Source organism: Schistocerca serialis, chromosome 1, assembly GCF_023864345.2.
Source record: "Schistocerca serialis cubense isolate TAMUIC-IGC-003099 chromosome 1, iqSchSeri2.2, whole genome shotgun sequence".
NCBI classification, from domain to species: Eukaryota; Metazoa; Arthropoda; class Insecta; order Orthoptera; family Acrididae; genus Schistocerca; species Schistocerca serialis.
Window position 1 is genome coordinate 975,487,753 of NC_064638.1, and position 1,153,433 is coordinate 976,641,185.

A 1,153,433-nucleotide genomic window follows, 5' to 3' on the forward strand; every position below is an offset into this window, starting at 1 on the left:
ATAATGTTCTCGCTCACACCTCAAAGCTTTTTGTAATCTTTTGGCAAGAAAGAAAACATTATGTTGCCTCAGTAGCCGTATTCACTAGACATGCTCCTGTTCGACTTCTTTCTATTCCTGAGGCTGAAGAGAACCGTGGAACGACGTTGGTTTGTAACCCTTGGTGATTTAAAAACCCGAATCGTCAAAGGACATGAACAACATAACGAAAAGTGAGCTCCAGAAGTGCTTTGAAAATTGTAAAAAGCGTTTGGTACAAGTCTATCACATCTGAGGGGGATCACTTTGAAGGGGACATAGTTGATGTTTATGATTGAATAATGGTACTTTAAGAAAAACATAAATTCTCTTTTCTTTTTGATCACACCTTGTACAGGCATATTGTTGTCGTAATTCATGTTGTTGCCTAGCTTTGTGACGTGTACCATATGTCATAAGGTAACTTCATATTGTGCCAGTGTTTCTGTAATTTACGAAGTACTTTACGTTTTGTTCCTGTTTTTTAATATTATTTAATGATGAGTTTAGGCTCTAAAATGGTTATAAAGTAATAAAGAAATGTAATATTACAACTTGCGCCGTTCTCTGCTGTTGATAATATAATATGATAAACCATACAGTTTCCGGAATTCATGCTTTCTAGAATCCTGGAAATTAGTAAATATAATTGGGACGGTAGCTGATACAGTATTTGTTGCATAGAGTAAAGTAATATTTCTTATCTTTATTATGATAACCGTTTCACACTGTTGTATTTAATGTTGTTTGCTAAGTGCTGCTGATTTCGATTTCGGAGACTCATTGCTTCACCATCAGACGCACGTGAGGAGTGTGGCGTACTGTGCAGCCACAAAGCATAAGGGACCATCAGACAGACGCCGCTGCAGGGTATATGCAACGTAGCACGTTTCCGATGCGGGTAAGTATGCACCGACTTGTAGGCAAGACATTAGTGTGGCATTCTTGTCTTTCCGAGGTGCGTGCGGCAAATGCGGAAACGTAAACTACGGCGATGTTATTACCAAGTGCACCTAAATAAGACCAAAGTGAGACTATTGTTTTTAGGCTGCCGAAGGACAAACGCCGGTAGACATCCATCGGAGAATGAATATTATTAAGGGGCAGCATGTCTGTCGAAAACCAGTGTTGTGGATAATTGCGACAAGGGGTACTGCTGCTGCATGATAACACATTTCTCTATACCACAAATATCGTACCGTGAAAGGTACGGCAACTGAAGTGGGAACACTAGAGCACCCGGCCTGCAGTCCTCATTTCCCCCACTTTGCGATTATCAAGCATTCGGTCCCTGAAAAAAACACCTTGAGGCATCAAGATATCTGTCCGATGAGGATGTGCAGCAGGCAGTTAGGACTTCTTCATACTTCAATACACAGTGTTTTACTAAACAGCTATCTTCAGCCTAATGCTTCGGCGCCATGATAGCGTCCCTGCTCACGGTGGTTATACCTGATTGGAATACCCATTCCGGAATCTGTGGCCTTCGAAAGGAAAGTTTTTATCATCCCTTTTATATTATTTCACAATCTTCGGTCGTTATCGAATATGGCTCCCGCTTAACTGCCAACATCACTGTAAATTTTATCCGTTAACGTGCATTCATAATTGATAACAATGTTGATTACGAAGTTATATATTTTACAATGTCACTGTAGGTTGATGAAACCACGCCTCCACTGCCAACATCAATGTAAATGTTGTCCGTTAAAGCACAACCATAACTGACAATACTCCATGATTATGAAATTACATACCTTACTTTGTCGCAGTACGTTGATGAAACAACGTGTGCCTGATGATGAAGCACCGAGCGCTTCGAAACTGATAGCTATTAACAAAAAATCAAATACAACTGTGTGAAGCAGAAACCATAATAAATGGGAATGAATCGTTTTTCTTGCCGTACGAGACATCTCGTCTCCAAGAGGGTGATCCGCTAGGACATCGAGTAAAGGAGGAAATCAATCTGAGACGAACAGCTAGTGGATCACCTAGAGTGAGAACAGCGCTCTGCAATTACCGACTTGCCTGCAGCTCTTCAGCAGTTCACACATATTCGTCCAATGTTGGCTCGATTTCGGAGCCCTCCTTAGTTTGTGGAACTGTCTATATTTACAGCGTGACGTCGTTCGCTACGACCTGGAGTGTGGCATACAATATGTTGCATCGGCTTCCATTTTCAGAAAACAAAGAGCTTGAGATTGCGATGAATCAGCGTACCATGCACAAGAAATCCAACAGTGATGGATAAACTCTACCATAGTGACCGCAGTCTGGTCACCTGAATATGTGACTGACATAGCAGGCAAACGGAAGTGGATACCACTTAAGATATCTACTCTTTGGTACTACGGGCGCTCTGAAAAGCGAACACGAGAATAAGCAGGGTATACAGCCTGAGACTTACCCTTCCTTCCTACAGACAACTCGACATATCATCTTAACACCGTCTGACCATTACGAGTCAAAGCATAAGCAAGCTTTCTGTGAAGAACCTCAGCCACCACTGCTTTCCTGCCTTGAAAGTCGACATGATACCCATCGAACACGTAAGGGATATGGTTATTCGTTTTATGCTATCCGCGGATTTTCAACAACTCTCTTTAATACAGATACCGTGAAGAAAATTGCTCAGAATTGTATCCAGTCCGCATCTGATTCCATGCCATGGCTTTCAGAGAGTCTGATTCTACTATATATACTGTCGAGTGTGGACAGAATTCTCAATTTCAAGAGACACATATCGTATACAGTTATGTAATCCTAATTATTTTCTTTATTTTCATGTTCCTAATCCAAGACATCATTCACACTTCAGTTACATGTGTCCTTTTTGATGCTACAATTTTGACAAATGCTAGTACATTTCTATTCCTCCCGTTACAAGTTCTCTTACCTTAAAACATCTAAGACATATACCTTCACACATTAGGAAGTGCCTTCAAGAGACAACATCACGACTGTACCATACAGGTGTTAAGATACTGGCATAATCTGATAGCTGATGAGGATTTTTGCAGACGACGATTCTCTCTACAGAGAAATAGCGTTACGAAATGGAGGAAGACCTGCGGAGAATTGATATTTGGTGCAAGAACTGGCAACTGAATCCTGCACGTGAAGAAAGATAAAGGTTCATTAATATTGGCTAAGCCATTGGTGTAATTCAGTGGAAATAGTAACAACTATGTAATACCTAGGAGTAACCACCCAGATCGACTTAGCGTGGAATTACCATATAGAAGTAGTTGTAGGAAAATCAGTGACAGGCTGAGATTCATTAGAGTAATCTTAAGGAAGTGTAATTCAAGCGCTTTGCATTCAAGGTGTCCTCATCCCTGTGTGAAGTTGATGAATGAGATTTTTTTCTACATAAACTGCTCAATAAAATTAAAGAATCACTTTTACAGAATGCCGTAAATGTGTCTCATTGCGATATAGAAGTTTTAAATTAGGCTCGAAGGGGAGTAACACCGTATCTGTAATGATGCAAAAGGGAGGCTCCCTGCGGCATCACCCCCGAACTTGTCGACGCTTCAGACAGCAAAGTTGCGAAAAAATGGTCAGAGCTCAGAAGGTGATGTGAAATTAAGGTGGACGACACTGGCACTAAATTTCACCAAAATGCTGCCCAGCGTCAGCGTGGACGTGTCACATTATGTGAAAGTTGTCACAACCCTCTCATCCACATTTCCGCCCTTTTCTTGATACTTCTGCGATGGAGGTCAGAACCACGACGCCCAGCGTTGAGAACATGCGGATCTTTTATGCAAGGCAGAGGAAAGCATTTCAGACAACGTCGCCCAGAATCGACACTAAAAGGCCTTTCTTTCTGAGTCATCGGTGTTCTGACTGGTTTGACGCAGCCCGCCCAGAGTTCCAGTCCTGTTCCAACCTCATCTTCTCAGAGTAGCATTTGCAACTTACGTGCTCAAGTATTTGCTGGATGTGTTACAGTCTCAGTCTTCATCTACAGTTTTTGCTCTATACAGCTCCCTCTAGTGCCGTGGATGTTATTTTCTGATGTCTTAGCAGATGTCCTAATCCTTTCCCTTCTTCTAGGCAGCGTTTTCCATACATTTGTTTCCTCGCTGTTTCTTCAGAGAACCTCCTCGTTCCTTACCGTGTCAGTCCACCTAACTTTCAGTTACTGGCACCACCTCTCAGATGCTTCGATTCTCTCCTGTTCTGGTTTTACCACAGTCAGTGTTTCACTACCGTACAATGCTGTGTTCATAACGTACATTGTCAGAAATTTCTTCCTCTAAGCATATGTTTCATACTAGTAGATTTCCCTTGGCCAGGAATGCCTTTTTTGCCTATGTTAGTCTGCTTCTTATGTCCTGCTTGCTCCGTCTATCATGGATTATTTTGCTGTTCGGGCATCAAAATGGTTCAAATGGCTCGAAGGACTATGGGACTTAACATGGGAGGTCATCAGTCCCATAGACTTAGAACTACTTAAACCTAACTAACCTAAGGACATGACACACATCCATGCCCTAGGCAAGATTCGAACCTGCGACCGTAGCAGCAGCGCGGTTCCGCACTGAAGCGCCTAGAGCCGCTCGGCCACAGCGGCCGGCTGCTTGGATATCAAAGTTGCTTAACTTAGTCAACTTCGAGATTCAGAAGGATGTAGGCTGCAGTAGGTACTGGGAGATGAAGAAGCTTGCACAGGATAGGGTAGCATGGAGAGCTGCATCAAACCAATCTGACGACTGAAGACCACAACAACAACAGTCAACTTCGTAATCCGCAATTCAGATGATAAGTTTATCAGTATTCTCATTTCTTCTACCTCTCATTAGTTTCACTTTCTTCGATTTGCTGTCAGTTCATATTTTGTACTCATTAGACAGCACATTCTGATCAACAAATCCTGTAGTAATTCTTCACTTTCGCCGAGTATAGAAGTGCCATCAGCGAATCTTATCATTGATATCCTTTCACTTTGATTTTTAGTTTCGCTATCGAACCTTGATCTTCTTTCGGTCATAGCTTCTACGATGACTGGAGCGGAGCGAGAGGGCTGCTTCGGATCGCGTTCGTATTGTTTTGAACGATTCTAAGTGGTTCCACCATGTACACGAAAGTAAACACTACTGTTCCACAACATTCCAAAGATGTGTCCAATGGGCTTGCTGCCGCATGGTATCCTTCAAGGATGATTGAAGCGTTTTGGGTTTGTCAGCAGTGTGAAAGATTCTTGAGAAAGTCTTCTGTTGCTCACCACACTGCAAACTGTCGTTTTCGTCTGTGAAATATGTGGGAATCACTTATGGAAAGAGTTGGTCTCATTTACGCCTTTTATGCCATCCACTAAGGCCTTTTCGTGTAGATTGTGGGTGATGGTGTATCTGATATGATTTACTGGGTGTCGCAGTTCCGACCTCCCTCACGGAGGTGTCAAAAGAAGGAGTGACCATCTTCTAATAGTGTGATACGTCAACAATGGCGTTGGGTATAATTGTCGTGTCATATGGTGCCAATGTAACCCATCAAACAGGTCACATCAACGTCTGAGCAGTGGCGTTCTTATCGCAACTGTCGACAGCTTACTGTTTGAAGCGTCGGAAAAAGAGAATGAATGGTGTGTCAACATAGGAATCACACAGCAATCCGTTACAAATAACTGTTTGGCACCAGTAGTTTGACTGTGTGATTCCTATGCTGAAACTTCTATACGGCTGCTGAGAGACAGCCATGTTTAAAACTGAATGGTACGTGTTTGTCTTTTTCCAACGGAAGCTGTGGCAGAAAAGTCATCAGTAAGTGTCTTTTGGTTGTGCATGTCTGCAACTTAGCGTGTTATCTTTACGGTAAGTAGCAGTCTATCTTCACCGATATTATTGATATCCCTACCTGGAGTTGCCATTGTTTGATTGTATATACATCGAAATATATTGGCCTACATGCGCTTCTTCGCAGGTTGTATATTTTATTATTGCACCCTGATAGAATTTTTGTAGTGGATCTTGGATATTTTGCTTTAACTTTTAATTGGTTTTTGCAGGTCCTCCTTGTGTAACACGAGACAGCATGCTTTCGGTTACATATGTAACTGTTGATACATTCATCAAATGTAATTCATTGATGAAAGAATCGTTCTTAGAAAAAAAAAAAACCTCTCCTACGATGTATCCAACAAAAAGCGTTATGCTTCTTCACAGGATCGTTTAGTCGGCACGAGAAAGTGACGCAGAGGCTCAATGAACTACATTGGCAGTTGCTGCAAGAGAGGCGTTGTGTACCACTGAGAGCGTTGCTTTTGAAGTTCCGAGAGCATGTTTGAGGAAAAGTCGAGACACATATTACTTCCACTTACTGTGCATATGTATCGTGAAATTACTAGGGTCAGAAATTCAGGGACGATTTTATGCAATCTTTCTTCCCACGCACCATTCGTCGATGGAACGTAGAAGAGGGAAAAAGGTGTTGGTGTCAGAGGACCCCTTCGTCACACACCGTAAGGTGGCATGTATGTAGACTTAGAACTGAAACAGAGGGGAAATCTCGTAGTGAATCGTGCATTGACGGTTCAGTCGGTGAGGGTATTTTTGCCAAACGCGCTTGTCCATTTTCAAATTCTCCTGAAAAAAACAGTATTATCAGTAGCATTCGTCTGTATTGTTCATGTAAATTACTATTAATTACTTGAAACGTTTGCTTCCCACAACTAAGTGTGTAACATTAATATACAACGTATTATGGTTTTTAATAGAAAGTATTCTCAGATCTTTGTTATTAATTTAAGGGATTTCTGCTGTATTTCCATATATTCTCATTGTTTGTTTTGCAATTAATCTCTAAAAACTTTCGACAAGAGCACGAGCATACGCTCATATATATTAAGCTATATTTTTGTAGAGCAGTCACACGTTTAATGGAATGTGGTCTGTAATACGGGAGATTTGCTGTTTACTTACTACTACGAAAAATAATGTAAGCATCGAACCGAATTCGCAATATTAGAACAAAAATTTTTAAGTACACTTGGTAATGATACTTTACTTTTACGTGCACAGATATGAGAAACTGAAATTAAAAACAAAGGAAGCATTGGAAGATTATGTCAGTGTGCTGTCGTGGAGGTCTCTGTGGCATCGATGCGAAGGGTTTCTTCGTGTAGCCTGGTCAGCATGATTTCACACCTCTTATCGGTTGAAAAAATTGGGCAATGTATTGCCAGAAGACTGTCGCCTGCCAGAGTCAATGATTGATCAACTCTGACAGAGCGTTAAAGCAGTTTACAAATGACTTACGGCTATATGTTTTCGAAGCTCAGATGGATTCAGTGAGTAGCTGCCGTAGATCGGCATACTAATTTTCACACGCTCTAAACCCAGAAATTAACTACGAATTTAATCATGTATTTGTACACGTGAGCCCTATTTTGCACTAGATGAGACGATTATCAACTCACATAAGCGTAATGCTGTTGTAACAAGTCAGGTGTTTCATCCGTATACCCGATGGACAGTGCTGAGACTGTAATACTACACTACTGACCATTAAAATTGCTACACCACGAAGATGACGTGCTACAGATGCGAAATTTAACCGACAGAAAGAAGATGCTGTGATATCCAAATCATTAGCTTTTCAGAGCATTCACACAAGGATGGCGCCGGTAGCGACACCTACAACGTGCTGACATGAGGAAAGTTTCAAACCGATTTCTCATACACAAGCAGCAGTTGACCGGCGTTGCCTGGTGAAACGTTGTTGTGATGCCTCGTGTAAGGAGGAGAAATTCTTACCATCACGTTTCCGACTTTGATAAAGGTCGGATTGTAGCCTATCGCGATTGCGGTTTATCGTATCGCGACATTGCTGGTCGCGTTGGTCGAGATCCAATTACTGTTAGCAGAATATGGAATCGGTGGGTTCAGGAGGGTAACACGGAACGCCATGCTGGATCCCAACGGCCTCGTATCACTAGCAGTGGATATGACAGGCATCTTATCCGCATGGCTGTAACTGATCGTACAGCCACGTCTCGATCCCTGAGTCCACAGATGGGGACGTTTGTAACACAGCAACCATCTGCAGGAACAGTTCGACGAAGTTTGCAGCAGCATTGACTATCAGCTCAGAGACCATGGCTGCGGTTACCCTTGACGCTGCATCAGAGACAGGAGCGCCTGCGATTGTGTACTCATCGACGAACCTGGGTGCACGAATGGCAAAACGTTATTTTTTCGGATGAATCCAGGTTGTGTTTACAGCATCATGATGGTCGCATCCGTGTTTGGCGACATGGCGGTGAACGCACATTGGGAGCGTGTATTCGCCATCGCCATACTGGCGTATCACCCGGCGTGATGGTATGGGGTGCAATTGGTTACACGTCTTGGCCACCTCTTGTTCGCGTTGATGCAATTTGAACAGTGGACGTTACAGTTTAGATGTGTTACGACAGGTGGCTCTAACCTTCATTCGATCCTTGCGAAACCCTACAATGCAGCAGGATAATGCACGACCGCATGTTGCAGGTCCTGTACGGGCCTGTCTTGAAACAGAAAATGTTCGACTGCTGCCCTGGCCAGCACATTCTCCAGATCTCTCAGCAATAGAAAACGTCTGGTCAGTGGTGGCCGAGCAACTGGCTCGTCACAATACGCCAGTCATTACTCTTGATGAACTGTGGTATCGTGTAGAAGCTGCATGGGCAGCTGTACCTGTAAACGCCATCGAAGCACTGTTTGACTCAATGCCCAGGCGTATCAAGGCCATTATGACGGCCAGATGTGGTTGTTCTGGGTACTGATTTCTCAGGATCTATGAACCCAAATTGCGTGAAAATGTAATCACATGTCAGGTCTACTATAATACAGGGTGTTACAAAAAGGTACGGCCAAACTTTCAGGAAACATTCCTCACACACAAAGAAAGAAAATATGTTATGTGGACATGCGTCCGGAAACGCTTACTTTCCATGTTAGAGCTCATTTTATTACTTCTCTTCAAATCACATTAGTCATGGAATGGAAACACACAGCATCAGAACGTACCAGCGTGACTTCAAACACTTTGTTACAGGAAATGTTCAAAATGTCCTCCGTTAGCGAAGATACATGCATCCACCCTCCGTCGCATGGAATTCCTGATGTGCTGATGCAGCCCTGGCGAATGGCGTATTGCATTGCAGCCGTCCAGAATACGAGCACGAAGAGTCTCTACATTTAGTACCGGGGTTGCGTAGACAAGAAATTTCAAACGCCCCCATAAATGAAAGTCAAGAGGGTTGAAGTCAGGAGACCGTGGAGGCCATGGAATTGGTCCGCCTCTACCAATCCATCGGTCACCGAATCTGTTGACGAGAAGCGTACGAACACTTCGACTGAAATGTGCAGGAGCTCCATCGTGCATGAACCACATGTTGAGTCGTACTTGTAAAGGCACATGTTCTAGCAGCACAGGTAGAGTATCCCGTATGAAATCCTGATAACGTGCTCCATTGAGCGTAGGTGGAAGAACATGGGGCCCAATCAGGACATCACCAACAATGCCTGCCCAAACGTTCACAGAAAACCTGTGTTGATGACGTGATTGCACAATTGCGTGCGGATTCTCGTCAGTCCACACATGTTGATTGCGAAAATTTACAACTTGATCACGTCGGAATGAGGCCTCATCCGTAAAGAGAACATTTACACTGCAATGAGGATTGACACATTGTTGGACGAACCATTCGCAGAAGTGTCCCCTTGGAGGCCAATCAGCTGCCGACAGTGCCTGCACACGCTGTACATGGTACGGAAACAACTGGTTCTCCCGTAGCACTCTCCATACAGTGACGTGGTCAACGTTACCTTGTACAGCAGCAACTTCTCTGACGCTGACATTAGGTTTATCGTTAACTGCACGAAGAATTGCCTCGTCCATTGCAGGTGTCCTCGTCGTTCTAGGTCTTCCCCAGTCGCAAGTCATAGGCTGGAATGTTCCGCGCTCCCTAAGACGCCGATCAATTGCTTCGAACGACTTCCTGTCGGGACACCTTCGTTCTGGAAATCTGTCTCGATACAAACGTACCGCGCCACGGCTATTGCCCCGAGCTAATCCATACATCAAATAGGCATCTGCCAACTCCGCATTTGTAAACATTGCACTTACTGCAAAACCTCGTTCGTGATGAACACTAACCTGTTGATGCTACGCACTGATGCGCTGTAGAGCAATGAGTCGCATGTCAACACAACCACCGAAGTGAACATTACCTTCTTTCAATTGGGCCAACTGGCGGTGAATCGAGGACGTACAGTACATACTGACGAAACTAAAATGAGCTCTAGCATGGAAATTAATCGTTTCCGGACACGTGTCCACATAACATATTTTCTTTATTTGTGTGTGAGGAATGTTTCCTGAAAGTTTGGCCGTACCTTTCTTGTAACACCCTGTATATTTGTCCAATTAATACCAGTTTATCATCTGCATTTCTTCTTGGCGTAGCAATTCTATTGTGCAGTTGTGTATATGAATGTATGTATCAGAATTTGATAGAATTCTATTCAGGCGTACAGAGTTTCAGCTGAGTGATGCCACGCGCCACTGTCTCTAATCCGGTGCCCTCCGTGTGCTTTGGCAGCGTGGACGCGCGCAATCTGCCGCAGCAGCAGCAGGCGACGCACTGGACGGACGAGCGGTCGCTGGGCGGGCGCTCCTTCTTCCGCGCGGAGGGCAACTCCTCGCGGCTGTCGATGGAGCGCGTGCGCCAGCAGGACGCCGGCTCCTACCGCTGCCGCATTGACTTCAAGCGCGCCCCCACCAGGAACTCCGTCGTCAACCTCTTCGTCGTAGGTGAGTGTACGCAGCCCAGCAGCTCACATGGCAGGTTGTGCTATAATTAAGTAAAAAAAAAAAAAAAATGAAAAACTGATCCTGCAATACCGCTGATGTTCGGTGAGCCTGGTGTTGATTGATCGTCCAGTCATTCCAATATAGACTTTTCCGCATTTACTTGGTATTCGATATATCCCCGACTTTCCACGTGGGTCCCTATTCTGCTTTGCCGATCATCTTTGTCGGTTTATATTTAGTATTTACGCAGTGTTTCCCAGTATAAGGCCGATTCCGTCCGTCAGTCGGGAAATGTATGACAGGAAGGCCGTACGTGACATTTCTTTTTCTCATATATCACTTCGCCGAGTATTTGATTCTATGACACTTCTTATGTAACTGGAGGAGTACCCATAACTCCTTATAATGCTTTTCAGGTGTTGCATATCGCGTCTGAGAGGCTGCGGCTCACATACTCGTCTTGATCGCGTTACGAACGTGTTAATCACGTCCCTTTTCTGGCTCGGATGGAGCTTTGACAGTTTGTGTAGCTATCGGTCCGTGTGTGTCGGTTTTCGTACACGTTGTATCCCAGGTTTTCACCATCCCTCATGACCAGCACATGTACAAATGGTTGTCGTTGGTGGCCGGCCGGAGTGGCCGAGTGATTCTGGGCGCTACAGTCTGGAACCGCGCGACCGCTACGCTCGCAGGTTCGAATCCTACCTCGGGCATGGATGTGTGTGATGTCCTTAGATTCGTTCGGTTTAAGTAGTTCTAAGGTCTAGGGGACTGATGACCTCAGCAGTTAAGTCCCATAGTGCTCAGAGCCATTTGAACCAAGCCATTTGCTGTTGGTCAGAAAAATCATCAAACAAACGTCGGCCGAAGAAACGGAGACCGAAGCCAACAGACATTTTGTCAACAAGTGGCCACGAAAACCTTAATAGTTCAGTACATTAGAATTTACTCCACTCTCGAACCTGTTAGACTAGAAGTGTCATCGTCTCATTTGGGCGCAACACTGCACACGTTGCTACTTTGACTTACGAATTAATTCAGACAGCCTCATAGACGAAGCTTGCTTGCAGATTAAAACCGTGTGCTGGATCGAGACTCGAACTCGGGACCTTTTCTTTCCGCAAGCATTCTAGAAAACTCATAAATATTGACAAGTCTGCAGTTCTCAGCTCCAGTTCTTCAGCTGAGTGAATGGGGCTTCACATTTGACATAACGCCCAACAAACTAATTCTGATTATTTATATTGCATTCGCATTTGCGCCTCAGGAGGACTATCAGCTGTATAACGGAATGACAAGAATGAATCGACGCGCAAGTCGCCGAAGTGGTGTCAAATCGAAAGACTTGTACCAGGCGAGCGGTCTACCCGACGGGAGGCCCTTGTCACACGCCATTTTACAAGAATGAAAATTTGTGCCGCACTTGGACGCGAACCCGGATTTTCCACTTATGGCGAACGGCTATATTACCATTACGCTATCCGATCACGACTCCCAGCCGGCCCCCAAACTTCCATATGTCATCAAACATGTGTCTACCGCCTGCACTTGTACATTGATTATGCGTATTCCCGTAAAGTGTAGAAATTGTAATTGAAAGTCTCTTGCCTAGTGTCGTTTGATAAATAAGATATTGAAAGAAGACGGTTTCCGAGCGCGATTCATGGGCGCACCAAAACTATCATATGTCATCAACTGTGGGCGCATAACATGTACCCATACATTCATTTTGTATGTTCCTGTAGAGGAGAGACATTGAAATTGAAAATCGCTTCTCCGGTGTCGGCCGATGCATGCATGCTTTTCTGAAGGAACTTAGCAACGTATTTCGAAACAACGCAGTCAATGCAATATCGTATCGTAGTAGATTATTTAAATGTGATCTTCGAGGTCAAGCTACGCATCGTGTTCAGTTTATGGTTGGCTTGTTTTGGGGGTAGAGGCCAAACAGCGAGGTCATCGGTCTCATTGCATTAGGGAAGGACGGGGAAGGAAGTCGGCCGTGCCATTTCAAAGGAACCATCCCGGCATTTGCCTGTAGCGAACGAGGGAAATAACGGAAAACCTAAATCAGGATGGCCGGACGCGGGATTGAACAATCGTCCTCCAGAATGTGAGCCCAGTGTGCTAACCACTGCGCCACCTCGCTGGGTTTCAGTTTATGCACTTCGGATCGTGTTGGTGTTTTAAATGTCGCAACACATCAGCAGCAAATGTTGGCAGTGCCATGTCATGAATCGTCGCACTTTCCAACCATGAGCCATGGTCAGATTGGACTCACTTACATAGTGATTTACTATTGGCTCACTTATATGGCGATTTAATCGAAGAGTTTTTATTTCAAGTATATTTGTGACCACACATTCACAACTACCTTCCAGACGGATCGTTTGGGAATCCATGTTTACAGAATGTTTTTGCTTCTGTTAATGTATACTTTCACAGATGTCAGCGTTTGACATTAACCGTCGCAATACCAAGAAGGGTTGGGGGAGGGGGGGGGGGGGGGGGAGCGCACTTCATACCCATCTTTTGAAGATATTGCAACTTAGTCATGTAGATTATATTTTAAAAGTCTTACTAGTGAATGTGACTTTTCACAGAAAGTGTCATTTTCTTTTTTTTTAGGTTCAGCGCCATCTTACACATCTATCCGACAAACTATGTGGGCGGATTACTGACAGGAAATGGAGGGTAAAAGGTCCAATGAACTTGTGTCCAGAAATGCATCATTGCCACGATAGATAGTGCTGACGAAAGAAAGTTCCTCTGGATACATGCTACGTGTTCCGTGTGTGTTGCAGGTTGTGTGACTGACGCAGCGTCCTGTACGTACAAGCTCGGTCCGGTTTTCATGTGGAGGACGGACCAAGAAAGTGTTTGTGTACGGCCAAGTAGATGGAAGCGGTAGATAGGTAGCACTGCTATGCCGTAACCATTACCCTCCCAGACACCAACCATAACACACGACTTTTCCAGCCATTTTTGGGCGTTTGTGTGATCATAAGTCGTTTGAGACAGATGAAAATGCGTGGAGGCGACAGACTATGCGTACACCAGATTTGGAACCGTAGTAGAAGCTCCAGGCAAATGTCTCGTCAACAGCGTGTAAGCCAAAGTACGGTTATGTGTATCCTGCATTACAACCGCTTCTACTTGTGTCACCTGCAACGAGTGCAGGGATTTCCAGCAACGAAATTTCCTACACGGGAAGGATTTTTCCGATCGTTTTTGCACTAGACCATCACAATTATGGGATTTCTGTCATTACTCCTCTTTACTGACGAAGCAACGTTTACCAGATCTGGAATCATTAATCTGCATAATAGTCATCTGTGGGCTACAGATAGTCCTCGGGCAACGATTGAGGCGTTTTGTAATCATCGATTCAGCATCAGTGTGTGTGTGTGTGTGTGTGTGTGTGTGTGTGTGTGTGTGTGTGTGTTCAGACATTCTTGGCGAACACGTACTTGGACTGGTTGTTGTTCCACGAGACCTCAACGGAGGAACGTACCTGTACTTCCTGCGGAATACTCTGCCTGGGCTGCTTGAGTGTGTGCCTTTGGTCATACGACAGGTTATGTGGTTGTTGGCTGATGGAGCAGCACCATACTTGCGCATTACAGTTTGCCGACACATCAACATTACCTTCCCCGGACGTTGGACAGAATACGGAGGCACTGTAGCATGGCCTGCTAGATCACCAGACTTAAAACGCGTGTATTTTTACCTATGAAGCATCTGAAAAACGTTGTGTATGGTAAACCAGTTCCTGATGTCCAGACCCATCAACAGCGTATTCATAACGCCAGTGACGCTCTTCGGACAGAGGACGGAGTGTGTGAAAGAGTGCGGCAATCTATGATGCGCCGTGTGAACGCCTGCATTGTATTCCATGGAGGGCACTGTGGACGTCCGATCTGAGGTGGATGCGATACGGCTTTGTACTGTGTTCGGGGACGGTTTGTTGTCATTGCACGCACACATTCCATTTCCGGACACCTATTCAGAAGACGTTCGTTCCTCCAATTCCAAATAGGAATCCTTCCCAGCAGTTTGTCGGTTTTATATCTACTGTTGTCTAAAAGATACGTGTTCAAGAGCATTTCACTTTTCTGCACTCGATTACTAGTTCAAATGGCTCTGAGCTCTATGGGACTTAACTTCTGAGGTCATCAGTCCCCTAGAACTTAGAACTACTTAAACGTAACTAACCTAAGGACATCACACACGTCCATTCCCGAGGCAGGATTCGAACCTGCGACCGTTGCGGTCACGTGGTTCCGGACTGCAGCGCCGAGAACCCCTCGGCCACCCCGGCCGGCTCGATTACTAGTTTCTGAGTAATTACAATACACGGGGTGGTTATAATTATGATTTCGCCACTTTCCGTACTTGAAACGGAAAACTATTTACCGTGTGGGTATGAAACATTATAGGAATGATTTTCAGGCTGTCGCTGCAGGATATGCGATGTTAGTGGTGTTAGTGTTGCGACTTGCCATTAGCCATCGGTGCTGGTACGGCGACGTAGGATTGAAACACAAGCATTATCAGTGCGCATGACAATTGCCTTCGGTCAACATGCGTCTGGACGAGGTGAGCAGGGCTTTACTAGTAAAGCCGTTTTATCAAAACAGCAGCAATGGCGCTGCTCCTCTTCGCGAGTATAGACACGTTAAAGGAATACGGAGAGGTCCTCTTTCCGCACTGGGGTTGAAGAACACTTTTCGGCATTTCGAATTAACGTGCCTTGGCTGGACGCAACGTGGAACCTTCAAGCAGCGCACGAGTTGTGTCACGCCAATTGAACATTCCGTGGTCCACCATTCGAAAGATGTGGCAAACAGTTTGAAGATATCTCTAGTGGAGTTCTAACGTGTCTCGGATGCTGATATTCGTCACATTGAGCAACATTATTAGCCTGGAATGTAAAATGGTAAGCAATTCACAAATGTTACCCTCTAATGTGAAAATTAAAATGTGTTTCTTTCAATAATTCACTCATCTCTTTTATTACGAATGTCCTTACAAATGACTCCGATACGCGACAAGGCACTGAACGTCGCACGCCTCATCACAGAACTCAAATGATTCCACAGTGTTTCATTGTTCTACCACGACTCGGTTTTTGGCTCTGAGCACTATGGGACTTCACATCTTAGGTCATCGGTCCCCTAGAACTTAGAACTACTTAAACCTAACTAACCTAAGGACATCGCACACAACCATGCCCGAGGCAGGATTCGAACCCGCAACCGTAGCGGTCGCGCGGTTCTAAACTGAAGCGCCTAGAACCGCTCGACTACTCCGGCCGGCTTGACTCGTTTTTCTTTGAGCCCTCCTACATAGGTAAAGCTTAATTACAACCACGTTGTATATGACTTCTGTCTGTTTTGAAAACAAAAACTTTGCTATTTTATGCGGAATTTTGTGATTTTGTACGAAAATAAATACGTATGCATGTTCACCTATATCGATACACCGGAATCCTCCGTACGATGCGTGGCGGAGATTATCCCGTGCCACTATTACTCATTTCTGTTCCACTCACAAAAAGAACGAGGAAGGAACGACTTTCTATATGCCTCCTTGTGAGCAGTATTTACTCGTATCTTATCTTCATCGTCCTTACAAGCAGTGTATATTGGAGGCAGCAGACTCATTCTGCAGTCAGCTTCAAATGCGAATTCTCTAAATTTTCTCGACAGTGTTCCTCAAAAGAATGTCGTCTTCCTTCCAAGGATTCCGATTTGAGTTTCAAATGCGTCTCCATAACACCTGCTTGTTGTTCGAACCTAACAGTGACAAATCTGGCAGCCCGCCTCTGAATTGCCTCCATGTCTTCATTTAATGCAACGTGATAAAGATCTCAAATACTCGAGCAGTACTCACGAACAGGTCGCACTAGCGTCCTAAATGTGTTCTCCTTTATAGACGAACCACACTTTAACAACATTCTCCCAATGAAGTGAAGTCTACCTTTCGCCATTCCTACCACAATTCTCACATACTCATCCAATTTCATGTCGCTCTGCAACGTTACGACCAGATATTTAAATGACCTGACTATTTCAAGCAGGACACTACCAATGCCATTCATCACACCAACTACAATTTTTGTCCATATCATCTTGTATATTCCAACAGTCACTCAACAAAAACACCATACCATACACCACAGGATCATCAGCGAACAATCGCGGATTGCTGGCAGCCCTGTCCGCCAAAATATTTATGTACATAGAAAGTAATAGCGGCGTATTATATTACCCTGGGGCACTACAGACGATATCCATGTCTCTCATAAACAACCGCCGTTGACGACAACATTTTACGGGTTTGTTCTTTCCGCATCTTATGAACAGGAGTCACCTGATTTTTTTTTTCTTTTCTTTTTCAGTTGCTTGGGACTTTCTGCTGGGCTAGAGATTCGCGAGAAATGGTGACTAGGTGAGGGGCCAATGCCGTAGAGGCCACTTTGAAAAACCGAATTGGGATTCCATTCGGACCTAGTGAGTTACTGGTTTTCTATTCTTACAGTTGTTCCTCTACGCCAAGGATACTTATTACTATGTCGTCTATACGGAAGTCTGTTCGATGGTCAAACGAAACGACGATATGTTTGTACGATTCTCATACGTGAACTATTTCTTGAACGTGAAATTTAAAAGTTCAGCTTTCGTTTTGCTGTCTTCAACTGGCACACGAGACTGATCAATAAGTGACCGGATGGAAGCCTTGGATCCACTTAGCGATTTTACATAGGCTCAGAATTTGCTCGGGTTATGAAACAGATCTTTTGCTGAGGTATGACGGTGATACTAGTTGTTTGCTTCTCGCACACATCTTCCCACAGACGCAGCAATCTCTACTAATCCTTGCTTGTTGTCACTTGCGCGTTCTCTTTTGAACCGAGAGTGCCACAGATTCTGCTTCCTCAACGTTTTCTGAATCCCATTATTAAACCATGTTTTGTCTTTTCAGTCCTTAATACACTTACTAGGAACATGATTCTCCACATCACGATTTTCCATCTGCATAAACTTTGCCCATAATTCCTGTACGTCCGTCTTGCTGGAAATAAGTGATAACAGTTCATTGTGTAAGTGAGGTGCTGAAAAGTGCGTATCTGGTGCTCGTAGCAAAAACACTCTCCTAGCGTCCTAGCGTTCTTAACTGATTTAGTAACTTTAATAACCGTAGTTGCTGTAATGACATCATGATCGCTAATCCCCGTTGCTAAATTGACGTTGACTGTAAGGTCCGGCGTGTATGTAGCTACAAGGTCTAAGATACTTCCATTGCGTGTGGACCACCGAATTAGCTGCTCAAGGCAGTTCTCACAAAACGACGTTAAAACTACTTCGCAAGACTGTCTGTCTGCATCCCCTGCAATGAATCCATAGACATCCCAGTCTATATTCGGTAGGTTGAAGTCGTATACATTTCCAGACACATGTTCATAGGACCCTTTTTCGTCCATTTTCAGTTGGAAATCATTCCCAATAGTTTGTCGGTTTTATTAATTTGCATCCTGTAGACTACAAGAGTGGGCTGGTATATGATGGGCAACGTGATCGGTCGCCACCTGTCAAAACAACCATCACGGTGATCACTTTAAATGTCATAAGAAAATCAAGAAGAACGTAAAGTATGCATGGTTTCAAGGTGATTTCAACTTTGCCATCTCGCGCACTCAGTGTGATTAGCTTCAGGGCACCTGACACACACACACACACACACACACACACACACACACACACACACAAGCACACGCAGGCATTGCTCCAGACACGTCCTCGATGGACATGGAAGGCACATTTCCTGAAGACAGCGTAGCTGTCACACTCAGTCCAGACAACCGCCCGTGTGCAGTCGTGTGTGCTACCGTAGCCGCGCGCAGGCTGACAGCTGCGTTCCACCAACGCTTGTGGCGAGAGCGTGACGTCCGCTGTGACAGCTCCGACCCACGCCGGGAACGCGACGTCTGTCGCAAGCGATTTCAGCCTGGAGGCGACGTCCGCTGCATTCCACTTCTATTTTTCTCAAAGTGTACTGCTGCTTAGCGGTCCCACAACGTACTGCGCGTCTTGTTTGAAAAGCACGTCGAAGGCACTAATAACGTGGTGCCTCATAGTTCTGAAAACCAAGTTGACACACTTACGTAATCGTTCATCCGGTCATGCCGCAAGACCCCTCGGCCCCCAATACTTCCTTTTCAAGATTTTAATCCTAGCTGAGTACTCGGCATTGCCCGGGCATGTATTTATTCGAATCTTCTGTTAGTCCATCTCCTCCTTTCCCTTCTCTCTCTGTCCACCTCCCACCTTTTTGTCGATCTTCTCCTTCTCTCTCTCTCCATCTCCCACTCTCTCCCATCCCTCTCTTCAACTCCTCCCCTTTCCTTTCTATGTCCATCTCCTCCTATTCCCTTTCTCTGTCAATTTTCTAATCCCCTTCTGCCTGTTCATCTCCTCCACTAACATCTCTGCGTATCTCTTCCTCCCGATGTCTCTGTACATCTCTTCTCTTTTCTTTCTTTGTCAAAATGGTTCAAATGGCTCTGACCACTATGGGACTCAACTGCTGTGGTCATCAGTCCCCTAGAACTTAGAAGTACTTAAACCTAACTAACCTAAGGACATCACACACACGCATGCCCGAGGCAGGAATCGAACCTGCGACCGTAGCAGCAGCGCGGATCCGGACTGGAGCGCCTAGAACCGCACGGCCACCGCGATCGGCTTTCTTTGTCAATTCCTCCTCCTAACGTGACTCCTCCTTCCACAAAAGTGGAACGGTGGTTCTTACCCCTACAATATATCTTTCCAGCTCGTAGCTGATACGTGTACCAAATTTGATTGAAATCACTCTAAGGGTTTAAATGAGCTTTTTACCTGTGACTTATCCCGCATATTCGTATACCAAATGTATTTCACCCATGTTTGACAAATGTCATGCCTATTTATACACATATCTCATTTGTATGTCTAGCGAATTTTGCCCAGCAATTTCATTTTTATCAGCTCATATTTTATGACGTCCTACCTCCTGAACTGTGTTCTAGACTATATCATTTTGCAGGTTCGTCCAGTGGCATATGCGCCAACTGTCTGCAAAATGTCTTGTGAGTAGAGTTAATTGCAACGATTTAAAAAATTAAAACGTCATGTATGATGCAGAAGTTTCTCACGTATCTCAGTGCTTTTGACGACAAATCTCTTGACCAATGAGTCGTTCATTGACATATTTTTCTAGATACATTCAGCGGCATACGTGGATACCGCCTGCGAAATGTGTTGTTAATAGAGTTTGTAGCAAAGTAGTTATAAATTAAGACGTCATGCATGAAGCGGTAATTTCTTACGCGTGTCAGTGTGTACAGAACGTTCAGTGGTATATGTGAGTACAGCGTGCAAAATTTTTGACGAAAACGATTAGTAGTAGAGTACATCAAGAACAGAGAAAATGTTGAAAGCGGTAAAGTATTTTTTTTTCCATAGTTCTGTGGAGATCGTCAGCGAGAAAAAAACTCTTGAAGGTTCGAAATTAAGAGTAAACTTCATTGCAAGTAACTAAATGCTTTCATTCTCAAATACTGGATGACTACATGATGCGTAATCTCGCGTCGTGAGCTGCACTGCTCTTCCACCCTTCCCCCCCTCCACCCCTTTGATAGGTGGGTGGTTCTTACTTCACTGTGATACCTTCCAAACAGTAAATGTTGTTCGTACTAAATTTCGTTGAAATCGATCCAGTGGATTAGTAGAAGACGTGGAACATACGTACATAAATACATGAACATATACGTAAATACATCCACATGTAAACCCATTTTTATATTTGGTGTGGATTAAACACTTTCACTCATCATCATCATCATCTTCATCATCACCAACTTCACAAGCGCTCTCCGTGCTCTTTTCACTACGCGGTCTTTTTTGTAGTCATGCGTGAGAAGGAATACATGAGAGAAGTGGACTAATTATTGTTTATTGCGTGCCACTTGGTGAAGAGAGGAAGAAGCGAAACTCAGAATGTTAAATATTTTAGGGTGAACAACGTACACAGCAAAATACATGTCAGTGGAGAGTTTCATAGTCTATTACCGGAGTACATGAAATATGACGTTAATTGTTTCAGTATTATCGAATGACTTACAAGATATTTCCATCTTCCCTTCTTACGTTTCTCAGTGATTTAACTCGACTGAACGCGTCATAGAGAAAGTTACACACTTTTAATTTGACATAATAATTATATTTAACTTTATCGTGGGATAGCATATTTCAAGTTTCATTGATATCACAATAAATTAAAATAAGAGATGGCAATTATTTTTAATTTAAGTGAGAAGACGGCAGCTTTCCATTTTTCTGCTGCTATAGAAAGTACTTACTGTAATTACGGCAGCAGCAGAGTTACTGATATGTCAGATTGACAAAGGCAGTGTTGGCTTTTGTGGAATTTTAGATGATGTTGTATACTCCTTTACGAAGACCGGAAATCTCCTCTGTACCTGTACGCATCAACATGGATTCTGTTAAAAAAAAAAAAATGATCGTATGAAATCTAGCACACTCTCTTCGTTCACGACACAAACAATATAATAGAAAATTACTCCCTGCTTAATGCCAAGTTCCTTGACTTCCGGAAGGCGTACAGTAGACAATCGCGATGTCGTCTAGTGAAGAAAATACGAGAATATGGAATATCAGACCAATATCGTGTGTGAAATGAAGAGTTCCTAGAAAATGAAAAACACCATGTCATTCCTAGAGAAAACAAATCTTCAGACGTAAAACTAGCTTCAGTCTCACCTCCAGTTAGCCCCATAAGGCTTTTCATGTATGTGTTTCAGCATTAAACATTAACTCTTGGATCAGTGCAACTGAAGCGAATTCACTGGTTTCGAAAGGATCAATGATGTTTTTCGTAACGTCGATATTCTGGCAGCAATAAACACATGAACAAAATTTGGAATGTCATAGTGTTTACTACAATTACTTCTTATAGTACACCCTATGAAGTTTGTACATCATCTTGTTAACAAAATGAACATAATTACTTGCGGAAACAAGAAAGATTTTGGTTAGTTACAAAAAAAAAAAAAAAATCTACAAAACAAAGCTGGCTCTCTCACCTAACTGTACATCATGAAAACAAAAATAGTGAAAGTCTTTATCTCATGACGATGATTATCAATTCTTAGTTACGAGTATGTCATCCCCACACACGGATGAGTTCTTCCATTCCTCAAGGCATTCTCTGGATGAGACCATCAAGTTTATCTTGGGGTGTGAGGTCCCATTCCTCAATGGCAGCTTCAGTGAGGTCCTGAAGATTGTCAGTTGGATTCGTACGTTGTGCAATGGCCACCTTCAACAGGTCCCATGCATGCTCGATTGCATTTAGCTTCGGTGTTCAAATGCGTACGGTTGATGTTGCATCTTCGAAGATGCTGAAACCTCGCATTTTCATCGACCACGATGAAGCTGTCACCGACTTCACGTCTGTAGGGCCTTACAATCGTTTGTACGACCTCTTGGAGGTATCAAGGACCAGTCAAATTGCCGTATATGGGAATTAGATGGGTCCGCCGTCCCATCATTATTGTTGCCCAGAACATTACACTTCCGCCTGCAAACAGGTGGACTTCCAAATCCTAACACGTGTATTGTCCGGTCGCAAACGAATCCTGGTCTCGTCAGCAAACATGACAATACTCCATTCTGCAAAGATCCAACGTTGGTGTGAAAGAGCCCAGTACTTCTACTGTATCGGTTCCGTTGGCCAAGTGCAAAACTTTTCATTGACCTTCTGGGATGAAGATCATCCCAATACAATCTTTTACGCCCTGCTTGGTCTGAGATACGAATCCCTGTTGCCAGAAAGTAGTTATTTCCAATACTTATCGCTGTTAATATTGGGCATCTGCGAGCCGACAGTTGTAGTAAACGATCCTGCACTAGACAAGTCGTAGTGTAACGTTATTACCAAAAATCTTGAAGTTGTTGAGCGTTTGACTTCAGATTTTTGAACGATACTCTAATAAAGGCCATGATACACATAGGCTACATATTTTTCAATACAGATCGTAGTCTTACGCCGCGCGGTGTTTGCCGACCGGTCTCAGGCGATGCAGTCATAGACAGTGCGGCTGATCCCGGTGGAGGTTCGAGTCCTCCTTCGGGCATGAGTGTGTGTGTTTTTCCTTAGGATAATTTAGGTTAAGTAGTGTGTAAGCTTAGGGACTGATGACCTTAGCAGTTAAGTCCACACATTTGAACATTTTGATTGTTTTGTAGTCTTACGTCGTTACTAACATCTCGAATAGTTCTTGACAAATTTACTTCAGATTTTTACATAGTACGCTAATAAGTATTTGGACGGACATAGACTGCATATTTTAAAAGATGTATAGATACACCCATACGGCTATTTAAAAACAAGGCACTGATTAACATTTTCACATAACATCTCGAAAAGTTTCTGACCGATTTACTTCAAATTTCTTACATGCTACCGTACCAAAAGTTCGGACAGTCGGAAGCTACATATTTTATAAATATATATTTACATAAATATACGTGTAATATTTAAGAAGGAATAGTTGCTAGCAAAAATCTGCAAATGCTTTTTTTAATCTCTTTACTTCAAATTTGCATATAACATTCGAATAAGCATTCAGATCGGAGCCGTAAGTGTTTTCTGTCAATACCGACTGCGCGTAAAAAAAAATGCTGTGAAACGTGTTGTTTAGTTTTATTTCTCGCAGTCAGTTTTAACTGATATCAGGGCATTTAAACCATTAGACAAATTGTTTCGAAATCTGTGCATGCAACGATATGCTATTTCGTTTTATTCCTTTCACTCCGTTTTAACAGGAAAAAGCGAAATCGTCTGTATAGCTAGCTTATCGGCTTGCGATTGGAATACTACGACGGAATCTGAATCGTCCCAGACTTTGTAACCATATCCGTTCGCAGATTAAAACATTGCGAAATTCTGTCGTTGACCTACTATCCTCACAGATCCAGCAGCTGGAAAGGGCTCTTTCATATCACGTATGTCAATGATCAAAACCGATGTACCAATTCATTTTAAGCGACTGCAGATTCCAATCTAGGTTTCCTTTGGAACAACAATGAACAAGTAAGGAAGGTTCCATTCCGTGCTGAGCGCAAGGTACAGCAACCGATTATGAATTATTTCTGTTTCATTTCAACCAATGAACAAGGCTCAAAGACGGAAAGTGTGGCGAAGAGGAGGTGGACAGACACGGGTGAGGAAATAAACATAGAGAGGCCGATTTAATAGGTGGATCGGAGAGGAGAAAGACGGTAGAGAAAGGAAGGACTAGGTAATGAACAAGGAAAGGAGGGAGGGAAAAGAAATGCACAAAGAGAAGTGGAAGGAGGAGATGGACCGAGAGAGAGAGAGAGAGAGAAAGAGAGAGAGAAAGAGAGGGAAAGAGAGAGAGGGAGAGAGGGGGGAGAGAGGGGGGTGGACAGAAATTAGGATCAGACTCCCGTACATATCAGTTGCAAGGTATTGCCGAATTCACTAGGCATTTAATACATCATTCAAAATTCAGTGTAATAGATATAAGTCTAGAACATGTAAATGTCAGTACTAAAATCGTCCATTCTGATGAAAAGTTATTTATTCCTCTTGTTAATTCATTTAATGTGTTCTCGTTCTTCATTTCCATCTTTCCTTTATCTCCCTTTTTCTGTTCCTTGTTACATGCTAGACGGGAATATCAAGTATTTTGCAGCACAAAATTCAGTTCTTGTAGTACCACGAAGAATTAACTCACACATTACTGCCGCTATTGAAATTAATCTTCAGTATACTTATGAAATGAAGTGCAACCAACCGATCGGTCAACTCCTGCAATACAATATAGTAAGGCGTCCAGAACGAAATCTAATTAGAACTACGTCGAGAACAACTGTTGAGAACATGCGAGACGTAACGTGTTATATATGAGTCGTGTGTTTACTCGCTTTATCTCGCGAATACCTGCAGAAAGAATGGAGTGTTGCAGGGCACCGGAGTGACGCATGCTGTGATCGTATCACTGCGAAACGGCATTTCCTTATCAGATCACGTGCCGGCTCTCAGAGAGCGCTACGCTTACGAAATGCAAATGCGAGAAACCGCAGCTAACAGAAGAAACGTGAATATAGCTAGCAAATTACTGGGGTGAGTTCAAGTTCAATAGAATGGTGTCAGCGGTACACGAGCAACACGTACATACGCTTAGTTGCTATTTTTAAAAATAAAGCCCTTTATCGTCAACGGCCCAAGTACCCACCAATTTTATCGCATTGGGGGCCTTGTAACAACAGTATATCTACAAATGAATTGAGATAAGAGAGTATGTGAAGGAAATAAAAGAAATCAGCTTTGACCCTGTCGTGACGGTTGACGTCATTTGTTTACGAGATGAACCTCCAAATGATTCTGATATTAAACATAATGTTTCGCTTTGTAGTGCCGAGTGAAAACAGTGACAGCAATTAATTAGAACTTTGAATTTTCCTTTCGACTATAATAATTTTGCCCGATTTTCAGTTTGTGTGCTGCAGTGTTGTAAAATATTAATTCTTCGTTTTATTTCTTCGTTATATTATTTAATTTTATTCGTTCTTGATCTCACTCTGTAATGTTGGCAGAATGGAGCCATCATTAATATGTAACATCGTTGGTTGTGATGGAAAATGGAAGATCAGAAGTCAACTATTAAATTCTTATGGAAGCTATACGTTATCGGAGAATACGGCAGGTGCGGTGTATGTGGTATTAATATGCGTTCGACGAAGGTTTCAACTGAGCGATTATTCGAAAGCTACATGTGAAAATGATGGAATAATTTGTGGTGGCCAATCATGAGTGATCGAGACTGAGTTTCCCTCTTTTAGCGGACGTTAACGTATTATTTTTGCTATGAGTCATCTGTAAGATACTGGTGTTTCTGAACGAACAGCAATAATAATAAGTTGGTTTTCCTTTTGTTGCGAGGTATGTGGCGAATTTATTAAATATGGGGAGCCTACAGAGGGGCATGGGATGGCAGTAGGAATTGGCTAATCATGTTTTGCTAAGAAGCTCTGTGGGAGGTGACATGGTGTTGTGGGTCTTGGGTTTGGGGGGCTGTTATTTCAGCTGGCGATTCTTGTGGTGTTGAATGTCGGGTAACTGAAAAGCGTACTAAGCGTGTTTTGGATTCACTTACAGAAGGACGTCAGTCATATGAATTGCTGATGACATTCCTATCCTCATTGAAAGTGAAGAAGAATTACTGGATCTGCTGAATGGAATGGTGTAACGAGTACAGAATATTGACTGAGTGTAAATGGAAGAACGCCGAAAGCAATGAAAAAGTAGCAGAAATGAGAACAGCGAGATATTTAACATCAGGACTGGTGATCAATAAGTATGTGATGTTAAGAAATTCTGCTACCTAGGCAGCAAAATAAACCATGATGGACGGCGCAGGGAGAACATCAAAAGCACACTACCACTGGCAAAAACTTCATTTCTAAACAAAAGAAGTCTACTAGTATCAAACGTAGTCCCTAATGTGAGGAATAAATTTCTGATAATAAATGGTTGGCACTAAATTATTTCGTATTTACAGCAATCATTTGCTGAACAAACGAATACAGATTATACTACAGGTATTTCCCACTAGTTTGCAAGCACATTTGTCATCGTTCTGGCAGCTTAGGTATTTCCACAATAAATGATTCTTTGGGGTTATCCCGTAGACACTGGAGTACAACCACACGATGTTCATCATAGCTTGTGAACTTCTTACCCCACATGACTTCTTTCATTGGGTCGCTCAGGGAATAATCACAAGGATCCATATCCGGCGAATATGGATTACGTGGAAGCACAGTAAGCCATAGTTCATGCACGGGCATAATGGTCAGATGATTGGCATGTGTCCGCGCTTTGTCATGTGGGAACAGAACGCCACGGCTCTGTTTTCCATGGCGGCGTTGTTGAATGCATCGGCAGAGTTGGTGCAATGAACTGTAGTAACGATCACTGTTGAGGGTCGTATTGGAAGAGAGCCAATCCACCTGTCGTATCCTTTTCTGACCCGAGAACACAGTTGCCACTTGTTTCTGCACGAACAGTCCTTGCCGTGACTTCTCGGGACAGGGCCTCCCACTTTCTTCCATTCCATAGACTGGCGTTTCTTTACTGGACTCTCGTAGAAGAACCGTGATTCGTCGACGGTGACCAGAGGCGCAAAGAACTGTACTCTACCGTTGCACCAACTGTTGGTATATCTCCAAACCATTCTGATTCTGCGCAATCGTGAGCGGATGGGGCGTCATTATGCTCACACCTTCTTGAACTTCCAATCCTCATTGATGATTATGTGGAGGGTTGCCGGTGATAGAGCTGTTGCTTTGTCTAGTTTGTCATACGTGATTCGCCTGAGCTCCATTATCAAGTCATTAATATGCTGGGTAATGTTTGGTGTGGGTGCAGTTGCTGGATAACGAGTGCTTTTGAGTTTTTCCGCAGTGTCCCTGCCGTTATTGACCTCTGATACCCAGCGAAAAACGAATATGCGACTTGGTGCTATTTTTCCCCATGCGGTTACTATCATGTTGTGGATATCTGAAGCAGTCATTTGTTCCCTCCGTGGAAACCACATGGTCCACTGTTTCCCATGCTTAGCCGGTGGTGGTGGCCGAGCGGTTCTAGGTGCTTCAGTCCGGAACCGCGCGACTGCTACGGTCGGGAGTCGAATCCTGCCACGGGCATGGATGTGTTTGATGTCCTTAGTTAGGTTTAAGTAGTTCTAAGTCTAGGGGACTGATGACTTCAGATTTTAAGTCCCATAGTGCTCAGAGCCATTTGAACTATTTTTCCCATGATTATATCCTACTGTGTATTCTTATCGATGTCCAACACGGTATTCGCAAGACAGAACAAGTGCTGCTGCAGTGCGCCGCCTGTGGTAAGCTCAACACCGTCTTGCAGCGGTAAACAGTATAATAGTGTACCTTCATGCGTATATTGACACACATTTCACACTGCTACAATTCACGATTATAGGGGGAGTGCTAATCAGTATTGCACAAACTAAATATTAAGACCGCCTTTTCATTATTAGGTTTTATTTCTGTGCCTCGGTCTCTATTTAATAGCAAAATTTGTGTTTGCTAAAGTGATTTTTAACTCGTTTTTGTTGTGTGAACTACGATTTTAAAGTTTGGTATTTGGAGATGGTGCGGTTGCTTTTTATTTTGACTTTTCGTTTTATCTTTCTGTGTTGTTTAAGTCTTATGTTAAAATGCTGCCAACGTGATATGTATTTAGGTCAAGCAATGTTTTCCTTACCGCAGTTTGTTAACACGTTAGGCTGCCTGTAAACTCTTTTTGTACTGATTTTCAATTTTTTTACTACTGTCGGCTTTTGTCTTTTCGTATTGGTGTAAACAAAAATGGTTCAAATGGCTCTGAGAACTATGGGACTTAACTTCTGTGGTCATCAGTCCCCTAGAACTTAGAACTACTTAAACTGGACTAACCTAAGGACATCACACACACACGAGGCAGGATTCGAACCTGCGACAGTAGCAGTCGCGCGGTTCGGGACTGAGCGCCTAGAACCGCTCGGTCACCGCGGCCGGCTTGATGTAAACGTTTTTAGTTGTGTTGTGGGTCAACTAGTGTTTCCAATACCAACTCCCTTTTGTTTCGCGGTTTTTCGCCTAGCATTTTTGTTATGCCTTTCGGCTTTTTGTTTTGGTATCTGGTTTTGTCTTTCTTTCGCGGTTTTTCGCCTAGCATTTTTGTTATGCCTTTCGGCTTTTTGTTTTGGTATTTGGTTTTGTCTTTCAGTATTGCTAACGATCTTTTCAGTTGAGCTAGATCAACTGATGTGTTCGATGCCAGTTACAGTTCATTTCCACTGGACTGTGTTTTTTGCATGTTCGGAAGTAACTATTGAATCGTATTTGTCTGGATGTTTTGTTTTTGTATTTTACTACATCGAGATTTTGTGGTTGTTACTTTACATTTTAGTTTACCCTCATTCAAAACTCCCATTTTCTCGGGATTGTCCCATTAGCTTCAGTATTTATTATTAACAATTTATACAGTTTTATATTTGTAGTGCTAAAGGGATACAAGTTGTTCATCTATGGCTACATGTTCATACACATGCACACACACCATCTTACTGAGGTCCTTCGTGTTACACTGACTTTTTATACGATAGTGGAATATAGAGCAGGACCTGTAAAAGCTTATAATCCCAATTATGTGTAGTTGATAAAATTATTTGTGTGCAAGAATGATCACGAATCTCTCGACAGTAAAGCAGAGATGTGTTTCGCAGTATTAGCTTTCAATCTTTATTTACAGTATTGTTCGCTAAAGCTGCATGTAACTAAATGCATGATAATGGAACTCAAATTCTATCCCTTTGTTGAGTTTTGGGAATAACGCGGAAATCATTATTACTTACGTGGTTAACGTTTTGGCAAGCTACCACTCAGACCTTCTCAGGGTGAGAGGGAACCTAGACAATTTTAGCTGGCAATCTCGATTAAAGAAATAATTATGATCCAGCTAAACTTGGAAAAGGTTCCGGATATTCGTTGTATGGGAGACTGCTTGACAACGAGCTATCCCATAGCAGCTTACGTGTTTCCCTGGTCATTCAGTCTACAAACATCACATTCAAAATTTAAAGAACAAGGAAGTAACTGTCAACTTTAATGTCCTAACTATTTATTCTGAAGAAGTATGGAAATCCAAATGGTGAAAGAAGGTTGAAACTTCAACTCCTCCCCGCGCTGACGTTAACACGCCTCTGGAGGGTCCCAGACTTTTGTGGGACACAAAGGCAGTTACGCACAAGGTGATAGTAACCGACATGCATCAAAATTGCTTGTATTTCGTGCAGACAGTATTGTGGAGCCTACTTTAGAATAGGGAGGGAGGGGGAATGAATGTCCTTGCCTGGAGTGTCGATTGCAGTACAAATATAACATGCAGTTCGTCACATGAGCAACGACCCAGCAACTCTTACTTTGTAATAAAAATGAAAATGTATATGTGAACTAAGTTACATGGCCAGTTAGCACTGTAACAGATTTCATTTGGTCATATCTTGACCATTTTACAAAAGTACACGAACAGAGAGTCTTGTAAATAATTTTGTACGCTGGCTTTATGATGATGTTATATCACTTGAAGTTTTGTAAGGTATAAGGGATTTTTTCCCGCGTGTGGGCAAGCAATTTTTAAATGTTTTGTATACTGGCATTCATTTTCCGCAGTTGCTGTACTTACATTCGCCACAAATCTGTGTGATGCTCTTTAAACATGTATCGACACAGTTACATCACCTAGCGTGATGGGGCCTTCCTCCCAACACGCACGGTGGCGCTGGCCATCGTTTGCGTGGTACTCAAACAGTTTGGTCGACCCGTGCAGTTATGGTATTAGCTGTTTTCTGCATATTTGTAATAACAGCATTTGCCGTTTACATGAAAGTCTCATGTATTTGTATATAAAACTGTATTACTTCTGTATAAAAAGACATTTTATTTTTGATTATTGTTCGTTTAGAACTGAATCTTAGACGAGATTTACGTTTCCGTAAAATTTATAACATACGTAGCATCCCTTACTTTTCCCTGTTTATTACAGGTCATCAGATGATGGGATAAAACTGAAACGAGTAATGACAATTAATAAACAAATTCAGAGGAAACCAGCGACGGTTTCTAAGCAACCCCACAGACTTTTTAATATTCCAGTAATTATAAATTAATCACAGAATTAATCACAGAATAATTTAAAATTTGCAGAAAGTATCGTAGACAGGAACATAGACATCATCGTCCATGTCATGTTCCATGCCCTTGACACTTCTGAGGTACCTTGTTTCTTCCAAAATTAAGTTATTTTTTTTCAGTAGAAGTTACTAATAATTTACATTGTCACTACGGTCCTGAAATAATAATTCCTTAAATGTTCTATTACAATATTGTTGGACTACTAAACGAGGTATGTTTTGGAAAGATGTCGTTTTTGTGGTCTTCAGACCAAAGACTGGTTTGATGCAGCTCTCCACGCAACTGTATCCTGTGCAAGCCTCTTCATCTTCGAGTAATCACTGCAACTACATCCTTCTGAATGTGCCAACTGCATTCATCTCTTGGCATCCGTCTACGGTTGTTGCCCCCCACTCTTCCCTCCACTACTAAATTGGTGACCTCTTGCTACCTCAGAACATGTCCTACAAACCGATTCTTTCTTCTAGTCAGGCTGTGCCACAGTTTTCTCTTCTCCCCAATTCTATTCACTACGTCCTCATTAGTTACGTGATCTAGCCGTCTAATTTTCAGCATTATTCTATAGCACCCCAAGTCAAAGGCTTCTTTTTTCTTCTCGTCTAAAATGTTTATTGTCCATGTTTCATTTCCATATATGGCTACACTCCGTACAAATACTTTGAGGAAGGCTTCCAGACACTTAAATCTATACTCGAAATTAACAAATTTCTATTCTTCAAAAACGCTTTTCTCGCCGTTGCCGGTCTACATTTTATTTCCTCCCTACTTCGACTATCATCAGTTATTTTGCTTCCCAAATAGCAAAACATATTTACTACTTTAGGTGTCTCGTTTCCTAATTCGATTCCCTCAGCGTCACCTGATTTAATTCGACTACATTCCATCATCCTCGATTTGCTTTTGTCTTATATTCTCTTTACAAATCATTGTCCAATCCGTTGAACTGCTCTTCCAAATTCTTTCCTGTCTCTGACAAAATTACCATGTTAACGGCAAACCTCAACGTTTTTATTTCCTTCCCATGAATTTCAACGTCCACTCCAAATTTTTCTTTTGTTTCCTTTACTGCTTGCTCAATATACAGATTGAATAGCGTCGGGTATATGCTACAAACATGTCTCACTCTTTTCTCAACCACTGTTTCCTTTCCGCGCCCCTCCACTCTTATAACTCCCATCTGGTTTCTGATCAAATTGTAAATAGTCTTTCGCTCCCTGTATTTTAGCCATGCCACCTTTAGAAATCGAATAAGAGCAATTCAGTCAGCATTGTCAAAAGCTTTCTCTAAGTCTACAAATGCTATAAATGTAGCTTTCTATGAGAAGGCGTAGGGTCAGTATTGCCTCGCGTGTTCCTACATTTCTCCTAAATCCTAACTGAACTTCCGCGAGGTCAGCTTCTGTGAGTTTTTCCATTAGCACGAATAATTTACAGAAGAATGGAAAAACCGGTTTGGTATGATATTAAAAGAGTGTCACAGAGGTCATTATTCTGCATAGATATCTTGGTCTTAAATGACGCTTCGCAGTCTGTTTCTGTGTGACGGAAAAGTAACTGGATCCCACTTTACTCCAGCTATATGTCTCATTTTTATTTTTAATGTTTTATCGTTTAGGACTACTGTAATTTTATGTGTTGCAGTGAATTAATAACTTATACCGTCTCCTTTCGGATTCCGCGTGTGAGTAATGACATTTTTAGCAATTCTCGTGCTTTCACAATAGCTAGAGTTCGCGAGAATTACCTAGCTGCGACGCCGTGGGCAGTCGGGATAGTATGAAAATTTGAATTCAGACAGAACTATGCGAGATTGTGCTTCTCGTACATTCCGTTAACACATAAGGCATGTCACTCAGCGAATACTTTTGTCTGTGTAAATGTACTAATACCCTCAGAGATGCAACCAGTGCGAAGGCAAAAATACACTGATTGCCAGAAGATCATGATCACCTATGTATGTATGTATGTATGTATGTATGTCTAGCTTTGGCACGGATAACAGCGGCCACGTGTCGTGGCATGGAAGCAATGAAGCCTTGGTAGGTCGCTAGAGGGAATTGGCACCACATCTGCGCGCACAAGGCACCCAGTTGCCGTAAATTTCGGGAAGGTGGCCATGAGCTCTGTCGCCATTCCAGATGTATTCGATCTGGTACAGATTGGGGGGGGGGGGGGGGCAGCACATCAATTGAAACTCGCCACTATGTTCCACGAACCACTCCAACACACTACTGGTTTTCTGACATGGCGCAATATCTTGCTTAAAAATGTCTCTGCCGTCGGGCAACATGATCGTCATGAAGTGGTGTACGTGGTCTTCAACCATTGTACTATACTCCTTGGCCGTCATGGCGCCTTGCACGAGCTCCACTGGACCCATGAATGCTCACGCGAATGTTCCCCAGAGCATACTGGAGCGGCCGCCAGCTTGTCTCCGTCCTGCAATACAGGTGCCAAGAAGTTTTTCATCTGGAAGACGACGAATTCGAGCCCTGTCATCGGCATGATGAATAGGGCAGTGGGATTCATCAGATCATGCAACACTCTGCCGCCGCGCTAACGTCCAGTTCCGATGGTTATGTGCCCATTTCAGTCGTAGTTGCCGATGTAGTGGTGTTAACATTGGCACATTCAAGGGTTTTCGGCTACAGAGGACCATCGTTAGATGTACTCGGTGCACAGTGTGTTCACACACACTTGTATTCTGCCTGGAATTAAAGTCTGCTTTTAGTTCCGCCGCAGTTCGCTGGCCGTTCTGTTTTACCAGTCTGCCTAGCTTACGACGTCCGACACCTGTAATGAGGGGTGGTCACCCAACTCCACGACGTTTGGAAGCAATTTCACCTTCGTTTCGTCACAAGTTGAAAACACCGCAGCACTCCTAGAACACACGACAAGTCGTGCAGATTCCGAAATGTTCGCGCCAACCCTCCGGGTCATCACAATCTGCCCTCTGACGAACGCAACGTAAGTCGCGCACCTTCCCCATTCTACACGCACTCACTGATACTACATGCACCGTGCGTGTGTTTGTCTCGTATTCATTCCACACAAGATGACGCTGCTATCGCCTGGGCGGTTTTGTATCAGTAGTAGTTCTGTGGGCGTGACGTTTTGACTGATCAGTGTAGAATTCCTCAGAAACTTCGCCTCTGGAAGCAGATTTCACTCATACGATCAGGGTGCAAAGGCCAGCAAATAGCGCGGGAAGTTAAAAGTAAGTGCAAATACAAACATTTCTTACAGCACATTCATAGTGTCTTCAGAGTTTCGCTATATAATGTAAAACTCAATTCTTTAGCTATGCAGGTGACAGTAGTAAGTTCAAGAACACATAGAAGCCCGTAACGAGACGAACGTAATTTAACTAACTTGTCGCAAGTTCACCTTGAAATAGAATCGAAAGGTGCAAATTACGTCTGTCGCTGTACAATGAGACATGTAACTGCAGTTCGCGAGATATATTTCTATATCTTTTAACGTCTTCACAGTTGCTGTTACATTCCTGTGATCTGTCACTGATTATATCGGTTACTATGGCACATTACTATTAAAGGTCCTGCTCTGTCCAACTGATAGACACCTTCTGCGATAATTCAAAATCTGTTGAGGCAAATAGCGCCTCAAACATGTCAATGACGGTTCTCCCATACTGTGTCTTCACTCCTTCGTTAATGACGTAGACGTCAACTTTGTGTTCAACCATTCCTTCAAATTTCATAGCATGTGCTCTTTTCACATTAACCCTACTTAATCAAAATTACAGCTGCTTTAAATCTCGGGGTCGGAGTCAACGCCAAAGGCCCTTACTAGGTCCCATTGAATGTAGTGTACCTTTCCCCTTTCCCCGAGCTTTTAACTGGCTGACCCAACCAGTACCAGGAAAACACAATTTAACAAAGAATTATAATCTGACGTATTTTCTATTAACAAATCATACCCACGGGTAAAAGAACCGATAGTTGACAAAAAAACGGTAGGTTTGATAGATTGAACCATGAAACATTGGATTGTTAGTTTGTCGCTTCCCCGTTTAGCCTACGATCCATCATACCCAACAACTCCTCAGAGCAGTAATAAATAATTTATTTTAATGTTAGAATTCCTTGTTTGTATTTTTTTTATTTACATACATCATTGTACGAAGAAAATTCCTGTTAATGAGTGACCAAAAGGGCGTACCGACACTAGTAAACAATTGTTCGCATTGTAATCTTGTAGCAGTTCATTACCCATGTAATATGTGGTACTTTATAACCGTATTCTCAGTATCAAGCGGACACTGTGGGCATCTGCTACATAAATGATCCATCTGTCATTCTTAAAAATGAGAGATAATTCCTCTGGCTCCCATGAAGCATTAATCTCATTTGCCTGAATGTTTCTATAGTGCAAGTTTAAGAACCAGGGATTGTGCATATATTTTCTGTTGCATCGCAATGAAACAACTATAAAACATTTTAATGACTATTTACAACTTAGACTTGTTTCGAATACAGAACCTCCATGTTTCGATGCCAAGTTTCTGTTAATTGACCTTGATGTGAAACCACTTTCATCACACTCATAAACATCGTCCTTGAATCTGTGTAAACCAACAGAAAAATAAGTTCTGAAAATGAATATGTACGTAAAAAAGTTACTTAATAAGAATCAGTATTCAAAAAATCTTAATTTTATGTAAAAGGAAGTTTTATTTGACAGTAAATTTTGTTAAGTGGAGTAAACTTCCGCTTTGTAATTACCATTCAGGTTTCGTTAAACTTCATTTCCCACTCTCATCAAGGTAAACGATAGGGTGACTCTTATCTGGCATGGATGTTTGGATAGGATGATTATTGTGTTTCTACAGTGGTAGCGAAGCATTCACATGAAAGACACTTAGCGTACCATCGGACTTGTGAAATTTCAAAATAAAGTGGTTCATATTTTGCTATACAATTCTGCCACCTCATCGCGACGTAAAGTTTAAAATTAGAAGAAAAATAATCTTCTGATCTTCTTCAATAAAAGTAAAATATCTTGTCAGATTTGTCCGAGTGGTTTATTTTTCCACTTCTTCAGTGACTCGATATTTTATTACCTCCTGAGGGATTTCCTCAGAACTTTTCTACCGTTCACAACTGGCTGAACACTGTCAAAATTTAATGTAATGTTTACTTCTAAATGGGTATTCTCTCGCACGTTTAGGTCACCGTTGTTGATGACGTGTTGATAACAGACAATAAAAAGAGACAAGATGCTCCCAAACGTGTCAGGAGGAATAATACTTCTTTAAGGGGCTCCAGAAAGCCCTATCGTTCCAATGATAAAACAGCGCTTATAAATTACACTACCGAATCAGGCAGGCTATGTTTATGGGTATGCACTTCACCAGTTAGTAACCTCTTCATATCTGGAAGAGCCCAAACAGCCTTCTTCACTTCAGCGACACTGTGTGTGTTTTGCCTAATAACCATTCCGTATTAGTTCTCCATTTTGTCAATCACACTGACAGTTAACCTTCCCTTCCCATCCAACCCTTTACTATCACTGAGTTTTTGTCTTTTGTACGAAGCTTTCAGTCGCCGAACTCATGATCCCATTCATTTTGTACGTGTCCAGTTCACTCAAATTTCTGTGCCACAGAATCATCACCATGGGGCTTCAGTTCTTGAATATGTTTGAAACTTCTAGAATCACCGTCACGAAAATAATTCATATATCACACTTTATCACACGCAGCAGAACGTCGAAACATACTAGCAACACCAGCCACTTCCATTCCTCCACTACTGCCACTGTAATTAGCTGTGCACTTATTTTCATGTGTACCATTATCTTTTTGTGGACACCTACAATATTTAGATATTACTGCTACATCACAAACTCGAATGCCGTAGTCAAATCTCTATTACCATTGTTTTATGTTACTACCTCTTCCACAGCTTTCTTCGTAGATTCTACGAAGACATCTTCTACTTTAGAGGCTATAAATCTATTATAGTTCATAAATTTGGTTTGGGGATTTGGAAGATTACTCATTCCACAGAAAATTCCACCTACAGTACCACCCTTACCAATTGTATGCAAAGCATAAGCAAATCTAATTTTATGCCCATAGATTTTGCAACTATTTTATTCATTTTTAGTTACTGCAACACTGTTCATAAAAGTGATCATGTGTGAACACTTCCCACACTTCAGATGTATTTCTTTTGTGGCGGCGTTCGTAGCGACAAACAATTCGCTGTAGAAACGGCTTACGAAGTCAACGCCTCACTTTTAATAGCGGGCCGACCGGTCCGCTGGAACAGTGAACAGAAAGATGAAAACCCAAACACTCTGATTAAATAAAAGTCTGTACTTATCTTTATTAACGAAGATACAGAAACACAGTAGTGAACTCCGTGTCTACAGAAATCTGTCTAGTTCGAGTCGGAGCGGCTAGGTCAGCGTCGGCTGACGACAAACAACTACTCTGCTGCGATGAACACACAACTGACTAGCAAGTACACAATTCGGTGGCGAGTATACAACTGAGCGGCGAATACAGAACTGTCCTAGCGCTCGCGACTCCAGCGCTTAAGAAACCAGAAGCCAGCGGTGGCGCGCGCAGACTTGCGGCGATTTCCTGTCTCGCTGGCGTCCGGACTTTGATGCTGCCAACCTTTTGGCAGCGGGCTCGGGTGGCATTACTGGCTAGGATATAACAATTTCACTGGCAGGTCCTACGTGATTTCTTTTAGAGAATTTCCGACCTAGTTCACTTCACTGAGTACATCTTACACAGTTCGAAAAAATTCCGTTGAGAACTGACGTATCAAATAGTTCATTCACATCTGACTCTTCCACAAAACATTCGTGCTTTTCACTTACTGAGCCAGACTTCCTCTGCGAAGTACTTTCTTTCTCACTTTCATTGCAATGGACAGGTGTACCAGCAAGATTAGATTCACACACTTGGTTATTGTCTTTACTGCTTACAGTACAGTAATAACACCTGTCACTGGCTTTCCAACATTTCTCCTTTTCTTAAAAGCCTTCGGATGATTTCTAGTCGCTTTTCGTTTACCCATGATTATCCTTCAATAAAGCAGAGACTTAAATGAACAGAATTCACTACGAATAATTTCAGGATTACGAAACTGCAAATAAACATGAAACACAAAACAATCGAGCGAGCTATGTGTATATCGAACTACCATAGGTTAGCCACAACACTTATTTTGTAACACTTATTTTCTCTCACATCACTTAAAATTACATGATGAGCATCCAAGTATAAGATTACAACATTTTACAGCAGTTTAACAGCGCCAGAGTGGAACACACCCTTGCAGAACATATTTACAAAATATTTTAAAAGTATTTGTAGTCTTTTGAACTGAATTAATTCTGTATAAATTGAAAGGGGAAGTCTGTAGAACATTTCATGATTTTGGACCTTTCCGGAGCCCCTTAAACTTATGCCGTGGTGGTTTCCTAAGAGTTGTTTATATTCTTCATGCGCAGCAGCCTATCAGGTAATTTAGTGGTGGCTGGAGGCCAGGAGCGCGGAGCCTGTAGGCGTCATCTCGATTGAAACTCTGGATGAATCACTTTGTGGGAGAAAAGTAAGAAGTGCATAGTGTGGTTTATTGAGAAGAAAGTTTACGAGTATCTCTTGCCAGGGATGAACATTTGTGTAAAGCGGAAATTGTGTTCTGGACGTAAAAGCAAAGCTGTGTCTCTTCCTTTCGCGGTGAGTACCTTGCCAGTGGTGGGTAGGAATATTCTTCGCGAACAGACGCAGTCTTTACGTGTTACTGATGTCTCGTTCCTTCGGACATAACCCTGCGAGACTGCAATATTGTCTCTGTGCACCTTAAAAGTACCTGAGGGAAATAAGTATCATATTGAAACCACCAGGTCCACCACACTATTTCGTCACAATTGTGCAGTGCTACTTAAACTAATGATAACGATCTCCCTCGAAACTAACGTATAGTTCTATCGCAAGACCTCGAGTATTTATGTTTTGTAAAGGAATTAATAAACATTTGACGTTAATTAGTGGTGGCTAGAGCAGAAAGGAAAGGAAAGGGAAGGAAGTGGTGACTTAAGCTGCATCGGGACTTTATGCGGAACAGAATTCATAAACAACTGTAGCAACACAGGTGTAAATAGACCTATCGACCTAAGTGTACAAGATACATTGAGATATATTACTGTCGAAGGACTATTCATGTAAATCGATTGTTCTCAAGAGAATGGTGTTTTAGTAATTGGACGCTGTGTGCAGAACTTTTTTCTTTTGTGATTTGTAAGATTTAGGATACAGAAGTCGGAGATTGACGTCTTAGCTTACAGCCGTCTTGTAACCTGCAGATGCCGTACTTGGCGGTGCCTGTTATTACCCTTTCGCGTGACGAGGTGGTAAGCTGAGCTCCGACAAATTGCTTTGACGTCCTGCTGGTGTTAACTCATGTTAATGCCATCTTTACACGACACAGTATAGTCATCTTATACGTATGCCAGCTTCTCAAGACTTATGTCGGATACCAGCTTCCTAAGACTTACCTGTTTATCACCTCTCAGTCCGCCACCGACTTAAGCCTTAAATTACGCAGCAGTGAAGCAATGTGTATGTTACTCGCCACAGATTTACTGCATTTGTGACCAAATATTCACAAGTATTTTGTGTGAATTATGTAAGGTTCTTACTAGAGAATATTATTTGCCAGATTGCCATTTACTCATAGGATTTGCGACCAAATATTGACAAGTATTTTAGACGAGTAATGTAACGTTCTTATTAGAGAGAATTATTTGTCAGTTTGCCATTTTCACATCTGAAAAAGTGGTAGAAAAACTTTTTACAGTCTAATAATCATTATTCGTTATAAAGAAGAACTTCTAATACATGTCCTACAGAAAATCTACATACATAGACCGTAGGGACACTCTCTGCACTACACATGTTATTTACTGATGGAAATATTTGGAGACAAGTAAAAACGGCTGTGGAAAATCCAGCAACAAAAGCATAACAAGCCCCAGATGAACATACCTCGCCGAACACTTTCGAGTGTAATATTATCCATTATAAAATGAAACCATGATTGTGCCAAAATACACAAATGTTTTTCATTAAATGCATTTAGCATGTAGGATTCTGACTTCTGAGTCCATGTTGACAGCTGACGGCACATTACCGACCAGTAGCCGAACGAGCTGTAGTGGTGAATCAGCTGCTCCTACTGTTGTTTTATGGAACCCGAATAGTTTATAATCCACGCGCGAGATTTTCAGATAATCTCGCTCGCTACACACAAACTATTAATCCTGCAGAAAAATGAGCAGGACGTTCTTGTAAGAAATTAAATGCAGTTAAATATTTTACTGGCATACTTTCCCGCTGGAGGCTACGGTTTTCGAGTTATTAAAGATAACTTACAAAAGTGACCTTCAAACGCACCTCCACCCGAAATTCATCCCTCACCACTCAGGATTTCTAGTATGTTGATCCTGGAAATCCTTCCTACCACTGTACATGAATTGCCGACTGTACGAACTGTTACCGATGTTCGACCTTCTTTAGTCTCTATCGACTGGGCTGTTACGCCACCAGCATAGTCGCCTGCTTTGTAAAAGTTATTAACTTACAGGCGCCTGTAAGGGTAATTAACGAAAAATGACTTTTGTAAACGTTACGCTAAAACTAATTACGTCTACAATGCGATCCAAACTTAACTCTTACATGCACAGTAAGTTTATAGTCAGAAGGCCTGACGAATACGATGTAATCGTTTATTTCATGCTTTTAAGTTCACAAAATTCTAGGGTAAAATTTAAATAAACATCAGTTTTACGATTTTAAGTGCGCGACTAAGCTGGCCAGTCGATGAAACAAAGAAATAGATGGAATAAGAGAAATAATTCAGGCAGTCATAAATATTTTTGCAGTGGTGGAAGGGAGTGCCATGAACAGTTATAAATTCAGACCGGTTGGGGTCGAGTATACCAGTGGGGTAAATAAATGTCGTGTGACTAGGGCTTCCCGTCGGGTAGGCCGTTCGCCGGGTGCAAGTTTTTCGATTTGAGGCCACTTCGGCAACCTGCGCGTCGATGGGGACGACATGATGATGATTAGGACGACACAACACCCAGTCCCTGAGCGGAGAAAATCTCCGACCCAGCCGGGAATCGAACCCGGGCCCTCAGGATTGACATTCTGTTGCGCTGACCACTTTTTTTTTTCATTTTTGTTCGTAGTTGATCGCTGGCTTTGGTCGTTGCGGACGTCATATGACATCCGTTTAAGTTCGTTTGTTGATCCTGCCACTCAGTTTTTTATTACAGAGGCCAACCAGCTCTCTGACCGAACACGCTGAGCTACCGTGCCGGCTACCACTCAGCTACCGGGGGTGGACACCAGTGGGGTCCTTTTGAGGGCTAAGTGCTCGAGTGAGCGTGCTTGGAAAGTCACGTTTGTACGTTTTCCTTGAACATCTTACAAACTATGGCCTCTAGCGAAAATGTATCCCGGTAAAATATGCAACTACATTACGTTTCCTACAAAAAAGTCCTGTTAACTTTTTTCTGCTGTAGTGAGCGAGAGAATATTAAAATCTCGCACGTTGTTTATGAAGGCCAACTATAACCTTGCAGTTTGTATAAAAAGACGGCGGTAGAGGCAGCTGAATCAGCCTGTAGGGTGTTCAGGAGTACCACCAGCTGGCAGCAGTCTTACACATGATAACCTGGAAACATGAAAAAATAGATATTTTCTGTGTTTTTCTCATACATAAACAGATGCCGATAATGTACAATTAAAATTTTTATGGTTCTAAACAAGATGTATGTGGTTTCTTTATACCGAAAGATAGCAAACCACAAACTCTGGAACTTGAATCACACAACAGTGTAAGCGATGACGTGAAAGCACCAACCATCATAATGGAAGAGGTAAAGTCTGCCATAGCTGCAATGAAAAATGGCAAAGCGGTAGGTGCAGATACGATACCAGGAGAAATATTAAAATGCTTGAACCAAGATGGAATAAAAGAAATATTGAGATTAGGCAATAAAATATATGACAGTGGTGATTGGCCTGAGGACTTTCTGACAACAGTAATGATTCCATTACCGAAAAAACAAGGAACCAAGAAATGTAGTGAACACAGGACAATCTGCCTCATTTCACATGCAGCCAAAGTGATATTAAGAATAATTAATAAAAGACTTGAAAATGTAGTGGAGGAGAATCTTGGCGAGGAGCAGTTTGGGTTTAGATGGAATAAGAGCACCAGAGATGCAATAGGACTCCTACGAATCTTGGGAGAAAGGTTTGTTGAAAAAGGAAGAGACCTATATATGTGCTTCATCGATCTAGAAAAGGCATTTGACAATGTGGTTTGGGACAAGCTGGCGACTATAATGAGGGAAAAAAGAGTGGACTGGAAAACCAGAAGACTTGTAAACTCATTATATCTCAATAAAAAAGTTTCAATTAAAGTGGGAGAAGAAAGTAAAAACTGGATCGGACTATGAAAAGGAGTAAGACAAGGATGCTGTTTATCACCTACTCTTTTCAACCTCTACTTGGAAAACATGATTGACCAATGCTCATTAGATGACAAAGGCGTGGAAATTGGAGGAAGAAGAGTAGGGTGTTTGATGTTTGCTGATGACATGGTCCTTCTAGCCACAGGGGAAAAAGAATTACAGGATTTGGTGGACAAGCCGGCCGCGGTGGTCTCGCGGTTCCAGGCGCTCAGTCCGGAACCGCGCGACTGCTATGGTCGCAGGTTCGAATCCTGCCTCGGGCATGGATGTGTATGTCCTTCGGTTAGTTAGGTTTAAGTAGTTCTAAGTTCTAGGGGACTGATGACCACAGATGTTAAGTCCCATAGTGCTCAGAGCCATTTGAACCATTTGGTGGACACCATTGTAACTAACGGAAAGAAAATATGGAATGAAAAATAACACAAATAAAACAAAAGTATTGGCACTGGGAGGAAATAAGGAAACACAAATTATGCTGGAGAAATACTAGAAAAGGTGCAAAATTTTAAGTATCTTGGAAGCAGGATAGTCACCGACTGGAAGTGCACCACAGAAATGAAAACGAGGATAGCAATGGCAAAAAAAGCGTTTAATAAGAAAAGGAGAATTATCTGCAGTAGTCTGGACAGATAACTCAGGAAGAGACTCATAAAATGTCGTGTATGGAGTGTTCTTCTATATGGCGCTGAAACATGGAGTGTGACAAGAAAGGCAGAGAATGGGTAAAGGCTTTTGAGATCTGGACATGGTGGAGGATGGAGGGAATAAGTTGGATGGACAGAGTAAAAAATGAAGAGGTACTGAGAAGAGTGGGAGAGAAACGACAGTTACTAGATGTAATAAAGAGAAGAAAAACACATTGGATTGGGCTTATATTAAGAAAGAATGACGGACTGATTAAAAGAGTTTTAGAACGTTATGTAGAAGGGAAAAGGAAGCGAGGAAGGATGAGATTTCAGATACTAGATGACATGATGGACGGTACAACATACAGTAGCCTTAAGAAGGAAGCAATGGATCGCAGAAAATGGAGAGGCAAAGGACCTACTAATATAGCAGATAACTGATGATGATGCTAAAAGATAGCAAGTAGCAGTAACAATCAGCTACAACAGGCATACAGTTTGAAAGTGCTGCACAGGCAATAAAAGTTACTCAGAACATTGTCAAAATATCATACAAAAATGTCGCAAAATTCAATGCTTAAAATCGCAGGATAAAGGTGAGCTATACAGGTAGAAACAAGAACCATGTCAGGAGGTGGTTCTTCTCAACCATCGACAAAACATTACTGTAGATTTAAGTATAACATATGCAGACATTTAGTGTTTGTAAAATACGTCGAAAGTATAGTGGTAAATACAAGGGTTGTCCAGAAAGCAATGCAGTGCATTTTTTCTTCAACAATTCATTACTGGACATAATGAAAATTACACACACGAAAGAATGGTGTTTTATCTACACAACTATTTTTCCATGTAATGTGCATCCCGTTTTATGGCCTTCCTCCAGGGCGAAACAAGGTCCTATACACCCAGTCGGTTGTAATCCTTGTCCTGGTGACGGAGCTAGTGCTTCATTGTGTGAATCGGCTCCTCATAGTCCTCAAAATGTCTTCCACGAATGGCATCCTTTATTTCCCAAAAACTGGAAGTCCGAGGGGGCAAGGTTCGGGCTGTATGGTAGATGGGTCACATTATCCAAGCTTGTTTTGCGATGTGTTCAGCTGTCCTCAGACTTGTGTGGGGCCGAGCGTTATCGTGTTGCAGCAAAATATCTCCTGCGTTGATGTGGCGCCGAAGTCGCCGGAAGCGCGTCTTGAGTTTTGTTAATGTGTCGACATATGCTTCTGAATTCATGGTACCGCCTCTTAGAATCAATGATAATCGAACCTTTACAGTCCCAGAACACGATGGTCATGGCCTCACTAGCGGAAGCAATAGCTTTGAATTTTTTCTCCTGTGGGGAGTGGAAATGGCGTCGTTACATCGACAGTCGTTTTGTTTTGGGCTCAAAATGGTGAACCTAGGTTTCATCATCTGTCACAAACCGGGACAAGAGGCCTTCTTCCCCTCAGCTTCAAAACGTTGCAACAAATCAAGACAAATGTTGTTTTATTTTCTGTGCGATCTTGATCCAACGTTAGACACAGAGGGACCCATCTTGCACACTTTTGAATATTCAAGGGTGCGGATAATTGCATCCACACTTCCTTTACTGATTGACAGAAGCAGCGCCAACTGCCGAGTCGCAATGCGTTTGTCCTCGCGAATGACAACATCAGCTCGCTGCAACATGTCAGGTGTGAAAGCCGTGGATGGTCTCCTCGACCGCTGGAAATCGTGGAGCTCCGCCGAACCGCCTTCTGATGACCCACCTCTGTGGCCAGCAAATAACTGTACTTCTTTCGACAGCAGATGTTCCATAGATTTTGCAAAAGCGTTTGTGAATATTCCCCATTGATTCTTACTCTGTAGCGAGAAATTCAATGTCGGCACGTTGCTTGTAACGTACATCACCTAGACACACCATTTTGAGATTGTCCTGCAGCTACGCTCACTCGGGAGATTTCAGGTAATACATATGTAACGTGTCGTATTCTTAGCATTGTTTTTGGCTGAGGGGAAAAAAAAGAAACATCTGTGCATTACTTTCTGGGAAACCCTCATACAAATAAGGTTCACGATTACTAATATGTATTGAAGGTATAAATAGAGGTTACACCTAGACTACTTGACAGTCAGCTCTTTTAGTGAGGTCAGAGCTGTGTATAATTTTCGAAATGATACTACCACCATTTTACTGTTTACGAAATCGAATGTAACGGGACTATGTGAGAGGAACCACAATTATGCCACAAAGTGGTTCACCTCCAGCCATTTATAGCTTATGGTGACGTGCTATCTTCAAGAATGGTGAAGTATTATACAATGGTAAGTCAAAACATGATGACCACCGCCCACTGCGACTTTGGATTTCGCCTGGTCGCGTTGCTGAAACGTGACGCGGCAACAAAAGTATGTAAGTGGAGCAGACACAGACGGAGGATCACCCTAGCGAAGATACGGACTGCAAATGGGAAAATCCATTGAGATAAGAGACTTTGGCAAAGGGAAGATTATTATTACGCAGAGCCTGTGGGCGAGTATCCCGCAAACGGCGAAGCTAGTCGAAAGTTCATGTGCTGCTATCGTGAGCATCTACAGAAAGACGTACAAGGACAGAGAAACTACCTCTAGGCGCTAAATGGTTGGACGTCCACGACTCTTCCCAGAATGTGGAGTTTGGAGGCACGTCATCTCTGTAAAGTAGGATAGATAGTTATTTGTGACGTCTCCGCCGAAAGAACACAACGACGCTGTTGCACGCACAAGTGTCCCGAAGCACAACGTTCATCATAAAGTGTTGAACATGGAGCGCCGCAGCAAACCGCCCTTACTTGTTCATATGTTGAGCCAAAGACATCGTCAGTTAAGATTTCAGTTGGCGCTGGACCATCGGGATTCGATCACCGATCAGTGGAAACGCGTCAGCTCTTCGGGTGAATCACATGTTTGCTATACTAGGTCAATGGTCCAGAATCTCCTCAAACGCCATCATCTAAGTGAAAGGCGGATCGAAACGTGCAGCGCTCCACGGACACAGGCTGGTGGTAGCAATATTATGTTAATGGAGACATTCTCCTGCGCTTGCATGGGACCTTTGGTAATAATCGAAGACACGCTGGAAGCTATGAATCACCTGTATCCCTTCATGCTTGATGTCTTCCCCGGTGGCGATGTCATCTTTCAGCAGTACAGTTGTCCGCGTCTCGGAGCCAGAACCGTGCTACAGTGATCTGAGGAGCATTACAGTGAACTCGCGCTGATGTCTCGGCTACCAAATTAGCCTGATGTAAATTCTATGGAACCCATCTAGTTCGCTATCGGGTGTCATCACCGCTTACGTAAATTATCGGCCCGTTTTCTGCGAATTATATGACATGTGCTTAGACATCTAATGCCACATACGTCCAGAAACCTACCAACAAACTGTCGGATCCCCGATACCCATAATCAGTGATGATGTTTTTAGTTCCAAAGACCGACAAACACGCTGTTAAGCAGGTGGTCATGTTTCCGCTAGTCAGTGTACAAGCAGAACCATCGATAAAGCTGTATACAGAAGAGTATTAGTAATGTAATATTATTAATGCCATACGTAACACCTTTACATCCACTAATATATGTCAGATCGAACGTTTATAACGTCATAAATACGTTTTAAAGTACAATAATTATCGGTCTGAAATACTGTTTTATCATTTGCATCCCGTATGTTTGTTATATCGTGCTATATACAGGTAAAAGCGTTATGTGTTGGGGACTGAGTGATGTGGCAACACAAAACATCATCTGAGATACTCAGGTCCAGGTCTGGGTCATCCTGCGGACTGTATGTAAAGAACTACGTAATTATCATAATCTACATTGGTACTAAGCTTGGCATGATACCATCTGATACGTGATGTGGCTCTTAATTAGGGCTTCAATGTACCTCTACATGGTCGTCTTGTTCTTCACACATTGCTACTTTTACCAACCTTAGACATCACATGTTGCAGGACTCTCACTGGAATTGATTAACTGCCTCCCGAATTTGATCCTTTGGCTCCTGGATGATGTGTGTGGGTCACACCGAAAGATCTGAAATTTCAAATTATCCCACAAAAATAAAATCACACGCCGAATGGTCAGGGTATCTTGGAGTCCAATATACTTACATGCTATGACCACGAAAGATGTTCTGTAGCGCATTAATGGAACGTCGTAACGTATGGCATATAGCAATTATCAGCAAGCAAATCATTTTCAAGTGATGTGCATTTTCAATTGTAAAGATTGTAAATTTTGTTGTTTTCTTTTTTTTATCGTCTACGAACGGCAACAGTATCGATCGAGTTGTATTTAGGGAGAGTGTGTTTATCTGGATTGTTTTCCCGCAACATACTGCCTATCCAAAAAGTTATGAGGCTCATTTTATTCCTGGTATATAAGCAACGTCAGCGCTGCAATTACTGTGGCAGCTTAAACTAACAACTGAAAATAATAGGTGTAGATTTGGCCAGCCGGTTGTGAACAGTCATTGTTAAGTAGCGGACGTGACAGTGCAGTACGTCAAGGTTGTTCTGTCACAAATCGTAATGGAGCAACATCTCGAAATAAAGCGCTGAAGACATTCTCCAGAATGTTTTGAAGAAGTGGAATATGTGTGCCATATTTGTCCAGAACATTTGGATTCCCGAGCAAAAACGACAACGTGTGGATGCCTGCAACGGTTGGTTGAAGTGCAAAACGCGAACAATTCTTTCCTTTAAAAAGTCATTGTGGGTGACGAGAGTTGGTGTTATCAACAGGAGTCGACCAAAAAATGATGAAATGCAGAAAATCACATTAAAGGTCAATTCTTTGACGACATAACAGGTATTTAGTACACTGTGACTCGCGAGTTGAACAACATCTGACAGTATCATATGGTTGTACGGAAGCTGAGGGAGTCTACATAAAATACCTGAACCCTTAAAACCATCTTCCTAACGTTTCTCTACGTTTTATTAATCCACTCTTGGAACTTTTTGGATTGAGGAGGAGGAGGATATTAGTGTTTAACGTCCCGTCGACAACGAGGTCATTAGAGACGGAGCGCAAGCTCGGATGAGGGAAGGATGGGGAAGGAAATCGGCCGTGCCCTTTCAAAGGAACCATCCCGGCATTTGCCTGAAGCGATTTAGGGAAATCACGGAAAACCTAAATCAGGATGGCCGGAGACGGGATTGAACCGTCGTCCTCCCGAATGCGAGTCCAGTGTGCTAACCACTGCGCCACCTCGCTCGGTTGGATTGAGGGGGTAGGCTGGTGATGAGGGAAAAATTATCGTTTAATTCCAGTGAGTTATCGTTGTAATTGTGTGGGCTACTTGCATTTGCAAGAAGTTTGATGAAACAAGCCTGAATCTCCTCTCAGTTTTGTAGTTCGATGAAATAAAACACACAAATCACGACCAACAAGACCCTAATCTTTTCATATTTTTGGGCCACATTCATGTAATAATGTTTCAGTGATATTTCTGCCATTTTCCTGTACAAATTTCTTTAGCTTAAATTGCTATCAAGATCTGGGCCTGAAGCCATTATCGAGTGCATCATTCTACGGTACAGTTAGACCTTGTCAAGTGATGTCAACGTCACTATCTTTTGCCCTGGGTATTCCAGCGTGCACTTATCTACACGATGGAACACTTAATGCAATGAATACTGACGATGACTTTACTTGACAAAGTCTAATTATACCCAACACTGTTGTACTGGGTAGTGACCTAATACCGAAATCACGATAGAAATATAAAATAAATAAGTTTGTACAGTCAAATGGCGGAAATATCATTCAAACAACAAGAGTTTACTTTAAATAGATGTTTGACTCACCTTCGTAATCACCATTGAGATCAAGATTATGAAATATTTTACCTGCCAATGTAGGTCACGATCGTGAATCAAGTATGCGTTTTGTCGTCCTATTGTAGTTGACACCAAGACACTGCTAAAGTGGGGTAAAACATAGTTTGTCCCGTAGATTATTCTTCTAGGCGTGTTTCCATATTTTCGATGTCCCAAGGACTCCGTTCCTCGTTGAGCCCCTGATATTTGCTAGCAAAGTGTCTGCCGCTGGGCCCCTCGTTATTAAGTTCCCGTGAGGCACGATTATGACTTGATTGAGTCGTGCGCGGATGCTTTTTAAATCTCCTTCGCCGTACCTGGCTTAAAGTAGAAGATTCCTTTAAGAGACGTGTAGCTTCTATTCAGCGTTTCACAGTCTCTTTTCTAACGACTTGCTGCTCTTTCATACAATGACTATGATGAAAGTTTGTTCGGAACAGAGGATCGGAGATTAATAAAAATTTGACAGTATGTATTTTGAGTGAAAACTGAAGTAAAGTTGTCTCTTAGATCGAAATGGACCTCAAATTTTCTAACAGAAGAGGAAAAATTAAAATTTTATTTATGATGTGGGCGTGATACAGCCGGAAGTATATTCTTGTGTACCAATAAACCTTTGACAATTGAAAACGATTTCATATTACCGCGGAAATGCTTTACAGTTCTACAGAAAGATTTATTTAGGAAGGCAAGGGGCCGGGAACTGCATCTATATGGTCTTCTTATACAATTTATATTGTTTTTCACATATAATTCAACTATGAAATTTATCCTGCACATCGCTCATCGCTAAATAAGAACCCAAAGCTGTATTTTGTGGTGGCCTTTAGACTACGTCTTGTAATTTAATTTATATACAAGATAAAAAATGTGAAACGAATAAAGATGAGAATGGATGAAGTCAGACTGCTATTTAGATCTATATTTACTCGTTTACGATAGTCATTCGTTCGAAAGTGCAATGCTTTTGTGTTTAGTTTCGTCTGATGTTTCTTGATGGATAACGCTTCCAAAAATTCACAACAGTTCGCTAATACCTTTTCAGGTCACGCTGCTTAAAATATCTTTCCGTATGTTAGATGTAGCAGATTCTAATTACTGGTTGTCGGTCGTCATTGACTACTGTCATGAGGAGTATTCAATAATGTGGCACGATCGCTACATACATACATACATACATAGACTAAAAAGTCTCTTGATACGCCTAGCCATATTCACAGAAAACATTGTAATATCTGCTTTTTACTACTTTAGATGGACTGTGACAGAATTAGATAACCTCTGGGATTTTGTACGCAGTCAGTGAATATATACTATTATTACTTTGCATAAGCGTTAGGAATTAACATCACTTCCTTGTAAACGTTTTTATTTGTTTCAACATTGTCAGATTTGATGAGTGTCATAAAATAAATAAAATTTAAATTTTTCCTCTTCTGTTAGAAAATTTGAGGTCCATTTCGATCTAAGAGACAACTTTACTTCAGTTTTCACTACGTGCTGAAACCATGTTCTAAACATAAACATAAGCAATCCAGAAAAATTATATGTACAATGTGTCTAAACTACAAAAATTTTGTGGTTATTTCACGTATTCCTGCTAATATTTCACAGCTATGATCACGCTGCTGTTCCACATTGACGTTTCATGGCATTGAACTTTGAACTGTAGAATTTCTGAAACCCTAAATGATAGTAAACCTCTTCTTAAAAAGCAATGTCTAAATGTAATTTTCATTTCTTGTGAGTTGTTGTTATTTGTCGTACCAAAGTTATTTACGTTTATACAAAACACGTAACCACTTAAACAGAATTTAGGGCTTTAAAATCAGCCGATGCGTATTACAGGAACACAAGATACCGACGCCAATATTTTTAATTATTCTCTGAAATAGGGTCTCATGTAGTTGATACGTGTCTTACGCATTGAAACAGAGTGAAATCCAAACTCTCTCTACCTTTTCCAGCACCCATTGTGAATATGTCCTGTGAAACACATTCCATCGTCTTCTAATTCATTCTTTAGCCCTTTCCACTTTATATTCCTTTAATACTTGTGGCAAGATGATGATTCCTATTATCGTCAGATTTCACGAGACATGCCTGTCCCAATTCATTATCACTAGAAGGTTTTCAGAAAGTAACTCACGCTTCATTTTGATTGGCTGTTCTTAAAAATCTATATTTCGTGTATAATCTTCACTACTTTTACTCATTACATGTTAGTTACGATCGCAAATTGAGGACCACAGAGTATTTGCTAGGTAAGAAGATTACTCGATTTTACAATGGCGTCAAATATTGTAATGTTGCGTGAGTATACACACAACGTGCAAGCAGGGAAATTAGACAAAAATACTCCTGCAAATTCTGAACAACAGACGATAACAACCACGATCCTAAGACGTTAGTGGAGTTGTTTGCTGTATCAAAGAATCATGTAGAAAAATGGCCCAAAATGCAAGATTCCATCAAGAGTGTATTATGTTTTGTACCTCACGTTGCTCCGTAATTAACGTACGTTATGTAAAGAAAGATAAAATTTTGTTTTCTTGGTCCGTGTAGTTTTCATTGTTAAATTCATGTTTTAATTACTTCCACTATCTGCCACCAAAAATACATAAAAACAAGAAATTACGCGGTATTCAGTAACTATTTATGTATGTTATTATTGCTAATGGCTTTAGGGATAGGGAGTAGGAAAGGACGAATGAGAAACCAATAATGAATGTAACAAGCTGGAATACTACGTCTACAAATCACTCAGTACTTTCACATCTTCAAAACGACGGGCATATATTGGATTAGTGGACTCCCGGCACCACTTGTGGTCATGTTGAATGGTCCACAGTTACGATGTCGAGTCACGTCCCGGCTGTGACGTTAGCTGTCGTGTGGCCGAACGCCGCTCCCGTATCGGATAACTGAATTTGAAAAGCTGGAGTTGTGAGTTGCCGCCCAATTTGAAGCGACTCACGCGTGAGGCGACTTTAATTTCTGCACAAATGAAATGGCAAAGTAGCCTGTACGCCAACGTCCCAAATCACTGACGAATTATCGTTAGCGGTCGCTTCTCCTGCTTCACGCCTCCATGATGAAACGCGACTAGGTTTTCAAAATTTCCGTTACAGAAATCAGAGTAAAATTTATGCGTTCAAACGTTCAACAGTACTTCTGGAATACTAATGACAACTTCATACCTATTCCAGTGTATTTCATCATTTTCTACTCTCGTGTCAAATAAACAACCGTTACTTTCAATTTTCGCCAATGTTGCCTTTTTTTCGAAATGAGATCATCACCCATATTGACGTGGTTTAAGCTGTTTTTAAACGGTGTCTTGCGGGGACTTCTTGTCATGCTGAATCGCCAGTGCATACTTTCCTCTAGCGCTGCACTTGTTTGTGATTATTAGGATTGATTGAAACATGTAACAGATTTTAACACATAACATCTAAGTTGTAGATTTAATATTTTTTTTTTTGTTGTAGAGCTGTGAAACGGCATTGTGAGACTAACTGAATAGATAGTTGTTATAAAGTTGACTTAAGTTTTTTGGGTCTTACTATCATAGATATGCAAACAAAGATGTGCCAGACTGCTCATTCATCACTGTTAAGTGAACACTGTCAGTTATTACATACGCGATGCCTTGTATTACAGATCAGGGGAGCTGAAGCAATTAGTATAATCACTGACTAGCCTGCACTCATATTTTTATTTTGGAATATCAATCAGTAGTACTGGGATAATACATTACTACATTAATAACTTACAATGTGACAACGCTTTTTCGTTATGCATGCTATAAACAGGTAATAGATAGTTCTGTACCAAATTGTGTGAAATATCACTTAAAGTTCCTTCAATAAAAACTGTCACAGATGACCACAGTTCAGATCAAACACTGTGGTAACTATTACAAAAACCACTAAGGTAGTAACATATGAAAATCCCCTAGTTAGTATAGCAATCACTACGGACGTAAGGCACCACGCTGTGTGGATACTGACGAACAAGTACGAGTGACAGTTCCAAAGCACCTCTCGTCTGGGCTGCGATGATTTATACTATCCGCCTAACGGGCACTCTAAGTGAGAACCCCAGAAGTCGATGGGTCTAAGTAACATCATCATAGTTTTGAGAAAACTCAAATCAAAGTTAAACAGTTTTGGTAATAAGGAGAATTAGAATTTCACTATTTAGAACCAAGCGAGTCGGCGAAGTGGTTAGAACACTGGACTCTCTTTCGGGAATACGACGGCCCTGCTTCCCTGATTTCCCTAAATCGCTTTAGGCAAATGCAGGGATGGTTCCTTTGAAAGGGCACGGGCGACTTCCTTCCCCAACCCTCCCTAGTCCGATGGGACCTATGACCTCTCTGTTTGGTCCCCTCCCCCAAATCAATCAACCAACTATTTCCATCATATCAGACGTATATTTGGGTCCTAAGTTTTTTATTGCCAATGGTATTAAAACGCTGAACATTTAGTTCACGGCTGGTATGTATAAAAAATGAACTAGCCCCACGTCGATCCCATTACCTCCTACTTGAAATATAAAGCAAATTGCTAATGCTCAGAGTACTTAATCAAAATAAAAGGCTTTTATTGCTGTAGAAAAGGACAATATCGCATCAAAATTTCACTTATAGATCTACAAAAAAAAAAAAAAAAAAAAAAATAGAGGTTAACACTTTTAAAGTGTGTTAAAATTATCATCTGTGTTACAGTTGTTGCTACCCACTTGAGTAGCAACGTCGTCATCCATACGAGTACCAGGGCATAATGATTAACCGATCTTTTTTCGTGGGATAGAATTTGATAAACTTGTTGGTTTAGCGCTGGCACAAAGTGCAGAGGTTCCATCAGGTCCTCACGTATTTTTGGATTTTAGCCTTTTGATTTTCAGCGATGGGTTGAATGGTGGGAAGTTGTGCAGCCATTTTATGTGTTCGTTATTTTCTCATTGGCAGTTCCTGATGAGGCAGAATATTGTCAGATGATTCTTTCTTATAAAAAGAATATTGGAGTCTCCCTTTCCATAATGAAGTACCTGCATTCCTCGTATCCAGTAGCACCGGTGCAGTGGTTGAAGATCAACGAAGTCCTCATCCGACGTCTTAGTAACAAAGATTTTCAACTTGAAGCGGTTCCCATGTTCATCCAGTCTTCTGGTACATATAAGTCACGTTTGTTCTTTTTTTTTTCATTTTTTTTAAGTTCAGTGATCCAAAAGGCCTGACGACATTCATTGTATAAACGTCCAGAAAGCAGGAAAAGCTGATGAACAATTTAAATTTGGGTGTTCGTAAATATAACACCAAAGGCCCACAGAAGGTTGAGATGTGCTTTACGGCGTGAGGAAGGCCCTGGATATTTTTCAACAGAAAAGATGCTACCTATTGTAAACTCATACTTGCCACTCCTTTTCGTCGTAGATCAAAGCATGTCGCGATATGGTTGTCGTCCTTCAATTCTTTGCATTTCCTTATGGCCCCCCATGAACAATGGACCTTGCCGTTGGTGGGGAGGCTTGCGTGCCTCAGCGATACAGTTGGCCGTACCGTAGGTGCAACCACAACAGAGGGGTATCTGTTGAGAGGCCAGACAAACATGTGGTTCCTGAAGAGGGGCAGCAGCCTTTTCAGTAGTTGCAGGGGCAACAGTCTCGATGATTGACTGATCTGACCTTGTAACATTAACCAAAACAGCCTTGCTGTGCTGGTACTGCGAACGGCTGAAAGCAAGGGGAAACTACAGCCGTAATTTTTCCCGAGGACATGCAGCTTTGCTGTATGATTAAATGATGATGGGTAAAATATTCCCGAGGTAAAATAGTCCCCCATTCGGATCTCTGGGCGGGGACTATTCAAGAGGACGTCGTTATCAGGAGAAAGAAAACTGGCGTTCTACGGATCGGAGCGTGGAATGTCAGATCCCTTAATCGGGCAGGTAGGTTAGAAAATTTAAAAAGGGGAATGGATAGGTTAGAGTTAGATATAGTGGGAGTTAGTGAAGTTCGGTGGCAGGAGGAACAAGACTTTTGGTCAGGTGATTACAGGGTTATAAATACAAAATCAAATAGTGGTAATGCAGGAGTAGGTTTAATAATGAATAAAAAATAGGAGTGCGGGTTAGCTACTACAAACAGCATAGTGAACGCATTATTGTGGCCAAGATAGACACAAAGCCCATGCCTACTACAGTAGTAGAAGTTTATATGCCAACTAGCTCTGCAGATGATGAAGAAATAGATCAAATGTATGACGAGATAAAAGAAATTATTCAGGTAGTGAAGGGAGACGAAAATTTAATAGTCATGGGTGACTGGAATTGGTCAGTAGGAAAAGGGAGAGAAGAAAACATAGTAGGTGAATATGGATTGGGGGGAAGAAATGAAAGAGGAAGTCGCCTTGTAGAATATTGCACAGACCATAACTTAATCATAGCTAACACTTGGTTCAAGAATCATAAAAGAAGGTTGTATACCTGGAAGAATCCTGGAGATACTAAAAGGTATCAGATAGATTATATAGTGGTAAGACAGAGATTTAGGAACCAGGTTTTAAATTGTAAGACATTTCCAGGGGCAGATGTGGATTCTGACCACAATCTATTGGTTATGAACTGCAGATTGAAACTGAAGAAACTGCAAGAAGGTGGGAATTTAAGGAGATGGGACCTGGATAAACTGACAAAACCAGAGGTTTTAGAGAGTTTCAAGGAGAGCATAATGGAACAATTGACAGGAATGGGGGAAGGAAATACAGTAGAAGAAGAATGGGTAGCTTTGAGGGATGAAGTAGTGAAGGCAGCAGACGATCAAGTAGGTAAAAAGACGAGGGGTAATAGAAATCCTTGGGCAACAGAAGAGATATTGAATTTAATTGATGAAAGGAGAAAATATAAAAATGTAGTAAGTGAAGCAGGCAAAAAGGAATACAAACGTCTCAAAAATGAGTTCGACAGGAAGTGCATAATGGCTAAGCAGGGATGGCTACAGGACAAATGTAAGGATGTAGAGGCTTGTCTCACTAGGGGTAAGATAGATACTGCCTACAGGAAAATTAAAGAGACCTTTGGAGAGAAGAGAACCACTTGTATGAATATCAAGAGCTCAGATGGAAGCTCAGTTCTAAGCAAAGAAGGGAAGACAGGAAGGTGGAAGGAGTATATAGAGGGTTTATACAAGGGCGATGTACTTGAGGACAATATTATGGAAATGGAAGAGGATGTAGATGAAGATGAAATGGGAGATAAGATACTCCGTGAAGAGTTTGACAGAGCACTGAAAGACCTGAGTCGAAAAAAGGCCCCGGGAGTAGACAACATTCCATTAGAACTACTGACGCCTTGGGAGAGTCAGTCATGACAAAACTCTACCATCTGGTGAGCAAGATGTATGAGACAGGCGAAATACCCTCAGACTTCAAGAAGAATATAATAATTCCAATCCCAAAGAAACTATCAGTTTAATAAGTCACAACTGCAAAATACTAACGCGAATTCTTTACAGACGAATGGAAAAACTGGTAGAAGCAGACCTCGGGGCAGATCAGTTTGGATTCCGTAGAAATGTTGGAACACGTGAGGCAATACAAACCTTACGACTTATCTTAGAAGAAAGATTAAGAAGAGGCAAACCTACGTTTCTAGTATTTGTAGACTTAGAGAAAGCTTTTGACAATGTTAACTGGAATACTCTCTTTCAAATTCTGAAGGTGGCAGGGGTAAAATACAGGGAGCGAAAGGCTATTTACAATTTGAACAGAAACAAGATGGCAGTTATCGGAGTCGAGGGGCATGAAAGGGAAGCAATGGTTGGGAAAGGAGTGAGACGGGGTTGTAGCCTCTCCTCGATGTTATTCAATCTGTATATTGAGCAAGCAGTAAAGGAAACAAAAGAAAAATTAGGAGTAGGTATTAAAATTCATGGAGAAGAAGTAAAAACTTTGAGGTTCGCCGATGACATTGTAATTCTGTCAGAGACAGCAAAGGACTTGGAAGAGCAGTTGAACGGAATGGACAGTGTCTTGAAAGGAGGATATAAGATGAACACAAAAAAAAGCAAAACGAGGATAATGGAATGTAGTCGAATTAAGTCGGGTGATGCTGAGCGAATTAGATTAGGAAATGAGACAAAGTAGTAAAGGAGTTTTGCTATTTGGGGAGCAAAATAACTGATGATGGTCGAAGTAGAGAGGATATAAAATGTAGAATGGCAATGGCAAGGAAATCGTTTCTGAAGAAGAGAAATTTGTCAACATCGAGTATTGATTTAAGTGTCAGGAAGTCGTTTCTGAAAGTATTTGTATGGAGTGTAGCCATGTATAGAAGTGAAACATGGACGATTACTAGTTTGGACAAGAAGAGAATAGAAGCTTTCGAAATGTGGTGCTACAGAAGAATGCTGAAGATAAGGTGGGTAGATCACGTAACTAATGAGGAGATATTGAATAGGATTGGGGAGAAGAGAAGTTTGTGGCACAACTTGACTAGAAGAAGGGATCGGTTGGTAGGACATGTTTTGAGGCATCAAGGGATCACAAATTTAGCATTGGAGGGCAGCGTCGAGGGTAAAAATCGTAGAGGGAGACCAAGAGATGAATACACTAAGCAGATTCAGAAGGATGTAGGATGCAGTAAGTACTGGGAGATGAAGAAGCTTGCACAGGATAGAGTAGCATGGAGAGCTGCATCAAACCAGTCTCAGGACTGAAGACCACGACAACATATGGCTTCTTTTGCTACCTCTGACTTCCTTAGCTGATCTCCTCTTTCAAGTACAGCTGCGTTTTTTTTCGTAAGGGTTGCCATGAGTAATTTTAATTTGCAAACTGTCACAAGTTACTCATGAATCGGCATTATTTTTGAGAAAGCTCTCTGTAAGAACTTTCTCTTTCAGGTTTCTTTATTTTTCCTCTTGACACAGTGCTTAATAAATTTTGTGCATTAATAACACGCTTGAATTTGAATATTAGTACTTTCGGTTTAGAGCTTTTGCTTTTCTATAATGACTCGTGTAGATCGGGATTTTTCTTATATTCTTGTTTCATTTCTGCTTGTTTGCATTTTATTTAGAAGCTCCTTCTTTACAAGTTCATCACACAGTGAAACGTCAGATGGATTAGACTTTTAATGACAACATTTTAATGAAACTGGCATTGTCACATTTGGTGTCTTCAAGACTGTTTCCATTAATTTCCGCAGGTATAACGTCTGGAAATAATTACTTTTTAAAAAACAGATGAAGTAGTTCTTCACTTAGTGGACAGAAAAAAAGTCATCCCACAAGGTCAAGTAAACTACACTCATTTTAGGTATTTTCGAAGCCCTCGTTACGCACCTCCATGTCTCTCATACTTCGTCGATTCTACTTTTTGAAAGGAGAAATCGTACTTCGTTGTTGTACAGCCAAGCAGTTTCAAAACAAAAATACATTAAGGACAGCTGTGTCACGCAGGACACACAGACTTTGATAGATCGCCCTATGAGACATTGAAACCGTGAAGATTGGGTACATATACCTGCCCGTTACTTGAAAGAGAAGAATGTCAGATATAAGAAGGAGTCAGATGTGCGAGTGTACCTTCACCGTATTGAGAACTTCTAGGATATTTTCTGTGTACTCCCGACTGACTTCGTTAGGCCCTGGAGCAACGAGCACTGGTGGCAATCAAATAGTTACACCTATGTGATGTGGATTCTTCACGGATTTTCAGCTGAGTCAAGGCGTTGTTCTGCGGCAACGTTTGGGCAAGATTCCTATTCGTTATTTTAGCCTGAATATGACGAGTAGGAAACCTATCGAAACGTTGCCGCAAAATGACGCCTTGACCCAGCTGATAACCCGAGATGACTTAACCTTCCAAATTCGTCGAGAAAGTCTGTATCCCCACATAATTACACTCATTTGTTCGTATAATGTGGTATACGTGTATGGCTCAAAAGGAAGATGAAGAGCGAACACTGATTGCAACGTAGGTTAGGAAACTGTAAATGTGTACGCACTTTATGTGAGTGATGTAACCACAAAGTATTTTACCACCCGACAAAGAATGGCACAAGGTGGTGGAGGAATTTTATATCAATAAGACTCCTAAGGGAGGCGTTGGGTGTATTTATATGACATATTAATTGAATTTATTACTAAGATAAGAAGAAATTCGAACTGACGAGCTAGTTCAAATGTGAACTATACTGTCAGTCACGCTTAATTTAAAACGTTTTTACAATTATTGCTACAGATTCATGATGTGTTGTCTTCCTTACTGTTGGTTGAAATACGGGTGTTGTTCGGAAAGTTAGGAACGATCGGTCGTGAAATGGAAACCACAGTGAAAATCACAACTGTTTTCTTTGCACATTTAGCTACACCTTCCAGGTACTTCTCTATATTGTCACAGCTCCAACTTAGACATTTGTTTGAGCGTTATACCAAATTTCCAACACCATCGTCATAGAAGGCAGCCGCCCGTGCTTTCCGATAATTTTCTAAGCTGGTCTATAGCGGGTAGCCTGCGCTCAAGTGTTGTCTTCGTATCCAGCGTTTCATGTGAACAGAGATGATACTCAGGACGAGCCAATTAGGGCTGCGTTGTGAGTGATCGAACACTTCCCATCGAAAAGACTGGAGGAGCGCCTTCACTGCCCCTGCAGAGTGGAGGTGAGAATCGGCATGAAGAAGGAAGTTCGTGGCAGTTGTGTTAGGTGGGCTGCATTCTTTATGGCGAAGCCTCTCAGGGGGCCCTCCTACTTGGATGGAGACATTGTTGCTCTAGGCACCTTTACTCGCTCACAGTGCGCTCAAAACTGAAAAGAGCGCCTTGATGCGATCGACGGACATACTAGAGACACTGCCCAAAACGTCTGTGAAAAGTCTAGTCGGATTTTCACAATGGTTTCCATTTCGCGACGGATAGTTCCTCACTCTCCGAATAGCACTCGTATTTCAGAGATTTTCGAGAAGACAGATATATGGACATAACATCTAAATATCACAATTACTGAATCACACAAACAAGGAGCTCCCATCCTACAAGAAAACATCTATCTGGGAAAACAAAATTGTATACTGTCTGAAGAGGCAGAACATTATGACGAGGTAGTACGACTAATTAATTGTAAGGATTACAAGAGACAACCGACTCACTACGTTTTTCTTCCGTTAAGCACGTAACGCGTGCATCAGCTTGTGGACTGAATAGTGAAACACTCAGCAGCTTGTTGTTTGAACAGATGTTAACCAATTACGGTTTTTCTATGTCAATAACCAATGGAAAATATGAAAACGTAAGTTATATTACTTCTTTTGTCTGCCTTCGATAAGTCCAACAACAATATTTGTAAACAAAAACAGTTTCACTGTTATTACTTCACTGGTCTCGCGTATTCTTCTCTTTATCGGTCTCAACTGGTTATAACGCTAGTGTATTTTGAAGGGAAATTGTAATAGTTTGTGTTACTCATACGCCAGCGCACAGTTCTGTCGATGCATAAAGCAACTGTAATTTATATCAGAGCTCTGATACACTCAGTATATGTATCTTGCCATTTCAGTTCGGATTTTCGGTGCAGGCGCTAAACCACGTATGGATAAAACGAGATGTGTCCTTTCAAAAAGTCTCGTCCACATTCCTGCCCCATCCTTCTCCAGTCTAAGTTTTATAGTTCATCTCAAAGGATCTTATTGTCGATTGCACTTCGTATCTTGATATGCCTTCATCGCCAAGTCACACACACACCACCGGAGCGACATATTTAATTACTGCCTGAAAAATAACAAGCAGCACGGAGATTACAGCCTTTTCATTTCAAGCAAACGGAGAAATTTATTTCAAACGATTTTCTCTTTCGCTGTATACGATTATTTTCATCTCAAAGTTGTTAAATATTTGGCGATGAACTCTCCTGCACTGAAGCGCCAAGGAAACTGGTATATGAAAATATACAGAGATATGTAAATAGGCAGAATAAAGTGCTGTGGTCGACAACGCCTGTACAAAACAACAAGTGTCTGACGAAGTTCTTAGACCGGTTACTGCTGCTACTATGGCAGGTTAACAAGGTTTAAGTGAGACTGAACGTGGTGTTATAGTCAGTGCACTAGCTATGGGACACAGAAACTCCGAGGTACCTATGAAGTGGTGATTTTCTCGTAAGACCATTCCACGAGTGTACCGTGAATATCAGGAATCCGGTAAAACATCAAATCTCCGACATCGCTGCAAGAACGTGATCAGCGACGACGGAAGAGAATAGTCGAACGTGACAGAGGTGCAACCGTTCCCCAAATTGCTGCATTTTGCAAAGCTGGGCCATCAACACATGTCAGAGTGCGAACCATTCAATGAAACATCATCGACATGTGCTTTCGGAGCCGAAGGCTCACTCGTGTATCCTTGATGACACGAAGTTTTACTCCTCGCCTGGGCCCGTCAACACCAACATTGGACTCTTGATGACTGGAAACATGTTGCCTGGCCAGACGAGTCTCGTTTCAAATTGTAATGAGCGGATGGAGGTGTACGGGTGTAGAGACAACCTCATGAATCCATGGACACTGGATGTCATTAGGGGACTGTTCAACCTTGTGGAGGCTCTGTAATGGTGTGGGGCAAGCGCAGTTGAGGTGATACGAGACCCCTGATACCTCTAGATACGACTCTGGCAGGTGACAAGTGCGTAAACATCCTGTCTGATCACCTGCATCCATTCATGTCAATTGTGCATTCTGACGGACTTGAGCAATTCCAGCAAGACAGTGCGATACCCCAAACGTCCAGAATTGCTACAGAGTGGCTCCAGGAACACTCATCTGAGTTTAAATACTTCTACTGGCCACCAAACTCTCCACACATTTGCAGTATTCAACATATCTGGAATGCCTTGCAACGTTCTGTTCAGAAGAGATTACCATCCCCTTGTATTTTTACAGATTTATGCACAGCCCTGCAGGATTTATGGTGTCCATTCCCTGCATCACTGCTTCAGACATTGGTCGCGTCCATGCCACGTAGTTTTGCGGCACTTCTGCCTGATCGCGAGGCCCCTACACGATGTTAGGCAGGTGTACCAGTTTCTTTGGCCCTTCAGTGTATGTCAGATACGAGTATTTGCTTTGATTGAAAGTAATGCTACTGAATAAAGGTGGTCTAGATCACCCTAAGTCCGCTACTAACGCAGTTTAGAAAAGTAACTAAAGAGTCACTCTTTTTTAGAATACGATACAAGGCTGCGAAACGTTTCCACTTTTAAATATTTAGCTCTGCCCCTGCTTGAATATCTTAAAGATTTGTAGATCATTCCTTTACTTTGTTCCCTGTTGTCCACAGAAACTTGGAACATATACTGATGTGAGCATTAATTGTTAACGCCCGTCTCTGGTAGGCAACTGTGTTGTACATAAAGTCTAGATCACCTATCAAATATGATGTGTTTTTGTTGGTATATAAATCAAGTGACTGATTTCAGAATCACATGTAGGAATGCGCCCTAGAGACCGTAATAAGCAGTTCTCGCAATTTTCTACAGTTTTTGTTGTTGCTGGACCTTCTTGTTACATATTTAAATGAGGTGCAATATATTAGTGATATTCGAAGTACATTGTTAGTTTTTCAGTTACAGAAATTTATGGCCTGTAAAAGTCTACATTTTTTTAAAAACTATTTATGCAGTGTGTAAATGATTAAGTCATATTTCGTCGGTCGTGCACCATTTCGTACCTTGAAACAGAATAACGTCTTTTACCATCGAAAATAGGATATTTGCAAATTAACTGAATTTAGTTAACGTCTTAACAATTTTACCCCACTCTAAAATGATTTTTTTTACTTCCCCATAGCTCCAGTTCCAAAAGTATTTAATTTATAACAAATTTATTATAATGGTTTCGCTTCATTTTAGTTCACTTACTGATTATTGGGCTGCAGTACAGACTAATACCGTATATGTAACAAACTATATATCGTACTGACAAGACTTTCTCGACTGTAATGCTTTTAAGTTTCAGTAGAATATTTGTTCCTAGATAGGTGACCATGTTGTACCTTGGTACTTATTTGTACATTTGGGGACATGTTAATTAACCGGACTAAGAATTTCAGAAAAGACTGGGGCACATAAAAAATGAATCTTATTATTTAAAAATGATGTAAAAATTATGTTAAACTTCTATTGCAGGGATGGACATAGATGAAACATGTTCTGTGGTACAACAATCTCTACTGCGTCATTTCAATTTCATTCGCGTTCTACATGTACGGATTACCCACAGATCACGTTTCGCTTTCATATAAGAGCGCATTATTTCGGTCGTATATGGCTTAGAACTTCATTGGACAGTACAGGAGTCGGTGACATTTCTGAATTGTGACGTGACTCCTCAAAAGGCAGGGACACATAAAAGAACCTACGGATTTTGTAAAGGTATCGGCTGTTGATTATTCACGGGAGATGCCTATTTGGTAACTCACTAACTACCGTTCCAGGAACCTTACAAGCAACTTGGTGCGCTACGCAAGAACTACAATCAATATTCCCGTAACTGCTGTCACAGGTTTCTCAACTGTGTTGCCCGAGTGATAAATGGCTCCGTCGCTTACAACTTCAGACGTTTTTCTGACAAATTAATTATTAGCCCGGAGCCCTGAAAGTTAGTCTGGGGTAACTCCAATACTGGAACATCCGTTTATCAATAACGAACTGCGCTGGACTCTGTTAGAATACCTGGCCTTTCGTAGTGTGATTATGAAGCAAATAGTGTTCCGTATTTCCTTTAACAATCAAAATTATAGTCTCGTAATAACAAGAAGTGTCATTTTATCGATGTTCTGTCATACGGTGGCATATTTGCAAGAAAACACTTATTCAGTACCCTTTGCGTAAGGTACGTTCATAAAGGATGCTAGTGATTATAAACGGAAACGATTATTAATATGTTTGAAATACCCTAAAGAGTAAAGTCTACAGATACTGAAACCTGAAGATGACAGATGACCGCTATAGTGATGTGTGTTACTTTAACGTTTTCGATTTTTAAAGTCATTTTGCACATGTTTAATAAAGAATAAAAATCAAAACTATTTGATTTCATACTGAACGTTCACCAGCAAATATTTTCATTTGACCCATTTTCAACACCAGTGAGATAGGATACGTGATTACATTCTCCTAACTAGCCCTTTGTACAAGAAATGTATTTGAAAACTTGTTTATAACATAATATTGAAAGCCACGAATATTTAAGGAAAATTTTCAACATAAAATATGAAACTGGCTTCGACAAATCACATACCAATGTTTTTTTGCATTATAGAGATAACCTCTTTGACTGGTAATCAAAACTTCCTCAGCCCCGGGTTCGGAACCTGCCACCGCATTAATTTTAATTCATAATCAACACTGACAGCCGAAACCTTCCGGCGTAAGAAGTCACCCTAATTCTACCAACGGCTTTGTCAAAGAGGGTAGAGGAGCAGACAGAAGTTCAGGGCACTCTCTCGTTCTTGGTTCGAAAACTGCCACTAAAGGTGAAAGAATCAGTCATGACCAACGCCATGAAGATGAAGAAGGCAATGGAAATCACTGCATTAAAGATACATAACGTGTACCCAAAGGAATGTGGCCTCTAATTTAAAAAGTGTAACGATGATCTCTCCATTGTCAAAAGATTCTGGAATAGCCCCCATTCGGATCTGTAGGAGGGTACTGCCAAATGGGAGGTGGCGGTCAGAAAAAATTGAATAACCAACGGATGGATAATGTTCCACGAGTCGGGACATTGAATTTCAGAAGTTTGAATGTGGTTGAGAAGGTGCAAAATTTGGAAAAAAGAAATGCAAACCGTCAATCTAGATATAGTAGAGCTCAGTGAAATGAAATGGAAAGAAGACAAGGATTTCTGGTCAGATGAGTATGGGGTAATATCAACAGCAGCAGAAAATGGTATAACGGAAAAAGGATTCGTTATGAATAGGAAGGTAGTGGAGAGAGTCTGGTATTATGAACAGTTCATTGATAGAGCTGTTATTATCAGAATCTACAGCAAACCAACACCGACAACGATACTTCAGGTATACATGCCGACGTCACAAGTTGAGGAGATAGAGACAGTATATGAGGACATTGAAAGAATAATACAGTATGTAAAGAGTGATGAGAATTTAATATTCATGAGTGACTGTAATGCAATTGTAGGGGAAGGAGTAGAAGAGCAGGTTACAGGTGAAAATGGCCTTGGGACAAGGAAGGAGTGAGGAGGAACACTAATTGAGTTCTGTAACACACACATCGAAAAAAAGTTTTGCGCCACCTTGTTTCCGCCGGCCACTGTGGCCGAGCGGTTCTAGGCGCTTCAGTCCGGAACCGCACTGCTGCTACGGTCACAAGTTCGAATCCTGCCTGGGCATGAATGTGTGTGATGTCCTTAGGTTAGTTAGGTTTAAGTTGTTCAAAGTCTAGGGGACTGATGACCTCATATGTTAAGTCCCATAGTGCTTAGAGGCATTTTTGAACCTTGTCTCCGCGAGTTCCGGAACTTATACAGAAAACTGAGAGATCAACTTAAACATCATTTCCGCCCTTTTTAGTGCTCATCAAATCCGCACATTGCTTGTTGTACTACCATGCAGCGAGACCTTCACAGATGGTACTCCAGATTGCTGTATACGCCGGTACCTCTAGCACCCAGTATCATTTCCCCTTGCATTGATGCATGCCTGTATTCATCGTGGCATACTATCCATAAGTTCATCAAGGCACAATTCGTCCAGATTGCCCCACCCCTCAACGGCGATTCGGCGTAGATCTCTCAGAGTGGCTAGTGGTTCACGTCGTCGGTAAACGTTTTCTGTCTATCCCAGGGATGATCGATAGTATTTATGTCTGGGGGACATGGTGGCCACTCTAGTAGAGCGATTTAGTTATCCTGAAGGAACTCATTCACAAGATGTTCACGATGGGGGAGCGAATTATTGTCCATGAAGACGAATGCCTCGCCAATATGCTGCCGATATGGTTGCACTATCGGTCGGAGGATGGCATTCACGTATCCTACAGCCGTTACGGCGCCTACCATGACCACCAATGGCGGACGTAGGCGCCACATAATGCCACCCCAAAACAGCAGGGAATCTCCACCTTGCTGCACTCGCTGGACAGTGTGTCGAAGGCGTTCAGCCTAATCAGGTTGCCTCATAATGCTTGCCTGACGATTGTGTGGTTAAGGCACATGCGACATTCATCGGTGAAGAGATCGTGATGCCAATCCTGAGTGGTCCTTCGGGACTATCTGTACCGCGCTGCATAGTGTCTTGGTTGCGAAGATGGACCTCGCCATGGACTTCGTGGGCGAAGTGGCGCATCATGCAGCCTATTGCGCACAGTTTGCGTCGTAACACGATGTCCTGTGGCTGCACGAAAAACATTATTCAAAATGGTGGCGTTGCTGCCAGGGTTTCTCAGTGCCACAATCCGCAGGTAGCGGTAATTAACTGCAGTAGTAGCCCCTCGGCGGCCTGAGCGAGGCATTTCATCGATAGTTCCTGTCTCTCTGTATCTCCTACATATCCGAAAATCATCGCTTTGGTTCACTTCGAGACGCCTGGACACTTCCCTTGTTGAAAGCCCTTCCTGGCAGAAAGTAACAATGCGGATGAGATCGAATCGCGGTATTGACCGTGTAGGCATTGTTGAACTACCGAAAGCACGAGCAGTGTACCTTCCTCCTGGTGAAATGACTGGAACTGATCGGCTGTTTGACTCCCTCCGTCTTAAAGGCGCTGCTCATGCATGGTTCTCTACATCTTTGGACGGGTTTAGAGACATATCTGAACAGTCAAAAGGACTATGTCTGTGATACAATATCCACAGTCAATGTCTCTCTTCAGGAGATCTGGGAATCGGGGTGATCCAAACTTTTTTTATTTGTGTAAATTTCAGTAATAGAGAATACTCTGCCCAAGGTATAATTGGAAAAGACTGGGTGATACGGGAAGATTTCATTTATATTACGTCATGGTGTGACAGTGATTCCGAAATCACAAAGTGGATTGTAAGGCGTATCCAAAAGCAGACGTAGACTCAGATCACCATGTAGTAGTGATGAAGAGCACGCCTAAGTTTAAGTGATAAGTCAGGAAGAATCAAAACGCAAAGAAGTGGGATACCGAAGTACTAAAGAATGAAGGGATACTCTTCTCATTCTCTAAGGCTGTAGACACAGCAATAAGTAATCGCTCAGTAGGCAGTACAGTTGAAGAGGAATGGGCATCTGTAAGAAGGATAATTTCAGACGTTGAAAAGAAAATGTAGATACAAAGAAGATAACTGCGAATAAACCATGGGTAACAGATGAAATACTTCAGTTGGTCGATGAATAGAGGTGGTACAAAAATGTTCAGGGAAATTCAGGATTACGGAAATACAAGTCGCTGAGAAATGAAATAAATAGGAAGTGCATGGAGGCTAAGACGAAGTGGCTGCATGAAAAATGTGAAGAAATCTAAAAAGTAATGATTGTCGGAAGGACTGACTCAGCATATAGGAAAGTCAAAATAACCTTCGGTGAATTTAAAAGTAAGGATGGTAACATCAAGAGTGTAACGGAAATTCCATTGTTACATGCAGATGGGAGAGGGGATAGGTGGAAAAAGTGCCTTAAAGGCACTATAAGGGGGAAGAGTTGTCTGATGTGATACAAGAACAAGTAGGAGTCGATTTAGAACAGGTAGGAGGATCCAATACTAGAATCAGAGTTTAAGAAAGCTTTGGTGGACTTAAGATCCAATAAGGCAGGAGAGATGGATAACATCCCACCAGAATTTGTAAAACTTCATTTTGGTGTTTACAATCTAAGAGTCTGGCGATATACCATCTGACTTTCGGAGAGATATCATCCACACAATGCCGAAGACTGCAAGAGCTGACAAGTGCGAGAAGTATCGGACAATCAGCTTAACACGTCATGCATCTAAGTTGCTTACAAGAATAACATACAGAAGAACGGAAAGGAAAATTGAGAATGTGTTAAATGACGATTAGTTTGGCTTTACGTAAGGTAAAGGCACTTAGGGAGACAATTCTGACGTTGCGGTTGTTACTGGAAGCAAGACTAAAGAAAAATCGAGACATATTCATAGGATTTGTTGACAATGTAAAACGTACAAGATGTTCGAAATTTTCGTTAGAATTGGGGTAAGCTATAGGTAAAGGCCGGTAACATACAATATGTACAAGAGCCAAGACGGAATAATAAGAGTGGACGACGAAGACCGAAGTGTTCGGATTAAAAAGGTGTAAGCCATGAATGTAGTCTTTCGCGCCTGCTCTTCTATTTGTACATCGAGGAAGCAGTGATGGAAATAAAAGAAACGTTCAGAAATGGAATTAAAATTCAACGGCAAAGGATATCAATAATATGATTCGCTGATACATTGCTATCCTGGATGAAAGCGAAGGAGACTTACATGATCTGCTGAATGGAATGCAAAGTGTAATGAGTAAAGAATACGGATTGAGAGAAAATCGAAGAAAGACGAAAGTAATGAGAAGTAGCGGGAACGAGAACAGCGAGAAACTTAACATCATGATTGATGGTCACGAAATAGATGAAGATAAGGTATTTTACTATCTAGGCAGTAAAATAACCAGGTTCGAATCCTGCCTCGGGCATGGATGTGTGTGATGTCCTTAGGTTAGTTAGGTTTAAGTAGTTCTAAGTTCTAGCAGACTGATGACCTCAGAAGTCCCATAATGCTCAGAGCCATTAAAATAACCAATGACGGACGGAGCAAGGACAAAAAAAGCATGCCATCACTGGCAAAAAGGGCATTCATGGCTAATATAAGTCTACTAGTATCAAACGAAGTCATTAATTAGAGGAAAAAATTTCTGAGAATGTATGCCGGAGCGCAGCACTGTATGGCAGTGAAAAATGGACTGTGGGAAAACCGGAATACAAGAGAATGTAAGCTTTTGAGATGTGGTGCTACAGACGAATTGTTGAAAATTAGGTTGTCTGATAAGGTAAGGAATGAGGAGGTTGTGCAAAGAATAAGAGAGGAAAGAAATTTGTGGAAAACAGTGACAAGGAGAAAGGACAGATTGATAGGACATTTCTTAAGACATCAGCGAATGACTTCCAGGGTACTGGAGGGAGCTGTAGAAGGCAAAAAACTGTAGAGGAAGACAGAGATTGTAATATATACTGCATATGATTGAAGACGTAGATTGCAAGTACTTCTCTGAGATGAAGAGGTTGGCACAGGCGAGGAATTCATTGCGGGCTTCACCAGACCAGTCAGAAGACTGATAATTCAAAAAAAAAAAAAAAAAAAAAAAAAAAAAAAAAAAAAAAAAAAAAGTTACCAGACATAGTCATGTACATCCCACTAATTACAAATGATGTAGGTAAATACATAAGTATGAGAAACGCAATAATGTTTCAAACCAGTAGCAGTGATATAAAGGGAAACCATATTACACACCAATGACGTTCATGGATCGGAGGAGATGGTTGCTTGGTTTGATTATCGTGTAACAGACGTATTTAGCCGGGTATGATTGCGCTGTCTCACCTGTCCGCTCACAGCCCATGATTCCTAATACATTTTTCTCAAAATTCTGAAACGTTCTTGATAAATGACAGCACTAAAGTGAGTTGGGTCATCGATGTCCTGAAACGTGGCAATGTCTTATACGTGAATGACCACGTTCAGATAAACATTAGTTTTAAGAACTTCATTCGATACGTAAGGATATAAGGTGGCTTCAGAAAGAAACCCGGTTTTTGTACGGGTAATGAAACTAAAGTTCTAGCCTTTTTAATGAAGCGAGCGCCGATTAGAATGCAGCGCAATGGCAGGCAGGCGGGCGGCCAGAGCGGAGGTAGCTTGCCGCAGAGTGACGCTAAGAGCCGAGCCGGGTGTGGTAGGCCAGCACGGTGACTCGCATGAAGGTGAAAGCGGAAGGACACAGAAAAGCCAGGGGTAGCTTAAAAATACGAAGCAGCATCCACAGGCGGACACACCTTGGGGATGGAGAAGGTGGACTGTTCCTACCAGAGGCTGCCGAAGGGTAAAAAAATAGTTCGTTTGAAAAAAACTTTAAATTAGAACAGAGAGTCAGGGTAAAATTTGCAGAAGAGTGTAAATCAGAAGGGTATATGTGCAGAAAGCAACAGGGAAAGTATAAGGTAAAATGTATCTGTTTTAAGGGAAACCGTGGTGGCTGATGTCACAACAAGCGGTTTAGTGGTGGAGAAGGGCGCACAGCACGCATTAGTTGAGGACTAGCGGTTCGATCAGGGAGCAATACGGATGGCAGGCAGTTGCGCTCCCGCAAGATTACCAACTAAGATTTGCTGTTTGGCTAAATCTGAATAAGACCATGAAAAAGTAACGTTCGTGTAGGTGGTGAAATTATTTTGACTGTGAATGAATGTTTATCTTAATATGCGACGATTACTAAGACATGGACGCAAACAGTTAATCGAACAAAGCTTATTGCGTGCAACATCACGACAGTCATAGAAAACGGTGAGTCAGCTGCTGTGCGCACTCCTGCTATTGCTATTCTGTTTTAGTTTTCTGCCAATGATCATTATGACCAATTGGTTATGATCACGCTTATTTGTATGTGGAGTGTCAAGTGTAAGTAAAGACTGGTTTCCGTAGCATCAGGTAATACAAGATCCTGGCCTTGTGCATTGAAAGACCGACGTGGCAGCTGTTTGAATTATATTAATACGATCACGACTGGGATTAGCGAGATTGAAACAACATCCAAATGAAATCGGTACCCGACAGCGTCTTAAACCCACTTAGAGGGGCATATCCGTCGGACCGCTACCCGGCTGGATTCTGTCGTGCCAGCAACGATTTTGCAATTGGTTTGTAGTAAATTGTATCAAAGTATTTTGAGGCCATCGTGTCTCTAGAATATAAATACTTTTTTCAGAGCTGGGTTTCATTATTTAGTAGCACCGGAATTGCTCTTCAAAACTTCAGCTCTGCGTATTTTTTAAGTCCAGAATCCACAGGGTACCGAATAACGTGCAAGAAGCTGAACTGTAGGTAAGGCTGGTAAGATTACAGGTCGAGAAAGTGCGGAGGCTTACTGCGCTCCCAATGCGCAGGTAAGTCACAAAGAGGACCTGCCACGCACCCCTGTAAATCTACTGCTTACAGTATCAGACAGTCCAAGGGCTACAGTACGTTATAAGACAGGGTTGTCATTCAGCAGCAGGGATGTTACAAGGTGGTACACCAGCCTACGGAATGTTACAGTCCCATCGCTCTAAATGACGTGTACTTTAGTATGATGTATGTATCTCACTATCCTTGAAGAAGTAATTACCTCCTAAATATTGAACGAACTTTGATCACAATCACGCTGTTGTTACCTATGCATGTATGATATGGATCCCCGATGCCCTTAGTTATGTATGAATTTCTGAACAACTCTGAAAACTGCAAATTTATGAAATGGTACTTTTTGTATCTTTAGAGGTAAAATATTTCGTAAGAAATTCTCGTCTTTTCCGCTTATTCCGGCCTTTAGAAGATTGTACCTAAAACTATAATTCCAAACGATATTGCGACTTGAAAACTAGTCTTATCAATAAATATTCAATGAAGGAAATTTACGTCCACGACCGTATACCATTACTTTATACATATATCAGTATATTCTCAGCCACCAATACTTTACAGTCCAAATTTATCTCCAGTAACAGAGTTCGCCCATGTAAATTATATTTTATGAATATGTCTTCAATCCCCTCTTGCACCATTTGTCCTTTATACTTGATCATCGTTTCACGTACCATCCATTTACAATCTTTTAAGCACTCTTTTGTTTGGAAGCAAATTCTAAATGCTACATTCTTAAACTGCTGTGGAATGATATTTCACTTAGTGTTGTTTCAGCTGCCGAGAATTCTTCCGGGTTTTATGGCCGTGGTCCCTGGAACTCTTCTATCCCTGACGTTTCTTCCAAAGCTACGTTGGACATCTTCGGAGGTGCTCCTGGTTGTGCTGAGCCTTGCCGGCAAGACATGCAAGGAACACATTCCATAAAACAGCGTTTCTACTCGATGGAACAGTCTACACCACAGCACCGAGAGATGTAAAGAGAGTGCATGCACTAGGACTGCCGAACAGACAAAGCTTGCTGGCAAACATTCGTATAGTGTTGAGACAATGAACAAAGTTACAAAGCAACGTTGTAGCTGATAAAAGATGCCTACTCTGAGAGCTACGAATGCAGCGTGGAAATAGTGAACGACTGACTAATTAGATGGACTTGCCTCGTTGAAAAGAGGAATGAAGATCAGCCTTTAAAGTGGGTTTGACGTCCCGTCCACGAAAATGTCGTAACAAAAATGGTTCAAATGGCTCTGAGCGCTATGGGACTTAACTGCCGTCCTCATCAGTCCCTTAGAACATAGCACTACTTAAACCTAACCAACCCAAGGACATCACACACATCCATGCCCGAGGCAGGACTCGAACCTGCGACCACAGCGGTGGCGCGGTTACAGACTGTTGCGCCCAGAACCGCTCGGCCACTCCGGCCGGCAAATGTCATAACAGACTTAGTGCAACTTGGCCTTCTCCTTTGCAAAGGAACCATCCTATATAATTTGCCATAAGCAATTAAGGGAACACATGGAAAACCTAAATCTAAATATCTTGTAGCATCTAAATGGCTCCAGCACGTGATGTGGCCGATATCTGCAGCAGTCGATGGCGGATGCTGGACTAAATACGCTGTTCCCACATTTGCTGCTGTCCAAATCTCTATAATAGGCTTACGGTTGCTGTCGCTTCTTTTGTAATTTTCTTTTTCAATTCTTTTAGTCCTAGTGCCCTGCTTCATTGTCAACACCTCGTTAAATACATTAATTCCGCTACATCACCCTCATTTTCAGCGTGAAGGTCACCATCATTATTTGGTAACTACTGCATTTCTTACTACATTTTTCTTTGGTTTCATTCACTGTTCGTCAGCAAATAAGTCAGTAACAATCCTAATTAGTAGGTATTTTCCACGTTGTAAGCACTACTTAACTATAAAAAAATTGTTTATGACAGGACACTGAACTCATCCGAAATAAACCGCGATCTCGAAGGATACAAAAAGACAAAATGTGCAGCCCCTAAAAAAATTTTAACTTCTCCAAAATGTAGATTTGATTAAACTGTCAGTTGCTACGGCGTAAGCTTCCACACATCATAGCACCGAGTCAAGCTGATTCGATAGTTTCCCTAAGGGAAGACAGTCCTGATGTCATTCGGAGATCAACAGAATCATGTAGAATAGTATGTAGTATAAGCGCACCAGTTATGGTTAAAATCCTTTAAGCTGTCTCGCCACATTAACTTCAGTTTCTATTTGGAACGTTTCAATAATCTTCTTTCCATGACTAAGTTCACCGATCTCTCTCTATTGACATGCTATTGTGCGTTACTTATCAAAGTCTCTTGTAGGTCCGACGTCTCTCGCCCCTTCCATTTCATGCCGGTGGAGGCTGCAAACAAATGCTTGTAAGCATCTCGTAGCTGCTAGGTATGGTAGCCCCGTATGTTTGTAGCTAGGTCTGGGGCAGCAGTATGCTTCACAAGAAATTTTTTTTTTTTTTTTTTTTTTGCTCAGCGCACATGAGATTAAATCAACTCAGAACAGTTACATATAGCCGGCCGAAGTGGCCGCGCGGTTCTGGCGCTGCAGTCTGGAACCGCGAGACCGCTACGGTCGCAGGTTCGAATCCTGCCTCGGGCATGGATGTGTGTGATGTCCTTAGGTTAGTTAGGTTTAACTAGTTCTCAGTTCTAGGGGACTAATGACCTCAGCAGTTGAGTCCCATAGTGCTCAGAGCCATTTGAACCATTTTAGTTACATATAAGGCCAGGCTCAAAATATGACTATTCACTTTACTAAGGAAGTACATGGTGATTTTGTGATGGTATTACAGACAGGAATCATGCACAAGGGTAAATGATTCAGTTTGAAACAAGGGACTATAGTCCTGAAACGACCGACTCAAGAGTTGTAAGCGGAAATGGTTCTGAAACTTCAGAGCGTGGAATACCGGTATTGTTGATGCTATGATTGTAGGGTAGGCAACTTTCATAGGTAGTAGTATGGACCAAAACGATGGCATACCTTAAGAGCTGTGAGCACCACATAACCCTTACGGTATGCATTTTAGAGCCCGTGCTGACTGGACTTTTTATCTTGTTTCGGTTCATAGTGACATCTGAAAATAGCGTACCCTACAATCTTAGCAACAGGAGCGCCACTGGTACTTGTATTCAACAGTCAGAGGTATCAGAATGAGTTTTGCTTATACTTTTCGACTCAGGCTTCTCCGCGCCAGGAATCCTCATCTCATATTGATACATTTACCCTAGGTCCGCGTTCACCTTGACCTCAGCTCGCTCCCAAAAGAGGTCACCCCCGGTTCGGTCTACCACTCCCGTTTTTTGGAACTTCGTTCGAAGTTCATCGACATGACTTTCATTTATACAGATGGCTCTAAGACCAATGACGGGGTCGGGTGTTCCTTTATTGTCGAGGCACAAAGTTTCAAATACCGGCTCCATGGCCATTGTTCTGTCTTCACAGCTGAGCTCTTTGCCCTCTACCAGGCTGTTCTTTACATCTGCCGCCACCGACATTCTGCTTATGTCATCTGCTCAGATTCCCTGAGCGCCATCCCGAGCCTCAGTGATCCGTACCCGGTTCACCCTTTCGTACACCGGATCCAACGCTCTCTTCAGCAGCTGGTGGACGTCGGTTCTCCAGTTAGCTTTATGTGGGTTCCTGGCCATGTCGGTATCCCTGGGAACGAAGCTGCAGATGCCGCGGCCAAGGCTGCGGTCCTCCAGCCTCGGACAGCTTCTTGTTGCGTCCCTTCGTCCGATTTTAGCAGGGTGATTTGTCGGCGCATCTTATCTCTGTGGCATGCCGATTGGGCTGCACTTACCGACAACAAGCTTCGGGCCTTAAAACCTCTTCCCGTGGCTTGGACGTCCTCCTCACGCCCTTCTCGGCGGGAGGAGGTCGTTTTAGCCCGGTTAAGAATTGGACACTGCCGGTTCAGCCATCGCCATCTGCTGACGGCTGCGCCGGCGCCGTTCTGCCCATGTGGGCACTTGCTGACGGTTAGACACATTTTAATGTCCTGTCCTGATCTTAACACACTGCGCCTCGATCTTAACCTGCCAAATACTTTCGATGCCATTTTAGCGGATGACGCACGAGCAGCTGCTCGTGTTCTTCGTTTTATCAATTTGACAAACCTCGCTAAGGACATTTGATGATGCTGTTTTTTTTAATCCTATGCCTGTCAGTCTGTCTTTTATCGTGTTTTCCCTTTTAGTTGTTGTGGTCAACTTGTGCCTCGCGGTGCATTCTTAGAGTAGTCAGGGCGCTAATGACCATTGAAGTTGTGCGCCCTAAAACCACAAAAAAAAAAAAAAAAAAACAAACATTTACCCTAGTGCATCATCCCTACAATTTTGTAGCATAATCACAGAATCACCCTGTATTTGTATGTACGTGCTGGCACGCTACTGTTTTTGGATATAAAATTGTATCCTTAGCAAACGCGTATTCAATAAAATCCAAAGAAATCAGCTGCACAGAACGATAACTTTTGTACAGACCAGTTAAAGGAGAATGGCAAACACAAATGCTTTGAGCGAAGGAATAAAAGATTGTAGACGCATATGGATTCAAACAGTTCGCAATTTGAAGGCTGCCACAATCTTTTGAACATATTTCGTCTTCCTCTCGTGACATATATCTTACATGACGTCGTTCGGAGGAGCAAAAGGACACAGCTGTAGAAAACTGCTCGTCACATAGTAGTTCCTTCATCGATTTCGGTAAAACATGTCGCCGTGTATGGGCACAAACTGAGGCCGAAAAAGGGTTCGCACTAATGAGTGATAATAAACAGTTCCTTATTAATGCGAAAAGTGTTATTTCTTTTGTGTTGCACCTTATGAAGGGCATGTTTTATGTTCAAAATGGCTCTGAGTACTATGGGACTTAACTTCTGAGGTCATCAGTCCCCTAGAACTTAGAACTACTTAAACCTAACTAACCTAACGACGTGACACACATTCATGCCAGAGGCAGGATTCGAACCTGCGACCGTAGCGGTCCCACGGTTCCAGACTGTAGCGCCTATAACCGCTCGGCCACTCCGGCCCGCATTGTTTTATGTGTTTGGAGGAAATAAATACCTACGAATAAGAAAATTCTGGGTGTGACACACCCAAAATAGTTCATAAAAGCGCCGTTGTCCTTCCAGGCAAACACTTCGTTTATAACACATGCATACTTCCTCCAGCGTGGGTAGGAACACTTCACTGTGAGTGTCTCGTTGTTACATACGGAGCTGAAAGCCGTTCCCTGTCTACGTTAGACCGCCAGAATTAAATTTACACTGTTCCTTGGACTTACCCGTCAGCCTCGGCTACCTTGCTAATAGACGTGGATTTCTGATGTCAATGGATGATGGATGATGGATGATAGAGCTACGACGTGGCTGCAGCGGTTTGTATCGTGCCAAGAAGTACTTTCGGACACTGCTTATGTGTGTCGGCATCTGTTGGAATACAGTAGCTTAGATGCTGGAAGGATACAAATTATCCTCTTCCATTTTTGCGATCGAACGTTCATCGCACCGTATGATGTGTTGCAAGTGCATTAAGACCATGTAAATATCCGAGGTGAAGCTTCACCGTCCGCCACTGCCATATTGCTGACGTATTACTAATCACGTACTGCCTTGCCATTTTGTGACCTACTACTAAATTCCTTGAAGGATCGGTTTTCCTAAATTTCTCTTCCAAACATTCAGCTCTTTAGAAGAATTTGGCCTCAGGACGTCGGTAAATTCACGATGCTCCTACCTACAAAACAGAAGATCAGATTTGGAACGTTTTAAATGAATAAACACTGATATTTAGAAAAAAGTTTTATGTTGTAAGATAATTATTAAGAGTAGCATAATAAATAAAATGTGTTTTATTGTTCTCTAAAAGGCCAAATAAACTTCATTCGGTAAGTCTTATGGAATGTCACCCAGCAGGACAATTGCTATAGAAAACTGCATTCATTGTTATACATGTGAAAAAATATGTGACCATTACTGTAGACACTTACACGAGTTTAAATTGTAGTTACATTGGCTTGTAGCTAACCAGCTCACAGTGTATGTTTTCCTCTCATTCTAGTGCCTCCGCACAACATCACTGTCGTCGACGAACGGGGCATTGTTGTCCGTGACGTCATTGGGCCGTTCCCTGAGGGCGCGACACCTCAGCTGACATGCATTTCCACGGGAGGTAAGCTGCACTTGCACTGCACGTCGAATCAACATAGCATTGACACATTACAGAGTAACGAACTAAAAGTAACAGTTTTAAACATTATTGTAGAAAAATGTTCTGCCTGAGGTATTCGATTAACACGTCGTCAACGGCTGATCTATTGATTCTTGACATTCCGTACAGTAATAACAAAAAAATCCAATGTCGCCGTATTAAAACAATCCTGTTTACATCGCACTCTAGCTAATATTGAATTAATGGAAGGATTTCTCTTGTAAAAATGAAATTAAAGCTCATCTACATCATGAAGAAGAAGTATCCATCGTAATATTAGAGTAAGTACCACGTACGCTTCAATACTCTGCTGCCAGTTGAAATGAAAAATGTTGATACTTGATAGCGTGATGTCACACATTGTTTTAGCTAGATAATAGCTCTTGTTATATAAAGGGTATGAGTCAGAGATGGAAAAAATTGGAACGTAGCAGAATTGTAGCATACGTTTTAGAGTATATGGCATTTCTAATTGGTATACCATGTTACTTATGAAAATGCTGTCGATTCAGTTTTGTACTTGAAAACTGTAAAAATTAAATCAAATGCCAAGGAGAAAATTTGCAGGGTTCAGTCTGAGGTACAGTCCAAGGAAGTTTCTACTACTATCATTTAAAGTTCCAGTTTAAACTTTGATTACTAGAGACATACACGAAACATAGAAAGGAAAGACATCATCTTCAGACTTGCAACCGTATGACTCTGTATACACAGCGTTCCCATAAAATGGCTTAATAAAGTATTTGTGTTTGATGGATTTTACATTCGTTTGGTAGGGAGCCATTAGACACCCAACGCATGGCCTGATTGCCTTTGAGCTAACTTTCTGATGACTGAATAAACTGCAGGAAGAATACGTTTGGCCGAATAAAAATGGCCCTAAAACATCGTGGGTAATTTTTTATAAGCAAAAATGTTAATTCCACTCAAGCATAAATGATGGCAGTGGAATGAGAGATTGATTCGGAAAATCGTTCAAGATTTTGCTATGTTTTGAACACCACGCTGCAGTTCAGATTAAAGCCCGTAAATCTACTCTGCAGAATTTTTACAAGCCCCTACACCAGTCGTTTGAAAAATTTCAAACTACTTTTTTAATATCAACAGCTTCGCACATGTCTTTCCTCTACGAGAGATGTTCTCGAACTTTTCCTCCGACCAACCACTTTGACAATCCTGGCACTCAGTTGGAACGCCTTCCTTATTTAGAAGTTTAATAACATTTTTAATAAAGGAAAGAGATTTGCTTTGTTCAGTGATCACTTGAAAACTTAAGTTGTAACTACTAACACTGAAATCATAATAAAAGTTGAAAAAAATTAACACCATCAAACTGTCGAAAGAGAAACATAATTTTATTAATAGTTTTTCACGAAGCACTTATACACTTTCGTTGGAAAGCAGTTTGCAAAAACCCGCTCTATGAGTTCATATAACCAGCTAAACCTGGCCAATACGGCCGCTCGATTTAAATAGCGTCCATGTTTCGTTAGTTTCTTTCTCTTGTATCTAACTCTACACATTTTCGCAGATACAGGGCGATGCAAAGCCTTTTGCTCAAAAGTTAGTTCTGGTGTAGCCACTTACAGTGTGACATTGAACGAATAACTAATTGAGATAAAATTTCAGATTTAATTACCATTAGAAAAGCTAGCAAATGGTGTCACATATATGAGTAGACTAACGGTAAATTTCTGATCTAATGTGTTTTAAAAGGACATATATAAAAATTTCTTTTGTGCTAATAGACACCGTATGTTATTTTCACTCTTCGGTAAGTGGTTACTTAGCTCAGGAAAGTGTATCATGAGATATTAATGAGTGGAAAAATGCGAACTATATTGAGGTATTGAATTCTTTGTTTACGAAACTAACAGTGTTGCGAGGAAATAAAGCTTTGATCTTAGTTGTTTGAAGAGCTCAGTAGTGCGTTACTTCCAGTTAGAAACACTATTAATACCCAAGTTCATCTTAATTACTTCATTGCCAGTTTTAAATCTTCAGTTTGGTTCTGTCTCTCTCCTGCTGTTCTATGCATTCGCTGTCACGGCGTCTTGGAGTTCCTTTATAATACACGCCTCAAAGGGTAAGGGTTGCTTCGTTCTGAATATGGTATTGTGAGAGAAAGTCCAAAGTTTTCTTAATTAACTGACTAATTACGTCGTCGATGTAACTTAACTTCTTTGGTCCCCGATTTCTTTATGGGAAAGAAAAATTTGTGTCTTGTGCTGTCCACTTTTAAATGGGGTCCTCAAGGAGAGTAGACGCATTATTTATAAGCCTGAGAACTCAGACGTCTCTAGCTTTCATATATATCTGTAAAGTTTGCGTTACCGTATCCGATACTATCAACAGCACTGGACCCTTACAAATATTCGGTTTACCTCCGGTTGTTATTAATACAGTAACTTTTCGACCGATAGTCAAGAGTATCGCAGTGTAGTCGCGCTTCTTAGAAAATAGGGCAAACCAACCGCAAATCGCATATGTGCTGAATCTTAATCTCAGCTCATTGTCATATTTCTCCCAGACTAGTCTCATTAACGAATCCTAAGAACTTGCTGAGTATTGATGGGGTACATCCATAACGCTGCTTGACTCTTGTGCATCCGTCACAATATTACTCCTTCGTTGAGACATAGTTACGAAATGTAAGACCCTTATTAGTTTAGAGCAGTACATTTATCAACGCTATAGCTCCATTGTGCTTTGCCGGAGACATAATCGAAAGCCCCCGTAATCTGATGGGATGTTACCTACCACTGTTCTCAGACAGCCTATATTGCTCTGCGCCCATGCCCGGCTTTGTTGTGTTCCGTATAACACTGTCTGCTTAGTGGAACTGCCTCTGGGCGCGATGTGTCTCTGCAATGCCTTTGTGCTAATATCTTACTGAGAAGGCGCGTAATTTCGGTTTGGTTTGTGGTTGGGGTCTGGTTTTACGCGAGTTTCTAATTCTCTCTGTTTGATAAGAGATACAATTTGCCTTTCTTAAGGGCCGTAATTTTATTTCTTCGGAAGGAAGTTCAAGTCCAATTAACGTTAAGTCTGTTTCGCATTATTGCTAAATAGAATAACAATGCGTAAACATTCGAAGAAATTGCCAAATCTAAATGAAACATTTCAGACTTCTTAGTCTCCATAAAAGATATTATGATGGAGAAACTCCATTTGCTCCGAGTACAGTAAACTGTATGACTGTGTGACGGCTTGCAAACTATACCTTCAGAACTACATCCGCCTGATATGTAAGACAGCATGTAAGTGTTGTGTGGGATCCTGCTGAAAAGTATCCATGGAGATCCGAAATCAGGACTTGTGTGTCGCAATAAAGAACTTTCTGCATAGGAAAAACACCTTTTCGTTAATTCTACTACTAAAGAGGCCTAATTACTGCAATGAATTGCTATCACACCTTCTTCCTATCATAGATACTATTATTCAATGTAAACACAACACACACAAAAACAACGAATAAGTAGTGCAGTATCTATAATCGACAATTGAGGGTGACGAATCACTAGCTCTATTCCCGCCTCCTCCTATTATCGATAAAGATTCGTTATTTCTGGAGGACTGTGTGTCCTAGGTATTTAAGAAATATTAAAAGAGTCTAGAACATTGGCTTTATCTACAATGCTCAACAGAAAGGATCATTTTTTCGAAACCCCTTAATTGTCTCAAATTACGACCCCTCAGTTTGAAACTTGAAGGTTCCTACAACTCTCCAATGTAACTGTGTAAAAGCGTGGCGCCTTGCTACGTCACCCTTGCTCTCAAAGACGCTTCAAACAGCAAGGTGTCGACACGTACGGGAAAAGGGCCAGACCTCAGAAGTTCATGAGAGTGTAAAGTGGGTTAATGAGGTTCATTGGACACCACATTTCACCACAATTATGCCCAACGCCTCCGTGGAAGTGTCACACGATAGGAAGATTATCACACCCCGTCGTACAAACATTTTACCCCCCCCCCCCCCCCCTTCGTTTGACTCCTGTGCTATGCAGGTCAGAACTGTGATGCATACCGTTGAAATCAAGTGGTTTCCTTAAGACTGGCCAAGAAATACTTCAGACACACCGCCGCTCATAATCGACGCGAAAAGCCCTCAGGAGGTGGCATAAAGGTCGTCAGTGAGACAATCCCTTTCCTTGAGACGTTGATTCCCGCATATTTCGCGGTCGAAAAGGACAATCTGCGAGCTATGAGTAACAAGAAGACGTTCTTTACTGTCTTTAATGCTTCTAACATTTTTATGAAGCTTCAAACATTCTCTAAGAACATCATGGGCTAGCAACCACTTTGAATGTAATCTCACACCTTTGGAGTGCAGTGCGACTGCAGTTCTTGCTCCGGTGTACTAGGTGGAACAACTAACACCGTCCACAACCACTCGACGCAATTTGTACGTGATCCGAAACAGCAAAAGAGTCTTCCGCAGTTTCAGCGCTCCGAGTTCACGCCTCCTGTGGCGAAAGTGTCCCGCTAGGACTCCACAGTTCGGCATTAACCTCGGCAGCACCACACCCCGCTCCCCATTTATTGAGAATTTTAAAAATGTACCTTTTCAGAGAAAACCTTCGAAGTAGTGCTAGACAACTGTCGCTAAACATCCGTTGACACTAACCTTCCTGCAAGCGCCTCTCAAGCTCTTCTCAGTACAGAAAATACGGAGGTGTGGAGGGGGTGGGGGGCTGGTAGGAGCCGAATTATAATGAAGATATTGGTTATTGCTCAAATGAGGGCCGTTTTACTCATGCATGTGGCATTGATGCACAACATGTCGCAGCCCAAGATATCCTTAAAGAGGGGTTGAAGACTCAGGGAGACATCAGCATTATCAGGAACATGTACCTATTGCTCATCGCACTGCAGATTGTCGTTTCTGTCCACGAAAATTGTAGGAATCAACGTTCCGAAGAATGAGGGTGGTTTCATTGACGGCCTTTCTGCCACCGCCTGGGGCTTTTTAGTGTCTGTCGATTCGGAGCGGTGGTGTGTCTGAAATGTTTTCATCGGACACTTTTAAGAAAACCGCGTGATTTCAACGCAGGGCGTCGTGGTTCTGGCCTGCATAGCAGAGGCGACAAAAGAAAGTGTGAAATGTGGGTAAGACAGGGTGTGACGAACTTCCCATCGTATGACACGTCCCTGGCGGCGATCGGCAGAATTGTGGTGAAATTTGGTGACAGTTTTCGTGTTCCTTGTTCCCTGAACCATCGTCCAGTCCGAGGATGACGTCGCAGGTCCCCATGCTTTTTCACCATTACATAGGAATGCTGCAGGCACCTGAAGTGGGCAACATAATCGTCGCAGTGGGAGACAGTTACGGGGTTTCCAAAAAGTGATCCTTTAATTTTGTTGCACAGCATTCTCCTTTGAAGCTTGTAGTTCAGTTCTAACTGTACTTCGTATGTGTTTAATGTAACTGCTTCCTGAGTCATCAGCTTTGTGACAGGTATGCTGCGTTCGCCAGCAATTCCTCTTCTGTGCCAACCTTTTCATCTCGGAGCTTCATTTTCAACGTACGTTCACAATTATGTTGCAGTTATTACCCTCTACAGCTCCCTCTTGTACCATGGAAGTTATTAAGCAATGTCTTAACACATGACCTACCATTCCGTTCCTTCGTCTTGTCAGTGATCTCCATATAGTTTTTTCCTTCCCGATTCTCTGCAGAACCTCCTCATTCCTTACCTCATCAGTATTAGAGCCGCTGATAAAATATCGATATTCAATATTTTTCAACAAAATATCAATATATATTGGAGACATTCTTTTTCCCAATAAATCTGTTACTACATGCCAAAACAAGTGCGATATTTTTATTTTATACTAATTTTTTCACAGTTTTCGGTAAATATGAGAAATTGATCTTTCAAAATGGTAGATGGCTTAATTTTACACTCTGTGATAGAGTCTTACTACTTTTTGCGGTTTCATCATTTCCAGTCATTGTACAAAGTTGTTAAGGCTTTCGTGGCCACTTGTTGACAAACTGCTTATTGACTTCTGTCTCGGGTTCTTCGGCTGACGTTCATCTAATGACTTTTCTGACGTTTCGCCAGCACGAGTGGCTGGCATTGTCAAGGCTTCACCCTCCATTGCCGCTGGTGAACTGGAGTCGAGCTCGCGGCCGCAGACTATATGTACATGGCGCGCCAACGTCCGAGGGTTTCTCCGCAGTCATTTCCGGTGCGGTTCTCCTCTTGCTACCTGCGACGGTCGTTCGTTGCAATACGGGAAGCCAGGATCCGTTTACCTTAAGGCTTTCCTCTTTCTTGTTGAAACTGTTCGCGTGTTTTTGTATTTCCACAGCTTCTCTGAACAAGCGCGTGAGATACTGCATCTCTACAGCCAGAACTTCCGTGTCGGCGAATTTTATTACATGGTCGGTCTCATTCAGTGCGTGCTCTGCCACGGCCGATTTCTCCACCTGCCCCACCCTGCAATGTTGCTTATGCTCTTTGATCCTGGTGTTAATTAATCGTCCAGTCATTCCGACATAAACTTTTCCGCATGTGCATGGTATACGGTATATTCCCGACATTGCAAGTGGGTCTCTTTTCTCCTTCACCGATCTAAGACACACTTTGATCTTCCTTGTCGGTTTGAAAGCGTCTTTACGCCATGTTTGCGCAATATACGGCCGATTCTGTCCGTCACTCTGGGAACGTATGGCAGAAAGGCCGTACCCGACATTTCTTTTTCTGGTTCCTTACTTCCCCGAGTGTTACACTTCTAATATAATTTGTGGGGTACCTATTGCTCCTCAGAACAGTTTCCTGGTGTTACATTTCTCGTTTGAGGTGTTGCGGCTCACATATTTGTCCTGCTCTCGTTACGAGCGTATTAATCTTGCCTCTTTTCTGGCTCGGGTGGTGGTTTGACAGTTTGTACAGGTATCGGTCCGTGCGTGTCGGTTTTCGATACACGCTATGCCCCATATTTTCGCCGTTCCTTGTGAGCAGCACATCTAGAAATGGCAGTTTCTTGTCCTTTTCTACTTCCATGGTAAATGTTATGTTGGCATGGAGGCTGTTCAAGTGTCTTAGGAAGTCACCGAGCTGTTCCTCACCATGGCTCCACACCACAAAAGTATCATCGACGTACCTGTACCACACCTTAGGTTTGCAAGTCGCCGAGTCCAGTTCCTGTGCTTCGAATTGTTCCATGAAGAAGTTGGCCACCACTGGACTGAGAGGACTACCCATGGCGACGCCTTCCAGCTGTTCGTAGAAATCGCCATTCCACGTGAAATAGCTCGTGGTGAGACATGCATGGAAGAGCTTTTTGATGTCTTGCGGAAAAATGGAACCGATGTGCTCAAGAGCGTCACTGAGTGGCACTTTCGTAAATAACGAAACAACATCAAAGCCGACCAGGATGTCGTTTGGTACAAGTTTCAGTTTCTTCAGCTGCCCAATGAAATGTCCTGAGTCCTTAATGTATGTGTCGGTCTTCCCCACGTGTGGCTGGAGCAGAGAGGCCAAGTGTTTTGCCAGTTTATACGTCGGTGAGCCAGGAGCGCTAACAATCGGTCTCAGTGGAACGTTGTTTTTATGGACCTTGGGTAATCCATAGAGCCGAGATGGTAGGGCTTCTGTGTTGCGCAGGTTTCTCTGTATGTCCGCCGGCAGAGAAGACATCTTGATTAATCGATTCGTATTCCGTGTGATACGCTGCGTCGGATCTGCGCATAGTTTTAGGTACGTTGTCGGATCTAATAGGTCTCGGATCTTTTGCTCGTAATGTTCGGTCTTCATTACGACGGTCGCATTCCCCTTATCGGCAGGCAGTACCAATATACACTTGTCGGCGTTGAGATTCATAATGGCTTGTACCTCTTCTTTCTTCAGGTTGCAAGCTGGTGGTTTTGCTCGGAGCAGTATCCTGGCTGTTTCAGTGCGTATTTCCTCTGCCCTTTCACAAGGAAGGGTCCGAATGGCTGTTTCGGTGTTGGCAATGATGTCCTCCATAGGTATAGTTCTCAGGATGATAGCGAAATTCCCTCCTTTCTAAATAACAGACAGTTCCTTTTGGGTCAGTTGTCGTTCAGTGAGGTTGATCACTGTGTGTGACATGTCGGGAATCGCCTTGTCGGTCTGCTTCCGGAATCTTTCAAACTTTTTCTTGTGTCACTCGGTGCAGCGCTCGAGTTCGATCTGCATGCTCCTGTGAGTGATGCTGTCGATCTTATTCCAGTCGTATTGATGCACTCTGCTACTTAGTTGATAGAAAATGTCCAGAAGTTCCTGATCCGTTCTTGCAAAGTCTCTCCGTGTTGTAAGTATTCGCTCACGAAGAAAAGCTCGTTCCATTCTTTCGTAGATACGATGTGCTTGAGCGCGAGTGAATAGGCGCTTACATCTCAAGAACTTCGGTGTAGCACATTCATCTCGGCACCGTGGCAGAAAGGCGAGAGAGGACACCAGTCGCACTTTCTTCTTGCGTCGTTGGTTAAGGCGTCCATACAATCTGAAAATCTCCTTCCCGTAGAGGCGTAATACGAAATTGTTAAGGCTCTCGTGGCCACTTGTTGACAAACTGCCTATTGGCTTCTGTCTCGGGTTCTTCGGCCGACCTTCATCTAATGATTTTTCTGACGTTTCGCCAGCACGAGTGGGTGGCATTGTCAAAACTTCACCCTCCATTGCCGGTGGTGAACTGCAGCCGAGCTCGCGGCCGCAGACTATATGTACATGGTTCGCCAACGTCCGAGGGCTTCTTCGCGGTCATTTCTGGTGCGGTTCTCCTCTTGCTACCCGCGACGGCCGTTCGCTGCAGCACGGGAAGCCAGGATCCATTTACCTTAAGGCTTTCCTCTTTCTTGTTGAAACTGTTCGCGTGTTTTTGTATTTCTACAGCTTCTCTGAACAAGCGCTTGTGATAGTGCTTCTCTACAGCCAGAACTTCCTTGTCGGCGAATTTTATTACATGGTCGGCATCATTCAGTGCGTGCGCTGCCACGGCTAATTTCTCTACCTGCCCCAACCTGCAATGCCGTTTATGCTCTTAGATCCTGGTGTTAATTGATCGTCCAGTCATTCCGACATAAACTATTCCACATGTGCATGGTATACGGTATATTCCTGACATTGCAAGTGGGTCTCTTTTCTCCTTCGCCGATCTAGGACACTCTTTGATCTTGCTTGTCGGTTTGAAATCGTCTTCAGGCAATGTTTGCGCAATATACGGCCGATTCTGTCCGTCACTCTGGGAATGTATGGCAGAAAGGCCGTACCCGACATTGCTTTTTCTGGTTCCTTACTTCCCCGAGTATTTAGCTCTGTTACACTTCTAATATAATTTGTGGAGTTCTAATTGCTCCTCAGAACAGTTTCCAGGTGTTGCATTTCTCGCTCGAGGTGTTGCGGCTCACATATTCGTCCTGCTCTCGTTACGAGCGTACTAATCATGCCTCTTTTCTGGCTCGGGTGGTGGTTTGATAGTTTCTGCAGGTATTACTCCGTGGGTGTCGGTTTTCGATACACGTTGTGACCCAGGTTTTCGCCGTCCCTTGTGACCAGCACATCTAGAAATGGCAGTTTCTTGTCCTTTTCTACTTCCATGATAAATGTTATGTTGGCATGGAGGCTGTTCAAGTGTCTTAGGAAGTCACCGAGCTGTTCTTCACCATGGCTCCATATCAAGAAAGAGGAAAGTCTTAAGGTAAACGGATCCTGGCTTCCCGTACAGCAGCGAACGGCCGTCGCAGGTAGCAAGAGGAGAACCGCACCGAAAATGACCGTTGAGAAGCCCTCGGATGTTGGCGCGCCAGTCTGCGGCCGCGAGCTCGGCTGAAGTTCACCACCGGCAATGGAGGGTGAAGCTTTGACAATGCCAGCCACTCGTGCTGGCGAAACGTCAGAAAAATCATTAGATGAACGTCGGCCGAAGAACCTGAGACAGAAGCCAATAGGCAGTTTGTCCAGACATTGTCTTTCACTGTGTGAAGCAAGTATAGGTGGCACAAAGAGGAAGTCCGATTGCACTGGGGGTGGCAGTGTGAATGGGATAACAAGATTTCCGATGTGAGAACAGTTTTTAACGCCACTAGTGTGCTGTTTCTTCACATCGGCTTTCTTCAGAGACATTTACTGAATATGATTGACTCAAATATGAGTGACAAGATTGGACTATGCGGCAGGTAGAGGCATGTGAGGGGAAACGCTGTTGTAATCGTCGCTCGGCGATACCAGCAGAAACTGAAATGTTTAACTTCACCACGCAATTTTGACACTACAACTGCTAGGTCACTGCAGTTGGCAAAAATGAAAAAAAAAAACAAAAAAAACAGGAATGTCGAAATGAAATATTGCAGATAAATCCTATATGTGACGAAACCGATCGACTGACACAGAGGACACCTTTTATTGTGACACTTCCAACAGTTACCATTATTAGCAAAGCAGTTATCGCCAAGCGTGAACGTCAATCCTTTTCTTCCCAGTCCTTTCTCTAAGAGTGATAGGCAGGCTGCTAGCTTGTTGATATGCATAGCAGCTGATAACATATCGACACTTAAATATGCAGCTCTAAACTGGCAGCGTATTTACCATGTACTCCCAATATTTTTATAGTCCTGCACCCCGATGTTTGTTTTGTCGGTACATCGAAATATGGACATCTGTTCCGATATACAGACAGGATGTGTACAAGTCATTTTAAATATCGATATATTGGACTCCCGATTCTTTTAAAAATATTAACACTTCTAATCAGTAGATTTCTCCAATTTACTCGCAGTCCATGTTCTGTACTCGTTAGAGTGTTCAACACTTCCAATGAGGATAGCTGTTTCATCAGCGAATATTATCACTGATATTCTTTCACTTTGAAATTTGATTCTGCTCTTGAAACATTCTTTTATTGTCGTCATTGCTTCTTCGATCTGTAGATGGAAGAGCAGGGGCGAAAAGCTGTCTTACACCCTTTTTAATCCACGACCTTCGTTCTTGGACTTCCCTTCCCATTATTCCCTCTTGGTTCCTGTACATTTTCTATGTAACCCATCTTTCCCTATACCTTACCCCTATTTTTCTCAGAATTGAACATCTTGCGCCATTTTACATCGTCGAACGCTTTTTCCATATCGACAATTCCTGTGAACATCTCTTGGTTTTCTTCAGTCTTGCTACAGTTATCAACTGAAGAGTCAGAATTACTTCTTTCCTGAATTTACCTTTCCTAAAGCCATACTCATTTTCATCTAACCCATCCTCAATTTCCTTTCTTGTGTGTATTGTTCTTGTCAGCGACATTGATGCATGAGCTGTTAAGCAGATGGTACGTTGATTTTCGCAGTGGTCGAGTCATACAATGTTTGAAACTATGTGGATGAGGTTTTCCAGAAAATCAGACTCATACATTCAAAACACCAACGTGAAAAGCCGTCTTGCTGCCAATTCACCCAATGGTTTTAGAAATTCCAGTTGAATGTTATCTATCCTTCCTGCCTTATTTGACCTTAAATTTTCCAAAGCTCTTTTAAATTCAAATTCTAATACTAGATCCCTTATGTCTTCTATATCGACTCTTGTTTCTTTTTCTATGACATCAGTTAAGTCTTGCACCTCAGAGAGGCTTTCGGTGTACACTTTCCACTTACCCGCTCTTTCCTGTGCATTTTACAGTTTAATTCCCATTGAACAGTAATGTTACCATCCTTTTCTATATTGTAATTCATTTCTTCCGACAATAATTTCTTTTTCGATTTTTTCACATCTTTCACGCAGCCATTTTGTCTTAGCTTCCCTGTACTTCCTATGTATTCCATGCCCAATTAACATGTATTTCTGGATTCCTGAATTTCTCATAACGTTCTTGTACTCTCATCTTTCATCGATCAGCTGAAATATTTATTCTGTTATCCGTGGTTTCTTGGCAGCTACCTTCTATGTACCTCTGTTTTTCTTTCCTTCCTTAGTTATTGCCCTTTTCAGAGATGTGCGTTCCTCTTCAAGTCATCTGCGTGCTGAGCTATTCCTTATCGCAGTATCTATAGCTTCCTTAATACTTCCGTAACGCGATTTTTTGCGCTTTAACTCAACCTGACTAGTCTCTTAAATTTCAGCCTACTCTTCATCGCTACTAAATATCGATCTATCCATATTTGCTCTTGGTACTATCTAATTCCGGAAGCTCTGCCTGAACATGATGTAATATAACTGTAATCTTCAAGTACCTCCCGGCCTTTTCCAAATATACCTCCTCCTCTTGTTATCCTTGGACAAAGTATTCACTGTTATCATCTGAAATTTATTGCAGAACGCAATTAGACCTTCTCCTCTCTCATTCCTACTACAGAGCCCATGTTCTTCCGTAACCCTTACTTCCACTCCACCTACAACTGCATTCCAGTCTCCTATCAATATAATTTTTTCATCTCCATTTACATAGTGAGTTACACGTTCAGTATCCTCATTTACTTTCCCTCTCTTTTCATCTTCGGCTTGTGACGTCGGCACTTATATCTGAACTATAATTATCGGTGTTGGTTTGCTGACGATTTTGATGAGAATAACCATATCACTGAAGTATTCCCAGTAATTCTCTCTCCGCCCTACGTTCCTTTTCATAACGAATTCTATTCCCGTTAAACAATTTTCCGCTGCTGTTTATATTATACCTGACTTGAAACCCTTGTCTTCTTTCCATTTCAGTTCACTGACCTGCATTCAATCTAGTATGAGCCCTAGCATTTCCCTTTTCAAATTTTCTAGTTTCCCTACCACATTCCAAAATGTGACATTCGCGGCTCGGCTCGTAGAATGTTACCCCCTCATTGGTTATTCATTTTTTCTCATGGTCATCTCCCCTTCTGCAGTCCCCTCCCGGAGTCGAGAATCGGGAATTTTTCGAAAAACTTTTGGCCATGGAGAGATCATTATGAAAATATTTCAATTACAGGAACACGTCCTGTGGATACACATATGTGTCTTTAAGGCAGTGGTTTCCGCTGCTTTCTGCATCCTCAAGCCGTTGATCATTGCTTATTCTTCCGAGCCGAAGGGCAAGAGTGTGCCCAGAACCTCTATCCGCAAGTACTCCCTCGTTGACATGGCCTTTGGCTGAATAAGGGTAACTTCTTACGCTGGAACTCTTCAGCCGCCAATTCTGATGATTTTTGTTAAAAATTTAAGCGGTGGTGGGTTTCGAATCCTGGACAGAGGACGTTTTGATTACTAATCACAGATGCTATTCTTAGACCATAACACTTAAACATTACGTGTTTACAATATTCCAAAGCAATTAAAAACCCAGCATGCTGTACGTACAGAACACTGCTGATGCATTACAGCAGCGACTAAATGTGGAGACCATCAACGTTGTTACAAGCATTGTGCCTACGAAGCATGTTCTGGTACACATTCTGCAACCCATCTCCTGTCTCTCCAATTTCTAATGCAGCGGCCCGAACGCTTGCCAGCAGATCGCCCTCTGTGTCTAGTGGAGTCTCTTGCATGTGATCCCGCAACAAGTACTCCATAAAAGTTAAATCCAGCGATCGCAGTGACCACATGGTTGGACCACCTTGGCCTATTCATCATTCACCATATCGTCTATTGAGATGTCGCCGAATCGCACGTGAGAAGTGAGGTGGTGCACCATCATGCTGAAACCACATTCCTGACAAATATTTAGCTTCCAGAAAAAGAGTCAAATACGTATTTCAGGAAGATCAAGTATACAGGACCAGTTTACTTGAATGGAACGAGAAAAGGCGCATTCACATGACAGTCCAGAATACCTGCCCACACGTTAATATCAAACCGGTGGTAAATCCCTGAACATGCGTGGCACGAGAGTTTTCGTCTGTTCAGACATGGCTGTTTCGAAAATTCAAAACACAGTCCTTAGTGACATTACGTTCATCTGTGAACAGAACTCGACGTGGAATCAGGGGTATGTCGATGCAGCAGTGCTGAATATCTTCCAAATTCTGGCGTGTGGCGTCGCCGTGAACCACTACAGTCCTGCCTCCTCACGGTGAATGTACTTGTTTCTCCAAGCCGCTGCATAACGTGGGTAAAAAGTAGCGGAAACGCTATAGATACAGCCGACTAACAGCTCAGCATGTTCGGTTAGAGGGTTAGCTACTCCCTGTAATAAAAAAACTGAGTCAACAGATCAATCAAGAACCTCAACGTGTGTCATCGGACGTCCGCCCCGAACAAATTCCACGAACAATATAGAAGAAAATGAGATAAAAAAACTAACAGTCCTTGCGTTACCTTGAGCTTCGCCATGTAGAAGTAGCATGTTTGTGTATTCCAAAACCGTGGGCCGAACCATGTTTACTGTATCGGAGACGCACAGACATTGAATAGGTCTCGCAGCAAGGCAGACATTACGTGACAGAGTGTGGCCGTCTGACGTAATGCACGTCATCCTGTCTACACTATTGCATACTAAAACAAGCAACTCTGAGACTTCCAACAGACGTGGAAGCGTTACACATCTGGACACAAACAGTCGTAGAACGGAAACGGTACGTTTCCGAGCATGGGTTCCTATTCAAAATCTTATGTAGTCATCAGCCTCTACAAGTCTAGTAATTTGCAACTGGAATCTCCGACCACCCTGTATTTGGAGTGGCATGTGAAATGTATGAAACGTCCCCCCACCCCTCCCCAAGTTTGGTAGCAATGCAGGATCTAATCACTCATGAATTACTCGAAATTTCGTATCCGTGCAAACACGTAGCCTCTGTTCCTCGTCGAATCGACGCTGTTGACAATGTGAGAGGCGGTGTATCACGGCAGTAGTGTGATGTCTCCTGGGGCTTATTTGAGTATTCTAAGTCATTGGACGTTATTGAACTTTCACTGCTGATTTTTCCAGTACTTTCAGAAACTTTTAACTAGAGAAACTTGAAAAAATAGCACTAAAACATGTACGTACCTGGTCGTTGTAACTAAAATGCAGTTACTCGCAGATGTCCTGTGTAGGCTGTAATATATGGCAGCGAAACACGGTAAATATTCTAATGCGTTAATGCGGAACCGATTAACGGGAGAAAAAAAGTTAGTTCCACTTTTGACCACCAGGTGCAGATGTGGAACAGTGAAGGCAAGAAAGGCGTATAGAAATGGTTCCATATGTAATGGCTCAGGAATCGGACGCGCACAGAAACGGTATAACAAGTGAAAAAGTTGTGATTTTATTATTAATTGCTGCTTACACAGTTTGTTCAAGACGAGCACCGGAGACGTAGACGAGACGGTGTACAGCTTCAGATTTGCGCCTGGTGGCCAAAATTGGAACATTTTTTTCCAGCTTAAATCGGTTCCACACTAACACATTAGCAGTTCTACCAAGTTTCGCTGCCATACGGTAATTACAGCCGACACTTCTGTGAGTATCAGCACATTAATTATAATCTCCCGGTATTTCATGCTGGGGGCAGAGGTGTGTGTGTGTGTGGGGGGGGGGGGGGGGCGGGGAGGGACAAATTTTTTTCCGGTGTGCTTACATAAGCGAAAGCACTGACTCAGTCGCTGTGCATAGCTGGGTAACGTGTTCCAGGTTTTCAAGACACTACGGTATCACTGAATCAATGAAAACAGATGAGTATTATGTCAGCCTCAGCAGACTACGTGAAGCAGAGGCTCGAACGAAGAACTAGTATCAGTATTGGTAATCACTTTCCTACAGAAACACAGGCTAAACGAAATTGCATAGGTGCTTCCTGTGCGTGTTGGGCTCGAAGGAAGACCCAACCACCCTAATAAGGTATGTGGAACTATCTGGCTGCTTTCTTTGGTGGTGAAGGAGGTATTGTGTAAGACAGAAAAAACTGAACAGTTACCGCCCACAAAGTTAGGGAGCGTAATGGGGAGAATTAACCTGTTAGTAACCAAACCGGAAATTATTCCATAGTTGGTAGGGATGAGGCAAATTATATCGTATTGCTCGAAGGAACCGCAGAAAGGAAATATATAGAGTGACCCAAAAGTCAGTTAACATTTCAAAATTCAATGCTTCACGGAATAATGTAAGTAGAGAAGTAAAATTTGACACACATGCTTGAAATGACACGGGATTTTATTGAAACCGAGATAGTTCACCAAATTACCAGTAGATGGAGCTTCGCATGAAACAGAAGCAATAGTTAGCGTAACAATAGATTTTTAACAAAGGGGGTGTTCTTTATAACAAATGCGCAACATGTCAGCCGTCTTTCACAAACAGTATGTGTAGTGTCTTGTGAACAGTACTGTATAGCATATCAGTAGGTACAGAAAGAAACTGACGTCGGAAGGTGTCTTCTAGCATGCCTAATGAGGTCGGACGATCACGGTAGACTTGCAACTTCATCTAACCATACACCCAATAATCACACGGATTAGGGTCTGTGGACAAGCATGACGAAAATGGTGACTCGGCACGCGATCCTCACCAAATGTTGTGCGCAAGAGATCTTTCACACGTGGGATGAAGCGCCATCCTCCATAAAAGTTGTCCCAGAAGGTGTTTATAAGCCAGGCTCATTTTATACATTTTTCTCATGCGGCGTCACTGACGTGTTTCTGTCCAACGTCATCTGATGGCCAGCTGTTGTATTCGTTCTTCGTTTCAGTAAAACTCTAGGCACGTGTGTCAACTTTTACCACTCTAGCTACATTATTCCGTATATTACTGCTTTTACATATGTTAACGGACTTTCCGGTCACCCTGTAGTTCGGGACGGTAGAGATGAAGTGCACAAAACAGATTATGGAGAACGACTGGTGAAGTGATTATGTAGATTAACACCATGTAGAGTGAGATAGAGGACAGCGTCAAACCACTGATAAGACTGATGAATTAGAAAAGAAAGTGAGGTTATTAGGTTTTCAGTAGCACTTTCTCATGCGATCCAAGTTGTCAGCAATGTTGTAAGTCTACCAGTGATAGTTTGAAGGCCACTTTTTTAAACTTTTTATGTGTCATTTATATTTTTACACGTTATTTCGTTCGATCTTCAAGGAAATAGCGTGTATAAGCTTAATGTAACCTCACAAAATATGTCACACATTGGGTGTAAGAACTATTCAGGTAATAACCCCTTTAAACATGAAAAGTGACATACTGACAGAGTGAAACTGTGTGTAGGACCGGCACCGGGACTTTACCTTTCACAGGTAATCGCTCCACCGACTGAACATCCACGTCTGACTCATGAACCGCTCCTCTCCTCCTCCTCCCCTCCAAGGGTTTACTTCCGTCAGTACCTCATCTCCTACCATTCCAGACTTTGCAGTAACGCACCTGCGAACCTTGCAGAATATTGAAGGCCTATGGCACAAATTCCTGGCGGAAGTGAAACTGTGAGAACGGGTCGTGGGTCTTGGGTCTTCAGCAGTTGGAACTATTGCTTGTGAAAAGCAGAGGTCCCGAGTTCGTGACTCGATCCTGGACACAGTTTTAACTTACCAGGAATTTCATATCAGCGCACACTCCGCTCCAGAGTGCATACACATTCTGCATAAAATTGATGTAAACTAGCTTATTTAACTTGAATGAATACGAAAGACTTTAATTCGTTCTGCTCTAGTGGCAATCGGGCTCGAGGTCTTCTTTCGACAGCTCGACATTATTTGTACCGCATGCTACAATGTTTTGACACGTACCAAAAAATTAATGTTCTTACCACCGAACTCAATTCAGTTTAGTGAGTACCGCTGTCAAAATAATATGAGACAGTGACCCATAATAGTACGTTACAAGTAAAAGTATAATGAAAATGCGTTTCAAAACTCATAACAGGAAGCAGAGATCCAATAAAATCAAAAGAAGTAGCTTAGAAATTGTAGATTTTCTTTGTCATTGAAACTACGCTTTAAATGGAGCATTAATTATTTGCGACAAACTGAGAAGTATGTTATTCCACTAACTTGACTGTTTGAGACAGGTATTTTGAGGCGCAAAACTAATTAAGTAGTGTGAGAGAGGCTGTTCAGTAATTAAAACTGAAGGGATTTTTTACGTGAATAATTGTACCTTTGCAGTTCTTCGCTTATTTGTATGTCGTTTTAGAATTTAGAGACATGTGGCTCCGATGAAACTGTTTTTATTTGCTCACTCTAAACAGAGATTAAAGGCAACAAATGTGCAAAAATGCGGAACTTTATTTTCAATTTTTTTTCATTTTTGTTTGTTGAGTGCCGTATTTGCGATGGATGAGCGAAACACCTGTTCGCGCCAGGGGGGCAGTGAGGGATGGGTGGGGACACATTAGCAGCTGCCTCGAAGTTGTGTTCGCTGAACTGACGAAAGAGTTTCTGCGTACAACATAACGTAAAACATGCATTTTCAACTGCTGTAAATATGCGAAATGGTGGGTCGAATTTTTTAAAAAACTGTTCATAAGGGCAATAACTAATTTAACCATGCCGTAAAATTTCCCACTTTACTTTACCAGTAACTAAATGTTGCGCAAAGAGAATTAGCAGAAACAGTATTCAGAATGCACAAAAACGTTGACATAATAATGAAACGATCATTTTTAGTGATCCTTCGGACTATGCAAGAAAAAGCAATAAAACGGGAATGTGTGAGTGTCGAATGAGTAAATACTTTTATTAATGTTGCATGAGGTTGTAGTTTGAAAGCTAGCTTCTGCGCAATCCCTCAGTTGTACATTTTCGAGTCCTTTAACCTAATCGCCACATAGTATTTGAAGATTCCTGTGACGTAAAAACTCCGCCCATTTGACCTATTCATCTGTATCAGATAATGTGCTGACCTACCGACGAAATGCATCTTCGCAGCTTTGAAACCCCCCACCAATTCTCATGTCAGCAGTCTTTTTGATATACCTGACTGCGAGCAACATCTCTACTATATGATGAGTAGCAACCTTTCCTTTTCATAATATAACATTAATAGAAGGTGTTTTAAAAAGAACACATGTCTTTCGAACTCATATATTTATTACTCTGTAAGACATACAGTTATGAAACTTGGGACAGGCATTTACGAGTCCATTAAGTTTAGATTATAGATTATCACTATGTCTTCCACCAGCGACAGGAATAATATCACAACGATACTCGAATTCCTCCCATAGGCGGGTAGGCATGTCCATCGTCACTGATTTTGTGGCGGTAGTGGTCCGTTTCTTTAAATCTTCTAGGTTCTTTGGTAGTAATGGTGCATAAACGATGTCCTTAATGAAACCCCACAGGAAGAAGTGACAGTGTTGCCCAGCTTAGAAGGGCTAAGTCGCGTGCTGTTTGATGACCAGTCCAACGGCTCTGCAGTTCCACTCAAATATTTACACATTTGTCGACTCCGGTGAAAGGGTGCCACGCCTTGTTACAAAATGAATTTGTCCTCGTTCAGCCTCGGAAATAAGTAGTTTCGTAACACGGCATGATACTGCTGACCGTTAACCGTGTTTATATAAAGAAAGAGTGTACCCTAAACAGATGAGTCCGAATTCGCACGAAGCACATTGACTTTGGGTAAATCTCGTACGTGTTACACGTGTGCGTGTGGGTTTTGTAGGCCCCAAATTGGTTTTTCTTTTTTTTTTACTGAGATGGAATCTGGCTTCATCACTGAACATGATGCGTTGTGCTAGTTATCATTGTCTGTAACATTCTGAAGTTTGCTTTCGTCGCATAATGTAAAGCTTGTAAAAGCTGCAGCTTGTACGGCTTCATGACCAACAACTAAAACACACACCAAATTACTGCTGTAGAATGTCGTAACTCCCGTCTGGCATGACTGTTTCGTTTCGTAGGAGCACGTTAAAAAGCGGCTTGAAATCTTGCGACATCTTCGTCGGACACACGACGGCACCCTGGATTCTTCTCCTGTACGTACACGTGCTGTATCTGTAAACCATCGATACCATATGCGAATGTTCCATCCATTAGGAGGATCAGTTTGGCAACTCCATCTGAAGCGTCTTGGCTCTGCAATCACGAAATTACACGTGGCAAACTCGAGGACACAAAATGATTTCTGCTACGGAGTAGCCTTTTTGCAACATTTGACGGTAACCAAGCGAACAGAAAACGACCGGCATCTAGCGGCAAGTGATCATAAGTTATACAACATATTCGTTCCTCCAATTGCCGAGCCGTGGCGCAGCGATCGACAGTTTTGAATACATGGTACTTTGCAATACATGTATTATTTTCTAAACTTCCGGTACTAGGTTGAGTAAGGCAGCAAGAAAACTGATGAGCTGTTTCCCCACCGTGAATATACGAAGCTATCAGTAAAAAGGACTCGCTCAATGAATATTACAATGTTGATAGAGCCTGTGTGATGTTTGTTCACCTTCCCTTGGTTGCCGCTGTACATTTCAATCGTCGCTGAATTTCTCGCTAATTGGCCGTTACTAATCCGTAGACTGTGATTAACGCTGCGTGAGGCTATCTCGCAAGCAAGCATGTTGCTGGGATCTGGGTCGGGAAAACGAGACTTCCACGAATCCCTTGAGTTAATACGGGGTCTAACTCCACCGCGCTGCTAGTTAATAATCCGCGTATCCGTTACTGCACAGGGTAATTATACACAAATGTTATGATACGACGCGAGTGTTGCCACGATACTGGCCTCTGCAAAAATTTAACCAGGGGGCAATATTCTGATACTGCCGTTATTTGTATAATTGCTCCATTGAGTTCGAGAAGGAATTATACCATTGAGTTCGAGAAGGAATTATACCCCAAGAACTAAATTAGACAGGAAATACATAAAAATCGTTGTATCTCAAATATATTTTATAGTTATGCGTTCACTTTAATAGGTAAATTTCTTTCAACAAATAAAAATATTTGTGTGTTATCTGCCACGTACGACTTTCATACCAGTAATGCTAGTTGACCGAATCGACTTTGCCTGGATATTCATTCTAAAAATTTTCTATTCGTTACGAAAATAACAAGTGAACTGTAGTAAAGTATCGAAAAAATTTCATTCACATACACTCCTGGAAATTGAAATCAGAACACCGTGAATTCATTGTCCCAGGAAGGGGAAACTTTATTGACACATTCCTGGGGTCAGATACATCACATGATCACACTGACAGAACCACAGGCACATAGACACAGGCAACAGAGCATGCACAATGTCGGCACTAGTACAGTGTATATCCACCTTTCGCAGCAATGCAGGCTGCTATTCTCCCATGGAGTCGATCGTAGAGATGCTGGATGTAGTCCTGTTGAACGGTTTGCCATGCCATTTCCACCTGGCGCCTCAGTTGGACCAGCGTTCGTGCTGGACGTGCAGACCGCGCGAGACGACGCTTCATCCAGTCCCAAACATGCTCAATGGGGGACAGATCCGGAGATCTTGCTGGCCAGGGTAGTTGACTTACACCTTCTAGAGCACGTTGGGTGGCACAGGATACATGCAGACGTGCATTGTCCTGTTGGAACAGCAAGTTCCCTTGCCGGTCTAGGAATGGTAGAACGATGGGTTCGATGACGGTTTGGATGTACCGTGCACTATTCAGTGTCCCCTCGACGATCACCAGTGGTGTACGGCCAGTGTAGGAGAGCGCTCCCCACGCCATGATGCCGGGTGTTGGCCCTGTGTGCCTCGGTCGTATGCAGTCCTGATTGTGGCGCTCACCTGCACGGCGCCAAACACGCATACGACCATCATTGGCAGCAAGGCAGAAGCGACTCTCATCGCTGAAGACGACACGTCTCCATTCGTCCCTCCATTCACGCCTGTCGCGACACCACTGGAGGCGGGCTGCACGATGTTGGGGCGTGAGCGGAAGACGGCCTAATAGTGCGCGGGACCGTAGCCCAGCTTCATGGAGACGGTTGCGAATGGTCCTCGCCGATACCCCAGGAGCAACAGTGTCCCTAATTTGCTGGGAAGTGGCGGTGCGGTCCCCTACGGCACTGCGTAGGATCCTACGGTCTTGGCGTGCATCCGTGCGTCGCTGCGGTCCGGTCCCAGGTCGACGGGCACGTGCACCTTCCGCCGACCACTGGCGACAACATCGATGTACTGTGGAGACCTCACGCCCCACGTGTTGAGCAATTCGGCGGTACGTCCACCCGGCCTCCCGCATGCCCACTATACGCCCTCGCTCAAAGTCCGTCAACTGCACATACGGTTCACGTCCACGCTGTCGCGGCATGCTACCAGTGTTAAAGACTGCGGTGGAGCTCCGTATGCCACGGCAAACTGGCTGACACTGACGGCGGCGGTGCACAAATGCTGCGCAGCTAGCGCCATTCGACGGCCAACACCGCGGTTCCTGGTGTGTCCGCTGTGCCGTGCGTGTGATCATTGCTTGTACAGCCCTCTCGCAGTGTCCGGAGCAAGTATGGTGGGTCTGACACACCGGTGTCAATGTGTTCTTTTTTCCATTTCCAGGAGTGTATATTCGTAAACACCTTTGAAATTATGAAACAGTCGTACTAAGAAATATGCATAATGTGTAAATTTGTATGTACAGTGTTCAGATTAAGAAACATGATTCCATCAGTTTCGGTACACTCGACGCAGATACTTCGCGATGTTCAAACGTCCCTATGGCAACACCTTTTCGTAGCGCTATAGACGACTATGGTTTTCGCCTATAGCCGTTTGCGCTTCGCATTTGAAAGCTGTCACAAGTGCTAGCAGGTGTCAGAGATACCCTTAAGTTGACTCGACTGTAGGGGTGTCCTAATAATGAAGAGCAAATGTATTAAAAATTCATGCGCGATGCTTCATTTTTTCGTGTTTCACAGTATTTATGACGTCATAATTCTTGAACTCTGTGTCGTACAGTTACATATGTAACTACAGTCAGCGGCATATGTGGATACTGATGGCGACAAATGTTGTGAATAGAGGTAGTAACTAAGAAGAAATAAATTTGAATACCATCTACAATATGGCAGTTTTTCACGAATCTAAATGTTTATGAAGTCAGATATCGTGATCTATGTGTCATACAATGATATAACTTTATTGTTCATGCATATACGGATACTGTCTGCAAAATGTGTTTCGAACAGAGTTAATAGAAAAGAAGTAATAAATTTAACTGTCACGCACAGTACTGCAGTATTTCACTCTCTGTGTCAATGACGTCATATCTAATGACTTACGTGTTGTAGTGTAATACACTTTTTTAAGAGTATTTAGCGGCATATGTGGATACTGCTTGTTACATGTATTGTGAATACAGTTAGTAGCACAGAAGAAATAGATTTAAACATCTGGCATCATGCGGCTGTTTGTGACGTATCTTATTGTTTGTGACGTGAAATCTCCTGAACTACGATAGTTACGTGGTTCTGACCCCCACAAAGATTGTTGCCTGACAGTAAGGAATGTATCTACCAACTTTGGCTAAAATCGGCCCACAGGAGGAGATAGGAGGTGTGGAACCTAAACACACAAACACATGAACGCGCCCAAGCACATACACCCACACAGACACACACACACGCACACAGTTACACACACACACACACACACACACACACACACAGCCGGCCGAAGTGGCCGTGCGGTTAAAGGCGCTGCAGTCTGGAACCGCAAGACCGCTACGGTCGCAGGTTCGAATCCTGCCTCGGGCATGGATGTTTGTGATGTCCTTAGGTTAGTTAGGTTTAACTAGTTCTAAGTTCTAGGGGACTAACGACCTCAGCAGTTGAGTCCCATAATGCTCAGAGCCATTTGAACACACACACACACACACACACACACACACACACACACACACACACACGTACGGTCATACATACATACATACATTTTACGATGTTTATGGGTAATTGTGGTACCACCATTTTTAGCTAACTGCCTGTAATTACACCCGTAAATTATTAAATCTAATATTTGGACATAATTGGAAAATCAATATAGAAGATAATCGCAAAAATATTTATATATACGCCAGTGGTGTGAGACTGACACTGAAAATTAAAAACCTCAAATAGAAAAGAATAATATCGATATAGGAATTCTTGTTGGCTATTAAAAGAAATACCCACCGAAAGCGGTGAAACAGGAAATAAATTTTCGGAGATTTACTTTCATTGATAAAAACTTAGAGGCCCCATTAATATGCTCTTGTAGGATAATAAATTCAGCTATATCGTTGATGGTATTTAATTGGCTGATCAATTTCTAAATTATAGACTTGTATCTTCAAACTTACTTGTGGCAGCCCAACTCGACTAAAACACAGACGTACACAAACTAATCCAAACCGTAACCATATCGAAAATTAGTAATGTTACCAACTGTTAGGATAAAATACGCCAGTTCTTGTGTGCAGCCAGTACGTAGGCCACACATACAACAATCAAAGTTTAGTGCCCACCCAACGAACACAAGGCTAACTGGGTGCAGGCAAGAAACTGACAATCAATATCCTTGCAATACGTTACTTCTACGGTGCCTCGTCATCTGTAAGTGTCTTCATCATGGTATAACATACGTGAACCACATCTTCCTCGCAGATTTGAGACCACCCTCAACACCAGGGGTGGTATTAGTCGATATTTGCTTGATGTCTCCTGGGCTCACTAATGTTTCGTCCGGAATGCTTAGGTACTGAGTCATCCCTGACTGGAAAGTCGGACATATACTGTATTGTCACATTAATGTGGCCAACTGTTAAAAGCCTGAATGACCACCTTTTGCACCGCCGACCGGTGCGACACGTGCAGGAAGAGAGTCAGTGCGGTCCTGGAAGGCACTGACAGGGATGCGAGGCCATGTCAACTCAAGTGCCGTGACCAGAAGAGCTAGGTTTCTTGGTAGATGATCCATGGTGCGAACACCCCGATCGAGATGGCCCCAGAAATTCTCAATTGGATTTAAATCCGGGGAGTTTCGATGCCAAGGTTGTGCGGAAAACTAATTCCGGTGCTCTTCTAACCTAGCACGTACACTACGGGCTGTGTGAAGCTTTGAATTGTCTTGCTGGTGGATGCCATGAGTCCGAGGCGCGCCGAGGCAAAACAAATTGCATGTGATCCCCAAGGAGAGATGCATACATAGGTTTGTCCATTGTGCCCTCAAGAATGACGAGATCGTTTAGGGAACGCTATGACAACATTCCCTAGACGGCCTGGACCATGACGCTCCCTCCTCGTTTATTTCCAGACGTTTCACGTCTACAAGCCACCGGCCATCTGTTTCCCCATGGAGCATAGAACCAGATTCATCTGTAAAGGTCATCTATCGCAACTGAGAGGATGTCCATTTGCCGTACTGACGTGCAACTTCCAGCCTTCGTCGCCTATTAACAGCAGTCAGCGTGGATGCATGAGCATGTCTGCTACGGACGTCCATAGCAGCAACGGTCTTTGAGGAGGGGCTGTTGGTAACCCCTTTGTTGGGATATGGGCGGTCATTTGCTCAAATGTTATACGTCTATTATCCCATATACATCTCCGCAACTGCCCTTGACCCGTGTCATCTATGGCCAGTATGCACCTCAGTTGCTTCGACGCGGCTTTTGGATAGCGCCATGTTGTCATGTATGGCATACTTTCATCAGGGCGGCACAAAAACAGACTTAACCGTTTCGTAAATGTTTCCATCCTTGGCGCAAATGCCAGAGATCACTCCCTTCTGGACGTCGGATAAATCTGTCAGTTCCTGCATTGCGACAACGACTGCACTGTTTTCCGCGTCTCCCTAACACGCTTAATATGGCGTCCACTGCTAGTGACCACTTTCCGCTCGCGAGTGGTTATTGCACATTGAGTCCAACATAGGCAATGGTCAGACGGACAGTTTGGAAAGTGTTGAACATGACATATCCATCGTTAAATCCCTGATGTTCACGGCGCCGATTGGCATTTCATTGGTAAATTGTACTATATAATAAAGTAAGTTACTACGTTCGCAATAACAGACAAGTTACCGACCATTTAAGAGGCGATTAGAGAGATCAGATGTTTTAGGCGCTCGAGCATTGTGATTCATACTTATGAGCAGCTAGATAGTATATAAAAATTCTGCGATACATGCTCATTGCTGGTAAATGCTGTAGACACTATCATCATTACTTCCTATCCATCGCACCACAAATTACTCTCCGATTACCTACGTCCCCCCTTTAATCTGTTGGATTTAGTTCTGTACAGCTTAAAAAGGTGGGACCTGTTACCTTTGTACTAATTTCTGCCCAAGCACCTACGGTCCAACCGGTTACTATCAAACGGCCGAACCGATGATTGACTGTTTGTCACAGCAGTTACCCTTTGTGCGGCTTTTAGGCAGTTCTTCGCATCTGATTGGGTTAATATATTTATTGATTGCACACTCCCTCGCTGAATATACGATTTATTAACAGCTGAGGATAAACACGTCTTCAGAAGATTTTGTACGATTGGGAGCAGACAGCTTACACGACAATTGTCTTTTGGCGATTTTCTTTCATCGTAGTGATAAGCATGAGCCAATACGAGTTTCTCAGAAAGTCAGAAACTGGTGCCAGTTAGTGAGATGAAGTAGTATTACATTATGAATCATCCAACTTCTTGGTTGAAATCTTCTTACAGCCAGCTTTACCTGGCTTGGACAATTGTAGCACACTTCTCAGGGACAAAGTGCTGCTGAGTGCAGAGTCTCGAGGTCCGGCTGTGTGGGCTGTACATCATTGACTATAAAATTTCATAGAACAGTTAGCTCCATCCTAAACATTGGCAGAATAATCTTCATGTAGCGTGTGAAACGTTGCGAATTACATACTTTAAATACGCGAACCAGCAAATTCAGTAGTCGGAAAATATAAACTTAAAACTAGTAGGTCTACAACTTTGCTTCCGCCGTTTTGCAATAGACAGCAGTAGCGGCAAGTGGGACTCAGGTGGTTCATCATAGGTGTAATACAATAAGCTTAGGCATCTGTAAACATAATGCCACAAAGATATTAGTCAATTTGTGATTGCATCATAAGGTTATTCTCAATTAAGTACGTCAACTTACGTAGACATTTCTCGCCATTTGCGGGAAGTTTTAATTTTCTGCTTTAACATGAAGAAATCTGCAGCTGTGGCTCTTAAAATGCTGGGTAAGACCAATGGTGACGGAATTATTAGTGGAAGAACGTGCAAAGAATGTTTTAAACTGCTTAAGAACAGGGATTTTGATGTCGAAGACCGGCATGACGGTGGAAGGCAGAACGTTTACGTAGCTACTGAAACAGACGAAGACAGTCATAGGACACCATTAGCGAAAGCAATTGATGCGTTAGAGCCCAGCACTGAAACACGAATGGCCACAATACAGCGATAGATACGTAAAGGTAATTTTGCAGCAGGTCAGTGCTCGACCCCATGTCGCAAAACTCTTCAAAATATACGTGGCAACGTTGATATGAGAAGTCCAATCCGTCTCGCCGTATTCTCCATACGTTGCTCTCTCTGACTACCGCCGGCCGGTGTGGCCGAGTGGTACTAGGCGCTTCAGTTTGGAACCGCTCGACCGCTACGGTCGCAGGCTCGAATCCTGCTTCGGGCATGGATGTGTGTGATGTCCTTAGATTAGTTAGGTTTAAGTAGTTCTAAGTTGTAGGGGACTGATGCCCTCAGATGTTAAGTCCCATAGTCCTCAGAGCCATTTCTCTGACTACACCTTTTTCGATCAGTGGCATACAGTCTGGGTGACCAGCACTTGCGATCGTATGTACAAGTGCAAAATTGAATCGATTCATGGATCCCCTCAAACGACGCCCAGTTCTTCAAGCCACGGGATTCGTATACAGTTCGAAAGATGGGAGAATGAAGAGGGCAGCGATGGGCAATACTATGAATCATAATTTTGTTGTAAGTTTTTCACAATAAAGCCCCGAACTTACAGAAAAAACGGCGGAAGCAAAGTTGTTGACCTAGTACATATAGGAACGTAAAGACAATGAACACCATTTATAAAAACAGAGATAGCTGTACTTCACTGTTTGCAAAGAAATTAAAAAAAAAAAAAATAGATTGCCTAAGATACAATAGAGTAGGGAAATTTTTCATAAATGGTACGTGTTTTAACCTTAAAAACTAAACAGTTTCGTCGTTTAGCGGTAAAATATTTAGTTGGCTATTCACATACTTACTCCGTTCATACACTCCTGGAAATGGAAAATAGAACACATTGACACCGGTGTGTCAGACCCACCATACTTGCTCCGGACACTGCGAGAGGGCTGTACAAGCAATGATCACACGCACGTCACAGCGGACACACCAGGAACCGCGGTATTGGCCGTCGAATGGCGCTAGCTGCGCAGCATTTGTGCACCGCCGCCGTCAGTGTCAGCCAGTTTGCCGGAGCTCCATCGCAGTCTTTTAACACTGGTAGCATGCCGCGACAGCGTGGACGTGAACCGTATGTGCAGTTGACGGACTTTGAGCGAGGGCGTATAGTGGGCATGCGGGAGGCCGGGTGGACGTACCGCCGAATTGCTCAACACGTGGGGCGTGAGGTCTCCACAGTACATCGATGTTGTCGCCAGTGGTCGGCGGAAGGTGCACGTGCCCATCGACCTGGGACCGGACCGCAGCGACGCACGGATGCACGCCAAGACCGTAGGATCCTACGCAGTGCCGTAGGGGACCGCACCGCCACTTCCCAGCAAATTAGGGACACTGTTGCTCCTGGGGTATCGGCGAGGACCATTCGCAACCGTCTCCATGAAGCTGGGCTACGGTCCCGCACACCGTTAGGCCGTCTTCCGCTCACGCCCCAACATCGTGCAGCCCGCCTCCAGTGGTGTCGCGACAGGCGTGAATGGAGGGACGAATGGAGACGTGTCGTCTTCAGCGATGAGAGTCGCTTCTGCCTTGGTGCCAATGATGGTCGTATGCGTGTTTGGCGCCGTGCAGGTGAGCGCCACAATCAGGACTGCATACGACCGAGGCACACAGGGCCAACACCCGGCATCATGGTGTGGGGAGCGATCTCCTACACTGGCCGTACACCACTGGTGATCGTCGAGGGGACACTGAATAGTGCACAGTACATCCAAACCGTCATCGAACCCATCGTTCTACCATTCCTAGACCGGCAAGGGAACTTGCTGTTCCAATAGGACAATGCACGTCCGCATGTATCTCGTGCCACCCAACGTGCTCTAGAATGTGTAAGTCAACTACCCTGGCCAGCAAGATCTTCGGATCTGTCCGCCATTGAGCATGTTTGGGACTGGATGAAGCGTCGTTTCACGCGGTCTGCACGTCCAGCACGAACGCTGGTCCAACTGAGGCGCCAGGTGGAAATGGCATGGCAAGCCGTTCCACAGGACTACATCCAGCATCTCTACGATCGTCTCCATGGGAGAATAGCAGCCTGCACTGCTGCGAAAGGTGGATATACACTGTACTATTGCCGACATTGTGCATGCTCTGTTGCCTGTGTCTATGTGCCTGTGGTTCTGTCAGTGTGATCATGTGATGTATCTGACCCCAGGAATGTGTCAATAAAGTTTCCCCTTCCTGGGACAATGAATTCACGGTGTTCTTATTTCAATTTCCAGGAGTGTATATCAGGAAATATAAAACTTTGATGAACAACTGATATAATGTCAGTGGTACTGAAAGTAATCTACTATTAACAAATGTGTAGGGAGGTACTAAATGAACTGTGAGCTGTTCTAACGATTCTGCTAATAATTTAACACAAGGGCCACCAGTTGCTTGACAGTCAATGGTTAATACAAAAAGGGAGGAAAACATTGAGTGAGAAAAGCCACTGGGTACCACCTAATATCGTGTCGAACCTCCTGTGGTCCGACGCAGTGCAGCAACTCGACTTGGCATTGACTCGACATGTGTTTGGAAGTCCCCTGCGGAAGTATTGAGCCATGCTGCCTCTATAGCCGTCCACAATTGCGAAAGGATTGCCATGACAGGATTTAGTACACGAACTGACCTCTCGATAAACATTCTGTGGGTTCATTTCGGGGATCTGTGTGGCCAAATTATTCCCTCGAATTGTTCAGAATGTTCTTCAAACCATTCGCGAACAACTGTGGCCCAGTAACATGGCGTACTGTCATCTGTAAAAATTCACTGGTCGTTAGGTAACATTAAGTCCATGAAAGCTTGCAAATGGTCTCCAAGTAGCCGAACATAACGGAAGACCCAGTTAATTCCCTGTAAACATAGCCCACACCATTATTGAGCCATCGTCACCTTGCGCAGTGCCTTATTGACAACTAGGTTCCATGGCTTCTTGGGGTCTGAGTCACGCTCGAACACTGCCATCAGCTCTTACCAACTTAAACCCGAACTCATCTGACCAGCCTGACCAGACCAATATGTTGCAGTAGTCCGGGGTCCAACCGATATGGTCACGAGTCCAGGAGACGGACTGAAGCGATGTCGTGTAGTTAGCAAAGGCACCAGCGTCGTTCGTCTGCTGTCATAGCCCATGAACGCCCAATTCTCCACTCTGTCCTAACGGATAAGATCGTTGTTCGTCTCACACTGATTTCTGTGATTATTTCACGTAGTGTTGTTTGTCTGTTAGCACTGAAAACAGTACGGTGACGCCGCTGCTCTCGGTCGTTAAGTGAAGGCCGGTGCCCACTGCGTTGTCCGTGTTGGCAAGTCATGTGTGAAATATGGTGTTCTCGGTACATTCTTGACACTGTGGATCTCGAAATATTGAATTCTCTAACGATTTCCGAATAGAATGTCCCATGCGTATAGCTCAAATTACCATTCCGCATTTCCACGTTCCATGTCTGTTAATTCCTGTCGCGCGTTTATAATCATGTCGTATATCTCCTCACGTGACTCAACTGAGTACAAATGACAGCTCCGCCAATGCAGTGCCCTTTTATACCTCGTGTACGCAATGCTACCACCATCTTTATGTGATTTTTATCACCTCAGTGTATATCCTATGGCTGTTGTCTTATCGGAAGCTATCTGATTTAAAAGAAGATTTGTACCGCAGAATTGTCATGAGAAGTAGCATCTATCAGATGTAAGCATGGCTGATGGGCGCGGTTAATATATATTGAAATGCCATGGGGTTAATTAATTACTGACATTATGTCCAGCGCGCCTCGATTACCACACATTTGTTTTACTAAGATCTTCACGCATAAAAAAAAAGACTTCATTCAGGAATAGCGATAGATACATGAAGTATTAAACTGTCTCAGTTAGAGGTAATGCACGATCCATGAAGGTGGTTTCACAAGATACTGGGAAAAACGAAGTAAGAGAAGCGTTGCTTCCAGAGATCGGGACTGACTCGAGTTTAAATGAAGAGACAGAAATAGCTGCGTCACCCGTGGTGTAGGAAGGGTTAGAAATGCAGCAGAATTAATGCGTGCACCAGGCAAGTTAACGAGCAAGTCAAAGGTAGCTCAAGGTGCACTGTAACAAATGTCCCGAATAGTGGGAGAATGAAAACGAAAAATTATGAAATTTGTCTGAATGGATCGCAACCCAATTAAATCGTAGCGCTGCAGAGGGAATATTGACAAATCTAGGTGCTGCCCCAGATCTCGAACGAACACTAACTTCTCTCTGTCGATCTCAGGACCAGAAACTCATTGTGCTCCTCTGATCTATGAAACAGAGTCTTCTCTCTACTGCCCTCCGCAACAGAATGTAGTCTGCTTCGCTCTCCGAAACCAAAATCTCTCTGTCCTTATTCATTTCTTCAACTCTGTCGCCTCAACACAATAATCCCGCCAAAATTCTGCGTCAGCTTACGTGGGCTCGAGCATATTAGTTTCACTTATCGAAGGGCGGAAAATTTTCCACGCGACTTCCCTCCGTTTATCTTAAGAGTCTCAGAAAGACCTACGCCACGTATTAGCAGCCAATGAAGTCTCCATTCTTAGAGTTGGCGTATGAGTCACTAGCAAATATTCGTTTCCACCCTATCATCCTGCTTATTTTTCTAAAGTGTCTCAACTCTTCCCACGGTTTTAGTAAACACCTTTGGCCACAGTATGTCTGTGGAGTACGTAACTTTCTTCCTCATTCGACTACCGCCAATGTGTCACCTGGTGGCCTAAATGAGCAGCAGTTTTTGAGATGTCGTTTCTGGACTGGAACCATCGAGTCTGCAAAAGGCGTGGCTTCGCCGCTAATCAGCAAGGTGCTCATTTTAGAGCATACTGGTGAATGCGTACCACAACCAACCCATAGCGGGCCTGAAAAACAACCACCCTGGGCAGCGCCTCCTCAGAATGTGCTACGCGAAAGTGCTGCATTGTCTGAGGTACACAAAGAGGGCCGCTCAGCCCTATGAGGAACACGACTCGCGTGTGAAACTCAGCCATCCGAATATAAGCTCATACGAACGAAAAACTGTCATTTCAATGAGATTCGTCTTGCTTGCTCCTCGACCTGTGAAGGGGAGTATCAAATTTTCTGTCTGAATTCTAGTAAAAGGAGCTAATTACGAGAGTGGCTGCAGTTGTATCTGTTCTGTTCACACTAAAATTTCTGCTGGGAACCAATCGTGACTGAGTCTCAACTGCAGCTGGCCGATGCCTCGTTCAGAGTGCAAGTACGGAGACACACGCCAACGTCTTCTCATGTTCCTTTTATTAAACTAATTCTTTGTCATGCGTTGTCAGACTGGATTTTCACGTTACTTGGGTTAGGAAGGAAGTGAGGAGTGTGGACCAATATTATCAGTTAGTAGACATATAAACCTTAAGAAAACAACGCCACACCTCTTTTCGAGAACTTGCTGATAGTATAAAACATTTAGCAATAGCCATAAGTCAATAGACAGTTGAGAAAACGTAAAAGATATGAGGAGGAGGAGATTAGTGTTTAACGTCCCGTCGACAACGAGGTCATTAGAGACGGAGCGCAAGTTCGGGTGAGGGAAGGATGGTGAAGGAAATCGGCCGTGCCCTTTCAAAGGAACCGTCCCGGCATTTGCCTGAAGCGAGTTAGGGAAATCACGAAAAACCTAAATCAGGATGGGCGGAGACGGGATTGAACCGTCGTCCTCCCGAATGCGAGTCCAGTGTGCTAACTACTGCGCCACCTCGCTCGGTCGTAAAAGATATGAGCAGAATCTGACAAACGTCTCTCAGTACAACGCACAAAGTTGGATGTGTTAACCAAGCGTCGAAATTGACTTCATTAGTCAGAAGGAATATTACGGATTAACCAAAGACGAAGCCGAAACTCGGAGTAGGGAAGGAAATTTACCATGGCCTTTTCAGAGAAACTATTTCGGCTTTTGCTTTAAGGACTTCGGGAATGCAAGAGAAATCTTAAGTTGCAGGCTAGACTGCGATTTGAAGTACATCGAGGGCATTAGGTGTTGGACAAATCTCCGACAGAACTGTGATGGAGAAGGATGCCAACAGTGATTTTGGCGAATAAACCACCTCTGAACTATGGGATATCTCAGAAAATGCTGGACAGAAGACGGGCTGACGACGAATATCTAGTTGTAAGTCTTAGAATTCCCTAGAAAAGCGAGCACATAATCTAAGGTAGTGGTGGAGGGAAGGACGAGCTGTGTTGATGGAAAGGGGGAGGGGGCAGGGATGTGAGAGCCCTCTTTTGCCCTTCGCTGGGTACACCCGTGGTTCACTTAATTTCTATCAGGAACTTAATATTTTATCAAAAGGCAAACATCAAGTAATCAGCAAGGGCCAGAAAAGTTTCGAGATGTTACTGTATATACTAACGACTCAAGCTACGAATACATAGAAATAGGCATACAATATGTGCCATTTGAAATCCGTGTATTGAAGTTTAGCACAATGTAAAATCCTGTTACTTTGTAGGTCAGATACAAAATCTTACGGCCATCCTGATTTAGGTTTTCCGTGATTTCCCTAAATCACTCCAGGCAAATGCCGGGATGGTTCCTCTGGAAGGGCACGGCCGACTTCCTTCCCTAATCCGATGAGACCGATGACCACGCTGTCTGGTCTCCTTCCCCAAACCAACCAACCAACCAACAAAGTCTTATTTTTGGATTTGTGTATATGTGAAAAGTTCAACCCAGCAATTTTTCATATGAATATTGAAAACTTCGGCTTTCGGTCGCTCGATACAAAATTTGCACAGTACAATAAAAAATAAAACAGTAATTACCACATTATGCACATTTGATTCCATCTTATTTCGCCGATAGAGTTTTCAGGTTTTGTAAGAATTACAGATCTTTACAGAAATTTCAGAACTAAATTTCGGATTATGAATAATCATTGGAAGGCAGTTCCCATTAATTTGTGTGCGAAAAGGATTGCTGTTGTTGTATCCAAAACCAAAGGATGATGACTGATTAACAGTTATAATTAACACTTCTAAACCTTCAGGTTAACATTACAATGAAATGGAAACCTTAACTAGGCAAGTATTTTTTTATTATTACTTTGTTACCAGCTTTCCCTGTGTATGCAGCAGTTGTCATCTTCAGAGACGGGAGCGTCCACAGTGTCATCAGTAACATGTAGGAGAAAGCGCAGCCGCTGATCTTCCAGAATACTGAAATGACCGTTCTCGCTCTCATCTTCGTGTTAACCCGAACCAGCGAACCCGGTTCATGGCACCGGAAACAGTCATATAAGGGCATACAACCAACACCCTTCTTAACTAAATCGTCCACAAACAACGCATTAAGCAATTTATTAGGTCGGAAAGTGCTCTTGACGTGATGGGTCATTTGAACAGAAGCAGATTCGTCACTCTACACGCCTCCAGTCATCTACTGTCCATTCTTTTCTTTTTTTTGTTTTTTTTTGTTTCTTTTGGCCCATTAAAGACTTGTAGTTTTATATATCGTTATAAACAATGGCCTTTTGGGAACTATCCGACTCCATATGCTCACTGCATGCAGTACCGTTCGCAAGGTGCATAAAGCCTTTGTTAATGCTTACAAGGAAGTCCTTGACTGTGAGGATGCAGTTAAATCTTTAGTAAGACTCATTTCAAAGTGTTGTGTCAACAGTCATGACAGGAAAATTATTATCTGCTAATCATTCGTCATATGCATCAGGAGGTCGACGTAAAATGAGTGTCCGGGAGGCGAAAATCAACCTTATATGGAATGTACACTCCTGGAAATTGAAATAAGAACACCGTGAATTCATTGTCCCAGGAAGGGGAAACTTTATTGACACATTCCTGGGGTCAGATACATCACGTGATCGCACTGACAGAACCACAGGCACATAGACACAGGCAACAGAGCACGCACAATGTCGGCACTAGTACAGTGTATATCCACCTTTCGCAGCAGTGCAGGCTGCTATTCTCCCATGGAGACGATCGTAGAGGTGCTGGATGTAGTCCTGTGGAACGGCTTGCCATGCCATTTCCACCTGGCGCCTCAGTTGGACCAGCGTTCGTGCTGGACGTGCAGACCGCGTGAGACGACGCTTCATCCAGTCCCAAACATGCTCAATGGGGGACAGATCCGGAGATCTTGCTGGCCAGGGTAGTTGACTTACACCTTCTAGAGCACGTTGGGTGGCACGGGATACATGCGGACGTGCATTGTCCTGTTGGAACAGCAAGTTCCCTTGCCGGTCTAGGAATGGTAGAACGATGGGTTCGATGACGGTTTGGATGTACCGTGCACTATTCAGTGTCCCCTCGACGATCACCAGTGGTGTACGGCCAGTGTAGGAGATCGCTCCCCACACCATGATGCCGGGTGTTGGCCCTGTGTGCCTCGGTCGTATGCAGTCCTGATTGTGGCGCTCACCTGCACGGCGCCAAACACGCATACGACCATCATTGGCACCAAGGCAGAAGCGACTCTCATCGCTGAAGACGACACGTCTCCATTCGTCCCTCCATTCACGCCTGTCGCGACACCACTGGAGGCGGGCTGCACGATGTTGGGGCGTGAGCGGAAGACGGCCTAACGGTGTGCGGGACCGTAGCCCAGCTTCATGGAGACGGTTGCGAATGGTCCTCGCCGATACCCCAGGAGCAACAGTGTCCCTAATTTGCTGGGAAGTGGCGGTGCGGTCTCCTACGGCACTGCGTAGGATCCTACGGTCTTGGCGTGCATCCGTGCGTCGCTACGGTCCGGTCCCAGGTCGACGGGCACGTGTACCTTCCGCCGACCACTGGCGACAACATCGATGTACTGTGGAGACCTCACGCCCCACGTGTTGAGCAATTCGGTGGTACGTCCACCCGGCCTCCCGCATGCCCACTATACGCCCTCGCTCAAAGCCCGTCAACTGCACATACGGTTCACGTCCACGCTGTCGCGGCATGCTACCAGTGTTAAAGACTGCGATGGAGCTCCGTATGCCACGGCAAACTGGCTGACACTGACGGCGGCGGTGCACAAATGCTGCGCAGCTAGCGCCATTCGACGGCCAACACCGCGGTCCCTGGTGTGTCCGCTGTGCCGTGCGTGTGATCATTGCTTGTACAACCCTCTCTCAGTGTTCGGAGCAAGTATGGTGGGTCTGACACACCGGTGTCAATGTGTTCTTTTTTCCATTTCCAGGAGTGTATATATTACAATTCACTAAATGAATATCGTCGTGATTCAATGAAGGCTCAAAACAATCCAGTAACTTGCATCAGGAAATGGATAATGGAGCGTCACAGTGATCACAAAGGTTCTCACCGTCAATATTGAAGGCGAACTCTTTGGGAGTTTAGAAGCCACACAGGATGTTAAGATGCGAATCCACCCTTACTCTTAAAGAGTGATTATAAAACCATAATGGTGTAAAGGGTTGATTCGACCGAGTGCGGCGACTGACGTGGCGTGTATCGGTAAACTGGCATTCCTTTAATGCGTCGCTGCAGATAGTGCGATAATACGTTTTACAGGCACCGGAAAACAAACATTCCGAAGCTGAATTTGACTAGTGCTTCCAGGTGGTATGAACTACACTTTTCATGAGGGATAGTTTGCTCTAAGGGAGCATGAATTTTATATGTAGACCAGGCATCAAGCAAAAGCAAATTATTTTGACCAGCTGTTCTCTAATAGCAGCGCCCATACCATAGTTGTAGTTCTCTTACTCCAAATTTCCCACTCTTACTTGCTGTCACGGAAATATTCCATACTTCCCTTGCAAGATGACACACGAGAAAGAATAGTTGGGGCAGAGTACCTACAACTTCTGGCGGCACAATAAATAACTTTCCAGCAAATTTGCCATCCAGATTAACAGTCGGCATGATGTTCACTAATGCGTTAAGGCATTGATGTTAGCTGCTCTTGATACAGTTCTCTCCGTTCCTCTAGTTTCCAAGGCTCCTATCATATATATTGTCTCTTCAAATCCCGACTGGTTGGAGTTGAAAACAACTTGCTTACCAAACGATGGAATAAGTTTATCTCATTTGCAAATTTTTGGGCCCGTTCTGCAGTTTGCTGTGTATCGAAATTTCATTATAGTACTTCTTCCAATTGTGTAGCGCTGTTTGAACTTACGAAACAATTCATTACTTCCCTCGAAATCACTGTAATCTATATCGCAGGCCGATTGATGTGTATAACGTAGTAGCTTACTATCATGCGCGTCCTAGAAATTGTGTCGAGCATCCTTAAAACGGGCAATTACCAGTTATTGTAACAAGTGGGCGTTGTCCTGTCTTGAAAATCGGTATTTTTTCTTACGCACTACATGGCCATACTGCTGCTGACTTGCTCGAAACGTGTTCGTGAACTACATTTCTCAACATATGTTTCAGTATCACTTTCAGTTGTTGAGCATATATCTAGATCATTGCACTCCTCACGTACATTGTCCTCACAGTCGAGTGTACATGACACCACACATTCCCCTGAATCATCTTGCAGAAACGCTAATACTTCTGCTCCAAATTCTTCCACTTCTTCCCCACTCTGCGAAATTCCTTGGGTTCCTTTATGACGAAATGTCAGCTTCGGCAACTGTTGTAGATACACTGCAAACTTTGATTTGTTTATCGCTCCCATTTCTGTGTTTTGTACCAACGCCGCTATCACACTATCACTGTTGTGGGTTACTCGCCGACTAAGCAGTTCAACTACGCTCCGTAGACTCATGCTGTGCTCACAATTGGATAACTACAGTAGCGCCCCTTTGCCATTAGACCCAATATTGTGGCTGCTTGCTAGATAGATGTGGGGCATCGGATGCCGTAAACATCATTAGCCTTTTGCCACCTCGCACGCAATGGGTACCTTGTTAGTGTCTAAATACTGCTGTACAGATCCTATATTAAACCTCTAAGTTTGATTGATTTCTATTTAAGCAGGCAATCTGGTTTCACATGTCTGTCCTAAGAATCTCTGCTTTCCGTATTAAGTGTGAGTCTAGTGATGTTTTATTGCGAGTTATAAATCGCAGTTGATATTTGAGAACTTTTTATGTTCGGTGATAACAATGTGTAGTGACTAATTTGTAAGTATGTGGCGCGATTGCAACGACTCCACATTTCCCAAACACTTAGGCTTCTCTGTCGGCGAGGGCGGACTAGTCTTTTCCAAACGTTTAGGAGTTTTTCGTCACATGTTGGTGTAAACGGAGCTATTTTGAGAGGAGAAGGATGATTTCGGTTTAACATTCCGTCAACGGTGAGATCGTTAGAGATGAAGTAGGAGCTAGGCTACGATAAGGAACGTACTGGAAATCAGCCCCATTCCTTCCCGCGTTTACTTTATATTATTTTGGGACAAAGTAAATCGGGGTGATGATTAGAGGACTCAATCCCCACTTTCTCCAATGCGAATTCTTGACCTTAAACGCTGCTCACGACGTGCTATATACCGTTGTGTTATTCTCATAAGCCTGTGTATTCTCCGAATTTGACTGAAACATTTTATACTGCTCGTTACAGTGAAGGCTTTTACTGCCTTTACTGCCTCAGACTGTTTTCACTTCACAAACTATTTTAAATAACGGCCTGGAAAATTAGAACCTCAGTTACACACATCAGTTTTTACCCGCTTAATTTTCCACATTTATTCATAACAAGGAGTGTTTGTAGCATTTGCTTGTATGGCCATATGGATTCGTAACTTGCAAGCCACTTCCATAACTCTGTCCGTGTTCAGGCTCTTCTGCTTAGGCAAGTAAACTAATTTTACTTTCATGGAACTGCATCCACAGCTTCAGCAGTATCCCCTAAATGCCTGTGTTTGCTTTCTATTTAACTTAATAAACTAATACTGAACTTGCTATATAAAACCAGTCCTCGTCGCACTGCTTGATGGTAGATGAATTTTTCAAGTATTTATGATGACGTGTGTTAAATAGAGACCTCACCGTTGATTGAAAGTTGGGCTTAGGATACGAGATATTCTGGCTCTGCACGGGCTGTATCAGTATTTCACTATATTTGCAAAGGTAATTATTCTGAGTTCCACAAACTTATCTCGGATCCTGCAAAGGAAAACCAATAGATAGTTGCACAGCCATTTAATCTGACAGACTTGTTCATCTCGGTTTACACACCACGTTCTGTACGTACTTCAAACGCTTTCTACACTCCTGGAAATGGAAAAAAGAACACATTGACACCGGTGTGTCAGACCCACCATACTTGCTCCGGACACTGCGAGAGGGCTGTACAAGCAATGATCACACGCACGGCACAGCGGACACACCAGGAACCGCGGTGTTGGCCGTCGAATGGCGCTAGCTGCGCAGCATTTGTGCACCGCCGCCGTCAGTGTCAGCCAGTTTGCCGTGGCATACGGAGCTCCATCGCAGTCTTGAACACTGGTAGCATGCCGCGACAGCGTGGACGTGAACCGTATGTGCAGTTGACGGACTTTGAGCGAGGGCGTATAGTGGGCATGCGGGAGGCCGGGCGGACGTACCGCCGAATTGCTCAACACGTGGGGCGTGAGGTCTCCACAGTACATCGATGTTGTCGCCAGTGGTCGGCGGAAGGTGCACGTGACCGTCGACCTGGGACCGGACCGCAGCGACGCACGGATGCACGCCAAGACCGTAGGATCCTACGCAGTGCCGTAGGGGACCGCACCGCCACTTCCCAGCAAATTAGGGACACTGTTGCTCCTGGGGTATCGGCGAGGACCATTCGCAACCGTCTCCATGAAGCTGGGCTACGGTCCCGCACACCGTTAGGCCGTCTTCCGCTCACGCCCCAACATCGTGCAGCCCGCCTCCAGTGGTGTCGCGACAGGCGTGAATGGAGGGACGAATGGAGACGTGTCGTCTTCAGCGATGACAGTCGCTTCTGCCTTGGTGCCAATGATAGTCGTATGCGTGTTTGGCACCGTGCAGGTGAGCGCCACAATCAGGACTGCATACGACCGAGGCACACAGGGCCAACACCCGGCATCATGGTGTGGGGAGCGATCTCCTACACTGGCCGTACACCACTGGTGATCGTCGAGGGGACACTGAATAGTGCACGGTACATCCAAACCGTCATCGAACCCATCGTTCTACCATTCCTAGACCGGCAAGGGAACTTGCCGTTCCAACAGGACAATGCACGTCCGCATGTATCCTGTGCCACCCAACGTGCTCTAGAAGGTGTAAGTCAACTACCCTGGCCAGCAAGATCTCCGGATCTGTCCCCCATTGAGCATGTTTGGGACTGAATGAAGCGTCGTCTCACGCGGTCTGCACGTCCAGCACGAACGCTGGTCCAACTGAGGCGGCAGGTGGAAATGGCATGGCAAGCCGTTCCACAGGACTACATCCAGCATCTCTACGATCGTCTCCATGGGAGAATAGCAGCCTGCATTGCTGCGAAAGGTGGATATACACTGTACTATTGCCGACATTGTGCATGCTCTGTTGCCTGTGTCTATGTGCCTGTGGTTCTGTCAGTGTGCTCATGTGATGTATCTGACCCCAGGAATGTGTCAATAAAGTTTCCCCTTCCTGGGACAATGAATTCACGGTGTTCTTATTTCAATTTCCAGGAGTGTATATTTAACACGTGAAGGGTGATACTCTAGTGTCAAATAAACTCAGTCTCTTCCTTTCTTCAATATTTATTAAAGGTGATCTGTAGCTCATTAAAACTTACTGGAATTGACTGTTCGTCAGTTACCCACTTTTGCCCTTCCCTTGCCTTTTCGAGGTGAGGCTGAAGATAGTGAACATTATTGTCACAACATTGTGCCATTTATTACAAGGTTGTCTCGACTTGACTCTTTCATTGGAGCATTGCGCATTCCGGCCGAGTCCGGGGAGACCCTTGGTGCTTTCATTTGCTCTCGTGTCGAAGGGAGTAAATTAAACTGAAATAAGTCCCGACCCTCTGGGGAATTACCTGGGCAGCGGACGCGCCAGATCGCTCCCACAGCCTCCCTCCCCCTCTCACCCTTCAAATCCTTCCCCCCCCCCCCCCCCCCCCCCCGCTCTCTCCTGCTCTCCACGGTGGCAGATCCCGTCTGCCGCGGATTATTCGGCTAAGGTCGCACCGCGCCGCCAAAAGAGAAAACACGACGCCGTCCCCAGCGGCCAACTCTTTTTATGGCCCTCGGCCGGAAGAGATGAAATGAGTTCGAGCTTCATTCCTCCCAGGAGATACCAGTGGTGCTCGGAATAAAACAGAATCTGCATTTGAAAATGCCGCAACGCGAGGGACAACCTTCCGCTACCAGGTCGCGTTATTCCTTTTCACTATACTAAGCTGTTAAATAGTGGCACGACAACTGTTTACACGTTTTCGCCTTGAACTGTTACTGGCCTCAGGAGGGAGCGTTTTGTCGACGAAAGCTGTTGAGGCGGCGTTTACCCCCTGCTACCGTCTCTAGCTGGAAAGAATCTTACATTCACTGCAAGCTCCTTCTGCCTACAAAGTGTGTTTATTCCATCGGACTTCATTTACTGAGACTGCAAGACGTGGTTCCGCTGAGTAGGTCTTTCACTACAGTCTGTGATCAGCACCTAGTTCCTGAGGCTATAAAAGCCCTCGATACTTTGTGGCACACTAGCTGTAACACGAAGAGCCTGAATCCATTCTCACTCGGACGACCAGCCCTATTTCGAGCAGCGTCCAACGTACAACGCTGGAGAGGAGAGAGTTTGTTGTCTCAATTTAAGAAAAACATTAGCACAGAAGAATTTACGTTTTTTGTGTAAGTGTTCATCTGCGAAATAATTCTGTACGTATGCATTTCTGAATTATGAAGCTGTATGTATTATATGCAAATGGATACACAAGGTCCCATTATAAACTCGTAGTCTTCTTTTCGGGCGTTTTATAGCCATCGGAAATTTATCAATATTGGCGGCCAATCTAGTAAAGATAGTTCACGGGAAAGACTTCCTAGTACTTCATTAACCAATGGAAACGTCGAGGATGCGAAATCACTTAGGATGTTTTTCAAATAATACACTTATATAATAAATTTTACAGATATAAAATGAGAGAAATTTCAGCTCGCACTGAAAGGTATAGGTGTTCGTTTTTCCGAGTGCTTTTAGAGAGTGGAATAAAAGAGAATTATTGTGAAGGTGGTTTGATGAGCCCTCTGTCAGGCACTTAAGCGTGATTTGCGGAGAATCCATGTAGATGTAGACGTAAATGAAAAAATTGGCTTTGAGAACGAGTTCTGACACCTAAATGCCATACTTTTGAGTACTATCCAAAAGCATTTGGGAAAAATATCTTTTGATTGATTTAGAATGAATCAGTAGGGGTCCTACCGCAGTTTGTTACTATAACCACACATTACCGTACCGTAAGAACCGGAAACACAACAGCCCTCTAAGCTGTCTTAGACATAGATTCATACAGGATATCTCAAACCTTTTGGATCAGAGTGTACCAGTGTATGCTGATTTGTTGCATGTTGTGTTGTGTTTGTATGAATGTTTCATGACTGCATGTTGGCCATTTTTGTATGTTGTACTTTATTTTATCTACTCCCTTTGTATCATATCCCTTCCCCTGTGAAGTTTGCTTTAGTGCATTCAGTTCTTTTGTAATCACGGATGTTAATGGGTGTTTTATTCACTCTGTGTAGTACATGTCTGAAGCTGTCTTCTGTGTGAGTTATGATGTGACTTGATTGGTTATAATTAATGGTGCTGGTGAGTGTGGGTTTCCCGTAGATTTTGAACTCATGTTTGTTGTTTCTCTTGGGTTTGGTGAGATTCAGGACATTAAGTTCTCATCTGTTTTGCGTTTCATTGGTGAACTGTATTTGTGCCTGGTTGGCGTTTATGACGTCATGTAGTTATTTTATGCAAGGCTGTGATTCGTCTCTTAGGCGAATTATATCGTCTATATATCTGCACCAATATATTACTTTGTACTGTTTTGGTATTACTATTATGTGCAAAAATGTTCAAATGTGTGTGAATTCCTAAGGGACCAAACAGCTGAGGACATCGGTCCATAGACTTAAACTAACTTATGCCAAGGACAACAGACACACACACACACACACACACACACACACACACACACACACACCCATGTCCGAGGGAGGACTCGAACCTTCGGTGGGAAGGGCCGCGCAGTCCGTGAGATGGTGCCTCAAACCAAGCGTCTACTATTTTGTGAACGATCTACTTTTCTATGTGATTGAGGAAAATGTCAGCTAGGAGGGCACTGACTGGGGATCCCATAGGTAGTCCATCTCTTTGAGACTAAAATTTGTTGCTGAATGTGAAGTAGTTCTTCTCTGTAATTAGCCTGAGTATGCCTGATATTTTCTGTATGGTTGTTGTTGGAATATTTCTTGTAGTTGGACGTTTCTTTTCTGTTATGTTGATTTCTTCTGCTAGAATGTGTGTGTACATGGAAATTTTATAAAATTAAATTAATGTTACTCTGTTTGAAACGTTTTCGTTTCTTATTTTTTTCTATTACGTCACTGGAGATCTTTAGACTTCTGCTTTCAATGTATTTGTATATTATCTGTAGAAGTGCTCGTGTGTGTGTGTGTGTGTGTGTGTGTGTATGGCTAAGTAGTATGTTGGAGCTTTTGTAAAGTTCATCAACAGATGTATGGGAATTCCAGATTTGTGAACTTTAGGCAATGATTTTATACTAGGGGCTTTAGGAGTTTATCTGTGTCAATCTTTTAATCTGTTTATCGGTGAAAATTTTTTCCATGTTTTGTAGAGTTTTCTGTAAGTTTCTTTGGCATCGGTTTGTTGGATCACTTGTTAATTCTATGATGTTGTTGTTTTGGATGAATTGTAATATTTTGTCAATGTATTCCTGTTCTTTCAAGACTACATTCAAATTACTCTTGTATGATTTTGTGATGATCGCATTTTTCGGCATACATTTTTTCTGTAGTTTTGTGTAATTTTTTTAGTTATCACTGTGTTCTCTTTTGTTATGGTTTTGTTCTCTTTGGTTATGTTTCTTATTTCCTCAGCAACTAGTTGTCTTGTTATATTTGAATTGAAATCAGGTGTGTTTACCTTTTCTTGTTGCTTTATGATGTGTTCGGTTTCTGTTGTGTAATTCTTTATTCTCCTGTGGGACACCTTTGTGTCTGTGTTATGTTTGGAACCCTTTTTAAGCGGGCTGTTCCCTTATTATGTCTGTTAGATTAATCACTCTTTTGTGAACGTTGTGTTTGTTGTATTGGCGTTGTGATTGATAGTTGTTTATGTGGAATATCATTTTTAAGAGCTCCTTTTGTTGTATGTTTTCTGTCAATTATGATCTGTGTATGTTGCAAAAAAAATTGCTCTGAGCACTATGGGACTCAACGTCTGAGGTCATCAGTCCACTAGAACATAGAACTACTTAAACCTAACTAACCTAAGGACATCACACACATCCATGCCCGAGGCAGGATTCGAACCTGCGACCGTAGCGGTCTCGCGGTTCCAGACTGTAGCGCTTAGAACCGCTAGACCACTCCGGCCGACTGTGTATGTTCTAGCTCTGTGCATTAATCCATCAAAAAAATGGTGGATACTCTGTGTGATTTGCTAGTTTCATACGCAGTCTGTATAGTTCAATGTTCAATGCGTTCCTTTTTTTTTTTTTTTTTAGGGAATACAGAGACCGGAATTCTTGCTTTATCCACAGGATCTCAGCCTTAAATTTTGTCTGTTGTGCTGTAAATGACATGTGGTTTACAGTCGTAATTACATAGCTGGGTACTATCTTATAGACCAAACATAGTTTGTTGAATTTTATGTTGAGTATTGTTTTTTGAAGTTTGATGGTTTTGTTCTGGAATTTGTTGAAGAGCTGCGAAGAGACTACCTGGCTTGGAGTAGAAATAATCATCCTGTGGTGTTGCAGTACAAAAAATTCGGAATTCTTCATCCAGTTTTCTCAGCAAGCATGGAAATAAGGAGAACTACAACACCGCAAGATGATTATATCAGTGTTATTATTTTTTGTATGTCGACGAGAGTGCTCTTATTCATTCATTTCCAGAGTAATACTTGTTTTACCAATATGATTTGAACTTTTGCGTGATAGTCTCTTCGTTCGAAATTGCGTAACAGATACACCTGTGTGACCGTTTTCGTCCAGAGCGCTGGACGAGTTCATTTGTTTGCTCGGAAGGGGAGACTTCTGGTCGGTTGGCGAAGCGATGGAATGACAGAACCGAGGCGCACGTCATGCAATCTTTCTCAATGTACATTACCGAAACTATACGTGAAAAATTTCGTTTTTGCGCTAGTGATAGTTTTATGTGTCAGCTTCATGATGATGTGCACATCATTTCATTAGTGGTCGTAGCTGCGTGAAATTCTAAAAAGTTTGAGTTGAAAAATAGGGATCACTATGATTTTGGGGTTGGTGCATATTATATCATATGGTGCTGCATGCGAAATTTAGCTAAGATACTGATTTTGCCATTAGACTTGAGTGGAGGTCTGTCTGTCAATAATTTCGCAAAAATTGATCTGATGTTGCACACACATTTGCGATGGCACGCAACAACGATAAAGCCGGAATGAAATATCTACAACATTGATTGTATTTCATAAGCGGTTCGAGATATCGAAATGATACGGTAGTAAGGGGTAGCAACCAAAGAGTGAAGTATTATGCCATTATGTTTTTATGCAAAACTTAATTATCAGCCTTGTTTCCTCGCCAACTTCACATTTTTTTCGATGAAACCATGTAATTTTTTAAGATACATCGATAGCTTGTGAAACGAGAAATGCTGTGGGTTTTGGAACAATGTAAGTGATTACGGTACACTTTCATTTTTGTGCTGAACACGCCTTTTTCATTAGCTATTGACCTTATTTTCCCTCAGTTCGTCACATAACAAAAGTAATAAACAATGGTTTCACAATTATTTCCCAATTGCTTCACCACAACATGTAGACCAGATCACATTGTGTAAGTTCCAATGTGTTTTGGAGTAGAACGCGATTTTATCAAGATATGATAGGTTATACTCGAAGTTCGCCATTCATGACGTTTCTCTGAAAATCGCAAATGGATACAAAGCCAGGCGAAAATAAATCAGTCCTTTTGTTAAATTTTCAGCGGAATTCCTTCTAGATAGTAAAAACAGTAATGGTAGTAAATCTTTTTTGAATTGTCACCATGCATGTGTGGGCATGGATGGGCTCAACTCAGTATATGATGTATTCACTTTCTCCTCCAGCACTCGGAATATCCCCTATGCCTGCCCACAACCCCACCACTATTACTAACCCTGTGTGTGCCGTACCATTTGCCCATTTATCGGTCACGTTGTTCTATGGGGACCCTATCGAGAAACTTTCCCAATAATTGGCTATTCGAAGAGAACTGACGTCCAGATTCATATCATCAGTGTCTCAACAAGTAAATTTTTGATCCACCAGTATGAAACACACTACAGCTACCCACAATGAAAATAGGGAAAACAGGACAATGCAACTTTCAACAAATATTCTTATATAATTGAGAATCTGAAAGATGAAATACGAGTTGTGTTAACATTCACCCTGATTATCAAATCTGACACTCTCGGTTAACCATCCAGAAAAATTTAATTCTTAAATAAAATATTCCAGTGTCTCACCGAGCAATTTTACCAGCTTTTCATACTTATTTTCTAATTTCATTTATGAGCAGTGAGCAGAACATGTTTGTTTCCATACACCAGTATTGTGTATAGTGTCTTGAGTATAGTCCCTAAAATAATACGAATGAAATGAAGGGACGTATTCATTTGGTTGTCCCGAAATGTTTCTGCAGGACTTCTGTGGAATTTGAAAAGCTGGGAAAATCTAATGGACTCAAGTTTGAGTCGATATGTTACACGTCCTTTTATTTATTATTTCCTCAGAGCGTTGCACGTTAAATCAGCTGTTGGGGGCCGAGTACTGATTACAAGTTTTATATATTAGTAATTATTCTGCTACGTAGTGAAAGATTATTCTGGACGAAAAACAACAAAAGCACGGATAAAACAACGCATTACCATCGCTGCTCACCTAGAGACTGAATGCTACCTGATGGCGTTGAGGGCTCGTGGCGCACCAAGGTATGTATCTAGCCGAAGCAGAGACAAATAGGCATTTATTCGAGTGATGATAATGGCCGCAAATGGGTAAAACCAATTACATAAGCGATTTTGACAAAGGGCTGATTGTTATGGACCATTGCCTGAGAACGGTCATCTAGGTGTATGTTGGTTGACTATTTGCGTGTTGCTGTTCTGAGCATTAAGGTTTAAAGATTGATGAGTTGGGGAGAAGATGTTGGATGTCTACATATAGGTCGGAAGTTTGGCTGCCTTGTAAAGCAGGTTCGGAGGCGAGTTGTGGCAATTGTGACGACAGAGTACAATGCTGATGGAGATATACGTGCTTCCAAGAACACCATTCAGTGCTCATCCTTGAATACGTGGATTCTTGGAAGAAGCCGCCTGTGTGATCACTTTTCGACTGAACGACACTGGCAACTGCAGTCGGATATACTGGACAGTGGATCAGTGGACAATTATCACCTGTTTGGCTGAATCACTTGTTATACCACGTCAATGGTCACATTCGGATACGCTGTCATTCATGCGGAAACCTGCTGGAAACTGGCCTCGCGCTACAAATGCAGGCCGAGGAGGGCATTAAACTGAGGCGACAAAAGCCATGGGATAGGGATATGCACATATAAAGTTGGCGGTAGTATCGCATCTACATCTACATCCAAACTCCGCAAGTAGCTCTATCGGTTCACCCGTATTCCAGTCTGATACTGTTCGTGGAAACAAAGATTGTCGATATGCCTCCGTGTGGGCTCTAATATCTCTCATTTTATCCTCATGGTCTCTTCGCGAGATATATGTAGGAGGGAGCAATATACTGCTTGACTCCTCGGTGAAGGTATGTTCTCGAAACTTCAACAAAAGCCCGTACCGAGCTACTGAGCGTCTCTCTTGCAGAGTCTTCCACTGGAGTTTATCTATCATCTCCGTAACGCTTTCGCGATTACTAAATGATCCTGTAACGAAGAGCGCTGCTCTCCGTTGGATCTTCTCCATCTCTTCTATCAACATGTATGTGATATAAAAGGGCGGTGCGTTGGAGGAGCTGTCATTTGTACTGAGGTGAGTCGTCAGAAAATGTTTCCGACGTGATTACGACCGCACGACGGGAATTAACAGACGCGGAATGTTCGCTGGAGCTACATCTGTGAAACATTCCATTTCGGAAATCGTTATAGGATCCTATATTCCGAGATTCAAAGTGTCAAGGGTGCGCCGAGAACACCAAACTTCAGGCATTACCTCTCACCATGGACAACATAGTGGCCGACGACCTTCACTTAACGACAGAGAGCGGTGCCTTTTCCGTTAAGTAGTCATTGCTAACAGACAAGCAACACTACGTCAAATAACCGCAAAAACCAGTGTGGAGCGTGCGATGAACTTAGCCGTAGGACAGTGCAGCAAAATCTGGCGTTAACCATTCTTAACAGCACCACTTCGCCTGCAGCGCCTCTCCTGGACCCGTTACCATTTCGATTCTAACCTAGACGACTGGGAAATCGTAACCAGGTCAGATGAGTCCCAATTTCACTTGGTAAACGTTGCTTTTAGGGTTCCAGTGTAGCGTAGACACCAAAAAATCGTGGTCCGAAGTTGTCAAAAAGCCACTGCGCCATCGACATCACATTCTTCACTCAAACAGAGCCTCTAAACATTGTCGCAGCAAACTAGATAGCACCACGATTCGGAATCTGTTGTAACAATGGGGAGAAACAAGATGTCTCTGCACCAGTGGTACTCAGCCTGGGCCCCACCGTCAATTAACGGACGTCCCAGCTTTAATGGTGGGCAGTACGAGGTTGAGATTTTAAAAACATTTTCATAATTCGCACTAATATTATAAACGCAAGAGTAACGCTGTGCTTCCACCACTAAGCCGCTGAGCCGATTATAATGAAATTTGATATTGAAATAGGCTACTTTAGAAAGCGGTTAGTAAAGCTCATTCATTTATTGATTTGAAGAATATAACTCAAATGTGGAAATGATTTTATTGCATGATACGTTCTATACAATACAGTTCAACGTTGTGAATGCAATGCTTTTACCATGCTTTATGCGTTTAATCCGTACTTCCATACTACAGAGTGGTACAAATAAAAGGAGTCCGGAGAACAAAGTTCCAAGGTATAGAGAAACGCAGCAGAGGAACGGAAATACAGTACTAACCTGAGTATAGCACATGTTGAGAGTCACCACCGTTCATCTCTGGGCGCTTTTTGGCACTGGTCAGCCAGATGCTGAAGGCGGATCGAGGCTGAACTGCTCGAATTGCTACAGTCCATCCGAAATGTTTTGCTGCAGTTCTTGAAGACTCTGAGGCTTGTTGCGACACACCTTAGACTTGAGGGCTCTCCGTACAAAGTAATCGCACACTGACAGATCAGTGACCTGGGCGACCAGCTAGACCCGCGACAAGACTGACGTCTGCTAACGCCGCTGTCAGGCATGAAGACTGTGTAAATGTGCTCTAAGGAATGTAGTCTAAGGTTCGGCCCGGCAGTGTGGGCAGTTGCTCCATCCACTTGGAACTAAATGTGGGTCTTTCCCTCCTCCGTTAATGCTGCCACAAATTCACGTCCATTCGTATCCACTCGTCCAAGCCACTTTTGTTTGCCCCACCCTGTAATATCACTCATAATCCCGTTGCATTTTATCCGCTGAGCGTCATACGTCACTTATAGTTTCTACGATGCACGTTAATTTATTTTAGGTGGGCGTGGTTTGGTGGATAGCGACTTCGACCCTCCGCCAAGGGGGTTTGATTGCCGACCACCTTGAATTTTTTCCACTCGCGCCTCTCTCTCTCTCTCTCTCTCTCTCTCTCTCTCTCTCTCTCTGTGTGTGTGTGTGTGTGTGTGTGTGTGTGTGTGTGTGTGTGTGTGTGTGTGTGTGTGTGTGCGTGTTTCGCCCCAATCATAACTTTACTATCATCGAAGCTCAAGTCGCCGAAATGGCGTGAAATAAATGATCTGCATCGAGCTCCTGAACTTCCTGTGCGTATTCATATTTCATTTCATTTACTGATAAACGAACACAGCCGCAGATAACGGTTAGCGTTTTCCTCAAATTCATCGTGACAATGGAAATATCATAGTCTATTATCAGTAATGAGCACGATGTATTTAGTTCAAGCTACTTGAGTGACATGAAATGGCGCTATAGTGCAACCGCTAACAAAAGAGCCTCGTGCCAGAATAGCTCGCGCATCGCCCACACCACCCAGCATTGACAGACGTGCAGAACTGGGGTAGCCACGCCGCTCCCACCCCGAACCCAGCCTACGATGCAAGAGAGGCATCCCAGGGCTATTCATGACACAGGCTCGCTCTCTCTTCTTCATCTTCTTCTTTTTCTTCTTTTTTTTTCTTTGCGGTCGCACAAGTCAGTATGCAGATTTGCGAGGGTGAACACGTGGTTACAACTTCAAACAAAATATTTTGAGACGTTTTGAGACCATGTTTCAAAAGAAGAAACGTGGCTATTTGTCAACGTATCTGAAGATGGATTTCATAGAATTTGTCTTACAAAGAATTGTCCAATAAGACAGTTGAGCCAAGTTATTGCGAGGACATCTTCCTACAAAACAACCAAATGATAAGGCCAAGCCCATATCCAAAAAGTTCAAAATATTTCGTCAGTCGTTTTATGATTTAAGGATCAACGTGCGCTGATCGAAGGTGGATCAATTGACACATATTGCATTTCAAAATTAACTGCAAAAGTGACAAAAGCTATAATATAGTAGAAACAGTAAATAGACTCTATAAAAGAATTTACCTCAACAGTAATGGCAGTAATGCGTTTGGGATTTAACCGAATTTTTAGAAACGTTACCCGTAACGACCATCTTCAACAACGTTTGTCGTTTCGTCGGATCGCGAGAGTTGGAAACGTGCAATGCAGCCAGGATCATTGTCGAATATGCTCGGTATGATAGTCCAAGTGTTATTGTGTGGGGAAGAATAATGCTGCACGGAAATACTGACACATAGATCAATGAACTCGGTACGCACCTGCCAACATTAACTATGACACTGTACTCCTTCCCCATCTGCGTCTTTTCAGGGGTGCATTCGGCTCTGCCTACATTTTTACGGATGACGATGTGCAATCTCATTGAACTGCACTGGTAGAGGAGCTCTTGGAACGAGAGATATTCGGCAAACGTACTGACCTGCCCGTTCCCACCGGCATAAATCCCATCGTGTACGTTTGGGATGCGGGTAATCCTCTGAATCTGAAAGAAAGCACAATTTCTTTCTCTGTGCGACGTTTCTTCAGAAAATATGATTTACGTCACTGTGATCGGTATGGTTATAGTAGAGGTTGAGCGAAGAGGCACTGGGCGTTGAGGGGGGGGGGGGGGGGGGCAGCACAAAGAAGAAAAAGTTGGCTTAGCAACTGATGAGATAACCTTCCACTTTTCACTGTGTAGCTCCTTTTTCGCCACAGAAAATAAATAGATTTGTATGTCAGCGAGAGACACTTAAGCTGCTTGCGGAAGAGACTTCGTTATCCGCTTACAGAGCGACGGCTGCACTTTCCTTAGTCTGTTTCGTAACTTCTCTGCTCACCTCTTTCGAACCTAAACGCTTTTCTTCTCTCTTTTTGTCCTTCTCGAACGACACAATGACCTGTACTCATGTGACCGGAAGTCCTCTTCAACCTGCGACGTACTTCACTAGTAACTTCAATCTATACATTCCTATTTTTAAATCCTTCTACCTACCTATCCGGTTACGTGATCACATATTCCACACTCCGACCCGCAGAACGTCTGATTTTATTTGCCTGATAAAATGTCCTCTTCAGTAGTCCCGGCCCAAAGATCTGAATGGGTGACTAATTTACCTCTGGAATATTTTACGCAAGAGGATCATTAAACTATGCAATAGATTTGCGTGTCGTCGGGAAAGGGGTACTGTGTAATATCTGTATTTTCCCGTTGCTTTCAGCCATTCGCTGTACGAAGACAGCAGCGATATATTAAATGACGTCACAGACCAGATAAGTTAATCATTAAGACTGTTAACCCTACTATTACTCAAAAGGCTACTGCCCCTCTTTAGGAATCATATATTTGCCAGACTTTCGATGCGGCTGCACTTCCGTTTAGGCATTCTGTATCGTTGAGGGCCGCAAGCAACCCCACTGTGGCAAGGTCCATGTTTCAATAGTATACTTAGTTTCACCCTTGCAATTGGATTGACGAAGATGTGGAAATCAGTACTAATACTTTTCCAAAACATTGACTTTGATGAGTTCTCGTCACTGAATTCATTAAAACATAATGCATGAATACGTGAACATGTCTGTGTATAATTTATAGACTGAGAAAATAAGAACATACAATAAAAGCATAGATGTCTCTTAGAAAAGGAGCCCAAGCATTCAAGATTTTAACATAGAAGCCAGTTATTACTGTTTAAATTAATGAAACTCCATCGTTAATAATGTTAGTATATTCTCTTCACTTTGGTCGTTTCTGCCACAGAAATCGTCGTACCGTTACCATCTCTCTCTCTGCATCTGTCTCACTGTTCATGGGCTGGCTGTAATTTGTCTGTGTATGTGTGTGTGTGTGCGTGTGTGTTTGAGAGAGGGAGAGAAAGAGAGAGAGAGAGAGAGAGAGAGAGAGAGAGAGAGAGAGAGAGAGAGAGAGAGACGGGGGGAGGAGAGGGAGAGGGAGGCAGCGAGGGGCAAAATTACTACATTTTCGTGCGCCACAAGGCACCTGTGGCCATGTAACAGGCTACATTAGGAACGATTTCCTCTGTATGATCGTCATCTGGTTTGAAGGGAATAAAGTTGAAACTGAATGCTCACAGAGGTACGCGGTAACAAAGAAGACTAGTGCACTCGGTGCAGCTAACAGCTGGCGTACGTACACGGCAGTTTGTCTTGTGTGATAGTTTGAGCGCAGAGGACACCCGAGCTAGCATGGAACGCGACTCCTCCACTAATTACCTTTGCCTGTCGCAGCCAGCTAATTAAGTGGACAGTCCAGCAGACTCCCTGGTGACAGATGTTCTAAGCAGCCGTGTACGTTGTGGATTACGCACCAGGTGCCAGGATGAATCTAGTTACGCCTGACGAAATTGCGGATTTGCCTCCAATGTAGAGAGACGATTCCATCATCTATCTAACGAATAACTTCAAAGCACTGTTAAGCAATAATCACCCATTCGATAAAGAATTCAAGGAACATATACAAATACGTTAAATTCTGCTATTAATTGAAATACATTGTCAACGGAAAAGTGCTCCTCGCGGAGCACAAAAAAGGCGTCTGTGTTCCTAATTAAATACTTTGAAAGAAGTAGGGAACCAGCTGAGTCAATACTCATACCACCTTCTAACCTAAAAATGTAGGTGTTAGAACGTATTCGCGCTGTTTTAACGCAGTACATTCTAAATCCTTCCACCCAAACCCTATTTGTAGCCAAGCATCTGTGTCTTACTTCCACTGTCAACATATAGGTATCTCTCCCACTCCTCCTTTTTCTCTTATTTGCTCTTTCCCCTGTCTGCCTCTCCCAGTTTCACTGTCGCTATCTTCAACCCTTTCTACAGCTCTTTCTCTGCCTGTTTCACTGTCTCTCTGTCCCATCGCCATTGACTTTGGCCAATTCTTTTTGTGTCCCATCGTGACTGTCTCCTCTTTTGTCGTGTGCAGTCTGCTGTCTTTCTCTTCAACCTCCCTTCTCTCTCGTCACACATGTCCTCGGAGAGGATTTTCTCGTGGTTTTGACCCCCAGACTGGGAAACTTTAACGCGTGATTGCGGGAACCTTGCAATTTTGTAACACGTGGGTATTTGTCGATGGGGCAAAATTGACATAATTCGACCCTTCCCATCCGTAAACCGGCGAATGGCGGACTTGTCAGCTCCTCTCTTTCGATGCCTCTGTCCGCACTTTTTTCTCTCCCTGTCACTGATATGGTCTCCTCTCTTACTTACAGAGGCTCCTTCTGCCTTTCTCTCCCATGGCCAATGTCTCCTACCTCTCGTTTCCACAGCCTCCTGAATTTGCAATACATTTCTGTGCCACTGTCTGGTGTCTCACTTACACTAACTACTTTTGTCTTTGTTTCCTATTGACATTAGCATATCTGGGCAGTAGAAAAATTCTGGAAGGAGGGGGTCCAATATATTTTTCCTATACCCACGTCTTTAAAATTTCGTTCCAGAATGCGCCTTGGGGGGGCCAAGGGTGGGAGGGGAAGGGGGCATCCGTACACCCCCACCTCGCAAATTTGTGTGTGGTGTGCACTTACCTCTCTCTTTTTCATTTCCTGTGTTTCACTCTCTTTTGCTGCAACTGCTACTATCTCCATCCACTTCTCTTTCTCTTTTACTTACACTCTCTCTCACTGACCATCACTGCCTCCTCTGTCTTTCTCTCCCACTGAGACAGTCTCCTGTGTCTCCCAATGTCACTGTATCTCTGCCAATGTCTTTCAGCACAAAAAGCGCGACTGTGTTCGCACACCAAATTTTTTTTCTGAGGAAGATGGAATGAGGACAGAGGTATCCGGTTCCCCACTTTCCTGTCAGTCTTTTAAAGAGGAATATATTCATCTTTCTTGTGCTCACCCAGGAGCATTTTTGCCGGTTCGCTTCCTTCCAATGCTGCAGCAGGGCTGTTTCTTGATAAAACTGTGTTGCATCTGCAGGTACAGAGAGATTCGTGTGACAAGACAGGTTTCTTGTGAGGTGCTTACGTCGCCGGTGGTACCATCGAATAATTTCTAGGACAAGACAGCTTGTATAGGTGTGAAGAGCCAATTATACAGAGACAGAGGGTCGTTAGGTTTTATTGATGAAAAAATGTTTACTAAAAATGTAGTCTGATGACCTCATAACCCATTTCATGGCCCCAGAACTCTTGCCATATGTTCCCTACGTTAGTTAAAACTATATTTACGATTTAGATCGGTGAGTACGTGCATATTTTGCGTGCATAAGTACGATGACTTCGAACTTCTGGATCTCGGTAACGATTATGATGTAGAAAAAGTTTCAAGGTTCTGTAAGGACATAACCTTAAGAACTTACGGAACAAATTTCTCCATCACTTGCCAAGAATAAAAGTTGCAGAAATGGCCATCCCCTCTGTAGCACCGCTACTCGACTTAGGTAAAATTAGTAAGAAGCTGCCACGGTGCGTTGTGGTACCTACTGCAGGCTGGTAAGCACAATGCGCCAAAAAAAAAAAAAAAAATTGCTCTGAGCACTATGGGACTTAACATGTATGGTCATCAGTCCCCTAGAACTTAGAACTACTTAAACCTAACTAACCTAATGACATCACACAACACCCAGTCATCACGAGGCAGAGAAAATCCCTGACCCCGCCGGGAATCGAACCCGGGAGCCCGGGCGTGGTAAACGAGAACGCTACCGCACGACCACGAGATGCGGGGACAATGCGGAAACATGCGGCTTACGGCAGCATGTGCGCCAAAGGATTGCGAGACGGGCTAGCCGTGCTCTGCGAAACTAGCACTGGGCAGCTGTAATAGCCGGAGCGGGCAGAACGGTGACAGCACACCAAGGCTATAACCAGGTTATGAGCTACGTGACCGGGAGCTGGGCAATATAGCAAATACTACCCGGAGCGGTATAAATAACTGTGAATTCTTAAATAGAGGCATTAGGAGGCCAGCAGTACTACCACGCAGATTGTGCTATGGTAGACGGTGAGACTATTGGGCGCCGCCAGCTGCAGTCCTCGGTTCAAGACTGGGACGGGACTGTTCCTTCTCGCACTAAGTCCACCGGGGGGATTTGGTTTCACACCACAGCAGACCTAATGCATACATCTGCCGTCGCCACACAATTGCCAGCAGACAGAGGGTCGTGTCCTGCGCACGGCAGTCACCCTTCAACACCGCAGAAGTCGTTGGCTATGCTTGGATCACACCACTCCACAACAGGTATTTTAGGTACAAAAAAATCACAGTTTTTCGAGTGCATCTTCATAACAGATAAAGATTTTCTAAAAAGGAAAAGTGGTGGATCTAAATGAATGTCATAAGAACAAACGGTAAGATTTTGAGCCATTTGCTGTATTTAGGTACTTAGAAAACAGCGGCGCATGGTGCAAAACTCTGCTAAAAATCGGTTTTTGGGGTTTTCTCAGGAACCACCCACGAACAATAGGCCAGCCCTAAATCATACGTAATGTAGAAGAACCAACCTATTTGCCCAATTTGCCTGTGCTGGAGGAAGTGTGTAAATTTTGACCTGTACTTAAGGATAGTTACAGTATGCCCGTGTTTCCGAGACGTATAAGAATATTCGCTAGGCCAAGGGCTATCGAAGACACTGATACCTATCTCTGAGATCAATAAAACCTGAGATATGACCCCCTGAAAAATTATATATATGCGATCGGCTTTTTGGAATAATTGGTACCGTCCACTGTTGTGCACAGATTTGTAGTAGATAACGATGGACAAGTTACATGTAAACGCGAGCCCAAATGCAAAATGGAAGCGCCACAGGACGGGACGAAATTAATCCAGAGTTATTAAAACATGGTAGGCTACTGCTGGCGCTACATTTAGTGAAAGCAGTAACTACTTGCTAGAAAGCGAAGTTTCACCACGCCGTCAAATTGAAAACAGTCTTGGTTGCGAAAATTATTTAATGTCAATAACGCGTTTCACCCTTTTTGGGGCATCATCAGTGTAAAAGTTACTGGATATGAAACCCATTCCTCATGTAGCTATATAAAATGGAAAATAGACGCAACAGTAGCTGGATACGCAATCCATCCGTGATAAAAGCACATAAAATGCAAGTTGGTCCTTGCACACACCAGCTGACACCGCCACAGTACTACAAAGTGGGGTCAAACTAAACGTAGTATCTGGTACACGCAGCACAGTGCCCTATTGGCGTGCACTCAAATACAACTACAAACTCACAAGATATCTGTGTGCTTGTCAAAAGACATTGTAGTGCGTGCGGCTCATAAGACGATTGTTTTTGTAAGTCTGGTACTATTTTTTACTACTATAGTGGTGTCACCTGGTGTGCTCAAGATTCACCTTGCACTTTATGTGATTTTATGACGGATGGATTGCATATCCAGTTACTGTTGAGTCCATTTTATATGACTGTATGACGGATAGGTTCCATATACAGCTGTCTTTACACAATATGATGATGCTTCAAAAAGATGAAATGCGTCATTGACATTAAATAATTTTCGCAACCAAGACTGTATTCATCCTGAAATAATTGGACACTACTTGCTGTGACACCCTGCCACAAAGTAATGAAATAATTTTTCAAAACCATACTCTTGAGCAACAGTTACATATAACCACTTTATAAGACAGCAATCGATCCGGCAGTGCTTCGGATTTGTTAAACATGTATGGGAATTGGGGATAGTCCTAATCTGGGGTGTCCTTGAGGGGTGTGCCAGTACGCAAATTTCGGCTCCTGATGCAACTTCGCCAACTTTGAAGGTATGAAGCTCGAAATTACAATGAATGTAATAGAATATGAATGAAGAATATGCCTTTGTTATCTTTTTCCTTTTCGTTATTTAAGGTTTTCAAGATTTTTTAAATTTTCTGTACACAGTACGATTACAAAACTCCATAATACACAGTGTTTTTCGTTTCTTATGTTCTGTGTGCTAAGAATATGAACTGGTTTTCTGAACTACCAGTTCGAGAAAGGCAACATACAATTGCTTATGAGAATAACACTCTATTGGTAAACCAGTTCCAAAGTATTTAGGTATGTGACCTTGAGTCTTCCGTATTGTTGTTACCAACAAAACCTTGATACGCTTCTAATGATGGTGTAAATGGTTTGGGATGGTAAGTATAGCGGCTATGAGAGAGACCACTCCAACTGCTAGATCTGTGAAGATAGACGAAACAGCACATTGATATGTGTACAATTTCTGATTGGAAATGTATATATGGGGAACCAGTTTATATGAAAGAAAGATTTGTCTAATTGTTTAATTGGCCTGCTATCGAAGTTAAAACTGACTACGAGAAAGTAAATGAAGACACACTTTCAGAGGACAGCATTTTTTTTCTCAGTCGGTTTTAACTGACAACCTGCACACTGTCGTTCAGAAGAAAAACAATTACGTAGCCACCGTCCGAATATTTATTAGAGCGTCGTGTAAAAATTTTGAAGCAAATCGCTCAAGATCTCCTCTAGATTTTTGCTAATTGCGTATCACGTCACATATTAGTATAGATGTTACTGTAATAAGACAAATCATAAGAAAAAGGAAGGAGTCTGTTGTGGGGAGAAAGAAAATAGTGGTTTTGCGGACTGGGAGGAAACTTTCGAGAAGTACAGTCGACATATTTTATGGAATGTTTTGGGAAGAGGATGGTAGCCCAGGTAGTTGATACGATTTTTTGACAATCTAAATAAAAAAAATGATAAACCAATATAGGGAGAAGACGGGAACCACACAAGTAATACGGGTGTGGGACAAAACTGCAGCTTATAGCTTACACCTTCTAATATTTGTACTGACGCCACTGTTAGACAGTGAAAAACAAAACGTGAAATGTATGCGCAGTTGCTAACTCGGACAACTGTCAACTGCATAATGAAATGACGACAGTTAAAATTTTTGCCGGACCTCGACTCGGACCCGAATTCTCCATTTCACGTGAGCAATAGCCTTAACCACATTTGTTTTCCTTTCGTCATTGTTCTCGTCATTTAGTCTGAGAGGACATCGCATGAAACCCTTTCAAGTTCATCTTTCAATATTTCACGCACTTTTTTAACTACAGAGAGCTGCCAGCCCTGTGAACGAACACACTGGACTATAAGATATCGCAGTGCCGGTGTTGTTATGAAGTACGATGCGAAGTTCTTTCGGACATACCGGGTGATGAAAAAGTCAGTACAAATTTGAAAACTGAATAAATCACGGAATAATGTAGATAGAGAGGTACAAATTGACACACATGCTTGGAATGACAGGGGTTTTTATTAGAACCAAAGAAATACATCAGTTCAAAAAATGTCCGATAGATGGCGCTTCATCTGATTGGAATAGCAATGATTAGCATAACAAAGTAAGACAAAGCAAAGATGATGTTCTTTACAGGAAATGGTCAATATGTCCACCATCATTCCTCAATGATAGCTGTAGTCCAGGAATAATGTTGTGAACAGCACTGTAAAGCATGTCCTGAGCTATGGTGAGGCATTGGCGTCGGATGTTGTCTTTCAGCATCCCTAGAGATGTCGGTCAATCACGATACACTTCCGACTTCAGGTAATCACAAAGCCAGTAATCGCACGGACTGAGGTCTGAGGACCTGCGAGGCCATGCATGATGATAGTGGTGGCTGAGCACACGATCATCACCAAACGAAGCGCACAAGTCACTCGTCTAGCAATATGCGGTGGAGCACCATCCTACATAAACATCGTACGTTCCAACAGGTGTTTATCAGCCAGGCTGAGGATGATGCGATTCTGTAACATATCGGCGTACCTCTCACACGACACGGTAGCAGTTACAGAGCCAGAATCACGCATTTCCTCGAAGAAAAAAGGCCCGATAACGGTAGATGTGGTAAATCCAACCCATACCGTGACTTTCTCGTCGTGCAACGGAGTTTTCACGACAGTTCTAGGATTTTAGGTAGCCCAAATTCTGCAGTTTTGGGCGTTGACAGACCCTCTGAGCGTGAAATGAGCTTCGTCGGTCCACATCACGTTACTCAACCAATCGTCATCTTCCGCCATCTTTTGAAACGCCCACACGGCAAATGCCCTCCGCTTCACTAAATCGCCAGGCAACAGTTGATGATGCCACTGTATTTTGTACGGATAGCATCGGAGGGTACGCCTAAGTGTCAACTAAACAGTAGTGTATGGAATGCCGGTGCGACGTGCGACTGCACGAGCGCTGACTTCCCCGTGCATAGACGAACCCGCTACAGTCTCCATTTCATCCTGAACTGTCTCAGCAGCATTACGCCTTGTACTCGGTCGGCCACTATGGGGTGTATCGTCTAAACAACCCGTGGCTTCGAACTTCGAAATCATTCTCGCCACAGCTGCATTTGTCAACGGACCTTTACCCGTTCGAATCCCCTTCCTATGGCGATAGGATCGTAACGCTGAACTAGCACATTCCCCATTCTGATAATACAGCTTCACTAAAAGTGAATTTTGGGTAACGTCAACATGCTGCGACTGCTGGCGCATCTGATTCTCTCTCTCTTTACAGCTCCTTTTATACACGATTACCATGCGCAGTCACTGACGTTTTGCTGTCCAGCGCCATCTGTCGGACGGTGTGAACTTTTTGTTTGTTTTTGGTTCTAATAAAACCCCATCTCATTCCAAGCATGTGTGTCAGTTTTCACCTCCCTATCTACATTATTCCGTGGTTGATTAAGTTTTCAAATTTATACTGACTTTCTGATCACCCTGTACATGCACGTCTGAAGGAACAGGTACTGAGGCGACCACAGTCGTCATGAAATACTGGTCCTGACTCTGGAACGGATCGCGGAAGCGGCTAAGGCGACCTCTTGCGTAAAGCGGGAAAGCGGAGTTCGAGTCCCGGACTGACAAAAATTTTCACTACCGTCATGCCATTATGCAGAACATGGAGATTTGTATTCACAACTGCAAATACAATTCATGTACTTCATGATGGCTGTAGTCACTGCAAAGACTGTTCCTTCGTATACAGGGTGGTCCATTGATCGTGACCTGGCCAGATGTCTCACGAAATAAGCGTCAAACGAAAACACTGCAAAGAACGAAACTTGTCTGGCTTGAAGGGGGAAACCAGATAGCGCTATGGTTGGCCCTCTAGATGGCGCTGACATAGGTCAAACGGATATCAGCTGCGTTTTTTTTAAAAATAGGAACCCCCATTTTTTTACATATTCGTATAGTACGTAAAGAAATATGAATGTTTTAGTTGGACCACGTTTTTCGCTTTGTGATAGATGGCGCTGTAACAGTCACAAACACATGACTCACAATTTTAGACGAACAGTTGGTAACAGGTAGGTTTTTTAAATTAAAATACAGAACGTAGGTACGTTTGAGCATTTTATTTCGGTTGTTCCAATGTGATACATATACCTTTGTGAACTTACCATTTCTGAGAACGCATTTTGTTACAGCGTGATTACCTGTAAATACCACATTAATGCAATAAATGCTCAAAATGATGTCCGTCAGCCTCAATGCATTTGGCAATACGTGTAACGACATTCCTCTCTACAGCGAGTAGTTCGCCTTTCGTAATGTTCGCACATGCATTGACAATGCGCTGGCGCATGTTGTCAGGCGTTGTCGGTGCATCACGATAGCAAAATCCTCCAACTTGCCCCACAGACAGAAATCTGGGGAGGTCAGATCCGGTGAACGTGCGGGCTATGGTATGGTGCTTCGACGACCAATCCAGCTGTCATGAAATATGCCATTCAGTACTGCTTCAACCGCACGCGAGCTATATGCCGGACATCCATCATGCTGGAAGTACATCGTCATTTTGTCATGCAGTGAAACCTCTTGTAGTAACATCGGTAGAACATTACGTAGGAAATCAGCATACATTGCACCATTGAGATTGCCATCGATAAAATGGGGACCGATTATTTTTCCTCCCGTAATGCCGTACCATTCATTAACCCGCCAAGGTGCATATTACGCCTTATAGTGCATATTATGCCAGTTTACGTTATCGCTGTTGGTGAATGATGCTTCGTCGCTAAATAGAACGCGTGCAAAAAATCTCTCATCGTCCCGTAATTTCTCTTGTGCCCAGTGGCAGAACTATACACGACGCTCACAGTCGTCGCCATGCAATTCCTGGTGCATAGAAATATGGCACGTGTGCAATCGATGTTTATGTAGCATTCTCAACACCAACGTTTTTGAGATTACCGGTTCTTGCGCAGTTTGTCTGCTACTGATGTGCGGATTAGCCTCTACAGCAGCTAAAACACCTACTTGGGCAACATCATTTTTTGCAGGTCGTGGTTGACGTTTCACATGTGGCTGAACGCTTCCTGTTTAACGTAACTATCCGGCGAACGGTCCGGACACTTGGATGATGTCGTCCGGGATACCGAGCAGCATACATAGCACACGCCCGTTGAGCATTTTGATCACAATAGCCATACATCAACACGATATCAACCTTTTCCGTAACTGGAAAACGGTCCATTTTAACGTGAGTAATGCATCACGAAGCAAACACCGTCCGCAGTGGCAGAATGTTACGTGATACCACGTACTTATACGTTTGTGACTATTACTGCGCCATGTATCTCAAAGCCAAAAAAGTGGTCCAACTAAAATATTCGTATTTCTTTACGTACTACACGGATATGTAATAAAAAATGGGAGGTCCTATTTAAAGAAACGCAGTTGATATCCGTTTGACCTATGTCAGCGCCATCTAGCGGGCCAACCATAGTGCCATCTGGTTTCCCCATTCAAGCTAAACGAGTTTCATTCTTTGTAGTTTTTTCGTTTGATGCTTATTGCTTATTTCGTGAGGTATTTGGCCCGGTCACTATCACTGGGCCACCCTGTATACAAGTATATCCGAAGCGACATTAGATCATACTTCCTAACAAGAGCCCGCATCTCGTGGTCATGCGGTAGCGTTCTCGCTTACCACGCCCGGGTTCCCGGGTTCGATTCCCGGCGGGGTCAGGGATTTTCTCTGCCTCGTGATGGCTGGGTGCTGTGTGCTGTCCTTAGGTTAGTCAGGTTTAAGTAGTTCTAAGTTCTATGGGACTGATGACCGTAGATGTTAAGTCCCATAGTGCTCAGAGCCATTTGAACCATTTGAACCTAACAAGAGAGGCATTACAATGTGGTAGTCATCAAATCAAAAACAAGGAAAACGACAGCATTCAAATAGGAATAAACAATTGTATAAACACCATGATGTTCGTTGAAGACGAAATAATTTTACAAGAGAGTGAGTAAGATCTGCAAAAGCGAAATACAAGTGGCTCAAATGGCTCTGAGCACTATGGGACTCAACTGCTGATGTCATTAGTCCCCTAGAACTTATAACTAGTTAAATCTAACTAACCTAAGGACATCACAAACATCCATGCCCGAGGCAGGATTCCAACCTGCGACCGTAGCGGTCTTGCGGTTCCAGACTGCAGCGCCTTTAACCGAACGGCCACTTCGGCCGGCAGCGAAATACATTGTCTAGACACGTAAGACTAGGATTACCATTTTAACATCTCTCACAGAACGACTCTAGTTGTGGCCTCTGATGGGAAAGATCTTGTGCGTTCCTAAATAGTGTTAAATGATCATGTTTTGAAACAAGTTTCTCACTTTAGTTTCTTACGTTAGGGCATGAACTACCAACCTGATGACATATAGAATAAATTAAGTAAATATCAGTGATGTACAGTACATCACAAAGAACGCTAGTCAACAATGTTCGGAAAGAAACATAAAATAAAATTAAGACGCACAGCTCAGCGTACTGTGCTACAAGATAGCAAGAAGAAACGCGTTTATAGGCCACCAATATGAAATTTATGAGACGCGAGTAAGATGGTGCTTTGAGGGATAAGTAAGAAATGAAGACGTCAGAGGGTAGTGGGGAATTTATTCCGAGGAATGAAATGTCTACAACATATCGACAGGGTGCCAGAAAGAAGAGTAACAAGACAGGAATTGAACTACATACTACAGGGAAAATTAGAGCCCGGAAGACCACGGAAGAGGGGCCTACTCCATGAAGGGGAGACAATGTAGTGGGTATCTTAACTGTATCTCATAATGACTCTTTTTGCATATAATGCAACATGTTAATTGACTCTGTATCCACTATAATAAAACACGTAAATCAATATGAAACTTGGCCTATCAGCTAACGATTTAGCAATGCACGATAAATTTACTGAAGTGTCTTCGTCAAGCGAAAGCAGTTTCGTTACTGTCCAGAAACACATCAACGGTTCTCCAGTGCACTATTTCTCCATAATAATTTCTAAAGAAACGCGTTTATCCTGTGAGCTTTAGAGCTTACTGCTACAACTATCATTCGGCCCCAATTGACGTCATCATGTCGCTTTACACGTCGTTTTATTGATACCACCTTTACACACATTATCATTTGAGCTAGAGACACCTATCTCGAAGAGAGTAGAACAAATTTTCGCCATAGCACAGGGAGGATGTATTGCGTCGTGGACTTTACATGACCTTTGTATAGTTGAGGACTCATTCTGCTTCATGAGTGCTTGTATTTTCACGTTATTCGATGAGAGCATCAGTGAATATATTACTTTTCACTATAAAGTTCATTTTAGTCAATGCTCTCGTAAATTCCACAGTGGCTGTACAGTTTCTGCCTGTGTAGTCCTTATCAATAGCTCATAGTCCAAATATTTCTAGGCAGCCGGCTGCTCAGTCACTATAACAAAATCAGACTTGTGTGCAGTGGGTCAAAGGTGCATTTGTAACACTAGAAACCTGATGCTGGTGAAGTGTTTATACACATATATCTGTTACCACGCAGCTGGGGACCATTGGAAGATAATATTCTCTTCTTGAAGGAGTGGGTCGCTCTACCATGTACTGCAGACAAATGGTTCCCAACAGCTGGATAATTACCACACTAAGGGACATTGAAATTTTGTAAATGGTAAAAGCAAAAATGTTTTGATTATGGCTGAGTCATGACTGGATCACTCAAAAAATTATAATGTATATTAACACAATTTGATTAGACTTGTTTATTAATCAGATCATCCTCACAAACATCACTGGCTGATGGTCTCACCTTTGCATTATGTTCTTCAACAATGTTGGTGTCTGATGCCTCTCCCTATTTTCTAATTCCATCAGCGCACTTTCTTCTCAATCTTTTCCCTTATATTTAGGTGTGTGAAGAACTTCATCGGTTCAGCTACATCTGTTCGCTTGGGTACTTCTTCCAACTTCTTGGTGGTCTCTTTAAAGCCGTAATTACGGCCTCAATTCTCGTCTACCCATGATGGCTTTTCTTTCCTGGTAATCAACATAAACCTATCCATTGCTCGCTCACCACCTCTCAGTTTTTTAATTCTTTACGCATATAAAGTCCTTGTCCCACTATATACTGGTAATACACACTGACAGTAAACTTCCAATATGAAAAACATTAGAAGGTTATGGTAGGAAAAGTTAATGGTTTATCAAAATACTCGAGACAGTTTTTATTTATTTTGTTTATCTCCTTGTGGTAAACATCCGCACATGTCATCAGGAAAGCAAATATTTTCCCGATTTAGAAAATCGACAAGTACCGGGTGATCAAAAAGTCAGTATCAATTTGAAATCTTATTAAACCACCGAATAATGTAGATAGAGAGGTAAAAATTGAAACACATGCTTAGAATGACATGGAGTTTTATTAGAACCAAAAAAAAAAAACACCCCTTATTGCTAGACGCGTGAATGATCTCTTGCGCGCGTCGTTTGGTGATGATCGTGTGCTCAGCCGCCACTTTCGTCATGCTTGGCCCCCCAGGTCCGCAGACCTCAGTCCGTGCGATTATTGGCTTGGGGGTTACCTGAAGTCGCAAGTGTATCGTGATCGACCGACATCTCTAGGGATGCTGAAAGACAACATCCGACACCAATGCCTCACCATAGCTCAGGACATGCTTTACAGTGCTGTTCACAACATTATTCCTCGACTACAGCTATTGTTGGGGAATGATGGTGGACATATTGACCATTTCCTGTAAAGAACATCATCTTTGCTTTGTCTTACTTTGTTATGCTAATTATTTCTATCCTGATCAGATGAGCGCCATCTGCCGGATATTTTTTGAACGTGTGTATTTTTTTATTTTTTTTTTGTTCTAATAAAACCCCACTTCATTCCAAGCGTGTGTGTCAATTTGTACCTCTCTATCTACACTATTCCGTGATTTATTCAGTTTTCAAATTTATACTGACTTTTTGGTCACCCGGTATATTCCTGCCCCCTATGCCTTTTTTTCAGGTAGTGAAATTGTAGCCGAAGAGCAGTTTGTCGAACTACGGCGACAACACAGTGTTTGATCACATTTTTTGAATGGTTGATAGTTAATATCCATTAAATTCTGAGAAGATTTAGTAATACCTTTTTCTCTCGCCACAACTTTCTGTTGTGAAAGAACTCGTGAATTTCCCTGCATTACATCAATGAAAGCAAATGTGAATAAATTGGTAGCATGGTTAACAATGTGCATTTGCTTTCGCCAAACTGAATGTTTAAAAGGTGACCCTACCCTCGTTATTGTTTCATGATCTGCTATGGAATAAAAAAGGCCCAGCAATAGATGATTTTATATATTTTGCTCCTTAACGTTTAGTTGGCTGCTAAGCTTTTTGGGGTTATTAGTTGGTATCTGATCTCCATCAACGATAATGGTCTCAGAAGGCTTGGGAGACATTGCTATAAACAAATGAATGCACGTTATCCATGCCGAATTAGATGGTACATTGGTTAACGGAATGGACTAGCATTCGGATAGAGCACCGCTGAGATAACATCGCGGCTTACCGACTGAGATTTTCCGTGGTGTCCCTAAATCTGTTGTGTATCCCTAAATTTGTGGATAGCTCCTACGAACAGGACATGGGAGTTTTTTCTTCCCCATTCTTGACCATTCCTAGCGTAGCACTCCGTTTCTAATAACCTCGTTGTTGATGGGACCCTGTCCGATCTCCTTTCCTTCACGATATTGGACCGTGCCATCCGCTATCGAAATTTGTGAGAGATGATGACAGATATATCAAGGTCGAAGATCTTGTAAAAATCTGCCGCACAATTATACCTCTACCACCTGCGGGGATGGTACTGTTGGAACGTGTGATGCATCGTTGTAAATTCCTTACGTATCCTTCCATCGTCATTCTGCAACGTTTACAGCGACTCATCAGTCCAAGCGACATGTTTCCAGGTTATGGTCGTTAAAAGACTGTTTCTCCACGTTCATACCAATCTCAGCTCTCTGTGACTTGCAATGAGCAGTTGTTCTCCTGCAGAGGTGTTGGCTTAAGTACCAAATAGCTGGTTGAGGTTGGTATAGTTCCTGTGCTATCCTTGCCTACAACATGGAAACGATTCATTCACTGCGTTGTGGCCAGTCACTACGTCATTGTAATTCGTAGTATTATCTGCTACCCCTACGTTGTCCAAGGTAGCTGACTCTTGTTGCAGCTCGGTGTACACTGTGCAGTCTTGACACGGAGGCACGAGGAAAACCCTGTGTATGTGTCCAGCCTTAGAGATGGCTGACGCATGGGGTTCCCATTTGGAAGTGGAGAATAAGTGCTGTGTTCGACTGTAACACCGATGGCCGGTACAGGGACTGGCGACATCCCATTCGCATAAAAAGCTGCAGAATACCTTCCCGAATGAATTACCATTGTACACATTATCCACGACAGCGGTTATCAGCAAATCAGTCTCTCATCAGTGCATTCATAGCTGAGGCTTTCTGAGCTTTCATACGTTTGACGTCAAAATGGCTCTGAGCACTATGGGACTTAACATCTTAGGTCATCAGTCCCCTAGAACTTAGAACTACTTAAACCTAACTAACCTAAGGACATCACACACATCCGTGCCCGAGGCAGGATTTGAACCTGCGACCGTAGCGGTCACGCGGTTCCAGACTGTAACGCCTTTAACCGCTTGGCCACACCGGCCGGCCGTTTGACGTCAACAGGCGTAATACTCTTTGTCTTTTATTATCTCGTCTCGGATATGCTTAATAAGTAACCCAGTTTGCAAAACCTGTAGGGAACTGATGAACTATAGCAAATGTGGCTGAGTTGGCTTTAATGGAAGTGAGATGTCATTTACAAATATGTGCCGTACCCTCTGTGATTTCAGATCAGGATGAAATGCAACACCATAGACCTTACATTTGCAAAAATCAAAACAACTTCAGTCATTTTCTTTTTCAAGGTAACAGCAGAAACATCCACACTTTAAAAAAGAAACACTCTTCCAATAATATTAATTGGAAACATAGTTATTCCATTTCACTTTATGGTCTACCGTCTTGTAAAGAACAGTGGAAAAGCAAGTCATGTTGTTGTTGTTGTGGTCTTCAGTCTGAATACTAGTTTTCTGCAGCTCTCCACGCTTATCTGTTCTGAACAAGAGTCTTCACATCTGCCTAAATACAGCAACGCACCCATTTAGCCTGACTCAAGCTTTGGTTTCCCTTAACAATTTTTAACCCCCAGACTTCCTTCAGCCACCAAATCGAATGTGCAGTTATGCCTCAGGATGTGTCTGTCAACCGATCCCTTCTTTTACTCAAGTTATGTCACAAATTTCTTTTTTCCCCAGTTTGATTCAATACATCCTTATTAGTTATTCGATCTACCCATCTATCTCCAGCATTGCTCTGTAGCACCACATTTCAGATGCTCTTGCTGTTATCAGAGCTATCGTTCACATTTCAGTTCGGTACAAGCCTACATTCCAGACAGAAACGTACAGAAAAAGTTTCGTAACAAGAAAATTTATTTTATTTTCTGGTGGGTGGCCCCCACAGCCACAGTAAATTTGAAAATGAGATGATTCCACCAGGCTGTGTTTGGAATTACTTTACTTTCAGTACTAGTATCATACACTATGCATTTTCAGGGGCATCTAAATAACGTACAATACACCCTAACACAGAACAATAAACACAGTAATATCATGAACGTCATGAAATGACATTGGATGTAGCGTTCAAAGAGATAATAGCTGTTTATACTAACCGATGTGGACTCATAGTTTCAGTTCGTTAAAATATTGTCTGCCACGCACATCAGTGCACAACACAGCCGTGAACGGTCATCTTCCATAATGTAAGGTGCATGACATGCGAAGTGCTTTCGAGAATGATAACATTACCCCCTTATTAAAATATAGCATCTTGCCAGAAGCACCCGAGAAACGAACTATGCGAAGTTTACTACAAATCACGCTACATGCATGTGTTGAAATGACTGTTACAGGTGCATGAATACTTGGGAAAATTTTTACTGTTAGTCGGAGAATGAACAAAAAGATATTTTAATGAACCGACAACGATGTGTTCACGTTGGTTGCTACAGGTAACTATTACGGTACAACGCTACATCCAGTGTAATTATGTAAATTTCGTGTTTTTTATCTTTTTTTTACTTTTTATTATAATGTGTTGCATCTTTTGCAGATTCACTTGACAATGGAGAGTATCTCGAACTAGTACTGCAAATAAAATAATTTCCAACGCATACCGGGGGAATCATATCATTGTTAAAATTTAAATTCATATTTGATATTAACAGAGGTCTCTTTTTCTGAAACGCTTTTCTTTCCGTCGTCCTCTCGGCTTCAGCGTTCGTCAGTTACTTGCTGCGAAACTTATCTACTGTGTTTGTGTCTCATTTCTTAATACAAATGTGCCAGCATCACCGCGTCTAAAATGAATTGTAGAGTTAGTGAAATAACTTGTTCATATAGGATTCACGTACTGACATCCAGCGCAGGCTTTAAAAGCATTTAAACTCGAGTCTGTATGTACTAATCAATATATTTCGTGTTTAACAGCAAGGACTGTTTTGTACAAAAACGTTGTAAACTGTTTTATACAATTCAGTTATTAAAATAAACAGTGAATTACTACAAGGGAGCCAAGCAGAAGAATTCGGTGTTTCTTTCTGCTTTGCTGTAATACTCACAGGCGACGTCGTTCTGAACTCTGCTTCCAGAAGATACATTATTAATCTGTCGTCTGGGTGATAGGGTTATCCCTTGCAGGCTGTCTTGCTATCGTCTCCCTCGGGAGATGCACTCCCACCAGATGGCCGTCTGAAGCGTTTGGCGGTGGCCTGGTTCCGCTGCTCCAGCGAGAGACATAATTTGATTGTCTGACCCAATTTGGCAAAGGGGCCGTGCTCAAGAAACGATGGCGCAAGGTCTGGCGCTGCTGCTGCTGCTGCTGCTGCTGTATAGAACCACTCCACTGTCAGAGGTCTGCTGGAAACATTGCGAGTTCAGACTCCATCTGTTACTGATGTCTGCTGAAATCAAGGTTGTGTCAGCGGCAAAAAGAAATTTGTAGTGTTAGTGCTCTGTAGTTACAAACCACCATACCCAACCCCTTTCTTGAAAGGTTATACACAGCACTTCAGAACAACGTAAGACTGAGCAATGTTAAATTACGGAAAAGCTTTCTTCTGGCCGGAAGGTTGGGTGGAACACTGTATTTATTCACTAGTTGTGGCCCTGTGGGAAGTGGTGTGCCCTTATCATCCTTTGACCTATGAACTGACTTAAAGGGAAAGTTTAACGTTGACGCAGAAACAGGGTTTATCTGAACATTTTTGTTATTGACACTGGCAGTGGTGAACTATTTGAGATTAATTACAAAACAGTCGAAATTGCAAGACAAATTTATTGAAATGTGACCCGTTTCGATCATCACATGATGTTCTTCAGGTCTTAAGCCGTACTGACAGAGCAGGAGTGACTATTGGCATTCAGAGATTCCTGATCCATGCACAGCCTTTGCCCATCAATATGATTGAAGGTTTGAAGAAGATCATATGATGACCGAAACCGGCCACCTTTGCCTTGTGATCTGGACGGTTTTCTAATTAATTTCATATATTTCATTGTGATCACAGAATGCGTCCAACATTTTTTTCAAAAATGAATTAAGAGGTGAACTAGCTCAAATAAAATCGGGGGAACTATCGAGGATTAAAGTCCAGAGTATCAAGTACTCACTTAGCCGCTGTCCGCGTCCATAGCTTAGTGGTCAGCGCGGCAGACTGCCACGCGGGGTCCCTGGGCTCGATTTCCGGCCGGATCGGAGATTTCATTCGCTAGCGAGTGGGTGTTGTGTTGCCCTCTTCATCATCGGCGCGCAAGTCGCTAAAGTGGCGTCAAACGAAAAGACCAACACTACTAGGCCGCCGAACAACCCCAGACAGCGTATGTCGGCCGTTATTCCACATGATCATTTCGTTTTATTTTGCTTAGCTGCCAAGCGTCTAACAAGCAGTTAAAACGAACATATTCATTTTGGAAGATGACTGTGATATGATGTTTAGGTGAAGGATGGGGGTGGGCGGAAAGGTAATGCCTCCTTATTTTATAAGTGAAAACTCTCAATAGTTCTTAAATAAAACAAAATTTATTGACATTCCATCTCTTTATTCTCCATGCCTACATATTTATAATGATGATGATGATGATGATGATGATGATGATGATGATGATGATGATGATATTTGGTTTGTTGGGAGCTGAACTAAGCGGTTATCAGCGCCCGAAAAAATTCCCAATCTTTGTTCAGTCTAATATCATCAATTTCATGAATGATGATGAACAACACAGACAACAAGGCATCTCCCTACATATTTATTTATTTTAGTATCGTTACTGCAGAATGGTTGTTTTTTATGACAGAGTCACAACCTCGCCTTTGTGTGCACCACTTCATCACTATCAAAGTGAAGTCCTCGAAGGTGTTCTTTAAGTCTTGGAAACAGATGAAAAGCGGATGGGGTCAAGTCAACACTACATCTACATCTACATCTACATACATACTCCGCAATCCACCATACGTTACGTGGCTGAGGGTACCTCGTACCACAACTAGCATCTACTCCCCCTGTTCCACTCCCAAACAGAACGAGGGAAAAATGACTCCGTATATGCCTCTGTACGAGCCATAATCTCTCTTATCTTATCTTTGTGGTCTCTCCGCGATATGTAAGTTGGCGGCAGTAAAATTGTACTACAGTCAGCCTCAAATGCTGGTTCACTAAATTTCCTCAGTAGTAATTCACGAAAAGAACGCCTCCTTTCCTCCAGAGACTGCCACCCGAGTTCCTGAAGCATTTCCGTAACACTCGCGTGATGATCAAAACTACCAGTAACAAATCTAGCATCCCGACTCTGAATTGCTTCTATGTCCTCCCTCAATCCGACCTGATAGGGATTCCAAAGGCTCGAGCAGTACTCAAGAATAGGTCGTATTAGTGTTTTATAAGCGGTCTCCTCTAAAGATGAACCACATCTTCCCAAAATTCTACCAATGAACCGAAGACCACTTTCCGCCTTTCCCACAACTGCCATTACATGCTTGTCCCATTTCATATCGCTCTGCAATGTTACGCCCAAATATTTAATCGACGTGACTGTGTCAAGCGCTACACTACCAATGGAGTATTCAAACATTACGGGATTCTTTTTTCTATTCATCTGCATTAATTTTCATTTATCTATATTTAGAGTTAGCTGCCATTCTTTACACCAATCACAAATCCTGTCCAAGTCATCTTGTATCTTCCTACAGTCACTCAACGACGACACCTTCCCGTACACCATAGCATCATCATCAAACAGCCGCACATTGTTAACCACCCCATCCAAAAGATCATTTATGTAGATAGAAAACAACAGCGGACCTACCACACTTCCCTGGGGCACTCCAGATGATACCCTCACCTCCGATGAACACTCACCATCGAGGACGACGTACTGGGTTCTATTACTTAATAAGTCTTCGAGCCACTCACATACTTGGGAGCCAATCCCATATCCTCGTACCTTAGTTAGGAGTCTGCAGTGGGGCACCGAGTCAAACGCTTTCCGGAAGTCAAGGAATATGGCATCCGTCGGATACCCTTCATCCATGGTTCGCAAGATATCATGTGAAAAAAGGGTGAGTTGCATTTCGCAGGAGCGATGTTTTCTAAGGCCGTGCTGATGCATGGACAGAAACTTCTCTGCCTCAAGGAAATTCACTATATTCGAACCGAGAATATTTTCTACAACCCTGCAACAAACCGATGTTAAGGATATTGGTCTGTAATTTTGAGGATCCGTCCTTCTACCCTTCTTATATACAGGCGTCACCTGCGCTTTTTTCCAGCCGCTCGGGACTTTACGTTAGGCAAGAGATTCGCGATAAATGCAAGCTAAGTAAGGAGCCAATGCAGTAGAGTACTCTCTGTAAAACCGAATTGGAATCCCATCAGGACCAGTCATCTCCCTACAAGGTACGAAGAGTGATCGATGACAGTGCACCCAAGGCGTCGGTTTGTTGCAAATGTCGCAGCGCTCCTTCGAGGTCTGGCATTGTCGTGGTGAAGGAGACGGTGCGTCGTATGTGGACGATTTCGTGCTCCAGTTTTTCTGAGTGACTCGCAGTACGTTGCCGAGTTTGTGGTGCCATTAGGCATGCATTCCATATGCCGGTGCACCTTAGATATCCCAGAACACTGTAAGGATGACTTTGTCTACTGACGGCATGATCGCGATGAGTTTCGTCTGTTGCCTTTACAAGGTCGTCAACTCCGAGCTCTGTCGGACACCTTGAGATTAGCACGACCGTTTCCTTCATCACGGGCATGAACAGCCCAACGTCGCACATTACTGACGTCGATACAACCATCACCGTACACACCCTTCATTATTCTACGGATTTTGGCTGGAAGCTCGTTTTCTGCGGTTAAAAATTCGATTACAGAACGTTGCTTCTCGAGCACCGATTAGTTTCGGTATAGGCCGCCGTGTTACATACGACAGGTGGGAGGCCTCCAGCGGCAGAGGGTTGCAGCTTGCGTCAGCTAAGCAGAAAAGTCGACCGAGTAATATACATGTCATGTAATACCACAATCGGTATTAAGAACAGAAAGAAAAATATGAGGCACTGCTATTCAGCCAGCCCTCACGAATGAACGTTTTCGGTGTACAGGGTGAGCGTAAAATCTGTTGCCAATGTATTAATATTTGCCTTAAAGGAATGTTTTTGCAATAAGAAAATGTCGGTGCCTAGCTGGTGATCACAAACTAAGTCACACGGTTTGTCACCCCAATAGCCGGCATTTGTGACCGAGCGGTTCTAGGTGCTTCAGTCCGGAACAGCTCTGCTGCTACGGTCGCAGGTTCGAATCCTGCCTCCGGTATGGATGTGTGTGATGTCTTTAGGTTAGTTAGGTTTAAGTAGTTCTAAGTCTAGGGGACTGATGACCTCAGATGTTAAGGCCCATAGTGCTTAGAGCCATTTGAACCATCACCCCAATTACCAGTGCGACAGTATTGTACTGTGAGCACCTGTGTAGTTCCGGCAAGATTAGCAAACATCGTTGTCAACTGAAAATGGCGGCCATATGGACCAAGGAAATATTGTGTCTAAGATGAGACTGCATGATTCTCCTGAAGACCCGACAAGGATATCATTTCAAAGGTGTTCTATTTGGTTCAGTTCGGGACTCTGGCCAGCCCAGTCCATTTCAACAATGAATGTTATTGTCTATAAACCGTCTCGTAACAGTTGCTGCTTTTGATAGTGTGCATTGTCATGCTGACATCAATTCATCGTGTTCGCATTACGCAATGCTGTAGATTGTGTTCAGGTTTTTACCTATTTATCGTTTGCCTAAGCGGTGTGAGGGGACCGTATCCGAACCAGGAGAAACATCTCCACACCGTAACACTACCTTCTCTGTACTTCACATTACGCAGTACACATGCTAGCAGCTAATGTTGTCGCTAAAACAAAACCCTTTTATCAGACTGCCACAGGGTATGGTGTATTCATCACTCCAAATCATTCATTCCCAGTCATGCACTGTCAAGCAGCGTCGGTCTTTACTCTGCCATAAGCGTAAGCATCCCTTGCGCTGACTACAGAAATGGGAGGTGCATGGGGGCTTAATTAAATAGAATGCAAATACTTTCAATTTTCAGTCGCTGTCTGTCCGGTTACGCAGTCTCGTAACCGGTTGGCCCTGACCAGTATTAGTACGCAATCTGACTGCATAGAATAACAACAAAGAATGAAACAAAACTTCCGATAACACAATTAATTAATTAAGTCCCCAGCAACTATAAAAGCTACGAAACAACAAAGCACAAATGTAACTGTTCTGTGTGTGGAAGTGTGATTCAACGTACACATCTGGCACTGTTCTTCCTCAATACGACAAGATGCATTAAAGCACCATTTACACTGAAGTAATTAAAAAAAACAGTAATACTATAATTGCACATACGAACCAGAGCTACACTCTAATACATGAACACAAGCCAGATGCTTTGTTGACTGAACCTGTGACAAGAGACATTACCTTCATATATATTGACTAAAAATCCACTCTGATCATTACAACATCTCCAATCGAACAGCGTCAGCTGTCTAGCCCATCAGAACAACTGCATACAACATGCTCACAACTAGTCACGGCTACATCAGAACTCCTACTGCCCACTTCTCAATAAGCTCTCTCCACGACGACTTCTCGACAAGCACTGCCAGTGGAGGCGGCTGAATAATACTCTTTGGCGCAATACTTAAACAGTGTTATCATTAATAATTTTGCGAATCCTATATGGAGCGTTATAAAGCAGAAAAAATTTGCCACACAAGCCTTTTCCTTTGTGAGACAAACGGTGAGACTTAATTAACACCTTTGGACCAGGACGTTTAGCTGATTTCTCTCTTCTAGCAGCCGCAGATGCAATATTTTGCAGAGCCAGGTTCACAACTTCAGAATGCCGCAGTTGCCGTGTAGGTGGAAAAGGAACGATTTCAGAAATGCGATTTGTCGGTGCTTTATTTTTTAATATCAATATAGGCGGTAAAGAAGTTGAATCATTAGGAATATCATTCAGAATGTTTTGAAAAATATGAAGATACTGATCCCACGTTCTGTGATTCTGATGACAGTAAAGACGACACAATTTATTGATTTCCTTCATCCATCGCTCTGAAGCGTTAGATTGAGGGTGAAAAAGTGAAATGAAAATTGGTTTAATTTTACGACGCCGTAAAGTACGAAGCCAAGTTTTAGAACGAAACTGTGATCCATTATCTGATATAACCTTATCAACATGACCCACTTCTTTAAGAAAATGTTTGATGAGAGCGTTCGATACTGAACGAGCTATTGCTTTGCGTAAAGGTGTAAAACACACATATTTTGATGTCAATTCCACTGCTATCAAAATGTACGCAAAACCATTAGTAGAACAAACCACTGGACCGAACAAATCGACTGCAGCGATGTCCTTTAATTTCGCTGGAATGATAGGAAACAACGGTGCTCTGTGAGAAATAGTTGGCGGCTTAGCCTTTTGACATATTATGCGTTTGGCAAGAACAGATCGGCAATAGTTTTCTGCACTACAACGCCGTAATCTTCTATCTCTTGAAATAAATGTGCACCTAGGCCTTTGTATGATGAGTCCGTCGCCAAACAAAAATCTTTAGATAAATCCAGATGTGATAGAAGTGGAGCAGCAACTAAAGCATCACGAAGTTGTTCAAATTCTGATTGAGCTTCCTCATCCCAACACCAATTAGAATTCTTTCCAGATAGTTCACATAAACGAGGTGTGGCCAAATTGTCCAATCTAAGAAAGCGTCTAAGAAAATTACAGACACCAAGGAAACTACGAACGTCACGTTTTGTTGTAGGAACAGCATAATTACGAATAGCGTGTAGTTTTTCTGGATCTGGAAGAATACCTTCTGTAGAAATAATATGACCAAGAAATTTAACCTGAGAACGACCAAATTCAGATTTTTCCAAGTTCACTGTAATGCCAACTCTTGCAAAAATACGTAATAATGAATCCATAATTTCCAGTTTGTGACTTAGTAGCCAATTTGGTGGAAGTGCGCACATAAATTGATCTAACCATGAACATGGATGCATGTCGTTCTTAGAATTGCGAAAGATCTTAAATTTCCGAACAGTTAAGAAGTGTTTATAGTCAAAGTTTTCTCCTCGTGGCGACAAAGACCTACCGCGTCTGTCCCAGTCCGAATGTCGATTATTGTCAAGTTCGCGCGCCTGGCGCTCACTTTTTGCAACCCGTAAATGAAACAAGTTATTTTCTTCAAACCCCTCTGATATCTGTGATTCTAAATTTCTCCTACTGTCTTTTCCAACGATTTTACATTCAATTTGTTTGACTTGCTTTCGTAATGCCTCAAATTCCCTTTTAACGCGTTCATTAAATTTTCCCTGATTTTCAACATGCTTATTTATGTTCTGGTACTCTTCGGTTTCTGCAAATGGCAATGGACCTGTATCATCTGAATCTCTGTCCCCGTATAAATTAAGACTTGTCAATTTATCTGAAATCTCCTCAACTATTTCCGATAAGTCACCTATTTGTTCTTTCTGTTTATTTACGTCTTCCGTAAGTGTCGCAACTCGGATTTCAGCATTGACACATTTAGTAGTTAACTGTTCATACTGTTGTGTTAGGTTATTTATTCTGTCATTTGGTACGGATTCCTCGATTCTTTCAAATATTTCTTCCTTATCGTATGCACGTTGTAAAATTAACTCTGAAAATTTCTGTACTATCACGCGATCTCTTTCTTCCTGTTCTCTGTCCTGTTCCTCTTGTCTCATTTCTATTGAAATTAAACTATTATTGTGAGCATTCAAAATCGGTTGTACTTCTTCTCTAATTTCTTTCTTTGATTCATCTTTCATGTTTTTGAAACATGTCCTTATTCGTGAGCCTAACCATGTTGCCATTGCTTCCATCTCGGTTTTTAATTCAGATCCCAAATTTAATATCGCACTCATCAACTGCTCCATATTAACTGGTTCGAAATTCTTTTCACCCCTAACATTTCCCGCTAAACCAGCTTCCTTCGTCATAACTGTAAAGCTATCTGTGTTCGATACAATTCCAGAATCTTCTGTCGTTAATCTCGTAATCTGAAAATTTTTTGATTGTGAAAAGTTTTGAAATGGTTCCGGACTATTTTCCAGACTTATTAAATTGTTTTCCACTTAATTATTCATCATTCTGTTCTCCTGTGTTGGCGAGTTCGCCATGTTAACAATTTCGTCATTCTCATTATTCATCATTTTTGCCTTTTTCATCGACCGCGAAATCATTTACAAAACATATAAAACTCATCACTATACGAAAATTACACACAATATAACACTTTACCACCAACAATACCATTCACACGAAATGCTTCCAGACAAACACGCCTAACGAACAATTAAAACCATCACAATTGCACAAAATTGTCAGGCCTGTATACAAGACATCAAAAATTAAATTCTGCAAAAATACCATTAGAAGAATGACAAGACAACTACAAATGTTCAATTAGCAAATCTACACATGCAATATTCTATTACTACAAATTACTACTACAATACTACTGTCTGCTATTTTAACTATCAAAAGAATTCCAAGGGACGATCCGAAGTAGCGGTCGCCACGTGCATGGGGGCTTAATTAAATACTTTAATGCAAATACTTTTAATTTTCAGTCGCTGTCTGTCCGGTTACGCAGCCTCGTAACCGGTTGGCCCTGACCAGTATTAGTACGCAATCTGACTGCATAGAATAACAACAAAGAATGAAACAAAACTTCCGTTAACACAATTAATTAATTAAGTCCCCAGCAACTATAAAAGCTACGAAACAACAAAGCACAAATGTAGCTGTTCTGTGTGTGGAAGTGTGATTCAACGTACACATCTGGCACGGTTCTTCCTCAATACAAGAAGCTTTAAAGCACCATTTACACTGAAGTAATCAAAAAAAAAATCAGTAATACTATAATTGCACATACAAACCAGAATTACACTCTAATACATGAACACAAGCCAGATGCTTAGCTGACGGAACCTGTGACAAGAGACATTGTTAGTTAGGACATTTGAAATGAAAAAATAAAAAAATGTTTTTTTTTTACCTTCATATATATTGACTAAAAATCCACTCTGATCATTACAACATCTCCAATCGAACAGCATCAGCTGTCTAGCCCATCAGAACAACTGCATACAACATGCTCACAACTAGTCACGGCTACATCAGAACTCCTACTGCCCACTTCTCAATAAGCTCTCTCCACGACGACTTCTCGACAAGCAGTGCCAGTGGAGGCGGCTGAATGATACTCTTTGGCGCAATCTCTGGCGCTGTGACTCAGTGTAGCCACCTTTCAGTGGCTTTTGAGGTGCTGCTCGATCACTGAACCCGACTCTTTTAATTCCTTTACGCTAGATGAACTGCTGGTAGCACTTCGGAAATAACGAGTGACTCCCTTCCGCAGATTTCATCCGATTTTTTACGACCACGCTCTGGAATGCTAGACGGTTCCTGCCTGTCACTACATCAAGTCTGCTTCGTCTTGTTTTAGCTCCGATTGGTCATTCGCGTTTTCACTTTACAATCACATTAAGAAACAGCCGATTAGGGCAGCTTTAGAAGGCGTCAAATATCCCTAATGGATTTGTCGCTCAGATGACATGCAGTGACTAGTCTGAATTCTGCAGTCTTCAGCCTCCTGATAGACCCACTTTGACGTTACTATTTCTCTCCTGACCACACGATGCTTCACACCTCCTTATATTTCTGCGGTGCCTCGTCTCTTGATGTTTAATGGATGATTCCGCATTACGTACAGGTATCCGTATACATTTCAGTAGGAACAATCTTTAAATCCACCCATTACTTTCCTCCTTCATACTGTAATTGTGACACTTTCGTCCCTGTGTTGTGTTGATTCCCACAGTGTTAACTGTACGTAATCGGTATGGTTGCGTTCAGATGCAAGCTGGCCGGCACGCTCCCCGTCTAAAGGACAACTGTGTTATCTGACGTGATTACGGTAGTTGCTATTCTTAACTTTGCCTCTAAATAAACATTCCGTCCTGTTACTTATTGCATATACTGTAATGTATTACTGAAAGCATTTCTGTACAAAGGTACACAAACTGTGTAGGAATTACTATTACACAACTGTTGCTATGGTATCGGGCCAATGAATCTAACTGTATTATTCTCTAGCGGACCTTTGCAGACCAAGGGCTCCTTATATCAAACACACAACAAAAATCCGTTCAGAGACTGACACATAGATGAAGAATAAATCTCGAAGTTAAGACAAACACCAGGAACGTGTTTTGTTAATAACATGGTATAACACACACATACATTGAGTTGAACACGCTGTAACATTTGTTTTACTGCGACAGTGTTATTCCAGCAACATACCTTCAGACCCCTGCTTTGTCGATGGTCTCCCACATCTGCATTACGTACATCTACATCTAGACACATACTCCGCAACCAACCGTACGGTGAGTGGCGGAAGGTAAGCTGTACCACTACTAGTTACTTCCTTTCATGTACCACCCCCAAACAGAGCGAGGGAATAAACGACTGTACATTTGCCTCCGTAAGTGCTCTAATTTCTCGTATCTTATCTTGGTGGTCCTTACTCGAAACATTTGCTAGCAGCAGTAAAAGCGACGTGCAGTCAGCTTCAAATGCCAGTTCTGTAAATTTTCTCAATGGTGTTCCCCGAAAAGAACCTCACTTCCCCTCCAAGGATTTCCATTTGATTTCCGTAACATTTGCGTATGGTTCAAACCTATCGCTAACAAATCGAGCAGTCCACGTTTCAATTTTTTCGATGTCTTCCTTTAATCCGACCAGGTGCGGATCCCAAACACTCGAGCAGTACTCGAGAATTAGTCGTACTATCGTCTTATATGCAGTCTCCTTTAAAATGACACGACTGTGTCAAGCAAGACACTACCAATACTGTATATGAAAATCAAGAATTAGTTTACTCTACTCATCGCATTAACCTACATTTTTCTACATTTAGATCTAGACTGTTTTCTTCATGTTAACAGAAAAATGATTGAACTAGCTATTCCCTGTTAAACATGTACAATTGAGAAGCACTTATCACTGCCTTAGTTCGTTGTGATGCTAGTAAAAATAAATGTACACTACCATATACAGAGTGATTAAGTCCATGAAACATTCCAACAATCGGACCAGATAAATGGTCGAGAAGAACGTAATATATGATACAGCACCTGGGAAAACAGTCTTCAAAAGCCTTTGTTATAGTATTTTCAAGTATTTACTGTGTCCACACCTTAGCACAGGGCACACATCTAATAGGTACTCCCATTATCATATTAGGAATGACTTGAAAGACAGCTGCTGAGATGCGGTTCGCAAGCCTTGAAGGTTGTATGGTAGAGGTGAATCATAAGAACTGTCTTCCTGACAGATTTCAACTGTGGGACGTTTGCCTTTGGCGGGCAAGTGCTCTGCCGACTGAGCTACCCGAGCACGACTCACGACCCGTCCTCACAGCTTCAATTCTGCCAGTAACTCGTCTCCTACCTTCCAAACTTCACAGAAGCTCTCCTGCGAACCTTTCAGAACGATCACTCCTGGAAGAAAGGATATTGCGGAGACATGGCTTAGCCACAGCCTGGGGAATGTTTCCAGAATGAGATTTTCACTCTGCAACGGAGTGTGTGCTGATATGAAACTTCCTGGCAGATTAAAACTGTTTGCCGGGCCGAGACTCGAACTCGGGACCAATGCCTACGCGGGAAGTGCTCTACCAACTTTTTTTAATGATCAGCTAAACTTGATATTTATTGAAAATCAGAAAACCATAGTCTAATCATCATTTAATATCAGCTGCAAAAAGAAAATCAACAAATTAGTTCAAGCACAATCAATTATTAAATTCTGAATGGCAAGACCAACCCATTATCTCACCCCTTTTGTCAATTTTTTTGTATACATGTGGAAGAGAAAAAGTGACAAAACAAAGCTACAAGGAAGGGGCTTCAAGCTCAGGGATGAAACAGAGATCATAAGGGAGCTTAAACTACACCCTGGCGGTTAAACACAAGAGAAAGCATATTAGCAAAAAGCGTTCGGTATCGTGGCAACCGCTGCCATTTCCAATCCGCAGTTGTCAGATAATGGTGATAAACGCTGGGATCTGGGTCATTCCCGCCTTCAATGACATAGTGAGCGTAGGAACCCAAGAGCCAGACAATCGTGTTTGTTTCCGTCTGAGGAAAAATGGATATGTCCGGATGTAAGAGAATGTCGTATAGGAAAGCGATTTCAGGCCCTAGAGTAAGGAAAGCTAATTGACGGCGGACCCAGAGCTAAAGTTCCCGTCCGCAAGCAACAAGCCTGTGAAGTAAGGTGTCAGTTTGATGACATTCCTCAAACTGATGAGTCGGACGAAGGCCAATACGAAAAAGACGATCACCAGTAGGTATCAGACGGTGAATGACCTTATTCCACACTGAAGCAATCTCCATCGGCAATACAGGAAGACTAAGATGAGACCAGACCGTTTTCCAAGACGTTGACGGGCAAGCAAGTTCAACAGGAGAAAGGTCCTCCCCCCCCCCCCCCCCCAACGGGGTGATAGCATGTTGGTATTAATATGCGTCATAGAAAGTATATCAGCACCTAGGATATCGATAATTAGAAAGTATTCACGAATGTGCCGCAATTTAGGATTAATCCGTCCAATATCAACAGGAGGGGTCAGACAGACCGGCCGGAGGAGGGGAAAGAAAACGAGAGGTAACTGAATGCGGCGGGCAAATAAGATGGATGTCTTCACTTTGATATGGGAAAGACCCAATCCTCCAATGTTTCGAGGCCTGGCCACGACTTCATACCGGACACTAAAGATATGGCGGTGCCACAGGAATCGACTAGACAGCTGTTTTAGTCTGTGGGCCGTCATCGCGGGTAGCGGGAAGACCTGCGCAACATAATATACTTTACTGAAGACATAGGTTTCTCCAACCCGTAGCTTGTGAAGGAGGTTAAGGGAACTGAGTAAATGTTCAAGGATCGCTGCGTGAGCACGACTCGTAACCTCACGTTAATTTAGTGTCGCTGTTTTGATCGGATTGCGATCCACTAAGACCTTAGGTCTTATGGCGATTGACGACCGTCGCCCAAGGAATGACGACGTGGTCGGTAGGAACGTGCATTAACGATCATTAATCTGAGCACCAGCAAGACGACAAAATGAATTCAAGGTATCCTTAAGCCTTGGTATGTCGTCGATATTTCGAACTAAATCAATGACTTCATCGGCATATGCACGAAGCGAAAAAAGTTAACATAGTCCAGGCACGTAATTGCATGGCGAGGTGGCAAAGTAAGTGCTCTAAGAACAAGACAAAAAGGGACATGGGTAAGGGCTTCCCTGCGATAAATTCCGTCTGATCGATATCCGTGGGGTAGGGTAACCGTTCACAATCACCGAGACACTGATACCGGTAAAAAGGCGAGTTAAGTCCTGTCGAATATTATTATTAAAGCCGACAGCCGTGAGCACTCTCGTGAAAGCATTATGGCTGACACGATCAAACGCTTTTTGGAAATCGAGAAAAAGCAAAGCCCCTGGGATATTAGCGGCAGCCGCCACCGAAATTACATCGCGACATTCGAGAACTGAAGTCAGTATCGTGCGTCCAGCCACTCAGCTTTGGTGGGCAGCAGTAGTGGTATCGAGCAGCTTAGAGAGATGTTAAGGAGAGAAATAGGATGGAGGGAATCAATCGCAGGTCGACTTGTGGATTTCGGGAGGAAGACCAGTTTACGTTCCTGAAAAGGAGCAGGAAGTGAGACTCCCAGCATCATTTAATTTACCATTGACGTTAAGGTGTCACCAATGAGTGGCCATAATTGAACATCAAAATTTTTAGGAATACCGTCTAATCCAGGCGACTTGCGGGACTGATATCCTGTAACATCATATACATCATCCTTGTGAAAGGGACGCAGAAAGGCGTCATTTAACTGAGGACTGACGACGCGATGCAGCAAGGATGTAAAGTCGTCGAGAGAGTTTTCAGCCGGGTCATGGGTATCGTACAGATCAGTAAAATAGGTGTAAATAAAGTCACGGTGAGAGGTGCACATGCGGCCGTCAGCGGTTGTGAGGGAGGCAAGGCACACACGTTTCCGGCACACCCGTAAACGGACTAGATGGTAAAATGACGTCAATTCGTCTTGAAAAAGGGAACGTGGTTGAGACCTCGTCCGCAGTCGCTCCATTTCAATGCGTTTCAGCTCCATCAATTTGACTTTTATGCGCTGTATATCAGTAACCAGTAGGGGGGTATGCGTAGCACTATCGTACAGTTGACTTAAGACTGAGTAGTAAAATTCTTGCGTTCGTCGATCGTCTGCCACCTTCAAGCTCCAAAAGTCATGGGAGCCCCACAGATTTGTGATTTAACATACAGTTCCCACCGTGCCACAACAGACGACTTCCGGTCAATAGTACGAGCACAGCGAACCCATACGTCCTCCAGGACGACACCAAGAGAGGTATCTTGCAAAAATAGTTCAAATGGCTCTGAGCACTATGGGACTTAACATCTGAGTTCATCAGTCCCCTAGAACTTAGAACTACTTAAACGTCACTAACCTACTGACATCACACACATCCAAGCCCGAGCCATGATTGGAACCTGCGACCGTAGCGGTCACGCGGTTCCAGACTGAAGCGCCTAGAACCACTACGCCACAGCGGCCGGTGGTATCTTGCAAATAGGCTATATTGAGCATCCAGGGAGGACGAAATAATTTTACCGGTTGCCGCTCGTAATTAAACATGACGGCTTCCTCGTAATGATCAGTAAAACAGGCCAGTATCACATCAACATCCTCGAGTTGCCCACACAAGGAATCGGAAAGGAAAAAGCGATCGAGGCGGCTGATAGACGTGGAAGTAAAGTATGTATGTCGCAGAAATGTAGGACAGCGAGAAACTCACACGTCACGCAGGCGCAAGAAGCACACCAGGTCGTCGAGTTCTTTACTAAAATTAAAATTAGGAGACTGATCCACCGGCCGTAGAACACAATTGAAGTCCCCACGTAAGATTATCTTTGTCGGGGATTTACGAATCAGGTAAATGATTTCTTCTTTATAGAAACTTGAACTTGCGGTAGTACGACCTGTGCCAGAAGGGGCATAAAGAAGGAGTAAACTCAGATCACAAAACGTGCACCCGATTCCCCTTCCACTGTCGAGTACTTCGAAATCCATCAAAGGAATGCCTCCCCTGTAAAAGAAGGCAGTGCCTGTAGAAAGTTCGGAAGCTACATTAAAAAAGATTGAGAACGCAGAAACAGAAAACTGGTCGAATAAGACTTCCCGTAAAAAAAAAAAAAAAAACATGTGCCACAGATTGATATATAAACTGTTGCAAAGCGGCGAGCCGAAGCTCAACATATTCTGTTAATATTCGGAGTAAGAAATGTGTATGCTTGCATGGAACTTCAACCCAGAAAGAAGAACAAAGAACGGTAAAGATCCGTCAGGTGACGGAGCAAAATACAAGTAAACGTACCTGAATCAATCGCAGAGCCAGCGAGAGAGAGAGAGAGAAGAACTACGAAAAAGAACCCTCATATTCCCGTTGCTTCTTCTTCGGCCGTGACGCAGCTCTCTGTGGCTGTTTACGGATTCTTCTGCTGCTCCGCGGGGCCGACGCTGCTGCGTTCGGTCGCGTGGGGGCATCATGTAGGTATGCCGTTTCAGATTGCGAGGGAAAGGCTTGTACATCCCACTCGTCCGCAGACAAGGGTTCACGGTGGGACGGTTGGAGAATAACAACGGGATCCACTGGCTCTTGAGAATCAATCAGTTGTTTCATGGGAGAAGGCTATGACCGAGAGGGGGCGACAGAAATCGAAGGGGAGGGGTGGGGGTGGGAAACAGAGTCGACAGCAGGAGTGTCCGAACGAACCGGAGAAGACACGTGGGAACCGGAAGCAGGTTCCTTCACGGGTGTCTCCGAAGGGGCGGCCTCGACAACAGGAACAACGAACGCCAGCTAAGGTGTCAGGGATCTTCTGCAGAGTCGTGAAAGGACCTGTAGTATCCTCATCCACGATTTCAGACTGAGGAAAGGGGTCCTTTACTGGAGGCCCGTCGGAAGGGCAAGCCAATAAGGAAGGTTCATCTGCCGCATCATCCTGTGTTCGGCGACGCTTGTTGTGAGAAATCATGGCGGCCATATCGGAATTATTGGCATCAACATCCCGACGCAAGGATTGCGGGGGAAAATCACGGGCGTTGTCGGTCAACGGATCACTGCGTCCCTCGGTAACAGGAAACGATTCAGTCTGAGATCCCTGCGGGTGAAGATCAGCTAAGGTCAATTTTTTACGCTGTTCGTATGTACGTTTCTAATACCACCACACGCCGCGGACAATTACTACGGAAACGACCGGTTTCATTACAATAATAACATGTTGCTTCTTGACCACTGTACATAATATGGACCCTACAACCACATACCTGTAGACGAGAAGGAATATGTTTCTTACCACCATTTACACCGACCGAATACCACTATAGACCTGTAAGCGGTACTGAGCAGACCAGCGTTCCTTTCGAATATAACGTATTTCCCCATAAGGAAACAAAACGGGCCTCAGAAAACAGACGTCTACCTCGGGCGGCAGGTTAAACTCCCGAGCATTCGTATATATCCCTTCGGCATTTGCCGAGAGAACCATACTAGTGGAACCGTCACAATGCGTAAAGGTTACCTGACAACCGTGACGAGGAAGTACCCTATCAACCTGGAGCGGGTCAAGAAACTTAACAAAAACACATATACTTCACTGTCAAATATGCAGTATGCACCTGACAGTAGTAACTTTAATTTTATCGACTAACCAGTCATGCATCTCCAAAGAACCGGGGTGGACGTGACCCATGGATTTGTCGAAGGTAAAGCTGACGGTACGTGTACGCGGAATTTCCGTGGGGACCATGGTGGACGACGCCGCGTCAGGCGGATATAATAGCACAACATAGTCCCCCCACGCTTGAAGCGGGAATTCCAACTGAGCTACCCAAGCACGACTCACGACCCGTCCACACAGCTTCAGTTCCGCCAGTACCTCGTCTTCTACCTTCCAAACTTCACAGAAGTTCTTCTGCGAACCTTGCAGAACAGTGCGGAAAGAACAACATATAGTGGGATACCGAATAATCACGCAGGATATCTACAATAGACAATGGCACATCTGTCGCAAACGTGAAGTTCTTTATGTAGAATGGAAAAAAGCCAAGACTATGCATATTGAGAAACACTAACATCAAAGGGTTTATTCTTATAAGGGGCAATCAAATGACTACCGAACACTCACCACAACGGGACCATGGAATGATGCATTCAAAAGTACTCATCACCCGCTTTAGGACATTTATTCCACTGGTAGAAGAGACGATCAACTTCTGTTTTTTAGAAAGTGGTCGGCCGCTGGTGGATCCGCAATCAAGTGGTGTTTTCAATCTGCACTACCTTCTTTTTTCTTTTCAAATGGAAAAATTACAGTGTTATTCCAGTTTCAGGTCGCTTTCTTCATCTGCACACATTATTTAAATCATTTTGCAGGTGCCGGCCGGAGTGGCCGAGCGGTTCTAGGCACTACAGTCTGGAACCGTGCGACCGCTACGGTAGCAGGTTCCAATCCTGCCTCGGACATGGATGTGTGTGATGTGCTTATGCTAGTTAGGTTTAAGTTGTTCTAAGTTATAGGGGACTGTTGACCTTAGAAAGCTAGGTCCCATAGTGGTCAGAGCCATATGAACCATTTTACAAGTTTTTCTAGTGTTACATTGTAACGAATTTTAATCATTCCTTTTGAAGTAGCTGTCATAAACTTCAGACGCCTTACCTTTATGCATACCTACAGTGGATGTATAAATCATGAATTAATTCCGAGATTTACGGCAAAGTAACTGAACCAAATATATTTGGTTAATAAAATTGATCAGTTACGTACAACTGACGATGAATAACAAACCGTACGAATCCAAAATGTGTGAGACACATTCACGTGATATCACATTAATTAATTTCGGAAAGGGACTGAAAAACTTTCACCTGTAACTCTAGCCCAGTTCTCGATCTATACTACAGATGAATGTGTCAACATAAGTGTTATTTGGTGTTTACATTTGTTAGCTTAGACATCTGGTCAGATATATTACGCAACCCAACAAAAAATTCGGCCTATGCTGTAGATTAGCCTGGCACCGTGTCGTACCCCGTCAGACCCAGACGTTAATAGACGGGGGTCAATAAAAAGTAGGGAATTGTTGAGACGGTTCTTTTAATATAGTCAAGGTGAGACCTTGAACCCAACGGAGCTAAACACAACTGCATCGCAAGCCAGCACAACTGGAGCAGAATCGGAAAACATGGACAAATCACACACCTCAGACTGTAATCAAATCAAACGCAAAATAACTCTCTCTTACTCACTGACAGAGGAAGAAGACGACGTCTATTATTGCCCTTACGCCAGAGATTGTAGTGTTCATAACAATGATATTCTAAACCGTAATACCGACCATGAACAGGCCACAGCGCCGGCAGACACCACGAATGCCACACAAAAAGCCGCAGCAACAACCGCAACAAAAGTCTGAGGAGGGTCTGGCAACAGAGGCGACAGTGCGCATAACATACCAAAAGCTGTTATGTCTGTCACAGATAGCGTAGACGAGCAGTGAAGTGGGAACCAAATCACGTCAAATCAATGCAGAATGGAGGCACAAACAACCAACACATCTGATACACATCAAGACTGTCAAGTGGGAACCAAATCACGTCAAATCAATGCAGAATGGAGGCACAAACAACCAACACATCTGATACACATCAAAACTGCACAAACGAAACACACACAAAAAACAAACGAATTATCACAGCCTTTAGGAAACTAAAACCGCATAGAAAACCCAAACAGCCTAAGAGAGTCAAGAAAGTGAAAGCGTGTGACGACCAATCGCGGCAGTCGCAGGCTGCCTCAAAACCTAGTGATACGAAAGTGCATACCCCTGATGATATCAACACCTTCGCAGCCCCCCAACCAACAACCGCAATGCCGACGCCCAAGGAAACCCCCACAACAACCAACGAGGAAACCAATCCAGCGCCCCCCCCCCCCCCCCCAGAGGTGCACAGCAACGCCACTACACAATCACGACACGTCACTGCTGCAGAGACGACAACACACGCCGTGGACACCGATAGTTTTAGTTACGATAAGCTAGACATAAATGTAAAATTAAGTAGGCTAGAGAAAAGATACATCTTAGAGACGGCATAGCGGATGCTCATCCGCACCCTACACCCGTACGGCCAATCTGTCTGTTTCCGTACATCAGAGCAAACCGATAGACTGATTCTCAAAACGGAGAATATTCCAACAGATCCAGACAGCCTACTAGACCTGCTCATGCAGGTGTGCGCTCGCAGGGAGGAACCATTTGATATGGACAAACTTTACGAGGATCACGTAAGGGCTCATGGGAGAACATACTTCGATTACAGTCAAACTGGCACCAAGTGCTACGCCACCGTTAAACACCCAAACTGCTAATAGCACAGCTTAATGCTATGCGGAGTATACTAGTAAATTCGGAGCTCCCACGTGTCCTACGTGAACTAAAAAGTGACATTCTGTGCATACAGGAGCCCTACACTAGACAAGGGCATATCCCCAACTTTCCTCCAAGTGCGGTGACAGTTGCGGAGGGGACAGGCTGCATGGCATCTGTCATAATCCTAAACAAAGAAATACATCCAGACAAAATTACAGAACTCTGTTCCGAGCACCTAGTTACAGTTGAAGTCACATACAAGGAGGATACTTGGATCATCGCGTCGCTGTACGCCCAATTCTGTCACTGCATCAAACCATACGCAGACCTCATCAGAGATCTTGCGCAATACGCTGGCAACAAAAAACTTCTCATCTGTGCAGACATAAATACCAGATCAACCCTGCGGCATTCAGACAGAACTGACGACAGAGGTAGAATAATAAATGACATCATCCAAGAAAACAGACTACACGTACTCAACAAGGAAGGACATCACCCGACTCACATCGAACACAACGGTTATTCATCAAACATAGACGTCACCCTCGTTAATAATGCCGCCATCAACCACGTACGAGACTGGACCGTGCATGACCAGATCACTGCTAGCGACCACAACATAATCACACTAACCTTAAGTGGTACACCAAATGTCAACACAGAAACACTACCAAAAAGACTATTATTTGACAAAACAGACTGGGACAGGGTCAGACAAAAAATACTTGAGCACATACCGCAAAATATCACCGGCAGTGTTGATTTCAGAGCACACATGCTAACAGATATCATCACACACACACACACAGAACACCTGCATAACCACACAGAGAATGACAAAACACCTGAATATTCCCTGGACTACACATTTAACACGACTCAAACAAGACTCAAAACGTAAACGTAAGCTTTACCAACGAGCAATTTCAGATAGAGAAAGACAATTACGACTACACGACTGCCGGCTTGCCAAGGACAAATATAAACTTGAGCTGAATAAGACCAGGAAAGACCATTGGAACAGCCATGTAGCAGCACAAACACAACTAAACATTTGGGGGGAACCATACAAAATCGTGACAGAGAAAATTAAGAGCCCACTGGTTCTGGGAACGCTGCGACAGGAGGATGGTGAGATGACTAAGGGCTGGAGACGCACAGCGGAGTTCCTGCTGAGCAAACTCCTGCCCGACGATATCGCAGACACAGACACACCACATCATGCAGCACTGAGACGCGAAGTAGACACAGTATACACCACACCAACCGTCACCTGTCCATTTGCACAGGAAGAAGTGGCGACAGCGATCTCAGAACTCAAAAACAAAAAGGCGCCTGGACCGGATGGTATCCACTCTGAGCTACTGAAACAAATTGCACCGCAGATCACCCCGTTTCTCACAACGTTGTTAAACGATGCATTAAGGCTGGGCTGTGTGCCTGCAGTGTGGAAGACCTCCAAGGCGGTTATCATCAAAAAGGCTCCAGACAAAGACCCATCAGACCCCAAGTCATACAGACCAATTTGCCTTATCAATACACTCGGTAAATTACAAGAAAAACTACTCTGCAAAAGACTACAAGCGCACCGAACACTACGGGGACTGACACCACACCAATACGGCTTCAGGGAAGGGAAATCTATAGACGACGCAATTAACAGAGCACTCCAAATAGTACACGACACACCCTCCAAATACACACTTGCAATTATGGTAGACTTCTCAGGTGTCTTCGACAACCTTTGGTGGCCGGCTTTGTTCAAGAGGTTCAGTCACCTGCAGGTACCGGAGTCCCTGTATAATAGTTTCATGGACTACTGGAGAGACAGAACGGTCGTTTGGCAAATGGACAACCAGAAAGTGATTAAACGAATTACAAAAGGCTGTCCACAAGGGTCGATCTGTGGCCCCATCTTCTGGGACATAGTTATAGAACCGCTCCTACAGATACTAGAGGAGCACATCCTGACAGATGGAGTTTTCGCTTATGCTGATGATCTACTCGTCGTAGTTTCAGCAAACAACCGTGCCCAGCTAGAAGAAAGAGGCAATGGAACACTTAGGACAATAACCCAATGGTGCACAGATAATAAATTAAAGATAGCAGGAAACAAAACAACTTATACATTGCTAAAGGGTATCCTGCGCAGGAACCCAATAGTCAAACTCGGGGACACAAACATAAAAAGACTAGCAGTCACACGCTATCTAGGAGTATACATTGATGAACGATTGAACTTCCACGAACACATGCGAATATGCACAAACAAAGCAGAAAAGATACTACACAAACTGGCTAGGCTAAATTCGGAACAATTCAGACTACCCCTGTCAGTGACACGAACATACCATTGCGATCTCTTCGAGTCAGTACTATGCTTTGCCGCCAGTACGTGGGCCCACAGGTTAAATCTCTCAACCAACAGAGCCATTGTACGTCGAGGCCAAAGAAGTGTTCTACTTCGACTAACAGGGGCATTCAACACAACATCAAATGACGCACTATGTGTCGTCATGGGAATCTTCCCCATAGATATCACCATCAGGTACCGCGCAGCAATGTACTGGCTTAGGATGGGGAGAATAGACCAGGTTCGGCAGATCACTGGTGTACCGATTGAGACAACACGCCAACTCAGAGCATGGCGAGTGGATACCTGGCAGAGCGAGTGGGCCAACAGCGATAAGGGCCGCCGTCTATACAACTTCTTCCCTGATATCCGGGAAAGACTAAAACTAAAACATATTGATCCCAGCCGCGGTATGGTACATTTCATCACAGGACATGGCCCTTATCCCACGCACCTGTACCGCGTGAGTCTGCAGCAGACTAATAGATCCACATGCTGGGAAGAAGGTTCCCCTGAACATACTGTCTTCTTCTGCGGACAACGCACGAACATGAGACACACAGTACACATAAATCGCCTGAACACACAGAACGAACTATATGCCATAATACGCGACCCGGAAAGGTGGACTGAACTCAACAAACTAACGGACGAAATCTCGAAGATCCAACAAATAGAATACTTGCGCAACAGACCCTACCGAAGGCAAGTCGGTCCAAACAGACGTCACGATGCCCAGGGGGACACAGATATGATTAGCACCACGGCTGATGAAGAAGAAACAGATACAGACCAGGGCACAAACACAGATATTGAAGTGTCCAGTGCGGATGATCCATAGTGTCAACCAAGTCAAATTCAGAGAACAGAGTGGAACAACTGTGGGGCGGCGAGTGAGTTTGTAAAATAATCTATTACTGTATAAATGCTTGCAAGTTGAATCAGTTTCTGGCTTTTAGAATGTTGTTAATGCTGTCTTTCGCCGTTCTCAACACTGGCTCTCTATTTACTTTTTGGCACCCAGAAAGTGATTTAATAAAACATGGAACCAGTAATAGAGATCCTAGTGCCCACTTCATTTGAGAGACAATTATAGCTGCAACTTATAGCTCTGAGGAATTAGGAGATTGTCCGGGATTTCTAATCAAAAACGGTTTTCCAAAATAGTTGAGTATATTCTGAAATTCACTGATAAAAAACACAAGTATCCCTACAACCTAACTAACAGAGCAGTTCAGAGTCTAATGCGCTGATGCAACTATAAATGTCCGAATTAAATGTTAAAAAGAATGCTCGCCATAATTTGATGAAAATATTTCATCAAACGCCACGCTAAATATTTGGTAGAATGTCTGTCCCGCGACGGCACGTGAAAATACGACAATACGCAAACTGAAGCTAGATAATGAAAATCATCCCAGAATTAACACTTCACTTGAAATGTTTTCATGGTTCCGCGTATCTCTAGTAACTTAATACGGCACCCGAGGCTGTTTGTAGCAGTGACACTGATGGACGCGACTCCCGACACAGATGGCGTGTCATTCAGCGTCTGGAGAGAACTGGGGCCTTCCTTCCTCGCGCAGCGTCCTTATATATAAACCCGCGGTGCGGACGGCGAAGGGAACGCCTGATCTTTTCGGCTCTCTCGACTAGCCGCTGGGCTAGTAACGCACCACTTCAAGTTACATAATAATTTATAGCTTCTTTTGCTGATGGCCGAAGAAGCTCTTAATTTAAACGTGCATTCAGCACGCAGGTAAGTATTGATAATAAAATTTTGACGTGGCTAAGTTAAATATTCTGGGCGAGAGAATTAATTAAATTACACTGTACGCAGTAGATGAGCTCTGAACTGGCCCTTTTGAGATCCACTATCGCTATAATTTTATAGGTACTAAAAGGAAACTTTACACATCTTCATAGTCATAGCGGACCTCCAACCTATTTAAATCTAAACATCCTAGCCTTATTTATTAGCCTACTTAATCTATCTTGCTTCCTTCAGTTTTGAGACGAAAAACACAAAATCATGAATTTCCACTAAAATCTTAATTTGTGAAATCCAAAGTACTGTTTTTATTAAATCATTATGAAAGATGAATCTAAATATAAATTTTGAAGTCTCTAGCTCTTTTCTGTTGCGCCAATGATTTTTTTCAGAAAAACGTCCAAATTTCGAAAATGACTGAAGTTATCAAACTTATATTTAACACACATTAATTTAGTATTATTCCTGACATGCTAGAAAAGTTTTAGGTCATTTGCTTGATTTTTACAGTATTGCGCAACATTTATGACGTCAGAGCTAGTTACAGCAGACTGGCTGGCACACAATGGAAACTGATGTGAATTTACAACAGCGTGAGTAGGCTGCTTCCCTACACAACCGACAAGAGTTGCACAGGTCATACACAATCCTAAAAACAGATTGCACTTTATATGTAAATAGTTAACAGCATCTCCATGTCTAATAAGAGCTTATAGTTGGGTACCTCTTCAAGGGACCTACGCCTTCCGTTAAGAGGCAGCGCACAGTCCGGATGGAAGGATCTTAATTGTGGTCCCTCTCTTTTGAGCCCAACCCGACGGATACCTATGGTAGATCGGGGAAAGCCACCGTTCAGGCCGTGTTGCTGGCGGGGCCGGAAGGTGCTAACTGCCACACCACGTATCATTGTAAGTCTCATTGGCTCAGCGTGGACTGTTTGTACAACCAACCTACACGGCCTATACCTCAACCTCCACTACACTAATAACTTCTGATCTGAAGCTTAAAGTTAGGCACCTCTTCAAGGGACCTACGCTCCTTGGTAAGAGGCGGCGCACGTCCTGGATGGAAGGATCTTAATTGTGGTTCCTCTCTTTTGAGCCCAACCCGACGGATACCTATGGTGGATCGGGGAAAACCACCGTTCAGGTCGTGCTGTCGGCGGGGCCGGGAGGTGCTAGCGCCTGATGTACTATACTAGGAGCCTTGTAGGCTCAACACAAACCGTTAGCGTCATTACCTTATTACTTTCACCACAAGTACCCTATCATTAGCAACTTTGAGCCAAGCACAAAATCAGTTACCTCTCTATTGTATATCGTAAACAGTTTAGCGGGCTGGACATGGAGGTCTTACTCTTAGTTTCTAGCTCTAACGTACTCTAATCTCTTCTAGTTAAGTTAGGTTTTAGGATGGTAGATGTTAAAGGCATGGTGAGCGACGGCCAGCGTCTTGAGGGTCATTACAAGACCCGGGCCGCTGCCCACAACCAGGTGACGGGCAATTCTCTCCCTTCCTTCATTCTAAATATTTAATTTCGTTTTGTATATTAATATCTTACTTGATTTTGTATTAGTTATAAGTTTTTCTAATGCTGCACAAAAAAAAGTATCAAATGGATCTAAACAAATAGAGCCCGCCTCCACGTGGCGGGACACGGGCAACGGTGTGAGTGGGGACGGGGGCCGGGGTGGTGTTACTTTGTCACTCCAGGCCCCGGACCCAGTCACAGCGGCTAGGTGGCGACATACGACCCACCATAAGGAATTAGACGGTGGGTCATAAAATATAAGCAGCTAGTGAAAAAAAAAGAAAAAAAAGTGAAAAAAGGTCCAACCCTCCTCCCTGTAGCACAACGCACAGAACGTTTTTACAATCATGAGAATCTGTCAGGAATGTCTCTGGGATTTTATTCAACTCGCGCACCACGTTCGCCCCTTCTTAGGTCGTGGCGAACCTGCAGAGACCCATTACGCTCTTTGTCTTTTATGATAGGCTCATGTTGATGACACCATATGTCGTCACCTCTGATGACTTTTTTCCAGATGAGATTGTCAGTCAAGTGTCGGCTGGCATTGACGTGTTGCTGTTTTTCTTCGGTAGACAAGGCGTAGCCGGCCTCGGTGGCCGAGCGGTTCTAGGCGCTTCAGTCCCGAACCGCGTGACTGCTACTGTCGCTGGTTCGAATACTGCCTCGACCATGGACGTGTGTGATGTCCTTAGGTGAGTTAGGTTTAAGTATTTCTAAGTTCTAGGGGACTGATGACATAAGATATTAAGTCCCATAGTGCTCAGAGCCATTTGAAATTCAATGCGTATGGGACAAACTTTGCATACACTTTTCTCTTCTTCAAAAATTATTGGGGAAATGTGTTGTTGATTTAGTTATGTTCAGTTCGTTGCTCCATTGCGATTTGTCGCACAACAACGTTGGAGATTAGGACCACACGAGCATAGTTTAACATTGCCTGCTCACAACTGACAGATCGAATGCACATCTATTGCTTACAGTTATTAGTGGAAGACAGCATCGTAGTTACTCCGCTGACGCTGCTTGTATGCCAGAAATACAAAAAGTGTTGCAACTATTTTGACGTATTGTGTTGGTTCCAAAACTAGTATAAATGCAAAATAAATGTAACCGGGCAATGTTCTGCTGTATCTTTGTTTTCTTCAGTACATTTTCACGCTTCACAACGTCATTAGGAATCATAGCTGACGTCTAGTATCGGTTAGTTGAACCGAGCCACGAAAGTAAATAAAATTCCGTTACTTAGGGACTGCCTGTGTTTTCTTCTTTGCAATATTATCAATTAGTAGGTAATTACCCTTGATATGAAGCATTGTGATTTTAGGCTCGGGACTGCCACATCGATTTGGTATGGCACCTGGAAACCACCAAGCCTATAATGCAACTGCCTACATTAATTCTTTAGTTAATTTTCATGGTCGACTGATTCATTTTTCACCGTTACGGTTACCATGTCTTGAATAAACGTTGTGATTACAAGTCAGCCTTACACTTATGAGCTCGTAGTAGCTGACCGAGTTTCAGCCCTGGGTAAGGTACTGGACTTGCCTGCATGGGAAACGGAGCTGTAGTTGAGTCGGCTGAAGTTGATCTCTGACAGCTGCACTGGGCTGGACGCAGCAGCTTCGCGCGTCAGCCTCAACTAATGACGTCATGTGATCTTGTAAATCATCAGAGAGCGAGAGCGACAGTGATAGAGAGCAGTGTGGGGTGGAGGGGGTGGGGGGGGGGTGGCATCAGCCCTCCGGACAAATTAGAGCCTGCGAGGATATATAATAATGCTAGACTGTTTAAGATGACCTGTTATAAACTTCAGTCTCACTGTTACCGAATATAAACCTGAGCATCGAACACTGTTTCCTCTATCAAACCGTTAACTTTCAAGTTTTTTTTAATCGAGCTGAACTAGAGTATTTGCTTGGTTTTTGCCCGACACTGAAACACTAACACAAACGTACGGCCTGGATTTCTCAAGGGAGCATGTTTTACGCATTCCAAATCTTACTCATTGCTGGCAAACGTTTGTGCTGGAACAAAAACATGTGAGGCAGTGTAACATTCAGACTCTATGTTGAAACAGAGAGCTGTAAAACGCCGGGAACGTTGTTTCTAAAAACTCGTTGCCTTTGTGAATGGAGGGATATGATAGAACGGTAGCAGGGGAGCATCAACTTTCGGCGCAAAGCGTGCTCTGAAATCACCTTCAAATCAACCTCTCGTCGGCACATAAAAGCAAGCAAGCAAGCAAGCGTCTGCAACATCACAACGCGCTGCCCACCGCCGTGACTGTAGCTGTGCCTCGCTAAACAGCGAACCGGCGTCGTATTTGTTCAGTTACGCTGGAGTTTCGACCGCGCAAACATGAGCCCCGGCTTCTCCCGTCAGATGCGAGAACTGTGTTTGTTATTCTTTCTGTATACACAAAAAAGTACCGCCGTTGGCCGTCCTCGTTTTAACGCACTTACAGCGTCAGGGTGACGATAAAATCACTGATACCAGTTGTATGATTGGCGGTGGGGAAAAAAGTCAGCATTAACGCACTACTGTGCAAACACAGGACCATAATGAATATTTGTTAATCAATTGGACTACAAAAATCATTTCGTCTTACCATTTCGCGTCGACAGTATTTCTGGCAATGACATTTAGGTTATTTCATTACTTTATTTCTTCAGAAAGCCGAGCACCGTTCGTATATTTCTAATTGCCACATGTTTCACCAATTTCACCAAAGGTTGGAAGATAGATCCTGTTTACAGATTTTATCTTCCCGTGATAGGTCATTTCAAGTAATGATTCACTCGTAAGTATTTGTCAGCTGTGTGTTCTGTGCGTAACTCAATTACCCATTATGTTTCACCTGTTGTTTTTCGCCACGGCCTCTTCTTTGTAAAAACAGTCTATAATGTCAATCAGAGCAATCATAAGTCCTATTCTTACGTCAAGAATTTAAAACTTTTGTTGTCGACTGAGTATTTGTTATTATTGCATTTGTCTTATATATATCTGTATCTTTCATTTTTACAGCTTCGTGTGTTTAATGAACTTTCTTAATTCCACTTTCTAAGTAATCTTCTAATTTTGGGACGGGTTTTACAAAGTAGAAGGTCAATGAATCATTCTATACATTACTGTAGCAATTTTTATACTCTGAAACAACAAGATACCGTTTCGTGTTTAAATTCTGAATCTGTGGCTAAAACGTCAGATGCTTTTACTTAAGGAATTTTTGATCCTACTTCCAGTACACTGGTTTGAGTAGCGATACAATGTAATCTTTAAATTTTCCTTTCTTTCTTTGATTTTGCGTCTTGATAATATCTTTTCAGCTCATCTTATGAAGTTCTCTCTTAGTATTTGAATCCGGAAAATGTATACTTGTCGTTACATGAACCAGACCACCTTCCTTTTTTTCTTTTCTTTCAACTGTACATTTTTTATATACATCCACATGTACGTTCAAACACACATCAAAAGGAGTTTTGCATCGCCCCGTTCCCCAGAACTCCTGAAGATAGAAGTTGACTGTGGATATTGTATCGCAGACACAGTCCCTTTGAGTGTTCAGAGATGTCAATAAACGCGCCCAAATGTGTAAACAACCACGCATGAGCAGCACCTATTAGACGGATGAGGTCCGACAGCCGATTAGTACCAGTCATTCAATAAGGAAGGAGGTACACGGCTCGTGTTGTCTGCAGTTCAACCATGCCTAGACGGTCAATACCATGGTTGGATCGCGTCCGCATTGTTACTTTGTGCCAGGAAGGGCTCTCAACAAGGGAAGTGTCCAGGCGTCTCCGAGTGAACCAAAGCGATGTTGGTTGGACATGGAGGAGATACAGAGAGACAGAACTGTCGATGACATGACTCGCTCAGGCAGCCCAAGGTTCTACTATTGCCGTGGATTACCGCTACCTACGAATTATGGTTAGGAGGAACCCTGACAGCAAAGCCACCATGTTGGATAATGCTTTTCGTGCAGCCACAGGAAGTATTGTTACGATTCAAACTGTGCGCAATATACTGCATGATGCGCAACTTCATTCCCGCCGTCCACGGCAAGGTCCATTTTTGTAGCCTCGACACCATGCAGCGTAGTACAGATGGGCCCAACAACAAGCCAAATGGACCGCTTAGGATTGGCATCACGTTCTCCTCACCGATGAGTGTCGCATATGCCTTCAACCAGACAATCGTCAGAGACGTGTTTGGAGGCAACCCGTTTAGGTTGAACGCCTTCCCGGGTTCGATTCCCGGCGGGGTCAGGGATTTTCTCTGCCTCGTGATGGCTGGGTGTTGTGTGCTGTCCTTAGGTTAGTTAGGTTTAAGTAGTTCTAAGTTCTATGACCGTAGCAGTTAAGTCCCATAGTGCTCAGAGCCACAGAAACTGTTGAGAGACAGTACAGCTGTACGAAAACAAGTACCTTCGTAAACACCAAACACATCAGACAACAATTCAGGCCGTTTTTGGGCATTTGTGGGATTATGGGCCCGTTGAGACAGACGAATGTGCAGGGAGGCGGGGAGGCGGAGGACTGTGCGTATACTAGATTTGGAGTATCAGGTTCTACAGGATATTGAGATGAACCCTAGTACAAGCTCCAGACAAGTGGCCCGCCAACATGGTGTAACCCATTATCACAACAAATTTCCGAAAAGGACTTGAAAAGCTGTGTGATGTGGTTGGTGCCTGTGAAGGTACTTATTTTGGTATAGCCATGCTGCCTCTCGACCGTTTTCATCTGCTTGGCTGCACACAAACACCATTTCGGCTTGTTCCTGACATGAATCCCGGCCCGTGCTACTGCTTACAGTAAGCTGGGATCGATCACGCAACCTGTAACACACAAGGAACACATGGAACATTTTTTTTCTTTTCTTTTGCGACACATGTCCTTCATATTATATAGGACAAACAGGGCGAGCTTTTTCAGTCAGATATAAAGAGCATCTGTTGGGGAAAAAAGGCACTAACATTCATAGTTCTTCTTTCGCTGATCATTTGCTGATCACAGGCCACAAACCTAAGGAAATTAATGAAATTAATATTCTGCACACAGAGAAAAAAGGTCGTAGACTTGATGTTCTTGAGGAAATGGAAATATTCAAACACTTCTCTCTCAATGATAACCTTATTCTTAATGAACAGTTACAGTTATGTAATAACAATTTTTTTCGATGGCTTCGAACCTTTACTGAAGGATCCTTAAAAGGTATTTTTCATCTATGTCAATTTTTTCTCGTGTTTTTTCTGAAATGTTGTTTTCCTCCCCATACTCTTATGGCAGTGTAATAATTTACTGTATTTTACTGTAACAAATTATTGGAAAATTTCTTTCATAATATCTTACTGCTTTTAAATTATAATACGTCTTCATACTATAAAATGTTTAAAATTTGTAGACTTAACTGCTATACAAACAGCTGTAACCTTTCTATCATATAAAGCAGATGTTACCAATTTTCATCACTAGATGGCGTGACACCTCATGTCCACATCGTAGTATAGCGGACGCACGCGCCACTCAGTCTGATGCCACTTGTTTCAGTATACACAAGCAGCCCTTAGCGGCAATCTTTAATTTTTAACTAGAAATGACAGTAAAACTTTTACGTAGGATGTTTTATCATGTGACGTGGGCTTTTTGGTGTTAAGATTGTATGACGAGAGCTGCAATGCTCAACGTGTTATCTATGTAAGTACATCTTTATATACGAATATTAATTATTACTGTCCTGTAATTTCCTTATTAATGACTAACTTTGTATCCCTCTTATTCAGGTAATATAAATTTTGATGAAGACTACCTTAGTTTAGAAGTCGAAACCATGGTCAATTCGACTATAAAATCAATTGCAAAAAGTGGGCTGTCTTTACTGCAAAAATATTTTCACGGTTCCTGCACACAGCTATGTTTAAAGTTGTAACATAGTCAGAGGAACTTTCATTCGTCTGCGCCTTCTACAGTGGCAACCAACGATGCATTTCCGTACACATAATCATAGGCTCCTTTTTCTTCCGTTTCCCGTCAGAATTCCGTCCCTGGAGTTTGTCGGTATTATTTATTTCACCCTGTGTAGATAATTGAGAGTTTATAGTTACTATGTACGTGGTCTGAAACCATGATCATGGAGATGTATGGTTTTCACAAAAATGATGATAATATATATGTTAATTCAATATATTTCTTGAATTTAATATTTTACTGGTTTTGGCATTGAAAATGAACGAAAAATCTATCTAAAGAAGAGACCCTAGCGTGATTTGAATCAGTCATTCATTGATCGCCCAGTTACCGTCTTCCAACACTACCGAGCGAGTCACGCGGCCTGTGATGACACTAGCCTTAATTTTAGCAAATTAATGTCCTTCGGAAAACTTCAAAAGATATTTTTTCTAGAATTTTGGAGTTTTGTACCGAAATGATTTGGGTGATTTAAATTTAGGCCCTGTACTTCAGGTACCATAAATACGAAAAAATTTAAAAATTCAGTTGCCGGTTGATCTCTCTATAGGTTGTTTATATGGGTCGCCGGTAACCACTGCGTGTCGCTGGAGATGGGCATGTTGCCCGATACCAGTCGGGCGTAATAATATTTAAAATAAATCATACACAGCCCACGCCGACATGTTAGTCATAAAAATGACGTCTCTGGCATAAAAAAATAATAGTCGGCACATTATTCATTTTTGCTTTTGGCGGTAAACTCTATTGGAGTTGATTTACTGCCACGCTAATTAATCTACGATTACACGGGATGCCCGTTTCAGCTGACGCTGGTAATCCACTAGTTTACACGTGCACGCTGGCTGCCTCACTGGGCCATTACAAGATCTGCGGCGCGTTTCTGCCGGGCTAGTGGCAGTTATCTCTAGAGCCGTCGAGTGACGGAATGCGCGGCGGGTTCGCGCGGCCGTCCGGCCCCGTGGATTAGCCGGCGGGTTGCGGGCGCTGCAGGGGGGGGTTCGGCGCTCATTTGATGCACTCGCTGAAAGCGGCCCGCCGTGCGTAACGGCTCCCCGGGATAATGCCCTGAGCGCTGCGGCGAGCATGTGCGCCCGCCAACTCGAACGGCTGCGTGGCGGGTTGCGGCCCGTCGGCCGTTATGAGGCGATTACCGCGGCAGGCTGATGCGCGCGCGTCATCGAGGCAAAAAGCGAAACACTGCCACTACTGATAGCTACTTTCCGGGAAAACATTCCGCTCCACAATGAAACTGTTTCAATCGTGTGTTTCTGATAGAAAATAGCCCATTAACAGGCCTAGCTACAATTTAAAAGTCTTTCACAGAGAGGTAAAGGGGCACACCTTACTATTCTGGAAGGAACTGATTATACAGAGTCTAAAGCTGTATGGCCAACACACCCTTAACAGTCGGGTGGAGTTAAGACTTTACAGTACAGTCTCGAATTTTGACTGCCTTTCAAGGACATAATCTCACAGTTTTCCCATTGCTTGGTTGTTGACCCTGGGCTTGTTGTTATGTGCTTTTGCGTCTCTTCTGTTCGGTTTTTATGATTTTTACGCTGAAGTATTTTATAGTTATGAATGAAACACACGCAACATTGCTGTAATATTCTAAAATATTTGTTATGTGATAGACGAATAAGTTTTCATCATTCCTCTTGCCAGTTTTCATCATTCCTCAGTCAGAATATTTGTCCCTGAAGGATGTGCAGATGTGGTCTTGCAAGATCCAGGATGATGAGCTGAAATCGGTCTGCAAATTTGAATACTGGGGTCGTACGTACAGGGGGACGGAGGACGGGAAAGCGAGATACAACACTGAATAAATTGCCGTTGAAACGACTGGAGGAAAATGAGTGGAGTGTTGTGTGACAAAAAGGTGAGCATTGGGTTGAAAGGGAAAGTGTTCAAGTAGATGGTAAGGCCTGCTATGATATACGGTGCAGAGACATACCAAATCACAGTAGCCAGTAAAGGAAGTTGGAAGTGGCGGAAATGAGAATGCTGAGGTGGATGTGTGGGGTAACAAGGAAGAACAGGATTAGAAATGAATTTGTTAGAGGAGCCGTGAAAGTGGGACCAATGGGGGAAAAAGATACAAGAGAGCAGGATAAGGTGGTACGGACACTTTCAGAGAAAAGGGGCAGAGTATATTGGAAACAGAATGGAAGATATAAAGACTGAAGGAGCGAAAGGAGAGGAAGACCGAAGATGAGGTGGAAGGATAAGACATCCGGGGACCTAAGGGAGAAAGGATGGAAGAAGGAAGAGGCAATGGATAGAGTACTATGGAGGAGAAGGCTCCACAAGAGCAACGCCGACCCTATATGATTTGGGACAAGGCGACGATAAAGAAGTAAAGAAGACGTGAACAAGTTTTCGGCTACAAGGATATTTATGTGATGCAGTGAAATTTGGTGGATCAAAGATTTTAAACTAGTGCATCTCTAGGCTACCTACAGCGCCAGAGATGAAAAACGTTAATGTTGGAAATATGAATAAAACAACAAGGATTACTTCAGTGTAAATGCGATGTAAGACATTTAACTTAGATTAAATATGTAACACCTCAACAAGTGAACCGTCGACAAATTAAAAGAGCTGTTCACAGAAGAAAATTGTTGAATAATAAACTTTGGTTACATATTATAAAGGTGTGGTTGATCAAAACAATATTCTCTTGAATAGGTCCTGAGCTACGGACAAATAATATGTAATAATGATATTAAGCAGCTGTGATTATACAATGTTAAGCTTTTTAATACAAGGAGAGAAATTATAGTTACTGAAATGAATGACTGCAGTTCGTGTGAGTAAGAGATGTCATTTACAACATGGTCTGGATAGGATTGTGAGTAGTATCCCCTGTTAGAAGTGACGAATATGGGAATTCTGTCTAGTGTGAAAATGTGTGTGAAATCTTGTGGGACTTAACTGCTAAGGTCATCACTTCCTAAGCTTACATACCACGTAACCTAAATTATCCTAAGGACTAACACCCACACCCATGCCCGAGGGAGGACTCGAACCTCAGCCGGGACTGCAGCGCCCAAGACCGCTCGGCTAATCCCGCGCGGCATACTCTGTCTAGTATTTCAGTATTAAGCTTGTGCTGATGGACATATGTTCAGTAATTTCTATTATTTCAAGAGGGTTCATCTCACTCCCTTTATGGATGTAAGTAGTACTTCATGTCTCACTTTGTAAATATGATCTTCTTCAAGGAGGTAGTCTGCAAAAGTGGAGACCTCTATCCAAAGTTTCCAGATTCTGTGGTGTTGCTTCAGTTGGGAACATATTGCCCTGCCAGGATGACTTAAAAAGAATTAGCCACAATTACAAGTAATTTTACAGACTCCACTCTCTTCCAAAGTTGGAGTGCTGTCTTTACCATTGGGCAAAAAGTGCCCAAAAATGTTGTGCACATAAAATGACGTTGTTATGTTCCTGGATATATGCTTTCTGGCTGCATTCAGTGAGACTTTACCTAAATATTGATTTGCACACCATTTATTGTGTTCTTTATGTGGTGGTCCAAGAACTCGGTAAAGAAGAGAGTATACCAGTCGCTTCTGTTTTTTGTGCATTATGGAGTCCACCAAGGTAAGAGGATAGCCATTGTTTGATGCTATTTCTCTGATTGCATTCAATTTCATTTGGAAGATTTTTCAGTCATGAGGATAGATATTAGGCGATGTAACACTGAATGAAAGGCATCTATTTGTGGCTAACTGGATGTGGAGATATGGCCGGCTTTAACATATTTGTGGTGGCAGGTTTCCTATAAATTTTGGAAGTATGAATACCGGCAGTGATGTCTACGGTCAGATCTCAATAATTTGTGCATTTACGCTCAAACTCCATTGTGAATTTTGTATCGTTGTGATCAGAACCTAGTTGCTTGAGAAATGTTTGAAGTTCTCTGACAGTGCCTGTCCATAAGCACACCACATCGTGAACATAGCGAAGCCAGAATCCAACCTTGGAAAGATGTGGATTAAATTCCAAAAACTGTTTCAGAATTGAAAATTAGGAATTCAGCAAGTACTGGCCTTTGGCGGGGAATCCCATACCTAGACCACCCAACTTTTTGTAAGAAGTTTGTGTAGTTTTGTTGTATAATGGCGACATTAGTCATTCCCATGATATTCGGATACGCGTGAAAATGTTTGTAACTTTCCGCGCTATGTGCATAGTGGCGCTAGTGTCCTCCGGAGCACCATGAAATCATTGGCCAGCAAGGCGAGGTTGTTGGAAGGTTTCTGTTCGCCGCTTCCTGGTAAGAAGTGTGTTTTCTTAATCAAGTGCTTTCGGTGTTGCTAGCTGGGGCTTTTTACCTCCTCTTGATTACTTATTTAGTTCTTTTAATTGAGGGTAAGCGCGCTTTTAACATGTCAGTTTTTTCAACTGGTCAATTTGAACTATGACGCCCTGCTTCTTGCGGGTAACAATACTTTATTAGAGAAGACTTAGGCTCTCCGTCCCTTACCACGTCTCACCTTTCAATCAATAGAGAATTGATTATTAGGTTAGGTATCATTCAATTGTACATTTTCTATCTTGTAGATCTATACCTAAAGAAGTGAGTTGATGACATGATATCGGTCGTGTTCCTTTATAAGTTCATATGCAGGTGAAATCTGTTTATGTCAGAAACAAAGATTAGAAAACGTTTTGTTCTGTAAACCAACAACTTGTACCTCGCTGCTCATTGAATTAGTGCCACACTACAAATCCGTAAGTCCGACTTCTTTCTTCTTTCACTTACCGCTTCTTTCACATGTGATAGCAATTTGGTCAAAGTAAAATTGCCCAGTGGTTAGGAGTTCATATTGAATTATAGGTCAGGTGTGGTACAAGTAATTTCACTATCCCATCGAAACATAATTTGATCCGAATATCATGAAAAATTCCCTCGTATTCTTTTCTACGATATATCAAAACTGTATTAGAAAACCAAATACAGTGTGTCCGGGTTAGAGGTATACAAAAATTTTGTTTCTATTTCAGTGTCTATTAAGGGTTGTATAATTGTTTCTCCAACACTTTACACAGCAGCTCAAACATTTTTATGCATGTTTTAGTACAGTTCAACGTGGACACTGCTTGTCGACAGGTAACGAAACTGTACTCCTTTTCTCTCAGCATATTTATAAGGCTCTACCGCGGCGTAGATCCGTTGTCTCAAATCTATCATGTCTTGAATCTTTGTTCCGTAAACAATGTCTTTGATAAATCCGATGCACTGAAATCCATCGAAGACAGATCGGCAGACCGAGAGGACCAGCGGAAACTTCTCATGGATAAGTGTGACAATACGCCCATGATAGTGGGACGGCGCACCATCCTGCTGGAAAATGACAGTGGGAGGTACCTGTGGAACTGCGTAGTTCGCCAGCATTTCGATACAGGCATGCCCTCTCTCAGTAAATTCCATAAAAAAAACAGACCATTCACTCCATGTTTATATAGTCCCAACCACACATTAACTTTTGGTGCCTCTCTTTCTTTATGAATCATTTTTCTTTGAGTCTGACTTTTCTATTTTCGACATTTATGTCGATTAACTTTGCCGCAGACATGGAATGTAGACTCATCACTGAGCAGCACCGCAGTGAGGTAGTCGTTGCTTTTGTCTATACGATGCAACAATTCAGCAGCAATTTCATATCGTCTACAGCAATCCTCAGGCTTAATGAGATGAAAAATTGAGAGTCTTTAAGCAAGCAACTAGAGACTTTTGTGGACAATGTCGTGCCTCGCCTAACAGATTTACTTGGGGGTCTAGCGATTGCTTCGCACACACGTTCCACTGTCTATTAATTTACACATGTTTTAGGACGTTTCGCCGCATTTTAAATCAAACTTCCCACTTCTCGAAGAGAAATCCAAGGAGGACCCAGATTTCATTCTCTTCTTAAACGCCGCTGAACACATGTTGCAGATATTAGCTCTGCTAGCCATAGCACACACTGCACCCTTTTTCGTTGTGGCGTCGGCTTGCTGATGACAGAAGTGCGTCTACCCGCTGCACACTAAACACTTGTGGAATGTGCCATACGACTCTGCGCCGTTCATGAAATTGTGAGGATCGCTTCTTACAGAGTCTGCACATCGATTGCGCGCTTATCAAACAACATAAAAGTCGAGTTCTTTCGTTACAAGCGTTTTCTCGTGTTGATAGGTTCCCAGATGTGTGTGCCACGTGATTTGTTCGCATAGTTCATGCAGATTCCGTAAATTGCAGCCGGACCCTTTCTGGGTACTCGATAGCATTCCAAATGTGTTCCATCGGGTTCAGATCAGTTGAATTTGGTGGTCAAGTTATCAACGCGAGTTCACTATCGTGTTCTTCAAACTATTGTGAGATGATTATGGCTATGTGGCACCGACAGTTACCCTGTCGTCCAGGAGGGATACATATAGGATGGAGGGCTGTAGGTGGTCCGCAATAATTTTCACTTAGCCCACAGATGCCATAGTTCCTCCGACTACTACCGCATTTCCCAAGGAATCCCCAATTAACGCTACCCACGATAATACACCCAGTGGCCTGCGTCCATGACGCGGTGCTGTTAGAGCATCTATTATCCTGGATTTTTGCCTATCCGGAGGCAAGCATCGACCTCGTGTAAGAACAAACATGATTCATCCGACCAGGCTAAGTGTTTACATTGATCCACGTTTCATTAACCAAACATAAAGTAATAGGAGTTGACGTAATTGGTTCAGCGTGGGAACGCGTTATCAGTCGTCTGCTGCGGACGCTCATGTTTAACAAGTGCACAGAACGGTGTGCTCTAAGCTACTTTTGTCTGCGCCAGTGTTGTACTCTGTCGTCAGACCTGTCACAGATCGCCGTCTATTCTATTTTACAGAGCGGGCAAACACCGGACTATCACATTCTGTGATGAGGTGTAGACGTCCATCACTTGACGGTTTCACTGTTCTTCACTTACTTTCGATAGATCCCCACGATGGTAGCACGCGAACGAACGACCAGTTTCGATATGTTCGAAATGCTCGTTCCCGAGCACAGAACCATGAAAATCTGTCCCTTGTCAAAGTAGCTTACGTCTGTCGGTTTCTCCATCTGCGAGCTGTTTCGTCGCTAGAATCATTCAACATTCGTATCTGCTACGCCTACACTTTCCTCGCCGCGCCACGTGCTCTCAAAGCCAGCAGGCGGCATTCCGTCTCGCTGTCGTTAGTGTTTCCAATGTTATGACTGATCAGCACTTATTTTCACAAATTTGTAAAACCTATATACGCTGTAGCGGTGTAATCCAACACAGAAGGATTGGTGAAAATTAGCCTTGTGTGTATTACATCCGCATAATCCGTCTGCTTCTCGACTCCAGTGCTTTACACTAACTTGGGATGGTTGCTGCCAGGAGTAAGGTGATGCTGTAGCTACGTCTACTTCATCGGCTCTTTAGTGTTCATGCACCAAAATGCCTCCCATCGTAAATCAGGTAAGTGTCATCTCGTCATAATAACAATACGAAGTCTCACTTGGGGCGGTAGTAATCCTAACTGTGCCCATCCACAGAAGAAAATAGTTGCAAATTGTTTTTATGATGTTGCCTTTTTTATGATGTTGCCTGCCTCTGGAACAAGCTACCTTGTACTGTGTGCGCAAAGCTGGGAGGCCTTAATGTTGTCTACCTTGTAACTTCCCTCCAAAACATTTACACGTATGGTCAGTTTTCGCTCTACAAACAGTAAAGCAAATGCCACTATTCTCCCACTTTTTCTTCTTTCTCTTTTAGTTCCGCAGTCACACCACTGCGACTTCCGATGCCTTTATAATGTGTATGTCTGTCACGTTCCTCTGTCTCTCTGTCGCCTACCCCTTTTCTCACGTCCATTGCTGCCAGTGCCTTAAAAAAATGGTTCAAATGGATCTAAGCACTATGGGACTGAACATCTGGGGTCATCAGTCCCCTAGACTTAGAACTACTTAAACCTAATTAACCTAAGGACATTACACACATCCATGCCCGAGGCAAGATTCGAACCTGCGACCGTAGCAGCAGTGCGGTTCCTGACTGAAGCGCTTCGAATCGCTCTGCCACAGCGGCCGGCAGAATGTTCTTCAAACTAATTGTAAATAACTGTGGCCAATGTCACTATGGCCTGACTAGTCACATTAATAGGCCCACCTATCAAAAGATGGAAAAACCTCCTTTTGCAGGGAATACCGCTGAGGCAGGTCCAGGAAGAGAGTGAGTAAGGTTCTGGTAGGACGGGGATGTGGAGCCGACTCCAACGCAGTAGCTGGCTGCGCTAGGTTTCTTAGTTGAGGATCCATGGGGTGAATAGCGTGATCTAGATAGTCCCACATAGTGTCCACTGGGTTTAAATCCGGGGAGTTCCATGGACTGGGGAGTCCGGCATACTCTTCTCCCCGAGCCATGCATGTACAGTGTGATTTGTGTGAAACGTTGCGTTGTCCTGCTGGTTAAGACCATAGTGCTGAAGAAAAACAAGCTGTATGTATGGGTCGACGTGATCCCAAAGGATAGAAGCAGAATTATATTGATCCTTTGTGGTTTCTGGGATGACGCGATCACACACGGAATGTCACAAAAGAATTCCCCAAACCATGATGTTCCACCCACGTCCCTTCCGACCATGGTTGCAGGGTATTTGCTTTCAGACGCTTCACCCCGTAACGCCAACGGTCATCTGCTGATGGAGCATATCACATGACTCGTACATTAAAAACGATTGGTAACTTTCTTCTGTTTCCTGATATAGGTCGCAGTTTCTCTGTGCGCAGCAGTTAACACGTGCTTTCTGAGTGACGAAAAGTTTCCCTTTGCGGGTACTTTTTTCCTCCGTTTTTCACGAGCCGCAATTACCGACGACAGTTTAGAGCCCTGTTTATTGAATGAGTCTTGCACACGCAGCGTTTATACGCTCTGTGGGAACGCGCAGTGGCGTCACAACGCATGCGAACGCACTGGACAGTGGTCTGTTTCCGTTCGCCGGATTTGACACTGCGTTTCAGTTGCCACCCGTGCGACATATACGTAAAGGAATGGAGATTATATTTTTAGTTTTCTGTTGATAGTAATGGAACACAACCCCTTTGTAGAACAAGGAAACAATACTGGCGTTTGCGACTTAGAAAATTTATTGTAAACTTAGTTACAGTGTGAATGCCGGTCTTCCAGTGCCTTAACAAATGCGCTTCCTCGCTTTGTACAAGGGGCTGCGTTGCTTTCGCCGTAAATTCTGCTTGTTCTTGCAGTAGTGAAATGATTACACAATGAACTGATGATAATGGAACAATAGCGCTACCTGTTTCTCTGCAACACACACCATAAAAAATGTAGAAACCTAAATAAAATAGTAGTCCTGACTGGCATTTGCGGTCATCATCCTTGTAAGCAACTGAAATGGGGTGGAGGAAAAACAGAAATCATACGTTTTCCTGTATTGGCTTTGCATTGCACATAGGGAGCGATCCTGTTTCCCTTGTGCCGTCGCCGATGCCAATGCACAATTACTATACAACACGATGCAACGAACTCATTATTGTGTAATAAAATTCCACTTACAGCTGCCGCAAAATACACACGGAAATATTTCATATATAATTTATTCTTTTAATGGATACGGACAAGATATCACGGATGCAAACTAGTTAGATATCTTTGTATACATTACATCTGCGCTTCTTTATATTGGTAATTGAAGAAAACCCCATCAGCCAAAATCGTTAAAAACAGCATTTTATTGGACACCCGTTTCGGCAGAGCTATGTTGTCATCATCGGATCCTACGCTTTTGATTTTTCACAACCTATCGTCCAAAACTGTCATTCAAATTTCATATGTACTTCCCACTATATGTTACAAAAATTTAGAAGCATAATATCTGGCTTTTGAAGTTTTCATAAGTTACCACACAATGCATATTGCTCTCATACCGACCATGTCAGGAATATGTAACATTTTTATTCAGAAACCAACGTTTTATGTAGAGATTCACTAAAACTATCACCAACCGTATAAAATGCCTTGAAAAATAACAAAAAATAAAGAAGTTGACATAAAACATGGATAAAACAGAATGGACTACTTACAAGTAGATAGCAAACCGTAGAAATTGAGACAGCTTTTGATGTATTTGCCGTAAGCTGTACACCGGCAGCACCCCAGAAACAACGCGTTGGTTTAGTCTCTGTAAGTATTCTGAAGTAGTTATAGGTTAATGCTACAGATACCATTAAACGTCATCAGTATAGTTTAAACTTCAGTATTGAAAGATACTGAAGATAATGATGTATCAGTTAACCAAATATATCCTCGACAGGACGAATTTTTAGATCCCCACGTCAGATAAACGAAGAAGGGGAATATGGTAAAGTAATATACAGGGTGAGTCAGTAAATGTTGCCACCAAGAATAACTCCGAAAAGTTTCTGGGACAAAAGTTGCATGGGACAACGGAGGCCATAATATGACTTTCGTCTTTGTTGCTACCTGGGGTCGCTTCAGAAATATGATGGTCAAAGTTTTTTTTTGAAGGGGATGCTATAGTTTGGTATTTATTATCTGATAGCGGCTATCGAGACGAGTCCAATGATGTGTTACAGTAGGGTCTTTGAAGGTCAACGAAGGTCAAAAAGGTGTCATGAACGTCCATTTAAGAAGGTGTTCGAAGTGATGATCATTGGTATAATGCATATCTTCTTATCATGGATTGAGTGGTATTCCTTATCACATCAGCAAGAAACGAAGCACGTGCTCAGACAATTCTCTCTCGCATATCTTCAGGTTTAATTGGAACGTCTTTATAAACAATTTCTTTTACGAATGCCTACACCAAAAACTCCAGAGGCGACAAGTCTGGCGAACTAGCCAGCCTGCGCGTCCAATCCAACGATTTGGGAACTGTCTCTGCAACTCATTTCTAGCCAACAGCGAAAAATTTGCCAAAGTTCAGCACGAATAAGTATTCTTATTGATGTTCCTACTATTCCTGCTCACGCTCCAAATAAGAAGTATAAAGTACCAATAGCCTTATGGTTTGTTGAGAATAATCATTTTTGCGGTACCCATCGTGTTGATACCACATTCTGTTCCTTGTTCCTAAAGGTATTCCTTCCAATAACAGACCTAACGTTTTTTGCAGGAATGTGGTGTACATCGTACCATTAAGATTTCCTTCGATGAAATAGGAGCCTGCAATTCTGTCCTCCAGAATCCCACACCATACATTCAACGACCACGGTTTTCTGTGTGTAACTTGACGCAGTCAACGTGGATTTTCAGTTGTCCAATAATGCATGTTACGCAAATTAACATTTTCATGGTTCGTGAATGTAGCCACATCAGTAAATAAAATCAAACTAATAAACGTGTCGCCAGCCGCTGTGACAGAGCGGTTCTAGGTGCCTCAGTCCGGAACCACACTGCTGCTACGGTCGTTGGTTCGAATCCGGCCTCGGGCATGGATGTGTGTGATGTCCTTAGGTTAGTTAGGTTTAACTAGTTCTAAGTTCTAGGGGACTAATGACCTCAGCAGTTGAGCCCCATAGTGCTCAGAGCCATTTGAGCCAATCATTTGAATAAACATATAATTCCTCTGAATCTGAAGTTGGGCCCATCGGGAGATTTCAGTGAGACGCAAACAACCCGTACCAGTTAATTCCAGTTAATTCTTGGCGGAGGCTGATATGGTAAGGTTGATATTTATAGCGATGAGAAACACAAAAACACTACTCTGGGTCATGCCAGATTCCCTTTTGATTTGACGCGAACTAACACAAAGATACCGAACCAAAGTGGCAAGAGTACCAATTTCCGTTTCCTCGTTAGTAACTCTCCTTTGCCGGATATGTTTCCGATGCGTTAAAGATCCAGTTGTTCTCAGTTTATCATACACATATTTATATGTACGACGTGTAGGGTGAGCACGTTGAATATATTTTTACGCGTATAAGTCTCTAGCTCTCACTGAATTTCGTTGGAATTCTCCGTAAATAAGAAGAATATCGACTGTTATTCGAAGGAATACATGAGTCACATTCGCTTGATTCGACGATACTAGTCTTATCGCTCCTATTAGTGTCGTATTGCGAAACCGTCTAATGGTGTTTACATGTCAATGGCACGTTAGATGGATACGCCGTATTCGGCGAATATTAACTTTTTGTACGACATACGAGAGAGAATTGTCAGAGCATGTGCTTCGATAAGTCCGAAGTGATAAGGAACACCACTCAGTCCATGATAAGAAGAATCCAGCACTGCATTGATACCAATGGTCATCATTTCGAACACCTTATGTAAATGGACGTTCATGCCACATTTTTTACCTTCGTTGACCTTCACAGAGCTTACTGTTACACATCTTTCGATTTGTCTCGATAGTCGCGATCAGAAAATAAGTACCATCCCATTTAAAGAAACAAAGCTGACCTTCATATCTCTGAAGCGACCCAACTTAGAAACAAAAAACCTACGTCACATTATGGCCCCCTTTCTCCCATGCCACATTTGTCCGACGAACGTTTCAGCTCCTATCATACTTTCGGAGCTACTCTAGGTGGCAACAGTTAGTGACTTACCCTTGTATATACATATTTCTACATCTGGTGACGTTCTACTTTTCACCTCCAGTGCGTATGTGTAACGGTCAGTGGCAAATGAGAAAATCTCCTGTAATTGATTTGAAAGGCTAAAATTATTTCGATGGACACATCTATAATAGTATAGTACGAACTTATAGTGAATCCGTAAGATTTGGTTGTCGAATTTTTGTATTCAGTTAAGTTGAAAGAAACTACTCGACAACTGAGAACGTAAATAATCACGTGTGTGCTTTCATGCGCTTTTTTGAACAGGTAGATACTACAAAACTAAGATTACAGTGTCTCTGATAATGTAAATTTACTGTGGAGCTATGCTGCTTTCCTTGGTGGTTAGTTATGTATTGTTTCCACAGTGTGACATCCTTTATTACCTTAGCACCTCCATTTCATTGCACCATTGTCTCTCAGCTCGTAAATTTTTGCTCTTTAACTAACGTCCTTTGAAAGTATACTGGTAACTATGGAATATTCACTATTGCATAACTGGGTCGTCATTAGACTTTAATACCCATAAAAGGAAGAAGTGCGCTCTGCTGCTCTTCATGTCTACATTAGAGCAGGCGCGCAGTTTTGCTGTTTGTATACAAGGTGTTTCAGAACAGCGGTTACGAACTTCCACAAGAGATAGAGTACACCTGGACGATGCAATATCTGAAAGCATTGTATATTCAGAAACGTTTCTCAGCGCGGTTGTGACGACACAAAACACCAGAAAGGAAGGACACGAACAGAGAAACCATGTTTATTTTGCTTAGTATAGCAAAAACCATGATATAAGAACAAAAACAGGCAACAATCGTCATCAAATAAGGTGAAACTTCCTGGCAGATTAAAACTGTGTGCCCGACCGAGACTCGAACTCGGCCAGCGCGCAGTCCACTGCAGAGTGAAAATCTCATTCTGGAAACATCCCCCAGGCTGTGGCTAAGTCATGTCTCCGCAGTATCCTTTCTTTCAGGAGTGCTAGTTCTGCAAGGTTCGCAGGAGAGCTTCTGTAAAGTTTGCGAGGTAGGAGACAAGGTACTGGCAGAAGTAAAGCTGTGAGGACGGGGCGTGTGTCGTGCTTCGGTAGCTCAGTTGGTAGAGCACTTGCCCGCGAAAGGCAAAGGTCCCGAGTTCGAGTCTCGGTCGGGCACACAGTTTTAATCTGCCAGGAAGTTTCATATCAGTGCACACTCCTCTGCAGAGTGAAAATCTCATTCTGGGATTAAATAAGGTGTTCCAAATTACGGCACCAGACCGTGATGCGGTTCTCACGGCTCCGGCTCATGGAAGATCTGTGGTTCTAGAAAATATCAGGCGTGTCCGAGACTTATTCATCAGCTATCACGATGAGTCGAAAGAGTCCCTCAGCGCTGTTGTTTCGTACACCAGTGTCTTCACGTATCGCCAGAGGAAATAGGCAAGTCACCTCTGGATATCTCACTGGCCAGCGCACCGGATCATCGCGGCTGATCCAGTGTTCATACGTTGCTTTAATGCGGCGAAGCACTTCAAAAATGGCTCTAAGTACTATGGGACTTAACATCTGAGGTCATCAGTCCCCTAGAACTTAGAACTACTTAAACTTAACTAACCTAAGGACATCACACACATCCATACCCGAGGCAGGACTCGTACCTGCGACCGCAGCAGTCGCGAAGCACTTCATGGCTGTAATGAGAGAGGGCACCGTCATAATGAAACAGAAAGCATAATGACAGAAAGCATCGCAGAGGATACGACTGCATGTCCAGTAGTAGTGGCAATACTTGCTGAAGAAAGGTGAGATACGTTGTACTTTTCAAAAGTTTCGCCAACATTCTCGCGCTCTATGACTTCCAGTCAAAATAAAACATCGTGCGGCACTAGGTCTCGAACCAGGAGCCTTGCCTAATGCGGGCAATGCTGTAACCGACAAAGTTATCCAGGCACGCATCACAGTGCGCCCTCACAGTTTTACTTTCGCCAGTACCACTCTCCTATTAAAATTACTTTTATTTTCCGACGCCGTCACAACTACCTTCTCAAATTGTGTTTTTACCGTCGCAAATGGCCATTTTCAGATTCACTGGCTGTTTAGGACGATCATTCGTTGTCACTCTCTTCTATACTCCTAATTTTATACAATAATGTTTGCTTTCCTTGCGTCACTAGCACTCCTTGAGGGAAGTTTATAGCAGTTAAAAGACTTACTCACAAGTTTAGAGAAAAAGTTTCTTACTCTGCACAGAGTGTGCGGTGTATTTAAATTTCCTAGCAGGGTTTTAGTTTGTATCGCCGTCTCGCATACAGTTTAAATCTTCCAGTAAACTCGGTGATTAGTTATTTCCCATTTTATGAAACGCGGGTCCCTTGTAGCCACAGTCGGCAGTGACCAAAGAGAAGTATGTTCGATTTGTTGTTCCGTGTATATTTATATTTTAGCTCATTTTGGCTTGCGACTTTCGAGAAGAGTTGACGAGCGACCAACTCGACATTTACAGTACCTTCACAAGGACTGAATACCTTCTAAAAGCCATATTAAAACTCACAGCTATGACACGTAATTATTAGGAGCTCGTATTCATACTGGTTTAGAATATCACTCTGTTTCGTAGCGCCTTCAGTTAACAACAGTTCATTCTGTGATGTATCAGTTTACAATCCTTTGATGTGTTCGTCTTTCCCACCAATAACCAACAGTCACCACGGTGCCTCACTTTGTTCACACGTCGATGTATATAAGCCACGGTTACGTCCGGTACATCATAGAAAAGAATCAGTTTGATTTTCGAAGATGTATACTAGCTGGACAATCATGGACGGTGTGAATTGAGACAATACATATTCTCAGCTAAAATCCCCGCAAAAATTTCGTGTAACTGCATTGCCTAATACGAAGATTTATTAAGTTTAGTTTCTAAAATTATTGATAACGACCGAATCATCAAGCGCAGCTACACTGTGGTGCCAACAGTTACGGGATACGTCCTAATATCGTGTCGGACCTCCTAGCTGCCATGGTGCAGTAACTCGACGTAACAAGGGCTCAACAAGTCACTGGAAGTCCGCTGTAGAAAGACTGAAATGTCCCCTTAGAAAAATTAATGAATTACTATGCTGATAAACCTCTTACATTATTTGATTTTCAAACAGTTGAACAAAACTGAACGTACTCAGACATTACTCTCTTTACTTATTCTGATCAACACTAAACTGACACACAATATTTTTTTTAGCGCAAAAAAATCTGACTTTCAATATTCCCTACAAGAGAATGGCCCTGACTAAATTAACCTATACGTTTCACAAATCACTTACCTCACAAAAATCTTCGTTACTCGAACTACTGCAATACAGCGAGCGCCGCTACTGCCAGCGAAATAAAAGATTCAAACTACTGAAGGCACTAACTACTGATAGGCATAGTTAGTAAATGAAAGATTTTGGTAGAGAACAAATAATGTATTTACCTTAATATTGTTCAAAAGACATAATATATATAGAAGTTCATGACATCCATTCTTGAAAATGTACTGTTTCTGATGGACACACGTCCAAATCATCCGCTCTAAAAAATCCGCCGTCTCACTTCCCCATATCCACCACTACTGGCGGCTCACCTCCCACTGCGCAACGCTACGCGCTGTTAACAGCCAACTGCCCAACGCTACAATAGCAAATATTACAACAATGCTTCCCAGCCACAGACTGCACACAGCACAGCCAGTGATTTTCATACAAAGCACTATGCGGCGTTACCAATATAAAATCCTAAACCTAAGCAGCCTACTTACATAGCCCCCATGCTCCCCACAAAACATTTTACAGATTGTTTTGGGCAGTGGCCAATACAGATCTGAATAAATTTTTCATAGTTGCAATAACAAAGATATCAAATGCACACACTTATTGATTCAATGTTGGTCAAAAGCTAAAACTTTCTCACAGTCCAGAAAGACAGTCCTGATCATCCATCACAGTAAAATTGCAGTGTTTTTCTCAAAGTCTAAGCAGTAAAAGAAAATGGACACGGAAGTAATGGATTTCCATGCAGTCTTGAAGAAGTAACGTTGTCCTTCCAACGGAAAGGCAGTGCTGACTCTTGACATGCAGACAGGTAATGGGCCACAACAGAGCAAACGTACAGCAGAGTCAGTCGAAGTTATGAAGAGTAATGGTAGGTGGGCCATCACAGAGCAGACCCACTGAAATCCTAGTAGATATTATGGTATTGGTGGGCCACCAGAGGTGCAGACCCACTGCAGTCCTTGTAGAAATAATGGTATTGGTGGGCCATCGAAGGTGCAGACCCACTTCAGTCCTTGTAGAGACGGCCAGCAACTGTCTGTTGCGACTGTGCAGGTGCACAATCACCATCCAAGAGTCTTGTACTATATAGCAAGTCCATAAACCACCACTTGTGCACTCACAAAGTTTTTGGCATTGTCCTTAGAACCAGCAGTGCTGTTAACCAGCCACTTGCTGAATTATTAACACATGTGCAAACACTAACGGTCCCAACTTCTCACATATTGTGCATACATTATGACCAACAGAAATGTGTGCAGTGAAATGAATGCTTACAAGTTACTTAATTTGATGAACTGGTGTCAATTACAATTTTATAACATTAGAATACAATCACAAAGGTAGAGAAAACATAATAACATGGATAAAATTCTTTAAAAAAGAATAGAGATAAGCACATACATCAGTGTTACAGGATTTATGACATAAGAAAATACATAAAAGGTCAGACTAACTTTCGAAACATCAACTTCACAAGTGAGCATTAAAACAAAACAGAATAAATAACGTCTAAACATCTTTACAAAGTAAATAACATATTATAAATACAAATTACATTTGAGGATAGCAGTATTCCTCATCATAGTGAATGTAGCTTAGTACTAGAAAAATTCTACAACATAAATCGTATTAGCTAAACACATAAAGACATAAAGACAGGAAAAACACAAATTCACAAGAGTACACAAACACATAGCAGAATAACACGGGAGGAAAGGACAGGGTTTGTTTTCAGTGTAACATTTGGTACTGCAGTCCAACCCAAAACTTCACTTCATAGATCTTTCCTCTTATTTCAACATTTGTTTCCACCAAAAAAATCCTATCCAAGCATGCTTTCTGTATTTATATGTTCACATTTTTCTTACCTCATTATTTATTTTCCATTATCTTACCTCATCATTTATTTCCAAGAAAATCCTAGCTAAACCTGTTGTCTCTAAACCCTACTTTTTTGTTCATATCCTTTTTCAAAATCCTTTTTTGGCTAAACAATTTTCTTATAGCTTCTCAATGCATTTATTCCAATTCATCACAACTCGTTCTCTTATATAGCCTACCCCATCTTAAGCTAACTTAAATCTACTGAGCTCAAATGCATAAACTAAGGGACAAGGCAATGCATCAGCACAGAACAATTAACACAAACAGCAATGACAAAAAATTGAAATTGGCAAAACAAGCAGCAATATATATATATATATATATATATATATATATATATATATATATATATTGGCAGAGCAAATGCAACATTACAACTAATATAAGGCAATGTGCAGCAAATAAGAAAAATAAATCAGTAGTAAAACTGGCTTAACAGAGTAATACAAAGTGAAATTCAGTAGCACTATGCCTGACAAACAGCAGCAGCACTTGTAATAACTTATACCTAAATATGACATAGCTCAAGCAGAACAAATATTACACTAAAGACAACAATGCAGATAAGGGAAATGTATATTCACATCTTAATGTCTATGTAATTAAAGTGGTGCACCACAAGAAGTTATTCTACAAAAATAATTACCAAGTAGTTGAAAAGAAAATTATGTATGCAGTAACTCATATTAATCCCTTCTTATTGTTCTTTCCTTTACAAGTGCTCCTTTTTCGAAGAATGTGCATCACAAAATTATTATTTAATACATCTGTGGACAGAAAGTGTTCACATTAGCAAATGCATTTAATTTTATTTTATATAACCAATGCTGCAACACAGCTGGAAACCAGATATTAAATGAAATAAGCAACTATGTACAAAGTAAAGCATAAAAATGTCGTTCAATAGTCATGTGGTATTTCATAAGTTAGTAGAAATTCTCTCAACTCTCGTAGAAAGACGCTTGTCGTAATCAGGTGTGCAGATTTAAGTATCTTTCCAAGTAATGAGCATGTCGTATTTACGATGCTTTCTAGAAAGGAATGTCAATAGCGAGGTTAATAGCCTCTCCTTTGTTTTTCACCTGTGCCTCTGAAAGGCACACACTAATGGCTTTTTTCCAGGCGACTGTCGTGCAGCTGGGTGCTTACAGTGACCTACCTTCCTTACCGAAATATTTACATCAGTTTCCGCTAGAGTGACAGTTTGATACAAAAAAAATTTAACAGGTCGAAATATTTGCATTACATTTCTATAGAAACAAAATCCTATAAATATAACAGTGTCCAAAAATTTTCGTCGGCATTGTAATACATTCACTCATTTACACACATTTCATAACTCTTAAACTACGATTCTTCATTTCCAACATCCTTTTTCACAAACCAGAGTCCCTAACCACTGCTCATTATTCCTTACCTTATTACACATATACATATTCGTCAACACTTCTTCAATATTTCATCATAATAAATTCGTAGCATAATCAAATTCCTCATATAGCATCAGCTAATTGATCATAAACATACCTCAACAACATAATACAAATCGTCGTCGTAATAATAATATCATAACACCTCAGTCAAATATCAAAAACGTCGTAGCTTTCTGCAATAATTTCTAAACCTAAAAAAAAAAATTCTCTGCTAATTTCAATAGTGTTATCTACCTCAAACGTACTTCAAATATCATGATCCCTTATCAAATACATCATTCAAAGCTCTCATAGTATCACAATTCTTCCGAAAAATATGAACAGTTCAGAAAGTACATACAAAATACAATTTCATAAGTGTCAAGTTATCCAGCTGTGTAATTACATAAACATCTGTCGCTGATGTATTAAAATAAACGTTTGTCTCTCTCAGTTAAATGATCAGATAGCTGTGTAATTTATGTCTTAGAGAAATATGGTACCAATGTGTGAAGTTGTATAAGCAAATACCATATTAGCTAAGGCTCCTTGTGCTTGCCAAACACATGGTACACAAAGTAAGTGTGTACTCCCCTGAGGATTAATGTAATTATACCCTCAGGTGTTACAGATTACAGCAATGGAATGAAATATATCACGGAAAACTTTCTTTTTAATTCAAAAATCTTTGAAAAAACAGTTTTAAGTACAAAATTAATCACTCAAATGCGTGTCCTGTAGCGCTAAATGTGCGTCTTGCTGTAAGGTAATTCTGTGGAAGTGTCGTAGTTATCGTCCTCTGTAAGCAAATTTCTGCTGTAGTCAATGTACTCACCTCATCATAAACGAAAGTGAAATGCTTTGCGTATAGATATCGTAGTTATTAAGTACCCTACCGTGATCAAGATGGTTCAAATGGCTCTGAGCACTATGGGACTTAACATCTGTGGTCATCAATCCCCTAGAACTTAGAACTACTTAAGCCTAACTAACCTAAGGACATCACACACATCCATGCCCGAGGCAGGATTCGAACCGTGATCAAGAAAGTACTATAATGTAACATAGTGTTGTGCTACGAAAGAGGCTGTCTCGTTGTAGCTATACCACGAACGGTACTACTAAAACATATTTTACTTTCCAGAATAATACAGAAACACTGTGCAGATATAAAACAGATACACCGCAAAAGCAACAATGTAAATTGTGTCACATATTAGTAGCGTCGTGATATAATCGTGTAGCTATCAAAGAAATCAAATGCGAAGTCATCTTTAATCTCACTGAATGTACTTCAAATAAAGAGTATCTTTTCTAGTAAACCATTAAGTTGCATTAAAATCTCATTAGCAGTATATTTTCCAAGTATGATAGTCGTTACATAATCGTGCGACTAACAAGCAAGAACGTACAAATAACAACACTCTGTTGTCTGTTCACTATAACAATGCATTCGTAATTTCTGTTTAAATAAGTTCTCTTGGTTCTTGACTGGATATTTAACTTCAGACATTGTTGTATGTTAACAGTTTCTATGTCTGACAAAGAGTACTAGTAACGTGAAGTGAAAAATTTTATAGCAAAGACTAAGTTTAAAAAAGCAGATTATCTCTCAATAAACGGTTTTACATGTGGAATGTGGTGCAATCCTTTACTCTTCCTAGTACTCAGAGCTCCAACTTGAACACAACTATCATGTGGTATACGTCGGTAAGGAATGCTAAAATTTTTCTCGAAGTTAGCGTCTATGTTATTTTTCTCTCACCTATCCGGCGCATGTGGCTGCCTGCCGTGCGAGTCATTCTCTGTCTCTTTGTTGGCGCTCGTCGTTATTAGGATTAGGAGACCTAACTTCTGCAAATTCACCTTGTCGAAAGGGCCCAGCCCTGTTTGAATCCCGCCAGTTCTGATGCAATTCAGGTCTGTCGCTACGATCATATTGTCTGTCGTCATGTCGGTAGATTCCATTGTTTATTTCTTGTCGGTCACGTGGTGGAGAATTTCTCCCTGAATCGTAACTGCGCGCTGGACCGTTGTGTCTAAAGTTATTCTGTCTCCCTTGATAATAGTAGTTCTGGTTGCCATATTGTCTGTTTCTATGATTGTCTCTGTCATATTCATTACTACGGAAATGCGATCTTTCTCTGTAAGTATTACTCTGCCAGTGGTTGTCATAAGGGTGGTGTCTGTTTTGTTCACGATTTGCGTTGTAAGAATAGCCTTGTCGTGTCCAGTTATTATTTCTTTCATCGCAGAATTGTGATGGATGTGACTTGTAATTGTTGTGTTCCTGTTCTCGCGTCCTGCGATTGTCAGTGTCAATTTCCAATTCTTGTAAGAGTCCCTGAAAAGCTTCACTGTCGTCTTTGCAAAGTCCTGCCAAAATAATGTGTCGCAAATGTTCAGGCAATTTGATTAAGCAAATGCGGATGAGTTCTGAGGGGCTGTATGTGTTTGAAAGATACTGATTGTTATATAACATGTCTTCGAAATATTTGACAGGACTAGAAAATTCCGATTGTTAAAAGTGTTTCATCATTATGATGCTATGTTTTACTCGGTCTTGTGTAGCTTGAGACCAATATGCTGAGAGGAAGGCGTGGTAAAATTCTCCTTCACTGTGGCAATCGTGAATGACTGATCGCATTCTTACAGCTGGTTCATTCTCTAAGTAGCCACACATAAATTCTAATATGTGCTCTAATGACCAGTTGGGAGGAAAACAATGAGAGAATTGATGGAGCCACACTTGTGGATGAATGTCGTTGCCAGAATTCTTAAATGTTTTGAATGTACGTGTAGTAATGAACAGCTTATACTCAAAATCATCATGTCTGCGAGTCGCATGTCGGTCATTGTTACGTCGTTTCGGCGGTTCCATCTCAAAATTCGGTGTACCTCGCCAATTTCTTTCATAATTTCCGAAGTGCCCCGTGTTATTATTTTGTGGCTGTTCCGTATTTCTATGTCCCTCTTCCCGTATTGGAGCGCAAGTGTCCTCTGAAATACGTAATTCTTGCATTACCTCTGTCAGCTGATATTGTACTTCCCGGATTTCTCTTTGGTTTTGCGTATTAATTTGATTCTGATTTTGTTTGAATTTCCTAATTTGTTCGCACTCTTCTGTGTCATTATAGACTACCAGTTTTGTGTCATTCAGATTATCATCTACCTCCGTAGATAAATTATTTAGCTGATCCGAAAGTTCAACTACTTTCTCTGATAATGAACTAATTTTCTCCATGTGTCTTTCTGAACCAATTTTCAGAGTATCTACTGTGTCCTTTAAGTTTTCCTGAGTTTTTGCAAGTTGCGTAACCGAATCGGTAGATGCAACGGAGTCAAATTTAGCTTGCAAGGTCTCATGATTTTCATGAACAATAGTTTGCAGTTCTTTTATGGCTGCATCATGATTCTGTAATGCATTTTCATGCCGCGAAAAAATAGGTTGAAAATGCTCACAAATTTGTGTTTTTACGTCATTACAGACTTTTTTACATTTAGATTTAATGTTATGTAACTCAGTAGTTAAATCTTTACGTATTTGTTCAAGCGTGGTGTCTAACATCCGAAGATTTTGTTCCATTGCGTCTAACTTTTGAAGCTTTTGCTGTGTTTGTCTCTGATTTTGTTCCATTTGTTGCATTAATTGCAATAATAATGTGTTAGTGTCAGGAATCTGTTTCAAAATGGCTCTGAGCACAATGGGACTCAACTGCTGAGGTCATTAGTCTCCTAGAACTTAGAACTAGTTAAACCTAACTAACCTTAGGACATCACAAACATCCATGCCCGAGGCAGGGTTCGAACCTGCGACTGTAGCGGTCTTTTCACACGCCATTATTGTCATAATATTTCACACGATAACACAGAAAAGCACAATTTGAAGAGCAAAAATAAGAAAACACATGAACATAGCACTGAAAATAATGTCTATTTAACTGCAAACGCAGCTGCGAAATACTTGGCGCAAATCTACATGCATCCCACAACTGTTTTACTGTACAACAATGGAAGACTGCAACTACAAAGGCGATTCTCTCTACAATTATGCGCTAGCAATAAACTAAAGCTACACTAGTTATATAAACTACAAGAAAAAATCAGAAGATTCCAGTGAGGTATCCTCCGCTAAGGGTCGACATATGGAACGTACCCTTACAAAAATTAATGGATTACTGTGCTGATAAACCTCTTACACTATTTGATTTTCAAACAGCTGAGCAAAACTGAACGTACTCAGACATTACTCTCTCTACTTATTCTGATCAACACTAAACTGACACAATATTTTTTTAGCGCAAAAAAAATCTGACTTTCAATAATCCCTACAAGATAATGGCCCTGACTAAATAACCCTATACATTTCACAAATCACTTACCTCACAAAAATCTTCGTTACTCGAACTACTGCAATACAGCGAGCGCCGCTATTGCCAGTGAAATAAAAGATTCAATCTACTGAAGGCACCAACTACTGATAGGCATAGTTAGCAAATGAAAAATTTTGGTAGAGAACAAATAATGTATTTACCTTAATATTGTTCAAAAGACATAATATATATAGAAGTTCATGACATCCATTCTTACAAATGTACTGTTTCTGATGGACACACGTCCAGATCATCCGCTCTAAAAAATCCGCCATCTCACTTCCCCACATCCACCACTGCTGGCGGCTCACCTCCAACTGCGGAACGCTACCCGCTGTTAACAGCCAACTGCCAAACGCTACAATAGCAAATATTACAACAATGCCACCCAGCCACAGACTGCACACAGCACAGCCAGTGATTTTCATACAGAGCGCTATGTGGCGTTACCAATATAAAAACTTAAACCTAAACAGCCTGCTTACAAGACTGAGCCATGCTGCCTATATAGGCGTCCATAATTTCGAGGTGTTGCCTGTGCAGGATTTAGCGCACGAACTGAACTCACGATTATATCCCATACGTGTTCGATGGGATTCATGTCGGGTGCTCTCGATGACCAAACCATTCGTTCCAATTGTCCAGAATTTCTTCAAAACAATCGCTAACAACTGTGACCCGGTGACATGGTGCTTTGCCACCCATTAAAATTTCATTGTTGTTGGGGAACAAGACGTGTATGAATGTATCCAAGTAGCTGAACATCCAGAGGAATCAGTCCATTCCATATAAAACAGGCTTCGCCATTTTGCAGACACCAACAGCTTCCACAGTGCGTTACTGAAAAGTTGGATATCAATTTTCCAACGCCTCTCATCAATTAAATCACGACTCATCTGACCAGGCCACGGTTTTCCAGTCGTCTAAGGTCCAAAAGATATGGTCGAAAGCCCAGGAGAGACGCTGCGTTTAATAGAGGCAATGACGTCGGTCGTCTGCTGCCACAGCAAATTAACGCCAAATTTCGCCACACTGTGTTAACGGATACGTTCGTCGCACGTGCCACATTTCTTTCTGCGATTATTTGCCGCAGTATTGCTTGTCTATTAGCACTGACGCCTCTACGCAAACGCCGCTGTTCTCAGTCGTTAAGTGAAAGCCATCGGCCACTGCGTTGAACGTGATGAGAAGGTAATGACAGATATTTGGTATTCTCGTCTCCTTTTTCACACTGTGAATCGCGGAATATTGAAAACTCCATTGATTTCAGAAATGGAATGTCACATGCGTCCAGCTTCAACTATCATTACGCATTCAGAGTCTGTTAATTCCTATGGTGCGTCCATAATCGCGTCGGAAAACTTTTCACATGAATTACCTGAGTGTAAACGACCGCTCCGCCAATGCACTACCATTGTACGCGATACTCTCTGAATGTGTGCGTATCACTACCCAATGACTTGTCTCGCCTCAGTGTACTTGGAACAGAAATTAAATCAGAATACCCCCGTCCACCGGAAAAAAATTCTCATAAAAAACCAATGTCGTCGGCTGCACGCTTCCCCACTTCGTGTCCAGAAGTTGCTTTTGCTTTCTTTTTTTTTATTTTGCATGTGAGGAACTGCGGAACAACGCCGAGCTTCCAGCGTGGTGGAATGCGAGTCGGCCACAGCCGAGACAAGTCCAGTGGGGGAGGAGCCGTGAATCGCGAGCTGGCGGCAGGCAGGCAACGCGCTGCGGCGCCCGGACCCGGCCTCCCTATCCCACGTCGCGCAGCGTGAGAAAATCCCGCCTTGCCGCCTCTGCACTGCGGAGTTCCCGGCCCACCGTTTCTCTTTAACTTTTTTTTCATTTAGTTCTCCTCTTCCTCTCCGGTTTTCTCAGACGGAAGACGGACGGGGGAATTTCACCGCATGCAACAAACAGGGCCGCGTTCCTCCAGCCATAGGACATTCTTTCAGTGAAATGGGAATCCAGTCATCAAGTTCCGCGGGAGAAAAGGGTGGTTCTGGTGAGCTGTTACTCTTTCACGACAAGGGTTTTGAATTTCAGCGGAATAAACAAACAAATACAATAGAATTCGATGGAATATAAGAAAAATCTGCTGTGGATACACTTCGGAGAAATATTTTCTTGATAAAAACATTCTAAGGCCAAGATTGTACGAGTATTTCTTTATTTAATACAACCGGTTTCGATAGACTTTGCTTCCATATACAGTTTAAAAAAATTTTTTTTGTTATGTTCATTTTAAAGTGGACCTCAGTCCAAGTTGCCATGTGGATAAAAACCAGCACATTAAAAAGATTTGTCATAATAATGTGGCGTTTTTTTAGCCACATGATAACTTGGCGTGAGGTTTAACTTAAAATGGGAACGTTTCATAAAAAAATATTTTTTTTTAAACCTGAAGATAGGTAAAAGTCTGTCGTAATCCTTGCTTGAAATAAAGATCTTGGCTTTAGAATGCTTTCAGCAATGAAAACAGACCGCTCCTTCTTTCAGAAAATGAGAAATTCAATCAAATATTTTAGTCATTGACAGGTTTTTCCATCGTCAATGCTGCTCCTAGATGTGGTATAAGAAAACTCTGCAGTGGATGCATTTCTGAGAACTGTTTGAGAACGCAATGCAATATTTTAACAAACCACATAAGTATTCAGCACACTCGGATGTGAGGTGGAATGACTGACCCAAGGTGGTAACAAATAGAGCATTATTCACAGTTTTAAAAAATGCAACACTTAATTTAATGAAATATGCAGCAAAACTTGTCCAGTCGATAAACTACTGGAACTTAGTGAATCAGTGATGTGACAGTGACGAATTATTGCAAGATAATCTTAGTACAATTCTTTTCATTATTTCTCATAAATGGTAGAAGCTACTACTTGAAATTCAAAATTACTTACAGCTGTTAAGTTAATACGTATAACAAATGTAATAGCAAACAAAATTCAAAATCTAAAAATCTTTGGTTTAAATCACTTGTTAGCAGCATCAGCAAATGAGAAGTTTAACTCTTAAGAAACAACTGAATGAAGTGGCTTTGTAAAAATATATGTGATCATAGTTAACAACATTAAATAAGGTACATCAGTAACATAATGTTGAAGCAAATTGCTTCACTGGCCAAGGCTCTGTACGAAGCCACAGTGACGTTGCAGGAAAGTAGGAAACAGACGTCACTGCCCGGGTTACAACGGTCGGTTCCGCACAGCAAAGCAAATTAATAATCGGCCAGACCAGGCAGAGCACTTTCGAAGTCTTTCAAAAACTAAATCTATAATTACATTACTCAATTACAGCCCATTGAAAACCCAAGGAAATATGTCGTCAGAACGAGACCCACAGGGGACGTGACAGTAAAACTACCAGGCTCAACTAAAAAGGCCTAATTCTACAGAAGGACTCTTAAGATTTGTCAGTAGCCACAGTAAAGCTGACAAGTATTAATTTAGAAGAATTCTGGACATCATTTTATAACACACCAGATAGTCATGGGCTTAAATAACAGGCCTAAAGATCTCGCCAGCTAGCACCAATATTATAATTACAAAATTTTAGAGAGCATTCTATGATTGGAGTACAGCGATCGGTATAACTTGCTAAAAATCAATAGAAACAGTCTCTATCGCGTCTTAATTTTTTTTATTTGTTAGTAACTGGTTTAAGCCCTTACCTCAGACCATCTTCAGTGTTTTCATCGCCATTATGTTTGCTGGTGGCGGCAGACGGAGCGATAACCATTGAAGAACGGTTGTCACTGCAGTGACTGTCACTGCAACCGAAACCGGTTGTTAACGAACAAAAAATCTGAAAGGAGATCGAGACGGTTTTTATTGATTTTTAGCATTATAATTACAGTTTAGGCGAATTTTCAGGGAACTGTTACTACTAATAAGCAATCAGAATAATTCGGCCTGCAGCAAGTGCCGGTTGGGCAAGGGTAAACAAAAGAGTCCTAGAAGTTCAGCTTGACACCACACTCATATTCAGGTAGTAGTTCACTGACAACCATGAACCCAAGATACAACAAGCGGCTAGAAAAAAATTAATATGCGTACTTAAAGCTGATTATACAAATTACAAGGAAATATCTCCGAATTTCAATACTCTTAAAAATAACCCACATTGTGACGCCCGTTGTGGACTGTAACGCAGTAAAATTAAACAAGCAGAATAGTGATTTATACTCACGATTCCACTCGGAAGTAGCAGCAGCAGTAGTAGTAGTAGTAATAATAATAATAGGCACTGCTTTGCATCTATTCTGGCAGAACACCTTGCTTTCCAACACAAAATAATTGCACGCAATTTAACAACCGCAAGATTCATATAAAAGGTCAAAGTTTTAATTAAATGAGGCAGTGTTCAGACAACACCTCCACAATAACGCACCAACAGTCTAAACGTTGGCCACTAGCTATTGTTTTGAACCAATCACTCATATCTGGCAGAGGCTGGTCACATATCCGCGTCTGAGGTTGTTACTCATAAGCTTACTTCCCGAGACATTGCCCACCAGGCACAAACAGCGGACGCCACTCAGCCTCTGTTGTGTCGCGTCAAAAACACCTGTCTTCCCCAACAAGATCACGGCTTCTCCAACTAATAACATAGCGCTCCGTGGCCACCTGTGTAACGTCACGGCCCTTGCTTCGACCGCTTCCTGCTTGGAGCCCGCCTTTCAGCTACCAAGGCTCCGTTGTCGCACCGTGTAGATGGAATGGGGCAAAGATAGCCACACAATATATATTCTACGTCACTAATGTAATTTTATCGTGCAGCGTAACACGTTCAAGAACTCTCACTAGGGTTTACTGACTGTGGGTCTATCCAGCCAGGAAGACAGATCTGCCTTGGACGCATATTTCGCTCCTTGCGCTCACCACCTCCCAGACACATAGTTCTGGTCAAAAACAGATCCTGTTTCATTTGTCCTTTGGTTAGAAGCACAGCACATTGCTAAAAGAAGCTATTAACAAGTGTGGCAGGTACTTTGTCACAGATTGAAACTGGACTGCTGGAAAGCATGCAGCCTCCTCAAGGACTGTGCTCGCTAGCACCAGAATATAACATGTGCATAACGAGGTGTTGTAGTGTTGTGATTCATTTTCTAAGGTCATCGACGATCGTATGGCACTCAGAAGGCCTCTCTGATTACTCTCTGTTTTGACTTTGCAGTCAATAAACGTGTTGAGTTTACAGGTGAATAGTGGACAACATTAATTCTATGGAATAGCCATGCCCCACTAACGAGTGCCTACTCATGTTGAACAACCTCAGTAATTGGAAGAGCGTCACATTGTGGATCTGTGGGAAGCTGGATGGACACATCGATGGATTGTTGCAGATATTGGGCACTATACATCTGTGGCGTGTCGCTGCTTTGAGCTGTGGTCTGCGGAACATTCAAACGAGTGTAAACAACGTTCTGGACATCTGCATAGTACAGACGCACGTAGAGACACATTGTTCATGCAGCGGTGGCCGAATGGACATCGTCCAAGGAAGAAACCCGAGAGTATGTTACACCCACTGTGTCATCAAGGATCACTGAGAACCGTCTGTTTGTAGCAAGACTATCACGTGTACCTCTTTGCTGGCTACTACTGACACCCCAACACCGTCAAGTGTGGTATCGTAAAATGACAACTGTGCCACACCGCAATCGGTAACATTCTCGATACCACAGTGTGTGCAAGGTCTTGCTGCAATCCGCAGCAACGAATGGGATGTGCTCTTAACGACCACGCCTTTCTCTCAGCACTACAGCACCCTGACACGGTCAATATAGAGCTGAGCATGGAAACGCTCTGCACGGTTCGTGACGTCAGCTCAAGCAGTCAACATCATCGAGTAGGACTAAAGAGTTAATCAAGTCTCCGATGGAAATGTACTTCAAGAGAACAGTTAATTATTACATCAAGTGCTGCTTTAATAGTCACTGACCGATATAAATATTTAAGCACACTTTTGTCAAAGGATTCTGTCAACTTAAGTAAATCTTATTATTCATTCATGTTATAAAGTGAACTAGTATTTCATACGCCGTCGTTCCAATGAGCCATCTCCAATAACAATCAAAGAGCCCACACTTATGGCCAATGACATTCGTCTGGTCGTAACACCAAGCATGGCTATACTGGTGTCGTGAAAGTGTCGACAGGAGGGTGGAATGGCGCTTTGTTTTGTCAGTGATGAGAGTGGGTTCTGTCTGTATGTGAGTGATGGACGTACATGTATAGGTGTAGACTTGGTAAGTGGCCTATTCCTGAGTGGATCCCCTCACGACACACAGGTCCCACCCCAAGCTTCATTTTGTGTGTGTGTGTGTGTGTGTGTGTGTTTTTTTCTGTGTGTATTGAGGGGGAAGGGGCAGGCATCAGTGAAGCGATTGGGATTTCTCCAGGATAATCATTGCCCGCTAATTGCACAGGCGTTTGTCACCGTGCTACTGCCATTTCTTCGACATGAAGATGATGTAGTTTTACTGCGGGAAAGTTCAAGTACACATACGGATCCTTTGGTGCAACATGCTATTCATGGTGTACAGAAACTGCCCAGGCCAGTAATGTCAACAGATCTGTCTCCGATTGAACACTTACGGGACATGATAAAGTAAGTTCTTACGCGTTTCCCAGGGCTTGCAAGAACTTCTGCCGAATTTCCACCAGAGGTGCAAGATGTTTGAGACAATCTATTGCAAGATATCATTCGACACCTTTATGATTACATGCGAGAATACAAGCCTGGGTTACTGCCGACGGGGATGGCGACACTGTCTAGCCATGCGACTTCTGGGGACCGTTTACTGTGACGTTTGTGTTTCAGTTGGGTCTGAATCTGTTGTCATGTACTCCCACAGTGATGACCTGCCTGTTACCTCACTTGTCAATAAAACGACATTGTCCTTAAGGGTGTTTCATCTTTCTTCCGGCAGTGTATATTCCACAGCTGGACTCGACCCTGAGCCATTGTGTTCCGAGGACAACGCTTTGATCAATTAGGTTATCGACTTATGCTTGACAGGCTGCCACTCATGTTTAACCTGCTGACACCTCTCTTGCTAGCATGCAGATTTCTCGGAAGTTCTCCTGTGTACATAACAGGAGTAGGGGCTCTGTGGTAGAGGATATCGCAGAGAAATTGCTACGTCCTGACCTAAGGGTTGTCCACAGAGTGAATTCGCCAGTCGGTAGTTACGGAAATCCTCGTAAGTTATAAATGCGTATAGGACCGCGTCTGAAACGCGGATAACAAGATTTCCCGAATATGTACTCAGACTTAAAATTCCGGTTTCTCTTCCGTGACTAAGGCAGTTACCTAAGACGTTGACTGGCTGTAGCAGAGAGTGAATTGAACATTTTCAATTCAAAGTTATTCGGTAAAGCTAATGAAGGCCCTCCTAGCTCCCACGCGGCGGTGCGTGAAAAGTTTGTTCCCCTAACCACTGAGTAAATATGGCGACATAACCCAGTGCTGGAAATGAAGCGCAATTTTATTCGCGTCTCCAGCTTTAGCGAATAACTCCAGTGATCGGACACTAAATATGGGAAATTACATTATTTGTATACCTGGTGTTAGGCTTTCAGTGGCGTCCATAGTACAGGGGCGTTCTATATGTTATGCAACACATTTTCTCTCGGCCAATTTCGGGTGAAAAAATGTACAATTTCTTGTGGGATATCGTGGAATATTCCAGTTTCAGTCCCTATAGTTTCATGAAGTTCCGATAGGTGGCGGTGACATATGTAGCCCTCAAAATGGCGCCAGCAACGGAGGTGCGTTCCAAGCAGATAGCTGTCATTGAGTTTCTTTTAGCGGGAAACCAGAGCATAAAAAACCTTTATAGTATCTTACAGAATGCCTAAGGAGGACTGATTGTGAGGCAAAAGATCGGTGAGTCGTTTTGAGAGGTGTCTGCCACCATGACAACAAGATTGTGCGAACTTGCCCGACCTCCCGCGTGCTAGGTGGCCGCACACAGTTGTGAGTGGCCCTTGAACTGTTGGAACGTGTGGGCACTCATTCGAGGTGATCGATGGACCTCAATCAAACATCTCGCTACGTAACTGGATGTCTCTGTCGGTAGTGCTCACAGTCTCGTCCACCCGCCGGGGTACTGAAAAGTCAGTGCCTGCTGCGTTGCTCGCCACTTAACAGCAACGAAGTACCATCTGTGCGGGATTGTTTGGGCATTACGACGCTGACCGTGACAGTTTTTATAGACCGTTGTCAAAGGCGATGTAATATAAGTTCACCGCTTTGATCCTGAAAGAAAACGGCAATCCATGGAGAGGCGGTAAACCACCTCTCCTCCAATGAGAGAGTTCACAGTCGCACCCTCAGCCGGCAAAGCCATGGCGTCAGTTCTCTGGGATTCGGAATGGGGTTATTCTGTTTGATTCCCTCCGTCATGGTGCAACTGTCAACTCTAAAGTGCGTTGTGCTGGACTCTGCAACCTGAAGAAACTTTTCCTTCACCATGACAACACAAGGCTTCTCACGTGTCTGCGCACCCTAGAAGAGCTCAAAAAACTTCATTGGACTTTTCTTACTCATCGAACCTACAGCAGGATCTCGCACTTTCCGACTTCCTTCTCTTACAAGGGGAGGCCGCCAATTGTGAAATTCAGATTCGATTCATACTGCGCATAATAAAAGCTCATGGCCAGAGCTGTAATGTGGCAAAGCACCAAGATGCACTTCTCAGCCGTTGTCGAGAAAATCGACAGTTAAAAGTAACCGTTGCGGTGAAATACTCTCTACGATTGATGATCTTGTACAGCGTCGTGGCGCAGCGGTAAGCGCTCCGGTTCGTAATCCGAAGGTCGCCGGATCGAATCTCGCCCCATGCAATTTTTTTTTTATTATTAGTTTTTTGTAATTCAAACATTAATGTATTGCTTATGCATGTTGGTGAAGGCGGATCGCTCTCCAATTGCACCGCCTCCATTTTTCCGTTTGTTTAACAGGGTGTACCAAAGCTCTCACGTCCACACTGATTTTCGACGATGTTATAAGTTGCGCTAGGGACCGCATCTACCTCCTTTCGAAGTTAGCAGGCAACTACGCTGTTATGCGGCGGCTCGTTTCGGCCCATTCAACATCTGTCCTTCAAGTGTAACGAGCAAGTAACGGAGTTTATATTTCATACCTGCCACAGCAAATTTGTGTTCGTGGGGTCTCTATTCTAATTCGAACGTTTGACTTACGCTATACGTATTCGTTTGGGAATATCGTTTCTACGTCTTCGTTAACTATACGTGGTTAACATTATGAAGACAATTAATAACATTTGTGAAATGCAACTTTGTTTGCGGAAAACATAATGATGTTCGAAGTAGCCAGTTTTTCCACGACAAACGACTTTCAACAACTTATTATATGCACAATTGTTGCAACTGATTCCCGGGAATTTATATATATATATCAGTGCGGACGCGAGAGCTTTGGTACACCCTGTTAAACAAACGGAAAAATGGAGGCGGTACAATCCGCCTTCACCAAGATGCATAAGCAATTCATTAATAGTTTATATATATATATATATATATATATATATATATATATATATATATATATAGTGTGTGTGTGTGTGTGTGTGTGTGTGTGAATAACAAAAACTAATAATAAAAAAAAAATGCATGGCGCGAGATTCGATCCGGTGACCTTCGGCTTACAAACCCGAGCGCTTACCGCTGCGCCACGACGCTGTAGAAAGTTATTAATCGTAGAGAGTATTTCACCGCAACTGTTACTTTTAACTGTCGATTTTCTCGACAACGGCTGAGAAGTGCATCTTGGTGCTTTGCCACATTACACCTCTGGCCATGAGCTTGTATTATGCGCAGTATGAATCGAATCTGAATTTCACAATTGGCGGCCTCCCCTTGTTAGTACCAAGCCGTGGGAAGCAGTAGGTGGATCATGGGGAGGTTGCTGGTGCTGCAAGACGTAGGCCCCAACGTAGACCAGTAGAGCAGTACCATACGGATATACACGCCCTCCAGTAAGGTCACGTAAGAACGTCGCACTGAACGAAGATTGACTCGATAAACAGGGATAGCTGTATAGGAATCCTGATCACAACCAAGCTCTTTTCATAAGAAAAATATATGTTGAAATACTTATTGAGCACCCCACATATAAATTCAGTAGTTTAAACGTGGCAACCGTTTGGTAGTTCACCGTGAGGTGATAATTTTTCAAAGGGAAAATGTTTGTAAATTTTTGAGGTAATGAGTTTTGGAACCCTCATCCCTGGGATGAGTGTAGTGTCTTAATCACTGCTGCTGCTGTCACGAAACTGTGGGGGCTGTGGCTTCTGTTGAGATCAAAACCACAGGGGTCCAAAAAAATGCATCCACTGTTTAAAAGTCCATAACTTGCAAACTAATTGACGGAGTAGTCTCATTTTTGGTGAAAGTGTAGCTTAAAGTCCAACTTAAAGATATCACAGTAGGTGTTCGAAATGATCACCATCAACATCCACACACAAACGATGCCGCCGAACTGCAGCACGAACTACTGACTGCAACGTGTTCAGTTGGATATTCGCACATGAATGTACGATTGATTCTCGAAGTTCATCAAATGTGCGTCGCTTTTTTCGATAAACGACGTCCTTTAGTGTTCCCCCACAGGTAAAATTCCAGAGGAGTTAGGTCTGGGGAACGTGGTGGATACTCCACGGCACCTCTACTGCCTATCCATCTTCCTGGTATATTTTCGTCGAGATACGCCCTAACACGATTTTGGTAGTGGGCAGGGGCACCATCCTGTTGCAAGTAAACTCTTCCGTCTCCATAACAGTCTCGGATGGCAGGTAAAATGGATGCCGCGCCACATATTTACTCCTGGCAAATTCACGGCTTTGTCTACATGGACGTTCGGATTTTCGGCGTCCCAGTAGATGCGAATTGAGGCGATTTACTGTACCATTGAGTTTGAACGGTGCCTCATCAGACCACACAATCATCTCTGCGAACTCTTCATCGTTGCACGCCATGTTAGTAAACCACTCGCAGTACTCCATTCCACGATCTGGGTCATCCTCGTTCATTGCGTGTAGCAATCGTGGGATGTAGCACTTCCACTTAGCTGTCTTCAACATTCGCCAAACACTTGAGCGACTCACTCCAGTTTCACGGACACACTGTCCCACAGACTTCTGTGGTGAGCGAATGAATTGTTGTAACACACGACGGGAGTTAGCTGGATTTGTTACTGCCACAGGTCGTCCAGATCGTTGTTTGTGTACATCTTCGGCTTCAAAATTTGTCTCGAATGCGACGAATCGTTAAACGTGTCGGTGTCTCTGTTTGATACTCATTTCGCCATTGCCGTTGAGCCTCATTAATGTTTTCGTACTTAAAATACCTGTTCAAAACTGACTTCCTTTCATCGAATGTAAGCCTTGCGCCAGCCATGTTTACTCGAGTAACTAGGTGCAACTAAGAACTTAACACTGACTATCTGGCGACTGTCATCTGACAAAACAAAACAACGCAATACAACGCTTGTGTGGTGGTTGCCGGAACTATAAGCTATTACACTACCAAAGATGAGACAACTCCGTCAATTAGTTTGCCAGTTATGGACTTTTAAACAGTATATACAGTTTTTTGGACCTCTCTGTAGGCGTGCGACTTGCTGTAAAGTGATCCCTGAGTGTTTTCCAGTTTTTCTACTATCGTCTCGATTGTGATACGCCGGTCTTGAAATCCCAGGCCTTCCGCTTCCCTTGCCATTCCCGGTTCCATACTTCTTTAACGCATTGGAAGCATCTACGTGACCTTAACCCACTGTGTCATGTGGTGGTGTATTGTTGCCGTACATGTCCGTCAACTTGAATGTTTACCGTCAAGCCTCCTTGCTTAGGGACGTCAGATGAAATTTGATGTCGTCAAGCCCTGAATGAAAATTGTGCAACGGATAACTGGGGAGGGGAGATTGAGGGCGCTACCTAGAGAGCGTGCCGTTTCTGTATGATCTTAAATGAATTCGTTTAACTTGACATCTTTGTGACTTTTTAAGGTATGTTAAAGAATGATGACAATTGATTACCTATTTATTTTAAACATTATCACTCGATTTTACAGCGATTGCAGCAATTGTTCCAGTTTGCAGATATTACAATTTTACAACTTATAGCTCGGGTATATTATATACTAATCTGCATGCACATTTCTACGGGCAAGACGGAATTGCGTTAGCCAAATATACCACCAAATTCTCCCAACATTTTACATGGGACATCCACTATGTGAGGAGGATAACGAGCATACTGGGGACCAGATACTTTAACACAGGGGGTCACATTTACGAAATTAAACGAGAACATTCATTTCCTTACACAATCCGAAGCCGGAAATAAAAGAATTCATACAAATATTCAAATACCTCTCCTCCATGCGTGAACATGGAGACAGACGCACTGAGGGCACGTCGGCTCACTTTCCCGTCTTCTGTAACACTCCTTGAATATGCCGGGCACCCGGAGGTCTTCCTGGTCCCCGGTGGAGGGGATGGTCGAACCACTTGGCCGTGATCAACCTCTCCACCCCAAATCTTGTGACACTGGAATGTCTTTGACTTTTACTTGCCTGTGATGTCTCTCTGATCCCCTACCCAGGAGTGAGGTTGGCACTATTATACTACGGAACTGCTTCTCACCTAAGATTTGGCCACGCTTTACGGAAAGGTGTGAAGAGGATTAGGAACTGAAACTTCCTGGCAGATTAAAACTGTGTGCCCGACCGGGACTCGAACTCGGGACCTTTGCCTTTCGCGGGCAAGTGCTCTACCATCTGAGCTACCGAGGCACGACTCACGTCCGCTACTCACAGCTTTTCTTCTGACAGTATCTCGTCTCCTACCCGAGTTCGAGTCTCGGTCGGGCACACAGTTTTAATCTGCTAGGAAGTTTCATATCGGCGCACACTCCGCTGCAGAGTGAAAATTTCATTCTGGATTAGGAAAGTTCATGTGCAGATTCACATTCACGTACAGGAAATGCATAATACACGTCACATATAAATACGTATTATGAAGCCTGGCACATTTCTTTCCACCCGTCCACATGGGTTCTGTTGCACCCGCGGCCGTTCGCGTCGTGCAATAAAATTGGCGGCAGAGCCGCCTCTGTATTTCTCGGTGCGAGCGAGCAGCGAAATCTGCTGCTTATAGAGCGGATACTACTGTACCGTTTCAAACTCAGCATGGATTGTTTATAGCGTTTTTGCTCATCAAATGCCGAGTATGAACTACGGCTCCGTCCTCCGCTTTATCAATGACCTGCCCCATACTTCGGCTGTTCCAGCGCAATGATAGGGCCCCGCATTAATACCCGTCGTGTATTTGCATGAATCGAGGTCCTCGGCAATTTTTATTGCTTGTGCTGGTTCTCTTTTATCGTACGTATGTAACACGTATTTTTGTGGTATAAGAAGCGTCCTAGATAATTGGGATCTCTAGGCAGTATATTGAAAATGCAAGCAGCAGTAGCTAAACGTATGTCGCTGCGTAGGTACTTCACTCGCCTCTGAATTGTATTACTCCTGGAGAGTGTAGTGAATCCGTCCCGAAGAATGTTGTCCGTTCGAGTCGGAAATCTGTCTTTATCGTCTGCGACTTATTTTTCGGATATTCCAATATTACGATCTCAGCAAACACAACCGAGCACATTGTATGCAGAGGCTTGCGAGCGCAGCGGGAAGATTTACAATGTGCAGCGAAGCAATAACGCTGCCTCGCCTGCCGCAGTCAGTCGCAATATGGAGGTCGCCGGTCGGCTGTGGACGGCTTTTGTCAGGCGTCGGGCGGGCGCACGGCTCGCGGAGGCGACGCGCCGACACCGCAGCAGCGCGCGGCGCGGCGCGGGGCCCGCCCCGCGTTTCCTCTGCCCTGCTGCATAGCGAAAGAGGCAAACGCAGTCGATCAGAAGCGTTTCGAAAGTCCTTAAAAGATTCATTTTTGTGAAGTGCTGCTTCACTATTCAACGAGTGTTATATATTTACAAATCTCGTGTTTCAGTAAAATTGCTGACGTGCATGTTACTAAACTCGGTACCGTAAGAGCACCATTTCCGGGAATTGGACATTGAACTTAAATCTGTTAGATACTTCAAAGATAGGGCTGGGCTCTGCGTGTTGACGTTACCACTAGGAGTATTTTCGTTACACTCCGAAGGTTCCCCTGAAAATTTGTGTGTCATTAAGTGGAATTAACAGGAGCATTGTAATAAGTTTCACAACTCGTCCATCGTGTATCACTCAACTATGCACATTAAGCAAAACAGCAGTAGCTATTACATGAAGACTTCCACGCGTAATCACGATAAAAATACAGCTGTTTTGTCACAAACTGGTTATGGCGAGATCCTGGCTGTGTAATAAGTTCATTCTCACAATAAAGTGAAAACAGCAACCAGCCACACTTACAGTGTTGTTGATTAAGAAGAAGTAGGACAGATGCCAGTTTCTACCTAACAAATATCTGATCGGAAGGCTGTTCACGTTGAAAATTACGCGTAACTTTAGCTGTACATTTCATGTTGGCTGACATTCATTGTGTTCAAAGCTCCTTAGTGTGGTGATACATTTGAAAAACTTGTATCAGTTGATAGCGCTGTTGTACAATGTATATGAATTTATAGAAAAAAACCATGTGACATGAACGTGTCAATTCGAAATCGGTAATGCTCTGTCTCTTGGTATTAAATAAAATTATGAGCTGGTGATTATTCCTGTTTTTACTTCGTTGGGAGAATTAACTTGACGGATAAATAGTTTTAACTTACATTTACCGTAATATAAACAACTGAACATTCACATAAATTTCCACCAAGTAGTAAAACTGTACAGTAAACCATTATAGGAGATGAAACATATGACTAAAATTAAGATATTCAGTTTACTATTTGAGGATTATTTGATAGCTAATACTTTATATTTAAAGATTTTTGTATGAAATGGTCCAACGATTGGAGAAAGATTAGTTAAATTAGAAATGAAAGCAACTTTCTCATTATACAGTGTACTTTCATGTTACAGTACATTTCTGTATCTGCTTCCCATTCATTATGTGGGTGTGCTGACACTATTGTTAGAGTGACAAATAAGAATGCATGAAGGTCACAATCGAAAATAATCACTCCTTTGTGAAAATGTCAGCCAAATGTAGATGTGTGAGGTGTGAGAGGAACGGTGTGTTGCGTGTGAAGAGACCACTAATGACATATGAACGACTAGTACAACATTAGTTTACGTTATATAAACTCAACTGGTTGCAAGAGGGTACATATTACTAACATTGTACACAACATATATGCCCTTGCCAAATAGTGCCATATGAATTACATGTCTATCTGTATGATTCAGTTGAATTTAATTTATGCTTTCTGTATGTGTTAATCTCACTCTCACACTGTGAAAAAATAACTTGTGTCTGAGTAAGTTACTGCTGCTGCACTAACTAGACTACGAGGATAATATTAACCTGAAAAAAAATTTGATCTCTATCGCTTTACAAAATAAGATACAGTTTTCTCAACTTTCTATAGTATAACTTTGATAATAACAGTACAACATGGAGGAAAGGGGATACATAAAACAGAATGTTCAAGTAAACTGAAAACAAATTTTCTTGCAATCAGTAGTGTTCGTTCGTTTTAGTTATCAGAGTGTCAGAAAGTTATTTCATTTGGTATGTTATTATACATTAATGTACTGTGAAACAATGATCTTCAATATATATGAATATTAAGACATGTACTGTTCATTTAATATAAATTAGTGCAACAATGATTATATAAATTACATGTGATGTAAGGCTAAAGTCAGTTTTGTTGAAACAGGTATGTGTAGTAGCAAAGCTGGTGATCAGTAATTGAAATCACATTGGAGTCTGAAAATGATCGATTGAAAACAAAATAATTATTCAACTCAGGTGACGTACTGAAAGAAGACATATAACAAGGCTTCATATTTTGCTGGTTTACTCATAATCAATTTACAGTACAAATTTAAAGCTTTTGGACACCGCTCTTCACTATGACCATACAGTATTACATACCGTCACCTAAGGTAATAATGATAAAGTGTGGAAAATATATAAGGGAAATGGACAATCAGTTATTTTATAAGGGAAGTGGATGAAAATGTTGTGCTCTTTGAAATCTATAAATTTATACTTTAGAAAATATACTACAGACAAATGCGGGAAAAGAAAAAAACCCTGTATCTCCACAATAGATTTCAACTAGATGACACCGAAAAGGTAATAAAACGTTTTAGAAAACAATTTACACTGGGAAATGACTTTACAAGAAATATTTAAATGATTCAATGTGATTGGGTTACAGTATTTTAGACCAAATATTAACAATGAGAAGAACTGTGGTACAAATTTTAGTTGAGAGTGAAGAGTAGTTCGAAATAGCACCACACTGAGAAACACATACTATGCTAGCAAATGTGATATCGGAGCTTAATGAATTTTTGGGATTAATTCGTATTTTTCCTAGCCTGTAGCTGCGGAACGAAACGTGTTGTTTCAGTCAAAGAGGAATAAAACATAACACAAAATAAACTTTCTAATCTTGGAGAAACCAAAACACTGGGTAACTTAGAAATAGTACAATTTTATGAGTGATGGAAACAACTATGAAATATGGGTGATATGAAATCAGCTGTAAACATTGCTAAGACATAAGCTCAAGACCAGAAATCGTTGGTTGAATATATACATGGATAACGGAACAAAGTATAAAAAGTAAATTACTTTGACTCTAACAGATTACAACTTTCAGCAAACTTTGAGAAGAGATATGTACTAGTAGTGCAGGAGGCTTGCACCGGATAGAGTAGCATGGAGAGCTGCATCAAACCAGTCTCTGGACTCAGGACCACAACAACATGTAGTGCAGTACCGGGCGACCATCAGGCTTCTATCGGCGTGGCAAAAGTCGCAATGCAGGCTGCTGGCAGCCCTTCCGGGCAAGGCATGGAGTCGGCGATTGGTGGGGCAGGGGGGGAAGGGGGGTTCTTTGGCAGCGGCTCGAACTGGATGTCCGGCAGAGGCGAAGAAGCCAAATGTCTTCTCGAATTTCTCTCCCTGCGTGTGGCCACAAACCCGGTTGGCAAGCCCGTATTCTTTTTCTGGCCAATCATATTATTGTCAATCATCCGTGTGAGGTATTTTGTATTTCACACAATCCTTTCGGTAGGAAAGGAAGACCACACGCAGCTTTATTCTTGCTGGAATTCATTCACTGTCCAAACGTCATCCCTTATTATCTTCATTTTGACATTGCGTCTGAATCAACAGTCGTTCCAACATTTGTCAGAGCAGGAGACCATACGCAAAAATTAAAGGCGGCGTCCCCTCACCTGTCAAACTGGATGTCATGCTTTAAAACTGACATCCCAAGTCGTCTGGACGCATCCAGTTGTCACCGCCGTCTCTTTCAGTTGCTAACATCTTCTTTCCAACCGATGTTGTCTGGGTCGGTGATCACATTGTTACTTCTAATTGCAGAGGAGCGTATGCAGATGCTAGAAAATGCGTATATTGACAGCGTTCGTTCGCTTGGCAAACTGACTATTCTTTTCTCAGGCCGACAACGTGTTTGCATCCACTCGTCACCTCTCGTCAGCGGAGCACTACATGCAGGATAACAATAATTTTACTCTCCTGACATACGTTTGCGGGTGGTTGGAACGCCCCAGCGCTCATGTCCGGGCGCCAGGCTCGTATCTTTCACAAGGAGCAGCCTGGCCCCGTTCTCACGTTCTCATGTTACCACAAGCGGTTCCAATAGTTGACTGTTATTTTGCCACCTTGACTGTTTTCATTGGCTTGACATTGTAATAAAAGCTGCTTAAGCTAGTTCTAAACCGGCGAGCTAGATTTGTCTTTATAGTGAAAGGAAACAGATTCAAAGTACAATCATGATGCATCTCAACTACCTATGATGAGTCATCTTACATACCCTAGGAGGAGAATGGACTAAATACAGTCTTTTTAACCACTGCTTAAAATTACAACTTCATTTATGTACTTCCAGAAGCTATCTTTTCCTTGAAGAAGAGAAACATGTGCCAAGTATTTGATAAGAATTTAAAATTTTACGTACGAATCTTTCAAGGATTGAAACGTGTTCGAAATAACGACTCGTTTCCACTCGCCTTAACATATTGGCGGTCCCAGAAGAAAGCCAAGGTTTCACATGATGTAGCAGAGTATGTGTCCCTACACTCTTTGATACTGTATAAAACGATAAGAGAGATGCGTTTGGAGCGGGTATAATTTTATATAAGAGATTGCAGCCAATGGTCTCATGAAAGATTAAAATCAAATAGAAATATTATTTGAGTGTATGAACCAAGAGAAGGACAAAAATATGGAAAAGATCTGTCTCATGAACATCTGCCGGGAACTCTAAGGGATGGAGGGAAAATGACTGTCTGATAATATCTAATGATTTAAATGCAAGAATTGGTAATAGCACAGTACCTTGTATCACTGGACAACATGAAGAGCAAATTCAGAATTCGAAAGGACGCTAGGTTATTGATTTATCCATTTTAGTAACTTAAAATTTACTGCTTCTTATTATCCACATAAAGATATCGAAAGCTACCCTTGCTCATAACGGGGTTACAGGTCTATAATAGATTATACTGTATCAAATGAGGATGGTTGACAAGGTTTACAGGATACAAGAATAAATGGAGGGCCTGAAGCTGACACGAGTCATTTTTTACTGGGATTCGAGATTAAGTTCCCTAGCAGGCTTCTCAGAAAGTAACAAACAAGACGCCAATTTGTAAATACCATCTATTATAACAATCTGGGATTAGACATTTGTATCACATTAGAATGGTGAATTACGTCAGAGGGAGAACAGGGGATAAAGAGCTGGACTGAAATGTAATTGCGTAATATAACTGCGTAGGTTTACGTGGCCAGAGTCAGTTGACATAAAAGTTTTCTGAGTATCGTAGCGTTTCGTTATGACGCCGTGCAACACTCAGAATACTTTCATGTCAAGGACTGGAATGAATTATAATGTATTCGCCCTTAAGACTTTGCGTTGCCAAAATATAATGGACGTGAGAACGGGGCCCGGATGCTCCTTGTGAAAGATACGAGCCTGGTGCCCAGACATGAGCCCTGGGACGTTCCACTCACCCGCAAACGTATGCCAGGAGAGTAAAATTGTTGGCATCCTGCATGTAGTCCCCCGCTGACGAGAAGTATGAAGGGGAGTGGATTCAGACACGTTGTCGGCCTGAGAAAAGAAGACAGTCAGTTTGCCAAGCGAAGAAACGCTGTCAATAAACGCCTTTTCTAGCGTCTGCATACGGTCCTCTGCAATTAGAAGTATCAGAGTGATCACCGACCCAGACAACAACGAGTGAAAGGAAGATGTTTGATACAGACATAAAAATGAATTGTTTGTAGATAGTTCAGAAAACAGAGAAAGAAATAACAAGGTAGGAAGTATTATTTTATTCTCTATGGCCTCGATTTTTCCACTTTTTGTTTTCAGTTCTTCCAAAAATGGCACACATGTTGTTGTACATTGAACTGTATTCATGGAACCGCCGTTTGCACATTACATATTGTGACCAGTAAGCAATAAATCAAGTTGCAGAGTAATGTTCCAAACATTCTACACAGTTTTCAATATTGAATTCCTCTGTGTTATTACGGAGATTCCCACATTTCTCAAATCATCTTCACTCCAAGAAGTTCGATTCGTTATCCGATTACAGGTTTTCGGCATGACGTATTTAATCTGCAAGAACTACACAGTTGATTTAGACAAACTGTACTACACTATAAACAAGAAACTGCCGCACAATAAATCTATACCCGTTTGAGGTTTTCCTTTTGTCTCCTGCTTTCGTGCGTCAACTGTCCTAAAGCAGTAATAAAGAAGACGCACCTCGCATTTCCGGTTTAAGAATCTCTGACTAGCATTAAACGCTCCACACACCATTATCGTTAACCTATCTATCGCTTGTGTCTTTCGGTTTTTCGTTCATCCGTTCACATGTTTATCATATAGCAATGCTGCACCATGTTTGTGAAGTGTAAAACACTTAGCTCCGACAACTGGTGAGAAAATCCCCCTCTAAAACATGTGATTATGTCACAATTTCTACAGAATTTGCAGCACGCCTGTCCTCTACAACTACTAACTCATTACTAACAGACTGGTGCTCCCAGATGAATGAAATCAAAAACTGCGTGTTCTCGCCCATTCGCGTCAACTCTACTAGCTTTACCATACATAAGTGTTTCGTTGCTCAATTTCATTTGCTATATCCGGTAGTTTATCGTTTATGACCCCAATGTTCCCGATGGCAATTGTCATTGTTTGTTGTAGGTATGTCCTTTGCCCATGTTGTGATATGATTCAACCGTCCCGCTTTTCCCTTTGGTTTTGTGAGTGAGTTGCCTTTTCCGCTGTAACTGGACCCAGATCCTTGCTAAGGTATTCAGTATGATGGGGATGACAACTTAAGGTCTCCTGATCAGTCTGATTTTTCTGTAGGGGTTTTATCCCTTTCGCCGTCTCCCCTTTGCTACACTCCTAATGAGAGCGTGCGATACCCAGAAGCTAATCTGTTCTTACCATCGTGGACGCGCGTGTAGGATTTGCTGGCAGGGCTGCTAAACGATCCCAAAGGCCTTACCCGAAGTTTTAGAGCTACAAGCAATTCAGCGTTTACTGTGGCCTTCGAGGATATATCAGCCTTTTGCTACCGCAGTCGTTTACCTCTGACCCCCAATTTTCTATTTCAGAGAAACATTGCCACAGCTTAATGCAGCGTGCTAAGCACGTTGATGAGGCACCTTCCTCAGGTTGTATCAGATAAATCACATAACAATATAATAAGCAGCCATTTACACTTGAAATGTGCTCATCCTCCTTGATCTGCCGTACATGTGAAAGATTCTTAAAATGTGAAGAACTACGTCAACGGCTGTGAGACGAGCGTTGATCCACGGATTTGGGTTAACTTTCTTCACTCCAGTACTTGCGATGTTATAGTCACAAGGGACTTTGACCAGCGAAATTTACAACTTCTACTCCATTAATATGAGCTATGTAGTATTTTGATTGCTACTTAGAATACCCGACAGACCTGACATCTGAGTTGGACGATAGAACGCCGCGTTTAGAGTTGCTAAGTTGCCTACTAGTATCTGGAGAAAATCTTTTTGGCCAATAACAGGTGTGGGAGTCAAAGTATCACAGCGAATATACACTGCTTTCCTCGGAATCATGTCAATATTGTCTTGTTCTAGTCAGTTACTTTTGACCTCTTACATGTAATTATAAACATTAGAGTCTAAGACCTGTACGCGGTCGAAACTGTCCAACCATGAGACTAAACACAACCAGTTCTACCCAAAGGCCCTTTACTTTGTAACTACCAGTGAAATGAAATGCAGTCGCAAATTGAAAGCATATCTACGGTCTTCGATCATCAGTCGAGAGGGCCTACCATACCACAACTGTGTTCAAATATCACAGTTTTATCAGGAATGTATCGTGTGAACACCACGCCCCATATAGCACAAATCAATTGAAACTTCTACACTGCGGAAGCAAATTACTTTCAAAATGCGTACCATCTCTAAGCCAGAAAAACTTCAAATGCTCCTGACGAAACAAAAATTGCCTCCGACAAGTACATTCAACAAACGTATAGGCGACTCCACTGTTGAAGTGTTAATTTCACTTGACTCTCCTGAGTAATGCTTGAGAGGAATATTCATAAAACATTTGAACTCGCCTTAGCTATGCGAAGATATTTATAGCTTTATAGTGTTTAATGGGGTTTATGGATTTTTACATTTATCCAGAGCTACATTTTGGCTCTGTAATGGACACTCATCACTTGTGCATTTTATGTCAACATACTCAGTCATGTAACAAAACCATGGTGCTTGATACAGTGGACTGTTGGGTTCTGCCAGTAATTTTGATGTTAACGAACCGTCTTCCCGTATTATTTGGTAATATTTGTTGAACAGCTGATGATTTAAGATGTAAACTAGTCGAAAATAATAAACTTTTTAATATAATAGCTTTCGGCACTTTTCACTTCTGTAACGCTCGCGAGAGCTATCTCAGTGCACAAAGAAACTACCCTAATTAAGGACAAATTTTCATTAGTGGGGAATCTCAGAACCATCAGCTAAATTCTGGCGAGATATATTTTGCAAAATTCAGCAGTTACCCTACCACCTGCTCCCCTTGACGCCAATTGTACGAAAGGCCCACCATAAGTACAACAGTCTTGCACGCTCTTCCCACCTACCCTCGTACACGATACATTACGCACGTACGAGTTTTCGCAGTAACGTTATCGCACAGCTTGTTAAGGCCTCACACACCACCACGATGCTGTAGCTCTGCTGCGGAGGAATTGGCATTTGCAACAACATTGGCAGTGGAGTGGAAGTAACTTAGGGGCTTTTAGGCCTAATGGCGATTTAACAGTGATGCTATATATTAACAACACTACATTTTAAAGCTCCTAATGTATTACGTAAAATTCTCCTGAAACTATTATTTTAAAAGAGCAAAGTAATGTATGTTAAATCTTGCGGGTTCAATAATAATTATTCCCAAAACAGTATTACAAAAAATAATCGGCGAAATAAATAGCATTGTCAATAGAGGAACTATGTAATTGTGCACGTATTTTACATATATCATAATTCATAAGCAGTTCCAACTCAATAATACTCGAAACCCTCAGTCATAGAATTAACAATAAGTTAACACTAACACCCTAACCTAAGAGGGATAACGCAACAGTACTATTGATGACGATGAAGTCCCATACTCCTTGACAGGGCGTAGGGGACGATGTCGGAGATCTGCACCGCTGTACTAGGCAAGGTCCTAGCGGAGGTTGTTTGCCACTGCCTTCCTCCGACCGTAATGGTGATGAATGATGATACTAAAATCAGAATTTGAGAATATAAGTGCAGATCTGTATCAGTGTGATCATGAAGTTGTGACGCCTTTCCCCAAACAGTAATAATGAAACAGAACAAGGTAGGCAATTACACTACCCTAACGATATTACGTTTGCAATCACCTGTAATAGATGGGGAGAAATCTGCTTTAAAGTTACGAAATACACCAGCCACAGAACTAAACCCATCTACCGTGGTAAGCTGCGAAATTCCTAGCAAGTATCAAGGATTGTTAACTGCACACTGAAATGATTGAAAGCTTTCCTGAGCAGTACTGTGTACAGGGCACACAGCGCTAATCATAGCCACGTCCGTGAGCATCAGGCAAAGTTTGACCTGTAACCAGCACATCACTGTTCCATAAAAACACGGGAGAGCTGCCGGATATCAGTAACGTTCTGCCACGATATTTCGGCGCAGAGTCTTCTGGCCATCTTCAGGTGAATGCCACTGTAGTAGTACTGGCGAGTACCCGCTGAGCTCCGCTATTTAAAGCCTTCTGAGGTGACATTGCGCATGCGCTGCTCAGCGTGCGCGTTCATAACGGCTCCGTGCGCTGCGCCTCGCGCCCTCCACTGTGAAAGCCTGGCGTATCGGTACCAGGTCCTGGCGTATCGGTACCAGGTCGATTTCCATCTTTATGCAGATAACTACGTCGACTACGAAGTTTCTCTGTAACAGGATTCCAAGCAGAGTTTAGCTGATAACCGCTATCTCGATTGATGAGAGTCTCGTTGTCAGACAATCTTTTTTCCACAAATTCATTGATAATCGAGCTCCAAAAGTTTGATGTATGGGCCAAAATTTTTGTGTTGTCGTAATTCATGGAATGGTCAGTGGAAATACAATGTTCGCCGATTGCGGACTTGGTGGGTTGGAGAAGGCGAGTATGCCGTTGGTGTTCCACAATGCGTTCCTGCACAGTTCGTGTCGTTTGCCCTATATATGATTTGCCGCATTCACACGGAATTTTGTAAACACCTGGTTTACGCAGGCACAGGTCGTCTTTAACGGATCCCACCAGTGATGAAATTTTGGAAGGAGGACGAAAGATGACTCTCACTTTATACTTTCTCAATATTCTGCCTATCTGTGAAGAAATATTCCCAATAAATGGTATAAAAACAGTCGACCTGAAAGCCTCTTCCTCTTCCTTGTTCCGTCGTTTGTAGGTCTTCATCACTCTGTTCACTTGCCTAGGTGAAAAGTCATTCTTCAAAAACACTTTTTGCAGGTGTTCCAGTTCCGCTTGAAGTCTGTTGGCGTCAGAGATAGTATGGGCACGGTGGACCAAGGTTTTGAGAACGCCCGTTGTTTGTGCTGGATGGTGGCAACTAGTAGCTTGTAGATAAAGGTCTGTATGAGTGGGCTTTCTGTACACCGAGTGACGAAGTGTGCCATCACTCTTCTGTCGCACCAAGACGTCTAAAAATGGCAGACAACCATCTTTCTCTATCTCCATGGTAAATTTGTCACACAGAAGACGTCGTAACGCTGTCGCTTTCGCCGACCCGTCCACTCCCAGTGGCGCCTTGCCTGGATGTTCTAACTCTCCGTACGCCCTTTGCCGCGACGAGAACACACACCATTAGCCAGCTGCCGAGCGTGGTGGGACCTTTGACATTGCAACATAGCCACCACACAACTCATACTCCAATAATATAAGAAAATTTTACATTTGCTTGTGTGTCCTATAGACTAGTTTGTTGGGAGAGCCGATACAATAGAGCTCCCTGGAAGAGAAACTTCATAGCACCAGATCTTCCACACATTACATCCTATACTGACAAGTCACATTAATGTGTCCACATGTCAGAAGCCCGAATGACCACCTCATTCAGGACGAACCGCTGAGAGACGTGCAGAGGAAGATAACGACAAGGATATGGAGCCATTGTGACTCATTGCCCTGGTCAGCTGCGCTACATTTCTAGATTGAGGATGGAAGTGGTCACACGAATTCTTAATTGGGTCTAAATGCTGAGAGTTTCGCTTTCAGGGGAATACGGTCAAGTCATCTCAGCGCTCTTCAAACCACCCACGCGCACTGGGAGCTGTGTGACTTGTTGAACTGTCTTGCTGGTAGAAGCCACCGTGCTGAGGAAAAACAAACTGCCTGAAGGGAGCTGGAGTACCCCAAGGATAGATGTGTACTTGTGTTGATCTAAACACATCAAAAAAAGTTTTGCATCACCTCGGCTCCGAGAGTGCCGGACCCTATACAGAAAATTGGAATAGAGATCAACATAGACATTATTTCCGCCCTTTATATTGCTCATGAAAACCTCACATTGCATGTGGTACCACCATACAGAGAGACCTTCAGAGGTGGTAGTCCAGATTGCTACACACACCAGTACCTCTAATACCCAGTAACACGTCCTCTTGCATTGATGCATGCCTCCTGTTGCACATGGTGGCAGCCAGTCAAGAAATATTTTAGGGAATTGATTCAAAAAATTTATCTCAAAGGGCCAGTCAAATATTTATAAGTGTTCTCCCCGAGTAACTTACGCCGTGCTTACGTGACACAAGTCGATTTTCTTTGAAAACCGAGGCAGTTCTGTCCAATTAAAGCTGCTGACTGAAGGCGCCTTGAGCCCTCTGCTGAAATGACTAGCGAGTTCAAGCTATTGGTTTTAGCCAGTAACGTGCGCAGGATACCGATCACGTATGTGGACACTGGAGTGTTCTGCGGAGCCGAACACAGTAGCTTATCTCTCTTGTAATTCAGACCTCGAGCAGAACAGACGTCATTTCAGAAGGCAGAGCCTCTGGCTCTAATTTTCACGACCGGCCACCGACGTAAGTTAACATGAACCGCTTCCCCCTCCGTTGTCCATTTCAATTAATTGTTCGACCACCTAGACTGGCCTACACCTGCTAACTTCGACCCTAGGCGCGTCATTTGTATACCGTATCCGGAAATATATTCTCGTTATTGTACCTAATTTACTGTTTTGTCAATTAACGGCGGCCCTGGATGCCCACACTCTAATCCTGACCGCTCGAACACCTGCACCCTGTCGTCACGAGGCATATGTAACAACCGCCTCCCCCCCTTTCCCAAACCCTGTACACATTTACATTGTACTCGTAGTGGCATGCTATCCGCAAGTTCATCAAGGCACTGTTGATCCAGATTGTCCCACTCCTCAACGGATATTCGGCGTAGATCCCTCAGGATGGTTGGTTGGTCACGTCGTCTGTAAACAACCCCTTTCAATTTATCCCAGGCATGTTTAAGTAGGTTCATGTCCGGAGAACATGCCGGCCACTCTAGTCAGCGATGCCGTTATCCTGAAAGAATTCACAAGATGTGCACTATGAGGGCGCGAATTGTCGTCAGGAAAACTAATGCCTCGCTAATATGCTGCCGATATGGTTGCACTTTCGGTCGAAGGATGGCATTAACGTATCATGTAGCCGTTACAGCGCCTTCCATGACCACCAGCGGCTTACGTCGGCCCCACGAAATGCCAGCCCAAAACAGCAGGGAACCTCCATCTTGCTGCAGTCGCTGGACAGTGCGTCTAAGACGTTCAGCCTCACCGAGTAGCCTCGAAACACGTCTCCGACTACTGTCTAGTTGAAGGCATATGTTGGCCGGCCGGAGTGGCCGAGCGGTTCTAGGCACTACAGTCTGGAACCGCACGACCGCAACGGTCGCAGGTTCGAATCCTGTCTTGGGCATGGATGTGCGTGATGTCTTTAGGTTAGTTGATTTAAGTAGTTCTAAGTTCGAGGGGACTGATAACCGCAGAAGTTAAGTCCCATAGTGCTCAGAGCCGTTTGAACCATTTTTGAACGCATATGCGACGCTCATAGGTGAAGAGATCATGATGCCGAACTTCAGCGGTCCATTCGGCGTTTTGTTGCGCCCATCTGTACTGCGCTGCATGGTGTCGTAGTTGCAAAGATGGACTTCGCCATGGACGTCAGGAGTGAAGTTGTGCATCACGCAGACTATCGCGCAAAGTTTGAGTCATAACACGACGGCCTGTGGCTGCACGATAAGCATTATTCAACATGGTGGCGTTGAGTTCCTCCTAGCCATAAACCGTAGGTAGCGGTCATCCACTGCAGTAGTAGCCCTTGGGCGGCCTGAGCGAGGCATGTCATAGACAGTTTCTGTCAGTCTGTATCTTCTCATGTCGAAACAACATCGCTTTGGTTCACTCCGAGACGCCTGGACACTTCAGTTGTTGAGAGGCCTTCCCTGCGTGAAGTAAAAACGCAAACGCGACGGAACCGCGGTATTGACCATCTAGGCATGGTTGAACTACAGACAACACGAGCCGTGTAACTAATTCCAGGTGGAATGACTGGAACTGATCGGCTGTCGGACCCCCTCCGTCTAATAGGTGCTGCTCATGCATGGCTGTATACAGCTTTGGGTGAGTTTAGAGACAACTCTGAATAGTCAGAGGGACTGTGTCTGTGATACAATATCCACAGTCAATCTATCTTCAGGAGTTCTGGGAATCGGGGTGATGCAAAACTTTGTTTTGATGTGTGTATTAAGCCAGGCGGAATGACGATACAACGCAGGGAGTACCACCAAAACATTCTCCAGATCATAACGCTCCCTTCTTGTTACAGGGTGTTTCGTCTCTGGCGTTTCACGTCCTACACGCCAGATGTGGCATAAATCGTGATTCAGCTAAGAACCCCCCTATCGCTGGGTAACTGCCGTTCAACTTTCGCTGAATGGTCGTTTGGGAGACACTGTTGGCAGCTCATTAATTCATGTGGACGGTTAATTGCTCAACAGATGCACGTCTGTGCCCCGTACACATCTCCGCAGCAGCCGTTCACCCCTGTCGTGTATGACCCGTGGTGAACCACAACTACATTCGCGTCGGCGGTGTTTTTTGATAGCATCACTTTGAACGCACTGTGCCCGCATCTCGTGGTCGTGCGGTAGCGTTCTCGCTTCCCACGTCCGGGTTCCCGGGTTCGATTCCCGGCGGGGTCAGGGATTTCCTCTGCCTCGTGATGGCTGGGTGTTGTTTGCTGTCCTTAGGTTAGTTAGGTTTAAGTAGTTCTAAGTTCTAGGGGACTGATGACCATAGATGTTAAGTCCCATAGTGCTCAGAGCCATTTGAGCCATTTGAACGCACTGTACCGTAACAGCATCGCCAATCGAACAGTTTACGAACCTTGTTGTTTCGGAAATTTTTCCAACTATTGGCCCCAAAGCCAATGATCATGCCCTTCGGACATGAGAGCTCTGTTTCCCCTTTCCAATAACGACTGTACTATTTCTTCCACGTCCCGCTGACCCACTTTAAATACACTCCACTGTCAGTGCTGCCACCTGTCGTCTGTGAATAATTATTGCAAGTTGTCGTCAAAAATATGCGATGGTCACATTATTGCAATTGGATCGTGTATAACGCCCTGCGAACATTGGTATTCTACTGCTCGAACGACGGACGTGACAGGGTTTCTCTCTCCTAGGCCGGCCGCCGCCCGTGGTGTCGTGGTGGCTGGACGGTGTCGAAGTGAACCGGACGCCGCCGCAGCCGCCTGTGACGGCGGGCAGCGGGCAGCCGACTGCCGGCTACCCGGAGAGCGTGAGCCACGTGATCCGGCTGCCGCCGCTGGGCCGCCGCTATCTGCACAGCGAGCTCACCTGCAGGGCCTCCAACCACCCGGATGTCCTGCTCTCCACCAGCGTCGTCATCGACATGCTACGTGAGTACCCGCAGCGCCCGTTCGCATGTCTGTAAAACTCACTGGGGCATTCTCTCTGTCGTGAGTGACAAATCTCTGTCTGTTACTACATTCATAATCACTTAGTATGTGGGAGAACCGCAACTGTTGCAATCCATTTCAACTAATAAAACCCCAGAATCTGGCAGAAATTGATTAATAAATCACCCGGCCACAACTAGTTTCGTGACCGTAAAGTCACATGTTCAGGTGTAAAACAGGCGAACCTAAAGAAGGTACAAAGTTTACAATTAGAAGCAACTGTAGCTTGACTGCGTCAAACTGCTGCTGCGTCAATTACCAGGTGGGGCTGTCGACCTTCAATTGCGATTAGATCTCCATGAGGACAAATAATAGACGTCCCCTACATTCCTGTTTGAAACTGGCGTGTAAAATACATATCCGTCACTCATAAAATGGCAGCGGACATGAGGCAACACGAAGCCCTAAAAATAAAATGGTGACGAGAATCGAAACCGAAGAATTTGACATATGTTGCCCTATCTTCTTACGCTATCATTTAGTTAATTTCTCTGATCAGTTTGATTCCTAGGAGTTACTTACAGGTGTCTGGAGGCTCCAGTCTCCTAGATTGGTGCCGGCCGCAGTGGCCGAGCGGCTCTAGACACTTCAGTTTGGAACACCTCGACCGCTACTGTCGCAGGTTCGAATCCTGCCCCGGGCATGGATGTGTGTGACGTCCTTAGGTTAGTTAGGTTTGTTGTAGGGGAATGATGACCTCAGATGTTAAGTCCCGTAGTGCTCAGAGCCCATTCCTAGATTGGTCCTCCGGTTCAGCGCATACACGCCTGGGTGATCTCACATTGTCATGACCCGCGCACTCAGTGTGTTTTGCGCTGGTGTCTTAGCCGCTTTACCTATAGTATGTTCACTCCACTTACTGGTAACATGAATATATTGGGAGGATTCTGGTCTCGGGTTCGGTTTCCGTCTTCAAGTTATTTTCAGTGTTCCATCTTGCATCGTGTCCTCTTTCATTGGATGGATAATGGATGCGTTTCTCAAGTAGGAAGACAGGCGACGTCTTTTATTTACCCTCACGGAGATCTAATCACAATTTTAGATCTGAAGTCTTCACTTGGCAATTGACACTGCAGCACTGTGATACTGCCAATCTACGTTTGATTCTAAAAGTAAACTTCGTATCTTGTTTAGTTTCACCCGTTTTCCATCTGAAGAAATGACTTTATGGTCACGTAAGTAGTTGCGGCTATGTGATTAATATACCGATTTCTGGCAGCTGCTGAGGTTTTACAGCTGAACTGATGTATCATATTTCTTTCTGCAGAAAAAGAAGTCAGTAATAAATTCCAAACTAGACACCATCAATCGCCTAATTTTCCAGTTTTATTTTATTTTTGCTAGCAGTTTGTGTTACTCCACGCCATCTTCAGGCCCTCTGACCGACGTGTAGAAAGATTTCCACCTCTCGTAGGGTGAAAATAGTGGCCAGGAGGCAGTCAATGGTATCCGTAGACTTCTTTCCAACAAAGCGATCTCTTCGATAGTCAGCCTGCAGACTGTTGACCGTACAGGAGGCGGGATTCTTCCTACACTTCGGTCAGGGTGCCTGAAAATGATGTAGCGTAACGCTGAAACTTATAGCAAAAATAAAATATAACGCGAAATTTAAACGGCTGAAACTGTTCAGATTTGACATTTTATATTGAACAGCGGACGTCTCGCAAACATCCAGTATAAACATGAACTTAGAGAGACAAGAAGCCAATAATGCCGTCTCGGTACTAACCATCGGTACATAAACTAGATCTTATTTTCTTTATATGACCATTAATTTACTTAGACAGCGGCGTACTCCATGCACTTCAGGACATACATATATAACCCTTGCTGTACTTATGTCTATCCATGTCTGTGTCTATCCCTAATGAACTGCTGTACCCCACAAAGCTGAACTTTTGAAGGAACATACTCGGCTAAGGTGTTCAGTCAAAGATCTGTAGCCGTTTTGAGTCGTTTATGTCAGACATTTTCTGAATAGCTTTGTATTTGCCAGTTATCTATAATCTGCCTTTATTATCTGCAAACCCCCAGGTAAACGGCTTTTATGAGTGACCCGGTTAAGTATTCCTTCTGTATCAGCCTTTTTTTGTATTTGCAGCACTGTGAAAAGTATAGTGTGAAAAACGTGTCAATCAGTAAAGCCCTTGTGCAAGTATGTTGCCCAGGCGACTCTTCTCATTGATTACATAGAAGTATTTTTGTTTAATAGTGTTCTAGGAGTAGCATCATTGGTTCATAATCGAAACGCCTTCGGTCCACTGTTCAAATCCCGTCGCTGCTTACATTTTGATTAATAATCAGCATGGGCGGCCGAAGGCTTCCGACAAAAGTAGTCACCCCTCATTCTGCCAAACGCCTTGTCCAAGAAGGCGGAGGAGCGGAAAGAGGTTCAGGGCACAAGCTTGTCCTAAGAGTGGGAAACTGCCCCTAAAGGCGGAAAAATCAGCAATGATCAACGGCATGAGGATACAGAAGGCAATGTAAACCACTGAATTAAAGACAGGTAAAGTGTATCCACAGGACATGCGGCCTGTAATTGAAGAAGTGTCATGATGATCTCTCCATTGGCAAAATATTTCGGAGTAGTCCCCACTTCGGATCTCCGGGAAGGTACTGCCAAGGGGGAGGTTACGATGAGAAAAAGATTAAATAATCAACGGAAGAATAACGTCGGGGCTTGCAATGTCAGAAACTTGAACGTGGTAGGAAAACTAGAAAATGTGAAAAGGGAAATGCAAAGGTTCACTCTAAAATAGTAGGGGTCAGTGAAGTGAAGTGGTAAGAAAGACAAAGAGTTCTGGTCAGATCAGTATAGGGTAATATCAACAGCAGCAGAAAAAGGTATAACGGGAGGAGGATTCGTTATGAATAGGAAGGTAGGGCAGAGAGCGTGTTATTGTGAACAGTTCAGTGATAGGATTGTTCTTACCAGAATCGACAGCAAACCAACACCGACAACGATAGTTCAGGTATACATGCCGGCGTCGCAAGCTGAAGATTAAGAGATAGAGAAAGTGTATGAGGATATTGAAAGGGTAATACAGTATGTAAAGGAAGATGAAAATCTAATAGCCATGGGAGACGGAATGCAGTTGTAGGGGAAGTAGCAGAAGATAAGGTTACAGGAGAATTTGGGCTTGGGACAAGAAATGAGAGAGGTGAAAGAATAATTGAAATCTGTAACAAGTTTCAGCTAGTATTAGTTGTTCAAGAATCACAAGAGGAGGAGGTATACTTGGAAAAGGCCGGCTGATACTGGAAGATTTCAGTTAGATTACATCATGGTCAGATGGAGATTCCGAAATTAGATACTGGACTGTAAGGAGTACCCAGGAGCAGAGACAGACTCAGATCAACATATAGTAGTGATGAAGAGTAGGCTGCAGTTTAAGACATTAGTCAGGAAGAAACAATATGCAAAGAAGTGGGATACGAAAGTACTAACGCTGTTGATACAGCAATACGGAATAGCCCAGTAGGTGAATACATTTGAAGAGGAATGGACATCTCTACTAAGGGCCATCACAAAAGTTGGAAAGGAAAACATATGCACAAAGGAGGTAACTGCGAAGAAACCATGCGTAACAGAATAAATACTCCAATTGATCGATGTAAGGATGAAGTACAAAAATGTTCCGGGAAAATCAGAAATAGCGAATTACAAGTCGCTGAGGAATGAAATAAATAGGAAGTGCAGGGAAGCTAAGGCGAAATGGCTGCAGTAAAAATGTGTAGGCATCGAAAAAGAAATGATTGTCGGAAGGACAAACTCAGCATACAGGAAAGTCAAAACAACCTTTGGTGAATTAAAAGCACGGGCGATAGCATTAAGAGTGCAACGGTATTATCTCTGCTAAATGCAGAGGAGAGAGCGGTAGGCGGAAAGAATATATTGAATGCCTCTGTGAGGGGGAAGATTTGTCTGATGTGATAGAAGAAGGAACAGGAGTCGAATTAGAAGAGATAGTTTATCCAGTATTAGAATCAGATTTTACAGGAGCTTTGGAGGACTTAAGATCAAATAAGGCAGAAGGGATAGATGACACTCCATCAGAATTCTTAAATCATTTGGGGAAGTGCACCAAAACGACTATTCACGTTAGTGTGTAGAGTGTATGAGTCTGGCGACATACCATCTGACTTTCGGAAAAGCAGCATCCACACAATTCCGAAGACAACAAGAGTTGACAAGTGCGAGAATTACTGCACAATCAGCTTAACAGCTCATACAGCCAAGTTGCTTACAGGAATAATATAAAGAAGAATGGAAAATAAAATTGAGGATGCGCTAGATGACGATCAGTTAGCCTTTAGGAAAGGTAAATGCACGAGAGAGGCAACTCTGGCGTTGCAGTTCCCAATGGAAGTAGTCTAAAGAAAAATCAAGACACTTTCATAGGATTTGTCGACCTGGAAAAAGCGTTCGACAATGTAAAATGGTGCAAGATGTTCGAAATTCGGGGAAAGTATGGGTAAGCTATAGGGAGAGAGGGGTCATATACAATGTGTACAACAGCCAAGAGGAAACAATGAGAGTGGACGACCAAGAACGAAGTGCTCGTATTAAAAGTGTGTAAGACAAGGATGTAGCCTTTCGCCCCTACTGTTCAATCTGTACATCGAGGAAGCAACGATGGAAATAAGAGAAAGGTTCGGGAGTAGAATTAAAATTCAAGGTGAAAGGATAACAATGACACGTTTCGCTGTTGACATTGCTATCCCAAGTGAAAGTAAAGAAGAATTACATGATCTGCTGAACGCAATGGACAGTCTAATGAGTACAGCGTATTGATTGAGAGTAAATAGAAGAAAGACGAAGGTAATGAGAAGTAGTATAAATGAGAACAACGAGAAACTTAACATAAAAAAATGGCTCTGAGCACTATGGGACTTAACATCTAAGGTCATCAGTCCCCTAGAACTTAGAACTACTTAAACCTAACTAACCTAAGGACACCACCCACATCCATACCCAAGACAGGATTCGAACCTGCGACCGTAGCGGTCGCGCGGTTCCAGACAAGCGCATAAGATCGCTCGGCCACACTGGCCGGCAAACTTAACATCAGTTTTGATGGTTACGGAGTAGATGAAGTTAAGCAATTCTACTTCAAGACTGCTTGTGTCGCAGTCATATGTTATTCAACACTTTCTTTGAGTTGTCAAGGCTGTACGCCAGGTTGGTTACGAAGGAGTTGAAGTTTGTGATGTCTGAAAATGGGTGTAATCCCGAAACGCGTGACATGTTCTAATAAGTCAATTGAGCATCTCATGACTTTATTGCGATTGTACAGCATTGGTTGCCAATTATTAACATAAAAATGAGCGCAGACCTCAGACGGGATTTTATGTCCTATATATCAGTGACTATTGTAACGTAACGACGAACTGATGGCACACTGGTAGCACACTGCCTAACGCTCACTCACCTCACAGGCCTACAGAACGATCACAGCTAGTATAAAATCAGCTGGTACTCGATCACAGAAGATAGCATTGCAGCCTACATCGACACATTACTTTAGAACTTTGAGTGTCTACAGTAAACTTATAAGGATAAGTCCAAAACAAATGCATACCCGACCTTCAAATCCTTTCTTTTGCAAGATTCCAACTTTTGTTCTACAGCTTTTCAATTTACGGAGGTCATAAAAAATTCCGTCTTGCATATATTCAAATTTAACTCCACCTCTTTCCGCGAGCCGCGCCGCTGTAGCACTCCGTCAAGATGGCTTCTAGACTCGATGTTCGTCTGAAGCGAAGTGCAGTAATAAGTTCCTAGACTGACGATCTTTGACCAGTACAGGACCTGTCTATTCCTAATTTCTGAAGCGAAGATCCCTTTAACCGTATTTTGTGGAGCTAAGTGTCATTCAATTTTGACAGGGGAACTCTCTATTTCTGCCAGACTTTCCGTTGTATGTAGGCTCGTTTCTTATTTAAAGTCTATGTTACGTTTGGTAAACAGATCCGATTAAAACAATATTTTAAATTTTTAATACAAATCATGGTTTAAAATAACGAATAAATCTCTACCTTTAGAAGTACATTATATTTTCCTACCAATGTAACTTCTTGGGAGCCTGCCTTTGGCACACGTGTGTCTTTGGTTTTGAAAGCATGGTCGCGTCGGTATATATGTAACGAAGTGTGAGGAAGAAATTATATTATCTTACTTGTAACTTCGTATTATCGGCTGTCAAGTTGTTATTTGGTTTATACAGAAGAAAATTGTATTTTAGTGATAATGCGATGAAAATCTGTTTGTCAAAAGCACACGAAGAGAATTTTCTTGTATTACATAAATAGCCAAAAAGAAAGTTTGCGTTTTTATTTAAGCAACCGACCGAAACGCTAATCATTTTTACACCCGACTCAGCGAAAGATATCTTCCTCGAGGCAACTCAGCCGATTTGAAGTATCTGCAATCAATGTTTGAATGTGTAGTGTGATTATAATTAAACTTCGAAAACGGTGTAGAAATAACACCTCTGGTCAGAATGGCGTCAAATTGTAACTAACTGAATATTATCGGAGAAGGGGGGGGGGGGGGGGGGACGTATGGCAAAAGAGAAAAATAGTGAGAAAACTGATCAATAGATGGCTCTGTAGTGTCAGAATAAGTAAATGAAAACACCTTTCATGTGCACGACTCATTGAAGTCTGTATAAAAACGCGGGGTACACGGTTTTTCCTTCTATCGCGTCTGCGACGTTCGCCATGACTATCTCAGTGAAGGATCGCGTTGTGCTTGTAAGGCTGTATTACAAGGTTAGTGAGCGTACACACGTCGCTCTGCGGAAGTTCTGGACACTGAAAGTTTGAAAAAAGGCGTTTGTCTGATAACTGCCGTGGGTCTGGAGAAAATGATTCGGAAATTCGAAAAGACGGGTTCTTTTGGTGTGCAGCTTAGTGAGCGTACACACGTCACTCTAAAGAAGTTCTGGACACTGAAAGTTTGAAAAAAGGCGTTTGTCTGATAACTGCCGTGGGTCTGGAGAAAATGATTCGGAAATTCGAAAAGACGGGTTCTTTTGGTGTGCAGCCTTGTAGAAGGAAGAAACTAATTGATTCGACGTCGGTGGAAGCAGTGGCCACAGCAATGCAGGAGCAGACGAGTGGTGATGTGTAGTGCATGGAGAATTTCCCGAACATTGGACATATCCTTGAGCACGGTGCGTAAAATCCTAAGAAACATCCTTCTTTGCTATCCATTCAAAATTACCCATGTGCACGAGTTGCTTCCTGTTGACCTGCCAGCAAGAGACACTTCTGCTTTAGAATTTCTTGCTCACATGAAAGTGGGCAATGATTGGCCGTGGATGATTTTGTGGACAGACGATGCCCACTTCCATCGGACAGGATATGTCAATACACAGATTTGTCGAATATGGGCAACGGAAAATCCACACACAAATCTACCAGTACCACTTCATCCTCGAAAGGTCACTGTGTGGTGCGAGTTTACGGCATCATTTAACATAGGGTCATGTATTTTCGAAGAGACAGGTGCTTCCGGTCATGTTACCTGTATCGTCATTGGTATGGGTGTCTTTTGCTCCACCATGTCATTCCATTTCTCCAACAGCGTTGATGTGTGGATGGTACAAGGGGAAGTTGGAATATGCTTCCCCTGTCGACTGTGGGCAGAGTAGTGTGATTTGGGCAAAAGACGACACTGCAGGAGAACGCGCACGTGCAAGACACCGATACATCATTGGGTAGAGGTCGACCGCGATCAAGTAGATGGCGCTGTCGCAGTTCCTGCGCAAAGAGGAGGCCAGCCCCTCAGTCTTTTCCCGGAGCTATGGAGAGAAATGGCTCTGAGCACTATGGGACTTAACATCTATGGTCATCAGTCCCCTAGAACTTAGAACTACTTAAACCTAACTAACCTAAGGACAGCACACAACACCCAGCCATCACGAGGCAGAGAAAATCCCTGACCCCGCCGGGAATCGAACCCGGGAACCCGGGCGTGGGAAGCGAGAACGCTACCGCACGACCACGAGATGCGAGCGAGCTATGGAGAGATAGTGGCTTTTAGAATCGTGGTCAAAGGTGGAAGTGAGAGCTGTTATCCGCGATGAATGTGCACATCGAGTATCAGGCACAGAAATTCATAAGCGCCTTGTTAAGGTGTATGGTTGAGATGTGATGTCGAGGCAAATCGTGCGGAGATGGTGCCAGCAATTCAGTGATGGACGTCAGCAAGTGCAGGACATACTGAGACCTGGACGGACGACCACGGCCACTACAGATGCAAATGTCAGGAAGGTAGATGACATGATTAAAAAGAACAGGCGTGTCACCATCGATGGAGTAACGGCAGAACTTGGAATCGGACATGAGCGAGCTCACACGATCATCCTCGACATTCTTCGATACAGGAAGGTGTCAGCACGACAGGTGCCCCGTCACAAATGGAACAAGGCATCTCGTTCAGCCTTGAGCAGCCCGTGCGTTACCATTAATCTGGCAATGACCTTCTGTTTCGGATTGTGACGGGGGATGATACGTGGGTCCACCATTACACGCCCGAATCGAAGGCCGCATCCATGGAATGGAAACATGGACCACAGTCCACAGGGAAAATTATTTTCCAACTCCCCCACGTGTCATTTTTATGCAAGATGGCGCACCTCTGCACGTTGCATATCCAGCTAAGCAGCTGATGAAGTACCATTTCAGAAATGCTAGAATTAACAGCCGCCATTTCCATACAGCCTGGCTACCTGATCTTAATCCGAGTGACTTCTGGCTGTGGGGCTATCTGAAAGATGCTGTGTTCAGTGTTCCGACTGCAAACTTAGCTGCACTGAAGGCACGCATTCCGCAACACTTCGATCAGTTGTGGAACATGATGTTTGTAGATTTTAGCTCGTTCCCGAAACGGTGGACGGCATATTGAACATGTTTTGCCCCAGTGACACGGAAATTACATTACTGGCCATTAAAATTGCTGTACCAAGAAGAAATGCTGATGATAAGCGGGTATTCATTGGACAAATATATTATACAACTGACACGTGATTACATTTTAACAAAAATTGGGTGCATAGATTCTGAGAAATCAGTACCCAGAACAACCACCTCTGGTCGTAATAACGGCCTTGATACGCCTGGGCATTGAGTCAAACAGAGCTTGGATGGCGTGTACAGGTACAGCTGCCCATGCAGCTTCAACACGACACCATAGTTCAGCAAGAGTAGTGACTGGCGCATTGTGACGAGCCAGTTGCTCGGCCACCATTGAACCGACGTTTTCAGTTGGTGAGAGATCTGGAGAATGTGCTGCCCAGGACAGCAGTCGTACATTTTCTATATCCAGAAAGGACCGCATGGGACCTGCAACATGTGGTCGTGCATTATCTAGCTGAAATGTAGGGTTTCGCAGGGATTGAATGAAGGGCAGAGCCACGGGTCGTAACACATCTGAAATATAACGTCCACTGTTCAAAGTGCCGTCAATGCGAACAAGAGGTGACCGAGACGTGCAAAAAATGGCACCCCATACCATCACACCGGGTGATACGCCAATATGGCGATGACGAATACACGCTTCCAATGTACGTTCACAGCGATGTCGGCAAACACGGATGCGACCATCATAATGCTGTAAACAGAACCTGGATTCATAAAAAAAAATGACGTTTTGCTATTCGTGCACCCAGGATTGTCGTTGAGTACACCATCGCAAGCGCTCCTGTCTGTGATGCAGCGTCAAGGGTAACCGCAGCCATGATCTCCGAGCTGATAGTCCATGCTCCTGCAAACGTCGTCGAACTGTTCGTGCAGATGGTTGTTGTATTGCAATCGTCCCCAACTGTTGACTCAGGGATCGAGACGTGGCTGCCCGATCCGTTACAGCCATGCGGATAAGATGCCTGTCATCTCGGCTGCTAGTGATCCGAGGCTGTTGGGATCCAGCACGGCGTTCCATATTACCCTCCTGAACCCACCGATCCATATTCCACTAACAGTCATTGGATCTCGACCAACGCGAGCAGTAATGTCGTGATACAATAAACCGCAACCGCGATCGGCTGCAATCCGGCCTTTATCAAGGTGGGAAACGTGATGGTACGCATTTGGCCTCCTTACACGAGGCATCACAACAACGTTTCACCAGGCAAAGCCGGTCAACTGCTGTTTTCGTATGAGAAATCGGTTGGAATCTTTCCTCATGTCAGCACGTTGTAGGTGACGCCACCGACGCCAACCTTGTGTGAATGCTTTGAAAAGCTAATCATTTGCATATCACAGCATCTTCTTCCTGTCGGTTAAATTTCGCATCTGTAGCACGTCATCTTCGTGGTGTAGCAGTTTTAATGGCAAGTAGTGTAATAATCCGGTTTCATTTTGACTGATACATTTTATGCGTTGTTTGGCCTCAGGACCATTGTAAAAATTGGTGATTAATGCTTTTTATGCGGGTTTTGACATCAGGAATATTAAAAACCGTTTTTTCCCGTCCAATGTGATATGACCTTGCCGTGGTGGATGGGCTTACGTAACTAATAGTATCACAGCTTTACACCCATGCACAGTAGTATAGTTTGTTTAACGTCAAATGTACACCTTAGGCATTGTTGTATGATTCATTTGTCATTTTCAGTCTACCACTATTAAATTATGATGCTTACAGTGCCATCTATTGGTATATTTCGTAACTATTTATTTTTCTTCTGCCATACGTTTTCCCCTTCTCCGATAATATTCTGTTGCAATTTTACGTCATTCTGGCCAGTGGTGTTATTTCTACAGCGGTTTGAAAGTAGAACTTTGATTATAATCATCCTGAACTTCTCTCCAAAATTAATCCGAAGTGCAAAAGAAAAAGCAGCTTGATCTAAAATGCCTTCACTGTCTAACTGTCCTCAGCAATATCATTGTTGTGATTTTGTATATTTTTATCAGAAGTAGGTGTGGATAGGTAATGATATAAAATCACAATTAATAAGTAATTGTTTAACCATTTATCTACAAAATTTACAAAATATACGTGGAGTAAATCAAATGTACTCAATTACTATTGATAAAATATAAAAATATATAAAGCAAAGTAAAATAAAAATAGAGAATAAAATATAGTTACTAAGGCAATGTTTATGCAGGGCTTCAAATTCTTGAACACATGGAAAACTCCATAAATAACTGTACCTAAAATTGGTCATTTCCTAGCTTACTTCGTTTTTTATTTCTCGAAAGAAAAGGTGAACGAATTGAAATGAAGAAGGATAGCAGAAATGATATGTAGGTTCAGGATTATTTTTTCGTAGAATAAAATGAGCCTGAAACTTCAGATTATTTCTGCTAGCATATAAATGACATTTGTGTACACGCTCAACTTTTAAACCTATACATGTGTTTGCCGTGCCTTCCACGTCATACTGCAAGACGGGATGCAATATCCCAGGTAGCATCTTGACGGAAACGCTCACGAGCTCTTGGCCGTCCATCAGCAATGTCATTCCAAAACATGTCCACTTGTGAATTGAAAGTTCAGCCTGTTTTCGCAGCAACGCTTCTGGTGCCGTAAATCACCAGAACGCTACCTTATCAACATGATGCTGAGTGAATTCAGTGCTGATGCTATCTCGGCTCTTACTAACGGATTCAGTTTCACGCCATCGCCACGAATCATTCCCATATTCAAAATAATAAGTGGTGTGGAACAAGCAGTTCAGAAAACGGGTATAAAAGCTGCAGATTGAATTCGTCGAGAAATGAGACGCACTCTTTTATTACCCAAGCCATTTGCTAGTAACTTAATGAGCAACAAGACGTCCAGCCTCCGCATACTATGCAATAATCGTCTTATCATTGGACTGCCACAAAGTATTTCTATTTTCTTAATAAAAGTGCTGGGGAACAACCCGTTCGAAAGGTACCCACTGAAGCTGCAGATGGGATACCCCAGAACATGAGGCAGATTCTTTCAGTACCCAAGCCACTTGCTCAACATTTAACAAGCAGCAAGAGGAACGGCCTTCGCACACTCTGCAGCAATTTTCTTATCACAGGACTGTCAGCTGTTACGGGCAGTGGAGCCGAATCTTTGAATAAGCTGATAATGATCCTGGAAAACAACATGTATCGACTATTGCAGCAACCTCAAGAAAATAAGATAGTAGTAAGAGCTAATCCAACCGTTGTACCTAGAAGAGAATGTTATTAGGAATCTCCTCCCTCTGGCACATACATTTCTTACATTTCATGGCCTCCCGGAGATCCACAAGAAAGGTAAACCCTTATGGCCTATTGTTATCTTCATTACATCACCGACATACAGATTGGGAAACTATCATGTCAATCTGATTACTCTGAATATGGACTGCAGCACGCTTAACAAAATAAATTGAGAAAGCTTTGCCTTAATCCCATTATTCACGTGTGTTCCGTCAAAGATTCGATGTATCTACTCTACGCTTTCTTTAATAGCACGGGATGGATCTGTTAAAACACTTATTAACATTAGCTTATTGTTTGTTTGATTTGAATTATGTCAATCATACACGTGGTAATTTGCAATCATAGCTGAACTATCCTTAGAGAGCTTTGAGACATTCACTTAGATATGGCTCTTGCAAAACCGAGTGTTTTTCTTTTTCCTCTATATCGGTGATATATTTTTTGTATAGCCATATGGGTATCAAAAACCAAAAGAGTTGTTGCTACAACTAAATGGCTACCATGACCACATCATGTTTACGGTTGACGTCGAAAAATAAATATCTTATCCCTCCTTGGCGTCAGTCGTAAACTCAAAGTGTTCAAAAATGGTTCAAATGGCTCTGAGCACTATGGGACTTAGCATCTATGGCCATCAGTCCCCTAGAACTTAGAACTACTTAAACCTAACTAACCTAAGGACAACACACAACACCCAGCCATCACGAGGCAGAGAAAATTCCTGACCCCGCCGGGAATCGAACCCGGGAACCCGGGCGTGGGAAGCGAGAACGCTACCGCACGACCACGAGATGCGGGCAAACCCAAAGTGTGTCTAAGCCACTGTTTATACAGAAAAGCAATCGATACGTGTCAGTATTACGCGCTTTCTGGATCTTCCTCTCGACCCAGAAGTGCTCTATTTCAAGGATCTGGGTCTATCGAGCGGAAGCCGTCTCAGGTGCCACGAACTTTCCGCAAGAGCTAAATCACCTGCGGAAAGTCTTTTCTGTCATCTTCTGAGCTATCCACGAGGAGAATAAATCCGAAGAGAAGAGTAAAACGCTTGAATATCCTCCATTTTAAGGTTCGGTCCTGAAAATACAGTAAATAAGGTAAAATAAGTTTTAAAAATAAGCTATCGCATGAGGCCAGCGAAAGTTAATGCAGGCCTCAGAACTCTCTTAGTCTACAAATACACTATGTGATCAAAAGTATCCGGGCACCTGGCTGAAATTGAATTACAAGTTCGTGACGCCCTCCATCGGTAATGTTGGAATTCAATATGGTGTTGGACCACCCTTAGGTTTGATGACAGCTTCCACTCTCGCAGGCATAGTTAAGTCAGGTGCTGGAAGGTTTCTTGGAGGAGAGCAGAAAATTCTTCACGGAGTGCTGCTCTGAGGAGAGGTATCGATTACAGTCGGTGAGGACAGGCACGAAGTCGGAGTTCCAAAACATCCCAAAAGTGTTCTATAGGACTCAAATCAGGACCCTGTGCAGGCCAGAGTCATTACAGGGATGTTATTGTCGTGTAACCACTCCTCCACAGGCCGTGCATTATGAACAGGTGCTCGATCGTGTTGAAAGATGCAATCGCCATCCTCGAATTGCTCAACAGTGGGAAGCAGGAAGTTACTTAAACTACCATTGTAGCCCTGTGCAGTGATAGTGCCACGCAAAACAACAAGTGGTGTAAGCACCGTCCATGAAAAACACGACCACACCACAGCACCACCGCCTCTGAATTTTACTGTTGGCTCTACACACGCTGGCAGATGACATTCACCAGGCATTCGCCATACCCACACCGTGCCATCGTATCGCCACATTGTGTACTGTGATTCGGCAATTCACACCACCTTTTTTGCACTGTTCAATCGCCTAATGTTTACGCTCCTTGCACCAAGCAAGGCGTCGTTTGTCATTTACCGGCGTGATGTGTGGAATATGAGCAGCCGCTCGACCATGAAATCCAAATTTTTTCAACTCCCGCCTATCTGTCATAGTACCCGCAGCGGATTCTGATGCAGTTTGGAATTCCTGTGTGATGGTATGGACAGATGTCTGTTACACATTACGACCCTCTTCCATTGTCGGCGGTCTCTGTCAGTCAACAGACGAGGTCGGCCTGTATGCTTTTGTGTTGTACGTGTCCTTTCACGTTTCCACTTCACTATCACCTCGGAAACAGTGGACCTAGGGATATTTAGAAATCTGGAAATCTTGCATACAGATGTTTGACACAAGTGACACCCAATCACCTGACCACGTTCGAAGTCAGTGACTTTTTCCGCGGAAGGCCCCATTCTGCTCTCACGATGTCTAATAACTGCAGCCGTCGCTGATATGGAGTACCTGGCAGTAGGTGGCAGCAAATTGCCCCTAATATGAAAAACATATGTCTTTGGGGGTGCCCGTATACTTTTGATCACATAATGTACAGAACAAGTGTGAACCATTCAGTAGAACAACTCCAGAACGAACTTGAGAAGTAATTGCAACCTCGCTATCCGGAGAAATGGGCGGTTTATGAACATGCATGTGAAATTAGCATAAAATTGTGTTCAAATACATATTTAAGACCACATAAGTTAAGGGTTTGTGAGAAAGCAGGATTGGAGGATCAAAATATGGGATAATACCATCAATAAGGTTAAAATGTTTCAAATGGCTCTTTGCACTATGGGACTTAGCTTCTGAGGTCATCAGTCCCCTAGAACTTAGAACTACTTAAATCTAACTAATCTAAGGACATCACACACATCCATGCCCGAGGCAGGATTCGAATCTGCGACTGTAGCGGTCGCGCGCTGCCAGACTGTAGCACCTAGAACCGCTCGGTCATCTCGGCCGGCCATCAATAAGGATTTTGGTTTATATCTCAGTACGGCGCGGATTTCGAAGTTAAAGTGCTTGTCAAAGATTCGAATTGAAATATTGTATTTTACGGCAATGGAGTGAACTCGACGGATGTGACAGCCAGTATTACGGTTATGAATGACGGGGGCAGATACGGCGCTTGGCAATGGCCGAGGAGCATTCGACCGATCTCTTGCATGTACGAGGTGTGTCTGTAAAGTAAGAGGACTATTTCAGTACAAAATTTTGTCTCAAAAACGTACGTATTTAGTTACGTCACCATGAATAATGGTTCAAATGGCTCTGGGCACTATGGGACTCAACATCCACGGTCATCAGTCCCCTAGAACTTAGAACTACTTAAACCTAACTAACCTAAGCACATCACACAACAGCCAGTCATCACGAGGCAGAGAAAGTCACCATGAATATATTCCCTTAATTTGTCCCTACAACGCTCCATGAGAATTTTCCATTGTTGGAAACAGTGTGGAACTGTTCCTCTGTGAACTTCTTGATGACGCGTGCCGCTTTTTCTTTCACTACTTCGACGGACTGAAATCTTGTTGTTTTTTAATGCAGATTTGACCTTGACGAATAGATAAAAGTTGCATGGTGCTCGAGCAAGCGAATGAGGTGGATAGTCGAATTAAGGGTTCTGTGTATTGCTAGAAACGTCTTAACAAAGATTTCGGTGTAATTCGATGCGTTGTCTTGATGTAGAACTCATTCTCACAATTCGGGACATTTTTTCTTATTTTTCATTGAGTTGAGGAAGAACGTTGAAGTATTAATGCTGATTACTTTGGACTTTCAAGAACCCAGTGAAGATGCACAATCCCAGAAATATCTAAAAGTAAAAGCCGTCATTGTAAGTACTAAAATTCTCATGAGCTGCTTTTTGTTCGAGAGTTTTCAGTACAAGTTTCGCATACAATTTCCTCTTGCTAAAGTGGTTACATAAAATTTACCTTACACTTTCTTTCTCAATTCATGCAATTTCAGCAGTCGATCAAGTATTCAACCTACGGTCATATCCAACCGGGTTACCTACTTTTTCGGTAATTTCATCCGTATTTTATGTTGAAGCGTGCCCCGACGGAGTCACCTTCAACGTCTTTTCGTTCTTCATGGAAACGCTTGAATCCCTCGAAAACACGCTTATGTCTTCGCCGTACACTTCTTGTAGTAACAGGTAGCTTTCAGCACCAGCTTTTACAAGTTTTATGTGAAACTTAGAACAGTTCGTTGATCTATTATTAAACTTATCATTCTTCCGCTAAAACCTGATAGTAGCCCTTACAAAAACTAATGCCACGGCTGTGCTGATTTCTCTACGGACACCAGAGATGCCGCTGTCAACTGAGAAGGCTTCACGCTTCACAGCTACTTGTTCATCTTAGGCGCAAACATACTTACTCTGTATCAGCATCAGTCCCGTTATTTTATAGCAACAGCTCGTATAACTACTTCATGCAGATGGTCATATCACTGCCAAACTATCTACACATAAGCTAACACACTTCTTCTTTCTCAAATAGGTCTTCAGTTGCGTGTGTAGACGTCATAGGATTGCTTTTTACAGTAGTGGAAAGTCAGAAACGATTCTCCTTGCGATACATAACGCGTTTAAATATTCATATTCAATTCTTAGGCAGGTGTTCATAGCGTAACACAAACTTTAACTAGTTCACTTGATAAGACGTCATTAGTTGACAGCCTTTGTTTTAGAATTTCTAGTAAAGTTCGTTGGAGGCTGTTTCTGCTTCAGTGTTTGGTCACTCGTCTTTTTATTCCTGCATTAAATGAATTATTGTGGCTGACAGAACGTCCAACGTATTCGGATATGAAGTTGTACGATTGTATAGCTGTCGACGATCGAGATCCTGGTCATAAGGTGGGATGAGCTTAGCGATCGATGTGCGTGCTGACCAGCAAAAAACCTGGGGAGGCCCTGCGCTCCCGTCTCATTCTTATTCGTTCCGTAAATCACGCCACCCGGAGCCGACAAACCGCGGCGGAATCCTTTAATTAAGATGGAGCTCTTATCAGTCGGAGTAAATTAGTCCCTTGTGTGAATTCATTTGGAGCTCCGAGCTAGGTTCCTAGGCGTGAGTGGTATTTGCTGCTGGGAACTTCCAAACGTGTCTTTGGCTTCGCTTTGTAACTTCCTAACCTTAACACTAATTCTCAGCCTTAGGGGCAGTGTCGGCTGCTGCCTAAAATTATGGAAAGTTCTCTACTTTTACTACATTGTGCAATTCACGTTTCCAACTAATTTAATTTTGTAAATTACTTAAAATATTTCTCTAACTCTAAAATTACCTTATAGTGAGCCCGACGACGTTCATGAGGTTGAATCTGCAGTAGAGTTACGTATGCAGGGAAAGTCCATCCTCCTTTCTTTTTTGTGGAGATTCTGTCTGTGACAATCTCACTGAAATTTGGAAGCCTGTGAAACATTTCCTTTCCATAGATGGCAAGGCAAGAACAGACAGCCTATCCTCATCTGTGGTTCATCCAAGGAACGTTTTGATCAGCGACAAAAATCTGCTTCACAGTTGATGCTGGAATAGTATCTAATAATTTCAACAGTTTCATAACATCACGATAAGGTTCTCGCAGTTTGTTTTTGTAAACAACTTCACAATAGATAATATACTTTCCCAATCTTGAAAATCATTTCGAGAATAAATTATATTTAGATCTGTTTTTAAGTCAACTATATTTAAAAATGTGTAGTTCTACACAACAGCAGAAAGAATTTTTCAAGAATTTATTTTTCAGTGAAGGGAAGAAGTGCTGGTCAAGTAAATCAGAGAAAAGTATGTGGCTGGAGAACTGAAGCTCTGTTTGCTCTGCTCAATCGTTACGTCACATACTTCCTTTGCTTCTATATTCGTTGTTATATTATGAACGTTGCCTCCGATTTTAAATATTCCATATTCGAATGAAACTATTACTTACTTTACTGAAACAGATTAGCGATGCAATGGCTGTACAAGGTAGTCGCATGGGCCATTACCCCCGGTAGCTCAGTGGTCAGCGCGACAGAATGTCCATCCTAAGGGCCCGGGTTCGATTCCCTGCTGAGTCGGAGATTTTTCGCATCTCAGGGCCTGGCGTGTTGTCCTAATCATCATCATTTCATCCCCAATCGGCAAACGGTCTACCAGACGGGTGGCCCTAGTCACACGACATTTATTTACCAAAAGGAAAATTTTGGCTGTTGCAGTCCACAGATTGCTGATATCTTCAGTGTGTTGAAGAGATTCGAGCATGGCCTCTTAATGCTCATGAAGTGTGAGGACTATTCTCTCCTTGACGGTCTCTTCGTTCCACACTTTTGGCTATAACAGTCACTGCTTAAGGAGAATGGGAGAAGAGTATCGGTACCCCTGCAATAAGAACTGAAAAACGGTTTTTACTTTCCGATATTCACTTGTCACCGGGGCAAGAATTGAGTTCAACTGGTGTGCATAGCAATGCACATAATAAGCGAAATGAAACTCTTCTCATACAATTATTTCGATGCCTGCATTTTGGCCGTGCATGACGCAAGCATCATCATAACTTTAAGATGGTAGTTTTTCTTTTTGTTCTTGGAAAATTTTCTCGAAAACATTTTTAAGAAAACTGTTAAGAAGGAAGAATCGTCATCAGATTGATTTGAAGACGTTTAAATCTTTCAGCCGGTAGATAGTGGCTAACGAAATGCTACTACCAACTAAAATTTGCAAGATACATTAGAAGTTTCATCTGCTATCACAGACACAAAATCTACCTTAGCTATTCCTTCATTAATTTCCTCATTAAACACATACAATATACATTCTAGTGAACCATTTCGTATATCCTTCGATGTGCTCTTAAAGAATGTGGAATTGTGCATGTCCTGTTTTATAACCGCAGCTAAAGTTGAAGTGAAATTTACTATCCATCTGAATATTCCAAGATTGTTAATTTCACTGTCTCATCATGTCCACGTGGGTCAAGTTCAAACTCATAACAGAACTTAAAACAGTCTCATATTTTGGAAAGAACGTAATGGATTTCCTTCATGTATTCGTTCTGTCGTCCTGTAGCCCGGCTGGAAGCCAAGCTAAGCTGTTGAGTAATTACTATTTCCCCAGGGATTGGCAGGTCTAAATAAGCGGTCTTACGTGCAATAGATTTCTTGTGCCTCTTAACCACCTGTTTCAGATGACACATTTCTGATGCTCCAGTGCACGTCCAGCATGCATCTTTAGTCTTCGCAAACAGCAAGCGCGGGAAACAAAACAGAGTATGTATTGAAATGCAGCTGCAAATGCAAATATTTCTTTTTGAGGTATTTACATAAAAGGCTTTCAAAGTGTCTTACTTCGGCTTGTTAGCGCTTGTTTCAACTCGAGATGAGGCGCTGGCATCCCAAGTTTCTGTATTTAGCTTTAAGCTGAGAACTTTATTTCTAATATATATTGAATGCTGTTCCTTCTTCTTTGGAAACAAACTCGAAGTACAGATAAATGCGCATATGAATACTAAAGCGCTATAAATAACTGAATACACTGTTAAGCGATTGTAAGAAAATCACTCCATTACAATGAAGACACACGTGCTAGCTGGTTCCTTGCGGGCCGCAGCCTTACAGTTCACATCAGTTTGTGCGTTTTCGTCAGAGTCCCACTCGCATTTCGGCAGGTCCTTCCACCAACGCAAATGCACCTGTTAGTAGCATCATTTCCTTTTGGCCCTCCTTGCCGAGGAAACACCCATAAGCTTACTCATGAAGGTGCAGAAGAGAAATTGAACCTCGGCAGTGTCTGGACACACTATGGTCCATATGCGTGCTACCTGAACATCTTAATGGCTTTTGCATACGATAAAACACTTTGAAAATTTAGATAAAATTATCTGATACAAGGAACGAACAATGATTGTTTAAATATACACAATCATAATTTGCACAATGCACAATCAACTTTTTCCAGGGGGTCCACTCACCTATTATACACACAGGACGCACCACCACTGCTTAGGGGTGTGTTATTTTCTTCTTATGACCTTAATTATACCTTGACATAAATGCACATTTAATCTACGTTCTCTGTTTTATATAAACGTTGCAGTTGTCTTTATGAATATATTGAGTGGAGATTTTTGATATGACGATAAGACAATATAAATTGTTTCCGAGGTGCATCCTGTAAATAACTTTCAGATAGCCACGCAAGAAACATTAAATATGTTGCATTTCACGTGATTTGTGTGTTGTGAAAGACGGAAAGACTACTAAAATTAATGAGGATTGATTATCTACGTGAAACATTTTTCTGAAAGTGTGGCACAATTTCACTTCTTGGAAGTTAAAACTGCTCTATTTTTAATCACATAGCAATTTATGTGATGAAACGTTATAAATAATTACTATTAGTAGGCAAGGTGAACAGTGATAGCAACAACATATTCTCTACAGAGTGAGTAGTGACAACAACAACATAGTCTCTGCATAAAATAACGCAATGACTGTAAACAGTTTACAGAAAACCACCATAATGAAAAAATACCACAACAAATTTAAGCAAACAGTAGAATGTTCTGTGAGGACTAATATCCAGTTTTGTAAGTTGATATCATCTCTCTCAGCACTAGAGTAGAACTGTCTGTAAAGTGAAAATAGTGAACTATGCACGTCCCCAATATAGAACCGGAATAGTCATGTGACTGTGGTGTCCAAATCATTTTCGTTGTTTCCTGGACTCACAACTGGCTAATATGATAGAGGTACTGATTCCTATGACGTGCAGAATGATTATGCCCTATAAATCAGTAGTTTACTTTTGCTAAGAATGAAGGAAAGCTGAAAATAAGATACCAGAAAATAAAAGCGAATTTCGCCTCCAACAATGTATTGTTTTCATACGAAGAAATTTTCACCTACAGAAACACGTGTGCGTTCTCATGTTAAAGCTAGAAAAGGAAATGTGATCTTGCAACGTTAGTCACTGAAACATGTTACCAAACAAATGTATACGCGATGTTTCATTACTCTAATTATATTTGTATGTTGCGATTTTCTTTTCAGTCAGTATATAGTGACTGAATAATAAATTCAAACACCAAAAAATTAGGAGTGTACAGCAATGAAATTTCAGGAATATACTTGTTTCGTAACATATCTGAGTGATTAACAATGTAAGATCATAGCTTAACGTAAGTGCGAGATAAGCCATTGCAAATTTTGAATGCTGGTAGATTAATAACCGGTCTCACCGCTAGAATGTTGAATACAAACATGCCAAGGGGCATGCATTGCCTTCGACATGTGATGGATGTTAGTTTGTGGGATGGAGTTCCATGCCAGTTCCAGTTGGTCGCTCAATACAGAGATGGTTAATGCTGTTTGTGAAATACGCTGGAGTTATCGTCCAGTGATGTCCCATTTGTGCTTAGTTGGACACAGATGTGATGACCGAGCATGACGAGGCAACATATCGACACTCTGCAGGGAAGCGAAACGTGGATGAGAGCTATCTTGTTACAAAACACCCCCTGGAATGCTATCCATGAATGGCAGCACAACAGGTCGAATCACGAGATTGACGTCATAGAGCGCTCTTACACGAGTGGTGCAAAATTTGAATAGACATCATCTTTCACATGTAGAAACACGTCTACCTACTTTCGACTTTCGTTTATGTAGGAAAGCTTCTTCTTGCTGACGCGATTTTCTTTCCGTCGATGAGCAGCAGTTGGCGCCACAGTGGCACAACACACTGTTACAAATAGGTTACTTCAAGGACAGCGCCGAGCCAGATCCGCTGTAGCGTGCATTCCATTAATCCCAAACCACTGCAATTTGCGACTTCAGTAGCATCAAGAGAAAACTCATTGGAGGTCTGTTGTGTTTTCTGATGAAGATTTTTTCTTCCCTGGTAGCCACGCGTTGGTTAGAAGGAAGCCAGTTGATGGTCTGCAGTCAACCTATCTGCATTCAAGAGAAAGTGGACCTACATCTGGAGTTATGGTTTGGAGTGTGATTTCGTTTGACAGCAGGAGCACTCTCTTGGTTATCCCATGCACCCTGACTGAAAATTTGTAAGTCGGTCTGGTGACTCGACATGTTGTGTCACCATTCGTGAACAGCATACCAGGCTGTGTTTTCTAACATAATATCCCTCACCCACATACAGCTGATGTACCCTACTGAGTGTCTACATTTTGCCTTGGCCAGCTCTATCAGCGTATCTGTCTCCCGTTATGCACATATGGGGTGTCATTGGATGACATCTCCAGCACAGTCCACAAACAGCATTAACCACCCTTGTTTTGACAAGTACAGCAGGCTTCGAACTCCATCCCACAAACTGACATCCATTACCTCAACAAAACAATGTACGCACATTTTCATGCTTGCATTCGAAATTCTAGTGGCTGGACCGGTGATTAACGTACCAGCATTCCACATTTGCAGTGGTGTTTGTCGCACTTACATTAACCTCTGATCTTACAAAGTCAATGACTTAAATCTATTACCTGGAAAAATATTTCCCTTTTAGTGTGTTAAACAGAGCATCACCTTGCCCGGGAATGACCTTCAGAGGAAGAGTGAAGGGGTGTTGTTAGGTGCTTAGTAGAAAATGAGCCTATGTCCTGTAACAATGTGTTTACAAGTGAAGTCATTTTCATGTATTTGATAAGAATGTGAAGCTGTGATATACAGGAAATCAGCAATCTATGCTTGCCCATTATTTTTATCAATTCTTCCATATTCATTTTTGTCTTCATTACTGTTTAGTTTACATTAATATTTTATATTCTACCAAATTTATTTAGCGAATTTTGTGAGCAAGTGTCCCTAGATTACATAATATGTGTTAAGAGAAACAAATTGAAACGCTTGAATAAACGTACAGCAAAAGCTACTTATCCCTGGACAGATACAGACTGTTGAGAAAAAAAAACTATCCACTAATTCAGGTGTTGATAATATGCATCAAAACAAGACAAAAATGTCCAATGACCGAGGGCCCTACAAGGCATATATTCGGGGCATATGACACATGAACACATGTTAACAAGAGAAGCTCCTACGATGTCATCTGTCGCAATGTATTACTTGTCCTACTAAAGATGACTACCCAACAATTCACATTAATTTATGTTCATGTACATTTCTCCTAACTCTGAGTGTATAACATGTCGTTTTACTACTTACATGTTGCAGTTGAAGTACATGTTATTGCTATGTTTGTGGTGAGGTACATGTTTCCTTTCCTGCAGATATTCAGATGCGACATAGTAATGGGGACCTTTTATTCTATAAGGGAAATGTTAGACATGATCTACTGCTGTGCTGTAGCAGATGGAGGTAATCTGAGAGTCCGTGACCTGTACAATGAATGATTTCCAGCATGCTGGGTACCATCAGTTACGCAGTTCAGCCGATTGTTCCAGTGTTTTGGGGAAACAGGTTCTGTAGCACCCCAACAATGTAGTTGAAGGCATCGTTCAATTAGCATGCCTAAAATCTAAGAGTGTTCTAGGTGCAGTAGATGACAATCCTGGGACCAGGTTGCCAAAAACCGCACCAGCCAGTCATACTATGGTCTGGGCAGTACTCCATGACCTACTGTTGTATCCATACCATGGTCAGTGCTTCCAGGCCCATAGGACACAAGACCATCCTGATGGTGTGCAGCTAAGCCAATAGTTCTTGTGCCAAAGGGTGACCTTCAATTTGCCTCCAAGATTTTCTTTACTGATGAGGCAGGTTTTACTTGAGATGGCATTGTAAATTTCCTTAATCAGCATGTATGGGCCAATGAAAATCCCTGTGTGGTTCAAGAAACAAGGCGTCATGATCAATTTTTCATCAGTGTATGGGTAGGTCTTCATGGTGATAGATTGCTGGGGCCATATGTGCTACAACAGAGATTAACTGGGGCTCATTATCAGTGTTTTCTTAAGAACATACTGCCCATCTTGCTGGAGAATGTTCCATGTCAGGGGAGACTACATGTGTGATTCATGCGTGTTGGCACACCAGTACACTTTCTCTCCACTTTGTGTTAGCATATTGAGGACATTTGAAAACTGATAGAATGTTTGGTTGGCTGCATAGGTTCATTCCCCTGAACTAAATCCTGTATAATTCTGGTTGTAGGGACTCATAACAAGACTCATCTTCTTCCCATCAGCTACGAATTTCTCTGTAGTGGTATTTATTAATGACATTGCCTGCAGACGTTCACTTGCACTGAACTTCGCAATTCTGCGAATTCGTTTTTCGTGTAATTTGCTGAACCTGTTTAACCATGTTGAAGAAGCGTGGAAATCAGTCACGTTGATGCAAATTGCTATTCAGAGCGTCCAGTGTTGTAGATCTGGCTCGTTACCAGTACACTGACTCATGGTCAGTTCGCTGCCAGTTTCATTTTGGCGCATTTTTTCTACTTCCTGTAAACCATTCTTCATTTTATATTGTTCATATCAGACCATAGGAAACGAAAACGGCTTTGTACACGGCTTAACTTCAAGCCGTTTCTCCCTCCTTTATTTAACAAAACACTTTACAGCCTTTTCTTAGTCACTGAAAACTAGTACTGTACTTGTCTTTGGGCTGTAACGTTCTGTACTTTCGATCTGAAATTTAACTAGCCCACCTGTCGAATCACCATTCACTGAAACGTAAGAGATTTTCTATTTTTTCTAATGTTTCTACAATATCTAACAAAATGTCGATATCGTTCGAATGAATGACCAAGATATTAATTAATAAATAACACATGTCTATGTCTTTACGAAGCTAGGGAGTCTTCATATTTCATCTTGGCAAGGTTGAAAACGTTAACTGGATTTAACATTACTGTGCAACTCTGGAACCTGCAGAAAGGCATATGACATTAGCAAGCATGTTGTTGTTGTTGTTGTGGTCTTCAGTCCTGAGACTGGTTTGATGCAGCTCTCCATGCTACTCTATCCTGTGCAAGCTTCTTCACCTCCCAGTACCTACCGCAGCCTACATCCTTCTGAATCTGCTTAGTGTATTCATCTCTTGCCCTCCCTCTGCGATTTTTACCCTCCACGCTGCCCTCCAATTCTAAATTGGTGATCCCTTCATGCCTCAGAACATGTCCTACCAACCGAACCATTCTTCTAGTCAAGTTGTGCCACAAACTCCTCTTCTCCTCAACCTGTTCAGTACCTCCTCATTAGTTATGTGATCTACTCATCTATTCTACAGTATTCTTCTGTAGCACCACATTTCGAAAGCTTCTATTCTCTTCTTGTCTAAACTATTTATCGTCCATGTTTCACTTCCATACATGGCTACACTCCATACAAATACTTTCTGAAACTACTTCCTGACAATTAAGTCTATACTCGATGTTAACAAATTTCTCTTCTTCAGAAACGCTTTCCTTCCCATTGCCAGTCTACATTTTATGTCCTCTCTACTTCGACCATCATCAGTTATTTTGCTCCCATAATCTAATTCCCTCAGCGTCACCCGACTTAATTCGACTGCATTCCATTATCCTCGTTTTGCTTTTGTTGATGTTCATCTTATATCCTCCATTCCGTTCAACTGCTCTTCCAAGTCCTTTGCTGTCTCTGACAGAATTACAATGTCATCGGCAAACTTTAAGGTTTTTATTTCTTCTCCGTGGGTTTTAATACCTACTCCGAATTTTTCTTTTGTTTCCTTTACTGCTTGCTCAATGTACAGATTGAACAACATCGGGGAGAGGCTAAAACCCTGTCTCACTCCCTTCCCAACCACTGCTTCCCTTTCATGTCCCTCGACTCTTATAACTGCCATCTGGTTTCTATACAAATTGTAAATAGCCTTTCACTCCCTGTATTTTACCCCTGTCACCTTTCGAATTTGAAAGAGAGTATTCCAGTCAACATTGTCAAAAGCTTTCTCTAAGTCTATAAATGGTAGAAATGTAGATTTGCCTTTTCTTAATCTAGCTTCTAAAATAAGTCGCAGGGTTAGCATTGCCTCACGTGTTCCCATATTTCTACGGAATCCAAATTGATCTTCTCCGAGGTCAGCTTCTACTAGTTTTTCCATTCGTCTGTAAAGAATTCGCGTCAGTATTTTGCAGCTGTGACTTATTAAACTGATAGTTCGGTAATTTTCACATCTGTCAACACTTGCTTTCTTTGGGATTGGAATTATTATATTCTTCTTGAAGTCTGAGGTTATTTCGCCTGTCTCATACATTTTGCTCACCAGATGGTAGAGTTTTGTCAGGACTGGCTCTCCCAAGGCTGTCAGTAGTTCGAATCGAATGTTGTCTACTCCCGGGGCCTTGTTTCGACTTAGTTCTTTCAGTGCTCTATCAAACTCTTCACGCAGTATCATATCTCCCATTTCATCTTCATCTACACTCTCTTCCATTTCTATAACATTGCCCTCAAGTACATCGCTCTTGTATAGACCCTCTATATACTCCTTCCACCTTTCTGCTTTCCCCTCTTTGCTTAGAACCGGGTTTCCATCTCAGCTCTTGATATTCATACAAGTGGTTCTTTTTTCTCCAAAGGTCACTTCATGCCCACCCTGTGTTGGTGTTAACGGTAGGTAGTATTATAAAACCATATGAACACTGTCGTCATTATTGTTTTATACATTGTTTCTTAATTTCTGTGGAGCAAATTTTTTACTACATTTGACACCACGGTAACTAAATTGCCATGTAGGCTGGTGCAAATAATTTTCTATGAGTGCGAATTTTTTTTTACGACAGCTTTCGTGAGCGTGTACAACACATAGCGTTGCACTGATAGTTTTATATTAAATGTGTCTGCAGTGATCTTTCTGTTACTGCACAGCACACCTGACGATTATCAGTAACTTAGAATCACTTACAAAACATGAATTATTTTATAAGTAGCTCTTGGCAATTTGTAAAAATATACTCTGCTTAGCATGGTGCGGCATGGCATGAAGTGGCGTGGCGTGAAAATGATTAAAAGATCGGTTTGAAACTGACGTAAAGCTCATGACATTGTCCAACAATATAGTGGATCTTTGCATGCGGCAGTGATTTACCAACTGTTTAAAAATCTTTAAAGCAGATCTTATGATCGGTACTCTCCCATATTCTTCATATACGATTAATGACATCAAGATTCGGAGAAGGCCCATCAGTTTCTTAAAGCAGCACGACACACTTCACTAAAAACATACAAAAAAACTACTTTGAATAGTTTCTGAACACTGCCACAGTCAGCGTATAAAGCATTGGGAAGTTTTCTTCACTGTACACATTGTATAGAAATACAGTGAGACAGTAAAAGCATTTGTACCAGTGTCCTGCATGTGCAGTATTTCCTATAGTTGAAACCGCGAACTGTTTTACATAAAATATCATATACGAAAAGTTTTTGAAAAATAAATTCATAAGAAATTAGCAGCGTGTGTAAATAACGAGGTTACATGTTCCATTTTATATAGAAGCAACTCCTTATGAGACTGAATTACTAATATTAAATATTAAATCAGATTTCATTTCTCATTTCCAAACACATGGAAATGCCAGTACTCATAATAAATTAAAATGTTGAATGAAGTATGCAAACTGTCTGACTGTTGATTAAAAAATTAGATATATTTATTAGATTTCTATTTATTCATAATTTCTAGAAATCAACAAGCATTTTTTATTCGATACTTCGTTTTTGGTCTTAAGTCTTAATTTACTATAAAGACTCGCTTTTTCGGGTGATTGGTGATGCAAAAGATTTTATTTTAATCAAAAACTATGATTCAGTTTTGTCTATTAATTTTCTGTTTGATAATAATTACGAAATTCAAACGAAAGTTGAAAACGTTGCATCTAGTGAGAATAGAAAATTTGACCACGTGATTCTAAGATTAGAACGCTTTACATGTCGACATTGGCCTTTTTTAACTAATGTCTTTTATTGTTCGGAAATTTAATTTAATTGTAACATTTTATTAATGTTGATCAAAATCTTGATCAGTATCAAGCACCCTTCAAATTACGCCAATGTACATTTTGCATCAACAAAAATGTTGTCAGACGGTCCATAAGTGAAACTTATCAATATACCGTAGTATTACGCGCAACTGAGGAGGACAGGACCACAAAAATATAGTTCGCTGGCATTTTTCATAATAAAATTCAGTCGTCAATTGCAAATGTATGTATTCTTTATGCTTTACCGGTTTCGACAAATCTTCAGAAGTTTAGTATTGGTTTATCAGATGTGAATATCTTCTTCATAGAAGCGTAATCCCGTGGTATGTGCAGAAAATTACATATTGCTTGTGGTTATTGTAAACACAGCTTGACAGTTTACAGTAACTAAATTAGATGTACGTGCATGTCAAGCTGTTGTTGAAAGGAGTAAAGCATAATAAAAATATATTTGCAACTGACGACTGAATTTTCTTCTGAAAAATTTATACTACAGTTGCTGAAAATTGCACCCACGAATGAAATAATTTTCTGGCAACTGTGCTGGAGCAAGCTCGAAACCCTATATAGTTTGTACACGGAAACGTTGGGAAATTTTCAGAAATTTTTTGGGGCGTTTTTTGAAAATACTTCGTACTGGCCTAGGAAGTTGATATCCAAGCGCTGACCTTTAAGTAAGAAGAAATTCGGAGATGGCGATTTCGTAAGTTTCCGTAGTGCAGTAGAATAATGTAACAGAAATCTGCGGAACATACATACAGTGTCACTCGAGAACACCCGTGATTTCTGTGACGCGGTGGCTGCACAGTGCCATTTCTTCAGCTCCGTGATGGTCAAGAGTTTACCCAAGAGTGTTCCCCGCGGCCGTGGGAGTTTGTCCGCTGCGCATGACCGACCACGACTCCACTGGGGCCTGGAACCGGGCGGTTAGGCTGCCCGCGGCGCAGCGCGCGACGGGCTGAGCCGCTCCGTGCTGGGTACACACGCGGCTGGCGGCGGCTGGCGGCCGTGTTTGTAGCTACAGCCTCAGTGCAAGCAGACTCTGCCACCTGGCTTCCAGAAACTGCGTCGCCTACTCGGCAGCACACACGTGAATCGCCCGCACCCCTGTGTAAAGCGTGCCATCTGAGTACATTACCCAGTGTATGCTGTGGTGTTTCTGCACACATCCCATCATCAGGAGAGGGAACAGGAATTGACAAGCTTAACGTCAGTGGACATTTCACGATCATCTTTGAATACAGAAACTCATCGTACAACCTTCTTCTTTATTCAGTCACTGCCTTTTAGAGTTACGGAAATTACACTGGGGTGACAAAACGTCATTGGGTGCGATAAGCACACGTACAGAGGGCGGCAGTGTCGCGTGCACAAAGTACAAAAGGGTAGCGCAGAGGCGAAGCTGTCATTTGTACACATGCGATTCATGTGAAAAGGTTTTCGTCATGATTGTGGCCGCACGACGGGAATTAACAGACTTTGAACGAGGAATGGTTGTTGCAGCTAGGCGCATGGGACATTTCGTTTCGGAAATCGTTAGTGAATTCAATATTCCGCGGTCCACAGTATCGAGAGTGGCCAAGAGTACCAAATTTCAGCCCGCATCTCGTGGTCGTGCGGTAGCGTTCTCGCTTCCCACGCCCGGGTTCCCGAGTTCGATTCCCGGCGGGGTCAGGGATTTTCTCTGCCTCGTGATGGCTGGGTGTTGTGTGATGTCCTTAGGTTAGTTAAATTTAAGTAGTTCGAGGTTCTAGGGTACTGATGACCATAGATGTTAAGTCCCATAGTGCTCAGAGCCATTTGAACCAATTTTGAACCAAATTTCACGCATTACCTCTCACCACGGACAGCGCAGTGGTCGACGGCCTTCACCTAACGACTGGGAGGAGTGACACTGGCATAGAGTTGTCAGTGCTTACAGAAAGAAACACTGCGTGAAATAACTGCATAAATCAATGTGTGACGTGCAACGAACGTATCCGTTAGTGAAATGCGGTGAAATTTGTCGTTAGTGTGTCATGGCAGTAGACCTCTGAAACGAGGGCCTTTGCTAATAGCACGACATCGTCTGCAGTGCCTCTCCTTGACTCTTGACCATTTGAGTTGAGCTCTAGACGACTGGAAAACAGTGGCCTGGTCATATATTCTAGGTTTTAGTTGGTAAAAGCTGTTCGTTGGGTTCGAGTGAGGCGCAGACCCCACAAAGCAGCGGATCCAAGTTGTAAACAGGGCACTGTGCAGGCTGGAGGTGGATCCAAATTGGTGTGGGCTGTGTTTACGGGGTCTGGACTAGGTCCTCTGGACTTTCGGCTACTTGGAGACCATTTGCAGCTATTCATGGACGTCATGTTCCCAAATGACGATGGAATTTTTCATGCATAACATCACGCATGACATTGGCCACAGTTGTTTGAAATTAGTTTGAAGAAGATTCTGCCGGTCGCTGTGGCCGAGCGATTCAAGGCGCTGTAGGCCGGTACCACGCTGCTGCTACGGTCGCAGGTTCGAATCTTGCCTCGGGCATGGATGTGTGAAATGTCCTTAGGTTAGTTAGGTTTAAGTAGTTCTAAGTCTAGGGGACTGATGACCTCAGATGTTTGGTCCCATAGTGCTTAGAGTAATTTGAACCATTTGTAGAACATTTCCCCACTATAATAGTGGGGAAATTGATGATCTAACTTGGAGTGAAGTGGAAGAAGCCATAAAGAGGATGATAGGGGGCAAGGCACCAGGTTGGGATGAAGTAACAGTGGATATGATACGAGCAGCAGGAGAAGTAGGAACCCAGTGGCTATACAGAGTGCTGAGGGTGGTGTGGAAGGAGAACAGAATTCCTGAGGATTGGAAGAAAGGAATTATAGTCCCGATCTTCAAGAAAGGGGATAAAAGGAGATGTGAGAACTACAGAGGAATCACCCAGCTATGCCACTGTGGAAAAATCTATGAAAAGATCCTGGAGAGGAGAATAAGAAGCAGTATTGAAAGTAGACTGCAAGAGGAGCAGTACGGTTTCAGACCGGGAAGATCAACAACGGACCTCATATTTGCGGTAAGGCAACTGCAGGAAAGGCACTATGAGTACGGGAAGGACTTAATCATGGCCTTTTTGGATATTGAGAAGGCGTATGACAGTATCTGTAGGGACGAGCTCTGGGATGTGCTGAACGCAAAAGGGATAGATGAAGAGATAACACGAAAAGTCAGAAAAATGTATGAGGGAAGTGAGAGTTCAAGCTGGAAAATGGACTGCGACAGGGAAGTGCACTTTCGCCTTTATTGTTTATTATTGTTATGGATGAAATCCTACAGCAAGTATCAGATGCAATTGGATATCATAAAATGAAAGCAGTGCTTTTTGCCGATGACCTGATGTTATGGGGAAATTGCGAGAAGGAGGTGCAAGAGCAGTTAGATGCATGGGAGGCAATGGCAGCACAATATGGAATGCATTTCTCTGCAAAGAAAAGTGAAATAATCGTCACAACAAGGAAGAAGAATAGGCCAAATGTGGATATAACTTGTGGAGGGGAAAAACTACAAGTGGTAGAGAACTTCAAGTACCTGGGAACCGTGATTGAAAGTAAGGGGGGAAACGCAATGGAAATAAATGAAAAGTGCAGAAAAGCAGGGCAGTTCTACAAATGCATTAGGGGGCTTATTTGGAGCAAGGAGGTGCCACAGAAATCCAAGGGAATTATATACCGAACCTACTTTGTCCCCATATTGGCATACGGAAGTGAGACATGGGTAATGCACAAAAGCGACAAAAGTAGAATACAGGCTAGTGAAATGAAGTTCCAGAGGAGCAGGTTGGGTGTAACAAGACGAGACAGATTGCGAAATGTGTATGTGAGGGAAAGACTAAAGGAGGAACCAGTACAGGACAGGATAGAAAAATGAAGACTGCAATGGTATGGACACTTGAAGAGAATTGATGAGGGAAGAATTCCAAAGAGGATGTTTGATCTGCAACTGGAGGAGAAGAGGCCCAGAGGAAGACCAAGAGATAGATGGGTGAAGGGAGTGAAGGAATGTGTGTTGAGAAGAGGAGAGAACTGGACGAAGGTGGAAGAGGGGGAATGGTGGAAAGACAGAACACGATGGAGAGGCTTGTGTTCCCGACAGACCCAGCCAGTGGCTGGAAACTGTCCAAGATGATGATGATGATGTAGAACATTCTGGACAATTCGAGAGAGTGGTTTGGCCTCCCAGCACCCAGATCGCAGAGATGAATAACATTTAACATTTATGGAACATAATCGGGAGGTCAGTTCACGCAGAACACCCTGCACCACCAACACTTTCATGATTATGGACGGCAATAGACGCAGCGTTTCTCAATATTTTTGCAGAGCTTTCAATGACCAATCTGAGTCCATACCACGTCGACCTGCTGCACTATGGGGGACAACGGACCTCCGACACGATATTAAGAGGTACCCATGACTTTTGTATTAGTTGTTTTAAGCTGTTTTTATTAAACGACCATCACAACTACGACTAGAAAACGTCGCGATATGCCGTGTGTCTCTCCTAAGATTCGTCAGCCAAATTTTTTCCGATGTTTCAGCACGTATTAGCAATTCCGACTCTGCAATGTGCACCTGCAGTGAGTCCGAACAAATACTGCTCATCATGTCTTTCATGCGACGTCCAGTGTCACCGGAAAGTGTTGGTCTGTTCATCGTTGCAAATCAAAATGATTTTTGGTACAACGGAAACCAGACAAAGTTACAAATTTCACTTTTTTACTTACATGATGACTAGTGTCTAGCCGGGACCTGTTTTCAAAACATCCAGATAGCCAAAAACGTTGTCATAAATATATATCATGAAGTGAAAATGAACAGTTACAATAAATGTTAATGTGACTAGCGTTCAAGCTTCATAATCAGTGGATCCCGGGTATATTTTTTCAACACTAGTCATGTTATTTGATGTATATATATGATGAAAAGACACATTTACTGGCATGAAATATTCTTGAATTTCCAGTGTTATTTGGCTGTGTACTTATTTCGGAATAAATATTGCATTTATATCAACAAGGGGACGACCAAATTCATAAAGCTCTCCTGAAAATGTGTGCCCGTCGTTATTTCCCAAATCCCACATGTTTTCAGTCGGGTACGGCACTACGAACTGCTTTGCATCTTTACGCTTCCATCTACAGACACAGGTTTCAAGGACGAGAGACGTGGTTAGGAGCGCCAACTCAAACACTGATAAATAAACGCCTAATTAATTTTATAATACAACGAACTGCAAAATGCAAGATTAGGACAGTAATGTACAATTAATCATCGATTGTGCTTTTGACAGTAAAAGTTGCAGGATGATTTTTTTCGTGCAGACACGAAAAACATAAATTAAAACAGCAAATACTATATCTAATGAATGCTCTTTTCCCGAATTCATAAGGTATCTTCACAGCTTCTGAGAAAAAAAAACCATCTAGTAGTCTTTTGGAAAATATCTCTTTCTTCCGACTGTTGCAAACCATAAGTAACCCAGCATTTTCGTAAATGTTAATTGCCGATGTACAGACGAATGAATTTCTACAACATCTTCACGAGAAGTAATTTTTCGTTGGTTGTCAATCAAATATGAAGAAGTCTGAAGGCGCTCGATAAAGTTTACTTGTTGTAATCATAAAAGTTAGTACTCAACCAAATAACATTGTTAATTTAGCAAAAGTTCATCCAAAACCACGTTTCTTTTCATCATAGGCCGGCCGCAGTGGCCGAGCAGTTCTAGGCGCTTCAGTCTGGAACCGCGCGACCCCTACGGTCGCCGGTTCGGATCCTGCCTCGGGCATGGATGTGTATGATGTCCTAAGGTTGGTTAGGTTTACGTAGTTCTAAGTTCTAGGGGACTGATAACCTCAGATGTTAAGTCTCATAGTGCTCAGAGCCATATGAACCATTTTCTTCATCATATTCCTTTAAATGGTGATATTCGTAATAATATGATTAATGTTGACAAAAATATAAATGAAAAACAGAAAACGGAAAAAGGTGAGCAGGACTCGATCCAGCGATTCACCTATTTTGAAGCTTTCCTTTTTTATTTTTTTCCCGTCGTCGTATTCGTCATTTCGTCTGGGCGGGCGCCACATTCACCCATTAAAGTTCGTCGTTGAGTATTTCACTCTGTTTTTTTAAATTTTTTTTTATTACAGAAGGCCTCAGCCCTCCGAACGGACACGCTGGGCTGCGTGTCGGCGCTTGAACGTTAAGCACAAGACATCCACCAGCTCGGGCTCACTATCGCAACCGTCGGTAAAACTTCTGTTGTGATTTTCTCGAAGTCACCTCTCTACTATTTGCATATTATGTTGTACTAATAGACTGCTAAAAATGTACAAAGTTTGAAGTCAATCCGTTGTGTGACCGTCGTGACCTTCCTTTGTTAGTAAATTGCTGGCCATTGTCGATATTTTAGAGCGTGATCACCCTGAATCAACGATCTTTTCTTCTCCTATAGTATTCTAGAATGATATACGTTTAACCATTCGAACACCTGTTATACATTGCACCACAACGCTGTTGGCACACGTTACCACAGGCTTGAAAGCTAATGAACAAACACTGTGTGTGTGTGTGTGTGTGTGTGTGTGTATGTGTGTGTGTGTGTGTCATAGAGAGTGAGAGAGACAGGGAGGGAGTAGGAGAAGGTGGCTCTATATGGGTGACACCTTCGGACCTAGTTATTTGTCGTCCACGCCGAGCAGATTCATCGCGTTCTGTGGTCCGGAGAAAGAATGACACGAGGTGGAGAGTAGGTGACCGCTTTACGCTTAAATCTGACGGGCTCCACCCTACGTCTCTGTGTCGTATCATTCGCCGCGGCAGGCAGGTTGACCAACCTGTGGAGTCAAACGACATCAAAAGATTAAATTCAGCGCCCGCGGTACTAGCCGAGCCCCAAAAACCGGCGTGTGCGACAGATGTGTCGCCGCCGATGTCACGGCGCAAATTGTCGTTTATTACTGTCACACACTGACAGCAAACACACCCGGTTCCCCGGGCACCACGCCGCGTATCTCCAGTACACATCGACTGTCGAAATGCCGCAGCTGTGTGCGGATAATGTCACTGTTGTGTTCGTTAGTTCAGCAAACCGCCGCTCGTTAGACGCTTGTTTCGCATTCGGTGAGCCATTGAAAATCACGCACGGCTATCCTTTGTTTCGTTGCTCATTTTCTGTGGGAATCTGCATCGCAAACAGCACCATATGCGGCTTTGTTTATCAGTGACTGACTACAAACAAAGTGCTCGCTGTTTTCGGTGATAAACATCCATTCCTCTCTTGATCGGAGGCGACATAATCATTAATCTTTCATCATAAATTTTCGAATCACGGAATTTGACGTACCTTAGATATTTGTGGGATTTGTTTTAATCTCTCTTTTGGCTCTAGCACTATGCGACTTAACTTTTGAGGTCATCAGTCGCCTAGAATTTAGAACTAATTAATCCTAACTAAACTAAGGACATCACACACATTCATGCCCGAGGCAGGATTCGAACCTGTGACCGTAGTGATCGCTCGGCTCCACACTGCAGTGCCTAGAGCCGCACGGCCAATCCGGCCGGCAATCTCTCTTTCCTTCTCTGAAAAAACATCCTATGTTATTATCTGACAATGAATATTGATCACAGGAATGAATGAATATTGATCACAGGAATGTATTACGTACTTTAGGTTTGTTAAATTGTCTTGACATCATCCTATAATGTTTTGAGTAATACATTGTTGAGCGTTACAGGTTTTGACTTTTCTCATATAACCAATCTCTCTCCATGTCCCTCTCCTATCTCTAACACTCTCTCTCTCTGTCTCTCTCTCTCTCTCTCTCTCTCTCTCTCTCTCTCTGTGTGTGTGTGTGTGTGTGTGTGTGTGTGTGTGTGTGTGTGTGTGTTGTGGGCCTAAATTTATATAAACCAAGTTGTTGTTATCCGCGCTAAGGATTTAGGTAGCCTGATGATCTATTACTGTCATTACAATGCAGACGTCATAGACAGACTATCCGACGTGGTTTAGGTCACTGAATTCGTATTCAAAGGATGAGGTCCAGATCCCCGTCATGCCATCCCAGTCATCAAGTGGTGCCTCCTAGGTGATTTCCCTGTCCACTCGTGTTACTTTCTGACATACTTGACCACTCTGGTGCTAAGATAAGATAAAGTTCATTATGACCTGATGAAACTACAGTAGTCTGGTCATAATTGTTAGGTTGTAACGTTACACGTATTTAGGCGAACTAATTGTCCGTCCAGTAAGAGTAAGAGGTGAATTTGCTCGTACAGTTGAATCCTAGCGGACCCAGGTCTCAGGAGCCGCCGTGGTAGTTCCGGCTTCCGCCTAGATGACGGGTACGAGAGTCCAGGTACAAAGACTAGCAGCGTCGCCGGATATGGGGAAAATACTGAGGTGGGAATTTGGTCTGCTGTTATTCGCTTGGCTACTGTGCAGTAGACGCTCCAAGATACGGCTGATTGTCAGAGAATCTTAAAGACGGTTTCTTACTGCTCTTTGAGAGTCTACAATATTTCACATCAGGTACTAAGTTCAGATAAATGAAACGTAGCAAATGACACAACAGTATTTCAATACCTTTAAAACTACAGAGTTAATATTTCACAGTGAATAAACTTTTACAAAATGATAGCATTGCACTATAGCTATCATTCCTGTCTGTTTTATTTATTGATTTATATCTCTTTTATTACGTAAATGTTTGTCAGAATATCGTGTTCTGAACATCTTCATAGAAACTCAACACAACATGAATAGTTCATAATTCGTCATATTTCTATACCAATTTCACAGTTTACTATTCTGCCAGTAACTTTATTTAAATGTTAATTGCAACTGCTATTAAAATACTTTGCTAATTTAAAAGAGATCAATCGCTCGCATTACCGAACACAGCAGCTGAAAAGAGAACTAAAAGACGCTTCTTTCAAGAAGGTACAAATAATTCTTTAAACAATACTTAAGGACAATGTGTTGTCATCTAACGTGAGCACACTTGCGCAAGAATGCGGTTTATTTATTTATGAAACAACTATTAAATATCCAGAATGAGATTTTCACTCTGCAGCGGAGTGTGCGCTGATATGAAACTTCCTGGCAGATTAAAACTGTGTGCCCGACCGAGACTCGAACTCGGGACCTTTGCCTTTCGCGGGCAAGTGCTCTCTGAGCTGCTGAATCACGACTCACGCCCGGTACTCACAGCTTTGCTTCTGCCAGTATCTCGTCTCCTACCTTCCAAACTTTGCAGAAGCTCTCCTGCGAACCTTGCAGAAGTAGCACTTGCCCGCGAAAGGCAAAGGTCCCGAGTTCGAGTCTCGGTCGGGCACACAGTTTTAATCTGCCAGGAAGTTTCATATCAGCGCACACTCCGCTGCAGAGTGAAAATCTCATTCTGGAAACCTCCCCTAGGCTGTGGCTAAGCCATGTCTCCGCAGTATCCTTTCTTTCAGGAGTGCTAGTTGTGCAAGGTTCGCAGGAGAGCTTCTGCAAAGTATGGAAGTACTGCCAGAAGTAAAGCTGTGAGTACCGGTAGTGAGTCGTGCTTCGGTAGCTCAGGTGGTAGAGCACTTGCCCGCGAAAGGCAAAGGTCCCGAGTTCGAGTCTCGGTCGGGCACACAGTTTTAATCTGCCGGGAAGTAACTATTAATTATATTTAATGTGCATGATGTGAGTGTAACTGAATGTTTGTGACTTTTTTTTAATTTAAGAATTTTTGTAATATATCATTTTAGTCCAGGAAGTGGTCAACTTGAATCATATCATGCGTGTATAGTTTAAATACAACGTATGTTTGTTGGGGATGTCCTTCAGCTTATGGAAAAGCAGATAGTAGCGCAACACTATGGGAGTCAAGTGGAGACTAGGACTTGAGCGAAGAGCTCAAGGGAGCGATTCTAGACACTTTGTGACGAGTTCTGGAAGAAAGCAGACCTCTCTGGAGTAAAGTGTGCGATTCAGTCATATAGGTGATTGTTTCTGGGCAGTGAACGGCCGATATTTATTATTCTGACTTTTGAAGGGACTTTATACTTCGAGAGGTTTCAATTTGCTCCAGAACAGCACTCCTACTTTTGCTGCTTAATGTACGGAACCGAGAATAGACAGAGTATGAGTTACTCTTCTTTGTATCGCGTGTGTTAATTTGTGAACCATGACGCCGAAATGTGAGCTGTTTTGAGCAGGTGAATCTTTCGTGTATTGTGGTCACGAAAGGGACTTAATTCTCGCTAGTCTTTGATGGCTATTTAGTCTGGGGGATATTGCTACCATTCTAGTACCGCTTTCAACGTAACTTTACCCCATTTGATAAGGGTATTTTCTGCCTCCATTTTAACTGAATATCGTTGCATCATCTCCCGTTGCTTTAAGATGTCCTTTCTTGAATAAACATTATTCAAAATATATCCCTGTCATCTGCATCAATAACATACGTTAGAATAGAGCCCCTTTCTTTAAATTATTGGTTTATCTTTTATATTCTTTTTATTTTATTAACCCCAAACTCTAGCCAATGCATAGACTATTTAACTGCGTGATGACGATTACATGTTATTACTTGCAGCGAATTAGATGCAAGGCATGAAAGAGGAGTGCGTGGATCGACGTTGTGACTACATCTGGCTAATCATTTTAAACATAGCCCCATTACATAAAGTGCGAGCAACCGCCGTTAAAGTCGCGACTGGTTTGCTCATATGGACTGCTGCTTGGAAAAACAACTACACCCTGCAGTAACCCTTAGGTACCATCGCATATTCCTTGATAACTGTGAAAGATGGTTGATCAGTGCTACAACGTATGAAATACTAGTTCACTTTGTTACAGCAATGATAAAGTGTTTTGCCTAACACTGAAGGGACAAAAGTCATCGGATAGCCATAGTCATGGGATAGCAATAGGCTCATATGAAGCTGGCGGTAGTATAGCGTATACTAGATGTGAAAGGGTAGTGCTTTGGCGGAGCAGTACTCAGGTGCTTCATGTGAAAATGTCTCCGATGTGATTGTGACCATAGGACGGAATTAACAGACTTAGAATGCGGAAAGGTATTTGGAGCTAGATATATTGGGACAATCCATTTCAGAAGTCGTTGGGGAATTCAGTATTCCGTGATCCATAGTGTGAAGAGTGCGCCGAGAATACCAATGATCAGGCATTACCTCTCACCACGGACGACATAGTTGCCATCGGCATTCACGTAACGACTGAGAGCAGCGGCGTTTGCGTAGAGTTGTCAGTGTTAAAAGACAAGCAACACTGGGAGAAATAAACGCAGATGTCTATGTTGGACGTACGATGAACTTATCCGTTAGGACAATGCGACGCCGGCCGGAGTGGCCAAGCGGTTCTAGGCGTTACAGTCTGGAACCGCGCGATCACTACGGTCGCAGGTTCGAATGCTGCCTCGGGCATGGATGTTTGTAATGCCCTTAGGTTAGTTAGGTTTAAGTAGTTCTCAGTTGTAGGGGACTGATGACCTCAGATGTTAAGTCCCATGATATTCAGAGCCATTCGAACTACTTTTAGACAATGTGACGAAATGTGGCATTAGTTGGCTGCGGCTGCAGATGACCGACACCAGTGCCTTTTGGTGACAGTACGACATCGCTTACAGCGTCTCTCCTGGGCTCACGACCAATCGTTGAACTAGGCACTGTGCAAGCTGGTCGTGGCTCCATAACGGTGTCAGCTGTGTTTACATCGAATTCACTGGGTCCTCTGGTGCAACTGAGACGTTTATTGACTGGAAGTGGTTATGTTCCTCTACTTGGAGATCATCTGCAACCATTCATGGACTTCATGTTCCCAAAAAACGATGCAAATGTTATGAATGACAGTGCATCAAGTCACTAGGCTACAATTGTTCTCGTCTTGTTTGAAGAAGATTCGACAGAAAGATTTGCCCATCCAGATCGCCCAACATGAACCCCACAGAATATTTATGCACATAATCAAGAGATAGTTCATGCATAAAATCCTGCACCGGCAACATTTTCACAATAATTCATGTCTATATAGTCTTTTGGCTCAGTATTTCTGCGTGGAATTTCTGAAGACTTGTTGAGTCCATACCACGTCCAGTTGCTGCACTAGGCAAGGGGTAAGACACTAATTAGGAGTTATTCCATGAATTTCGTCAGCTCAGTGTAAACAATCCATAGCCACTGGAAGTTTACGAATATTTACATTTCTCTTTGAATATTAATGGGGAATTTAATGCACACGTTCACTAAACTTTTCTCTTGAAGAGCGAAGTTCTCAGTGTTCAAAAGAACAGTTCCGTCTGAGACATGAATAATACATGCGCACTAACTAGTCATTGTTGCGTTATTCATCGGTCAGGAACTGAGAAGAGCGTCTCTCTGCTCAATTGTATCTTGGCCTTCGTGCTGTGGCGCAGTGGAGTTGGGAGAAACGGTATGGATGCGCCAGTGCCTCCTATATGTCGTTGATGAAAATGGTTCAAATGGCTCTGAGCACTATGGGACTTAACATCTATGGTCATCACTCCCCTAGAACTTAGAACTACTTAAACCTAACTAACCTAAGGACATAACACAACACCCAGTCATCACGAGGCAGAGAAAATCCCTGACCCCGCCGGGAATCGAACCCGGGAACCGGGGCGTGGAAAGCGAGAACGCTACCGTACGACCACGAGCTGCGGACTGTCGTTGATGAATGCAGCGACATGTCGTGAACTCTTTTGGTATCCATGTGAGGTGCCGACTGTGTTAGGGCACCGCTCTCTTAGGACGATACCACAGTCTACCCCCATCCCCCTACTCCCCTCCCCAAAGACCAGAACCGTCGTCTTGTAGGGCGGTCGCACGTGACGGGAGGGGAATGGAGAGAGAAGTGAACGGAGACGCAGAGGTGGAGGCAGGGAGATTAACGACGGCCGATGGCGCGTCACTGCCTACAATCCAGGTATCCACAGCGATAGCGACCGGCAACACCGGTCGAAATACCAGTCACAGAGTGCATGCCCACACCTTGAGACGTTGACGTTCCGGTGGGATGAATGGATGGGGATCTTCTGCAGCAACGTGGTGACCTTGCGGGGGCGGCCTGTCTAGGGACATCGGTTGAGACTGCGTGGCAGGCGGCGACGTACTTGACATCAGCAGCGGCGGCTGCAGCAGCGTGTTGAGGTTCATGTCGACCACTGCGGACGCTGCTGGCCGTGACTGGCTGAACGACAGAAGCGACAACTCGCGACAAACACAGCGACATGCTGCGTCTGTGGACAAGAATTCTGCGACAGTATCACTGACACCGCAGATTGTTTTACTGGCGCCTCTGCAGCCCAGAAGAGCATTGGATGGTGTAGGAATAACATTCAATGGCTTGGGTGGTGACTCCGAGCTGCCAGTGGCGTTACTTTCCGAAAACTTTGTGGAAGATTTCATCTTGCCTCAGGAACTTTGTCTGACCAGGTGAAATGAATTGTTTCCTTTGTAGCCGCAGGAGATGCAACAAGTTACAGGGTCTACTGGCCGTGTGTGGGAGGAACGAAGTTCAGTAAGTGACTTTTGAACTTCCAAACGAAGCGTTTAGCTACACAGTTAGACCTCGGATTAGAAGGTGCAGTGGTCACGTGGACGGTACAAAACATTTGGAAATGGGCTGACTTTAGATATGATCCACTGTCTGAGGCAATGACCTCAGGAAGGCCTTCAGGACAAAAACTAGAAGACACAGCCGACAGCGCACTATCAGTTGTGGTGGATTACAGGGGACAACAGGAGGAAATTTACTGAAAACTTCTAATAGTAACAAGCATCGCGTGTTCCAGAATGGAACCGCAAAATCGGTATGAATGCGTTGCCACGGTGCAGATGGACGTGGCCACGCAAAAATCCGTTGCGGCGGATCTGACTGATGTTCCACACAAACTTGACAACGCGATGTCATTCACTCAAATCAAGAGTTCATTCCCTGCACAATACAATGACGTCTGGCCAATTGATTCGTTCGAATTACTCCTATTTTACCTTGGTGTAGTGAAGTCAAAACTCCCCGCTGTAGAGAGTGAGGAGTCACCATCCGTGCATCGTATTTCTCTGTATGCAACAGCAAAATACATGATCGCGTGGATAGCACGTGACGACGCCGAAAGTAGCGAGGCGCCACTGCGTGGTGAACATCTTCTAAATTTCCTGGTCACCAGTGTCAAGCGTATTGGAAATCAACCTGCAGAAATGCGTCGGAAACGGTTGCAATGGCAACACGCTTTAAGATTGAGAAAAGAATTTTTCAGAATCCTGTGTATAGGTTACGTGGTTCCTCAGGTGAATCAAATACTGTGTCTGCACCACCCGGTAACGGAGACAACAAATCCGAGGCAGTGTGCCTATGTGCAACTCGTATCGATAATTAAACAATATAAGAGACCAACATTGAATTTTTCCGCTTTCAGAGGCGGGACAGGCTTGGCAGGATTGCACAAGACCGTCTCAAATGCTGTTACCTACCAGCAAATAGAATTTCCGACTGTAAAAATACTGATGAAACTTCGTAACGCCAATAATGAGTGCCTCTTTTTTTCAAGCTGGCTCTAGTTACACTGCGCTCAGTTAAAAATTTTGAAGGCAAAATCAATAGGTTCATCAGAAGAACGCCATTTGTGGGAGATCACAGCTCTGATCCAGTAAGAAGCTACATCTGCAGCTGAGAGGTTTAGATGGGTCCAAATGAATCAGACAAGGACGACTTAATCATGTGTCCTTCAGTTGCTAAAATGCGTTCTGGCATTCTTTGGACCGCACAAGAAGAACGTTTTTCCGGCGTAGGTGGTTGAGCAGAACAGGAATTTGTGCTGCGTTACTAATAAATTTGATATAATAGATGAGCTTACCCATGCCCGATTGGAACTTTATAATGTTACAGGGTACTGGCAGATCTACAAGAGAAGCCATTTGCGATGTAGTAGGATGAATATCCTGTGCATTAATTACTTGACTTAAACAGTCCAATTCTTCTTGGAAGAAGGAGCTCTTTCCTTTCTTGCACTTTAGACCACCCGCAGATAGAACTTGAAACAAGCAGTCGAAATCTGCTAAATGTTCAGCATGGGTACAACCAGCGACTACAATATTGTCTAAATGGTTTGTACAGGAAGGCACGTTTGCTATTAACTAATCCAGGAGCCTTTGGAAAAGCACTTCGAAACAGTAGTCTTTGACGGTGTGTAACACTACGCTACTGCGTACGATACTTATTAAAGCCTGTACTGTAGTAAGTTGACGGGCTTCACCTTGTAGGAAAGGATTTTGGTATATATGTTGACCGCGTGTACCTGAATGGAGGCAAAATCAGATTTCCACCCACTCAGTAACAACAATGATACGTCAAGCAAGTCTGAAGTGCAACTACGTGTTAGGACGGACAATTAGGCATTAACTGAGTTTCTTCCCAGTACAAGTTGATGTACGTTCATACAAAACAACACGTAATAGCACTGCATAATATGGTAAATTTTAGAACCAGAAAATCTACTGAACTAATAATTTCACTTTCTGTACTAATATGGACAAGCCAAAAATACACAACAATATACTATAATGTTTACTACGAACTTCGTACTGTCTATTGATCTGATTAAAATCGGGCATAGGTTACCCTAGAAATAGCACTTTCGAAACACACATACAATGTCAATTTTGAAAAAGGTAAAACACTAATAAATTTTGGTTTTATATTGACTTTAAATTTGCTGGTCAAATCAGTTCAGTACACTTCAGAATTTAAATGAATAGAAAAGAAAATGGGGGGGGGGGGGGGGGGAAGGGAACCCTGAAACTGTTATGATCACTGTACTGAAATTTTTGATTATGGAATCGTTAAGCACTCAATATTTCCAATTTATGAGTTACAACTCTTTTTGTCTTATTTCTTGCTCATTTAACTACCATTAATTTGGTCTCAAATTAATTACAATTTATTGCTAAACCAATTTCAACATTATCTTCCAACTTTGTCAGACCTATATTATTTGCCTATACATTCATTAACAACAAAGTTTTTTAAACATCATTCTAACATAGATAGGTCTGCAGGTAATTATTATTAACATAAACTTTAAATCTTTATCTCGGGACACTCAGATTGCACAACATGTGGAAAGGACCCTGTCTAAGTTAGCGATTAGGATAATTAAATGATAGGACTGTTCTGGTAAAAGTTAAGTTGTTATTGAACAGTAAGGAACAAACGTAACACTGGTCCACACGAATACAGTACTAATAGTTTCAACCTGTTCGTATCGATGTGGCGGTTGGCGGGCGGCGAGATGGCAAGGCGCAGAGCACACATGCAATCACAGCTATGGCTCTTGATGTATCGGCACTTTACTTCTTCATAGCGTCGCAATATTTTTCCATTTAGTGCCTATGGAGTTTTGCCATGCTGTATAGTCGTCGGAAACGGCACATCCGAGGCTCAACGAAATCACGTTTTCCAGGAGAGCCTCCTCGATCCAGAACGTGTTGCCCAGATCAAAGCCCAACTCCGACTACTACTGCTGAGCCCGTTATGCCGTCCAGCGCCCGTGTGCATTTTCCCGCGCTCGCCTGCCATCCACCTTTTACCGCTCCCCTACAGACAGGGTATTCACCAAAGGTTTTGCATTCCACATATCCTAATACATTGCCTACGTATGGACCAGGCGCACAATTACAACTTTAACATCTTACAACAGTTTCAACATTTCCCACATTTCCATTTTGTTATAATATTGCTTGCAATTTGACATAAACATTAATATTCACATCGAAAATTGTTAAAGTTCCTTTAACATAATGGCATGAAACAAAAAAGAAATGAAACCAGAACATCGATTATACTAATTTATCGAAAAACAGAAGCAAAAATTATTATATGTACAATAGTATAACGTTGTTGTTGTTACAGGTGGAACAAATGTAGGCAAGTGTTTATCACAACGTATTGCTTGGACTGCACATCCAGTGTTAACTGTAAATTTGCATTACGCAAGTCAATCTTTGAAAAGCATCAGCCCTGTCCCTGTCTCTCCATCAGTTCCTCCAGATGTTTAAGAGGAATAGAATCCATGACAGTTTGTGGGTTTACTATTGCTTTAAACTGAAGGCTTCTTAGAATTGCCAAGGCTGATGCCGATTGATGCAGAAATGGATTGGATGACCTCATTGTCTTCCCATCTTTGCAGTTCCTGAGAAACTTGCTCACATACAGCATAGGGGACATGCCGTGCGCGTAACCAATCGCGGCTGCGCATTGCCTTTCATTGAAGCGCACACTTCAAAGCCTTTAGTCCTTCCTAAAACTGATGACCACAGATGTTAAGTCCCATAGTGCTCTGAGCCATTTGAACCATTTGAACCTTCCTAAAACTTGTTCAAACTGCCTCTTGTACTGATTACACAAGTCAGAAACATTAGTGCGAGGCACAGAAACACTGATTTGTAACAGACTGTCGTGTATGCGATGGATGAACAAATCAAATGAATCTAATCTAAAAATGTTGGCACTGCTCCTAGAATTGGGTACATGAAGCGAAAAACACTTTTTCACTCTACGAAACGTTGCTGGCAAACGCCACATACCCAGAACTAAAATTCTTGTCTGCTATAGACAGACAAAATAGATGTGGCTGCTGTATAGGTAGACTACCGACTCTGTCATATGTGCCTTCATTAATGAAGAACAGAAGCACCAGTGTGTAGCTGCAATTTGTCTTTTGTTCTTCTTGTAACTGAAATAAATTTATGTTCGCCTGGCTGCTTACAGCAGCGGAAGGCTTCTGCCATGCAGAAGTGCTTGGTTTGGCGTGTACCATTGTGACAGGCTTCGCCGAAACCGAATGCACCTGTTGGAAACTTAGCCGCGGACGTGCTTTCGCACTGCGGCGGCTGTTTGCTGTTCATGGGTTTCCACGTAAACATACGCATTGTGGCCTTCGCGTCCGTACATTACGACAAAGACGCTTTTTCCGATCATGTGTCTGACAGCGCTACAGACAAAATTTACTCACAAAGTTTTGTACCACCCGTCGTATAACACCATATTGAAGCTTTCACGTCGACTTACACTGTTCTTACTGTCTTTGTGAGCTATATTTTCAATTATAGTAATATTATTCTGCCCTTGAGACTGAATGTGCTGTGCACTGTGAACATCTCACGCACAAGGAGTCTCAAAATCAACCTAAGTTCTGCGCTCATAGGTAGCACACCGCGCCTAATTCATGTCCACCGCGGAGCTCGGGGGCCACAGCACAGCTACGACACCTGAAGATGGGCTTATAACAGCCCGAAACCGGTCGTGTGAAAATAAAAGAAATTTACAACTGAAGCGGTATTTTTAAACTCTGGTATAATGCTCAGTTGCTGGTGCTCTTCCACCAGGATTGTTTGTTTTCGAGATACCACACTACGAATAGACAGAAATGTTTTTAAACCATGGTCTCATAGTTTGAGACTTTCAGTGTCAGTGCGTGTATCTGGTATATTCTGTGTAATAGCATCACGAAAAATGATATAAAGATAGTTAATTTCACAAGAACGGTTTAATTCCCTGTGAGACTTCGGAGTTCTGCTATTCTGTTTTATTGTGTGAGCAGGCTGCAGCTTCAGACGAAAAAAATTTCTGTTTGCTGCTGCTGCATGAACATGATCATCAAAATGTTCGTCGTATGTGACATCATCGGGAACAGTATTGCACACAACTTGACACACAGACGGTAGATGTCGTGACCAGAGGTGGATAAAAACTAAGCATTGCGCTCCATAGGCTGCAAAGAGGCCTACCATTTGTGTCCTATAGTCCGACCATTCTTCTTCCTGGCTATTGTGTGAGAAAACTTTGGTGCAGCTACCGGCAGCTTAGGGGCTTGTTTATTCATTAATGACGTCAACAGAGCGACACGGAGTATCAGGCGTTCAATCTGCTGCGCCTGAAACTGTGCGAAGTCGTTAGAGACATTTCCTTTGGCGTCTCATTCATGGTGAAACATGGAATAGGACACATTAATTCTAAAGCACAAAATTAGAGCAACAGTAATAATAAAAAACACATGTGCAACTCGCGCACATTACCATCAGCAGGGGAACCAGCTTAAATGTCGATCGTTTTAGGTCTCATTTATCATCGCAATTTCTCAGAACCTCAAGAAACTACAATCGTCCGATCATAAGTGTGTATTCATTGATTGCACTGGGAGGTCGATGTTCAGTACTGTAACACGTGAAATAGCCAACGTATGAAATACTATTCACTTTAATTCAAGAATGGTAAAAAGATTTACTAAACTTTATAGAATCCATAGCCACAGGAATGTGCCGTATATTTACGTTCTTTACGTTCTTTGACTATTAAAACATCACTTGATGCACGCTTTATTACATTCTTCGCTAGAAGTAAAAAGGTCTCTAAGTTCAAAAGTACAGTTCCATATAATACACGAGTAACACCTGAGCCCTAGGCAGTCGATGTTGTCTTCTTGATCGAAGGTAACGAACTGGGTAGGAGATTTCTTTGCTCGTCTGTATCTCCGTCCAATGGTGCTGAGGGGCTGGGAGAAAGGGTGTGGTTTTGCCACCGCCTGCCATTGGTCGTTGCGGAGTGCATTGAGACATGGTTAAATACTGTGGTACCGATATGAGGTGCCTACTTTGCTACGGTACCGCGATGTTTGGACGATGCCACACACACAGTTACAATGTGAAAGATTTCGAAGCATCTGACTTCTACAGGAAAGACTTTCTCATACTGAAGAATTCCCTTGTCATGTAGTACCTCCACCACGGTGTTTGTCGATTAGCTCTGTCATCAATGCACAAAAATAAATTTAGAAACTTAGAACTGAAATAAAACGAGATCTGAAAGGGGTAAAAGCTAAGTGGGTACACTGTGTATCTTTCTTTTATGTTGTCAGAGCCATATTAAATAATACCCATCCTATGCACATATCGTCAAATGAAAAACAACATACAATATTTCATTATATCGCTCATAACAATGTATGGAAGCTGTGCAGCGTTCTAATGAGAAATAACACTCATATCTTGTCAATACTCGTACATGGGTTGGATAAAAAGTCGTGACGAAACTGCCGTAACATGAAGGATGTGCGCCACATGGCATGTACGGATCTATTTCCTCGTAGTAGAATGTCAGTTGAGGTAGTCCAGTGAGCGGTGACGGCTGTGTTTGAGTAATTTGCTGTATGTACTGTCTGAAAGTGCCAAAAGCCAAATTCGAGCGCACTAACGGTGTCTTTAGGAAACATGAAGAAAGCGCACGTATCAAGACTGAAGTGGCACGAGGTGAGAGAGCACAACAATGCTTCCTTCTGGCATTGCATACTGTGATTCTTCATGAAATACAAGGTGCCACATGGCGAACATCGTTCAGTTGCTCCTCCTTACGTGGGGATAGGACAATTGAAACATCCACGGTATTCACCCGATATGAGTCGGAGCGATTACGACCTGTTCGCTAAAATAGAGTATCTCTTCGTGGCACTCGCTGCAGCAGAAGAAAGCATGCCATCTGCGATCCTTTGAAGACATCGACAGATAGGGATGCACTGATGGTGCGTCTGTGTGCGGGAAGGGAATAGAGATGTGGGCGGTTACGTTAAGGGTATGTAATACGGAGAACGTCTTTCATCAACGTCTGGTATGAATAATAACCGCATTTCCCCTACTTTTTATCCAAACCATGGATATGCAAGAACTTATTCACAAATAGATTCGCAAGTGGAATAGGATGAGTCTTCAGCTGTATTTCATTCGCAGCAGAACGCCTTCTGTCAGATGATTGTGTTGCGTATCAATATAACAAAAAAATGGTTCAAATGGCTCTGAGCACTATGGGACTCAACTGCTGAGGTCATTAGTCCCCTAGAACGTAGAACTAGTTAAACCTAACTAACCTAAGGTCATCACAAACATCCATGCCCGAGGCAGGATTCGAACCTGCGACCGTAGCGGTCTTGCGGTTCCATACTGCAGAGCCTTTAACCGCACGGCCACTTCGGCCGGCTCAATATAACAAAAGGCCTATGTGTTAACCAGGCGTATTGACCCTGCGTATATAACTTTTATGTTCATTCGGTTCACCAGTTGTTGTTCGTAGTTTTTACCAATCTCTATACATCCACTGAAATAAGAAAGAATTAAACACTAGAAGCAATGCTTTGACATACTTGCAATTCTGTACACATGCATACCATGTGGATAACCAGAGGTCCTGTCACATTGTAACACAGAAAATGCACATAAAATACCTTCTGAACTACTCAAAATTTTTCGGCTTTTAGTAACCGTTGATACAGGGTGTTTCAAAAATGACCGGTATATTTGAAACGGCAATAAAAACTAAACGAGCAGCGATAGAAATACACCGTTTGTTGCAATATGCTTGGGACAACAGTACATTTTCAGGCAGACAAACCTCTCAACAACAGATGGCGCTGCGGTCTAGGAAACTCTATAGTACAATATTTTCCACATATCCACCATGCGTAGCAATAATATGGCGTAGTCTCTAAATGAAATTACCCCAAAACCTTTGACAACGTGTCTGGCGGAATGGCTTAACATGCAGATGAGATGTACTGCTTCAGCTGTTCAATTGTTTCTGGATTCTGGCGGTACACCTGGTCTTTCAAGTGTCCCCACAGAAAGAAGTCACAGGGGTTCATGTCTGGCGATAGGGAGGCCAATCCACGCCGCCTCCTGTATGTTTCGGATAGCCCAAAGCAATCACACGATCATCGAAATATTCATTCAGGAAATTAAAGACGTCGGCCGTGCGATGTGGCCGGGCACCATCTTGCATAAACCACGAGGTGTTCGCAGTGTCGTCTAAGGCAGTTTGTACCGCCACAAATTCACGAAGAATGTCCAGATAGCGTGATGCAGTAATCGTTTCGGATCTGAAAAATGGGCCAATGATTCCTTTGGAAGAAATGGCGGCCCAGACCAGTACTTTTTGAGGATGCAGGGACGATGGGACTGCAACATGGGGCTTTTCGGTTCCCCATATGCGCCAGTTCTGTTTATTGACGAAGCCGTCCAGGTAAAAATAAGCTTCGTCAGTAAACCAAATGCTGCCCACATGCATATCGCCGTCATCAATCCTGTGCACTATATCGTTAGCGAATGTCTCTCGTGCAGCAATGGTAGCGGCGCTGAGGGGTTGCCGCGTTTGAATTTTGTATGGATAGAGGTGTAATCTCTGGCGCATGAGACGATACGTGGACGTTGGCGTCATTTGGACCGCAGCTGCAACATGGCGAACGGAAACCCGAGGCCGCTGTTGGATCACCTGCTGCACTAGCTGCGCGTTGCCTTCTGTGGTTACCGTACGCAGTCGCCCTACCTTTCCAGCACGTTCATCCGTCACGTTCCCAGTACGTTGAAATTTTTCAAACAGATCCTTTATTGTATCGCTTTTCGGTCCTTTGGTTACATTAAACCTCCGTTGAAAACTTCGTCTTGTTGCAACAACACTGTGTTCTAGGCGGTGGAATTCCAACACCAGAAAAATCCTCTGTTCTAAGGAATAAACCATGTTGTCTACAGCATACTTGCACGTTGTGAACAGCACTCGCTTACAGCAGAAAGACGACGTACAGAATGGCGCACTCACAGACTGCGTTGTCTTTTATATCTTTCACATCACTTGCAGCGCCATCTGTTGTTGAAAATTGTAACTACTGTAATTTCGAAAGTTTGTCCCCTGAAAATGTACTGTTGTCCCATGCATATTGCAACAAACGGTGTATTTCTATCGCTGCTCGTTTATTTTTTATTGCCGTTTCAAATATACCGGTCATTCTTGAAACACCCTGTAGCTTGTAACGTACTTCTGATTCTGAATATGTATGCTTAGTTATAGAAACTATAGTTAATATGTAACGGATGTAATAGTGTATCTGTTTCTGACTGTATGTAATTGATTGTAATTATAATGTAGTTATTGTGTATTGCCAGGTAATAGCCAAGCGAACTTTATCTTACATAGCAACGACGAAATGGTACTAGCTTTACCGGTGTTTATCTTTGCGTATGTAGAGTCTCAGTCGCGCTGCGAGCAGAGCGGAAGGCGCTCGCTTGAGTAATGAGCAGAGCGCAAAGTGTTTACTGGGCGCTCCTGCGGACGGGTGTGCAGCTACGACCTCACCTATGTATGCGCACCTAATTCGTTAACCCGCGATGTTGAGAGCACGGTCAGGGTAGTAGTGAACAGGTGGAGGAAGCTGCAATTCTAACTGTTACCTATCCCATAATTATGCGCTGCTCTGGAGACGACTCGGGATTCTGAAGCAGCTGCAGCTGCAGAAACTCAGCATTGTCGTCGGCTACATTCTTTTTTCTCCGCACAGCTACAGCATCGTAAGACGGTTAAGTGAAGAAAATATAACTTTCTAGAGGCATTAATCAGTGGGATTTCTTTCACAAATTATGACTGAATTGAATAATAACCAGCAATAATTAAAACTTGTAAGGCACCAGTGTTGTCATCGACCTCAGACATTATTACCCAGCAGGTACCTTTCTTTACCATGAAATCACCGAGTGTCGTAAAAATTTGAAAATTGCTTGGCTATTTACTGCCAGTTTTGTTTTTTTCTAATGACCAGTATCCGTCTAAATTTTCTGTCTCAGTAACTGTTCATCCTCGCATTGCATAATGGAGGCTTAAATAATATGCAATTGTTGTTGTTACATTAATGGTAAAATCAGTTGATTATTTGCTTGAAGCAAATTCAGTTCAATCTTTCAATAATTAAAAGTAAATGGCTTGCCTTATTCCAAATTTTTCAATGTGATATGCTGAGTTTACTAAAAGTAATTATTTTTTCATAACAGAGTTTTAGGTAGATTTATTTGTCCAGTAATTTCATTCAACTCTACTTTCAAAATTTAGTATTTCAGAATAAGTAACTGCAAACTCAGTGCTTTCTCATTAATATTTTTTTTCTGGAGAACTGTTGTTTTGTGGAAAAGCTGGTCAACCTTTTGTTGCCACGCCAGTGATTATTTGCTTAAATCTCTTTATCATTACCTTTCTTAACATTCTGGAGATTCATTGCCCTCGTGGGCTGACAACCGCTTAATTATTCACTTTTTAGCTAATCAATATATTTTTGTATTATGAGTATTTTTCTTTTTTTGTATTAGGCCGGCCGGTGTGGCCGTGCGGTTAAAGGCGCTTCAGTCTGGAACCGCGTGACCGCTACGGTCACAGGTTCGAATCCTGCCACGGGCATGGATGTGTGTGTTGTCCTTAGGTTAGTTAGGTTTAATTAGTTCTAAGTTCTAGGCGACTGATGACCTCAGAAGTTAAGTCGCATAGTCCTCAGAGCCATTTGAACCATTTGTATTAAATATTTCGTGGTACGATTTTCCGCCTGTGTGGTTTGTATATTCCACCCATTTCCAAATTATCATCAGTACGTAGATTAGGTTTATAATAGATTCTTCCTTTAGTAGTTTCTGTTGACACTATCCTACTACTAACCGGTATTATATTCCTTGAATAACGAGAGGCTTACTCGCTGTAAAATTTACGTAGGTACACGCGGTCGTGATGAATTATATCGCCATCCAGTAGGCTAAGTAAGAAGGGAGAGGTTACATCCTATGACGACCAGAACGGTCACCAGAGCGCATTAGTGTTCTCAGCAGGTGGCAGTGATATCAGGAATAACAGATATACAATGAGCGTGCAAAGCATCACGTGGTTAGTGAGCACAGTGAAGGACAAGGAGAATGTTGCGTGCTCGTGGAAGTACCGGTTCTAGAACCGTACAGAGTTCGAGAGGGATATCATTGCACGTCTAAATGTTGCCGGTTGGTCGAACTGTACACTATCTACAAATGAGGGCTGTTTGATGATGACAGCGGAATAATGTTGTTCCGAATGGGAACTCATGAGATGTCAGGATTCTGGGCGACCAAGAGTGGGTTATTATACTGCACACCAAGCATGTCGTGACCTTTTCACACCTATCCCTTCCGCCAGACAGAAGAAATGGATTCGGAGCTAGCCTATTTGTCATCCCACAACTTTTCTGGAGGTTGGCTGCAGCTGGGCTGCTGAATTACCATTCAATGGGCCTTGCCGTTAACAGCGTAACTCTGACGACTGCTTGCTGAGTGTTACGGTACTAGGTGAGCACGGATTGCTGAAGCGTGGGGACCCACTATTTGTAACTATTAATGTCGGCTCCACACTGATCCAGATGACCATCGCCTGCAAATACGATGACGACATTGGGAGAAAACTCATTAAGGGGATGCTCTGGGACATGATTTCCGGTTATCCCTGTGCTGTGGTGAGACTCTGAAAGCACGTCTTGAATATCTTACTGTGTCAGGTGCTTCCCTTCAGATGCCAGTATTCTGATAGCTTTTTTCAAGAGGACAACGGTTGACCTGACGAGTTACCTAAGAGATACTGATGTGCTCCCTTTGCCTGCGAGATCTTCTCGGTCTGTCTGCAGATGTGAGACCAACTCGTTCGACAGATTCATCCTACTGCCAGTAACCTCGATATCGATTGCAATTTACAACAGTTGTGGGATAGTTTAGCTCATAAGAGTATCAGAGGATGCGATCGCTGTATGACATCCATCCCATCCAAATCGTAATACGCATTCAACTCTAAGAGGGTGCGTCTTGCTGAAGGTAGAGGCAGCACATAACACCAAATTAGTTGCCGTTTAACTTTAGTTTAAAATCGCTGAAATCAAAGCACATAACATCACAGCGGGCTAATTTTTATTTAACTTCTTAGTCTCTTCGTGCATATATATTTCTATATTTATACTGCTTAAGACAACTTGTGGTGTGTGGCGGAGGGTACTTTGTGTACCACTGTTCAGTCGCGAATAGTTCACGGGAAAAACAACTTCGAGGGACATACGTAGTTCGAAGAAGCAATATATTTGCACACTCTTCTAGGAATCTATGCTCCGGCACCTTTAAACAACGAAGAACACTGATATGCAGAATACCACTCTTGCACCATGTGCCACTGGGGCTGCTTGATCATCTCTCTGAAGCCTTCTGCTTACAGAATGAACCCGTAGCGCAACAAGCTACTTTTCTTTAGATGTTGTCTTTCTTGCAGTCCTATATGGTACAGATCCCATACAGACAAGGAATACTGGAGTATTGGTGGAATGAATGTTGAGAGAGCTACTATCTTTGCTATTGGACTACGTATCCTGAGGATTCTTCCAGCGAATCTCAGTTTGGCATTTGTCTGGCTCGCGATTTATTTTATGTGGTCATACCATTTCAGATTGCAGTGTACTTTCTAAGTGGATAATGTCTTTAGTCAGTGAGAGTTGATTTATAGCGTTTCATGTAACTTTACCTACTTTCCACTACAATCATCGGATAATAATTAGAGGCAACACATTTTTTGCAATTTATTTGTTTATCTGATCCACAGTATGTTTTTTAGAACTACCATCTCATCATATCGTTGCAGATGGACGAGTGTGGTATCTGGAACCAGTTACATCGACCACATTGATAGGTACTATAATTATGTGTCACCTGCACTCTGGATTCACTGTTCGCATCACCCGCTGTAGTGAGTGAATATTTATGCATTTATGGTCGTATGAGATGCTTGATAAATATTCGGAAACGCATCATTTGGAGATTTTTCGGAGCATTAATAGCATCTAAGCCCGAATATTTATGTCATACGAAGTTAATCTTCATTAATTACACATCAGAGCACAAGAGTTCTTTATATGTACGCATCTACTGGTCACTGTAGTGGGGATTACGCCATTAATTTGAGTTAGATCCACCGCATCGCCAAGTGTATGTTCTGATGTGGGACCAAGTCAGCGGGTGCAGGTAGGCGGCAGTGTGTTGTCCGTTGTGCGTGGCGCCCAGGCCCGGGCGTCGCGCTTTATTGACATGTAAAGCGGCCGAGTTAGTATTCATGAGTCGGCGCGGCCGGGTGTCTGTACACTGTTGCGCTGTTGTTGCAACTGGGACGGTCTCGCTTGTTCGAAGCCACGCCCCCGCGAGTTCCGCCGCCGTCGTCCAACCAGAGGCGGTGTCTCAAAAGAGCTGCTGGAAAGGTAGCCCTCATAAATTATCCATAGCCTCGAGGAAGTTGTAAGCTGACATGTCCGAAACGCCAAGCAGGCTGTCTAATTGCTTGCCCGAAGAACAACAACATAAGGGGTTCCAGAATGAGATTTTCACTCTGCAGCGGAGTGTACGCTGGTATGAAACTTCCTGGCAGATTAAAACTGTGTGTCTGACCGAGACTCGAACTCGGTCGGACACACAGTTTTAATCTGCCAGGAAGTTTCACATCAGCGCACACTCCGCTGCAGAGTGAAAATCTCATTCTGGAAACATCCCCCAGGCTGTGGCTAAGCCATGTCTCTGCAATATCCTTTCTTTCAGGAGTGCTAGTTCTGCAAGGTTCGCAGGAGAGCTTCTGTAAAGTTTGGAAGGCAGGAGACGAGGTACTGGCAGAAGTAAAGCTGTGAGTAGCGGGCGTGAGTCGTGCTTCGGTAGCTCTGTTGGTAGAGCACTTGCCCGCGAAAGGCAAAGGTCCCGAGTTCGAGTCTCGGTCGGACACACAGTTTTAATCTGCCAGGAAGTTTCAGTAACATAAGGGGTTTCTCCATAAAGGTTCCTGATGGAAACTCATCTACCAGCGTGTAGACGTCTTCAAATGCCTTGTAAGATAATGAAGACGACATGCAGTAAACGTCAAATTGATGTGAAAAGTACCACATGTTTGGGTGTACTAATGATCGCCTTTTCACGGGCATAGCACAAAACAGATAAGAGCATCGCCATCTAAATTCTCAACATAATGACAAATCATGCAACGGATTTCTCACTCAGACACAGATTAGAATGTTTTTGTTTTCATGAACAGTGTGTTATTCCTAGTTTAAGGTGCAGAAACGTTTACCAGCACGTGTTGGAATTCAAAATTGGCAGGACTGTAGACTATCAAGACTGCGACTTACCAGTCTGCGGTACTGCTGTTCGGATTGGTAGATATCTGACGACAGTCGCGTTAATATGGAATCGATGGTATCGGAAGGACCATACACAACGCTATGCAGGATGTCAGCGGGACCAAACAACTCGCGTCGAAGTGGACAGACGTCATATTCAGTCAGCTGTGAAGTATCGTACTGATCTGTCATGTACATCTAGTGAGTAAGTGGGGTTTTCACAACAAGACCAGTATGTGCAGAGACAGTAAAGCGACGTCTTTGTTACCACTGACTGCCAGCACGGCTACCCTTAAAGCATCAACAGAGAGAGGCACGTAGAGAGTGTGTCTCCCAGAAACAACAATGGACAATGGAGTGACACAAAGCCATATTTTCACTTGAGTCCCGGTTATGCGGACAGTGTTACATTTGTGGAGACCCCGCGGGTGACACTCGTTCCTTTATTGCATTCGTTTTCGCCTTACGGGCGCAGCACCTTGTGTGGTAGTATGTGATGCCATGGGTAAGATCTCCTCTGGTTAGCAAAGACGGTAATTTCGACAGCACGTGGTACATTTGTGACGTAATAAGAGCAGTGCTTGTACTCTATCTTCCCTTGAGTCAACCTTCATTAAGACAAGAGTCCGCAGCTCGTGGTCGTGCGGTAGCGTTCTCGCTTCCCACGCCCGGGTTCGATTCCCGGCGGGGTCAGGGATTTTCCCTGCCTCGTGATGACTGGGTGTTGTGTGATGTCCTTAGGTTAGTTAGGTTTAAGTAGTTCTAAGTTCTATGGGACTGATGACCATAGACCCATAGTGCTCAGAGCCATTTGAACCATTTGAACAACACAAGACTGCATCGTGCCCGTGCTGTTCTGACCTAGCTCGACACAGTGCATTGTCAGCTGTTAACTTGGATAGCACTTTCTGCAGATGTTTCATTACTGACAACATCTGGTCAAGGGGTCGCTGAGAAATTGGTACGCTATCATTCACCAGGTCCCTATCATGGAAGAATTGCGCAATAGAGTTGAAGCAGCATGACGTAACACAGCAGTGTCTGTTATCCTAACTTGGCTCTATACGCTGCCCAGTTTTAGAGCTGCCTCTTCTGGCACCACTCTATACTACATTCTGAAACATGTACAGCCACAAATAGTGAAAAAATCTGGGCAAAATCAGGGACATCATGGCTTAAGTAATTCGACTTCCCAATAGATCTATCTCCTTCCTTTTTCGACGATTAGGAAATTTCTTCAACATCTTAGTCGGTTCCTGGTCAATTCTTATGTCGTCCCCGGAAATTAAATGGCCCAGAAACGACACCTGTTAAAACGACTGACTATAAATGACAACATCATCAAGGTAATTAAAGAAACAGGAAAACTTTAAGTCTACCAGGGTATTGCGGCGGTGCGGTTCTTTCCGTCCCTTTTACGACGGACCTGCACCTACCTGTGAACATTGTCTCAGCAGATCATCAGTAGGAAAGCCGAGTGAAACCTACTGTACTTCGACTTGAAGCAGGCTGCTATTAAAATCACTAATCTACGTTTCGGGAGAAACACGAAATGAATGGTTGGAAATTTAGTCCCCAATTAATATATTCTGAAACTTGGGTGAACAAGTATCACTGCCAAGCCCGTGCTAGTCTTAACACAGTCACTCACAATACCTTTCACAAACGTTAGCAAGTTTATGGTCTTGCATTTCCCGGAAACGTAAGAGCTACAAAAATACTGATCATTTTTGATTGATAATGCTCGCCAAGTATTAAGTCTGTCGGTACCAAATGCAGTCACAGTTTTTAGCTACCGACCTGCTCAATACGCCATGCGGAATATATGTCTTTTCTCGTCACAAAATTCACTTAAAAATTCCGAAATTTCTACACGGCGGTCGGAATAATTATGCCGTCACTTTACTACACTTTTGATGATATGAAACACTGCTAGCTTCGCAACATCAGATTCCCATCGGAACTACTACTACACACGTCCGAACTGTTTCATGGCTAGGCTCCGACTCTTCTCTAGAATACTCTAAGTCTTCGCTACCAGCAGAGAAAGGCACGCGAAGAATATTGCTTTACCATTGGTCAGTTTACTCAGCAACCAATAGCAAAACAACACTCTCCCGCGGCAATCCGTTCTTTTCATCAATAACCAATCGCAAAATAGTAAACCTAACGACTGCATTTTTAACCTACGTAATTATCTATTATGCTGACGTTTTGTTTATGCATAAAGTTATTTACTATTGTTATTTATACCTGAATTAACTTTCCCTTTACCATAAACTTACTTTATAAATCTATTCTACACAAATCCCCTTTGTCCATATCCATACGTCTTCGAAATGTTTCCACGCTAAATGCTACAACATAACTCGTTAAACAATTATCTTCATATTAACCTTAATCCACACTCACGCATCATTCATACTGCTAAAACACATTGATAACATTTTACATACACAAAAAGACATAATAACCCTTTATGAAAATACTAGAACAGTTTACGAAAAACATTCTATTACTTTAGTGCACTCTAGTGGGCACAATCGAAACTAAAATCACAGTCCCCCTGTCCAATATTGTCCTCTATCGTCTGATACATAAACTACGTGCGCATCCAGTCTCTCGTCACCATCTGTTACTATTCAGCTCTGAGACATATCTCCCACTGAACCGCCTCCAAGGCAGGATCGTTATATGGCAAAGAAAATGGCTCTGAGCACTATGGGTCTTAACTGCTATGGTCGTCAGTCCCCTAGAACTTAGAACTACTTAAACCTAACTAACCTAAGGACATCACACACATCCATGCCCGAGGCAGGATTCGAACCTGCGACCGTAGCGGTCGCGCGGCCCTAGACTGTAGCGCCTAGAATCGCTCGGCCACTCCGTCCGGCCTTTATATGGCGCTACCCCTCACTATGTTCTAACAAACGAGACAAAACCACTACCCCAGTGGGTAAGCAGAACGGTAACCGGTTCAACACATAAAGGTTCTAATCAGTGCAAAAGGCACTGACATTTTTAGACTCCTCGGTAAGAAGAATGTGGCTATAAGCTTGGTCGAGATCAAGCACTGTGAACTATTTAAACTCCGAGAAACAGGTAAAGCAGTAGTGAAGATCCAGCAAGGGGACAGTTTCTAAGATAACCTTTTTAGTCTACAATCAACCACCAACTTGTAGTCCTGGCCCTGAGCTTTAGGAACGAGAAAAATTGGTGACGCGTAAGGATATACACCTGGCCTAATGACCCATTCCTTCAACATAATCGCTCAAGATTTTCATTTTGGATGGCGAGAGGTGAAGAGGAGACTCTCGCACAAGAATATCGTCAGCCAAGCGTAAGTGATACTGTATGACGTTAGTGATCTCCAACTTAAAGTAGTGAAAACCCCGAGAAACTCCCCTAACAAATTCAACAACTGCCCTGCCTGACCCGGTTCGAGATGGGCCACATCAAATTCACCGGAGTTTACAATTTGCCGAATTCCCCACACATGTGCAACGGCGAGCAAAAGGCTACCTTGTCAATAGGCGAAAACCAAAAGAGAATTTACATCTCTCCAAGTCGAGAAATAATCCAGTTTTCTGAATGAAAACACACCCGAGCAACAAATTTTGCGCTAGATCTTTAGCAAGCAAGAGCGTAACGGGCCATGAGGAATTAAAAATGAAGAAACTACCACGCACCTCGCTAACCAAGAGGCAACTCTTGCCCATTGGCCATACGACATCTCTGAGGGCAGGGGCGCATGGAAGATAATTTACACAAATGCCCAAACTCTAAATAGCAATAGTATTTCAACAAAGACACGGAGCTACCAGAATCCCACAGCTCCCTCATGGTTTCTTGTCCTAGACTGGCACAGATGGAACGGAGGGCAGATCCGGAGGGAGCTTGAATACACGCGCACCTTGGCGCACGGCTCCCACGGAAACAGCCCCCATCCCCCCCCCCCCCCCCTTACTCACGTGGCGTCATTTGCCCTGTCAAGGAGTTTGTGCTACTGGACACTCGCGCACCAAGTGATCGCGGGCGCTTCAACGAAATCACCGAAACTAACCTTTACCAGAAAATATGTTGGCTGCTTGAGGAGTCCTATTCATTCTCGAGGTGGGCGGAGGAGTTTCCAAGTGCTCCTCAAGCCTCCGCTATTCATCGGCAAATGACAAGGATTCAATGCAAGCAACCAGTGTTGGCAATACCCGGAAGCTAGTGGGACGGGAAGAAAAGGCCGAGCGCGACCTATCCTCCGGACGCATGTCCTCCAGAATATTTGATGCAATATAGAGTTCCGGAACCGACATTCCAAGAGCCAAGGTGGCTAGGCGCACTCGCTCGACATACTGGCTTACCGGTTCAAATGATGCCTGCACCCGCCACAAATAATTGTGTTCAAGCTCGTTGGGCATCAGCAGCGAGAGCTAGCTATCGACTATCAGTCCCTTAGTTGTCCTGTTAAGCCCTCCCGGTTCAGGACTTCAGATATAAAATCACTCCGAGTACCTTTCGCCTAGGGCAAAGTAATGCTAATATCACATGGTGATGCGTCCCCAAGGCATCCGCATCAAATTCAAATCGCAACAGCCACAAAAACTCCTGGACACGGCCCAAGGTATCGAGTAAAAGCTCTGAAATACCGCTGAGTAGGCACAAAATTGGGTTGAGTAGTCTAGCGAAATGATTAGCTGGAGGGCTACCTCAACTTGGTCCCCGGATGCCTGATCAATGAACTGATTCGTGGGGGTAGCTGCTGAACGTGGTGACGCTTCCTGACTTTCCAAGCTAAAGGACGCTGCATGGACCTGCAAATCCCTTGCTCGAACACTAGACTACCCCACCCTCATAACTTCGGGCTGGCTAAGTTGCAAGGAGGTAATGTCCGTCAAACGATTCCCCAAATGTGCTAGGCGATCCTGAATTCTGCCAGTTTGCATATCTGTAGGTTCACTTTATGCAAAAAGGACAGGTTCCGCTGCACCTCATCCAACGCCGCGGAAATATTATAGACAGAAACATCTACTTCCCTAATGGTGCTCGCCGAAACGCAAAGCTGAGTGCCCAACGCCGTGTGCAACCTGGCCGCCAGGTCTGGAACACTGCCCTCGGTGTTAAGCTCCCAAACTCTAAGTTCATACTACAAATACCCCTTATTTAGATGCCCGTTTCCTCGGGGCAACCCCTTGGATCCATAGCAGGCTAGATCCTTGCGAACAACGGAATAAATGCTCGACAGACAGTAACGAAACTCGCGCACTAAGGAAATGATCACAACAAATGACCGCAACAAATGACCAGAGATAGGGTAGACAACTCTGAATCCCCCATCTCTACCACCATAACGCAACTGCGCTCTCTGAATACCAGATGAAATTTATTTATGTTATTTTCTTACTATGTACTGAGGGCACAAAAGTCATGGGATACGAAAGCTACAGTTATGGATAAAGGGACGTATCAACATGTGTCATTTCCTGCTACTAACTTTTTGACGTGAATACCTCAGAAACAGGTAGGTCTTTGGCAGTCACAATTTCAGCTAATTACAACAACGATTGAGTAAGGTAGCAGATATCAATAATACAGCAATAAAAACAGATAATCCTTGATTAATTAGAGTTTCAGCTAACCGAAATTTTGAAATAATTCTTACTTTAATTAAAAGGGAACAGGCAGGCCTTCAATAATAACATCTCCAGTTAAGTAAAATTATCAAACAGAAATCATTTAGGCCTTCGATAATAACAGCTTCAGTTAAGCAAAATTACAAAACAGAAAACAGGCAGGCTTTCAACGATAACGGCTTCAGTTATGTAAAATTACCAAATAACAACAGGCAGGCCTTCAATAATAACAGCTTTAGTTAAGTCAAATTACGAAGTAGAAACAGGCAAGCCTTCTTTAATAACAGCTTCAGTTAACACCACAACAGGCACCGTGCTCCATCGAGCAAAGATATTAGTGGTCTCAAATCAGGGTGACAGCACGCGACAGATAGAGCTAGTGGCACCAGAACTTCAAAAGACGACGCCAGTTTCCCCGCAACGGCTCAGAATACCTTCTTATATAGTGTCAGACCTCCTTTTTTCTGGTGTATTTCAGCAACTCAACGCGGGATGAAATCGACAATTTGTTGGATGTCCGCTGCAGAAATACTGAGCCATGCTGCCTCTATAGCCGGCCACAATTACGAAAGCGTTGCTGGTGCAGCTATTCGTACATGTAATTCACATAGTGTCGTCTGGGTGGCCCAATAACCCTCTTGAATTGTCCAGAATGTTCTTAAAATTAATTGCAAACACCAGTGGCCCAGTGACATAGCGCATTGTCAGCCATAAAAATTCCGTCGTTGCTTGGAACCATGACGTTCATGAATGGCTGAATACGGTCTCAAAGTAGCCGTATATAAATATTTGCAATCAACGATCGGCTCAGATCTACCAGAGGACCCAGTCCGTTCCATGAAAACACAGCCCACACTCTTATGGAGCCACCAACAGCTAGCACAGTTCCTTATTGGCTTCGTGGGGTCTGCGTCACACTCGAACCCTACCATCTGCTCTTTCCACCTAAAATTGGTAATCATCAGATCAGGCTACATTCTTCCAGTCATGTAGGGTCAAACTGATACCGTCGCGAGCCCAGGAGACGCGCTGTAAGCGATGATACGCTGTGAGCAAAAGCTCTGGCTCGGTCCTCTGCTGCCGTAGCCCATTAACGCCAAATTTCAACGCACTGTCCTAACTGATTAATTCACCGTCCGTGCCACACTGAGGTCGGCAGTTATTTCATGCAGTGTTTCTTGTCTGTTAACATTGACGACTCTACACAGACTCCACTGCTCTCGCTAGTTAAGTGAAGAACGACGGCCACTGCGTTGTCCATAATGAGAGCCAATGTCTGAATTGGGATATCTACATCTACATCTACATCTATACTCCGCGAGCCACCTTACGGTGTGTGGCGGAGGGTACTTATTGTACCACTATCTGATCCCCCCTTCCCTGTTCCATTCACGAATTGTGCGTGGGAAGAACGACTGCTTGTAAGTCTCCGTATTTGCTCTAATTTCTCGGATCTTTTCGTTGTGATCATTACGCGAGATATATGTGGGTGGTAGTAATATGTTGCCCATCTCTTCCCGGAATGTGCTCTCTCGTGATTTCGATAATAAACCTCTCCGTATTGCGTAACGCCTTTCTTGAAGTGTCCGCCACTGGAGCTTGTTCAGCATCTCCGTAACGCTCTCGCGCTGACTAAATGTCCCCATGACGAATCGCGCTGATTTTCGCTGGATCATGTCTATCTCTTCTATTAATCCAACCTGGTAAGGGTCCCATACTGAAGAGCAATACTCAAGAATCGGACGAACAAGCGTTTTGTAAGCTACTTCTTTCGTCGATGAGTCACATTTTCTTAGAATTCTTCCTATGAATCTCAACCTGGCGCCTGCTTTTCCCACTATTTGTTTTATGTGATCATTCCACTTCAGATCGCTCCGGATAGTAACTCCTAAGTATTTTACGGTCGTTACCGCTTCCAATGCTTTACCACCTATGGCATAATCGTACTGGAACGGATTTCTGCCCCTATGTATGCGCATTATATTACATTTATCTACGTTTAGGGAAAGCTGCCAGCTGTCGCACCATGCATTAATCCTCTGCAGGTCCTCCTGGAGTACGTACGAGTCTTCTGATGTTGCTACTTTCTTGTAGACAACCGTGTCATCTGCAAATAGCCTCACGGAGCTACCGATGTTGTCAACTAAGTCATTTATGTATATTGTAAACAATAAAGGTCCTATCACGCTTCCCTGCGGTACTCCCGAAATTACCTCTACATCTGCAGATTTTGAACCGTTAAGAATGACATGTTGTGTTCTTTCTTCTAGGAAATCCTGAATCCAATCACAAACCTGGTCCGATATTCCGTAAGCTCGTATGTTTTTCACTAAACGTAAGTGCGGAACCGTATCAAATGCCTTCCTGAAGTCCAGGAATACGGCATCAATCTGCTCGCCAGTGTCTACGGCACTGTGAATTTCTTGGGCAAATAGGGCGAGCTGAGTTTCACATGATCTCTGTTTGCGGAATCCATGTTGGTTATGATGAAGGAGATTTGTATTATCAAAAATGGTTCAAATGGCTCTGAGCACTATGGGACTCAACTGCTGAGGTCATTAGTCCCCTAGAACTTAGAACTAGTTAAACCTAACTAACCTAAAGACATCACACACATCCATGCCCGAGGCAGGATTCGAACCTGCGACCGTAGCGGTCTTGCGGTTCCGGACTGCAGCGCCTTTAACCGCACGGCCACTTCGGCCGGCATTTGTATTATCTAAGAACGTCATAATACGAGAACACAAAACATGTTCCATTATTCTACAACAGATTGACGTGAGCGAAATAGGCCTATAATTATTCGCATCTGATTTATGACCCTTCTTGAAAATGGGAACAACCTGCGCTTTCTTCCAGTCGCTAGGTACTTTACGTTCTTCCAGCGATCTACGATAAATTGCTGATAGAAAGGGGGCAAGTTCTTTAGCATAATCACTGTAGAATCTTAAGGGTATCTCGTCTGGTCCGGATGCTTTTCCGCTACTAAGTGATAGCAGTTGTTTTTCAATTCCGATATCGTTTATTTCAATATTTTCCATTTTGGCGTCCGTGCGACGGCTGAAGTCAGGGACCGTGTTACGATTTTCCGCAGTGAAACAGTTTCGGAACTCTGAATTCAGTATTTCTGCCTTTCTTCGGTCGTCCTCTGTTTCGGTGCCATCGTGGTCAACGAGTGACTGAATAGGGGATTTAGATCCGCTTACCGATTTTACATATGACCAAAACTTTTTAGGGTTCTTGTTTAGATTGTTTGCCAATGTTTTATGTTCGAATTCGTTGAATGCTTCTCTCATTGCTCTCTTTACGCTCTTTTTCGCTTCGTTCAGCTTTTCCTTATCAGCTATGATTCGACTACTCTTAAACCTATGATGAAGCTTTCTTTGTTTCCGTAGTACCTTTCGTACATGATTGTTATACCACGGTGGATCTTTCCCCTCGCTTTGGACCTTAGTCGGTACGAACTTATCTAAGGCGTACTGGACGATGTTTCTGAATTTTTTCCATTTTTGTTCCACATCCTCTTCCTCAGAAATGAACGTTTGATGGTGGTCACTCAGATATTCTGCGATTTGTGCCCTATCACTCTTGTTAAGCAAATATATTTTCCTTCCTTTCTTGGCATTTCTTATTACACTTGTAGTCATTGATGCAACCACTGACTTATGATCACTGATATCCTCTTCTACATTCACGGAGTCGAAAAGTTCCGGTCTATTTGTTGCTATGAGGTCTAAAACGTTAGCTTCACGAGTTGGTTCTCTAACTATCTGCTCGAAGTAATTCTCGGACAAGGCAGTCAGGATAATGTCACAAGAGTCTCTGTCCCTGGCTCCAGTTCTGATTGTGTGACTATCCCATTCTATACCTGGTAGATTGAAGTCTCCCCCTATTACAATAGTATGATCACGAAACTTCTTCACGACGTTCTGCAGGTTCTCTCTGAGGCGCTCAACTACTACGGTTGCTGATGCAGGTGGTCTATAGAAGCATCCGACTATCATATCTGACCCACCTTTGATACTTAACCCAGATTATTTCACATTCGCATTCGCTAATAACTTCACTGGATATTATTGAATTCTTTACTGCTATAAATACTCCTCCACCATTGGCGTTTATCCTATCCTTGCGGTATATATTCCATTCTGTGTCTAGGATTCTGTTCACTTCCGGTTTTAACCAACTTTCCGTTCCTAATACTATATGCGCACTATTTCCTTCAATAAGAGATACTAATTCAGGAACCTTGCCCTGGATACTCCTGCAGTTTACCAATATTACGTTAACTTTTCCTGTTTTTGGTCTCTGAGGACGGACGTTCTTTATCAACGATGATAATGTCCTCTCTGGTAAGACGTCAGGTATTTTATCGTTTCGCCCGAGGGGGGGCCCTCTAACCTAAAAAACCCCCGTGTGCACGCCACACGTACTCTGCTACCCTAGTAGCTGCTTCCGGTGTGTAGTGCACGCCTGACCTGTCTAGGGGGGCCCTACAGTTCTCCACCCAATAACGGAGGTCGATGAATTTGCAACCATTATAGTCGCAGAGTCGTCTGAGCCTCTGGTTTAGACCCTCCACACGGCTCCAAACCAGGACCGCGATCGACTCTGGGCACTATGCTGCAGATATTAAGCTCAGCTTGCACTCCGCGTGCGATGCTGGTTGTCTTCACCAAATCAGCCAGCCGCCGGAAGGAACCAAGGATGGCCTCAGAACCCAAGCGGCAGGCGTCATTCGTTCCGACATGTGCTACTATCAGCAGCCGGTCACACCCAGTGCGTTCAATAGCTGCCGGAAGGGCCTCCTCCACATTACGGACGAGACCCCCCGGCAAGCACACCGAGTGCACACTGGCATTCTTCCCCGACCTACCCGCTATTTTCCTAAGGGGCTCCATAACCCGCCTAACGTTGGAGCTCCCTATAACTAATAGGCCCGCCCTCTGTGACTGTCGGGACCTTGCCGGAGAATCGGCCACTGGCCCAACAGGCGAGGCATCCTGTGGTGGCCCGGAAACGATGTCATCACCACTAGGAAGCACCCCGTACCTGTTGGAAAGGGGTAAGGCAGCTGCCACGAGGCCAGATCCCACCTTCGCCTTTCGGCCAGGCACGCGCGAGCCCACCACTGTCCGCCATTCACCCTGGAGTGATGGCTGACCGGTAAGATGCTCACTGCCAGAAGACGCAGCGACATCAGGGGTTCCATGTGATTCCAAGCCCACCGAAGTAGGCATAGGTCTCACCACAGTTGCCCCAACGCCACTACGAGCCGACGCCTGCGCCTCGAGCTCGATGAGCCTAACAGACAAAGCCTCCACCTGCCCCCGAAGAGTGGCCAATTCTCCTTGCGTCCGCTCACAACAACCACAGTCCCTACACTTGACTATGTTTACCCTACTCTATACGGTGACAAATTCCCAAGATAATCTTCTGATGAGCTACTCTGATAATCAAGAAACACTCACTGAAATACGAGACGCGAAAACTAAGCTAGGTTTTCCCAGAAAAACTATTTAAAAGCTAAGCGCAGCAAATAAGTACAAAAACGCTTTATACAAACAGTACTCGCTGCTGCTGGTGCTCTCGCTCTGGCTGTCACAAGACAACTGCTGATTCAAGTGACTAGTGGCTAACGGCCACGAAACAAACAAAAGACGGTTTTAGGGCGCTTTCTGTTCTAAACGATCAAGAAAACACTAAGAAATCTAACACGAAAACTACGTAAAGTTTTATCAAGAACTGTTAGTTACTATGCAGAGCAGATAAACACAAATAGAATCCCTTCCTTAGTGGAAGGTCGTAAACAAAATGCAAAATAAACGCTTTATACAAACAGTACTCGCTGCTGCTGGTGCTCTCGCTCTGGCTGTCACAAGACAACTGCTGATTCAAGTGACTAGTGGCTAACGGCCGCGGAACAAACAAAAGACGGTTTTAGGGCGCTTTCTGTTCTAAACGATCAAGAAAACACTAAGAAATCTAACACGAAAACTACGTAAAGTTTTATCAAGAACTGTTAGTTACTATGCAGAGCAGATAAACACAAATAGAATCCCTTCCTTAGTGGAAGGTCGTAAACAAAATGCAAAATAAACGCTTTATACAAACAGTACTCGCTGCTGCTGGTGCTCTCGCTCTGGCTGTCACAAGACAACTTGCGTCTAGCTCCAACTACCACTCAGTGTTGATGGTCTGCTAATTCCCGTCTTTCGCTCATACTCACATCGTAAACCTGATTCACAAGAATTACCTGAGTACAAATGACAGCTCTGTCAATGTACTGCCCTTTTATATCATTTTTACGACATCTGTATATTGCATATCGCTATCCATGACTTTCTCACCTCAGTGTACTGAAAACACACAGTAATGAAAATTGCACCATTGTTATTCTTCCTGGTGTTGCAGTTTTAATGGACAGCAGTATTTTGGCATATTCTACCCTTAGCTAAGTTCACTTGTGAAGGGAGAGTTACAAACCTCTGAATAAGTCAATAGTCAAAGAAGATTTTACTTGGTTGCCAGAAAAGATTATCTCATAACTGGCGACGATATGTGCTGCTGCCGCTTCATCTTCATGAGACACATCGGCCTGTGGTACCAATGGCAATATTCCCATCAAATGGTTGAAAATCACCCGTGTTTTAGACATCATATTACAAAGCCAAATTTCAGTACCTCGAAATTCGAAACATTACTGATTGTATTTTCACCTACATTGAGCAACTCTTCAAAATATTCCCTCCATCTGCCCAAGGCATCCACAGGATTCACCAGCAGTTTTCCTGACCTGTCCAAAATACTTGTCATTTCCTTCTTACCTCCCTTTCGAAGACTGCTAATTACACTACAGAATGGTTTTCCAGCAGCTTGACCCATAGTCTCCAACCTGTTTCCAAAGTCTTCCCAAGATTTCTTCTTGGATGCTGCAATTATCTGTTTGGCTTTGTTTCTTTCTTCAACACAACTTTCTCTGCCTACCTGAGTTCTAGTATGTAGCCATTTTTCATACGCCTTCTTTTGCCTTTTACAGGCTGCCCTGACTGTGTCATTCCACCAAGCTGTTTGCTTAATCCTGCTTTTACACACTACTGTTCCAAGACATTCTTTAGCCACTTCTAGTACTGCGTCCCTGTACCTTGTCCATTCCTTTTCCAATGACTGTAATTGACTACATTCAACTAACTGGTACCTTTCTGAGATCGCTGTTATGTACTTGTGCCTGATTTCCTTATCCTGAAGTTTCTCCACTCTTATCCTCCTACATATGGACCTGACCTCCTGCACTTTCGGCCTCACAATCCCAATTTCACTGCAGATTAAATAATGATCAGTGTCATCAAAGAATCCCCTGAATACACGTGTGTCCCTCACAGCCTTCCTGAATTCCTGATCTGTTATTATATAGTCAATGACATCTGGTTCCCCTGCCTTCCCAAGTATACCGGTGAATGTTCTTATGTTTAAAAAAGGAGTTTGTGATTACTAAGCCCATACTGGCACAGAAATCCAAGAGTTGTTTCCCGTTCCTGATGGCCTCCATATCCTCTCCAAATTTACCCATAACCTTTTCATACCCTTCTTTTCGATTTCCAATCCTGGTGTTAAAATCACCCATGAGCAGAACACTGTCCTTGTCCTTTACTCTAACAACTACATCACTGAGTGCCGCAAAAAAACTATCCATCTTATCTTTGTCTGTCCCTTCACAATACGAATATACTGACACAATCCTAATTTTCTAACTACACACTGTCAAATCTATCCACATCAGTCGTTCGTTTACATACCTTATTGCAACAACGCTGGGTTTCATGTCTTTCCTGATGATGTGCTTAGAACTAGTTAAACCTATCCAACCTAAGGACATCACTCACATCCATGCCCGAGGCAGGATTCGAACCTGCGACCGTTGCAGTCGCGCGGTTTCGGACTAAAGCGCCTAGAATCGCTCGCCCGACGCGGCCGGCAATTATGTTTATATTGAGATGGTAGATGATATATGTAATAACATACAATTTCACGTAATTTTCAAACACGGCAAATATAGTGTAAAATTGTTTTGGAGTAAGTTTAACTAGGTAACATATTTACGTGATTAACATTCCAAGATCACAGGTTAATGTTTAATGAAAAATTATTATACTTCATTTTTGACAATACTTGGTTGTAATAGCCAAGTAACTACCTACTACGTGAATGGGTGTATGGAAAGCAGATGTAAGTCTTAAGTCTGTAACTAGTGGACGTTTAATCCTAAATCTTGTGCATAATTTGGCTGTTCTTAACTGAGCTTCATTGAAATGAATAATTTGCTTTTATTTTTGACAATACTTTGTTGTAATAGCCAAGTAACTAGCTATTGTGTGAATGATGGATTTAATGAAAGCAGATGTCAGTATTAAACCTGTAAATATTAGAAGTTTAATTTTAATTCATGTACATAATTTTACTGCTTATTGACTGAGGATCATTAAAATTAATGAAACTCAAGTTTTTCTAATTACATTTTTGTAATGAGTTTATCTGACCTGTTCTACACCCAGGAGGACCCCTCTTTTGTGGGTCTATGGAATGAATAATTAATTTAATCTAAAATCTAATCTGAGCGTGACATAAGAACTCGTAATTGTGAAATGTTAGTGCATTAATAACCGCTGTAAACGGTAGACTGATGTGGGATGGAGTTCCACGCCTGTTGCCATTAGTCGGTCAGTACAGACATGGTTAATGCTATTTGTGGATGACGCTGAAGTTGTCGTCCGATAATGTCCCATATGTGCGCCATTGGAGACAGATCTGGTTATTGAGCAGGCCAAGGCAACATGCCCACATTCTGTAGACCATGTTGGGCTACAACAGCGACATGTGGCGAGCGTTATCACGCTGGAGAACTCCTCCCGGAATGCTGTTATGAATGGAAGCACCACAGGTGGAGTCACCAGACTGACGTACAGTTTTGTAGTCAGGATGTGTGGACTGAGTGCTCCAGCTGCCATACGAAATCGCACACCAGACCATACCTCCAGGTACAAGTCCACAGTGTCTAACACGCAGGTAGTTTGATTGCAGGCCCTCAACTGGTGTTCTTCTAACAAACACGCGGCCGTAACTGACACGAGGGTAATACCAGCATTTATCAGAAAACGCAAACTCTGACGCCATGGTAAATGGTGGTTGTCTGGGGTCGGTAGAATGCACGCTACAGGCCGTCTTGATCGGAGCAGTCCTTGAAATAACCGATTTGTAACAGTTCGTCATGTCACTGTACCCCCAGTTTCTGCACAGATTGGTAGTACAGATGCAGTACGATGCGACAGAGCCATACTCCGTACACAAAGGTCTTCGCTCTCGGTAGTGCCACTTGGCCGTCCAGAGCCCAGTCTTCTTGTGTCCGTACAGTCTTATGTCCACCGCTGTCAGCAAACATATACAGTGGCTGCATTCCTGCCTAGTCTTCTGCAGTATCGCAGAAGGAAGATCCAGCTTCTCGTAGCCCTATTACGCGTCATCGTTGAACTTCAGTGAGGTGTTGATAATGATTTAGCCGCCATAAAGGCGTATTTGACTAACATCAACTCATCAAGTCCAGTCTCAAAGGTAAATAAACTTCACGACAGTTGCAATGTTCATTTAAAGCAAAACTGATTTGGTACCTCATAGTGCCGTTACTAGCGCGACTCTTATGCTACTGGCGTCGAATTTGGATATTCGTCTTTCAGATGTAGGAACACGCCTATCAAGATTAGATTCTGTCACGCAAGTCATTCTTGGCGTTGCGGTTTTCTTTTCGTCAGTCTAATTTTAAAGCGTTATTATGGTTTTCCAAAGTTGTTGATAACTTGGGGAAAAACATAGTTCATTCACGACTGAGGAGAAGGTGTGAAAAGAGACAACAGAAAATAGCAGTCAAGTGATTTATGAGCAGTAAGTATAGTGCACACATTTTAGGTTGTTTGATTTTAAATGAGGTTGCAGTGTGCAGGTGAAGCAAGCCCCGCAATGCAGGGGTACTATGTTTTGTATCAAGTGTTCAAATGGTTCAGATGGCTCTGAGCACTATGAGACTTAATATCTGTTGTCATCAGTCCCCTAGAACTTAGAGCTACTTAAACCGAACCTTCGTAAGGACATTACACAGATCCATGCCCGGGACAGGATTCGAACCTGTGACCGTAGAGGACATTACCGCCGCGAGGGGTAGCCACGCGGTCTCAGGAGTCTTACCAAGGTTCGCGCGGCTCGTCCTGTCGGAGGTTAGAGTCCTCCCTCGGACATCGGTTTGTTGCCCTTAGTGTAAGTTAGTTTGGGTTACATTAAGTAGTCTGTAAGCCTAGGGACCGATGACCTTAGCAGTTTGATCCCATAAGACCTCACCAAAAATTTCCAAGAACTTGTTACTTATCTTGAAAGTCTTAATGGCTCTGTTTTATGTTCTTTGTAATGAAATAGTGATTCCCTTGTTAAAGTGACCTTAATTCACAATAATTACCTGGTGCTCAGTTTGAATTTGTAATAATAATAATAATAATAACAATAATAATAATCACATCGTGATGTAATAAATTTAAAAATGTTTTCAACGGACAATGCTCAATTTGACACCGTCCTACCCCCATGGTCCAGCCATTCTCATTATGATAAGCCAAGCATACGCAATGGTACCATAGTCCCATGCTCCTCCAATTATGTGTTAAGGATCTCAGTGTATTATTTATTGGCAGATCTGCAGAAATAGGACTGATCTTGGTCCACTCTTGACACACCGTAGTTGTCACAAGGTGAGGAATGATATTATAAAAATTTGGTAGCTATGGAAGGTGGGTGGATTTGAGTCTTCCAGATATTATCCTTATTGTGTCGTTAAGGTGTACATCTACCTTTTTAAGTTGGAGCTTCTACGCCATACAGGAGAGCAGTAATCACCAGCAGAATGGACCAGTGCTTGTGCTACAAAAAAATGGTTCGAATGGCTCTGAGCACTATGGGACTTAACATCTGAGGTCATCAGTCCCCTAGAACTTAGAGCTACTTAAACCAAACTAACGTAAGGACATCACACACATCCATGCCCGGGACAGGATTCGAATCTGTGACCGTAGCGGTCGCGCGGTTCCTGACTGAAGTGCCTAAAACCGCTCGGCCGCGCAGTTCGGCCATAACAAGTGTCTATCCTCACTCTGGATAGTTAGCTTCCTTATGTGCAGGTGGAGTTGTGAGTAGAATTTGCAATGCTCCACGAATTCCTTCTTCGTTCATTCTAAAATAAATAAACACACACACACACACACACACACACACAAACACACAAACAGAGAGACAAACAAAATATGATTCATCTTTTACCATTTTCGCCGGCCGCGGTGGTCTCGCGGTTCTAGGCGCGCAGTCCGGAACCGCGCGACTGCTACGGTCGCAGGTTCGAATCCTGCCTCGGGCATGGATGTGTGTGATGTCCTCAGGTTAGTTAGGTTTAAGTAGTTCTAAGTTCTAGGGGACTGATGACCACAGCTGTTAAGTCCCATAGTGCTCAGAGCCATTTGAACCATTTAATCATTTTCAAAATAAAAGTGTTATAAGAAAAGAATTTCGTTCTACAGTTTAATTAGGCGCTAAAGTTGGTGACGATGTGATAGGCGTGGAGGGGGGGGGGGAGTTGGGGGGGGGGCGGCGGGGAGGGATTGGAGCAACAGACGGTGATGGAGCACATAGTGGGGGTACTAGCTAATGTCTAATTGCGCTCAGGGCTAATGGTCTAACAAAGGTTAAGAACCACTGGTCTAAGCAGACCACAAAATTCCTGACATCGAAGCACCACAGACACACCCTCGAGTCAGTGCGAGTTATCGACCCTGTAGCACAGCGCAGTAGGCTTAATACTAGGAAATTGACCTGGAACCACCTTCCACCTAACGAAAGCTGAGCTCTTTAAGTAGAAAGCCGCTGAAAATCCTCTTTGCGACTGTGGGGCTCCAGAGAAAACAGTTAGCGACGAAATACGTATATAGGAAACTATAAAGGACGATCTGCTAGTAGCAACAACTGGAGAATTTTAGTGGCTGAATTCATTGGACATCGTCATGTAGCAGGCACTAACCGATAAATGAAGTGCTATATAGAGTAGACTTTAACTAATGTTTATATATTGTAATCACCACTAAAAATCAGTATCTTTTATAATTTATTTATACTACATGTCTTCTCTTCCCATCGCTGTGTAATTCTTAGTACGTAAAAGTTTTATATTTGAAAGTTAGAAATCGATTACCTCTGTAGACTCCATACAATAAATAACGTGGCTGCGTCAGATGATAATCTTGAATTACTGAAGACGGGATCGTGACTTACATTCACTGCTGCTAAGAATTACTTATTTATTCGACTAGAAATATGTGAAGAGATCAGTGACTACGCGAATCAGAACGGAGATACAATTACTGAACTATGTGAAATAAAATAGTCGTAACTTCTGAACGGTTTGCGTTAGGACGTTCCAACTACACGGCTGTCTGCAGGCCATGATGGGAATTGTATGGTTTGGCTTAGCGATGAAGCCCACTTTCATTTGGATGGGTCCGTCAATAAGCAAAATTGGGGCATTAGGGCCACTGAGAATCCACATTTAGCGATCAATAAGTCTCTTCACCCTTAATGGATGACTGTGTGGTGTGCAAAGTCCAGTGACGGAATAATCGGTTCGATATTCGTCGATGGGACGATGACTACTGATGGTACGTAAAGGTTTTGAAACATGATTTCATCCCCATTATCCAAATTGAGCATGATTTCGACAATATGTGGTTCATACAAGACAGAGCTCAACCCATAGAAGCAGGAGAGTGTTTGATGTCCTGGAGGAGCACTTTGGTGACCGCATTCTTGCTGTGAAGTACCCAGAGGTCACTGGCATGGGCCTCAATTGGCCGCCATATTCTCCGTATATGAACACATGCCACTCCTTTTTATGGGGCTATATTAAAGATAAGGTGTACAGCAATAACCCCAAAACTATTGCTGAGCTGAAAACTACCTTTCAGGAGGTCACGACGGCATCGATGTTCCGACACTTTTGCGGGTTATGCAGAATTTTTCTATTCGTCTGCGCCACATCATCGCCAGTGGTGGCAGGCATATCCGACATGTCATAATCTGTAGTGATTTTACATGCTGAATTAATTGTGTGCATGCCGTAGTTTGTAACTAATTTACGTTTCTTTACATTTATTTCAATGATAGTCGTCCTGTACTTTCAATATAGGGTACGTACTCAATAGTAGATACTATTTTCCGATATCTTTGTTTATACAGTACTTTCAGCACAAATATTGTTGAAGTGTAGTCAACAGCTTTCTCAGAAAAAATAAATTCCAGAACTGCATTGCGGCGCTTGCTTGACCTGCACACTACTACCTCATTTAAAATCAAACAAGTTAAAATGTGGGTTCTATACTTACTGTTCATAAATAACTTGATAGCTGCATTCCTTACTTCTGAACCGGCAGGAGCTGGATGACTTCAGTCTGTTAATGCTTTGTATCTGACCACAGTCAGTAATGGTTGTAATAATAAGAGGAATATAATAATAATAATAATAATAATAATAAAACAATAATAATAATATAACAACACCACATAATAAACCTGACATCATACTCATCAATAAAAAGAAAAAATTAACATAACTAATCGAAGTATCCATACCCAATACAACAAATATACAGAAGAAAACAGGAGAAAAAAATGAAAAATACATCCAACTGGCTGAGGCATCAGGATAAAGTTGACATTATACCAACTATACTATCAACTACAGGAGTCATACCACACAATAGCCGGCTGCGGTGGTCCCGCGGTTCTAGGCGCGCAGTCCGGAGCCGCGCGACTGCTACGGTCGCAGGTTCGAATCCTGCCTCGGGCATGGATGTGTGTGATGTCCTTAGGTTAGTTAGGTTTAAGTAGTTCTAAGTTCTAGGGGACTGATGACCACAGCTGTTAAGTCCCATAGTGCACAGAGCCATTTGAACCACACAATATTCACCAGTACATCAACGCAATACAGCTACATCCAAACTTATATATACAACTACAGAAATCTGTAGTTGTTGATACATGTTCTGTTACCCGAAAGTTCCTAAATGCAATGTAACATATACCGTACAGTTATAAGGAAGTCATGCTTGATCAAGGTCTGCGTCACTTTCTATTTTTAACCAGACCTAAGGTCTGAGAAAGGAAAGAAGATAATAATAATAATAACAATGATGTGTACAGCACTATAGTATAACTTTCGTAGTTACTGATGCGTCGTGCTGTCAATTAATTTACTCATCTGTTTCAATCGAAGCGAGTAATGAAGTAATTTTCCGGACTACTGGAGGGAGTATCTACAATTTGGAGAGGACACTTTCTTGAGATATTTAGTATGTGTCTCTTTTTTATCGTCACCGAAGTGCGGGACAGAGCACCGCATGTGTGTGTAGTGGGTGGAGCATCTGAAGAACATGTATCCTCTATCACATTAATGCTACTAACTGAGAAAAAGTAATTATTGATAACTGATATAATCAGTATTAGAGTCTTACAAAATTGTGATAACAGTAATGATCTTTGGAAAATAATTTAGTTTAGTGACTGAAACAGAATCGAATCGTTTGGTTTTTACTCCTCAGAAAATTTCATTGTATCGCTCAGGGGTTAATTATCCACAGGTTGGGAACCATTGTCTTGGACAAGTTACTGCATTGTGCAGGGAGAGATTTCTGGTGGTTGCCATTGAAAGAGGCCGCTGGTGGCCTGTTTTGGCTACGAGGCGTTCGGTACGGAAGGACTCTGTGTGTAGCTCGCTGGACGAGTAATGAGAAACAGTGTAAACATGCCAAGGAGGACGTTCCTACATCGCGGGCGCGCCGCAACCAGAAGACGTGCGGCCTCTGGCAACTTTTGTTTTTCAGATCTCGCTGTTGGTGATCGGTTTATCCGCAGGACGTAGCCTTGCTGCACTGGCTGAGCGCTGTATTATCCTCAGGCTTTGGTTATTCTCCTCAGATCCGGCCAGTGAAGTGTTTAGCACAGTTCTTGGAATATTATTTGGCATCCTGCCCGATTGTACTGTTCTGGAGCATCACTTTCCTTTTTATTTCGACAACTGTCCATATTGCTTACTAAAGCGCCTATGGCGTGTTGATGTTGATCTAGCAACGCAGCTTCCTTCCTGGATGTCATTGGTTTTCAATTTTGGAATCTATTGCCAAGCGTTTCCGTTTTATTGTGTCCACCTGTTGGTTGGGTTTTATATGTTATCGTCTCTGGGCTAGTGTACCTGCTATAAACTTTTTGGGGCTTGGTTGGCTATTCTATTGTCAAGCGTGTCCGTTCTATTGTGTCCACCTGTTGACTGGGCATTATATGTTAACGTGTTTGGGCTACTGTAGCTGCTACAAATTTTTTTGTAGCATTATTGGCTATTTGAGGACATTACCGCCGCGAGGGGTAGCCACGCGGTCTCAGGCGTCTTACCAAGGTTCGCGCGGCTCGTCCCGTCGGAGGTTAGAGTCCTCCCTCAGACATGGGTGTGTTGTCCTTAGTGTAAGTTAGTTTGGGTTACATTAAGTAGTCTGTAAGCCTAGGGACCGATGACCTTAGCAGTTTGATCCCATAAGACCTCACCAAAAATTTCCAAAAACTTGTTACTTATCTTGAAAGTCTTAATGGCTCTGTTTTATGTTCTTTGTAATGAAATAGTGATTCCCTTGTTAAAGTGACCTTAATTCACAATAAGTACCTGGTGCTCCGTTTGAATTTGTAATAATAATAATAATAATAACAATAATAATAATCACATCGTGATGTAATAAATTTAAAAATGTTTTCACCGTCCTACCCCCATGGTCCAGCCATTCTCATTATGATAAGCCAAGCATACGCAATGGTACCATAGTCCCATGCTCCTCCTATTATGTGTTAAGGATCTCAGTGTATTATTTATTGGCAGATCTGCAGAAATAGGACTGATCTTGGTCCACTCTTGACACACCGTAGTTGTCACAAGGTGAGGAATGATATTACAAAAATTTGGTAGCTATGGAAGGTGGGTGGATTTGAGTCTTCCAGATATTATCCTTATTGTGTCGTTAAGGTGTACATCTACCTTTTTAAGTTGGAGCTTCTACGCCATACAGGAGAGCAGTAATCACCAGCAGAATGGACCAGTGCTTGTGCTACCAAAAAATGGTTCGAATGGCTCTGAGCACTATGGGACTTAACATCTGAGGTCATCAGTCCCCTAGAACTTAGAACTGCTTAAACCTAACTAACCTAAGGACATCACACACATCCATGCTCGAGGCAGGATTCGAACCTGCGACCGTAGCAATCGCGCGGTTCCTGACTGAAGCGCCTAGAACCGCTAAGCCACCGCGGCCGGCGCTTGTGCTACCTTATTATTATTATTATTATTATTACTATTACTATCGTAATTACTATCACAACCACCACTATCACATTGTCATCATCATCATCATTATTATCATTATCATTGTTGTTAATAGTAATAATGTTTAAGGAACTGTCTTTAAAACATGACGTCCATTACGTATGAATATCGATAGTGATCTTACCAAACGAGTCACTACTGCTTTGACGTGACAAGACAGAGAACTTAAACCAGGACGGCTTGACGAGGACTGAACCCCTCTTCCAGGGACTGACAGTATCGTACGTAGGCACACTTTTAAACTTTCGCGGCCAGCCAGTAATCTAATGGACGTTTAATCTAATCTGTTATTGCATTTTCAAACGATGTCATCAGCTTTTTACGCGCTGCAGTTTTTTACAAAATTACGACTACTACTCTGGAAATCTTAAGGTTTCTCCAAATGTGAAAACAATTCTGAGATACAACATGATCAAACGGCTACGAAAAAATATGCAATTGAAACTTATATACATTGCAGTCGAGAAAATCTTGTTAATACTCCATTACATTACTGCTCTACTAGAGCTCAGTAATCTGTAAGTGAAAACCAATTTTCCAGTTATATTCTCAAATACCAGTCACATGTATATTTGGAAACGGAAGCTATTGGTAACTTAACATTCCATTTTCAAGACGGGTAACATTTTGAAGACACTAATGAAACTCAGTTTATTTGAAGGTATCACATAACCCGTAGTAAAAAACATTCTTTTGTTTCAAGATACAAGGTGATGCACCACCAACGAAGTATAATTTGATGGTCCACATGTTGTATACAGTTCTAAAGAAAATTACTTTTCCTGTTCATAAAATTCTGTACCTAAAGAATTGACAATACATTCCCAATCTGTTTTATGTCTTATCATCATCACTATCTACGTCATCATCGTCTGTATTTCCAGTACCAAGCTAAGTCTATTTGGAATATAATCCTCACCATCCGGTCATGTTTCTCCTCCATCTTTTTGTGTTCAGTCTGGTCCAGTCCTCGCATTGTTTTTCAACAAACTCCCCCAAGTCTTTCACCCATCTATCGCTTGGTCTTCCTATTGGTTGTTTCCTTCTCCGGAACCATCTTGTTTTCCATTCTTTTTTTATTGCCCATGTCATCTTTGCTTTGGTGTTTCCATCTTGATCTACAAAAGTTCCTCTTTTACTATTTCCCATACACTTTCATTCCTTATTCTACCTCTCATTGCTACTCCTATCTTAATTCAGAGGAAGTACAGAACATGTCACGGACCTGTAATCTGCGTACAGCTCATTTCCTCATTACCCCTGTTTCAGAAGGATAGATCGGCATTGGTATGTAGTAACTTTTATATATCTCTTCTTTCGGTTTTTTGTGGAACGTCTTTGTTCCAAACGAGGCTCTCAATACCTTACAGCATCACTTCTGCCTATCTACCACGTTCACTGATCTCTTTATCATTTCTGTCACCTTCCTCTTCCACACTACGCAAGTGCTTGACACTTACCACTTCTCCAATTGTTCGCCTCCAGTCCTGGATGCTTGGGAGGGAACTGTGAGACAGTAAGTATAGAAACTAAGTGTAACCAAATGTGAGATCTTGGTTATAACTCGTAAGACAGGTAGACCAACTAGCGGAATAAGGACTGAAGGTGAACTGTTGGAGAAAGTGGTACACATCAAGCACTTGCGTAGTGTGATAGAGGAAAATAGAAGAAATGAGGAAGACATCAGCGAAAGTGGTATATAGGCAGATGCAATCCTGTGAAATATTAGGAGCATGGTTTCTAATAAAGCCGTCCTCCCAGAGTTTACTTCTACCTCCTTTTGTGTAATATCCAAGTCTGTTCGGATTTAGCAAATGCTACTAGTAATCCTAAATTATCTTCACTGTAACTTCGTTGTTAACCTTGATTCCATTTATATATATATATATATATATATATATATATATATATATATATATATATATCATTCGTGCATCCTCCCCCTTCTGTTACTTTTGACCACTCCATATAATAGTGTTTTCCTGCTTTCTCTACATCTTCCTCCATCACCTTTGTCCATTCTTCTGCACACTTTCTTCTTTCTCGGCCACTGTCTCACTTGCCTCTTTCTGCTTTTTATATAATCCTCTATTGCTAATTCGTTTCTTTCTCGGAACCACTGCCTTCCAGTTACCCCCTTCTCTGTTTAATACCATCAAAATGTCTCCTTCCACCGTTTTATTATTATACAGAACTCAAATGTGTAGAACGCGAAACGTTATCAAAGGCTATGCGAAACACGACCTAATGTCTGACAACAACAAAAATAATACTAAATGATGGAAGCTGCCTATGGTGGTACCTAGTGCGCTTTCCGTCATGAGATTCTAAAATCAGTCACTAGACAGAAGTGGTGACCAAGGAACACCATGTGTTCGTAGTTACACTATCCACTAGGTACAACGTACTCCCCTACTAATAATTTGTCCTCCTCGACCGGTGGCCGGTGAAAGAGGCATTGAGGTAGTGTTTTTGATTAGCTGAGTGTTCAGTACTGTAATGAATTAATTCTGTTTAGGATGGCAGCGAAGGAGTAATTGTTGAAAAGTTTATTTACTCCAGTGTTTCATCAGAAACAACATATCATCAGTTTATGGCGCTAATAACCCCCGTTAGGTCTCTATACTAATTTTTGCTGGTCGGTTGGTTTGTGGGGGTTGAAAGGACTAGACTACAAAAGCCATCGGTCCCTTGTTCCGCTACCATGAAACACCCATAAGGAAAAAAAAAAATAAAAACAAGCAATGGACATGGCAAGGGACAACACAGAACAAGAAAGACAGACAAAGACCGGAAAAGAGGAATTAAAAACACACAGAGTGTTACAGTGATTGGACGACCATGGAAAAAAAAGAAAAAGAAAGGAGAAGCCAGCTACCAAGAGACACACTAAAAACCCCAGTCTAAAACCGTAGGCAAAAGGCCAGACTCAACACAAAAAAACCTCAGATCGAGCGACAAAGGCCCCTGGCGGGAATAAAACTCAAAACTAAGCCTGCCATGGCAGCGTCATCTGTTAAAACTACAGGGAGCGTATCAGGCAGCGCAAACTTGTGCCTGAGCGAAGTTAAAAGCGGACAGTCCAACAAAATGTTGGCCACTGTCAACGCTGAACCACAGCGACAGAGAGATAGGTCCTCGCAGCACAATAAATAACCGTGCGTCAGCCAGGTGTGGCCAATGCGTAGCCAGTAGAGTATGACGGAGTCCTTGTGAGAGGCCCACAAGGAGGAGCGCCACACACCCGTAGACTCCTTGCCGACCTGAAGTTAGTTGGGTGAAGGCAGGGTGCACCATGCAGCACCTGAGGTACCAAGGACCTTCCTCCTCAAAACTGACTGGAGATCCACTCTGAAAGGCCAATCTCCAGGGCCGGTGTACCGACAGCATGTTAGGTCTACCTGTCAACCCATTCATTACACAGGATGCTGACATGACCGGGATCCACACAAAAACCATGGAGTGGCCACAATGAACAAGAGTATGGAGGGACTCCTGGATAATTTTCACCAGACGAGGGCGAGAAAAACACTGGTTGATAGCTCATAAACTGCTCAGGGAGTCACTACAGATGACGAAGGGGTCTCCTGGGCAGGAGTGGTCATACTCAGGGGCGCGAGATATGGCTACCAGCTCTGCAGTGAAAACACTGCAGCCATCCAGCAACGAGCATTGTTCAGAGCTATCCCCAAGAGTAAAAGCAAAACCAACTTGACCAGCAACCATAGAACATTCAGCATAGATTATGTCGGAGACGACAAACTCAGCAAGGATGGAAAGAAAGTGGCAGCGGCGGGCCTCAGGAGTGACTTAGTCTTTCGAACTTTGTGCCAAATCCAGCTGAAGGCATGGGTGGGACACACACCACAGGGGTATATGGACATGGGCCCGGAAAGGAAGTCGGAGAGGGAAAACCTCAAGCCCAGAGAGAAGAGACTGGACGCAAGTCACAATTGGACATCCGGACTGAGGGTTCTGTCCCAGAAGATGGACGACTGAGTTACGAAACAGGAGACGGTAATAAGGATCCTTGGGGAACCTAGAAGCATGTACAGCATAAGCGGCCAGGAGTTGTTGGCACCGGATCCGCAATGAAGGAACGCAGGCCTCCACAAGTAGGCTGGCGACAGAGCTCGTACAGAAAGCTCCAGTGGCGAGTCGGATCCCGCAGTGAAGGATGGGGTCAAGCAACCACAACACAGCAGGTTCTGCCGAAATATAAGCCAGGCTCCCATAATCGAGATGAGACTGAATCAATGCCTGACACAGTAGTTGAATAGTAGACCGAAATTCACCCCAGCTGGTGTGACTCAAGCAATGAAGAGCATTAAGATGACGCCAGCACATTTGTTTAAGCTGGTAAATGTGAGAGAGCCAAGTCAACTCGCTATCCAAAAGCAGTCCCAAAAACCGATGCGTCTCAACCACAGCAAGAGGTTCGCCATCAAGGTAAAGCCATGGCTTAGCTTGAACAGTGCGATGCTGGCAGAAATGTATGACATAAGTCTTGGCGGCCGAAAACTGGAAGCCGCGTGTTGCGCACAAAGACTGCGCCTTGCAGAAAGCACCCTGCAGCTGCCATTCAGAAACTGCAAGTCCAGCGAAGCTGTGTTATAGGGAAATGTCATCAGTACGCAAATAAGCTGATACGGACATTCCCCCAGCTGCAGCTAGCCCATTGATAGCAACTAAAAAGAGGCTGACACTCATGACAGAGCTTTTCGGGACCCCATTCTCCTGGAATCGAGAGGAACTATGGGTGGGACCAACTTGAACATGGAAGGAACGAACCGACCGAAAATTTTGAACAAAATTCGCGAGCTGGCCCCTGAGACCCCACTCATGAAACGTGGTGAGGATGTGATGTCGCCATGTTCTGTCGTACACCTTCTGCATGTCAAAAAAGACAGCAACCAGATGCTGACGGCGGGCAAATGCCGTACGGATGTTGGACTCCAGGCAGACGAGATTATAGGTGGCAGAGTGGCCTTACAGAAGCCTCCGTGAGATGGAGCCAGAAGGCCCTGAGACCCAAGTAGCTAACTCAGCCTCTGGCTCACCATGCATTGGTGAAGCTAATGGGGCGGTGCCTATCCACCTCCAGTGGGTTCTCACCGAGTTTCAACACTGGTATGATGACGCTTTCTTGCCACTATGATGGGAACTGACAATCAACCCACATATGGTTGAAAAGGTCCAGGAGGTGTTGCTGGCCATACACTGAGAGGTGTTTGAGCAACTGATAGTGAATGTGATCTTGACTGGGGGCTGTTCATGGCAAACAACTAAGGCACTTTGGTATTCCCACTCACTGAATGGAGCATTGTACGATTCGGGGTGGCGCATATGGAAGGAAAGGCTCTGACGTTCCAACTGCTCTTTCAGGGAGTGGAAGGCCAGTGGATAATTTGTAGAAGCGGAACTCAGAGCATAATGCTCTGCTAAGAGTTCGGCAATCGTGTCTGAGTCAGTACCGGCTGCTCCATTCAGGGAAAGCCCAGGTACGCTGACAGGGCTCTGATATCTATACAGTCACCTAATCTTGGTCCAAACCTGTAATGGAGAGGTACGGATGCCAATCGTGGAGACATACCTTTCCCAGCACTCCTGCTTCCATTGGTGAATAAGAAGTCGGGCTCAGGCACAGAGCCACTTAAAAGCAATATAGTTTGCCAGTGATGGGTGCCCCTTATGACGTTTGAGGGCCCTTCCACCATCTCTAATCGCCCGAGCAATCTCTTGTGACCACCAAGACACAGTCCTCCTACAGGGGGACCCAGAAGAATAGGGAATTGCAGATTTCACTGCGGAAAGGATGCTGGTGGTTATCGTGTGAACCACCACATCAATGGCGTAATGAGAAACAGGCTCAATAGCGGCAATGGAGGTGAACGAATCCCAGCCAGCCTTATTGAAAGCCCAAGTGCAGAGGTGCCCAGCTGTGGCAGTGACAGAAAGATTGGAAAGTGTTCACTACTGCACAGATTGTCATGCACACTCCATTGGACAAACAGTAGAAGGCCAGGGCTGAAAACCCAAGGGTCAATTGCTGAATACGTGCCATGCGCCATGCTGAAATGTGTGGAGGCACTATTATTTAAGAGATAAAGGTTGGGCTGTGCCAACACTTGCTCAACGACTGTGCCTCGGCCTGTTGCCACCAATCCATCCCACCAAGGGTTATGGGCGTTAAAGTCGCCCAGTAACAGAAAGTGTGGCGGCAGTTGGGCGATCAGCGCAGCAAATACATGCTGCCGGACATCACCAGCGGGTGGAAGATAGATACTGCAGACAATAACAGCCCAAAGCGTCCACATCCTAAAACTGACAGCTTCTAAAGATGTTTGAAGAGGAACACACTCACTGTAAAGAGAGTGAAGAATGTAGATGGTGACTCAGCGAGATATTCTTTCATAAGCTGCCCAATTCTTATAATAACGCCAATAGCCATGAAGGGCAGGGGTTTGCATCGCCGGAAACCAAACCCTGGAGAGCAATGCAGAAGATGGGGTGAAGGCTGATAAGTGTCTGAGCTCAGCAAGGTGGTGGAAGATACCACCGTAATTCCACTGAAGGATAATATAATCGTGATGCTGGGAAGGCATGGAACATTGAATGACGCGGTTTACACCTCAGGGTCACCTGCTGCCACCTAGTGATTTCTTGAGGAGTTGATATCCATTGTGTCTGAGGGGCCGGCGAGATCCAGGTTCTAAGCAGACGCCATAATCTCCATCACATCCTCCGAAGCAGAGTTTGTAAGTAGTGGTGGGGTGGGTTCGACCACAAGTTCCTTGGTCTTAGTGGTCTTCTTCTTGGACTTTTCATGCTGATCATATGGTTCCTCTGGCTGGGAGGGTTTCAGTGATTCAAAATCATATGGCTCTGAGCACTGTGGGACTTAACTTCTGAGGTCATCAGTCCCCTAGAACTTAGTACTACTTATACCTAACTAAACTAAGGAAATCACACACATCCATGCCTGAGGCAGGATTCGAACCTGCGACCGTAGCGGTCGAGTGGTTCCAGACTGTAGCACCTTCAGTGATTCGGTCTCCAGGACTGTAAGGACAATCGTGAAGCCCTACGACCAGGTGCCTTTGGGCACTTCAGCCACTGGCAGGTGTCAACTTTCCCAATAGTGGAAACCTGGGAAGGGAAGGACACAAGGTACCCCTTCTGAGCGAGCGGAGCCAAAGAAGTTTGATGCTTCACCGCCTTAGAAGTGGGGACAGACGTCCCTGATCACTGGAGGTGTCGCTCCCAAAGTAGGTGGTGCCGGAGCAACAGGGAGGGAATTGCCCCCACCATCAAGGGGCAGGTATAGTCTTCCGGCTCTGAGAGGTGACTGGGGTAGGTGGAGCTGATGGGGTTAGAACAGTTGTAGCTTCGGGTAAGAGGAGGTCATATGAACAGGATGGAGCCGTTCAAACTTCCACTTAGCCTCAGTGTAGGTCAGTTGATCCAGGGTCTTATATTTCATGATTTTCTTCTCTTTCTGTAAAATCCTGCAGTCTGGGGGGGCAAGATGAATAATGCTCTCTGAGTCACAGATGTGAGGTGGGGAACATGGAGTATTGGGATATGATGAGCGTCCGCAATCTCGACATGTGAGGTTGGAAGAATTGCAGGAAGACATATGACCGAACTTCCAGCACTTAAAGCACCACATCAGGGGAGGGATACAGAGCTTGACGTGAAAGTGGTGGACCATCACCTTCACTTTCTCAGGCAATGTATCACCCTCATAGGCCAAGATGAATTCACTGGTGGCAACTTGATTATCCCTTCGAACCCGATTAACATGGCGGGCGGGCAGCTCGTCATCAGAGTGCAAAAGAAGGTCCCTGTGGAAATAATACCCTGGACCGTATTTAAGCTCCTATGGGGTGTGATTGTAACAGAAACATCCCCCAACCTGTCACAGATCAGTAGTGCCCACGACTGGGGAGAGGATGCTATATTTATCAGAACTATCCCAGAGTGCATTTTGGACAAGACCTCCACCTCCCTAACCTTAGCCTCTAAATTATCTACAAAGAACTGAGGTTTCCTCATGATGAAAGATTCCCCATCAGCTCTAGTAAACACTAGGTACTGGGGTGAATAAGCTTCGCTTCCTCCCATAGTGTGTCCAGGGAGGGGAACGTTTTGGGGTCGTACTTCTGCGCATTGAAGTGAGCCCTCAAACGCTTAGATACTGTTGATGGCTGGCCACCAGCAAGAGAAGATGTGCCACACTTCGTTGCGTGTCATACGCCCTGATGCCACCCATTCCGACCAAGGGCCCTCCACACGGGCGGCACCCAGCGGCAGCAAGGGCCACCTGGTAGGATGGCCATTGCCAGGATCAACACAGCGATCCCCGTGTTGTCAGGGGATACAACCAACAGGGTACATGGTGGTCCCACCACAACGGACTGGCTACCGTGCAGGAAATCAGGTGTAAAGAAGTCCAAGGTCGTCGTCGGCGCAAAAAGTGACACTGCATATTGCATGATGGAAACCGAACCCAGGCATGTATCCTCGCCCAAGAGATGGAGAATGAGCGGGACTGCAATGCGACGACGAGAAAGTGGGCTACAGATCTCAATGCACTATGGACACGATGCACCATTTATGGCGCCCTTCCCCATTTGGCTCGCTCTTCAGGACAATTTGGAGGTATGGAGGTCAAACCCTACAGGGATCATCACAGAAAGGCCGAAATCTGTGAGACTCCTTGTAGTCGTCTCTTACGACAGGCAGGAATACCACATGCCTATTCTTACCCCTGGACCCCCGGAGGGGGGGGGGGGGGGGGGGGAAATTTTATTAATATAAACGAAAGACAAAATGAAATTCAATAAAAATGTCTTCGTCATATGTAATACAATTAAGTCATGTGGCGCTGGTGATGCTTATCCTTTCTCGGATGCGCAAGTTAAGCTCAGTGTCTCATGATATTAGTCGAGAAGAGAATGGCATCTTTAGGCTGCTCTCTCACTGTCGGTTACAAGTATCATTGCGAAACTTCTCTCTACACTAACACGTCAGAGTCACCCACCGAGTGCACATTCTGCACCTGACACAAGCTTCGACAGTGAACCAGAAACTTTCGTCCCATGTCAGTATCAATACGACATGAGCCAAAGAATCTGCTGTGATGCATATCTTCACTACAGCCTAGTGCTAGCGCTCCTGTCGACTAGGTGAACAGACAAATTCGACGAGGCAGTTTAACACAAATGTGGTCAGGTTCGATAGTAATGATCTATGCAGTGCCACAAAATGTTGACAAAGAATTACAGTACACTCGATAAACAAAAAATAATTGACACAATGTAATATGTGTACTTAATTTTTAGTGGAGGTGTAATGCGTCTGATGGAAGTCAGTATGTGAAGTGTAAACTGGCGTATCCGACTGAAATTAAATCGCCGCCATCAGTGTCAAATACCGTAGCGAACAAATTGTGGACTGTAGGTTGTCTGTCGGCTAAGCCGATTGTCACAGTAGATGAACAGTAATTCGACGCTTTTTCAGATCAGCCCCGCAAAACATCATAATGAAAGCTTCCAGAGCATGGTGAAAGCCTCGCTGTGTCACCTTTCCATGTCTGCTGACCCACCAGGAACAGAAAATACCAGGAACTCTCAATTGAAGTTGGCGGTTGTTGGCACGACTTACCAGTACTCGTAAATGTCGGTGTTTGTAGACGGACGACGATTGAGTGCTGAAGTGATATTCTGCTTCCTAACAATACTTACGAATTGAAAAATTAAGCCTGCCTATCTGACCGAGCGGTTCTAGGTTCTTCAGTCTGGAAACGCGCTGCTGCTACGGTCACAGGTTCGAATCCTGCCTCTGGCATGGACGTGTGTGATGTCCTTAGGTTAGTTAGGTTTAAGTAGTTCTAATTCTAGGAAACTGATGATCTCTGATGTTAAGTCAAATAGTGCTTAGATCCATTTGAATTTGCAAAATTGATCTCTTGTACGTTACTGGAGGGTGATTAATGTCAGAGGAATGTGTAATAGATCCAACTGATTCGGTCTGTAATGAATGACGACGACGACTGCTGTTAGAGTCTTATAGGGGATCCGTTTAATAATCTGTTAAATAATCAGGTGCACTCGTTGATACACGCACATGGAGATGCTGAAGGAAATGCGGTCTTTATTAGCTCCGGATTAGTTTCAACAACGATTTGATAAATAATCGATCTACATAAAACGGTTGAATATCACCATTCCCAGATATTGTATTCTTCCCATGTGGCAAATTCTGAAGATGAATTTTCAGCAGCCTTCTATACTTTTGCTTACTTATTACCTTTTTATTCTGACCATATCGTGGAATTTATATTACCTCTTACATCAGATCAGACAGGTTACGTCAAATCAGGCTAAATTCTTTGCGTCCGCAGAAGAAAATGTAAATCTTAAATGTTACCTGCGGACCATTAATGTAGGAGTACTTTATAATGACTCGGATCCATTCGTAATGTAATGAATGAAAACTGCTGTTAGATCATCACTTATTATTTCACATTAATTTTCACAGGTCAAAATAAACATATTGGCCGGTCAGATTACTTGGCACATGACCAAGTGCGTAACACCCGACCGAACGAGAGTGCATTGACACACTGTTCTCACCGCGGAGAGTGTACAGTTGTGTGCCCTTCGGCGTGCGGCTTACTGACCATTGTCCCTGAGGTACAAATGCCTCCGCTTCTCCAGTAAATCAGTGAAACGTAGCAACGAACACTAATTCTGTGACTTATATCAAAGAGATTTTTAAAGTCGTCTACCGTCCGAAAACTCTTTCGATACAGATCCGTGCTCCAAGGACTCAGTAATACCTCCGCGGCTTAAAAATAAAATTTAGACAATCCATAAAAAGCTGTTCAAAATGGTTCAAATGGCTCTGAGCACTATGGGACTCAACTTCTGAGGTCATCAGTCCCGTAGAACTTAGAACTACTTAAACCTAACTAACCTAAGACATCACACACATCCATGCCCGAGGCAGGATTCGAACCTGCGACCGTAGCGGTCACGCGGTTCCAGACTGTAGCGCCTAGAACCGTAAAAAGCTGTACTCCGTGTTCAAAAAAGGACGCAGAAATATCGACAGGCAAAAGTTAGTAGGGAATCGCGAGTTTATGAAAAATTGTTGCGGGAAGTATACTACTTTCATCGTCTTGATTATGATAGCGAAAGATCTTACAAAGAATTCAAGAAAAATTTGATCCTGCCTAAAATTGTTTAGAAGACTTCTGTTCAGTCCCTCGTTGTTCAATCTGCTGTGGTAACAGAAAGCTGTAAAAGAAAAGATGAACTATTAAATTTTATGTCTAAAAAATCATTTAGGCGGCACAACTACAAACCACCACGACGGCCACACCAACTCCCTTAAAGTACATAGAAATAGGCATCCCAGTAGAAGTAGGTTTCCCAATCCAGTATTACAGTGAGTACTCGTTGCCCTTGCTTAGCCATCATTTAACACAAATGTCTCCACAGCGCAACATACTATAGGCATCAGTCCCCTGTCTCCTACAGCCGTCAGGAGAGAGCCAGACGGGATGTGGTGGGGAGGTCTTACACTACTGGCCATTAAAGTTGCTACACCAAGAGGAAATGCAGATGGTAAACGGGTATTCATTGGACTAATATATTATACTAGAACTGGCATGTGATTACATTTTCACGCAATTTGGGTGCATAGATCGTGAGAAACCAGTACCCAGAACAACCACCTGTGGCCGTAATAACGCCCTTCATACGCCTGGGCATTGAATCAAACAGAGCTTGGATGGAGTGTACAGCTACAGCCGCCCATGCAGCGTCAACACGATACCACAGTTCATCAAGAGTAGTGACTGGTGTATTGTGACGAGCCAGTTGCTCGGCCACCATTGACCAAATGTTTTCAATTGGTCAGAGATCTGGAGAATGTGCTGGCCAGGGCAGCAGTAGAACATTTTCTATATCCAGAAAGGCCCGCACAGGATCTGCAACACGGCGTCGTGCATTATCCTGCTCAAATGTAGGGTTTCGCAGGGATCGAATGAAGGGTAGAGCCGCGTGTAGTAACACATCTGAAATGTAACGTCTACTGTTCAAAGTGCCGTCAATGCGAACAAGAGGGGACCGAGACGTGTAACCAATGGTACTCCATACCATCACGCCGGGTGATACGCTAGTATGGCGATGACGAATACACGCTTCCAATGTGCGTTCACCGCAATGTCGCGAAACACGGATGCGACCATCATGATGCTGTAAACAGAACCTGGATTCAGCTGATAAAATGACGTTTTGCCATTCGTCCACCCAGGTTCGTCGTTGAGTACACCATCGCAGGCGCTGCTGTCTGTGATGCAGCGTCAAGGGTAACCGCAGCCATGGTCTCCGAGCTGATAGGCCATGCTGCTGCAAACGTCGTCGAAATGATCGTGCAGATGGTTGTTGTTTTGCAAATGTCCCCATCTGTCGACTCAGGGATCGAGACGTGGCTGCACGATCCGTTACAGACATGCGGATAAGATGCCTGTCATCTCGACTGCTAGGGATACGAGGCCGTTGGGATCCAGCACGGCGGTCCGTATTACCTTCCTGAACCCACCGAATCCTTATTCTACTAACTGCCATTGGATCTCGACCAACGCGATTAGCAATGTTGCCATACGATAAACCGCAATCGCGTTAGAGTACATACGACCTTTATCAAAGTCGGAAACGTGATGGTACGCATTTCTCCTCCTTACACGAGGCATTCTAACAAAGTTTCACCAGGTAACGCCGGTCAACTGCTGTTTGTGTATGAGAAATCGATCGGAAACTTTCCACACGTCTGCGCGTTGTAGGTGTCGCCACCGGTGCCAACCTTGTGTGAATGCTCTGAAAAGCTAATCATTTGCATATCACAGCATCTTCTTCCTGTCGGTTAGATTTCGCATCTGTAGCACGTCATCTTCGTGGTGTAGCAATTTTAATGGCCAGTAGTGTAATTACGATCTAGAGAACCAGGGAAACATCATTGCCAATAACACATTTTTTAAGCATAAATACAGTGTTGTTTTCCACAGATCTGTGCTACAACTGGGCCGCCGGAGTAATGCCTTTTACAGCGGCATGCGGGCGTTCGATCGACTCGCAGTACGGCCAGTACGATACAGCGAACTGTTGGGTGGCGGCTATTTTGTCACGGGCGGCCGTCGACCAAGGAATTCGGCAGCTTCTAGTTCTGCGTATAGATCTCCTGTCGGAGACGTCGAATATTTGTACTCAGGAATCTCGCACCAGGTCGATAGTAAATACTTGCTGGCTCGCAAGAGTCAGTTCTCAGGCCATATTTGGGAAACAGTAGCGTCGTTGTCTGCCATAGGAAAGTTGAATGACGGACAGCGTCCAGATCACACAGGTCGAGTCTACACCAGGTCTGCAGGGTGAAGATGGCTTCCGCGTCCCATCAGTGTGGTCTAGGAAGTTGGCAGTGCAGCTGGTACGTGGCTCCGTAGACGATCGAAGACAGCCTGGCGTGCTGACGGTCAACCTCCATAGTGTAACCCCGCACTGGATAGATGCAACTGACACAAGTGCGGGGACTACGCACTGGGCAGTCGGCAATCCGCACTCGGCAATCAGCAATGTCCCATTTGTTAAAATTGTGGGATATTTATGTTGCCTCTTCCCGAACGTTCCACGGTGATGGGAATGGCTATGACATAGAGTGTCTTGGTTTTTCCTTCGCTGTCAGCTCTCCTAGTGACTTCAGACTTCCACAACTTCACCTTTCAGAGGCGCTTTTCTATTGGCTTGACACTTGATTACTTATAGTTGACTTATAGTTGGTGCAGTGGTTAGCACACTGGACTCGCATTCTGGAGGACGACGGTTCATCCCTCGTCTGGCCATCCTGATTTAGGTTTTCCGTGATTTCCCTAAATCACTCCAGGCGAATGCCGGGATAGTTCCCTTGAAAGGGCACGGCCGACTTCGTTCTCCGTCCTTCCCTAATCCGATGAGACCGATGACCTCACTGTCTGGTCTCCTCCCCCAAAAACTACGCAACCCAACCTATAGTTGCATTGTACCTAACCTTTCTTACGAAACTCTGCTTTGTGACTAGTATGACGGTATCTCTCGGCTTCCATGACGTCATTATACTTTGGTCGCAGACCTGGACATTCGGTCATTTCAGCGTGCTAGGACGGCTTCCGTGTTTACTGCAACTCACTCAGCATTTCCCCCTAGCTGGCAGTCTAATGGTCATTTACACAGGCAATTCGGCTTCAGTGAGTTGCCAAGGTAGAACTTGGGCGAAATTTTAGTGTCCGCGGGGATATTATCCTGGGGAGTAACAATACCAAGCAACTATAGAAAAAAAAAAGAAACAAAGACCACAGACGACGAAACCATATTGCAGTGCCAGTGTTGTTAATAAGTACGATGCAATGTTGCTTCGAACATGATGCATGCATATCAGAAGGAACATTGCATCGTACATCACTTGTTAACAACATTGGCTCTTGGCTCTGCAGTATCGTATTTATCTGCCTACACCACACAGCGACATTTAGTTAAAATGTCCCTCCTGCTCTCCACCCCCCACCCCCCACCCCCCACCTTTCACCTGTAATGTTATAGCATGGAGTAGTGGTAAAAAAAGCAGAAAGAGAAGAATGTGGCAATGAATTAAAACGAATCTAAAACTTTATGTACAAACAAGAAAACTAAAGGTTGGTGTGTGCAAATTAATGCGATCATAAAAAGAACAACTACAGTTTCGTAAAAGTTTGTCGTCTCTTCACAAACAGCGCATTTCGCATTTTTTAAGTGAGGGAAAGGGAATGACGTCATGGTATCTCTCTGTATTGTCTAACTGAATAAATGATGTTCAAGGGAATGGTTGTCACTATAATTCCAAAAAAGAAAGACACCGTACGTACCACTTGATCTGTTTCATTTGGATATTCAAATGAAATACATCAACTGACCTAAATGGCATCTTTCTTCATTATTGTGAAGATAGTTCGTGAAATTACGAGAAATAGCCTTCGCGCTACTTGGCTGATGATCGGAAGTGAACTCTTTATTATCCAGATAACATTAGTAGATAATTGATTCCATGAAAGCAAGAGGGGAAGGCAACGCGATGTAGAAATGACATGTTGCGAGAATTACAATTACCTTTAACGTAATTGGACGTATTTTCTAACCAAGCGAAAAAACAAGCTGAAATATTCTGCAAATCCCACAGAGTGAGTTTGAGCTTCTACAGTCAGTAAAGTGGACATGCCACAAACTCCTTTGACCGACGGCAGCAGGCCAGATCAGATGTGGCACGTTCAGCGCCCTTCCAGAGGGAGGCCACATCGTTAGCGGAAGAGCCGTGCGTTATTGTATTGTAGCGGACCGTGACATATTGAGTAAAAGGTCGTCATTGCTGCAACTCTGTTATGGTAACCAGTTTAGAGCAAAGTGAGAGGCATGTCGGCGTGCAGATGTGCGCTGCGGAAGCAAAGAGGCGCACCATCCCAGCCCATCATATCAGGCGATGGAATTTCGTTATGTATGAGAGGCTGCCTCGTACAAGTTCGAGCGCAGTAACAGTGGTGGGTAATGCTTTTCATGATATAGTAAAATACAGTGCGCAATTAAATAACACAGAGTGACACACATGTGAAAAAATGTTCTCTTACGACATTAATGAGCTGAGACTCTTTGATATGTGCGGCCCGCAACGAAAGGATTGTCTTGTGACCATAACACTTGCAGCGAAATGGATGTTTCTGCGATTTTTGGAAATTCAAATAAATACTTTTCTTTCTGGCTGCGCATACAATTTTTTTGCGGAGCTATATTATGTGACATTTTCTTAGCACTGGTAGTAGCTAGAAAACAATGTAGTGTTGGGAGTAAAACTGCAACGAAGGCAACTTAATTGTTCTTAATTACTAAAATGTATCGTAAGGAAGTGGCCAATATATATATCACGTCTGATTAACGTGATGGAAACTGATACAATAGTATATATCGTTTGCGAGCATAGAACGTACTACAAGGCTTCAGAAGTTGTTCGGGTAAGCACATATTAACTAAAAATTCAGTTTTTATCCATTCCCAACATATGAAATATTGATTTTCTTAAAATATGAAGCAAGATATGTCAATGACCCTCAGATTGTGCTGCTCGTTAGCTCAGTGATGAAGGAAGAGATTAGTGTTTAATGCCCTGTCGACAACGAGGTCAGTGGAGGTGGTGCACAAGCATCGCAGCATTAGTCTTAAGAGATTTATCGAATCACGGGAAACCTAAATCAGGAATGGCCAGACATGGGTTTGAACTGTCGTCCTCCCGAATGCGAGTTCAGTGTGTTAACCACTGCGCTATCCCACTCCGTCTGAGAGATGGAGAAGACCTAAACAAACCCTATGCTCGAATCAGAATGTATCCATTCTTACAGGCGTAAGATAAGGAGCACTGTAGTCGGAACTACGTAGGGAGAGTTACCTTATTAGTGAGTTTTACATACTTTGGGTACGGGTGGTAAGCAGACTGAGGAAAATTACATAGCAGTTCTACATGACATATACTTTCTATTGAAGTCTGGGTTTGTTAGTCGATCGATTGAACATACGAACACTTAATTCCCACTTACAGTGACTGCTTGCAGTGCAACAAGATTGGGCATTGCTAATGACACTTGGATATTCTGCCGCCAACTGGACAACTTCATTGAATAATCACACTCGAGAAGCTCACACGGCGCATAAATGGGGGTAACAGTAAGCTGTGAAATTAATAGTAGAGGTAGAAATTGATTATAAACGGGGGTAATACCTTAGGAATACAAGAAAAATGCTTCTAGGAAACATGCACTCAGCAGCATACGTACTACAGCTACAGCTGATTTTACTAGCTGTTATGATAGCTTGAAGAAATTTAATCTCGAAGAATATCAAAAAAGTTTTATCATACAGCTCGTATGATAAGAGGGTAAACTGAAGACCAGACAAACGTTGAAAACTTCATCTGTGACTGGAGCAGGTAATTGCCTATCGCTTGAAACAAGAACTTTCAGGCAGATTAAAACTGTGTGCCGAACTGGAAGTCAGTCCTAGAACTTTGCCTTTAGTAGGCATCAGTCTTTGCGATTGAACCATCGCATCAGAACACAGTATCCACCCCCTTCCCCTTCAAATCGCCACGTTTAAATTTATGGAGGACCTGCACTCACAAGAACAACAGTTTGACGGAGCTCCATAATTGACGCCTTAACGCTAGCTACGTAGATCGCTTAGAATATAAGTTGTATAGGACAAAGATAACCAACTCAAGATTCCGTCATTGTATATTCTATAATCTAACACTGATAACGTATGTATTTTGGACGTGTCTTTTGGTCGGGTGTATCCAATTAGTAATCTGCTTTTTCGTCTGGTTAATATTGTAAGGTGTCAGGCAAATCCAACACCTCCCATGAAAACCCTGACATGATAAGCAAATCCAGTAGTATGTCACATAGCTCCGAATACATCGTGACATTAAATGAACCAAAGTAATACGAGTTACGAGTGAGCAAATGGAATACCACAGACTAACAAAAGAGAGCCTAAATACATGTCATACCTTCCCACCGAGGGACAGACGCAGTTACGATGGGAGAAACGAGAGCAGAAAACGAGAGAAGAACCGTGTTAAGCGAGAAGGCCCTATGATAAGGGACGGACTGGACACCCACGTCGCCAGCTAACCACTAGGACCACCCCAGCTGCAAGTTTTAGCGTGAGACTTTTTCGCGTCTCTGTTACATTGCAAACTTTAAAAACATTGCCCCACCACGAAAAGTATAACGTTTCTCATTGGATGGACAGAATTTATGTAGGCAGAGCTTAAGGTTAACATTGAGACCCTGATTGGTCAGATGAAAACACAGCCAGATAGTTTTTTTTTAAACCTACTTCGGTAAATTGTAGCAAGATGAAGTTAGGAGAGAGTTGCTTCCGAGACAGCGAGGTGAGTGGAGCTGTGCTGCCCGCCACCCCCTGACGAACCCCGACAAGGTAATGAATGCACGCGATGCCGCATAACAGCGCATAAAGCTTCACTCAGAACTGCAAATGTCTCATCTGTTACATCCCCTTTTTGCGTAATACTAGTGTCAATCGTCAATTAAAGCTCATGGTGTTCACATTTGCCACTTGAAGTAAAAGTCTCAAACGCGATGATTTTTCTGTTATATAGTTACCGACAAGCCACATCAGCCACTGTAATTTACAACAAGTTAAATAATTAAATAAAGATAATTGAGGGTCACTGTTGACCATTTTGATAGTTTTCTCTTTTGTCAAACTTAATTTAAACCTACATTATAGATGTGATATGGCATAGGTCATCCTTCGATCAGTTGTAGAACTTGGAAACCAACTCAGGGGATATTCGTTCACTTTTTTGTTGAACGCAGTTGGTTTTTACCATCCTGTATTAAAACATTTCATTTTACCAATAGTGCAATTTATAAACAATGTTTTGCGAGTAGAATAAAATTTCCAATGGTAAACTTAATTGCTTTTTCGACGTTATTTTACCAGCTAACTAAAAATAGGAAAGCCTTGAACCCCTTCCGCTAAATTTAGTTAGTATTAAGATTCTTTTACAGGGAGTGCAGTGGAGCTGACGCTGAAGTCATTAAGTATTTATTTTTTTATCATCGCTAGTCTCACTGAACTCTTCTGAATTCTACGTGTCATGTGTGGTCTGGCGTCTCCTTACCAGCAACAGGTCCCAGGATCAAACAAGTCAATTCCCTAAAAAACACGCTCAGAGTGTCGTTGCGCGAAAGTGGTAGGGAGACACGATATAGAACACACAGACACCACGCAGAATGTTAGAAAATGGCGACCCTGCCAGGATGGTAAAATACCATGATTGAAGGTCGACCACATGCCTAACTAGGTCAGAAAATTATCCTGTTGAAAAATTTTCGTAATAAAAAAAAAATTTTTTTAACGTTACAAATAGTCGAAAACTGTAGCGATAATAGTAAAAGTATTCAATAGAAACAGAGCCATTATGGCAGAGACAATAGCATAAGTAAGTTATGAATTTTAATATTGTTTGAATTAAGTTTTGTCTCCAGTGCAAGTGCACATGTGGCGGATACATCGTTGACAAGTTGGTTCTGACCCAACAAGTAAGTGAATGGTTTGTCAAGTCGTGTGAACAAAAAGTTTATGAAACGCGTGAGATCGTATGAGCGCATGTTGACTCGAAGTAGGGCGCGTGAATTGCTTTTAAAACAGAAAATAAGGAATTGGGAAAGATTAGCAATGGCAGATCGAGACCTTGACCGAATTGAGGTAGAGACCCTGCATGAAAATGGACAGAGAATAGAGGACAGTACAACAGACGATGCAGTCTCGCGAGAAATAGGACATATAACGAACCATAACGAGGATAATGTACGTCAAGGCATAGAAAACGTTAGTCAGCATACGACAGAGGAGCAGGAAAGTAGAGAGACAGTCGATGAGGATTCTAACTTGCGTCTTGAATACGTAGAACCCATAGTACAAGTAATCAGAGCTCGCTCACCTCAGAGTACAAGGAATCCGAGCAGAAACGTGTCACAGCACAGTTCAACGCAATCGGTTGCGAACCAACGCTTGGGCGAAAACACAGAGCGTAGGACGTCGAAAAAAAACGCAATAGGCCCCTCCAATCTGTCAGAACTATTACAACAAATTACGGAAACCATGACAAGGCAAAATAAAGACACACCGAACCAAATTCAAATGCAGAATGCAGAAACTACGAGAAAAATGCGTGAGTTTAAAGAACAAAAAAAAAAAAAAATATTCAGTTACAACTAAGTCGTATTGAAGACGAGGCAAAATAATCTCGAGAAGTGATAGGAAACTTAATAACAGGTCACAATCAATTGAGAACAGACATTGACAAGGTACAAGTGGACGTACAAACATAGCGTAATGACATTCATGACGATATCAAAACATTACGTAACAACACCCAGGGAGAAGCCAAGAAACTAGAGAAACAGATAAACGTTATTAGTAGACAAGCAGCAGGTACAGCGCGTGAAATTGTTGAAAACAGTGTGTTACACAAACGTATCACAAAAGCAGCGCAGAAAAGATATGATAACCGCATAGTCAAAATAGAAGCGCAAACGAAGCGACAATTTCAGAAATTTCGACCAGAGTTGTGGCAAACCATTGAAGAGCGTAGTGAACAGGATCGAACAAGTACAGAGTCTGCAACCACATCCGTATCTGTAACAGCACCGGAAAAACAAGCAATTAACGAAGATATTACGCATTTGCGATTCCAATCACAGGCGGAAAGTAACATACGTGAAATCAGACAGCCTGCACAGCAACAAACACGTTTCGAAATTCTTGATGAACAAACGTCATCACAAACACATGCGGAACCACAAATGTATGTTTCACGACAGTTTGGATCAAGCAATGAAGCAGCAAGGTTAGCCAGACAAGATACTGAACCAATACCTGACATGGAAATCAAGGTCGCGAAGAGTATAGTGCAATGCATGCAGTTACACGTTCACAACCAATGGAAGAAAATTATTGCGTACCACTCCAACGATACTACGCAAGGGTAGGCGAAAGTTACAGTGGATTATATCCAATGGATCTACCACAACCGGAAAGAACGAAGGGAGAAATGATCAGAAACAAAAGTGGCGAAGAATCGCGAATTTAATATTGAATTATGACGAAGTACGCCAACGATCATTTCCTCACAGTCAGAAAATTTCAACACTTTCGAGAAGGAAGCTCCTTACATCCACGAACTTTTATTGATCAATTCCGAGTAGGATTACCAGAACACTGGACGCTAGCACACAAATCAATGCTTAGATGTACCATACAGTGACGGAGAGTTGATTAAATTATGCGCGATGAAGCTACCATTGAAATACCAGCAATCATTAGTAGGTCGCGGAGGCAATGATGTCGAAGCATTTAAAGGTATTCTAAGGGAACTAGAGTTCATATTTTCGGAAGATGACGCAGGAAAAAGAAGCGCACGTGAAAACAAAAGAAAATAGCAGTGGAATCCACAAGACACAGTACGAAGAAACAATAATTACCAACCATGTGATAACTTCGCACCAAGAATCGACAATAGATTTCAACAAAGAACCGGTTATAGATTTAGAAGAGAATATGGCAATAACTATAATTCACCCAGGAATGGCAACAACTATTACAGAGGGAATAACGACAACCGGAACGGGTACTGGAGAACCAATAGACCGACAAATTATCAACAAAGAAACCACTACCAACAAGCTGAACAAGAAAAGAGAATACAGATAGAAGAGGTGGAGGTAAGACCACCAAACCCCGATAAACTTTCGAATTGACAGCTAAGCGCCCATGCCAAAAAGAATGACGCACCGACCCATAACAATTGCCGCACCTTGAACAGAGAAGTAAAAATCTTATCACGAGAAGAGAAGAAGGAAGAAACAAATCCGCAGGGACCAGATGAAAACGAAGACAAGAAAATAACAATATCTTGTTGGGACGAAATTGATTGGGAGAATCCTGACGAGGAAGATGAATTACCAGAGTCATGCACAACTAATGTAGGAGGAAAGGACGAAGTAATGAGTATTGCAGAGCTATTTGAGGTTTAAATCAGGGAAAGCGAATTCAATGAGGATTATGCGCAGTCGACAGAAGTTGAAAATAAGTTACAAGTGGGCACACGACCCAACGTATATAATGAAGGAAGTTATGAAGCGATAATTAGAGCATTTAGATGCGATTATGTGGAAGTAGCGACGAAGAAGGAGAAGATAGACGAGGATGAGGGAAAAGTAGAGGATGTTGAAGAAAGCGTAAATGAAGGAAGAAATAGAGAAGAGGAAATAAGAGAGAGAAGTAGCAGTCGAAGCTTATCCTACAGAAAGTTCGAATTCGCAAGGGAAATTCCAAGAAAGACTCATGTATGATTCAGTGGAGGATTCGTTGATGCAAGAAGAAGAAGAAGAAGAATAGAGCCAACCCTTTCAAATTCAACCAATTGTGAAGGCCATGGTAAAGCATATCCCAGTCAATATTGTACTTTCGGGAGTCAACTGACTGCGATATCAGAAAATTTATTCATGCAGTGTAATGACAATGAGGAATTACTAGATTAAAGTAAGAGGTCCTATTAGAAACAATGCTGCGGAAGTTACGAGACAAACAAGGTTAACTCTTTCGTGTCAAGGTCAAAAGATCGAAGCCAACTTCGTGATTATACCTAAACTAACTGTAGATTTGATTACAGGTGCAGATTTTTTTAAATGAGAGACGAGCAATAATTTATACATGGGGAAAGGTAGCGTAACGTTCGGAATGTCACACGTCTCTTTGAGCAAAAGCTAAAGTTAGAACAAATACCGGTTTTTAACAAACAATTAAGAATGACATGAGATAAAGAGAATGAAGAATTAGAATGGTATGCACAGAAGGGGTAATCGCCTCAACTCATGTTACAAGTCCATAAAGAAGTCGAAGAAAAATTGCAAGAAGTTCAAGGTATTTCGGAACACAGTAAAAGAGAATTAGAGGGTATTTTACGAGATGAAGCTGAGGTATTTTTACCTAAGACTGGCAGTATTAAACACTTTCAGTACAAGAAGTTTAATAATTAATTTTATTACTGGTAAATAATCCGCATAATATTTCAAGATTATGTTGCAGATAAGATCGTGAGGAGAAAGAAGAATGAAGAGAGAGGAAGCTGGGAAAAAGAAAGTAGTTTCAATAAAAACAAAAACAAAAGTAACACCAATAGTACCATAGATTAAGGTGAAGGGATAAAGCGTAGATAATGTAACAGCATGAAATACTAAAATGCTATACACCACGACACTACACAAAAATAAAAGAAAACGAATCTGAGGATTTTTGTAGAAGCTAAGACTCAAAATATCTTAGAATTGTAACATGGAAAGGGCGCCGAAATTTGTAAAGCTTTTAAGAAGGCATAAAACAATGTAGGTACTAGACATTAGATGATTATAAGTAAAACCTTTTGCAAGAACCATTGTAAAATCTCCAGCAAGGACAAAATGCAACGACCCACTAGTTGCAACAAGAGAAATATCAAGAAAAAAAGGACTTAATTAGTAAGACACGATTCCTACAAGGCAGAAACGTTGAGAGAAAGGAAAGGACAGCGAGACCAACAGAAGGCCATTGTATCAAAAGTGGGCAATAAATTTGTCCACTAGGCGGAACCCTGCTGGGACAGAACACGGAGCCACACAGTGGCAGAGCGCTAAAGAGACGCGACGGGACACCAACGCCGGAAGGGTCTCCGAGTGCCCCGAATGACCGGAGCGAGCAAAAAACGGTCCATTCAGAAGACGTCTTGGGCAAGCCACCACTGGCAAAAAATATGTGTAAAAGTCACACTACCGCTATTAAACAGCACGTTGATGCACAAAGCTGAAGAAAACATGCATGAAGTAGAAATGACATGCCCAAACCATTTATCAAACTGTTACTAAGAGGAGAACTTCAAAGCGACTAGTTATCAATAAATATTTCCATATCCTGCCCAGAGAAGAACCAAGAAGCAAGTAAGAAGCAGAGAAAAAGCAGGAAGAACAGAAGTTGAAGATTCGCAAGATTGAGACCAAGAAAGAAGATGGGTTGTGAATAGACGACATACCTTCCCAAATCCCTATCCTATTGTAAACTAGTCGTCTGCGAAGTATTACAAAGAAAAACGAACGCTTTCAGCGACACATAACGATGAGTTTCACGCATACAAAGCCAGTAAACCACCAGATTCTGCACTCACAGCTCCATTCCATTATGGGACCTCCACAACAGCAACACACACTTGCAAAGCCAACAAGGAATGACGAACGAAGCTGTACATCAAATACTTGCCCACATCTATCTCGCTCAAGTCCAACAGCTTCGTGCAAAAACAACCTCATACTTAAACATTCATAGGATTGTGTGAATGTGTGAAATCAAATTATGTGATGTAGAAATTGCCAAAAGAAATGTGTGAAAAACTAAATAAGTTAAGCACACCAGACAGCTAATGAACTACAAAATCACAGTCATTGACTATGGACTTAAGCAGAAAATAGACTATCGATAAAAATAAGTCATTATTTCTGAAATGGACAGCATATAAAGAACAAAAGTAAGGCATAATAAGCACTAAAACTATATGTCAATTATTTTCTCCTCATAAAAATAAAAGAATAACTCTATTTTACTTATTTTCTCCTTATAAAAACAAAGAATAAAAAATTATCTTGTTGGATGTTTTCTCTTTTTTTAACATTTTTACCATTTGTTAGGATAATATCTAAATACTTGTGTATGTATATTTCTTTGTCAAAGCAATTCTTGGAAATATTTCTGATTTGTTAGTGTAACAATTTTGAAAAGAGTGTCTAGGAACAAAAACATTTTACTTCTACATGATATTTAGAAAATGTGTCAGGAATACATTTTACTTAATTACTACGTTTATAAAAGCAATGTTTCTAAGAAAATCGATGTGTCCGACTCCTCACTTTCCATAACAAACTCCCTAAAAAACAAACTTCAAACTTAAATAAAGAAAGGAAATAATTAAAAATTAATAATAGCATAAAAATATTCTTCTCATGTCATTTTTAATTATAATGTGGAAGAATATAAAAATTTAAATTACTTATACAAACTAGCATAGAACAGAATAATGTAGCTGAACAGTAGGCAACATAATTTAGACAACGGAATAATTTTTGACTGACTTAGACAATGATTCAATCATTGCCTAACTTCAGTGCAAAAATTAAGTTCGAAGGGTGGTGATATGTAAGGTGTCAGGCAAATCCAACACCTTCCATGAAAACCCTGACATGATAAGCAAATCCAGTAGTATGTCACATAGCTCCAAATAAATCGTGACATTAAATTAACCAAAGTAGTATGAATAACGGGTGAGCTAATAGGATACCACAGACTAACACAAGAATGCCTAAATGCATGTCATACCTTCCCACCGTGAGACAGACACAGTTCCGAGGAGAGAAACGAGAACAGAAGCCGAGAGCAGAACTGTGTTAGTTAGAAGGCCCTGCGACAAGGGACGGACACCCACGTCGCCAGCTAACCGTTAGGACCACCCCCCAGCCTATGCTAAAAGCTAGAGCCCTCCAGAAGAACAGTGTAGATCTTACGATAACTCAAAAAAGGGCCACACCACCTGCAAGTTTTAGCGTGAGACTTTTTCGTGTCACTGTTACGTTAGGTCCACCCCCCAGCCCATGTTAGAGCCCTCCAGAAGAACAGTATAGATCTTACGATAACGCTAAAAGGACCACAGCAGCTGCAAGTTTTAGCGTGAGACTTTTTCGCGTCTCTGTTATGTTAAAAACATTGCCCCACCACGAAAAGTATAACTTTTCTCATTGGATGGACAGAATTTATGTAGGCAGCGCTTAAGATTAACATTGAGACCCTGATTGGTCAGATGAAAACACAGCCAGATAGTTTTTTTTAAACCAACTTCAGAAAATTGTAGTAAGGAGAAGTTAGGACAAGAGTGGCTTCCAAGATCGCGAGGTGAGCGGAGCAGGGCCGGCCGCCACCCCCTGACGAACACCCACAAGGTAATGAACGTACACGATGCCGCATTTTTGAGCGCATAAGGCTTCACTCAGAACTGCAGAAGTCTCACCTGTTACATCCCCTTTCTACGTAATACTAGTGTCGATCGTCAATTAAAGCTCATGGTGTTCACATTTGCCACTTGAAGTAAAAATCTGAAACTCAATGATTTTTCTGTTATATAGTTACTAAGAAGCCACATCAGCCACTGTAATTTACAACAAGTTTGATAAGTAATTAAAGATAATTGAGGGTCACTGTAGACCATTTTGATAGTTTTCTCTCTTGTCAAACGTAATTTAAACCTAGATTATAGATGTGATGTGGCATAGGTCACCTTTCGATCCATTGTAGAACTAGAAAACCCACTCAGGGAATATTCGTTCACATTTTTGTTGAACGCAGTTGGTTTTTACCATCTTGTAATAAAACATTTCCGTTTATCAATAGTGCAATTTATAAACAATGTTTTGTGAGTAGAATAAAATTTCCAATGGTAAACTTAACTGCTTTTTCGACGTTATTTTACCTGCTAACTAAAAATAGGAATGTGTTGAACCACTTCCACTTAATTTAGTTAGTATTAAGATTCTTTTTACAGGGAGTGCAGTGGAGCTGACGCTGAAATCATTAAGTATTTGGTTATATCATCGCTAGTCTCACTGAACTCTTCTGAATTCTACATGTCATGTGGGGTCTGGCGTCTCCTTACCAGCAACAGGTCCCAGGTTCAAACTAGTCAATTCTCTAAGAAACACACTCAGAGCGTTGTTGGGCCGAAAGTGGTAGTCTAAAAGACACACTCAGAGCGTTGTTGCGCGAAAGTGGTAGGGAGACACGGTAGAACAAACAGACACCACGCAGAATGATAGAGATTATCGCCATCTTTCGAACTTAATTTTTGTACTGAAGTTAGGCAATGATTCAATCGTTGTCTAAGCCAGTCAAAAATTATTCCGTTATCTAAATTTTGTTGCCTACTGTTCAGCCACATTATTCTGTTCTATGCTAGTTTGTATAACTAATTTACATTTTTTAATTTTTTTTCATTATTTAATTGTGAAGTTTATTTTTTAAGAAGTTTGTTATCAAAAGTGGGGAGTACTTCACATCGATTTTCTCAGAAATATAGTTTTTATAAATTTAGTAATTAAGTAAAATCTATTCCTAACACATTTTCTAAATATCATGTACAAGTAATATGTGTTTGTTTCTAGACACTCATTTCAACATTGTTACACTAACAAATCAGAAATATTTCCAAGAATTGCTTTGACAAAGAAATTTTCATACACAAGTATTTTGATATTATCCTAACAAATGGTACAAATGTTAAAAAAAAAGGGAAAACATCCAACAAGATAATTTTTTTTTTCTTTGTCTTTATAAGGAGAAAATAAGTAAAATAGAGTTAGTCTTTTATTTTTATGAGGAGAATATATGTGGCATATAGTTTTAGTGTTTATTATGCCTTACTTTTGTTCATTATATACTGTCCATGTCAGAACTAATGACTTATTTTTATCGATAGTCTATTTTTTACTTAAGTCCATAGTCAATGACTGTTATTTTGTAGTTTATTAGCTGTCTGGTGTGCTTAACTTATTTAGTTTCTCACACATTTCTTTTTCACAATTCCTACATCACATAATTTGATTTCACACATTCACACAATCCTATGAATGTTTAAGCATGAGGTTGGCGAATGTTTTTGCACGAAGCTTTTGGACTTGAGCGAGATGGATGTGGGCAAAAATTTGATGTACAGCTTCGTTCGTCGTTCCTTGTCGGCTTTGCAAGTGTGTGTTGCTGTTATAGAGGTCCCATAATGGAATGGAGCTTTGAGTGCAGAATCAGGTGGTTTACTGGCTTTGTATGCGTGAAAGTCATCGTTATGTGTCGCTGAAAACGGTCGTTTTTCGTCGTAATACTTCGCAGACGACTAGTTTACAATAGGATAGGGATTTGGGAAGGTATGTCGTCTACTCTTCACCCATCTTCTTTCTTGGTCTCAATGTTGCGAATCTTCAACTTCTGCTCTGCCCGCTTTTTCTTTGCTTCTTACATGCTTCTTGGTTCTTCTCTGGGCAGGATATGGAAATATTTATTGATAACTAATCGCTTTGATGTTCTCCTCTTAGTAACATTTTAATAAGTTGTTTGGGCATGTCATTTCTACTTTTGTGGACGTTTTCTTCAGCTTTGTGCATCAACGTGCTGTTTAATAGCGGTAGTATGACTTTTACACATATATTTTTCCGGTGGTGGCTTGCCTCACTCCGTTCATTCGGGGCTCCCAGAGACCCTCATGGCGTTCGGGGTCCCGTCGCGACTCTGCCACTGTGCAGCTCCACGTTCCACGTAACGGACTAATTTATTGCCCACTTTCGATACAATGGCCTTCTGTTGGTCTCGCTGTCCTTTCCTTTCTCTTGACGCTTCTGCGTTGTAGGGATCGTATCTTGCTAATTACGTCCTTTTCTATCTTCACACTGCTCGCATTGCAACTTTTGGGTTGTTGCATCTGGTCTTTGTTGGAGTTTTACAATGGTTCTTACAAAAAGTTTTACTTATAATCATCAAACATATGTCTAGTACCTACATTGTCTAACGCCTTTTTAAAAAGCTTTACAAATTTCGGCTCCCTTTCCATATTACAATTCTAAGATATTTTGAGTCTTAACTTCTACAAAGATACTCAAATTCGTTTTTTTTTTATTTTTGTGTAGTGTCGTGGTGTGTAGCATTTTAGTATTTCATGCTGTTAGATTATCTACGCTTTATCCCTTCACCTTAATCTATGGTACTATTGGTGTTATTTTTGTTTTTTTTTTTTTTTTTTTTTTTTTTTGAAACTACTTTCCTTTTCCCACCTTCCTCTCTCTTCATTCTTCTTTCTCCTCGCGATCTTATCTGCAACATAATCTTGAAATATTATGCGGATTATTTACCAGTAATAAAATTAATCATCAAACTTCTTGTACTGAAAGTGTTTAATACTGCCGGTCTTAGGTAAAAATACCTCAGCTTCATCTCGTAAAATACCCTCTAATTCTCTTTTACTGTGTTCCGAAATACCTTCAACTTCTTGCAATTATTCTTCAATTTTTTTATAGACTTCTAATATGAGTTGAGGCGATTACTCCTTTTGTGCATACCATTCTAATTCTTCATCCTCTTTATCTCGTATCATTCCTAATTGTTAGTTCATATCTGGTATTTCTTCTAATTTTAGCTTTTGCTCAAAGAGAAGTGTGACATTCCCGAATGTTACGCTACCTTTCCCCACATATATATTATTGCTCGTCTCTCATTTAAAAAATCGGCACCTATAATCAAATCTACAGTTAGTTTAGGTATAATCACGAAGTTGGCTTCGATCTTTTGACCTTGACACGAAAGAGTTAACCTTGTTTGTCTCGTAACTTCCGCAGCATTGTTTCTAATAGGACCTCTTACTTCAATCTAACGTGGTTTCAGAACTAGCAATTCGTCATTGTCATTACACTGCATGAATAAATTTTCTGATATCGCAGTCAGTTCACTTGCGCTATCAATTACAATATTGACTGGAATATGCTTTACCATGGCCTTCACAATTGGTTGAATTTGAAAGGGTTGGCTCTGTTCTTCTTCTTCTTCTTGCATCAACGAATCCTCCACTGAATCATACATGAGTCTTTTTTGGAATTTCCCTTGCGAATTCGAACTTTCTGTAGGATAAGCTTCGACTGCTACTTCTCTCTCTTTTATTTCCTCTTCTCTATTTCCTCCTTCATTTACGCTTTCTTCAACATCCTCTACTTTTCCCTCATGCCCGTCTATCTTCTCCTTCGTCGTCGCTACTTCCACATAATCGCATCTAAATGCTCTAATTATCGCTTCATAACTTCCTTCATTATATACGTTGGGTCGTGTGCCACTTGTAACTTATTTCCAACTTCTGTCGACTGCGCATAATCCTCATTGAATTCGCTTTCCCTGATTTAAACCTCAAATAGCTCTGCAATACTCATTACTTCGTCCTTTCCTCCTACATTCGTTGTGCATGACTCTGGTAATTCATCTTCCTCGTCAGTATTCTCCCAATTAATTTCGTCCCAACATGACATTGTTATTTTCTTGTCTTCGTTTTCATCTGGTCCCTGCGGATTTGTTTCTTCCTTCTTCTCTTCTCGTGATAAGATTTTTACTTCTCTGTTAAAGGTGCTGCAATTGTCCTGGGTCGGTGCGTCATTCTCTTTGGCATGGGCGCTTACCTGTCAATTCGAAAGTTTATCGGGGTTTGGTGGTCTTACCTCCACCTCTTCTATCTCTATTCTCTTTTTTTGTTCAGCTTGTTGGTAGTGGTTTCTTTGTTGATAATTTGTCGGTCTATTGGTTCTCCAGTACCCGTTCCGGTTGTCGTTATTCCCACTGTAATAGTTGTTGCCATTCCTGGGTGAATTATAGTTATTGCCATTTTCTCTTCTAAATCCATAACCGGTTCTTTGTTGAAATCTATTGACGGTTCTTGGTGCGACGTTATCACATAGTTCGTAATTATTGTTTCTTCGTACTGTGTCTTGTAGATTCCACTGCTTTTTGCTTTCCTTGTCACGTGCGCTTCGTCTTTTTCTTGCGTCATTTTTCGAAAATATAAACTCAGGTTCCCTTAGACTACCTTTAAATGCATCGACGTCATTGCCTCCGCGACCTACTAATGATTGATAGTATTTCAATGGTAGCTTCATCGCGCATAATTTAATCAGCTCTCCTTCACTGTATGGTATATCTAATCATTGATTTTTCTTTGCCATTAATTAGAAAAATTTCACGGGACTCTTCTCTCCTGAATTTTCAAAATATGGGTTCTGTAATAATTCGCACTTCACTCTGTTCTGGTCTTCGCTGGACCAATATCGTTAGAGAAACTTCTCTCTGAAATCTTCGTGCGATCGGCATGTCGCTGCAACATTCTGCATGATTTCTGCGACTGTTCCTGACATGTGTGCACATATAAAGTCTAATTTGTGTGCTAGCGTCCAGTGTTCTGGTCATCCTACTCGGAATTGATCAATAAAAGTTCGTGGATGTAATGAGTTTCCTTCTCGAAAGTGTTGAAATTTTCTGACTGTGAGGAAATGATCGTTGTCGTACTTCGTCATAGTTCCATATGAAATTCGCGATTCTTCGCCAATTTTGTTTCTGATCATTTCTCCCGTCGTTCTTTCCGGTTGTGATAGATCCATTGGATATAATCCACTGTAACTTTCGCCTACCCTTGCGTAATATCGTTGGAGTGGTACGCAATAATTTTCTTCCATCGGTTGTGAACGTGTAACTGCATGCATTGCACTGTACTCTTCGCGACCTTGATTTCCATGTCAAGTATTGGTTCGGTATCTTGTCTGGCTATCCTTGCTGCTTCATTGCACGATCCAAACTGTCTTGAAACGTACATTTGTGGTTCCGCATGTGTTTGTGATGACGTTTGTTCATCAAGAATTTCGAAACGTGTTTGTTGCTGTGCAGGCTGTCTGATTTCACGAATGTTACTTTCCGCCTGTGATAGGAATCGCAAATGCGTAATATCTTCGTTAATTGCCTGTTTTTCTGGTGCTGTTACAAATACGGATGTGGTTGTAGACTCAGTGCTTGTTCGATCCTATTCACTACGCTCTTCAATGGTTTGCAACAACTCTGTTCGCAATTTCTGAAATTGTCGCTTCGTTTGCGCTTCTATTTTGACTATGCGATTATCATATCTTTTCAGCGCTGCTTTTGTGATACGTTTGTGAAACACACTGTTTTCAACAATTTCACGCGCTGTACCTGCTGTTTATCTAGTAATAACGTTTATCTGTTTCTCTAGTTTCTTGGCTTCTCCCTGGGTGTTGTTACTTAATGTTTTGATATCGTCATGAATGTCATTACGCTATGTTTGTACGTCCACTTGTACCTTGTCAATGTCTGTTCTCAATTGATTGTGACCTGTTATTAAGTTTCCTATCACTTCTCGAGATTATTTTGCCTCGTCTTCAATACGACTTAGGTGTAACTGAACTTTTTTGTTTTGATCTTTAATCTCTTCGCATTTTTCTCGTGGTTTCTGCATTCTGCATTTGAATTTGGTTCGGTATGTCTTTATTTTGCCTTGTCATGGTTTCCGTAATTTGTTGTAATAATTCTGACAGATTGGTGGGTCCTATTGCGTTTTCTTCCGACGTCCTACGCTCTGTGTTTTCGCCCAAGCGTTGGTTCGCAACCGATTGCGTTGAACTGTGCTGTGACACGTCTCTGCTCGGATTCCTTGTACTCTGAGGTGAGCGAGCTCTGATTACTTGTACTATGGGTTCTACGTATTCAAGACGCAAGTTAGAATCCTCATCGACTGTCTCTCTACTTTCCTGCTCCTCTGTCGTATGCTGACTAACGTTTTCTATGCCTTGACGTACATTATCCTCGTTATGGTTCGTTATATGTCCTATTTCTCGCGAGACTGCATCGTCTGTTGTACTGTCCTCTATTCTCTGTCCATTTTCATGCAGGGTCTCTACCTCAATTCGGTCAAGGTCTCGATCTGCCATTGCTAATCTTTCCCAATCCCTCATTTTCTGTTTTAAAAGCAATTCACGCGCCCTACTTCGAGTCAACATGCGCTCATACGATCTCACGCGTTTCATAAACTTTTTGTTCACACGACTTGACAAACCATTCACTTACTTGTTGGGTCAGAACCAACTTGTCAACGATCTATCCGTCACCTGTGCGCTTGCATTGAGGAGAAAACTTAATTCAAACAATATTAAAATTCATAACTTAATTAAGCTATAGTCTCTGCCAGACTCACTCTTATTGAATACTTTCTTACTATCTATCGCTGCAGCTACTGTTTTCGACTATTTATAACCTTGGATTTTTTTTTTTTACGAAAATTTTTCAACAAGATATTTTTCTGACCTTATTAGGCGTGTGGTCGACCTTCAATCATGGTATTTCCCCATCTTGGCAGGGTCGCCATTTTCTAACGTTCTGCGTGGTGTCTGTTTGTTCTATATCGTGACTCCCTACTACTTTCGCGCAACGACACTATTAGCGTGTGCTTTAGGGAATTGACTTGTTTGAACCTGGGACCTTTTGCTGGTAAGGAGACGCCAGACCCCACATGACATGTAGAATTCAGAAGAGTTCAGTGAGACTAGCGATGATATAACCAAATACTTAATGATTTCAGCGTCAGCTCCACTGCACTCCCTGTAAAAGAATCTTAATACTAACTAAATTTAGCGGAAAGGGTTCAAGGCTTTCCTATTTTTAGTTAGCTGGAAAAATAACGTCGAAAAAGCAGTTAAGTTTACCATTGTAAATTTTATTCTATTCACAAAACGTTTATAAGTTGCACTATTGATAAAAGGAAATGTTTTAATACAGGATGTTAAAAATTGTGTTCAACAAATATGTGAACGAATATTCCCTGAATGGGTTTCCAAGTTCTACAATGGATCGAAGGGTGACCTATGCCATATCACATCTATAATCTAGGTTTAAATTAAGTTTGACAAAAGAGAAAACTATCAAAATGGTCTACAGTGACCCTCAATTATCTTTAATTAATTATATAACTTGTCGTAAATTACAGTGGCTGATGTGGCTTCTCAATAACTATATAACAGAAAATTCGTCGAGTTTCAGATTTTTACGTCAAGTGGCAAATATGAACACCATGAGCTTTAATTGACGATCGACACTAGTATTACGTAGAAAGGGGACTTAACAGATGAGACTTCTGCAGTTCTGAGTGAAGCCTTATACGCTCAGAAATGCGGCATCGCGTGTGTTCATTACCCGGTTGGTGTAGCCCTTTTTGTGTTATTGTAAGATCTATACTGTCCTTCCGGAGGGCTGTAGCTTTTAACATGGGTTGGTGGTGGTCCTGACGTAATAGAAACGCGAAAAAGTCTCACGCTATAACTTGCAGCTGGGGTGATCCTAGCGGTTAGCTGGCGACATGGGTGTTCAGTCCGTCCCTTATTGTAGGGCCTTCTCGCTCAACACGGTTCTGCTCTCGGCTTCTGTTCTCGTTTCTCCCCTCGGAACAGCGTCTGTCCCTCGATGGGAAGGTATGACATGAATTTAGGCATTCTTGTGTTAGTCTGTGGTATTTCATTTGCTCACTCGTTACTCGTATTACTTTGGTTAATTTAATGTCACGATCTATTCGGAGCTATGTGACATACTACCGCATTTGCATATCATGTCAGGGTTTTCATGGAAGTTGTTGGATTTGCCTGACACCTTACAATATCATCAGTTGATTAAAATCGTAAGAACTTTAAGTTTCACATTAAATTTCCCAGTGTTTCACCAAAGCGTGGTACCGCAATAAGTAGGAGTTGGAGTCCGATCCACTTCTGCCAGTTCACTTTCTGTTTTTCCGTAATTCCTGTAAATGGCTTAAGACGAGTACTGGAATGGTTCCGTTGCAAAGGATACGGCCAGTATCCTTCCCCGCCTAGACCTATTTTTTATCCTCTGTTCAAAGTTACTAAGTTACTTTTGTCAAAGGCACTTTAAATTCTTACCTGCTTGCTTTCCCTCCTGCCATTAATTGGATGCAGCAAATTACATGTTTAGTCTACCACCAGAAGGGTACATTCACAGAAATGCGAGAGAAATACGAACTCTGCAAAAAGAGAACTAGCAGTGCAAAGGGAACGTAATACACGTAACGTCCACATGTCATTTAGCACTTCAGTCCGGATGTAGGGAAGACTCAAAAACTTCTTGAGAGCAAAGTATAGCGTACTCAAAAAGAATATGTCTTAACGACAAACGAAACAAGGGCAGAGGTGCAGAAAGAGTTACAGAATTGAAAATAACGCCTTCTCAAGGACGAAATTTGAATACGATACAGTAGTGAACTGAGTGAAAGAATTCCCTTATCAGTAGAAAATGATGGCCTTAGCAAGAAAGGAGTCAGAAAATTTTCTTCAGTAAAAGTGTTTTGCTAGTATCAGAAAATGAAATGAAAATTAGGTTGTAGCTCCTGCAAAGAGCATAGCATCATGTGAAAGTGATACATAGAGCATAGGAAATCCGGAGCTGCAGAAAATGGCAACATATTAAAAGTGACGCTAACGAAACTGTAAAAAATTACATGGATAGAAAGGTAGGAAAAAATAGGGTACTGAATACATTATCAATGAAAGACATTGCCAGAAGGAGGTGCAGATTAGACACATCTGCTAAGTCGTCGAGGAGTAGTTAACACGACGAAGTAATGAGTATTGCAGAGCTATTTGAGATGGAAACCTGGGAAAGCGAATTAAGTGAGGATAATGCGCAGTCGACAGAAGTTGAAAATAAGTTACAAGTGGGCACACGACAAAACGTATATAATGAAGGAAGTTATGAAGCGATAATTAGAGCATTTAGATGCGATTATGTGGAAGTAGCGACGAAGAAGGAGAAGATAGACGAGGATGAGGGGAAATGTAGAGGATGTTGAAGAAAGCGTAAATGAAGGAAGAAACAGAGAAGAGGAAATAAAAGAGAGAGAAGTAGCAGTCGAAGCTTATCCTACAGAAAGTTCGAATTCGCAAGGGAAATTCCAAAAAAGACTCATGTATGATTCAGTGGAGGATTCGTTGATGCAAGAAGAAGAAGAAGAAGAAGAAGAACAGAGCCAACCCTTTCAAATTCAACCAATTGTGAAGGCCATGGTAAAGCATATCCCAGTCAATATTGTAATTGATAGCGGAAGTGAACTGACTGCGATCTCAGAAAATTTATTCATGCAGTGTAATGACAATGACGAATTGCTAGTTCTGAAACCACGTTAGATTAAAGTAAGAGGTCCTATTAGAAACAATGCTGCGGCAGTTACGAGACAAACAAGGTTAACTCTTTCGTGTCAAGGTCAAAAGATCGAAGCCAACTTCGTGATTATACCTAAACTAACTGTAGATTTGATTATAGGTGCCGATTTTTTAAATGAGAGACGAGCAATAATATATATGTGGGGAAAGGTAGCGTAACGTTCGGAATGTCACACGTCTCTTTGAGCAAAAGCTAAAGTTAGAACAAATACCGGTTTTTAACAAACAATTAAGAATGACATGAGATAAAGAGAATGAAGAATTAGAATGGTATGCACAGAAGGGGTAATCGCCTCAACTCATGTTACAAGTCCATAAAGAAGTCGAAGAAAAATTGCAAGAAGTTCAAGGTATTTCGGAACACAGTAAAAGAGAATTAGAGGGTATTTTACGAGATGAAGCTGAGGTATTTTTACCTAAGACTGGCAGTATTAAACACTTTCAGTACAAGAAGTTTAATAATTAATTTTATTACTGGTAAATAATCCGCATAATATTTCAAGATTATGTTGCAGATAAGATCGTGAGGAGAAAGAAGAATGAAGAGAGAGGAAGCTGGGAAAAAGAAAGTAGTTTCAATAAAAACAAAAACAAAAGTAACACCAATAGTACCATAGATTAAGGTGAAGGGATAAAGCGTAGATAATGTAACAGCATGAAATACTAAAATGCTATACAACACGACACTACACAAAAATAAAAGAAAACGAATTTGAGGATTTTTGTAGAAGCTAAGACTCAAAATATCTTAGAATTGTAACATGGAAAGGGCGCCGAAATTTGTAAAGCTTTTAAGAAGGCATAAAACAATGTAGGTACTAGACATTAGATGATTATAAGTAAAACCTTTTGCAAGAACCATTGTAAAATCTCCAGCAAGTCCGATCCACTTCTGCCAGTTCACTTTCTGTTTTTCCGTAATTCCTCTAAATGGCTTAAGACGAGTACTGGAATGGTTCCGTTGCAAAGGATACGGCCAGTATCCTTCCCCACCTAGACCTATTTTTTATCCTGTGTTCAAAGTTACTAAGTTACTTTTGTCAAAGGCACTTTAAATTCTTACCTGCTTGCTTTCCCTCCTGCCATTAATTGGATGCAGCAAATTACATGTTTAGTCTACCACCAGAAGGGTACATTCACAGAAATGCGAGAGAAATACGAACTCTGCAAAAAGAGAACTAGCAGTGCAAAGGGAACGTAATACACGTAAAGTCCACATGTCATTTAGCACTTCAGTCCGGATGTAGGGAAGACTCAAAAACTTCTTGAGAGCAAAGTATAGCATACTCAAAAAGAATATGTCTTAACGACAAACGAAACAAGGGCAGAGGTGCCGAAAGAGTTACAGAAATGAAAATAACGCCTTCTCAAGGACGAAATTTGAATACGATACAGTAGTGAACTGAGTGAAAGAATTCCCTTATCAGTAGAAAATGATGGCCTTAGCAAGAAAGGAGTCAGAAAATTTTCTTCAGTAAAAGTGTTTTGCTAGTATCAGAAAATGTAATGAAAATTAGGTTGTAGCTCCTGCGAAGAGCATAGCATCGTGTGAAAGTGATACATAGAGCATAGGAAATCCGGAGCTGCAGAAAATGGCAACATATTAAAAGTGACGCTAACAAAACTGTAAAAAATTACATGGATAGAAAGGTAGGAAAAAATAGGGTACTGAATACATTATCAATGAAAGACATTGCCAGAAGAAGGTGCAGATTAGACACGTCTGCTAAGTCGTCGAGGAGTAGTTAACACGACGGTAGCAGAAGCACTGGAGAGTTTGATAATAAAATATATACACAAAAAGACAGAGTCGCGATGGGATGTAGCAATGCTCAAACCCTAGCTGACATATTCCTTAAAAGCTTGAAGACAAATTTTTTGAAACAATAAATAAACACAATAATCAAAAAATCATATACTGTTACAGATATGTAGACGACACTTTAATGCTTGCAGAAGGTATCCTTACTGATACAGACGAAATACATAAAATAGCGAATCAATTATATTGCAAAATGAAATTTACCGTAGAACGCGTAACTAACAAAACAGTTAACTTTCTCGACCTAACTATTGAGAACACTAAAAACAAACATTGCTTCGAAATTTACAGAAAATCTACCACAACAGTTTGTATTATCAATGCACACTCATGTCATCCAAAAGCCGCAAACTCGGATTCTTCCACACAATGGTGAACAGATTAATAAAGTTACCACCAGAAGACGAAGCAATTCGGAGAGATTAAAAATTTTAGAATACATAGCCCAGAAAAGCGCTTAAGACCCCAAAGTCATAACCAGTTATGCCACATTGAAACGCAACCTGAAAGGCACAATATACGTAAAGAAATAACACTAAACACACACATAACGAAAAAGAAGAAAACAAAATACGTAACCACTACTTATCTAGGAAAAATCTCGAGCAAAATCAACAAATCGTTCAATAAAACCGACATCGCATTTGCATTTCAGAACGCACACAGCATCATACACAAACTTCACTGAGGTATCTCGGAAATTCCCATACACAACAGTCCTGGCGGTTACTAAATTTCGTGTAGCACATGCCCCACACTCTGCATAGGGCAAACCGGCAGAAACTTCAAAATTAGATATAGAAAGCACACCAGAGATAGCGAAAACAACACATTCACATTTTATCAGCATGTGCAAGCAGAAAAACACGACCTAAAACCTGTAAACCAAGCACTTGAAATCCTCCATACTACGCAGAAGGGAACATTCATGAGTATCTTTGAGGAAATAGAGATATATTTAAACGCATACAGTAACCCGACGAATTTACTGAACGAATAGACCGACCTAAAGCAAAAAAAAAGTAAATATAAAACTTTACTCACATTATAAATCAAGAAAACGAGTAAAATGATAAAATCACAGACGCTAAATAACACATTTACATGGTAACAGCGATAACAACTTGAGTTGTAAAAAACAGAGATATAACATCAACATAAATCGTAGACAACAACAATTATTACAAAAAAATTAAAAACATAAAATAAAAATCTCAAATAAAACTAAAACAAACTCTAGGCAAAAACGTATTTAGAAACAAACCTATAAAAATAATAAACAACAACTGAATTTCACACATCACTTATTTATCATGGTAACTACGTAAACATGTAATATCGCTGACCCACTGTCTTCCAAGCTGTCAGAAAAGTAGCATACATGGAAAACAAGCAACAGCCTATGTACATCTTCAGTGCACACCTGGGGGAAAGAAATCATTCTAAAACAGACAGGACATGACAGCAACGATGTTACATGTAAGGTAAAAGCACTGTTTTGATGTATTACACCTTTTCAGACCATAGTTAACAAGCCCATTATATTAATTACTTCTTTTCTATGTATGCTACTTACTTATGTATTTTTAGAGCTCCTGACGATAACAGTTTGCCGAAATAGCCTCATCGTATATAATATAAAATATAAACAATTTACGTAGCAGTGTGGCTGCCTATTATTCATAATAATCACGTCTTTAAAAGACATATTTTGCACTGCAGGCCACAAAGAACAAAAGTCAGGGGATATATGCTACCCCTAGCCGAAAACTGATGTCGAATTCAACCATACTGACCACTCTGCTCTCAAACAGCTCATGGGACAAAAATATCTGTATTAAACACACAAGACTTTACATCCTGGTACTCTTAAAGTAGCTCTGCACTCTGCTGCCAACTCATGGAAGGATGTTGCAGGAAATAATGCTGGCCTGCAGATGTGATACAAAGCTGTGTATAGTTGTTACGAACTTAACACGAGAAATTACTACGCACTTCAAAATTGTCAATGTGGCATACTCTTAATACCACAGAGGAGATCTATGTTATGCATCGGACCTCATTTGGTATCTTCCTGCAGGTTTAGGTTGGTGGATGTAATAAAACGTATAATATTATTACAGCTGCATCTGTACATAAAAAATAAAGTGAAATGGATGTCATGTGACCAGCAGTTGTCTGTATGGCAATTGTTGTACGCCAAACTGTGTTTAACTAAAGTGTAAACCTCATATCCGTCGTCTTTATGTGCAAGCTGAAACCAGAAGTAGAGAGCTCTGAGACATTTAGCGAGTCATGGAACGTTTATCGGAAGGACAGAATGGGTGCCATAGGAGGAGTAGTGTCCATTGCAGTTAATACAATAGTTGTCTCAATTGAGGTTGAAATTGAGTGTGACGATGAAGTTAGCTGGTCACCTACAACTCTTCTAGGTGAGACCTAGTTAATTGTCGGTTATTTGTACCGCCCACGTCTTTCCGTTTTGACAGTTCTAGAGTCATTGAAAGATAATCTTCGATCAGTAGAGTGAAAGTAAGCAGATCATGTAATTCTAGCTGGAGGCGACTTTAACCCACCGAGGCCGGCCGGTGTGGCCGTGCGGTTAAAGGCGCTTCGGTCTGGAACCGCGTGACCGCTACGGTCGCAGGTTCAAATCCTGCCTCGGGCATCGATGTGTGTGATGTCCTTAGGTTAGGTAAGTTTACGTAGTTCTAAGTTCTAGGGGACTGATGACCACAGATGTTAAGTCCCATAGTGCTCAGAGCCATTTAACCTACTGAGTGTAGAGCCGGATGTGTATGGATTTATTTTAGTGGATACAGACAGCAGTCTCCCGAAGTCCTTTCAACAAGTCCTATTGAAAACTGTCTTGCGCTGCTAGTTCAGCAGCCCACACGCACTGAATACCTTATATCATGTAGACATAAACTTGCCGAACCTTACATATAGTGTCACTATAGAGAAGGGAATTAAAGGTAGCAGTTTGCACTTGTCTAGTGCTCACGAATGTTGATGTGCTACAATGTATCTAACGTTTTTATATGACTTACATAGCGCTACCTTTGAAAATGAGGGAAAGACTAAACGCGTAAGGTTGATGAAGAATAAAAGTGTGGTCAAGAAATACGTAAAGGTATTAAAAGGACTTTTGCTGTAAAAGTTAATAAATCATTTAAGAAGGATAGGAGGGTATTTCTAGTAGAAAGATCAGATAAACAGTGGTGACCAGCTCGCAAGACAATGAATTACAATCAATTAGTTCAGTATGATGCACATACAGGAATTATGGACAAAATTTATACAGATTCTAAGTGTAATAAGGACGTAAAAGACCCACCGTAGATTAGGAACGAAATTCGGAAAATGCTGAGGAAGCAAAGGCGGCTCGTTCGTAAGAGAACGCGCAAATTTCTTCAGGGAAAGTTTAGTAGAGATTTCTGCTTCTGTGAAAATAACTGTGCGCGAAATACACAAAAACAAATACCGTCATTCCGTAGCAAAAGATCTGGCTGAGAACACGAGAAAATTCTGGTCCTGTCTGAAATAGCTACTAGGTCTAAGGCTTCCATCCTGTCATTCGTCGACTAGGCTAGGGTGGCAGCTGAATCTAGCAAAAAGAAACCTGTATTTTTAGAAATCGTTCAATCCTTTACATAGTAAAATTGCAGACCAATATCCTTCAAAATGGTTCAAATGGCTCTAAGCACTATGGGACGTAACATCTGACGTCATTAGTCCCCTAGACTTAGAACTACTTACACCTAACTAACCTAAGGACAGCACACACATCCATGCCCGAGGCAGGATTCGAACCTGCGACCGTAGCAGCAGCGCGGTTCCGGACTGAAGCACCTAGAGCCGCTCGGCAACAGCACCAATATTATTAAAATCGTTTTTGCCGCATAAATCAGGGATTTATTCTAAGTTCGAATAATAAATTTACTAAAGACTGTAAAACTTATGTCTACGAATCAGCACGTTTTATGAAGCATAGCTCGACCGACACTGATCTTACGTTTCCAAACATCATATACTGCGATTTATGGATGAAGGACATTAGGCAGATGTTATATTAGTAGACTTCCGGAAAGCGATTGCCATGGTACGCCATGGCAGACTGTTAATTAAGGTGCGACCATATAGAACATGTTCATAGATATATGAGTCGCTAAAACGTTTCTAAACTAATAGAACCCGAAATGTTGTGCTTGACTGCGAGTATTCATCAGAGACAAGGGTATCGTCAATAGTGCCGCGGGTATGCGTGATGGAACCGCTATTATTCTGTGAATACATACAAATGGTTCAGATGGTTCTGAGCACTATGGGACTTAACTGCTGTGGTCATCAGTCCCCCAGAACTTAGAACTACATAAACCTAACTAACCTAAGCACCTAAGGACATCACACACATCCATGCCCGAGGCAGGACTCGAACCTGCGACTGTAGCGGTCACGCGGTTCCGGACTGTAATGCCTAGAACCGCTCGGCCACTCCGGCCGGCTATACATAAATGATCTGGCAGGGATGATGAGCAGTAATCTGCTGTTGTTTACTGATGATGATGTGGTGTATCGGAAGGTGTCGAAGATGAGTGATTGCAGAGGAGAGTACAAGATGTCTTAGACAAAATTTCTAGTTGGTGCGATAAATGGAAATTTAGAAAAAAATGGCTACGAAAATGTTCTAATACAGCATTTGTAATCTGCTGCCTGACGCAGTCACGTCTATTAAATATCTGGACGTAGCGTTACAAAGCAACATGAAATGGAACGATCATGTGAGGGTTTTGGGAAAGACAGCGAATGGTCGACTTCGCTTCATTGGGAGGATTTTAGAAAAGAGTGGTTCACTAGTAAAAGCCATCGCACATACGACGCTGGTGCAACCCATTCTTGAGTACTGCTCAAGTGTTTGGGAACCGCCACTGGTCGGATTGAACGAAGACACTGAAGGAATTCAGACGTGGGCTGCTAGATTTGTTACTAGTAGGTTGGAACAACACCTAAGTGCTACGGACATACTTGGGGAAATCAAATTCGAATCCCTGGAGGGAAGCGATGTTCAATTCGAGAAACACTATTGAGAAGATTGAGAGAATCGGCATTTGATACCGAGTGCCGAACCATTCTACTTCCGCCAACATGCATTGCGCCTAAGAACCACGAAGATAAGATACCAGAAATTGGGACTCATACGGAGGCATGTAGGTAGTTGGTTATCCCTCGCTCTATCTGCAGAGTTGAACAGGAGAGGAAACGACTAAAGCACACTGTAACAAGATGATATGACTCGTAGAGTGGCGCAACAGTGTACACAGCACCGCACGCCACTGCCTGAAGTAAGAAAGATTCGGTTTACTGTCCCATGTCTCGTTGACTTCGAGGTCATTGGAGAGAGAGCACAAGCTCGGGTGGTGTCAAGGATGGGGAAGGAAATCGGCAGTACCCTTTCAGAGGAACTATTCCGCCAGTTGCTTGGAATGATTTAAGGAAATCATGGGAGACATAAATCTGGATGGCCTGACGCGGGTTTAAACTGTCGTCCTCGCGAGTGCAGTGTGCTAACCGCGACGCCACTTCGCTCGATTCGGCTGCCTGCGAACTGCCCAGCGCATCATAGCTCTCAGAGTGATGGCGCGATGGCTCGAAAACTCTACTTGTTCCTGAATTCTGCCGTCTACATGTACCAGTGTAGGACCTAATGAAACGCATCAAAAGTGAACTGAGCCCAAGCAGAAAGGTGAGTTTTCAGAAGAAACTTTCATCTGGAAACATATGAAATAGTATTGAACGTTTCATGCAGGATATCTACAAATGTAATTCACGTTTTACGTGTTTTGATTCAAGGAAGTATAGCGCAAAACTCTCGTTGGTAGCATTGGAATCCTGTCATAGTGATAGACTACCATTCCATTAGATAGAATGCTCTTCCTGACTGGTTATGTACACTGCTATCACAACAGGAAAGTACAAAATTGACAGCCACACACGATTTTATATCACAGCTCCATAAACCCAATGCCCAAATTCATGCCGATAGACAACCAAGAGTAAGACGGCGAAACGAACGCTGATACTTCGAGAAAGATGAATAACAATTAACAAAAACTAACGTAATTACAAAACTTGTTCGTTGTACAGTTGTTGTAGCTCGAAAGCACGTGCAACAAAGGGATTGTATATGACTTAGGTGTAACTGGTAACACTACGACAATAATAATAATAACTGCACAACAGTGTGAATATTCGTGTAACATACCCTGCACACTGATTCTTTTGCTATACAAGCAGTAATGATTGCATTTCGTAAAGAAAGAGGAGTTTTGAAAAACAAATCATCCGTTTACTGTTGTTGTATAGCTTCAAGACATAATGCAAAGGTGCAGTTGTAATCTGCACGGATATAGTATTCTACAACAAACCCTAGCTCAAGATTTCACTATCAAAACATAGGAGACTTACAGAATTGTCAGTTAGGTGATGACAAGTGTCAGCAGAACCGTCAACACAGCTCATGTGCTTGTAGGCGTTTAATACATGAGGACAGTCTTCCACAGGGTTAAAGCTTAGTGTTCATCAGCTGTCTTTTATCCATTGCAGAGTAACGTTGTAAAGACGCTTGAGGACTATAAATTTCAGTACCATTGTAGTCAAGTGCCTTGTGATATGAGATAGTCCAAACACATATGAGTCATAGCTCATATGTGTAGAGAAACGGTGCTACAGTATCCTGAATCTAAATAAAGTGTATATGAAACAGTGAACGTGTACACAAGAGTACACATTCCACTAACAACAGTAATAAGATGAGTAGAGAGAACGGGACATGAAGGAATTAGCTACAGTATTGCTATAAAATGATGAAGTATGATACGAAGAGCCACGTAGTCTCCAGTGTGCAGCAGTGTAACGTATCAGGTGATGACGAGTGCTTTGTTCTACAAGATAATTTTTTTACGCTATTATGTACGTCACTACGATTTATTGTCGAATTTGGTATCGGTTAAAGCTGAACGAGGACGAGATTTGACAAACGATACACACAAATTAGTCTTAGAGGTAATGTTATTTTACTTCGATACAAAAATCAAACTATTCTCATCGACATGTGCACTTTAAGCCGCAAGTTTTTTAACGTAATACAAGATATCTTTAGGAATTTTGCTAAATAATACACAAAGTTCTTGATTTCTTTAACACATGGTACAAATATCAAACTAGCTCTCTCTACAGGTGCTGCATAACCTGAAAGCTACATCATAAGTATCAATATCTGAGTTCATATGTTTTTGAATTCTGTAGAACAATTAACTTACAACTGTACTGCTAACTATCAATTGTATACTCAAACTATTATGTGTTTTGATCAGTGATACAGATAAATTTTATTACAAGAGGCAACCTACTTGTGTTTTATATGCATACTATTGCTCTTTATCCCAAAACATCTACGTAGTGGATATTTTTGATCGTGTGTTTACTTAAGTAAGCTTTAAAAAATAACAGAAAATTTTAAAAATACTCGATTTTTAACTATATGGACTAGGGGACTGTACAGATTTAGGAGGCACACCAAAAAGTGACATCTGGTTAAGTAACTAAAACTGCCATAATCTCGGTTATTTGGTGTATCTAAGACACCTAGACAGGCACAACTGATCTGAATATTGTGATATACATACGATACAGTAGAATAGGTACCATCTTTTCTAGGTAGAGATATTGTCAAACAAATGATGGTGGCCCGGGAGCGCCATTTTGACAAAGTACGTAAACACAAAGCAGTATTTAAGCTAGATATAGGCAATGCACTCATTTATGATGCAGTAAATAACACCGTAATGTGCTTCTACAAGGACATACAAGGGCTTGACCCGACAGCTGCAGTTGCATTGGCAGACTCTTTCCTGGGTAGACCTCTGAAAGCAGAGGTGCTCCTGTTTACGTTTTTTAGACATTTGTGTTTGGTGTGGAACCCAAATCACTGTTGGACGCTAAACAAACCAACCCACACCTGTGTGACTAACAAATAAGGAAGTAATGTTCTTGCACAAAACCTTCATTAATTTAGCACACAAACACATCACAGAAAAGATTTGCATCACCTCGGTTCCGAGACTCCCGGAACCTGCGCAGAAAACTGGAATAGAGATCAACATAAATATCATTTCTGCCCTTTTCATTGCTCATGAAAACCACATATTGCATGTTGTACTACCATACAGCGAGGCCTTCAGAGGTGGTGGTCCAGACTGCTGTACACACCGGCATCTCTAGTAACCAGTAGCACGTCCTTTTGCATTGATGTATGCCTTTATTCGTCGTGGCATACTATCCACAAGTTCGTCAAGGCACTGTTGCTCCAGATTGTCCCACTCCTCAACGGCGATTCGGCGTACATCCCTCAGAGTGGTTGGTGGGTCACGTCGAACATAAACAGCCCTTTTCAATGTATCCCAGGCATGTTCGATAAGGTTCATGTCTGGAGAACATGCTGGCAACTCTAGTCCAGCGATGGCGTTATCCTGAAGGAGATATTCACAAGCTGTGCACGATGAGGGCGCGAAATGTCTTCATGAAAACGAATGCCTCACCAATATGCTGCCGATATGATTGTACTGTTGGTCGGAGGATGGCATAAACGTATCGTATAGCCGTTATAGCGCCTTCCATGGCCACCAGCGGCGTACGTCGGCCCCACATAATGCCACCCCAAACGTGCAGGGAACCTCCACCTTGCTGCACTCGTTGGACAGTGTGTCTAAGGCATTCAGCCTGACCAGGTTGCCTCCAAACACGTCTCCTGCGATTGTGTGGTTGAAAGCATATGCGACACTCATTAGTGAAGAGAACGTGATGCCAATCTTGAGCGGTCCATTCGGCTTGTTGTTGGCTCCATGTGTACTGCGCTGCATGGTGTCGAGGATGCAAAGATGGACCTTGCCATGGTCGTCGGGAGTGAAGTTGCGCATCATGCAGTATTTTCCGCGCAGTTTGAGTCGTAACAATAGGTCCTGTAGCTGCACGAAAAGCATTATTCGACACGGTGGCGTTGCTGTCAGGGTTCCTCCGAGCCATAATTCGTACGTAGCGGTCATCCACTGAAATAGTAGGCCTTGGGCGGCCTGAACGAAGCATGTCATCGACAGTTCCTGTCTCTCTCTATCTCCTCCATGCCCGAATAACATCGCTTTGGTTCACTCCGAGACGCCTGGACACTTCCCTTGTTGAGCGCCCTTCCTGGCACAAAGTAACAATGCGGACGTGATCGAATCGCGGTGTTGACCGTCTATGCATGGTTAACTACAGACAGCGCGAGCCGTGTAAATCCTTCCCGGAGGAATGACTGGAACTGATCGGCTGTCGGACCCCCTCCGTCTAATAGGCGCTGCTCATGGATGGTTGTTTACATCTTTGGGCGGGGTTAGTAACATCTCTGAACAGTCAAAGGGACTATGCCTGTGATACAATATCCACAGTCAACGTCTATGTTCAGGAGTTCAGGGAACTGGGCTGATTCAAAACATTTTTGATGTGTGTACATTTTAGACATGGCGATGTGTGTACCAGTTTTACAACCATTCTTCTATGGCAGTCTGTTACAATGTTGCTGTTAGATAGTGGTGATATTTTGCCATAACTCAGCGATGTATGTGGAAAAGTTATTACAATTTCATGTAACAGTGCTGATACATGGTGTAATGTTTTACATGTTGCTGCAATTTGTCAGTGTATGGGGTAATTTCATACAAGATAATACGTCATTCTAACCCTTATGACGGTTTCTTCTTAACTATGCACACAGTCAAAAAACAAAACAGCTTGACTCAGCACGGTATACTGACCGCTGATGCCTACTCATAAACACATCCACACTCACCTCTGATAATATGAGGGTCATTCGATAAGTAATGCAACACTTTTTTACCGTCATTTGCGGTTGAAAAAAATACAGAATTTGTTGTGGGATATCGTGGAATATTCCCGCTTCAGCCCCTATAGTTTCATGAAAAACATATAGGTAACAATAGGGTCAATTGCCACTTTCCACATCACACAGATATCTTATTTAAATCATTTTTCAATTTATTTTGGTCATCTGATGACTTTACAAGACGGTAAATGACAGCATCATCTGCAAATAATCTAAGAGTGCTACTCAGATTGTCTGCTATGTCGTTAATATAAATCAGGAACAATAGAAGGCCTATAACACTTCCTTGGGGAACGCCGTGTATTATTTCTGTTTTACTCGATGACTTACCGTCTATTACTACGAACTGTGACCTTTCTGACAGGAAATCACGAATACAGTCGCACAACTGAGGCGATATTCCATAAGCCCACAGTCTGGTTATAAGACGCTTGTGAGGAACGGTGTCGAAAGCCTTCTGAAAATCTAAAAATATGGAGTTAATTTGACATCCCCAGTAGATATCACTCATTACCTCATGAGTATAAACAGCTAGTTCTGTTCCGCAAGAACGATACTTTCTGAATCCGTGCTGACTATGTGTCAGTAAATCGTTTCCTTCGGGGTACTTCATAATGTTCGAATACGGTATATGTCCCAAAAACCTACTTCAAATTGACGTTAGTGATATGGACCTGTAATTCAGCGGATTACTCCTTTGGGTATTGGTGTGACTAGAGCAATTTTCCACTCTGTAGGTACGGATCTTTCTGTGAGCGAGTGGTTGTATATAACTGCTAAATATGGAGCTATTCTATCAGTATACTCTGAGAGGAACCTGACTGGTATACACTCAAGACTGGAAACCTTGCTTTTATTAAGTGAATTAAGCTGCTTCGTTACACAGAGGATATCTACTTCAATGTTTCTGATCTTGGTAGTTGTTCTTGATTGGAATTCTGTAATATTTACTTCGTCTTGTTTGGTGAAGGAGTTTTGGAAAACCGTGTTTAATAACTCTGCTTTAGTGACACTGTCATCAGTGACTTCGCCGTTGTCATCGCGCAGTGAAGTTATTGATTGCGTCTTGCCACTGGTGTGCTTTATGTATGACCAGAATGTCTTTGGGTTTTCTGCCAGATTTTGAGACAGAATTTCGTTGTTGAAATTATTAAAAGCATCTCGCATTGAAGCACGCACTGTATTTCGGACTTCTGCAACACTTTGCCAATCTTCGGGGTTTTGCGTTCTTTTAAATTTGGCATGCATTTTTCGCAGCTTCTGCAACAGCGATCTTACCCGTTCTGTGTACCATGGGCGATCAGTACCATCACTTATTAATTTATGTGGTATATATCTCTCAATTGCCGTCGATACTATCTCTTTGAAATCTTTCCACGTCTTTTCTACGCTTACGTGATCATATCGGAAGAAGACTGTCTCTTAAAAAGCCTTCAGAGCATTTTTATCAGATTTTTTAAATAGATGTTCAAGAAAAACGTTGTGGTTGTTACGGTATTCAGCCTAGCAGCAAGTGCCTTGTGGTCACTAGTCCCTGTATTCGTCATGATATTCCCCATTTTTTCCAGGATTATTTGTTGCTAAGAGGTCAAATATGCTTTCACAGCCAGTTACGCTTCGAGTAGGCTCATGAACTAATTGTTTAAAATAATTTTCTGACAACGCACTCAGTACAATTTCCGATGACGTTTTGTGCCTACCGCCGCCTTTAAACATAATTTTTTTCCAGTATGTAGAGGGTAGATTGAAGTCGCCACTGACTATGATTGTATGAGTGGGGTACCCAATTGAAATGAGACTCAAGTTTTCATTGAAGTGATATCTTCTGAGTTGGGGGGTCAGTAAAACGATCCGATTAATTGTTTCGCGCGATTGTCATGTATAACCTCTACCTATACTATTTCTAAGGGAAGTTTCTACTTCAATTTCACTACAAGGCAAACTACTTCCGACAGCAATAAATACTCCTCTACCAACTCTATTTAATCTATCCTTTCTGAATACTGAAAAAAATTCAGCTGAACTTATTTCCGGCTTTAGCCAGCTTTCTATCCCTATAACTATTTGAGCTTCAGTGCTTCCTATTAGGGCTTGGCGCTCTGGTTCTTTCCCAACTCAGCTACGACGATTTACAACTACAATACCGATAGTTTCTACAACTACCTTACTGTGCTTTACCTGCCCCGTTTTAGAAGGACGCCCTTTCTGTGGGTTCCTGAGACACTCTAACCTAAAAGACCGCCCAGTACCTCCAACACAGCCCCAGCTGCCCGTGTAGCCGCTTCCTGTGTGTAGTGGCCTGCTGACCTATTAAGCGGAACCCGGAAACCCACCACCCGATGGCGCAAGTCAAAGAATCTGCAGCCTACACGGTCACAGAAGCGCCTGAGCTTCTGGTTCAGGACCAAAGTCGCTTCTGTCGACGATGCTGCAGATGGTGAGCTCAGCTTTAGTCTCGGAAGCAAGACTACCAGTCTTTACCATTTTCACAAGTCGCCCGAAACCAGAGAGAATATCCTCAGATCCAGAGCGACACACGTGATTGGTATTCACATGAGTACTAAACGAAATCCGCTAAATTTCGATTACGCGGTAAGTCACACAAATCTGAAGGCTCTAAATTCAACTAAGTGCTTCGGGATTACAATTAAAAATAACCTAAGCTACAACTATCACATAGACAACTTTGTGGGTAGAGCAAACCAAAGATTGCGATTCGTTGCCAGAACACTTACAAGGTGCAACAGATCTAGTAAAGAGACTGCTTGCTCTACTCTTTTCCCCCCGATTCTGGAGTTTTGCTGTGCGGTGTGGGATCCGTATCGGGTGGGACTGACGGATGATATTGAAAAAGTTCAAAGAAGGGCGGCTCGTTTAGTATTATCGCGAAGTAGGGGAGATAGTGCCACAGACATGACACGTGGAGTGGCAATCATTCAAAATAAGGCGTTTTTCTTTGCGACAGGATCTTTTCGTGGAATTTCAATCACCAGTTTTCTCCTCCGATTGCGAAAACATTCTGTTGGCACCCACCTACATATGGAGAAATAATCATCAAGATAAAATAAGAGAAATCTGGGCTCGCACAGGAAAATTTAAGTGCTCGTTTTCCCGCGTGCAGTTCGATAGTGCAATGGTAGAGAGACAGCTCGAAGGTGGTTCGTTGAACCCTCTGCCAAGCATTTAATTGTGAATAGCAGAGTAATCACATAGATGTAGATGTGGCAGTGCGATATGTAGTCTTCAAAATTTTGTCATTAATGGAGGTGTATTGCAAGCAGATAACTGTCACTGAGAGTCTTTTGGTGGAGAACCACATCATCACAGATATTCATAGGCGCGTGCATAATGTATATTATGGAGAGCTCGCAGTGAACGAAACTATGGTGAGTATGGACTGTCATCATTGCAACAAAGTCATGCAAACTTGTCCAATCTTCCGTGTGCCAGCCGGTTACACGTAGCTGTGACTCTTGCAATATTGGAATGTGTGGACACTGTCACTTGAGATGATCAACAGGTCACAATCAAACACCTCGCTGCTCAACTGGACATCTCTGTTGGTATTGCCGACACACTTGTTCACCAGTAGGGGTACTCAAAGGTATGCGCCCGGTGTGTTCCTCGCCGCCTTACAGAAGATGATAAAGAGCGACGATGGCCCATCTATGTGGAATTGCTTGAGCGTTAAGAGGCTGATCTAGACAATTTTTTGTCGGGTATCGTTACAGGAGATGAAACATGGGTTCATCTCTTCAAACTGGAAACAAAACGGCAATTCTTGGAGTGGCGCCACAAGCCCTACAAATATAAAGTTGTAAATCATATCCTCAGCAGATGAAGTCATGATGACGGTCTTGTGGGACTCTGAAGAGGATGTTCTGTTTGATATCCACCACTTGGTGCAACGATCCATTCTGAAGTGTATTCTGATATCCTCAGGATATTCAAAAACGACTTTAGCGTGATCGTCGCCACTAAAACGTAAATAAACATCCCCATGACATCGCAAGGGCTTACACAAGACTGTACATCCGAGAGGAGCTCACAAAATGTCACTGGACGGTTGTTCTTCATACAATCTATAGCCCAGATCTCACGACTTTCGTCTTCCATCTGTCTTGTACAGTGAATGACGTACTCTGTAGGAAAGAGTATGTGGGTTACGGGAAGGTTTTTGATACTGCAAGACGTTGGCTTCTAAATTGAGCAGTAGAATGGTACCATGTGGGCCCACGGTCTCTCCCGGTAAGGCTGTCGCACTGAACGGAGATTATGTTAAGAAATAAGGCTTTGTTGGCAAAGGACTGGGGAATAATATGGCTTATTGGAATCCCTAATAAAACTAACGTGCTTCCAGAGAAAAACGTGTTACTTATTGAACGCCTCTCATTCAAGAAAATAAAATGGAAACTACCTTCATTATATAGAGATCCTGTCAGAGCAGTTGTAAGACAGATTGCAAGATTTTCTGAGAATCAGTACGCTGCATTTAAGATACTGACGTCCTCACATTGGTAGATATTGAGCTAACAAGCATTGTAACATGTAACCAAAAGCTATCCGTATGATTTGTTTAAAATATTAATCATGCACTTCCACGGTTCAACGGTTATGTGGGAAAAGTCTAATGTGTTTAGAAAGTGACTCGCAATACAATGCAGTGCAACTGTTTCGTACAAAAAGTCTCTCACATATTTAGGTGGGCTATGTCCGCCATCTTGGTGATGCTGGTACAAAAAACCTTATTGTAATAACATCAATAATAATAATAATAATGATAATAATAATAATAAGTCCCGTGGAGGCCCGGGAAAAGAATAGGCCTTTGGTATGTTCTGCCAGTCGTAAAAGGCGACGAAAAGATCAAACCACTAATAGGGCTAACCCCCCATTTAGTGTGATTAGTTGGTTCAGGACAGAACTAATGAAGCCTCGGACAAGCGCTGTCATGGTCGGGGACCACGCTTGAACCCTATGCCCGCCCACAATGGTAACGACACTGCGAGCCACACGGCAAATGATTTAAATCCAAATAGATGTGTTTTGCAGGATATGCATCCTGCAACCACTCTAGAAGGAAAACAAAGGCAGAGGATGAGATGGTCAGATGAAGTTAACCGACACCTCATGTTCTGTTAGTACCAAGCAACAAACTTAGGAACTGAGACAACTGGATAAAGATCACAAGTACACAGAACATTTATTACCAGATACCCAGAATTAAAATTTTTAGCAAAACAACGACTAGCTGATCAGATCCGTCTAATAATCAAAAATAACAGGATACCCCAGTCAGAATTAGAAAACATCAAACAACAAAATAATGTGCAATCAGAAGAAGAAGAAAATACCGTACTGGACTCAAACATCCCAAAGCAAACAAACAAAGAACAACACTCATCAATTAAACAATCAGAGGAAAACGAAATCTTAAGACAGCCACCAGAACAAGCACAAAAAGAACACGAAGTGACACACATGTTAGATATAGAAGAAAAATTTCAGTTGACATATATAGATTACAAAGACACAAATACAGACAATAGACCATTCTTGCATAGACCATCAAATAACCGACAAGTTGAAACAACAATAACAACTATCAACACAATCATACACAACAAAATAAATGAAAATACAACTATGGAAGAGTTCAAACTACTGGTTTATGTAGGAGCACTCACTACACTAAATATACACACTAGGCAGAGATCAGAACCAACCAACACACAGAATAAACCCACAAAATCAGCATGGCAACACAGGCTACAGATCAGAATAGAAAAACTGCGAAAAGACATCAGACAGATAAGACAATTTATAAGAAATGAAATATCAGACAAAAAACGAGAAAGGTTAGGTAAAATCTCACAGCAAGAAGCGATAGAGCAATTGGATGAAAAGAAACAGAAATTACAAGCATTGGCCAAACGACTTAGAAGATACAAAAAAAAGTGAAAATGGAAGGAAACAAAACCAAACATCAACACAAACCAAAAGAAATTTTACCAGACAATAGATAACACACACATTAAAGTAGACAATACACCAAACATAACAGACATGGAGCACTGCTGGAGCAACATATGGTCAAACCCGGTACAACATAACAGACACGCACAGTGGAAACAAGCAGAAACAAACTCATACAAGTTGATACCACAAATGCCTGAAGTGATAATTTTGCAACATGAAGTCACCCAAGCAATTAATTCTTTGCACAATTGGAAAGCCCCTGGAAATGACAAAATATCAAATTTCTGGCTAAAGAAGTTCACCTCAACACATTCACATCTAACTAAATTATTTAACAATTACATTGCAGACCCATACACAGTCCCTGATACACTTACACAAGGAATAACTTATCTGAAACCGAAAGATCAAGCAGACACAGCAAACCCAGCAAAATATCGCCCCATAACAAGCCTACCAACAATATACAAAATGCTAACTTCAGTCATTACACAGAAAATAATGACACATACAACACAGAACTAAATTATAAATGAAGAACAAAAAGGCTGCTGCAAAGGAGCACGAGGATGTAAAGAGCATCTGATAATAGATACAGAGGTGACATATCAAGCTAAAACTAAACATAGGTCACTGCACTACGCATACATTGATTACCAAAAAGCTTTTGATAGTGTACCCCACTCATGGTTACTACAGATATTGGAAATATGCAACATAGATCCTAAATTAATACAGTTCCTAAACATAGTAATGAAAAATTGGAAAACCACACTTAATATCCAATCAAATTCAAATAATATCACATCACAGCCAAAACAAATTAAGTTTGGAATATACCAAGGAGACTCATTAAGTCCTTTCTGGTTCTGCCTTGCTCTGAACCCACTATCCAACATGCTAAATAATACAAATTATGGATATAATATTACTGGAACATACCCACACAAAATAACACATTTGCTATACATGGATGATCTAAAACTACTGGCTTCGGTAGCGCAGATGGTAGAGCACTTGCCCGCGAAAGGCAAAGGTCCCGAGTTCGAGTCTCGGTCGGGCACACAGTTTTAATCTGCCAAGAAATTTCACAAATATTAAAGATGAACTAAAAGAAAAATATAGACAAAGATTAACAAAAATACTGAAAACAGAATTGACAGCAAGAAACAAGGCAAAAGCTATAAATACTTATTCTATACCAATATTGACCTACTCATTTGGAGTAGTGAAATGGAGTAACACAGACCTAGAAGCACTCAATACACTTACATAATCACAATGCCACAAATATAGAATACATCACATACATTCAGCAACAGAAAGATTCACACTAAGCAGAAAGGAAGGAGGAAGGGAATTTATCGACATAAAAAAACCTACATTATGGACAGGTAGACAATTTAAGAAACTTCTTTATAGAACGAGCAGAAACTAGCAAAACACACAAAGCAATCACTCCTATAAATACATCAGCTACACCATTGCAATTTCATAACCACTTCTACAACCCTTTAGATCACATAACATCAACAGAACGAAGAAATTAAATTGGAAAAAGAAAACACTACACGGCAAACAGCCTTATCATCTAACACAGCCACACATCGATCAAGACGCATCCAACACTTGGCTAAGAAAAGGCAATATATATAGTGAAACAGAAGGATTCGTGATTGCAATACAGGATCAAACAATAAACTCCAGATATTAAAGCAAGCATATTATTAAAGATCCCAATACCACAACAGATAAATGCCGACTTTACAAACAACAAATAGAAACAGTAGATCATATCACAAGCGGGATGTACAATACTAGCAAATACAGAATACCCCAGAAGACATGACCATGTAGCAAAAAAATACATCATCAACTCGCCATCCAACACCTTCCCACATACAAGTATGCACCACAAAATGTACTGGAGAATGAAGAATACAAATTATACTGGAACATATCCATTATAATGGATAAAACAACACCACATAACAAACCTGACATCATACTCACCAATAAAAAGAAGAAATTAACACAACTAATCGAAATATCCAAACCCAATACAACAAATATACAGAAGAAAACAGGAGAAAAAAATTGAAAAATACATCCAACTGGCTGAGGAAGTCAAGGACATGTGGCATCAGGATAAAGTTGACATTATACCAATTATACTATCAACTACAGGAGTCATACCACACAATATCCACCAGTACATCAATGCAATACAGCTACATCCAAACATATATATACAACTACAGAAATCTGTAATTATTGATACATGTTCAATTACCCAAAACTTCCTAAATGCAATGTAACATATACCGTACAGTTAAAAGGAAGTCACGCTTGATCAAGGTCCGCATCACTTTCCATTTTTGACCAGACATAACGTCTGAGAAAAGAAACAATAATAATAATAGTAGTAGTAGTAGTATTTTGATAATAATGATACTAATAATAATAAGAAGGAGAACAAGAAGAAGATTACCTCGTGGATTCCCCACGAATATACTAAACATCCCCCTGCACAGTGCTGGCGAAATCTTGTATGACCTGCACTGTGTTTTTGCCATAGTACTGTTACACATGTCTGTGAGGGGATCTAAAACGTTTCTAAATGTTTAAAGAAATAGATCATGCATTGTTAAACTGTTAAGCAAGCTGTCTCACACGAATGAATCAGTGAAAGACAGTCAGCCGTCAGGGATACCTGAAGATCACAGGAAATTTGCTCACCATAATATCACATCTTCTGGTTGACACCACCAATGCGGAATACCGAAAAAATATTAAAATACTATCTCACTTGCTTTTTTAAATTTTCCGGCATTTTACACAGGTGTTTGTCCACTGTGTCATCATACAGGCTGGTGGAAAATCATTAGACCACCATGACTGATTGTGCTGCCACATATGCAGCCATCATGGATTACCATATTGGCTCATAAACTTTTCAAATTCGGTAAAAAAATTACGCATCATGAGGATAAGGCTGGCTGCAGCTTAATGAATTATGCTAATTAAGTCAACCACAAGTATGCGGGCTGTAAATATAAAGACAACCATATTGGTCCCCTCTTCTTCGTATTATTGGACTAACACAAGTCCCGAATAGAACCATACAAAATTCTTAAAATTCTTCGGAAAGGTCAGGTTGGGCAAGAATCGCTGCATTAACTAGTGCAGTTTTGAGAGACTGAAACGCTCGTTCTGCGTCGTTATCCCGGATCCAAGAGACATTCTTCCCCTTGAGCTGACATGGGGGGGGGGGGGGTTGCTGCTAAAGTGTCAATACTGAGGAGTATCTGCAGAAATTTATGATTCCATGATATTCAATAACCTGCTCCTTGGTAGAGGGTCCTGCAAATTGTGCAATGGCCTCAGAGTTTGGTGCTGTAGCTTCAGCGGAAATGATGGACCCAGAACTTGATTTCTCTATCTTAGACATCACATCACGTTCTCGAAATGTTCGCAAAACGTCTCTCAAGACTCTGTGGTATTCTTCCAAATTCTTTTCGACTATCAGCAGATCATCAACGTAACGGGTGAGTATTTGTTTCAGTGCTTCGCTTAGAATGCTATCCAAACCACGAATCATCGCAGATGAAGACACGTTTAACCCAAATGGCAAACGGTTAAACTGATAACAACAACTTCCGAATGCTAGACAGTCGGTGTATTGTCTGCACTCAGCGTCAAGTTTGATGTGACAGAAACCGGTTCATGAGTCTATCGATGAGAAAACTGACATTCTGCATTAACAAATTTTGCAACTATTTCTAAAATTTCTTGGGCCTGTCTGTCTCTGTGTCAATAATTGCATTGGTTTGACTAAAGGCCCTACGCCAGTCGAATGGAACCACCCTTCTTTCCTGCGACACGTAGAGGGCTGATGAATATCAAGCTTGCAACCTGTTACCTCATCTTCCAACATTCTCCGAATTTCTAAAGAAATTCGATGTCTGTATTCCAGTGGAACATTTTACGGAGGCACGAATAATCGACGGTGTTCACTCACTCTAAATGATGAACAGGTCATTAGAGTCTTTGTTGCGACCTCCGCAATGTTATTGGCGTGGTAAACTGCCCCATAGGTTTGAGCGACACAACCTCGTTATAATGCTGACTTCGTAAGTACAGGCACCATCGCCAGCACTGTTCACGTAACTGTGAGAAGATTCGTTCTATGGTAGCCAATGTGACCGGCTAGGTGGCAGTGTGGTCAACACACTAGACTCGCATTCGTATGGACGACGGTTCCAGTCTGCGACCGCCCATCCAGGTTAAGGTTTTCCGTGACGCCTCTAAATTGCTCCAGGTATGGTTCCTTTGTTTCTTCCCCCACAATTTAAACATTCCGAGGTTGTGTTCTGTCTCTGACGATGTTGATGTTTACGGCTTATCAAACCCTAATCTTGCTTCCTCCTTTCTCTGACGAATCTACCACGCACTGGCCTAAAATTACCAGTTTGTCGAATTGTTACTAAAATTCCCTCAATAAAAAAGAGCTGTACACTACGTCACGTTAATTCGCCGATAACCCTCAAGAGACTTGTCTGGCACACATCACCGATCTCTGGTGACTGCCACTCACTATGTTGCCCCCCCCCCCCCCGCCCTACACCAAAAACAAACCTCGTCTCACTAAGAAACGACACGCCATTGGCTATACCACTCGTCACCCCTTACTATGTTATGTGGCTGTATAATGCCATTCTTGACCGAAACAAACATAGCACATAAATCGCAATTAATTTAAATATTAAATTTGTTTAAAACTTAGAAATAATTTTAGCACATAATCGAAACGCATGTGTTAGAAGTAACACACCGATTAACATTGCATTTGCAAACTGACTGTATTGTGTTCAGTGGAGACCTGTCTGTACACAACTGAAGATCTCAGCAATCTGCCGAAACGCCTAATTTCAATGTATAAAGTAATTTCATAGGTGTGTGATGCAGAAAATGCCGTCTTTGTAACTGTTATATACAATCGAAGACGTCAACCAATATAATTTTAAACGTGGAAAACGTAAAGATTCATAACGCTCCACTACGGCCACAGCACGGCTGCTGGTCTATGACATGTTTGAATTTCTTTATTGAAGATAATCATAACACAAGATATACTGGCTGACAAAAAACGGGAAGCAGCCGGAAGGAGAGGAAAAATTGAAATGATACTTCTAGGATGATTGATAGTTATTATGCTCTTCAGACCCAAGACTGGTTTGATGCAACTTTCCATGCTACTCCATCCTGTGTAACCCTCTTCATCTCAGAATAACTACTGCAACCTAAATTCTTCTGAATATGTTGACTGTATTCATCCTTTGATCTCCCTCTGCAAATTTTACCTCCGGAAATTTGTGATCCCTTGATTATCCGAAAGCGTCCTACCAACCGATCCCTTCTACTAAGCAGGTTGTGGTACAAAATTCTTTTCGACCGAATTCTATTCAGGGCCTCCTCATTAGTTACGTGATCTACTATCTAATCTCCAGTATTCTTCTGTAGCACCACATTTCAAAGGTTCTATTCTCTTCTTGTCTATACTGTTTGTCGTACATGTTTCAGGCCCATAGATGGCTACACTCGATACAGATACTTTCAGAAACGACTTCCTGACGTTTAAATCTATACTAAATGTTATCAAAGGTCCCTTCTTGAGAAAAATTTTCACTTTTTTTGCCATTGTCGGTCTACATTTTATATCCTCTCTACGTCGACCATCATCAGTCATTTTGCAGTCCAAATAGCAAAACTGATCCACTACTTTAAACGTCTCAAATCCTAATCTACTTACCTCAGAATCATCTAATTTGAATCGAATACATTCCCTTATCCTCGTTTTTCTTTTGTTGATGTTAATTTTATATCCTCCTTTCAAGACACTGTCCATTCTGTTCAACTGCTCTTCAAGTCTTTTTCTGTCCCTGACAGGGGCATAAAGTCGTGTCACAGCAGCACGTGACATCTCCGCGTGCTTCACAGTGATCACTCAACATTTGACGCTGTTCACGCCCTTCGTGCATTCTACCAGTTCTGGTAAGAACACTAGACGTAAACAACCCTAACGCACGCTTGGGACCGTTGAACGGGTCATAGAAAATTTCCCACTGTTAATCTGTGCGTGTATAAAAAATACATTGACATCCGGCCAGGAAATCATCTTGGTGCTTCACTTTTTTGCCACGCAGTGTAAATACAACTTAAATAGGATAAGATATTTGTGGCCAGTGGGTATTTAAACTTCCTTTTCGAAAAGTAGTCTTAACGGTAGGAAATACAAAATTTACTGCAGATTGCGTAGATACAATAACGTTCAATTATGACACTGGTTATAGTTCGAAGGAGTGGGATTAAAACCACTTGTCTGCGAGACTCACAGAAATTTTTCGTAGTTTCAGTAAACCACTTTAGACACGAACTGGACTGTATCCTTCAGTGGAAATGAGATGGATTTGCTTCTCCATTTTGATTGAACTGAGCTACCCATGACTGCGCACCTACACCTACTGTAACTCAGTTTTTCACTCCGTTCTTGTCAAACTGACAAGCTCTTACCGACAAGCTATGGAGAACTTGATGGATTTTTGTGGCGCTGCTTCAAACTGCCTTTCACTTCACGAATTTTATGTTTATCAATAACCATCATTACTGGGGGCATTCATCACTTAATAAGAATTCTTGAAGTGTAACTGCACATTTGTCACACTTACTTCTAAACAAACCAACTCACAATGTCTTTCCTCTTTGGAACTTCATCTAATCTTCTCATTTCTCTACGCTTCCTAGAGTGTCTGACCCAGTCGACTCATCGATTTTAATTCCTATTTATTTTATGAACTGCTTGATAGTAAGATGTTTCACATTTCACATGTTTTCTCTGCAGCCTTACGCAATTCTTCACGTTCATGTAAACCTACAATTATGAAAAAAAGATGCTTTGTTTGAGGAGACGGTTTTTGGTTAACTGCAGGATGTTATTTTCTTATTTTGCACTCAGTCCCTTTTTTATAATACAGTCACAACAGGTTTCGGTCTCCCAAGGCCATCATCAGACGGTATGGGCGACATTTGATCAACATGTGTTCGTACGTTGTCAACTAAACATGGAATTGTTTATGCTTATGTTTAATTGAGAACAAATGAAATCTTCTTCATCAACAGCACCCACAGCATCTGAAGATGCCTTTGAAGTCCGAGACCGATTATGATTGTATCATAAAGAGGTGATTGAGTCAGAAATAAAAGAATAATAACCAACATTTAATTTCTTGTTTACAAATACAAGCAGTAGATAATTTTCAAAGCAACATTCGAAGGTAATAATCGGCGAAACGTTAGTAGTTATTGAGTTTGGAAGAACTTATTCCCTGATGGATATATTAGGCTCTGTGTCATCTGCTAGCCGTAGTTTCTAGCGACTGGAAAACATTCAGCATCGGCCAACGTATTTCGATTCCTTTCGATTCAACTACTCACATCAGCGAGCTAAGCGAGAGTCTTCTCAAAGCGCGAGAATAGGGGGACAAGAAAGGGGAGAAGTGTGACTTAAATAATTATAGACCAATCTCATTGCTGACTTCATTTTCTAAAATATTCGAAAAAGTTATCTAATCAAGAGTAGTCTCACATTTGAGTGAAATTATTTTACTCATCATGTCACAGTTCGGATTCCGGAAGGGTTACTCGACTGAGAATGCTATCTACACATTTATCCATCAAATAGTACAAGCCCTAAATAACGAATTATCGCCCGTTGGTATTTTTGTGATCTCTCCAAGGCATTTGACTGTGTCAATCATGTCAAACTCCTAGAAAAACTCAGGTTTTATGGAACTGAAGGCTATACACATGGCTGGTTTGAATCATACTTAATGAACAGAAAGCAAAAAATTGTGCTGAATAGCACAAATAATGTTGGGAGGGTGGTAAATTCTAGTGAATGGGGAGTCATCACAAAGGGAGGCCCACTGGCTTCAATTTTAGGTCCTCTGCTGTTCCTTATTCGTGTGAATGATCTCCCACTTAACGTTCAACAAGCGGAACTAGTAATTTTTGCAGATGACACGAGTGTTATAATTAATCCCATTCCAGAAAAAGCATCGAAAGATATTGTTAAGGATGTTTTTCAAAGAATTATTAAGGGGTTCTCAGAAAATGGACTCTCCCCCAATTTTGAAAATAATCACTACATTTAGTCCTGTACACCGAATAGAATCATACCGACAATTGATGTAGCATATTAACAGGGCTCAGTTATCATTGTACATATCTCCAAGTTTTAGGGTGTTCACATCGATGATAACTTCAACTGGAAGAAGCACATTTCTGAGCTTCCCAAACAACTAGGTTCAGCTTCTTTCACTCTTTTTATAATCGATAGTCTTGGTGATAAGCAGATCACCCTCCCAACGTACTTCGCATATTTCCACTCAATAATGTCTTATGGAATAGTTTTCTGGGCTAACTCACCACTTAGGAATAATGTACTGATTGCACAAAAGAGAGCAGTGAGAATAATTAATGGTGTTCACCCAAGGACGTCATTTAGGCACCTTTTCAAGGAGTTAGGTATTTTAACTGCAACATCAGAGTACATATATTCTCTTATGAAATTCGTTACAAATAATCCATCTCAATTCGCAAAGAACATTGATGTTCACACGTGCAACACTAGAGGAATAAATGACTTTCCCTATCGGTTATTGAAGCTGTTCAAAAATGGCTCTGAGCACTATGGGACTCAACTGCTGAGGTCATTAGTCCCCTAGAACTTAGAACTAGTTAAACCTAACTAACCTAAGGACATCACAAACATCCATGCCCAAGGCAGGATTCGAACCTGCGACCGTAGCGGTCTTGCGGTTCCAGACTGCAGCGCCTTTAACCGCACGGCCACTTCGGCCGGCTATTGAAGCTGTCAGTTGCTCAAAAAGGAGTACATTATTCAGCAAACAAAATCTTTGATCATTTGCCCAACAACATAAAGTGTCAAGCAGGTAGCAGATCAAGTTTTAAATCTAGCTTAAAGTCATTTCTTTTGGACGACTGCTTCTACTCCATGAACGAGTTTCTGTTTCAGATATGGTAAAAAGAAAAAGATTGTACCTCTAAATGTAGTTGCACGTGTAGAACTAAAAAATTTCAGTTATATTAAATTTAGCATTATTCATGTGTGTATATATATCTTGTAAATTGACCTGTTCCACATCATATCGATAAAATAATCGGGAAAATGATCTACGGAACATGACATAACTAAAACTAAAGTAAAACTAATAAAGTTCTTGACCTTGATGCTAATTTCTATGACACCGATTTTTGTTTGACGATAGCTATGTAATGTTCCCAAGATAAAAATATTTTGACAAACAAACCGCGGGTCTTTTTACTGATACATGTCAGCTGATGTAGTGACTGAAGAAGATGATGACTCAAGCTATGACTGTGGATTGTCGGTTTGATGAACGCAGCTAAAGTGAGACACACGGATCTGCAGCTGTCAGTCGCACAGTTCCAGAGCCTAGCAGGTCACGCCACGCCGTAGCCGTCGCCCTAATCTGATCTGCGACCTGGACATTTTACTGCGGGCCAGACAGAACATACATCCCGGTGACGTTTCCCACTTCCCGCTGCAGCGTGTTGACGCACAAAGCGGCCGCCTCGTTGGTATTCATGACGTGTCGCCGGCCGCCTGGCCGCTTGCCCCGACGCTAAGCCAGCCACCCGGAGCCACCGTACTTCCTTGCTGGAAAGCTACGCATGTCGGCAGGCACTTCAGACTGCCACCGCTAAGTCAGACCAAAGGGGAGCAGCAACTGCAAACCACACGGCCCACTGCTCCACTTGGAACAAAACTGTGGTGAAATAAATACATTAACTAAAATTCTAAGAAGAAGCGTTTCTCATTCGCCGATTACCAGTCAAGTCGGCTAAATACTTCAGGACTTTTTACGCCTTTGTCGTCTACCATGTTGACAATAATCGATAAAGATATTATGGCGATAATGGAGTTATGCAAGAGAAAACGTACAGGGTTAGGCATAGGATGAAATTTTCTCCGTTTTTAAGTTGTGTCAGTTTTCACCGCTTTGTCCTCAAGAGTTAAAACTTATGACTGCGTGGATAGGAAAAGTGCACTCTCTGTGTACGCCATGAAATATCATCGGGAACAATTTACGTGGGATCAAGTTACCACATTGGAAGCGACGACATCAGCAAGTGCGAGGGGCCAGCGCCATATTCTAAACTGCCCCTCCTGACCACCTACATTTGTCGAGGAGTTCCCTTTGTCTCCGTCCAGTGTTTAAAGGCCGCCCCCATGCTCTACTAAGATGAAGAATCAGAAGCTACGCCCCATAAAGGTGCCGCCGGCCTGTGCCACATGTTTGCGGCATTCCCTGAGCACCAGCTGTATTTACGTTGGACAACCCATCCGCACAGCCGGCAGAAGCTGTGCTGAACGCAACAACATTATAAAGCAAACAGAACTCGATACGGCGACTGTTGCAGGACATGGATTAAACAGTTGCCACAGAACTGTGTTTGGGAAGATGATTTTCTTGGGCAAGTCGGTTACTCATGTGTGGGTGTAAGGAGGAGAGAGTTTCGGGATGGATTTCGTGCAGACGGAGACTGTATTTTGGCAATAATTTATTTTATTTATTTAACAATCAGAGTATCAGTATACAAGAAAAAATCACTCCGGGAGAACCGTTTATTCTTCGTAGCCTGATTGATAACACAGAAAAACATTTTCAAAATAACAAACCGCAATGTAGAATAAATAAATTGGCGCTATAACGGGGAACTAAATTCATAATAAGAAGTAAAAGTATTCTACTCTCGGCCTCCTTAGTCGAATGACTGATAAGTCCTTCTGCTAGCAAATATTCACTTTTCTAGCATAGCAATTAAGTAAAATAGCCACTAACTACTGCTTGCTGTATTACTGCTGATTATACCGAATCACCAAGACATCAAGTAACTGATACTATATACCTACCCTACTAATATCAAAATGGCACCAGTAATCCAGTTACACGTATGACAAATCAGCCACATAAGAGCATATAACTATTTTTAGTACACTTAACTGGATGACTGGTATGACAAAATGAAGTACAGCACAGCACAGTTGAAAACCACTGTTTGCTGAACATAACGACTGTAGGAATAAAATCAACTTCAACACTCATTTAATCACAACAGTTGCTCATCCATCGCATACTGACTCCACAGACATGGACCGTGCATTCGAACGTTGAGCGTTGAGCGCGCCGAGTTTACGACGTCATACCGTGGAATAGCACGCTCGGGAGTCTTTCCGAACGTGCAGGGCAATATCTGGCATGTCAGATATTCTGAGCGTGCGTCTGAGCGTTGACCAGTGAGATGGCACAACGCCACCAACGTCACATGCACGCCATCTTCCTTCAGCACAGAATTGTGAGACGCCATATTGGCATTCATATACGTATATATGCCGTTTCTGAGCACCAGCAAATTGAGAATCACTCGAAAACCCGTTGTTAACAGTGTGATTCGTTGCAAAAAAATTATGAGAAACATCTTATTCGTGGCAAAAGTATTATTGTAACTTGTGTGTTATGAGAGTATGCCATTTGAAGGCAACAACACACTGAAGATCCATCAAAAACGCATTTTTCTTGGTACAATTTGTTATTATTAAATTTCAGTTAGTAACATAACTACGATTAAAGCTTTTACCAAGTGGTAATATATTAGGATTGGCTGTGCGTGCTTTGTTGTCAGTTTAGCGCAGGCGGCACGGTAGCTCAGCGTGTTCGGTCAGAGGGTTAGTTGCCCCTGTAATAAAAAAACTGAGTTAATGGGACAAAGATCAAGCCGAACAAGCGTTGTAGCACGTCCGCCCCGAACAAACAGAACGAAGTGAGATCAGTAAAAAAAGCGTAGGAAGTAGCGTTACCGATTTCCATCTATGCGCATGAAATGTTCATGGTTTACGTCTCACCAGGTCTAAATTTTTATTTTCTTAACATTCACGTAATAGGTTCTGACGCATTGTTATTAGTTTAATATAAGTATATACTATAGTATTTGATGTTATGTAAATATGAGTTCAAATTTTTCTGAGCAGTGGGTTTCTTCGATTGGCCTAATCTACAGGACGGCTTTCGCTACTTGTATAACGGCATTTTGCTCCTTTTTCTTTTACGTTTCGTAATTCACATGTTGCACAAATTCTGATAGTGGGTAGGAACAGTGATCAAGTAAGAATGACCTTAGGGTTGTACTAAAATCTGGGAATCGTGAAATAATGCTTATCTTACGTGGATAACTATTGCAAATATGTATCGCACTGTTTATAATAGAACTTTTATAAGCTTGTGTTCATACTTATTGGGCACGGTACTTTCCTTTTCGTCTTAAAACATGTACGTGGATAATGAAGTTTTTATGTATATTACTTATATAACAACGTGACTAGCCTATGTGCGTTTTGAAAGAGATAATGTGGGAATTTTATGCACACCCGTTTAGGAAACAGTGTGATTTACGAGCTAGAAACATCCCGCTACTGTCGCTGGAGTGCATTGTGATCGCGTATAGCACGTTGGGGCCCACGTACCGTATGCACAAGTCGCATCGTTCCCGAGCATTCAGCAGCATGATCAGCTCAGCACGCTCAACGTTGAAGTTCGGCAGCACGGTCCTTGTGCTGTCGGCTTTAATGTCATAACGCTGACTGTCGCAAGTCCAGCGTGCAATCCAGATACAAGCTGTTACAGAACGCTCATAAATTTCCACACTATAGTGAATTGCAGTTGGCAGCACTTAATCCACAATCACATATTGTACCATGTGGTTATAACTCAAGTGGACTACTCATGGACCTCTAGTTTGGGACGTAAGTATCGCATGCCAGCGAAACTTGGTAGATACACTATTTGCTATTTACAATGGAAAACAAAATTCCAGTTTTCTGGCGTTGCATCTCGTCGACGTCTGTGGTGCTCTTATTGAACCAATTGTAGAAACGATGCCTTTCTCACTTGTTTGACGTTTTCTGCCCACGCTCCGTTCCAGGTAAATTACATATGGACACATTTTTATACGTATTTCTTGGATTGACAGCGCCAGATGTGCACCTGGTGGCCAAAATTGGAAATAACTTTTTCCACCGTACATTGTTTCTGTATCAAAACGTTAGAATATCGATCAAGTTTCGCTGCCATATGATAAATGCAGCCCACACTGTACCTCTGCAAGTAGCTGCATTTTAATTATAACTATGCGACATATAACACTGTGCCTCGACCTGAACCCAAGGTTATCAGGATGCCAAAATTAACTCCAAGAGCATTCTAACTGTGCACTTCGTAATCTGCTGAAGCTGTTCTACGCGTTCCCTGCAGTGTTATGCACGTAACTGGAGAAGACAGCACCTCTGCCTCAGGTTGCTGTCCTTAAGACAGCCATCCGTGCAGACTGTTGTCCGTCGAGTATCGCTCCGCAAGGACTGTGAGACGCCCCGCGGATCTGGCTCCTCGCAAATTACCCTTTTTCGTACCGCTCCAGGAAGTAACCCATTTCCGCAGTGACTCTTTGGGCCAGCCACCGGTATGCCACAGAATGCCCCAGTGCCGGCCCACAACTTTCCAGCCATCAAGCTGGAGTTGTCGCTTCCCGTACGTACACCAGACTGCCTCTGAATCCAACACCTCAAAGCCTAGCCATGCTGTGAGACAACCTCTGCTGTAGCGCCAATGCCTGGCATTCGGCAACACGCCGCAGGATTGCTAGCTGCTTCCACAGAGGCGCCGACAGCGCCCTCCAAAACATGTCACTTTTGCATCGTAATACAGACTGATCATAGGCGACCGTACGCTCTCCTAGCTGCGCAACACCGCCGCTCACGGTGATCACATGGTCTGCAGCAGTATCGGAGCCACATACCCTGGACCACGATCACTGGCTCCGAGTAAAACACACATACCTTCCTACATGGAACACTACATACTGAGATTCTACTGTGAGAGAAGTAGACGAATTTGGATTACAACGTATTAAATGAACGGCACACTTAATACGGCGTAGTGATGGACTTTGTACACATCACGAAAACAGAGAGAAACACAGGACTATTACGGATTATAAACTAATAAGGAATCGGCCCATCACGTCTGTATATGTTATAGCATCAGTGGTGGACTCACGCTGTCGGACTTCTTAACTCGTCTTTCTGCGCGTGTCTTAATTTGGCCCGTGCCTGGAATGTTCTGGCTGGTGCTGCCTCATCTTATATCATTTGGTTACAATCAAAGTACAGCTACTCACAGTGGTGAAATGTGGGCTGCTATTATCGTATGGCAGCATAATTTGGTACATATTCTAATGCGTTAATGCAGAACTAATTTACATTGGGAAAAATTAGTTTCAAATTTAGCCACCAGGTGCAACCCTGGCGCTGTGAATGAAATAAAGAAGTGTGTGTAGGTGTTTCCCTATGTAATGGAGTATGAACGGGATGTAGGCAGAAATCGTCAAACAAGTGAGAGAGGCATAATGTTGATTTCATTACTAATCGCTGCTTTTACAATTTATTCAATAACAGTAGCGGAGACGTCGACGAGATGCGGCATCCGTAAAACGACATCAGCACTTCCTGGCAGAAATGCCAGTAGAATCTGATTAACATGTTTCTGTTCGTTGTCCTTCAGGTCTGGTAAATACCGTGCGTGTACCTCCTAAATCCATTTATTTTAGATATCTTCGGAGGCAGACATCGCATGCATTCAGATCAGGTGATTAGCAGGCCGTGCATCTATGGAGGTAATACGTTCGTGGAAGGTTGCATGAAGCAGATCTTTCTCTTGGCGATCAACATGATTTATTACTCCATCTTGCATGAAATCAATGGTTTCCACACACGTGCTCTCTTAACAAACCAGGAATCACATGAAGTACAAGAATGTCTCGATAACATGCAGATGTCAAGGTACGCGTCAGAATCCCTCTGGATGTATTCTCTTTAAAGAACAACGGACCGAGAATCTGCCTATTCACTCAAGTGCGGTTAATCCAATGAACTCTTGGAGCTCAACATGTTTTAATAGTATCCCATATTTGGCTGTTCTGTATATTCAGTGCAGCCTTTAGTGCAAAATGTGCCTCCATAGAAAATTGACCGGTCTCATGTAATCAGCAACTTCGATCTGTACCAGAATCCGAAGACCAAACACGCAATGTTCCTGCAAATCATGACGTTAAAGTCGCTGCACCATCTGGATCTTTCACGCGTACTACGGTTAAAAAGACCGCAAAACTTTCCGTACTGTTCAACACAGCATTGAAAATTCTCCTAACATTGCTCGAGCACTAGCACCATCCGTCTCAAATGCTGCATGGTCAGTTAGAGCAACTTGCACCGAGATAGGGCGCCTTCCTCTTCCAGGTGCAACACTCACGCTCATCCGTGTTTTCGAGTTCCGTTACCATCTTGTGTAAACCATTTAATGACATCACGCATCTTCTCGTAATTTTCAGCCAGCGAAGCGATGCTTTGTCAATGCAGCACTTTAAATGGTGCCGTTTACATAAAACTGTTTCACTATCGACGCACGGTAGCCACACTGTTCACCCACGTTATGGCTTATCAAATGACAGCATGTCATACAAACAGTGTACATGGCCAGATGTGCACGTGGTGACGTAATCGGAACTATTATTTTCCGGTACTGCAGTGGCAATTCTACGCAATAGAATATCGACCAAGTTTCGCTGCCGTACGGTAGCCAAAACCCAAGCTAGACCTTGGTCATTAGGATCACTTTAATTATAATCATCTAGTATAAACTGGACACCTTTTGTGCAGAATAGCACCTGTAGATGACGGCAGTAAATGCTGCCTAAATCTCGAGAATTTTATCTGAGTCGTAGCTTGAAAAGGGAGATAGTTTATCCATAGCTGTGGCACCACGAAAGATTCAAAGGACAGTATTATACGTTGTAGAATGACGTAATTAGAGAAAATATTGCATAGGTACAGTGATGCAGAAAAGCTCTGTTTGAATGGTATCGCCGGCTGGTGTGGCCGAGCGGTTCTAGGCGCTACAGTCTCCAACCTCTCGACCGCTACGGTCGCAGGTTCGAATCCTACCTCGGGCATGGATGTGTGTGATGTCCTTAGGTTAGTTAGGTTTAAGTAGTTCTAAGTTCTAGGGGACTGATGACCTCAGATGTTAAGTCCCATAGTGCTCAGAGCCATTTGAACCATTTGAATATTATCGTGACAGAAGAAGGGGACTGACACATAATTTCCTTGTTACACAAGCTCAGTAAGCGACGCCATCCGCTACGCTACATTAGTTACCGCTTTTTTTTCTATTTATGATATTTTCTTCTAGCAGTGATTTTCGATATATATATATATATATATATATATATATATATATATATATATATATATATATATATGTGTGTGTGTGTGTGTGTGTGTGTGTGTTTTTCGATCCTATGTGTATGCGACTCCTTTTTCGTTGCTGTAATGAGAAACTATTACCTCTGAAGGGCTATATTGGTCGAATTATTGGTTGTACCCACCTGACATACTAACGCAATCGTCCGCAGATTGGCAGCTGCAGATTGCAATTTATGCGAGACATCCGTTTGTGCACAGGTTTCAGCTGTCGAACTGCCACGCAGTGGTCGTTAACAACGGAGTTAAGTTATTTTGTGCACATTCTCAATGCGCGAACCCGGGAGAAATGAGACATCCGCATCGATGGGCTGTCACCACCGTGGATCTCTGTCGCTACTGCGTCATCTCTCTCTCTCTCTCTCTCTCTATATATATATATATATATATATATATATATATATATATATATGTTTCAGTTCTTCGTTTCTTGCCATTATGTCAGCCAATCTGCTTTCATAAATACAGTTTTGATATTCGGTGTTGAACCAGTTGAAAAAGTAGGACTCCTGTCGCAGGAAACTGGTGCATATGCAGTGAAGATAAAGTACTAGTAAAGAGTGCAATAATAAATGTTGATATATTTATTTGGTGATTTGTGGTATTGTTAGAGAATAGCAGAGGAAATAAACAAACAGCCCTTAAGTCCGTAACTTGAAGTATGTGAAAGGCCCCAATTTTCACATTGATCTTTACAAACGTTTCCTCTCATAACTTGCTGGGCGAACCCTTCGGTGACATTGTTACCCACAAAATGAAGGGTTTGAATGCCGATCCGTCACAGTGACTTAAACTGTGTATAAACGTGCTACATTTGGCTTCTAATTATAAGCTTCAATACTGAGGCCATATTTTTTCACGAATGACCATCACTTGTATATCTTTTAGTAACACTACTTCTTGTTGAAGGGTGTTACTCCCAATCGAGCCTCACCATGTAGTGAATTCGATTTTGCGTCGAAAATCACGGAGACGTGTGTCATACTGGTATGTTCCATGCCAAATGATGCTGTTCCGAAGGTCGTAAACAACTCTCCTGGCACCCACCTCCCAAGCGAAAGTCGCCAGTGACTCTCACTCGTTGGCGCTCGATTCGGTTGTTGCCAGTTATGATCTTGGTAACGAAGGAAATTCTCATAGTGAGTTACGCATGAAACGGGGACAAGAGACTATGGAGTTCACTTTATGATCAGCAGAATATACGACGCTGCTCGTGGTTAAATCCTAAATCTCTCCTCAGTGTCATATTAAGTGTAGGCCTGTGACTCTCCGGCTGAATGCCTTTCGTCTTTGAAAATAATTCGTTTTTCAAAGTGCTGAATGTCCGTAGAACATTATCTGATATCCAGTAATCGCATGATAAGAGCACTCATTGAGGGTAGTTACCATAGAAAAAAAACTACCTTAGAAACAACATCAGTATTAGTGTTGTGTGTGAGGTTGAGATGATATTTTTTTCCTTATAACATGAAATAGACTTTTTTCGGGGATATTTTCCGTTCTATTGGTTCAGCAAGGGCTCTATGAATACGAACGAGATAAGGTCTTCCAGGGATTTAGTTGTTTTCTTTGCAGGATCTTTTTAAATTATTCTGTTCGTACAAGACTCAAGAAAATTAACACTTATGATTATAGTAACGCTGTAAGTAGTATTATTATCGCAGGAGAGCTTCTGTAAAGTTTGGAAGGTAAGAGACGAGGTACTGTGAGAAGTAAAGCTGTGAGGACGGGCCGTGAGTCGTGCTTGGGTAGCTCAGTTGGTAGAGCGCTTGCCCGCGAAAGGCAAAGGTCGCGATTTCAGTCCCAATCCCGTATGCCTTCTGTTGATATGTACCTGCCGTAGGTCTTTCTTTATGTCTTTGTTGTCCACATACCGTCTCCCTTAATCCATTTACATTATATAACACTAGTCGCATTTTTGTCCATGCACCATCTCCCTTAGACTTTCTACGTAATGTAAAACTATACGCCTTGGTAGATGTGTGATGCTGGTAGAAACGTATTTTGCGAGTGCTACAAGAGGGGAGTGGTGAAGCGTTGTTATAGAAAATGTTAACTGTGCACGTCAAATAGGCGAATATATTCCTTTGGTCCTCATAAAGAATGTTTCTTTCTCATATGACTCTTGGCGGATACCGCAGAGTTCTTTCAGTAGAATATGTTGCACATAAATGAGTTTAGTTTCGCAAGACTACAACAGTTAAACATGGATTACAAAAAGTAACATTTTCTGCCTGCTTTTTTTTTTTTTTAGTACTTCATGAATCCTGGGCACAATCGCAGAGACACATCACCGTACTTAGAATCAGGCGAGCAGAAGTAGCTACCAACTATTAAACTCTGTCACAGACAAGTTCTTCACCAGAATAATATTACAGAGCCCCACTTACGATGCTGATGTTGAGAGTCCAAAAAAAGTCAGCTGAAGATTTTGGGCGAGGTGAAAAAGAAGAGGCTGCGCAGTAACCTAGAGCTCTGTCAGCTGTTGGTGGCGGCTTGGTATTTAAAGCGGTCTACTCAACTCACAGGTTGCCTCCTGCTGGGGTCGTCCGCGCAGGTATCACCGCCCCGTGAGTCGGTGGCCGAGTTTGTAGCGCCGCCTGGAGGCAGCAAGTTTCCACACATTCCGGCAGCCTGCCCAAGTTGCCGTTATGCCATCCCACAGGCAAAAGCAATTTCCTTCTCCGTTGAAACATGCACCAGTCTCCAGTCTTCAGTTTACCCGTAACTATACATTATCTGATCACCAGTATCCAGATACCTACAGGTATTAGTGCAATTAATAAGAGGAGTTATTCCATCACCTTTATGATACTTTGTATTCTGCTTATGATACTTTCGAGAAGGTACTTGAGTGCCTGTTGAGGAATGGGAGTCGATTCGTCAGAGAAGGAAGTGGTGTTTGATGCTGGGGTCGACGTTCTAACTCACCCAATGGTGGTTCATTGGGTTCCGGTAGGGATTCTGGGTAGGTGGACTACTACTACCATTTTGTAGCTCAAGAGTGATTTCTTCCACTGATTTCATGTAATGTTTTACAAACACCTCTGTCAGTATTTGAGGTATGTACGAGCTTGGTTAATAAAATCTTCCACGCTAGCTGTTAAAGTACATTTATTAAAAATCATTACCGGTTTCGCATCAACAGAAGTGCACCTTCAGGCGATAGGTTTGTTAAACAGTTCTGTCGCCACCAAGTGACTGCTTAGAACCAAGTCACGGGCTATCGCTTTTAACATGCTGTCGGTTTCTGTCTTAACGATGAACTATGAGATTTGGCTGTAAGCAATCTCTTTGACACGCAACATGAGCATGTAGAACTTTGGGTGTGCAGTTACCCAACTTTGAAAATAATATGCCTTGTCCTAGGTTAACTGTGGTAGTTTCCGCTTCCCAATGACATAACCATGAGTAGATTTGGCGCGCTTTAGAAGGGCTGAAATGTCCCTGATGGATCTGTTACTCAGATTACATCCAGTGCCTAGTCCAACGAGAGAATATTCCAATGTCACCTGGAAACCTGCCCTCAAATTCTTTTCAATGGGAAGAATACACTGAAAGAAAAAAGCTATCAAAATCTTACCTACTAAGACACACTTCAAGTATTTTTTTTAAATGTTGAAATTTGCTAAATTCGTAGCTCTTCAGGCAACAGGAGAAATGTGCACCGCTACCGTAGCTGTAGCAGAGAGCACATGGACAACACGGCAGGCAGATACTGTAGCCATGGCTGATTGCACATCGATAAACAGTTAACATGACAGCATGAGATCTTAATTTGTAAAGCGAACTGCAGTTTCCAGTGATTACATTTCGCACTGATCTGCAACTTATTTAATATCCATAATAATTAGCAGTTTCCTTTGGGGTATCCAAATGGTTCAAATAGCTCTAAGCACTATGGGACGTAACATTTGAGGTCATCAGTTCCGTAGAACTTAGAACTACTTAAACCCAACTAACCTAAGGACATCATACGCATCCATGCCCGAGGCAGGATTCTAACCTGCGATCGAAGCAGCAGCGCGACTCCGGACTGAAGCACCTAGAACCTCTCAGCCACAGCGGCCTGCACCTTTGGGGTATGGTTAAATGTTAACAATGAAGGTAATGTGAATTAATGTACTTTGTATTTCCTTGGAATGTGCTTGCTAATAGCATCTGTCTTTGTGAGGATTCCAGAACTTCAGAGTCATGAGGTATTCAGTTAATATTTTAAACCTCGCAAAGACAAACGAAGAAGAACGTGGTAAGGAATCGAAATCACTTACTTCTCATGAAGACCTAGTTATGTGTTAATTATTAGTTAATTTATAGGAAATCCACCCGAATGATGTCGATATTCTGTTACAAATTGGGGAAACTCTGGAGGAAAGATGAGGTAACTCGTGACGATTCAATGGCATACCTTCCTAGCAAAACAAAACATGGAGAGCTATAGTGTTCAGTGACAAAGAATGGCTGTAAATGTTTTTGGTAAATGAAGACGGGAGGAAACACCTGAAGTTAAGCTGTTTGCAAAGCCAGTTTCGTTTCGTAAAATCTGAACCTGATTTGTATAACTGGATGAAAGATTTACACGCAGTACAGAATATGCACCGAATTGAAACTCGCAAAAGCGTGAAAGAAAAACTGTTCAAAAGACTACAACTGCTCGCGAGAGTAAATTTACCTTTGCTGGGGAAATCTATGAGACAAGGCCCTGTGAAGTGCGAGAGAAATGAACATCACTGACACCCGTGGTTCATCAACCTGGTTAAACAGATTCCGATAAATGTACAGAAAAGGAAATCGATATATTAGGTAGTTTACTTCAAGTAAAGGTGTAACAGAGATGCCATTGTTAGGCAGTTCTGTGGACACTTCTTGTAACCACATACAATGCTGTGTATTAAGCCAATCAGTCAGGTTCCGTGCACGAATTGTGTGCAAACCGCACCTCATAATTTCAAGCGAAAATAAGACAGACTCACTTTTGCAGCAGATGAATGCTATTACACCTACTTATACAACTATGCTAGTGATATGCATCAGTGGATTAATGTTTCCCCAACTTTATATCTGCCTTCAAGAGTCTCAAGACAAATTGGGGGAAAAATTTATAAAAAAATGACAGTTCAATTTTAAAAAAATCTTGTAGTCTACGTAGCAAACTCTGTAAAACTGGGAGAGAATAGTTCTCAGTCTTCTTACCAGTTGCAGAAAATAATTCATTGTTTTTTTTGGAATGATTTCAAAGTGATAGTGTCGACAGCAATGGAGAGATATATACCACATAAACTAATAAGTGAAAGTACTGATCCCCCATGGTACAGAAAACGGGTCAGATCGCTGTTGCAGGAACAACGGAAGAAAGCATGATTAATTTAAAAAAGCGCAAAATCCCCGAGACTGGGAAAGTTTTACAGGAGTTCCAAATATAATGCATACTTCAATGCGAGATGCTTTCAATAATTTCCGCAACGAAACTCTGTCTCGAAGTCTGGCAGAAAAACCCAAAGAGATTCTGGTCATACATAAAGGACACCAGTGGTAAGACGCAATCAATACCTTCACTACGCGATAACAACGGTGAAGTCACTGATGACAGTGCCACTAAAGCAGAGTTATTAAACATAATTTTCAAAGCTCCTTCAAGGACGAAGTAAATATTCCTCAATTCCAATCAAGAATAACTGCCAAGGTTAAAAATATAGAAACAGATATTCTCGGTGTCTCAAAGCAGCTTAAATCACTGAATAAAAGCAAGGCTTCCGGTCCAGATTGTATACCAGTCAGGTTCCTCTCAGAGTATGCTGATACAATAGCTCCATATTTAGCAAGTATTTACAACCGCTCGCTCACAGAAGGATCCGTACCTATAGACTAGAAAATTGCTCAAGTGTCACCAATACCCAAAGAGGGAAGTGGAAGTAATCCGTTGAATTACAGGCCCATATCACTAATGCCGATTTGCAGTAGGGTTTTGGAACGTATACTGTATTCGAACATTACGACGTACCTCGAAAAAAACCATTTATTGACACGTAGTCAGCACGGATTCCGAAAATATCGTTCTTGCGAAACACAACGAGCTCTTTATGCTCAAGAAGTATTGGGTGCTACCGGCAGGGGATGTCAAATTGGTTCCACATTTTTAGATTTCCAGAAGGCTTTCGACACCGTTTCTCACAAGCGCCTTCTAACCAAACTGCGTGCCTATGGAATATCGCCTCAGTTGTGCGACTGTATTCACGGCGTCCTGTCAGAAAGGTCATAGTTCGTAGTAATAGACCGTAAATCATCGAGTAAAACAGAAATAATATCCGGAGTTTCCCAAAGAAGTGTTATAGGCCCTCTTTTGTTCCTGATCTATATTAACGATATAAGAGACCATCTGAGTAGCTGTCTTAGTTTGTTTGCAGATGATGCTGTTATTTACCGTCTTATAAAGTCATCAGATGACCAAATCGAATTACAAAATGATTTAGGTAAGATATATATATTGTGCCAAAGTGACAATTGACCCTGAATAGCCGGCCGAAGTGGCCGTGCGGTTAAAGGCGCTGCAGTCTGGAACCGCAAGACCGCTACGGTCGCAGGTTCGAATCCTGCCTCGCGCATGGATGTTTGTGATGTTCTTAGGTTAGTTAGGTTTAACTAGTTCTAAGTTCTAGGGGACTAATGACCTCAGAAGTTGAGTCCCATAGTGCTCAGAGCCATTTGAACCATTTTGACCCTGAATAAATGAAAGTGTAAAGTTATTCACATGAGTACTAAAAGAAATCCGCTAAATTTTGATAACGCGATAAGTCACACAAATCTAAAGGCTGTAAATTCAACTACATACTTAAGGATTACAGTTACAAATACCCTAAATTGGAACGGTCATATAGGTAACGTTGAAGGGTAGAGCCAACCGAAGACTGGGATTAATTGGCAGAACACTTAGAAGCTGCAACGGATCTACTAAAGTCACTACTTGCACCAAGCTTGTCCGCCCTCTTCTGGAGTATTGGTGTGCGGTGTGGGATCCGCATCAGATGGGACTGACGGATGAGATCGAAAAAGTAGAAGGAAGAGCAGCTCGTTTTGTACTATCAAGAAGTAGGGGAGATAGTGCCACCGACGTCATACGTGAATTGGAGTGGCAATCATTGAAACAAAGGCGTTTTTCGTTGCGACTGGATCTTCTCATGGAATTTCAATCACCAGTTTTCTCATCCGATTACGAAAAATTCTGTAGGCACCAACCTACATAAGAAGAACTGATCATCACGAGAAAATAAGAGAAATCCGGGCTCCCACAGAAAAATTTAAGTGTTCCTTTTTCCCGCGAGCCCTTCGAGAGTGGAACGGTAGAGAGACAGCTTGAAGATAGTTCATTAAACCTTCTGCCAGGCTCTTTATTGTGAATAGCAGAGTAATCACGTAGACGTACAAGTAGACTCTTGGACTGGACATAACGAAGCCACCGTCTTTAGGTGGAGACCGAAAAACTACTAATACAGCCCGGACTCCACCCGGAACTAATACCGTTATTTAGTGCCTGAATGAAGAAATCGTTTACAATGTAACTTCTCATACCTCTTCGTCATTTGAAACGTCCCCTTAGAAAAATTATAAATGGCTGTGCATAAACTGACACACAGTATTTTTAGCGCAACAATCTGACTTTCAAAAATCCCTACAAAAGAATGGCGCTGACTAACAGTAACCTATATCTTTCATGAATGACTTAACTCACAAAAATCTTCGTTACTCAAACTACTGCAATACAGCGTGCGCCAATACTGCCAGCTGAATAAAAGTTTCTAACTACTGCTAGTCATAGTTAGCAAATGAAAGATTTTGATTAAGAACAAACAATGGATTTACCTTAATAGTGTTCAAAAGTCATAATATATATATCAGTTCATGATATCCAGTATTACAAATTTTCTCTTTCTGCCGCACACACGTCCAGATCGCCCGCTCTTAAAATTCCGCCATCTCCCTCCCCACATCCACCACTGCTGGCGGCTCACCTCCAACTGCGCAACGCTATGCGCTGTTAACAGCCAACTGCCCAACACTACAATAGCAAATTCCAACAATGCAAACCAGCCACTGGCTGCACAAAGCACAGTCAATGATTTTTCATATAGGGCGCTACATGGCGTTACCAACATAATAACCTAAACAGCCTACTTACACATTTCATTTTAATCATCGTAACGCTAGTGTTAAACGTCAGCTACCTATGTCGTGTCAGTTTGAATCATCGAGTTTTATGAATTTGATCAATCATGCCTGGTATGCAGCACAAAATGCAGAACAATGGGCACGTCCATTTCTTACTCCATCCCAGTCCTGTCTTAATAAAACTATTAATTACTTTGAAGCGCCTGAATGCATTAATTTTTCCTTTATCAGATGTGCCTTGTGTGAGGAAATTGTTTTTCTTATTCGTCATCCAATACACACTTTGCATTTTTGTGACGACTACAGTGAGTGAATAATGAACTGTATCATTGTATGTAAAATATACGTGATTCAAAAATTAACATGAGAAGTGTACTACAGGAATTTTTATAAAATATTTGTTGTCAACCAACTTAAGATCTGATTGATGGTAGTCGTGTGTAATGTAACATCATATACTGCCTTTATTTTCTTTCCTCTGCCAATCAGTTGTGTTACAATTACATCTGCAACAGTTTAGTTGCCAATATGATCTACGAATTCTTAAAAGATTATCGATGTGAGACATATTTAGTGGTTTAAAATTCGCCTGTGTGCACTATAGAGCTCGTAATACGTGGTGCTGCAATGTCTAGTCATGCCGGTGTCTCCTTATCCGCCGGATCGCACGCTAGGCAGGAGGTGCTGTACAAACAACTGATATAAGCGGTTTTTCGTGTTGCAAAATTGAGTAACTTTAATTTTTCTAAATACTTGTAGTGTGCCTCAGTAACGAAAATTTTGACAGTGCCTTTTATTCGGTATACTCTTCCTGCGTGAAAAATTTCATATTTGGTTTCGACATATCGGATAGCAACGTTACCTTGAAAGTTCTGCGTTACTGAGCTCTCCTGAGTGCCCCTTTCTGCAGCTTCTCTGCTAACAAACCAGTACTCCCCACAGTACTCCCCATATTGGGAGGCTCGCTTCTTCTGACATCTAGTGGTCAGTTCCGCATTACATCGGGGTGTCGAGATACTTTTATCATACAGTGTAAAACGGAGCCCTGCAACTCCGTGGCCTACCCACGTGGCCCGTACACTCCTGCTGATGTGCAATTGATAGCGCTTGTCGAGCGTTGGCGGAAAATAACAAAGATGTCCGATGCTAATGACAGCCGCCTAGGCGCGTGTACACCGGCCACGCGGCTGGCAGAGCGGCGTGACGATTTGTCTACAGCCATGCGTATTTCAATTGCGCGCACTCACTTGCACACAGGTTGCGAATTTGCGGTGTGCACTGGAGCGATGCGCTCCGCTTAACACAAGGAATCCAAGCAAATGACGAATAACTAATACAGATATAAATGAGTATTCGTTATTCATGAATAACAAGTATTGTTCCAAACGTTATTCACTTACACATATAAAAACACTCATTCGTCATCTGTGAATAAAAAAAACGTTACGAATAATAGATAAATGTGAAATCTCCGTAGCATCTATTGCTCCAATACTTTGTCATGTGTTAAACGAATATACTTTTCGATTCATTTAAATTAGTTTTTGGGACAACTCTTTCTTGAAAGCGTTTCATAAAACTGTATTTGATTTACGAAGATTTACTGTTGTTACACTAAATAAAATATATTCTACACATCCAATGCACTCCTGAATTCGTCTGCAATTATGACTTCATTCAATGACTTTCAGCTCACAGTCTTCTTCAGCAAAAATCGAGAAATAATAAATGCCACTGCAGCTTTTGGCAAATAATTCATCGGATTCCACATTAACTTTACTGCTCATGTTACATTTCAAATAAAATATTCTTTGTACGTCATAATGTCTTTCAAAAGTCGTGATATGATTTCTTTGACACAACTTTCACTATTACGCGTCTGAATTTGGCTCTAAGCCTGCCTTGTCATGGACATTAATAGATGTCAACTACTTGTTTTTGAATCGTGGGTAAGACTTTGCTGCAATAATTGCACTTGGTATAAAAGGGCGAGAAACGTCTCTTCTACTCATTTCCTGATACTTCCACGACACTGAAGTTGCAGGTTTGCTGCAGTATTACGAACACTTTTATATACTCGAAACCAGTGTCTCTTCCGAAAATTTTCTGTCTCAAAGTTCTACATAATTTCATAGACGGATGTCAGATCCAAAAAGTATCCTATATTCTAGCGGAAAGCTTACTCAGAGTTAATCTTAAGACACTTTGGATGACTCTGGACATCCAGCAGCATTCTATTAACGTTTTAGGACACTTTAGCACTACAACCACGGTTTGCGTAATTGTATCAACAAGACACGCATATTCGCTAGTGTTAGCAATCCAAGGTATGTGTTGAAGACTGAGTGTTATTGTCGGCTGCATTTTCGGCGTTGGCTGCTTACGTAGAGTTCTTAGGCCGTGTTAGCAGTGCGAGGAGGAGACGTTTTGTCAAGTGCAGACACAGCAGAAGGGGGCTGAATCAGTAGTGTAAGGACTGTAAAGCGTCAGGCAAGCTGCCTGCGGCAGCCAATAAAAATAAATGACGTGCATTGTAGCCCATGCATCGGGGAAGCTCGGACTACGTGGCACCGCACTGCCAGTTGTGACCAGGCTGTCTCGTAGAGAACGCAGGCAGCTGCCTTCAGTCTCCGTGCGTCTGTCGAAGCAGCCAGACCTTGCCTGCATCCTGAAACAAATTCCATGATGGCTTTCTACAGTTTGTATTACCCGCGGGAATCTTTAGTTCTGGTGGGATGTATAATATGTCTTCAAATTTATAGCCATCTGTTTCTAGCACATTGTTTTGAAAAACACAACATGCATTTCTTATGGCAATCGCAAATTCTTCTATAACTTCCATTGTGTGATGAAAAGTTCTCAGTTTATTTACCAGAATGCATTCTATAAACCGCCTAGTCCGAGACAGTCGTTTTTTTACAGGTTCTTGTGTTGTTTAACTTCTTCTTCCATACCGGCATATTAAATTTTCAGATATACCAGATGCCTCATCTCAGACAATGACACAGGGCATCGCTACTCCCTTGCTTGAAATAGGGCTTTTTCTCTAACATTCGTAAATTTTTACTAACGAGATTTTCAAGCGAAATTGATTGCATAAAAATAGATGAGTCACTACATATTCCGTATGCTCCAACATCTATGTACGTGAACTTAAATACTGCAGAGAATGAAGCAAGTAAACTATGAAAAATAATTTTATGGTTGTAATAAAATACGTTTGTTATGAGAGAAATGGCATAACATATTCCAAGACTGTATCTCTCAGCTGATTGGTCGCGACTGACCGTCAGCTGTCTGACTGAATTGGGTGCTCAATATTCAGGCTGCTTAATGCATTATAGCCGAAATTGCTGAGGCCCTCAGCCTATAAGCACTTTAATGTCTCATTTGTTACGCTGTAAATCAAGTGAAGCTGTACCAAACTTGAAGGACTGTAAATTTGGATATCTGTGAGAAGTTCCTATGGGACCAAACCGTTGAGATCATCGGTCCCTAGGCACACACACACACACACACACACACACACACACACACACACACCATCATGCCCGAGGGAGGACTTGAATCTCCGAGGAGGGAAGCCGCGCGAATCGTGGCAAGGCGCCCTAGACCGCTCGGCTACCCCGTATGGTTTGAGAGATTGTTTCAACACTACAGTGCTTTACTAGGCGTAGTGATGTGCCCTTAGTATCCTCCCACCTCTGAAAAAACATATACAGTCAGTTAGAGTGGGATCTACATTTCATCACGTACTCCGAAAATACGGTTCAAACTGACTTGCCATATTGTCATTGTTATAGGTGAAAGAAATGATAAGAACAGACAAAATCGTAGGACCAGCCGGGAATCAAACAACAAGCATAAGTTCCGTAGCCTGGATAATAAGCCACTGAGCAACAAAGGCACGTTTCTAGAGAAACCATTAATAAGTTATTTATCAAACAGAAACTGCACTGAGCCAAGAGAACAAATACTAATTCCGATCTAGAAGTAAACAAAGATGATACGGTGGCATTGTATGTATTTCTTTATTTTATTTGCAGATAATTTGTTAGTAAATAAATTTCTGTGAATGGTCTATTTATTCGAATAATCATCCAGATATAAATCCATTCGCATTACTACCCATCTCTATTTCATCGCTCTAGTCGTAGTGATTCATTTAGTCGGTGTCCACCTGCTTAGTTGCGGGGTTACGTGTTTGCCAACCATGCAATGGGACCGGGTTCGATACCCCGCGAGGCTTGAGATTTTCTCCGCTCGTGGACTGGGTGTTGTGTTATCCTCGCGATCCTTTCATCACCAAAACCGCCACGCAAGTCGCCCAGTATGGCGACTCCTGAAACAATGCTTGCTAAACGCCGGCCGAACTTCCCCGAATGGGAACCTCCTGGCCAATAATGCCACACGATCATTTCAGTTGCTCCATTTACTCACGAAAGCCTACAGTGTATCTAGATCGAAGTTTTTTGTTAATTATAAACAAAGTTTGCGAGGTTCCGGGGCTAGCAGTTTCTTTAACACTAAATTCTTCTAGAATCTTCCTATGGAAATGATGCTTTAACACCCCCCCCCCTTTTCTAACACCGACTTTTGCTGTTGCACATGGATTAAGAAGAAACGCTAACTGACTGTAATTGACCCTGCAAGTGGAGTAGAAAAGAGTTTGGCACCTGCAATAATTTAATTTGATAGAAATTAATTTAATAAAGGAAAGTTTCATTAATGTAGTGAGAGATGAAAGGCTCGCTTTACCGATCCACAGAATGAAAGTTCTGTCCAAAATAACAATTTGATTTATTATGACTAAACTCAAAATAATAAACAAATCACCTGAGACATTTACAATACATGAAATTGGATACTCATATAAATGATGTGAAGGTGAAGTTGTCGATAAACTAGATTGTGACATTTATGACCAAGTGGTATGTGGAGCCAATTCCTTGCAACTCAGATTTTAAGACAAACACCCTGCCAACCCAACATTAATTGCTGCTACAGTAGTGAGAACTCAGACAATGAACACCCAAGACAGAACCACGTTAGAAAAGACGGGAACGGGCGCGCTCTGGTGAGCTCTGATTGTCACATGGAAAAATTCCCTGATTTGCCAGTGCTGCGGACATACATTACCAAGCTGTCTTATTAACTGCAAGGACACGATCTGGCATACCGGAGACGATGGCTGGTTGCTTCGACGTCCCGTTGTGGTGATGATAATGTCGTGAGTATAGCCTGAAACAAATTCTCCTGGTCCGGTTGTTCCAGACTAAAGACTTCCTAGCAACACAAATACACCTCTGAGGGAGACGAAGAAGGCTCACTGCACAATCACTGACGGTACAGTGAGTTACTTCAACAAGCGAAGTTACACAGTAACTCTGATACAGTCAACTTTAGCCAAAACTGCTCAAGACGTACAACATAGGCCGCTTGTAAGCAGAACGCTCAATTGCCAACTGTACTCAGAAAGTTACATTGAAGTCGAAACTTCAGCAACTTCGTCAAACAGTTACAATTAAATGAAAGTATATTAGACAGCCAACGGAAGGCAGGCTGTCCTGAGCAGCGAGAGCTCAGTCTTGTAACCTACTCCGACCGAAAGCCAAGAGCTGACCCTCTCAAGAGCACCCGTACAAGCCGAACACAGAACATTACCGCAGCCACGACAGTGACCACGGTTAAACGTTACAATCAGCATCTTGAAAACCGACAGAAAATTCCACTCTTATTGCCGATGAACTATTATTCCACCAATGAAGATAATCGGCGCCAATTTCTGCGCCGATTTTGCTACGTCACGGAGCTATCCCCTGAGCAAGCCAATCACAGTTATGATTTTGCAGAAAACGCGGGAATTTGCCCACCAAGACTGCCTGGCAACATAAATCATTCCCACGCCTCGCTGGTAGTCCGCCAGAAAGTGTTTTCACTAAATTTCTGCGAAGTAACGGAATCTGTAGCCCAGCCGCTCCGTCAGGCCCCTGTGGGCGTGTCGCCCCCGCTCTAATGACAATGTAGGCGTCTGGAAAACGTCTACTCGAGTCCCTTACACCCGTCGGCTTAACTCTTTCAAGATCAGCAGATACCACCTGTCGCCGGACCACCCGGGTGACGAGAGACGCTGCGTGGGAAGTCCGTGTGTAAAGGAATAGCGACTTTTCACCGCATGTAGTTCGAGAGGAAAATCGAATTACTCAGAGTAAGATAAAAATATGAGATGGGGCTCATGCCACACATCGCAAAGTAAGTTTTTTGATTTGTTCTGTTCAAAATATGTTTAAATGGCAGTGTGATTTTAGTGGCTGAGTGGAAGTGGGCATTAATTCATCAGCTATCATTTCACGGAAATATGCACTTCCACAACTGAAACAATGACCTTCAGTAATACTCAATATTCGGTTATCACTTCAATCGTTATATTGTGGTAACATTTGGTGAATCTCAGGAATACAACACTCATCTTCTAAATGGAATGGATGGAAAATCGACAGCTAAAAAGAAATTCTAAGCCTAAATCCATTATTGGAAGGCTTGCTGGGCCCATTAATGCCACTACGTTGTTTCGAAGCCGTATGGACAGAATCTATGTTCTCTCACCCATGTGGCAAGGGCACGTGAGCACATGGCCACTGCTCGTCACTCCGTGAGCGGACACCACACAATACCGAGTAAGTGAACTGCCAGCTGCGCGCTACCGCATGTGCTTCTATAGCGAACGCTGAGGACGAAAGCTACTAAAGCGTATTCGCCACGCAGATTCAGTGCCCTATTGTGTAATCAATCTCTTTGGTGCCCAATGGGAAATTAACTTCCTCTACAGCGATATAAAACGAATACCCATCCATTGAAGACCATTACAGTTTTGTCCTTTCAATCTCATGGCTAATTTAGAAGAATGGTTTCTACATCCACAGTGAAATTCGCAGACCGTTCCAACGAATCAAAATCGTGTTACTCTTATGATGAATGACGAAATATTTTTGAGATTTCGCGACTTTGGTCACAACTGCTAATAGTAATCGCCCACTACGTTTTTAGCTTATTTTCCCCTTTAGTCTGTTTAGGGCCACATGCGATTTCCGTTTGCTAGAAAACAAATTCTAGGAAATATCTGCCCTCATATGCGTCTCTCTGGATGCTCACTTGCACTAGTCCTCCTGTCTTGTCTTATAGATTTGAAAATTACGTTTGGTGTCAGATATTAGAGAAGGTGTTGCATTCATTTTGGGGTATTATTCTCGCCGTTCCAGGACATGCATATTGTACTGTAACTATCTAGAAACCGGAACCGGCTGTGATAATGTTATGTTATACGAACACTGATGAAGGTTTCTTGTTAAGTGATGATCTGGAAGTTCTGTGTTGCAGTTTGGTGCCGACGGAGGTAAAAGCGATAGAAGTATCACTGGCAGTAAACAATTGCAATTATCTATATTATCAATAGTGGTATCATTTTGCGCGATAGTCTGAATCAATGGCAACGTATGCCTACGAAAATGTAGACACTACAGTTTATAATGGTGTCCTCAGTGACGGTATACAGGAAGAGCATGATTTTATCCTGTAATTAATTTCGACGTATTATGGAGTAATTCCCAGAGTTCAGGAGTATTAGCTAATTAATTCCAGCGAACATCACGCATACTGACTTTTAGGCCAGGCATTTCACAAGCGCTGAGAGTTTCTGTGAACTCGTTTTGAAACTAAATTAATATGACTGATGTATCAGTGACCGTTTAGAAAATTGAAATTTATAATTCTTGTACAGTCAAGATCTTTTACTAAATTCAAAAAGTTGATTCCTCGATGTACCCAATATTGGCTGTTTCATTCAGTATTCTACGTTGTCAATCAGTCACCCAGACCTGCCCTAATATTTCTTCAGTGTTTTGTTTGCTTAAGAGAAAATATTGAATCTCCATAGAAGGAGATGACTGTAATGAACAAATTTACCGTCCTTGGACGTGTCGATTTATTTACCTTTTCATTCGTTTTCAATTCCGAAGACGAAGAAACATTAAATAAGCAATACGGTGCATGATATTTGCGTGTCGTTTAAAATGGATTGATATCTAAGAGTTGTAATTTACACTGACTCAGATGGGTGTCACTGCAGTAATCTTGAAAAACACTAATTACGCCTACAAAGACTGATTACGATTACATAGTCGTATTCCAAATACTTTACAGGTATTGTCTGTTTAATTTTTTCTGTAATGAAAATTATTTAGTAGTGACCTACCCGAAAGTGTAATATTCAGTATACGTTGCAGATGCTAAAAATAAAATTTTAAATAATATTACGGCAGAGGTCTCGAGAAATGAAAACACCACTGAATATCACATGAAGTATCTTTCAAAAAATTTTTGAGAATAGGTTGTACGAAAGGGAGAGATTACACAGACGGGAGGTCACTGAGTAAAGGCCGTAAGTAATACAAAGTAACTGTAAGATTCACGAATATAGGGAATAGGCTGGCTCTGAGCACTATGCGACATAACTTCTGAGGTCATCAGTCACCTAGAACTTAGAACTAGTTAAACCTAGCTAACCTAAGCACATCACACACATCCATGCCCGAGGCAGGATTCGAACCTGCGACCGTAGCGGTCGCTCGTCTCCAGACTGTAGCGCCTAGAACCGCACGGCCACTCCGGCCGGCTATAGGGAATAGCGGAGAATTTCGTATGTTATTTCCTCATAGTACAAGCTTTCGCGTAATTACAACATTCATAACATCTAAAACCTGTGTATCGAACTGCATGCATGAACATTGTACACCGAAAATTTTTCACACTAAACTAACAATTGTCTAAGTTGACTATAAGGGCGTAATAACATTGATATATCGATTTATTCGTTTACATCACTTATCCTAATCATTGCTGACATTTTCTACGATATGGACGTAAGTGTTACTGGATATCTTTAGGCGAATTACACAACGACCTGCATCAATAAACAGAAAATCAATGCACTAAGCTAATGTTTTGTGCCGAACAATTAACGTCAGAAATAACCCAAGTTATACACTATCGTTAGAATTAATGCATGGTACGTGTGATATTACTGACAGAAATACACTGTAAAATGGTTTTTATTATGAACGCACTAAACCTACTTCAGGCAGTGGAATGTTACTCGTAGCGGAGAGAAGGAAACAAATTTTAAATATCTAATAGTCTTTCGTTTCCCCACACAATGTTCCTAGTTATGAAATTCGAGTCTGTGTAAAGTACCGTATGAATGTTGAATTTCGTACCGAGATACGTAGATAACTTATTAATTTTTCTCAATTATGTCATTTACCCCTTGTACACAACCAGTAATGTGCATGCCACTCTTTCGTAACGTATTTACAGAAGGGACTGAAATCTGTTTTCCAGGCATTGTCACCAGCTGACAAACGATTAAGATTATTTTAATTATCTCTTCACCACTGCAAATGTTAATATTGTGACCGAACAGGAAAAAAGTAAGTTATCCTAGAAGACATGATCGGAGATCAATGTAACTTCGTACACATGCACATCATGGAAGGATATGTAAATGATTAGAGTTACAATTCTCTATGTCAGGTTGTATGGCCACCAGGGTGTATTATTGTTGTTTGTTTGTACTACTGACGCCATCACGTGGAAAACCAAGATGTCTGTTGTAACAATAAATAAACAAACACCACATGTATAACTCCTTATATTACCAAGTTCTGGTTTCAGACTTTGTTGTAGATCGTCTTCAGTTAGAACAAAAAAAAGAGGCATCGACAATAAAAATTACAGAAGTGTGATATTACAAATATTACCATCTGATTCTGCGCAATTAACAACCAAATATTATTCGAAATCAGACATACCTGGCACCGCAAAGTGCAGTTAGTCAACTAACGTAAAAAAAGGGTTGTGCGTGAGGTAAAATGTCACAGGGTAGTATATTAGAACAGCATCAAAGGGATTCCTCCACAACAAAGCGAAGTAAAGCAAATAATGAAATCAAGGAGTAAAAGACATGATCCTGAAACACATTTCCATGTGTATAATATGTCACACAATAAAAGATAAATAGAGTAGAAAAAACAACCTCACAGTACAGTGTGCATTGTACATATTCGTTGTTTGTGTTTAATGTCGATACCAGACCTGCTACAGTACATACGTGGCCTGAACAGCATCAGATGCCGAATGACCACTGTAAAGGGCACTGAGATGCCGCATAATCGTATGAGTTAGCTTTATCAGCATCTGGGCCTTCTTGCAGATCTCCATGTAGACAAGTGGACCATTCGCACAATATCTAGATTCTAGATTTTTGGGGCGTTCGGATGTAAAAATGGTGTAGTGTTGGACTGCATGGGAAAGTGAGGCCAGTTATATTTGTCATCAAGGTTCCAGTCGACGACATCTGACCACCACGAAGGAATATCGCCACACTGTGCATAAAGCCCCTTCATACCTGCTTCTATCGTCAGAGAACAAGTAATGGACTTGCTTCATATTTTTGTGTCATCCTGCACCAATAGCCGGAGACTTAAAGCAGTAAAGCTAGAGAACTGTTATCCCAAGCATAAGTTGCCATTATTTTGTGTCATCCTGCACCAATAGCCGGAGACATACAGCAATCACGTTAGGGAACTGTTATCCCAAGCGTAAGTTGTCGTTAACACCACTACACAAACAGCTGCGTTCAGTATAATTCCGTGACCGGGAAGCGTGGACTGCTGGTGAATGGCATCTCATTCTGTTCATAGATGAATCGCTATTCAGCACTACCTTACATTACCATCGTAGACGAATATGGCGGCAACGTGGGTGTTGCTCCCATCCTTCTAGTGTTATGAGAGGAACAGCGGTATTACTTACGGCATAATGGAGCGTGAAGCCATCCGATATGACTTCCGGTCAGGGCTGGTACGACTGAGGAAAGTTTGACGATAAAGTAGTACTTCAGAAACATCTTGTGTCCTCTTACGTTACCTCTACGGCACAGTTTTTCCATTCTTCTACGTGGCATTCAGGTACTCAAGTGGTCACCAAGATCGCAAGATGCCCCTTCCCCCCCAGCCCTCCAAAAAAAGCGCACATGTTTCGAACGATCTCTGATGTCAAATGCGTCTCACAGCCAATAGCCCTTTGTAATTACATTTGAAAACGAGACTCACAAGCGTATGCATTTCAGTAGGACTGACTCTGTTCCTCAAATAATCTACTGCTTGATGGATCATGGTACATTTTTACAACGCAACAAATTTCTCACAACCTGTCACTCATTCCTCTAATATTTTATGACTGTGTGCTTTTCTTGTATATCCGGTTTATGTCTGAAACGGTTACATAGTATTCCTTCTCCCTCTCTCTCTCTCTCTCTCTCTCTCTCTCTCTCTCTCCCCCTCTCGCCCTCTACCTGTTTACCTGTGCTGCTCTCTCCTCCCTCTCTCGTGTGCAAATCATCTTAATAACTTATTTCTGCTCTTCTTCACACTCATTCAAAATGTAAGTTTGCATTGAATGTTCGACAGTGTCCATTTAAATAGTATTGTTATATATAATAACGTAGTCAAAACTTTTACAGGAACAAGATTCACTAACGCCATGGTCAGACCCGCTTCGTTTCGCTCATTGAGATGAATACTCTAGCTCCTCATTCCGATTCGTTTCCGAGGTTCTTATAATCCATTCTTATGGTCCACTGGCTGGAATCTGAAGGTGTCCTCCAAGGGTAACGCTCCATAATCTAGTTGTTCATAATAACAAACAAAGAAAGGTCAATCTGGCAAGCAGAATGAACGTACAATAGTAACTTTACCGAAAAGTGTGAACACGGGGTGAGCTGCTTTGTTGGTCACGGTGGCGGCGTGCGTATATACCTCGCTGCACCAAGCAGTTGCGTGGTACGGGTGTTAGGGGGAAGTGGAGGCTATGCCACTCGTCTGTATGACTCGGTCTCTCATCGTTTTAACGTGGTTGACTCAATTTTTAGACCTAGATTTTCTGTAGGGAATAAGGACGAGATAATACAAATAATCTCACAGGAATATGCACTGATTCCCCTAAAATTTGCGGTAGTTATAACAAATAAGATGGAACACACCCTTATGGATCCCAACACATAAATTAAACTATTTTGCTGTAAAATAAGTGCATTAAATTGTAATAGCAATAAAAACAAGTGTAATGTAAAGTATTGTGTACTCAACTTCCAAGAAATATTTTGCACTCACATCAACCTTTTTCGTGATGTTCCAGACGATATTTCGATACACTTCATGTTAAAAAATTTCGAATAAACCTGTACGCAAGAGATGATCGCTCTCGAACGTGCATGTGTGTGTGTGTGTGTGTTTGTGTGTGTGTGTGTGTGTGTGTGTGTGTGTGTGTGTGCGCGCCCATGGGGGGTGGGGGGGTGGGAGGGGAGTGGGCGGAATAGACGCATACGTGAGACGAAGGTATCGCAAATATTATGAACACATTCAAGACAACTTACAAGGGGAGGCCGCCAATTGTGAAATTCAGATTCGATTCATACTGCGCATAATAAAAGCTCATGGCCAGAGGTGTAATGTGGCAAAGCACCAAGATGCACTTCTCAGCCGTTGTCGAGAAAATCGACAGTTAAAAGAAACCGTTGCGGTGATAAACTCTCGACGATTAATAATTTTCTACAGCGTCGTGGCGCAGCGGTAAGCGCTCGGGTTCGTAATCCGAAGGTAGCCGGATCGAATCTCGCGCCATGGAATTTTTTTTATTATTAGTTTCTTGTAATTCAAATATATATATATATATATATATATATATATATATATATATATATATATATAAAAGTATTAATGAATTGCTTATGCATGTTGGTGAAGGCGGATCGCTCTCCAATTGTACCGCCTCCTTTTTTCCGTTTTGTTTTAACAGGGTGTACCAAAGCTCTCCCGTCCACACTGATTTTCGACATTGTTATAAGTTGCGCTAGGGTCGCATCTACCTTCTTTCGAAGTTAGCAAGTAACTACGCTGTTATGCGGCGGCTAGTTTCGGCCCATTCAACATCTGTCATTCAAGTGTAAAGAGCGAGTAACGGAGTTTATATTTCATACCTGCCACAGCAAATTTGTGTTCGTGGGGTCTCTATTCTAATTCGTTTCGGAATATCGTTTCTACGTCTTCCGTTAACTATACGTGGTTACCATTATGAAGATAATTAATAACATTTGTGAAATACAACTTTGTTTGCGGAAAACATAATGATGTCGCCAGTTTTTCCACGACAAACGACTTTCAACAACTTATTATATGCAAATGATTGCCGAGAATTATATATATTTGAATTATAAAAAACAAATACTAAAAAAAATTGCATAGCGCGAGATTCGATCCGGCGACTTTCGGATTACGAACCCGAGCGCTTACCGCTGCGCCACGACGCTGTAGAAAACTGTTAATCGTCGAGAGTATTTCACCGCAACGGTTTCTTTTAACCGTCGATTTTCTCGACAACGGCTGAGAAGTGCATCTTGGTGCTTTGCCACATTACACCTCTGGCCATGAGCTTTTATTAAGCGCAGTATGAATCGAATCTGAATTTCACAATTGGCGGCCTCCCCTTGTAAGTTGTCTTGAATGTGTTCATAATATTTGCAATACCTTCGTCTCACGTATGCGTCTATTCCGCCCCCTCCCCTCCTACCCCCCACCCCCCCCCCCCCCTGGGCGCGCGCACACACTACACACACACACACACACACACACACACACACACACACACATGCACGTGCGAGAGCGATCATCTCTTGCGTACAGGTTTATTCGAAATTTTTTAACATGAAGTGTATCGAAATATCGTCTGGAACGTCACGAAAAAGGTTGATGTGAGTGCAAAATATTTCTTGGAAATTGAGTACACAATTCTTTACATTACACTTGTTTTTATTGCCATTACAATTTAATGCACTTATTTTACAGCAAAATAGTTTAATTTATGTGCTGGGATCCATAAGGGTGTGTTCCATCTTATTTGTTATAACTACCGCAAATTTTAGGGGAATCAGTGCATATTCCTGTGAGATTATTTGTATTATCTCGTCCTTATTCCCTACAGAAAATCTAGGTCTAAAAATTGAGTCAACCACGTTAAAACGATGAGAGACCGAGTCATACAGACGAGTGGCATAGCCTCCACTTCCCCTAACACCCGTACCACGTAACTCTTTGGTGCAGCGAGGTATATACGCACGCCGCCACCGTGACCAACAAAGCAGCTCACCCCGTGTTCACACTTTTCGGTAAAGTTACTATTGTACGTTCATTCTACTTGCCCGATTGACCTTTCTTTGTTCGTTATTATGGAGCGTTACCCTCGGAGGACACCTTCAGATTCCAGCCAGTGGACCATGAGAATGGATTATAAGAACCTCGGAAACGAATCGGAATGAGGAGCTAGAGTATTCATCTCAATGAGCGAAACGAAGCGGGTCTGACCATGGCGTTAGTGAATCTTGTTCCTGTAAAAGATTTGACTACGTTATTATATGTAACAATACTATTTAAATGGACACTGTCGAACATTCAATACAAACTTTCATTTTGAATGAGTGTGAAGAAGAGCAGAAATAAGTTATTAAGGTGATTTGCCTACGAGAGAGGGAGGAGAGTGGAGCACAGGTAAACTGATAGAGAGAGAGAGACAGAGAGAGAGAGAGAGAGAGAGAGAGAGAGAGAGAGAGAGAGAGAGAGGGGGGGGGGAGAAGGAATACTATGTAACCGTTTCAGACATAAACCGGATATACAAGAAAAGCACACAGTCATGAAATTGGTAATTTATTTAAAGAAAACGAGAATGTTGAAGATAAGATCGTTATTATAGGTCAGAGAATTGCTGCTGTTCATATTAGAGCATCATGTTTGTTATTTCGTAAGGAACTTCCAGTCTGTGCATGCCATTATACTGTTGCAGGAAAAAAACACTTACAATGTGTACAATGAGATGAACTCTCGAGATCGGAGTTCTCCTCTAGAAGGAATTACAATTCGGTTCGAGCCTCTAACTCTGACTTGAAAATCCCTAACTTATTGCAGATAGGCTGTGGGCTTTCACAGGGATTTCACTGGGAAGTTCAAGCTATGTTTGTAGTAAATATACTGAGGAAATTTCATGTCAATGTAAATATAATTAAGGTTCGAGTGGCTCTGAGCGCTATGGGACTTAACATCTGAGGTCATCAGTCCCTTAGAACTTAGAACTACTTAAACCTAACTAACCTAAGGACATTACACATATACATACCCGAGGCAGGATTCGAGCCTGCGACCGTAGCAGTCTCACGGTTCCGGACTGAAGCGCCTAGAACCGCACGGCCACCGCGGCCGGCTATAATTAAGGGAAACATTGTTCAGTACTGATATGTCATTTGGACACGGTCATACAAAAGTTCCTTTGTGTTTTGTGGGAAAAAAAATAATTTGTTTTTCGAAGAGTGAAACCGAAATATTCAGAACGCTTTGGAAACGGGCATATTTGTCTGGAAACTTTGTGGCTGTGCCGAGGGCAGCAGCGTGTAATTAATGCTTTCTTCATTGCGTTCATTGTCTGTTATATTTATTTACTTATGTACTTATTTATTGCTTATTTAGCCTGACTAGATTGGGGCGTTGTGGCCCTCACTTACACCTGACCTAGGAGCAACATATCGAAAGATATTACGAAATTTCGAAATGGTAATAATAACAGTGATAATAAGGGTAATATTTAATAATAATAATGACACTAAAAACAACAATAATAATAAAGGTATTTAGAATAATATTCATCATTTTAGCACATTTGAAGCCATATTTAGTATCACCGGAAGCACAATGGATAAAGGAAAAGTAGAAGATGAAATGACGATGACAGTGGCTCTTAGGAAAGAACAGAGTATAAATGAAGTATTCTGCCAACGATGGGTAGGGAACAGTTGTGGGGGAGCGGCACTGACGAGAATGAGCTGCACAGAATCTGGGAAAAAGGATTGTTGTGGTAAAAGATGGACAATTAACTGTCTTATGAAGTTTGGAAGAAATTTAATGTCTCTGATATTTCGAGGAAACCTGTTTCACAGACTGGTTTCTGATACAGAAAATGACTTAGAAAAGATGGATATTCTATGAGATGATACAGAGAGAATTTTACGTTGTTGAGAACGAATATTTTGCAACTGTATGGTACACAACCATACATCATCAGAAAAGCCTGTATGAGCGTTAGTACGAAAGTCCGCAGAGAATGGCATCACAATAGTCAAGTACGGGGGTATAGGGTCCCTACGAGCTCCTTTTTAAGCTTGAAAGGAAGTACGTTTTAATATTTCTGAAGTAAGTGAAGTTGCTGACATTTTCCTATAGGCTGCAGTAGAGTGTTCAGTCCAGTCTAAACGATGATCCAGAATTATTTTAAAGTTCTTTGCAGAAGAAGAAAACGTTACATCTGTGCCTTTTAGGATTAATGACGTAAGAGATTATTTGAACTGGGAGGGGAGGTAATAAATTCTTTATGGGCGACTTAGATTGCTTGGGATTTGGATGGGTTCAGATACAAACCTGTGCTATGCGCCGAAACTGATGTGGCAAGTAAATCGGCATTTGTATGCCGAATGGGTTTGCATAGGCTTGATGCACGTAGACTTACTTATAACAGAATCTCGTCAGCATATGAGTAATATATGCAGTGAGAGAGAAAAGATGACACTTCGATACATCATTAAACGTATAATGAGAATAGCAGTGGGCCCAAAACCAATCCTTGTCGGACCCTTAATACTACATCCCTCCATATTGAACTTTTCTAAGACACGAAGGAATTACTGAAATTGGCTGCTTGTGGATATTGATTCAAATTAATGATGGAATTTGAAAATTTCTCCCTGTCTGGGATTCGAACCCGAGTCTCCTGCTAATTAGGCAGATGCTCTGATTACTGAGCCAACCGAACACAGTGGGCATTCCAGCGGCAAAGACTACCCTAGGACGCCTGCCGTCAGATATTTTCAACTGTCTCCATTGATTTTAATCAATGCTCACTCTCAGAAAATATCTGTTCATTCCTTTTTTGTTTTAATTCATAATGGCTGCTGGATCAAAATGGTGTCTGTTCTTTTGGACATGTCCGAAACAACAGTCGCCACATATAAATGTTACCTTTTTTGTTCCATCACTACGCACTGCTGGCGAGATGATACGACTGAATGGAACCACTACACAGCAGTTGAAATAAACTTTCACTTGTGGGTTTAGCAAGTAGAATGTCGAATTCTACTGTCTCGAAAGCTTCCTAAAATCCGGAAAGGACGTAATAGTCGCCGATTGTTCATCCATAGCTTTTTTTTCAGTTCGTCAGCTTCTTTTGTAAGAAGTGCAGCGATTTGGATGGAAACCACACTGGTATCCATCTAAAAGGTTATTTGATGCTAAGTAATTAGTAAACTGTTCCTGAACTACGTATTCATCGCCTGTGAAAAAAAAAAATAGTTTGTACCAAACACTGATACTTTAAGGGAATCTATGGTTTGTACTCTTATGCATTGGTCAGGGAAAAGTGTCGTCGTGGTAAAATACTTTTTAGGATGCTCAGTAGGAACTAGAGGTTCAGCTGCAGATTTCGGTTTACATATTCCTACACCTCATAGATTTTTTCACAGGACGACAAATCTGTGAAAGTCCTTCATTGGCGACTGGGAGTACCTGAACTTTGAATCCCTCACAGGTTGACTAACTTGGTTGTGTAGTTGCTTTTAGGTGAGTTGATTATCAGAGATCGGGTGCCATGTCCTGTAAGCTTTATGTATAACACTCATAAGATGTTCGAGATGGTATGTAAGCCATCGTACGGGTTTTCTCCTTCCACTTAATGTTTTTAGAGGAGTGCGTTTCTCGTACAAATTATTTGGTCTCTTAGTGAGTTTGGATGCTTCCTTATTTATGTCGAAGCTACTTCTTGTCTTTGTTTGCCAAGAAAAATCATAGGCTTCAGTTGTAAGCCAGCTACGGTTTTTTCTTTCTGTACTGTAGTGTGTAAGTGATGAATATTATATGCCGAAGAGACAAACAAGCAGTAGAAATCTGTTCGGTGTGAATTACCCTATTTGGAGATTTGGTTGCGAATATTTCAATAAACGTGTGAGTATCTGCTGTATGATGAGTAGGCCCAAGTGGAATCAATGTAAAGTTTGTGCAGGAAATGGCGCGCGTGAATTTTAATCTGAGGACTGTAGTTTAGAAAATTTGTGTTGATATCTCCAGTTACACTTACGTGTTCATACAGTGATTCAAGATTTGAGAGTGGAGATGCGAAGCCAGAGAGCTGTCCAGCTTTAGGGTGACTGTACATAACACAGATGCGACATTTTCTGTTAAGTGGATTAATCTCAGTGAACAAGTCGTCTGTCTGTTTGTCCTCGTTTCTAGACGTGAGTACAACATTAGGGAAAAACTTGCGTAAACATGTGGTACGATGCCTCATCCTCGTATGTTACATCGTCATGTTTCAGATAAATGTAACCATCAGGGCTGACAATACTGGAAGGGATACTAGGCTTCAGCCATGTCTCTAACGTTAGTATAACACGAAAGCTGAGGTCCAGGAACTCAATCAGGTGGTCTGGTAAGGACTGAACATTTTCGTGAGCGAGCTGTAGAGTCGATCTTACACGATTCGTTTCCGTTTTAGCCGGCAGGTAGGATGGACAGCTCGAAAACTCTGTATTCTCGGAGCTGTCGGACAACTGTTTCAGAGTGATAGCCCAGCGCTTTGTAGAATGCGACGGGCAGTGGAGAAGAAGGCAGAGGGAGCTGTAAAAGGCCGTAGGAAGTGGGAGATACCGGCCAGAGAATGTGCGAGGCTGAAGATTAGGTTCACTTGTCCGATACAGGGCGTGTACATCTAGAGCTACATGGCTACTCTGGAAATTACATTTAAGTCTTGGCGGAAGGTGCATCAAATCACCTTCACAACAATTCTATATTATTCCACAATCGAACAGCGCGCGTAAAAAAACGAACATCATCCCATATGAGCTCTGATTTCTCTCACTTTATTATGATGATTGTTTCTCCCTATATTGACAGCGTGAACAAAACATTTTTGCATTCGGAGGAGAAAGTCGGTACTTGAAATTTCGTGACAAGATGCCCTCGCAAGCGAAATATCTTTCTTTTAATGATGTTTACCACAAATACTGTATCATGTCCGTCACAGTCACTACCCTGTTTCTCGATACTTCAAAACGAGCTGCCCTTCTTTGAACTTTCTCGAAGTGCTCCGTGAATCCTATCTGGTAAGGACCAACACCGAGCAGCAGTACTACAAAAGAGAACAGACAAGCGAAGTGTAGGCAGTATCTTTAGTAGATCTGTTGCATCTTCTATGTGTTCTTCCGATGGAACGCTGTGTTTGATTCGCCTAGATTCAAGTTGAGTGAGTTTTCTAGAGATCGATAAAACATGGGGGCATGATGAGTAGTCCTGAATGAATATGTCACTCTGCAGCGGAGTGTGTACTGATATGATACTAGCTGGCAGAGAAAACTCTGTGACGGACTGAAGTTCGAAGTACATATATTTGCCGGTCGCGAACAAGTGCTGTATTAACTGGGAGACCGAAGCACGACTGACCACCCACCGTCACAGCCTTACATCCGCCGGTACCCCGTATACTACCTTCTCAACTTCAAAGAAATTTCTGGAAACATCTCCTAGGCTGTGGCTAAACCATGCCTCTGTGAATCTTTTCTTCCAGGTGTGCTAGTCTCTCAAATTCCACCGGAGAACTTGTGTGAAGTTTGGAAAATAGGAGACGAGACACTGGCGGAAATAAAGCTGTGAGGACGTGTTGTGAGTCGAGCTTGGGTATCTCAGTTGGTAGAGCACTTTCTAAAAAAGAGGAAGTTCCCAAGTTCAAGTCTCGGTCTGAAACACAATTTTCATCTGACATGAAGTTTCAAGATGAGCGGTGAGTGATAGAATGAGACTATGGTAATAAAAGAGTGATTATTCAGAAAATAATAATAATAAGTGCACCGACCACACCTCCTTAGCACTGACTTCGTCCTGATGGCCCCTGACGACTTTCACTTTGAGTCTCTTTCAAAGTTCCTGCACAACTATGTGTATATATACAAAAAATCCATTTTAGTCATAAATGAATAAACTTTTTACGATGGTGTTATGTCTCTCTGTAAGAAAATAAATAGACCTCTTAAACACGAAATATTACTTTTTACCAGTTTGACACTATACCGCAGGATGTGGAGTTGGAGGAAAACACACAGAATTGAGAAGACAGAAAATTGAATGAGGAGAAAGGGGTACTAAATTGAGGCAATCTAGTTGACATATATTTGCCAGTTGTAGAATGTACAATGAAAGAACTATTTTCATGTTCACTTGTAGTATCTTTCATAAACACGCTTCTCACATTCTCTTAATTTCCAATATTTGTATCGCATAGGTCAGACATCTATTGGACCGTCGACATCGAGTGAAAAGGATCAGGGTATGTAGAAAAGTATTTTTTCACTTTATCTCTTGGCTAAAACATCTTAAATTCATCTCCAGCACACAAAAAAATGGTTCAAATGGCTCTGAGCACTATGGGACTTAACTTCTGAGGTCTTCAGTCCCCTAGAACTTAGAACTACTTAAACCTAACTAACCCAAGGACAACACACACATCCATGCCCGAGGCAGGATTTGAACCTGCGGCCGTAGCGGTCGCGCGGTTCCAGACTGTCCAGCACACAACCCCGTTTCCTTTTGCACCTTATCGGTCTACCTATACCTTAATGCTGGCCTCGTAGATCAAACGGAATGTTTACTTTCAAATTTGTGCCTGAAACTACCAGAAAACACCTTCACATAAACAACCAAAAATTTGCTCTAGCCATTATTTTCCGCGTTGCGGTGAGCTTTGTACATCATCATGCTCTTGCGGAGTAGACCTCTCAATAAAGTTTGCTTTAGTGTATCTTTGTGTGGCATGTACTAAGCTGTCGCTAGGTAACAGTTATGCCTAAATTTAAATTTGTTGTCAGTGTAACGGAAAATGATTGACGTTGCCAGCATTGCAGAACGTATGTAAGCTGGTCATAATGAATTTGCCAGCGGATATCGCAAATCTGAAACTTTCCGCAGAGAAGGAATTATATTAGGGATCTACAGGACTATTTGTGTGTAGGTACCCTAGAATTGAGTGAAATTCGATGCACCCTATTTCTACTGTGACATAACACGGAAATAAATATTCAGATTCAAAGTCTCCTCACAATAAGTTGGTAAAGAAGGAGTTCAAGCTTGATTAGGACCCAGATGAAAATCCACCTGGTGCTTTTCAAAGGAATGATCTCGGCATCAATAGTGATCAATTCAGGAGACTGCCAAGAAATTAAGTTACAATGGTAAGATTAGTGTTTGAAGATGGCTCTTCACAAGTACGACTGCAGTTCCATAAACGCTACGCCATTTAGCTCGATCCTTCAATGAGTATGGACGTTCCCCGAGAGGGAAAAGCGTTCGTGTTCTAATCAGTCGAGAAGTCCACTGCAAGCTAACCTCCATAGCAGTGTGGAACTGTTTTCTCGAAGACAGAGCCTAAGTCATATTCAACCATATCATTCAACCCAGGTTTACTAATACAGCAAGAAATACAGTGACACAACTGCGGTGTTCAGAAAATACGAGAAGCGTTCAATAAGCATAGCAATACATCTTTTATATGCAAGCAAGTTGGTTTTATTCAGGATTTCAATACGCTACGTTACTCCCCACTCTTTTGGCTGTAAAACCATGTTTATCAAAATAATGTCCGTTCCACGCAACGGGCACCCTATCTTGCTGGGAGAGCCTTTATCCCCGCACGGTACCACTCTACTGGTCGACCTCGGAACCAACGTCTTGCTGCATCAATAACCTCCCCGTCATACACGTATTGCTTCTCGCGGACTGCACTCTTCCTTAGGCCACATACATCAAAACTGGAAGGTCCGAGAACATGGCTGTAGGTTGGGCGAGGAAGAACAGTCCAACGACCTTTCGTGAGCTCCTCTACGATGGTAGACGTATGTAAGCCTTTGCATTTACATGGAGTAGGATTGGTTCGTTTTTCCTTTTGTGGAGCTGAAAGCGCTGAATTAGATTCTTGAGTTTCCTGTGGGACCAGCACAGTACACCTCATAGTTGATCGTTGCACCATGTGAGAGAACATCAAACATAATGCCCCTTCAGAATCCCAGAAAAGAGTTGCCATGACTTTGCTAGCAGAGAGTGCGGCTTTGAATGTTTTCTACGGAGGAGAGATGGTGTGGTGCCTCTCCATGGAATGACATTTCGTTTCCGCCTCGAAGTGATTAATTATGTTTCATCACCTGTGACGATGTTCAACAAAAAACAATCATGTCGATCAGCTCTGGACAGATGGTCCTTCGTTACTCTTTATGGCTATCTGTTAGGCGGCGAGGAACTCAACGGGCACGCACCTTTGAGTACTCCAAATGGTGGACGAGCGTGCCAGCACTACGTACTCAGACGTCCAGTTGTGCAGTAGGACCTTTAATTGTGATCAGTCGATCACTCGATGAGTGTGTCCGGACGTTCCTACACTGAATTTGTCACAGTTGTGTGAGGCCTGCCGGTACGCGGGAGATCGGTCAGGTCTGCGCGATCTTGTTCGGATGATGACAGACGCCCTGCCTAATGACTCATCGTGCCTTTGTTCACTGCCACGTCTCCGTAGACATGCTGTAAGCGCCTGCGAAAATCTGCGATTCTTTGGTTTATCGCCAAAAGAAACTCAATAACAGCTCTCTGCTTGAAACGCGCGTCCGTTAGAGACGCCATTTTTGAAGGCTACGTATAGCGCTGCCACCCAGTGAAACTTCATGAAACTATGTGAGCTGAAGCGGTAATATTGCACGATGTGCCACTATAACTTTTGCGTTTTTCAACTGAAAATGGCCTGGAGAAAATGTTTGCGTTACTTACTGAACACGCCCCATAGAAGAGCAGACGACTGTGCATTCCTGTTTCGGCATAGTCCGTGACATTCGCTCCTCAAAGTCGTTTGACAAGAGCATTGCGCCAATGGCGGATACGAGTACCAACCTAGCAGGTTTAATGTGGAAGTGTCATAAGTTTCACATTCACTCATTAACTTGTAATTAACCTTCAATGTACTGACAAAAACTGCATATAAACGAGTGTGTGAAAACTATAGCTCGTTAAAGCTGCTAGTTTTCGTTCACGACAAGCAAGAGTGGCTGTGAGTCCCGCAACACAGCTCTAGCAGGCGAACAGCAGCGTCTGTCGCACATTTGAGCGAGAGAGTAGGTACTCCACCCTGGTCGTCACAGCTGGTACACGGAATATAAAAACAGCTTGTTGGTGCGGCGTGGCGGTAGCTCTGCTTAACGCGCGCGCCTGAGCCCCCCCCCCCTTCCCCCCCCCCCCCCCCCGGTACACACACACACACACACACACACACACACACACACAGCGCACCAGGTTTTCGCAGCTAAACGCCTACCTGCGCAGATGCCGTTAACGCCGTGGTTTGGCTCCAGTGCTACGTCAATAAAAACCGCGCTGTAGTAACTTCAACTTTAGCGTATTGGCGCTGAACCACAGTCCCAGGGTAATTTCTTGTTTTTCAGTGATCCCTGCCGCATATACAAAGATTAAATGTGGGCTAGAAAAAGAAGAAATTGTTTTGCACTGTTCGAGCAGTTCTTGCTGTGTGAAATACTACGGTAGCTGCATTCTTTTCTCCCCGGCAGCTAAATTTTTTTTCCGTTTTATGGTTTTCACATAATGCAGTATATGTGAACAGCATGTTCGTTAGATATCGCGAAAGAAAATAAAGCTCGGGTGCTTTCTATTAAAAAAAAAAAAAAAAAAAAAAAACGCTTATACGTTACCTGGTTACACTTTGTATAGAAACTGTTCGACCCCAATGATATTTTTCTTCAAATTGTTCTTCGGGCACCAACATGTTCTGATTTCTGACCGTCTACAAAAGAGGAATTGTTAGGCTTGTTGTATTAACGTATTTTGCAGATTTTAACTGGGGAATTCCACGTTATAATTGCGCTAAATATACCATGCTCCACTGAAAAACATTTTTCTGATATGTTTAATTTTGTATTACGTTGTAAAGTCACTGACAAGTGAATTAAAAAAGATTGATAGAAATTTAACTCATTTCGAAGAGATATTTTCCTGTCACATTCAACGATAAAAAAATTAATATAAACGAACAAAAAATTGAAGTTCCTAGAGGTGTTTCGGTCACTCGTAAAATCCGATGATGCGTCTTCTAATATTCGTAAGGCGACAAATAAAATGAGTAAAAATAATTCCATCCACGTACACTTACTATACTGACAAGTCAGAGTTCATGGATACGAGGCAGTGGGTCCATTCATATCAGTTGGTATTAAGTTTATTAACTGATATCAACAGTAACAATAGAAAACTAGTATAATAAACAAGGGGAAGGGGGGGTCTCCGCAGAATTGACGTGGCAAATCTGTGTCCTGAATACTACTCGTAGGAGAATTAAAAGGATAACTTGACAAGGCAACGTCTGTGGCATTAGGGGAAATTGTATAGGGAAATTCCTAGGAGATGACAGGGACTGAAGTGCAATTTTTCGTTGGTTCTTAGGTCACACCACAGAAATCAGAATACACGACTTTCTAAACTGACATAATGGCAGTATATCTGTGAAGTTCTTCACTGATTTAATTGGTAAAACAATAGTGTCTGAAATGTACATGTATCTGGATTTAAAGACGCTGAAATCTGACGCGGACCGGACAGAAGATCGCTTTCAGTGACTCTGATACTGGAGGCAAATATTCGATGCACTTGCAGAGTAATAAAAGTTATTCGTCTTCTGTGTGAATAAATGTTTAATCATTTTTGTTGTCAACTTTAGGGAGACCCAAAATTTAAACGTTTTCGGAATAACCGAGATAATTATTTTGAACCTTCCTCTGGGCATTCTCTCTTTTGTTTTACGGTATATATTCCTACAAGTCCATGTGGTAACTCAAGGTGCAGTTTGACAATGATAGTACCACTTCACTTTTAAATACTTTACAAAACTATGCCAATTACTCACTCAGAAAAGACAAGAAATTAGAGTATACCTAAGAATTTCGTCCTTGAAGAAAGTCCTACATTTTCTAAGAGAAAAACTCTTTATTTGCATTGGAAAGAGAGTAGCTGAATGGTTTGTTGTTTACCTAATGCAGGTATAATGAACATCAGAACTGCGGGCCTAACGTGCTTCATCAAAATGCGGAAATGCCTGAAAATTCTTATATTATGGAAGTGTAACAGACGTATAACGCTTCCGTAACTCATAGTAAATAATCATTTTGCAACTGTCGTCGTTTTCAGATATGCCACAATTTAACCATTTGCCTATTTCATTAATTTTACATCTACGAGGGTTATTCCAAAAGTAAGGTCCGATCGGTCGCGAAATGGAAACGACTATGAAAATCCGATAAAGCTTTGCACAGATGTGTTGGGTAGTGTCTCTAGTATAACCCCAGTTAGCATCACGTCGCTCTTCTCATTTCTGAGCTCGCAGTGAGTGCGTAAAGATGTCTAGAAAATAGTGTCTGCCGCCAAGTACGAGGGCCTGGTGAGAAATTTCGCCTGAAGCTATGCAGCCAACATTACATAACTGTCGTGCTGTTTCGTCTTCACGACAATTCTCAGCCGCATTTGTCTCCCCCTGAGTTTCATCTCTGGTCACATGAACCGCTGTCTTTGAAGACAACATTTTGACACAGACAACGAGGTGTAGGCCAGCGTGGAGAATTGGCGGAAAGCACTGGCGGCTGCCTTCTATGATGAGGCTATTGAAAAGTTGGAACAACGCTATGACAAAAGTCTAAGTCAGAACGGCGACTACGTAGAGAAGTAGCTGAAAGGTGTAGCTAATTGTTACAAGTAAAACATTTCTGATGTTCACTGTGGTTTCAATTTGGCAATCAATCGGACCTTACTTTTGGAATAACCCTCGTAAAACACATCAAGCCCAGGCAAACACTACATAGCATTACGTTAGCTTTAATTATTTTTTTCAAATATTTTGTATTACATTGAATATCCCGTGGATTCATTGATGTGTAGAACAGTTGGCGTACAATGATTAATTCATGGGACAACTGGTAGAATTCATTTCATCACGAAAGAGTCGTACTGCTTAACAACAAAATGGTTCAAATGGCTCTGAGCACTATGGGACTTAAAATCAGAGGTCATCGGTCCCCTAGAACTGAGAACTACCTAAACCTAACCAACCTAAGGACATCACACACATCCATGCCCAAGGCAGGATTCGATCCTGCGACCGTAGCGGTCGCGCGGTTCCAGACTGAAGCGCCTAGAACCGCTCGGCCACAACGGCCGGAGCTTAACGACAGTGTGGCCTACGCAGAAGTGTTTCTGTTATTTATAACAATCGTAATACAAGTTATAACGTAAGTAATAGCGATAACTAGCACCATACTAGAATAAAAAACGTTCCAGTTGACATAGATCCATCAATGAACCGTCAGCAAAGTAAATGCGAATTTGTGGTTAAGAGCAGCTACTGTCTTCTCCAGCCGGCCGGAGTGGCCAAGCGGTTCTAGGCGCTTCAGTCTAGAACTGCGCGACTCCTTCGGTTGCAGGATCGAATCCTGCCTCGGGCATGGATGTGTGTGATGTCCTTAGGTTAGTTCGGTTTAAGTAGTTCTAACTTCTAGGTGTCTGATGACCTCAGCTGTTAAGTCCCATAGTGCTCAGAGCCATTTAAACCGTCTTTTGTCTTCCCTAACTATAAAGATCACTATAATTGATTCATTGTGCTCAATAAGCAGTCCACGATATGATGCTGCTTACAAGATTTAACATTGCCAAGTGGTGGCGTTGTATTAACATAGTACGTACAGGATGGACAGAACAGATGTGGAACCGTAAAGCGACGGCGGCTGGGAGAACGTTTAGTTCATTTATGGTTGGGCTGACGCGAATGCTTCGGATGCTACACGGTTGTACCGAAATAAATACTTTGATCGAAGACGCCGACAAAATCGTTCAATTGACAGATCTGTCAGACTCACGGACAAAAGGGGAGCTCTACCAGAGATAGAGAAGCAGTAATGAATGCACGCGTTGCAGTTGAAGCCGAGGATACGCTTTTGGATGAATTACAGGTTTACCCAGGGACACTGTCGATGGGAACAGCTGTCTGTTCTCACATCTAGGCCACACCTGTGCATGGGGGATTCTACATCGCAATTCGCTACACTCGTTCCAAACCCTTCATTGTCTCAGTGGAACAGACTTTGATGATAGTGTGATTTTTTTGACAATGGACGCAACAAAAAATTGTTGGCAACAATAATTTGAAAAGCAACGTTCCACTTGCAGATGAAAATAGTATTTTTTAATTTCATTATATATGTCAAGCAGAGTGACGTAAGCCCATATGCTGTTAATAGGACACCATATCAGCGACGTTTCTCATTGAATGTGTGGTTAGATTTTCTAGGTTTTCGTCTCATCCTGCCATACATTCTTCTAAGAATGTGGGCTGTAATTATCATATGACAGCGAACTTGTAGATGTGCTAATGCGTTAATGCGGAACAGATTTACGCTGGAAACAATTAGTTACAATTTTGGCCACCTGGTGAACATCTGGTGTTGTACAATGTTTATATGACGCTGTCATTTGACAAGTCACAACGTGAGTGAACAGTGTGGTATCGAGAAGGGTGACCGTGCACTGTAGTAAAACACTTTTATGTGATCGGCAGCAATTATATTGCTGCTCTGAGAGAGTCACGCGGACAGAAGTGTCTGAGGAGAGGCCCGACATAATTAAATGGTTTAAAGAAGATGATAATGTGATTCGAAAACATGAATAAGCTTGGTGTGGCACCTCGAGAAGGTGGGCGTCCTGTCCCGGTGGAAGTTACTGACGAGGCTTCTGTTGCTGTAACTGACCCCGCAGCACGTGCCCCGGGTAGTGCTAGTGCTTATGAAGTGTCACGAGACTCGTCCATCCCATGGACAGCACTATGGATAGTTTTGCAGTCTATTTTACACGCGTACAATATCGAGAGGGTGCAGCAACTGTAACCTCATGATCCACAACAACGTTGTGAATTTGCTCTTCGGTTTCTAGCACGGATCTAAGTCGATGATACGAGACTAGGCAATGTTCTATAGACTGACGAGGCACTTTTTACACTAAAGGGTGCAGTCAGTACACAGAACTGCCGAATTTAGGGTACTCATAAACTGCGTTCCGTGCCGAAGAGCCATTATTAGACTTTCCATATGTGAATGTATGGTTCAGATTCACAAGCACCTTTATTTTCGGACCGTTCTTCTTTCAAGAGATATACATATAGGGCCAATCATATATACTGGGATGTCTGTAAGTTATTGAAACCTCTCTTGTATGACATGTGATTCCTGCTCTGAAGGGACGTAACTATGTACTGAATACTCACAGTCTGGCACATACTTTGTCCAAATTTCCACACAGTCGCCTCTGGCATTAAGGCACTTGTCGTACAGTGCTAACATTTGGTGCATATCCTCTTCGTATCATGGGGCCTGCTGGCTACTACTCCATGTTACGACAGCATCCTTCAGACCTTCGTCATATGGGAAATGTTTTCCAGTAAGGTGCTCCTTCAGTTTACGAAGCAGGTAAAAACCCGACTGTGCCAGTTCCGGACTATAGGGAGAATGCTAGAAGGTGACCCATCGGAACCTCTCACGCAGTAACACTTGTGTCTACCGGACAGTATGCGGACGTGCATTGTCAAGCAACAAAACGGTTCCACTCGACGGGTTGCCTCTTCGGTGGTTCTGGATAATCGGTCGAAGACCTGCATGTGCAGCACAGTAAGCATCACCATTCATTGTTTTCGTTGTTGTGTCACGGGGCTTGATATCTACGAGTAGGGCCACTTCACCACCCCGGAACACAGAAGCCTTCAGTTTTCGACTTGATGCAGTTTCTTTGAACTTACTTGGTTTCCGTGCGACTGAGGATGACGCCATTTCATAGACTGTCGCTTCAATGTGGGGTGCTATGAGAACCTAATGTTTTACCTCCTGCAACAGTCCGGTAAATGAACGTGTTGTTGTCCATAATGCACACCCATTCTCCCAACTTTCGAGTAATAAATGAGGACGCATGGCACGCACCAAACACAGATTTTGTGGTATCCTTAGCGCAAAGTGAAAATTTCATGTGCAACTGAATGAGACAGTTCCTGAGATTGTTCATGCACGTCGCTAATCGTGAATCGATTCTTTCGAACGGTGCGCTCTACTCTTTGTTTCAGCGCATCTGTGACGACGGAGGGTCGTCCTGATCTCTCTTTGTCATAAACATCTGTTGTGCCAGTCTTATAAATATTAGCGACGATTTCTAACAATGGATGTATTCATTACACCTTCAGCATATATAGTAAAAAGTCCGAAATGAGTGTCATAGGCCAGCCGGGGTGGCCGAGCGGTTCTAGGCGCTACAGTCTCGAATCGTGCGACCGCCACGGTCGCAGGTTCGAATCCTGCCTCGGGCATGGATGTGTGTGATGTCCTTATCTTAGTTAGGTTTAAGTAGTTCTAAGTTGTAGGGGACTGATGACCTCGGAAGTTAAGTCCCATTGTGCTCAGAGCCATTCGAACCATTTTTGAATGTCACAGGGTCTAAAATTTTCCTCCTACACATGGTACCTCACAGTCGGCAGAATTGAAAATCAGCACAGTCTTGGATCACAGCTATATCTGTACTTAACCACGTGACATGGTCCGACTTACAACCGCATGTAGCAACTTTCTGCATCAAGACAGGTACGCGGATTGTACACAAAAACTTTCTTTACTTTTTGAAGGGCCCTCGTACATGCGGACTTCATTCTAAATTTACATTTCAAATGGTTATGCACCAACTGAAGCAATAATTCATAATGAATTCTGTGATGGCTCATAACTGCATGTTGACAAACGGTTCGTTTGGGAGTGACACGTCGTTACTTCTATTATCGTATTCCTTGCCGTTGTGTTTCCGGTATTACGAGGCGTGTTTCTTCTGAAACAAAAATAAAACAAGTAGGCTTTTCTCAGAAATTTTATTTTTGCATGAAAGTCACTAATTTAATATGCTTCTGTACACAATTCCCTCCGATATTAAGGCACTTATCGTACAGCCAGTCTTGGTATCACTCTCTTGGAAATCTGCCACCTGAGAACAACTTTCGATAACTTAAATTTTCTGTAACAATTTCAGAAGCACAATTCTTGACATTTATGAGCTATGGTGTGGTACGGAAAATGATGAGAGCTTTCAAATGTGGCGAAGAATCGGCATGAGGAGGAAAGAAGTGGGCAACCTTCAGCCAGAACTGATAATTTGGAGCAGAAAGTCGATGAAAAAGTGAGACAGAATAGACGGTTTACAATTTCGATGTTAAGTCTGAGCTTCCTCAAGTGTCAAATAGTGTGATTTATGCAGTTTTTACAGAAAGTTTGAATTATCGAAAGTATACTCAGGCAGCACATTTTTACAAAGATGATGATCAAAGATGGCTGTATTATACGACAGTTGCCTCAACATTGGTGGGAATCATGTAGGAAATCAAAGTATAGGCCTTTATGTAAAAATATAATGCTACGAAAAGTATTACTTCTGTTAGTGTTACTTGAAAACGGTGCTTATGAAACACGCCTCCTATGTATGATACACCCTGTATAATGGATACGGAAGGTAGGAGCGCAGCAAATGCGGTGAAGAAATGGTCCCAAGTTCGTGCTGTGAAACACGTGAAGACATAATTTCATATCTTGGAGATTATTGAGTGGGTTATGTGGAGAGTGTTGGGGAACGTATGACGTGCTCTCTCTGTATGTAGCTGGCGTGTAGATCGCATCAAATTAGTAGCATAACATATTGAAAGTTTCCCGTATCTTCACTAATTCTCAGTGTATACATACTGATGGGCACTAGCATAGCTCCTTGTGCTCTATGATCCTTTGTTAACATCACCGGCGGTGCGAATTAGTGTAATATAATGGGAATTAAGATCAGTACATTCTAGCAGAATGCCACATGGGTTATACTATCGGCTATACATAGTGTCCTACAATCTTGTCTTCTTCGGTGACTATTAATACTAGTGTCGTAAACGATGTAACAAATTCCTTCCCAAATTAACGGAGCTGCGGTGTTCAACTTCTAAATATCCGTTCAAGACATATTAATCTTCGCTCTACTGGAAGAGAAGCAACATAATATCGGTGTTAGTAAGAGAGCGGGATTACAGTTACAACGTATAAATCGACCACGTAACTGGTACAAAATAAGGCATTTAGATATTGAATATCGCTTGCACGATGAAAGTTAATCAGTTTAGCTTTGAAAGTAACTTTGAATGAAGGGATCATCATCTTTTCTTGACACATAGTTAGCAAAAAGCTCTTGCTGCGACCCGAGTTTCAAAGTGCCGTTTACGCAAGACGTATGGAATGTAAATATCAGTTTGAGGCTGTTGTTGTTGTGGTCTTCAGTCCTGAGACTGGTTTGATGCAGCTCTCCATACTACTCTATCCTGCGCAAGTTTATCTCCCAGTACCTACTGCAACCTACATCCCTCTGAATCTGCTTAGTGTATTCATCTCTTGGTCTCCCTCTACGATTTTTACCCTCCACGCTGCCCTCCAATACTAAATTGGTGATCATTTGATGCCTCGGAACATGTCTCACCAACCGATCCCTTCTTCTAGTCAAGTTGTGCCACAAAATTCTCTTCTCCCCAATCCCATCCAATACTTCTTCATTAGTTATGTGATCAACCCATCTAATCTTCAGCCTTCTTCTGTAGCACCACATTTCAAAGGCTTCTATTCTCTTCTTGTCAACTATTTATCGTCCATGTTTCACTTCCATACATGGCTACACTCCACACAAATACTTTCAGAAATGACTTCCTGACACTTAAATCTATACTCGATGTTGGCAAATTTCTCTTCTTCAGAAACGCTTTCCTTGCCATTGCCAGTCTATATTTTATATCCTCTCTACTTCGACCGTCATCAGTTATTTTGCTCCCAATGGCAAAAATGCTTTACTACTTTAAGTGTCTCATTTCCTAATCTAATTCCCTCAGCATCACCCGACTTAATTCGACTGCATTCCATTATCCTCGTTTTGCTTTTGTTGGTGGGTTGGTTGTTTTGGGGGAAGAGACCAAACTGCGAGGTCATCGGTCTCATCGGATTAGGGAAGGACGGGGAAAGAAGTCGGCCGTGCCCTTTCAAAGGAACCATCCCGGCATTTGCCTGGAGCGATTTAGGGAAATCACGGAAAACCTAAATCAGGATGGCCGGACGCGGGATTGAACCGTCGTCCTCCCGAATGCGAGTCCAGTGTGCTAACCACTGCGCCACTTCGCTCGGTTTGCTTTTGTTGATGTTCATCTTGTATCCTCCTTTCAAGACACTATCCATTCCGTTCAACTGCTCTTCCAAGTCCTTTGCTGTCTCTGACAGAATTACCATGTCATCGGCGAACCTCAAAGATTTTATTTCTTCACCATGGATTTTAATACCTACTCCGAATATTTCGTTTGTTTCCCTTACTGCTTGCTCAGTATACAGATTGAATAACATCGGGGAGAGGCTACAACCTAGTCTCACTTCTTTCCCAACCGCTGCTTCCCTTTCCTGCCCCTCGACTCTTATAACTGCCATCTGGTTTCTGTACTAATTGTAAATAACCTTTCGCTCCGTGTATTTTACACCTGCCACCTTTAGAATTTGAGAGTGTTCCAGTCAACATTGTCAAAAGCTTTCTCCATGTCTACAAATGCTAGAAACGTAGGTTTGACTTTTCTTAACCTTTCCTCTACGATAAGTCGTAAGGTCAGTATTGCCTCACGTGTTCCAACATTTCTACGGAATCAGAACTGATCTTCCCCGAGGTCGGCTTCTACCAGTTTTTCCATTCGTTTGTAAAGAATTCGCGTTAGTATTTTGCAGCTGTGATTATGAAGCTGATAGTTCGGTAATTTTCACATCTGTCAACATCTGCTTTCTTTGGGATTGGAATTATTATATTCTTCTTGAAGTCTGAGGGTATTTCGGCTGTTTCATACATCTTGCTCACCAGATGGTAGAGTTTTGTCAGGACTGGCTCTCCCAAGGCCGTCAGTAGTTCCAATTGAATGTTGTCTATTCCGGGGGCCTTGTTACGACTCAGGTCTTTCAGTGCTCTGTCAAACTCTTCATGCAGTATCATATCTCCCATTTCATCTTCATCTACATCCTCTTCCATTTCCATAATATTGTCCTCAAGTACATCGACATAGTGTAGACCCTCTATATACTCCTTCTACCTTTCTGCTTTCCTTTCTTTGCTTAGAACTGGGTTTCCATCTGAGCTCTTGATATTCATACAAGTGGTTCTCTTTTCTCCAAAGGTCTCTTTAATTTTCCTGTAGGCAGTATCTATCTGACCCCTAGTGAGGTAAGCCTCTTCATCCTTACATTTGTTCTCTAGCCATCCCTGCTTAGCCATTTTGCACTTCCTGTCGATCTCGTTTTTGAGACGTTTGTATTCCTTTTTGCCTGCTTCATTTACTTCATTTTTATATTATCTCCTTTCATCAATTAAATTCAATATTTCTTCTGTTACCCAAGGATTTCTACTAGCCCTCGTCTTTTTACCTACTTGATCCTCTGCTGCCTTCACTACTTCATCCCTCAAAGCTACCCATTCTACTTCTACTGTATTTCTTTCCCCCATTCCTGTCAGTTGTACCCTTATGCTCTCCCTGAAACTCTGTACAACCTCTGGTTTAGTCAGTTTACCCAGGTCCCATCTCCTTAAATTCCGTCCTTTTTGCTGTTTCTTCAGTTTTAATCTACAGGTCATAACCAATAGATTGTGGTCAGAGTCTACATCTGCCCCTGGAAATGTCTTACAATTTAAAACCTGGTTCCTAAATCTCTGTCTTACCAGTATATAATCTATCTCAACCATGTCAGTATCTACAGACTTCTTCCATGTATACAACCTTCCTTCATGATTTTTGAACAAAGTGTTAGCTATGATTAAGTTGTGCTCTGTGCAAAATTCTACCAGGCGGCTTCCTCTTTCATTTCTTAGCCCCAATCCATATTCACCTACTACGTTTCCTTCTCTCCCTTTTCCTACTACCGAATTCCAGTCAGCCATGACTATTAAATTTTCGTCTCCCTTCACTATCTGAATAATTTCTTTTACTTCATCACCCATTCTTCGCCATCTGCAGAGCTAGTTGGCATACAAAATTGTACTACTCTAGTAGGCGTGGGCTTCGTATTTATCTTGGCCACAATAATGCGTTCACTATGCTGTTTGTAGTAGCTTACCCGCGTCCCAATTTTCCTATTCATTATTAAACCTACTGCTGCATTACCCCTATTTGATTTTGTGTTTATAACCCTGTATTCGCCTGCCCAGAAGTCTTGTTCCTCCTGCCACCGAACTTCACTAATTCTCACTATATCTAACTTTAACCTGTCCATATCCCTTTTTAAATTTTCTAACCTACCTGCCCGATCAAGGGATCTGACATTCCACGCCCCGATCCGTAGAACGCCAGTTTTCTTTCTCCTGATAACGACATCTTCTTGAGTAGTCCCCACCCGGAGATCCGAATGGGGGAATATTTTACCTCCGGAATATTTTACCCAAGAGGACGTCATCATCATTTAATCATGCAATAAAGCTGCTTGCCCTCGGGAAAAAATTTACGGCTGTAGTTTCCTCTTGCTTTCAGCCGTTCACAGTACCAGCACAGCAAGGTCGTTCTGGTTGGTGTTACAAGGCCAGATCATTCAACGACCGAAAGACGACCACTGATAGACTCGCGTTTCGGTGCGAAGCAGGGATTCCCGGAGAAGATGAAGTGCCGGTCTTTCCCAAACCATTTCCGAAAGAACACTCCGCAGGGAATCACATCGTATCAACGTTTGAAGCGAAGCTACACGCAAGAGTGTCTTCGCTCCTTTCAATTTACAAAGTAACCAGCTTACAGGGGCTGAAGAGACACTAACAGTAGATGGTCAGAAACAGGAAACATTTTACAGCGAAAAATAATACAGTTTTTTTTGACTGCGTATGACCTATGCTTGGAGTTTTGTTCATCGAACAACCCACGAAGTACTATTTTGCTTCTTGGTCAGTGGGGACAGGACATAATTGCGGTCATCGATACCAAAAGAGCCAGATATGTGGAGTAGAGAAGAAATGTATTTTAAAAAGGATATTACAGACACTTTCAATAACATATTGATATCAACTCACCATTAACTGTTTACAAAGCCATTATCCGTAGCTACCTACCTAGACGACCTGAGTCATAGTTGAGCGGATGTGTTACTTGGCGCTACAGGCTGTTCCGGTGCATAAGTCTTCTTCTCAGTGTGCAATTATTCCACATAACTAATGATGACTATATTTTCTGTAAGTCAGTATTTCACTGCCTCACTGTTAACTATAGGTAAACGGACAGTTACGTCAAAAAAAATGGCTCTGAGCACTATGGGACTCAACTGCTGAGGTTATTAGTCCCCTAGAACCTAGAACTAGTTAAACCTAACTAACCTAAGGACATCACAAACATCTATGCCCGAGGCAGGATTCGAACCTGCGATCGTAGCGGTCTTGCGGTTCCAGACTGCAGCGCCTTTAACCGCACGGCCACTTCGGCCGGCACAGTTACGTCCCTTGTAAAGTCATAGACTGGTACACCATTAGGCGCAAGTTTCAATCTCGCCGCGGCACGTAAATAAATCTCTTGTTGTAGTGACAGGTCTTGATTCTGGTTCTATTTCTCAGTCGTCTAGCTATACCGTAGCGTCACATCACTTGGGTCATCATCGTTTAATGTGCCGGTACGTGTCCCTTCATTACTTAATTTTCTTTACGCGCGTCTGTTAGGAGGCGCTTTCAGAACTCAGTTCATTGACAGCTACGTATTTATTTCCATTTGTCTTAGTTCTACACAGTACCGTACACACTACCTTTGTATTTCATAGTGTTGCTTCAGGACAACACACCAAAACATATAGAGCTCTTTTAAGAATTCTTATCGATTATTTCCTGCCACAGACCATACTGCAGGGCATAGACGTGACCCGTACCGAAAATTCACTGGACGACCTGGAATAACCTTTAATCACTTTGACTTAGACGAGAACTATGTTGCTTCAGGAGTAATCTGATATTAGTGCCTCCTTCCGCCAGAATCGATTACAATTTTTTTCACAACGATTAGCAGTATTTTGTAAGGTGTCCCTCTGTGTTATATTCTCTTAGGACGACTTTGCTTTTCTGTTTTGTCTCGTGAGCTACAGCTTTTCTCTTTTCCTGTACTATGACACTTATTGTGACTTAACAAGCTTAATGATGACGTTTGTGTCCCATGGGGTAAGAAAAGTGACTTAGTGGGATTTATTTCGAGCTGAAAATCTGCGTATACGGAGTGGTCCATTAATAGCGACCGGGACAAATATCTCACGAAATAAGCATCGAACGAAAAAGCTACAAAGAACGAAACTCGTCTAGCTTGAAGGGGGAAACCAGATGGCGCTATGGTTGGCTCGCTAGATGGCGCTGCCACAGGTCAAACGAATATCAATTGCGTTTTTAAAAATATGAACCCCTATTTTTATTACATATTCGTGTAGTACGTGAAGAAATATGAATGTTTTAGTTGAACCACTTTTTTCGCTTTGTGATAGATGGCGCTGTAATTATCACAAACGTATAAGTACTTTGAATCACGTAACATTCCGCCAGTGCGGACGGTATTTGCTTCGTGATACATTACCCGTGTTAAAATGAACCGTTTACCAATTACAGGAAAGTCCTGTATCGTGTTGATGTATGGCTATTGTAATCAAAATGGCCAACGGCCGTGTGCTATACACTTCTCGGTGTCCTGGACTACATCATCCAAGTGTGCGGACCGTTCACCGGATAGTTACGTTATTTAAGGAAACAGGAAGTGTTCAGCCATGTGTGCAACGTCAACCACGACCTGCAACAAATGATGATGCCCAAGTAGGTGTTTTAGCTGCTGTCGCGGCTAATCCGCACATCAGTAGCAGACAAATTGCACGAGAATCGGGAATCTTAAAAACGTCGGTGCTGAGAATGCTACTGCAACATGGATTGCACCCGTACCATAGTTCTAAGCACCAGGAATTGCATGGCGACAATTTTGAACGTTGTGTACAATTCTGCCACTGGGCACAGGAGAAATTACGGTACGATGACAGATTTTTAGCACGCGTTATATTTAGCGATGAAGCTTCATTCACCAACAGCGGTAACGTAAACTGGCATAATATGCACTACTGGGCAACGGTAAATCCACGATGGCTGCGACAAGTGGAACATCAGCAACCTTGGTGGTTTAATGTATGGTGCGACATTATGGGAGGAAGAATAATTGGCTCCCACTTTATCGATGGTAATCTAAATGGTGCAATGTATGCTGATTTCCTACGTAATGTACTACCGATGTTACCACAAGATGTTCCACTGCGTGACAGAATGGAGATGTACTTCCAACATGATGGATGTCCGGCACATAGCTCACGTGTGGTTGAAGCGGTACTGAATAGCATGTTTCATGACAGGTGGACAGGTCGTTCAAAAAATGGTGCAAATGGATCTGAGCACTATGGGACTTAACTTCCGAGGTCATCAGTCCCCTAGAACTTACACCTACTTAAACCTAACTATCCTAAGAATATCCCACACATCCATGCCCGAGGTAGGATTCGAACCTGCAACCGTAGCGGTCACGCGGTTCCAAACTGAAGCGCCTAGAACCGCACGGCCACTCTGACCGGCGGACAGGTCGTCGAAGCACCATAGAATGGCCCGCAGTTCTCCGGATCTGCCGTCCCCAGATTTATTTCTGTGAGGAAAGTTGAAGGATATTTGCTATCGCGATCCACCGACAACGCCTGAAAATATGCATCAGCGCATTGTCAATGCATGTTCGAACATTATGGTAGGCGAGCTACTCGCTGTTGAGAGGAATGTCGTTACACGTACTGCCAAATGCGCTGTGGTTGACGGACATCATTTTGAGCATTTATTGCATTAATGTGGTATTCACAGGTAATCACGCTGTAACAGCATGCGTTCTCAGAAATGATAAGTTCACAAAGGTACAAGTACCACATTGGAACAACCGAAATAAAATGTTCAAACGTACCTACGTTCTGTATTTCAATTTAAAAAACCTACCTGTTGCCAACTGTTCGTCTAAAATTGTAAGCCGTATGTTTCTGACTATTACAGCGCCATCTATCACAAAGCGAAAACAGTGGTCCAACAAGAACATTCATATTTCTTCACGTTCTGCACGAATATGTAAAAAAAAATGGGAATTCCTATTTTAAAAAACGCAGTTGATATCCGTTTGACCTATGGCAGCGCCATCTAGAGGGCCAACCATATCGTCATCTGGCGTCCCCCTTCAAGCTAGACAAGTTTCTTTCTTTGTAGTATTTTCGTTTGACGCTTATTTCGTGAGATGTTTGGTCCGGTCACGATCAATGGACCACCCTGTATATGAAAGGCACGTAAATGCCAGCTGGTATGCTCTGTAATGTTTTACAAGACCAACAAAACAAGTGATCACTTCAGTGACTAGAGGAAGAGGATGGTTTCACATTTTAAAGTTAGTAAGGAAATAATTTAATGATGTTTGTATGGAGAGTGTTAACGTTTCTGACTAAATGATTATCAGCGTGATACATTAAGAGCCGGCCGCTGTGGTCGAGCGGTTCTAGGCGCTTAAGTCCGGAACCACGGGGCTGCTACGATCGCAGCTTCCAATCCTGCCTCGCACATGGATGTGTGTGATGTCCTTAGGTTAGTTATGTTTATGTAGTTCTAAGTTCTAGGGGACTGATGACCTCAGATGTTAAGTCCCATGGTGCTTAGAGCCATTTCAGCCATTTGATACATTAAACTTTGTAGGGCTCAAGGTCTGACCGCGTCATTTGAAGGCAAGTCAACAACTGAAACAGACTATCAAAAAGTCGCATATGTTTATCACAAAGGTGGAGATGTTTACGTTGATAAGTATGTGAAATGAAGGCCACATGTTTTAGATTTAATATCTGCAACATGCACAGTATGCATAATATACGAATTGGGTCATGAAATTGGCAAAAAGTAGAGTTGCTTTTCCTATTTTGGTTAATGCTTATGACTTCTACGTAACTTGTCAATGAGTATGGAAGTGTTCGTTTCCCACAAACTTGTAATACTAATGTGGTGCCCACACTAGAATACACTCTTAAAAATACGTTCATCCCATAGTGGAATTTGTTGTCAACAATCTATTACAGTATAAAAAAACAGTAGCTTTCGTGAATACAAAGGTGTGCTGAAAAGTAATGCCTACGATTTCTTTTATGTGAAGAGTCCTAAAGCTATTTAGATAAAACAAACATTATATGTGTACAGTATTTAACAATCATTTTCTGAGCATTCCTGGTGAGTTAAATAAAAACTTGGTTTCCACAGGGAATCATATAACTCTCTTTGAAATTTTTTTTCCGAGATTGATGTCTGAGACACTCCTCTGTGATAGTAACAAGGGGGAGACTGAGTTAGTAATCAAATCACTGAAGACTAAGGACTATCATGGGTGTGATGGAGTTCCTAGCACAATATTAAAGTACTGGACTGCACATGCAGCCCTGTACTTAGCCATATTTGTAATTTTTCAGTTACGAATGGTCAGTTTCCTGAACGATTAAAGTACTCAGTAGTAAAGCCGCTTTCTAAAAAGGGAGAAACGGATAAGGTAGACAATTTTTAGTCCTGTTTCTATGCCATAAGTGTTTGCTAAAGTTATTTAATGGGTGTGTATGTAAGGATAGTTGATCATTTTATACCAGACGATTTGCTATCAAATGTACAATTCGGCTTTAGAAGTCGTTTAAGAACTGGAAATGTTACATTCTCTTTTCTTAATGAGGTACTGAATGGAATAAACAAAAGGTTTCGCACGCTAGGTGTATTTTTTGATTTAACTAAGGCGTTTCATCACAGAATATTTCTCCAGAAGTTTGACCTTTACAGAATATGGGGAGTAGCTCACAATTGGTTCACTTCCTACTTTAACGACCGACAGCAAACGATCATTTTTCATAGTGTTGAGAATGGCTGTAATGTGGGGTCTGAGTGGGGTACGGTCGAATGGGGGTTGCCATAGGTGTCAGTGTTGGGGCCACTCCTGTTCCTTGATTCTATATGATTTAGTCTCTAGTATTATGGGTAATTCTAAAATATTTTTGTTTGCTGATGACACTGGCTTGGTCATAAAGGATGTTATGTGCAACATTGGTTCTGTTTCAAATAGTGCAGTTCACGATAAAACTTCATCAATTGTAGACAATAAACTAACGCTACATCACAGCAACACTCAGTTTCTACAAAACCTAACGTATTACTTTCACAGAATAGGCATATGAGTAGTGAAACTGAACAGTTCAAATACCCAGGTGTTCACATAAATAGTAAACTGTCGTTGATAGCCCACGTTCAGGATCCTGCTCAAAGACTTAATGCTGCCATTTTTCCTATTCGAACCGTATCTGAAGTAAGTATCGTTGGACGCGAAAATTAGTCTGCTTGGCTTATTTTCATTCGCTTATGTGGTATGGTATAATATTGTGGGGTAAGTCTTCCCATTCTAAAGGGATATTTGTGGCTCAGAGACAGGCAGTTCCGACAGAGAGTGGTGTAAGTTCTCGAACTTCTTGTCAATCCCTGTTCACTAGTCTGGGTATTATAACATTACCCTCTCAATATATACATATATATATATATATATATATATATATATATATATAAAATCTTTGCTGTCGTTTCTTGTTAACAACATCAGCTTACTTCCAAAAATAAGCATCTTTCACTCAGTTGATACACGGCAGAAATCCAGTCTACATTTGGATCGCACTTCCGTAACTCTTGCGCAGATAGGTGTGCAGTATACTGCTGCATCCATTTTCAATAAGCTACAACAATAATTCAAAAATCTTAGCAGTAATGCACGCGATTTCAAATCAGAAGTGAAGAGTTTCCTCATGGGTCACTCCTAATCTGTCGAGAAATTCGTTTAAAAATTAGGCTGATTCAGATGTTATATAGTTGATTGCGTTTACTTAAAGTTGTGGATTGACTTTTTTGGGTCCATAAACATTTTATTTGATCGGTTATTACTTTTAAGTTCTAATTTAATGAACTGACACGTTCCATGACCTTTGAGATTTGCTCCTCAATTTGGTCCTACGGAACTAGGTGTGTAACTAAAAAATATACATTTAAAATAAATAACTATGCACTTCCGTGAACACATAATACATCATATGTCAGAGGGAAGCGTACCACTCTGTCCTTTTCTCTTGCTTAGAGTGTCACTACGTAAATTTACGGCAAAAAATGGCTCTAAGCAGTATGGGACTTAACATCTGAGGTCATCAGTCCCCTCGATTTAGAACTACTTAAACCTAACTAACCTAAGGACATTACACACATCCATGCCCGAGACAGGATTCAAACCTGCGACCGTAGCAGCAGTGCGGTTCCGGACTGTAGCGCCTAGAACCGCTCGGCCACCGCGGCCGGCCTAAATTTACGGCACACGCTAATTATCGTACAGTAACAATGATGCAGGGAGCAAAGAATCCAATGTTAGGCCTGTACGCCCAGTCCATTAAGAATTCTATGTCGGCCAACAGTTGTTCATGGAGCTGCTACAGCAGCGCCTTATTCGTCCCGTTATAGCGAGTACCGCACCCCAGTACAAGTTTCCAAGCCTGTCGCGCACTCTCTAACCGAGTCTGAAAACTGTGCGGAAAAATTTTCCCGGGCGGCATCACGCTTTCAATCTTTGTTACATCTCCAGAGTTCTGCCCACCACTTTTTAAGTAACGGCCTCCACCGTCAGGCCCCGCGAGTAAAAGGTCTCATTAACAACTGCTGTTGCACCAAAGAAGTTCGGCGGTAGCGTTGAATGAAGATTTATGACTATCAAAAGAAAGAGTTCCTAACGCTGCTAAAAGTCTGAGAACATTCATTGGCAGATTTATTGCTCAAAAAGTATCGTCTAGGAGCTAAAATCTAAATTCCCAGAGTTACAGTCAGCGACAAGAACGATCACAACTCTGAATAATAACCATACGATTTTTACAGGATATTCTTGGAACATATGCGTCTGATATGGAAGTATTGTTTCTTATTTACCTTTAGACTTCCGATATTTGTGGACATTTAGAAGCAGCAGAGCCACATTTTTATCTAAAAGCGAAGACAATTGTACAGAATGGAGGTACAGGGGAAGGAGAATAGAATAAAAAGTGCAGTTCAAAATAATAACCCACACCACTGAGCAATACTGCGACGTCAGTGCACTTCCCCTGTTTTGCCTCTTCCCCTGGACCTTTGGGAACATGCAGTACGCATGCATAGTCTCAGCAGTAACCGTGAGTCGTAAAGTTTAAGTGGAGTTATTTAGCAGTTTTAATTATGCGTCAAGAGAACTTTCTCAGCGGGAAGTTTCCGAATAGGTCGGATTTGCACAAATTTATATTGCGTTAGAATCCATGCGTCTCTAAACGGTCCAGTGCACAAATGTTTTGGTATTTCTTAAAACAGTTAATAACAATGCAATTTTGTCATACGATGACAGGGTTGGAGACCATGTCTGTTATTTGAAAACGAATGTTGGTGGTGTTGAGACAGCAACCAGTCACACATTTATTTTAAGTTCATTTATTCAAAAGTACCATTACTGGTTTGGAATCATTAAAATTCATCGTCAGGCGGCTTTCATGCTTTCATTAGAACATGTGGTGCGTTTTTTATTGATAAGTTGTCCTAAAATATAAATAATACATTATTATAACCACGCCACACGGATGGCTGCGTTACAGATCTGAATTGGGATGTGACGTACGTGAAATGTCCGCCTGGAGCATTTGTTTTCATAGTTTTGGTTAAACAGATGATGTTCGTAGTTCTCGAAACATTCTTATCGTTGAACTGTAATGATTCGAAACCGGTAATGGTACGTTTTAAATAAAATAACTTAAAATAAATTTGTGGCTGGTTGTTGTCTCAGAACCATCAACATTTGTACACTACTGGCCATTAAAACTGGTACACCAAGAAGAAATGCAGATCATAAACGGGTATTCATTGGACAAATACATTATACTATAACTGATGTGTGATTACATTTTCACGCAATTTGGGTGCATATATCCTGAGAAATCAGTACCCAGAACAACCAGCTCTGGCCATAATAGCGGCCTTGATACGCCTGGGCATTGAGTCAAACAGAGCTTGGATGGCGTGTACAGCTACAGCTGCCCATGCAGCTTCAACACGATACCGCAGTTCATCAGGAGTATTGACTGGCGTATTGTGACGAGCCCGTTACTCGGCCACCATTGGCCAGAAGTTTTCAGTTGGTGGGAGATCTGGAGAACGTGCTGGCCAGGGCAGCAGTCGAACATTTACTGTATCCAGAAAGGCCCGTACAGGACCTGCAACATGCGGCCGTGCATTATCTTGCTGAAAAGTAGGGTTCCGCAGGGATCGGATAAAGGGTAGAGCCACGGGTCGTAACACATCTGACATGTAACGTCCACTGTTCAAAGTGCCATCAATGCGAACAAGAGGTGACCGAGACGTGCAACTAATGGCACCCCATACCATCACGCCGGATGATACGCCAGTATGGCGATGACGAATACACGATTCCAATGTACGTTCACTGCGATGTCGCCAAACACGGATGCGACCATCATGATGCTGTAAACAGAACCTGGATTCATCCCAAAAAATGACGTTTTGAACATTTGTGCACGCAGATTCGTCGTTGAGTACACCATCGCAGGCGCTCCTCCCTGTGATGCAGCGTCAAGGGTAACCGCAGCCATGGTCTCCGAGCTGATAGTCCATGCTGCTGCATCGCCGTCGAACTGTTCGTGCAGATGGTTGTCGTCTTGCAAACGTCCCCATCTGTTTACTCAGGGATCGACACGTGGCTCCACGTTCCGTTACACCATGCAGATAAGATGTCTGTCATCTTGATTGGTAGTGATACTAGGCCGTTGGGATACAGCGCGGCGTTCCGTATTTCCCTCCTGAAGCCACCGATTCAATATTCTGCTAACAGTCATTGGATCTCGATCAACGCGAGCAGCAATGTCGCGATACAATAAACCGCAATCGCGATAGGCTACAATCGGACCTTTATCAAAGTCGGAAACGTGATGGTACGCATTTCTCCTCCTTACAACAGGCATCACAACAGCGTTTCACCAGGCAATGCCGGTCAACTGCTGTTTGTGTATGAGAAATCGGTTGCAAACTTTCCTCATGTCAGCACGTTGTAGGTGTCGCCACCGGTGCCAACCTTGTGTGAATGCTCTGAAAAGCTGATCATTTGCACATCACAGCACCTTCTTCCTGTCGGTTAAATTTCGCGTCTGATGCACGTCATATTCGTGGTGTAGCTATTTTGATGGCCAGTAGTGTAGCTAATTAGTGTTGCAAGAATAATACGCTATCTGATCAAAAGTGTCCGGACTCACCTAGTTAATGAGGAAATGACAACTAGATGTCATGAAGAGTGGACTCTGCAGTATAGAAGAGCGCGGCGAGTACTGTGTTGTTTGTAGAGATGCCATAACAGCAGAGTCGGTCGGTTAGGAGAGCTTGAGGTGTCACCGCCAGACACCGCACTTGCTAGGTGGTAGCTTTAAATCGGCCGCGGTCCATTAGTACATGTCGGACCCGCGTGTCGCCACTGTCAGGGATCGCAGACCGAGCGCCACCACAAGGCACGTCTCGAGATACGGACTAGCACTCGTCCCAGTTGTACGGACGACGTAGCTAGCGACTATACTGACGAAGCCTCGCTCCTTTGCAGAGCAGATAGTTAGAATAGCCTTCAGCTAAGTCAATGGCTACGACCTAGCAAGGCGCCATTAGTAACATTGCATGTATCTCAAGAGTCTCACTTGTATCGCCACAATCTCCAGATGTACCAAAAGGATGGATTAAAGTTAAGTATTCCAGAAGCTACGTACTTTTCTTTATAGCATTCATTACGTATCCTGTTTCAGACCTCACGCCATCCTGCTTTAGCTTAGCGCGTGCCTTTCGGCTTCCTCTCATTGTGTCTAGGCTGTCTTGTCTAGACACAACAGAGCTCATTGATCTCAAACGTGTAGTAAAGCTACCCAACTCAAGTTTTACTCATGTGATTGCGAAATGGGAACGCGAAGGAACAGCCAAAGTTAATACATGACAAGGCAGACCTCGTGTACTAGTGAACGGGACCATCGAGCATCACGGGAGTGGTTGTAAAAAATCTGATGAAATCAGCGGTGATTTTCGAAGTGCTACCAGCAGTCCAGGTAGCACAATGATTGTGCATAGGGAGTACAATGGTGAAGCAGCCGCTCATGAAGCACACATTTCTCTAAAGAGTGCTAAGCGACGCTTGAGGGGATTGAAAGAGCATCTCCACGTAACAGTGGATGATTGTAAAAGAGTTTTTTGGAATAGTTAATCACGCTGTACCTTGATGCATTCCGGTGGATGGGTTTCGAGTTTGGAGAGTGCTTGGAGAATGTTACCTGCCGTCGTGTGTAGTGCAAGCAGTGAAACACGGACGAGATGTTACGCTAAGGAGGTGGTTTTCGTGAGTAGCGTGTTATCACCTTATTCACCTAAGAAAACGCTAAACGCTGGAGGATATGAATACATTCTACAGTACTTTGTGCTGCGTACAGTAGAGGAACAGCTAAGAGAGAATGATTGTTTGTACCAGCAGGACAGATCACATTGTCCTTAACCAGATGGTATGAGGCAGTGGTTTGTGGACAATAATGTTTCCGGGATAGACTGGACTGCTCAGAGTCCAGACCTAAACCCTATGTAACACCTTTGGGATGATTTAGAACGTCCATTTCACTCCAGACCTTAGCGTCCAAGATCAGTACTTTCTCTGACTTCGGCTATTGAGGAAGAATGGCCTTCCATTCGTCCACAGACGTTCAGATATCTGACTGCACGTGTTCCCTGATGATCTGAACCCTCATTAAAGACGAAGGATGTCTTCTACATCTACATCTACATACTCCGCAATCCACCATACGGTGCGTGGCGGAGGATACCTCGTACCACAACTAGCATCTTCTCTCCCTGTTCCATTCCCAAACAGAACGAGGCAAAAATGACTGCCTACATGCCTCTGTACGAGCCCTAATCTCTCTTATATTTGTGGTCTTTCCGCGAAATATAAGTTGGCGGCAGTAACCCTGTACTGCAGTCAGCCTCAGATGCTGGTTCTCTAAATTTCCTCAGTAGCGATTCACGAAAAGAACGCATCCTTTCCTCCAGATACTCCCACCCAGTTCCTGGAGAATTTCCGTAACACTCGCGTGATGATCAAAACTACCAGTAACAAATCTAGCATCCCGACTCTGAATTGCTTCTATGTCCTCCCTCAATCCGACCTGATAGGGATCCCAAACGCTCGTGCAGTACTCAAGAATAGGTCGTATTAATGTTTTATAAGCGGACTCCTTTACAGATGAACCACATCTTCCCAAAATTCTACCAATGAACCGAAGACGACTATCCGCCTTCCCCACAACTGCCATTACATGCTTGTCCCACTTCATATCGCTCTGCAATGTTACGCCCAAATATTTAATCGACGTGACTGTGACAAGCGCTACACTACTAATGGAGTATTCAAACATTACGGGATTCTTCTTCCCATTCATCTGCATTAATTTACATTTATCTATGTTTAGAGTTAGCTGCCATTCTTTACACCAATCACAAATCCTGTCCAAGTCATCTTGTATCCTCCTAACAGTCACTCAACGACGACACCTTCCCGTACATCACAGCATCATCAGCAAACAGCCGCCCGTTGCTGTCCACCCTATCCAGAAATCATTTATGTAGATAGAAAACAACAGCGGACCTACCACACTTCACTGGGGCACTCCAGATGATACCGTCACCTCCGATGAACACTCACCATCGAGGACAACGTACTGAGTTCTATTACTTAAGAAGTCTTCGAGCCACTCACATATTTGGGAACCATTCCCGTATGCTCGTACCTTAGGAGTCTGCAGTGGGCACCGAGTCAAACGCTTTCAGGAAGTCAAGGAATATAGCATCCGTCTGATACCCTTCATCCATGGTTCGCAAGATATCATGTGAAAAAAGGGCGGTGCTTTCTAAAGCCGTTCTGACGCATGGACAGCAAGTTCTCTGTCTCAAGGAAATTCATTATATTCGAACTGAAAATATGTTCGAGAATCCTGCAACAAACCGATGTTAAGGATATTGATCTGTAATTTTGAGGATCCGTCCTTCTACCCATCTTATATACAGGGGTCACCTGCGCTTTTTTCCAATCGCTCCGGACTTTACTAATAATGGTCCGGATACTTTCATCACAGACACTAATTGTTTAAATTTCTCCTAAGGCTAATCGAATTATCTACTAAAAATTTCGAAAACGGTATGTAATTATTTATCTTAAAAAGAAATATCCCAGTGATTTTTCAAATTGACTTTGACTTTGTGTTTAAAATTAACATCGAGAAATCAATGTAGTTAGTTCCTAACAATGTTTTCCCGTACAAACATGAGAACTGATAACACTTTTTCCTCTCTGGAGAAGAAAAGGGCTACATTAATTAGTTGCCGTTTCTGGGAGTCCCCAACTATTAGAGGAGGTTACATCGATTACATCGTTGGCCGGTGTTACGTATTTTGGTCTGAAGACACTAGGACATAGGTTCGGAAGATTACCATTTTATATGCGAAAAGAAAGGATCCTGATACGATCAGTTGCAAGAACAGTGCTTCATCCGGGGAACATCGCAAATGGGAAAGAAATATACTAACACATGGACATGCAACTTCAGTGTACAAAAGGAGTTCACATTAACAACATGTGTTTATTACGTCTGGATAAAGGCACAGAAAGAATCTACATTATCGGTTATTGAACAAGTTGACAAGTTAATACGTCCGAGAGCCCTCGGCTGGAGCATGTGAGAGACTAAATGACAGAAGACTTTCTAAGCAGGACAACAACAACTGTGACTAATCATCTGGGGTATTAAGAAGACGTTCCAGCTGTATCTGATCCTTTTATTACCGCATCATAACTGGTTTCGTGGCGCTGATAAGCACATCCTCAGGTGATATCTTGATAATAATTGTTCTTAATCTCCGAGATAAACGATAGAAAGCCGTGATGAAGACTGGAAGGCATCAAAGAAATACAAGCAAACGGTTCACCACCGTTATATAATCCAGGATTCCTCTAAGATTCCGGTTTAGTAATACAGTAGCATGACTTCAATTGCTGGCATCCGCAATTTCTATAACAGAAGTTTTTCGTGGTACTGATAACAGCGATTCAAGTGATCAGAGATGTGGAAATGTTTCCAAATTAATATTTATGTATAGGATACAAAGAAATGGAGCATCTATACATAAACAAAAATTTGAATACATTTTCTTGGCGAACATAGTAGCACGAGCATTGTAGCATGTAATAACACTACTAATAATGTTATTATTTATAATGTCTAATGATATTATATGGTTTGAGAAACTAGATCTGGGACGTCATACTTGTGGATATCCACAAAAATAAAAAATAAAAGTTTTGTTTGTGTAAAATGCATATTGACCATCAGCTGCTTTTTTATTTAAAACACATATCGACCGGTTTCAGCCACAGACCATCTTCACGGATTAGGATTAAAACAGTTAAGGCCGGAACAAGACATCTGTTATAACTTAAATTGTGGCCTCCTTTGATACACAAGAGAAAAGGATGACGAACTGGCGTCCGTTTCTGTGAGTATTCAACGACTCAAAGTAATTACGAAGTGTTCGTTTAAATGAATAATGCCAAAGTTACTAAAGTTTTCATATCAAGGAACTGCTACACAGATTCGCTAGGTGTAGGACTTTTCTTACCTAAAGAGACTGAATTAATAACGCATAACTCATTATGAGTGCTACAGATTATATATGCGACATCTGTTCGCACTTGTTGCTATGGTAAGACCTTTTTATTACAAAATAGACAAAATTCAATCGCAAATCCTCATGCTATCGCAGTTCTGCGAAAGGAAGATGCTGCTTTGCAGATGATAGCAGAATCCAAAGGCGGTGCTTTGAGTCAAAGGAGTCCATACCTCGGGGGTCAGGAACTGTAATTTCCGTTACAAGTCGTCTCCAGCTTTCTGCAGATGTTCCGAGCAAAGAACGTCTTGTCAAAAACAAGTGTCAATTGAGCTTCAAAGAACTGGAAAACTACCAGCAACAAGGGGTGCTACAAGTAACTGGGCTCCTGAGCGCTTCTTGAGTACTTATTTTGGCGCATGTAACGCAGGGAAAACATCCATAGGCATCCAGCCCGAGATTTCCCATCTCCTAAAAAGTGACAAACACACGACTATAAACATAACTTTTCCTTTTCAAATACCAGATCACACATGAGACACTAAATTTTGACACTTCATTTATTTCTCCTACATTAAACAGTAATGTCGACTCATACGATGCTAATGAGCTGGAACAACTGATCTCAAATTTAGATTAATTTTCTAGAAGTATTCCCGATAGTGAAATTTACGGAAAGAAACTGCATTGCACACAAATATTCAGCCAACGTACCGTTTTTGATAGGTGGAGGGTGATATTCACGTATTCCTTTAAATCCAGTAATACGGACTCATTCATGTATTAGCTTTACGTGACGTAGGTGAAAGCACGGAAAACGTTAACCTTCTATGTACATCTAAAACGCTACGTCGCAGTTCACACTTAGGTGCCTGGCAGAGGGTTCTACGAAGCACTTTCGTACTACTTCTCTATCGTTCCACTATCGAACAGTGCCCTGGAATAACGAATAATTAATTTTTTTCCGTACGAGCTCTGATTTCTCTGATGATATTACAATGATCATTTCTCCCTACATAGGTGGTCGTCAACAAAATATTTTCACACTCAGAGGAGAAAGGTGGACATCGAAATTTTGTGTAAAGATTTCGCCGCAACGAAAAATGTCATTTTTAATGAATGCCATTCCAACTTGCGTATCACGTCCGTGACCCTACTTCTAGATTTCTCTGAACTTTCTCAGTATTGTGCGTCAATGCTACCTGGTAGGGATCCCAAACCGCACAGTAATACTCGAGCAGAGGAGGGACAAGCTTAGTACTGGCAGTTCTTTAGTGGATTTGTTTCGTAGTCCAAGTGTTCTGCGAATAAAACCTGCCTCACAGCATTATCTATATCATCGTTCCAATTTAAGTTGCTCGTAATTTTTATCCGTACGTTTTCAGTTCAGTGAAGGAGTAATGAATAATCGTGTCTTGTTGACAATGATAATGTCTTGCGATCACAAAACGTGTTTGTTGACTTTGCGGCGCGTCTTGTTACACAGGTGAACCCGACCTTCGCTATATGCTGTTAACCCAGTATCCGCGCTCCAAATTTGGGAGTCTGTCCAGGAATATTTTTGAAAATTTTGCTACAAGAGATGCGTGGTCGCCGATGGCTCCTTATGGCGTAATTGATGTACAGTGTGGACGAAGTGGATTTCTCGCTATGGTAATTTTCCATGGCCAGCTCGGTCACTAGACATACCACCAGTGTACTTGTTCTATTGAAAGCAAGTGAAGATAACAGTTTACGAGACTTCGGTTGATACATGAACCTGGTTGCGAGGAGTGCTGTAGCCACTGAAGTGGTGCGCCCAGTTCTTGGGATTCTTGAGCGTGTAAGGTAGTCGATCATGTGTGTCACAACACACACACACACACACACACACACACACACACACACACACACACAAACACTGCCTTGATAATAGTGATCAATATACTGAATAATAGTTGCAAGGGAATATTTCTGCATTTATTATGTACTGTACTGCACATAGGTGCAACATATTTGATAATGCCGTGTTAAGAGTTTACTTATTTTGTCTGAGGATTTTTGCATTATTCTGCATTGGTTATGTACTTTTTGTGATTCTGTATTACATATTTTGTCATTGTTGTAAAGATATTTGGGTAGAAACTACGTTAAATGGAATAACAAACCGAATAAGTTATGCTTACATTGTTACTCTGTAATGAGCCAACAGAGTCCACAGATTCCTCATATCAACATAATTACAAAATGTCCCTGAACCCCCACAGAATTTTTGTAATTATATTTCGAGTTTACCGTTGTAGAAACGTGAGCAGGTACTCCGCATGTCTCTTTCTTGCTGAAGATTATTCTTTTTATAGCCACGAAATTTCAAATTAAGACTCACAGTATGTATTGTCTCACTGAAACGACATCCATCTTCCACGATTACAAAATATTAATGCAGAATTTGATCATTGTGGAGTAAGCGGAGCAGCTCTCAGTTGCTTTCTCTCGTATTTTAAGAATAGACAGCAAAAGGTCATTCTCGACAGTAATGAAAACGGCTGAGAGGTGGCGTCTGGTTATGGCATAGTTAACTGGAGCGTGCCTCTGGGGTCAGTGCTGGGGCCACTACTGTATTTAACGAGCAGTCAAATGAAAAAGAGATAAATGGAAAAAAGTAAATAAGCTGTTTATTATTTCAAAAGGAACCGCCATAGCTGTTCATCCATTTCTTCAGACAAGACAGTCCACGCCATCATGGAAAAATGTTTCAGATTGTTTACGGAACCTTGACTGTACTGAGGTGTGCTCCTCTTCAAAGCCACGCTCACGAATATGTTTCCTCAGGGCTCCAAAAAATACGGAAAACTTATGGGGAGTATTCGGGGTTTTAGGGAGGATGCGTAAGAGCTACCCAGTGAAACGTCTGCAGTGTTACTGAAACAGCCTGGACAACATGTGGGCGGGCCCAGTTTTCAAATAATAAAATGTTTGTCTATTTTTTCATTTGATTAACCTTTATCCATTATGTGCCATCTACTTTGACAAGTGAATCCAAAACATTTCTTTATGCTGATAGGAAGTGGTTGGTAGTGAACGATGTTTAGTGGATTAGTGCAGTTCTTGACGTAAGTTCATGTAGAAAATAAAATCATGCTAAATCGCAGTGTTTACAATCTCTACTACAGAATTCAGCTAAAACTGGCGTTTGGGTCACACAGAATGCGCACATGATTAGTGAGTTTGAACAGTCCAGTTTTCTGGGTATTCAGATATATAATAAGCTGTCACTGAAAGTCCATGTTTAGGATGGTGTTCAAACAGTGAACCTTTCTGTATTTACTGTTGTAACAGTATCTGCAATAAGTGATACTCAATCACAAAAATTAGTCTACTTTGCTTATCTCCATTGGTCTATGACATACGAAATTATATTCTGACGTAACTGATCCCATTCACAAACAGTACTTTTGGCTCAGTAACAAGGAGTTCGAGTGATTTGTGGTATACGTTCGCTAACCTTTGTCAAACGCTATTAATGGATCTCGGAATTCTGACATGATCTCTCAATTCATATTTTCTTAAGTCTTTTTTTTAACAAAATGTGCTTATTCAAAAAAATTAGCAGCTTTCACTCAGTTAATACGTGGTCGAGATACAATCTACACCTGTATCGCAGAACGGCGTAGTGTATTCTGGTGCACCCATTTTCAGTAGGCTACAGGTTGGCTGTAATCAAACTGTCGCTACTTGAATCAGTGTAGACGAAAAGCTACTTACCCTACGGGTTCACAACTTTAGGTGGAATGATATTCAAACTGTGCGCTGTAGGATTTGCTTTGTAGGTAGTATTAGGGCCATGACTTGCTGTCAGGTACTGCCACTGGTACGGACCAGCGCACGCTTTTGTGATCCGATTCGCTAGCATGAGAGACCTGCTCTATGGAACAGATGCGCTTCGGACTCAGCCGTTTTGATGCACAATGGAGCTACAACTCACATTGCTCCTGATATCGCTCGATTATCCCGTAACGCATCTGAAGAAAACAGAATCATCGTTAAATAGTTGTAAACTCGTTGGCCACCAATACCACCAGATTTTAACCCGTGTGATTTTTGACTGTGCCGTTACCTGAAGGAGAGCATTTATCCTGGGGGCACGTAACACGAGGTGGAGTTTGAAGATGGGCTTAGTGATAGAGAGAACCAGCATCCTAGTGAGATACTTCAGGCAGCTGTGAAGCCATCTCTGTTGCACTTCCAGGCTATTGTTCATACTGGTGAGCGTCAAATGGAGCAACGTTTGTAGCCTGGAAAGAAAGCGTGGTAAGCCATGAACAAATGTTTCAATGTCATGTTTTTCTTTCAATATTTCATTCGGTATTTTTCTTCGGCAGGACCTTGTAAATATTCCCATGACGTTTCACTGTTCTACGACTACTTGTTTTCTTTGGGATATTCTCTGTTAGCGAATGATTAATTATTACCACCCTGTTCTACAAGAATTATTAACCTTAGCAGTAATCTTCGCACTTTCATATTTAAATTGAAGATTTTTCTCGTGCCTCACTCCTTAATTCCGTCGGGGAGCTACTAGAACAAATGTAAGCAAGTTCATATGTTTTATTGTTGATTGTTCTAATATATACTCAGTAGCTTGTCGTCTGCATAGGATTTGAGTAAATTTAATTTATTGTTATAATTTCTGATGTAATTTCTTGTGCTGCCTCGTTACGTGACAGTAAAGATTGGCTCCTGAATTTGCTCTTACAGAGACACACGCATAAATAAAAATAAAAATAGTGGAACGGTTTCTGGATCATGACATGAAACTCACACCTTCTACAGAGACAGAAATTTGGTCATGAACGCTCACGTAAGCGACTCAGGAAGTAACGCCTCCGAGGGTTAATAAAGACAGTGTTATCCAAACTGTGTCCGGTGATTTATTTTCTACACTGGCAAACTCGATAACTCAAAAAAACTTATTAATAACTAGCCTAGCGCCCGCCTCTTCACTGGCGTGGACTGTATGGTCTGCACAGATATTTTTGTTTTTATATAATGGAAATTTTACGTTGTTTACGAACTGAAATATCATCTAAAATTTTCACGCTAGATCAGGCCACAGGTCTTCTCCGAATGTGCTTCTGACTAAAAAGCGATTCTGGTAGCTGGAATCGGAGGTTTTTGTTAATTCTGCCTTTTGAGTTTTTGTCGGTACGATACTTCCACAGAAATATGTACGTATTTCTTTTTAAGTCAAATACAATTTTTAGTGATTTCGCTTTAAAAATGTTTTAATATAACGCAATATTTCCATAAAAAATTTTCATCCCCTATTTCACTGCATTAGGGATTAAATTTACCGCATATTTATTTGTTACCAGCCGAGAAGCCAAATACAAATTTTCTTGGATTTAGCGTTAAAATGCTCTCATAATTAATTATTTAACAGAAATATCCACCTTTGCATCCCCTTAGAGGTTTAATTTCCAAAGACACCGAAATACACATTACTGCACAATTTATGGATGTTGGAGCGCAGCTGTTTTCAGATAGGTGATTAAGCCTGTTATGTCTCGTTCTGTGAGCCGCTATTGTTCTCCCATAAATATTTGTTTGGTTTCTTGCGAGTCTCTGCACTGATTGTGCAGAGTATAAGGGGAGGCCTAACCCTTGTACTCATAAGCGCGCTGCGTGTAGCAGTTTTGCGCACCCTGCAAGTAATCAGGGAGTTTCGTGGTCGTCCCACATCAAAGGCGCAGTTTCGGCCCGCACAGTCAGACGAGTCCGTTCCCGTAGCTGCGCCGCCTGACAGGAATTACTCAGCAGTTTGCTCGCGACTCTGGTGCGTACAGAGCAAATAATAAGGTAGCATCTTAACGTTACAGGACAAGCACGGATTGACAAGTAAGAGAAAGAGCGAGCAAAAACCGTCAATAAGCTACTCCTCCCTCTTGTCTTCTCTCCCCCCCCTCTCTCCTCACCCCTCTCTCTTTCTATCTCCTCCTCTTCCCTTTCTCTGCCCATTTCCACCTGCCTCACTGTCCTTCTTTTCCTTCTTCATCTCTTTCCCTGTTCATTCTTTCCATTGTCTCTGTCCATTTCCTCTTCTTTCCTTTCTCATTCCATGTCCTGGTCTCCTCTCTCTCTCTGTCTATTTCCCCCTCCCCTATCTCTGTTCATATCCATTTCTATCTGTATCTATCTCCTCCTCTCCCCTCACTGTCTGTCCATCTACTCGCCGTTCGTAATCTTTCCCCACATTATTACACACACCCAAATTGGTGGTTGGGGGTTCTACCACTACAGTATTTATTTCCGGACTGTAACTAATACGTGTACCAAATCTGATTCAAATCATTCTAAGCAGCACCCAGCATTATGCTAGTAGTAGATATGTAACTTCCGGAAAACCATTTGAAGATGTACCTGGAAAGATTCGAAAACTAGTTAATAGAATAATAAATAACTACTCAAAAATGTAACTGGTTACAATTTTATGTATTGACATATTATTCACATATATTTAACGAATTTCACGCGTATTTGTACACATATTTCACCTATACGTCTAGCAAATTTCACCTTGCAGTTTATTTTTCGCAGCTTAATAATTATTATGTGACTCCTGAACTATGTGCTGTACAGTTATCTAAGCGTGTAGCTACCTCCAGTGGTACATACGCCTATTGTCTGCCAAATGTGTTGTAAATAGAGTTGATAATAAAGAAGTATTAAATTAAAACATCATGGTCGCTGCATCAGTTTCTCACACATCACAGCGGCATATGTTGATACCTTCTGCGAAATGTGTTGCGAATAGAGTTAGTGAAAGAAAGTAATAAATTTAAACAATTTGCATGGTGCAGAAGTTTTTCACCCGTTCATTTTTTATGACATAGTATCTTCTGAAATAAGAATCGTACAATGATGCAATGTTTCTGACACATTCAGTGCCGTTTGTGAATACTGTCTGCAAAAAGTGTCACTAATACAGCGGGAAGAAACGAAGTAATAATTTAAAATGTCATACTTTCTTTGGCAGTTTTACTGCATGAACAGCGAAAGTGTTGTAAAAAAAAACCTTGTTTTCCTTTCATCATCCTGTCCCAAAGAAAGCAGGTGTTGACAGATGTGAAAATTACTGAACTATCAGTTTAATAAGTCACAGCTGCAAAATACTAACGCGAATTCTTTACAGACGAATGGAAAAACTGGTAGAAGCTGACCTCGGGGAAGATCAGTTTGGATTCCGTAGAACGTTGGAACACGTTAGGCAATACTGACCTTACGGCTTACCTTAGAATAAAGATTAAGGAAAGACAAACCTACGATTCTAGCACTTGACAATGTTGACTGGAATACTCTCTTTCAGATTTTGAAGGTGGCACGGGTAAAATACAGGGAGCGAAAGGCTAATTACAATTTGTACAGAAACCAGATGGCAGTTATAAGAGTAGAGGGACATGAAAGGGAAGCAGTGGTTGGGAAGGGAGTGAGACAGGTTTGTAGCCTCTCCCTGATGCTATTCAATCTGTATATTGAGCAAGCAGCAAAGAAAACAAAAGAAAAGTGCGGAGTAGGTATTAAAATCCATGGAGAAGAAATAAAAACATTGAGGTTTGCCGATGACATTGTAATTCTGTCAGAGACAGCAAATAACTTGGAAGAGCAATTGAACGGAATGGACAGTGTCTTCAAAGGTGGGTATAAGATGAACATCAACAAAAGCAAAACGAGGATAATGGAATGTAGTCGAATTAAATCGGGTGATGCTGAGGGAGTTAGATTAGGAAATGAGACACTAAAAGTTGTAAAGTACTTTTGCTATTTGGGGAGCAAAATAAGTGATGATGGTCGAAGTAGAGAGAGGGTATAAAATGTATACTGGCAATGGCAAGGAACGCGTTTCTGAAGAAGAGAAATTTGTTAACATCGAGTATTGATTTAAGTGTCAGGATGTCGTTTCTGAAGATATTTGTATGGAGTGTAGCCATGTAAGGAAGTGAAATATGGACGATAAATAGTTTGGACAAGAAGAGAATAGAAGCTTTCGAAATGTGGTGCTACAGAAGAATGCTGAAGATTAGATGGGTAGATCACATAACTAATGAGGAGGTATTGAATAGAATTGGGGAGAAGAGGAGTTTGTGGCACAACTTGACTAGAAGAAGGGATCGGTTGGTCTTACATGTTCTGAGGCATCAAGGGATCACCAATGTGGTACTGGAGGGCAGCGTCGAGGGTAAAAATCGTAGAGGGAGACCAAGAGATGAATACACAAACCAGATTCAGAAGGATGTAGGTTGCAGTAGGTACTGGGAGATAAGAAGCTTGCACAGGATAGAGTAGCATGGAGAGCTGCATCAAACCAGTCTCAGGACTGAAGACCACAACAACAACAACAACAACAACAACAACATTTTCTCGGGGTCATCAGTTAGAAAACGTGTCCTAAAAGTTTGAAATTATGTTTAAAATTCGTTGCAAGTCTGTAAGCACTGTCATTCTAAAATAGTGGACACCTAAGAGTATGCATATTGACGCGTCGTGGGCTACATTGCTTTTCACTTTCATCCCCACCCTCTTTGATAAGTGGGTGGTTCTTACCCCCACAGTGATTCTTTGCAGACAGTAAATTGTTTTTGTGGAATCAGTGCAGTGGTTTAATTAGAGATGTGGAACATGCACACACACATCCTCACTTACATTCACTATGTTATCAAAAGTACCCGGACATCCCCTACAACATACGTTATTCATATTACGTGCATTGTGCTGCCACTTACTGCCAGGTTCTCCATACCAGCGACCTCAGTAGTCATTAGATATCGCGAGAGAGCAGAATGGGGCGCTCCGAGAAACCCACGGACTTCGGACATCCTCAGGTGATTGAGTGTCACTTGTGTCGCACTCTGTAAGCGAGATTTGTCACATTCCTATACATCCGTAGGTCCACTGTTTCCGATGTGATAGTAAAGAGTTAATTTGAAGGTACGTACAGGCCGACCTCGTCTGTTGACTGACAGAGACCGCCGACAGTTGATGAGGGTCGTAATGTTCAATACGCAGACATCTATCCAGGCCATCACACAGGAATTCCAAACTGCATTAAGATCCACTTCAAGTACTATGACAGTTAGGTAGGAGGTGAGAAAACTTCTATATCATGGTCAGGCGGGTGCTCATAAGCCACACACCACGCTGGTAAATGCCCAACGACGCCTCGCTTGGTGAAAGGATCGTAAACATTGAACGATTGAACAGTGGAAAAATGTTGTGTGGAGTGACCAATCACGGTACACAATGTTCGATCAAATGACAAGGTGTGGGTGTGGCGAATGCCCGGTGAACACCATCTACCAGCGTGTGTGGTGCATACAGTAAAATTCGAAGGCTGTGGTGTTATAGTGTGGTCGTGTTTTTCCATGGAGGGGTATTGCACCCTTTGTTGTTTTGCTTGGTACTATCACAGCACAAGCCTACACTGGTGTTTTAAGCACTTTCTTGCTTCCCACTGTGGAAGAGCAATTTGGGAATAGCGATTGTATTTTTCAACACGATGGAGCACCTGTCCATAATGCACGGCCTGTGGAGGAGTGGTTACACGACAATAACATCCCTTTAATGGGTGTCCTGCACAGAGTCCTGACCTGAATCCTATAGAACACCTTTGGGATGTTTTGTAACACCGACTTTGTGCCAGGTCTTACCGACCGACATCGATACCTCTTCTCAGTGCAGCAGTCCATGAAAAATAGGCTGCCATTCCCCAAGAAACCTTCCAGCACCTGACTGAACGTGTGCCTTCGATGGTGGCAAATGTCATCAGGGCTGAGGGTGGGATAACACTACATTGAATTCCAGCATTACCGGTGGAGGGCGCCACGAACTTGTAATTCATTTTCAGCCAGGTTGGTTCAGATGGCTCTGAGCACTATGGGACTTAACTTCTGAGGTCATCAGTCCCCTAGAACTTATAACTACTTAAACCTAACTAACCTAAGGACATCACACACATCCATGGCCGAGGCAGGATTCGAACCTGCGATCGTAGCGGTCACGCCGTTCCAGACTGTAGCGCCTAGAACCGCTCGGCCACTTCAGCTAGGTGTCCGAATACTTTTGATCACATAGTGTATATACTTACGTACACCCATTTTTATAATCTGTATGGATTTGTTTTATGGGCATTAAGCCGTGGTAAAAGGCGCAGTTCTCTGCTTAACGTTTCGCCATTCTATGCAGCATATTTCATCAGTTCGTTTAAGGGCAGATGCAAGGAAAAACTGTGGAAAAATTCGAATTTTTTTTAATTGTGTAATTTATTAGATTCATTCTTTAAGAAAAAGTTTCGTAATCGGATTCTGTCTAGAGAAGTGTTTTAAAAAAGTGTGTTTGGGAGTCTGGGTAAGCCATACCCCCTCTTTCTATGCTGTGATCCACACCTTTCCTGCGCTAGAAAATTTTTGTACGTCGTTTTTTCATTCACATAATCAAAATGAACTGCATATGAGTCTAGAAGGCTGTGAGAAAGACTATCTGTGCTTGTTCATTATTTTACAACGTGTTTTTTTTAATAGTACGTGCTACAAACTTATTTCAGCTTATAGTTTTGCATATATCAACCAGTTTTGCTCGAAATGGGTCGTAAGAGTGAACGTGTATTCAGAAAGTGAGGGAATGTCGAATTTCACTTGTAAAAGGTACAGGAAATTTAAATAACAGTGGTACATATGCCTCTTCTAAGTGCGAGTCCTCAGCATTCCCTTTATGACATATCGTGGTGCAAACATCTTCAGGCAGATGCCAGTGGAAAGTCATATACTGACAGACATGTTTTGCAACTTGCTGTTTTCGATGTTACGAACCAAGTTTCAGGTACGTAGCAAGTCCTGAACAGTTGTAAACATGTGTACGTTGAAAAACATAGAATACAAATGAGAACTACAATCATCTTATATGGATGTGTTGTCCAGAAACAGTATTTGTGTCCTCAATTGTTGTGAAGATACCTGCATGTGATGCCTGTCTAGTGTTCAGTAGCGGAAATTTAGGTAAGATTAAGTGCCTGCAGAGACTAGGCCTCCATCCATGTGCATTCACGCTGAAGGTACGCAGAAGCATCGATGAAGCGCGACTAGACAAAGCTCACGAACAGAAGAAAAAATGCAAAGCTTGTCTCGGCAAAGGAGGAGAGGGAAAATATTATTCCAGGAAGACGAGGAAGAGAATAAAGAATATGGATATGAACAGCATTAGTCACTAGAGATACAGAAATATTGTCAAAAACTGAAATGAAAACTTTAAATGCGAATTATTGTAAAGTTACTTTTTTGGGCTGTAATGTAACTTTTCTCAGGAATCATAAAAGCTAACATCCTGAAATTTGGCATAATCGTTAAGAGTTACTTACTGAATAATCCTGTGCAACAATTTTCCGTTATCGTTCCTCTCAGAAAAGATCTCCTTTAAAATGTAGGAAAAATAGAGCAGTTCCATGTAACACAAAACTGAAAAATTAATTTCCAAGCAACTATGACCTTAAACTAGTATCTGTTTCACACGTTTTAATAGCCTGTTACGAAGATGTAAACTGTGGAATTGCAGTCTCATTGATACATTAGTTTATGGGAAAAGGTACTTTATATGAACAATGGTAATTAAAAATTTAAATGCTTATAAAATATATATCGATGCGCATTTTCAAACAAAAATTGCACAGAATATCAAGCATTATGCTGTGCATAATAGTCTCAAATTTTACTGTGTTAGATGTGATTTTTTGGAGATACATGTGTTTAAGTATAAGAACGCATTTTGCCTTAGGTCTGTCCTTAACGACTAAGAAGACAATTACATTCTCAAACATGTTTAGCGAGCAGAACTCTTTATCTGTATCCATGCAACTGTCGGTTCGTGACTTCATAAGATCGCTGCCTAAGATTGCGCAGTCGCACCGACATATGTTATGGTACTCGTGGTGGGGAAGATTAGGCGCTGTTTGTTTTATTTAGCACTAAGGCTCTCGACTTGGCTTAATTTCAGTCGTCCTCCTTTTCCATTAATATTGTTTTGTGCTTTCGAATTTCTGTGGCTTCTCTTACAGAAGTTAATCAAGTTGTGGACCGTAGTACTAAATAAAAGAAACAGCGCCTACTCTTTCCCACCAAAAGCTCCGTAACATATATCAGTGGTATTCCGTGATCTTAGACAACGGTATACACAATTCAGGTACTGAGGTTGTCTGAGACTGTAACTGCTTTCTGAGTCATTAAAGACTTCTATTAAGTCTCCCTCATTGGAAGGCGAAACGTTGGGTAGAGAATTATCCTCTTACCACAGCCTAATACCCATTAAACAAATATCAGCAATAACACAAATACGGGCGATGAAGACCTGTATTATATAATTAATCCATTTTCTTACCTTCCCTGTGCCATATTTTCTGATCAAGTGGCAATGTAAGGAAAACTGAAACAATAATTGCTGATTCACAAATGCAGTAGTAAGCCTTATCATAACACTTCTGTATTATGTATTAAACCGGGGGACCTAGATACGACGGAGAGGCTTCGTCCCGCCGTAGCGCTCATTGGTTCACAACAGGCCACAATAGTCCACCCACGCCACCGCCGCCCCACACCGAACCTAGGGTTATTTTGCGGTTCGGCTGCCTCCAGAGGACACCCTGTCCTCTCCCCCCCCCCCCCCCCCCTGCCGAACGCCTCATACAAGCCGGGTCTAACCAGAAATGTTTGCGTGGTAGAGTACGCGGAGACAGTATTTGCGCATCGATGGTTGACGTAGTGTAACTGAGGCGGAATAAAGGTAACCAGCCCGCATTCGCCGAAGTAGATGGAAAACCGCCTAAAAAACCATCCACAGGGTGGCCGGCACACCGGACGTCGACACTAATCCGCCGGGCCGATTCGTGCCGGGGACCGGCATGCCTTCCCACTAGGGAAGCAGTGCGTTAGACGGCGCGGATAGCCGGGCGGACTATCGTAACATTTACTTAAATTTTCAATAAATGGAAGAACTCTCCCGGCTTATCAACCCACTGTAATCAAAATTTTTATTTTTTGATTGACGTTGTATGTAATTCCTTTAATGATTCACGTTATGACTCGTCGTTCTTATTTGAGAACTTCATGTCCGGTTTACAGGGACTTCTGGTTCCTGAAACTTTCTTTGTAAGTCATTAAATGGTAAAAAATGAGCAATATGTCAGCAACTTATGATATAAATCTGTATTTTAGGTTCAGTATTAGGCGGGGTATAGAACTACGTGGGGCGTTCAACAAGTAATGAAACATTTTCTTTTCTCGGCAAGTTTAGGTTGCAGAAATGTGGAATTTGTTGTGAGACACCGTGGAAATTCCCGCCTCAGCCTCTATGGTTTCATGAAGTCCCGATAAGTGGTGGCAGCACAATAGGCAGCTTTCAAAATGTTGTCTGTAATACAAGCGCGTTCCAAGTGGAGAGTTGTCGCTGAGTTTCTTTCGGCGGAAAAGCAGACCGTCCAATTTACTCAGAGGCGCTCCGAGAATGTCTACGGTGATCTGAAAGCAAAATAACGCTTGGTGAGTCGTTGGTTGGTTGGTTTTGGGGTAAGGAGACCAGACAGCGAGGTCATCGGTCTCATCGGATTAGGGAAGGACGGGGAAGGAAGTCGGCCGTGCCCTTTGAAAGGAACCATCCCGGCATCTGCCTGGAGCGATTTAGGGAAATCACGGAAAACCTAAATCAGGATGGCCGGATGCGGGATTGAACCGTCGTCCTCCCGAATGCGAGTCCAGTGTCTAACCACTGCGCCACCTCGCTCGGTGGTGGTGAGTCGTTAGACGAGGCGTCTGTCATCATCGCAATAAAGTCGCGCAGACCTGTCCGATCTCCCGCGAGCCGGCCGGCCGCACACGGCTGTGACTCCTGCACAGTTGGGACGTGCAGATACTCTGATTCGAGGTGATCGATGGTTCACAATGAAACGTCTCGCTGCGCAACTGAGCCTGTCTGTTGGTGGTGCTGATGCACTTGTCCACCTGTTGGGATACTCTGAGGTACGTGGCCGCTGGGTTCCTTGCTGCCTAACAGAACACCATAAAGAGCGACGAAGGACCACTGCTAGGAGGGTGCTCTCCGCAGGAACCAAAACGTGGAGGAAGGGGAGGCCATTGATACAGCAAAACGATGACTCCGACGTCGACCAATAGAGTAGTACCATGCTGGCACACAGACCCTCACAGTAGGGTGGTTATGTTGAAAAATAGAATTCTGTAGACGGAAGAGTGGGGAATAATACTATGTAAGGGAATCCTGAATAAAACCAACCTGCTTTCAGAACAAAAAGTCTTGCGTTAGATACTGAACGCCCGTCGTAATTTCGTCGTTCATTTCACTCGACGTAAATTGCGAAAACAAGTGTTTCCACAAGCTCTTTCCGTTTGAGGTTGTAGTCTCCTCGAGAACATGAATATTAATAGTGTTGGTTTGTAGGTTGTTGATAGCGTTTGGTAAATTCTTTCTTCTGGTATTAATGAAGTTGATTTGTAGATTTCGTCCACAAATGTCATATTAGGCACAGTACCGTTCACAGAGTCTGATATTGAAACGGTTATCGCTGGTATTGATAGCATAATGTATAACTACATTGTAAGTCAAAATTTAAACACAGTCTGTTCCTTCCTTGTTCTGCAGAATAAAATTTTGTGTTCTGCATTACACCCAGGCGTTCTCGAATACCTTCCTATTTCCTGTGGATGATTCCTTCTTCACCCTATCATGTTATTGAGGTGCGATTTGTGGTCACATTTTTACTGCATTCTGTAATAATTAAGTAGAGTGTTTGTGCTCGGCGTACACGTCAGTGTCGCATCGATTCCGTAGCAGGCCTCTCGCAGTAATTAATTGTTAATTTATTTGCTTGTGTATTTACATTATCTGCATTGAAACTTGAACAAAAATGGACGTACCAATAAATGAGAATTCGTTATGCTCATGTTGTAACAACGAAACAAATATAAAATCAGGGGCAAGAGAACAGTAGGTGAAAAAAAGATGTAAAGAAGTAATTCGACACTGATGGAAATATGCCAGAAGGCTTCTGTGTGAGCTGTAATTGTCTCAAAAGGCAAGTCATTAACTCTCGTTCTTAAATGGATGAATAAGACCCATCTCGCTTATTGTAATTTGTTACTGATAATACTGGAGATGACACGAGAATATTCGAGGACATCACAAAGTGATACGAAAAGATCTTAAAGGCGGTAGTATTTTTTCAAAAATACTCCTGAGTTAAAAAATTATTCGTAAATTCACTTAAATGTTCAGTAATACCCTGAAGTGGTGGAATAAAGGTGGTTCTAAGCCACTCTGCATTGTTGCTGGATATATTCAATATGGCAGATAGCACCCACCCCTGCCCCCTAGTGTGGATGTGGCAATATCACACCGATGTCGTTTAGTATTTCCCAAAACCTTCCCCTCCGCTACCCCTTTCCACCCTAATCCTCCCCTACTCATTCCTTCCCTTGCTCACAAATGGAGGAAAAAATCGCTCACTTTGGACTGAGCTGTTGGTTTTCAAGGACATACTGCGCATTATCCTGTTGTAAAATGCTTTCTGAAATTTTTTCTTACACATCCACACACCTTCATGTGAGGAGACCTACTGACGTAGTTCACGTTACTGCCACCAGAGGTTGCTCGAATTTGGGAAGTCATGGGTGAAAAAATTTTTGGGAACCATTAGCAACGCTTATAAAGAGGGAAAATGCTGGTCAGCAGGTTCAGACATGTTAAGTATTATTGTCGCACACAATGCACCGTGAATTCATTGTCCCAGGAAGGGGTAACTTTATTGACACATTCCTGGGGTCAGATACATCACATGATCACACTGAGAGAACCACAGGCACATAGACACAGGCAACAGAGCATGCACAATGTCGGCACTAGTACAGTGTATATCCACCTTTCTCAGCAATGCAGGCTGCTATTCTCCCATGGAGACGATCGTAGAGATGCTGGACGTAGTCCTGTGGAACGGCTTGCCATGCCATTTCCACCTGACGCCTCAGTTGGACCAGCGTTCGTGCTGGACGTGCAGATCGCGTGAGACGACGCTTCATCCAGTCCCAAACATGCTCAATGGGGGACAGATCCGGAGATCTTGCTGGCCAGGGTAGTTGACGTACACCTTCTAGAGCACGTTGGGTGGCACGGGATACATGCGGACGTGCATTGTCCTGTTGGAACAGCAAGTTCCCTTGCCGGTCTACGAATGGTAGAACGATGGGTTCGATGACGGTTTGGATGTACCGTGCACTATTCAGTGTCCCCTCGACGATCACCAGTGGTGTACGGCCAGTGTAGGAGATCGCTCCCCACACCAAGATGCCGGGTGTTGGCCCTGTGTGCCTCGGTCGTATGCAGTCCTGATTGTGGCGCTCACCTGCACGGCGCCAAACACGCATACGACCATCATTGGCACCAAGGCAGAAGCGACTCTCATCGCTGAAGAGGACACGTCTCCATTCGTCCCTCCATTCACGCCTGTCGCGACACCACTGGAGGCGGGCTGCACGATGTTGGGGCGTGAGCAGAAGACGGCCCAACGGTGTGCGGGACCGTAGCCCAGCTTCATGGAGACGGTTGCGAATGGTACTCGCCGATACCCCAGGAGCAACAGTGTCCCTAATTTGCTGGGAAGTGGCGGTGCGGTCCCCTACGGCACTGCGTAGGATCCTACGGTCTTGGCGTGCATCCGTGCGTCGCTGCGGTCCGGTCCCAGGTCGACGGGCACGTGCACCTTCCGCCGACCACTGGCGACAACATCGATGTACTGTGCAGACCTCACGCCCCACGTGTTGAGCAATTCGGCGGTACGTCCACCCGGCCTCCCGCATGCCCACTATACGCCCTCGCTCAAAGTCCGTCAACTGCACATACGGTTCACATCCACGCTGTCGCGGCATGCTACCAGTGTTAAAGACTGCGATGGAGCTCCGTATGCCACGGCAAACTGGCTGACACTGACGGCGGCGGTGCACAAATGCTGCGCAGCTAGCGCCATTCGACGGCCAACACCGCGGTTCCTGGTGTGTCCGTTGTGCCGTGCGTGTGATCATTGCTTGTACAGCCCTCTCGCAGTGTCCGGAGCAAGTATGGTGGGTCTGACACACCGGTGTCAATGTGTTCTTTTTTCCATTTCCAGGAGTGTAGTATAATGTAATAGAACAGCAGAAGGTGTCTTCGGCTATTTTCGATTCAGTAGTTTCAGTTGTCTACATTCAGCTCCAACGGCCAAAAATCCTTAATTTTCTGCAAGTCGCTACAGCTTACTGCTGTCGCAAACCTGCTATACAGAGGAGTCTGCATCTAAATACGTAGTTCAGAAATCACTGCACGGTGTGGACCACGGTGTAGCATTATTATCGATTCCTCGTTCCTTTTCCGGTTGCATGCGTAGTGATCGAGTAAAATTGTATTTCTGGAGGCCTCTCTACATAGTCTAATCTCCTCTATGATGGCTACACCAGACATAGGTTTCTTAATGGGCAAGGGAGCCGTACTGCTGCACCTTTACTATACGAGGACTGCTCAACGAAAATCTGATGCATCTAAAAATCACCAGTAACAATGATTGTTTATAAGTATGCCCCTGTATGTGTCATAATCTACTTCATCGTATTCCAGTGATCATTATGCTATATATGCAACAACACAGTGATATCAGAGTCTTCTAATTAGTGTTTCCTGAGGAGTACACCACCAGTTTCCCAGTTGGAATATAGCTCACGAATACAATTCTAACAGTGTGACAGTGCTTCCAACAAGCACACGCACGCATGGTGCGCCATTCATCACCAAAGGCATCAACTACTTTCTGCCGCAATACCGACTGGAGATCACATTCCGAAAGGCCAATCTCCAGTGCCGAATCATTGATTGCCTGTTTGGCCAGCCTGTCGACACGTTCATTACCTGGGATGGCGACGGGGTCCACACAAAAACCACGGAGAGGACGCAGCGAGCAAGAGTATGGATGGACTCCTGGATAGCCGTCACCAGACGAGAGTGAGGAAAACACAGGTCGACAGCTTGTAAACCGCTCAGGGAGTCACTACAGATGATGGACTCACCTGAGCAGGAGCAGATATACTCTAGGGCGCGAGAGATGGCTACAAGCTCTCCAGTGAAAGCATTGCAACCGTCTATCAATGAGTGTTGCTCAGATAGATCCCAAAGAGTAAAAGCAAAACCAACTCAATCAACAACCATCGAACAGTCGGCATAAACTACGTTAGAGCCGTGAAACGCGGCATGGATGGAAAGAAACCATCATCGGAGGGACTCAGGAGGGACTGAGTCTTTTGGCTCTTGTGCCAGATCCAGCTGAAGGCATGGGTGGGGCACACACTGCAGTTGTATACGTTAATGGGCCCAGAAAGGAGGTGGGAGATGGAAAAACTCAAGCCTAGAAAGAAGAGACTAGACGTGAATCGCCATGACGCATCCCGACCAGGGCTGCCGTTCTGGAAGATGGACGACTGAGTTGGGGAACATGAGACGGTAATTGGGATGCCCAGGCAGGCATAAACGGCCAGCAGTCGTTGCCGCTGGATCCGCAATGGAGCGACACGAGCCTCAACAAGTACATCGGCGACAGGGCTCCTGTGGACAGCTCCAGTGGTGAGTCAGACCCCAAAGTGAAGGATGGGGTCAAGCAACCACAATGTGAAAGATGATGCCGGACTATAAGCCAGGGTTCCATAGTCAAGAATATGAGGGAGGCAAGTCAACCAGGTATCAAAAAGCAAGCCCAAAAACCGATGCATCTCCACCACAGCAAGAGGTTTGCGATCAAGATAAAGATGTGACTCAGGGAGAAGAGTGCGACGCCTGCAGAAACGCATTAAGCAAGTCTTGGCGGCCGAGAACTGGAAGCCATGCATGATGGCCCAAGACTGAGCCCTGCAGATTGCGCCCTGTAGGTAACACTCAGCAACCGTAATGCCAGTGGAGCTATAGTACAGGCAAAAGTCATCAGCATACAGAGAAGCTGATACGGACGTTCTCACAGCTGCAGCTAGCCTATTGATAGCAACTGAAAAGAGGCAGACACTGAAGACAGAGCCTTTCAGGACCCCATTCTCCTGGACTCGGGAGGGACTATGGGAGTGACCAACTTGCAACTGGAACGAGTGAAGTGAAAGAAAATTTTGAAGATAAATCAGGAGTAGGCCCTTAAGACCCCACCCATGAAGCGTGGGAAGGATGTGATGTCACCATGTTGTATCATATGACTTCCACATGTCAAAAAAGACGGCAACCAGATGCTGAAAGCGGGAAAATGCCATACAGATGGCAGACTCCAGGCAGGCCGGATTATTGGGGGCAGAGCAGCCCTTTCGGTAAGTACCCTGAGACGGAGCCAGAAGGCCCCGAGACTCAAGTAGCCAATTCAACCTCTGGCTGACCATGGGTTTTCTAGCAACTTGCACAGTATGTTGGTGAGGCTAATGGGGTGGTAGCAGGGGAATCTTGCCAGGCATCAACAATGGTACGATAATGCTTTCCCACCATTAAGACGGGAACTCACCCTCAACCCAGATATGCCTGAAAAGGACAAGAAGGAGTTGCTGCCAATCCACTGACAGGTGTTTGAGCATCTGATAGTAGATCCAATCTGGCCTGGGAGCCATATCAGGGCAAACAGCTAGGGGACTGTGGAATTCCCACTCACTGAATGGAGCATTGTACGAGTCACAGGGTGGCCCATATGGAAGGAAAAGCTCCAATGTTCCAATCACTCTTCCAGGGAGCAGAAGGCCAATTGGTAATTTGTAGAAGTAGAACTCTGAGCATAATGCTCTGCGAGGAGTTCAGCTATCGTGTCAGAGTCACTACAGATGACGCCTTTCAGGGGAAGCCCAGGGGCACTGAGGGGTGCCTGATATCCACAGAGTCACTTAATCTTGGTCCAAACCTGCAATGGAGAGGTAAGGATGCCAGTGGTGGAGGCCCCTACCTTTCCCAGCACTCCTGTTTCCATCGACAAATAAGGCGACAGGTTTTGGCACAGAGCCACTTAAAGGGAAGAAGGTGGTCAAGAGAAAGCTTCTTCTTATGACATTGGAGGGCCCACCTGTATTTCAAATTGCCTCAGTGATCTCCAATGACCACCAAGGCACAGTTCACTGCCGAGAGAACCTGGAAGGGCAGGGGATTGCAGATTACACTGCAGAAACGATGCTTGTGGTTATCGTGTGAACCACCATAACAACAGCGTTATGAGGAAGAGGTGTAATAGTGGCAGTGGAGTCAAACGAGTCCCAGTCAGCTTTATTCAAAGCCCAGAAGAGTGCCGCTGCAGAAGTGACAGAAACATTGGAATGTGGTCACTACCACAGAAGTTGCTGTGCATACTCCAATGGACGGATGGTAGAAGGCCAGAGCTGCAGACCAAAAGGTCGATGGCTGAGTATGTGCCATGCGCAACACTGAAATGTGTTGAGGCACCAAAATTTAAGAAAGAAAGATCGAGCTATGCTAACACCTGCTCAACGACAATGAATTGGCCTGTTGCCACCAATCCACCCCTCAAAAGGTTATGGGTGTTAAAGTCACTCAGTAACAGAAAAGGTTACAGCCGTTATGCCACCAGCGCAGCCAATACATGCTGCATGATATCACCATCTGGTGGAAAATAAAGGCTGCAGAATATAACACCTTCCAGCGTCCACACCCTAACAGCCTCTAAAGTTGTTTGAAGAGGGACACGCTCACTGTAGAGAGAGTGAAGAACATAAGCGCAGACTCAATCAGATACCCTCTCATAAGCTGCCCAATAGCCACAGAGGGTGGAGGGTTGCAACATGGGAAAACAAGTTTCCTGGAGAGCAATGCAGAAGAAAGGGTGGAGACTGAGAAGTTGTCAGAGCAGAGCAAGGTGGTGGAAAAAACTGTTGTAATTCCACTCGAGGATGACATTGTCCACGGCATGAAGGGAGTGAGGTGGCAGATTACGCTGCTAGGTCATCGACCGCCACTGAAGAACTGGCAGGAACAGGAGGCACAGAGGCTACCTGAACCTCGCCTACCTTACCCATCATATTCTTCTTCTTTGCCTTCTCCCACTGCTCCAGGAGAATCAGAAGGAGTGTCAAGGACAGATGAAGAGCGGGAAGCTCTTTGATTCGCCACTCATGGCTCCTTGAGCCCCTGACTGATGTCAGCTGCTGCACTGGAGGAGGCCTTAGAAGGTGGACTTCCAAGGGACCCTTTCTGTGTGTGAGAAGTTAGAGGAGGCTGGCGTACTTCCATTGGGAGGGAGGGGTCGGATGTGCCTGTCAGTTTGTGGGGTTGGTCTCCCAAAGGAGGTACATTGGGAGCACCAGAATGAACACTGTCCCCCATTACAGACATGGGGGAAGAGCCAGGGTGGCCCCAAGGGCCCACTGAAGGCTTAACAACTACAGGGACAGCAGTCGACATCAGGGGCAACGAAGTCGCAGTTGCAGCATACAATGTAGTCAACTGCACAGGATGAAGTCGTTCGTATTTCCTCTTCACATCCTTATAAGTGAGCCTGTCCAGCGTTTTTATTTCCATGATTCACCACTCCTTATGGAGAACAGGGCAGTCAGCCAATCAGGGGGCGTGGGTGTTTCCCTCAGTTGACACAAGTGGGAGGAGGCACACACAGAGCACCTGGGAGCAGAGGACGACCACAATCCCTGCATGTGGCGCTGTATGTACAGTGAGATGACATGGGGCCAAACCTCCAGCACTTGAAGCACCACATAGGAGGTTGGATGTATGTCTTCATGTCACAACGGTAAACTATCATCTTGACCTTTTCAGGCAACCCTAAAAGGCCAAGACGAAGGCAATAGTAGCAACCCCTTTGTCTTTGGGTCCGCTATGCACGTGCTGGACAAAGTGGACACCCTGTCACTCTAAGTTGGTGCGTAGCTCTTCAGCTGACTTCAAAAGGAGGTCACGATGGAAAATAAAACCCTGGACCAAGTTAAGACTTTTATGGGGAGTATTCGAGACGGTGATATCAGCCAACTTGTCACAGGCAAGCAACGCTCGTGACTGGGCTGGTGAGGCCACTTGGATCAAACTCGCCCTGCTGAGCATTTTAGACAACACTGCAACTTTACCAAACCTAACTGGGCCTTCGTTGCCTCAAAGGTCTCTGCATCAGTCCTGTGCTAAACTAGGTACCAAGGCTAATGGGGCTCATGATACCGAGTCATCAAATGGTCTTCCCAAGACATGGCCAGGAAGGGGAACAATTAGGAATCATAGGTCACAGCATCAAAACCATTTTGTACACGCTTGGAGACAGCTGGGGCCAAGCGACCACCAGCTTGAGTCGATTTAACACGTTTCATTGCGAGTCATCCGCCCCATGGGCACCACCCAGCTGCAGCAAGGGGCACCCGGCGGGACGGCCGTTGCTGGGAGTCCTCGTGCCCCGGAAAGGATGGGCACCTACTCATTGGCCTACATGTGGAGGTCGCAGCTCAGGCATCAGCAGTGCAGTCCCTGTGTTGTCAGGGGGCTATCACCAAGAGGGTACTTGACAACCCCACCACGATGGATTTTGGGTGCCAAAATGGTCAAGAATTGTCAGATGCGCATAGGATGGTATGGTGCAGGAGACGAGAAGTAGACAACCTACAAGACTGAGGGGGCGCCAATCCCGCCACACGACAATAAGCAGGATGCAAGATCTCAGTGCACAATGGCCAAACAAAAAACACCACTTGAGGTGTCCTTCCCCAAATGTAACGCACTATCAACAGAAATTTAGAAGAGGTGGAGGCCAAACCCGAGGGGGGACCATCACAGAAAAGCCAAAACGTAGGAGAAGCCTTTTAGTTGACAGGCAATAATACCTTGGTGCTATTCTAACCCCCAGACCTGCAGGGGAGAGCAGCAGAGTTATTGCATCATTACTCATTGCACTTGGTGTTGGTATGTTCAAATTAACACGTCAGGAGTCATTGCAGAGTGTATTCCTGAGGCATGAAACTGTCATGCATATACGTTGCTGCAGGAAGTGGTATGTGCTGCAGTGGAGCGAGAGTGGATCTGTGGTAATGTCGTTCTGAAAACAGCAAGAGCATTGAGATGATGTACTGTTGGTGATTTCTGTCACTTAGACATTCTAAGATCAACAGAAATTCAATGCATGGTGGTATACCTACCCCAACAGGTTGTGGATGCAATAAATGTAGAATTCGAGGCAAATAAAAACAATTATTTGCGAAATACTGTTACAGTCTTCAAATGTAAGTCAGTTCTATTTAAGTATAGTGATGCTGTGTGTTTTACTCTCTATCACGATTAACAAATGCTCCGTTAAAACTACATCCATACTTGCCATATACATCCATATAGAATCTCTGTTGATTTAGAAATGGAATTAGCTTGTAAAGAAAAAGTACCCAGTAATCCAGTGGTGCGTTGGAATGAGATATATCTAAATTAATCTTCAAACGTCTGTCAGCGCTATGTGAATGCAGTGATGCTGTATGTGGTATTCTGTATGTGGTATTCCCTCCCGTCATTAATATACGTTCAGTTAATGCTACAGTCTTACACGCCATGTGTGTCCCACACAGATCTTCGAATCGTTCTGCCCCGTCTGTAGCATTTACACAGGATCAAACTCAAGCAGTTTAGTAGTAAATCATAACTTAAAAATGAAATTCTTTTTGGTCGAAGAAACATGTAAACGTTTCTGCCAAACGTTATTTCCTCGCACATATACATTCAGGTAAAGAAACTGGCGTTTTATCCGAGTTCATAAGCCAGTAGTCATCTGTAGAAAGCCATTGCAATAGCAAAGTCTGATAGTTCATTTCAGGGTCAACCAGTTCTACTTCACATACGTTTCTTTTTATATATTCTTGCTTCATCCATACCAATTACTGCACTTGTACACCCTTCTCCTGACTATGGAAAATGATACGATGTTTCTTAAAGTGCACAGACTTCCTCCTATTAGAGTACTGATGATGACATCATTCTTTACGAAACACATACTGCATACAGTATAAAACCAAGGATCTTCAACTGTAGATTCCAATTACATGTGGATTAAATTGCTTTATACTAAAATGTCACGTGCCCGTAGGCAGCACTCAGATTTTCTATTTCTCCGAGCAGCACACCCCAATTCAGAATCCAGTCGCTACTATCTTAGAGGCGTGTACATGTCGTAAAGCATTTGTTACCGAGTCATATGGAGCCGTGTAGCCCAGATCTTAACAGCAGTACCGTATTCGGAGCGAAATGATGTTTGTTTAATCACATCGAAGATTGCACACATTGACTGAATGATCATATCGTATGTCAGTTCTATGCAACACTAAAAATCATGATTCATTAACGCAGATCACAGTGTAACCATGGCGTTCATATTAAGAGCTGACCTAAGTATGACCGATATAGGAAAAAACAAGAAAGAGCGTATTTTAACGATAGTTCCTTATTCTTCTCAATTTGTATAAAAATGACTGTAGTTACAACAGGTCTCGGACACACAGCGCATGAGGTCCAAATCTAACACAATCAGTAATCTCTTTGCATGGAAAGAGTAGAACTCCTATTTCTTCTTGGAAACAAATGTTACACAGATTGGCATTGTCGGAATCTCTCTGTCGCATGGTGTTCTGATGCCGCTCAGAGGATTTCCACATGAAGAATCAACAAGTAATGATACTCTGACGATGTGAAAACACTAGCATGATCCGAATTCTTCTGTATTTGACAATTAATTGCATTAGAGGGTGTAATCCACATTCAGCACGAGAAATCCGAGGTTTGTGGACCACAACAATCATATCTCGGATTGGATAAAGTTGATTTCATAAACTAGGGAGTCTGTATCATGGGTGGAATTGCACTTAGAACTCAACATCTAACCTTCACTTGCGTCTCTGTCAGAGTGTTAGGAGTTAACGACGCCGGTCCGTGGCCAGTGACAGGAGTGGCCACGAGGGCTAGGCCGACTGGAAGCTGCCACCTAGCCTGTCGAGACTGGGAAAGTACAAAGAAAGGCTTCGATTGATCGGCTCTTCAGATAAACAGTGATCTTGGTAGATAATGCTGGAGTAGACTACAGTAGACCTGCCAGTAATTTCGTCTTCAGATACCATATTCAAGTAAGATAATGAAAGCTACACTCATATCAAAATCGTACAATTTATTTCCTACAACTCTGTTAGCTAGGACTCGTAATCGAGAATAATTGTTTTTCATTCCCCGAACAGCAGTAATCCTGTTGACACATGCACTGGAAGCTTTCTTCCTTGTCAGTAGCGGTTTGCTGGAGTAGACCAGAGTAGACTGGCCAGTGATTTCGTCTTGAGACGCCATGTTCAAGTAAGATAATGAGAGCTACACTCATATCAAAATCGTACAATTTATTTCCTACACCTCTGTTGGCTAGGACCCGTAAATAGGAATGTTGGTGTTTCATTCCCCGAACAGTTGTAATCCTTTAGACACATGCACCGGAAGCTTTCTTCCTTTTCAGTACCTAACTACCTTGCATATCATTATGAGTATTTCCGAGAACTAAACGCTCGCTCGTCGGCTGCTACTTCAAACGCCTAGAAAGACGATGTCGTCCTGTGCACCGCTGCCATTATCATTTTATGAGGACTAGGATTTTTGTTCCCGCCCTGTAAGCCCACAGGCGAAAGCATATCTTTTGTCAGTTGTCTCACTTTGATGTGGTCTGTCGGCTTGTTGTGGTGTATCAAGGGCATTTCCCGGAACGAGTACTCTCTTAACAATACACTTCTTGTGTTCTGTCTGAAGGATGCACTTCCCTTGTGAGCTACCCTATCTCTCCCCAGTGTGTTTGACTCAGCGCATCTGTAGCGGCTGCTTCAAGGACATTCTCAGAAATACCAGCAAAGAATAATGTCTTTCCTAAAGCGCTTGCTTCAGAAGCATCTGGGAAAGCTGACTTTGGCTTTAATGTAGCCAACAACCGTTTTCCCAGATTGGCCTGGTGAACACCGACAAAGACATTTCTGGAATGTCTACCTTGTGAACAACACCTGTCTGAAAGAATTGTGCACCAGCGTTGATGTAACATACCAGATTTTCTGTGGGGGGCGGGGGGGGGGGGGGGGGGGGGGACTGTGAAGAGCAACAAAGACATTCCTGTTGGAGCAACAACTGGTTGCTGTTTCCCCAGCATTCTATGGGGTAACTAGTTCTAACGTGTCTGAACATACTTACCAAGGTTTCATCGCTGCATAAATATTCCTATTGGTTTCTGCCAATTTTTTGACCAACGGTGTCACAATTTCGAGAGCCCTCTTGTGGCGCTAATATGAACTACGTCAGTCGGTCTCCACACGTCAAGGTGAGCACATGCACAAGAAAAAATTTTATTAAGCTTTCTGCACCAGAATAAGACCCCAAAATAAAAGAAAACCCACTCTATGTCCTTCCATACCAACAGCTCAGCACAGACTGAGCCATCCTTCCCTCTGTTTTTTCATGTGAGGGAAGGATGTGTAGGGGAGGGGAGGAGGGGCAGAGGAAAGGGATGGTGGAGGGGGAGAAACCATGATGTAATCAGTGCGACATTGCCTCTCTACATCAGAGGCAGGGATCAGGGTGGAGAGGAGTGTCTACCATCTTGAATAAATTTGGAATGTTGTAGAACCACCCTTATGTCACTTCTCCCAAAACATCTCATTGTTCTGTTAAATATTCTCTCAATCTCTTCGGTTTGTTTTCTTGTGAAGGTAACGTGCTTGTCTCTCCTGATCTGTTTCCGTTTTTTACTTTACTTTCTATCTGGATCTTTTCAATCTCTTGAAGTATCTGTTTTCCCTAATTTACGTAATAATCTTCAAATCGAAAAGTATCTTGTGCTGCAAACTTTCTAAAGTAGTCTGTATCTTTATTCAGGGTTCAAGCTATTTCGATATCAGATTTAATGGAAATTCAGTATCACAGGGCTCTCCAACCAGTTTGGGATTTTAAACATCTAACGCGCCAATTGGACAACTTTCACACAGTATGTCTCAGCATTTTTTTTAATTTTATTATATTTTTATTCATTTATTTATTTATTTTGCACGGAGTGTATATCACTAGGGGTTACAGAACATCTTTTAAAGTAATCAGCAAAGACAAAGTCACGAACTGGTGGGAGAAAAATTACTAGAGAATTGAACATGCCGTTTAACGCGCAACTTGCAGTGCCTGCAAGGTTTCTGTGTACCTGTAGGGCACTTTGCGCGGAAATGAGTTCTGTTTTCTCAGTCAACCTTAAATGTCTCTCCCACTGGAAAGCTGATGAAAATTTTTGTTTTACTCGACACTAAACGTGGTAAGTTCAAAATGGCTCTGAGCACTATGGGACTTAACGTCTGAGGTCATCAGTCCCCTAGAACTTAGAACTAGTTAAACCTAACTAACCTAAGGACATCACAAACGTCAATGCCCCAGGCAGGATCTGAACCTGCGACCGTAGCGGTCGCACGGTTCGAGACTGTAGCGCCTAGAACCGCTCGGCGACCCCGGCCGGCAAACGTGTTAAGTATCGGCGCCAGTATGAACTCCGAAGATTTGTATAAATTGTAAGTATAGTGTACGACTTCAAATACTTTAACTTGGGACTGCTGTTACGGAGTTAATCATGACTGCTCCTACAATTTGTGATCCATTTATTTATACATAGTCAACTGTCGTCTATGTAAATGTGCAAACAATAATGAAAAATAAGGTGGATAAATCTCGATAAGTAATCTCATAGTATTGCAGCGTCGTGTTGACAGATTTAGTAAAGTTAACGAGGCACAACGTGACTTCGTGTTATTGGCCCGTACGCATAACCTATCGTCAGTGTGATTAGGATAGCAATGGTCTAACAATGATTCCAAAAATATAACTGAAGTGTTATTTAGAAATCTAATTGAAACTTGAAAAATTGCTGACTCTCATTTAAGTCCTCGGTTATCTGCTAACTCGCTGCGTAGTCTTTGGTATCAAGCCAGATGCTGGCCTGTCAGACGAGGAGTTGTTTACGGTTGAAATTCGGAATGGTTTGCGATTCTGCCGTGAGCAGTGTGTGTGTTGCGTACACTGGGTTGTGCCTCTGGAGTCGCAACTTCTCTGGTTCCGCTACGCCGAATTCGGAGATAGTCGTATGCTGGCGCTACCTGATCCTTGTACATCTCGTCACGCCCGCTTGTATTTTGTGTTGTTACTTCTCGGGGCTGTCGCGCTCTCGTACTTTGGTGTTTGTCGCTGGTCGTGATTCCAGACTCTCCGCTTGCCCATTAGGTGGAGACTTGTTGTTTGTTCAGGGACGTCACACGTCGTGGTACACTGCGTTTCACGAGACGCTACCGTCTCGCTTCGAGAGTCATAACATATTCCATGGTCCTTGGAGAGTGGGTACAAACATAGGTCTCTAAATAGAGCAGCACATACTTCTGTCATTTGTTTTACGTGACTTATTATTATTCCATGTGAAGAATAATGTGACAGTGGTTAATTGTGAGTTTTAGAGTGGGCTTAAGTGATGTTTGAAAGGAAGATCATCTTATTCGTGCAACTGCTGGCGGAAATGTTAACCTCTCCATTTACGTTTTAAAGGAATCTAACTTTCGTACGAGAAAAAATTGAGGGAGTTTTGGGATCGTGAAATCACATTCTTGATTGTAATGCACAGGGCCGTATGATTTTTACACAGTTAAATACAAGAGCAATTACATATAGTTCGTCATTAGAAATATATAAGTTAGCGGTCTTAGCTTTCCTAAAGAAGCCACTACCTGTATGCTAGGAATAAAGTTACAGCACCGAAATTTAAAGGTAACATACTGATTGGCAGGCATTGTCTTATCTGTAAATCTTTCAGGAGAGCCATCAATTGTGTAACTACATGTGGCGCATCGATGCGATTGGGAGGGTGGCACCTGGATCTATACTTTTTAGACTAAGGGTAGGTGGCAAATTGCCAATGTCGACATACGTTATAAGTCGGGGTTGTGTAGAGGGTGATTCAGATGCCCCTATCCATGGATTTTATGCAACCTACAACACCATAAAATACCATTTGTAAGATTTTCATATCCTCTCACCCGCTACATGCAAACTGTTAGTTTTAAATGTTCAAATGTGTGTGGATTCCTAAGGGACCAAACTGCTGAGGTCATCGGTCCCTAGACTTACACACAACTTAAACTAACTTCTGCTACGAACAACACATACGCAGACACACACACACACACACACACACACACACATATATATATATATATATATATATATATATATATATATATATATATATATATATGCCCGAGGGAGGACTCGAACCTCCGGCGGGAGGGGCCGTGCAATCGGTGACAGGGCGCCTCTAACCGCACGGCCACTCCGCGCGGCAGTTCTACAGAGAAAGTCAACAGGACCTTATTGTAAGAAAATTAATATATTTAAATTTTGCGCTGGGATACGTGTTCACAAGAAGTTATTGTTTTCGAATTATTGAAGAAATATATACAAAAGTAACCCTCAGACACATGTTTCATAAATAATTGGAAAACCGTGGACCGCAGCGAAAAAGTCTCCTCATAGCAAGAGAGACAATATGAAAATCTCGCACGTAGTTTTTGAAGGCGTTGTGTACTACACAAAACCCATATACAGGGTGGTCCATTGATAGTGACCGGGCCAAATATCTCACGAAATAAGCATCAAACGAAAAAACTACAAAGAACAAAACTCGTCTAGCTTCAAGAGGGAAACCAGATGGCACTATGGGTGGCGCGCTAGATGGCGCTGCCATAGGTCAAATGGATATCAACTGCGTTTTTTTAAAATAGGAACCCCCATTTTTATTACATATTCTCGTAGTACATAAAGAAATATGAATGTTTTAGTTGGACCACTTTTTTCGCTTTGTGATAGATGGCGCTGTAATAGTCACAAAAGTATAAGTACGTGATATCACGTAACATTCCACCAGCGCGGATGGTATTTCCTTCGTGATACATTACCCGTGTTAAAATGAACCGTTTACCAGTTACGGAAGAGATCGATATCGTGTTGATGTATGGCTATTGCGATCAAAGTGCCCAACGGGTGTGTGCTATGTATCCTGCTCGGTATCCTGGACGACATCAACCAAATGTCCGGACCGTTCGCCGGGTAGCTACGTTATTTAAGGAAACAGGAAGTGTTCAGCCACATGTGAATCGTCAGCTACGATCTCCAACAAATGATGATGCCCAAGCAGGTGTTTTAGCTGCTGTCGCGGCTAATCCTCACATCAGCAGCAGACAAATTGCGCGAGAATCGGGAATCTCAAAAGCGTCGGTGTTGAGAATGCTACATCAACATCGATTGCACCCGTACCATATTTCTATGCACCAGGAATTGCATGGCGACGACTTTGAACGTCGTGTACAGCTGTGTCACTGGGCACAAGAGTAATCTCGGGACGATGACAGATTTTTTGCACGCGATCTACTTAGCAAGGAAGCGTCATTCACCAACAGCGGTAACGTAAACCGGCATAATATGCACTACTGGGCAACGGTAAATCCCTGATGGCTGCGAAAAGTGGAACATCAGCGACCTTGGTGTTTTAGTGTATGGTGCGCATTATGCGAGGAAGGATAATTGGGCCCCATTTTATCGATGGCAATCTAAATGGTGCAATGTATGCTGATTTCCTACGTAATGTTCTACCGATGTTACTACAAGCCCGGGTTCCCGGGTTCGATTCCCGGCGTGATCAGGGATTTTCTCTGCCTCGTGATGACTGGGTGTTGTGTGATGTCCTTAGGTTGGTTAGGTTTAAGTAGTTCTAAGTTCTAGGGGACTGAAGATCATAGATGTTAAGTCCCATAGTGCTCAGAGCCATTTGAACCATTTGCTACTACAAGATGTTTCACTGCAAGACAGAATGGCGATGTGCTTCGAACATGATGGATGTCCGGCACATAGCTCGCGTGCGGTTGAAACGGTATTGAATAGCATATTTCATGACAGGTGGATTGGTCGTCGAAGAACCATACCATGGCCCTCACGTTCACTGGATCCGACGTCACCGGATTTCTTTCTGTCGGGAAAGTTGAAGGATATTTGCTATCGTGATCCACCGACAACGCCTGACAACATGCGTCAGCGCATTGTCAATGCCTGTGCAAACATTACGGAAGGCGAGCTACTCGCTGTTGAGAGGAATGTCGTTACACGTATTGCCAAATGCATCGAGGTTGACGGACATCATTTTGAGCATTTATTACATTAATGTGGTATTTACAGGTAATAGCGCTGTAACAGCATGCGCTCTCAGAAATGATAAGTTCACAAAGGTACATGTATCACATTGGAACAACCGAAATAAAATGTTCAAACGTACCTAAGTTCTGTATTTTAATTTAAAAAACCTACCTGTTACCAACTGTTCGTCTAAAATTGTGAGCCATATGTTTGTTACAGCACCATCTTACAAAGAGAAAAAAGTGGCCCAACTAGAACATTCATTTTTCTTTACGTTCTGCACGAATATGTAAAAATGGAAAATGGGGGTTCCTATTTTAAAAAAGGGAGTTGATATCCGTTTGACCTATGGCAGCGCCATTTAGCGGGCCAATCATAGCACCATCTGGTTTCCCCCTTCAAGCTATACAAGTTTCGTTCTTTGTAGTTTTTTCGTTTGACGCTTATTTCGCGCGATGTTTGGCCCGGTCACGATCAATGGACCACTGTATATAGGGGCAGCTGAAAGACCCGGTAAACGAGGCTTGTCCAGAAAGTAATGCACAGCATTTTTTTTCTCATTAGATATGAATTTTTTTCATTACATATGAATTATTTGAAGTCTCCTGAGTCAGCACACCAAGTTTCCGTAACTTTCGACAGAGAGCGCAGCTGCAGGACAGTTTCAAAATGGCGTCTGTAGGTGATATACGTTACAAGCAACGTGCCGTCGTTGAATTTCTCACTACAGAGAAAGAAACTATGGGGAATATTTACAAACGCTTGTGCAAAGTCTATGGAGCATCTGCTGTCGACAGAAGTACAGTTCGTCGCTGGATACTGAGGGTGAGGTCATCAGAAGGCGGTTCGGCGGAGCTCCACGATTTGCAACGGTCAGGGAGAACATCCACGACTGTCACACCTGACACATCTGACGACTTCCACTTGTTGGGCCATTAAACGATGCCATTCGTGGAAGACATTTTTAGGACGATGAGGAGGTGATTCACACAGTGAAGAACTGGTTCCGTCACCAGGACAAAGACTGGTACCGACAGAGCATACTCCCCCGTATTTCGTGCTGGTGGAAGGCCACACAATGGGTTGGAGATTACGTGGAAAAATAGGGTGCGTAGATAAAACACCATTGTTTCGTGTGTGTAATTCTCATTATGTTCATGAAAGAATTCTTGAAGAAAAAAATGCGGTGCATTACTTTCTGGACAACCCTCGTATGTAACAGTAATGACGGCACTTGTTGAGTTCAGTTGACGGTTATAGGAGAGCTTGCAATTCAGACGTGCTTTATTTTACAAACGTCTCTTAATCCATGTCTTTCAGATTGTTTGCACTCGACGTGTGCTTTGGGGTACATACGTAACAGCTGCCTTATCTGTCTTGTTTCTGTGTAGGCCAGCTCTCTGTAGCAGTAGCAGCCGACCAGAGGAGATCCAGAGCCTATTTCAGAGCTCTGGTATGTTATAGATATAGTATTTTCGAAGATGAATAGAAATTCAACGAAATGAGTGTGAAATGAATTCATACTGTTGACACCACTGTGTAACAGCGAACACTCAGTTCTTAAATAACTAAACGTTAGTAGAATACCGATATAACGCAGCAGTCTTCAGATCTGAAGATTTAAAAAGGTTTTCCGTATTCTCATCTGAAATTCAGTAATTCGGTAGGAAACTGGCACTGCACTTTATTAGATACCACTCATAAAAACACTCGTGAAGTTCACTGTCGTTTCCGGCGTTCGTCATTTTCTGTCCATTTTTCACATAGTTTTAAGCTGTGTTTACAAATTACCGAGTTTAATATATTCTTTCATCTATCACCTGTTCCTTCAGTTATAGCATACTCAAGTGATATACTTGCTTTTCTTTCAACATTCTTCACATTATCAATAATTTTTGGTTTTTGCGACGTAACAAGGGTCCAGAAATTTACTCTCTTAATAAATAATCCACGATGCGCTTTATGGTTTCGCTCATTTTGATTACTGCGGAACATTATTACGTAAACATTTTTTGATTACGTCAAAGTGAAGACCCTGAGCATGTGTTGAGGTTGCTGTCAAGCGACAGCCCTGATACAAAGATGATAAGACTTACTCAGGACTGGTTACCCCCAACCTTTTCGATTGTAGCTTACCGGACTTGATGGTAGCAGGGGTACATGATACCACATAAATGCTAAATGGAGATATTAAGAAATTTACACCGATTTGTATCTGGATCATCTGCACTTAGGGATTTTGTGTAACGTTGATATCGGAGAGTTGTGAATGAAATGTCTCTTCTGCGATGATTTCTTTCATAGGTGAAACGAATTCAGGTAGACCAACAATTACAAGGACACAACGTTTTTGTATTCACCCTGACAGCTTTGTAGCTTGAAGAGTGTGTCCTATGTCCTAGTTAATCGCGAAGCATACTAGCCATAAGAGATCAATCCTAATCAGATGTTTAGTTATTTAGTGCCCTACAGTCAGACCCCTCAGCAAGGCACAACATTAAATTGCAACATAAGTATAACGTATTTCGCAGTGGTCAGACAACGAAGTAAGAGTCTGGTTGTATAATTCCTTTTATGAATACAAGTTTGTTACGTAATACGGGAAATACGGCGCTCAGATCTGAACCTTGTATGACATCAATGGATATGCAAAAGATGATAATGTAAAGCTATGGTTAGCTTTGTTCAGATCGCCTTGAATGACCAAATATCATTCATGAAATACAAATGGTTTCCCTTCTTAATTATGAATATTTCAGGTAATTTTTCTGGACACTGTGATCTCTACACGTACTCTCCATACTTTGCTGACATTCCTCAGACAGATGTGGCTGATATCTTGTATACCAGCGATTACCTCCCCATTTGCATGTACTCTCCATAGTTTTCTGACACTACTCAAACAGAAGTGGTCGATGTCTTGTACACCAGCGATTACCTCCCCATCTTAACTCACCTTGAAATTGCAGAAAGCCGCCACGATTGGTGTCAGGAAGGTAATTTAGACCCTGCATATACTACTTGCTGTGTCTGAACATGGTAACCATATCGAGGAATGAGTACATCATATCATAAGACACACGACACTTGTGAAGCAACCGTACTGCAGACTGCATATCAGCTGTAGGATAGAGAGACGAATGATGCTCTGCAGTCAAGTCTATGTCAGCAGTGAAGGGTCACATGACCGCCGGGAACCAGTTACACACGATCTACAGCGCTCCAAAGTGACCACTTTGCTCCTTTTACAGCGTGCTAACATTTTAGCCAGTGTGCCTACGGAGGTGCTATCAATGTTAATGAGTCTTCCATTTCTCCTGTGTAGAATTACATCACTGTTCCATGTCTGCGTGTGTGTCGCAGTGTCGCCGCTGGTGACGCAGCTGCTTGGGGAGAACCGTCCGCTGAGCGCGGGCCGGCAGTACGAGGTGTCCTGCCAGACGGTGGGCTCGCGGCCGCCGGCCAATGTCTCCTGGTGGCGCGACACACTGCTGCTAGAGGGCGCCAGAGACACTGTGAGTACTCGCTGGGCTGCCAGGCTGCTGCTTGCTCCTTTCTCTCCCTCTCTCTTTGTCTCGTCAGGACAGCTGCTCATTAAGAGGCGTTTGTTCTTTGTAATTACCCACTCATGGCACACAAAACACTTCACAGAGCACCTCACAAGGAACCCACTGAGTGTGTGGCTGCAAGTTCAGTATTTAGTAAGCCACATTTGAAAGAGTTGTCCTAACAGTTATGAAAGGGAAAATGTCGGCTGATAATGACTCACTATGAGCTTATGGAGGGCGACAGGGAATGAGTGTCTGCGAAATGCAGAGGTCAGCCTCGTATGGGATGTACACTTATCAGCCAACACATTATGACCACCTACCTAATAGCCACTATGTCCATATTTGCCTTGCACAACAGAAGTAGCTCATCAAGGCATGGGAGCAATGAGGCCATGGTAGATTGCTGGCGAGAGTTGGCATCACATCTGTCTTTTTATTTCCCGCAAATTTCGGGGAAGGACACGATGGGCTCTGACTCCACGTTCAACCACATCCCAGATGTGGTCGATTGGTTTCAGATCTAGCGAGTTGGAGGGCTAGATCATCTATTGTAGCTCGCCACTCTGTTCATCGAACCACTCCATCGCACTCCTGGCCTTGTGACGTGTTGCATTATCTTGCTGAAAATTGCCACTGCCACTGGGAAACATGATCGCCATCAAGGCGTGTATGTGGTCTGCAACCAGAGTACGATACTCTCTGGCCGTCACAGTGCCTTACCTGTGCTCCACTGGGCGCATGGTTGACACTTGAATGTTCCATAGAGCATAATTGGCCCGCCGACAGCTTCTCTCCGTCCCACAACATAGGTGGCAAAGAAGTGGTCCCCTGGAAGACGCGGGATTCACGCCTTCCCATCGGCATTATGAAGAAGGTATCGGATTTTGTCACACCATGCAACGCTCTGCAACTGCGATAACGTCCATTGCTGATGGTCATGAGTCCATTTCAGTCGCACCTTCCGATGTGATGGCGTTAAAAGCTTTCAACGACCTAGATAGCATATAGTGTTTCTTTTTTTAGAACAGCTGGTTTCTTCAGATTTTGCTGTCGTAACCTGTTGTTTTAAATATCTTGACTGTTGAATGTTTCTTAGCAGGATGACAGTAAAGTCTTTCGAAACCAGTTGTCTTAAATAAAGACATACTTTTACCCTCAAAATGACAAAAATATATCATGGTGTTAAAATTGGCTAATGGATGGGTGATTGGCTGTGAAGACCCGTTGTTAGGAGTATTCTGTGGACTGTGTGTTCAGATACACTTGTGCTCTGCCTATCATTAAAGTCTGGCGTTAGTTTCACTACAGTTCGCCGCCTATTCTGGTGTACGACTGCCCAACCTACGACGTCAGACATCTGTAATGAAGGGTGGCCACCCTACCCCCCAAAGTCGGGACGTGGTTTCACATTGGCTTCGCCAAGTGTTGAAGAAGCAGTAATATCGCTGTTGTAATGCCATTAGTATATATATATATATATATATATATATATATATATATATATATATAATCATTTAGCATCTTTAATATCATACTGCAGTCGTTTGAACATCAGGTTCATTAATGCATTCACAGCATCATGTTATGCGAAATATGATTTTATTATCAATTGGTGATAAAACAAAGCATTATACGGAGTTGTCATATGTATTGATGTTGTATAATATGGTACCGTATGACAGTGTATAATAGGTGGTTTTACCACCTGCCAATAATGATTTTATATATCGCCTAACGTGATGCTGTGAATGCTTTTATGAATCTCATGATGATCAGACGACTGAAACTGGTTGTGTAAATGAGGTATTTTCCAAAGACATCTTCCAAATATATAAAGAGCTATGGGGAATCATCTTCCGAATATCATTACTACTATAATATAATTAATATAATTGTTTACGGAAACTCTGATGTAAAGGAGACCCTAATATGACAAGTTTAAGGAAATAAATAATAGAAAAAAAGCGAGTAGTAAGTACATAGAGGTAAAGAATGGGCGTAGGAATGAAGCGCGTACAAGAACATGGAAATTAACCAAAGCTAACGAGCATTTGATTTACATTCAGTTTGTCACACTGGTAGTTCAGCCTCTCTTAACGAGAGCAGTTTTTTATCTGCGAATTTAGCAATAGGTCTTCTGTGTTTGTTTGGACACAATTTAATAACAGATTTGCCATGAAAAGCAGGAAAAGTACAGTGAAATATATATTACAGGTATCCAGATTTGCTACATACATTAATGAGTAAATTCATCTTAGCCAATACGAATTCACTTATTCGGTGGCTTGAGAGCAGAAACAACTCACATCATCATGATACAGAAGAATCTTCCATTAGGACCAAAATAGCCTCTTAGCTAAGATTCCGCACGTAGTGGTTAGATACTCGTGAACTGTTGAGCCTGGAACGATTTCGAAGCCAACTACAATTGTCGCATTTCATAAATGAAGTTTATAGCAGTTTCTTGTTTATACGGCGTTTCACTGTTGTCACAATACCTCGTCCCTTATGAATCACGTATTTTCCATACTCTGAAGTGTCCCACGTTGCTGCAAACATTACGTATTAGTCCCGTCAGTGGAACGCAACAGGTGTGTCGACAGTGTATACATCATTCACGATTTCACGCCACACTTCATGTTTTAGAAATGTCATCGAATTATCTAGATAGCAATTAGAGCTGATACATGATGTGTGCGCTAATCAGGATAATCGGCGTAAACTTGATTTAGCGACTATTGAACATCTCACGTTGTATACTAGACATTAGTGATTATTACGTTAAACTACTCTTCTATTGAACTATCTGACTCCACTAAGAAATGTAATGGCTTCTAAGCATTAGTCAATGTGTTAAATAATATCTGCGATGAGTACACTTGACAAATTTTAAGATACATTAGTTTTTAGTTTCAGTAATTAAAGAAAAAGAAAGGGAATACGAGTATCCACGCAATCTCTTACTGACTAAGTAAGAGAAAATTACAAACTGAAGAGAAAGAAAGCAAAATCACTAATGAGAGAAGTTAATAGAGGCAGTTAGGATAAATTTTTAGCGTGTACGATATACACTGACGGAAGAAAATCCGAACACCAAAAAATAACTAATGGAAAGTAATGAAATTTCGGCAATGTGTTTGTCTAGATAACATATTTAAGTGATTAACATTGCAAGACAACAGGTTAATGTAAGTGTAAGTTTAGCCACTGACACTACGAAATGCTAGTACATTACTAATAGTTGTAGCCGCCATATAACTGAATGTGAGCATGGAATCAGCGGTATATGAGCGAGTGTCATCCTCTTGAAAAACACCCCCTGAAATGATGTTCACGAATGGCATTACAACAAGTCGAATCACCAGACTGACGTAAGTTTGCAGTCTGGGTCCGTGCGATAAACATGAGAGTGCTCTTGCTGTCATACGAAATGGCACCCCAGACCTTAGCTCCTGGTGTAGGTCCAGTGTGTCTAGCACAGAGACAGGTTGGTTGCAGGCCCTCCTCAGCTGGCCTGCTTCTAACGAACACACGGGTGTCAATGGCATCAAGCAGAACCAACTTTCATCAGAAAACGTAAAAGACCTCCACTGTGCCCTCGAGTTGTGGACACTTGTGACAAGAGACACTTGTGAGAAACTCGAATGTGGCGACACTTGTGAGAAATCCGGGATACTGAGGAACCGGCACAGGGTGTGTCGAAAATGCTGTGCCACTACCTGCTCGGCCACTACCTGCTGCCGCTTGGTGTGACTGAGCGCTCGGCGTGTGCTGGCCCGGGCAACTGCCGAGGGACATTCACACTCCTCCAGGGCAGCCAGGCTACATTGTTTCAGAATTGTTTTGGGCAAGGAAGAGTGGCCCTAGTCAGATTAGAAATCGGAGCTGATTTTGCCCCCACGATATCATGTCAACCATTAGTTGCAGCACAGTTATGCGTAAGACCTTTTTCATTGGAATTTTTGTTCTGATTAATCTTACATAGGGCATAATTTTCGCTCAACCTCATACTTAACGATGCATTTTACAGAAATATAGAAACGGAAAATGTTTTCCGTCACCCAAAATTTGGTATGATAGGAGTGGCAACCTTTTACCATATATTAAGAGGAGCCAACTAAAGAATTTGGTTCTCAGTAGAAACTTTTTTCTTTAATTATTTCGAAATAAACCTCAATATTCCCGTACCACGCAGGGAAGTGTACTGAGGTCTAATGTGAGTCCTGCTACCAATTAGCATTAAGGAATGCAATTTATGTATTGCAACAAGCTGTATTGATCGACCACTCAAAGAGCCATTGTTTCTAAAATTCTCTACACAAAAATGCTGATTGTGACTGTTAGAGAAGCTATGACTTTTCATACTTCATTAGTGAATCTTTTACAATTTGCAAAAGACATTTAGACGACTTTGTGTCGTGTCCAGGGAACAGCACGAAGAGGTAGTCTCTCTTCGTCCCCCATTATATTTATTTACAATATTTACTGGATTATTATTTATTTACAATTTTTACAATAGGGTGATCGGCGTGAACTGAATCCCTTTCCAGTATTTACAAGTAATGCCGTAGCATCAGCCATTTCCTTTTCATTGTAACTTCTGTGCACAGGCCACGCAAGTAAGAAATGATTTTACATTGCCGTCAACACGGAGTCTTGTAAGGACCTTAGAAACTGTCTCATCTGTCTTAATTGCGGACTTCTTTCTTCTTTTCCCAATTAGATTCAAAACTAGTCGGTCAAATTGGTGCACATGATAGTCTATTCTATTGGATGAGCAATTAATGTATTTATCCTCCGATTCCATCCTGAAACATTGTTGGTGTGGTGACGCCTTCCAGCGCAGTTCCATATATCCCTTGGCATGTCGTCATTATCCAGCCATTGTTCAACAAAATAGTCGTAAAAATCCTGCAGTTTTTCATTATCTGGCGTGCTCTCCTGAATCCATAGCCACCCATCATCTAACATGTCCAGTGGAATGTGAGCCAGAGCGGAACACAGTCTTATGTGAAAACGAGTTTCTTCGTTTTCCTTGTAGGCAGCAAGAAGGCCACAATTCTGCACTTGCCTCCACAAGCACTAATAGAAATGGTAGTTGCAGCCATTAATATTTGCATCAGGAAACATATGTATTACTGAATGGAAGACTGCAGCTTCAAAATCCATCATGATATCTGTATGATTCCATCCAGGAACGTTGCTTTTAACAGCTGTGAAAAAGCGATCGTACGTTTCGCGCTTTTTATTGGGTAGCAAGACGTACACAGTTGGAACTGTGTTTGTTTCCTCCTCAGAACTAGAAATATCGGCATGAACAATAAATAACTGTCCAGACTGCTTTCTGGAGCTTTTGAACGTTCCATCGATAAAGAACGAATTGCAGTCTGTTAAACAGGATATTCACCTTTCGCTGGCGAACACCAATATCCTATCATTTGGTACTCTGTTGTCATCTGCAAGTAAGAATTTGCTCCCATCATTCATTAGCAAATGGTGTTCTTGCAGAAATATACCTGCAGCATTGGTCGGATCTTGTGTAGATCCCATGTTTTTTTTTTATTTTTTTACCTGAAGCGTTGCAGCGATCGTTTTGCACTCCTGTGTGACGGCGGTGATGTGACGATGTATCCTTGATTGAACAGCGGCCCTCCTTCTTCGGCGTAAACAGAAGAAACTGAAGTGTCCGTTTCTTTTGCACGTCTTTTGGCGTTTGCCACGTGTTTTCGCACTTCATTAACCGCGACGTCCGGAATACATGTATGGCTGCCTTCACCTAAAACTAAGTTGTTTCTGGTAGTTAGTCTTTCTTTACACTTCTTGTTTACGTTTACGCACCGCCAATAACTTACACCTTCATTGTTGGTATATTCCACTAAATCCACAGCAGTTTCAGACATATTTAGGAAAGTACTTGCCATGATTTCATACATTCCACTACTATATTCTGCTCGAATTAAAGGAAACTATGCTCTAGAGGAAAATTTTTTAAATATCTGAACTCGTAACATGTGTTGCTTTTGGAAGTACGTTCTGACTTTGTTGTTACTGATAATGGTTTACGAATGTTCTTTTTTCTAGCAAGTTGAATGAAGTCTGTGTTTCGCGCACAGTTAATACTTCTCCGAAATATTTCTCAGAAAACTGGTGTGTTACTGTTATGCTTCGCCTTGAAGCGGAAGCAAAGCGAGCTGTAAGAATGAAGCGAGTTCGCACAAGAAGCTAATTAAAGTCACCTGGCAAGTAGAGTAAAAAGTTTTACTGGCTACCGTTTAAGCTGTGTATAATTAATCGCTACCTAAACTCACACTGATACGATCGTCTTTGGAGGATAAGTATACGAGTACATCGTTAACGGTATTCTTTGCTGAACTGAGCCTAAACATTCATCTGTCGAAACTAAATTGCTTTTCGAACGTACTGATCGTCTGAATTCCGAGATGCAGTCTTCATTGGTATTTTCCAGTGGCACGTAGATAGGGTGGGTAATTATTATATATACCGTATTTCTAAGTTTGTAGTTTTCACAATGAGGAGTAACCCATGATTGCGTGTGTGATAATTTGGAGGCTTTATTTGCCGAAAAACTCATCTTCTATAACGTCAGTTATCATTGTAAGTGAAAGTACCCTCAGTACAACCCACGGGGTGCTTGACAGGATGAATACTGTTCATACTGATGGGCATCTTCGGAATCATCATCATCATTATCAGGAATTTGACATTCATTCCTGCATAAGCTTTCCCACTCATCACCGTCATCCGCGTTGCTCCTGCATGTTTTCTAATGTCGCCTGCGTACATCTACATCTATGTGATTACTATGCTATTCACAATTAAATACCTGGCAGAGTTACAATGAGCCACCTTCAAGCTGTCTGTCTACCGTTCCAGTCTCGAACGGCGGCGGGAAAGACGAGCAATTAAATTTTTCTGTGCGAGCCCTGCTTTCTCTTATTTTATTGTGATGATCATTTCTCCCTACGTAGATGGGTGCCACCAGAATGTCTTCGCAATCCGAGGAGAAAACTGGTGATTTAAATTTCATGAGAAGCTCCCGTCACAACGAAAAACGCCTTTGTTTTAATGATTGCCACTCCAATTCACGTATCATGTTTGTGGCACTATCTCCCTATTTCACGATAATACAAAACAATCCGCCCTTCTTTGAACTTTTTCAATATCATCCGACAGTCCCACCTGATTTGGATCCCACACCACAAAACAATACTCCAGAATAGGACGGACCTTGTATTGGGACGTCGTTTCGATCTTTTCTTATCTCTCGAAACCGAGCAAAGAAATTCCTGTTCATACTCCCTCCAGTCACTTGACTGTATACTCCGCCCATCTTAATTTAATTTTGATTTCGGTCATAGTTACGTCTTCATTTCTGACTGTTTCCTGATGCATTCGTTTGTCCTCCTTCTGCATTCGCTAAGACCCTAATGCACCGCTCGAGTGCTTGCTGAACTTCTTTCGGTTTTTGAACGCTTTTCGTATTAAAAGTCCATGTCTCATTGCCGCAAGTAAAAACTGGCAATACGGACAGATACTACGCTTTCCTTGTCAGAAGTAGCAGAGGCTTGGCTTGAGAATCCTTTGTAGTTGACCAAAAAAATTTCCGACCGTTTCTATTCTTCTATTTTTTTTATTCTGGCGTTGATCTGGTCATTGCCTTCATGTTATTGTTTTCTGCTAGGTATCTTTGTTAAAGAATAGTTTTGCATTCTTGTCATTGATTTTCAAGTGAACTTACTGACTTACTTTAATAATTTATAATGTTCATAGTGGAAGTCTATCTGCTACGAAGATAAACAACAGAATCCTGCCGGAAACTGAAGGAGACTGAGATATGTGAGAATAACAAGCATTCATTCTTCGTTTCGTAAGTAAATTTCCTTTGGGACTGGTAGAGGTAGTTTTGAGCCCATAGTATTTCTTGGGCTTTCACCTCTTTCAAGTCTGAGTGTACCGCTATTCTGTTGAAGCAATAACGGAAACTGTCGCGCAAGCGTATTCAGTAACATAACTTGGAGCTACGGCTAGTTTCTCATTAAATAATTACTTTGAAATATCTGTACAGAAAAAGCCTTTGCTGCAGGAAGGCTTGAGAAGTTTCCAAAGCAGAGCACGCATTAGAGACCACAGTGGCCAGATGCTGTGTGTAAGCAGACTATGAAAATCAGATTAACTACCTCCACATCTACATGGATACCCTGCAGATCACACCTAAGTACCTGATAGAGGATTAATCGAACCACCTTCACGACAATTCTCTATTATTCCACTCTAGAACAGTGCGCGGAAAGAAACGAATGCCTATATCTTTCTGAGCGAGCTCTGATTTCACTTCTTTTATTATGATGAAAGTTTCTCCCTAAGTCGGTCGGAGTCAACGAAGTATTTTCACATTCGGAGGAGAAAGTTGGTGATTCAAATTTCGTGAGAAGTTACCACCACAACGATAAACGCCTTTGTTTTAATGATGTCCACTCCAAATCCTTTATCATGTCAGTGACACTCTCTCCCATATTTCTCGATAATGCATAATGTGCTGCTCTTCTTTGAACTTTTTCGATGTACTACTGTAATCCCATCTTGTAAGGATCCCACACAGCGCAGCCGTACTCCAAAAGAGGACAGACAAGGGTTGAGTAGGTATTCTCTTTAGTATATATGTTGCATCTTCTAAGTGTTCTGCCAAGAAATTGCAATCTCTGGTTCACCTTCCTCACAACATTTTCTTAGTGTTATTTCCAATTTAAGTTACTCTTAATTGTATCTCATAGGTATTTAGCTAAATTTACGGTCTTTAGATTTGATTGATTTATCGTGTATCCGAAGCGTAACGGATTCCCATTAGCACTCATTTGGATGGCCTCAGACTTTTCATCATTCAGGGTCAAATGCCTATTTTCACACCATACAGACGTCTTTTTCATATCGTTTTTGGATTTGTTTTGATCTTCTGATGACTTTACTAGACGACAAACAACAGCATCATCTGCAAACAACGTAAGACGGCGTTTCATATTGTCTCCTAAATCGTTTATATAGATAAGGAACAGCCGAGGGCGTATAACACCATCCTGGGGAAATCACTTCCATTTTATTCGATCACTGTCCGTCTATTACTATGAAGTGTGGCCTCTCTGACAGGAAATCGACAATCCAGTCGCATAACTGAGACATATTCCATAAGCACGAAATTTTATTACAAGCCACTTGTGGCGTACCGTGTCAAAAGCCGACTGGAAATCTAGAGATACGGAATCAAATTGAAATCTCTTGTCAATAGCACTCGACACTTCGCGTAAGAAAAGAACTTGCTGTGTTTCACAAGAACGACGGTTTTCAAACGCATGTTGACTGTGTGTCAGCAGACCGTTCCCTTCAAGGTAATTCGTAACATTCGAACACAACATATGTTCAAAAATTCTGCTGCATGTCGACGTCAATGATATTGCATCAGCACACTCTGGAAGAAAAAAAAAAAAAAAAAAAAAACGTAATTGGTAGAGTCTGGTCTGGGAGGTTTGTTTTTATTAAGTGATTAAAGTTGCTTCACTTCTCCGAGGAAACTATTTCTAAGTTACTCATGTCGGCAACTGTTCTTGATTCGAATTATGGAATATTTACTTCGCCTTCTTCCGTGAAGGAATTTCGAAAGGCTGTGTTCAGTAACTCGGCCATAGCAGCATTGTCATCAACAGTGTTTCCGTAGCTATCGCCCAGTACAGGCATTGATTATGTCTCGCCGCTAGAATACTTTGGGTACGACCAGAATCTCTACGGAGTTTCTGCCAGGTATCGAGACAAAGTGTCGTTGAGGAAACTAATATCAGCATCTGCACTGAAGTCCGCACTAAATTTATAGCTTCTGTAAACGATCGCCGTCCGTAGAGTTCATCTCTTTACTTAAGGCCCGTGAACTAAATAGAAATTAGACAATGTTACGTCACATACACAAGCTTTATTGGACAAGCCCACACAGTGAAACGCACTAAGATTGTTGATGTAGGTGATTTAACACTTGAAGCCTCAACGGTTAAAATCTCTAGAGTAACGCAGAAAAAAAAACCCTTCTAATACCCCAACTACGTAGGCGATGAATCATATTAGGTATATAATTAAACAGATTTCCACATTTATCTACTCAGAGGTCAAATAATGCTGTTCCTTCCTTAGAAAAAGTCTCGTTTGGAGACGCCGTGGCTTCATGTATGTCTGAGACTACACAGTACTTCGCAGAAGGTCAGCGTTCTAGGATGTTAAGCTGTTAAGCATATCCCAATTTCAAGCGAAGACCTTCTATGTGCTTAATGGTTTATGATGAATTGTTTCCCAGATGATCACTTGAAAAAAATTTAGTACCGTTTTGAAGTTCTGTTTGTAATTCTCTTATTATTTATGTCTCATGTTATAAGCACGTCACGGTAAATACGAGAGCCTGCTGAAATGTAATGCCTCTGAATTTTTAATGTAAATTTTCTTTCGTAGCAAAGCAAACGTTATTACAGTTCAACATCTTCTTTGTTCATGTTTACATATTTACAGTCCTCTATCACGAGGAGTCCGAATTATAGCGTATAACATGGCGATGTGTAACGTAACCAAGTCGATGCGTGAAAAAAGTGTGCTTTAATTGAGTCTCAAATTCAAAGAGTTCCCTTGCACGAGACAGGTTGATATTTCCAGATCACACACGAGCGACATCTGCAGCAATCCATTGTCTTGAGTTCACTCTCATCGATCAACGTCCCTACAGTCCCGCCTTAGTCCTATCCAATTTTCATCATTCTCCAAAACTTAAAAGAAAAAATCCAAAAAAACACCCTCGAGGATTTTGCTTTGATAGTGAGGAAGCGGTGCAAGCTAATGTGAGGTTGTGGCTCTGTCAACAGGGTCAAATCTTCTACAGTGACATTATCCACAAAATGGTCTCTCTTTGGGATGAACTTGTTCTTTGGATGGATGAGTATGTTCAAAAGTAAATATGTGAGCATGGAGAACAAAAATTTGGAATATTAATAACGTTTGTTTTATTTTAAAACTTTAATAGTTTGCATATAAAAATTCGGAGGCATTACACTTCAGCACGACCTCCTATATCATTTCTCAAACAACTTTAAACAGCGCATCGCTTTTTTTTTTTAAAAAAAAAAAAAAAAAAAAAAAGATATCGATGTGCTTTTAGTAGAGCGACTGTGTTGTTTGCCTTTGTGTCCTTCCACATCCCAGAGCGAGTTGTGTCGGTGTTTAATGCAAATAGTCGTACTAGGAAATAATCGGTTCAGACACTCGTCTGACCCTACAAAATACATTTCCCATGATCTTCCTAAAGTGCATATGACGATGGTTTATCTACAAAGGGCGCTGCCTATTTTCGTCCTGATTCCAAGCTTGTGTTCCGTCACATTTGAACTCGTCAGGCGTAAAATCCTAACCTTTCTCTTTTCGTTGCCACCGTCTAGTTCAGATACAGCTTCAGTGGAAGCACGTCGCTCCTGATATTTAACTAGTCGAAAAATGTAACTAGGCGAGTACAGACTCCAGCATGAAAATACTGTAACGTAACATAATGACATCGGAAACTGTGGTCTGAGAATCACGAAAGAAGGCTGTGAACGCTACTTGGAGATACCAGAAGTTTTCAGATAAAGTATATAGTGATTGAAAAGAAATTTAGAAACCAAATTTTGAACTGGAAATTGTCTATATTGGCAGATGTGCACTCTGACCATAATTTATTTGTTATGAACAGCAGATTAAATGGAAGAAATTACGGAAAAGTTTGATAAGAAGATGAGACCAGCTTAAATTGAACGACCTACAGGTCACTGGAAGTTTCAAAGAGAGTATTGGGTAACGATTGACGGAACAGGGGAAAGAAATACAACAGAAAACGTAAGGGCAACTTTGAAGTAGTATGCCAACGGAAGATCTTGCCGAAAGTTCAAGTGTCCTCCAGTAGTCGGCACTTCAGTTGCAAAATACAATATGGTTGCGTCGTGAAAGTAAAAATACAAGATGGCAAGGAATTTAAAAAAAGGTATCGATCTGGTGGGAAATTCAAAAATGCAAGGCAGCAGATCTGACAGACTTGTGGTAATGGGATATTACCAAAAGTTCAGGATAATTTTTGAAAAATTAGAAATATCCAAGACATGCTCACGTGTGTTAGCTTGTACGAGGGTTGACTGAAAAGTAATGCCTCCACTTTCGTAACTCAACAGTTGGCAGCATTGGTATGGGGCAGGTACTGGCTTGTTCCGTAGCCTCTTCTCTACAGCTCTAGTTGGCGGGAAGCCTTAGAACTGAACAGTTGTACATGTTACAGTGTAAAGTATGGAACCCTGCCACTGCTCAAACGGTCGGCCAATGCGATTTAAGCAACCTTGCCGTCATTGAATTCTTGACAGAGAAGGTGTCACCCCAAAGGAGGTTCATCACAGAATGAAAGCAGTTTATGGTGACTGTGTTGATGTGAGTACTGTGCGTCGTTGGGCGAGTAAGTTTAAAGATGTTGAGACGGGAACATTTGACCCGCGTGACAGACAAAGAGTTGGACGTCGTGTGACAGCACCCTACGAGTTTCAGAACCAAAATGTTGACAGATTGATTCAGGACGATCGTCGTACCACTCAGAGAGAAATTGCAAGCACAATCGGCATTTCACAAGAACGTGTGGCTCACATTATTGCTTTGCGGCTATCGGAAGATCTGTGCACGATGAGTACCTCGGATGCTGACTCCTGAAATGAAAGCGCACAGGCTTGAAATTTGACAGGAACTCAGGAACCCCTCTCGCGTTGGAAGAATGAAGACGCACAGTACTCACATCAACACAATCGTCTCAAATTGCTTTCATACTCTGATGAATCTCCTTTGGGGTGACATCTTCTACTGTCAAGAATTCAATGACTGCACGTTGCTTAAATTGCAAGACCGACCGCCTGGGCAGGGTTCCATACTTTACACTGTAACAACACAACCGTTCAATGCTAAGGCTTCCCGCCAACTGGAGCTGTAGAGAAGAGGCTACGGAACAAGCCAGTACCTGCCGCATACCAATGCTGCCAATAGCTGAAGAGTTACGAAGGTGGAGACATTACTTTTCAGTCAATCCTCGTAATACAAAGAATGGAATTAAATAATTTGGTTGTAGTTACATGTAGTAGTTGAATTATCCATTCGTGCTTTTGATTAAAACCAGTCTCTCAGAGCACTGAAAAGAAAACAGGCGACACATTCCAATGTACTTTTACTTATTGACAGGTTTCTTTCATTTCTTTCAAGTGAAACCAGCACCCAAATGAGAAGAGTCAATACAGACCGTTTTAGTTTTGCGTATTACCTGATAGTTTTAATTCTTTCTTTTCCAGTGAAACCAGCTTGTTGTCTTCCTATCGATATTGATGGCACTCTGAGTCGTTTCTTGCTGGTTTCCGTAAATTCCATTAGCTGAATCTTCGGATGATTAAGCATTACCAGAAAGTTAATGGATGATGAAAAAATCATTTTTGCGAGAAAGTAGTTATGATAAGTGGCAGTATATGCTCATAAAATAAGTGGCTCAGTCATCAACCAATGAAAAAATTTGTATCCTATATGCTTTCTGTTCACGTCGCCCTATCATGTACCACAAGAGAATTATTCCTAATGGGCGTATCCTACCAAAGTCGTGTATCAGAAGATGCTTACTACCCATGGTACGTGGCCAAGGGTGCTTCCTACCAATTCTACATGGCAAAGGGTGCATTGTAGAAGAAACTCTCTTACACGCACACACATTACACACATATATATGTCTGTACCATCCAGTTGATAATGAACAAACATCTATCTCTGTACCCCTGTTGACGCAGTGCATAATGGAGCCCAGAAGTTAAATAGAATGTGCTTTTGAGATAAGGCGATTTTAATGTTTGAACAAGTCCTTAATCACATAAAACGTTAAATTTTCATTGTACATAATTAATGTATGTTTTGCTTTTATTACAAGAAATATCATAAATATTTTAGTACTGGGACTATCCACCATTTATCATCCATCCTCCCTTGAGTTCCACTCTACCTTTATTGCGTTCTACCTTTTTAGCGTTCTACCATTCTAGTATCCCACCATTCTACTATTCCACCATCCTAGTGTTCCATCTTTCTACCGTTTTAACTTTCTTCCATTCTTTCCTCCGTTCTAGTGTTCCTCCTTTATAGCTGAAACGTCCCATTTGAACAATTATACATGACTGTGCTTAAACTGACACACAATATTTTTAGCGGAACCCAATCTGACTTTCAATAATCCCTACGAAAGAATGGCCCTGACTAACATTAACCTATACCTTTCACAAATCACTTACCTCACAAAAATCTTCGTTACTCGAACTACTGCAATACAGCGAGCGCCACTACTGCCAGCTAAATAAAAGATTCAAACTACTGAAGGCACTAACTACTGGTAGGCATAGTTAGCAAATGAAAGAGTTTGATAGAGAACAAACAATGTATTTACCTTAATAGTGTTCAAAGGTCATAATATATGTAGCAGTTCATGACATCCAGTCTTACAAATGTACTGTCTCTGATGGACACACGTCCAGATCATCCACTCTCAAAATTCCGCCATCTCTCTCCCCACATCCACCACTGCTGGCGACTCACCTCCAACTGCGTAACGCTACGCGCTGTTAACATCTAACTGCCCAACACTACAATAGCCAACAACAATGCAAACCAGCCACAGACTGCACGCAGCACAGCCAGTGATTTTCATACAGAGCGCTACGTGGCGTTACCAATATAAAAACCTACCCATCCTACTTACATAGAGTTCTGTCATTCCATCGTTATAGTGATGACTGTTCTAGTATTCTACTATTCTACAGTTATAACATTCTACCATTATAATTTTCTGCCATTCTAGTGTTCTACCTTGCTATCATTTTATCATGCTAGCTCTCAATTGCATACCTCTTAGCCATGAATTCAGATCTAGACGTCCTAGCTTCATTACTTGGTGAGAGTGTTATTTTATGATATCGCTGAGGAGAGCCTAATGTGATTCTATGAGGCAAGAATTTTCTATGATTTTAGGCACTGCAGTACTTGACATAAACAGAAAGAGAAAGAGAGAGAGAGAGAGACAGAGTGAGGGACAGACTGAGAGAGAGAGAGAGAGAGAGAGAGAGAGAGAGAGACGAAATATACTGATAAACTAGTACAGTTTCTCGGCATAAACTTTAGTGGAGTAAAAATATTCTGGCGAGTCAGATGTCAGATATAAGATGATATTTACGGGTAAGCGAGTACAGTATTTGACATAAAAATCAAGCTTGGAAACAAAGAATATTACCCAATGTGGGATGGAATTTATATTTTCTTTATCAGAAATAATACATGTGTTTGACCTCGGAATGTATGTGTGTGTCTTGTGATAGGCTGAAAAATCAAATACTTTGAATTTCCCGTCAATTTTCAAATGCATATTCGAAAAAGAGGCCTGGTTTGAAACGCATCGAAAGTTCAATAACCTGAGTCACGTTGTATGAACAAAGCGGTTAATTTTATGACTGAAAATGAGCGACCGCATCGAAAGCGCAGTCGGAGGAGCTGTTAGACTGAGGGGATATTCGGCAGAGGAGCGGCCTATCTGTCCCCCCGGACTTAAATGCCGTTGACTACGTGTAGGATGCGGTGGGGAGACGTGTAGCAGCACGTCCACGAGCACCAGTGGCTATCCAACAGTTGTCAACAGCGCTGGTGGAGAAGTGGAACGCCCTACCACAAGAACTCTTTACCAACCTTGTGGTCAGTATGGGAACACTACGCAGAGTATGCATTTGGATGCGTCTGCTTAGTATACCCTCTTAAGGAACATGGGCCGTCTTTTGCAATGATAAGAAGACCATCATGAATCGCTGTGACTTCAGTGTAATTTTTGTCCTGAAATAAAAGTTTCATTTCTGTTCGTCTGATTTCGTACTATCTTCATTTACCTTCTGTACGATACTGTAGCAGTTCGGCGCAGTGGCTAGCCGACTGGACTCGCATTCGGGAGGACGACGGTTCAATCCCGCGTCCGGTCATCCTGTAGCAGTTCTTTCTATACTCCTTTGTATGGGCCAAGTTTCGTCGAGGTATGTAACTCGGCAGTGTCGTATCATATGAAACTTACTCTCGTTATTTAGTTGTGCACACCTGTGTAGTTTTGTCCTTCACAACGTAAGAGAAAGGCACTTCCTCCTTCGCATGGTCGTTAGTTAGTTTTGTCGTTGGTCATAAAGAAGAAGACAGTGAGCCTCAAGTAAATGCAAAACTGGCATAAAATGTACACAAGTATCTCAATTTGAGCTAAGAGGAAATAAGGATTAGCAGCGACGGTATTAAATGAAACATTCAAGAAAATGTGGGTTAGCCGGATCTTCCAATGGTATTCACAAGTTCGTTTACATGTACTGTAATCAGTTACAGTTCTATAACACTCCATTGTGGTGTTGTTGGTGTCAGATTTACATATTTTGATTTATTTATGTACATGTGTATTGTCGGTTCTTTCGATCATGTCCGAGAATCAGCAGTCGCATATATAGAACGAAAGAGAAATTTGTGCCTGATCCGGACTCAAACCCGGATTCTCCGCTTCTCCAGAACAACTGCCTTAATCGATTCGTCCATCCGAACACGCTTCCTACCCACTTCAAATCCCCGCATGCCGCACACTAGAATTGGATCCTCCGTCCAATAACCCCTATTGCTCGCATCTATTCAGCTGAGTCCCAAAAGGGTTCGGACGAATAAGTACAACCGCACAGACCAAATTGCAGTGATACACGCTACAACTAATGCCTTGAGTTTACATTGTAATTCTGTGAGCAAACTTTCCAGGCTAAGGCCGCTATCATATTAGCTACTCTGACAAAGGTCTCAGTAAGTGACCACGACATAAAAACCTGAAAGATAAGCTTTTACGGAGATTTATCGGCAGTCTTTCTCCCCACGTACCGTTCGCGAATGGAGCGGCGTATGAGGGCAGGTATTATGGGGCCAGAGTGCCCTCTGCCACACACCGTACGTGGACTGAAGAGAGATGTAAATGTGCAGACATATGAACGATATCTACCTTTTTTCGAAACTATTAACGAAATGCACAGTATGCCGGGCAACCAATTCGGAAGCAGTCCACAGCATTCTTCATCATGCTCCAATTTAATCTGAAAGGTATTCGAAGCCTTCTTGGCTTGGACCAAGTCGAAAAAAAACATCCTCCGATTTCTGCCAGCACGGACATCAACTCCACCAAAGGAGAATGGAGACAAGTCTAAGTAACTTTGCCCATGAAAATATTCCGATTTTAATGTTTTATATCGGTTCGTGTAAGACCGTGAACGGTACCAATGTGCTCCAAAAAGTCGCTGTGGAGAGTGTGAATTTTAGGGGGTCATGTGTCGGATTCTGATATCAGTCGGAAGAACGGGCATGTATGCAGCTATCTACAGTACAGGATCAAAATTTAAACATTGTACACTTGCACCAGACCAGGAAAATTGTGAAAATTGTTTGATTCTTCTGCATACGGTCTGGTCTAGTGTGGAGCTTAGGTGGCTAATATGAGCACCATTTGTTCATGGGTGTTTCCTAAGAAAACCTCTAAAATCCATGATTTTTGGGTAGGAAAAGTACATATTGTGGGGGTAGCGAATTCTATAAGCATTGTTGATGGCAAATCGTCGAAATTTTTTCCATATGTTCTTAACACGATATTTTCGGGGCACTTAGAAATTTTTTTAGTATCGTTATCCGCTACTGAGACCCAAATGAAGAAAGTTACCGTACTTATGCACTTAATACAAGCACGTAATATCCGGCGCGAGGCGTAAATGTTGTTTAACTGACGCAATAAACACATGGTAAGACCTCTAGTGTCATCATAGCTTCTCTAAGATCACCAAACTACGTTTTTAGTTAAAATTTTTACACCAATATATGCTTATGATGCGTTGTCTCTTTATAATTGGCACTTCATACCCATAGAAATACATCAAATGTGATACTGCAGTGACAGAATACGGGCTAAAAAGTGCATTAATACACCTGAAAACTTCTTGTAATGACTTACAAAAATTATTAGAAACTGGAAAAACTGCAATTCAGTAAAATATTCCTGACAAAATTTCCTGTCTTTCAAGACAGATCATTAGCCGGGCATTCTTGATAATTGTGTTCGATGACCAAAGTATCCACAAAAAACGTAAAACAAAGTATTTTGTGGTAACGTTAGATCATGGGGAACTTATTTGCTGTTTTATGTATGTCAAAGTATTTAAATGCGTAGAAGTATATCAATAAATATCAAATTTTAACTAACCTATAGAATTCGTTTTATATTAAATTGTTATTAATGGGTAACTGATTATACGTTGAGTTTTTATGCAAACAGAACGGGTGAAAGTTAGCCAATGTGGAAGTCCGCAGTCGACTGTAAGTTTTGTGTGCCGCAAAATTTTTCTGGGTCGCCATCCAATTTAACCAAAGTTGGAAAAATTTAACATAGGAACTGAATTATTCAATCGAATAGTAAGCATAGCTAACGTGTTAATGTTAACAACAAGATCCAAGTGAATATATGGAATGAGCGTATGGGAAGAATTTAAGTACAAACGTTAAATCAAATAATTCAGACCAAACAGCCGGTTAAGCCTCAAAACGAATAACATGATTACACAAATGTCTACAAATGTAAGGCCTGCCAGTTGCGGTTCAGAAACTCTAGGTGGGAGGTATTAAACATAATCTCACTAAAGGGGACGGGTTTCTCTGAGAAACAATCACCACAGTTCAACATGGTTTATTAAAATTAAGTATCACATTACAAATACACAAAGTATTTCTTAACTATGATCTGCCTGTTATTTAAGTAATTAACTCATTCATATATTATTATATTGACTGCTGAGGTACGTTGCGGTGATAAATGACAAGGAAATCATAGGCGCGCACGGGAAAAGTTCACACAAACATACCGATTCACATATGCAAGAATAGGGAAGAAAAAGAACTTCGACCATCGCAATAAGTCATAGGCTCACAGGTTCATCCCTATCACTGTGATTCAATTGTTGTGAATAAGCATACTAAGGAACACTATCCGACAATGAAATTTATCTGCATGACGTTGCACATGAAATTAAGGTAGGCTGGCGTGAAACACCCGCAAATGCCGTCAATATGCATGACAAAGCAAAATTACTAAGTCTCTTGACAACATCAAGAACACAAATGTAACACGTTTAGGCACAAATAGCAATAAACTATCATCCGGAATTAAGAAAAAAACTTCTTCGAGGTGGTACTGAAATCAGACACGGTGAAATTACCACCACGTGGCATGAACGAAGCTACACGATCTCAAAACTGAAACGAAATGGTAAGTAGAAGAAATAAAACAAAGGTTCAGACGTACTTTCCAGTTACAAGAGAAGACAGGCAACTGAATTTTAAACCGGTGCTGAAGTAACTAACTTCCTACACCACGTGTTCTGGTTACATAAAGCAAGGCTAGGAAAATCTTGCTAAATCCAGAAAATCTACTCCTGGCTACACTCTGAAAAGTATAAGGATTCGACTATCAAAATTTAAAATTGACTAGCATATCAAACGTATATATCAGAATAGCTACATACCGTCACGCATTAACACACTCACTAATGCCAAGTCGCTCTTAAGACTACCATTTTCAGTCACCCAAGCTCCAGTCCAGAGCGCTACGAGCACGCTTTCCCTGCAGCTAACTTCTTCCATGTATCCAGAAGAGACCGGAGTGGTCCATTTCGCCACTGACTTAACTACTGTCGAATCACTACCGAAATGTTACAAATGTCTTTGTCTTGACTGAGAAAGCCGGGTTGGCTACGATGTTGCTACCACAGCAGACAGTCAAATGCTGTACTGCTATCATATATAAGACAAATTCAGCATACACACTCACTCGCTAATTCAAAAAGATGATAAAGAGAGAAAGGGAATTTGGGAGCATAAAATGTAGGTAATGTACATAGGATTAGATACTTACTGGAAAATTCATACTTTAATGTAATTGTGTACACTGAATGTGGACAAAACACGAAGTACAAACTAAATTACAGTGACAGCACGAAATACAAATTAAATAGTACGTAACGAATCTATCAGAGACGTTTGATAACCCCTATGTCCGGTGAAAACGACTGTGCAGAGGATGTACTTGCCATGCTAGGGCATTATCAAGCGGTCTTTTTTCTTTAAGAAAAAAAGGAGGAAACGAAGAAAGAAAAGAAAAACAAGGCACAAAATAACAGCTGAAAAATTAGATACATGCCGAATAAATTAGCGAAACAGGCAACAAACGTTAAAAACATAACCAGTAATCTAAAGCAAAGAACCAATAATCTAAAGCTAAAGTATATATGCGTAAATTGAATCCACTTTGTGACATTGCAGTGTACTGATTTAAACATGGACATCATTTGGTCACCAAGATTAATATAATGTTCAGTTGACAAGTTTAAAACAAGAAAAGAAGGCGGCTGTGGCTCTTAAGGAGCCCACCACGTCACACTCAGTCCAAGAGCCAGGTCAAACTAAAAGTATTTTATATGAACACCTTGGGAACCCAATGAATTAAAAGTGAACATAAATGTGTCATAGAAAGAACTAGACAGAACATGAATGGCAATTACAGTGCATCAAACAATGCAACACATCATAATCTATCAGAATAAAATTTTAGTTTAAGCAAAGACTAAACAAATCGGTTATGTAAGTACATACCGAAAAAATGGGTCAATAAGTTAAATAAATATAAGCAGTTCAAAGATTATCATGAGTGTTATAAAAATATGAATAAGAAAGAAATTTGTTCATGCCACCATTGTGCACAGTTCCATAATTCACATACCGGGTGATCAAAAAGTCAGTATAAGTTTGAAAACTTAATAAACCACTGGATAATGTAGATAGAGAGGTAAAAATTGACACACATACCTGGAATTACATAGGGTTTTCTTAGAACCAAAAATATAAAACAAAGTTCTCAAAATGTCCGACAGATGGCGCTGGACAGCAAAACGTCAGTGACTGCACATGACAATCGTATATAGAAGGAGCTGTAATCAGAAAGAGAATTAGATGCGCCATTAGTCGCAGCATGTTGACGTTACCTGAAAAGGCTCTTTTAGTGAATCTGTATTATTAGAATGGGGAATGCGCTAGTTCAGCGTTACGATCCTATCGCCATAGGAAGGGGATTCGAACGTGTAAAGGTCCGTTGACAAATGCAGCTGTGGCGAGAATGATTTAGAAGTTCGAAGTCACGGCTTGTTTAGACGATAGACCCCGTAGTGGCCGACCGAGCACAAGGCGTAATGCTGCTGAGACAGTTCAGGAAGAAAAGGAGACTGTAGCGGGTTTGTCTATGCACGGGGAAGTCAGCGCTCGTGCAGTCGCACTTCGCACCGGCATTCCATACACTACTGTTTGGTTAGCACTGAGGCGTATCCTCCGATGCTATCCGTACAAAATCTATGGGCATCATAGTGAAGCGGAGAGTATTAGCGGTGTGGGCGTTTCAAAAGATGGCAGAAGATGGCGATTGGTTGAGTAACGTGTTGTGGACGGACGAAGCTCATTTCACGCTCCGGGGGTCTGTCAACGCCCACAGCTGCAGAATTTTGGCTACCGAAAATCCTAGAACTGTCGTGGAAACTCCATTGCACGACGAGAAAGTCACGGTATGGGTTGAATTTACCACATCTACCGTTATCGGGCCTTTTTTCTTCGAGGAAATGCGTGATTCTGGTTTTGTAACTGCTGCCGTGACGGATGAGAGGTACACCGATATGTTACAGAATCGCATCATCCCCAGCCTGGCTGATAAACACCTGCCTGAACGAACGATGTTTATGCAGCATGGCGCTCAACCTCATATTGCTAGACGCGTGAAAGATCTCTTGCGTGCGTCGTTTGGTGATGATCGTGTGCTCAGCCGCCAATTTCGTCATGCTTGGCCTGCCAGGTCCACCGACCGTAGTCCATACGATTATTGGCTTTGGGGTTACCTGCAGTTGCAAGTGTATCGTGATCGACCGACATCTCTAGGGATGCTGAAAGACGACATTCGACGCCAATGCCTCACCATAACTCCGGACATGCTCTAAGTGCTGTTCACGACATTATTCCGCGACTACAGCTATTGTTGAGGAATCATGGTGGACATATTGAGCATTTCCTTTAAAGTTCGTCATCTTTACTTTGTCTTACTTTTTTATACTAATAATTGCTATTCTGATCAGATGAAGCGCCATCTGTAGGACATTTATTGAAATTTGTATTGTTTTGGTTCTCATAAAACCCCTTGTCATTCAAAGCATGTGTGTCAATTTGTACCTCTCTATCTACAGTATTCCATGATTTATTCAGTTTTCAAATTTATACTGACTTTTTGATCACCCAGTAGGTAACACATTATACATGAGAAGTGATAGTGTGAGAAAATAATCTGAGAAAACAATAGGTTTACATTAGAAATGCAATGTGTTATTCAATTGTTGTTCTGTGTCGCATTTTGTTGAAAATGTTTGTGTGACGTTTCTGACATGTCAGATAATATGCAGATTTTAAGGTATCTCTTGGGTGTACCCTAAGTGCCAGTAAATAGATAAATATGTAAAACAGGTAATGTTTTGATGATTCATTGAATTTAAAGTCTATGTTGAACTTTGGTACTACCCATTATTTAGATAATCGAGATTAAAGTCTCACCACAGTTATTTAATGGAAATAGGAATCCCAGGATTACTGGTGATGGACAAGCTTGTTGTTGTTTTACAATTTTAATTTGACTCAAAACAGACTTTATTATAAACATCAATTCGGACATTTGCGCTCTTACTAATGCAATATACAAATCTACATTTTGATTGAATTACATAAACACGAATAAGAATCATATTATTTTGCGTCCGTAACCTAAGTCATTCATAGTAGGAAAGGTGAATAATCAATTACAAACAATCCTTCTTGTCTAACCATGTCTCAATAGACTAATAACACTATACACTTTCAACCAGTGTTATAGAGCCACATAATGCCACAACTTCATAAAGATAAAGAGATCTTAATGCTTAATAAAACTGAACAGCCCACATGAAGGTCCACAGTGAAACATGCGTATACTAAAAATACAAAGTTGGCCAACCGAGGTCGCAAAACTTGCCCACAGGAATAATAACAAGTTGCACGTTCATTAAAGATACACAAATAATTAACATAAGAGATAAATAAGAAGGGTCGGTAATTGCTCAACCAATAAAATGACTTACAGAAACGCCAATGTTAACAATGTGGCGTCCCGTAACTAACTGACGTAATGATTCAGAATGATTCCCAAATTGCGCTTAACTCTAGAGAACAGCGTTAAGGCCCACAGCAATGTATGGAAGCAAAAACGCTATGCCGGCAGGCAGTACGAGCGTTCACTCCTCACGGCTTGTGCACAGGGTCACATAGCAGGGGGTACACATCTATATATAATGCGACCGGCCTCGCAGTGAGCGGTCCTGACAAGAATCCATAACCACGCCGACGCCAGGGAACGAGCAATCTTAATAAATGACCTGCAGCACAGATAGATTGCAATGAAAACGAGGTTAAATCACAACCACACTGGAATATATAATAAGTACGCCTCCAGATTTTTAAGGAGCAATACTCCAACATTACCCGTCTCCCAGTAAATTAGCAGCAATCTAAGAGAACTCTTCCAGTTGCCGTAAGCACTTTCAACATTAAATAAACGTACTAAATGCTGCCGTGACAAATGATTAAACCATTAACTCTACGGCTGCTGGACACGTACACAACCGCAACCAGTCCCAAAGCGGACAGTATGTCCTAAAACAAGTTAAAACCTGCATGAAAACCACTTAAAACAAACACTCCACGGATGATCAAAAACGGAATGAGGAACATCGGCCTCGTTAAAATAGCCACTGTGGAACCAAGTTCAGAACCATCTCCGGCAGCTACCCATGCCACAATAAGTTTCACCAATCTTCTTAGTTAAACACAGAATAAAAGTCATATGTAACTTGGAACTTGCAAATTACGACCTGGGAAGCAGTCCATCGTGAGACGACGAACCCACCACAATTTTCCACGTCCAGGCGCCCAATGATTGACACCGTACATCCGGCGCTCGCCGAAAGACAAGGGCGGCGAGCACGGATGAGGCCCATACACCATGGTTAGGAACGCAGACTTGTTTCCAACACACGTTGGCTCGTTGAACGCCGACCGGAGACTCCTTCGTCACACGCTTACCCGGAAAACCCGCCTGGGCAGCAATAAAAGATATCAGGACAGCCAAACATCGATTTCAGCGATGTTGTTGTTGTTGTTGTTCTTGTTCTGGTCTTCAGTCCTGAGACTGGTTTGGTGCAGCTCTCCAAGCTACTCTATCCTGTGCAAGCTTCTTCATCTCCCAGTACCTACTGCAACCTACATCCTTCTGAATCTGCTTAGTGTATTCATCTCTTGGTCTCCCTCTACGATTTTTACCCTCCACGCTGCCCTCCAATACTAAATTGGTGATCCCTTGATGCCTCAGAACATGTCCTACCAACCGATCCCTTCTTCTGGTCAAGTTGTGCCACAAACTTCTCTTCTCCCCAATCCTATTCAATACTTCCTCATTAGTTATGTGATCTACTCATCTAATCTTCAGCATTCTACTGTAGCACCACATTTCGAAAGCTTCTATTCTCTTCTTGACCAAGCTATTTATCGTCCATGTTTCACTTCCATACATGGCTACACTCCGTACAAATACTTTCAGGAATGACTTCCTGACACTTAAATCTATACTCGATGTTAACAAATTTCTCTTCTTCAGAAACGCTTTCCTTGCCATTGCCAGTCTACATTTTATATCCTCTCTACTTCGACCATCATCAGTCATTTCCTAATCTAATTCCCTCAGCACCACCTGACTTAATTCGACTACATTCCATTATCATCGTTTTGCTTTGGTTGATGTTCATCTTATATCCTCCTTTCAAGACGCTATCCATTCCATTCAACTGCTCTTCCAAGTACTTTGCTGTCTCAGACAGAATTACAATGTCATCGGCGAACCTCAAAGTTTTATTTCTTCTCCATGGATTTTAATACCTACTCAGAATTTTTCTTTTGTTTCCTTTACTGGTTGCTCAATATACAGATTGAATAACATCGGGGAGAGGCTACAACCCTGTCTTACTCCCTTCCCAACAACTGCTTCCCTTTCATGTCCCTCGACTCTTATAACTGCCATCTGGTTTCTGTACAAATTGTAAATAGCCTTTCGCTCCCTGTATTTTTCCCCTGCCACCTTTAGAATTTGAAAGAGAGTATTCCAGTCAACATTGTCAAAAGCTTTCTCTAAGTCTACAAATGCTAGAAACGTAGGTTTGCCTTTCCTTAATCTTTCTTCTAAGATAAGTCGTAGGGTCAGTATTGCCTCACGTGTTCCAGTGTTTCTACGGAATCCAAACTGATCTTCCCCGAGGTTGGCTTCTACTAGTTTTTCCATTCGTCTGTAAAGAATTCGTGTTAGTATTTTGCAGCTGTGACTTATTAAGCTGATAGTACGGTAATTTTCACATCTGTCAACACCTGCTTTCTTTGGGATTGGAATTATTATATTCTTCTTGAAGTCTGAGGGTATTTCGCCTGTTTCATACATCTTGCTCACCAGATGGTAGAGTTTTGTCAGGACTGGCTCTCCCAAGGCCGTCAGTAGTTCCAATGGATTGTTGTCTACTCCGGGAGCCTTGTTTCGACTCAGGTCTTTCAGTGCTCTGTCAAACTCTTCACGCAGTATCGTATCTCCCATTTCATCTTCATCTACATCATCTTCCATTTCCATAATATTGTCCTCAAGTACATCGCCGTTGTATAGACCCTCCATATACTCTTTCCACCATTCTGCTTTCCCTTCTTTGCTTAGAACTGGGTTTCCATCTTAGCTCTTGATATTTATCAAGTGGTTTTCTTTTCTCCAAAGGTCTCTTTAATTTTCCTGTAGGCAGTATCTATCTTACCCCTAGTAAGATAAGCCTCTACATCTTTACATTTGTCCTCTAGCCATCCCTGCTTAACCATTTTGCACTTCCTGTCGATATCATTTTTGAGACGTTTGTATTCCTTTTTGCCTGCTTCATTTACTAGATTTTTATATTTTCTCCTTTCATCAAATAAATTCAATATTTCTTCTGTTACCCAAGGATTTCTACTAGCCCTCATCTTTTCACCTACTTGATCCTCTGCTGCCTTCTCTACTTCATCCCTCAAAGCTACCCGTTCTTCTTGTACTGTATTTATTTCCCCCATTCCTGTCATTAGTTCCCTTATGCTCTCCCTGATACTCTGTACAACCTCTCGTTTAGTCAGTTTATCCAGGTCCCATCTCCTTAAGTTCCCACCTTTTTGCATTTTCTTCAGTTTTAATCTACAGGTCATAACCAATAGATTGTGGTCAGAGTCCACATCTGCCCCTGGAAATGTATTACAATTTAAAACCTGGTTCCTAAGTCTCTGTCTTACCATTATATAATCTATCTGATACCTTTTAGTATCTCCAGGCTTCTTCCATGTATACAACCTTCTTTCATGACTCTTAAACCATGTGTTAGCTATGATTAAATTGTGCTCTGTGCAAAATTCTACCAGGCGGCTTCCTCTTTCATTTCTTAGCCCCAATCCATATTCACCTACTACGTTTCCTTCTCTCCCTTTTCCTACTACCGAATTCCAGTCACCCGTGACTATTAAATTTTCGTCACCCTTCACTATCTGAATAATTTTTATTTCATCATACATTTCTTCAATTTCTTCGTCATCTGCAGAGCTAGTTGGCATATAAACTTGTACTACTGTAGTAGGTGTGGGCTTCGGATCTATCTTGGCCACAATAATGCGTTCACTATGATGTTTGTAGTAGCTTACCCGCATTCCTATTTTCCTATTCATTATTAAACATACTCCTGCATTACCCCTATTTGATTTTGTGTTTATAACCCTGTAGTCACCTGACCAGAAGTCTTGTTCCTCCTGCCACCGAACTTCAGTAATTCCCACTATATCTAACTTTAACCTATCCATTTCCCTCTGTAAATTTTCTAACCCACCTGCCCGATTAAATGATCTGACATTCTACGCTCCGATTCGTAGAACGCCAGTTTTCTTTCTCCTCATAACGACATCCTCTTGAGTAGTCCCCGCCCGGAGATCCGAATGGGGGACTATTTTACCTCCGGAATATTTTACCCAAGAGGACACCATCATCATTTAATCATACAGTAAAGCTGCATGCCCTCAGGAAAAATTATGGCCGTAGTTTCCCCTTGCTTTTAGTCGTTCGCTGTACCAGCACAGCAAGGCCGTTTTGGTTATTGTTACAATGCCAGATCAGTCAATCATCCAGACTGTTGCCCTTACAACTACTGAAAAGGCTGCTGCCCCTCTTCAGGAAACACACGTTTGTCAGGCCTCTCAACAGACACCCCTCCGTTGTGGTTGCACCTACAGTACGTCTATCTGTATTGCTGAGGCACGCAAGCCTCCCCACCAACGGCAAGGTCCATGGTTCATGGGGAGAATTTCAGACATGCAAGTCGAAAACCCTAGCGCCAGCCGCCACGGGTCATATGTCATAATCCCTTTTATTGTAATTTCGATCACAGGTTTTGCTTCCATCGTACAGAAATGAGCAATGCTTAAGCACTGCTTTCTCATACAGGCGTCACACTGTACTGAGGTTCCAAGCAAGAGGGTCGCTTCGCTTTGGCAGTTAATGATGTGTACACTCAGCTGCTGTGTGTGACCTCGCTGCTTCAGTCGCCCCTGTTATCAGTCATGCCACTCACGGTCACGTGGTGCGCCTCCTCCATGCGTCGTCAGTGATATCGAACTGTAATCCACCATCGGTCATCTAAGATATCTCTGCACAAGGGAGACACGAACTAGCCCTGCTATGTGTCGCCCTCGGCAGCTGAGACACCGATTGAAGTGCAGTCGCCTGTTCACCTAAGTTACCGTTGAGTGACATGCCCCCTTCGGCGCATAGCGCTCCGTGTTTGTGTGTGCGTGTCTGTCAGTTGACATACCCTCCTATGGACACGGGCACGGACACGGGACTCCGGTCGGTAGGGAGCCACGACCATTAAGTCCGCCGCCTTCGTTCGGTTCGGTACTGCGAAGGGATCGGGGCGGCGGTGGGGGGGGGGGCGGGGGGGCGGGGGGGGGGGGGGGGGGCGGGGTGGGAAGAAGGAGCGGGGGGGCGGCGGTGGTCCGAGCGGCCCCTTCTTGTGGGTCTGCTTTTGTCGCCACGGGACGGACCGTTCCTGCTATTAGTGCACCTGGAAAATCCGTCGTTAGCTGCAGATGCCATGCTCTTAACCGCAGAACCTCCGGCAGATGCTGCCAACCCACGAAGCTGATTTCTAACTGCGCTGAGAAACATCTCACGATAACACCATATTGGAGTTACAGAACTTTCAAAAGAAATTTCTATTACTGTCATAAAACTAATACATGGGAAACTGCCCCAAAACTTTCTTTGCAAGGTGGGTCGTCTTAATAAAATGAAGTGAAATTAAAGAAGTAAGGAAACTTACATAAATAAATTATCAAGCTTTCAAAAATATTTTAACATGATAAAGAAATGAATTTACTTCTTAAAACTTTACCTGTATAAGTAAACTGTTACTGGGATTCATATATAAGCTCTTTTAATATTACTGGATTCAGACTCAAAATTTAGACAATAAAGTGAATTCTTAAATAGCATAGGCAAAACAGATTTACGTTGAGAATTTGGCCAGCAAATGTCTTGTACAAGATTCAGCAAGGAAATGGACTGGATTCGATGTCGCTGCTACCTGCTACCTACAAACACAGAGCGTTTACTACTAACTACATCCCCATTCACACTGACCTACGGAATTTAGGTCAACTTGCTACAGACAGATGTAACACCCACATACAAACAAAGAGGAAAACCATTATTTTGTTACCTAGTACCAATGATAACATGGTTTCTTTGGCAGTTCCTAGGTGGTGCATACGTGTGCTGGTTTATGGAAAACTGTTGAAACATGCGTATTTAAACATCTCGCTAAAATTATGGTTATTTAGACGCAAAATAACATACAAGTCATCCGTGGAGTCATACTGAGATTATGTACCACACTGTCCGCATCCGTAGCGTAGCGGTAGCCGTATCACCTACCACGCAGGGGGCCCGGGTTCGATTCCTGGCAGGAGACTAGGTGTAGTGTGTCCATCATCATTTTCATCATTATTGACTCGCAGGTCACCGATGTGATGTCAACTAGAAAGGACTTGCAATACGGCGGCTGAACTCCCCCGAATGCGGCCTCCCGGCCGGTAATGCCGTACGATAATTTCATTTCATGTACCACACTGACATAAAGGAAAAAATAGAGATGAAAAGTACCTTAGTCTACAGATAGATTGTCTCTCTCTGTTTCTCTCTGTCTCTCTCTCGCTCTCACTACCTCTCCCTCTCTCTCTCTCTCTCTCTCTCTCTCTCTCTCTCTCTCTCTCTTTCTCACACACACACACACACACACACACACACACACACACACACATACACACACAATATATATACACTACTGGCCATTAAAATTACTACATCAAGAAGAACTGCAGACGATAAACGGGTATTCATTGGACAAATACACTCCTGGAAATTGAAATAAGAACACCGTGAATTCATTGTCCCAGGAAGGGGAAACTTTATTGACACATTCCTGGGGTCAGATACATCACATGATCACACTGACAGAACCACAGGCACATAGACACAGGCAACAGAGCATGCACAATGTCGGCACTAGTACAGTGTATATCCACCTTTCGCAGCAATGCAGGCTGCTATTCTCCCATGGAGACGATCGTAGAGATGCTGGATGTAGTCCTGTGGAACGGCTTGCCACGCCATTTCCACCTGGCGCCTCAGTTGGACCAGCGTTCGTGCTGGACGTGCAGACCGCGTGAGACGACGCTTCATCCAGTCCCAAACATGCTCAATGGGGGACAGATCCGGAGATCTTGCTGGCCAGGGTAGTTGACTTACACCTTCTAGAGCACGTTGGGTGGCACGGGATACATGCGGACGTGCATTGTCCTGTTGGAACAACAAGTTCCCTTGCCGGTCTAGGAACGGTAGAACGATGGGTTCGATGACGGTTTGGATGTACCGTGCACTATTCAGTGTCCCCTCGACGATCACCAGTGGTGTACGGCCAGTGTAGGAGATCGCTCCCCACACCATGACGCCGGGTGTTGGCCCTGTGTGCCTCGGTCGTATGCAGTCCTGATTGTGGTGCTCACCTGCACGGCGCCAAACACGCATACGACCATCATTGGCACCAAGGCAGAAGCGACTCTCATCGCTCAAGACGACACATCTCCATTCGTCCCTCCATTCACGACTGTCGCGACACCACTGGAGGCGGGCTGCACGATGTTGGGGCGTGAGCGGAAGACGGCCTAACGGTGTGCGGGACCGTAGCCCAGCTTCATGGAGACGGTTGCGAATGGTCCTCGCCGATACCCCAGGAGCAACTGTGTCCCTAATTTCCTGGGAAGTGGCGGTGCGGTCCCCTACGGCACTGCGTAGGATCCTACGGTCTTGGCGTGCATCCGTGCGTCGCTGCGGTCCGGTCCCAGGTCGACGGGCACGTGCACCTTCCGCCGACCACTGGCGACAACATCGATGTACTGTGGAGACCTCACGCCCCACGTGTTGAGCAATTCGGCGGTACGTCCACCCGGCCTCCCGCATGCCCACTATACGCCCTCGCTCAAAGTCCGTCAACTGCACATACGGTTCACGTCCACGCTGTCGCGGCATACTACCAGTGTTAAAGACTGCGATGGAGCTCCGTATGCCACGGCAAACTGGCTGACACTGACGGCGGCGGTGCACAAATGCTGAGCAGCTAGCGCCATTCGACGGCCAACACCGCGGTTCCAGGTGTGTCCGCTGTGCCGTGCGTGTGATCATTGCTTGTACAGCCCTCTCGCAGTGTCCGGAGCAAGTATGGTGGGTCTGACACACCGGTGTCAATGTGTTCTTTTTTCCATTTCCAGGAGTGTATATTATAATAGAACTGACATGTGATTACATTTTCACGCAATTTGGGTGCAATCATTGCCCAGAACAACCACCTCTGGCCGTAATAACGGCCTTGATACGCCTGGGCATTGAGTCAGACAGAGCTTGAATGGCGTGTACAGGTACAGCTGTCCATGCAGCTTCAACACGATACCACAGTACATCAAGAGTAGTGACTGGCGTATTGTGACGAGGCAGTTGCTCGGCCACCATTGACCAGACGTTTTCAGTAGGTGAGATATCTGGAGAATGTGCTGGCCAGGGCAGCAGTCGAATATTTTATGTATCCAGAAAGGCCCGTACAGGACCTGCAACATACAGTCGTGCAATATCCTGCTGAAATGTACGCTTTCGCAGGGATCGAATGAAGGGTAGAGCCACAGGTCGTAACACATCTGAAACGTAACGTCCACTGTTCAAAGTGCCGTCAATGCGAACAAGAGGTGACCGAGACATGTAACCAATGGCACCCCATACCATCACGCCGGGTGATACACCAGTACGGCGATGACGAATACACGCTTCCAATGTGCGTTCACCGGGATGTCGCCAAACACGGATGCGAGCATCATGATGCTGTAAACAGAACCTGGATTCATCCGAAAAAATGACGATTTGCCATTCGTGCACCCAGGTTCGTCGTTGAGTACACCATCGCAAGGGTGTACTCAACGACGCAGCGTCAAGGGTAACCGCAGCCATGGTCTCCGAACTGATAGTCCATGCTGCTGCAAATGTCGTCGAACTGTTCGTGCAGATGGTTGTTGTCTTGCAAATGTACCCATCTGATGACTCAGGGATCGAGACGTGGCTGCACGATCCGTTACAGCCTTACAAAATGGTTCAAATGGCTCTGAGCACTATGGGACTTGACAGCTGTGGTCATCAGTCCCCTAGAACTACTTAAGCCTAACTAACCTAAGGACATCACACACATCCATGCCCGAGGGAGGATTCGAACCTGCGACCGTAGCAGTCGCACGGTTCCGGACTGCGCGCCTAGAACCGCGAGACCACCGCGGCCGGCATACAGCCTTACAGCCATGCGGATAAGATGCCTGTCATGTCGACTTCTAGTGATAGGACGCCGTTGGGATCCAGCAAGGCGTTCCGTACTACCCTCCTGAACCCACCGATTCCATATTCTGCTAACAGTCATTGGATCTCGACAAACGCGAGCAGCAATGTCGCGATACGATAAACCGCAATCGCGATAGGCTACAATCCGTCCTTTATCAAAGTCGGAAACGTGATGGTACGCATTTCTCCTCCTTACACGAGGCAATACAATAACGTTTCACCAGGCAACGCCGGTCAGCTGCTGTTTCTTTATGAGAAATCCGTTGGAAACTTTCCTCATATCAGCACGTTGTAGGTGTCGTCACCGGCGCCAACCTTGTGTGAATGCTCTGAAAAGCTAATCATTTGGATATCACAGCATCTTCTTCCTGTCGGTTAAATTTCGAGTCAGTAGCACGTCATCTTCGTGGTGTAGCAATTTTAATGGCCAATGTGCGTTTGTGTGTGTGAGAGAGAGAGACTATAATGTGTGTGCGTGTGCATGCGCGCGCGCGCGCGCTTGTGTGTGTGTGTGTGTGTGTGTGTGAGAGAGAGAGAGAGAGAGAGAGAGAGAGAGAGAGAGAGAGGGAAAGAAAATTTATCTATAGAGTAAGGTGCTTTTCATGTCTATTTTTTCCTTTACTTTGCTTTATGTCAGTGCGGCACATGAAATGAAATGGTCGTATGGCATTGCTGGCCGGGAGGCCCGATTCGGGGGAGTTCGGCCGCCGTATTGCAAGTCCTTTTTAGTTGACACCACATCGGCGATTTGCGATATTATCTTAATTAATGGCGTAAACGCGTACAGTTGAAAGTACATGATACCAGAAGCAAAAATTTCTGAGTAAACATAGGGTATAAAATACATACCTTATGAGCTACAAGCAATTTTTTATTTTCGATATTGTGAAACAAATATCTTCTACTGCAAGTTCTTTGCTTTCCATATTTTGGGTTGTGGTAGTGTGGACTAAAATAACAAAAAAATGTGCAGGAAACATGTGGACTAAAACACATTCCTTAATAGTTACGAGCACTTGTTCATTAGAAGTGTTGTGTTACCAAGTTGCAAACATGAACAAGTGCTATTAGCTGTTAAGGAATGCATTTTAGAGCACATGTTTACTGGACTTTTTATCTTGTTTTGGCCCATACTACCACTTCCCAAAATATGGAAAGCAAAGAACTTGCAGTAGAAAAGATTTGTTTCACATTATCGAAGATGAAAAACTGCTAGTAGTTCTTAAGGTATGCATTTTCGTCCCTATGGTTATTGCGACTTTTTTGCTTCTAGTATCGTGTACTTTCAACTGTATGCGTTTACGCCATTAATTATTAAACAACCTGTATATATATCTCAAGAGCACTGTTATACACAAACGTCAAATTATTCGTCAATCAGCAAATTCTCTTCCATATTTACTGCACTGCGCACTTAATAAATTATTTAGTATTTGAACTACGATGGAAGGCTTTCGACTTCCGTGTCAGTGGCGTTTACACTTCCAGTGAAGTTTCATGTGGTATGCGCATCACGTAATATGGACCACTGTACATAATGAAGAATTCTTGCACAGGGCAAATCGCTTGTTGGACAGTTATGGCTCAAGGTACAAACCAATTGCCCAATATGAAACCGAATCTTTCTAATGTTCCTTTTGTGAGCTTTGATTCTTGTTTCTTCTGCACCTTTAATGTTTCGCATTGCAAAGGCGACAATTGCCGTACACATCAATCTCGATTCAGCAGACCAAGGAACCACGTCTTTTTCTTTACTTGGCGGCTCTTTGTTCTGGAGTACCAGAACAGTTATATACGACAAAGTTTCCCAATTTCCTTCATCCTGATTGCGCTAGGATTATAGAAAACGTGGTATAGTGAGATATACACTGGTTTAATTTTTCTCCTGGACAACATGCGCTTCCATAACTTCAACCGAAATTGTGGTCCATTATCAAAAACGACATTTTTCACTGAACCCACCTCTTGGAGGGAATGAATCGAGAATGCAGCTGCAGCTGCCTTCCCCGTGGCATTGCTTGGTGGGGTCAGGCACACAAATTTCGACGTGAGCTCCAATGCGACAGTAAAAACTGCTCTAGAGCGAGCTAGAGGACCGAAAATATCCACTGCAACTAGATCTCGGAGTTTACTGGGAATAAAGAGATTCAGTGAAGCAGCATACGACTCCGTGGGCGGTTTCGTTTGTTGACAGGGCTTGCATACTCTAATTACTTTCCGAAAGCGACGTAGCATATCGCTTTGAAGTAGCTGGTTTCCCGCAGCATTAGGAACACTTACATGCGCCGAAGTGTCCATTACCTAAATGCAAGTACCAAACCGATTAATTCACGAGTTCCTCCGGAAGTACTAGCAGCCACGCAGAGTCGTCTAGGGTTCGTCATTTAAACAAGATCCCGTTCCGAACTAAATAATGCAGATGAATTGCCGCATTATCTTTGTTATGCAATTTCTCTTTTATGTTTTTCAATATATTTCCCTTATCCTGCTCCTGTCTGAAGTTACTTAAGGAATTGGACACGAAGTTTTCGAAAGCAACATTCTTCATTTATAAAACACTGAAGTTCGTCCTCTTCTGCATGGTCTAATCCTATCGGTATGCGCGACAGCGCGTCTGAGATTACGATCTCCAGTACCCATGTTTCGTGCTCATAAAAAATTGCAGAGCGCGTGGTCCGTGAACACCGTAGTCTTTCGACCAAATAAAAAATAAAGAAATTTCTTGATTGCCCAGACGATTGCAAGTGCCTCGAGTTCCTTGACAGAGTAGTTTGTCTCCGAGCACGAGACCAGTCTACTGTCAAAGGAAATTATCTTCCAAGAAGATGGGTCATCCTCGCCATCATTTTGAAAGATAACTGTCCCTATGCCAGACAAGGAACTGTCCATCATGAGACAAAATTCCTTCGCCAAATTAGAGTGTTACAGAAGGGGTGCATCTGTTAGAGCATTGTTTATCTGGTTAAATTCCTGTTGTGCCTCCTGGTCACAATCCGACACTGTATTTTTGCCTATCAGGGCGCAAAGACGAGGAGTGGTAAGTACATTAATGCTTATAGAAGTTGCAGAGGTCTAAATATTCTTATTTGTCGGCATTGCGCACTCCACTATCGCTGCAATTTTCTCAGGGTCCGGTCGTATTCCATTGGCCGACACAATACGTCTTCAGAACTTCATTTCTTTCTGTCAAAATTGAGACTTTTCTAAATTTCACAGTGACACCTGCATTTTTGAAAACTTAGTCTGCGTAACGCTTCATTATGTTCTACTTACGATTTTTCTGCGATGAGAATATCATCGTCATAAAATATTACCTGTGCCCGTAAATCGTTCGGCAAAATGCAGTTTGGCTGTTTAACAAACGCGGCTGAAGATATGTTCAGCCTGAACGGAAGGCGCCGCAACTGGTAGTAGTTACCGAAACGGAGAAAGGCTGTGTGCTCCCTAAAACGATCAGCCAGAAGCTAGCACGGAGATCGATGGATGACATGACTTTCACACTATGGAAGCTCTGTAACGATTCGTTCAGGCTTTCCGGCCTATCCGTTTCCGGTATGACGCCAGTATTTAACTGTCTCGAACCCAAAACAAGACGAACATGCCATCACGTTTCGGTACGACTAAGAGTGGAGAGTTGTAGGAGCTTATGCCATGCTCTATTACACCATCGTCCAGGGGTTTCTTTAGTTTGCACTCAACCTGCTCCTAACGCGCTACGTGAATCGGGTATGGACGAACAAAGAACTTCTGATGTTCCTGTACCCTAAACTTGTAGACAAATCCTTTAATTGTACCTGGTGCCTCAGAGAAAACCTTCTCGTGTTTCCCAACATCCGAAACAATTCCTTTCGAGCGTCGACTGTGATACATCCGTAACATTCCAACTCAAATTACCAACGAGGATAGCATTTCTTTTGTGTTCGTTATTTGGACAACTCTATGCGTTAATGCAGCAAACTAGGACCTCTTGACTCGGTCCAGAGTCGTATTCAACACGAAAACTCAGGCAGCTGCCTTCAGATTCACGACGCAATACGCATACATTAAATACAACATCCACAAATTTTTCATCAGCCTTGACGACTTTAATTCCTCCACCCACGTCAATAACTGCGTGCTGGGTATACATAAAGTCTATTCCCACTATAACAGCAACATTTAATACGGGGACAATATAAAAATTAGACTCAAATTCTTTACCCTGGCGTATAAAAGTTAGTCGAGTCTGGCTGCATATTTCAATGCTCTGTCCGTGTATCGCTCCCTTCACTTTTGTTCCTCTTAGTCGAAAAATAGGCCAATCACTCTCCACCTCACATTTCCGAAATGCCGCCTCGCTGATAACTGAGAAGGAGCTACCGGTGTTGATAATGCACTCAAGTCGTTTTCCCCTAATTGCAATTGTAACTATTGGGCTGATTGCCATAATCTTTGCACTAGAGACTTCCTGCAAAAGTTCCTCCCCAATATAAAACTGTTAAGGCTTTCGTGACCACTTGTTGACAAACTGCCTATTGGCGTTTGTCTCGAGTTCTTCGGCCGACGTTCATCTAACGACTTTACTGACGTTTTGCCTGCGCGAGTGGCTGGCATTGTCATAGCTTCACCCTCCATTGCCGGTGGTAAATTGGAACTGAGCTCGCGGCCGCAGACTATATGTGCCTGGCGCGCCAGCGTCCGAGGGCTTCCCCGCGGTCATTTCCGTTGCGGTTCTCCTCTTGCTACCTGCGAAGGTCGTTCGCTGTAGTACAGAAAGCCAGGATCCGTTTACTTTAAGGCTTTCCTCTTTCTTGTTGAAACTGTTCGCGTGTTTTTGTATCTCTACAGCTTCTCTGAACAAGCGCGTGTGATGGTGCTTCTCTACAGCCAGAACTTCCGTGTCGGTGAATTTTATTACGTGGTCGGTCTCACTCAGTGCGTGCTCTGACACGGCTGATTTCTCCACCTGCCCCAACCTGCAATGTCGTTTATGCTCTTCGATCCTGGTGTTAATTGATCGTGCAGTCATTCCGACATAAACTTTACCGCGTTTGCATGGCATACGGTCTATTCCCGACATTGCAAGTGGGTCCCTTTCTTCCTCCGCCGATCTAGGACACACTTTGGTCTTCCTTGTCGGTTTGAAAATCGTCTTTACGCCATGTTTGCGCAATATGCGGCCGATTCTGTCCGTCACTCTGGGAATGTATGGCAGAAAGGCCGTACCCGACATTTCTTTTTCTGATTCCTTACTTCACCGAGTGTTTGGCTCTCTTACACTTCTAATATAATTTGTTGAGTACCCATTGCTCCTCAGAACACTTTCCAGGTGTTGCATTTCTCGTCTGAGGTACTGCGGCTCACATATTCGTCCTGCTCTCGTTACGAGCGTATTAATCATACCTCTTTTCTGTCTCGGGTGGTGGTTTGATAGTTTGTGCAGGTATCGGTCCGTGTGTGTCGATTTTCAATTCACGCTGTGTTCAAGGTTTTCGCCGTCCCTTGTGACCAGTACATCTAGATATGACAGTTTCTTGTCCTTTTCTACTTCCATGGTATACGTTATGTTGGCATGGAGGCTGTTCAAGTGTCTTAGGAAGCCACCGAGCTGTTCTTCACCATGGCTCCACATCACGAAAGTATCATCAACGTAGTTACGTACCCGCCACTTCAGCAAAACATTACTATTAAAAACCTACAGTCACAGATATCTAAAAAATAACAGACGTCTACTTTCCTTAACAAGCAGTAAGAAAATAAGATTCACTCTCAGTATAAATACAAGGATCACATACAACCAGACGCATGGAATCGACGTACGCAATATATACAAGGACACAATAAAACGAAAGAATTTCCAAGTTTACAAAATACATATATAGAAGATTCAGAATAATGCAACTCCGAGTCAAGAACAACGCTGTGAACTCATGAGAAGAAATCGTCTCGGAACAACGCGTAGGTTCTTCGAGTGCTAAACAAAAAATTGCAATTAATACATCCTATCTACTGACTGTTTCTCTACAGCCCCAGTTACGTTCGCATGCAGGGAGGCCATATAAATAATTATTACTGGGTGAGTGAATATATGGAGAGAGAGAGATTTGCAAACAGAAACTGGTAACTGTGAAACTCCGCAGACTACTGTAGGTTCCGTGTGCCACAAAATTTTTCTGGGTTGCCACCCAGTGTAATTAAAATTGGGAAAATTTGATATACGAATTAAATTAACCATTGAATTGGTAAACATTACTAACGTGGTATTATTAATAACATTATTCAAATGAATATCTGGAATGAGTGTATGGGAACAATTTAAGAGCAAACGGTAAATCAAATAATTCAGAGGAAACAGGAGGTCAGGCCTCAAAATGAATAAGATGATCACATGTCGACAAATATAAGGCCTTCAGACAAGCCAGGTGGGTGGTATTAAACATAATTTCACAAAATGAGATGGGTTTCTCTGAGAAGCGATCACCACAGTTTAACATAATGTATTAAAATAAAACATCACATTAAAAATACACGAGGTAATTCTAAACTATGATCTGGCGTTTATTTAATGAATGAAGTCACTCATATTATTATTATATTCAGTGCTGAGGTACATTGCGGTGATAAATGAAAAGGAAATCTTAAGCGTGCACGGGAAAAGTTAACACAAACATACACGATACACACATGTAATTATTGTGAATAAGAATACTATGGAACACTTCCCGACGAAGAAATTTATCTACATCACGTTGCACATGAAACTAGGGTACGCTGGCGTGAAACACCTGCAAATGCCGTGAATATTCATGACAAAGCAAAATTGCTAAGACTCGTGACAAAATCAGGAACGCAAATATAAAATGGTTAGACTCAAATAGCAATAAAATATCATCGGGGATTAAGAATAAAAGTTCTTCTAGATGGTACTGAAATTAGACACGGTGGAATTACCAGCATGTGGCATGAACAAAGCGACGCAATCTTAAAACTGAAACGAAATGAAAAGTAGAAGAAATAAAACATACTCACGAGAAAAGTTCGCACATACTTTCCATTTATAAGAGAAGGCAGGCAACTGAAGTTTAAACCGATGCTGGAGTAACGAACTTCTTACACCACGTGTTCTGGTTACACAAAGGAAGGCTCGAAGAAAATCGCTAAATACAGAGAATATCCTCGTGACTACACTCTGAAAAGTATAAGGGTTCGACTACCGAACTTTACAATTGACTAACAAGTGAAAAGTATACAGGGTGTTACAAAAAGGTACGGTCAAACTTTCAGGAAACATTCCTCACACACAAAGAAAGAAAATATGTTATGTGGACATGTGTCCGGAAACGCTTACTTTCCATGTTAGAGCTCATTTTATTACTTCTCTTCCAATCACATTAATCATGGAATGGAAACACACAGCAACAGAACGTACCAGCGTGACTTCAAACACTTTGTTACAGGAAATGTTCAAAATGTCCTCCATTAGCGAGGATACATGCATCCACCCTCCGACGCATGGAATCCCTGATGCGCTGATGCAGCCCTCGAGAATGGCGTATTGTATCACAGCCGTCCACAATACGAGCACGAAGAGTCTCTACATTTGCTACCGGGGGTGCGTAGACAAGAGCTTTTAAATGCCCCCATAAATGAAAGTCAAGAGGGTTGAGGTCAGGAGGGCGTGGTGGCCATGGAATTGGTCCGCCTCTACCAATCTATCGGTCACCGAATCTGTTGTTGAGAAGCGTACGAACACTTCGACTGAAATGTGCAGGAGCTCCATCGTGCATGAACCACATGCTGTGTCGTACTTGTAAAGACACATGTTCTAGCAGCACAGGTGGAGTATCCCATATGAAATCATGATAACGTGCTCCATTGAGCGTAAGTGGACGAAACTAAAATGAGCTCTAACATGGAAATCAAGCGTTTCCGGACACATGTCCACATTACATCTTTTCTTTATTTGTGTGTGAGGAATGTTTTATGAAAGTTTGGCCGTACCTTTTTGTAACACCCTGTATATCATAATAGCTACATACCGTCACGCATTAACACGCTCACTAATGTGAAGCCTCTCTTAAGCCTACCATCTTCAGTCACCCAAAGTCTAGTCCAGAGCGCTAGGAGCACGCTTTCGCTTCAACTAACTTCTTCCATGTAGCCGGAAGATACCAGAGGGATCCTTTCCGTCACCAACATAACTACTGTCGAATGACTACCGAAATGGCACAAATCTCTTTGCCTTGACTGAGAAGCTACCTTGGCTACAATGTTGCTACCACAGCAGACAGTCAAATGATGTGCTGCTATCATATATAAGAAAAATTCAACATAAACACTCACTCACTAATTCAAAAAGATGACAAAGAGAGAAAGGGAATTTAGGAGCACAAAATGTAAGTAATATACATAGGATTAAATGTTTACTGGAAAATTTGATACTTTAATGTAATTGTGTACCACTGAATGGGGACAAAAAGAATGCACATTACTAAATTACAAATAGCTGAGAGTGAAAGCACGAAATACAAGTTAAATAATATGGAACAAATATAACAGGGACTTTTCAATACAAGCAGTACACCTTGCTGTAGGATGAAAATTAAGGGAAGTAGCTGAAAAGTACTCCTGTCGAATGTGTAAAAAATACCAATATATTCCTCTTTAAAAGACTCTGGCTGAAAAGTGGGGTACCAGATATCTCAATACTCATTCCGCCTCCTTACCAAAAAGTTTGGTATGCGAAGATTATCCGCCTTTTTTGTGCTGAAAAAAAGTAGCAGAGAGATAGTGATGGTGAAGAGAGAGGACACAGTGCCATTTGAAGGGAGAGAGATAAAGTGAGTTACTGAGTGAGTGACAGAGGAGACAATTGTTGTGGGAGAGAGAAATAGGCAATGAAAGAGAAAAATAGATGGATTAAGGCAATTACAGTGTGCCAAAATAGAAGGATATGCTGGTCAGGGAGATAGGGTGGCAGTAAAAGAGAAAGAGAGGTGGCTGGAGAAAGAAGCAGCAGGAGGGAAAGAAAGGGTAGACAAAGGAAATGAAAATTACGGAAGGCTGGAGACCACCTGTAGGCTTCGAGGGGTTCTGGTTCCTCGAAAACCCGTGAATTTAATACCTTGGTATAGGGGAAGGCTCATTTTGGACCGGAATTTTAAACACATTGGTATAGGAGAAAAATAAGTTTGACCTTCCATAGTTATTGTGTGACAGTAGCAGTGGGAAAGAAAAACCAAAGGAATAAATGTAAGTAAGAGAGGTGACTGTGGTAGTGGGATATACTGTAAATAAATGATAGAAAAAGGAAACAGTGGGAGAGACAAAAATGTAGACAGCAGAAGTGAGAGTAAAATCATGAGTACGAAAGCTTAACTGCCAATAGAGACGGTATTAAAGTTTTTAGAATGTTATGTGGCAAAAAAGGGCGTATATGTGCGCATGACAAATCTTTTGGTGCGGAAGGCAGAATAACGATTAAGGTTTATGAATCCCCACTTTCCTGTCAGAATCTTTTAAAGGTGAACATAATCCCTTTTTTTTGTGCTCCGCAAGAGCATTTTTCCGTTCGTAGTGTAATACTGAAACTGAAGAAATCTGTTCGAAGTCTGGGAATGGCCACTTTGCTGAAGAATGAGCTGGAAAGCTGCTACTTTAAAATCATTGTGAAATACGTCACCAGTAAATCTTCAATATCAAGTTAGGGTGACCGCATGGATAACTGCTAGCCCCAATCTGTTCTATAAAGCTCCAATCTGTTCTATAAACAGCTGACTTCCCACATATAAACTGCAAAACATTCCGTCATGTGATAGTCAACAATCTAGGGACTATCAACTAGGCGTGCGATTATTGAGTTAGGATCTAGGTACCACAAAAAATATCACAAAGAGTGGAAGATATGCCCGCACCCTCAGAAAACTAAAGTACTCTGTTTCCGTCTGCCCAACACGACAGCAACTACATATATTCTTTAGCGGTAGAAAGATAAAACACAATCACTGCCAGAAATACATTCAAGTATACCTGGACCGCTTTCTCATCTCTAAAAAACAACCTAGAAACCGCGTAACACCACGCTAGTAACTCGAACACTCAAATCCTCAACCTCGTCATAGCTAACTGTTCTTTCCAACATTCTCACCCCTCACCTTAGGTGACAACAGCAGATGTTTCCATACTGTAACATCAGCCTATCTCGGACTCCGAAGAGCTGCCACCAAATAATACACTTAGCTCCTTACCCTATAGTAGGCTTAAATCAAGGGTTCCTGTCTGGAACTAGATTGGCGTCCAAAATTAAAGCAGCAAACGGAAATTCTGCAAGGTTACGTTTATTTTGTCACAAGATAGTATCGACAGGTGATAGTAGAGTAGAAACAATGGAAAGAATACGGAACATAATCAACTGCAACATGCACAACGGTAGACAAAAATGTTCTTCGTTTTTATTACCATCTTAACGGATTTGTAAACACATTCGAACAACTGATTAATGTGCTCAGTCTGGGGTCTAACCACCTGTGGCATCAACACAGGCCCGACAACGATGGAACATGCTGTGAATGATGGCGTCAATCTCATGCTGAGACAATAACGCCCATTCTCTCTGCAGGAGTGCTCACAAATCTTGGATAGTTGTTGGTAGATGCTGACGTGATGCAACCCGTCTCCCTAGAGCATACCAGACATGCTCTATGGGATTCACAATCAGGAGAGCGAGCAGGCCACACCATGCGTGTAATGTCTTCCGTTTCCAAAAAAATCATCACCCACCCATGCTTCATGAGGTCGAGTTTTATCGCCCATTAGTACGAGGTCTGGCCCCACAGCACCTCGCAACAACCGCGCATGAGATCCAAGATCTCCTCACGGTACCTGACGACGGTTAAATCTTGCCGATTAACAAATACAAGTTGATGAAGAGGTGTTCTATTGGTCAACATACTCCCTACTCTCACCATTAGGGATCCTCCTCGATATCGGTGTCTTTCCACAATGTTTGTTTCCCAAAATCGTGTTCCACATGCCGTCCAGATGCGAATCCATTGAGAACCACTCTCCAGGCCAAATCGGGGCTCATCTGTAAAAAGAACATTGGCCCACCGTTCGATCGTCCAGGTGTCAACTTCACGGCTCCACTCTAGAAGTTCCCTACTGTGAAGATACGTCATAGGTAAACAGATAGTAGGTCTTCAACAATAAAAGCCACTCTGCTGAAGCCTTTTGTACACAGTTTGCCTCGATAGAACACCTGCTGGAGATACTGCAGGCGGTCCACTCTTTCTGATCACATTCGTGGTCGCCACTACACTGGCCTCTGGGGTACAGGTTTGGTCTCTACAAATTGTCGCCTAATCTGAGAAACAACAGAACTATTCACATTAAGCCACTGGGCCACATCAGTCTGCGACTCTACTGTTTCCGTTCTTCCTAGGGCCTTCCACAGCAGAGAGTCTGTGGGTGTCTTCTCTGTGCCACACTGCCAGTGACTGTATACACAGCGATTGTGAATGTGGGATTACCCTGAAAACACTATCTAGTTTGACAGGTGACCTGGCGTCATTGCTGGAGTGGTCGTCCGCTGATCGGAATGCCGTCTTCCGTGTGGCACACGACCGTAACGACATCTGTCCACAGTTTGTATGATTATATCGTGAATTAGACACCGAACGGGGAAATAGCAGTTTGTTGCTTTAATTGTCGACACCAGTTTACATTCCACCCACCTATGACTTGAAGAGCTGTGAAGATTGGAATGGTATGCTTTCAGAACCACAACTACACGGGCTACATAGATCCAACCAAACCACTCCCAGGAATGCGTTTAGAAACGAAGTCATGGTCCAGCCTGAACGGAATCACGACAGGGCATACTAGTACGGAAGAAGTGGAAAATGACTGAAAATTCTCAATGTGACAGCAGTGATCCAGAACAAATAATACAATACATAGTGACTGCGTGTCCACACAGGAGATACTAAGCAATTGGCAGCAGCAACTGAAACAGTTGAGTGGCTTAAGTCGCTGGCCACCCCAGTGTAGCAGACACAGTCAAAAATGAAATGCTATATAAAAATTAGATTTTAATGAATGTCTGTATATAGTAATCACAATGAAAACATTCGGTACCATACATATAGTTTCTATAACACATTTTTTTTTATTAAAGCTGTATAATTCGTAGAGTATGAGTTTTATATTCGACTGTAAGAGATTGGTTACGTCTATAGATGCAGTAAGATAAGTAAAAAAGACTAAGTGAAGACTTTGGGCGCGACCTTTATATTGGTGTATCTAATAGTCCACGGTATAATGACCTGTCGTTCTCTTTTTCACCATTCTATTCATTATCTGTGTCCTTTTTTCCCTATATTTTGTTCTGTTTTTCCTTTCGAGCCCTTACCTGGTTCCCCAGTGAGGCCACTAAAGGTGCGATGCCCACACACAGTGGGCGCTCTGCAGCATTCTTTCATACGACCATCCATTGATTTTTACGTGCGGCGGACGTTACCGCGTTCGGACAGAGGCCGGAACGGCCAACTCAGCGCCAGCAGCGCTCCGTGGGCTGCTGAAAACGTGCTTAGCGCTGCCACAGAGTGTAGCTTCCATTACACTGGCTGGCGCCTGAGGGCGGGAGGGAGGCAGCCAGGCAGGCAGGGAGGCTGAGGCGAGCAGAGCTGCCGGTAGGAATGTGCTAATGAGTTGCGGCGCCGCTGGCGAGCGCTGTTCCGGCCCGGAAGCGTTGCGGCTGCAGCCAGGCCGGTATTGTATGCCGGCTGCAGGCTACCGGCAAACACCGCAATTGGCACCGGAGATGAATGTGCGTCTAGCGGTTCATCACTCCGCTGACGCTCCTCCAGCCCTAATTAAACAACTTCACTGCTGTGAGGCCTACCTGTCTGATACAAGTTTACAAGGATTGCCGTGCGATTGACAGTCTCGCAATACGTAATCCAAAGTTACGTCGGACAGAGGTTCCCTCGTATTTCTGGGGTAGATTTCATTGATTGTAATTACACTACTGGTCATTAAAATTGCTGCACCATTGAGATGACGTGCTACATACGCGAAATTTAACCGACAGGAAGAAGATGCAAATGATTATCTTTTCAGAACACTCACACAAGGTTGGCACCGGTGGCGACACCTCCAACGTGCTGACGTGAGGAAACTTTCCATCCAATTTCTCATCCACAAACAGCAGTTGACCGACGTTGCCTGGTGAAACGTTGTTGTGATGCCTCGTGTAAGGAGGAGAAATGCGTACCATCACGTTTCCGACTTTGATAAAGGTCAGATTGTAACCTATCGCGATTGCGGTTTATCGTATCGCGACATTGCTGCTCGCGTTGGTCGAGATCCAATGACTGTTAGCAGAATGGAATCGGTGGGTTCAGGTGTGTAATACGGAACGCCGTGCTGGATCCCAACGGCCTCGTATCACTACCAGACGAGATGACAGGCGTCTTATCCGCATGGCTGTAACGGATCGTGCACCCACGTCTCAATCCCTGAGTCAACTTATGGGGGCGTTTGGCAGACAACAACCGTCTGCACGAACAGTTCGACGACGTTTGCAGCAGCATGGACAATCAGCTCGGAGACCATGGCTGCGGTTACCCTTGACGCTGCATCACAGACAGGAGCGCCTGCGATTGTGTACTCAACGACGAACCTGGGTGCACGAATGGAAAACGTCGTTTTTTCGGATGAATCCCGGTTCTGTTTAGAGCATTATGGTGGTCGCATTCGTGTTTGGCGACATCGTGGTGAACGCACATTGGAAGCGTGTATTTGTCATCGCCATACTCGCGTATCACCCGACGTGATGGCATGGGGTGCCATTGGTTACACGTCTCGGCCACCTCTTGTTTGCATCGACGGCACTTTGAACAGTGGACGTTACATTTCAGATGTGTTACGACCTGTGGCTCTACCCTTCATTCGATCCTTGCGATACCCTACATTTCAGCAGGATAATGCACAGCCACATGTTTCAGGTCCTGTACGGGCCTTTCTGGATACAGAAAATGTTAGACTGCTGTCCTGGCCAGCACATTATGCAGATCTCTCACCAATTGAAAACGTCTGGTCAATGGTGGCCGAGCAACTGGCTCGTCACAATACGGCAGTCACTACTCTTGATGAACTGTGGAATCGTGTTGAAGCTGCATGGGCAGCTGTACCTGTACACGCCATCGAAGCTCTGTTTGACTCAATGCCGAGGCGTATCAAGGCTGTTATTACGGCCAGAGGTGGTTGTTCTGGGTGCTGATTTCTCAGGATCTATGCACCCAAATTGCGTGAAAATGTAATCACATGTCAGTTCTAGTATAATATATTTGTCCGATGTATACCCGTTTATCATCTGCATTTCTACTTGTCGAAGCAATTTTAATGGCCAGTAGTGTAGTTCTACGTGTAGTATGCAACCGTGTGAAAGGTGAAGCGAAGACTACTGATGTCAGCTAATGTCAACTGCTAACAATGAGGATAGGGCTATGGAAGTGACAACGCAGTGAAGGGAAGGAGGAACATTAGGATTTCAACGTCTCGTCGATGACGAACTCATTAGAGACGAAGCACAAGCTCGGCTAGTGGAAAGGTGGGAAGGGACATCGAGTGTGTCATTTTCAAAGCAACGACTCAGGCAGCTATCTCATTATACTTAGATGTTGAGTACGACTTCACACACAACACTAAGGAAAGTTGAGCTACAGAGGGGTGCAGCAACTGTCATCGTAGGAAAGCGGGAGGGGAGCAGAAATGGTTCGTGAACGAGATATCACAGCAAACAGAAGATTCATTTAACGTGTATATCTCCAAGGGTAGAAAGACTTGTTACAAATAGTGCAGTAATAAACAAGTGCAGCTATTAAAACAGCAAGAAAGATGGGGCTGTGTGAAATAAGCATAAACGATAGTGTTGTAGCGGAAAGTCTCCAAGTGCTAGTGGGGCTTCTGGCTGCCACTGGCCATCCTATATTGCGGTAGCAGAGGATATCGAGCCGCTGGAGGTTTGCACAGCCGGCGCACACCATTGATTCCACTATATCCCACGTTACCACTATCGGGTTCTGACGGAAACTTGTGATTCCATTTCTATGACGCCTGTGGGCTGGTATCGATATGTGATACCACATTACAGAAACTATATAAAACCGAAACTCGGATGGAGGATGAGAATTCTTAATCACCATTCTCCAGTATATGAGACCAGGGTGTAAGGCGTCTACTCCTTTCTCTTATGCTATGCTGTTATCCTGCCCAGTGATATCCCTTCGACACATGTTTTAGTATAGGGTACTCTTCAGTTTAAGTTCGAATTTGTTACTTACTTCCGTTATAGCTTCGACTTCGTACTGCCAGACACCATATATTGTTGCTCTTTCATAACTGAGACTTCTTTTTTTTCTTCAGGGCTATCAAATAGGAAAATGATCCGTAGAAAGTTGTGTTTGATAGTGTAGAAACACAATTAAGGTGAAAATAGCGATTATTTGTTTTTCCCGATAGATTACACTAAGTTCATTACATACAACAAATATGCTACGACCATTGTTCCAACTTTCACACTGAAATTTAATTTTTAATTACGGTAGTTGCACCATGACTTCGTAGGGGGCAGGCGAGGCTGGTGAACTGCTTCTGTAACGATCAGCTGAACGATGTCGTGGGGAGAGAAGTGCCTATCATTCTGATGACCAAGCACTGTGGAGAAATAGCGCGTGTGCAGGATTCAAGGACAATCATTCTGAATGCTGATGATGTGTAACACAAAAACTAGCACCTCTCAGAGCAGAAGCTGGGATATCCTTCGAAGGGCTTCTGAACAAACCGACAAGACAAAAATGGGAAAATGGAAAATATCGTTGCCCAACGGCAATACCCAGCCGCTCCAGCCTGCTGCGAGTTTTGGTATGGGAGTGCTGTCATTGGAAAAACGCTTGCCAACTGGCTCAAGTTATACGAAACAAATCAGATCCTCAATCTCAGACTGTGCTCAGAAGTATCCAGGTACGTCGAGTGGCATCGTCTATAGTAGCCGTTAATAACGAGGAGAGGTCCACTAACAGCCCAGTATTAAGCACCCAGCTACCATCGGCAGACTTTACTACCAATAGCTGCAGGCGTCTGCCTGAGCTGAAGTCTGTATTCAGTCAAATAGGCGCCACACCTACTGAGAGACTACGTTCCATTGACGGCCATCTCCCTTGTAAGCAATCGGTTCAAGCTTAGACCAGCTACCTGCCCAGCTTTACCATCACTATCTGCTGGCTTGTGCGGGACACGTTATTGCTGTCCAATGCACAGTTAGAGCGGACGCTATTGCCTTCAACATACATAGCGGGTGCGTACCATCGTCTTCAACTGTATCACATGTTAGCACCTCTTGAATTGGTGTGTCGCTTGCTGCTGCTAAGGGCTGCCTGGGCAGTTCTCTGTTACCTGTTGCCGACAATGCGTCATCTTGTGTCAGCTCTCTGGAGCTGCACTGACACCAGCACGCTCTATCATCAGCGTGGGTCACCTTGCTGGTGGACTACCTCTGTTGCCGGCACACTCCAGCACACTCCAGCGACCATGGCCGACTCCATCACAAAAGCCATCGACTTCCTCTCCATCTATGATCACGTCTTTGTAACTGTATTGACTACAGATGTTTTACTGATGATTCGCCGTTCAGATCCGCTCATCACCACCACTGTACCAAAGCCCTATTCAGCCGCCACTGTACATGTCGTTTCCTGACCTCCAGACAATAAATATTTGCATTTTCTTCCATTCTTTCAGTTTTTATACATTTCTGTCTTGAGCAGCCTCAGAAAATTGTTGAGTAGCACAAACACTGTGCAAACCACGGTATACGGAATACATTCGCTCTCTCTGAAATGCCCACTAACGACGACCTCCGCATACTGACTGCAGCTGGTCGCAACTTAAAACACTGCTACAACAAATCTAATCGCGCGCCAAAGAGGTTTCCTTATTCTTCCATTGACTCGGTGTTCGATACCGACTAGCTAAGTCGAGGAGTAATATGTAAACGAATGTACAGAAAGTAAATACACATAGATCAAATGGCATGTGAGGATACAGCCTCCTCACAAGTATCTAACCACTACACCATACCGCTGGAGGAAAATTGGAAATTTGTGGTAAGGTCTTATGGGACCAGACTGCTGGGGTCGTCGGTCCCTAAGCTTACACACTACTTAATCCAACTTAAACTAACTTCCGCTAAGGACGACAGGACGAGACACACACCCACGCCCGACGACCGAGAGAGGACTCTAACCTCTGACGGGGGGGGGGGGGGGGGGGTGTAGCCGAGCCGCGCGCGGACCGTGACAAGAAGCCACCACAGTCAGTCCGAGTGGCTACCTCGCGGGGCGCGCTGTGGAGGAAAACCTGGCCATGAGCGCAGATATTATATAAAATATCTCCTGTTTTCTTTTGGTTTTCTTTAACGATTCTGTCAAAATACCGCTGTCTCCTAATCCGATTCTTATCAAGTCGCTTGAGAGTGACACGGTACTGTCCTTCAGTATCAATTTTCAGTACTGCGTTGGAGATGACATCGTTAGCACAACATACGTTTCCGATTTCAAGTGCTTCTTCAAAAATGCCATTCCCTGCCATGCCCAATGTCTTTAGTTTCAATTTCATTTACCTACAATATCTCTGTTGTGTGAGAGGCCAAACGAAGCTTTTTATCATTTGCCACAACTTCGTTGTTGAAGTACTGGAGCTTGTTCTGTCACACTCTTCCATTTCCGTATTTGAGATTCTGTAACCGCACGTTTATTTGTAAAACAATGGTAGCTGACAAACTATTCTCTTTACTGAACACAAGTTTGCGCTATTCCAACCCACTTAGTTTTAGCGTTCGTTATACCGCACGAAGTCTGCTGCAGGTTGATGACGTCAATCCTGGAGAGTGGCACACATGTAAGTGCCCTACCTTGCTACAGACGGTTCGTTGAGGCTCTTACTTGATTCATAAGGACCAAAATTTGTCCTTCTTCATACTACAAACTTACCACCTGAAATTCTGCCAACTGTTGTTCTGGGGCTCTTTGGCATTTCTCTCACAGATATCTTAAATTGAGAGGTACTTCATCCACTCCCCGCTAACTAAGAATTAGGCAGAATAGAATCTATTTCTGCAGCACCCCTCCGAACTACTTCAGTAATGCATGAAATATGAGAAACGTAACCTGAAATAAAAACGTATTCAACGATCGAAATGCACCTGTTACAGTCCCAACGTTTCCATTTTGTAGCTGACAAATGTGTACAATAGGACAATAAGAGCAGCCATTGGATCTTTTTGGTCCAGTTTTCAGGGAAGGCCGTCACTACGTCAGGGAGTGGTCTAACAAATTTTAAAATTTATTATCCTCTACAATCTGTTAAAATAAGAAAATTATTTCACAAACGCCTGAGTAATGAAGAACCATACATTCCTCAACTGGAAACGGCCTTGCCGCAGTGGATACACCGGTTCCCGCGAGATCACCGAAGTTAAGCGGTGTTGGGCGTGGCCGGCACTTGGGTGGGTGACCATCCATAGCGCCATGCTCTGTTGCCATTTTTCGGGGTGCACTCAGCCTCGTGATGCCAACTGAGAAGCTACTCGACCGAATAGTAGCGGCTTTGGTCAAGAATGCCATCATAACGACCGGGAGAGCGGTGTGCTGACCCCATGTCCTCCTATCCGAATCCTGCTCTGAGGATGACACGGCGGTCGGATTGTCCCGGTAGGTCACCCGTGGCCTGAAGACGGAGTGCTTTCTTTTATACTCCACAATTAACGTTGAACCAACCATATGTCCAATCTTTAATGTCTCACAGCACCTGCATTTGAAAGTATACGATTGGTGACAGACCTTGTGATCTGCACCGTCTCACTACCAATTCGAGAGAGCAACTTAATTGCCACTTATCAAGAGGGGCATCTGCGCGCTGGTTTAAGAATAACATAGGAAAACTCTGTGGCTAGAAGCGACTGACGTTGTTTAACCTTATGTTAATATTTACACTGTGACAGTATTGGAACATACACAAATTAATTTACTCAAATAGAGAATTTGTGAGGGCTCATTTCTGGCGGTGTTCAGTATTTGGTTCCTAATACGTCCCTCGCACTCTCTCTGAGGGTAATTTTTCGGCATCACTTATTTAGAGGCGTACTTTTTTTCAATTTCCGTGGGTGTATTTCCTTTTCAAGCAAGAGACCTATCTCCAGCGAAGTAATAGTGTGCTAAGAAAGCTGGAGAGCGCATCTTTTACTCTTATTGTCAAAAAGGATTTTTAATTTTTGAGAAGTCAGCCACTAATGGTGCTGTAAATATGTCGTCGCTGTTGGCTTCCACAATGTACACGAAAATTTCATTCTCGAGAACCGTCTTCTGGAGCAGAATTTCCACGGACAGTCACTTCATAACTATTCTACTCTCTGCAATAGGCCAAAACATGTTGCTGACATCCATGGCGATATCTTTTACGTTCTAGCCTAGTTTAAAAAAAGTCAAAGTGCGTCACAGTATAAGAATCAACTGACTCCACGAATACACATTTTGATAGGTGTATGTAAAATTCATATTCTGGGTAAATGTTTGACACTGATCTCTAAGTCACACAGCACATTAAATACCAAACGCTTTAATATGGTATGTAGCGTAGTGGAGCTCCAGTGAAACTCAGATATCGAAAATAACACATTTATTCGCGCTAACATCTGCGAGATGTTGGCTCGGAATAACGACCACGTCCACCACATCACGAAGCGCCCCTTGTGGCCAGCAAGGCGGCAGGCAGCATCCAGCCGAATGGCTACAACACGACGGCAGTGCACAGTATGCGGCACGTGGCCCAGTTAGGTGACGTGAGACACAGGCAACCCGAGTCAGCGGTGCTAGGAGATGGTCAGGATTCAGTGGTGGCCAGCTATGTGGAAAATGGCTGTCGTCTGCGGCTAATGGCGTGTGATGCGTCGGCGCCGACCACGCAGTCGTAGAAGACGGCTGCCACATCCGTGATCCGACCTCCTGCCTCCTGGGCAGGAGAGCCGCTCGCTGATGGAGTGGGCCATTCCAGGCCCCTGTAGCGCCGTGGTACTGAATTTGGAAGGTCACTTACAAGAGGGCCGTACGAACTTCCTCTCACCGATTTGAAAGGGGTACGACTAGGGCCTCTACATATGTAAACAGGAAGACGCAACTTTCAAACATTTTCGATAACATCGAGTTTGAAAACTGTACGCGTGGTGTATGCTCTGTATGGTAGCTACTGTTCAAGGGGTCTTCAGCACCGCCTTGCGTGTCCAATGAGCGGGTTGCTCTTATTTGGGCCTGTACCGGAGCGCCGTGTGTGTCAAACTTGTGTGTACTCAGTCTTGTGTGTGCATCGGGCAGTGTCGCGTCGTTCTTGCCTTACAGAATTTGTTGTTGGTTTGTTCTCTTTCTTCGGCGTTCTCTGCTGCACCATGATATCTGTCGAGTCTCCCAAGAATACTCCACCTCGGCGTCTCTTTCACTTCAGTTTTGACAGGAGTACGCGCCATGTTCAACCAGGCCGTTTAGAAATTCACGACTGGTTGGTCGATACGATTCGAGTTACATCTAGGGTGATGTTTACAAATCGTGATGGTTCCGTTAGTACAGTCCGTCCCCCCGAAGTGGACAATTAAATTCTTAAGGTGGCGTTGCTTCCTTTTGGAGTCGTCCGGCACATCCGGTGGGAACGCTGGTCTGCACATCACCGATTTCGATGTTACAGTGGTATCTGAGCGGCAAAAATGTGTGTTCAAATGAATATCACTTCAAAGATGATCCTTTGTGGTTACCGTATTCATGTTACGTACGCAGAGCAAAACGGAACCTGCTTCCTTTGTAATGAACCTGGCCATCACAGGTCTAATTGTCGGCGTCGTGATTAAGGTTTGAAGTCGTCCTATGAAAAAGTCATCCGTTCACGTTAGCTTAATAGCGTCTTCGTAATCTGCTGTCAGTACTTCTCCAGCTATAGAGGCTATTTGGGAGACATCACCCTCTACTCCGTTCCACTTCCCGCCGTTACCGGCACTTTCACGTGCCGCCCCTGCTGCCCTATAGGCGCCAGCACCGGTCGCACAATTCAAACGCCAACGGACTCAGTATGGTTAAGATTTTGAAGTCATCCATCCCACTCCCTCCTATTTGCGGCTCTTGTATCTACAGGAATGACGAGGCTGGTTCTGTTGATTTCAAAATGAATATTGCAAAAAATGTTTCAAATGTCTCTGAACGCTATGGGACTGAACATCTGAGGTCATCAGTCCCCTAGAACGTAGAACTACTTAAACCTAACCTAAGGACATCACACACAGCCATGCCCGAGGCAGAACTCGAACCTGCGACCGTAGCAGTCCCGCGGTTCCGGGCTGAAGTGCCTAGAACCACACGGCCACCGCATCAGGCTGAATATTGCGTCTGCATCCTCTCCTCCACCCGTAGAAACGTCTATTCCGCTGGGTTTCGATAATGTAACGGTGATATCGTCTGTCTATCTGCCTTTACATTGTCCTTGTGCAATACCATCCCTGTCTTATTCTGATACAGAGGATTAACACGTTACTACGAATTCCTTTCCATGTAGTCAGACCATGCAGATTGCTTTGGGCGCTGTACTGCCTATCTCTTCTGTGTGAAACAACGTTTTTTAACCTGAGCGTGTAGCAAAGTATGGAATTTGCACCTTCCGCTGGGAGAGGATTCAAATCTTCTTCTCCACCATCTGTCAGTGTCGTGAGCATGGGACACGATGCGCAAATTCTTTCAAGCTCTCCTTTTATATCTTACATGTGTTTACTGTCGCAGGCGTATACGCTTCTTACTCTAAATATTGATAGGATAAGCTCTCCATTATGGTCTCCTGCGTTTCTACAGTATATTCACGATTCTGGAGCTGATTTCATGTGCTTGCAAGAAGTGATATTTGATGTGTTTTGTACCCGTTGGTGTCTGTGTTTTTCAATGTTGCGCTGGAAAGTTATGCTGCCATGGCCATGCTTTATAGGGACGGTATTCCGTTGACGGGCTTTGAAACGCTGGACTATGTTAGGCGTATAATTATACAATGAAGGCTTTCACGACCGGATGTTTCAGCTGCCTAGAATTCTTCCGGGTTGTATGGCCGTGGCCCATAGAGGTCTTCTATCTCTTTATCTTAGTAACAGCCGTGCAGATTCCCAGCTTCGGGATTTTCACCAATTCCGGCGATGCTGGTAGTCCTTGTACCTGGAATCGTTCGCCCTGTCACCTAGCCGGAAGCAGGAACTGTCACGCCACCCCCTGAGACCTGTACCGGCAAGCGTCCAGCCGTACAACTAATTCTAGGCGGCTGATTAGTTCGCCTACGTACATCCTACCAGCTTCTACTGGAGGGGCTAAGCTCGCAGGTCGGAGACAGACAAAAAGGCGAGCTGTAAGTGAGTGGGGGATGCGGAGAGACATTAAAATAGTGTGTCGAAGAAATAAACCATAAGCCTTGGCCCGAACATCAGGAAGACCCAAACCACCGATCTGCCGGCATCTCGTCATAACCTCATTGCGCGTACAGAAAATAGAGTTTCACAAGATAAAAGTGCACTATAATAGTCATTACTTTTGGGGCATCATCGCAGAAATAGGCTTTAGTCAACACATAATTATCTAAGGTTCGAACTTCATCAGGTAACGATAGGGAGCAACGCTCGTGTCCAAGGGTCACTCCTTGATCTTGTCCCTGACGGACTACCAATTTAACGCAGCCACCTTCATCGGACAACGATCAATAACAACACCCAACTACAGACAGCGATCGAACACCACAGCCTACGGAATCTCAACCGCGTCAAATCCTTGCAAACTGCGTATCGGATATTTCCGACCGTTAGAAACCGCTTCTAAGAAGACAAAATGCACCCAAAATGTCCTTGAACACCTTTATTTTGTCATGAGTAAGGAGAAATACCATAACATCGTCAGTATAAGCGCGGAGGATAAATCTCCCAATAGCGACCAGTCACACAATCGAGCAGTTATGGACCGTAAAAAGGGTTCCAGAAATAGCACGAATTATGACGTAGATAGACGACTCCTCTGCAGGACAGCGAGGTACACTTCCAAGGGAGGGGGGGAGGGGGGCGTGGGGGAGGGGGGAGTAAGACGAATCACGTCAGTCAATAGGCCCCTGAATTCCAGTAATCAATTATCGCTCCGCTACGATTGTACAGTGAAAAGTGAATAGCTTTATCGGTTCGACCCGATGCACGGACAGACCTTCCATCTTTCTGGGAATTATGACAATTTTTTCGACCTTAAAGGTGGGTGGTATGTGTACCCGTTGCACCAGTTCATTCACCATATATGTTATCGTATCTCTTATAAGAGTCTAAAACCGAACGTAAAATTATTTCCAAACCCGGCGACTGGCGGAAAGGAGAGTGGACCATAATGTTATGTACCCTATCAGGGTGAAGAGCTGACAAAAACTCCTCATGGGGAACTGACGTAACAACACTATCAAGGAGGCAAGTGAAATCAACATATAAGATACCGCCTGATTCCATGCCAGAGTAAAGATGGGGAAAAATACCGGCAAAGTTCATGCATTATACCAGGCTGGGATGACCACTCACGTCCATCTGCTCAACGTCCGTTGAGATGGCGTTCGATGGCAATTTAGACGCCGACTAATACTGCAGAATCGAACGTTGCTACGAACGCAAACGAAAACCATCTAACTGCAGCCTCTTGAGTTGCAGGAGTTTCGTCTTCACACAGTAAACAACAAAACTCTCACAGAGCCTTTCCGGGCACTATCATAAAGATCACGAACGACAGCCTAATAATTTTCTAGAGTTTTCATTTCAGCTGCTTTAGCAGTGCTAAAACTCATGAGTGCAGTGCGAATCCGCTGTTCGGCAATGACAACCTACCATTCTATAACTGAGGGATATCGCACTTGGGAACGGCTTTCCCGCCCCCACACGGCAGCGACGGTATCATTCAGAGAGCGGTCAGCCAGACGTAAGGCATTTGGCTTCCAAATATGGCCAGAAAGGTGTATCCTGCGGGAAGCTATTAAGAGGTATGGAAACAGCACAGGGGACAATGAACCTGTGGGAATAACATCAACTGACAAAAACTGACTACCTATTGAAGTAGATAAATGAATATGGTCCAGCCGAGTATTGGAAGTAGCTAAAAAATACATAAACTGCGCTGATGACGGATACCTGCAGATGCAAACATCCTGCAGACTCATCGACGCCACCATTTCATTAAGTTCATGACAACAGCTATAACGGGGAGTCTGATCCACACGTCGAAAGACGCTGTTAAAATATGCCCTTCCGCCTACTCCCCTAATCAAAGTTTTCCGCGGATTTTTACCAGATAAATAAATGTCATCTTCATTATAAAAACGAGAGCGATAATATGTGTGACCGGATCCAGACGGAACAAAACGAAAAATTAAGGCGATATCATAAAAATTATGCCCTATAGGCATAAAATTCTTCCAGGTTCTATGGCCGTGGTCCATGGAACTCTTCTATACCTAACGTTTCGTCCAATGTTACGTTGGACATCTTCGGAGGTGCTCCTGGTTCTGCTGAGACTCGTACACAGTAACAGACAATGTCAAGCGAAGTCGAAACTGGTGAGCTCGTGTGAGGCGCCGTTAGGCAGAGCAACTAGTCACCAGTAACCGTTTGGTACCGTCACAGGATCACTACATGTTTCGTGGCACTATAAGCCACATCTTCAGCTGAAAATACGACGAAGGCATTAGAGCGGAAAATATCGGTATCTTTCTATCCCACATTAGTCATCCGTCGAAACAAAACACTGCTAAAAGGTGGCATGTCATAGAATAAAAACAGCCTGATTACAATATATGGATGGTTCCTAAACAAATCGTACCATAGTGATGTAATGGTAAGGAGAAAATAAAACTATTAAGACCTAATTTTGGGCCAGAATGAAAAACCAAGAAGCGGTTGTCACACATCCAAATCACATTTCGTCTGTGGCGTCCCTGGCGCCAGAGACAGATTGGAAGATTGTTTGGTCCAATGTCAGCCTACTAATTTTTCCGATGGAAGTAGCGTCGTTCCCCGACAACGTTCGACTTTTTCACATTGGCCTTAGTGAGATAGACCGATGGAGTCGTTGCCATGTACCGGATGCATTACGTCATCGGTTGGTCACCTGTTGAAATAAACATGGGAGTAGTCTCCAAGGTCAATAGGTGATTCTTGCTAGGATGACAGAATAGGCAGTCTCCTATAAGATTCTCCTGCATCCTAGTTTATCCTTCTTTCACAGCACGAAGAATAAAACGGCCATGTGGCTTGTCGGCCCTTTGTGCCTTTTACCAGTATATGGTCGCAGATCATTGGACGTGACAAAGGATGCCGCGCTATCGTGCGCTTTTTGCAAATATGCTATATCTCGTATTTAATGGTCAAGGAGTTGGATGATGTGCAGAATCCCTTTTCTTTTCGGATGTTTCATTCCTGTTGTCCGGCTTTTGTTTAATAAAAAAAGGGTGAGTCAAGCGGTCATCTTGGTATTTTCTTCATGGTCCCTATTCAAGTCTACTGTTACACAGAGGCTTTGTTTGTCTTGTTGTTTTTAATTAATAATATACAGACAAGTAATTGTTGTAGGCAACGACTATAAAAGAGTGTTTTTCCTTTTCCAGTGGCAGGAGCCATGTAGGATTAACCCCGATTCTGTTTTTCTTTTTTGAATAGTGTGTCGGAAGATTTCATGGAAAAAAGTAAATAAATAAACAGAAATTAAAAATTTAAAAATGCCAATACCATGTAAGGCACCAGGACAGTGATAGGCGTGGGGAGGGGGCAGGAGAGGAGAAGGGAGGGCATCATTGTCAGTCCTCCGGATTCGGCCCCTGCCCATCTTGTCTCCTCCCGACCTAAAGCTGACTGTGTCTGTTCTTTCCCGCCGCTACAAGAAAAACATTCCAGCTAGGTTACTTTTCTCACTGTGCAGAAGAAAAAGAACAGGCGAATGGGTGAGGATGTAGTTTCACACGCGTGAGATTTCTGAGGCTAATGCCTTGATTTTTCTTCATTCCCATGTAATTCTAACAAGAGATCCGTATGGCACATCACGACATTGTGTGATAACCAGTAACCATTTTTGAACATAAATCGTACTTGCTAGCCGCGTGGGATTAGCCGAGCGGTGTAGGGCGCTGCAGTCGTGGACTGTGCGGCTACTCCCGGCGGAGGTTCGAGTCCTCCCTCGGGCAAGGGTGTGTGTGTTTGTCCTTAGGATAATTTAGGTTAAGCAGTGTGTCAGCTTAGGGACTGATGACTGTAGCAGTTAAGTTCCATAAGATTTCACACAATTTGAACATCATATTTGTTTTGCATTAGACACAGTGAAAGAATCATGCAAAAATTCGTTGTTCACTACATGGGCTTTATGTAGCAGTAAGTATTGTTTCCCATGTTTCTACGATCAGTTGGTTGATTCGAGGCACCGGGGCACCGGACCAAACAGAGAGGTTATCGGTTCCATCGCATTAGGGAAGGGTGTACGAGGAGGTCTGTCGTTCCTTTCAAAGGAACCATCCCGGCCTTTGCCTGAAGCGAAATCACGGAAAACCTAAATCAGCACGGCCGGCCGCGTGTTTGAACCGTCGTCCTCTCGAATGCGAGTCCTGTGTGCTAACCGCTGCGCCACCTCAATCGGTCAGATTATAGTTGTCACAAATATAGACACAATGATATATATAAAACCTGAATTGATTGTATCTTCTTTTGAATCGTCTTTTTATTCCCGTCTCCCCATCAATTTTTTTTTCATTTTTTCAGTTTACAGATTATGAATATAATAAATCTCTGTTTGGAATTACGTGTCAATGAAAAATAAAGAAGTATCGAATGTGAGTTTCGAACCATAAACCTTGTACTTTTGAAACCACCCACCTCGTCGCTCGGCTGCGGACTCCTCGAATGATACTGACCATACCAAGCAGATAAGCACGCCTAAGATATTGAAACACGATTTTCTCGAAAACGGTTTATAGCCGTATATTCCTGTTTACACATGTTGAAGTCCTAGTCGTGCTCTACACACCAGTCAGTATGAATCAAGTTGGTGAGAGAAAGTTAGTACGGTCCCCTTATTAGCGCAGGACGCAGGACCATGACGGAAACCCGAACTCGTGACTGCTGCTGGCGACTCCACGCCGCCCTCTCTCCTGTCGTAGCTCCCGCGTCCTTGTAGAAATGTTACGTTGCGAATGAGTGAGCTACCACTGTGACAACTATTTATACAGGATAACAGCGCCCTTGGTATGCCTGTGCTTTTTCAACAACACTACTGAAACCTATTGGTAGTGATATCCCCATGTCAATACTGCCGCTATGCCAGCAAGTTTCATAGATCCAAGACAGACCCGTCTCGTAATTAATCAATAGATACATTATTACAGTTAGAATTCCATTACCACGTTCTCGCCAGTGGCCAGTGAATGCTGCAAAACTTCAGCACCATAATCTCACAAATTTGCCCTTAATATACGAGGGAGAGTCAAATGAAAACCGTAAATATTTTTTAAATATTATTTATTGTGCAGAAATGGTTCAAATGGGTCTGAGCACTATGGGACTTAACTTCTGAGGTCATCAGTCCCCTAGAACTTAGAACTACTTAAACCTAACTAACGTAAGGACATCACACACATCCATGCCCGAGGCGGGATTCGAACCTGCGCCCGTAGTGGTCGCGCGGTTCCAGACTGTAGCGCCTAGAACCGCTCGGCCACTCTAGCCGGCTATTGTGCAGAAGTGGTACCAGGCTTTATGACTTTTCAACATAATCTCCCCCAGGCTCAATGCTTACAAAGTGCATAGATTCCTTTAAAATAAAGTTCTTTTGGTAGTCCTCGGAACCACTCAGGCACCGCGTGGCGTACCTCTTCATCAGAACGGAACTTCTTTCTTCCCATTGCGTCTTTGAGTGGTCCAAACATAGGGAAATCACTTGGGGCAAGGTCTGGTGAATATGGTGGATGAAGAACACATTCAAAATGCAGGTCTGTGATTGTTGCAACTGTTGTACGGGCAGTGTGGGTCCGTGCATTGTCATGTCGCAAAAGGACACCTGCTGACAGCAATCCACGTCGCTTTGATTTGATTGCAGGCCGCAGATGGTTTTATAGGAGATCTGTGTTTGCTGCACTGGTGACAGTGGTCCCTCTAGGCATGTAATGCTCCAAAATGACGCCTTTTTCGTCCCAAAAGAGAGTCAGCATAACCTTAGCTGCTGATGGTTCTGTTCGAAACTTCTCTGGTTTTGGTGATGAGGAATGACGCCATTCCCTGCTCACTCTCTTCGTTTCCGGTTGGTGGAAGTGAACCCAGGTTTCGTCCCCAGTAAAGATTCTTGCAAGGAAGCCATCACCTGCTCGTTCAAGGCGCCAAAGAAGTTCTTCACAAGCATGAACACGTCGTATTCTCATTTAGGAGTCAGCTGCCTTGGCACCCATCTTGACATTGTGTGAAACTGGAGCACATCATGCACAATGTGGTGTGCTGACCCATGACTAATCTGTAAACATGGTGCAATGTCATTCTGTGTCATTCGGCGGTTTTCCTTCACTATGGCTTCAACTGCTGCAATGTTCTGTGGAGACACAAGTCGTCGTGCTTGACCTGGATGAGGAGCATCTTCCACTGAAGTCACACCATTTGCGAACTTCCTACTCCATTCGTAGACTTGCTGCTGTGACAGTCATACATCACCGTACTGAACCTTCATTCGTCGATGAATTTCAATACGTTTCACACCTTCACTACGCAAAAACAGAATAACAGATTGCTTTTCTTCCCTGGTGCGGCCATCTTCGTACCGATACTGCTACGGTACGTGTGCACCTGCACTATGCTGCCACCTACATGCCACGCTGCACGCTGGTTGCAAAACGCTTACCCAACTTACAGGATAACGGCGACAAATTTCGATTTGTTATTACAAATTCAATGTTTTCATTTGACTCACCCTCGTAGTAGTTCCACCACACTATTCCCGTCCAAGGGAAGACCAGACCCCTTGACATCGACCTACATCAGAGATCCGAAAGTCCAGTGAGTCTCGTACCACTTTTTTACGACAAGACTCCACTACAAGCGTATCATAGCCCACGAAGTTCAGAGATCGTTCTTAACCTACAGCGCTTATTCATTAGACTTCCTCTTACACTGCGAAGTTGCCTGTCATTACTCCACTTAACAGTCCGTTAGTTCTCTTGGAACACAATTCACATCGTGCCTTTAAGCTTGTGCTTTTCCAGTGTGCCAGTCATGTTCCTTTCACAATGCTCTCTTCCTATACTCGTGGCTTGTTCTGTGGCCTCGTACCCTCTCTAAGACTAAGGCGCACGCATCTCACGTACAGTCACATTTGATTTGGAATACATATACTCATTTTCATAGTGTAGGCACCCAAGCTACCGAAATTTGCACTGCCGGTGGATCAGCTGGTGGGTGGCTCCCTGTTTAAAGTGTCTGAAGTTTGAGGCCCTAGGAATATTTGTAAAACTATGTTGCTAACCTCACAAGGAGATACACATGAAATAATGACAAAGGAGGGTATCCACCACTATCAGACGGAGAAGATTGCAATGCGACTGACCCGGGTTATTCAGACTACAGAAAACACAGTAGAATTAGTCACTACCACTATATATGTTATGACGCTCAGTGTCACGGTCGCTCGTCGTTGCCCATCCCTACACCACTGCACATGATGCATTAGCTGCTGCTCCGATAACTGTCTCCCTTGCGCGGATATTAGCTGATTCCGTGAATGAATTAGGTCAGTTTTAATGTATTATTGATGAAGGTTACATTCTGCATTCAGAGTACCTCCAGTGGTTAGTCTGGCCAGGGCAAGAGTGGCTGTGTTACATTCAACTTGGTAGTTCCCACGACTGCTTCTGGTAGTTGGAAGGCTGACTCTTTTACGTCTATGTTATCCCACTGATTAACAATCCACTATCCCTCAGCTCCACTCACCTTGCCTCCATGACCCTTTCCAGCTCATAGCAGCTTGTCACCGTTACCGTGTTGTCGTACCTGGCGTAAATACAACGTAACCCAGCTTGCGGCTTAGGTTCAACAATGTTCCTCGGACAGTTTCGACCATTTGTTCTGCAACGTGCATATGTTTCCTGTAATCTCAATAACGCTGGTCGGGCACATTGTAATCTTCTCCCTTTGACAATGGTGGAATTCCTCCTCTGTCATTACTTCATGTTTACCTCCTTCTGTGGTTAGTAACATATCGCCTCTCCATAACTTGTACAAATATTCGCCAGATAGGGTTGCTACCAGGAAGTGAAACAGTATGTGCAACTGTACCTGGTGACTCCTCACCTCTACTGACGCTATATCGTAATAGAAAGGTACACTCTGCCTGCTGGTCTCTGTAATGTTACCTCTCTGGCGACAGTTTCCCTCGCAGTTTCTGTAACCCCAAAAAGTATTACTCTGGTGTTAACATGATGGGACTCACCATTCTGTGCAATGCGTTATGAGTAGCTTCCTGTAATCTCGGTATCATCAGCTGTGCGTTCCATATGCTGTCTGATAGAGGCTGTAACAGCCTCGTCATGTGACTCTTTCATCCAATACATCCAACGGTGCTGCCATGATTTCCAAATCTCGATACACAGTGTCTTCTGATGCCTTTGCATATTCCATCACCTTGCTCATCAGCTTCCGTACTACATGCATGTTGTTCAATACTTTGCTTTCCAATTTTGTTATCTGCGTGGTATGCCACTCCGTTGCCGGCTTGCTATCCTGTGCCAACTTCTTCATCGCCTCCAGAGTAGCATTCAACTCTCTGATTTCTCTGGCATCTGCTGCTTCGAACACAACCGTCAAAATTCTTCTTACCCCTCCCACTCCAAGCATCTATCGGACCACTCTTCCACTGACATGGCGAACGCAGCAGCACTTCCACTGTTTGCTGCATTGTTCTCGTAGCTATTCATAAGACTTATGCAATTTCTCACATTCCCCAGTAACTTCCCCAAACTACATCAAAGATGTAGGACGTTAATAACGTTTGCATTATTTAAAAAGCCTTAAGAGTTTTATGTAAAGAATTTGGAGGCACTACTTTTTCAGCAAACCATCGTAGTTTTTAGATCCTCAGGGTCTGTCAGACTGGGTCGCTACAATAAAAAAGAAATATGTCTTGTGCTTTGCTCAAAACCAGATCCCTGATTTCGCCTGGTCACCCAAACCTACCTTCCTCTCTTTTATTTCTGTTTCAACTTCATTTCCTAATATGATGAGCTTCTTACTTAGTTTATTCTGGTTTAGCTCCCTATACTTAGATATATTCTCAAGGTCTATATTTCTGATTTCCTGCCTTTACGAAGCTATTTTGCTTCCTATAAAAAAATGGTTCAAATGGCTCTGAGCACTATGGGACTCAACTGCTGAGGTCATTAGTCCCCTAGAACTTAGAACTAGTTAAACCTAACTAACCTAAGGACATCAAAAACATCCATGCCCGAGGCAGGATTCGAACCTGCGACCGTAGCGGTCTTGCGGTGCCAGACTGCAGCGCCTTTAACCGCACAGCCACTTGCTTCCTATACCTGTAGCTAATTTTATTCTGTGTTAACTTTTCATAACTGGGATTAACAGTCATGTGAAATTTCTTGAAAAACATTATGTTTACGCCAGTGACTGTTAAACTTCGATATGAAATACACATTTATTGAACACTTGTACATATGACAATTATGTGATACGTGAAAAGCCGTAATCGTCATGTGTACAAGTGTTCAAAAAAATGTGTATTTCATATCGAAGTTTAACAGTCACAGGCGTAAACATGATGTCTTTCAAGAAATTTCACATGACTGTGAATCCCAGTTATGAAAAGTTAATTAATTGCATTGATATGTGAACAGCCATAATTGTCATATGTACAAGTGTTCAATAAATCTGTATTTCATATCGAAGTTTAACAGTCACTGGCGTAAACATGATGTCTTTCAAGAAATTTATTCTGTGTGTCATTATTTCATGATCACCTTAGTCGAATATGGTTTCAGCGCGTTACGCTCAGTGTTATTTCTTTAGTGTTAGAACAGACAATCAGTTTCATATTCAATTCTGTACAGCTCATTACAAATCAATTTTCATTTTCATTTGTATTTTTCAGTTACACTGTGTTATGGACAAACATGTTATTCTTATCATAAATTTAAATTACTTATGACGTTATATCCGATATTTCCCATTTATGTTATTTAGTTTTGTCGTATAAAAACATCGTTTTCTGGTGGGCCTCACGTCAGTTATGAGGACTTCTAGCTCATCGTTGGTATTTGATAAAGTTGCTTCACGGACGTAAATGATTTCCATGATATATTTTATTTTACTTTTAAAACTTTTACTTGAATTTTCCCTCTAGATAATTCCTTCACAGTCAAACATAGCCGTAAGTCGCTCGTTGCCTCTTGGCGACTTCGCTGCACTGTCAGTGGCGCTCCTGTACCTTATAGGATCACGTTTAACTCTTGTTCAGCTATACTAAATTGCCTTCTAATCCTATAGATCTCCAATATATTCTCTCTCAATAAAAGACAGTAGAAATAGTAGGGTATCTTAGACTAATGTTATTGTCTACAGCCGGAATATTGGCGTACCAGGAACTCACATGTTGTTGTGGAGCCTCTAGTAGAAGCATGTATTTGACAAAGGTATTTAGTCAAAAAGTGACAGAAGTAACAGGTTTGAAGAAAACAAGAGAAAAGAATATCTCAAATCGTTCAAGGGTACTATTAATATGAATGCTAGTGTTCCAACCAAAACAATTCCGAAATATCTTGCAAAGGATGTGGGATGAAGAGTGACTGTTAAAGAAAAGAAACCACCAAAAGCAGTAAGATTGCAAAAGAAAAAAGGCTACTTTGGATAGATATCGTCTTTCATTAATTAAAAGACCATCATTAAACAGTCAAGATTTTTTATGTGTTTGCGAAAAAATGGTTCAAATGGCTCTGAGCACTATGGGACTTAACATCTTTGGTCATCAGTCCCCTAGAACTTAGAACTACTTAAACCTAACTAACCTAAGAACATCACCCACATCCATGCCCGAGGCAGGATTCTAACCTGCGACCGTAGCAGTCCCGCGGTTCCGGACTGAGCGCCTAGAACCGCTAGACCACCGCGGCCGGCTATGTGTTAGCACAGTACAAAATTTGATTTAGGGATAGCAACGAAACTAACGGCAATTTGTATGTACTACCAGATGAGGCCCTTTCAAGTCACAAAGAACCTAAAGAAAGAAGTAGTTGCATAAAGGCAGAGCCATTATTAACAAACACCTTGTACGAACTGAAGGCCCAAAGCCTGGACGTCAATTTGCCCTCATCTTTGAACAGCACTTTTTGATAACATATGTCAGCATTGCAAAGGTATTGTGCAACCACGTGGTTCGGCCATTGACCATTTCCGTATTTTATTTAAAAAATGATTAACTAGAGCAGTGGTTCTCAAACTTTTTGAGTTTCGGGAACATTTAAAAGGCCGCAAATAATTGTGAACTGACTATTTACACGTTTCCGGGGAATATTTTACAACAGTAAATACAGGAAATAAGTACTGTGATAAAATAACAATTAAGTCATTTCATTTTGAGTTGCTTTTCAGACTACAGAAAATACAACATTTATTAATAAAAAATGTACATTATCACAATATGAACAAATAATTTTTCTATAAAAATTGTGAGAGATTAATGAAGCACGATTGTCACCAAAATGCGACGGACGAGCGCCGTGTTGCCTCCTACCCTGCCAAGATGAAAGGCAAGAGGAACTATTAAGTGAAACATATTGCAATGAAATAATGCAATTAAACTAACGATTAATTCAGATTTTAGAGAAAGGTAATACTGCAATACAAATGAAAGGTACCTGACGTCTACTGTCTCTAGTGTTTATGAGAAACATGACCCTGATGTGCTTAGATATATATTTGAAAGACAAACTCTCATTTCATCGTCAATACACTGAAGAGTTCCTCTCTTTTGACATTTAATTTTGGCTAGGATAGAAAATCCTATTTCACATAAATATTACGTCGAAAATTGAAGTAAAGTGTTCAAAGCCTTTTTAGATAGTGACACATATTCTTCTTTTATAGAAACCCAAAAGGCTTCAAAAGACAATTCCTTATGCTTAATTGTCAGTCAACGATCAGTAGTATAGCTGTCAGTTCTTCTTCTGTTAGCGTTAAGCCGAAACCAACTGAAGTTTCCATAAATGGATTTCGAATCCAGTAGTACTGTTCAGTGTTGAGGGATGGAAAATATGAACTCAGTTTCTCTTCTAAACTTATTAAATGATCTACTACTATTGTAAGTATTTCATTTATGCACTTCTTTCCAACAGGAACATTTCCAAGTTATCTTGAACAGCTTTTCTTTTCAGTATTTGTAGTTTTATGTGAAACACTTTAATTTTGTCGATAGATGTTAGGGTATTTTCTTCTTTCCCTTGCATTGAGAAATATATCGGCCAAATATTGCAATCTCGCTATCCAAAATTCACTCGGAAAGAGGCTGCAAAAATGTGCATGTTTCATTTCTTCGAAAAATACGAAAAGTTATTCTCGTAGCTCATGCACACGGGTAGGTACTTTCCCCCTCGACAACCACCTGACTTCTGTGTTTAAAGGTAACCGTTCTGTGCTCTGACTCCACGTCTATACTAAGTTATTCGAATAAACGGGTTTTGAGAGCCCTTGTTTTAACTTCTCTCAATTTTTCTCCCAATGTTTTTGCTGTTAGAGCCTCCCTATGAAGAAAGCAGTGAGCTACGATAACATCTTCATTTTGTATTTTTTACAAAAGAAATAACGCCCTTAACATAGCTTACCATTGAAGAGGCGCCATCGGTACAAATGCCTACACACGACTTCCATGTTAACTACCACTTATTTCATCATTTTAAATGTTGGAAACGTCCTCACCTTTAGTAGACACACTTAATTCTTTGCAAAAAAAAGAAACTGATTTGCTATCTGGTCTTGGCTAATGAAATGCACAAATGCTAAGAGCTGAATTAGTTGGTAATGTCTGTTGATTCGTCAACTTGCAATGCAAAGTTTGAGTGATTGAGTTTATCACTGCATACATTTTTCTCAATATCAGTCGACATTTCTATAATACGCCTGTGAACTGTATCATTCGACAAAGGAATCTTCCTTATTTTCATAGCTGCTTCATTTCCTAGCATCATCATGACCATATTTTTGCAAGCAGGCAAAATAAGTGATTCACCTATGGTATACGCTTTCATTGTCTTTGCTACCAGAGACTTGGTAGGAAGCGATCAGAGCTTTATCAGAAACAGACATTACTTATTTAATAAAAATTGCTGCCTTTGGTTGCTGTTCAGACATTCTCTTGAAATATCTTACAGGTTTATCTTGCAGATGTGAATGCATTGTTTTAAAATATTTACTCAGTTTACTGGGAAGCATAGATTCATTTGCCATTTTATACCCGCGTGCTAAGCATAGTGGGAAAGGATAATCTTCAGTCCCAATCCAAGCGAAACAATAGCTTAAGTAGCTTTCATTGTACTTACGTGTGGGCCGCTCTTTTGCGTTTTCACTTGCACTTAGCGTTTGTTTACTTCCAGAATCGGATTCTTCGACGGCATGCTTGTTTTTCAGAAATCTGTCCATTTTATTCGATTGTATTCTGCATATAAGATTCACTTCTAGCGCTTTGAAAATAAGCAGTACGCTGTACATAAAACACGAGCCCCACGTACGTTAACACCACCTCACTGACATACCACTTCAAAGCTCTGCGGTAACGTCAAACAATGGGAACGCGTTTTTCCTTCTGGGCTTGGATTCTTGTGCGTCCATGGTTTAACAGTGCGGCCAACGATCGTTTCAAGTTGCATTAACCTTGCTGGAAGCATCTGTCCTCCATAGACTGGATTACTAAACTGCAGTGGAAACGACGATCAAAAGCAGCAAGTCTTCATGAACAATGACAATCATGTTCACATGTGGTACTCATCAGTAGCAAAGAACATAAAATGAAATTCTTTTAGTCATGAAAGGCTCGAGGTCAATGAGTAGGCATCTATCATAGATAATTTCCTCTCGCAGCTCCTCTTTCCAATAATATTTTATTAACAACAGAAAGGTATGCATTTTCAATAGAATTTTATTAAAAAGTGACTGGTTGAGGATGTTATTTATAATTTTTTGGTACACTGCCGCCGGCCGGAGTGGCCGAGCGGCTCTAGGCGATACAGTCTGGAACCGCGCGACTGCTACGGTTGCAGGTTCGAATCCTGCCTCGGGCATGGATGCGTGTGATGTCCTTAGGTTAGTTAGGTTTAAGTAGTTCTAAGTTCTAGGGGACTAATGGCCACAGAAGTTAAGTCCCATAGTGGTCAGAGCCATTTGAACCATTTTTTTGGTACACTGCCGCGGTACCTAAATATGTCATAATGGTCAACAATAATAACATGCAATTCACTTCCTACGTGCTGTTGCAGTGCCAATCGGAGCTTCGTGGAATAGGTTCGCAAACATAGGGAACGACACGAAACCATCCGAATTCTATGGACAAGTTGTGGTCACATGTACAGCGCTCAAGGCTCAATTTGAGCATGGCTACCATGATAAAAGAAAAACGTCCATAGGCAAATCAACTGCGAAACATAAGCACGACGCGACCATATAATATCCGCAAGAGTTTTCGTCGGAACATTCGGTCAGTAGTCAAATATTTTTTCAGCGTTTTCTCCTGATTGTGGACGTTTGGATCTGACCAGAAATCCATTAACCCGTGACAACACTGTAAATTAACTCAATGTTTACTTACAAAATTTAAGAGCGAGACAAGTGTCGTACCGTTTGGTTACGGAAAGAAGGCACAGAAGGAGGCATGCGAAAATAATTTGCACGGCGCCAACAGGGCGAGATGGTTAGGAAATGGTTAGGAAAATTTCATATGCAGTGCTTGTCATCCATGGGTGCCGGGGCGCCTCTTACCGGCGAACGACATAGATAGTTATATTTTACACACAAAAGTAAAAATGGTTCGCTAAAAGCGCATTGTTCCTATCAAAAATTGTGAAATTAAGGTAAGGTTTTTGTAATGCAGTTCTAGTCCAAGGAGTTGAAGAAAATGGTTTTTGTGGCACTTATTAATTATGAATGACCGTGAATCATTATGTTGCAAGAAACTTGCAGTCCATCGTTGCAGTCTGGGACTGCCAGGTTTTTACAACATCTCAAAGAAGTTACTGTGTTGGTCACACCAAACTTTACCGTGGATGAAGTGTTATATTTATAAATACAGTTACATTCATTTTTAAATGAACTAATGACTCCCATCACTGCGTATTGTTCTGAATGTAGCACTGTGACAATTATATTACGGCTCTTTTTTTACAGATCGCAGCATTCTGCCATCCGAATAATTACTTTTTTCGCTCCACTGCGAATTACATTTTCGTTAGAATTCCTTCCACTTCTCAGTGGTGTAAGGGATGGCCTCGCTGGACCAGCAATGGCCGTCCAGCACAAATCCTGTATCATTTCTGAGACACTCTCTCCCAAATTTCATGATAAAACAAAACGTGCTGCCTTTCTTTGAACTTTTTTCGATGTACTCCGTCAGTCCTATCTGGTAAGGACCCCACACCGCGCAGCAGTATTCTAAAAGAGGACGGACAAGGGTAGTGTAGGCAGTCTACTTAGTACATCCGTTACATTTTCAAAGTGTCCTGCCAATAAAACGTAATCTTGGTTAGCCTTCCCCACAACATTTTCTGTGTTCCTTCCATTTTACGTTGTTCGTAATTGTAGGTATTTAGTTGAATTGACGGCTTTTAGATTAGACGGATTTATCGTGTAACCGACGCTCAACGAGTTCCCTTTAGCGTTCATGTGGATGACCTCACACTTTTCGTTATTTAGGGTCAACTGCCACTTTTTCAACATTCAGTTTTTTTTTCTAAATCGTTTTGCAGTTTGCTTTGATCTTCTGATGGCTTCATTAATCGGTAAACGACAGTGTCGTCTGCAGACAACCCAAGACAGCTGCTCAGATTGTCTCCCAAATCGTTTATATAGATACGGATCAGCAAAGGGCCTGTAACACTACCTTGGGGAACGCAGAAATCACTTTTGTTTTACTCGATGACTTTCCGTCAATAACTACGAACTGCGACCTCTCTGATAGCAAATCACAAATCCAATCACATAACTGAGACGATATTCCATAAGCACACAATTTCACAACGAGCCGCTTGTGTGGTACAGTGTGAAAAGCCTTCCGGAAATCCAGAAATACGGAACCTATTTAAAATCCCTTGTCAATAACACTCAACACTTCATGTGAATAAAGAGCTAGTTGTGTTTCACAGGAACGATGTTTTCTAAACCTACGTTGACTGTGTGTCAATAGACCGTTTTCTTCGAGGTAATTCGTAATGCCTGAACATATGTTCCAAAATCCTGCTGCATATCGACGTTAACGATAAGGGCATGTGATTTAGTGGATTACTCCTACTACCTTTCTCGAATACTGGTGTGACCTGTGCAACTTTCCAATCTATGGGTACGAATCTTTCGTCGAGCGAACGGTTGTAAATGATTGTTGAGTATGGAGCTAATGAATCAGCATAGTCCGAAAGGAACCTAATTGGTATACAGTCTGGATCAGAAGACTAGCTTTTATTACGTGATTTAAGTTGCTTCATTACTCCGAGGATATTTACTTCTACGTTACTCATGTTGGCAGCTGTTCTCGATTCGAACTCTGGAATATTTACTTCGACTTCTTTTGTGAAGGCATTTCAGAAGGCTGTGTTTAGTAACTGTGCTTTGGCAGCACTGTCTTCGATAGTATCTCTATTGCTATCGCGCAGAGAAGACATTGATTGTTTTTTGCCGCTAACATTCTTCACATGCGACCAGAATCTCTTTGGATTTTCTGCCAGGTTTCGAGACAATTTTAGTTGTGGAAACTGTTATAGCACCTCGCATTCACATCCGCGCTAAATTTCGAGCTTCTGTAAAAGACCTCTAATCTTGAGGATTTTGCGTCCGTTTAAATTTGGCATGCTTGTTTCGTTGTTTCTCCAACGGTGTTCTAACCCGTTTTGTGTACCAAGGAGTATCAGCTCCGTCGTTTGTTAATTTATTTGGTATACTTCTCTCAATTTCTGCCGATACTATTTCTTTGAATTTAAGCCACATCTGGTCTACACTTATACTACTAAAATTGAATGTATGGAGATTGTCTCTCAGGAAGGCGTCAAGTGTATTTTTCTCTGCTTTTTTGAATAGGTATATTTTTCGAGGATTTGGGGATTACAATACTCAATATCGCTACGACAGACCCTGTGTTTACTAATCCCTGAATCGGTTTTGATGCTCGTTATTAATGAACTAACTGCTCGAAATAATTTTCAGAGACTGCGTTTAGCACAATTTCGGATGACATTTTATGCGTACCTCCGGAATGGAACTTGTATTTCCGCCAACATATCGAGGGTAAATTAAAGTCATCACCAACTATTATCCCGTGTGTCTGGTACGTGTTTGAAATCAAACTCAAGTTTTTTTTGAACTTTTCAACAACTGTATCATCTGAATTCGGAGGTCGGTAAGTTATTATTATATTATTCCGGTTGGCAACAATGACCTCTGCCCATACTTACCCACAGGAAGTCTCTACTTCAATTTCGTGACAAGTTAAACTACTTCTAACAGCAACAAACACGCCACCGCCAACCATGTTTAGCCTATCCTTTCGGCACACCATTGCCCAGTTCCCAAATAGCCGCTACTGTTAGAGAGCTAAGATTAGCAGCAAATGGAGGAGAGAAACGTTGCGAACACTGTCGACACTACAAGGAGAATAAGTCACCGTATTTCCTTAACCAAACTGAACCATTCGATAAAAGTTAAAAACTCGTTCCGTACTATACCTTTCGTGAAATGGATAAAATTGAATAGCTATATATTCTTTCATGTTTGGCCATATATTTTTCTAACATATCACAGGGCGCACCCGTAAATGTTTTAGGGCGCACCACAACTAATAACTACATAAAAATACATAGAATGAGTAAAGGCATAGAAAAACAGTTTTCTGATATCTTCGAATCCAAAGTGTCTCTTCATGTGTACAATATATGTTACATACAATACTTTGTTTATGTCATTGCGCAGGTCTACCATTAATGACGACTTTTGATGCAGCATTGCCCAGAATTTTCGGTATTGCATACGTGAACTGGGTGACAAAGGCCCTATTTCCCGATATTTATGACTAACCCTATCGAAAGCATTTTGAATCCATTATTAAAATCGCTGCTTTCTATGTATGTTGTTTTTGCATAGGAAATACAATCTTTATGTGTCATGGGTTGATGCCGCTTTCCCTGTGTACATTTGTATACTGGATGATGATTTCGGTTTTCAGTTCTGAATTCATTCTCATCGATTGTTTTCTGGCCGTTAAGTCTCTTGTAAAACAGTTTCTGCCTGTCTTACGTTCCCTGTCTAAGTGGTATATTGAAATAGGTTCTTTCACATTGTCTTCTTACAGTTTTCTTTCGGATATCACATGAAAGTTTTGCTGACGAGATCTTGCGAACAACTCTGGCAAAACTATGAGGATGGTAGGAACCACTGGGCTTTCTCGGCACTATAGTTGATTAATAAATGTCTAACAACAGGCTTAGCTTGTGTGAACCACTAATCCAACGTGCTTTTGTCGTGGAACTCCTTTTTACGTAGCTGTTGTCACGCGACTAATAGATCTTGTATCAACATGTGATCTTCATAATGTCTAATGTTTAGCTTCCAAATGCTTTTCTTGTCTCTAACGCGAATTCAACCAGGCAGGTGTAGTTATAGTGATCGGAGAAATTACCGGTTTTGTTTAATTTCTGTTTGAGCTAGGATTGATTATGGCAAATTTCTGCTATCAAGTCTGGTATGTCCATTAGCGTAAAAATAAGTAGGCTCGATTCTGTCGGGTTTCAAAATCCGCCAAGTGACTTCAAGATGGTAAATATCAACCAGTGATTTAAGTTCATTACACTTGTTTGGATGCGATTTCTGATCATCTTCGCTAACTAAGCAGTTAAAATCGCCACCGACGACGTATTTATTATTATTTCTATTAAGTAACTGCCAAAGAGCTTGAAAAAGTAAAAAGGCTTGTATTAGCTTCGTTTTCACTACCGGATAGAGAATAAACGTTGACATGGGTTACATCATGAATGGATCAATGATTCCACGTCCACAGGGCCAAAAATATGCACTGTTTATTTCAATGTTGCGTTATGTTATAGTAGTGATGCCAGTTTTAGTCTTTTAGTAGTAATTACAGTGAACTCAACTATTTGATTAATTACATTACTTTTAATATCTTGTACAAAAGCTATATCGCTAACAAGTTGTTAAGGGAACTATCTTAGTAACAATGGATATCTTGTCTTAAAAGTGAGAATATTCCAGAAGCTGTGTCTGTCAGCCATTTATTGTTTGTGGCAATGCGGACACATCATCGTCCATGTCGTCTCCACAATTCATTGGTTTCACACTTCTGTCATCACTGGAACTGAATGACTGAATCATGTCGAGATTAAGTGCTTGTACATGTTTCTTAGCATATCGGCCTTCTCCCTTTTGTCCGATGGGGATCTCCATTCTTTCATTTGCCTGATAGAATTTGATTTGATTCCTTAGAAGGCTGTTCGTGGGTGACATCTTTAACAAGCTTCTGTAACAGGCTGGTCAGGGGTCTCATTTCGGAGAGCATACAGTTTGTGACTAAGCGTTTTGCCTTTTTCTAAGCGGCTTGTCCGTTGTATTTTCGATTGACGTACTCGTTTGGGACATGTCAGTTTCGGAGATAACGCTACCTTGCATCTGTGTTTCCGATTCATAAAAGTCTTACTTTGCCCAGTTTTCTCTTTTTTCTACTTTAGAATATGTTTGTGATTCATTGGACGAAATTCCTTGGCCTTGGAGTGAGCTTCTGTAACGCTTGCAACAACAGATGGCTCTTTACTGAGGGTCGTGTGGTTTGTTCACTTTCTGTTTATTGTTCTATATTACCGTTTCCATTTCGTGTGCAGGTTTAAATGCTCGTGCACCACAGCCACTGTCGTGGTAACTGGCGGCTGTGTATTGCGCTTCACTATCAAGTTCGCTACTTCCGCTTAACTACTGGGAATGTCACTTGTGACCACTAAATTATCGTACCCTCCTGTGGAGAGCTGCTGCGGTACCCTTTTAGTAAAATTAGTACGCACGTGGTCAGCAGAGTGATAAATGGAACATTATTGCTGTTGCCCACTGTGCGTTATAAACTCTCGATTTGCCGCAATTAACGGATGATACGGATTGTGCCTTTTAATTCCACTCGACCGTTTAGAACACCACTGTTATTTGATATCAGAAAGTGCCAGAGCATTTATCATTTTCTAAGCGCTCCCGTTCTTTTTAAGATACCACCACATTAACTCGTTTGAGCATTCAAAAGATACAATGTAAACTTTAATATTCCGGATTCCTTAAACTGCATGCACCACATCAAGATTACTAATAAATCGGTAAAGGTGCATGGGTTTCCTGATATTTCCACCTGCAATGACAGCTTTTTTACGATTTTCAGCATCTTTCAGTTTCACGAATACAGAATTCTGAATGATACGCAGTTGAAGACATAGTGTATGATATTCTACAACTCCGAGTTCCTCCAAGATTCACTCATGAATTTCAGAAAGAATTCCTTTAAAACCACAGCACGGTATTTACTTTGATGATCGATATCATACTATTCAAAGTTTTTCTTAAAATGTTTTAAAGACAACGAGTGTGCGAACGGCCGTCCGCGAGCACCAGCGCAGCCGTCGGTAACACTGTCCAACTAGCGTGCAGGCGCGCTGCGCAGTGACGTATTGACACCGCAGCCACACAGTTAAGTGTTGAACTGTTACTACATGATATTCGTATTTTTCCAGAAATATACAAAACTGAAAAATTGTTGACAAATTGTTGACGTTGCTATCCAGAGATTACCAGCATACAGAGCCGGCCGCTGTGGTGGAGATGCATTCTGATAACTATGTACCTTTTTACATAACGGCCGGCCGCGGTGGTCTCGCGGTTCTAGGCGCTTCAGTCTGAAACCGTGCGACCGCTGCGGCAGCAGGTTCGAATCCTGCCTCGGACATGGATGTGTGTGATGTCCTTAGGTTAGTTAGGTTTAAGTAGTTGTAAGTTCTAGGGGCTGATGACCTCAGATGTTAAGTCCCATAGTGCTCAGACTCATTTTTGAACCAGCATACAGTCGGACATGAACATTCTTCCTGCAACTGTACCCATCTGCTGAGTAACTTCTCAGTTGGCCTCACGCGGCTGTGTGCACCCCGTACTAGTCATCCTACCAAGGAAAGATCGACTCGTAGTACGGGGAATCGAACCCGGTTCTCTGCATGATACTCAGCCGTACTAACCATTCAGCTAAGAAAGTGGACTCTGTAGCCCGGGACATTTCTCAATATTTTTTTCTCTTCACACTTTCAGTTTAATCTCTTCTGGATAGTAATTATCATCAGCGGTATGGCTCTTTGTGCCAAAGGACATCATTAAATTGTTCACTTTAACAAGCCACCCCTACGCGTTCCCATTTGGACCCAAAGTTTTCGACCTGTCCAACCACAGAGATTCCGTCAACTGACACCAACTTTTATTACACTCTGTCGAGGCAACTGGCATTCAAACGTAAATAATGAAAAGAGCTGCAGGTAAAATATGGCACAACGCAAAGCCTGTAAACTACACTAACGGTAACACACAGGGTGGTTATAATTATATTTTTTACATATATTCTTACATCTATACTCCGCAAGCCACTATAAGGTGTGTGAGGCGAAGGGCGCTTGGTGTACTGTGTCACTTTCACGTTTTTCTGTTCCAGCAGCGCATGGGCTCGATTCTCCCTCATTTTATCTTAATACACTTTCCGCGAGATATCAGAAGAATAAAGCAGTACATTCGTCCACTCTTCTAGGAATGAACACTCTCGTGACGTGAACAGCAGACCATAACGTGATGCAGACTGCCTATCTTGCAGCGTATGCCACTGGAGCTGCCTGTGCATGTCTGTGACGATTTCGTCCATACCTTATGAACATGTAACGAACTGTGCTGATCTTCTTTGGATTCTATTTCCTCTAACAGTCCTGTATGGTACGGGTCCCAAACTGATTAGAAGTATTAAAGTATTGATCGAATGAGTGTTTCGTAAGCTACTTTCTTTTTTTGATGAACTACATTTGCTGAAGACTTTTTCAGTGGACCTCAGACTTGTGCCTGCCTGACTCACGATTAATTCTATGTTTTCGTTATACGTCAGATCGTTCTGTACGAATACTCGTAGATATCTTATGGAATTAACTGCTACCAGTGATTGTTCTGCAATTTTGTTATCATACAATAAAGTGTCTTACTCAATGTATTCGCAGTATGCTACATTCGTATGTGTTAATGGTGTGATATTCCTGGCTGTCGCCGCCAGTATTTTATCTTGCTAGAAGCTCGCCTTGATGCAGCTTGATATTCGTGAGGTATCATATGGTACAAAAGTGGAGTGAGGTATAAGCAGCAAATGCTACAGTATGTACCATTCCCGAGGGAGAGTCCGCCAATTGTACTGGACTTGCTTCTGATTGGTCGACACATTCGGGTGTTAGGCGCCAAAACGCCTAACTTCTCTTATTAATTATTTATATACTTTTCATTGTATTGAACCCAGTTTTCAATATGACAATCTCTCACGGTCACCTTGCGAGTCTACAGTTTTTGTTTATTAAATTTCACTAGCTTTGAGAAACAAAAGAGTAATGATATTACAACCGAAGTGCTTCGGACACCTTCGGGTCCCTTTGGCGCGCCTGGGACACGAAGTACTTCGGCTACGCTGGTCACACTGTTTCGGGTGTTCTTCAGAGCCGGGCGTGTATCTCTGTTTCGGACGGACATGTCGTACTCTGTATCGGAAGTTGGCAGAAAAGTTACCGTACTATTAAGAAAGGTATGTCGAGTGTTGTAGAGGACAGCGTAAAGAGTGATATTTTAAAATAAAATAAACAGGATACATTAATGAGAGGTGTCGCCTACAAAAAAAAAAAAAAAAAAAAAAAAAACCAAACAGAGTTCGAGATGAGAGCGTAGCAGCCTCCGTCGAAGAAGATCTCACGACCGACGAGCTGTCTTCTGGTCTTCTGCGCTGGGGACGCAACTTGAGAAGACGACAGATTGGTGGAAAGAATTGTTAGGAGCTCTCATGCAATCTCTACAGATATCTCCTACTTCCAAATCTGACTTCCAACACGATTACGTATAATTTATAATGATCAGCTGCCACATACGCTACTTGAGCCAGTGTAGACGTAAAACAATTTACAGGAATGATGTTCAGACTGTACGCTGTACGATTTGCGTAGTTAACAGTGATAGCGTCATCACTTGCCATTAGACGAAGTATTGGTGTGGCGACGTAGGGTTGAAACACAAGCATCAATGTTCGTTACAGAAGTGTGCATTGCGGATGTCAACATGGGTCTGGCCAACGTATGCAGGGCTTACTCTAAAGCTGTTTTATCAAAACGATAGCATTAGTGCTGCTGTTCTTAGCGAGTATCGACGCATTAAGAGAATACGGAAAGCTCCTCTTTCCGCACCGGAGTGGAAGAACATGATTCGGAAACGGATCCATGGATCGATTATTTCCAACCATGTGGCCTCCCAGATCACAAGACTTTTAATCGGGAAGGTGGGGTTACCTGAAGGGACACTAACATACATTGGACACTGAAGATGAGTGTACTGCGGGAATTCCCGGCGGGGTCAGGGATTTTCTCTGCCTCGTGATGGCTGGGTGTTGTGTGCTGTCCTTAGGTTAGTTAGGTTTAAGTAGTTCTAAGTTCTAGGGGACTGATGACCATAGATGTTAAGTCCCATGGTGCTCAGAGCCATTTGAACCATTTGTACTGCGGGAGGTAGCCAACACCCCGCATGAGATGCCTTGAGCAGCAGTAAAGCAATCCCTGGTGCGATTATAGGCTATCGTGGGTGCAGATGGCCGTCACTTTGAGCAACGTTTATAACCTGTAACGTAAGCGAGGTACGCAACTAACGGATGCGGAAATTAAAATGTGTTTCTTTCAATGAGTTATTCGTTCTTACTCTTCTCATGTCCTTACAAATGTTTCCACAAGGTTTCATTGTCCAACGATCACTCGTCTTTCGTGGGCCCTCTCTCTAGCAACGAACGTTTGGTCAAAACCATCCTCTTTGTTACTACTTGCCAGTCGCATATCTTCCGGTTCGTTCTGCTGTCAGTATCACATTAATGGTATTGTCCAATCTGACAGATGAATGATAGCGTGCAAGATTAATTATAAACGTGCCTGAATTGTTCATGAGCGGATTGTTGGTACGTATCAGTGCACTACTAAATGTTCATTTTAAAGTAGCAGTAGGAGGCAAAAAGAGACTTTCATATAATTGCGAGTGTTCTGAAGAGGCTGCTTACATTACAGTTGTTTGTGGTTATTTAAATATGCACGCAGAATGACTATATAATTCTGTAGTGTCAGTTTATTGTCAATATGGTAAACTGGGTTTCTTTTCAGCAGTTGCATCTGTGATAATTTTACGTTGACACGAGCCACTTTTATGAGAATTATACTTCAAAATTGAGTCCACACAACACTTTGAATGAAAGAAAGAAGAAGAAAAAAAAATTCAAAAGTAATTATAAACGTTAACAGAATTCCCCGTCGGTGGTTGGCAGAACATGATAAAGATATGAAATAAGGAATATAAACATTACTGAATTTCCTGTCGGTGGTTGGCAGAACATCTTAAAACTGTTAAATGAGGAACAATTCCTACGGTTCTTGACAATTATATTTATTTGGCCACGAACCAGCATGTGGCTTCTTGGGCCATCGTCAGCTGACAGTTGAATCTCGCAGTCACAAATAATATGACGTGCGAATTGCATAGAAATTACTTACCCAGAAGATACAAAAATACACAAATGGTGACATGTAGAGTATTTGCAAAGGAAAGTATTACAGTTTTTATGTCACGCATAGATAGTTATGTTAATTTAAAAAAGAAACAAAGTTTTTTTGTGGGGAGACACATTTAACAACTGATGAAAAATAAAGTTGAACTTATAATATTTAACTAGTATTATTAAAATGTATTAAAATAGTAAACTGAGTTCTGTTTTTCATTAGTTGTTAAATGCATCTACACACAAAAATCTTTGTGCTTCCTCTTTTAGTTAAAGTAACTACTTATGATCTGCATAAAAATGCGTTACATTCGTACGTAAACTTTTATAAGTAGCAGGCCATCTTTTCTCTTTTCTACATTCAGTTGCCACGTAACGATGTTGTAAGAAACCGAAAGCTGATTAGTGACCCATAAATTATAATTTTTCAGAACATTTGGAAGTGTTCCCTATTTAGTATTACTGATTATTAAATCACTCTTTGTCAGACACAAAATCGAAGATAACAGTCTTTCGCAGTCGTCCTTCTGAGAGATTTCACCAACTGACAGGGTAGTTAACTTAGGAGCCAACTGTTTATACACCCCCCTTATAACTGGTGCTTCAAGCGTCATTGTACACAGTAGGTGCTGTCCCCACAACAACTCGTAACGTGGGTACGGCACAAGGATGACTTGTCGCTTTTCGTCCGTGGGAAAGAGCATCAATGTTAAGAAGGCAATCCTGATGCACTGAGTAATCAGAAATCTGTGAATGCAATTACATCATTACAAAATATGGAGAGTAACACACCCTATCATCTACATAACACTCACAAGAATCGGTATGTACTACACCACGGCAATGTATTGTGTTGAAATTTATTACAAAGAATTTGGGCACGTTGCAGACAGAAGCGGCTTCTTACGCGCGGGATCAACGCGAACTTCAACCTTCACCTGCTGACTTTAAACAGCGACGTCGCTTTATATCTACAAACACAGTTACAGGGAGGTAAATATTATCCAAGTAAAACACGAGTTGCAAGAACATTAAGTAATCGTCTCTTCCGTGGTCAGAGGAACAACACAATTACAGGATACGGAAATTCTATAAAATGATAGTTCTTACCAATAAGAATTTTTACATTACCGATTACAAGAAATCTAATAATCGCTATAAAGTACATCTTCGCTACGATTTCAGTTACTGATCGAGAGAAGAGTCTTAAAGTACTGACCCTATCATTGATGTCATCATCTTATATACACTGACGGCTTCAAACGAACCTTAAACGAATGTGTGGATCATGGCTAATAACGAAAATAGAACTTAGTTTTTACATCGTAATCAGAAACTCTTCCTGAATTACTGATCTATCCTGTAGGTATAAAGGCAAACATAATTTTTGTACTCACTGGTTTTATGCCAATAACCAATGACAAAAAGCTTCCAAATACAGAGTGGCATAGCACAGCTGGAAAAGCTATGTAATGGAAGACACAAAAATATAAAAATAACATGGTTAAGCACTGTGTTGGCCTTTATCTACAAACACATTATAAAATACCCCAGCACATGTTATTTATACATTTAGCTCAAATCTATAATAAATGCTCATACAAATATGTAATAATTTATGCAACTACTTTTTACAACTTGGCGTGGTTTGTTTAGAATAATTATGTCAGTCATAATTGAGGAGGTCGATGGAGGAAATTGTTAACCCACAACAACGTATTTTACAATAATTCTTGTTTTATAGTTGGCTAAATTCAAAGACAAAACACACATACAATAAGACCGAGAAACTTATGTAGCAGATTGTATTTCCTGTCGGTACGTGTTGATCTTCTTGTTACCAGCATTTAGCGCGTTCGAAAACACAACGGGCAATTTCAGCTGATTAATCCGTAGTAAAATGAAGCCTAACACTCTCTTCCGCCTAGCATTACAGTTCTGTGCTTATATTATTACGTAATTCATTTAGTATTCGTTCAGTATCGAACTGTAATATGTTGTTTAACAATTAGAGTACAACTTCGAGACATACTAAATTTTTAGTACCGGATGACACAATTTACAGGTCTACTTTTACATCCGTGGAAGAGGACTGAAAATATGATCTGATGTTCTACAGTGGGTTTTTCGTTGTAAATACTTATTTGATAGTAAACACTAAGCGTTTTGTAAATGATAAACAGATGTACATCGCGATGCTAATCGTACCCTAGATGCATGCTAGGAAATTACTGGATGAGAAATGATAATGTCCCACTTTGATTGTAACTTCTTTCCTTCAAAACAGAAAAAACAAAAAAAAGGCTATGTGCTTCATACCAGAGGATGCCACTGTGTATGGCCCAAGCACACGTAAATCAACATCTGAATCGATACTAATGATTTTTTGCAGTATAATTTTCCCGGTGGACACTACCGTTTCATTCTAGAGGTGAGAGATAAAGAGTTGAGTGTTCAGGTTCTTTCTGTTAAAAGAAATCGGACACGTTAGCGTGCTTACTCCGCGAGGAACGCAGTTTCATTCTCTGGCAGACCCTCAAGCTTGCCACTGGCAGCTTACTTTCGAGATGTACCTGTATTATATTCAGTCCTTTGTGTCTGGTTCCAGACGAGTGGGGACGGCAACGTGACGACGAGTACCCTGTCACTGTCTCCTGTGGCTGACGACTCTGGACGGCAACTGTGCTGCAGGGCTGCCAACATCCTGCTTCCGCCGCCAGAGGTCAGCGAGCAGCTGCACGACTGCCGGACGCTGCACGTCCGCTGTGAGTGCGGCCGCTTCTCGTCTACACCACATTTTCCAACCCATGCTCAGTCTACCTCCTACGACTCACCTTTAAATTACATTTGTAGTATAATATAAAATGAAGATTAAGGAAACTACAAATACAAACTTTAAATGATGATCGCGAATAAGAAAAACAAAGAAACATTAACAAGCCACCATGAAACTTCGTGACGGTGATCCTTCTCTATATACTATGCGTGACAAGGAAAAGTGAAGCACCAGGAAATTAATGAGGAAACAAAATTAATCCTAATGGGTTGAAACGGTACGTAATTTTTCTGCAGTAATTACGAAATCCAATCAAATTTACGAAATATGGCAGTATGAAGCGACTTATCAGTATGAAGTTGCACCCTCTCTGATCCGGACTCCTGCACTGATTCGGTTGGGGAGGGTACCATCAATCCGTTGTATCCTCTCCTTTGGCAAGGTGGTCCACAACTGTTGTAACTGGTCATTGGTACCCGGATAATGTCACTGGGACGGAGCTGACATTCGACCTGGTCACACATACGCACTACCAGTGACAGATATGACGATGATGCAAGCCACGGGAGTACCTCGGCATACACCACTACTCTAACGAAGGCAGTTACTGACAGGCGTAAAAAGTACCAAGCTTTCAGTTTAATGAGTCATGGTTGCAAGATGTTAACACCAGTTCCTTACAGGAGAATGGAAAAACTGATAGAAGCGGACCTCGGGGAAGATCCGTTTGGATTCCGCAGAAATGTAGGAACGTGGGAGGCAGTATTGATCTTACCACTTCTCTTAGAAGATAGATTAAGGAAAGACAGACCTACGTTTATAGCATTTGTAGCTTCAGCGAAAGCTTTTGACAATGCTGACTGGAATACTTTCTCTGAAATTCTGAAGGTAGGAGAGCGAAAGGCTATTAGCAACTTCTGCAGAAAGCAGACAGCAGTTATAATGGTGGAGGCGCATGGAAAGGAACCTGTAGTTGAGAAAGGACTGGATTGTAGCTTATCCCCGGTATTATTCAGTCTGTACAATGAACAAGCGGTAACCGAAACCAAAGAAGAATTTGAAGTAGCAGTTAAACTTGAGGGAAAAGAAATAAAAGCTTTTAGGTGTGCCAATGACTTTGTAATTCTGTCAGACAGCAAACGACTTGGAAGATCAGTTGAACAGAATGGACATTGTCTTGAAAGAAGGATACAAGGTGAATATCAACAAAAATAAACAAAGATAATGGAATGAAGTCAAATTAAATCAGGTGATGCTAAAGCAATTGGATTAGAAAACGATACACTTAAAATAGTAGATGATTTTGGCTATTGGTACAGCAAAATAACTGATGATGATGGAAGCAGAGAGGATATAAAATGTAGACTGGCAGTGGCAAGAAAAGAATTTGTGAGTAAGAGAAATTTGTTGACATCGAATATAGATTTAAGAATTAGAAAGTCTTTTCTGAAAGAGTTTGTCTGGAGTGTACCCATCGATGCAAGCGAAACGTGGATAATGAACAAAAAGAAATTGCTCTGAACACTATGGGACTTAACATCTATGGTCATCAGTCCCCTGAGAACTTAGAACTACTTAAACCTAACTGACCTAAGGACATCACACAACACCCAGTCATCACGCAGCAGAGAAAATCCCTGACCCCGCCGGGAATCGAACACGGGAACCCAGGCGCGGGAAGCGAGAACGCTACCGCATGACCACGAGCTGCGAACGATGATGAACAGTTCAGACAAAAAAGAACGGGAACTTTCGAAAAGTGGTGCTACAGAAGAATATTGCAGGTTAGATGAGTGGATCACGTAACGATAATGGAGGTACTGAATAAAATTGGGGAGACAAGAAATTTGTGACGTAACTTGAACCAAAGAAGGGACAATTGATAGGACACATTCTGAGACATCAAGGGATCACCAACTTAGTGTGAAGGGAGGTGTGAGGGGGTAAAAATGGTAAAGGGAGACCAAGAGGCGAATACAGTAAGCAGATTCAGAAGGATGTACGCCAGAGTACTTATTCGGGGATGTAGAAGCTCGCTCAGCATGGAAAGTTGCATCAAACCAGTCTTCGGACTGAAGACCACAACAACAAATAACTCTATGCCAAGAAATTGTTCAGGAAAACGACATCAATAACTCATAACGAGACTGGCTGTCTTTCCCTGTTGTTACTGACAACTTCGCTACAGTGTCGGTGACTTATTATTGAAAGCTGACTCCCCATTTTTTCCTAATGACCTTCGGATTACTATTACCAGATGGGAGGTCATTGATCTATCAACGTTACATGTACGAGGGTGAGTTTACAGGAAATGTGAACATAACTTGTCGGGGGTGGTCCTGTGAGTTTCATGAACAAACCAAGAACTACACCAACTGTCCGTCTGATCCAACTTGGCCTGAGACTGGACGAGAAAAATGATCACAGCACATTTTCTGAAGTGATGGTTGTGGATAATATGGGGTGGTAATGTCGTGAGATATAACGCTATTGAAGCAGAATTGGCTCAAATGGCTCTGAGCACTATGGGACTTAACATCTGAGGTTATCAGTCCCCTAGAACTTAGAACTACTTAAACCTAACTAACCTAAGGATATCACACACATCCATGCCCCAGGCAGGATTCGAACCTGCGACCGTAGCAGTCGCGTGGTTCCAGACTGAAGCACCTGGAACCTCTCGGCCACCGCGGCTGACGAAGCACAATTCCCTCAATCCTCGAGGCATGAAGGCTGGTGCGCTATCGCTCACCAACACCTCAGGTGCTCCAAGCACCGTAAATATTCGTGCTAAATGCGTAATTGTAACTGCAGAGGTGGTGGCCTTAATTCAGAGTAGCCAGAGAAGATACCTAAAGGCGTCCGCCATCAACAACATTTACCGATTTCCGCGCTTGGTACGGGGTTGGGGACCCAGATAATCGATAACAATTTGTTTCATGGGGTGCTAAGCCCTAGAGGAATTCAACTCACCCGCCTGGGTGTCGGGAATCAGCTTAGCTATCTTACATTTTAACACTGCCTGGCTAACTTCCCTACATAGCCATTGAAAGTCGGTCAGGTTAAACGTTCCTTAATTTCTTGATTGTCTTATACACAAAGCTCTAGATTTTGCCCACATAACGCATTGTGGAAGTACTTGAAACAGGGTGACAGAGTTCTCTCGGAAGATATAACTTATGTCTCACATCACAGCGAGAGCGGTAGCAAAGCATGCCGTCACTGAGAGAATAACTTGGGACCTCCGTACCTTCATTACTTTTTTGTTGTTTAAAGTTCCTTAACCGGGCATCTGCATCTTGTCTCTCCGCCCACCCGTTCCGTCAGAATTCTGAACAGCTCTGAAATCTCCCCTATAACTGTAGGAAAACACCCCTGCTCTTCAGTGTCTTGTGGCGACTCGGCGACTATGAGCTCTTAGTGAATTATACGACTGAGGGTCTCAGTTCCTTGGTTGTCTACGTTTTGATGTTCCTCACTTTAAACCAGTAAGCCAAAACCTCACTGGCCATCTAGCTATCCATCTGATCTTATGAGGGCCAGCCAACACTCAAGTCAAGCCTGGTTATCAGTTTCCAGTCTAAATGGTCTATGCTCTAGGTAAAATGAGTTTCCTCTTAGTGGCGGACATGGACCTTGACGCATAGGCCATCAGTTTCCTTACTCCCATATACTCTTGGAGTAACATAGCTACTATTCCAGAATTAGACGCGTCGCTCCATAAGATAAACATTTGATAGAAATTCGTCACAGCCAACACCAGGACACTGCCTACAGCGAATTTCATTGAATCAAACGTTGCTTGCTGGGTGTAGATCGACTAGAACTTCGCCCCCTCTGCCGCAATGATTTAGGGATGCGGACAATAGCACAAAAACAAGAATAAATTTGCGAAAAAAGTGTCTTCCCTTTAATCTAGGCTATACCTATCTTGTCTTTAGGCAGAGGGAACTCGTGGATGGCTTTAGTGAGGTCCTCATCTACATTAATTTCCTTAGTAGGTGCTATGTAATCGAACAGCGAAATTTTTCGACAGTCCAGATTCACCTTCGACGGTTTTACATCAGCCCAACGTCACAGAGTCGCAGTAAGACTTTCCACAAATGCTCATCAAAGATTATACTGTCAAAGTGTCATCCAAGTAATTATTCACACACATAAACTTCAGGTCACCTAACATGAAATGTAACGACTGCGACAACACTGTCCCTGTAGCCAACCCCAATAGCGCATGGTTGTACTGCAACAGGTTACGATCCTAGCAAATCGCTATGAAAGGCTTAGGTGAGGCGTATCGAGAGAGCAATGACCTTATAACATCTTATGCGAAAAGTTGGCCAACCGTCTTTCGCATCTCCCTCATCCGAAGAGGCGACAACTGGTAAGGGGACTGGTAGGATAAGCTTCTGATCAGTAAGCTGGATTTTATATTCAGTCTTATCAGTGACCCCTAACGTAGCAGTAGGAACATGAGGAAACTCATCCAACACTCCCAACAACCACCTATTTTAACGTTACAAAATCTTTTAAGGTAGTTATGACTACAAAAATCATATTTCTTACCATCCTGATATATAAACATGAATTTCCTACTTATATAATGCAAAATACACTGTTTTTATTTGAAAAATCACATCCAAACAATTCCTTAATAATCAAACCCCTTACAATGATAAAATTCAGCAATCATGACAGCCTCCGGATTCCTAATTTAACAAAATCTTTTACCAAGAATCAAAAACTCTGCGTTACTGGCCCACCATTACGTGGGTACCTTTTGCAGAGGAGGTAGTTTATAAATCCGAAGCAGCCTGTTATACCACCAGTAAACATGTAGGGATATAGGAGACCGGAGTCAAGCAAGGTGCAAATGCTCTCATCATTCAAAGTAGCAAGATTAAAAGGTAAACTAGATTTCGAGACCGATTTCACTTTACTAGAAGTCTTCAGCAGCGCCCGCAAGTCTTATCATGCACTGCCACTCCGTGGCGTCAACTTCGCTTCACCCTCTCCCACAGTACTGGTCAGTCCGCACCAAATCGCCGGACTAGTTGCATCGAAACCTGTCTTACTATCAGATACCCTCAGTTACACTGCACTTTGCTGTGGTGTGTTCCATCATAGAAGTATGCCGACTACCATCACGCCTTACATCACTCAAGCCGATGTTTTCGACGATTGCCAACAGTCTGTCGAGTTTGGCGAACGTTTCAGTTTTATAAGGGAAAAGATTACTTGACTGGTTCTCCGGATGCACATGTGCCCAAACAAAAACATTGTTGACCAGCTATACTTCTGATATACAAAGGCAAATGGCCGACATAGTTATCCTAATGTCCTCCGTAAACCGCTCTAGTAGATCCCTGTGGTTTCGAACACTGTAAGAATATCGTCTGGCCAGACCATTCCGAATTGTACTAGTCGAGGTCCCCTCCAGCAAGAACCAAAATATAAATACCAGTTAACGCCAAAGTACCACAGAACAAGTCGAAAACCAAGTAATAATAACAGTGCACTGTAATTCCGTCAGTGCGAATGATCTTGCACTATTTTATATACAATGTGAATAAATATAATGTCCGATTGCTAGCCTATTGCATGTATACCGACAAGGCAACCGGCCGTAAAATGCCCGGGGGGCCGCACTACTTACAAGCGTAACAAGAAATAACACACTTGCCTGTGACAAGAACAGAACATAACCAGTGCGCCCACACAGGTCGGAACCACACAATATTGCAGTGCAGTATCGCACTAAGGAAGCCTATCACTGGAGCTCACTCGATCACACAATAAAGACGGACGGATATGGCGGGAGAAAAATGTCATGTGCTTTCAGGCAGAAGGCCCAACAAATCGAACTCGAATAGGAGAATAATGCAATGGCATACCTCCCATACACCGGCAAAATACGGAACAAAATGTGCAGACTCTTGGCTCGACGCAACTTTAAATGTGTTTTCCGTCCACCTCCAAAAACGGCGTGGATCATTAGGTTCCATGGAACTTGGGGCTCCGTAAACCATGTCTGGCGTATTCCGTATGCGGTAAGGCATAAATCGAACTGACTGTGTGGACAGTGGAAGAAAGGTGCCAGGAAGACAGTAGAGACACTCAACTGAAGCAAGGCACAAAATCTGTGCTTGGGAAACGCCGCATAGCAACAGGCTCACGGAGTCAATGAAATATGATCAAACGGAAGTGGTAAGGCAGAAGTCGTCATTTTGGGATTGCGTTGTAAAGGAGGGTTTTGACACAAAAAAAGAGTTGCCGTCAGCGTGATCAATAGAGACAGTGGTTTCACTCTCAGCGATTGGGGATGGGCCCCGGAGTGGGCCCCAGTGGTCGGGCAACGCAAATCACAACGCCCGCCGAGAGCGACTCTCGTGCCGGACTGAGGCGGCAGAAGCACTGAGGAACCGGGGTTTGCGCTCAGCATTTTTGGTTCGCGTCCCCTCACCACTCCGGGTAGTGAGGGAAGGGGTGGGAGCGACAAGACTGTAAAAAGGAGGCGCGGTGTAGCGGAGACCCTCATTCTATAAGTATCCACAAAAGACGACAGCAAGGTATGCTGTCGAAATGTCGTGTTAAGTGAACGATTACAGCGCGTTGTACACACAAGAGGAATTGAAAAGTTGTGACAGAGCAAGGTGGTGCTGTTGTTAGCACACTCGACTCGCGTTCGGGAGGACGACGGTTCAATCCCGTATCCGGCCTTCCTGATTTAGGTTTTCCGTGATTTTCATAAATCGCTCCAGACAAATGCCGGGATGGTTCCTCTGAAAGGGCACGGCCGATTTCCTTCCCCGTCCCTCCCTAATCCGATGACCTCGCTGTTTGGTCTCTTCCTCCAAACAAATCAACCCAACCCCAAACAGTTGTGAAAGTCAGTTTAAAGAGGCATTAGTTGTTGTTCAAATATACAGCTGAATACACTAATTCTGTGTTTAGTCAAATAGTAGTAGCTTCTTTGGTTGGACGACTGCCTGCGGTTTGTGTTCAGCGCTACAAAACGACGCTGCTTTTTATTTCAAATGTTGGTGACGTTAGTGGATTCAAATTGGCGGGATTTTCAAGGGGTGACGATACATTAAAGGTTAACAAGAGGGAATGATCAGTTTATATTCAATGTAAAGCAACATTATCATTAGTAAACAAACAACAGACGTAAAGGATTTGTTATTACACATGAAAATTAGAAATACGTTAGTTGTTTGAGAGTTACCTGTAAAGGTGCCCAATATATACATTAACAGATCCCTTCTGAGGGTATACGGTGAACATAGGTTCTTCCAAAATGCCAGTGGTATGTGCTCATGGAAAAAGCCTACTTGTGACACTCACTTTGACGTAGTTATTCCGGGAGGTGTGAAATTGCAACCATAATGACAGGTATTTTGTGGCTGGTTTTAAAGATGGAAATATCAATCGGCATTTCATAAACCTGCCAATATAAAATGTTGGACATTTTACGAGAGTGTAAAATTGCAGCAGACGACGTTCATTAAAGTATGATTTCCAGATGTGTATAGGATTTGTCACCGTAGCTGAAGCTTCCTTTTATGAAAAAGCTAACACAGCATTTTCATAAACTCGTGTGGAACTGCGATGTCAGTAAAATGCTCAACGTTTCATTACAATGAAAACTGTGTGGTGTCTCAGTTCCGTCTAGCGCCATAGGATTGCCATTTTGAATCGTGCCCAGGAAGAGAAGGAGAGAGAGATTATCACTCGATGTGACATTTTATACCATTAGAGTAATAGTAAGGTAACAGGGGCAAGAGCACAATTTAGATATGAAACGTATATGCAAATTAATTAAACTGATATTAATTACCACCTGATCACCCCCACCGCCACCCTCCAAATGACATCATGTGTTCTTCTCAGCCTGTACACGACTTCCTGCATGCTCCCCCACCTCAGCCTCCTCCTGAACCTCTGCACCTTCCGTGTTGGGGAGAATTTCTGAATTTGGCAGCCAACTTTTGTCCGAGGGCTGTTCTGACGTCCCATCCCATCCCTCACTAGGAAACTAGCAGGAAATTAAAAATGGCAGTGTCCTTTCCAGGACTCAAACCTTGGTTCTTCTGAACAAAAAGCCCAAGTGCGTCAGGCAACATACAGAAACCGCCCAGATTCAGCAGAGGAAGGTTAGGTTAGTTTATTTTGCTCATTTTGGTTGGGAAACTAAAGTAAAATTTGGTCCTAATTGCGTAATTAGTCATAAATATTTGGCCTAATTGCACAACTATATGCATAGCGCTACACAAGTACTGTCTAAAGTCGCAATGCAGCTCAAAACGTGATGACGCCATACAACTGGTGTTATCCTGTTGGGAAAAATTTTGCAATACCACTCAAAACTTGTGGCTACCCATCACCTACAAGCTGGTAGGAAAAAGAGTGGTGGGTAAGGTACTATCTTCATTTTTTTTGCCGGAATATATTCAACTGGCGCGATGCTGATGTTGGACAGAGAGAAGTTTAATAAGTATATTACTTGTGTGCATACAGCTGAGGACTGTATCTATCGCTGTTTGACTTCCGAGGTTGCTACAGACACCTCATAGACAATCACCCTGCAGCCAAGATAAATGAACCCAATACGCACTGCTACAATTGATGGCAAAATACGTCACTGTTCTAAGCACTCATCAAAATTGTCATGAAAACAGAAACCAACTGCTACCGCGGAGCACCTCACTTTTTTTCTGCGGTCTGCCGCCATTCCGCCAGCAGAGGAGAGACAGCTAGCCCGCCTTGAGGCGATGGTCCTTCGCCAACACAAAAGCACGTAAACCGAATTACTCCTGTAGGAGATATATGACGGCTATCCCACCCCATAGGTCGCACCCTGTCAGGACACTCCTGCCTAGTGCGACAACCCACACAGACACACACACACACACGCTGGACCATCCCCCACACCAACGCATGCAAGTAACTTTCCTTCTGAGGAGTGAAAACAAGTCCCGTAACTGTTTTTGAACGCATCTCTTATAATCGAGTATCTATTAAAAAGGAAACCACAATCGCGACAACAGTAAACGCCCTCTTTCCATGAAAATAGGAGTAATCCATTTTCTTTTACTTTTATGAGCAAAAAAATTACATATGACTAATATTCAGAAGTCCGAACACGTCCACCCTGTGTAAAACCGGGGGAAAAAAACTTTCCCAGTTTGCAGCGAAAAATAGCGTTCACTGCAGAATGTCCTCGTCATTTTGAAAACGTCATTGGAGAAAAGAAACCTTGAAAATTAAACTGCGAAGAAAAAAATCTATATTACGCAACATCTTTCAGCTTGATGGACAAATTACACTATCGGAGAGCGTCTAGCACGTTCGAATAAGTGTCTATAAATAAACTGTCATGTATGTGTGCATTACAAACATTTCAGACACATGAAGTAACATTAGAGAATACAATTTTTCAGCCCATTAGCTCACACGTCGGAAAATAAAATAATCATCTTACGTCAGACAACAACAAGCTGTAATACAAGAGGATGTAGCTGTTTTGTACACTATGGCAAGTCCAGTTTTACAAATGTGAAGCTATATCACACCTGTGTTCATGAAAAAAATCATGAGAGCCTATGTTGTGCCAGAAATTTCTATAAGATTCTACCACGTCTCTCCCTCTCCTACTACATCAAAACCAATTACCTTCTGCGTACTTACGTGTGACATTTTTGCTCCATAACTCCCCTCTACCGACGTGTTGTAAAGTTTCTATCATTCAGCAGATTCTTGTGTTCTGATTTTGTAAGCAACTTGGTCATCACACCTCGTTTCACACATCTACTCACATGTCGGGAAAAAATCACTATCATTTGTACGTTCCACAACGAGCTATAATTCAAATGGTATCCACTTTTATAGGTCATGAAATATGTAATAACACAGGACTTGCGGTAATACCTGTTTTTTAAACATGCAATCATAACGATAATTATAAAAACTGTCACGATTCCATGAGAGTACGTACAGCCGATTTCTGTTAGTTTTGTGAGTAAAATCGGTGTAGTTTTGAGAGAATTTTCTGCATCCAATATTTAACCAGCTATACCACTTCTTGTAAAGCAACCTCGTATAAGATTTCACTGCACTTTTCTCTTCTGATACATCGAAAAAACAAATACCATTTGCGTGTTGACATAGAGCATATTTCATACACACCTATCACTCCACTGGAGTACGTGGCCAGTGCTCAAGGTCGCTTTCACAGATCTGCATAGAGTTTTGTCGACTGTACTGGAGGAAGACCATATCCAAAAGAATATCGATCACAAGAGAGGCTTCCTGTATTGGTCCATCAAGTGCGTTGTTACATCAGACTGCAGACAAGCTCTCTGATGTGCCACAGCAGTACATGGATTTGTTAACAGACTACGAGTTTCCAGTGTGCACCACTCATTGAGTCTCAGCAAGGTACGAGGCGAGTGTTACTATACTTTTTATGATCTGCAGAGTAGTGGAAGGGTGATTCAGTGATGATGTAGAAAGTCGAAAGAATTCTACCGTGTCATTGGTTGGCATTGAAATTATAGAACAAACGGTCAAATTGCTAAAATTGATCATGCTATGAACTGTAGTGCATATTACAGTGCATCGTCCCACATCAACAGTGCCTTATCCATCCCATCCATCCACTGTTATGCTATTGATTACCTCATAATGATTGGCTGACAGCACTTCATAAAGATGGAGGGAGTCTCGGGGAACGTTAGATTTCTGCTACTTGTCACTGTGAAGCATGGGATTAAATGTAGAGGTCGTCATCTTCATACACTTGTTTGGAAGCATTCCACAATTCTTATCCTACACTCCTGGAAATTGAAATAAGAACACCGTGAATTCATTGTCCCAGGAAGGGGAAACTTTATTGACACATTCCTGGGGTCAGATACATCACATGATCACACTGACAGAACCACAGGCATATAGACACAGGCAACAGAGCATGCACAATGTCGGCACTAGTACAGTGTATATCCACCTTTCGCAGCAATGCAGGCTGCTATTCTCCCATGGAGACGATCGTAGAGATGCTGGATGTAGTCCTGTGGAACGGCTTGCCATGCCATTTCCACCTGGCGCCTCAGTTGGACCAGCGTTCGTGCTGGACGTGCAGACCGCGTGAGACGACGCTTCATCCAGTCCCAAACATGCTCAATGGGGGACAGATCCGGAGATCTTGCTGGCCAGGGTAGTTGACTTACACCTTCTAGAGCACGTTGGGTGGCACGGGATACATGCGGACGTGCATTGTCCTGTTGGAACAGCAAGTTCCCTTGCCGGTCTAGGAATGGTAGACGATGGGTTCGATGACGGTTTGGATGTACCGTGCACTATTCAGTGTCCCCTCGACGATCACCAGTGGTGTACGGCCAGTGTAGGAGATCGCTCCCCACACCATGATGCCGGGTGTTGGCCCTGTGTGCCTCGGTCGTATGCAGTCCTGATTGTGGCGCTCACCTGCACGGCGCCAAACACGCATACGACCATCATTGGCACCAAGGCAGAAGCGACTCTCATCGCTGAAGACGACACGTCTCCATTCGTCCCTCCATTCACGCCTGTCGCGACACCACTGGAGGCGGGCTGCACGATGTTGGGGCGTGAGCGGAAGACGGCCTAACGGTGTGCGGGACCGTAGCCCAGCTTCATGGAGACGGTTGCGAATGGTCCTCGCCGATACCCCAGGAGCAACAGTGTCCCTAATTTGCTGGGAAGTGGCGGTGCGGTCCCCTACGGCACTGCGTAGGATCCTACGGTCTTGGCGTGCATCCGTGCGTCGCTGCGGTCCGGTCCCAGGTCGACGGGCACGTGCACCTTCCGCCGACCACTGGTGACAACATCGATGTACTGTGGAGACCTCACGCCCCACGTGTTGAGCAATTCGGCGGTACGTCCACCTGGCCTCCCGCATGCCCACTATACGCCCTCGCTCAAAGTCCGTCAACTGCACATACGGTTCACGTCCACGCTGTCGCGGCATGCTACCAGTGTTAAAGACTGCGATGGAGCTCCGTATGCCACGGCAAACTGGCTGACACTGACGGCGGCGGTGCACAAATGCTGCGCAGCTAGCGCCATTCGACGGCCAACACCGCGGTTCCTGGTGTGTCCGCTGTGCCGTGCGTGTGATCACTGCTTGTACAGCCCTCTCGCAGTGTCCGGAGCAAGTATGGTGGGTCTGACACACCGGTGTCAATGTGTTCTTTTTTCCATTTCCAGGAGTGTATTTCCATAAGCTGTGATGCCCTCTACATGTTCTTATTTTTTAAAATTCTTTTTTCGCCAGTAAAGTAGCAGTACCTCGTTTTATTTCTACTACCTCGCAAATGCTGTGAACGGCATCTTCAGGCTATGGTCTACACCAGAATAGTAATCATGTAGATTACTACAAAATGAGGAAATAATGCAATTTGAAATGTAAAACCAAGATATCCACTACCCTATCACTGTGGATGATGAGATTAACTATATAGGTCATCATATTCACATAGCTGTTGGAAACATTCTACAATGCTGCAAACGTTTCCGTTTTCCATATATTGTGATGACTTCCACATTTAAATGAATGAGAAACATCACCTTTGTGTTTTAGTTCTACCAACTTGTGTGACGTGGGAGTTATGTAGTTTACAAAAAGTGATGTTCAGCTTTCTGTGCGATTCAAAGGATCGAAATGTGTCAACGTCGGTTTAGCAGCTGACACAGACCTTGAAGTCACGGCAGAAAAACAAAGTGGAGGGCAGTGTACAAAACTGTAGTCTCGCACTGCTTAGATGTGTTACAGCCCAAAAAACAATGTGTCAAACTGCTTATGAAGGACCAATAGAGGAACGCTCTCTTGTGATTGATAGTCAGTTGGATAGAGTCTTCCTCGAGTGCAATCGACAAAACTTCACACAGATCTGTGCAAGCAACTTCGAACACTGGCCACATCCTTCAGTGGAGTGATATGTCTGTATGTAATACGCTCAGTGGTCAACATGAAGATGGTATTTGGTTTTTCGATATATGCAGTAAAGTGTTATGGGAGGTTCTATTACAAGGATTGGTGTAACTGGTTAAAGAGTGAATGCAGATAGTTCTCTGGAAACTAAACCGATTTTTCTCATAAAACGAATGGAAATCGGCTGTATCCATTCTCGTGGAATCATGACTGTTATAACTGTTTTTACTGTTATTATCAAAATTGCATGTTTAAAAAAGGGGTGTTACCGCAATTCCTGTATTATTTCATACTTCACAACCTCTACTTATAAAGACGACACTACTTGAATTATAGCTCATTGTGGAACCGAGAAATTATAGTGCTTCTTTCCCGACATTTGAGTAATCGCCTGAAATTTGCTGTGATGATCAACTCGCTTACAAAACTAGAATGCAAGAATGTGCTGTACGATAGAAACTTTACAGACATGTCGGTAGAGGAACGCAATGGAGCAAAAATGCCAATCATAGGCACACAGACGTTACCTGCTTTCGATATAACAGAAGAGATTTGTAAATGCATGTGTAATTTAGCTTCGCATTGGTGAAACAGGACTTGCCATAGTGTACAAACCAGCAAAGTCCTCCTGAATTATAGCTTGTTGTTGTTGAACGTAAAGTGATTGTGCTTTATCTGGCATGCCAGCTAATGATGTGGCAGATTGTGTTCTCGAATGTTGTTTCCTGTGTCTTAATTGTCTGTGATACGCATGTGTACGACAGTGTAGAAGAGAGAGACACATAGTAAAATCTTATAGGAGATTCTATTACAAGACATGCTCTCATGATTTCTTTCGTAAATGCAGGTGTTTGTCGAGGAGGTGCCTGTAGCGAACTCTGACTTCAAACAGCAATAGATACAGTCCTCAGCTGCATGTTTACATGTAATACGGTTACTAAACTCCTCTCTGTCCAACACCAGCATCTCGACAGTTGAATATATTCCTGGCAAAGAAATAAAGATAGTACATTACAGACCAGCCATTTTCCCATCAGATTGTAGGTGACGGGTAAAACTTGAGTACGTCTGCATCTAGTTTTGGGTGGTACTGGGAAATTTTTTCTTAGCTTTGTAATACCAGTTGTATGGTGTTATCAATTTTAGAGCTGTATTGCGATTTTAGGCAGACATTGTGTAGCACTATGCATATAGTTGAGTAATTAGTCCTAATCTTTATTACTATTTTTTTATTTGAAACCTATTTTGAATTAAGTTTCCCAACCATAATTAATTAAGTACACCAACCTAGCCTTCCTCTCCTGCATTTGGGCAGTTTCCACGTGTTGGGGGATGCCCTTGGGCTCCACAAGGACCAGAGTTTGAGTGCCAATAACGGCACAGCATTTTTTAATTTCCCGCCAATTCCAAGCGGCTCTGGAGGTAAAATTGTAGACCTGTATTAGGGGTGGTGCACTTGGATTTTCCATCCAGGAGGACTAGGGTTCAAGTCCTGGAAGGCTTTCTGATTGGGGGGGGGGGGGGGGTGGACAACAACACAGCCCTTGGACAGTGAAATTCCCGCCAAACTTCGAAATTCCCCGCAAAATTCGAAATTCCCGCCGATAGGGTGGGTGTTGGAGGGGGAGGGGGAGTGTGGGGGAGGGTGCACGAAATCACATGCAGACTGAGAAAAACGCATGACGTAATTAATTGATTAATTTAATTAATTTACACATCAATTTGATATCAAAATTGTACTCGTGCCTTTCTCCCCTTACGCTACTACTGAGATTTCATTGTTAGTGATCCAAATGTGTTCATTTGTTAAGATCAGAAAAGGACTGTTTCACCATCATTGCCTGGTACTGTAAGCCGATATCCTTAAAGTTACGAGATCTGTATCACTAAACGTTTCCAGCAATGCACAAAACTGAACAATTCATTATTTCTTTTAATTAATGATGCTAGATATAGTAACGCGATATTCTGATTTAAAGCTCTTCTTTTGCTGTTAAAAGTGGTAAATCATATTCCAGTATTGTACGTAACTAAATAAAATTTAGTTAGAGCGACCAGAGAACGAAAAGTTGTAGCTGAGGCGTAGAGCTCCTATTCTACGAACATGTGTCTGCTATGTCTATGGATTTATACCGACATTCTGTTTTGCCATTTCACATTCAGATATAGCACTGTTAATGATGAAAGGACTTGCTCGTGTCTTCCCTATTACATTCGTCATATTATGAAATTCAATTCCACATTTATTTCATCATAGCTCTTACGGACCAACCAGAACAGTTTTCTGTAAGTCATGTGAAATATTTTCTCTCTGTGGGCTTTAGTAAATTGGTCTGACGCTATGCTTACGTTTAGTCTCTCTAGAGCAGTAATGCAATGGAGAATTTATAAGATGTCTGTAACATGTCTTTTATTATATTGAAATAAAAGGGTGATTGTATGTTTTTGCTTGGAGTTTATTAGCTTTCAAAATTTCAATGTGAATTCAAAACACGATGACATCAAGGCCAATAATTCTATATTTCAAGCGTAAAATTTTATTTCATCGAACCATTTGCAACCGTAGTTTAGGGTACATCGCCGTCACGGAATATATGTTCTGTACAGTAGTGGATTACTTCCATTTTGTTAAGAAGTAAAGGATCTTGAATACTCGTTTATTGCGTAGAAGCTTTACTACTCGTAACCCAGTCTTTCACCTCAGAACACTTCATGACGCCTCTGTATTCGTGAAGCATTCTGTGTCAGTTCCGCTATACTTGTTGCTGCCACTAGTTGCAGGTGTTCACTTTATTGTCTGTTGAAAGATTTTAACTGACGTTTCTCCTCTGCCAATAGTAGCAGTTCAGTACAATGGCAGATATATCGCCATGGATAAAACATAGTGCTGAAACGATATTGTTGTACAAGGTAACAAAAAACGAAAAAAACGAAAAAAATATTGCAGTTGCAATGTGCAATTGGCAGAACTGGTAAACACGTAGACAACGTTTCTGCTTGGTAAACATATTACACAAATGTTAAAAATTTTCACTAAGCGAGATTGTACGTATTTCGGTATTTATTTTCTCTCTCGTCATGGCTCTGTGGATTGGCTCCCCAGAACACATGATAAATATGTGCATTAGAAAGTTTGAAGAGAAGGGATCAACTTTTAAAAATAAACCTGTAAGCATGTAACTGTCATGCAGTTCTCCGTGCTAATTTAAACTTCCATTCGTGCTAGGTGCAACCTTTGGCACACCTCAAGGATTGTGACCAACAGTGGCAATTAGAATTCTGTCAAAAGATGAGGACAAGGATAAGGATAACTATTGAAAATAGCTTTTTTAGACAATCAGTGCTTGCCCGTTAATTATCATTTTCACTTTATTATTGGGCAGACAGCAACCCTCATGGAGTTCATGGAAGTCATTCATTTGGCGGCTGGGCAAACAATTCTATCTCAAATAGTCGTTGGGTTTCACATTTTAAAGAATGAAGAGCTGACTACAGTCGCTGCGCTACCGAGTGTTGAGATGCAGTAATCCTGGATTGCGTCTGTACTTAATAATTTTTTCACGATGTATACTACGACTGGTTTCCACAGTATAATGCGACTTCACGTATTGCAGATCTAAATAGTTAAAAAAACGAGATTTCATCACCTGCATATCTGCAAATGTGTGTGAGCTTAGAGTCTATGAGAGCATGAAATGAACGAATAGCCCTTATGAATCTGGTAGGTACACTCTGTGACTAACAAACAAGTAGCCTCTTCTAAAGTGCACAACATTGCACATGCACCAAAGCGAAATCAGGGGCAGTGAAACATTCAGTATCCTGTTGCTCCACCACGTACATTTTTCACATGCTCGATTATTCATAGCTTTGCTATCCACACGGTGGTCTAGATGTTAGTGCTCAAGCGTCTCCCTCTCTTCGATTGGCAGCACTCGGTCATCCAATTTGTTCGGAGGGTTCTCATGAGAACACACTGTACATTTACGTCAACAGACGCTGCAACCATTCCATTCAGCTGCCTCCTGTCAGGAATGTGAAGACGCGGTGCACTTGTGAATTATCATGTGTGTGTGTGTGTGTGTGTGTGTGTGTGTGTGTGTGTGTGTGTGTGTGTGTGTGTGTGAGTTGGTGCTTATGGGCACTCAACCGCGAGTTTATCAGCGCCCTTACACTCATTAAATGAAACGAATGTGAAAAAATTATTAAAATGTGTTCATACACGCTAAGACAAGGGGAAAGAATAAAATATGCTGTTCAGGAGACTAAAACACAAGTAACATCTCCCTAAAACCAAGGTAAAAACGTTGGACAATTCACAAAACGTTAAAACTATAAGCAAATTCGTTTGATCATTACCATTGCAGGTACGTCGGCAAATGAAACGCAGTACAATAAAATGTGACGCATTGTGATCTGTACGCCACAAGCACCACACATCGGAGGGTCCTCTAGCCAGAGCAAGAAGACATGTGTCATGGGGCTGTAGTCTATGTAAAGAGGTGTGAGTAGAACCTCGTCCCGTCGATGTGGCTGGAAGGAGGTACGCACAGCCGAGTTGTCGGCTTTACTACATGGAGCTTGTTGTCGATCACTTCCTGCCACTCATCCTCTCGCTGACGCAAGACAATGGAAGTCAACAGCGAGCTCATAGCCTGCGGGGGCAGGCACACTGAGATATCTGATGGTCAAGATACACCTCCGTGGATGATATATTTGCCCTTTTGTTCCCCATAATTCCCATGTGTCGTAGTACCCACCAGAAAGACACCTCCGTCCCTAATCGTTCTAGTTGAAGGAGGGCATCCTTGATAGTCTGGACTACTTCATCTGCTCGGTACAAATGTTTCACGGAGTGAAGGATACTCAATGAATCGGAAGAGACAAGAAATTTAGCACTGGAAGAACGTTACATCTGCTCCAGTGCCCATAAGATAGATATAATTATATGTCAAAGACAGTAGAGGCTTGAGGCAGTCGGAACTTGAGGACACGTTCCGGGAAAACGACAGAGCAACCAATGGAATCCCCCTGTGTGGACCGATCCGTAAAAACAGGTACATAATTGAGTGGTCAGATAAATTGTCAGAAAATATCGCATTAAAAACGGAAGCAAGGGTACAATCTCTCCTGTACCGCACCAAGTCTAAAATCACTCTAGGCCTGTGCAGTAACCAGGGCTCCAGACGGTTAAAACACTGGATTTGAGATCGTACTTATTCCACAACGAGTGATTCCAGTAAACATTACAATCGGATCTAGAACAGAATAGTGGCTCGTGGATGGTTGGAGGAAAGGCATTCAAGAGGTGGACGAGCAAGAGTAAGGTGTGTGGGTGATGCCATAGCTTTGAGGAGTTTACACGCCTGATGTACTATGAGGAGCTGCCGTTGGTTGTAAAATACCAGTTCCCTGCCTCAGCACAGAGACTGGATATGGGACTGGTCCTATATGCACCAGTGACCAGCCGAGTCCCCTTATGATGGACAGCGTCAGTTGCCTTTAGGTAAGAAGGCCTCACGAATCTGTACACCATGCACCCACATTCCAAATGTGAACCCACGAAACCCCTATAATACTGGAGGAGACACGCCCTATCCTCTCCACGAGACTTGTGGCTAAGGTACTTTAACTTATTCAGTGTCTTCAGGGTTCTGGGTTTCGGGTTTCTTAGGTGTGGCAAGCACAACAATTTAGAGTAAAAATTGAGGCCCAGAAACGCCAATGAGTCTGAAACGTAGGATGGCGTGCCTCATATGCAAGGCAGGCAAATTAAAAATACGACAAGAACGTTGAAATAAACACTGACTCTCTCTCTCTCTCTCTCTCTCTCTCTCTCTCTCTCTCTCACGCACACACACACACGCAGACACGCACACTCACACACTTACCTGCAGAAATCTGAAAAACTATCTTTGAAGCCGACTCCTCCAGTATCTGCACTGTAAGTTGCAACTGATGGCTGGCTGTTGCTACACTGGAGGAGCAACAAAAAACAGCAAAATCATAAAAAAATGAGTAGCACTGTACACAACTCCTTACCGTGGATGTGATACTGTTTGCGCCTATGGCAATGAGGGTAGCACTTATAACACTGCACTGAGAGACAGCATTCACCCTGCTCAAAATGCTCTTACAGCCACTCTCTAACTCAGGTAGCTAAAAACCACTGAGACAGGTTAGAGCACATGAATATGTGGAGGTGGCCACGAAAGTCCCATTGATTCAGTTGTGCGAGAATATAGTATCTCAGAACAGTATCGTATACCTTTCTGATATCAAAGAATATACCGATTCTGTGATGGTTACATAGGGAAGGCTGTTGTATAGCCGCCTCTTGTAGGGCCAGGTTGTCGACGGGGATTGTGGACCTAAATTCCGGAATCCACACTGAGTGTGTCTAAGGAGTTGCTTGGTCTCTAACAACTAGAGCACACGATGGTTAACCACTCACTAAAAGGTCTTTCTTACACAGCTTGTTAAGGCGATACTCCTCTAACTACTGGGAGATAAGGGGTGATTTCCTGGTTTTAGGAGAGGTATAAGAATTGTCTCACTCTACTAGTTGGGGAAGTTGCCTGTCTGCTAAATAATATTAAAACAGAAGAATTTCCTTTGATGCCTCTGGGAAACGTGGAAGCATGCAGTACCGGATTTAGTCGTTACCGGTGCAGAGTCACGAGTCTCAGACAGTGTCAATTCGAACTCCCACATGAAGGTAGGGGAGTTGTAGGCCTCAGAACTGTTGTATCTGAAGTCCAAGTTGCCATTCTCTAGAGTTGCATGGCAATGATGAAATGCCAGATCGTCGCTTGCATCGGCTGTAGTTTTTGCAAAATGATCAGCCAGAACCTGAGTAATCTCTCATGGCGTCGTTTGGTGACACCTATGTTTCAGCACTGGTGCTATCAGTTCACGACTGTATTTGCCTGAAGTCCTCCAGATGGTTTCAAATACTTCTGTAGTACAAGTGGGAAGGCTGATGGAGTACAGGAACGCTTGCCACGATATTTTTTTTTTTTTGCTCTTCTTAATGATGCGTCGAGCCTTGGCTCTTGCGACTCAAAGGGCAGTGTGGTTGTCTGATTTTTGGTGGCATTTAAACAGTCAAAGAGCCGCACGCCTGTCCCAGGTGGCTGAACGGCACCAATCTGTCCAACAAGGTACAGGTCGCCCCGTCGGATGACTTAGCCACTGCGGTATGGATACGTCACCGGCGTGATGTTGTCCACCCATTCCTGGACGCTGTCAAGGTGCTGAAACAAAGCCAACTGCCTGCAAAGCGCCCAGTTAGCCCTGTTGATCATCTATATTGTGTGGCTTGTGTTCCAGCAATACTCAATCCCATAGTTTGATACACAGTTGGAAGTTGTCACTGGAATGAAGGTCATCAGTTGCTTCCCACTGTGCTGAGTATGCAAGGGCTGGAGAGCAGTGATGAGGATGGCCGAGGATGACCCAGGAGCAGCTAGGAAATTCTTGTGGCAGCCCGTGTCGAGGACGCATAGCTCCTGAGACATCATGAGGTTCTCCAACACTCGACTCCTATTTCCAGTATAGTGTGAGCCTCATAAAACGTTAGGAGAGGGGGGGGGGGGGAGTTGTTCAAGTCTCTTGCATCCTGTGGAAGTACGTACAGGTCGTCGGACTCGCGTGAACTGCAGCAGCTGCTGCTTGTAGGTCAGTAACGAAGGGGACAAACACAGCAACAGCTCTCTTGGCTCATTCCTCAGTCAAGTCATCCTTGCAATGGAGAGTATATTCCCACAGCACAGGGGCAACAGTAGCTTTAAAATGCGTTTTTTGTAAACACAAGCACAGGGGTTGTGCCTGTGCCAAGAGTTTCAGTTGCACCACATGAGTCCTGAATCCATTCATGTTTCACTGCAGTATGGGAATCATTTATCATGGTGGTTTAACTTTCACCCTGTCTTTCTTGCAGGGGAGGGTAAGGGGCGGTGAGCCCACAAGCTTGGAGTTTCAGCTTAGGTGCAAGATGGTTTCCCCTTGCAGACTTCGCTGTCCATTGACTCTGAAGCAGAAGTAGCATAGATATAAAGTCGAATGTCATCGACATGGTCTGATGATCTACCACCAGTTTTCGCCTGTGACAGAAGCTTCCCATTTGCTTTCTTCGCATGGGAAGGTTTTGCAGGAACTACCACAGCAGCAGCTGAGAGAGCACTGGATTTTTTACGAGATTCAACCTGTGGAAGTACCGAGAGCTCCGCAGAGGTGGTAACTATGGATTTCTCTGATGTTCTTAGAGAGGCTATGGGCACTGAAACAACTGTAACTTGCAAGCGCGCTGACACTTGCAACCTATGTTTGTGTTGAAGCTTTGGCTGTTGAAATAGGCTTTTTAAGGGCGGAAGCAAAGGACGTAGTGAATGGGGGAGGCTGCATGACTTTATAGAGCTTCTTGACTTCTCCACATGGCATGCATTTCGAAGTCTTAATTTCCTGTACCTTCCGCTCTTTAAGGAAGACACTGCAATTCCTACTCCAGACAGGGTGATCACCAGAGCAATTTACACACTTTGGAGGGAAAGAGCAGCCAACGCCACCATGGACGGGCTTGTCAGAATTGCCGCAAGAGGCTACACCCTTTTGTCCTATGGTGGTGTTCAGAAAGCGCTGGCATTTAATACACTGCATTGGGTTAGGGAAAGTTGGCTGTAAGCTTAGATGAAGGAAACCTGCCTTGTTGTGAGAGTTTCATGCTGTTGAAAGTAAGGATGAAGGAGTCAGATTTCACCAGATCCCCATCCACTCATTTCAGTATACTGTGCACATCTGCGATCTCTTTTTGAGCCCATTCATCTTTCAAATCCTCCCTAGGAATGTCTGCCAGATCTCTGCATCACACGAACCCATCACTTTACTTCATGGTGTTGTGGATCTCTGATTCCATGGCATATTCTCCAAGGCATTTTCCAGAGGTTTGATGCTTGTTGGGAACTAGCTATTTCGACCAAGAGCGTACCATTGCGCAATCATTTGACGGATTTAAGTGAATGCGATGCCCACTAAAGCCGGCCGAAGTGGCCGCGCGGTTCTGGCGCTGCAGTCTGGAACCGCGAGACCGCTACGGTCGCAGGTTCGAATCCTGCCTCGGGCATGGATGTGTGTGATGTCCTTAGGTTAGTTGGGTTTAACTAGTTCTAAGTTCTAGGGGACTAATGACCTCAGCAGTTGAGTCCCATAGTGCTCAGAGCCATTTGATGCCCACTAAACCCTTTTGTCTGTAATAACGGGAAAGCATGTGTTCTCTTGCTATTCATCTACAAATTCTGAATAACTCCTGAATCTGGTTGACTGGAAGCAAGAGCCATCTTATTTGATTGGGTGTTGGTACCTAACAGCGGCCCACCCATTCCGCTGGGAGGTGAAAGAGAAAATTTCAAAGGATCTGTATCGGCTCCACGAACAGCTAGGGAAATAAAAGGCCACCTAGACAGAACCCAACTTGCTTAGGTAAGCCTTATACAACTGAGGTGCATCAGGTTTCTCAGAGATTTTCCGCTAACAACTGTTCCACCTGAACAGCCAAGCATCTCACCACTGTGCAACACATCTTGAGACTGTATTTTTTTTTTTAAGAGATGTTTATTCATTCCTCTCGATCTGTGCAGTCCAGCCAAGATTCCCGTACCCTGTGACACACAACGTTCTACCACTGTGGCGCACATTGGTCACTGAAGCATGACCAGAATTATGGTGACAGAGGACTGGCGGTGCTTACCAATTGCCAGCTGAGGAACCCTAGGTTCGCCAAGCCTGTACTCAGCAAATGTATGCTGAGCGCATGAAGGGTCGTCTTGAAGGACAAACCACCTCCGAAATGCTAATTACATCGTTCGAGAATAGATTGAAAGGTAATTCTCGATACCAGATGTCCATCAAATGGCCTCGATAGCTGTGGCATGTGTCCTACTCCCCGGGCAAGAACTGAGCTTGAAACATGATTAACCTACCTCCCTTCTGAATACGTGGGACTGCATGCCTGTGACATGCAATGACTTGTGGCAGTCTCCAAAATCTTCTACGACGACCATCAGGCCACAGATAAATGTTTATATCGAGGAAAAGAATCTGACACTACTGATCCATGTCCCGTTCCAGGTGTTTCCTCGCCCATCTTCTCCACAAGCCCCATTGCAAGGAGGAATGTAGTGTTGGGTATAATGGACACTGAAGGCCACACAAATCGATTAGAGATGCACTGTACTGATCGACAAGACTCCCACTCTAAAAAGGCACCCACAGTTCTGCTCGCATTCTCAACGAGGGACCTATGAGCCAGAACCTGTAGCAAGAGGTCAATAGGGGTTGTGTTACTGACAATGAGTGTACACTGTGAGGCTGATATCTATACTTTCTGACCCATCCGCCCTCCTCCCCACGTGGTTGTTGTCTCCTCCCGTCACAGAACCACTCCTTCTCGTAGGACAGAGGAAAAACTCTCTTCTCTAGAACAAGAATCCTGTTGTTTCGAGTTGGACATGGGACCCGCACTCTTGGGCCTAAAGTCTGCTCACTGTCTTTCAGATCCTGATATTGCTGTGACTTGCTCTCTTCCCAGTCGGCACACCTCCTTTGGCTCTCCAAAGGAGTAGGAAATGCATAAACCTGGGAACGAGATTCCCACTCTCAATTTCCCAGGTGGTGATGCATCCTCCCACTCAGCCAGGGTCCGATTTTATAGTCGTGGACGTCACTCCGATTTGGGCAACAGTAATCATTTTAAGATTGTCTTGTTTAAGTTTGTCTTGTCTTTTCTTTCGCGTGCCTCATCTGAACGCCCTTCCAAGTGGGCCTTCACAATTGCAGATTGGGATATCATCCCAACCACTCCACTACACAACAGAATTGATCACCCATACAGTTTGACCAACGCAATCATTTCAGCAGCTGCTTCAGTGATTTCCTCTGTTTTGGTATCTCCCCAGTGGAAGACTGTCCCTATGAAAAGTTCCGAAATTTCTGCGGCTACTGAAGAACACCACCGCGCCCTCCAAAGCTACAAACATCATCCATTTCTCGGTCAACTCAAGGCCGTTAGTGGCTTTGTGCATGGATCTGTTATCTAATTAAATTCCACAAAATTATTTATTGGAAACTATATGTCGCTGACATAGGGCGTATACTCTCACTTCGCAGGCATGAGCAAAGAGCAGGCGCATTTTTGGCCACCGTCCTACTATAGTTGTTCCGAGAGTTCTTTGAATGGTGTTATCCTCCCCAGCCCAGACTCTATCGCTGAGCATTTTGATAGGCATTTCTTCATGTCCTGATTGTCGCTCGACTATCCACCAGAGTAATGTCCTGTCAAACAGATTCTGGAAGGACTCCCTTTATCTTCTGTTCCCTATCGCCTGAAGCCTTATAACGCCCCATTTAACACGTAGGAATGCGCCAACACCCACGCCCTGTGCCTTAACATGGTTCCTGCACAGAACGGGGTGCACAATCAAATGCTCCAACATTTATCGCTGGTTAGACAAAGTCTTTGGAGCGAATGGGAACTTCCTTCCCAATGGTGACTAAGTGTCGTTATTCCAGCTTTGAAATTGGGTAAACCGCCTCTTCACATTGATAGCTAACGTCTGATGAGTTTAACCATTGCCTTTTGCAGGTTACTCGAATGTATGGTGAGCTGTCGGCTTTATTGGGTTCTTGAATCTCAGAACCTTTTGGCTTTGACCCAGGGTAGTTTTCGCTGAGGTGTAAATAATTTAGCCCACCTGGAGTATGCTGTCCGAACAGTGTTTGCCTAGCCACAACACCTTATTGCAGTCTTCTTTCATGTGCATGAAGGTAATGATACCACATGGTTGCACCATATTCTTGTCACCTGACATGAGTGGGGTCACTGTGACCCACTTCAAATTTTTATCCAGAATGTCCTAGCACGTCGCACGCAACTCCTGTAGCACTTCACATCTGCAGGATAATGGAGTTCACCAGGATTTTGTTTTGAGTGTCTCTCTCTTTTTAGTGCCTATCAATGGTCTGGTGGCCAGTCTGGGACCTATGGTGTCCCCTCACTGTATGCTGACGACTTTTATGTCTCTTCCATAAATTTTCGGGGATGCAGTCGCTTAAATTTCACTACTTGTTATAATATTTCGGCTGTGTAATGTCCAGGGATCTTCAGAGTGTGCTAGCTGACTGAGCATTTACTACGTCCATTTAAGGCCACAGACCACGTCACTGTACATGTGGCCACAGATACAGAGACGTTGATCGGCGGCAAAGAGTTTAAACATATGCATGAAATTAGACCTGTGGCTTCACGGTCGATCTACACAGTGATATCGATGATTCACCGCGAGCTGCACCGTTGCGATGTCTTTCTAAGTTTGTTACAGGACGTGCTAGATTTCACGATTTGTCCAAACCGAAGCCTCTATCTTTACTAACTAAATACGTCGCCCACACAACTTTTTTTTTTTTTCACTACTGAGTCCCAGAAAGATGAAGTCGAGGAAAAAAATTCGACGTTATCATACACAATAGAGCGTCCACTGTCAATAAAGTGCTCTGCCATCACCGATTTATTGGGTTTTAAGAGCTGCGTGTACCTACAGTGCTCTGTGTAGCTCTCATGGACTGTACATGCCGTCTGTCCGATTTATGAACGGCCACACTCACAGCAGATCTTGTTAGCACCAGGCTTCCGAGGCACCAGCTCAACTTTAACGGAACCAGGAGTGCTGCTGTCTTTGGTGGAAGGAGAAAAATCACTTTCATTTTGTGCTTGCTGAGGATCCGTCCTGTTCTTAACGCTAAGCTTTCCATGTGCGGCAAAAAAACCATGAATTGGAAACTTTTCGTATCTTCTCCTGCATTCCTTATGCCCGCTGTTGGTTTCATTAGTGGTGCCTTATATATCTCTTGTGGAGAATACCCGTTGGCTTCAAGAACTTTTCTCATGTGTAGAATTTCGCTCCAGACTGCTCTCGTGTGCACTGTATACCAGTGTTCTGAGAATACTCATAGTCTGCGAAGGATGGTGGCACCTACACTGTGACAATTAATGGATAATACGAAAAAAACGTAAATTAGCTACAACCTGAGGCGTGCAAACACTTCATTCAACATGTGAACGTCACTACAGATATACCGGTTTAGATTATGACATGTTCGATATGCCTGCCAGAAATGGCGATGATGTGGCGCAGACGAATAGCAAAGTTCAGCATGGTCTGAAGTGTCGGAACATCGATGCTGTCGATGGCCTCCTGAATGGCTGTTTTCAGTTCAGCAATGGCTTTGGATTTATTGCTGTTAGCCGGCCACGGTGGCCGTGCGGTTCTAGGCGCTCCAGTCCTTAGCCGCGCTGCTGCTACGGTCGCAGGTTCGAATCCTGCCTCGGGCATGGGTGTGTGTGATGTCCTTAGGTTAGTTAGGTTTAAGTAGTTATAAGTTCTAGGGGACTGATGACCACAGCAGTTGAGTCCCATAGTTCTCAGAGCCATTTTTATTGCTGTTCAGCTTGTTTTTACTATAGCCCCACAAAAAGGCGTCGCATGTGTTCAAATCCGGAAAATATAGCGGCCAATCGAGGCCTATGCCAGTGGCTTCTGAGTACCCCAGAGCCAGAATGTGGTTCCCAAAGTGGTCCTCCAGAACATCAAATACTCTCCTCCTTCGATGAGGTCGAGCTCCGTCTTACATGAACCATATCTTGTAGGAATCAAGTTCATTTTGAATAGTGGGGATGAAATCATCTTCCAAAACCTTCGTGTACCATTCAGTAGTCAGTGTACCATCAAGGAATATTACACCGATTGTTCTGTGACTGGACATTGCACACCACACAGTGACCCGTTTGAAGGTGGAGAGACTTCTCGATTCCGAAATGTGGGTTCTCAGTCCCACAGATGCGCAAATTTTGCTTATTTACGAGTACATCCAAATCAAAATGGGCTTCGTCGCTAAACTCATGATGTGCATTCTAATTCTCGTCATGCCCCACGGCCAACTACGCAGTTTGAACGTCCTAATGCAAACCGTTCAGAAGTTAAGGCGATATAGTTGAATAATTGTCACCCTGTACTTGCACGCAGATATAAATCCGTATGGGTTGGTTTATGCATGTCCCAAAGTGCCATCATCTTTGAGTTGTACAAAAACATCCAAAAATGAAATGCCTACGTCTTTGTCGATTTCAGTTGTGAACTGTATTAGTCTATGAATGACATTTAGATGACTTAAAAATTCTTTTAATTTATATTCGCAATGGGGCCACACTAAAAACGTGTCGTCAACATTCCTCCAGAACACTCTGTGCTTCGAGGTAGCAGACACCATCGCCTTTTCATCCATAAAGAAGTTGGCCGCCAATGGCGATAAAGACTACCCATGACGACACCGTCAATCTCTTCATAAATTTTGGTACTGAATAAGAAAAAGTGTCTAAACAAATCCGAAATCCCTTTATCAAAGGTTTTGCCAATGAGAAATTATAATTCTGAAACAGGAACCTTGGTGAACAACGAAACTGCATCGAAACTGACCAACATAACAGAACTGGTCAGTTGAGTGAATTTTAGTTTACCAATCAAGTCCTTAGAGTCATGTATGTGATGTGCGCATTTTCTCACAAGAAGCCTTAGCAACGACGCTCAGTGTTTGGCACTGTTAATAGGTTTGGAGAGCCAATGTTACTCAGTATTGGCACTGGGGAACATCTTTCTTATGGATCTTTGGAAGTCCATAAAGCCTCAGAGGAACCACACCACTTAGTTCCAATCTTCGCGCAACGTTTGGTGGAAAGGAGGAGGCATTCAGAAGCGAAGTAGTCTGTGTTACCACATGGTTGGTCGGCTCTTTACCGATCTTCCGGTATGTGCTATCACTCAATAAACTGTCCAGTTTATTATTATATTCGTCACGAGACATTAGAACACTGGCATTACCTTTATAAGCTGGGAGAACCACCATTTCTGTATACTGGCGAAGCTTACGTAGTGCAGCCTTCTCTGCCACAGGAATGGTGCTTCTTTGTCGGCGCGCCTCCATAACTGCTCGACTAATTACGCGTCTTATTTCTTCTGGAAAGGGGTCGAACAGCTCCATCAAAGGCACCGATGAACACAAGTCGTGGTAAAACTTTTGGTGTGGCTGCAATGTTCAGTCCATCATCGTAGCGTCGTACAAATCTTTATCCATCATATTAATTACGAAGCATCGAATAACAGTTTCTTGCTGCGAAATCGTCTCAAACCGGATAAACCTTGCGGTGTGTTTCGCCGTGGCCGCCTCAGAAACCCGTTCTGAAGTGGTCCACGTTGTACCATCTATCCAGGTCCATGATTTGTGGAGTAACTCCACAGACATCATCAGATGCAGGCGATTAAGCTGTTCAGAAACCAGGTCCGCCGTCCGGTGTGGCCGTGCGGTTCTAGGCGCTACAGTCTGGAGCCGCGTGACCACTACGGTCGCAGGTTCGAATCCTGTCTTGGTCATGGATGTGTGTGATGTCCCTAGGTTAGTTAGGTTTAAGTAGTTCTAGGGGACTGATGACCTTAGAAGTTAAGTCCCCTAGTGCTCAGTGCCATTTTGAGCCAAACTTCGTCCAGTTTTCGACGGTTAAAGTGGACCCTCTCCTTAACAACAGCAACACCAGCTTTCCTTAAAATCTTACTCAAGGCAGTCGATTTAAGAAATGTACTAACCTGGCAAATTTCGGACCTATGCCATGGTCACGGTACCTCATTAAAAAAATTAAAAAAAAATTAAACCCCCCGTAACTTCGCCATCAAGTGTCGTAACTTATCCAATCGTCGAACACTTAAAACCACGACCTCCCTGAGGAGTTACTTGATACGGATTTTCATTTTATAAAATGGAGTGCCATGAATACGAATTTAAGGGAAACCTGGGCTGTCATGAATAAGAATTTAAGGGGAGCTGGTGGTTCTATTGTTAAGGAGAGGGTCCGCTTTACTCGTAGAAAATGGGATCTTTTTACTGAACAACTTTATCGCCTGTATCTGAAGTTAATTGTTGGGTCAACTAAAGCATACATGTCGGTTGCACCTCGATGCTCATTGATCCCTTATCAATACCAAGTGGGCTGCCGACTGCTGTACCCTGCTATGACTCTGCAAAACACTGGTCCATTCCTCTCTATAATACAGGAATCTCACATATGGCTTAGTGTCTCCTTCAATGCTGTAGATGCTAGACACGATACAGCATTGTGCGATATGATTGGCAACTGCGCCAGTGAGCCCTTCATCTGTAGCGACTCCTTGAGCAGTTTACAAGCTCTTGACTAGTGTTACCCTCGCCAACCCTTGTTTCGGACTATTCAGGCATCCTTTCTCACCCTCAAACGATGTGGACGTTGAGTGGTCTTTGTCTGGACCCCTGGTCACCTTGGGATCCCAGGGAGTGAAATTTCCAAAATGCTGGTCAATCGCTGAACAAATTACGGCCAAAAAGGAGACCACAAATTAGTGGAAGTCCTTCATGTGGGCCTCTTGCAAGGAATCCATCATTCTTTGCTGGCTCCACATCGGCCGTACTTGGCTGAGTCATGGTCATCTCCTCCACCGCGAGGGTCTGCCCCACTGTTGTTGTGCAGCACATTTGACAGGTGGCCGTATTTACTGGACTATCCTAACCTAACTGCCCTGCAGCGGACTCCTAAACTTTCTGACTCGTTTCCCAGGGTCTTAACAGACGATTCTTCAGCCGATGACTAGGTTTTAAGGTTTATTCGTGAAGTGGTTTTTTCTCACACTCTCTAAGGTAGGGCACCTCAGCCTTGACAGCCAAGCTAGGGCTGTCGCAATGGCTGTGCAGGTTTAGTGGTCGGTCCGGGACCTCTCCCTACCCATTAGTTTGCTCTTCTTCCCCTTTCTCTCTCGATCCTTCAGACTTGGTGTTTCTTGTGCTTCTCTCGCTCCGTCCGTCTCGCTAGTCTGCTAGTCTTTACTGTGTCTTGTTGGGTGGAGTGCCTCTGCTAAGTGACAAAGATACGTTCCTCAACGCAGTTTCTGCCTCTGACAGCTTCTGACTGCTCCCTGGACCGTGCACCTCGCTCACCTTTATCCCTTTCTCCCTTTTCTTCTTTCTTGTTTCTTTCTCTAGGCTTTGTTGATCTTCGGTATTTCTTGTGGTTTTCTTTCTTTGTGTTTGACGCACTAGGTCCTTCTTTGGTTTGTAGTTATGTTGGCTTACCTGTTCCAGGTGAGACTGACTGATGACCTCGTAGTTCGATCCCTTTAATACTTAAAGCAACATCTATGCTTTGTGTCTTGCGATAGCGTCTGAATGTTGTAATGACGTCGGTCTGATATTCGGTGGACAAATTCCCAGACTGATAACCTTTCTTGTCGTAGAGTCATAATGCGCGCACGATCCAAGCTTTTAATGACCCTTGTAGACATGTTGAGACAGTGAACAGGACACAAGATCCGTGTATTCTAGAGACAGCGCGCTGCAGCTAACTGCGATGTGAATGTAGGGTTCTTTTATTTACATTAATTAGATGGCTGTACTTAGTGTTGAACAAGAGGTGTCCAATAGGTAAACCTCAGCGGATGAAAACTGCGCACAACATTTAAGATCACTTTAATACGACTTACGAAGTAAACTGCTTAGTGGAGTTACATCTCAAACCAATGGATACAATCGCACCACACTTCTCAATGTTGTCGAGACATAAAAGTTCTCGTTCCTATTGTTACAGCGAATTTTCACTCATGATTTCCATCGTGAAGCTTTGCCACGTTCTGCTTGATAAAACCTTCTAGCAGTACAAAAATGCTACTTCTTGCCAGAAGTCGAATACATGCACTGCATCCTCTAAATTAGTTGGTAGCGTCTCTTTTATGAACCTATATTACGGGGAGTAAAAGCTATTTTCTACGGTTTATTATAATAGTCTGAGCTGCAGTTAATAACATTTGATTACAAGCTTCGATCACATATAATATCTTCTTCACATATGATTAATCACGAGCTGAGAAAATTCACAATCCATTTAAAACTTGATAGGTCACTTATTAGTGAAGATCTATCTTTTTGTCAACACTTGTTGGAATTATCAACACGCCCGCGGCCAAAAACATTTTACATCTCGCGGTGTCATAGCCCTTAAACCTACCATTTGTTACAAGCTTCCAGCCGTACCTGTCACTGAGCGTGACAGCTTCGAAACGCCAATACTGCGAGCGGAATGACCTGCATCAATCCGTTGATCCCAGCAGAGGCTTTTGTGCTGCCTCTTTTTGCAAACATTGTTGCGCAGTGCCGCACTCTGTTCCACGTAACTCATTAGGACGAGCGTAACGGGAATTTACGTTCTGGCTTTGAAGTATCACTGCGGACAGGCCGTTTATGTGGATTTTGTAAGAGTTTTTCCTCTTATATTGCAATAACGATTTTATTCACAACACCGATGTAAATTTTAAGGTCAGTCTTCGGTATTATTTTCTGTCCCTAACGAACCTTTCGCGCATATAATGACATGTACGGACGAATAGGAATTAGATCGCTCGCAGGTATTTAGCCAAGTGTGCGGATATTAATACTTTGTACTCGACTGACACAAGCACACATTTGAAGACTATGACGTAGGCTCAGCCACTCAGAATGTGAATGCATTAATTTTAAGACATGTTGAGTGTACTGTCATAATCAAAACCATCTGAATTTCCTAAACTGCTTCCCGCTTGATTTAAATGCCGCCCATGTAACGTATCGTTTTCAAGGTCCTCTAATCTCTTTATGATACATTTGGTTTAACTATACAAAAAGGTTTCTGCAAGAGATCTTTATTGAACATTGCTCAATGTGGCTATCAGTCCACCAAGAGACCTTTAGTGAACATTGCTCAATGTGGCTATCAGTCCACACGCAGATTAATACCAAAATTATGCAGTATCAGGGAACACGGTATTAGAGATGTCATAGTCCTTAATGCTTATAAAATTAAAATTACTAGAAGGTATGACATTTCAAAAAGCAGTTCCTAACTTTAATGTCGATGACGAAAGATTTTAAACACGACAAGGCGGGTTATGGAGCCCCTTAGGAAAATAGCGGGTAGGTCGGGGAAGAATGCCAGTGTGCACTCGGTGTGCTTGCCGGGGGGCCTCGTCCGTAGTGTGGAGGAGGCCCTTCCGGCAGCTATTGAACGCATTGGGTGTGACCGGCTGCAGATAGTAGCACATGTCGGAACGAATGACGCCTGCCGCTTGGGTTCTGAGGCCATCCTTGGTTTCTTCCGGCGGCTGGCTGATTTGGTGAAGACAACCAGCATCGCACGCGGAGTGCAAGCTGAGCTTAATATCTGCAGCATAGTGCCCAGAGTCGATCGCGGTCCTCTGGTTTGGAGCCGTGTGGAGGGTCTAAACCAGAGGCTCAGACGACTCTGCGACTATAATGATTGCAAATTCATCGACCTACGTTATTGGGTGGAGAACTGTAGGGCCTCCCTAGACAGGTCAGGCGTGCACTACACACCGGAAGCAGCTACTAGGGTAGCAGAGTACGTGTGGCGTGCACACGGGGGTTTTTTAGGTTAGAGGGATCCCCCCTTGGGCGAAACGATAAAATACCTGACGGCTTACCAGAGAGGACATTATCATCGTTGATAAAGAACGTCCGTCCTCAGAGACCAAAAACAGGAAAAGTCAACGTAATATTGGTAAACTGCAGGAGTATCCAGGGCAAGGTTCCTGAATTAGTATCTCTTATTGAAGGAAATAGTGCGCATATAGTATTAGGAACGGAAAGTTGGTTAAAACCGGAAGTGAACAGTAACGAAATCCTAGACACAGAATGGAATATATACCGCAAGGATAGGATAAACGCCAATGGTGGAGGAGTATTTATAGCAGTAAAGAATTCAATAATATCCAGTGAAGTTATTAGCGAATGCGAATGTGAAATAATCTGGGTTAAGTTAAGTAACAAAGGTGGGTCAGATATGATAATCGGATGCTTCTATAGACCACCTGCATCAGCAACCGTAGTAGTTGAGCGCCTCAGAGAGAACCTGCAGAACGTCGTGAAGAAATTTCGTGATCATACTATTGTAATAGGGGGAGACTTCAATCTACCAGGTATAGAATGGGATAGTCACACAATCAGAACTGGAGCCAGGGACAGAGACTCTTGTGACATTATCCTGACTGCCTTGTCCGAGAATTACTTCGAGCAGATAGTTAGAGAACCAACTCGTGAAGCTAACGTTTTAGACCTCATAGCAACAAATAGACCGGAACTTTTCGACTCCGTGAATGTAGAAGAGGGTATCAGTGATCATAAGTCAGTGGTTGCATCAATGACTACAAGTGTAATAAGAAATGCCAAGAAAGGAAGGAAAATATATTTGCTTAACAAGAGTGATAGGGCACAAATCGCAGAATATCTGAGTGACCACCATCAAACGTTCATTTCTGAGGAAGAGGATGTGGAACAAAAATGGAAAAAATTCAGAAACATCGTCCAGTACGCCTTAGATAAGTTCGTACCGGCTAAGGTCCAAAGCGAGAGGAAAGATCCACCGTGGTATAACAATCATGTACGAAAGGTACTACGGAAACAAAGAAAGCTTCATCATAGGTTTAAGAGTAGTCGAATCATAGCTGATAAGGAAAAGCTGAACGAAGCGAAAAAGAGCGTAAAGAGAGCAATGAGAGAAGCATTCAACGAATTCGAACATAAAACATTGGCAAACAATCTAAACCAGAACCCTAAAAGGTTTTGGTCATATGTAAAATCGGTAAGCGGATCTAAATCCCCTATTCAGTCACTCGTTGACCACGATGGCACCGAAACAGAGGACGACCGAAGAAAGGCAGAAATACTGAATTCAGTGTTCCGAAACTGTTTCACTGCGGAAAATCGTAACACGGTCCCTGACTTCAGCCGTCGCACGGACGCCAAAATGGAAAATATTGAAATAAACGATATCGGAATTGAAAAACAACTGCTATCACTTAGTAGCGGAAAAGCATCCGGACCAGACGAGATACCCTTAAGATTCTACAGTGATTATGCTAAAGAACTTGCCCCTTTTCTATCAGCAATTTATCGTAGATCGCTGGAAGAACGTAAAGTACCTAGCGACTGGAAGAAAGCGCAGGTCGTTCCCATTTTCAAGAAGGGTCATAAATCAGATGCGAATAATTATAGGCCTATTTCGCTTACGTCAATCTGTTGTAGAATAATGGAACATGTTTTGTGTTCTCGTATTATGACGTTCTTAGATAATACAAATCTCCTTCATCATAACCAACATGGATTCCGCAAACAGAGATCATGTGAAACTCAGCTCGCCCTATTTGCCCAAGAAATTCACAGTGCCGTAGACACTGGCGAGCAGATTGATGCCGTACTCCTGGACTTCAGGAAGGCATTTGATACGGTTCCGCACTTACGTTTAGTGAAAAAAATACGAGCTTACGGAATATGGGACCAGGTTTGTGATTGGATTCAGGATTTCCTAGAAGAAAGAACACAACATGTCATTCTTAACGGTTCAAAATCTGCAGATGTAGAGGTAATTTCGGGAGTACCGCAGGGAAGCGTGATAGGACCTTTATTGTTTACAATATACATAAATGACTTAGTTGACAACATCGGTAGCTCCGTGAGGCTATTTGCAGATGACACGGTTGTCTACAAGAAAGTAGCAACATCAGAAGACTCGTACGTACTCCAGGAGGACCTGCAGAGGATTAATGCATGGTGCGACAGCTGGCAGCTTTCCCTAAACGTAGATAAATGTAATATAATGCGCATACATAGGGGCAGAAATCCATTCCAGTACGATTATGCCATAGGTGGTAAATCATTGGAAGCGGTAACGACCGTAAAATACTTAGGAGTTACTATCCGGAGCGATCTGAAGTGGAATGATCACATAAAACAAATAGTGGGAAAAGCAGGCGCCAGGTTGAGATTCATAGGAAGAATTCTAAGAAAATGTGACTCATCGACGAAAGAAGTAGCTTACAAAACGCTTGTTCGTCCGATTCTTGAGTATTGCTCATCAGTATGGGACCCTTACCAGGTTGGATTAATAGAAGAGATAGACATGATCCAGCGAAAAGCAGCGCGATTCGTCATGGGGACATTTAGTCAGCGCGAGAGCGTTACGGAGATGCTGAACAAGCTCCAGTGGCGGACACTTCAAGAAAGGCGTCACACAATACGGAGAGGTTTATTATCGAAATTACGAGAGAACACTTTCCGGGAAGAGATGGGCAACATATTACTACCGCCCACATATATCTCGCGTAATGATCACAACGAAAAGATCCGAGAAATTAGAGCAAATACGGAGACTTACAAGCAGTCGTTCTTCCCACGCACAATTCGTGAATGGAACAGGGAAGGGGGGATCAGATAGTGGTACAATAAGTACCCTCCGCCACACACCGTAAGGTGGCTCGCGGAGTATAGATGTAGATGTAGATGTAGACAAGGATCCTGGATTCTTATGCAGAAACTATTGTCCCTGTTTAACTGACCACGAAAATCTGAACCATGGTTTCAGTAGGCACCTAATCAGATAATCAACTAAGTACAATCAAACGCTCGCTATCCATTTTCTTAACAGAAGAAGTAAGGTTACTGAAACTGAAGAGATGAGGCGAAGAAGTTCTGCATTGCAAGTATGCGAAACTGTTTCCTAGCTTCGAATTTACAACATAAATATTTGTTCGCATCACTAGCAAAGAGAAGTGCTCTTGTCTGAACCGTAAACAATGTTTTGTGCATACTGGGAGTCCAATCCCGCAGTTAGCATGGTTGTTGACTACACACGAAAAGACCTTACCCATTGAATTCTTCACAAGTAGCCAGGAGTAGCACATTTTAACCTGAAATCTTACGATGAAAAGTTGTGTGTCCCACTTGAATTAAATATAGGTACCAACCGTTATCGTTGATCATGCACGAAAGGACATTAAAAATCACAATAAATTTTCACCTGTATTTTGGTGTGCGCATGTTCGGCATTGAATGAAAACTTTTATACCGGACCTGGATTCGAACCCAGACACTCGCCTTTCATGCGGTGCATGAGGAGTTTGGAACCTTTGAGGAACAACGAAATGATGGAACTTTGTCATTCCGAAGGGGTTAAATTCCACGATAGGGGAGATCTGAATTCGAATCTCAGTCAATCATCAATAAAGGCAACATGTCAACTTGAAGTAAAATAAGAAACGTGTTCCAATTGACGTTAAATAACGATTGGTTGATCAATAAAATAATGTTTCGCGTGTAAGGAAATTAACCAGTGGTCAAGTTTATGTTTTACACATTTTTCCCTCTATCATTGGCGCAACCTGCACGCACTCTACTCCAGCTAGGAACGAAGGGAAATCATGTGTAATGTTGGTTTGTAGCCACTGTTCAAATCGACGTTGTTGGATTGGCGTTACCAGAGAGGTAGAGGGTCTATTTGTGCCCGTTAAAATAAGTTTGCCTGAAGTGTGAATTGAACATAGACCTTAAGCGTATGAAACTAATAAGATTCCTTTGAAAATAGAAACATTTCTAAAAGACCACCGATCTTCAGGTATGATTGGTGTATGATTTTGTCGTAAAGAAGTATGCTCTAACTGGACGAGAATTCTGACGCCCTAGAGGTGAATTACAGACTGTTAAACCACTGAATCACATGTTCATCCGCATTGTCATTCTCTAGTTGCCTTGGCTACCCAGTAATTGATCACTGAAATAAAATCAAATAATGAAACACTGCATGGACTGGCAACGCGATGCAAGCAAATATTTCTAAGGAACTATTGCTCTCCAGCTACTGAGGGTCTTTATTCATTACTGGTCTGGTGACGAACGTAGCCCAGTGTAAGAACAAAGCCAAAATAGTTTTTATTTTATAAATTGTGGTTCGTATAATACAACAGCGTAGGCAACAATGTGTGACCGTTGGTCTTGCATCATACGACGGACAATACTGACTTATGTAATCTCTTATTGCAGCCAAAATTTGATGATTAAAATTGGATTGGTGCATAAACGTGTAGAGATTATGTTTGGCGTGTTGTCATGCAGGGTGCTGAAACTGTATTTATCAATCGTCATTTCTTATTTGAGCTTCTAGAATCAGTTCCTGTGGTGACTTAAAGAATGTTGCTCATTTGAAGGTTATGAGGATCGTTGTTTAAGAATTATAAAGTGCAGCAAGAAATGGAAAAATTAGTAAGAATTCTGATTTTTCGTATCTTTGGATTTCGTAGAGTGTTGCAGGCACTGGAGACAATTGGAACAATTTGTGCCGTGTATGGAATAAGCTCATAGAAGAAATCACGTCAGAAAATGATTTTCTCTTTTCGAGTGGCATCGTTTCGACGTGAATTATTCGCCGCAGTCAAAGACAACGGCGTTTGATAAATGTTGTTTTTACGATTTACCCCTATGGTATCATCGGTTATTGGCAAACGTGATGAACTGCGACCATTTGACTTTCGTCTGACGATTGCGTTTGGTGGGCAGTGTTGGGGAAGAAAGAAAGGAAGAATAGTATTAAATGCCCTGTCGGCTATGAAGTCATAAGGGACGAAGCCTAATGTACGACTGGGAGAGACAGGTAAGGAGATCAGCTGTGACATTTTTAACAGTGTGCTGCATGGCACTTGCCGCGAGCTTATCTCCCCCCTGTCGGCTCCGGTCGGCTAGAGGTTTAGTTTGAAAGAGCCCTTGTTTCGATCTGTTACGCGCAGGGTCAGCAGGCAGTGCCCTCTTGCGTAGGGGACGTGTGGAGCTCTGACGGCGGCACGAGGCAGAAGTTTGGCGAGTGCGCTTCGGTCGGTTGCTCTGTGGGCCGCCTCGAGGCCTTATGCTGGTTTTTCCGTTCCTTGAAGGGAATCCTTTGACGGTTGACTTGAGTGGCTTTAGATGTGTGTTCTTTGGTCAATGCTGTTTTAAGTGTTGCAAGGATCAACTGGGGAGTTACTGAAATGGATTTTTGCAGTTGTGACTAAATTTGTATATGACGTTAACTGCTGTAGAGATAATCTGGAACACTATTGTGTTCATTTACATTATAGCAGTTCATTGTTTAATGTTCCCAGTGCTTTTACGTGCAGCTCAGATTAGCTGGGTAGCTATTGTATTTGTATGAGCCGTTGCAGCTGTTAGTCGAATTTTCGTGGGTTCTAAGTGCTGCAAGATTACCCAAGCAGCTGTTGCCATGGTTGATGCTGATGTAGGTTTTGCTTGATACGTAGTAATATCGATTTAATTGGTGCACAGCTCAGGATAGCAAATTTTTGGTTTCTTAGCGAGGCTGCATGTTGACGTTGGTGGTTCTCTCGGCAGTTGTGAACTGAACATGGCTGTGCCGGTAATTAACATTTATTTTAAGAGCTCAGTTGTAGGCGCTGGAAACCACGAAGATTATAAAAATGGTTCAAATGGCTCTGAGCACTATGGGACTTAACTTCTAAGGTCATCAGTACCCTAGAACTTAGAACTACTTAAACCTAAATAACCTAAGGACATCACACACACCCATGCCCGAGGCAGGATTCGAACCTGCGACCGTAGCGGTCGCGCGGGTCCAGACTGAAGCGCCTAGAACCGCTCGGCCACTCTGGCCAGTAAGAAGATTATACTTAAGCGATTAGGAAATTGTCCGATATTAGTGGACTGAAACTCCTTTGCGTTGGAAGGTGTGAATGATACTAGTCTTAGGACGCTGTGAAACAAGTATATACTTGAGCCTTGCATATCTGCAACTGCTGTGTACCGTAACCCGCAAGTGTATTGTCCATTCTGGTCGCTCATTTGGTTGCTGAATTAAGTGGTTGTTAAGGTACTGTAATTGGGATAATTCATTAGCCTTCCACTCAAGAATTGCTCGTAGGATCGAGCTTAGGTTACAACAGTAAAGGTCCCAGCATTTTATTTAAGAAAATTACGGAAATCCTAAATCAGGATGACCAGACTCGGATAGGAACCACCCTGCATTAACGTCATAAATAGAAAATTTTGGTAGGACTTAACAAAAATATCTGAATGGAAGACCTGTGTGAGTACATAAAATGCAATTTTATTCAACTGGTAGCACAGAGAAAGTGTTTTGTGTTACAAGTAACATCCCAGGGGCGTGTCCACCGCAGTTGGCATCAGTAGCCAACAACTGAGAAATCTTGCGGTCGCCATAAAATAAAAACAGCATGAAAATGCATCAAGTGTCACTACTGTACGAGAGGGCCCATCTGCAATCTGCCGAGTTATGTTTTTCTATTATATTGAATAACCCCAGGAGAAATACTTACAACACTACTCTAATGCAGAAGCATTACATTTTACCACGATAATCTTACAATGAGTATCAGTAATACGATCCTGCCCAGAAATTCAATCATCTCTGTATGGTCTCTGTATGGCCTTTCTCCACGAAAGTATTTAAAACTGACAGTAACAGTAGACCCAAAAGGAAGCCCAGATAGTTTATTCATCGTCACACATCGACCAATAAAATTATATATTCACAAAAAAATCTAAATTACTTCGGTAACAAAATAAAAATATGTGTTTCAACAAGGATACAATGTCACAACTGCTCAAACTTTTCACATTTACTCGTATATCCAGGTGATACTAAATCGAAATTGGAAGAAGACTGAAGATGGAAAAACAAAGAATCTATTTATGATATTCGATTTGCCCACTCCCCCCCACCCATACACATTTTCAGTTGTACGTCTTCTAAGGCCCACTACGAATTCTTTCCCAACCTTTTCATCTCATAATAGCACTTGCAACCTACGTTCAGTTATTTTATGGAATTATTTCAATCTCTGTCTTCCTCCAAAGTTTTTACCCTCAGCGGCTCTCTCTGCTACCATGGGAGTTATGGTGAGACGTCTTAGCTGATGTCCTGTCATCCTGTCCCATATTCTTGTCAGTTTTACCCATGTATACCTTTCCTCATCTGTTGTTCGGAGAACTTCTTCATTTCTTACCTTATCAGTCCGCTCAATTATCAACATCGTTGTGTAGAACCACATGTTAGATTCTACGAATCCTTTCTGTTCCGGTCTTCCCACAGTCCATGTTTTCGCTACCATACAATGCTGTGCCCCACAAGTGCGTTCTCAGATATTTCCTCCTCAGATTGTGGCCTATATCTGATACTAGCAGACCTCTCTTGGCCAGGAAGGCATTTTTTTCCAGTGCCACTATACTTTTGATGTCCTCCTAGCTACGTCTATCAGGTATTATTTTGAAACTTCCTGACAGATTGAAACTGTGTGTCGGACCGAGACTCGAACTCGGGACCTTTGCGTTTCGTCAGCAAGTGCTTTACCATCTCAGCTACCCAAGCACGACTCATGGCCTACCCTCACAGCTTTACATCCGCCATTAACTCGTCTCCCACCTTCCAGATGGCATTCTAATCAACGGACAACCACGCCAGTAAGCACGTCCGCACACCTGTCAAGTGGGGTAGTGTTTACAGGGTAGTCCCACATCACAATCGGTGTGTACAGAGTCAAAGACAATCCAGTATGGCGCAGAGAAGACGCCTACAGCCTCTCTACTGTTGAGAGCCATAGGAATAATGGAAGCAGGAGAGTCGGAAACTGAAGATTTAATGTGAATAGTTTTGTTGTATTTCGGATGAGGCAACAGTTTATAGAGACCTAAACTATATCCCGGACATGATTGAATTTCTGGGCAGGATCGTATTACTGATACTCATTGTAAGATTACTTGGCTATAAGAGCACTGCACTGAAGCTCGCATTTGAGTTCATAGCATTCCTTGGACGTGTTGTATCGAGGCAAACGGTGTACAGAAGGCTGCATCAGAGTGGACTTTATTGTTGGGGACCTGATGTCTACTTACCTTCGGAGTATCTTCACAGAAGGGAAGGTCTGGAGTGGATCCGTCATCATGCCACCTGGACGGTCAAACGGTGAACCAATATTCTTCTCACAGGTAAGGCCCGATTTTGTCTGTGGAGTAATTATTGATGGATTCGCACCTGGAGGGCGCGTGGAACACAATTTCAGGGCCCAAACGTTGTGTAAAGAGACTGACATCGAGGAGGATCCCTAATGGTGTGGGCATGGATAACGTTGACCCCCCCGAGCACCTCTTCAAGAAATTGTAACGGTGAGTCAGCAAGATTAAATCTCTGTCAGGTACCGTGGGCATATCTTGGGATCTGATGTGCGGTTGTTGCGAGGTGCTGTGGGCCCTGATTTCGTATTGATGGACGATAATGCTCGACGTCATAGAGCACGGATAGTTGATTTTTTCTTTTTTTTGGAAAAAACGTTTTTGTCTGACGTTACACATGTTTCAATTGATTACCTTTGGTATTCTTTACATCGTTTCTACTTTATTATCACCTTTTTATACTGTTTTTAAGCAAAAACAGCAGTCTTGCAAAATTTCTGTTTGTTGCTTTAATTTTGGACACCAGTGTATTTCAAGATCGCGTAAACACAGCAGCCGCCGGTATCTGACGATCTTGTTCGCTACCTCAGCCCCCTCGTGTATTACGATGGGGGCCTACTATTTACAAGTCTATTTTGGATGTGGAGACTGAATATAATATGAACGTTAGTTTGTCTATTTTAAATGATGTTTTGAAATGTAAACGGTCTTTCGAGGTCATTTTGATTTTAATTTTTCTGTTACTGACAATCGTGTGGGGCAATATTGGTTGACTGTTGCTCTAATACGTTTTGATACTACCATGATAAGTCTTGCTACGTCATTGGAGCAGATACCTCCTCGTGATGTTCTTGGTTATCAGACTTTTATGATCACTTTGTCTCAAGTTCATAGTGTTGGAGAAACAACAACAAATTTTGTTATTGATAAACCATTGTCTGTTAGAACTCGTCGAACCTGTAAACTTGGCCACGATGATAATATGCGTGTCTTTGTGCATGGTAAGGGTGTTGATCTGAAATGTAAAATTGTTGGCGATCGTCCATAAATCTTGCTGGAAAGTGCATTCGAGTCCGGATCATGTTCTTCATTCAGACAGCGGTCTTTTTTTTTTTTTTTTTTTTTTTTTTTGGTGGATGTGGTTATGCTTGAGGATGAGGTTCGGACCGGTTCTGTTGTATACGTGTCGGCGGTACTTCAGAGGACACGTAAGCTAATTTCACTCTATCAGTTGAATCTGTGGGTAGCGTGCTATTCACTAGTGAAATCCGACCTTTCAAAGTGCGGTTTAACCAAAATCAAACACGTGAAAGGACTGGGCCATGGTTTAAAGTTAACAACATTCATCATTTGACAAACAGCGTTACCATTTTAAAAAAGGCAAACTATATACACTAGGAGAAACAATTTCTGAGATCGGCGATAGTTACATTAAGTAAAAATGGAAAATTATGATCAGTCGAATCACAAAGGGCAAAACAGTTTGCATACCAGCAACAGTTATACAATGATACAGGGCTTTTATCAAATTGTCTTTATAGACAAGCCCCTAAATCAGGAAACCTCTAGTATCAGGCTTCGACCAAACGTTATTATCATTTAAACCACAGACTGTATATATTTCAACTAACAGCTCGGGAGAACAGTAACTCGCGCGAATAAGTCATATACATTTCTTTCATAAACTTGGTCATGCACCGTGGAAACGTGGCCCACTAGGCGGTCTCAACATTTATACAACCACGAAGCTTAGGTGCAACGGCCTTATCTTTTCCCCTTTCTTACAATAAAAAAAGAAAATACGAGATGTACAGTATCAAGGAACTCTGCTGCGCGCCAGACCGGTAACAGTTAACAACAAGCGGTCAGAATGTTCGCCAGAGATAAATCCCTTAAGCAAAAGCTTTAAGCCACGCATGCTTTTCCTCTTATGAGATTTGACTGATAAAACAAAACAAAATAAACAGAACCCAACAGGAAGATGACGTATAAGGAATAACTAAATATTCGGCAGAGATAAATCCCTTAAACACAAGTTTTAAGCCACGCAATGCAGATTATATGCTTTTCCTCTTACAGTATTTATCTGGTAAAACCAAACACAATAAACAGAACGCAACAGGGCGATGACCTGACGTATATGAAGTAACTCAATAACTGCCGGCCGGAGTGGCCGAGCGGCTCTAGGCGCTTCAGTCTGGAACTGCGCGACCGCTACAGTCGCAGGTTCGAATCCTGCCTCGGGCATGGATGTGTGTGATGTCCTTAGGTTAGTTAGGTTTAAGTAGTTCTAAGTTCTACGGGACTGATGACCTCAGCAGTTAAGTCCCATAGTGCTCAGAGCCATTTGAACCATTGAACTAAATAACAATCTATGTGCATCTAGGCACCGCGCCTAGGAATACGGTCAACTGTGGTCAAAACAAGTGCAAGGTGTATTGGTGTTACAGCCCCCGACATTAAAAGAAGGCCGCCCGGAGTACGGTCTCAGGCGCCTTGCCACGGTTCGCGCTGCTTCCCCAGTCGGAAGTTCCAGTCCTCCCTCGGGCATGTGTGTCTGTGTGTGTGTGTGTGTGTGTGTGTGTGTGTGTGTATGTGTATGTGTGTGTGTGTGTATGTGTGTGTTTTGTCGTTAGCGGAAGATAGTTTAAGTTCAATTACGTGTAAGCCTAGGGATCGATGACCTCAGCAGTTTGGTCCCATTGGTACTTACCACAAATTTCCAATTAAAAGAAAGCAGGGTGTGGGGAATTGACACATTACATAAGTTACTCAACCAAAAGCATGAGCAGTTTACAATAGAAGTAGTTTCCCGTATTAATGTAAGACAATAGTATTAAAGTTTAAAAACATATTATATTGTTAAAACAAGGGCTACCAAACAGGCATAGAATAAAAGGCCGCTTAGGCCCTTAGAATGAGCAAAACAGCAGTTACACGAAACACTTAAGAGATTACAATTACATAACTGATCTCTTCCACCTTTTGAATGAGGAACTCAACAGTTACATGAAACAGTCAACAGATTACAATTGCGTAACTCAGCGAGCTGTGACCATCTCGGCGAAGACGGTGTAGGCAGGCGTGGCAAAGACAGTGCGGCCCAAGAAGTCCGTAAGGCGGCACACCACGCTGTCCGTGATGCTGCTATAGGCGCACCTTAAGTCCGAGCCACCCCTGCACTCGCACACTGCCACAGTTACACCGCTCAGCGAGACAGCTAAAGCTGACTAAGCGTTATATACTACACATGCACTGTAGGTATCACAAAACAAGGTGGTTTAATAGGAAAATAATTCCAGAAGTACTGTCGAGCATGGACTAAGAAACCTAACTAGCCAGAAATTTGTAACTCGGCTTCTCCCCAATATATAAAGGTACCGGGAATGAGACAGGCGGAGCAATGAGACCCTCATACGCCCGAAGCAATCATGCTCACTTGCGGAAGTTCGATCTATGCTTTTAGACAAACAGTGAGTTTGTCGGAGCCAAAATTCACACTAGATGGGGCCTTAATTCCGCGACCACGCATCAGCTACCATACGCAACTAGATTACCACACCGCAAAGTACTCAACTCAGGAAGACCTGCGTGAATTCTACACCAAGAAAGGGCGTGACTCCAGAAAGGCGTTGGATAGACACAAACTTCCCAACGCCCAAAGTCAGTATGCCTAGCCACAAAAAATGGCTCTGAGCACTATGGGACTTAACATCGGAGGTCATCAGTCCACTAGAACTTAGAACTACTTAAACCTAACTAACCTAAGGACATCACACACATCTATGCCCGAGGCAGGATTCGAACCCGTGACCGTAGCAGTCGTGCGGTTCCGAACTGTAGCGCCTAGAACCACTCGGCGACCACGGCCGGCATGCCTCGCCACAACTTCGAGCCACAGTGGCCCCCATCACACCGAGAGAGGAGGACGTCGCACCCCCAAGCGCCACCTCAGCACACTGTCCCTGCTACAACACCTCGCTTCCCCGTTCGCGACATCACCACCACCTCCTCTAGATAAACAGCGCACTCTACACCACGGTCGAGAACTCATGCAGACGAGGCGGGCAATTTGTAAATATAAAGGAAACCGACACGGATCAACTAAAATGTCCAGAGTTCGTGCTCCTCTTTCGAAGACATGATGTGGGCTGTGGAAGGCAGTTGTAGCGATGGTTTGACGTCGTCTGTGTGCATCATGCCATATGTACATGTTTGTAATCATAATGAACGTAACTTTGTCTCGTGCCGTGTCCAGATGCTTGATAATTGCGAATGCGAACACTATGTTATTTCAGACGACAAACATAGTCTGTTTGGTTGTTTTTAGGAAGAACTTGGATCGATTAATTCACCAGGGAGTTGTGTGGCGAAGCATTACGAATCCTGCTGATGAAGAATCTTGGTTTGGTTTATATGTATTGCGAAGATCAAGCAGGTCCATCGGTAAGGCTGATGCTTAGCTAATGTCATGAAACATCTGTGCAGCTTTCAGAAAACAGTGTCAACATTCAACCATGCCGTTGCTAGTGGAATGGCAGTTTGTTGTCTTGTGGTGGATAGCGCCGCAGAATTTGGTAAGTTGAGCAAACAATTTTGGTGTAAACTGCCACCCGCACTTTTTGATGATGTACAGCGGACAACCAAAGTGCGAAATCCAGTTCAACAAAAAGGCTGCTGAAATGATGTAGACTGGTATTGCTTCTGGCCAATCAATGAACCAATCGATTTTTGTTAAGAAATAGCCTTAACCATTTGATGGAGGTAGCGAAACTTCTACTTTGCTATGCACATGTGGCAAACCGTTTCATCCTATCTGGAAAATCTCCCACTGGTGCTTGCATGTAACGGGATATCTTTCTGTGCTGCACTGAATGCATGCACGACTCCACTCATGACAAGCCTATAGCATGCGAGGCAATTCGAAACGTTCTTCAACTAGATGAGTTGGTGAATGAACACCATTTTGGCACTGGTTGAGTGTCTGTCAAAGCACATCTGCGGAATGCCGGTGGCAGAAAAGAACGAGGCTTTTAACTAGAAATATCGCAGTATAGCTTCGCATCTGCATCAGGAAGGTTGACCAGTTGGAACTTACGCATCTTTCAGTGGTTTCTGGAATTCCTAGTTAGATTCCCGAGCCTTAGCAAGTTCTGCAAAATCAATAGTTGTTAACTCGATAAAGACTGACTGACTGCTACCACATTGTCAGCGCCTGAAGTGTAATGGATGTCAGTGCTGAACTGGATAAAGAACTCTAAATGATTATACTGACAAGGTTAACACTTGTTACTGTTCTGTCTAAAGGCAGAGAGAAGCAATTTGTGACTGGTAAAAATTGTGAACTCTTTACTTCCACGTGGGAGCAGTAGCACTTGATCGATTCATAAACAGCAAGCAGTTCATGATGGTGTGGAAAGAAGGCAAGTGGTTGTCAAGCATTTATAATGCTGCACCGACAGCAGTCTGACGCAAGAGTTGCATCCAGTGTGGGGTGCGCCAGGAGAGCAGCATTCTCTATGCTTTCCTTTGCTGCATCATATTCTTGGCTCATTCTGTATGTTCTTTGGATCGGAGACTTTCTTTAAGTTATATGTCTGGAAAGAGCTGCAATCAGCGGTCCTTGGAACTCGGCCGAGTGGGGCAGATGATCACAGTAAATATTTAGCATCCCTTGGAAACGACGTACTTCCTGACGGTTTCGGGACGTTAAATATGCATTACGGCTTCTACTTTTTCAGGAAATAGTAGTGATCCTCCTGACGAAATCAGATGGTCCAAGAATGTGATCTAGGGTTCGCGAAATACCCACTTAGCAGTACTCAGTACCACACTGTGTTACTCAAAGTTCTTAAAGACATCCACCAAATGTTGCTCGTGCTGATCTGCAGTGGCATAAAAAGACAAGGATGTCATCTAGGTAGGCAAAATAGAATATCAGTCCTCGCAGCACCGAGTCAATAAACCTTTGCCAAAACCATTTATCAGAAAAAGACTCTGAAACAAGCCGAATACCGAGATAATGGCTGTTTTTGGGATACTCTCGTCATCCACGGCAATTTGCATTATGTACTTTGCACAGTATAGCGCAACGAACATGATCGCACCTTGCAGCACGTAGTTATAATCTCTTAATAACGGTATTTGTTATCTATCTGGCACTGTACTTGCAATAATTCCACGATAATCAGCACATGGCCGCCATGCGTCTTCTTAAGGGGTGGAGAGGTGGTGGCCACGGACTGAGCAATGGCAAATAATACTTTCTTTGAGTTCAGAATTGAATTTTGCCTAAGTGATAGCCAGACGGTCAGGAACTAATTGCCCAGGTCTGTACGAAATCGGTAGGCCGTAGGTCATTTAGGTGTAGTGACCGGATTGTGATGTACCTGCCTCGGAGTACCTGGAGGTCGCGTTATAGCTCGAAAGTAGCTTGGGACAGTTACAACCCGCCACCTGGATGGGATAGGCGCTGTGTGTCGCTGTGTCACTTAGGACTCCGGCAGCTGTACGAGCTGGGATGCTGTCGAAGAGTCTTGCATTCGCCACATCCTGTAGCAATCGATATTGTGCCAGGAAATCTGCTCCGGGTAAGGGTTCCGTGAAGTCAGTGACGGTGAACTTCCAGGGGAACAACGGCGCAGTCCCAAGTCAATACGTCTGAGAGCATAAGTGGCTGTGGATAAATTGTTTTCTGCAGAATGCCAGTGCGAAGTCGGTGGTTGGTTTTGTACAGAAAAATACGTGGATAAATACCCAATTTCGAACCAGTGTTCACAAGAAATTTTTGTCTCGCCTTCCAGTCGCTGATAAACAAATGCTGAGAGTTCGACCAGTAATCTGATGCACCTACGTTCGACTGGCTCTGGCATTTGGCTAAGCACAACGTGGTGTACGCTTGCCAAATGATCTCAAAAGCTTTGTGTGATACCACAGAAAAGTAGGCGGCTGCTCAGCGGCACTCATAGACAAGAAGTTCGTAGAACAGTGTCTACGCGATCTCTTACGATAGCGTCCCTGTTGTTGCTAGAGCTGCGACTCGACAACAATTCACTAATCGGTTTAGTCGTAGCGTCGACTTTATCAACGAAGGAATCGTAAACTGCGCGGCTCACCGCTATTGAAAAAACACTGTTGCACGTTGCTCCCACTGCATTACTCGAAGTTGGCGTTATTGAGTCTTGTATCGGCGTTTAACGTTATTTCCGTCTGTGACGTTATAATAACTTTCACCCGGGCTCTAATACGGCTATTCCATAGTGTATATAGCAAGGTATCTGGTTCAGTGTCGGCGTCGACTTTACTCCGTAAGTGCCTGACACATGGTGGCGATTTTCTATAGCCGATATCTTTTTGCGTTAGGACTTGGCGCACCCACTCTTCTAGCAAAGCGGAAATTCTGGGCATTAATTCGGCCTTGAGTTCTCGTAGGGATCTCTCTCAGAAGGTGCAGTTACTATATCTTTGAATTCATCCGCGTAATGATGATTTAACTGACACACGACTAAGACAAATTTAGTAGAATCTGTAGTTCTTCCGGCGTAGCCGGCCGCGGTGGTCTAGCGGTTCTGGCGCTGCAGTCCGGAACCGCGGGACTGCTACGGTCGCAGGTTCGAATCCTGCCTCGGGCATGGGTGTGTGTGATGTCCTTAGGTTAGTTAGGTTTAAGTAGTTCTAAGATCTAGGGGACTTATGACCTGAGATGTTGAGTCCCATAGTGCTCAGAGCCATTTCATTTTTTCCGGCGTAATGGAAGCTTGCAACCATAATGCAGGATAATGAACCCAGAAAGCAAGCAGTCTCACAGTGAGCCACTATGTTAACGGCACATCGGCAGCCAGTGCGCTAGTACTTCGTGAAAATTCCTATCTAATTGCTTGAAATTTCTCAATGTATTGTGTGTTTCTGGCCTGCAGAGTGAGACGTGACTCAAGAATAGTTCCTAATATCCACAGGCATTTTACAACTACTCATTAATGTTGTGGTGTCGGACTCCTCTTAGGCAACGTCATAGGGTGTAGATCATTGTGTTTAACACACCTTAGAGCCAGATTAGTACACATCACATCGATGTTAATTTTTATTACTAAAATCATAATTGGTTGCCATTTGTTCAAATGTAGGGTAAAAGAGTAAATTGTTTAAATAATCCATTTTGGCATACGATGAAAATCTGAAGTTTCAAATTTACGACCTCTACAACTGTGTATTTTTCAACATCAGCATAATTGTAAAAGAATAGCCCCAAAACTGCAGATATCAAGGAAAACGATGATCGTACATTTCAGAAATGTCATTGGGCACAATACTCTGCTACAAATATTTTAAAAAAATGCACTACGGTAAATATAACACAAGTGACGAGTCCGTCCGATTGTTGGTAAGACCAGGGGAGTGGTGAGAAGTTTTTGGGCTGGTTGGAAAAGACATTGTTCTTGGGTAATAAATTATTATAACTGGATTATAAATAATAATGGTAAAAGTGACAGGTCATTAATGACGATGATAAAAGTGATATGTCATTAATTGTACTAACTGGAAGATGAACGATTACAGGTCAATAATAAAAGTAGCATGGTCAAGTGGCTGTCTTGAAGAGAAGATTGGTCCCCTTGTCTCAGAAAAGGACATTGACCTGTGACCTTGAAAATAAGAACAACTGCCTCAGGACATCGACCCTGATGGACGCTGACCCCAGAGATGGAAGTGACCTTGACTTTGGATGATCTTGATTGTTCCTGGAGTCTGTTTGGTCCCATATTTATCATTTTTAGTGTCCAAAATTCACATCCTTAACATCGGAAACGTTTGCCTTATCCTGTAGCCAGGACTACTTGTACTGTGGTGAGTGGAGCTACGTGTGAGAAATTTCTCGGGCACTTTTGTAGTCTGCAACATCAACCTCAAAGCTGAGACTTCGTTATTCGTAGTCACGAGTACAATAACTGCACTCTATATTTGTGCTATCAAATGTAATGTCTTTAATTCTTCGTAAACTAGTTATAGAAATATGTTCACCTAGAGACTCAGTATCAATATTTCCCAGCGGTGCTTGTAACAATGGATTCTTTTGAGTGTCTTTTTTTCCTTGATCATTGTCCTAGGTTTATCTCCTAACCATCTGCCAGCAAATGCCGTGTTGGAACGTAAAAGAATCCTACGTTTTAAAATAACACAACAGTGAAAGATATTCTTTCCCATATTGTTAACATACTTAAACTATTTTCCTCAGCACTTACTACATTATTTTACTACAATTCTTCTTCCCTCAAGATATTTTGTTGTTTTCTGCTACCTTATTACAACTGTGCCGTGGCCCTTTACCTGTAGGTGGCTATAGGATTAACATGGCCTAAGGTACGTACGGCGTAACATACTTTTTAAGTCACGTCGATACGACAATACACGGCAAGAGTGGCTGCTCCCGTTTTAAAAGTGATTGTGCTGCTTTTTGACCAAATGGCGCAACGTAAATCCATGTGTGAGCCTTTTTACAAATTTTGTCGTCATAACGGTATAAAAATTCCTCGCTTATTCAGATTTATCCACATTTCATTAGTCACTATTTCTGTAACGAATAAGGAGTCTTTAAGTAAAAATCTCGCCCTGGCTTGGTGCAAGTCTGCCAGTAATCAGAGAGCGATTTGCTCGTGATGGAGGCTGGTGAAGTGTGATCGGAAGCAGTGACCTGTTTTTTGTAGACAGTCCCATCGTGGACCTGGAGCTGGGCAGCAATATCAACGGCAGCGCCATCCGCGAGGGCGTCGACGTCTACTTCGAGTGCAACGTTCGCGCCAACCCGTGGATCCATAAAGTCGTCTGGAGGCACAATGTGAGTTTATTAACTGTTTCTGCCTTTATTTTCATTCCCGCTACATTTATTTGTGAACTCTTGTAAATTCTCTTTGTTAGGACAATATGGACATCTAATACCTCTGAAATATTTCATTTACATCCAAAATGCTTCGCAGCATAATCATTTCATTTCCTCCTTCTGCCAGTTGTAACAATGTTGTGCTTTGTGTGCTCTTTCGTGTACAATTTGAGTTTAAGATAAAATTATCCTTCTTTCCTTGAGGGGATTTCTTTGTCGTTTATATTGGTAACTTTTGTGATAAGAGAAAACAAAACTGGTCTCTGATTTAGTTAGTTGTTATTTGTTTCCGTTGTGCTTACACTTTTCGCGGCAATTCTGGTCTTATCATTCTGAATAAGTAATCTTAACTTATTATGTAGGTGTCGGTTAAACAGCTGAACACGTTACTTGGATATAACAGCTGAAGTCTACCACATCTGTTCACACCGTGTAACTCCTCTTTGTTGAAAATTCTATTCATATTAGAAAGATTTTGTTTGTTTGGTTGCCAAACGAACGTGTCACGAAATTTCTGACAAAGCCTCAATAGTACACAATAACGAATAAATCTTTGTGTCAGTTACATTCATAATTATCGTAGTATGTGTGCTACATGAGGTTAATCCGTGTGAAACAGGAACTTTTAGGGAGGCAGTGTGTCTCATCCCGTTATCTGCTAGTAGTGATCCTAAGACACGATTTTACTTGAAACAATATATGTTGTATGAATTATGTTTTATTTCTGCGGATTAACTAAACATGAAAACGTTACACATCAAGGAATTACCAAAAACTAATAAGAAAAATAGCAGTTTTTTCAATTATTACGAATATATGGAGCCTTTTCCCTTTTTAACGTGCTACATCAATTTTAAAGCAGTTTCATCTAAACCTTGGACTCATTAAGCTCGACTGGATTATCGAGAAACAAGGAAAAAAGTACCATGGATATAATACGCGAATTTAGGTGGCAGTGATTAAAACAATGCAGTTTCTCTTTCCGATTGTGCACCCTCGTGAAATTTCAATCACGAATTTTATCCTCGGATGGGAAAATACTTTTTTGGCTCCCACTACACAGAGAGAACTGAACATCATAATAAAATAAGAGAAATCAGAGCTCGCAGGGAAATGTTTAAGTCCTCGTTTTTCACGCGTGGTGTTCGAAGGGGCAGCTGAAGAGAAATAGCTTGAAGGTTGTTCATGAATCCTCTCCCAGACACGTAATTATGATTATCAGCGGAATCATATAGATGTAGATATCATTCGTGACTAGCTGCCGCTAGTGATAATGTATTCTGAGGTTTCTCACCAGTTTACTCTCTGAAACTCGCCGAAGGGATCGAGCAGGTAAGCATACGTTAGTTGCCTCGCATAATGGACACCCACACAGAGATTTCCCCAGTTTCCAAAATCGACCAAGAAAAGCAATAGAATGATTCTTTTGGAAATGATACTTCTGAAGGGTGGAAGGAGTATATAGAGGGCCTATACAAGGGCGATGTACTTGAGGACAATATTATGGAAATGGAAGAGGATGTAGATGAAGATGAAATGGGAGATATGATATTGCGTGAAGAGTTTGACAGAGCACTGAAAGACCTGAGTCGAAAGAAGGCCCCCGGAGTAGACAACATTCCATTAGAACTACTGACGGCCTTGGGAGAGCCAGTCCTGACAAAACCCTACCATCTGGTGAGCAAGATGTATGAGACAGGCGAAATACCCTCAGACTTCAAGAAGAATATAATAATCCCAATCCCAAAGAAAGCAGGTGTTGACAGATGTGAAAATTACCGAACTATCAGTTTAATAAGTCACAGCTGCAAAATACTAACGCGAATTCTTTACAGACGAATGGAAAAACTGATAGAAGCCGACCTCGGGGAAGATCAGTTTGGATTCCGTAGAAATACTGGAACACGTGAGGCAATACTGACCCTACGACTTATCTTAGAAGAAAGATTAAGGAAAGGCAAACCTACGTTTCTAACATTTGTAGACTTAGAGAAAGCTTTTGACAATGTTGATTGGAATACTCTCTTTCAAATTCTGAAGGTGGCAGGGGTAAAATACAGAGATCGAAAGGCTATTTACAATTTGTACAGAAACCAGATGGCAGCTATAAGAGTCGAGGGGTATGAAAGCGAAGCAGTGGTTGGGAAGGGAGTGAGACAGGGTTGTAGCCTATCTCCGATGTTATTCAATCTGTATATTGAGCAAGCAATAAAGGAAACAAAAGAAAAGTTCAGAATAGGTATTAAAATCCATGGAGAAGAAATGAAAACTTTGAGGTTCGCCGATGACATTGTAATTCTGTCAGAGACAGCAAAGGACTTGGAAGAGCAGTTGAATGGAATGGACAGTGTCTTGAAAGGAGGGTGTAAGATGAACATCAACAAAAGCAAAACGAGGATAACGGAATGTAGTCGAATTAAGTCAGGTGATGCTGAGGGAATTAGATTAGGAAATGAGACACTTAAAGTAGTAAAGGAGTTTTGCTATTTGGGGAGCAATATAACTGATGATTTTTCGAAGTAGAGAGGATATAAAATGTAGACTGACAATGGCAAGGAAAGCGTTTCTTAAGAAGAGAAATTTGTTAACATCGAGTATTGATTTAAGTGTCAGGAAGTCGTTTCTCAAAGTATTTGTATGGTGTGTAGCCATGTATGGAAGTGAAACGTGGACGATAAATAGCTTAGACAGGAAGAGAATGGAAGCTTTCGAAATGTGGTGCTACAGAAGAATGCTGAAGATTAGATGAGTTGATCACATAACTAATGAAGAGGTATTGAAAAGAATTAGGGAGAAGAGGAGCTTGTGGCACAACTTGACTAGAAGAAGGGATCGGTTGGTAGGACATGTTCTGAGACATCGAGGGATGATCAATTTAGTATTGGAGGGCAGCGTGGAGGGTAAAAATCGTAGAGGGAGACCAAGAGACGAATACACTAAGCAGATTCAGAAGGATGTAGGTTGCAGTAAGTACTGGGAGATGAAGACGCTTGCACAGCATAGAGTAGCATGGAGAGCTGCATCAAACCAGTCTCAGGACTGAGGACCACAACAACAACAACAACTTCTGATTTGTTTCCTTGAATCTGTCCTACTCGAGCTCTTGATGTGGGTAAGGAGCTCATTTTACCGCAATGTTTAACCATTATCTTCCTTATAATCGAAGAATCCCCGTGGACTAGCACGCTATTATCTTAAAACAATGGGCCCCACGCGGTATGTAAAAAATAGCGAACATCTTAACAAATAGTGAGGGCACTTCTCACCTAATTCAGCTAATATCCTCTTGACAATTTTTTCATTGATCGATGTTAAGATTGTTTAATAAGTACAATGAATATAAAATACCTTTCTCAACAATCGGACAAAGTGGCAAAAAGTTTAGAAGTCCACTTCTTAAAAATCTCTCGGTACAACAGAAAACACTTCAGTGTGGCACTCACACGACATGATGTTCAACATATCAGGACAGCGAGAATTGTTACTTCAATTTTCACTTTATGCTTCACAATTATGTGTAACGGACGTATGTAAAATGAGATCCCTGTTTCATACAGGAATGACAGTTTAAGAAAATGCAACGTACCTGTTTTACTATGTCACTTAATTTTCATTTATGTTGTATTAAACTGTTTGTCACATTTGACCTACGATACTGGCTAAAAGGCAAAAAAACTGCCCTACAACGTAACACGTAACAGTTTGACCTTCCAATTTCTCATACTTATATCCCTATATGTGTATAGCTGAGAATGTAAACACTGATATGCCTGTATTAACCACATGCTAAATAAAGGAATCTCGTTGTTAACTCAGGTGCACAGTGATTCCAGTTTTTGCTTGTTTTGGTAAACACACACTAGGTAAAACCATACAGATATCACTAATGATTAAAAAACACGACGTATAGTTAAATAAAGACGCTGCTGGCCAATGAAACTGCAGTATCAGGAAAAATAGCAAATCACAAAGTTTCACTTGCGTGCACAGAGTAAAAAGTAAGCGTACGCTGCTAAACTTACATTGATTTCAAGGTACAGAGAATCAGAAATTTAGTGACGAGAGCTGCCACTTTTGAGGGCAACAACGATTCTGTATCGGCAGGGCATCGGTTCGATATGAGCTTGGATGACATATTTGCTACGTCACTCCACGCTGCTTCAAAACAATGACCGAGTTAATCGATCGTAAGGGACGCAGTGCAGTTTCTCAGCAACTTAAGACGTAGTGGGTAAGAGATCTGACTGAAGTGCTGGTCAGTACAGCAGCCGAACAAGGTAGCTCAGGAGAGAACGGGCTACAGGCGGTCTTCTTGTTTTGTTGAATGGTGACTTACCGGGGGCGTCCAAGATAAAGCAGAACCATCAGCCATAATACCCCAGAAAAGAACAAATAACTGCCTACGTGTACCAGAGGTGATCGTGTTGTGCACCTTATGGCACTCCATCACACCAGCTGCTGCGTCTATATAACGATGGCAAATGCAGTCATTCTACCCTCGATCTCCTCAGAGTCTGCACAAAGGAATGCGTCGATCGTGATGCTGCATGCTGAACTAGGACTCGTGTGAAAACACAACGTTATGTCTCTCCCGTGTGGTCGTTGGGTGCGCCACTGTCGGCAAGCGTTAAGCGAAGCCGCAACAATGGTCACTGTGCTGAAAATCTGTGTTGCTCCATATGTGTTCCCAATATCGGCTTGGATACTCTCCTGCCGCAAAAAATTATCCATTTGTTGATTGAACTTGCGTTACTTGGCGGTTTGATCTCGCACTGGCAGTCGAACATTAAGTCTGTCTAATCGGGAGCTAGTCACCTGTGGCCATTGATATAAAGTGTGAAATTGATTATGGCCGTTCTGAATTCATCGATTCCATATCCGCAAGACAACAGTTGGATTCATAGTAACGCGAACACCAATATAACGGTACAATTTGCAGCACAATTTCCTACATACAGGACGACATTCACACATATACAACAATAAAATTCTATTCCTTAATGATCACCCCTCTACAAAATCATTCCGAATATTCACAGAATGTGGATGGCATTACAATTATGTTTGTTGTGCGACTGCGCTTCATATCGGTTTGACGATTTTTCGGTGCCATCTTTGTGGTGTTGCAATTTTAATGGCAAGCAGTTTATTTCGGTAATGATTTAGTTTTGTTGCCTTGGAATCTGCAGAAACGTTACGAACTTTCACGAGGAAATAGACCTGGAAACAACAAGTGTGTGGCAGCAGCAGCTGAGCTCAGTGTTTATGCCTGTTAGGGTCGCCAGCTGCACAGCAACCCGAGCGCCGGCACGCTGCTGAGCAACCAGACGCTGGTGCTGCAGGCGGTCAAGCGGCAGCGCTCGGGTCTCTACACGTGCGTTGCGAGCAACTCGGAGGGCGACACCGAGAGCAACGCCTTCAACCTCGATGTCAAGTGTGAGTATCAAGCCGTAACATCTTCTTCAAACAGCAATGATGGTAGTATTTAACAAATAAAACAGTTTTCTCTCCATGAAAATGTAGAGTGGACCCTACGTCTTTTGTGTTAGAAAGATTGAAATAAAGAATATAAATAAACAACAGAAAGTGACGATTCATTATAATGATTTTTTTTATTGCGAAATGTTTGGAGGCTTTCCTACATCAAGGGATCCACCACAGGAGGTGGCGAGATTTGCAACAGCCAAGGACACTGGCACAAAGTGTCGGGGGGGGGGGGGGGGAGGGGGGGGCAGGGGAGGGGGCAGGGGACGGGGGCAGATCCTACCTTGGTGTTCCAAACTTCTGCAGAAGGCTGTCCCTCGGCCCTCGACAGTGAACGCATACTGTTGACACAGCGTCGTGGCTAAATGGCTCTGAGCACTATGGGACTCAACTGCTGTGGTCATAAGTCCCCTAGAACTTAGAACTACTTAAACCTAACTAACCTATGGACAGCACACAACACCCAGCCATCACGAGGCAGAGAAAATCCCTGACCCCGCCGGGAATCGAACCCGGGAACCCGGGCGTGGGAAGCGAGAACGCTACCGCACGACCACGAGATGCGGGCCACAGCGTCGTCCCATGCATCATGAAGAAACGACTACTATCGGACAGATTTGTATCACTAACATGGCTCATGTGGCAACAGTCAATGAACCTTGCCGAAGTGGGTTCGCTTGCGTGTCTCACAGTATTTCTAGGGGCAACAGTCTGGATGATTGACTGATCTTACTTGTAATATCAGTGAGCTTAGACTTGATGCGCTGATACTGCGAACGGCTGAAAACAAGGTAAGACTACAACTGTTATTTTTCTCGAGGACATGAAACCCTACAATAAGGCTTAATGATGATGACATCCTGTAGGGTAAAATATACCGGAGCTAAAACATTCCCCCATCTGGATCTTCAGGCGGGGACTACTCAGGAGAATGTCGTCATCTGAAGCAGAAACTGTCAATCTGCAAGTCAGTTCGTGGAATTTTGTGACCTTTAATCGAATAGTTAGATTAGAAAATTAAAAAGGGAAATGGTGGGTTTAAATTAAATGTACAGGGAATTGCGGAAGGTCGGTGGTAGAAGGAATCGGACTTCTGGTCACATGAGAGAAAGGTTGTACATACAAAATCAGATCGGGGTAATGTAGGTGTAGGTCTAGTAATGAATCAGGAAGCAGGAATTCCGGTAAGCTGCTATGAACAGCATAGTGAACGTATTATCATATCCAAGATAGATACAAATTTCTCTTCTCTCCAATTCTATTCAATACCTCTTCATCAATTATGTGATCTACCCATCTAATCTTTAGCATTCTTCTGTAGCACCATATTTCGGAAGCGTCTATTCTCTTCTTGTCTAAACTATATATCGTAGACGTTTCACTTCCATATATGGCTACACTCCATACAAATACTTTCAGAAACGACTTCCTGCCACTTAAATCTAAACTCGATGTTAACAAATTTCTCTTTTTCAGAAACGCTTTCCTTGCGATTGCCAGTCTACATCTTATATCCTGTCCACTTCGACCATCATCAGTTATTTTGCTCCCCAAATAGCAAAACTCATTCACTACTTCAAGCGTCTCATTTCCTAATCTAATTCCCGCAGCATCACCCGATTTAATTCGACTACATTCCATTATCTTCGTTTTGCTTTTGTTGACGTTCATCTTATATCCTCATTACAAGACACTGTCAATTCCGTTCAGCTGCTCTTTCAGGTCCTTCGCTGTGTCTGACAGAATAACAATGCCATCGCGTACCTTAAAGTTTTTATTTCTTCTCCGTGGATTTTAATTCCTACTCCGAATTCTTCTTTTGTTTCCTTTATTGCTTGCTGAATATACATATTGTATAGCATCGGGGTTAGGCTACAAACCTCTCACTCACTTCCTAACCACTGCTTCTCCTGCATGCCCCTCGACTCTTTTAGCTGCCGTCTGGTTTCTGTACAGATTGTAAATAGCCTTTCGCTCCCTGTATTTTACCCCTGCCACCTTCAGAATTTGAAAGACAGTATTCCAGTCAACATTGTCAAAAGCTTTCTCTAAGTCTACAAATGATAGAAACGTAGCTTTGCATTTCGTTAATCTATTTTCTAAGCTAAGTCGTAGAGTCAGTGTTACCTCAAGTGTTCCAACATTTCTGCGGAATCCAAACTGATCTTCCACAAGGTCGGCTTCTACCAATTTTTCCATTCACCTGTAAGGAATTCGTGCTAGTATTTTGGCGCCGTGGCTTATTAAACTGATAGCTCGGTAATTTTCACAGCTGTCAACACCTGCTTTCTTTGGGATTGGAATTGTTATACTCTTCTTGAAGTCTGAGGGTATTACGCGTCTCTCATACATCTTGCTCACTAGATGGTAGAGTTTTGTTAGGCCTAGCTCTCCCAAGGCTGCCAGTAGTTCTAATGGAATGTTGTCAACTCCCAGGGCCTTATTTCGACTTAGATTTTTCAGTGATCGGTGAAACTTTCCACGCAGTATCATATCTCCTATTTCATCTTCATCTACATTCTCTTCCATTTCCACAATATTGTCCTCAAGAACATCGCCCCTGTACAGACCCTCTATATACTCCTTCCACCTTTCTGCTTTCACTTCTTTGCTTACAACTGGGTTTCCATCTGAGCTCTTGATATTCGTGCAAGTGGTTCTCTTTTCTCTAAACGACTCTTTAATTTTCCGAATATGATATGCGCCTCTACATCCTTGCATTTGTACTCTAGCCATCCCTGCTTAGCCATTTTGCACTTCCTGTTGATCTCATTTTTGAGACGTTTGTATTCCTTTTTCCCTGTTTCATTTACTGCATTTTTGTGTTTTCTCCTTTCATCAATTAAGTTCAATATCTCTTCTGTTACCCAAGGAGTACTACTAGCCCTCGCCTTTTTATCTACTTGATCCTCTGCTGCTTTCAATATTTCATCTCTCAAAGCTACCCATGCTTCTTCTACTGTTTTTCTTTCTCCCAATCTTGTCAGTCGTTCCCTAATGCTGCCTCTGAAGCTCTCTACAACCTCTACTTCTGTCAGTTTATTCAGGTCCCATCTCCTTAAATTCCCGACTTCCTGCAGTTTCTTCAGTTTTAATCTACAGTTCATAACCAATAAATTGTTGTCAGAGTCCACATCTGTCCCCCGGAAATGTCTTACAATTTAAAACCTGGTTCCTAAATCACTGTCTTACCATTATATAATCTATCTGAAACCTTCCAGTATCTCCAGGCCTGTTCCATGTATACTACCTTCTTTCATGATTCTTGAACCAAGTGTTAGCTATGATTAAGTTATGCTCTGTGCAAAATTCTACCAGGCAGCTTCCTCTTTCACTCCTTACCCCCATTCCATATTTTCCTACTATGTTTCCTTCTCTTCCTTTTCCTCCTATTGAATTCCAGTCACCCATGACTATTAACTTTTCGTCTCCCTTAACTATCTGAATAATTTCTTTTATCTCATCATACATTTCATCAATCTCTTCGTCATCTGTGGAGCTAGTTGTCATATAAACTTGTACTACTGTGGTAGGCGTGAGCTTCGTATCTATTTTGGCTACAATAATGCATTCACTACGCTCTTTGTAGTAGCTTACCTGCATTCCTATTTTCCTATTCATTATTAAACCTACTCTTGCACTACCCTCTATTTGTTTTTGTATTTATAACCCTGTATTCACCTGACCAGAAGTCTTGATCCTCCTGCCACCGAACTTCACTAATTCCCACAATATCTTACTTTAACCTATCCATCGCCCTTTCTAAGTTTTCTAACCTACCTGCCCGATTAAGGGTTCCGACATTCTACGCTCCGATCCGTAGAACGACAGTTTACTTTCTCCTGATAACAACGTCCTCCTGAGTAGTTCCCGACCGGAGATCCGAATGGGGGACTATTTTACTTCCGGAATATTTCACCCAAGAGCACGCCATCATGATTTAACCATACAGTAAAGCAGCATGCCCTCGGGAAGAATTATGGCTGTAGTTTCCCCTCGCTTTCAGTCGTTCGTAGTACCAGCACAGCAAGGCAGTTTTGGTTAGTGTTACAAGGCCAGATTAGTCAAGCTTCAAGATTGTTGCCCCTGCAACTACTGAAAAGCAGCTGCCCCTCTTGAGGAACCACACGTTTGCCTGGCCTCTCAACAGATACGCCTCCGTTGTGGTTGCACCAACGGTACGGCTATCTGTATCGTTGAGGCTCGCAAGCCTCTCCACCAACGGTAAGGTCCATTGTTCAGGGGGGGGGGGGGGGGCGGGAGGAAAGGTAAATTGGAAAATGCAATTAAATTTCAGTGAGAAGAAACAAAAACTTTGTAGTTTGTGTTGAATAAAGTCAGATGATGCGGAAAGGATTATATTAGGAGGTAACACAATAAAATTAATAGAGTCTGTAGCTAGTGGTCTGGGGCATAGCACTGCTGCCTCTGGATCACGGGGCTCCGTGTTCGATTCCCGGCCGAGTTGGGGATTCTCTCTGCCCAGGGACAGGGTGTTTGCGTAGTCCTCATCATTTCATCACCATCATCATTTATGAGAGTGACTAAATTGGGTTGTGAAAAGAAAATGGACTGTGTAAAAATTGGGACTTTGTACAGGCACTGATGTTGAGGGCCCCACAAACCAAACATGACCATCATCATCAAAATTGATAGTCATAACCTGTGGCATCAAGTAATACTCAGTTTGGTAATGGAAGGACTTGTTGTGGGTAAGCACTTCGAAATGGTTGTAGGTTGTAGTACTTACTCGAAGATGAAGAAGCTTGCACAAGATAAGTTAGCATTCAGACGTACACCAAGCCGGTGTTCGGATTGAAGATAACGACAATATGGCAGCGGTGAGCTGGGTTGACGCAGCTGACACGTACATAGCTCCGCCGTATGGAACAATCTATATCTTACAAGACATTACAGCAGCTAGCTAAATACAGGTAACTACCTTACTGAAGTCGACGATTCTGAAGTAACTCCCATTAGCGAAAACGAAGTGCGCAACAGTCCTAAAATCCAAGGCACGACTCAGTCGATGCCAGAATGCTGAATGCACTTCCACGTCAAGCAGTCATTAGTATCTGCATATTCATCAACGCTATACGAACACGGAAGGTTTGGAACAGTTGGAAGCGAAGTATCATAGCGAAACACAGATTTGACCTGAAGAGCTATAGACCGATTAGTCTGCTTCCACAGCTGGGTAAAATGTTTGAATTGCTATTACTTACAAGAGTACAACAGAAGACCGAAAAACTACACAGAGTACCTCGAAAGCAGTTTTAGAGTCAACCGCTCCACCATTCACCAGCTGCTGCGAGTGACAAAAGAAGCAGTATTAGCGTTCAACCAAAGCTAATATTGCGACATCATCCTCCTTGACGTCACTACAGCCTCTGATAGTATCTGGCATCACGGGCTTCTACACCAAGCACTTGCTTACCGAATACCAGGAACGTACGTCATACTGCTGACCAACTATCTATCACGAGGGACCTGTATGATGAGGATAGTGGACGCCGTATCGATTGAACGCGTGTGCAAGCTGCGGTGCCACAATAGTGTTTACAAGCTCACCGCGGACGAGATTTTATGCTGAAAATACAGAGCTCATCTCAAGAAACAGATGGCCTGAAATTCTTGATGTATGATTACAAGAAGCCTGCACTGGACTTAAGCAATGGTCAACAAAGAAAAGTATTTGCTTTAACGCCACTAAAACCCAGGCGTTACTATTAACTAAGTGATTCAAGCCTGACTTAGCTATTGCCAAGTTATTTGGGACAGCCAATGTCAGCCAAATACTTTGTGGTTACCTTGGACAGAGGATTAACATGGAGACTCCACAATGAAGGAACACGGCGCAAGATGTTACAACGGCTGGGACCACTGGACCCATTCATCAATGAAACTTCAACACTGACCATGGCCAGCCGGAGTGGCCGAGCGGCTCTAGTCGTTACAGTCTGGAACCGCGCGACCGCTACCGTAGCAGGTTCGAATCCTGCCTTGGGCATTGATGTGTGTGATGTCTTTAGGTTAGTTAGGTTTAAGTAGTTCTAAGTTCTAGGGGACTGATGACCTCAGAAGTTGAGGCCCATAGTGTTCAGAGCCATTTTAGCCACTGACATTGGAAAGCGACCTGCATGTCTACAGAACATCCATAGGATTAGTAATGGCCTATGCATGCGCAATTTGGGGCAACACTGTCAAAATCCTCGTAGAGGCTTCACAATTTGCAAAATATAGCGCTTAGAAATATTTTCCGGATTCTGAGATGCATATCTGTAAATTATCGACACGAAGGAACAGAAGAACAAACAGCCATCGACATATGGATGTGGATAAATCACATCTTTCCGCAAACCCATTAATCAACCACTTAAGGCAAAATTACGCAAATAGGGACAGCTACAAAGGGCCGGTGGCACACCTGAATCTACAACAGGAGACGTCACTTGAAGAAAGCTCAGCGTACCAAGAAAAGCCACCTGCGTAGACAAGCAAATCAGGGAAGCACTTGAAACCACAGCCATTAATTAATAGGCGAAACCCACAAGCCCGGATTAACAAAGCTCAGAGAAAAGGCACAAGCAGTGCAGATCTTGCTGTTACTGCACTATGATATTGTAGTATCGAAGAGTCTGCAGACGAATACTGAAACACATACCCTATTTCATCGAAGGCTTTTGATTTCTGCTGACAGAAGACTGGAGCTAGAGGCCCTCAGAATATTTCAAAGAATAATATATGAAATGGGAAACAAACCAACATATACCACATCACTTTATCCGACTCCAGTGTCGCCTCAAATGAAAGCTCTGCATCTTATCCTGATAAATGTGCAGCTGGTTTCGGTGCCAGATGTAGCAATATATCGATACAGCGGGGGTAGATAACAAAATAGCTCCATCCATGTTCCTGCTGAAAGAGATGCTGAAGAACATTGACGCGGCCTCCCATTTGTATATTTTGGAGATTTGCTTTTCAAAGTGTGGGTCAACAGATGGTTTTCCAAACTTTGAAATAACTCTGAGGATTTTAATCAAAAACAGACATAGCAAATTAAAAATGATAAAAAACTACTTAAGGTCGAGAATGGACGTAAGCAGATTATCAAATTAAGGTATATTGTCAATAGAATTCGACACAGCTGCTAAACGTGATTTCGGTGGTGAAGTCAATGCGTTTCCTTTGCTTGAAGCAGAGAAATGCGAAGTAAAATTACAACAAAAGCACAGTTCCTTGGAATCTTATGTTTTCTCCGCTCTTAATTATAGTGTTTTCTTTTATTTCGATTTTGTTATTTATCCATCATTAATCACTTATGACAAACAAATGAAACCTAGCTTTATTATGCATCATACTGAAACTAATGTATAGTAGTTGCTGTAAACATTAAGTATGAATTTTGTTTCGCATTCAGTTTTGCAATTTATGAAACCTGTAACTGATGTACTACCGTGATACACGTAATCTCTTATATCAGTACAGTCTTTTTCAGTAACATTTTTTTAAAATGTTTCTAGTTATGAAATTTACGAACGTACAAATGAAACTTGATAAACCTATGTGTAAAAATTTGCAGATAGCTTGTTTTACGTGCGCGGGTGGGTGGGGGGGGGGGGGTTGGTGGTGGGAGGGGGGGGGGGGGGGGAAGAGGGTCTGCGGCTTACACAACGAAGTAGCACAGGATCCAAATTGACCTATATCGACGTCGTTGGTTTCCCGGCAGCAAAGCACCTGGTCTTAACGCCTAATCTGCTCTCTGATCACAAAGCATACGCTTTGTAAAGAACAAAATTAAAAGATACGTGACTGGCTTTGTCCTTTTTTTTTATTTTAATGTGAAACAGAAGTCACGGAAACAGTCTAACAAGAACGTGTGTATCTAAATGTTCAAGTTAGCTTTACATAATTTATTTTACGGATATTCGATCGAAGAACAATCCTGACTGAACTACATTACTTAAAGACAGCGAAGTTTCACAGGTCACATTAACGCTTTAGAAAACAAATGGGAGTAATGTGCTGAATTATTGACCCATATCACTATCTTCGATTTGCAGTAGCATTTTGGGACTCTGCTGTGTTCGATCACTATGAATTACCTGGAAGAAAACGATTTATTTACACGCAGAACGGATTCAGAAAATAATATTCTTGTGAAACACAACTAGCTCTTTATTCACACGAAGTAATGAGTGCTATCTACAGTAGATTTCAAATTGATTCCGTATTTTTAGATTTCCAGAAAGCTTTTGACACTGTTGCTCGCAAGTGACTTTTAATATAATTGGATTCGTATAGAGTATTGTCTCAGTTGTGCGACTGGACTCGTTATTTTTGTCAGTAAGGTTACAGTTCATAGAAATCGGTGGGAAGTAGTCGAGTAAGACAGAAGTAATATCTGGCTATCACAAAGGATGTATTAAAGGCCCTCTGCTGTTCTTAAATATTCATCGACGATTTAGGATACATTCTGAGCATCCCTCTTAGACTGTTTGCGGATGATGCTTCACTTACCTTTTACTTAAGTCATCAGGAGTTCAAAACTAATGGCGAAAAGCTTGAGATACCATATAAGTATGGTGCGAAAACTGACTCTAATAATGAAAAGTGTGAAGTCATTAATGTGATTCCTAAAAGGAATCCACTGAATTTCGGTTATGCGACAAATCACATTAATCTAAAGGCCGCAGATTCCGCTAAATACTTGGGATTAGCAGTACGAATAACTTGTAAGGGTGCGGTCACGTATATAATGGAATGGGGTAAGAAAACCAAAGACAAAAAAAATGCAACATGTCTGTTAAAGGGACTGCTCACACTAAGCTTATTCGGCTTTTAGTTGTGCGGTGTGGGATCTGTATGAAATGTGATTGACAAAGGACTTCAAAAGAAGATCAAAAGATACAGCTTTCTTGTTTTATTGTGGTCCAGCGGAGTGAGTGTCACAGGCATGATACGCGTTGGGATTGGAATCGTTCTAACGAAGGCGCTTTTTGCTGTGGCATATATTTGCAAAAACTTTCAATCAGCATATTTTAATACCTCCATCCTAAATAATGAGAAACGATCATCGTAACAAAATAAGAGAAATTAGAACTTGCGCAGAAAGATTAAAGTGTTCGTTTTTACCGCGCTACTAGAGAGATAATGTGAAAGTGGTTCGACAAAACATTTCCTAGGCACCTAAGTGTGCACTCCTGACGTCATTATGTGAGTTCATGGTGGATTTTTAGTGAGGAATCACTATCGGCACAGCGGTACGTCACGGTTATGCTGCGTGCGTCCTCGTGTGTTACCTCTCACACGACATTATCATGCAGCCATTTGTCCTCAGGGGTACACTTGTCCCTGTGAATAATTTGCTTGGTATTTAGGTGCTCCTGTGATCTGTAGGATCCCGAGATCTGTAAACGATACAGTATCTGCGTTACCTTTCCGTACTTCATCTCCACCCAGTGCCATTATTGAGGATATCAAGGACCAGTAACAGCAGTTGTCGGCAAGTTTGCCTCAGGAGTGGGTAGGACGACTTCATGCAGCCATCCCAAGCGAATCACTGCCTGCATGAATGTCAGACGGAGAGCAAGGTCCTGTCGATATGTGAGCTACTGGCATGTTCTTTGTAAATTTGATTCGATATTCTAATGACTGAAGTAACATCACAGAAGTACTTAACCCATGGAGCTTCATTTGTTTTCTCCTTCTTTTCTGGGTGCTTCATTTCCTTGACACGCAGTGTACATAAGATGTGATGACTGTTGAGATTTGCAGATGTTGGCTGAAGTTAAAATGGCGGGAAGAAAGAGAGAGAGGCAACTGTGGTACACAAATTCGTCTCCGTTTCCCCTTGTGTATTATCATAATATAAGCACACTGCATATCTACAAAGAAACTGCAACTGATCACTGATGTCTTGGAAATTTTAGGTAAACTATCATATACCATCCGGAACAAACGCATTCAATATTCCTGTATTTCCGTAAAGAATTTGTCACGGTGCCACACTGCAACTGTTAACGAAAGTAAAAATATACGGAATAGATTCCCAGATACGTGAGTGGCTGGAAAACTTCTCAAGTAACAGAACCCTGTATGTGGTCGTCGACAACAAATGTTCATCAGCGACAAGTTCATCGTCAGGAGGCCAAAGACAAGTGTGATAGGATGGCTGCTATTTCCTATATACGTAAACTATCTGGTGTACAGGATAAGCATCAGCCTTCGGCTGTTTGCTGATGATGATGTCGTGTCCGCGAAAATGTCGTTAACTGACTGTAGGAGGATACAAGGTGACTCAGGCAGAATTTCTTCTATATGGTGTGATGAATGGAAGTGAGATGTACATGTATGAAAATGTAAGTTAATGTAGATGAGTGGGATAAATAAACCAATAATATTCGAGTACAACACTAGCAGTGTGTCGTTTGACACAGTCGCGTCTATTAAATACGTATGTGTAACGTTCAAGGCGGTATGAAATGAAGTGAGCATGTAAGGGTCATAGTAGGGAAGGTGAATGGTCGATTTAGGTTTATTGGAAGAATTTTAGAGAAGTGTGGTTCATCTATAAATGAGACCGTATGTTTGACGCTAGTGCGAAGAATTGTTGAACACTGTCCTTGTGTTTGGGATGCGCACCAGGTCGGATTAATCGGAAGACATCGACACAGGGCTGCTAGGTTTCTTACCGGTAGGTTCGAACAACACCCAAGTATTACGGAGATGCTTCGAGAACTCAAATGTGAATCACTGGAGGGAAGGCGACGCTCTTTACGAGGAGAGCTATCAAGAAAATTTAGAGAACCGACATTTGAGGCTGACTGAAGAACGATTCTACTGTCGCCAATGTACGTTTCACGTTAGTACCACGAATATAAGATTAGAGAGATCTGGGTTTATACAAATATATAAAGACAGTTGTTTTTCCATCGCTCTGTTTGCGAGTGGAACAGGAAAGAAATTAACTAGTAATAGTACAGGATGCTCACCTCCAAGAACCATTCGAAAGCTTGTGGTGCATGTATGTAGATGTAGTTGTGGAGCCCATCCACTGCGTAAGAATAAGCTACACATTAGTTTCCTACCAGCCAGTAATTCACGATACACAGCATTCATTACAAACCGACGACCCCAATGCAAATAAGAAGCCTTATTCCAAATCATACGAAAGTTGGTATTATTACTTGTATTTACTTAATTGCAATAATTAAGTTGTCCAGTTAGAACATGGAGTTTCCACATAATTTATAAGGGGATGTCGATAAACCGCTGAATTTCTCGAAAAGCAGCCTTTAAAGCGTTGATACGACACTGACGGGCAATGCATGACAGAATAGTTGGTGGGTGGGTTGGGGGGGGGGGGGGGGAGACTCGTAAGAGGTAGTACAGGGTACCTGGCGGATTAATCAGGATGAAGCGAGAATACGCTCTGAGGAGGAAAGTGGGTTACTCAGAGATGATTAGATCCTTAGCGCCGGCAGCATAGTTGCAGGGAGCGCTGCGTCGTAACGAGACGGCCAAGTGGCCCACCAAGTCGCGCCGCCGTCCCAGTTCTCTCGAGATTCTCCGTGCTGCGCAACTCCCATCTTCTAGCACTCCATTTCTGACGCGCACTGCGGCTCAAGGTACGGCTGTCTTTCTTGTAGCAGTGGGTGCTCGTTACTTAACACGTGGCCTGGCATAGTATTTTCCTTCAGTGTTTCCTTTTTCAGCTAGTGAACTGAAACTGTCGAAGATGAAGTCTCTGCGAAGAGATAATAGCTTTTGTAGCTCATAGCATATCAACGGAACTGAAACGAAAGTTCTTTTCATATGGCTTTCGATGTCGACAGCTCTGTTAGCAACTTCTCATTATTTTTCAGAGGATGGAACCAATGAAGTAGATGATAAGTGAAACAAATGGGTCTGAGCACTATGGGACTTAACATCTGAGATCATCAGTCCCCTAGAGCTTAGAACTACTTAAACCTAACTAACCTAAGGGCATCACCCACATCCATGCCCGAGGCAGGATTCGAACCTGCGACCGTAGCAGTCAGGCGGTTCCGGACTGAAGACCCTAGAACTGCTCGGCCACCACGGCCGGCGGTAAGTGAAACATAGCGCTACTAACCATTCCCACATTCTATTGTCTGTGACCTATCTTTCTGCATGGGTCAAATCCTCGAAGCGACGAACTGTAAACGGTTGGAGATAACGTCCATAACACATCCTGAGAGGAACAAGATGTAAAATGAAGGCACAGATAAACACTGTAGAATAATTGACTATGGTGTAGCTATAATGGTCTAAGCAACATTTTTTGACAAAGTGTGAGTTACAGTAATTTCTATTTTGAACTTAACAATGAATAATTTAGTCAAGGCTAGGCGGTCTTCGTGGTATTTGTCTCTGCAGGAGTCTATAATTTTAAGCATCACTTTAGAACTCCTGTACCTGTTTAGAATTTCAGACACATCTCAAAGACACTTAACATTAGTAGTCTGATATGGGGTACGATTACAACATTTATCTAATTACTAAATTAGTTATTTTCTATTTACAGCTGTCAACATTTCTTTATTGGGAAGAATCAAATTTCAAATGTTCTACATTGTTAAGGAAAACCAACAAATACAATTATGCGCATAGACCATTACTCCAAACATGAAGTGAGTACGAATGGTGAACATTTCAAAGGAAAAATAGCTGTACGAAATCTTTTAAAAATCACGACAGTAACATATATGTAAAAATTTTGTTGAAAAAGAAGTCAGACCAAATACTTCGACCTACATAAAAAGTAAACACATTCAGAAAACGTAAGCTAAATTTTTATTTTAATATATTTGCAAAATAAGTAAGAAGAAGCTTAAAAAATTTCAAACTAGGTCTCATTAGTGAAAAGTGACTAGAAGCACTTTTGCAAACCAACAGTTTACACCCCAATTATAGACAGTTCTTCTCTTGAACAGTTATCAACTGTTTGTCTGAAAGTCATTGGCGGTTTGTACGTCTGAATCGTTTAATTTAATCGCTATATTCTATTAGAAGGTGAAATATTTTGTTTTGGAAAGTGTGAGACGATGCCAAAAACAATAGTAGTGCCAGGAGATGTTTCCTTATCTTTCTGAGCCCCGCGGGGTAGCCAAGCGGTCTCAGGCGCCTTGTCACGGTCCGCGCGGTTCCCCCCGCCGGAGGTTCGAGTCCTCCCTCAGGCATGGGTGTGTGTGTTGTCCTTAGGGACCGATGACCTCAGCAGTTTGGTCCCGTAAGACCTTACCACAAATTTCGAAATTTTATCTTTCTGCACCTTCTGTGGTGAGTTCTTTGTTCTTTTCTTGTACTAGATCCTGGAAAACAAGAGAAGGAATGATTTATAAAATTTGAGACAATATGTCACTTTTGTTGAGAAAATATCGTTTTCTTGAAATTATTCAACTTCTATTGCTGATGGACAGCACTTACGCATCTCTTTGAAGTTGAGACATCAGGTATAGAATAGTAAAATATTACTGCTATATGAAGAGGTTATATTAACGTGTACCATTTCTTGCTTTCTTATTGTACAAAATAAATTTTTTCTACACTATGCTTGTACTACATAAATTAAAACATACAAAAATCGCTTTTTTATTTTTTATTTTGCGAATACAAATACACGGTTTACATATTTCATAAAAGTAAGACTTGCTTTATTTCGACAAACTATATTTATAACTTTCAATTTACTTTGTGTGTACTTCAATATTTGTTTAGTTGTCCTAATGTGAAGCTCACTTTCTGCATATTATGGTCTATTATGTATAGAATTATGTGTATGCAATGATATTTGCTCTTTGTACGAAACATCTGCTATCAAAGTCTTTAATTAAATATCGCTTGCAGGAATGGACAGCTCTTGAGAAGTAGTATTATTTTTCACCTCCATTCTGTGATAATGCTGGCTAATGGCTAATTAGTTCTTTCATTCCCTACAGGTAATTTATTTCCTCAGTGCAGTGTGGATTTTTTAGCTATAATGGTGTTCAGCGTAGTTAGACTTGTCAACCCTTTCTTTCTGTGAAATGTGAAATGGCATCATTTGTTATGATTCGATGTGCGACTTAACTTATCAGATCATATACGGCTGGAAAGCAATGTCTGTAGACACACACATCCAATTCTTTTTCACCAAAATACCAGTGAGTCAGTAGACATTTGGTACGCACGAAATATAACGTACTCAACTGCAAATTATGTAGATAGGGGCATCTCTCTATGTCCTCCAGTCCGATACTAAATACAGTACAACTAAGGCGATGTAATGTGGGTCAACTTATAGAGTTTAAGGGTAAAAATTCACATTGATTATTTATGGTTATTATAATACTGACAGTGATATTTTAATGAAGCATATACTACTTGCCTCGAATTACTTGGTTTTTGTCTCGTGTGTTGTAGATATTTATATTCCTTTCAGGCTGCTGTGGCGTGTTGGCGAAAAGTCAGGGTGGGAAAAGTCGACGCAGCTGTTCCCCACAGAACAAATGCCACAGTTCATAATGATGGACAACTAAGCAGAACGTCTATCCTTTAAAATCCTCTATTTTTCAGATCATAGAATCAAAAGATACTGGAGGAAAAACTGAGTAAAACTCTGTCTGCATTCTCTAGATGCAAGAGCGTATGCTTCTATGAAGGAACACTCTGGCAGGCGATATTATGATTTTTCTTATTTTTTATTTCACTGTGCTCATGATGAGAAGCCTTCATAAGAACTATCAGAATCATGTATTTTCATACTTACAGTGATGAACTAATTCAGCTTATACTAATTGACTCGAATTAGATTGTTTTTGCTACGTGTGTAGTGTATTTACTTTATGAAACTCGTAAGTGCGCAGCTGTTACCTGGAAAATATTTTTGATGCTTTGACGTTTCCTGATCTCGTATTTCCCATTTTTCTCAAGACACGATGACTCACTGTCTCTTACACAAATAATTTACCACAATTTGAAACTTTTTGTCACCTTGACAAATGTGTTACTTAGTCGCAGAAATGTAGCGACTTGTCTGCTGTGTTCTGCTACGTTTGTTTTTGTATTCAGGATCATATTCATCTGGATGAGAATCGATCAAAATGCTCTAACATCGTATTTTTCAGTGTTCTTAGAATACAGACTTCCCTTAGTATACTCAAATGTTAACCAGCCCTTCAGCTTTGTAAGTTGAATTTTCGCCAGAAACGACATAAATTGCCTGTGCTTCTGGGTAAACATTTGTGGGTAAACAAAGTGGATAGTCCTACAGGCATTCTGAAACTGTGGTCTAACGGTGGAGAAAACGTCTAATTACCCTGTTGTTAGAGTTTCTGAGTAAAGTTTCAGAATGAACCAGAAACGAGTATAATATTTTACATACATTAGGGTCATAGGTCGTCTCCAGTTCGTTCATCACCGCAGCACACAAACGTTTATCTGCTTGGGCGTTATAAAGGTTCTAAAATGACTAAACAACAAAATTTTTGTTTGCTATGGTGAATAGCTTTGGAAATATGCAGGGTGGGGCAAATAAAACGAGTGGATACAATTGGAAGTGAATGTATGCATATAACCACACCCGTAATGAACACACCACGCGTACGCCAAGCACGTGATCCATACCGAATCAGAACGTATTGTGGGGTTTGTAAGTGTGAGTGGAGCAGTGAAGGGGGACGATGGTACCCACAGTGCAGCAGCAGGTGTTCGTCATGGAAAGTTACGTGACAACACAGTCGCGGAAACGGCGTGGTCAGTTGTTTCCTGAGAAGTTAAATGGTGTCAAAGTGCCAGCAAAGAGTCCCATGCAAAAGCTTAGTCAGAAAATTTGAACAAATCAAAACAACATTCTGAAACGTGCCTGCACAATTGTCAAGAGATGAGTGGTGGTCACTTCCAACATCTTCTATAGTCAGGTTAGTACTCAGTTTCATTTCTTCAGCTGTGATTCCTTGTACCCATGAGCTCTGTTCTCTGGACCACTTCAATTTGTTGCACCATGTAGTTACTCTGTTCTAAGTACCTGTCCTTGCGCGGTGTCTACGAATCTGCTGCCACTTGCTACACAACATTCATATAGATACAGTGAACTCGGCTGAAACATGTAACTTACAAATGATATAGATGTTACATAAAGAATATACATATCAATCCCCAGATCCTTGTTTTTTCGCTAACATTTTCTGCTATGGCGCTGCGTCGTTCCAAACCGTATTCCTCGATCTCATTGTTCTCGCTCAGTCCGTTTCTCCCTACGTTTCGCCTAGTCAGCACCAACGGTTGTAGCAAATTCGCTGCACCCGCTGAACTCCCACGCCTCATTCAGCTCTACCTGCTGCCGACCGCTCTGTCGGCACAAGCCGTTGCCATGAATGCTCCTTTCAGTGCTCTGCTCGCCGCCGTAGAGGGCGTGGCTGGAGCCGCCACGCACCGCGTATATCAGTAACCGGCTACAGTCCAACTTGCTCGACAAGTGCCTGAGTTTAGTAGCCCAATATCAGTCAAGCTCATTCTCTACGAAGAAAGCAATAACCACGCTTCTACCAATCTCCGTGACGAACGCTCCTTTCAGTCCACAGTAGCGATTTCGGGAAAAGTCGGGATAGAAAAAGTCGACGCCGCGGTTAGTAACATATCACTTCAGTATGTCAGTGTCATTTTGCCATACAGCAGTAGCAGCAGCAGCTCGGCTACTTTCGACACTGAAAGAGCTTGGATGCACAGGCAGTCAGTGAACCCTCTGACTATTTTTGTAAGACGTGTCCTCCAGGGAAGGTCCCGATGAACGGTTGTAGAAATGAATACAGCAAACAAATAACGGAGTGTAATGGTCAGAAAGGTAGGCTGCCTGAGTGCGGACTGTGTTCTCCGTCGGGCGACAGAAGAGGCGGGTCCTCCATTCTCTGGCGCGGTCCGGATTTCCCTCTTAATATCCCGGCGTCGTAGCTGCTGACGTATATGTATGGCAGGCGGCGTGCACGGGCTGCTCGGGAGACAGAGCGCTGCGCTGGTACCTCCGACATGCGAGACGAGCTGAGACGACAAGATGCGGCCGAGCTGCGGCCACGGCCGGCCACCATGTCTTCTCTAAATGCGGAAGGCGTTGCCCGGAGTCGGTCTAGTCTGACGGTGAGGCGCAGGTGTTGCTTGTCCCGGCTAGGTAGACCAGTTGAGGACCCTTCTTCTCAATCCGGTGGTGGCAGAGCTCAAAGCGGGGATTCCCAGGCTCACTCACGACAGGCGCCGTGGGTGGCCCTGCTGTACCGAACGTGACACACGCACTCGGCTGGACCAGCGTTTAAATGTTGATTCCCGGAGCTGAATTCCCGAAATGGCTGCGTTTGTGGCTGCGAACCATCTGGAATAGGGAAATGACCGAAGCCTGGCGTAATCGTCGACGGCGCGGAAGTCAATCAGCGGCCTTTCGAAGGCTGGGGCCATGGCATTAATACCCGGGACGATGTCACGGAAGTCTAGCTGCTGCTGAGGGGTGCTATCAAGCAGGGGCGACGGTCGGCTTCGGTCGATGTCCTTGGCTTGTTGCTTGATTTCGGCGCACCTGGTCCGACTACACGGGAGCTGATCATGCAGTTCAGTGGCTAGCACCTGCCGTCTCGCTACAGTCTCGTTGCAGCTCTGGGCTGCGAATTCTGCTCCAACTTCTATATTTTTCTCCCGTTACGCCAGTGATAAGGAAAACTTTACCCAAGAATCTAAGTGGGAATAACTAAAGCATCGTTACGAAGGGATTCGGCTACGGTTTGAAAGTGGCTGAGGAAAGTGTGTCTACCATACACACACACACACACACACACACACACATGCAATCATAAAAAAAGTTCAAATGTGTGTGACATCTTATGCGACTTAACTGCTAAAGTCTTCAGTCTCTAAGCTTACACACTACTTAACCTAATTTATCCTAAGGACAAACACACACACCCATGCCCAAGGGAGGACTCGAACCTCCGCCGGGACCAACCGCACTGTCCATGACTGCAGCGCCTAAGACCGCTCGGCTAATCCCGCGCGGCACACACTCAATCCCACGCACGTACAGCTACTACGGTGACGTCGACCCTCCTCTGTGCGGCGAACTAAAATGCGTGCTTTGGATTATACGTACTTCACATCAGTTATTAGTTTTGTCATGTTATTGTTCATGCGCGCGTCCCACGAACAAAAATAAGACAAAACTAATAACTGACGTTAATCAGTATAATCCAAAGCTGATCTGCTATGATAGAGAGTAACAGCTTCTCTCAGAAACGTAGTAGTTGTTATGTTCCTTTCTACCTCGGTTCTGCGGTGAACTTAATCATTCATCTTATCAGTGCATCTAATTTTCAAACGCCTATAGCACCACATGCCTGAGGCTTCGATTATTTTCTGGTTTTCCCAGACCCCATGATTCACTGAAATCAATGTTGCGATCCAAACAAGCATTTTCAGAAATTTACGCTCATGTTCAGAGAAAAACGGAACACCGTATACAACTAGATAGGAGGTCATGTACATTAGTACTGTATGATCAGGATTTCAGTCACATCGGGCCAGCATGAGTCCTGTTGCCTGGTAGGAACAGGGTCCGCCATAGGCCCTAATAACTTGTTCCATGCGTGATGGCATTGACACGTATAAGCCCCAAATGCCGCCCTGTGGTAATAGCCATGCACGATCCTCTCACCAGGTTCCAAAGTTGATCTGTGGTAGTTGGCATTGGTTCACAGCTCTGCACCCGTCGCTTCAACGTGTCCCATACATTTTCGTTTGGCGACAAGGCTGACATCCTGTGTTGCCAAGAAGGCACGTGTTCATTCAACAACATGCGGTCGTGCATTGTTTTGCTAAAAAATCTTCTGGGGCGTTGTGCAGAATGGTTACGGCTACAGGTCGTAGACTGTCGTTCACGGTGGTCACAGTGGCCACAGTGCACTGGAGACGCACCAACTCTGATGTGTGGTTGTACCAAGTAGTACCCCGTAACATAAGGCCGTGAGTTGGCGTGTATGTCTTGTACGAATGCAGTCACGGTGATGCCGCTCCCCCTGTCTGCGGCGAACCAAAATGCGTGCATCATTTCCAAACAAAAACAACCTGGATCCGTAGGTAACCCTAACTTATGCCATTCCTGTCCCCAGAGACGTTTAGCATGTTTCCGCACATTCGACAAAGGTAGGCGGAGAATTGGCCAACGCTCACGTATGCCATACCGCAATAAGCGGCGACGAACTGTGATCTCTGATAATATACGATATGTTACGCTGTTCCCTTGTTGTGCCTCTCGGGGGTTGGTCCCTCTCGTCCTGTTGTACGGCCTTCCGTGAACCATCCTGCACACACCCGTTGCGCTGGCGAAGCACTTCGTCTCACACGGGAGCAATTTCCCGGGTGGATACATAACTTTCCCTCATGCAAATTATGCGATCTCTTTCAAACTCATTGATTTGCGGGTACGGTTCGCGCATACGTCTGCGAGGCATCCTGCACGTCTGTTGAACTCACGCTGGTCCATTACCTCCAGTTTACAGCGACAACGAGAGCCGTAGGCACGGTTTACTAATAGGTGGTCTTGCGCCGCGATATCGATGTAGACCATGAATCCTTTAATCGTTTCTGCATAACGTACTAATGTACATGTCCTGTGAATATCAAAGTCCTATCTCTAGTCATTCAAGATGTTCTGTTTTCTGAATATGAGTGTACGTCCCCAGATCACCTATATTTGGTACCTGCGAACTTCTCTTGGCCAGCATTGTTATATTTGCCTGTCCTAATCTGCTTTCTTTTTTTGTGCTCCTTATTTCGCCCATCATATGCTAGTCCGCAGCCAAGCTAGTAGATAATCCCCATTACCTTTGGCTTTCCTTGGTTTACTCTCAAACCATATTCTATACTCATCAGACTGTTCATTCCATTCCACATGTCTCATAATTCTCATTCAGTTTTACTGAGTACAGCAGTGTCATCGGCGAACCTTATTCTTGATATCTTTTCGCCTTGAATTTCATTCCCACTCTTGAAGCTTTCCTTTATTTCCGTAATTCCATCTTAGATGTGTAGATTGAACAACAGAGCCGAAAAGCTACAATCCCTGTCTTGCCCCCATTTTAATCCGATTGAGTTGTTCTGGTCTTCCATTACTATTGTTCCCTCTTCGTTCCTGTACATATTGTATACTGTCCTCTTTTCCCTATACCTTAGTATTATTTTTTCTCTGAATATTGGACCACTTTACATTGTCGAACGCTTTTCCCAGATCGTCAAATTCTGTGAAGGTTTCTTGATGGTCCTTAAGTCTTGCGTCCATTGTCAAGCGCACCGTCCAAAATACAACTCTGGTCGTTTTACCTCCCCGAAAGCCACATTGAACATCATGTAACATATAGTCAGTTTGCCTTTAAATTCATCTGTATACTATTCTTGTTAGCAACTTGGATATACGATGTGTTAAGCTGACTGTCCGATAACTGTCGCACTCGTCTACCCTTGCCGCCTTCGTGATTGTGTTGATGACATTTTTCCGAATGCCTCATAGTATATCTTCTTTCAGACAGACTGTACCCTCCAACGTGGATACTCATTTGATTTCTAGTTCCACCAAAGATTTTAGAACTTCAGAAGTGTATTAGCCATCCCTTCTGCTTTATTTCGCAGCAAATCTTCCAAAGTGCTGTGAAACTCAGAGTCTACAACTGATCACTAATCTCTTCCATATAGTCTCCCATTTCCTCTTGTAACATCATCGGACAGTTAGAAACCCTCGCAGAGGCCTTGAGTGCACGGTTTCTACCTATGTGATCTCTCCATCTCACTCTCCTTCTCTCTCCTGTGCATTTAAAAGTGGAATGGCCACGGTGATCTTAATTTTGACACCTTAGCTTTCAGTTTCACAGAAGTTTTCTTTGACTTTTCTGTATGTTGTATCAGACTTTATGATTACTATTTCGTTTTCGATTTCTTCACATTTTCCCTGCAACCGTTTCGTGTTCAGGATCGACATATGAGAATAGGACGCTGTCGTATCATTGGGGCACTCAATTAAGAAAATTATTCATGGAATCTAGATTTATTTGATGGCTCCTGGTGTACTGGGCCAACCGTTGTGGTACATTAGTTCACAGAGTGCATAACGTCGTGAGGATAGCACGAGTGAAGTGCAGACTGTGGTAGCTTAAAGCAAAATAAATAAGAACTGATTCAAGTACACCTGTTGTTTCGTTTTTGTTCCACATACTGCTTAATCAGCAGCTGTCCCGAGTCAAATATGGATCCGAGGAGATCTTTTTCGCATTGTCGGTATAGTGATAGTCACCACATTCCTGTCATGTTAGCGCCAGTGGCTTCTTCAGAGTCTCCTTGCCACTAACTTTGAACATAATAATACAAGACAGGGTGTTATCATGCTGACGAACCTAAATAAAGAGGAAGTTCGAGTGTTGCTGTAAGTAGCAAGCTCTCCAGATCCCTCACGCACTGGAAACATCCGGCCATGGCATGCCACCATTCTCCAGCTACTACGACTGATCAACGCTGGTACAGAGTTGAAGGTGCACAGAATGACATACCAGCGTGTTTCAACAGAGCTGAGTTCCTACATAACTTATGTACACTTATGTGTGTGAAATCTTATGGGACATAACTGCTAATGTCATCAGTCCCCAAGCTTACACACTACTTAACCTAAATTGTCCTACGGGCAAACACAGACACCAACGCTCGAGGGAGGACGAGAACCTACATAGCTGATCCTGAGTTTTTGTTACAGTATTGTGTACATATAAAATGTAAAATTTCGTCATTTTCTCTCCTTCTTATTGTCATCGTTCGGACTTTTTATCTACGCAGTGAGTGTTCTAATGTGTGCAAACTTAGCTAACCACTTAGCGTGCAAATGGACATAACATCTGAACTGTCTTCTCAAGTCCAGGGTGTGAAACAGTCATTCTAAATAAATATGAACCTGGCCCTGTAAGAGAGCTAATATTAGGTGCATTAGGTGCAGATGGTAGCAAAAATTATTATAAATGCTACTGTCACGTAACTAGAATGCATGAATTAACAAAAGTGAAAGTTTGGGATCCATTCTGGAAAGACTAAACAGCTCTTCCCTTTTTTATTCTACATATAATTTATCAACTGTGCTTTCAGGGGCCACGTAATACACAGCAATTATGTTCGATTACTTTTGACACTCAATAATAAAATATATAACTCTTGGACATATTGAACTGACAATTATTAAAATCGTTATCTCTACATATGAAAAATTTTTATCACAGCAAAGAAAGATTAAAAATTTTCTTCAGCTCATTTACATTTAGGTTGTCGTAGCTGGTCAACGCACTGTATTGCTGGAAAATAAATTTACTTTTTGAACCAATGAAAACATCTCTCAAGTACTCAATGTGAGGGTAGGTTAGTATTCAAGCTTTTGATATTCAAAGGTCAAAGCGTACAGAGGTTGGAGTGAGCAATTCTAGACTCAACATTTACTGTGGCCTAATGCGCGATGGTACTTTACCAAGCGGCGTCTGCAATGGCGTTGTCTCTGTGCTGGATCTGAAACGCTAATTCCCTATTCTTCCCTTGACTGAATTCACTAATTCTCAACTTTCCTGTGTTCAGTAGAGCGTTCATTTTTCCTTAGTCAAAATAATAGCTATAGCACACTCGCTAAGGTTTGGAGAGGCATGCACAATGTCTTTGCCCGCAAAAAAATTCCCGCTGGAGTTTTTTGCTATCTGTCGCCATGATACGTGTATCGTATCGTCTCACTTCAAAGAAAGCAAAGCTCTCAATGTCCTCGCTATTTTCCTCACTCTTGCGTGGTCGGGGAATATTTAACCACCACTTTGCTATCTGTCGCCATGATAAGTGAAGCGTATCGTCTCACTTGCCTGAAAGGAAAGCTCTCAATGCCCTCACTGTTTTCCTCACTTTGGTCCGCCGTGAGACGAGAGAGAGAGAGAGAGAGAGATCTAGCCTTTTTAGTTCTCAAAATGCTTTTATGCAAGGGGATTTCTCCACCTTGTCGCGTGTGGGTCGCCCAGCATGGTTTCAGCCAGATACCATCTTAGTATATACACTCCTGGAAATTGAAATAAGAACACCGTGAATTCATTGTCCCAGGAAGGGGAAACTTTATTGACACATTCCTGAGGTCAGATACATCACATGATCACACTGACAGAACCACAGGCACATAGACGCAGGCAACAGGGCATGCACAATGTCGGCACTAGTACAGTGTATATCCACCTTCCGCAGCAATGCAGGCTGTTATTCTCCCATGGAGACGATGGTAGAGATGCTGGATGTAGTCCTGTGGAACGGCTTGCCATGCCATTTCCACCTGGCGCCTCAGTTGGACCAGCGTTCGTGCTGGACGTGCAGACCGCGTGAGACGACGCTTCATCCAGTCCCAAACATGCTCAATGGGGGACAGATCCGGAGATCTTGCTGGCCAGGGTAGTTGACTTACACCTTCTAGAGCACGTTGGGTGGCACGGGATACATGCGGACGTGCATTGTCCTGTTGGAACAGCAAGTTCCCTTGCCGGTCTAGGAATGGCAGAACGATGGGTTCGATGGCGGTTTGGATGTGCCGTGCACTATTCAGTGTCCCCTCGACGATCACCAGCGCTGTACGGCCAGTGTGGGAGATCGCTCCCCACACCATGATGCCGGGTGTTGGCCCTGTGTGCCTCGGTCGTATGCAGTCCTGATTGTGGCGCCCACCTGCACGGCGCCAAACACGCATACGACCATCATTGGCACCAAGGCAGAAGCGACTCTCATCGCTGAAGACGACACGTCTCCATTCGTCCCTCCATTCACGCCTGTCGCGACATCACTGGAGGCGGGCTGCACGATGTTGGGGCGTGAGCGGAAGACCGTAGCCCAGCTTCATGGAGACGGTTGCGAATGGTCCTCGCTGATACCCCAGGAGCAACAGTGTCCCCAATTTGCTGGGAAGTGGCGGTGCGGTCCCCTACGGCACTGCGTAGGATCCTACGGCCTTGGCGTGCATCCGTGCGTCGCTGCGGTCCGGTCCCAGGTCGACGGGCACGTGCACCTTCCGCCGACCACTGGCGACAACATCGATGTACTGTGGAGACCTCACGCCCCACGTGTTGAGCAATTCGGCGGTACGTCCACCCGGCCTCCCGCATGCCCACTATACGCCCTCGCTGAAAGTCCGTCAACTGCACATACGGTTCACGTCCACGCTGTCGCGGCATGCTACCAGTGTTAAAGACTGCAATGGAGCTCCGTATGCCACGGCAAACTGGCTGACACTGACGGTGGCGGTGCACAAATGCTGCGCAGCTAGCGCCATTCGACGGCCAACACCGCGGTTCCTGGTGTGTCCGCTGTGCCGTGCGTGTGATCATTGCTTGTACAGCCCTCTCGCAGTGTCCGGAGCAAGTATGGTGGGTCTGACACACCGGTGTCAATGTGTTCTTTTTTCCACTTCCAGGAGTATATATATATATATATATATATATATATATATATATATATATATATATATATATATATATATATATATAGTTAAGGCTCACCAGCCACTTGACCATCTTCCTCTTCTGTGCGAATGCACAAACAGAGCCCGAACTCTTACGGGAATCGGCAACGCGCCGCGAGTAATGAGTATAACGGGCTGGGGCACTACGAATGTAGTGCGGGACAATACGTTGAGAATGTGGGTTTCGCAGGAGGGGTGCCAGAGAGGAATCCCTGCAGTCGCGCTATTCTCTGTGTCCTCGGTGGCTCAGATGCATAGAGCATCTGCCATGTAAGGATGACATCGCAGGTTCGTGCCCGGTCGGGGCACACATTTTCATCTGTCCCTGTTGACGTATGTCGGACGCCTGTAAGCAGCTAAGGGTGTTCATTTCATTGTAAATAATATATTGGTCTGGCCTTATCCCTTTCTGTGCTGAAGCTCACCGTTCTCTTATTAAAAGGGGATTTCCGATGCCATTAACGACCTGCTCGGTTCGTCTCCAAAATGCGTTTTACTTTAACTTATTTCTACATCTACATCTACATTTATACTCCGCAAGCCACCCAACGGTGTGTGGCGGAGGGCACTTTACGTGTCACTGTCATTACTTCCCTTTTCTGTTCCAGTCGCTTATGGTTCGCGGGAAGAACTACTGTCTGAAAGCCTCCGTGCGCGCTCGAAGCTCTCTAATTTTACATTCGTGATCTCCTCGGGAGGTATAAGCAGGGGGAAGCAATATATTCGATACCTCATCCAGAAACGCACCCTCTCGAAACCTGGCGAACAAGCTACATCGCGATGCAGAGCGCCTCTCTTGCAGAGTCTGCCACTTGAGTTTGCTAAACATCTCCGTAACGCTATCACGGTTACCAAACAATTTTGTGACGAAATCCACTGCTCTTCTTTGGATCTTCTCTATCTTCTCCGTCAACCCGATCTGGTACGGATCCCACACTGATGAGCAATACTCAAGTATAGGTTGAGCGAGTGTTTTGTAAGCAACCTCCTTTGTTGATGGACTACATTTTCTAAGGACTTTTCCAATGAATCTCAACATGGTACCCGCCTTACCAACCATTAATTTTATATGATCATTCCACTTCAAATCGTTCCGCACGCATACTCCCAGATATTTTACAGAAGTAACTGCTACCAGTGTTTGTTCCGCTATCATATAATCATACAATAAAGGATCCTTCTTTCTATGTATTCGCAATACATTACATTTGTCTATGTTAAGGGTGAGTTGCCACTCCCTGCACCAAGTGCCTATCCGCTGCAGATCTTCCTGCATTTCGCTACAATTTTCTAATGCTGCAACTTCTCTGCATACTACAGCATCATCCGCGAAAAGCCGCATGGAACTTCCGACACTATCTACTAGATCATTTATATATATTGTGAAAAGCAATGGTCCCATAACACTCCCCTGTGGCACGCCAGAGGTTACTTTAACGTCTGCAGACGTGTCTCCATTGATAACATGCTGTGTTCTGTTTGCTAAAAAATTTTCAATCCAGGCACACAGCTGGTCTGATATTCCGTAGGCTCTTACTTTGTTTATCAGGCGACAGTGCGGAACTGCATCGAACGCCTTCCGGAAGTCAAGGAAAATAGCATCTACCTGGGAACCTGTATCCAATATTTTCTGGGTCTCATGAACAAATAAAGCGAGTTGGGTCTCACACGATCGCTGTTTCCAGAATCCATGTTGATTCCTACAGAGTAGATTCTGGGTTTCCAAAAACGACATGATACTCGAGCAAAAAACATGTTCTAAAATTCTACAACTGATCGACGTCAGAGATATAGGTCTATAGTTTTGCACATCTGCTCGACGACCCTTCTTGAAGACTGGGACTACCTGTGCTCTATTCCAATCATTTGGAACCTTCCGTTCTTCTAGAGACTTGCGGTACACGGCTGTTAGAAGGGGGGCAAGTTCTTTCGCGTACTCTGTGTAGAATCGATTTGGTATCCCGTCAGGTACAGTAGACTTTCCTCTGTTGAGTGATTCCAGTTGCTTTTCTATTCCTTGGACACTTATTTCGATGTCAGCCATTTGTTCGTTTGTGCGAGGATTTGCCGGCTGGTGTGGCCGTGCGGTTAAAGGCGCTTCAGTCTGGAACCGCGTGACCGCTACGGTCGCAGGTTCGAATCCTGCCTCGGGCATGGATGAGTGTGATGTCCTTAGGTTAGTTAGGTTTAATTAGTTCTAAGTTATAGGCGACTGATGCCCTCAGCAGTTGAGTCGCATAGTGATCAGAGCCGTTTGAACCATTTTTTTTTGTGTGAGGATTTAGAGAAGGCACTGCAGTGCGGTCTTCCTCTGTGAAACAGCTTTGGAAAAAAGTGTTTAGTATATCAGCTTTACGCGTGTCGTCCTGTGTTTCAATGCCATCATCATCCTGGAGTGTCTGGATATGCTGTTTCGAGCCGCTTACTGATTTAACGTAAGACCAGAACTTCCTAGGATTTTCTGTCAAGTCGGTACATAGAATTTTACTTTCGAATTCACTGAACGCTTCACGCATAGCCCTCCTTTCGCTAACATTGACATCGTTTAGCTTCTGTTTGTCTGAGAGGTTTTGGATGCGTTTAAACTTGGAGTGAAGCTCTCTTTGCTTTCGCAGTAGTTTCCTAACTTTGTTGTTTTTCCTGTCTCTCTCAGTTTTACTCGTCACGTACCTGTCTAAAACGCATTTTACGATTGCCTTGAACTTTTTCCATAAACACTCAACATTGTCAGTGTCAGAACAGAAATTTTCGTTTTGATCTGTTAGGTAGTCTGAAATCTGCCTTCTATTGCTCTTGCTAAACAGGTAAATCTTCGTCCCTTTTTTTATATTCCTATCAACTTCCATATTCAGGGATGCTGAAACGGCCTTATGAACACTGATTCCCTGTTCTGCACTTACAGAGTCGAAAATTTCGGGTCTGTTTGTTATCAGTAGGTCCAAGATGTTATCTCAACGAGTCGGTTCTCTGTTTAATTGCTCGAGGTAATTTTCGGATAGTGCGCTCAGTATAATGTCCAAAAAATGGTCCAAATGGCTCTGAGCACCATGGGACTTAACATCATTGGTCATCAGTCCCCTACAACTGAGTACTACTTAAACCTAACTAACCTAAGGACATCACACAACACCCAGTCATCACGAGGCAGAGAAACTCCCTGACCCCGTCGGGAATCGAACCCGGGAACGCTACAGCACGACCACGAGCTGCGGACCAGTATAATGTCACTCGATGCTCTGTCCCTATCACCCGTCCTAAACATCTGCGTGTCCCAGTCTATATCTGGCAAATTGAAATCTCCACCTAAGACTATAACATGCTGAGAAAATTATGTGAAATGTATTCCAAATTTTCTCTCAGTTGTTCTGCCACTAATGCTGCTGAGTCGGGAGGTAGGTAAAAGGAGCCAATTATTAACCTAGCTAGGTTGTTGAGCGTAACCTCCACCAATAATAATTCACAGGAACTATCCACTTCTACTTCACTACAGGATAAACTACTACTAACAGCGACAAACACGCCACCACCGGTTGCATGCAATCTATCCTTTCCAAACACCGTCTGTGCCTTTGTAAAAATTTCGGCAGAATTTATCTCTGGCGTCGGCCAGCTTTCTGTACCTATAACGATTTCAACTTCGGTGCTTTCTATCAGCGCTTGAAGTTCCTGTACTTTACCAATGCAGCTTCGACAGTTTACAATTACAATACCGATTGCTGCTTGGTCCCCGCGTATCCTGACTTTGCCCCGCACCCTTTGAGGCTGTTGCCCTTTCTGTACTTGCCCGAGGCCATCTAACCTAAAAAACCGCCCAGTCCACGCCACACAACCCCTGCTACCCGTGTAGCCGCTTGCTGCGTGTAGTGGACTCCTGACCTATCCAGCGGAACCCGAAACCCCACCACCCTATTGCGCAAGTCGAGGAATCTGCAGCCCACACGGTCGCAGAACCGTCTCAGCCTCTGATACAGGCCCTCCACTCTGCTCTGTACTAAAGGTCAGCAGTCAGTCCTGTCGACGATGCTGCAGACGGTGAGCTCTGCTTTCATCCCGCTAGCGAGACTGGCAGTCTTCACCAAATCAGATAGCCGCCGGAAGCCAGAGAGGATTTCCTCCGATCCATAGCGACACACATCATTGGTGCCTAGCCCGCATCTCGTGGTCGTGCGGTAGCGTTCTCGCTTCCCACGCCCGGGTTCCCGGGTTCGATTCCCGGCGGGGTCAGGGATTTTCTCTGCCTCGTGATGGCTGGGTGTTGTGTGATGTCCTTAGGTTAGTTAGGTTTAAGTAGTTCGAAGTTCTAGGGGACTGATGACCATAGATGTTAAGTCCCATAGTGCTCAGAGCCAGAGCCAACCATTGGTGCCGACATGAGCGACCACCTGCAGATGGGGGCACCCTGTACCCTTCAGTTTATTCATACCCCTGTCCGTATATTGGCAGATATTGTTTTGTTAGTTTTCGGTACGTGAGATTAACTGCCATTGCCTTTTGTTGATGTAATAATTATTTTTTGAGGGTCTCATACTGTATCGTACTGTCGTTAAGCTCATGTAAGGTCCGTAAAATCCGGACGCCTTTCCTGTGAAAGACTGAAGTCGCTGTGCAGTAGCAGGTGGTGCAGAGCGGTCTCTCTTGCTGTCCGCCAGACGCCCCGGAGTGCGTGCACGGGCAGCAGCGCGTATGGGGGGCGGCGCGCCGCGAGACGGTGTCGGTGCCTTGCCAGGTGGAGGCGCGGCCGGCGGCCACGCTCTTCCGCTGGGCCTTCAACAGCAGCGCGGGCGGGCCCAGCTCGACGCCGGCCGCCGTCACCACGCAGCCGGGCCGCAGCGTCGCCACGCACACGCCGCTCAGCGAGCGCGACTACGGCACGCTGCTCTGCTGGGCGCGCAACGAACTCGGCACCCAGCTGCACCCCTGCGTCTTCCTCGTCGTGCCTGCAGGTTTGGGAATCGCACTGCGAGCTGCGCGCTGCCTGATGACGGCCCGGCGCCGGAAAGTTCAGTTTGCGAAGTCTTTTAAACTAATTCTCCGAAGCCTTTATCCCGTAATGTTATGAAACCACAACGCATAACTGTCGTACCATTGTATACTGTTCAGATCTACACAAGAGTTAGCTCATGCACCGTGTTCGGCGCAGGAAAAAGTATCACGGCTATAAGCCGTGATACTTTTAATAATAAAATCCTGGGTGACAATACTTTCACAATTATGGACGGCTGTAGAGGCAACATGGCACAATATTTCTGCAGCAGAATTCTAACGACTTGTTGAGTCCATACCATGTCGAGTTGCTGCATTACACGGGGAAAAAGATCGTCCGACGCAGTATTAGTACCCACATGACATAGCCATGTTTTCTTAGCCTTTGATTAGGTTTGCTTTAGAAGGATACAGACAGCTTCGTTTACTAATGAGAGAATGTGATCAATATAAGCTGATAAGGTAGACCTCTGGACTAGTGATAGCATCTTTGGCTCGTAATCAGAACCTCCTCGGTCACAGGCTCTAATCCTACCACTGTTAAAATTTTGAATGATATTCATCAGCAATTGTAGCTGAAGGCTTTTGGCATAAGAAGTTACCCACTTTCTGCGAAAGGCTTTGTCAAGGGGGACAGAGGAGCGGACACAGATTCAGAGCACCCTCTTGCCCTTGGGGTGGCAAACTTACCCTAAAAGGTAGAACAATCAGCAATAATCTACAGCGTGAAGACGCAGATGGCAATGGATACCTCAAAATTAACAACACATTGCGTGTATCTGCGGAAATGTTCAAAAATTGCAAAATGTTCACTCGCTTCACATTCCGTCGGGCGTTTTTGTAATAATTGAATTAATGACCTGTGAAAAACCTAGATGGCAAGAGTCGCAAACAGAAACTGAGTTAGATATTTCTTTGTCATCCAGTTATTCACAATTAATTAATCAGATTAATTACAAACTTCAATAAATATAGTCAGTATCAGTAAGTGGTAATAATAATAATAATAATAATAAATACCACTGTACCACAATGTTTTTTTTTTAAATTTGTGGTAAGTTGCTGAGGTCATCGGTCCCTAGACTTACACACTACTTAGTCTAACTTAAACTAACTTACGCTAAGGACAAAACACACACACACACACACACACACACACACACACACTCATGCCCAAGGGAGGACTCGAACCTCCGCCCGGGCGGAGCCGCGCAAACCGTGGCTAGGTGCCTGAGACCGGGCAGTTACCCTGCGCGGCTACAGTGGTTAACTGGACTGTCAAGGTAGTAAAGACTTACCAAACAACCTACTTTGTAACTCAACACAATCATTTCTGTGACTGCCTTAGGAAGCGGTCCGCAGCTCTTGGTCGTGCGGTAGCGTTCACGCTTTCCACGGCCGGGTTCCTGGGTTCGATTCCCGGCGGGGTCAGGGATTTTCTCTGCCTCGTGATGACTGGGTGTTGTGTGACGTCCTTAGGTTAGTTAGGTTTAAGTAGTTCTAAGTTCTAGGGGACTGATGACCATAGATGTTAAGTCCCATAGTGCTCAGAGCCATAGGAAGCGTATATAAAAGCTGAGTACAAGTTCTTGCACATAAAAAAATAACATATCAACAAAAACCTTTTTTGATTCAAAAAGAGACTCGATATAGTAAAAGTATATCTCATTTCATTTCATTAACCACCATCGCAATAAGTAATTCTCTCAGTGGATCAAAATGACAATTTGGAAAGTGGGCGTTGAGGAATAAATATTATTCGAATATTTCACAGTCATTTCTACGAAGTACTAATTGCTTCAACTTTTAACTCTCAGATAACTTCCAGCTATATTTGCTACAGTAATAGCGTCATTGTAAATATATGTTGATTGCCCAAAACTTGTTTATATTGGATACATGTTTCTCGCTTTCTCTCTTTCTTTCGCTATCATTATGCCCCACACTTCCCGAGTGAATAATTAATCTATGTAGATAGCTTCGATATCAGACACCACTCGACAGGTAAAATGAAAATTCTCTTTTTTTGGTGCGTGACAATAAAAGAATGCGAAATCTGAGTGCAAGGATTCAGTTTTTTTGCGCATTTAAGAGAGCCCTCACAATGAATATATAAAACAATACTGAGTCGTCTTTATCACACTATAAGCAGCTGGTGGATATCTAGTGCAGTATGAGATGTACAAGGCGTATACAGTTAAGCCCGTGGTGTTCGAGGCAACTTTGCTGTACGCGGTGGCTGAGATTGTCTTGATCGCACAATCATTATAAGACGATTTTTCTCCAATGACAAATTATTAATTCCTGACCACCAACATCACTTCGCGTTTATATTTTGTCTATCCACCAAAACCACTATGCCAGTAGAATGATTCTTCACGTCATTTATTCATAATTCGCACCACACAACACTAAGTATGCGCCAAAACTACCAAAGTATCTGTGTCCAGATGTTCGTGGTACCAATCATATCCAGTGAAAACAAATGATTAACCATTTGTTCCAAAATGTTATATAAACTGAACGTGTTTCATTTCATTCCCTTTCTGTTACAAAGCAAAATTTCTTAAACTTTCAGACTCACACAGTAATAATTAAAATGTATTCATACAATATAATGCGACTAAGAACAATCATACCCCTCAGCGACTATATTTCTCATTGAAGCGTTTGATACCCCATTACTTCATAACAGTATAACTTGAAAAACCCGTTGAGTACATTTTGTAAGAAAAATGAATTACTATGTGCTAAAACTGTAATTATGCACTTCACAAGGTATGAGGCAAAAAGCGAAGTTTACGGAAAAGACCCATCAGCAGAAAAAAAACTGTCGCAAACTAAGCAAGGTACGGATGAAGCAAAAGCGCACTGTCACTGTATTACCAAGCACTCAAGCCACAGAATGCAATTCCTGGAACAAGTCATCTGGCGATCTTTCAACAACTTTCATAACAGAATTCCAGGAATTCAGTTCACCATAGTTGCAGCTGTCTGCTACATTGATGAGGAACAAGTCAACAACACCAAACGTGACGCCATCTCGCGCATACATCATGCTTTTTACAAAATCGACGAGCACGCATTTTTTTACATCTTCCCAGAGACACTAAGCAAAGTTTGTTTCACTCTGCTTCTTAAAGGTTTTCTGGGCTTATGCAGCGCTACAGAAGACGAAACTATTTCACGCATTTCATGACGCAGACGAACGATTATCTCACACCAGGACAACAGGCTGGGCAGAGAACGTGAATGCCCAATGAACTATGAAACTAAAATTGCGAGAGTTAAACTTTTAACTCGATAATTACCAAAACATTTAGGACTTCCTATGCTTCGGCGTGCCTCATTGAGTTATTCACGCTGGAATCATCTTATTCTCTTATGGCTCAGACCCGCATCGGCACAGAGTCGGTGTTGTAGATGAGGGAAATGCCATAGTTAATTTAGGGGGTGGCCATATACCTCTGTGTACGCTGTCTGTGAGTGTAATTCATGTGATGGTAAGCGAAAGTTTTCTAAATGCTTGCTACTCGAGTAACTGCGGCGACACTTAGGACCAGTGCGGTATTCACCTCTCAGGATGTGGGAAACCGCCTAAAAACCACATCCAGGCTGCATGGCACACAGATTCTCGTCGTTAATCCGCCGGGTGAACTCAACTCGGGGCCGCCTTACTCTTGTCCCGGATGCTGAACTTTAACAAGCACAGCTATCCGAGTGGGTTCATTCAAACTAGAATAACACGAAATAAGTGAGACATAAATACGCCTAATTTCCGTTTGCGTCACAACATTTAGTGTACATGCACTCAGCCCGAAGGTAAGTCGTTCAACGTGAAAAGCAGGTTTTTTTTTACATTAGGTTTGAGCTTACAATAGACGAAGTATAGCAGATTTTAGTAGAACTACGACTGTAAAACTTTCATTGTATTCCGAATCTAATATTTGCCTCAGGCGTCAGTATAAGGCATAGAACGAAGTGACATAAGTTACGAACTTACAGGAAATATAGATAGAGAGTGCAGACAGAACTGACACAGCGTAATACCAGCTTCATACAACGTTACATTTATAGCAATGTGTATGTCACGGATACGCAATGGAATTCCTCCAGTCCCTACTGTACAATATCTTGTGAAGTGTATATGCAAATATGGGTGATGGGAATAGTACGTTCCAGGGATAGCTAATTGGATGCGTTTGGATTGCCTGAATGAGAAAATCCATAATCTGCGACTTGTCGACAAATTAATAGTTTTCTGATTAAAATGACATAAGAAAAAATATAGACAGTGCTCCAGTACAACTTAAAACACAATTATGAAGCATATCTCCTTTCAAAAAACTAATAGAGATAAATTATATAACCTGTTTACATTAAAAATATTTATTTTCATACAAAACTATAAAGACTCGAGAATAAAAGGTGTCTTCCAGTAAATAGTACAGGTCAGTCCTTACTCAATATTTATAGAGTAGCGTGTATATGTTGATCGGTAATTTAAAACTGTCAAAGTGAAGGATGTTTTAAAAGTGTTATGTGTTACTATGTATGAACACGAAGAGAATAATCGGACCATAATTCTTGTCGCGTGTTGGCAAAGTGAACTACAAATGTTTAAAATCAGCTGCAGGACGAGCAGAAAGTCAATATTCTCTGAAACAATGGAACAATATCTGTGGCGTGGCAACGGATCAACTCGATGTCAGATGTGTTCACCGAATAACAGATGCCTGGCCGCTTCGGCTTTATTCCACGAGTCACACTCTTTGTCAGCCATCTCGGCACGTTGCCGCATGGGCAAGCGCGTCACTGCGGCGGAGGTAGGGCAAACAGATTTTATCATCGTGCCACGCCCACTGTATATTGCAATCTTTCCTGCATCTTATCTATTTCCTTCTGGAAATGGAACTGTGTATTTGCATCAAAGTAGCATTAAAGAAATGAGAAGAAAGGAGATACACTATGTGATAAAAAGTATCCGGACACCTGGCTGAAAATGACTTACAAGTTCGTGGCGCCATCCATCAGTAATGCTGGAATTCAATTTGGTGTTGGCACACCCTTAGCCTTGATGACAGCTTCCACTCCCGCAAGGATGTTCATTCAGGTGCTGTAAGGTTTTTCGGGGAATGGCAGCCAGTGCTTCAGGGAGTGCTGCACTGAGGAGGGGTATCGACGTCGGGCGGTAAGGCCTGGCACAAAGTCGGCGTTCCAAAACAGGACTCTGTGCAAGCCAGCCCATTACAGGAATGTTATTGCCATGTAACCACTCCGCCACAGACCGTCCATTATGAACAGGTGTTCGATCGTGTAGAAAGATGCAGTCGCTATCCCCGAATTGCTCTTCGACAGTGGGTAGCAAGAAGGTGCTTAAAACGTCAATGTAAGCCTGTGCTGTGATAATTCAACGCTGAACAACAATAATACTTCACTCAACGACCGAGAGGAGTGACGTGTGCGAAGAGTTGTCAGTGCTAAGAGACAAGCAACACTGCCTGAAATAACGTAAAAATCAATGTGGTTCGTACGATGAACGTATCCTTTAGGACAGTGCCGCGACATTTAGCGTTAATAGGCTAACGCAGCAGAAGACAAGCGTGGATGCCTTTGCTAACTACACCACATTGCCTGCAACGCCTCTCCTGGGGTCGTGAACATCTCGGTTTTATGGTTGACAGTGCGCCATATCACCTGGCCATAATTCTTCGCGACTGGTTTGAAAAATATTCTGGACAATTTGAGCCGGTGATATGGCCACCCACATCACCCGACATAAATCCCATCGTTATGGGACATAATGGAGAGGTCAGCTAGTGCACAAAATCCTGGACTGGGAACATTTTCGCCATTATGCAGGATGGCTCAGTATTTCTGCACGGATCTTCCAACGGCTTGTTGGGTCCATACCTCGTCGATTGTTGCACTACACGAGAAAAAAGGAGGACAGACACGATATCAGTTGGTATGCCATGTCTTTTGTCACCTCAGTGTAAAGTTACCCGATGAACACGTCGTATCTTTCACTAGTTGCTCAATATACATTCTGAACTGCTTCATCGGTTTCGTTTCCTCCGACTCTTATAACTGCAATCTGATTTCCGTACAAGTTGTAAATAGCTTTTTGCTTTTTGTATTTAATCCCTTCTACTTTCAGAATTTAATATAGCATATTCCAGTCGCCTCCTCTAGATGTTTAACTACGATTGCTTTTTCTCAACTTGGCTTATCTGATAGTAAGGTATCAGAACCTTCCATTGTTGTAATTTGAATTACTACATTTTTTTTAAGTTTGAGGGGATTTCGCTTATCTCATATACATTATCTTGCATGTCTTGTGGAACAGTTTTGTCATAGTATGTTCATCCAAGCCGGCCGCGGTGGTCTAGTGGTTCTAGGCGCGCAGTCCGGAACCGCGGGGCTGCTACGGTCGCAGGTTCGAATCCTGCCTCGGGCATGGATGTGTGTGATGTCCTTAGGTTAGTTAGGTTTAATTAGTTCTAAGTTCTAGGGGACTTATGACCACAGCAGTTGAGTCCCATAGTGCTCAGAGCCATTTGAACCATTTTTTTGTTCTTCCAAGCATCTTAATAACTGTAAGGGAATACGTCAACTCCAGGTGCCTTGTTTCGGCTTCCGTTTATCAGTGTTATCACAATATCATGTGGCCCATCTCCGTTTGATCTGTTTCGTCTTCCTTATCTAAAGCAATTTCTACAAATTCGTTTGACATGTGTAGCTCTTCTATATGTTGCATTCTCCTTTTAACTTCCATCCTCGTCTTAGTTCTGACTTGCCACCTGAACTCCTTCACATAGCTGCTTCACTTCTCCAACGGCCCCTCTAATTTTCCTATAACCGGGAACTATCTTTCCCACAGTCATGACTCCATTTCGCCTCTGAAAATTCCTTTTTTGCAATTTTACTTTGTCGTATAATTTTTTTATATTTTTTTCCGTTTGTGTGCTTCTTTTGCAGCGTTTTTATATTTTGTTCTTTCGCCAATTAAATTCGTACTGCTAAAGTTACAGTGTGTTGCTGTACATAGTTCCTACAAACAGTTTTGTTGGAAACTATGCTTTAAAATGAAAGGAAAAGAATGAAGAAACAGTCTGGTTCCACCGACTCACAAACTCCCGTCATCAGTCGTGAGAAGTGCCCCGTTGTTAAGCGCATATAGAACGTTCAGATGTAAGGGCAAAGCGCAGCGAGGCGCCTCTTCTCTCTCTCTCTCTCTCTCTCTCTCTCTCTCTCTCTCTCTCTCTCTCACACACACACACACACACACACACACACACACACACACACACACACACACTCTCTTTCTGTTACACACACACACATATATATATATATATATATATATATATATATATATATATATATATATATATAGTCGGATTGTTATGGAATATCGAGATTTTATACACCCAAAAGTCAGGATTTGTGATGGCTAGAAAGCAATTTGTACATAAATATCTTGTACCTAAAATGAAATATTACATTTCATGATCACAAACGGATTAAAATAAAATTGTGTATGTAATTGGATTCGAACAAAGGCTGCTCGGCCGATATGTCCTTGTGAGATTCTTTCCGGTACTCCATTATGTGCGAGTCAAGGCTTCTACCAAACACTTCTACGTTCTGTAGGAAACCTCATACATATCTCACTGGACTGAAACTCTTAGGAGAATCGCCATAATAGGGAATGACCTGTTCAAAGAGTTGAGTTGGGGAAGTCCATGGAGAATACAATTACTTGTTAGTACGAAAGACGTATGAAGGTTGCTTGAGATATCTAAGACAAGGGACGAATTTTATGCTTCAAGGGCAGATCATTAGTGTAACAATACCGACGTTTACCTAACACTACTTTAAAGATCTATTAAAACCGAGTACGGATGACCGGATGGATACGCGAACCAACAGCCTCCCAGTACGAGTCTAGTGTGTCAGGCACTGCGCCAACACAGCCAGTCGCTTGCAACATGTCTAGCAAATGTACGTACTTATTGTGGCCTCTTGTAACCTATTACAGACTCATAGAAAATCATGTACACATTTAAATATGTTTTTAGAAATTTGCAAGAGTTCTCACTTCCAGTATTTTGTGTATTTACTCTTTAGTAGACATGAGCAACTTGTTTATTAGCCATTAAACTAAGTTCGTTTTATTGGAGCGTATACGAGACACTGTATTAACAAAGAAATGTAATATCCATGAAACTATATTTTCTACACTAGACCGTAAATATTAGAGGTCTCCTGACATACAAGGAAGCCTAATGCAGCAAAGGTCACTTTGTCTGTTTAGTATAATGAAACACAGTCCGTGTTTACAGGATTCCGGTGTTTCAGATCTAGGCGTTCCAGATCTAAGGCTCGCAGTATTTGCCGCAAAAGATACCTGGAGGCTTAGGACGGTCTTTTACCAAAGCGAAACACCAAGACTGTCCAGCAGCCAAGAAGCGGAGCAGAATACGTGAAAGTATCACGAGGAAAGTTGTATCCATCACCCGCGTGCCACACAATGTAGGTTCGATATGTACCTTTCCGAGTACTTTCTCTGTGGCCCCAGTGTCGTCGATAGTGTTACATTACTGTATGGAGAAACCAAACGTATGGAAAATGTAATGTAAGGTGAGCGTGAAATCATTTCGCGATTACAAAAAGTTGTTTCTGAGGAAGTGTTCTATATACAACTGTGCAGTTTGCTGCATATGGTAGCTTAAATAATTAGCTTTTTTTCTATACAGTTCCACATTTGCTCCGTCTGTTGTCCTTAGAACGACTTGGTGATAATCAATTTCTCTCCATGTCTTTCCCAACCTATCTACTGCCACCGCCTCTGCACCAGCTCGTATTCGCGTTGTAAGAGGTTGCACATCAGGGACTGGAGGCCTGAACAGTTTATCTTTGACGTAAACCTAGAAAAAGGAAGTCGATTTGTGTCTGGTGAACGTGGTGGTCACGATGGTGCACGGTCTCTACTGATCCATATATGCGGAAAGGTTTCCTCCTAGATCTGAGGAACAAATAACCCCCAGTGTGGTAGTGCATCAAATTGTTTAAAAGCTACCTTGGTTTGAAATTCCTGTAACTGAGATGCGTCATAAATTTCCAACATGCCCAACTAAACTACTACCATAACGGCAAGCTCAGTGAAAAAGAAGCGTCCAATACCTGTGTCGTGCGTTCAGCCGCTACACACATTCGCTCTTGGGCTGTCCCTCATCCGCTGTACCACGATATGTGTGTTCTATGACCTCCGGATCCGAGCATGATCCCTGTTAATGTTCCCAGAATATTGAACAGATCCGTAATGGGAAAAATATAATTTATTAAGGTACTGTCTGCATCGATTCTTTCCAGCAAGTTACCAGAAAACTCAGCAAATCTGCCCTATCACCTGGCTGCAAAGCTTGCCTCAGTTGCACATTATGTGCGGGGAAATGGAGAGGTTGTGTAAAATCTTCAGCACAGTGTTCTGACGTGTGCCTGTTTTTCTGCAAACACGATGCGTCGCTTTCTGCGGCTTGCATCGATATGGCGAACCCATGCTATTGCTGCACCGCAAAATTGTTTACTGGGCATTACTGAGTAAAATTGAGACACTTGCCACGTTTGATGCAAGAAGCAACAGAAACAAGTCAGACTAGAGCTGATAAGACACTGTTGTATCAGGGACCGTTCGCGCTGATACTACAAGAATTGCTACTATGACGCCGGGCAGTTACCACATAACCGGGCAGCCGAGGGACCGGAGTCGTAATATCAGCGGCACAGCATTGGTAGCCATATTGTCTTATATTGAAGCTATGGTTTGTTGTGGTTCATACAGCAGAAATTGACGCTGTTGCAAAACAAGAATGGGTATCGCACAGCTCGAGCACAAGGCTATGGGCAAATTATTTGCTGCCTGCCTCTGCTCATGCGAGCCGCCATCGCTACTGCTGTGGAACCATCTCACTTTCCTAAGGTCCATGGATTTTGCCCACCTCTGAGAGTGACGACCTGAGCTTCTGGGCAACGTCTAGTCTGCATTAGGACTCGCCACTCGGTGCTGCGGGCGGAGCCATTGTACAATCGACGCTGCCATCACCACCGACTGCTCGACACTGAAAACTGTCAAGCCAACTACTGAAGGTCACGCTTCCTCACAGGCCATACACAGCTTGTACGAATCACGATGCAATGTTCCTTCGAACATGCATGTGTGTCCGTAGGAACATTTAATCGTATTTATCCGCCGACACGGGGCAAGTGACTTTCAAGTAACTTGTCTCTCTGTACGGGAATATACACAGGTTGTAGATACATGGCTGACGACGTACGGAAGTTTGTGTCTCACTGTGAGTTGTGCTCGGATTGCCTTATAGTAAGGCGACCGCTCGTGATAAGAGGGAAATCCAGGTTCGATAATATAGAAAGCCCTCTTAATTCATAAGTAATATTAATATTACAAAGAGTCGTTTGTTACGCAGAATCAGCAAAATCTATGTAAGATCTGTTTACCATATCAAGTGGATCTTCCTTCGAATCTCTCAGAATTTCTTGCCGTAGAGAAAACTACCGTAGGGAAACAGTCTCCTGCATCTGTAAATGAGTAAGTATACAGAAATCAAATAACATGATATTGTAGTAGATATACCTTTATTAATGAGGGCAGTTCAACTCATTCACAAGAGACTTCATACATGTACTGCAATTGATGAAAGCATTTTGATAGGTCATTATAATGTGTTATTGTAAGAAAGAGGACTGAGAATTTTGCTATGTTTCAGATAAATCCTTTTTCAGTTGTAGAACACACACACACACACACACACACACACACACATAGAATTTTTTTTATTAGGTAATAGCTGAATCTCATGGGAGTTATGGACATTAGATCCATACACTATCACATTCGAGTCACAAGTCTCGAATCCCGAGGTCATGTTCGACTCCGGGACCGACACAAATTTTCGTTGTCGTCATTCCATTATGTGGGCTGATGGTAGTCCATTTTCGCAACTGGGAGTACATCTCATGTACACACATCTTACGTTCTGAGGATGTTGGCTTCACTGAGAATCATCAAGATTGCTGACTGCTGCGCCTCCTCGCAGACCATACACAGATTATACTATGGAAGCATTGACTTCTTCGACAGTTATCATGATTGCCGTAGTTGCGAACGAATCCTTTAACGTCGGCGACTCATCGCTCCACTGCATCCCCTTCCAGGAGGCAGTAATGCTGAGCGCTAGATGTGAACAGCAGTTATTCGTACACTTCGTTTCTTTATGCAAATAAATGATGTAATTCTTGGTCTTGGCATTACAGTACTTCCACTCATAGATAAAAAATTGCACAATGAAGGTGTCGGTGAAATTATTTCAAGCTTATGGGTAGTTCCATATCGGAAGACTTTCACTCGTTATATCATATGCAGGTTCAGTGGATACTGTCCATGGAGCATACACTAAAAGAAAAGACCAGGAAAGAGGGTCAATATCTGTTAGCCAACAGATTAGGAAGTCCACGAATTTTTCGTGCTAATTCATCCTTAAAGTAACTGGAATGCCGGTATTCGGTACCTTATGAACACTGGTTTTTATGAAGCTTATTATCGAGTTCTCATGGAGAAGAGTAAAGATGAAGTTTACATGGGATTCTATGTCAAGAAACGGCCCATATTACGAGGGAAACGAAATCGACTCACGTGTTTAACTCTTGCACTAACTTTGATTAGTTTACGGACTCTTCATTCGTATGAAGTATCCACATTGGTTGTTAACTCTGTAAAGACACTCCTGTGGAGAAGCACGGCGTTATCATTTATCCTGCTCTCCTAACGACTCTATGTGTAGGAATCATAATGTATAGTTACATTTAACACCATTGCCTGTCAAAATTTTCTACGAAATACTCAAGACAAATGTGATTCCTCCAGAGCTGTTGCCGCCTGGTGTTGTAATCAGGGCGGTACATCAACAAATAATTGAAAGATTTTGGAAAATGAAGATTTAGACTGCCATCGAGATCTGAACGGGATAAACTCACTTCAAACCCCAATACACTATCCTGAATTAAGAATTCTGTCCACAAAGATGGGCTACCATAATCAAGTGCTCGTGTCTGACGTCCTCTCTTGTGTTCAAGTTACGGCAGCTATCATCTTGGGGAAAAGTGCGTACCAGGAGCAGCTGTATGCCTTGAAGAACTTCCCAGTAGCGACACCAGAAATGCCGATTTGTCTTTCGGATGTCACACATCATATTGGTGTTTCAGATATGACCAGTGCACAATACGGAAAGAGGGGACATTGGCGGAGCAGCGTCCTCGTCAACCATTGTTTGACCACACGATTAACAGCGAATCGTAGCGTAGGGATGCCCAACACAACAACACGTATTGGTATTTTGAGAGCAGAATCGTTTCAACCTCAGGTATCATCTTGTGTGACCTACTACATTTTATGCGTCAGGCAGCCCGCAATGTTGGAGTGATCGTGTGGCCGGTCACCTAGTGATTTTTTACCTCAATTTCTGTAGCATTCGTCAAACAAAATAACACCTAACCTCACAGCTCTGCAATTTCATAAGCTAAAAAGTTTGCTTAAGCTCTTTGTGGCCCAAAGCTTGTGGGGAAAACCCAGTGCAATGAATGAATTTTCCATGAGACATCACTACCGTTCGATCGTGCGACGCTTAAAGTGTTCGCGAAATTGCTGTGCTAACATGCCCCCTATGGATAGCGATTTATCAATGATAGAATGATGTCTGTGTTCGTGTCTACACTGGCTCAGAATTTCACATCCATTTCTAATTCACTTTTGTAGATATAATAGTTGTTCGTTCATAATTGTACGCATAAAAATATGGGCCACGCGCTTTTCTTGTATTTTTGCCAGATTACGTAATGCTGGTTCTTCTCTGCCCACTTTTTTAATATCTAAAATATAAAAGTACGCCTCCTTAAATTAAATTATGTCACATCGGTTATCTCCCCTTATTAATATCATGACATGTACTTAACAACAGTGCATTCTAATTTTATTTGCTACTAGTACGTTTTTGGTCTTTGAGAAGTAAATCTTTTTACAATTATAAAAGTTCTGACGTTTACTATGCTGTTACACTGATGAACGAGAACATTATGGCCACCTACCTAATAGCCGCTATGTTTACCTTTGTCACGGGTAACAGCGGAGACACGTCGTGGAATGAAAACAATGAGCCCTTCGTAGGTCGCTGGAGGGGCTAGTACCACTTTTGCACACGCAAGTCACCTAATTACCGTAAATTTCGGGGCGGGGGGCGATGAGCACGATGCCACATTTAATCACATCTCAGATGTGCTCGGTCGGGTTCAGATCTGGCGAGCTCGGGGGCTAGCACATCAATTGGAACTCGAACCACTCCATCACACTCCTGACCTTGCGACATGGTGTATTATCTTGTTGAAAAATGCAACTGCCGTCTAGAAACATGATCGTCATGAAGGGGTCTACGTGATCTTCAACCACTGTACGATAGTTCTTGGCCGTCAAAGTGCCTTGCGTTGGTTCCATTTGACCCATGGATAACCACATGAGTGATCCACAGATCACATCAGAGCCGCGACCAGCTTGTCTCCGTCCAGCAGTACAGGTGTCAAGGAGCCGTTCCCCTGGGAGACGACGGATTCGTTCTTTCCCATCGGCAAGATGAAAAATGTATCGGAACTCTTCACACCATGCTATACTCTGCCACTGCACCATCGTCCAGTGCTGATGGTCAAGAGCCCATTTCAGTCGTAGTTATCGATGTGGTGATATTAACATTGGCACATGCATGCTTCGTCGGGTGTGGAGGCCCATCCTCAGGAGTGTTTGGTGCTCTGCGTGTTCAGACACACTTGTACATTGCCCACCATTAAAGAAAATCTGGTGTTAATTCTGTCACAGTTCGCCGTCTGTCCTGTATTACTAGTCTCCCCAGCCTACGACGTCCGACATCTGTAATGAGGGGTTTCCGCCTAACCCAACAACGTCTGGACGTGATTTCACCTTGGCCTCGCCACGTGCTGAAAACACTCACCCTAGCGCTCTTCGAACACCCGACAAGTGGTGTAGTTCCCGAACCGCTTGTGCGGAGCCTCTGGGCCGTCACAATCTGACCTCGGTCAGTCTTGGATAGATCGCGTGGCTTCCCCATTCTACAAACGCTCACTGTTACTACATGCACCGTGTGTGTGTCTGACTAACAGTCATTCCTCGCCAGGTGGCGCTCCTATCGCCTGGATGGATTTCCATCGACAGTAGGTCGCTGGTCATAATGTTCTGTGTGGTCAGTGTATTAGTATATGTTTTCATCACACAGCCTCTTAAAAACGATTTGTGCTATGGTTGGGGCTAAGAAATCTTCAGTTTATAAGAAACAGCCAACAGCAGGAAAGATTTTCTTCTACTCATTTAGCAATTACTGATTTCTTTTCCGTCTGTTATGGCAGTAACACGCTGCCGCTTAATAATATGCTGCTGTTTAAATTTTTGTGTTACATTATTCGTGTTAAGAATAAAGAATTTGACATAAGATACGTTAACGTCGTCTTGCATCGAAATCTCTCTGGGTGTACCAAACACACACTCAGACACACACACACAGGTTACTAAAAGTAAAGTTACAATTAAGGGCATACGAGGGGGAAGAAGAGACAGACAGGGAGGGAGAGGGAGTATGTGCTTTTCAAAGGGAGTGGTTTCACTCGTACACCTCAAAGCAAACATATCTCTGCCTTCACTTTACGATACGTAGCAGAGACAGGAGTGAACGAAGTGTATTGCGCTGCCTTTTTGCTTTCCATTACGAATGGCTCGCAGCCTCGACGTCGGAGATATGCATGTCTGTGTATACCAAGCTCTCTAAAAGCTCACGTACAAAATGAACCTTCACCAGCCTTACTGCTACAGACAAAGCTGTAGAACAAATACGAAACGTCGCATATGCAAATGAAACACATTTACCAGGAAGCCACTAGAGAAACTATAACCTGAGATGAAATAGCTTTAGGACAAAATGCTTAAAGTAAAAAGCCGAGTCGTTTTCCACTTGAGCTCCTAGCCTACATATTAAATCAGACTTTCTACATTTTAAAAACTACTTTTATGATTAATTCTTTTACGCCATGAAATAGTTTTTCTGGGAAGTAACTGAGCTTGAGGAAGACTCTCTCTCTCTCTCTCTCTCTCTCTCTCTCTCTCTCTATCTCTCTCTCTATCTCTCTTTCTGCGTCTGATGGTCTCAGGAAGTGTAATGGAAGTTAGAAAGGGTGCGTCGTTGTTGCAAAGAGCTTGAAGCACATTTAGCAAATGACAAAACTGAACTTTAAATAACGTTTGATGGCAACTGTAGAATAGCAGAATGGGACGTGATGATTGCTCATTGTTCTCAAAAACTAGAAGGCTGGCCAACAGAAATCACTGATACAAAGCTGTCGACTAATTTCAACGACGGACTATACTTTATAGCTGAAATGCAAGTCTTGTCAAATTAAATTTCATAATTGTTCGTGTCCGTTAACAGTGACTTTAGATTATGTGGTGTTGCGTAGTTGTGTTTCGATCACGAAACTAACTTACAATTAATAGATCACTACTTTTAAGCACTATTTCGTAACACTGTAATACTGATTATATAAGTTAGCAATAATTACTTTTTCATATACTAGCATAAACACGTGACAAAATGTGGTGGAATTTACAGCTTGTCAAACGAAGCTGCGAACAACTTCTTCCTCACGCAGTCCACTCACTACTCACGTACTTTGTACCTTGCATTTATGGCAGTAAAAGTGAGAAATAGACATCACATGTGCTTAAATATCTCATGAAAAAGCCTACTCTGAGTTGTACGTAATTCCTTAAATGAGGAGAAATTTCTTCATTATTCTGTTAGCAACAATATACGAACCAACTGACAGCACAAAACAACAGTAACTATCTAATGGCTACTACACTGCTGTGGGATCTACAAGGTGTTATTACTGTTATTATTATTAATAGCGTCAGTAGTAAGACAGAAACATAAAGCAGCGTGAATTCTTCCAGCTTCTGGCAATTCAGAAAAAACAACTCCAAGAATCAACTGACTTACAAGAAGTTGGCCTAACAACAAGTATCCTTTGTGGACGTGGGCAAGCAGCTGGCGAAATATTTGACAATGAAGGTGGCCAAACAGCCGTGCGATTTGTGAAAGTATTTTGCTTGTTGTCGGAACCAGTTTAGGCAATTCAGTATGCTATCCTCGTGTCACATATGCACCTCATGTATAGACGTTCAAACGTATCGATATTCACATACTGGAGGCATCACTATCTGGATGTCGTGAATTCGTATTTCAAGTGCTTCCTTCGAAGACTTGTCAGTCGATCGTGGTTTAATAAAACGCATCGTCACTTAAAAAAGTAAGTGTTCAAAGAAACTTTGTTTTCATTCTAAAATTTAGTTAGATGCTAATGTTGATGATGGTGGGCGAGGGAAAAAAGGGGGGGGGGGGGCGGTACGTGTGGTTATTAGCTAATATCTGATTCACGAAGCGGTAATGGTCTCAGAAACGTTGGAATCACTGGTCCATATCAAGCTTATACGTCAGTTAAATTCGCAGGTTGAATATTAATAAAACCGACAAACTGGAGGGACAGATCCCTGACTGGAGATGGAGCGAATAAAGGTCCTATGAACATGTGTCTGGAAACGCATCGTTTCCATGGCTGATGGCGCTGACGAATGAAACTGGCCACATGCCTTCTGTTTCTTGTGTATTGCAGGCTGTGTGATTGGTACCCATAGTACTGTAAGCAGCAGAATGGCTGCTATTCACGCAGGGAACAAGCCGAAATGGTGTTTGTGTGCTGCTAAGCATATGGAAACGATCGAGAGGAAGCACAAAGGTACCAACACAAGTACCCTCAGAGACACCAATGACATTACGCCAACATTTTAATCCCTTTTTGAGCATTTGTGTGATCACAGGTCCTTTGAGACAGACGAACCCGCAGGGAGACGACGGACTGTGTGTACACCAGATTTGGAAGACCGGGTACTATAGGATATTGAGACGAACCCCAGTAAAAACTCCAAATCTGGTGTACACACAGTGCAGCGCCTACCTGGACGTTCGTCGGTCTGAAAGGAGCCCATGATCATACAAACGCCGAAAAACAGCTTGACGTGTTGTGTGATGGAGTTGGTGTCCATGAGGGTACTTGTTTTATTATAGCCGTGTGGTCTCTCGACCGTTTCCATCTGCTTGATTGGACGCAGACACCATCTCTGCTTTTTCCCGACATGAATAGCGGACCATTCTGCTGCCTATAGTACGCTGGATCCGTCACAAAAGCCTGGAACACACGGCACTTGATTAGGGGAACTTTCATGCCTCAGCGCCATCTACCACGGCAACAGCCCATATCTGAAGACATGTTCATAGAACCCTTTTTCCTGCATTTCCAGGAAGGAATCCACCCTGCAGTTCGTTGGTTTTATTAACGTTCACACTGTATCTCCTCAAAAAAATGACAATTTAAATTGTTGTTTGAGGCAACATAAACTTCCACCGACTTTATACCCCTATGCATGTAACCAAATGAAATGTTCAGTAAAACTTATATTATTAACAGATCTGATCCTGGCATTTTTTTCGAAACATTGTAGACATTCATCACCAGCAGTACCCAATCATTAATTGTTAAGGGATTTTCGGTAACACGACCTTGGTTGACTATGAGGCCACTCGGAGCGCTGCCAATTTATCAAACCGTCATTTCGATTTCTTATTAGCTGATTTAAAGTCTTCCATATGTTTTTGGTTTCGTTTCAAACAGATTCTAATTGCATACAATTGTGTTCCTAATTACGACCAATGTATGTGCATTGTACTCTTTGACTGGCTTTCTCAGTATTTGCTTGTATTCTGCTAGATTTTTTCTCGCTTCCTTACTATTTGACGTAGTAAATGATTCCATATTTGCTTTAGTTTCATATAAAACCGAAGCTAGTTTTATCGCATGCTATTTTGTCAACTGACATATGTTTGTTACTGCTTACTAATCCGTGTGTGAACTGCTCGACTTAATTACATTGTAATATTGTTCGTAATTTTATTCATATCCGATTTTCGAACTTTCTTGCATTCGAGAAATCATTGTTAGCAGCTATTAATTTGTACTCAATTTCAATTATATGTTGTCACGGAATGAGTACGTAATTCTGCTTTGAAAACTGTTGCTATTTGCCACTGAGAATGTTTTGTAGTCCTTTTAGTGTTAGAATGCGCAGATATTGTATAAAGTAGGGTACTATTACACAGCAAAAATATTCTACGGTTACATCGAAGTGCATTTTTGTACATGAGGTTGTGTGATACTGTATAGTAAGTGTAAATGTACTCCCAACATATTGAATTATACTGAGTTTAATAAACATCAGTTACACAGAAAAATTTTCTTAACGCCTTTTGAAGAGAGAGTCTGCACTCGTTCCGATCTGACCATGTGAGCGTAGAAAAGTTGTGGAATTATTTCAAAGAGATAGAATCGACAGCAATTGAGAGATATACACCACATAATTTAAAAAGTGAAGGTACTGATCCTCCATGGTACAGAAAACGGGTCAGATGGCTGTTCCAGAAGCAACGAAAAAAGCATGCCAAATTTAAAAGGACGCAAAACCCCCAAGACTCGCAAAGATTTGCAGAAGTTAGAAATATAGCGCGTACCTCAGTGCGAGGTGCTTCCCGTAATTTCCACAACGAAACTCTGTATCAAAATCTGGCAGAAAACCCAAAGAGATTCTCGTCATACATAAAGCACACAATCAATACCTTCACTGCGCGACAACAACGCTGAAGTCATTGATGACAGTGTGACTAAAGCAGAGTTATTAAACACGACTTTCCGAAATTCCTTCACCAAAGACGACGAAGTAAATATTCATGAATTACAATCAAGAACAACTGAAAAGATGAGAAACATAGAAACAGATATCCTCGGTGTTGCAAAGCAGCTTAAATCACTTAATAAAAGCAAGGCTTCTGGTACAGATTGTATACCAGTCAGATTCCTCTCAGAGTAGGCTGATACAATAGCTCCATATTTAGCAATTATATACAACCACCCTCTCTCAGAAAGATCCGTACATAAAGACTGGAAAATTTCGTAAGTCACTCCAATACCCAAAAAGGGAAGTAGGAGTAATCCTTTGAATTACATGCCCATATCACTAACGTCGATTTGCAGTAGGGTATTCGAACATTATGAAGTACGTCGAAGAAAACGATTTATTCACACACTCAGCACGGATTCAGAAAAAAATCGTTCTTGCGAAACACAGCTACCTCCTTATACTCATGAAGTAATGAGTGCTATCGACAGGGGACGTCAAATTGATTCAATATTTTTGGATTTTCAGAAGGTTTCCACACCGTTCCTCACAAGCGTCTTCTAACCAAATTGCGTGCCTATGGAATATCGCCTCAGTTGTTCGACTGAATTCATGATTTCCTGTCAGAAAGTTCACAGTTCATAGTAATAGACGGAAAATCATCAAGTAAAACAGAAATAATATCCGGCGTTGCCAAGGAAGTGTTATAGGCCTTCTATTGTTCCTGATCTATATTAACGACATGGGAGACAATCTCAGTAGCCGTCGTAGATTGTTTGCAGATGATGCTGTCATTTACCGTCTTGTAAAGTCATCAGTTGACCAGAACGAATTGCGAAATGATTTAGATAAGATATCTGTATGGTGCGAAAAGCGGCAATTGACCCTGAATAAAGAAAAGTGTTAAGTCCTAAAACAAATCCGCTAAATTTCGATTATGCGATAAGTCACACAAATCTGAAGACTGTAAATTCAACTAAATACTTAGGGATTGCAATTACAAACACCCTAAATTGAAACGATCACATAGAAAATGTTGTGGGTAGAGCCAACCAAAGACTGCGATTCGTTGGCAGAACAATCAGAAGGTGCAACAAGTCTACTAAAGAGACTGCTTACACCACGTTTGTCCACCCTATTCTGGAGTATTGCTGTGCGGTGTGGGATCCGCATCAGTTGGGATTGACGGATGGCATCGAAAAAGAACAAAGAAGGGCGGCTCGTTATGTATTAACACATACTAGGGGAATAGTGCCACAGGCGTGATGCGTGTACTGGAGTGGCAATCATTAAGACTAAGGCGTTTTTCATTTCGACGGGATCTTCTCATGAAATTTCAATCACAAATTTTCTCCTCTGATTGCAACAACATTCTATTGTCACCAACCTACATAGAGGTAAATGATCATCACGATAAAGTAAAAGAAATCAGGGCTCGCAAGGGAAAATTTAAGTGCTCGTTTTTCCCGCGCGCCGTTCGAGAGTGGAACGGTAGAGAGACAGCTTGAATGGGCTCATTGAACCCTCTGGCAGTCATTTAACTGTGAATGGCAGAGTAATCACGTGGATGTAGATGCACATGTAGATGAATTCATTAGTACATCCCATGATGAAATGAAATCAAATGATCATGGTGCATTTTTGGCCACCTAATCTTTTGTCTGACGCCACTTTTTCGCGACTTGCGCTGCGGTGATGGTGAATTGATGATAAGAAGAATTGATGATAAGAACAACGCAAAGACCATTCTCCGAACGGATAAAAAATTCGACCTGGCCGTGAATCGAACCCAGGTCCACCAAATGACAGCTGCGCTATTCTCTCACACCCGAACTGCCAGATGTCAGACAGTCAACGGATAAAAAATTCGACCTGGCCGTGAATCGAACCCAGGTCCACCAAATGACAGCTGCGCTATTCTCTCACACCCGAACTGCCAGATGTCAGACAGTCAGATCGGTACCAAGCGTTGTGTGTCGATAGCGTATCAACCAAAACGCCGATTTAGTTCGTGCTGTGTGCTTTGGTGGACTAGAATATCGGCAACCGATATTTAAAATTAACACCAGTACTAAAGAGTACAGGAACAGCGTACCTGTGAGTTATTAAAACCAAGATTTATGACAGGTGAGTTGGTAGCATGAGTTCACCATTACTGCGAGGAAGTACGATAAACAAATGCGAATAAAAATAAAATACAACACCAGATATACACTTACATGCAGTTAAATGGACTAATTCGCATAAACGTTCGTAAGCAGCGAGAAATATACGTGAGTCCACAAAACACCGTGTGACAAAACCAGCTTGTTTTATGTGAAACAAATGCAAATATGGAATGATTTAGTCTAACAAATATTATGGATGTGATGAAAAATCTGGTAGAATGCGAGCGCTATACTTAGCACGCAATTGAAGGAGTGCAGTACAAACAAGTAGTAGTATCAGGGACACAATTAGGTGAAACCAGCTTCTGTGTCATATCACGTTGGACGATTCTTTGGTTTTGACATGATCTAAAGAGCAATTATATCCACTTGGTAACGACCACTAAATCTTAATTGCAATATTGGGCTTTAACAAATAAATAGTTTTACAGTCGAAAGGTGACCATGATGTTGTGTACGCAATATTTCATGATCATGAACCACATCTACAAAAAGTTAATCTTAGCTTGTGATTGAGATATCTCGACGAATATACGAGGGTTGACTGAAGAGTAAACCTCCACTGTGGTAACTCTTCAACAGTTGGCAGCACTGGTATGCGGCAGGTACTGGCTTGTTCCGAAGCCTCTTCCCTACAGCTCCAGTTTGCGGGAAACCTTGATACTGAACGGTTGTGTTGTTACAGTGCAAAGTATGGAATCCTGCGCAGACAGTCGGCCAATGTGATTTAAGCAACGTGCAGTCATTGAATTCTTGACAGCAGAAGGCGTCACCCCAAAGGAGGTTCATCAGGGATTGAAAACAATTTATGATGATTGTGTTGATGTCAGTACTGTGCGTCTTCATTCTCCTAACGCGAGAGGAGTTTCTGGCAAATTTCAAGTTCAAATAGTTTAAATGGCTCTAAGCAATATGGGACATAACATCGGAGGTCATCAGTTTCCTTGACTTAGAACTATTAATCCTAACTAACCTAAGGATATCACACACATCAATGACCGAGGCAGGATTCGAATCTGCGACCGTAGCAGCAGCGCGGTTCCGGACTGAAGCTCCTAGAACCGACCGGCAAATTTCAAGTCTGTGTGCTTTCATTTCAGGAGTCAGCATCCGGGGTACCCATCGCGCACAGATCTTCCCATAGCCGCAAAGCAATAATGTGACCCACACGTTCTTGTGAAATGCCGTTTGTGCTTGCACTTTCTCTCTGAGTGATACGACGATCATCCCGAATCAATCTGTCAACATTTGGCTTGCGAAACTCGGTGGTTGCTGTAACAAGACTTCCAACTCTGTTTGTCACGCAGGTCAGATGTTCTAGCCTCAACTTTTAAAACTTACTCGCCAAACGACGCGCAGTACTCACATCAACTCAATCATCATAAATTGCTTTCATTCTCTGATGAATCTCCTTTGGGGTGACACCTTCTGCTGTCAAAACTTCAACGACTGCACGTTGCTTTAATCTCATTGACCGCCCATCTGCGCAGCGTTCCATACTTTACACTATAACAACACAGCCGTTCAATACTAAGGCTTCCCGCCAATGTAGCTGTAGAGAAGAGGCTACAGACCAAGCCAGTACCTGCCGCATAACAATGCTGCCAACTGTTGAAGAGTTACGATGGTAGAAGAATTACTTTTCAGTCAACCCTTGTATTATTTTGTAGGCTCACAGAAATACTTACATTCTTTACTATTACACTACGAAGCCTACCCATGATGAATAAGTATAAATTTTGGCTCAGAACGCGTATTTTGAATTGAAAATACGGGTTTTCGCCTCATATTGCTGGTACTCAAAACTGACCGCCAGGCCACTTGCAGCACTGGTATCGTCCTCTATTCCTGTGTCGTTATCGAGCTCCTTGATCTGATATTATGGTGCCCCGTGGTTGTTAGCTCCAATGGCATCTGACCTTCACGAAGCGAAAGGTCTTGCCGGTCACATATCAAATCGTTTCCTGGCGCCCACAAGATTTCAAAAATGTGGGTAAGAGTGTTATTGAATTCCCAGTGAACAGTGGTGTATAACCTGAAAATATGTCTCTACATCTTCATACGTACTTCGCAAGCTACAGTACGGTGCGTGGCAGAGGGTGTTCTGTCTATTACTAGTAATGTCCTTTCCTGTTCCATTCGAAAATGGACGGAAACACTATTGCCTCCATGCCTCCGTACGAGCCCTAATCTCTCTGACCATCTCTCTGAGTGATTACGCGAAATGTACAACGTCGGCAGTAGAATCGTTCTGCAGTCAGCCTCAAATGCTGGTTCTCTAAATTTTCTCAGCAGCGCTTGTCGGAAAGAACGTCACCTTCCCTCAAATAATTCCCATTTGAGTTCCCGAATCGTCTCCGTAATACTTGCGTGTTGTTGGAACTTTCCGGTAACAAATCTAGCAGCCCGCTTCTGAACTGCTTCGATGTCGTTCTGCAATCTGATTATGACCCACGCTTCCCTAAAATTCTCCCATTAACACTAAGTCGACCATTCGCCTTCCCTGCTACAGTCCTTATATGTTCATCCCATATCATATTGCTTTGCAGCGACACGCCTCGTTATTTGATCGACGTGACTGTATCAAACAGCACACTACTAAAGTTGCATTCCAATTTATACATTTGCTTTTCCTAATCATCTACATTAACCTACAGTTTTCTACATTTAAAGCCAGCTGCCATTCATCACACCAAATAGAAATTTGGTCTAAGTCATGCTCTGCCAGAAAGTAAGCGTCCTAAGCCTGTGAGGGTGAATGATATGTAACGAAACTCAAATCACCACCGGTCAGTACATAGGCTAGATGTTGGGAAAATCCTGAGACAGTGTCTAAAATAAGTCTTCCATCGACTTCCGTCGGATGCTATGGCAGTTTTCTCTCGAGATAAATGTTTCAAGGCAACTCAAAACACTTTGTGGTAATAATGGCAAGGAGAAAACGATACTGTTTCTAAACATTTTCAAGTGCTTTTAATTGTTGATGGAGCATACACCGGTTGTGAGGAGAGAAAACCAGAGTTTCATGGATTCGATTACACAGAACTGAACGCCTTTATTCATTCAAAAGCATTATTGATACTTAATAAAAGTTAGATAATAAATTCAAATACACTCCTGGAAATGGAAAAAAGAACACATTGACACCGGTGTGTCAGACCCACCATACTTGCTCCGGACACTGCGAGAGGGCTGTACAAGCAATGATCACACGCACGGCACAGCGGACACACCAGGAACCGCGGTGTTGGCCGTCGAATGGCGCTAGCTGCGCAGCATTTGTGCACCGCCGCCGTCAGTGTCAGCCAGTTTGCCGTGGCATACGGAGCTCCATCGCAGTCTTTAACACTGGTAGCATGCCGCGACAGCGTGGACGTGAACCGTATGTGCAGTTGACGGACTTTGAGCGAGGGCGTATAGTGGGCATGCGGGAGGCCGGGTGGACGTACCGCCGAATTGCTCAACACGTGGGGCGTGAGGTCTCCACAGTACATCGATGTTGTCGCCAGTGGTCGGCGGAAGGTGCACGTGCCCGTCGACCTGGGACCGGACCGCAGCGACGCACGGATGCACGCCAAGACCGTAGGATCCTACGCAGTGCCGTAGGGGACCGCACCGCCACTTCCCAGCAAATTAGGGACACTGTTGCTCCTGGGGTATCGGCGAGGACCATTCGCAACCGTCTCCATGAAGCTGGGCTACGGTCCCGCACACCGTTAGGCCGTCTTCCGCTCACGCCCCAACATTGTGCAGCCCGCCTCCAGTGGTGTCGCGACAGGCGTGAATGGAGGGACGAATGGAGACGTGTCGTCTTCAGCGATGAGAGTCGCTTCTGCCTTGGTGCCAATGATGGTCGTATGCGTGTTTGGCGCCGTGCAGGTGAGCGCCACAATCAGGACTGCATACGACCGAGGCACACAGGGCCAACACCCGGCATCATGGTGTGGGGAGCGATCTCCTACACTGGCCGTACACCACTGGTGATCGTCGAGGGGACACTGAATAGTGCACGGTACATCCAAACCGTCATCGAACCCATCGTTCTACCATTCCTAGACCGGCAAGGGAACTTGCTGTTCCAACAGGACAATGCACGTCCGCATGTATCCCGTGCCACCCAACGTGCTCTAGAAGGTGTAAGTCAACTACCCTGGCCAGCAAGATCTCCGGATCTGTCCCCCATTGAGCATGTTTGGGACTGGATGAAGCGTCGTCTCACGCGATCTGCACGTCCAGCACGAACGCTGGTCCAACTGAGGCGCCAGGTGGAAATGGCATGGCAAGCCGTTCCACAGGACTACATCCAGCATCTCTACGATCGTCTCCATGGGAGAATAGCAACCTGCATTGCTGCGAAAGGTGGATATACACTGTACTAGGGCCGACATTGTGCATGCTCTGTTGCCTGTGTCTATGTGCCTGTGGTTCTGTCAGTGTGATCATGTGATGTATCTGACCCCAGGAATGTGTCAATAAAGTTTCCCCTTCCTGGGACAATGAATTCACGGTGTTCTTATTTCAATTTCCAGGAGTGTAGCATACATATTTTGTACAGGACTAAAGCGACTATGTCATGAGCAAACTTACTGTCTCGTTTCCAGAGAGACCATTTTACCAAGCAAACAAATATTTACGCGGAAAAAAGTGTGGAAACAGGTTCGAGAAAGGATAAAACCATTACTTGATAGTCTGGCCATGAAATCAACTCACAATTTTTTATTAAATATGTTTTTTTTAATTAATGTCGAAATGCAACGTGTATGATATCACATTTACAACGTTTACTGTAAAAGTATTCTCCTCTTGGATGATCTTTTTCAAACTGTGCGCTTCCTCGTTCTTCCTCAGTTTTGTTCAGCCACCCGGTCTCGAATTCAAGAGAGTTTTTCATAATATCGAATGTTTGGTTTCGTTACAAATACATGTAATCCGTATCTTTACAGTTCCATCACGTTAATTATTATTTTATGATATCACTAAAACCGTCCAAACGTACGTTCCTCAAAATGATTATTACTCAGACGCATTTTTCCTTTAACGTTGATTACACTCATTCCGTAACGTAACAACAAATACTCTCTACACAAAATAGTAATCGTCACTATCATTGGATGGACAACAGGTTTTATAGTCAAAAAATTATTTTACATTTTTGTATGTCAAAAAAACCAAACAAAATATTCCGCAAATAAAATACTATAAGAGGATAACTACCCAAGAAGGAAGTATGTGAGGAATTCTGGTGATGGTGCGACAGACTGCTCCGATCATAACATTGTACTCATATGTAAGCGAGATTCATAGGTTTGCAATGAGAACACTAGTTCCCTCACAAACTGTATAAAGACCGACCCATAATTCAGACGCCGATGAAACATTTCTAAATGTTTCCGTGAAATAAACCTTTCTGAATCCTCCAGTAGGTAAATTCGAGTTTTATAAATTTAATATTTACATGGTATCACCCTAAGGTGGACTATGTTTTGATAATTACAATAATATTTCATTGGGTTACTCTCAACTGCAGTTTCACAAATCTGAAGGGGATGGAATTTACATTCAACTATTGAACCAAATATGAATCTGTGGAAAGGATGCTTTATGCAAATGCGAAGAAAGTGGAAGTGGAAGGATAACTAGAAACGGATTTACGCAATGCGCCTTTTTATTTATTCGGAATCAATTTTATAGACATAAGAGACGACTTCTGAGCTTAAGTAAAACGACTATTCGGGAACCGCTGTGTGAATGGCCTCATCGCTGGAAAATCTCTTTCTCCTTCATATGTTCCTTCAGCTTTGTCAAAAAAATTGAAATCGCACGGTGCTAGATCTGAACTTTAAGGTGCCTCCTTTCTAACCTATGGTGCATGCTTTGTAACCACTCATTGAATATACTGAACTGTGTCGTGTGAGCCGTGTGGTATGCTGTATTGTTGTGCAGGAGAACAATGCCTTTGTTTAATTTTCCGCGACTCTTGTTCTTTGTGACCATGAGCCTTGCGCCTTTGTATGAAGGTGACAGTCATCGTGGAATAAAGCGGGAGCACAATTGCACAATTGTCGATATTGCAGACGTACTCTATCTACGGAATAATCACTGACTATTGAGATTTGCATCTGCTGAGCAGTGTCCGCGATGGTCTCACTGCGAATCATTTCCTCGATTGCCTGGACGTAGTCGCGTGTGGTCGATGTCGATGGCCTTCCTCCTCTGTCGGCATTACCCATGTCTGTGTGGCCTTGGTCAAAATGTTGGCACAATTTCGCAACAACCCGAGAAGTTAACGGTGAATCTGTGTACAATTTATTCTTACTGCCCTCAGGAACCGTACTGTGAACGGCACTTCAAAACTGGAGCGCGTTTCCTATTTCCGCGGCATTTCACTTCCGCACTATGATGCACCTGTTATCCGTACGGCCACAGAACTGTGTCTGCATGACATCCGGAACATGTACTCTCTTCTCACATTGTACCATTCTTGTTGCTTTTACTAGCCGCTAATTTGAGCAGGAATTCGAGTCGCTTATCCATGTCAGGACTCTTGAAATTCAGGACTACCTCGAATGCCCACAGAATTTTTATCCCTATTTGAAAGCCCTTATAATATCAGAAAGTAACAAATAAAAAAAAGTGCTTTCAGCAATGTGTGTGACAACTGGGCAGTCTAGAACAAGACTGAGGCAAATTACAAGCGGCAGAGGCGTGGCTTTCGCTGTGAGTCATGAAACCTCAAGTTACCGTCCGAAAGCGCATTGAGTGTATTTCAAAATAAATTAGTGAATAACAATCGTCGAATATCGTTATAGATAATAAAACATAATACGACTAAATACGTCTAATATATTGGGAAATATAGACTCGGAAGGCTACATTTAAAATACAGTGTGAGTGACATCTTCAACATTTTTGGTCCTGTCGGCAACAGAAACCAAAACATTGCATTGAAACAAGCGTTCAGTTTATAGTGCTGTGGTATGTGGGAAAACAAAACCGCAAACTGCCATTCATAAGAAGAAAAACAACACCAAAAACGCAACAGGAGCTTAATATGTAAGAAGTTATCCACGCAACCTGCCACTGATGATGCCTTGCAGAAAATAAAGGCGAAACGCGTATGGCACTAAAATTGTGTTTTATTCAGTTGCCGTCAGACGGTCCATAAGTAAAAATTATCAATATACAGTGTGAGTGAGTTGCTTTTAACGATGCTGTTTCATGCAACTATCAATATAATATCTGACCTTCATAAGACATGTGCAAGATTTTCATATTCTCTCGCTCACTACAGAAAATATGAATAGGTCCTGTCTGTAGGAAATTTAATGTAGTATGTAAATTTTGTACTGGGATAAGTTTTCGTTTGAGGGCACGGTTTTCGAAATCTTCAAGAGAAACGTACCAAAGTGACCTCCAAACGCACCTTCGCACCAGTACTGATCCCTCATCAGCGATGATTCCTCGTATGTTGTTCGTGACACTCCCTCTTACCGCTGTAACAAAAATTTCAGTCCACATGAACTGTTCCCGATATTCGATCTTTTTCGGTCTCTATTGATTGGCCTGTTACACCACCAGAATTGTCTTCTATTTCGATAGTTTCGAAAATTAAGACAACTGAGTTCTAGTTTTCAAGCACACTATAAGTACTTTGAATCCAGTCACCTTCTCTCGCATAATTTCAACTATAACATGGAGTTAGAGAGATATTACCGAAGACAAAAATTTACATTATCTCTGTCATTAGTAATGAAAGTTTCATTTTGTTGGAGGAAATGAATGTAGCCTCCAGCGTGTGTGTTTTGGTGCTTGTGAAGACCTAAGCAAAAATGTAGTACCGCTACTACCTCCACGCAGTTACAGTGGAACAGTTGTGTTGCTATCGATAAATTACGCAACAAGACCGCGTCCATTTCCCTGTACTGTGCAAACGAACGCGACTATCGCAGGGAACGTTGGAACTAAACAACAAGGAAAAGAACGGAGCGCTCGCATTAACAAAAAAATCTTGCAGACAGATGGTCGGTTTCGTCCATGCGTCAGCGTCATAGCAGCGTATTTTTCGTCTCGCCCGTTGCGTTTAGCCGCGAAAAAGGAAGAGAATGCAGAAAACAGAAGACAAATGTTTTCCAGTATGGAGTTTACAAATGACATAGTGCTTTTTTTGATGCAAGCAAAATATTTATAAATTCCCCGAAAAGGGTAGACGACACCAGAAGAAAAGAAGAGAATCTGAAACGCAATTAACGCGACAAAATGATATGAAGTAATATAATACGAACATAAAATCTTAATGTAGTATCTACTTAGTGTTCACTTTCTTTAAGGTATTCTATTCATACATAAGCTGGCATACGGTGTCAAATTGATGTGACGTTGTCATCACACGTGTTTTTAGTTGTTATTCCGAAAGTGGACAGCACTCTTTCACAACTGTCTTTCAGTTTCGACTCCTCCCATATTCTGTTAGTGACTTCTCGATACTGCTTCGTGTTTCTGATGGAAACTCAGATTTAGAATAAGCCTTAGACAACAACCCCATGCTTATAAGATCCGCTATTAGCATAGGCTAGTAAACCCCTCCATTTCCCGACAAGAGTTGAAGTGTAAATGTGTTTGCTAGCATGGCTACGGACGTCTTCGAGAGTACCAAGTACCTATGACAGTAGTTCAGATAACATCCTGTTCTAGAAATACGTGGATGCTCACAATACTTTATGAAGAGGTCGAATTAAGGATTTGTACAAGTTGTAATATGGAATGGACTAGCGTTTCTTAATATTTGCGAGTTTTAAGTCTCGAAACAATGAAAAATATATAAAAACTCTTATTATGCTTTTCACGACCAATACTCGAAATTTTGTCGTCGAAATAATTTACAAACAATATCATTTGACATATTGCTGTACTCCAGTTTCCACTACATCATACAGCAAAGAGATTCAGTTGCTTTATTTGAAAAATAATCAGTTAAATTCAGTACGTTTCTATATTTAAAGTTTATTTGAAGAATCAGGAGGAAAAAATCAACTAAGTCAATTTTTATGAAACTCGAGAAAAAGCGGTTTTAATGCTTGCACTGTGATTTCAGCAATATATAAGTACATACAATAATTTTTGTTTCATACATTAAACAACTTGAGTCCAACGAATGTGGAAATAGCATTATTGGCGTCCATATTGTCCCCAAAAGGAACTAGATTCCCGAAGTGCAGTCAGACGTCATTCTGTAAAGGGAAAGAAACAGATAAGACAAACGAAGCAGATGCAATAATTCCATAGTAATCACAACTGAACGACTCTCTGGTTGTGATATTACAGCGACAGTACTCACGTTGTGTGTTTACCTGTGGGTTAGCAATAAAAAACTCCACAGTACTTTAGGACAGCAAAGCATCAGGCTTCAGGCAGAGTTTGATAAAGAAGGAAACTGTTCGAGTTAGATTACAACGAACAGAAGAAAAGTGCAAAGCTATAGTGCACTATCCAAGTAAAGAATTCTGAAGTTAAACATACTACTAATAGCAGGTATTGACAGCTCAAGCAGCCCTTCGATTGGTCGTCATTGTCGTGTTGTTCTTATGATACCAATTTGCATTCCTCTGTGATAAGGCCTTTGATATTTGACCATACGACAGTGGCTACATTCTGCTGATATTATCTTAACAGGCTGCATTTTGCAGCGCACTTTTGAATCCAACAGTGTTTTCCAGTCTACACCACTTTTAATTAACATTGACCACAATGAATGTGGATGGCTAACATCTGGATGTGTTCAAATGTGTGTGAATTTCTAAGAGGCCAAACTGCTTAGGTCATCGATCCGTAAACTTACGAACTACTTAAACTAACTTACGCTAAGAGCAACACACATACCCATGCCTGAGGGAGGACAAGAACCTCCGGCGGGTTAACATCTGGATGATTCGACCATTTCCTCCACATTTTGTGGTATTTTCACCAGTGCCTTTGCGTTCCATAGTCTAACATTTTTATAGACTTGCGTGGTTCGTTCTCCTTATAGCAAAATTTCGACTAGCATAGTATTTTCAAGGTATTTTCTTGTAAATAATTGCTATGATCAACCTGCATTGAGCACTAACAGTAACTCAGTTTCGAAAAAAGTGGCTTACCTTTTTTTCCCCTGGCCTTTGATGTATTAGCTTGGCGCCAAAACACTAGTCTTTTCCATGCCATCATGTATCTATAATCCTTGCGCCGTTGTCTTGATCGGATATGAAATCTGATGTAAAGGATCTGATACATGGAAAAGAATGAAAATTTCAAAATATCAGGAAAAGTAAGTAATTGATAAAAATTTCTCACAGCCGTAGCTTGCAAAAGTACCTTACCCAACGTGTACCACTACAAATTCAAGTAGCACACACTTGTTTGTTTGATAGTAGCATGGAAGTTATTTATTTGGGAATAAAAAGAGACATCTGGGATAGCTAAGTTAGTGAAAGAGTGTTGGAGCATCGTTAAACGAACAAAATATTGATTTAGATAAAGGAGACGCGTTTATCTTAGAAATACACGTGAAGTCAATTGTTCACCATCCTGTTGTTCATAAACCATGACGTCATTTAATATACACATGCTCGACCTTGAAATGGCTGATTGAGGATGGCAAGCATGGATCATCGGTATTTGCTTTTGTACTGTCGATGGGAAGGAACCGCGACGCTTAAGTCCGCCATTGTTACGACCAGTGAAAGGTTTACATCATCCAGTGTAGTTCGCAAAAGTGTGCGTAATGGTACTAACAGGTACACTGAACCGCATATCAATGCGGTGTGAACAATACCGTGATCCTTATCGTATAGTAATCCTATGGTTGTGCTAACTATTGAAATCGGTGGTCGCATTAAAATACATTCCTTTATTGTGGATTGCAGTAAGAGTGTTCACTTTCCTTTGGCCCACATTACTCTTTTTTCCTTCATTCTAATTCTCTGTGGTATATGCGGAAATATGTAAATGAGCGCACTCTTTGGCTCCGCAAGAAATACAATGACGTGTTGACCCCGGCCACAAAACACGAACAATTCTTTTCCGTAAAAAATCATCATTTCTGACGACGAAGTACCAGAAACTCACCTGACGGATCAGTGCTTTCACGACGTAACCGACGTTAAGGCCAATGTGACGTGCTAGTTGAGGAAATTTCTGAGAGTTTGGTTGTATGAATTTTTCTGTGATATGTACTCAAGTGGAGGGAGACTATGCAGAACGCCTGAAGGATTACAACATTACAACCACCACAATAATATTTTCTTTTATTTTTTATTAATGCAATCTCAAACATTTTGGAGCCCTGCATTACACACACTACTCTAAAAAGAAACGTCAGTACTGCGTCAGTTTGTCACTATAAATCTGTTAGACATAATGAATTCTAAAACAGTGTACTAGCATTCCACGCTGAAGTGAAAAAGGATATACACTACTGGCCACGAAAATTGTTACAGATGCGAAATTTAACCGACAAGAAGAGGACGTTGTGATATGCAAATGATTAGCTTTTCAGAGCATTCACACAAGGTTGACGCCGGTGGCGACACCTACAACGTGCTGACATGAGGAAAGTTTCCTACCGATTTCTCATACACAAACTGCAGTTGACCGGCGTTGCCTGGTGAACGTTGTTGTGATGCCTCGTGTAAGGAGGAGAAATGCGTACCATCACGTTTCCGACTTTGATAAAGGTCGGATTGTAGCCTATCGCGATTTCGGTTTATGGTATCGTGACATTCGTGCTCGCGTTGGTCGAGATCCAATGACTGTTAGCAGAATATGGAATCGGTGGGTTCAGGAGGGTAATACGGAACGCCGTGCTGGATCCCAACGGCCTCGTATAACTAGCAGTCGAGATGACAGGCATCTTATCCGCATAACGCATCGTGCAGCCACATCTCGATTCCTGAGTCATCACATGGGCACGTTTGCAAGACAACAACCATCTGCACGAACAATTAGACGACGTTTTCAGCAGCATGGACTATCAGCTTGGAGACCATGGCTGCGGTTACCCTTGACGCTGCATCACAGACAGGAGCGCCTGCGAAGGTGTACTCAACGACGAATCTGGGTGCACGAATGGCAAAATGTCGTTTTCTCGGATGATTCCATGTTCTGTTTACACCATCATGATGCTCGCATCCGTGTTTGGCGACATCGCGGTGAATGCACATTGGAAGCGTGTGTTCGTTATCGCGAAACTGCCGTTACATTTCAGATGTGTTACGACCCGTGGCTCTACCCTTCTTTCGATCCCTGCGAAACCCCACATTTCAGCAGGATAATACACGGCCGCATGTAGCAGACCTGTACGGGCATTTCTGGATACAGAAAATGTTCGACTGCTGCCCTGGCCAGCACATTCTCCAGATCTCTCACCAACTGAAAACGTCTGGTCATTGGTGGCCGAGCAACTGGCTCGTCATAATACGCCAGTCACTATTCTTGATGGACTGTGGTATCATGTTGAAGGTGCATGGGCAGCTGTACCTGTACACGCCATCCAATCTCTGTTTGACTCAATGCCCAGGCGTATCAAGGCCGTTATTACGGCCAGAGGGTGGTTGTTCTGGGTACATATTTCTCAGAATGTGTGCACCCAAATTGCGTGAAAATGTAATCACATGTCGGTTCTAGTATAATATATTTGTCCAATGAAATCCCGTTTATCATCTCCATTTCATCTTGGGGTAGCAATTTTAATGGCCAGTAGTGTACATCATGAAGTTGAGTTCGAATGAGAGAGATTGATTATAGAATAGGTTTATCTAACATCGGCGTACAGCTAACACAAGATAGGCTGCTGTGTTAGATATGCGTATGGGAAACCTGTAGGTGGGACAGGGCAGTACACAGTGATGATCATGTACGGGATCACGCAGTGTGATCACAGGGCGGAATGATCGTGACCGTTTGGTGTAAGGCGCGTTCAAAAAGAAACGAGCCGGAGACATAATTCCGAAAGCCAGTACCTGTGTGTTAGAAGTATTGACACTTTGCTGTTGAGACACTTGTCCCACTGTGACACAAGGCGGTGAATGGCTGTCTCATAAAATTCCCTGGGCTGTTATGTTAACCAGTTCCGCACGTACAGCTGGGCGTCACTGTCCGAGGTGAATCGTTTACACCTCAGAGCCTTTTTAAGGGGCCGTAAATGGCCCCCTGCTGGTTCACTTCCTGCAGCATGCCACATCAGTGAATGCCCAGCGTTTCTCGCAAAACCTTAGCCACTCCTCGCCAAGCGATCAAATCAAAACGACCTGGCAGTCTCACCCGTGGGGTTATTCTGCTCGACGACAGTGCAAAGCCTCATACGGCCAACACAGCCGCGGCACTCCTGCAGAAATTCAAATGGGTGGTTCTCGGCCAGCCTCCATACAGTACAGACCTTTCTGCCTGTGATCACGCCGTATTTGGTCCCCTTAAAAAGGGGACCATGTTACCCCCATAAAATATGCATTAAGAAATTAATTTTACCACTTCATGAATATAGAAGCTGGTGTATATGAACATTGCCAAGACTTTTAAGTAATAATTGATTATATTTAGCCGGCCGGAGTGGCCGAGGGTTCTAGGCGCTTCAGTCTGGAGCCGCACGACCGCTACGGTCGCAGGTTCAAATCCTGCCTCGGGCATGGATGTTTGTGATGTCCTTAGGTTAGTTAGGTTTAAGTAGTTCTAAGTTCTAGGGGACTTATGACCTCAGAAGTTAAGTCCCATAGTCCTCAGAGCCATTTGAACCATTTCTACGTCAACTCAACCATAATAAATGGTCATTTATGTCACGTCCTTTGATAACTTGAAAGTATCGATATCAGGAACAAGCAAAAATCGTCAAAATTCTAGATTCGCGGGGCAACGGCCTTGTCCCAGTGGATACACCGGTTTCCGTCAGATCACCGATGTTAAGCACTTGGATGGGTGACCATCCTGGCCGCCATGCGCTGTTGCCATTTTTCGGGGTGCACTCAGCCTTGTGGTGCCAATTGAGGAGCTATTCGACCGAATAGTAGCGGCTCCGGTCAAAGAAAACCATCGTAACGATCGGGAAAGCGGTGTGCTAACCACACGCCCTCCTATCCGCATCCTCAGTGAGGATGACACGGCGATCGGATGGTCCCGATAGGCCACCTGTGGCCTGATGACAAAGTGCTAGATTCCCGGAATGGATGAACTATCTATATGCGTAATTAAATTTGTACGGATTATAGGGATTATTTTCGAATATGTCGCGATTTCTGATGTTACGTTACAGCTTAAATTTCAGCGTATAAAACGAGCAGAAAGTTCATTTATATTCTTCCTTGTCACTGGTATTTGGCTGTTATTTCCGAATAAATCGCTACTTGCATTGGCTACTTGTCCACAGTCTTGATGATGTCGTTGCAGTCCTGTGTAGAACGTTTCCCTGATGAAGCTAGGATGAAGCCCGCTCACGCACAGCGACCTGTTCCCGCAGGGAAGCCGGACCCGCCCCGCGACTGCCGCGTGTCCTCGCGGTCCACGACGTCGCTGCAGGTGTCCTGCACGCGGGGCTCGGACGGCGGGCTGCCGCCGCAGCACTTCACGCTGGAGCTGCTGGCCGGCCGCGGCGGCCGCCTGGTGGCCAACGTCACCAGCCGCGCCTCCCCGGAGTTCACCGTCGCTGGACTCGAACCCGGCACCACCTACCACCTCCGCGTCTACTCCAGCAACGGCAAAGGCCGCAGCGACGCCGCGGCTGAGCTCAACGTCACCACCCTCCGGGCTTCGCAGCAACACCGGAGGATCGATGCTGGTGAGGACGACAGTCAAACCCCCAGGAGAACATTCCTACATACCAATATTCATTAACATGTTACTCTTAGTCGTCTTATAGAGGTGGAACAACATCGTTATTTTTAATTTCTGAGACAGTAATATTTTAGCTACATTGGTGATAAATGAGTTACATTTAGCTGCCATGTTGCTGAGACATCCGAGTGTAATAGTTCGCCTCCTGCCTCTGTGTGACTCCCTTAACCCTCGTAATACCAAGGGGGAGTAGTACTTTATGGCCACCTTTTGGAAAAATTGAAATCTGGTTCTTTTATTATATTTTAAAATTTCGAAAAAATATTCGTTGCTTTTAATGAATTCTTCTACTAGATTCCAAAACTGTTTTAAATCTTTTAGTTAATCTAAACCGACAAGTTTCACTTTTTCCAGTGAATGGCATATTCAATATTTTCTTGTTCAGGATCTTACTTACATATCAATATGTCATTAAATAGTATGTTTAGAGTTAAAATTAACTATAAACCAAATTTTCATTTTACATTATTTGTGGTAGTCATAATACGGTTGGTAGTATGAATTATTTAAATACCTTGACATTACTAAGAGTGTGCTAAACAATATTTTCAGGTACTGGACCCTACTTACTGATCATTACATCTATATAATCTATGTTATTAATGTAAGTTAACAACTGTTAACGAATTTTTTGTTCATTTCTTTTGGTGGGAATAAAGTATCCTCAACCGCCGTCCCCCCGCGTGCGTTACAGAAAATGCGTTGCTATTGCTAGGATTAATTAACTACAGACAAGTGACAGAAGACATTGTAATGGAGGTCAATACAGTTTAATCATATAATGAAGGCTTCCACGATTGGATCTTTCAGCAACCGACAATTGTTCCTGGTTGTATGGCCGTGGTCTATGGAACTCTTCTATCCCTGAAGTTTCGTCCAAAGCTACGTTGGACATCTTCGGAGGTGCTCCTGGCTCCTGGTTGTGCTGAGTCTTGCCGACCGAAGAGTCGGACGTCGAAGAACGGCCTAAATACCGTGGAAAGTGGGCGTGGTCTCAATTTCACCTGAACGCATAGATCCTTCACAAGGTTTATCTCTGTTGTCACGTGAAATCCAGAGCACGCCCACTTTCCACGGTATTTAGGCCGTTCTTCGACGTCCGACTCTTCGGTCGGCAAGACTCAGCACAACCAGGAGCAAGGAGCACCTCCGAAGATGTCCAACGTAGCTTTGGAAGAAACTTCAGGGATAGAAGAGTTCCTTGGACCATGGCCATACAACCCGGAATAATTCTCGACAGCTCAATACAGTTTAACTGCATGCGGTTGGCACTGAACACACTGTCATGAATTTGTCTTAAACACCTCCAGTAATCCACTTCGCCGCAGTAAAATCACCATCTTCAGGGTACTTTACTGTGGACAACGTAGTGTGAACGACAGAAGGCTCTCTATCATAAGTTCGTCAAAAGGAGAAGAGCTATTCTCAGGAAGTTGTGGTCGATACGGTATGAATGTTAATCATTAGTCATTATTTTCAGAGCTACCGTGAGTTCTTTGCTCTCAGATAAACACAACCAGCTGTATCTACAACTGTAGTTCACAAAGTTTGGATGACAGTAACAAATAATGGTTGGTTTTGGTAACAGACTTGGATAGATAGGCAACAGTTCATTTTTAACGTCAACGACATGTGAGCAATCATTTTAACGATACAAATAGGAACAAACCACCTTTCCACATGAAAGCATCTGTGATACCCGAAAACTCGGCGCATATTTCCGGTGGCGCAGGAACATCGTACAAAGTTGCCTAGCTGTGAATCGCCTTCATAAGGCGCCAGCGCATATTCTTTCGGTCTCTCTAGACGAATGATAGAGGATTCTTCTGGCAGATCAAGAACACAACGCACAGCTTCGGACATTCAGGTTATAAAAGCCAGTTGTAATAAACATTTGCCGGGCGAAGTGGCCGTGCGGTTAAAGGCGCTGCAGTCTGGAACCGCAAGACCGCTACGGTCGCAGGTTCGAATCCTGCCTCGGGCATGGATGTTTGTGATGTCCTTAGGTTAGTTAGGTTTAACTAGTTCTAAGTTCTAGGGTACTAATGACCTCAGCAGTTGAGTCCCATAGTGCTCAGAGCCATTTGAACCATTTTGAACCCAATAAACATTTACTCCATAAGTACACGATAAGTATTCGATGATCGCCCAAGTTATCTAAAGGTGCGTTTCTAGATTATCAGAAAACTTGCAGTAGTAACTTCATTCGTCACTCACTTACAAACTTTGACCTTCTGAATTCTGCGAGAAAGGCTAATCGTGAAGCACAGCCTGTTACTTGTAACGTTTTCTGCTGGAGCTTTAGTATATGTGTGACACACACACACGCTGACCTATCGGACCTGCAAGAGGCACTCAGTCTCCTTTGAATGTCCTCTATTTCCTGCATTAAGGTCGTTTAGCAAGAGCCCCAGATTGACCAAGAAGTCAGAATTTAGTCGAAAGAGGGTTTTATAAGCGACTTCCTCGTGCGTGACATACAAACGCTTATAATTATTTCGATAAATCTCAGACTATCATTTCTGTTAAAATGGCTCTAAGCACTATGGTACTTAACGTATAAGGTCATCAGTCCCCTAGAACTTAGAACTAGTTAAACCTCTTCTGTAAGAGCTTCTGTAAAGTTTGGAAGGTAGGAGACGAGATACTGGCTGAAGTAAAGCTGTGAGTACCGGGCGTGAGTCGTGCTTCGGTAGCTCAGATGGTAGAGCACTTGCCAGCGAAAGGCAAAGGTCCCGAGTTCGAGTCTCGGTCGTGCAAACAGTTTTCATCTGCCAGGAAGTTTTAGATATTAGCTATCGCCCCCCAAACCCCAACATAATTAACGTTATTGCCTAACTAAACTTTAGACGAAAAATAATTTCCTTTGTATGTTTCTATTTTTTAAATAACGACAGATAAATGACATTTAATTGTTGTATGTGTTTTATTAAACCACTAGCTAATTATACAATTGATACAGGTCCTTTCCAACATTTTTTAATGATGAAGCAATTCTCTGTGAATCACAAGTGCTACCGACAACTCCTCAGAAATGAAAACTACCTATCTACGTTAATGGTAGCATTTGTCAACAAAACAGACGTCGTCTCCACAACACCTCTCCCTAGCATCACCCACACACTGCACACAAAGCGAAAATCAGCCAATTCAGTGTGCACAACACTTATTGTTTATAAATCACTCGACTATTACACCCTTCACTTCTGAGATGGCAGCAGTTTACAAGTCCTTTGTGTAAGATCACTGCCACTAATAACAATGATATTGATATGCAGGGCCTATAGCATTGCAGTAACCATTAGATAATTACTGTTTCCTTTTGCTGTCAATTTGTTCGTTTATTATTGTGAAGTGAATAATAAAGCAAGTTCTAGTTTATTGTGGGAACTACCTACATCTCGGAGAAAGCATTTTCACGCGATATTTAAGCATATGTGATATTCATGTCTTCATTTTGCTGTCATACTTGCTTGATACCAAGCATGCGTGCTGTGTGTGACCTATGAAAGGAAGACGTTTATGTATTTTTTTCACAAACTGTAACCACCACCACATTGTGTCACGCATTAATGCAAGTATTTGAACCAAAATTTACCTATTGGTAACACATGTAAACAGTATTACATTCTTACAACATAGTAATAAAAGTTATTATCTTTTAAAAATTAGTTAATTCAGTGAGAATCTCAAGTGGACCCTTTTACTTTTACCCCTCAGAAAATTACATTCTACCCCTCAGGAGTATTAACTCATATTGGGAACGACTTTTGTAATCGTTGGGAATGACTGTGATAAAGGATCCTAGTATCTCCAGGTTTCGGATTTGGGAGAATATAGGATTGAGGGAATATTATATTGGTGCATAAGTTCGTGGCGTTTTCTCATAAGATATATTTATTTATTTATTTATTTATTTAACCTGGCAAGATTAGGGCCATCAGGCCCTCTCTTACATCTAACCAGGCATTCTACTTATTTTACATTCATATGTTTCAGTAGGCATGTCAAACTACTTCTAGTACAAAAAGTGAAATAAACAATTACAGAAGCACACCTGGAAAAATACATACATATAAAGTTTATATTCGTAGGTCATAAGTACTGTTATAAATAGACATTATTGAAGAGACAGATTTTAGATAGGAGTGCTAGCAGCAGGGAGTATGAGGGAGACTGATGGTGAAGGGAGGAGAAGAATAGAGAGACATGATGACACATGATTAAGGAAAGATAATAGAAAAGAAGACTGCGTGGCTAATAGAGATAGATGAAGAGGAAGGCATCTCAGGAGCAAGATAGGAGACGCTAGCTTTGCTATTTGACAGATGAGGGGACTAGCTTTGTACATAAATTTTGTGGAGAACGTTATGAGGATGATAGTAGGAAATGCTTCAGCTTCTTCTTAAAAGCAGTAGGAGATTGAATTTTGCGCAAGGTAAGGGGCAGTTTGTTCCAGAGGCGGACAGCGGCAACTGAGAAGGAGTTTGTAAAAGTTTTTGTTTTGTGAGTGGGCACAGTTAGGATACCAAATGAGAGTGACCTCGTGTTTCGATTATGATGGCATGACTGGTTTTTAATCTCTGAAGCAAGGTACTGGGGTGCTTGCGCGACGAGGATTCGGTGAAGTGTCTACTAGAGTGTGGTAGTCACGCAATTTGTCCTGCCGCAGCCACCCTAGCTCGAAGTATGAAGCACTAACATGATCATATCGGCGAATGTTGCAGGTGTAACGCACACAGGCGTTCATGGTTAGTTCTAGCCGTCTTTTGTTTTCACTACTCATGCCTTGTTGAATTACGTCACAATAGTAGAGGTTCGGTAGAACGAGTGCTTGCACGAGCTGGCGTTTCAAGTCTTGTGGAAATATGTTCCGAAACTTTTTGAGAGCATGGAGACAAGCAGACGTCTTTCGGCACACTGCGACTGCATTCTCTGCCCAGTTGAGATGCTCATCCAAAGTTACACCCAAGTTCTTAACTGTTTTCTGATATGGTATTGGAGTACCGTCGAGCAGAATAGGAGGTAGCCGTTCGCGGAAATCTGAACTTATTCTGATGGGCTGTTAAGATTACTTGCGTCATTTTTGCATTTAGTTTAAGCCCCAGGTTTTCCGTCCATGTCACTACTGAAGACAGATCATCATTCATCTGAGCGATTGCAGTGTTTACATCTTCAGGTCTGGCGCTTAGGTAGAGCTGGAGATCGTCGGCATAGAAATGATATAAGGCACATGCATAATAGAAACCTCAATCATCAAACAATATATTCTCCGTCACTATTTACAAACGTCTGACAACGCTGGAATAACTTGTCGATTCCGTGACTGCAGAAATCACGAGGTTTTTATGCGAAGAATTCGTCGAATCATGTTCGGATCGAATTTTCAAAAAAATGGTTCAAATGGCTCTGAGCACTGTGGGACTTAACAGCTATGGTCATCAGTCCCCTAGAACTTAGAACTAATTAAACCTAACTAACCTAAGGACAGCACACAACACCCAGTCATCACGAGGCAGAGAAAATCCCTGACCCCGCCGGGAATCGAACCCGGGCGTGGGAAGCGAGAACGCTACCGCACGACCACGAGCTGCGGACATCGAATTTTCTTCCGGAAAGGAAGTACCTTGAAGGTTTTTCGATAGACAGCGGACAAGGTGAAAATTTGAAGGCGGAAGATCAGGAGAATAAGTTGGGTGCGGAATGACTTCCCAATCCAACTCCTGTGTAGTGTTTCTATCAGTCTAGCAGTATGCGGGCGGTCATTGCCGTGGAGTAGCATCACTTGTCGCAGTCTTCCTGGTCATTGTTCTCGGACTGCGTCTGTAAGACGTCTCAGTTGTTCACAGTAAATGTCGGCAGTGATGGTTACAGCCCGGGGAAGCCGTCGCTGTTCCACCAGACACAAAACATTATCCTACGTGGGTGCACGCAGGTCTTTGAACGGGGCGTGCTGCTTTGTTTGGGCTCAAAAATTCGTTTCTTTTCCTTATGTTAGCACAATGACAACTTTTATTGTCACCTTTGTCGATGCAGGATAGGAATGGTAAGTGTTGTTCATGAGCCAATTGACGACGAGCAAGCAGAGGTGTATATATAGCCACCCGCAGATTTTTATAATTATACTTTACAAGAGGACCCTACGAACTTGCCCTCACCGATTTCATTCATGTTGACAGGGTGTGTCGAGCATGCCTATGACTTCAACTCATGTAAAGAGAAAGGCGCAACTTCCAGTCGTTTTCGAGAAAATCGGGTTTGAAAGTTTTAGGCATGCTTGTATATTCGTTTGTGTGCCCACTCACAGGCGTGGGGTCCGTAGCCGAGTGATTGCATGGTACCTAGCAGTCAGTGGGAAGCAGTGATCGGTGATATGTGTCTGGTTGTAGGTGCGACAAATGCTGGCCCTAATTACCCGTACGACTCCTCATCAAATACCTGCTCATCTGCACCTATTTCCGGACTCCGGAAACTTCCAGCAAGCGAAGACGAACTCCGTAAACTGGATTTGTGTACACGCAGTTCACTATCTGTTTGCTGACGGCGAGAGAAGTATTCTTCATTTTAGGCGCTTCCTTGATGGACGCCATCGTGCAATTAGCCGCAATCCCAAATACAGACAAGTTTCCTCCGATTTTATTTATAACGTGTTTCTTAACCCATCCCCGGAATTGGGGTGTTACTGCGGTTATGAGTTGATCCACGCCTTCTCCACGTTTAGAACCGGTCATTCTATGATCTTTGGAACGTTCTTCTCCGAAAAACTACGCGTCGGTAGCCTAACCGAGTCTGGCGACTTTCCGCTCCCTAGTACCCGCCCCACCGGTTTCCTGGTATTCTCGGGGGCAGTCACAACAACAACAATAAAAATAGAAGAAAAAATGGAAGTAAATAAATAAATCATTGCTGTTCTTTGTACCTCTACTTCACGTTCCGTGCATTTTCCTTGGTTCCTGAGGGAAAGGAACACGACATGTAGCCAGGCATCGGGTTGCGGTCACTGCACTGCCCACTTAGACCCACCCCTCCCTTTGGGCGCCAAGAAGCTTCCTTTGAGAAAAGTCACAGGATCGAATTTCGCTGCTGCTGTTTCTTTTTATTCCCAAATAAATCTAACAACAGATTTTTTATGGTTGTCCAAATTAGCAGTATTTCATGATTCATCTATTATTTGCATCGTATTTATCCTGAAAAATAGTACAACAAAATACGTTTTAAGGACATTGGAAATAAAAACGGATATGCGACGTTTTGAATCTTTCCTTGACGATATTGTACCTGCATTTTTAACAAATGGCGCACTGCACGAATCAGGATGATACTGATCGTAGAAACACGGTAAACAAATATTATTGTTGCATACAGTACGTGTAATGAACGCCGAGTTTTTGCACGAGCATGGTTTTTTCAGTGTTTATACTACAAAACAAACTTGGTTTATGCTTATAAACGGTTCTCGTTAAAACACAAAATCGCGGCGTACCACGGGTATCTGATCGTATGACAGAATGTTGGTGCAGACAGCTGATATTTTACGATTGATTGAATTTTTATGCAGTCTTCTCTTGACGCTATCTCCCTATTGAGTTAGGTGATGTAGCAGCAATTGTATAATCGCTCCACAAAATTATTCACCTGCCTGTAGAAATAAACATCGCAGGGCTGCACCAACGGAACACATTTTGGAGGAATTTCTTTAATACGGCCACTGTTTACGAACATGCCAATAGATGAAACTATCCATATACTTAAGGAGCATGTCCTCAGAAGAATTTGGTCATCCGTTCTTTTGAAATCCGTGCGCAGCGCCTAAGTTATGCTCGAAACTAGTACCTTAGGTAAAAAGCTACACACAACGTTTCTAGCCAATGGTTACAACCATAAGTCAATCCACACAGCCCTGTCGACGAACACAAGCAAGAAATATAAGGAAGAAATAGAAAAACTGCTGCCAAAAGTGCGGTTACCGTATGTGAAAAATGTTACTGACCGAATACGCAAACACCTTCGCCGGGTTGGGGTGTAGCCTGTCATCTATAGTGGTTGAAGGACGTGCTCGGCTCCAGTAAGGACAAGGTGGATGCATTACACACTGTAGGCGTGTACAAGGTGGAATGCAAATGTAGAGAGGCATACATCGGCGAGACCGCCAGGCGAACAGCAACGCGTATTCGGGAACACGAGCGCTATATTCCTCTAGGGCAACGCAACAAATCTGCAGTGGCAGAACATCAGCAAGATGCAGAAAAGAAATAAAATTCAGTGAAGCCTCAGTGTTGGCCAAGCAGCCGGTTTTGACGAAACGCAAAATCAGAGTGGCCATCGAAATACTTAAACACTTCAATAACATGATTAGGGAGGATGGACTCGGGCTTGCCCCACCTTGGCTGCCAGCAATCAAAGCCCAACAGACCGCGCTGTCAACACGAGGCACTATCAATACCGGCGAGTAACTGCCGCCGCGCGGCCGACGTCCAACATTTGGTAAACAGCAGCCAACTTCTCATTCGACGGTGACCACCAATCATGGCACATAACACAAGAGCCAATAGACAACAGAGGTCACGTTCTTCCTCCACTGCAATAACCAATTAAAATAAAGTTACCTCTCCTTCTTCCACAAGTGACCAATGAAACGAACTATCTTTTTAAAATTATGACGTATTGGCATGTGCATTGAAAAGTAACAATGAAATATAAGGGTCACTGCACAGCCTGAACGCACCAGTAGACCCAAAAGGAGGCCGTTGCAACCGTGGCCGAAACGTTGGTTTTTTTTCAGCAGCAGTACTTTTATACATTATGACGCAGTATCACATCCAGAAAACATTTATGTCAATCGTTTTAGGTTGTTTATATGTTGTTCCACCTTGTTTAATATGTACAACCCGTCTTTCCTAACCTTTCATGTTTATTAGGCGTGAAGCTACTCATCTACGGAAAGGGGCCAAACTCCATTCTGGATGCTCTCTCGCTAGATTGAGTACCATAATCTCGTAATACTGCGGAACGTAGTGTCTGTCAATTTTCAACTGACTCTCATTGACCTCGTAATCGTCTAACGGAGATGAAGCGACTTCTCAGTTTCTTCAAGTACACCATCTTGGCAGGCAATTAGTTCGTTTTGAGCGACGAGTAGTTTCTCCCCTAGCATTTCCAAAATTCTGGAAATATTTTTTTTCCAGTTTCCAGGTGTTCTTGTGTTATTACTGTAGAGGGTTTCGAAATGATGAGATTGTTTTGGAGAAGCAGCTCTTCACTATAACAAGTGCCGTTTTTTAATTATAGTTTTGAAGCTTCACTGTGAAGCAACTCGGCTTCACAGTCGGGTTCACGTTCACTTGCTATGGAAGTACCAGGCACATGAGTACATTTTCTAATAAAATAAAACGTCTTGGAGCGTTGACATGTAATTATCTTGCGCGCTAACATTTGAATCATGTATTCTTCATGTTTGGAAACAGTACTCCCTTTCTCCCTCCACCAACTAAAAGTTGTTTGCACCTATTCACATGTTTCTGAAGGGCCAAAACCAACTGCAGGATTTTAAGGAGAATGGTTTCATACGGTGAACGGTACCGTACCTGTACCTACATCGTGAAAATGGGCTCATGGTGAGTTGAAACGTATCTGCAGGAATACGGTTATAAAGGTAAACTACTTCCGAAGTGCTAGAGAAAAACACGAATTTTCAAGGTGAAGATTATGTTAACAATAAACGTTTCCTTAGATACTGACAATTTGCACAGACATAGTAAACCTGTTATTAGAATTACATGAAAAAAGAAACAGTAGCGGGAGTGAGATATGATCCATGCTTGGTCGGCTATGGACTCCTTGGCTGACATCGACCACACATTAATACACAGATCAAAAAACGTTTTGCATCACACCGGTTCCCAGAACTCCTGAACATAGACGTTGACTGTGGATATTCTATCACAGACACAATCCCTCTGACTGTTCAGAGATGTCACCAAACCCGCCCAAAGATATAAACAAACCGTGCATGAGCAGCGCCTATTAGACGGAGGGGGTCTGATAGCCGCTCAGTTCCAGTCATTCCACCAGGATGGACGTACATGGCTCTTGTTGTCAGCGGTTCAACCACGCGTAGTCGGTCAATACCATGGTTCGATCGCGTCGGCATTGTTGCTTTATGCCAGAAAGGGCTGTCAACAAGGGAAGTGACCAGGCGTCTCGAAGTGAACCAGAGCAATGTTGTTCGGACATGGAGGATATATAGAGAGATAGGAACTGTCGATGACATGCCTCGCTCAGGCCGCCCAAGGCTGCAGTGGATGACCACTACCTACGGATTATGGCTCGGAGGAACCCTGACAGCAACGCCACCATGTTGAATAATGCTTTTCGTGCAGCACGTCGTGTTACGATCCAAACTGTGTGCAGTAGTCTGTAAGATGCGCAACTTCACTCCCGACTTCCAAGGCGAGGTCCATCTTTGCAACTACGCAGCGCGATACAGATGGAGTCGAAAACATGCCGAACGGACCACTCAGGAGTGGCATCACGTTCTCTTTACCGATTAATGTCACGCATAACTTTAACGAGACAATCGTCGGAGACGTGTTTGGAGCAGCCCGGTCAGGGTGAACGGCTTAGTCACACTGTCCAGCAAGTGCAGCAAGGTGCAGGTTTCCTGCTGTTTTGGGATGGCATTACGTGCGGCCGACGTACGCCGCTAGTGGTCATGGAAGGCTCCGTAACGACTCTAAGATACGTGAATGACATCCTCCGATCGATAGCGCAACCATATCGGCAGCATATTGGTGAGACATTCGTCTTCATGGACGACAATTCGCGCCCCCATCATGCACATCTTGTGAATGACTTCCTTCGGGATAACGACATCGCTAGACTAGAATGGCCACTATGTTCTCAAGACATGAACTCTACTGAACATATCTGGGTTAGATTGAAAAGGGCTGTTTATGGACGAAGTGACCCGCCAACCACTATAGGGATCTTCGCCGAATCGCCGTTGAGGAGAGGGACAATCTGCACCAACAGTGCCTTGATGAACTTTTGGATAGTATGCCACGACGAATGCAGGTATGCATCAGTGCAAGAGGACTTGCTACTTGGTATTAGAGGTAGCGGTGTCTACGGCAAACTTGCCACCACCGCTGAAGGTCTCGCTTTGTGGTGGTACAACGTGCAATGTGTGGTTTTCATAAGAAATATGAAAGGCGCAAATGATGTTTATGTTGAGCTCTATTCCAATTTTCTGTACAGGTTCCGGAACTTTCGGAACCAAGGTATGCCAAACTTTTTTTTATGTGTCTAAAACTTTCAAACTCGATTTCGTCGAAAACGGTTGAGAGGTGCGGATTGCTATTTACATATGTTGCAGCCCTAGCCATGATCCGCACTCCCTGCCAACAAGAATCAAAAGTACGTACTGTTCCCCTGTTAGAACGTGCGGTACCAAAACATCCCACTTTTGAACCTTCACCATTGCATGCAAACGTCTCACGATGGTGGAATGGTCACATTTCATCACGTTAGCCAGTTCTCGAGCACGCTGGCGTCGATCATTGTCGACTGATACGTTTAAACGATATGTAACAAACACTGAATATCTTCCTAATCGTGGAAAGTCGCTAGTATCAAAACGATCCTCCTTAAAATGAGAAAATCATTTTCTTGTCGCACTTCGTCAAATGGCATTATTCCCATACACGGCGCAAAGATTTCTGCGCGCCCCCGCTGCTGTCACCTCCATACTGAAGCAGAAGATGTGTCGCAAGTATTCCGATTACTGCACTTGGCACTCCATATTCTAGTGTCCACAGTTCCATTCACTATTTCCAAATGACTATATGTAAACTCAAATGGCATCAGTGATCTGCAGGAACAATGATAATCGATAAATAATCCCATAGGAACCGGAATACCAACATTAGAAACAAAAACGCTACGAACTGAAGCACCTACCTAATACAATGATTTACGATTTCGAATCTGAGAGGATCAATCAGACAATTTCGTACTGCATAAGGATCTGATAAATGAGACATAGGTGTTGCCAGGTAAAACTCAAACGTAGAACGGATTACATGTGATAAGGTAGGTAGATTTCAGGGATCATTTCGCTACCTCGGCAGGGGAGGATGTTTAAAGTACGTAACTTGATTGTGGAATGTTTGGACAGGGTCAAATAAGATAATATGCTGAAATAGTGCAGTAGCATGGCACCTTTTTACATGAGGAGTGACAAAATGTAGTCTTCGAATTGAAGTTTGTAAGAGCTGCGACGGAGTAGAAGGTCTTCCCTATAATACTTACTATCTGTGGATCTGTGGAAACATACGAAACACCAATAAAAGCCATTTTCTTCTCACTAATACCGTTCCGTAAGGTTACAGCATTATCACATTTATCGCCGTCATCGTTATTTCGATCGGTAAGATATTGATGCCCCCGCCATTGCTGTAGTAATGAGTCTCTACACTGCAGTTGATGCGCTATACAAAGGTGCTTCAGTTTAGTATGCTCGACGCCATACTTCCGTAGCTCTCCATTCACATGAACATACGTAAAGTTTTAGGGCACGTTGCCATTTTGATACTGGTCCAGTTACCAAACGTTATCTTAGACTCACCTTGTATTTATACTTGACAGAACCAGCTGACTGAGTAGACGTTCAGATCTGCAGCCAACCTTCTACAGTCGGCAAAACATTTTCTGCTCCCATAACGAGGACTTGACTATTATTAGGTACAAAAATGATGACGCGTTTAATGTTCATGCTGCTCCTGTGGAAAACCTGTAAGGGAGGAAGATTAGGGCTTAAATTCCCATCGAGAACTAGGTAACCTGAGACTCAGAAAACTTGATGATTGTCATGATTTATGCCTTGTGCGTCGTATATTGTTAATTTTCAGCAATGTGATTTTGTAATAATGTAAAGAACTAGCACCTAAAAGTAGGTTATAAAAACCCAAAAGTTACAAATTCAATGCCACTACTTGCTCACTGGGTATGTGTGACAGAGTGGTCACCCACATAATTGAAATCACTTTATTTGGAACAAAGTTTCATTGCATTTACCAAAGAGCAGAATATTTTTGGTACATTCCGTTATATTTGTAGAAGGGTAATAAGTAATACTGTTCTCGACAAGCGTTGTGAGACGGTCCGAAATCGACGTCTTGGCGTAGGAAGCCATCTTATGGAGAATTTGAAGTCCGATCTCCAAGTCTCTACAGACGTCCTTTCGTCAGACATCAGAAACTTAAGAAAGGATTTTTCGTGTAGGATAAAAGTACAAATTTCAAGAAAACTCATGTAGAAAACTTATATACCACTGAAAGCCATGCTCTTTCAATTTCACATTACCCAAAAGAAGCTGCAGGTTAAATTTCACAGTTAAGCTACTGGTACAGGACCAAAAACACTTCTGACTTCGTATTCAGAATCTAGAACTCATCCTATTTTGCATCTTCGTTTGCATGTTAGGTGATAATGTTACTATGAGTTCCTCGCGCTAGCTGATTGGCATATCTCTTTAGTTCGAATCAGCCAGCTAGACTGTGAAAAGAGGAATTTCACCGAGACCACACAGTTTTTCCCACCATCGATAGACAGTCTGGGTAAAGCATAATCCCGTCTGATTTCCGGAAGGGCTGAACAAAACTGTAACAAAAGTATCTAATAAATTTGCTATTGAAATGCTGAATACAAGTTGAAGTATTGTTAAGATTATCAGTTCATACTTTCATGCAAATGCCGAGAAAATGGAGTGTAAAATACGGCCATGGAACACATGCATCAGACACAGGACGCAGCCCGACAGCAGTGATTGCGGATTCAAATTTATGTACTCCTCCTTGTTACAAAGTGGAACCGTTCTTCCAGATGGAAATCCTGAAGTTGGTAAATTACGTGGCTCACAGATTCCTGATTTTCTTCACAGCTAACTGTCCAGCTTCTCTTTTGAGAGCTCTTCTTTTCTCCCTCTACATAGTGAATAAATTTCTGCGTTTAGCTGATTCTATTACTCAAGAAATAATTGATACTGGACAAGACTCTACACGTATATACCGTCTACCCTTAATATAATTCATAACCTATGCATTTACAAAATATTCTTTTACGTTTTTTGTTGTAGGAGTATCTGTTAATTGAATATAGCGAAAAAGTAAAAGTCAGAACTTCACACCAAGCGTGGACCTCTTCTTTCCCAATATATTGGTTTTGACGATATCACTCTGCTCGAGAGAACGAAGCGTATACAGGATGTAATGACAGTGACTGAAAGTAACGAAAAAGTCGTAATTTCGTACAAGAATACGTAAGACGACATTTTAGCAATATCTTCTACTTTTGCGAGAGATAAAACCATTTCAAAAATATGTTTCCAATAGTTGGGAGTGATTTCGGGATTCATTCATAGTATTGAAAATATCATAATCATCCTGAGAGTGGAGATGCATTCTAATAACTATGTACCTTTTTACATAACCCACCGAGAAGACAATCTGTGTTGTTTCATACTGTGGGCATCTGCCTTTTAAAGTAAATACCTTTCTCTGCTGGTGAAAGTTACAGGTAGAGGTGTTGTTCTCTTCGTATCGCACAGATAGGTTCACTATAAGATCCCCGTTGGCCTTTGTTCCAACTCATGTAGTAACGTATATTCTATTTTTAAAGCACAGAGTTAATAATACGACGTGTAGTTGCTTACTATATTTTCAGTACATGCGATGAGTGCAGATGTGACATTTCCGATATATTACATACATCAAATTTCATGAACTTATTCTAACGATCCTGTGGAAATACTCTTTTGGAAAGTCAAACATGAAAGTTTTATTTAAATGCAATATAGTGGCACGCCTTGTAATATTAGTATTATTCTAACGTAGTGTCTTAGGCTTACGAATTCAAGTGAAAATACTCTTCAATCAAATTGTAGGAAGTGCGAAATGGAAAATTACCAAGTGTATTTTTGAAAACTCAAATGCAGCCCGTATAATAGTTCTAATATACCAGTTTAGAGTGGATCAAAATTTATTAACAACACAAAATATTTTGCACGTTTTCAAAATCAAAAGATTGAAATTGAAGCAACGTCTCGCGACAGACTAATACGATTATCATTTATTATTTAAAGTGGTATGTTCCAGTTTGAACGAGGTTCGTTTTACCGTCTTTTTCCCTTGCTGTTTTATTCCTGGGATCTAAAAAAAAAAGGAAATAGAAATATGGTATCTCGTCTGACTAGTACCATCTGCACTTGTTAATAGTACTGGTATATGCAAGCCTAACCACATACCCTCTGTCTCTTTCTATTACGAAACCCGTAAATTTTAAACTATTATTAATAAGAAGGTTCCAGAATGAGATTTTCACTCGGCAGCGGAGCGTGCAATGATATGAAACTTCCTGGCAGATCAAAACTGTGTGCCCGACCGAGACTAGAACTCGGTCGGGCACACAGTTTTAATCTGCCAGGAAGTTTAATAAGGAGGTTTTTCAATAAGTAATACAACTTTTTTTTCTGAAAGCAAGTTGGTATAATTCAGGATTCCGATATACCGTACTATTTCCCACTCTTTCGGTTAAATTGGTTCAAGTGGCTCTGAGCACTATGGGACTAAACATCTGAAGTCATCAGCCCCCTAGAACCTAGAACTACTTAAACTTAACTAACCTAAGGACATCACACACATCCATGCCCGAGGCAGGATGCGAACCTGCGATCGTAGCGGTCGCGCGGCTCCAGAGTTTAGAACCGCTCGGCCACTTCGGCCGGCACTCTTTCGGTTACTAAATCCTATTTTTTTCAATAGTCTCCGCTCAATGCGATGGCCTTATCCTATGTTACTGTGAAGGCCTGTATGCCCGTGTGGTACCACTCTCCTTGTCCACGTCGGAACCAATCCCTTGATTCATCAATAAACACCCCATAATCCGCGCCTCCCGCTGAGTGCATGCCCCATCGGGCCAAATTGTTGGAAGCGGGAAGGTGAGGGATCTTTGATGTAGGGTAGTTTGGAAACAGCTGTCCTATCAAGTTTGGTGAGCGCCTCTCGGTTGCGTAAACTTATGTGCGGCCTTGCGTTGTCATGGAGAAGGCAAAACATTGTGGCGATGAAAACGCTGAAGTAGTTTCTTCAGTTTCCTGAAGGTAGTTCAGTGCAGAGAGGACATAAAAGATGGTTGAAATGGCTCTGAGCACTATGGGACTCAACTGCTGTGGTCATAAGTCCCCTAGAACTTACAACTACTTAAACCTAACTAACCTAAGGACATCACACACTACCATGCCCAAGGCAGGATTCGAATCTGCGACCGTAGAGGTCGTGCGGTTCCAGACTGTAGTGCCTTTAACCGCTCGGCCACTTCAGCCGGAGACATAAAAGAGAATAACCCTTTTAGAGTCCCAGAAAACCATCGCCATGACTTTACTTGCCGCTTTGTTTCCGAGTGGAAGTCATGAACCCATGTTTCGTTGCCTTTGTCGTGTTTGACGTAAAATTGTCATGCTCAGCCTTGTAACTCGCAAGAAATTCCGCACAGAATGTCCTTCACTGCTCTTTATGGTCTTTTGTTAGGCGGCGAGAAACTCAGCGGTCACACAAATCTGTTTACCCCAAGTGGTGGGTAAATGTGTTAGCGTTATCAACAGATATGTTCAGCTGTGCAGCGAGGTGTTTGATTGTGATCCGTCGATGATATCGAATGAGACTGTCCGCCCAATGACTCACCGTGCTTTTGTTCACAGCCAGGTCTCTGTAGACATTCTGCAAGCTCCTGTTAATATCTGCGATGCTCTGATTTTCCACTAAAAGAAACTCTGTGACAGCTCTCTGTTTGGAACGCACCTCCGTTGCAGGTACCATTTGAAGGCTACGTATAGTGCAGCCACCTATGGCAATTTCATGAAACTACACAGGGCTGAAGCCCCTACAACAAATTTCGCGTGTTTTTTTCCAAAAATAGCCGAGAAACAAATATGTGGCATTACTTACTGAACGCCCCTCGTAATTTGCGATCCACATTGAACTTTTGCGTAAGTGGTACCGTAATTTGAGACGTCTACTAAAAATCCGTTGACATGTAACAGGCTCTTCATAATTGCTTAATACATATGTGCCCACTCATATGACTCCTTTTGTATTTGTATTGATTTTAAGTCCTTGAAATATCGGTAGAGATTATTCTGGCTCCTTGTATTCATCCACACCGAATACTAATTTTTGAGAAAAGATAAATAATGACAGTTAATAACAGTTGATAAACTGCCATGCGGCGGTGTATACTTGTACTAATTAGGTGGCGCTATGGTAAACATGCGATTCTAGAGTCGTATTCTTAAAGATAGGTATATTTCCGTCCTACAGTCAGTATTTAAGTTTCCCGTAGTTTCCCTAAATCGCCCATGACAGATGCCTCCATTGTTTCTTTGAAAGTGGCTACAGCTGGTTTCATTGCACATCACCCTTATTCCGAATTTGTGCTTCGTCTCCAATGATCTCGTTATCGACCAGACGTTGAATCCTTATCTTTCTTCCTCCTTTCGTTTATTTGTGTAATACATGTTGTACGGAATAGCAGAAAAGAAGAACCATTGTCATATCAAAGTGCAACAAAAAATTTGATGTAGCTTTCCTTGAGTAATCAGATGAGTAAACGTGAATCGAGAAATTGTCTCCTTCATTGAGAAGGTCAGTATTACGTAGAATGTAATCTTTCATGGCCGGAAATGTTATAATTATTGTTATTGCCTGACATACATTGCTATCGAAGCTGGTACTTTTTTTTATAAATAGAACGTTTTGTTTGGCCTGGTACTGACATTTTGAGATGGGTGTTGTGGTACTGAGTTACTGGTGACAATGGAACCAATAGCAGTGTAACATCTGAAGATAGTACTGGCGTTTGTCAAGAGAATTCGTTCTACCCAACAAATATTAATACCTGAACAAATAGATACGTCGAACATAACGTCTTCATTCGATGTAAGAATATCAACAGTCCTACGCTCTTTTCCCTACTTGCGAAGCGGGAAGATGATTATGAATCTTACTCATATTTAGGAGATGTGGGTTTCAAACGCTAATCCCACCGTATAAATCTAAACTTCTGTACACTATTCCCTCTTCACCGAATCAATATACCATGAAGGATAGCTTGAAAAGTCATGGGCTATTTTATGTCGCGGTCTTTATCTATTTGTGTCTCTTTCTCTTAACATCTAGGCAACAATAAACCTTAATAAGTAGAACCATAGGATCCCACCTCTACTTTCCTTGCTGGTTACATCATTGTAGAGCAAATTCTTCCTTCAGCAGGCTTCGAATTTTATAATACACTCATTTTCAGAAAAAAAAACAGAACACTTTGAACGACTAGCGAACGTTCGTATTCACAGGAATTATACATTGTTCTGCAAGAATGACTAGCATCTGGACCATGCCTCTCCGCGGGTTCAAGTTCAACACTGATATCGTGGCGCATCGCTACTTACCGGTAAAATGCGCCTGCGGCTCTCGTTGTCACTACAAGCAGAAGGTAATGGATCGGTGTGACTTGATCAGACGTCCAGGATGCCTCTTAGACGAGTGCACGAACCGTACCGTAAATCATTGAATTTGAAAGAAGGCGGATTATTAGTATCAGAAAATGTGGTGATTAATCCGGGAAATGGCTGCTCGTGTGGGGGGTGTGCAGAATGGTACACGGAAGGCCGTAGAACACGACGAGATGGGTCAGGTCGCACCGTTCAGACCAACCCCCGAGATAAGCGTCACCTCATCCGAAAGGACAGATCCGTGTCCTTCTCGGCTCTGGCACAACAGTAGAACAGTCGAACACATAATACACTGTCAGGGGTATCGGTTCCGTACCCGTCGTCCACTTCTCTGCCTGCCCTTGGCGATTGTGCAGACGCATGCTAAACGCCAGTGGTGTATGGAACGATGTGACTGGGGTCAGGATTCAGGTTCTGTTTGTTTGAGAATGATGGCCGCATCTTGGTTCGCCTCAGACAGGGGGAGCGGCATCACAGTGACTCCGTTCACATACGACTCATAGCACCAAATGAAGGCCTTATGGTTTGGGGTATGACAGTTGGTGCTTGTGCAGAATACTGTGAGAAGTGTGTCCTACGTGAATGACATCCTGCGACCTATAGTCATACCTTTTCTGCACAGCACCAAAGATCCTACTTTTAAGCAAGACAATGCACGACCGCATGTCACTGCACGAACGTGTGCCTTCTTGGTGTCACAGGATGTCAGCCTTTTTCCTGTCCCGCCAGAGACTCGTCGCCAGTCGAAAATGTGTGGGATACGGTGAAACGGATGCAGCGCTGTGACCCAATGCCAACAACTATTGATTAACTATGGAACTAGGTGAAAGCAGGAAGGATGGATATAACACAGGAACCCATATGGGCCTTATGGGCATCAGTGCCATCACGCATGAAACAAGTTGTCATGGTTCATGACGGACTCTGTGCCTACTATGCAGCAGATACTACTGTACATATCCTGTGAATTTGGAAGCCCTATCTCTAGTAGTTAAAGGTCTTTTGGTTTTTCTGAACATGAGTGTGTATCACTGCATACCCCAAAGGTGTGTTACCTCAGGTGGAATGAAGACCTAATTTAGATGTGACAGGAGATACGTATAACGTTGCAACATGATGTCATCTCTGGAATGATTTCAGGTAAGCTTATTAAAATAAACTGACATAAGTTACAAGCGAATTGGTATGTTTTACACACTCCAGGGGGGGGGGGAAAAAACAGTACGCCCTTTTAAAGGTTTCCCATCAGCTCAAGATTTATTGATGCAAGGGTACATATGGAGTACATGAAATGATTACATTTACAGATTAATAGCATAAATACCAGGTATCGACCTGTATTAGTACGTGGTGTAGACTCCACTGGTGGTAACGCAAGCACTGATTCTGGGTTCCAGTCGATCATACCGATGGCGAATTTTGTCCTGAGATACGTTATGCCACATCTGCTCGACCTGTTCACATAATTCTGTATGGGTTGTTGGCTGACGAATCGCATGAGTCACTTCGCGTCCCATCATAGCTCAAGCTTCCTCGATTGGATACAAGTAGGAGATGATACTGACCAGGGAAGTTGCTGCACATCTTGCAGAGCACATTGAGTGGCATTAACCTGCTGGAAGAACACGTCACCTTCCTTTTGCAAGAACGGTAAAAGAACGGGACTAACAACAATCTGCACGTACCGAGCTCTGATTAGCGTTCCCTCCAGACACACCAAAAGTGAACGAGATTGTAGCTTGTTGCACCCCGGACCATAAGGTGTGAGGTGGAGCTAGTGTGTCTGGGACGAATGCATTCTACGAGACAGCGCTCACCAGATCTACATCGTATGCGCTAACGACCAGTACTTCCACGCAGGCAGAATCTGCTTTTATCGCTGAAGACCATGGCACACTATTTCATCTTCCAAGTGATCCTCTGATGGCAACAGTCGAGCCATGCCCGTCGATGCTGTTGCGTGAGTGGAAGAGGGCTAGAGGTGTGCGTGCACGTAGACCTACTCCTAATAACCGGTTCGTAACAGTTCGTTTTGACACGTCTGCGCTCTCAAGTCCTCTTATATGAAAAGTGATAGCTGTGGCTCCCCCCGCAACACAATGATTATGGCGGACATATGTCCTGTGTGGACGTTCGGGGCCTCGTCTATGGTTGTGAGACTGTCCAACTGACTACAGATACCAGCGTCGTTGCACAAGTGACGCAGTACGTCCAACCTGTCTGGTAATGCTTTGAAATGACCAACCCACCATTCGGTAGACCACAATTGGACCATTTTAAAACTCGCCCAGTTGGCTGTTGGAAGCACGAGTGCGTCTCCGTAGCATGGTTGCATGCTTGCTTCACACGTTTACACCACACTGAGCCTTCTGGCTGTGAGCACTCCCTATTAAAGGGTAGACTCAGATGGCGCTCTGGTAGCTATGCCACTAAGCTGTCTGATGGCGGACAACGTTGAAACTATTATCAGTGCGTCAACTGTCCCCGAGGTGGCATAAGCCGTCCGTCAACGGATCCAAATCTACGTCGTATTTTCAGGTGCCCTAAATTTTTCCGCAATGTATTAATGATAATAAAGACTTACCGGTACTACAGATGATTATTATAATTGTCCATGAGTCTGTGTTTAATTGAACTTGCTGAAGGACGTTAGCAGGAATATTTTACTTTGAGGGCGATTTGCGTGTACTGGTCGATATCAGACGCTTCGGTAATCTAGATTGAACCAGAATATTTCAGTATAAATATTCAGCACCACTGATATTTCTGAACCTTACTTTAAATTAAACCGGCGGTTGCCGTTATTGTTTTAATAACAGACTCGTCACATTTCACTCTCTTCTGGCGCTCTTCATATCCTGATGTTTGGAGTATAAGCTTTATCATGCCTAACCCAAATGCAGTATTATACAGGTTAGGTCACCTGCGTTAATGGAAATGTCTGTCAAATGTAATAACCCTCAGTTATCTTCCATCCCTTCAGTGCCGTCCATAAACAGTAGCACATACGAGTTATCTTCTACGATTTCAGAGAGATATTTCACATAACTCTTACCAGATGACGTAAGTCTTGCGGTAGCCTTTTTATCCCTTCATATCAAGGCTCTATAGTCGACATCATTGCATTTCTTAATATATCATTATTCTGCTACTTGTAACCAGTAATTGCTGGACTCTTCTGACTGATTGAAATTCAACTCCTCCTTCGGCCATTAAGATTTTATGATTGCCCTAAGTCGGTTAAGGCGAATTCTGTTTTTTGTGGAAACGACACTCTTATGTCTTCGTCATTGTCGTCCTGTCGGAGCTTGTGGTCCGTTTCTAATGACCTCTTAGTTGACGGGATGACGAACATTGTTCTCGTTTCCTTTTTATGATGGTATGTGAAACGAAAGAGAGCATAGCAACATATGGCAGAGGAACTTTTACAGTCGCTAAGTTCTTAAGTTGTACCATACAACACCAGAACAACCAGTGAATGTACGATTCAAAGATGATTCCGAAAACCCTGTAAAATAGCAGAAGCTGTCGTACTAAAACAGAGACAAGATAAAAATGCAAGCTTCCTCACACCGTAACGGCCTATCTGCGGAATTACGAATGGGGTGTGATACTGGAAGTATTACTCACAAGTTCATTAAAAGGAGGTGGAGTACTGACAGAACGAAATAGCGCCTTGTTTCATTCCAGAAAAGGGGAATTTTACAGAGATCGAAATTAAACACCCGATGAAACATATTGTGTGATACGATCGCAAACTTTGTGGTGGTTGCAATATAAGACGCTTTTGGGAAATAAAGCAGACGAGAAATTCAGTTATTCCCTTTCTCCTGAAACGTGTGTGGGTGTCCTCTGGTGGAGGTTAGTGTGTCGGGGTGCGTCAAAAGCAGCGCGTTGCCAGTAGAAGCCTTTATTTATTACCCCAAGAATGTATACTGGTTTGTTCTGTTTACGTCAGGCGGGCACTCGGTGGTAGACATGCTGATGCTGATGCTGCTGATGATAATGATGGTGGTAGGTATGCGTAGGCGCACGACATCGCGGACTTTATTGATCATACTAAACTTTTATGAGGCGAGTATGCGAAATGTTGCAGAATTATTAAAACCTGAACTGCAAATAGAAACAAAAAGAATGCCCTAAACACACACACACACACACACACACACACACACACACACACACACACACACAGATATAATATATGAGGCAACAACTCCGCAACGCATTATAATCTGCAGCCTAAATCCTGAGGCCAGAGTCCAACACAGTCCACAAAATCTTAAAAGTTTGTTCACATTCGTCTCGTCAACAGATAAAATACAGGACAGCTTGTGCCCTCACAATACAAAAAGCCCTCAGTTTAAACGTGGAGTGCAATGATTTGCATGTGTGAGGAGGAAGGCATGCGTTAGAGTACGATGCTCAGTTTGTAGGCGGGTGAGGGCCACTTCATACTGCATGAGTGACAGGCATGGTGAACGCCTCAGCCGGATAATTGGCTCCACCAGCAACAACTTATTGTCCCTCAGTGACAGCTACTCCTCTTCCACAACTGCATAGGTCTCAGACGTAACAGAGAAACGAAACCCTACAGGGCAATGGCACATTTTGTCTCGGTATGGTCCCTGCAGGCGGCTTGACCTGCTTGTTTATTCCCCAAAATTCCCACATCTCCCGGTACTCATCAGGACGATACCTGCTTCAGCCCTCTGGTGAAAGAAGTGCAGTTAGAAATTTGTTCGCCGGAGAATTTTCCCTGCAGAGTACATATTCTGCGATGCTTGCAGGCCGTTAAGGGAGTTGGAGCAGATGAAGAACTGTTTGCCCTGCAGACTCGTTATCTATTCCACTGCCTAATGAATCGTACGGAACTCACTGATGAATGCAGTACATTCACAGGGAAGGCGAATTCTGAAGGCATAGTTGGTGAAGACTACTGAAGAGCCAGTGGAGACCCCTTATTTTCATCTGTCAGTGCACACAACTTCAGAACTGTGATGCCTGTCTAAAACTTTTAACTCAAAGACTGAAACCTTAACTCTCGAGCGCAATCCTTTTCATAATTCATCAAGTATAAAATAGTTTCGGGGCCTCTGTAAGAGCCGAGATGGAGATTGTTTCAACTTTGGTTCAAACCTTTAAAATCAGTCACACCGATCTCTATAAGGCAATCCATTGTGCGAATCTCATAGGGTATCTTCACTCGTATCTTCACTCGTTTTCAATTACGACTAAGCCATAGGCCTCAGTAGACAGAAAATTCCTTCGTTGTGCACCACGTCCAACATTTTTAAGTAAGAGGGCCTTGCAGGACCACACCGTGGACCAATAATCAAGTTAAGATCGCATCAACGACTTCTGAAACAGGAACAGGCACGTTCGGTCTGCTCCCCATGGATTGTGGCTAAGACATTTTAAAACACCACGTGCCTTAGGGGCTGTCTTTTCCTGTCCTTAAGGTGGTAATCATCACACAAAATTAGCTGAAACATCGTGTACTAACAGCACGAGAAAAACCACCAACACCCTACCTCTTTTTAAAATTGACGGATATCCCTTCAGCATACTGAAATACGAGGGCAGTTCAATAAGTAATGCAACACATTTTTTTCTGAAACAGGGGTTGTTTTATTCAGCATTGAAATACACCAGGTTATTCCCCAATCTTTTAGCTACACAACACTATTTTTCAACGTAATCTCCATTCAGTGCTACGGCCTTACGCCACCTTGAAATGAGGGCCTGTATGCCTGCACGGCACCATTCCGCTGGTCGATGTTGGAGCCAACGTCGTACTGCATCAATAACTCCTTCATCATCCGCGTAGTGCCTCCCACGGATTGCGTCCTTCATTGGGCCAAACATGGAAATCCGACGGTGCGAGATCGGGGCTGCAAGGTGCATGAGGAAGAACAGTCCACTGAAGTTTTGTGAGCTCCTCTCGGGTGCAAAGACTTGTGTGAGGTCTTGCGTTGTCATGAAGAAGGAGAAATTCGTTCAGATTTTTGTGCCTACGAACACGCTGAAGTCGTTTCTTCAATTTCTGAAGAGTACCACAATGCACTTCAGAGTTGATCGTTTGACCATGGGGAAGGACATCGAACAGAATAACCCCTTCAGCGTCCCAGAAGACTGTAACCATGACTTTACCGGCTGAGGGTATGGCTTTAAACTTTTTCTTGGTAGGGGAGTGGGTGTGGCGCCACTCCATTGATTGCCGTTTTGTTTCAGGTTCGAAGTGATGAACCCATGTTTCATCGCCTGTAACAATCTTTGACAAGAAATTGTCACCCTCAGCCACATGACGAGCAAGCAATTCCGCACAGATGGTTCTCCATTGCTCTTTATGGTGTTCGGTTAGACAACGAGGGACCCAGCGGGAACAAACCTTTGAATATCCCAACTGGTGAACAATTGTGACAGCACTACCAACAGAGATGTCAAGTTGAGCACTGAGTTGTTTGATGGTGATCCGTCGATCATCTCGAACGAGTGTGTTCGCACGCTCCGCCATTGCAGGAGTCACAGCTGCGGACAGCCGGCCCGCACGCGGGAGATCAGACAGTCTTGCTTGACCTTTTGGCGATGATGACACACGCTTTGCCCAACGACTCACCGTGCTTTTGTTCACTGCCAGATCGCCGTAGACATTCTGCAAGCGCCTATGAATATCTGAGATGCCCTGGTTTTCCGCCAAAAGAAACTCGATCTCTGCCTGTTGTTTGCAACGCACATCCGTTACAGACGCCATTTTAACAGCTCCGTACAGCGCTGCCACCTGTCGGAAGTCAATGAAACTATACGAGACGAAGCGGGAATGTTTGAAAATATTCCACAAGAAATTTCCGGTTTTTTCAACCATAATTGGCCGAGAAAAAAAATGTGTTGCATTACTTATTGAACTGCCCTCGTACCAGTTTCTGAATATGTCTATAACCTTTAAAATAACTCTGCTTATACCACATCGAAATACGTCATTCCACATTCGTCTGTTCAGGCGTTACATATGACATACTTTCACTGAGGTGGTAAAACTCATGGGATACCTCTTTAAACTGTGTCGGACCTCCTGTTGCCCGACGTAATGCAGCAGCGCGACGTGTGACGGACTCAACAAATCGCTGGAAATTCTCTGCAGAACTACTGAGCCTTGCTGCCTCCTTAGCCGACCGTAGCTCTGAAAGTGCTGCCCATACGTGATTTTGGCACGAAGGTGCCGCTTGGTTATGACCCATAAATATTCTATGGGATTCTTTTTGACGACTTCCTTTGTCAAATAATTTGCTCCATTTGTTCAGAATGTTCTTCAAACAAGTCGCAAACAATTGTGACTTTCCATCTTTGTTTGGACACACGAACTCTATTAATGGCCGAAAAGTGTCTCCAAGTAACTGAACACACCTTTTTCAGTCAGTGATCATTTCAGATGGACCGGAGGACCCATTCCATTCCATGTAGACAGAGTCAACGCCGTTGTGGAGCCACCGCCAGATTGCACAATGCTTTGTTGACAACTTGGGTCCGTGGCTCCACTGGGTCTGCACCACACTCGAACCCTACAATCAGTTCTCACCTACTGAAACTGGGACTCATCTGATGAGGCCACGGTTTCCCAGTTGCGTCGAGTCCAACATATATGGTGACGAACCCAGGAGAGGCGCTGCAGGCGATTTGCTGTTAGGAAAGGCAATTGCGTCGGTGTTTGCTGCCTTAACCCTTTAACGGCTGATATCGCGGCACTGTCCTACCGGATACATTTGTTGCACCTCTCACATTGATTTCTGCGGTTATTTCACGCAGTGTTGTTTGTCTTTTAGCACTGACAACAATACGCAAAGGCCGCTGCTCTCGGTCGTTAAGTGAAAGTCGCCGCGTTGTCCGTGGCGAGGCGTAATGTCTGAAATTTAGTATTCCCGACGCGTTATTGGTACTGGGGATCTCGGAATGTTGAATTACCTAACTTTTACGAATTAGGATGTCCCATGTTGCTAGCTTTAAAAGCCATTCATCGTTCAAAGACTGTTAATTCTCATGAAGTCGGAAATTTTTTCACATGAATCACCAAAGTACAAATGACAGCTGCACCAATGCTTTGCTCTTTTATACTTTGTGTACACGATACTACCGCCATCTGTATATGTGATCGTCACTATCCCATGCTTTTGTCATCTCAGTGTATATTCAGTACGGTTGCGGTGAAGTGAGAAACGACTCTGTCTAACATGCGAATATACAGTTGCTCCTAATAGAGACAATTGTGCGATGTAGTCGCAACCGTTAGTAGCAAAATGCTTGCAGAATACTGATGTGTCGGCACTAGTAACTGCAAAAGGATGTAGTTACAAGGAATGTAGGCATGCGCTATACAGCAGAATACAGGGCAGAACGCACGATTAGACGTACCACCTCACAAATGTGTCACTCCTAGGTACAGTATGTACGTGCACTTTTGAATGTCTACAAAGAATGGTGAGCCATTCGCAGTCATGTGATCACGGTGTGAGAAAATTGCTTGTATCGAGATTCTCTCTCACTGCGACCGGACAGGAGTTTTACATTTTGTCAGGGACAATCCTTTTCATATCCGACTGAGTCTGTTACTGTATGAGAATACAGTCGCATCTCACCCAAGCGAACACTACGAGAATGAAGTGCATTCAGTGGACTTCATATAGTTAGAGAGGTGGGGGATAGATAGGAGGGACGGGGGAGGGGAGGGGGCGTATTACGTCGCAAAAAGCCTTTGCTCTCAACAGCACATAAAGCTGTAGGTCTTCAACGGACCGAACAACGCAGAAGCCGGGCAGTGGCTGAATGGAAGCGTGTAGAGTTGTCGCTGTTTTGCTTCTTTTCAGATGATGAAAGGCGACGGGCACACTGGCAGCCGTGTGAGGCATTTAACCCGCAGAGTGGGGATGATGCAGCTCAGGTGGGAGATGGTTCTGTTGCTTTGGGCACGTATTTCGCACCATGACTTAAGCTCTCTCATTCATTTTGCTATTAACACGAACCTGGATATTTATTTCAACATTCTTGGTGATCACATGTTGCCATTTCCTCTTAATCTTCATGACGAATAAGCCGTAGACACTGCAAAAAATAGTTCAAATGACTCTGAGCACTATGGGACTTAACAGCTATGGTCATCAGTCCCATAGAACTTAGAACTACTTAAACCTAACTAACCTAAGGACATCACACAACACCCAGTCATCACGAGGCAGAGAAAATCCCTGACCCCGCCGGTAATTGAACCCGGGGAAGCTGGGCGCGGGAAGCGAGAACGCTACCGCACGACCACGAGCTGCGGACGTAGACACTGCAAAGAATACAGTTTTGTTCACAGGGGTCCGCTAATACGTTCTTATTGGTTATCATGCAGGCAACTTACGCACCTCGACTGCTGAACGAAATCAACTTACCTTAACTCCATAGAATATGTCTGGGACTGTTTTGAACAGTGAGTGGAACCTAGCATCAGAGCAATTTGATCATTCTGTAGAATGAAATCAGCTTTACGGGCTTCAGCTGGATGTGGCATACCCGGACAAATTTGTGGATTCTCTTCCTTGCCGAATTAAAGCACTTATCACGGCTATAAGAAGTGTTTATACGGTACTAGCGCGATATCTTCTGGCGGTGATTTTGCCTAGTATGATTACATGTGCAATGGACTGATGTTACTAACTCTTTGAATTCTCACGCTATCCGTGTGCGAGCCGCTTTTATGATTTAGTAATATCTTATTTTCTAGTGTTTTTCACGGTTTCAGTTGTTGCGAGACGTATCCTACGTCGTGAAATTTGACATAAATTTTTTCTAAAATGGAAACGTAGTCATATAAAAGGACTTTCTTTCGCACAGTATGCCAAAGGTATTCGAAGTCGGAAGAATGCAGAGTCTGGCCTCGCTTTATATGGGGCACAGAGCGCATGGTTTGGCCTTCTTATAATGCGACCAAACCATATGAGTGCCTGGTGATACGAGTAGAACTGTACGGAGTGTAATGGGGCGAAGATATTCGGCTAATCAGAAACCGGTAACGAAGACATAACAACAAGCTGTGACTATCGGTATTACGTGAAGCATTAAAATTTATGCCGTTTGTCAACACTGAACTGCATAAATTGTTAATAAGAGCTACAAAAAGTTATATACACAGTAATACAGAAAGAATCGTTTCATATTTGTAGCTTCTCTTGTTGTTCTGATGTGTTAACAGAGTCCTGTTCGGCACAACTCACTGCATTCGCTGTTCGGCAATGTTTAGTTTAACTGTAGTGTGGTAACATAAATTTCTGGAACACGCCGCGTGGGGTTGAACGAGAGATATATCTTAGTTTGTTCTGCAGTTATCTTACAAACTATTTTCCTGATGTGGTCATTACCCAAAGTAATTTCAGACACCTCGTTCTTGCTGTGGTGTACTATTTATTTATGTCACATGCTTGTCCCGACTTTTATACGAGTACTGAGGGCATACTGAGTGGATTTTTCAATAGTCATATAGTTTTGTTTTTAATTATGCTTCTCGATTCGAAACAATACACACTATAGTTTTTACATGAACAAAATTTTACTTACAATTACTTCTGCGTCCTACCAAAATCAGCGGTTCCTTCTGTTTCGTTGAAGATTAAGTATTGACTTCCACTGCACTTACGAAATACCGGCACGCATTCACATTGGTACTTTTTGAATCTGTAGTTTTCATACTTCGTCTTTCGTTCGTATTGTGAAACTGTTCACTAGAGTTTACTATTTGGGCGTAACAGCATTGGTTAGCAACATTAATTGGGACAGTCTGAGTTAAAGTGACAAAACTCCATGTTTGGCAGCTGCTCAACAGAAATTACAACCGTATTGTAAAAACTTGTTAAGTGTCGTTACACAGTTCAAGAGAGTTGTTAGTTACGTTTTCGTCCTCCATCCCTCACATGTACACTACATTTGTTTCCAGAGCTACAGTGGGTAAAGTCAACATTAGGTTTGTTTTATGAAGCATTCATTCATAATGTGTCATTTTATTTTAAATGTTTTCTAAATCAGGATCGAAACTTGTGTCTGAGGTTTAATAATTTGGTTAATGGCAGAATTCTAAAAAAGATGTAGAATGGAATCCGTACACTTGTAATTTCGTTAAAGGTATTTTAAGAAGGCAATCTTTTACGAGTACTTAGTCACATGTTAATCGGTAGAATTTAAAGACTACCAGCTTGCGTTAATGATCGAAGAACACTGTACTCGATAATGATGTGAAAACCGAAATCTAGACTGTACACAGGAAATATAGGGTTACAACCCAATGGCGATGTATTCTTTCAAAATGTGCTGTATGAGTGTTGCTCAGCACCATCGAAAAATTGCTTTATACCGTACAAATAAATTTACAAAAAATGTTGCTAGTGTTCCAAGACTGATATTAAAAAGCTGGTATAAAAATTTGTTTATCTGACGGATAAGAATAACCTGACATATTTTGAAAATGATAGGTAAAGTAACCTTTGAGAAAATGTTGTTCATGTGATAGTTAAGTACTCTAGAAGTAACCCGCAAGGTCGTGATTAAGTTATTTGTAAAACAGGTTGAAAAATACATGTTATGACCAATAACATAATGACAACACACAGAAAATTTGGTTCATTTATTTCTGAAGCAGTAAAAGTTACCTTATCTTATATGTACCTGAATATTTTCTCACAGTCCGCCTTAATATAAAAGTTGAAACGCTCCTGGAACGTAACTAAATGTGGTGTGCGTACTGTAAGACCTTCGGTACACGCACCATCAGATTATTTGACTTGTCGCTCTAACGAAGTAGGCGAGTGTCAGCAATATGTCTCGTGGTCCTATCGTGGCGTGTTTATCTTCTGCCGTTAGGTGAGACGATAGAAATGCCACTTGCACGCTTAGAGTAGCAGACTGACGGTGACCAACTTTAAACAGAACTTGATTAATTTTCACACACATTTATTAAAATAATAAAAAGCATAGAGATTACGTAACTTGGTTCTGGATGCTGTTTACAATTGACAATCTGAGGTTCCTTTGGTCTTGGTACGTTAATCTTATTCTCACATGTCTTCATGGCTAAGTACAGGAATATGATAATCTTATTAGGCGCAGACTGAAACTTGACTGCAGACTAATGCAGACTGACTAATCGGAGGTCTGTACACTCGTTATAATACCTCGCGCGTTCAGGTATCACTGCGCGAGTGTGATCCGCGAAGAGAAAGGGTTCTACATTAGCAGCAATCTCATTGGCTGCGAGAGATATTAATACGCGGATCGGCGGAAGCAGAATTTGGTCCGTCTTTATGGCAGCGCCATCTCGTAGAGCGGAGACGGACGAGCGCTGCGCCTGCGCTGTTGTGCTTAGCGGGGCGCGCTCTAGTGTGAAAGTTGTGTACGCGCTGACTACGCGGAACTATGTACACAATACCAAGTATATCAAAATGCAGCAGGAAAAAGGCGTTAGCGGGAATGAGGCTTTAGGAGCTGCTGGTGTGTAGCGGCTGCCCTCTGTTGGTCAGTGTCGACGGCGCCGTCGCCGCCCGCGCCGCTGCTGCCACCCCCGGCGTGGTTGGTGGTGGTGGTGGTGGCGGCCGTGCTGCTGCTGTGCGCTGCCGCCGGCGTCGCCGTGGCCAGAGCCCGCGGCTGCCGGCTGCGGGGGCGGCGCCGCGGCGCCCAGGGCGACAGCACCGGCAGCAGCTCCCCAAGCGGCAAGACGCCGCCCCCCATCCAGGAGGACAACCCCGACGTCGTGCCGCCCCGCAAAGACGGTGAGTCCAGGGCAGGTCTAGGCCAACTCCTCCTTTTGGTACGCTGCACTCCAATGCTTTCTTTTTCACAGTATGCATGGACACTACGAAACTAGTCAAGGCCAAACATCCTTATTAGTCCAGATAGTAACTACGAAGGTGTTTCACTCTCAGGACATTTCTAATCTCTCTACCAGAAGATTTTCATTAGCATCCAAAAATTATACGTAAACAAGAGAGAAGTACTGTTTTCGGAAAAAGAGGCAAATTTCAGTCACAAGAAATGTGACGTACGCGTATGGTTGGTTGCCTGGTTTGAGGGAGAAAGGGACCAAACTACAGGGTAATCGGTTCCTTGTTCCAGACGCAAGCAAGGCTCAGGATAAAACAACGTTTGGGGAAGTAAAAGGAGGAAAAGGAATGCAGAACCACACCTAGAACGAAAACGAATGGTACGAACAAAAAACGGGGAAAACATATATCATAAGGAAAAATCGAAGATTGTATTGAAACCATATAGCAGATGGTCTGGGCTTGCTGATCACAAGAATAGCTCTGCAACACATTAAAATGTGTACCCCAAAAAGACAAGGCGAGATGAACACATGAATGGGAAAGACAGACACCAAGACAAACAAATCCAAAGAAGGTGTGACAGAGTGTTAAAATGGAGGGAGGGTAGAGCCCTCAGAGAGAAGGCCAAACACCCACCCCAAAATGGTACCCCCTCACGAATAATCTGCCGTTGAGGCATTGTCACCCAACACCGAAGGCAGGGTGCTGGGAAGGTTAAAGTTCGCCGCAGAGAGGCTAAAATTTGGCAGCCAAGCATGATGAACACGACAGTTAGAAGGGAGCCACAGCGACATTGAGGTGGGTCTTTGCGATGGGTAAGGTAACCATGTGTTAGCCACGTATGGCCAATGCGGAGCTGGCAGGCGACAACAGATTCCCTACGAGTGGCTCGCATGGATGATCGCCACACATTCGTCGTCTCCTTAATAGCACGGAGTTTATTAGGTGTACTCACAGTGCGCCATTCAGTATCCCAGATAGCGAAAACTTTGCGGCGGAAGACTGCTTGGAAATTGGTCTCTAGTAGGCCAACCTCCAGAGATGGTTACCTGGTGGCCTGTTGAGCCAGACGGTCAGCAAGTTCATTGCCCGGCATCCCAACATGGCCTGGGTTTCAAATGAAGGTCACTAAGCGTCTACTGATGCAAAGGGCATAAAGAGACTTCTGAATTAACAGTACCAAATGATGCCTAGGAAAGCACTGGTCGATAACTTGTAGGCTGCTTAAGGAGTCACTGCAAATGACGAAGGACTCACCAGAGTCGGAGTGGATGTGATCAAGGGCGCGATAGTTGGCAACCAACTCTGTAGTGAAAATGCTGCAGCCATCCAGCAAGGAGCGTTGTTCAGTATAGCCAACGTGAGCGTAAACGTAGTCAACAAGACTGTCGACCAGTAATTCATCTGCATAGATTATTTCTGAGCTCTCAAACTGGTCAAAAAGAGAGATGAAATGCTGATCGAGGGCCTCACGTGGAAGTGGGCATTTGGGGCCTTGCAATAGGTCCAGTCGAAGCTGTGGCTGAGGTATGGACCATGGAGGTGTACAGAAGTGTGCCTAAAGGAAAGCTTGTGTGGGGGAAGTGCCGAGTTCATGAAGAAGTTCCCAGATATAGATGGTGAATGGAAGCCCAGTCCGAGCCCACTACTGCGGGAGATGGACCACAGTGTTGGGGAAAAGGACAGATCCCTGCAGGACCCCATTCTCTTGAGTATGGGAAGCAACGATGAGAACTCTGAAAGTGCGGCGTCACAAAAAGTGTTGTATAAAAATCGTGAGTGGACCCCAAAGACCCCACTCATGCGGAGTAGCAAGGAAGTGGTATAGTATGCCTTCGTGAGATCGAAAGAGTCGGCAATAAGGTTTGTTGCCGAGAAAAGGCGGATCGAATGACAGACTCCAGGTACACCAAGCAGTCGATGGTGGAGCGTCCTTGGCGAAAACCACCCTGAGACAAGCCAGAAGGTCCTGAGACTCAATACGCCAACACAACCGCCAGCTCACCATACGTTCAAGCAGCTTGCACAGAACGTGTGAGGCTGATGGGACGATAGCTTTAGGACTGGAAAGATTACACTTTCCTGCCATTGCGATGGGAATTCGCCATTGCTCCAAATGCAGTAGAAGACATTAGGGAGGTGGTTGGGAATCTGCTGACAGATGTCTTAGCATTTGCGAATGGATGAGATCTGGTCGAGAGGATGTGTCCAGTCGACAAGGGCACTGAGAAATTCCCACTCACTGAAGGGAGCATTATAAGGCTCAGGGTGGCGTTGAACAAAAGAGAGGTGTTGTCGCTCCACCCTCTATTTGACGAGACGAAAGGTGGGGTGGTAATTCTCCGACACAGAGATGCGAGCGTAATGCTCAACGAGATGCTCGGCAATTACGTCGGGATCGGCAGATACAGCTCCATTTTTGGAAATTCCAGGTACACATGCTGGGGTCTGATAGTCGTAAAGTTGGCAGAGCTTGGTTCAAACCTAGGAGAAGGTTCGTGTGCCAACGATAGAGACATAGCGTTCCCAATACTCCTGCTTCTTTCGTTTGATGATGAGGCGAACCTGCGCTTGGAGCCGTTTGATGGCAATAAGGTTCTCCAGGGAGGGTGGCGCTTACGACATTGGAGGACCTACCTACAATCTCTAATGGCCGCATCGATTTATGGCGACCACCAAGGCATTGGCATCCGCCAGTGGCAACCAGAGGAACGAGGGATTACTGATTCGGCTGTGGTAACAATGGAATTAGTGCCATCATGTGTCACTTCATCGATGCATGAAATGGATACTCTGTGTTAGTAGCGGATGTGAAAGTGTTCCAGTCAGCCTTGGGAAGGACCCACCTGGGCAAGTGTCGAGACAAGGGACGCTGCAGTATGGACAGGAAGAGTGGAAAGTGGTCACTACAAGTCGTCATGTGCTCTCCATTGGATAGATGGTAGAAGACCAGGACTGCAACCGAGCGAGGTGGCGCAGTGGTTAGAACACTGGTCTCGCATTCGGGAGGACGACGGTTCAATCCCGTCCCCAGCTATCCTGATTTAGGTTTTCTGTGATTTCCCTAAATCGTTTCAGGGAAATTCCAGGATGGTTCCTTTAAAAGGGCACGGCCAATTTCCTTCCCCATCCTTCCCTCACCCAAGCTTGTGCTCCGTCTCTAATGACCACTTTGTCGATGGGACGTTAAAAAAACACTAACCTAACCTAACCAGGACTGCAAACCTAGAGATCAATGGCCGAGGCTTTCCCCTCTCGCCACTCCTTAGGACTTTGGTCCGAGGGCTTCTCAGAAGTAGCTTCAGGGACAGAGGAAGACCGTGAAGCCCTTTGACCAGCAGCCAGGGGCTCTTTCAACCACTGGCTGATGTCCACTGTGGGGACCATGGGAGGTGGAGTCCCAGGGACCCCTTGAACATAAGAGGAGCTGGAGAATGCCATAACTTCTTTGGCTGGGGGGAGGGGACCGATGTCCCCGGCATTTGTGGGGGGGGGGGGGGGCGTGAGGTGATAGTCCCAAAGTAGAAGCCTTGGGAGAAACAGAAGAAGACATGCCCCCAGCTAACTGGACGGGGGAGGCAGATGGGTGGCCCTGAGGGCCGACTGGAGCAACCTTAGGGGATGGGTGTAACGGCGTCATCGATGGAGACGCCATCGTGGCGGCAGCATAAGAAGGTAGCATGGAAACAGGGTTTAGTCTTTCATATTTGAGTTTAGCCACGCGATAAGATAGCCTATCCAGGGCTTGTATTCCATAATTTTGCGCTCCATTTGGAGTACTGGGCAGTCTGGTCAGCAGAGGGAGTGAAGCTGTCCACAGTTCACACAGGTGGAAGGCACTGCACATGGAGTACTTGGATGCAGCAATCGTCCACAGTCTCTACATTTTGCCCCTGAAGGTCACTGGAAGGACATATTCCCGAATTTCCAGCACTTGAAGCACCACATAGGATTTTACGTCACATCAGTACACCATCACTTTGACCTTTTAGGTAATGAATCACCCTCAAAGGCCTAGATGAAGGCGGTGGTGGCAACCCAATTGCCTTTGGAGCCCCTGTAAACGCGCCGGAAGAAAGGGACACCCCACCGTCCTAAATTGACACGAAGCTCGTCATTGGACTGTAACAGGAGGTCGCGATGAAAAATAATTCCTTGGACGGTATTGACGCTTTTGTGGGGAGCGACTGAAACAGGACTATCACCCAGCTTTTCACAGGCGACAAACGTCTGGGACTGGGTTTGGGATGCCGCCTGAATCAAAATCGACCCATTGCGCATTTTGGACAGCGCTTCACGTCACCAAAATTATCTTCTAGGTGCTCAGCAAAAAACAGAGGCTTTGTTTGCAGGAAGGAGTACCGATCAGTTCTGCTGCAAACTAAGTAATGTGGTGAACAGGGATCCTGTCGCTGTGAAGCCCTACGTTCCTCCCAAGGTGTTGCTATGGAGGGGAACAACTTAGGGTCATACCTGTCAGCGTTGTAATGAACCACCAAATGGGTACATGACAGCCCCACCACAACGAACTGGCTACCGTGCTCGATATGGGGGGCAGAGGAATCCAACAGCGTCATTGGGGGCGAAAGAGGACAGGAGACAACGGAAGCAAATGAAATACCCCGGAAAATGTCCTCACCCAAATAGTTGAATTGCAGGTGGAGAGGCAAAACCATGACAAGAGATTCAGGAGATCGAACTTAAGGGCACTATAGATAACTTGTGCATCACGTAAGACGTCCTTCCCCATATGGTACGCACTTCTGTGGCATTTCGAAAGCGGCAGGTCAAACCATAGAATAGTACCTGAACATACACGGCCGACATATATGAGACTCCTTTTAGTCGCTTCTTACGACAGGCAGGAATACCTCGGGCGTATTCTAAGCCCCGAACCCTTAGGGGGGAGGTGGGCATAGGTATTTACAACATATGTAATTAAAGATGTTGAGAAACTGAAACGGCACATTATAAAATAATACCATAAAAATAGCTTCAACGGCGAGCAATAGAGGATATGAAATGAAGTCGCTGTCGCTAATGGAGGACACCACTCATGCAGATACCTAAATAGTTCGCAGTATTTGCATATGGATTGCATTTTACTCTGTTTACACAGATAACCGGTTTTGGCTTTGTAGCCATCTTCACATTGACAAGAGGAAAATAATAATAAAGGTAGTTCGCATTTTGTTAAACGTGTACGTCAAGGTATTACGTTCTAATAGAAAAGTAATGGAGTGACAAAGATGAGATCTTATCGTTGACCGATTTAACTAACGATGCACGCCATACATAAATTACGGTACACAAGTACAAATCTTGGCGGTTGTGGAGGGGATAATGTCGTTTTAAAAGCAAATATCTTCTGAAAGTAATTAACGTGATAAAGTTTAGTCAAAGCGAGGTTCATACAGCGTTAAATCAAGTTAGTAAAGAGACGTAAAAATGTTGTGCAGTTGTTAGCTTATGAACGAAAAGGGCCGTGACATAACTGCATATAAAAATAAACTAATATCTCACAGCTAGCGCCAGTAAAATGAGCCTGAAAGTATAAAGAATAAGAACTAAAATTAATGCAGACGAAACGCATGTATTATGAGTAAGTGCTTCGTGAAAGAGAAGTCAGCAGTTGTCGGATTGTTCAAGAAGTCCACCATCACACTGTAGGGCAGTTGTGCAGGCCGCCATCAGTTTTCTGTGTGCTCCGAACCATCGGATCGCTGGGCTCTGTGCATTCCTTCGTCACTGGCAAAGTCTTTACAGAATGATGTCGGATGCTTGTGATGGGAACTGTCACCAGGTATCATCAGTGTGTACACTCTTATAGCAAATCATCCCAACAATTGAAGTGTCGACAGTATAACGAAATTCACGTTGTTGGTTAAGTATACCCTGGACATTAGCTTTCAGATTACCACAGATCTCCATTTCTTCCACTGCATTAAGTAGGGCCCCTCTATATTCATAATGTAACATATTGGAAATAGACTGGATACTGTTCATACCTTCACCATATGTGATGATGTGTTCACCAAGGGCAATTTGCTTACTATGTTCGTACAAATGTTCTTGTATCTCGTGACACAATTTCTGCCTGTTTGACTGAAACATACTTTGCCACAGCTACCACACATCCGTTTATACACACCTGATCATGAGTATTTATCATTTTAAGGGCAGTTATTTCAATGCATGTTTATGATTTAAAACCCTATATGACTGTATTCACGAAGACACTGGGATACCTTCTTCAACACCAAGTCTCTTGTATATTACTGCAACTTGTCTTCTCTTTGTTGTTATTCCTATTGGAATCATGTTGTTGTACTTGTGTGGCTCAAATCCGAGCCTGTCCACCCAGGAACTTTGTTTCCCAAGCAGTGGTCCGCGGACCACCAGTCGTCAGCAAGCCCTAAACTATGGTACGCGAAATAGTTAGTGATAGTATACAGTTATTGATGATTACGGAAAAATGAGTTATACTGCTTTCGTGAGATTGATAACATCCATTAATAAAATACATGACAGGTTTAGGGCAAATATACAAGAAAACATCGAGAGTCACCTGCAGTTATTGTCTGATAAATTAAATCATTATTTCCCAGAATGTAACAAAACAGAAGCTGCAGTTGATCAGAAACTAATTCGCAAATCTTTTAGTATTAATGTTGGAGAAGTTCCAAAAGAAATCAAGGACGAGCTCATTGAATTCCCACATCGCAGATTCTGACACTATTGAGCTGTTTTAGAGTAAAAACTTAATTACATACACTGAAATTCGACAAATCGCCTTTTACGATTTGCTCTAAAACTTTCGTATGCGTGCAGGGTGTTTTCTGCTTTGCTGGTAGCTAGAAGCAAGTCCATGAATCTCTTGAAAATAGATGATGATATGCGTGTATGTTTTAGCAATAATATTGGAACCAGGATTACCGAAATTGTACGGAAGATATAGACTCAAAAATCACATTGATGCAAACCGAGTGTCTACTAAAACTTTTATGCAGCACCTATTCAACGTAACGCGACTCCGACCCGGGTATATAAGCAACGGGATATAGGCAAGGCGTTAGTGTGGCAGTCTTTTCGTTCCGAGGTTAGCGCGGTAAATTTAGAAATATGAGGTATGGTAACGCTATTACCAATTGCTTCGAAACAGGTCCTACGTGCTGTTATCGTTTTCTCTGCTGCCCAAGGACAAACGCCGGAGACCGAAGAATGTGTGTGGAACAGCATGTCTGTCGAAAGCCACCGCCGTGGACACGGAGTGCTGCTGCTTCATGATAACTACGGACGTCCCCACATCGCGAGTGTCGTCACGCAGAAATTACGCCAGCTCAAGTATGAGATATTCGAGCACGCGCCCAACAATCCTGATCTCTTCCCATGCGATTATAGCGCCTCCTGTCGCTTAAAACGGCCTTGAAGGATCGACGATTCCTCTCGGACGACGATGTGTGGTAGGCAGTAATGGACTTCTTCACACTGCAGGGCACGATGTTTTTCGAAACGGGTATGATCAACCTGGGGCCCCGCTGAGATGACTGCCTTAGTGCTCACAGCGATTTTACCCGATTGGCGTACTGCTTCTGTACTGTACGGCCTCCGAACGGAAACTGTTTGAACGCCCCTTACAGTTTCTAGTTCAACGAATATGTTAGTTGTTGTTATTGATGTTTATATTTAGACCGAAGCAGCTCATTTTCCTAGAACCTAGCTGTCCCGGCTAAAGGCCAGGTAACAAAAGTCGTCACTGATCAGACAAAATTGGGAACCACTGAACTTGCCTAAGGTTTTACGTGGTTTCCCGAAATCGTTTAATTTTAAAGCTGGGAATGTTCCTTTGAAAAGGAGCGGGTAATTTCCTTCCACAATTCGAGCTCGTTCTCCCTCTCTGATCTCTTCACCGACAGCGTGGTAAGCCCTAAACGTCTTTCTTGTTTCTACCTGTAGCTACCCTTAGTTGTATATAATGAAAATGATGATGTCGAGTGACTGTAATACGTTCAGGTGTTTGCAGCTTTTAGTAGCGGTGGCAGCATAATGAGCGAAGCTTTCCAAGATTATAACGGACTAAGGAGAGCGTTAACTGGCGATGGCCGCTCACGAGGGTGACACCGGATAGCTGGGCGATTTTCACAGCGGCAGCCGTGAGAACGAATGGCCGGCATCTATCAGCCCCGCGAGGCAACCGCGACCGTATTTCAGGAGGTCCGGCGGGCGCTTCCAGCAGACACTGACAAACTCACCAGCTTACTGCTCAGCCGTCTTCATTAACAGAGCAACCCGTGCCCGACTCTTCTCGAGCACACACTGGTCCCACTGCAGGCCGAACACATGAGGTGTCTTCACATGTCTGGCAAATGCCGCAGACACTTTGGAGTACTGACTCCAGAGGACAAACGATGGCGGAACATTTGTTCAAACGACCTGGCATTCCACACTAGAAAACACTGTACATTATATACGATTCCTTTGTGAACTGAAGTTCCTTTTGCTGCTTGTGCCTGATGGCCAGCGTGTCAGTCAGTAACTGATTGCCAGTATCGATTTCTCGTTAAGTGTATACTGTCGTAGGACTTCGTCACATTCGTGCGTTTATTTCGACCAAGTGACGTGCCCACGTAGCGACGAGAACAGCAGAATGACGCATTTTATTACAGAGGAAATAAAATAGATAACTAATTATACACTTCTTCAGTGTGCAATATTGTCCTCTCAGGAATGAATACAAAAGAATACTTCCTTGGCAGCTACATAAATCATGCTTATTTACGCAATATGTAAGGAATTGTTATCTCTCGGCAAATTGACATGAAAATGAAAACACGTTGCTTGAAGTGAAATGAACGACTGGAAGTACGTTTAAAGCCTAGGACATCGTAGACCTTAGTTGTTTTTATTTCTTATTTTCCTTGTTTTTACGTACTGCATAAGTACAAAATTGGTCAACTATGTACCAGTTGGCTATAATTAAAGTGCAGCTACTCTCAGAAGTCCAGTGTTGGCTGTAATTATAATAAACCAACGAAATCTGGTAGATATGCTAATGCGTTATTGCGTACTCATTTAAGTTGGAGAAAACATTAGTTCCATTTGCGGCCACAAAGTACAAATCTGTCGCTGTATGTAGTTTGTATGATTGTATGACATCCACGCTGTAGGTGGACAAGCCATAACACGAGTGAAAAGTATGCTATCGAGGTGAGGGACTGAGCGCTATTAGTGAAAATGTTATGTGCGAACAGCAACAACTACTCGTAGATTGCTGCATTGAGAGAGGATCGCCGACTGAGAAGAGGCTCAGTACCATCAGATAGTTGAAGGAAGATGGCAATGAAATTTTAAAACACCGGTAAGCTTGGTGTGGCACCTAGAAGAGGAAGGTGACCTCCTGCGGTGGAAGCTATCGACGATGTTCCTGTTGTTGTAACTGAACATGCGGCAGGTGCCCCGAGAGGTGGTGGGGCTCGTCCAGTGTCACGATAATTGTCCATCCCATGGTTAACAGTACAGAACGTTTTGTGATCTATTTCTCACTGGTACCGGTACACGATACAGACGGTGACACTACTGAAATCTCATGATCCAAAGCAACGTTCTGAATTTGCTCTTTAGTTTCTGGCACGAATCTTCGTTGGTAACATGTGGCCGCACTATACTCTTTGGAGTAACGAGGGGCGTTTTACGCTGCAGGGTGCAGTGAATACACAGAACTTACGAAGTTGAGGTACTGTTAAACGGCGTGTTGTGCACGAAGGGGCGCTGCTCTCGACCTACGTGACTGTGTGATGTGGATTCACAACCACTGTTATTCTCGGTCGGTTCTTCTTTGAAGATAATATGGCCAGAGAGCCTGTCAGGTTTACCGTTATGCCTGCACATTGACGAAACCTTGTGCAGCGTATGATTCCTGCTTTTTAAGTGCGCAATCTGTCTGTATATCACTGTTTCAAGCAAGTTGGAACAACACCTGATCTCGCTCGCCCAGTGAGAGATCTGCGGAATTCAACCATGTACGAACATGTTATCTCCAGGAGATTTCCAGATGCATGGGCTGCAAGATTACCTGATCACAAGGATGTGACTTTTGGCTATGTGGATATATAAAAGAACATGTTTATCATGGACACGTTGTGTCTTTACATGACCTGAAGGCCAGTATACAGGAACACATTGCTGCGAGCAACTGTTGATCACTTCGTTTTACCTTTCCACTCAGTATTGTTGTTCAAGTTGAGGAGGTTATAATCTCTCGGGCTTTATTCTCCAGCATCCATTAATAGATAAACCATGAAATTTATCCGTCGAGGTAAAAAATCACCCTGCTTTATTATTTAAGTAATTTTTTTTTACAGAATAGATGATACTTCCTTTTGCAGTCACAGAAAATATTTTTTGAGAAAATATTAAAAACTCCAGAGGAAATAATAAGAGAAGAGGCTGAAAACGTATATTAGAGCGAGTCAGACGAAGATGTGAGTGAACCTGAAGACGGTCATATTACAGACAACAAGGAGTATGACGAATTCGATGCAACGCCATTTGAGGTTCATTCCTCAGATGAAGGTGATCGCCATGTAAGGAAAATTTTATATGGCAGAAATGGGTATTGTTGCAACACAGATATTCCCCTCGAGAATGCAAGTAAAGAATGCGAGTACCTGGTGCTCTGGGCGAGGCACCAAACGAAACGACTCCCCTGCAATTATTTGAACTATTGTTTACTAAATACATGGTTCGAATAATAGTTGTATACACAAACCAAAAAATTGCTAATTCAAGGGCAGAATTCACATAGCAGCATTGGTATATTGGAGATACAAACCAAAACGAAATAAAAGCATTATTTGGTATTCTTTTTATGAGTGGAGCTCTAAAAAAGCGCATGTCAGTTATATTGATCCGTGGTCAATAGTATACGAGTCCCCAATTGTCCGAGGAGTTATGCCGAAAAACCGATTCGACTTTTTGATCAATAATCTAAGATTTGATGACCAACATACTACACTGCAAAGAAGAACGGCAGACAAGTTCATTTCATTCCGTGATTTAGGGTGTATGTTTGTACAGCACAGTCGAGATGTGTACGCTCCCTCTGCTCTCCTAACTATTGACGAGTAACTCCTTAGCTTCCGAGGCAGTTGCCTATTCAAAATGTATCTGTCAAGCAAGTCGGACAAATATGGGCTAAAGATAATGTCGTTATTTGACGCGAAGACGTATTACTTTTATGAAGGCATCCCATATTTGGGAAAAGAAACTAGGGATAAATGAATTTCAATTCCTGCATTGTATGTGATGAAATTATGTGAACCTATATATGGAACCAACCAGAACATTACGATGTACAACAGGTTTATATCTTGTGAAGTATTCTACAAACAGATCGACAAAAAGTTGACAGTGCTGGGGACCTTACGGAATAACAAACCAGAAATTCCAGAATCCCTGCTTTAGACCAAGAATAGGCCAGTTTCTTAATCAGTATTCATTTACAGGAGAGAAAAAATGTTGCAGTCGTACGTTTCCAAGAAAAAGAAAAACCTTATTCTTTGGTCAACGATGCATGAGATAGGTGAAATAGATGAGAAGGAAAGAAATAGAACATAGTAATTTTCTACAATGATAACAAAGAGAGTCGTATTTGATTTACTACGCTATAACAATACCACGGCACGAAAAGCCAAGCGTTAGCCAATGCGATTTATGTACAGGCTTTTAGATCCGTCAGGAACAAACGTCTATGTCTTGTGTAAGGGGTATGGCGGCACAAACAGCCAAAGCAATTTTCTCAAGTCATTGGCTTTTGTGCTGGTTGAAGCAGAAATAAAAGACAGAAAAAAAACTACCCAAAGAGCTTCCCGTAAAGATGGAACTAATTTTGACACATTTTAGGAGTGATATTCCAAGATAAGCAGCACACCAAAACGTCTATATATATGTAAACGTTTCCATAACAGTTTTATTTGAAAATGAATGATATATTCAAAACGTCACCAAATTTTGAAATTAATTTACAAAATTTTTATTTCCTTTTACACGAGGAACTATTTTTTCGTAGTAGTTAGCTTTATATTTTTTACCAATTTACATATTACTTGTGATATTACGCCAAAGAATTCCTTCAGTGACTCTTATGTTTCACTGTGTTTTGCAATGTTATAACGAAAAAGTTAATTGAATACAATAGATAAGAACAATCTCATATTTCGATATATGACAACCCTGATACAATAAAGTTTTTGACATTTTTGACGTTTCTAGTCGGCAGTCACAGCTTTTACAAATAATATGGTTGTTGTCTCTTGCGATTGTTTTAAAGCCGGCCGGTGTGGCCGTGCGGTTAAAGGCGCTTCAGTCTGGAACCGCTTGACCGCTACGGTCGCAGGTTCGAATCCTGCCTCGGGCATGGATGTGTGTGATGTCCTTAGGTTAGTTAGGTGTAATTAGTTCTAAGTTATAGGTGACTGATGACCTCAGAAGTTAAGTCGCATAGTGCTCAGAGCCAGCCATTGTTTTAAATATAATTTAAAGCAAACACGTTTCGCTGTATTTAACATCATCTGCAGTGTTTAGGTTTTTTGGTTCCTAACGTTATTCCCATGTTATCTCTCATACACAGGCGTCCGTCCTCCAACACACTGCCCAGTATTAGCTACACTATTTTCTCGTTTACATGTTTTGGTACATTATTTTTAAAGAAAACATGTCAAGAGCCTAAGAGGCTTAGCTCGTTCCCAACCTATAATGCATAAAAAACGTATTGGTACCTGTTGGCAACCCAGGGAACGGGGCACGTATCATTAGTGTGTACTGGGCTGCACCGAGTAGTTCTGAAACCCATTCTTATGTTTTCGTTGCTGTGGATGAGTACTGGAATGAAGGGAAGGGTGAAGTTGAAACCCACCCCATTCTCATGGCCTACTCCTCTTGTTAACGCCAAGAGCACCGGAGAGGTTATCGCCCCCACGTACGAATCACAACCACAGGGAAGTATCACATGCTCTTATTCTATGAATTGTAATAGCGAAATTGACGATTTAATAGAGAATATTCTCCATTTATGAGGACCTTATCATTAGCCTCTCCACCTCTCCCTGTGAAATACATTGTACCACGGTATGATGTCCATTATAAAGATCGCACGTTGATGTATGTTCCCTAAAGCAGACAGCTAATCTAAGAAACAGTCTCAGGAGTCACTCAGTCGGTGAACAGTACCACACGTCGCCAGTTAGGTGAATAGCACCAAAATATCGAGAAGCTATAGGAAATGCATTTCGCTCTTTCTCTGCGTCTCTGACGTTCCTCGTGGGACTGATGATGGCTCGCTACTGTGCTCTGATGCTGGGCAATCGAGCACTGCAGATAGGGTATTCATAAAGAAATATAATCTGATGTCTTAAAACAAGCTTCAAATTTCTGAGATCTACGGTACGGATCTAACAGTCCAATACGAAACCTTTTCGATTGATGTCATAGACAAAGAAAATTAAACACAACTGTGGCACCAGGAAATGTGGTTGGCGAGTGGAGAACTTGGTTGTTTATAACTGAGGGTGGTTGGAGTAAGACAAATCACTTTTTAAATTTTTCCCAATCCAAACTTCAATAACAAGTCTTGCTATCTGACACTAATTAGTAACATTTCATGTTACGCCAGCTGAGAGATTCTGGCCATCTCGACAAGTGCAGTGTCAGCAGCAACAATGGCGGATGCCTGTCAGCTGCTCAAATTACAGGACCTACGGAAAGCATTAACTCTGAAACAGATCTGTATAATTAAGGTGATCTCACTTCAAATAACACCTCTGGCTGAGAGCTCTTAGAATTTACCAAGTAAATGCATCTTATCGAGCAACATTCTAGACTTGAACATAATGCACTGAATAGTCATTTAATAAACCATATTCGGGACAAAATAGTTACACACGTAACCGACACCCACAAAAAATAATTACGCACATAACCCATACTTATACGTACCCGGTCGGTACAAAAATTCACTTTACACTGGTATACGGTAGCGGGCGCTCTCTAAGCTAAAGCTACTTAAACTAGAGAACTCACTGTTAACTATGAACTTCACTCTAAGAACTAGGATCGGCCTTAGGCATTTGCAAAACAGTGCAACCGCACAGGGCCCCGCACTCCTAGGTGCTCCGTGCAGAAAGTCAGAATGTACTTTGGAAACTGTCACCCGTAATTTTGTTATTACAGGAAAACTGAAGAAATAAAGTAAGGTGTTTCTGAAATCACTTTTAATGTAATGTAATTCAATTATATGCCCGCTGTGACACGACTGTGGCCACTGGAGCACTTCTCGGAAAATTATGCCTGCTTCGGAGTCGAGGGAGCCAGGGACTATTATACTGATGCGCTATAGTAATATCAATTTCAACACATGACTGTTGCTCATGCGTAAATTAAGACGTACGTGATGTATTGTTTCTCAGCGGTTCTCCGCGCCCTTTCTACTCACTGTTACGACTAACAGTCAAGCACTACATTCTTCCGTCAGCAGGCGTTTCTCACAAAATGATTCATTGTCTGTCTAAACCTACGGTATTTTTTCAGTTCACGCCGTTTCACGTGTTGTGTGTCTACTCTGTGAGAAGATGGTATTCTTGCCTGTCCAGTGAAGTTTAAAGCGCCAACGGGGAAGTGTCTCCTGATAGGGACGGGTTTAGGAAATACGATTCAGGTGCTCAAGAGATCAAGGAAAAGCAACATGAACAGTTCTTGAACTCATGAAAAGGCACTTTCGAAATGTTTCTTCGACCAACAGCTTCAGACATTGAGACTAAAGTGTGCATAAAGAACGACGACATTAACTGTAGCATCTCATCATGTGGTGCTTTAGATGCAACTGGACATGAAACAATGGAATGCAGACTTCCCAAATTCGGACCCAGGCACTTGACCTAATACGTGAACATCCTTTATTATAAACGAAAATGTACAGAAAGGCCCTACTGATATTGTAAATTTTGAGTATCCGTTAAATAAAAAAAAAAGAAGAAAATTTTCAACTCATTTTTACGTAAGAACCTTACCAAACGGAGAAAAAGAGTTTTTTTGTTTTATTATAAACGTTGATTGGCTCTGTGATTGTGTTCATTTAGGAAATCGGCTTCAAGAGCGTGAGCAATCATTCAACCACACAAACTGTGCAAAAACGGTTATAATGTGAGATGTTTGAAACAAAATATGGTATTAACCAAATAGACCTTTAACTATTGAAAAAAGAAGGAACGTTGGCGTCAGGTTCTAAAAAGAATTATCGTCACTATCAGCTACCTAGCTCAACATAATATGACCTTAAGCGGAACCAGCGCCAAGCGCTATAAAGCAAATAATGGTAATTTTCTTGGTTTGATCGACATGATAGCAAATTTTTTGCCTGTTTTGCAGGAACCTTTGAGACAGGTGGAAACTCAGGAAATTCAAAACCATTATCTTGAGAAAAACATTTATAATGAACTCATAAACTTGCTTGCCAATATTGTAAAAGAAAGTAAATATTTTGGCCATATTCGATTGTACTCCTGATGCCAGCCACAATCAATAAATGACATCGATTGATAGGTTTGTAAATTTATCGGTAGACGCAGTGACTGTAGAAGAATATTTCCTCGACTTTCTGAATGTCACTTCAACACCAAGAGATAGTTTAACTCAAACACGTTTGTCGAAATTAGATCAACTAGGACTCGATATTCATGACTGCAGATGCCAGAGTTACGATAAGGGCGCAAATGTGAAAGATTATGGAAGTTTTATTCAAACCAGAATCCTAAAGTCCAATCCAAGAGCATTTTATATGCCATGTGCCTGGTACAGTCTTAATCAGATGCTGGAAAAATTTACAGAAAAAGCACAGTTTTGGTATAATTCAAAGAATATTCATTGTTTTCAGTGCATCAAATCAAAGATGAGAAATCTAATTGAACAGGGTATCAACTTTAAATGGGAAAGGAAGGTGGAGAGTGTCAAAGATATCAGGTACCAGAAAACGTCGGAGATTCATCCTTGATGTGACCAACAGCACTGTTGAATCGAAAACAAAGAGCGAAGTAAACTCGCTTGCTGTGAACTAATTGGAAAGCTTCGAGTTTATTATATGCGTTGTCATATGGTATGACCTCCTTTTTGCCATTAACGCAGCCAGTAAGGCACTTCAAGCAGAAAACGTGGAAGTGAAAGTAGCAACTACATCCCTCGAATGACTGTCTGGTGAACATTATTGAGAACGTCCACGATGAAGGTTAGGTTAATGCACAGATAACAGCGAAAGAGGTAGCTGAAAGTCTACAGACTGAAACAAAGTTTCGAGGAAAGAGAATTGGTAAGAAGGGGAAGCAATTTGATTATGAAGATGACGACATGCTTTGCATAGCGCAATCTTCTGATGGGAAATACATCGATTTTTTCTATCCTGTCGTTGACGCAGTGTTAAAAAGTTTTAAAGAAAGGTTTGGGCAAATATTTCGAAATATTCACCTTTTTTTTCTCCAGGAAGTTTAAAATATATACAGGACGAAGAACTGAAAAGATCTATGTAAAACATTGAGAGAGAACTAAGTGTAAACATAAATGGTAAATGTTTGAAAAACATTGTTGCATCAGACCTTTTGACAGTAATTAAAGTGTTCGGAGAAATTGTGCCCGAGGATGTGAATACTCTTATGTCGATATCGAAATACTTTAATAACACTGGAAACCCATTTCCCAACATTTATATTGCATTCAGAATTTTGCTAACCGTGAGAATGATTGTCACCTCCCATTAAAGGAACTTTTCAAGTTTACGGTTTATCAACAATTATTTCAGAAGCAGCCTCTCGCAAGAACGCCTGTCTTCTCTTGCCATGCTGTCAATGGAACATGACGTGGTTTGAAAGTTTATTTTTGAAGCTGTTATGGACGAATTTGCTCGTCAAAAAGCAAGAGAAAGATGTTTTACGTGAAGTGTGTAGAAGTAGAAAAACCTTTAGTGCTTTTAACCTACAACTCATTTAATTTCTTGTAAATATAGACCACAGCAAGTGAGGAAAACATTTAAGTGCATATACCGAATTTCATTAAACTGGAAAATTGCCATAGGGAAGTTATTTGTTATTATTAGCATTTTAGTAATTGCCATACCCATTAAGATTCCTTCTCCGACTAATTATATTCGTATCACAACTTTAGGCCTGCTTAGTAAGACTTTTGATACCTTGGTAGTATATGAGTGACGAAATTTAGAATTCTTATGAACGTGACGAAGGTGTATAACCAGTGTTGGAGGAATGGTGGGAGGGGGGAGGGGAGAATGCAGAAGAGCCCCACGCTACTTTTGCAAATGGCCTCGCGCCAGCTACGCCAGCTCTACTTAGAACCATGTAAGTAGAAATTTATCATAACATTCTCAACTATCTTTTGGTAACTCTGTTACGGTTATCGGCATGAACCGGTTCTTAGCCCCTTTATAACTAAATAGAGACTAACCTCATTAAAACTAACAGCGTGTCGCAAGCGTAAGGCGGTATTCTTCGTACTCTCTAAGCTAATTTACCACTAAAAGGACTGCTGTGAGAGCTCTAGATAGCCACTGAGGACCGCGGGAAATCTCGACAACGCACAAACGTCCGTTCCCCTTACACCTAACGCAAGAGAATATGTCAGAAAACGCGCTCATGCATACAATAAACAGAACGAACCGGAGTACGAAAGATTCACCTACACAAACAACATGGACGACGTCTCTTTGAACCAGCCAACACACCAAGACAAAATGGAAGTCAGACTGATCAACGCACGGCGAAGGCTTAAATATATAGCCGTGTGTCCCTCACACAGTTAATAGTAATCGCCACGAAAATACTGAAGAAAAACACAGGCAAGCGCAAGGAGGCAACGTAACTAAATGAACACGAGTTCGTCGAATAACAGGCAATCAACAAGATAGTTTAATATAACACAGCCAGCCAAATTGATTCCTGACACGGCTTTCGGTATTCACCTGTGCGATACCATGCCATGTGACAGCTGAGGGAACATTTCAATAACCCTTCCTCTCCTACGACTGGAGAATACTGCATTTTATGTAGCTCCGTGTATATTACGGTACACATTTTTAACTCAGTCACAGCAAGATTTAAATCAGATTCCCGAAATTAAATCTCAAAATACGGCTGACAATACCAAGCGCTTTAGAAGGGTCATTTGTCAGTGCATTTTATCGCTGTGGCATGCCGATTGGTCTACACTTACTGAAAACAAGCTTCGGGCCTTGAAACCTCTCCCCATGGCTTGGACGACCTCTTCACGCCCTTCTCGGCTGGAGGAGGTTGTTTTGGTCCGGTTACGGATTGGACACTGCCGGTTCAGCCACCGCCATCTGCTCACGGCTGCACCGGCGCCGTTCTGCCCATGTGGGCCATTGCTGACGATACGCCACATTTTAACATCCTGTCCGAATTTTAATACACTGCGCATTGATCTTGGCCTGCCATGTACTCTGGACGAAATTTTAGCGGATGGCCCAGGAGCAGCTGCTCGCGTTCTTCGTTTTATCCACTTGACAAACCTGTCTAAGGACATTTGATTATGTTGTTTTCTTTTCATCCATTGCCTGGTAATGTGCCTTTTATATTGTTGTCCTTTTTAGTTGCTGTTTTAACATTGTGCCTTGCAGTGCGTTCATAATTTAGTCTGGGCGCTAATGACCACTGTAGTTGTGCGCCCTAAAAGCACAAAAAAAGTACCAAGCGCCGCCAAATAAGCTGTCGAGGGCTAAACTTGCAGAAGTACGCACGCATGGCGAAAGTAAATATCCCCTTATACACCGCATATCACTGCGGAAATCTCACAAAGAGATCCGTAACCTATTTCCCTACACTTTATGCGTAAACCTAGCCAGAACAGGCACGCTCACTAGTGCATACCAAACCGACAAATATTTATGGTTAATCCAGCACAGGTTTCACACTAACCAAGAGTTATTGCGGAAACACGCACGATAGACGATAAATCTATTTCCAGATGCGTTATAAATGATTGACTAGCGGCACAAAGACACACTAAACTCATGGCAAAGCCGTACAAGCGTCAGCATGTCAATACCTACAGCAAGAAACAGCTTACTACAGTTGGTAGGCTATAACACTCTAGTCGATGCTCAATCGATCCTTCATATACTAAACAAACGATCGAACAACTGAGGAAACTCCTCCTAGCAATTCCGTTACTGTATTCGAGTGCTGATGACAGCGTCATGGAACCTGTAGCAACAATCTCTACATAAATTATGTGACTGTATGCCTCAGCCATACAATGAGAACGACCGACAGAGCTCACAATGCCCGCTGTCACGAGACTGAAACCCAAGATTCTGCCCGCTGCACGATTGAAATCGCGATAACAGCCGTCCGAGAGCGTCACTTTGGAAACAGCGTCATACACGGGAGGTGGCGGGATTTTAAAATCATCGGAGGACAGGACCGCACGGGAGAACAACGCATGACCACTACAATCGTGCTACATACTTAGAATTTGCATATATTTCTGTCTAAGGAATTCGCACCATATCTCACGCTGCAACAGCCATAGACCATACAGTTCTAGGATTTAATATGTCACAATGACGATCATAGTGTCCATGCTGTTGCTGTCTCAGGAACTTCCAGACATCCATGTTCATGGTAATAAAGACAAGTTGGGGCTAACATTAGTATCGAAACAGGGGCAGCCACATATAATGTAATTATACATAACTAATTGACCATTCATACAGAATATCACAGGTGTTGAAATACCAGTTAGTAGAACTTTGAAAATATAAAACTGAGTTAAAATACGGATAGTCTGCAAAAGCTGTATCTATTGAAGTCGATTAAAGACTCACAAAATCGGTTTTGCCAATTTTAAGTTCCATCTTCTGGTGTGTGTAATGTTATGTGATAGGGCATGCGGAACTGTTACAGAATGCTGCAGAGTAACAGTTGGCGTAACTAGGCAAAGTTCTCAGACGTTTTCAACTGGTAAAAACATTCATCAGCGTTGGATGTCCAATATGTGTTAAAATCACAGTGAACTCTCATCGCTTTGCAGATTAGAATATATTCCACCGGACCTATACAAAGCAACGGACGGTCCCCTCTTAGAAAACATTTACGAGGGGTATCGTGCATTGCTTGACATGCCACTGGAACGTATTTTAATTGTTCAAGTGAGGAAAATTCATCGTGATTCTAATGCAGACTGGACATTCATCACTGGTAATGGTTTTTTCTACTGGAAGAAGTTTGAGAATTTTGCTCTGAAGTATTCTGTAATAGCTCCTTACGATACAGCGTTATGTTCACAGGAAGACGCATCTTAAAAGCTACGATATCGGTTGTGCAAGTCTCTAATCGACTTAAATAAATACAGTTATTGTGGTCTATTTAACATATCACTCAATCTTATATTTTAAAAGGTTTAACACCCATATGTAGCCACCTGTGACATATTGTACGAGTGGTCAATGGGTTGTTGCTAGTATTACAAGGCCAGACCACTTAGGCATCCAGACTATTGCTCCTGCAGCTACCGAAAAGGCTTCTGTCCGTCTTCTGAAACGACAGGTTAGTCTTTCCTCTCTAGGGCGTTCCGTCAGGTGCAGTTGCATCTGCGATACGGTTGTCAGTATCGTTGACGTAGGTAAGACCCATTCTCCATAGGAAGTCAAGTTAATGACTCAAACATGTTATATGTTTAATGGCTTTTGCAACATGAACAGTTGGGATGGGAAGTACTGGACATTATTTGCACCCTCTGCAGCCAGTAATTTTGGTGGTAGACAGAGTGGGGGAGATGTCCGTGGTATCCATAGTGGCTCTTACGATAAGGGGGGAGGGGGGAAAATTCAACATTTCCTGTAGTACTAGAAACTTCACTTTGCAACAGTGTACCATGTGTGTAAAGTTGAATGTAAGTGGTATTTGATGTGAATACAGGTGGTAGAGTTTGAACTGTTCCCGGACCAAATTGATAAAGATATATTTCCTCATTTCTGTGATGAAATCAGTTACTGGGGATCAACGTTGGTCTTGTGATGTTTGCAGCTACAATAGATTTAAAAGTAGGTTCCGGCTTCTCTATGGAACTTCAAAGAATATCAGTTCGCAATCTCTTGAAACCAAAAATTCTGCAATATTTGCTTATTGAGAAATACGTTTGTTCTCTCTATGATATCCATTTCCTGAGCTATTATCAACTCTTAAAATGTTTTTAACCCAGTTACCACTGAATGCCTTTTTCATGTTAAGATGAGATCTTTACTCAAATTTCTGCACGTACGTAACCGTGTGGATTTGTGCACTGTGTGCTTCTCACAACTGTGACGATCTCTTTATTCCGCGCTACTTGAAGTTCTGAAAGGATTCATGAGGAATCATCATAGTTTTCTCGGCTGTGCTTGGCACGGAATAAAAATATCCTCGAAGCAAAGCAGTTAATGGATATCACAAACAAGTACGGTAACAAAAGTTACAGCAAAAATCACATAGTTCTAATCTTTCATTCAGAGTGTTGACTGATGTATAGATAAAACCAATCATCTGAGGAAGGGTTGTTTCAACTCAGTATTGTAGAACTGAAATATATTCCATTCTCATCGCGATAACCTTGTTATAATTGTCAAGCCCAAATTTAAATAAAGATCTCTATTTTCAATGTGGGATGAGCCGGCAGATGTTATTACGTGTGAAAGGGCTGCAGAAGAAAGTGCTAACTCACAAGAACGCATTTTGAGCTCTGCGTGCTACATTGTATGGCATACAATTGTTTTTCGGGGTATATATAGCATGAACTGTTAACAGTATATGGGGCGACATGGTGCATTCACAACAGATGATGGGTTCATACAAATCTTTACTGCATTTAGTGTTAGCACTTTCTTCCACCGATCCCTTAATTTAAGAGTATTGCTCATCTTTATATAATTCGCGAAGCGGATCATACACGTAAGTTTTGGTTCTAATCATGCTTATACGTCGGGAGCTGCTGACTAGGGAGGCACTGCAATATTTGAGGAAAGTTTTAAGTAAACTTCGATGCTAGTGAACGCTTGTATAAACACGCAGTACAACTGACGCGAGAACTACGGAAGTGGCGTTTGATTTCAGAGGCATAGCTACGGACTCGTATCCCACAGCTTCATTTACGGAATATTTCCTGCCTTATCTAGGACCCATCGGTCTTTGTTTTGACAGCAACTATAGGCATGAATGCCCAGGTATGTCTGCAGTGAAAATACACAAACAAATGACACATGTTTGTGCACTGTATTAGAATAGTGCATAAGATCGTCAAGTTATTGTTTTGCAAGTTGCTATTCCGGGTGCTATGGGTTTATTTATCGATTGTAAATTTTAATTTATATTTCACTTGCTATCTGTGTTAACATATTGTCAGTTTGTCATTTGGAGATAGTGTGTAGAGTGCGGCCGCCATAAAATGGAGTGTCAAGTGTAGGAATCGGAACATATGCAAATATTCTTCTGTCTGACTTCAATAGAGAAGGAACAGCAGCGCAGTTAGCCAGAAACATTAGCGCTTTGCATGACGATAATGCCACTGGACAGAGCACGGCAAGCAAATGGCTCAAATGGTTCAAATGGCTCTGAGCACTATGGGACTCAACTGCTGTGGTCATAAGTCCCCTAGAACTTAAAACTACTTAAACCTAACTAACCTAAGGACACCACACACATCCACGCCCGAGGCAGGATTCGAACCTGCGACCGTAGCGGTCGTGCGGTTCCAGACTGTAGCGCCTTTAACCGCTCGGCCACTCCTGCCGGCGGCAAGCAAATGGTTTTCTCCATTTACGGAAGATCGTTTTGACATTAGTGACTCTCCACGTTCAGAAAGACCTTCTACATCTACAACTACATCTACATGGATACTCTGCAAATCGCATTTAAGTGCCTGGCAGAGGGTTCATCGAACCACCTTCACAATTCTCTATTATTCCAACCTCGTATAGCGCGCGGAAAGAATGAACACCTATATCTTTCCGTACCAGCTCTGATTTCCCTTATTTTATCGTGGTGGCGTTCCTCCCTATGTAGGTCGGTGTCAATAAAATATTTTCGCATTCGGAGGAGAAAGTTGGTGACTGAAATTTCGTGAGAAGATTCAGTCGTAACGAAAAACGCCTTTCTTTTAATGATTTACAGCCCAAATCATGTATCATTTCTGTGACACACTCTCCCATATTTCGCGATAGTACAAAACGTGCTGTCTTTCTTAGGACTTTTTCGATGTGCTCCGTCAGTCCTATCTAGTAAGGATCCCACACTGCGCAGCAGTATTCTAAAAGAGTACGGAAAAGCGTAGTGTAGGCAGTCTCCTTAGTAGGTCTGTTACATTTTCTAAGTGTCCTGCCAATAAAACGTAGCCTTTGGTTAGCTTTCCCCACAATATTTTCTATGTTTTCTTTCCAATTTAAGTTGTTCGTAATTGTAATACCTAGGTATTTAGTTGAATTTGCGGCTTTTAGATTAGACTGATTTATCGTGTAACCGAAGTCTAACGAGTTTTAGCACTCATGTGGATGACCGCACAATTTTCATTATTTAGGGTCAACTGCCAATATCCGCACCATTCAGATATTTTTTTCTAAATCGTTTTGCAGTTTATTTTGACCTTCTGCTCAGATTGTCTCCCAAATCGTTTATATAGATAAGGAAGAGCAAAGGGCCTATAACACCTCTTTCGTAAACGCCAGAAGTCACTTCTGTTTCACTCGATGACCTTCCGTCAATTACTACGAACTGTGACCTCTCTGACAGGAAATCGCAAGTCCAGTCACATAACTGAGACGATATTCAATAAGCACGCAATTCCACTACTAGCCGCTTGTGTGGTACAGTGTCAAAAGCCTTCCGGAAATCCAGAAATACGGAATCGATCTGAAATTCGTTGTCAATAGCACTCAGCACTTCATGTGAATAAAGAGCTAATCGTGTTTCACAGGAACGATGTTTTCTAAACCCATGTTGACTGTGTGTCAATAGACCGTTTCCTTCGAGGTAATTCATAACGTTCGAACAGAATATATGTTCTAAAATCCTGCTGCATATCGACGTTAACGATATGGGCCTGTAATTTAGTGCATTACTCTCACTAGTTTTCTTGAATATTGGTGTGACCTGGGTAACTTTCCAGTCTTTGGGTACGGATCTTTCGTCGAGCGAACGGTTGTATATGATTGTTAAGTATTGAGCTAATGCATCAGCATACTCCGAAAGGAACCTAGTTGGTATACAGTCTGGACCAGAAGACTTGCTTTTACTAAGGGATTTGTATGCTTCACTACTCCGAGGATATTTACGTCTACGTTACTCATGTTGGAAACTGTTCTCGATTAGAATTCTGGAATATTTACTTCATCTTCTTTTGTGAAGGCATTTCGGAAGGCTGTGTTTAGTAACTCTGCTTTGGCAACACTGTCTTCCATTGCTATCGCGCAGAGAAGGCACTGAGTGTTTCTTGCCGCTAACATATTTCACATACGACCAGAATTTCTTTGGATTTCCTGCCAGGTTTCGAGACAAAGTTTCGTTGTGGAAATTGTTATAGGCGTCTCGCATTGAACTCCGCTCTAAATTTCGAGCTTCTGTAAGGGATCGCAAATCTTGGGGATTTTGCGTCTGTTTAAATTTGGCATGTTTGTTTCGTTGTTTCTGCAACAGTGTACCAAGGAGGATCAGCCCCCTCGTTTCTTAATTTATTTGGTATAAATATCTCAATTGCTGCCGATACTATTTCTTTTAATTTGAGCCACATCTGGTCTACACTTATATTATTCATTTGGAATGAGTGGAGATTGTCTCTCATGAAGGCCTCAAGTGAATTTTTATCTGCTTTTTTGAGTAGGTATACTTTCCGCTTATTTCGCTATAACCTTCGTGGTTTTATGAGGACAGTTTAAACGTATTAATCTACAATGATCCACGTCAGCGTACTCTAGAACAAGCAAATGTGCTGAACTGCGATCATTCCACCAGCGCGTGACGTTTTCATGCATTGGGAAACGTTCAGAAGTAAGCGTACCTCATGCTCTAAGTCAAAATTACAAAATTCAGCAAGTAGACATTGTGCATCTTTGTTTGCTCGTCATCAGTCGGATAATGAACAACACCGACCTTTCCTATCCTGCAGCGTTGTCGGTGACGACAAATGGTGGCTTTATGCTAACACAAGGAAAAGAAAGGAATGGCTCAGCCCAAATAAAGCACCAACTCCTCTTACAAGATCTATGAGGATCAACAAAAGATGGAGTCATGCATATTGTAAAACAGCGACGGTGTGGTGTACTAAGAATTGCTTCCCCGTGATGTAACCATCACTGCTGACACCATAATCAATAACTGAGTCCCCGGCCCTAGTGGCCGTGCGGTTCTAGGCGCTACAGTCTGGAGCCGAGCGACATCTACGGTCGCAGGTTCGAATCCTGCCTCGGGCATGGATGTGTGTAATGTCCTTAGGTTAGTTAGGTTTAATTAGTTGTAAGTTGTAGCCGACTGATGACCTCAGAAGTTGAGTCGCATAGTGCTCAGAGCCAGCCAATAACTGAGTCGTCATAAATACGCAGTCCAAGAACAACGACCAGGAAGACTGCGTGAACTGATGCTTCTCCACGATACCGCCCGCCCACTTTCTGCTAGACTGACAAAAAATGCTATACAGGAGACGGGTCTGGAAGTCACCCAAATTATCCACTTGATTTTGCCCCCTAAAATTTTCACCTTCAAGGAACTTCCTTTCTGGATGAAAATGCGCTCCGAACATGACTGGACGATTTCTTCGTCTAAAAACAACGTGATTTGCACAGTTACGAAATCGAAAAATTACCCCGGCGTTGGCAGATTGTTGTAAATAACGGAGAGGAATATGTTATTGGTGACTGAAGTCTCAGTTATGTGCATCTGTTGTGATTATTATACTTATGGAAAAAAGCTACGAACTTATGCACCAACCCAATTTTTCTAGCAATGGAACAACGTGGCAACATTTACCGGCTAATGAACTTTTAGAAGGTTTCCTATTCTTCTAGTTCTGATTTAGTTATTATGTGGGTTAATCAATTAAAAATGCTTAGATGGTTCCACTGAGAAGGGTTCGACCGATTTGTTTCCTTTTACACCACGTCCAGCACTCTGACTCTATGGGCGGTCCTGCCGAAGAGACTTTTATGAAAAACGCTCCTTCATTTATTTTTTTCATGCGCAGCTAAAACCAAGATGTTGGTGATGTATGTGTTTCGAAATTTTGCTTACTATAGTACTTAGCTTGCTATATAATATATAATATTTGTGATAATCACGATCGGCAACTTCTTTAAATTATAACTTCTGTAACTCTAATAATCACACTGTAGCAGTTATTGCTAGGCATCTACCAACTGAAGATGCAGAACGAACACTGAGCTTGATCACCCATACAAGGAGCTAGCATTGTAAGAGTAATAAAATGTAATAGAATAGCCTGGCTGGGACGTGTTGTTATGGTGTATACGGGAAGAGCTTCTAAACAGATTTTTGAATACAGGTCAACTGGAAGAAGATACTGAGGAAGGCCACGGAAGTACTTAACAGACGGTGTAGAAAAAAATATATATAATCTCTCGGTCAGAGAATAGCGAAGAATAGTGGTTGAGAGGGCAGAGCGGAGGAAACTTCTGAATAGGCGAAGACGCATGGAGGTTGTAACGCCATTACAGAATATTGACACGAAGGTACGAATCATACTCTGTCGTACTATCAGGACAGAGTTCCAAAGTTTACTCTCATAACTAAAACCATTTTCGTTAATTATTAATTTAGAAAGGCAAAATTAATGAACCTCGCCCTGTTTGCAATATGTAAAGAGAAAATTTCAGCGGTTTTAAGTGGAAACACTAATAACGCTTTAGGGTTATCGAATATTGAAATCTCGACGTAATATCCTGAAGGGCATATCATTCGCTGCGAAACAACACATAGATTTCACTTCACGTCGGACGAAAAGCAAAACAAATACAGCGTGTGGATGCTAATTAAAAGTAAACATTCTCTCAAAACAATGGTAACGTTGAACAGGATTTAAATGTGCCTCACTTGGCTGTTATGGTTATGTGCGTATTGAAACACACTCGAAAATGATCAATTTTATTCATTGATTCTCTAATCACTGTTAATATCAAAAACTCGTTGTATGTTTCGAAGTAACACATTTCAGGAAGTCATGTATCGCTGTGGCTATTAATGGTCTTAAAAATTTTGAACAGATTTGAGAAGGAACATTGTATTCTCCAGAGACTTAACACCTAACCTCATTTTCCTCATCACATGACGTTACTTCCTTAAATACTCGTATAAATAGCTGGAAACGCTTCTGTTTATGATCAGTTATGGAAATCAAAAATTTGTTATAAATTCAACGTCAGTCAATGTGAGGTTAGCAGACCCTCAAATTCAAAATTATAATAATGAAGTAAGGATAGCAAAACTCTTAAGACGACCACATTTGCTCACTTCGTAAATTTTAATCGTAATAGGATAGAGCATTACATTCAGTGCTGTACTGTACTGTGTACTAAAGAAAAACCACTATCTGTTTTTATACGATTACTTGCTAATAAATGTCAACAGCCTCCTTAGTAACACTAACTCAGTAGCTGAAAGTGCATGCCATAATTTCCATGTTTTTGTATTGCATAGGCTGATCGATCCCAAGAGCAGCAGTGAAATATTTTCTTGACTGTTGTCAGCGAGTGTGCCTCTTATCCTCAGTACAACTGTCCTCCACCGTCCTGAGAGTTTCACCAATATATGACATGCCACAACAGCGAGGAATATGGCAGACACCTGCCTTACGCAAACCAAGATCACCCTTTACAGAACTTAAAAGGTTCCTGATTTTAGACGGTGGGCAAAAAACACAGTTCATATCATATACTCCCTGAGTAGGACAAAAAGGCCGTAGACTTCAGTGCCAGTTCGGTATTACCATCACTCACTTGGGGCGCAGTTGATCGGTTGCACAACAAACTTCAATATTTGTCATTCACTGTAGACAGTCTGACGAAAGGTGACCTCTAGGTGGGCTAACTCAGCTGACACAGTCTCACGCTCCGAGATGATAAGTGGTCCTTTGAACCAAGTTACGTGGTACCCTTTCACGTTGAGCCTGATGGCAGCCTGCAGATAGAAGTCAGTGTGAGTAGGCTTCCTATAAAGAGCATGTCCCAACGTACCATCAACATTCCTCCTGACCAGACGTCAAGGAAGGGAAGACAGCCATGCTTTTCCACCTCCGTCGTGGAACAAATACTCGGGGCATTGAAATCACGTGCTATCAAACTGCGTTCAAAGTCTCACTGCCATGAAGCTAAACGTCATAATTATTGTCTAAAATACGCAGGTGTCAAGGGCACCTACTCCAAGGGACGTTTTTCGAAGTCTTCCATAAACAAAATGGCAATAATACGTGGCGACCGGCTTCTCAACGCAACTCCATCTGTCTGTTCGTAGTACTGGTCACTGAGTAAAAGTAAGTGGAACTAAGCTTATGTCCAAATAGGTTCGTTAATCAAACACCAAACATAACCTCTATCAACCGTAGCGAGTCGGATAGAGGAACACAAACGAAGAGAGAGACCGCATCAAGAGTTACTAGAACATCAAAGTCATTCAAACGCATTCCTTCTAATCGACTTTTGAAATCCGTCGAGCTCTTAATGTGATGCTCACACAGCCGTACTATACAACTCAACAGAGTAGCAAAGTGTTCTGCTACACAATATGTCGGAGCACCAATGTTACTCACAACTGGGCGTAGAGGAACCCTTCCTTGCGGATGTTAGGAAAGCCTTATAACCTAGGCAGAACAGCAGAATAAAACTTAAGGCTCTTGATAGTCTCCTAAGACTATGAATTTTTCTTCAAAATGCTATTAAATCTTTCTCTCAATGATTGTTGTGCGGTCTGGACTGATCTTGCGATGCGGTGAAATAGACAGCAAAAATTGCATCTTTTGAATGTCATTCTGCTTGTCCAAAACAACGGTAGAATTGGCCATGTGCACAAGTAAAGTAACAATATTCTGATCGACTTTGAGTGAACGGAAGGCTGCCCTCTCAGCTGCTGTGATATTAGGCTGACGTGCACCAGTGAACACCCGATATGCCTTCCTCCTAGCCTCCTCTGCAACATTAGGAGGTGGTTTAAAAACAGTGTGATCAACAGGACCAATAATATCATCCACTGGCAAATGCTAGGGCATCGGTGCAAAATTTAAACATTTCCCTAGCACGGATAAAACTGCGTCGTCGAAAGCTTTTTCCGTGACACTTATCACAGAAGGTCGTTAATTAGACTCCGAGCCACGGAAACGTTCAGTTTTTCCAAATGCCGGGCAGCTGCAGAAAAATTCCCAGTCATATTGTGACAATGGAGCACCGTCTAGCCTACCCCAAGTCAAAGAGCAAATTTCTGAAGCAAACATTAAATGAGGCGGAAAGAATTCCTGTGAAACAAAATCCAACTATCGACGGTGTAATGGTTCCTTCACGGACGAGAGCTAGGCCAGCGCTTTGCTTGAGAGTGATTGGCGTCAGAAGAATTAATATGATGCACCAGTAAGTTTACAAAGAGAAATTGTGGTTTTTTCTTAAATTCTGTGTGGAATAATGCTCACTGCCTTGTCAACAAACGGTGGGATAGAATTAATGCTACATCATCCATTGATTACTAAATAGACTATCGATAATTTCTGACGTCGGTCATCTTTGGTTTGTGATGGGACTAATGTTTACGCTGTGTGTGTGTGTGTGTGTGTGTGTGTGTGTGTGTGTGTGTGTGTGTGTGTGTGCGTGCGTGCGTGTGTGTGCGTGTGCGTGTGCAACACCTCGCTGCATTCCCGTAAGTTATTTGTAGTTCAGGTTTACAAAATGTTTGTGTGCATCTTCCGAATAAACTTCGTGCCGGCAACGATTAAATACAAACATCCAACAAGAGTTAAACCGATTGAATTTTGCATAACAGGTGTGGCAGACTTTGGAAATGGAAGTCTCGAAACTTATCTTGTTGACATGTCTCTCATAAATGTCTGCTAAAATAGTGCTGTGGGACAGCTCTTTATGTAAGAAAAAAATGTTATTTGTTGGATTAGTAAGTCGTTTCAATCCTGAGATCTCCAATACATTTCTAGAATACTGTCCGCACCCCAAAACATATTTTCTACTCTTAACTTTGTCGGCAAAATGTATTTTGGTTATAAACCAATGCAGCATACAATGTATTTGGGAGTAGTACCAGTCTTCTCTATCGATTACTCCACCTTAGCATGGCAAAGAAAATAGTGGTGTACGGGGGGCATACAAAACGTAATACTTTTTTTCCTCCGCAAATTTCGGTAGACGAAAATGCGGAGTCAACTGTGGAATGTTCACGCTTGTGCCCCTACATTTTTATGAAGTTCCGATTGGTGACGCTATATGTAGCCTTCAAAATGGCATCTTTCGCAGAGGTGCGTTCCAAAACAGAGAAAAACCAGAGCACAGCGTAAAGACAATTTTCAAACCGACAAGGAAGATCAAAGAGTGTCTTAGATCGGCAAAGGAGAAAACGGACCCACTTGCAATGTCGGGAATATACCGTATACCTTGCACATGCGGAAAAGTTCAAAATGGCTCTGAGCACTATGGGACTTAACTTCTAAGGTCATCAGTCCCCTAGAACTGAGAACTACTTAAACCTAACTAACCTAAGGACATCACACACATCCATGCCCGAGGCAGGATTCGAACCTGCGACCGTAGCGGTCGCACAGTTCCAGACTGTAGCGCCTTTAACCGCTTGGCCACCACGGCCGGCGCGGAAAAGTTCACTTCGGAATGACTGGACCATCAATCAACACCAGGATCAAAGAACATAAGCGACATTGCAGGTTGGGGCAGGTGGATAAATCGGCCGTGGCAGAGCATGCACTGAGGGAGACCGACCACGTAATAAAATTCGCCGACATGGAAGTTCTGGCTGTAGAGAAGCACTATCACGCGCGCTTGTTCAGACAAGCTGTAGAAATACAAAAACACGGAAACAGCTTCAACAAGGAAGAGGAAAGCCTTAAAGTAAACGGATGCTGGCTTCCCGTACTGCAGCGAACGACCGTTGCAGGTAGTAAGAGGAGAACCGCACCGGAAATGACCCCAGAGAAGTCCTCGAATGTTGGCGCGCCAGGTACATATGGTCTGCGGCCGCGAGCTCGGCTCCAAACAAAGACACGAAACAAGACGAGTGGCCCCCCAGGCGATCAAAACAGACCTGACTGCCCAGGGGTACGTCATCAAGGCGGTCCAACAGATGGGCAACGTAGGGAGCAAATGGCCCCTGTATCAGGTCACGCTGCCAGATGTCCCACAAAACAAAAGGGAAATTACGATGATCCTGGCTGTCCCTGTGACCACTGAACCACTGCGCCGCAAAAACAAGACGGTGCAGTGCTTCAGGTGTCAAGGCCTTAACCATATTGCAGCACACTGCTCCATGGCAGTAAGGTATAGAAAATGCGCTGAGGCCCATGACACAAGAACATGCACAATGAAACACACAGACCCGCAAATAAGGTGCGCGCTGTGTGGCAAAAACCGCACAGCGGGTTACCAAGGTTCTGAGGTCCACAAATGACACACACAGCAGGCAAAGGGCGCAAGGTCCGCCCCCCACACTCGCAAACAAAACACCACGATCCCATCCATCCACACAAGAAAACAAAACACGACAACACACACAGACAAGGCCTGGTTAAAACCAAGGCCGGACACACCAAGGGCGACTTACGCAGAAGTGGTTTCTCCTTACAGAAGCCATGGAAACGTAGCCCCATCACCACAACATCAGACACCATCACAAGAACAACACCGGGAAACTCACAGCAACAACGACTGGTTCCACCATGACAGTGAAAGCTCTAGGGAACCCCACACACAGCTCACACCCTCGGATCAGGTGTTAGGCATTATGGTGCAGACCATGAACCTCATCACGGAAATGATGAAGGAATTCACGAAGCCCAGAGGCAGAACACAAAGATTCTCGTTGCCCTTCAGCCACCAGTCCAGCAGTCGCTCCCCTCTGCGAATTCCTCAGTAGTTTCAAAACCGCATCAGGAATAGACGACCAAACATAGACGGCCTTACAATGTGCGTCTTTATCGCAGATGGCATTGTTAATCAGGAGGTCGAGTTCAGAGAACTCATGGAGGAGTTCTCCATCGACATTTGCATGATGAGGGAAACCCACCTAAAACCGGGAATAAAAGCGACACTACCCTACTATGTTAGCTATCACAAAGACAGGCCAACCCAAGGCGGAGGAGTGGGATCCCCAACCACCAGGTATTCTTACGAGCTACCAATAAAATCGAAGCAGTGGCGGTGGAAGTAACCACTGCCACCGGACCCCTAACAATTGTTGCAGTCTAGCGACCCCCACATGACCAGATAGATGAGGGAGACATAGCTGCTCTAGGGCAAATTGAAGGCAAACTCGTAATGGGGGGAGATTTCTATGCCAAACACCCTGATTGGAATTCTAGAGTAACCTCTAGAGCAGGCGCCAAACTGCAACAACTAGCGCGCACCCACCACTTCGAAACATGGGGTCTAGTCGAGCCCACACATTTTCCGAAAAACGGAAGCAGGCCCGATGTGTTAGACATAGCTCTCACTAGGAGGATCGCTCTCACTAGGAGGATCAACAGAATGTCCTCCGAGCACAACCCAGTGATTCTAGATGTCGATGTGGGAGAATGGGTAGCACTCCTACGGTACCAGACGTCTTACAAACGTACAGACTGGGAGCGATACCAAGAAACTGTCGCCTCTGATATCGCTCGCGCTCCGCCACCTACTGCCGAAACAGTAGAACAAGCACTACAAGACTTAACAGGCACCATCTTGCAGGCAGCGGAAGAAGCCACCCCTCCACAAAGGGATGGCCCTCCACCGCAAATACAGCTCCCGGAACACTTGCTAGTTCAAATCCGACATAAGAACAGAGTGGCAAATGAGTGGAAGATCACCAGAAATCAGGCCACCTGGAGGCTGCTCAATCGTCTGCAGAGAGAACTGAAGGTAGCTCTCAATGAGCACAGAAACCAACAATGGCAAAACCGCCTCACAGATCTCAAAGTAGACGATCATACACTATGGCAAGCAACCAAACAGTTCACAAAAAGACGCGCTAGGATGCCGCCACTGCACGGCGAGCGGGGACTGGTCTACAGCCATGCTGGGAAGGCCAACTCCCTCGCTGACTCCTTCGAGAAGCAGTTTCAGGCGGCGGAACCCCAGGATGAAGAGCATGAAGAGGTAGTCAGTCGCCAACTGGCTGTCTTCCTCAATGCTGAGGAGGACCCAGAGGACGAACCCATACTTTTTGCCCCCGAGGACGTGGCAAGAGTAATCAGGTCCCTCCCTACAAAAAAGGCGCCAGGGCACGATAGTGTCACAAACCAGTTAGTCAGAAAACTCCCACCCACAGCGATCACACACCTCGCGAACGTCCTCAACGAGATTACGCGTTCCCGCGAGTTCCCAGCTTGCTGGAAACACGCGGAAGTGGTCGCGATACACCAAGCCAGGGAAAGACCCTCTATTTCCGCAGCACTACGGGCCGATTAGCCTCTTGCCAACTCTCAGCAACAACTATGAGCGCCTCCTGCTAAGACCCATACAAGAACATATTACCAGAGAGCAAATTCTGCCGGATTTCCAATTCGGTTTCCGGCAGAACCACTCTGCCCCACAACAGGTCATGAGAATGGTTGAAGCAGCCACAGAGGGCTTCAACCACAGAGGCTACTGCGGGACAGTGCTACTAGACGTAGCCAAAGCCTTTGATTCAGTATGGCATAGAGGGCTACTCTACAAGTTGTACACACAAGGGTTTCCCGGGAGCATAGTTCAGCTGATCGAAAGCTATCTCACGAATAGGACTTTCTCCGTCAAAGTAGAAACTGCCACCGCCACCAAAAGGCGTATTCGTGCTGGGGTGCCACAGGGATAGGTCCTGGGGCGCGTTTTGTACAGTTTGTACACTGCGGACACTCCAACGGCCCCCCTGGTGCACACTGCGCTGTACGCGGACGACACAGCCTTCTACACGAGAAATGCGGACAAGGACCTAGTAATTCGTAGGCTACAAAGGGTTTTAGACGACGCAGAAACCTGGGCCCGTTTCTGGCGCACCACCATCAACTCTGAAAAGACGCAGGCAATGCTGATTACCCGCAGGCTCGGAAGGCGCGAACCTCCTCAACATCCCCCCCTCCACCTTCACCTAAATGGAACCCAGCTCCCCTGGCCCAGAACCGCCAAGTACCTTGACGTAACCTTGGACTCTCGTCTTACGTGGAAACCCCACATAGACAAGGTCCACAGGAAGGTCTACGCCAGAATGTCCACCCTATACCCTGTCCTGAACTCAACCAGCTCCCTTCCCTGCCCAGTACCAGTAAACCTATATCAGGCCCTGATCAGGCCAGTAATGGAATATGCGTGCCCTGTCTGGGGATACTCGGCAAAGCAGCACCTGAACAAACTCCAGAGGCTGCAGAACCGCGCCCCCAGGAGGGCACTGCATTTACCTCTTGGATTCCCCACGGACGATCTGCACGCCGCAGCCGAAATCCCACTCCCGAGAGAGCGTTTCCAAGATCTGGCAAGGGCGTTCTGTGAGGGTTCTTCCAGATCGGGAAACGCCCTCACCCACTCCCTAGGCCGGCATGACATGTCCAGCGACAAGCACAAGCGCCCTATGACGATCTTCGACGATTAAGTCGAAGAGAAAATCCCAATACCAAATCCCAAACCCTGCTCCTTGCCCATATAACACCAAAAATCTCGCCAACCCCAGGCAAATACCCGACACACACACAGGTCATCACATATCACAGACACGAAAAAAAGTCCAGAAAAATCATACACATACGTACACAGGGGAGTAAAAGCCGAAAGGCTACAAACTCCCCCTCACACTTCCCTAAAGAGGGGAAAGTAAAAGATGAGAGCAGCAGCAGCTCGGCTCCAGTTCACCACCAGCAATGGAGGGTGAAGCCTTGACAATGCCAGCCATTCATGCTGGCAAAACGTCAGTAAAATCATCAGATGAACGTGGGCCGAAGAACCCGAGACAGAAGCAAATAGGCAATCCATGGACTGTCCCCACCCCACCGCTCCTCCGATGAAAACATCCAAAGCCGTACCCGCAGCAGGTATAATCATGGTTACAGTCTTCTGGGAATCTGAAGGGGCTATTCTGTTTAACGTTCTCCCTCATGGCGCAACGATCAATTCGGAAGAGAATAGTGCTACCCTCAGGAAATTGAAGAAACTAAGTCAGCGTATTCGTTGCCACAATACGAGAGCGAACTTCTCCATGACAGCGCAAGGCCTAAAAGAAGTCATTTGTGACGGAAAATAATCACCCTAGTTATTTTGCGTTGTGACAAACCTGCAGTATTTTAGTCAGTTAGAACATATCAATGGCATTTCCAGTTTCCTCGAACGGACGTATAGCATCAGATTGACTGTGCACTACTTTTACGCTCTCGCTTCCCTTGATGGAAACGTCGTGTGGCTAGGGCCTCCCGTCGGGTAGACCGTTCGCCTGGTGCAGGTCTTTCGATTTGACGCCACTTCGGCGACCTGCGCGTCGATGGGGATGAAATGTTGATGATTAGGACAACACAACACCCAGTCCCTGAGCGGAGAAAATCTCCGACCCAGCCGGGAATCGAACCCGGGCCCTTAGGATTCACAGTCTGTCACGCTGACCACTCAGCTACCGGGGCGGACGCTTCCCTTGATGGAGCGCGGGCTCCCTCCGTCGGAGGTTCGAGTCCTCCCTCGGGAATGGGTGCGTGTCTTGTCCGTAGCATAAGTTAGTTTAAGTTAAGTAAAGTAGTGCGTAAGCCTAGGGACCGATGAGCTCAGCAGTTTGGTCCCATAGTCCTTAACACAAATTTCCCGTTTTCCTTGATGGATGCTTGTCAAGTGTACATGACGTTGAGCCTAATATCAACACATAAAGCTGCTGGTTATGCAGACAACACTTGAGTCTGTGACCATGCACAGTCGCGTCAAAGGCAGATCATCGGAGTTGCGGTGCAATTCTTTATTTTCAATTAATTACTTTACTTTTAACACTAATTATAACTTTTTACTTAGTCTTTAACATCAGATAGGGGTTTTACGTATATGGGCCTTTTCACATCACAGTATGTTTAAATAATGAAAATAACTGGAATATTGTATATCGTAATAACAACTTTGTGCTAGAATTCGTGGTAAAAAACGACGCTTTCGATGACTGCCTCCATCAGTGATTTCAGGGGTATGTTTGACTCATCTAACTGGCAGAGATTCGCTTTTATGTCCAAAGGATGCGATCTGATTGGCTGAATAATGTCATGATGACATCACGAAAATGGCGAGTATTGAGTTGGCGCCCTCTATGCCACATAATTGGTTTTCAGCTCTCTGTCCAGCATCTCTTGTTATGTCATCACTCGTATCCGGCGATAAATTACGCGAATCTCCTCCTGTGCACTTCCTTGATCAAGTACAAGAGTTCATGCATTAATAAAACCAGCATCTCTATTCATGTTTTTATCACATATTAATTTTAATTTTAATAATCAACAGCCGTTTACCTAGAATTTACCTAGGTTTCAGTCGGCATAACCCAACCTTCTTCAGACGATAATTTATGGATTTGTAGTTTTTACTTGACGATTTCCACTATGGACAAACGGTAGTTACTGTTATTCTGAAGAAGGTTGTGTTATGCCGACTGAAACCTAGGTAAATTCTAGGTAAACGGTGCAACTTAGGCTGTTGATTATTAAAATTAAAATTTACGCAGTTGGTGACAGGGCCGTGAAATTTTGAAGATGTTTTATCACATAGTCTAATTTCCACTGCTCTCCTAATCACAGAGACCCAGTAATTCAAAGCGTGGGCTAGGATTTTCACAAGTTGAAACATAATATGAGTTTATTTAAGAGGCTGTACTGAGCCACCGTTGCATGGAATTCATCAGTTCCTTACCTTAAGCGCTCAGGTGTAATTATCTGCCTCTACTGCAGTGGATGAATGTCAGGTGGACGCTTATCATCCAGTAATGCGCTTTCACTATAATCGGAGCTACTACACAGGGAACAACTTGCCTGCTGCACGTACTTGAATGGAAAGTAAACAACAGAACATTTCTGACCTCTAAACGGCACTTGATAAGCAATTTGCGGTATAACTGCAAAACATGCTGGACAGCATACTACAATATTGAGCGCGGTGCTTCACTTTACCTCGTGATAAATTAAGTGGTCAGTACACATGGAGTGTAGTTTAGCTTGCGACCAGCTATAATGAAGAGCTGTTTACTGTTGCGCTCTGCTCGTGCTGTTTCATTGAGTGCCGGCTGTCTGTTATCTTTCGTTTCTGTATGTATTCGTTTGTGCAGTACGTGAGTTATCATTCCTTATTCTGCTGTTCAAAGCTATTTCCGTTTTTTAAAACGGAATTTAATTGCTGCATATTATAATGTTCAGCAACGTCTACAAAAACACACTGGTTTTCTATTTTGAAAAGGAAACCCGTCGCGTCCAGCCCATATCTCTGAAAATATACAAGTGATTAGCTAGGGTAACTGGTCTCAGCTCTAGCTCAGTTCATACGATATAATTAGATAATGAAAAATACTGCTTGATGATGAATAAACTATTTGGAAAGTGGCATAGCGAGTTCGAGTACATACACAGAAATGCGTCGAAGAGGAAGGTTACCATTTGGAGGGCTGATATTGTCTATACAAACATTCGTTTTTTGAATCTACCAATTAAAACTGAAAATGATTTAATTTAGGAAGCTCTTTGCAAGTATGCAGACGTTAAGTCTATTACAACGGAACCACGGTGTCGTCACTGTAATCTGCAATGGTTTAATTAGGTCTGTTCTGCTGGAATGGAAATCAAAACGAATATTCCGTTGCACATACCTGTAAATGAATATAAGACGCAAGTAGTTTATTTTTGTCAAGAATCTACTTGTCACATCTTAATGAATCTAGCCTTTTTCGACAGGACTGTCTACATCGGGTTTCTCTGTTGAAAAGTGATTTAACCCCACTCCAGAAATTGACTGTTAATTTTTGACAAGGAATAAAACTACCCTTACCGTTTGCCGATGCAATCGCACAAAGCCGCTCTGATTCGCCTGTTGTTGAAGGTTGTCAATTGCTACCCTTAGAAACGTTGACAAATTTTGATTCTCCTTCCCATGTTAGCCACTTTCAAAACAGAAAAAAATATCCCATGAGCCCACAGACAATTCTTCAGATGACGAGTCGTCCTATAAACCACATTCAATTCGCGATAGAGAACAATGCGAGGACGTGCTTTTGGGAAAAGAAGATGATATTTAGATTTAAATAGATACAAAAGCAGAGAAAAACTAGTCGAAAAACAGTTCTATAGAGGGATCTTCAAAGTAGCAGGCATGAAGCAACAATAGCGGTAACGGTTAGAAAAGAAAAAACGGTTGCTACTTGACGGTTAACAGATTCAGAAATGTTTTCAACAAGTACCCTCTGCTTCGGCCATTTGTTCTCAGGTGATAAATGTAAACAACAAAGAACCAGTACATACGAGGGACTGTTTCAAACGAGGATGGTTCAAAAGTAATGTCGATACCGTACTCTCTCCCCATGACCATTTGCTGGGAACCAACGGAAATCTAAAGTCCGGGAAGATCGACACAAAAATAGAAAATGTTCAATATGGCATTGTTTGGTGAGAATCGCTAGAGGACTTATCTGATGTCGTAACTAAATGCAACCCTGTAATGGTAAATTAGAAAAATCTCAAAATCAATCAGTAAAAGTATAGTGCCTAGTGAATTCTTAAAGGGAATGTTATGTTCTTTTACGTATTTTGTGAAAATTTCAGTGCTTATGTACCTGTCAGGAGGACGTACAAGTAACAAAATTATTCACTTTGAAAACAGTTACAAAACTAACGGTTTTATGACGCAGATTTATTTAGATACTCAGATAAAAAGATAAGGTTAGAAGCAGAAATTACGGCACTCAAATAATTCTTTAATAAGGCTGGGGCGGATATCACCCAGCTGCAAGAAGTGGTGATGCCGGATTTAATTATCCCTGTAAATATTGATCACATACATGTGTCACACGAAATAAATGTAAGGAACAATATTTTAGTAAGGGAAGGGGTTCCAGTATCTGAAAGAGAAAGATTGTGATCCGAAAGGGGAATAAGTCTTAAGTTTTTCAATCTGACTCATAGCATCGTGTATGCCCTTCAGAGAGGTCTCACAGATCCGACAGGGTAAATTTTTTTAAATAGCTTGTATATAGTTATTACGGAAAAACCCAAAGCGGTTCATAATCGGTGGTGATTTTAATCGTTTTTCCAATCGGAAAGAACAAGAGCCCAATTTTAATATTTCTGTTGGAAGAAAACACTTGGTTAAAAACTTCAGCTTAAAGGATGCACGGGAAGCAGACACCCGGCATATGGCCAGCATACATACATATGCAACTCCCATCGCCTGTAACAGAACTGGCGAACCTTTATTCCGAGAAACCTTGAGTCCTCCTTATTAAAAATCGAGACAATTCCTGTACATTTTTCTGACCATACCAGTGTGTTGGTTTGCATTAAATATAATAGCACATCCGACCCGTCGAGCTAGGAATCAGTGGAAACTAATTGACTTCTTATCGCAAGAAATTAAGTTAGAAGACTTGTTAAAAGAAATACCAGCAATACGCCATGTGCTTGCGAAGACGCGCCACTATGTTACGGTGGTGGGTAACGGTGGCGAAGCCGAAGTTGTGGAACGTCATTGTGTAATACAGCTCACAAAGAGCTAGAGAGGTCAAACATACTAAACTGTTTTACTATACATTGTAGAGAAATTCACATGACCAGAAAATTGGGTCCACAATTTGTCTGTACGACATGAAGGTCTAAGCCAGATTACTTAATATCATCAAGAAACAAATGGAAGTGCTCAAAATAAAATATAAAGCTGAAACTACACAGGAGGATGAAACAACCTCCCCATATCACTTACTGAAGAATGATAGAAATAGGAGTAGGATCATTTTTGAGAAAATACGAAAGAAAGATGGCATGTTACTCAGGTTGCAGAAGGATTTACTGAATGGTAGCTAATTATCACTATTATGAAGAACTTTACCCTGAAAATCCTGTTCTTTAAGAAACTATCGTATTTATCGAAAATTAAACGCCACAGCTTTCGGTAGATGACAATCAAGAAGTCTTTCCCGAAGTCAGCGACGCGGGAGTACATGAGACTTCGTGCAACTCACAACCAAGAGAATCCCCAGCATTTGATAGTTTGCCTATAAAGCTTTATGAACGCTGCTGGACACGACTAGGTAACGAGTTAAGAAAATGTCTGATATAGCAAACGACATTGTTCAAGGCAAAACGAAACCCACTGAATTTAAAGAAGCAAATTTGTGCTTGTCATAAAGAATTATAGGAACAAAGATTAAAATGGTGTCTATCCTTTCTCGCTGCGCAACTCTTATTTCAGAATAGCTGGAAGAAATCATAAACCAACATCAAAACCGCGCTGCAGGAAGAAAAGTATTTCAAAACTCAGCCGAATACCAAGATACCATTTCAATAAACTCTGTGACTAATGTAGGATATGCTTTGCTGTTCTTAAATTTTCTGAAGTCCTTCGACTTAGTGAATCATACATATCTTCAATAGACGGTGCACAGACTAAGCGATGTTAGACACGATTAAAAACGTCGCATTAGGGATAAACGCAAAAATGCCTTAACGGAGAAACAACGAAGCAGTTACTAAAAAGAAGAGGTGTTCTGCAGGGAAGTCCTCTTTCCATGCTTTTACTGGTATTCGTCATTTTGTTAGACCACATTCTTCGGTGTAACCATATCCGTTTGACGGGTGTAACAGTAGCAGGCCATAAAACAATCATAAGAGACTATTTTGATGACGTAGCAGTCATCATAAGAAATAGCGACGAAGATGACATGCTAGGAACAATAAATCAAATGTACTACCGCGCTTCGGGAGCTAACACAAATGAAATCAAAAGAAAAATCTTAAATCTGAAGGACTTCGACCATGTTAGCGTAGACTGGGTGAAATTAGTCTGTCAACTCTAGACACTTCGGAGAACCTTAACAGCACGTCGATGAAAACGACCACTATCGTTTGGAAAGAAGCGTGAAGTAAGATACAAAGAGCCATAAAACAAAAGCTAGCACGTATCATGAACTACACTGAGAAGGTAAAATATATTAACTATAGTATTATTTATACAGCTTATTAAACTGCACAATTTTGTCCATACCAAACATGATCACTAGAAATAATAAAAAATTTCAAAATTTACAATGTAATTGTGAAAAGTAGACGTGTTTCGAGTAAGCGACAAAGTATACACTGAAGGTCTCAAATGGGGAATATTCGAACTGAGAAACATAGCAAGCAAGGTATCTACGTTCTTCGCTAAAAGAGAATCGCGGCATAAACTTTTTCAAATTGTTAAATCGCAAACTCTACAGCCCCCTACTGACGTGCAAGAAATTAACGTTCGACTGCAACAGCTCAGGATGTTCAGTATTGAAGGTAGTTACATAAGTAATGAATTTATAAGGTCGCAACAGCTGGCATCCGAAGCTATTATGCGCGAAAGAAATACGCCTGAAGCAATAAATACAGCAGAAAAATTCATAAATGTAGATGTGGCTACTATTTAACACAACATTGGTCTCAATGGCCTCTCTTCCGATGTAGTAATGCCTTGGTACAATATCTGTTGATAACGTAGCAAATGTCATCGAACGACTATATCGGATCGAATCACAAGAAGGAATTCTAACGCCCAAGAAATCTGAAGAACAATTTCCACATCTTTTCATTATAGAGGAAATTTTAATTTTAAAGTAGTGTTTGTAAGAAGGTGTATATTCATTTTTCCTGCATTTTCAGGAAGGACAATATTGTGTTAAGTTCCTAAATGACTTATAATTCCCTGTATTAACAAGAAACATGTGAATTAATGCGAAGGAGATATATTTTCAGCTTCATAACAAAGGAGAATACTTTTAACTACAGTTATCCATTCGTATGCAAGGGTATGAAAATGTTTTCAGGTATTTTTACAAAATAAAGAAAATGCAAGTCAACACAGACTAACAAAGCTACCAGACGGCAACAAGCTTTAATTCTTCAGTTGTAAATATATTATGGCAATGAAACTAGCCAAAGATGACCAGACTGGCAAGCGGTAAAAACTTGTGTAGGAATAGCGTCTTTCATCAGTAATAGAAACGTTCCTGCCACCTGGGTTCAAATTCAGCCGTTGCTTAAATCCTGAATAAAAACAATCAGGGATGACTTCTAAAGACTCCCGGTGTAAGGAGTCACCCTCTTTCTGCCCACAGCCTTGTCAAGGAGGGTGGAAGGGAAGAAAGACTTTCAGGAGAACATCTTGCACTTCTGATGGGAAACGGGTCCTAAAAGACGTAAGAGTCAGCAGTAATCACAGCATGCATAAGACAGTAAAAACCACTGAATTAAAGATACACTCTGTGTACGTAGAGGACACGTGTCCTGTAATTGAAAAAGTGTCATAATACACTCCCCATTGGCAGACGAGCCTCGATTAGTCCCTATTCGAATCTCTGGGACTAGACTGCCAAGGGCTAGGCAACCACAAGGAGAAAGATTAAATTATCAACGAAAGGATAACGTTCTACCCGTGGAACGTCAGAAATTTGAAGTGGTAGAGAGCCTAGGAAATCGGAACGAGTGATCGAACATTCAAAACAATCTTCAATGAAATTGTATGCTAGGATATCAACATTAACATTGCAATGTGAACACTGCTAAGCGCAGAGGGGAGTTAGAGAGAGAGATAGGTAGTCACAGGCAGACAGAGAGAGAGAGAGAGAGAGAGAGAGAGAGAGATAGAAAGAGAAAAAAATCTACTAGGCGGTACTTGTCGGACGACGTGATAGAAGGAGAAACTATCTGTAAAGAAGACATAGAAGTTCCAGTATTAAAGTAAGAGTTTAAGACGGCTTTGGTGACTTGTAATCAAGTAAGTAGAAGGTATCGATAACATACCTTCGGAATTGTTGAAATCACTGGAGGAAGTAGCACCAAGGGCCTGTTCAGATTTGTGTATAGAATCTACACGTCTGCAGATGCAACATCAGACTGCGTACAAGTATCATCCACATAACCCGGATGATAATAAGTGCATATAACGGCGAAAACTACCACACATTCAGCTTAACAACTCATTTATTCAAATTGATGAAAGGGTAATAAATAGTGAAATGGAAAAAGTTGAGGATTTGTTGGATGACGATCAGATACTCTTTCAGAGAAGTTAGGCCACCAGCGGAGCAGCTCTGACATTTCGATTAAAACGGGAAATGACTGAAGAGAAATCAAGTCAATTTTGCAGTATTTATCCATCTGGCAATAGCGTTAGACAATATAAAATGATGCAAGACGTTCTATATTGTGAGTAAATAGGAGTAAACTATAGAGAATGACGGATAACGTACATTACTCCTAAGAACCAGGAGTGAACAGTAAGGGGGTACGACAGGACGTAGTATTTCGATGCTGTTGTTCGTTCTATATATCGATGGTTCAAGAGGGCTATTAAAATTCCGGATGAAACGGTATCAATGACATGATTCGCTGGAGATAGTAGTATCGCCAGTGAAAGTGAAAACTTGTTGCAGAACCTGCTGAATGCAAGGAATAGCCTAATGGAGTGTGAAGTGTAGATTGAAACTAAACCGAGGAAAGGCAAACATAATTAGGAGTAGCGGGAATAAGGTCAACGATAAGCTTAACAACAAAATTTTGCACTATGAAATAGAGAAAATTAGGAAATTCTGGTATCATGGGTCATAAATAAAATGACCGACGAGTCAAGGGGGGCAACAAGGCAGATATGAACAGTCAACGAGGGCGTTCCTGTCCAAGAGAAGTCTGGTCAAACATCAGCCCTAATGTGATGAAGAAATTTTTGAGAATGTACGTTTGGAGTATATTATTGTATGGTAGCGAACTATGGGCTGTAAGAAAATCGGAAAAGAAGAGAGACTCAGCATTTGACATATGGTGCTGTGCAAAGATGTTGAGAATTAGGTAGACTGATAAGGAACTACGTTCTTCGCAGAATGGGCCAAGAATGAAGCACACGGAAAACACTATCAAGAAATACGGATAGGCTGATACGGTATTTAGTAAGACATCATGGATTAATTTCCATTCTACTAGAGGGAGCTGTAGAGGGTGAAAAAAGTAGAGAAAGATAAATGCAGGAATACATAACACAACAATATTCCATTACAGTCCACAGAATTCACAGCCCCCGGTCTATTTTCCCAGGTGTTCAGTATATACATAACACACTGTCATCTGTTAGACTGGGTGATAAACTTCGAGGCTATTATGGACATCATCAAGTATTCAAAACAATTGAATCTGGAAGCCAATGTTCCCTCGGTGCATCTTCTTCGTGGTGTAAGACTATTTTTCGGTCCTGCTTCATCCTTAGTTGCTGTCGGGGGTCTGTCGAGTAACCTCTTTCACGTATTCTGTATGCTTGCGTTAAACTTACGTCTTTCTTTAGTGAATCGGTCTAATTTTTATTAATCTACGCACTGTGTTACCCCGTTGAAACGTTACTTATCTTGTAAACCTATTCTCTGTAGACACATTGGCTAGCGTATTATGACTGTTTACAAAATAATGTGTTGGAAAACAGTGGCAAACAAGCCAGCATAAGGAAGTCATGGAATTATAAGGGTCTCTCTGCTTATATGAATCTGTCCGAACAGCAGGTGGTGGGGAGGGATCCACGTTAGTTTCACGACATATGGCCGTGGGTACGCCTGCTTCTAGTACACATCTGTTGTATATTCAGACCGTAATACTGAAGTGGTATGTCTGTCTGCTCTGCAGGATAGGATGCTGGTTCGGTTTGTGAATATTTCTTCTGTTTTATTAGAAAATTTAATCATGAAATCCATACCCAAAGAAGACTCAATGTGAAATTATCTGGGAGATTAAATCTGTACGCGGGACGGTCTCGAACCTGGGATCTGTGCGTACCTTTCCTCCAGGAGTTCTAGTCCTGCAAGTTATTCAGCGTAACGTCTGCTGGGGAAGTCAAGCTATGAAAATGTGTCGTGAGTCGCACATGGACAAACCAGTCGAGGAGCACTTGTCCGCGATAGGCAAAGGTCCCAGGTTCGAGTACCGGTCCAGCACACAGATTTAATCTGCTAGGAAGTTTCGCATCAGTGCACACTCCGCTGCAGAGTAAATATTCATTATGAAGACACACAATGAACTGAAAGTAATATATGATGATTCCACATTCACTAATGTCTAACTGTAACATAGCACAGAATTTCTATACTTCAGAGACATTCTAGTTCAATGCGACAACGTTTCAGTGAGATTAACCAGTAGCAGCACACATATAATAATGTTTACGCTTCCATCTAACAGTGAATTACATGCATGTTGTCAGGGCAAATTTTGATCATTCATTACTTATCTCTAAATTCTGAATATTTTAGATTCAACCCAGAAATACTGACTGCAAATGCCGGAGGCGTAAAGTTAGTGAAAGCTTTCCTACACCAGAGAGACCGTTACATGACTCGCTAGCGATTCATGATAGCGTGGCCATTACCACAGCAGGAGACAGTACTTTTGACCAAACACACTTCTCTAATATACTGTCACACAATTCTTCATAATCTTTGATTAAGAAAGCAACTATGTTGTAATATAAGCAGAAGTGTTGTGACGTTCCACATAAGGCGTTTCACTTATCTGTCCTGCACTGTCTCGCTACAGACCCAATTATCTTGTAAGGTGTCAGGCAAATCCAACACCTTCCATGAAAACCCTGACATGATAAGCAAATCCAGTAGTATGTCACATAGCTCCGAACAAATCGTGGCATTAAATTAACCAAAGTAATACGAGTAACGAGTGAGAAAATGGAATACCACAGACTAACACAAGAATGCCTAAATGCATGTCATACCTTCCCACCGTCAGACAGACGCAGTTCCGAGGGGAGAAACGAGAACAGAAACCGAGAGCAGAACCGTGTTAAGCGAGAAGGCCCTACTATAAGGGACGGACGGACACCCACGTCACCAGCTAACTGCTAGGACCACACCACCCGCAAGTTTTTTAGCGTGAGACTTTTTCGCGTCTCTGTTACGTCAAGACCACCCCCCAGCCCATGTTAAAAGCTAGAGCCCGCCAGAAGACCAGTATAGATCTTACGATAACGCTAAAAGGACCACACCAGCTGCAAGTTTTAGCGTGAGACTTTTTCACGTCTCTGTTACGTTGCAAACTTTAAAAACATTGCCCCACCACGAAAAGTATAACGTTTCTCATTGGATAGACAGAATTTTTGTAGGCGGAGCTTAAGGTTAACATGATTGGTCAGATGATAACACAGCCAGATAGTTATTTTTAAACCAACTTCGGTAAATTGTAGTAAGGAGAAGTTAGGAGAGAGTTGCTTCGGAGACGGCGAGGTGAGCGGAGCTGTGCTGCCCGCTGCCCCCTGACGAACACCGACAGGGTAATCAACGCACGCGATGCCGAATTTTTGAGCGCATAACTGCAGAAGTCTCATCTGTTACACGCCCTTTTTGCGTAATACTAGTGTCGATCGTCAATTAAAGCTCATGGTGTTCACATCTGCCACTTGAAGTAAAAATCCGAAACGCGATGATTTTTCTGTTATATAGTTATTGAGAAGCCACATCAGCCACTGTAATTTACGACAAGTTAGATAAGTAATTAAAGATAATTGGGGGACACTGTAGACCATTTTGATAGTTTTCTCTCTTGTGAAACTTAATTTAAACCTAGATTATAGATGTGATATGGCATAGGTCATCCTTCGATCCATTGTAGAACTTGGAAACCCATTCAGGGAATATTCGTTCACATTTTTGTTGAACACAGTTGGTTTTTACCATCCTGCGTTAAAACATTTCCTTTTATCAATAGTGCAATTTATAAACATTGTTTTGTGAGTAGAATAAAATTTCCAATGGTAAACTTAACTGCTTTTTCGATGTTATTTTACCAGCTAACTAAAAATAGGAAAGCCTTGAACCCTCTCTACTAAATTTAGTTAGTATTAAGATTTTTTTACAGGGAATGCAGTGGAGCTGACGCTGAAATCATTAAGTATTAGGTTATATCATCGCTAGCCTCACTGAACTCTTCTGAATTCTACATGTCATATGTGGTCTGGCGTCTCCTTACCAGCAACAGGTCCCAGGTTCAAACTAGTCAATTCCCTAAAAACACGCTCAGAGCGTCGTTGCGCGAAATTAGTAGGGAGACACGATATAGAACAAACAGACACCACGCAGAATGTTTAGAATCTGGCGCCTGTTCGTCATGGCTACAAACACCTCTTCCGGAGACTATACGTCAATGCAAATTCCTAGCGCCGGTATGCTTCACTGGATGATCGGTTGCTCAAAATGGTTCAAATGGCTCTGAGCACTACGGGACTCAACTGCTGTGGTCATAAGTCCCCTAGAACTTAGAACTACTTAAACCTAACTAACCTAAGGACATCACACACATCCATGCCCGAGGCAGGATTTGAACCTGCGACCGTAGCGGTCGTGCGGTTCCAGACTGTAGCGCCTTTAACCGCTCGGCCACTCTGGCCGTCGGCTGCTCAGCAAGATTTGATTACAGAACGCTGGCAGCACAGAAACCAATATTGCTTGGTACGCGGTCGGAGGTATCTCTGTCTAAAGTAGGTTACGAGGAGGCGATATTGCTAGATCTGAATTGCTACTACATGATGACCTCGATATATTTTAGACTTGTAACCAGTAAATTCTGCACTCTGGAGAACACTTTTCGTCATTTCTCGGTAGAATAATGCTGTCCTTGAGAGGCAACATTAACACTGCTGGAAAACATTTCGTGAAGTAAAACATTTTTCCGTCTAATTGCACAGTGAGACAGTCTGTTTACAAATGTAATCAGTTTGCATCAAAAGTTGGTATTTAAAACTGACCACATTTGATTTCACTGATAAACGTATAAATCACAATATCTGGTACGCTTGACGACACTGACTACTTACCCAGATCTGTAGCTCGCAGCTAGAACCTATCATTCGAACGTCGGAAAGCTCGGTTTTTACCAGCCTCCACATACCGATTAAGATTTCACTATAGTCGACGTAATCACCGTGTGAGATTCATCAACTGCCTAAATACTTAAGATAATTATCATTAATTCATCTGTCTGTGTTGCGCATTTTTAATTAGACTACACGTTTCCATCACTTTGGATCACGTACAGATCTAAGTTGTTTCAGATCTATTCACAAACGTTAGAGAGAGAAAACAGTCAATGCACATCAATTGCGCTCTACGTAATTATCATAAAGATTAGCCATTTCATGCTAAAACCTTTCCCAGACCGCTCACAGCATATTTCCTACCAACTTAATAATTTTCCTGTGCTCACAGTAAATCAGCTTATCACTGCTTAACTAACATGGAATACATCGAAACCTTTCACAGCTTACTGCATAATCACAGCTTGCAATATGCCGTTAAGGACAATGATTGTTCAGACCCTTATACAGTTTTAATAGTACACATACATAATGGTAGCATTTCACAGTTTACGCCCCCCCCCCCCCCCCCCACTGAAGCTAATGAAATCAATAAACCTCCAATTTTTCGTTAATGCAACTCCCAGATATAAAACAAGTTCAAACGCCTGACTACTTTACGAATGAGTTAATGTGTTAAATATTTATCTTTGATCATGGAAGAGACAAAAAGTGGCGCTAAGTCCGCTAATTATGAGGCACTGGACGGTTATGGCAAAGTAATTTTCCCTCCATTTTAAGAAAAAGCAAACTTTTAATTCATCGTCATGTTTATGACGTCAGATCTGCTAAACTATGTGTTGTAAAATCATATAATTTTGCAGGTACATTCCATGATACATGAAGATACTGTCTGCATTGTGCATTGCGAATAGAGTTATTAGTTAAAGCACTCCGTCTTCAATCCACGAGTGGCCTACCTGGACCATCCGACCGCCGTGTCATCCTCATGGAGGATGCGGATAGGTGGGGGCGTGGGGTCAGCACACCGCTCTCCCGGCCGTTATGATGGTATTCTTGATCGAAGCAGCTACTAATTGGTCGAGTAGCTCCTCAATTGATATCACGAGGCTGAGTGCACCCCGAAAAATGGCAACAGCGCATGGCGGCCTGGGTGGTCACTCATTTAAGTGCCGACCACGCCCGACAGCGCTTAACTTCGGTGATCTCACGGGAACCGGTGTATCCACTGCGGCAAGGCAGAGTTACTAGTAAAGAAGGAATAAATTAAACCCTCATGACTGATGCTGAAGTATTATTCCATAAGAAGCGAAATGGTAGTAAGCTGTAAATTTCTCTCTTTTCATCATTTTTTTTCGGGAGGGGGTGAGGGGAGGAGAGCGAGAAAAAGCTTTGCGATGGTGTGTAATGTTATATATAATGTTTGGTGGAAGTCGCTTAGTGCTCTAATTCTCAAGTACTGTGTGAATAAAATATGGGTATTTGCGCACCGTCAGTTAGGTTGCCTCAAGACAACACAAAGGTTCAAAGAGCAATACTTGTCTTATTTTGTTCCACTTTTAACATAAGATTATACCTTTAAATTATTAGACTGTGACAGCATTGACTGAAGTCATGGGATACCTCCTAATATCGTCTCAGATCTCCTTTTTCCCGGCGTACTGCAGCAGTTCAACGTGGCGTGAATTCAACAGGTCCTTGGAAGTCCCCTGGAGAAAATAATATTGAACAATACTGCCTCTATAGCTGCCCATAATTGCCAAACGTTGCTGCTGCATTATTTTCTGCACAAGCTGCCCTCTAGATTATGTCCTATAAATGTTCGTTGGGAATCATGTAGGGTGATCTGGGTGACCACGTCATTCGCTCGTACTGTCCAGAATGTTCTTCAGGCAAGTCGCAAACAATTGTGGCCCGGTGACATGGTGCATTATCACCCATAATAATTCCTTCGTTGTTTTCGAAGTCCATTAACGACTGCAAATGGTCTCCAAGTAGCCGAACATAACGATTTCCTGTCAACGCTCGGTTCAGTTGGACCACAAGACCGTTTCCATTCCACATTAACACGGCCCACACCACTGTGGAGCCACCATCAGCTTGCACAGTGCTTTGTTGACAACTTCGGTCCATATCTTGTGGGGTCTGCACTACACTCGAAAACTATCATCAGCTCTTACCAACTGAAATTGAGACTCATCTGACAAGTTCATGGTTTTCCAGTCGTCTAGCATCCAGCCGATATGGGCACGAGCCCAGGAGAGGCGCGGCAGGCGACGTCATGTTGTTAGCAGACACACTCGCGTCGGTCGCCTGCGAAATTTCGATGCACTGCCCTATTGCATACTTTTGTCGTAAGTCCAACATTAATTTTTGCGGTTATTTCACGCAGTGTTGCGGTACTATCACCATCGGCATATGTGCATATCGCTATCCCATGACATAAGTCAGCTAAGTGATTAATCCCTTTGATTAGCGCAATGGAAATGAACCATAAAAGGCTTCCACGAATGACTGCTGGATATGGAGGAATTTCAGTAGCAATGGAATGATGAACTAATGTTTCAGAACAACAAACTTCGACCATTCTCACAACGTCGTACCATCTTAAAGGCAGCGCAACCATTTACAGCTTAAATAAAATTTGAGTTTAAACATTGGTGAGATTTGCTACGTTGACTGTCAGGTGCAATGCGCCCATGGAAAGCTGCGATCGGCTGCGAGAACTCCATGCAATCGTTTGATATTCCCGTAAATGGTGGAATCGGAATTTCTGTAACCTGATGTACGGCTTGTGAAATGTAGGACCACATTTGCGTTTCGGAACTCACAAACGTGCAACGAAAATAAGTGGACAAATAAGGTATCATATCTCCCACCTCATGTTCATCTACTTCCTCTTCCATTTGCGTAACATTGCCGTAATTTTTCCAGAGTGCACGCAGCGTTACTGTATGGTTAAATGGTGACGGCGTCCGCTTGGGTAAAATATGCCGGAGCTAAAGTAGTCCCCATTTCGGATCTCCAAGCGGGGACTAATCAGGAGGACGTCGTTAACTATAGAAACAAAACTGGCGTTCTACGGACCGGAGCGAGGAATGTCAGATCTCTTAATCGTGCAGGTAGCTTAGAAAACGTAAAAGAAGAATGCAGAGGTTAATGTTAAATTAGTGGGAATTAGTGAAGTTCACTGGCGGGAGGAATAGGGCTTCTGCTCTGCCAAATATACTGTTATAAATACAAAATCAAATAGGGGTAATTCAGGAGTAGGTTTAATAATGAATTGAAAACAAAGGAACACGGATAAGCTACTACCAACAGCATGGTGAACGCATTATTGAGGCCAAGATAAACACGAAGCCGACGCCTACCGTAGTAGTACATGTTTATATGCACACTAGCTCCGCAGATGCGCAGATGATGAAGAGATTGAAGAAATGTACGATGAGATGAAAAAAATTATACAGATGGTTAACGGAGATGAAAATTTAATTGACATGATAGACTGGATTTCGATGGTAGGAAAAGGAAGAGAAGCAGAAGTAGAAGGTGGATGTGGACTGCGGGTAAGAAATGAAAGAGAAAGCCGCCAGCTAGAGTTTTGCATAGAGCATAACTTAATCATAGCAAAGAATAATACATTTAAATTGGTTTAAGAATCATGAAAGAAAGCTGTACACGTGGAAGAGACCTGGAATCTCCGGACGGTTTCACGTTAATTATATTATGATGAGAAAGAGATTTAAGAACCAGGTTTTAAATTGTAAGACATTTCTAGGGGCAGATGTTGACGCTCGTCACAATTTATTGGTAATGAAATGTATATTAAAACCGAAGAAACCTCAAAAAGATGGAATTTAAAGGGATGTTACTTGAATAGACGGAAAGAACCAGAGGTTGTAGAAAGTTTCATAGGGTGCGGTAGGAAACGATTGACAAGAACAGGGGAAACGAACAGAGTAGAAGAAGAAGGGGTAGTTCTCAGAGATGTAATAGTGAAGGCAGCGGAGAATCATGTAGGTAAAAAGACTGTGGCTATTGGAAATCCTTGGGTAACACAAGAGATATTGAAATTAATTGATTAAAGGAAAAATATAAAAATGCAGCAAACGAAGCAGGAAAAAAGTGCTACAAACGTGTCAAAAATGAGACCGACAGGAATTACAAAATGTCTAAGCAGGAATGGCTAGAGGACAAATGTAAGAATGGAGAAGCATAAATCAGTAGGGGTAAGGTCGATTTCGCCTACAGTGAAAATAAAGAGACCTTGGAGAAAAGAGAAGCATCTGTATGAATATCGAGAGCTCATAGGGAAGAGAGAAGGAGGAGCACAAAAGTGGAAGAAGTATATACATGATCTATACAAGGGCGATGTACTTGAGGGCAATATGAAACGTTCCCTTAGAAAACTTAATAAATCACTGTGCTGATAAACCTCTTACATCATTTGATTTTCAAACAGCTGAGCAGAACTGAACGTACTCAGACATTTCGCTCTTTACCTATTCTGATCAACACTAAACTGAAACACAATATTTTTAGCGCAACGCAGTCTGACTTTCAACAATCCCTTCAAAAGAATGGCCCTGACAAACATTAACCTATACCTTTCACAAATCACTTACCTCACAAAAATCTTCGTTACTCGAACTACTGCAATACAGTGAGCGCCACTAATGCCCGCTAAATAAAAGATTCAAACTACTGAGGGCACTAACTACTGATAGGCATAGTTAGGAAATGAAAGATTTTGATAGAGAACAAACAATGTATTTACCTTAATAGTGTTCAAAAGTCATAATATATATAGCAGTTCATGACATCCAGTATTACAAATTTACTGTCTTGACGGACACACGTCCAGATCATCCGCTCTCAAAACTCCGCCATTTCTCTCCCCACATCCACCACTGCTGGCGGCTCACCTCCAACTGCGCAACGCTACGCGCTGTTAACAGCCAACTGCCCAACACTACAATAGCGAATATTATCCCAACAATGCAAACCAACCACAGCCTTCACACAGCACAGTCGGTGATTTTCATATAGAGCGCTACGTGGCGTTACCAACATAAAAACCTAAACAGCCTACTTGCAAATATTATGAAAATGGAAGAGGAGGTAGGTGAAGATGAAATGAGGGATGTGACACTGCATGAAGAATTTGACTGAGCACTGAAAGACGTAAGTCGAAACACAGGGCCCCGGGAGTAGACAACATTCCGTTAGAACTGCTGATAGCCTTGGGGGAGCCATCTATGACAAAACTCTTCCATCAGGTGAGCAAGATGTACGAGACCATCAGACTTCAAGAAGAAAATAATAATTCCAATTTCAAAGAACGCAGCTGATGACAGGTGTGAGAATTACCTAACTATCAGTTTAATAAAACACGGTTACAAAATACTAACTTGAATTCTTTACAAACTGGTAGAAGCCGACGTTGGGGAATATCGGTTTGTTTTCCGTAGAAATGTAGGAACACGTGAGGCATAACTGACCCTACGACTTACCTTAGAAGAGAGTTTAAGGAAAGACAAACGTACATTTATAGCATTTGTAGACTTACAGAAAGCGTTTGACGATGTTTAATGGAATACTCTCTTTCAAATTATGAAGGTGGAAGTGGTAAAATACAAGGAGCGAAAGGCTATTTATAAATTGTACAGAAAGCAGATGGTAGTTGTAACAGTCGGACACAAAAGGGAAGTAATAGGTGGGAAGTTAGTGATGTAAGGTTGTAGCCTATCCCCAATGTTAATCGATCTATATATTGAGCAACCAGCAAAGGAAAGCAAAGAAAACTTTAGAGTAGAAATTAAAATCCAGGGAGAAGAAATAAAAACCTTGAGGTTTGACGATGACGTTATAATTCTGTTAAAGACAGCAAAGGACTTGTAACAGCATTTAAACGGAATAGACAGTGTCTAGAAAGTAGGATATAAGATGAACATTAACAAAATCTAAACGAAGTTTACGGAATGTAGTCGAATTAAATCAGTTGATGCTGAGGGAATTAGATTAGGAAATGAGACATTTGAAGTGGTAGATGAGTTTTGTTATTTGGGCGGGAAAAGAACTGATGATGGTCGAAGTATAGAGGATATAAATTGTAGATTGGCTATGGCAAGAAAAGCATTCCTGAAGAAGAGAAATTTGTTAATATCGAGTATGTATTTAAGTATGAGGAAGTCTTTTCTGAAAGTGTTTGTCTGAAAGTGAACTTTGCGCGATGTACAGTTTAGACAAATAAGGAATAGAACTCTTCCAAATGCGGTGCTACAGAAGAATGTAGAAGTTTAGGTGGGTGGCTAACGTAACTAAAGTGGAGGTACTGCATAGAATTGGGGACAAGAGGAATTTGTGGAACAACCTGAATAGAAGAAGGGATCAGTTGATAGAACACGTTCTGAGGCATCATGGGATGACCAATTTAGTATTGGAGGGAAGCGTGGAGGGTAAAAATCGTTGAGGGAGACCAAAACATGAATACACCTAGGAGCTCCAGAAAGATGTATTTTGGAGTAGTTGCTCGGAGATGAAGGAGCTTGCGCAGGGTAGAGTAGCATGGCGAGCTGCATCAAACCAGTCCTTGCATTAAGGACCACAAGAACAACACAGTTCCCAGAGTGAAATTTTTACTCTTCAGTGGAGTTTGCACTGATATCAAACTTTCTGGCAGACCAAAACTTTGTCATGGATCGAGACTCGAACTCGGATTTTTGCCTTTCGCATGCAATTGCTCCACCAACTGAACAACCGTCGCACGAGGGACACCCTGTCATCACAGCTTTACCGCCGCCAATACCTTGTCTCCAACCTTCCAAATTTCTCAGAAATTCTTCTGCGAAGCTTGCGGGACTAGCACTGTTGGAAGAAGAGAAGCTGTGAGGACGGGATCACAGACGTGCATGGGTAGTTCAGTCGGTGTACCACTTGCACGTGAAAGGCAGAAGTCCCGACTTCGAGTCTTGGTCCGGCAAACAGTTCCGATCTGCTAGGAAGTTTCTTATATGTTTAGCGGTTGTAGTATATCATGTGACATTGAGACATGTTTTCGTAAAGTCAATGGACAATTTTTCATAGTGTTAACTCAAATTTGAGAACAAAAATGACGTTATAAATTTTTAACAGGAATGGTTGATCTTCAAATCAAATACTTATGAAAATCTAAAGTTTTTATTATTTTTGTGGAGACAGACGGAAACAGGAAGGAGGGAGAGAGAGGATAAAAATATTATGCTGGCATAAATATTTTATCCTGTCTGAGGACGTGGAATAGTGTACGCCCCACCTCACAGACACAGTTTTCTTTCACGCATATAACCCATTCAAATTAAGATACCCTTTTTAGCTGTATTTGCATGGAAACCTCTTCTCATGATGCTGGAGTTGAGAAACTTTATCGCTTAACTCGCGTTAATAATACTGTAATAATTACGGACCGACGCTCGCACAAAAGGGAAGGTGTATCAGTAAGTGTCATTATGAGAAGTTCGAGAGGATGAGGCGGAATAATTCAGTCCTCCGGTATTGGCACGTCGCCGACAATATTCGAGATCCTGGCAGACCGTTTAATGAAGGGAGAGCTGAGAGAGAGAGACAGGAGACGGCGTCGAAAGGAGGTGGAGGGAGAGAGAGAATTCGGCAGCTCTGGGGTGACAAAGAAGGCCGCCTCAAACAGAATCGGACAGCCGGCACCGCTCCGCAGGGCCGCCGGCTAATAGCGCTCGCTGCTGCATAATTAACGACCGTGACGAGCGCGATTACAATCAGCTGTCGCGGCGCCTAGTCTTCCGCCCTACATTCTCGTCGACGTGTCGGCTGCTCTCGTGGCGCTCAGTCCCGTCAGCTCGGCTCCGCAGGTGTGCCGAGCGCTCCGGTTCCGTAGATCTGTGCTCATCCTCCCTATTGTGATCTGCGCGGAGAAAGCCAGGCACTTGTCTCTCTCGTGGAACGTGGAGGTCAACGTGGGCGTGGAAGGCATCGAGTTTTGTGACGTCAAAAAGTAGAATTTCACGACACGGACCCTTCTAGGGTGTGAACAACTGATGTCGGATGTTCGGAATATGTTACGTAACGGAAAGCAATCCAACAAAATATCGCTTTTGCGGCACCAGACGAGCAAGGCAGACGCCACTTATAAAGTGAAACTTACGCATTCAGTGCTTTCTGTATCACATATAGCGTGCTGTGGAGCTTACTACCTTATTTGTGGTATTCAGAGAGAGCGATGTGAGTTCTCATTCTATTCGAACTACTTGAATAATGAAAATTGAAACCCATCTCTGTTTTGTAATACAAACGTCCTTTATTCAAACATGCTACAAATTTCAACGTGACAAAGAGTCATCGTCAGGCCCCTGTATATAGAAACATACATAGCGTGAGAGTAAAGAATAATGAGAGTGCAGTCTGCAACAGCGAGACCGCTACGGTCGCAGGTTCGAATCCTGCCTCGTGCATGGATGTGTGTGATGTCCTTAGGTTAGTTAGGTTTAACTAGTTCTAAGTTCTAGGGGACTAATGACCTCAGAAGTTGAGTCCCATAGTGCTCAGAGCCATTTGAACCATTTTGAACCAATAATGAGAGTTCTGACAGTAAAAATCACATTAAGTGACTAAAACGGAGATAAATCACATCATAAAATTACACAATAAAAATATACTCTCGGTATCCACACGAAAAGAGTTCGGCGTCTAATTCATATTCCCTAAATTTTTTATACAATAACTAAATACTCTAGTAATGTAACGTATCTGATGGGAGCCCACTCCCTACAAATACGGGATAAACCAGTAACAAAACGAAACACCCAAATAAGAACAGACAGCAGAATCACAACCGAACAATGCACAAGCACACACGAAGTAGTGAGAGGGCTGAAGTAACGTCAAGGCTAACGACTTGCTCACACACCTTAAAAACAGGATGTGGTCGTTAAATCGCCGTAGAACATTTGTTCATTAGGTTTTGTCGCATCCGTTTACTCTGACCTTCTGGTTTTAAGTTATTAGGTTGTTACTTTTATTAATGGTACATCTCGTTTCGTACGTTTTCCGGTTAGGGATATACATGACTTCGATTTCTTTGCTGGTGCAATTCGTTGTGCATGTGAGCTCCATTTGCGTACATTACATAATAGGAGTATGTAATCATTGTATAAAAGAATTAGGCATTATAAATTAGATTCTGAATCTTGTTTTGTATGTGTACCGATAACATATTTTTAGTACGTAATTTTATGATATTATTTACCCCTTTTCTGTCACGCATTTTACTTTCTATTTTCAGAAATCCCATTTCAGCTCACTATCATGCTACGCATGTTTCCATATACAGGGGCCTGAAGACGACGCTTTTTCACATCGGAACTCGTCGTATGTTTTGAATAAACGACGTTTGAATTACAAAATAGTTCTTAGTTTCAGTTTTTATAGTTAAATTACTTTGTGTGCGACTGCTGTCCCACCGTCCTCGATGGATTAGCAGAGACTTTTTATTCGATGCGACACATTCATACATGTACACTGGATAATTCCGAAAATAAATCTTCAGTAGTCGTTATGTTATGTCACAGAAGTTCTGAGTTCAAGCAGTGCGATCTTTGATTCTCAGTAGGCGTCGAAGCATTGTGCCAGAAGTGAGTGAGTGAGTCGCATGTTTGTCACACTCATAGTTGCGTTCTATCAAAATTATGGTTCGGTAACTTTGGTAGAGTACTTAAATGACGTACAAAATGGTAGGATTACCGTTAGTATTGGTGGTACTTGTCGGCAAAGGCAGATAAATGAATGTGTGCGAGAGAAACTGGGAGCCGACGACTTTCCGTTTGTTTGTTTTCCACACGGCTAGAACCGCACATCGTTCAGAGTTACTCCATTGTGTGTTTCGGATCCTTACAAAAAGTAAAATGCATTCTATAAGTTAAAGTAATTAACTGACTACGAAAATTTTGCACACTTACGTAACTAATGCAATTAATTTTGATGCAACTACAGTTTATGTTCAGAAACATAAAAAAATGTATACAATTATTGTTGTTATTTTATACTCAATAGAACGTTCATCGTGATCAATGGGTACAGTGGCCTTTTATAACTGTTAAGTGCGAAAGTTGTTTGGCAATAACAGAAAATAGTTTTATATAAGGTCAGCGAAGTACTGAAGTGATATTTTATACATTTGAGAAAATTGCGTTTGCTAGCGCTGTATGATAAATCGGCATTTCTTTTTAATTTTTAATACGGCTTCCCTCTGTTACAAATCAACAATTTTTGAATAAAATCGCAATTAAACGTTGGTAAGTTAAATTTTGGAATAAAGCCGGCCGCGGTGGTCTAGTGGTTCTAGGCGCGCAGTCCGGAACCGCGGGGCTGCTACGGTCGCAGGTTCGAATCCTGCTTCGGGCATGGATGTGTCTGATGTCCTTAGGTTAGTTAGGTTTAATTAGTTTTAAGTTCTAGGGGACTTATGACCACAGCAGTTGAGTCCCATAGTGCTCAGAGCCATTTGAACCATTTTTTTTGGGATAAACACTGTTCATTTTTTAACTAACAGACCTGAGGATAACTATGTAGAACCAGAATGTTCCGTAGGTTAGGTGGTCCTTTACATATCATCACACTGTTTTAAGTCGGGTTCATCGCTCCCGATTTTTGGAGGAATTCAGTCAGACCGCACATGCGAACAAACAAATCGAAATGAGATGGCGCCTAATAGCTATGCAACACACCTAACGTGCAGGTAACGCCTTTACGATCTTAACTGACCAAAGCTTCCAGGAAAACTACTGCAGTCTGCGCATGCTTACGGTACTCTACGACGGCTTACGGTAGTTCTGCAGTTCTGGTTACGGCACTGAGCAGCCTGGAAATAATTAACAGAACAATGATATAATAAACGCAGAGGATGTTCCTTTTTGGAAATATGATTTTGCAAAAATTGATTTGAAAAATATAAAGACATTTCGGCAAGGTTTTCACTGCATTGCTTGCTCGCACGTGATTTATCATGAGTTTGAGAAAGCCAGACATACAGCACGAGATTTTCTTTATTGGTTCCGGTTGGTTAGTTTGACTGTCGACACTTGATGAAACGAAGTTATTTGCTGATATGACTCGGACTTAGACTACTCCTTTACCATGCCAGTGACATATTATATGCCAGAATAATATTTTTTATAAGGAGTAATTATGTGAAGGTGGTTGTAATTGTTAAGGAATCAGACATTTACAATGCGGTTTACAAATGCTATTCACTTTTCAGTTATTCAGTAAGTTTAGTTTCTTCCACTATCTCCACACAAAAACTTTGTTTTGCAATTGCGTGTCATCGCATTGCACTGAGCGGAACACAGTCACTCAAACTAAAGCATGGTATGTACAGCATATTTGCTTCTTGCTCTTGGCAAGGCTTTTCTTTTCGCTCGTTTGTTGTGGCACTGTATTTTAATATTTACCCCTTTAGAGCAGTACTGCGTTTCTGTTGCCACAAGGAAAGTCATGAAAATGTGTTACGGCCAGGAAATCGCTGCATTTCAAAATTATCTTCAGGGTCAGTTCAGGTAAAGTTCAGTTCACTTCTCATTCTTATGTGTCCATTGCTACTGTTACAGTACAGTGTTACATTCGCGTATATATGATTTAATGTTGAGGATTTTAATTAGTCAGTTTGCGTAAATAAATTTGTAGGATATATTCAGAAAAGCATTCTGTAGAGTTATTCTTTCAAAGTTCGGCTTGCAATTTTCTCCAGTTTATTTATTCTCTTAGTTTTGTGTTCTGGAACTTTGAGATAATCACTTTGACGTCACGCAATGTTGAACTGTCCACTGAACTGTGGAATACCGAAATTCACAGGACACCTTATTTAGTATACAGTTCTACGGTTGCTAATTATTTTTTGTAAACTATAGTTACAATACAGTTATACAATTTCAGATGGATTTGAGGAATCCTTTGTATCAGATAGTGTTTGCTAAGCACGCCGCTGGTAATATCCAGGTCCGCATTATAACACAGACACACACGAAAGTAAAGAATAACAAATCAGTTGACATACACAACCGCAACAAACTATAATAAAACTGTTGTAAAGTATGCTTGCTCAAGGCACTGGCGCATATTATTGCAGAGTAGGATGAAAAACAATTCCGTAATGTTCAAATACAGCATTAGTATTGTGGTGCCTGACACAGTCTCGTCGATCAAATACGTGGACCTAAGGTTGCAAAGCGATATGAAATGATATGAGCAAATGAGAACGGAAGTAAGGAAAGTGAATTGGCGACTTAGGTTGGTCGGGAGAATTCTAAGAAACTACAGCTCACTTGTAAAGGAGACTGCGTGTAGAACACTGATGCGACTCATTCTTGTGTACGTTACTGCTACAGTGTTTGGGAACTCCACCAGGTCAGATTAAAGGAAGGCATCAAAGTAATTTAATAATCTGGGTTAAGTTAAGTATCAAAGGTGGGTCAGATATGATAGTCGGATGCTTCTATAGACCACCTGCATCAGCAACCGTAGTAGTTGAGCGCCTCAGAGAGAACCTGCAGAACGTCGTGAAGAAGTTTCGTGATCATACTATTGTAATAGGGGGAGACTTCAATTTACCAGGTATAGAATGGGATAGTCACACAATCAGAACTGGAGCCAGGGACAGAGACTCTTGTGACATTGTCCTGACTGCCTTGTCCGAGAATTACTTCGAGCAGATAGTTAGAGAACCAACTCGTGAAGCTAACGTTTTAGACCTCATAGCAACAAATAGACCGGAACTTTTCGACTCCGTGAATGTAGAAGAGGGTATCAGTGATCATAAGTCAGTGGTTGCATCAATGACTACAAGTGTAATAAGAAATGCCAAGAAAGGAAGGAAAATATATTTGCTTAACAAGAGTGATAGGGCACAAATCGCAGAATATCTGAGTGACCACCATCAAACGTTCATTTCTGAGGAAGAGGATGTGGAACAAAAATGGAAAAAATTCAGAAACATCGTCCAGTACACCTTAGATAAGTTCGTACCGACTAAGGTCCAAAGCGAGGGGAACGATCCACCGTGGTATAACAATCATGTACGAAAGGTACTACGGAAACAAAGAAAGCTTCATCATAGGTTTAAGAGTAGTCGAATCATAGCTGATAAGGAAAAGCTGAACGAAGCGAAAAAGAGCGTAAAGAGAGCAATGAGAGCAGCATTCAACGAATTCGAACATAAAACATTGGCAAACAATCTAAACAAGAACCCTAAAAAGTTTTGGTCATATGTAAAATCGGTAAGCGGATCTAAATCCCCTATTCAGTCACTCGTTGACCACGATGGCACCGAAACAGAGGACGACCGAAGAAAGACAGAAATACTGAATTCAGTGTTCCGAAACTGTTTCACTGCGGAAAATAGTAACACGGTCCCTGACTTCAGCCGTCGCACGGACGCCAAAATGGAAAATATTGAAATAAACGATATCGGAATTGAAAAACAACTGCTATCACTTAGTAGCGGAAAAGCATCCGGACCAGACGAGATACCCTTAAGATTCTACAGTGATTATGCTAAAGAACTTGCCCCCTTTCTATCAGCAATTTATCGTAGATCGCTGGAAGAACGTAAAGTACCTAGCGACTGGAAGAAAGCGCAGGTCGTTCCCATTTTCAAGAAGGGTCATAAATCAGATGCGAATAATTATAGGCCTATTTCGCTTACGTCAATCTGTTGTAGAATAATGGAACATGTTTTGTGTTCTCGTATTATGACGTTCTTAGATAATACAAATCTCCTTCATCATAACCAACATGGATTCCGCAAACAGAGATCATGTGAAACTCAGCTCGTCCTATTTGCCCAAGAAATTCACAGTGCCGTAGACACTGGCGAGCAGATTGATGCCGTATTCCTGGACTTCAGAAAGGCATTTGATACGGTTCCGCACTTACGTTATAGTGGAAAAAGATACGAGCTTACGGAATATCGGACCAGGTTTGTGATTGGATTCAGGATTTCCTAGAAGAAAGAACACAACATGTCATTCTTAACGGTTCAAAATCTGCAGATGTAGAGGTAATTTCGGGAGTACCGCAGGGAAGCGTGATAGGACCTTTATTGTTTACAATATACATGAATGACTTAGATGACAACATCGGTAGCTCCGTGAGGCTATTTGCAGATGACACGGTTGTCTACAAGAAAGTAGCAACATCAGAAGACTTGTACGTACTCCAGGAGGACCTGCAGAGGATTAATGCATGGTGCGACAGCTGGCAGCTTTCCCTAAACGTAGATAAATGTAATATAATGCGCATACATAGGGGCAGAAATCCATTCCAGTACGATTATGCCATAGGTGGTAAATCATTGGAAGCGGTAACGACCGTAAAATACTTAGGAGTTACTATCCGGAGCGATCTGAAATGGAATGATCACATAAAACAAATAGTGGGAAAAGCAGGCGCCAGGTTGAGATTCATAGGAAGAATTCTAAGAAAATGTGACTCATCGACGAAAGAAGTAGCTTACAAAACGCTTGTTCGTCCGATTCTTGAGTATTGCTCATCAGTATGGGACCCTTACCAGGTTGGATTAATAGAAGAGATAGACATGATCCAGCGAAAAGCAGCGCGATTCGTCATGGGGACATTTAGTCAGCGCGAGAGCGTTACGGAGATGCTGAACAAGCTCCAGTGGCGGACACTTCAAGAAAGGCGTTACGCAATACGGAGAGGTTTATTATCGAAATTACGAGAGAGCACATTCCGGGAAGAGATGGGCAACATATTACTACCGCCCACATATATCTCGCGTAATGATCACAACGAAAAGATCCGAGAAATTAGAGCAAATACGGAGACTTACAAGCAGTCGTTCTTCCCACGCACAATTCGTGAATGGAACAGGGAAGGGGGGATCAGATAGTGGTACAATAAGTACCCTCCGCCACACACCGTAAGGTGGCTCGCGGAGTATAGATGTAGATGTAGAATTTAGAGGCTAGAAGGTACATTTGTTACCGGTAGGTGCGATCAAGACGCGACGTGGGTGTCCTTGGAGAAAAGATGACGATCTTTTCGCGGAACACTACTGATAAGATTTAGAGACTTGCAACTGACTGCAAAAGGATTCTACTGCTGCCAACATACATTTCGGGTAAGGACCAGGAAGACAGGATAAGAGAAATTAGGTCTCGTACGGAGGTCCAGATATTCCTTTTTTCTTAGCTCTGTTTGAGAGTGGAACAGAAAAGGTAGTGACTAGCAGTGGTACCAGGTACCCTCCACCAAGCATCATACAGTGGCTTGCTAAGTATTTATGTACGTGCAGCTCTAGATTTTTTTTTCTTTTTTGTGTCGTCAGTCGTCTTACTGGTCTGATGCAGCCCTCCAGGAATTCCTCTCCTGTGCCAACCTCTTCATCTCAGAGCAGCACTTGCAGCCTGCTTCCTAAACTTCATCTGTTACGTGACCATCAAGCCTAACGGTAAATTTTTTCGCTGTTCTCTTTTCTGCTCCTTTTCATTACTTTCGTCTTTCTTCGACTTACTGTCAGTCCATATGCTGTACTGATTAGACTGTTCATTCAATACTGGAGATCCTGTAATTCTTCCTCTCTTTCACTGGGAATACCAATGCAATCAGCAAATCTTATCATTGATGTCCTGTAACCTCGAAGCTCTCATTTACTGCCGTCATTGCGTCTTTGATGTATGGATAGAACAGTCGGGGTGAAAGACTACATCCATGTCTTACACCGTCTTTAATGCACCACTTGGTTCCTTGTCTCCCACTCTTATTATTACCCTTGGCTAAATGTTGTCCACTACCGGTCTCTCTCTATGGCTTACCCCTATTTTCCTCGAAGGCCGTTGTGACCGAGCGGTTCTAGGCGCTTCAGTATGAAACCGCGCTACTGCTACGGTCGCAAGTTCGAATAATGCCTCGGGCATGGATGTATGTGCTGTTCTTTGGTTAGTTTGGTTTAAGTAATTCTAAGTCTAGTGGACTGCCGACCTTAGATGACATGTCCCATAGTGCGTAGAGCCATTTGAACAATTTTTTTCCCTCATAATTTTGGACATCTAGCACCATTTGACACTGTCAAACAATTTTTCCAGCTCTACAAATCCTTTGAACGTGTCTTGATTTTTCTTCAGCCTTGCTTCTATTATCAACCGCAACGTCACAACTTCCTGTATAGTGCGTTTACCTTTTCTAAGGCCAAACTGATCTTCATCTAACACATCCACAATTGTCTTTTCCACTCTTCCTTAGACTATTCATGTCAGTAACTTAAATGCATGAGCTGTTAAGTTGAAGGTGCGATAATTCTCGCACTTGGTCAGCTCTTGCAATATTCGGAATTGTGTGGATGATATTTTTCCGAAAGTCAGATGGTTTATCGCCAGACTTGTACAATCTAGATGTGGTCGTTTTGTTACCAGTTCCCCTCATGATTTTAGAAATTCTGGTGGAGTGTTATCGATCCCTTCTGCCTTATTTGATCTTAAGTATTCCAAATCTCTTTTAAATTATGATTCCAATACTGGATCTCCTACCTCTTCTATACGGACCCCTGTTTGGTCTTCTATCACATCAGACGAGTCTTGTCCTCGTAGAGGCTTTCAGTTTACTCTTTTCACTCATCCGCTCTCTCCTTTGTACTTAATACTGCATTCGTTATGTTACCTCCCTTTCTTTTTATTCCACCAAAGGTTATTTTGACTTTTCTATATGGTGAGTCAATCCTTCCATCAACCATTTCTTTTTGGATTTATTGACATTTTTCATCTGGACATTTCGTCTTAGCCTCCCGCCACTTCCTATTCATTTCATTCTTCAGCGAAATGTAGTTCTTTATTCCTGAATTCCCGATAACCGTTTTCACTTCCTTGTTTCATTGATCAACTGAAGTGTTTCACCTGATACCCACGGTTTCTTCGCAGTTACTTTCTTTGTACCTACGTTTTCCTTTCCGACGTCTGTGATTGCCCTTTTAGGGATGTCCATTTGTCTTCAATTGAACAATCTACTGAGCTATCCCTTACTGCAGTATGTACAACCTTAAATAACTTCAAGTGTACCCCTTCATTCCTTAGTCTTCTGCATCCTATTTCTTTGCATATTGCCTCTTCCCGAATAATCTCTTAAACTTCAGCCTATTCTTCATCACTAATAAGTTGTGATCTGAGTCTATATCTGCTTCTGGGTACGCCTTACACTCAAGTTTCTGATTTCGGAATCTCTCCTGACTATGATACAATTTAAGTGAAATGTTCAGGTACCTCACGGCCTTTTCGAAGTGTAGCTACTTCTCTTGTGATTCTTAGGCAGATTATTCGCAATTACTAGCTGAAATTTATTGCAGAACTCCATTAGTCTTACTCCTCTCTCATTCCTAATATCAAGCCCGTATTCTCCTGTAACCTTTTCTTCTACTACTTTCCCTACAATTGCATTCCAGTCCCCCATGACTATTAGGTTTTCATTTCCCATTAAGTATTGAATAACCAATTCAGTATCGTCATATACTTTCTCTATCTCTTCAACTTCAGCTTTCGACATCGGCATATCTGCCTGAACTGTAGACCCTTAATGATCATTTGTATTCGAAAATTAAGAGGTGGCGAGTTTCGAACACTGGGCCGAGGATGTTTTTTATACTAAGACCACAGATGCAATCCTGAAGATTCACTGCGATAAAACGTTGTTACGTCTATGATATAACGAAAGAAGCAATATTGAGTTTAACGTCCCGTGACATCGAGGTCATTAGAGACGGAGACGCAGGGATATCGGCCGTGCCCTTTCATAAAAACCACCCCGGCGTTTGCCTGGAGCGATTTTGGAGAAGTCACGGAAAATCTACATCTGAACGGCCGGACGCGGGTTTGAACCGTCCTCCTGCAGAATGCGAGTTTAGTTTGCATGCGAGTCCAGTGTGCTAACTACTGCGCCATCATGCAAGATAACGTACCGGTAATCACGACGTAAAAACCACTACACAAGGTTACAAACATCTGCAGACGGTTTATTCAACTAACGCCGACATGTATCTCCACTGATAAAGAGTAAGTGAAAACTCTACTATAGACTAAATCGGAAAATATGGAGACAAACACGTTAGAATAACTAAATTTTGTAATATTTAAGACCCGCACTTAAACAACGTATTTGAAAGAGCACTGTTTTCGAAATTTGGACTTTTCATTCGATTCCCGGTCGGACACTTAGTTTTAACTTCTCACTTATGTTCGAAACTTTGTTTGGTTATTTAAATATGTTAGTAATCATATTTTGTCTAGGGGGCAATGAAATATTTTTAAAGCTCTCCTTTCAACCTGACAAGTATCATTTAATTCCATGGTGCCACTACACTTTCTTCTGGATGTCCTTCGGTCACCTTAGTCAACGTATAAAGAAGAACCCACCCACTTCAGGGGTGTCAGTTTTAGGAAGTAAAATCTGCCCGAGACATCAGTTCACGCGGGTACGTATGAGATTTCAGTATGATATCTGGCTGTATACCAGTTAATTGATTTCATATCATTTACGCCGTGAAAAACCGAAGTGCCACATGGATCTGTATCTCTAAAGCGTCACTGTCAGTGCTCAGGATTGGTGGAGCTACAAGAAGGTTAGTCTTTCAATTCAACTTCGGGTGAAGACTATTAGGCGAGATTACCGTCACATCCTCTTGTAAGCATACAGTTTGTTTTGATGAATGACAGGACGGTCTTTTTATAGTATTGTTCATTAGATCTTATTCTTCCTTTTTCATTAATGTCAATAATTTCAAGCCTTGAACTGTCAGTCATCATCATAGCTTTCTTCTCCCAACATTATTTTATTTAACAGCCTTTTCGCTTGTAGTGCTGTTCTTTGTCAAACAGTATTCCTTGTATAACAGGACCACGATATTATTGCACTTGACCTCCCCAGGCCGTTGTCGAAAACATGCGGTGATGCAGCAAATAAGTACTACTTGTACAAAGTGTACAAAATGATGAGTAACGAAAACTCATCGCTCTCTGAATGCCTTCAGAAATGTTGTGCTTTTACCATCAAGTGGTTCACCGTGTCCTTGTAAAATATCGGGATAATAGCCCTTGGTAAGCCGACAGCAGCGCCCTCCCTCCCAAGTGCAGTAATACTATGGTCGACTAATAGTCTATGAAAATTATATATGCCGGCCGGGGTGGCCGAGCGTTTCTAGGCGCTACAGTCTGGAACCGCGCGACGGCTATGGTCGCAGGTTCGAATCCTGCTTTGGGCATGGATGTGTGTGATGTCCTTAGGTTAGTTAGGTTTAAGTAGTTCTAAGTTCTAGGGGACTGATGACTTCAGGAGTTAAGTCCCATAGTGCTCAGAGCCATTTGAACCATTTGAAATTATATATATTTTCGCTAAAATTGCACTTAATTCACTGCTCGAATAGCTTCTGCAATATGTCAGTAGGTCAACTTCGTGATAGGCAAATAACACTAACGGTGCTGAGAGGTAAGAACAAAACACGGATGTATATTTATGTTTGTGGGTACATTTCCTCGTTTATCGCCATCATACGGTCTTGCTTTCACGTATACATGTTCTTCCATTACTTTTCCCGAATTGAAAACAACGCCGAGAGAGATCATTTGTGTCTCGTGACGACGTGTCAAATCGACTGACGGGATGCAGCGGTAAAATAGTTACCCAAGCTACTCGCAGTACTTACATCCGCCATCGCAGTTCCTATCGATCCAATTACTCACTATCCATACTCACCGGTGTACACCGGATGATGCCAAAGCACGTCTGACGTAAAAACGGGTTCTGGCTAGGAGGATGACTGAAGACCGTTGCGACCTTTATTTCCCTTAACGCAAGTTGATTGTATAATCTCACCATTCTGGTAGTACGGTGATCTTGTGAATTTTTCACTCGAAGTGTCGGAACTCAGTTATTTAGTTCTAACGGAGGGAATGTCCAACCTACGCGGTGCATAATAGCATACATGAGATCGTGACATTTACAGAAACGTGGCTAATACGGAAATCAAAGGGTACATAAAATTTGTTGCGGGAACATCGTGTTACTCAGAAGAATAGGGTACTAGTTCATAAAGGTTCGGTAATCTAATACCAGTAAAGATGTTGGGTCAACTGCGACTTGCGTATAAAATGAGTAGTCGCAGCAAGAACTGTTACATTAATTGATACATTGCTTTAATATATTTAATATTGTTAACGACCGCATCTTAATACTGAAGATACTGCTCGGCTCTGCGTAACAAAAGATAGACCCACGAGAAACATCTTACAGCAATTGGAAATAGAAATATTCTTGGGTTAAATATTTGCCTCGCATTGTGGTCCCTTCACCATAACGCACACATAAATCCATCAGCTTTTTTTTCATTTTATTATTCTATAAACAGCTTGAAAGTCATCACAGGCACTCATAATTCTCCAAACTTTAATCACTATAACGGTAAACTGCGGTCACTGACAGCTGGTACTGTAGTTTGGCAAATGAATTCTGTCGCAGATACTATGGAATTAATAAACAGAAAATGCACTTCCTTGGTGCGGCGGATCTCATTTAATATAGTTCCTGAATGATCTTTGGAGCGCAGGCTGTTAGGATTATTAAAAATAAACTAACCAGATGCTATAAAATGAAAATCGCTAATGGGATCTTAATCCTATTGCGTACGGATGAAGGTGTATTCCATATAAGAGCATCGAGGACCCAAACTCGGCGCTAGAGGGAATTGTGAGATACTCACGTGACTAAAATGCTTCGATAGTCTACTGCCTTCAACAGTTCTGAAAAAAAGAGAGAGGGAGGCTTCAAAATAGAGAAGAAGGGTTTAATGCGTTTCCTTTCAGCGAATGGAGTTCGCGGAACTGAAGTTCATCGACAAATGTATTAAGTTTACGGACAGCACTGAATATCCGTTGCAGTACCAACGCTCAATCCGACTTCTGGGACCACGGTTTCCACCGTAACGTCTTCAGTAATGAGGACATCCACCTACTGGACAATGTGATCGGTAATACGGTGTGCCGTTCCCGACCGTGCGTTATCAGCCGACGACATTCAGACTTCCTTGAATCGCCTTGACCCTTGCAACCGACATGCAGTGCTCTTCGTGCACTTATGCCATTCTCTGATGAAATTCCGTACCCTGCAGTCCTTCCATTGTCACGAAACGCACTATACCCCTTTGCTCTTCTTTTGAAGCCTCCATTTCCTGTTTACAGCAAGACTGAGTCCAGTGGGCTGTAGATCCATGCAGCTGCTCGCTCTTTAATCACATGGGTCTGGGCTCACGTGTCTCTAGCGACAACTACGAGGCCTCATCGCTCTCATATGCACCACATTTTCTTCCGCAAGCAACGGCATTACGAACCCGACAGCAGTTTTCACTTTACAGTATCTGGCTCTTTCCTAATGTCGCTCAATACTCCTCGAAATCATGTATAACCAACGAGCAGCCAGTACGTGGTATGTGTCAGAATGTCCTTTAAGCGTTGCACTAAGATGCTTGTGTGATTGTCGTAGGCGAATCTTCTAGATTTCCAAGTCGAGATGTAGGTACAGGCTGAGATTGTGGGTGAACTCGCCCCAGTATCTGTAGACCCAGAGGAAAGTCGAAGTTATCAACCACAGCTGCATTCCATTTATCTGAGAAAAATCATGCCTCACTGCCTCAGTCCTGTCATAAAAAAGGAGGCTCAGACGCTCAAAGAAAGTTAATGAGTGCGCATAGTGCTCATATTTACACATTACTAAGCGTATTGAACAATTACGTATTTTGCAACACCATAATTTTTTGTTTCCTGTATTTCGATACATTTTCATTAATCTAAATTAATAATTGTTGTGAAGATATATTATTAATGTTTACTCTCTTTTAAAGAAATGGCAGTAAACAAATGCTAGATGGCTCTGAGCACTATGGGACTCAACTGCTGAGGTCATTAGTCCCCTAGAACTTAGAACTAGTTAAACCTAACTAACCTAAGGACATCACAAAATCCATGCCCGAGGCAGGATTCGAACCTGCGACCGTAGCAGTCCTGCGGTTCCAGACTGCAGCGCCTTTAACCGCACGGCCACTTCGGCCGGCAAATGCTAGATAGTTTTCCATTCATGGAGAACGAAGTCTCGCACGGGTTCATTCAAGTGAAATCTACTTTGCCTTATAAAGAAATTCATTAAAGTGGTAAAAAGAACACGTCGTCCACGAATATATTGGTTTTCCTGGAACTTCGAAATGAAGCGTTGAAAAAATGACGTTGGTGATGTGGGATACTTTATTTGAGCAAACTGTGAGGAAATTATTTTCGGCAAGTAAGCCGCCCTGCTATTGTTGGTCTCTGTTGTGTGCTATTTTCTTTTAGAGAAAATAGAAAGATGTTTCCATGGATGAGCCTTCGTTTTTAGAACACTAATGAGTTCAGTTCACAGAATGTGTTTTAAAAATCATCATTTGGCTCGATGTGCTTTCGAAAAAATGTCATGGACTGTTTTTCCTACCTGCCTTCATTCGTCTTTCAGTAACATTGTGATGAAATGATAATTTATAAATTGTAGCACTAATTTGTACACCTGTCAGAAAAGAATACGGCCATAATGGTTCGATAGTGGCTGTTTGATACTGACATTCCTTGACTGCATACATTTTAGAAGACTGTCACCGAATTGTGGATAGCAGCACGTCAAACAGCACCATACTTCAGTTAATATGTTGAATATTACATCAACTCTGAAATAATAAAGGCGTCACTCACTTTCAACGAGCTGTACTCTGTCGCAACTTATGTTTCCTAGTATACTTTTCCCACATCGGAATACGCCATTCGATCAACAGTACACCTGTGACAGTAATAAAATTCTTTTTGAGTGTGCTATCTCATATGAAGATATATTATTTTGTAAAATTAGTAACCAAAGAGATATGGGAGTAACAATACAAGCGAAGTAAACAACAGTATTTCATTAAAGGAAGCTCAACGAGGAACAAAGCAAAATAAGGTGTTATTGGAAGTAGTTGGCACCTAATTATGGTAATGTCCCACAGTTGCAGTTTCTAATGGTAACTATTAAAACACCATGAATTTTAAAAATTTTCCGGCAATTTGAATGTTAAAACAAACTTCGGGCGTGCAGCTGGCCGTCGATTAATGAGCTACCAGTCATCTTCAGTCTTCGATGGCTCATCTGAAAATGACTGGCAGATGCTCAGTCGAAATATCGTGCAATGAATTAATCGACTACCGGCAGCGGCTCGAAAGTTTTTGAATATTAAAGCACTGCTCAGTGAGACTGAGTGAAATCTATTATTAAATATTGTGGTTCAACACTAAAACAAGAACTTTCGGCTTGTTGGTTATGTGTAATTATTTTTCTTTTATTATCTCATAACACAGATGCTTGGTGTCCTCAGACATTTAATCATAAGTGTGTCATTCAATATTCGACGAAATATTTGACATGTCCATTTCAGGTAGTAAGAATATACTGAATGGTCAGAAACAGTGTGAAAAGCTTGCAAGGTTGCTGAAGAGGAGCTTTTGCTGAGAAATAATTGTTGCACGGCTTCCAAGTTCTTTGGCACTGATGTTAGCAAATCAGGCGGTTGCAATTACAAATTCAAGCACCTGCACGCACTTGTAAGATCGGGTAATGCACAGACATTTGTGTGTCCGTGAGCTACCAATCGTTCAAATGCTCATTACCAGTTGAAATGTGCCTTTTTGTGAAGTGATAAATTGAAGCTATGTGAGCAGAAGCTACATCTGTTCGGTTTGAGGAAACCAAACTAAGAACAGGTTTGCCTTCACTGTCTCTGGCAGGCTGCTTGAATTTGCGTGAGCGACGACCTGATCGACTAACTTCAATGCTAAATAACTCGAAAACGGCACAACATATCGAATTATTTTCTTAACAATTATTTCTCAGTGCGGCTTGCCCAGCTACTCTGATACAAGCTTTTCAGACTGTTTCTGACTGCCGTGAATATATAGCAATACCAGTCGGCTCCTTATACAATCCAAATGCTTAGAATATATAGGTTATCCCATATTTGGAGAAATCTTAGTACGGACCAAACAAGGGAAAAATGTTCGGTAACCACATTCTCTAAAATGCATGCCTTAAGACCAATGAGCACTTGTTCATTAGATACAATGAAGCTACTTATTGGGGCAAATTCCTACAGTATGTGAGCAGTAGAAGAGATGTGTTTCGCTCTAGCGAAGATGAGCAAGTGCTCATAGCTCTTACGACTCTGTTTCTTACTTCATTACCCGTAAGCGCAATTAGACATTAGCTAGTACACTCCTCCTCTCCACCCCCCTCTCCCCCGCCCCACCCTCTGCTGCTGCCTCGCCACTTCTCTCTCACACAGTCACCAACTTTAACACCTAACTAGACTGTAGAATGAAAGACTTTACTTGGAACACTTCCGTTTTTACAGTGATAAAAGATGAATCATATTTAGTTTGTATGTGTGTGTGTGTGTGTGTGTGTGTGTGTGTGTGTGTGTGTGTGTGTTTTGTATATGTATTAGAATGAATGACGCAGGAATTCGTGGTGCATCGCAAGTACAGCTCACAACTTCTTCTCAGGTAATAAAGCTAACTATCCACATTGAGGGTAGACACTTGTCAAAAAACGTACTTCCCCTGCATTACCTATCCCATTGCGGCGCTTGCTTGACCTGCACACTGCAACCCCATTTGAAATCAAACAAGTTAAAATGTTTGCACTATACTGACTGTTCATAAATCAGTTGATTGCTGCACCCCCTACCTCTGAAATCGCAGAAATTGGATGACTTGAGGCTATTAATGCTTTGTGTGTGCCACAGCCACTAATACTAATAATAGTAGTAGTAATAATAATAATAGTACAGCACAACAGTAACCACTAATTAGTTACTGCTGTGTCGTGGAGTCAATTAATTCATTTATCTGTTTCTAAGCGAGTAATGAAGCAATTTCTGGACTACTGCAGGTACTACACACAATTTGGAGTAGACATTTTCATGAGATATTTAGCATTTGTTATTGTATGCCTCACTTTTATCATCAGCGATGTACGGGAAAAAGCACAGCAGATGTGTACATTGGGTAGACTATGTGAGAAATCTGTAACGCCATTTGCATTAATACTACTACTTGAGAAAAAGTAATTACTTATATAATTAATATTAGAGTCTTACAAAATTATGATAATAATAACGATCTTCTGAAAACAATTTAATTTCAGGTCTGAAACAAAATCGAATCATTTAGTTCTTACCCCTCGAAAAATTTAATTTTAGCCCTTACTGGTAATTACCTGAAGGTTGGGAACCAGTGTCTTAAAGATATGTATTTTGGAGCCCATGATTATTGGACATTAAATACCTTGTATATGTAATGATACGTATAATTTTTTCTTTTTAAATGGTCATTTCTCTTTCTCACTTACTGCGGGAGCAGACCACAGAAAGCAATTTAACTGCGTCGAGTCACACAAGCAGTACCATGAAACAGAATGCCATCCTACACTGCCCGGGGACGTTTTCGTGAAGGCACCCTGTGTGCACATAGGGCATTCGTAGGTTGTTCTGGAGGGAAGACTGTGCTCGTTCCTACACAGTCCCATAGATGGGAGAGGAAGGCATCTCTTGAATGCCGTGGCCGGCGTGCCCTCTTGAATTCTATCGAACATATGTGGGATTCGCTCGGAAGACGTATTGCATGCTGCCCGACCGGCACGTCTGTCGACTGTTCCAGCGCTGGAGATTGCTCTACTTGAGAAATGGCTCAGCGCTCATCAATAACGACGCTGGAGCCGTTCTACGAGGTAGCCGTCGGTGCGGCTGTATCTCCTGGTACTCAGATATTTCACTAGTGTGAAAGTAGCTTTCCCAAACATTAACAGCAATTAACAGCTAAAGTCAATGTATTATATTTGAAAGCGTATCTACCTTTGTGTGATTCTACACCGTCTAATTTGTCCGACTATTATGATTGTTTATTATCTCAAGAGTTTTCCACACTTGCCTGGAGGAACAGTTCGCCGCACATTGTTGAACATAGAGCTATGCTGCAAACAACCCATACATCTTTACATGTTGACCAATGATATCATCAATTACTGTTGCAGTTCGAACGGGTTCATCGAAATTTAACCGTGGATCAATGGAAACGTTGTCTGGCCTGATGAATCACGCTTCCTCTTACAGTAGGTTGATGATCGTGCCAGCCTACCCCATCACCCAGGCGAACGGTTACTCGAAACATACACTCCGCCACGGATGTAGGTTGTTTGGGCAGTATTATGCTATGGGCAACATTCGCTTGGACTTACACGGGACCTGTGGTAGAAATCTAATGCACCATGACAGCTGGGGTCTAAGTGAACAATTCTGCGGGGTGCCTATATCCCTGTACCCTTGATACTTCACAGAGTAGTAATTCCTAACCTTTCTTAGATTATTACTCCTAAACGCAATTAGTCCGCTCCCGGTAGCAGAATGTCAATCCTAAGGGCCTAGGTTCGATTGCCGGCTGGGTCGGAGATTTTTCTCCGCTCAGGGACTGGGTGTTGTGTTGTCCTAATCATCGTCATTTCATCCCCATCGACGTGCAAGTCGCCGAAGTGGCGTCAAGTCGAACCACTTGCACAGGGCGAACGGCCTACCCGACGGGAGGCCCTCGTCACATGACATTCACATTCACAGCGCAATTAGACGTTAGCTAGTACACCGCTCTACCCCCCCAGCCCCCTCGTTCCGCATGACCACCCACTGTCTCCTGCCCCTCCCTCCCACGTTGTCACCATCCATATCACCAAAATAAACTGTAGAATGAAAGACTTTTCTTGGAATGCTTTTATTTATACAATCATGAAAGATGAATGCATTTAGTATGTGTGTGTGTGTGTGTGTGTGTGTGTGTGTGTGTGTGTTAGACTGAGTGACGAAACAATTCGTGGTGCCTCGAATGTGCTGCTCACAACTCCTGCTCAGATAAGAAAGCTAACTATCCACAGTGATGGTAGACACTTCTTACAAAAAATACTGCCCCTGCATTACTCTTCTCCATTGCTGCGCTTCCTTAACCTGAACACTGCCACCCCATTTAGACTCTAACAAGTTAAAATGTGTGTACCATACTTACTGCTTGTAAATCACTTGATAGCTGCACACCCTACTTCTGAAGTGGCTGAAATGGGATGACTTTAGGCTGTTAATTCTTTGTGTCTGAGTAGCAATAGTAGTAGTAATAATATTAATAATAATAATGCGTACAGCCCTGTAGTAACTCTTACGTATTTACTGCTGCGTCGTGCTAACAATTATTTCATTCATCTGCTTCGAAGCGAATAATGACGCAATTTCAGGACTGCTGCAGTTACTACCCACTATTTCGATAAGACATTTCCTTTAAATGTTTAGCATTTGTTATGTATATGTCCTCCCCCCATGAACCATGGACCTTGCCGTTGGTGGGGAGACTTGCGTGCCTCAACGATACAGATAGCCGTACCGTAGGTGCAACCACAACGGAGGTGTATCTGTTGAGAGGCCAGACAAACGTGTGGTTCCTGAAGAGGGGCAGCAGCCTTTCCAGTAGTTGCAGGGGCAACAGTCTGAATGATTGACTGATCTGGCCTTATAACATTAACCAGAACGGCCTTGCTGTTGTGGTACTGCGAACGGCTGAAAGCAAGGGGAAACTACAGCCGTAATTTTTCCCGAGGGCATGCAGCTTTACTGTATGGTTAAATGATGATGGCGTCCTCTTGGGTAAAATATTCCGGAGATAAAATAGTCCCCCATTCGAATCTCCGGGCGGGGACTACTCAGGAGGGCGTCGTTATCAGGAGAAAGAAAACTGGCATTCTACGGATCGGAGCGTGGAATGTCAGATCCCTTAATCGGGCAGGTAGGTTAGAAAATTTAAAAAGGGAAATGGATAGGTTAAAGTTAGATGTAGTGGGAATTAGTGAAGTTCGGTGGCAGGAGGAACAAGACTTCTGGTCAGGTGAACACGGGATTATAAATACAAAATCAAATAGGGTAATGCAGGAGTAGGTTTAATAATGAATAAAAAAATAGGAGTGTGGGTAAGCTACTACAAACAGCATAGTGAACGTATTATAGTGGCCAAGATAGACACGAAGCCCATGCCTACTTCAGTAGTACAAGTTTATATGCCAACTAGGTCTGCAGATGACGAAGAAATTGATGAAATGTATGGTGAGATAAATGAAATTATTCAGGTAGTGAAGGGAAACGAAGATTTAATAGTCATGGGTGACTGGAATTCGACAGTAGGAAAAGGGAGAGAAGGAAACATAGTAGGTGAATATGGATTGGGGCTAAGAAATGAAAGAGGAAGCCGTCTGGTAGAATTTTGCACAGTGCGTAACTCAATCGTAGCTAACACTTGGTTCAAGAATCATAAAAGAAGGTTGTATACATGGAAGAATCTTGCAGATACAAAAAGGTATCAGACAGATTATATAATGGTAAGATAGAGATTTAGGAAGCAGGTTATAAATTGTAGGACATTTCCAAGGGCAGATATGGACTCTGACCACCATCTATTGGTTATGAACTGTAGATTAAAACTGAAGAAATTGCAAAAAGGTGAGAGTTAAGGAGATGGGACCTGGATAAACTGACTAAACCAGAGGTTGTACAGAGTCTCAGGGACAGCATAAGGGAACAATTGACAGGAATTAGGGAAAGAAATACGGTAGAAGACGAATGGGTAACTCTGAGGGATGAAGTAGTGACGGCAGCAGAGGATCAAGTAGGTAAAGAGACGTGGGCAAGTAGAAATCCTTGGGTAACAGAAGAAATATTGAATTTAATTGATGAAAGGAGAAAATATAAAAATGCAGTAAATGAAGCAGGCAAAAAGGAATACAATCGTCTCAAAAATGAGACCGACAGGAAGTGCAAAATGGCTAAGCAGGCATGGCTAGAGGACAAATGTAAGGATGTAGAGGCTTATCTCACTAGGGGTAAGATAGATACAGCCTACAGGAAAATTAAAGAGACCTTTGGAGAAAAGAGAGCTACTTGTATGAATATCAAGAGCTCAGATGTAAACCCAGTTCTAAGCAAAGAGGAGAATGCAGAAAGGTGGAAGGAGTATATAGAGGGGTCTGTACAAGGGCGATGTACTTGAGGACAATATTATGGAAATGGAAGAGGATGTAGATGAAGATGAAATGGGAGATACGATACTGCGTGAAGAGTTTGACATAGCACTGAAAGACCTGAGTCGAAACAAGGCCCCGGGAATAGACAACATTCCATTAGAACTACTGGCGGCATTGGGAGAGCCAGTCCTGACAAAACTCTACCTTCTGGTGAGCAAGATGTAGGAGACAGGCGAAATACCCTCAGACTTCAACAAGAATATAATAATTCCAATCCCAAAGAAAGCAAATGTTGACAGATGTCAAAATTACCGAACTATCAGTTTAATAAGTCACAGCTGCAAAATACTAACGCGAATTCTTTGCAGACAAATGGAAGGACTGGTAGAAGCCGACCTCGGGGAGGATCAGTTTGGATTCCGTAGAAATGTTGGAACATGTGAGTCATTACAGACCTTACGACTTATCTTAAAAGAAAGATTAAGAAAAGGCAAACCTACGTTTCTAGCATTTGTAGAGTTAGAGAAAGCTTTTGACAATGTTGACTGGAATACTCTCTTTCAAATTCTGAAGGTGGCAGGGGTAAAATATAGGGAGCGAAAGGCTATTTACAATTTGTACAGAAAGCAGATGGCAGTTATAAGAGTCGAGGGACATGAAAGGGAAGCAGTGGTTGGGAAGGGAGTGAGACAGGGTTGTAGCCTCTCCCCGATGTTATTCAATCTGTATACTGAGCAAGCAGTAAAGGAAACAAAAGGAAAATGTGGAGTAGGTATTAAAATCCAGGGAGAAGAAATAAAAACTTTATGGTTCGCCGATGACATTGTAATTCTGTCAGAGACAGCAAAGGACTTAGAAGAGCAGTTGAACGGAATGGTCAGTGTCTTGAAAGGAGGATATAAGATGAACATCAACAAACGCAAAACGAGGATAATGCAATGTAGTCGAGTTAAGTCAGGTGATCCCGAGGGAATTAGATTAGGAAACGAGACACTTAAAGTAGTAAAGGAGTTTTGCTATTTGGGGAGCAAAATAACTGATGATGGTCGATGTAGAGGGGATATAAAATGTAGACTGGCAATGGCAAGGAAAGCGTTTCTGAGGAAGGAAAATTTGTTAACATCGAGTATAGATTTAAGTGTCAGGAAATCGTTTCTGAAAGTATTTGTATGGAGTGTAGACATGTATGGAAGTGAAACATGGACAATAAATAGTTTGGACAAGAAGAGAATAGAAGCTTTCGAAATGTGGTGCTACAGAAGAATGTTGAAGATTAGGTGGATAGATCATGTAACTAATGAGGAGGTGTTGAATAGGATTGGGGAGAAGAGAAGTTTGTGGCACAACTTGACTAGAAGATGGGATCGATTGGTAGGACATGTCCTGAGGCATTAAGGGATCACCAATTTAGTATTGGAGGGCAGCGTGGAGGGTAAAAATCGTAGAGGGAGACCAAGAGATAAATACACTAAGCAAATTCAGAAGGATGTAGGCTGCAGTAGGTACTGGGAGATGAAGGAGCTTGCACAGGATAGATTAGCATGGAGAGCTGCATCAAACCAGTGTTAGGACTGAAGGCCACAACAACAACAACAACATGTATATGTCACAGTTTTATCATCAACGATGTAGGGGCAAAGCGCGGCATATGTGTGTATTGGGTGCATTATATGAGGAACCCCTGTAACCTCCCTAGCATTAATGCAACCAATTGAGAAAAAGTAATTACTGATAACTTATATGATCAATATTAGAGACTTTCAAAACTGTCATGAGAGTAAAGATCTTTACAAAACAATTTAGTTTTATGACTGAAACTAATAATTTTTCCCATCAGTGATCTTCATTTTATCCCTCAGGTGTAGTCACTCCACTGTCCTATATGCTGAAGGTAGCAGAATGACATTTTCACTCTGCAACGTAGTGTGCGCTGATATGAAACTTCCTGACAGATTAAAGCTATGTGCCGGACCGAGACTTGGAACTCTGTACCTTTGCCGTTCGCGGGCAAGTGCTCTACCATCTGATCTACCCAAGCACGACTCACGACCCGGCCTCAAGGTTCAATTCTGCCAGTACCTCGCCTCCTACCTTCCAAACTTCACAGGAACTCGTGGTGTGATGTTTGGCCGGTAGGAGACGAGGTACTGGGAGATTTGAAGCTGTGAGGGCGGATCGTGAGTCGTGCTTGGGTAGATACGATGGTAGAGCACTTGCCCACGAAAGGCACCGTTCCCGAGTTCGAATCTCGGTGAGGCACACAGTTTTAACCTGCCAGGAAGTTTCACGCCGAAGGTATCTCGCTACAAGATAATTGCCCATGTCACAAGGGGAGAGTCATGCTACGTGCTTCGAAAGCATGATGTTGAACTGAAACTTCCTGATATGACCCAGACTGAATACATGAGGATCACTATCAGCTGCCAGATCTGCGCTCACAAACCGGCGGCCCGTAATTTACGGGAATTCCTTGCGTAGACACCTAGTGCAACAGATATCCCGGCACCCTCCAAGGCTGAATTGCTGCTGTATTACGTACCGTAGGGCTGGCAAACCGCCATGTTGGAAACTCCTACTGTTTTGTCAGGATGCAGACCGAGGACCTATGCAGCGCCGTTGGGCGCAACAAAACAGTATTCAAGAGTATTCCATTTACTATACAGAATAAAAGTCATGTCGCGTCCTCTATGACGGCTCGTGTCCTTGTGATCCGAAGAAAATCCGCTGAATTCAATAGTCGACTCACGGCTGCCGAGGACGCCGCATCAACTCAAAGCGAAGTTGATGACTTCAGGGAGCTACGGTTTACCGACCGCAGGTGAATTAGGCCCGGACCCAGTGGTAGACCTGCTTGGCGATGACAGTGACCGCGACGTGTGTGTTTGACTCACACGCCGTTTCGGGGAGTACTCAATCCCTCCAAGACCAATGCGCGGTGATGCTGGATGCCGCGACGTGCTGAAGTCTGACATGGCCTGCTGGTACGGGCGAATAGGCCGAAGCAGGAGTCTTAGGGCAGCTCTTGCCCTGGACCGGAGCAGTGCTCGTAGACCAGTGGACTACCCATCCCTGCCAGGAAGTTTCACGCTTCATTACTTGATGCTGGACTTCGTTATCCACAGCTAACACAGGATGTTACCGTGCCATAACCAGAGAATCTATTGAAAACGACATGAACGCCATCGATCCTATTGATCGAGTGCTTTAAGCTGTTGGGGTTGGAGTATTTGTGTCGTTGAGGAGAGGCTCCGCTCTATTACTTCATTCGTAATCACTGAATCGATTCTGCTCTTCTGAGTTGTCAGCGGTCTTGAACTACGCTACATTCGCTTAACGAATTTCTCACAGTATTTTTATTGCTTAGTCAAATTTCTGCTAGGTGAAGTTGTTTCCTGTCTAATGTCTCTTACATAATGTTACAAGAGTAATGAAGGCAGTTACGTTTGTACTCTTCTACCCATTTTCTGCTGAGCCTGCTCGCAGTCACACACAAAAATGTCGAGCTTGCTGTCTTCCTGACCGAGTAACGGTAACAAAACGTTTACACTTCCCGGCTGGCGACTGGACTGAGAAACGCCGGCTGTTTTAAATCAGAAAATTCTACTCTCCCATTTCCTTCTAATTTGTTGTGTAACATTACCAAAAATTGACCAACACGCTGTCAACCAGATGTTCGTAATGTTTTGACTCGTCTGCGTAATTTGCAAGTACTCAAGTACGAAGCCTCAACGTATGCTTTTTTGTGATGTCTCTTAATTCGACTTTTTTTTAGAGAGCAGTGGCATGCCTTTTGCGCTGGATTGCTTCTAATTTCCAGGGAAATAGGACACGTTCTCCTTTCACATGACATCGTGATTACTGACTTTCGTTTCTCAGAGATATTATTTTCTGTCCATATCTAGGCCAGTTACTCAAAATAACGTCTTTTAAAGCAAGGGCGAATACTTCTATGAGTTCATGGTGGTTATAGTTAAAGAGCAGCTACTCACAGAGGTCCATTGTTGGCTGTAATTATCATATGTAGAGAAACTCGGTAGATATTCAAATACATTAAGGTGGAAGCTACTCACACTAGAAAAAAGTAGTTCCAGTTTGGACCAACAGGTGCAAACCTGCCGTTGCGGATGGAAGAAAGACGTTTAGAAAAGTTTCTGTATGTAAAAGGCTAGGAACGCTACAGAGGCAGGAAAGGTCAAACAAGTGAGAAAGACATAACGCTGATTTGATTATTTAACGCTACTTAGAAAATTTGTGCAATATGAGCACCAAAGACGTCGACCATATGCTGTACACCGCCCAATTTGTGTCTGGTGACCAAAATTAGAACTAGTTTTTTTTCAGCGTAAATCGGTTCTGCATTAATTCATTAACATATCTTCCAAGTTTTGCTGCCATACAACAATTACAGTCCACACTGGACCTCCGTGAGTAGCTGCACTTTAATGACACCCACCCAGTATAAGACTAACCAGCTTATAGAAATATGAATCTACATTATTTTTTCGTATATTATTGAATATTAGGTATTTCAGTATAGAAACATTGCCATCTGATTGCGTCTGAGATGGAGATGAAATTTATTGCTCCTACCGGAAAGGATTCAATCTATATTGATTTTAAATATTTCATGTAATCATTGAAAAAATTTTAAAAGAAGCTTTAAGCTAGTCTTTAAGTGGTATAATAGTATGTTACGGATTAACACAGTGAGACAAGTATCAGATTAAGAAATTGTGCGTATGTCTTGCTGCAGTGTAACTCACGGCGCTAAAAGTATTCAAATTATGTTCATCCAGTATTTGATAATTACAGCACTTAACGACTTCCAACAAACTTAACACCCTTTTCAAACATTTTCTTGCTGGCAACACCCACAAAATAACAAAAGGATGAAAGTGTTTTACTACATTTCCCTTATTCATGCAGTAAAAGTTCAACGTCATGCAAGACAAAGTCGTAATTGCTAAATATGTGTAAGAATTGGATATATGTTCTAATCTCCTTTCCCCCTCTTTGTCCATCGCCTCGTCCTCCCCATCCCTCTGTCCATCACTTCCTCCCCCCCCCCCCTCGTTCCATCCCAATGTCCTATTCTCCCTATCTCTCTCCACCTTCTCCTCTCTCTTCTCTCCGTCCGTCTCCTCTTTCCCCCTCTTTATGTCTATCAACGCCCCCTCCCCCTCTATCGCCTCGCACTGTTTCTGAACGTTGTTGACTGCTATTACCAAAGAAACCGTCCGCCCCCCGGTATCTGAGTGGCGTAGCTCAGCGTGTTCGGTTAGAGAGTTTAGCTACCCTTTGTAATAAACAAAAAAAACTGAGTGAACTGGTCAATGAGCAGCCTGAACGAGTGTCATCGGACGTCCGCCAAGAAACAAATTCAACGAACAATACAGGACAAAATGAGATAAAAAAAAAGTGATCAGCGCGACAGACTGTCAATCCTAAGTGCCCGGGTTCGATTCCCGACTGGGCCGGAGATTTTCCCCGCTCAGGGGAAGTGGCGCCAAATTGAAAGACTTGCACTCGGTGAACGGTCTACTCGACGAAAGGCCCTAGCCACACGATATTTACATTTTTTACCAAAGAAACCTTCACGGGAATTGTAGTCGTTAATAATGAATGTATAAACTGGTGGGGATCGTCTGCATACGGGGTATGAGAGGCATCTCCTGTTGCTCGATCAGTGACGATAGTAGCTTTAATGACAGAATTAGCATAATTTTGATCTGCAAACGGTTAGGATTAGAAGGTTTCACGCTATTCAGATTCGTAGTAGTCTTCTAATCATAGCCGTAAATATATCTTTCTGTTCTGATAAAACACACTACGAGGAAGAAAATAAAACACCACATAGTTGTGTACCAGTAAAAACTTTTTTAATCATAAAAAGGAAGAATTTCTATGAGAAATAATTTAACTAATGGTTTAACTGCCTTGATATCATTGTAAAAAAGTTACTGCGAAAAAAAACAACTAAATTATGCGTTTTCACTGTACACCATAGCATCCCGTTTTCTTTCTCGTAGTCGGTTGTAATAAAAACCTGTACATTGTTTGAAACAATATGCCCTATGCACGTCTAAATGATTAGTAGAGTATCGCGTAAAAATTTTAGATACGTCGGTGAAGAACTTTTCGATATTTTTAGTACAACGTTTGCCCATTATACAGTGTGTATACATACGTCTATGTCCCACCGAGCTTTTATAAGCATATCGTGTAAAAACGTGAAGGAAATACGTCAAGAACTTTTCGAGACTTTGTTAACAACTTTAAACACCGACTTGTCTTTTTCCAATAGTATGGATTAATTCTTTACTACTAAATTTATTCGCTACGCTTTCTTCAGGCAGTATACACATATAACAAGGGACGAACGTGCAAAATTATATTGTTGTACAATTCTTAGTTCAGGAGGTATGACGTCATAAATATTGAGATGCGTGAATATTCCCTTAAAATGGAGCTATAATTACCAAACTAGTTTCATCCAGTCTTTGATAATAAGAGAAGTTTCGACTTAAAATACTATTTTGAACCTTTCCTGATGTTTTCTTCTCGTGTATATGTCTTAACCTCAAGTATTTAGCACGTTAACTCATTTGTAAATTAACCAGACGCTTCAAGCTCTTTCATGCATGAGAGTTCGATTTGTTGAAGAATATGAGGTTTCCAGTTTGTTCAGAAACCATCGCTGACCGATATTTCTTTTTCCAGATTTTGAAAAGAGTTCGACTTTCGTCTGTAATGCTGGATAACGCGTGTTAGATGTTACCTAGTGGTGAATATACGTAAATCTGCACTGTGAGGTGCAAAATTAAAATGTCGAATTTTAATTTATTGTAGCACAACTGGATGTGATAAGTAATCTCAATTCCTTCATATTTAAAGGTATCTGAACGCTAAATGGTTCAAATTGCTCTAAGCACTACGGGACTTAACATCTGAGGCCATCAGTCTCCTGGTCTAACGCTAATTTTTTGGTTATTGGAGTACTGAATGTCAACAGAAGCACTTCTAGGCTCATTTCGCAAAAAAGTCACACTGGAATTGATTTCAATGATATAAAGTATCAAGGGTATTGCATCATTATAAACTCCGCTTTAAGTTTGGCAACGGTTCAGCCACCTGAACGATTATGGGAAGGATTTTAAACCTAGATCACGGTGACCGCACAGGGATTTAAACCAAATTTTTCTGTAATACGAGTCGAGTGTCCTAACATCACTACCTCCTATCACGTCTACTGCGTTGACGGTGAGAGCCAAAGCGTGTTAATTTACAGGTTAAAATACATTCGAATCGCTTTCAGTACATGGTACTGACAGCGGAGACTAATTTTAGTAAGGTATACATTCACCACAGTCTAATGTTACACGTATGTAACCGAGATAATCGGCCGCCTGAAACTGGTTCACGGTCAGATGAATTTGTTGCGTAGTTTAACACTTGCAGGCCCAAGTACTGAGGGCACAAAGCAGCAGGTTCAGCTAGGCGGCCAGTCTCGGCGAGTCATGGTGCAAGGAGTGCGGGACCGGAAATGGAAAAATCCCAGGAGGGATCTTTTGATGCCTGAGAGCACAGACGGTACTCTAAGAATGGCGGAGTGTCAGACAAACTGAAAGACGACTAAGCTCCCTCAGATTTGAAAGAAACTCAAATCAAATATTAATACAACCTGAAGACATTTGCGATCTCAGAAAAAGTAAGGCACATCCATTGGCACAACGGTATCTGAGTATCTTTAAAACTACAGACGTTAATATCTCACAACAAATAAACATTTTCACGAGGACCCTCTGAATTAACAACTTTTAATCACTTCATGCAGTTTCAATAAACTTTATCTCTGATGATAGCATCCTACTATATGTATCATTCCTGATAGCTACATATCTTATCTATTTTATTGTATTTATTTACGACATCTTCTATATCTGTTTCATTGTGAAAATGATTTTCAGAACGTCACAACGGCCACAACACAGCAAATGAATACAGCATGGAGACCTCATATTCTGTCATGCTGATGTATTAATTTAATGAACAATTTTGCTGTTTTTCCAGCAAATTTATTGAAATGTTGACCGCAGGTGCTCTTAGAAAAGTTTGCTTAATTAAAAGTGGTCAGCAGCGTGTGTTTGTGGACACAAAAGTAGAATGAGAAACAAGTGACACTCTGTCAAGAAGGTATAAATAACTGTCTGAATAACATTTAAAGACAATCTGTCATTTATCGTGAGCACACTTGCGCAAGAATGCTGGTTTATTTATTTTTCCTCCAACTATTACTTATGTTTAAAGTAAATGAACTGAGTGAAAACGAATACTTATCACATTTCTACATTTAAATACTTGTGTAACATATTAATTTAGTCTGGAAGGTGGTTAAGATGAATCAAATGATTTCTGTAGAAAGTAAGAAGATTCACATACTATCGGACGGCAAGGTCACAGCTACAGTGTGGTATTTCCTGCGAATTAGCTGTGGGCTCAACCGTACGACTGCATCGAGATATTCTTTATAAACAGAGCCATGCATAGCTCAAGAACCTGTAGTATGTGTAACAACAGGAAAAGCCTTAACTGTTTTGCTCATATGGGATGCTGTTAGGAAGAGCTACTACATTAGCATTAAACCGTTCAGTACTTTGTGAGATAAATATCAGTATTAATTTGGTTGGCTGTATTTTGTTAGATCTTCATCTTAATATGCCGTTGAGGAACATCCTGATACGCCTTTCTTGTTTTTATTTAAATTTAAGGCATATGTTTTCTAATTTCAGGAGAAGGTACAGTTATTACTACACAAAATACCTGTTTTATGGCAGAAAATATATGTACGTGTCTCATTAATCCTTTCAGATAGCGGTAAACAACCGTCCCTTCAGTTTAACCTTGTTTCCCCTAAAGACTTTGAGCTTTATAATTAATCACCATACCTGGATACTTAATTCAATAAGGTGTACTTTGCACAGATTATTTTTCAGATCCCTTTCGTATCTTGTGTGTGGTTTTGCATATGGCCTAATTGTTTCTCATAAAGCTTGGCTCTACAAATGCCTATGCTTGAATTTTGTTGTTATCTTACATGTAAAATATGTTTCGTCTCTAAACACTGCAAATTCCACTGGATGTAGCCATATTCACATTTACATAACTTGCTTTCTGCGGCTTTGTTGACGTAATCGAGCCAATATCTTATTATAATGGAAACCCAATTTAGGCACAGCAAACACACTCCCTGTTATGAACCGTTTTCGGTACCAGGAGGTACTAACATTTTGTCAGGGCTCATTACAGCTGGTATTTTATTTTCGAGCTAAAATAGTTTCCTTCGTCTGCACTGTTTATAAGTGTAAGACATAATGACGAACTAGTATTCACTTTAGATACGTTGGACGATGTAAAAGGGAAAAAGGATAACGCATAAATAAACGTCACTAGTAGGGTACAACAGACGAGTATTTAAAAATGGTCTTACTAAGCAGACAAGTGGAGACTCAGCAGGTCAAAAACAGAAAAGCAGCACATCTCACAGCCGACAGCTTACGAGTAGTGCTTTTACCATTTAAACCAAGCTGAAATAAATATCGTAGGAATCAATGTATCTGCTAACATTCAGTCTTGATCAGTAGGGCTCTGCTCCCGATTTCTGAACAGTATTGGAACCATGTCTCCATCACACCTAGATGTGGTATCCTACCAGGTCCATATATCTCGGGAAGGAAGTCTGGAGAGACAGGACAATAAGCTAATCATTACCGGCTTCACCTAATACTTGTTTAAGAAAACAAAATACGAAATCGAATCATAGTTTCTAAAGTCTCTGTCCTCTTCTTCAAATGATTCGTTGAAAAGGAAAAACATAAAATCCCTTCAATCTAAAAACGTTTTCCAATTTTCTTACTTTAATCAGTACGTGATGGGTTCACGAGCATATGTTTGTAGTATGTAAAGAACGAATTACAGAATACAATTGTTGCTTATTGTATATCATTTTAAATTCCAATCCAGAAGTCACTCCAAAGTAATCTAAAGATCATCTCTGAATTCGTTCAGATAGGCTAAAGCGCTATAGATAAGTAGCTATTTTATACACATTTTATGAGAGGGCTCCTCTTACTCAACATATTCAAATAGAGTTAAAAAAATACAACCACACCTTAAGCTCTATAGTTTATTCCGTAGCTGTTTGATACACTTGGCATTATAGCTGCGACAGCGCGAAGTTATTGCTTTCTTTAAATCAACGTTTTTCCACTTTTGTGGTCCCACCAGTCCTCCACAGCAGAATCGACACGTTCACTGGATCATCCCTGCGCAGCAAACACACCCACACCCCTTCATTTCAGTTCAGATATTTCCCATGACCGCTGACTGCCTTAACTGGGACAGCCATGTCTCGCGCATTACTGCTCTCCTCAGTTCAGCCGAACCCGGGCATTAATTTGGCGCTCAGCCCTCCTTCCACTTCTGGGCTTTGCTCTCACCCCCGTAACCGCAGCTTCTAATTAACGCCAACTGCCTCTTCCTTCCCGGCGAAAGCACTGCACCCGCATCTGCAAATGACTCCCGAAAACAGATCACAGTTCCAACTTTTCCTCCCCACCGAAAACTTCGCCTCCTGCCACAACCGCTAGAAATCAACGATTCTCTAAGCCGCGGCGAATTCTCAGCTCCCTGTCCCCTCCTTTCTTCAAGGAAATGCTCCACAACCATTTCACACATCCGGCGTATTAGGATCGATTGTGATAATGTCTTCCACTCCACTCTTGTGGTCGTTTTCTCTGCTGTTTCGACAGACCAGCTTTCCCTTCAGTGGCTCTTCAAGAAGCGCGTACGAAATCCCATTGGAGGGGCTAAACCGCACCAAGATCTTTCATAGACCGTTTATTGATTAATGCAAGCGGAGACACCCTCATTAAGGGTTGCGAATGCTGCGGGAAGATTTTCAATGTTTGTCTTCTCGTGAGATTACCCGGTTCCAGGCATCGCGTTGCAAACGCAGCTGTTCATTAAGCGCCCCACGAAACAGAGGCAAGACTTTCGATGTTTGTCTTTTCTTGAGATTAAAGGACAGCGCCTAGAGATTTACTGCGTAATGCTTGGAGCACCAGACGCAGGCACTGCTCTGAATTCTCAAGTTGCCGTGCCTTATCGAAGAATTTAATTTTACCGCCGCATGGATATAACTCGAAATATTAGCGATCTTATCTTAAAGAAGCCACTTGTTAAATGACGACATATAACTTAAAAGAGATTTACAAAGTTTGTAGTACCGGATGACACCAAATTAAAGCGTTATACAGTTGAAACGTCGAGTAAAAATATGTCTGACTACATTTCATCAGCATGAGTTCTTGAAAGATTATGAATGTGAACGTACCACAGTTCACATTCTCTCACGGATGAAACATGCTAAAAGCAATCGATAACAATCTTTGCCAGTCGGTGGCCAACGACGATACAGTTAGTATACCTTCGCACCTACAAGCATTCAAAGATAGATAGCAAGCACTAGATTGGTATATGATTGAATCTAACTAAAGGCTCTTCGGTTCTCTAACCTAAAAGATGGTTCTCATATAATGTTACACACAGTTTCAATACTGAATAAGATTACTTGAAGTCTCGTATTTAATTTCAAACCATTCATTTTAAAGATATTACAGTTAATTTTTCCGTCGATACTTGGCAGAACATGATAATAATACCAAAAAGGAAAGCACTTACAAATGTTCTAAGAAACTATATTTATTGGATCATGAACCGGCTTTCGGTTTCTTAGTCCACTTCAGGTGACAACTAAATGACACAAACAACAGATAAACATGATGTTCGACTTACACAGACATTATTTGTACATAGGACACAAAAATGACAAAGTGTCTACATGGAAAAACATTACAATAAATACATTGACTGAAGAAGGGAATAAACAAAGCACTTATGTGAACATAAATTAAAAGAAAAATATAAGAAATAAAATGAATTTACAGTTTGAATCTAGTATTTGTAACGAAAACAGGTCTGTAGTGGCGAGTTTTTTTTGCGAAATTGTATAAAATATTGCAAATATATGGAATTTTGCAACAGACTTTGTAACTACTGAGTGGTTGCTGTTGGCTGGCGTACAGACGTGGTGTAATTTTATTCATTTTTTCGTACAATATCATCTATCTGGACAGAGTTATAGATATTGCTGGAAGCGATCTGTTTGACGGTTTATAATTCTATTTGAAAGGCTGATTTGAATAATGGAATAGGTAGGAGGCAATGCGCCATTTAATTGGAAACTGAAATTTGTGACTTTGTGGATGCTTGGAGCTTTCTGGTATTATCAGCAGCTATGCTTTTCCTGTAAATCATAAATACATGTTTTCTTGTACTAATATATATAAAAGTCTTATAAATTTATAGTACAGTCTCCCAGCTCCATTGTAAACTGAATTTTCTGATTTTGTGAGGTTAAATGCTGTAGTAATGTATGTAATTGCCTAGTGATTCCGGTTCACAACGGCAGCACATCAGCGAAATATCTGAACCAGTACTTAATTTTACAATTCAGTGATTCCTTCTATAAGAAAATTTGTTTGAAAACGTCCATGAAAATACTTGCTTTGTAACTGGCGTAATTCGATTTTACACACGTTTGAGCAGCATCGATTATGTAATGTAATTCTGCTTGTTTTTATGAAAACACTGTGTCGTCTTAGTACCTTCGGTACAAACGATGTCTATGTAAATCGAACATCGCAATTATCTGTGTATGCGACATTCCCTTGTACCTGGTGATGCCGAAAGCCGGTTAGTGGCCAAATAAATATAATTTTGCAGAACATTAGGAAGTGTTTCCCTTTTGAATAGTACAGATTTATTCCGTGAATTGTCATCATATGATTTAACGTTTCACTTTATGTTTCCCGTTTACAAACGGTGCATACCGTTGCTAAACTTTGTTGGTAGTCAGAACCATTTATTATTCGTGGTAAGGTATTGTAGGGAAATCACTGAAACCCGATTTAGAAGCAATATACCACTTCGTGATAAACAGTTTTAAGGAAAAGATCTGAGATTCTTTCAGATTGTGGTGGGATGCTCCGATTCCACAACTGCTATTTCCTTGGTATAATGGAAGAAATTCATCATTCAAGAATGAAATAATTTTAATTCCATAAAGCTTTCTGAGAATTACATCTCCATTTTCAAAGCAATTAGAAACGAGGCAAAGGAACTGTGTAAATCGTTACGTCTAAAAGTAAGATAGTTAAATGAGAACATACAATGGCTGATTTTTTACCTGCAGGAAGAACTATCAACTTCATTCATTTTGGAGTGTACAAGTAGTGTAGTAACGTAGAGCTTTGTTATGTCAGTTAAAAGCGACAACTTCTTGAAGTGACTAACCTATATCAAACGAAACAGATACAGAAGGATTTAGATTGTGACGCCTGGATTTCAATACAGAATGATACTTTTGTTAATATCAGTTACTTAAAATATCAGCTTAATAAAATCATGGATTACTTTCCATGCACGCTGTGTATATAAATCTACAGATTCGTATCTCTAGGTGGAAGGAAGGAAGATCAGAATTTAGCGTCCGATCGACAACGCGCTCTTTACAGACGGAGCACAAGCTCGGATTACGAAAGGATGGGGGAGGAAATCAGCCTTGCCCTTATCAAAGCAACCATCGCGCCGTTTAATGGAGCCATTTACGGAACGTAACCTGGATGGCTGGACGAGAATTTGAACTGTCGTTCTCCCGAATGTGACGCCATTGTACGTACCATTGCGCCACCTTCTTCGGTTCCAAATAGCATTTGCTACCATTGGATATGCATGACGGGAGAAATCCAGTCAGGTTTTGTTTTGGTAATATTATGTTAATTTTTTACGTTTTTCATGCTGTCATCCTCATGTAAACTCGATGTAACCAATTTCTAGTTACATGTTGTCCGTATATATGCAACAAGCACTCGTGTGGAGGGGGCTCCGTTTTTTCAGCCCAAAATATTTATATAACGGCAGAAAACCTCTGAGCATCTTGACGAGACGACCAGGCAAACGTACTATTTATTGTCCAGGGATTTTGAAAAATTTGGTAAACAATAATATGTTACGTAGATGGGAAGCACACAACAAACTTCCTAAATAAACACTTGCGTTAAAATCGCAAATTGAAAAAGCCACTAGTCCGGTTCAGCTATAAGCGTTGCAATATCTACAGCTAAGATGAAGAATAGCTAAAGGTACAAGTGGACTTAAACTAAAAAAGATACAATGGTACTACAAGCGTTTCGACCAAGCTGTACATAATATTCTTTAGTGCTAGCATGGTCACGTAATTAACGCGTCTGGCTGCGTTCGCTAGGCGTACAGATATTTCCTGGCTCGTATAACTGTCATCCCAGAACTCACATTGTCCCAGTTAACAGGCTTTAACGTAGCGATGAAAACATTTTGCTGTCAAAGCTCACACAAACGTAAGCCATAGAATACGTCTGCCTTAGCTAGACATAGTGGAAGAGAAAATAGTGATAGACACCAGGATTTAGCAGAGTAAATGGAAAGAAAAAGCATTAAATGTTCTTTTGCTTGTATCCGTACGGAAAGGTGAAATACGAAGCTTACCTCCGTTATATTATAGAAAACTTTAATCTGTATTTTTGGATGAGTTATAGTTATTTCCTGTATGAAATGTGAAAACTGCTGTATCTGATGAGACCTTTCCTTGTCACTCTCTGTGAGAATGTTACCTGAAGCACGACTATAAACTCACAAAGGGAGAGGAAATAAGTTTTGTAGCAAACTAAATCATGTAAGTAAATTATGCTTACACGTTTGAGGTCATGCATTTTCTTCCAGTACCGTCCCAAATATGTAAGTAATAGCCTTACTAGATGACATAGTTTAGCCCGTCACTTTGGTTTTCTAAGGCGGGGCGTTACGCTGAAGCATCATTGTCTACTGTGTTGTCTCGCTGTTGATTCGATAAACACGTCTTTTCACATATGACGTTTCTGTCACGTAGCCCTGCTCATTCCACATCGCAAGGAAAAAGTTAGACCCTAGAATCAGGCATCTGTTGAGTTTTTTAGTTTTCAGGAAGGATGTCTGGTAACCAACGATAACCTAAGGTGTAATAAAATTTTAGTTATAGTCTCATGCGAAACGCTCCGATATATCTAATGAAAATTGTCTAACTGTGGAGACATCGTGAAGCGCCGGTGTTCACGAATGTTTTTGCCATTTTTCTACATCCGTTCGATGGTGACTACGATCAAACAACCACATCATAACACTAGGTAATCGATTCTTATACAAACGGCATCACTGTGGCTCCATATTTTCACTCATCGCTTATGATCCACATGCAGCCCAAATTTCGAGATGAATGCCGACATTAGAGATCTTTTGCCATTATAATAAAGAAAAGATTTCATATATGTCACGATTTACAGTTGCAACATACATTATAAAGTGCTACTCTAAGCGATCGAGTAGTAATGCGTGAAATATTACGTAATACAAAAAGCTTCTTAACTTCCTTGGTAATGTTAACCATCGAGAGGAAACGAAAATATGAAATAAGAGTAAGGCATTCGAGCAGTATATATTGTTTTTTCATTAACTAGTGCGAGAACGTCTATATGCAAAGATAACATGTTATGTGAAACTGCATCTATTGTAAAAGTACTTCAGATAATAGAGTTAAATTGTAGTTTGACTGTACGAGAGAATGAATCGTAACACAGAGGAACTGAACAAGATTTAATAACATTACTTCCTGTTGTTCGTCTACAGAAACATTCTTAGTAATTTATACCAACAGCATACTATACAATATTGTCAGGAAGGTTATCGATAATTAGGTGGACAAAAAGACTTGCGCAAGGCGACAGAGAACTCTCACACTAGTGAGTGTCACCGACAACACGAAGGGGCAGACGGTAAGGCCCGATATGATTGCTGCTGATACATCACAAGAGCTCATTTCTACTTCTGTAATTCTCTTACCCTGTCGGTCATTGAGAACAGACGTCGTGAGGTTGTATGCAAGGCTAAAACACCCTAAAAGGAGTGAGCAAAGCGTCACGCTCGAATTTGAGTTCTCCCAGGGTTACGGAAGTCGATCCATATTAGAAGTAAATGTGCTCTTCATGTTTTAGAAACACCTAGTATGTGTGTAGCAGAGCACCGCATATTTGCATCTGACGCCTATGTGTAAAGTGGTGACTATGCCGCGGCAGCTCAGTAGCTTTTTGGGTATATTTCTGCCTTGGGCGTCGTGATACCGATCCTAGCCGCAATGCAATCCTCAGGCAGGTTCATTGTGTAATAACAACGAGAAGTACTATGAAGGGGACGCGACCTGTTTCTAAAGGTTTCATAAGGGTATGACAAGCAATCATTCGGAACTCACGGGGCTCTACAGGAATTAAGATTACGCTTAAGACGTGTATCAGGGGCATAATTTTGCGACAGGATTTATATTCTCATCCATACACGTTGCATTTTGTTTAACAATTTTCACCAACAGTTGACGAGCAAATAGGGGATTAACCATTTGAATGAAAGTGCTTCAATGAATTTCTAGAAGTTACCGAGATGTTTTATTGAAGTGAAGAAGTCAATAAACCAAATTTACGTTACTGAAGCATTGAGAAAGGTCATAAAGCTTACAAGAAACGTCAGCATTAAGAGCATGTAACTGAACGGTTTTTCAACTGATTTTCTTGTCATCATAGCAGGTGAAACGGGCATCAAGTGTTACTTTATGCTTGAATGCCAAGAGCCTCTTGCGTCCGCATACGAGAAGATATCGTCAGCTCACTAGTTAAAATGTGTATATCCAACGCAGTTCACAATCGTCAGTGGACGAGTACCCAAAAAACACAGTTTCATGTTATCGCGATATCCTTCCGCAAGTTAAATCCCGCGATGTGTCCATTTGCGATGGTATATGCGTTATAAGGAAACCTAAAATCACATATCTCTACTTACAATACCCGCATCTTAGCCGAGCAAGAGGTGGCAGTTAATTAGGGGGTGTCAGAAACTGGTCGTGTGATGTTGGATCAAACATTTGTTGACTTACAGAAAAATGCTTGAAAAACTGTCTTCAACAAGAAGGATACGACCGGTTTAATTTTAGCCTGAAATATCTATAAGAATCAAAATGACATTTATATAGGAAAGATTTTGTGTACTAAAATTACGTTTTCATTAAGTTTGTCTTCGGTCACACTACGCATTGTATTTTGTTCCGTAAAGCGTCAGTTTGTGTAGAAAAAACCGAATAATAGAACGGACGCGAAAAAAAGAAATTGCATTTCCGTCCGGGTCAGAGATTTTCCCTGCTCGAGGACCGAGTGCTGTGTTATCCTTACGTTCGTGTCGTCAGAAGTGGCGTTTCACTATTTAGATGGTTGAATTGGTGAGTCCCGAACGCTAATAACTTAAACATACATACATAGGCCTACACTGACGAAAAGCTTTGCAACACCAAGAAAAATTTCATGTAGATAATGAAACGTCGAGAACACATTTGCTATCGGCCATATTACGCAATCTCGTTCAAACTCAGTGAGTTGCTGATAATGGTGTATTTGTCGTCTTATAGGCATTTTTGACTAACATCATTTCACCACATCCACTCTCAAAGGCAACGAACTAACAATCACGACCATTAATGCGTGTGTTTAAAGCAAATCTTAGTTGAATCCTCATAGTGGTGGTACTCTTATGCGGCTGTTCGAAATTTTGATACGTAGATATCATGTTTCAGATGTAGAAACACTTCTGCCAACTCATTCTTTGTGTTGCGATATTTTTGCCGTCTTGTACTTACGGAATACTACAGAGGAGGGAGAATGTAGAAATCACGTTCATCTGCAGACCGGGTAGGAGGGAGTACTGATCCACAACGGCTAATATCTTTGACACCCAACTACAGTTCGTAAATGGAAAGATGCATTGTAAAGCAACAATCTCTGTGTTTTAGTTGCTTTATGTTGTTGGAATGAAATCTCCTGTCAATGCCACCCTCCTATTGTCTACACACATTTTAGTTAATCATTTATTTGTAATGTTATCTGAATTTGCCATGTTGTCTGAGTTTATCATGCTCTCTGAATAACTGTCTGAATTTCAAAACAGGTAAATAACTGCCAACTATAGTGCCAACATGTGTCGCACTTCCCCAAACCAAGATACTGCCTGTACTCACATCTACACGCATCAGCTGTCTGTGAAGTGAGGTGAATAGTATGTAGTACTCCCGTTAGTGCCATGTGTTAGGGTTTCCTTCGCTTCCACTGGCGTGTGGAGCACGGGATGAACGACTGCCTAAATGCCACTGTGCGCCCTGTCGTTAGTCTAATGTTGCCTTCACGGCGACTGTAGGAACAATAATTTGGGGCTGTAGTATATTCCTTAATTCCTCAGTCGGAAGAGGTTCTAGATACCTTTTACACAGGCTTTCGCCGGAACGTTGACATCTACCTTCAAATGTCTGCCAGTTCAGGTTATTTAAAATTTGCATAACTCTCTCCTGTGTGTCAAACAAACTTGACACATCGTTCCGCCCCTGTGTTCAGTATCCTTTGTCACTTTATTTGGTAAGGATTCTATACACTTGAGCAGAATGCTGGGATGTCTCGACCAAGAGTTTTGTAAGAACTGTCCTACTAAAGTCTGTCATTTGTTTTTCATATGACTGAGTCTATGTGATTATTCCACTGCATTTCGCCGCGAATCTTTAATTCCAACTGTTAATATGAACTGAATGATTTGAATTTTCACTTATTGACACTTTAACCATAGGATATTAAGCTTCTGTGCTTTGATACGATTTCTGAATGCTTAAATAAATTAAGTGAGCGCAGGCATTTGCCAACAGGGGAAGAGTCAAGTGAGTGAAACATGTGAAATAAAGAAAAAGTTTCGTACGACATTTCACCGGTCTGCAGTATTAATGAAATTAATTTAACCAGTCCCTATAACACTTTGAACCTATGAAAATCGGCTCTACTCTGGGGTGTAGTGGTGTATAATTGTGCAGTTTTCTCAGACGATACTTTATGTTAGATAGGTGCATAATTCGCAGAAAGTCTGATGTTAATATTGTAGAACAGGTCATTGATGTAGGAAGGGCGTTCAATAAGTCATGCAACACATTTTTCCTTGCCCAATTTTGGTTGAAATAAATGCAAAATTGGTTGTGGTACATCATGGAATATTTCTGCTTCACCCCCTATAGTTTCATGAAGTTGCAGGTGGCGGGGCTGAAAGTAGTCTTCAAAATAGCGCCAGCAACGGAGGTGCGTTCGAACCAAACAGCTGTCTGTAAGTTGCTTTTGGCGGAACACCAAAGCATCATACATACTCATCGGCCCATGTAGAACGCCTACGGAGATTTGGCACTGATCAAAAGCACGGTAGCTCGTTGGGCGAGGCGTCTGTCATCATCAGAAAAAGGCTGTACAGCATGTTCAATCTCCCAAGTGCCAGCTGGCCGCAAGCAGCTGTTAAAATTGAGTAAACGACTTCGCACGTTCGTTGCTACTGAAATGCAAACGAACTTCTGCTAGCCCATTACAATGCAAGGCCTCACACAAGTCAACGCATCCGAGGGGAGCTCACAATACTTTACTAGACTGTTAAACTTTATACACCCAACAGGATCTTGTATCTTTCGACTTCCATGCGTTTGGTCCAATGAAGGATGCTCTCCGCGGGAAGTTGTACTTGGATGATGGGGATATTATTGATGCAGCAAGACGTTGGATCCGAGGTCGCCAATACAGTGATACTGTGCGGGCACACACGTCCTCCTGACAACTTGACGTGAGGCCGTCGTATTGAACGGAGATTACATGAAAAAATAGGTTCTTGTAGTTGCAAGAGTTGCGAAATAAATGGTATATTGCAATTCTGAGTAGAGCCAACCTACTTTCATCAAAAAAAGTTTTGGACTGCTTACTGAACGCCCCTCATATAACATGAACTACAGTGTTCCTAACACTTTTCCCTGGAGCATGCCCGAACTTACATCTACATCTGTCCCTGACTCTCCATTCAAGATAATTTCGTTTTATGTCTGATATAATCAATCATACCAGAATAAGCGTTGGTGTGATAATGAGTCAAATAATTTTCTGATGCGAAGGTATTTTGCAACAAACTGATGGGTGTATGAATACTTTCTTGATCATTGCATACTGAAATGACCCAATTGCCGGTCTCATGGATAAGATGTGGCAGTGAGCCGGATGACAAAACAGTTACCTTCGTTTTCAAATCTGTAGTCGAAATGAGTACTCAGGTATCAGTCAGTAAATGTTGGGGAATTATGGACCACCTGTCATAGTAACGACATGAGTTCACCATTCTGTTTAAATTCTGGTGCTGTACAAACTCCAGGATAGTAGCTTTAATCTGCCTTCATATGTGAGAATAGCCAAGGTGACTGACTTCAAAGAAAGCTGCTGTGCCTTCTTTCATTTGACTAAAATCCACGAACCGAAACCTTTGCTGGTAATAAGCTGCTGGAGATGGGAAAGCATCTTACCAAAAATCTGTCAGCACACCAAATTAGCTTATTTTCAGTACCCGTTTCATATCTTCTTAAATACAGCCGTGGCGTCAAACATGATAGACGATTTTAAGTAACGGATGGACATGAATTATTAGTGCAATTTATGAGAGATATCGGTCACACTCCGCTTGCATGTACACAGATGCCTCTAAGAAGCGGGAGTAGGATACGCTTTGTTTCGGTCCCTCTAACGGCGTTTATCAGATGACTGCATTACCATCTAAAATCTCTGTCTACTGGTAGTATAGGAGGCCATGTGTTATAGAATATATGCACTTAATCTCATATTAACACTAATGGACTCGCTAAGCGTTTTGTTGATGTAAAAACCCAAAAATCGACAAGCAGACTAACATATATACTCTGCGTTTGTTAAAGATTATCAAAGAACTAAGAAAAAAATGAAGTAGGTGTGCATACGTTATGGATAAAATGGTGTCAGAGAATTTTCTATTTCAAAATAAATATACTATTTTGTGGAAGTTGTGATCAGGATCGGAACAATAAATTACAGGTATACACAAGGAACGATATGAAGTGTGTACAGCACATTGGTTGCAAGTGGTTTTCTCTTAACAATAAGTGTTACCTCATTACTCTGTGGATTCGCTTTAAATAAGTATAGTTCGGATACGAAAAACTTAAAATATTCTGACACACAGTTCAAAACTTTGTTCTATAAGTCTTTCTTGTTTAAGTAATCTTATGCTGACAGTCCAATCTTGGGAACAATGGGTCGTATCTTTACACACTTTAAAAAATAACAAATTATATTTGTAAATGAATACTCAAACTATTGTAGCCTTTAAATGATTTCGTGACGCCTTAAACTGACGTTCTCTTCATTTTATCTACGATTGTGCAATTTCGGAAGCATTATACACAGGATGCATTAGTATCACTTACAAGTTTAACATAGGAACAAGTCTTATTTCATTATATTCTAGCTGTTTAAAACTTACTTTATGGACTATTCGTGATATATGATGCCATCCTTGCACCTGTGAGTGAATGTAACTGTCATTAGTAAATTAGAAATAGTTTTTCGCTATTTTAGGAGTACAATACATTTGAGTCGTGATTGCAAAGCTCTTCTATACAAGGTCGAAGTTTTTAACGTACTTGCACTAGGAAGATCGCAATTATTTTACAGAATGTCGCTGTTTTAGCTACGTATGCCTCAGTTCTCAGTTATATTTAATTATGGTTTATCATTGATGTGAATATATCTGTCTGTTTTTTCCTTAAAACAACTCGAAAATATTTGTTATACTATTGTTGTGGGAGCACGTCATTTTTGAATAACTGTTACAAAGGCCTTGTATAAGACCACAGTACTCTGATGAAACAGTACTGAAAACCATTAAAATCATGTGTTACCTTCCATGACCTGCTTTCTTCTTGGGTGATCTTTTGCTTGACAGTCATATTCATAAATGCGTATAGTGATAAACATACTTTCTATCGTTCTTTAGGTTTCGTCGTAGAACTGTTAAATAGTTGTCCAGGAACTTTCAGTTTCTGGCATCTCTTTTTATTGAAAAATCTGTCTCATTAGTCTTTAAGATGGATGTAAATTTTAATTTCTTCCATCACACCCTTGATTTTGCCTTACTGTAACTTCTGTAATATTTGTAGCGATTCGTCAATATTAGGTATTTTGTGATTGGTGTCTTTTAAGTGTGCACAAAAGGTGGGTGGGTTATGGTCACTTATTGTCATGTGTTCTCTACCTCATCTGCTAACTTTCCTTCCTTTTTGTCCAATTTAAAACTTTGAGTATTTCAGTTTTCTTGTGTGTCTAAATAAAGTTACTTCATCCACCACACTGGCGTGTGCTTGACTGGTTTTTTTAAATGAATAATGTACCCTTTAAAATTATTTATAGCCACGTTTCGGAGACTTTTCCAATGTTTTATATTTTTTCAGTGCTCAGTCGATCAGTCTGTGCATCACTGATCTTCTATGCTCTCGGTTGGCATGATTGATTGTGCCGGTGGTTTACGAAAAATATCAAATGTGTGTCAGATATATCGCTTGAAATTTTTAAATCCAAAATGTTCATGCTCTTATTTGTTTCTCTTTCCTTAGTGAATTTATGTTTCTGATGTTAAGCTCGTAAATGATACTGATGCATACAATGTGCAACGCTCTCTTTATAGTTACTCGGAAATAGCCTAAGGCCGAAACTGTGCAGTCCTACATTGAGTAAAGGAATTGTCAGATGAAGCCATCACGAAACCATTCAAAAACTTCATCCCAGCTGCGGACTCTATCACATTGAAGATTATGTTGCACCTTTGCATACTTTTTAAAGTTCAGAATTTAAATTTGGATACGAAAACTCAAACTATATTGAATAAGACGCTCCATATGAAATACCTACATCTACGGTTACAGCATTCTCCGAAAGGTAACTAATGATATGTGGCGGAGGTTACTTCTGTTGCCACTAACTGATCTCCCCCTTACTCTGTTCCATTGGCGAATGGCGCGTGGGAAGAATGGAGGTCGGTAACCCTCTGCATGTCCTTATGGGGGTGTACCATACCCAATCCTAATCTTCTTCTGCCAACTTAATTCAGCTCAGTGTTTGAGTCTGTTCAACTATGACAGTGCTGGCTACATAGACGATGTTTCCTAAGACTGAAATAAGTGAGTGTTGAAAAATTGTTTGGTGAAATGCGATTTCCGCTGTCATATGGAACTCACGCCATTTAAGAGAGACATTTTGCCTTGTGCAGACATCTACAACCCTATAGAACTCGTCTATGCCGTGTTGGGCACGTCCTCACGTGGCGAGGCCGTTATGTTGCAGAGACGGAGCTGCCGGGGCAGGCGTACAAGGCGCTGCAGCAGTACAACATCGTGGTGGAGGCGCGCCCTGTCAACGTGGACTCCTCGGCGCAAACCGTCCTCTACAGCGCCGTCAACACCTTCCCCATGACGGTGAGCACCCAGCTAGGCGTTCACAGAGCTGCCTGGTTCGGTTGCAAAGCCTGTACACTACTTAACTGAAGTAGCACAGATTTCTCTCATTAGCAAGACCGGGAGGCATAGGCCCTTCATCCATAAAACTTTCTTAAGGCCACATATTGAAGTTATGTGAACTATGGATCCAGTGAATTTTGTTTCAAGACGACTTCTCACCTGAATATATCCTTATGCACAACAAAGAATAACAAATGCAACGAAATAATACAACAAACCCTTTTTTCCCACGGAACAAGGTAAAGAACAATGCACAAAAATAAAGATGGTAAATACAATAGAGAAAATTGCTGTATGCCGCTTTTTCTAATACTGATACTGGAGTACTTGTAACAAAAGGCTCGATGAAAATTATTCTTAAATTGGTTTAATGATGACTTTATCACAGTAACGACGTCACAAACAGGAAGTTTCAGCAGTTTGTGATGCTTTAAACGGTAGCGCCGATCTACGGAAATGTGAGTGTGGTAACTGGCAAATTATTTGACTTTGAGAGCTGCCTTATATCCTTGGACTAGAAAGCACTGTTTGAGGTGTGGAGGATGTGATGCGATTAATATATGTAGTAGTCGTCCTAAAAGGGCATGGAAAGTGAAGGATGAAGCAAAACTTGCCGTTGTACAGAAGATTCTCACGAAATGACCGGCTTCGCTTCCGTAAGTTCTGGTTCGAATGAATGATATTTGTTATCCTCTAGAAAATCTATTGCCGGCCGGTGAGGCCGTGCGGTTCTAGGCGCTTCAGTCTGGAACCACGAGACCGCTACAGTCGCAGGTTGAATTCCTGCCTCGGGCATGGATGTGTGTGATATCCTTAGGTTAGTTACTTTTAAGTAGTTCTAAGTTCTAAGGAACTGATGACATCATATGTTAAGTCCCATAGTGCTCAAAGCCAGTTTGAAAATCTATTTCTCAGCCGTCTGTGAAGAGAAAGGTCATTTTAAAGATGCATGTTGGTTCTGACGTAGACCATACTTACGATTGCTCATTCATTATTATATTCACACAATAGGACAATGCTGTGTATCTATTTCACAGAATTTTATGGGTCAAGTTGCCTCCACTAGTCCATCTCTGACTCGACAAACGCTTGTCCGCGCAACCGTTCCCAACGACATATTTTCCGGATTTACTTGCCGCATGCATACTTCGTACATGGTGCGGGTTACAAACAGCAGGACAGAGATGAGGCACAGATAATGTCATATGCTGATCCCTTTTCCTTGCTTAAAGCCTAGTTAGTTTGTGTAAATAGCACAGTTTCTGTTCGAAAGGTTGTAAGGGGAAAATATAGGGTTTAACGTCTACAGGACGACCAAGTCATTAGTGGTGGCCAAGCATTGGATAGTTTACGGATAGGATGGGTAATCGACCGTCACCAGTGAAAGTGAACCATGCCAGCATTTTACTCTATGTAGGGGAATCACAGGTTTCGTAAACCCTCGTCGCCAGTTTTCAAAAGGTCTCGTCGCTACCGCTGCGGAGGACGAGTTGCCACTGCTGTTATGGTAGGCCGAGTTTGTGAGCCCGTGAAATGGCTTCTGGTGCAGTACACCGCTAAGACAGTTTCTCCCAGTCACTTATTACACAGCTAAGCCTCAGGGTCAGGTAACAGAAAGGAAAGTTCTACAACACTCCAACAAATCAGTAACAAAATCACGCAAATGAGTTAAAAAGGTTTCCTTATGTTCGTGACTTGTCAAATGATGAAGTCTACAACACTGCATGTACGAGATAACACAACAGAAGGGCCTGAATGGCTAAGAACACATAATCGAAGGTAAACTTCGCAGTACCTAGCAAATGCAATTTACAACAACTCTCTGTTCACTAAACGACGTTCCCTGTCTAAGTCGGCCCTGGGCGATGATTTACAACAAAGTGGGCAAGACCTGCTCTTCTCTCTTCCGAGTAGGCTTCTGTCCGTTGTCGTCCGGTCATTGGCGGATAGTATTCGGCCGGCAATTGACCGAGGCGAAGTCGTTGTCTTAGTCCTCAGCGCCGCCCGTGGCGCTCGTGGAACTCGCGCAAGTGGTGAGTCGCAATGGCATTGGCACCAGCTCGCATCTTCCCGCATGTGGTGGTTTTGCACTGGCTGTGTCTTGTTCGGACGACAGAGCAACAGGAAGCTTCAGGAAGAGTTCAAAAATGGTTCAAATGGCTCTGAGCACTATGGGACTTAACTTCTGAGGTCATCAGTCCCCTAGAACTTAGAACTACTTAAACCTAACTAACCTAAGGACATCACACACATCCATGCCCGAGGCAGGATTCGAACCTGCGACCGTAGCGGTCGCGCGGTTCCAGACTGTAGCGCAAGGTCACAGCATACATTTCGTGAAATTGTCCTGGGAGCTTGACGTTTCTCTAATATGCCTCAGTGAAATGCATCACCGGCTGATTGTTCCCATTTGTTACTTTACACCACTGCAGTGTGCTGTGATTAAGTCGTAACAGCTAGAAACTACGTTTGAAGAGATAAGAACCGACCCCAGCAATTATTCCGAATCACTTCTATTGTAGAGCTTCAGTCTACAAATAGGTTCGATGTTAACCTCTCTTTTGTGCTCACCTCTCGTAGAGACACTCAAGGTCCTCTGTTCTTAATGGGATACATTCCAGTGTCTGTTCTCCCCTCCAATGTCCATTGCCCCTGATGTCTAAAGTCATGTTCTGTCATGTTGCCCCTTCCTCTAGCCAATTTTTTCCACGTATTTCTTTCCTCGATGATTCTGCACAGGACTTTCTCATCTCACATCTCACCAATAAATTTTCAGCATCCTTTTGTAACATATCTCTTTTCATTTTTACCATAGCCTGACATTCGTTATCACACGAACGCCGCTGGCGTACATTCTCGGAGACTACCCCTCAAGTTATGGCCTATGGTTGATACAATACTTCGATTAAACTATGTGACTGACATGTCAGCAAGTAAATTGGAATGCGAGAACCACCACCCAGTCGTGGTTCTTTCTTGAGCGCCACGTTCTTGTTGCGTTGCATGTTTAAGAGATACATGTATACGCTCCATATTGAGCAGACACGGCGTAAAGACTATTTACAAACCGGCAAAGAAGGTCAAATAGTGTCTCAGATCGGAAAGGAGGAAAGGTATCCACTGGCAACGTCTGAAATACACCGAACACCATGTACACGTGGAAAAGTCTATGTTGAAATGACTGGACGATCTATGAACCCCAGGATCACCAAACAAAAGTGGGACTACAGGTTGGGGCAGCTAGAGAAATCGGCCGTGGCGGAGCACGCACTGTGTGAGACCGACCAAATAATATAATTCGCCGACACGGAAGTTCTTGCTGTAGAGAAGAGATATTACAGACGTTTGTTCAGGGAAGCTACAAAAATACACAAACAGGACAATAGCTTCAACAAGAAAGAAGAAAGCCTTAAGGTGAACGGATGGATTCGCGTGCTGTAGAGAATGGCGAATTGCAGATAGCAAGGGAGGAACCACAGCGGTTATGAGCATGGAAAAGCCCTCGGACGTTGGGGCGAAAGGGAGCATGACTATAGTTCACCACCAGCCACGGAGGATGAAGTTTTGACATTACCAATCACTCGTGATGGTGAAACGTCAGGAAAATTATTAAATAACCGTCGGCTGAGGAATGCGAGACAAGCCAATACGAGGGTTGTTAACAAGTGGCCACGAAAGCCTTCTCAGTCTCATACATGCGTAACCTTGTCGAGCATGGCTGTCTGCACAAGAAAACTGCCCCCTGCCACTGCAACCTGTCGATCACAAAGTTATTTTTTTCGAGATAGAGTAGACTTCCGTTGGCGGAGATTGCTCTCTATATGTGTGAAACTCAGCCTTTTAATGTCATCATATCTTCGTCCATCATGCGTTGTTTTACTTGCAAGGAAGCAGAATTCATGGAATTTATTATTTTCAGTAACATCAGCTTCGTACACTCGTACACTGACACGTTGATTACTTCATTGCGGTTATGTCTCACTCCTTGAAGCGAAAGTCCTTCGCTTGGTCCGCTTCGTAGTCCCAAGTTTTGATGTTACGACCGTACCCGTCTACCTCGGGGGCCAGTCGAGATGAGCGTAGTACCGGTTCGCAGGAGGCGGTTGTGCTGGCGCCGTGCTGGCCGTCCCCCGGCTCCTCTGACGCGTCGGCGCCGCTGCTGGCGCCCGCGACAGCCACAGCCGCCCCCGGCGGGCCGCCCCCCGGCGCCGCCCCCCTGGGCTCTGCGGCGGCATCCCCGCGGCTGCAGGACGCCGAGACCCAGACGGCGGCGACCCTGCTGCCGCTGCCGCTGCCGCTGCCCCTGCCGCTGGCGACGGCTGCAGCCGCCCCCGCGCCTGCCCCTGGCACCGCCGCCGCTGTTGCCGCCGCCGCCTTGGGCCAGCAGCACAAGGAGAGCACCGTGTAGCGGAACCAGGCGCACCGCATGCGCTGCCAAACACTCCGTCCTACAATGACACTGGTAGGCCACGGGCACCGCTATTAGTTGCAGTTATTTTGAGTCATCAGTCTACTGGCTTGATACGGCCCAGAACGAATTCCTCGAATTCCTTTCCTTTGCCAACCTCTCCATCTCAGAGTTACACTTGCATAGTACGTGCCCAATTCTTTGCTACATATGTTCCAGTCTCTTTCTGTACAGTTTTTCGCTCTACAGCCGGCCGGTGTGGCCGATCGGTTCTAGGCGCTTCAGTCTGGAACCTCACGACCGCTGTGTGATGTCCTTAGGTTTGTTAGGTTTAAGTAGTTCTAAGTTCTACGGGACTGATGACCTCCGATGTTAAGTCCCATAGTGCTCAGAGCCATTTGAACTCTCTACAGCTACTTCTAGTATCATGGACTCCCTACTATTCTGTCCCTTCTTCATCTCAGTTTTTTCCTTATATTTCTTTCCTCACCGATTCTGCGGAGAACCTCCTCATTGCAAACCTTATCAGCTCAACTAATTTTCATCATTATTCTGTAGCAGCACATCTCAAATGTTTCGAATCTCTTCCGTTCCGCTTTTTCTAGAGCCCATGTTTCACTATCACACCACGCTGTGCTCGAAACGAACATTCTCAGCTATTTTTCCCTAAAATTAAGGCTATGTTTGATAATAGTATACATCTTTCGGGCAGAAATACCCTCTATTCCAGTGCTAGTCTGCTTATTTCCTCCTTTCACCGTCCGTCATGAACTATTTTGCTGTCTAGATAACAGAATCCCTTAAGTTCATCTATTTTTTGATAATGTATCGTGATGTTGAGTGTCTCGATATTCTCATTTCTGCTACTTCTCAGTACGTTCGTCTTTCTTCGATTTACTCTCAATCCACACTCTATACTCGTCAGACTGTTCATTCCTTTCAACAGTTTCTGTAATTCTTCTTCGCTTTTACTGAGGATATCAATGTCAGCAGCGAATCTTGTCACTGAATTCATTTCGGTAGAAACTAGTTACCTAGCTGCAAGCTTTCAGCTACGATTAGTTCACATGTGCACAAAAATACTTACCGAACATCCCACATACCGTGAAATTATCATGAGGTCCTTCATTCAATCTTCAGATATACGTATTTCATACGAACGTGTGCTGCAAATAATGCCTCCGAATTTTTTATCATTCATCTCTACATGTTTTCAGCCTCCTGCTGCTATAGTGCTCTGAATTGCAGCATCTAGCATTGCGGTGTGGAACGTAACTTTGAGAGCTTCGAATTCGAAATCTGTCCATTCATAGAGCACCCTTTCCTTCAGCGTGACAATGCCAGACCACACACGAGTACTGCGACATCAACAATAACCCGACCGACGCCTTGGGTTCGCTGCCCTTGGTCATCCACCATAATGTTCAGACTTGGATCCGACTTTCATCTGTATCCAGAACTTAAAGAACATCTTCGATGTCTTCCCTTTGATTGTGATGAAACGGTACAAGCAGAGGCGAGGTTGTGGCTCCGTCAAGAAAGTGACGGTGTCAACAACCTGGTTTCTCGTTGGTGGAAATGACTTCGTTGCCAGGGTCACTACGTAGAGAAATATATTATGCACACCCAAGAATAAAAATATAGATGGTAATAACGTTTGTTTTGTTTAAAAATCTTTAAGAGTTTTCACGTAAGAAATTCGGGGGCATCACTTTTCAACACTCCCTTGTACACTACACAAATTGGTCAAGCAGAGTAATTGGAATTTCGGTTAAATCATTATATTTTCTACAGGAGGTAGCACTTTTAATACCTCTCAGTGATGAGGTGGTGATGAGATATTGAAGAATAATGTGTCCTGATGAAAATTGTTGCCTGTCATCTGTGAATTGTTTATGTGAAACACTTAGTCAACAGCTCGCAAAGCGAAGCATCTGAATGTATTGAACTATGTCGACGTATATCAGTCGAATCTCTTGTTTGCTGTCTACCAAACCATACAAACCTTTCAGATCTCTGTTTATCTCATCCTCGTAGTACACATTTGTGAAAAACCAGAAAAAGAACGTTGTGGTAGATATACAGAGTGTTTCACTGAATGTGTTTGCCCCTGTAAGTTACGAAATAATAGGCGACGGAAATATTTATTGCGGTTGGTCACCATAAGAAACTTTACACAGTCTTCGGAGCTATGAACATAGTTTATTGTGTTATTATCCAAAGAGTTACAGCAAGAAGATACCATTTCTTAAATGGAACAATAATTGTTTCTATCATGAACTGGAATCAGTAGCACCAGCTGTGTATACATCAATTAAAATTAAATTCCTATCACTTTTAGTTTGGGAGCTACAACCCTTCAAAGTTTCAGGGGCAGATACCACACACGCTACCAATAACGCAATGCGCCTTCTAAATGTGGTGCGGCCGAGTTGCAGGTGTCACGGAGCGAGAAGCTTCCTCGATGTGTTTTTAGACTGCCGAGTGTCGCCGCACTCGGCCGTATACCTGACGTTTGAGCCACACAAACAAAAGGGGCTCAATATACCACAGTTACCGACATCGGATGAAGATGGCACACACGAACAACGAGTACGTTGACATATTGCTGATGCTCGGCGAGTGAAGACACGATGCCACTGAAGCAGTCATGGCATACGCCGTGAGATATCCTAGGCGAAGAGCTCCGGCAGCAATTACGTTCTTACGTGCCGAACAACGATTTCGGGAAATAGGCAACTTGGTAATGCGCCGTAGTAACAGACGAAGAACTGCAAGATGTGAGGAGACGGAGGTGTTTGTTTTAGCTGCAGTACACCACGATCCTCATGTCAGCTTACGAGCCGTTGCTGCAGTCGTTGGTGTCAGTCTCTCATCTGTGTGGCATATAGTATCCGGCCATAGGTTTCACCCTTACCGCCTGTCACTGACCCAGGAGCTGCATGTGAACGATTTCCGTGCAAGAGTTACATTCTGTGAACGGGCCGTGCGTAATTTCACGCTGGAGTCTTTGCATGGTGTTATATTCTCTGATGAGTCCACGTTCACAGACTATGGTGCAGTGAATTGCCATAACGTGCCCTACTGGGCCGCAGACAATCCTCATTGTGTACGACCTGTCGACCGTCAACGTAGGTGGTCTATTACTGTATGATGTGGAATCCTTGAGGATGAAATCATCGGTCCACACTACTTCTCAGGTGAGTTATATCGCGTGATAATAGTCGACAGTTTGGGTGGTTTCCTTGAACATGTGTGTCTACACACAAGATTCCATATGTGGATACAGCACGATGGTCACCCAGCCCATTCTGCGCGTGCTGTTGTGGAAGAACTAAACAACAGCTTTGCAGGAAGGTGCTTGGGGCGCCATGGTCCTCATTCATGGCCCACAAGAACTCCCGATTTAACACCATTAGATTTATTTTTATGGGGATATCTAAAGGATCATGTTTAGATCACTGAGACCACATCCCCAGATGATCTAAAACGGCCCATCGAGGACGCATGTTGCTCCGTGACACCGGCGATGTTACATCTCGTCCGCAGATCCTTTAGAAGGCGCATAGCATTGTGCAGTCAGGAACACATATTTGAACATCTCACTTAAATCATTTCCCACCGCCAGAACATCCATCACCCACCACACAGTCATGTATTATGCACAGCATGTGGTATCTTCCCCTAAAACTTTGAAGGGCTGTAGTGCCCAAACTAAAAGTGATGGGAATGTAACTTAAATTGATTTATACACAGCTGGTGTTACAGATTCCAGTACATGATACAACTGTTGTTCCATTTAAAAAATTGCATCTTTTTGCTGTAACTCTTTGGATAACAACACAATAAACTATGTTCATAACTCCGCAGACAGTGTAACGTTTCTTATGGTGACCTAGCGCAATAAATATTTTCGTCGACTATTAGTTCGTGACTTACAGAGACAAACACATTTAGTGAAACACAGTGTATGTCAGATATACTCAAAATAATATTTAAATAATGGCTTATTAGAAAAAGTAAAATATTTCAGATACTTTGGATGTGAAATTGTTAATTTTCAAGAAGTTCGGTATGCTAAATGATGAGATTATACCTGTGTCGACAATGTGTAACAGAAAGGCAGATTTTGTTTATAATATTTGAGACATATATCTACATCCATGTGATTACTCAGCAATTCCATGTTAAAGTGCTTGGCAGAAATTGTATAGAACCACTTTCGTGCTATTTCTCACCTCTCGAACAGCACATGGGAAAAAATTTATATCTTAAGCTTTGCGTGCGACGTTAATTTCTTCGTATGTAGGTGACAGCTAAAAAATTTTGGCACTCGGAATAGATAGTGTGTGACTGAAATTTCATGAAAATACCTCGCCGCAACTAAAAACGCCTCAGTTTTAACGAGTGCCACCCCAGATATCTGATAATGTCAGAGAGATGCTCTCTCGTATTTCATGATGATACAAAATACCGCCCTCCCTTGATCTTTTTCGATGTTCTTCGTCAGTCGCATCTGGTAAGAAGCCCGTAGCGCACAGGAATTCCCCATTCGAGGAAGGACAAATGCAAGGTCGGCAACATCTTTAGAAGATATGTTGCATCTCCTAAATGCTTCGCAAGCACAAGGTAGGCGCTGGCTCACCTTCCCCGCACCGTAACCAATTTTTTGTACGGTATCGAAACTTAGATACATCATCGACGATAACGGAGTCCGCTCGCCAGATTTCAAGACTTCGAGTATGATGTGAACGAGGTCAGCTCCTGTAATTCACTTCGTATCTAGCACAGAAACTTAACCACTACGTGTGCACGCAAATATGAGGCAGTATCTCTAAAAGGTCAGTATGAGTGCAGCCCCTGGCTAGAACTACTACATCCTGCCGAGGTTCTTTTCAACGTCAAAAGAGTGATGTCAAAGTGCAGTAAAGTTTTAGAGCATGCATTGTGCCCTACGAAACAGTAATAAAATGACCGGCGCCATTCCAGGTTTGGAAGAGTAACAATTGTCGACAGCCCTTTCACACTTTCAACGTTTAAATGTACTAAATCGAAGTCACTCTTAAAATCGGGTTTACTGTTCGCACAGCAGAGTCATCGCACCTGGCGAAACCGGCATTGAGCCTATGAATATACTATGAATAAATACGTCCAGAGTCACCACATCATATGAAAAATTATTTACCAACGTCTGACATATGGAGTATGGTGTCATATAACTGTGTTTCACATCAGATGTGTACCAGCAATGGTAAGAAAGAGAGGCATATTCTACTCTTTATGTTATGTATCTAAATCAGTGGTGAAATGTAACATATTTTCATATCTTCTGATAAAATTGTTGTTTTGTATTTTATGAAAATGACGGTATGTTGAAACGCTTAAGTTGATTTTGCAAATAATAAAAAGTGTGGTCAAACCATCACAAAGTTAATTAAATGTAGAATATAGTTTAGTTGTTCTATGTCTATAAGGTAATGTCCAAAAAAGTGGTCTTTGTATTTTGTTAGAGCTATACTGAAAAGTTTATCTTATCATGAATATAATCTACACTACTGGCTACTAAAATTGCTACACCAAGAAGAAATGCAGATGATAAACAGGTATTCATTGGACAGATAAATTATCCTAGAACTGACACGTGATTACATTTTCACGCAATTTGGGTGCATTGATCCTGAGAAACCACTACCCAGAACAATCACCTCTGGCCGTAATGATGGCCTTGATACGCCTGGGCATTGAGTCAAACAGAGCTTGGATGACGTGTACAAGTACAGCTGCCCATGCATCATCATCACGATACCACAGTTCATCAAGAGTAGTGACTGGCGTAATGTGACGAGCCAGTTGTTCGGCCACCATTGACCAGACGTTTTCAGTTGGTGAGAGATCTGGAGAATTTGCTGACCAAGGCAGCAGTCGAACATTTTCTCTATCCAGAAAGGCCCGTACAGGAACTGCAACACGTGGTCGTGCATTTTCCTGCTGAAATGTAGGGTTTCGCAGGGATCGAATGAAGGGTAGAGCCACGGGTCGTACCACATCTGAAATGTAACGTCCACTGTTCAAAGTGCCGTCAATGCGAACAAGAGGGGACCGAGACGTGTAACCAATGGCACCCCATACCATCCCGCCGGGTGATATGCCAGTATGGCGATGACGAATACACGCCTCCAATGTGCGTTCTCCGCGATGTCGCCAAACACGGATGCGACCATCATGATGGTATGAACAGAACCGTGATTCATCCGAAAAAAATGACGTTTTGCCATTCGTGCACCCAGGTTCGTCGTTGAGCACACCATCGCAGGCGCTCCTGTCTGTGATGCAGCGTCAAAGGTAACCGCAGCATGGTCTCGAAGCTGATAGTCCATGCTGCTGCAAACGTCGTCGAACTGTTCGTGCAGATGGTTGTTGTCTTGCAAACGTCCCCATCTGTTGACTCAGGGATCGAGACGTGGCTGCACGATCCGTTACAGCCATGCGGATAAGATGCCTGCCATCTCGACTGCGAGTGATACGAGGCCGTTGGGATGCAGTACGGCGTTCTGTATTACCTTCCTGAAGCCACCCGATTCCATATTGTGCTAACAGTCATTGGATCTCGACCAACGCGAGCACCAATGTCGCGATACGATAAACCGCATTCGCGATAGGCTACAATCCGACCTGTATAAAAGTCGGAAGCGTGATGGTACGCATTTCTCCTCCTTACACGATGCATCACAAACACGTTTCACCAGGAAACGCCGGTCAACTGCTGTTTGTGTATGAGAAATTGGTTGGAAACTTTCCTCATGTCAGCACGTTTTAGGTGTCGCCACCGGCACCAACCTTGAGTGAGTGCTCTGAAAAGCTAATCATTTGCATATCACAGCATCTTCTTCCTGTAGGTTAAATTTCGCTTCTGTAGCACGTCATCTTCGTGGTGTAGCAATTTTAATGGCCAGCAGTGTATGTGTGCACCTAATGGGTCAATTTTTTTGCTTGATTCAGCTATCGGCTTATTATTTCTTCACTGGTTGCTCGTTCGGGTAGTTCCTTGCAACAGAAGAAATTACTTGCCATTCCAGCCCATCAAAATATGTAGAAATGAAGTTGTACATGACGGCAAATGTCGATAGACTCACCGATCTGAAGTGAGAAGTTGCGGCTGCTGTTCTATTTTCCGTTTCAAAATGTCTTCGATGTCACAGGACGTATCACTAACTCAGCGGCTGATTGTATCAGCAGAGAGAGTAATTTCAGTATCACCTTTTGAACCGAGGACAATTTCTACTATATCTTTACTAACGGGCATTAATAACATTCCTGCTTTTGTCTGTGGTTTTATGTCGTTTACGATAAGTTCGACAGATCTACCGACGTAGTTATGAACTTCACTTGTGTTTTTCTTTATTTTGTTCCACCAAGCGCCGAAAATATTTCACATCTTCACTTAACAGACGGGAATATTTTGTTGATAAATATCGATTGGGCAGCAGCACGTTTAAGTACCCATAGATCAAAGCGTGTTAAGCTAATAAGTGCCCTTAGCAGGTACCAGCTGATGAATTTATGACGTCAGGTATACCCGATGATAAAAAAGTCAGTATAAATTTGAAGACTTAGAGAGGTAAAAATTGAGACATAGGCTTGGAATGACATGGGGTTTCATTGTAACCAAAAAACTAAAAAAATACAAAAATAAACAAGTATTGCTAGACGCGTGAAACATCTCTTGCGCGCGTAGTTTGGTGATGATCGTGTGCTCAGCCGCCACTTTCGTCATGCTTGGCCTCCCATGTCCCCAGACCTCAGTCCGTGCGATTATTGGCTTTGGGGTCACCTGAAGTCGCAAGTGTATCGTGGTCGACCGACATCTCTAGGGATGCTGAAAGACAACATCCGACGCCAATGCCTCACCATAACTCCGGACACGCTTTACAGCGCTGTTCACAACATTATTCCGCGACTACAGCTATTGTTGAGGAATGACGGTGGACATATTGAGCATTTCCTGTAGAGAACATCATCTTTCGTTTGCCTTACTTTGTTATGGTAATTGCTATTCTGATCAGATAAAGCGCCATGTGTCGGACATTTTTTGAACGTTTGCATTTTTTTGGTTCTAATAAAACCCCATGTCATTCCAAGTATGTGTATCAATTTTTACCTCTCTCTCTCTACATTATCCCGTGATTTATTCAGTTTCCAAATTTATACTGACTTTTTGATCACCCAGTATAACAAAAAACATATACTGACCTTCATGAAAGCGTAATGCAACGAATACGAGTTTTAAAAATTCACTCGCCATGCAAATGTTATCTATTGGTGTTACATCGTCTGTTAAAGTGTACGAAATCAGAAACTCACTCTACAATATTGCAGTATCCTTGTACAAAGGATAAAAATGGTACATACAACTCCTTTCCCGAAACGAAACTGCGTACATAGTTTAGAAATGTTAGCAGATCGTTTTATTTGTTGCTCAAGCTGACCGTACAGGTACAAGTTGGCCTAATCCAAAATGCCGTCGTTGAAACTTTTACTCATGCCACCATTCGTAGCAGAACTTTTCTGTTGTCTTTCATAACACATATGCGGTATCGTTTTGTGTTGGCGATAGATAATCAGGGAATGAGTGTGACACCTTGTTGTTGAGCCTGCGTTTTGTTTCAGCACCGGAAGAGCGCCCCAGAAGCGACTCCCGGTGCGGGGCCGCGGCCATGGCCGGCGGATCGCCGCTGCTTCAATCGCAGGTGAGCTGCAGCCGCCCCGCGCGAGTTTGGCAGGCCGCTCACCCCTCACATGACAGCAACACCCGTGCTTCGTCAAGTGCCCTTGCAGAGTTCTGCCCCTTTAGATAGAACGAAAAGTTTTCTCTGTCCGCAGCACACAGAGAAAGATCACTTCCTTATCGGTAAGTTACGGCGTTATCTTCTGTACGAGCTAGTCCCACGACAGAAATCAACAGACGGTGCTGAAGTTACCACCCCTGCTCCATCATAGTTCATGGTAATGTGTACGTGATGAGCGCTGGCATGTCTGGGATCTGTATGTACCCAAAGATGAAATGATGAAACATCTTGTGTCCAATGTGTTTGCTAAAGGGTGATTTTATTTGGGTTTTGATTGAACGGTTTACAGTGTTAAATTTTAGTTACATGATTTATGAGCCTAGTTAATCGGAATCGTGTTTATTAGCAATAAAAGAGCTGCAGTTGGAGTGTACCATTAGCAGTTGGGTGCAGCATTAGCAGTTAAAGTATTAAATATGCAAGATGTATAAATATAAACGAAGTTCATTACCATTGCTTTTATTTCACGATATATTCTATTTTGTACTGCAAACATATACATTTCAGATCCCCTTCACAAAACATATTCTGTCTGTATTTATGTTTATCTAACACGGACAGAAAATTTAAAAAATCTGTTATAAGAATAACGCTCTAAATTAAAAGTCGTTCACCAGAAGTATGTTCACAAGTTGTTTATTTATTAGTTAACAATAATTGTCACTAAGTTGTATAATGTTTGTGAATCATGATTTTGTAACAGCTTGCAACAACAGTGAAAATATCTCATGCTAAGTCCTAATGGATGCTAAAAGCACGAAATACCGTAAGCCGAAAATAATAACTTAACTACTGTAATGCAATCCCTGAGGGATCTTACCGTATGTAAGTAGCAGCTCATAATCTTCATTTGGGGCAGATACTTGTTCGGTAATTTCTAGAATTTTTATGATCGTTTGTACGTTTGGCCACTTCGGAGTAATAACTTCGCCGGTTTCCATCCACTTACGAGGTATATGACTTTATGTTATCAAATTGCACAAGAGAGGAAATCAGTTTTACGGAACAACACTCTAACCATGTTCTCAGAAGTTCCTCAGTATAATTAAATTACAGTTGCCTAAGTGTGTGGTAAAGAAGTAGCATCTAGTACATAGTGCAAACCTTCACAAAAATAAAATACAGAATGAAAATGTTTCTTTTTTTCAGAAGTAACCCACAACCATCCATTTCATAATTCACATAATATACAGGGTGATTCACCTGGCTCTGCCGATGGGTTTTATGCAACCCACAACGCCTTCAAATGCCACTTGCAAAATTTTCATATTCTCTCGCTTGCTACTCGCGAACTATTACTATTACAGAAGAAATGAAGACGACCTTTTTGTAGGAAATTTAATGTAGTTAAATTTTGTTGTGGGATATGTTTGCGTCAGAGGGCATAGTTTCAAATTACTAAAGAAAAATGTACTAAAGTGATCATCAAATGAGTTTTTTTTATTTTTTTGTTGCGTAATTCGAAAATAGTGGCCTCCAGTGAAAACGTTTCCCAGTACAAACTACAGGGTTATTACAAATGATTGAAGTGATTTCACAGCTCTACAATAACTTTATTATTTGAGATATTTTCACAATGCTTTGCACACACATACAAAAACTCAAAAAGTTTTTTTAGGCATTCACAAATGTTCGATATGTGCCCCATTAGTGATTCGGCAGACATTAAGCCGATAATCAAGTTCCTTCCACACTCGGCGCGGCATGTCTCCATCAATGAGTTCGAAAGCATCGTTGATGCGAGCTCGCAGTTCTGGCACGTTTTTTGTTAGAGGAGGTTTAAACACTGAATCTTTCACATAACCCCACAGAAAGAAATCGCATGGGGTTAAGTCGCGAGAGCGTGGAGGCCATGACATGAATTGTTGATCATAATCTCCACCACGACCGATCCATCGGTTTTCCAATCTCCTGTTTAAGAAATGCTTCTGCTTTAGCCTTTTCCGCAAGATTTTCCAAACCGTCGGCTGTGGTACGTTTAGCTCCCTGCTTGCTTTATTCGTCGGCTTCCGCGGGCTACGCATGAAACTTGCCCGCACGCCTTCAACCGTTTCTTCGCTCACTGCAGGCCGACCCGTTGATTTCCCCTTATAGAGGCATCCAGAAGCTTTAAACTGCGCATACCACCGCTGAATGGAGTTAGCAGTTGGTGGATCTTTGTTGAACTTCGTCCTGAAGTGTCGTTGCACTGCTATGACTGACTGATGTGAGTGCATTTCAAGCACGACATACGCTTTCTCGGCTCCTGTCGCCATTTTGTCTCACTGCGCTCTCGAGCGCTCTGGCGGCAGAAACCTGAAGTGCGGCTTCAGCCGAACAAAACTTTATGAGTTTTTCTACGTATCTGTTGTGTGTCGTGACCATATGTCAATGAATGGAGCTACAGTGAATTTATGAAATCGCTTCAATCATTTGTAATAGCGCTGTATAACTACATAAAATTTCCTACAAAAAGGTGCTGCTCATTTGTTCTGTAAATCTACTAGCTTGCACATAACGAGAGAGAAAATATGAAAATCTCGTGCGGGCTTTCTGAAGGCTTTGTAGGTTAAATAAAATCCATCGGTACGGGAAGATGAAATAACCCTGTGTAACTACCTACAGCAGCTACAGATGATGCTTTACACAGAATCCATTTCATCGTCTTTTCTCTTGTCTGATGTGGTCCACCACGAACAAACGTCTTAATCTGAGTGTAGAACTTGCACCCAAACCTGTCATTTACCTGTCGAATGTATTCCAATCCTCTGGAACTCCCTCACGTACCACGGATTTTATTCTTTGATGTCTTAACACATGTACTATGACCCTGGCCTTCTTATTGACAATGTTTTCTTCGGCGCTGCAGTCATGGACTGTGCGGCTGGTCCCAGCGGAGGTTCGAATCATCTCTCGGGCATGGGTTTGTGTTTGTCCTTAGGAGAATTTAGGTTAAGTAGTGTGTAACGTTAGGGACTGATTACCTTAGCAGTTAAGTCCCATAAGATTTCACACATATTTGACTTTTTTGTTCCTCTCTTCATCAATTTTGCAGAGGACCTCTTCTTTCCTTATCAGTCTAACTTCTTCTGTAGCACCACATTTTCAGACGCTTTAATTTTTTTCCTATTGTTCAATATTCCATGATTCGCTATCGTACAACGCTGTGTTCCAAACGTACGTTCTCAGAAATTTTTTCCTCACATTAGGGCCAACGTTTCATGCTCTGGAATTGTTTTGGCCGGGAGTACTATCTTTGCCTGTGTTAGTTTACTTTTTTGTTCTCCTTGATTCGTTCTTCATTTGTTATTTTGCTTTGAAGGAAGCAGAATCCCATCATTTCACCTACTCCGCGATACTCCAATTTTGATGTTAAATATATTGCGAATCTCATTGGTGGTACTCAGTACTTTAGTCTTTGTGGGAGTTAATCCAGATCCTTAATCTGCGCTCATTACACTGTTCATTTCACTCAATAAGCCCTGCAGTCCTTTCTCACTTTCACTGAGGATTCTACAGTCTGGTTTGAATTGTCGTTTGGTTGCTGCTTTACCCACTGATTCATAGGAATTCTGAATGAACGTACGTATGCCCTCAGCCTTATCGAAATACTAGTCTTCCAAAGCACTGTCTTTCGCGGGAACAGCATCTTTTTCAGTCATGTCTTCAGGTAGTCCTACCCCGCCCGCATAGACCTTCAGCATTCTGTCTTCACCTATCCGCTGTCTCTTTTACTTGTAAAGGCAGAATTCCTCTGTCAAACGTAATGTTGATGTCTTTGCATTTCATGTCACCGAAGGTTGTTCCGACTTTTATGTACAGTGGTTCAGTCCTTCGTTTTTCAATTTCTTTATAGTGTTTTTCTTCGCTTCCGTGCATTTACCATTTATTTCATTCCTCAGTTACTTACATTGATGTATTCCTGTCTTCTCAGCATTTCTGCTCTTCCCTCTTTCCTCATCAGGTGAAATACTTTTGCTGTCTCCGAAGGTTTCTACACAATTCCGTTCCCTGTACCTACATTTGTCCAAATTATGTGATTGCTTTTTTTTACATATGTCCATTCTGCTTCAATTGGTCTGTATACACCATCACCCTTTATACAGTCTTAGAGAACTCCAAATGCATCTTATCATTCTTGACCACATCAGTATCATAGTTCTTTGTACATGGAGTCCTCCGAACAATTTCCTTAAACCTCAGTACATCATTGCTAAAATTGTGGTCTGAGTCTATATCTGCACAAAGGTACGCCCTAAGATCCATTACGTATGAAAGGAAATCATGACAGTAACAAGAGACCAATTGAGGCTGGATGTGGTATCCTGAGCCCATGAGTTCTCGACGTAAACAACGGTGATCTTCGTTGGGTACCTATGGTATTTACACTTACAAGCTGGAGATCTATCTTGTAGGTCATGAAATGATGATAGTGGTAACGAAAAGAGTAACAGAACAGATGCATAAAGGCCAATGTAGTTATCTCCTGTCTGTTTGTGGAATGAGGAGCATATATCAGGTTCTAACAAGGTCTTATACTCTGTTCCAAATTGTCGTCCGATGGCCAGGATACGATCGTGTCTTATACACTGACAGATTTGTGACTCACTTGAATACTTTTGCTGAGTACACAAGTAGGAACTAGTGCGTTATACTGCACCATGGGTGGTCAACAGAAAAGACACACCGGTTGTGTCCCTGCGTCAACAACACTCTCAGATTGTTATCTGACGATCTGTACGACTGTAAAAAAATTCAGGACAATTTATATATAATTTAGCCTCTCCCTAGTCAATGATATCCCTTTTTAAATGTGAACAAATGAAAGTAAAATCGTTAACAAAGAGAGATATAACGATTCTGCTATTAGTATCAAAAGCCCATAGCCTCATTTAAATATTTAGAGTTGATAATAAAAATGTATATGAAATTGGACACTAACGTAAAATCAGTATTAGAGAGAACAGGCAGCTTTGAGAAGGTTTTGGGAAAGCGCCGTGTAAGTTGACACCACGTGCAATACGCTATATTAGAGGAATTTTAAAGCTTTGAGAAGGTTTCGGGAATGCGCCGTGCCGATTACTTTGACACGCGTGCAAGACGCTAGTACGACTGTCTCTGCGTACTGGTTCAGGAGCCGTAGCCCTTATCACATAACTTTGCCAACAGACAATGCATTAACTCAATAATGGGTTGTTAGGATCGGAGAACGCAAATCCTCGGAGTATGTAAGCAGCAGACGGCGAAGAAAGACGACGCTGCAGGTGAGAAAAGCTCTCGAGTATATTCTAGGAAGACAGTAAGACATTTCCGCTGCCGCTGCCCCACAGGTCGAGAACAAGTCCAGGGAATAAGCCAAGGATTCGTAGAGGAGTACTGGAGCCGTGTAGTGCAGTTGAACATTGTCTTGTAGGGACAAAGCTCATAATTTAGCTATAAAGTCAATGAGGAATCTGGAGTAGAAGGACAGAGATAACACTAGCGCAGAAGCTGTTCACAAGACATGGTTTGATATCGTAGTTTCTAGAGAGGTCAGCAGGCCACGCGAATTTAATCTGTCTGCCAGGATATTTCCTGTCCTGTAAGCGTATAAATGAGCCTCTTGTTTAGCTGCAGTGGCGATTTCAGAGGAGCTAATATAACGTGATTGTTAGTTATTGCACATGTACGACGTTGCTTTAGTGCACAAGTGACTTCTTTGCCGAGTAATGGAACTTCTATGTTTGTTCGCAGGTACCGCAGATTCGTCTCGCACTCGCAGCGAGGCCGTGGAGTGACTGCCCCAGCGATTCGTAACCTCATGGCCTGCGTCACAGAAAGGCGATCTTTTTTAAATCGTCTGTGTCTTTATTGTTGACTGTTTGTACTCTTTTAATAAAAGCGGATTTTTTGATCGGCATTCTGCTATTGTATTTCTTAACAATAACAGTTACGTTTGATTCAGCTACCCTCAATTCTAAGGTAATATATTCGAAAACTGCACCTGGGAATCATACAAGCTACTTGAAACGCTAAATGTTACATTCTAAGAAAGACGAAAAAAAGTAAATAACGGCGCAAGGAGTTACGCAAATTGGTCACAACTGAATATACATACAGCTGTCGACAGAAAATACAAAATTTTAAACTTTGTCGGCCGATAGATGAATGTGTGACGTGGCAGCGTAAATACCAGGACGTAAGGTCTTTGCGTATTTCATTCCGTGTACCCAGTTGGACAGTAACTATGCCTCGCAGACAGGCGCGTGACTGTATCCAGAGACGTCAACATTTGGAAGAGGACGTATACTTGGGATCAAGGAAGACATTTGGAGTAACCGGCGAATCGGTCGACATTTGAATAGCAACGATGCCAATCTTCGGCGATGTTGGCGGGAATGCGTGGACCATGGCCAAACACAGCGTCAAAAACGAAGAGGTCTACCTAGGAAGAAGACAGAACGCGAGAACCCAGCAATAGTCAGAGAAGCGTTCACAGCCCTGGGTTCATCGTTATCATCGATCCGACGCGCAGCTGGTACTCCAGTGGACACAGGAACATTAATAGGCGGCTGACAGGAAGAGGGCTGAGGTCACAGCGTTGCTTGCGCTGACTACCATTGGTTTCCGTGCAGCAACAAACATATTTGTAGTGGTAACGGGCAATGTCGTTTACCGGAGTAGAACTGTCTTCAGTGATGACTCCTGCTTCGAACTGAGCCCCGGCGACCAGTGAAGACGGGTCTAGATACGCTCCGGACCGCTGTAGAATGACAACCTGACTGTCAACCGCCTTACAGCCCGACAATCACGAGTGATGGCCTGGGGTGCCATTTCTTTTCACAGCAAGACTCCTTTGGTGGTCATCCGCGGCACCCTTACAGCACAATGGTAAGTCGGTATTCTAGGCTCCTGCTTGTTGCCCTCCGTGGGAAGCCATCCTCGGCTTACATTTCAGCAAGATAATGTCCTCCCGCACAGGGCGAGAGTTTCTCCTGCTTATCTTTGTGCTCGCCAAGCCCTGTCTTTGCCCGTAAGCTTCCCGGATCTCTCCCCAGCTGAGAATTTTTGGAGCATTGTGACTGGGGCCTCCAGTCGGCTTGGGATTTTGACTAACACGCCAATTGGTCAGAATTTGGCACGATATCCCTCACCGGCGCATCCAACAACTTTGTCAACCAGTGCTAAGCTGAATAATTTCTTCTACAAGGGCATTAGCCGGACCAATGTTTTATTGACCAGCTTAATTCATGAAACTGTCTCTCTTGATTAAACCATCCAATTTTTCTAAAACTGTAATCATTTCTTTGCTCGTATATGTACATCGTATCTACCGGATTCCATCCCATTCTGATACTTCCTCAGTGGTGCTTCCTTTAATCATAGAGTTTATTTCTGCATCCTTCACTGCTCAGACAGAGACTACTAGGTTGCTACACCACTATCATAGATACCTGTCGAACTACTGCGCTGCTTCCAGGGGAAGCATCTAGAATTTCAATACTATTCCGTTGGATAACGTTTCTCTACCACACGTTGGATCCGAGATTTGTGATCTAACTTTCGAGATTTGAGGATGCACCGCAAGGAGAATACCAGGGCAGGCTTGTGGTACAAAATAATACAAAGTTTTCAGATTCGAGGTACGTTTCTGTGGAAGGTTCTATAATGGCTACATACACTGTCCAGGCAAATTAATGTGACCACCTGTCAAATGCTTGCATAACCACCTTTTGTAGCGCAGACAACTGCTAGACGTGCAGGAAGAGTATCAGTTAGGTCCTGGGAGGAACTAACAGGGATGTGGAGCCACGCTGAATCCAATACCGTGGCAACCTTCGCTAGGTTTCTCGCTTGAGTATCCGCGTCGTGAACAGTGTGATAGAAGCGGTCCTACTGGTTCTATATTGGGTTTAAATCGGGGTAGTTGGTGGTCAGGGGAGTTCGGTGATCCTGATGCTCTTCGAACCACGTACGTACACTAAGAGCTGCGTGACATTTTGCATTGTCCTGCTGATAAAAGCCACTCTCTCGAGGAAAAATAACCTGCATATAGGGGTCGAAATGGTCACCTCGGAAGGGTCATAGTTGTGATTATCTGTTGTGCCTTCTTGAATGACGATATCAACCAAGGAATGACACGAAAACATGCAACAGACCATAATGCATGCAGGATGTTTGCTTTCAGACCCTTCACGCCGTATAGGCCAACGGCATACTGTGGAGCATAAAACGTGATTCATCTGGAAGGGTCACCTGTGGTCCTGTTACGATATTAGAGTGCAAATTCCAGCCATCGTCAACGATGAACAGCAGTCAGCATGAATGAACGAAACAGGCGCCTGCTGTGGGGACCCATACGCAACAACCTTCGCTGAACGGTCTTTGACGACACACCGTTGGTAGCCCCTTGGATCATCTGGGCGGTCTACTGTTGCACGTCTGTTCGCCCGCATACATCTCTGCAGACGTCGTCCACCCCTGTCTTCTATGGCCCGTGGTGCACTACAGTTGCGTCTTGCCACTTTTGAATAGTGCCATTTCACCATGCACGGTATACTTCTGCCACTGCAGAACGCGGCTGTTTACAAACAAGCATTTCGGGAATGCTTCCACCCGTTTCCCGTAAGCAAATTATCGTGCCAGTTTGGACGTCATAAAAATCGTTCCGATTCCGCATTACAACAAAGACTCCACTATTATTCGCCCCTCACCGCCTCTCTCCCCCGACAACCTCCACTGCTAGTGCTGCCACCTGGTGTCTGTGAGTGGTTAATGCACGTCGACGTCGTATTAAGACGATGGTCACATTAATGTGACTTGACTGTGTATTGATGCGAAAAACCAGATATATATATATATAGTAAATTGAGAGCAGTTTCTAGCACTTTCTTTTGATGATCGTCACAAAGTTCAGTATGAGATGGAGGATCTGGACCAATACACAGAAAATCTGGTTAGCGTAAATGTTTTTCAGATTGGCGTGTAACCACTTATCGACAAACATGCAGTAAAAATGAATGTTTTCCACGTCTGAGAACAGTGTACATAAGATATTAAGCCATAAGATGTTAAGCCATAAGACATTTTATCTGAGAAAACAGCTGCAGCAGTTGAAACTAATTTAATGAGAAGCTTGCAGCCCTTTTTAATTTTTGTAGTCAGACGAAGAGATAGTTTAGTAGTAAAGTCATCGATATCCAAAACGTAGCCCTTTGCGACAAGTACTTTGGGGCTTAATGAAGTAAATCACACACGTCGTCCCTCGTTAAGACCATTGCCTACAAAGGGTGGTACATTATCGGGAATGAGTACATTTTTCTTATTTCCTGCAGACACAAAAATAGCACTCAGGTTCATTACGAAATAGTGGCAGTATATAGACCAAATGGAATGCTGCGTCGAGCCGTAATGAAATGGTCCCAACAATTTGACCAAGACAGCAGAGGTGTGGGGAATGCTGACTGGGTAGGAAGGCAATTGACATCCGTCACAGACAGCATCAGGGCATCCAAGGAAAGAGATTTTCTAACGATGAGGACGTTTATACAGAGGTTCTCTAATGGCTCCTTGACCAAATAGTAGGTTTCTCCTGTCGAGGAATTGATCAGTCGATCGAATGTTCGACTATTGTTTATGGATACTTCGTGACTATGTTGAAAACCAGTGTCCTGTTGTCTGTGTCACTCTGAAGCGTAGTCCAGCAGTTAATAAACGTTAATAGTGTTGTAACTTAACTTTACCACTTATCATGGCATAAAATCGGTCACATCTTACAGTTTCAGGGATTTTTAGCAGGTACCCTGAAACGGAGGTTTGTCTGCGTACCCATTTCAAATGATAAACTATACGATATTGTTAAAAAATTACAAGAGACTCAATCTGTATTACACAATGAACTTCATACATAGTTAATGCGTGTGAACCGCATCGAGTCTCACATTTATCGACGATAATGAAGTAAGTTGAAGAAATGAATTAAAATTTCTACCAGCACTGGGATTCAAGCCTGGGTCTCCTGCTTATTACGGAGATTCGCTAACTGTTGCGTCGCAGTGGCACTGTAATTAGCACGTCTGCACAGCTTAAGGTTGTACATCTCCCTCGGCGACACAAATTCCAACTCATGCCTCATGCCATTGCTATCCCCACTTCTAAACTCACTCCAGTATTGCCAAGGCTCTCCAGTATAGGAATAACAGTTTAGCAGTGAGTGAAATGGGGTTAATCTGCCTGTATATCAGGCACATGTGATATATTAATCATATAGGTCTTACGTATGGAGGCGCCTTTACCTACAACAATTACCTGTGCCAAGGCAATGCATTAAAATTTGTGCCAGCACTAGGATTCGAATGCGGTTCTGCTGCTTACTGCACATATGAGCTAGCTGTTACGCCACATTGGCACTGAGGCTACCACAGCTGCTGGTATTAATTTTAATACTTTGCTTCGACTTATGTCATTATTATTGTGTACATAGTTCCGCGTAGTCAGCGCGTACACAACTTTCCCAACAGAGCGCGCCCCGCTAAGCACAACAGCGCAGGTTCAGCGCTCGTCTGTCTCTGCACTACGAGATGGCGCTGTCTTAGAGACGGACCAAATTCTGCTTCCGCCGATCCGCGTATTAATATGTAACGCAGCCAATGAGATTGCTGCTAACGTAGAACGTTTTCTCCTCGCAGACCACTCTCGCACAGTGATACCTGAACGCTCGAGGTGTTACAACAAGTGTACAGACCGACGATTAGTCAGTCTGCCTTTGTCTGCACCAGTCTGTACCAATCTGCATTAGTCTGCATCAGTCTGGATCAGTCTGCACCAGTCTATAGTCAAGTTTCAGTCTGCGCCTAATAAGATTATCATATTCCTGTACCTAGCCATGAAGAGAAATGTATAGACACTTTGTCAAGTATCAAGACCAAAGGAACTTCAGATTGTCAGTTGTAAACAGCATCCAGAATCAAGTTACGTAGTATCTGTGATATTTATTATTTGAATAAATGTGTGTGAAAATTAATCAAGTTCTGTTTAAAGTTGGTCACCGTCAATCTGTTACTCTAAGCATGCAAGTGGCATTTCTATCGTCTGACCTAACGGCAGAAGATAAACATGCCACGATAAGACCACAAGATATATTGCTGACACTCGCCTACTTCGTTAGAGCGACAAGTCAAATAATCTGATGATGTGTGTACTGAAGGTCTATCAGTACGCACACCACAATTATAGTACACAAAGACCTTCAACAGTGAAGTAATTGGTACCTTGGAAATTAGTCAAAGAAAATAGTTGTCTTGTTTAACAGATATTTTAAAGGACTGTGGATGGAGGCAAACTGAAACCTTGTACAGAATCGGTAGAGCATCGATTAACCATTACAGATTCAACGTCAGTACCGCAACTGATTACAGTATCTGTGCATTATCGGTACGTCGGTCCACACCTCTCCTTTTATTTTAGTGAAGTCTTTTATTCTGGTGAAGCATGGCTGCATTTATCGTGGTACTTGAACTCGGAGAACAAAAAACCTCAGCAAATTGTGAAAACAAGAGTACAATGTACAATTAGTACACCGCCATTTATGGACTTATCTCTTTCCACGGAACCACAAGGTACAGTAAGTAAACAATATGCTGCAAAAGTTTTCGTAGAATTAACAGCTAGTGCAGGACAATACCACAGCTCAGATCGTCAGTGTGTCTATGACACTATTATAAAGTATTTTTGATGATAGGAGACTTGACTGGTGTCTTGCAGGGGTTTGAATCTCTGTGACTTCAATGTCTTTAGTGTGTACAAGATAAGCCGTACGCAAATAATCTACTCAAAGAGTTGGAACGTTTTTGAGTTTTGATTTCAAAGATTTCGGCAGCCTAAATTCTACGAGTACTTTGTAAAGTGCTTAGAAAGTGTCCTGCCAAAAACGGATGTCATTACGAGCATCTGATGTGAATGAAGGTAAGTTTAATCTAATCGCATTGTGGCAGAATTTATAGTCAAGAAAGATGTAAGAAATATGTGGCCCCCGAACGGTTATTCCATTTAAAATTTTGTTTAAACCATTGGGGGAATACAAATGGCAATATATAGTGAACTTCTAGAAATTTTTTCATTATCACAAAGGCGATAATTGAAGGAGAAAAAAATGAGAAGAGTGAGAACGCTCAATTTAAAAGATTAACCTACACCTACATTTACATGACCACTCTGCAGTTCACACTTAAGCACCTGGAGGATGGTTCTTCAAACCAGCTTTAGGCTATTTCTCTACCATTCTACTCTGTAACAGCGCGTTGGGAAAGGAATCTCTTAAATATTTTTATATGAACTATGACTTCTCTTATATTATTGCGATGATCATTTCTCCCTATGTAGGTTAGCGACTGTAAAATGTTTGCACATTCATAGTAGAAAGTTGGTGATTGAAATTTCGTGGGAAGATCTCACCAGGACGTAAAACGCCTTTGTTTTAGTGATTGACATCCCAACTCGCTTATCACATGTTCTGGCGTAACCATAAGCGCAGGAACGAAGATGAGGAACGCAAGAGAAGAGAAGGCGGTGAAACGAAGTCAGCCAATGGTGCACTGATTAGGACCGCACCACGACAGGAGCGGCCTCCACAAGAGGAGAATATAAGCGCCGCTCCCGCCAGCCCCGGCCGCTGAGTATCGGGACAGTATACGGACAGGACTAGCAGAGAACGTTACAATAGCAGTTATTAATGATCCACAAATTGTGTGTCGAACTGGCATGAACATTGTATATAGCAAAGGACTCGGATTTATGTTGCATGTCGCCCATTGCATCCGACACCATTGTATATTCCAAGTTAAGTATTGTCAATCTACTTTACTGAACTAAAACTACTAATGATATTTGCTTGAATGTTGTACAGCATTCCGAGAACGCAGCATCCCTGAGGCACCCTCCACGCAACGAGTGGGGACGACCCCACATCATATCCGTGAAACTCTCTCTTCTATTGCGCTTTAGTACAAAACGAACTAGCCTTATTTGAACTTGCTTCGATGTTCCCAGTCAATCCAATCCGGTAAGGGTCCCATACAGCACTCACTGCATTACTCTAGCACAGAACGAACAAGGACAGTGTAGCCAATCTCTTTATCAGAGCTATTGCATCTTCTGAGTATTCTGTCCATAAAAAGTAGTATTTAGTTAGCCTTCCCCCACAAAGTTATTTGTGGGAGTGTTCCATTTTCAGTTGCTGCTCTACGTAATTCATAGTACTTAGTCGAAGTGATAGTATTTAGATTCGTGTCCTCTTTCGTGTAACCGAAATTTAACGGATTTCATTTTGTACTGATGTGAATGACCTCACGCTTTTCCTTATTGAGAGACAATTGCCACTTTTCACACCATTCAGATGCCGTGTCTAAGTCATTTTTCAAATGGTTTTGATCTTCTGATGACGTTACTAGACGGTAAATAACAGCATCAACTGATATTGTAGAAGAAATATTCTGTGAGAGACTGATAGCCTCTCAATCAGTCGAAGATTACTAAAGTGTTATAATAAATGCAAAAAACTTCGAAATTAGGTGTCAGATCCCAAGGATACCCAATATATTGTTAAAACACTTCAATAATAAAACTAAACTGTAGCTGCCCACCCAGACAAGTACAATCAGGATAAATTTTAAAATGCATAACATTCTGAAAAAAAACTCATACAAGCTTGCCCAACGGTGAGAACCTTTACATGAGAACTTACTGTAAATAACGGTGCACATAAACTGGCAAATAATACATTCACAATCGATCGGAAATATTACCACTTATAAAAAATATCGAGAAAATTCGAAGTTACAGCACAGTGACAAAATGTTCTTAAAAACTACTCAAAGTAGCTTAGACCTTGTGTTCAAAGCGAATTTATGGCAACGGCAGTAACAAGGAAAAGTGAGACTTTTACAAAACCACTGCAAAAGGGAACCAGAGCGGTAATCTAGAGCTCTAGACGAAAATATAGCAATGGTTTGTTTCATTTACAGGGTGTCTCAAACCTTTGCGTGTAGTTGAAATACATTATAGCGGGTCCACAACTGATTACATTGAGATCGGAACCAATGGTCGGAAATGTACGTTTATTGTGTAATAGATATAAACAGTGTAATCCGCATAACAATAACGTAGCTCATAGTAATTGTTCAAAGTGATGACCGCCAGTCTCAGTGAATGCATGGCAACGGCGAGTGCAGTTCTGCCGCACTATCGCATAGATTGCGGTTGTATGTTGTTCATTGAACAACAATAAGACCCGTCAAATTGCCCGTGAAACGACCACTTCGAAGGATACACTGTGGCGTGTATTGGTGAAACAGGTATTAAACCGATATTATAATGAACGTTTACAAGCGTTGGAACCTACAAATTTTGAGACCCGTGTTCACTTCTGTCAATGGGTTGTCCACAGCGATGCAGTAGACCCGGACTTCGTACAGTTAGTATTGTTCACAGCTGAGGCATCATCCACACCTGGTGGTGTTTTGAACATCCGCAAGAGCCATTTCTGGACTGAGGACAATCCCTACGCCACCCACATCGGTGCCCACCAGGAACAATTCGCTTTAAACGGGTCGGCGGGTAATGTTGAAAAACAGCTAACAGTACCTTATTTCCTGCCTCCCGGTTTGACTGGTACCTGTTACCTGGTGCTCCTGTGAGATGTGCTGCCACAATTCTTTGAGACTCTACCACTTGCCCGCTAAAGGACATGGTTTCAACACGTCGGAGCACCAGCCGACTTCGATGTTAATGTCCGAGAGCATCTGAACAACACGTACCATCATCATTTGATTGGAAGTAGTGGTCCTGTCCCACGGTCAGGGCAATCGCCGGATCTAACACCTCTTGACTTTTTCCTCTGGGGTACGTCAAGGCAATAGTGTATGAAATCCCCTTAGAAACTGATGAAGACCTGCATGTTCGGGTCCAAGCCACCTGTTTCCTGGTACAATAGGCACCAGGGATCTTTGAGAAAAGGATAGTAACTGAATGCTCCGTTGCCGTGCATGCATTGATATTGGCTGTCGTCACTTTGAACAATTGTTATGAGCTATGTTGTTGTTATGTGGTGTATCATGTGTATGACCATAACACAACTAACTCGCATGTCCGACTGTTGTTTCCCTAACTCAGTATAATCGGTTGTGGACCCAATATCACCTGTTTCAATTCGACATAAAACGTTTGAGACACCCTGTATACACGTTCACATCACCTGGCAACAAGTAGAATAATGTATCTCGCTTTACTGAGCACTTCAACACAGCTCCTTTGAGTCATTAACATGTCACAGTCGGTAACAGCAGTGATTTTATAACGAATTTAACATGCACGCAGTAATCTGTAATCGCCCTAACACTGGCCAGAAGCATATGTACACATTACACAAAAATAAGTCTGCTCTCTACCATGAGCACACTATTGGTCGTATTGGAGAGATACTTAACAACAACTTGCACCAAGTGTTTAGGGAAGCACTGTATGACAAGGAACTCAAACAGCTCAAGACACTACCCCGAGCTGCGCGTTCTAGGAACCGACAACGGCTACCCATCCCGCTCCCTTGCTCGATGGTAATTTCTGGTTCCCTCGAAGTCGCAGTTTTCTGCACAGCTCAGCGTTCTGCCTTCCAGCACACCACGGCCTCTCTCCTTAATTCCGGAATAGGAATTGGAGAACCCGAACGTTTAAAACCAATGCCCGTATTTTAGTTTTGAATAAAAGGGAATTTTCGATATTTATTAGTTCCCGGTTATAACAAGTGTTTTTTAGTTTTTACTATTAAACGACTAAAAACAAGAAATATCAATTAGCCATAGCAGTAGTCTGTAGAGTAGTTTCTCGCTGTCGTTGCAGGAAATCCGCCATTTTGCAGAATGACCCCAAATGCTAATGCAGAACTATTTTTACGGAGTGACGTAACAGTGAAGTAAAATGCTCAATTTTCTGTGATAGAGAAATGATTTGTCTGTCATTCCTATGAAATAGTAAAAGAGAAAGGAAATAATGGAAACAGTAATAAATTAAAGCAATAATAATTTATTCAAAGTATACAATAAAATTTGAAAGTAGCTGATCTGCTGCCTACATGTGCATAACAGGCCTTATTCTGCTTGTAGTCCTTGAAAACAGACAATTCATACAAAAAAGAATGTTTTTCAACATCAGTTTTCTCCCTTTAGCAGTGACTATTCGGAAAGCCCACATAGTGATTGAGCCACTATTGCAGAATTATTTTTGAGCAGGTTTAATATTTGATTCAGTAGGAGAATACGGTTCATTTTTTGTAGTATCCAGCCACTTACCAGTTTTCGCTAAAACCAGTGAATAGTGAACGGACAGTTTTATTTTATTTGGCTATTGAGTTAAATATTTTGATTCTATGTATCTTGAAAGTGAGAGAGTGTCAAAATTAGTCAATTTTTGTTGGATTTATACGTTTATTACAGAAAATAACACACACAAAAAACCGAAAATTGGTGATTTCAAAAAAACCTTATTTTGAACGGTGTTAATAGTCCGTTTAACCTGGCGTGCAAAGAAGACCAATATAGCCAAAAACTGAGCGTTTCAGCGATAGCTGCCATTCCTCCTCCTGAGGGCGTTGCTGCAGTGTCGCGCGTAACATTGCAGCGCTGTCGACTCAGGTCGAGTCGTACAGCTTCTGAACATACTACGGACAGTGAGGTCTAGTGACGGCACCGTCTCCAACTCATTCGTTGCAGTTTTCCTTGTTTTCTTGCTTTGTTTCATACTCACTCACGTATCAGTCTTTAACTACTTCATTCGGACAGTTAAAATATTGAAGGCGACCGTGACAGGCGAGGTCACCCTAGACTCAGCTGAGACATGTCCGCCAGGAAGGTCGATGTGAATCGGTAGTACTTAGCGAAGGGAGGTTTATATGGCACTGAGCACTATGGGACTTAACATCTGTGGTCATCAGTCCCCTAGGACTTAGAACTACTTAAACCTAACTAACCTAAGGACATCACACACATCCATGACCGAGACAGGATTCGAACTTGCGACCCTAGCGGCCGCGTGGTACCAGACTCTAGCGCCTAGAACCGCTCGGCCACCCCGGCCGGCTGGTAAAAAGTGGGGTTTGCGCTGTCTTAATTGGAAACAGCTTCTATTCATTCACCCACGGTACCCACTTTAGTCTTCCACCTCAAGCCTGTTTTCAGAACTACTCGATTCGGTCTCGGGTTTGTTTTTCAGGTCAACAACGGTTCACAGCATTATGGATAGGTTTACTGATGAAGAGTTGGTCTATATGCATCTTGTAATGGGTTCACTCAATGAATGCCAGAGCGGCACAATGTCATTAAGCTGAGTTTTTCCCGCAGCAGAGGCAATCGCATTACAGTCTGAGGGTTGTTGCATTACTCTCCGTTTTGTGTTCTACGTTTTGATGACTGCGTATTAAAGGTTCGATCACTGCTGTGAAGGTATTTTCAGACAAACGAAAGGAAATAGTGGTAATAAAACGTTACGTTACGTTGCATTATGGTACGTTATGTGACGAGTGACCGGAGATCACAGGGCCTTACTACTATATAACTTTGATAATATAGCTAAAATGCCTGGAAAGATTCGGAGATGAAGTTCGGATTCACCCAGCACGAAAGCATGATCTCGTCAGCGGTTCTCTCTGGCCTTCAAAGCATCTTCCATGGTGGCAGTATCTTCCTTAAAATATTGGATCGATCGCCATGTATTACGGCTGGAATTCGAACAATAGCTCTGGGTGAAACTCCACAACCTCAAAAGTGCACATCACCTTGTTGGCAATAGCCTAGACTTACGCCGGTTGTCGCAATAAAAGTTCAGCTTCTCACGGAGATACATGACGTACACAATTCGTCCAACAATTGTTGAAAACGTTACAAAAAGAGCTCCTCGGCCAGACCGTGAAGGCCCAAGGGTGTCTACCGGCCGCCGCGCCAACCCGTGCCTTGCTGCATCGTGCGCTGCGGTATGAAGGAGCTTCCGGTCAGGACACAGATCTCCAGCCGTTTTGCAGACTTTCCAGACCGCGGTGCCGCTACTACTCGGTCAAGTAGTTCCTCAATTGGCATCACGAGGCTGAGTGCACCCCGTACCAGTCCTCCCACCATAGGAAAGTCCTTGGCAGTATCGGCAATCGATCCCGCGTCCTCGGCATGCACGTCATCTACGCCGACCACTCAGCAGCAGAGTCGGAACAGAAAACGTTGTTGACTTCCTGAAAATACATGTTTGATATTCATTTTTCGCTGTAATAAATGAAGACGGATAGAGAAGGACCGTGTTGTTTCTGTTAGCGATTTGGTGGCTTCCCCAGGGGCAGTTTTGGTATTCATTTCAAACAAACGATCAATGTGCTGAAATGTATTCACCTAAAGACAGAAAAAAAGGTATTATTCTTTGCGGGATATTCCAACGGGAAATAATCGCTTTTTTGTAGTTGTATGTATCTTCTAGACAAAAAAAAAAAATTACGAATTACACAAATGCATACTTTCACGCCGTGATGAGTGGTTTAGAATTCACGATCTTTCGGCCGAGTACTCCGCTCGCGGCCGTTGATAATGCTCGAAAGAATTTTGTAAGTCAGAATGCGTGCATGTAAACAGTGGTAAGTGCCAGAAACATGGTTGCCCATAGTAATAACGTGTGTAGTGTTAGTGCCAGGAAAGTTCTTTTCAAGTCGAGCTGTACAATTATGAGGATGATATGGATAACTGTTGTTGTTGTTGTTGTTGTGGTCTTCAGTCCTGAGACTGGTTTGATGCAGCTCTCCACGCTACTCTATCCTGTGCAAGCTTCTTCATCTCCCAGTACCTACTGCAACCTACATCCTTCTGAATCTGCTTAGTGTATTCATCTCTTTGTCTCCCTCTACGATTTTTACCCTCCACGGTGCCCTCCAATGCTAAATTTGTGATCCCTTGATGCCTCAGAACATGTCCTACCAACCGATCCCTTCTTCTTGCCAAGTTGTGCCACAAACTCCTCTTCTCCCCAATCCTATTCAATACCTCCTCATTAGTTATGTGATCTACCCACCTTATCTTCAGCATTCTTCTGTAGCACCACATTTCGAAAGCTTCTATTCTCTACTTGTCCAAACTAGTTATCGTCCATGTTTCACTTCCATACATGGCTACACTCCATACAAATACTTTCAAAAACGACTTCCTGACACTTAAATCTATACTCGATGTTAACAAATTTCTCTTGTTGAGAAACGCTTTCCTTGCCATTGCCAGTCTACATTTTATATCCTCTCTACTTCGACCATCATCAGTTATTTTACTCCCTAAATAGCAAAACTCCTTTACTACTTTAAGTGTCTCATTTCCTAATCTAATTCCCTCAGCATCACCCGACTTAATTGGACTACATTCCATTATCCTCGTTTTGCTTTTGTTGATGTTCATCTTATATCCTCCTTTCAAGACACTGTACATTCCGTTCAACTGCTCTTCCAAGTCCTTTGCTGTCTCTGACAGAATTACAATGTCATCGGCGAACCTCAAAGTTTTTACTTCTTCTCCATGAATTTTAATACCTACTCCGAATTTTTCTTTTGTTTCCTTTACTGCTTGCTCAATATGCAGATTGAATAACATCGGGGAGAGGCTACAACCCTGTCTCACTCCTTTCGCAACCACTGCTTCCCTTTCATGCCCCTCGACGGATGAGTCAGATAAAGACCCTAAGCTGTTCCTGAACACAAATGAGCCTCGAAAGTTATTGCTGTTAGGTAGATGTGTATAATTATTCATGCGGGTAAACTATATCTCTACTATAGTTACGTGAATTTACGTGATGATGCGATTGCAGACATGGTACGAGGCGTCCTCAAAATTGTATACGTTCTGTAGTAGAGAGACAGTAAAACTTGTATTGTACTGGATCATAGACAAATTTTTGAGGGTGTTGTATTGTATTACGGCAAAAACCGCAATGCATCTCTTAGTATGTCAGGTAAGCAATGCGGTTGTTATAATTTCGTATTTTTACGAACATTCAAAGCAATATTTCGTTAACTCGGCCAGCAAGTAAACAAGGTAAGTCGATGCTAAGCCATGCTAAGTGCAGTCGGTTTCCAAGTAAACAATGTTAAGTACCAATTGACGTATCTTTAAGAACAAAATTTGGACAGAAATTACGATTTTAAAAATATGCTCTTATTCTAGAAATAAAAGAGCGACGTATCTCAATAAATAAATCACGATGGGCGTACCTGAGATATCTTATTTACGAGCTTTGGCCAAAACTTAACTGCACCATTTCTCAGAACAATCAACATGATCCATACCACTGTTTACAGGTGAGGACAAGTAAACGCAAAAGTGGAAGTCATTGTTCACAAGTGACGCATTTATTCGTATGTTTCAAAACAAATATTAAAAAAAAAAATAAAAGTCCAAGTGACTGCTCTAAAAACCACATCTCTATGCTAGCCACTCCAACGGCCTTTCATACTGTTCCATGAGCGTTTATGATGGTTACATTAAGGAATACTTGAACAACTACAAAGCAGCTCTATTTCGTTGAATATCTGTGAAGCAAAATCTAATGGACTCAGAGAATCGGTCTAAATTTTGGTGAATCTCTGATCACTTTTCCTGTTTGTTGGCAACATTATACAGCGGCCGCTAAACATGAAAGGAATTCAGCGCTTGAAAACTCTCGAGTTAATTGTTCTACATTTTAATACTCACCTCAAAAATATGACAGAGATCCAGAAACAAATTAAAAATCGTCGAACAGGCAACTGCAGACTGTGATGGTTTTCGGAACACAGGATGTAACGTACTGGGCAAATAAAATGGAATTTTGTACCAGGTTTTCATTGCATCGCTTTCTTGTCTGTCTGTCTGTCTGTTCGGTACAAATCATGTAACTGGTTTTAAAATAACTACCCGATGAGCCAGAGAGTTGAAAGTTTCAACATACGTCACAACAAGATGTCAATACGATATTAACTCATTCTCTTGTCAGACTGTTTGGTAACGCTTGACATCTACGCCGTGAAAGACCGGTGTGTTGTATGGATACGTACAAAGGGATGTACGCAAGTATGTGGGTGGACACAGCAGAGCAGATAAGGAGGAGAGAAAGACTGTTTAGTAACGCTTGACATCTACGCCGTGAAAGACCGGTGTGTTGTATGGATACGTACAAAGGGATGTACGCGAGTATATGGGTGGACACAGCAGAGCAGAGAAGGAGGAGAGAAGAGGAGATGAGTAGCGAGAGGAAGGAGGAGGAGAGGCAGGGGGAGGGGACGAAATGGACATAGAGGTCGGAGGATGAAACGGACATAGAGAATGTGGAGCAGAGGAAGGAGGAAGAGGTGACCAGATGGGGAAGAAAGAGGAGGAAATGGATATAGATAGAGGGAAGGGGAGAGAAATGGGAGAGCGTGCAGGAGGAGAGGGACAGTGTCGTTGGAAGAGATGGGTAGAGAGAGGCTGAGGAGCAGATAGCCAGAAAGAGAGAGCGAGCGAGAGAGAGAGACAATACAGAGAGAGGAACAAATAGACAGAGAGATATATAATAGGTAGTGGACGGTCAGAGGGGAGAAAAGGTGAAGGACCAAGTCGGGGGAGAGGGGATAGAGAGTGAGTGAGCAGGAGATGGGCAGAGGAGAGGGCAAGATGAGACCATATAATATATTTCACATAAAAGGGCAAAGCTGTGGATATAAGGATAGTACTGAAATAGGAATCTTATAAGAACTTGTAGAAAATTTAATCAAATTTTGTCAATCTTAACGACATAGGTAGAGGTTGTTAAGGTAAACGTTATAAATATTTTAGCATATAACCAATAACATTAGGACCATAATACACAGCAACATGTTTCCGGAGTCAAGCTTCCATCATTGTCTGTCTAGTTAACTCCATAGAAAATCACTCGAGCTCAAAATATGGAAACAAATAAAGTTACTCCGATATGAAGTCCTCGTCTTATTGTAAAAAAGGGAACATCAGATTCCACGGTGTGCTTGTCCATATTACCTCACAACCTCTAAGGTGTTGTTTCTGAAGGCGGTAAACAGCGATCACATCAACTGCCTTTCCATGCACCGGTAATTCGGAGACACATGCACGCACCTGACAGATTGTACTGACAAGAGAACTTTCCCTAGTGTCAATCAGCAGTCTTGACGTAACTTTACGTGTGAGTGGAGGGGGGAACTAACGCGATACGTATTTTCTTGTTTGTGCCGAATTTCACTTTTAAGGGGTAAAACATACCCCAAAAGATATAGTCAATATGTCTGAATCGATGGAATCTACATAACTTTTTCGCATAAAAGTTCATACGTAATTAACGTTCTTGAAAATCGTATGATCGAATTTTGTAATATTCGAAATGTAGTAAGTAATCAGTTCAATTTGACATGGCTTACCCTACGAGCACTGACTAACTTCGATAAAGGAAAACTTTTGTTATAGTGTAAATTAATGAAGCTTTCAAGCTACACACAACCGTGTGTAATAATGCTGGTTTCTGAAACACATTTTTAGAAAATAAACTGTACACAATGTGCTGACGGGGTATTCTCAATGCACCTAATTGAAATATCTAAACATTCCTTATTAGTCTAATTACTTATTTTACTTATACTTGTTTTGTGTTTTTAATTGTTAATTTACGTTTTACATTCATTTTTTTGTTTATGTTCTTTTTAGTTTAGATTTCAACATGTGTATTTTGTTAATTTAATATGATAAGTATCTCCTTTTTATGATACAAAATCATTACCATAAGGATAATCTGAAAATAAATTCTTGAAACGTATAGCTTTTTTTACGCCATGCACACAAAAGGAGCGAAATTTCTTGTCATAATATACACGACAGAGAACACAATATAAACCAAAATTCAGCAGGATTTAAAATTGTCATGGCTGATCCTCTAAATATCCTGAGTTGTATCAGTCATATTTCGGTACATTGGTAAGTTGTGGGGAAAATAATTGATTATATACCTATGACTGCAGCTTAATTATATTGTTTCTCAAGTGTAGGTTGACCTCAAAATCATTCAACAAACTAAATCTGCAAATCTTCTCACAATATTCTTCAAACATCGAAAACATGTATCACGACCGTGCCTGTGCCGTCGTTTCCTCTGGTATCATGAGATGAACAAGTTTCTTGTCTTCGCGTATAATCGTCAAAACGGTTTTTTTCGCACTGACCACCCACATTTTCATAGTTTTGAAAGAAACTAATGGAGAATTCGACCAAGAATTCGCAAACCTCTTTTTGAAGTCCCAAATGTCATAATGATAGAATCAAAATCTGATGGCCGGCCGCGGTGGTCTAGCGGTTCTAGGCACGCAGTCCGAAACCGCGAGACTGGTACGGTCGCAGGTTCGAATCCTGCCTCGGGCATGGATGTGTGTGATGTCCTTAGGTTAGTTAGGTTTAAGTAGTTCTAAGTTCTAGGGGACTGATGACCACAGATGTTAAGTCCCATAGTGCTCAGAGCCATTTGACCCAACCAAAATCTGATGAACAAACGTCGGACCATGCAAAAGTAATTTGAAAGTTCTTTTTATCTCATTGAGAGAGAAAAACTTGTATCACTGTTACATTCTAAGGTCTCTCAATGTGAAAGAACCTTATGGAGCGTCGTACCTGAGGTCAAGAAACTTGTTCTTCTGGTCATACATAAGGGGTTGACTACAATGGTACAGTCGCGAGATGTAAACCGCTTTCGATACTGGAAGAACTTCACGAGAAGTCTTTTATGTCTAGTTCTGTTGAATGATTTCGGTGTCCATCTGTATTTGAGAAGCAACATAATTAATGCTTAGTCAGTAGTACATAATGATATTTTTTCGCTACAGCTTTCGAATGTACTGAATTAGGATAAAAATGATGATGTTTAAACGACCAGCCGCGGTAGTTTTATATCCTGCTGAATTTTGTTTTACATTACGTTGTCTGTAATGTATATCATGTGAAGAAATTTTGTTTAATTTATGTGCCTGATGTAAGAAAACATGTTTCAGGCATTTATTTACAGATATCAAATGGCTCTGAGCACTATGGGACTTAACTTCTGAGGTCTTCAGTCCCCTAGAACTTAGAACAACTTAAACCTAGCTAACCTAAAGACATCACACCCATCCATTCCCGAGGCAGGATTCGAACCTGCGACTGTACCGGTCGCGTGGTTCCAGACTGTAGCGCCTAGAACCGCTCGGCCACTCCGGCCGGTTTACAGATATCATTACTGTAATGATACTGTATCGTAATAATGAGTTACTTATTATTTTCAATTAACAAGATACACATTAATCTAACACCTATCGCCGATCCGCACACCAGGCGATGTTGTCCGTGTCTAGATCATCACAGGTAACACACAGCGGGGCAGCTGCGAGGTGAATCCCGAGAAGGCGTGATCGCCATTCTTGCTTCCCTTGACTAGTAGATACCGTGCAAAGTGGACGTCAGTGGCAAGATAAGGAGCTCGTACCAGTCACCAGAAAGCATGTTAGTCAACATGGGGATGCTTCTTCTCAGCCACAATTGGTGACTGTTTCTGCTGCAGAAATCCGTAGGTCGCCTTCGTGGACATCAAGCGTATCGGCAATATCGCAGGTCGGTCGTAGCTTATTTCCAGGAAAAAAGGCAGAACTGAGAGAAGAACGGCGATACAACAACATGTGAGAGCTGACGTCAAGGACTATCGCTCTGTCAGGGACATGATACAGGTCTAAACTCGTACAACCCCTGCACCGCGGAAGGAGGAGGGTCTCGTACATCTCGAACAGAAAGTCGTGTTAAACTTATGGACTCAGTGCCGCTACCTTTCGGCGGGCCATGGGTAATGGAATAAGGAGTGTCCGTTCCACGTGGGGGTTACGTCAAGTCAAATATTAACATATTTTGTTCATTACTGGAAATCGAGGGCTCGTAAACGATTATCCATGAGCCCATCTCGTAACTGGGACAGGCAACTGAAACTGGCAATCCCACTGGTACCCCACTTTCTGGTAAACAGCACGTATTATTAAACTAAAAGTAGTTCTGTTCTTTTATCAGATCCAGCAATTTGTGTATTTATGTGATGAAATCATATGATAGTTGGCTTTAATCATGCAGGTTTTATTCTGTGATATTCACTGCTTCTGATACGCTACACTACACATTTTCTATGTCAAAAGACAGAAGGGTACATTTGTCAGGAATTTTTATACCTTTTCTGAGTTGTATTAACTGTGATGTGTTTTTTATAGTTCTGCCGTCTTGTATTTCATAGTTCTCAATTTTAATAGGTGTTCTGAAAGCTTGCAAGTTGGAGGTTTTTTGAAGCGCACAGTCGCACGTACAGCGAGTGTAAGGTGACTTGGCCAACATTTTTATCAACCACGTAGAAGAACTCATTTACAAACAACATTACGACGAAGAATTAGAAGACACTTTATTTGAATCATAATTTCGAAGACACCTTTGTGTAACTGGTGAACCTGCAACAAAAACTGATCGGTTAAATGCAGATATAAACACAATACACAAAAAGATAAGATGCACGCTAAAAAAAGAACATGACAATCAAAGAAATTTCTTAGATATGACCATCAAAAAAGAAAACAGTTAGCGTATCTTTGAAATTTACCGTAATCCTACAACAATGGACTATCACACATCAGACTTCAAATCACACACACTCACAGAAGCCATCATCACTCAGATACGTGCTTTGTAGACTCAAAACAATAGCCCTCAGCACAGAAAACTACCAGAATGCACTGGACATCATCACACAAATAGCAATAGTCAATGAATGTAATGGTAATGTAGCTACAAAGTTAAACAGAAAAATTGAACAGCCAATACAGTCAGTAAATCCGACACACATGCAGTCAAAAACAAAACACCACACAAACCAGCACACACAGCAACTGAACAATAATGACACAGAAAATTCATGAAAACAAGAAAGAAGATTGATGATGGTACACAATGACCTAAAGGCACAAACTCATACATAAAGTAACAAACATTTTCAAAAGACAAGGTCCAAACACAGCATTCGAAAGACATTTCATTCCAAAAGTACATTTCAAAATCAACAAAAGACAGACATCTACTAGAAAACAGTAATGTACCAACTACAATGCAATACGTGTAATGGATGATATGCAGGACAAATCAGCAGAACATTCAGCACTTAGTAAAGGGAAAGTACGAGAACGTGGAAATAATTAGATCTACATCTATACTCTGGAAACCACATTGAGGTGCAAGGCGCGTCATATTGTACCAGTTTCTTCCTGACCCATTCACATATGGAGCACGGGAAGAATAATTGCCTGAATGCCTCTGCACGTGCTGTAATTATTCTAACCTCACCCTCACAATCCGTATGTGAGCGATGTGTAAGGAGTCGTTGTATGTTCCTAGAATCATAATTGAAAGCTGGCTCTCGAAACTTTGTTAGCAGATTTCCTCGGGATACGTTACGTCTATCTTGAAGAGTCTGTCAGTTCAGTTTCTTCATTATCTCTGTAACACTTACCCACGGATCAGACAAATTCGTGATCATTCGTGCTGCCCTCCTCTGTATACTTTCAACATCCTCTGTTAGTCCTATTTGGTACTGGTCCCACACGTTGGGCAATATTCTAGAACCAGTCGCACGAGTGATTCGTAAGCAGTGTCCCTTCTGGACCTACTGTACTTCCCCAGTACTCTAGCAACTAACCGAAGGCTACCACCCACTTTACCCACGACTGAGCCTATGTCATCATTCCATTTCATATACCTTAAAAGTGTTACACGCAGATATTTTTATGAGTTGGCCGATTCTAGCAGTGAATCATTGATAATATGGTCTAAGGATAATACTATTTTTTCGTTTTGTGAAATACATAGTTCTACGATTTGAACAGTTAAAGTAAGTTGCTAGAGTTTAAACCACTTTCAAATCATGTTAAGATGTAACCAAATCCTTATGCAGCTTCTTTCAGAGAGTACTTCATTATAGATAACTGCTTCATCTTCCTAATCTCTTAGGTTACTATGAATATTGTCTGCAAGCTCATTAATATACAACATGAACAGCAAGGGTCCCAACACACACTGGGGCACACACTAAGTTATTTTTACATCTGATGACGACACTCCATCCAAGATAACTTGTTGCGTCGTCCCTACCAAAAGATCTTCAAACCAGTCATAAATTTGCACTTGATACAGCATATGTTAGTATTCTTGACAACAAGCGTAGGTGTGCCACTGAGTTAAATGCTTTTAGGTAGCCAGGAAATATTTCATATACCTGAGTGCCTGGAACGAAAGATTTCAGTATGACAAGTGAGTAAAGTGCGAGTTGGGTTTCACTTAATCGATGTTTTCGGAATCCATGCTGGTAGGCATCAAAGAAGTCATTGTGTTCAATATACCACATTATGTTTGAGCTCAGAATGTGTTCTATGAATTGACAACAATCGATGTCAAGGTTACTGGACGGTAGTTTTGTGGATCACTTCTAATTCCCTACTAGTGGCTGGGCGTGTCCTGCGCTATTTTCCAAGAACTTCGCAAGGTCTTTTTCTCGACGGATCAACGATAGACTGCAGTTAAAAGAGTAGCTAACTCAGCCGAAAATTCAGTATAGATTCTGGCAGAGACTCCACGGGACCCTAGAGCATTGTTCAATTTTAACAATTCCAGGTGGTTCTCAATACCATTGACACTAATACTTATTTCATTCATCTCTTCAGTAGTATGAGCATTGAACTGGAAAACACTGGGGGTTTTCTTTGTAAAGGAACATTTGAAAATGTAGGTAAACATGTCAGATTTTGCTTAATTACCCTCCATTTCAGTTCCTTTCTCGTTAGATAGGGCCTGGTCACTAACTTTGACGTCACTAGCAGCCTTTACATACGACCAGAATTTCTTTGGATTTTGTGAGAAATCATTTTACAGTATTTTGCTTGCAAGTATGGAAGTGAAACATGGACGATAACCAGTTTAGACAAAAATAGAATATAAGCTTTTGAAACAAGGTACTACAGAAGACTTCTGAACATTATATGGGTAGATCACGGAACTAATGAGGGGGCACTGAACAGAATTGACGAGAAGAGGAATTTGTGGCACACCTTGGCTATAAGATGGTATTGATTGGTAGGACACGTTCCGAGGCATCAAGGGATCACAAATTTAGTATTGGAGCGATGTGTGGAGGGTAATAATCGTAGTAGAAACCGAGAGATGAACGCAGTAAGCAGATTCGGAAGGATGTAGGTTGAGGCTTGCACAGGATAGAGTAGCATGGACAGCTGCATCAAACCGGTCTTTGGACTGAGCACCACAACAACAACAACAGTCATTGAAGGAATCACACATTACTATTCTTACAGCCAAATTCGTTTATTCAGGATCTCCCTGTCTATACATATATGCTTTGTCTTACACAAATTATGCTGTAATCTTTGTTTCTTTAGAAGTTTATTTACAACAGGTGTATACCATGGATTTTCCCACCCATTGTGAACTGTTCTACTGGGTACACATCTATCCAGTCCATGGTCAACTTTTGAATTTGAGCCAGAGTTCCTCTACATGCTCCTGGCCTGTGCTGGAAGTTTCAAATTCCTCATTGAGATATGACACTACTAACATTTTATCTAGTTTACTGAGCATTATATCTTTCTGCTTGTTTGAGTTCCTTCGCACTTTGGTAATCATTGTTGTCACAGTCACACCATTGTCACTAACAACAGATTCGATATAGACATCCGCAAAGAGGTTAAGTATATTTGTTGCCGTTAGATCCAATATATTTCCGTCATGAGTGGTGTTCCTAGCTATCTGTTCTAGGTAGTTTTCAGAAAAGGCGTTTAGTAATGTTTCAGAGTAAGTCTTATCATGCCCACCACTAACACAACTGTAATTCTCCCAATTAATAGTTTGGCGATTAAAGTCTCCACCATTGGTTACAATTTGATAGGGGAATTCACGTACAAGTGAACTGAGGTTTTCTCTGAAGTTTTCGGTTACATCAGGAGATGAATCAGGTGGGAGACAGAAGGCTCAAATTATCATTTTATGCCTATCCCTGGTGCATGGCCTTGCCCAACACAATCTCACTTCTAGCTTTAATTTCTGTCATGGTGGACTTAAGTGGCTTGTCCATTGCGACAAATAGACCACTTCCATTTCCCATTACCTTATCTGTCAATATACACATAAATTTTCTCCAAAAATCTCATAGCTATCAGTTTCAGGTTTGTACCAGCTTTCTGTGCCTTGTATTATGTAACCTTCTCTGCTATTCATAGATCACTTTCATTTTCCATTAGTTACCCTGTCAGTATACACCAAAATTTTCTCCAAAAATTTCACTGCTATCAATTTCAGGTTTCTACCAGCTTCCTGTGCCTAGTATTATGTGGGCTTCTCTGCTATTCAGGAGCACTTCGAACTTTCGCAATTCGTTGGGAATGCTTCAGCAGTAAACAACTGGGATTTAAATACCCTACTGACCATTAAAATTGCTACACCAAGCAGAAATGTAGACGATAAACGGGTATTCGTTGGACAAACATATTATACTAAAACTGACATGTGATTACATTTTCACACAATTTGGGAGCATAGATCCTGAGAAATCAGTACCCAGAACAACCAACTCTGGTCGTAATAACGGCCATGACACGCGTGTGTATTGAGACAAACAGTGCTTGGATGGCGTGTACAGGTACAGCTGCCCATGCAGCTTCAACACGATACCACAGTTCATCAAGAGTAGTGACTGGCATATTGTGACGAGCCAGTTGCTGGGCCACCATTGACCAGACTTTTTCAATTGGTGAGAGATCAGGAGAATGTGCTGGCCAGGGCAGCAGTCGAACATTTTCTGTATCCAGAAAGGCCTGTACAGGACCTGCAACAGGCGGTCGTGCGTTATCCTGCTGAAATGTAGCGTTTTGCAGGGATCGAATGAAGGGTAGAGCCACAGGTCGTAACATATCTGAAATGTAACGTCCACTGTTAAAAATGGCACCCCATACCATCACGCCGGGTGATACACCAGTATGGCGATGACGAATACAGGCTTCCAATGTGCGTTCAAAATGGTTCAAATGGCTCTGAGCGCTATGGGACTTAACAGCTAAGGTCATCAGTCCCCTAGAACTTAGAACTACTTAAACCTAACTAACCTAAGGACATCAGACACATCCATGCCCGAGGCAGGATTCGAACCCACGACTGCTGCGGTTGCGCGGTTCCAGACATTAGCGCCTAGAACCGCTCGTCCACCCCGGCCGGCAATGTGCGTTCACCGCGATGCCGCCAAACACGGATGCGACCATCATGATGCTGTAAACAGACCCTGGGTTCATCCGAAAAAATGAGGTTTTGCCATTCGTGCACCCAGTTTCATCGTTGAGTGCACTATCGCAAGCGCTCCTGTCTGTGATACAGCATCAAGGGTAACTACAGCCATGGTCTCCGAGTTGATAGTCCATGCTGCTGCAAACGTCGTCGAACTGTTCGTGCAGATGGTTGTTGTCTTGCAAACGTCCCCATCTGTTGACTCAGGGATCGAGACGTGGCTGCACGATCAGTTACAGCTATGCGGATAAGATGCCTGTCATCTCGACTGCTAGTGATACGAGGCCGTTGGGATCCAGCACGGCGTTCTGTATTACCCACCTGAACCCACCCATTTCATATTCTACTCACAGTCATTGGATCTCGACCAACGCGAGGAGCAATGTCGCGATACGATTAACCGCAATCGCCATAGGCTACAATCCGACCTTTATCAAAGTCGGAAACATGATGGTACGCATTTCTCCTCCTTACACGAGGCATCACAACAGCCGGTCAACTGCTGTTTGTGTATGAGAAACCGGTAGGAAACTTTCCTCATGTCAGCACGTTGTAGGTGTCTCCACGGGCGCCAACTTTATGTGAATGGTCGGAAGGGCTAATCATTTGCATATCACAGCATCAAATGCAAATGCATATAACACCATCCCCCCCCCCCTCCTCCCCATGAACCATAGAACTTGCCGTTGGTGGGGAGGCTTGCGTGCCTCGGCGATACAGATAGCCGTACGGTAGGTGCAACCACAACGGAGGAGTATCTGTTGAGCGGCCAGACAAACGTGTGGTTCCAGAAGAGGGGCAGCGGACTTTTCAGTAGTTTCAGGGGCAACAGTCCGGATGATTGACTGATCTGACCTTGTAACACTAACCAAAACAGCCTTGCTGTGCTGGTCCTGCGAACGGCTGAAAACAAGGGGAAACTACACCCGTAATTTTTCCCGAGGGCATGCAGCGTTACTGTATGGTTAAATGATGATGGCGTCCTCTTGCGTAAAATATTCCGGAGGTAAAATAGTCCCCCATTTGGATCTCAGGGCGGGGACTACTCAAGAGGACGTCGTTATCAGGAGAAAGAAAACTGGCGTTCTACGGATCGGAGCGTGGAATGTCAGATCCCTTAATCGGGCAGGTAGGTTAGAAAATTTCACAAAGGAAATGGATAGGTTAAAGTTAGATATAGTGAGAATTAGTGAAGTTCGGTGGCAGGAGGAACAAGACTTCTGGTGAGGTGACTACAGGGTTATAAACACAAAGTCAAATAGGGGTAATGCAGGAGTAGGTTTAATAATGAATAGGAAAATAGGAATGCGGGTAAGCTACTACAAACAGTATAGTGAAAGCATTATTGTGGCCAAGATAGATACGAAGCCCACGCCTGCTACAGTAGTACAAGTGTATATGCCAACTAGCTCTGCAGATGACGAAGAAATTGAAGAAATGTATGATGAGATAAAAGAAATTATTCAGATAGTGAAAGGAGACGAAAATTTAATAGTCATGGGTGACTGGAATTCGACAGTAGGAAAAGGAAACGTAGTAGGTGAATATGGATTGGGGGTAAGAAATGAAAGAGGAAGCCGCCTGGCAAAATTTTGCACAGAGCATAACTTAATTGTAGCTAAACTTGGTTCAAGAATCATGAAAGAAGGTTGTATACATGGAAGAAGCCTGAAGATACTGACAGGTTTCAGATAGATTACATAATGGTAAGACAGAGATTTAGGAACCAGGTTTTAAATTGTTAGACATTTCCAGGGGCAGATGTGAACTCTGGCCACAACCCATTGGTTATGAACTGTAGTTTAAAACTAAAGAAACTGCAAAAAGGTGGGAATTTAAGGAGATGGGACCTGGATGACCTGAAAGAACCAGAGGTTGTAAAGAGTTTCAGGGAGAGTAAAAGGGAACAACTGACAAGAATGGGGGAAAGAAATACAGTAGAAGAAGAATGGGTAGCTTTGTGGGATGAAGTAGTGAAGGCAGCAGAGGATCAAGTAGGTAAAAAGACGAGGGCTAGTGAAAAATCCGTGGGTGACAGAAGACATATTGAATTTAATTGATGGAAGGAGAAAATATAAAAATGCAGTAAATGAAGCAGGCAAATAGGAATACAAACGTCTCAAAAATGAGATCAACAGGAAGTGCAAAATGGCTAAGCAGGCATGGCTAGAGGACAAATATAAGAATGTAGAGGCTTATCTCACTAGGGGTAAGATAGATATTGCCTACAGGAAAGTTAAAGAGACCTTTGGAGAAAAGGGATCGACTTGTATGAATATCAAGAGCGCTGACGGAAATCCAGTTCTAAGCACAGAAGGAAAGCACAAAGGAGGAAGGAGTATTTAGAGGCTCTATACAAGGGAAAAGCACTTGAGGACAATATTATGGTAATGGAAGAGGATGTAGATGAAGATGAAATGGGAGATATGATACTGCGTGAAGTGTTTGACACAGCATTGAAAGACCTGAGTCGAAACAAGGCCTCGGGAGTACACAACATTCCATTAGAACTACTGACAGCCATGGGGGAGCCAGTCATGACAAAACTCTACCATCTGCTGAGCAAAATGTATGAGACAGGCGAAATACCCTCAGACTTCAAGAAGAATATAATAATTCCAATCCCAAAGAAAGCAGGTGTTGACAGATGTGAAAATTAGCGAACTATCAGTTTAATAAGTCACGACTGCAAAATACTAACACGAATTCTTTACAGACGGATGGAAAAACTGGTAGAAGCCGACCTCGGGGAAGATCAGTTTGGATTCCGTAGAAATATTGGAACACCTGAGGCAATACTGAACCTTCGATTTATCTTAGAAGCTAGATGAAGAAAAGGCAAACCTACGTTTCTAGCATTTGTAGACTTAGATGAAGCTTTTGACAATGTTGACTGGAATACACTCTTTCAAATTATGAAGGTGACAGGGGTAAAATACAGGGTGCGAACGGCTATTCACAATTTGTACAGAAACCAGATGGCAGTTTTAAGAGTCAAGGGACATGAAAGTGAAGCAGTGGTTGGGAAGGGGGTGAGACATGGTTGTAGCCTCTCCCTGATTTTATTCAATCTGTATATTGAGCAAGCAATAAAGGAAAAAAAAAGAAAATTTCGGAGTGGGTATTAAAATCCTTGGAGAAGAAATAAAAACCATTGAGGTTTGCCGATGACATTGTAATTCTGTCAGAGACAGCAAAGGACTTGGAAGAGCAGTTGAACAGAATGGAAAGTGTCTTGAAAGGAGGATATAAGATGAACATCAACAAAAGCTCCGGTGATGCTGAAGGAATTAGATTAGGGAATGAGGCACTTAAAGTTGTAAAGGAGTTTTGCAATATTGGGAGCAAAATAACTGATGATGGTGGAAGTAGAGAGAATATAGAATGTAGACTGACAATGGTAAGGAAAGCGTTTGCGAAGAAAAGAAATTTGTTAACATCGAGCATACATTTAAGTGTCAGGAAGTCATTTATGAAGGTATTTGTATGGAGTGTCTCCATGTATGGAAGTGAAACGTTGACGGTAAATAGTTTAGACAAGAAGAGAATAGAAGCTTTCGAAATGTGGTGGTACAGAAGAACGCTGAAGATTAGATTGGTAGATCACACAACTAATGAGGAGGTTTGAATAGAATTGGGGAGAAGAGGAGCTCGTTGCAATTTAATATTGGGGGGTAGCGTGGAGGGTAAAAATCGTAGAGGGAGACCAAGAGACGAATACATTAAGCACATTCAGAAGGATGTGGGTTGCAATGGGTACTGGGAGATGAAGAAACTTGCATAGGATACAGTAGCATGTGGGGCTGCATGAAGCCAGTCTCAGGACTTAGGACCACACCAACAACAATCACAGCATCTTCAACCTGCTGAATCAGGCATGCATCGGTAGCACATCATCCTCGTACTGCAGAATTTTAATGGCCGGTAGTGTACTTTCACCTGCGGGATGCATTTCTTTATGTAATTCATTGATACTCTTGGGTTTCCTACAGCTGTCGTCATCTGGATTGGACAGAGAGTCGCCTAATCTTGCACCTCAGACACAGTCACCTACTTCAGTAGCAGAATCTGATGTATAGTGCAAACCTGCAATTAGTGGAACCCTAGATCCTCAACCTTATGGCGCAAGTACTGTGAGAAACAGTATATTGGCCAAACTGGCCATAACTTTTTAACACGTTTCAAAGAACATACTACTGGTACTGCACTTATCAAATCAATATTTGGTCAACATCTTGATGGATACAATCATTCTGAGGGTTGCATTTCTAGCAATTTGAAAATATTACATACAGTGCCAAAGGGACCACTGCTAAATACCTTAGAAGAAATTGAAATTGTTTCATTTCACAAAAGTAATCCATTACCTGTTTTAAACGAACAACTTCCGTTCAAAGACAAACATTTCTTTGAGCTTTTCGATGATCTGCTTTAGAATATTTACTCTTCTGTCCTTTGTTTTAAAAGGTTAAAAAAAGAAATTATACACATATATATTTTTAATTATAAAGTCTTTTAGCGAATATTTTATCTTTACATTGTAATTGTTTTTACCAAACATTATTTTATGATTGACTATCTGTTTTAAAATTTTTGCTTTTATTCTTTTAGACTGCATATTGCTAATTCACATCGTTTTATTTTTGACATTGGCTCATAATTTTATAATTTTAAATTCTTTCATTTTTATTTGCTTTAATGACTGGCATATAACTTGAGGAATAGCAATGCCTTAAATGAAAAAAGGCTCATGTAATCTACATATCAACTTCATAGATAATATTTCATATATACGGACAACTACTTCATATCGTATTTGGGCAGCATGTAGTATACATGTCAGCTACAGATTATTGTAGCTTACTCTTTTCGTTTCAATAAAGACAAGTTGCTGCTCAATAATACATCGTCTGACGCCACAGTCTTTGCCATTCTACTTCGCAACAACTTCGTTGGAAAGAAGCCTGCTGCCACATCTTTGCACTGGCGTTTGTCCTCACCATGGCAACCACTAGTTCGAGTATCGACTTTACAACAACTTCAGTGAAAAAAGCCTGCTGCTTCATCTTTGCAACGGCGTCTAACTTCACCATAGCAACCAGTGGTTCCAAATGGTTCGCTGACAGGCCTTGAGAGGGCAACCCATGTACTGCCAAACCGAAGTTCATTTTCCTACATATTTAAATATTTTAACGCTTCTTAATTGACAATAGCTGTTTAATAAGCTATGTTTAGTGTGTATTTATTTCTAATTCTTGACAATGTTCTTTTAACTAAGAAATTTTAAATTGTAATTCGACTTATTACTCATTGGTTAATAATGACATCATGCAGTCAGAAGTGGGTGGAGCCTCCATTATATATAGTAAGACGTGCACTGGTTTCTCCAGTAGTGATTCTCCAACAGAAAGAGGTTCCTACTCAAAGGCAATTCAACGTTTTACAGCTTTTTAACTTTATGTATTTTGTTTAATGTATGTAGCCCTCTAATTAGAGCTTTGTATACAACTTATAGGTCTGAAGATGACCACAGTAGTGGTCGAAACCGGTCACTTTGTTGAATAAATCGTGATCAAGACTGTTTTTAATAGTAATTATTTATAAGACATTGATCACTGCTATTCCCGTAATGCATTCAAAAGTAATAGCAGCGTAACTTGTCATAGAAGCTTCGAAGTTTCTGGTTCAGTCCTTCCACATGACTCAGAACCATAGAGTGACGATCATTTCTGGTGACAATGCTGCAAACTGTGAGCGTCGTTGGAACTCCATGCACAAATCTGGTATTCTCAACCTTCTCTGCCAGTCGCCAGAATGACTCCAGTATGACCTCGGAGCCCAGATGAGAGGCATAATTTGTTCCAATGTGCGCCATAATCTGCAAATATGGGACAACCCACTCAACTTTTGCAGAACTTTTAAGAGAACATAATCACAAACCTTCCACAAGATAGAAAGTTATGAAAATATTTAGACTTAATAATAACAGATATTTCCTAAAATTACAAGAAAATACCACCTGCACAAAACAAAGGCTCGAAGGAGGACACTACTAAATGACCAAATGAATATGGCTAACTACTCACTGTTGACACTAACTGACCATATAATAGACAGTAACCCCAAAAAGTGATCATAAATCCCATTTCTCTCCTATGCATGTAGACACACGTGAAAAAAATTGGTATGCAGTACCTACGTCAGGCTGTAGGGGGACAGGGCTAAAGACTTTTTCTTTATTTTAATAGAACTCCCTAAGTTACATCTGTTAAACAACTATTGGAGAAACACCCCAGTAGCATTGACTACTAAGAAACAGACTAATTTACAATCATAAAACTGTATCACGTTGATTAATAGCAAAGAGATTTAATAGAATAATAAAAGATCTAGCAGTACAATAGAAGAGGAAAAAATTCTGTCTCGGAAGATATTTTAAGATTTACAGTCCAAAATAGAAGTATGCTCCGCAAAAAAAAAAAAAAAAAAAAAAAAAAAAAAAAAAAAAAAAAAAAAAAAAAAAAAAACCACCACGTGAGAAAGCTACAGTACCGCAGGATAGTGCGCAAGCAAGTTCCGCGTCAAATATTGCATCCTGCATGGTACAAATAGTCAGTGAGAACGTTCACGAAATTAACAAATCTTAAATCTCCTAGTATTTGGCCATTTCAAACACCAACAGTGCAAACAGGGAGTAAGATTGATAACCATTTAGTTGATCGAGCCACACCTGCATAAATACATTTAAGTAAATAAATCTACTAACACTTCAACAATTTAGATGAGGTAGACCTAAAAAAATTAAAAGCAGAGCTTCCAACGGTACTTTCGCGTTCTCGTCAGTTCGGTACAAGAACGTTGAAGTTCTACCACTGTAAAGACGGAAGATCAGCGATTCGGAATGTCAGAACTGTGTAGTAAGTAGCGGCAGGAACACCACCACAAAATTACGCAGCACTAACATTCCGAATCGCGATCTTCCGTCTTTACAGTGGTAGAACATAAGCGTTCTGGTACCGTATTGACGAGAACGCGAAAGTACCGTTGCACGTGTCTCCGCGTGAAAGGACTTATGAAGCGGTGAAAGTCGAGAACAAAGGTCCAGAGCCAAGAATCTGTAGCGGTTTGGGAGGTGCGAGTCAATTACGGGACCATTTAAAAGTAAACTGTTAGGTATATTTAATAAAATCATGGATAACGTAGTAGGCACGAGTACCCCAGTAACAACAACACGGCCGGCCGGGGTGGCCGAGCGGTTCTAGGCGCTACAGTCTGGAGCCGCGCGACCGCTACGGATGTGTGTGATGTCTTTAGGTTAGTTAGGTTTAAGTAGTTCTAAGTTCTAGGGGAATGATGACCTCAGAGCCATCAACAAGTAGTTGAGCAGGCCGATATGGACAGTCAGACGGACAAACATACAAAGCAAAAACAAAACATAGCAGGAGACAAAGAAAGGGATGATGACTTCTGTGATATGTGGAGTCCATCACCCATTAAGAAAGAAAGAGTAGACGAGGAAACTGTAGAAGAATCGGCTATGTAAGTGAGAAAACCAAAACTGAAAGTAGTAATGTATTGGACATTCACGACATAGTGAGAACATTAATTCAACAAAATAGTAGCCTAGAAAAGTAAATGAAAGCACAAATTAAAGAACAGGGTAAAAATCGGTACACAAATTAGAGCACAACATCAACAAATTAGTAAACAGGGGGAATACATCACTAAGAGAATTGATGATATGGGAAATGAAAACCAGAATGCAAGGGGTCGAGGATAGAGTAACAACTGTAGAAAGTCAGGTCAAGGGAATTAATGAAAGATTCGAATCCGAAATTGAACAGATTCAAGAGAAAGTCAAACCCCTCATTAATGAGACTATAATCGAGCGGTATGAAGAAATTAAATCTGAAGTACATATAGAATGCCAAACAAAAGTCTCAAATTTGAGAGGATGTGTTTGGAAGTCTGAATAGCTGTTTGCAGAGAAAGTAGACAATTGTAAACAGAAGTGTAATAGCGACACTTCCAATATTCTTGCTCACATTAATGAGCCGGAAAAGAAAATACAGGTGACACCTAGTCATGCGGTAACCAAAGTAGAGTATCATAAGTTACTGGAAGTGGAGGAAGCATTCGATCCTTCCAAGAAACGCCGGCCGCGGTGGCAGAGCGGTTCTAGGCGTTTCATTCCGGAACCGCGCGACTGTTACGGTCGCAGGTTCGAATCCTGCCTCGGACATGGATGTGTGTGATATCCTTAGGTTAGTTAAGTTTAAGTAGTTCTAAGTTCTAGCGGACTAATGACCTCAGATGTTAAGTCCCATAGTGCTCAGAGCCATTTGAGCCTCGGAAATCTGAGTGACCAGGAGAAAATAAATTTGGTAATTTGTGCTATGACAGGAGACGCCAAAAGGTGGAGTCTCAATCTAGAAACTGAACGTATGTCTTTTGATGAATTCAAGCAGCAATTCATCAACGAATACTATTCCACACAGAAGCAGGTTTGCTTGTGGCGTGAGTTTATATAGTGGTTAAAACGTATCACAACAGGGGCAGAATGTCTGTGGGTCGTGGTACAAGAAACTGATACATTTAAGGGGTCGCAGATCCGACTCCGAAATTACGAGTATCTGGGGGCTTTGGAAGAAGTTTCCAGGAGACTCGAAAAGATATGTAAGAAGCTACCACCGCAATTTTACGGTCTTCCTAGCGCGCATTGAAGATGAAGACCATTGGAGAAATAACAGTGACAATCGACCGCATAATTCTAATAGGAATTATTGAAATGTAGACGATGATACGGCCGGCACCGCGTCAACGTCATAGTGCGGGGGCGTGGGAGAGGTCGGGGTCCGGGTGGACAAAGTGATCGCGGGAGAAATTATGGCCCGCGAACACAAGAATTCAATGAACAGGAAATCTAAGGCCCGCGTGGGTGGAGAGTCGTCGCCTCGCGGAAAGACAATATAGACCCGACAGAGAAAAGTTTCAGCGCTGGGTAGGCTGCTTACGCAAAGTAATGGAGAGCGGAGCCAGGCGAGCAGAGCGATGCAATGTAACGCTCACAACACGCCATATGGCGCCGGCAGTGGAACTCGGCCGGCAAGCTGACACTTGTCAACAGGGACCGGGAGAGAAACAGTACAGAGATACGTCACAGAGGCGGAGCAGTTAACAGCTGTGCGTGACGCCACAGGAGAGTTCGGTGAACTCGTAACCAGCAGGGATGATCCAGTACGCGTGAAAACAAATCAAAATTGCAGTCAAGTAAATCGTGCACAGCAAGTAAATCAGCACAGCAAATAAATATGAAACAAAAGAAACGCAAATAGTTTCCAAGATCAGCAGGTACGGGAATGGCGTGAAGAAATGAGTAACTTAGTCACAGGTTTAAAGCAATATGGATGGGAGGAGGTAACGAAGGAAGAGTTAATGTAGGTTGAAGAGAAGGAAGACGAAAAGCAGTTCGTCCAAAAGGGGACGATACTTGCTAATGTTATAAATTTGGAAATAATAGACGCCGCTCAAAGATCGCGAGCAGGCGACATAAATGATAGGAAAAGGTAGATAAGATATTTGAGTATGTTTTTGATGAAGATGACAATTTGCTATGCGTGACTAAACTCGATATGGAAGCCATCCAATATCCTTACGATCGGAAAGTAAATGAAATTCATGCGTATAATGTAACAGGAGAAAAAGAGAACATACAGATCATCGAAATAGGGGTAGATTATACAAAGTTTGAAGTGAAAGCGGAGGTTCATAGGTCGTGTAATTCAGAGGATGACGAAAGAGAAACAGTTTTGAAAGAAACTAGCCTGGCTGAAACAAGAAAATCAGATACTATTTTGTCAGCCAAAGATGTTGAAAATGAAACAGGCTTCGAAACAGAAGAATTGGAGAACAGTTTCAACCATGATAGATTAGGTGATGAACAGGTCGCAGAGGAATTTGCGATCAGTAAAAGCAAGGAACCACCTGAAATAGTACATGTGCAGGGGCAAGTCGCAAAAATCATTGCGTATCCCACAGAGAAGAAACCACCCAATATTGACCAAAAACGAATTAGCAACATTTCTTGGGAAGACCTAATGGTTGAACAGGATCTCTTGTGCGAGGAACAGGAAGGCTCCGATAAGAAGAGTATTAAACAAACTGTTATACCTGTCGATATTTACAACTGTAAAGTACAGGTTTTGCTAGACACTGGTTCTCAAATAAGTGCCATATCGAAATCATTTTTCGAATACATCAAACCGGGGCTAGTCATTATGTCTGTGGTAGGGGTAAAAATCAGAGGTGCTGCTGGAAAACCAAGCATGCCTATCAAACATCAGGTACTTGCTGAATTTAGCATTAAAGGACAGACTTTCGAACACGATTTCCTAATAGTACCGGATCTAAGTAGTGAAATGATTTTCGGGATGGATTGGTTGATTAAACAGCGAGTAACTATTGAATATGTGAATGAAATCGTGAAGATTATTACAGGCAAAGGCTTGTTAGAAGTTGTTTTAGAAGAATCATCCGGTGATGCAAATAACACCTATCAATCTTTGAAGGTAGAAATCAATTCAGAAAATAATAGTTTCTCTAATGTGCATGACTGTTACCACGTTAAGCAAATACGTGATGAAGATGAACTAAAAGACAATTTGAAAGACATGATATTGGAAATAGCAGGTATAAATGAGGAGCAGAAAAGGGGATTAATTAAGACCTTAGAGGAGAACCAAAGAGTGTTTTCTGATCGACCAGGACTAGTGAAAGGCTTTACCTACCAGATTGAGACTTTGCCACATGAACCATTTTTCGAACACCCATATTCAATACCGATTGCTAAGAAATCAGCTGTTCAAGACGAAATAGAGAAAATAATGGATGGGGCATCATTGAAGGCAGCAATAGTGAATATAATAACCCGCTCCTCATTGTGAATAACGCGATGGCGGCGTCAGAGTGGTGATTGATGGACGAACTCTGAATAATGTAGTAAAAGGGAAGTGGATAGACCAGAAGCTTTGGATGAAGTGCTTCAAAAATTTCATAACGTGCAGTACTTAAGTAGCCTCTACTTGACTGCCGGATATTGGAAAATTTCCCTCGCCCAAGAATCTAGGAAGAATACAGCTTTCCTTTTTGGTGGAAAGTGTTACCAGTATAAGGAAGTCCCATTTGGACTGAACACGTCAGTATCTGTTTTTATTAGTAACCTAAATTTTGTACTAGGTAGGAATTTAACCAACAGGTTGACTATCTATGTTGATGATTTATTAATAGCCACACAGGAATGGCAAGAACATATTGATCTACTAAAAGATGTCTTTGTAGCACTAATTAAAGGAGGAATGAATCTGAAGCTAAAGTAATGTGAATTCGTGGAGAAGCAAAAAAAATTTTTAGGAAACATCGTTAGCACTTCAGGAATTTGCAAAGATCCTGAAAAACTAACAGCAATAGAAAATTGTCCTCCACCTAAAAACAGGATGCAGCTCAAAGCTTGCTTAGGCCCGTTCGGATTTTATAGAAAATTTGCAAAAGGACAACTGTTCAACAGTCCACATTTGAATAAGTCACTGAGAAAAAACCGGGCTTTCATTTGGATGCTGGAATGTCAAAGAGACTTTGACAGGTTAAAAGCTGAATTAATAAGAGGTAATGTACTGCATCATCCGGAGATATCTCAACCGTTCCATATGCGAACATATAGCAGTTTTTATGGCATCGGTGACGAAATATTTCAGGAAAGAGAAGAAAAGAGGGGAAGGATGTTATGGTCAGAGTGAGGGGGAGGAAGAGGTTGTCAGAGAGAGTAGATGGAGGAAAAGGACTAAGAGAGGAGGAGGAGGAGAGACAGAGAGAATGGGGAGGAGGAGATAGACGTGGGAGGATGATGTGGGCGGACAGAGGGAGGAAAAGTTGGACACAGTGGGAAGGGGGGGGGGGGGGGAAGAGGTGCGTTCACTATATATGTCGAACGCCTACTTGGGCGAGGCTGTGGGGGAAAGGCTATTTAATAAATGAAGACCAAAATTCAAATTTTAACTAGTAGGGGAACTTGAATATATACCCAGAAAAAGTTTTACATAACACTATTGCTTTCGCTAACAGAACTCTGACGCAATATGAAAAGAACTACACCATCTCAGAAAAGGAAGCAATAGCAATTATATGGGGGTGTTAAAAAGTTCAGGCATTATCTATGGGGACACATAGTATTCATTCATTCAGATCACAGGACATTAACTTTTCTGAAAGATTGCAGACTTTTGAATGGGAGATTGAGACGTTGGACGCTGTGTTTACAACAGTACGATTATGACATTCATTACGTAAGAGGAGAAGAAAACATAGTTGCAGAAGCTTTGTCTAGGTTACCAGAGGATGCGGATTCTGTCCCCAGAGAAAACTAAGAAGACGGGAAGTTTCGGATATTCTATCTTAAGGAAGTACCTGGTAGGAAAAAGATTGAATCCATTTGTAAAAGTATGAGGCATTACCAGAATGACGATGAAAATTGAAAATCAGTAAAAGTCAAATTTGATTCCGCCCAACATCCGCAGATAGCCAAATTCTATAAAATACACAAGGCCATCCTTTACCAAAGGAAAAATCTGACAATTGAAGAGAGGGGAGTGTGTTGACCACCTGTCACGGTCGCCATGTGCAACGGTACTTTCGCGTTCTCGACAATACGCAACCAGAACCTTTAGGTTCTACCACTGTAAAGACGGAAGATCCGCGATTCGGAATGTCAAAACTGTGTAGTAAGTAGCGGCAGGAACACCACCACAAAATTACGCAGCACTAACACCCTAAACCATCGACTCTCGGAGAGAGATGTTAACCGTGTTCAACCTAATGCTAAAGTTTCGAACTATATTTCTACGAATCATACAGTTTGTGGGAAAAGCAGTGAGAGTAATTACTTTTGGAAATCTTTTATCAGACAAAGCCTGTTATAACAATGAAGTGTTTCGCTTAATAAAACGGCCGCCAGCCCAAATCGGGCACAGTGTCTACACAAAAAGACGAAGTCAATTTTCGATACTGAATAAATAACTACTTTCACTTACTACGTAATTTAAACACAACCACTTAATTTCCATTTACTTCGGTCACTTGGCAGTAAGTACTATTGATTCCACTTTCTGTTACGTATGGAATTTATCACTATACTTCAGAAATTATTTAAAGAAGACTCAAATATGTTTCAACAAGGATAGAAAAAAATATTAAACTTATAGGTATCATTCATATGACCAAAACTGTTATTTAATACGTCTAAATTTCGTGTCTTTAGGACTGTTATTTATTAACGTTTCACTAACACCAATATTTGTCTGGCCTTCTTTGACATGGAGAAATAACACGAACAGTTACTGTTAAGATTGTTGCAGTTAAACAATTATGTTACTTTACTTTCAGAAATGCTATTGAAAACTTATCCTCATGGTCATGCAAAGCGGTGGCCCTTAATCTGATAAGCGCAAACTTTAATATTTAATAATGATTTCAGAATTTACTACCAAATCAATACTATTGCCAGTAAATTACTATTATTCGAGCTTCAATAAACATCAGGATACTTGGAATAAACTCGTTTAGTTAAGGACCTTAGTTATGTAAATGAAATAGGAAAATTATGGTTACAAACCAAGGAACATTTAACACATATATTCCACTGATTGAAGAAGGATGGTTCATACTGTGATACACTTCTAAATAAAATACTTTGCCTGTTACTGATGTCGAAGGTGGCTTGAGGCGGTGCAGCGTAGTAACATTGCGCAGGTACGGCTCTTGATGTACACAGCTCTGTCTTCCTCTTGGTGGCGACGATAAAATTGCAAATTTCTGAGCTATTTATTTATTGCCGTACTGCGCCAATCATGTAGAACACGTCCAAGGCCAAAACCCAGTCTTGTAGGTAAATTCTGGGCCTCTAGTGCTTTGACCAACGTAATGCGTGTTCACCACTTGCAGGGCTGCTACCGACTGTGTGAGCCACCTGCGCGCCAAATCTCACTCGCGCACCCCACCACCTTTCCCATTTCACCAAAGAACGGAATTCCGTTCTACCTATGATCCCTACACCTTTTCAATTTACACTTCTGCTTACAAAAACCCTATGTATAAACCATCTATAATTGCATGACAGCATATACATACAAAATTGACATAATTAATTACAGTTGTACTTGAAATATTACATAATTATTTACAAATTATGTTATGATACATTTATTCCACCTACGTCAAAGTGGTTATTTTAAACAGATAAGCTACACTTAACAAAAGCTTACTCTCGTTATAGTATTTGCTTAATTTTTCAAAATTATTATGGAACAAAAAATAATTAAAATTTACAGATTCATGGCAGTGTTATATTTACAATAGCATTACAAGCTGCGGTAGGCACGCAATTATTAAGGCACAAATAAATACATTGACGTGCCATACAGCCCCGTCTTCGGATGGCGTAGTGAGCATGCACCCTGTTGGCCGTTCGGTCGGTCGCTGAACCCTGTGAAACAAACGACGACGACAAATATATAACGATATACCTCTTGAGTGTGGGGAAGGGGACCGACAAATTCGATGAAGGGAAGCTCTAAGGGCGCCTGTACGCAGACGGATGGGAACAACCTCTATCACCCTTCAGACCTGGGCTTGGCCATCTGACAGTCTCGTCACTGTTTCACCATCGTCTCGACACCACAATACAAGGTGGGCCAGGTGAGAGACTCACATATTTTATGGATGGTCATGTAGACTCCTAAGTCCCCCCCCCCCCCCCTCCCCCCGCACCAGCCATTAAGCTGTGAAAATATTTAGAGCCGGGACAACAAACGTTGGTAGGCAGATCCTAACCTTCACATCCCTCGGGCCCTACCGCACAATACGTCCTTGCCCAATTCATAACCGGGAACAGCTTGCCCACACGTCAACTGATCCCTAAAGGGGATAGTTCGCTATCACCATGCTGTTGCCGCACGAGATTACCAAACAGCACGAGTATGTTTACAGAATCCTCTACCAGATTGTCCTCACTTAAGAAAGGAACTTCCTCCTGAGCCTCGAACTTACGGATCAAGGTATCGGTAACAACGTTATCACACACACTGAGATGGCGTACGTTGAACTGAAAGGCGGAAATACGCATAGCCCATCACGCTATACCATCTGTTGCACAGGGATGGGCTGATTGACCGTTTCCAAAATGAACTTCCGGTGTTCCAAGTGAAACTAGAATTTCTCTGACGCAAAGAGAACAGCTAATGGCCGAGGAAGCACAGCAGCAACCCCAGAGTTGGAGGCATCAGTCTGAGCTGTACGCGAATGATTCAAGTCGCAGACCGCCATGATCGGGGCATTAGTCAACTTTATTTTCAGAGAATCAGTGGCAGCTTATAGACTGTCAGACCAGACGAAGGGTTCACCTTTCATTCGCAAAAGATTCAAGGCAGACAGATCCATGACGATGATGATGATGTTTGCTTTGTGGGGCGCTCAACTGCTCACTCATCAGTGCCCAAACAAAGACCCAACTTTTAAACAGTCTAATTTATCACGCAATCCGATCAAGCCACTGTTTCGAATGATGATGATGATGATAAAATGATGAGGACAACATAAAAACCCAGTCCCTGGGCAGAGAAAATTCCCAATCCGGCCGGGAATCGAACCCAGGGACCCATGATGCAGAGGCAGCAACGAACCAGTTCCGCGAACCTGGGGACCAATTTCGGAAAAAAATTGCTCATCCTAAAAATGGTGCCGTGCCCTGTTTGGTTTTGGGAGGACAGTAACTATAAATGGCCTCGGTTCTTGGCTGGTCAATCGTAAACCCTTCTGTGGAAACCAAATGTCCAAATATATCTACTAATTAGTCATTTGGCAAATTACTCGGTTAATACTTCAACTATTAAGATGAGATAGAAACCAAAAGAAATTGAAAAGCAGAGCTGCAGTAGGGACGAAATGATTAAAACACAAATAAATACATCGACCTCCTACACTACCCCGTCTTGGCAAGGTGTAGTTGGCCTGCACGTGGCTGGCCGTTCAGGTCGGCCGGTGTGGCCAAGCGGTTCTAGGCGTTTCAGTCTGGAATCGCGAGACCGCTACGGTCGCAGGTTAGAATCCTGCCTAGGGCATGGATATGTGTGATGTCCTTAGGTTAGTTAGGTTTCAGTAGTTCTGAGTTCTAGGGGACTGATGACCTCAGATGTTAAGTCCCATAGTGCTCAGAACCATTTGAACCATTTTTTTGACCGTTCAGTCGAGCGCCGACTTGACTCCGCTTTCGGATGCTGCGCTTACTCTATAAACAAAGCAGATTTCACCCATGTCCCACCAAAAGAGACTCTAATGGTAGCCTAGTTAACAGCGAAATACAGAGTTTAGTACAGGAATTGGGCCAGGCCTCTACTACAGACCGAACGCCCCCGCATGACAGTCAAAATTACAGCAACAAGGAAAACAAGTAAATAATTTTTCAATGAGTTAAAGGAGTCAGATCAACGAAACTTGTAAGGCGGCCAAAATATAAATACGGTTCCCACGCAGTAAGTTCAACTGCGGCCATAAATTGTACCCAACTCTCGCCACGTGAGTGAGGCGTAAACAAGTAATCGCCACACGTAGCGGAACACTAAACCCTAAGCTAACGCGTTCGTTTGGATAACGAACCCCAGAGTAACAGCAGACAGTACTGTCACGTGGAAGATAGTAGTAACAAACGCAAAATAAAGTCCTCGCTGAGGTAGATATAAGATTAAGAGGCTCCACTGTTACAAACAGGGAAAAGATGCACAGTATGAATATCCAGTAAGACAATAGATGAAATAGTGTGCTCCAGTAATAGTACATGCAGGACATGGCACGTGAAATGAACCCAGTAACAATATAAAAGCGCGCCTTACAGCAAATACACTCAGATTGGAGCATTACACAAAAAAAATCCAGTGGTCTTTTTAGGAAAGCACACACGACTTTCCTGCCTAGAGACAGAAATGGGATCTACAAGCAGAAGTCTAATATGGAACCGAACGTGAACCTCCAACAGACGACCAGAAAACTACCGAACGAAATAATCACAGTGCTGGTACAGGAAATGGCAATTATAATTGTGGCTGCTGCCAATGCTCGGTTCACTCACATCTGATAAATCAAATCGGAAGCTCACCAGACGTAACCGTACAACGATCTAGCAAGCACAGCTTGGAGCCGACACGCAACACAACGGCGGTCCGCCGTCCAGGACCGGTAGTTGGTGCAAACACCCAACACTCCTGGCTCAAATGCCTCTGAGCACTAAGGACTTAACTTCTAAGGTCATCAGTCCCCTAGAACTTAGAACTACTTTAACCTAACTAAGCTAAGGACATCACACACATCCATGCCCAAGGCAGGATTCAAACATGCGACTGTAGCGGTCGCGCGGTGCCAGACTGATGCGCCTGCAACCGCTCGGCCACACCGGCCGGCCACACAACTCTCTTCTCCCATCGGTTGTGCTCCCACATGTCCGAAGGTTTGCAGTCGGCGGCAACAAGAGTAATAACGTTCCGCAATACAGGAACCCACCTCAGTGTCTCTTCTTAGTACCGCTGCTACACTCAGAGCCTGTGACTGTTAACTGCCGAAGTTTACCGGCCGTCAACTGCCTGCACACTACTCGCCTCGCTGTCAGGTTCTAACTCGGTCCCCTCTGCCTGAGCGAAGTGCTTCGTCTTCCCCATCTCACTGTCACAGTCCTCGCGTCTTCCATCTCCGCGCGAAACACTCCCTGCTAAGACAAGGATGTCCTACTAGAGACCGTTGTGCGACTCATCTGTCGCGCAACCGTTCATAAATAAATAAAATGATGAAAAAATATATAAGTACCCCCCGCCTCACACACACACACACACACACACACACACACACACACAGGATTTGACAGACTTATTCCTTTTATTTTCACCCTTCTTTTAGCAAGAAAAATTTCGACTCTGTCAGAGAGCAACCTATGGCTGGTTCTCTTGCCAGGTGTAATTTCAGGGAACTGCTGATGTAACTCTGTGCCCAAGTGTGGAACCTGTCGTTCGTTTAGAAAAGGGCACCTTGTTTTGTATTATCGCCAAATAGAGGAGACAGTGTCACAGACATGATACGTGAATTGGAGTGGCAATCACTAAAAGAAAGGCTTTTTTCGTTGCGACGGGATCTTCTCATGAAATTTCAATCACCGGTTTTCTCCTCCGATTGCGAAAACATTCTGTTGGCACGCACCTAAATAGGAAGAAATGAACATCACGATAAGAGATATCAGGGCTCGCACAGAAAAATTTAAGTGCTCGTTTTTCCCGCGTGCCGTTCGAGAGTGGAACGGTAGGGAGACAGCATGAAGGTGGTTCTTGAACACTCTGCCAGGGACTTTATTGTGAATAGCAGAGTAATTATGTAGATGTAGATGTAGATAAAAGGCATTGAAGAGGAGATACACTATGCTCGCTTACAGCGATATGGAGATATAGTAGCTTATTTCAGTGCATCTTTGGAATACCATTTCAAAATATATGAACCTGGTATTAACGATGTAATACGTTTTGCTGTTCGTGAAATGTCGAAACGAAAAAGAAAATAGTGGAGGAAAGAGATTTCGAAAAAAATGCCTTTCTCGAGTAATCTGGGTGTACTGTTGTAACGTATATTAAAAACGATTAAATTTCTATACGATATTTTTTTTTCTTTTACATGTCAGAGGTATTCATTCAGAAATATTAAACTTTTTTTTATTTCAGGAGGCTGTTTCACCGCCTTAATGGCCGTATGGACAAGTTTAGAAAAATACCTCTCTTATTTTGCGCTGTACTAAAACATATTCCAGTCCCACCGAAGTCGAAGCGTATCCTTTAGGTATATTTATTTGTAAGTCCCATTACCTGTAACGATTTTTTTTTTTTTTGTGAAAAGTCTTATCTGCTATCTTCATATTGCCTTTCAATCAAGTAGCGCCAGGTGTCTAATGGTTCAAATGGCTCTGAGCACTATGGGACTTAACATCTTAGGTCATCAGTCCCCTAGAACTTAGAACTACTTAAACCTAACTAACCTAAGGACATCACACAACACCCAGCCATCACGAGGCAGAGAAAATCCCTGACCCCGCCGGGAAGCGAGAACGCTACCGCACGACCACGAGATGCGGGCCAGGTGTCTAAGCGTCGTTGTTTTTGTTCGACAGTCAAATTGAGGGAAAACTTTTCACACAGTTTTCTCTTCTTCAAAACATTTTTCAGAGGGTTTTGAACACTAATTTTATTTATCTTTTGATCTTGTGTTGTTTTTTTGTTTACTTTTTAGGCTTGACGTAATTTTTTGTCAATTTGTAACTTTCAGATGTAATTATGTTATGTTTGAAATTGTTTGTACTCTATTTTTGTCGCATTATCGTAAATCTATACAATAATGAGGGACTGCAGAATCGTACGTTTAAAAAAATATTCAGTCAACTCTGGTTTTGTTCAACAACCACTGGGGATTTCGATAACATTGAGTATTTTAAAAAATCTGGTTGCACCGTGAAAGGTGGCTACACTGAGTCACAGCGCCAGAGACTGCGCCAAAGAGTTTTATTCCGCCGCCTCCACTGGCAGTGCTTGTTCAGAAGTTCTGGTGGTTAGTGCTTTGCTGTGAGGATGTCGATAGCTGTACTAGTTGAGGCCATGTCGTGTGCAGTTGTTTTGATGGGCTAGACAGCAGACGTTGTTCGAATGGAGATACTGTAATGATCGATTGTATTTTTAGTCAATATATATGAAGGTAGAAAACATTTTTTTATTTTTTTTTAAATTTCCTAACTGACAATGCCTCTTGGTCACAGGTTCAGTCAACAAAGCATCTGGCTTGTGTTCATGTATTAGACTGTAATTCGGGTTTCTATGTGCAATTATAGTATTTCAGTTTTATTTAATTAATTCAGTGTAAATGGTATTTAAAATATCTTGTCTTATTGGGGAAGAACCGTGCTAGATGTGTACGTTGAATCACACTTCCACACACAGAACAGTTACACTTGTGCTTTGTTGTTCCGTAGTTTTTGTTTCGTAGCTTTTATAGTTGCTGGGGACTTAATTAATTAATTGTGTTAACGGAAATTTCCTTTCATTCTTTGCTGTTATTCTATGCAGTCAGATTGCGTACTAATACTAGTCAGGGCCAACCGTTTACGAGACTTCGTAATCGGACAAACAGCGACTAAAATTAAAAATATTTGTATTATATAAATAATTAAGCCCCCATGCACGTGGCGACCGCTGCTTCGGATCGTCCCTTGGAATTCTTTTGATAGTAAAAATAGCAGACAGTAGTATTGTTGTAGTAATTTGTAGTTTAGTAATTGTAGTCTCAACTGGAATCACTCAATAGAGGAAAGTCCACTGGACCTGACGGGATACCAATTCGATTCTACACAGAGTACGCGAAAGAACTTGCCCCCCTTCTAACAGCCGTGTACCGCAAGTCTCTAGAGGAACGGAGGGTTTCAAATGATTGGTAAAGAGCACAGATAGTCCCAGTCTTCAAGAAGGGTCGTCGAGCAGATGCGCAAAACTATAAACCTATATCTCTTACGTCGATCTCTTGTAGAATTTTAGAACATGTTTTTTGCTCGCGTATCATGTCATTTCTGGAAACCCAGAATCTACTATGTAGGAATCAACATGGATTCCGGAAACAGCGATCGTGTGAGACCCAACTCGCCTTATTTGTTCATGAGACCCAGAAAATATTAGATACAGGCTCCCAGGTAGATGCTATTTTTCTTGACTTCCGGAAGGCGTTCGATACAGTTCCGCACTGTCGCCTGATAAACAAAGTAAGACCCTACGGAATATCAGACCAGCTGTGTGGCTGGATTGAACAGTTTTTAGCAAACAGAACACAGCATGTTGTTATCAATGGAGAGACGTCTACAGACGTTAAAGTAACCTCTGGCGTGCCACAGGGGAGTGTTATGGGACCATTGCTTTTCACAATATATATAAATGACTTAGTAGATAGTGTCGGAAGTTCCATGCGGCTTTTCGCGGATGATGCTGTAGTATACAGACAAGTTGCTGCATTAGAAAATTGTAGCGAAATACAGGAAGATCTGCAGCGGATAGGCACTTGGTGCAGGGAGTGGCAACTGGCCCTTAACATAGACAAATGTAATGTATTGCGAATACATAGAAAGATGGATCCTTTATTGTATGATTATATGATAGCGGAACGAACACTGGTAGCAGTTACTTCTGTAAAATATCTGGGAGTATGCGTGCGGAACGATTTGAAGTGGAATGATCATATAAAATTAATTGTTGGTAAGGCGGGTACCAGGTTGAGATTCATTGGGAGAGTGCTTAGAAAATGTAGTCCATCAACAAAGGAGGTGGCTTACAAAACACTCGTTCGACCTATACTTGAGTATTGCTCATCAGTGTGGGATCCGTACCAGATCGGTCTGACGGAGGAGATAGAGAAGATCCAAAGAAAAGCGGCGGGTTTCGTCACAGGGTTATTTGGTAACCGTGATAGCGTTACGGAGATGTTTAATAAACTCAAGTGGCAGACTCTGCAAGAGAGGCGCTCTGCATCGCGGTGTAGCTTGCTCGCCAGGTTTCGAGAGGGTGCGTTTCTGGATGAGGTATTGAATATATTGCTTCCGCCTACTTATACCTGCCGAGGAGATCACGAATGTAAAATTAGAGAGATTAGAGCGCGCACGGAGGCTTTCAGACAGTCGTTCTTCCCGCGAACCATACGCGACTGGAACAGGAAAGGGAGGTAATGACAGTGGCACGTAAAGCGCCCTCCGCCTCACACCGTTGGGTGGCTTGCGGAGTATCAATGTAGATGTAGATGTAGATGTAGATGTCTTCCTTCTAATGGTATTTTTGCAGAATTTAATTTTTGATGTCTTGTATATGCGTTTGACAATTTTGTGCAATTATGAAGATTTCAATTGTTCGTTAATCGTGTTTGAGGGAAGCATTTCGTGTGAATGGTATTGTTAGCGATAAAGCGGCATATTGTGTGTAATCTTCGTATAGTGACGAGTTTTGTATGTTTTGTAAATGATTACGCGATCGATGAAAAGGGCATAAATGATGGATAGTGAGAATGACGAAATTGTTAACATGGCGAACTCGCCAACACAGGAGAGCAGTATGATGAATAATGAAGTAGAAAACAATTTCATAAGTCGGGAAAATAGTCCGGAAACAGTCCAAAATTTTTCACAATCAAAAAATTTTCAGAATACGAGATTAACGACAGAAGATTCTGGAACAGTATCGAACACAGATAGCTTTACTGCTATGACGAAAGAAGTTCGTTTTGCGGGAAATGTTAGCGGTGAAAAGAATTTCTAACCAGTTAATATGGAGCAGTTGATGAGTGCAATATTAAATTTGGGATCTGAATTAAAAACAGTGGGATCACAAATAGGAACAATTAGAACTGAGATGGGAACAATGGAAACACGGATAGACTCACGAATTGGGACATGTTTCAAAAACATGAAAGATGAATTGAAGAAAGAAATTAGAGAAGAAGTACAACCGATTTTGAATTCTCAGAATAATAGATTAATTGCAATAGAAATTAGACAAAAGGAACAGGATAGAGAGCAGGAAGAAAGAGATCGCGTGATAGTACAAAAATTTTCAGAGTTAAATTTACAACGTGCACACGATAAGGAAGAAATATTTGAGAGAATCGAGGAATCCGTACCATATGACAGAATAAATAACCTAACACAACAATATGACCAGTTAACTACTAAATGTGTCAGTACTGAAACCCAAGTCGCGACACTTACCGAATACGTAAATAAACAGAAAGAAACAATAGGTGACTTTTCGGAAAGAGTTGAGGCGATTTCAGGTAAATTGACAAATCTTAGTTTACATGGGGACAGAGATTTAGATGATACAGCTCCATTGCCATTTGCAGAAAGAGAAGAGTACCAGAACAAAAATAAACATGTTGAAAATCTGGGAAAATTTAATGAACGCGTTAAAAGGGAATTTGAGGCATCACGAAAGCAAGTCAAACAAATTGAAGGCGAAATCGTAGGAAAAGACAGCAGAAGAAATTTAAAATCACAGATAGCAGAGGGCTTTGAAGAAAATAATTTATTTAATTTACGAGATGCAAGAAGAGAGGGCCAGGCGCCCGAACTAGACAATAATCGACATTCGGACTGGGACAGACGCGGTAGGTCTTTGTCGCCACGAGGCGAAAGCTTTGACTATAAACACTTTTAACTGTTCGGAAATTTAAGATCTTTCGCAATTGTAAGAATGACATACATCCATGTTCATGGTTAGATCAATTTATGTACGCACTTCCACCAAATTGGCCACTAAGACACAAACTGGAATTTATGTGTGGCTATTTATGTCCTCAGGGGATTCACTACACTAAGTGAATATGTGCCGTAGCGTGCACAGGGCCCTGAGCTGTAGTGGTGCTATTTCCCTTTTAGTTTCCTGCACCGCTGCCTACTCTTCTACTATTCTTTGTATCTGTCAAAACAACTCTTCAACTATCAATCTATCTAGACAGTCGGTAAAGAATAACCGGATATGACTATTTTACCCAAAAGCAATTTCGGAAATTACCGTTTGGACTTACTGTATCTTCAGCAGCACTCATTCGTAGTTTAAACGAAATTTTACCTGTTCATCTTCGTGACAATATTACTTCATATGTTGACGATATTCTTATTACTAAACGTTCTTGGAGTGAGCACAACAAAATTTAGGATTCATTATTACGTATTTTTGCAAGATTTGGCATTACAGTGAACTTGCAAAAATCTGAATTTGGTCGTTCTCAGGTGAAATTTCTTGGTCATATTATTTCTACAGAAGGTATTCCTCCTGATCCAGAGAAACTGACGCTATTCGTAACTATGCTGTTCCTACTACAAAACGTGATGTTCCTAGTTTCCTTGGCGTCTGTAATTTTCTTAGACGCTTTGTTACATTGGACAATTTGGCCACACCTCGTTTATGTGAACTATCTGGAAAGAATTCTAATTGGTGTTGGGATGAGGAAGCTCAATCAGAATTTGAACAACTTCGTGATGCTTTAGTTGCTGCTCCACTTCTTTCACATCCGGATTTATCTAAAAATTGTTGTTTGGCGACGGATTCATCATACAAAGGCCTAGGTGCACATTTATTTCAAGAGATAGAAGAAAACGGCGTTGTAGTACAGAAAACTACTGCATTTACAAGTCGTGTTCTCTCTAAATCAGAAAAGAATTATTCGATTACGGAACTTGAAGCCTTGGCTGTTGTTTGGTCTTTCACAAAATTTCGGACGTTTTTGTATGGCAGACATACTAAGGTTTACACCGATCATCGAGCTCTGGAATTTCTTATGTCAACAAAATTAACTCATGGAAGATTGTCACGATGGGCGCTGTATCTACAGGAATTTGATTTTAGAATTGTTTACATAAGGGGTTCCTCAAATATTATTGCTGATGCTTTATCATGTGCACCTAAGGATTCGAAACGAAGTGCTGAGGAGGACTGCAAAGAAAACAATTATTGTTTGATGTATATTCAAGGTGTTGCGTTTGAAAATTTTATTTCGTCTTCGCTCCAGGACATCGCTAAGGAGCAAAACAAGGATCCAATTTGGAAGGATATTAAGGAGAAGTGGAGGAGAAAGGAAAGTGTAGCGATTAGACAGTATTATTCAGTTTGCAATGATATTCTTTTTAAAAGAAAATCGGTCGACAACTCTGTTTGGTTAGTTTGTATTCCTGGTGAGTGGGTTAATAAATTGATTTGGTATACACATTTCAGCTATGCACACATTGGTCCCAGAAAATGCTTTCATAAATTATGAGAAAATTGCTACTTCAGTAACATGTAAAAACGTATTCGATCTCTTCTTGCCAAATGCAAATTATGTTAAAAGGCTAAGCCGCCAACTATTTCTCACAGAGCACCGTTGTTTCCTATCATTCCAGCGAAATTAAAGGAGATGGCTGCAGTCGATTTGTTTGGTCCAGTGGTTCGTTCTACTAATGGTTTTGCGTACATTTTGGTAGCAATGGAACTGACATCAAAATATGTGTGTTTTACACCTTTACGTAAAGCAACAGCTCGTTCAGTATCTAACGCTTTCATCAAACATTTTCTGAAAGAAGTGGGTCATGTTGATAAGGTTATATCAGATAATGGATCACAGTTTCGCTTTAAAATATGGCTTCGTACTCTACGGCGTCGTAAGATTAAACCAATTTTCATTTCACTTTTTCACCCTCAATCTAACGCTTCAGAGAGATGGATGAAGGAAATCAATAAATTGTGTCGTCTTTATTGTCATCAGAATCACAGAACTTGGGATCAGTATCTTCATATTTTTCAAAACATTCTGAATGAACTCCCCAATGATTCAACTTCTTTACCGCCTATACTGATATTAAAAAATAAAGCACTGAAAAATCGCATTTCTGAAATCGTTCCTTTTCCGCCTACACGGAAACTGCGGCATTCTGAAGTTGTGAACCTGGCTCTGCAAAATATTGCATCTGCGGCTGCTAGAAGAGAGAAATCAGCTAAGCGTCCTGGTCGTTGGAAAACCTTGTCAGTTGGTCAAAAGGTGTTAATTAAGTCTCACCGTTCGTCTCACAAAGGAAAAGGCTTGTGTCGCAAATTTTTTCTGCTTTGTAACGGTCCATATAGGGTTCACAAAATCATTCATGATAACACTGTCGAAGTAGAAACTCTTAAATCTCGGTGCTCTAAGGGAATACATCATATATCGAACGTTAAAATTTTTGTGGAATGACATACGTTTGAGAAACTAACAGTTATACATAAACACACTGAGAGTACAAGGATACCGCGCCATGTTCTGGCGGCGGCACATACTCAAAGCAACAGTCAAGTCTGCGCGCCGCACAAGGCAGTCGTTGACCGCAAACAATTACTTCCTACGTCACGCGTACCTACAGCTGATCGTGCACTCAGTGCGAATGCACTGACAGCCATAAACAAATACACAGTCTAATTTCTCCGATTAAATTCAGTATAAAGCTATAGTGACTTGATAAATTATGTTATTAACGTTCAGTATTTTTCAGGATACGGTTGTATAAAACATTTAAGAACTTCAGGTATATTCTGTGTGTGTCCGACGTTAAGAGGACTTGCTATCGAGAAAATTTCAGGAAGAATGTAATTTCGAAGAAGAAAGTAATAAACTAAAAAGGTAACTATTAATTGAGTTTATTTTTCAGGTAACATATTTCCACTTGGTACGTACTTTAGACGTAATCTGCTGCTCGCAATTACGTGATTCATACTTCGTGTTAACTGGTATTGACAATGATTGATTAATGTACAGGGTAGTTACCTGTGTATTTTATGCATCGCTTGGCTGCACTGCTTTTTCACTGATGTCATATTTTTTTTATTATGTGCCTGCTGTGCTTATTTATTTAAATTATAATTGTCACCTGATTAATTGTGCTGATGTGGTTATGTATGTAGGTTACACTTTGTGATTTATCTGCTTGCGCCTTCATGTTTACTTATTAAGATTACATATGAACATTTATTTGCGTATGATGATATGATGCTAATGACCTGTTTATTATGTAAGATATATATTTGCTGCTTTGCATATGGATTGCATATTTACACATTTATGTTTTGTTGTCATAACTACTCTTTAATTTGGTATATAGAAATGCTGATATACTGTGTACGAACATAGAGTTTAGGTTACTCTGTGGTATTAATTATAGATTTTTTGCATGGCAGAACCTCGTTGTAGGGATTGTGCTGCATCCACTTGTTGACATTCTGTTCTCTACTGGTATATTTACTCGCTATATCATGTTTTGCTTACGCTCAGTGCCTTATATTTTAAGAGAAGAAAGTGAACTGCTATAATTCTACGAACGACATTGGTACAAGAAATTTCATTGAAGTGACATGAGCCGGAGGTTTTATGGAAGCTGTATAAATTAATGCTAATAGGAAGGAAGCTAACGACATGACATACCAACACTAGGTTTAGACCATTGACAGTTATTACGCTGCATTCTTCCTGAGCAATTGAAATAGCTAGTGACACTTGACACAAGAAATACTCCACATGTTTGCTTCTGTTTTGCCATGATTCTTGTAGTGGTGTACACACTGTGAAATATTACGATCTTTCACACTCCGTACTCGTACTTACTTACTGAGAGTTATTCAAACTAAAGGCTGTTAGAGGTCATGTATGCATTTCTTTTATTTAGTGATGGACAAGGTAACTAAAAGGTATTTTAAAAGTCATAATGAGTAGAAGTTTTGGGTCAGATGGATTACACAGAGATTGTGTGTGGACATTGTGTCTTCGGATTGCATGGGATGATGAATTGAGGTTTGCACTAGGATTTTATCTCTACTTGTTCGAGGAGACTGACTAGAGGAAAGAGTTGTTATAGAAGTGAAATGATATTGGCGATAAGGTTTATATGTGTCGACGTATTGAAGAGGTATTATTGAGGTATTGAGATTGTGTGAAGTTGATGATTATTGGAGTTTTGGTGGACAAGAGGTAAGGTAAATGATATTGATGATAAGGTTTATATGTATCAACGTAAGAGGTATTATTGAAGTATTAAGATTATGTGATGCTGATGATTATTGGAGTTTTGGTGGATAAGAGGTAAAGTAAGTGAGGAGCATAATTTTTTTTGTTGGTTTATATGGAACAAGGAAGATGAAGATGGCAGACTAGAGCACTCAAGTGGAAGGAAGATTGTCTATACACACACTTTGTTAAATCACTAACCAGTATATACTTTTCTTTTGGAGAGAGGAAGCATTTGCATATCTTGGCACACTGACAGTTGTTCAGAAACTGTACATTTTGATTTGGCTTTGCAAACATTGGTCTTGACATGATGGCTATGACGTTGACTAACTGTTATTGACTGTTATACACTGCTGCCACTACTACTTGATACACATGTCGAACATCAAATCTTTGACAGAATTGCATTTACACAGTTAACACTATTCAATTACACAGTAGTACTTAATGTGGATGAAAGGTGAGTGAGTGTGTTTTGTGTGTTTTCCTTTCCTAATCCCAAATAATTGGTACCGACCTATCTTCTAAATATTATTTTACTTGTTTGTTGTGGCTTGCACTGACACCCATAAATATTATAGGTTTACTGATATTTGTGTATTTGTAGTATTTAATATGACAATTATATGATATCATTTGTGTATTTATTATTATTTTTATGTTTAGCGTAAGAGCATTGATGATAATTTTGTAAAAGCAATTGTGTGTGTGTTCAAACTGTTGTTCGAGCTTACACGTATTAACATTGGTGGGTGCCATTTGGAAATGTTTAATTTCTGCTGATAAACACTGATGAACTGTCTGATTAGTGATAGTGAATATCATGGACTGTTACTTGCACTTGTTCAACATGATGGGTGCCATTTGGAAATGTTTAATTTCTACTGATAATCTCTGATGAACTGTCTGATTAGTGATAGTGAATATTATGGACTGTTATCTGGACTTGTTCAACATGATGGGTGCCATTTGGAAATGTTTAATTTCTGCTAATAAACTCTGATGAGCTGTTTAATTAGTGATAGTGAATATTATGGACTGTTACCTGCACTTGTTCAACATCGATGGGTGCCACATGGAAATGTTTAATTTCTGCTGATAAACTCTGATGAACTGTCTGATTAGTGATAGTGAATATTATGGACTGTTACCTGCACTTGTTCAACATGATGGGTGCTATTTGGAAATGTTTAATTTCTGCTAATAAACTCTGATGAACTGTTTAATTAGTGATAGTGAATATTATGGACTGTTACCTGCACTAGTTCAACATCGATGGGTGCCACTTGGAGATGTTTAATTTCTGCTGATAAACTCTGATGAACTGTCTAATTAGTCATAGTGAATATTATGGACTGTTACCTGCACCTGTTCAACATTGCTGGGTGCCACTGATGGAACTGCTTCTACTGAAATGATGTCACTTGTTGGTGTCTGCACCTGTTCAACAATGCTGGGTGCCACTGATGGAACTGCTTCTACTGAAATGATGTCACTTGTTGGTGTCTGCACCTGCTCAACATTGCTGGGTGCCATTGATGGATCTGCTTCCACTGAAATGATGTCACTTGTTGGTGTCTGCACCTGCTCAACATTGCTGGGTGCCACTGATGGAACTGCTTCTACTGAAATAAGGTCACTTGTTGGTGTCTGCAACTGCTCGCCATTTCTGGGTGCCACTGTTGGAGCTGTTTAAATACTGCTGATGAAATGTTATGAGACTGCTATTTGCAACTGTTGACCATTGCTGGGTGCTACTGTTCGAACTGTCAACTACTCTGAGGAGTGCTACTTGTTTATTGTACTATTGACAAGATTTTATGTGAATATTTGTATAAACTGATTTTTTGTGTATTTACTGTTTATGAAATGTTATGAGACTCTTACCTGCACCTATTCGTCATTGCTGACGCTATTGATTGAATTGTTTAACCACATGATACTTGTGTAAACTATTATGTAAAATCACATGTATGCAAGCATTTGTATTCCTTATTGTATTTTATACACTCCTGGAAATTGAAATAAGAACACCGTGAATTCATTGTCCCAGGAAGGGGAAACTTTATTGACACATTCCTGGGGTCAGATACATCACATGATCACACTGACAGAACCACAGGCACATAGACACAGGCAACAGAGCATGCACAGTGTCGGCACTAGTACAGTGTATATCCAACTTTCGCAGCAATGCAGGCTGCCATTCTCCCATGGAGACGATCATAGAGATGCTGGATGTAGTCCTGTGGAACGGCTTGCCATGCCATTTCCACCTGGCGCATCAGTTGGACCAGCGTTCGTGCTGGACGTGCAGACCGCGTGAGACCGCGTGAGACGACGCTTCATCCAGTCCCAAACATGCTCAATGGGGGACAGATCCGGAGATCTTGCTGGCCAGGGTAGTTGACTTACACCTTCTAGAGCACGTTGGGTGGCACGGGATACATGTGGACGTGCATTGTCCTGTTGGAACAGCAAGTTCCCTTGCCGGTCTAGGAATGGTAGAACGATGGGTTCGATGACGGTTTGGATGTACCGTGCACTATTCAGTGTCCCCTCGACGATCACCAGTGGTGTACGGCCAGTGTAGGAGATCGCTCCCCACACCATGATGCCGGGTGTTGGCCCTGTGTGCCTCGGTCGTATGCAGTCCTGATTGTGGCGCTCACCTGCACGGCGCCAAACACGCATACGACCATCATTGGCACCAAGGCAGAAGCGACTCTCATCGCTGAAGACGACACGTCTCCATTCGTCCCTCCATTCACGCCTGTCGCGACACCACTGGAGGCGGGCTGCACGATGTTGGGGCGTGAGCGGAAGACGGCCTAACGGTATGCGGGACCGTAGCCCAGCTTCATGGAGACGGTTGCGAATGGTCCTCGCCGATACCCCAGGAGCAACAGTGTCCCTAATTTGCTGGGAAGTGGCGGTGCGGTCCCCTACGGCACTGCGTAGGATCCCACGGTCTTGGCGTGCATCCGTGCGTCACTGCGGTCCGGTCCCAGGTCGACGGGCACGTGCACCTTCCGCCGACCACTGGCGACAACATCGATGTACTGTGGAGACCTCACGCCCCACGTGTTGAGCAATTCGGCGGTACGTCCACCCGGCCTCCCGCATGCCCACTATACGCCCTCGCTCAAAGTCCGTCAACTGCACATACGGTTCACGTCCACGCTGTCGCGGCATGCTACCAGTGTTAAAGACTGCGATGGAGCTCCGTATGCCACGGCAAACTGGCTGACACTGACGGCGGCGGTGCACAAATGCTGCGCAGCTTGCGCCATTCGACGGCCAACACCGCGGTTCCTGGTGTGTCCGCTGTGCCGTGCGTGTGATCATTGCTTGTACAGCCCTCTCGCAGTGTCCGGAGCAAGTATGGTGGGTCTGACACATCGGTGTCAATGTGTTCTTTTTTCCATTTCCAGGAGTGTATATTAGGTTATTGAAGGTTCAGTGCAAAGCCAAAATTTGTTTAGTTATGTGATATTTACTTATTATATTATCTTTTATTTTTGTCTGAAGTTTTTTTGACGAATTTGGTGGTATTTTCACCACCAATTCTGGCAAAAATTCCATCAAATTCTAGCCCGTGGAGGAGGGCATATGAAAGGTGGCTACACCGAGTCACAGCGCCAGAGATTGCGCCAAAGAGTTTTATTCCGCCGCCTCCACTGGCAGTGCTTGTTCAGAAGTTCTGGTGGTTAGTGCTTTGCTGAGAGGATGTCGATAGCTGTACTAGTTGAACCCATGTCGTGTGCAGTTGTTTTGATGGGCTAGACAGCAGATGTTGTTCGAATGGAGATATTGTAATGATCGAGTGTATTTTTAGTGAATATATATGGAGGTAGAAAACATTTTTTTAAATTTTTTTTTAAATTTCCTAGCTAACAATGCCTCTTGGTCACAGGTTCAGTCAACAAGGCATCTGGCTTGTGTTCATGTATTAGACTGTAATTCGGGTTTCTATGTGCAATTATGGTATTTCAGTTTTATTTAATTAATTCAGTGTAAATGGTATTTAAAATATCTTGTCTTATTGAGGAAGAATCGTGCCAGATGTGTATGTTGAATCACACTTCCACACACAGAACAGTTACACCTGTGCTTTATTGTTCTGTAGTTTTTGTTTCGTAGCTTTCATAGTTGCTGGGGACTTAATTAATTAATTGTGTTAACGGAAATTTCCTTTCATTCTTTGTTGTTATTCTATGCAGTCAGATTGCGTACTAATACTAGTCAGGGCCAACCGTTTACGAGACTTCATAATCGGACAAACAGCGACTAAAATTAAAAATATTTGCATTATATATGTAATTAAGCTCCCATGCAACCGTTGTGAGGTACATTCAAAACGATAGAACTTTTATTTGAAGCTATTTTTGCGTCTGTTATCATTTCAAGGGTATTGATGCAGAAGTATTAAACTCAATTTTTTTCAGGAGGGGAGGTGTTTGATCCCGTTAATTGCCGTATGAGTAAGTATATAAAGTTTGGGAATTGTATTCGGCAGTACAACATATTCATAATCAAAGTGGGTAGCTTTACTTGTTAGTGTTATGATTATGATTACCTATCACCACGAAATGCAGGAACTGAATTGTAGGGTCAACGACGAAATAGTCAACGCGGAGAACGAATTGAAGCGCATCCCAAAAAAATACTTTACTAATAGTTTCACATGATTGTACGACAATTCCTTGCGTTGGGGTTAAACAATGTGGAAAACCTGAAGCATTAACTAAGTATTCACTATTTTTTTGGTAATAAAGTCTCGAAACTTCTTGGATTGTAGTTCTGAAGAACGGAGCCCAGCGCTGAGGATAACGTATACAAATAGTACTTACCATTAAAATAAGACGAGACACTGGGACAGATAAAGCTGTGAGGAGGGTCGGGATTCGGTCTCGCACACGGTCTTAATCTGCCAAGAAGTTCCGTATCAGCTCCCAATACGCTGTAGAGTGCGTACGGTGGTCACGTAGGTTGACAGGAAAGTAATACATTGCTTATAATAACTAGCAGTGAAAAGATATTTTTGCTGGAATATTGGGTGGTTTCAACAATCTTTGTAAATTGAGCAGTGTCTGTTCCCTGAGTACTTCATCTAAAAAGAAAGAAAAGAAAAAAAGACAAATTACATTTCTCAATACAAGAAATAATTTCATCTGTCGTTGACTTGCCTGTATTGACTTTTTTGTATGAAAGTCCAGAATTTTATGTGAAACTTCCTGGGAGATTAAAACTGTGTGCCTGGCGACACCCGAACTCGGGACCTTGCCTTTCCGGGACAAGTGCTCTACCAACTGAGCTACCCAAGCACGACTCACGACACGTCCTCACAGCTTCAGTTTCGTGTTTCGTCCGGCACACGGTTCTAATCTGCCAAGAAATCTCATATCAGTGCACCCTCCGCTGCAGTGTGAAAATCTCATCCTCAAATTTTATGTGACTCTGCTGAAGAAACCATTGTGCGTGTGTGGCAGATAGATCATTGCCTAACAAAACTTATGTAAGTGGAATATGACTTTGCTTTGGATTATATATGGCAATTAACGATTGCAGTAATGCAAATTAATATGTGTTTTAGGCAGTTGTTACTAGATTTTAATATTCTACTTAATATAGCCCTCCGAGGGCTATGAACGTCTTATTTAGTGAAACTATCAATTTTTGTTTTCCATTATATTCTACTCGCGTCTATTAAGCTTAGTGGCGGCGCCCTCTGCCCGTTGTTAACAAGTGCTACATCTTTTCGAAAAGCTTCTGTCAGGAATGTGTTGTGCCAAGAGTGGTATCATATTTATTTAACTAAATTGGCACAACTCTGAATCGATGAGTTCCTAGATAGATATCGAGCGTGCTTTCTGTGGCGAAAAGGCGATATCTCTCCGATTCGGGCTGTGGCGGGGACTTCCTTGTGATCTGAGACTCTGGGTTGTTGACTACGGCGACGGCAGCGGAACCGACGCCGTGGCTTATTGGACAGGGGTCATGCCTCGCCTTTTGAAGTGTGTGGCTTGATGGTGTTGAGTGTGCGTTTGTGGCTGTTATTTCTGGCATTTTGGACACTGGCTGTTATGGCGTGACCTGCAAGTAAATGTGTTAGCATCAAACAACAACGATAGTGCTTTCATCAGGTATTGTCAGCTGATGTTGCGCTAATTCGGCCCTATTTACCCTCACCGATTGTGAAAGGTGGGTACTGTTCTTTTGTTTGCTAATTTAACTGCGCAGTATCCGCAGCGTTGGCGGCTGCGTATAGCAGGGGAAATTCAGTTTTGCTTAGCTCTCAAAGCACGATCTCACCTGCCGACTCTCGCTTCGGCAGCTACTGTACCGTTCACTACTCGTGCAGTGGTTGTTGTTACTTCTGACTGATTAGTGAGAGACTTAAGGCCCTACGCTTCTCGCTTGTATCTTACAGACAAAAGGAAAAAATGTATGCAATGATATCGCTATGAGAAAGTACAACAATACAGAAATGATTTCACCCAGTATGGTTTCTCTTTAAAGTAACACCAAAAGCGACCTCATACTCTACGACGTAGAGGAAGTAGAGGAATATGGAAAGAACTAACATGAATATTTTTGTTGAATTTCCTAATCATTTATTACGAAAATGCAATTAATAGAAATTCAACATAATGATATCCATATTAAAACTCAGTTACCTGCAATAGTCCATTAAGCATTAGCAGGGATTTATCTTTTGGCTGTCAGAATTCAGAGCAGGATGGTGTAATTTCATCTGGAGCTTTGTTTAAAAAACGGTTTAAATGGCTCTAAGCACTATGGGACTTAACATCGGAGGTCATCAGTCCCCTAGACTTAGATCTAATTAACCCTGACTAGCCTAAGGACATCACACACATCCATGCCCGAGGCAGGATTCGAACCTGCGACCATAGCGCTAGCGCGGTTCCAGACTGTAGCGCTTAGAACCGCACGGCCACTCCGACGGGCAAGAAGACTTAAAATACCTTAATTTGAAACAAAGGAAACTGCGGAATCGGCCTGACAGTTTGTCGTTCAAACCGGACGAATCGGGATTTTTAAAAGACATTCATATGAAAGGAACCCTGTAAATTTTAGATACCAAGAGATTTGTATCAAGATCAACTAACATCAATGCTTTAATGCATCCGTGTACAATGATGCCGATTTTTAATCTGTATAATAAATTTGGCTGCTAAGTTATTTATTGTGCTATGAGAAATTGGAGATGCTCTGCCCCATACGATTTTGATCGTGATCGTGCGAGTCAGCAGGGAATATTTATGTCATAGCAAGGAAGAATTGGAAAATCGGCTTCAGAGAGCTACAACTATGGTATGAGCAGTGCTTCTGGCCAATAGCTGGTCATAATAAAACTTGCTGTTGTTTAATTCCTGGTCTGCACATAAAATTCTTAATGCTTACAGTAAGTATCCCTCCTGCAAAACGTGTGACATTTCAGTTCATACGACTGGAAGATGTAAGTAACTAACTGTCTGGACAAATTCAGCCTCTGGATGTTTGTCTTTTCAGTGCCCGCAGTCTGCATCTACCCCTTAAGGCATGGCCAGATTCAAGATAAAATCCACGGCAGACTGTTTCGCATTCGGTTGTATACACACATTCCATCAACTCTCATCATGCCGTTACACAAGTATGATCCTACATGCATTGTGTAAGTACCTAGCGAAGCGTCCTGAACGGTTTGTAACTCCCTAGGAGTTCGCCTTCGATCTTTGTGATCACTGAGGCACGCCATTTGTCAGTCAGTGTTCATAGCGCGTGTTAACTGTTTGTTCTGAACATTTATTGAATTTTGACTACATCCATTTTTTAAAATGTGACACATGCATCCCATAGCAGGTTGATCTCTGTACCCCCCGGACACTAATTTCCTGTCGCCCTCCTGATGCATACGGCTGCTATATGTCTTTCATAATTGTTGACACAACGCTTTGAAATAAACCTTTTGAAAGATTAAACATGCGTCCTCTCACAGAAGTGGTTCATTGTCAGACTCGACCTAAAGACATCACGTTAGTGTTTCCACGCAAGTGCCATGTTAGGAATTGGGATATGGAAGGGAACCAGGCCGCTTATCTTAGCAGTCAGTGAGGAAAATAATTAAAATAAACTCTCCATTACAAATACTTCCCCAGCAATAGATATCTGTCAGAACAATGTGCATTCTATACAGATTAAAAATTAGCCGGTAACAGCCCAAAAACTTGGTCATGAAAGATATGCGCAAGTAATATCTGCGTTAGGAAAAATACACACAAGTAACAGCCATGTTTTATATTCAGCTCTCTTAGATCGCTGGAAACTGTTGTAAATGGAGGTTTAGATGAAACTGGCTGCAGTGAATTATCGTTTATATTGGTATAACTTGATACTGATAACATGTTGTAGAGTCCACCAGTGCCTAACACAGACTGTTTCAAATAAATCTACAAATAATGGAAAAAATTAATGTAGACATTACATGTGGTTCATTATGGATCGTTTTGCACCCAGTCCGCATGTGTAATGAAAACAGCTGGGTGTTTTATAGCCAGCGTTGAGCAAGACCGTCTGGGATCCGAACCCGGAGTCACCAATGTTCTTCCCAGAAGTGAAAATACTTTTCTTAAGGTTTACAACTGTATTAAATAATCGTTCTTTTTATTATTCTGAAGATCTGTTTGCAACATCGCTCGTACAAAATGGCATTGAGAGCTTTGTTTTATGTTAGTTGACGTTTTCATCCTTTTTATATTACGAGACATTGTTTTTAGGGTTGCATACCCCATTTGGTAAAAACGGGATCCTTGTAGGATATCTTTGTTGTTCATCTGTCTGTCCAACGGGTCAAAACCCTTTTTCGCAAGAACAGATGGACTATAAAGTTGAAATTCGTGTCACACATCAAGGTATGCAGTCCATCGGCAATATAAAAAAGTGAAGCTTCTAAGTCAAAGAAATCAAATTATAGCATCGCATATGCGACATGGTTTGATACAAACTCACTCATCAAAACCTACAGGTACAATAAACGTTAGCTTCAGAGTCATGGAAATCAAGAGATTAGGCCATTTATGTCACATATTTTGAATGAAATAACGAGTTTGCTGTCACCAGTCACTGTATATTTGTTATCCGCCTTTGAATTTAAACATTCCGGGAAGCTTTAGAATACCTGTAACCGATATCTTGCCAGTATCAATATTCAATAACAGGCAAAAATCGTCTAAATCCTCCAGTTTCGAAACGGATGAACTGTTTACAAACGTAATTAGGTTTTGAAGAAACCCTCAGCGTCCGAAGCGAATCCCGTTCGCACTTGGCCAATATTTTTGAAATGACTGTGGTGTTGAAATCTGTTTGCTTCCACGAGCTCTGGAATCGAAGATATTTTATTGAGATACTGTAAGGAGTGATCTGCTAAACTTCGTTTTCTTATTTAAATAAATATAAAAATATTTGTTACTGGTAAGTCAGCTGTATCAGCTGAGCCCATCCTTTCATCCTAACAGCCAGTGCTGCCACACGTACAGCTGCCTTCCGGTATTTCCGCTGAAAACGTTTGGCGCTCCATTCTTTTTCAGCTTCTCTCTGTGAAAGCCCACACTCACCACACACCGCGCTGGCTTTCCACCACCGCAACTGCATCCAACGGGCGATAGCCACTGTACGGTGTGCAGTCACGAGTTATTAAAATATATGTCCTCGCATGTAGCACGTTGCGGACTGACACATTCTTTCGAAATGCTTCTTGGAAGCGTGCGACCGCGATGCCGGTTTGTCTGAGCGCGTTGCTGCCACACTTACTCTGAAATAAAAATTTAATTTAAATGTATCGTTTTTAATAACGAAAATGAAGCGCGCGCGACATAAAATAGACCCTGAAAAGTAATGTAGATGAAGTGAGATTAAAAATGGAACAGTTGTAAATGAATTGAGAAACTTCGATTTAGTTTCATAGAAACGTCTACGTCATTTACATGTGCATGATTAACCCGTGAATCACAGTAAAGAGCCTGGTAGAGGATTCATCGAGCCACCTTCACACTCATTTGCTGTTATTCAGCGCTCAAACATCGGTCGGACGACACCTGTATCTTACTGTGCGAAGTATGTTTTCCCTTACTTTACGTTATAATCATTTCTCTCTATGTAGGTTGGCGTCAAAAAAATATTTTCTCATTCCTAGGAGAAATTTGGTGATTGAAACATCGCAAGAAGATCCCGCCGCAATGAGAAACGCCTTTGTTTTAATGATGTTCATCCAAAATCCTGTATCATGTCCGTGACAGTTTCTAACTTGTTTCTCGATAATACCAAATGTGGAGTCCTTCTTTGAATTTTCTCGATTTACTCCGTTAATCCTGTCTGGTAAGGATCCCACATCACACAGCAGCACTCCAAAAGATGACGGACAACCGTAGTGTAGGCAATATCTTTAGTAGGTCTGTTGTGTTTCTGTTCTGCCAATAAACGTACTCTTCGTTTCGCCTTCCCCACGACATTTTCTATGAGTTCTTCGCAATTTTAGTTGTTTGTAATTGTAATTCCTAGATATTTAGTTGAATTACGGCCTTATGCGGATTGGACAATGTAACGACTAATAAAGCTTTTAGAGTTTTAAAGATCCGTTTTCTGTAACTTTATCGTGTCACAATGATTTTTGTACGAATGTTAACGGTTTACAGGTGAACCGTCATCAGATAGGTCTACGAACGAACAAAATTACACAAGGTAAGTATTTTGTTTTAATAGATGTCTTACAAATTAACGAATTGTATCTTTAATACAAGGTGCCTAACTCTTTAAGTTTATAAGATAAGTAGCCTCTATATTAGGGACGCTCCAACTGCAAATGATTTACCCCCTACCCCACAGTTTGTGCTATTCAATGCAAAAAAAGACCTGGGTGAAACGTGGGCTCATTATGATTGGGGAAACAGGTTCTCCTGCACCTACAGAATCGGACAACTCTTAAAAGTAAAACCATAAACTTCACAAAATATTACCTCTGCGTGAGAAATTCATCCATTCATCTTATGTACCTCATTATACTTCTTCTCACAGATGACATTGACTGATGAGCGTTGTGACGGATAAGCGCCTGCAAGCCAGGTAAGTGTGTACGGCGTGCTGAGTTCTTCCTTTTTCGACCCATCCTGGACCACCCCAGTTGTTTCACGTGCTAGGGAAATTAGCAGGTTTGACGAGTACAAATGACGACGTCTCCAGTTTATTCAAGTGAGAAAATATATTTTTCGAATGTTAATCTCAAAAACAAATGAAGCAAACTGTTATCTGTGAAGCAAACCTCAAATGTTTTCAATCACATTGTGGGTGTAAATTAACTATTCTGCAAACTGCCACTTCAGTTGTGCGAGAAGCGATGATTTACTGGAAGAAATCACGAATTATGGCAGGAGCTGAGAAACTTCATAGCAAAATGAGAAGCATGCTGTCAGTAACAGTGACAAATATGAAAATATGGTTGAAGGTCACCTGACGTTTAAGAGAAAGTATCCTGATTTTGGAAAAAAAATGATGAAATTTTTGACATAAGATATCATTACTACTGTAGAAACATTTTCATCAACCAGCTGTTGGAAGAGCAGCCAGTGTTCATGGATGGAATCGATCATCAGTTGCTTGAGAGAGGGAAAAGGATATCTGAGAGAGCAGTGCTAGCTCCGTGGAGGATACAGGAAAGTGAATACAAAATTCAGCAATTCGGTGAGTTACTTATTTATAAATTTGTAACATAAATTTTATACATAGGAAAATAAAGTAAAACAAAAGTCCACTATTTATTCGGTGGCAATAATTTTACTCATATTTCTGTCGTTTAACTTCCTGTCGTTCAGATTTTTCTTATCTTTTTTCCTCAAACCAATGTGCCAGTTGGCATCATCAGGTTCAAGCAATCTTTATGGAGAGGATTTCAAGGAAGCGTCACTAACGTCGACACTGACTCAAAAATTTCTTTGTCACATACAAAATACAATAATAGCTCCAATGCTCGTTGCTGCCTTTTGATAAACGTAGAGTCAGTAACAAGCAAGCAATTTACAAACCAAAGCACTAACGTAAGTCAAGGTACCTAACAGATCTCGGTCAAAAGTTACTGTATTCGCAAGTTCCGGGAGACTACGACCGTCTGTTTGGATAGTAGATTAGTCCCAACAACAGCAGGCAACGATACGACAGAAAAATATACTGTAAACATTTAGAATTGTCTTACTGAGCAGCTTTGGAGAGTCTTCGTTACACTCTGTAATTGGAAAAGAGCGGACTATATCTGTGTATTCAATACGTGTTCAGTGGTATCTTGAGCGGTTGGTTACACTATTAGTAGTTGACACACTTGCACTGTGCCGTATTAAGCATTTCGTTGTATGTCGGGAGCAACCGAACTACAGGGCTATTACAAATGATTGAAGCGATTTCATAAATTCACTGTAGCTCCATTCATTGACATATGGTCACGACACACTACAGATACGCAGAAAAACTCATAAAGTCTTGTTCGGCTGAAGCCGCACTTCAGGTTTCTGCCGCGAGAGCGCTCGAGAGCGCAGTGAGACAAAATGGCGACAGGAGCCGAGAAAGCGTATGTCGTGCTTGAAATGCACTCACATCAGTCAGTCATAGCAGTGCAACGACACTTCAGGCCGAAGTTCAAAAAAGATCCACCAACTGCTAACTCCATTCAGCGGTGGTATGCGCAGTTTAAAGCTTCTGGATGCCTCTATAAGGGGAAATCAACGGGTCGGCCTGCAGTGAGCGAAGAAACGGTTGAACGCGTGCGGGCAAGTTTCATGCGTAGCCCGCGGAAGTCGACGAATAAAGCAAGCGGGGAGCTAAACGTACCACAGCCGACGGTTTGGAAAATCTTGCGGAAAAGGCTAAAGCAGAAGCATTTTTTAAACAGGAGATTGGAAAACCGATGGATCGGTCGTGGTGGAGATCATGATCAACAATTCACGTCATGGCCTCCACGCTCTCCCGACTTAACCCCATGCGATTTCTTTCTGTGGGGTTATGTGAAAGATTCAGTGTTTAAACCTCCTCTAACAAAAAACGTGCCAGAACTGCGAGCTCGCATCAACGATGCTTTCGAACTCATTGATGGGGACATGCCGCGCCGAGTGTGGGAGGAACTTTATTATCGGCTTAATGTCTGCCGAATCACTAATGGGGCACATATCGAACATTTGTGAATGCCTAAAAAAACTTTTCGAGTTTTTGTATGTGTGTGCAAAGCTTTGTGAAAATATCTCAAATAATGAAGTTATTGTAGAGCTGTGAAATCGCTTCAATCATTTGTAATAAGCCTGTACAGTAGGTTGGCGAAGTTTCATTGTCTCGGTGTAGCGGAACAGCTCCTTCAGATTGGTTCGCCTGGGCGAACGATTGAGCTCAGGTGGAAGAAGGAAGTGGGCGGCAGAGCATGCAACAAGAGTTCTGCCGACGGACATTGGAGGACGTTAGCAGACGCCGGTTGTCGTAAGCGAGACGCAGGTTTGGAGCGCCGCTGTTCGTTTACTGGGGGCCACGTTGAACATTGCGGTTAGCTGCTCGCACAGTGTGTACGGCAGACACAGTGGCTCGGAGCTTTTGGCCTGCACATAACGCGTCTCTGGTGGACAGATGCGTGAAGCGAAATGGAGCGGTAGTGTTGATGGAATGCTTGCTACACGTAGTGTCGCTCGGCTATATTACTGTCTACAGTATTAGATGGTGCATCCATTTCTTACTACTGATCTTGATAATTAAAACTGTACAGCCTTATCTCAGAGACTAGATATGTGCTCACAAAACATTTGCTAAATGGTATTGTGCATTGGAGATGGCACGATACAAGATACTAGTTCAGGTCCATTTGTTGAGATTCTCATAAATAGGCTGGTATTAGGCCACGGCAGTTGTTAATATTTAAAGTTGAAACAAAAACGTTACTAGTGGGTTCAAGGAGGTTATTTATGCAAATGTATAGTACTCAGCTGTTTCAGGTGTAAAAGCGGATATTGCATTGTATTCTGTGGACTGATGCAAACTATCGCTGGATTCTAGTGGACCTGTGAGTGAAGAAGCAGTGTCCTGGACACGACCAGCCGTTTATTAAAGACCGAGGCCATGATCCGTCTCAGACTATGCACTACCGCAGCATTAGCGTCTAGTGTTACAGATTCTTTTCTAAAGTGTGAAACTGTTAAATGGTTACTGACTCGTATTGGTGCCATTTGCTACGTTTACGTGGGCCTCGTACGTCATTGAGAGAGAGGCAGTTCTTTATTATTTGCGCAAAGTAAACAAAACTGGTTTACTTTAAGATAAAGTTTTGGTTACTTCATTGAATTGTAAGTTTATTGATTCAAGTGAAAGATTGATGGTTCCTTTCTACCATCTGTCTCAGAACTGAAGTATTGTTTTTCAATATTGGCTTCTGAAAGTAATTGCTGTTTTAGTGTTTATTACTTTTACAGTAATTGAGGACAATCTGAAGAGAAATTTTTATGCAGTCATCAGTGTCCAAAGTTTTCTGCAAATTTGGTATTCAATTAATGTTTTAAGAAATGGAAACGTAATCCAGACTCAATTAATCGCTCCACCCTACCCACTATGGCCCAGCTATCCGTAACAACGCCAATACTAGAACTTTTGGAAGTATGTGTGTTTCAATTCAGTTTTTGTAGAAAAAGACCTCGTGCATTTATGTTGCACTGAAGACATATCAGAAAGCATTTCTTAAGTGTTTTTGAGGAAAGCATGGGCTCTACAAGTACAGGTATGGTTATAAGATTCTTTAAACTATTTCGAAATGTCTGCTCTCGAATCGAGGTTAATAAATTCCAAAATGGAATTCAGTACACTTTAGTGTATTGGTTGGGTTGAGCTGATGTCATCCAATGGAGATTTAATTTTGTTCTGCTTTTGTTCTTCTTTTATTTGATCATTGCCTAGCAAGTGGTGGTAAAAGACTTCATCTCCTCAATGATCTCTTCTTGCTAGAAGGAACTGTAACGCTACAATTTTACATTTCGTGAATAATTATATGGGCATCTTCGTCCATATATTCAATATGCTGTCCACAGTGATGTACAATATCCTTCATATAACTTCAAACGTGCAATCAGACGATGGAACTCGAAACCGCTACATACTAGTTTTGCACAGTGCGAATGGTTCAGAGTGACTGCTCAATAAAAAGCTCATTTTTTCGAATCTGAGCACATCCATTGTCCACATTGCAAGTATTTTCTACGAGGACGTCGTGCTTCTCCAACGTAAGCAGGCGATGAAAGCAGCTCAGATATTTGTGCCCGTGTAAACTACTTTTTCTCGCAAAGTTACTGCTATTACCGTTTCATACTGAAGACACGTGTCATCCCTGGGCATGGTTCTCTACATGCCAACACAACAATAAACCCTCACAAGAGTTTTGCTCTCGTATATAATAACTTGTTTCAGAGTTTTTATTTCGCGGCTATCTCTCGTCAGTAAGGATAAGAAAGGATACATATGACTCCTCCGGAAACTTCAAGGAACACATGGATCAAATCGATGTGCCTCTAGTACTCGACCTTTTTTTTTGGAGATACTTTGATAGAGCCGCAAGCTAGAGACAATTATAGGGAAATTTCCGAAGTAACTGCGACCTCTCTTGACGAAGAACCTTTTTGTGGAGTTTCTTTCCACGCACCAGGTCCTACTTTTCCTGCAAGTTGGATGGTGATAACCACTTACTGCCTGGAGCCACGTATTTGCGTTTCGTGATTAATCTGAATTGGCACCACAAGAAGAGAATGCAGTTCGTGTTATTTGTGTTTTCTTTGTTATTATCTACGTCACAGCGCAGTTCTCTGCCCATTCAGCAGCCAGAGCACTGAATATGGATTACAGCATTCTTTCAAAAGTTCATAGATATCGGGTTGTCGCTCGTGAGATCTTTCCTTCGGCTTACAAATACTGACAGTGTATGGTTTCTTCATCATAATTTGTCTTGTGATATGAAAATGAAAATGGGCAATGAATTAGACCCTGAGGTGGAAGCAACATACAAAAATATTGAAAGGGTGGGAGTAGGAATCTATGAAATTGCAGAAGTCATCAATAGAAGGATTAAACAGATTGTTTCTAATAAAACCAGACTACGTTTTAGCAGAATTGACTTGAGACACGAGTACCTTCAGACACATCCTCCACAGTGGCGTGAAAATGAAGATTTCACCAACGCACTGCGTCTAGTCGACAAATTGTAATTTTGAAATGACCTGGCTGAAAAGGCGTCAAGTTCACGGAGTAATACAATACACTGTTTATAAAAAAAGAAAAACAGGAGCAGTGCGTTCATCAGGTTGCGCTCGAAACTCGCAGTAAGTTTTTATGTCACCAAAATGGATTTTGATAGTGGATAAGTATTTGTACAAAAACGACTTTCTCATCACACTTCCTTCACAAACATTGTCGATACATTTTAATGTTTTGGAATAATTTATTACAACTAATACAATTAATTCAGTAAATAACCTGAAGGTAATTATTTAATCATTCCATTGTAATTTTTTTGAAGTAAGAAGTGGATGATATTCTATTTCATTTTTAGTTCCTTCACATGTAGGGCGTGAGACACACACATCCCCTTTCCATATGGAGTCCAACTTCCATACGCCTAATTCTTTTGTGAAATGGAATCAAATTAATCGTAGCAGAAAGATAAAATGAAACTTGAAAAGTAAGAGCCACCTTACTGTACATGCTTATCAGGCATTTTATCGGAGATTACTTATTAATAAGCTTGAAAGTAGTGCTTTAATCAAGCAACATAAATTGAGGAAAATTACAATTTACTAGCGGATGTATGCAGACGATGGCTTTCGCTGAGGTTTATAAAAAATGGATTCAAATGTACCTAGTACAACAGTTCGTGATGTGAGAAAACATCTATGATATTCAGTCTCTGTAAAGAAACTTGCAAAGAAACACCAACTACTACAAGTTAGGTGCAAAAAGAGCACAGAAGTACAGGAGCATGCGAAATAAAATGTGTTTGACCGTTAATACTATAATGCGTTGAAGGCCTCAACGACTACCGTATGACAATCTTTTCGAAAGACCTCTCACAAACCCAAATACTTTCTTATCGTTGAAGGCTGTCAGTGGTATTCATGTTGCTGACAGGTCATTCGTTCAAATGGTACAAATGACTCTGAGCACTATGGGACTTAACATCTGAGGTCATCAGTCCCCTAGAACATAGAACTACTTAAACCTACTAACCTACATCACACACACCCATGCCCTAGGCATGATTCTAACCTGCGATCGTAGCGGTCGCGCGGTTCCAGACTGAAGCGCCTAGAGCCGCTCGGCCACCAGCGGCCAGCCAGGTCGTTTGTGAATGACACAGTAACTTAAACTGAGTATAGCCGAGCAAAACAAAAAGTACTCTCAGTTTTAAAATTTCCTTTACAAAGAAACAATCCAGGAGTATTGCCTCAGGTCAATACCTGCCACACTGCAAAGTGTCACTGGCGTTGAGAAACTGCTGAAATTGTTAAAACTGAACTAACAACCAAGACGGGCAGATTCAATATTGAGTTAGCAAATGAGGTAGGCCCTTCTTAATCACAGTATACCGTAGATCTTTCTAACCAAAAACAGTGCCCTGTACTTGGAAGAGAGCACAGAAACTACGGTCGACAACCATTTGAGGGTAGCAAATGAAATTTGTGATTGTACTGAAGAACTGTAGTTAGGCAGAACGCATCAAGTAACGTGAGGCGTGCTCCAGGAAGATTATTGGGACGCTTGCTTTTCTCGTTGTATATTGATCATCCTACAGGCAACTTCAGACCTTTCGTGGAGGATACGATTCTCAGTAACGAAGTACTGTGTTAAAAAAGCTGTAAAAATATTCGGAGATCTTGATAAGATTTCTAAGTGTTGCGAAAATTGGCAACAAGCTTTAAATATTGAGAAATGTAAAACGGTGAAATTAAAAAAAACAAACGAAAATAGTAATATCCTGTGACTATGAAATCAACGAATCACTATTGGAGTGAGTCAACTCCTGTGACTATGAAATCAACGAATCACTATTGGAGTCAGTCAACTCGTATAAAGGCTTGGGTGAAATAATTAGTGGGGATATACAGTTTAATAACTGCAGAGGCTGAGTCGCAGGTACGTGAAACAAAGTGACAGACTTCGGTTCGTTGATAGAATAGTGGGAAAATTCAGTAAGTGAACAAATTAGATTGCTTTAATTCAATAAGTGAACTAATTGATTGCTTACAAAATTCGCTTACTCGGTATTGCTCAGGAGTGTGGGATCCAAACTAAATGTAACTAATGGAGGATACAGAAGATATACAATGTTGGAGACTGTGGATGTTCGCAGGTTTCATAACTGGTAGCACAGAATCATGGCCGGCAAGGGTGACCGAGCGGTTCTAGGCGCTACAGGTCTGGAACCGCGCGAACGCAACGGTCGCAGGTTCGAATCCTGCCTTGGGCATGGATGTGTGTGATGTCCTTAGGTTAGTTAGGTTCAAGTAGTTCTAAGTTCTGGGGGACTGATGACCTTAGAACTTAAGTCCCATAGTGCTCAGAGCCATGTGAACCATTTTTGAACAGAATCATGGAAACCTGAAATGGCAAACGCTTCGAAAGTGTTGTTGAGTATTACATGAAAGCCTCTTCACAAAGTTTTAAGAACTACCCTGAAGTGAAGAATATAGGAACAATACAGTACTACAAATCATTACGTTTCACAGCCGTACGGACTGCGAAGACGGGATCGGACTAATTACAGCACATACAGAGGCATTTAAACCACCACTCCTCCCACGCTTCAGATGTGAACTGAACGCGGAAATGCACTGATTAACAGTACAGTGGAGGGCAGCGTCTGTCACACACGACGTAGTGGTTTGCAGACTACAGATGTGAAAGCACATATTAATAATGTGTTTTTATCTGAATGTAGTGAATCCTAAATTCACGATGTGACCGAAGAATCGAAGGAACAGTTTCATAAATCCCAATTTACCGTTTAACATGTACTTGAGTCTTCTTGAAGAGGACTGGTTCGTAAACACAAGAGGAAGTCTTGAAACATTTGTCAGTTGTCTAAATAGTGTAGATCAAGAGTAAGAGTTGCAAGCCCATGTAATCTTCTAACAGATATTTTGGGAATATTTTGATTTTGATCCAGAGTTTTGGGTCTTACCCTTTGTTCTGAATTGTATTTTGTGCTGCAAGTGTAACAAATGATGTTAATTTTCTGTGTGCAACGTAGGTACACATATCTCGAAATAATGACAAGTAAAAGCTTTATTTTTATTCTGCAAGTTATTTGGACTAGCAAAATTTTAAAAAAGTTTCTGTCATAGTATATGTGGTTCATACATTTTTTAATAATGACTCTCAAAAACTTCAATAAGTAACTCATAGTTTCTGTTTAAAAAAGTCTGTAATCATCAAATTTCAGTCACAAAAATAGTCTACTGTTAGTTAAGTATGTTCTAAGATAGTATACAAAATTCCAGCTCGATGTCTTTAATAGCGTAAAAGCAGTGGGTACCAGAACATCAAAAAAGTGATCTTCCAGGTAGTCCAAGTTAAAGTTTAAACTTGTTTTTCTAACTATGCTGCATAACACTAATGCGTCCAAGGTCCATATTCATCTTGCTTCTGGTGTCGTTCTCCCTCCATTTTCTTTTTCAGACTTATTCTTCTTGTTGTTACTTGTTTGGTGGCTTCCAATACTGATTTCTCTCCTGCAGTTTAAGGAATTTAAAGTTATTTGCATATTTAGTCGACTAGGCACTCTCATAAATCCGATAAGCTTAAAACGTGACACCGCACCATCACTGAAATTTAGCAGAGCAGCCAGCACACTTATTTTTGAAATGTCTGGTACTATGAAAACAGTTTTTGGGATACGTTTCCAAACACAATTGTTGATATTCTCATTTGGGTTCAGAGTTCTTTCCTAATAACCTTGTGTCACGAAGACGTTACAGATTAAAGAGTCATAAAAAAATGAACAAGTGAGAACAAAATTCTGTTTTTAACAGTGCTATTTGCGTGTCATGGGGTCGTCGGCATGTGTGTAGACTTAAATTCCTCTGAATCTGGGGCTTTCTTCAGTGTAAATTCCTCGACGTAAGCTTTCTTTGTTGAGAGAATTTGTAAGAGAAAAATTTAAGGTAGAGGATGCTTTGACACGTATTCAAGTACTATTATCCTTAAGCTTTCTATTTCTTAAAATCACTAGAGTTCAAGGTAGGCACAGATCTACAATTTTTATAAAATCTATTCTGTGGGATAGGTACTCATGCCATCCCCCACGACTTAAGCGTACGTATATCAGTACAAAGACTGACAGATTACTAAAAATCGATGCACTAGAGCAACTTTGAGAATAGTTCTTGGTATATGATATATCTCTCACTGTTTCGGTTACATAAAAAAAACAACAATTGTAGAACCTTGTCGCCCTAACGCATTACGCATATGAAGTTGGGTGCTGCGAAATTACGCATGTTGGTACGCTTTTAATGATTCTCGCCTACGTTGTGAGCGTATGAATGCCCAGAGTGCTAACTACAATGTTGTAAATGTACAAATTATTTCACTTTGTAAAATTTGACGTGTGTATAATTCACGGAAAATGAAATCGCAGTGCCTGGCATTCTCTCTCTCTCTCTCTCTCTCTCTCTCTCTCTCTCTCTCTCTCTCTCTCTCTCTCTCTCACACACACACACACACACACACACACACACACACACACACAAACACACACACACACACACACACACACACACACACACACACACACACACGCATACGCACACACACGCCTACAGCACTTAAGTACATTGTAATTGCTTCATGTGTGTCCCAGTTATCTAGTGGTAAGCTTAAGAGTTTTGTAATTCCACAACTACGGTCTTTGAGTGTGCTGATCACTACAAGTTTAGCAAGAGAAGATTTCTTATTTCTGTTCCGTCAGTGTGCATTTATAAGGAAGTCGGAGGAGCCTATGGGGCTGAAGGATATGCATTCGCGTTTAAGGAGGAAAACAGCTTAGTAAAATGAATTATCGTGAAGTACTGGACATTCATATGGAAAATTTGAAACCGGGAGGCGGGGGAAATGACTTAGACTCATTATTGAGCAAATTCAGATGTCTAGTTGTTTCAGTGTGCGCCACATAATTCGAACCTCAAGATTGAGCTGGGCAGTAGGAGGTATAAGTGGAAAGGTACTACGGATCAAACATTGGAATATCGGAGAGGTGGATGTTAATAGGAAACTGTAGGATCCTACAGATTATCTTAGCACACATTTATTCAGGTTATCCCGGAGACATGTTGACACGATGAATAATCATGTCTTCTGCGGGTTGTTCACGTAGGTCTTGGACGATATTTCAGCTTTGTGGCTGTCTGTCTTTTCCTGATGCTCCCTCAGAGAGCACCTAAAGAAGACCGTGAGTTACGCTATCGAAATATCATCCGAGAACGACAAAAAAACCGACAGAAGACCCGATTATTCCACATCACATATCTAAATACGGTTTGTAGAAGTGAAACGGTAAATGGAGAATGACTTCGATCGGGCAAGTGCATATTAATAACAGCAGGATGTATCTAAAACGAAGTTCACCGCAACGAATAGGGAAATGAACAACACCGTGAGCTGTTGTCGTAGATAATAAATAATGAAACTCAGAAATGTGTAATACGTTAAAAATATTATAATCGCCGCAGGAAGGGAAGAAGAGAAAACCCAATTAGGAGATTGTGGGATATGAGGAAAAAAAAAACAGGAACGAGGTACACTACTAAAATAATGTGTGAAATTTCAAGATGCTGTTTGAAAACAGTCTTCAGGATTTATATGAGCACGTATTGTACTCGGATAACCTTAACAGACACAAGAAATCCTCAACCTATACGAAAGTTTAGAAAGAGCCTGCTGGGAAGACGAGGACACCTGTGTATAATGACATAGCTTTGCACTCATGAACAACATACGTAAATTTCAAAGGGACAGTGGGAAGAGGGACTATATGAGGGTGAAGGATACCGACAATTCAAAAATTTATGCCCTGAAATGTTGAGTAACAGAACTTCTAGCAGAACAGACTTACCTCTCATTGTTAAAAAGTAAGATTTTATTAATTTATGAATATTTAAGAACATTTAATGACGCTCATATAGAGAGATATGAATTCAAAACGTTGTGAAACTACGATTTTATGTTGTGTATTTATTTTTTGCGGTAACAGTAAGTATATAAATGAATTTTGAACCCATCTTAAGGGCATTATAAAGTAATACAAAGTGCACTGTATTCTGCAAAAGAAGTTATTAGATCAACGTGCGTGCGAGCTATCATCCCAAAGATGTTCGGCCTCACATGCGGTTCCTCTTCGTCGAAATGTCTTGGCTCAAACTCGTCTAAGGATTGAACCGCACGTGTCGCATTATATGCCCCAAATTAGACGCCTGTGACCTTTTGGTTAAATTGTCTGGCTGATGGCAAGTTTGCGATATCGTATGAACCAAACAATGTTAATATAGCATATAAGAACAGTAATAATAATATCGGGAGATAAATTGACGACCCATAAATGATGTAGGCCACACAGTTGCGAATTGGTTAGAATAATGTTTATTCGGAAAGCAAACTGATAGCGAAAGTGGTCGTATTTAGAATTACTATTAGACTCGAGCGCATATCCATTTGACACAGTTCGATCATTCACAATCTCATCGCGAATTACAAGTTCGATACTCCACGTCGATAACTAAGCGAAAAGTTAAGAGTTCACACTAGGCGCGTGGCTGCCCAACGCTCAGAGACTAAGTCCCGCGATATCACACAATGCGACTTTTTCTAAGTCGTTTCACTTCCTAGATGCCTAAAGACCACCTGTCAGCTCTCGCGTCTCAGTCCGAACTGAACCCCTTGATGTCTCCAGCCGAACTGTCCGTTTTCGCGTCTTCATCCGAACTGTCCCCTTTGGTGTCTCGACCAGAACTGTCCCTCTGCCGGTCTCCGACCGTGTTTCCAGCGCCCAAACATCTTCGCTCAACAGACTAGAGCAGTTCCCTTTCTTGAAGCCGTCCATCTGATTGGTTACAGCTTATTCTACATTACTTTACATTTTAACACATTTATATAATCAAAGCTTGACCACTTCCACGTTCTAAATAAAGTAACAATATTATTCATTGCATAATAAACGTTAAATTCTTTTACATAAAACCTATACAATTTCCTTCATAACTTAGGATGTCACGGCCAGTAGCCTTGCACTAGTGTGCATTATGATAAACAAATAAAGAACAAAAGTAACTATTATGCACTAAATTTTACAACAAATGTTCTATTACCTAATGATTCGGTACAGTGTCATACTGTCATCGTTCAATGTGATTTATATGGGGGAAATGATGATCTGATGCTTAACTGTAAATAATGATAATTTAAATGTACTATATCTTTTAAACAAATAAAGTTACAGTGTGATATTTACAATGTTTATCATTTTAATGACGTGCTTCTGTATGAAATGTCGATCGTTAAGATTGACCAAAGCGTTCATATTTTAGCATTCAGCTCGTTGTGACAAAATGTGCCAATTTCACTTTAAGAGTAAATCCTAAACTATTATAGATATGATCAATATTCAAGTTTTATTGTGATCACCGTGATAATTTATGGAGGATAGCAAATTAAAATTACTGTGGCTCGATTCCCTGAACTACATATTTTAGCATTTAGCTCGTTGTGACAAAATGCGCTAATTTCACTTTAAGAGTAAATCCTAAACTATTACAGATATGATCAATATTCAAGTTCTATTGTAATCACCATGATAATTTATGGAGGATGGCTAATTAAAATTACTGTGGCTCGATTCCCTGAACTACTACAGAATTAAATAGTTTTCATAAATGTTTCACTTTATGGCCGGTCTTAGGTCCGCCATGATAATTTATGGAGGATGGCAAATTAAAATTACTGTGGCTTGATTCCCTGAACTACTACAGAATTAAATAGTTTTCATAAATGTTTCCCTTTGTGGCCGGTTTTAGGTCCGCCATATTTAACACTGCTACTTCTCCTTGGCCACAAAAGGCTTTTACTGCGTTTCCCTATGACGTAGGTTCTTGTCTGTCTCACTCGCACACTGCAGCGCTTAGGACTCAACAGGCAATAGACGCCTGTCAGTTTCTTGTGAGTTTCTCCATCCCGTCGTGTATCTGCGCCATTTGTGGCCGGTCCTATTTCACTTTGCTTAAAACATACCTTGAAGTTACTTCTTGTTGGAAAGTTGCACCATGGAAATCAATGGAGCTGTTGTATACTAACATAGGATAAGGAGTATAAGAAATTAATTGGGTCACATTGTTTCAGTCTTCGCTGACTTTCATTAGCTTACGCTCCTTCACTCAGAGTTCCAGTTTAAAGTAACTGATGCCTAATGACAGAGCTAACTTCACTTTGTTTACAAGTTTCTTAAAGTAATACTGGAATACGAAGTGAATGCATAACTGTCTGTTTCATTCTGCTGTAACAAACATTAAACACAGTCATGAAATAATGACTTCAGTAACTGTTCTAAATGAAACGGACAATCCGACCTTTCCAAAATTCGTCCCTTCAGGAATTGGCGAGAGTTTGTACTAAGTAGTAATTTTTTTAGGACGATTGTCCACAAGGTGAGTCAGTATTGATTCTGGCCTTTGATGTGACTCTACATATAAATTATTAATCTGTGTATTTTATTATTTTATTTAATTTAATATATATTTTATTTTTAATTTTAATTTGATTTTGGTTTCACTGCAAAGATATGCAAGGCACGGATCGCTCTTAGATTTTACTGAACCAAAAATGTGGCGTGGGATCTTTTATAATTATTGAAATTACTTAGACGCATCCATGCTCAAAAACAGTAAATCATTGTAGGCTACACACACACACACATACAAAAAAAGTATTTCACAATTTTCAATACGACCTACGTGTCAATAGGACCTACGTGTGATTCAATTACGTCTTAGTGCAGGCCAAATCTGTGTGCTATTGCACCTAACATAAATCGTCTGAATATATAATTAAGTACTTTGAAAATGTCAGTTTCCTACAGATCGCGGATGAAAGAAATTATATCGCCGATCTCGAGCGTCGCCTGTGGAAAGAACGGGATAATAATTGCGATAATTTGAAATTGCCGCTTAATGGCGGCCAGTTGTCACCCTCCAGTGATGTTCAGCTTGCTGCGGCCAGGCATCTGAAACTCTTTTTGAATATAATGGAACAAGCAAACGGGATTTGAGGTGCAGTACCCCGGCTCCTACCTTCCAGACTGGCGGACTAAAAGCTGTGAGGACGGAACGTAAGTCGTGCTTGGGTAACTCAGTTGATAGAGCACTTGCCCGCGAAAGGCAAAGGTCCTGAGTTCGAGTCACGGTCCGGCACACAGTTTTAATCCGCCAGGAAGTTTCATATCAGCGCACACTCCGCTGTAGAGTGAAAATTTCATTTATGAATTTATAGTTTGCCTAATCTGGGCCATGGGACGTCATAACGCCCCCTGGAGTACCATGATCACATGTTCTAATGTCCGGGCATGGCATTCCACATTACGTCACTTATACTTTCACTAAAGTTTCCACTTCGCATCGCAATATTTAACATAATTCCAGTCATAGATTTCTACGACTTTCTGACACCTTGAGTTCACATCTATACACTTTACATCGTTCAACAAGGTTACAAAGTTTCGACACCATTGGTACATATATTTAAGCACAATATTTTTTTTCCGCCAGAGATAGTCTGTTATTAACTGAAGCTGCGGACATTTACTTATTATCGCTCACCATTCGGACCAGGGCCCTGAGGGAAACCGCAGAAACCTGGGCAGAGTGAAACAGACTATCCTTCATCTCTATCTGTTATATAATCTGACTGTTGTATGACGATGCCGTTGATCGACGGTGCCGCCAGCCGGTACGCTCCGTCGTCGGCCGTCGGATGTTGGTGGGACGTTGCAGGTACGGCGTCGCGGGACGTTGCAGGTACGGCGTCGCGTGGTCAATGCTGCGTCATCATTAACATGTCCGGCGAGATCGTACGTAGATTGCCTCTCCCCTCCCCCCCCCCCCTCCGCATTGACGTTTAACAACGTTAGCGTCCGCCAAGGCTGCATCGGCATCGCCTCCTGCGTGGTCGCCTCCCCAACCCCAAATACACTGGAGTGATCATGAAACAGGTTCGACTGCGCAATATTATCTGTTTAAAACATAAATGTGCATTCGTTATGGGAAAAAATTCACACATTATTAGTCACTTCTATTGTATAGTTCAGGGGCATCTCTTTAACTCTTTATTACACCCCACGTACGTAATTCCAGTAATCACATAGTAGTCCTAATTCGTCCGCGCAATATAAGCGCCCTTAAGTCGTCACAGGCTCTACACTTCACCGTGTCTTAGAACGATGACTATTCACTGTTTATAACCTGTTCTAAAAACATCACACGAAGCGTGGCACGTCACTCGCCGACCAAGCGTCCGCTTCGCGTTGAAATGTTGATTGTTATCACGCGTGGAACGCTGTCTATTCCAAATACATCGTTCGCACCGGTTACACGAGATGATTATTCTACAGTTTTTCTACACTCATCCCACTGTGTGAATTTAACAACATCTGTTCATTAAGGTCGTCTAGCAAAGTCTGTACAAAGTACGGCGATCGTTCACTTTCCCATGCTACAGAATGCGAATTACACAGTTCCATATAGTTCTAGTTACTGTTTTTACTGTCACTGTGACTACACAAATTTTCTTCACGGAACAAGTTAACCACAGATTCTGTCACTTACATTATCTGTCTTTTGGTTTAGTGGTAGTTGTTACAATTTATGATTTACACAATTCATTGCACACGTTCCTGTACCCCATGTCACGTTTGTCTGATCAATAGATCATCAGGACTTGTACTCCAACTCTGGCCTGACTTCACAATAATAATGTCTTTACCATAGTATACTCAACAAATTGCCTATATTTTTATATTTTCTCAGGACTGCCGTGCTTGCTCCTATGTTACACGGTGTCTAATTCGCGTTTGAGTTTAGCCCTGGATCAAAAAAATTTATAAAAAGTCATGCGGTAAGATTTTATGCATGTCCCTGCTCGATTGATTGTAAAATACACTCCTGGAAATTGAAATAAGAACACCGTGAATTCATTGTCCCAGGAAGGGGAAACTTTATTGACACATTCCTGGGGTCAGATACATCACATGATCACACTGACAGAACCACAGGCACATAGACACAGGCAACAGAGCATGCACAATGTCGGCACTAGTACAGTGTATATCCACCTTTCGCAGCAATGCAGGCTGCTATTCTCCCATGGAGACGATCGTAGAGATGCTGGATGTAGTCCTGTGGAACGGCTTGCCATGCCATTTCCACCTGGCGCCTCAGTTGGACCAGCGTTCGTGCTGGACGTGCAGACCGCGTGAGACGACGCTTCATCCAGTCCCAAACATGCTCAATGGGGGACAGATCCGGAGATCTTGCTGGCCAGGGTAGTTTCCTTACACCTTCTAGAGCACGTTGGGTGGCACAGGATACATGCGGACTTGCATTGTCCTGTTGGAACAGCAAGTTCCCTTGCCGGTCTAGGAATGGTAGAACGATGGGTTCGATGACGGTTTGGATGTACCGTGCACTATTCAGTGTCCCCTCGACGATCACCAGTGGTGTACGGCCAGTGTAGGAGATCGCTCCCCACACCATGATGCCGGGTGTTGGCCCTGTGTGCCTCGGTCGTATGCAGTCCTGATTGTGGCGCTCACCTGCACGGCGCCAAACACGCATACGACCATCATTGGCACCAAGGCAGAAGCGACTCTCATCGCTGAAGACGACACGTCTCCATTCGTCCCTCCATTCACGCCTGTCGCGACACCACTGGAGGCGGGCTGCACGATGTTGGGGCGTGAGCGGAAGACGGCCTAACGGTGTGCGGGACCGTAGCCCAGCTTCATGGAGACGGTTGCGAATGGTCCTCGCCGATACCCCAGGAGCAACAGTGTCCCTAATTTGCTGGGAAGTGGCGGTGCGATCACCTACGGCACTGCGTAGGATCCTACGGTCTTGGCGTGCATCCGTGCGTCGCTGCGGTCCGGTCCCAGGTCGACGGGGACGTGCACCTTCCGCCGACCACTGGCGACAACATCGATGTACTGTGGAGACCTCAGGCCCCACGTGTTGAGCAATTCGGCGGTACGTCCACCCGGCCTCCCGCATGCCCACTATACGCCCTCGCTCAAAGTCCGTCAACTGTACATACGGTTCACGTCCACGCTGTCGCGGCATGCTACCAGTGTTAAAGACTGCGATGGAGCTCCGTATGCCACGGCAAACTGGCTGACACTGACGGCGGCGGTGCGCAAATGCTGCGCAGCTAGCGCCATTCGACGGCCAACACCGCGGTTCCTGGTGTGTCCGCTGTGCCGTGCGTGTGATCATTGCTTGTACAGCCCTCTCGCAGTGTCCGGAGCAAGTATGGCGGGTCTGACACACCGGTGTCAATGTGTTCTTTTTTCCATTTCCAGGAGTGTAGTTTCATCGAAATCTGCTTTGCTGATGGCCCATGACGTTTCCCTTTAACATAGGTTTTACTGGTGGTCATCTTTCTTCTTACTCTAGTAGTTGAAATATTACTAAATAAATGGGTATTATATATTTAAGAAAATTAAACTTATATCTCTACCAAATCTTTCACAAGCTGAATCTTCCAATGAAATAATAGTCCTAACTTGACATTACAGTACGGCATGAAATCAAATTTTCTCATTAAAAATAGATATTACTTTATATTCACTATTTTACTTCAGTTTCACGAACATGTGTTCCTTCGTTACACGGCTCAGTAACTAATGTCTTTTCTATGCATCTTCGAAAAGCAAGTAATACTCTTCATTTTTCAGGTACACTCTGATGGATGCCACTGTCTGTGTCCTAAATACAGAAAAATATACCATGAAAAACATTTCTGTACTACTATACATATAAAAAATACATTCAAAAGTGAAAGAAAATCTTATATCTTCATTGTCGTTATGAATCATTTTATATACAGTTTGACGTCCTTACAAGGATATAGACCTTTAATCTTGTCTTCGTCTATGTTAGACAAGAGAAATCTACAATTATGTGGTGTGTCAATGATTTTGGATGACCCAATATATAACATCCGCCATTTCTTGTTTGTTCAAAATGGTTCAAATGGCTGTGAGCACTATGGGACTCAACTGCTGTGGTCATCAGTCCCCTAGAACTTAGGACTACTTAAACCTAACTAACCTAAGGACATCACACACATCCACGCCCGAGGCAGGATTCGAACCTGCGACCGTAGCAGTCGCACGTTTCCGGACTGCGCGCCTAGAACCGCGAGACCACCGCGGCCGGCATCTTGTTTGTACTTTTCGATAGCATAATGGGGGATTTTTCACTAAAATCAAGTCTCAAACTTGCATGATCTTTTTTTCTAATTTGGTTATATTTTTTCTTTCTTCCTTCTACACATTTTGTAAGATTGTTGACTACCGCACCAATTATTACTTACGGAGGCTTAAATGCCCTTGGAAACCTGGGTAAAGTATTTATCCATTCATTGTTTTCTATTTTATCAAACATTATTTCATTTGATGTACAACCAGTAGCCGAATGTGACAGGTTATTATAAATATTTTCGAATAGATGTACGAATCCCACCAACTTGGTGTGTAGTTTTGATTCATATGTTCTTATAAATCTATTGAGTTCGCGTAAAGCCCGCTCCACAGGACTTTCTTCCGGTTGGTATACGGCTACCATAATGTGCTTTATACCATGCTCAGCTAAAAAAGCTTTCCATGTATGCCCTGTGAAGTACAGGGTGGCGCACGAAATTTGTTACCATTTTGTTTTTGAATATAAACTTTATTGTCAATACAATCTGAAAGGAACATGTACTACAATGAAGAGCCGTCCATGGAGATTTGTTCCAACTCAGCACATGCTCTATATGTCCACCATTTCGTTTCTGAACTTCCTTCAAACGATCACTGATGTTAGTGATTTCCCTACGGCACATGTGTTCCGTAATTTCACTGCAAGCTTGAACAATAAGTCTTCTGAGCTCCATTAAATCACATGGACGTTTCGGGAAAATTTTTTCCTTTAGGTACCCCCATAGAAAAAAGTCGCATGGATTGAGGTCTGTACTATTGGGGGGGCCAATTTTGTCTGTCACTGAAGCGACCTGGAAATCTGAGTGAAATGATCCGCATGTCGAAATGCTCGTGTAAACACTCGAACACAGTGTTTGCAGTATGTGGTCTTGCTCCATCTTGCATACTCAAATAACGCTCGCTGTTCACAGTTTCTTCTAAGAAAAAGAGTCCAAGAAGTCAGTGACTGGAAATTACTGCCCATGCTGTAATCCTCGGAGCATAATGTTGTCGTTCATGAAGCACTTGTGGGTTTTCAGTGGCCCAAAAAGTACATTATGTTCGTTCATCACACCATCTAAATGAAAATGCGCCTCGTCTGAAAACCAAACGTTGTTGAGAGTTTCTTCTCTATCCTCCGCCCACTGAGCAAACAGTAGTCTCTGCTGCTTGTGTTCTTCAGGGAGCTTCTGTGCACAGGTCATCTTGTATGGGTACATACGGAGGTCACTTTTAAGAATGCGTTGCACGGAGCGTCTGGATATTCCAAGTTGCACTGCTGCCTTTCTACACGATTTCGCGGGACTTCTCTGTACAGAAACTCGTACCGCTTCAATATTCTCCGGCGAACAAACATGCTTAGGCCGAGGTCGCTTCGCTTCCAGTACTGTTCCTTCCTGCAAAAATTTATCGTACAACCTATGGATGGTCTTCTTGCAAGGGAACCATCGTGTGTTAAACTGTTGTCGAAAACGCCTCTGAGTCACAAGGCTTTTCGTTTCCTGAAAAAGTAACACAATTGCCGATCGTTTCTGTGTCGTCAGTCTTCCATTGTCAGCCATTGCTGCTTACTAGTCTCCTTGCGGCAGTATCGTGAATTGCACGTCATTTCGTAACTCATTTTTTTTTCCAAGCTCTGCGGGTACTGCTGTACAGATCCCAGCGTAAATTGTGAAAGAAGCAATTGGTAACACATTACGTGCGCCACCCTGTATTTAGCATTCTTAGACACAATTGCTTGAGGCTTGCCTACATTGGGAATGTAATCATTCAAGATTTTCTGGATCATGGGTTTCGCTGTGGATGTCTTTAATGAATATAATTTCAAATATTTGGAGAATGTATGATAAACTGCAAATAGATATTTGACCCCAAAACGTGCTGTGGGTTAGGGTCCTGCTATATTCACAGACACCAAATGATGTGGACCCATGGATAAAATAGTGTGAAGCACATTTTTAGTGGATCTGTTGGCATGTTTTGCCTTATGACAAATAGTACAAATTCTGAAGACCTTCTGTAGTGTACGTTTCATGCCTGGGGAAAAACAATATTAATCAATAGTATCTTTGCAATTTTCTGTGTTTGTGTGGCCCCATAAAAGATGAGCTTGCCACACAAGGCTTTTTACATATTTTGCAGGTATACCAACACACCAACTGTCGGAATTACTACCCTTCTTATGGAATAGAATGTCATTTTCTAACTTATACTTTCGAATTAGCTCAGGGCCAGAATTTTGATGCAAGTATTGTTTGATTCTTCCACACAATAGGTCTGAGACTTGGATCTGTGCCATGCTTCACACATTCTCAGGAATTGATTTCTATGTACTGTATCTTTGACCAATAACACCTTAAGCTCGGATGCTTGTTCTATCAGCTCCGTAACTTCAGGCAAACCCTGGGGTAGCCTGGATTATGCACCTACCACTACATTGTCCTTTCCATTGATATACATTATTTAAAATGTATATTCTTGTAATGCTAGTGCCCACCTCACTAGTCGAGCATGTAGTAGCTTACACGTGAACAGGAAGCTTAAGGCTTGGTGATCACAAAATACCTTTACTTGTTTCCCGTAAATGTAGTAGTGGAATTTCTGCATAGCCCATACTACCGCTAATGCTTCCTGTTCCGTGACTGAATAAGAGCTTTCGCAGATACGCTGTGGGATTTCCGCAAAGTGTTGCTAAGTAAATGTTTAAGTAAATGTATAAGTCTCCGCAAAGGTAGGGATAAGGTGAACACACATGTGTATCCAGTACAAGGTGATCATGAACATTTGCCTTACCATGTTGTAGGGTGCGCCTTGGTATGTTAGCATTTGATGTGGAAATCTCTTAGGAACAGGCAGCGTCAAACATCCTACACGGAATGAGGCCAGAAGATAGGTCGAGGATATTGTTTAGCGAGAAACTGCGCAGTTTGCTGATTTAGATAAGCTTTTGGTTAATATTGAGAATATTCGCAATGGCGACAGCAAATGGCGAGAGCTGGGTTCGTGTTCTCACCAAGAGAAGATATCTCGTGGAGACGAGGGCGGTGCTAGTCTGTCAAACACTGTTATTAGCAGTGTGCGTTATCGACGCGGGAAACCTGAACGTTTCGTTAGGCGGTGCCCAACGCCTTAAGGAAGGCGAATGAATAGCTGACGCCAGAAGCAGTGGGGGAGGTCAGTGTTGCGTAGAAGGCTGCTGCCAGGTTGTCTTGGCACGTGTTCTGTGATAGGTGAGCGGCTGCCTTTCGTTTGCGCAAAGCTAGGCGCCGAGCCCACATGTGCGCTGTTAGATACCGGGAGCGACGTCTCCCTGTTGGATTGTACCTGGTGTAAGCGTTATAAGCAGTTAGTCCACTTTCCGAAATTGAAGATAACTAATCAAGCGTGCTGTTCTGCTCATGGGCAAGCCTTCAAGATTGCTGGCCACGCTCGGTTCGACCTTAGTACACGGGGTTCTTCTTGGCCAATTGTGTGTACAGTGGTTAAAGATTTAGCCGTAATTTGTATTCTGGGCTGTGATTTTATGCAGTTGACCAAGTGCTTATTGGGTTATGCTGGTGGTCGCTTTAGTTTTAAATTTTGACCAGAGGAAAGCTTTCGATTCTGAGCCCATGTTACTGGGACTAAAGTCTGCAGGGAGAGTGCTACAAGTGCCGATGTTAGTCACCTGTTGACAGGTGAAGCTAAGCTGATAAACGAGGTGGTAGGTGAGATTCCTGAAGTATTAACTGACAAGTTGGGGGTAACAGATAAAATCAAATGTCATAACCAGCTCACTGATCAGCAGGCGGTGCGTCACAACCCCTACCGATTATCTCCACCTAAAATGCAAGAACTGCGTAAAATAATTGAGAAATTACTTGTTGATGGTGTGATTCGTCCTTCTGTCCCGCCGTATGCAGCGCGCATTTTTCTGGTACCTCAGCCTCAAGATCAAGGAATTAGGTCCGTAGTAAACTACCGGCGTTAAATGAAATGGGTGTGGCTGAGTCAGTCCCACTCATTGGTGCTCGGGATTTTACGGTGCTGGACTTGAACCAGGCTTATTATCAAATTCCCTTGGCCGAGCATTCAAGGCGGGTGGCAGCGTTCTGTACAGTTTTTGAATTTAATAGAGTACTGCATGGGGGCTTAATTATAAGGGAAAAGGATTAATATTAATGAATAAATGCAATAATTTTAAAATAGCTGTGAGTAGCAAGCACTCTGACTGCATAAAATAAAAACAAAGAATGACAAGGAATTTCCATTAACAGAGTTGATTAATTAAGTCCCCCTGCAACTACAGAAGCTACAAAACAACAAAGCACAAGTGTAATTGTTCTGTGTGTGATAGTGTGACTCAACGTACATGTATCTGGCTCGGTTCTTTCTCAATACGACAAAATATTTTAATCACCATTTACAATGAACTAATTAAAAAACGAGAAATACTATAATTGCACCTAGAAACCATAATTACAAATCTAATAAATGAACACGAGCCAAATGCTTTGTTGACTGTACCTGTGAGCAAGAGGGTTTGTCATTAAAGAAAACTGTAATACCTTTTTACCTCATTATATATTGACGAAAATTTTGCATTGCACAAGCATCATAAATCAAAAGCCCGTCTCCTTTCTCAAATACACTCTGACAAATGCAACTTCTTCCATCTATACATTACACCAACCGAACAGCATCTACACTCTCGCCCAACAGAACAACAACTGCACTCGACATCCTCTGAACTACAACTGCCTCGACATCCTCTGAACTACTACTGCCCAGTGGAAGCGGCGGAATTATAATCTTTGGCGCAATCTCTGGCGCTGTGACTCAGTGTAGCCACCTTTCAGTACTTCTTGCGCTAGCTACTGGCGTAGATGTTTTGTCACGTCTGTTGGATTCAGTCCTGAGGGATTTTAAGTTCAAGTTTGTCTATAATTATATGCTGTACTCATATACAGTGTCAGGGTTGAGGAGATCCTTGATCATCTCCGTCAGGTATTTGGTCGTCTGAGATAATGTAAAACCCTCTGAATTTCCTTTTAGGGCATAATGTATCTCGTAAAGACATAGCCATCAGCAACAGTCTGACCCACACCATTCATTCATTTCCAGACACGAGAAAGCCATTGCTCGTTTTACTGGAATGGCGAAATTTGTTCCTGAATTCATTCCGAATTTTGCCCAGATAGCTGCTTCCATGAACCAGCTACATAGACGGGGTTCAAATTTATGCAGCAAGCCGCTTTTGATACTGTGCAACTGGCTATAAGTACGGCTCCGGTATTAGCAATTCCAGATTTTCGTGCACCATTCATTGTTCAAACCGACGCTTCCAGTGTGGCGTGGCTGCGGCTCTGTTACAAGAACAGGATGGCGAGAGAAGGCCCCTCGTGTTGACACCAGCCGAGAGTAAGTACGCGGTGTATGAAGCATTGACCATCAAGTTCGACAAAGAAAATTATAACTTTATCCTGGAGCATCGTCGGTTTCGTCTCGAAACATAAAATCGGGCCTTTAGCTGGGTGCTGGCTCGACCTCGCAAAACAAGGCGTATAGTACAGTCGACAGTAACGATTTCTGCGTTCAATTTGATCTTTGTTATATCAAAGGGGGACAACTTCAGATAGTTCAAGCGTTGAGTCGAGTGTTTCCGGCTGATGACGTGGTTGAAGAGCCAGAGACCGACGCTCGGCTGGTACGTCACATAAGTGTTTTGACAGAAATTCCCTCCTTGTTCGCCAACTTGAAAACAGAGCATCGGCAAGACTCTGAATTGCGGCCCATATTTGATAAACTGAATAAAGGCGAAGTAGTTCCCGGGTACTGATTCGAGATGGGTTTCTTCTGTTTCACCCTAATTGGAGCCAAGGGACCAAGTTATGCATCCCGTGGGGCTTAATTCCTGGCGTCTTTAAATACTTTCATAAATCCTCATGTGGAGGTCCCTGGGGTATCATAAGACGCGATTTAACGTCAAACGGAAGGTGACTTGGCAAGAGCTGCACCAGGACGTTGGAAAGCTGGTCGCAATTGTGATCGATGTAAAGCAGGTAAGCTGATACGGATACGAGAAAAATGTTTCTCGAATCGACTGGCGAATCTCAACCGATGGACCGACTTTTATTGATTATCTAGGAGGCAATGAGGAAAAAATTGGACAAACAACGAAAGGATAACGTTCTACGAGACGGGCGTGCAATGTCAGAAGCTTGAACGTGGTAGGGAAGCCGGAAAATCTGAAAAGGGAAATGCAAAGGCTCAATCTAAATATGGTAGGTCCAGTGATGTGAAACGTAAAGAAGACAACGATTTCTGGTCGTATGAGTATAGGGTAATATCAACAGCAGAAGAAAATTATGTAACTGCATTAGGATTCTTTATGAATACAATGTTAGGGCAGAGAGAGTGTTATTGTGAACAGTTCAGTGGTAGGGTTCTCCTTACAAGAATCTGCAGCAAACCAACCCCGACGACGTTAGTTCAGGTACATGTGTCGACGACGAAAGCTGAAGATGAAGAAATAGAGAAGATATATGAATATATTTAACGGGTAATATAGTACGTAAAGGGAGATGAGAATCTAATAGTCATAAGGGACTGGAATGTAGTTGTAGGGGAGGGAACAGAAGCAGTATATGGGCTTGGGATAAGGAATAAGAGAGGAGAAAGGCTCATTGTTCTGTAATAAATTTCTGCTAGTAATAGCGAATATTCTGTTCAAGAACCACAAGAGGAGGAGGTATACTTGGAAAAGGCCTGGTGACGAAGGAAGATTACGACATGGTCAGACAGAGATTCCGAAATCACGTACTGGATTGTAAGACGTACCCAAGAGCAGATATAGATTCAGATCACAATGTAGTAGCCACGAATAGTACACTGAGATTAGTCAAGCAGAATCAATATGCAAAGAAGTGTGATCAGAGGTACTAAGGAGTGACGAGATACGCTTTAAGTTCAGCAATGAGGAATAGCTCAGCAGGCAGTACAGTTGAAGGGAACTAGACATCTCTAGAAACGGCAACCACAGAAATTGAAAAGAAAAACATAGACACATAGAGGTTAACTCCAAAGAAACCGTGGGTAACAGAAGAAACACTTCAGTTGTTCGATGAAAGAAGGAAGTGACAAAAATGTTCAGCGATATTCAGGAATACAGAAGTACAAGGTGTGAAATAAATAGAAAGTGCAGGGAAGCTAAGACGAATTGGCTGCATGAAAAATGTGAAGAGATTAATCTGGTGGCATACCATCTGACTTTCGGAAAAAATATCATCCACCCACTTCCGAAGACTGCAAGAGCTGACAAATGCGAGAATTATGACGCGATTAGCTTAACAGCTCATGAATCCAAGTTGCTGACAAGAATAATATACAGAAGTTTGGCTTTAGGAAAGATAAAGGCTCAGAGAGGCAAGTCTGATGTTGCGGTTGATAATGGAAGCAAACCTGAAGAAAATTCAAGACATGTTCATAGTATTTGTCGACCTGGAAAATGCGTTCGATATTGTAACATGGTGGAAGATGTCAGAAATTGTGAGAAAAATAGGGTAAGCTATAGAGAGAGACGGATTATATGCTATATGTACAAGAGCTTAGAGGAAATAATTAGAGTGGAGGACCAAGAACGAGGTGCTAGGACTAAAAAGGGTGTAAGACGGGTATGTAGTCTTTCGCCCCCACTGTTCAATCAGCAAATTCAAGAGTGGTATTGAAATTCCGGATGGAAGAATATCAGTGGTACGATTCGTTGATGACATTGATATCCTGAGTGAAAATGAGGAAGAACTGGAGGAGCTGCTTAATGGAATGAACTATCTAATGAATACAGAATATGGATTGAGAATAAATCGAAGTAGAACTAAAAAATGAGAAGTAGTAGAAATGACTGATGACTACAAAGTAGATGACGTTAAGGAATTCTGCTACCTACACAACAAAATAACCAATGATGGACGGAGCAAGGAGGACATCAATAGGAGACTAGCACTGGCAAAAAGGGCCTTCCTGGGGAAGAGAACTCTACTAGTATCAAACATAGATGTTAATGTGAGGAAGAGCCGGCCGGGGTGGCCGAGCGGTTCTAGGCGCTCCAGTCTGGAACCGCGCGACCCCTACGGTCCCAGGTTCGAATCCTGCCTCGGGCATGGGTGTGTGTGATGTCCTTAGCTTAGCTAGGTTTAAGTAGTTCTAAGTTCTAGGGGACTGATGACCTCAGAAGTTAAGTCCCATAGTTTCCAGAAAGAGATTTTCACTCTGCAGCGGAGAGTGCGCTGATATGAAACTTCCTGGCAGATTAAAACTGTGTGCCCGACCGAGACTCGAACTCGGGACCCTTTGCCTTTCGCGGGCAACTGCTCTACCAACTGAGGTACCGAAGCACGACTCACGCCCGGTACTCGCAGCTTTACTTCTGCCAGTACCTCGTCTCCTACCTTCCAACTTTACAGAAGCTCTCCTGCGAACCTTGCAGAACTACCACTCCTGAAAGAAAGGATATTGCGGGACATGGCTTAGCCACAGCCGGGGGGATGTTTCCAGAATGAGATTTTCAGTCTGCAGCAGAGTGTGCGCTGGTATGAAACTTCCTGGCAGATCAAAACTGTGTGCCCGACCGAGACTCGAACTCGGGACCTATTGCGTTTCGCGGGCAAGTGCTCTACCAACTGAGCTACCGAAGCACGACTCACGCCCGGTACTCACAGCTTTACTTCTGCCAGTACCTCGTCTCCTACCTTCCAAAATTTACAGAAGCTCTCCTGCGAACCTTGCAGAACTACCACTCCTGAAAGAAAGGATATTGCGGATACATGGCTTAGCCACAGCCTGGGGGATGTTTCCAGAATGAGATTTTCACTCTGCAGCGGAGTGTGCGCTGATATGAAACTTCCTGGCAGATTAAAACTGTGTGCCCGACCGAGACTCGAACTCGGGACCTATTGCGTTTCGCGGGCAAGTGCTCTACCAACTGAGCTACCGAAGCACGACTCACGCCCGGTACTCACAGCTTTACTTCTGCCAGTACCTCGTCTCCTACCTTCCAAACTTTACAGAAGCTCTCCTGCGAACCTTGCAGAACTACCACTCCTGAAAGAAAGGATATTGCGGGACACGGCTTAGCCACAGCCGGGAGGATGTTTCCAGAATGAGATTTTCACTCTGCAGCGGAGTGTGCGCTGGTATGAAACTTCCTGGCAGATAAAAACTGTGTGCCCTACCGAGACTCGAACTCGGGAAGTTTCTCCCATAGTGCTCAGAGCCATTTGAACCAATACGGGGAAGAAATTTATGAGAATGTATATTTGGAGCACAGCATTGTATGATAGCGAAATATGAACTTTGGTAAAACCGGAACAGAAGAGAATCGAAGAATTTGAGATGTGCTGCTACAGACGAATGTTAAAAATTATGTAATGATTGATAAGGTAAGAAATGAGGAGGTCCTACGCAGAATCGAAGCGGGAAGGAATATGTGGAAAACACTGACAAGTAGAAGGGACAGGATAATAGAATATCGGGGAAAGACTAGGTACTAGAGTGAGCTGTAGAGGAAGACAAGGATTGGAATATAATCAGCAAATAAATGAGGACGTAGGTTGCAAGTGCAACTCGAGATAAAGAGGGTGCCACAGGAGAGGGATTCGTGGCTGGGTGCATCAAACCAGTCAGGAAACTGATGAGAGAAAAAACAAAGAAACAAAAAAAGTGTACTGCCCCGGACCAAGAGCGGAAATCGCTTTGACTTCGTTGTTGTTGATGTTTTCACCTGGGTTGTCTGGTTGATTTCTAGCAGTGTCATTACGTCTGCCATAAGTACTCAGCATCTTGAGAAGGTATTCGCCAGTTTCGAGCCATTAAAAACATTGTGAGCGATAACGAGCCTACATTTAAGACCAAAGGGTTTAGGCAGTTCTTCTTCGATTGCAGGATGATGCATATTACTAGAACAACATATTATCGGCGATCATCTTTCGCGGAAAGTACAAACCGGAACCTGAAGTTCGCCCTCATCACCTACCATTTAGTCTCACAGAAGCGGTGGGATATGTCCCTGAATTGGTTGTACTTTGCCTTTAATAGCACCCACCATGAAGTACATAAGACCACTCCCGCTAAATTAATACTCTCTTCTCACTGAACTCTCCGTTGGCCAATTTAGGCTGCGAAATGATTTGTTGCCGCAGCCAGCAGATGCGAAGGAGATAAAGAGAAAGTGGGAGGCAGCTAGGAACAACGTCAAGCTGGTGCGTCGTTGGGAGAAAGCCCAATATAAGGGTAGGCGGGCAGCATTGAAGTCTTCTTCAGGAACTCTCGGGCACAAGGCCAGAGCAGTCAAAGAATCAGGGAAAAATTGTTACCATGTTTTGTAGGATCTTAGGTGGTGGTTAAGAGGCTTTTTCCAGTGAACTTCCTGTTGAAGGACAAGAAGACAGGGCGAAGAAAAAATTATAAATTTGCGACCAAACTGCTTATGTCATCGGTCCCGAAGCTTACACACTACTTAATCTTACTTAAAGTAACATACGCTATGGAAGTTGAGCAGGTACGCCGTGACCCTAGGGTGTTATGCAAAGAAGATTCTCGATCACACACCAAGTTTCGCTTCGCTTTAAGGGGTTACACGGACGGTACATCTGCTCAACTATGTAGACAAACAGCTCAAATTATGCAATACGATTTTAGTTGTAATTATAAAGGTGTAATTTTATCTTAACCCTCTAATGAACTGCGCTTTTATTGCATTGCGCACTGTTAGAGCATTTCAATAAACGTCCTAGTTAAATCATTTTATGGTTAAAGTTGCAATGAAAATGTCTTACGCGCTTTAAAGTATTGAAATTTTCTTTAAGAAATACGGGCTTACTGGCAGTTTAATATCTAATTTAACAAATGGTTCAAATGGCTCTAAGCACTATGGGACTTAACTTCTGAGGTCATCACTCCCCTAGAACTTCGAACTACTTAAACCTAACTAACCTAAGGACATCACACACATCCATGGCCGAGGCAGGATTCGAACCTGCAACCGTAGCTGTCGCGTGGTTCCAGACTGTAGCGCCCAGAACAGCTTTTTTTTTTGTTTTTTTTTTAATCGACCATATGAATTGTATGTAATCGACTCCTGGTCACAAGTTTACGGTTTATAAGAATATACCACATCGATCTCGCTGCTGTTGACAGTAATGGAGTATGCACTGCAAACCAAATGTGGTTCCACGTTCTCGACGGGTATTTGAATTCCATTATGTTGCGGCCATGGTGATCCATCAAGCATCTATAGATCTCCCGAGTCGTGGGTATTCTCGTTGAAGGTACTTTCAGACGAACATAACTGTAATCAACAAGAAATGAGGCAATGTGTGCAAGAGAAGGCGAAATATTGCCCACCGCAATAGGGGCTTCGTACGAAGGCGGAACAAGTGCTTCTATCAGAGCTGACGTTATGGTATGCTTTCTTTGTTGCCAATTTCGTATCATTGCTCGCATGTAAAGCGCCAGAGCTTTGTTTCGCACGTTTGTGAGGTTGAGGCCACCATTCCGGAACCGTAGCGTTAACGTATCATATTTGATCTTAAATAACATCCCAGTACTAACATAGTAACCAAAGGCAGCCATGAGGCGGTCGGCGATACCCTTCGGTATTGGTAGGATCTGCGCTAAATGGGGCATTCGTGACGCTATGTGAACGTTGGTGTATGCCACACGTTGGATCATGTCAAAGGCTCTCAGTGAGTTGTTGCGTATCGTCAGACGAACATTCTGCAGAAGCCGCCGAGAACTCGCCGCCGCTGACCGCCGTAGTGAACGGGTAAATGTAATCCCCAGACATCTCAGCGATTCCACCGTCTGGAACGGTCCCGGTACGTCTACCAGACCCCGTCCAATGTGCATAATTTTGGATTTCGTCATGTTAACGACACTGCCTGCCGCCGTCCCGTAAGAGTCTAGATGTTCAACAGCCTGACGAACTTCATGTCCTGATCTGACAAGAAGGATCAGGTCGTCCGCATATGCGCGACAAATGAAAGAGTTCTCATTAAGCGCTATCCCAGTAAGTGAGCGCCTCATAACACACATCAGCGGCTCAAGCGCTATCGCAAACAGCATCATGGAGAGTGGGCACCCTTGTCGGACTGAGCTGTTAATAGGAATCGAGCCCGCTTCCCGACCGTTTACAATCACCTTCGATGTATCCCCTCGTGTTAGCCTCATAACGATGGAGATGAAAACCGGAGGAATCGCCATTCGACTCATGACTGACACCAAGAAGTCATGGTTTATCCTGTCGAACGCACGATCGAAGTCCACAGATATCATCGCTGCTCGCATTTTACACGTTTCCACAAGGGCGATAACGTCACGGTATTCACTTAACGCCGAGGAGATGTTGCTTCGCACCCCTAGGCAAGCCTGATCAGGGGATATTGTCCTGGAAATCGCCAGCTTGAGACGAGACGCTAGTAGTCGTGCAAAGATTTTGTAGTCGGTGTTTAGCATAGTGAGAGGCCGATATTGATTAACACTACGACTCCCCGCCATCTTCGGGATAGGAAGAAGAAAGCCCGTCATAAAATCCGACGGTAGGCGCATGTCCGGACGCATCGCCTCATTGTACATCGACACCAACTGTGGCATCATCATGTCCACGAATTCTCGATAAAACTCTAGAGTAATCCCATCTGGTCCTGGTGATTTATGGGCCGCTCCTTTTGTGAATGCCACCTTTATATCGTCTTCTGTGAGTGGCTCCATAAGCGCTGCCTTATCCGTCTCTGTCATTGTCGTTTGCAGATGTTGCAGTATCTCTTCCCCCACCAGACGGTCCGTCGGTGTACCGGCATAGAGGTGGCGGAAATGCTCTAAAAATTCATTTGCAATGTCCTGTTGTGTTGTCAGTTGACGGCCATCGAAACCGTGGAGCACTGTTACCAATGCCCGGCGGTAACGTTTATGTTCCCGCGACACATGGTGCATCGAGGTACGTTCCCCAGTGATGGTATCGAGACATCTTGCCCGTATTGGGATGCCACCCAGTCGTCGTCGCGTGATCGATAGGATTTGTGCCTTGACACGATGAACTTCCGCATGATGTTCTGCAGGCGGCACCTGGAAGGACAGCTCACGAAGCATGGTGTAATAATAATCAAGAATGTCTCGTTGCCATCTCGTCTTATCCCGACCATACTGTATGAGAGCTCTTCTTAATGCCGGCTTAGTACACTCTAGCCACCATTGAAGCACGGAGGTATATGTTGGTAGACGGCGTTGACATGTGACCCATACCTCCTCGACTCTCCGACGACATTCGGGGTCCGCCAAAAGTAACGAATTGAGCTTCCATGTCCCGCGGCTTCTCCACACACTTTGCCTAGGGAGTGATACGGTACAAATGTAAGGCAGATGATCAGTAAATGCCGCAGGCCATCGTTCCGCGTCGACCACCTTATCCTGTAGGTAGACTCCAGAGCACAGACAAAACAACACAAAGAATGAGATTTAAACTAAAACTAAAGTTAGATAACTGAAAAAACAACGGAGAGGGAATGCTGAACCATGAGAAGTAGGTTTAGGCAACGAAACTGGAGACGCAGACCTCATTGAATCTTACCCCATGGCTGGCGCCGCTGCCCTGTCATTTTATCGCAAAATACTCGCGACTGCCAAACATCCGAAACGGAGATCGAATTACTAAAGCGAGTGACATCACTAAGTTATGCGAGAAGTAATCGATAGTTAAACTTTACAGATGCATGGCAGTGGATGACTATAGCAAAAGCGATTGCGGCCGAGACGGCTACTGCTGGTATTTCCAAGCGGAATTTGTGGAAATAACCGGATTAGCGGCGGACAGGGCTTTGCGGTTATGGCTTTTTGTTACGAGGATAGTTCTCCCTTGTTGGGCAATAGAAAATGTCCACCAGATTTCTCTGTAGAGGTTCGTCACCCTCGTGCCCTTAAAGCCCTCAGTTTCTTTTTTTTTTTTTTTTTTTGTCATCATTCTGCTGAATGGTTTGATGCGGCCCGCCACGAATTCCTTTCCTGTGCTAACCTCTTCATCTCAGAGTAGCACTTGCAACCTACGTCCTCAATTATTTGCTTGACGTATTCCAATCTCTGTCTTCCTCTACAGTTTTTGCCCTCTACAGCTCCCTCTAGTACCATGGAAGTCATTCCCTCATGTCTTAGCAGATGTCCTATCATCCTGTCCCTTCTCCTTATCGGTGTATTCCACATATTCCTTTCCTCTCCGATTCTGCATAGAACGTCCTCATTCCTTACCTTATCAGTCCACCTAATTTTCAACATTCGTCTATAGCACCACATCTCAAATGCTTCGATTCTCTTCTGTTCCGGTTTTCCCACAGTCCATGTTTCACTACCATACAATGCTGTACTCCAGACGTACATCCTCAGAAATTTCTTCCTCAAATTAAGGCCGGTATTTGATATTAGTAGACTTCTCTTGGCTAGAAATGCATTTTTGGCCATAGCGAATCTCCTTTTGATGTCCTCCTTGCTCCGTCCGTCATTGGTTATTTTACTGGCTAGGTAGCAGAATTTCTTAACTTCATTGACTTCGTGACCATCAATCCTGATGTTTTCTCGCTGTTCTCATTTCTACTACTTCTCATTACCTTCGTTTTTCTCCGATTTACTCTCAAATCATACTGTGTACTCATTAGACTTTTCATTCCGTTCAGCAGATCATTTAATTCTTCTTCATTTTCACTCAGGATAGCAATGTCGTCAGCGAATCGTATCATTGATATCCTTTCACCTTGTATTTTAATTCCACTCCTGAACCTTTCTTTAATTTCCATCATTGCTTCCTCGATATACAGATTGAAGAGTAGGGGCGAAAGGCTACAGCCGTGTCTTACACCCTTCGTAATACGAGCACTTCGTTCTTGATCGTCCACTCTTATTATTCCCTCTTGGTTGTTGTACATATTGTATATGACCCGTCTCTCCCTATAGCTTACCCCTACTTTTTTCTGAATCTCGAACAGCTTGCACCACTTTATATTGTCGAACGCTTTTTTCAGGTCGACAAATCCTATGAAAGTGTCTTGATTTTTCTTCAGCCTTGCTTCCATTATTAGCCGTAACGTCAGAATTGCCTCTCTCGTCCCTTTACTTTTCCTAAAGCCAAACTGATAGTCACCTAGCGCATTCTCAATTTTCTTTTCCATCCTTCTGTATATTATTCTTGTAAGCAGCTTCGATGCATGAGCAGTTAAGCTGATTGTGCGATAATTCTCGCACTTGTCAGCTCTTGCCGTCTTCGGAATTGTGTGGATGATGCTTTTCCGAAAGACAGATGGTATATCGCCAGACTCATATATTCTATACACCAACGTGAATAGTCGTTTTGTTGCCACTTCCCCCAATGATTTTAGAAATTCTGATGGAATGTTATCTATCCCTTCTGCCTTATTTCACCGTAAGTCCTCCAAAGCTCTTTTAAATTCCGATTCTAATATTGGATCCCCTATCTATTCTAAATCGACTCCTGTTTCTTCTTCTTTCACATCAGACAAATCTTCACCCTCATACAGGCTTGCAATATATTCTTTCCACCTATCTGCTCTCTCCTCTGCAGTTAACAGTGGAATTCCCGTTGCACTCTTAATGTTACCACCGTTGCTTTTAATGTCACCAAAGGTTGCTTTGACTTTCCTGTATGTTGAGTCTGTGCTTCCGACAATCATATCTTTTTCGATGTCTTCACATTTTTCCTGCAGCCATTTCGTCTTAGCTTCCCTGCACTTCCTATTTTATTTCATTCCTCAGCGACTTGTATTTCTGTATTCCTGATTTTCCCGGAACGTGTTTGTACTTCCTCCTTTCATCAATCAACTGAAGTATTTGTTCTGTTAGCCATGGTTTCTTCGCAGCTACCTTCTTTGTACCTATGTTTTCCTTCCCAACTTCTGTGATGGCCCTTTTTAGAGATGTCCATTCCTCTTCAACTGTACTGCCTACTGCGCTATTCCTTATTGCTGTATCTATAGCGTTAGAGAACTTCAAACGTATCTCGTCATTCCTTAGTACTTCCGTATCCCACTTCTTTGCGTATTGTTTCTTCCTGACTATTGTCTTCAACTTCAGCCTACTCTTCATAACTACTATATTGTGATCTGAGTCTATATCTGCTCCTGGGTACGCCTTACAATCCAGTATCTGATTTCGGAATCTCTGTCTGACCATGATGTAAGCTAATTGAAATCTTCCTGTACCTCCCAGCCTTTTCCAAGTATACCTCCTCCTCTTGTGATTCTTGAACAGGGTATTCGATATTACTAGCTGAAACTTGTTACAGAACTCAATAAGTCTTTCTCCTCTTTCATTACTTGTCCCAAGCCCATATTCTCCTGTAACCTTTTCTTCTACTCCTTCCCCTACAACTGCATTCCAGTCGCCCATGACTATTAGATTTTCGTCCCCCTTTACATACTGTATTACCCATTCAATATCCTCATACACTTTCTCTATCTGTTCATCTTTAGCTTGCGACGTCGGCATGTATACCTGAACTATCGTTGTCGGTGTTGGTCTGCTGTCGATTCTGATTAGATCAACTTGGTCACTGAACTGTTCACAGTAACACACCCTCTCCCTACCCTCCTATTCATAACGAATCCTACACCTGTTATTCCATTTTCTGCTGCTGTTGATATTACCCGATACTCATCTGACCAGAAATCCTTGTCTTCCTTCCGCTTCACTTCACTGACCCCTACTATATCTAGATTGAGCCTTGGCATTTCCCTTTTCAGATTTTCTAGTTTCCCTACCACGTTCAAGCTTCTAACATTCCACGCCCCGACTCGTAGAACGTTATCCTTTCGTTGATTATTCAATCATTTTCTCATGGTAACCTCCCCCTTGGCAGTCGCCTCCCGGAAATCCGAATGGGGGACTATTCCGGAATCTTTTGCCAATGGAGAGATCATCATTACACTTCTTCAAATACAGGCCACATGTCCTGTGGATACACGTTACGTGTCTTTAATGCAGTGGTTTCCATTGCCTTCTGCATCCTCATGTCGTTGATCATTGCCGATTCTTCCGCCTTAAGGGCAATTTCCCACCCCTAGGACAAGAGAGTGCCCTGAACTTCCATCCGCTCCTCCGCCCTCTTTCACAAGGCCGTTGGCAGAATGAGGCTGACTTCTTATGCCGGAAGTCTAGGGCCGCCAATGCTGATTATTTGTCAAAATTTAGGCAGTGGCGGGGATCGAACCCGGAACCGAAGACGTTTTGATTATGAATCAAAGACGCTACCCCTTTTTTTTTTCGCGGGCAAATGCTCTACCAACTTTTTCTTTTTTTATGCTACCCCCTTTTTTTATTTTTTTGTTTGTTTTAGACGCTACCCCCTTTTTGGACCACTTTTTTCCCTTAAAAAGCCCCTTAGGAAAATTGAACTAAAAAAATAAATAAATAAAAAGTAAAAAAATAAAAAAACCTAAGTGCCACCGCCACTTGTCATCCTATAACAAAAAAAATCTGATCCACTTCAGGCGTTGGCTTCTGAGTAAACCCACCCCAGAGAGCTGCCTATAGACCAGGGGAAGTATGGGAATCAAGGTTAGGGCTATTCGATGCCACTTTTTCTTATTTTTTTATATGATTACATTTAGGGAGCGTGTACAAATGAGAATTCTAGTAACTAAGTGTTACAAGTAAGTGTTACAACAACAAAGATGGCATAAAAGAGTAATCAAAAAAATAAAAATATAAACCACTGATGTAAATCGAACTAAAAGGTTCTTCAATAATGTAACTGGTTCCACTTGGAGCCTTGCCATCGTTATCTGAAATCTCCAATAGCGCCTTTGAAGGGCATCTGCAACGGAGGCATTCTGCTTCGCTAGTGCCTCAAGGAAAACAGTATCCTTGCAGCAGCTTGTCTCTGCCTTTGGTCATGGCTGACAAGGCAGAACGTTGATCCGTTAGTGTGATGCGGCACAGCACATTAACCACAGCCTGGCACTCCCCAGCTGAGTGGGGGGTTAACGAAAACGCTGCGTAAATAATTTGCGAAGAGCGTACGGTATTTCGGTGTGCGTTCGAGGGCATTGTGAGCATTTTGTAGGAACCACCAGTAATCAAGCTGCTCTTTCTCTCCGTCGCTAAAGATGTAGGCGACGGTAAGTCCCTTGAACCATGTAAGCGCATGATATTTTGCAGCCGGAAAGTAAGTTTCATCGGGACAGAGTAGGGTCTGCGGGTCAATCATATCAGGTGTGACCCGGAGGTAACAAGCCAGTATCTTCTGTGTTAGTCGCCAAACTCCGGACGATGATGCGCAAGTAAAACGATGTTCATCGGTATCCAAAAGGTGACAATCTGGGCAATAAGGGGAGTCTGCCAGTCCAATAGTGTGAAGTCGCTGGCGTGTGGTATATTCTTTGTTGGCGATCTGATACCACTTCGAACGCACCGTGGATGACAGAAAGTGGTGGTGTATCGTTTTCCACACTCTTTGCCAGTGAACCGTAGGGTACTTGTTTTCCACCACGTTATGGTGAACAGCCCGCAGAAGGTTGGTATAAAAATCTTTCGCCTTCGGTGGACGTGTGGCGGAGAGGTTCAAGCTGACATAGCTGTAATCAAGAATGAAGGTCGACACATGGGAGAGCTGTGGTGCGACGTGCGCAACCGACACCGGCGGGACGTTAGAGGCTGGCATCAGAACCTGCAGTAAACGACCTGTGAGAGAGGTATATTGACTTTTCCATCGTTTCCTCATGTTCCTCATGTAAAGGGCAGCTGCTCTCGCCCTGACGTTGACCAATCCCAGCCCTCCTTTGTGCACTGGGAGGGTAAGAGTGTCGTATCGTACTTCAAAGATATGACCTGCGGAAACGTAGTAACTGAAGGCCGCCTGAAGCCGGCGACCTATCTGCAGCGGTAGTGGGAGGACCTGTCCCACGTGGTTGAGTTTGGATGCTACGTGGAGGTTCAAGTATTCAACACATTGTAACTGATTCAAGTCCCGGAGCAGGTTCTGTCGCACCATTTCGCGTATGACCTGTAATAACCGTCGGTAGTTTGCTGCAGCTGTTTTACGTACATCTTTCTTGAACGTGATGCCCAAATATCGCAGATCAGAAACTGGTGGGAGGGGAGCGAGGGCTTCCAGTCCGAGACCACGCCCAATGTCCAACGCCGCCGACTTGTTGATGTTCAGAAGACTGCCTGCGGCCTGTCCGTATCGCTCAATCCAGGTTAGTACGCTTTGAACTTCGTCATTGGAACGAACCAGCAGTAGCAGGTCGTCAGCGTATGTCCTATAGCGAAAGGTGACGTCCCGCAGCGTGATACCAGATAGGCGGTGGTTAAGGCCCCCTAGGAGTGGCTCGAGTGTGATTGCATAAAGGTAGGTAGAAAGGGGACAACCCTGTCGTAGAGACCTCTTATGGGTACTGGTCCTACCGTCCTTCCATTGACCTGGACGTGTGAGCTGGCTGCGATCCAAAGACGTCGTAGGGTGTCGATGAGGCCCAGGGGGAATCCCATACAGTCCATCACTCGTAGGAGGAAGTTTTGGTGCACTCTATCAAAGGCGCGGTTGAAATCGACGGAGACGATCGCCGCTCTCAGACGGCACGCAGAAGCGATCGCTATTAAGTCCCTGCAGTCACCGGTGGCCATGTGTATGTTGGCTTCTCCCCCCTGCGACGTCTGTTCTGGAGCGAGGATCATCGGCAAAGTCGTCTTAATACGGCTCGCCATAATCCTGGTGAAAATCTTGTAATCGGCTTTCAACATTGTAAGCGGCCGATAGTCGTTAATTGATAGCCCTCCACCTGGCTTGTGTACTGGTATGAGGAGACCTTCTACAAACGCTGGCGGCACAACACAGTCTGGAGACATAAGTTCGCGGAACATTATAACCCAGCGAGGCATCATGATGTCACGGAAAGTCCGGTAGAATTCGATGGGCAATCCATCAGGTCCAGGAGATTTATAGGCCGCACCTTTGTCCATGGCGTCTTCGACTTCTTCGAGTGAGATTTCCTCTGTTAGTGCATTCACGGTAGCCTCGTCGATAGTACTTGTTATCTGCTGTAACACTTCAGTAGTGGCCTCGTCAATGACGGTTCTTTCCTTGTAAAGATGACGAAAATGATCCTCCACCGCCTTTACTATGGTTGCTTGGGTCGTACATAAGCGACCGTCGTGTGTCCTGAGTTGTGTGATTAAATGTTGACGTGGTGCATAGTGGGTTCCTCTGCAACCGTTCGGTCGTGCCGTCGCGAGCGGACTACTGCACCTTCTAGTCGACGCTTCGTCAATGATAGTATGTGAGCCTTGATTCTGATTTGGTCATGTTGTCTCTCCGGGGAAGGGGGTAAGGCATCGAGGTCCCTGAGTGCCGCGTAGTAAAAATCGAGTGTCTGTCGATGCCACGCAGTCACGTCCTTGCCATATCGCATAAGTGTCCTACGGATTGCTGGTTTGGCACAGAGGAGACACCACTCCAGGGTCGAGGTGTATCGTGGGTGGCGGCGTTCACAGTCAGTCCACGTTGCTGCAACTTGCCGACGGCAATCCAGGTCCTGGAGATGAGTTATGTTGAGCTTCCAAAAGCCATTGCTGCACCAGACTTGTTGGGGGCGTAGGTGTATAGTGCAGATATAGGCACTGTGATCGGAATAGGCTTGAGGCCATAATTCGGCGTCCACCACACCTTGTGTGAGATCTTGTGACACATATATGCGGTCAAGTCGGCTGGCCGAATGACTGGTAAGATGAGTGTGGCCAGAGCGGTTACCGTGGACTTTTTCCCACGTGTCGCACAAGTGAAGTTCTTGGATCATCGCACGCAGTTCCGGACAAGGCATGTAATGTGGGATTTGGTCCTTGGGGTGAAGTACGCAATTAAAATCGCCGGCGAAGACGCTGTGGTCGTATCGTCCAAGGAAAAGGGGAGCGACATCTGTGGAGTAGAATCTGGCGCGGTCGTGACGTCTTGTGGTACCCGACGGCGCGTAAACATTAATGAATCGGGTGTTGAGTGCCGTAAATGCTATTCCTCGCGCGGAGGGAAGAAACGTGACGTCGGTAACTTCAATACCTTAACGCACTAATATCGCCACTCCGGTGTCTGCAGGGCTACCGGGCGTCACATGTGTGGCGTAACCGTAAAAGTGCGGGAGTGCAGTCGTTTTCACTTCATGTAGGAAAGCAAAGTCAACTCCCATGGCTCGTATGGTTTCTTTCAAAAGTTGGATCTTGACAGGAGAACTGATCACGTTGATATTCATTGTCGCCAGGCGGTAAGCCTGGCAACGCGTTGTTTGGGCGAGGTTATCCATGTTGAAGTTGGAGAGAAGCGAACATCGGAAGTAATGTCACCCCCCGCCAAATGCGATCCTCCCTGTGCTGCTTATGCTGCATGATCCGGCGGCGCCTCAGCTGGCCGCGGGTCGGGATCTTGTGTCTCGACGTCCTCGGCCCACGAAGCAGGCGCGGATGTCTGTTCATGTTCCATAGCCTCGGAATGTTTGGTAGTAAGGGACCGGACGACTTCGCTGCCTGCACTGGTACCTTCCCGCTGCTCACTGTTTCTGTCAATGGGCTGATGTTCGAAAGCTGCATGTTTTTCTGTCTGCTCTGCAAGGTTGGAGTCAGTGGAAACAGCCCCAGCTTCGCGGCTGGCTTCTTGAGGTGTCAGTTGTTCTTCCCCGGCCGAATGCGAACCGCTGTGTTCCGACACGGTCCGACGACGGCGCTTTCGGCGTTTCGGTGATCGCTGTTTCCGTACATGGCCTTCATTGTCAGAAGACGGCACTGACTCACGCTCCGCCGGAACAAACGCTTCGGTCGGTACAATAAGGGAATCAATTGCCATCTTGCCGGTGTCAATGTCTGTCGCGTTCGGTAGCTCCAGAGTCGTAGTACTATTTTGCACCACTGGCCAGGTCGGCGGATCTTCCAGGTTTTTGTCCGTGGAAAGTGATTCTTGTACCGCTGAAGCGGTCAGCCGTGTCTGTTGTGTGGAGAACGTCGTGAGCGCCGCCGCGTAAGTCACGGGTAGAACAGTCTTCGCCGCTGGTGGTGCAACGTCCTTCGGTGGGAGTTGTGTGATCCGACGCTGGAGGCACTCGGAACGAAGGTGTCCTTCTTTTCCGCATCCGGAACACGTCTTCGGCTGGCCGTCATAAGTAACTATGGCCCGGCATCCTCCTATCTGTAGATAGGATGGCACGTGTCGTTGGAGATCTATGCGCACTTGGCGTACTCCATTGAGTACGGGATACGTCTTAAACTGGGTCCATTTTTCAGGCACGTGTTCGTGTACCGTGCCGTAGGGGCGGAGCGCCGCTACAACTTCTGCCGCCGGGAGTTCAAATGGAAGTTCGAATATGCGGATAGTCCGCAGTCCCATTGCGGCATGGCCAACCTCGACGTAGCCAACATTGCCATCTGCGTGGCAGAAGCGGAGTTCTTGTTTCATCTCACGAAGCACCTTGTCGCATGTAGTTTCGTTTATTAGCTTTACATAGACCGTGCTACTGACGATCGAAAAGTGAATGCCGACAATGTCGGCAGCCGGGATCTTGGCTTCCTGTTTTAAAAAGCGTTCGACTTCGAGCGCCTTTGGTCGGGAAAAGTCGTTCCGAAATGTGAATTTCAAGGTTGATCTTCTTTATTGGTTTGCCATGGTCTTGTAGCGCTACGGCGTCACGTTAGTGTCGGCCGCAGAAAGTAAACAAGGCGCGCGGCTCTCTCTGACAGCGGAGAGCACACACCGCACGTCTGCTTCGCTCGGCTGCGAGAGCCGCACTGCCCCTAGACCACGGGTCTACCCTCAGTAACGCTACGCTTCTCACTATCAAGAAGAGTCACTGTTCAGAACTGAATCCATCCAGTGGTCGCCGCCATGTTGAACATATTATTAATTCTTCTAAACGTAGCAACATCCGAAATCTGTTTACAGGTTTAGTTTCTTCTGTATGTCGAGAATTATTATTATGTAGTGTATTCCTTTCTGAAACTACTTCAGTGCTTTAATTTGCAATTATTGTTTTAGTTACGTCGGAATAAAATTGATATGCAAATAACGAATACTGTAGCTGTTTGTTGATCATAAAACGGTCCCGATTCTGATTTAATAGTCATAGATTCCTTCTCGACTCACCCTTTCGTTTTCGCGTTGCGCAGACCCATGTGCTCGTAAGAGGATGTGGTATTCCTGGGAAGGTTCGTAATATTGTGTCACAAATGATGTCTTCTACTGACTAATTCTCGTGCTACTACCTCGCAACTGTCATCGCAATTCTTCCCTCCACGTATTGTACTTGCGGGTTCTCCTCTGGTAGCATTTAGTGCTCATTCCCGTCTTAAATAGGCGTGCCTTGATACTTCTGGTCAGATAACCTTCACTCATGAGCAGCTGAATTGGAGATACCTAACTAGCACCGTGTAAAACTACATTTTACCGTGATGAGGACTGTGAAGTGAATCAGTGAAAATCTTAGGAAGCCATTCTGATCAGTGCCAGTGCCTGGAACCCTACCGTCCACAGTTCACGTAGGGTGTTCATTTCGCTCGATGGCGCTCCAAGTGAGCACTCGTATTGTGGAAGCATGTTGACATAGTCATAAGTAATTTATTGGTAGCTTTTCAGTTACAGATGCAATTTAACAGAGGAAATCGCAATCGAAAGAGCTAAGTACCGGCAATCAATGGTATTAATTAATGTTTCATTATCTGATGGCGATTAATTTTATTTGGATTTGGTTTTACTCTTCCTTCGGGTTTTACATAAATTACGAGACACTTTGGTAAAAGCGGTCGCTTAACACCTCATTGAAAGTATTGAGTCAAGAGATGGACAAAATATTAAAGGCTGGTATTCCGATCGGTGCTAGGATGATGCATGGCTGAAATCACACCTTTTGTATGCCAATACGCGTGATTTTTCGCTTAAGTAGTGTTATAGTTTTAGATATTTACGCATACATTTTTTTCTTTCTTTCCAGAAGGGTTGGAAGTGCACGAATGTGATGCGTTCGCGCCAGACATATCACAGTTCGGCCCGTCGATGATGCTGTATCTGCGGCTGGACTATCACAGAGGGCACTTTGACGTTGACGTTGAAACCGCTGTCAGAGGTGTCGCAGCCTGGGCTGTCTACGACAACGCACCCAGCAATACCGCAGTCCCATCCGCTCTTTCGCCGCGGTCTGCGCCATATTTTGCGTGACCTGGTCCATCAAGAGAACGTCGTCATCGGTCAACGCTGCGTCATTATGCTGGACCCAACAACAACAGCACTCCCGTCCAGTCTGATATTGATCATTAAATATCTCCTGCACCCGAGGTGGACTACTTTGTGTTTGCTGACAGACTCATATTAACACAACTAAAGTGGAGTACAGAGATCCTGGAATTTTTGTCGATGCCCGCAAAGGAGTTTTGTAAAGAACACTCCCCAAAGTCGCTACGACTTGTGGTATCCCACTATTAAGTGCAAAGCAGTAGTGTCCTGTCTGCTGACGCACCCTCCTAAAAGAGGGTTGTGACGCTAGCAAGAAGAAGATTATAAGCCAAATCTAGGGCAGAACTGTTATGATAATGCCTTCAGGAATAATAGAATTTTTCTGTCAGTGTTATTACAGTCAATATCAAGACTAGAGCTAATCGCTGTAACCTTATACTGTACACCTGTGCCTACACGCTGCAAAACACTGTGAAGTGAATGCCAGAGGGTATGTTATGTGTTGACAAATGTGCCAACACCTTGTAGATAGAGGAGGCCGAAATGCACGCTATCTAACGCAGACGGGCGTGAATTCTGGAACAGGATAAGTAGTGAATGGTAGCAAGAAAAGTACGTTGCTTTGGGAATACTTAACTTTTATATAGTCCTTTGGTTTACAACGTTCTTGATGAGACATTTCATACGATAACTATCAAACTAAGTAAGGCTAATGGCGCCTTGCTAGGTCGTAGCCATGGACTTAGCTGAAGGCTATTCTAACTGCCTCTCGGCCAATGAGAGAAAGGCTTAGTCAGTGTAGTCGCTAGCGAAGTCGTCGTACAACTGGGGCGAGTGCTAGTCCGTATCTCGAGACCTGCCTTGTGGTGGCGCTCGGTCTGCGATCACACAGTGGCGACACGCGGGTCCGACATGTACTAATGGACCGCGGCCGATTTAAGCTACCACCTAGCAAGTGTGGTGTCTGGCGGTGACACCACAGTATGTATCGTACTTCTCCATGCATGATCTTCCAGCGTGCAAGGTGAGTGGGGAAGCTGACGCAGCTGGCAGAGTCGCAGCCTTCATTCTGTGGAAAGTGTAATTGTCTGATGTATTTGTGACCTATCGTAACACACTGGGGCTGTACACCCGCTGCACGGCACGGGGCTATGTGCCTTGTTACTTTACACGTTTTCATGAAACGTGAGATGTTGTTACGACTAGTCAGGACCACGTAAATTCATCTTTAGCTATGCCCATTGTAAATCACTGTGCAAAGCCAGCATTCCCTGAAGAGGTCATATTCTACAAATATTGCAGTCGCATCACGTTACTAGCTTCACGCGTGGACCTAAACATTTAATATGATGGAATTTGTCTTTAATTCTGGGAGTATGGGAACTTACTTCATGGTTAATCCATTTTTCGAAATCTGTCAGAAACACTTACAAATACCCCTAAGGGATTTTAGTGAAATATCACGCTTGGCAGACTGGCAACTCCAACGGGTTAAGAAATTAAGAAAATAAAAACCTGAGGACTTTTATGATCTCAGAGATATGTGCTGGTTCGTAATATCACGTTACATACCCATGACCCATCCTTGTCTTTTGTGTGTGGGCCTTTCAGTCTGCCTGCTCGCATGATGTATAGATTATGACAAAAAAGTGATTGTAGATGCATCTGCGAGGAATTTCAGCATTGAAGTACGATTCGCATATTGAAAAATAGTTGAACATATTTAAAAGTAGATAAGAAAAAATAATAAATTACTGTAAGCATCATGGGTATATTCAGGGATCTGGTGGCAGAATAACCGAGCGGCCGAGGCCAGTTACAGTAAGAAATTCATAAGGGAACATTTCATAGCATGCAGAATTAATAAGAAGTGGACTTTGAGAAAAGCTCTGCAATTTTCCTACCTTATCGCCGTCTAGGGCTGTAAGAAAATTAGTAACTTGCACTGTGTTCCACCTAGAAATGGAAACTAATAAAAAGAGTATACATTTCATTGCTTTTGTTAGGCTTGAAATGTAAAAGACTTCTGTCGTACGAAATACGTGTTACTTGCAAATTTCCATCGACTTTGTTCCCCAGTTGTTCTTCGTCGCCACCTTTGTCCTTACTTTCCGAGAAACTTCTGTTACGCGCCACTCGCCAGTTCATCTCCCCCGAAGATAGCGCGGGAACAAACGACGGCAATTCGGAACTGTGACAGACTCTGATGGCCCGACGGCACAGCTGGAGAGAACACAGTCCAGTGTCCGCTCTGCTGACCCCAGAGGAGTATTGCGGCAGTTAACAACGTTCCAGCAAACGGCTGCAACTGTCTCTTGCTTCAATTCTTGACTAACCGATTTCGCAACTGTAAAGGGCGTTGGTACCAGTGCATTATCGGGAACTGACGGTATAGTGGCGAGGTCAAGTACGATATTGTATCTTAAATTAATATCCAGAGTAACGCCAATACATTAAATCCTTATCCAATAAATAGGAATTTCTCTTCATCGTCTTGCGCAACCAACACTACCCTTCCGCTACCCCATTGTACGTGTGCTGCTCCGAAGCTAGAAAATTCGGTAACAGGCACAAATAAATGTATTTTCATTATGCATATTATCAGACTTTACAAGAGACAGAGAGTATATTTAAACGAACAGTCCACTCTGGGCTCAATAACGCGTTCATGAAACAGGTAACGCTCACGATTTTTCTAAAATCCTTATCGTAGTATTCTTTGAGCTCAAAATATTGTGGACTTTTTTTGGGGTGAGTCTTTGTGTCGATATTCCATAGACTGACGTTTCGTCTCCAGGTCGTAATGGTGTACTCACGTTTCGTCTCCTGTCACAAATGAATGGAGAAAGGCATCACCTTCATTCTCGTAACGCGAGAGGAGTTCTTGGCAAATTTCAAGTTGAAACACGTATGTAACGTAGCAGCGATGGTGAGGCACGTTAAAATCTTTGACCAGAGAGCCTTTTATCGTGGTTAGTATGCGCTTGACCGCGCGAGTGTTGCGAGCAGTACTCTGTCAGTAGCAGTAGCTCAGTTCAGTTGCGTCCAGTAGTCGGTCGGTAGTAGTCGTGCAGTACAGTTGCGAGCAGTCTGTCAGTGGGCAGTCTGTGAGCAGTGCAGTATGTCGGTAGTAGCAGCCCAGTGCAGTTGTGTGATGTAGTCTGTCGGTAGTAGCAGTCTGTTAGCAGTAATGGTCGAGTACAGTTGCGAGAGAGTCGCGAGTGAGACGCAGTCCGCGGGCGTCGACATGGGTCTCTGGTCAAGATGCGGAATGAGGTATATTGATAATTAAGGTAACCATCAGATAATGTAAAGTTTATTTATTGTAATTAATTTTCAACAAGTCCCCGAATAATAATTTTGATTTCAAAGCAATATTTTTAACAAAAGAACTATTTAATTGAACGAACGATTTCCTTCCATTTCCTTTAAAGAAAAGTTTCAGTTAAATTTAAAAAAAAAAAAAGTATTACTTGCGATGCAGTTCCTCCAAGCCGTGGCCAACAATAAGAGCAGAAATTTGACATGCAGTTTCAATGAGGTAAGAAATTAATTATGATTTTTTGCACAGGGCAAAAGACCGATATTTCGGTTTAATTGAGTTTACATTGTCACTGAAGCCTCATTAGCATTGAATTGTTTTTCATTATTTTCGTGACAGCTTACACCATGAGTCAGATTGCGATTCTCATTTTTATTGTCATTAAATTTAATTGCTAGGGAGGTTACGCTAGGCACTCATTTCTATTAAATATTGTCTTTTAAATTTTTGTGGGGAGGTTACACTTGGCGACACCCAGTCCAGGATCGAATTTCGTTGACAATTTTTTGAAAACCAGTCAGAGTTCCGCTCTTATTTGCTTAGATATAATTAGGACTTGGCGCAACGCTTTTACTAATCTTGTGACTTTATTTCTACAGGTTAACGGCAATTCGTTGCTCTGTTGTATTTGTGTGTTGTTTTTGCATTGTGCTTATTTATTTTGTGAATAATTGTGACTTTAGCAAAAATGCCGCGAAAGACTATGAATAGTGTATCGCGAGGTATTATGAACGAAATTACCGAATTAAACAACGTGACCGGTAGTAATTGTGACAATCCTGCGTTCACTGACAATCAGTGCGTTCCAACCATTAATAATGATGTAGACCTTAATGATGAACAAACGAACTCGATTGTGTCTTCTGTTGATTTGACGACAATCGATGATGCGGGGCGCCCTATTGTAATGAGCGCTGCCCAGCATAGCACACGCGATTTGGAAAATTCAAGTAACGCACAGACAAATTTGTCTAATGAAAATGAACGGGATACACAAAGTACGACGGATTTATTTAATTCCGAAATAGTGAGTGACAGTGTAGGTCCGACTGATAATCTTTTTTGTAAATTGCAGAATGACCAAATGGTCACACAAAGCGCGACAATTCCAGGTACAGAATCAAACAGCACAGATAATGGAGTAGGTAATGTTACTTTGGAACAATTTATGGCAATAATGCTACAGTTTAGGAACGAACAGAACGAAAAACAAGACAAACTTAGTGAACAGGTCAAACAACAGAATGAAAAACAAAGTGAAGATTTTAGACAACTTAGGGAAGATAACAAACACTTAAATGAAAAACTTGACAATAATGACGAAAATCTCAAACAACTTAGTGAACAGGTCAGACAACAGAATGAAAAATTAGACAACAATTCCAGACAGTTTAGTGAACAAATTAGAGCCGTTGCCGCGCAGTGTCATGACACTAAGGAACAATTGCGCGTGGAAATTGAGGCTTGTTCAAAAAAAAGTAGCGAAGAAATTAGGTCTGTTGCTCAGGAATTAAGGGAAATGCAAACAGCTGCAACAGAAACACTCAGAGACGAAATTAACGGAGTCGCTAAACAATGCTCAGAAAAAGCTACACAATTACGCGACGAGTTTAAAGCAATGACAGCAGAACTTTCGCGCACAATGTATGAAAAGATTGACGCGAAATTTGAACAACAGAACACTCAGATTGACGAACGCTTTAATCACCATATACAAAACAGTGTTACGCGTTTCCGTAAATTTATTCAGGATCAAAACAAAGTAAAACGACAAGTAATGGAAACAATCACTGCTCAGAGACAAGAAGACAAACGTAAAATGTTTGCGAAGGCAAAAACGTATGTAGACAATAATATTGCGACAGTGTCCGACGAAATTAATACCATCAAACAGTCCAACACAGAATTACGTGACGAAATTTCGGATCTTAAATCGAAAACAGACACATACATAACCGATTTTCAAACAGTGACCGACAGACTCGAACAATTAGCACTAACACAGGATTCCGATGTCGTCAAAGCTGACGTTAAAAAACTGAACGAAACTACACGTAAGTTGCAAAAACAGATTAATGCGTCTGATTCTAAAACCGATGATCAGGTTAAAATACTGACTGAAAAATGTGATGAATTGGCCAGTCGTATTGATGTTATCGAAAATACTAATGACAATAAATCAGACGATACTGCACCGGTTTCATTTAACCAAACACCTGAATTTCAAAATTTACAGCAGACAATTAATGAGATCGATTCATCTAACAACACTTACGTAGGAAGTTGTCAAATTTACAACAAGAAGTAACAGAAATGAAAAGCATTTCAGTTAATAACACATCACAGCAGACGCCACTTTGCGAACATTTGTCAGACTCGCGCAACGCGTATAATGTGAGCAATTTACAGAGACTACGAGACGTAAAATCCAAAAAGCTACGCGACTTAAAATATGAAAAGCTACGCAACTTGAAGTACGAAATGACACAGACAAACAGATTCACATACAAACCCGAACGTGTTTACAAATTCAATGACGAGAACGTAGATTACGAGCAATTTTTATCCGCAAGAAAATGTAAAGAATTTAATAATGACAGAACACAGGTACACGCTTTGAGCTGTATACGACAATTTGTTTTTATGCTTTCACCGCTATTGCCTGTAATGCAGAAGCTAGCTTTGAACCAGATGCGACAATTTATTTTTGTATTTACAACAGCATTGCCTATAATGCAGAAATTTGAATTAGCACGGATACAACGATTTGCTTTTGGAATTTTACCGCTATTGCTTGCAACGCAAAAGCTAAAATTTATTTGCAGTGCGTAATTGACCTCAGGGGATTCATTACGCTTTAATGAATATGTGCCGTAGCGAGCATAGGGCCCCGAGCTGTAGTAGTGCTGTTTCATCTTTAGTTTTCTGCACTGCTGCCTTTTCTGCTACTATCCTTTATATCTATCAAAACAGCTCTATAACTTTTGCTCTACCTAGAATTAAGAACATGTAATGAAAACCCGATGTGACAAACTTTTACCGAATGTGACAATTTTCAGTAGGCACTCCAGAACTACCGCCGTAATTTTAATTACAGATAAAATCGTAATCATCAGTATGTACAAAATTTTGAGCAGTCGCAACCACATTTTTATAACAATAGATGTTTTTCACCACAATAACATGAAAGTCAGCCGCTTAGCATACCTAACCAACAATGCAGTCTACAAGGTCAACCAGGCTTTAATGTTTCGCCGCGTGAACGTATAGTCCCAGATCCAACAAATAGTAACGCACAGCAGCAAGGAAATAACTACGTATAGAAACACACTATTTCAATTCCTATCGCAAATGCGCCGTATAGAAATGACCATCATGACAAACGTAAAATTAACGAGCACAATTTTCAGCGTACATTTAATAACAGTCGATCTTTTGAGCAGCAATAACATCAGCAACAACAAAAATAATCATGAATGAACCAGGCAATAGGTGTCATCTATAGCGTAACAGGTCAGTAAGAAATAACAGAACAGTTCATATAGTGGATATGCCACAGCATCCTCCCGTAAATAATAGCACGTACGACAGAATTTGACCAGACACAGTACAGGTTGCATATTCCAGTAACGTAAGCAATAATTTTCACACGCAGAATTTTGTTCACGAGAATGTTATTTGAAACATGCTTTGTTGAATGCTCCACTTTTGTCGCACCCAGATCTTACTAGAAATTTTTCCATTGCCACTGACAGTTCCAATACCGCTTTAGGCGTACACATTTTCCAGGAAATTGAAAAAGATGGCTCAACGGTAATTAAAAACATCGCATTTGCAAGCCGCATTTTGTCACCTGCTGAACGAAATTATTCCGTTACAGAATTGGAAACATTATGTGTTGTATGGGCTTTCACGAGATTTAGGCACTTTCTTTATGGCAGACATACCACCGTTTACACAGACCACAGAGCAATACAATTTTTACTTTCGGCTAAATTCACTCACGACAGATTAAGCAGATGGAAACTTTATTTACAAGAATTTAATTTTACAATAGTTCACATTCCCGGCACACAAAATGTTATAGCAGACGCACTATCGCGTTCCCTGGGCAACAATCAGCAAGACGTAGCAACCAACTTCTGCAAAGCAAATTTCAGTGTCATGTACATTCAGCAAGTTGCATTTGAAAACTTTATTTCATCGTGATTACAGGACATAGCACAAGAACAAAATAAAGACAACGTGTGGAAAGAAATTAAACACCTTTGGCAAGATAAGAATAATGTTACGATTAGAAACCATTACACTGTACGCAATGACATTCTGTTTCGCCGCTCTCATCCTGACAGCAACAACTGGTTATTATGCATTCCTGACGAACTGGTTAACAAATTAATCTGGTACACTCATTTAAGTTACGCACATTACGGAGCAAGAAAATGTTTTCTTATACTGAGACAGAACTGTTATTTTACCAACATGGAAAAACGTATACGACGAGTTTTAGCGTCTTGTAAAATTTGCCAGAAAGCTAAATCAGACACCACTTCACATATGCCTCCTTTATATCCCATTGTACCTGTTAAATTAAGACATATGGCCGCAGTAGACATTTTTGGTCCGATTCCGAGAACTAATAGAGGTTTTTGCTACATCTTTGTCGCTGTTGAACTCGCTTCAAAACTTGTTACTTTCACTCCGTTACGCAAAGCTACAGCTAAAACTGTTTCGAAAGCATTTGTAAAACATTTTCTATTTCATGTAGGGCATGTGTTGAAAGTAATTTCCGATAATGGATCACAATTTCGTTCTGCTACATGGACACGTATGTTACGAGCTAGAAACATTTCTCCGATTTATATATCCAAGTACCATGCTTCTTCGAACCCCTGTGAAAGATTAATGAAAGAAATTGGTAAGCTGTGTAGAATATACTGCCACAAAAGACGTATTGATTGGGACACACACATATTCTCATTCCAAGATGTAATTAATTCGATTCCAAATGAATCCACTTTGCTATCTCCGTCTGTTATACCGAAAAATGTTGAACCACCTAACAAAATCACAGAATTAGTAAACTTCCCTAAATGTCGTCGCCTACGACACCATGAAATAATTGACATTGCGCTGAACAACATCAAACGTGCCGCAAAGCGCCGGAGAAGACAGCAAAAACAGGTTTGTACACGCCGCGACTTTCACGTTGGACAGAAGATATTAGTGCGTACACACTATTTATCCAGCAAATTAAAAGGTAAGTGCAGTAAATTTGAACTTTTATACGCAGGTCCATATCGAATTCGCAGCATCCCTCACCCCAATGTTGTACACGTCGAAACTTTGAGAACCAGAAATTCGAAAGGCAACCACCATTGGTCAAATATTAAACCCTTTATTGAATGAAGACACTTTATGATTCGACACACTATGATGCCATTTACAAATTTTTATGACCACTTATGCAATTATATTCACATGACTAATTACTGATGATTATCGTATTTTTTCTTGGCAAGTGCCCGGCAAGGTAAGGTTAGCAGGTCGCTTTTCTTGTCGTTACACATCAGACCGTGCACATTTTCCATTTCTTTTTGTGTATATGATTGTACTCCAGTTTTGTTTGTATGTACTGTGAAATAGTTAAGATATAACACACACCAGTTGACTTTGACATTTTTTTTTTGCCCTATGATATCTCAACATCGTGACTGTTTTACATGTTGCTGCTGCATTGTGTTATTCTCTGTACATTTTGGCTTTGAACACTGTCAATGTCTTTGACATATTACGTTTTCTGTCATGTTATGCTGTATGGTTAATTATGTCACCATTAACCAGTCATTATTGAGTGGGTATATTATTTAAATGCAAGACATTAATCTTTGTTCATCAATTTCAGAAAGAAATGATGCGTGTAAGAAATAAATTCAACAGAAATGGGAATTTCACCTACGGAATAAACGAAAGAAGATGCAATAACTTTATGAGGAAGAGTAAATGGATCAGGATTAACAAGCATTAACAAGAATATACTATACTCATCGTAGAATAGCAGTCTTAACTAATTTTTTCTTTCAGAATACAAGGTGATTGATGCAGGCTGTCAGACAGAACTACACATCTTAGTTTTAGTGATGAAATATGCTAGAGATAAGGAATAGTTGTGTAATGAGTAATGAAGTGATTTTTTGCAGATGATAATCAATACTGATGAATAATGATGAAGAATATGCTGTTATGAATAATGAAGTTTTTTCTTTACAGGTGATGATAATAATGAAGTTATGATAATATGGATAATGAAGTGATTGATAATGAAGTTTTTTTTTTTTTTTTTTTTTTTTTTTTACAGATGAGGATAATGTTGAAGTTATGTATTTATGCTATGAAGTTATTTAAGTATTTGTTGCAGTTTGTTTTGACAGCAGGTGTTATATTGCATAGTAGGATGACGGAAAGTTTTGGAAAGGACAGCTATGGAACACATTTTTATACACATTTCACTACCTGTTAATTCGAAGTTCACTACTTTTCAGCATAGTGTGCGTTTCTTCTTTCAGGTCAATAATCCATTTTTTATTTTTTCCAGGAGAAGCTTTTCATGATACTTACTAAACCTGTTACTTATTATACCTGTCCTAGTACTTGAATTTTTAATTTTTACCCATTTGTGTTTATCATTTATAAATGTGATCACATATACTGCCTTGTTACATAACCTTGCTACAGCTGACTCATGACGAATGACGTTACCTATTCTCATTTGCAGCAATAGGTCATAAGCAAATATTGTTATGCCTCAGCAATTAATTATCGATCCCAACGCAATGCATTGCTAACAAAAAAAAAAATAAAATGTATTACCAGTCCCACATAATGTCACTAGTTTATGATAATTCTGAATAATACTGATTAGCTCTGAATAGGATGTCACTTGAGTAATGACTTCTTAATGAGACAAAAAAAGTATATATATAAAATAATGCTTTGTCACTAGCTAATAACTGCCACTGTTTATGGTAATGAGACTACTTATAATGCCCATGATTATTAATGCTATGACTGTAATTAACTGATTTTTAATAATGACTTCTTAATGATCTGAATAATACTGAATGAGGAACAATGTTTTATTCTATTCAATACTTGCTGGCCTCTGAGTGCCAATAATTAATGTCACTAAATGAATTATGTTATTAGTTATGTCATTAATTAGCTCTTGTTTTCAATGTTGACTTTTCATATTTTGGTAAATGGCCAATGAGTGCCAATAATTTGTATCACTCAATGTATTATGTTAATGCCAGGCCAATAATTGACTCTCCTTTTCAATTAAGACGTCTGATGAACATTATTCTGTCATACTAAATATGCTTTGTAACTGGCCAAGGACTGCCACTGTTTATTGTAATACGATTACCCATAATGCCAATAATTTAATTTTATGAACATTATTCTGTAATACTAAAGACATGGTACAGAAATGTTCAATAACTAGGCTATGAATGCCGCAAACTACTACTGTAATTCTCAATATTATGTGACTTAATGTCCTTCACCTTATGAGCTAACTACCCTGAATTACTGCAATGTCGATTTGTCCTGTCCATCCTCATGATCATGGAGCACTATATTTGGTTTTTGCACTAATTCTACGTTGGTGTGCCTTGTAAGAGCATGGTGTTGACACAACATGCTGTCCACCACCGTGAGCGATGAAGACGTTATTATGGTCGCACTGTTTGGTGTACCTAGTGTACTGCCAAAATTAAAACATGGAACACTACTACGACAGTTCAGTGTCTTGGGTACGCTGATAAATTCTGATGGGAAAAGAACTTCAAATTGTGTCACTTGGTGTTGTACTTCTGTGGAAAGATATGGACTTTCAGAACAGCTGTGTGCAATCTAAAGTGCTACAACCATGATGCAATCCTTCCCTTTCCTATTGTAATTCTTGTCACATAGTGAAGATCATTTTTTGCTAACATCATTTATATTCATGGGTTATACATTTTTTTTTTTTTTTTTTGATTCGCTGAACTCCAGTGCGAGTACACTTATGGCACTTGTCGACATGATTTTTTGCCATTATGTTTATTTGTTGTGGAAATGCTAAAGACATTTTTTCGATTTGTTCTGAAGTACAGTATATGTGCACTCTTGTCTTTTATATTGTATATACATTTTTATTTTGATGATATGTTCTGAACTACAGTGCATGTGCACTTATATTATGTGTTAATATGTTTTCTACTGAACTTCAGTGCCTGTGCACTTTTCTCATTTTTCAATATGATTTGTACTCATTCTGTATACCTTTTATGATTTCCTGATATGTTCATTATGCACTTATGTCATTCGTTACTCATTGTATATACATTTCGTCATTTGCTGATATGTTCTCAACTGCAGTGCATGTGCACTCATGTCACTTGTCAACATGATTTTTTGTCATTCTATTTATTTGTTCTGAAAATGCTAAAGAATTTTTTAGTGCGTGTGCACGTTATTATCCATCAAACAATTTGTATATACATTTGTATATACAGTTTTCTGATTTGCTACTATGTTTTGTACTCACATCTTGTCTTTGTCTGAAATGTTTTTTACTCGGTGCATATGCCCAACATTTAATTCATGTATCTAAATATTCTGTAAATTGTACAAGTTGACTAATTAAAGAAAAATTTTGCCGCGCTTGGCAAGTCCAAATGACTCACCATCGCTGCCAAATTTTTGCCCCCCCAGTGGAGGGTTATGAAACACGTATGTAACGTAGCAGCGATGGTGAGGCACGTTAAAATCTTTGACCAGCGAGCCTTTTATCGTGGTTAGTATGCGCTTGACCGCGCGAGTGTTGCGAGCAGTACTCTGTCAGTAGTCGTTGCGAGCAGTACTCTGTCGGTAGCAGTAGCTCAGTTCAGTTGCGTCCAGTAGTCGGTCGGTAGTAGTCGTGCAGTACAGTTGCGAGCAGTCTGTCAGTGGGCAGTCTGTGAGCAGTGCAGTATGTCGGTAGTAGCAGCCCAGTGCAGTTGTGTGATGTAGTCTGTCGGTAGTAGCAGTCTGTTAGCAGTAATGGTCGAGTACAGTTGCGAGAGAGCCGCGAGTGAGACGCAGTCCGCGGGCGTCGACATGGGTCTCTGGTCAAGATGCTGAATGAGGTATATTGATAATGAAGGTAACCATCAGATAATGTAAAGTTTATTTATTGTAATTAATTTTCAACAAGTCCCCGAATAATAATTTTGATTTCAAAGCAATATTTTTAACAAAAGAACTATTTAATTGAACGAACGATTTCCTTCCATTTCCTTTAAAGAAAAGTTTCAGTTAAATTAAAAAAAAAAAAATATTACTTGCGATGCAGTTCCTCCAAGCCGTGGCCAACAATAAGAGCAGAAATTTGACATGCAGTTTCAATGGGGTAAGAAATTAATTATGATTTTTTGCACAGGGCCAAAGACCGATATTTCGGTTTAATTGAGTTTACATTGTCACTGAAGTCTCATTAGCATTGAATTGTTTTTCATTATTTTCGTGACAGCTTACACCATGAGTCAGATTGCGATTCTCATTTTTATTGCCATTAAATTTAATTGCTAGGGAGGTTACGCTAGGCTCTCATTTCTATTAAATATTGTCTTTTAAATTTTTGTGGGGAGGTTACAAAGTGTGTGCCCTTTCATTTCATTCTACCGAGTCTCGAGCGTCAATTTGAACACCAGCGGCTTGAAAACAACATTACAGTCGCTCCAGGCGAGCACAGACTTCGGACGAAACGCATGACTCGGCACGCCACGGAGACAGAACTAGCACATTCGAAGCACGTAATCCAGTTCAGATTTTTCTGTCAACGTTCTGTTGATTGCCTTATTAACGGTATACAGTATAATAACCTTACCAAAAATTTTCACTACGACAAAAATACGACGGTTGACTGAAAAGAAATGCCTCGTCGTTCGTAACTTCAACAGTTGGTTGCATTACTATGCGGCAGGTACTGGCTTGTTCCGTAGCCTCTTCTCTACAGCTCCAGTCGGCGGGAAGCCTTTGCATTGTACGGTTGTGTTGTTACAGTGTAAAGTATGGAACCCTGCGCAGACGGTCGGTCAATGCGATTTAAGCAAAGTGCAGTTAATGAATTCTTGACAGCAGAAGGTGTCACCCCAAAGGAGATTCATCACAGGATGAAAGCGTTTATGCTGATTGTGTTGATGTGAGTTCTGTGCTTCGTCGGGCGAGTAAGTTTAAAGACGTTGAGGCGGGAACATCAGACCTGCGTGACAAAGAGTTGGACGTCCTGTGACAACAACCTCCTAGTTTCACAAGCAAAACGTTGACAGATTGATCAGGACAATCGTCGTATCACACAAAGAGAAATTGCAAGCACAATCGGCATTTCACAAGAACGTGTGGGTCACATCATTGCTTTGTTTGACTATCGGCAGATCTGTGTACGATGCGTACCCCGGTTGCTCAATCCTTAAATGAAAGCGCACAGACTTGAAATTTGCCAGGAACTCCTCTTGCGTTACGAGAATGAAGGTGACGCCTTTCTCCATTCAGTTGTGACAGGAGACGAAACGTGGGTACTCCATTACGACCCGGAGACGAAACGTAAGTCTGTGGAATATCGACTCAAAGACTCACCCCAGAAAAAGAAATTCAAGACGCAGCCCTCAGCTAGAATAATTATGATCACAGTGTTCTGGGACGCAGATGGTGCCATGCAAGTTGATTTCCTTGATCGTGGAACAACAATAAATTCAGAGCATTACCTCACAACGCTGCGAACTCTGAAACGACGACTAACAGGGGTCCGAAAGGAAAAGGGAAATGTTTTCCTACAACATGACAATGCCAAACCACACACTTCCCTTGCCACCACAGCAGAACTTCAGAGACTGGATCTCATCACTGTACGGCATTCTCCATATAGCCCACATTTAGCACCGCCTGCGTTCCATCTGTTCCCGATAATGAAAGCTGATCTGCGGGGATATCATTATGCTTCTGATGAAGGCGTTGAGAGTAGACTGTGGTTTCGGACACAGAGTGTCGACTTCTTCCGTGACGGCTTCAGAAAACTTGTTCATAGTTGGCAGAAATGTATCCAATTTGCTGGTGATTATGTAGAAAAGGGAATATTGTTAAGTATAGATCACATTCTAAGATTTATATCTGCGTTTGCTTTATTCAATTACTCCCATCCAAATCCAGTTAACGAAGGTGGAGTCATTACTTTTCATTCAACCCTGGTATGTATACAGATGCCCCTCAGCTGTGAACCAAATAAGTCAACTGCCACTGATCTGCTGAACTTTTCTAGCACAACACTCTGTATGTATTCTTAACTAACTGTTGTGCGTACATTTTCTCTCTGTTATGTATCACAGCCTTGAATCTGTTTCCTAAGTCTTCTGGACATACTGTTGAAGTGTACATTATCTTACAAGATCGTAGCGCACTTCCGTGAATGTAATGGCCATTGATTTGGTAGGTACACTTAACTAACTGTTCCACGTAATCTTCAGGGAACACAACTTGCATTCGTCTCAATGTTCACGCTTCCATTTGAAAAAAATTCCTCCACAACCCTCTACAGAACTTGTGATTTTTGTTAAGTTTCTCATGCCACTGGCTACCGAATTGTCTTTTTTTACTAAACAGACAGTGTCGTCACAATTCTGTGATTAGCTCATATCCATGCACTTTTTTACTATCTTTTCATTGACCACTGGTTTGAAGTACAGCATCCTAATTCCCTCTCTTCCCATTCATCATCACCTACCACTTTCTCATCAACTAGTACTGCAGAGAAGGCACAGGCCACCTTGTTTCAGTCCCCTTGGTACAACCGACGCTGTAATCAAACAGCAACAAGAACACGGCCGAATCTAGAATTTAGCACTTCACAGTCCTGAACATAGCTGAATGGTTTATATTTTGCAAATACCGATGTCTTGTGTCCTACAAGCTAGCTTCTCAACTTGGTAAATCCCCACACTGCAGGAAGGAACTCCTTTTCTCACGTTCCACGAGACTTTTCATGTTTTACAGCGTCCTATTAATCGCTCAAATTGCTCTTTACCTTCTCCATGATTTGTGATAGATCTATTCGAATTCCATTACTTTTTGTGACGGTTTACATACAGAAGGATAATAAAGACTGAGTAGTGTAACACCTTCTTATTATAAGGATTTTCTATGATTTTTCAAAAGTTCTCCTTCAGTCATAAGTCAGAGTCGTAGTATTTCTCTTCAGCAGTATACTCAGATGTGTGGAATTAAAGCATCGGTTCACAAAAAATTTGTGGTTCAACCAATTTATTCCTAAAGAGGAGTTGAACTAATCCCTGCTTTTTCGACTGTACACTCAGCTGCAGGCTCTATTCTGTACTATTTGGGTAAAATACTCGATACAATTATCACGTGGCATAGAAACTTGACTTCCTGCCAAACAAACACATACTTACTGAGCTGGAGTTTCATACCTCCTACCTTTAGTGCAGTACACAGCTCTTCAAGGAGAAGACGGCTCAAATTATTGAACTGACTCGGTTGAGCAGAACTTCCTTTGTTCAAATTTGAGAACAACAGTAGAATGTACTTCGGAGTTTCTGGCACACCTTCTTCCTAGCTGCTAGGGTTTAACTGCACTGTATGAACAGTCTAATGAACAGTCTAATGAGTACACAGTATGGTTTGAGAGTAAATCGGAGAAAGACGAAGGTAATCAGAAGTAGTAGAAATGAGAACAACGAGAAACTTAACATCAGAACTGATGGTCACGAAGTCAATGAAGTTAAGGAATTCTGCTACCTAGGCAGTAAAATAACCAATGACGGAAGGAGCAAGGAGGACATCAAAAGCAGACTCGCTATGGCAAAAAAGGCATATCTGGCCAAGAGAAGTCTACTAATATCAAATACCGGCCTTAATTTGAGGAAGAAATTTCTGAGGATGTACGTCTGGAGTACAGCATTGTATGGTAGTGAAACATGGACTGTAGGAAAACCGGTAGAGAAGAGAATTGAAGCATTTGAGATGTGGTGCTATAGACGAATGTTGAAAATTAGGTGGACTGATAAGGTAAGGAATGAGGACGTTCTATGCAGAATCGGATAGGAAAGGAATATGTGGAAAACACTGATAAGGAGAAGGGACAGGATGATAGGACATCTGCTAAGACATGAGGGATTGACTTCCATGGTACTAGAGGGAGCTGTAGAGGGCAAAAACTGTAGAGGAAGACAGAGATTGGAATACGTCAAGCAAATAATTGAGGACGTAGGTTGCAAGTGCTACTCTGAGATGAAGAGGTTAGCACAGGAAAGGAATTCGTGGCGGGCCGCATCAAACCAGTCAGTAGACTGATGACCAAAAAAAAAAAAAAAAAAAAAAAAAAAAAAAAAAAAAAAAAAAAAAAAATGAAGCGAGCTGCAATGGACTCTCGTGACAGACACCAGCAATGTATTCTGATACAGAGATCTGTATAAGTCGCAGGATCTTAAGGGTCAGCGCCAACAACAGTTTATTTTCTGTCACCTGCCGTAGGAGACAGGAGGCTGGCTAAAATCATTTACCACAGATGCTGTGACTTACCAACTCTCGTTTATTTTGTGACAAGTTTCTTTTCAGCGCACTATAATACTTCAGAATTCTGAAGTGACTGAGATATTTAAACCTGAATTTTTGAACGAGGAAAAAAAGCTGATTACTTGAAAATTAACTTCAGATCTAAAAAAATTTTAGATAATTTAGAAAGGGACTCTAGGGGACGAAAGATACGAGATCTCCAGACCATTTTAATGACATTATATCTCCTGGTGCTCGAAACTGTCAAGCTAACCGAAGTATATATATATATATATAGGATTTGGTGTGGGGTGGTGGTGGAGTGAGTGGACTGCTGTAGCCTGTTGTGGGGTTGTGTACCACTGAGGGCTACGACTGGGACGAAGCCTCTCCGTCCTTCTTAAGTCCCCAGTTCCATACAGTACAATACAATACGTTATATAGAGGTGGTTTCTTGTATGTGTCTTTGTAGCTGACGCTGATCAGTAATCAATACTGGGGGCGTTCAGTAACTACTGAAACTTTTTTTTTCTCGGCCATTTTCGAGTGGAAAACTGCGGAATTTGTTGTGGGCATCGTGGAATATTCCAACTTTAGCCCGTACAGTCTCATGAAGTCCTCATTGGTGACGGTGCTATACGTAGTCTTCAAATTAGCGCTTTGAAACGGAGGTGCATTCCAAGCAGAGAGGTCATTGATTTTCCTCTCATGGAAAACCAGAGCATCGAAGATGTTATGTACGTCTGATGGATTGTGTGGCCTATGTCACTGAAATTGCCGCCCGATGTGGCCGTGCGGTTCTAGGCGCTTCAGTCTGGATCCGCGTGACCGCTACGGTCGCAGGTTCGAATCTTGCCTCGGGCATGGATGTGTGTGATGTCCTTAGGTTAGTTAGGTTTAAGTAGTTCTACGTTCTAGGGGACTGATGACCATAGATGTTAAGTCCCATAGTGCTCAAAGCCATTTGAACCAATTTTTGTCACTGAAATTAAGATATCTTCTGCGTCGTTAGGCCGTATTATATTTCTTCACTCAATCGACGGTTCCACCCTTCTGCTGGGATCTTCTTCGGAATCCTGTGCTGTCCACTGTAGATTGAATAACTGTAGATTTTTAAACCTACAGTGAAGAAAACAAGATCCCGAAGAAGATCCCAGCAGAGGTGTTAGAATATGTGTTGTTTGACGAAATATGACGCTGCATAACAACCGAAAGGATTTTAATCCCTCTGAAAATACTAATAGGCACTTGCAGAATGTTTACGAAGACCTGGCAGCAGGCCCGGTACAAGATGCTTCACTGGGGCCCTTCTACAATTACAGAACCCAAATCTATTTATATTTTAAAGAAGATTTGACATGATTCGGGGAATACTGGACATACACAAAAAAATTTGGATGGAAGACGAATAAATAGAATTTCTTATTAAACACTAAACATCTTCACAAATGTAGTCCGTCCCCGCACGGCAACAATCTATTCCAAAACGCATCGCCAGAAAATGGTGTTTTTCAGGGGGCATATCTCAGGTTTTAGTGTTCACAGAGATGAGGAGTCAATTGTTTTGGATGGCCCTTAGCCAAGCGACTATTTATATACCCGTCAGAAGAATTAGCATTCTGTAACTGTCCTACAGAACAAGGCCAAAGTTTAAACAATACATACTTTCTCCACCCCAAACAAACTGAGCAGATCGGTTAGGAGTGGTGTAGGGTCGATCTTATTAGGCTTGTAATGGCGACATTTATTCATGGGCGATATCTGAGGAAATACCGAGAGGCCACAATTTCTTGGGCACGAGAAGTACCAATTGTGGTGCTGGCCACTTCGGTCATTTCTGTGGATGGCATATCATCAATTTGTACAGCTTGTTTTTAAAATGATGCCATCTTGGAGCATCGAAACGTTTTTCGATATCGTTATCCGTTACCAAGATCCAGGGTTCAAAGTTGTCGTACTTACACAGTAAAATATGCGTCTAATATCCAGTCTGTGGCGTAAACGTAGTTTTAACTGAGGTTCTAACATGTGGCCAGGGTTCTATTGTCATCGCAATGTTTCTGAATTCACAAAATTTGTCCGGCAGAAATACTTAATGGAGCACTCTCTATATATAACGTGCACTTCACACCTATGTAAATATGCCCAGAATGGTACTGCAGTAACAGAAAAATGTGTAAAAGTGATCTTAACATGCCTGAAACGAAACTTAAAATGATGGGAAAAAAGGAATGACTGCAAATTCAGAAAAATATTTCTAATAATATTTTTACTTTTGTATGATACATTTTATGATACGTTTTCGATGAGTTGCGATCGATGAGCGAAGCATTGAGAAAAAGGCTAAAGCAAGCGATTTTTGTTAACCTTATATTATGCGTATTTCTTTGTTTTTTATATGTGTCAGAGAGTATAAATATGTCGATGTGTACAAACTTTGAAACTTTGTTGACCTATCGGAATGGTTTTGTATAAGCTGCATACGCTGCTGTCTTAGGGAAAAGAAGAGAATCAACTTAAAAGTGAACAAATAAGGCGAATACGTGCCTCTTTAAACGATACTGAGAGATAATGAGGGACCCAGCTGCCTCAATTCTCATTCCACCATCTTAGCCAAAAATTGTGGCATTCGAATATGTTCGCGTTTTTTTGTGCTGAAAGAGAATGGTAGAGAGAACACGTACAGTGGAAGAGAAAGAGACACTACCAGTGGGAGAGTAGGAGAGACAGTGTTGGAGGGAGAGAGAAAGTGGCAGTGACAGAGAGAGAGAGAGAGGGAGAGAGAGAGAGAGAGAGAGAGACCTGGATGTAGGCAGTAACAGGATATATTGATGGACAATCAAAGACAGTGAGTGTAAAGGATATACATAGAAGCAGTGGGAGGAAAACAGAGAGGAGACAATCTAAATGAAAACGAGAGATGAGAGGACGCTTTTAGGTACAGGGAAGGCTGCATTGCAGACGTTTCAGACCTAAATCTTAAGCACGTAGGTACAAGGGAAAAATTTTGTTGGACATCAGCCCCCTGATTTTTGAGGGGCCGAGCTAAGGTGCAGACAGTGGTAGTGGCAAAGACAATAAAAAAGACAGTGTAACTTAACTTTGAGACAGTGGCAGAGATATATACGGTAAATCAATGGTAGAAATACTAGAAAATAGGACAGAGGCATAGACAGTGGCAGTGAGAGCGAGACTACTGCGTATGAAGGCTTCACTAGAAAGAGAGAGACTGGATAAAATGATTTATAATGCTCTGGGTCATAAGAGCACAAATATGTTGACAGGCTTACATTTTTGATGAGGGAGTTGCTGGTTCCCCACTTTCCAATCAATCTTTTAAAGAGGGACCTACTCGCCTTTTTCGTGCTCCGACTGGAACATTTTTCCTCTTTTTTATGCTACGGTGCTCTACGTTGCACAATATATTGCCGGCGGAATTAAGGCAGACAGGCCACTTGCACAACTTGTGGAGAGAGGCAATTCAGATACATTTCCTCAAACAAAGAAAGGACTGAAGATGTCCCAGTAGTTACCGGGGCATCAACTTAACGAGCTGTGTAGGAAAGACTCTGGAGCGAATGTTTAACCGTCGTGTGGATATTAGAAACCAGGCAACGCTCTAAGTGTGGATCTGAATTCACTGTCGACAAATGGTCCCTGCTACAAGCGGCTGTACAGCAGGTTTTCCCACGTAACCATCATTGTATCAATGTATTCCTTTACAGCAGTAATGCGTACGACATTACTTGCAGACGCAGCATTCTAGAGCATCTTCATCATTGGGTTCGGTGGGTTCAGGAGGGTAATACGGAACGCCGTGCTGGATCCCAACGGCCTCGTATCACTAGCAGTCAAGATGACAGTCATCTTATCCGCATGGCTGTAACGGATCGTGCAACCATGTCTCGATCCCTGAGTCAAGAGATGGGACGTTTGCAAGACAACAACCATCTGCACGAACAATTCGACGAATTTTGCAGCAGCATGGACTATCAGCTCGGAGACCAAGTCTGCGGTTACCCTTGACGCTGAATCACAGACAGGAGCGCCTGCGATGGTGTACTGGGTGCACGAATGGCAAAACGTCATTTTTTCGGATGAATCCAGCTTCTGTTTACAGCATGATGATGGTCGCATCCGCGTTTGGCGACATCGCGGCGAACGCACGTTGGAAGCGTGTATTCGTCATCGCCACACTGGCGTATCACCCGGCGTGATGGTATGGGGTGCCATTGGTTACACGTCTCGGTCACTCTTGTTCGCATTGACGGCACTTTCAACAGTGGACGTTACATTTCAGATGTGTTACGACCCGTGGCTCTACCCTTCATTCGATCCCTGCGAAACCCTACAATTCAGCAGGATAATGCACTACCGCATGTTGCAGGTCCTGTACCGGCCTTTCTGGATACAGAAAATGTTCGACTGCTGCCCTGGCCAGCACATTCTCCAGATCTCTCACCAACTGAAAACGTCTGGTCAATGGTGGCCGAGCAACTGGCTCGTCACAATACGCCAGTCACTATTGATGAACTGTGGTATCGTGCTGTAGCTGCATGGGCAGCTGTACCTGTACACGCCATCCAAGCTCTGTTTGACTCAATGCCCTGGCGTATCAAGGCCTTTATTACGGCCAGAGGTAGTTGTTCTGGGTACTGATTTCTCAGGATCTATGCACCTAAACTGCGTAAAATGTAATCACATGTCAGTTCTAGTATAACATATTTGTCCAATAAATACCCGTTTATCATCTGCATTTCCTCTTGGTGTAGCAATTTTAATGGCCAGTAGTGTAGTTGTATAAGGAGAGATCCTGGAACGAATCATTAAATGACATCTAGTCTGGATGTTAGAGGCCAGGCAACTCCTTAGTTGCTCTCAGTATGGATTTAGGAGATTTAGATCTACTGTTGTCAAACTGACAGTGCTAGAGGCGGCTGTCTAGCAGGATTTCCTTTGTAAACAATACTGTCTCGGAATATTCTTTATGTGAGCAGTGCGTACGACACTACTTGGAGACACTGTGTTCTAGAGCAGCTCCACCAATTGGGCTTTCGTGGCCACCTCCCGATTTTCATACGGTCCTTCTTATGTAACTGCTTTTTTAGGACCCTAGTTGGTACCGACTGCTGTGGGATCATCTTTTGAGCAGGTGAATGGTGTTCCTCAGGACGGTATTTTAAGTGACACCCTCTTTGCCACAGCCATAAATATTATCACATCCACATTAAGGAGTGCTCCTATTAGTGGACGGTTTCACAGAGTTCTGTGCCTCCTCTAGTGTTCAAAAGCGACTCTTCAGTGGCAGCTTACAGTGCAGAGATGAGAGGAGTGGGATACAAAGATGGGTTTTCCGTCTTCTCCATGTAAGTGTGTATGTGTTCATTTTAATCTTTCTCTTCGTATTTTTAATTTCCATGATTTACATGTGTGGGACAACATTCTGTATAGATTGCATTCCTGAATATGATTTAATAAACTATTTTATTTCATTTTAATTGATTATAACTCTTTAGTTGTATTTACTGATGGGTCTAAACAGGAGGACTCCGTTGGTCACCCTGTTGTTTCCACTGATCGTATTCTCAAAAATGCACCATGACTTCACTGTCTTCGAGGCAGAATTATACTCGATCTTGGGGGGCACTGGAGCAGATGAGATGAGACGTGTTTCCAGATCTATATTGTTAATCTGTTCCGATTGATCGTCACTCTCTACAACGAATGTATCCAGCGGATAAAGTAGTCTAGAATATGCAGGACTCCGTCCTCCAACTGCAAAGGCTTGAGAAGGAGGTGCCTTTCTGCTGGGTGCTAGGAAACGTAGGTACTTTAGGGAACGAAATGGCGGATGTATCGGCCGAGGATGTGTGTCCTAATCCTAAGTTAGTTTAACTGTCCCCCGCCAAGGCTTGGTGCTTGTGGCGTACAGATCACTGTGCGCCACATTTTATTAAGACTGTGTTTTATTTTCTGGCAGAGCGAGACCTCGTTTGCAGAGAGATTTATCCTCCATTTTAGCTGTCGATCAAACGAATGTGGTACAACTTTCAGTATTTTGTCGACTGTCCTATTCGATCACAAAAATTGTAGGGCGACGTTTTTAATGTGTTGTCAGGATGGCTGCTTCTTCCGTGTTCTGGTGGGTAATCAGTCAGCCACATATTTCTGTGGCTCTATTTTAGTTTTCCTCTTGTCCTCCTTAGTTTTACTAAACATTTTTAGAACATCTGATCACTTTTAACACTCTCTTCCATGATCTGAGCTAGTAGAACAGTGCAGATGATCGTGGGTAAAACTGAATGAGAGTGAGCGTGATTTTATCTCAGACCAATTTTTATTTCTTTCCTCGCATCTCATTTTTGCTAATCTTATAATGGTGCTAATAATCTAGTTGTTGAGCGCCCCTTACTAACACACACATACACAGACGCACGCAGACATAAACACCCACCTACCCCCCTCCCCCCCCCCCCACAAACACACAAACACACACACACACACACACACACACACACACACACACACCATTCTCTGTCTAAAATACACCATAAAGTATTTCGTTTCATCTTGAATTTGTCTTATTATAGTAACTGTGAGACTATAAGACACTTTTCTCCTCCAATAGCGGTGAGCTGCCTGTACTTTTACTGATGCTGGGTAATTGTTTAACGAGTCCAAACAGCTAAGGTTATCAGTCTCCTAGTCATCATACCCCCTCCCCATCCCACGCCATACACACACGCCGGCCGTAGCGGCTGAGCGGTTCTAGGCGCTACAGTCTGGAACCGCGCGACCGCTACGGTCGCAGGTTCGAATCCTGCCTCGGGCATGGATGTGTGTGATGTCCTTAGGTTAGTTTGGTTTAAGCAGTTCTAAGTTCTAGAGGACTGATGCCCTCAGAAGTTAAGTCCCATAGTGCTCAGACCCATTTAAACCACACAAACACACACACATACACACACACACACACACACACACACACACACACACACACACACAGAGAGAGAGAGAGAGAGATACTACGACAAAAGCAGTGTAGTTAATCTGCCTCTGTGTAGAATAAATGTTTTATGCAAATCTGAGAAAGCGTTATAATGTCTGCGTAGCGTAACTTGGGAACCAGCGCGGTACTCACCTATGGGGATGCGGAAAACCACCTAAGACCCACATCTAGGCTGGCCAGCACACTGACCCCTCGTCGTTAATGTCGATACGGAGCCGGCATATCACCCTGTCGCGGAAGGTGTCATGTTAACAATCGTGGCTACCCGTGGAAGGCAGTGTTATTTTTTTTTTAAGCTGTTGTTGATTATACGTGTCTATTGCTGTTAACAGTTATTAAGGAGTCTTAGTCCAGGCTAGATTCAACATTACGATATCCTTTTTATAAAGCTGTTGCCCAGGAGTACGGTATTATTGTTTTCATCATGGCAGCAACACCAGTAACCGTTACGAAATTGTTTCGAATGATAACAGCCCACACTTGCACTAATTATGTTTATAGTAAATCTTGACGAATGGTTTCAACTATAATAATATAGCCTTCTTAAGAAGTCGTAAACTTTTAAAAATGAAAAACGCCTTAGCCCAGCGGCTGCGTCACGATCAATACTGGTCTATATGTAACTTTGATCATTTTTTAGGACTTCTGAAAAAGGCTATATTATTATAGTTGAAACCATGGTCAAGATTTAGTACAAACATAATTACTGCAACTGTGGGCTGTTTTTCTGTCGAAACAAGTGCGGTTTTACTTTCACTTTTCTGCAATAAATGTAGACCCAACAGTGACCCTCTATAATTCAGGAACTCAAAGTTAAGTAATTTATGGCTATCACATATAAAATCGTTGTAGTTATTAAACCTTTAAAGCATTAACTTATCTTATTTCATCGGGATGAATTTTATGAGGAGTTTTAATCAGAATAAGTGAGAGATTATCGTGTTCAGACACTGACGAAGTATTTGCGTTTCTAAAACGTTATCTTAGCTGGAGAGTGCTCTTGTGCGTAAGTCATTCAGCCTGCCATTATCGTTTTCGTTGTTGTGACCTTCAGTCTGAAGACTGGTTTGACGAAGCTCACTGCGCTAGCTTACCCTGGGGAAGCATCTTCCGCGTAAGTACTGCAGCCTGCATTTTTCTGAATCTGTTTGTGTAGTGAATTCAAAGTCTCCACCCGCAAAGTTTACTCCAGCCCTTCGCACTTCCCTCATTTATTAAACTGACATTTGCATAAACCTCCGGATGTGTCCTGTCAACTGATCTTTCCTTTTACTCAAGTTGTGCCATAAATGCTCCTCCTCCTCTTTTCCCCCATGCTCATAGTTCGATTCAGTAGCTTCTTATTAGTTTTCCGATCTGTCCGTCTAATCTGCAGAATTCTCCCCTAGCGCCACATTTCAAAAGCTTCCATTCTCTTCTTCTCAGAGCTCTTTACTGTAAACGTTTCACTTCCACACAAGTTAACACTCCAGAAAAAGATTTTCAGAAGACACTTCCTAACACTTAAATTTATATTCGAAGGTACCAAATCTCTGTTTCCAGGAGTAAATTTCTGCTGTTGCCATTCTGCCTTTTATATCCTCTCTACTTCGGCCGTCGTCAGTTCTTTTGGTGCCCAAACAACAAATCTCATTTTGTACTAGTGTCCCTATTCCTAATCTTATTATGTTCCCAGCATTACCTTTGTCTTACGTTTTTATATTATCGTCTAACCTCTTTCCAAGACAGTGTCCATTCAAGTTCTTTGTCGGTACTCACAGTATTGCTATACCACTGGCAAACCTCAATGTATTTATTTCTTCCCCCGAAAATTAATTTTCCTTCCATATCGTTCTCATTAATCAGAATGCAATGTCTGTTACACAGTAGATAATATTATAGCCCATACAGCTATAATTACGCCATGATTTTAACGGCTCTTAAATCAATACTATGTCCTGATTACATTGGCAACACTTTCATTAAACTCCAATGCTGTAGCCTCATTGACGATAGCTTTGAAGTTCACGCAATAAACCACAGTTCCATTATCGCAATTGTACACGAAATAATATGTTGCATGCCGATTAATCAGAAATCACAGTTCTTGTGTCATAAAACGTTATTTCGGTATTCTATTTGCCCTAAGATTTTGCATTCAGAAATGTCGTACTACTGCAGTAAGAGCCTTGTATTCATCTACTCAGCTTTGCTTTAAGAGTACATCCAATAAATGCACTGCACACCTGAAAAATAGAAATGAACAGAATTGAAGTGAAGATAAAGTCTTTTGCACCAAGGAATTAATCAGTTACTCTCGCAAATAAATCAACTTTTAAACCATATTTTAGAAATAGTTAAAAAAAAACTTTTTCACCACCTGCCTATCTAAGAATGTGTCAAGGTTTAGAATGAAGGGGTTCAGGGACAGAAAGAGTTGGTGGTGTAATAAAACCTAAACAATAATCAAAGCTAAGGCAGGTAGTTAAAATGTTCATATCGTTGCACAAATGTGAAATCAAAACTTGCTGCTGGATAACATTCTGTACTATGTCAACATTCTGTAACATGTCGTTTATTCCCATTAATTATAACGTGCTCTCGTCATATTTGGCATTCTGTTCATAAGTTGGTCGAGATGTTGTCCCTCAAGCCTACCTCATACATTTGTGCTGGGAATCCGGAGATCATTCATTGTATGAAGACTTCCTGAAATGATGCACTCCATTTCGTGGACCTTTCTGGAGGAAATGGTTTCCGAGATGGAGAGGCTGGACACGAGTCGTATCGCCTTGGATGACGAACCTGTCGCCGAAACGTTAACCGTAGGGCGTCTTCTGCTGGTTTGATGCGGCCTTCCACGTATTTCTATCCTGTGCCAAACTCTTCATTTCAGAGCAGCACTTGCAGTCGACGTCCTCAGTTATCTGCTGGATGTATTCCAATCTCTGTCTTCCTTTACCCTTTTTGCGCTGTACAGCTCCCTCTAGTACCCTGGAAGTTAGTCCCTGATGCCTTAACAGTTGCCCTATCATCCTGCCCCTTCTCCTTATCAGTGTTTTCCAAATATTCCTTTCCTTTCCGATTCTGGGAAGAACCTTCTAATTCATTAGCTTATCAGTCTTATTAATTTTAAGGATATCGGATATTTTTTCTGCTCAATATCATGTAAAAACCAACGCCTTTTTTCTTTCACGCACTATTTATAATTTATATGTTTTACAGATTTTTTTGTTGGCATCAGGTAATGCAGCAAACTTTCTAAACAAATTAGAAGTATTTTCAATATTTTTGAACCTGCTTAGGGTTATTACAAAATTACAAAAGAATTGAGCCAATTACTTTTAGCCAAAATGCTTCCTCAAATTGAGGTATCATTTAATCCAATGTCATACATTTGAAGGAGACCAAATTTTTACCAGATATGGATGACATAGTGGCTAAGGTATTAGACCTATTTAATTCCACCTATTGTGTATATTACAAGGATAAAAATATCATATCTTACATTTTACTTCTTATATTTTTTTCCTAATAAAAATGTTATTTTTTATGTAATTTAGTTGATTCTGCCATAAGGATTAGGTGTGCTACATAAGTATGGACTATTGCAAGTTACAGAAAAAAAATTACAGCAATGCTTTATAAACCTTAGGAAATATTTGTACCTGAATTTAGAAAAATACAACTTGCAGGAAGCTACGAATGAAGATATGAGTCCAATTAAACTTTGCCTCTGAACATTCCTGAAGCATAGTCTTTATACTGGAGCATTTCTTTATCTTCAAGCTTCCTCTTGGAGTTCCTTTTAGCACATCTTCCTTCTTTGGTAACTTGATGAGCGAATCTTTCAGTTTCATGCACCCGTTGTCTGTCACACGCAAGTAATTGATCTTCCGTATTAGAACCTCATATTATGCCTAAATTTCTCAGGACATCCAGCCTTCCTATCACTCAATCATTGAAAGATATCACTGCATCTAGTACACCAACGTTTAACATTCTTGGGTAATCTTTCCATTCTGCAATGGTTGAAACTTTCATTTGTACTGTGAGTGCCCCGATGAAGACATTTACTAAGCACAACAGGATCACTCACGTCTCTAAAATTTGGTTTTATTTCATTCATAACAGGGTCAGGAAGAGAACGCTTATGATGGCACATTTGACCACTTTCTTTTGCTCTTTGGTAACCACACAAGAATCTGCTCCTTTAGTGCAAAGTCCGTGAACAGGTTGGTCATCGCTAACAACATTGCTATCCTCATTGAAAGTGAAGAATAATTACTGGATCTGTTGAATGGAATGCATTTAGATTAAACTGGAAAACGCCGGAAGTAATGAGAAGCAGCATAAATGAATGTAACAAGAACCTTAACGTCATAATTGGCGCCACGAAGTAAAGGATTTCTGTTACCCTGTAAGCAAAGTAACAAAAGACGAAGGAGCAAGGAGGACATAAAGAGCAGACTAGCTCTGGCAAAAAGGGCATGCCTGGCCAAAGGATATCTACTAGTATCAAACATAGGGCTTGATTTAAGAAGAAATTTGTGAGAGTGTACGTTTGCAGCACAGAATTGTATGGTAGTGAAACATGGACTGTGGCAAAAATGGATCAGAAGAGAATCAAAGCACGTGAGATGTTGTGCTACAGAAGAACGTAGAAACTTAGGTGGACCGATAAGCTGAGGCATAAGGTGATTCTCCGCAAAGTCGTTGAGGAAACGAACACATGGGGAACGCTGACAATAACGAGGGAGCAGACGACAGGAACTGTTAAGACTCTACGGAAAACCTTCCATGGCTCTACAGGGAGCTGTACAAGGTAGAAACTGTAGAAAAAGTCAGAGATTGCAGTATATCCGGCAAATAAATGAGGACGTAGGCTGCAGCTGTCACTCTGAGGTGAGTGGTAGAGAATACTGGAACAATGAGAGCAGGAGCTTAACAGACCACAAAATGCAAGACTTCTGGCGAATTGTGACAGACGTGCTTGATATCCACACTGTGGGAGCCGGTAAAGTGACCCGTGTTCGTGTTATAGAGTATACATTCGAAGCTGGCAGAGGATTAAAGAGCACGAAAGGAATACACGTTTAAAGCAATGAGCGAAATATTTGTTATGACTGTAGCTGTGGTATAGGTATCAATAACGTACGAGTGATACCCAAAGAAAGTAACGAAGAGTTACTGGCTGAGATCTCTGCACAATGACAAATGTAGACTTCCAGTGTCGTGACTTCCCGCCAACGAGGAAGAAACTACCTAGACACGGTGACTGAGGAATAAAAAAAAATTCTCAGGCGGCCACTTCTGCATCACAACAACGCTCACATTTTTCTTAACATTCCTCCGTTGGTTGACTACCACCAATCACCACTATAGAATGAAGAATGTCAGCCGTTAATATTCTTTAAGAATTTTACCCAATAAATCCACTCTTTGGGACAATCAAAGGGAACTCTTGTGTTGTTATAAACCCTCTCGGCATTGGGCTACGACAGGTTCAGTGAACCAGGAAAAATAGAAGCAGTAGACGGATAGAAATGTCGACTATTGAAGGAGATATTTGAAAATATAATGCAGCCTAATCATTAGGAATACTTCCCCTCAAAAACCAAGATAGTTAAGAGCACCAAAGATACTTCCATTAATTTAAGTCTTGACGGGATTGTGCAGCGATGATCTGCATAGTCCCTGGAGGAAAAATAAGCAACACAAAACCGTCAAAGCACAAGTGTGTGAGAGTTGGCTACGGACGTACAAGAAACTTCAAAGAGAAATGTTAATTAATAATGGAACAAGGGAACCATGTACGAGTAGGAAAGTTTGCCAGAAAAAGTTGCAACAATGATGTTAGGTAAAAAAGATAAACATTTGAAAAAAGATGAGATATGCATCGGTCATGTCCACTACGAGGGAAGGAGACGGCACAGTAACATGGACGCGGAAGGACTCAGTATAACTTTTAATGGGAGCGTTGCTCTCAGAGATCCTAATGAGAAATGAAACAAAACGTCAGAGGTAGATCACAAGAGAGATCAAATATCCTGCTGCACGGCAGCAGTAACTGCATTTTCCGAGCAAGATGAAGTACAATTCAAGCAAGTTAAAAATAGCGCGCGGAATTCGAAGCATGGCGGAGCAGTAGCAAATCATGTGAAAATTATATCTGTCTCCGAAGACAGGGCAGTGACTATGAATTAGTGAGTAGCCTAAAAACTTTACTAATCGCTCCGTGTTTCTCAAAGTTGTTTAAATTTACTGCTGGATGACCTAGGAACAAATTCCGAAACAAGAGCCTACGTTTTTAACCTTGTGCTGGTTGTAGATGGAGATTGAATATTCAAACTGGAAAAAAACAAATCGCACCCTAGGGACGCAGCAAGAATGTATATGCAGTATAATCGTGGGTATCGTACACACAAATAATTCACATAACTCTCAAGAGATAAATATCCTTAAATGATAATCGCTTGCAACTAAAGTGTTAAGATAGCATAAAGTATTTAGCAATGCTAATAAACGACACTAATTACTATTTCCCTTATATATTACGTGACATTTTCATTGCTAACAAATTAGTGAATATGTGATAGAAGTGGAACGGAATCACGTTACACACAGCAACTTCCATAAACAAGGAAAAATTCAAAAATTGCGCTACGTAGGGATACTACAGTTGTGTATGCTGATACTGCCAACTGAAAGGAAGCCGCACTGCAAACCACTTGCTTCTTCCGCATTTAGGGTGATTATTATTAACGTTTGAAAACCTTAGAAGTGACGGAGGTGACTTACTGACAAGTAATTTAATACAACAAACATGGAGCCGCTAATGTAAGGAAATACCCAAAAAGTGAATGACAAAAGTTCAACATATATCACCAGATGACGTACCTCGTCGCACTTGTAGTTTTTGAGCTTATCGGTCGGTCGCACCTGATTATCTCAAATCACGTCAAGTATTCACGTCGGTGTGTCTTCGGGCGTCCGGCATTGTGGGGTCCTGGGTTCGAGTCTTGCGTCTATCAGACAGTGTTTTTTTTCATTGCGTTCCCCAATTATGTGTTTATATTGAGGTAAGATTTATTATTTTACTACTCGGTCTCATTGTCTCCGCTGGTTTGTAGCAAAGTACAGCACAACAAATACTAAACGTATTGCGTCGGAAGTAACTGAGTATACTGGTAAGCTTCCAAATTACGTCATTATCAGTAAATTACCCTTGTTTTCTTTACTAAATAAAGTCTGTAAACAAAAAATGACGTGACCAAAGAACGCAACACAGAAATGAAGAACTTACGCTTGGTTTCAGCGTGGACAATAATTCCGAAAGCTTCTATATTTACAACAGATAATATTTACAGAAGGTGTTCGAAATTGCGACCGTTTGCTTCAACGCAAGTCTTGCACCACTCAGTCACACCTTCAATCACGCACGTGCAGGAGAGGTGAGGTTCCCAGTACGGTGACGCCACAATTTGAGCATTTGTCATCCACGTATGGGGTATTTTCCGACATTTCCGCCCCTATGTATTTTATATTAAATCACTTGCCTCAACGTCATCTACGTCGCTCAGGGTTTTTTTAAACGTTAATATGAATCTCTGTGTATACCACAGATACTATCTGTTTGAGTGCAGAACGGTGTTAAGAGCTGTCAAAGCGGCAGAAGGACGTAGGGCCCGACGTAATAGCATCTCTGACTTGATGAAGAGCCAGCAAGGATATATGCAGACTGGAGGCATGGAAAACGCTGTTATGTGCGGCCATGTAGTTATACTTTCGACTTTCTAGTGCCCACGGATTGTGACAACAGGCGCCAGCATTCTGAAGGTTCGACAGGAATGGCAATGTCTCTCAGGACACCAATGGTCGTTGTATAGTGTCACGAATTGTATACAATATGAACAATCTAAGGAACAGAATAAGACGCTGTATTAACTTCCTTGCGCAACTTTTTCTGCGTGAGGCATAGGGTCTTCATAAAGACAAACTGAGTGGCCATCGCACCAGGAGAAGAACTTAACCAATAATTTCTTTTAATGCAGTAATGGCATCACGTCTTCTTACCGGTACAGATGTTCGATATGTAGAATAAAGTTCTGTTAGTCGTATAACAGCGTAAGCCGTACTCCAGTAATAATTGGTCCCACCTTTATAAAATGCGACATCAAATGGTTTAAAACAGAACTAAATATTCGTACGTGTAAGCAAAAACAAGCAAGCGGATCGCTGGCTGTGGTGATAGAAAAATAATTATCAAGTAAATTTGATTGATTGCTTTTATTATATTCTCTCGCCCATCTGTAAACAATTTCAGAGAAGAATATCATGATAAAGTAACTCTTTCATATCACGTCTTTTTCGTGGTCATTTAAGTATGATAAAGCAGTAGAAAACTTTTCAGTTATCCCTGTATTTCCGGTTTGAAACGTTAAAAGTCGCATATGTGGAGAATTCGATGATCGTATCTGTCAACGGTTGATGTACATTACATACCAACAAAAACTAGTTGTGTCTGATGGCCACTGTGATGAAGAGAGCGCACAGTAAGTGAAAGCAGGACAATACGGGCGAAGCTATACTGAAATATGGGAATGGTGAAATTGGATTCAATGAAGCATACAGCAGTGAAATTAATCAAAGCTCTGCGACAAAACGAAGCAGTTATCCATCTCAAGAAAGACTCTTTAAATTTTTTCTTCTAAGCAAGTTGCGAACTTGTCAACGGCTCTTCTGGCGGAAAGTGCAGTCCAGTGTCGCAGACTCACCAATCTAAATGAAAAGGAATCCTGCAGGAAAGCGGCAGCAAGTTAGTACTCCAGATTTCCTAACCGCAAAGGCACCAAGTTGACTCACCAAAAACTGTAATCTGGAGCTGGCGGGCAACAGAACCACGGCTGCGTCGAAGTGCGGCGTGAGCACCGCGAAACGAATCTGCAAGATGCCAGAGGCTGAATCTTCAGAGTCGAAAGTTTCACTATGGCGGACACTGTCTAAATAATACTATCGGAACGGCGGGTGCCGTTCAAAACTACAACCTCAACCTAAGGTAATCGCTGCCTGAATCGAAACTATGTTGTTCGTCGTCCGTAAATCCCGCTTAGAAAGCAGTGCACTCTCTCAGGCCGTGACACTTCTGTGTTCACAACTGTCCAATGCTCACAAAGCGCGTTAAAGAGGCACCAATTGCAAAATCTCGCCTCAAGACACAAATTTCTACCAAAACGCCTGAAACACATTGGAGCCAATAGCACCACTGTCCTCTCCAGCGGCGGGAAAAACTAGCCCTGTGCCTCACCTGACAAAAGTCAAGTAAAAAGTTTGAGGCTAGGCGTCGGCACTCGGCGCCACAAAGTCGTGGGCCGGTCAACATTTAAAGCTTTTAGCACCGCTGTTCGCACGGAATGGCCCGTGACCAGAGCGCCCCTTTGAAAGCAGCCGGCGTCTGTGGCTTCAGCTTGGCGCCAGCGCTGGCGTGTCCCTGCTATTGTTCACAGTTTCCCTGTAGTCCAGAACTCTTCGAAAGCCGTCTACGCTTCCTCTCCCTCCAGGTTTTACAACAGGAGCGCAGCCCGCAAACATCTACAGTGCGACGGCCGTCCGCCGCCTCCTACCGCGGCCGCCGAAACGACTTCTACACTGAGAATGAATCCTCCTCTACCAAACCCATCGAATGTTTCCAAATGATCTTACCCTTGTAATGCCATTGTTGACTCAAATCACAGTAATGACCGACTTGGAATTACCAATGCCAAGGTATAAAATATCGGTCTCTTAACAAAATTAACGTGAGTGAGAGGACTGTTAAATAAAACATACCCCTTTCACAACCCTGCTTTTCGGTTTAGAATGATGGTTAGGGAATGTCTTACGTACCCGTCACACAGTAACACAGGCTTAAGGAGAAATTTTAAACCTTGAACACCATCGGGCTTGAAAGGGCCTTTGTGGTTTTTAACTATCTTCTCCGTGAAAACTACACATTTAATTTTAATAAAGTTTTAGGACTTTTCCTTGTTAGTGTTGTTGGTCGCAGTTTTGAAAAATAATTGCAAAAATTTACTTAAGTATTTGTGTCAAAGTGTTGGTTCACGTTTCTTCCCATACCGGTCTCGCAAACCCAAGCGGTTGGAAGCTATTTTTAATCCACCACATATCTGTCTGCGCAGAGCCTATTTCGTCATTTGCTGTTGTTCACTCGATTTGTTATTCCTTGTGACAAGCACAGTTTATTTTGATTCATTACTTTTTAATAGTAGCCTGTTTTACAAACCGAAAATATTACGGGGAAGAGGACTATCAAGTGAGAAGCGAATTGTTGGAGCAGTCTTCTCACTCTGATACTCCACCTACTGAATTTGAATTTTACTGAACACTCAGAACAACATAAATGAGCTGACGATCATGAAAGACCCCTTTACGAAGAACAGGAAGAACAATATAGTGCAAATCCTGTTCAGTATAACTGATTATTTTCTCGTAATTAGCATGAAATATGGGCTACAGCTCCTTAGGTTGGAATTTCTGGCAGGCTGATTAAACTGGACGTATTGAAAGATCAGGGTCCTATAAGATTTTCGATTAGGAAACTGTGATAATGGAGAGTCTTGTTTTATGTTGTTCTTTCGTGTACTCCTCACTGAGGAAGTGCGTATGTTATCTAACAAAGAAGGTCGAATCGTTTACAGAAAATGGATGGATATAGATTAGCATGAAATGAGAAAGTTTCCTGATGGTCTGATCATGACTGTGGTCTTCAAGTCAAGAAATGAGGATTTCCGTCAGCTCTGGAGTCCAGCGAATGACGGACCACTCCTGAATGAAATTATGTCGTGCACCTTGTTCCATGCTCTTCTGAATGTAATGTGCTTTGGTAAAGGCAGCAACCAACATGAAAATAAGTCAAGGGAATGACTGGAACCAAACAGCGAACTTTTCGAGACGTGGGAAACTACCCTGAGTGATGCCCACATTCCAGAATCTTGCACGACAGTAGTTGGTCACATTTCGTGGTCGCTGTCCATTATATAATATGTGCCATCAAAAATTTGCAGAGACAGAGTAAAGTTGTGGACAGTTCGTGACAGTGAGAGAAGCTACTTCAGGAAGATGATTGTGTACATGGGGAGGAAGGACGAAACCAGAGCCATGCGACTTAGAGAGAATGTTGTGAAAAGCCTGATGATTGAACCTGAAAAGTCTGGACGTAATATCATGTGCATTATTTTTTTTACAGGGTGACGATTATTGAACTATATGAAAAAAACGTAAATTAGTTACAAACTACACTTTGTTTAACGTGTAAAAATCACTACAGATATTAGGATTTAGCTTATGACATGCTATCATTGGCGATGATGTGATACAGATGAATTAAAAAACTCTGCATGACCCGCTGAAGTGTAGGAACATCGATGCTGTCGATGATCTCCTGAATGGCTGTTTTCAGTTCAGCAGTGGTTTTGGGATTATTCTTGTAGACCTTTTCTTTAAAATAGTCCCACAAGAAGGAGTCCCATATGTTCAGATCCCGAGAATATGGCGGCCAATGGAGGCCCATGGCAGTGGCCCCTAGGTACCACAGAGACAGAATGCGGTCTCCAAAGTGCTCCTACTGGACATTAAACACTCTCCTGCTTCAAAGGAGTCTAGCATGAACCACATTTTGTCGAAATTACGGCCACTTTGCATAATGGGGATAAAATCATCTTCCAAAATTTTCGCGTACCGTTCGGTAATGACCGTGTCATCAAGGAATATCGCACAGATTATTTCGTGACTGGACACTGCATACCTCACAGTCACCCGATGATCTCGATCGCGAAATGCGGATTATTAGTTCCACAAATGCACCAATTTTGCTTATTTGCGAATCCATCCAAATGAAAGTGGGCTTCGTGACTAAACCAAACCACACAGCGCATTCTGATGCCCCGCGATCAACCGTCTAGTTTGAACGCCCTGATGCCAACCGTTCAGAAGTTACAACAATTATATTTCATATAGTTCAATAATTGTCACCCAATACAGCCTTCTCCATTCATCTCATTCTTTGCTGTAAAAAGATCTTATACTAGTCGGTGCTATCCCTAAAACAAAGGTAAGTTGCCTGCTAATTTTATTATACCTAAAGGATATACTCTATAGTACTTGGTTTTCAACGTGGTGTGATGGTGGCCTCTTATGTTCCTAAGAAGAAAAAAGTTGTTACCGTCCATAGCTCTCCTCATGACCAATAATAGCATGACCATCAGAAGTAAAGAAGGGTCACATTTTTATTGATATACATTGCAACAAAAGGTGGCGTTCGCATCTTGAACCAGAAGAAGCGGTGCTACCGTACAAAGAGAAAAACGAGACGCTGGCCACTAAAAGTTTTCTTCAACATGATCTACATAATCGTAATGAATGTACACAACTTGTGTGATGCTGGCTACTAATAAAACATGAAACGTTGGACTTCCATAATCAGTTTCAATTACTTAAATTACTTCAAAAACATGTATTCCTCAAAGGTGCTTCACGCCATCAGTAGTCATTAAAGTGTCAATTTAAACCACATTGGCCTGAGAGACCCGATTGGTAGGTAACATTGAACACATTATCTGGTAAGCAGAGATTTAATGCAAAATCCCTGAATATATTAAATGAAAATTTAGGAATAAAAAGAATACTGTCCAACTAAACGGAAGCTTATCGCTAAATCACACTCAACACTCACGTATACTGCCGTAGAAATACATTCACTGTCAGTCACACCGTGAGTGACAGTGGATATAAATATAGGAGAGGGCTGCCCATAGCTCTTCATGTATGGACATTTGATCCATGCGAACAAGACAGTCTTCCAGAAACAGTAATCATGAATTTTTAGCAGCCCTCTAGCAATTCACTCATTGCATCTTACGATAGAACTTGTTTACGTTTTGCAAGCGGCCTAGATCTCCGTTTCCTCTAACTTTATGACACTTCTGAATCTACACAGACATCCCTTAGAATTTGATAATGAAAAAGTTAATAAATCACACTCGAACCAAACAACTTTCTAACATAATAAGCACAAAAGTGTGAGTTTTGGTGTAGCTGTAGTAAATGCTGCAAAAATGGATTACCGAAACGAGGGTCATATAATGGTACATGAACAAAATCCACATATAAACAGAAATTGTGTAGAAGTATGTGAACAAAATAGATCGATAACATGGGACCATGACAAACAGCAAGGAAATGTGTAAAATATATGGTATACTGGACCAATATATGTTTGTCCTTGTAATCAAATTAATAGTTTAGGCATATCTGTGATTGTTTACTACGTATCATATATATATTAGTGTGTAGCAAATAAATGGTGTGAAGTACTGGTTTGTGTTAGATAACATGACCATTTAGGAAAAAGTGTGATACAAAAATGTTAACTGTAAACAAAAATGAATTTAAGTGATTAAATCAATTAATATGCCCAAAAAGGCACAAAAGGCATTAAACATGGTCCTATCCTGAGTTAATCTGGTGAGAAATGTAAGCTACTTGTATTAAACGTCCTTCGACAAACACACACATCAAAAAAAAGTTTTGCATCACTCTGCTTCCCAGAACTCCTGGAGATAGACGTTGACTGTGGGTATTGTATCACAGACACAGTTCCTTTGACTGTTCAGAGTTGTCACTAAACCCGCCCAAAGATGTAAACAACCATTCATGAGCAGCACCTATTAACGGCGGGGGTCCGACAGCCAATCAGTTCCAGGCATTCCACCAGGAAGGAGGAACACAGATCGTGTCGTCTGCAGTTCAACAGTGTGTAGATGTTCAATACCGCGGTTTGATCGAGTCCGCATTGTTACTTTGTAACAGAAAGGACTCTCGACAAGGAAAGTGTCCAGGCGTCTCGTAGTGAACCAAGGCGATGTTGATTGGACTTGGAAGAGATACTGATAGACAGGAACTGTTGATGACATGCCTCGCTCTGGCCGCCCAAAGGCTACTACTGTAGTGAATGACCGCTACCTACCGAGTATGGTTCAGATGAATCCTGATAGCGACGCCATCATGTTGAATAATGCTTTCCATGAAGGCATAGGGCTTCCTTCAGGATAACGACATGGCTCGACTAGAGTGGCCAGAATGTTCTCCAGACGTGAGCTGTATCGAACATGCCTAGGATACATTGAAAAGGACTGTTTATGGACGATGTGACACCACAGGATTGTTTACATACAGCCTGCACTGAAGGTATAGTCATGTACAGTACTCAAATGGCCTGGTAGAGAATCTGCCGAAACAATTCTTAAAGGACCGTGATGTGAGGGAGCCTATCCTACTAAGTCAATTAACTCAGGCGTACTGTGAAGAAAGGTAGACCCTTCGGTATCATGTTCGATACATGATAATCCTGGTATCGATTAGAATATAGATACATGTCAGGCCCAGAAGTGCTCTCTGATGCCTTTAATATCAGTCCTCTGACATCTCTGGCGTTTCATGTGCAGGTGGACTCACCGGCAAGTGGCACGTCTCCCTCTCCACTGTGTGGTTCGCTCCCAGGGGAGGGTTTCCCTTCCAATTTCATTGTCTGCACCCTTGCTGCGTTAGTTCTCTTACCGTTCGGCGCCACAGTGTCTGGCATTAGGTTGCGTACCCCCACTGTTGGGCGACGAGGCTCCCTCTAAAAGCTGTCTGAGTTACTTTTCTGATTTACTGGGCCAACCAGCGTCATGCCACACCTTGCTCCATGCGTTCCCTGCTGTGTCCCATTTGCTGCTGGCTGTGCTCGCACAGTGAAGGCTGTAGTTGCGCTGCCATCCTGTATGGAGTGATATGGCCAGTCACCTCCATGAGATACTCACACACTGTCTTTGTCTTCACACACTTTTCTGTACAAGTTAGCTGCAGGTCTCACAAAAGTGATATTACATCAAGATACATGATGCAATCGATAGATAATTAAAAAATTACTTTAATTTTTATTTTTAAAATATGAATAAACCGTGAATAAATATGACTCATTCTACACTGTTTAAGATTAAAGTAATAAAAATTTCTGGATCACGATACTTCTGTATAATGGTTTTGTAACTCAAATGATGAAGAATATTCTTAACAAAATAAAAATTGCACTTAAGTATCTGATGAAGGGGTTGAAAAGAGCAGGATAAACTGTAACAGCAGCGAACATCAATTAACAATTTACAAGTTTGTTGTTTGTGAGGAATGAGAGAATAAATCACCAAGTTTTTACTGCGAAGTCAATACATTTTAACATGTGCCCCGTTTTTTGTTCGAAGAACGTCTAATCGGAATTCGATTTCACGCAATACATTTGGTAATATTCCTAGTGTAACACCAGCAACAAGATCGGTTATCCTTCTGCCTTATGTATGCTGACCAGGTACTTGTCTAGCGTAAACATTGTCCTTTGCGTAGACACATGAAAAGAAATCGGAGGGGGTTAAATCTGATGCTGGGGTTATATCTGGTGCCCTTGCTGGCTGTAAAGAAAGTGGTTCTCTACTTCTAAAAAAAACCTTTCAAATAATGAAACATGACCTATACAAGGAATCTGATTGCCCCTGTTAGTCATGGACGAAAAAAAATGGCATAATCTTTGTCAGAACGTGCAGAATCTTATGTGAGGCCATTAAGACATCAATTTTAATCTAAATGTGGTATGCCAATGTTTACCTAATAAAAAAAGTAAATTAGGTAATTGAGTACAATTATTATATAGATGCGATAAATCACTTTAACTGGGACCAAATAAACAATTAAAGTCAATATATTCCCAGTAAACCTGCAAAAGAAAAAACTAATTACTGTAGAGGTCTACAGAGGCATCGCGCATCTGCTAGATGCCCACGAAATACGTAAATGAAGCTGACAGACAATGAGAAAATAGGGGCAGTTTTCAAGCAGTAATGGCGGACAGCATCAGCAGGTAATACAGGTAATTTTATGGCAGCTAGTTTTACTACACAAAAATTGAAATATGTACTCCCTCCAAAAGAAGTTACAAACAAACATTATAATAAAATTATAATGAGCAGCAAAATGTCTGAGAAGAATTCTGAAAGGTAATTATTAATTGAACTTTAATTTGGCGGGTTTTCAACACTGTCAACAAGACGAAATAATGGAAAGAATATTTATTGGAACTAAACAAAATTGAGATATTGTGTCAGTATTTTTAAAATAGTTAATTTAACTGCAGTTGTCTTTAATTTTGAAATGAAAGAGTGCGGAATATTTTTCTTTTATTGTCTTAACTTTGCTGCACGCAGTGCGATGACGTCAGCGGTCGTCCGCGTGGACGATGTGTGAAGTGAATCCTGGTTCGTGTCGTGAAGATAATGATGGATCCTCCTGTTTCATTAATATTCCAGTTACGGCGGTGGTCCACGTCTCCGTTGTAGTCGAATCAGCTGGCAGCACTGGCACGATAATAATACACTCCTGGAAATGGAAAAAAGAACACATTGACACCGGTGTGTCAGACCCGCCATACTTGCTCCGGACACTGCGAGAGGGCTGTACAAGCAATGATCACACGCACGGCACAGCGGACACACCAGGAACCGCGGTGTTGGCCGTCGAATGGCGCTAGCTGCGCAGCATTTGTGCACCGCCGCCGTCAGTGTCAGCCAGTTTGCCGTGGCATACGGAGCTCCATCGCAGTCTTTAACACTGGTAGCATGCCGCGACAGCGTGGACGTGAACCGTATGTGCAGTTGACGGACTTTGAGCGAGGGCGTATAGTGGGCATGCGGGAGGCCGGGTGGACGTACCGCCGAATTGCTCAACACGTGGGGCGTGAGGTCTCCACAGTACATCGATGTTGTCGCCAGTGGTCGGCGGAAGGTGCACGTGCCCGTCGACCTGGGACCGGACTGCAGCGACGCACTGATGCACGCCAAGACCGTAGGATCCGACGCAGTGCCGTAGGGGACCGCACCGCCACTTCCCAGCAAATTAGGGACACTGTTGCTCCTGGGGTATCGGCGAGGACCATTCGCAACCGTCTCCATGAAGCTGGGCTACGGTCCCGCACACCGTTAGGCCGTCTTCCGCTCACGCCCCAACATCGTGCAGCCCGCCTCCAGTGGTGTCGCGACAGGCGTGAATGGAGGGACGAATGGAGACGTGTCGTCTTCAGCGATGAGAGTCGCTTCTGGCTTGGTGCCAATGATGGTCGTATGCGTGTTTGGCGCCGTGCAGGTGAGCGCCACAATCAGGACTGCATACGACCGAGGCACACAGGGCCAACATCCGGCATCATGGTGTGGGGAGCGATCTCCTACACTGCCCGTACATCACTGGTGATCGTCGAGGGGACACTGAATAGTGCACGGTACATCCAAACCGTCATCGAACCCATCGTTCTACCATTCCTAGACCGGCAAGGGAACTTGCTGTTCCAACAGGACAATGCACGTCCGCATGTATCCCGTGCCACCCAACGTGCTCTAGAAGGTGTAAGTCAACTACCCTGGCCAGCAAGATCTCCGGATCTGTCCCCCATTGAGCATGTTTGGGACTGGATGAAGCGTCGTCTCACGCGGTCTGCACGTCCAGCACGAACGCTAGTCCAACTGAGGCGCCAGGTGGATATGGCATGGCAAGCCGTTCCACAGGACTACATCCAGCATCTCTACGATCGTCTCCATGGGAGAATAGCAGCCTGCATTGCTGTGAAAGGTGGATATACACTGTACTAGTGCCGACATTGTGCATGCTCTGTTGCCTGTGTATATGTGCCTGTGGTTTTGTCAGTGTGATCATGTGATGTATCTGACCCCAGGAATGTGTCAATAAAGTTTCCCCTTCCTGGGACAATGAATTCACGGTGTTCTTATTTCAATTTGCAGGAGTGTAGTTCCAGTGTGTGCGTTGTCGTTACGCTCGCGACGTTTTATTATTAAAAGTTTATTAATCACACGATGCGGGTAGGTTGGAATTATGCAACGTCTTTAGTATTTACGATATATATCCGGTTAATGCCAATACTTCGCACAGTTCTTTCACCGTGTTGCACAGGAAAACAGTCACTATAACAGTCCGTTAAACATCAGTTCAATTAACGTCGTCGTCTTTAAGACAGTTTGGATGATATAATAAATGTTTCTTGATCAAATCACAGCACTGTTCTTTTAGTTAACATTTTGGTTTGTTCCACTTTCACGCAATTCCAACAGTTAGTGTCTCCACACGACAATGGTGTCTTGTTCATGGCTAATTGTCCCAAGTTCACACAGTTTGTAAAATCGTCACCGCAAACACTCGAAATACTTTTCAGGTTGTACTGTTCACTTAATAATGCACGATCTCCTATTAACACAGCGGACGCACTGTAATTAATTGTTCCTCCGCGTATCACCGTCTTTCACGCCGAAATTTGCTACGTTTTTCCACCCGCGAACCGGCCTCGTACCACAACAACTCGCACGCGCGAGAAAAAAATACTATCAACTTTCGGGGAAAGCAATGTCTTTACAAGGCCAGACACTACAACCAGTCCACCTGCCAGAAAATGTTTCATTAAGAAAATTTAGAACGTGCTATCAATAATTCAGTGGTGCAAAGTCTTGCTGGTAAACGACATCACGCGGCTAGTCTCTGAGATGCAGATTCGCAAACTGTTCTAGCATTTCCAGATTGCCGTCACTGATTTTTCGACAGTAGACAAAGGGCCAATGACTTCTTTGTGCATTAACTTCACCATACAATTTTTAGGGGAATCCCGAACTTGATCTGAGGTAAGGTGTGCTTGTCAACTTTATCTGATATGTGGTAAGTTGCTTCATCTGAAAAACAAATTCGTTGAAAATATTCATTGCTTGTGTTGATTAGTGCAAGTATCTCATTCGCTGAAGCTGATCGTCAAGTTACATCATCCGTTTGTAGCGCGTGTGTTTGGATCTTATACACATGCAGTTGCAATCCGTTGTGTAGAATTCTTCCCACTGTGGTCTTGGAATCGCCGATTTAAGAGATGTGTGTCGAGTAGATTCGAAACGACCTTTTTAGAAAGCCTGTTGTACATTTTTTTACTGATTAAAGCCCATCCGATCTGCGGAATGTCCAACAAACGCTCAGTCTACTTGAACTTCATGAACCGTTTCAATGAAGTGGAGGTTCAGTGTCAACTAGGTGTTGCTCCAAACGTTCACTTCCAGAAGTAGTGGGCTGCCAAATTTCAGAAATTTCTCTGTTATCTGCGCACCCTAGGTGCGCTGTGCGACTGTCCAATCACATTAATATGACGGCTTGCAAGATCACGAAACTTTTTCGGCTCAGACGGCTGCGAGACGTGCAGTAAGAGAGTCAGTGAGGTTTTGAAACGTACCGTAGGAGCGTGGAGCCAAGCTGACTCCAGTCCCGTTGCCGGCAGGGATGGATTTCTCAGTTGTTAGGGCGCGAATGGCCAAATCGAAATGGATCATGTATTTACAACTGAGTCGATATCCTGAGAGTTTGGTGGCCAGGGGAGTAAGGTAAACTCATCCTGGTAGTCTTCCAACGACGCACGTACACTGAGAGCTGTGTGACACGTTGCATTGTCCTACTGGTAGACGCCATCGTGTCGATGAAAATCCAACTGTGTATACAGGTGGACATGGTGCCAAAAGATAGATGCATACTTATGTTGATCCAGTGTGTCATGTGTACTGCCGAACAGTTAAACACCGTTGAACGATAGGGGGCTGTCTTACGCACTTAGGGTGTGATCCTTTTTTTGTGCTTAAAAAACACTGAATGTGGAGGTCATATTTTGCAGCACTGATCATTGCGTGCGGTAGAGGAACATTTCGGAGACTGTTGCTTTCGGCGACACAATGCACCCCCTCGTAAAGTATAATCCATGAGCACTGATTTGTGCACAAAAACGTTCGTGGAATGGACTGGCCTGTCCAGAGTCTCCACGTCAAGCCTGTGAAACATGTTTGGGATGAGTTACAACGTAGACTCGCTCCAGACCCCAGCGTCCGGCATCACTACCTTCTCCGGTTTCGGCTATAGACGAAGAATCGGCTGCCATTCCTCCACATATGTTCAGACACCTCATTGAAAGTGGCCCAGCAGAGTTAAAGCCATCATAAAGGCGGAGGTAGACACATGCCATATTAATGTCAACTAATAGCCGTCCGGATACTTTTGGTCAATCCGAAAGCAAGGCCTTCAATGAAGCACACCACTCAGTAATAAAAACACGTTTATTACTAACTCTAGCGTACAGTCTGAACGGAACCAATGTCTTGGACGGAGGGTGCAGTTGTTTATATGAACATGCTGGTATTTGTATAAACATCAAGTAATCCAGAATATATAAAAATTACAAACGGAAGATATTCAAAAACCTTCCAGAACTGTTAGCGATCAAATAACAAATAATTGCTGGTGACTGTGTTTTGAATTGTCATCCCACAGCAGGGCACAGTGTGACGCTAACCTCTACACCATACGGCACGTTCCACTGCTCGCGGCGGTATCTTATTACAAAAGTGCTACCAATATAGAGTAGAATGGGCTGGGTGTCTTAGGCGCATGACAGCAAGGCCTTTAGCGCCTGGACGAAAACAGTAAGTGACAAGTAGCAGCAAAATACATAAAGCAACAGTATAATACGATAACAGGAATTAAAAGTAACAAAATTGCGGAAAACCATGTGTGCACCCACAGCGAAACACAAGAAGATCGTGTCAAGATTAATACTTATAACAGGAGTAAGTGGCAGGAGTTAACACAACACAGCAGGTGGCTGTGGTTGGCCGATCGGAGAAAGAAAAAGAATGAGCCATTCACTGCGCAACACGCTAAAATGTCCTGCCCGAAAGCAGAAGCCAGAGGTCGTACACATCATAAACATTAAAAACTTTGATCGCACTCGCCTCGCTATAAGCTAAAATAGAGGGCACACTCCGCTGAAATTAACTTGCGCCTTCTCATCACGATAAATATCGCATTCAGTTAAAATATGGCGTGCAGTGACTTGGACACAGCAGGCATCACAAAATTAGAGGGTTGGGTCATCTCGCTAGACCAAGAAGCTATTTGTAATGGAAAGTGTCTAATTCTGAGACGTGTAAGGATCAGTTCATCTCAGCTGAGCGACAGGCAGGAAGAAAGCCACGGCCGGATATTAATTGACTTCACCAGACGCAGCTTACTGTTCGTCACTATCAACCACAGCTGCATCGACTTTATCGATTTATAGTTCTTTGTTATTTGATGTTGTCTGACTGGTTGGAATATAAGGCATTAGACATTCATAAGTACTCTATTTCGCTGGGAAAACTTACTTCTAAGGTACATGCGCCTATAGCTTAAGTCCTGACCGTGAGCCTACAGTACATGCCCTGTCTGTTCTTCGACGCTGTTGTATAATTCATTCCCTCCCGAACCATACTAATAATAATGAAGGAGTTGTAATATGTGAATACTTTGGTACAACGCAGTTAATTTATTAAACTCTGATTTGAAGTATCATGTCCCTATTTGTTCTGATTGCAATCACACTATAATTACGATCACTCATCTATGATGAGCTTATACGAGTCTAGCATTGCCAGTTCTTCACTGTAAGATCGTCAAATAACGTTTAACTACTCTCTAAAAAATGGTTCAAATGGCTCTGAGCACTATGAGACTTAACTTCTGAGGTCATCAGTCCCCTAGAACTTAGAACAACCTAAACCTAACTAACATAAGGACATCACATACATCCATGCCCGAGGCAGGATTCGAACCTGCAACCGTAGCGGACGCGCGGTTCCAGACTGCAGCCCCTAGAACCACTTGGTCACCCCGGCCGGCAACTATTCTCCAAATACGGAATTAATCCTGAAGCTCAACATTATCACTTTGCTCACACACATACGCATCATGCTCGCTTGACGGCTCTGGCACGACTCTGTATAGTCTTTTCACAAAATATTTCATTTTCAAGCGCTATTGCGGGAAACGCGGGCACTCTGGATCTCCCCTGCAGACATGTTACTGCTCTATTGACTCACTCTTCTACGCCAAACGGTCTCCAGTTGTAGCAAATAAGCGTGAGGGTACTTTCGGTCTTTCAAGTATAGGATCGATATCTCTGTCTTTACGTCCCCCAACATTTTTTTTCCCAAAATGTGTTCCAAATAAGGATTCTTGAAAAAAAATTACTGAGAAGAAAGTGTTTGACAAATTGTGCAAGTCAATAACGCACTGGTGCACCTATGGCCTTTATACAAATAGTTATTCAGCTTGACACTAATTGACAGAGTTTTTGTAAGTCTGTCTGAGGACTGTCGTACCAAATTATGTCCAACTTAACGCGTTAGATCGTGAAAACCCCGAACTAGCTGGGGTAATTCCCGGGAAGTCATGAGGTCAAACAGAATTTGTATCTGTGGTTCACCAATGAAGTGTTGTAGGCCCTCTGCTGTTGTTAATGTATGTACACGATTTGGCGTCGTTTATCATCTAGTAATATCATTTGAAAATCCGAAAGAGCTACAAAATGATTAAGACATTGTATTTATATGGTGTGAAAATTGTCATTTGACTGTGAACAATAAAATGTACGAAGCCCTACTCGTTAGTGCCAAAAAGATTCCCTACAGTTTGTTTACACACAAATTTTAAGGTTGTTGACTGAACTAAATTTCTAGGGATTGCAATTACGAATAATTTCAACTGGAACCAGCATACGGAAAATATTGTAGGCAGATCACCCATAGACGGCATTTTATTGGCGGAACAGTTAGATGGTGTAACGTACCTAATAAACAGACCCTACGGCTGTGCCTACTTATCTCAAGTATTACTGCACGATATGCGATCCTTACTAAATAGAATTGACAGAGTACATCGAAAATTTGTGCTTTCGTAAAATATGGCAGTGTGTGTCATGGATATCATAAGCGAGCGGGGGTGACAGTCATTAAAACAAAGCCTTGCAGCGAGGCTTTCTCACGAAATTTAAATCACTGAAATACTTTGTAGATTCCCACCCGTATAGGGAGACATGACCATTGTGGTAAAACAAATGAGAATATGCATGGAAAGATTTTGACATTCATTTTTTCCCTCGTGATATTCGGTAGTGTAATGCTAGATAAATAATCTGAAATTGGTTCTATGCACCCTCTGGCTAACATTTAACTATGATACTACTCGTGAAGAGTCAACTTTGCCAGGATTTACGCTGTCATCATCGGATCTTGTAATATTATCATATGTATAGTCGTACAGTGGTACTGCGTCAAACTGTAATAGAAAGTGGCAGAGAACATCAGCATTTCATCAATAAAATACCACGCATTAAAAACATATAGCATGCAGTGCTGATGTCCCAGCATACACTAATCGCTTGACACCACAATGGCGACATCTTAGTTCTTCACGAATAACTTAAGTTTCAGATCGCCCCTCAACGTTAGACGCAATGTCAAACAGATATAAAATTTAACTGTGAACTACATAGTAATTATGTAAAAATCTATCCCTCTTAGCATGAAGCTTTCTGCTATTTTAGAAAAATTTTAAGTTTTAATTTTTGATGAATCTCTTACATCCAATTTCCCTATGAAATTCCATATAGTTTTCTGTTTTCCCTTTTTTATAGGGATAATTTTTCTAGCAAATTCCAAGCTTCTTCTATTTACTTTTTCAGGTAATCATGAAACAAATTTTAACTTTGAAAAGAGCTTCTAATAGTTTATTTTGAAATTAATGTATCAAATCTGCAAGTAATGGTTAAGAGGTTATTTGTGATTTTTAATATTTTCCGTCCATGACGCTTGTTTCTCAATAGTCCACTAAAGCGCCAGAACTGAGTGAGGTGTGCAGAACTGAGAACAATTATGGCTTAGAACAGATGTCGTCGAGACGACACTGTCAAGGAACGGTAGAGAGCAGTCAGAAACAACGCACTCTCCGATAATGGGCGACGCAGGGCGCGGAAGTGGATGTGACATGGCTTCGCATGCGGTGTCGCCGGGTCGCTGCTCGCCGCCCGCCGCACTTGCCGTGGCCGCCGCCGCCGCCTCCGCCGCCGCCGCTGTCGAACGCAGCAGTCGATACGCGCCGCCTGGCCGCGGGCTGGCGCGGCGCCCTGTCAGCCCAGGCGAGCCCCGTAGGCCGAACAGGAATCGATCTCTCCGTGACGTTATCCGACCCTGCTGCGACGCGTTGATCGCTTGTTCCCCGTGTCCGTGGTTACTAAGCTGCCGCTAGCAAAACACGGTGGCCAGTTTAGCGGGCAGACGCAGAGGCAGACCTATTTCACGTCAGGGTTCTGCCGTGATCTGCGTGTAATGGAAATGAACACTGGGGCATTTCTTACGGTAGTGTGCTTTTACCAGCGAAATAATACGAAAATGTTCCTGTTTACTCAAAATAATCAGACTGTCAAATGGGGTCCCAGCTGCCTCATTTAAAGTTCCTCAGCACCTACACAACTTGTCCCAAAATTTTGACATGCGAAGATACTTGCCCTTTTTGTAATATGCAACTCACCTCAAACTCGTACAAGCTCCCCTAACAATAACTCACACCTGATAGTCCATCGCTGTAAGTCGCTCTCACCCACCCACTCCCTGTTGCCCTTCCTCACTCATTCATTCCTTCCTATTGTTGCTCTCTCTTCTCACTGTCGCTATCTACCTCTTCCTCGTTGTCATCGCCATATACGATGTTCCTCTTGTCATTGGCCCTCACTTACGTTTCTCTTTATTTCGTACCCCTCTCGCCCTCTCCCCCCCATCCCTCACCCCGGCACTGTCTCCTTCTCTCCTTTGCTAGCACTGTTCTGTCACTGTCAACTATGTTCCACTGCTACTGTGTTCCTCTTTTCTCTCAACTGTCGTTGTCTCCTTCGCTCTTTCTATAACACAACCACTGTGTACTATCGTCCAGTACTTATTACTTTTCTGCCTCTTTGCGACTGCCACCGTCTTCTTCTGCTCTCGCAGCATAATATAGCGGGAATACATGCGCCTGCTAAATTTTTGGGAAAAATTTTAATGGTGTTGAGGACGGCAGAGGCAGCTTTCAGTTAAAATCGTTTAAATGAACGGGAACGTATTCTAATTTCTTGTGCTCAAATAGGAGGATTTTTTCGCTTGTTCCCTACTTTTCCCTATCGCAACAGGACGTGGAACTCATATGAAAAGAAATATATCTAATTTAGATAGTTATAAGAAATTAAAATAATGAAAAACTAATTTTACCCCTCAGACCAGATTTTTCGTGCAAAAATTTTGCATGTGCTTCAGTACAACAACATGGGGTTCCCTGACGTTAACGTGGGCACTTTACAGCATATTTCTTTGTACTACGTCACATCATAAACTACGTTTTGGCCTCAGGCCAGATTTAACGTGCGTATTTTACTTGTACAAGTAGGGTAACTTTCAATCTCTATATCTCACAAACGGATAAATACATGAACAAATTTTCAAGGTTTTCCGAGATCGGGATCCTAAAAATTACAGCCATTTGCTGTCCACACACATATCGCAATCTACGACCGGATTTTGGTCCGCAGGTGACGGCGGAAAGATAGGAAAGAAAACAGTTTTGAGGTGTTTCTGAGGACCGCCCAGGAACTTGTGGCGACTCCTTAAGTCCCATCAACCCACCATAGTCCGCAACAAACGCAAAAAGAACCAACCAATTTTCTCCACTTACCTAAGTAGGATAATGAGTGTGCCGGCCGCGGTGGTCTCGCGGTTCTAGGCGCGCAGTCCGGAACCGTGCGACTGCTACGGTCGCAGGTTCGAATCCTGCCTCGGGCATGGATGTGTGTGATGTCCTTAGGTTAGTTAGGTTTAAGTAGTTCTAAGTTCTAGGGGACTGATGACCACAGCAGTTGAGTCCCATAGTGCTCAGAGCCATTTGAACCATTTTTTGATAATGAGTGTAATAACCATATTCTTACCCTGTACTGTGGGATAATGGTACTAAGATGATCCCTCTGTTGGGTATACAAATGATCCCTAACCCAAGGGCTATCCAATTTACTTGCCCTATTTTTCTTTTTTTCTTTTACCAATAAAACACGACGTACGAGCACCGGAAAATCTCGTATTTATGCGCTGCGGTTTCGAACATATTAGGTACACATGCTGTCGCACGCTCAGCGATATATATTTATATATCGTTTATTATGATAATAATAAATAAATATTTTGACTCTGAACTGAAGAACTTTCCGTTTATATCTGCACACCGTCTACAGTGCCCATGGCATAACATTCCAGGTTAAAAGTGCCCCGCAGTTCTTGTTAGATTATCAATGTTTCACGTGTGTTTAACTACGAAACTTGCTGTGAATGCTGGGGTACATTCGGTCAGAGGTACGTGGTGAACAGCGAACCATTTCTACCGCACCCCAGGGCACGTATGCTCAGGTAATCGACTATTCGTGGAACTTGTCATTCACACTCAAAGTGTCCAAATTGAGGCGGTTGGCGCATGTTCCACCTATTGACCTTTCCTTGTGTACTGCATAAATATGATGATATCAGTGCCCAAATTGCCCTAAGATTCGATCCATCGGAAACTGTGATCTGTTCATTAAAAAAACTGGCAGAGTGCGAACAGGAGTCGCGCTCTGAGGATTCCGTACAAATTTAATTATGAATATAGATACACGATCCAGCCAGGGAATCGAGAAACTCACGATTTTTGTCTGTTTTGATCACGGATACTGTCAAAGTACCGGTACCGGAAATTCCAAGCCTTCCGAGAATATTTTAACTATATGTCTGAAGTTGGATAACTGATGACGAAAACATGTTTATTTCACGCGATATAATTAAAAATTAACACTTTCGGGATTTTCTTCCTTTATATCTACTATTAAACGTTCCTGCTTGGCAAATTTAATTCTTCTAGATGGACAGCTTTGCCCTCTAGGTTATGACGACTAGTTTGCGAGGAACAAAATATGTGACATACCTCTTGAGTACACGGAGAAAGGAGCTTGCACCTAATACACCCCCAAGGAACTGTAGACCTTAATAAGTAAATTTCAACTTCATATGTACACCCATTCCTGTGACAGAGCAGTCTTAACAGACGTAAGGACAGTCAGACAGTCGGATAAGTAATCACAAAAAAAAACTTATGTGAGATGTAATTATAAATTCTTCTTTTACTTGTACGTGAAACCTTATTTTTCGCAGAATTTCATGATACTAGGTCACCAGGAAGCGCACTAGACGTTTTGATGACCGAGTTTGCGAGTATCAAAATATGTGACGTAAATGGCGTTTTTTTTTTTACTATGTTGATTCAGAAGTCTCAAATTTTCATACCGACAAGGGACCGTAGATCTTAGTATATGACGTAGGTGTCACCTTGGTATGTCTGCCAGTTGCTGAGGAAAAGGCTTTTTCACCGTTGGACACACACACACACACACACACACACACACACACACACACACACAGAGAGAGAGAGAGAGAAAGAGAGAGAGAGAGAGAGAGAGAGAGAGAGAGAGAGAGAGAGAGAGAGAGAGAGAGAGACGGACAACAAACTGATATAATAAGATTTCCCTTTTTACTAAGGTACGGAGACCCAAAAAATCAACGTTTCCATGCAATTCTTTAACTATAAGTATGCTTTTGCTGATAAAAATCGCACACTCCTACATACAATTTTTAATAAGTCCGTATACATCCATGTCAGCGAATAACATCGCTAGAAATGAAAGAAAAATATAATTGCAACAAGTTTCTAATTATTTTCTTACAACATTTTCAATTTAGTGTGTGAGTTATTCTATGTTCTACTGAGATATAACTGTTTCAAGACATATTGTTATACAGAAAGGAGCACAAAATGCTGGAAAGTACGACCAAAACATTAGAAAATTCAATTACAGTTCTTAACAATGGATATTTGCTGAATATGAACGAGGCAGCACCAACTGACGAACATTCGTTTCACGTTTGCTTAATTTGAACAACTGTACGATGGCTTATGAAAGAGGATTCACTTGGAAAAGTAAAATATGACTCCGCTCCAGTATAACGTGCCTGAATTAATGTTACTTATCCAAAATAGTAAACAGCGGCAGTAGAATACCAGCCCACTTTAGCTTACAGGTGCAGCTGATTCTATTATCATGCAATTGTAAGTTTCATACCAATAACGTAAGGGTCGGTTGTTTAAGGCGTTTTAAGCACGTAACAAATTCTGACAGAAACACGAAACTTCTGATATGAGTGTACTGAATTAAGCTTTATGATTTGTCCCAAATATTTCGCAAAAAGCCTTGCATGGTACTTTACGGTGCAGAGTAGCAACAGTGTTAGATATACAGAATTTTCGTCCTGCGTATTATGCCACTTCTGGAAAGGACATACAGGATCCAGTCGTCGTTAAATACCATTTAAAACGTCGAATAAATTGAAGAGATGGACTTAAACCTTAAATAGTGACCTTTCATTAACCTCTCTTTAATGTAGCAGGTATCTTCTTATGAGTATTCGCAGAAATATTCTATTCAATACCAGAATTAACGAAGCACCAGTACATTAGTTATATGGATTCTGACCAGTAACGAGACAGCTGGCCATCAAAGGTTGATGGATGACCACAGAAAGCGGCAACTGAAGCTTCCAGTCTGATATGGAATGACTGCTGCACACTTGCTAGAATTTTATCGGAGATGTCCTAGCAGGTTGCAGTGATATGTCGTTGTACATCATCCTGAGTAATTGGTATGTCCTTGTAAACAGCATCTTTCAGCTTTCTGCGCGAAAGAAAGTCTACAGGCGTCGAATGCGGCGAATGGGCCGGCCGAGGTACAAGTCGTCTGCGTCCAATCCCACCATTTGGGAAAAATACGTGCAGGCATGTGTAGTACTTCGTTCGCTACGGGCTGGACAGCCATCAGGTTCCTACCACAGGTTCCCCCTAGTCTGTAGATGTACGTCTCCTAGCATCGTGGAAGATGGTGTGTAGGCAGCCTGCGATACTTGTGCACATTCAATGTTCCGCCTACTACGCATGTTGCTTTGCACAGCCAACTGACGACGCAGAAACTTTTCAAAATACGATATCTCGAAAATGACACGCACTGAGATACTGCAACAAACACACTAACATTCTAAATTACCCTGCCGTTAGTCTGTTAATATCAGCAGGCATTGTTCCATTTAAAAAGTATATGTTTGTATTAAAGTACACTTTCTAAATATTACTACAGTCTGTTTATTGGCTAACAATACGAACTCCTGACTATCAATCAATTATGTGATAACCGCACATGAACAGCACTTGAATTGTTGTCTTCTAGATATCGTTGGCTCGTAAAATTGTAAAATTCAGAGTACGTTTCCATCAGAGACTATGCTTTTGACATGTTTACGAAAAGAACAAATGTTGCATAATCATAGTATTCCCTTGAATTCAACTTTGACAATAATATGGTTCTCTTTATTAGGTAACAGACACTGCTGAAAAAATATGGCTTCAAAATTAAACACTAGTTTCATATTTTCCGCTCTCGCAGATGAAGTACAAACATTGATATTCTTGATACAGTCTGATTTTCATAATACAAAACTTCATAGTTTTTAAAGTGGATGCAAGTCACAGACTTGGCTTCCCACGCCCGTCCTCCTCCAACCCAACACAGACGCACTCTCGAGGCTATTATAAAAAAGTATATAAAGATAGCACAAAGCGGCGGTGTTAGGAGTTTGTGAGGTGACATTACAGCTAGTCTGAGATAACATTTACGAGTATTAATTCGAACACTAATGTATACTATGGAGAAGAAAAGTTAAATATTCCTAAGTTAATTTTTGTTAACGAAATTTCGTGATCTGGACAATGTTAAATACATTATTGTCTTCTGGTTACTGACGAAAGAAACAAATCAAATTTCACAGCATAATGAACATCTTCAAAAGCGACATGAAAATGAAAGGAATGGATTTTAAAAATATAAAGGAAAATATATAAACACATAAATGATGTTTCAAATAATGAGTGTCAAATGACATAAACAGCCAGAAACAAACCGTAATGAAAATGAGTCATGCAATTTTCAAAGAAAGTGTGAATGCCACCGAACAGTTCACTATGCAGAGGTGTATCGTCAGCTATTCTTGATCAGGTAAAAAAATTGCCCAGATCCGTTTCAGTCAGCACTCGGAAACTGCAGACACATCGCAGCAAACGTGCGCGCAAGTATTTACCATCAGTGTTGATCATCCTTTTACTGTGATGTCAAAAAATAGTGGAAGACATGAGTGACTACAAGTAAAGGAATTTTGATTTCTTCATGTAATTAACGCGAAATCAGCTTTGGGATTTGCTGCATGAAGAACTGGTAAGTGCAGTAGGGACTTGTAACTAAACCAAACCATTAAATTAAAGGAAAAGGAGAACTCTATTTAAGTTTGGAAAACTCTGTCCTTACGAAATAAGCAAATATTTTTCGATATCTCGGGCGATCTGTTTAATTAATTAAATTAATAGTTTTTACCCATTAATTTAATTAATTAACTTTTATAACTGAGGATTAGAAAAAAACACACATCGCTAAAAAAAACGTAGGTCACTGTAACGCAGTTAGTACCTTAGTTTGCACTTTTGAATTATATGGGCTCATTTCAAAGGTTTCCCAACGAAAATATGGAGAGGTGCCGTTACTGAACCCAGAGCCTACACGTCAGTATCCACGCTAAAGTCCACTCAGAAACTTTAACGTTCTGGTAACAACATAGTTTTTTACGTATAAAAATGTTAGCTTACCTAGACACGTGTCTTTCCGTAACACAGAACACGCCTTCGCACTTTCTATGTGTTGAATCGCTAATGTTTTTTTTTCTTTTTTTTTCTTTTTTTTTCTTAGCTGTCAAAGTTTTAGCAATGAATAAAGCCTTAGAAATCCCTGCTTGTATCGTCTGTGGATCAACGACTCATTCTGTCTTCTTCAAGATATATCTTTAACGCAGAATTTTCAATACTACCTACACTCACTTTCTGGCATCTACACACATAAAAAAAAAATTTTTGCGTCACTTCCGTTCCAAGAACTCCTTAAGATAGACGTTGACTGTGAATATTTTATCACAGACTAAGTCAATTTGACTGTTCAGAAATTTCACTAAACCCGCCCAAAGCTGTTAACAAGCCGGCCGGGGTGGCAGAGCGGTTCTAGGCACTTAGGTCTGGAACCGCACGACCGCTACGATCGCAGGTTCGAATCTTGCCTCGGGAATGGATGTGTGGGATGTCCTTAGGTCAGTAAGGTTTAAGTAGTTCAACGTTCTATGGGACTGATGACCTCAGAAGTTAAAACCCATAGTGCTCAGAGACTTTTGAACCATTTTTTGATGTAAACAACCATGGATGAATAGTGCCTATTAGGCGAAGGGGGTCCGACGGGCGATCAGTTCCAATAATTCCACCAGGAAGGAGGAACACGACTCGTGTTGTCTGTAGTTCAACCATGCGTAGACGATCAATACAGCGTTTCGATCGCGTCCGCATTGTTACTTTGTGCCAGGAAGGGCTCTCAACAAGAAGAGTGTCCAGGCGTCTCGGAATGAAACAAAGCGATGTCGTTCGGACATGGAGGAGATACAGAGAGACGGGAACTGTCGATGACATGCCTCGCTCAGGCCGCCCAAGGGCTACTACTGCAATGGATGGCCGCTTCCTACGGATTATGGCACGGAGCAACGCCACCATGTTGAATAATGCTTTTGGTGCAGCCACAGGATGTAGTGTTACGACTCAAATGGTGCGCAATAGGCTGCCTTACGCGCAACTTCCCTCTCGACGTCCATGGCGAGGTCCATCTTTGCAGTCACGACACCATGCAGCGCGTTACAGATGGGCCCAACAACATGCCAAATGGACAGCTCAGGGAAATCATCAGGTTCTCTTACCGATGCGTGTCACAAATTCCTTCAACCAGACAATCGTCGGAGACGTGTTTGGAGGCAACCCGATCAGGCTGACGCCTTAGACACACTTCCAGCGAGTGCAGCAAGGTGGAGGTTCCCTGCTGTTTTGTGGGGCCGACGTACGAAGTTGGTGGTCATGGAAGGCGCCGTAACGGCTGCACGATATATGAATGCCATCCTTCGGCCGATAGTGAACCCACATCGTCAGCATATTGGCGAGGCATTCGTCTTCAAATGGTTCAAATGGATCTAAGCACTATGAGACTTAACATCTGACGTCATCAGTCCCCTAGGTTTAGAACTACTTAAACCTAATTAACTTAAGATCATCATACACATCCATGCCCGCGGCAGGGTTCGAACCTCCGACCGTAGCAGCAACGCGGTTCCGGACTGAAGTGCCTAGAACCGGTCAGCCACAGCGGCCGTCGCGTTCGTTTCAAGGATGAGAAGTCGTGCCCCGATCTTGCACATCTTGTGGATGACTTTCTTGGGGGTAACGATATCGCTCGACTACAGAGTCCAATATGTTCTCTAGAGATAGGTTGAAAAGGGCTGTTTGTGGACGACATTACTCACCAACCACATTGAGGAGTGGGACAATCTGGACCAACAGTTCCTTGATGAACTTGTGCATAGTATGCCACAACGAATTCAGGTACGCATCAATGCAAGAGGGCTCGCTACTGGATATTTGAGGTACCGGTGAGTGCTGAATCTGAACCGCTAACTCTGAAGGTCTCCCTGTATGGTGGTACAACAAGCAATGTGTGGTTTTATGAGCAATAAAAAGAGCGGAAATGATACTTATGTTGATCTCTATTCAACTTGTCTGTACAGGTTCCGGAAGTCTCGGAACCAAGATGACGCAATACTATTTTTGAAGTTTATATTTTGGAATTACCGTAATGTATTCAATTACAAGAAAGGCGTGTCAGAAAAAGAGATATCTATTTTCACGTGTTCAAGATCTACAGCGAGTAAATCCAGAACTCTGGATCCCCAGTTTGCAGAAAGATGGATGAAATCAGCTCTTTTGGAATCTAGTCATTAGCATATCAGGGGAATGGGGATAGACAATCCGCAGTTCCGGTGGTAAACCAGTACTGTAACCAACAGTGGAAAGGTAGAATTCGTTCTGAGATAGGTAACATCTCAGGTCACAGATAAGGACTTCCTGTGTAGGGTTACACCACAGCCATTAGTTAAATTCAAGGTTAGTCCCCATTCTTCTACTCCCCCCCCCCTTAAGGAATTGTCCGTAATTGATCAATGTCACCCAGGGGAATCCCTGTCTTAACCACACACTTTAGGCACCTTAAGCTAGGTACTTCCATACGGCCATGTGTGATATAAAACTGGAATGAAACCACTGGACCACTGGCAGAACTGTAAAAAGGCGGGAAACCCCTCCCCCTCCCCCAAGGGCTAATAAGATTCAAGCACTCCCACCCCCTCCTGCTTTTAAAATTTACAGCACTTGAGTGGTGGCTTCATTCTCGAGCTTGGCACCGTAGGGAGAGGATCAGGGCGTGGTTATGTGTTAATAACAAATTAATTTTATTGTAATTACTTTGCATTACATCACTCGAAGTCTAGGAAGTAGGTATTTGTTAGCAAGAAATTAAATACAATTAAGAAATTTTCGTCATTTGAGACATGGGCAGACACTACACACAGGCAAATCTTTCAGTAATCTCAATGCTTAAAATTTCTTCGTATTTTACCATATTTTTGCGTATTTTTTCTGGTTTTCCATATTGTATACGTAAATCTACAAGAGTATGTATGCTCTTATTGCAACGAACTATTCAACACCAAAGATTTTCAACGCTGAACAAATGTCAGAATAAATCCTTGCTAAGTCACACCTACATTACCTGTGTGTGATGTGATGTTTATCGATTACCAAGACTCTCAATCAAAGATACGTTCTGCGTCAATATGAGTCAGCGCAGTGCTACAGAATGCGCACTTACAAAGATGAGCGGTATCTCCAGCGTAAATTGAGGCACCTGTTTAGTTAGAACAGACTCTAAACAGGCTAGACAGTTAGCACATTACGGTATTCTAAATAAACTATCGTTCCAAAACGTTTAGCCATGGAGTGACTTGGAGTATATGTATGCTTTAATAGTGGGAAGGCAATTCATTACTGCTAACCAGCCACAACACTATATTTATACAAATAAACGCTGCAATATTATTAGCGACGATACTGCCGTATAATACTCATAAAACACTTGGGAAAATCCGCATATGTTCTTTCACAACAAAGAGCTATAAACAATTACAACGGTTCGACATTATAACAAACTACACTATTTTTATTACTACATTATTTAAAAAGGAAATACGTCCCTTACTTCAACCTCTATAAACAAAAACGACGAAGATCTCATCCCTCCACTATCTATAGTAATTTAAATGATTCTCCCTCTAAATTCCACAGACTCCCCAGTGATTACCAATAACCAGCGACCAATGGGATTCAGCTTTCAAAGCAGCAGAAACACATTCTCTACTTGAGGAAAAATAAAGTTCCACATATGCCGGATAAATGTAAAATCCCCGCAAGCTCTTCTGGATTCCCGTGACCATTTCCAGTGCACGCTACATTTATAGTCTCAGGGGAAGGTGTGCCTAACTTTTCTTTCCAGAGGGCCAACTCCCATCTACCTGCACCTCTATGGCTCACATATGCGCTTTGCCATACCAATAACAGTGGACAACACACATTCATTGGTTGCCGAAAAAAGCGTCTTACACATACGCGATAATTGTAGAATTCCAGCCATTGGATGGAAAAACCAAAGACTTGTGAGGTACCACCCATGCACTTCCTACATTCGTTACTGGCCTGTTGTTGCTGGAATGATTCTTTGTGAAGTTGTGCATGTGGTCCGTCTTCCTCTGCTCACAACAGATAAGTTCTCGAACGCCGACAGGTCGTTAAACAATACCATAGGTTGGGGAAGTACCTCTAGTTTCAACGCCATTTCTTCTTGATTCCCGCCATTCCAGCATCAAAAAATAGTGCCGTGGCCGCAATAGTGCACTCTCAGCAACAGCGAATGCTGTCTGAGAAGTGTCTGTGACCATAGCTATGTCCACTGTCAACTGTCTAACCGGGGGTGGCGGTGTACTGGAAGAGCCGCAACGGCACATTCACGTTGGCAGCAAGTAACCGTGGCATATCCTCCTATGCGTCGGAGATTTCCTGCCCTCTATGTCGTTCTCGCTAACAGTCCAGAATTCCTTTGACATGAAGCACGACCCCACCTTGTTCAGGCAATTTTTAAATGAAGACCGCCCGTCGCTCACGCATGGTGATAGACACGCCTGCATGCACTACGAAGCAGTCACTGAACGCAGTATGGTCGCAACTTTACTGTTTCTACAATTATTTTTATTCCACAGCTGAAGTATGCAGTTGATCACGTCTGTGAGCTACTGGAGTAGCAGATACAGCGCTATTAACAAAAATAGACGATCTCTTGTATTAAATCAAATGCATCATAAATAATAAATATTTTCCTATTTATACTCGTTACGATAAAATACAATAAAATCATTAGGTTTAAAGCATTGTACGCTAAGATATACCATAAATTCTCCTCTATTCTTTGGCATCGCTATAGCTCTCACAACATTCCGTCTACTACAGCCTCAATAAATACGGAAGAGAAATCGGCTATTACACGTGTAAATTCATTGCTAGACGAACGAGGTTACCAATCCATCGCCAAGATTACCCGACTGATACATTAACAGTGTGTATTTAAAAGAGGAAGTGACACATCGTCTGCTGTTTACCCATTTGGGTCGAATTCATCTACAGCTTTTTATCAGTTGCATACCATGTTTCGGGAATTAATTCGCATTTTCAGGTGCTTTGGTCAATGGTCTGTAACAAGTAACCATTTATCAATCATTAGCGTAATTAATCTCGAGACTGCAGGTAAGACGGATTTCGTGATTCCCATAGCATGGTGAAAGAAAAAAAGTTCAAGGAGTTTAAGGACCGAATGGAGAATGAGTCTCAGGTATACAAATGCACGTAACTGTACCTCTAGCCATACAAACCGACTGGTATGTATTATAAATTGATCACCTGACCACAACGGCAATTCCGGTAACGACTTGTAAAAAAAAAAAAAAAAAAAAAAAAAAAAAGAGAGAGAGAGAATATGCACTGATATGACGGATAAAAAGCACGATTTGTATTACGCGCTGCTCTAACGCTATAAAAAATAGTCTTACATAAGGGTCCACAATGCTATGCTAACGTCAGTATGCTGTCATAAACATTCTCATGATTAGCTATTGTCTATAGTTATTACCTCTTACAAACAACATTTTGGGACATCATACGAATTTTCAAGTGCTTCTTTCGATGTTTGTTACGTAAAAGTACGCTAGGTTGCATTAACTGCTCGTCAGCCTGTTGTTGTTGCCTGGATGCATCAATAGGCGTGGTACGTAATTATCTTAAACACATGTCCCTAAAATACAACATTACTCAGCAGACTGTGGACTGTTAGAAGAAATCATCACAAGCAGGGATAACGAACATCTTCCGAATCATGGCATGTACACCTTAGAAGAGGACGAAAAAATTTATTGATATCTCATCTCCAGAGCCCTCATCTCGGGCAATGAACTTAACTTATATTGGCTGAATTGTGCTCCGTCTTCAATAAGCAATCGTATATTGGATGTCATCAGCTCTCTAACGATGCACGTTAAACCAGGTATTCATGGTATATCTTAACGTTCAATACTTTATACCCGGTGATTTTATCGTAACGAGTACATATAGGAATGTATTTGTTAATACATAATGCATTTTCTTTTAGGCAGATAGCGCCATATTTTTGTTAATAAGTCTGTGTGTGCAAGTCCAGTAGGTCACAGACGAGGTCCCTGGCATACTTGAGCAGCGTAACAAAAATAACTTAGAACGTTTTAGTGTAGCCTTCACGCTGCATTCGGTGACTGCTTCGTAGTGCACGTAAGCCTCTCTGTCAGCGTGCCTTGTCGATGGATCGGGCGGACGACTATTAAGAGTCAGCTTCATCAGGCAAGATCATATTATGTGGCAGTGAAGAAGATTATGGAATGTTACCGCGAGGGACACACAGGATGGGGAATGTCTGACACAAAGGAAGACTTCCCGCGGTTACTTGTAGCTAGTGAATATGTGTGTTGAGGCCATTCCAGAGAGTATTTTTTCTGGGTGTGGTCCCTTCTGGTGCCTCAAATGAAGAAAATACTATAAAATTTAATTTGTTATTAACAAATACCCACACCCCAGATCTTGAGACACGTGATTTAATATATTTACAATAAAATTAATTTGTTAATAACAAATAACCTTGTCCTTTCCTGTCACTACGGCGCACAACTTAAGAATGAAGCCACCCACTCAGTCGTAAGAGGAAGGAGGAGGTGCTCGTTTCTTGTTGGTCCATTTTTGGGGGTGGGGGGGCGAGTGGCTTCCCGCCATGTTTAATGTGCTCCCATTGGTTCTGCGCCTTCCCCGACATTTATGTATCAGACACGACCGGTATCGTGTTATGTCTCGTGTACCTAGTCCAGGATACCTTTAACAGAACTAGTGCAAATGCTTAACTTTACACAGTGTCCTGAGACAAGATCGTTATACGTTCAAAAAAGAATCCTGCTTATCTGTTACTTATCAGTTGCAGTGTTACATTGTCAATGGAAGTGGATACGTATCACACTGGCTCCTGGACGCATTCATACATTGATATTCTATTGTAGTGATGTGTCGGAATTTCCTCCCTCTCTCGGACAGAGAAATGACTCGAGCCGATAGTTTTCCTCTTCTACACTGAATACATTCATAAATGAAATTGTCACGGGTGAACAATGTGAGCACGTATGGTATAGGAAAAGATGTAGAGAAAAAGGAGTGGGAATATGTCTAGGGAAGCCTTGTTACTTACTATGGGGAAATATTTTGAATAAAGAATTTAACTTTTACGTCCTTTCCACACTCGGGGTCATTAGAGATGCTGCACATATTCCGATGGACATGTGTAGAACAAAAAGTCATCATCATTTCGGCATAAACGTTTAGTGAATCAAGGAAACCAGTAACAACTTATAGTGGGATGGGTGGGCATGAATATGAACTCAGTTTCTCTCGAGTTGCTTCTCGTGACCTAACCACTGGGCCACGTCGCTCATAGTGGAAACAAAGTGTCTGTCTTAAATATAACCGATATGCAGATACTTCTCACAAACCGCAAAATGTTCCCAAAGTAGCTGGGTGTATAGAGGAGTGACTTCCTAAGTTTTCTGGTATAGTGAGTTTCCTTTGTTCTACGTTTCTGCTTTCTTACCACAAAGCGAATGCAATATTTTTATTGGCAGCTGGTGTATGTATATAGATAGACCACTGCTGAGTAGTTTTAACGTGTTTAACGCTTCGGTACTACTGACTTCCTTTGCCATTTCCGAGACGACGTATTCGGCACACACACGCTACATTATGTAAACATCACTCGCGTTGTTCCGGCGGGATTTTTTACAGTCAACGTTAGTTACCTGCAACTCCTTCCGTTGGCAGATTAACACTTTGAGCGAGTGTAAATCTGATGGCATTAACAATGCTCCTTTTACCTGATTACGTATCGATTAATGTTCTTCTTAAACGTACAACAGTATGATGTTAACAGATCATGTCATACAACTTCGTTTGTCTAATCATTCGAATATAGTAAGTAAAAGTTGTTTGTGAGGGCTACTTATTATCCTGCAGAGTCATCTTCACAATGCTTACGAAAGTAATGTAATTTAGTTATATGAAAATTACCATTATCTTGTGCTGATGGTACATAATTTATTTACTAATCAATATCGCATAATACATGCGTTAGACCTTTTTAAAGTCTTAAATAATCTGGCAGCATTCACGTGGAAGCAAAGTGCATTCCTTCGTTGACCGACGTACATGGTGCGCATGCGCGCGCGCTGTAACTTCCAACTACCCAAGTTCTCGATTATTGGAAAGCAATTTAAAAGTTACCGATGCGTAACCGTTGGCAGCAGCTTCAGGTAATGGGTCACAAAACCGCTCTTAACACTTTTGTAGACTATTTCGCCGGTCTTGGTAAAGATATCAGCTACAGCAAAGTATAGATAATACGAAAAGAATATTTTTCTTTTTCATTTTAACTGGCTGTTTCCCACTTTATGACACTATCCTATAAAAATATTTACAGTTTCTGAAGCAGTACGTACGTAGAAGGAATTCCTACCCAGAAACTTATAAGTTTCTGCAACCGTTAAACTCTAAAGCTCCTTCATCCCTTCCACCAGGGATTAAATATTTCATTATTGTTATCACTTTTTTAGTGTATTCAAACGCCAGCTGCAGTTTACAATTTTGCTTCGTTGCATACACAGGACAGCCACGAGTGTCATCCAATAAGATCATTTAAAATAGTGCAAAATCCCTCTAAACAAATTATATGAAATATATTATCAGTAAATTAGCATCTGGGTGATTGATATTCTCAATCCTTATAATGGGACAGATGTTGAAGCTAATATAAAGTTGAAAGTACCTAAAACAAGAATTAAATTGGGCATTAATAAAAAAGAATCTGACTACCACATGGAGGAGATATATTTCTAATGGAACTCTTGACTGATACACTCAAAATTATGTACCATTACTTCACATTATTCTTGAACCAGTATAAATAATGTTGGAGGCACTGCGATGTCACCAACTTCTTGGGTGACACCATGGTAGCGAAAGGTCCTGTTTCGAAGACCACAGTCATCCAAACGGTCAAGGGCTACTGTTCAACCTAAACATAGTCGTATCAAGTGTTAGCGATTTCGTTAGTAAAGTGGAAATGGCACATTCAAATGCTATGTTGTACTACACAGTTCTGACAATTTGGCTTGAACAACTCTGCTGCTTCCTCGTAAACTTTGTCAGAGAACTCACAAGGTGTCAACACTTATTACGATTAGGTTACAAGATCCCTGAGGTATATCACTGTGGCTCTGCTTTTTGTCTAACATTTCGCACCTAGAAAGGCTAGGTGGTTTATTAAATGGCATATTTAACGTAATGTTATAGGTTAACGGCAAAATAGAAAGCATTGTAGGCTCTGAAAAATTTTGGTAAGTACATATTCCAACGGGATCAAGAAGACTCTACTAAATTTTGTCTATGTGGTAAACAGTGAGGAACTTATTGTGAGGTCGTGTTTCTTGTTGTAGTGTGGATGTATTAGCTCACACACAGGAAAAAAAAACATCTTTGATGCAATAGTGCTACCATGGGAATGCTTTAAAGGGAAATAAAATAATAAATGCGTGTGTGATTGTGATTTTCTACTAAACTTCATTTCATCCTTTTACACGTTCAGTGAAATAGTTACGACGTATTATAGGAAGACGACAATGCGTACATACCAAATGAAACTGCACATACGACGATAAGTGCTGGGGCAACATGTATACCCGACCTGTGTGACATCTGGCAGTATATAAATGCAGCCATATTTCATTAACAACTTTCCCAATTTTCTGCCAGGATGAGTAAACAGACATGACTCATCGGGTCTACAGTTTCATAAATTTCATCAAAGTAACTTAACACATAGTTGAGATGACATAAAGAGTTAGTTGCAGCTCAGAGCAATTGATGAAAAAATGAAAGAGCAACTACTCAGCATGGTCAAGGGAAATGGAAATAGGGACTACGATTACTGTTACAGAAACCACTGGAATCACTTACCCGGAGATTATACGCGAATCTCATAATAAAAGGAGATTTAACAAGCTATAAATTCAATGGCTGATAAGCCTAGTAACATATCAGCAGATATCACAATTTTAATGTCAGACAATTTCATTACATATCGAATTAAACTTGTTTCTAGCTTTCATAATCCGAAGAATTTCAACCTACCGAAATATACTGCCCCATTTGCGCCGGTGAGAAAAATTTAATTTTTTACACGATATCACAAAACTTTGTGAGAGATTGCAACCCTGTATTGAACGAAGACTCCATCATGTAACCCTTATTCAGTGCTGGAATCTGCTCTACTGACTGAGCTGTTTTGACATGATTCATGGTTTGCCTTCACAATTTCACTTCCATCAGTAGCTATCCTTAAAATATTCTCAAAATTTGTCCTGCACACCTTGTGGGACTAGTATTCGTAGAAGGAACGATATCATGGATGAACACAGCAGCATACAGATCAATATAGAAAATGCATCATTTACATTTTTCTACTTCTGTTTGAGATTGGGTATCTTAATTTTTTTCAGGTATCTTGAACAGATTAATGGACTATTAGAAAGTGGGAAATATGTATGTTCCAGTCATACCACTTTAGAATGACTAACAAGGTACGAATTGCATGAGAAGCCCGCTTTAAAGTGTCTAAGCACCGGGCATAAGAATCCACCCTCATTCAGTCAAACGCCTCATCAAAGATATCGAAGGAGCAGACGTTTAGGGAAGTTTCTTGCACTAGGGGTGAAAAACTGCCCCTTAAAGGCGGAAAAATGAACAATTATTAACGACATGAAGAGGCAGAAGGCAATGGAAACCATTACGTGTGTCCACTCTACATGTGGCCTGTAATTTGAAAAAGTGTCATTAAAATCTATCCATTGGGAAGCGATTCCGGCCTACTCCCTCATCCATATCTCCGGGATAGGAATGCAAAGGTGGAGGTAACAATGAGAAAAGTATCGAATTACCAACGATGAAATAACGTTCTACGAGTGGTACGTGAAACGTCAGAAGACTGAATGTGGTAGGGAAGATAGAAAATCTTAAACAGGAAAAACTAAGGCTCGATCTAGTTATAGTGGAAGTCGCAGAAGTGAAATGGACAGAAAACTAAGGATTTCTCATCGGATGAGTTAGGGTAATATCAACAGCTACAGTATAACAATAGCAGTATTTGTTCTGAATACGACGACAGGGAAGAGTAGAAGTTACTGTAACAGTTCAGAGGTAAGATTATTTTCATAAAAATCGACAGGAAACAATCAACCGACATCAGTAGTTCAGAAATACATGACGACGTCGCAAACAGGATGTGAAGAGATAGAGAAAATATGTGAGAATACTGGAAGAGCAATTCAGTGCATAAAGGAAGATGAAAATCTGATAGAATCGGGGATTGGAATGTGGCTGTAGGGAAAGAAGTAGAAGAAAGTATTATGGGAGAGTATGAGTCTGGTAGTAGAAACGATAGAGCAGAAAGACTAATCGAGTTCTGCAATAAATTCAACTAGTATTCAACTCTGATGAAGAATGACAAGAGGACATGGAAAAGGTCGGATAATACTTCAAGATTTCGGTTGGATTACAACATGGTCAGACAGAGATTCCGAAATTAGATACTGGATTGTAAGGCGTACCCAGCAGCAGATATAGATTCACATCACAATATTGCAGGGATGAGGAGTAGGCTGAAGTTTAAGACATTAGTCAGGATATGGAAATACAGAGGAATGCAGAGATACCATGAAGTTCTATAACGCTTCTGATACTGCGATAGTGAATGGCTCAGTAGGCAGTTCATTCGAAGAGGAACGGATCTCTAAAAGGTGCAGTCCCACAATTTGGAATGAAAAACATAGGTAAAATGAAGGTAACCCATATGAAATCATGGGTAACAGAAGAAACACTTAAGCTGATCGACGAAAGAAGGAAATACAAAAATGTTCAGGGTATTCATTAATACAGAGATACAACTCACTTAGCAATAAAATAAATCGGAGGTGTAATGAAGCTAAGGCGAAATGCATGCATGAAATACGTGAAGAAATCGAGAACGGGATGATTATCGGAAGGATGACTCATCTTATAGAAAGCAAAAAATATCTTTTGTGAAGTCAAAAGTATGAACGGTAACTTAAAGATTGCAATGAAAATTCAGTTATTATATTCAGAGGAAATATCGTATATGTTTAAAGAGTACACTGAAGGCCTCTATGAAGGCGAGGACTTTACGGACTACGTGACTGAAGAAGAAACAATAGTCGGCAAGGAAGGGATAGGGGATTCAGTCTTAGAGTGAGAATACAAAAGAAGATTTGGAAGACTTAAGATGTAGTAAGCCCGAACAAATAGATAAGATTCCGTCGTAATTTCTAAAATCATTGGAAGAAGTTTCAAGAAAACGACTATTCTTGTTGGTGTGTAGAACGTATGAGACTGGCAATACATCATTCGACTTTGGGAAACACATCATCCACACAATTTCGAAGGCTTAATGAGCCGACCATCGGTTTAACAGCCATTGACCTGTTGCTTCAGTTAGAAACTTGTGAGCCTCAAGCAATTGCAGGTGTACATATGGCACAACAAACTTTCAGCAGCAAATTGGAAAGTAAAAAAGTGGGGAAATCAGTAAGGAGAAAGAAAGTGTCATTGTTAGGTAGTTCCCATGGAAGAGGTGTTGGCCAACTTTTGCAGGATGAACTAGGATCAGAATACCAGGTCACCAATTTTTTTAAACCTAGTGCTGGTGTGGAGCAGGTGACAGAGGATTTGGGATCACTTTGCAAAGATTTCATTAAGGAAGACACTGTGGTTATAGTGGGTGGGGCAGGTAGTAGTACTGACTCAGATCCTGGGTACAGTATAGAGTGTGACCTGGCAAATATTGCATCACCATCGAAGCATACTAGTGTTGAGTTTATACACTCCTGGAAATTGAAATAAGAACACCGTGAATTCATTGTCCCAGGAAGGGGAAACTTTATTGACACATTCCTGGGGTCAGATACATCACATGATCACACTGACAGAACCACAGGCACATAGACACAGCCAACAGAGCATGCACAATGTCGGCACTAGTACAGTGTATATCCACCTTTCGCAGCAATGCAGGCTGCTATTCTCCCATGGAGACGATCGTAGAGATCCTGGATGTAGTCCTGTGGAACGGCTTGCCATGCCATTTCCACCTGGCGCCTCAGTTGGACTAGCGTTCGTGCTGGACGTGCAGACCGCGTGAGACGACGCTTCATCCAGTCCCAAACATGCTCAATGGGGGACAGATCCGGAGATCTTGCTGGCCAGGGTAGTTGACTTACACCTTCTAGAGCACGTTGGGTGGCACGGGATACATGCGGACGTTCATTGTCCTGTTGGAACAGCAAGTTCACTTGCCGGTCTAGGAATGGTAGAACGATGGTTTCGATGACGGTTTGGATGTACCGTGCACTATTCAGTGTCCCCTCGACGATCACCAGTGGTGTACGGCCAGTGTAGGAGATCGCTCTCCACACCATGATGCCTGGTGTTGGCCCTGTGTGCCTCGGTCGTATGCAGTCCTGATTGTGGCGCTCACCCGCACTGCGCCAAACACGCATACGACCATCATTGGCGCCAAGGCAGAAGCGACTCTCATCGCTGAAGACGACACGTCTCCATTCGTCCCTCCATTCACGCCTGTCGCGACCCACTGGAGGCGGGCTGCATGATGTTGGGGCGTGAGCGGAAGACGGCCTAACGTTGTGCGGGATCGTAGCCCAGCTTCATGGAGACGGTTGCGAATGGTCCTCGCCGATACCCCAGGAGCAACAGTGTCCCTAATTTGCTGGGAAGTGGCGGTGCGGTCCCCTACGGCACTGCGTAGGATCCTACGGTCTTGGCGTGTATCCGTGCGTCGCTGCTGTCCGGTCCCAGGTCGACGGGCACGTGCACCTTCCGCCGACCACTGGCGACAACATCGATGTACTGTGGAGACCTCACGCCCCACGTGTTGAGCAATTCGGCGGTACGTCCACCCGGCCTCCCGCATGCCCACTATACGCCCTCGCTCAAAGTCCGTCAACTGCACATACGGTTCACGTCCACGCTGTTGCGGCATGCTACCAGTGTTAAAGACTGCGATGGAGCTCCGTATGCCACGGCAAACTGGCTGACACTGACAGCGGCGGTGCACAAATGCTGCGCAGCTAGCGCCATTCGACGGCCAACACCGCGGTTCCTGGTGTGTCCGCTGTGCCGTGCGTGTGATCATTGCTTGTACAGCCCTCTCGCAGTGTCCGGAGCAAGTATGGTGGGTCTGACACACCGGTGTCAATGTGTTCTTTTTTCCATTTCCAGGAGTGTATCTGTTCTTGGGCGCCATGGCCGACCTGATCTGAACTCTTCTGTCAAGAGAGTTAATTTGGAGTTGGAACGGTTGCTTATGTTGGGTGCAGGGTCGCACATTGGTGTGGTTCTTGTTGATTTTCTCAATAGGTAGGATTATACTAGGCATGGTCTTCACATCAACAGGAAGGGGAAGGGTAAACTGGCTGGGAAAATAGCAGGTAAGTTAAAGGGGGAGGCACTGTCGTGAGTGATAAAATACCAATGGTTATAGGGTTCAGAAAAGACCCGTTTTTAGGGTAGTGATGACAGAAAGAAACCAAATTTTAAGAGTGGTTAGGACTGAGACTAACTTTCAGTTTGAGAAAGAGACCAAATTCCAGCTTATTACATCAGTATAAACAGCCATTGGTTAAAAATTTTCAACAGTCAGAAGATATTTTAACTCTAGCCAATTTTAGCTCAGTCAATGTGAAATGTCAGCTATCGTTATTGCATCGAAATATTCGAGGGCTGAGAAATAAAATTAATGAATTAATTATGTGTATAGATGAATTAGAGTCTTCAATTCCAGCTGACATAATCTGCCTCAGGGTTTAGGTCAGCATCTCACTTTTGTAGATCAGAAATGGAGAAAGGAGGAGTTGCCACATTCATCAGGAACTGTCATAAACTTAAGAACATACACATTCGTAAATTTTGCCTAGAACAGCATATGGAAGCATGTGCAACAGAAGCAGAATTTCACAAAAAATCCGTCATAAGATTAAATGTATATCGAGCACCTGCAGGTAACTTTAATCTGTTCGTAAACCACCTTGAAGCTGTACTGGTCCATTTAACAGTTAAAAACAAAGAAATAGTGGTTGCTGGTGATGTTGCTGGTGATTTCAATGTAGATTTCCTTAAAGACTCTCCCAATAAGAACTTATCTGAGTTAGTAACACTATCATTCAACTTAATTCCCACTGTAAAATTCCCCACTAGGGTAGCCAATTGCTCACAAACAGCCATTGATAATATCTTTACAGAAAAGTCCAATGAACAAAATTATATTACAAAACCAATTGTCAATGGCCTCTCAGACCAGTTCCTTCTGTTAAATGTTACATAGTGAACAGAATGTAAAATCTGTTTATTTTGAGCTCAAGAGGGTAATAAGTAAGCCAAAATTGATTATTTTAGGACACTCCTCAGAGACATTCACTGTACTGATGTTTACAGTGCTCATGGCATGAATAAAAATTATAACACTTTTGCTAATAAAGTGTTTACCTTATTCGAACACTGTTTTCCCCAAAAACTTACCAAGGTTAGAGCAAAGTCTACAAAGAAGCCATGGATTACTCAAGGAATAGGGGTATCTTGAAAAACAAAAAGAAAACTGTATCTGTCAAGCCGAAACAGTTCCAATGTTGATACTATAGCACATTACAAGAAATACTGCAAAATATGAAAGACTGTAATATGGACATCAAAGGAAATATATTACAAGGAAAAGATAGTCATATCAAATAACAAAATAAAGGCAATATGGGATATAGTGAAGGAGGAGACCGGTAGAACCAGATATGAAAAGGGACAAATATCATTAACAGTAAATGATACATTGGTGACATATGTGTATAGTGTTGCATAACTTTTTAACAAACATTTCATAACTGTTACTGAAAAGATGGAGTTGTCAGGTTCTGTAGATGCTGCTATGGAATACCTCAGACCAGACATTTGAAGTAACTTCAGTAATATGAATTTGACCCTCACTACCCCAGCAGAAATAATGTCCATCATAAAAACTTTAAAATCAAAAACATCTAGTGGGTATGATGAAATGTCAACAAAGCTAATTAAAGAATGTGATTATGAGTTAAGGAACATATTAAGCTATCTGTGTAACCAGTGATTTACCAGTGGAGTATTTCCTGAATTGTTAAAATATGCTGAAATTAAGCCACTGTTTAAAAAGGGAGGTAAAGAAATAGCATCAAATTTCCATCTAATTTCACTTTTGCCAGCATTCTCAAAAATTTTAGAAAAAGTAATGCACAATCTGCTTTATAACCATCTTATCTCAAATAATATACTGTCAAAGTCACAGTTCGGATTTCTAAAGTGTTCTGATATTGAGAAGGCTATCTACACTTACAGTGAAAATGTCTTAATTCATTAGATAAAAAATTGCAGGCAACTGGTATATTTTGTGATTTGTCAAAGGCAGTTGACTGTGTAAATCACAATATCCTTTTAAGTAAATTAGAAAATTATAGTGTAACAGGAAATGCTTCAAAATGGTTCAAATCTTATATCTCTGGCAGGAAACAAAGGGTGTTATTAGGACAGAGACATGTATCAAGCTATCAGGCATCATCCAGCTGGGAAGTGGTTACATGATGGGTCCCACAAGGTTCCATTTTAGGGCCCTTAATTTTTCTTGCGTATATCAGTGACCATTCATCAGTAACATTACCGGATGCCTAGTTCGTTTTATTTGCCAATGATACAAACATTGCAGTAAATAGCAAATCAAGTGTAGTCTTAGAAAGATCAGCTAATACAATATTTGTGGACATGAATCACTGGTTCCTAGCCAATTCCTTGTCACTAAACTCAGAAAAAAACACACTACATGCAGTTCAGAACTCGTAAAAGGCGTCCGACAAGTATATGCCTGACATATGATGACAAGCAGAGAGAAGAAGTGGACAGTGTTAAATTCTAGAGATTACAGCTTGAAAATAAATTCAACTGGGAAAAGCACACCACAGAACTGCTGAAGTGTCTCAACAAATCTCTGTTTTCAATGCGAATTGTGTCAGACATAGGGGATATAAAAATAAAAAAGCTGGCATATTATGCTTGCTTTCATTCCATAACGCCATATGGGATTATTTTTTGGGGTAATTCATCAAGCTAAGCTAAAGTTTTCTGGGTAAAAAAACGTGCAGTAAGAGTTATATGTGGCATGAACTCAAGAACATCCTGCAGAAGCCTGTTTAGGGAACTAGGGACACCAACTATTGCCTCCCAATATATTTATTCTTTAATGCAATTTGTCATTATAAAAATATATCACTTTTTCAAACCAACAGCTAAATTCATGGAATCAATACTAGAAATAAGAATAATCTTCACAAGGATTTAAAGTCACTTAGTCTTGTACAAAAAGGTGTGCATTATTCAGGAACACACTTTTTCAATAACTTCCCAACAGTCATTAAAAGCTTAACAACCAATGAAATTCAGTTTAAGAGAAGCCTAAAGGATTTATTGGTGGCCAACTCCCTCTATTCCATTGATAAATTTCGCAGTAGAACGAACTGATTTGTGTATATATATATATATATATATATATATATATATATATATATATATATATATATACACGATGAGTCATCTAACATTACCGCTGGATATATTTCGTAAACCACATCAAATACCGAAGAATCAATTCCACAGACCGAACGTGAGGAGAGGGGCTAGTGTAACTGGTTAATACAAACCATAAAAAAATGCACGGAAGAATGTTTTTGAAGACAAACCTACGTTTTTTTTAAATGGAACCCCGTTAGTTTTCTTAGCACATCAGAACATATAAGCAAATACGTAATCAGTGCCGTTTGTTGCATTGTAAAATGTTAATTACATCCGGAGATATTGTAACCTAAAGTTGACGCTTGAGCACCACTCCTCCGCAGTTCGATCATGTGTATCGGAGAGCACCGAATTACGTAGGGATCCAAAGGGAACGGTGATGGACCTTAGGTACAGAAGAGACTGGAACAGCACATTACGTCCACATGCTAACACATTTTTATTGGTCTTTTTCACTGACGCACATGTACATTACCATGAGGGGTGAGGTACACGTACACACGTGGTTTCCGTTTTCAATTACGGAGTGGAATAGAGTGTGTCCCAACATGTCAGGCCAATGGATGTTCAATGTGGTGGCCATCATTTGCTGCACACAATTGCAATCTCTGGCGTAATGAAAGTCGTACACGCCACAGTACATCTGGTGTAATGTCGCCGCAGGCTGCCACAATACGTTGTTTCATATCCTCTGGGGTTGTAGGCACATCACGGTACACATTCCCCTTTAACGTACCCAACAGAAAGAAGTCTAGAGGTGTAAGATTAGGAGAACGGGCTGCCCAATTTATGCGACCTCCTCGTCCTATGAAACGCCCGTCGAACATCCTGTGAAAGGTCAGCCTAGTGTTAATTGCGGAATGTGCAGGTGCACCATCATGCTGATACCACATACGTCGACGCGTTTCCAGTGGGACATTTTCGAGCAACATTGGCAGATCATTCTGTTGAAACGCGATGTATGTTGCAGCTGTTTGGGCCCGTGCAATGAAGTGAGGACCAATGAGGTGGTCGCCAATGATTCCGCACCATACATTTACAGTCCACGGTCGCTGTCGCTCTACCTGTCTGAGCCAGCGAGGATTGTCCACGGACCAGTAATGCATGTTCCGTAGATTCACTGCCCCGTGGTTTGTGAAACCCGCTTCATAGGTAACCAGGTAGAATTGCAACGCATTCTCTGTTAATGCCCATTGATAGAATTGCACTCGATGATTAAAGTCATCACCATGTAATTGCTGATGTAGCGACACATGAAACGGGTGACGATGCAGTATGCGCATGACACTACTTTGACTCAGTCCACCGGCTCTCGCAATGTCCCGTGTACTCATGCGTGGGTTCATGGTAACAGCAGCTAACACACCAACTGCATCCGCTTCTCCTGTGAGGAGCCTGTTACGGACCCGTTTACGTGCTACGACCATCCCTGTTGCATACAGTTGGCGGTAGATGTTTTGCAATGTGCGACACGTTGGATGCTCTCTGTCCGGGTACCGTTCTGCATACACCCTGCAGGCTTCAGCTGCATTTCGTCAACACTCGCCATAGATGAGTATCATCTCCGCCTTTTCAGAGTTCGAATACACCATGGTCACAGTTCCTACAACACTACACTATCACAGACGTCTGGTAACACAGTGTACTACAGTTGGTCTGTGTGCGGAGACGAATGCAGAATAACAATAGCAGGAAGCGCTACATGCGGACACTGTGACAGCTAGACCAAACCACAACAGTGCACTACAGCCACACTCGTAAAAGCGGTCGTCATCGTAAACATGTCCCTGCAGATGCTGCTCGCCGACCGTGGCCCGTGTTTGTTACAACACGCAACTGAACGTCGGAGGTTTCAAGCGTCAACTTTAGGTTACAATATCTCCGGATGTAATTAACATTTTACAATGCAACAAACGGCACTGATTACGTATTTGTATAAACAAATACGTCCTTAATGACAGTGAAAAATTAAACCGCGTGTACCTAATGGGAATTTGCGAAAAGCAATCGTCACCGATGTAAAAGAGGGAGGAAAGGGTTACATATAAATGAAAGGAAAAAAGCATATGAAATTGGTGGAAATTAATTTTGAAAAGGGGTAAAGTTCATAAAGAAAGTAAATGTGCGGCTGTTACGTTAACAATTAACTAGCAGTAATTAGATATTTGAGATTTGGGGGAAATTATGGTCGCCAGTCCTAAGGACAATTACTACAGTAACTGAAAAAGAAAGGTTATTACACATATAATTAGCACTAGAAGCGTGGCAACTGGAGGTTGACACGTGTAGTGTGAAAACTGAAAGTTTGTCAGAAGTAATAAAAGTTAATTTAGTGACTGAAGTTAATAGTGAGCTTTCTTTCTGAAGCACATCGAAATTCAGTAAAATACGGTTAGTCTTGGACTAACTCAACAATCATTTCAAAAGCTACTTGAATCTACGCAATTTAGAAATAAGAGATTTAACTTTGAACTTGAATTAAATGATTCTGAACAATTAACAATAGTAAAATTTAGTACGTACCAAGCTGAGCTGCAGTCACAGGTAAGCTAAAATATGGTAACAAAACTAGCACTCTTAATTTGTGCTTGTGTAATCTAAGTATTGTAGCCAGCTATGAATACTTTAACTGAACTTTGAAATTAAAGCAGTGAAATGGAATTATGCTGGCGTTTGAATTTCAACGACACTCGGGTTCATTTCGGAAAAGGAAGGGACCCTGCTTGGTAACGCAATTGGGACAATGAGCAACAAAGGTTCATGCTAAGTAGCTGTAATTTTGTGATGCAACAATTTTAAAAGTTTGAAAAGCTGAGGTCTGCCATACAGTTCTAAAACTTTACGTGCTTCCAGTCTTCCTTGTTGGTTGATTGAAGGTTTGAAGGCGTCGATCGAGGATGTGGCAACAGTCACTCATTGTCGGCCGTCGCTGTTGCAGAAGCTGGATGTTGGCGCGCCTTCTTCTCGACACGGTCACCAGACGAAACGGGCTTTTGATGTGCGCCAGCTAATGCTTCCCGTCCGCGACACCATGTCAAAAACTATCATCGCAAGTCGAGCGCAATGACATGCTGCCAAACCCCGAAAGCGCGGCAACTCGCGGGAGCTTCACACCACACACCTGCTCCACTCGCTACTCCCGCCAGACTCTCCCATGCTCTGCCCGCACTCCACGCGGCAGAGTTAACACTACCAAAGATCCTATACACTTTGATTCTTCACACGACCTATCGATGTAATCGTTCGATAGCAGTTTTCCCTAGGTAAGACCCAGCGTAAAAATACAAATAATCTTTACACAACAAACCAATTATACATCGACATAAATGCATAAATATATATATACAAATAGTAAAACAATTACAATATGTAAAGACACAGAATTATCACATATTCAGGTAGCAAAAATAAGGAAAACAAATTATAGTACAATAGATGGAAATAGGAGGATATGCATTTCCGGCGTTACACGTGCCCCACATTGTCTGAGGATGTTCGTGTCACGCAAACAGACTCAGAAAATGTCCCAAAAAAGAAACAGCGGAAATGCATATGCTCAAAACATCAAAAAAATTTAGCATTCGTCTAATTAACCATAAACCAATTTTTAGACAATAATAATTGAGTGGAGACACTCCTAATCTTATTCCACTCTGTCATCTTGCACAAAATACAAAAGGTTGACAACATATTAAAATTCATAGAAAATATAGAAAATGGTTTAGCTATTCCAAGATCATTAAAATTCGTAACACTATGAGAAATGGAATACTATTTGTAAAATTAAATAGAGTGCATGGTCATAAAAACAGGTAGATCAAAATACGCAAATAAATAATTAAATAGACTTCACATTTTATAAAATCTTTTCATAATTAATATTCTCGTCACGAGAATCTATTTAACGCTAAACAAGAAAATAATGTACAGCAGATCGACAAAGACATAAATATTAACAGCAGAATTCTTTCAGCTGTCCAGGAAAAAAAAAATGCCGCCTTTGGTACCCGCAAATACAATGAATGCCAACAGCGGCACAAGAGCCTACAGCGGCACAAGAGCCAACAGGGGCTTCGCCTCGCAAGTATTGTTGCGCCCGCCTGTGCGGCACGCTTGATCTCACTCACCCTTGTAACGGCATTTCCAGAACGTCGGTTTCACTGAATTCTTTCGGAAAAACTCACTCCCGAGTAATCTCAAGGAGTCCATAAACACTATCACAGTGGATAACTCAACACTGTCCATCATCACACGGATGTACTAGCCTAAAACTTAAAACAGCATCTAAGTACATCAGCAATGACTAGTAAATCACATATTTATGAAATCTTACAGCTATTTACAAAATCATATTTACATTCCTTAATCTATTGTGACTCAGCTGAAAATTTAAACTAGCAGCTTGGATTCCTCAATTGATTTATAATGACTCTTAAATCATTTAGTAAAAATTAATTACTTATTAATTACAATTCTTTAATCTCCTCTTGGTCAGGCAAAAGCATGGCAATCTTTCAAATCGTTAAATCTTACACTCTATTTTACATACTGTATAAATTACCCATTGTGTGGTATTAATCGATCCTAGGTCGGTACAATTTCAAGTCTACAATGTTCCGTATACCGAATAGTTTCCCAGAGCTTGGATATTCTAAGCAATAAGCATTTGTGTGAGGTATACCAATGACTTTATATGGCCATTATAAACAAACTTAAATTTAGAGATTTCATGGTCTATCTCACTCGATTTCTCATGAGCTTTTACAAGTACTACGTCTCCGATTGCAACTTAGCAAAACGCGCTTTAGCGTCATGACGATGTATGCGAGCATCGGCTTTTAGCTTCATTACTTCTCGCAAACGATCTTTTTTCACACCAATACTAATGTTAATACATGGAGGGAATTTGATTATCTCCTCCAATTCACTTTCTACACTTTTGTCAATGCCGAAATTCCTCATGTTACGGCAGTTCAAACTCATTCCTACGTCAATGTCATCCGGCCAGTTAACAATGTGTATAGGCTGGTATTGCCTATGCACACTGTCTACTGCCTTGTCCAAACCAACTACCATTGTTTTATCTAGTGACATACATGTCAAAGTTTTGCTTTCGCAGTTAATCACTGCACGGTACTTTAAAAGCCAATCCAACCCGATAATTACTTCCGTAGTTAAGTCTGGCACGACGACAAACTCTTGTTCAAATTGTGCCCCACATATCTCGAAGTTGACAAAAATCTGTTTTGTGACCGGTTTACTGGCCTTCCCAGTAGCACTGATAATTTTCACTCCTGTTACTGGCATAACTACGATGCCAGGTCTGTCTTTCAGTAATTCAAATATTTTCCCAGATACAGCACTCAATTCTGCAACGGTGTCAATCAACACGTTTAGTTGTAGGTCATGCATATTAACAGACACTACTATCTGTCTATACTTGTCCTCGACTGTTTCTTTATTTTCCCACAGTAAATCCTCGTCTATATCCAGGTCATTCCAGAAAAAACCATCCGGCTTTGATCCTAAATCCGGTTTATCTGGCGGCTTTTTCAGCCTCTGTTCACAAACAGTTTTAATTTCAACACGTTTGTCCTGAGGCTTAGTCTGTAGCTTCGCCTCCAATACCAAAACCTTTTCCTGTAACTCGTCAACTAGTGAGTGTTGCATTGCTATCAATTCACTAATTGTCACCTTCGTTGATTCCACTTTGGTCAGATTGATCTCATCTGCCAATCTACCTGGAGGAATGTGCCCAGTAGTATCTGCAATTACTTCCTCTGTATCTGCGCAACCCACACTGTTATCGTCTGACCGTATAATGTCTGCTCTAACCTCATACACGCTGTAATCTATGTGCTTTTCTACCAATCGTGTCCGGCTGTCACTAAAATTTTCGTAATCTTTCTCCTTAATACTCTCGCAATGTTTAAACTGGAGGTTTGCGTCGGATGGGTCGGCTACTTCTACCACTATAACTTTCGGTAAAGTCTGCCGGTTAGGGCCAGAACTTTCCGTTACTACTTCAACATCTAACTCCTGCGGGACGAAACACGACGAATCTTGCTCGTGCTCCCCATTAACATCAACTATTTCTGGTAAAGCCTGCCGGTTAGGGCCAGAACTTTCCATCACTCCACAAATACTATCTTCCTGTGGGACGAGACGCGGCAAATTCTGCCCGCGCTCTCCATAAATACTTCTCCCGTACAGGCCCCTATAATCTCTTATTTCGTCGTATAAGCGACCGAACTGCCTTAACCAGACCTCATCCCTCTCTGGATCCCCTCGTTCAATGACGGACGTGTTATCCGACATCTGATCGTCTCTCAACAATTGCGAATCATTCTTAAACTCAATCTCCAGTTTCGCTGTGGGTATTACAGCTGCCACTTTATAATCGATTTCCGGAACACTACTTAAATTGTTGTGACTGAAGGTGAATGTATTTTCTACTGCCGTGTATACAGCTGATCTACTACTTGTGGGCGCACTTCTTTTTCTTAACAGTGACACACTCTCCCGCCGTTGATTATTCCAAACGGAATTTTCATAACGACGACACCTCGATTTTCTACTGTTATTGGGCCGCCAAAATTTCTCCACGCCCGGTCGGCCCCTCACCGGCGCGGCTAATGGTTTCCCCGTCTCGTCCCAGCAGATACGCTCCCCGTTTGCTGCTGAGGCGGCTGATCACACCCTCTGGTGTTATTACTATTCTGCGAAGCCCGTATCATGCTAGTGTGATACTGGTTTCCGTCATTCCTGTTATTATTCGCATTGTACCGATTGTCATTACGGCCCGAAACATTATTGTTATTGCTGCCAAGATTGCGGTATGCATTATTCCCATAGTTATCATTGTTGTGGTTGCTGTGGTACCCGTTGTTGTTACCACGGCCTCTACCAGTATCGCGATTATTGCGCCAATTGTCCTCGTCCTCAACTCTTTCCAGGAAATAATTGATTGTCCTGTAATTGCTTCCTACGTAGCGTTTTGTATCATCTGGAAGCTTCATGTAGGGTTCCCAGACTATTTCGGATTCCGTGCGGCGATCACGCAAATATTCCAACTTGCGGATCCAGCCCTCACAAAATTCCTTCATCGAGCCGCGCGAATTCGCATCGAAAGGCCTCGATACGACAAATTCGCGCCAGACACTAAGCTGTTTTTGCTCTGACCAGTATTCAGCCAGAAACAAATTTTTAAATTCGTCAAAAGTCAGGTTCGTAATGTTGAGGTTTAAGCCCCAACGCTTGGCATCACCAGCCAACACATCAATAATCGCATTAATTTTTCTCTCATCAGTCCATGATCTGGGTAAAACTCTTTCACAATTCTTAATGAAATCCGTCGCGTGTATACCGCCTTTTTTCAAGGGGTCGAACCGCTCCTCTTTCGTCAACAATTCCGAACTATGTGCATAGATTGGCACATAGCTCTTTTTTCGTCAAGTTTCTTTTCTAATTCCGACACTCTCGTAATTACTTGGCAAGTGGTTATCGCAAGCGTTTCTACTTCCCTTTTTTTCTCTTTGCAGGTATTAGCCTGCTTCGTCACTTTGGTATCTACTTCGGATACTAAAGCCTTTAAAGTTTCCACCTTCTTTTGATCCTCTTTTTTCACTAATTGAATTTGTTCCGTCACCTTATTCTCGATGATCGGAGCAACTGATTCTCCTACACTTTTCTCGATTCTGCTAATTTCGGAATAAAAACGAGTATTTATGCTCGCAATTTCCGCCTGAACGCCTATCATTTCCTGTTTAAGATTACCGATTTCGGTATTAATTACAACAATATCTTCTTTGATTTTATCAACTTTTGTGTTAACAACTCCAACATTGTTGATAACAACGTTAATAGCTTTGTTCTGATTGTCTAGCAACCGTTCAAATTTTTCAGACTGAGCTTCTTGCTTGGCAGCCCGAGCTTCTTGCTTGGCAGCCTGAGCTTCTTGTTTGGCAGCCTGAGCTTCTTGCTTGGCAGCCTGATCTTCTTGCTTGGCCGATTGACTCTCGATTTCGTTAATCAAAACATTCAATAAATCAGTTAAATCCCGGAAACTACCGGTTTTACTTCCGTAGCGGCTTCCTCTTTAATTGTCCCCCCGTATTCGTCATCAAGGGATTCAGATTTGATTTTCACTTCCGATTCCGAAACATTTTCTAAAGTTTGGAATTCCATTTCTGCTCTTTGTTGCATTTCGGCGGTCGCGTCTTTCATGCTCGCCGCCTGCCCCTGAATAATGGGAACCGCGGTGCGCGTTTCCCACTGTTCGACCGATTGTTCCGTATCCAAGTCTACAAAATTTTGGTAATTGTTGCCTTCACTCATTTTAATAATTTTCAATATAAATGCCAATTCTCAAATATAATTAGGATTACTCCAACTACTTATTCTCGCTGAAGTAACGGCCTGTACGTAACCAGTACTTTGTTACGAGATTTGCAACATAAAAAATTCGTGTCCAGAACAACCTCAAATCCGAAGATTGTCCTGTCACCAGGTCGCCACGTGTAACCTCCTCCTCACTTATCGTCCTTAATGACAGTGAAAAATTAAACCGCGTGTACCTAATGGGAATTTGGGAATAGCAATCGTCACCGAAATGAATCTGTTGGTAAAGAGGGAGGAAAGGGTTACATCTAAATGAAAGGAAAAAAGCAAATGAAATTGGTGGAAATTAATTTTGAAAAGGGGTAAAGTTAATAAAGAAAGTAAATGTGCGGCCGTTACGTTAACAATTAACTAGCAGTAATTAGATATTTGAGATTTGGGGGAAATTATGGTCGCCAGTCCTAAGGACAATTACTACAGTAACTGAAAAAGAAAGGTTATTACACATATAATTAGCACTAGAAGCGTGGCAACTGGAGGTTGACACGTGTAGTGTGAAAACTGAAAGTTTGTCAGAAGTAATAAAAATTAATTTAGTGACTGAAATTAATAGTGAGCTTTCTTTCTGAAGCACATCGAAATTCAGTAAAATACGGTTAGTCTTGGACTACCTCAACAATCATTTCAAAAGCTACTTGAATCTACGCAATTTAGAAATAAGAGATTTAAATTTGAACTTGAATTAAATGATTCTGAACAATTAACAATAGTAAAATTTAGTATGTACCAGGCTGAGCTGCAGTCACAGGTAAGCTAAAATATGGTAACAAAACTAGCACTCTTAATTTGTGCTTTTGTAATCTAAGTATTGTAGCCAGCTATGAATACTTAAACTGAACTTTGAAATTAAAGCAGTGAAATGGAATTATGCTGGCGTTTGAATTTCAACGACACTCGGGTTCATTTCGGAAAAGGAAGGGACCCAGCTTGGTAATGCAATTGGGACAATGAGCAACAAAGGTTCATGCTAAGTAGCTGTAATTTTGTGATGCAACAATTTTAAAAGTTTGAAAAGCTGAGGTCTGCCATACAGTTCTAAAACTTTACGTGCTTCCAGTCTTCCTTGTTGGTTGATTGAAGGTTTGAAGGCGTCGATCGAGGATGTGGCAACAGTCACTCATTGTCGGCCGTCGCTGTTGCAGAAGCTGGATGTTGGCGCGCCTTCTTCTCGACACGGTCACCAGACGAAACGGGCTCTTGATGTGCGCCAGCTAATGCTTCCCGTCCGCGACACCATGTCAGAAACTATCATCGCAAGTCGAGCGCAACGACATGCTGCCAAACCCCGAAAGCGCGGCAACTCGCGGGAGCTTCACACCACACACCTGCTCCACTCGCTACTCCCGCCAGACTCTCCCATGCTCTGTCCGCGATCCACGCGGCAGAGTTAACACTACCAAAGATCCTACACACTTTGATTCTTCACACGACCTATCGATGTAATCGTTCGATAGCAGTTTTCCCTAGGCAAGACCCAGCGTATAAATACAAATAATGTTTACACAACAAACCAATTATACATTGACATACATGCATAAATATATATATATACAAATAGTGAAACAATTACAATATGTAAAGACACAGAAATATCATATATTCAGGTAGCAAAAATAAGGAAAACAAATTATAGTACAATAGATGGAAATAGGAGGATATGCATTTCCGGCATTACATGTACCATACATAGTTCTCACCGTGGCTTCTTTGTCGAGGTATAAACTCCGTATCAGATGAATGAGGTGATCTGGTACACCCATGTTTTTCAGTACATTCCATAATTTGTTATGATCGACGCAGTCAAAGGCTTTGGCGCAGTCAATAAAGCAGAAGTACACATCTTTCTGGAATTACCTCGCTTTTTCTATAATCCACCGAATGTTAGCAATTTGACCTCTAGATCCTCTTCCTTTCCTAAATCCAGCTTGTTCTTCTGGTAGCTCTCGATCTAGATATTGGCGAAGTCGATTTTGTAAGATTTTCAACATAACTTTGCCAGCATGTGAAATAAGTGCGATTGTTCTGTAATCTGAGCATTCTTTAGAACTTCTCTTCTTTGGAATGGGGATGAATACTGATCTTTTGCAGTCTTCTGGCCAGTGCTGCGTGATCCATATTTTTCGACATATTGAGTGCAGCACTTTCACTGCATCCTTTCCAGTGACTTTAAACAATTCTGCTGGTATTTCATCATGTCCACTAGTTTTGTTATCAACCATATTTTCAAGGGCCCACTGGATTTCGCTCTCCAAAATATCTGGCTCTAGTTCTATATTAACTTTAACATCAGTAGTAGGAGACCTGTCATTATGCAGTTCTTTCTTGTATAGGTCTTCTACATATTCTGCCCATCTTTCTTTAACATCCTCTACTTCACTCAGATCTTTACAATTTCGATCTTTTATCATTCAAATTTTTTCCGGGAATTTTCCTTTAATTTCTCTAATTTTCTTATAAAGATCTGTTGTCTTCCCCATTCTGTTACTATCTTCAGCTTTCTTGCACTGTTCATTAAAGAATATATTTTTATCTCTTCTAGCTAATTTCTGAAAATCTTTATTTAATTCAAACATAGCTGATCTATCTCCCTTGATTTTTGCTTTCCTTCGTTCTGCAGCTTGCAGTGCCTCATCTGATAGCCATCTAGCCTTCTTACTTTTCCTTTTCTTGGGAATGTATTTCTCTGCGGCCTCCTTGACAGTATTAGCTACTTCTGTACACATCTCTTGCGAGCTTTTGTCCTCCAGCTGCAACACATTAAATCTGTTTTGTACCTCTACAGCGTAGTCGGAGGATATAGAGTTAAGGTCGTATCTGCAAGTTGGGATACTTTTTGCTACATTCTGAAGTTTCAGCCGAAATTTAGCAATCAGGAGCTCATGATCTGATCCGCAGTCAGCGCCAGGTCTTGTTGTAGCTGACTGAACCGCGCTCTTCCGCCTCTGATTACAAAGTATGTAATCGATTTGGTTCTGGTGTTGGCCATCTGGCGAAGTCCAGGTATATAGGCGTCGTTTTGGTAGCTGAAACAGTGTATTAGTAATTATCAATGAATGTTTCTTGTTAATGAGCTCTGAAAAGAACTGTTTCTGCTATTTAGTTGATATGTCATTGCCAGGAGATCCTACGGATAGTCTGGCTGCCTGTAACCACTGTTGCTCAATTAGCACCACACAGGAGGCACGTGTAGGGTATTTTAAGGTTAAACCTACGGACGTGATATGTCTGTATTAGCCATACGCTAAATAAAAAAATATCAATGAATTTTCTTGGCAGAATTCTAGGAGTCTCTGTCCAGCTTCATTTGTTGTACCAAGACCATATTTCCCTGTTATACCTTCTACAGCTTGATTTCCCACTGTTGCATTCCAATCTCCAACTATGAGGACGATATCCTTTTTTGGTGTTGACAGTAGTAATTCTTGTAAATCTCCATAGAACTGGTCAATAATTTCCTTTTCAGCAGTTGGTGCATAAACTTGAATTACTGTGGTGTTGAGGGGCTGACCTTGAAGTCTGATGGACATCATTCTATCATTTTTACATTTGCATCCCATTACAGCTTTTCTCACTTTATCACTAACTATGAAGGCTACTCCATTATTTCTGTTGTTATCGTGCCCAGAATAATACACCATATGGCCATCCGAAGCAAATTCTCCCATGCCAGTCCACCTAATTTCACTTATTCCCAATATGTTGATGTTAATTTTCTCCATTTCTCTTTTCACTATGTCTAGTTTTCCTTGATACATGGATCTTACATTCTATGTTCCTACGCAGTGCTTCTCTTTGCACCATCTTACTCTTCGTGAAGTTCCTCTCAACCTGGTTTCCCCCGGAGATCCGGTCGGGGAACTTGAAACTCCGGAACATTTTGAGCTGAGCGAAGCCATGGGGTTTTCTTGGGATAGTTCAGTGGTGGTTTCCCGTTGCCTTCCACTGTCCTCCAACTCCTATCTGCTCACCGACTCAGTTTCCCGTTGGGGTTGGTTACCCAACCTTCTGCTGAGTTGCTCGGCTTAACAGGGGCACCACGTGTAGGTAGGAAGTTGGAGAATTGAGGTGACAGAGGCTGTGAGAACTCTCTTGCTCGATTCTTGTAATCGCGTATCACCCCCATTTTATGCCAGAGTCTCATGATGTCTGCAGAGACCCCCCAGGTCATTTCCTGGGCCCAAAAGAAAACGTAGGTTTGTGTTAAAAAACATACTTCTGTGCATTTTTGTATGGTTTGTATTAAACAATTACACTAGCCCCTCTCCTCACGTTCGGTCTGTGGAATCGATTCGTCAGTATTTGATGTGGTTTACGAAATATATCCAGCGGTGACGTTAGGTGACCCACCCTGTATATATATATTCTGCACAATTTCAGTGCAGTAATGTGTTCATTGTAAATAAGTGTGTATGTGTGTGTGTGCGTGTGTGTGTAAGTACAATCTAACTTCTGGACCATTTCAGTGCAGTAATGTGTTCATTGTAAATAAGTATTATAATAGTTGTATTACACGTTTATTACTCTATAAATATATAAACAACTTTTTTATTTTAAATTCAGTGCATTAGTATTTGTGAAACGATTCTTTTATATAGTGTTCTTAAAAAATGACGATCCTTCCCCTTGGGACCTGTGAAATGGCACATTAGCTTATTTGTTTGAGTTGTAAATATTTGTCCTGTATCCTGCAGGACCTCCTCCCTACGGATCAATTGTAATGAAAGTAAATCCAATCTGCTGTCAAGAATAATATACAAAAGAAAGTAAGAGAAAACTGAGGATGTGTTAGATGTCTATCAGTTTGGCACCAGAGAGGAAGCTCCGACATTGGAAGTGATATTGGAAGCAAGTCACAAAAAAGACAGGTTCACAATATGATTTGTCGACATGGAGAAAATGTTCGACATTGTAGAATGAGGCAAGAAATATGCAATATGTACAGGAACCTAGAAGGAACAATAAGACTGCCAAATCAAGAACGAAATTCTCAGATTAGAAAGCGTGTGGGAATGTACGCTTTTGTCCTTACTGTTCAGTCTATACATCGAAGAAGTATTGATGCAAATGACATAACGGTTCAAGAGGAGGATAACATTCAAGGTGAAAAATATCAGTGATGAGATTCGCTGTCGACATTGCTATCCTCAAGGAAAGTTAAGGAGAATTATGTGATTTATGTACTGGAATGAACATTCTAACGAGTACACATTGTGGAATAAATCGAAGAAAGGCGCAATTATGAGAAGTAGGACACATGAGAATACCGAGAAACTTAACGTCGGAATTGATGACAACGAACTAGAGGAGTTGAAGGAATTCTATTGCCTAGGCAGTAAGATAACCTATATGGACGGAGCAACGAGGACATAAAAAAAAACAGACTACCACTGGCAAAAAGGGCATTCGTCGCCAAGAGAAGTCTACTAATATCAAACGTTTCCCTTAATTTGAAGAATGTACACTGCCCTCCATAAGTTCGGAAACACCATGCTGCATAGTACAACGGGGCAAGATGGAAGTGATCTATGTGAGTTATTGATTAGAATACGGAATAGCAAGCTCAAACGACGGTTAATAATGACACGTACAGTATTGTACATTTAATTATTTACATATACGTACATATTGGAAAATGCTAGTATTGCTCCGTTTTATGTAAACCAACGTTACCTGTCCAAGCAGTTCTACTAAACACGTCAGGTGGTGCGAGTGGATCGCATGGCTGTGTGGATGTACGGTTTTTACATTTCTGTTCACTTGTATTTGCGTTTGCATAAAGGTATAACACGCCCGCAAACGTAAATGAAAATGGCCCCAAAATGCCAGATTACTTATGAATCACGGGTAATGATAATCACTTGCACCAAGAAGGCGATAGTGTCCGACAAATAGCAAGGAAACTGATGATTTCCATCAGCGGAGTTGTCAAAACCCTACACCGTCATGGAGAAACAGGCTCCTATAGAGATCGTCCTCGCTCAGGAGCACACAGGAAAATATCAGACCGCCAGGAAAAGTGTTTGGTAGGGATCAGTAAACGTTAACAGGTTAAAAACTGTCCGTGAATTGACAGCTGAACTAAACTCAACGAGGGATACACCGGTGAGTGAGTCAACAGTGAGACGACGCCTGGCAGGCAACAACCTCTGAGGTTATGCAAGAACAAGGAAACCATTGTTGCGCCCTGTTAACAAGAAGAAAAGGCTTCAGTGGGCTAAGACACACCAACATTGGGCAGGGGGATTGGGAAAGAGTCTTATTTGTAGACGAATCCAAGTTCGAAATATTTGGAAGTAAACGCCGTCAATTTGTACGCCATTTACCCTGTGAACGATTGAATCCTCAATGCGTAATTCCAACTGTAAAGCATAGAGGGGGTTCTGTGATGGTATGGAGATACTTTGGAGGGAATAAATTCGGAGATTCGGTGAAAATAGATGGAAAACTGAACCAAAACGATTCTCCAGCGACATTCTAAGACATCTGGTTTGCGTCTGATTGTCTTGCAGCAAGACAACGACCCGAAACATACGTCCCGCTTGATTCAGAACTTATGTGAAGTCTCTAGAGGTTCGTAAAGTATTGAGAAACATAGAATAGCCACCCCAATCCCCTGATTGTAACCCAATTTACATCAACATCTACATCCATACTCCGCAAGCCACCTGACGGTGTGTGGCGGAGGGTACCTTAGCTACCTTTGTCGGTTCTTTCTATTCCAGTCTCGTATTGTTCGTGGAAAGAAAGATTGTCGGTATGCCTCTGTGTGGGCTCTAATCTCTCTGATTTTATCCTCATGGTCTCTTCGCGAGATATACGTAGGAGGGAGCTATATACTGCTTGACTTCTCGGTGAAGGTATGTTCTCGAAACGTCAACAAAGCCCGTACCGAGCTACTGAGCGTCTCTCTTGCAGAGTCTTTCACTGGAGTTTATCTATCATCTCCGTAAAGCTTTGGCGGTTACTAAATGATCCTGTAATGAAGGGCGCTGCTCTCCGTTGGATCTTATATGGTCATTCCATTTTAAATCATTCCTAATTCCTACTCCCACATAATTTATGGAATTAACTGCTTCCAGTTGTTGACCAGCTATGTTGTTTTGTGTTTGTGTTTACGCCACTGGAGTCTTTGCTTTCTATGTATTCGCAGCACATTGCACTTGTCTACATTGAGATTCAATTGCCACTCCCTGCACCATGCGCCAATTCGTTGCAGATCCTACCAAATTTCAGTACAATTTTTGATTGTTACAATCTCTCGATGTACTACAGCATCATCCGCAAAAAGCCTCAGTGAAATTCCAATGTTATCCACGATTTCATTTGTATATATTATGAATAGCAACGATCCTACGACACTCCCCTGCGGCACACCTGAAATCATTCTTACTTCGGAAGACTTCTCTCCATTAAGAATAACATGCTGTGTTCTGTTATCTAGGAACTCTTGAATCCAATCCACAATTGGTCTGATAATCCATGTGATCTTCCTTTGTTCATTAAACGACTGTGGGGAACTGTATCGAACGCCTTGCGAAAGTCAAGAAACTCGGCATCTACCTGGGAACCCGTGTCTATGGCCCTCCGAGTCTCGTGGACGAATAGCATGAGCTGGGTTTCACACGATCGTCTTTTTCGAAACCCATGCTGATTCTTTCAGTGTAGATTTCTACTCTCCAGAAAAGTCATTATACTCGAACATAATACGTGTTCCAAAATTCTACAACTGATCGACGTTAGAGATATATGTCTATAGTTCAGCACAATTATTCGACGTCCCATCTTGAAATCGAGGATGACCAGTGCCCTTTTCCAATCCTTTGGAATGCTACGCTCCTCCAGAGACCTACGGTACCCGCTGCAAGAAGGAGGGCAAGTTCCTTCGCGTACTCTGTGTAAAATCGAACTGGTATCCCATCAGGTCCAGCGGCCTTTCTCGTTTGAGCGATTTTAATTGTTTTTCTATCCCTCTGTCATCTATTTCGATAACTCCCATTTTGTCATCTGCGCAACATTCTAGAGAAGGAACTACAGTGCAATCTTCCTATGTGAAACAGCTTTGGGAAAATACATTAAGTATTTCAGCCTTTAGTCTGTCATCCTCTGCTTCAGTACCATTTTGGTCACAGAGTGTCTGGACATTTTGTTTTGATCCACCTACCGCTTTGACATAAGATCAAATTTTCTTAGGATTTTCTGCAGTAAATAGAACTTTACTTTAGAATTCGTTGAACGCCTCTCGCATAGCCCTCCTCACAGAACATTTCCCTTCGTGTAATTTTTGTTTGTCTGCAAGGTTTTTGCTGTATTTGCTGTGAAGTTTTCTAAATCGGTTATTGTACCGCGGTGGCTCTTTTCCATCTCTTACGATCTTGCTTGGCACATACTCATCTAATGCATATTGTAAGATGGTTTTGAACTTTTTCCACTGACCCTCAACACTATCTGTACTCGAGATAAAACTTTTATGTTGAGCCATCAAGCACTCTGTAATCTGATTTATGTCACTTTTGCTAGACAGAATAATCTTCCTACCGTTTTTAATATTTCTATTTACGGCTGGAATCACCGATGCTGTAACCGCTTTATGATCGCTGATTCCCTGTTGTGCGTTAACTGTTTCAAACAGTTCGGTTCTGTTTGTCACCAGAAGGTCTAATATGTCATCGCCACGAGTCGGTTCTCTGTTTAAGTGGTCAAGGTAGTTTTCAGATAAAGCACTTAAAAAATTTCACTGGATTGTTTGTCCCTGCATCCTTTATAAACGTTTGAGTCTCCCAGTCTATATCTGGTAAATTAAAATCTCCATCCAAAACTATAACATGGTCGGGAATTATACTCAAAATATTTTCCAAATTTTCCTTCAGGTGTTCTGCCACAACAGCTGCTGAGTCAGGGGGCCTATAGAGATCTCCATTTACCATGTTTGAGTCTGCTTGAACCGTGACCTTCACCCAAATTATTTCACATATCGGATCTCCGTCAATTTCCTTCGATACTATTGCACTTCTTATCGCTATAAAAACACCTCCACTGTCCAGCCTGTCTCTGCGGTATTCATTCCAATATGAGTTTAGAACTTCATTACTGTTTACATCTGGTTTCAGCCAACTTTCTGTCCATAGTACTATGTGGGCATTATGACCATTTATTAATGAGAGCAGTTGTGGGACCTTTCTATACACGCTCCTGCAGTTTACTATTACCACATTAATATTGTCATTCCCTGTTGCGTTTTGCCTTTTGCTACCTTGTCGCGTCTCAGGAGGTGTCTTGTCGGGCCTAGGGAGGGATCTCTCTAACCTAAAACACCTACATGTGTCCTCCACACCTACTCTTCTACCCTTGTAGCCGCTTGCTGCGTGTAGTGCACGCCTGACCTATTCATGGGGACCCTACATTTCTCCACCCAACAGCGGAAGTCGAGAAATTTGCACCCCAGATCTTCGCAGAATCGTCTGAGCCTCTGGTTTAACCTTCCACTCGGTTCCTAACCGGAGGATTGCAATCGGTTCTGGGAACGACAAATAGTTAGCTCAGATTGCACCACGCGAGCGAGGCTTTCTGCCTTCACCAACTCAGACAATCGCCTGTATGAAATGAGGATGACCTCTGAACCCAGGCGGCAGGAGACATTGGTGCCGACATGAGCAACAATTTGCAGTCGGGTGCACCCAGTGCTCTTAAACCCCGCTGTCAGGGCCTCCTCCACATCTCGGATGAGACCCCCCGGCAAGCAAACATACACTGGCCTTCTTCCCGGACCTTTCCGCTATTTCCCTAAGGGGCTCCATCACCCGCTTAACACTGGAGCTCCCAATCACTAATAAACCCCTCCCCCTTGTGCCTGCTCGGACCTTGCTGAAATGGCGGCCACATGTCCACTCACAGGCAGAGCAGGCGATGCCACACAGCCAGCCTCCACATTGACCCTCCGCCTCGTGCGACGCGAACGCCGTTGAACCCGTCACTCCCCTTGGGGAGAGGGTGGTCCAACGGCGCCCGGTACCCGCGAAGATGTTTCGACGGCAGGAACCGTGTGTGAAGCATGTAACACCTGGGGTATACCATGCGACGTACCAGACTCCACACTGCCGCTACACTCGGAGGCAGCAGCCTGAAGACGGCTGACGGCCTTCATCAGCACGTTCAGCTGTTCGCGAACAGTGGCCAGCTCTTCCTGCGTCCGTACACAACAGTCACACGTCCTATCCATCCAAAGAAATCAACAATTTACTGTAGAGAGTTAAGTAATCAGCTTTTAACTAGACTCGTAATTCACTAAAGGCGGCTGATAGCTTACTAAACTGTGGTTACTAGACACGTCTTGTTAGAAATAATGAATATAAGCACTATCTGCATCTGGCCTGTATTAAAAAAAAACACGAAATCTATGGAACACTACTACTAGTACTCGAAAATTAAAGCTTCCTAAAAGCAAAAACACACGGAAAAAGAAGTGACAAGTAAGAAAAATACAGTTAATACTTAAATTTACGTAGCTTGTGCACAGGAGATGTGAAGCAGACGGCAGTTACGAACTGCTGCGGGATGAATTAGACAGGAAAATCCGAAAACGGGATATCATGAAATATCCATTCCTGCAGCAGGAATGGAGATTAATTCCAACTGGAACCTTGGAAAACCCGACGCAGCGCATGCCGAGAATGTGCAATGCAGTGATGAAAGCTAATAGTGGTTATTTTAAGGAATCGAAAATTTAATTGTTGCATCTTTCTATGTATTATTTGAGCTTTATAAACATTTGGAAAACAACAAAATGCATTTTTATACTGTATTTCCTTTTCATTGTCTATAATTACTGGGTGTTTCCAAACTTATGGAGGGCAGTGTACGTTTAGAGCATACCACTACATGGTGACCCAATGGACTGCGAAGAAACGCGAAGAGAAAAGAATCGAAGCATTTGAGACGTGGTACAACAGAAAAACACTCAAAATTATGTGGAGTGATAAAATGAGGAATGAGGAGGTTCTCCGCATAATCGGCGAGGGGAGGAATATCTGGAAAACACTGATAAGAAGAAGGGAGTGGATGACAGGCCATACGATTAGACATAAGGGAATAGCTTGCATGGTACTGCAGTGAATTGTAGATGTTATAAACTCTATGAGGAGACAGAGGTTGTAATACATCCACCAAATAACTGAGGCGTATTTTGCAACAGGTATGTGAGATAAAAAGTTTGGCACAGCAGAGGAATTCGCGGCTGGCCACATCAAAACATTCAGATGACTGATGATATAACTTGTGGAAATCTGATGGAAGGCTTTGGGTTTCCTGAGTGCCAGGAGGACATTATATGTCCTCATTTGTAGCACCTACGGTGATCTACGGCGGTATGGTGTTACAGGCTGAAGTGTTTTTCAGTGTTAAGAAGTGATTTCCTTATTACGCTTAAGACAACGCCAAATGCGATGGTATAAATGCATTTGAAAGCACTATGTACCGCTTACAGTGAAGGAGCGATACGAATGAATGTTCGGCTTCTCATTAGATGCATCTGTGAGGCAATTGTTTGTGGACAATCATATTCCTGAAATGGAGTGGCCTGTACATGCATCTCGACTTGAACATCATGAAACATCTCTGGGATGAATTAAAACGTCAACTTCGCGTCAGAGCCAAGTGCTCAGCATCACTACTTTCCCTGGTTTTTCTCCATTCCTCCATAGACATTCACACAACACACCGGAAGTGTCCTCAGCACAATTCAAGTCATCATAAAGGCTGAGTATTCACTAATAACTGCCCGGATACTTTTGATCAGATAGTTCATCTATGTTCCCATTAAAATACCTTCATAACACTAAGAAAGCCTGTAACATGTATTCACGAAAACGTTAAACACAAAAAACGAGTAATACAGTAAAACTCAGGTGCAAAAGCAATATGATGTGGTTGCCGTCGCGGCGGCCACATTTCAGGATAGAATCGTTCTGCTGCTCTTGCACCGCATTTAGTGAACTCATACTCGACACGTACATTGGTCAAGTCTTCACCTCAAAACGTATCCGCATTGTAGCGCACTGTTGAGGCACCAATAACGCTCGATACAAGCAACCACGTGTGATAGATCCAAGCAGTTGTGAAAGAGAGTTTCAGCGGTAAAAATAACGACAGAATTACTCGTGACAGTTATTGCAAACCCCATTAGTGAATGGAACGAGTTTGTCCCCAGCCGAGCACACAGCCCAAGCCAACGACATTTCCACTATTGTGGGGATATTTTTATCGCAACACGGATATAACGAAAAATTTGTGTACGAAATCAAACCGAATGCTATTACTCTGCAACGTCTGACTAGTGACTATAAGTTCGTTATACCGAATATTCAGAAAATATCCCTGAGCAACCTCCGATGATTTTTCTCTGGAATTCTGCTTTCTCCTTTATAGTTTTATAATTCATAATTACACTGACGCAAAAAAGTCGCAGCTTCAAGGCAAAATTGTGCAACGTAAACTTAAGTTAGTAGGCGTGTTCTATATCTGAAAGATGATGTCTATTCAACCTTCGTGCCAGTTGCCTTAGAATGGCACTTACTAGAGCCACTGTGAGGATGCAGATGAGGTTTGCTTTAAATACACGCTTTTACAGTCGTGAGCGCCAGTTACGTTTCAGACTGGGCTTAGTGAGTTGACGTTAACCAAGAATGCCTTTAAGATGATAAAGACGCCATTATCAACACGTGGCTGATGTTGAACGAGGTCGTGTAACAGGGCTGCGAGAATGTGGATGAGCTTACTACGATACTGCAGAAAGCCCTGGCATGAATGTAGCCACTGAAGATTGTACCAGAATGTAGCTTCAAGCAGAATATTAACTTAAAGAAAAAAGAAAGGTCGGGGTCAAACAAGAATAAGAAAAGAAGAATTCTGCTTCTAGGTATCAGTCAAGGGAGGGGTGTAAGCTTGTTAATAATGAACTGAACAGGATGCTCCAGACACTGGCAAAATCTAAGTGTTGTTCAGTTTGATGGAACTGGCAGGTGTGAATACACCACACATGGCTAGCTCCTAAATATGAAGGGGAAATATAAGTTAGCTCCTCTATTAGAAGATACTCTAAGGGGGGGGGGGAAGTACAGTTACGAGAGAGATTATGCCTCTGGTTAATGGGACCAGGCAGACAGATTTTTTAGGTTAAAGCCAAAGTCCAGACAGACGATAATAAAAAAATAGATTAAAACAGCTTCATGTACAGTAAATACCGATAAAGCTAAGGGTAGTATCAACTTACTTCATAAAAATATCATAGTAATAAAAGATTAGGTAGATGAGCTGTTAGTGTGCTTAGAGTAATTAAAAAATAAGAATGAGAGCGAGAGAGTGATGTACTTTGTCTGAACAGCATGCAACTGTGGGGATGGAAAGTATCAGTATAAATGGTTATAATTTAGCGTCGTATGCTTGCAGATCTAGCATGGATAAAGGAGAAGTTGCCATTTAGACAGAACAAGGGTATAAATATAAAACTGTAGCAGTAAGCAAATTTTGTGTCGATCAGCACTTTGAAGTTTGAGCACGAGTATTACAGCTAAATAATACAGTGTTAATATTAGTTAATATTAACAATAGTGTACAGGACCCCATTAGGAGATTGGGAGCAATTCATAAAAAAAATTAACTCCTTCTTATGTTGTCTGCGAGACAAAAACGAGAAGTTATTAATCTGTGGTTATTTCAATGCAAACTTTCTAAGCAATTCTGATAGGAAAAGTGAACTAGAAGCGTTATTAATGACTTATATCAGTGATCAATTTCCTTACACGTATTGCTCAAGACAGTAACACTCTAATAGATAATGTATTTGTACAGCAAAAGGATTTAAACTAAGACATGCTTTCCCTGTGATAAATGGATTACCAGACCATGATGAATAATTGATTAACTTACGAAACCTAGCGGGGTGTACAGTTCAGAAACTAATAAGAGTAAGGTAAAGAGCACTTAAGAGAAAGTTTAAGAAATGTTAATTCTGGAGATGTATATAGTGAGCCGAATGCTAGTGACACTCTAAAATATTTCTTGATAAGTATGTATCACTTTTTTAACACTGTTGTCCAAAACCAATTACTAAATGTAACATCAAGCAGTTTTCAAAGAAACCTTGGATTATTACAGAAAGAAAAAGAAAACTGTATGAGACAGCAAGGATTAGTTAAGACCTTGAAGTAATTTTACACTATAAAAATAAATATATTATAAAATAAATACACTATAAAAATAAATAGTGAGAAAAGTTATCAGAAAATCTGTGACTTATCTAAAGAATTTGACTGTGTGAACGACATTACATTACAGAAATTACAATTCTATGATATAAATAAAAGAGCATATGAGTGGTTTAAGTCATATCTGCAGAACAGGAAATAAAAGATTTCTTTATATGGTTTAAGAGATTCAGGGAAGTTAGCCACTTCATCTAACTGGGGTAAAAGTACCACAGTGTTCGATCATAGGTCCCCTTTGTTCTATAAATGTGAATGACCTCCTTTCTTATCTGAAACAAGAAGCTTAACTGACATTGTTTGCTGATGATACAATCATCATTATTAATCCATTAAAAGAAACTCCAATAGAAAACGATACCAATAATGTTTCTAGAAATGTTTTTAATTGGTTTTCGGCAAATGGGCTTGCTCTGAACTTTGAATAAACACAGTACATCAAATTTTCTGCCGCAAAGAGTACAGTACTTCCTGTAAATGTAACACATCAACAGAAATCAGTATCCAGGGTGGAGAATACGAGTACAAAGTTTTAGGGTGTACATATACATGAGAATCTTAATTGGAAAATTAATATTTTGGATCTCCTAAAGCGACTAGACTTAGTAAGGTTTGCAAACAGAGTAATTGCCAACTTTGAGGATGTAGGAATTAGTAAACTAACATAATTCGCAAATTTTAACTCTCTTAACTCTCTGGGGTCATACAGAACAATATTTTAGAGTAACTCAACACTTAGGCAAAAAGTATTCACTGCTCAATAGAAAGTGATAAATATGTTCTTACAACAGCCCCATAGTACATTTACTTAGTAATGAAATTTGTTTTTCACGACATGGACCAGTTTAAAGACAAGAGTGACATTCATGACTGTAATACCAGAAGAAAGAAAGACTTACACTGTTCTCTACTTAACCTGCCTTTGGCACAGAAAGGGGTAAAATATGCTGCAGTAAGACATTTCGATAGATAATCAAATAAAATAAAATGTCTGACAGATAGTTGTAATAGTTTCAAAATAAATTGAAGTCATGTACCCTTGACAATCCTTCTGTACCATTGATGATTTCTTCAATAGGAATAAATAAATCTATAGGTATAATATATTCATTTTGTGCCATTTAAGGGAATGGGGTAGGTAATATAAATCTGAAGATCAGAAAAAAGCCTTCATTAATGTGTGCGTTTTTTATGTTCACATATGATTCCACATCATAACGCTTACCGCGAGATTGATTAATGGAACACGTAACTACTAACTAACTAACTAACTAACAGTGTACATGATTGTTGGCACCGGTTGTCTCGAAAACGTACGGTTGCACGAAGACCGTGCTCCAGACGGCCATGTGGCACTGCCGAGAGGGAAGACCAACGTGATCGGCATATGGCTCTGACGCATCGCACTGCATCTGCGGCAGCACTTTGAGCAGTAGTTGACGTCAGAGTGACACAACAAACTGTTACAAGTCGGTTAATTTAAGAACAGCTCTGACCTCAACGCCCTGTAGCGTGCATTCCACAGACGCCAAACCGTCGCTGTCTGTCACTTCAGTGGTGTAAAAGGAGAGCTCTTTGGAGAGCAGGGTGTAAGTCTGTTACGTTTTCTGATGAACAGTCGCTCTGCCGCGATGCCAGTGATGGCTGGGTGTTGGTTAGTGGGAGGCCATTTGAAGACCTGCACCCAACCTGTTCTCATGCTATACACAATGGACCTACACCTGGAGCTATGGTCTGGTGTGCAATTTCTGTGACAGCAGGAGCACTCTCGCGATTATCCCACGCACCCTGACTGCAAATTTGTACGTCAGTCTCGTGATTTGGACTATTGTGCTGCCATTGATGAACAGTTTCCAGAAGACATTTTCCAGTGGCACAGCTCTCATTCTTATACCGTTGTTTTAACCTAACATGCCGTGGCCTGCTCATTCTCCAGATCTGCCAACACTGAGCACATATGAGACATCATCGTATGACAACGCCAGTGTAATCCACAAACAGCAGAAATCGCCCTGTATTGACCGGCGAAGTTCAACAGCCAATGAAACTGCATCCCACAAACTGACAACCGGCACCTCTACAAGACAATGTATGCACGTTTGCATGCTAGCATTCAACATTTGGTGGTTACACCGGTTGTTAATGTACCAGCCTTTTATATTTTCAATGATTTATCTCGCCCTTTCATTAACTTGTGATCTTGCAATGCTAACAGCTAAAATTTGAACGTCGTGTGACTAGGGCCTCTCGTCGGGTACACCGTTCGCCGAGTGCAAGTCTTTCGATTTGACGCCACTTCGGCGACTTGCGCGTCGATTTGGATGAAATAATGATGATTAGGACAACACAACACCCAGTCCCTGAGCAGAGAAAATATCCGACCCATCCGGGAATCGAACCAGGGCCCTTGGGATTGGCATTCTTTCTCGTTAACCACTTTTTCTTTTTTATCTCATTTTGTTCGGTTTTGTTCATTGTGTCTGCTCGGGGCGGACGCTGTAAGACGTCCATTTATGTTCGTTGTTGATCGATTGACTCAGTTTTTTTATTACAGAGGGCACGTAGCCCTCTGACCGATCACGCTGAGCTACCGTGCCGGCTGCCACTCAGCTACAGGAGGCGGACATGCAAGTAACTTACGTTACCTTGACAAACGTATTCCAGAAGTTTCGTTACGCTACATTAATTATTATCAGGAGTTACGGTTTTTTACCGTGTAAGTATTTTAGCTCTGTTCGGAAGCACATTTATGTGGTTTTTCACAACGATGTCTTCATGTTAATTCTCTGACTCTGCTTTCCACCTCATACACTGCTAATTGCAGGCTGTCTTCTAAAAACTAACAATGTCACCTTAAACGAAAGAGTATTTAAAATTAACTTCTCCTCTTTAATTGATCGAGCCAAATCCCGGTATCGTTCCTTTGAGAAGGGCACCGCCGATATCCTTCCCAATGCATTCTTAATCCGTGCTTTTCCTCTGTATCTAATCACCGCGCTATCGACGGAACGCCAAGTTATAATCTTCCTTCCTTTCTTCTTCAGTCTTAATAAGGTGAACGTTTAAATATTCTTGTAATACACTGTGAATAAAATAGATTCAACATTTACTTATTAGCAAAAAGGTTAAAAGCGCTGCTTTCCTGTATTCATTTAGCACAAAATTGGCCTCTGATGTACCCTGACAAGCGAAATGTGTGTCTACATCTATATTTATATCCAAACTTATACTTCATAAGTCACCTTACGGTGACGGAGGACACCTCCGTTCCCACCAACATTTCCCCCTTTCTGTTCCACTCGCGAACGGTGCGTGGAAAGAACGATTGTGAGCTCCAATTTCTCTTGATTTTCTGTTCTTGGTCATTTCAACATAGGGGAGGAAGTAGCGACCTCCTCCTTCATACACGACACGTCTCTTGTGGCGACTGCCAACGGAGTAACGCTCCCGCGCCAGTAAACGATCCCGAGACGAAGCATTGCCGGCACGGTAGCTCAGCGTGTTCGGTCAGAGGGTAAGCTGCCCTATGTAATAAAAAAAAAACTGAGTTAATCGATCAACAACGAACTTAAACGGATGTCTTACAGCGTCCGCCTCGAGCAGATGCAACGAACTAAAGCGAACAAAACGAAAAAAAAAGCATATCACGTAGCTCTGTCTCGTCCATTAATTATGCTTAATAAAGATCTCAGACTAGTGAAGAAAAGGTCGCACAAGTGTTCCACAATCCACGAAATTCGTAGATCAATTACATTTCAAGATTCCTCTAACGAATCTTAGCCTGCCACACGCTTTTCATACAATTAACTTTATGTGATATTGTTATTTAGGTCTCTCCCGACAGTTACTATTTGGTATTTGAAGGTAGTTACCGTTTCCATGCCGTTTCCAGCAATAATATAATTGAATAATAAGAGGCCTCTTCGCATGTGTACACACAATATCTTAAATTTACTTGTTTACGTTCAGGACGCACTACCAATCCCATCTTTGTTGAACACAAAATTATTTTCTTTTTATTTTGTGTTCAACAAAGAATTCTATTTCACAACTTGAAGGACCGCCAATGGGATCACCAGTTAGTAGCCTCCTAGCTAACATATTTATGAACAACCTGGAGAACATGATTTTCAGACACATAATAAAAACAAAAAACTACAATATTATGTACTCGTACCGTTATGTCGCTACAAATAAAATAAACAACTTAGACCCAAAAAATATTTTCACATTACAAACAGAAACAAACAACATACAACATTTTCTAGATCTCACCATACAAAAACAAACAACACACATGACTTCACAATATTCAGGAAATCGACAACCACAAGCATCAGCATTCACAACCTGTCGAACCACACTTTGACATATAAGCTAGCAAAGTTCACATTCATGCTCCATAGCTTAAAGAAAACACCCAAAAGCAAACAGAACTACACACAAGAACGAAACACAATAAAAAATAGCAGTAGAAAATTGTTATGATATCCATACGGTAGACAAATTAAAAAAAAAAATATGTAAACAGTAAAGACATGAACATAGTACACACACGCACACACACACACACACACACACACACACACACACACACAAGTGCTCACCCAACACAGAACAACACAAAATACAAACAGTGACCACATGCAAGACACAACAGAGCAACAACATAGACACAAAGGGAAATCGCACATACTCACCTACAATAACAAAACTGGCAACTTTTTAAAGAAACAGGGGGTCCAAGTAGGATACAGGATAGAGAAGACAGCACAGAAAAAGATCAGAAACAAGAAACACCCACAGATTATATAGCAGACCAGGATCATATAAACCCACGTGTAACGCTTTCCAATCAGTACACATAGGACAGATACGCAGAAATTTCAAAACCATATATTCAGAACATCTTAGAGCCTTAAAAACGAACATCCCCTATGGCACATTTGCTGACCACCCGTGATGACTGGGTGTTGTGTGATGTCCTTAGGTTAGTTAGGTTTAAGTAGTTCTAAGTTCTAGGGGACTGATGACCATAGATGTTAAGTCCCATAGTGCTCAGAGCCATTTGAACTATTTTTGCTGACCACCTAATAGCCCACAATCACTACCCAGCTACAATAAAAATAGACTTAAGAATACTAGAACCCAACCACAGCCTATACAGCAAACCACTGAGGACAACAGCCACATACCGAAGGCAGTAGCAGATGGAAAACAGGTCATGAATGAATACTCTACACTTTGCAATGGCACATTACTTCGCACATTAAAGGAACTTTATAGAAAAGACAACTAAAGCAGCTAACATGTCCAACCCCCTCTCCCACATACACACACATGATAAATGAATGCACTACACTCTGCAAAGGCTCACCATTTGACACGCTAAAGGAACATCACGTAAAAGACAACACAAACAGCTAAGAAGAGTACAAAAAACACTCACACGTATATATATACACACAAAGATAAAATGTCAACTAAATTCAAATTTGTCGCCAAAGTAACCGGTGAACAAATAAACACTTACTGGGCTGGGACACACAACAACCACGATTACAGTGTGTTTTGGTGCAGTGTAAAGTGCTTTTTACGACCGAATTTCTGAAAATATTTACGTGTGCATCACAAAACCTCATCAGGATGCCGAGAAAAAAGGGCTTGCCACACATAAAAGTAAGTAAAAAGGAATATATGCGTAAATTACGTTTACTGCATAATATGTTAGGTTAACTCCCAACAAAATTTCTCATCAACATCGTCTTGTTGCAGATGACAAGCTACCAATACGAAATAATACGCAAGTGATTCTGCAAAATCCCACAAAGCGAATGTAAAGGTATTAACTAACTGAAACAAATAGTTGTTTGAACCAAATATTACTGTAATTTTGTAATCATTTAGTAAAAATGTCCACATTACTTATTAAATAAAACAGAAACCCACTGATTATGGCACAGAGGTGCTGAAACATGTTTGGGAACTTTGGAAAAACGGTGTTTTGTATAACTGGCAGACGCTACATCCAACAATAATTATTTGCATTTAATTTTAACTGATCAGTTGTACGATTCTTGTCGAACTATTGTTGCCTTGACTGCAGAGACAAGGGTTTCGTCAGGATCGTCCCAGAGAACTGTAATAGGACCGTTATTATTCTCTATATACATAAATGATTTGGCGGACAAGGTGGGCAACACTCTGCGGTTGTTCGCTGATGAATCTGCAGTGTACGATAAGATGTCGAAGTTGAGCGGCTGTAGGAAGATACAAGATAGGCAACGATTCTAGTTGGTTTGATGAATGGCAGTTAGCTTTCAATGTAGAAACATGTAAGTTAATGCGCATGAATAGGAAAAACAATTCCTTAATGTTCTGATACAGCAACAGTAGTGTCCTGCTTGACATAGGCGCTTCATTTAAATATTTGGGCGTAACGCTGCCCAGCGATATGCAATGGAACGAGCGCGTGAGGATTGTGGTAGAGAAGGCGAATGGCTGACTTTGGTTTATAGGTTCATCTGTAAAGCAGACAGCACATATGACGCCAGTGTGGCGTATTATTATCTACGTCTCGAGTGTCTGTGATCTGTACCAGGCCGGACTAAAGGACATCAAAGCAATGCAGGGACGGGCTGCTACATTGATTACCGGTAGTTTCTAACAACACTCAGGTGTTGCGGAGTTGCTTCGAGAACTCAAATGGGAAACCTGGAAGAAAGGCGACGTTATTTTCGAGGAACGCTATTGAGAAAATGTAGTGAACCTGCATGTGAAGCTCACTGTACAACGATCCCACTGCCGCCAACATACGTTGCGTGTAATTACCACGAGGGTAACATACGAGAAATTGGGGTTCATATGGAGGCCTATAGATAATAGTTTTTCCCTGTGAGTGGAACAGCATAGGTTACGAGTGGTAGTGGTACAAGATATCCTCCGCTACGAGCCGTAAGGTGGGTAGCGGAGTGTGTACGGAACCTTAGGTGGATGTAGGCTGTGAACAACAATTGTGGGTACCCTCCAATTCAGGTTAGTGTTCATATGTGTGTAGCAACAGCGTGTATTATTTCTGTGTTTTCGACAGTGAATTTTGGTGTCTGTTGAAACGGACATTTCACTTAAGAAGCGGGCAAAAATAGTGGCTCTTTATGAATACACATCATGACGATAACAAAAGTTTCCTCTATTATTGGTGTGACCACACACCGTCAGGGGGCTTGCGGAGTATGGATGTAGATGCAGTGTTTCAAAACTTATTATGACATGCAGTGATACTGCCTCCTTGTCCACAATGGGAAAAGACAGATGTGGACGCAAACGAAAAAACGTCACTAGAACTGACAAAACTGTACTTAAAAACAGTAGAACTACTTTCACAGTACGAGAATGCCTGCAGATAGGTCCATTGGCTACTGTCTTCAACGGTACGGCGTAAGTGTCTTGGTTGTGGGCGGAAGGCACGAAAGCCGATAAAGATGTAGTTGAAACACCTGCCATGAAGAAAAAACTGTTTTCATGAGTCAAAATATATAAATCTTGAACCTTTAATGAGTGGAAACGTAACATTTTCAGGGATGAGGTACATTTTATTTTTCAAGGATGTAGAGCAGGGTTGTCGGGCGAAGCAACTATGAGGCTGTAAAAGCTGAGCATCTTGGACAGACCGTAAAATTCCCTCTGAAGCAAATTTTATGGGATTTCTTCATTACCAATCGCCTTGTACCATTAGTTTCAGTATATGGCATGACGAATTCAACTAAATACATGGCAATCCTTGATCGCAGCATTGTGCCATCCCTACAGTTTTTTGCAGATCGTTGAGGAACATTTCAAAATTATCTGGCTCCATGTCACATTTCTAAAGCAGTCAAGACGTTCAAGGAGGAAAACATTAATCTGCTTCGGTTGCCTGGTAATTCACCAGACTTAAATCCCATCGAGAATTTGTGGAGTATTGTGAAAGAAGTCTTGCTAAACTGGACTGTCCGAAATACGAACGCATGTTTTAAAGTGGTAAAAGGGTGGTTCCATGACAATCTACAACATTTGATCTAACCTGGTCTATTATTTGCCACAACGCATTCAGAAGCTCATTAAAATTAAAGGAGGACACATTAGTTAACATTCAGGACGCTATTAACTCTAAATGTGTTGCAATTAATTTATACCCTACTGGAATTTATGAGCATTGTAAACAATAATGTCACTCTAACGCTCCCCTCTACTATTCGAGAAATTACCTTTACATCTGCAGATTTCAGTCCTTCAACTATAATTTACGGTGTTCTGTCTCTAAATAAGTCCTGAATCTAGTTTAAGATCTGATTCAATACTCCATAAACTCGTATTTCGCTCACCAACAGATAATATTCAGTGTAGTGGCAATACTAACTATAGTGCATGCCGTTCGGAAGTCAAGGTACATGGCAAGCTTGACTACCATTGTTGCGGTGATCCGTATATCACGGATGCACAGAGCCACCTGTGTTTCGCAAGGGGTCTGTTTTTTGCAAGGCGTCTGTTGCGGAATCCATTTTTATCTCTTCAGGGTCGTCCTAATGCAAGAACATAAAACACCTATTGGTGTTATCGATATAGGCCTATAATTATATGGACCTGTTCGTCGACCATTCTTGGAAACAGAAATGAACTGTATCCTTGTCCAATAGCTTGGTATCCTGCGTCATTCCAGCGACCAACGATAAACTGCCGCTAGAAGGGATGCTAATTCTTTTGTATAATCTCTATAGAATCTCACGTGGTCGGGGTGCGTTTCCACTATTTTGCAAGTTTTGAAATTTTTCTACTCCACTATCAATTACCGAAATATCTTTCATTTCGGAGTTAGTGCAACGGCTGAAAGGAGGAATTGTTTCACGATTTTCCGTTGTGAATCAATTTAGGAACACCAAATTCAGTGCTGCGGCCTTCTTGGTATTATGTTTTGTTTGACTGCCATTATGGTCAGCGAATGGCGAAATAGCTGATTTCGATCCGATTACTGATTTTATGTAAGTCTTCGTCTTTTATTCAAAAAGGCTAAATTTTACATTCGAATTCATTGCACACTACTCACATTGCAGTCACTGACTGGAATTACGAATTCCGAGTAGGCACGCAACAGTTTCTACCTTCATTTAGAAGCAGAAGTTGAAGCAGACGCAGCAAGTTGAACGGCGATTTCTTTAAAAATTCACGTCTACGGTACACTACGTTAAAGGGGAAGTTGGCTTTAGGCAACAGGGCTACGTGTTCTTTCGCCCGCACTGAATTTTCGCTTGTTGAACTTTTAAGGGGAAAAAAAGCATTTGCACGGTAATGGCACGTGCACCCACAGGAAAAATGTAATTTTGCTGAACTCTTTGGCGCAGACCAGTTTCGCCTTCGCGTGGAATTGTTGTGTCCGCTCGGGAACAAGGGACGTTGCAGAATGGTGCCGGTATAACGCTCTGTAGGCGGCGACTGCAGCACAGCTTAGCAGTCAAGTGTCCGCGAGTTGGTGTGCGGTGCGTGCAGGCTGCGCGGCGGCTCGTCTTTGAAGTGCTGGCTGGGGACCGCTAGGTGTGAGGGGGAGCGGCGACGGCGGCTGATGGCCGCTTTGTGTGCAGAAGGCGGCAGGAAGTGCAGCCGCCGTGCGGCTGCGTTGCTCTTCGTGACCGTGAGTCTTGCCACGGGGTGGAGAGCGTAAGTGAATTCAGCTGGGCGGCCGGCTGGCCCTCATGTTTGCGCTGGCCCACGTCTGTCCCCTTCTACACACGAAAAAGTTGGCAGTCCGCAGGCAGGCCAGGCCTTTACTTTCAGTTTTTTTCCTAGGTGTTTTACTGTATTTTTCTTGCACTGAATAGTCGTCTTGTGGGTTCCTCAACGCGTTAGAGCATGTAATCACAAGCCGAGACACCCTGCAGTGGTCCTTTCGATCTCTAATAAAATGGGGAATGTCACGTCTTGTCGCGATACATTATTGCATCTCAATATACAGCTTGACAGTGACACTTGCTAGATACGCTAATCCGTTAGACGCCACGAGGTGCTAATCTGCGTTAGAACACAGTCTCGCCGACGTCTCCGATGCTCGTACTGAACAACTTGTGCATGTGTCATTTAATGATAAAATCAACGTTATGCCTTCCTCACGTCTTTGACCTACTCTGTCCATGTCCCCTCCCTAATCCATTATACACGGAAACATTTATATACGTCTATCTTGCATTCACAGCGCCAGATATGCACCTGGTAACCAGGATTGGAACCAATTTTTTTCCAGTGTAGATCGGTTCCACATTGACGCATTAGAACATATACTACGTTTCACTGGTATACGATAATTAAAGCTCACACTTGACCTCTGTGAGTAGCTCCACTTTAATTGTAGCCACCAAGTACTAACATTGTAAATGGTCCCGTACGTGAAGTTGTTTATGCATGGCTGCGTTGGCTGCGAGAGTGAGCCGGCCGAAGTGGCCGAGCGGTTCTAGGCGCTACAGTCTGGAACCGCGCGACCGCTACGGTCGCAGGTTCGAATCCTGCCTCGGGCATGGATGTGTGTGATGTCCTTAGATTAGTTATATTTAAATGGTTCTAAGTTCTAGGGAACTGATGAGCACAGCAGTTAAGTCCCATAGTGCTCAGAGCCATTTGAACCATTTTTTTGCGAGAGTGAAACCAAATAGTCTGCACTTGGTGGTTCGCTAGTTGTTTGAGCAGAGTCCTCCTTACCTTGTGTCGTCCACAGAAGTCTTACTGTCCCCGCTGGAGCTCTTCTGCGTAGCTCGCAGCCTCTAACATAGATAACAAAGAAAATCAGTGTGGTCATTGGGATTCCTACTCTTGTCACCACAACAATGATGAAGGTTTTTTATTTAAGGAAAGGTACTGACATTTTATTTATTTGTCCCAGTGAAATAAGGAACACATATCTGCCGATACGATAAAATCGATGGCATGAGCTAATGCGTAAAAAACCGTAAGTCAGTCTATCATGGTATCTAATCACGAAGGTAATACTCCAGAGGTTTAATAGTGTAAATATGGTAGTGTAAAGTTTAAATATTAGTATAGACATAATGCATGAATTATATGTATCACTTGTAGCGTTTATTAGCATTTTTCATGGCATGTTTGACTACAATGAAATTAAATCCATGGGGATTATGACTGATAAGGGCTACGAATGCACTTATGAAAGATCAAGGAAACGCGAAATTCATGTTAAAGAAGAAGCGGACACTGAAGTTCTTCTGACAGGTAGAGAGAAATTTAGGATCGGCACATTTTTCCCGATTCTTAACACGTACACTGAATCTTGAGGAGGAAGGAAAGTTGCCGAACACTTTTAGACTATTCATAGATAGTAAACTTATTTCTGAACATACAGTAAAACACCAAGCGTCAGGTGAATCTGCTTTAGAACCATTCTTCCCAAGTGAATGTGTACATTTAGCAGCACATTTGAAATCTTGTGAGATTAATGATATACCAGGCCGGCCGCTTTGGACGAGCGGTTCTAGATAATTCAGTCCGGAACCGCGCTGCTGCTACTTTCGCAGGTTCGAATCCTGCCTCGGGCATGGATGTGTGTGATGTCGGTTTAAGTAGTTCTAAGTCTAGTGGACACATGGCCTCAGATGTTACGTCCCATAGTGCTTAGAACCATCTGAAACATTTGACATACCAGTCGAGAAGAGTTAATTTCTACGAAAGAAGCGGTTACAGTCCATGTTTCCGAATCTTGAAATTGCTCTTAGAAAGTTTCTATGTACGACACCTTCAAATTGATCACCAGAACGCTCGTTTTCGGCTCGTAAAAGGCTGAAACCGTACCTGCGTTCCAGCTTGTCTGAGGACAGACTGAACGCTTGTCCATAGCCTCCTAACTGATGACCGTCGCGATATGAAGGTATGATTAATGAGTTCTTTGCCATCAAAGTCAAACTGAAAAGTTTGCGGAATGGTAGTTTTTATTCATATCTGCAAATTAGTTTCTAAAATTTCAGATTATAATGTGATTTTTTACGAACAGCTCAGGACTCATTTATCGTTATAAAAACAATATACTTATTATTTAAGACATATTTCTGGAGAGGCGCGTATATTACAGTGTGCCTAGGGGTGTAAAAAATTTAAATCCTCCATTGGTAGCCACTGTGAAAATTGGCAGTAAGAATAAAAGCCACAAGTAAAAGCTATAAAATAGTGTTCCAATTTTTTTTAATGTAGGCTTCAAGTAAGCAAAATTATTTTAAAAGTGTTTATGCCTCAAAAGTCGTTGTTTCATAAGTATTCAAAGTAGCGTCAGTCTATATCAATTTAAACAACAGGGGCCTGCGAGGCCCAATTGCTAGGCAACGCTATACAGATTTTTTGGTAAGCAGACGGTTAAGGTCTCTTAAACGATCTTTTGGACAAGTCTATGGAGGGAATGTACCAAAGAGGTAGTTCTCAGGAGGCTGAAGTTCCTAACTTTGAAGTTTCAGTATCAATTTAGCAATCGAAAATTGAAGGCATAAGCAGAACAAAGAGTAAATGTTTATCCAGACCACTGAAAAAATATAAAATTGATACGGTCTCACTCCAAGAAACCAACGGAGAGGCAGGTGTACAACTTCATAGCAGTAAAAGGGTTTCAGACTTTGAACTTGCAATTTGGGTAACTTACGTGAAAAAAAAATAGTAAATCTGAAGTCCTACGATCAACTTCAGATAACAATGTTTTCGCCGCTACTATTAAATTCGGGAACTTGGTGACATTCAACCTGTACAGACCACCAAGATGCAACTGGACCTCTCTTCTTTATAGCTTCTGTGGTCTCTTTCAATTGAAATGGCATGGAAAACTCAGATGTTTGTGGAGTGCACTGTTTCTTTTCTTTTAAAATTGAGATTTTAGCTTCTCTTTTGATGCGTTTATCTTTAGTTGACTTGAGGGGGAGATCATGCAATTGGCCGTATCACCTACATTTATGTTGCGTTTTTCTTGGGTGGTGGTGGTTGTTGTATCCGACTTTCTGATTAAGACCTCTCTGCTGGAGTGAGTAAGCTTCCTGGGAGCTACAGTTTCTTTCCAACTGTTTGGTCTGTTTCTTTTAGTGATTCTAGAAAGTCGGAGGCAGTCGAAGGTTCACCACTGACTTCTAATTCCTTGGAAGTCTTTCGGTGTCTTCATTTCAGCCAGGAACGTATTATTTGTGGTAATCTTTTAATATGCTTCGGTTTCCTAGGATTTCCAGCGCATCAATAAATATGTTGCAGTTGTTGAAGTTGGGTTATTAAGAAAATCTTATGTTAGCATTTACTTCTTTTGAAAGCGTAGCCCTTTTTTAAAGTTATATATTTGTTTTGGATAGGAGTGGATGATTGATATGAACAGTCCTTTCTGGAGCATTATTGGATGATACCGGGGGTACTTTATTAGGAGACTGTGGCACATTTCATTCGGTACGTTCGCATGATACATTTCAGGTATGTAGCTCTCGCTCCTTCGGCCAGGAAAGAAGGCTGCTTTGCCTTCTGCATTGTATATAAGTGTGTGGTTTTCTGTTTACATCTAGTCGAGAAGCTTTAGTCAATTTTCGTCACATTCTTGATTCCACAGAGTATAGAGTGGCTAGAAAACCTTTAGCGATGATATTTGACTGCTGTATTCAGGGCACAAAAAAGTGTCAAAAATAATGAATAAGTACTGGAGAATATTTTAAAGTGTATAATGTTTTTATTACACAGAGTTAGTTTAATAACCTAGAATTCCTGATTATGCACTGCATCTCAATATCAGTTTGATTTTTCGAGTTTACAGTTTGCTAATTTTGAAAGAATTATTGATCTAAACTTCTCTGAAGTGTATTAAATTAAATCAGTCCAGTAATCTGGGCGAGTTTCTGATTAGTGTGAATTTAAGGATAAAAAATTGTATCTACAAGTGTGATACCTAACCAGGTTGTTTAGAGATCCCAAATGCTTCTTAACTGCCTGTTTTTATGTCTTTAAGAACAGAATGAGAAAATTTACCAAGTTCAATTTTTCACTAGTTTGCAATTTACTCTTCTCTAATTCAGGTGATGTAAAAGAAGGTAGATTCATGTTGGGCCCAAAAGGTTACAGTTCATCTGCGTATTAATGTTAATGAAAATAATGGGTTTCATGCAGGACTGTACACAGAACTGCCAAAAGTGATGACAAATTGATACACAGAAGTGAATATTCACCCAGAGGACAAATCCCGTTTCAAGCGCTCAGTTTTAGCTGGTAGGTATCCAGCAAATCAGCATGCACAACGCGCGCGAGTGTGTGCGTACGTGTGTGTGTGTGTATGTGTTTGTGTGTGTGTGTGTGTGTGTGTGTGTGTGTGTGTGTGTGTGTATGTGTGCATATTGGATGCAAATTAAATTTTGCTGGTGCACTGTTTTAAACAAACCTGATGCCGATATACATATTCAGGCAGGAGAACGAGAGTGTCTCTGTTAACATATATGGTATCCAGTATTCTCACTATCAGTGAATGGTCACAGAAGATAAGGAGGTTGAGAACGAATTTCAAGTTGCACCACTATATGTCAGAAAGCACCATCCTCAAGAACATGTAAATCTATTAATGTTGCAGGTTGCTAATATAGATACATATCATTTCTCTTACGTAAAACCCCTTTCTAGGGTAGCATGTTGCAGTGTTGCTGCTCATCAGCACTTAACTGAAGCATGTGAGTGCTGTTTGTGCTATTTTCAATATAGAGTAATGTTATATACATATTTGGTTGACTGCAGACAGGTTAAGCAAATCAACAGTATCATGGCTTCAGGCAGGCCTGAATACACAAGGTGCTAGGGGTATAAGTGCAGATATTGTGATCACTGTTATGTTAATATATCTGACATTGTGATTGCGTTTTTATTGCAAAATAAAATGTTTGAAACCTAAAGAATCATTGTTTCACCCAACAAAGGTCTGCCATATTTAAAAGCACATTTTAATGAAGGACGTATTAAACACAAAGATCACTTTCACATAACTGGAGTTTATCAGGGTGCTGAACATGCCAGTAACTTCAACTATAGGCCTCACATTACAGCCCCAGTCGTACTTCACAACTTGTGTAATGATGACGGTCACCTCTTGATCAAAAACATGTGTGAACAAATGACAGACGCTGACGAAAAAGTGAAACTGAATCTGGGCAAGGGTTTTGAACTGCCACCATACATGAACAAATATAAATCATTTATAAAGCGTAATGCAGTAATGGATCAAGAGAAGAGATGCAGTCTAAGTTTCTTATCTATGGATTAGTTTAATTTTTTGCATTTTCCCTCGGAAAGTGTGTGTCATACTAGAAACAGGAGGAAATCAAGATGAGGATATATTTTCCTGACGATTTCGGGTTTAATTTAGTTGTTAGAAGCGCGTTTTTTTTTTCAAATATGAGTAATGAATAACTGTGATATCATGTACCTACAATTGAGGAATTTAAGAATGTATCAGAGGGTACTATTACCACTGAAGGTGAGTACCACAAGGCATTATGTGTATGGCATTTATTAAAATTTAAGACGCTTTGAGAATATTCCAACTTATATTTGACAATTTATGTTCCACAGCATTCTGACGTATTCGCAAATTTTGTAGCCTATGTTAAAACATATGAAACGGATCCTGTTCATTACATTATTTCATCTGGATTAGCACGGGTTGCTGTTCTCAAAAATTACTAGAGCTGAATTACAGGTTGTTACTGATACTGAACAACTTCACCATACTGAAAGAAGCATTAGAGGCCGTATCTTTCGTTGTTCATGTTCCAGACAATAGGGTAATGATTAGTTACGGTATAAAACCTAAGGAATCTTACATTATATGTCATGATGTGAATAGCCTTTACAGCTGGGCCATTACTGAATATCTACCAACGTCCAATTCTCTGTCGATGAGCGAAGAAATTGTTGAAACCTTTGAAGTGAGGAAATAGCTAATGATTCTGGCACAGTACACCTATTATAAACAGATCTCGAATATCCTGAGAGCATTCACGGTTTTCATTCATACTTGCTTTCCTGTCTTAGAAAAAACAGAACCACCATCTGAGACTAACCAATCAAAGTAATTAATTTCTACTGTGTATGGTAAGGAAAACTATTTCATTCACCACGGAAATATAACACAATCATTTCTTCATATACTGGCGTTAAAAAGACCCTTTTAGACAAGCTCCCTGGATGAAACTACACTTTGAGATTAATGCACACATGCCTCACATGGTGCAGCAAGGTACGGAGAAGACGCCTGGCAGACTCTGCGCTGGAGGGACTGAGGAAGTATGATAGCAGGACAGTCGCAACTGGAATGGCCCGATGGCTTAATGTGAAACGTTTTGTTGTTTCTTGGAAGTGGCGACAGTTTATAGGAACCGAAACTATATCCCAATAACAACAACAGGGCAGACCGCGTGTGACATTGTAAAGAGGGGACCGTTATTTGGCTGTAAGAGAACGACAGTACTCCATTATTACTGCACGGTAACTGACGCCTGACCACGCAGTATACACTGTACGTTTCGTGTATAGGCAAATGGTGTACCGAAGGCTTAGGCGCAGGCCGTTGTGACCGAGCGGTTCTAGACACTTCAGTCTGGAACCGCGCGACCGTTACGGTCGCAGGTTCGAATCCTGACTCGGGCCTGGATGTGTGTGCTGTCCTTAGGTTAGTTAGGCTTAAGAAGCTCTAAGTTCTAGGGGACTAATGACCTCAGATATTAAGTCCCATAGTGCTCAGAGTCATTTGAACCATTTGAAGGCTTAGGCAAAGTGGCCTTTACTGTCGGAGATCTGCTGCATGTGTACCTCTGACCCGCATTCATATAAGGGAACGTTTAGAGTGTAGTCGTCAACATGCCACCTGAATAGTCGAACAGATGGCAAATATTCTTTTCACAGATGAGTCCCACTTTGGTGTGGAAAGTCATTACCGATGGATTCGCATCTGGAGAGAACGTGCAACACGATTTTTGGACCCAGACATTGCGGAAAGAGACCGAAATCGAGGAGGATCCCTAATGGTGTTGGTAGGCATTATGTTGACCACTTAAACACCTCTTCATGAAACTGTGCAGGTGATTGGCAAGGTTTAACTGCCGGCAGGCATTGTGACGAGATCTTAAGAAATTATATTTGGTTGTTGCGAGGTGCTGTAGGCCAAGAAGACATCGTATTGACGGACAATCATGCTCACCTCATAGAGCACAGGTGATTGATGTTTTCTTGGAAAGTGCTCGGTCTTCCGGTTTAAATTCCATGGAGCATGTCTGGGATTCACTAGGGAGACGGGTTGCATCACGTCAGCATCCACCGACCATTCTTCAAGAGTTGTGAGCAGCTTTGCTGAAAGAATGGGCGTTATTGCCTCAACATGAAACTGACGACATCGTCCGTAACATGCCCAGTCGTTATCAGGCCTGTATTGTCACGTGTTAAGACGCTTGTAACACAACTGATTAAAAGGAGCATTATTTGGAAACACTAGGGTTAACCTGTGTGAAATATTATACACAATCACAGGTTACACAAATACAGTATCTCTTTTATCGCTCTCTCCTGTGGGATGTGACAGTGAAAGTAATGTAAAACAAAATATAAAAGATCATTAAACAACGATATTTAGTGATGAAACAGTATGTTATTGGCATAAAGAATTTTTAGTAACGTGTAAAAGAATATGATATAATTAAATTTTCATTGAGTCATATGAGTCCCACTTTGTCTATGATATTGACAGAAGCTGAAGAACTGAATGAAGATTTATGCCACAGCTGGGGTAATGTAAGAAGGGGAAATGCGGATGAAGGTTTGAATGAAAGTTCGTGTTAGAGGGCATTGGACTTTGGGCTAGTAAGCCGGAGAGCTGGGTTCAAGTCAAGGCTGTGGCATAAATTTTACTTTTTCTTCAGCTTCTATCATTATATTAGAATCTGTTATGACTGACTGACTGTTATGACTCTGTGTGTGTGTGTGTGTGTGTGTGTGTATGTCTGCGCACATGCATGTATACTCGTACATGTCTTGCTGATGCGCATTACATCCGTATTGTCAATCCGAGTATTCTTACATATTGCCGACAGACAATTTAGACATGGAAGTAACATTGTTACACAAAGCTCACCCAGATGTGGAAATATTTTAGGTTACACTAGCACTTCTATTTTATTTTTTGGGGTCATTAATCTCCTGTGCCAATCTCTTCATCTCCGAGTAGCACTTGAAACTTACGTCCTCAATTATTTGATGGATGTATTCCAGTCTCCCTCTACAGTTTTTGCCGTTTACGGCTCCCCCCAGTACCTTAGAAGTCATTTATTGATGTCTTCGCAGATCTCCTATCATCCTGTCCCTTCTGCTTATCAGTGTTTTAAATATATTCCTTTTCTCTCCGATTCTGCTCAGAACCTCCTCATTCCTTAGCTTATCAATCCACCTAATTTTAAACGTTCGTCTGTAGCACCACATCTCAACTGCTTCGATTCTCTTCTCTTCAGGTTTTCCCACAGTCCATGTTTCACTACCATACAATACTGTGCTGCAAACGCATTTTCTCATAAATTTCTTCCTCAAATTAAGGTCTGTGTTTGATACCAGTAGGCTTCTCTTAAGCACGAACGCCCTCTTTACCAGTGCTAGTCTGCTTTTGATGTATTTCTTGCTCCATCCTTCACTGATTATTTTGCTGCCTAGGTAGCAGAATCACTTAACCTCATCTACTTCTTGACCATCAGTCCTGATCAATTCTCGCTTTTCTTATTTCTGCTACTTCTCTTTACTTTCGTCTTTCTTCGAATTACTCTCAGTCCATATTCTGTACTCATTAGATCGCTCATTCCATTGAGCAGATCATGTAATTCTTCTTCACTTTCCCTCCGGATAGCAATGTCATCAGCGAATCGTATCATTGATATCCTTTTGCCTTGAATTTTAGTTCTATATCTTCCTTTTGTTTCCATCATTGGTTCTTCGATGCACAGATTGAACAGTGGGGGCGAAAAACCACGTCCCTGTCTTACACCCTTTTCAATCTGAGCATTTCGTTCTTGGTCGTCCGCTCTTATTATTCCCTCTTGGCTGTTGTACATATTATACATTACCCGTTTCTCCGTATAGCTTATCTCTATTTTTCCCAAAATTTCGAACATATTGCACCATTTTACGTTGACGAACGATTTTTCCAAGTAGACAAATACTATGAACTCATCTTCATTTTCCTTTAGTCTTGCTTCCATTATCAACCACCACATCAGAAATGCCTCTCTCATGCCTTTACTTTTTCTTAAGCGGAACTGATCGTAATGTAACACATTCTCAATTTTCTTTTCCGTTCTTCTACATATTATTCTTGAGGCAACTTGGATGCCTGCGTTGTTAAGCTGATTGGCCGATAGTTCTTGCACTTGTCAGCTATCGCCGTCTTCTGAGTTGTGCGGATGATATTTTCCGAAAGTATGGTATGTCGCCAGACTCATACATTCGACACATCAACATGAATAGTCGTTTTGTTGCTACTTCTCTCAAGGATTTTAGAAATTCTGATGAGTGTTATCTATCCCTTCTGCCTTATTTGATTTTAAGTCCTCCTAAACTCTTTTAAATTATGTTTCTAATACTGGATCCCCTATCTCTTTTAAATTGCATCAGAAAAATCTTCTCCCTCATGGAGCCTTTCAGTATATTCTTTCCACCTATCCGCTCTCTCCTCTGCTTTTAACAATTGAATTCCCGTTGCACTCTGAATGTTGCCGCCACTGCTTTTAATGTCACCAAAGGTTGTTCTGACTTTTCTGCATGTTGAATTCTGTGAAAAGTAGGAGATTGTAACACCGTGGCACTAGTGAGATGGTCTTAATCGTTACAGCAATACACTGACCCAAAATTTTGCCACGGAGCTCATTGCATATCATCGTACGACGACCAGTCAGTCACCGAACGATTAAAGAAACCAGGCCCTTTGGAATGTTACATAGATGACTTAATACAGCCACGAACCACAAGAAACCCCTTTTGGAGCGAATAATTACTGGCTGCGTCCAGCAATTCTAAGGTTCCTTGACATAGCGTGTCATAGAGCCTTGAACAGTCATAGTATTTGCTCTGTCATAAGATCACCATCGCCCTGCCGTTCTCTTGGCAGGACCATCTAATTTGAAATGGTTCTAAATGGGGCCCTCTTAGCTACCGAGCCACTGGGGCCGTCGTCAGTCACCAAAAGCCAGTCTGGGGTGTGCTCCCTGGACATCTGCCGCTTCCACGCTGAATTCAGAGTATCACACGCAGCAGGCAGTGGCGGACTGCCGCATCAGCGTTGAAGCGTCTCGGCCACCGGTTGGGATAGTAAAGTCACGCCATGCATGGGCCATGCTGGGCGTGGCAGCAGCTGGTATTCTATTACAACATTTTAGTGCTATGGGTTCAAACCCACATTCCAGCTGCCACCGAATGTCGGCTTGAGGTTGTAATTATGTGACGACACTGTTTTGTCACATGTTGCTAAGCCACAATACGAATAATCATTTATGTTTTATTCTTGTAAACTTTCTGAATGGGAAAACAGGGTCTGTCAATTCTGACATTTTACTTTCACTATGCCTGCCTCTTCATATAAGAGTAGCACTTGCAACCTACGTCCTCAATTATTTCCTGAATGTATTTCAATATCTGTATTCCCCTACAACTTTCACCCTCTGCAGCTCCCTACAGTACAATGGAAGTCATTCCCTGATGTATTAACAGACATCCTATCATCCTCTCCCTTCATCTTGTCAGTATTTTTCATACATTTCTTTCTTTTCCGATACTGCCTAAAACCTCCTCATTCCGTACCTTATCCATCCAACTAATTTTCAACATTCATGTGTAGCACCACATCGCAAATGCTTCGGTTCTCTTCTGTTCCGGATTTCCCACAGTCCATTATAAATTATACGTCGTCGTGTTAGAAGTCAGTTCTGGAAGCTGGAGAGATTTGTAGAGATTGAATAAGAGTCCCTAACCGCTCTTTCCACCCAGCGCAGAAGACAGCTCGTCGGTTGTGGGATCTTCTTCGGCGGAGGCTGCTATGCTGTCATCTCGAACTTGAACCTGTGTTTGTGCTTTTTATTTTTGTGGGATGCCACTTTCCCATGTTAGTGTCTGTATCTACAGAGGGCACGGTCTGTAGTACTGACAGTGATGGTAGGCGACAGCTCTCATTAATGTAGCCTGTGAGCGGGGAAGCTGAGCGGTCTAGAGCGCCTTGTCACGGTTCCCGCGGCTCCCTCTGTCGGACGTTCGAGTCCTCCCTCGGGCATGGGTTTGTGTGTTGTTCTTCGCTTAAATCATTTTAAGTCAGATGAAGCTTAGGGACCGATGACCTCAGCAGTTTGGTCCCGTAAGACCTTACCACAAATTTCCAAAAAATATCACTTTTTACACTGTCTTCTACAACACTCTTAATAGTACGGTAACTTTTCTGACACCTTCCGATGTAGAGTACGACATGTCCGTCCGAAAGAGAGACACGTGTCCGGCTCTGAAGAACACCCGGAACAGTGTGACTAGCGCAGCCAAAGTACTTCGTGTCCCAGGCGCGCCAAAGCGACCCGAAGGTGTCCGAAGCACTTCGGTTTTAATTCATTACTCTTACCTTTCTCAAAACTAGCGAAATTTAATAAACACAAACGGTAGGATCGTAGGGTAACGATGAGAGTGTCATACTGAAAAGTGGGTTAAATACAATAAAAGTATATAAATAATTAATAAGAGAATTAGGCGTGTCGGCGCCTAACACCTAAATGTGCCGACCAATCAGAAGCAAGTTCAGTTCAACTAGCGGACGCTCCCACGGGAATGGTACATACTGTACCATCTGATGCTTGTACCTCACTCCACTTTTGTACCATATGCTACTTCTCGTGTATGAAGCCAAATCAAGGCCAGCTTCTAGAAGATACAATACTGCCGGCCACAGAAATATCACACCATGTGCTTCAAACACATATTCTCAGAAATTTCTTCCTCAAGTTAAGGCCTACATTTGATACTAATAGACCTCTATTGGCCACAAACGCCTTTTTTACCAGCGCTAATTTGCTTCTGATGTCCTCCTTGCTCCGTCCATCATGTGTTATTTTGTTGCCAGGGTAGCAGAATTCTTCAGCTTCATCTGTTTTGTGATAACCAAATCTGATCACTCCGCTGCAGAGTGAAAATCTCATTCTGGAAACATCCCCCAGGCTGTGGCTAAGCCATGTTTCCGCTATATTCTTTCTTTCAGGAGTGCTAGTTCTGCAAGATTCGCAGGAGAGCTTCTGTTAGGTTCGGAAGGTAGGAGAGGGGGTACTGGCAGAAGTAAAGCGGTGAGTACCGGGCGTGAGTCGTGCTTCTGTAGTTCAGTTGGTAGAGCACTTGCCCGCGAAAGGCAAAGGTCCCGAGTTCGAGTCTCGGTCGGGCACACAGTTTTCATCTGCCAGGAAGTTTCGTATCAGCGCACACTCCGTTGCAGAGTGAAAATCTCATTATGGAATTCCGATCTTAAGTTTCTCACTGTTTTCTTATCTGCTACTTCTCATTACTTACGTCTTTTTTCGATTTACTCTTAATCCATATTCTGTTCCCAGTACAATGTTAATTCCGTTCAGCAGATCCTATAATTCTTCTTCGTTTTCGAAGAGGATAGTGATGTCTTGTTTAAACCTTATCATTGATATTTTTCATCCTGAATTTTAATCCCATTTTTTAACATTTCTTTTATTTCCATCTTTACCTTTTCAGTATATGGATTCAACAACAGGGGCGGAATATTATATCCTTGTCTTACACCCTTCTTAATTAGAGCACTTCGTTCTTGGTCTTCCATTCTTTATTTCCTCTTGCACTTGTACATGTTGTATATCTTACTGCTATTTTCCTCAGAATTTCGAACATGCTGCACCATTTGGCACTGTTGAATGCGTTTTCCAGGTCGATAAATTTCATGAACGTGTCTTGATTTTTCTTTAGTCTTGCTTCCATTACCAACAGCAACATCAGAACTGCCTCTCTGTCTTTTCCTTTCCTAAAGCCAAACTGATCATCATCTAACGCATCCTCAATTTTCTTTTGCTTTCTTCTATATATTATTCTAGTCAACAGTTTGGAAGCATGAGATGTTAAGCTGATTGTGCGATAAAATTAGCAGTTCCAGAAGGAAATTTTCAGTGAGCTGCAGAGTGTGTGCTGATACGAAACTTCCTGGCAGATTAAAACTATGTGTCGGACCGAGACTCCTACTCCGGACCTTTGCCTTTCACAGGCAAGTGCTCTACCATCTGAGCTACCCAAGCACGACTCACGATTCGTCCCCATAGCTTTAATACCACCAGTACCTCGTTTCTTATCAGCGCACACTCCGCTGCAGAGTGAAAATTTCATTCTGGAAACATCCCCCATATCTACCCAATATCCTTTCTTCCAGGAGTGCTAGTTCTCCAAGGTTCGCAGAAGGGCTTCTGTCCAGTTTGGAGGGTAGGAGACGAGGTACTGACCGAATTGAAGCTGTGAGGACGAGTACTGAGTCGTTGTTGGGTAGCTCAGAGGGTAGAGCACTTGCCCGTGGAAGGCAATGGTCCCGAGCTGGAGTCTCGCTCTGGCACACAGTTTTAATCTGCCAGGAAGTTTCGATATTTGCACTTGTTGTCTTTTGCAGTCTTCGGGGCTGAGTGGATGATCTTTTTCCGAAAGTCAGATGGTATATGGCCAGACTTATACATTCTACACACCGACGTGAATAGTCGTGTTGTTGACACTTCCCCCAACGATTTCAGAAATTCTCATGGAATGTTACCTATCCCTATTGTCTTATCTGATCTTAAGGCATCCAAAGCTCGTTTAAATTCAGGGTCTAATATTGGATCCCCTGCCTCTTATACATCGACTCCTATTTTCGTCTTTTAAGACGTCATCGGACAATGCTTCCCCTTAGTAAAGGCTTTCAATGTATTATTTCTACCTATCCGCTCTCTCCTCTGCAGTTAACAGTGAAATTCTGATTGCACTCTCAATATTACCACACTTGCTTTTAATTTCATCGAAGGTTCTTGACTTTTATAAATGCTGATTCAGTCCTCCCAACAATCACATCTTTTTCCATTTCTTCACATTTTTCATGGAGCCATTTTGTCTTAGCTTCCGCGCACTTCCTATGTATTTTACTTCCCAGCGACTTGTATATTTTCATTCCTGAATTTCACTGAACATTTTTTTTTACTTCCTTCTTTCGTCTATTTCTTCTGTTACCCACTTAGCAGTTACCTTCTTTATATTCACGTTCTTCTCTCTGGCATACTAGCTCGTTTTTCCCTCAGTTCGTGGAATGTGGCAAGTTGTGGCTCTTCAGCAATAGGTTGACAACAGCAGAATTCCGAGAGCTTTCCCGACGGAAGTTCTTATGGGGTACAGTCGCACGGGTAAGCCGTTTTGAGTATCTCTGAAGCCGGAGTGCTACAAAAGAGCCTTTCAAAGCCGTGATAGCTATGAGAGGCCCTGAGAGACTAGAACAAAGATCACAGGGTTTCCTGAACATGGAAACAAGGTAGCAGTGTCTCTGCTACATTGCTGTTAACAACTTAGGAAGCAAGCTGCCTTTATGCGCCCAGATATCTGTCTGCCAATCACAAGGCGAGTGCTGGTATTTTGCCAACTTCAGCTTGTTAACAGAGAATACAACAAATGCTGGCTGATAAAATTGTGCAGACTTTTCCTGTATGCAGTAAGGAAGAAGAAGTTTTTCGGTTATCACTGTGATAAATATTGGAATTTTCTCTTTTCCTAAGGTAGTTCTGAGAATTGTGAGGGACACGGCATAGTAAGCTCTCGCTTGGAGTGTGGCGGCGCTGGTTTCGGGGCGAACACAAGGCGGCTGCTCGTTGTCTCGTTACTTACAGAGTTACTGGTCGTTGCACGCCTGCAGCTGGGTGCGCCTTTAGCTATTTTCGAGTAAGTGTCGTGTTTAGAATTTGCATTTCCTTTGCATTGCGTAGCTCACAACTTGTGAGTCTGTTTCGCAAATGCTGACTGCATTTTATCGTTATTTCTATATCATACTGGGCTCTACCATTAATGCTATCTAGTATATGCTTGTTGTGTGTCTAGACTTTCGGACGTGATTTGAGTATCAACATACAGACTTCCAAAAACCATTCAGGTGCCTTCTGCACAGAGACAATTTTCATTAATTTGAATATTATTAAGTTGCTTTTCCAAAGACACCTGAAAATTGTTAGCATTTTACTGTTCACGTTTTTGATGAAAGTAATTCTAGATCAGTACAGCCTCAATTTAAATCTTAATGATAGAGATAAAACAGATTAGTTTGTTCGAAAATAACTTTTCTGACTCCATCATTTCCTCCCACAACACTCCAATGAGGCGACCCTTATAAAAATAACATGGTCAGTGTATTCTTACTCATTGAATGCCAGTCTCGCTGTGACGGTGTTTCCATTGTTACACAGGCGCCGCATCGAGAAGTATAACTATTGTTTTCATTTAATCTTGAAAATTGGTGAGGTCATTTTTAGTTAAATGAATTTACTTGAATTTCTTATTTAGTTGATAATGAAATTTCAGCTGCACTAGCACATATCGGTGTGAATGATTATCAACTTACCAGTTGTACTGTTGTATAGGCAGCTTCGACAAACAACTACTGAACCATTGTCGGCTCAGACATATGCACAACAGGTGAGATAGTTGCAGTGTTTAAATAAATTAATAATGAAAATAAAAATAACAAGTAATAAATTATTAACATCCATCGGCTTCTGTCTCTCCTCGACTCACAGTTCTTCACCCAAGCTCTACAGCACCAGAGTCTTGCTGCAGTTATTGTATCTCACTAAAATAAAAATAATGTTAACTGCGATTCATTTCATATTGCGGCTTTAATTCAATAACCAAAATTATGGGTAGAAAAGAGCAAATACATACACTATCATCCCTATCCAATACGTGCGAAGAATGAAAAGATACACAGAGTAAATGATAATTAGGTTTTAACGTCCGTCAAGAACAAGGTCATGAGACACGAAGCCCAAGCACGAACTGTGGAAAAATGGGAAACGAAACTAATGCCGTCCAGTAGTTGGATTTACGAAAATCACGGGAAACCTTAATATGGTCTCAAAGGGTGCCGAACCGCCATACTGCCGAATACAAGGTTAGTGCTTTAACCGCGCCGACACTTCGCTCAGTGGAAATATACTGTAGTTCATTGCACAGTAGAATTATATTCGGTATTGTCGAAATGTACTGCTAGCAATAACAATAGCGGCGGTTCGTCTATTTACGTCTTTCATTAATTTACATAAAATTTCCGCAGTCCGTTGTTAACAATATCATTCTCCATTTTGTGAATTTTATTCTTCAAGGATTCTGCAAGCGTTGTACTTCCCGCTGTTCTCTCATGCGTTGTTAAAGTGCCACGTTCTCTGTCCGTTGCGCGCTTAGTTCCGGCGAGCCGCCTGCTCGGCCGGGGCACTTGGTAGCTCATTATGCAAAGAACAATGTGTTACACGTGCGGCCGGCTTGTTAGCAGACTTACTATAAAGCAAAGAGCGTGCTCGGCTGCTTTCGTGCTATTTAACGACTAATGCTTGAATTTAACGTACATTTTTCTAACGAATACGAAAATAAAGAAATAACATACGTGCTGGATCATTCTGTACCCGAGTACTGTCGACTTGATTCCTTAAATGTAAGGAAAAAAGAGCCCAAAAGTATCTTTTTATTTCAGGACGAAATTCTATACAGTTGAATGGGCTGTCTTGCCACGCTATATTTATCCCCGTAAAGGCTATGAACCGATCTCATGAAAACCACGGACTACGAAAAGAAAAGTTTTAAATTCCGACACACAGTCTCACAGTAGCCTTGCAACCACTTCTTGCCACCACTTACAGACTCCACTCGTTGTTAACAGTTTCTTAGTTTTCACGGTTCTGGCGTAGCCTATCATCAGAACACCACATTAGACTTAATACACGATATCGTGTCGCATGATGTCAATCTTAACATTTGGGCTTAACTGTTAAGACTGATGTGTCTCGAAACTCTTTATTAAGTCCTTTAATCGAATGTCCTGGCTGTTCCCAAAACGCAGAAACTGGTACAGCTTTAACAGCAAGTGGATTGTGTTAATAGTGGTCGAAAAAAGCGATGACAAAGATCTGCTCAGTATTCAGAGAAACAAACGTTACCGGTAATCATACCCTTCAAATTATTACTGTCAGTCAGAATCGCTATTACACAGCTGGTGACGATCGGTTTCGATTTTATCGCAAAATCATTTTCGGTCTGTGCAGTAGAACTGTGTGTAAGTGGTACCAACAGGAAATAAAACGTTACTGGAACCCGGTCGAACAAAATGTTCTCGATAATTGACATGATGTCTCTCCTGTTAAAAAAAATGTTGTGCAACTTTAATTCGTTACAATAAGCACAACTTACAGCACTGCAGCTCATGGTCAGTGCCGCGAAATTCAGTTATCAATACGACTTCCTCACTTAACTTATTAGTATATAAAGTGTAAGATTTCAGTCACATTGACGAATAATGAAGAAAATCTTTGTCAATACTTTTATTTAAACAAAGTTTACAAACTCTCTCTAACTTTGGACAAATAAATAAAAAAAAAAAGAAATAACCTGACAATTTTCAGACTATAAGTTTTCTGAAAAACGTATGGTATCCGTTACACTAATAAAATATTTAGTGGGAGTGGAAGGAGGTGACATGGAATAGGATGAATTCGTACGATCAGTACTTTCTGCAGAAAATACTAACGAAATTTTGGTTAACTCTTAGATAGTAAAAGAGGTCAACATATTGCAGATTCAGCACGGTTTCGTGTTGAAATTATTTACTCGTTAGCGGTCAGTCTACTAAGATGGCTAACCGCCTCCTTTATAAGGTGACAGGTCACTAGGTGAGCTCCAGAGGAAAATTATTTCAGAAAATCTAGGCACCGGCAGACCGAAGGAACACATTGGCCAGCGTTATTTCAGGGTGCAAGCGGCAAATGCACCTTTAGCAAATTACACTGATAGTGTACGTAAAACAATGCTAGTGCTCTGCTTGGAAATTATTGAAGATGAGACTTTCCTTAATATTTTAGAAGGGATGCAAAAGAAGATATGATGCACACTTTTCTGCCATTTTGAGAAAATGGTTGTGGGAAATCCGAATCCACTTAATTACAATACCATATCAGTAAGGGGACTTAGAACGGAAATTTCTTTTCACATTTTCGGATTTTTATCTCATTATAAAATTTGCAATTTTCCGAATTTACATATTACTTATAAACTCACATGGGAAGTATTTTATTTTATTTTTTAAATATAATCCATACCGGTTGAAAAAGTTAAAATTTTTATGTGCATTACTTGAAACGTAATAAAATCGGTAATTTTTTATATAGAAAGCTGTGAATTGCTGTGTTATTAAGGTTAAATATCATGTCATGTTCAGAAGAAGATGGGCACCAGGTTGAGGAATTTGAAACAAAGTTTGAGAGACAAAAAGCTTTCAGAAGGTAAAAGCATAAGGGGCAGGCAGATAGACAAAATGATTGATGAATTACAGCAGTATTATGGGATGGCCATTAGAAATAATACTGAGGATAATGTTGAAAATGAAGCAGGTAGTATGGGCTATCTTCTTGCACAGACTGTCAACTGATGAGAAACCAGTACACCACCTTGGTCCTCCTGCACCTAATTCAATTACCGCGATGCCCAGAACTCAGACAGTTCATACACCCATAAACAATCCATCCCAGTGGCGGTCATGGATATCATAAAACCTGTTTACAGACAACAGGCAAAGCCCGAATTACTGAAGAAGTGTCTGCATGGTCAAACTCAAATCACAATGAGCCGTTCAATAGTCTTATATGGACTCGCTTACCAAAAAATATTTTTGTTGGAATGAAACACTAAAGTGCTGGGTTCAGTAATGCTGTTATTGCTTTTAATTATGGCAACATTGGTAGGGTGAATGTGCTACAGCATATGGGAATTAATCCTGGAGCAAACTGCATCAGAGAACTTGAACGCAGGGGCAAGGTTCGCGTTGATAAAGCAGAGTATGCAGCACAGTTGGCCACTAAGGATTCGAGAAAGAAGAAAAGATGAAAAAACTTGGAAAAAGATCAAGAGGATGATATACGGTATGGTTCAGGGTGCTTCTGAGTGACTAAAAATAAAAAATAATGAAGTATATACTAAGTGAGTTCCAGTCTTTCTTAAGTTGACAAGACGTTCCAGAAAATTTACATTTCCTGTTGCATTTTTCCCAAAATCTTAGAAACCACTTCCAATAGAGTATTTATATTTTCAGGGAGTAATAACATACATATCGTGAGTCTACTGAACTAAAAGAGGAACATAATGTTATGAATAATTAAAATTATTAAGAATAACGTACAAAAAAGTTACACAAAATTTTAACCATGTAATTAAAAAACTGAATTCCCGAAAGCAGTGGCTGAAATGCATTTATTGTAGTTCAGTAGACCCACAACATACAGGTTAAATTCCTGTAAAAGTTTCATGTCAATAGCTACAGTGGTTCCTGAAATCGGGAAACACAAGTCACTAAATTTAACTTTGTCGGGATAGAGCGTTCCTGCTTCCCTTAAGTGATAAAAGATGAGGCACTGCTGAACAGAGACGCGAGGGAAGGTTACTCATTGAGGGTATTTTTGTTGCCCCATACAGAATGTCGAGTTGGCCCTGGAGTTCATATTTTTGTTGTAGCACGGTAGTTCATTTTGTTAAGGATGCAGATAACTTTGGGATCAGTACGTAAGGAGTTGATACCACAAGCGGTATCGAGGTGCGTCAGACAATTTAGCCACTTAATGGCCGCAGTGAGATATACACGGTTGATAAAGTGAGTCTACCTTTTCTTTTGCACCACCCTTGGGTTCAGAAGCTGTTAGTGCATTGCCGGCCGAAGTGCCCACGCGGTTCTGGCGCTGCAGTCTGGAACCGCGAGACCGCTACGGTCGCAGGTTCGAATCCTGCCTCGGGCATGGATGTGTGTGATGTCCTTAGGTTAGTTAGGTTTAACTAGTTCTACGTTCTAGGGGACTAATGACCTCAGCAGTTGAGTCCTATAGTGCTCAGAGCCATTTTTTTTTTTGTTAGTGCATTGCTTAATTCTGGCAGCAAGTCCTCTTTAATTGATTACCAATATTACAGGTATCGCAAGGCAGGGAAATTTCTTAGGTAGCAGTCTGTTTGCGAGGACAGTTGATCTATTTCAGGTGATTTATTACATTTCGTAGGGCAAGCTTATTTTATGTTAAGAATTGGAAATTTTACGTGGCCTTTACAGCTTCTTGCAGTCAAAGGGCTTATAACCAAGATACTGTTCGGTTGTGGTATTTCCTGAGCTACCCACTACGTGTTGTGTTGGGAAATGTTTGTTTCTTCAAATTCCATACCGAAAAGAGATACAGAATTTGCAGTCACATCCGGGCTGCAAATGTATTAAGTGTCCTTGCTAGTGATTCTTATTGGAGCATAGGTCATTTAGCTGAACTTGAGGTTGTGAACTTTTTACAGCTGCTACGTGCGTCTCCTGAGGTCTTGTCGGACACATTAGGTTAACCAACAAGATTCAGTATCACGCTGCAATAATCACTTTAGAATATCTGATCAGATTCCAGTCCAGCAGGTGAAATTAAGTTTCGCCTTACTTGACTCCAGTGGTTTTCATACCGGAATCAATTACTGTAGGGTATAGACCAGGCATTGATTACTGTGTGTTAAATCAGAAGGAGGTGTTGCAATCTGTTCCGCTTTCTAACATATATCACTGTTTTGTGTGGTGTACAGGGGTGCATGTTTTTATTATCCTGTATCTCAATGAAACATATTACCTGACATCCCTCACTGAAGATTCCAAGATCGTTTTATACTCACTACAACCTTTTCGAACTATACAGTTCCGTTTCGCCTATCCACAGGTCCAGCAATGTTACCTCGCCTTTTATATTTCGCACTGTGGGGATCTGAACTATAAGTGTGTCTACAATTACACTGACGACATGGTCGTTTATAGTGCCACCCCTGTTGATCACTTAGAGCATTTTAGACGCGCATTGGGGCCTCGTGATGTGAGGAATATGTTGATTATTTGGAGGATTGAAAGGAGAGAAAGAGAGGAAGCAGAGGAGAGAGAAGGACAAAGCTTCAGGGGAGAGGAGCGCGTTTTTGGATAGACTACCTGTTCTTGAAGGATGGCCGACTGCCTTTAATGTTACTGATTCTGTTGGTCCTGCGAAAAGCAGGGAAGAATATCATGGAGGGTGGGCGATCTTTTGAATGGGTAGATTAAAGTAACTGCTGATGGTGACGAAATACAAGCTCCTGAGGCTTCAGGCTAAACACAGAGTAATAAAATTGTTGAAGTTAAGGAGAGCAATGAGGAAGCACCTTCCCTATCTGAGGCAGCAGGATGGCCGACTGCCTTTAATGTTACTGATTCTGTTGGTCCTGCGAAAAGCAGGGAAGAATATCATGGAGGGTGGACGATCTTTTGAATGGGTAGATTAAAGTAACTGCTGATGGTGACGAAATACAAGCTCCTGAGGCTTCAGGCTAAACACAGAGTGATAACATTGTTGAAGTTAAGGAGAGCAATGAGGAAGCGCCTTCCCTATCTGAGGCAGCAGGAATGAGTGTGGGCTGTACCGAAGTGGTTGAGGACATAACAACATCGGTGATTCAGGTCCAGTAGCATCTGCACGATTGGTGATAATGGGTGTTGTATTTTGTTGTCTTAAGGATGTAGAGCCTGGGCCAGATGCACAGATAAGTGCACATGCCGGTGATATTTGCGTGGTGCAGAGTGGAACTGAAGACGATGTTATTGCAGACACTGTTGGGAGCGCACAACAAGATATTGATAGTTGTGTTGCAGATGTTTTGGCATAAAACCGTATGGTCACATACGTTTTTTTCAGATGCGACGTCAACGGGGGGAAAGGAAGAGGAGACGAATATGTAGAGTGGATGATCAAGTCTACAGAGCTGAATCTGTTGAAGAGTATACGCCAGAGTTTCAGAATGTAGGGCGAAGGCAAGTACTGGGCCACACCTTTGCAGGACAAGCAGCTTGTGCATTGAGCTATTTGCAGGACAGCCACAGTCTGATGATGCTTGAAGTAAGAAGTGGGTGAGTGAGTGAAGGGTGCAACGCGAACCTGAAACTCAACATTCCGATTAAAAATCAAGCCGAATTTAACCTTGGGTGGCAGAAAGCAGTGGTCAGTGTAGGACTATCACGAAGAGCGTCTTTTCTTCAAGGCATATCAGTTAAACCGTGGGAAAATACATTAAGGCGTCATTCGCATGGTATAGAGCCAACTGAGCAGCAGGAAGTTATTTTGAGTGTGCAGAAGTACCAGAAAATCAAGCACGTCGAATTTAAATCAATCGATAATGAGCGTTACAGTGGGAAGAATAAGTGGGACTACCTGCCTAAAAGTTGTGAATGATAGTGGTGTATGTGGTTTTCCAGACGATAGTTCTGGGAGCATGTTTGCTGGGAAGGCAAAGGGGGAAGTGTCATCAAAAGGACAAGGTTCCAAAGGATGTTTCGAAAGAAAACGTTGAAAAACCACAAGGTGGACGCAATGGATGCCAAGCATAAGAGTTTAACAGAGGAGGAACCTTGTAGCGTTGAATTTGTAAACACACTGAATCAAGAAAGGAAGTGTCATTTTAGTCTGTGTGGAATGGAGAGTCATAAGTTGTTTGTGCTTAAGCACGGAACGACACTTAGCAGTGAAATATGTCTCACAGCATTTGAGATAATGAGCAGGTTAAGAGACCCTTGAGAGATGTTGTGAGGTTAGGTAACACAAGGAGAACCTCGAATGTGACGATAAACACAGTAAGTGTATTCGGAATATTGTAGTATAAATATCAGAAAAAATGAATTTGTGGAGCTTAATGAAGATGAAAGGCAGCCATAAAGTTCAGTGCAGTAAGTGCATAATGTTTAAGAGTAGCCAGAGTTTTGTGTATACTTATTATATACATCAAACTTGGAAGTCTTCACTAAAAACTTCCGGGCTGATAGGCCGTGGTCGAAGTATAAAACTCTCTCCTGACGTTTCGTCTCCGACTGCGGGAGACATCCTCGGAGGTAAAGCGGCGCAGTTCGCCGCTTTACCTCCGAGGATGTCTTCCGCAGTCGGAGACGAAACGTCAGGAGAGAGTTTTATACTTCGACCACGCTCTATCAGCGCGGAAGTTTTAAGTGAAGACAATACCGGCCGTGAAAGCTTACATTGTATGATCAAACGTGGAAGTAATCATGGTAGAGGACCAGTCCTAAGCAAGATCCGAGGGGCTTGGCGTTATCCATGGAGGGGCAACGTAATCTTAATACTTCGTTTCAATAGAACTTGAAATAATTTGTAAGGAGCCGCAGTGTAGCATTATGTTCAGCTACTGGTGGACAGTAATCATAGAGTGGTATCTTATGGGTCATAGCAATGTGTACACAAAACGTTTGCGATAGAGGCTAGCTCTACTCAGCGCAGAAGTGCACCACACAGCGTAATGCTAAAGCGGGCAGAATCGTGTCATCACAATGGGAACAGGGTCTTGTCGCCAAGTACATGACCTCATGCAGGGTTTCTGTGCAACAAAAGTGCCTCAGAGCGATATAAATCGTTGCGGATTTTGAAGCGGAGGCAGTTAGAATCCAGCATGACGCCAGGGACACGCCACATAACGACTGGTCATCTTCAGCTGCGGCAACGCGTTGGAGACCTGGTCGGGCCAGCCACGTCCTGCGATGAGTCTCCTTGTGAACTGCCGTTCGTCCCTATCGCCGTCCTATACCTGCCAGACGGCAGCACGTAGTGTCCCAGATATGACACTCGTCCTTCACCTTCGCAGTGAACGTCGCCAGGCCTGAGCCGCATAAGTGTGCGTGTCTGCGAATGCAGAACACCGTCGGAGCACAACAAAGAGCGCTACTGACGTCGCGGCCGTCGCCCACTGTCAGACCATCAACTGTCGCTCGGCCTGACGTCATCATAACTGAGCCCTGGTTCTTTTCCTTTCCGCCAACGGCTGAAGCTGAGCCTTCGCCGATCTCAGTTCGTGGAGTGAGGCGTGTGTGCCTCACATTGCTGACGATTTCATGTGTAGCTAAAGCTATTAAAGTATTACTTTAGGCCAGCAGTGTATTTACAGGGTCCCAGTGTCCCGTCATCAACACCACTCACCCCACTGAGTTTCGACTGCACCTTTCAACACAAAAGTGTGTTGCAATTTCATCATAACTGGGTGATGATCAATAATGGTCCGTCAACTTACATCTAGAATCGGGGGCTCAAGGATGCAACAGATGTCAACATTCGATAACAGACTTAGCGTTTCTCTGACCACCCGTGGCTATCTGTGCTGTTAAAGCGACTACAGCATGGTTACTGGATTGTCACATTGTCCAAAATTCTTTCCTCGAACCAGAAATCTTCAACGTTCACGGCGTATGCGACAATGCTGAAGACACTACTGGCCATTAAAATTGCTACACCACGGAGATGACGTGCTACATATGCGAAATTTAATCGACAGGAAGAAGATGCTGTCATACGCAAATGATTAGCTTTTCAGAGCATTCATACAAGATTGGCACCGGTGGCGACACCTACAACGTGCTGACGTGAGGAAGGTTTCCAACCGATTTCTCATACACAAAAAGCAGTTAACCGGCGTTGCCTGGTCTAACGTTGTTGTGATGCCTCATGTAAGGAGGAGAAATGCGTACCATCCCGTTTCCGACTTTGGTAAAGGTCGGATTGTAGTCCGTCGCGATTGCAGTTTATCGGATCGCGACATTGCTTCTCGCGTTGGTCGGGATCCAACGACTGTTAGCAAAATAAGGAATCAGTGGGTTCAGGAGGGTAATACGGAAAGCCGTGTTGGATCCCAACGGCCTCGTATCACTAGCAGTAGAGATCTACATCTACATCAACATCCATACTCCGCAAGCCATCTGACAGTGTGTGGTGGAGGGTACCTTGAGTACCTCTATCGGTTCTCCCTTCTATTCGAGTCTCGTATTGTTCGTGGAAAGAAGGATTGTCAGTATGCCTCTGTGAGGGCTCTAATCTCTCTGATTCTATCCTCAAAGTCTCTTCGCGAGATATACGTAGGAGGGAGCAATATACTGCTTGACTCCTCGGTGAAGGTATGTTCTCGAAACTTCAACTAACGCCCGTACCCATCTACTGAGCGTCTCTCCTGCAGAGTCTTCCACTGAAGTTTATCTATAATCTCCGTAACGCTTTCGTGATTACTAAACGATCCTGTAACGAAGCGTGCTGCTCTCCGTTGGATCTTCTCTATCTCTTCTATCAAACCTATCTGGTACGGGTCCGACACTGCTGAGCAGTATTCAAGCAGTGGGCAAACAAGCGTACCGTAACCTACTTCCTTTTTTTTCGGATCGCATTTCCTTAGCATTCTTCCAATGAATCTCAGTCTGGCATCTGCTTTGCCGACGAACAACTTTATATGATCATTCCATTTTAAATCACTCCTAATCCGTATTATCTGGGGATAATTTATGGAATTAACTGCTTCCAGTTGCTCACCTGCTATATTGTAGCTAAATGATAAGGGACCTTTCTTTCTATGTATTCCCAGCACATTACACTTTGTAACCTCCCCCTCACTTATCGACCTTAACGACAGTGAAAAATTAAACCGCGTGTACCCAATGGAAATTTGGGAAAAGCAATCGTCACCGAAGTTAATCTGTCGGTAAAGAGGGAGGAAAGGGTTACATCTAAATGAAAGGAAAAATGCAAATGAAACTGGTGGAATTTAATTTTGAAAAGGGGTAAAGTTAATAAAGAAAGTAAATGTGCGGCCGTTACATTAACAATTAACTAATGGTAATTAGATATTTGAGATTTGGGGAAAATTACAGTCGCCAGTTCTATGGACAATTACTATAGTAACTGAAAAAGAAAGGTTATTGCACATATAATTAGCACTAGAAGCATGGAAACTGAAGGTTAAAACGTGTAGTGTGAAAACTGAAAGTTTGTCAGAGGTAATAAATTTTACTACACTCTGACTTAATTTAGCAAAAGAATTAATAAAACCGGAAAATTGAAAGTTAATTTAGTAACTGAAATTAATAGTGAGCTTTGCTTCTGAAGCACATCGAAATTCAGTAAAATACGGTTAGTCTTGGCTACCTCAACAATCATTTCAAAAGATACTTGAATCTACGCAGTTTAGAAATAAGAGATTTAACTTTGAACTTGAAGTAAATGATTCTGAACAATTAACAATAGTAAAATTTAGTACGTACCAACCTGAGCTGCAGTCACAGGTAAGCTAAAATACGGTAACAAAACTCGCACTCTTAATTTGTGCTTGTGTAATCTAAATATTGTAGACAGCTATGAATACCTTAACTGAACTTTGAAATTAAAGCAGTGAAATTGAATGATATTACTTTAATGCTGGAGTTTAAATTCCAACGACACTCGGGTTCATTCCGGAAAAGGAAAGGACCCTGCTTGGTAAGGCAATTGGAACAATGAGCAACGAAGGTTCATGCTACGTTGCTGTAATTTAGTGAGAAAAATTTAACAGTTTGAAATACAGTTCTATAACTTTACGCGCTACCAATCTTCCTTGTTGGTTGATTGAAGGTTTGAAGTCAGCGACAGTCACTCATTGTAGGCCGTCGCTGTTGCAGAAGCTGGATGTTGGCGCGTCTTCTTGTCGACACGCTCTCCAGCCGAAACGGGCTCTTGATGTGTGCCATCTAACGCTTCCCGTCCGTGACACCGTGGCAGAAACTATCATAGCAATTCGAGCGCAATTACATGCTGCCAAACCCCGAAAGCGCGGAAACTCGCGGAGCGTCACACAACACACCTGCTCCACTGCACTACCCCAGCCTGACTCCGCTCTGCCCACGCTCCGCGCGGCCGAGTCACACTACCAAAGATCCTAAACACTTTGGTTCCCTATGCAAGACCCAGCGTAAAAATACAAATAATATTCACAAAACAAATCAATTATACGTCGACATAAATGCATACATATACAAATAGTAAAACAATTACAATATAATAGACACAGAAATGTTATATCTTCAGGTAACAAAGTAAGGAAAAAAATTTGCAGTGCAGAAGATGGAAATAGGAGGATATAAATTTCCGGCGTTACACGTGCCCTACATTTCTGAGGATGTTCGTGTAACCTAAACAGACTCAGAAAATGTCCCAAAAATGAAAAAAAACCAGCGGAAATGCATATGCTCAAAACATCAAGAAAATTTAACATTAGGCTAATAAACCACAAACCAATTTTTAGACCATAATATTTGAGTGGAGACACTCCTAATCTTATTCCACCCTGTCATCTTACACAAAAGAAAACAGGTTGACAACATATTAAAATTCATTGGAAACATAGAAAATGGTTTAGCTACCCAAATAATCAAATTTCATAACAGTATCAAGTAATGGAATACTATTTACAAAATTAATCAGAGTACATGGTCATAAAAAGCAGGTATATCAAAATACGCAAATTAATAATTAATTACATAGAATACACATTTTATATAACCTTTTCATAATTAATACTCTCGCCGTGAGAGTCCACTTAACGCTAAACAAGAAAATAATATACAGCAGATCGACAAAAAAATAATATTGACAGCAGATTTCTTTCACATCAGCTGTCCGGGAAGAAAAACAACTCCGCCTTCCGTACCCGCAAGAATGCCGACAGCGGCACAAGAGCCGACAGCGGCACAAAAGCCGACAGCGACTCCGCCTCGCCAGTATTGTTGCGCCCGCCTGTGCGGCACGCTTGATCTCACTCGCCTGTGTAACGGCACTTCCAGAACGTCCGTTTCACTGAATTCTTTCGGAAAAACTCACTCCCGAGTAATCTCAAGGAGTCCATTAACACTATCGCAGTGGATAACTCAACACTGTCCGTCATCATACGCATGTACTAGCCTGAAACTTAAAACAGCGTCTAAGTACATCGGCAATGACTAGTAAATCACATATTTATGAAATCTTACAGCTAATTACATAATCTTATTTACATTCCTTAATCTACTGTGACTCAGCTGAAAACTTAAAATAGCAGCTTGGATTTTTCAATTGACTAGGAATCAGTTACTCTTAAATCATTTAATCAAAATTAATTACATATTAATTACAACTTGTTTAATGTCCTCTTTTTCAGGCAAAAGCATGGCAACCTAGCAAATCGTTAAATGTTACACTCTATATTTGCATACTGTACAAATTACCCATTCTGTGGTATTAATCAATCCTTGGTTGGTACAGTTTCGAGTCTACAGTGTTCCGTATACCTAATAGTTTTCCAGAGCTTGGATACTCTAAGCAATAAGCATTTGTGTGAGGTATACCAATGACTTTGTATGGTCCATTATAAACAAACTTAAATTTAGAGATTTCATTGTCTATCTCGCTCGATTTCTCATTAGCTTTTACAAGTACTAAGTCTCCGATTGCAAACTTAGCAAAACGTGCTTTAGCGTCATAACGACGTATGCGAGCATCGGCTTTTAGCTTCATTACTTCTCGCAAACTACCTTTTTTCACACCAATACTAATGTCAATCCGGCTGGTCCCGGCGGAGGTTCGAGTGCTTCCTCGGGCATGGGTGTGTGTGTGTTTGTCCTTAGGATAATTTAGGTTGAGTAGTGTGTAAGCTTAGGGACTGATGACCTTAGCAGTTAAGTCCCATAAGATTTCACACACATTTGAACATTTGAACTAATGTCAATCCGTGGAGGGAATTTGATTATTTCTTCCACTAAACTTTCACTTCTGTCATCCAACAGGATTTCCTCTGGAGAAAATCCCGTAGATTCATGTCTCAAGGTGTTCATAATTCTCTCAAATACTGCTACATATTTGCCCCATGCCCTATGGTTGTGATGGCAATAGGTACGGCAAAGTCGGCCTAGCTCGCGCATATACCTCTCAGCGTGATTCCCAGCCGGACAATAAGATGAAATATGGATCACCTCGACTCATTTCTTTCCATGCCTTCATTCCACAACTTAGAAGTAATTTGTGCCCCATTGTCTGATAGAATCGCCTTGGGCTTACCAATATGAACAAAATAATCGTTCACAAGCTTGCTGTAGACCGCTTTGGCTGTAGCTTTCCTAATCGGGTATAGTTTGATGAACTTGGAAAAAGCTTCTAGCACTACTAAAATGTAGGCAAAGTTTCCTGATGACTTGAACAAAGGTCCGTACAAGTCCACGCACAAAAATTCAAAGGTGTCGTTAGGCCTTATGCTTTGCATAGGACCACGACTCGTACAGTTGGTAACCTTCACCTTCTGACATAAATCGCAAGTTTTCACTCTGTCAGTAACGTGTTTTAACATGTTGTTAAAATGCACTACTTCACTCAGCTTTTCCGTACATTTCTTTGGTCCACAGTGACCATACGCCAAATGGTAGTAGTCTATTATTTCCGTGACGTATTTGGTGGGCCAGCATACCCGCCCAATATTACTGTCTTCACCCTTATGTATGTACAAGATATGATCGTATATCTTGTAATACTTCCTTAATTTCTCTCCTTCTGGACTCCTTTCGTCATATCGGGTTTTCACCATATTTAAACAACCATCCTCGTTCTGATGACGACGTAGATCCTTACAGATGTTCACTATTAATTTGCGTCCCTCAACTTCTTTAAAATAGTATAATTTGACCACTCCATCTGACTCATCTTTCAATACATCTTGATTAGACTCGGGCAACCGCGACAGCGCATCCGCTACGCAATTGTCGGTCCCTTTCACGTAACAGATGTCATAGTTAAAGTGCTGTAAATACAGCAACCGCCTAGTCAGTCTTTCGTGAAGTAGTTTACAATCCTTCAGATAAGTGAGTGCCTTATGGTCCGTATGAATAATCACCTTACGGTCCCATAGGTAACCCTTGAACTTCTTGAATCCCCACACGATAGCGAGACACTCTTTCTCAGAAATCGTGTAGTTTCGCTCACTTTTTGATAAAGTTCGACTAGCGAACGCTATCGTCCGGTGTTCCTTATCCTCTCCTTCACCAACTTCTTGGAACAGTTCTACCCGCAACCCGTAATTCGACGAATCCGTCCTCAGATGGAAGGGTAGCGATAAATCAGGATGAAATAGTATGTTAGATCTTAACAACTCGTCTTTTAATCTCTCGAAAGCAGCCTGACACCCGACAGTCCACACAAACGGAACATTTTTGAGTAAGAGGTTATTCAAATTTTCATCATTAAACACTTGTCCTTTTACAAATTTACGGTAAAATCCTGTGAGCCCTAGAAAACTTTTTAACTGTTTCCTAGACTTGGGTGGAGGACAATTCCTTATTGCCTCTAGTTTCTCTGGGTCCTTCGTCATACTAGCAGTGGTAATTATATGCCCTAAAAATTTCAGTTCCTGCTTCACAAATTCGCATTTCTTTAGCTTTAGAGTCATTCCGCCACGGCGCAATGCTCTAAAAACTTCATCTAACAGGTCACAATGGTCATGCCAAGTGGCATTGGCCAACAATAGGTCGTCAACATATACAGTTAATCTTGAACTCAAAGCCGGTCCTAGCACTTTCTCTAGGGCCCTGATGAATACGGACACAGATATATTAAGTCCAAACGGCAGTACTCTATACTGATAACACCTACTCGCAAACAAGAAGGCGGTGTATGGCCTAGATTCTTCTTCGAGTTCTATTTGCCAGTAACTAGCCCTCAGATCGAGGCTAGTCATGAACTTAACGTCATGAAAACGTTGCAAAATCTCCTCCATACTCTCTGGTCTGTCTGTTTCGCCTTGAACGACCCTATTCAACGTGCGTGCGTCAATCACAATGCGCACACTACCATCCCGTTTTGCTACAATGACCAAACCGTTATTGTATGGACTCGTACTTCTTTCAATCACTCCCCATTCGATCATCTTATCTATCTACCGTTGCACTGCTTCCTTTTTGGACAGCGGTATAGCATACGGTCTCACGAAGAATGGTTCGTGCGGAATTACATGCAACTTGCATTTATATCCTTGCACAAGTCCCGGTTTGTCTGAAAACACACTCTTATTACTCATTATCACTTCCTACAGGCCTCGTCTTTGTTCGTGTGTTACGTTTGACACACCGTCTACAATACTTTCCAATTCACTTTCTACACTATTGTCAATGCCGAGATTCCTCACATTACAGTAGTTCAAATTCATACCTACATCAATACCACCCGGCCAGTTAACAATGTGTATAGGCTGGTATAGCCTAGGCACACCGTCTCCTGCCTCGTCAAAACTAACTGCTATTGTTTTATCTTGTGACGTACATGTCAAAGTTTTGCTTTCGCAATTAATCACTGCACGGTACTTTAATAGCCAATCTAACCCGATAATTACTTTCGTAGTTAAGTCTGGCACGACGATAAACTTTCCGTGCCCCACATATCTCGAAGTTGACAAAAATCTGTTTTGTGACCGGTTTTCTGGCCTTCCCAGTAGCACCGATAATTTTCGCTCCTGTTACTGACATAACTACGATACCAGGTTTGTCTTTCAGTAACTCAAATATTTTCCCAGATACAGCACTCAATTCTGCACCGGTGTCAATCAACACGTTTAGTTGTAGGTCGTGCATATTAACAGACACTACTATCTGTCTACACTTGTCCTCGACTGTTTCTTTATTTTCCCACAGTAAATCCTCGTCTGTATCCAGGTCATTCAGGAAAAAACCATCCTGCTTTGATCCTAAATACGGCTTATCTGGCGGCTTTTTCAGCCTCTGTTCACATACAGTTTTATTTTCAACACGTTTGTCCTGAGGCGTAGTCTGTAGCTTCGCCTCCAATACCGAAACTTTTTCCTGTAACTCGTCAACTAGTGAGTGTTGCTTTACTATCAATTCATTAATTGTCACCTTCGTTGATTCCTTTTTGGCCAGATTGATCTCATTCGCCAATCTACCTGGAGGAATGTGCCCAGTAGTATCCGCAATTACTTCCTCTGTATCTGCGCAACCCACACTGCTACCGTCTGACCGTATAACTTCAGCTCTAACTTCAAACACGCTGTAATCTACGTGCTTTTCTACCAGCCGTGTGCGGCTATCACTAAAATTCTCGTAATCTTTCTCCTTAATACTCTCGCAATGTTTAAACTGGAGTTTTGCGTCGGATGGGTCGGCCACTTCTAACACTATAACTTTCGGTAAAGTCTGCCGGTCAGGGTCAGAACTTTCCGTTACTACTTCAACATCCAACTCTTGCGGTATGAAACACGATGTATCTTGCTCGTGCTCCCCATTAACATCAACTATTTCTGGTAAAGTCTGCCGGTTAAGGCCAGAACTTTCTATCATTTCACAAACACTATCTTCCTGCGGGACGAGACGCGGAAAATCCTGCAATCGCTCCCCATAAACACTTCTCCCATACAGGCCCCTATAATCTCTTAGTTCGTCGTATAAGCGACCGAACTGCCTTAACCAGACCTCATCCCTCTCTGCATCCCCTCGCTCGATGACGGACCTTTTATCCGACATCTGATGTTCTCTCAACACTTGCGAATCATTCTTAAACTCAATCTCCAGTTCCGCTGTGGGTGTTACAGCTGCCACTTTTTAATCGATTTACGGAACACTGCTTAAATTGTTCTCACTGACAGTGAATGTATTTTCTGCTGCCGTGTCTACAGCTGATCTACTACTTGTGGGCGCACTCCTATCTCCTAACACTGGCAGACTCTCCCGCTGTTGATTATTCCATACGGAATTTTCATAACGACGACACCTCGGTTTTCTACTGTTATTGGGCCGCCAAAATTTCTCCACGCCCGGTCGGCCCCTCACCGGCGCGGCTAATGGTTTCCCTGTCTCGTCCCAGCAGATACGCTCCCCGGATGCTGCTGAGGCGGCTCATCACACCCTCTGGCGTTATTACTATTCTGCGAAGCCCGTATCACGCTAGTATGATACTGGTTTCCTTCATTCCTGTTATTATTTGCATTGTACCGATTGTCATTACGGCCCGAACCACTATTGTTATTGCTGCCAAGATTGCGGTATGCATTATTCCCATAGTTATCGTTGTTGTGGTTATTGTGGTACCCATTGTTGTTACCACGGCCTCTACCACTGTCGCGATTATTGCGCCAATTGTCCTCGTCCTCAACTCTTTCCAGGAAATCATTGATTGTCCTGTAATTGCTTCCTACGTAGCGTTTTGTATCATCTGGAAGCTTCTTGTAGAGTTCCCAGATTATTTCGGATTCCGTGCGGCGATCACGCAAATATTCCAACTTGTGGATCCAGCCCTCACAAAACTCCTTCATCGAGCCACACGAATTCGCATCGAACTACCTCGATACGACAAATTCGCGCCAGACACTTTGTTGCTTTTGCTCTGACCAGTATTCAGCCAGAAACAAATTATTAAACTCGTCAAAACTCAGGTTCGTAATGTTGAGGTTTAAGCCCCAACGCTTGGAATCACCAGCCAACACGTCAATAACCGCATTAATTTTTCTCTCATTAGTACATGGTCTGGGTAAAACTCTTTCACAATTTTTAATGAAATCCGTAGCGTGTATACCACCCTTTTTCAAGGGGTCGAACCGCTCCTCTTTCGTCAACAATTCCGAACTATGTGCACAGATTGGCACATAGCTCTGTTTTTCGTCAAGTTCCTTTTCTAATTCCGACACTCTCGTAAATACTTGGCAAGTGGTTGTCGTAAGCGTTTCCACTTCCCTCTTTTTCTCTTCGCAGGTATTAGCCTGCTTCCTCACTTTAGTATCTACTTTGGACACTAAAGCTTTTAAAGTTTCCACCTTCTGTTGATCCTCTTTTTTCACTAATTGAATTTGTTCCGTCAACTTATTCTCGATGATAGCAGCAACTGCTTCTCCCACACTTTTCTCGATTCGGCTAATTTCGAAATTAAAACGAGTATTTATGCTCGCAATTTCCGCCTGAACGCCTATCATTTCCTGTTTAAGATTACCGATGTCGGTTTTAATTACAACAATATCTTCTTTGATTTTATCAACTTTTGTGTTAACAACTCCAACATTGTTGTTAACAACATTAATAGCTTCCGTTCAATTTTTTCAGACTGAGCTTCTTGCTTGGCAGACTGAGCTTCTCGCTTGGCAGCCTGAGCTTTAATTTCTGCCGATTGACTCCTGATTTCGTCAATCAAAACACTCAATAAATCAGTTAAATACCCGGAAACTACCGGTTTTACTTCCGTAGGGGCTTCCTCTTTAATTGTCCCTCCGTATTCGTCATCAAGGGGTTCAGATTTAATTATACCTTCCGATTCTGAAACATTTTCTAAAGTTTGGAATTCCATTTCTGCTCATTGTTGCGTTTCGGCGGTCGCGTCTTTCATGCTAGCCGCCTGCCCCTGAACAATGAATACCGCGGTGCGCGTTTCCCACTGTTCGACCGATTGTTCCGTATCCAAGTCTACCAAATTTTGGTAATTGTTACCTTCACTCATTGTAATAATTTTCAATGTAAATGCCAAATCTCAAATATAATTATGATTACTCCCACTACTGATTCTCGCTGACGTAACGGCCTGTTCGTAATCAGTACTTTGTTAAGATATTTGCACAATACAAAATTCGTGTCCAGAATAGCCGCAAATCTGAAGATTGTCCGGTCACCAGGTCGCCACGTGTAACCTCCCCATCACTTATCGACCTTAATGACAGTGAAAAATTAAACCATGTGTACCTAATGGAAATTTGGGAAAAGCAATCGTCACCGAAGTTAATCTGTCGGTAAAGAGGGAGGAAAGGGTTACATCTAAATGAAAGGAAAAATGCAAATGAAACTGGTGGAAATTAATTTTGAAAAGGGGTCAAGTTAATAAAGAAAGTAAAAGTGCGGCCGTTACGTTAACAATTAATTAACGGTAATTAGATATTTGAGATTTGGGAAAATTATGGTCGCCAGTCCTATGGACAATTACTATAGTAACTGAAAAAGAAATGTTATTGCACATATAACTAGCACTAGAAGCGTGGCAACTTATGGTTGACACGTGTAGTGTGAAAACTGAAAGTTTGTCAGAGGTAATGAATTTCGCTACACTCTGACTTAATTTAGCAAAAGAATTAATAAAACCGGAATATTGAAAGTTAATTTAGTGACTGAAATTAATAGTGAGCTTTGTTTCTGAAGCACATCGAAATTCAGTAAAATACGGTTAGTCTTGGGCTACATCAACAATCATTACAAAAGCTACTTGAATCTACGCAATTTAGAAATAAGAGATTTAGCTTTGAACTTGAATTTAATGATTCTGAACAATTAACAATAGTAAAATTTAGTACGTACCAACCTGAGCTGCAGTCACAGGTAAGCTAAAATACGGTAACAAAACTCGCAATCTTAATTTGTCCTTGTGTAATCTAAATATTGTAGCCAGCTATGAATACCCTAACTGAACTTTGAAATTAAAGCAGTGAAATCGAATAATATTACTTTAATGCTGGAGTTTAAATTTAAACGACACTCGGGTTCATTCCGGAAAAGGAAGGGACCCTGCTTGGTAAGGCAATTGGTACAATAAGCAACGAAGGTTCATGCTACGTTGCTGTAATTTAGTGAGAAAAATTTAACAGTTTGAAATACAGTTCTAAAACTTTACGCGCTACCAGTCTTCCTTGTTGGTTGATTGAAGGTTTGAAGTCGGCGACAGTCACTCATTGTCGGCCGTCGCTGTTGCAGAAGCTGGATGTTGGCGTGCCTTCTTCTTGACACGCTCTCCAGCCGAAATGGGCTCTTGATGTGTGCCATCTAACGCTTCCCGTCCGCGACATCGTGGCAGAAACTATCATAGCAATTCGAGCGCAATTACATGCTGCCAAACCCCGAAAGCGCGGAAACTCGCGGAGCGTCACACAACACACCTGCTCCACTGCACTACCCCAGCCTGACTCCGCTCTGCCCACGCTCCACGCGGCCAAGTCACACTACCAAAGATCCTAAACACTTCGGTTCTCCACACGACCTATCGATTTATTCGTTCGACAGCATAGTTTTCCCTAGCCAAGACCCAGCGTAAAAATACAAATAATATTCATAAAACAAACCAATTGTACATCAACATAAATGCATACATATACAAATAGTAAAACAATTACAATATACAAAGACACAGAAATGTTATATCTTCAAGTAACAAAATAAGGAAAAATATTTGCAGTGCAATAGATGGAAATAGGAGGATATGCACTTCCGGCGTTACAACTTGTCTACATTGAGATTCAATTGTCATTCCCTGCAACATGCGTCAATTCGCTGAAGATCCTCCTGTATTTCAGTACAATTTTCCGTTGTTACAACATCTCGATACACCACAGCATCATCCGCAAAAAGCCTCAGTGAACTTCCGATGTCATCCACAAGGTCATTTACGTATATTGTGAATAGCAACGGTCCTACGACACTCCCCTGCGGCACACCTGAAATCACTCATACTTCGGAAGACTTCTCTCCATTGAGAATGACATCATGCGTTCTGTTATGTAGGTACTCTTCAATCCAATCACACAATTGGTCTGATAGTCCAGATGCTCTTACTTTGTTCATTAAACGACTGTGGGGAACTGTATCGAACGCCTTGCGAAAGTCAAGAAACACGGCATCTACCTGGGACCCCGTGTCTATGTCCCTCCGAGTCTCGTGGACGAATAGCATGAGCTGGGTTTCACACGATCGTCTTTTTCGAAACCCTTGCTGATTCCTTCAGTGTAGATTTCTACTCTCCAGAAAAGTCATTATACTCGAACATAATACGTGTTCCAAAATTTACAACTGATCGACGTTAGAGATATAGGTCTATAGTTCAGCACAATTATTCGACGTCCCATCTTGAAGTCGAGGATGACCAGTGCCCTTTTCCAATCCTTTGGAACGCTACGCTCCTCTAGAGACCTACGGTACCCGCTGCAAGAAGGAGGGCAAGTTCCTTCGCGTACTCTGTGTAAAATCGAAATAGTATCCCATCAGGTCCAGCGGCCTTTCCTCTTTTGAGCGATTTTAATTGTTTTTCTATCCCTCTGCCATCTATTTCGATAACTCCCATTTTGTCATCTGTGCAACAATCTAGAGAAGGAACTACAGTGCAGTCTTCCTTTGTGAAACAGCATTCGAAAAAGACATTTAGTATTTCGGTCTTTAGTCTGTCATCCTCTATTACAGTACCATTTTGGTCATAGAGTGTCTGGACATTTTGTTTTGATCCATCTACCGCTTTGTCATAAGACCACAATTTCTTAGGACTTTCTGCCAAGCCAATACATAGAACTTTACTTTCAAATTCTTTGAAAGCCTCTCGCATAGCCCTCCTCAAACTAGATTTAGCATCGCGTAATTTTGGTTTGTCTGCATGGCTTTGGCTATGTTTGTGTTTGCTGTGAAGTTCCCTTTGCTTCTGCAGCAGTTTTAAAACTCGGTTGTTGTACCATGGTGGCTCTTTTCCATCTCTTACGATCTGCCTTTTGTTACTTTTCCTAAACAGAAAAATCTTCCTACCTTTTTCATATTTCTATTTACGGCTGAAATCATCGATGTAATAACTGCTTTATGATCGCTGTTTCAAATAGTTCGGTTCTGTTTGTCACCAGGAGGTCTAATATGTTATCGCCACGAGTCGGTTCTCTGCTTAACAGCTCAAGGTAGTTTTCAGATAAAGCAATTAAAGAAATTTCACTGGATTCTTTGTCCCTGCCACCCGTTATGAACGTTTGAGTCTCTCAGTCTATATCAGATCTATAACATGGTGGGGAAATCTCCTCGAAATATTTTCCAAATTATCCTACAGGTGCTCAGCCACAACGGCTGTTGAGCCAGGGGGCCTATAGAGACATCGAATTACCATGTCTGAGCCTGCTTTAACCGTGACCTTCACCCAAATTATTTCACATATCGGATCTCCGTCAATTTCCTTCGATGCTATTGCACTTCTTATCGTTATAAACACACCTCCACTGTCCAGCCTGTCTCTGCGGTATACATTCCAATCTGAGTTTAGGATTTCATACTCTTTACGTCTGGTTTCAGCCGACTTTCTGTCCCTAGTACTATATGGTCATTGTAACCGTTTATTAATGAGAGCAGTTCTGGGACCTTTCTATAGACGCTCCTACAGTTTACTATTAGCACATTAATATTGTTATTCCCTGTTGCATTTTACTTACTCCTACGTAGCCGCGTCTCAGGAGGCATCTTGTCGGGTCTAGGGAGGGAATTCTCTAACCTAAAAACCCACATGTGCACTCCACACGTACTCCGCTACCCTTGTAGCCGCTTGCTGTGTGTAGTGCACGCCTGACCTATTCAGGGGGACCCTATATCTCTCCACCCGATAGCGGAGGTCGAGAAATTTGCACGCCAGATCTCCGCAGAATCGTCTCTGGTTTAAGCCGTCTACTCGACTCTATACCAGAGGACATGGATCAGTTCTGGGGACGATACGACAAATAGTTATCTCAGATTCCACCCCGCGAGCGAGGCTTTCCGCCTTCATCAACTCCGCCAACCGCTTGTATGATCTGAGGGTGACCTCTGAACCCAAACGGCAGGAGTCATTGTTTCCGACATGAGCAACAATGACATGCATCTTATCGGCATGGCTGTAATGGATCGTGCAGCCACGTCTCGATCCCTGAGTCAACAGATGGGGATGTTTGCAACACAACAACCATCTGCAGGAACAGTTCGACGACGTTTGCAGCAGCGAGGACTATCAGCTCGGAGACTGTGGCTGCGGTTACCCTTGACGCTGCATCACAGACAGGAGCGCCTGTGATGGTGTACTCAACGACGAACCTGGGTGCACGAATGGACAAACGTCATTGTTTCGGATGTATCCAGGATCTGTTTACAGCATCATGATGGTCGCATCCGTGTTTGGCGACATCGCGGTGAACGCACATTGGAAGCGTGTATTCGTCATCGCCATACTGGCGTATCACTCAGCGTGATGGTATGAGGTGCCATTGGTTACACGTCTCGGTTACCTCTTGTTCGCACTGACAGTGGACGTTACATTTCAGATGTGTTACGACCCATGGCTCTACCCTTCATTCCATCCCTGCGAAACCCTACATATCAGCAGGATAATGCACGCCCGCATGTTGCAGGTCCTGTATGGGCCTTTCTGGATACAGAAAATGTACGACTGCTGCCCTCGCCAGCACATTCTCCACATCTCTCACCAACTGAAAACGTCTGGTCAATGATGGCCGAGCAACTGGCTCGTCACAATACACCAGTCACTACTCTTGATGAAGTGTGGTATAGTGTTGAAGCTGCATGGGCAGATGTACCTGTACACGCTATCCAAGCTCTGTTTGACTCCATGTCCAGTCGTATCAAGACCGTTATTAAGGCCAGATGTGGTTGTTCTGGGTACTGATTTCTCAGGATCTATGCACCCAAATTGTGTGAAAATGTAATCAGATGTCAGTTCTGGTATAATATATTTGTCCAATGAATACCCGTTTATCATCTGCATTTCTTCTTGGTGTAGCAATTTTAATGGCCAGTAGCGTATACAAAGCCTGTTTACTAACATATTAATATTACCGTAAATTGCCATGAACTACAGTTTTGAAGGAGCATTTCGATGAAAACTGATATGTTCGACACATTTACAACTGTGTATTTGATGTGTTGCAATTTCATTATGACTGGGTGCTGAACTTATACTCGATTCTGAATACGCACTTCTTCTAATTGAGCCTCTCCCTGGTCACCTGTAGACTCCTCTGATTTCACACAAATCAGACTCCTGTTAACATTGCATGGCTCGAATATAGGATGTAGATGGCCTGTAATAGCCACTGCGTTATTGTTAGATTAAAATGATTGCACGCTGTTAATACAGTTTGTGACTGTAGCTTCAGTCAGCGTGTTAATGCTCCCATGGTTCCTAAAGATCGCCAGTATAAACCTCATCATCCGTATTTAATTTTTATTTAGTACTTATAATTTATGGAAGCTTTTCGCAATTCCATATTTTTGTAATTTTCATTTATTTTCACGTTTTTTAGTTTCAGTCATCTGACTAGTTTGATGAGCCCTGCAAAGAATTCCTCTCCTGTGGCAACTTCTTCATCTCAGAGTAGTCTTTCCAACCTACATCCTCAATTATTTGTTGTATATGCTCCAGTCTCTGTCTTCCTCTACAGATTTTGCCCTCTAAGCCTCCGTCTATTACCACGTTCCTTCTTCTAGGAGTAGTCAGTGTGTTCCTCTCCTCGCCGATTCTGCGAAGAACCTCCTCATTTCTTAAATTATCAGTGCTATTAATTTTCAACATTCTTCTTTAGCACCAAATCTCAGAAACTTCGATTTCACCAAATAAGTTGGATACGGAAGTACGTGGAAATGAAGAGATTCGCTTGAAGTTCCCCGAGGCTACAGATATTGTGATAAGGAATAGCTCAGTAGACAGTTCAGTTGAAGAGGAATGGGCATCTCTGAATCGCCAATCACAGAAGTCGAAAAGAAATACATAGTTACAAAGAAGCTTGCTGAGAGGAAACAGTGGATAACACAAGAAATACATCAGTTTATCGACGAAAACAGGAAGTAAGAAAGTGCCAGCGAAATTCAGGAATACCGAAATACAAGTTACTTGGGAATGAAATAAATAGGAAGTGTAGGGAAGCTATGGGCATATGGTTACATGAGAGTTGTGAAGTAGTTGAAGAAAGACACTGCTGCCCAGAAGTCTGACTCAGCATACAGAAAAGTCAAAACAGACTTTCGTGTAATTAAAAGAAAATTCGGTAACATAAACAGTGCAATGTGAATTCCACTGTTAAATGGAGAGAGAGAGAGGTAGCTGATCTGCAGAAAGACTGCATTGAAGGCATCTGTGGAGACCTCTATGAAGGGCTTGTCTGATGACGTGGTAGGTGAAGAAACACGAATTGACGGCGTAGAGATTGTGGATCCAGTGTTAGTCAAAATTTAAGAGACCTTTGGACGACTTAAGATCAGATAAGGCAGAAGTAATAAATGACACTCCGTAGGAACTTATAAATTTATTGCTGGGAGTGGTACAACATGTTGCTAGGGGTAAAGTTAAGAACTCCACCACAGAACACTGATGGACCATGCACGATGACTTGGGCACCTACGTAGTTCTTGGTTTCAATGGCAATATTGTCTTTTGCTTTATACACTGTAAGGCGAGTACGCCTTCTCCTCCTATATTATCGTGGCATCTTCTGTGTGAGCGGTCCAATGGGTTAAAGGTGTTGACAACTGTAAAATAATTAAACTCGTTGGTGATCTTACTCATTATTACTCATTTTGGTGTCTAGAATGTATAAGACTGGCGATATAGAAGGAAAGGCCCTTTATCATTTAGCTACAACATAGCAGGTCAGCAACTGGAAGCAGTTAATTCCACAAATTATCCGGCAGTAGGCATTAGGAGTGATTTAAAATGGAATGATCATATAACGTTGATAGTCGGTAAAGCAGATGCCACACTGAGATTCATTGGAAGAATCCTAAGGAAATACAATCCGAACACAAAGGAAGTAGGTTACAGTACACTTGTTCGCCCACTGCTTGATTATTGGTCACCAGTGTGGGATCCGTACCAGATAGGGTTGATAGAAGAGATAGAGAAGATCCAACGGAGAGCAGCACGCTTCGTTACAGGATCATTTAGTAGTCACGAAAGAGTTACGGATATTATAGATAAACTCCAGTGGAAGACTCTGCAGGAGAGACGCTCAGTAGCTCGGTACGGGCTTTTGTTGAAGTTTCGAGAACATACGTCCACCGAGGAGTCAAGCAGTATATTGCTCCCTCCTACGTACTCTCGCGCTCAAAAGTATCCGAACGACCTGAATTGCATTTCGCCTGATTCGCATGCAACCCACATAACGCAGCAATCTAGCAGGTCCTCTAATCGCTCCTTGGTACAGTCGTTTGACTATTGAAAATGGCTCCAACAAGTCACCACTAGAAAACTCGGCTCTGTGTCGCAATAACTCAAGATATCTGGTAATACCACGATACTACAAATATCAGGGAACACCTTATCACAGATAAGACTGTCCTTAAGGCTTGTAAGCTCACATTTATTGCAATAAATGACATACCTGAAATGTTACCACTCTCATTATTACGTCAGATAGGTAATGCACGTAGTAAGTGCGTCGTATCCATGATTTCCTCTTCAAAGTAACATATCGTACTTGTTATTTAACACAAAGTGACATTAAAAATTTAAGTTATTCACGAGCAGCTAGTTGAGAGTATGTATGAACTTCAAATGACACGACGAACCGTCTCGTTCTGCATTTGGATTCAAACTCAGGTCACACAGATTAAGATTTCGAGACTGACGGAACCTAACAGTCACTCCTGACTAGGCATACAGAGAGTGATATACCTCGATTTTAGACAGTATCAGTTAGCAAATATCAACTTTAAATTACATAACGCAAACATTTTTAACGGACGCGAATTCCTACCCAGCACCTACTGTCCCTGTTAACGAACTACGAGAGATGTTAAATATTGCTTCTGCACAAGTAACTTACTTGAAATGCCGTGATGTAAAGCTTTGTGTTGGACAGGGATTCGAACCCAGAACCTAATCGGATTGTTATCGAAGTACAATCAACTGTGACATATCGGATTTTCTCGGCAGTAGCTAGATGTTTTAACTGAAATGACGAGACGAAGCATTAAGTTTTTCCTTCCTAGGACTCCAACCCAGAACCTATCGCTGTTATTTATTAGAGAAAACGAACGTTAAATATGGGTTTGTTACGTCAGCAGCGACATGTGAGCATGTTTGAATTAGAAATAATATGACGAAGAGTTCAATGCTGACTGGGAATCGAACCCCACACATACCGTTGTTGACTACACACAAAGAGACGTCAGCTACAGAATTTTTCTCCACCAGCAGCTCGGAACAACGTCCTTGAACTTAGAGTGATCTCTCAAATAGTCCTGTGTCTCACTGGGAGTCAAAAACGTGAGATATCGTTAGTGTTGACAACGAATAAAAATGCATTAAAAATCAAAATTATTATCCATCAGTAGATAGGTGTTCTCATGCTAGAGCTTGATAATACGTAATGAAAACTTTAGTGCTGGGTCATCCTTCGAACCCATTCACGCGCAATATGTGTAGATGTTGAGGAATCTGCTGTTTTGAACAAACAACAAATTGTAGTCAAGCTGTATTGTCACGAATGGATCAAATTCCGCCTTAAGTGCGGTCTGAGTTGCATTCCAAGTTCAGAACTAATTTTATCGACATACGGAAGATGAAATAAATGATGGAATAAGGGTCACTATAAATAAATAATTAGTATAAGAAAGGTTACCGGTGACAGAGTTCCCACATTTCGCCACTCCTGACTTTATTGTGGTGCAACCTAAGACTACTTGGTATAGAAGAAATACCATGTTTAATGTGAATTTCAGACCACAATGCCATTATACCTTCTTGACTTGGCATAGCCAGAAGAGAGTAGAAACTGTCTCTCCCTATTCAAAACCATGGGCAGAAGCTGGAATCGAACCCAGACCATCAACATAGGAGCCTATCATCAATCCAACAGACCACCAAATCAACTTCTGTATCACTCATTTTTCCTTCATAACATCGTTGCGGCACACTCGATGAGAATTCTGACACACAGACTCCCTATAGTGGTTCGCAGCATGTTCAGTACCTTCATTTACTTGGTTGACCGAATCGCCATGAACTAGCTTGCAGAAAATAAAGGCGAAACACGTATGACACTAAAATTGTGTTTTATTCAATTGGTGTCAAACGGTCCATAAGTAAAAATTATCACTATACTGTAATAGAACTTACTGTGTCAAGGTACCAAGAGAATTTGATGTGTAAAGGTTTTCTCCTGATTTCGTTACAGAAATTTTCTGGAAATTCGCAGCCCCATAAAATAAATCAGATAAAAAGCTTGCAAACCCTGGCCCCTACCACAGTTAGAACTGACGACTTATTGAGCCGTTGCGACACGAGACAGTGGCGGTACCAAGCGGCTACGGACACACTGCTAACAATACGCCACTCTAATCATGGTGTTGGTCGCTCAGCCTCATAATGAACTGTGAAAGATAATAAAAGTTGTCACTTATGTGAAGAATAGCATTTATTTAGTCAAAAAATTTAGTTTTCTGACTCAGTGTCTTAGATTACATGAGGATTATATAGCACGAGTCATTCAAATGGATAGGTGAGTCAGCTCAGTACCATACGCGCAATTGATTGCACTTTCACAGTGTTGCCAAATGTTTGTGACGATGTTGCCTTTTCTCACCTGTGCGAGGAGCATCTCTGTAGCGTTATGGGAGGAGAATCCCGTGCTCATAATATAGGAGGATACAGAGAGAAGGCGCGGGGTTTGGTTAATATGCAGCGTTTTCTCCTACCAGTTGCGTCAAACATTCAGGTGTGCAATCTTCCATCACGATTAAAATTTCCCACAAAATATATACGAATAAAACAGTTACCTTGTTACTTTGTGACAAAAGATTATTTCAGTACAATAAAAAGTCTCTGGAAATCAACTTGCCCCTCTTTCACGAAAAGTAAGATAACAAACACTTGGCACCTCGAAATCGATTGTATCTATGTGCAGTCTTGTGATCATACAAGTAGAATTTCAGGAATTGCACGAGAATGTAGAAAAATGTTGGTGCAAACGGAAGCTGTAAGAAAAACATTTAACTAATTATTTTGTACCACGTAATAATCAATTCATTTGAAAATTCAGAAGAGAATAAACTAAAAATTATGCCCATTAAGACAGAAACTAAAGTGCAGATACGGGCACTGTGCAGATCTGCAATTTTTCATCTTCAGATCTATACAAATAATGTATACTAACCAGGGTATTCATTGCTTTCGTAATGTTTCCCCCTTATTTAGTCTTCTAGTGATGAACTGGAACCACACCCATGAATGTGATCGTTTCATTGTATCCTTCCATCTACTATCTGTGTGTGTTATTGTTCTGTGTTCAAAAAGGAAAATATTATGCCTGCTCCCACGAGGTATTAAAACGAGATCCCAAGAAGGCTAACGAATTATAATCAAAATGAAGTGAGACGCCAATTTGTCTGTCGTCATGGTGTTAAGTCGACAGAAGTAGTTGGGTGTTATTGCCTGCATCACCGGCATCCCGTTGTCGTCTTCTCTTATTGAGATTTTCGTACTACCCTGAACACAAGACGCCGAGATAAATGTGTATTTTCTCCGTGACGAAACATGCCATATTTCATTTATCCTGATCCATTCGTTGCACGCATCGGCAGCAATGAGTGATAGGGAAGCTGTTGTGAGCTGACGAATTACAATGAAAATGGTAGTAATAACGAATCAGTAATGAAGGATGTTATTGCATTACAGACGATTAACAAAATAACCAAGAAAGTCTGAGTGTTTAATTGGCCTACTCCGCAAGTGTTCTTACCACTTTGTTACTAAATTCTATTCTGGTTGTTGCAGAGAGAAATGAAAGAACCCTGTAACCATACATATCGCTATTACAACGAGATATTACCTGTCAACTATCCTTGCATTACATCACGAGACGAACATGGCGTCACCGAGCTGATATTTGAAATACTTTTCAGTTTTCTCTCTCTCTGTCTCTCTTTTCTTATTTTTGTTTTAGTTTTTTGAGGAAAGCATCGAGAAACGCGAATAATAAGCAAGTCGCCATATAACCTGTTTACTGTTATTTTCATTGGGATACGTGATGCAAAAATACAACTTTTAAGTGTATTATTGCGTAATTCCCGTTATTGACAATCTATTCGTGAACTTCTCGCATTCAGTTGGGTGAAACCTATTACAGAAGCAAGCAAAACACAAATATTTCTTGCACCATGCGCATCACACAAACGAAATCTCGCTGCAGTGACGTGTTTTCCAATATATTGCACGGGAAACATATCTAATTCATGTTGATAAATACAGCTCTATCAGATACAAATTTGGATGCGTACCAAGTGTATAAAAGTATATCTTGAAATACGCAGAAAGTCACATGGTCGTATTCGATTGAAACATAGCGATGACCAAGACTGTAACTGGAGCCGACAGCATCGTCGTCTACCACCTTGACAACTCAAACGGTGACAGTGCTCGGCCGATTACTTACGTTTACTGGTATCAAAGGTACAGCATGAAAGCACAAAATTGTTAATAACCCGAAGATCATTAACTTAAGAACCCGTAGAAAGTAAAGCAGTAATCAGTCGGAAGAGTGCTTTGAACACCACAGTGCTTTAATAGGCGCGGTCTTGTTGGAGGTGGTATGCCATTGCTTCCCTCCGACCTTTGAGTTGACTTACCTAGCCAATTAATAGGGGAACCTACAGCTTTACGTGGTTTTCGGACCACGGTGCAACTCGGCATTTTTCACTTCAACAAACAGTGCCTGTCAGGAAATAAATGTAAAATGGCACATAAAAATCATGGACTTAGCGACGGATTGAACCTGGGGCCTTCATATCCGTTCTCTTGCTCTTTATCACTTTGCCACTATGAAGGTACTACTATGCTTTTTACTTGGCTTTAAAATTAAGGATCTCTCGTTTGTGTTGGAAGGCAAAAAGCTTACTGACAAATTTCACATGAAGAAAAGGGGGACGCAATGTCTCCCACTGGAAGGTCATGTTGTTTTATTTAAATGATTACAATATCAGGTAAAACGAACAGTGAGGTGGTCAGTATAAGCACATTACTGTTGTCAGTATGATGTTGCACCGCCCAGGGCCTGTAATGATAAAGGGCCCGTTTAGGTCAGTCATATTGTATACAGAAGTGGAACAGAGAGCACCACTGAATTCTACAATCCGTATGCATTGCATACACACAGAAATTACTGTTACAGTGTACTAATGGAGCCCAATGAGTGAACTGCAAATTTTCCGATGAGAAAGAGCACTGGGAAACAGTCTTCGCTACGTTAGGTTACTTAAACTGGTGTCACTCTGAGCTAGAATTTATGGTCAGCGACTAAGTGTAAGGACAATGAGTCGGATGCGGGTTTTGCAACTGTGAAATATTTCCCTACATTATAGAAGCGAATATCAAATTTGAACTAATATTCCGAAAATTTTGAACTTGGATAGCTTAGAATGAAAATCTTTCTGTTTGTTGCAAAGGAATACAATTGATTTTCTAAAACATTCTCTGTCATACTCAACTTGAAACAGGTCACGTCGACCAAATCATATGAAAGAATTGACAGCGACGTATTTCGGAAGGCAGTAAGATCCCTTGGCTTTTGGTTTGGCAGTATTCGACAGCCATTTCTAGCCGCAAGTCAATGAAGAAAGGCAGCGCGTTTTTGTTATCAAGTAATACCTTTATCAATTACTTTAGTTTTAATGTAATCTACGAGTAATTGCTGATGTTTGATATTAACATGAAAAGGATTCCGTAGATAGGGAAAGAACTTGTTCTTGGTCAACTACTTCCATAATGACCAAAAGGCATTAAATGATCTTCAAGCACATGTGTTCCAGTAGTAGTATGAATAAAATGATAGTAATAAGTACGGTAATAATTGAATTATCCGGCAACTTCACACTTCACAGTGGATTTTCTCGAACTAAGATATTTCCTGAATTAGTGAAAATTTCAAAATGGCTTCACATCGAGGCTATGATGCCTAGAAGAGTCTTTACATAGTGCTGACGTGAGAATAGCATAATCTCCGCGTCAGAAGCTTCCTTCTACTTAACTATTTAATAGACTCGCATTTTTTCCACGGTGACTAATTTTGTAAGCTAAGCACATCATCTGTTACAGCACACTCCTGGGGCTGGTAAATGTGGTCTGGTCGAACGAACTATCACAAGTGCAATGCGTGGGTACAAGCATTTACTTTTAAGAGGCACAAACAGATTTACTTTACCACTGGTAACCTCAAGAGAAAGACGTTATAATCCAGAATCCGCATTAAACATCACGTTCCTTCATCCCCAAATGGACAGAGCCGGTTTGCTTTGGGAAATGACGTAGGCGGAGGTCACTGTAAACAGAAACACCGTCGCCAGTAAAATGACTTACAAAATTTTATTTTATTTGATGAACCGATAGCCATTTAAAGGAACAGGGCTCTTATTTTACTTGTACTTGATTGAACTAGAGACGCTGAAAAATTTGGTGCTGGACTATGATTCGAATTCCTATCTCCTCTTTCGAGGATCTGAATCTCTCGGAACAGGATAGTTCAATCATTTCGTTCCTTTTTCCAAGACTGCAGTCGTCTCTAGGTCACCTCCAAAGATAAGTATGTGGGTCAGATTCCTGATCCAGTACAAAATTATTCATAATTTCATTTCAAGCCCTATCACGTGCACACCGACCTGCTAGTGAAAATCAACGTGTATTTTTAATGTCTGTTCATGTGTTGCCAACAATTTCTGGTCAAACACGCACAATCTTACTGTTGGTGAGTAAGCAATTGATACTTAAGCTGTATTCGTGGACGATAAAGAAGAACGATAGGAGTGCGGTTCGATTGTCGCTCAGGCACAAAAATTTGTATCCTTATTTTAGATTCAAACACCTAGCAGCTGGTAAGAAAAACCGATACGTAACATTTGATTTTACTTAGTTAACAATCCGATTACGTGTTGGGTTCGTACCTCCGTCACAGAACTTCACATCATGCACTTCATCTTTAAATGCATACACACTTTGTTATTTCTGAATGCAGGTATATCAGACATCTTTCGTGGTTAGTTAACAGGGACGAAAGGGTGTTGTTAGGAGTCCCGATTTATTACAAAAACTGTCGTCTTTTATTTTCAAGTTTAGATTTGGTTATTTCTTCTTCTTCTTCTTCAGTAGCTCTACAGCCCTTGGTGAGCCTTGGCTTCTTCAACAATCTTCCTCCACACTTCTCGGTTATTTGCTGCTCTTTTCCACCCCCGGACTCCCATATTGCTGATATCCATTATTACCTCATCGATCCATCTTCTTCTAGGTCGCCCTTTTCGCCTAACTGAGTGGATCATACCTTTTAGATTTGGTTACTGATATTGGTGAAATTTTCGTTAATTCATGACTCTTCACGGCTAGTCAGCAATATGATTGGTTAGATTAGATTGGATTAATACTTGTTCAATAGAGCATGAATACGACACTTCATAATGATGAGGAAAGTGTTATCTTAATGAAATATTTCTTTACATACCGGTATTCAATTTCTTTACGACAATTTTTTACCCTCTCTCTCATTCTTCTTTATCTTTATTTCTCTCTCTCTCTCTCTCTCTCTCTCTCTATCTCTCAATTTCTCTCTCTCTCTCTCTCTCTCTCTCTCTCTCTCTCTCTCTCTCTCTCTCTCACACACAAACACACACACACACACACACACACACACATCCTTTTTTTATTTTTATTTGTTTGGTGTGCTCGATTATCGGCGAGGCACGAAAACGTCCGTGAATGAGTTCCTTAGGTTTGAGTACAGTTACGTAAGAAGTATAAAAACAACTATGAGAGTTACTGATTTATGATGCTTAGTTTGCAGTCAGTTCTGAATATTATTAGTAACTACTCTCCAGTCCCTAAACCTGTTTACAGAAATCCGAATCAGACGCATTACGTATTCCAGGACGTCGCAGCCGCGTCTTTGAAAGGCCAGCAGTGGTCACTTCCCAGCCCGTTGTTGGTTCACATCCATTCGTCTTCTTCCTGCTAGCACTCAAACTGAGATTTGGCAACACGGCAAGGTATATTTTGCAACTCTGTGATCGACGAGTTATTTCCTGGTGTGCACGGATTTTAATCTCTACGTTCACTTGATTTTTCCTGTCATTTCCATTGAATAATCTGAATTATTATCGCTTCAAGTGTAACAAAAGATTGCAAATTTACGGTTTTCAGACCAGGAAAGTCGTTCTGTTGTGGCATAGCAAGACAACCACGCCACGGAATTAGCCGAAAGGCACGCGTTTAGTTCACGCAGGCAAGAGATAGGTCTGTAACAGGATACATAATGAATGTTATAAAGAAAAGTACGTAGCTTCTGGAATACTTAACTTTAATCCATCCTTGGTACATCGCTCTTGACGATCCAAGTGAGACTCTTTAGATACAAGCTATGTAAGGCTAATGGCGCCTTGCTAGGTCGTAGCCATGGACTTAGCTGAAGGCTATTCTAACTATCTGCTCGGCAAAGGAGCGAGGCTTCGTCAGTGTAGTCGCTAGCAAAGTCGTCCGTACAACTGGGGCGAGTGCTAGTCAGTCTCTCGAGACCTGCCTTGTGGTGGCGCTCGGTCTGCGATCACACAGTGGCGACACGCTGGTCCGACATGTACTAATGGACCACGGCCGATTTAAAACTACCTAACAACAGGCGAGGCTGTGCGACCCGCACCCGGCCATTCGGTCCGAGGGGATCTAGGAAACGCCTGAAAACCTAGTCCAGGGTGCACGTCAACATGCGGTGTATGCGCCCGTAAAGAGACAGGAGGGGCCGGAGGGTCGACCTCCATTGCGTCTGGGTACCCGACGCGCGAAGACGCCATGTGGTCCGGAGCGGGGAAGAGTTCCGTGGCGGAAGACAGCTGGTCACGAGAGGCAATCGGCGGCGCGTGACCCAGGGAGGCGCTTGGCGGCTGCAGCGAAGCGTCCACTGCGGGCGGCGCCGGCTGGAGGACAGGGGGCGGCGGCGGAGGCGGCAGCGGCGCGTCGCCATGGGGCAAAATGGAAGGCATCGTCGGTAACACCTGGAGATGAGGCGAGCCAGTAGATGGGTCCCCAGGGCGCTGACCGGACGGCACCGTCGCTGAAAGCAGACGGGGAGCGGCAGAACCCGTGCGACGACAGAGGCGCAGCTGATTGAGATGCCGACGCACCTCACCAGAGGCCCCCAAAACCAAATACATCGCGCGGCCGAGGCAGCGAAGAATGCGCCGTTCGAGCCAACGCCATGAACCTCGATAGTGGCGGTAGAATACAACGTCGTCTGGAGCAAAAGCAGAAGTCTGCCGCTGCAGAGGAACCTGATGCGGCGGGTGCAGGAAAGACATCAAGGTTCGATGAGGACGACCGTGGAGCAACTCAGCCGGCGAGGCACCATCTCAGGGCTGAGAGCGATACGATGACAAAAAGAGCAACAACGCGTCCTCCCGAGAATGCGACTCTTTCAACTTCAACATCTGTGACTTGAAAGTCCGGACCAATCGTTTCAGCGGCACCGTTTGACTGAGGCGAAAACGGCGCGGATGTCAGATGTTGAATACCATTGGCCTGGCAGAATGACTGAAATTCTGCGGACATGAATTGTGGGCCATTGTCGGAAACAATAGTCTGCGGAAGACCTTCAATGAAAAAGATAGCAGACAACGCTTGGATGGTGGCAGTTGACGTCGTGGAAGACATCCGGACAACAGAAGGAAACTTACTGAAGGCATCTACCAGAACCAACCATCGAGCATTCCAGAATGGACCAGCAAAATCAATGTGCAAGCATTGCCAATGGGAAGTGGCTTTTGGCCATGCAAAGACTTTCCGCGGTGGTGCGGATTGTTGTTCGGCACACGCCATGCAAGAAGAACACATATTCGTAATCGCAGCATCGATTCCGAACCAAGTACAGTGCTGACGAGCAAGTTGTTTCGTTCGCACTATACCCCAATATCCTTGGTGAAGAAGCCGTAAAACAGAGGACTGTAACGAACGTGGGACCACGACTCTGGACTGATCATTGTCAGAACGCAACAACAAAACACCACGTCGAACAAAAAGTCTCTCCTTGTGAGCAAAAAATCGGCGAACCAACGGATCCTCGATCCGAGACTTTGACAAAGGCCATTGCGTAGCAACAAAACGCAAAACGGTAGCAAGGACCGGGTCAGCAGCTGTGGCGACGAAAATCAATCGGAAACGATTCGACCACGTCATCGGCTTCCGAATCAATGAACATGCAAGCAAGTTCGGAAGAATCGAATGCTCTATCCTCAGCAACAGGCAAACGGGACAACGCATCGGCGTTTCCGTGCTTAGCAGTGGACCGATACAAGATATCGTAGCGGTACTGCGAGAGGAAAATAGACCAGCGAATGTATTTCTGCGCTGTACGCGGAGGTACAGGCTTAGTCGGATGAATTAGCGACGTCAAAGGTTTGTGGTCTGTGATGATGGTAAAGTGACGACCATACAAGAAATCATGAAACTTAGTAACACCAAACACGAGAGCCAAACCTTCTTTCTCTATCTGTGAATAATTTCTTTGCGCAGACGAGAGCAATTTGGACGCAAAGGCAATAGGGCGATCATGCGATCCATCTTTGTGCGCAAGAACAGCGCCGATCCCGAAATCCGATGCATCTACCATCAACAAAAGGGGTTTCTGGGGATCGAATGGCGTAAGGCAAGTATTTGAAAGCAACGCCGATTTCAACTGGCGAAAAGTGCGTTCGCATTCCATTGTCCAGACGAACGGAACACCTGTACGGCATAAGCGATGAAGCGGAGCTGAAATGGAAGAGGCATTGCGCACATTCACTCACACCTTGTGATTCTAAATCGTGTAATGTTTTTGCGACCTCATCACGCAATGCGTGGGGAACATTGCGCTCTCTGAAATATTTCGGTTGCGCGTTTACTTTCAGTTCCAAATGTGCTTCATAGTTCGTAGCGCAACCAAGGCCTGTTGCAAAAATGTCTGCAAATTCTTTACATAGCCGAGAAACACTGGCGGAAGGCACAGTCTGATTCACTGATAGGACCTGATTTACAATAGACAAGTTAAACAATTGAAATAAATCTAAATCAAACAAGTTCACTGCAGAAGAAGAACAAAGAACGTAAAATGACACAAGTTTTGTTTGTCCCTTATATGTTGCAAGAAAAGTGCACTGTCCTAACTCAGGGATATTCTGACCCGAATAACTATTTAACTGAACATTTGTGGCACGCAACGGAGGTTTGCCCAGTTGTTTGTACGTGCCGTGATTGAGCAATGAAACTGCAGCTCCGGTATCGAGCTGGAATGGTATGACCTTGCCATTAAAGTCCAAATCTACAAAAAGTTAATTGTCCTGCTGACGACAAGAGCGACTGTCTCGTGCAATTTGAACTGATACAGATACAGCATCACTTGCTAATTGACATGATCTCCAGCGACGTCGACGCACAGTATTTGTGGGACGAACACAGTCACTGTTAGAGACAGTGGCACTGGACGAAGTGGAATTGACTACATCAATGTCCATGGGTGAAGGTCCACGAGCCTGAGTGTCCTTGGTTCGATTCCGGCGCGAAGCTAAGGGCCTGGAATGATTAAGAGTGTCTGATCTGAGCTTTTTCTGGCAAACACTTTGAACATGTCCTTTTTTATTACAGTAAAAACAAATAACTTGGCGTGACGGGCAATTGTCACGCGAATGTCTAGTTGCACACCGCGGGCATGATTTCACTGCATTTGTATGCTTGCGCAGCACACGTGGAGAGCTAGGCGGCAGCTGCGTGGACGAGTGCGAGGGCTGTTTATCGGTCTGTGCAGCGCGCCCAGCGGGCCGGTTAATGTGACACACGGCCGGCGAAGTTTCAAATGATTCCTGTGCAAAGTCAAGTGTGTCTTGTCTATCTAATATGTCTATCACTAGCTGAAGGGAGGGATTAACTAGTTTCAAAATCTGTTCCCGTATACGAACATCAGAAACGTTCTGTGCTATGGCATCACGTACCATAGTATCTGAATAAGGGAGTCCACATTCACACTCAAAAGCACAATCCCAAGTAAGGCCTTGCAATGTTGCAACCCACTCCCGATTAGTTTGACCGGCCGTACGTTTTGTACGAAAGAACGTATACCTTTTTGCAACTACATTAACTGTTTCCTTGAAATAGGCATCTAAAGCAGACAAAATTTCTTCGTAGGACAGAGTTGCTACTTCGCGTTGGGGAAATAATTTTACTATCACATGGTACGTTTGCACCCCCACACACGCCAATAAATGAGGCTGCCGCTCGTTACCTTGAATTCTGTAGGCGGCGAGTAGAAATCCAAACTGGCGTGACCACTCCGTCCATGTTTCCACGTCTGCGTGAAAATTACGGAATGGGGGTGCAATTGCATGTTGTGGCTGCGGTAGCGATGAAGCGGCGGCGGCCACATCGTTTTGCAGTGCACGTTGAGCCTGGACGAGTTGCCCAAGGGCTTCCAATAACGCCTGCGTCTGCTGATTCTGCAAGCGATAAAATTCGGACAGTACATCTGGAGAGTGTGGCGAAGCCATGACACAAGTAAATCAAGTAAGGATAAAGAAGAAAATCGTTTTAATCGTCGTCGCCAACTGTTGTGGCGTAGCAAGACAGCCACGCCACGGAAGTAGCCGAAAGGCACGCGTTTAGTACACGCAGGCAAGAGATAGGTCTGTAACAGGGTACGTAATGAATGCTATAAAGAAAAGGGAATACTTAACTTTAATCCATCCTTGGTACATCGCTCTTGACGATACAAGTGAGACTCTTTAGATACAAGCTATGTAAGGCTAATGGCGCCTTGCTAGGTCGTAGCCATGGACTTAGCTGAAGGATATTCTAACTATCTGCTCGGCAAAGGAGCGAGGCTTCGTCAGTGTTGTCGCTAGCAAAGTCATCCGTACAACTGGGGCGAGTGCTAGTCAGTCTCTCGAGACCTGCCTTGTGGTGGCGCTCGGTCTGCGATCACACAGTGGCGACACGCGGGTCCGACATGTACTAATGGACCACGGCCGATTTAAAACTACCACCTAGCAAGTGTGGTGTCTGGCGGTGACACCACACGTTTCATGTGTAAATCGCAACTAAACTCGTCCTTTAAATAGCGGTTTACTAGTTCTAGACTCTATTGGCCTCGTAAGAGAAATGCCGAACACATACATCTTCGCTAGCTGTGTGGTGACGTGCTGACCTCTGAGAAAGCGTCTGCTATGGTTCGCGATTCCAGTCTCGCTGAATGTAACGTTTTTATCTCTTCTGTGAAAGAGCTACAAGCAGTCAGATCAAACATCGACAAGGAAATCGCAAGAAAATACTTTCAGCTCATAGTGCTATGGTGAAAAACTAACAATGCTGCACAACAGGTAACGCCTCGTTCTGCTGCTGACTAGCAAATTTCGGGTCTCTAGGAATACATAACTTTATTTATGAAATGCCACATTTGCATACCTGTTGAGTATGACACAGCATACCAATTAAACACAGACCCAATCTAAATCTAAGTGAGCAGTATTTTACTAATTCGTGTGCCCGCATCTCGTGGTCGTGCGGTAGCGTTCTCGCTTCCCATGCCCGGGTTTCCGGGTTCGATTCCCGGCGGGGTCAGGGATTTTCTCTGCCTCGTGATGGCTGGATGTTGTGTGCTGTCCTTAGGTTAGTTAGGTTTAAGTACTTCTAAGTTCTAGGGGACTTATGACCACAGCAGTTGAGTCCCATAGTGCTCAGAGCCATTTGAACCATTTGAACTAATTCGTGCCGATAGAGGCACGTTTGTGTACAGATACTCAGTTTTATCAAATCAGACTTTCGTCGTAAGGTTATCGTGGGTAGTTTTATTTCATTTCTTTTAATACAGTGCACAATTTTCGTTAGGTTTCTTTTAGTGTTGTTAAAACAATACTAAACATGAGAGAGAAATTAATCATCAACGATATATGGAATTCTCCGATGTCATCTATAAGAGTCTGACACTGCACATGCAGTTTATTGATTACATGCACGTAGAAAACTTGTTCTGAGTTAAAGCTGTCAAACAAGGTTAGAAGAGGAATAAAATGCCACTACCAGACGACAGCTAATGTAGAAAATACTTTTCTGACTATTTTGGCACGATGCGCTCTCCCCATACATAATACAAAAGCTTCGAGATGCATCTGCTGCCTGGCCGTCTATTACACCTGAAAAGAGCAAAATGTCGCAGAAGTTAGCCCTTTTTCCACATGCAGATATGTTCTGTTGAGAAGTGAAGGTAATTATGTTCAAAGTACCATTAAATTGGTAACTTCAGCAGACAGCAGAACTGCGTTGTAACAAATGTATCAGTGAAGAATATGGAACTCGCGACGTCTTATCTACGGTGCGTGACACTTACCGTGACGCTACTAGCTGTCATATACCTACGACACCTCCAGAAGTCAACAATAGTTCCTCCAAAACTACCGCGTTCCACAGTGCTGTGAGATAATGCATATGGCCGGATCTAGACTTCTGAGAGACAGGCAGTTACAGCTTTTCTTTTGCACTGCACGACGTTTTCAACAAACAGATGGCGCAATAGAGTAGCTCAAATGGAAAGGAACGCTTCCTCTTTAAATTTCTGCATTCTACACTGTTGGAAGTTATGTGTAGGTGGCAGTTACATGATTTTATTTAGGTGATTACAAAATAGAGTCGAATGTATGCACTAGGTAGCCGAGGCAGCTAATTCATGGCGATTCGGTCAACCAAGTAAATGAATGTACTGAACATGCTGCAAACCACTATAGGGAGTCTGTGTGTCAGAATTCTCATCGAGTGTGCCGCAACGGTGTTATGAAGGAAAAATGAGTGATACAGAAGATGATTTGGTGGTCTGTTGGATTGTTGATAGGTTCTTATGATGATGGTCTGTGTTCGATTCCAACTTCTGCCCATCGTTTTTAATAGGGAGAGACAGTTTCTATTCTCTTCTGGCTACGCCAAGTGAAGAAGGTATAATGACATTGTGGCCTGAAATTCACATTAAACATGGTATTCCTTCTATACCAAGTAGTCTTAGGTTGCACCACAATAAAGTCAGGAGTGGCGAAATGTGGGAACTCTGTCACCAGTAACCTTTCTTATACTAGTTATTTATTTATAGTGACGAAACAAACGTTATGTAGGGTCACAAGACCCTTATTCCATCTTTTATTTCATCTTCTGTATGTCGATAAAATTAGTTCTAAACTTGCTATGCAACTCAGACCGCCCTTAAGGCGGAATTTGATCCATTCGTGACAATACAGCTCGACTACAATTTGTTGTTTGTTCAAAACAGCAGATTCCTCAACATCTCCACATATTGCGCGTGAATGGGTTCGAAGGCTGGCCCAGCACTAAAGTTTTCAATATGTATTATCAAGCTCTAGTATGAGAACACCTATCTGCTGATGGATAATAATTTTGATTTTTAATGCATTTTCATTCGTTGTCAACACTAACGATATCCGACGTTTTTGACTCCCAGTGAAACACAGAATTATTTGAGAGATCACTCTAAGTTCAAGGACGTTATTCCGAGCTGCTGGTGGAGTAAAATTCTCTAGCTGACGCCTCTTTGTGTGTAGTCAACAACAGTATGTGTGGGGTTCGATTCCCATTCAGCATTGAACTCTTCGTCATATTATTTCTAATTCAAACATGCTTACATGTCGCTGCTGATGTAACAAACCCATATTTAACGTTCGTTTTCTCTAATAAATAACAGCGATAGGTTCTGGGTTGGAGTCCTAGGAAGGAAAAAATTATTGCTTCGTCTCGTCATTTCAGTTAAAACATCTAGCTACTGCCGAAAAAATCCGATATGTCACAGTTGATTGCGCTTCGATAACAATCCGAATGGGTTCTGGGTTCCAATCCCTGTCCAACACAAAGCTTTACATCACGGCATTTCAAGTAAGTTACTTGTGAAGAAGCAATATTTAACATCTCTCGTAGTTCGTTAACAGGGACAGTAGATGCTGGGTAGGAATTCGCGTCCGTTAAAAATGTTTGCGTTATGTAATTTAAAGTTGATATTTGCTAACTGATACTGTCTAAAATCGAGGTATATCACTCTCTGTATGCCTAGTCAGGAGTGACTGTTAGTTTCCGTCAGTCTCGAAATCTTAATCTGTATGACCTGAGTTTGAATCCAAATGCAGAACGAGACGGTTCGTCGTGTCATTTGAAGTTCATACATACTCTCAACTAGCTGCTCGTGAATATCTTAAATTTTTAATGTCAATTTGTGTTAAATAACAAGTACGATATGTTACTTTGAAGAGGAAATCATGGATACGACGCACTTACTACGTGCATTACCTATCTGACGTAATAATGAGAGTGGTAACATTTCAGGTATGTCATTTATTGCAATAAATGTGAGCTTACAAGCCTTAAGGACAGTCTTATCTGTGATAAGGGTTTCCCTGATATTTGTAGTATCGTGGTATTACTTTACATCTTGAGTTATTGCGATACAGAGCCGAGTTTTCTAGTGGTGACTTGTTGGAGCCATTTTCAATAGTCAAACGACTGTACCAAGGAGCGATTAGAGGATCTGCTAGACAGCTGCCTTATGTGGGTTGCATGCGAATCAGGCGAAATGCAATTCAGGTCGTTCAGATACTTTTGAGCACTACTGTACATCTCGCGAAGAGACCATGAGGATAAAATCAGAGAGATTAGAGGCATACCGGCAATCTTTCTTTCCACGAACAATACGAGACTGGAATAGAAGGTGGAACCGATAGAGGTACTCAAAGTATCCTCTCCCACACACCGTCAGGTCGCTTGCTGAGTATTGATGTAGCTGTAGATGTAGATACATCATCGTTCTTTCGAAAAAACATCATCCACACAATTTCTAAGAAAGCAAGAGACGACAAGTGCGAGAATTATCTTACAGTGTCAGCCTCGATAGCTGAGTGGTCAGCGTGACGAATTGCTGTCCTACGGGCCCGGGTTTAATTCCTTCCTAGGTCGGGGATTTTCTCCGCTCAGGGACTGAGTATTGTGCTGTCTTCATCATCATTTCATCCCCATCCGGCGCGCAGGTCACCCAATGTGGCGTCGAATGTAATAAGACCTGCACCGAAGAGGCCGGACCTGCCCCGCAAGGGGCCTCCCGGCCAATGACGCCAAACAGTCATTTCATTTCCATCTCAGATTCAGCGTACGCGTCCAAGACAATAGTAATATGCAGAAGAATGGGAAAGAAAACTGAGGACCTCTTAGATGCCGATCAGTTTCGTTTAGGAAAGATTGGCAGTTCTGACGTTACGGTTGACAACGGAGGCTAGATTGAAGAAAAATCAAGACACGTTCGTATGAATTTTCGACATAGAAAAACCGTTAGACATTGTGAAACTGTGTAAGGTGTTCGAAACTCTAAGAAATACGGGGGTGAAATATAGTTAAATAGCGGTATAGTAGGTGCAAGAACAAAGAGGGAATGGTAAGAGTGGATGACTAAGAACGAAGTTCTTGGAGTAAAAAGGTGCAAGACGTGGACGCAGACTTTTGCCCCCACCGTTTAATCAATACATCGAAGAAGCAGAAACGGCAATTTGGGATACGTAACATATTCCGTAGCAAATCAATGTTTCTGGTCAACATATACTGCCACAGAATACATCTCTGAATTCCATTATATATCAATGTAAATAAACTTGCGTTTTTGAGAATTTTCGAAATCTGCCGTTGTCCTTAATCTACGAATAATCTGTAGTAAATCGGCGTTTCTGATTTAGTTACTGTATCAATATTCTAACGAACACATTATATTATATCTATTTTCCCTTTAAAGAGGAGTAGCCCTATATCTACATTTATCGCAAATAAACCCTGTTTTAGAGCTTGCTATCACCTATACCTAATCTCAAAACTTTTTAAAAAACTAGTAATTTTTACCACAGGGCCTTTGTTGCCTTAATAGCACTCTCGTTTTCTGTATTTGTTTCAGTTCTTGAACTGAAGTAGCAACTTTTTAGCTCAACAGATTAAAAGATAATCAGCGGTCTTATTTTAAAGTTATTTGTTCATACCCGTCTAACATACTGCACCAGCCCAAAATGCATCCCCACCTTGAATGCTGTTCTCAAACACTGGATAAGTTGGTTGACGTTCACATATGGCAGGAAATTGCCGTGACTACTGTCAGACGGTTGGCAGCCGCTGCGAATTGGTATGTTGGAAGAGCTTCCGTGAGTCGTGTACCTAAGATACAATTCCAATGACTGGCAGAGAATGTTGGAAAGACCAACCTTGTGCACGGTGTTTCAAAGAAGCTCACAATTTGTAGCATTGTCCCCAGAACTGATCGTGGCCTTTTGCTTCTGAATCGAGTGGAAGGACTGAACAGAGACTTCGAAGGTTCTCTAACAAGCTAGGCTGACTTACTGGACTTGCACCATAGGGTCTAGAACGGTTGGGTCCCCCTAAGTGGGTCAGGTGTGTACTACATATCAGACGCTGCACATCAGGTATCTGACTACGTGTGGGGTGCACAAAAGGGTTGTTTAAATTAGGTGACGCTCCATCCAATCCAGATACAAACTGCAGTAGGATACCCAGACGTACCTGTGTAAAATCGAAAGGAATGTCTCAGTCACATAAGAGCATTACAATTCTAATAATTCACTGCCAAAGCATTTGCGCTCCTGAAAAGCAGTAAAGCTCACATAATACTAGGTACGGAAAGCTGGTTGAAACCTGAAATTGACAGCAGTGAGATTTTTGGGGAAAATGTGTATCGAATGGATAGGCATATGGAAATCGTAGGTGGTGTATTTGTCGCAGTAGACAAGAAAGTCAAATACACCGATATAGAAACTGAAGCGGCATCTGAGAGAGTCTGAGCAGCACTCGGTATAAGAGATGGGCATAAAAGGATAACTGTATCCTTCTATCACCCATCAGACTGCTTTTCTGGATGTAACCGAATACTTTCGAGAGCACCTCAGTTCACTTGTATGTTACTTCTCCAATCATACTGTAGTCATTGGGGAAGACTTTAATCATCAAACAATTAACTGGGCAAATTACAGTTTTGTTAGTGGTGCGCGTTATAAGATATTCTGTGGAACATTACTAAATGCTTTCTCTGAAAAGTAGCTAGAACAGATAGTCAGGAACCTCAGGATGAAAATATATTGCATTCAAATGCAAAATAAATAAATAAATAAATAAATAAAAACCTGACCACTTTGAGGATGTCTCCATCAAAATTGATACTACTGACCACGTGCGGTTTTGACAACAATGATTACCATAGTACAAAGAAAAACCAAAACAAGCAGACAGATATGTATATAAGTTCAGTTAACTAGATAAAATATTATTAGTGTCATATCTCAACAAGGAACTTGAAAGTTTCAGCACAGGGCAGGAACATGTAGAGGAACTATGGCTCAAATTTAAAAGAATAGTTAATCATGCACTGGTTAGATATGTACCCAATAGAACAGTTCATAATAGAAGGAAACCTCCATGATATACAGTCACTGTAAAGAAACTTCTGAAGAAACAGAGAATAGGTGTAAAACAAAGCGTAGGGTTATAGATAGAGAGATGCTGTATTGAACGTGTTAGGCTGTCAAGAGAGCAATGAGTGCTGGCTTCAGTGATTACCATAGCAGAATATTGTCAAATGATATTTCGCAAAACCCCAAAGAAATTCTGGAAGCATGTTAAATCTGTTAGTGGCAGCAAATTTAGTATCCAGTCCTAGACAGAAACAGAAATAGACGGTGGCAAAGCAAAAGCTGAAATGCTAACTCCCGTTTTTAAACGATCCTTTAGAAAGGAAAACCCAGAATACCCATACCAATTTAATCCCCGTACCACTGAAAAGACGAAAGAAACAAGCATTAGTGCCAGCGATGTTGGGAAAGAGCTAAAATCTTCAAAACTGAACAAAGCACCACGGCCCGATGGAATCCCTTTCAGATTCTATTCAATCATTCTTCCCATGCTGTAAATATAATTGGAACGGGAAAATTGGTACAATGCGACGTACCCTCTGCGATGCACTTCACAATGGTTTGCAGAATATATGTGCAGATGTAGATTTAAAGCAAGGTACAAGAGTGCGATAAATGTTAGATGTGAAAGAATATCAATGATAAAATTTCCTGATGACATTGCTACCCGCAGGGAAAGGAATTTTTCTGATTGGTCTCTAAACTTCAGCCTACTCTTCATAGTTACTAAATTGTAATCCGATTCTATATCTCCTCCTGTGTAAGCCTTACAATGCAAGACTTGATTTCAAAGTTTCCTGCTGACAATGACATAATCTAACTGTAGTCTTCTCGTATCTCCTGGCCTTTTCTAATTGTACCTCCTCCTCTTGTGATTCTTGAACACAATTTTCGCTATTACTAGGTGAAACGTATTGCAGAACTTAGTCTTTCTACTCTCTCATTCCTACTACCAAGCCCATATTTTCCTGTAACCATTATTTCTGTTTTTTTTTTCTTTCAACCACATTCCACTAGTCCTTGATTATTAGATTTTCTTTCCGATTTGTGTACTGAATTACTCTTTCAATTTTCTCACATGGTTTCTCTATTTCATATTTGATTGCGACGTCAATATGTATACCTGAACTACTGTTGTCGGTGTATGTTTGCTGTTGATTCTCATCAGGACACACCTATCACTGAACCGTTCACAGTAACTCGCTGCTTTACCTCCGTATTCGTGATGAATACTGCTCCACTTATACCATTTTCTGTTGCTGTTGATATTACCCTTTACTCATCTAGACAGAATACCTTATCTTCTTTCCATTCCACTTCACTGACGACCCCGACATATAGACAGAATGTCATCATTTCCTTCTCAGATTTAAGAGCTTCTTTACCCATGTTCAAACTTCTGACATTCCTGTCGCCGATTAACTGGACGTTACCCGGTCGTTGGTTATTTAATATTTTTTTCAGAGCCACCTAACCCCTGGCAGCCTCCTCCCAGAGGTACGAACTGACGCCTGTTCAGGAATCTTTGGCCAACGGAGAGGTCATCATGACACTTTTTCAATCACAGGTCTCACATCCTGTGGATACACTTGTGTGTCTTTAATGCAATAGTTTCCATTGTCTTCTGCATCCCCGTGCCGTTGATCACTGTTGATTCTTCCGCCTTTTAGCGGCAGTTTCTCACACCAAGAGCTAGAGAGTTCTCTTAACCTTAGTCCGCTCCTCCGCCCTATTTGACAAGGCCGTTGACAGAACAAGGATGATTCCTTACGCCGGGAGTCTTAGGCCGTCATTGATAAAGAATTTTATTCAGAATTGAAGCAGGGGCTGGGTTCCAAATGTGGATGCAGGGCTAGATGATTACTACTCAAAGATAGTACCACTATGTAACTGATGTTCATAAATTCAGTTCTGATCTATCTGTACTTTGTTATTCGTAATGGACGTGCTTTCACTGCACCCAAATCCAAAAAGAGGGATGGCACGATTAATTTGGGAAATGTGCACTTTACTGAGGGCCCTCCTTTCAGATTCAGACCTGACTCTGGCTACGACGTGAAACTGTTTGGTAGCGACGCCGGGTCCTACAAAGCACTTAGATGACAGGTCAATTGAGTCGATAACAGCAGTATGTCAGGTGTACATGAGACATCCATCAGTGTTTTGCGGAGTCGTTGGTCAAGATCCGTCGAAATGGCTCAGTATACTCGACCAGATCGCGAAATACAACAGGAGGGATGACATGGTGAACACTCATTTTCAGAAAATACCTTGAACGACTAGAGATAGGACGTTCATACTCACAGGATACGTACATTAGTAGATTCTGCAGAAATAATTAGCATTTGAACCGTATCGGCCGGTGCGCAGAAGTTCGACATTTATATCACGGTGCAACACCACCTGCCGCTAAATTGGGCTTGCGGCTATTGGTGTCGCAATATAACTAATGTAATGGATCAATGTGACTTGAGAAGACGTGCAGGAAGCCTCGTAGACGTATGCGCGGGCAATAGCGTCATATCAGTGAGTTTGAAAGAGGGAGCATTATTGGCATGAGCGAATGTGATGCATTCATCTGGGAAATTGCTATTCGTGTGGCCGAAGAGTTTCGGTAGTGCAGCGCTTGTGTGCAAAACGGTTCAGGGAAAGCCGTAGAACACGACGAGATGGGTCAGGTCATATCACCCAAACCACCCCCCGAGAAGAACGACATCTCATCCGAATGGCATTGCAGGAAAGATCTGCCTCCTGCTCCACTCTGGTGCAACAATGTAACAGTGCAACATATCGTACATTATCAAGGGTGACAGTCCGTCGCCGTTTATTGCGGCATGGCTTGTGTGCACATCATCCACATCTCCGCCTACCTTTGACGAATGTGCAGACACGTGCTAGAGGGCAATGGTGTATGGAACGACTTCACTGGGGACAGGAATGGCTTCAGATAGTGTTTTTGGACGAGTCCAATTTCTGTTCGTTTGAAAAAGATGGCCGAATTTTTGTTCGCCACAGACAGGGGGAGCGGCATCACAGTGACTGCATTCGCACAAGACATACAATGCCAGCTCATGAGCCGACGGTTTAGAGTGCTATTGGATACAACCACATGTCACAGTTGGTGTCTGTCCAGGGCACTGTGGCCATTGTGACCCACGTGAATGGCATCCTGCGCCTCGTAGCCATACCCTTCCTGCACAACACCTTAGATGTCACTTTTCAGCAAGACAATGCAGGTCCACATGAAGGAACAGTTATAGGACAGGGCTCAGCATCAAGGGAAAACGTCTCAGCCCTACATAGACAAATGAGTCATAGCGCGCGATTTCTCGATTAAACTTGTTGCGAGTAAGATGTTTGCTCATGATCGATAGGTGGAATTAGGCTCGTTGTTACAAGGAGGTAGGCAGAACATGGGGAATGCAGGAGCGACAGTGTTATCGGAGCAGTAACAAGCGGTAAGGCTTTGCTCGGTAAGCAGTGCGAACTCGATGCTCCCGGCAACTACACTCAGCTGTGTTTCTAGGTCTGGCCTAGTCCAGGGGACGCTAGTGCAGCGTGGAGTGCAGTTGATAGCCGGCTCTAAACAGCAGGGCGCAGTCTCTCTTCAAGGGCCGTGAGGATTCGCTATCCAGGGGTAGAGTGGATGTATATACTTCTACAGTTGTGTGCTTAGAGAGGAGCCGTTCCGAGGACAGTACGGCAGTAGGAGGATTTATTCAAAGTTGCTCTCCGTCTCGTTGTGTTCCTACTATGACAATGGACAAGTTTACTTCAAGTGGATTTCATCAGTATTAGAATGGTGAGCATATGTTTTACTACGTTCTTTCAAGATTTTATCCTGGCTTCCAGTCTTTTGCTTTACTGCGAGCTAACTAAAAGCGCAATATAAGCAGTTGTTGTTGTTGTTGTTGTGGTCTTCAGTCCTGAGACTGGTTTGATGCAGCTCTCCATGCTACTCTATCCTGTGCAAGCTTTTTCATCTCCCAGTACCTACTGGAACCTACATCCTTCTGAATCTGCTTAGTGTATTCATCTCTTGGTCTCCCTCTACGATTTTTACCCTCTACGCTGCCCTCCAATACTAAATTGGTGATCCCTTGATGCCTCAGAACATGTCCTACTAACCGATCCCTTCTTCTGGTCAAGTTGTGCCACAAACTTCTCTTCTCCCCAATCCTATTCAATACTTCCTCATTAGTTATGTGATCTACCCATCTAATCTTCAGCATTCTTCTGTAGCACCACATTTCGAAAGCTTCTATTCTCTTCTTGTCCAAACTATTTATTGTCCATGTTTCACTTCCATACATGGCTACACTCCATACGAATACTTTCAGAAATGACTTCCTGACACTTAAATCAATACAGGATGTTAACAAATTTCTCTTCTTCAGAAACGCTTTCCTTGCCATTGCCAGCCTACATTTTATATCCTCTCTACTTCGACCATCATCAGTTATTTTGCTCCCCAAATAGCAAAACTCCTTTACTACTTTAAGTGCCTCATTTCCTAATCTAATTCCCTCAGCATCACCCGACTTAATTAGACTACATTCCATTATCCTTGTTTTGCTTTTGTTGATGTTCATCTTATATCCTCCTTTCAAGACACTGTCCATTCCATTCAACTGCTCTTCCAAGTCCTTTGCTGTCTCTGACAGAATTACAATGTCATCAGCGAACCTCAAAGTTTTTATTTCTTCTCCATGAATTTTAATACCTACTCCGAATTTTTCTTTTGTTTCCTTTACTACTTGCTCAATATAGAGATTGAACAACATCGGGGAGAAGCTACAACCCTGTCTCACTCCCTTCCCAACCACTGCTTCCCTTTCATGTCCCTCGACTCTTATAACTGCCATCTGGTTTCTGTACAAATTGTAAATAGCCTTTCGCTCCCTGTATTTTACCTCTGCCACCTTTAGAATTTGAAAGAGAGTATTCCAGTCAACATTGTCAAAAGCTTTCTCTAAGTCTACAAATGCTAGAAACGTAGGTTTGCCTTTCCTTAATCTTTGTTCTAAGATAAGTCGTAAGGTCAGTATTGCCTCACGTGTTCCAGTGTTTCTACGGAATCCAAACTGATCTTCCCCGAGGTTGGCTTCTACTAGTTTTTCCATTCGTCTGTAAAGAATTCGTGTTAGTATTTTGCAGCTGTGACTTATTAAGCTGATAGTTCGGTAATTTTCACATCTGTCAACACCTGCTTTCTTTGGGATTGGAATAATTATATTCTTCTTGAAGTCTGAGGGTATTTCGCCTGTTTCATACATCTTGCTCACCAGATGGTAGAGTTTTGTCAGGACTGGCTCTCCCACGGCCGTCAGTAGTTCCAATGGAATATTGTCTACTCCAGGGTCCTTGTTTCGACTCAGGTCTTTCAGTGCTCTGTCAAACTCTTCACGCAGTATCTTATCTCCCATTTCATCTTCATCTACATCCTCTTCCATTTCCATAATATTGTCCTCAAGTACATCGCCCTTGTATAGACCCTCTATATACTCCTTCCACCTTTCTGCTTTCTCTTCTTTGCTTAGAACTGGGTTTGCATCTGAGCTCTTGATATTCATACAAGTCGTTCTCTTATCTCCAAAGGTCTCTTTAATTTTCCTGTAGGCGGTATCTATCTTACCCCTAGTGAGATAGGCCTCTACATCCTTACATTTGTCCTCTAGCCATCCCTGCTTAGCCATTTTGCACTTCCTGTCGATCTCATTTTTGAGACGTTTGTATTCCTTTTTGCCTGTTTCACTTACTGCATTTTTATATTTTCTCCTTTCATCAATTAAATTCAATATTTCTTCTGTTACCCAAGGATTTCTACTAGCCCTCGTCTTTTTACCTACTTGATCCTCTGCTGCCTTCACTACTTCATCCCTCAAAGCTACCCATTCTTCTTCTACTGTATTTATTTCCCCCATTCCTGTCAATTGCTCCCTTATGCTCTCCCTGAATCTCTGTACAACCTCTGGTTCTTTTAGTTTATCCAGGTCCCATCTCCTTAAATTCCCACCTTTTTGCAGTTTCTTCAGTTTTAATCTACAGGTCATAACCAATAGATTGTGGTCAGAGTCCACATCTGCCCCTGGAAATGTCTTACAATTTAAAACCTGGTTCCTAAATCTCTGTCTTACCATTATATAATCTATCTGATACCTTTTAGTATCTCCAGGGTTCTTCCATGTATTCAACCTTCTTTCATGATTCTTAAACCAAGTGTTAGTTATGATTATGTTGTGCTCTGTGCAAAATTCTACAAGGCGGCTTCGTCTTTCATTTCTGTCCCCCAATCCATATTCACCTACTATGTTTCCTTCTCTCCCTTTTCCTACACTCGAATTCCAGTCACCCATGACTATTAAATTTTCGTCTCCCTTCACAATCTGAATAATTTCTTTTATTTCATCATACATTTCTTCAATTTCTTCGTCATCTGCAGAGCTAGTTGGCATATAAACTTGTACTACTGTAGTAGGTGTGGGCTTCGTATCTATCTTGGCCACAATAATGCGTTCACTATGCTGTTTGTAGTAGCTTACCCGCATTCCTATTTTCCTATTCATTATTAAACCTACTCCTGCATTACCCCTATTTGATTTTGTGTTTATAACCCTGTAGTCACCTGACCAGAAGTCTTGTTCCTCCTGCCACCGAACTTCACTAATTCCCACTATATCTAACTTCAACCTATCCATTTCCCTTTTTAAATTTTCTAATCTACCTGCCCGATTAAGGGATCTGACATTCCACGCTCCGATCTGTAGAACGCCAGTTTACTTTCTCATATAAGCAGTATTTAGACTAAAGTTATCATTAAATGACAGATGTTCTGCTGCCATAAACGTAAGAAAGCACTCCCATTTATAGAAAGATGCTGTGTTATTTGGAACCGAGTGACTGGCAAGTGCTGTCTCCATTAAGTTAGGATAACGATTAATCTGTACTTCTTGTCTTCTGGCCTGTAAATTTCCTGACTTGTTAGAAAATTGTTACAAGCAAAATCTTTAAAGCTCCTGGGTGCCTCATTCCGCTGTAGTCGTTGAACAACAATTCAATGCCTGTCAACGATTTTTAACTACTTTCGACAGTTGAAGTTAGCAGGGTTGTTTTATTGCATGTGTATGTTAAAAATATTTGTGCTCTTGTATGTATGGTGAGTTACAGGTAGTTTATTTATTCTGTCGTAAAAGCTTTTAAACTATAAGCTATGAGCAGTTCAAAAATGGTTCAAATGGCTCTGAGCACTATGGGACTCTACTACTGAGGTCATTAGTCCCCTAGAACTTAGAACTAGTTAAACCTAACTAACATAAGGACATCACAAACATCCATGCCCGAGGCAGGATTCAAACCTGAGACTGTAGCGGTCTTGCGGTTCCAGACTGCAGCGCCTTTAACCGCACGGCCACTTCGGCCGGCGCTACGAGCAGTGACGTGGATTCTGTGTGCTAGGCTTTTATAAACAAAGGTGGTTCATTGCGATCACATTGCCACTGGCTCTTCACTTTATACATGACGGTTTCCATGGCAGTGGATTCTGGAGTTTTACAGCTGTAAACCTGTAACTGCTTTTTAAGTTGATGGTTTGTTCTTTTAAAGTTCATGCAGTACCATTTGATGTAGGATTTACTTAAATAGCTTAAAATTTTAATAGTGAGTTCAAGAACAGCCTTTGTTTGCAGTTTCTTTGATTAAATTTTTACCGTCAAGATTTTTACTTCCTATTGTCCTCGTTGTACGTGTTTTACTGTAAAAGAAGAGGTCAAATATGTTCTAGACTACGGTTTTTTTATGTATTTCAATAGCTCCCTACCAATCAAGCGGTAACAGTGAGCGTGATTGCGAGAATGGAAATGGTGGCGTTCTGATATTGTGTATCGGCAAGGAAGATTATACATATTTCTGGATACTGGTCTGCTTATATTGTTCCAGGGTTCTAATAGAGCAGGTCCCGGATCAGAGATGAGTATTAGCTGTTTCACATGTAACGAAGCTGCAGTTATAATGTGACTTGCGATTCAGAGATTGCCAGTGGAGAGGCGACTGTAGCTGAACTGGGCAAATGTTTGCGTGGTGCAATGGATCGCCGTCTGTTAACAACTTCTACTATTGGGAAGATAAATGATGCCTCCTCCGTGTGTGATAATGTGGTCTCTGGTGTGCTTGCGAAAATAGAATTGCTACAAGGGAGGGTACCAGATTCTGCTCAGGTTTCTAGAATTCAGGCACAAGTGTATCATTTGATTAATAGAATTCAGGATTTATATAAGGTTGACACAGAGTCCAAACTGTCCCTCGTATCGAAGAGTTGAGAGGAAGAAGTGTTCAGTTACAACTACAAAAAAGCCTTCTTGGTCGGGAAGGTAGCGTTGGACCAAGTGAGGGTTCACTTTCTGTAGAAGGTGGTCTGGAGGAAATGGTGAATCCCTTGAGGGTAGATGGTTGTGAGAAATGGAAGTTCTTCACGAAATTACAAAACCCTCTGTGTGCTGAAGTTAAAAAGAGCTGAGAGATTGGCCATAGATACAAATGAACAGATAGTGCATTCGGTCAAGAGCAGGGCCCTGCATGTTGCAGAATATACAGTGTGCAGGGTATCTGCCTTTCAGGCCAAAGGAAGTTATGAAGCGTAATTACTGAGACCTTGAACAAACGTAAGTCGTTGTGGAAATACTGTAAAGCCTTGTTGCAGAATTTGTCTAGTAGGGTTGAGTTGGCTAACAGGCATTGCTACAGAGTGCAAGCTACGAGTGAGATGCTCACTAAGTACATTCAGGATTTAGGGCAGCAGTTTTAAACCTATGTCTAGAGTAGCTGCATAGTGGAGCTAGTTAGCCACATTTTAGAGGGAAGGCGCCCAGCAGATTTTTCCCAAAAGATTAAAGAATGATATGACTGGCGTCTGTCCTGTCAGACATGTCTGATACAATAGACGTCACTCATATGTATTCTCCTATCGCCATGAAGGTTGTTTGACGAGGAAGTTTCAGTGTGAATGCACAACTAACTTCATTATTCCTGCACCAATCAGAAATCTGGGTTCGGTGAAACATCCTCATCACAAGGACTTTGTTATCGGTGACTGGTCCTGACCTAAAGATAAAGCAAAACAGTGTCCGTTAGACGGTCAGCGAGGGCAGCACCGCTAGTTGCTCCTACTAATAAGGCGAGTACACCGTTCGCTTGTTGCATATTTTTAAGAGCTGCAAACAGGAGCGATTGCAGTAATTGATGGATAGGAACTGTGATTGTTGTGTACAGATGCAAGCTGAGCTGGCGACCCTTCGCTCACAGCTTCAGGCTGCGTTGGCGTCCGTCACACAGCTTGAGGCTGCTGCCAAGGGGCGTCACTGTAGGGGACCAAACGCGGGGATGCGAGGGACGTCGAGCACGTCTCACGTTTCCTCCGATCGGTCCAGTGCTGTGACCGCCCCGTGTACTGCCTGCACTGAGGTTGACGCCTCACCTGTGATCGAGTAGAAGATCATTCCAAAGTCTAGCAGGCAACGAAAATCATTCCGAGGGGCCGATTGTAGGTCCTCCTCAGTTCGTTTGAGGAACAGGTTTCGGGCATTGTCTGTGGCTGACGATGTCTCTGAGCCGGATGAAATCGTCCACCCTGCTCCGGAGGAAGCTTCTGGGCCTACAAGGTCTGGGCATTCACAGAGGATGGGTTTGCTGGTAGTTGGAAGCTCGAACGTTAGGCGCATAATGGGGCCCCTTAAGAACATGGCTTCAAGAAGGGGAAGGATGCCAGTGTGCACTCTGTGTGCATTCTGGGGGGTGTCATTACGGATGTGGAAAGGGTGCTTCCGGATGCCATAAAGAGTACAGGGTGCAGCCAACTGCAGGTGGTGGCTCACGTCGGTACCAATGACGTGTGTCATTTTGGATTGGAGCAGATTCTGTCTGGTTTCGGGCAGCTAGCTGAAATGATATAGACTGCCAGCCATTCTTCCGAGATTAAGGCGGAGTTCGCCATCTGCAGCATCGTAGATAGAACCGAATGTGGTCCTTTGGTGCAGAGCCGAGTCGAGGGCCTAAATCAGAGGCTCAGGCGGGTCTGTTACAGTGTAGGCTGCAGATTCCTAGACTTGCGTCGTCGGATGGTGGGTTTCCGGGTTCAGCTTAATAGACCAGGAGTCCACTACACACGGGAAGCGACTACGTGAGTAGCGGGGGGCTGTGTGGAAGGGACTAGGCGGATTTTTAGGTTAGAGTGTCTCAGGGAACCACAGAAATGGGGAAGCATGTACCCCACATCACATCTTTGGCTGTGGTTATTGTAATAATAATAAGTATTATTTTTATTGGTTGTTCTTGAAGCTTGGTCCATATGTAATGCTTCCTCATCTTTGTTTATCTTTAGACCTCGATGTGTCCAAGCCTGAAGGGTCGAGCGCTAACATGCCGACCCTTGTCACATCTGGACATACAGCAACCTCAGCTACCATCTTGTCGAGACATCCACCCACCTCTGAACCTGTGGCAGCAACAACTTACAGCTTTTCTGAATCTGTAGCGAGCATGTGGGATCCTGTAGCGCACATAGGCCACTTACTGTAGCAGGACATGGGGCTGATGTTGTCTGTCCCACTCATCGATTTGTGTGACGAGGGCACGTGGTCTACTTGCAACACATTGAATGATGCTGGTGGTCCTAAACAACAGCAAGGTTGGGGACAGTACTAGTCACCAACATACGACCCATCTCAGCAGAATATCCCTGTTCTAGTGCAGGCACAGAGTGCCGATTCTGTGGATACGAAAGCAAGTGTATCCATGCTTTTCAGTTCTCCGTACAATTTAACTCCCAGTGGAAGAAAACGTGTAAAAGTGGGTATAGTAGCACATCATGACTGGGGCCTGCATGTGAGAATAGAAATTGAAAATGTATCGAAGGGTGTTAAAGTGCCAATTTCTGAGTTCGACTGAGACGAAATATGTAGTGCAGAGCACTACATCAGTCAGCAGATGCCTTCAGAATATTGTCCAACTCGTACACCCCCCCGGACATTTGCCTTACTCGTGTGACACTATCTATTACAACAGTGTATGATGACTGTGCACTACGGGTCAAATGTAACAGGTGTGTTTATCTACGATACACCTCAGTTATGAACTTGTACATTCTGGATACTGTTTTATGCATTGCATTTGAGATATTGAATTGTTGGTTGCTGAGCATAGACTCTGCGTACAAAGATGTAATGTGTGCATAGCGAACATGTCGATGATTTGGAGCAGTGCCTTTGGACATGAATGCAGAACCAAAAGAGAAACAGACTGAATGAACATGTGAAAAACTGAAGTACTGTGAGGCACCCACTGACTTTTGAGAGGTATGTGCCGAGTTTATTGCATGAAAAACTGAAGTAATGTGAGGCACCCACTGACTTGAGAGAGGTATGTGCCGAGTTTATTGCATGTCAAAATACTTTGTTTGGGAAGAACTGTGCAGGTGCAAAGAAGAAGATAAAGAAATAATGTGATGATCTTTTTGAAATATAGCATCTGATGTATCATATTTAAATAAATAATGTATGTATATATATAATCTCAAACTGTGTGTTTTGTTTCATACCTCTCTCATTATAGTCCAAGTATTACACTTAATAATATCACCTTTATTTTTCAATGCTACACCTATAATGATGAAGCAGTAGACAACTGCCCAAACATCTCCTCACCAGTCATTGACAAAATGAATGATGAAGTTACTCTTCATGGTTAAAAATATATACAGCTCTGTGTAGCTAATATAGCTCAGTTGGTTAAGTGATGGAGCTATGGTAGCTACACCTACTATCACCATCCTTTCACAAGTATTTTTCTGTATATACCAACATTACAACTACAGTACTTGTCAGTACCTGGCGTAGTCAGTACCACGGCAGGTTCGGTGAAACATCCTCTTCACAAGGACTTTATTGTCGGTAACTGGTGCTCCCCTGAAGGTAAAGCAGATCAGTGTCAGTTCGACCATCAGCGAGAGCGCACCGCTAGTTCCTGCTACAATAAGGCGAGTACACCGTTCGCTTGTTACATAGTTTTACGAGCTTCAAAGAGGAGCGACTTATTTTCAGTTATCTGTGTAGTTAATAGTTTATTTTTGTAATTTCTTGCATGTTCGAGTGCTTACTAGGCACAACCCTTTATTTCAATAACAGTGTAGTGTACAGTACCGCAGTTGCTATCGACCGTTGTTTCGACCCTCGTATGGTACAGGCTTTTGTTTGTTTGGTTAGGGCCGCTCAGTGTCCGTTAGACCGTCAGCTAAAGAACACTTCGACTTTCCGCTGCTAATAAGGCGAGTACACTGTTCGTTTGTTGCATATTTTTACGATCTTAAGACAGGAGCGACTGCAGTGATGGGTAGGAACTGTGATTGTTGTGTACAGATGCGAGCTGAGTTGGCGACCCTTCGCTCACAGCTCCAGGCTGCATTGGCGTCCGTCACACAGCTTGAGGCTGCTGCCAACAGGCGTCACTGTGGGGGACCGAACGCGGGGATGCGAGGGACGTCGAGCACGTCTCACGTTTCCTCCGATCGGTGCAATGCTGTGACCGCCCCGGGTACTGCCTGCACTGAGGTTGACCCCTCACGTGAGGTCGAGTGGGAGATCATTCCAAAGTCTAGCAGGCAGCGAAAAACATTCCGAGGGGCTGATCGTAGGGCCTCCCCGGTTCGCTTGACGAACAGGTTTCGGGCATTATCTGTAGCTGACGATGTCTCTAAACCTCTCTTCCAGAGGAAGCTTCTCGGTTCGCAAGGTCTGGGCATGCACTGAGGGTGGGTTTGCTGGTAGTTGGGAGCACCAACGTTAGGCGCGTAATGGGGCCCCTAAAGAACATGGCTGCCGAGGAGGGGAAAGAAGCCAGTGAGCACTCCGTGTGCATTCCGGGGGGAGTCATTTCGGATGTGATAAGGGTGCTTCCGGATGACATGAAGAGTCAAGGATGCAGCCAACTGCAGGTAGTGGCTAATGTTGGTACCAACGACGTGTGTCGCTTTGGAATGAAGCAGATTCTGTCTGGTTTTGGGCGGCTTGCGGAAATGGTAAGGACTGCCAGTCTTGCTTCCGAGATTAAGGCGGAGCTCACCACCTGCTGCATCGTCGACAGAACCGACTGTGGTCCTTTGGTTCTGTGACGGTGTAGGCTGCAGATTCCTTGACTTCCGCCATCGGGTGGTGGGTTTCCGGATTCTGCTTAATAGATCAGGAGTCCACTACACACAGGAGGCGGCTAAACTGGTAGCGGGTGCTGTTTGGAAAGTACTAGGCGGTTTTTAGGTTATAGGGTCTAAGGGAACGACAGAACGGGCGTTCGTCTAAAGGTGGGCAGGTAGAACACAGTAAGGTAGTTACAAAACGATTGGTATTGTAGTTGTAAATTGTCGTAGCTATGTAGGGAAAGATCCAGAGTTCCAAGCCCTAAGAGACTGCACTGAAGCTCTAATAGTTGTACGTACAGAGAGCTGCCTAAATCCGTAAATAAGTGCAGCCGAAAGTTTTTCAAACGATCTAACAGTATTCAGAAAGGTTAGTTTAATTTCAGTTGGCAATGGAGTATTTATTGCTGTCAGAAGTAGTTTGCCGTGTAGCGAAATTGAAGTAGATAGTTCGTGTGAAATAGTATTGGTAGAGGTTATACCTGACAATCGGACTGGACTATTAACTGGATCGTTTTAGCGACCCGTCAACTCAGAAGATATAGTTGCTGAACAGTTCAAAGTAAACTTGACTCTCATTTCAAGTAAGTACTCTTCTCATACAATTATAGTCGGTGACTCCAATCTAACCTCGATATGCTGGAAAATTTATACGTTTAAAGCCGGCGGCAGGCATAAAACGTCATCTGAAATTGTACTGAATGCTTTCTCAGAAATTTATTTTGAACAATTATTTCATGAGCCCACTCGAAGCGTAAATGGTTGCGAAAAGATACGTGACCTTTTAGCAACAAATAATCCTGGACGAATAGTGAATATTATGACGAATACAGGGATTAACGGCCACAAGGCAGTTGCTGCTAGGCTGAATACCGTAACACCTACAACTATCAAAAAGAAACGCGAAGTATATCTGTTTAGAAAAGCTGATAAAAATGCTCTTAGCACCTTTTTAAGAGACAGTTTTCACTCCTTGCCATCTGATCATGTAAGTGTACAAAAGTTGTGGAATGTTTTCGAAGAGATAGTATCGACAGAAGTTGAGAGATATATACCACATAAATTAATAAGTGATGGTACTGATCCCCCATGGTACACAAAACGGGTCAGATCGTTGTTGCAGAAGCAACAAAAAAAGCATGCCAAATTTAAATAACGCAAAATCCCCAAGATTGGTAAAGTTTTACAGAAGTTCGAAATATAGCGCGTACTTCAATGCAAGATGTTTTAATAATTTCCACAACGAAATTCTGTCTCGAAATGTGGCAGAAAACCCAAAGAGATTCTGGTCATTCATAAAGCACACCAGTGGCAAGACGCAATCAATACCTTCACTGCGCGATAACAACGGTGAAGTCACTGATGCCTGTGCCACTAAAGCAGAGTTATTAAACACAGTTTTCCACAACTCCTTCACCAAAGAAGACGAAGTAAATATTACAGAACTCAAATAAAGAACAACTACCAAGATGAAAAAAATAGAAGTATATATCCTCGGTGTAATGAAGCAGCTTAAATCACTTAATAAAGGCAAGGCCTCCGGTCCAGATTTTATACCAGTCAGGTTCCTCTCAGAGTATGCTGATAAAATAGTTCCGTATTTAGCAGTTATATACGACCACTTGCTCACAGAAAGATCCGTACCTTCAGACTGGAAATGGTCAAGTCATACCAATACCCAAAAAGGGAGGTAGGAGTAATCCACTGAATTGCAGGTCTATATCACTAACGTCGATTTGCAGTAGGGTTTTGGAACATACACTGTACTCGAACATTATGAAGTACCTCGAAGAAAACTATTTATTAACACATAGTCAGCACGGATCCAGAAAATATCGTTCTTGTGAAACTCAATTCGCTCTTTATACTCATGAGGTAATAAGTGCTATTGACAGTGGATGTCAAATTGATTCCATATTTTTAGTTTTCCAGAACGCTTTCGACACCGTTCCTCATAAGCGTCTTATAACCAAACTGCGTGCCTACGGATTATCGCCTCAGCTGTGTGACTGGATTCGCGATTTCCTGTCAGTTCGTAGTACTAGACGGAAAGTCATCGAGTAAAACAGAAGTAATATCCTGCGTTCCCCAAGGAAGTGTTATAGGCCCTCTATTGTTCTTGGTCTATATTAACGACATAAGAGACCATCTGAGTAGCCGTCTAAGATTGTTTGCAGATGAGGCTGTTATTTGCCGTCTTGTAAAGTTATCAGATGATCAAAACGACTTGCAAAATGATTTATATACTATATCTGTATGGTGCGAAAAGTGGAAATTGACCCTGAATAAAGAAAAGTGTGAAGTTATTCACATGAGTACCAAAGGAAATCCTCTAAATTTCAATTACGCCATAAGTCACACAAATCTGAAGGCTGTAAATTCAGCTGAATACTTAGGGATAGCAGTTACAATAAACTAAATGGAACGATCACATAGATAACATTGTGGTTAGAGCAAACCAAAGACTGCGATTCATTGGCAGAACACTTGGAAGGTGCAACAGGTCTACTAAAGAGACTGCTTACACCACGCTTGTCCGCCCTTTTCTGGAGTATTGCTGTGCGGTGTGGGATCGGCATCAGGTGGGACTGAGGGATGACATTGGAAAAGTACAAAGAAGGGCAGCTCGTTTAGTATTATCGCAAAATAGGGGAGATTGTGTCACATACATGATACGTGAACTGGAGTGGCAATCATTAAAACAAAGGCGTTTTTCGTTGCGACAGGATATTCTCATGAAATTTCAATCACCAGTTTTCTCCTCCGATTGTGAAAACCTTCTATTGCCGCCCACCTAAAAGGGTTCAAATGGCTATGAGCACTATGGGACTCAACTGCTGAGGTCATTAGTCCCCTAGAACGTAGAACTAGTTAAACCTAACTAACCTAAGGATATCACAAACATCCATGCCCGAGGCAGGATTCGAACCTGCGACCGTAGCGGTCTTGCGGTTCCACACTGCAGCGCCTTTAACCGCACGGCCACTTCGGCCGGCGCCGCCCACCTACATAGGGAGAAATGATCATCACGACAAAATAAGATAAATCAGGGCTCGCACAGAAAAATTTAAGTGTTCGTTTTACCCGCGAGCCTTTCGAGAGTGCAACGGTGAAGAGACAGCTTGAAGTGGGTTCATTGGACCCTCTGCCAGACACTTTATTGTGAATAGCAGAGTAATCACGTAGATGTTGATGTAGAACAGAATACTTCTTCCTGATAATATACGAGCTATTACTTTAGGCCCATCCAGTTGTGCTCACGACACTGCTAACACATGTAGATGGAGTCCGAGTTAAAGTTATTTGTGTATTCTCAAAAGCACTGTTTCAGCCCAAGTATCAGCTGTTACAGGAGATATTGTGCGGTGTAAAAGGTGCCACACACACGACATTCAGTGAACGCGGTGACATCCCGCCACCTGGAAAAGCAAAGCCAAACACGGTCTTCATATCTGACGATGTTGCTGTGGGAAAGTAAGACCTAATTCGAAACACTTCTGTTTCGGTCGTCATATGAGTGCTGATGAATTTTATCTAAGCCAAACATGTTTCAGAATCCCGAAACAGTTGGTCAGGAAAAATGCAAACCTCGTTATAGCCTTCAAACAAGACAATCTGAATTTAAAATATATTTACCAGGTACAAGTAGAAACTGACATGCCGTTCAATCATTTCTTTAAAGATACGTGCTGATTGCTGGAATCATTCACAGTATGGATTTCTCGTTATATAAGGGGCGTTCAACAAGAAAAGAACTGGTTTGGAATGCCCCACAGTCTTCAGCCACACCAGAAAGCTTGTCGAATGGCCGGCTATCTTGCTTATCTGCAGCGCTATGCTCGGGAATGGAGTGCGCTCCTGGCACGAGTGGTGGCTAGAGATGGCTCATTGTATCATCGCTTCGAACCAGAATCAAAACGACAAATCCCCAGTGGAAGCATCCACTGTCACCACCACAAAAAAAGCCAAGGCCATCCACAGGAGCAGGAAAGGTTACGATGGTGTTCTTCTTTGACCAAGATGGGCCCCTCCTGATTCACTTCCTGCAGCACGGGACAGAAGTGAATGCCCAGCGCTACTCACAAACCTTGACCAGTCTTCGCAAAGCAATCAAATCGAAACGACCAGGCAGTCTCACCCATGGGGTCATTCTGCTCGACGACAGTGCAAAGCCTCATACGGCCAACACAGTCGCGGCACTCCTGCAGAAATTCAAATGCGAGGTTCTCGGCCACCATCCATACAGTCTGGTCCCTGTGATTACTCCATTTTTGTTCCCCTTAAAAAAGCTCTGAGGGGCAAACAATTCACCTCGAACGACAATGTCCAGCAGTACGTGTGGAACTAGTTAACATCGAAGTCCCGAGAATTTCATGACACAGCCATTCACCGCCTTGTGTCACAGTGGGACAAATGTCTCTACAGCCAGGGTCAATACTTCTAACCTACAGGTACTGGTTTCTGCAATTATGCCTCCGGCTCCTTTTTTTTTTTTTTAACGCTCCTTATAGATAAAACAAGAAAACTGAATGATTGGTAATAACAGGCGAAACTTTCAAGAGTTTCTGTATGTGTAGTCTGTTAAGAGAAGTGAGTTCATCAGTATACGCAGCACCATGGACAACGGCAGTGCAGTTTGAGGCGCCTGGTCACGGACTGCGAGGCCCCTCCCAGTGAAGGTTCGAGTCCTCCCTCGGGCATGGGTGTGTGTTGTTCTTAGCATAAGTTAGTTTAAGTAGTGTGTAAGTCTAGGGACAGATGACCTCAGCAGTTTGGTCCCTTAGGAATTCACACGCATTTGAACATTTTGGTATACGGTACACAGACAGAACATTCATTTATATATGGATGCGAAAATTCAGGGTACTTTGCCTAAAGTTGGAGAAATGCACAGGGAACTAGAGACGTATTACGAGATTCTTCTGAGAATAGTCAGTGCATTAAATGAGTTAACCAACGAAATCGGTAAGAAAGTAACCGACTTATCTGAAAAAGTCGCGGCCATTGACGGGAAAATAGACGTAGAGGTCTTTGTTGTTGAGAAGGTTAAGGAGGCACATAGTAAGAGGAAGAAGAGCGGATATATAGAGCATCAATCTGCGGTGACATCTGATTAGTATACACTGAGATGTCAACGAAGCAGAAAGTCATTCAAGGGCGGAAAGCGATTCGAGAGACATTACGGTTGCTAAGGGTAGGGCATACGGATCGACAGTAAAGAATAAGATAGACCTTTAAGCAGGTACTGCTGAATCTGTCATACAGCTCTCAGTAAAAACAAAACCACATGACAACGATGGTGTTGCCATTGACGAATTCATTACCCATCACGCCCCTTGTCCGATAGATAGAACATTCGGCGTTAGCAGGGGAAGACGGTACATTTTGGGCATGCATCCTATAAATGTAACTAGTGACACAATGCAGATTGGTGATAAGAGGTTTGAGAGAACACCTGGTTTAAACAATCTTATTTTCCTAAGACCTAGCAAAAACCTTATAAATTATTCAGTTAATGATAAGTAATTGTACCGTGAAATACTGCATTTGACTAATGTACATAAGACCGCAAAAAGGGTAGGCAACAAGAAATATAAAACCAATACTTGATGACGAAAACAGCAGCGACGATGGTACTGACATTGAGCATAAAGCAGTGAACAATCGAATCCTGCAGTATACGTATAATGACGACCCCAACGAGCTAATAGATCGACTACGGCTGCCCATTACATCAGCTGCTGCAGGTAATACAGCTCATTCGAATTTGGTTGTTTCAAAATCTCTGAGCATAGAGAGAGAGGTATCAGCGAATATGTATGGAGGCAGTAATTCGAGTACTGCACAAACCACCACGCAAAACTTACCCTCGTAGGCAAGCCATGATTAAAGGTTCTGACGATTTATGGCAGGCTGATGTTGTAGATATGAGAGAATATTCAAATGAGAATAATGGATTCAAATATATTTTAATGGTTATTGATACATACTCCAAATTGGTCTGGGCATTACCTGTTGAAATAAAAACAGCCATAAATGTCCCGGATGTGTTTGAACGTTTGCTATAGACAGGGGCGAATCAATGTCCAGACAACCTCCACACCGATCAAGGTGGAGAGTTTTAAAATAACTATTACAAGACCGTGATGCAGCGATATGTAATACATCACTTTTCAACATTCACCCACCTGAAGGCAAGTATCGTAGAGTGTCTGAATAGAACAAGAGAAGGTCGAATGCGGATGTGTTTTAACCTTCGCGGTTCATTAAAATAGACATAAATCATCCTAGGAATAATTGTTCAGTATAAACAAACGAAGCACAATAAAAATGAGACCAATCGATGCTCGTCATGGTGGACTCATGGATATAGTGTACTAAGGGACTAAAATGCTGGATCCACGCAGACAGAAATTTATCTCAAAACACAAGACAGTTTTTGAGAAATCATACCTACCGATACAGCCAGCACAGTTTCAAAGGTGCAAATAACGAATCTCAGAATTTATATCTTGAAGGATAGTAAAGGCGAAGAAATTTGCGGGCTGCTTCTGCAGTGAGGAATTGCAAAAAATCTCAGAACCGTATGTGTTTCTCTTGGAGAAAGTCATACGACGTTGGTAAAATTGAGCACTAGTCAGATGACTTGGTTTTCCTGTAGCTCAAAACAGTTGCATCCATGCTAACGATTTGCTATATAATGGGGGCGCACAGTCCACAGCCACCGCAGTAGAATAACATGCGTGCTAGGGGACGCATTAAAGGAGGTGGTGGTATTCTGGACAAACTGCCAGTGGAATTACGCATTCCGGGATATAACTACTGTGGACCTGTTAAAAAGCTTCAGAAACGCTTGGCAAGAGGTGACAAGGGAGTTCATGTATGGAACACGACATTGCGTACATTGTAAATAGACTTCTCTCAAGTCGTCACGCTGCTGACACGATTTTAGCTGATAAAGTGATAGGCAGAAGAAATGATATTGGAATAGGTCAACGCATTGCACTGTGTGCAGTTGATAAATCCATGTGTGTAAAAATTCAGTTAGGTTTAGGAGTGATGAATTTCAAGCGAGTTATGAATGGTAAACGTTGTGCACTAAACAAAAAGAAGAAGAGGGGTGGGAAGTAGAGCTATTTCAAGAATTCTATCCTGACAGCGATGTATGCAGCTAAAAACCCTCTGAAGCAGAAAGCTGCTGGAAGAAGAGGAAGAGGTTCGGTTAAAGCACCTCGACTTCTACTAATACCCAAGACGTTGGCGGTTTTCTTCCATTCCTCATCTCAACCCACTCAGCGCTCTCGGGCGTAGGATCCTTAGTTGGTAGTGTTGCTGCTATTGCTCGAACAGTCAAGAACGCGCAAAACTCCCAACCGCAGTTAGACGAGGCAAGAAGACATAATCGCATGATGGGAACCGTAGCTTTGGCCTATTCATAAATAAAATAATGAAAGCCCATTAGCGGTCCTACCAGATAGACCACTCGCAAATACTGATCTTCTTGAGTTTTTTAGGAAAAAAATTAAACATTCGAAGATTCCGTGGTGTGTTTATGCGGGATATATTGCCGAAGACAACGTGGATAACTAGAAATCGTTGATTTAAATGTTGCTGGAGGTCCCAACACCCACTAGCTGTTATATATTATGAAAAATGCTGATGCCGTCTACTATATCGATTCAGCTGGTGGCCTGAAACCGCCAAAAGAATTACAACCATACTTCATTCGCAGAAAACGTGTGTTCTACAACATTCGGCGCTTTCAGGATTTAATACACATCTCTGCGGACATCTATGCATCATGTTTCTCTTGATGTTTATAAAGGAGAAGTAGAAGAGGAAGAAGAAAAAGAAGCAGAATATATAAGGAGGACCTTTAAACACTCCTTCATCAGTTGAGGTTCAGACACAATGTCGCACACTTTGACGTTAAGAGAACGATCATCAGTATTACGTTCAGGTTATTTCCACCAATTTATCTGAGCATTGGTGAATGGAGTATTCCATTGATTGGACTGGAGACGTACAACAGCATCCCAAATATCACTGAGACTAACAACATACTGCATGTGGATATTAATGGTGAAAAAGACATTGTGGAAGTAGAAGCGGGTGCATACGACATCGACGATTTAAACGAAGTCTTAAAACAGTCTGGAAAAGGCACTGAGCTACGTGCATACATCAATACACCTACATATGGAATAAGAACTGTAAATGCAGACACTGACTTTAACCGGAAAGGTTCCATTGGGAACATACTGGGTTTCACAAATGGGCAGGTTTTCAAGAAGGATCGTAGTAAACTTTACAAGTCAGATCAGACTGTGGCCATACTGCCCGTCAGCACAATCCAAGTCGAGTGTAACATTGCCACGAACTTATATCTCAACGACAGACTGGTTCATAGTAATTACGGATTCTTCCGCTCAGATGCAATAGTGTATAAGATCGATGAGATTCCTGGTAGTTCAATACACTTTCCAGTGACAGTTCAGACATTTGGCCTATTTGCAGTTGCGAAATGTCGACCATAATAATCAGCTTGTTGACTTTCATCGTGAGAAAATCATTGTACGATTACATCTAAAGCAGGATGGGCGTACAGTATAAAACGAGATCACGTAATCCACAGCACGTCACTTCGTTGCCGAACCGCATAGTGATAACACGTGCGAATGACGTCCTCACTTAGTATAAACAGTCGAGTAGAGTATGATAAGTGGATTATATGTCAAGATTAGTTCTCGCATAAACCTTACACTTCAACCACATAAAACGGGAATGATGAAATTAGGATTATCATCCAACACCAAGGCCTGCTGATACTTCCATGCAAGAGTTTCATATATTTGGAGGGGTATACGAGAAAACCGATAGCAGCGAAGCAGTGGGATCCAAGCTTGCTCATAACGCTTTACCATTCCTGTTTCAGGAGATACGCTATGAACTCAACGACTCTGAGATCGACAGTACGCACAATGTCGGCATGACATCAATCTTTAAAACAAACCTCACTGCATCACCCACGGATTTCAATGGTTTAGAAAAGGCGGGATGGTTCATAGACGATCAGGAGGATAGAACAGTTGCATAATACAAGCAATTTACAGCATGCATATCTCTAAAAAAGCTTATGGGCTCCTTTGAGGACGTGAAGCAGATTATTATAAATGCTAAGCAGGAATTAATTCTGGTACCGAGTGCGACACGTAATAACTCATACATTCAAGGATCTCAAAAGGAGAATATGGTCACAATCAGAGAGATAATATGGAAAATACTTCACATCAGTAAATCAGACGAGGAGCGTTTGATGCTTTTAAAAATCCTGAATTTCAGTGCATTTCTATCACTAACATTCCGCTCGTGGGAAGTGTTAGAGTACCCAGTGCTACCGACTGCAGGCAGACAAAGCTGGGCTGTTAAAACCTCTTTGCAGCTAGAGATATTTAGATTTATCATACTTTCGTTTCAGACTTGTAGAAGAGAGAATACAGCAAATGATTCCATTGTGTTCGACAATTGCAAGTTAATAAATGCCGAAATTTTCCTGAATTCAGAATTCTACCTATATAACAATTTACACCTGCAGTGGGGTCAAAATGTACACAATCTAGCATATGAAATGTATGCAAGATTTCGTGCTTCTTAGTATGAATGTACTGAAGAAGAAAGAGGAGGGTGTCTACTCAGTCTGCAGGAGTTTATCACCGATTCGTCGAAGCGGAGATAATTAAGTCTGGACCTACTCGTAGATGGAGGAACTGAATTTGAACCTTCAACAAATTTCCCCGGACACACTGTTGGCTCAAATGGCTCTGAGCACTATGGGACTTAACATCTGAGGCCATCAGTCTCCTAAAACTTAGAACTACTTAAACCTAACCAACCGAAGGACATCACAAACATCCATGCCTGATGCAGGATTCGAACCTGCGACCGTAGCGGTCGCGCGGTTCCAGACTAAAGTGCCTAGAACCGCTCGGCCACCTCGGCCGGCGAACACACTGTTGGTTATGCTCTAGTTCTACATAGCCATGTGATCAACTACTGCCTGCTCACTGGTGTTGTGCAACGATCTGTACAAATGAACAAGTACTGCGCCGTAGCTAGAGCATTCCATAACGGCGTCTCAAGATGTGGGCATCATTGCAAACGCTCAGGGTTTCTACGATGGTGAGCGTGGACAGTTCATAATTAAAAATATCGCATTCGTAGCATACACAGAAGACGCAGAAATAATAGAGATATTCTCACCAGACATTGCATCTCCCGGGTCTTTCAAGTATGTGAAGTGTGCTAAAACATGGAAGAGAGCAAACTGGTTAACAAGTTTGTACCATGGAATACACTAGGATGATTCTGGCGTAATCTACAAAGATTTGGTGATGCTGCTTCGATTATTTGACCACACACATACCATCATCTACGTGAAGGGGAAGGAGAAGATCTGATGGATGTGACGAATCTTCAAGTTTGTGGGTATTCTAGACCTGGTATTCCACGGCTGTGCAGCTCTCCATCGCCTCAAGAAGAAGAAGAAGAAGAAGAGAAGAAGATGATGTGTGACAGCAGTGCTGCTGTGTCTGCTAATTAAAATTACTTTTAAGTTGGATGAGAAAGAAATGAATTTTTACTTCACAGCCTATGTGCTTTTTTTTTTCAACTCTGTTCCTGATCTGACAGTCTACAGTTTTAACCGTATGCGATTATGGTCATGTGCCTCCTGCTCCCATAACTCAAATCCTGCTGCACGATAGGTGTAATTCCATGCAAGCACTATATATATATATATATATATATATATATATATATATATATATATATACATACATATACATATATATATATATATATATCTTCCATCTTAAACTGCAACTCCTGAATAGCATTCATCTTCAACAAAACTAATGTCATTTGTTACCTGCACAGCCTATATATATAATTCAATAGGGGATAGGGTTTTTTGCAAATAACAACAACAAAGACGTATGGTGAAGAATTTCTTTCCTTCGTTTATTCAGTTCAAATGGCTCTGAGCACTATGGGACTTAACTTCTAAGGTCATCAGTCCCCTAGAACTTAGAACTACTTAAACCTAACTAACCTAAGGACATCACACATATCCATGCCCGAGGCAGGATTCGAACCTGCGACCGTAGCGGCCGCGCGGTTCCAGACTGTAGCGCCTTTAACCGCTTGGCCACGTTTATTCAGTTCTTGAGGTACAATATAATTCTTGAGCTACAATTTAATTCATGAGGTACAAATTAACTCTGCTATTCCAATGCAAAGATGCTTTTAACCTACACGATACAAGAGTAGCACGGGTCGGTAATATTTTTTAAACGATTTTTTTTTGCCAGTAGCACTGGAATTCTCTTTTTATGAATCTTCGCTAAAAACTAATGCAGAGATACTTTCTTTACTACAACAAAATACCACAGTCCCACTAGAATAGCTTTCACAGTAATTCTGATGGACAGGGCACATTTACAATCTGATTTCAACAGTCCCAATAGCAAACGTGTTTACAAAAACAATTCTGAACTATGAGCTATTATTATTATTATTATTATTATTATTAAGCATTACAATCCATGAAGGCTTTTTGCTGCAGAATGGACAATGTTGAACCACTTTGCTCTGTCTTTACAAGTAATTTGCCACTGTCTGTCATGTCCTAGTTTTCTGAGATCGTCTTGAATATTGTCCAAGTATCTCATGCGTGGGCGTCCAAGAGGTCGTCTTCCGGTGGGAATCTCTTCAGTCACTTTCTTGATGGTCCTGTTTGGTGGTGCTCTGATGACATGCCCTATCCATTTCAGTCTTTTGGCTTTAATTTTGGCCACTATATCGGAGTCTTTATATAATTTGTAAATTTCATTGTTATTTAGCAATCTCCATTCATCACTGATCCTATCTCTTATGGGTCCAAATATTTTTCTCAAAATTTTTCGTTCAAATACTCTTAATCTGTTTTCCTCTTTTTTTGTGAGAGTCCAGGTTTCAGATCCATAGGTGAGTACTGGTATAATCAATGATTTGTATACTTGTAGTTTGGTGTTCCTAGAAATTAACTTGCTTTTGAAAACTGTCAAGAGACTATAGTAGCATTTGTTAGCCTTCTGAATTCGTGATTCTATTTCAATTTTTATGGAGTTGTCAGAGGTTACTATTGTACCAAGGTAATTAAATTCATTTGTCTTTGTGAAAGCTGTGTTATTAATTTGCAGTACATTATTATTTGATGGATAGCGGGATAAGATAAAGTACATTGTTTTGTCTGTATTCAGCTGGAGGCCTGTGCCATTTGTGGCTTTAATTAATTGTGCTGTAAGAAGCTTCAAATCATTCTCACTGTCAGATAATAATGCAATGTCATCAGCGTATGCTACAATGTTAATTTTGCTTTCCAGTTGTGCTCCAATTTGTAGTAGCTTTACCTTTTGGATTATTCTATTGATTACTATGTTAAAAAGAACTGGTGAGAGTGAATCCCCTTGTTTGACTCCAGTTTTAACCTCAAAGTCTTCAGAAAGTTTGCTAGCTACTTTTATTTTGTATTTTGAGTTTAAAGTGCAAGATTTTATTAAATTTATCAATTTGTTAGGGATGCCAATCTGCCTCATGCACTTCCATAAATATTCCCTGTTGATACTGTCAAAAGCTTTTTTAAAATCAATGAAAAGCATATGTACATTTTGATTGAATTCATATTTCTTTTCACCCAACATCCTTAGGACATATATATTGTCAATAGTCGATCTGTTAGGTCTAAATCCACATTGGGCATCATCTAGGGAGTCTTCAACGTAAGGGCTTATCCTTGCTAACAGTATATTTGTCAGAATTTTATATGTTGTGTTTAGTAACGCAATTCCTCTGTAGTTTGAACAATTTGTTGGGTCCCCCTTCTTGTATATAGGGCACACAACTACTTCTTTCCAATCATGTGGGACCTGTTCCTGCTTCCAGATGTTGGTGATGATTTTGTGTAAGCAGTTTACAAAAGGAAATTTACTGAGCTTCCATATATCTGTGTCTATACCATCACTTCCAGGAGCTTTATGTCTCTTCAGCTTCTTGATGCTTTCTTTAATTTCTGCTAAGCTGGGCTCTTCGTCCGATGGGTCAGCAGTAAGATATTCATTGTCATCTTCCTGAGAGACGCTTATAGTTGGAGCATTTAGTAACTCATTAAAATATTCCTTCCATCTGTTAGCAATGTCACTTCTTTCTGTTAGCAAGGAGCCATCTGGGTCTGTTATGAACTGTCCATAATTTTTTATATTCCCACTTTTAAACATATTTATGCTCTTGAAAAATCCTCTGGAGTCTGTGGTACGGTCATTCTCAGCTCTTTTTAATTTGTAATTCATAAAATCCCTTTTCTTTTTCCTAATGAGTTTCCTGGCAAGTTTCTGTTTCTCTTCAAAAATAAGTTTGTTTTGTGTTATTGGTTTTTGTAGGAATTTTTCCCTTGCTAATTTTCTATCTTCGATAGCGTTCGAGCACTCGGCATCAAACCAGGGGTTCTTAGTTGTAGTAAAATGTCCCAAAACTGAGGTAGTTGCTCGTGTGATATTTTCTTTCAGAGCGTTCCAGGCTTGATTAGTATCATCATTGTTAATTTTACTTTCCACTTCAGGTTTGTGTGTTTCTAATTCTCTAATGTACTGGTTGAGAATGTTTGGGTTTTTCAGTTTCATTGTATTAAACCTAGGAACACCATTTAATTTAGACCATTTATGTCTTGAGAGTGAGATCTTGAACTTGGCTTTTACAAGAAAGTGATCCGAATCACAGTCTGCTCCCCTTTGACTTCTGATATCATGTATGCATTTATGATGTTGTTTTTCGATTAATACATGATCAATTTGATTTTTTGTGATGCCATCTCTTGAAGCCCATGTTTGTTTATGTATATCTTTATGTGCAAAATATGTACTTTTGATCAACATGTTTTTGGAAGTGGCAAAGCTAATAAGTTTTGTTCCGTTTTCATTACTCTGCTGATGTAGACTATGAGGTCCAATTGTAGGTTTATAATGATTTTCATGTCCTAACTTGGCATTGAAATCTCCTAGAATTATTTTAATTGAATTTTTCGAGAATGTATCATATACCTGTTCCAATTTGTTGTAAAATTCTTCTTTAATATTGTCCTCTTTATCCTCTGTTGGAGCATGGCAATTTATAACATTTAAAGTCTTATATTTGCATTGAATCGGAATGTGAGATATCCTTTCATTCACTGCCTCAAATTTCCTAATAAAAGGTAACAATTTGTTGTTTATTATAAATCCTGTCCCTAGTGCATGTATTTGTGTATCATTTCCCCCATACATTATTGTATACTTATTTTTGTTTATACTTCCATTACTCGTCCATCTGGTTTCTTGTACTGCAACTAAATCCATTTTATACCTTTCAAGTTCCTGTATGACATTTATCAGTGATCCTGATCTATAGAGACTTAATACATTCCATGTTCCCATATTCATAACCTTTAAATTTTGCAAGTTCGTCATCAAGTTTGGTGGCCCAGCATTCTTGTCATTCTGATTCGTAGCAATCCATTTTCTCCTACAGGATCCTGTGATAGGGTCGCTGGCCCTAAGCACAACCCCCAACCTGGAGGACCAGGGTCTTGATTTCGGGGATGCCTACCCCTAGAGCAGTTGCTTTCACTTCAGCTAACGAACTTGCTCTGCCCGGCCTGTTGGTCCGCGGGAGGTATTTGATTTCCCTCCTACCACCCATATCTGGGAGGCGTTCCCCGATCCGCCACCTGGGGACGCGCCCTCTAGGAGTTACAGGCTCTCCCGAGGGAACTATGAGCTATGTAGACAGATATACACTTAAAAACTATTCTGACTTGGATGGTCAATGGCAGGTGAAAAACTTAAAAAATTTCTATTTACAAGACGTACATGGTACGTAGATGTATACAGGCTACACGTAAGATGCGTATGAACAAATAAATTTATACACAAATTTTTTCAGTGTTTGATTTATAATATTTTTTGTTTTACGTTTTCTTTTAAAACAAGATTCTTCTTTCACACTATTGGTGTGCATTGGGCCATGGATGACTTGTATTAAGTCTTTTTTTTAAATTATCATTGGTTGCAGTCCTGTCGTATCTTACTTCTTCTTCAGTTACTGTCATAAACTTGCTGTTTTCTCTCCGTGAGTCGCAGCAGCAGCATGTATCGATACTACAAGTGCTGTACTATCATTGGGATGGCAGATATATTTTCCCTTGTGTGCGGTATGTGACAGTAGGTCGGTTTGCGCAGAGCAGCAAAGAGGTACCTGTCGCACGGTGTCGGGCCGGAGCCGCTGGCGGCGTGCATACCCGGGTGGAGTTCGGAGGCGCTTCTGGTGAGGGTTACGAAGTTAGTCGCCTACAGATCTTGGACTGTGAAGTTGAGTGCTCCCTTAACCTACTATCAAGCCTCAAATGCTATCACTTCTCTTCGTTTGATCCTGGTTGTTGTTTTCTGCGAGACTCCTGCGAGCAACAACGTGTGTGAATTGAAGTCGGCCAGAATTGCAGCCGTTTCCTTGGATGGGGTTTAACTTAACGTAATTCACTCCTTCATTAATGAAGTGCACCAGCGGTATCTTCTACCTTTTGGCCGTTAACGTTCCGGTTACCTGCCTTGGGCGTTGACATAGTTTTTGGCAGTGTATTTCCCTCGTCATGCTGTTGCTGTCGAGCATGGCATGTAGTTTGCCAGCTGAGGTGTGTTGGTAGGTCTGGGCGTTTATTCTGCATTGACTGGACTGGGTTAAAAAATGATTCAAATGGCTCTAAGCACTATGGGACTTAACATCTGCGGTCATCAGCCCCCTAAACTTAGAACTACTTAAAACAAACTACCCTAACTAAAGACATCAAACACATCCATAAAAATTTAAGCAGCGGCTGGATTTGGACCCGAGACCTAAGAAGACGCTTTGATTACGAATCAAAGACACTACCCCCTTTTTTTTTGAAAAAAAAAAAACAGTTACCGCTGCAGGAACAGGACGACGGGTAGGGCGGGGTCGACACACGTCGCCACGCCCAGGCAACGTGTTCTAGGATCGAACGACCGGGGAGAGGATGTAGCGCGATTGTCTGTGTTGTTTTGTTTATTGGCCGGCCGCGGTGGCCGAGCGGTTCTAGGCGCTTCAGTCCGAAATCGCGCGACTGCTACGGTAGCAGATTCCAATCCTGCCTTGGGCATGGATGTGTGTGATGTCCTTCGGTCAGTTAGGTTTAAGTAGTTCTAAGTTCTAGGGGACTGATGACCTCAGAAGCTAAGTCTCATAGTGCTCAGAGCCATTTGAACCATTTTTTAAATTTATTTATTTGTTCAATTTTTATATTTTTTTAAAAATTTTATGGATTTATTTTTGTTTAATTAAAAGAAAAATATCTTACAACTGCCGTAGCCGAGCGTCCGTGTCGTCTTCTCGTCTGTTGGGAGGGGTTCCTCCCTATTCCGTCCGTAGAGGATCAATATGCTCGAGGATTCTTCTTCATTTTCAGCGTCTCATAAACGGAACGTCCCAGTAAGCAGGAGGATCCGTAAATAATGAACCTAAATAATTTCCTAAACGGGTTCTGTACTTCGGGAGGCGGCTGAAAGCTGCATGTGTCGTAATCGGCACGGACAAAGTCGAGTGTGCTTTTGTGATCATCGCAAAATATGTAGTAAAGGGCCATGCCTTTTAGCCAGTTAACAGCTTTCGTCCTGTTCGATGGAAAGTATACGCCGTAGGGGCGCATCATATCATCAGGGGCGATAGACTCCGACAATCGCCGCAAGAGTAATGCCAGCATGCGCTGCGTGAGTAGCCAGCACTCGCTTGTCGCGGCGCAAGTCAGGTGGTGTGCATTCGAGTCAACGACTGAGCTTGTCGTACACAAGGGATCGTCCGTCAGATGAATGGAATGTAGCGAACTTCCCATTCACAGCCACGTACCACAAGGAACACACCGTCGTAGGTGTGTGGCGCGTGTACCGCTCACCACACAGTGTTCCAGGCAACTCCAGGATGTCTGTGGGCGACCGTATTTATAAGTTGCTGCAGTTGATAGAAGCAATAATAGTCTTTCGTGCTGGGCATCCGTGTTGTCGGAAGGTCTAACCGTAAGTAGCTGAAGTCAATCAAGAACTCTCTGATGTGGATGAGTGCCGGTGAGATGTATCCTAAAGAAACCGGGTGATGCAGACAGTGTGGTGCCACTTCAGCTATCAGGGTGCCCATCAGAGTGGTGTGGGCAGAGGTCCACGTGCGACGCATAGTATTGAGAAAAAGCAATCGTGCATGGTTGTAACATGAATTAAACCAATACCGCCCGACCGCTGCGGCAGTGTCAGGGTGGCGTATCGGACTTCAAAGACAAGGTCGGACTTCACGAAATGTGCATATGCTGCTTGAAATTTATCAGCCACCGTAACGGGCAAGGGAAGGACATGCGCAAAATAGTTCAGTATGAAGACAAGATAGGTGTTGAAATAACGTGTTCTGAGGAGCATATCCATGCGACGCAATTTGTTGTCCCGTGTCAGACAACGTGTGTGGTGTATGAGCTGGCGGTACATAGTCGCCACCTTGCGGCGAACATTGCTATAGAACTGCACTCTAAACATTTGAGTACGGGCACCTTGTCAAAGGGCACCGCCATTGCATGGGAAAGCCCACCTCCGACATCCATGTATGTTGTCTTCTTCACGTTGATGACGCTCATAGCGACCGCCTCGTACTGGTGTAGCCACTGAAGCGCCATATGTAATGCATCCTCTGATCTGGTCAGGAACACATCATCGGCAAATGCACCACAACGAAAGGTCACGTCCCGCATGGAAATGCTTGTTAATCGCTGCCGTAGACCATATAAAGCTGGTTCAACCGCTGCTACAAATAATATACCTTGCACTGACCGTCCTACAACTGTGTGACCAGACTGGAACCGTTGACCATTATGCGGGAGCTCGCTCCATGGACCAGTCGGAGGATCACCTGTGCAGACTCTGGAGAGAGGCCCATATGTTCCAAAATTAAGCGTAGGAAGCCGTGGTCGACGTGGTCGAATGAGTGCTCAAAATAGACGCCGACAAGGGCGCCTCGCATTTTCCAGGCCGCTGTTAAGGCAATTACATCGCGGTATGCTCCTAATGCTGTATGAATGTTGGTGACATCACCTAAACATGTCTCATCGATGTGGATGGCTTTCCCGATAGTGGTGTGGAGACGCGCGCAGAGGATGCGGGCGAAGATCTGGTAGTCGTTGTTGTGGAGTGAGTGGGCGAAAGCCCTGCCACCTAGTGCCTGCCTACTGCGTTCAAGATGCCGTCTGTGAAGTCCGTGGGGACAGTGAAATCAGGGCGCATCAGTTCTTGAAACATTGGGAGCAACTTGTCGCCCATAAGGTCATAAAAAGTGCGGTAGAATTCCAGGGGTAAACCGTCGGCGCAGGTGATTTGTTAGGTGCTCCGTGTGCCAAGACCTATGTCAGCTCGTCGGATCTAATGGGCGACAGCAGAGTATCATCCTGTACCACTAACGCGAATTCTTTACAGACGAATGGAAAAACTGGTAGAAGCCGACCTCGGGGAAGATCAGTTTGGATTTCGTAGAAATGTTGGAACACGTGAGGCAATACTGACCCTACGACTTGTCTTAGAAGAAAGATTAAGGAAAGGCAAACCTTCGTTTCTAGCATTTGTAGACTTAGAGAAAGCTTTTGACAATGTTGACAGGAATACTCTCTTTCAAATTCAGAAGGTGGCAGGGGTAAAATACAGGTGTAGCCACTGGTGTGGCGAAAGCCCTGCCACCTAGTGCCTGCCTACTGCGTTCAAGATGCCGTCTGTGAAGTCCGTGGGGACAGTGAAATCAGGGCGGATCAGTTCTTGAAACATTGGGAGCAACTTGTCGCCCATAAGGTCATAAAAAGTGCGGTAGAATTCCAGGGGTAAACCGTCGGCGCAGGTGATTTGTTAGGTGCTCCGTGTGCCAAGACCTATGTCAGCTCGTCGGATCTAATGGGCGACAGCAGAGTATCATCCTGTACCACTAACGCGAATTCTTTACAGACGAATGGTAAAACTGGTAGAAGCCGACCTCGGGGAAGATCAGTTTGGATTTCGTAGAAATGTTGGAACACGTGAGGCAATACTGACCCTACGACTTGTCTTAGAAGAAAGATTAAGGAAAGGCTAACCTTCGTTTCTAGCATTTGTAGACTTAGAGAAAGCTTTTGACAATGTTGACAGGAATACTCTCTTTCAAATTCAGAAGGTGGCAGGGGTAAAATACAGGTGTAGCCACTGGTGTGGCGAAAGCCCTGCCACCTAGTGCCTGCCTACTGCGTTCAAGATGCCGTCTGTGAAGTCCGTGGGGACAGTGAAATCAGGGCGGATCAGTTCTTGAAACATTGGGAGCAACTTGTCGCCCATAAGGTCATAAAAAGTGCAGTAGAATTCCAGGGGTAAACCGTCGGCGCAGGTGATTTGCTATTTACAATTTGTACAGAAACCAGATGGCAGTTATAAGAGTCGAGGGACATGAAAGGGAAGCAGTGGTAGGGAAGGGAGTGAGACAGGGTTGTAGCCTATCCCCGATGCTATTCAATCTGTATATTGAGCAAACAGTAAAGGAAACAAAAGAAAAGTTCGGAGTTGGTATTAAAATCCATGGAGAAGAAATAAAAACTTTGAAATTCGACGACGACATTGTAATTAAACCAGTCTCAGTACTGAAGACCACAACAACAACAACCGCATTACTAGAGGCGGGAAAATCGTGCAATAGCTCGTCATAATCACGTACGTTTCGCTGATGTTTCGTGTACGAGGTCCCATACTGTCGGGAGAATGTGTGTGCTATATCCACTTGCATCACCGCGCGGTCGCCCTCCTCCGTGTTTACCGCCGTAATGAGCTGACGTTTGCTGTGGCGCCTCTTGCGCACAATGTGAAAGACTGATGCCGTTTCGTCTGGGATGCAGTCTTGCACTCGCGCACGGATGCGAACACCTTCTAGCTGTTCTGCCCTGATGTGAAGTAGACGCGCTTTGATGCGTTATACGGACATCTGACGTTCAGGAGACGGTGGTTGCGTCACCAGCTCACGTAACGCTGTATAGTAAAATTCCGATGTTGTCCTTTGCCAGTTCGATTTGTCACGCCCGTAAGCCATCAGGGTCTGTAATATTAGTAATTTTCACCTCACAAACATTAATATACGCTCAATAGTAAACGCCTGATGGCCTAAAGTTATCGAACAATTGTAAAGTAAAAGAAATGAACCATCGCATAGCAGCGACAGAATCTATTATTCTTTATCTTTGCCGTTCTTGCGCGGTGCCTGTAAATCTCTATGTACATGTATCGATTAATGGTATAAAAAAGAATTCTGTTGTTTCAAGACAAATGAGGCTTTTGGCGCTTCACCTTTTACTGTTTGTATTCTATGAAAGGTGGACTCGGACTTGCTATGTTGCACAACTGTATTTTATATTTTATGTGAAAATATTGAGTGAATATGCTAATTGTTATTTTTTCCAATCAGAAAACATGTAGTTTCTTGTAACTGATATCGAACAGACAGCGTCAAGAGGACATTTTGACTGTTATGTATAAAGTATTTAACCACAATGGTCATCTGTTGTAATTTAATATGAAAATGTACGTAGCATTAAAAAAAACGTGAGTTAAAGTTAAGTGTGTTTATTTTAGTAAATTAACCTTGAAGATTCCATCTCCTTATTTACCTGAATGATAATTATTTTGTGTTACTTCATCACCAGAAATTACGATCACGCTGATGGGCCGAACGCAGCATGAGGCAGAAGGAACATTATCGTTTTCCCATTATTTCTGAACCAACTTTTTTTGTTTAGTGTTGCATTTCGTTTAAAGTCTATAAATCTTAAGGTCCCTTAGTGTTGATCCGGGTATGACTACATCGCGACTATAAAAATGCACAGAAATGATAATGTTTCTTCCGAACGATCTCAAATTTATATATCAATATGCTGCTCTTATTCAGGTATTTAATGGTCAACGTATGTTATTATAATAGCGTAATCAATCCCTGATTCTGTTGCCAAGTGGCCCACCAAAAGATTCACTTTTTCGACATTAAAAAAAAAGTAACAATTCTTTTTATTTTCGTCCCCCAAGAGCAACGCTACAGGTCTTGCGGAGTGTTGGTTTGACACATCCCAGCCACCACAGCAACGTGGAAACACACATGGGCAGGCACCTGAAACAAAGACGCCACGTGTCACTAACTGCTTGCCGATACGCTTCCTCGCGAAGGAGCGTCTACGGGCCTCTGCTGCGTCTTGTGAGTTGTCGGGGTAAGGCGATAGTGCAGATATACGCGAGATGATCCGTGAAGGCCGTCGGACAGAGTTCTGTGTGGAGAGCATGCGAGACGTATATCCGGTCCAGACGACTGGCAGAGTGGCCGGTAAAGTGCGTATATCCACGCTGGTTCCCATGATGTAACACGCATGTGTCGGGGAGCGCGACGTCACGTACCAGTGCTTGCAGAGCCGGGCATCGGACGTAATGCGGTATCTGGTCCTTGGGAGCAGAATACTGTTAAAGTCGCCGCCCACTGTGTAATGGTCCATATTTCCTTGCAGTAGTGGGGCTACCTCCTCCGAATAGACGACATGCCTGTCACCGCGGCGAGAAGTACCAGAAGGCGCAAAGACGTTAACGAGGCGGACTGCGCCAAGTGTGAGAGCGATGCCTCGCCCGTTCGGAAAGTATGTCACGTCCGTCACTTCCATGCCATCTCGGAGAAGGACGGCCGCTCCTCCTGCGCCATCACCATAAGGCAGGCTGTAGATGGTGTATCCATATAGGTCTAGGCGCTACAGTCCGGAACCACGCGACCGCTACGGTCGCAGGTTCGAATCCTGCCTCGGGCATGGATGTGCGTGATTTTCTTAGGTTAGTTAAGTTTAAGTAGGTCTAAGTTCTAGGGGACTGATGACCTTAGAAGTTAAGTCCCATAGTGCTCAGAGACATTTGAACCTTATAGGTCTAAACGCCATTTGGGACGGACCTCCTGGAGAAGGGCAATGTCCATATCTGCCTCTCTGATTATGTCGTGTAACATGCGGGTCTTGACAGTGGAGTGAACACCATTGACACACGGTATGGCTGAGACATAACAAGTAGCGGAGGCAGTGTGCTGGTGCAAGCCCACGGTGAGCTCGCACACCACACAGCCATCCAGCTGCATGACGTGCATTACTGTGCCGTATGATCCCCTGACTGGGAGAGCCCTCTGGGCTCAGTGTCAACGGCTCTGGAGCAGGTATCGATGTGTGTTATGCATCATCGGCGTCCGTGTCGTCTGCCCAATCACCAAGAGAGGATTGGGAGGTCAGTGATGGCTGGACACTTTCACTGGAGCCCACATTTTGGGAGTCTATCAGATGTGCCTCGTTTTCAGGGCCACCAGATGTAGAAGAGTGTTCCTTATCGTCAGGCGCCTGCTGGTGAACGCTGGAATCTGTTGCAACTGTAGGCGCGTCAACGGAGTCGACGTCTTCCGCCATTCTCACATCCGTGTCCCGTTCTTCAGCTGACAATCGCCTCTTCTTGTGTCGCTCGGATGATTTTTGCTTGCGCGATCGAGATGCGACATCCACTGGAGGGCGGGGCTCTACACGGTCTCGGTTATCGGAAATCCCTGTGTCCGATCCCGACAGTGACGGCGGCCTAGGTGCCCACGACACCACGGTGGGTAAAGGCTGCAGGAACCTCTGCTCCATTTGGCTGCGGTGGAGTCGTCGGCGGCGGCGGCGGCAGCTGATTCTCCAACGGAGCTCGCAGTGGCTTTAAATGTAGCAGGTTTTGATCATCCGTCAAATCATGTCGTGCCGCCTCCACATTCGTTAGCGGGAGAGAGGTCATCGTGGATCGTTGGGGAAGTTCATTGCGGGGCACCTGAACGAGGCGGCGCTGCAGACACTCAGTTCTAACATGGCCCTCCTGGCCGCACCTCGAGCAGGTCCTCGGTTGGTCATCATATATAACAACTGCGCGGCAGCCGTCAATGAAAACATATGATGGAACGTGCTTCTTAAGTGGTATGCGCACTTGTCGAACCGGTTAAGGACTGGGTACATTTCGAATTTATTCCATTTCTCCTCTGTGTGGCTCAGAACTGTGACATATGGCCGCAGTGCATCAACGACAAGGTTAGCGGGAACTTCGAAAGGTAGTACGAAGGATGCACACGGTACTCATCCCCAGACCCGCATGCTCAACTGCCACCACGCTCACATTGCTGTCTGCGTGGCAGAAGCGAAATCCGTTTGCAGATCATTGGAGGACTCTGTCACAGGCCGCTTCGTCAATCTGTTTGAGGTAGACTGTGCTAGATACAATAGACAAATGAATGCCTACCAGTTCTTGCGGTTCGATTTGCATGATGTTTCGAAGAAACCGTTCAATTTCATGGGCCTTCGGTGTAGTGTACGATGCGTTCAAAGTTAGTTTGATTGTAGATTGTCGATATGAGAAGGCCATGGCGGGTCGGTACCGGCGCTACAAGGCAATACAGCGACACAACAGCGCGGGTGAACTAACAAAGCCTGTGGGGCGCTGCTCGGCGTGCCGAGCCCTTCCGAATGGTATCACAGCTGAAAGACGACTGCCGCTACACCATCGGTGAAACTCGTTGCAGTTACTCCCCGAACGTAAATCCAGAAACAATATTTGGGTTGTGAAATATTGGACAGGTTCTTGTAAGGTTTTACGCAACATTACATCTGTGAAATCTTCGTGTGAAGACAAATTGAAGTCAATGACAAGAAAATACGATTCCGTTTAGCAAACACGTTAGAAGAAAAAAGAGCGAGGATAAATACAGCTAGAAAGAAAGACGATAAAATAGAATGAAAGACGAGGAAATAGATAAAATAATAATAAGTTTAAATGGCGTACATAGTGAAAGCGAAAACGATTACGGCAATTCTCACTCTGAGGACGATGGAGAACTGGAAGGCGTAACAGAGCTGCCTGATAATGTCTCAAAGTGAGTTTTCGCTGTCAATTTTTTCTGTTCAGTGCACATTCGCATGTATCGATCTCCGTGGTAGTTCGCTTTGTAACGTCACCCATGCTTTCAGATATCTGGCGCGGAGTGTACATGACGTGTAATCTGAAATAGTTTCCGTTTTTAAACATTTGTTATTGTGTGCGTGTGTTTTTTCCCACGTTGAATGAGAATTGTCTTTTAAATGTTGTAGTTACCACTTAAGGCCACTTTATTGTGTGAAAAGTTAAAAGTTTGCCAGGCAGAGAGAGCGTCTAGTCTTAGAGGCCGACTCGTCAATGTAAACCGCTTACATTAATCTACAGGGTGAAGAAAAGGTGCTGCACTTGGCGGTCAGCATGCGATACCACATCCCAATTCAATAAAAAACTATATCTAGCAAAACCTAGTACTGCCAGTAGGTTTAATGGAAACGGAGTTTAAAACACCAAGGTCTGGCAACGCTGTAGTTGCGTACAGCGTGGTGTAGAACAGGTAAAATGAATTCCACGATGTAATTCAGCTCGCCTATTACCTCATTGAGACGAGACAAGGACGTGGGGAGAGGACATGCAGCCGGCCGCTGTGACAGAGCGGTTCTAAATGATTCAGTCCGGAACCGCGCTGCTGCTACGGTCGCAGGTTCGAATCCTGTCTCGGACTTGGATGTGTGTCTTGTCCTTAGGTTTCAGTAGTTCTAAGTCTAGGCGACTGATGACCTCAAATGGCTCTGAGCACTATGGGACTTAACATCTTAGGTCATCAGTCCCATAGAACTTAGAACCACTTAAACTTAACTAACCTAAGGACATCACACACATCCATGCCCGAGGCAGGATTCGAACCTGCGACCGTAGCAGTTCCGCGGTTCCGGACTGCAGCGCCTAGAACCGCAAGACCACCGCGGCCGGCCTGATGACCTCAGATGTTAAGTCCCATAGTGCTTGGAGCAATTTGAACCATTTTTGAAAGGACATGCAGATTAAAAGATGTTGAGTTGCGTTCGCACTAAACTATTTTTTTCCGTTACAGCGCCAAATTGTATCCAGTTTACACATGCACAATGCGGTAATTTGAGTATTTCTTATTAAACACATCGAAAATGTTTTGCATCAGCCCAGTTCACAGAACTGAAGATAGACGTTGACTGTGGATATTGTATCACAGACACAGTCCCTTTGACTGTTCAGAGATGTCACTAAACCCGCCCAAAGATGTAAACAACCATGACTGAGCAGCGCCTATTAGACGGAGGGGTCAGAAATCCAATCAGTTACAGTAATTTCATCAGGAAGGAGGTACACGGCTCGTTTTGTCTGTAGTTCAACCATGCCTAGACGGTAAACATCGCGATTCGATCGCGTCCGCCAAGAAGGCTCTCAACAAGCGAAGAGTCCAGGCGTCTCGGAGTCCACCAAAGCGATGTTGTTCCGACATGGACGAGATACAGAGAGACACGAACTGTCAATGACATGCCTCGCTCAGGCCGCCCAAGGGCTACTACTGCAGTGGATGAGCGCTACCTACTGTTTATGGCTCGCAGGAACCCTGACAGCAACGCCACCATGTTGATTAATGCTTTGCGTGCAGCCACAGTACGTTGTGTTACGATTCAAACCATGCGCAATAGGCTGCATGACGCGCAACTTCACTCCCGACGTCCATGACGAGGTCAATCTTTGCAACCACGACACCATGCAGCAGGGTACAGATGGGCCCAACAACATCCGGAATGGACGGCTCAGGAATGGCATCACGTTCTCTTCACCCATAAGCGTCGCATATGCCTTCAATTAGACAATCGTCGGAGACGTGTTTGGAGGCAATCCGGTCAGGTTGAACGCCTTAGACATACTTTCCAGCGAGTGGAGCAAGGTGGAGGTTCTCTGATGTTTAGGGGTGGCATTATGTGGGGCCGACTTACGCCGCAGTTGGTCATGGCTGTACGATACGTGAATGCCATCCTCCGACCGATAGTGCAAACATATCGGCAGCATATTGATGAGGAATTCGTCTTCATGGACGACAAGTCGCGTCCCCGTCGTGCACATCTTGTGAATGACTTCTTTCAAGATAACGACATCGCTCGACTAGTCACCAGCATGTTCTCCAGACATGAAACATATCGAACATGCCTGGGATAGATTGAAAAGGGCTGTTTATGGACGACATGACCCACTAACCACTCTGAGGAGTCTACGACGAATCGACGTTCAGGAGTGGGACAATCTGGACCAACAATACCTTGATGAACTTGTGGGTAGTATGCCACGAGGAAAACAGGCATTCATCAATGCAACAGGACGTGCTACTGGGTATTAGAGGTACCGGCGTGTACAGGAATCTGGACCACAACCTCTGAAGGTCTCATTGTATGGTGGAACAAAATGCAATGTGTAGTTTTCATGATCAATGAAAAGGGCGGATATGATGTTTATGTAGATCTCTATTCCGATTTTCTGTACAGGTTCCGGAACTCTCGGAACCGAGCTGATTCAAAACTATTTTTGATGTGTGTGTTTACCCCTAACATCTTGTCCTGGATTCCACACTTTTCTCAAAACATTGTTTCGTCTTGCTCTCCTACATAGCAAGCAATCCTAAACATCCACATCTCCCACCGACTCTCGCTGCTATGGTCAAGACGGTGGAACCTCATATCACAACAGAGGAAGTGAAGCGGGAATCCTGAATCCTACATCATACAGTCTTCCCACATCCGACAATATACCTTTTTTGAGGCATCAGTTTTCTAATTTAATGCAGCCCAACATGAACTCTTCACACCTCAGAGCAGCATTTGCAAAGTGCCATTTCCATAGTGTCTTCCCTGTAATGAGCACCTAGCCCAAGAAAGCACAAACCCACCGGCCTGTCACTATTACTAACTCAATTGTTCCCTGAAATAACGTCTCATTTTGCAGTAGCCATGCCAACGTGACACCTGTAACATCCAGAATTGAGGGGGGAACGCCGGCTTCAGAATGAATTCGTCCGAGGACGGGTGTGCAGGGCAGCCTTGATGTGATTTCTAGGCGGTTTCTCACATACATCCACGTGAATACCGGGCTGGTATCCACGTACCGCTTTAGTTACACGACTGGCAACTATTTAGAGAACATTCGCACGGTTTCACGTGGGAAGACATTGGATGCAAACACTTGGGGTTCCACATATTCTGTCCCGGGAACAAACTGGTGGCAACAGGAAGGGCGTCTGGCCACCATCTACGATCAACGTTACCACATCCAAAAATCAACTTGCTAGCCCTTGTAGATACTTGGTTAATGCAAAGGAAAAAAACCCCCTGACCGACCCCACATCTTTCAGCATATCACAGCAGTTGTTTGTCTCTTATTTCACCTAAATACCACTTCCACATATTACCAGAAAACTCGCATTTCGTTTCATCGCCTGCAATACCATTTCTGATTCAACTTCCTGCCTATCAAGTGCAACATCTCCACTCCTATTGTACGCAGTGCTCATCACAAGCACAAAAGATCTGTACCATTATGGTTCTCTGAATCTCGGAGTAATACCGGATAACTTCTGTTCTCGAACCCTCCACCCCAGCTTCCGCACACTACAAGTGTTCCCCAAAATGTCCGACTTCCGTTTTTCTACTTTTGATACCATTGCATTCACCTACATCCCAGAGGTGACTACCAAATCTACAAACCAACACTTTTCTACCAATTTCATGATCCAGACCGTAAGATGCTCAGCTAGATATAATCATTACTACATCAGAATTGACTGTTTTAGTCAGTTCACCCACCTGTTTCTTAATCTTGTAATGTATGTTCTTTCCATTATTGTATTTAGAAAAGTCCTAAACAGCCGAAGAGCTATTAAACTTGGTTCCAATTAGAGCCCATTTGGGGAACAAAAAAAATTATGTAGAAGCAAGTAGCTTGGTACAAAACACTAATTAAATTTAACTACCAACTTTTCACTAATACTGCTATTTTACTTGCATCAGAAAATATAACAAATTACTGAGTTATCACGGCCTTTTCACTAACTATGATCTCCACATTTAAGTTCTTATTCCTATGCCGAGCTTGCGTACTCCAGCATGGTTTTTCATGTCCACATATTGTTCAATCGTTACCTTTGGGAACGTTTCGTATTACCAGAAGACAATATTATCTGGTAACGTATGTTGTGTATGCACTTACATAATTCTTATTAATAATCAGAAGTAATATATAATATATTACGTTGCAGGCCGCATGGAATATAAAGCAAATGCCGAGTGTAAAAGAAAACGAAAGAAGCTCTCAGTAAGTACAGTTTGTGGCTGGTTGCTGTCCTAACACGATCAACATTTGTCTTCAAAAACAGCCACGGTCTCCAACATGTCATCATATGACAAAATTGCAGTACAGTTTTTATTTCAATTTGAAAAAAGTCTTGGTGCCAAAAGCATTTTCTGTTTCACCGTGAAGCTTTTCGAGAAACATACGACTATATCTTCTTCACTTTATACCTGTATCATAGCAGTAGGCCAACACATAAGGCTTTAAAGTTTCCTAGTACATACTACAACATATACCACATGTTATTGGCATGGATGTGTGTGATGTCCTTAGGTTAGTTAGGTTTAAGTAGTTCTAAGTTCTAGGGGACTGATGACCACAGATGTTAAGTCCCATAGTGCTCAGAGCCATTTTTGAACCACATGTTATTATCTAATACAGCTATTGACTGAGAGATGATGTCCAGTTGGAAAGTGTAACACAAAAGAAAATACAATAGTTCACATTCGATAGCAGAACTTCTAGTGAGGTAACAACTATGTAATGATTATGCTGATCTATTTGACAAGTAGCTGTAAAGAAAGGAAGGGAGATTAGGATTAAATATCTTGTTCCAAAGAGGTAATTAGAGACGAAAGTAGCTGGAATGTATGTCTGCAGCCAATACACTGTACAAAACAGATCGAGGAAGCAGGGAATTGAAGTGTCTTAAGCATCCTTCCTACGGTTGTGACTGCTGCATTTGAGTAATCTGCTTCCAGATGCCCCTCACTATTCAGGAACACTGGCACTGCAGATTTGCTTATTCCTTGAGCTCACCGAAAAAAAAAATTACAGTAGTAATCAACGGACCTGCAAAATTTAAAGGAATATGAAATTTCCTTGTTTCCTAAACAAGCGATGTTTCGTAGTAAATATACGAATTATACTGTAGAAATTGATTGTACTGAAATTAGATCTAACGAAATAAAATCTTGAATGAGAAAATTTTCTGAGTCTCGCAACTACTAAGGATTACATAATAAACCTATTTTTTTTAAATTTATCCAAATTTTGAAATGTTAGATGGATTTTCAGTTATCTCTAATTCCAGTCTCTCTAACAAATTTCACTATTCAGAGCACTTTCAGCGTGATAGGATGTAGAAAAAGTAAATTGCTCTTCGTTAGGCGCGTCGGCTGTCGGGAAAGAGCTTTCCACGGAATTACATACATGGCAAGTGTCGGAGCCACACTTCCCATTTGCCGTCAGGCAAACTCAATTTATGGTTCCTTTCAGGGGTATACCGATTTTTCCAGCGACGGCAACAAACTTCATTCTGTACACGAACGAGTAAAAACGTAAATGGTGAGCTGCTGTAGAAGAAATTACTGTTCTATTTGCAATTTCTCTCTTACATGCAACCACTCACCTCCCCTCCTCCTCTCTCACTCTTTCCCTTACGCAAGTGAAAACCGCACACAGAACAAAAGAAGAAATTCTCGCGAAACTGGTCGACATATATAGTATGCTTGGCTATGTATTTAAGTATGTGTTCATTCAAGTGAGCGAAAGAGAAAGAGAGAGAGACAGATGATATGAGAAGGAGTGAAATCTTAGCTCCAGATGGTGAGATGGCATCCGACAGTGTAATCGTAACCTGATGTTCGTTTCAGGCAGTTTGGTATTAGTAATACCTATTTCTTAAAACATTTAATGTAGAATAGTTCCAGATATTACACTCATAAGGTTCTTCTGAACGACACTTCATTGCAATGTATCTGCTTATACAATTGGTGTTTCCATGAACGTACTTGTGAAACAATGTGAAAAGCTTTTATGTCTGATTTTTGGATAATAATCTAGCAGCTAGTACTCCACAATGCAGTTTCCCCATCTTTCAATATAGACTTTAAACTTTTCTAGGCGTAAAAAGGTGAAAGATAAGAGGTAATCAAATCAGGAGTAGAAAGAGATGAAGCACCGTGGATAAAGTTGATGCATCCCAACAGAGCAGCAATAACAGTAGTAAAATAATGGAGCACTGGGTGCAATTTTCATATCAAATTGATTTACAAATTAATTAAAGTGACCAATTAATCACACCTCCCCCGACAATGCCCACGATCACCTATTATAACATCTGGTGTTTCTATCAGTCTGCACATGGATCCCACCCTTCACACAGCTAGTCTATTGGTGGGAATATCGAATTTGTCCAAGAATTTAGAATTTTGAATTTTGGCGGGAATTCCGAAATTTAATGGGAATTTCCTTGTCCCAGGCCGGCCGGAGTGGCCGTGCGGTTCTAGGCACTACAGTCTGGAACCGCGTAACCGCTACGGTAGCAGGTTCGAATCCTGCCTCGGGCATGGTTGTGTGTGATGTCTCTAGGTTAGTTAAGTTTAAGTAGTTCTAAGTTCTCGGGGACTGATGACCACAGATGTTAAGTCCCATAGTGCTCAGAGCCATTTGAACCATCTGAACCCTGTCCCAGGGCTGCACTGTTGTCCTACTTCACCCGCAATCGGGAATTGGTGGGAAATTAAAAATGGCAGTGCTCCTTTTGGGACTCGTACCTTGGTCCTCCAGTGCAGAAAGACATGTGCACCCTCCTAACACAATTATACCACAAGAGGCGCTTGTTATTGGAGGCAAATTTAATATTATGGTGCCATTTCCGCGACTCCAATTTTGGTCTTTCTGGACAGAAAGACAACACATGGAAACTGCCCAGATGTAGGAGAGAGACGTTATGTTAGTCTAGTTTATTTATTCTGGTTGGGGAACTGAGGTAAAAATCTGTCAATGTTCAAATGTTCAAATGTGTGTGAAATCTTATGGGACTTAACTGCTAAGGTCATCAGTCCCTAAGCCTACACACTACTTAACCTAAATTACCCTAAGGACAAACACACATAACCACGCCCGAGGGAGGACTCGATTATCCGCTGGGACCAGCCGCACAGTCCATGACTGCAACGCCTTTGGACCGCTCGGCTAATCCCTCGCGGCAAAGATCTGTCCTAATTACGTAGTTAACCATAAAGATTTGGACTAATTACGAAACTATACGCATAGCGCTACTGAAGGAATGCCTAAAATCGCAATACAGCTCAAAAATTGACGACGCCATACGATTGCTGTTATCCTTCTACGAAAAAACTTCGCAATACCGCTCGAAACTAGTGCCAGACGCACAAAAACTCTACCCGACACCTACAAACTGGTGGGGAAAAGGCTGGGGCGTAAGGTACTATCTTTATTCTTTTTTGGCGGAAAATATGTTCAACTTACGAGATGCCGTTGCTGGACAGAGAGCAGTTTAATAAGTGTATTACCTGTAAGCATACAGCTGAGAGCACTATCAATCGCAGTGTAACGTCAGGGTTCGCTACAGACCCTGCTCGACAATCGCCCTCCAGCCCATGTAATCGTAGCTAATACACGCTGCCACAACTGATGGAAAACTGCATTAATATTCTAAGTACACTTCGAAACCGTATAAGAAAACCAGCACTCGTAATGAATGGACCATAATGCAACACATGTACTGGGGACTGCAGAGCGGGCAGATGTTGATCGTGCATTATCTGCGATGGGTGCCCACGAACTAACCAACTTGGAGTCTTACCCCTTTCCAGACGTCATCTCCCCATCCCTCCCTACCTCTCTCTCCCCATCGTTGGTGGTGGTGGATCCTTGTTCTATCTTGCTGCTGGTGATGCACACATAGATCCTTCTGATGGCATTGATATACTGTCTCCAGTCTATGGAAATCTGTCACAGATAGACAAAAGGCAGGAAGAAAAGAATACTCTCTGCAATCTGTTATATTTCTCAGAAAGACTGGACTAATCAGAAACAACAATGAAATTCCGGAGAACCCTCCAGGTCGTTTTTTCAAATGGCCAGCTGCCGCTTCGAGTGCCTCGCGGTTCTTCTGCGGCCCACCACCACCGCTCATCGGTCACTGGCTGCACCTGGCCATTCGCCATACATCTGCAGACGTTCACTACCTTGAGGTGACGGTCCTTCGCCAACACAAAAGCCTGTATAGTGAACAAAACGATACAAGATAAAAGGACGGCCGCCCCACCTGCAACTTGCTCGTCTGAAAAATAGCAACACAGCCCCAACACTACATGCCACCATCTTGGTCAGGGGGCGACCTGATACGGACTAGGCACGTCCCCAATGGCATCCAATAAGCCTGTTGTTCTGTGATGGACAATAATTATATGCAACATCAATGGTACTCTTATAATGATGCATCATTAAAAAAGGAAAACACAATCGTGAGATTATAAATGTCGTCTTTCCACGAAAACAGGTGCAGTCGATTTTCTTTAAGTTTATTAGCAAAATCGGTATACTTTTACGTTTGACTGCAGGCTACAATTCACATCTCATTATTTTGTGACATGCAACGAAGTGCACGACTACTAATTACAAATGATCAGAGGGCTATACATAAAATTGGGAAAAAAGCTTCCACTATTTTGCTGTGAAAATTACCGGTAACCCCAGAATCCATCATGACAGTAAAGAAAACGCGACAATTTGAACTCCAGAGAAAATACATTTTTGTTAAACAATTTATTTCACTTTGATGGACAAATTGAACGAACGGAGACCGTCTGCCACGTTCAAATCAATGTCTGCTAATAAACTGCTATGCACCTGTGTATTACAAATATTTCCGACGTGTGAAATAACATTAGAGAATACAATCTCTCACACAATTAGCACACATGTCGATGATGTTCGACAAATACGTGCTATAATTCAAGAGGACATTGCTGTTTTGTACACTATCGCAAGTCTCGTTTTACTAATGCGAAGCTATATCAAACATGCATTTGCGAGACAAACCGTGAGAGCCTGCCTTGTAATAGAACCTCCTATAAGAACTTACCGCATCTCTCTCTCCCTCTCTTCTGTTATATTGAAGCCAATTACTAATTGAGTGCTTATATTTGACATTTTCACTCCATAATTCCCCTTTAATGACATGTCTGTAACTTACTAGTATACTGTAGGTTCTAGTGTTCTAATTTTGTAATCAATCTGATCGTCAGAGCCTGTTTCACACAGTCTACTCACATGTCTGGAAAAAAGATGTAACTATCATTTCTAGGTTCTACAACGAGCTATAATTCAAGTGGTGTCTACTTTACAATTAGGGGTTATGAAGTATGAAATGGCATAGGACTTGTAGTAACACCTGTTTCTTAACCAAGCAGTCGTGATGATAATAGTAAAAAACGTCATGATTATATGAGAAAAGATACATCCGATTTCTATTAGTTTTATGAGAAAAATAGTTGTGGTTTTGACAGAATATCTGCATCCAAAGTTTAACCAGTTATACCACCCCCTATAATAGAACCTCCTATAAGATTTACCGTGTCTCTCTCTTACAATATATCGAAAAAGCAAGTACCGTCTGTCTGTTGACATCGAGCATATTATACATACACGCATCGCCCCACTGGAGCATGTGGCCAGCTCTCGAAGTCGCTTGCACTGTTCCGTTGTTGAGCATTGTTGGAAGGTGCCGTTCACAACACACGCGAGGTAGTAGAAATAAAAAGAGGTACTATTACCTTATTGGTGAAAAATAAGGGTAAGGGATTCGCAACATATGGAAATAGCACGGGTCTGCAGTATTGAGGTACCCTTCCAAACAACTGTCTCAAGATGATGACCTCTATATTTAATTCCATGCTCCACAGTGACAAGTAGCAGACATCCAGTATTACGCAAAGGCACCCTCAATCTCAACCAAGTGGTGTCAGTCGATGATTACGTGATAATCAACAGCGTACCATTGGATGGACAGGATGGGAAATACGCTGTTGATATGGAGCGATGTACTGTAATTCACACCGCGCGATGAATTTTAGCAATTTTACCGGTTGTTCCATAATTTAATCGCCAGTCAGTGACATAGCAGAATGATTCCCAATTTCTGTATCATCGCTAAATCACGTATCCGCTATTTTGCAAGCGCCATGTACCAGATTGTGAATGCAGCTAGATGACTGTGCAATGCGTTTGTTCGACCATGTATAACAAAGTATATCGCTGTGGAAGATGAGATTAATTGTATAGATCATCACTTCGGATACCTATTGGAAACACCCCAAAATTATGCAAACTCTTGAAGTTTCCATATGTTGCGACGTCTTACACATTTTTGTGAATGAGAAACGTCGCTTCTGTGTGTTGTGGGAGCTGCTTAGTTTACACCAAGTGATGTTCAGCTTTCTGTGAGATCCAAGGGATCAAAACGTGTTAACAACATTTTATCACCTGAATCAGACCTTGAAGTCCTGGTAGGAAAACAAAGTGCATGGCGGTGTACAAAACTGTAGTTGTACCTTGCTTGAATGTGTTACATCAAAAACAATATTTTAAACTGCTTATGAAGGAACAGTACAGGAACCCTCTCATACGATTGATAGTTTGCAGAATATTGCTCCAGTGGGGTGATATGTGTATATATATTATGCTCGGTATCAATACAGAAACAGTATTTGTTTATTTCTATACGTCAAAAGAGAGTGGTGGTAAAATTTTACAGGAGGTTCTATTATAAGGAGTGGTATAACTGGCTAAAGTTTGGATGCAGACAGTTCTCTCAAAGCTACATCGATTTTGGTGATAAAATTAATAGATATTGGATGTGAGTATAGTGCGTGAAACAGGCTGTGATGATCCAATTGCGCCGGACAGAGTGGCCGAGCGGTTCTAGGAGCTATAATCTGGAACCGCGCGACCGCTACGGTCTTAGGTTCGAATCCTGCCTCGGGCATGGATGTGTGTGATGTCCTTAGGTTAGTTAGGTTTAAGTAGTTCTATGTTCTAGGGGACTGATGACCTCAGCAGTTAAGTCCCATAGTGCTCAGAGCCATTTGAACCATTTTTGATCCAATTGCTTACAAAATATAGCACAAGAATATACTGTATGATAGAAAGTTTACAGACGTGTCGGTAGAGGGGAGTTGTGGAATAAAAATACCAAATGTAAGCACACAGACGGTAATTGGTTTCCATATAACGGAAGAGAGAGAGAGAGACGTGGTAAACTCTTATTGGAGGTTCTGTTAGAGGACAGCTCTAACAGTTCGTTATGTATCTGCATGTGTGATATGACTGTGCATTGGTAAAACGGGACTTGCCATAGCACACGTAACACCAACGTCCTCTTCGATTACAGCATGTTGTTGTCGAACATAAAAACGATTGTGGTCTATTTTTCCAAACGGCAGGTAATGACGTGAAAGATTTTATACTGTAATGATAGTTCACATGTCTCAAATGTTTGTAGTACACACTTCCAAGACAGTTTATTTATAGACACCGATTCGAATGTGTGAGATGCTCTCTAGTCGTGTAATTTATCCATCAAGCTGAAAGAAATTTCATAACAAAGAATGGAGATTAAATTCTCGCTTTATCTTTACTACAATGTTGGTTTGGAAATAATGAGAACTTTCTGTGGTGATTGGTAATTTTCGCAGCAAAATAGTGAAAGTTTTTCCCAGTTTTATGCAGGGGGGAAGTGGTGGTGCACCTCATTGGATGTCATAAAATAATTAGATGCAAATTATATCCTGCTGTCAAACGAAATAACTATACCGTTTCTGTTCATAAACTGAAAGAAAACGAACTGTGACTATTTTCGTTGAAAGACGATAATTACTATCGCCGCATCATTGTTTTGCCTTTTTAAAAGATGCTTGATTATAAAAGTAGCATTGACGTTAAACACAATTATTCTCCATCACAGAATAACAGGCCTATTGGAGGCGTTAGGAGCCGAGCCTAGCCCGTGTAAGGCCGCCATCTCACAGGGGAGGCGAGGGTATGTCACTGTATTTTAGACGAGCAAGTGGCAGGTGGAGCGGCCGTCCCTTTATCTCCTATTGTTAGTCGAGTATACTTGCTTTTCGTTTGGCGAAGAACCATCACCTAAGGGTGGTCAGCATCTGCCGGTGTATGACGGACGGCCGGGTGAGGCCAGTGCCTGCAGAGGAGTGACGGTGGGCTGCGGAAAAGCCACAAGGTGCTCGGTGAAGCAGCTGGCGATTTTAAAAAGTTATCTGGGAAGTTCTCCGGAATTTCGTTTCTTGTTCCTGAGGGATCTAGTCTCCCCAAGAAATATATTTAACAGATTGCAGGATGCATTCTCTTCTTCTTGCCTTTTGTCTACCTGTGACTGATTTCCACAGGCTGGAGGCAGTATATCAATGCCACCAGAAGGATCTCTTTGTGGACTACCAGCAGAATGACAGAATAGGCGTGTATCGCTACCTTACACCCCAACACTTTCCCCGCCAGCTTGTAGGTGAAGGGTATAGTCTGGGGCATCTGCCACTAGTTTCGAGTGGTTTTGTAATATTTTCCTAGCAGGATAACACCTGTTGTATGGCGTCGTCAATTTTTGAGCTGTATTGCGATTTTAGGCGTTCCTTGTGTAGCACTATGCATATAATTTTGTACTTACGGCCGATATTTATGATTAATTGCATATTTAGAACAGATCCTTACATTAGATTCCCAACCAAAATTATTGAAGTACGCTAACCTATCGTTCCTCTCCTATATCTGGACAGTTTCCATGTGTTTTAGGGTGCAATTGGGCTCTCTGTCCAAAAGAAAAAGTGTTCGTGTCCTGGAAAGGGAACCACCATATTTAGTATCCCACCAGTTCCCGGATTTGGGGGAGGGAAGGGGGGCAGGGGTGGACGTCAGCGGACGTCAGCATACCCTGCGACAAAGAAATTCCATCGAGATTCGAAATTTATGGCAAAATTGGAAATCGTCGCTGGTAGGTTGTGATGGGGGGGGGGGGGGGGGAAGGGGGGCGAGAGATAACTGGGACCTATGTCCAGGCCGAGAAAAACGCCTGGCGTCGTCTGCAAGTGTGGTTGTGCATGGTCAGGGGGGGGGGTAATTAATTGATCAATTTCATTAACTTGCATATCAATGTGATATCAGAATTTCATCCAGAGCCCCATTACCCTACAACTAACAATATACTCTGAAAATCACAACTTGGATTTCAGAAGAGTTGGGAAACTGGGAATCCAATTTATGTATTCAGTCACCAAATGTTGCAGTCAGAACACTGGTTAGTATCTTGTGCGGCCATTTTCAGGCATTTCATTGTATGAACCAAAATAGTCTCCTAGCTAAACAAACGTTTAACGGAATTCATGATATAGCCAACCAATGCATGATGTGGTATCTAACCTAAAGAATAAATAAAGTTGTACATGATACCTCAACCAATGTAATCATGGAACCATGGACGTTGACGTTGGTGAGGAGACTTGTATGCCTCAGCGATAAAGATAGCAGTACTGTAGGTGCAACCGCAATGGAGTGCTATCTGTTGAGAGGCCAGACAAATGTGTGATTCCTGACGAGAGGCAGCAGCCTTTTCAGTAGTTGCAGGGGCCACAGTCTTGATGATTGACTGATCTGACCTTGTAGCATCAACCAAAATTGCCTTGCTGTGCAAATACTGTGTTCGACTGAATGCAAGGGGAAACTATAACCTTAATTTTTCCCGAGGGCATGCAGCTCTACTGTACGGCTAAATGATGATGGCATCTTCTTGGGGAAAATATTCTGGAGGTAAAATAGTCCCCCATCAGGATCTCTCGGCGGGGACTACTCAGGAGGACGTCGTTATCAGGTGAAACGAAACTGCAGTTCTACGGACCAAGGTGTGGAATGTCAGATCCCTTAAACGGGCAGGTCGGTTAGAAATTTTAAAATAGGGAAATGAATAGATTAAAGTTGGATATAGAGGGAATTAGTGAAGCTCGATGGCAGGACGAAAAGGATTTCTGGACAGATGAATACAAAATAAAACAGTGATAATGCTGGAGTAAGCTTAAGAATGAAAAAAATGTCAACGTGGTAAAGCTACTACGGACATCATAGTGAATGAATTATTGTTGCCAAGATAGACATGAAGCCCTCACCCACCACAAGAGTACAAGTTGATATGCCAACTAGTCCTGCATACGGGGAGGAGACAGAGAAATGTATGATGAGGTAAAAGAATTTATTAAGATAGTTAAAGGAGCCGTAAACTTAACAGTCATGGGCTACTGGAATTCGATAGTAGGAAAAGGACGAGAGGGAAAAATAGTACGTGAATATGGACTGGGGGTAAGCATTGAAAGGGGAAGCTGCCGTGTAGAATTTTACATGGAGCATAATTTAATCATAGCTAAAACTTAGTTTAAGAATTATGAGAGAAGGCTGTATACACGGAAGAGGCCTGGAGACACTGGAAGGTTTCAGATTCATTATACAGTGGTTAGGCAGAGATTCAGGAACCATATTTTAAATTGTAAGACGTTTCCAGTGGCAGATGTGGACACTGATCACAATTTATTGGTTATGTTTAAATCTGAAGAAACTGCAAAAAGGCAGGCATTTAAGGAGTTGGGACCTTGATAAACTGAAAGAATCAGAGGTTGTAGAGGGTTTCAGAGGGAACATTAGTGGCCGTTTGACAAGAATAGGGTAATGGAATACAGTAGGAGAAGAATGTTTAGCTTTGATAGAGGAGATAGTGAAGGGAGCAGAGGATCAAGTAGGTAAAATGACGAGAACTAGAAGAAATCCTTGGATAGCACAAGAGATATTGAATATAATCGATGAACAGAGAAAATATAAAAATACAATGAAAGGAAATAAAAACGTCTAAAAAATGAAGTGGATAGAAGTGGCTAGCAGGGATGACTAGAGGACAAATGTAAGAATGTAGAAGCATATATCACTAGGGGTAAAATAGATATTACCTACAGGAGAATTAAAGAGACCTTTCGAGGAAAGAGAACCACCTACATGATAAATGTAAAGACCTCAGACGAAAAGCCGGTCATAAACAAAGAAGAGAAAGCAGAAAGGTGGAAGGAGTTTGTAGAGGGTCTATACAAGGAAGATGTACTGGAGCGCAATACTTTTTTTTGGTTTGATGCGGCCCTCCACGAATTCCTTTCCTGTACTAACCTCTTCATCTCAGAGCAGCACTTGCAACCTATGTCCTCAATTATTTGCTTGACGTATTCCAATCTCTGTCTTCCTCTACAGTTTTTGCCCTCTACAGCTCCCTCTAGTACCATGGAAGTCATTCCCTCATGTCTTAGCAGATGTCCTATCATCCTGTCCCTTCTCCTTATCAGCGTTTTCCACATATTCCTTTCCTCTCCGATTCTGCGTAGAACCTCCTCATTCCTTACCTTATCAGTCTACCTAATTTTCAACATTCGTCTATAGCACCACATCTCAAATGCTTCGATTCTCTTATGTTCCGGTTTTCCCACAGTCCATGTTTCACTACCATACAATGCTGTACTCCAGACGTACATCCTCAGAAATTTCTTCCTCAAATTAAGGCTGGTATTTGATATTAGTAGACTTCTCTTGGCCAGATATGCCTTTTTTGCCATAGCGAGTCTGCTTTTGATGTCCTCTTTGCTCCGTCCGTCATTGGTTATTTTACTGCCTAGGTAGCAGAATTCCTTAACTTAATTGACTTCGTGACCATCAATCCTGATGTTAAGTTTCTCGCTGTTCTCATTTCTACTACTTCTCGTTACCTTCGTCTTTCTCCGATTTACTCTCAAACCATACTGTGTACTCATTAGACTGTTCATTCCGTTCAGCAGATCATTTAATTCTTCTTCACTTTCACTCAGGATAGCAATGTCATCAGCGAATCGTATCATTGATATCCTTTCACCTTGTATTTTAATTCCACTCCTGAAACTTTATTTTATTTCCATCATTGCTTCCTCGATGTACAGATTGAAGAGTCCCCGGGTGAAAGGCTACAGCCTTGTCTTGCACCCTTCTTAATACGAGCACCTCGTTCTTGATCGTCCACTCTTATTATTCCCTATTGGTTGTTGTACATATTGTATATGACCCGTCTCTCCCTATAGCTTACCCCTACATTTTTCAGAATCTCGAACAGCTTGCACCATTTTATATTGTCGAACGCTTTTTCCAGGTCGACAAATCCTAAGAAAGTGTCTTGATTTTTTCTTTAGCCTTGCTTCCATTATTAGCCGTAACGTCAGAATTGCTTCTCTCGTCCCTTAACTTTTCCTAAAGACAAACTGATCCTCACCTAGCGCATTTTCAATTTTCTTTAGAATTCTTCTGTATATTATTCTTGTAAGCAACTTCGATGCATGAGCTGTTAAGCTGATTGTACGATAATTCTCGCACTTGTCAGCTCTTGCCTTCTTCGGAATTGTGTGGATGATGCTTTTCCGAAAGTCAGATGGTACATCGCCAGACTCATATATTCTACACACCAACGTGAATAGTCGTTTTGTTGCCACTTCCCCCAATGATTTTAGAAATTCTGATGGAATGTTATCTATCCCTTCTGCCTTATTTGACCGTAAGTCCTCCAAAGCTCTTTTAAGTTCCGATTCTAATACTGGATCCCTTATCTCTTCTAAATCGACTCCCGTTTCTTCTTCTATCACATCAGACAAATCTTCACCCTCATAGAGGCTTTCAATGTATTCTTTCCACCTATCTGCTCTCTCCTCTGCATTTAACAGTGGAAATCACTTTGCACTCTTAATGTTACCACCGCTGCTTTTAATGTCACCAAAGGTTGTTTTGATTTTCCTGTCTGCTGAGTCTGTCCTTCCGACAATCATATCTTTTTCGATGTCTTCACATTTCTCCGGCAGCCATTTCGTCTTAGCTTCCCTGCACTTCCTATTTATTTCATTCCTCAGCGACTTGTATTTCTGTATTCCTGATTTTCCCGGAACATGTTTGTACTTCCTCCTTTCATCAATCAACTGATGTATTTCTTCTGTTACCCATGGTTTCTTCGCAGCTACCCTCTTTGTACCTATGTTTTCCTTCCCAACTTCTGTGATGGCCCTTTTTAGAGATGTCCATTCCTCTTCAACTGTACTGCCTACCGCGCTATTCCTTATTGCTGTATCTATAGCGTCGAGAAGTTCAAACGTATCTCGTCATTCCTTAGTACTTCTGTATCCCACTTCTTTGCGTATTGATCCTTTCTGACTAATGTCTTGAACTTCAGCCTACTCTTCATCACTACTGTATTGTGATCTGAGTCTATATCTGCTCCTGGGTACGCCTTACAATCCAGTATCTGATTTCGGAATCTCTGTCTGACCATGATGTAATCTAATTGAAATCTTCCTGTATCTCCCGGCCTTTTCCAAGTATACCTCCTCCTCTTGAGATACTTGAACAGGGTATTCGCTATTACTAGCTGAAACTTGTTACAGGACTCAATTAGTCTTTCTCCTCTTTCATTCCTTGTCCCAAGCCCATATTCTCCTGTAACCTTTTCTTCTACTCCTTCCCCTACAACTGCATTCCAGTCGCCCATGACTATTAGATTTT

General features: G+C 42.4%; 1 protein-coding gene across 1 annotated transcript; it reads left to right on the plus strand.

Annotated features, from left to right (window-relative positions):
• Positions 1-230,440: 230,440 nt before the first annotated feature.
• Positions 230,441-811,488, plus strand: LOC126453417 (neural cell adhesion molecule 2-like). The gene is made up of 10 exons (XM_050091127.1): positions 230,441-230,565; positions 470,464-470,615; positions 552,745-552,901; positions 603,502-603,632; positions 608,951-609,110; positions 638,346-638,639; positions 674,243-674,560; positions 705,718-705,783; positions 806,908-807,038; positions 811,177-811,488. Exons 1-10 carry the CDS (start codon positions 230,559-230,561, stop codon positions 811,486-811,488), a joined length of 1,728 nt encoding a protein of 575 aa, XP_049947084.1. The 5' UTR covers positions 230,441-230,558.
• The last annotated feature ends 341,945 nt before the right edge of the window (positions 811,489-1,153,433 follow it).

Coding starts and splice junctions, on each gene's coding strand:
- LOC126453417 (XM_050091127.1), top strand. Junction 470,616..552,744: donor TAGAGGGCGCCAGAGACACT/GTGAGTACTCGC, acceptor GTCTGGTTCCAG/ACGAGTGGGGACGGCAACGT. Junction 638,640..674,242: donor CTTCCTCGTCGTGCCTGCAG/GTTTGGGAATCG, acceptor CTGTTCCCGCAG/GGAAGCCGGACCCGCCCCGC.